Source organism: Macaca thibetana, chromosome 9, assembly GCF_024542745.1.
Source record: "Macaca thibetana thibetana isolate TM-01 chromosome 9, ASM2454274v1, whole genome shotgun sequence".
Lineage (NCBI taxonomy): Eukaryota > Metazoa > Chordata > Mammalia > Primates > Cercopithecidae > Macaca > Macaca thibetana.
The window spans coordinates 21,213,813-22,188,987 of NC_065586.1; the positions used below are offsets into that span (position 1 = coordinate 21,213,813).

Genomic DNA, 975,175 nt, shown 5'->3' on the forward strand with positions numbered 1-975,175 from the left:
GGCACAATCATAGCTCACTGCAGCTGCAAACTCCTGGGCTCCAACCATCCTCCCACCTCAGCCTCCTAGTAGCTGGAACTGCAGGCACACACCACCACTCTTGACTACTTTTTCAATTTTTTTTTGAAATGGGGGTTTTGCTATGTTACCCGGACTGGTCTCGAACTCTTGGGCTCAAGAGATCATCCTGTCTCGTCACCAAAAGTGCTAGGATTACAGGCGTGAGCCACCATACCCAGCCTAGACTTACTTTTTTTTTTTTTTTTTTTTTTTTTTTTTTTTTGAGACGGAGTCTCGCTCTGTCGCCCAGGCTGGAGTGCACTGGCCGGATCTCAGCTCACTGCAAGCTCCGCCTCCCGGGTTTACGCCATTCTCCTGCCTCAGCCTCCCGAGTAGCTGGGACTACAGGCGCCCGCCACCTCGCCCGGCTAAGTTTTTGTATTTTTTTTTTAGTAGAGACGGGGTTTCACCGTGTCAGCCAGGATGGTCTCGATCTCCTGACCTCGTGATCCGCCCGTCTCGGCCTCCCAAAGTGCTGGGATTACAGGCTTGAGCCACCGCGCCCGGCCTAGACTTACGTTTTTAAGTTGAAAGTTTACTACGTTTTATGTAATAGTGGCACTTAGAGTTAAGGCTGGCTATATGGTCATGTTTAATGATTAAATTTATAAAAATTAAACATTTTAGTCAGGCAAGTTGGCACACACCTGTAATCCCAGTTACTCAAGGAGGCTGAGGCAGGAGGATCACTTGAGGTCAGGAGTTCAAGACCAGTCTGAGCAACACAGCAAGGCCCACCATCTCCAGAAGAAAAAGAGATAATTAAACATTTTGGAAAGTTTAACAGCCAGACATCTGAGTTACTTTAAAGGGAAATAAATACATTAATGGGTTATTATTGCAGTTTCAAATAAGTATAAGTTTAGATTTATAAACGGGACCAAATATTAATCAAAGGCGCCCCTCCTACAGTGTTGCGATTTGCTAGATTTATAAACAGAAATTTCTAAATTGACCTGAAAAGAAAGAACTTGATTTTTTGATATGTAACCTAAATAAATGGCAATTTTTAAAATCGAAGTAAACCCCTGAAGAAGCTTTCTGTGGACAAAGCAGAAAAAGGTGTAGTTGGAACCTAAGAAAGGAGGCATCTGAACTGGGAGTCAGGGGAAAGCTTTACAGAGGAAGAACTGAAGATAGGTATGAGTGTGTCCAGCAAATTAAATAGGGGAGGTCAGGGCCAGGCGTGGTGGTTCACATCTGTAATCCCAGCATTTTGGGAGGCTGAGGCGGGCAGATCACTTAAGGTCAAGAGTTTGAGACCAGCCTAGCCAACATGATGAAACCCCGTCTCTTCTAAAAATACAGAAATTAGCCAGGCATGGTGGCAGGCAGCTATAATCCCAGCTACTTGGGAGCCTGAGGCAGGAGAATCACTTGATCCTGGAGGCGGAGGTTGCAGTGAGTCGAGATCATGCCTCCGCACTCCAGCCTGGACAACATAGCAAGACTCCGTCTCAAACAAAAAAAAAAAAAGAAAGAAAAAGAAATATATGAACAACAGCTACAAGTAGTTCAGCATTCCTGAGTCAAAAATCAAGCTGGGAAACAGATCCCAGTGATGTCAGCTAGGTATGAAGGGACTTGTGTCCCAGGTAAAGGCATTTCTGTTTTAACCTGTAGGCAATAGTAAGACATTGAAGAATTTCCCTCACATTTGATCTGATTTGCCTGGTTCGGAGCTCACAGTTGAAAAATAAAGTGAACCAACACTAAAGACAGGAAAACGATTAAAGTCTAGATAAATGATTTTGGAGAGTGGGAGGGAAAATGAGGATAGGAAAAGTAAAATCAAGCTGAGGGCAAAATGCATACCTAAAGTACATTCTCTTGAGTCATGGATACGTTGCTAGCGGTAAGCTGCAAAATTTATCAAATAGCAATGAAGGAAGGAAGGAGAGAGAGAGAGAAGGAAGCTGACTCAGAAACTGAGGGGAGAGGATTGGGCTAGAAATGTGTTTTAGGCATCAAGAACAAACAGATGGTAATTTTTGAAGCCATGAGTATAAACGATTTTCCAAAGAGTGTGCAGAGAATAGGGAAGAGAAAAAGGCTAAGGATAAATCAGAAGGAAAGTCAACATTGAAGGTGTAGGGAGCAGAAAAACAATTGGGTCAATGTAATTGTGACAGTTCAGTCCAAGAAGCAGGAGTGACCATTCAGAAGCATGAGGTATCAGGGTATCACAGGAGCTGAGGTTTTCAGAAGATGGAAGAAGCTGGGCACAGTGAACTTGAACTTGGGCTAGGAGTTCAAGCCAGAAGTTTGACACCAGCCTGGACAAGACACCATCTCTAAAAGAAAAAGGGAGGCTGAAGCGAATGGATCATGAGGTCAGGAGATCGAGACCATCCTGGTCAACATGATGAAACCCCATCTCTACTAAATACAAAAAATTAGCCAGGCGTGATGGTGCACACCTGTAATCCCAGCTACTCAAGAGGCTGAGGCAGGGGAATCACTTGAATTCGGGAGGCAGAGGTTGCAGTGAGCCAAGATTGCATCATTGCACTCTAGCCTGGCAACAGAGCGAGACTCCACCTCAAAAAAAAAAAGGTAGAAGGAAGTGTGCGCAGATGTTACCAAGAAGACCCATAATACAAAAACTAGTATTGTGAGGATCTACCCAGCCAGGTTTGGGAAGATGGCCCTACCCTTACCTGTGTAATATTTCTAAAAATAATAAAGGAAGCTAGGCATGGCGGCTCTCTCTTGTAATCTCAGCACTTTGGGAGGCCAAGGCGGGGGACTTCTTGAGCTCAGGAGTTTGAGGCCAGCATAGGCAACATAGTAAGACCCCATTTCTACAAAAAATTTAAAAATTATTCGAGCGTGGTGGCACATACCTGTAGTCCTAGCTACCCTGGAGACTGAGTTGGGAGGAGCGCTTGAACCCACGAGATGGAGGCTGCAGTGAGCTATGATTGTGCCACTGCAATCCAGCCTGGGCAACAGAGTGAGACTCTGTCTCTAAAAAGTAAATCAATCATAATAAAGGGGAAAAGAGTTTTCTCTGCCTTCAAATTGCCTCCTTCTATTTTCCTTATGGGCATGAGATCCATTAGCTTCTTAACCAACAAACAGTCTTTGGTCAGTGAACCCTCAGTAACATTCAATCCCTATGTCCACCTCTGCCTTTAGGAAGCTCATCCCCTCCTTGGCTTCAGCTCTTTGCTGGTTTAGCCCTCATCCCTCCCTTTCGCTCCCACTTCCCCACCTTTCTGCCCTCTCTTCTCCCTCGTACCCACTCTCTGCAGGCATTTCTCAAGGCTCAGTGTTCAGCCCTCTGTTCATCTCGTTCTACACTCCTGGAGTAATTCTGCTGGACTGATTTGATTTCCTTCTTTAGCTATAATTTTGTGACAGATATTTCCCAGAAATCATAAAATGTTGCTATTGTTGTTGTTCAATACATCATTGCAGGGAAAGAACCGCTGGATGTATATGTCCTACATTCAAAATCACAGATACAAAGTGCTGCACATACCCCATCCATTATTCCCCTATTCTCTTGCTCTATTATTATTTCCAAGTAGCTCTAGGCAGCTTGGTGCTTCCAAGCTTCTGGGACTGTTGGCAGGAATAATAATGACTTATCCAACTGCAGCGACAAATCCAACCGCACAACCACTATTCCTGCAAGTGAGTTGAAAATGTATGGTGGTGCCTGCTAGACCTCACCCCTGAGAATGCACTGTATCCGCCAAACTCATATTGTCGGCCTCATCCATGCAAGCGGGGACATAGTATTAGCCTCTTCTAGTTATAATGTTAGCATATTTCATTGATTCTAAGGCTACATATTTTTCACATTGTAACTTCAGAAATTGAGATGCACTCTACAATTACAGTTAGCACTTTTCATTGTTATTGGAACATAAAATAACGATGTGTTTTATAATCTACAGTGTCACGCATCTGATGAAATTTGAGTATTTGAAGAACAAGATGCAAAAATAAATTAGTTTCATCTATTGTACAACATGGCGACTATAGTTAATCACGTTGACTTTTTTTGGTTTTTTGGCTTTTTTAAGAGATGGGGTCTCGCTCTATTGCTCAGCCTGGAGTGCAGTGGCTATTCACATGTGCAATCATAGTGCACTACAGAGCCTCAAACTCCTAGGCTCAAGCGATCCTCTTCCTCAGCTGCGACTCCCGAGTAGCTGGGACTACAGGCATGTGCAGCTTGTATTTTGAAAATTGCTAAGAGAGTAGATTTTGTGCTCCTATCACAAAAACAAATAAGTAAGGTAATGCACATGTTAATTAGCTCAACTGAGCCATTCCACAATGTTTACATATTACAAAATGTCATGTGGTACACAATAAATATACACAATTTTATCTGTCAAATTTTTAAAGTGTTTTCTTTTTGTTTTGTTTTGCTTTATTCTGAGATGGAGTCTCGCTCTGTTGCCCAGGCTGAAGGGCAGTGGCGCAATCTCAGCTCACCGCAATCTTCGCCTCCCAGGTTCAAGTGATTATCCTGCCTCAGCCTCCCGAGTAGCTGGGACTACAGGCGTGCATCACCACACCCAGCTAATTTTTGTATTTTTAGTACAGAAGAGGTTTCACCATGTTGGCCAGGATGGTCTCGATCTCCTGACCTCGTGATCTGCCCGCCTCGGCCTCCCAAAGTGCTGGGATTACAAGTATGAGCCACCATGCCTATAGCCATTTGTCAAATTTTTAACTGTTTTTTTTTTTTTCTTTCCAAGATGGAGTCTTGTGCTGTCACTCAGGCCGGAGGGCAGTGGTGTGATCTTGGCTCACTGCAACCTCCACCTCCCGGGTTCCTGCAATTCTCAACTCAGCCCCCCGAGTAGCTGGGATTACAGGCGAGAGTCACCGTGCCCAGCCTTCAGTGTGTTTTTAAAATAAATTAGTTTCGCTTTGGAAGACAATAAGCACAGTGTTTAAAAGGTAGATTTAGAAGTCAAACACACTGGGTTTACATTTCAGCTCTGACACTTACTAGCGCTAATAACTAGAAAACGTTGCTTCATCTCTCCAAGTCTCCATTTTTCTAAGCTGAAAAATTGGACTAAGAGACTGGCAATATCTACCTCATAGGGTTTTTAGAGGTTTAAACCCTGTTGTGTGATGTGCTAAGACAATGCCTGGAAGCTGGTAAATGCTCTGTCTGCTACATCCCAGTCTTCCTGTATTTGTCAAAAGGAAAAGCTGTAAGATGTATAGGAACAATATTGGACTTGTATTTTGACTGAACCAGGCAAACAACTCTCTAATGACTCTAATCAAAGAGAGAGAAAAAATAAACAGCCCATAATTCAGGGTTGAATAGCGTCGTAAAACAGGCAAAGCAAATTCTCATGCTTGTAAATCAAGAAAAAGTTTCTACAGTAATAGATCAATGCCATTTCTTCTTCCCTACCTCACACTACTGAAAATGGTACAGGGCATACATTACGTATTAAATCCAAATTTACTCAATAAGAAGATAGCCCCCTTCCTTCTGAGATTACCCAGTCAGCATTCTACAGCTTACTAAGCTGACTAGAGTCAATCAGAATCAAGATATTTACCAAAATCTCTAGGTATATTTTAAGGGAGAAGACATAAAGCTGCATACAATATAGTCTGATTTTTACAAATATACATATATTCATAAAGAACTGAAATGATATATACCAAGTTACCTGCTGGATAGTAAGATTATGAAACTTTTTTGTTTTATCTTTTCATTTTTAATTTGTTTATGACTGAGATAAACTGCTCTGGTAAAAAAAAAAAAAAAAAGCAAATCGTTTAATCTTTTTTTTTTATTATTTATTTATTTATTCATTTATATTTTTTGAAACAGGGTCTCACTCTGTTGCCCAAGCTGGAGTGCAATGGCATGATCTTGTCTCACTGTAACCTCCACCTCCTTGGTTCAAGCAATCCACCCACCTCAGCCTCCTGAGTAGCTGGGACTACAGGTGTGCACCACCACACCCAGCTAATTTTTTTATGTTTTGGTAGAGACAGGGTTTCACCATGTTGGCCAGGCTGGTCTCAAACTCCCGGCCTCAAGTGATCTGCCTGCCTTAGCCTCCCAAAGTGCTGAGATTACAGGCGTAAACCACTGGGTTCAGCTAATCTTTTTATATTATAAAAGAAAAAAGAATAACTTGTTTTTCACAGGATTTAGGAGAGATTCTCTTTAGCCAATGTCCCAGAGGTTGTTTTTATAAATTTAAACACACACTTTGGAGACATTAATTCAGTATTTCTTAGGAAGACTATTAAATAGTCCCCTGCAAGCTATTGCAGGATAGACACATAGTGATGATGTGTTCATACTAACTAATGAAAGGTTCACTTTAGCAGCTCAGAGTAAACCAGAATCTTCTAAGCAGGCTAAGTGAATTCAGCATAGAAGAGACAAAATAATCAGCTTACAAAGACACTGCTTGGGGTAACTATTTTCTTTGGGAGCGTGTAGGAAAAGAATTGTTTTTTAAAAAATTAACAGTGGCTGGGCGCAGCGGCTCATGCCTGTAATCCCAGCACTTTGGGAGGCCAAGGTGGGTGGACTACCTGAGGTCAGGAGTTCAAGACCAGCCAGGCCAATATGGTGAAACCCCATCTCTACTAAAATACAAAAATTAACCAGGTGTGGTGGTGTACACCTGCAATCCCAGCTACTTGGGAGACTGAGGCAGGAGAATCACTTGAACCCAAGAAGCAGAGGTTGCAGTGAGCTGAGATCGTGCCATTGCACTCCTGCCTGAGCAACTGAGCGAAACTCTGTCTCAAGAAAAAAAAAAAAGCAAAAACAGCAGCAATGCAAAGTAATATTAATATCTGTTGTCCAATATGCCTTACTAAATAGACAAACAGTAGTAGCTAAAACCAAGAAATCCACTTTTTTCCTGGTGTCATCTGTATATTGGTACATGTATAAACTGAACTGCTTGTATTAGTCCATTCTCACACTGCTGTAAAGTTACTATCTGAGACTGGGTAATTGGTAAACAAAGTAACAAAGGAGGTTTAATGGACTCACAGTTCCACATGGCTGGGGAGGCCTCAGTAAACTTACAATCATGGTGGAAGGAGAAGCAGGGAATTTCTTCACAAGGCTACAGGAGAAAGGAGAGCATGGGAAACCGCCACTTATAAAACCATCAGATCTCATGAGAACTCACTCACTATCAGGAGAACAGCATGGGGGAAACTGCCCCCATGATCCAATCACCTCCTACCAGATCCCTCCCCCGACAAATAGGGAATACAATTTGAGATGATATTTGGGTGGAGACACATCCAAGCCATATCACTGCTATAACAAAGGGACCCCAAAATGATGACCCCTACAGAAGGGCTGGGTGTAGTGGCTGATGCCTGTAATCCTAGCACTTTAGGAGGCCTAGGAGGGTGGATCACCAGAGATCAGGAGTTTGAGACCAGCCTGACCAACATGGTGAAACCCCATCTCTACTGAGAATACAAAATTAGCCAGGTGTGGTGGTGCATGCCTGTAATCCCAGCTACTTGGGAGGCTGAGGCAGGAGAATCGCTTGAACCCAGGAAGCAGAGGTTGCAGTGAGCCAAGATCCCACCATTGCACTACAGCCTGGGCAACAAGGGCAAAACTCTGTCTCAAAAAAAAAAAAAAAAAATTTAGCCTGGTGTTGTGGTGCATGCCTGTAGTCCCAGCTACTCGAGAGGCTGAAATGGAAGGATTGCTTGAGCCCAGGAGTTTGAGGCTACATTGAGCTATGAATGCAACTACTGCACTCCAGCCTGGGTGACAGAGAGAAACCCTGTCTCAAAATAAATAAATGAGTAAATAAATAAATAAATAACCATACAGAAGTTCATTCTTGTGTCATTTCCAGAGGTGAGCACAGTGGGGTACAAGGTGGTGAGGCCGCTCTGCTCCAGGAGGTCCTCATTCTCATTGTTCCACCACCTGGTAGGGAGGGATCCTTGCCCGAATGGTCAGACTGGCTCACCATACCAAAGGAAGGGAATGGGGGAGGAAGTCAAAGGCGAGCAATTTCTCTTTAAGAAAATGATGTGGAAGTTGCACACCTCACTTCAACTCACAACTCAGTGATAAGAACTTAGATAGCCTCATCTGTTAGAAAAGAGGCTGCGCACTGTAGCCTCTACCTGGGAACTCTAGCCTCTACCTGCTAAACCTCAGGGAGAGGGGTGTACACATCAAAAGAAAGGAGGGGAGGCTGGCTGCTAACCCATAGTTGCAATTTATGCTACAAAGAGCCTTTTTCTTTTTTTTAGAGACAGCATCTTGCTGTCACCCAGGCTGCAGGACGGTGCTGCAATTATAGCTCACTGCAGCCTCAATCTCCTGGGTTGGGATCCTCCCATCCCAACCTCCCGAGTAGCTGGGACTATAGGTGCATACCACCATGCCTGGCTAATTTTTTTTTTTTTTTTTTTTTGGTAGAGATGGAGGTCTCACTATGTTGTCCGAGTTGGTCTCCAAGTCCTGGCCTCAAGCGATCCTCCCACCTCAGCTTCCTAAAATGCTGGGATTATAGGCATGAGCCACTGCACCAGTTTTAAACAGCACCAGTTTTAAACAGCATGTTTCTAACTTAATTTTTATATTTTTTCTTTTGGAGACAGACTCTCACTTTGTTGCCCAGACTGGAGTGCAGTGGTGTCAAATCAGCTCACTGCAACCTCCACCACCCCAGCTCAAGCAATCCACCCACCTCAGCTTCCCGTGTAGCTGGGACTACAGGCATGCACCACCATGTCCAGCTAATTTTTTATATTTTTAGTAGAGACAGGGTTTCGCCATGTTGGTCAGGCTGGTCTTGAACTCCCGGCTTCAAGTGATCTACCCATCTCAGCCTCCCAAAATGTTAGGATGACAGGCATGAGCCACCGTGCTTGACTTCTAACTTAAAATTTTATGTTCTTTTCTGTCTACCCACTTTCAAAATATGATTGATAAGGCACTGCCAGAGGCCACCAGAAGCTGAAAAAGGCAAGATTCCTCCCCTAGAGCCTCTGAAGGGAGTGCAGCCCTGCCCACACCTTGATTTCAGCCCAGTAACACTGATTTTGGACTTCCAGCCTCCAGATCTATGAGGGGATAAGTTTCTGTTGTAAACGATTCTGTTGTAGTAATTTGTTACAGAAGCTGTTGGAAATGAATACAGTGACATTGTCTGTGACTTCGGCCTTGGAAATTTTTTCATAGCCATAACCCTGAGCCAAAATGCTCCGTCCTGATTCTAACTTGACCTATAAATTGGAGTTAGTGATTTGAATCTAGCTGAGCGTTTACCTAAGAAAAAGAAGTCTCTAAATCTTTCTAAGCAAAAGGAGTGGGCTGTCATTGATATTCAGTTTCCTAAAACCCAGTATAAACAAGGGTGCCCTGTTTGGGGAATTTGAGGGTAGAAAGAGAGAAGAAAATTCTCAAAGTTCATTTTTACTCATTAACTCCTTCCATAGTATTCATTGGCCACCTGCCATGGGCCAGGCACTGAGCTTGGAATTAGGAAACAACCATGTATAAAACAAAGTTCCCCCAAGGGGCTCTCAGTCTAGTTCAGCTTTCAGGGAGGGAGAGAGAAAAAGAAAGAAGGCCAAGATGGATACATAAATCTGAGAAACTCACTTTATGAAACGATGTGCAAAACCATGTGAAATACTCCATCACACTTCTCTAAACCTTATAATACCATCTGTGAACAAAACAAATGTTTTGGGGGAAAAAAGAAGCCTTCCTGAATGTGGAAATCAAGCCAGGAAGAAGGTCAGCATGTTACCTGACACAGAACAAGCCCCAGGGCAGACACAGAAACGAAGCATCCCAAAGCACAAGACATTAAGAAGGAATTAAAAAAAAAAAAAAAAAAAAAAAAAGGCACAGCACAGTATGTCAGGCAAAGGACCTCAAAATCATATATAAAAGACACAAACATGTATGAGTTTATTAATTTCTGAAGCTGAAATCTTTTTATCAACTGAGTCAAATGAATTAAAAACTAAATTACCATATTCATCAATCCATCTATATAAAACAATTTCCCTACCTTTAAAACCTACTACAGCCAAAATTCTACTAGAGGTTGTCAGTCTGAAGCTCACACAATTATCTTCATATATCGGGGGTGAGAGGGGTCGTAATAATCTAGGGCGCAAACCTGAATTGCCCAAGGGAGCTGACTACATAATCAAATTATCCAGTTCAAAGGGCAAGTTGTATAATTCAAGACCATAAAGTAAAAGTCCTCCTGTGTTGTTTAATAGTAAGTTTCCATTGCTGACTATTTTCCTGTGAAATCGCCTTGCTTCTCCATTTTCTTTTGCATTTTTAGACACAATCGGTGGACATTTTTTCCACTGGAAAGTAGCAAAGTGACAAGCATTCTTGCTAAAGAAATCTAATATCACACATTCTGACAAATCTCTTTGGACTTCCTCACTTCATTCAAAGATTCAAGCTCGCCTGACAGACTGGTGGGACAGGCCAGCAGGAATCTTATTTGCCTTAGGGCCTGAATAGCTTCTTGGGAAATTCTGCCACCCAAGGGAAGCTCTCAAAGGTCAGACATTGGCTTGGCCCAGTAACAATGCCTCCCTGGTCCCAGAGGAAGGGTGATTCTGAGTGCAGCCTGGTCTGTGAATTAGATTTGTTCAGCAGCCCAGCCCCCATGGACTCATGTCAGAATCTTAGAGAGGGGTCTAAAAAACTAAACAGCAGTTTTTACTAAAATTTACTGATCAACTTTGACATCACTGAAAGTGGAAAGCCAGACGTTAAGTGTCTCTTGAGGTGCATGGGGACGTCCGCTGCATCATCAAAAAAGTAATAACAATAATAACCAAATCAGAATCTCATCAAGCCTCCAGGCCTCATTATCACCAGTTTACAGGAATAGAAGGAACCTAGGAGCATTGTTGAACAACACCATGATAACACAATCAGCCAAATCCAGGATGCAGAAAATTCCACAGGACAAATGGCCAGCTTCCTTTACCAAATACAGAGTTCTAAAAAGGGATAGTGAGAATTATTGTAGGCAGCAAGAGACTCAGGAGACATGACCAACTACATGTGTGGACTGTCTTTATATCCGGATTCGAACAAACCATCTGCACAAAGACATTTGTGAGACAATTGGAGAAAATGGAACATAGACTGAGAATTAGGTAATATTAAGAAATTATTGGGGGATTTTTAGGGATGATAATGTTACTGTGCTTATATTGGGAAAAGAGTCCTTTGCCTTTTAAAGCTAGTAATTAAGTACTTGGGGCCTGGACCAGTGGCCCATACCTGTAATCCTGCACTTTGGGAGGCTGAGGCAGGCAGATAACCTGAGGTTGGGAGTTCAAGACCAGCCTGGCCAACATGGCAAAACCCCATTTCTACTAGAAATACAAAAATTAGTGGGCCATGGTGGTGGTAGCCTGTAATTCCAGCTACTCGGGAGGCTGAGGCAGGAGAATCACTTGAACCTGGGAGGTGGAGGTTGCAGTGAGCCAAGATCACGCCATTGCACTCCAGCCATGGCGACAAGAGTGAAACTCCATCTCAAAAAAATACTACTAATAATAATTAAGTACTTAGCCAGGCACAGTGCCTCAAGTCTGTAATCCCAGCACATTGGGAGACCGAGGCAGGCAGATTGCTTGAACCCAGGAGTTCTAGACCAGCCTGGACAACGTACTGATACCCTGTCTCTATAAAAAATTAACCAGGCATGGTGGTGCATGCCTGTGGTCCCAGCTATCTAGGAGACAGAGGTGGGAGGATCACCTGGGCCCAGAAGTTCAAGGCTGCAGTGAGTCATGATCACGTCACTGCACTCCAGCCCGGGTGACAGAGCAAGAACCTATATCAAAAAACAATAATAATAAGACCAGACACGGTGGCTCATCCCTGTAATCCCAGCACTTTGGGAGGCCGAGGCGGGCAGATCACTTGAGGTCGGAAGTTCCAGACCAGCCTGACCAACATGGTGAAACCCCATATCTACTAAAAATACAAAATTAGCCAGGCATGGTGGTGGCACACGCCTGTAATCCTAGCTACTTGGGAGGCTGAGGAGGAGAATTGCTTGAACCCGGGAGGTGGAGATTGCAGTGAGCCAAGATGGTGCCATTGCATTCCAGCCTGGGCAACAAGAGTGAAACTCTGTCTCAAAAGAAAAAAATAAATAATAAGAAGAATAACTATAATAATTAAGTATTTCAGGGTAAAATGATATGATGTCTGGGATTTGCTTCAAAATATTTCAGTGGGAGGGTGGGGAGGATGATGAGGAAGGATAAGGTGAGTAGATAAAACAAGAATGATAAAATATTGATAACTATTGCAATTGGCCAATGTCTGCAGGTGATTTATTATACTATTCTCACTGTGTTTGAATATGTTTGAAGTTTCTATGACACTATTTTCTTTTTTTTTTTTTTTTTTTTTTTTTGAGACAGAGTTTTGCTCTTGTCGCCCAGGCTGGAGTGCAGTGGGGTAATCTCAGCTCACTGCAACCTCCTCCTCCTGGGTTCAAGCAATTATCCTGCCTCAGCCTCCTGAATAGCTGGGATTACAAGTGCCTGCCACCACACTTGGCTAATTTCTTGTATTTTTAATACCCAGCTAATTTTGTATTTTTCATGGGGATGGGGTTTCACCATGTTGGTCAGGCTGGTCTTGAACTCCTGACCTCAGGTGATCTGCCTGCCTCAGCCTCCCAAAGTGCTGGGATTACAGGCATGAACCACTATGCCCAGCCAATGCCTGGCTAATTTGTGTGTGTTATTTTGTAGAGACAGGGTTTCACCATATTACCCAGGATAGTCTCGAGCTCATGGGCTCAAGCAATCTGCCTGCCTCGGCCTCCCAAAGTGCTGGGACTACAAGTGTGAGCCACTGCACCCAGTTGCTTTATTTTCTTGATTAGCTTTTTCTCATTTTGCACCCCTGACTGGATCTGAAGCCCTCATAACACTGGCCACATGCTTGTTTGTTATTCTCTTAGCATGACCACTTCACTCCGGAATCTGTCCAAAATAATTTTGACGAATGAATAAATGATGGGAATGGCTCTTGAAAAGTGCTGACCTAAAGGACAACACACTAAGATAAGAATCTGGAAATCTGAGTGAGTCCTTGCATTAGGCAGGGTTACCAGGGATAGAAAACTCATTCTGGTTGAAGCCAAAAGCTGGAATGCATTATTTCCAATAACTAGAAAGAAGAGATGTAGATTCAGAGACCTAATAGTATTTTCAGTTCTCTCTCCACTTCCCCTTTTCTCCATCTCTAGGTTTGGTTGTGACAAACTCAGCTCTTAGCTCAGCTTTGCAAACTGGAAGGAAAAATAAAGTAATTTTTTTTCTCCCAACATGCACATATACAAATCTCAATGTAAGATTCTGATTGGTCCAAATCGCATCTCCTGCCAGTTCTTAGGCCAATCACTGCGGTGAAGGGAATGAGGCACTGTGATTAGCCAGATCTGGATCACAGGTGCTCCCTGTGGCCAGCAAATAGGCAGACCCATGAGAATTGCATAGTCAGGAGAGTGACAGTTTCCCGAAGAGAAAGAGAAGTACAGTTGCCAAAAGGATGGAGGAAAGGAATCCCGAGCAGAACCCCTCCTCTCCTCCCCTGCAGAGCAAATGATTCTGGACCGACTACTTAGCAACAACACAATAATTGTCATGACTTGTTGCGCTCTTACTATTATCAAAGAATGTGCCAGTACTGTGTAATGTAAATATAATTCCCTTTATAAAATAATGTAATGTATATACATCTAGCCCTCTGAATGTCTCAAAAGGTAGGTGTTATTAGGCCCATCTCACAGATACTAAAACTGAGACTTAAATAGGCCAGTGTTCAAGGACCTGCTCTTTGCCACAATTGCTTCTTTGTGCTTCAATTTTCCTGTATGTAGGGCTTCCTCATATTTCTGTACCTTTCAAAGATGTTTTTGACATGAAGGAGGAAGAAGCATGTCAAGGTTTTGAGACTTACTCATTCCACCCATGGCGTGCCCTGGCCTGCATTTTCCCATGTGTAGCCTTCAAGGCCACATCCTCCACAGAGCCTGCCTGACTCCTCCACTGAGATCAGTGAAGTCTCCTTGCTCCAGATTCCCTGGCAACTCCCCCACAGCGCTCTCCTGGCAGCCATTACCTTCTCTCCCACATCATAGATACGTGGCTGTTAGCTCCCTCGCTACACTGTATGGTATTGAGAAAAGGGACCATTTCTAATGCAACTTCCTATATAGCATGCATTTAACCCATACATGATAGGCTTTAACTAAACATTTGGTTAAATGATGCATGTCCTTAATTAATTAACATATAGATGAGGAGGCCGGGCGCGGTGGCTCAAGCCTGTAATCCCAGCACTTTGGGAGGCCGAGACGGGCGGATCACGAGGTCAGGAGATCGAGACCATCCTGGCTAACACAGGGAAACCCCGTCTCTACTAAAAAATACAAAAAACTAGCCGGGCGAGGTGGCGGGCCCCTGTAGTCCCAGCTACTCGGGAGGCTGAGGCAGGAGAATGGCGTAAACCCGGTAGGCGGAGCTTGCAGTGAGCTGAGATCCGGCCACTGCACTCTAGCCTGGGCGACAGAGCGAGACTCCGTCTCAAAAAAAAAAAAAAAAAAAACATATAGGTGAGGAATTCCTCTATAAATTCAAGGCTTCAAGTAAAAACAGAGAATGTTAGAACTATAAGAAGTCACCTTCACTCAGGGCCAGTCTATAAACTATTTGTTACTGAACCACAACAAAGTAAGTCCAGAAATTGAGAATACACATTTAGAAACATTTATGACAGTCTGGTAGATTAAGTTTATGTCTGCTGAATCTAATAATAAAAAACAACTTAGACTTGTGTTCTGTATGTCTTTGCTTTATAAATTAATTTTCTGATCATTCATTTTTTACTCCATTTTACAATGTATCTGTTCTCAATGGACTGGGAATTTTTCAATATTTCTCTTCACCAGAGATAGTTTAAGAAGCACAAATCTTATCTAAACTGTCACTCAGAGCAGGAGGCCTTTCTCTATTTCTGGCCAACCAGGCTGTTTTTAACACTTTCTAGCAGGGCATTCACACCATCCCAGTTCCACTCTCAGATTGTTTCATAACTTAACTATTTCCTTTCTGACCTTGGAAGTTTCTCCAGCTCCGTGAGAGAAGAACGCAGACTTCCTCAGCCTAGGATGGAGCTGGGGGGTGACAGGCTTCCACAGGAGGAAGTGAAAACTTTCCCTTTACTCACTCAGGACATCTGGATTCTCAGACCCCAGTTTCTTACCTGCAATAAAAGAAACCTCAGTTTCTGATGCTTTATGATCCCCTTGTTCATTCATGAAGATATGAAGGAAGCAAAAAAAAAAAAAAAAAAAAAGATACCAGGCACGGTGGCTCACACCTGCAATCCCAGCACTTTGGGAGGCCAAGGCAGGCAGATCACTTGATATCAGGAGTTCGAGACCAGCCTGGCCAACATGGTGAAACCCTGTCTCTACTAAAACTACAAAAATTAGCCAGACGTGGTGGCGGGTGCCTATAATCCCAGCTATTCAGGAGGCTGAGGCAGGAGAATTGTTTGAACCCAGGAGGCGGAGGTTGCAGTGAGCCAAGATCGTGCCACTACACTCCAGCCTGGGCAACAAGAGCGAGACTCCATTTCAAAAAAAAAAAAAATGAAGGAAGTTACTGCTTCTGAAGAATAGCCCATCACTGCCTCCTCCCCTGAAAAAAAATTCCCTTTTTATTTTTTTATTTTGTTGTTGTTGTTTGTTTGAGACGGAGTCTCGCTCTGTCACCCAGGCTGGAGTGCAGTGGTGTGATGTCAGCTCACTACAACCTCTGCCTCCGAGGTTCAAGCAATGTTCCTGCCTCAGCCTCCAGAGTAACTGGGATCACAGGCAACTGTCACCACGCCTAGCTAATTTTTGTATTTTTAGTATAGACAGGGTTTCACCATGTTGGACAGGCTGGTCTCGAACTCCTGACCTCAGGTGATCTGCCCGCCTCAGTATCCCAAAGTACTGGGATTACAGGCATGAGCCACCACGCCTGGCCGAGAACTCCCTTTTTGACATGCGTGATCTAATTATACAGCTACAGGATATCTCATATGTCATTTACATGGGACGAAAGAGTATTAGATCAGCCAGGCGCAGTGGCTCACAACTATAATCGCAAAACTTTGGGAGGCCAAGTGGGAGGATCACTTAAGCCCAAGAGTTCAAAACCATCCTGGAAAACATAGCAAGACCTCACCTTTACTAAAACTTTAAAAATCAGCCAGGTGGTGGTGCATGCCTACAGTCCCAGCTACTTGGGAGTCTAAGGTGGAAGCATCCCTTGAGCCCGGAAGTTCAAGGTTATAGTTAGCTGTGATTGCACCACTGTACTCCAGCCTGGGTGACAGAGCAAGGCTCTGTCAAGAAAGAGAGAAAGAGAGAGAGAGAAAGGAAGAAAGAAAGAAGAAAAAGAAGAAAGAAAGAGAGAGAGAGAAAGAAAGAAAGAAAGAAAGAAAGAAAGAAAGAAAGAAAGAAAGAAAGAAAGAAAGAAAGAAAGGAGGGAGAGAGAGAGAGAGAAAGAAAGAAAGGAAAGGAAGGAAGAACGAGAGAGAGAAAGAAAAAGAAAGAAAGAAAGAAAAGAAAGGAAAAGAAAAGAAAAGAAAGAGAGGAAAGGAAAGGAAGGAAGAACGAGAGAGAGAAAGAAAAAGAAAGAAAGAAAGAAAGAAAGAAAGAAAGAAAGAAAGAAAGAAAGAAAGAAAGAAAGAAAGAAAGAAAGAAAGAAAGAAAGAAAGAAAGAAAGAAAGAAAGAAAGAAAGAAAGAAAGAAAGAAAGAAAGAAAGAAAGAAAGAGAAAGCAAGCAAGCTAGCCTGACGCAGTGGCTCACGCCTGTAATCCCAGCACTTTGAGAGGCCGAGGCAGGTGGATCACGAGGTCAGGAGTTCAGGACCAGCCTGGCCAAAATGGTGAAACCCGTCTCTACTAAAAATACAAAAATTAGCCAGGCATGCTGGCAGGCACCTGTAATCCCAGCTACTTCCGGAGACTGAGGCAGAGAATAGCTTGAACCTGGGAGGCGGAGGTTGCAGTGAGCCCACATCGTGCCACTGCACTCCAGCCTGGGTGACAGAGAGCAAGACTCCATCTCGGAAAGGAGGGAAGGAAGGAAGGAAGGAAGGAAGGAAGGAAGGAAGGAAGGAAGGAGGGAGGGGGAGGGAGGGAGGGAGGGAGGGAGGGAGGGAGAGGGAGGGAGAGAGAGGGAGGGAAAAAAGGAAAAAATAGTGATGAATATTTTATTCATTAAGCCATAGCACTTTGGGAGAATAAGGTGAGTGGATCACCTGAGGTCAGGAGTTCGAGACCAGCCTGGCCAACAGGGCAAAACCCCATCTCTACTAAAAATATAAAAATTAGCTGGGCATGGTGGCACGTGGCTGTAACCCCAGCTACTGGGGGGTTGAGACAAAAGGATCGCTTGAACCCGGGAGGCGGAGGTTGCAGTGAGCCGAGATGACGCCACTGCACTCCAGCCTGGACAACAAAGCAAAACTCTGTCTCCAAAAAAACCCAAAAAATGTATATATAAATATACATATAATATATATATGGCAATGAATATATTCAGATTATTTGTAAAATTTAGTGGAAAGGAAAATCGGATATTTGTAAATTAATCACATAAAACAACAAACATAACAACACCAGTATTATCACCTCATGCATAAATTTAAAATATTAAGACAATTGATTTTACAAGTCACATGTGAAATTATTATTTCATTCTGAATGAAATGGGACTTTCAATACATTTTTAGCATGTCTAGAAACAAATTTGCTCATGTGTTTTCAGTAATGTATTATTTAAAATAGTAATTATACTGGTGACATAAACCTCAAACCAAAATTAAATCGGTATCAGAAGTTATCCCACCTGATGGAAGCCGGTTGTCCTTGCTTAAATAAAGCCATCCTCAAAGATGTGAATGAGCCCTGCTGAGGTCCGGAGAGCTGTCCAGGGAACCCTCAGATGCATGAATTATAAACACTTACAGTTTTATGCTGCTGAGGTTTCCTGATTGTTTCTTGCACAGCCTTGTTGGGACAATATTAAAAAGCTGCAGTGATTTTTAAATATATTCACACATTTTTTGAGACTCCTCCCTTTAAGAGGTGGAGCCTCGCTTCCCTCCCCTTGGGTGTGGCCTGGACTTAGCAATTAGCGTCTAATGCACAGAATAAAGTGGAAGTGATGGGTGTGACTCTGGAAGGCAGACCATAAAAGGTGCTGCAGCTCCCTCCTACCTCTCTCTCAGATTGCTTGCTCTGGGGAAAGTTGGCCCGCATGAGAACACAAGCTGCATGGTGAGGAAGAGAGCCTTCCTGCCAACACCCAGCGAGGAATGGAGGCCCTGCCAGGAACTACCCCAGTGAGCCATCTTGGAAGCAGACCCCCAGCCCCAGCTAAGCATTCAGATGACTGCAGCCCTCACCAACATCCTGACTACAGTCACATGAGAGACCCTGAGCCAGAGCCACTCATCTAAGCCACTCCTGAATCCCTGGCCCACAATTGCAGTGAGATTAAAAAGTAAAATAAGCCGGGCGTGGTGGCCCACGCCTGTTATACCAGCACTTTGGGAGGCCAAGGCAAACGGATCATTTGAGATCAGGAGTCTGAGACCAGTCTGACCAACATGATGAAACCCTGTCTCTACTAAAAATACAAAATTAGCCAGGTATGGTGGTGCATGCCTGTAATCCTAGCTACTTGGGAGGCTGAGACAGGAGAATGGCTTGAACCCAGGGGGTGGAGGTTGCAGTGAGCCAATATCACACCATTGCACTCCAGCCTGGGCAACAAGAGTGAAACTCCATCTAAAAAAAAAAAGAAAAGAAAAGAAGGCCAAATCTGATGGCTCATACCTGTAATCCCAGTACTTTGGGAGGCCAAGGTGGGAGGATCACTTGAGTCCAGGAGTTCAAGACCAGCCTGGGCAACATGGTAAGACTCCATCTCTAGTTGGGCATGGTGGTGCCTGCCTGCAGTCCCAGCTCCTCAGGATGCTGAAGTGGGAAGATTACTTGAGCTCAGGAGTTCGAGGTTGCAGTGAGCAGTAATTACACTCAGCCTGGGTGACTGAGACCCTGTCTTTAAAAAAAAAAAAAAAGTAAAATAAAAAGCTGTTTTAAACTGCTAAATTTTGGAGTGATTTGTCATATAGCAGCAGATGACTAATATTGCCATTATATCAGGATACATAATGACTCAAAAAGTAGGGAAAGCTGCCGGGTGCAGTGGCTCAAGCCTGTAATCCCAGCACTTTGGGAGGCCGAGACGGGCAGATCACGAGGTCAGGAGATCAAGACCATCCTGGCTAACATGATGAAACCCCGTCTCTACTAAAAATACAAAAAAAATCTTCCGGGCGAGGTGGCGGGCGCCTGTAGTCCCAACTACTCGGGAGGCTGAGGCAGGAGAATGGCGTGAACCCGGGAGGCGGAGCTTGCAGTGAGCGGAGATCACGCCACTGCACTCCAGCCTGGGCGACAGAGCTAGACTCCATCTCAAAAAAAAAAAAAAAAAAAAAAAAAAAGTAGGGAAAGCTAACTATAAATTTTGTCTATAATAAAATAGTTTGTCTACTTCCACTCCCAGCCATGATGGAATGACTGGTATTGCACTAGCCCTCCACAAAAAAAATGAATAAACATTAAAATTATATATATGTCTATATATGATGACCAACATTGACTGTCAACTTGACTGGATTGAAGGATGCAAAGTGTTGTTCCTGGGTGTGTCTGTGAGGGTGTTGCCAAAGGAGATGAACATTTGAGCAGTGGACAGGGAATAGCAGACCCACCCTCAATCTGGGTGGGCTCCATCTAATCAGCTGCCAGCTCAGCCAGAATAAAAGCAGGCAGAAGAACAAGGAAAGACTAGACTAGTTTAGTCTCCCGACCTCCATCTTTCTCCTGTCCTGGATGCTTCCTGCCCTCGAACATCAAACTCCAGGTTCATCAGCTTTAGGACCCATCCTGCGGTCATTTCCCCAGTACCAGAATGCATAATTGGCAAAGACATACTTAGCAGCTGGCAGAACCCCCACACTGGCTCCATGACTGGTAGGGCGAGGGCTATTACGGAGGGAAAGGCCAAATGGAAACCATTAGAGCTGCCTCTACCTAGAAAAATAGTAAATCAAAAACAATATCGCATTCCTGGCGGGATTGCAGAGATTAGTGTCACCATCAAGGACTTAAAAGACACAGGGGTGCTGACTCCCATCAAATCCCCATTCAAGTCTCCTATTTGGCCCATGCAAAGACAGATGGGTCTTGGAGAATGACAGTGGGTTGTCATAAGCTTAACCAAGTGGTGACTCCAATTGCAGCTGCTGTACCAGATGTGGTTTCAGGGCTTGAGTAAATCAACACATCTCCTGGGACCTGGTATGCAGCCATTGATTTGGCAAATGCTTTTTCTCCATTCCTGTCCATAAGGCCCACTAGAAGCAATTTGCCTTCAGCTGGCAAGGCCAGCAATATACCTTTACTGCCCCACCTCAGGGGTGTATCAACTCTCTGGTTTTGTGTTATACTTAATCTTGTTCGGAGAGACCTTGATGGCTTTTCCCTTCCACAAGATATCACACTGGTCCATTACATTAATAACATTATGCTGATTGGAGAGAGTGAGTGAGAATTAGCAAATACACTGGGCTTATTGGTGAGACATTTGCGTGCCAGAGGATGGGAAATAAATCCAACTAAAATTCAGGGACCTTCTATCTCAGTAAAATTTCTAGGGGTCCAGTGGTGTGGAACCTGTTGAGATATTCTTTCTAAGGTGAAGGATAAGTTGCTGCATTTGGCCCCTCCTACGACCAAGAAAGAGGCACAACCCCTAGAGGGCCTATCTGGATTTTGGAGGCAACACATTCCTCATTTGGGTGTGTTACTCCAGCCCATTTATCAAGTGACCCGAAAGTCTGCCAGTTTTGAGTGGGGTCCAGAACAGGAGAAGGTACTGCAACAGGTCCAGGCTGCTATGCAAGCTGCCCCGCCACTTGGGCCATATGACCCAGCAGATCCAATGGTGCTTGAGGTGTCAGTGGCAGATAGGGATGCTGTTTAGAGCCTTTGGCAGGCCCCCGTAGGTGAATCACAGAGGAGGCCTCCAGGATTTTGGAGCAAGGCCTTGTCATCTTCTGCAGATAACTACTCCTCTTTTGAGAGACAGCTCTTGGCCTGTTACTGGGCTTTGGTGGAAACTGAATGTTGATTATGGGTCATCAAGTCACCGTGCCACTTGAACTGCTTATCATATGGAAACTGGGTGCTTTCTGACCCATCCAGCCATACAGTGGGGCGTGCGCAGTAGCATTCCATCATCAAATGGAAGTAGTATATACATAACTGAGCTCAAGCAGGTAGTCACAGCCATTCAGGAGACGGAGGCAGGAGGATAGCTTAAGCCCGGGAGACTGAGGCTGTAGTGAACTATAATGATGCCTCTGCGTTCCAGCCTGGGTGACAGACGGAGACCCTGTCTTAAAAAACAAAAAAAAAGAAAGAAACGAAAACTAAAGAATAGCCCAGTAAATATGCCACATTCATGGATTAGAAGACTCAGTACTGAAGGTCAGTAATTTCAGCAGAAACAAATGAGGAAAAAAAAGGAGATTCAATACTGTTATTATATTGCTAGCACTTTACAAATTGATCTGTTGATTCAACGCAATCTCAATCAAAACCTCAGAAGGCATTTTTGTAGAAACAGGTAAGATGATTCTAAAATGTAGATACAAATACAAAGAACTTAGAAAAACTAAAACAATTTTGAAAAAGGAGAATACTGTTGGAGAAATTATATTACTTTTCTATAGTGGTGTTTAAGATAAGGTATTAAGTCCAAAAGTAGACACACTGTACAGCTAATTTTTAGCCAAGGTGCAAAAACAATTCAATAGAGATACACGTATCAATAAAAGGTTCTGTAACAACTGACTACTTGTATCTTTAAAAATAAACCTCTACTCAGATCACAAAACCCATGCAAAAATTGATTTGACATGAATCATAGACCTAAACATCAAAGATCATTCTGCAAAGCTTCTAGAAGAAAACATGGGAGAATGTTCTGATGACTTTGGAGAACGTTAACATTTCTTACGTGGATCAGAGAAAGCAGTTGCCATGAAAGGAGGAAAAAAAAAGTTAAAATAGGTTTCATCAGCATTGAAACTTCTGCTCAGCAAAAGACACCATTAAGAAAATGAAGGCTAGATGCAGTGGCTCACACCTGTAATCCCAGCACTTTGAGAGGCCCAGGTGGGAGGATTGCTTGAGTCTTGGAGTTTGAGACCAGCCTGGGCAACAGAGCAAGACCTCATCTCTACAAAAAATTTAAAAATTAACCAGGTGTGGTGGTGTGGGCCTGTGGTCCCAGCTACTTGGGAGGCTGAGGCAGGAGGATTGATTGAGCCCAAGAGGTCAAGGCTGCAGTAAGCCGTGATAACATGACTGCACTACAGGCTGGGCAACAGAGCTGTCTCAAAAAGAAGAAAAGAAAACAAAGAGGCAAGACAGAGATTAGGAGAGAATATTTACAATATACATATCTGACAAAGAACTAACAAAAACTTTAAAGTAAGTTACAGTTCCTTCACCATCCTTTGTGCTCTCTCAAAAGTAACTATTAAGCAAATCATTTTACACTCCTAAACTCACCAAGCCAATTACCCCACAAGGCAGCTTAGAGAGTGGCTACCCTGGGAGCAAAAAGCCACATCTCTCTGTGTATACATCCCCTGAATGGGAGGGTGGTGTTTAATCCCACACTCCCAATTGTCTTCATCAACAAACAGGAGCTGAAAGCCACAAGGTTCTAGAAAGAGACGGCTCTCTAAAGATTTGTCATCTCAGTTCTTCCCTGGAGCAGAGTCCTAGGGCAGAGGACTCAATAATCAAATGTCCATTTAGCAGCTGTAAGAAAACAAAATGACACCAGAACATCTGAGGGCTGCAAAAGCATATATTGTCCAAAGTGATTTTTTTTATTTTTTATTTTTTATTTTTTATTTTGATTCAGAGTTTCGCTCTTGTTGCCCAGGCTGGAGTGCAATGGCGTGATCTCGGCTCACCGCAACCTCCGCCTCCCGGATTCAAGTGATTCTCCTGCCTCAGCCTCCCGAGTAGCTGGGATTTCCACGCCCGGCTAATTTTGTACTTTTAGTAGAGATGGGGTTTCTCCATGTTGGTCAGGCTGGTCTTGAACTCCCGACCTCAGGTGATTCACCCACCTCGGCCTCCCAAAGTGCTGGGATTATAGGCATGAGCCACCATGCCCAGCCATCCAAAATGATTTTTAATGATAATGGTAATTAAATAACACAGAACTAAAAATTGTAGAAAATGTTAATGTTTTATCTCCAATTAAATGACTAATCTTGTTTTATCATTTTTATATGTAGTTTGTAGGGGGAAAAAGTTTCTGCTGCTGAGTGTAAGAACCATGGATTTCATCTAGGTTGGTTGTTTTTTGTTGTTTTAAAGTGAGCCACAGAGATGTAACGCATCTTGCTTAAAGCCATTCAGCTAAAGATATCAGACTGGAACATTTGCTCTCAGTTCAGTGCTCTTGAGTCTGGAGTAGGTTGAGTTTGAAGCCTTGAGAAGGTACCTGGATGTATAAACTTAAGGGGTTGGTTAGGCATTACTAACTAGAAATTCTATTCTGATGTGCAAGAAATGAATTAACTGTATAACTATTGTTTCCCTCCTGACATCTTGGCCCAAGCATCTATATAAATTTAACTAATATGCAAGTGAATAACAGATGTGCATGTAGAGATCAGTTTTGGGAAATTCCATTCAAAATGTAGAGAAATGTCTAGAAATCTGAGTTTAGGAAACAAAATGCAAAAATTCTAGACTCTTCCTAAGGAGGATACCCAGAACAAAACTGATGGCACCCAGTAAATTGTGATCTAAGCAACAGCTTGAATCCTGTCTCTGGAGTATGACTCTGTGTGAAAAAGGACAATAAACTTGGAGAATAGGAAAGATCCCAGACTGAGTGTGGTGGCTCACGGCTGTAATCCCAGCACTTTGGTAGGCCAAGGCAGGAGGACTGCTTGAGCCCAGGGAGTATGAGACCAGCCTGGACAACATAGTGAAACTCCATCTCTACGAAAAATGCGAAAACTTAGCCAGGCATGGTGGCACCTGTCATCCCAGCTACTCAGGAGACTGAGGCAGGGGGATCACTCGCACCTAGTAGGCCAAGCCTGCAGTGAGCTATGATCTCGCCACTGTACTCCAGCCTGAAGGACAGAGCAAGACCCTGTCTCAAAAAGGAAAAGAAAATATTTCATAATTGGAGAACAAGTTCAACCTTCTTAAAACATTAAGTTAAACATTTTATTAAATATTTAAGAAGCATATGTAATAAATTAACTAATAATATTTCATAGGTTTTACCATAATTAAATAAACAAAACGTTAAATGCAGAAAACTGTATTTTACAATAGGACACGTACATACAAAATCAAGAACTTACCCTTTGACCTAATGATTATTCTATTTCTGGGACACTAGCCTAAAGATATATAAAATTGATAAATTGTTTATGCACAAAAACGTTCTTTGTAACTTTTTTTTTTTTTTTTTTTTTGAGGCAGAGTCTCACTCTGTCACCAGACAGATAGAAGATCAGCTAAGCTGCTCTAACAAAAAGCCCATGTGTATTGTGGTTTAAATAAGATAGAGGTTTATTTCTCATACAGCCCAGAAGTGTGAGAGGTGGATTTGCTTTCCTCAACATGTGGCTTCCAAACAGGCTCCAATTATTCCCACTGCCCAGTCAGCAGAAAGGGCAAGAGAGAACTAGAAGCAGGAATTAGGCCAGGAGCAGTGGGTCACACCTGTAATCCCCACATTTTGGGAGGCTAAGGCAGGAGGATCACTTCAGGCCAGGAGTTTGAGACCAGCCTGGGAAACATAGCGAGATCCCCATCGCTACAGAAAAATTAGCCAGGCAGGGTAGCACACACCTGTAGTCCCAACTACTTGGGAGGCTGAGGCAGAAGGATCACTTGAGCCCAGCAGATCGAGGCTGCAGAGAGCTATGATCATACCATTGCACTCCACCTTGAGTGACACAGCAGGATCCTATCTCCAAAAAACGATGGTGGGGAGAATTGACAAAGATGACCCAGAAATTGCACAAGTTACCTCTGCCCACACTCCACTGGTCCAAATGTGGTCACATGTCCAGAGTTAGCTGGGCAGGGTAGTCTGTAGCTGAGGAACTATATGGTCAGCAAAAAATCCAGGATGTGATTTTACTAAAAGGAAAAAGATGAAAATAGATAACTGGGGAGACTCAGCAGTCTCAACGGACTAATAAGTAGAAGAACTAAAATTGAAACCCCAAAACCTTGGCCCATTTGAATCCAGAGCTCTCTTTCTCAATCACATCAAAGTGCTCTAAATACTTGAAAAATTTTTTGCCAGGTGCAGTAGCTCATGCCTGTAATTCCAGCATTTTGGGAGGCTGAGGCTAGAGGATTGCTTGAGCCCAGGAGTTCAAGATCAGCCCTGGCAACATGGCCAGACTCTGTCAGTATAAAATATTCTAAAATTAGCCAGGCATGGTGGTCCATGCCTGTAGTTCTAGCTACTTGAGAGGCTGAGGTAGGAGGATTGCTTGAGCCCCAGAGGTTCAGGCTGCAGTGAACTGTGATTGTACCACTGCACCCCAACCTGGAAAACAGAGCAAGATCCTATCTCAAATAAAAAAATAAAGAAATAAATAAAAAAGAAACAGAAAGAAAAGAAAGAAAAACTTTCTTTCCTTGGTTTCTGTGATTTTTTTTCCTCTGACTTTTTCTACTGAGGCTTTAGGTTCTCTTCAGGCCTGACAGAGGGGATCCCACTCCCTCATCCCAATTCCAACCCACCCTACCCCACTCCCCATGTCTATTACTGGCTCCCCAGGTACTAAATGATCCTTGTGGTTTTCCTACATCCTGCCCACAGCTTTGTAAATAGTCCCTTTAATTAAAACTCTGCAAAATACCCAGTTTGGATGTGCCATGTGTTTCCTGCCAGGACCTTGACTGAGTCTCCTCATTCGTGGTTGACTCTACAGGGCAGTGGTCAAAGAAGGCTTTCAGACTCATTAGAGTGAAATATTTATGCTATGGTTTGGATGATGATGCCTCCTCCAAAATTTATGCTGAAACTTAATTCCCAGTGCATCTAAGAGGTGTGGTCTCTGCAATGTGATTAAGTCTTGAGGGCTCTCCCTCATGAATGGTATTAGCATCCTTAGAAAAGGGGTTGAGGCTAAAGGGAGCAACCTCTTGCCCTTCAGTCCTTTCTGCCGTGTAAGGACAGTGTTCGTCCCCTCTGGAGGATGCAGAAACAAGGCACCATCTTGGAAGCAAAGAGCGGACCTCACCACACTCTAGTCCTGCTGGCGCCTTGATCTTGGACTTCCCAGCCTCCAGAGCTGTGAGACGCAAACTTCTGTTTTTTGTAAGTTACCCAGTCTGTGCTGTATTTTGTTACAGCAGCACAAATGGACTACACAATCTATAAAACTTAGAAATATCTTTTGCTGCTATTGACCTGTCTTCCCCAATAGAAAATAAGGTCCAGAAAGACTGTGGCTTTCCTTTTACTATTTATACTTAGAACGCAGCACAATACCTAGCACAGAGCAGGCTCACTAAATATTAGGTATGAATGAACACTGAGTCCTCCATATAGTAGTTTTTCAACAAATGTGCATCTGATGAGTAAGTGAGAGACCCAGATTTTATTGGCCGGGCGCGGTGGCTCAAGCGGCCGGGCGCGGTGGCTCAAGCCTGTAATCCCAGCACTTTGGGAGGCCGAGACGGGTGGATCACGAGGTCAAGAGATCGAGACCATCCTGGCTAACACGGTGAAACCCCGTCTCTACTAAAAAATACAAAAAAAAACTAGCCAGGCAAGGTGGCGGGCGCCTGTAGTCCCAGCTGCTCGGGAAGCTGAGGCAGGAGAATGGCATAAACCCAGGAGGCAGAGCTTGCAGTGAGCTGAGATCCGGCCACTGCACTCTAGCCTGGGTGACAGAGCGAGACTCCGTCTCACAAAAAAAAAAAAAAAAAAAAAAAAAAAAAAAAAAAAAAAAAAAAAAAAGTTTTATTTGTAAGTCTCTAAACAATTCCTTATGAAGCCATAAAAGACTTCTTTTTTGAGAAGACTCTGCAATACGGACCATATTTAGCTATGGTGTTCCTATAATCTCAAATTCTCCTGCACCTTTATGATTTTAATACTTCCTGTCATTGCAACATGTTCACCAGATTTTTCAGTTCCCCCTGTGATACTTTGAAGTAGAGTATGATTGAAGAACTGCAGTCTGAACTTGGACAAAGTGTGTAATAAACAGATTGCAGATAATTTCCTTTAAATGTGATCTTAGATGCTAGGAAGACATTAAGCACATCACAGCAAGAACTTTACCAAGGACATGAGATCCGACTTTCCAATCCAATGCAAATACTACCATATTTCATTGAATCTAAGATGCCACTGATTTTTAGATACTCCATTATATACCACTAAAAAAACAAAAATGATGTCAGTTAAACTCTGACACAATGCCTTCTTACTACTTAGAATCATTCTATACTTATGAAAAGAGGAATTTTAGACTTATTTAATCAAAGATTTTCATTACCTCTCACTCTGGATTTTTTCCATGCATTTCTACAAATACAATAGCTTTTTGTTTCAATGCCAAATCATGCCGTGATATTGTGAAGATACTGTAAATGGCAATTAAATGCATATAACGCAATTCAAGTGACAACAATATAAATAGCTATGACCAGATTCCTGTAACCATATCACAAGTATGACCTGGCCAACAGAATTGTAAGATGCCATCAATTGTAATTATGAATCTTGATTTCAGAGAAGTTCAAATGGCGGAAGGGGTGGGAGGGAGTAAGTCTTGGAATCAATGAAGTATGGGACTTAGCTCAGAATGAAAGTTCAGGGACTAAGTCCCGTACTTCATTACATCTTTGTTTGTTTGTTTGAGACAGAGTCTTACTCTGTTTCCCAGGCTGGAGTGCAGTGGCATGATCTCGGGTCACTGCAACATCTGCCACCCAGGTTCAAGTGATTCTCCTGCCTCAGCCTCCTAAATAGCTGGGATTACAGGCACCTGCCACCACATGTGGCTTATTTTTTTTTTTCTTCTTTTTTTTTGAGATGAAGTCTTGCACTGTCACACAGGCTGGAATGCAATGGTGCAATCTCTGCTCACTACAACCTCCACCTCCCGGGTTCAAGCGATTCTCCTGCCTCAGCCTCCCAAGTAGCTGGGATTACAGGTGCCCACCACCATGCCCGGCTAATTTTTTGTATCTTTTTTAGTACAGATAGGGTTTCACTACGTTGGCCACTATGATCTCAGACTCCTGAACTCATGACCTGCCCGCCTCGGCTTTCCAAAGTGCTGGGATTACAGGCGTGAGCCACCGCACCTGGCCATGCATCTTTTGTAACATGCATGTTAGGAAGTGATGAGATTCGGAAGATGAGGAAGAATGGGTAGGGGAGGCAACAATTAGAGAATGCAAATTCTCACTAGTTTCAAATTCATTTTTTGCAGGTTACAAATGTTCATCAATGTTTTTCAAATGACAAATACTTTTTTGAAAATCACTCACTGAATAGTTTACTTTTTTTTTTTTTGGATCACCCAGGCTGGAGTGCAGTGGCATGATCTCGGCTCACTGCAACCTCCATCTCCCTGGCTCAAGCAATTCTCCTGCCTCAGCCTCCTGAGTAGCTGGGATTACAGGTTCCCACTACCACTTCCAGCTTATTTTTGTATTTTTAGTAGAGATGGGGTTTCACCACATTGGCCAGCTGATCTCCAACTCCTGACCTCAAGTGATCCACCCACCCTGGCCTCCCAAAGTACTGGGATTACAGGTGACACATTAAATATTTGCTGGCTAATGGTTGCTTAAGGTAAGGTTGAGAACTAAAGAACAATCCAATGACTTGATTATTGAAGACAATAATCTAGATTACAGTGAATTCCCCAAGTTACCCAGTAGGAAATGCTTGTTATACTCAAATTCAGTGCTGGGTGTTTCCAAAATCATTCCCCAGAAAAGAGGGAAAGTCTTATATTTCAGTCCTCACAAAGTCTTTCGTATTGTACAGTATGCTCTCCACTATTTTATTTTGAACTACAAAATATTGTTTGAGGAAGACATATTAGCCCAACTTAATACTAGCTTGGATGCTTATAATCTAATGAAATTGACTATTTAAAGGGCATATTGTTATTCATTAACCATATCTGGAGGTATGAAAATTGTAAGTGCAGGATGTCATTTTAATCAAGCCTTTCCAAAATCACCAAAAGTAATTAGGCTGTGAAGAGCACAGATGAATCAGGAAGCCAATAAGGAGAAATAAAAAATCCATTGGCCTTAACCTTACGTGAATGGCTACTTGTGACTTGGGGTAGAATTTCCAGTGACCACAGCATTCACAGATTCAAAAAGTGCTGTATCTCAAATAATTTAAACACAAATACAAAGTGTTCAGAAAAACTGTGAGTCTGGTGATGGAGTTCAGGACATGCTGCCCCAATATATGGCACGTTGGCATTGGAGAAAACAGCAGAAGCAAGAAGGCTCCTCTCACCTTCCTCTTGGCCTTCTCCCCTAGAACATGTCATTTCAGAGGAATCCTTCCTATTGCTGCAGGAAAAGAACATCCTTATCCTGGGAGACAAAGGAAGGCCAAGAAGAATCTGAACAAACAGGCTTGCTAAGTTCCTGCCAATTTACTATCATTAGATCACAGCCCTTCTGTCTAACCATATACTTCCCTATGACCGTCCACTCTTCACTGAACCTACACATAAAAATAGCTTCCTCTGGGCTGGGTGCGGTGGCTCACGCCTGTAATCCCAGCACTTCGGGAGGCCAAGGTGGGTGGATCATGAGATCAGGAGTTTGAGACCAGCCTGGCCAACATAGTGAAACCCTGTCTCTACTAAAAATACAAAAATTAGCTTGGCATGGTGGCACACACCTGTAATCCCAGCTACTCGGGAGGCTGAGGCAGGAGAATTTCTTGAACCCAGGAGGGGGAGGCTGTGGTAGGCCGAGATCATACCACTGCACTCCAGCCTGGGTGACAGAGCGAGACTCCATCTAAAAAAAAAAAAAAAATAGTTTCCTCTGTTTCTTTGGCACTTCATTTATGAAGGCTCCTGTGTCAAGTAAAACTCCTATTAATAAATTTGTATGCTTTTCTCTTGTTAATCCGTCTTTCGTTATAGGGATTTCAGCAATGAACCTTGCATGCAAGAAGAAAAGATATTATTTTTTTCTCCCCTACCATGGTAATGATGAAAGAAACAGATGCCAAAGATGTATGTATGAGTATGAATTAAAATTTTTCCATCCCATTTTTTTTTTCTTTTTGAGTTGAAGTCTTACTCTATCACCTAGGCTGGAATGCAGTGGCATGATCTCCACTCACTGCAAGCTCCACTCCCCGGGTTCAAGCAATTCTCCTGCCTCAGCCTTCTGAGTACCTGGGACTACAAGCATGCAACACCACACCTGGCTAAATTTCTTTGTATTTTTAGTAGACACAGGGTTTCACCATTTTGGTCAGGCTGATCTCTAACTTCTGACCTTAGGTGATCTGCTCGCCTTGGTCTACCAAAGTGCTGTCATCCCATATTTTTAAAGTAACGCATTTTACATTTGACATCAAAAATTACAATTTAGGCCAGGTGCAGGCTCGTAACTGTAATCCCAGCGTTTTGGGTGGCTGAGGCAGGCAGATTGCTTAAGTTCAGGAGTTCAAAACCAGCCTAAGCAACATAGCAAGACCTTTTCTCTAAAAAGAAAAGAAAAGCATTTTTTTATTTACAATGTACATGTGTAATTAAATAATAATTAAATATTGGCCAGGCGCGATGGCTCACACCTGTAATCCCAGCCCTTTGGGAGGCCAAGGTGGGTGGATCGCCTGAGGTCAGGAGTTCGAGACCAACCTGGCCAACACGAAACCCTGTCTCTACTAAAAATATAAAAATTAGCTGACCATGGTGGCACGCACCTGTAATCCCAGCTACTCAGGAGGCTGAGGCAGGAGAATCACTTGAACCCAAGAGGCGAAGGTTGCAGTGAGCCTAGATTACACCATAACACTCCAGCCTGGGCAACAGAGTGAGACTTCGTCTCAAAAAAAAAAAAAATTAAATATTAAGAGTAGATCTTACACTATTTTCCTCTGTACCTCTAAAATTGTATGTCCAAGTTGGCAAAAACAGACAGTCTCATTAGGGAAAATGTAAGTAGCATTATATTCAGTGTTGCCTTATGTTGCAATGCACATGATTTTTGTCCTGAATTAGCTGGATAATTCTCCCCAATTTTTTATTTCATGTGGTCTTTTTAAATGCCCCTTCCTCTTCAAAAACTATATTATAAAAATAATGAGCATAAAATGATGAAACAGAAGAACTCTTAGTGACTGCAGTTAAAGCTAAATCAATTTATAACAGTATCCAGGAATTTGCCTAATGGAAAATTTCTTCAAGTCCAACTCAGACTGGAAGTTTCTCTTTCTGCCAAAATAAGCAAGTATATAGTGTTCTCCTCTGTGCCCCTCTGTGAAAGAGACACTTTCTCAACAACCATTGATCAAATGCTCTTTTTGGGGCTCAGAAAAGGATACCCACAAAGTGTAGTGTTTTGGCATGCTGAGTACTTTGAACTAAAAGTTCAGAAAGCCTCAGAAGCAGCCTCAGAACCAAGGCTGTAACCATTATAGGTTTGTTGCCCAATACACAAAGCAAATCAATACACCAAGACGCCAGATTGCAGCAGAGAAAGATTTAATAGTAGGTTCACAGAACTAGGAGACAAAAGGAAACCTCGAATCTGTCCTCCAGAGGAGTTTGGAGCTGGAGTTTTCAAGGGTTTTGGAGTGGGCTGAAGCGTGGAGATCACTGACTGGCGGAAGAGTGCAGGGTGATGAAGAAGTGGGAGATGAAGAAGTTGTATCATCACACTCATCTCATTCCCCTGTGGGGGTCTCCAAACTGGTTGCTGGAATTCAGGGTCTAAAAACATCTTAAGTGATCCTAAAACAAAAGGCTTATGATTCTAATATCAGAGATCTGGTCTATAGGAACTAGGAACAATGAAGATACAAATCAATGCTTAGTCTTATGACCCTAATGTCAGAGATCCTGTCTATAGGGACAACAGGGATGCAAACAGTCAGTAACTAGTGCTATGTGATTTTTAGCAACAAGGAAGTGAACCAGAGCGCAGCCTGGTGAATGCTTAATTATGACTGTGTTTCTGTCCATAATCCAGTACGCAACACTTGTCAACCCTGTTGGGGTGGTTTGAAGGTCTTTCTGACCTTCTGCCATCTTCCTGTCTCCCACCCTTCTTTCTCCTTCAAAGCAAATCATAGAAACTAGAATTCTTCTTCCCCAAGGCAAGTCATAGATCTCATTTTCCCCAAAGTGAGACATAAAACCTAGAAATATTACTCTAACTCTATCCTGCTTTTCATGCAGGAGCTGGCCATAAAGAACTTTTTTGACCTATCTTGTATGATTGTGTGTAATAAGACCCGCATTCCAGGGGGTCCTGCCCTGTACCTGGGAGGAAGGAATGCTACAGACAGGCCAAGAAGAATCTGAACACACAGGCCTTGCAGGGTTCCCCCGTAAACCGAAAATAAAATTCTAAACCTCCTCCAACTACCTGAATGGACCCATTCTCTTGGCCAAGGGCATTCCAAAATTAACCTGAAAAACTGGTTCAGGCCATGATGGGAAAGGGGAGCAACATGCCTCATTATACCCTCCTCCCTTTTGAAATTCAGGCCAAGCTGACTGGCATTAACACCAACACAGACTCTGAGACTGACAGAACAAACACTGTAAGTCTAATAAGAAACATTTACAGGTCAGACACAGTGGCTCAGGCCTGTAATCCCAGCACTTCAGGAGGCTGAGGCAGACAGATCACCTGAGGTCAGAAGTTCAAGACCAGCCTGGCCAACATGGCGAAACCCCGTCTCTACCAAAAATATAAAAATTAGCCAATGGTGGTGATGCACACCTGTAGTCCCAACTACTTGGGAGACTGAGGCAGGACAATCGCTTGAACCAGGGAGGCAGAGGTTGCAGTAAGCTGAGATCATGCCACTGTGCTCCAGCCTGGGGTGACAGGGCAAGACTCCGTCTCAAAAACAAAAAACAAAAAAACAGCCCCAAATTGTTTCTTTTCTAACAAAAAGCAGCCTAAAACATCAAGCTGCAAGCAAAAATAAGCAAGCTGGAAGCTTGCATAGGTAAATGCCGGCAGCTATGCCCATAGAAAAGGGATACCTGAAAGTCAGGCATACTCAACATGGAGGTTTCCTCTTCCCTTTCTTTTTTTTTTTTTTTTTTTTTTTTTTTTTTTGCCACGGGTGCAGGTGTCATGGCACACTGGCCAGGTAAAGACCCCATCTGCACAGTATAAAATTACGGTGGGATGGCCAGCCACCTCGCGCCTATGTAAATGAAACATCTGGCCCAGCCAATCCACTGCGTTCTACGTAAATCAGACACCGCCTCCTCAAGCCCCTCTATAAAACCAACTGCATCTCACCCCAAACCCAGAAACCCTCTCAGGCCCCCTTCCTCTGCACGAGGAAGCTCTCTCTTCTTTCTTTCACCTATTACACTTCTGCTCCTAAACCCACTCCTTGCGTGTGTCTGCATCTTTGATTTCCTTAGCGCGAGACGACAAACGTCAGGTAGTTCCCCAGACTAACGACGCCACTTCATCTGCAGTATGAGCTGTTCAATTCGTAGTAGAAAAAGAAAGGGTCCTGATAGGATGAAGCCACCATTCCAGTACGAACTGGTGCAGGGTAAGAGCAGCCTGGGACATTCTGAAAAGGTCAGCGGACAAAACACAGGACCTGACTAACAAAAGAGGAGAATACACACACAGCGAAGACCCTTCCCTCAGGCACGCACGGCTAAAGGTTTCGCCAAGTCCCCAGCAGAGACGGATTATAAATTAATAGCAGAACCACCCTGGAAGGTATTTGTAGCTGTTATACAGAAAATGGTGCTTGCATTGAGTGCACAGTAAATTGGATCTAGGTCTCCTTGCACGTGTGGGTTTTGGCATTCTTAATTAATGCCTTTATTATCTCTGTAAAGTTGCAAGCTAATGAATCCCTCCAGGTACTGTTACAGCCGTATTCAGAGAAAAACCTTAACTGACAATGAGAGTCCAGATTCTGGTGCCCCGAGGGGATGGACCAGGTAAGGAATATCCCCTGCCCTATAGCGTGCTCCCTTAATAAGCTACACGAGTGTGTTGCGTGTTACAATTACTTAGAAATACTTTTCAACGAGTACTCTAGAAGAAAAAGGAGATGGATTAAATCAAAGGTTTTTCCGGGCAGCCAACTGTTAAGGAGGAATCTGTCATTTTTCTAGATCAGAAAAAAAAAAGAATGTAGTACATGGACAATTATTTTGGTCGTCTCTTTGTTCTTCTCTCTGCTTCTGCATAATACTTCTCACACACCCCGGTGGCCTTTAGAGGACATACAAATTTCTCTGACATTACTCTTCTCTCCAGTTCCCTATTCTCATGCAAATTCACCCTATAAATCCTCTTCTTTCTCATCCCGTTCCTATTTTGAAACATAAAAAGCACGAAACCCCCAGAAGCCCCGTGCTTGCGCCCGAAGGGGGAGAGGCTAGATAACCTTTTGTATCTTTTCTGTCACTAATTCCTCATCTGAGCCCAACATGTCCCCACTAATGCCGCTGCCTGAAATGGTCTGCAGTTTGAGCTTTTTCCGCCATCCTATCCAATGCCCTCAGCAATTCACATTCGTAAAAAGTGAGATTAAATGTGTATAACTGTTGGCCTGTGCTCCCAAATTCCGTTGCTGGCTCTGCTAATGATTTCCTGTTAAGGGCAGATTTTTACCTCAGTAAAGGTAGCTATGCCTCCCTTGCTGTCAGGAACAGTTATTAAGCAACTAAGCCAGGGACCAGGCACAGTGGCTCACGCCTGTAATCCCAGCACTTTGGGAGGCCCAGGTGGGTAGATCGCTTGAGCCCAGGAGTTCAAGACCAGCCTGGGCAACATGGTGAAACCCCGTCTCTACTAAAAATGCAAAAATTAGCCAGACATGGTGGGGGTGCCTGTAGACCCAGCTACTCAGGAAGCTGTGGTGGGAGGATCACCTGAGCCTGGTAAGGTCGAGGCTACAGTGAGTCATGATAGCGCCACTGCACTCCAGCCTGGGTGACAAAGTGAGACCCTGTCTCAAAAAAATAAATAAATAAAAATAAAAACTAAGCCAGGTTTCTCCAACACAAAATAAATTAGCTAATGAGTTTAGTACATGCAGGGCAAAATATAGCAAAAGAATCATTAATTCACTGAGCAAATATTTATTAATCAGTTACTTTATACCCTGTAGGAAATACACACATATAGACAAGTCCCTAAATTCAAGAAACTTGGGATCTAGTAGAGGAAATAAAACAAAAACTTTTTTTTTTTTTTTTTTAATTTGAGACAGAGTCTCGCTCTGTTCCCCAAGCTGGAGTGCGGTGGTGCGATCTCAGCTCACTGCAACCTCCACCTCCCTGGTTCAAGCGATTCTCCCACCTCAGCCTCCTGAGTAGCTGGGATTACAGGTGCCCGTCACCGTACCCAGCTAATTTTTGTATTTTTAGTAGAGACAGGGTTTCACCATGTTGGCCAGGCTGGTCTCGAACTCCTGACCTCAAGTGATCCGCTCGCCTCAGCCTCCCAAGGTTCTGGGATTACAGGTGTGAGCCACTGCACCCAGCCTATATACACTATCTGATTCAACTCCCACGGCAACCCTAAGAAGTAAAGTTACTATCCCCATTTTATAGAGGAAGTGAAGGAGATTCAGACAAGCTAAGTAATTTGTCCAAGAAAATTGGCAATGCCAGAATGTATGTATGTATTTATTTATTATTTTTGTTTTTTTAAAGACAGGGTCTTGCTCTGTCACCCAGGCTGGAGTGCAGTAGCACAAAAATGGCTCATGCAGCGTCAACTTCCTGGGCTTGAGGGATCCTCCTGCCTCAGCCTCCCAAGTAGCTAGGACTACAGGTGTGTGCCACAATGTCTGGCTTTTTTTTTTTTTTTTTTTTTTTTTGGTGGTGGAGACAGATAATGCAAGAATTTTAAAACACTCAGGTCTGTCTGTCTGTCCAAATATACATACTAGATATACTACCTCCTCTTTCCCCAACAAGAAAGTTATGTCAAGGAGAAAACATATTTTCTCCACTCTCTTAGGTTCAGTACATAGGGGCCTGCAAATTAAGCTGCCAAAAGACAGATCAATAAGAGAAAAGACAGATTTTTATTCACAAATATACATACCTGGGAGTTCACAGAAAAATGGGACTGAAGAAAGCAGAATTGGGGGCTTTTATGCCATCTGAATGGGGAATGTGGGGGAGCACTGAGGCACTTCTGGGAGAACAACTTACTTCTTAGAAGATGGGGAGAAAAAGCACTTCGGGAAACACAAAGGACTTTTTCTGAAAGATCAATAAATTCATAGGGGAATAGATGGAGATATGATAGCCTTGTGAGGATATCTATTGGGGTGTGATGCTGACTTCTTTCTTCCCTGAGAAGAAAAAATCAGTGTTGCTCCTGGGAAGGGGATTTATAACAGTTGGGTTCTTTGGGGAGGCTCTGATTTTAGGAAAATAAAGGATTTAGTAATTCAAATGCCTTCAGCTCAAAATAACTTTTATGCCAATGGGCCAGGCACGGTGGCTCACACCTATAATCCTAGCACTTTGGGAGGCCGAGGTGGGCAGATCACTTGAAGTCAGGAGTTCGAGACCAGCCTGGTGAAAACCCATCTCTCCTAAAAATACAAAAATTAAGTGGGCATGGTGGCAGATGCCTGTAATCCCAGCTACTCAGGAGGCTGAAGCAGGAGAATTGCTTGAACCCTGGAGGCAGAGGTTACAGCGAGCTGAGATCACACCACTGCACTCCACCTTGGGCGACAGGGTGAGACTCCGTCTTAAAAGGAAAAAAAAAAAAAGCATATTTGGGTGTGGCATATGCTGATCCTCTTCAGATATAATCTATTAGAACACAAACACAAATAGAAATAGTACAGAAGAGGACATGCTAAATGAAATGCCATAAAACAAGGATTAAAATGCAACAAAGGTTCAGAGAAGAGGTCACTCCATGGGTGAGGTGATCAGGGAAGCCTGAATCAGAGCACAGGCAAGTGAGATGCATCGTAGGGTTTTGACAGGAAGAACAGGAAGAGCATTCCAGCAGGCTGAAACGTTTTTTCTAATGAGCATGGTGGAAGGAGGGTATAGAATCTATCTACAGCACGTTACATATCTAGTCTGGCTAAAAACATGGAATACTTCAAAAATTTGCACGCCATCCTTAAATAAGGTCTCAGCTCCCTTCTCTGAAATTTTGCTACAGGTGAAGGATGAGCAACAGACACATTATCATTAAATCAAGAACTAGGTTTTGGGGGCCAGGCACAGTGATGCACGCCTGTAATCCCAGTACTTTGGGAGGCTGAGGTGGATGGATCTCTTGAGCTCAGGAGTTCAAGACCAGCCTGGGAAATATGGCAAAACCCTGTCTGTACAAAAAAATACAAAAATTAGCTAAGCATGGTGGCAGGCACCTGTGTTCCCAGGTACTCGAGAGGCTGAGGTGGGAGAATCACTTGAGCCCAGGAGGTCGAGGTTGTAGTGAGCCGAGATCTCTCTACTACACTCCAGCCTGGACAACAGAGTGAGACCCTCTAAAAAAAAAAAAAACTAGTTTTTGCTAGGACTAGGAACTGTTTTGATCTTTGGAAACAAAGAATAGGCCAGCCCTTAATAGTATACGAGTCCCTGTTACATGATAAAAATTCCATACCACAAAAATCAATCGCCCTAGTCATGCTGGTCTAGTTGAAGCTGTAAATGAACCCCTTCTTAGTCAAGGAGATTCCATAGAAACGTTAGAAACTAAATTACTGGCCATGACTGGGTGGGAGGTCTAACACGCTTTATTATACTCCTTCCTTTTTGAAGTTTAGAAGCAACAACTACCCAGCATTAATGTTAAAATAGAGATCTTAAGACTGACAGAATAGACTCTTTGTGGCCAATAAGATACCAAATTATAAACAGAGCTTAAAGCAATGCAAGGCAAGGGTGAAGTCTCATCTGCAGTCCATCAATCTTGCTAAACAGGTCATTTTTTATTTTTTTGAGACAGAGTCTCACTCCATCACCCAGGCTGGAGTGCAGTGGCACAATCTCAGCTCACTGCAACCTCCACCTCCCAGGCCCAATCAATTCTTCCACGTCAGCCTCCCAAGTAGCTGTGACTACAAGTGTACACCACAACACCTGGCTAATTTTTGCATTTTTTTGCAGAGATGGGGTTTTGTCACGTTGCCTAGGCTGGTCTCGAACTCCTCAGCTCAAACAATTCACCTGCCTTGGCCACCCAAAGTGCTGGGATTACAGGAATGAGCCACCGTGCCTGGCCCTAAATAGGTCATTTTTAACCCAGGATATTGTGGCTGATTCTGACACAGCACCCTCATCTGAAGCATTTCTTTGTGCCGGCTCCAAGTTTTAGGCAGAGGCTTATTCCTTTAACTAATTGCAAATTAAATAATCTCTGGGCTAGGTACAGTGGCTTATGCCTGTAATCCTTGTACTTTGGGAGGCTGAGGGGGATGGATCGCTTAAGGTCAGAAGTTTGATACCAGCCTGGACAAAATGGCAAAACCCTATCTCCACAAAAAAAAAAAATACAAAAAATTAGTTGGCTATGGTGGCGCATGACTGTAATCCCAGCTACTTACGAGGCTGAGGCAGGAGGACTGCTTGAGCAAGGGAGGCGGAGGTTGCAGTGAGCCGTGATGGCGCCACTGCACTCCAGCCTGGGTGACAGAGTGAGACCCTATCTCAAAAAAAAAGAAGAAGAATCTCTGAATTCACCTATAACCTCTAAGACCCCTCCTTCAAGATATCCTGCCTTTTGGGGCTGAACTAATGTATGCCTTGCATGTATTGATGTATGCCTTTGCCTGTAACTCCTGCATGTCTGAAATGTGTAAACCAAACTGTAATTCAGTTGTCCCAGGACCACATACTCAAGGCTTCTTGGGTTGTGTCTTCCCCAGGCCACAGTCACTCCTATTGGTTCACAATAAACCTCTTTAAAATATTTAAGAGTCTGGTTTTTCTGTTAACAGAGCAAAGTGAAACAGAGCAAAGTAAAAATCATAACAGTGAGAAAATTATGGCCAGGCGCGGTGGCTCACGCCTGTAATCCTAGCACTTTGGGAGACCGAAATGGGCGGATCACGAGGTTAGGAGATGGAAATCATCCTGGCTAACACAGTGAAACCCCATCTCTACGAAAAATACAAAAAATTAGCCGGGCGTAGTGGCGGATGCCTGTAGTCCCAGCTACTCGGGAGGCTGAGGCAGGAGAATGGTGTGAACCTGGGAGGCGGAGGTTGCAGTGAGCCGAGGTCACGCCACTGCACTCCAGCCTGGGCGACAGAGCAAGACTCCGTCTCAAAAAAAAAAAAAGGAAAAGAAAAGAAAAGAAAATTGTGACAGTGAAAGAGATCTGACCTGACCAACTCCAAGCTCCCCCTGTTCATTCTTGGTCGTAGGCCAAACTAACTTTGGGAGGAACTTAGTTTAGAGTTTAACTTCGAAACGAAGGTGATAACAGACCTTTCCTGAAGCAAATCCCCTTCTTGCCTGGGGACCAGACTCCTTTTGTAAGACTAACAAATTAGCCACAAGATTATAAATTATGGTTTAGTTTAAGAGTCATGCAGCCAGGACTCAGGGAAGATGGTGGCGCTGGTGAAACCCGCGCAGTTTGTTGTGCCACTGTTGCTGCAGGTGGTCCAGACTTGGGACCTTGACGCGAGGCCCTGGGTCTGGGCGCTGCGCCGGAGCCCAGGGAAAGGCGTTTCCTTCTGGAGAGGTGGAGGAACGGAAGCACGCTCCTGGGAAGCAGCCGGGCAAGGCGGCATCTGAGGCCAGTGCCCATGAGCAATGAGAGAAACAGTCGCTTGAGGTGTCCCCATCCCACACTCCCAGCACCTGGGAAGAGTCTGGACTTCGCTACAATAAGGTTTTTCCCGGGGACAGGAGGCTGAGCAGTGTCGTGACAATAGTAAAGTCCAGGCCATTTCAGGAAAAACAAGGGAAGATATTACTGGAAGGTCACAGGCTCATTACAGAAACTCTCAAGGCTGGAGCTGTGCCAAAGGTTTCTTCTTTAGCCGTCTAGAATACCTAAAGGAGCTGCCAGTCGATAAGCTGAAAAGTGTCAGCCTCATTAAGGTGAAAGTTGAGGATGTCAAGGATTGGTTTGACCTGGTCATGCCACAAGGAATAATGGCTCGGGGATTACATGGTGTGTCTTAAGGTGTGGAGACCTAGGATTAATTGCTCATGCTTGTCTTAGGACAGCAGATTTCACTGAAATGAAATTCAAAATGTTACAATTAGAAAAATATAATTCTCAAAGCTGTGTATCTTATAGTATTTTCAATGGAAATTGAAACTCTTTTTTCACTATAATTTGGATTATGGCTCTTTATAGTCTCTAGGAAGAACCACTATTCCTTAAACCTTGTATTTTTTAGATTACTTCTTCAACTTTTTATGTCAGATTAAAAATTAAGAAAACGTTTCCTAAAAGATTTAGCCCTTCATTTTTGCAAAACCTCTGCCAATGTGGTGATAACTGTCAATAAACTCCTTATTCTAGAAGCAGATCTAAGAAGTGAGGTATAAGCCACAATTTATTGCCCTGTTTAGCCCAATAAACAAAGAACCTTGTCTTCTTAAAAAAAAAAAAAAAAAAAAAAAGTCATCCAGCCACAAGATTCTGAACCTCCCCAATTGCTCCTAGGGATAACATCACTATTGCAAAACCTAAGATCGGTGCTTAAGGTGTTTTCTAGGCCCTGCATTCTGATGCACCGGCTGGCACCACCCAGACCAGTAAACTGGCTCAACCAGTTCTGCAATGCCCCCCAGGAACACAAGCCGGTAAGAAGAATCCACTTCAAACCCCTATAATTTTTATCTCCAAACCAGCCAATTAGCACTCCCCACTCACTGGTCCCCTCCCTGCCAAATTATCCTTTAAAAACCCCAGTCTCCAAATTTTCAGGGAGACTGATTTGAGTAATAAAACTCCAGTCTTCCACTTAGCCAGCTCTGTGTGAATTAAACGCTTTCTCTATTGCAATTCCCCTGTCTTCAAACATTGGCTCTATCTGGGAAACAGGCAAGGAACCTGTTGGGCAATTACAAAAGTTCTCAATTCAAAGGCCCTGACACTCAAGGAGTTGGTCTCTAACACTTTTTCTAAATATTTCCCTATTTAAAAAATAAATGAGAGAAGAGTCTAACCTGACTAACTAACTGTAACTTTACTCTCATCTTGCTTGGTGTCTGAGAAAAGCAGGAAATCTCAGCTTTGGCAAAAAATTACATGTAATGGGCTGCATACTTTTTTTTTTTTTTTTGAGATGGAGTCTTGCTCTTGTTGCCCAGGCTGGAGTGCAATGGCACAATCTTGGCTCACTGCAACCTCTGCCTCCTGGGTTCAAGCGATTCTCCTGCCTCAGCCTCCCGAGTAGCTGGGACTACAGGCACCCGCCACCACACCCAGCTAATTTTTGTATTTTTAGTAGAGATGGGGTTTCACCATTTTGGCCAGGCTGGTCTCGGACTCCTGACCTCGTGATCCGCCTGCCTTGGCCTCCCAAAGTGCTGGGATTTCAGGTGTGAGCCACTGCGCCCAGCTGGGCAGCGTTTCTTCTATCTATAGCAGGAAGTTATCCCAAGGGTACATCGTTTTTATGTGTCACTGTCTCAAAAGCTTATACGCACATGGCTTTCACCTCTACACAAAATAGGAGTTTTTATGTTTCCAAGCACATAGTAGATATGAAGGAAGCTTTTTGAGCTCCTATAAAAAAAAGGCACCATGCAATTTAAAAGATATTAGTAATAAGATAGAACACAGGCCTGTTAGTGGCCTGCAGGCCTCTACAAGCATGGAAAGAAAGAAAATCTTGAGCTCCTTTCAAGGGAAATTCCAGGTACCTAGCCAGCCCTGAGAAATAAACAAACAACTTGATAAGCAAGAAGGGAATAGTAACTTAAAACAATAGCCAAGGAAGCTAGAATCATGGGATGTTTGGTTCCCTATGGAAACTAAAGATAATATATTTTTTTTCTTTTGAGACAGAATCTCCCTCTGTTGCCCAGGCTGGAGTGCAGTGGCACCATCTCAGCTCACTGCAGCCTCTGCCTCCCAGGTTCAAGCTATTCTCCTGCCTCAGTCACCTGAGTAGCTGGGATTACAGGCGTGCACCACCACACCTGGCTAATTTTTGTATTTTTAGTACAGACGGGGTTTTGCCATGTTGCCCAGGCTGGTCTCAAACTCCTGGCCTCAAGTGATCCACCCGCCTCAGCCTCCCAAAGTGCTGGGATTACAGGCGTGAACAACTGTGCCCAGCCACCCCTGTCTTCAAAAACCCTTATCTGCACGGTCAGGACTTAAGCATAAGCTGCCTGATCGTCCTTGCTTGGTAACCTGCAGATAAACACCTTCCTTCTTCCCGCTGCAAACCTCGGTGTGGATATCTGGTCTTATCGTGCCAGGCAAGCAGACCTCAACTGGGTTCAATAACACTACTTATGATCATCTCGGGTGGCCTTTTACAAATACATACCTGGCATCCTAAATTTTTGGAAACATTTGAGGAGTCTTTTTGGAGAGTAGAGGGGTATAGGGTGTGTATTTGTATGTGTGCAATTTTCATTTCAACTGCATGGATTCACACAATGTAAAACACCAGCATGAAAAGGACTCCAGTGAATGTTACAGACACTAGCACCTGCCACATGGTCATGGGACACATGGAAATAATTCATGAAAATAATCAAGCAGGCCAGGCATGGCGGCTCACGCCTGTAATCCCAGCACTTTGGGAGGCCGAAGCGGGCAGATCACCTGAGGACAGGAGTTCGAGACCAGCCTGACCAACATGGTGAAACCCCATCTCTACTAAAAAATACAGGCCGGGCGCGGTGGCTCAAGCCTGTAATCCCAGCACTTTGGGAGGCCGAGACGGGCGGATCACAAGGTCAGGAGATCGAGACCATCCTGGCTAACCCGGTGAAACCCAGCCTCTACTAAAAAATACAAAAAACTAGCCGGGCGAGGTGGCGGGCGCCTGTAGTCCCAGCTACTCGGGAGGCTGAGGCAGGAGAATGGCGTAAACCCGGGAGGCGGAGCTTGCAGTGAGCTGAGATCCGGCCACTGCACCCCAGCCTGGGCGACAGAGCGAGACTCCATCTCAAAAAAAAAAAAAATTAGCCTGGCATGGTGGCGGGCACCTGTAATTCCAGCTACTCGGGAGGCTGAGGCAGGAGAATCACTTGAACCTGGAGCTTACAGTGAGCCGAGATCACACCATTGCACTCCAGCCTGGACAACAGAGCAAGATTACTTCTCAAAAAAAAAAAAAAGAGAGAGAGAAACTAATCAAGCATTTTCGCCCCTTCTATCTGTTCAGTAGACCCTCCCTCTCTTTAAGATTGCGTTGGATGTGGCCAGGTGTGATGGCTCACACCTGTAATCCCAGCCTGGCCTGGGCAGCCGAGACGGGTGGATTGCTTGAGGCCAGGAGTTTGAGACCAGCCTGGCCAACATGGTGAAAACCCATCTCTACCAAAAATGCAAAAAATTAGTCAGGCATGGTGGTGGGTGTCTGTAATCCCAGCTACTCAGGAGGCCAAAGCAGGAGAATTGCTTGAACCTGGGAGGTGGAGGTTGCCGTGAGCTGAGATCATGCCACTGCACTCCAGCCTGGGCAACAAGAGCGAAACTTCGTCTCAAAAAAAAACCCAGTAACTTATGGAAAAATAAAATTTTAAAAAATCTAAAAATAAAAAAATAAAGATTGTACTGGATGTAACTAGGACAAGTGATTATCTTTCATCCTACCTCACCAAAGAAGGCCCCTTAGCTGCATAAACTTGTTTAATGAATGAATCACCGAGATGATTAATCAAGAGATAGGAATGACAGTGGTTCCAAATGTGCCTCTATTTTTTGATAGCATGAGAATATTCCTGGCTAAGTAAAAGGGTAGTTATAACTACTGTTGTAAATCACACTGACTTTTAGCAGGTTGTTTAAAGCAGGATGGAAAGTTCAGCCAGTCAAAGCGCCAGGCTGGTTCTCTATTCCACACCTCGTAAAATGAACCTAAGGTACCTTTGTAAGAAAGCAGCTTAGACCATACAATGCCAGAGTCCCTGGGGAAGAGAGAAAATGTGAAAAGCAAACTATAGGCTTTAAAAAATGCAAATCCAGCTTATGTTTGGATTCAACTGTTTTAAAATCTGTCCTCTCAGCCCACTAGCCACTCCACTTGGAAGGAGACTTAATTTATGTCTAAGGAGTGGTGGAATTCATTCAGAATCATCGTCTTCTTATTCAGCCTCATGGCTCTAAAAATTGCCTCTGGGTACTTGCCTAAAAAAACTTTTTAGAGTCTGTACTCCAATAAAGAGTCCTTTGCTGAAACTTGGATCAAATGCTCATTTATTACCCTTACCTCTTTATCAATTAAAAAACATGTTATAAAAGCACATTCTTTATAAGAGGAACGACATAGAAGTTATTCTCCTTGCTGTGCTCACAGCACAATTTTTCCAAAATGAAAGGAAACAACACATGTGTCCGGGGTGGGGAAAATGTGCCGGTGTCATGGGCAGCTCTATGAAATATTACTACTGATCAGAATCAGACAGAAACCAATGGGTAGAGGGTAACAACTTCCCTTTGCAAGCATCAGCTCTGAATGCGGTGGAGGTAAAAGTGATTAAGAGACTGAGCCAAGAACTAGAAAACTATGTTTTTATTCAATGTTTAAAACTGAACTTTCTCTAGGTACAAGGAATCTCTCTCTATTTTAGAATTGGGATGATCACAAAGGTGCTGGCTGAAATAGTTTATTCCTAAAGCTCCTCTTCTTGAAAAAATATTTATTTAACAGATCAAAGCCTGTGAGCCCATCATCAGCTTTCCATTCTTCTCAGCATATGGCTATTGTGGACCCAGCCGGCTCCCAAATATAGGCATGGAGACATATGATGTCACAGTCTGGCACGGAAAGCCCCCCAACCCCACACACGCATGCACTCATAAAGAATGAAAACGTCTCTTTTTTTTTTTTTTGAGACGGAGTCTCGCTCTGTCGCCGGGGCTGGAGCGCAGTGGCCGGATCTCAGCTCACTGCAAGCTCCGCCTCCCGGGTTTACGCCATTCTCCTGCCTCAGCCTCCTGTGTAGCTGGGACTACAGGCGCCCGCCACCGCGCCCGGCTAGTTTTTTGTATTTTTTTAGTAGAGACGGGGTTTCACCGTGTTCGCCAGGATGGTCTCGATCTCCTGACCTCGTGATCCGCCCGTCTCGGCCTCCCAAAGTGCTGGGATTACAGGCTTGAGCCACCGCGCCCGGCCGAAAACGTCTCTTAAAACCGTGCACTTAAGCATGTTTTGTAAGGTTCTGTGGCTGCATCCCTAGAGATGGAAGTCAAGGAAAACCTGGACTGCAGAGGGAAAAAAGAGGTTATGGCAGAGAGGTCTACTCTCCCTAATCAGTAGTTTCTAGTCTCTAAAAGCAATGAGCCAGCTAAAGAACAAATGAAAAAAGAAATCTATTTAGGCCGGACGCGGTGCTCACGCCTGTAATCTCAGCACTTTGGGAGGCCGAGGCGGGCGGATCACAAGGTCAAGAGATGGAGACCATCCTGGCTAACATGGTGAAACCCCGTCTCTACTAAAAATACAAAAAAATTAGCCGGGTGTGTCGTGGGCGCCTGTAATCCCAGCTACTCGGGAGGCTGAGGCCAGAGAATGGCGTAAACCCGGGAGGCGGAGCTTGCAGTGAGCCGAGGTCGCGCCACCGCACGCCAGCCTGGGCGACAGAGCGAGACTCCGCGTCAAAAAAAAAGAAAAAAAAAGCAATCTATTGACTAGAAACCCCTTCAAAAGAAGTCTTCGCTGGGCACGGTGGCTCACGTCCATAATCCCAGCACTTTGGGAGGCTGAGGCAGGTGGATCATGAGGTCAGGAGATCGAGACCATCCTGGCCAACATGGTATAACCTCGTCTCTACTAAAAATACAAAAATTAGCTGGGTGTGGTGGTGCATGCCTGTAATCCCAGTTACTCAGGAGGCTGAGGCAGGAGAATAACTTGAATCAGGGAGTTGGAGGTTGCAGTGAGCAGAGATCGCGCCACTGCACTCCAGCCTGGCAACAGAGGGAGACTCCGCTTTTAAAAAAAAAAAAGGGTCTTATATTAAATCTCTGATCCATCTAAAATGGCAACATTCTGTTGTGTTAGACTCAGCATAGCTTTGCCCTTCAAGTGGAGACAGTTCATCAGTAAACACGTAATTCTAAGTGACACTTATGTGCCTCCTGCTACAACCAGGGTTGAGGGCTACAGGTCAGAGAAGCTGAGGTTTCTATATGTAGAACGTCTGTACTCTAGCTTGGAAAGTGCCTTAGCCCATTCAGGCCACCATAACAAAATACCGTAGACAGGATAATTTATAAACAACAGACATGTATTTATTTATTTATTCATTTATTTTTATTTTTACTTTTATTTTTGAGACAGAGTCTCACTCTGTCACCCAGGCTGGAGTGTAGTGGCGCAATCTCGGCTCACTGCAACCTCTGCCTCCCGGGTTCAAGTGATTCTCCTGCCTCAGCCTCCCGAGTAGCTGGGATTACAGGCATCCACCACAATACCTGGCTAATTTTTGTACTTTTAGTGGAAACAGGGTTTTACCATGTTTACCAGGCTGGTCTTGAACTCCTGACCTCAAGTGATCCTCCCAAAGTGCTGGAATTACAGGCATGAACCACTGCACCTGGCCTATTTATTTATTTATTTATTTAGAAAGAGTCTCACTCTGTCACCCAGGTTAGGGTGCAGTGGCATAATCACGGCTCACTGCAGTCTCAAACTCCCAGGCTACAATGACCCTCCTCATCCTCCCAAGTGGCTGGGATCACAGTCACGTGCTACCACACCCAGCTAGCTTTTTAATTTTTGTTGCGATGGGGGTCTTAATCATATTACCCAGGCTGATCTCAAACTTCTAGGCTCAAGTGATCCTCCCACTTTGACCTCCCAAAGTGCTGGGATTGCAGGTGTGAGTCATTGAGCCTGGTCTATTTCTTCTTCTTCTTTTTTTTTTTTTTTTTTTTTTTTGAGACGGGGTTTCACTCTGTTGCCTAGAGTGGAATAGAGTGGTTCAGTCACAGCTCACTGAAGCCTTGAACTCCTGGGCTCATGCAATCCTCCCACCTCAGCCAGCTGGATCTCTGGGACTACAGATGTGCACCACCAGTTGGCTAATTTTTTACTTTTTTGTAGAGAAAGGTCTTGCTATGTTGCCCAGGTGGGCCTCAAACTCCTGGGTTCAAGTGATCCTCCTACCTCCGCCTCCCAAAGTGCTATGAGTACAGGTGTGAGCCACTGTGCCTGGCCCAGGGATTCATTTCTCATGGTTCTGGAGTTGGGGAGTCCCAGACTGAGGTGTTGGCAGATTCGGTGTCTGGAGAGAGCCCTCTTTCTGGTTCCTAGATAGAGCCTACTCACTGTGTCCTCACATAGGGGAAGGGGCCAGCAAGCTCTCCGGGCTCTCTTTTAAAAGGGCACTCACACCATTCATGAGGGCCCCACTCTCATGACCTAATCACCTCCCAAAGGCCCCACCTCCTAATATCCTAATACTATCACCTTTGGGGTTAGGATTTCAATACACGAGTTTTGGGGAGACACAAACATTCAGACCATAACAGGAAGCATAAGGAATATGTGAAATAATTAATAAACGATGCCAGATAATATATAATAAAGAGTAGAATTACGAACCAGGAGTGGTGACTCCTGCCTGTAATCCCAGCACTTTGGGAGGCTGAGACAGATGGATCACTTGAGCCCAGGAGTTCGAGGCTGCAGTGAGTTATGATGGCACCAGTGCACTCCAACCTGGGTGACAGAGCAAGATACTGTCTCTAAAAAAAAAAAAAAGGAGTATAATTGTGTGAGCATCACAAGGTGTTACAGATTCCACTGGGGTGTGTTGCTGGTTGGGTTCCTCAGGAAGCCAACTCTGGAGAGGAGATCAGGGCACAGGAATTTACCAGGGAGGGCTCTCAGGGCCAACACCTGTCGGGAAAGGGAAGAACTCAGGACCGGCCAGATGGAGCTGAGCGGCCTGCTGTGGGAGGCTCTGAAGTTGGGATGTCCCTTTAAAAGTGTCCCATGCTGGGCCTGTAGACAGCTCCATACATTCCTGCCAGTCATTGAATGCCCAGACAGGAGCGTGACATGGGACAAAAGGTGACTCCTTGGGCAGAGGCCATTCCCAGGCCACCACTGAACACTGATGGCTCCCACCCAGCTGACAGCACACCCAGCAGCCGGGGATATAAGTTCTCCATCTTTGAAGGAGAAATCTGGGCAGCGCCGCACAGCATCTGCAGGAGAACGGCTCCACGCCACAATCTCCCCACTGTGGGAAAGGCCCTCCGTGGCCCCAGCTCCCACACCAACCTCTCCCTGCCTGCATCCAGACAGGTGCCTCATTTCTAGAGGCAATCACCTGACTCAAGCTTAAACATTCCAATTTTCTCCTGGGACTTGAAACTTGGCATGGATACAGAAAGTAGCAGTTATTGAAGCAGAGGTGGTGCCCTGAAGAGAAAGTCTAAATGCTTCTGCGGCTGAAATCCCTGGAGGGTCTCTCTTGCTGCCAACTGGAAGCCAGGGTTCCGGTTCTCCCTTCAGTTCTGTGAGGAGCCGCGGGGCCTTCCCAGGAAATATGTGTTTTGGCTCATATCCCAGAACTGGATTTTATGGGTTGCAAAAAATATTACCCTAATTAATAAACAAGGATTACAAGGAGGACTAAAGAATCTATTATGATGTGACTTTCGTATGTGTCATGTCTAGGACTCCTTCAACAGTCTCAGTCCCATGAAGGCAAGGACCAGCCTGCCTTATTTACTCTGAGGTTCTCACTAAACATGGTGACTGACAAGCATAAACATCTAGCAACTTGTTCAGTGTTGGGACTCAGAAACCAAATACCCCAAAATACATCACGTTGACATACTAAAGAAGAAGTCTCAAGGTCTGTCTGGCCTCCCCAGCCACCACCACCACCATCTCTTCCACAGAGTTAGAGTTCCTTTATCTGCCTAAGATCCAGGCCCATGGAGAAGAACAATTGTTTTTTCTTCCCCTCCCTGTAAGCCCGAGAATGTACACACACCTGAACCACCCTATCACTGTTGAAGAGAAGTATTTACAAGTTAATCTCTGTTCCCAAATCCATTTATTCTCCCTAGTAATCCCCTCAACAGAATTCCACTTCTACCCTCTTCCATCATCTGTTTTATCTGTGAAACGGCCTCGTTGTCTGGAGTAACACCCCAAGTTCCTTGTCCCATGGCCACGGAGAACGAGGACACAGACACACAAACAGTAAGGTTGAGATCGAAAGTATAATAAGCGAAAGAAAGAGAATAGCTCTCTGCTGCAGAGGGCGGTTCCCAGAAAATGCCAGATCTGCAGTGAAATGCAGGGGGGTTTATAGATGAGCCGGTGAGGAGGTGATGTCTGATTTACATAGGGTGCAAAAAACTAGTTAGACTAGGTGTGCCATTTGCATAGGGCATGAATTTCTGGTAGCCCCACCCTAATATTTTATTATGCAGGCAGGTCCTGTGCCTGAGCTGCACCATGTTGCCCATTCCTTTACTGAACACGTGGTGACAAAACAAAGGGAAGATGGAGTCTCCGTGTTGGACATACCTGGCCCCCAGGTAGCCCTTTTCTATTGGCACAGCTGCTGGCATTCTCCCATGCAAGCTTCCAACTCCCTTATTCATGTTTCCTGCTCAATTTTTTAGGCTGCTCTTTGTTAGAAATGATTTTGGGGACTGCTTTTTGTTGTAAGGGACACCCTGCTGAGGAATCTGTTGCCCTCACTATCTGCCTAAATTTCTTTCTGCCTATATTTCTTTTTACCTCGAGGATCCAAGCCCCCACACTCTTTCTGTAGTCATAAGATGGTATATAAACGTTCGTACCTCACTGGTGGGTTGAGTCTTCATTCTGAATGCTCCTGTGTATACACATTAAATAAATTTGTCTGCCTTTTCTCCCATTACTCAATCTCCCCCATGTCAGTGATTTTTTTTTTTCAGCGAACCTTTAGGGAGTGCCACGGACCTTGGCCCCCACATCAGTGAATGAATGAATGGATGAGAGCCGAGGGCCTCAGTGTGGGCTGGGATTATAAAAAGGCTCCATGAAGGAGATGGAACTAGATCTGGCATTACATGTGTTGATTTTAAAAAGTCAAAATCTGTAATTTAAAGAAGTTTATTCTGAGCCAGATATGAATGACTATAACCTGGGTCACAGTACCATGAGGTTCTAAGAACATGTGCCCAAGGTGGTGGGATTATAGCTTGGTTTCATACATTTTAGGGAGACAGAAGGTACAGGCAAAAACGTACATCAATACATGGCCCAGGAAGGCAGGTCATTTGAAGAGGAAATGCCTACAGGTCATAGTAGGATTCAAAGACTTTTTTTTTTTTTTTTTTTTTTTTTTTTTTTTTGAGACGGAGTCTCGCTCTGTCGCCCAGGCTGGAGTGCAGTGGCCGGATCTCAGCTCACTGCAAGCTCCGCCTCCTGGGTTCACGCCATTCTCCTGCCTCAGCCTCCTGAGTAGCTGGGACTACAGGCGCCCGCCACCTCGCCCGGCTAGTTTTTTGTATTTTTTTTGTAGAGACGGGGTTTCACCGTGTTAGCCAGGATGGTCTCGATCTCCCGACCTCGTGATCCGCCTGTCTCGGCCTCCCAAAGTGCTGGGATTACAGGCTTGAGCCACCGCGCCCGGCCTGGATTCAAAGACTTTCTGACTGGCCATTGGTTGAAAGAGTTAAGTATTGCCTAAAGAGCTGAAGTCAGAAGGCCAGGTGCAGTGGCTCACGCCTGTAATCCCAGTACTTTGGGAGGCCGAGGCCAGCGGATCATGAGGTCAGGAATTCGAGACCAGCCTGGCCGACATGGCGAAACCCCATCACTACTAAAGATACAAAAAATTAGCCAGGCATGGTGGCACGCACCTGAAATCCCAGCTACTCAGGAGACTGAGGCAGGAGAATCGCTTGAACCCAGGAGGAGGAGGTTGCAGTGAGCCAAGACTGTGCCATTGCACTCCAGCCTGGCTGACAAGGCAAGACTCCATCTCAAAAAAAAAAAAAGGAATTGAAGTCGTAAAGAAATGCTTAAGTTAAGATAAGAGAGGTTGTGGAAGCCAAGGTTCTTATTATGTACCTGAAACCTCTAAGTAGCAGGCTTCAGAGAGAATAGATGGTAAATGTCTCCTTTTGGATCTTAAAAGGTGTCAGAGTCTCAGCTAAATCTCCCTTCAATCAGGAAAAGACCTAATAAAGGAAGGAGATTCTCTACAGAATGTGAATTTACCCCACAAGAGATGGTTTTGCAGAGCCATTCCAAAATTTTTCAAAGAAATATACTTTTGAGCCAGGCACGGCGGCTCACTCCTGTAATCCCAACACTTTGGGAGGCCGAGGTGGGTGGATCACTTGAGGTCAGAAATTCAAGACCAGCCCAGCCAACATGGTGAAACCCCATTTCCACTAAAAACACAAAAATTAGCTGGGCATGGTGGTGTGCATCTGTAATCCCAGCTACTCAGGAGGCTGAGGTAGGAAAATCGTTTGAACCCAAGGGGCAGAAGTTGTAGTGAGCCAATATTGTGCCACTGCACCCCAACCTGGGCAACAGAGTGAAACTTTGTCTCAAAAAAAAAAAGAAGAAGAAGAAGAGGAATAGGAGGAGGAGGAAGAGGAAGAGGAAGAGGAAGAAGAAGAGGAAGAAGAGGAAGAAGAAGAAGAAGAGGAAGAAGAAGAAGAAGAAGAGGAAGAAGAAGAAGAAGAGGAAGAGGAAGAGGAGGAAGAAGAAGAAGAAGAAGAAGAAGAAGAAGAAGAAGAAGAAGAAGAAGAAGAAGCAGCAGCAGCAGCAGCAGGAGAAGAAGAAGAAGAAACAGAAGAAGAAGAAAAGAAGTATACTTGTGATACCCAATGGCTGGGCTCCTGGCTAAATCCACCCTTAAACCTGAAACCATGGCCCTAAGTGAAAACAGCTGACCCAATTTTTCCTCACAAATGTTGCTTTTTTTGGCCTGCCATGCCCCTGTCCTGTGCCCATAAAAAGACTTCAGCTGGCAGAGCAACACACATGACTGACCAGTGGGGATGCAAGCTGCTGAGTGTTGGAGACTACGGATAGACACAGCTAACTTCTCACAGTATGGCTTCAGGGAAAGATCACCTTCTCCCCACACCAGCCCCTTTCCAACTCCTCATTCCACTGAGAGTCACATCCATTGCCCAATAAAACCCTCCCCATACACCACCGTTCGATCCATTCCAGTGACCTAATTTTTCCTGGACAGCAGACAAGAACTCAGGTGCCGAGAGGGCAGGGGCTTGGATGCTGCAAGGGGTCACACAGAGCCTGCTCCTGCCAGAGAGGAGTGACCAGCCAGTTCTAGCGTTCATTCCCTCCAGTTCCCACATTTGCTTGCTCACATGCTCCCTCTCACAAGGAGTGGTCAGGAGCAGGCTGCATGAAAGGAGTCACTCCAGTTCCCACCCTTGAAGGGGGTTAAGGTCAAGGGAACTAGCCTGTCTCATTTGAAATAAAATACTTTGATTTCCTCTAAGGCTTGTTATCTGTCTTATGATGCTATACCAGAGTCAGGTTGGAATTTGTTACCTTATTGCTACAAAGAGTCTGTTTTGTCAGTCTTATGATCTCTATTTTAATGTTAATCCTGGACAATTATGTTTAAACTCCAAAAGGGAGAAGGTGTAATGAGGCATGTCCAACTCCCCTTCCCATCATGGCCTGAACTAGTTTTTTACATTTCTTTGGGATCCCCTTGGCCAAAAGGGGAGTCCATTTAGTCAGTTGGAGGACTTAGTATTTTATTTTTGGTTTACACATGGAAGAATATAGCTAAACAGAGAAAGGGGACCTGCCAGGAAGCAAGTGGCATGAAAAGAAACAGCAAAGGAGGCCAGCCTGCTGGCAGTAGGCTGGGATTAGGCCAGATCGTACAGACTACTGAAACCCATAGAGAGGAAGGTAGATTTCGTGTGGGGGGAAGACATTGCTAGGTCACTGTTCAAAGGAGAACTGGATTCCTCATCAGCTTCCTTTCTCCTACTGAAAAGTCAGACTGAGAGACAATCTCATGCCAAAACCTGTTAGAAATTTCCACCCGTTGTTATTGCCAATGGAGCTGAGTTAAGAAAAATCTAAACAGAGCCAGACTGAAAAAAGTCATAAGACATGTTATACCTCCCTCTGAGTCTACTTCCTGTCTCAGAGACGGAGGGTGTGTGGCTACCAAAATACTGAATAATAAACTGTGAAACAGCCAGAGTAAGATCCCCACGTGTAGCCCATCTCTCTGCCAGAAAACTCAGGGAAGGAAAGAAGGCTGGGGAGCAGTGAGGCCCTGCATCCTGTGAGGCTTAAACTCCACAGGAAAAATTCTATAGGTTGTAGGGGACCAAAAATATGCACCCCAAAATATGACTGTAGAAGACCAAAATATGCTACCAAAAAAAATGCCTCTTTGGCATAAGGATGAGTTTGAGAAACTGCAAACCCAAGAGATGTTCTGAAAACTGTACAGGTTACCCTTTTGTAAGAGAAATTTACATCTGTAAAGGGAATCTCCACTTTTAAGGACATCTTCCTGTACCAGGAAGAAAAGGATAACTCTTAATCACAAGAGACTCTTATCACTGTGAGATGGTGTTATTCCCTTGACCTTGACCCCCTTCGTGGGCAGGAACTAGAGTGGCTGGTTTCACCTCACCAAGCCTGCAGTCCACGGACAGCTAAGTACTAACAGCTCAGTGAATGGTGAGGGTGAGAGCCTCCCGCACCTGCCCTTTTGCCCTTTTTGACATCTGAGTTCTTGTTCAGTGTCCAGGAAGAATCAGGTCACACGAACTGTTTGAAAGATGATGAATGCGGAGGACTTTATTGAGTAGTGAAAGTGGCTCTCAGTGGAAGGGGAGCTGGAAAGGAGACAGTGCGGGAAGAAGGTGATCTTTGCCTGAAACCCAGCTGTCCCTGCCCGGTCTCCCCTCCAAAACTGCACTGTCTGAAGTTAGCCACATTTATCCATAGTTACTCAGTTGCTTCTCTACTCACCACTCAGCCGCTTGCATCCCCGAGGCTCAGCAGTTTGTATTCCTGCTGGTCAGCTGCTTGTGTTGTCTTTTCTTTTCTTTTCTTTTTTTTAATTTTTTTTTTTTGAGACAGAGTCTCGCTCTGTCGCCCAGGCTGGAGTGCAGTGGCGCGATCTCGGCGCACTGCAAGCTCCGCCTCCCGGGTTCACGCCATTCTCCTGCCTCAACCTCCTGAGTAGCTGGGATTACAGGCGCCCGCCACAATGCCCAGCTAATTTTTTTATTTTTAATAGAGAGGGGGTTTCACTGTTTTAGCCAGGATGGTCTCAATCTCCTGACCTCGTGATCCACCCGTCTTGGCCTCCCAAAGTGCTGGGATTACAGGTGTGAGCCACCGCACCCGGCCTTCTTTTTTTTTTTTCTGCCAGCTGCTCTGGTTTTTATGGGCAGAGGATAGGGGGAAAGGTGAACCAAAAAGGCAATCATTTGGGTGAAAAATGGGGCCAAGTTTCCCGGCTTAAGGGTGGAATTTAGCCAAGAGCCCAGCCATTCTGTATCAGGGTCAGCTGTTTTCACTTAGGGTTGAATTGAGGTTCCAGGCTTGAGGATGAAGTTTAACCAGGAGCCCAGACATTCTGTATTAACTGGAGGCATCCACCTAAATCTGCATAACAAACTCTTCTCTTATTTACCATAATTTTTCTGATCACATCCCCATAAGCCTTCCCCTGCATTGTTTCTGCAGATAATGGTATTTAATCCTGAATTCAAAGCCACCTCTTTGAGATTGTACTCATCTCTCTGGATGTCATCTGTGTATACATTAGGTATATATACATGTTAATAAGCTTCTGTTTGTTTTTCCCTTGTTAACCTGCCTTTTGTTGCAGGGGTCTATCCCAACTAAGTACTATGAAAGTAATGGGGTTCAGGACATGCTCCCCCAAAATATGATACTTGGGCATATGAGAAAACAGCAGAAGCAAGAAGATCTCTCTGACCTTCTGCCCTTCTCTCCTGAAGCAGGTCGTAAAAGAATTCTCTGAACTTCCCAAAATAGGTCATTCCAGAAGGGTCCTTCCTATATTCAGATGAAATGAAGAAGACAGAGAAACAAAGAAGAATCTCAACAAACAAGCCTTACTAATTTTCCCCCAGTCTATTACCGTTAGATCATACCTTCTTTGTCCAATCATACTTCCTTTTTTTTTTTTTTTTTTTTTTTTTGAGACAGAGTCTTGCTCTGTCACCCAGGCTGGAGTGCAGTGGCGCAATCTTGGCTCACTGCAACCTCCACCTCCCAGGTTCAAACGATTCTTCTGCCTCAGCCTCCCGAGTAGCTGAGATTACAGGCACCCACCACCACGCCCGGCTAATTTCTGTATTTTTAGTAGAGACAGGCTTTCACCATATTGGCCAGGCTGGTCTCGAACTCCTGACCTCAGGTGATCTGCCCATCTCGGCCTCCCAAAGTGCTGGGATTACAGGCGTGAACCACCGCACCCAGCCGCAATCATACTTCTGTAACAGTGGATGGAGTCTTAGCATGACTGACTCCATTTTATCTCTGTCTACCCCCTCCACCATGGTCATAGGCTTTAGGTTCAAAAGCTTCTGCTTACCTTTGCATGTATACCATCTAAGTATCGGAGGAATTTAGTTTATAGTTTAGCTTTAGAAAAAAATGATTACAGTCCCTTTCCCAAAACTAACCCAAGAGGAAATAAGGAGGATAGACATGTTAGGCTGGGCACTGTGGCTCATGCCTGTAATCCCAGCACTTTGGGAGGCCGAGGTGGGTGGATCACCTGAGGTCGGGAGTTTGAGACCAGCCTGACCAACAGGGAGAAACTCCATCTCTACTAAAAATACAGAAAAATTAGCCGGGCACGGTGGTGCGTGCCTATAATCCCAGCTACTCAGGAGGCTCGGGTAGGGGATTCCCTTGAACCTGGGAGGCAGAGGTTGCGGTGAGCTGAGATCACGCCACTGCACTCCAGCCTGGGCAATAAGAGTGAAACTCCATCTCAGGAAAAAAAAAAAAAAAAAAAAAAAAAGTTACTTTAAAAACTCATGGAAACATTGTGACCTGACCCAGCACAAAGGTTTCCCAGCCTCCTCGGACCCTTGCTGGTGCCCAGATGTCTGTGGTCATCAGATACTTCTCTTGATCACAAACCCCCTTTTCTTGCCCCTGCCCTTAACATAAAAAGAGCCTGAAATTTGTACTGACTTAAAATGGTTCTTTTTTTTTTTTTCTCTGAGACAGAGTCTCGGTCTGTCACTAAGGCTGGAGTGCATTGGTGCAATCTCAGCTCACTGCAAACTCCACCTCCTGGGCTTAAACAATTCTTCAGTCTCAGCCTCCCAAGTAGCTGGGATTACAGGCATCTGCCACAATACCCAGCTAATTTTTGTATTTTTAGTAGAGACAGCGTTTCATCATGTTGGCCAGGCTGGCTCAAACTCCTGGTCTCAAGTGATCTGCCTGCCTCAGCCTCCCAAAGTGCTGGGATTACAGGTGTGAGCCACCATGCCCTGCCAAAATGGTTGTTTTGAACACTAGTTGGTCATCTTCTCGGTTTGCTGGCTCTCAGAATGAAGTTGTTTTCCTTGCCCCAATGCTTTGTCTCTTGACTTATTGGCTGCTGTGCAGCAAGTGTTACAAGCTTGGATTCAGTTATACTTCTACACAACTATCTGAAATGGGAGAGTTCCCTGATCCCCCTCGTAGGATGTGTGACAGACGCGTGGCTCACCTGTTCAGTCCTGCTGCTGGTCAAACCTCTCCGGGTAGGGGGAGTACACAGACGGACAGATGCAGGAGCCCAAGTGGGCATGTGTTATAGCGTGCCCTTTTTGCCCTGTCATCCACAGATGAATTAAATGTTAACCAGTTTGATGGACCCTCTGCCTTCTCACAGGGGCAGAAGGTCAATGTGACAGCTTTTTGTATCTCAAACTCTTGCCCAGCATCCTGGAAGAATCGGGTCACACACGGGCTTGAAGGGTAATGCAGGGTTTTATTGAGTGGTGGAGGTGGCTCTCAGCAGAATGGATGGGGAACTAGAGGCGGGGGATAGAGTGGGAAGATGATCTTCCCTTGGAGCGTGGCTGTCCAGCAGCCGAATTCCTCTCTGGCCACCCCCAGCAAAACTCCTCTCGGCATTCAGATATTCCTCTTCTTCCCTCTTCCTCTGCTGCATCATTTTGCCATTCATCTGCTTGTCCCATCTCTTCATCTGCTCATCTGCTTCTGGAGCCTGGGGTTTAGGGTTTATGTGGGTTCAGGATAAAGGGCATGGTGGACCAAAAGGCAATGTTGTGGGTGCAAAAACACGAATGGCTGTCCCCATTTAGGGCCATGGGCCTCCAGGCTTGAGGGTGGGGCCTTTGCCGGGAACTGCCCTCTTCTACCCAGTATTTCCCTGTCTTCTGTCCATATTATATCCACTCTTCAGCAAACCTAAGCATAAAAATACAGTTTTGCCAGGTGCAGTGGTGTGTACCTGTAGTCCCACCTACTGAGAGGCTGAGGCAGGAGAATCACTTGAGCCCAGGAGTTCAAGGCTGCAGTGTGCCATGATCATGCCTGTGAATAGCTACTACACTCCAGCCTGGGCAACATAGCAAGACCTCATCTCTAAAAACAAAAAGAAAAACCAGTTTTCCCTGTTTATTTGGGTCTTCATTTCAAGACTCCTGTGTCACATAAAACTTACATTAAGTTTACCTGGGTGTGGTGACTTACACCTGTAATCCCAGCACTTCGGGAGGCCGAGGCGGGTGGCTCACCTGAGGTCAGGAGTTTGAGACCAGCCTGGCTAACATGGTGAAACCCCACCTCTACTAAAAATACAAAAAATTAGCCAGGCATGGTGGCAGACAGCTGTAATGCCAGCTAGTTGGGAGGCTGAGGCAGGAGAATCACTTGAACCTGGGAAGCAGAGGTTGCACTCCAGCCTGGGTAACAAGAGTGAAACTCCACCTTAAAAAAAAAAAAAACTTATATTAAGTTTATATGCTTTTCTCTTGTTAATGCCTTTTGTTATGGGAGTTTCAGTCATGAACCTTGTGATGGGTGAGGAAAAGACGTTACTTTTTCTTTTTCTTTTTTTTTTTTTTTTGAGACAGAGTCTCACTCTGTCGCCCAGGTTGGAGTGCAGTGGCGCAATCTTGGCTCACTACAAGCTCCACCTCCCAGGTTCACGCCATTCAGGTCCCTCCCACAATATGTGGGAATTACGGGAGCTACAATTCAAGATGAGATTTGGGTGGGGACACAGGCAAACCATATCAGGTGGTAATGGTCGCTCACCCACAGCTCACCTTCTGCTATCCAGCCTGGTACCCAAGAGGCCATGGACCAGTACCCATCCATAGCCAAGGGGTTGGAGACCCCTGAGTTAGAGAACAGAAGGATCCTGCTGCAGTCTGTCATGGAGATTGCAATCTACCCTGGAGATTGTGGTCCTCCCTGGGGATTAGAGTTCACACTGAGGGTTACAGCTGATGGTTCAAAGAATCAAAGGGTGTGTCAGGGGGCCCGGTTAGGAAGTCCTCCTACCTGAGTACCGCAAGAGCCCTCAAATGAATCTGTTTTAGGGCATGAGTAGGGGGCTGAGCACATCAATCTGCCCCCATCTATGGCTGTAAGAAGTATATAATGAATAGAGCCAAGGGCAATGAATTCTTTAGTCTGTTAGCAATCATCAAGTGTGAACAGATTTACCTTTTGCTTGAAGCTCAGAAAAGGGAAGAGGAAAAAAGGTGAGGCCTGCACAATCACACTTAGACAAAGGAAAAGGGAAAAATACACACAAGTTCACAGAAAAGGCCTACAACTGAAAATAATCCAATGCAGGATCCAGGGGAGAAAAATTAGGAAGCCATTAGATATCCTTAATATAGTCAAGGCAAGAAACTCCAAGTGATCAATTTGTAGAAGTAACAAATACTATAAAGAGAAAGCATGGCTGGGCACGGTGGCTCACGCCTGTAATCCCAGCACTTTGGGAGGCTGAGCAGAGCAGATCGCTTGAGGTCAGGAGTTTGAGACCAGCCTGGCCAACAGAGTGAAGCCCTCCCCCCATCTCTACAAAAAATACAGAAATTAGCCGGGCATGATGGCAGGCACCTGTAATCCCAGCTACTCAGGAAGCTGAGACAGGAGAGTCATTTGAACCTGGGAGGTGGAGGTTGCAGTGAGCCGAGATCGCGCTATTGCACTTCAGCCCGGGCGACAGAGCTAGACCCTGTCTCCAAAAAAAAAAAAAAAAAGAGAGAGAGAGAGAAAACAGGTTGAAATGAAAGCCAAAAAAAAAAAAATTCATTAATTAGTTAATTCTCTTTACTTGCAAATAAGTAGAGAAAAATGGCAGCAAGAGAAGAGAAGGGATTTATTGTAAGAATATGAGGTGATTTTCAGACTTGAGGGGCAGCCACAGAGCAGGGCCAGAGCTGGAAAGCTGTGGGGAATGGGGGTGGCGGTCTCTCTGATCTTTCTCTGTCTGGCTTTGTCACTAACAATGGATATGATGAATACCTTTCATTTCAGTCCCAGTCATAGAAGAAACAGTGGCATCTCATTTTAATATGTATTTCTTTGATTATTAGAGAAGTTGAGCATGTTTCATGTTTATCAATATTCCCATTCAGTCTGAACAGGGGTGCTATGAAAAATGAGATGAGAGAATAGAAAATAATTTTGAAAAAAAAAAAAGAGGCTGCTGTATTACTCTACTTTTGCAAGAAATGAAGAGTGGTTTATATTGAATACATATTTCAAATGAATTTCGAAGTTCATCAGCTTTCTATTAAAGAAGAGCAATGTTTATATATACAGAGACATTTTAGGTGATGAAATTGCAACCAAGAAAATAAGCATTTGATGTCTAGATAGATAAAGATCAGTTATTCAGGCCTAAACCAAACCTCTCCCACTCACCAAAAAAAAAAAAAAAAAAAAAAAAAGTTAAGAAAAGGAATAAATGGTAAACCTGAAAGGTACTCGATGTCCTGGGTTATCCTTTCTAAACTGTCTCTGATATTGAGGGACCTTATCTCCTTCAGGGAAAGAATGTGTGGTTCACTTAGTTCTAATTATGGTACAACAGCCCCCTGCTTATCTTTGTAGGATACATTCCAAGACCCCCAATGGAAGTCTGAAACCATGGATTGTACTGAACCCTATGTATATATACTATGTTTTTTTCCCTATACATATAAATCTATGATGTTTAATTTATAAATTAGGCACAGTAAGAGATTAATAATAGCTAATAGGGCAAGGCCTGGTGGCTCACACCTGTAATCACAGCACTTTGGGAGGCCAAGGCAGACGGATCACTTGAGGTCAGGAGTTCAAGACCAGCCTGGCCAACATGGTGAAACCCCATCTCTACTAAAAATACAAAAACAAAACAAAACAAAAAAAAGCCGGGCATAGTGGCAGGCACCTGTAATCCTAGCTACTTGGGGAGGCTGAGGCAAGAGAGTTGCTTGAACCCAGAAAGCAGAGGTTGCAGTGACCAGAGATCACACCACTGTGCTCCGTCTCCAGCCTGAGCCACAGAGCAAGACTCCATCTCAAAAGAAAAAAAGAAAAAAAGAAAAAAGCTACAATAATAGCTAATAATAAAATAGAATAATTCTAACAATATACTACAATAAAAGTTACATAAATGTGTTCTCTCTCTCAAAATATCTTACTGTTCTATACCCACCATTCTTCTCGTGATGATGTGAGATGATACACTGCCTACCTGGTGAGATGCAGTGAGGTGAATGACATAGGCACTGTGATGTCATGCTAGGCAACTACTGACCTTCTGATAATATGTCAGAGAAAGGATGATCTGCTTCAGGTGATCCTGGATCACACAGCCATGACCAGGTTGATGGTCGGATATCAGGAGCAGAATATGTGATTGACTAGCAGACAGCTAGCATCCACAATGTGGATATGCTAGACAAAGCGATGATTTGAACAGGATGGGACAGAGCAGGGACCCAGGCAAGATTTCATCATGCTATTCAGAACAGCACGCAGTTTAAAACTTACAAATTGTTTATTTCTGGAATTTGCCGTTTAGTATTTTCAGACCACAGTTGACCTCGGGTAACTGAAACCTTGGAAAGCGAAACTGCAGAGAAGGAGGGACTACTGTATTTTCCTCAAGTTTTTTTGTTTTGGTTTTGGGGTTTTTGGTTTTTTTGGGTTTGGTTTTGTTGATAACCCTAGTACTTTAGGAGGCCGAGGTAGCCAAATTGCTTGAGACCATCCTGGGCAACATAGTGAAACCCCATCTCTACATAAAAATACAAAAATTAGCTGGGTGCGGTGGTGTGTGCCTGTAGTCCCAGCTACTTGAGAGGCTGAGGTGGGAGGATCGCTTGAGACTGGGAGGTCGAAGATGCAGTGAGTCAAGATTGCACCACTGCCCTCCATCCTGGATAACAGAACCAGACTTTACCTCAAAAAAAAAATACAGAAAACAAAAAACAACACCCAACTGAACTTCTATAAGCCCTAAAATCTGCCTTTGTTTTCTTTATCTGGCTCCAGTTTTCTAACACTCCACCCTAGGAGTATAAACAAAGCAAATCTCATGAGAAACTATTTTCACCTAGTTCCTCACGAACCATTTGTTTGGTCTTCATAAGATACTCCAACACATGCGATGCAAATCTAATGTTGAAAAAGAATTTTTTAAATGCTATTTGCCTGACCAGAGATAACAAACAGGATGACTTATTCTGGTTTCTGATTTCTCTTTTGTAGGAAATCTTTCATGCCATCCGTAGAACAATAAAGGAAGCCAAATGGAACCTCTGTGCCTCCCTTCCTGAATCTCGCCGGCGAGGCCGCTACCCTGTGTTAAGGATCCGTTTCTGATTTAGAAGGGCCTAGATATATAAGCTCATGAAGCCGAGCATCCAAAAGCAAAACTCAACATCAAACGCGTCTCGAACTATGACATGTACTTTCCAATTTACCCTCGGAGTGGGAATACTTCTGTCATCTGTATAGCATTTAAAGGAAAAATGCCCATTAAGGAGGAGAAGGTAAGAGTAAGCAAATCGTTTTTGCACATCTGAAAACCCTCCTGTTTCAAAAACTTGAAACAGTTGGAAATTCAGTTGGCCAGAAAGATCTGAATTTAGACTCACTTCAAAGCAACCCAGCGAACACTGGCATTGTTTCCTCAGGGCTCCCCTTGCTCCTTCTGTCCCTCCTCTGTCAGAATAAGAACTTCTGGCCAGGCGCGGTGACTCAAGCCTACAATCCCAGCACTTTAGGAGGCAGAGGTGGGCGGATTGCTCGAGCTCAGGAGTTCAAGACCAGCCTGGGCAACATGGCGAGATCCCATCTCTACAAAAAATAGAAAAATTAGCCAGGCATGGTGGCACAGGCCTATAGTTCCAACTACTCGGGAGGCTGAGGTGAGGTGGGTCTCTTGAACCCAGGAGGACAAGGCTGCCGTCAGCTGTGATCATACCACTGCACTCCAGCAGAGTAAGACCCTGTCTCAAAATATAAAAAATAAAAATTGGCCGGGTGCGATGGCTCACGCCTGAAAGCCCAGCACTTCTGGGAGGTCGAGGCGGACGGATCACGAGGTCAGAAGATCGAGACCATCCTGGCTAACACAGTGAAACCCCGTCTGTACTAAAAATACAAAAAATTAGCCGGGCGTGGTTGCAGGCGCCTGCAGTCCCAGCTACTCAGGAGGCTGAGGCAGGCGAAAGGCCTGAAGCCGGGAGGCGGAGCTTGCAGTGAGCAGAGATTGCGCCACTGCACTCCAGCCTGGGTGACAGAGGGAGACTCTGTCTCAAAAATAAATAAATGAATAAAAATAAAAAATAAAAATTTAAGAAAGAATTAGAACTTCTTAGGGGTTCCCAGGGACCAGCCTTTCAAGGTGTTCTTGGATGAAGGAAAAGATAGCGTTTACTCTCCTAACAAAGTGACTTGCCTTGGCCGAGCGCAGTGGCTCACGCCTGTAATCCCAGCACTTTGGGAGGCCGAGGCGGGCGGATCACAAAGTCAGGAGATTGAGACCACGGTGAAACCCCGTCTCTACTAAACATACAAAAAATTAACCAGGCGCTGTGGCGGGCACCTGTAGTCCCAACTAGTCCGGACGCTGAGGCAGGAGAATGGCGTGAACCCGGGAGACAGAGTTTGCAGTGAGCCGAGATCATGCCACTGCACTCCAGCCTAGGGGACAGAGCGAGACTCCGTCTCAAAAAAAAAAAAAAAAAAACAAAGTGACTTGCCTCTCCAATGTTCACCCCTCACTCACGCTGATCACACCTTATGATGTGATTGTTTAGATATGTTTGCTCCTCAAAGGAAAGGACAGTGTCCTGGACAACTTCCCCTCACTCATTCCCTGCAACACTTTGCACATCGCCTGGAGCAAAGCCTTCCCTTAAAAACTGTATTCACTGAGAAAAAGCTCAACATCACTGATCATTAGAGAAATGCCAATCAAAACCACAATGAGATACCATCTCAGGCCAGTCAGAATGGCAATTATTACAAAGTCAAGAAACAACAGATACTGGCGAGGTTGTGGAGAAATAGGAACCCTTTTATACTATTGGTGGGAATGTAATTTAGCTCAACCATTGTGCGAGACAGTGTGGCGATTCCTCAGAGATTTAGAACCGGAAATACCATTTGACCCAGCAATCCCATTACTGGGTATATACCCACAGGAATATAAATCATTCTATTCTAAAGATACATGCATGTGTATGTTCATTGCAGCACTATTCACAATAGCAAAAACAAGGAATCAACCCAAATGCCCATCAATGATAGACTGGATAAAAAAATGTGGTATGCATACACCATGGAATACTATGCAGCCATAAAAAGGAATGGGATCATGTCCTTTGCAGGAACATGGATGAAGCTGGAAGCCATTATCCTTAGCAAACTAACACACGAACAACAACAAAAAAAAAACACTGCATGTTCTCACTTATAAATGGGAGCTAAATAATGAGAACACATGGACACAGGGAGGGAAACAACACACATTAGGGCGGGGACCAGGGAGAACATCAGAATAAATAGCTAATGCATGCTGGGCTTAATACCTAGGTGATGGGTTGATAGGTGCAGCAAACCACCATGGCACACATTTACCTATGTAACAAACCTGCACGTCCTGCACATGTACCCCAGAACTTTAAAAACAAAACAAATAAACTAATTTTTTTTTAAAGAAAAGCATTCAGATTATATGTAGGTTTTTTTCTCTGCTTTTTAAAAAAATATGTAAATAATTGTAACAGCTAAAGAAAACTTTTGTCATTCTTTTCAACTCAGGAAAAAAAACCGCATTCATTGAATGACAGATAAGACAAATACGTGTATAAATGAATATGTCAGGGAGGAAAAACTTTCTCTGCTCTCTTAGGTTCTTTATTAGGGCACCTGTAAATTAAACAGACAAAAGTTTAGCCAGAGGAAAAGAAAAACAGATTTTATTACACATATACGTACACATGGGAGCTCACAAAGAAATGTGATTCAAGGAGATGATTAGAATTTGGGGCTTATATACCATCTTAATAGGGGATGGGGAGGGGCAGAGGGGTACTTCTGGGTGAACAAGTGATTTTTAGGAAAAACCAATGGGCCTTAGGAGAATAGATAGGAGATATGATAGCTGTCTAAATCCATCTGGGCTGCTATAACAAAATTGCAAACAATTGAAATTTACTTGTTACAGTTCTGGAGGTTGACAAGCCCAAAAATCTACACGCAGGCAGATTTGGTGTCTGGCGAGGGCCCACTTTCTGGCTCACAGAGGGTCAGCTTTTCACTGTGTACCCCCATGGTGGAAGAGGCAAGGAATCTCTCTGGGGCTTCTTCTAGATGGGCATAATCCCATTTTTGAGGTCTCTGCCCTCGACCTAATCACCTCCCAAAGGCTCCATCTCCAAATATCCTCATATTGGGTGTTAGGGTTTCAACATATGAATTTTGGAGGGAGACACAAACATTCATCTAAAGCTGGCTGAGCACAGTGGCTCACACCTGTAATCCCAGGTCGAGGTGGGTGGATCACTTGAGCTCAGGAGTTCGAGACCAACCTGGCCAACATGGAGAAACCCCATCTCTACTAAAAATACAAAAATTTTTATCAGGACGTGGTGGCACATGCCTGTAGTCCCAGCTTCTCAGGAGGCTGAGACAGGAGGATCACTTGAACCTGGGAGGCGGAGGTCACAGTGAGCAGAGATCGTGCCGCTGCACTCCAGCCTGGGCGACAGAATGAGACCCCCCCTCAAAAAATAAATAAATAAATAAATAAATAAATAAAGCAATAGTTTGGTGACAGTATCTGTCTGTTTAGGTAATTTCTCATCCAGGTGCTAATGTGTGCTGACTTCTCTCTTCAGTGATAAGAGTCAGTCTTCCCTGGTTTTGAAAAAAAAAAAAGCCTCTTTTTTGGGGTTTTGGGGTGGGTGGGAAGGACAGGGTCTTGCTCCGTAGCCTAGGCTGGAGTGCAGTGATGTGATCATGGCTCATTGCAGCCTCATCCTCCCAGGCTCAAGTGTTCCTCCTGCCTCCTGAGTAGCTGGGACCACAAATTTGTGCCACCACACCCAGCTAATTTTTAAATTTTTAGTAGAGATGGGGTCTCACTATGTTGCCCAGGCTGATCTTGAACCCCTGACCTCAACTGATCCTCCCATCTCGGCTTCCCAAAGTGCTGGTATTACAGGCATGAGCCACCGTACCCGGCCAAAAGCCTCTTCTTGCAGCTGTTGATTCCCAAATGTCTTCAGCTCAAAATAACCTTTAGGCTATTGTAACATATTCTGGACACCTTCAAATGAATAAACGAATGAATGGATAAACAAATGAAAGCACCAGTGAATCTTCAGCCCACCCCATCATTAGGAGGCGGAAGTGAGCAACACAGATGAAACCACAGCCCTCGGGGTCTCCTCCCTGCTGCACTCGCGCAGAATCATTTCCTTCTGCACAAATCCGAAAGGCCTCAACCCCAACAGCAAGGAGATGGGAAACACAGGAAGAAGAAGTATCTGAGCTAAGAGCCTTGAGTGGTGAGGAGAAGAAAAAAGGAGGAGAGGAGAAAGTGCAGTTGAGTAGATACCTCCCGGACACTAGCAAAAAATGGTGTGAGGCCTGGAACCTAGGAAGAAATGAAGTGAATCACTGCACCTGCCTGGCTGTGAATGCACACGTGGGGTTTAATGACTCAAGAGGGGGATCAAATGTGCACCTTGGGGCTGGGCACAGTGGCTCACAACTGTAATCCCAGCACTTTGGGAGGCCAAGGCAAGTAGATCACTTCAGGTCAGGAGTTTGAGACCACCCTGGCCAACATGGTGAAATCCTGTCTCTACTAAAAATATAAAAATGAACTGGGTGTGGTGGCAAGTACCTGTAATCCCAGCTACTTGGGAGGCTGAGGCAGGAGAATCGCTTCAACCCAAAAAGTGGAGGTTACAGTGAACTGAAATTGCACCACTGCACTCCACTCTGGGTGACAAAGTAAGACTACCTCTCAAACAAAAAATGAAGTGTGCACCTTGGGCACAGAAAAGCAATGGTGCTAGGCCAGACACGGTGGCTCACGCCTGTAATCCCAGCACTTTGGGAGGCTGAAGCGGGTGGATCACGACGTCAAGAGATCGAGACTACTATGGCCAACATGGCAAAACCCCATCTCCACTAAAAATACAAAAATTAGATGGTCATGGTGGCAAGCGCCTGTAATCGTAGTACTTGGGAGGCTGAGGCAGGAGAATCACTTGAACCCAGGAGGCAGAGGATGCAGTGAGCCGAGATCACACCACTGCACTCCAGTCTGGTGACAGAGCAAGACTCCATCTTTTTTAAAAAAAAAAAAAAAAAAGCAATGGTGCTAAAGAGAAAAAGAGGCCAGGCATGGTGGCTTACTCCTGTAATCCCAGCACTTTGGGAAGCCAAGGCAGAAGGATTGCTTGAGTCCAGCAGTTCAAGACCAGCCTGGACAACATAGTGACAAGACCCTATCTCTACAAAAAATGTAAAAATTAGCCAGGTGTGGTGGTGCATGCCTATAGTCCCAGCTACCCAGGAGGCTAAGGCAGAAGGATTGCCTAAAGCCAGCAGTTTGAGGCTGCAGTGAACCATGATCGTGCCACAGCACTCTAGCCTGGGCAACAGAGAGAGACTCTGTCTCAAAATAAAAGAGAAGGAGAAAAAAGGGAATCTCAAAATTGGGGTTCATTGTGAAAATTAAAGTATTCTTATTTTATTTTGTAGGGGAGGAAAACTGTCTTTTCCACACACATGGCTAAGACCCCCATAACAAAAGACAGATTAACAAGAGAAAAGCATACATACAAATTGATTTAATATAAGTTTGGGGTTTTTTGGTTTTATTTTTTTTGAGACAGAGTCTCGCTCTGTCGTCTAGGCTAGAGTGCAGTGGCGCGATCTCGCCTCATCGCAACCTCCGCCTCCCAGGTTCAAGCAATTCTCCTGCCTCAAACTCCCGAGTAGCTGGGACTACAGGTGTATGCCACCACGCCTAGCTATTTTTTGTATTTTTTTAGTAGAGACAGGGTTTCACTGTGTCAGCCAGGATGGTCTCAATCTCCTGAACTCGTGATCCACCTGCCCCAGCCTCCCAAAGTGCTGGGATTACAGGCGTGAGCCACTGCGCCGGACCAATTTAATGTAAGTTTTACATGGCAAAGGAGCCTTCAGAAATGAAGACCCGGCCGGCCGGGCGTGGTAGTGCGCACCTGTAACCCCAGCCACTCAGGAGGCTGAGATAGGAGAATCACTTGAACCCAGAAGGCAGAGATTACAGTGAGCCCAGATGAAGCCACTGCACTCCAGTCTGGGCAATAGAGGGAGACTCTGTCTCAAAACAAACAAATAAACAAACAAACAAATGAAGACCCAATAAAAGAGTCAACCTGAGTGTTTGTTATAGTAGGTTTGAAGAAGAGTGGACAGTTGTGGAGAAATAGAAGCAGGCAAAAAGAGAATGATCTAATGGTAATAAACTGCGGGAAACTAAGCCAGGCCTGTTTGTTCCGATTCTTCCCTGTGACCCTGTGTCTTCAGAGATCAGGATGTCCCTTTCCTCTGGGTGTAGGCAGGGCACCTCTCACCTGAGGGTCTTACACTCTGCTTCAACTGACAACGGCAGGGAAAGGTCAGGGAGAGCTTTCCGCTTCTGGTGCTTTCTCAAGCTCCTTCAGCTTAAAATACTCAGTATGCCGAAGTGCCATATTTTAGGGTAATGTATCCTAAACATTATCAATTGCTTTATTTTTATTTATTTATTTATTTGAGAGAGTCTTGCTCTGTTGCCCAGGCTGGAGTGCAGTGGTGCAATCACAGCTCACTGTAGCCTTGACCTCCCAGGCTCAAGTGATCCTCCCACCTCAGCTTCCTGAGGAGGTGGGACCACAAGTGCAAGCCACCACATCTAAGTTTTAAAATTTTGTTGTAGAGAGAAGGTCTCACCATGTTGCCCAGGCTGGTCTCGAACTCCTGGGCTCAACGGATCCTCCTGCCTCGGCCTTCCAAAGTGTTAGGATTACAGATTTGAGCCATCGTGCCCCGCCATTCCATCAATTGCTTTATGTTGTTTTTATATATGTGGGATGTCACCCTCTGGGCAGAGTTAGGGCCTCTAAAAGACTAATTTCATTCTACAATTACATGTATTGGCAGAAACAGTTTTTGCACCCCTGTAAATCTAAATAGAGGAGATCTAAATGAGATGTCACTGTAAAGAAGCAGATTTTGTGATTAGTTTATGAAAACTGTTTCGTTATCTCCTAGTAGCACTTTCACTACTTGTGGGTTACGTGGGATTAAATGTTTGCTCTGAGCCTTTGTGTAATTAGCTCTGTGTGCATGTGTGTGCATGTGTGTGCGTGTGTTTGGAAAAGCATGTGAGTGCAAGATATGGGTGAGTAAAGGATCCCAAATGGGATCCTAATCTCAAAAATGTTGGCTCAGAAGTGAGACAGATTGAAACAATCTATAAAATGAATAAGAAACAGAAAGGAAATTGAGTCAGAAGAGGAAAAAGGCCAACATTATTGAAAAGGCACAAATGCCACAAATTGAAAATAGATGTGCACCACCAGTTATAACCGTTTGCCACGCTGCTGCAATGTTTAAAAATTACCAACTCTATAAAACAATTCAATACTGTGTTTAATAACCTGAGTGGGTTTAGACATTCGCCATTCACATGTGAAAAAAGTTTGGGTCAGGCTGAAGAAAAAACTTACTGAAGAATATAAAGAGTTTCTAGTTTATAGGCATAATTTATAATATTTTAATTAACCTAAATTTCTATAAAGTAGTACCTACATTTTAGAGAGAAGCAAAATATCAGGGAAATGATCCCCAGTTTATCATTTCTCATTAATAGGAAGAAGTTAATTCTACTTTCTGAAAACCTTTCATTCTGATTGACTTTGCCAATGTAAAAATGGAGAAATGTAATGTGATGTTTTAAATCTCATAGACAAGTTTAGTATGAAATGTTACAAGAAAATGGAAGAGGCATGTAGATTGCAGCGATTTCCCCCTGGAATGTGTTTTCTGGAAGGAGGTTTTGCAAATCTCCTGCGCTTGTATAATGGTTTACTCTTTTTCAAAGGGCTTTTACATTTCTGATCCTTGTTGATCCCCATAACAACTTTGCCTGAAGTGTGAATATTAAGCACTGTGGCAAGTGAGCCACAGAGATGATGTGTAGTTCATTCAAGATGTCACAGGCGGTGATAGTCCCACAACAAGTAATTTCTATTCTACTTCCAGTAGTCATTAATGCCTCCCTAAAATAAGACAAAAGGTATCCACACATCCCTGTCCAAGAACCATGGAGCTATAGAGCCTCCCATCGTATTGTGTTGTAGTGAGATTACTCAAGGGGCATTTCTTGTCAGAGGGTACCATGCAGCTACCCAGGTTGTGTGTGTTCATTCTGATCAGTTGGTGCCTGGGCCATGATAAATATTTGAATATCACCTGTGATAACACGTAAAGAGGAAAAGGTCCTGGATGGTCCTTGTTTTTATTATTAAGAATAATGCAGTAATCTGGCTGGGCATGGTGGTTCACGCCTGTAATCTCAGCACTGGGAGGCTGAGGCAGGTGGGTCATTTGAGGTCAGGAGTTCGAGACTAGCCTGGCCAACGTGGTGAAACCCGGTCTCTACCAAAAAAATAATAATAATACAAAAATTAGCCAGGCATGGTGGCAGGTGCCTATAATCCCTGCTACTCAAGAGGCTGAGGCAGGATAATTGCTTGAACCCAGGAGGCGAAGGTTACAGTAAGCTGAGATCGTGCCACTGCACTCCACCCTGGGTGATGGAGACTTGGTCTCCAAAAAAAAAAAAAAAGCAGTAATCACTGCTACCATTGAGTGCTTATTATGCATAAGGCAGCTCACTGATCATGGCATGTGGATAATCTTATTTAATTCTCACAGCTACTCTAGACAGTCAATACTCCTAGCTTCAACTTTACTGATAAGAAAACCTAGACCCAGAGAGGCCGGGTACAGTGGCCCATGCCTGTAATCCCAGCACTTTGGGAGGCTGAAGTGCTTGGACAACCCTGCGAGACCCTGTCTCTACAAAACATAAAAAATTAGCCAGGCATGGTGGTTGTCTCAGCTACTGGAGGACTGAGGTGGGAGGACCACTTGAGTCCAGGACGTTGAAGCTACAGTGAGCCGTGATCTCACCACTGCACTCTGGCCTGGGCAACAGAGTGAGACCTTGTCTCAGGAAGGAAGGAAGGAAGGAAGGAAGGAAGGAAGGAAGGAAGGAAGGAAGGAAGGAGAGAGAAAGAAAGAAAAGGAAAGAAGGAAGGAAAGGAAGGAGGGAAGGAAGGAAGTGAGGAAGGAAAGAAGGAAGGAAGGAAGGGAGGGAGGAAGGGAGGAAGGAAAGGAAGGAGGGAAGGAAGGAAGGAAAAGAGGGAAGGAAGGAAGGAAGGAAGGAAGGAAGGAAGGAAGGAAGGAAGGAAGGAAGGAAGGAAGGAAGGAAGGAAACTAGATCCAGAGAAATGAAATAACTTGTCCAAGGATATGCAGATAATAGAGTGAGAAGCCAGGGCTTGAGCTTGGCAGTCAAACTCCAGGACTTGTGCTTCTGATCATTGTGATCTGCCAATTCATCAGCAGGGATTTACTAAGCCTGTTCTGTGGTCCCATCTATGTATGAAATGTGAAATTAAAGAGGAAATATAGCTGAAGCCCAGCCTCTCTTTTGTTAATCAGCATACAAAAAGTACTCTGGACCCAACAGATGAAACTCACGGACTTCAGATGCCCACCAATCCAACCTGTTTCCGCCATTTAAACCGTGTGTGTGTGTGTGTGTGTGTGTGTGTGTGTTTGCTTTGTGTTGTTTTGTTTCTGTAGAGATGGGGTCTTGCTATGTTGCCCAGGATGGTCTTGAACTCCTGGGCTCAAGGGATCCTCTCACCTTGGCCCCCAAAGTGCTGGGATTCACCAGTCTGAACCATCACGCCGAGCCCGTTTGAAACTTTTGCGTATCATAGCAGTTCATTTTACTTTATACTTAAGACATGTGCACATTATGTTACAGACAGATAGAATTTTAAAATCTAAATGCTATGTTAAATTTACTAGATAATTATGCACTTCCTATGTACCCACAAAAATTAGAAATAAAAAAGTTTTAAATAAAAGAATAAAAATAATAAAAAATAAATTTACTAGATGATTAATCCTTTAAAATTCTATTGTGAATCATTTGTCAAACGAAGAATTATCCCTTTAAAATTGCTTTTCTAAAACTCAGATTTTCATTATAAAGTGCCTAATTAGAAAGACTCCTATAATTCTTCAGGTCATTTACAAGCTTTGGGCTTTTGTTCTGTGGTCCTAAAAACTGCTCCAGAGGGGTTACAACAATCCCTTCTTCCTTCTCAAATAAGTTCTTCGTTTGCCTAATTCCATGGAGGGGAGGGTTCTGGTCTATCCAATGGTTTTCATGAACACATCAACAATTATTTCACTTTGGTGACATATTTTGTGGTGATAGTTCATTAATAGATTAAGGAAACATTGCAATCTACCACATTCCAGTAAATGATCGGGACAAGATTAATGGCTACACTGAATGAAAGCCGTCTGTTTATTAGAGCAGCTTACTCACTTTCTTCATTTCATTTTGGATTCCAATACATTGTGACTGCCTTGAAGCACACATGCCTCAGGCTGAGAAAATGTGATTCTTTATGCGTGGTACTCACCACTTTCAGAACACTAACCAATACCCATGTGGTCTATAGTTGGAAAAGGAACAACATAGCCAACTGACAAGCTGGTTTGTTGACTTGATGTCTACCAGTAGGTCTGGGTTTTGGGGTTTTTTTTTGTTTTTTTAAGACAGAGTCTCACTCTGTCGCCCCAGTGGAGCAATCTCGGCTCACCGCAACCTTCGCCTCCTGGGTTCAAGTGATTTTCCTGCCTCAGCCTCCCAAGTAGCTGGGGTTACAGGCACACGCCACCACAACCAGCTAATTTTTGTATTTTTAGTAGGGATGGGGTTTCACCATATTGGCCAGGCTGGTCTCGAACTCCTGGCCTCAAGCCATCCGCCAGCCTCAGCCTCCCAAAGTGCTGGGATTAGAGGCGTGAGCCACCACTCCCAGTCAGTTTCTTTTTTTTTAATGTCCTCCTGGCTTAAATGAATTAACAAGTGTTTGCTCGGTGTGCAGGTTCCACTGCAGAATGATGGAACCCAGACAGCTATTTTACCCTCTTCCCCAAGGTAGGAACAGTATACTACTGCAAAACTTATGTAATTGTCTAAAATGAAGTAGACACAGTTACTTTCTTTGTGACTTTTAACCTAATAAGTGGAGTAAAATATGTGCTGGAAGGGGGGAAATAGCATGCATTCCATCTTTTGAAGACACTCCTCAAAGTGAGTATATGTACATTAAAAATCTAGAAGGACAGGCTGGGCATGGTGGCTCTTTGTAATCCTAGCACTTTGGGAGGTGAGGCAGGAGGATCACTTGAGTCCAGGAGTCTGAAACCAGCCTGGGCAACAAAATGAGATCCTGTCTCCACTTAAAAAAAAAAAAAAAAAAAACTGGGTGTGGTGGAGCACATCTGTAATCCCAGCTACTCAGGAGGCTGAGGTGAGAGGATCACTTGAACCCTGGAAGTTGAGGCTGCAGTGAGCCATGATCACGCCACTGCACTCCAACCTGGGCGACAGAGCAAGACCCTGTCTCAAAAACAAACAAACAAACAAACAAAAAACTAGAAGGATGTATTTTAAAATATTAACAATGACTATCTCTGGAGGTGCGATTGAGTGATTTTTATTTTCTTTTTAAAATGTTTTATTATCTATATTTTCAGAGTGTTCTTTCTAATCTATTATTACCATCTCAATAATAAAAGAACAAAACTACCTTTTTGTTTTACTACTAGCTGCATTTATGTCTTTCCCTGATTAATATTTTAGTGGCAAATTTACAAGTATAATAGTAAATAAGATTAAAATTCATATAATTTTTACATGATGATTTATACCTTTATTCCTACTCTAAAACAAGGGTATGCCAAGGTTTATCTAATAAAGCCATTTCCTACCCAGTTACACGAGGGACGAAATCTCATTCATCTCCATCATCGAGTGACAAGACCACAAAAAATTCTGGTTTTAAAATAGAGCCTTCTTACACAGCAAACAAATTATCTGGAGGTCATCCCTTATCTAACAATCTTAGCTAATCAGAATATAGCCAAGTAACCTGACTTAATCCACAAAGGCCTCTGAAGAGTGCAAAAAAAAAAAAGAAGAGGAAGATAAAATATCTTGCACAGAAGAGAATCACTTGAGCCTTACCATCAGTCCATTTTTCTTCAGTTTACATCGAAGGAAAGAAATTTCAGTGTACAGAGCAAAACTGAGAATATTTGAGGAATTCATCAGTATCTGGGAAGGTATATTTGGCTGATGTCTCAGTTCCTCTAGTTCCTAAGAACCATTTGAGATCTATCAGCCATCTTCAGAGTAAGAACCCCTCAGCTCCAAGGGACAAGAGCCATCATTGTCACTGTGGGCATGTTCTGGTGGGGAAGTCAAGCATAGTCTCTGAAAAACAGAAAGGCTGGATGGCAGCAGATGGCAGCCAAACCTCCCCTCCAATGCAAAGAGCCCAGGCTCTAGGGACCACCAAGCATAACAGAAGAACAAGGAAAACAAAACCTTCATCATGTGTTCTGTATGAAACTGAAATGGAGAGTTCCCTGACCCCCCTCGCAGGATGTGCAACAGGGATGTGGCTCATCTGTTCAGTCGCTGTCACTGGTCAAACTCCTTACGGGAGAGGGAGCAGGCAGATGGACAGGTGCAGGAGCTAGGGCACTGGGCTCCAGCCCCACAGCAGCATCCAGAGGTGGGAGCCTGCAACTCCTGGAGCCCAAGTGAGTGACACTCATGTGTTACAGTATGCTCTTTTAGCCTTGCCATTGCGGACGGCTTAAGTGTTTGGCAGGTCAGTGGACTCCCTGCCTTTTTGCAAGGGTAGGGAACCAGTGTGACAGCTTTCTGTATCCTGAACTCTTGTCCAGCATTCCAGAAGAATCAGGTCACACATGGACTTGAAGGACAGTGAATCCAGGGGTTTTATTGGGTGGTGGAGGTGGCTCTCAGCAAGATGGATGGGGAGCTGGAAAGGGGATAGAGTGGGAAGATGATCTTCCTCTGTAGTTTGGCAATCTAGCAGCCAATTCTCTGACCATCCCCAGCTGAACTTCTCTGAACGCTCCTTCTCTTCTCTCCCTCTCTGCCGCTCTTTTGCTCTTCTATTTGTCTGCTCATCTTCTCCTGGAACCAGGGGTTTGGGGTTTATATGGGTACAGGATAGTGGGGCATGGCAGGCCAAAAGGCAACTTTTTGGGCACAAAAACAGAAAGGCCTGTTCTCATTTATGGTGGCGAGTATCCAGGCTTAAGGGTGGGGCCTTTTGCCAGAGAACCACCCTCTTCTACCCAGTATTTCCCTGTCTCCTGTCCATATCAAAACAAAGATAACTCTAGGAAGCATTTTGGGTTGTAACACAAGCACCATGAAGGCTGACAGGAAAGAAGTATCTTTCTAACTTCCTGTTCCAGTTATCCTTTGCTCCATAACAAATCATCCCAACACTTAGTTACTTCAAACAACAAACCATTTATTTGTTCACAGTTCTGCAATTGGGCTGAGATCCACTGGGCACTTTCTCTCCATGTAGCTACAGTCAGTGGATGGGACAACTGGAGGGTGGCTGGGCCACAGCCTCCTCACTCCCATGTCCAGGACTTCAGCTGAGGTAGCTGAAATGACCAGGACAGCTATGCCTCTTTCCATGTGGCCTTTCATCCTCAAAGAGGCAAGCCGAGGCTTGTTCGTGAGGCAGCAGTGTCTCAAGAGAGTAGAAGCAAAGGTACAAGACCTTATAAGGTCTAACCTCAGAGGTCACACAGTGTCATTTCCACTATATTACATTAGTCACAGCAAGTCACAAAGCAGCCTCGATACAAGAGGTGGCGTAGTAGCCTCTACTCTTGATGGGAGGAGCAGGGAAGTTACATGGGAAGGGAGCATGGATACAGACACATGACTCATTGGGGTCATCACTGTAACAACTGCAAAAAGAAAACCTAGGCTAGGTGCAGCGGCTCACACCTATAATCCTAGCACTTTGGGAGGACAAGGCAGAAGAATTGCTTGAGCCCAGGAGTTTGAGGCCAGCCTGGGCAATGAAGTGGATCCCATCTCTACAAAAAATCAAAAAAATTAGCCAGGCATGGTGATGCACACCTTGGTCCTAAGAGGCTGAGGCAGGAGGATGACTTGAGCTGGGAGGTCAAGGCTGCAGTGGGTTGTGATCTTGCCACTGCACTCCAGCCTGTGTGACAGAGCAAGACCCTGTCTAAAAAAAAGAAAAAAGAAAACAAAAACCTTAGACAAATTAAATTAAATTAAATAGAATTCAATTGAGCAAAGAATAATTTAATAATTGAGCAGCCCCTGAATCTGAATAGGTTCAGAAAGGCTCCAGCACTTGTGGTGGAAGAAGATTCACAGACAAAAAAGGGAAAGTGGGCTGGGCACGACGGCTCACACGCGTAATCCCACACTTTGGGAGGACAAGGCAGGAGGATCACTTGAGGCTAGGAGTTCAAGACCAGCCTGGGCAACAGAGCGAGACCCTGTCTCTACAACAACAACAACAATAGGCCAGGCATGGTGGTGCGCATTTGTTATCCCGGCCACTAGGGAAGCTGAGATAGGAGGATCCCTTGAGCCCAGAAATTCGAGGCTGCAGTGAGCTATGATGGCACCACTGAACTTCAGCCTGGGTGACAGAGCAGCAAGACTCTGTCTTAAAAAAAAAAAAACAAAACTTAATGGTCTGGGTCGTGCACAGTAGAGACAGAACATCCTATTCCATATCCCAACTGTATTTTTTTTTTTTTGGATAGAATTTTGTTCTTGTTGCCCAGTCTAGAGTGCAATGGCGTGATCTCGGCTCACCGCAACCTCTGCCTCCCAGGTTCAAGCGATTCTTCTGCCTCAGCCTCCCAAGTAGCTGAGATTACAGACATGTGCCACCATATCCAGCTAATTTTGTATTTTTAGCAGAGACAGGGTTTCTCTGTGTTGGTCAGGCTCGTCTTGAACTCCCGACCTCAGGTGATCCGCCCATCTTGGCCTCCCAAAGTGCTGGGATCACAGGCTTGAGCCACCGTCCCCGACCCCAACTGTATTTATAATAACCGAGACCCCTAGCATTTTAAATTATTTTCACCTATTCAAGGAATAAACACAGAAGTACATACACAATAAAACCTCACAATAATGCAAAATTCTGAATTTGAATATAACTTAATTGGTAATTGGCTCCAAGGAATGGAGGAGGAGGATGAAGTGCCTGCCTTGGGACCATTTGGGACATTCTCATGTAGTGTACGGTCAGTTGTGTACAGTATAATTTTCTTACACTGGCATTTCAAGAGGTTAGCTGACCCAAAAATTCACTTTCGTTAATCCCCAAATGATGCCAAACACACCCAGTGTTATTTTATTATTTTCTGCTAAACTGGCACTCATTTCAAAAGAACTGGAATTCACTTTCCTTTCAGTCGTATATCTCTGCAAAGTACTTTTTACTCACATATATGTTCTTATTTGATCAATAGAACAGTCTTAAAGGGATAGACATGTTTATTGCCCTTATAAAGATGAGAAAATATTCAATAAAGGCAAAGTAAGTTGGCCATGGACACACAGCTGGTTAGAACTCACATATGTTGACGCTAGTCGAGTTATTATCTGTGTCAGGGGCATGTCACCAAAGGTCAGACAATGAGGGCCCATATATGCAGTTTGGGACTTTCAAAAAAGGTCTTGTCTGCAAGAGGAATTGATGGAGATCCACAGTGCCCAGCCCACTCTGTCTTTGATTTTCTACTTCTATGGCTTTGATTGAATTAACCCATGAAATCTGGTATAATCTTTTCCCTCCATAGAATGATAACAGGCTGTAGGATCCCAACACAACTCCCTCTCTCTTTTTTTTCTTTTTTTTTTTGAGACATGGTCTCTCTGTGTTGCCCAGGCTGGACTCAAACTCCTGCGCAATCCTCCCTCAAAACTAGGACTACAGAGGCATAGCGTTCAGCCTCTTATGCTTCTGGGTATCCAACCTCACATTACTCCTGTTCTGGAATTTAAGTTATGTCCAATCTCAGTAAGGACAACTTACAGAAACTTTACCCTGTTGTGAAGCCTGAGATAATATATTTGTATAATTGTATACACACATCCATAATCTATTAAAAGTACTTTTACTACTTTTTTTTTTTTTTTAAGAGATGGAGTCTTACCACACCAGGTTAGTTTCTTGGACTCAAGGGATCCTCCCACCTTGGCCTTCCCAAAGTTCTGAAATACAAGCATGAGACACCAAGCCCACCCTTCCTTCCTTCCTTCCTTCCTTCCTTCCTTCCTTCCTTCCTTTCTTTCTTTTTTTTTTTTTTTTGAGATAGGGTCTTGCTCTGTCACCCAGCAGGCTGGCACGATCATGGTTCACTGCAGCCTCAACCTCATGAACTCAAGCAATCCTCCCACCTCAGCCTCTCAAGTAGCTGGGACCACAGGTGTGCGCCACCATGCTCAGTCAATTTTTCTATTTTTTGTAGATAAGTTCTCACTATGTTGCCCAGGACAGTCTCAAGTTCCTGGCCCCAAGTGACCCTCTGCCTTGGCCTCTCAAAGTGCTGAGATTAAAGGCAGCACTGTGGATTACATGATCCACAGGTCATGGGTGGATTCAAAGATTTCCTGATTGGCAATTAGTTGAAAAGGTTAAGGTCTGCCTCAAGAGTTAAAGTCAGCAGAAAGAAATGCTGGCAGTCAAGATAAGGGGACATTATGTAGATGAAGCCTCCAGGTAGCAGGCTTCAGAGAATAGATGGTAAATGTCTCTTATCCAACCCTAACAGGAGCCAGACTCTTAGTTAAATATCTCCCGGATCAGCAAAGGACTTGGAAAGGGAAAGGGATTCTCTGCAGAATGTTTGTTTTCCCACAAGAGACAGCTTTGCAGGGCCATTTCAAAATATGTCAAATAAATACATTTTGTGAAATTACAATATACAATTGGCCCTCCTTATCCATGGGTTCCTCATTGGTGGATTAAACTGTAAACCAAAAGGAAAATTCTACCTATCTTGTCTGATAGTAGGTCATAAAATTTTGGGGTAAAATACTTTGCTTTCTTTCAGGGCCTGGTACCTGTTATGTGATGCTATACTAAACATCAGGCTGGAATTTGGTATCTTGTTGCTACAAAGTGTCTGTTTTGTCAGTCTTAGGGTCTGCGTTTTGTTATTAATGCTGGTCAGTTGTGCCTGAATTCTAAAAGGGAGGAGGGTGTAAATGAGTCATGTCCAACCCCACCTTTCTATCATGGCCTGAACTAGTTTTTCGAGTTAGCTTTGGAATGCCCCTGGCTAAGAGGAGGGGTCCATTCAGATGGTTGGCAGGCTAAGAATTTTATTTTTGGTTTACAGAAGGAACCTAGCAAGGCCTGCCTGTTTAGATTCTTCTTGGCCTCTCTGTGTAGCACTTCTTCCTCCCAAGTATAGGGCAGGACCTTTCTGGAATGCAGATTTTATGACCTACTATCAGACAAGATAGGTAGAATTTTCCTTTTGGTTTACAGTGTAATCCACCAATGAGGAACCCATGGATAAGGAGGGCCAACTGTATATTGTATTTTCACAATGCAGAAACCCAATGGACAGGCCAAATGTGGGGACCAGGAATCTAGAACCAGGCACCATCAGAGGCGCTAGAAGGCAGAGGAATCCCAAGCCTGACCACAGGTTGGGGCTCAGTGTGGAATTCTAGGCTCTGGGAAGGGACTGGAGAGGGCAAGTGAGAGTCCTAGTCCCTAAAGACCTAGAATCGAAGCAGGTCATGAAGGTGGAAACTTGGACATGAGATGCACAGAATCCATGTACCAGAGCTAGAAGAAAAACAAGACCAAGTAACAAAAACACCACTGGATTTCAGTTGCCAGAACAGAGACACGGGGACTGAGGTGACTGCTACTTAGTGTTACGATGCAGAAACAATACCCCCAAAGATGATGCTTTGACATGCCAAGCGCTTTGATTGAAGGAAAACTCAAAGATCACAAAAAATAAACCTCAGAACCAAGCTTTCTCTCGGACCTTTTCTTATCCCTCATCTCTTTGATCTTGATTCTTTCCCAAATCAGCAGGAGGGAATCTCTGAAATTTCCTTATCTGAAAAGAAAATGACCCTAAGAGAAGCCATTTACCTTTTTTCCGAAAAAAACAACAACAAAAAAAACGCAACTGGGCCTGGCATGGTGGCTCAAACCTATAATCCCAGCACTTTGGGAGGCCAAGGTGGGAGGCTGGGCAGCATAGTGAGACTCCCATCTCTACAAAACATAAAAGAAAAATAAATGCAATTATTTTAAGACTCCTCTCCCTAGGAATGTTATCAAATATCAGAAAAGATTAAAGAGAGAAGAGAAGAGACGAGTAGTCACCATGCCCAGACAGACTTTCATTTGTTCTTCTGCAGGGGGCTCTAAGAGATTACCTTGGAGGCTTTGTCTGCATAGGACAACCTTGGTTCACAGTGAGGTTCTACCCCTCACCTTTATGCCACCTCCCCCAGAGCTCAGAAGAACTTTGTTCAGGGCCACTGTTCTTTGGACTCATTCTTTTCCCTTGAAAATCATTCACTCCTATATACTTCATCTTCTTTTCCCCTATGAAGAAGGGTATACAAACATCTGGAGCTCATTGGGCTGTTGGGTAATCATTCTCCTACCATTCCTCCATGCTTATGCACATTAAATACATTTCATATGCCTTTTTCTCCTATTAATCTGCCTTTTGTTGGTTCATTTTCAGCAAACCTTCAGAGGATGAAGGGGACGCTTTCCCTCTTCCACCCTACATTAGTCCCAGTTTGTTGTGCCAGAATTCCTTAAATTCACTGGCTAAGATCAGAGTTAAAGGGTCTTCCTACAATCTGCAGGGGAAGGGAACTGAGTTGCCCCATTTTCAGGAAGAGGAAGGATTCGGTACCTGGGAAACCAGGAACACTGGTAGACCAGTGTGAATGAAGGTTCAGTGCTTTTTTATATTTAAGTATAGTATATTAAAATTATGATATCCTGCATAAGTGTATTCAAAAGACACAATCTCCAGGATATTCCCCTGGAAGTGTCTACTCCTAGTTCATAGTATTAGGTGTCAAGATTCTGGGATTAGGCTGAGCGCAGTGGCTCACGCCTGTAATCCCACCACTTCAGAAGGCCAAGGCAGGTGGATCACTTGAGGTCAGGAGTTCAAGACCAGCCTGGCCAACATGGTGAAACCCTGTCTCTATTAAAAATACAAGAATTAGCCGGACCTGGTGGCGTGCACACCTGTAATCCCAGCTACATGGGTGGCTGAGGCATGAGAATCCCTTGAACCCAGGAGGTTGCAGTGAGTCGACATTGTCCCACTGCACTCTAGTCTAGGCGACAGAGCGAGACTCCATCTCAAAAAAAAAAACACAAAAAACAAAAAAACCCTGGGATTAGAAGTCAGATAGACCAGGGCTTCTTCACATTCCAACTGTGTGACCTTGAGCAAGTTACTTGATCCCTCTGAGCCTCAGATTTTTCTTTCTATGAAATAGGGATGATAATATAGTAAGTATCTGTCATTTTGGTCTGGACAATATCTATTTCTTTAGGGATTAATACTTTCCTTAAATTACATGTCAGTTCATAGTAATAACTCAGTAAATGATCGTTTTTATTAATTTTTATTACACTAGTAGCTGTACAGGGCACACCTTTGTCTCTGAAAAGAAAGAAATCTGCATTATCATGGTGGAATATAGTCACTGACATATATTCTCATGAAATATTCTCTATTCTGTATTAAGTAGATCCCGACCTAGAGAAGCTATGAGGGGAAATCTTCCCAGGCAAGCCTCAGGAAACACCCTGTACTTTGCCACACGTTGCATCCAGAGGTCCTGCAGCAAGCCAATTCTAATTTTCCTTTCTCTGCATCAAAGTGTTCTTTTTGTCCTTTGTTTTCACTAGGCATTTCTGTAACCATCTTAGACTTCTCTCTAACTAGTAGCCCCTGTGGTGAGAGTGATCATATCACATACAATGGCATGTCTGGCTTGGGAAATGATGGGGGATAATGTGGGTGGTGGTCACCGTTTAGACAAAGTCTACATAAATTTCAATTACTACCTGCAGCTATCCCCTGCACATACCTCTGTCCGGAGCTAGATTCCACTGCTTTCTTTTACCAGAAACTGTACAGACGGAACCTATAATCTTCCTCCATCTTCTTCTTTCCTTGTTTTTATTTTCATTCTTCTCTTTTTACAATGTAATATTCACAATTCAAATGCTGGCTAGTGAAACCTATGGCATTAACCATCTGAGAGGACATCTTTTATCTCATAACAGCAAGATTGGCTCTCATCTCCCTGCTCAGGAAAAGTCGCATAGTTGAAAACACAAACGTAGAGCACGCACTGGAGTCATTTGTAAGCCATCTCTGCCTCTGGTTCACGTATAGTTAAAAATCACTGATGTTACTGCCTTTTCTCAAAAGAGCATTTGCTGCTTTTCCATGTAGGAAAAGGTTTGTTAACTATGGACCCACACAAGTGCAGTGGAAATAAAACTTCAGGATGGCAGAAAAGCTCATCTTGGCCGAGCCAGGTGACCCAGGCCTGTAATCCCAGCACTTTCGGAATCTGAGGCAGGCAGATTGCTTGAGCTCAGGAGTTGGAGACCAGCCTGGGCAACATAGCAAGACCCCGTCTCTACAAAAAAAAAATACAAAAATTAGCCAGGCATGGTGGCAGGTGCCTGGGGTCTCGTCTACTCAGGAGGCTGAGGTGGGAGGATCACTTGAGCCCAGGAGGCAGAGGTTGCAGTGAGCCAAGATCGCACCACTGCACTCCAGCCTGGGCAATAGAGCAAGACCCTGTCTCAAAAAAATGTTATTAAAAAAGAAAAGAAAAGCTCATCCATGGGTGGCTTCTACAGAAAGTCCTCAGTTAATATCATCAATAGGTTCTTGGAAACTGTGACTTTAAGCAAAATGCCATATAACCAAATCAACTAGACCACAGCTTAACTAATACAGACTAAAGTTCCTACGGAATATTCTTGGTCACAAAAACATCACCAAACTTCTAAATAAAGAAAAAAACTCTTCTAATATTAAACATTGAAACAAATGTGAACTACACATACATTTAAGAAAAGTTAATAAAAACAAGTAAGATGATGATTTATTCCCTTATTCCAGTTCAGGGCCGGGGGTGACTGGAGCCGGTCCCTGTGGCTCAGGGGGGCCAGGCTGGAATGATCTCTGGACAGGATGCCCTCCCTCCACAGGGCACTCACACACAGATACGCACTCACTCAGCCTGGGACCATGTAGACAGCCAGTTCACCTAATGTGCACATCTTTAAAATGGAGAGGAAAACCAGAGGGTGTTTCTGGGCGTTTGGGAACGCCCAGAACCGTGCAAAGAAAACCCATGCAGACACCAGGAGAACCTGCAAACTCATGCAAACTCCACCCAGCCAGTGGCCCTGACCAGCAATCCATTTTTCTTTCTTCTTATCAACTTTATAATGACATTAGAATGACATTGAATGAGGCTAGGTGTGGTGGTTCACGCTTTGTAATCCCAGCACTCTGGGAGGCCGAGGCAGGCAGAATACCTAGAAGAGCTTGTTCCTGTCCTGTCTTCTTGGAGTCACCTCCTGGAGCAAATGGTCTACATTCTGGTTCTCAACCCAACACATTCCAGCTCTGCTCTCCACCCTTCCTGCACCTCTTTGCTTTTTTGTTTTTTTGTTTTGTTTTGTTTGTTTTTTTTTTTTGAGATGGAATTTCGCTTTTGTTGCCCAGGCTGGAGTGCAGTGGCGTGATCTAGGCTCACTGCAACTTCTGCCTTCCGGTTTCAAGCGATTCTCCTGCCTCAGCCTCCCGAGTAGCTGGGATTACAGGCACCGGCCACCACGCCTGGCTAATTTTTGGATTTTTAGTAGAGATGAGGTTTCGCCATGTTGGTCAGGCTGGTCTTGAACTCCTAACCTTGTGATCCGCCCGCCTTGGCGTCCCAGAGTACTGGGATTCCAGGCGTGAGCCACCCACCCGGTGCACCTCTGAACTTCATATCCTATCAGCCCGCGTGGCATTCCCCTCAACATCTGCTTCTCCTTCGTTAGTCCCACATAGAAACAAGTACATCCCCTATGAAGGGACCATCACATAATTCTTTTGTATTCCACGTAATGCTTCACAAATAATAGGCATGAAATAAATACTTATTGAAGAAATGAATGAATGGTAGAGAAGAGGGAACTGTAGCAGTGTGAGGGCAGAGAAATACAGAAGGGCTTCACGCAGGTAGTGAGACCTGAGCTGGCCCTTGAAGGATGACTAAAGTGTCTGTGGCTCCACGAGAGGGAGACTAGTCAGGCCAGGAAGAGGCAAGAGCCATGTAGGCTCAGTAGACACACAATAAACTCGCCTTGTTAGAGTGTAAACTGAGGGCTGGAAAATGGTAAGGGAGGTTTGGGAGGTTGAGGCAAGATTAAGAAGTGTATATTTCAGGCTGGGCCTGTACTCTATTGCAGAGGCTCTCAAACTTTAGCAGAAGACTTTTATTATTTGTTTTGTTTTGCTTTGTTTTTGTTTTTGTTTTTGAGACAATGTCTTGCTCTTTTGACCAGGCTGGAGTGCAGTTCTGCAATCATCGCTGACTGCAGCCCCGACCTCCTGGGCTCAAGAGACCCGCCCACCTTAGCCTCCTAAGTAGCTGGGACTACAGGGGTGGGCCACCATACCAGCTAATTGTTGTTTGTTTGTTTGTTTGTTTGGTAGAGATAGGGGTCTCACTATGTTGCCCAATCTGGTCTTGAATTCCTGGCCTCAAGTGATTCACCCACCTTAGCCTCCTAAAGTGCTGGTATTACAGGCCTGAGCCACCATGCTCAGCCAGCAAAAGTCTTGTTAAAACAGTTTGCTGAGTCCCAGTCCTAGAGTTTCCGTTGCAGTATATCTGAAGGGAATGTGAGATTTTGCAGTTGTAATATATTTCCAGGAAATACTGGATACACATTAAAATGATCTGAAAGGTAGGCTGGGTGCAGTGGCTCACATCTGTAATCCCAACACTTTGGGAGACTGAAGCCAGCAGATAGCTTGAACCCAGGAGTTCGAGACCAGCCAGGGCAACATGACAAAACCCCGTCTCTACAAAAATTTTTAAAATAAAATTTAGGTCAGGCATGGTGGCTCACACCTATAATCCCAGCCCTTTGGAAGCTCCAAGGCAGGCAGATGCTTAAGTTCAGGAGTTCGAGACCAGCCTGGGCAACATGGCAAAACCCCGTCTCTAGATAAATAAATAAATAAAATTTTAAAATTAGCCAGGCATGGTAGCATGCACCTGTAGTCCCAGTTACTCAGGAGGCTAAGGCAGGAGGATTGACTGAGACCAGGAGATTGAGGTTTCAGTGAACTGAGATCACGCCACTGTGCTCCAGCCTGGGCAACAGATTGAGACACTATCTCAAAATAAAATAACTACCTGAAAGCTTTTTTAAAAAGCCAAAACCAGGGCCCTAACCCTCAGAGATTCTCATTTAATTGAGCTGAAGTAGGACCTGAGCACATAATGGTATATTTTGTTTGGTCTTGTTTTAGAAATCCAGGCAATTAAAATATGCAACCAGGGTTTCTTGTGTGTGTGGTTTTTTTTTTTTAAGTTCTGGGATACATGTGCAGGATGTGCAGGTTTGTTACATAGGTAAACCGATGCCATGGTGGTTTGCTGCACCTATGGACCCATCACCTAGGTATTAAGCCCAGCATACATTAGCTATTTCTCCTGATGCTCTCCCTCCCCCAACTCCCCACCCCACAGGCCCCAGTGTGTGTTGCTCCCCTCCCTGTGTCCATGTGTTCTCATTGCAACCAGGGTTTTTAATCTTTCTAATTACTGGTGTAAGCAATAAAGTGCCCTTGCTGATTTTTGAAACAGAAAGATATTTAACATATTTTTTGTTGATTACACAGATAAATGATCAATGTCACAAAAAGACAAATTACAAAGAAAAATCTAAATTATCTAAAATCATACTCAGAATAATTACTGTTAATGTTTTTTTAAAATAACATTTCCAGGTGAAGCACAGTGGCTCATGCCTCTAATCCCAACACTTTGGGAAGCTGAGGTTGGGGAATCACTTGAGACCAAGAGTTTGAGGCCAGCCTGGGCAATATAATGGGACCTTGTCTCTACAGAAAATTTAAAAATTAGCTGGGCATGATGGCATACATCTGTAGTTCCAGCTACGTGGGACACTGAGGCTAGAAGAGAATCCCTTGAGCCCTGAAGTTCAAGGTTGCAGTGTGCTATGATGCTGCGACTACTCTCCAGCCTGAGTGACAGAGCAAGACCCCATATCAAAAAAAAAAAAAAAAAAAAGCTGGGCATGTGGCTCATGCCTATAATCTCAGCACTCTGGGAAGCTGAGACATGCAGGTCACACGAGGCCAGGAGTTCAAGATCAGCCTGGCGAACATTGCGAAGCCCCATGTCTACTAAAAATACAAAAATTAGCCAAGTCGGGCACGGTGACTCACGCCTCTAATCCCAGAACTTTGGGAGGCCAAGGCGGATGGATCGCCCAAGGTTGTGAGTTCAAGACCAGCCTGACTAACATGGAGAAACCCTGTCTCTACTAAAAATACAAAATTAGACGGGTGTGGTGGCACATACCTGTAATCCCAACTACTCTGGAAGCTGAGGCAGGAGAATCACTTGAACCTGGGAGGCGAAGGTTGCAGTGAGCCACGATCGAGCCATTGCACTCCAGCCTGGGCGACAAGAGCGAAACTCCATCTCAAAAAAAAAAAAAAAAAAAAAAAAGTAGCTGAACATGGGGGTGCACATCTGTAATCCCAGATACTTGGAAGGCTGAGGTGAGGGAATATATATATACACATTTTTTTTTTACCTTTTTTTTACATATATATTTGGTCCCTTCACAGTAAATCCCCTATACATACATAGACCAGATGTGGTGGCTTACACCTGTAATCCCAGTACTTTGGGAAGCTGAGGTGGGAGGATTGCTTGAGGCCAAGAGTTCAAGACCAGCCTGGGCAACATAGCAAGACTACATCTCTACAAAAATATATCTGTATTTTTCTATATGTTTTATGGTTTAAATCTGTGTCCTTGCCCAAATCTCATGTGGAATTGTAATCCCCGGTATTGGAGGTGGGCCTGGTGGGAGATGATTGGATCGTGGAGGCAGAGTTCTCATGAATGGGTTAGCTCCATGCCCTGTGTGCTATTCCTGTGATCCTCACTGAGTTCTCATGAGATCTGATTGTTTTAAAAGTGTGTAGCACCTCCCCCTCTCTTCCTCCTGTTCCGGCCACGTAAGATGTGCCTGCTTCCTTTTCAACTTCCACCATGATTATAAGTTTCCCGAGCCCTCCCCCAAAGCCAAGCAGATGCTGCTCTCCTTCCTCTACAGCCTGCAGATGTGTGAGCCAATTAAACCTCTTTTCTTTATAAATTACCCAGTCTCAGGTGTTTCTTTATAGCAAGGCAAGCACTGACTAATACAATATGTAAATCGATGGTACAAAAGAAACAAGTTTTCCTTTTTCCTATTTTTTAAAAAAGCCCAAGAAAGGAATCAACATATTTTCAAAAGCAGAGGGGACCAAGATAGCAATGTATTCTTTCCCTCCCTAGATCTTAACAATACTTATTGGAAGTTCTGAGTTCTTAACTGACCTGTGAAGCCTGCTGTGATTTTTACCCGCTGATTTCCTGTTACGTTTATAGTCTCTAACACATGGCTTAGCTCTCAATCATAGAGTCTTTTACTCTCCCAATTATTGGTATTGGCTCCCAAACCAGAGTGTAAATTCCTGGAGTACAGAGATGGCCCCCTCCACCATTACTTTCAATATTTACTTTTTGGGGCCAAAGTACCAAATGTACTACAGGACGAATACTGAGTGTCTATTAGGAACATTTGTTGATCTTCAGTTTTGCAATTCAGTAATCTTACCGTCAGACCACTCTAGTTACTGATGCACATTTTGTGTCCCTAAAGGCCAATCTCTAGGAATCCTTAAACTTACAAATATGTCAAAGATAGCCACTTCAATTTAGACAGTCTCTAAATAATCTAGCATTTGAGGTTTTCTCCCTTCCATCGGCTCTAGAAACCTAAGCTTCCCAAAGCCTCTTTTTCCCTATTTTTCACCAAATGACAGCTGCAATGACTTTCAGAGTTCAAGCCAGTACACAAATCATACTACCATGGAAATCTGCAATTCAATGTATTTGGCAAGCTCATTACACAATAAAACTTGAGGTCAGAGATTAAATTCTACTTTGCAGCAAACTAAAAGCGGTTTGACAATATGCAACCAACAGTCTGTTCAATACAATACTTACAAATGGGAAATTTTGCTTCTGCGGTAAACATTATCATTCTTTCAGTCTTTGGTTATAAAAGCAACAAAAATAATAAGTCTATTTTTTCCCTAAAAATGATACAGACAAGCAGTGAATGGTTTTTCTTTCTTGGTTTATATTAACTTAGAACTTCTCAGTATCACCCTGGGCAACATGGTGAGACCCCGTCTCTACAAAAACTAAAAAAATTAGCCAGGTATGGTGGCGCGTGCCTATAGTCCCAGCTTCTCCAGAGTTTGAGGTAGAAGAATTGTCTGAGCCCAGGAGGTTGAGGCTTCAGTGAGCCGTGATTGTGTCCCTGCACTCCATCCTGGGTGACAGAACGAGGATCTGCTTCAATCAAACTACCTATACTATTTTATTTATTTATTTATTCATTTATTTATTTTGAGACAGAGTCTTGCTCTGTCACCCAGGCTGGAGTACAGTGGCACGATCTCGGCTCACTGCAACCTCTGCCTCCCAGGTTCAAGTGGTTCTCATTCCTCAGCCTCCTGAGTAGCTGGGATTACAAGCGTAAACCACCACCGCCTGGCTAGTATTTTGTATTTTTAGTAGAGATGGGGTTTCACCATGTTGGCCAGGTTGGTCTCCAGCTCCTGACCTCAAGTGATCAGCTTACCTTGGCCTCTCGAAGTGCTGGGATTACAGGAATGAGTCACCATGCCCAGCCTAGACCATTTTTAATATCAGTAATTTTTCAACACATTTCTTTCTTCTTTTCTTTTTTTTTTTCCCCTGGTCCTTGACCCAGGATTCAATATAACCCTTTAAGAAAAAAACAAAACAAAACAAACAAACAAAAAATTTCAGTCTTTTATTTTTTCTTCTTCCTTCTTTCTTTCAATAAATATTTAGTGCCTACTATGTGCCCCCACTGTGCCAGGCATTGAACAAACAATAGTGAACCTAACACTACTTAGTCATGAAGACAGATATAAGCCAGAGGCTGTAAACTGGCAGCTTTCAGGTCTACTGCAGCCCACACATGACTTTGGTTTGGCCCACACAATATCTTTTGAATTACTTCCCGACATTGTAAAATCAGAGCATTTCACATAAAAAGTTAGAGCTCTGCCAGGCATGGTGGCTCATGCCTATAATCCCAGGACTTCGGGAGGCTGAGGTTGGTGGATCACGAGGTCAGAAGTTCAAGACTAGCCTGATCAACATGGTGAAACCCCATCTCTACTAAAAATACAAAAATTAGCCCTGTGTGGTGGCACATACCTGTAATCCCAGCTACTCAGGAGGCTGAGGCAGGAGAATCGCTTGAACCCAGGAGGTGAGGTTGCAGTGAGCAGAGATCGTGCCACTACACTCCAGCCTGGGCAACAGAGGGAGACTCTGACTCAAAAAAATAAAAATAAAAAGTAAGTGTCCTGGATTATATGAAAAAATGGGGAAATCTGCTAGCACCGAGCCTCTTACTCCCTCAAAAGAACAACTGGCAAACCCGAGTAGGGACTGCCCTGGCCAGAGACATGGAGTTCTCACCAGGCCTCATGAAACCTTCTTCACTCAACACTGAGTTTACAACTGCTGTGTGAACCAGTCACAGATATAAAAACTGCACAGGTGCCAATAGTGGTGGATGTTATAAAAGAAAAGAGCTTTATTAGAGAATAGAAGAGGAGAAACTAATTTAGATTGAGGGTCAAGGATGATCTCTTGAGGCCGTGGCCTTTTTTACTCTGTTCAGTACTGGCACTCACCTCTTATGAGGCACTTATCCAAATAATAAGTGCCATTTATTGAGAGTATTGGTGCCAGGTAACTTAATTTAATTCTCATAGAAACCATTCTGCATGATCTCCATCTTGCTGATGAAACACCTGAGATGAAATACTTGCTGTTCAAGGAGGTCAGAACATTAGCCCAAATATACAGAACCACAGGTGGAAAGCCTGGGGTCAGAACAAAGCCCTGATTGATGCCAAATTGCATGCTTGTTCCAGTAAAAAGAGATGCTTCAAATGAGGCCCAGTCCAATTCTAAGAGTTGGTTCTTCTCCATTCTTCCCAAAGCACATGACAAGAATATTCAATAGGGAGCTCCCCTGATTGTTTTTGCAATGAGGTTGACCTTGTTCGCGGATTATACCTCCATTTACCCATAGACCAAAGCAAGTTCTCACCATTAGAGACGAGCCAGCTCTGCAGTGAAGCCCAGGATCTCTAGCCAGGTCTTGGTGCCTGATCATGTTTTCAGTGATTCTAACCCGAGCCAGGTTTACCAGAGCAGGTGCCTTTATATTGTCAGTCCTTTCCCGCCATGTTGGTGGGAATTTCCTGCCTCCACCAATCAGCTGGGATTTCCCACCTCCATATCAACAGAACTTAAATTTTGTTTTGTCTGTATCACTTAACTAGGAGTGTGGTCATCTACAGAAATCGGATCTGATCTTTCAGGCTTTCCTCTCAAATCTCTGGATCAGAATGGATGGATGTGGCTGCATGTATTCTTTCTTTTTATTAGGTTGGTCCTAATAATACAAGGCTTTTTTGACCACTCAAATTCCTTTTCATGGTGCCTATTCCAAATTCTCCCCTAACTCATCCAGGATCCCAATTAAAAAGTATCATAAAATAGCTTCCCAAGGCATCACTGTGTTGCTACCACCCCCACACTTCAATTCAAATCAAATATTAAAGTATGACATATGACATTCTGAAAATGAAACCAATAGAAGGAATATATATATATATATATGCATCTCCATCCAAGGACAAGGCAAAAATTTAGGTATTCCAATTTTGGAAGAAAGCAGAATCTAAGAATTCATGGCATGATTTCTTAGCTTCCTAACACTGTGGTACTCACCACCAAGGCACTTCTACCTTTTTAGGTCTTAGTTTCCTCATTAATAAATTTGCTTTTTGGCTGAGCACGGTGGCTCACGCCTGTAATCTCAGCACTTTGGGAGGCTGAGACAGGCAGATTGCTTGAGCCCAGGAGTTCGAGACCAGCCTAGACAGCGTGGCTAAATCCTGTCTGTATAAAAAATACAAAAATTAGCTAGACATGGTGACACATGCCTGTAGCCTCAGCTACTCAAGAGGCTGAGGTGGGAGTATCACTTGAGCCCAGGAGGTGGAGGCTGCAGTGAGTCATGATCACATCACTGCACTCCAACCTGGACAACAGAGTGAGATCCTGTCTCAAAAAAAAAAGTAAAAAGTAAAATAAAGGCCAGGCACAGTGGCTCACACCTGTAATTCCAGCACTTTGGGGAGGCCAAGGTAGGTGGATCACCAGGTCAGCAGATGAGACCATCCTGGCCAACAGGGTGAAACCCCATCTCTACTAAAAATACAAAAATTAGCTAGGCGTGGTGGCAGGCACCTGTAGTCCCAGCTACTGGGGAAGCTGAGGCAGGAGAATCGCTTGAACCGGGGAGGTGGAGGTTGCAGTAAGCTGAGATTGTGCCACTGCACTTCAGCCTGGGCAACAGAGCAAGACTCTGCCTCAAAAATAATGTTAATAATAAAAAATAAAAATAAATAAAAATGAATTTGCTTTCCTAGTAAACTTGGCAAATAAGCCAATATAAGAAATACTTCCCTATCCTGGTTAACACGGTGAAACCCCATCTCTACTAAAAATTTAAAAAATTTAAAAAATTAACCGAGCGTGGTGGTGGGCGCCTGTAGTCCTAGCTACTAGGGAGGCTGAGGCAGGAGAATGACGTAACGCAGGAGGCAGAGCTTGCAGTGAGCCGAGATCGCACCACTGCACTCCAGCCTGGGCGACAGAGTGAGACTCCAGCCTGGGCAACAGAGCAAGACTCTGTCTCAAAAAAAAAAAGAAAAGAAATCCTTCCACTTCAAGCTCACAGGAATAAGGATCATTTAGCAGTATAAAATGTCATTTTTTAAAATGTTCAGACAGAAATAAGCTGGAAGTCAAGAAGCAAAACTTCTAGGGATGTTGCAGAATTTAGAAGCGTAATTGGGAACTGAAGTCAGAGGGCTAACAGGGGAATCAGAGTTTAATATATGCCTTAACAGTTAGGGCTTGTGACATTAACACCTAAGTAAGGAAGAGAGTATAGAACTCTATATTACGCCAGAACTCAAAAAGGGCCGGCCCTTGTGAAATAGAACCTAAAAACACTTGGCCACCAGTTTGAGGAAGCAGCAAGGAAACTTGTTCCCGTGAATAGAAAAACAGTCACTGAAGAGAAACCTGAAACCCAGGCCTTTGCCCTGTGTGGAAGTGAGTTTGAACTTTACACTGTTTGCATGATACAGAGACTTCAAGGCTGAAAAATTAGCATATAATCTGGTCCGAGACCATAGAACCCACAGGTCCCCAGTCAAAGGGACAAGGAAAAGCATTTCACAGGAACACTCCAACAAGCTAGGGTACAAAAGACTTTCACAGAAAACAACCCCTGATGAAGATAAATTTACAGTAAAAAATTAGAAACCACATAAGGAAATAAGCTACCATGAGGAAAAGTCAGCAAATAGGACAAAGGTGATAATTTATACTGAGGGATGCCGGGCACCACGGCTCGCACCCGTAATCCCAGCACTTTGGGAAGCCGAGACGAGCAGATCACCTGAGATCGGGAGCTTGAGACCAGCCTGACCAACATGGAGAAACTCTGTTTCTACTAAAAATACAAAATTAACCAGGTGTGGTGGTGCATGCCTGTAATCCCAGCTACTCGGGAGGCTGAGGCAGGAGAATCACTCGAACCTGGGAGGCGGAGGTTACGGTGAGCCGAGATCATGCCATTGCACTCCAGCCTGGGCAACAAGAGTGAGACTCCATTTCAAAAAAAAAACATTATACCCAGGGACTGGTTTCAGTAAAATGATCAAAAGAGAGTTTAAAATACCTATGTTTAAGATGTTTGAAGAGACAACATAAAGAATTTAAAATGTTAGACAAAAATAGATTCAATTTGATGGAACCGATGTGATTTACTGAGCACCTACTATATGCCCAGCATTGCTCTAAATACTTGAGATACGCCAGTGAACAAAAGAAAGGTTCCTGCCCTTGTAGTGCTTACATTTTAATGGGAATCAGTACAAAATGATCGATAGGATGGGGCAATCTGAGCTTTATCAACTCTTCTAGCCCTAACATTATTGGATGCTATATATAGTGAGCATAAATCTTGATCTACAGTCCTGGACAATTAAGAAATATAACTTTATTTTCCACACCTCAATTTAATTTTTATTTTAAGTCCTCATTCCATTAATCTGACAGACAATATAAAGTTTGGACTTTTCAGTTCTTTCCATCACCTTCCTGGTTATGTCAATGTGCCAGGGAGCTTTCTACCAAAGCATTAGGGAAGTAAGTCATTCTTCCTATTGTCTTTTGTAATTTTTACAACATAGCATTTGCTCAATAAATGCTTGTTGATCTAATTTAGAAAAAATGCATAATTATTTAATGAAAAAATTTTTACCTGGAACCTACCACATTCTTAAAATATTTGATTATCAGAGGTATCTATAGTAAAGTTTCAAAACGTAAAAGAAAATAAATTAGGATCAAGGGAAAAGAAAATATGTTTCTGCGAACTGACAATAGCATTTTGTTCTAAGCACCCAAGTAGACAAGGCAAAAGGGGAAAAATTGGGAGTCAATAGTTCACATGTTCAGAAAGAAAAAAAATAAACTTTTTTTTTTTTTTTTTTGAGACAGACTCTTGCTCCGTTGCCCAGGCTGGCGTGCCATGGCACGATCTCGGCTCACTGCAACCTCCACCTCCCAGGTTCAAGCAATTTTCTGCCTCAGCCTCCCAAATAGCTGGGATTACAGGCACCCGCCACCACACCCAGCTAATTTTTTTTTTGTATTTTTAGTAGAGACGGGGTTTCACCATCTTGGTCAGGCTCATCTTGAACCCCTGACCTCGTGATCCACCCACCTTGGCCTCCCAAAGTGTTGGGATTACAGGCGTGAGCCACCAAGCCCGGCCTCACTCAATTTTTAAAAAATTAAATATAGGAAGTCAGGAATAAAAATAATAATTTGTACTCATTGATTAATTCTATAGACATTTGACTGCCTGATATTTGCCAGTCACCATGCTAGGTGTTAGTGAAGAAACAAAACCTACAACATCAGCTCTCATGTTAAAGGAGTTCATAAAAGCAAACTGCACATATAAATGTAGAAAAATGTTAATCATGTTAAGGAATAGTTTGATAGTTATTCTATTAACAGAGGATTATCACATGTGCATTAAATAAGATTGTCCATTTTCAACTGCCCTACAAGATCTATCTGTACCAAATGTGATTTAATCCTTTATATCTTAGATTAACAGGGATTTCTAATTTAGAGGTCAGTAAAAGGCTGTTTAGCTTTATCTCTGTATGTGTTTACACAGTGGTTAGATGAAAAGGGAAAGTTTAGTTACTTTTGAGTTGGGACAAGTATCTTTAGTGAAATTGTTTGTCCCACACTTTAGCTTCTTCATCCTATTCTTTGGTTTTCAATCACAGATATATTAAACATTATTGCTTAGTAAATTTTAAAAAAAAAGCAAATAACTTAGAAAATTAATGGTTGAACCACGGCCAGGCGCGATGGCTCATGCCTGTAATCCTAGCACTTTGGGAGGCCATCACAAGCAGATTGCCTGAGCTCAGGAGTTTGAAACTAGCCAGCAAAACATGGCAAAATCCTGTTTCTACTAAAAATACAAAAAATTAGCTAGGCATGGTGGCACACACCTGTCCCAGCTACTGAGGAGGCTGAGGCATGAGAATCTCTTGAACCCAGGAGGCAGAGGTGGCAGTGAACCGAGATTGCACCACTTCACTCCAGCCTGGGCAACAGAGTGAGACTCTGTCTCCAAAAAATAAGTAAATAAATAAATGGTTGAACCAGAACTAGTACGGTTAAGCCCTACTCTGCTAACTCCTAAAGATGATGTAGTTGTGCCTTTGGAGAAAAAGAAAGAATTGTGTTAAAAACTGTTCTCCCATGATCACCTTATAAGAAAAAAAAAATGCCCTTTTACTCATTGAAATGCATCCAAAAACACCTTTTACTTCAATGACAAGGAAAACAATAATAAAAACTGTATAGACATGAATTTCAGAGAAGGTCCATATAAAAGAATGCAGCAAATCAATCCTAATTGTGCTCCAAAATTACTCCTACAGTAGGTTTAAAACTGAAGTTCTTTGGGAGGCACATAACTGCTCAGGACCACAGGAACTATCTTGTGCATCAAAGTGCATTGTTAGTGTAAAGAATAAATGGTGCCCTTATGACCTGAAAGAGTTAATATTACTCCCCTCCCCCAAAATTTATTACTAGCCAGGTCTCTGAGATATGATTTGGCCCTGGAAAAAACCCTTTTGTTCCCAAGCTTTTATAGTCAAAGACCTCCCCGCTTTCTATCTCCAAACATCCATTGCTACCTAAAAACCATATTTTGTAAACCCAAATTTTAACTATAAGACTGTTTTTTCTCACGAGGCAAAGAAAAAAAATCCTCTATGATTAATGTATTAGCTAAAAGCATAGAATGTAGAATCAGAAGATTATTTATGGTTCTTCTCTTTAGAAGCTAATAGAGTCAGATGTTAGCCTAAAAGGTTGAAAATCCTACAGTGGGATTTTTTTTTCCAACAGATAAAAGTGGCTTCTGGAAAGCAGCATAAATACTGTCTGCAGTAAGCCATAAGCACTAATAATTTTGCTATAAGTGCTCAGTCAAAGGGAGATGAACGTGTTAAATGTTATTAAAAAATGGACAGCATATCATGTTGAAAGCCACAGTGAAATAGTAGTGTAAGTGACAAGCATTGCTTTCAGTGCTGTTTTAAGATGGACGGTGGTTGAGGGGATTTGCCAGGCCACCCTTCCCTATAGTCAAATCACATTCAGTGGCTCAAATGTAAAATGGATTGGATTTCCCATTTTAGTTTTATTTTCCCCAAGGCTGTTACATTCCTCTTTTCCCTAAATTGTTCATTCTTCTTAGGCTAAATCTGTTTGAAAGACCAGCTTTGTACAAGATAGGCAAGTAAGCATGAGACTCAATTTCACTCTTTTTTGTATTTTGAGACAGGGTCTCGCTGTCTCACCCAGGCTGAAGTGCAGTGGCACAGTCACAGCTCACTGTGGTCTAGACCTCCCGAGCTCAAGCAATCCTCCCACCTCAGCCTTCCCAGTGGCTGGGATCACAGGTACACACTACCATGCCCAGCGGATTTTTGTGTTTTTTATAGAGACAAGGATTCACTGTTGCCCAGGCTGGTCTTAAACTCCTGAACTCAAGCAATCCACCTGCCTCAGCCTCCTAAAGTGCCGGAATTACGGGCATGAGCCACTATGCCCACCCAGCTGACTTTACTACTTTTGACATTGTTAAAATTTAATTTGGCAGAGAAGGGTGTGTTTGGGTTTTTTTTCAATAGGGTATTTCCAGTGAAAAGCTTTTTGCATTTTTGTTCCCTTTTTAAAAACCAGGAGCATTAGAAGATTCCTCTTCTTTAGGGATATTCCTGAAAATAATTGCATTTAATAAATTACTGGGAACAAATAGAGAAACAGCAATTTTTACCTCCTTTGAGAATGAATGAAACAAAGAAAAGAAAAAAAAAAGAAATAGCAATTTGAAAATAAAAGGCCTGAGGTATAACACTAAGACAAACATATTGTCCCTTTATAATAAAAGAGATTTCCACAGAACAGATGTGTTGGTTGTCAGTAAGGCAACACTTAGTTACTGGTTTAATTTGAGAGATGATTAAAACATTCATATGCACAGGAATGGCACTGTTACCAAGTTCTTCCACGGATGACTTTGGTCAGCGTGACTGATGAATCACAGCCTCCTGGAAGGACAGACAGCTCCGGAGGACTGCTGTCTCCATGTGGGTGGAAGTATTCCAGGTGTGGGCTGGTGTTAGAGGAGGAATCCAAATCAGACTTCCTAAATGTGTTCAGAATGTTGTGCAAGCATATTTATTGATGTGAAAGAAATTTGCGAATTGGCAGTGTTCAATTTCTTTTTCTTTTTTTTCTTTTCTTCAAATAAGGTCTTACTCTGTGGCCCAGGCAGGAGTGCACTGACACCATCATAGCTCCCTGCAGCCTTGAACTCCTGGGCACACGGGATCCTCTGGCTTCAGCCTCCCGTGTAGCTGGGACCACAGGTATGCACCACCACACCCAGCTAATTTTTTTATTTTTGTAGAGATGAATTCTCACTATTTTGCCCAGGCTGGTCTTGAACTTTTAGGCTCAAGCAATCCTTCCACCTCAGCCTTCCAAAGTGTTGGGATTATAGGCATTAGCCACTGCACATGGCCCAATTTCTTAACAGAAAACAAATCTGAAGCAAATAAGGCATAGATAGATTGATAGATTATAAATCTACATTAGTCCAGTTCCAACAGGAAACAGATGCCTTGTTCAAACTGGATAATTAAATATTGTTAAATGAAGAGATAATGTAAAAAGGTGTTATACTAGTTTACTAGGATTGTCATAACAAAATACTACAGAATGGATGGCTTAAACAATAGAAATTTCTTTTCTCAGAGTTCTGGAGGCTAGCAAGCCAAAATCAAAGTGTCAGCATGGTTCATCCCGTACTGGAGGTGTAAGGGAAAGACCTGGTCCACGCCTCTGTCCTTGACTCATAGATGGCCATCACTTCCTGGTGTCTTCACACTGTCTTCTTTTACGTGTGTCTATTTCTGAATCAAAATTTATGCATTTTCTACAAATACCACTCTCATTGGATTAGAGTCCACTTTTTTTTTGTTGCTTGAGGCAGGGTCGTACTGTCACCTATGCTGGAGTGCAGTGGTGAAATTGTAGCTTACTGCAGCTTCAGACTCCTGGGCTCAAGTGATCCTCCCACTTCAGCCTCCTAAGTAGCTGGGACTACAGGTGCATGCCACCACATCTGGCCAGAGCCCACCTTTATGGCCTAATTTTAACTCGATTACCTCTGTAAAGGTCTTTTATCCAAATAAGGTCACATTTTGAGGTATTGGGGGTTAGGATTCCAACATATTAATTGGGAGAGGGGAACATAATTCAACCCATAACAGGCCAGGAGTGGTGGCACACGCCTGTAATCTCAGCACTTTGGGAGGCCAAGGCAGGAGGATCACTTGAGGCCAGGAGTTCAAGACCAGCCTGGGCAACATGGTGAAAACCTGTCTCTACTAAAAATACAAAAATCAGCCTGGCATGGTGGCGCACGCCTGTAATCCCAGCTACTCAGGAGACTAAGGCAGGAGAATAGCTTCAACCCAGGAGATGGAGGCTGCAGTGAGCCAAGATTGTACCACTGCACTCCAGCCTGGGCAACAGAGCGAGACTCTGTCAAAAAAAAAAAAAAAAAAAAAAAAAAACAAACAAAAAAAAACCAGGTGTAGACATTGCCTTGAGAAAATCAACAAGACATAGTACAGCACCCTGGGGCTAAAAACAGCAGAAAGCTCTTTCCTCTCTAGGATGGAAGATGGAGAACAATATGGAACTTAAACCATCGGAAGATTGCTTGAGCCCAGAAGGTTGAGACTGCAGTGAGCTATGCCACTGCACTCCAGCTTGAGTGAAAGAGCAAGCCTCTGTTTCTAAAAAAAAAAAAAAAAAAAAAACCGCCGGGCGCAGTGGCTCACACCTGTAATCCCAGCACTTTGGGAGACTGAGGCAGGCAGATCACAAAGTCCAGAGTTCGAGACCAGACTGACAAACATGGTGAAACCCCATCTCTAGTAAAAATACAAAAGTTAGCCAGGCATGGTGGTGGGTGCCTGTAATCCCAGCTACTTTGGAGGCTGAGGCAGGAGAACTGCTTGAACCCGGGAGGCGGAGGTAGCAGTGAGCCGAGATCGTGCCATGGCACTCCAGCCTAGGCAACAGAGCGAGACTCCATTTCAAAAAAAAAAAAAAGGAAAAGATACAAAGATCTTGTGTTTTGGCTGGTAGCCAAATATTCAGGGAGGTATACCTATGAAGCATTGAGGAATTAACTACCTTCAGAGTTCTACATGGAACTCCGATAAAAGCTATTTTTATACCCCAAGTATCCTGACTACACTAGCAATCAACAATCTTTGCTTAGACATCTATTCAGAATGTGTGTAAAAATCTTTTACAGAGCCTCCCAAAATACCCTTTCCCATAGAGTGCCAGAACACTCAGTCTCCTTTGTTGAGATCTAAACAGAGTAGAAGTCATTTCTTTGGAATCACCATTGTAAGATTTTTCTATATGACTTCTGCAATGTCATAGCAGGATCTCTCTGTTGTTATATTGGCGAACAGATGTAAAGTTTTAGCTTCAATATAAAGGTTACAGCATAAATTCTGTATGCCTTTGTAAGTCCTGTGACATGGTAAATAAAGTAAAAAACCATCATCTACACAATATGCTATAAAAGTCTCATATCGGTTTTCATCAGCAGATGAAGAGTTACATACCAAACATGTGCAAACATGTAATATTAGAGCTTTCCAACTCAAAAAAAGACTAAGCTTTTTCTCTAACAATGATTATACTCCTCTGAGGGCTATGAATATGTAGAGTTTGAAGGTTTTATGTCCAACTATTCTTAAAGTTATTTGAGGGCAGAAAAAGGTCACTGGGATTTTTTTTTTTTAATCATTTTACAGAAAAACAGCTGAACCGATTTACTCTAACATCTTCCAGCTATGAAATGGGAAGAAATCTGCCCTGCATGACCCTGAACAGCACAACAACATTTCAGAAAGAAAGCAAGGTTTCTTGGCTGGGCATGGGGGCTCACGCTTGTAATCCCAGCATTTGAGGAGGCCAAGGCAAGTGGATCACCTGAGGTCAGGAGTTCTAGACCAGCCTGGCCGACATGGTGAAACCCTATCTCTACTAAAACTACAAAATTAACCGGGCCTGGTGGCGCATGCCTGTAATCCCAGCTACTTGGGAGGCTGAGGGAGGAGAATTGCTTGAACCTGGGAGGTAGAAGTTGTGGTGAGCTGAGATCACACCACTTTACTCCAGCCTGGGCAATAGAGTGAGACTCCGTCTAAAAAAAAAAAAAGAAAGAAAGAAAAAGAAAGAAAAGAAAAAAGAAAGAGAAAGCTAGAAGACTTCCGTGTTGGAATTTTGAAATTCTTGGATTTGATCAACTGTTATTTATTAAAGTTGCTACCACTCTTAAGAATATGACTTCTCGGGCCAGGCGCGGTGGCTCAAGCCTGTAATCCCAGCACTTTGGGAGGCCGAGACGGGCGGATCACGAGGTCACGAGATCGAGACTATCCTGGCTAACATGGTGAAACCCCGTCTCTACTAAAAAATACAAAAAAACTAGCCGGGCGAGGTGGCGGGCACCTGTAGTCCCAGCTACTCGGGAGGCTGAGGCAGGAGAATGGCGTGAACCCGGGAGGTGGAGCTTGCAGTGAGCCGAGATCTGGCCACTGCACTCCAGCCTGGGTGACAGAGCAAAAGACCCCGTCTCAAAAAAAAAAAAAGAATATGACTTCTCGGCCGGGCTCTGGGGCTCACGCCTGTAATCCCAGCACTTTGGGAGGCCGAGGTGGGCAGATCACAAAGTCAGGAGATTGAGACCATCCTGGTTAACACGATGAAACCCCGTCTCTACTAAAAATATTTTAAAAATTAGCCGGGCGTGGTGGCGGGTGCCTGTAGTCCTAGCTACTCAGGAGGCTGAGGCAGGAGAATGGCTTGAACCCGGGAGGCAGAGCTTGCAGTGAGCCGAGATCGCACCACTGAACTCCAGCCTGGGCAACAGAGCAGAAAAAAGAATATGACTTCTTGGTCGGTGGCTCATGCCTGCAATACCAGCTCTTTAGAAGTCCAAGGTGGGCAGATCATGGGGTCAAGAGATCGAGACCATCCTGGCCAACATGGTGAAATTCCATCTCTACTAAAAAATACAAAACTTAGCTGGGCGTGGTGGGGTGTGCCTGTAATCCCAGCTACTTGGGAGGCTGAGGCAGGAGAATCGCCTCAACCTGCGAGGCGGAGGTTACAGTGAGCCAAGATCATGCCACCGCACTTCAGCCTGGCAACAGAGCCAGAGTCTGTCTCAAAAAAAAAAAAAAAAAAAGAATATGACTTCTCATAACAAATAAATCTGAATAAGAACATTTTTTTTCCTGAAAGTTGGGTTATACCAAGTAGGAGAGAAATCAGAAACTCAAAACATCATGATTTAATTGTTACATTTACTACATTTACTATTTCTACTTGTCTACATGTATATACATAAACAAGGAGTAACATTTAAAGAAGCTGGGCCAGGCATGGTGGTACACACTTGTCATCCTAGCACTTTGGGAGGCTGAGGCAGGAGGATCCCTTGAGCCTAGGAGTTTGAGACCAGCCTGGACAATATAGTGAAACCCTCGTCTGTAAAAATAAATAAATAACTGAAAGACTATAGACTATTTCTAAAACCCTATTAAAGTTCAACTTATTCTCACATCACAGATTTCTTTCCTTTTTCTGTCGCCCAGGCTGGAGTGCAGTGGCGCAATCTCGGCTCACTGCAAGTTCCCTCTCCCGGGTTCACTCCTTTCTCTTACCTCAGCCTCCTGAGTAGCTGGGACTACAGGCGACCGCCACCAAGCCTGGCTAATTTTTTTGCTTTTTTTTTTTTTTTTTGAGAGGGAGTCTCGCGCTGTCGCCCGGGCTGGAGTGCAGTGGCCGGATCTCAGCTCACTGCAAGCTCCGCCTCCCGGGTTTACGCCATTCTCCTGCCTCAGCCTCCCGAATAGCTGGGACTACAGGCGCCCGCCACCTCGCCCGGCTATTTTTTGTATTTTTTAGTAGAGACGGGGTTTCACTGCGTTAGCCAGGATGGTCTCGATCTCCTGACCTCGTGATCCGCCCGTCTCGGCCTCCCAAAGTGCTGGGATTACAGGCTTGAGCCACCGCGCCCGGCCATTTTTTTGCATTTTTAGTAGAGACTGGGTTTCACCGTGTTAGCCAGGATAGTCTCGGTCTCCTGACCTCGTGATCCGCTCGCCTCAGCCTCCCAAAGTGCAGGGATTACAGGCGTGAGCCACTGCGCCTACCCCTCTTCCCCCGACCCCGACGAAATTTCGCTCTTGTTGCCCAAGCTGGAGTGCAATGGCGCGATCTCGGCTCACTACAACCTCTGCCTCCCGGGTTGAAGTGATTCTCCCGTCTCAGCCTCCCGAGTAGATGGGATTACAGGCGCGCACCACCATGCCAGGCTAATTTTTTGTGTTTTTAGTGGAAACAGGGTTTCACCATGTTAGCCAGGCTGGTCTCAACCACCCAAAGTGCTCAGGTGATCCAGCCACCTCAGCCACCCAAAGTGCTGGGATTATAGGTGTGAGCCACTGCGCCCAGCCATTTTTGGTGTTTGTTTGTTTCTTTGTTTGTTTTTTGAGATAGAGTCTCGCTCTGTCACCTAAAACTGGAGTGCAGTGGCGCAATCTCAGCTCACTGCAACCTCTGCCTCCCGGGTTCAAGTGATTCTCCTGCCTCAGCCTCCTGAGTAGCTGGGATTACAGGCATGCACCACCACACCTGGCTAATTTTTGTATTTTTAGTAGAGACGGGGTTTCGTCATATTGACCAGGCTGGTCTCAAACTCCTAAGCTGAAGTGATCTGCCCACCTCGGCCTCCCAAAATGCTGGGATTGCAAGCATGAGCCACCGCAACCAGCCTCTCCTACATTTTTTAGTCTTTCACTCTTCACCAAAATATTAATCTTGGCTTTGAGTAGTCTCTGCTTCTAACTCACTCAATCCTTTATAAAAGTGTGTCTGTGTGTTGTCATACCATCCTCACAAGTGAGATGGTTACGAAACATGGTATATTTGTTCGTTCTAACTGATGAGCCTCTTAGAGCATATGCAGATTTCCACTGGCTGTAAGAGAAATCTATATATTGATATGGATAGATACTCAATATATTATTGAATGTTTTATGGGATTTGGAAGGGGAGAGGAATTGGAACAATGCCCTTGAATTATTTGCCAATAAAATTCAAGAGGGAACACTTTAAAGTGGTTAACATAAAAAACGTTATGCTATGTATATTTTACTATGATAAAAAAAAATTCAAGGGGGGAAAATACCAGAAAAACATAAAAAAAATAAATTTACATATATTGAAGGAGTTCTGGGACTACTTTGAATAAACAATATAATGGCATCAAGTTCTTTGATTATCGTATGGCAGATTTATATATCTCATGCCTAGCAGTAGAGCAAAACTGAAATGGCCAGCCAGTATAAGAAATAAAATCCAGGCCGAGCGCAGTGGCTCACGCCTGTAATCCCAGCACTTTGGGAGGCTGAGGCAGGTGGATCACGAGATCAGGAGATCGAGACCATCCTGGCTAACGCTGTGAAACCCCGTCTCTACTAAAAAATACAAAAACTTAGCCGGGCGTGGTGGCAACACCTGTAGTCCCAGCTACTCAGGAGGCTGAGGCAGGAGAATCACTTGAACCCGGGAGGCGGAGCTTGCAGTGAGCCGAGATGGTGCCACTGCACTTCAGCCTGGGCAACAGAGCAAGACTCTGTCTCAAAAAAAAAAAAAAAAAAAAAAAAAAAAAAAAATTAGCCGGGAGTGGTGGCAGGCGCCTGTAGTCCCAGCTATTCAGGAGGCTGAGGCAGGAGAAAGGCGTGAACCTGGGAGGCGGAGCTTGCAGTGAACCACTGCACTCCAGCCTGGTCGACAGAGTGAGACTGTCTCAAAAAAAAATAAAAATAAAAAAATAAAATCCAGCCAGCCATCAGATTTTATGTTAGTGAAGTATGATTATAGTCACTTAAAGAGTAAAAGTAACACTTCTCAATTTTTAATTTCAAGAATTAAGACAGGCCCGGCGCGGTGGATCAAGCCTGTAATCCCAGCACTTTGGGAGGCTGAGACGGGCGGATCACAAGGTCACGAGATCGAGACTATCCTGGCTAACATGGTGAAACCCCGTCTCTACTAAAAAATACAAAAAAACTAGCCGGGCGAGGTGGCAGGCGCCTGTAGTCCCAGCTACTCGGGAGGCTGAGGCAGGAGAATGGCGTAAACCCGGGAGGTGGAGCTTGCAGTGAGCCGAGATAGAGCCACTGCACTCCAACCTGGGCGACAGAGACTCCGTCTCCAAAAAAAAAAAAAAAAAAAAAAAAAAGAATTAGGACATATCTATCATCCTAGAATTACAAAATGTTAAGACAGGAAGAGACCATTTTTTACTAATAAAGAATACTGGCCGGACTGGGCGCAATGGCACATGCCTGTAATCCCAGCACTTTGGGAGGCTGAGGTGAGCAGATCACAAGGTCAAGAGTTCAAGACCAGCCTTGCCAATATGGTGAAACTCCATCTCTACTAAAAATACAAAAATTAGCCAGGCATGGTGGCTTATGCCTGTAGTTCCAGCTACTTGGGAGGCTGAGGCAGGAGGATCGCTTGAACCCAGGAGGTGGAGGTTGCAGTGAGCTGAGGTTGAGCCACTGCACTCCAGCCTGGGTGACAGAATGAGACTCTGTCTCAAAAAAAAAAAAAAAAAAAAAAAAACTGGCCAGGCACGGTGTCTCATGTCTGTAATCCTAGCACTTTGGGAGGCCAAGGCGGGTGGATAGATCATTTGCGGCCAGGAGTTCAAGACCAGCCTCCCCAACATGGTGAAACCCCGTCTCTACCAAAAATACAAAAATTAGCCAGGTGATAGTGTAATCCCAGCTACTCGAGGGGCTGAGGCAGGAGAATCACTTGAGCCTGGGAGGCGGAGGTTGTGGTGAGCTGAGATCGTACCGCTGCACTTCAGTCTGGGCAACAGAGCAAGACTCTGTCTCAAGAAAAAAAGAATACTGATCCCAGATAAGAATAAAATATTTGCCCCAAATTTCACTGTTACTCTAGACTGTAGGTCTTCAATCATTGATACAACAAATTTGTATTTGGTGCCTAAAACATGCCAGGCATTGTGAATTGTTGGGACTATAGAGATGAGTAGGACACTTAGACCCTGCCCACATGGAAGTGCATGTCAAACAGAATAGCAGACGTAGGTAGATGGCTGCAGTGTAGTGTGATGAGTGCAATGGTGCAACGACATACACACTTCCCCAGCAGTACAGAGAGTGATTCTGTCTCAAGAGGTCTTTATGAGAAAATGAGAAAAAGTAAAGAGATGTCTTCATAAAGAGAAGGCTTTTTTTTTTTTTTTTTTTTTTTGAGACAATGTATCGTTCTGTCGCCAGGCTGGAGTGAAGTGGCAAGATCTCGGCTCACTGCAACCTCTGACTTCCTGGTTCAAGGGAGTCTCCTGCCTCAGCCCTCAGCCTCCCGACTAGCTGGGATTACAGGCAAGCACCACCATGCCCAGTTAATTTTTGTATTTTTAGTAGAGATGGGGTTTCACCGTGTTAGCCAGGATGGTCTCAATCTCCTGACCTCGTGATCCGCCTGCCTTGGCCTCCCAAAGTGCTGGGATTACAGGTGCGAGCCACCGCGCCTGGCGAAGAGAAGGCATTCTTTAACCAGATCTCCATTTAATAAGTAAAGTAGGAAGAAAAAAGAGACATCACACAGTCTGAAGTTCAGCATGGCTACAAGGATGGGGGACAGGTGAAAAATGGGGCAGGAGGAAAGAATGGAAAAATCATGCAGCTTGAAGGGAAGATAGAATTGCAGATGTCTAATGAACTTGTGCTAAATCACTTAGATTTTATTCTGGAGGCCACGAAGGCAAGACATTCAAGCTGGAAGTGGAAACTGTATTTTTGAAAGAGAACTCTCACTCACAGTGGGCTGGAGAATGGATTATAAAGAAAGAAACTGGAGCCTGGAAGGTCCATTGCCAAGCTGCAGCAATGGTACACTCACTACTTTATTTTCGTTTTCCAGCAAAGACCTTTGGGACTATGATGTTTTCACCCTCCAATATAAAGCCAAGATGTCAAACTGTGAACTGCAGTTCAACCCTGACCAGTCACTGGCTTCTTCTGAAGCTTCTACTACTTCCCCGTCTTCATATGGACGGAGCATTCCTTTTCCCTCAAATACATCAAAATGTACTCCTAGGGGCCAGGCGCAGTGACTCACACCTATAATCCCAGGATTTTGGGAGGCTGAGGCAGGTGGATCATTTGAGTTCAGGAATTCAAGACCAGCCTGGCCAGCATGGTGAAAGCCTGTCTTGTACTAAAAATACAAAAATTAGCCGGGCGGGATGGCAAGTGCCTGTAATCCCAGCTACTTGGGAGGCTGAGGCAGGAGAATTGCTTGAACCTGGGAGGCAGAAGTTGCAATGAACCAAGATTATGCCCCTGTACTCCAGCCTGGGTGACAGAGCAAGACTCCATCTCAAAAAAAAAAAATTAAAATTAAAAAAAAATTTTTGTTCCCGTCTCTAAGACTTTCCTAGAGTGGAGAAATGGGATTGTCTCTGTAAACAGTAGTATACAGATGGGCACAAAGAGGATATGGGTTTGCATCTGAAGATACAGATCTGGAAGGCATCTGTGAAGCACGAAGTCACAGAAAGAATCCAATCACCCAGGGAAACACACAAAACAGAAGAAAAAGGCTTAAAGAGTGGACAGAAGGCCAGGCGCAGTGGCTCACGCCTGTAATCCCAGCACTTTGGCAGGCTGAGGCAGGACAATAGCTTGAACCTGGGAGGTGGAGGTTGCAGTGAGTGGAGATCGCCCCATTGCACTCTAGCCTGGGCAACAGATAGAGACTCCAACTCAAGAAAAAAAAAGAGTGGACAGAAGATAGGGAATCAGGCAAAGAAATTAGTGAAGACTACTCACCTGGAATAACCAACAAGGGCATCCACAGATATGAAATATCCCAAAGCCATACCAAACAGGCAGGTTATTTATATGTAAGCCAAATTTCAGCTGCCTGCCTGGCCCCCACATTCTTCAGTCATCTTGGTTCGATCTATCCTTTAAGATTAAAATATCAGGCTGGGCCCAGTGGCTCACACCTGTAATTCCAGCACTTTGGGAGGCCGAGGTGGGCGGATCACGAGGTCAGAAGTTTGAGACCAGCCTGACCAACACAGTGAAAACCTGTCTCTACTAAAAATGCAAAAATTAGTCAGGCATGGTGGCGGGCGCCTGTAATCTCAGGCACACAGGAGGCTGAGGCAGGAGAATCGCTTGAACCCAGGAGGCAGAGGTTGCAGTGAGCCGAGATCGCACCACTGTACTCCAGCCTGGGCGACAGAGTGAGACTCCGTCTCAAAAAAAAAAAAAAAAAAAAAAAAAAGATTAAAATATCCTGTGGAAGTCAGGTGTTGTGGCACATGCCTGTAGTCCCAGTTACTCAGGAGGCTAAGGCAGGAGGATTGCTTGAGCCCAGGAGGTTGAGACTCGAGACTGCAGTGAGCCATGATTGCATCACTGTACTCCAGCCTGGGTGACAGAGCAAGACTTTGTCTCAAAAAAAAAAAAAAAAAAAAATTATCCCGTGGAACTGCAAATTAATACAATCCGTAAAGCAGATCATTTGAGAATGTCTACTAAAATTTTAAGCATACGTGTATTTTATCTAGCAATTCTACTCTGAGGGATTTATCCTATAAACATATTGCCACATTTGTAAAATTACTTTTAAAGGATTAGTTAAGTAAATCATGGTACTTTTAACCATGAAATACTATGCAGCCAAAATCTATTAAAAGTGGAGAAGGGGGCTCTATCTGTAGTAATATGGAAAGATATAACAAACATATACCATTACATGGAAAAAAAAAAAACACAGAAGGTTATGCAAAGTATGCTACCAATTGTGTGAGGAAAAAATAATGTGTAAACTTCTGTGTTAAACAAATGTTTAATATCTCTTGAAGAACACTCAAGCAATTGATAACAATGGTGGCTGGGAGCCACTAAGATTAGTGGCTCACACCTGTAATCTCAGCACTTTGGTAGGCTGAGGCAGGTGGATCACCTGAGGTCAGGAGTTCAAGACTAGCTTGGCCAACATGGTGAAACCCTGTCCCTACTAAAAATACAAAAATTAGCTGGGCCTGGTGATGTGTGCCTGTAATCCCAGCTGTTCTGGAGGCTGACGCAGGAGAATTTCTTGAACCCACGAGGCAGAGGTTGCAGTAAGCTGGGCTTGAACCACTGCACTCCAGCCTGGGCAGCACAGCAAGACTCTGTCTCAAAAACAAACAAACAAAAAAGATAACAATGATACCTACATAGCTAGGAAACTGAGAGGAAAGGATGCTTATTTTTCATTATATACCCTTTTGAACTTTTTTAATTTTATACCATGTGTATGTAATACCTGTTTAAAAATTAAGGTTAGTTTAAAAAATGAGCTGGGCATGATGGCATGTGCTTGTAATCCCAGCAACTAGCAAGGGTGAGGCAGGAGGATCCCTTAAGCCTAAGAATTTGAGACCAGCCTGGACAACCCACTAAGACCCCATCTCAAGATAAAATAAAATATCAAAATAAAATAAATGTTAAAAATAAGCAATTACACCATCCTGGCCAACGTGGTGAAACCCCATCTCTACTAAAAATACAAAAATTGGGCATGGTGGTGCGCAGCTGTAGTCCCAGCTACTCGGGAGCCTGAGGCAGGAGAATTGCTTGAATCCGGGAGGTGGAGGTTGCAGTGAGCTGAGATCGCGCCACTGCACTCCAGCCTGCCAATAAAGCGAGACTCCGTCTCAAAAATAATAATAATAGGCCGGGCGCGGTGGCTCAAGCCTGTAATCCCAGCACTTTGGGAGGCCGAGGCGGGCGGATCACAAGGTCAGGAGATCGAGACCACAGTGAAACCCCGTCTCTACTAAAAATACAAAAAATTAGCCGGGCGCGGTGGCGGGCGCCTGTAGTCCTAGCTACTCAGGAGGCTGAGGCAGGAGAATGGCGTGAACCCAGGAGGCGGAGCTTGCAGTGAGCCGAGATCGCGCCACTGCACTCCAGCCTGGGCAACAGCGTGAGACTCCGTCTCAAAAAAAAAAAAAAAAAAAAAAATAGCTGGGCACAGTGGTGTATGTCTGTGGTCCTAGCTATTCAGGGGGGCTGAGTGGGAGGATTGCTTGAGCCCAGGAGTTTGAGGTTGCTGTGAACCGTGATCACAGTACTATATTCCAGCCTGGGCAATAGAGCAAGACCCTGTCTCAAAAAAAAAAAAACAACTTTCTTTTTTTTATGTATGAGTTCCAGTTACCTCCACAATAGAGAACAGCTTACCCAAGTGGTGCCAGCAACCAGCCAACACCACCAGGCATCTAAAGCTTTGAAGCCTGTACATGACTTCAGTCCCTGTCCATCACTTCTCTCTCCCAGAGATCTGCCACTACTGGGGCATCTCTGTGGTGTGGCCAAGTCACTAAATCAAAGTCCTCAACATTTGTCCTAATTCCATATTCACTATTTCTGGCCATGTCCTTCCTCCCTCCTCCAGTGGCTCCACTATAGTCCAGTTGCTCGCCCTGTAGTCTAGACCCAGTTTTTAGAGAGTCCTCTCCTAGCAAGTGGAGCAGGGTAAGAACACTGGACCAATCAGGCCGGGCACAGTGGCTCACACCTGTAATCCCAGTACTTTGGGAGGCTGAGGTGGATAGATGGCTTGAGGCCAGGAGTTTGAGACCAGCCTGGCCAATATGGTGAAACCTCACCTCTACTAAAAACACAAAAATTATCCAGGTGTGGTGGCACGCAACTATAAGCCCAGCAACTCAGGAGGCTGAGGCAGGAGAGTCGCTTGAGCCTGGGAGGTGAAGGATGCGATGCAGTGAGCCGAGATTGCACCACTGAACTCCAACCTGTGCAACAGAGCAAGACTCTGTCTCTCAAAAAACAAACAAACAAACAAACAAACAAAGACCAATCAAAGCCTGCCTGCCCAGGAACCTGTGATCCTCCATAACTTGCCATTTCTGCGATGAATTTTTTGGTCTTGACCACTCTAGGAAGTTCACACAATACTGCATACCTTCTGCCTAAAACCACCTTTTTTTTTTTTTGAGAGAAAGTCTCGTCTGTCACACAGCACCCAGGCTGGAGTGCAGTGGCTCGATCGTGGCTCACGACAATCTCTGCCTCCTGAGTTTAAGCAATTCTCTGCCTCAGCCTCCCAAGTAGCTGGGATTACAGCTGCGCACCACCACACCTAGCTAATTTTTGTATTTTTAGTAGAGACAGAGTTTTACCATCTGGGCTAGGCTGGTCTGGTCTTGAACAGGCCTGAGCCACTGTGCCCAGTCTGAAACTTCCTTTCTTAAACTATTGCTTCAAGCATCATCTCAAGCAGTTTAGAAGAACTTCTCTGTAACCCCAGTTCTTTGGGAGGTCTCAGGCAGATCGCCTGAGGTCAGGAGTTCGAGACCAGCCTGGCCAACATGGTGAAACCCCGTCTCTACTAAAACTACAAAAATTAGTTTGGTGTGGTGGCACACACCTGTAATCCCAGCTACTTGGGAGGCAGAGGTAGGAGAATCACTTGAACCCAGGAGGCAGAGATTGCAGTGAGCCGAGATCGCACCACTGCACTCCAACCTGGGAGACAGCAAGACTCCATCTCAAAAAAAAAAAAATTATCTGACCTTGAAGTCTCCTTCAAGAACTAAAATATCCTGTGCAGGTGAATATGTTAGCAATGGCTGGTTACGTGTAGTATTCCTAGCAAAGATGCACTCTTAGCTCAGCTCTAGAGGGATGACTAAAGCTGACACGCTGCTGGGTATGGCACCGGAGTTCAAAACTGCTTTAGACAGGATCCCAAAATGGAACCCAGAGGTCAGCCACCTGGATGCTAATCTTCCATCCTGCAGGGTTTATTCTGATAGAATTTCTATATTAGTCCCCACCTAAATCTCATGTCGAACTGTTATCGCCAGTATTGGAAGTGGGGCCTGATGGGAGGTGATTGGATCGTGGGGGTGGATTTCTCATGAATGGTTTAGCACCATCCCCCTGGTGCTGCCCTCACGACAGTGAGTGAGTTCACATAAGCTGGTTATTTAAAAGTGTGTGACACCTCTCCCCAGCTCTCTGTCTTACTCCTGCTTTCACCATGTGAGACACGTGCTCCCCCTTCACCTTCCACCATGATTCGAAGTTTACCAAGGCCTCCCAGACACAAGTGCCACTATGCTTCCTGTACAGCCTGTAGAGTCATGAGCCAATGAAACCTCTTTTTTTATATATATTACCCAATTTCAGGTATTTCTTATTGCCTTTTTTTTTTTTTTTTTTGAGACGGAGTCTCACTCTGTCACCCAAGCTGGAGTGCAGTGGCTTGATCTTGGCTCACTGCAACCTCCGCCCCCTGGGGTTCAAGCAGTTCTACTGCCTCAGCCTCCCGAGTAGCTGGGATTACAGGCGCCTGCCACCACACCTGGCTAATGTTTGTATTTTTAGTACAGATGGGGTTTCACCATGTTGGCCAGGCTGACTTCAAGTGATCCACCTGCCTCAGCCTCCCAAAGTGCTGGGATTACAGGCGTGAGCCACCGTGCCCAGCATGTATTTCTTTATAGCAATGCAAGAATGGCCTAATACAATTCTATACCATGATATTTGAATTCAGGTGATTCAAATACTATCTCATGTACGACGGGACACCTGGGACCTCCTCCAATATATCTGGGGATTCTATAGAAAACAACTTTCTTCTCATCTCTTGTTCCAATGTCCTGTACCTGCTAAATTCTCAATCCCTCTCTCACATGTCATCTTGTGAAGCTTTTTCTCTTTCTTTTCTTTCTTTCCTCTTTTTTTTTTTTTTTAAAGATGGAGTCTTGCTCTGTCACCCAGGCTGAGAGTGCAGTGGCGCAATTTTGGCCCACTGCAACCTCTGCCTCCCAGATTCAAGCAATTCTCCTGCCTCAGCCTCCTGAGTAGCTGGGATTACAGGTTCATGCCACCATACCTGGCTAATTTTTTTTTTTTTTTTTTTTTTGTATTTTTAGTAGAGATGAGATTTCACCATGTTGGTCAGCCTGGTCTCGAACTCCTGGTCTCGATCTGCCCAACTCGGCGTCCCAAAGTGCTGGAATTACAGACATGAGCCACTGTGCCCGGCCTTCTTTATATATATATATATATATATATATATATATATATATATTTAGATGGCGTCCCACTCTGTCACCCAGGCTGGAGTGCAGTGAGCACAATCTCAGCTCACTGCAACCTCTGAACCCTAAATTCAAGCAATTCTCCTGCCTCAGCCTCCCAAGTAGCTGGGATTACAGGTGCCCACCAGCAAGCCTGTCTAATTTTTGTATTTTTAGTAGAGATTGGGTTTCACCATGTTGGCCGGTCTGGTCTCAAACTCCTGATCTCAAGTGATCCACCCGCCTCAGCCTCCCAGAGTGCTGGGATTACAGGCGTGAGCCATCTCGCCCATCCTTGGGAAGTTTTTTTCTTTTTTTCTTTCTTTTTTGTTTTTTTTTGAGACTGAGTCTCACACTGTTGCCTAGGCTGGAGTGCAGTGGCGCCATCTCGGCTCACTGCAACCTCTGCCTCCCAGGTTCAAGCAATTCTCCTACCCCAGCCTCCTGAGTAGCTGGGATTACAGCCACCCATGACCATGCCCAGCTAATTTTTTGTATTTTTAGTAGAGACGGGGTTTCACTATGTTGGCCAGGCTGGTCTCGAACTCCTGACCTCATGATCCGCCTGCCTCGGCCTCCCAAAGTGCTGGGATTACAGGCATGAGCCACCGTGCCCAGCCTGAGCAGCTTTTCTCTACCTCCAAAATCTCATTTTCAAAGGATCCCACCCTCTGACCCTTCCCTCTTATTCTTTTTCTTTTCTTAAGAGAGGGTCTCATTCTGGCCCCCAGGCTGCAGTGTATTGGCACTATCAGGGCTCATTACAGCCTTGACCTCCTGGGCTCAAGCAATCCTCCCACCTCATCCTCCCAAATAGCTGAGACTATAGGCATATGCCACCACATCCAGCTAATTTTTACTTTTTTTGTAGAGACAGGGTTTCACCAAGTTGCCCAGGCTGGCCTTGAACTCCTGAGCTCAAGTGATTTGCCCACCTCAGCCTCCCAAATTGCTGGGATTTAAGGCGTGCATCACCACACTCAGCTGGAACACCATTTTTACTTGCAAGAACAACTGAGAGATGTATGATTATTTAGGCTTCGGTGTTTGGCACATTGTCTCAATATTAAATGAAGTGAATCTGTCACTTTAAGGAATACAGCTGACACTGTTGGTTGCCAGTAATAAAATTTGAGCTTTCAAGCAAAAACTAGAATTTTCAAAAACTTGAGTCTGCCACTGTGAGCTTAAAACCTTCCCAATACTTAAAACTTTTCTGCTGAGATCAATGGTGATAATAACAAATGTGATTATTTTAATATTGTGTAATGTAAAGCACCAATACTTGGAAGATCTGCGTGATTCAGGGAACCAACATTTTCCACATAACCAGTACATGATGTTACAAAATTATGTATGGCCAAAGATCCATTCATAGAGCAAAATAAATCAATGAATTTTAATGTAAGAGTACAAAAAGTTCATTGAGGCCGGGTGCGGTGGCTCAAGCCTGTAATCCCAGCACTTTGGGAGGCCGAGACGGGCGGATCACGAGGTCAGGAGATCGAGACCATCCTGGCTAACACAGGGAAACCCCATCTCTACTAAAAAATACAAAAAACTAGCTGGGCGAGGTGGCGGGCACCTGTAGGCCCAGCTACTCGGGAGGCTGAGGCAGGAGAATGGCGTGAACCCGGGAGGCGGAGCTTGCAGTGAGCTGAGATCCGGCCACTGCACTCCAGCCTGGGCAACAGAGGGAGACTCCGTCTCAAAACAAAAACAAAAACAAAAACAAACAAAAAAACCACAAAAAGTTCATTGATATGAATTCAGATTCTACACTGCAACTACATTTTAAGAAATTACCACTTACCAAGTTTTGGTAAGGGACCAAAGAATAACACCTATGATTATCTAAAAATGCTACTAAAATACTCCTCTGTTTTCCAGCTTTATGTCTATGGAGGGCTGAATTTTCTTCAACTACTTCAACCAAAATAACATTGCAACACATTGATTGCAAAAGCAACTATAAGAAACAAGTGACTTTTTTTTTTTGCTCTTGTTGCCCAGGCTGGATGTGCAATGGCACCATCTTGGCTCACTACAACCTCTGCCTCCCGGGTTCAAGTGATTCTCCTGCCTCAGCCTCCCTAGTAGCTGGGATTACAGGCATGTGCCACCACGCCCGGCACATTTTGTATTTTTAGTAGAGACAGGGTTCCTCCATGTTGGTCAGGCTGGTCTCAAACTCCCGACCTCAGGTAATCCACCCACCTCGGTCTCCCAAAGTGCTGGGATTACAGGCATGAGCCACAGTGCCCGGCCCCAAGTGTCTTTTATTAGACCAAATATAAAACAAATTTGCAAAAATGTGAAACATCATTCTTCTTACTAAATCCTTTTTGTTTTGGAATAAATAGTTATTTTCCTAAAATACATGTCATTTGTGCTAACATGTATAGGGCTTTTGTTATTTTAAAATGAATTAGTGATTATATATTTTTTAAAGTTTCTCTAATTTCTAATACAGTAAACATCGATAAATAGAACTCACAAAATCAAAGCTCTTTTTTTTAAGAGTAGAAATGGGATGCTGAGACCAAAAAGTTTAAGAACTTCTGGTTTCACCGAACAGAAAAAGTCACTTTAGAACGTATCTGTTTTTTGTTCAGGGAAAATCGATGACTGGCCTTCCTTAGTTATGTAAATATATGATGAACAGGCACCTACTGCTCTGGGAGAAGGGGTAAAAGGACCTTTTGTGCCTTGACAAAGTCTGTCCTTCGAAGCTTGGTATACAGAGGTAGTCACTAGGAGTAAATCTGCATGAGGATCAAGAAGCATCCTGGGAAGAAAGCAAACAAACCCTGGCCCCTTCTGTTTGAGATTCAATGTCCTTGCAACCACTCAGAAGCCTTGAGAACTGGTGGGAACAAAGGACATCAAAGGCTTCAAAGGGTTAAACGCACCGTGAGACAGAGAAGAATTCTGCACAGGTGACCGGGGCCTAGAAGGCTACATGGGAGGAATCGCTCCTGCAGTGTGAAATTGAGGATGCCAAACCTCTCTGGATCTCTGGATCTCTGGATCTCTGGATTTGTCCCAGTAATTCTGTCTTGGGAATAATGACTGAGCATGAATGTGAACTAGAATAGAGAGATTCTCTGGGAACCCGTATGTGGGTATCTGCAGAGACCTGAAATAGCAGTGGCATCATTCCAGCAGTGGGGCTGGGTCTGGGCTGAATCACCCTTCAGCAGTGCTAACCAACAAGTGATGATATAAGAAGCAGCAATCCAGTCGGGCGTGGTGCCTCACACCTGTAATCCCAGCACTTTGGGAGGCTGAGGTGGGTGGATTACGAGGTTGAGACCAGCCTGACCAACGTGGGAAACCCCATCTTTACTAAAAATACAAAAATTAGCCGGGCGTGGTGGCGCATGCCTGTGATCCCAGCTACTCAGGAGGCTGAGGCAGGAGAATCACCTGAACCCAGGAGCCGGAGGTTGCAGTGCGCTGAGATCACACCACTGCACTCCAGCCTGGGCAACAGTGTGAGACTCTGTCTCAAAAAAAAAAAAAAAAAAAAAAAAAAGCAACAGCAACCCTAAACCAGAGCCCGCTGAGGAACTGATTTAATTCTGTAGCTTTTTTGCTGCTTGATGTTTGAGAGCAGACCTGATCGCTTTGAACTGAATAAGCCCCTATTATTCTGGAATAATTGGAGGATGATGGACAGTTTTAAAAGAGGGATTCTGTGGTCAGGCACGTAGCTCATGCCTGTAATCATAGCACTTTAAGAGGCTGAGGCAGGAGGATTGCTTGAACCCAGGAGTTCAGGACGAGCCTGAGCAACATAGCGAGATGCCATCACTACAAGAAGAAAAAAAAGGATAAATACAGAGTGCTTCGGAAACAGATAGAGAGGTATCCAACCAAGTCTAAAGGAAATATAGAAAAAACTTCCCAAAGTACATTAATCAGGACACTTATTGCCAGCTGGTAAAACCAGAATCCTAAATATCAATGATTTAACACAATTAATTAATATTAAATATTTATATTTTGTTCTGCACCAACACATTTCCTCTTCCTCTTTCTTTCTTTCTTTCTTTCTTTCTTTCTTTCTTTCTTTCTTTCTTTCTTTCTTTCTTTCTTTCTCTTTCTCTCTCTCTCTCTATCTCTCTCTCTCTCCTCTCTCTTTCTGTTGTTAAGATGGAGTCTTGCTCTGTTGCTGAGGCTGGAGTGCAGTGGCGCGATCATGGCTCAACCTGTGCCTCCCGGGTTCAAGTGATTCTCCTGCCTCAGCCTCACGAGTAGCTAGGATTACAGGCATGTGCCACCACACCCAGCTAACTTTTGTATTTTTAGTAGAGACAGGGTTTTGCCATGTTGGTTAGGCTGGTCTCGAAATCCTGACCTCAAGTGATCCTCCCATCTTGGCCTCCCAAAGTGTTGGGATTACAGACATGAGCCACCATGCCCGGCCAAACCCACAACTTTCACTTACACTCCATTCTCCAGAACCAGTCACATGGCCCCACCTAGATGAAAGAGAAATGGATAATATAGGTTTTCTGTGTCCCAGGAAGGAAATGAAATGGTTTGGTGAACACATAGCATTTTCTCTGCCACACAGAAATGATTTCTGGTTAAAGAATGAGGGAGTGATGCCCAGCGCGGTGGCTCACATCTGTAATCCCAGCACTTTCGGAAGCCAAGGCAGGTGGATCACCAGAGTTCAGGAGTTCAAGACCAACCTGATCAATAAGGAGAAATCCCATCTCTACTAAAACTACAAAAATTAGCTGGGCTTGGTGGCACATGCCTGTAATCCCAGCTACTCGGGAGGCTGAGGCAGGAGAATCGGTTGAACCTGGGAAGCAGAGGTTGCAGTGAGCCAAGATGGCGCTATTGCATTGCTTTGGGAAACAAGAGCGAAACTCTGCCTTAAAAAAAAAAAAAAAAAAAGAATGAGGGAGTGTATGGAGAAGGTGAAGGTGGAGAGTGAGCATTTTGGATACAGAGCACTGCATATTTATTAAAAGCCCCAGACTGGCTGGGCACGGTGGCTCACGCCTATAATCCTAGCACTTTAGGAGGCTGGGCCAGCGGATCACCTGAGGTCAGGAGTTCGAGACCAGCCTGGCCAACATGGTGAAACCTTGTCTTTACTAAAAATACAAAAATTAGCCAGGCGTGGTGGCATGCATCTGTAGTCCCAGCTACTCAGGAAGCTGAGGCACAAGAATTGCTTGAACCCAGGAAGTGGAGGTTGCAGTGAGCCAAGATCATACCACTGCATTCCAGCCTGGGTGACAGAGGAAGGATCTTGGTGGGAAGTGACTGGAGTCAAAAATGTCAGGGGAAGGTGTGATAAGCTGTGAGACTAAAAAAGTAAGCAGGGCCCTAGCATAAAGAGTCTGTGTGCCATGTAAACTAAACTGGATAAAAACCCAGTTTAGTTTACATGGCACACGTGGAGAGCCATTCAAGGGTTTTAAACAAGGGAGTGATGTGACCACATCTTAGCTTCTGAAAGATCATTTGGGCTGAGGCATAGAGACCAGATTAGAGGCCAGACACAGTAGCTCACGCCTGTCATTCCAGCACTTTGGGAGAGCAGGGTAGGAGGATCATTTGAGGCCAGGAGTTCAAGACCAGCCTGGGCAACAAGCAAGACCCCACCTCTAAAAATAAACTTGTTTAAAAAAATTGTGTGAATGAAGACTGTGGCAATGAAGGGTGAGCAAGAGGGGGAAAATGGTGTTGTATACTGAGACAAAGAATGTTTTTGTTTTTTTTTGAGACGGAGCCTCGCCCTGTCACCCAGGCTGGAATGCGGTGGTGTGATCTCAGCTCACCGGAACCTTCGCCTCCAGGTTTCAAATGATTCTCCTGCCTCAGTCTCCCCAGTAGCTGGGATTACAGGTGCATGCCACCACACCTGGCTAATTTTTATATCTTTAGTAGAGATGGGGTTTCACCATGTTGGTCAGGCTGGTCTTGAACTCCTGACCTTGTGATCCGCCCACCTCGGCCTCCCAAAGTGCTGGGATTACAGGCGTGAGCCACCGTGCCTGGCCAAAGAATTTTTTTTTAAAGAGCAGTTTTAAGGGGAAGTGTAATATGCTTGGGGAACAGCCAAGTGAAGTCAGAGTTATTTGGAAAACTAGGCCTAAAGAAAGATCTTAACAGGAGATGAAAGATGTGATGGGCATCAGTATAGGGATGGTGCTTGAGACTGTAACTGGGGATTACCCAGGCAGGCTGTGAAGAGCAGGAATGGAAGAAGTGATGGACAGTTAAGTGTTTAACAATCATCTCTCCAGCTAAAGGAGGCCTGATTTGTAGCATTTGCTGATGTCTGTGGTCAACTTCAAACTACCAGCTTGTCATCACTGAGCCTAGAGTTGTGAAGAGATGCACCCAATTAGTTTTTATGAGCTGCTAGGAGCCAACTCCACACAACGGTGGATACAAGAGAGCCCTGCATACACATATTTAAGAGACAGACAGAATAAAAGAAATCTTGACCAGGCTCAGTGGCTCACGCCTGTAATCCCAGCACTTTGGGAGGCCAATGTGGGCCGATCACTTGAGGTCAGGAGTTCGAGACCAGCCTGGCAAACGTTGTGAAACTCAATCTCTACTAAAAATACAAAAATTAGCCAGGCCTGGTGGCACATGCCTGTAATCCCAGCTACACAGGAGGCTGAGGCAGAAGAATTGCTTGAACCCGGGAGGTGGAGGGTGCCGTGAGCCAAGATCGAGCCATTGCACTCCAGCTTGGGCGACAGAACGAGGCTCCATCTCAACAAAAAAAAAAAAAAGAGAGAGAGAGAGAGAGAGAGAAATCCTGAAAGAAGAAACCTCGGAAAGAATATAAAGGAGGAAACAGTTACAGTTGACACTTTCCTCACTCTATTTCCGCAAAAAAAAATCAAATAAATTGAAAACCAAAAATTACCAACTGGATTTAGTATCCAAGAGTCATTAGTATTTTTTTTTTTTTAATTGAAACAGAGTCTTGCTCTGTCACCCAGGGTGGAATGCACTGGCACAATCTCAGCTCACTGCATGCAGCCTCGACCTCCCAGACTCAAGGGATCCTCCCACTTCAGCCTCCCACATAGCTGGGACTAACTACAGGTGCATCTACCACCCCCAGCTAATTTTCTTTTTTAGTTTTTGGAGAGATGGGATCTCACTATGTTGCCCAGGCTGGTCTCAACCTGGGCTGAAGCAATCCTCCCACCTCAGCCTCCCAAAATGCTGGAATTACAAGCACGAGCCACTGTTTCTGGCTAGTGTCCTTAATAAGATCACTTTTAATGGAGTAGCAGGAATACAAGACAGATGATGGGGGGCCTAAAAGTAAATGTGAAATCAGATGTTGAAAACCACAAGTGTAGCCAGGTTCGGTGGCTCACGCCTGTAATCCTACCACTTTGGGAGGCCAAGGTGGGTGGATCACCTGAGGTCAGGAGTTCAAGACCAGCCTGGCCAACATGGTGAAACCCCGTCTCTACTAAAAATACAAAAATTAGCTGGGCATGGTGGCACATGCCTGTAATCCCAGCTATTCAGGAGGCTGAGGCAGGAGAATCCCCGGAACTTGGGAGGTAGAGGTTTCAGTGAGCTGAGAGCTCACCATTGTACTCTAGCCTGGGCGAAAGAGTGAGACTCCGTCTCAAAAAAAAAAAAAAAAAGAGAAAACCACAAGCGTAGATAATAGATAATTCTCGGACAACAAAGACAGTCAGGCTGAATTCGATTTTCCAACAGAAAATAGAGCTGGACAAATCATTCAAAAACATAACAGCGCTATCCTTGACTCCTCTCTATTCCACTCCCCCCAAGCACGTGCCTGGATTTCTATAACTTATTTTATTTTACTTTATTTTCTATTCTGAGACGGAGTCTCACTCTGTCGCCCAGGTTGGAGTGCAGTGGCTCCATCTCAGCTCACTGCAACCTCCGCCTCCCAGGTTCAAGTGATTCTTCTGCCTCAGCCTCCTGAGTAGCTAGGATTACAGGCGCCTGCCACCACTCCCCGCTAATTTTTTTGTATTTTTAGTAGAGACAGGGTTTCACCATGTTGGCCAGGCTGGTCTCAAACTCCTGACCTCAAGTGATCCACCTGCCTCAGCCTCCCAAAATGCTGAGATTACAGGTGTGAGCCACTGCGCCTGGCCTGGATTTCTATAACTTTTATGCCTCTCACAATGGACCTCAGAGTGGTACCATTTTCCCAGGAGACATGGGAAAATGTACGCAGTCTGCACTGATTCTACTATTGTCAACGTAATTAATGACAATTCCCAAAATCCCTTTCCTGGTCTGTTCCAAGTTAGAATTGACCAAAAAAGGAACTTGAGTGAAATTTAGAAAGCAGAAGTGAAGCAGCAGTCATTGCCCTCGGCAGATCTACAGTCTCGTGTGTGGACAGACTCCCAGCTGCCTGGCAAGGCCCCAGCTGATCGTCACTCTCTTTCACACTGCATTCAGCTCAACCTCCCAATCATTGTCCATAAGACCAACAGCAGCCCCAGGTAAACCACCTGGGTGTAGTGTGCGCGTGCAGACCCGTGGAGGTGACAGCTTCCCAGAGACCCATCCGTGAGCTCTCCCTGTAAGGCCCCACTGCAGGGCCTGAATGGTGCTTGGCCTCTCACATTTCTTTGCAGCCCCGACTTGTCTACCCATTTCGGTGCTTCCAGCCAATTGAATGATGACTTTTTTTTTTTTAGAGTCAGTTTTGTTCTGTCTCCCAGCCTGGAGTGCGACAGTGCAGCAATCATAGCTCACTGCAACCTCAAACTCCTGGGTTCAAGGGATTCTCCCACCTCAGCCTCCCAAGTAACTGGGACTACAGGCATGTGCCACCCACACCTGGCTAGTTTGTCGTCGTTGTTGTTTTAGAGGTGGGGTCTCACTATGTTGCCCAGGCTAGTCTCCAACACCCGGCCTCAAGTGATCCTCCTGCCTCGGCCTCCCAAAGTGCTGAGATTATAGGCATGAGCCACTGCACCCAGATGTCAATGACTCTTTTTGACCCTTCAGCTCCCTCCCAAAACTTAACTTCCCTCATTTCTCTTACATTTGTGTAATGTGTCTAATTTTTTCTCTCTCTCTGTCAATCAGACTTCACTGCAGCCTCCAACTCCTGGGTTCAGGCGATCCTCCCACATCAGCTCTCTGAGTACTGTAGGACTACAGGTGCATCCTACGACACCCAGCTAATTTTGTTTTCTTTTGTAGAGAAGGAGTCTTGCAATATTGCCCAGATTTATGTCTCTAATTTCTAAAATAAAGCCCTTATCTCTTCAGTGCTCTTTTTTCCCCCCATACCCCACTTCTGCAATAGTCTTGACCTCTCTGCTTCCTTAACTGAACCCTGACTGGTATCATTATTTGTACTGGGCATGAAGTGAAGCTTGAACAAATCTAAAATATGTGGCTTTGGTTTCAGGAGGGGGCAATGGGTAGACGTTGAAAAAGCAGCATGAAAACTGTTAGCAAAAACTGGGAAAATCATTAACGAAGCATTAGCAGCGGTTGGGAAAGAGGTGAAAAACTGCTACTGCAAACTGGAAATGGTGGTTTGTGTTATACAGCAGTGAAACAAATTGGCAAAACTGTCACCCATGGCAACTTGGAAGACAGAAAATGTGCCTAATGAACTTTTGGATCTTTTCAAGTAGAATGATGAAAGCACCAGTTAGTCCTAGCTGCATGTGATAAAGTGCTGCGAGAGAGGTGAGGGTAAAGAAGGAGCTGTGGCTAGCAAGCCGAATTTAGAGGAGACAGAAGGTGCAGGACTCACTTTTGTTGGAAAGCAAAACTTGTTCGCATCTCCAGCTGATCCAGCCTGCAAAACATTCTCAGAGTAAGGGATGGCCTCAGGGCTCTATGAGACCCTTTGCTGGCTGGGTGCAGTGACTCATGTGTGTAATCTCAGCACTTTGGGAGGCTGAACCCAGGAGTTCGAGATCAGCCTACTAAAAAACCCATCTCTACTAAAAACACAAAAATTAGCCAGGTGTGGTCGCACACGCCTGTGGTCCCAACTACTTGGGAGGCTAAGGTGGGAGGATTACTTGAGTCCAGGGGGCCGAGGCTGCTGTGAGCCATGATCCCACAACTGCCCTCCAGCCTGAGTGGAAGAGTGAGACTTTGTCTCAAAACATTAAAACAACAACAACAACAACAACAACAAACCCTTTGCTGGCCAGGCATGGTGGCTCACGCCTGTAATCCCAGCACTTTGGGAGGCCGAGGCAGACAGATCACCTGAGGTCAGGAATTCAAGACTAACTTGGCCAACATGGCAAAACCCCGTCTCTACTAAAAATACAAAAAGTAGCTGGGTGTGGTGGCGGACGCCTGTTGTCCCAGCTATTCAGGAGGCTGAGGCAGGAGAATCAATTGAACCTGGGAGGTAGAGGTTGCAGTGAGCCAAGATTGTGCTTCTGCACTCCAGCCTGAGCGAGTCTCAAAAACAAAGCAAAACAAAACAACAACAACAAAAGAATAGTCATATCCAGTGGTTCCTAAAATAATTAAAAATAGGGCCGAGGGCCAGGCACGGTGGCTCATGCTTGTAATCCCAGCACTTTGGGAAGTCAACGAGGGTGGATCACCTGAGGTCAGGAGTTCGAGACCAGCCTGACCAACATGGTGAAACTCTGTCTCTACTAAAAATACAAAAATTAGCTGAGCATGGTGGCATGCACCTGTTATCCCAGCTACTCAGAAGGGTGAGGCAGGAGAATCATTTGAACCCGGGAGGCGGAGGTTGCAGTGAACTGAGGTCACGCCACTGCACTCCAGCCTGGATGACAGAGCGAGATTCTGCCTCAAAAAAAAAATAATAATAATAATAATAATAGAATTACCGGCGGGGCGCGGGGTCTCACGCCTATAATCCCAGCACTTTGAGAGGCTGAAGCGGGTGGATCATTGGAGGTCGGGAGTTCAAGACCAGCCTGACTAACATAGAGAAACCCCGTCTCTACCAAAAACACAAAATTAGCTGGTCATGGTGGCCCTTGCCTGTAATCTCAGTTACTTGGGAGGCAGAGGCAGAAGAATTGCTTGAACCCTAGAGGTGGAGGTTGCGGTGATCCGAGATCAAGCCATTGCACTCCAGCCTGAGCAACAAGACCGAAACTCCGTCTCAGAAAAAAAAAAAATAATAATAATAATAGAATTACCATGTGATGCAGCAATTCCACCTCTGGGTATAATCATTAAAAATATAAAAGCGGGCCGGGCGCGGTGGCTCACGCCTGTAATCCCAGCACTTTGGGAGGCCGAGACGGGCGGATCACGAGGTCAGGAGATCGAGACCATCCTGGCTAACACGGTGAAACCCCGTCTCTACTAAAAAATACAAAAACTAGCCGGGCGAGGTGGCGGGCGCCTATAGTCCCAGCTACTCGGGAGGCTGAGGCAGGAGAATGGCGTGAACCCGGGAGGCGGAGCTTGCAGTGAGCTGAGATCCGGCCACCGCACTCCAGCCTGGGTGACAGAGCGAGACTCCGTCTCAAAAAAATAAAAATAAAAATAAAAAAATAAAAGCGGCCGGGCGTGGTGGCTCAAGCCTGTAATCCCAGCACTTTGGGAGGCCCAGGCGGGCGGATCACAGGTCAGGAGATGGAGACCATCCTGGCTAACATGGTGAAACCCCGTCTCTACTAAAAAATACAAAAAAACTAGCCGGGCGCGTGGCGGCGGGAGCCTGTAGTCCCAGCTACTCGGGAGGCTGAGGCAGGAGAATGGCGTAAACCCGGGAGGCAGAGCTTGCAGTGAGCCGAGATCCAGCCACTGCACTCCAGCCTGGGCGACAGAGTGAGACTCTGTCTCAAAAAAATAAATAAATAAATAAATAAATAAATAAACAAATAAATAAATAATAAAAATATAAAAGCAGGAGCACCAACAGATACTTGTATACCCGTGTTCCTAGCAGCATTGGTCACAGTAGTCAAAAGGTGGAAGCAACCTGAGTGTCCATTGAGTGTCCATCAACAGAAGAATGGATACGTAAAAGGTGATATATACATATAATAGAACATTATTCAGCTTTAAAAGGGAAGACTTTTTTACATGGATAAACCTTGAAGGCATTATGCTAAGTGAAATCAGCCAGTCACCAAAGGACACTTGCTGTATAATTCCACTCACATGAGGTATTTAGAGCAATCAAATACGTAGAAACAGAAAGTTGAACGGTGGTTGCCAGAAACCGGTGGGAAGGAGGGGATTAAAGAATAGAGAGTGATTGATTCATGGACCCAGAATTTCCATTTTGCAATATGGAAAGCGTTTTAGAGATGGATGGTGGTGATGGTTGAACAACGATGTGAATGTATTTAATGCCATTGAACTATACACTTAAAAATTCTTAAAATGGTAAATGTAATGTATATTTTACAACAATTTTTTTTTGAGACAGGGTCTTGCTCTGTTCCCCAGGCTGGAGTGCAGTGGCGCGATCTCGGTTCCCCAACTGCAACCTCCGCCTTCCAGGTTCAAGCAATTCTTGTGCCTCAGCCTCTTGAGTAGCTGGGAATGCAGTCACATGCCACCAGTCCAGGCTAATTTTTGCATTTTTAGTAGAGAAGGGATTTCACCATGTTGGCCAGGCTGGTCTGGAACTCCTGGCCTCAAGTGATCCACCCAACTCAGCCTCCCAAAGTGCTGGGATTGCAAGCCACAGCGCCCAGCCTACAACAAATTTTTTAAAACTTAGCCGGGTGGTAGTGGTGCGCGCCTGTAATCCTGGCTACTCGAAAGGCTGAGGTAGAAGAATCACTTGAGCCTGGGAGGCAGAAATTGCAGTGACCCAAAGTGCTGGGATTACAGGAGTGAGCCACAGGGCCCAGCCTCTCTCAAATTTAGATGATTGTAGTAGTTGCAAGCATGGATACCTATTGATGTGTAATAAGCCACTCCAAAGCTTAGTGGCTTAGAACAACAATGACTTCTTGTTTCTCATGATTCTGTTGGCTGTATGGTTCTGCTGATTGGGTGGGGTCTCACGCATGTAGCTCCCAGTGGGTGTGCTGGGTGCTGGACTCCTCTCACCTCATGATCCTTCATCCCAAGCTTCTTTGTGGCATGGTGTTTCTAGAGGACAAAGATGGAAGTTGCAAAAGCTCCTTGGGGTCTAGATTCCAGAAACTATACAACATACTTCTGCAATAGCCCATTAGCCAAAGCAACTGGCAAGACCAGGCCACATTCCAAGGGAAAGAGAAGATTCCACTTCTGGATGGGAGAAGTGGCAAAGTCACATTGCAAAGGGCTATGCATTCTGGAAGTGGATTAATTTGTGGCGGCTAAAACAATCATTGGGCATTATATTATTTTTAGAGTCCAGACAAATGTCAGTATAATTAATGATATAATTTTGGTTTCTAAAGCATTAAGGAAAGCAATATTCAAATAAACAGGGCCAGGCACTGTGGTTTATGCTTGTAATCCCAGCACTTTGGGAGGCTGAGTATCACTTGGGATACTCATCATTTGGGAGGTAGGAGTATCACTTGAAGATAGGAATTCAAGACCAGCCTGGGCAACATAGTGAGACCCCATCACTGTAAATTTTTACAAAGTAGCTAGGTGTAGTGGCTCATGCCTGTAGTTCCAGCCACTCCAGAGGCTGAGACAAGAGGATCATTTGAGCCCAGGAGTTCAGGGTTACAATGAGCCATGACCACATCATCATACTGCAGCCTGGGTGACAATGAGACCTTGTTGCAAAAACAAAACAAAACAAAAAAACAAAGCTTCTCTCAAATTATAAGGTTGTTATAAACATCTCCAAAAGTTTATCCTTTTCTCTACACATACACACACCAGGCATAATTCTCACTCATCATCAGCCATGTAATTTTCCGTTCTTTTTAATACAGAAACTTTCTTTCCCTCTTTCTAGTTTGCTATGGCAGTACTTCCTTCAGTCTTGTAGCTTGGCAGTTACCTAAGTTTCCTACTTACTTTGGCCACTTGCCACCTAGAATATTAAGTCCCCTGAGACATGCTGTCAAAGGCAACACTCCTGGAACTGCCTATTGCATTTTTTTTCCACGCTTGTTGGGAAGAGCAAGACTCCCACAGGGCAAAGCAATCTCCTTTGAATCGAGCAGAAAAAAAAAAAAAAAAAAAAAAAAAAAAACTGGTAAGCGCTGGACTTTGACAAGCAGCTTCTGGTAAAGTCTACAGAACTACTTTTAAGTGGCTGGGTGGGCATTAACTTTTCATGGGGCTTTTTTTGTTGTTGTTACTCAATGATTTTTTGGAGCCAGCAGATATTTTGTAACAACTAAAAAATACCTAAATTCATTCTGAAAAATAGTCTTCCATTTTTTGTTTACTCAGCAAAAAAAAAAAACAAAAACAAACAAAAAAAACTGCTTCCTTTTTTTTTCCTTTGCAGACAGACAGGGTCTCAGTCTGTCACCCAGGCTGGCTTGAGTGCAGTGACGTGATCACGGCTCACTGCAGCACAACCTCAACCACCAGGCTCAAGGTATCCTCCCACCTCAGCCTTGTGAATAGCTGGGACCACATGCATGCACCACCACGCCTGGCTAATTTTTTTTTTTTTTTTTTTTTTTTTTGTAGAGATGGGGTCTCCCTGTATTGCCTAGGCTGGTTGCAAACTCCTGGGCTCAAGCAATCCTCCTGACTCTGCCTCGTAAGTGCTGGGTTTACAGGCATACCCCACCTAAACTGTTTCCTTCATCTACTTTTAACTATTTATTAAATAACTTGAACAGGCTAAGTTCAAGTTCCAAGTTACAAAAATTGTTGAAGAGAGCATTTATTTTTACATCCTAAAAATGTGAGATCTAATGTTGTAGACAAAAGAAGTTAAAAATCTGGTGCAACGGCCGGGCGCGGTGGCTCAAGCCTGTAATCCCAGCCCTTTGGGAGGCCGAGATGGGCGGATCACGAGGTCAGGAGATCGAGACCATCCTGGCTAACACAGTGAAACCCCGTCTCTACTAAAAAATACAAAAAAAATAGCCGGGTGAGGTGGCGGGCGCCTGTAGTCCCAGCTACTCGGGGGGCTGAGGCAGGAGAATGGCGTGAACTCGGGAGGCGGAGCTTGCAGTGAGCTGAGATCCGGCCACTGCACTCCAGCCTGGGCGACAGCGCGAGACTCCCTCTCAAAAAAAAAAAAAAAAAAAAAAAAAAAAAAAAAAAAAAATGGTGCAACAAGGTGAATACAGAATAAGAAAAGAATTACTAAAAAGCTTTCTGAATTATCCATCAATAGTTCTAATTTGAATTACTGCCCATGCCAAAACATTACCTCTGAGATTTTATGACTGCTGTATCTGCTACTATTAACTTAGCTAACAACATTTGCTCACAAGGAAATAAAACACATACAAGGAAAAACTGACACCAAAATAGTAAGTTGACAAATTTTCTGTTGAAAAGGAAAATAGAAAACATATTTCTATGAAAAATTATGGAGAATTTAAATTATTTTAATTTTTCAAATATTCTATTTGTCTCACTAGAAATTTTTTCTATTTCTCACTAGAAATTTTACAGTTTTGTTTTTTAAGATGCGATGTTTTGCTCTGTAGCCCAGGCTGGAGTATAGTGGCACAATCATAGCTCACTGTAGCCTCTAACTCCTGGGCTTAAGCAATTCTCTTGCCTTAGCCTCCCAAAGTGCTGGGATTACAGGCGTGAGCCACTGTGCCCCACTCAGAAATTTTAAAATTCTTAAAATGTGCAAACAATTATTTCATGAAGCTACTGAATATTTTCATATAAAGAACATGCCACAATCAGTAAATTGATTGATTTCCAATCAATTTACGTAATTTATGAAAGGCCATTATATTGATGTAGATAAATGTATATGTGTATTATGAATCAAATTTATTTGAAATCTTCCTGTATAGAATAAAGTATGAACTTTTAGATGACACACATATTTTTCCCATTCTTTTTTTTTTTTTTTTTTTTTTTTTTTTTTTTTGAGACGGAGTCTCGCTCTGTCGCCCGGGCTGGAGTACAGTGGCCGGATCTCGGCTCACTGCAAGCTCCGCCTCCCGGGTTCACGCCATTCTCCTGCCTCAGCCTCCCGAGTAGCTGGGACTACAGGCGCCCGCCACCTCGCCCGGCTAGTTTTTTGTATTTTTTAGTAGAGACGGGGTTTCACCGTGTTAGCCAGGATGGTCTCGATCTCCTGATCTCGTGATCCGTCCGACTCGGCCTCCCAAAGTGCTGGGATTACAGGCTTGAGCCACCGTGCCCGACCTTCCCATTCTCCTTAATAATATGTTGGGCAGAATTGTTCATCTAAGTTGACTTTGCTTTTTTGTGGTCATTGTTTTTTCTATTTTTATTTACATAGTCAGATGCTAAGTTTTAAGCTTTTGAATAGTATGTCTGTCTGATGTATCACTTCTTCCAGGAGCCTCCCTAAGAGAACTATAAATCTGCAATGAGAAGGAAGTATGGGCAAATGAGTGAGAAAAATGTGAAGGAAAGAATCCTTGCTAAACATTGCCGCAATTGAATATTTCACACTTAAATTATTCTCACCATGTTATTTCCAAAGGGTTGCTCATTAGGTTTTCACTTGCCTTGATGACCTTAATTAGACTTGTTCCAGATTTATGAGAACTGTAAAATTAGGAAACTTTCATTAAACAAACAAACAAAAAAATGAAAACGCCCGGATGGTTTTCCAAAGCACATACAGCATTACTTAAGACTATGATTTTCAGCTAGTTGTATATATCTATCTACAGCTCTAGCCAGGTCTGTAAGAATTCTGTGACTGAGGCCTAATGGAACCAATTTTCACTCTGGCAGAACAAATTCAAGTTCTAATACTAACTTGAATTCCAGTTTCCTTTAGATGCCAGGAATCAGATCCTTTAAGAGGAAATTGTATCAGCACTTCTGCCTATTAAGCGATATTCCATATAGTTCGTCTAAATAGCTAGCAGGAACAACTGACTCAAGTCAAATCTAAGACAGAAAACAAATGATTTTTTAATTACTGAAATTGTTTTATTATTATTTTAAAATACTAGTCAAGTGCAGTTATTCTGTTGGTGGTGGTGGTGGTGGTGGTGGTGGGTTTGTTTGTTTTTGTTTGTTTGCTTTAGTCTTTTCCTTTCAGGGCCTCGATTTTCTGCAAACTTCACTTATCTTGACTGTGGACCACTGACCTTCTTTAAACAGGAACCAATATATTCACTCACCTACACTAACAATCATATTACAGTCACAGGCCATTAACTGTCACTCACATTTTTATTACCCTGCATCTGATGAACATTGATACACTTGGGTGTCTTCCTCTGCACTGGGGAAAAAAAAATAATTTAGATAGAATTCTAAAAGTTAGCATGTTTTGTCAATAGCTTCATTGTTCCTCATGCCCATTCATCACATCTTGCTTGCTATTGAAATCCTCCCTTGCTTTGTAACATTATTAAAGTCAGTCATTATTAAAGTCGTCTCAAAAAGAGATACCTCTGCAACTTCTAAGATGTTGTCAACCAGGAATCATATTTTCAATACTTCAAATTATATTGTATTTCCAAGCTTTGGAAACAAATATAATATTCTTGCATATTTTCTAAGATGAAATTTCATGTAGACAATGATGTGATAGAAAAGATGATGCTTATCTAATGATTTTGGCATTGCCCCTTGATAACTATGATGCTGAGAAAACCAGCATTGGTTTTCCTATTATCAGAACAAATTACAGTCCATGTTCTTTTTTTTTTTTTTTTTTTTTTTTTTTTTTTTTGAGAGGGAGTCTCACTCTGTCTCCCAGGCCGGAGTGCAGTGGCCAGATCTCAGCTCACTGTAAGCTCCGCCTCCCAGGTTTACGCCATTCTCCTGCCTCAGCCTCCCGAGTCGCTGGGACTACAGGCGCCCACCACTTCGCCCGGCTAGTTTTTGTGTGTGTGTGTGTGTGTTTTTTTAGTAGAGACGGGGTTTCACCGTGTTAGCCAGGATGGTCTCGATCTCCTGACCTCGTGATCCGCCCGTCTCGGCCTCCCAAAGTGCTGGGATTACAGGCTTGAGCCACCGCGCCCGGCCCAGTCCATGTTCTGGAGTCCTACATGTCTTACATTTGAGAGAGAGAAATCACTGGGAAATAAAAAAAGGGAAATAGTTATATCTGTATCCATCTAGTTTCACTAACATATCTTTAAGGTACAGATTTTTTATAACAATCACATATGGCCGGGTGTGGTGGCTCGCGCCTGTAATCCTAGCACTTCAGGAAGCCGAGGTGGGCGGATCACGAGTTCAGGAGTTTGAGACCAGCCTGGCCAATATGGTGAAAAACCATCTCTACTAAAAACACAAAAAAATTAGCCGGGTGTGGTGGCGAGCGCCTGTAGTCCCAGCTACTCAGGAGTCTGAGGCGGAAGAATCCCTTGAACCAGGGAGACAGAGGTTGCAGTGAGCCAAGATTGTGCCACTGCACTCCAGCCTGGGTGACAGAGCGAAATTCCATCTCCAAAAAAAAAAAAAAAAAAAAAAAAACCAAAACAACAACAACAAAAAAAACCATATGATTTTACAAGACCAACTTAAGGGGGATTCTTATGTTGCTTTAGTTTTGTTTTTCACAAAAACTAGATTTAATTCAAGCTTCACGAAAAGGCTAAAATAACACACAAATAAGTCCATAGTTCCTAATTTTCCAACCCTTCCTTCAGTAGGCATTGCAGGTCATTTGAACCAGATAGTTTAAATTTTTGATGGTGCAGCTAAGTGAATAAGCATCCCTCCACAGAATGCATGCACTATTGTGTCATTTTCAATTAATGTGAAATAGTTTAGCCAAAATATGACTGCAAATGTGAAGCTGCTATTCTGAACATTTGGAACAACTATAGCTCATTTTTCATTATGTGTTGTTTTGGTATAAAAATACTGTTTAAGCACTTCATGAATACTCTTTTCCATTTAATCACAAAGAAATATATTCAGAGTGAACATGATCACTTTATTGGTTACCAAAGATCCTTGGCAAAGTGCAAGCACCGTGAAGAACGAAAGTAAGTCTTCAACAGTTTCCCAACTTCAATGAAAACCTATATGGGCCTAGATTTACAGATTACACATTAAGAAAAAGTCTGTGCATGATGTATCTGCTGGTGTGTATTCGTATGTGGGAAATAAAGCAAGCCAGAGAGAAAGTGGGTGGGGGCACAATTGCAAAAAGTTATCTCTCCTAGGAGATTTATTATTGGGAAATGGAGAAACAGATAATTCAGCACTCTTCTTTCTGGTTACAATACAACACTAGAAAAAAAAAAACTAATTTTTTATAATTTACCATAGAATCTCTTATCTTAGACTAGAAGGAATACAATCCCTGTTACATGTGTATATATGTCCATGTGTACACACACATTTTTCTCTTCTGAAATTTTTATCTCAAATCTCTTTCAATCAAAATGAGTTGAGCTTCAAACAGGATCTGGGTGAGACAGAACCTTTTTAAAACTGTGCTCAACTCAGTGAATGCTTTAAAAGTGAATTAATGCGGTGGCTCAAGCCTGTAATCCCAGCACTTTGGGAGGCCGAGACGGGCGGATCACGAGGTCAGGAGTTCGAGACCATCCTGGCTAACACGGTGAAACCCCGTCTCTACTAAAAAATACAAAAAACTAGCCGGGTGAGGTGGCGGGCGCCTGTAGTCCCGGCTACTCGGGAGGCTGAGGCAGGAGAATGGCGTAAAAACCCGGGAGGCAGAGCTTGCAGTGAGCTGAGATCCGGCCACTGCACTCCAGCCTGGGCGACACAGCGAGACTCCGTCTCAAAAAAAAAAAAAAAAAAAAAAAAAAAAGTGAATTAATGAATAGTATCCTCAAATGCAAAAACATGCTCCAAGACTGACTGCCTCTCTACATTTTGATTCTGAAAGAAAGTGCTTGGGTTTTTAAAGAACAAAGAAGAAAAGCCTTCATTTTTCCTTCCTTCTCTTCCTCTCCACAATTTAACCAAGCATTTTTTTCTAGGTTCTTTTCTTTAACATAAAAACAATAAAGCTCTTCTGTCTTTCTTCTCTCTTCCTCTTTCTATCTCCAGGACCACAAATTGGACTAAAAATAATTGTCCACATGGAATCCTTAATACATCAACATAGGAAGGAGACACTCACTATCCCAAGACTCAGCCCACCTGGCCTAGATTTAAAGTATGCATTACAGGCTGATTAAGTCTGGCGCATGGTTTATCTGGTGAGCGTTCCCCACTCCACTTCTTGCGGCTTTGCTTGCTCATCTAGGGGTTCCTGGAAGGCCCCCAGCACCCCCTAGCAGGGCGCGAGGTAAGTGGAGAGTCTGCCCGGGTGCTGGGTGATGTGCCCGGCAACTTCTGCTTTTTCCCCTGGGGGAAACTGTGACGTTAGAAAGGTATCTGCAAGTGTTTCTTCTGGTTGGCCTGGAGGTTTCCCGAGCGCCTGGACTGGCGACCCAAACCCCTACACTTCCTGCCCGATGCTTGGAAGAAACCCAGATCAGCAGACAAATCAACGCGCACCACACACTGCGCCCCAACATCGAGCGCCAACATGTGCCTTTCAGGCCAAACGAGAAAGCACGGACCCCTTGCAAGGAGCATATGACCTCGGCGTGACCCGTGGAGAGGCGGGACCCCAGTGGAGAGCGAAGCACGGAGAAGCCTGGGAAGGAGGTGGTGAGAGGGGCACAGTCCAGGCTGCCCCATGCGCGCTGGGGTTGTCGCCGCGCGTCCTGCGCGCCCCAGTGCCCCTAGAATCTCCAAGAGAGCAAAAGTGAGCGCGGATCAGTTTCTCTCTTTCCCAGAAAGCGAGCTTTTTATTGAGGGGAAACTTAGCTGGGAAAAGTCCGCTCCTAAGTTTGTTTTGGTTTTTCGTCTATTTGCTTCCCAATTTAAAAGGGGCCGTCTGGGCGACAGGCTTGCGGTTTTCACAGTGTAAAACGGATTAGAGGAAAAGCTCCAGCCCCTCTCGACTTTCGCTTGCGGTTTGCAACCCCTGGGGAGGGTCTGACCCCGCGCGGCACTTGCCCAGGCGAGCTTCCCTCGCGGCGGCCAGACCCGCTCGCGGACTCGGTTTCCCCGAGGTAGGACCCACTAGGTGGGCCACTGGGCCCCAGGCCTGGCAGGGCGGAGCCTAGGCCGAGCGCCCCGGGGTTGGAGGTTCCCACGGTGCTGGGAAACTGCGAGCCCCAGGTCCGCAGGCAGCTTCCCTTCCCCCGCGCCCTCGCACCTGCCCTCTGCTCAGCCGCTCCCGGTCCTGGGTGTGCGGGAGTCCCGGGGGTCCCTCTCCTGGAAGCAGAGGAGGAATTTGGTGCAAAAGGAAGGGAATTTACTGCGGATGGCACCGGAACCTGGATTGGCTTGTGCGTTTCCTGCTCTGGGCACGTAGGTTTCCCCTAGAAATCTGGAGTTCGCTGAGGACACTTATTTCCAAGAGATTGTGGGTTCACATACACATACCATTTACATACACATACCATAAGTTCACATACACATACCATTAACTTAATACCATTCAGTTAAAAATAAAAAAGAAAAACTGCACTTCGATCTTCTCCACTTTCCCTGGTATCACCAAATAAATAAAGCATGCGGACGAGAGTGGGCTGCTGCTGGGGGCTCGAGAGGTGCGCGAGACGAGGTTACCCTGCGGGTCCGCCGCTGCCCCCGGCCTCTAGCACCGCACCTGCCCACGAGTTTGCGAGATAGGAGCGCCGAAGGAGAACCCCGGACCGCCCAGTCTCACCCTAAAAACTTGTATCCAAGAGTCCTACGGTTGTGGAAGTGCCAATCCTCCGCGACCCCTTCCTGCTGGCCTTCTGCTTTTTATAAACGAAAATAAAAGTTTGATTTAGGCTTAAAGAAATGCCATCCTGGTCGTTCCTCCCTGAAGCGAGACTTACGCATCCTTATATACTCGCAGGGAATTTTCAATCTCGCCTGTCGAAATCGCTATCTGGGCATCCGCGGACGAAGTCCTGCAGGTGGTAGGGTCAAGGGATCAAGCAGATAGCAGCAGGGATTAGCACACTCCGGCCGTTCCAGACGGTCAGGCCCACTGCTCGAGGGAAACATGCAGCGATGGAGCCAGGGCTGCGGGCTGCGGACCACGAGAGCCGCGCACGCGGGCTGGGAACCCGGTGGTGCCACCTTAAGAGTAGGGTCGGCGCAGCGGCTGTGGAGACGCCCGGTACCTGCAGGGGGCGCTGCTGTCCCGTGGTTTCTCCCGCGCCGCCGCGTGCAGCGGGCCTGGCAGCTCCGGGGCCCCGGTCCCCGGAGGGGGTGGGGACTCTGGGGGAGGAAGGGATCGAAATGCAGCCGTTAGGTAAGGAACCCGAGCCCTCCCGGATTTAGAAGCGGCCTCAGTGAGGCGTTTGCAGGAGGGAGCTTTCCATCATTCGGCCGCGAGAGGAAACGTGGGGAGACGCCCTCCCCTACCCCCACTGCCTGCCTTCCTGCCTCCCTCCACCTCCGCTCCCCGACCCCGATCGTGCTTCCCAGACCCTTTGTTCTCGAGGTTGGGAACGGCTGGGTGGGGGTTCCCCGGGGAAGAGGTCCCCCGCGCCACTCGGAGGGGAAGGGACTGCCGCCTGCCCCGCACCCCGGCCCTCCCCGGTGCCGTCCCCCTCTCCCCTGGCCCCTTCCATCGCGTGCTTCCGTTCTCACTCGGACTCCCCCAGCTCCCGAGCTCCGGCTCCCCAGCCTGCACTGTCTGCAAGCCCGCCTGCCTTCCCACCTCCCCGCCACCTCCGAGGTCACCGGGAAGAGGGGAGGACAGGGAGACGTGTGGGGGAGGAGAAACCATAGAGCCTTCTCGGCGCGGAGCATTCCCAGGGACCCTTCCAGGCCCAACCCCTGGGACCCGCTGCAGAGGCAGGGCTTTCCTGGCGCCGCCGCAGGTCGCAAGGGCCGCCCCCGCCGCGTCGCCCTGGGGCCCACGGGTGCACTGCCCGGGCAACGAGGCAAGGCGCGCCCTCTCAGCGCCAGGACCCAAGACCCCCAGCTGGAGAGAAGGGGACACCGTGGTCCGCGCCCTGGGGAAGCTAATTGCACACGAACGCCCCCCTCTTGCCCGCCCCCCACCGTACCCTCTGCAGCGCCACCCGCGTCGCCTCTCCGCCGTGCGCCACCCTGAGGGCTCCCGCGATTGTATCTTCTTGAGCACAGTTACCAATGCGTTCAGCTTCGTTTCATACTCGGATGGAGGCGTCGCGGAGGGAAGCGAGGGGACAGGGATGCGGGAGTAAGGGAAAGGTGGGGAGGGAAACAGAGCAGAGAGGTGGGAGACGTGGCTGAGGCAATGGCACCGGGCAGCGCCGCCCGGAGTCCCGAGTCCAGGTCCACGAGGCAGGCCCCGGTGCAGCCGCCCCCCGGCCGAACCCTGCATGTCCTCTGTACTGTAGACGCGAGTCCGCGGAGCGCCACTCACACCCCCGCACCCCTGCAAGCTCCCACGGTAGAGGGAGCTCGGCACCAGCCGGGTCACAAAGTAGGTGCCCCCACCACCCACCCCCAGGTGAAGAGGACGCAGCCCGGCGCCGTCAGCTCCAGGCTGCCTGGAGCCCCCTCCGGCCTCTCGGCGTGACCCTGGTCCTCACTGGGCTCGTCGCGAGCTGCGCTAGCTGTTCTTTCAGCAGCGGGTTCCCCAGGACACACCCCGGCCCCACCCCCCGAGAGCTGGCGGCCAGCTCAGGATGCCAGGCGGCCAGGCGGGCGCCCTGCCAAATTCCGCGTTCCTCTCCAGGAGACGGGGAGTTGCGTCCCAGGCTCGGGAAAGCCCGCAGTTCGGGCTTGGGACTCGCTTGCAAAGCCCCCTAAGGCGCCAGGGACGCCTCTGCAGGTTGAATTCCTGCTCCGTATCACTTCAATTTTAATTAATCTTTTAAAACACCGCTGTCACGTCGCTTGCAGAAAATTAATCAAACTTGAATCCTTGTTGCATAGCAAGAATTTCGATCCGAGTCTTTTAAAAAGGACTTGACTTTGCAAAGTCACGTCTTTTACAGTTCCCTCATTCCCCCTTTAGCAAGGGAAATATTGCAAAAGTCAAGACATGTTTGTTTGGTTCTTTCTATCTTCAAAATGAAACTTTGCTTATTTCTGATCTTTATTTTCCTGTCTTTGAACAAACAAACAAAAAAACCTAGATAAATTGCCTACGTCGGTTAATTCAAAATATAATTACTTTGAATGATCTTTAAGAGCCCAGATAAACTAAGATAATCTTAATTTTAATGTGACACGACCCCTATTTTTCCTTGCAAATCATGAGAATAAAGCAGTCATTAATTAATACCAAGATATCTGCATAGAAGATGGTATCCGGTCTCTCTGAGACACTGAAACATCAGTTGTATTAGTAATTGATACTGTATAATTGAACATGAAGATAACCGTCTATTTTTAACCTCCAAGCTTAGAGTTTATTTGGTGATTACTGAGCTCCTAATAATTAATTTTTGTTCCTTCTTACTGCATAAATAATTCTTCTGACTGCCAGTTCCCATGCAATGCAGAGGCTTCTCATTAAAACCTACCCCTCAAAATATAAGATTGTGAAGCTATATTGTGCAGCAACTCCTTCCACTCCATTATTTGTAACATATTTGTTCTATTTCATATCTTCCTGGTACATTTGCTGTGATTTTCCTACTAAATATGTGAGAATATAATTATAACATCTTTTACCACAGCTTTGTCTTTCTGTGATCTCTTGGTTCAGTTTAATACACAATAGTTAAGACTTCAATTTTTCAAGTTTCTAAAATTTGAGGATAGTTCCATTGAATAATCAAAAATACTTGTATAGTGAATTTGCCATGATTATATTCCCAACCTAACACACAGTCCACTTTAACTCACACTTTTCTGTTGTTAAAAATAGACTTTGCTCAAACACATTCCCTTTTTCCAACTTGAGTTGAAGATAGTTCTTACAATTTCCTGGGTTAAATGTACACACTAACACAACCTTTGACATTAAAAAACAAATTCCCCTCCCATGTTGGAGAGAAGTCTTCCAAACAGTTATGGAAATTTAGACTGTAGCTTTAAGGTATCTAATTATTTCTTAGCCTCAGTTATTTTGGGGCATCAATGATCTTCACTTTTTAAGTGGAAAGGGTTATAATATTTTTCTCATATATACAAAAAACTCTCTACTTATTTTTCCGATAAAGTGTCTCCCAAGTATGACATGTTTTATACCACACAAATATTCTTAGTACCTCCACTACCAAATCCATGCATTTTCCTTGTCAGTGCTCTATCTAAAGTGTTGGAAAATATATAGGGTTTCCACTTTTATTTCCCCCTTAGTATAATTAAAACTTTAGGTCAATATATAACAGAGTGATATATATGGAGAGCCACTTGGATTTTATATTTTCCCACTATAATTTGGACTGAAATGGGATTAAAACAGGATCTAGAGTTCTAATCTTGGTTGATGTTTTGGTGTATTCACCGTAATGAGTCCTATTCCCTGGGGTCATGAAGCTCCCAAATGTCAATCAAGCAAACTGATTCAGAAATGCCATTGTTCGACTCCCACGTCACTCGCCTTCCTCTCATTTTATTTAACAATACCGGAGTTCTCTGATCAGTCATTCGGAATATGAGGCATTATCTGGGGAAAATTCACAAAGTGTCTTGATCTTTCTTTGGGAGATACTGTTAAGGGGTTTCCGCAAAGCAAAAAGTGGTTGTTTATATTTCTGTCTTTGGACCGCACTATGGATGGAAAGAACCAATGAATACTGCTTGAAAGAAAATCATACCGTAAATCCGTCAAAAATTAATTCGTCCAGTTGAATGTTACATTTCTATTTTCTATTTTCGTATTGGAAGCACCCTGATTTGTCACCAGAGGAGAAGTATGACCCGATCTGGGTCCAGTTGACATGCCCCCACTTTCAACCCTATTTTCACCACTTAATACTATTAACGTGTTTAGTCTACACTAGTTAACTAGGAATTTATTTGGGGGCGAGGAAGAGCTAACCTTTGCTCCCGGAGTTCTACCCAGCCCACTCAGATACGTCCGGGAGCCTCCGCAACTCGCATTTCCCAGTCGCAACCCTGGGTCATTCCTGCCTCCGTCCCAGCTCCCGGACAATTCCCAAAGCCAAAGGCGTCGAGCGTGCTACCGGCTCCCACCAGCACAAATTAATAATCAGCTTAACTCGTGGAGGCTTTGAGCCCCAGTGCTCCGTTCCCTGAAGCCTCCCAGTGCGGAGCCCGGCTCCTGCGAGGACTTCTTTGGAGGGGGGCAGGGACGGATTTCCTGGGAAAAGCCGTCGCAGGCGTGTTGCACCTAGAGGGCTGTGGGCAAGGAGGAACGCACCAATGTCCCAGTTCTGGGTTCTCAGATCGGGATTCCTCCAAAATCGCGACAGCCGCTTAGGTGTTGGGTGCTCGCGTTGGCAGCACAGAGCGCCAAACGCACGACCCCGCGCGCCCCGCGCGACCTTCGGCTAAGTAGAGCCGAGGTGACAAGGGAAGGCGGCGGAGATGGGAACAGGGGGTGGAGCCGCTCTCTGGTGGAGCACGATCGATCACTTTAAAGTAAAGGGTTCAAAAGTTCCAAGTTCCCCTTTGGAGGGGAGAGGTAATGCTTCCCGCGGCCTGCTTCTCTCTGCGACCCGCAGGTTCCTGGCAGCCGCGCAACCACTGGGGATCTCGGCTGCAGCTTGCGGGAGCCCCTTCCGGGGAACAAGCTGTCCGGCCCGCGCAGCCGTGCGAGGTTGACGCAGCTGCTAGGGAGCAGTTTGGCTTCCCCGGGAGTACCGGAGTTGCTCGGCACAAACGTGATCTCAGCCCGCCGGGGCCGGGGCGCGCGCTTTTCCCTTTCTCAGCAAGCGGGAAAGGCCTGTTGGCAGAGGCCGGCGGAGTGCTGGCGGCCAGGGGTCGCGAGGCTTCGGCGGAAACCTGAGCTCCCTGCGACCTGTTCTGCTAGCAGGGGCTGGGGAGAGCCCCAATAAGCCGCCCCAGAGGCGGACCGTGCAAATTCCTGAGAAAAAGCCCTCTAGAAAACACCAAACCGTTCCAAAAGCCGTGGCTCTGCCCCTCCCTCGTCCTGCGGCCTTCCATCCTGCGGGCTCGCATCACACAGCCGGCCGTCACCTGCGACCTGGCCAACGGCCTAGCCACCCCTCTGCGTCCCCATCCTGCTCTTAAGCTCCTTCTCCCCCTGACCTTTCTGAGGCCTGGGCGAGGGTAGCCAGGGTGCTGCAGAGGAAATGAAATTGTTCTGGAGATTACAGTGGGGCTTTGGGCCAGAAGGGGTTTTTCCTCCTTCTTTTTCTCATGCTTCCATGTTAAGTGCAAACTTGTATCTCCCGTCACAAGAATAGCCAAATTTTCTCGCTTATTTGCAGTTTTGCAAAGTTCTACACACAGATCAGTGAACCTTAAGCGCCCTTGTTCAGCCCCACATTGTGGAGGTTTGTCAGGGGCCCTGGGCAGTGAGCGTAATGACAGGTGAATCCAGCAACCCCAGGGGGAGCCCGACCTAACCCCAGGACTTACAGTAGGCCGGGGGGGCCAGAGGCTCCCCACACAGCTTCCAGCAACAGGTACCCTACACCAGAGCAGGCCTTCAGGGTTCTTCGGCTTAGGCCCTGGGCCCAGAAACTCCCTCAGTGACCTGGGACAGAGAGACCCCACCCACATGTCTTCCCCCAAGGTGATTCCTTGTCTCCAGATTACCCCTTGGTCACACAAGAACAAGAATCTCTGCTCTCTGTGCCACCTGCCCAGACACAGCCAGGCCTTGTTTCAGCTGCAGCAGAGGCCCTCACAGTGTAAGCCCATTGGTGCTTTCGACCTGCTTGTTCTTCTGACATGATTTAAAATAAAGAAGAGGAGGAGGAAAGGCAGAAGAAGAAGCAGGGAAGAGAAGGATGGGGGGCAGGGAGGAAGAGGAGCAGGGGAGATGCAGAATAAAAGATGACCAAAGGGGATCAGCACAAAATGGAACGATTCCTTTCTTATCCAAATTGCCCCATAACTCAGTGTTTCCCACACTCTAAAAGAGAGATAACTGATTTCAATAACTATTAACACTTTCTCAAAGTAACTTTTCTGAGTGAATTTTACTCTTGCACCTGACTGGACCCAACCTACCCCTCTCCCCAATCTGAAGAGAGGAATAGGCCATGTAGCTTCGGGGAGATAAATAGCTTTATAAGGCATAATAGCCTCCCTGTAGCCAGTCATCACTCCACAGAAAGTCAGGGAGATTCAAGCTGCGAAAACCTAGGTGCTTTGTTGCATAATCAATCTCAGCCTTAATCCAGCCAAGGTCAGCCCACATTAGATTCCCAAGAAATGGGCTTAGGGTTCCTCCTCCTGCCTGGACCATTCCCAGGTAAGGAGGTCCTTATAGACAAGTACATCTAGTACTTACAACCAAACTCCAAGAAAGAGCAAGTCATCATTTGTGATGAGAGTAGAAGACCATGGTAGAGAAGGGAGGAGGTGTAGATATGTATAAACATATGTTTGCTTTTGCCCAACTCTGCAATTCTAGCCTGACTCAGTCCATCCTCACTCAACTACAGGGTAAAATAGAAATCAGCCTCTGGGTTGTCAGAGAGAGAGTAGTGGTTGTGTGTGTATGTGTTGGGGGATGGGGGTTGTTGCTTTCTCCAACCCCAGGCTTCTGTATAAGGAAGGATATCGCAGGTAGGAAAAGATGGAGTAGAGGGAAAGAGAGGCCAGAGCAGAACCACAGTCTACAGTCGCTCTGAGGAAGTCATCCTCATTAAAGAAATCCTTTGTATGATGCTGCATGTCTTTCTCAGATTTGTGGCAGCCACACTGAAGGAGGAGGCAGCTGCAGGAGCTGCCGCCGCTGCATGCAGGCATCCAGCAGTGTGTCCCTAGCAGCCGACTTGGTGTCCCCAGTGTGAAGAGCCCAGGCTTTGCCCATCAGGCTGTGACTGGAAACAATCCCCCGGCTCCAAGCAGCCTCCACAGTGACTACCCCAAATCCCTAAACAGATTCCTGGACTGAGAGAACACAGTTCATAGCATGAATGCCTAAGAGCTGGATTCAGTTAAAAAAAATAAATAAATAACAGAAAATCCCACCCAATTATGAAATCACTAATGAAATCATGTGTGGTAGTGGGTATTTGTCCCTGCATGGATCACAGTTTCATACTTTTGTCCCCAGAATGACATTTCAAAAATATTCTTCCCTACGTAGCACCAAAGGCTGTTTTTATGGCCTGCTATTGTGAATCAACCTTCTGTAAACGATATTGTGCATCTTTCCCTGGATTTTAGTGAAAGAAGAATTGTGCAAAGCAACTGCTTTGTCCCGATGCTGAAACAAAGACTAACACAGAGGAAAGAGGCAGCCTCTCCAAAATGTACTCTTCTCTGATTTGGGAGGAAAGCTCCTAGAGTGACCGGCCCATAATTGTGGTTGATATTTAATCCCCTTGGTACAAAGGCTCATCGTTTCACTAAGCAGAAGCACCATTGAGATATGACTAACCTTTAGGGCTATATCCCAAATGGGGAGTCCAGGGCCTACACTTGGATTGTCTAGGCCTCTTCTAACCTGAACAAAAAGGATCTGGAGAAAATCACATTTTTCCCCTCACAACAAAGCATTCCTAATCACTTCAGCTTGTTGGTGAATTTTTATTCCCATGTCCACTTGGGGTATTGAAATCGATTGCTGCAATATTTAATATATGACACTCCTAGGGTCATTGCTCTCCTAAGACCGAATTCTCTCCCTCATGCCCTCAACTCAGCCCAGTTTCTACCCTCCCACTCCCATCTGTCCAGGTCCTCTGTTTATCTGTCCACAAAATGCCTTTAATTCTCAGCCCAGCCAGGCAACTTCATGTTTATTCTGTTTTCTTCTGGTATGGAAAATGCTGAAAGCTGTAGGCAGCAGTGCACTTAAAAGGGAAAATGAGGAGCTTAGTAGATTGGATAAAATTAACCTGCCACAAACAACCTCATTAAAGAACTGCCTACCAAGAGTTAAGAATTAATAGCAAAATGGATGGGAAAAAAACCCTTCAGTGAAGAGACCTTAAACCTCTTTCCTTGAAAGGTGCATAATTTACAAGCCCAACCTAACATTCAGTTTTATTTCCCTTTCCTAGTGACCTGTCCCATAACCTTGTAATCCACTGTGGGGGTGTTTTCTCTTTCGTCCCTTTCTTCTGGTTACACACCCATAGGTTTGCAAGCCCAAATATTTTCTGATATTTTTGGTTCAAAAATGCACTTAAATTGTTTGGAGCCTTTTAATTTAGAAAGACACTTTAAGAGACTCCTGGAATACCCTTTGGGAATTGTTAGATGATTTGAAGAGTGCCCTTAAAAGAACTGTGTTTGAATAGGAGGGGGGCTGAGGGAATCATGCAGAAAGAAGCATGAAAAACCAGAGTGAGGACATTTTGTGGATTTAGTGTTCTGATGGCACTGTGGTTTATTTTGCACGTGAAGTTCAAATTTAAGTAAAGCCCATGTATATGGGCTGTAAGTTGCTTTTCTAATGTTTTATTGGGCAGTGTATTCTATATTGGCATTTTATATGCATAATCTCATTTCGATGCAGAGCCGCATACTAAATCCTGGAGCAAGCAGATGAGAATGCTATATGGATATTACACTCAGTTTCATTGGCTTCAATGAGACTTTGCACATCACGATTTCCATTGTAATGGCTTATCTTTGGCTAGAATCTTACACGTTGACATGCTATTCCTTTGGCCAGGATCCTGAACGAACTGGGATCAATGGTTCTAACAGAATTTATAAAAGACTTCCTGCTTCCCTCCTTCTTCTTTTTTTTTTTTTTTTTTTTTTTTTTTTTTTTTGAGACAGAGTCTCACTCTGTCGCACAGACTGGAGTGCAGTGGCCTGATCTCCGCTCACTGCAACCTCCGCCTGCCTCCCAGGTTCAAGCGTTTCTCCTGCCTCGGCCTCCCAAGGAGCTGGGATTACAGGCACCCACCACCATGCCGGGCTAATTTTTGTATTTTTAATAGAGATGGAGTTTCAACACGTTGGCCGCGCTGGTCTCAAACCCCTGACCTCAAGTGATCTGCCTGCCTCCTCAGCCTCCCAAAGTGCTGGGATGACAGGCATGAGCCACCATGCCCGGCCTTCTCTTTTTCTTAATATTATTTTTTTGCACTTTTTTTTTTTTTTCTTGAAGGAGATCACAGTTAAAATCAATCTTGGAGTATACACTAAAGTAGTGGTTCAAAACAGGAAAAGATAGGATATTCACAATCAGGATGCTTCCAATTCATCTAGAAATCCTTCTGTTGTGTCAGGATATTATATGTAGTGCCTTCATGTGTGGTAGGATCAGATCCTTTTCAGATAAACCAGTTAGAGACTCACAGAAAGGACAAAATTTTAGAAATACTTGTAACCTCCTTAAGTCTACAAAATAAGTTATATTTCTTTCCGACTTACATTCTACAAAATAAGTTGGTTTTCTCCTGTTTAATGGTAATCTTAAATTACAAACAGATAAGATATAAGATATATCTTATATATCTGTATAAGATAATAAGAAATACTGGCTGTATTAGGGAAAGTAGATGTTTCAGAGGTAGTTTCTTTAAAGAAGATGACAGAAGTGTGTAACTAATTTCCTAATTTACTTTTAAATTTATGGTGCATAAAGATGTAAAAGGATAAAAAACACAATAATTAAATTTTTTTTTATTTTCTTAAAGTCATGAGTAGCAAAACAATTGAACAATTTGAATGATTTGAATGTTAACCAAGATCTTCCACTTACAAATCTTCCTTATTTAGGAAAGGGGAAAAAAAAAAAGATCCCACCTCTCTTTAAAATCAGATAAGAAACATTCCGGTATTAGTGATGTACACCCTTTTAATTATCAATCATAAATGTTTAAGTTTGTTTAAAAAGTCTTTATTATTAACAGAAAAAAATAAAAATTGGCTTCCTGAAGGCCAATTTGCCACATGATGTATAACACTGGGAACAAAATTAAAAGCATCTCTTTACATTTGCATCTGGCAATGTGCTCCATGTTAGAACCATAGCCATGTGTTTATGGAGTGCAGCTCTCCTGGTCTTGAGATACATGCTGTTTTTTATAGCCTAACCAGAATAGCTCAGCACATGCAGGACAAGAGGCTGGAAAGCCCTGGCCCCTCACCCCAGCAAGGAAGCTCAGGATCACTGCAGGCTCCCACACTGCTTCTCTCAGCATTGGTTTAAGTCCAGATCTTACCCTCTTTCCACTTCTAGGGCAAATATTACTAAATATGGGTATTTCCCAACGTAGCCTTCACCTGGGTGCAAGGGTTAGGTAGGGGGAAGGGAAGAAGGGGAAAAGCTGAGAGAGTAGGAGGAGAGAGAAAACAGAAGATACAGGGAAAAGGAGAGAAAGGTAAATAAACCTGTTCAAGGCAATTCCCATTATATCATGCAGGTTTGACTTTGAATGGATAGGATAACTAGACATCTGAAAGCTTAACCAGCCACACTGGTCTGCATATTTGGACCCAACGTAGAGGAAGAAAACTAATCTCAGACATTTGCACCACTGACAATCAGGGTATTCATTTGAAGGGAGGCGGTGGCGGGGTGGGGTGTGGGGGGGAGAGATGAGAGAATGAATGTAAAATGTGTCTTTATTCCTGAATATCCAAGAATCTAGGCCCTTGCTGAGAATGGAACCCCTGCCTACTGACCAAGTGGTAGCCTTCAGAGCTCTTATATATCTAACTTTCACAGGAAAGGGGGAGGAGGTCAGCTACCTCCACTCAGTGCAGCCTCTCTTCCACACAGTGTTTCCTTTCTACTGTTCATCACTTACCACAAGTATTGTGTTTTTCCTGGAACCAACTTAAACTGATCTTAAAGAGGGCAAGCACTAACAACAGAAATTCCATTTCAACCTCCGGTGCCCTACATGTGCTTCTCCCAGCCTCCCGGAGAATTCTGAGTTTGTTTGTTTGTTTTGGTGGCTTGAGGAAGACGAGGGTAAGCTGCCACTCAGGTGGTTTCTCTTTTTTTCTTTTCCCTTCCTTCCTTCTGTGCACTGGGGCTGGAGAAGGCCTTTGCAGAGCTGCCCTCTGCTAGCCTGGTGATATTTTAGGGTCTAAGTCAACTGACTGCTGAGCCTTTTCCATGCAAAAAGGGTCCAACACAAACGTGTTGATGGCAATGATTAGATGAATAACTGCATCTTACTGGAAGGCCTCTAGACTGTCTGCTATTATCTCTCCACCTTTTTCTTTCTTGTTCCAGTTATCTACTCTGAAGGAAGATCCAGACAGCAGGAATTAAGGAATCAGGGACACCCTGGCATCCTAGGTATTTGGGTTGTTTCCCATATATTCTTTTTAGACTATATACATACACATCTGTGGGCAGCAAGCTCTTCTGATTCTCTTTTGGAATCCCTCCCACCCCCCACATACACACCTCTACGGCCTTAAACATTTCTTGCAAAAGGGGACAACCACTGCCCTTCCCCACCTTGTCCCCCTGGCGCCCCCCGCCCCCCGCCACACGCACACACCCGGTTAGGCACCAGTCGCCCCGCAGCCCTGGCCGCAGCCCGAAAAGAATAGAGAGCTCGCTGTGCTGCAATTGAAGCAGCTCAGCTCTGGGCGAAGAAGACAGCGTGGGAGCTAAGTAGTGGCACAGGATAGGGCTGCTCCCTGACCAGTAAAGCATTTATTCAGCTGAGCAAACGTTTTCGGAGCGTGGCACTGCTAGGTGCTGCTGTTCGGTCCCAGGAAAGTAAAGAAAGGGAGATGGCAGTCCGCAAGGCAAATGTGAGAGGAGACCTGTACGGAAGCCATCGACAAGAGTTTCACACCACAGGTTTTGGGGTCGTGTTTTTCCAAGCAAACCCGAGTGATCTTTAGGGAAAGCCAAATACACTAGACGAAAACATCCTGTTTTGAGAGGCAGGAACGGTGGAAGCACAGCTATCTGAGAGTGCGTTAATCAGTCAGGATAGGGGCTTGGAAGCCCAGGGCTTGAATTTGGTGAATTCGTGCAATTTGGAGCATTTCGACTTAGTATTGATCCCTAAACTCAATTTTGAAAACAGCCTCCATTGCAGAAGTGTGGGTTGTGTTATCCCAGTATTTGCACGCATCGATTGGGCTAAAATAAAATGCATCATACTCTCCGCAAAGAAGGAAGAGGCAAGGACAGTCACAAGAGGAATAGCAGAAAGTGCATAGTTAATATGGGTTGTACGCGAATCCGTGAAACAAGTGCCTTAAACCCAGGGGGATTTCACGTAATAGCTAATTTGGTGAGAGCTAGCGCGCAAGCAAGCAGAGGGCCATCTTAGAAGGGAAGGAAGATAGCTGAATATAGGCTTTTCCGACTGGAATTAACATCTCCTTGTGATTTGCATTAGCTGATGTCTAAACCCTCACATGCAGCCCACCTAACCCAGGTTTTCTTCCACCCTTGTGGGCCCAGTAAGGAATTGTCTTCCTTCTAACTGCACTGCCAGAGCTCAGAGGCTGCGGAGAGGCGGCTGCTGCTTTTCCCCCGACCCACCGGGTCCTAAATCCCGGGAAAGGCCTCGGGGCCGAGGCCGGGGAGGCACTCTCCGCTTGTCCTCTCCCGTCCTGCAGGACCCCAACGGGTCGTCTCCTCAAAGTTAATCCAAGGAATCCAGCGCCTGCCTGGTTTTGCCCATACCCTTTCCAGGTCCCAACTGGGTGGAAAGGGAAGTGGAGGAGATGGGAAAAGGAGATAGGAATATTTTATCTTAAAAAAGACATTCTTTTTCCTTGTTCAACACCCAAAACCAAAACCCCTTTCTCTTATTTCTCGTCTTCCGATTTCATTTTAGTTTCTAATGGAGTGTGTGTGTGTGTGTGTGTGTGTGTGTGTGTGTGTGTGTGTGTAAGAGGGAGAGAGAGGGAGAAAAAGAGAGGGCGAGAGGGGGGAAAGAAACAGGGGGTGAGGGAAAGAAGAGAGAGATGGAGATCCCTTTAAACAAAAGACAAGAGGCCTGAGCTGGGGCCTGGAGCTGTCCCCGGAGCCTGCTCTGTCCCGCAGACCCTGCGGTCTCCAGGCCCGGTAGGCATTTTTGGATTCCGCAGACCTGACCGAACCGGCCCGATTCCGCGTTCCAAGCGTCTGGAGAACTGGAGACAAAGCCCAAGATCTAATCCCACCGCAGCGCGGCTCGAGCCGGCGCCCCGGACCCGCAGGCCTAGGCGCGACCCCCGGCGGCCTGTGACCGAAGAGGGGAGCCGGGGCTCCCTCCGCTTCCCGGTTGCCCTCTCGGCCGGGGTCCCCCCGGCGCGCCCGGTTCCCCCTGCCGCACTCAACCAGCTGCTTTTGGGGGCCTGAGAGTTCCAAACACGCCTTCCCATTAATTAAAACCTGGAAAGCCTGACCACTTTCTTCCCAGGCCGAGGCAGCATCTCCAGAGGTCCCCGAGGCACTCTCGGCCGGCGACGGCTCCCGCGCGGGGCCTTGGAGGCCGAGCGGCCATTTACTGCCCTGTGATTGCGCCGAGGACCAGGTTAGCTCATAAAGCCTTTCACACTCAACAATGGGGATTTTCTCAACAATTAACAAGAAACAACATAATAAAGCCATTTACAAAGACCTTGCTATTTACTATAAATTAGGCACTCTTTAAGAGACCAGTGCGTAATTTCACACACTTTACAACTGGGGCTGCATTTTAAACACCCGGGAAAACAAGCTTGTTGCACTTTCCTGTGACCTAGCTGCGGTGCACCTCTGTTTCCCCTCTTCCCCGGTAGCAGCTTTGTTTGCATTGCTGCACTCCAACCTCCCCAACCGAGGGTGGCTTTCCAGGTCACTGTCTCACGTTTCCCGTTTCCAGGCCATCATTCCCCTTGCAGATGCACGGAGAGGTACCCAGGGACGGGAACCACGCGCCAAACCCAGCCAGCCAGGCCTCATCCCATTTCTCCCACTGTGGGAGTTGCGCCCGGCCCTGCCTGCGCCCCCCCGCGCCCTCCCCACCACCCAGGGCCTCTGGTCTTGGGCCACTTCCCAGAAGGCGTTCGCGGCCACGCTGACCCAGGGGAAAGCCGCAACCCTTTGCCACTGGCGATCCACACGCGCCTTTTGGAGGCCTTGGCCAGCCCTCCTCCCAATGCGAAGAGCTGGGCCCCATTTGCCTGGGGAGCGGAGATGAGGCCTAGGCGAGAAGGTGAGAAACGGCGAGGCTGCGTGTGCGTGTGCCAGGGTGGGCGATGACTTCGGGACACACAAAATGAGCGCCAAGTGAGGGGAGGCGTTCCAGGCCCCGAGGGCCGGCCCCCGCGCGCCCTGCGGCCCCCCGCTCCCGCCGGGCCTGGTCCCAAGGCCGACTGGCCGAGAGGCTGCGCAGGAGGTGCCGCGGCGCGGGCCCTGCCGCCCGCCCCGGGGGTCGACATCGTCACCCATTCAGAGGACAGCAAGATCTGGGCGGGAAAACAAAAGTCACAAAGAAATTTGTTTGCCACCATGCAAAATGGCGGCACTTAAACATCTTTCTTGTGGTGGTGGCCCTGGCCAGAGAGCCCGGAGCTGCCCTAGGTTTAGCGCGGTGCGTCCTAGAGCTCGGCGGCCGGGGGCAAGCGAGGGGGAAAGGGACCCTGAAACCCCCGCGGCCCCCAAGCCGGCCCTTAGCCCGCAGCCCATCGCGCGATCAGCCGGCCCCTGCCTTCCCTCCCAGCCCGCCAGGCCCCAAGCCAGCGCCAGCAGCCCCCGGCCACTGACCGCTGTTTACAAACACAGCCTGAGGGCGGGGTGGGCCGGCCGGAGCGCGGGCTGGCGGGGTGGGGGCGGCCGCGCGCCCCGGAGGACGCCACCAGCAGAGAGGAACGAGGAGTTGGTGCGAGCGAGCGGGCCCGGCAGCTGGAAAGGACTGAACGCCTTGTTTTTGAAACTGTCAATTCCCTCAACCCCTATTGTGAGGGCTTCATGCAAAACATCTCAGGCCTTTTAAAGTAGGAGCTTGTGAGGCCGCCACAGTTTGAAAAGGAGCGAGAGAAGAGCGGCGGCCCAGGGCATGGGCGAAGAATGATAGCTGAGCCCCCCTAAGCCCTCCCCACCTACTCTGTGTTTTTTTTTTTTTTCTTTTTTGCAAAGGAGGGCCTGCCAAACAGGTAAAATACAGCCCTCCCCCACCTCCTAGATCTGCCCTACGTCCCCATCCCCCAGGCTAGTTTGCAAAATGCCCTTTGGCCTAGGGAGCAAACCAAAACCAAAGCTAGCATCAAAAATAGTTCTTCCTTACAGGGAAGGGGAAAATCCTGGAATGACTGGGGTGACCGGGTGGACTCGCTAAGGTGGATGCCCTGTTCCTCCTTGCCAATTTCCTGAGGTTAGTTGATGGGAAGCATTTTTTTTTTCCCTTCCTAGTTTGGCTCTGGGAACTCCTTCTTTTTACATCCTTCCCAGCAGGAAGTTATTTTTAAGGTGAAGCAAAACTCACCACATTTTCTTTATTTTTTTAGATGCTAATGCTTTATTTAAAAAAAAAAAAACTTTACCATGAAGGATTTTTGTTTTTGTTTTTGAAAGAAAAAAAAAATGCTTTTGAGGAATTAGTTTCTACATCTCTTCCTGCATGCAAACAAAACTGTCATTCTCATATCAGCAGAAACTCCCAATTTTTGTTGATTAGAACTTTGAGGAATTTCTAGACCATTGAAAATCACCCAGACACACAAAAGATAAAAATCCAACACCAGCCCCATGTAGTTTGTGTTATTGTTGTTTAGTGGTGGCTCCTTGTTGATTTTCAAATAAACAACCATTATTGAGATTACTCCACTGTAATCAAGTAAGCCAGTAGAAAAGAACACCCACTTTAAAAAGTAAATAGTTGAAAAAGAGCAAGCTGCATTTTCTATAAAGGCGGATAACCTAACTGTGGAAGACAGAGTACACACATCTCTTTAAAAAAATTTAAATTTTCATTTCACAGTCTTACCAGGAAATCACTTTTATAGGAGACCAAAAATAAGTTTGTCAACCCAAAAAGTTAGAAAAAGAGCCTTTTCCTGCTTTTTTCCCTCATGTCTCTAAATGTTGGACTTTAGACACAGGAATCAGTCACCCTGGAGCCATATAGTGCTTGTTTTTTTGTTTGTTTTTAATTCTATGCCCTGAAAACATCTAAATGTAAAAATGTAATCTATCAATGGAGTTAACTTGTTTTTCTCTCAATAAGGCTTAACTTTCTGAACAAATGGGACATTTATAGCAGCTTAGAGAAGTCTAGATATTGTCATTAATCATAAAACAACCAAAATAATATAAACAGTACTGAGAATAATTCCCACATCAGAATGGGGAAACAACTAAAGGGCTAGCAGGAATTGAAAGAATACCTTGTATTTGCAAGTTACTGCATACTATTTGGTACTCTTTCCTTACGGAAGCACTAACTCAGGTTTTGCTGTGGTTGGCTGGCTTATAGTAGTACTGTGGGGTGAAATTTGTGTTGACTATTTAATTTCTTTCCTTTTGATGGTATCACCCTGGAAAGCCTCGGCCTCCATGCTGTTCATTCTCCAGCTCCTATAAACTGAAACTATTGATTCTATGAGGGTTAGAGACTAAGTGTCAAAGCTGCAGGCCAATATTTTATGTCAGAAATTCCATAGGGTATATTTGTTTTAAATTATGCTTATTCCATCTTACAGTCCTTCCACACCCAAAATCTGTAGACTTCAAATATATTCTCGCTTTATAATTTAGGAACAATGAGTCCTTAGCCAACTAGAGAAGTACTAGTGTACATGTAGTAGTCACCGTACTTTGAACTTTCTTAACTTAGAAGTAATTAAAGAGTAGAAATTACACACTTCCAATGTGTGTGTCACACTTTTTACCAGATTGATTTTTCAGGACAACTTACTGCACCTAAATTCTGTATTGCCTTCCAAAGAGAAAAGAACTCAGACTATAAAGCCAATTGTTTAGCTTTCTGGGGCTTTAACTATAACATGGACTGGTCTTTGGAATTATATACAAACAAGAATTCAAGGATACCATCCCCAAATTTTTACTTTGACCATATCTACCATTCCAATAAAAAATAATCCAGTGAACCTACACCTGGCATGGCAACATTCAAGAAGGAAAGAAAGGAAGGCAGTTGAAAGCATCTGTTTACTCCATCCAAATATATTTGGATGCAGGTATTCTCAGCCTCAGTCCTTTACAATAAGAGGAAAACCACACAGCATATTCAGCAATTAGGGGCTGAGACCATCCAGATCTATCTGAAACATTTATAGACAAAAGGAAAATTTCAAAGGGAATAGGAACTAAAAGGTTAAGGAAAAACAAAAACAATAGACTGAATTTCCATGAGAAATAGTGACTTAAATTCACACAGTAAACATTTCATTGGTGTTTTGTTTTGTTTTGTGATTTATGATCTATAGATGCAACTTCTTAGATTCAAGATAGCAAGGATCTGAGATACATAAGTTGTCAGACTAAAGGAGGTGGGCCAGAAATTATTAGATTCAACTTTCATTAAAACAATCACTGATCTCTGCTTCACTTTCTTAAGCCTGAAACTTTTCCTACTTGATTTGTAACAAGTTTGTAAAGTTTTGTTGTTACTTAGAAAGAAATCCACCAGTGTTTTGCACAGAACCTGACTGGCCTCAGTCACATAGTATTACAACAAAACACTACACCCAATAAATGCATTTCTTTCAGGTAAAAACATTACAAGTGAAAATGTCAACAAAACCATTCAATCCTGTTAACCCTTCTTCAATCTGGAATAAGTAGAAATGTATGGAACCAGGAATTTTAAACAGTGTTTTTAATTGAAAATAAAGCTAAAGCATGCTTTTCAACAGTGCAAATTTCCATAATTTTGATTTACTGCTTCCATCATCACAACACAGTACACCAGCATGGCCCTTATCCAGGGCTAGACCCTAGCATTTGCATGTTGAACTACTTTGATTTTAAGTGCAAATATAGATAGTCACCTCTGATTGTCACTTGCAGTAGAAACTCTCCTGCTCTATACACAGGATGGTCTGAAAACAGAAGTTTTAGAGAGATGCAGAAAAAATATAAGGTAATAAAACCCAAGTGCCTGAGTTCTGGTACCAAAAAGCCCTGAAAAAACTGTTATTTTTCATTTGGGGTATTGCAACTCTGACCTCTCATTTTCTTTTTCTTGGTTGTATTTACTGATTTGTCACTATCAAGAGTTCAACCATAAAATATTCTGCTATTAAGAGAAATATTTCAGCCCCGGCATGGTGGATCACACCTGTAATCCCAGCACTTTGGGAGGCCAAGGCAGGCGGATCACCTGAGGTCAGGAGTTCGGGACCAGCCTGGTCAACGTGGTGAAACCCTGCCTCTACTAAAAATACAAAAATTAGCCGGACATGGTGGCGTGCACCTGTAATCCCAGCTACTCAGGAGGCTGAGGCAGGAGAATCATTTGAACCTGGGAGGTGGAGGTTGCAATGAGCTGAGATTGTGCCACTACACTCCAGCCTGGGCGACATAGCGAGACTCTCTCCTAAAAAAAACAAACCAAAAAAACCATATATATATATATATATATATATCAATTGTTTTGGGAGTTTGAAGAGTCATGTTCAGACCACAAGATAAGCAAGACTATAGTAGGAGTCACCTTATTTAAAACCTTTGGGTGAGAACACAAAACGGACTTTTCCAATTGCAAGGAGTGGCTTTAAAAGTAAAATCACACCCTTTACAAAAAAAATACAATTCCATATTTATTTTACTCAGTATGTATGAGGCAGCTTTTACTAGCATTTAATCAGGACTCACACCCCAATCTTTCCACTAAAAAAAAAAAAAAAGTTAAGTGCAACTACTCTTGAAGAGAGAATGAGGGGAGTCAAAAGAAAAAGATACCCCACAAACAAGAGCTCCAGAAAATAACATTTTGGGCTCACAGAAACTTCTTGCTACCTCACCTCACCTCACTGTGTAACCATGTAACCTAACAAACTTTCACTGAATTAACAGTTACACTTTCAGCTCTGAAATCTAGTGCATAAACTTAATGGCTCATTGTAATATTTATTATTCAACCTTTTGACATTTATTTGTAGCAGTTGAATTGAGGTACCGGGTGCATTATTAGCATTGAAACAGTAAAGTGTTCCAGCTCTACGGTAATAACTGAGTTTTACTTGAGTCTTTAGCCTGAAGTAGTCTGTGGAATGTAAACCAACCCTTCTCCCACCCCACCCCCCCACCCTACTCCAGAAAAAAAAAAAAAAAAAAAAAAAAACCCGCAACAGAAAAAAAGTAATCCGATTTCTGTCTTCAAAATGCGATAAACCAGGACTCCAAAGGGGGTGTAACACATTAACGGACTTGTACAAACCATCCTGTGCAGTTTACAACAAAAGGAAGGTAATATGCTTCAAGAAAATATCTTCCAAAACATTTTTATGAATTAAATTTCCTGAATTTGTGACTAGGTGGAAGAGGTATTGCAGAACCGCCCAGCTGCCATTTCCATATAGGATGGGCCTTGTGAGGAGTTTGAGAATCCTTAGTGGTGTTTAAGGAATACGCCGGCCACAAGTCCCCATCTCTCCCAATAATGAGTGATGGTGGACAAGGAAAATTTGCCATGAAATTAAATGGCCTTTTCACTGCTGATGCTACATTGCTGGCTACCTTTTTGCGTCTGTTTATAACTGTAAAATCATCCAGTGTTCCTTCATGTGTCTCAGTTTTACCTGTAGGACGAGGGCTTCTAGCTGATTTCAAATTTGGTTTGACTGGAGGTGTCTGAAGGACAGGTCGCTTTCCCAGTACTAGTGTCCGGTAATTTTTTCTTACCCTGGCACCAAATTTATATTCCCCATCCTCAGGTTTTGGAGAACCTAAAGTGCATGAAAGGCCCTGACTTTGAGCCAGTGGATTTAAGGAAGGAGTATCTTTTTCAGGGCATGCAAAACCTTCCTTGGCTGTGGTTAACAAGGCGTCCTCCTCTTTACTCTCAGTCACACTGTAAAACTCACCCTTTGTATCATTGCACTCGCACTTTAGCTTATTTGTAAAAAGGTGAGGTTCATATTCTTCATTAGCACTACTGTCTTCTACTTTGATTTTAATATTGTGCAGAAATGGCAATGTCTTGTCACCTGTGTCAGTGCAGGGATTCTCGGCTTTAGTTGCTGCTGCTCCTGCAGCGTTCACTTCAGGATCAGTCTGCGAAGAGGGCAAATCCGTAGCAAATTCAGGACAATGAAGGATTTTGGAATCTTTTTCTGAATTTGCTTCTGCTCCTGAAGAATCATTATTTAAGAACCTAGCAGCTATTGTGTTGTTATCTGCACAGTGTGTAGTAGGAGTTGCTTGTAGGCATTTCCTAGCCTCTCGGAGTATTCTTTGTTGTGGAAATGCATTGTTTGTCTTTGGGCTAGGTGAAGAGGCCCCCTCTGCCAGGCAGTTAATTGTCAGGTCAGTTCTCTTTACAGTATTGGAAATTTCAGAGTGTGGGAATGTAATCTCAGATACCCTATCGTTCCTTATCTCTGTGAAACAACTCCCCAGGCTGGCCGGGCAGTACACCGGAGACGCTTTGGGGGCCCAGCTCTGCAGATTCCACTCCTCCGGCGACTCCGCTTTGACACTACTCTTGAGGTCGGGAAGTCTGCCGGCATCCTCGAAAGCAGCGGGTTTGGTTGCAGCGGCGGCAGAGGCCAGATGGTACAAGAAGTTGGCCTGCGCCTGCACGCTGGGAGGCTTGCAGAAGCTGGTACGCCTGAATCGGATGCTCTGCACTGACACTTGGCTGGAGCCGGAGCTGGAGTCCGACTCGGTGGACGAGTCCTCCTCCTCCGAGCTGACTTCACTGGAATCCGAGGCCCCGCTGCCCCCCTCATCCTCCTCCTCCTCTTCCTCCTCCTCCTCTCCCTCCTCCTCCTCTTCCTCCGAGGACACAGAGTTGCTGGAACTGGACAAACTGGAGCCAAAATCCGAGTCGTTGGCCGCGTGGTCCGAGTAGGAGCTGGACTCGGAGTCGCTGCTGCAACTCTCGGGAAAGCTGCCCAGATGGGGCTGCGGCCGGTGGTGGTGAGGGGGGTGGTGACTCTGCTGCGGCGGCTGGGCCCGGTGGTGGTGGTGGTGGTGGTGATGGTGGTGGTGGTGGTGGTGGTGCGGAGGCAGGCAGAAACCGTTGACCAGATGAAACCTCTCCAGGCAAGTGGCCCCGGCGGCAGCCGCAGCCGCTGCCGCCGCCGCCGCCGCCGCCGCGGCCGCCTTGGCTTTGTAGGACCTGGGCAGCAGCAGCAGGCGCCGCGCGCCGGCGTGGGGCGCGAGCAAGCAGTCCTTGGTGCCGCCGCGCTTGCGTTTGCAGCGGTAGCTCAGGCTTCCCGGGCCTCTGGCGCCCGCCGCTGCCTTGGGCTGGGGCCCGGCCGCGGATGCCTGGTAATAGGCGGCAGCGGCGGCGGCGGCGGCGGCGGCGGCGGCGGCGGCGGCGGCGGCGGCGGCGGCGGCCGGGTGCTTGCTGCACAGCAGGCTCCGAAAATAAGCCGGGTCCGAGGGGAAGGCGACGTAGTTTCCCTGGAGCGGGGCAGTTTCATAGTTTAGAGGGGGTTTGCAGGGCGAACGCACGATCTCCGGGTAGTGCGAGCCGGGGTATTTGCTAAAAATCTGAGGTAGATGGGCGGCGGGGCGCGCGGCGGCGGCGCCCGGGCGCGGGGACTGCGCGCTGATTGGCAGGGGCCGCGCGGCTCCGCTCAGGCCCCGCCAAAGTTGGTGCTTGTCCTTCCAAAATCCCGGGCGGGGGCTGGCGGCGGCGGCGCGCTCTGGCGGCGGCGCCTTTGTGGCCAGGGCCCGGCCGACCCGCCTGCGCTTGGTCTTGAGGACGCGCTCGGTTTTGCAGGAGGTGTAGAGCGCTTCCACGTCTTCCCGGGAGATGAGTGTGCATTTGGCTGCGTGGAAGGCGATGCTGTTGATTGCCTTGAGTTTCCGCAACTCCTCCAGATCGCAGTGGTGCTTCTTCACTTTCAGATGATCCATGCGCTTGTGCACGGTCGTCCTCGGGATGTTTTTCAGCAGATCTGTGAAGACTTGGGAGAGGGCAAACATTTGCTTCCCTTTAATGATGAGGTAGCCGAGCCTCACGCCATCCACCTCTTCAAAACCTGACTTCAGGTCTCCCATCTCGGGCACTAAATGATCCCCACCATTTGCAGTAAATATATACGTGACGCATACATACACATGTATGTATGTTAATCCTCCGCCAGATGCTGCGTGTGTCTCAAGGCATCCTGCTAATAAAATAACAAAGACTGTTATTCCCGGCGAAGGAAGTGCCAAACTCTAGGCGAAATTATTGGGGGGGGGGAACCCCATGAAATTACACTGACTTGATTCTTGCTTTTTTGTTGTTGTTGTTTTCGTTTTTTTAAAAAAGAGGGAAAAAACCATCCGGTTTCTGATCTGCCAGTGTGTTGGTCTGAGTCCCCGATGCAGATCAGTACCTGGGCCCCTCTATTCCTTCCTTCTCCATTGGAGCACTATGATAATGGAATGTGAAGGGAGAAAGAGAAAAGAAATGCAGCTGCTATTCCCGCCGCTGCTTTAGCTACAAATAAAATGACAGAGTGAAGTGAGCTCGTCCGGAGACACCTTCATCAATTAATTCCCCTAAAGCCAGCGCTGATTGGACACTCCTGACAGGTGATGCAATAAAAATTGATATTCCACCCCTTCCCCCCAAAATCTCCCACTAATTAGCATACCCTTATACTGCCACCTCCCCTCCCAAAGTAAATAATACAGTCGGTATATAAATCTTTCCATTAAACTATCGGAGCTCAGAAACAGCCTGACTCACAGACTTCATCAGAAGCAGTGTGTGTACGGTTAAGGAAGAAAAAAAAAAACCAAAAAAAAAAAAAAAAAAAAAAAAAAACCCCGCACCGTATATTCGCCTTTAAAGAAATACTGCCTATTTTTTCCTTTATTTGCATTTTACCGATACAGCTATTATCATTTCAAAGAAAAGCATTTAAAAAACATTATCAAGCCGAAAGAGATATACCCCACCCCCTTTTCCTTTTGGAAAATGGAGCTTAAGCGAAAATGTGCAGAATAGCCTGGTATTTCCCTTACAGGAGTGGGGAAGAAGACCGGCTAGGAGCTCCAAAGTTAAACCCGCCCCGTGAACCACCCCAGTGCGGACTTACGTTTGGAATTTCTCTCGATTTTCCTTTTTTTTTTTTTCCCCCCTGAAATGCCTTTTTACAACCAGAAACAAAGTTATTTGACCAGGGAAGCAGTTCAAGGCTCCAGCTCTGAAACACTGTAACAATTCAACTGGATTTCGGTTCTCTGCTGGGGGGTGGGGTGGGGAGGAGGTAGTTTCACGTCAGACCCATAACAAAGCATAGATAAGCCAGAAATGTGTACACTTTTCCACAATTAACCGTACTGGATTGGAGGCGGGATCGTCCAAGAGTCCCCAGCAAAGCCTTTGCCAGGGTCCTGTTCACCACAGGTCAGAATTCCAGGGAGCAGATTGCTTCCTTCTGCAGCAAAGAAAAGAAAATGTCAAACGCCCAAGGTGCTTCCAGAGGTTTTACGTAATAACAATGAAAAGAAAGTGCTGATGTACGATGCAGACTGTTTCAGTGGTTTGTGATGCTTTGGGTTGGTAGTTTAGGTGAATCTTCCACAACTCCCAGTTTTTCCATCAAAGTCAAGCATCTGCTTTAACAAAATCACTTTGGATGAAAATCAATGTGGTTTAACCTCTTCTTAGTCAAATTAAGGCATATTTTGGTGTCATTTTCAAGGATATCCAAAATATTGCCAAATGAGAGCAAGGGTCCTCCCAGTCGCATTACCACGATCCCAAGGCGGCTCGTTGGCTGCTTTGCAAAATTCGGCAAAATCTTCTTAACTGTTCGGTGTTTGCAACTACAACATAAATGCAACCCAGGCATTTATGTGTTTCCTTGTTCCTCCAAAAATAGACACATCCGCGTGATTAAAAGAATAAACGGATATTTCTGAGCCTGCAAGAAAAAAAATTATACAATAATTTCTTTCTTCACATTCAAAAGTTCCAGCTTCCTCTGCTCTGGTCTGGCTGGCACGAGCAGGTATGGCCCAAAAAAGAAAACAGAAAGATAAAAACAGAGGAATCAGACATACAAAAAGGTAGTTTGCTTGACAAGATGAAATCTCGGCCATAATTCCCCACCCCCACCCTCATCTCCTTTGTAATTTCCCAAGAATTTTGAAGAGAATTGGGAATTTCAAGAAGTGCATCCGGAAATTAAGGAAGTCTATTTAAGACAGTCTGTAACTCAGGAGGTTGGGATTTGAAAAGTCAGCCCCTGAACTACTTTTGCACTCAGCACAGATGTAATCGCCGCTCTTCAACTTAATCAATGTGTGTACAAACCGCGATGTCTAGTTCTTGCCTTTGAAATCTAAGGCTAGCATTTCCATCCAAGAAATCAGAGCTACAGCAAATTACATTTTTGTCCCTTGAATGAAAGAAGGATCATTGAATGGATCTCGTGATATTTCAGGCTTTAAACGTAACCGAGAGGCAGCAATGAACAATGCCTCGTCACAGCTAATACCATCCACCGAGTTGGCTTTCTTTTGCATCTGGATCTATTACACTGCGTTTTTCTCTTTCACTTTCACAAGAGGCAAAATGCACAAGGTTTAAGCAGAAAGCGAAGTTTTCAGGAAAAGCAGATGCTCGTGTTTGTTTCTAAAAGTAGAATGACCAGAGTCTTTCTATTGCCAGCAACAATAATGTATTAAAATTCCTTCTGATGCACTTATATAGTACTGCCAGCCCTCTCCCTCCCACCCCCACCCCCGCCCATTCCCCTCCCCCAGCTTTAAGATTTAGACCAAAGAGTCAGCCAAGAAATAGTAAACTCAGAAAAAGCCTTTGAGAAGACAGTACAAAAGGTTGGCTAGAGCATCTTTTTTTTTTTTTTTTTTTTTTTTTCCAGGTAGTTTTAGTTGTTCTCCATTCCTGTTTAGATTTTCTCTCTCTCTCTCTCTCTTCCCCCTCCCCCAGTCCTCCTACACATAGCAACATGATTTAGTAGCCATTTCAAAACTACCTTCTTTTCCTCTCTCTTCCTCTCTTTCCACCTTTAAAATTATTGGCAATATAGGTAGTTTTGAAAACTAGTAGCTTATTAAGTTTTTTTTTTGTTGTTGTTGTTTAACTAAGGGCAAATCTGTTGGGTGAAATAGAGAAAAATTAAGGCTAGGGGATTTGACTTTGTGCAAGTATCTATATGTACACTCAGACACCTTTACGCTTATACATTTTTAATACTACTATTACACATCTTTCTTCTTAATACATTCTTTTGTTCCTTTAACTTCCCCATCCTTGTGTGTATGTGTGTGTTAGGCTCCAGCACTCTTGCTCGAGTGAGTGCATAGACACACGCACATGCACACATACACACACAAACACAGAATGTGACAGACAGCTTTCTTGTGGCCATCAGCACACGTTGCATATCCGGGGTCTTCTCCAGGCACATTGGGGGTCGATCCCGATAAAAAGATCTAGCAGAGGCCCCTGAGTGCTCACACATGAAAGGCAGGGGACTTTAAGATGGATTTGCATGCACACCGGGGATTTCGATCAATAGCTACCAACATTTATGGCTTAGATTATTAATGCGAAAGCTGGCCAAAAGAATGGGGATGAAAAATTAAAGGTGTCTGTTATCAATTATGCTTAAAGTTATGCAATAATTTACTTACTTTGCCTGATGTGCAGATCCAGATGTATAAAGTACTATTCTTCAAAAGCCAGGGGGTTTCTTTGATAAATTTGTTGACCATGTCAGCTGCCTCTACAATAAAAGATGAACCCAATTCAGATAATGGACTGTATTCAAATTCTTTTTAAGAAAAGATGTATCAACTTCTATGTTTTTCAAATGTATGTACATATGTGGATAGATATGTCCAAATTAACATTTATATCTATATCCTTCTCTGTGGGTCCAGGGAATTATTGTGAATTTAGGCACATGTATAATATGCATTGAGTTTAATTAAATGTGATTATTTACTCAGTGAGGAATGCCTAATCTACACACTATTGTAAAAAGTGCTTTAGCTTTGAAAACAAAGCTGCTTGCAAAAGGAAAATCCTCTTTAGCAAATACAGATTGAAATATATTCCTAATGTTCACTTACTTCTGCATTTATTGTAAAAAATCAGCACTTTCAGTTTTTAAAGTGAAGGGCCATGAAAATATGAACATATTTGTCTTTACTTATCCCATATGAATGTGCTAGATTTACCTTCAGATGCTCTATTTTGATTTATTTTCACTGTATTTTATGTTTAAATACCATTGCAATTCAGTCTGACCTCTTTCCTCTGGAGCGAAGTAATGCACACGGCATTTACAGTCTTTTAAATGGTTAGCTGGGAAATGCAATAGCAATTTGCAGGAGTAGTTTACTAATGGGGAAAGTTCTTTTGAAAACCTGAAGGAAAACCTAAGAGTACTTTTGCATTTCTACACTACAACTGTCATATAATTAAAGTATTGAAGAGCATTAAAATAATCCTTTTCCTTCCAAGCTTTCACCCATACATGCATAATTTAAATGAGGATCACCGCTATCACCGCTCCCAACCCCCCCCCCCGCAACTCTTCACCATATACATTTGTTTTAGTGATTGCTGGGCACATTTTGTTCAAAGTGAATTCAGACAGAAAAGAGTAAGGAACATCACAAAGGCCTCAACAATGTAAGTATGCTGGTTAAAAGAATAAAAGAAGCCCCTTGTGCTGTTAACTAAAAGTAACTATAATATTCACAAGATAAAAGTTTAAAATAATCATAAAGTCTCATATGGCTGAATTAGTTGAGAATATAAGACAATACAATCTCAACAGTTCTTTAGCTAAGTTTGTCTAATATCACATCTTCTCTGCTTTTTGGGATGGGAAAATGGGAATGGAGGAGTAGAAAATGGCTAAATTGAGAAACAAATGATAACTTAGTATATTTCCCTTAATTTTTTTTCTTTCTGGTTCATTTAAACAAATCAGGGTAAATTTCCAAAAGGGCCCATCCCTCTGTTCTTAGGCATTTAAAAACCCTGTCTTTAACAGAAGTTTGGGACACAGGGTATATGCCATGTTGTCTACTGACCCATAATCAAAATGCAGTGACCTTCTACCCTTTTTTTGCCCCCTGACCCATCTTGAATTCAATGCAGCCTTTATAAATTTGCAAATCCTTGGAGGTAAAGGGGTTTTTGTGAGGCTTTGTTCTGAAAAAGCCCTAAGAGTGTGCTCTCTAAATTAGACAAAGGTAAAGCAACAAATCCTAGTGGATGAGACTTTACACAGGTGAGCAATAGGCACCTCCAGATAACATATATTGCAAGCTAAAAACCAGTTATATACATAGGAGACAAGGAGGTTATGGATTGCATCAAATTAGAGTGAGGTACAAATCACTTTCATGATGTAAGAAACAGTTAGGCTACAATCTTCCTGCTCTTCTCATCTCAAGGGCTGTGGGGGACCCTAGTGACCAAGGAAGGAATGGGGAGGGTGGGGGGAAGGGGACAGGGAGGAAAAGAAAGAAAGGAGTGAGACTTGATCTGAATCTGCAAGCACATTCCCTTATCTTTCCTGCTATCAGCCAGTTTAAAGGACACCATAATTATGATGGTGATAAAACAATGCCTGCTTATGTGTGCTGAATAAATAAAGAATGTTTACAGCTCAAGAATCTTTTAATTCCAATTAAATGCTATCAAAGAAAAGCCACTTTTCCTACTGCAACCGCCTTTCCCCCCAATTATCTTGTTTTGTTGCAATATTTTCCTATGAGACACAAGGGCCTTTCACAATTCATCCTGAATGCAAAAGAAAAAAAATCAGAGAAAGTAGAGTTTGACCTTCAGATATTAAATAATACACAAATACCCAGAACCACAATTTGTTAGGGTTGCCCAAGTTTTTGTTTATTTTACACAAGGGCCAAACATGTAGAGACTGAAGTGGTGACACCAAGCATTGAGGCCTACCTATGGGCTGCTCAGCCATACTGAAATCCTGAGCCACCACGAGGGGAGAGAGGAGAGACAAGACATGAGGAGCCTGATGGTCTCTGGAAAGGGAATCCTCTTCTGGTTCTGTTCCCCTGGCTTCAGCCCAAATCCTTCTAGGAGCACTGGAGCCAATCACTGTCTTTCACTGCTGCAGCTACTGGGAACCTACAAAAAAGCGGGAGATTAAAAAAAAAGAAAAAAGAAAAATAAACAAAAAAATCACAACTTCGAATTTATGGATATACAAGTATCATTTCATATTCATGACATCAGCAAATCACATCATAATCAGATTTGAGCAAGGTTTGGGCACTAATGCCCAAAAAGCTGGACACTCAACACTGACAGTATCACATATTAACCAGAAAATTCGCTTTTTTATTATGGAATCATAGGGTGAAAATTAAGTCTTTTAACTTTGAAAAGCTTACTTTTCACTTCTGAGGCCAATTTTTACACTAATAAATTTCAAGTAAACGTCTCCTTTAAAGTTGTTCCACAACATTTTAATTCAAACTTCTACTTCCTTTCTCAGTTGGGGTAGTGTTTTGTTTGTTTTAAAAAAAACACATGGCACAACAAACGTTAGGGAAAACGCACTCATTCCGTTAAATGCCGATACAAACCTGCCTTTTACTCCATCTGTCTAAGCAGCGCATTGCTAAGTATAAAGTTAAAAAAATACTTTTCTCAAAGACATATCTATTATTTATTGGCAAATAGTGTTTGGTAATGTGGTGCAAAAACACAATGGTAAAAAATCTCGGGATATTTGTAAGTTTTCTGGAGAGTTGCAGGCCCCTTTCCTTTTGAAAGTTTAGAGCTCCAATATCCTCAATTCTACTGGCAGAATTAGGATGGACTTAGAGGGTCCTAAACGTGACCGATTCACTAAGGCGGGGGTGGGGGGTGGGGGGGGGGGCTACAGCTTGCAGCAACGTGCTCGGCAACTTAATCCTACGCTAAAAGAGGGCAGAGAGCGAAAAAGAATGGAATACAAACTCTCCCGACATCCATAGTTACTTTCAAGGTGGATTGTGTATTTTAAGGCTGATGGGAACGTCTGGTTTTTGGAGCAAAAAGAAGAGAAGGTAAGTGTTTGTCCTTGTATCCACCAGTTCGTAGAGAAACAATGAAAGAACAAAGGGAACCACTTCCCCATCTGAACATTTTCTGTATCTCCCTCTGTTTCAAGCCAAAAAGCTTGGGAAGAGATGCGCTTTACTCTACCTTAAGTAGTGGTTGCTGGCTTGTTGAACTAAGAATGAGAAAAAAGTTGAGAGGCAGATATAGACTAAATAACAATAAAAAAGGCTTGCTGGGGCGGATCTCCACCGCGCCAGTCTCAGCAACTTGCAGAAGTTGCTCAATGCACCGAGGCAAAGCCCAAGGAATACCCTTTGCACACCAGATTTCGAACTCAGTCATTTAGTCTTTCTTGCTGTTTGAAGGGGTTTCTGCGCACAAAACGTGTAGGTAGTGGCTATGGGAGAGATGTACTATCTAGGTCGAAAAATGAGCTCATGGCTATCTGGAAAAGAATTTTTAAAAAGGAAAGGGGATTCAAGTATCACGTTACTGTTTGCTAATAGAAGATATGGCAGCTCTGGCTGGGAAAGGAGAGGGATTCGTACTGAAATGCATTTGCTTTGGGGTACGCTGGTTATCCGCGTTCTGGCTTTGTGGGTCTGCGTGGCTGAATAAGTGACCGAGTGCCTTCGGCATTATATAAATGGATCGATGTGTGGGAGAGTCCCCAAAGCCGTCGAGCACGTGAAACGCGAATTTTTACTGCCCTCCAAGCGGCGACCAAGCCCCGCTCCACCCCAGCCCACCTCAAAATCCGTATATTACCTGCCCTGTTACAGTGACACATGTTTATGTTTATAGCCCTGGTTTGTAGTAGTGTCAAGAGCCGCAGCAAGAGGAGGGGGAGGAGAGAGGAGAGGGAGGAGTAAATTCAACCACCCCCACTTGTTGTTAAAGCAAATTTACTGCGTTATTGCAAGCTCGGGACGGGGGGCTGGGATGAGAGTTGAGAGGAAGGGTTGAGTTGGGAAGTGTGTTGGCGGTGGAAGGAGGGGTGGGGTCAGGAGATCCGCAATGGAGCTCCTCTCCCCAGCAGCCCAGGAAAAGCAGCTCGGTCAATAGGGGAGCATGCTGGCGCGGTTGAAAACAAAAAGGTTCCTCCTGCTCGCTGCGTTCACGTGGGGGGCTCTGCTCGCGGGGCTCCAGGGCCCTGACCTCTGACCCCGGCTCCTCTCCGCGCTCTCCCGGTGCCGCGCGGCCACTTTTTACCCAGGATCCCTCGCGCGGGCCGCGCTCGTGCCGAGCTGGAGTCCTTCCTAATCCTCCATTCCCGGCTCTCCGTCCCCGCCCCCGCCCCCGCCGCCAGCCCCGGGGAGGATTCTCCGGCGGGGAACCCCCGCCCCACCCCCACCCCGACTGCCCCGGCGGAGTCGGCCGCAGCGAGTCCGCGTGGGGCGGGGAGGGCTGGGCCTCGCCTGCCGCGCCGGGCCTGCGAGGGAGGGGAGGGACGGGGAGCCGAGGGGAGGGGGCGCCGGCCTCCCGGCTCAGCTGCCCCACTGAGGCCTGGACCTGTTGACTGCGATTGGCCCGCCTCATCCCGCGCCCTCTCTCTGCCCGCCGCGGCCCCATCCCTTCCGCGGCGTCGCGGGGAGGAAATGGGAATGGCTGCCCTCCTCTCCGCCTCCAACTTTCCTTTTTTTCTTTGGGTGTGGAGTTGGGGGGGTATGAGAAAGCCCAGGCAACTCCACCGCCGCCCCATCCTGCCTCCAAAAGTCTCGTCACGCCCGACCCGCCGCCGCCCTCCCAGCCCCCACGACTTAAAACCGCCTCCCCTTCTGGCAGCGGCGCCCCGGCCCGGAGCCCGAGAGCCCTCGATGCCCCCGCCGTGCCTCCCCCGCCTGGCCTGGCCCAGCGGCGTCCCCAGCGAATTGTGTCGCTTTTCTGCCCTGGAAGCTCCCTCGGCCACGTTCCACTTTTTTCCCCAGTCCCAGGAGGCGTAAGAGAAAACCTCTGATTTGCTGCGTGCTGCCGGGCACATTCTCTGCCCTCTCGTCCGAAGGCACTGGATGGAGAGTTTAAAATAATAGCATTTACAGGAGGAAATAAAAGAGCGAGGGGATGGTTCTTTGGCCGGTTTTAAGACATACATGCGTTTATTAATTTTTTTAAAGACAAAATGTCTTAAGGGTTAAAAGCGTTCTGGGGTTTGCTGTATTTCCTTCTAGATTTGGGGTTTCCTGAGGAAATCTTTTCCGGAGGGAAAATAGCAAATCAACATTAAGATGGAAGTGAGACTTCTCAGCCACTTTTGGAAATCAAGGGGGAAACTGTAAAAATACATTCAGAAAAGGGCGGGAAGGCGGCGGCTGCGGGGAAGAAGCTGGAGTCTTGGGAAGAAGCGCCGTGGGTCGGTGTCGGGGAAAGGAGGGCCAGCCAGGCCCGGGCGGGGAAGAAGGCGTGCGGGTGGCGGGGCAAGCGTCGGGCCGGGCAGCTGGAGGAAGGCGCGGCGGGACGGGCGAGCGCGTAGAGGCAGGCGGGGAGGGCCTCGGGGGGCGGGGGCCGGTCGCGGGTCTGGCGTGGCGAAGGAAGCGGGACTCGGCTCCTCGCGCCCGCCGGGTCGCCCCCATTGTTCTGCCCTAGCGCCGCCGTTAGCCGAGCGCGTCCTGACCGAGGGAGGGGTCCAGCGGGCCAACCCGACCCCCGCCCGCACCTCCCCGGGCTCCTGAGCTCCGGCCGGGTCGGGTCGGGCCGGCGCGGCAAGTTTTATCGTCAAACTCAGCCAGCAAGGGGGTTCCCAGTTGAAGACCTCGGAGGAAGGAGCCTTTACAGCGTGCTGCGAAATTGAAGGAAGCCGGGCAAGCCTGCAACGCACACGTTATGAGAAAACGGGAAAGCAACGTAGATATGTTTATAAAGTGATAAATAGATAAGAGACACACGTGGGCAGTTGTTCTGGATCCGGAAAGTTACAGTCGATTATATAGTGTTTGAAATATCTTGAAATGTATGGATTCAAAAACCCATTTTTAAAAAAAGCTTCAAAGGAATTCGGAAAAGCACGTTTCGCTATCCTTATTACCGACTACGCAGCTCTTCTTTGTACACAAGAAGTCTAGTTTTAAAAGGAAAGGCTGAGCTAGCTCTTTCAAAAACGGGCTTCCTTTAACGTGAAGTGCGTTTTCAAAATAGGGAATTTCAAAAGGGAAAAACGTTTAAGTTGCTTTTAAGCCACGTTTTGGAAACAAATAATTGCAATCCACTTAATAAACTGTTTTCCTTTGTGAGGCATGTGGAAGAAATATTTCTGGCCAACGTCACAGTTGTTTTTTTTTAAATGAAGATTTCCAACAAGTGCTTGCGAGTCTTGTCGACAAGACCAAAGTCATCGTGCGTGAAAGGCCAAGAAGAAATAATTTCAATCCTGTGGTCCAAACCTTTGTAGGGCAAGAGAGTAATTTCGACTTAGGTTTATGATAGACTTTGCGGAAATTCCTTCTAAAATACTCATTACTAGTCTGTGTGTTATGAAGCACTGTTTCCCAAGGTAGATTTTAAAAAATCAATTAGAATTGATCTTTAATGGAATATTATATTTACACGTCATCATGAAAACATTTGACAGAGTTTTGAATTACAAGAAAGAAGTTAACAGATGATGCTCATAAATAGCATCTGTTTGAAAAGACCCCTTAAGAGTCAGTTAAAGGTAGTGATGGTTGTATTTTTGCATTTGAAATGCTATAGAAGTTGCTTGCATTTTAACACTTTCATTTTGCGGGTCTTCTTTCCAAACTTGCGTTTCCTCATGGAAATCATTCAGTTATTTCGAGATACAGGGAGAAATTCTTATGTAAGAAATCATTTGAGGCGTAACTATGGAAAGGTTTGAACAGAAAAAAAAAATCGGTGTTGAAAATCAAGTATTTTCAATCTATTCATTCGTTTCACACTCATCCTCCCACAGTTCCTCCATCAATTTACATTTTTTATTTATAAGTCTTTGAATATTTAGAATAGCTTTACATGTTTATCTGTTATGTAGTTGATAGTAAAAGGTGAATCGTTTTATATCATTCACTGTTTCAGACATTTTTTGTTTCATTTAAAGTAAAAATATGCTTAGGAGTCATGATATTGTTGTGAGAAAAACAACAAATGGATGGAAAAAGGGCATGAATGGGGGTGGGGATGGAGAGGGACAAGTAGCATTCCTGGTCAGTCTTTGTGATACCTTTCTTTAATTTTATGTCATTATATTTTCCACTTCTGCTTGTACCAACGATCATTGCTTTTTTAATTGGGGTAAAGTGCCACCATATAAAAATTACCTACCTTCTGGCTCTCAAGCGCCGCAGTAAAATAAGGCTGACAAAAAGTGATCCGAGGCTTGTGTGTTTAATTCGCCAGGAATGTTAAGCTTCATAAGATTCACCCTATGGGGTCATGTTGGTCCTTGGCACTGTTACTGTACAGTTTCAAGAGGTAAATATGCACATTATAGATTTAAAAAATCTAAGATGTACTAGACAAACAGTTTATTAATCGAAGGAATAAAAAATGAATTTGTCAACCTCATTCTTTCTGGGACACAATGCACTTAATTAACATATTCTTGGGCTTGTTTCTGGATTTGGTAAGCAGTGGCCCCTTTTGGAGAGGAAAACATTTAAATCTTAAAAAGTGATCTTCTTTGGTCCAAATAGTATTTATAAATTCAGTTTAATTTCTTCTTTTTTTTCAGTCTAAGATATGTTGCATTTCTTTCAAGGTTCTCTTCCATTTCAAAAACTGATTTTCCTCTTTTCCACGTCCAGAATCTTTTCACTTAGATAATCTTACGTAGCATATAAACAGACACCTAAATATGTCACTTTAATCACACTTTAATTATAACAGAGATGTAGATCTTCAGTGTCAGTAAAAAATGAGAACATGGACCTTACAATACACACTGTATTGATGATACTCTGAAAAGTCAAAATATAACACCTTTCAGTATTGCTGCATCATGGAAAAAAAAAGTTCAACTCTGAATTGTTACGAGGTTTATGTAACACCTAGAATACCTAAAGGCATCTTTTAGATAGCATTTTTATATTGATAATTACATGGTGTTTTACTCAAAAAATGTAAATACAGCCATTTGATATCAATTTTTATAGCAAAACAAATAGCTCTGAGGCCAAACACAGTTAACCAAACCAAACCTTTTAAATATTAGACCTTGATTCTTAAAAATATTTTTATTTAGATTATACACAATTTAAATTTCAGAATTATCTACCAAACTTTCAGAAAATTAAGTGTATCTAACAACAATATTAATTATAATTGATTCTAAGTTGGAGCCTGTTTTGTAATAAAATGATGACTTTTACATGAAAAGGTGGCAAACATTTGAGGGCTATTTAGAATAGCCAATTCTAAACTATCTAAAAACTGATATTAATTTCAACCACTGAAAATCTTCAGAGAAACCAATTCACCTGAAAATTTTTGTTAATCATTACTTACAAATTTTAGTTCAATTGTACATACAAAATAAAATCTTGCTTTACTTTGAAGAATAAAACTCAGAGTGTAATTAGCTTTTAAACACCAATTTAGGACATTAAACAAACATTTACTCTGGACCTACTACGTGCAAGACACTTGCTAGGTGTGTTGGTGAGTAAAAAATAATCACCTAGTAAGATTTACAAGTTTTATTAGATTTTTTAAAAAGCTGTTAACAGAATCTCAATTCAAACCTAATTGCAAAGAATATTTTGATATGAAATTTCAAATAGTCCTCCGTGATATAGGTGCCATGGTGGTTTTGCATCTATAAAGACACAATACTCATTTATGGTGACATAAATAACAACGCTAGTTTCAGAAACACTTCAGTATATTAATCGTACTAGCATAAATATATGGCTCATAATAAACTTTTAATGTAAAAGGTAAAAACTCTTGGGTACCAAATGAGCAAAACAAAAAACAGAGATTCCTTTATGTAAAAGAGGATATATCTGAAAGTCTGCACAGATCATAAGAGAGTGTCTTTTTGAGTTCTCTAACTAATTTATTTAGAGACAAGATGATAGATTTCAATGAGGTTTAGCAGATGCAGGAATTCTAATTGCTTTTTGTTTAAAAAACTTAGTCGCAGAGCCAATATAGAATTTTACACACTATGGAAGTCAAGAATCTGAGTTCAGGAAAGTGTATCTAGCCTCAGCATTACAGAAGTATACCTCTTATGGATGTAGAAATAGACCTCAGTTTCTACACCCCATTGTAGAAATTTATATACCTTGACAATGGGTACAATAGAATAAATATAATATGCACAAATAGAAGGCAAATACAACTTTAATTTACAAAGGAGATAAATATGAATAGTACTAACCTCTGAACTGAATATGGTTTTAAATATTTCTTTCATAATACCTACTTATGTAAATATGGAAAAGCAAATACAGAAATTTGGTGCCTACCTTAAAGAATAAAGAAAATTATCGGAAGATATATTACCCATAGAGCAAAAATACATCTTCCCATTATAGTAGGGTTAGAGGTTACATCATAAAATACTTTTACTTGAGTTTTTTGTGGTTTCCCTCAGATGATTAGTTTGGAGAAACAGACGGGCTGGTACTGAGTTAGCTGCTCTTATGTGAAGCAATATTTAGAGACAATAGGGTTTCATTTTATCCTAGAGGTACTACATACACTTTTTTCAAGGATATTTTGAGAATATAAAATATTTTGAGAATATAAAATTTTAGGGTAACATTTTATGACTGAAATTGTTCTTTTTCACAGTTATTTTATAACTCCTATGGTAATTTATTTTCATATTGCTAAGTATTTTAAAAAGCATACTTGCACTTTAACAACTCTGCCAATGTAATTACAAGTTTTATCCCTTTTGAGGTAGGAAAATTAGCATATTCAGCCAATTGTTACATATATGACTATATATATATGTCTCACAAAGGACAAATACAACTTTTTCATTGCTATATTCCCCATATCCAAAACAGTCCCTAGTATACAGTAAATGTTCAATAAATATTTACTGAATGAATAATTAATTGCATATTTGAACTGTTTTACTGTTTTATACTGTCTGCTTTTCTTCCTTTTCACTTAACATTTTATAGAAATATACAAAATATTATACTTCAGATATATAAGAAAAAGTTTGATATCTGGTACATGACTTAAAATGAAAATGAGTTATTTACACGCATGTTTTTTCAGATACTTTTCATACTCAACGTATGAAACAATATACGTTATTTACACGCATGTTTTTTCATATACTTTTCATACTCAACGTATGTTAAAATTTGTTTTGAATAATTTGAATTATATTTTGTGAACACTTATGTATACATCTTTAACAAAATTTGTTTCAGATAGTATTGTTTATATACAGGCCTGTTATGAAATAATATATTTTCCCTATCTTTAAAAATTTCTGAAACCTCTTACAAATGATAAATTTTTTTGTTTTGTTTAGGAAATAGCAAGTGTTTACTTACATTTGTTTTAACTGTTAAAGAATAGGGCAAGGTACCCATCCTTCTTTATATACAAATTCATTCCTTCACAAGAACTAAGCTCCAATGCATTAAAAATAAAACAAATGTATTTTTAAATAATTTAATGCATTAAGGCTTGGCTGCAGTGTTTGGGAGGGGAAGTTTCACACTGATTTTTAACTCAAAATTGCTCTATAGTAAGAGTCTGAACAGGACTTGGATATTGAGCTGGTGTCCTTTGTATAAGGGTGAAGATAAAATATATGGTTAAGATACACAAAACAGTATAGTTTTGTTTGAAGGCCGTTTTAGTTTTATACATTTTGAAGGCAGTTAAAAAATATAATTATTATATATCCAGAAATGTATTGTTGTCCCATCCAAAAAAGAATTCACATTATGTAGTCTTATAGTCACCTTTTCTAAATGCACTATGTGAATTCTCATTGTTTTAGTGTACGTTTTAATTGCCATTACTTTGTATATTTCAGCTTTTAAAACATCTGAATTTGCTATATATGCTCTCATTGTGCTGTATACCTATTATTACTCTTGCACAGATTTCTAGCAATTTGAAATAGAAAAACAGTCATGATACCTTTTCTTCCCCCCTTTATCAGAAGAACATTTAGAAGGCTTTTAAAGCCCAAACCATTATATTATCTTTTGGTGACCGACTAGGAGAACTTGGATTCTCTATGCTTTAGCACTGCAAAAGTGCATCTTCCAGATCAGCACATTTATAATGCGAATTCCTGAGAAAGAACCATTTTGTACCTGCAACGTATTAATCAAAAGTCATGAATTCGCCTTTTAACTGGGCTTGTCATTTAAACAATCTATACATAATTCTGATTTCATGCTAAACTTTTCTAATTAGACATTTTTTGCTTAAACATCAATATTGGGCTTATACGGATGCATAAGGAACAGGGCGACAGTGGAAGATTTTAGTTTAAAACTGCTCAGTATCCAGCTAATTAATCTATGCAGATAGGCCTAATCCATTTTCCATTTGTTTGTGAGGTGGGAGCTCTCATCTTTCTGCCACTTTTAAATGACCTCACATTTCCAAGTGTAAATTTGGAGAAAAGACCCAGATCAGAGGAATCCTCCATCATAACTGGACGCCACTGTCTGATGGCGTTAATTATCTTTTAGCGACTGACTAGGAGGGCTAGAGTTCCTTCTTCCTTTTGGTGTAGGACAACTGCATTTTCCAGATCATCATACTATATTGCTAATTCCTGATAAACAACCATTTGTCCTGCACAGCGAGCTGAGGGGCTCCTTGGCGTTCCCTCTCCGAGTGCAGCCCTAACCCGGGCTTTTGACCTTCAGCCTGTGATGCACTTTCGTTTGCCACTGGGGCCCATGTAGTGCGTAAATGGGCGGCAGATTTGTAGGACTTCCAGCGGGAGAACTTTGGGAAGAGTCCAGGACGTGAATTTAATGGGTGGAGAGGCTGCGGCAGCCGTGTGAAGTTAGCGCGGCCAACTGCAGGAAGCCATGCTTCATTACACCCTTCATGGGAGCTGGCACACTCGCCCCACCCTCGTTACCCACAGGCCAGTCCTGGAGGAAAAGGCCGGCAGGTAGGTTCCCAGGGCAGGGAGATGATGCCCCCGGGGAGTGCCCTCTGGCGATTCTGAGAAAACCCCTTCCCAGCCCTGGTCGTCCGCCTCCCCCGCCACCTCCCAGGCCTCTTCCCGACGAGCACACGCGGCCCTCGCCACCAGCGCTGCAGAGGGCGGCCCTAACGTCCCCGCCCCCGCGTGCGCGCCCCCGCGCCCTCGCGTCGGCTCATTCCGGCCTCCGCGCGCCGCCGGCTCCCCTCGCGCCCACCCCTAGCACACCTCGGCGGCGGCGAACGGCGCGGGGGAGGGGGACGGGGCCCCAGAGGTAGGCAGGGGGCAGCCGGCCGGCCACGGCGGCGCGCACGCAGGGCTCGCCTCGCCCGGGCCTCCTCCCTCACGCCGGCCGCAGGGCGGGCGCGCACGCCGAGTGACGCTCGGAGGAGGAAGCGCAGTCCCTTTCCCCTCCCTCGCTGCCCCTGGCCCAGCGGGAGCCCCCCCAGTGCGCCTGTGCGGAGGCCTACTTGATTATGTGTGCCCTCTCCGGGCGCCCGCGTTAGCGGCCGGGTGGAGGTGGGGAGGGAAGACGCTGAGGAGGAGGAGGAGGCGGAGGAGGCGGTGGAGGGGAGGTGGGGGGAATCAGCAAGGACATGGCTCCTGACTCCTGTGCGGAACGTGAGTGACTGAGCGGCAAAGCCCGAGTGAGCGAGCGGTGGGCGGCAGGGCCGGGCCGGGCGGGGGACGCCAGGGCGGGCGCGGGGGGCTGTGTTGGGGGGAAGTACTAATCGGCTTGCATGTGTTTTTTAATGGTCCCCCCAACTCCCTCTTAGATGGTCTCTAGCGACCGGCCCGTGTCACTGGAGGACGAGGTCTCCCATAGTATGAAGGAGATGATTGGAGGCTGTTGCGTTTGCTCAGACGAGAGAGGCTGGGCCGAGAACCCGCTGGTTTATTGCGACGGGCACGGCTGCAGCGTCGCGGTGCATCAAGGTAAACACCCAACCGCCCGCCGGGGCGCGCCGGCCTTCGCCCAACGGTCACCGCCGCCCCCACCTGGGCCGCAACCGCCGGCGCCCCCGCCCCCGCCCCGTGCCGCGGCCGCGGGAGGGACGCGGAGGGTCCGCGCCAGGGCGCGGGGGGTGTGGGCCGCGCATGTGGGAGAAAGTGCGTGTGGCCCGGACTGTCATGTGATTCTGCTCTCACTCTCTCAAGTGTCATTCGGCCGCCGCCTGTGCCTGGGGCCGGGGGCTGCTGACTCGGCGGGGCGGGGCAGGGCGGCGGCCGCGCCCTCGAGATCCGGGCTGGTTGGGGGCGGGGGCGGGGGCGGGGGCGGCGGCGGCGCGCGCCCCTCCTGGGGTCGCTGGGGCCATGGGGGGTGGGTTTGAGAGAGTGGAGCGTCCTCCTTTCCTCTGGCCTGCTGCCGCCTGTCTGCCGCAGTGTTTGCAGACTTCCTGTGGCGTGGAGACGGGCTCGGGAACTGGGCGCTAGGGCGGGGAGGCCGGGAGTCGCCTCGCCTCTTTAGATGGGTAGGGATGCGGGGCCCGTTGCACCCCGAGCCAGAAGGCTCGGGCCCTACCGCCGCTGCCCGGTAGCTGCCTGCGGAGGAGATGGCAGAGTCCGTTGCTGACTGTGCGGGAATGGCGGGGCTGCTGCAGCGCCTGTGGGGTGGCCGCGGCAGGCCACCACCAGCCTAGGTGGCTGAAGAGAAGAGGTGGCGGTGCTAAGTGACTTTTGGGGAGCCTCTTAGTTTATTTCTGGTTGTTAGCAGTTGGTGAGGCTTTTGGATATACAAGAAGGCCGAGACACTAATAAGATACTTTTCTGGCCTTTGAAGTGGCCGACTTGTCCCCATTTCACGTGGTGAGGAATCCAGGACAAAACAGTCTACATTCTTTTTTGGTGGCTCCATGTCCCTTCGCATTTCTGAATCTGGCATTAAGTGATGCAGATATTTTTAGTCGTCTATTGGAAAGGACTACCGCTAAAGGGAAGACAGAAAAATTTGAACATGTGCTAAAGTGCATTTTGTAGAGAAACGAATGTCACACTTGGGAAGGGAGACTTAGATGCAGTGGTGATAATTCTGAGGTAGTGAACTAACTTACTCTGAGAATGCTGTTGTTCCCAGACTTTTATTTTTTTACTTTTTGTTTTGTTGAGACCCAGGCTGTAGTGCAGTGGCGCCATCTCAGTTTACTGCAACCTGCGCCTCCCTGGTTCAAGCGATTAATTCTCCTGCCTCAGCTTCCCGAGTAGCTGGGATAACAAGCACACCCTAGCACACCCGGCTAATTTCTTGTATTTTTTTTGTAGAGACGGGGTTTCGCCATGTTGGCCAGGCTGGTCTCAAACTCCAGACCTCAGGTGATCCTCTTGCCTCGGCCTCCCAAAGTGCTGTGATTTAACGGCGTGAGCCCCTGCGCCTGGCCGTAGACTTTTAAAGAAGAGCAAAGTTGCATGTCTTGCTTTTTTAGGGAGTGAATACAATGTGCGACAAAACCAGATACTGATTTTAAGGTCATCCCGTGCTCACTGGCATTTTGAAGGCCATTTATTATGAATTGGATGATAAACTATCAAAATTTGATAGTAATTTTTGTTTTCCAGTATAGAAAATTTTCATTGAAATCTTAAATTTTCCTTTCTAGCAGTACACCTGAATAAAGTTTTGGGGCACTGACGCTGTGTTTTGGATGCCTATGCCGTGTTTTTGATACCTATGCCGTGTTTTTTGACTGATAGAACATTTATAGTCAGACACATTTTACAAATTCTTTTTTTTGGAAACAGGGTCTCACTTTGTTACTCAGACTGGCATGCAGGATGCTATTACAGCTCACTGCAGCCTTGACCTCTCAAGCCATCTTCCCACTTCAGCCTCCCCAGTAGCTGGGACCACAGGCCAGGACAGCCATGTCGGGCTAATTTTGCATTTTTGGTAGAGATGGGGTTTCACCACGTCACCCAGGTTGGGTCACCCAGGTTGGTCTCGACTTTTTTTTTTTTTTTGAGGCGGAGTCTCCCTCTGTCGCCCAGGCTGGAGTGCAGTGGCCGGATCTCAGCTCACTGCAAGCTCCGCCTCCCAGGTTTACGACATTCTCCTGCCTCAGCCTCCCGAGTAGCTGGGACTACAGGCGCCCGCCACCTCGCCCGGCTAGATTTTTGTATTTTTTAGTAGAGACGGGGTTTCACCGTGTTAGCCAGGATGGTCTTGATCTCCTGACCTTGTGATCCGCCCATCTCGGCCTCCCAAAGTGCTGGGATTACAGGCTTGAGCCACCGCGCCCGGCCGACTTTTTTTTTTTTTTGAGACGAAGTTTCGCTCTTGTTGCTCAGGCCGGAGTGCAATGGTGCCATCTCGGCTCACTGCAACCTCTGTCTCCCAGGTTCAAGTGATTCTCCTACCTCAGCCTCCCGAATAGTTGGGATTGCAGGCATGGACCACCAGCTAATTTTTGTATTTTTTTTGTAGAGATGGGGTTTCTCCATGTTGGTCAGGCTGGTCTTGAACCCCGGATCTCAGGGTGATCTGCCCGCCTTGGCCTTCCAAAGTGCTGGGATTACAGGCGCGAGTCACTGCGCCTGGCCTAGTCTCGAACTTTTGAACTCAAGGGATCTGCCCGCCTTGGTCTCATAAAGTGCTGGGATTACAGGCATGAGCTGCCTTGCCTTGTCCTACAAATGTTTAATAGGAAATAGAAGTTTAGCTTTTGGAGAAGTTTAACTAGTTGGAGTTTTAAAAAGTTTACTGAATTTATGTTCTGCCGTGATCATACAGGGGGTAGTACTCTGCTTTGTGAATTTATATTCTCTCTTTCTTTATATTTTTTTGAGGCAGAGACTCCCTCTGTTGCCCAGGCTGGAATGCAATGGGGCAGTCTTGGCCCACTGCAGCCTCTACCCCCCAGGTTCAGGTGATTCTCCTGCGTCAGCCTCCTGATTAGCTGGGACTACAGGCACTGCCACTACACCTGGCTAATTTTTTTTTTTTTGAGATGGAGTTTTGGTCTTGTTGTCCAGGCTGGAGTGCAGTGGCGTGATCTCGGCTCAGTGAAACCTTCGCCTCCCGAGTTCAACTGATTCTCCTGCCTCAGCCTCCCAAGTAATTGGGATTACGGGCGCCTACCACCATGCCCAGCTAATTTTTAAAAAATTTTTAGTAGAGACGGGGTTTCACCACTTTGGCCAGGCTGGTCTCGAACTCCTGACCTCAGGTGATCTGCCTGCCTTGGCCTCCCAAAGTGCTGGGATTACAGGCATGAGCCACCGTGCTCGACCTGAATTTATATTCTATAAATGCTTTCCAATATTTAAGATATTTTCAGATTTTTGCCTAGCAAGCTCATACAAAAGTCTGCTTGGTTATTAGTGTTTTTAGAATTTTGGAAAATTTTCAGTTTTGAGCTAATTATTAACTTTGAAAATCAATTTTTTTTTTTTTTTGAGAAGGAGTCTCGCTCTGTCACCCAGACTGGAGTGCAGTGGCCGGATCTCAGCTCACTGCAAGCTCCGCCTCCTGGGTTCACGCCATTCTCCTGCCTCAGCCTCCCAAGTAGCTGGGACTACAGGCGCCTGCCACCACGCCCGGCTAATTTTTTTTGTATTTTAGTAGAGTCGGGGTTTCACCATGTTAGCCAGGATGGTCTCGATCTCCTGACCTCATGATTCGCCCGTCTCGGCCTCCCAAAGTGCTGGGATTACAGGTTTGAGCCACCGCGCCCAGCCTGCAAACCAATTTTAAAACAAGACTGTGATTAGATTTGTGATGTATACTTAGATCATTTGGAGCATTCACATCATTATGTAGTTAGAAATAAGCATACTTTTTTTTTTTTTTTTTTTTGAGATAGTGTCTCCCTGTGTTGCCCAGGCTGGAGCACAGTGGTGTGATTATGGCTTACTGCATCCTTGACTTCACAGGCTTAGGTCAGCCTCCTGAGTAGCTGGGACTATAGGCACATGCCACCGTGCCCAGCTAATTTTTTTTTTTTTTTTTAAATTTGAGACGGAGTTTCACTCTTATTGCCCAGGCTGGTGTGCAACGGTGCCATCTTACCTCACTGCAACCTCTGCCTCCTGGGTTCAGGTGATTCTCCTGCCTCAGCCTCCTGAGTAGTAGGATTATAGGCATGTGCCACCACGCCTGGCTAATTTTATATTTTCAGTAGGGACAGGGTTTCTCCACGTTGGTCAGGCTGGTCTTCACCTCCCAACGTCAGGTGATTCGCCTGCTTCAGCCTCTCAAAGTGCTGGGATTACAGGTGTGAGCCACTGCGCCTGGCCTAATTAAAAATTTTTTTTTTTTTGTGGAGATGGAGTCTCACTGTATTGCCTAGACTGTTCTGGAACTCCTGGGCTCCAGCAGCCCTCCCACCTCGACCTCCCAAAATGCTGGGATTACAGGCATGAACCGTTGCACCCAGCCTTGATTTGTTTAGATGAGTAACACCAAAGAGTTGCATTTAAAATTTTTACTTTTTAATTAAGTAAGCTGTATGTGTGATAAATAGGATATGAACTGTTTTACTTTGTAAAGAGGTAGTTTACTTGAATAGTGACAGGTAGATTAATAGGGCTTTGAAAGGGTATTTGATTTTTCCATAGTTCTTCGAATCTTAACATTTTAATACATTTCATTTTTCAACAGCTTGCTATGGCATTGTTCAAGTACCCACTGGACCATGGTTTTGCAGGAAATGTGAATCTCAGGAGAGAGCAGCCAGAGTGGTAAGGACTATTTATCAAAAACATTAAACTTTAGTGAGTAGCTTTGGAAATTAGGAACTGCACTCCTGTTGTAGTTTGCGGGGTTGTCAGTCATTTCTTCAAATATCATAATGTAAGAGATAATTTAGGACAAATATTGACTTGGAGTATTAAACAGATTTTGTAAAACTGAAAAACAAATGGAATCAAGTGAGTATATTTTGGATACTTTGAAAACATAGAAATATGTAGTCATATTTGGACTTTGTTAACTAGTTACAGAATCAAGAAAGCTTGAAGTTTGAAGGTTTCTCTGGTTAATCATAGTTAAAATATAATGGAAATAGAAACATAAGGAAGTTACATTGTTAATTCTGTTAGGTTTTGTTTAATGGGAAAAAAACAGTAATTTTAGTGACTATCATATTCTTTTTACTGTATCTTTGGGTGTGTAGTTTAACTTTGAACACTCAATGATTTCAGGCATTCATTCCCTTTGGCAAACCAACATAATGATATTTGTTGTTGTTGTTGTTTACTTGGGTGGCTACCTTATTTCAGAACTTTTGTAAACCTCTTATAAGAATGAAGGAGGTGCTGGGTGCAGTGGTTCACACCTGTAATCCCAGCACTTTGGGAGGCCAAGGCGGGAGGATCACGAGGTCAAAAGATGGAGACCACTCTGGCCAACATGGTGAAGCCCTGTCTCTACTACAAATTCAAAAATTAGCTGGGTGTGGCGTGCACCTGTAGTCCCAGCTACTCAGGAGACTGAGGCAGGAGAATTGCTTGAACCCGGGAGGCAGAGGTTGCAGTGAGCTGAGATGGCGCCATTGCACTCCAGCTTGGGCAATAAGAGCAAAACTCCGTCTCAAAAAAAAAAAAAGTTAGAAAAATTAGCTGGGCGTGGTGGCATGCGCCTATAATCCCAGCTGTTTGGGAGGCTGAGGCAGGAAAATAGCTTGAACCTGGGAGGTGAGGTTGCAGTGAGCTGAGATTACGCCATTGCACTCCATCGTGAGCGACAGAGCAAGACTCTCAGGAAAGAAAAAAAAAAAAGGAGATAGGCCGGGCGCAGTGACTCACACCTGTAATCCCAACACTTTGGGAAGCTGAGGCAGGAGGATTGCTTGAGTCCAGGAGTTTGAAACCAGCCTGGTCAACTTAGTCTCTACAAAAGAAAAATTTTAAAAATTAGTTGGGGCTGGGCACAGTGGCTCATGCCTGTAATTCCATCACTTTGAGAGGCTGAGGGCGGATCACTTGAGGTCGGGAGTTCGAGACCAGCCTGGTAAAACCCCATCTCTGCTAAAAATACAAAAAATTAACTGGATATGGCAGTGCGCATCTGTAGTCTAGCTACTCTGGGGGCTGAGACAGGAGAATCACTTGAATGAGGGAGGTGGAGGTTGCAGTGAGCCAAGATTGTGCCACTGCACTCCAGCCTGGGTGACAGAGTGGCACTGTTTCAAAAAAAAAAAAAAAAGTTGGGCGTGGTGGCTTCCACCTGTAGTCCCAGCTACTCTGGAAGCGGAGACAGGAGGATTGCTTGAGCCTGGGAGGTTGAGGCTGCAGTGAACCATGACTCCAGCCTGGGTGACAGAGTGAGAGACTATCTCACAAAAAACAAAATGAGGGAGGTGTGTTTATCCTTTGTGGCCACAAGCATTTTTCCCATTTGGATTTCTGGAAATATCAGAAATAGATTTTATTTTCGTTAGTTATGCAAACATACTACCATTTAAAATGTGATAGTTCCTTTTTTTAAATCTTACTATGTTTATCGATTTATTATTTATTCCAAGACATCTTGTTATAGCAAGTCTTTTCTTTTGATGTTGATTATGGAATTAGACTGAAGGTAGAAAACAAACATTACAGCTTCTTTACCTAGGCATATAGCAAAAGCAGAAGCTTTTGTATTTGCCTGGGCAATTTTTGACCAGTAGAAATAATGAGCTGGGTGCCGTGACTCATGCCTGTAATCCTTGCACTGTGGGAGGACAGAGTGGTTGGATCACCTGGGGTCAGGAGTTTGAGACCAGCCTGGGCAACATGGTGAGACCCCACCTCTACTAAAAATGCAAAAATTAGCTGGGTGTGGTGGTGTGCACCTGTACTGCCAGCCACTTGGGAGACTGAGGCAGGAGAATTGCTTGGACTTGGGAGGCAGAGGTTGCAGTGAGCTGAGGTCGCACCACTGCACTCCAGCCTGGCGACAGAGCGAGACTCGTCTCAAGAAAAAAAAAAAAAGAAATAATGCTTGAGTAGCTTATAAAAGTATGTTGAGTCTCAGAGCTATTTTTATTTTATTATTTTGAGGCAGTCTTGCTCTGTTCTCCAGGCTGGAGTGGAGTGGCGCAATCATGGCTCACTGCAGACTTGAAGTCCTGAGCTCAAGTGATCCTCCTGCCTCAGCTTCCTAAGTAGCTGGGACTTATAGACCTGCAGCACTACACCCAGCTAATTTTGTTTTTTTAAACAGTCTTGCTCTGTCGCCCTGGCTGGAGTGAAGTAGCGCCATCTCCGCTCACTGCAACCTCTGCCTCCTGGATTCAAACGATTCTCCTCCCTCAGTCTCCCATGTAGCTGGGACTACAGACATTCACCACCACACTCAGCTAATTTTTGTACTTTTACTAGAGATGGGGTTTTACCATGTTGGCCAGACTGGTCTCGAACTCCGGACCTCAGGTGATCTGCCTGCTGTGGCCTCCCAAAGTGCTGGGATTATGGGCGTGAGCTACCACGCCCGGCCTGAATTTTATTAGAAATGAGGTCTTGCTGGTCTCGAATTCCTGAGCTCAAGCAGTCCTCCTACCTCAGCCTCCCAAAGTGGTGGGATTACAGGTGTGAGCATCTGTGCCTGGCCAGAGCAATTTTTTTATAGTTCTGATGGTATGTTTTGGTTCTGTGTGAGAATGCACTTTAGTAGAATTACAGCTGTTACTCTAATGGGATTTAGCAAATGGAGGATGAAATCAATCATAGAAAGTTGGGGACTTGGTGAAACCTTTTTTTTTTTTTTTTTGAGGCGGAGTCTCGCTCTGTCGCCCAGGCTGGAGTGCAGTGGGGCGATCTCAGCTCACTGCAAGCTCTGCCTCCTGGGTTTTATGCCATTCTCCTGCCTCAGCCTCCCAAGTAGCTGGGACTACAGGTGCCCATCACCTCACCCGGCTAGTTTTTTTGTATTTTTTAGTAGAGACGGGGTTTCACCGTGTTAGCCAGGATGGTCTCGATCTTCTGACCTCGTGATCCGCCCGTCTCGGCCTCCCAAAGTGCTGGGATTACAGGCTTGAGCCACCGCGCATGGCCATTCTTTATAGAGCTACTCTGACTTTTTTTTCTTTGTGTCATGTTACGGTTTGTGGTGAATAGGTCACTACACAGTGGAACCTATGGTTTATTAGTAAACACTGACAAGGAGATGTGGCTGTTCCGGGGGGTGTCACAGTAGATTGAAGGCTGGAAGAGATAAGAAAATAAGGTGGGTATTAAGAGAGAGAAGATAATGAATAGGGAGTGTCAGAATGCCAGCATCATTTGCCTCAAATGCCACTTGTTACCTGCTTCTCTTTTATTCTCTCTAAGGACATGGTCAAAGTGTCAATGTGAATAAAGTAGTTATCTTGAAAGGTGTATTAGGGCCAGGTACAGTGGCTCAAGCCTGTCCCAGCACTTTGGGTGGCTGAGGTAGGCAGATCACATGAGGTCAGGAGTTTGAGACCAGCCTGGCTAACATGGTAAAACCCCGTTTCTACTAAAAATATAAAAAATTAGCTGGGCATTGTGGCATACACCTGTAATCCCAGCTACTTGGGAGACTGAGGCAGGAGATTCGCCCAAACCCAGGAGGCAGAGGTTGCAGTGAGCTGAGATCGTGCCATTGCACTCCCGCTTGGGCATAAGAATAAAACTGTCTCCAAAAAAAAAAAAAAGTATATTAGATGCTGCTGGGTGCCATGACTTGTGCCTGTAATCCTAGTGCTTTGAGAGGCCAAGGTGAGAGATCACACCTAAGTTGGAGATCAGCCTGGGCAACATAGTGACACCTTATCTCTACAAAAAGAAAAAAAAAATTAGCCACATGTGGTGGTGTACTTGTAGTCCCAGCTATGTGGGAAGCTGAGGCAGGAGGATCCATTGAGCCCATGAATTTGAGGTTGCAATGAGCTATAATCACACTACTGCACACTAGTCCAGGTGACAAAGTGAAACCCTGTCTCTTTAAGAAAAAGAAGTTTTTGTGGGAGGGCATTTTATTTTAACATCATTTGGTGGGATGTGGGTGACATTAAGGATTTTTTTTTTTTTTGAGACGAAATTTCACTCTGTTGCCCAGGCTGGAGTGCAATGGTGTGATCTTGGCTCACTGCAACATCTGCCTCCTGGGTTCAAGCAGTTCTCCTGCCTCAGCCTCCAGAGTAGCTGGGGTTACAGACACAGACGCCTGCTACCATGCCTGGCAAGTTTTTTTTTTTTTTTTTTTTTTTTTTATGGAGTTTCGCTTTTGTTGCCTAGTCTAGAGTGCAATGGTGCGATCTCGGCTCACCACAACCTCTGTAATATACGTTATGTATATAAGCATATGTACATACATATATATGTATATTGTGTATATACATACATATATATATATATTTTTTGGAGATGGAGTTTAGCTCTTGTTGCCTAGGCTGGAGTGCAGTGGCGTGATCTTGGCTCACCGCAACCTCCACCTTCCGGGTTCAAGCAGTTCTCCTGCCTCAGCCTCCAGAGTAGCTGGGATTACAGACAATTGCCACCATGCCCGGCTAAATTTTGTATTTTTACTCCACAACCTCCGCCTCCCGGATTCAAGCGATTCTCCTGCCTCAGTCTCCCCAGTAGCTGGGGTTACAGACACGTGCCACCATGCCTGGCTAATTTTTGTGTTTTTAGTAGAGACAGGGCTTCTCCATTTTGGCCAGGCTAGTCTTGAACTCCTGACCTTAGGTGATCCACCCGCATCAGCCTCCCAAAGTGCTGGGATAACAGGCGTGAGCCACGTTGCCTGGCCATGGATTTTTAAAGAAGAGGCAAAAGCATAACCTTTTCTACATTCCTGTAGTGTGTGATTATATATATATATATAAAATATATGTGTATTATATATACACATATATTTTGGAGACGGAGTTTAGCTCTTGTTGCCCAGGCTGGAGTGCAATGGCATGATCTTGGCTCACCGCAACCTCTGCCTCCTGGGTTCAAGCGATTCTCCTGCCTTAGCCTCCCGAGTAGCTGGGATTGCAGGCTTGTGCCACCACGGCCAGCTAAGTTTTGTATTTTTAGTAGAGATGGGGTTTCTTCATGTTGGTCAGGCTGGTCTCAAGCTCCTGACCTCAGGTGATCTGCCCGCTTCGGCCTCCCAAAGTGCTGGGATTACCATTGTGAGCCACTGTGCCCGGCCTGTAGTGTATAATTATAAAAGGCAGGTCCTTTGTAAGAAACAGATAAGCAAAAAAAGGGCATTGTCTTATAAGGACACAGGAGCCAAGAACCCTAACATGGAAATGTATTTGACCCAGAAAGGGACATGAATTAGTCTTAGGAATCTTTTTTCTACTTTTGTCTGCATACTTGCTTCCATTCTTTTTTTTCTGCAGATTTACTGTGCTACTTGTTCCAACAATGAGTAGCTAACTTTTTAAGTGTTTACTATGTGCCACATACTGTGCTAAATGTTTTTTGCCAGTTATTTCATTTAAGCATTCTATCACATCTATGAGGTGGATGTTATTCTCATTTTACGGGTAAGGATACTATAGTTTTAAGAGAAACAGATGTTTTATGAGAGTCTAGGATGTGATTAAGCTCTTAACCACTATGTTACCTCTTAACCACCATGTTGCCTCCTCTGGTGAAAAATGACGATAGCTCAGCTCCTGATATTTTCCGTCTCCTGTCTCAAAAGCGAGTAAATTCAGTCCCAATCTCATGTTCCTTTAAGAAACAATAAAACAAAAACCCAACTTTGGTTTGGCTTGGATGAGGTACCTAACTCTGGACCATTTTGCTGTGGTGAGACAATAAGGTCAAGTTACTCAGACAGAGGAAGAACTCTGTGGACTGGAGATAGTTCACTTCTCAGGGAAGGGGGATTATGACCTGGCAGTACCCTGACAGATACTGAGCAGTAAAGGTTCAGAAAAGTAAAGGAGCATTTTCAGAAAAGTAAATTGGTGCTATATAGAATGAACTTGAAAGGGAAGGTTAGAGATGGACTTAGGATGCTACTACTATAAAGATGTGGGAATAGAAAGGGAGTAGAAAAGAAGGGAGCATTTTGAAGGATGAAATGACAGAAATGGATATTAGGTAAAGGGAAGGGAATAATCAAAGATGATTCTTAGATATCAAGGTGCTCACTCATTAATGGTGATACCATTAAAAAATATTAGAGCAGGCCGGGCGCGGTGGCTCACGCCTGTAATCCCAGCACTTTGGGAGGCCGAGGCGGGCGGATCACAAGGTCAGGAGATCGAGACCACGGTGAAACCCCGTCTCTACTAAAAATACAAAAAATTAGCCGGGCGCGGTTGTGGGCGCCTGTAGTCCCAGCTACTCGGGAGGCTGAGGCAGGAGAATGGCGTGAACCCGGGAGGCGGAGCTTGCAGTGAGCCGAGATCGCGCCACTGCACTCCAGCCTGGGCGACAGAGCGAGACTCCGTCTCAAAAAAAAAAAAAAAAAAAAAAAAAAAAAAAAAAAAAATTAGAGCAGTTGTAGTAGAGGAAGGAGAGCAAGTGAAGAGTAAAGAAAGACCTATTTTGGGCATGTTGGTTTTAATGCTGCTAAGATTTTTGTATTGGAGCCCAGGCATGGTGGCTCATGCCTGTAATCCCAGCACTTTGGGAGGCCGAGGCGGGCGGATCACCTGAGGTCGGGAGTTTGAGACCAACCTGACCAACATGGAGAAACCCTGTCTCTACTAAAAATACAAAATTAGCCAGGTGTGGTGGCACATGCCTGTAGTCCCAGCTACTTGGGAGGCTGAGGCAGGAGAATCGCTTGAACCTGGGAGGCGGACGTTGTGGTGAGCCGAGATCGCGCCCTTGCACTCCAGCCTGAATAACAAGAGTGAAACTCCATCTCAAAAAAAAGAAAAAAAGATTTTTGTATTGGAAATTTAGGATACAGTTACAGAGTGAAGTCAGAGTTGAAGCTGCATAGAGGGAAAACTGGGAACCACATGCCTTTTTTTTTTTTGTAGAGAGGAGAAATGTTTACATTTGGGAGAGTAAGAGAACTGATTACCAAGGATTGATAGTGAACTGTCAGGAAAACAACCTAAAAAGTATAGTCGCCACAGAGACAGCCACAGAGACAACTAGGTGTTCAGGAAAGAAAAGTTGATAGTAACGGTGCTGCCAGGAATGCTGAAGGGCTAAGAAAAGTTTTTGAAACAGCCAATACAGCTTCTTCGTTTGGGTAGAACCCTGGTTATAGGGCATGGAAGACAGTAGAGGATTTGATTTTTTTTTTTTATTTTTTTTGAGGCGGAGTCTTCACTCTGTCGCCCAGGCTGGAGTGCAGTGGCACCATCTTGGCTCACCGCAAGCTCCGCCTCCCGGGTTTGCGCCATTCTCCTGCCTCAGCCTCCCGAGTAGCTGGGACTACAGGTGCCCGCCACCGCGCCCGGCTAATTTTTTTATTTTAGTAGAGACGGGGTTTCACCGTGTTAGCCAGGATGGTCTCGATCTCCTGACCTCGTGATCCGCCCGCCTCAGCCTCCCAAAGTGCAGGGATTACAGGCGTTAGCAACCGCGCCCGGCCGAGGATTTGATTGTTGTGTGGAAAATATAAGGAAAGAGAAAAATGAAAGGAAATGAGGTTGAGGAAAGTTTGGTTTTTAAGGGAAGTTCTTTGTAGATAGACATTCATTATTTAGAAAAAGCACCCTGTCTCCCAAAATAGAAATTAAACACACTTTCTCATGACTTTTTTTGTATTTATGTATTTAGAGACAGGGTCTCGCTCTTTGCCCACACTGGAATCAGTGGTGTGAGTTTAGCTCACTGCAACGTCGAACTCTGGGACTCAAGGAATCTTCTCACTTCAGTCTCCTGAGTAGCTAGGACTGTAGGCACGTACCACTATGTCCCGCTAATTTAAAAATTTTTGGTAAAGACAAGGTCTTATGTTGCCCAGGCTGGTCTCGAATACCTGGTTTCAAGAGATCCTTCTGTGTTGTCCTCCTAAAGTGTTGGGATTTCAGGCGTGAGCCACCATGCCCGACCTATTTTTTATTTAGCGAGCATTTATTCTGAATTACTACAGGCTGAAGTGACTTACTAGAAATTTTATCTACTGATATAATTTTGATGAGGTACAGAGGAATTTTTTTTTTTTTTTTTTTTTTTTTTGAGACGGAGTCTTGCTCTGTCGCCCAGGCTGGGGTGCAGTGGCCGGATCTCAGCTCACTGCAAGCTCCACCTCCCGGGTTTACGCCATTCTCCTGCCTCAGCCTCCTGAGTAGCTGGGACTACAGGCGCCCGCCACCTCGCCCGGCTAGTTTTTTGTATTTTTTAGTAGAGACGAGGTTTCACCGTGTTAGCCAGGATGGTCTCGATCTCCTGACCTCGTGATCCACCCGTCTCGGCCTCCCAAAGTGCTGGGATTACAGGCTTGAGCCACCGCGCCCGGCCGGTACAGAGGAATTTTAAAAAATTAAATTTTTTTTGAGACAGTCTGGCTCCCTCACCTAGGTTGGAGTGCAGTGGTGTGATCTCGGCTCACTGCAACCTCTGCCTCCTGGGTTCCAGTGATTCTTGTGCTTCAGCCTCGTGAATAGCTGGGATTACAGGCATGTGCCACGATGCTTGGCTAGTTTTTGTATTTTTAGTAGAAACTGGGTTTTACAGTGTTGCTCAGGCCGGTCTCGAACTCCTGGGCTCTAGCAGTCCCTCCTGCCTTGGCCTCCCAAAGTGCTAAGATTACAGGTGTGAATGACCGTTCCCGGGCAGAGAGGACATTTTAGATTTTAAATATTCTAGTTTGCTTTTTTTTTTTGAGATGGAGTCTTACTCTGTGGCCCAGGCTGGAGTGCAGTGGTGTGATCTTTGCTCACTGCAACCTCCACCTCCCAGGTTCAAGCGATTCTCCTGCCTCAGCCTCCCGAGTAGCTGAGACTACAGGCACACCCCACCACTCCTGGCTAATTTTTTTTTTTTTTTTAGACAGGGTCTCTGTCTTCCAGGCTGGAGTGCAGTGGCACAATCTCAGCTCACTGCAACCTCTGCCTCCTGGGTCCAAGCGATTCTTCTGCCTCAGCCTCCTGAGTAGCTGGGATTACGGGTACCCAGTGAATTTTTTTGTTTTTGTTTTTGTTTGTTTTGGGATGGAGTTTCGCTCTTGTTGCCCAGGCTGGAGTATAATGGTGCAATCTTGGCTCACCACAACCTCCGCCTCCCAGGTTCAAGCTATTCTCCTGCCTCAGACTCCGGAGTAGCTGGGATTACAGGCATGCACCACCACATCTGGCTGATTTTGTATAGTAGATATGGGGTTTCCCCATGTTGGTCAGACTGGTCTCGAACTCCCGACCTCAGGTGATCTGCCTGCCTCGGCCTCCCAAAGTCTTGGGATTATAGGCATGAACCCCCATGCCTGGCCCTACTCCTAGCTAATTTTTGTATTTTTAGTAGCAATGGGGTTTCACCATATTGGCCAGGCTGGTCTTGAACACCTGACCTCAGGTGATCCGCCTGCCTGGGCCTCTCAAAGTGCTGGGAGTACAGGCATGAGCCACCGCGCCCAGTCCTACTCCTGGCTAATTTTTGTATTTTTAGTAGAAATGGGGTTTTTGCCATGTTGGCCAGGCTGGTCTCGAACTCCTGATCTCAGGTAATCCTCCTGCCTTGGCCTCCCAAAGTGCTGGGATTACAGACATGAGCTGTCCCGCCTGACCCCTTCATTCTTTTATTTTAATTCTCTGCTGATTTGGAGGTCATATGCTCTGTTTCTTTTCTTTTAGTGATTGCACTTAAAAGTTCTAACATGCATACTTAATGTTTTTCTGAGTCTTAATATCCGTACTCCTTTTCAACAAAGCGAAGGTCCTTGGGATGCCTTGATTCCCTTTGTTCTTTTTCCCTTGCACAATCTGTGTTATTGTTGTATTGTTGTCTTTATTATTCTACTGTTTTGTTTAGTTTTTTTTTTTTTAAGATAGGGTCTCACTGTGTTGCTCAGGCTGGTCTGAAACTCTTGGGCTCATGTGATCCTCTCACTTTAGCCTTCTGATTAGCTGGAATTACTCCATTTTTTTTTTTTTTTTTTTTTTTTTTTGTGATGGAGTCTCACTGTTGCCCAGACTGGAGTGCAGTGGTGTGATCTTGGCTCTCTGCAACCTCCGCCTTTTCATGTTCAAGTGATTCTCATGGGTTCAAGTGATTCTCATGCCTCAGCGTCTCGAATAGCTGGGACTACAGGCACATGCCACCACGTCCGGCTAATTTTTATATTTTTAGTAGGGATGGGTTTTCACCATGTTGGCCAGTCTGTTCTTGAACTCCTGACCTCAGGTGATTCTCCCTCTTCGGCCTCCCAAAGTGCTGGTATTACAGGCTTGAGCCACTGTGTGTCTTACTTTGAATCTTTTAAATAATAATGTGTTTACAAAAAAAAAAGTTATTTATAATTAGGCTTAATATTACTGATGTTTTTGTTCAACCTAGCCTTTTATTTTCCTTGTTTATGGGTTCATTTTTTTTCTTTTGAAGGTTTTGATATTTTTTCTCAGGGTCTGAGGCTAGTAAGTAATAAGTAAGAAAGCTATGTTAGTCTTTTTGTGTCTACGAATTTCATTATTTTGCTCTGTCGGGAGCTAGTTTGAATCCTTTGATAATAGCTATTTTCCTATAACTAAAGATTTTATTCTAGTTTGTCTTCTGGTGTCTGTTGGTTGATAAACAGTCTTTTGAGTTTGTTTATCCTGTTTGAGACTTGGTCTGCTTTTTCATTCTGAGGACTCAGTGTCCTTCCATTTTTTATGTTCTACTCTATCTCTTCAAATACTGTAACCTTCTCATTAACTATTTTCCTAGAACTTTTAGGTATATGTTTGAGATTTTCATTCTGTTTTTCGTGTCTTTTAATTTGTTTTTCGTGTTTTCTATCTTATCTTTTTTTTTTTTTTTTTTTGAGATGGAGTATCACTTTGTTGCCCAGGTTAGAGTGCTGTGGCGCGATCTCGGCTCACTGCAAGCTCCGCCTCCCGGGTTCACGCCATTCTCCTGCCTCAGCCTCCAGAGTAGTTGGGACTACAGGCGCCCGCCACTACGCCCGGCTAATTTTTTGTATTTTTAGTAGAGACGAGGGTTTCTCTGTGTTAGCCAGGATGGTTTCGATCTCCTGACTTCGTGATCCGCCCACCTCAGCCTCCCAAAGTGCTGGGATTACAGGCGTGAGCCACCGTGCCTGGCCTTTCTATCTTATCTTTGCATTATGGATAATATCTTTAACTCTGTTTTCAGATTTATGCTTATTTTTAATTCAATGAATTAATTTTTTCTGAGTAAATTATTTCTAGAATTTTTGTGTGATTTTATTTTTCAATTTGTCTCTTTTTTCAGGGTATCTTGCTTTATTGTTTGAAGAATTATATTCGGTTTTTTTATTTGAACACTTAAAACATACTTATTGTAAAGATTCTCAGATTTTGGAATTCTTTCATTTGTTAACTCTGGTGATAGACGTCTTCATATATTGTGCAATTTTTGACTGCAAGCTAATCTTCAGGTGGAGTTGTCTTTCTTGGGATTGCTGTTCCTCTACCATGAGTTGTGAAGATGTCACTGTGGGGTTTTTGCCTTTGCTCTCTGTCTTTTAAGAATTGTATTTGGCTGACCAGATTATAATGGTTTCTAAAGTCAGGAGGTTATTCTTTTTTTTTTTTTTTTTGAGACGGAGTCTCGCTTTGTCACCCAGGCTGGAGTGCAGTGGCGCAATCTTGGCTCACTGCAACCTGCACCTCCTGGATTCAAGCAATTCTCCTACGTCAGCCTCCCCAGTAGCTGGGATTACAGGTGCCTGCCACCATGTCTGGCGAATGTTTTGTATTTTTAGTAGAGATGGGGTTTCACTGTGTTTCCATCTCCTGACCTCGTGATCCGCCCGCCTTGGCCTCCCAAAGTGCTGGGATTATAGGCGTGAGTCACTGTGCCCGGCCAGTTAGTTTTTTACTTAAAAGCAAAAGACATTTTGAAGCTTTTATGACAGCTCTCTTAAGTCATTAGGGAGTATGCTTTTTCTTTCTTCCTACTGTATCATCCTTAGTGCATAGTTTTCATATTCAGGGTTCTCCCATGGTCAAAGCACAGCAGCTGGAACTGCAGTCATTGTGACTACAAAATAAGTTCCAGGCAGAAAGAAGGGGAGAAAGGGGGAGAGAGTAAGGTTCAAGTGTGCTTCTCTAACTGAGTTGTACTCTTTTTTTTTTTTTTTTTTTGAGAGAGAGTGTTGCTCTATTACCCAGGCTGGAGCACGGTGGCTGCGATCCTCTGCCTCCCGGGTTCTCCTGCCTTAGCTTCCCGAGTCGCTGGGATTACAGGCATGTGCCGCCACGCCTGGCTAATTTTTGTATTTTTAGTAGAGATGGGGTTTCGTCATGTTGGCCAGGCTGGTCTCGAACTCATGTCCTCAGGTGATCTGCCTGCCTTGGCCTCCCAAAATGCTGGGATTACAGGCGTGAGCCACCGTGCCTGGCCCTGAGTTGTACTCTTAAATTAATTCTTGAGGCTCCACTCAACAATTTATGTTTAATTTTACTGGCTCTTAATTGTTATGGAGCCTGCAAAATGCGGTCGTAAAGTTGGACCCATTGATAAACTGGTTAAAGTGAGAGTTTTGTTAGTAGGGAAGAAGGAGAAAATGGACTGGGATTGATAGCTGCAGAATCTGTTACAGTTTGCCTAATGGGGTTCATTGCTCCAGGCCAGTCTCTTAAGTTTTTTTCTTGACTTGAATTTCTGCATCCTTTAGATAATGGATTTTGGGCCCCATACCTTCTCTCAGCATCCCCTTGGATTTCTAGAATGACTCGTCTACTCATGTCTGGAGCAAGCATCTAATTTCTGTGCAGCTTCTCTAGTCTTAGTAGTCCAGGGCATGTTTTTCTAGTCTCTTCCTGTTATGACATGGGCCCTTATCAGCTCTTGTCCTTGTGTAGGGAACCCAGTTAGAGCTTTTCTCCGTATCTTTAGTCTATGTTGCTGTCATAGTCAGTCCTACCCTCTAAAGTATTGTTTCTGATAGCTTCGTTAACTGCCTCAGCTTCAATTAATACTGATTCCTTTAGCTGTTTGTTTTTGAGACAGGGTCTTGCCGTTACCCAGGCTAGAGTGCAGTGATGCTATCTCAGCTCACTGCAAGATTCAAGCGATTCTTCTGCCTTAGCCTCCTGAGGCACTACAGATGGGCACCACCAAGCCCAGCTAATTTTTGTATTTTTAGTAGAGATGGGGTTTTGCATGTTGTCCAGGCTGGTCTCGAACTTCTGACCTCAAGTGATTTGCCTGACTCGGCCTCCCAAAGTTCTGGGATTACAGACGTGAGCTATCGTGCCTGGCCTCATTTAGCTTTAAAATTCTTTTTTATTTCTGACACCTGGAGATTTACCTTTATTCACATAATTAAAAATTATGTGAAAACAATTAAAAATTGTTTTCAGATTTATTTTTGATTTATTTGTTTATTTATTTTTTTGAGATGGAGTCTTGCTCTGTCACTCAGGCTGGAGTGCAGTGGTGTGATTTAGCTCACTGCAACCTCTGCCTCCCGGATTCAGGGGTTCAAGTGATTCTCCTGCCTTAGCCTCCTGAGTAGCTGGGATTGCAGGTGCGTGCCACCACGCCCGGCAGATTTTTGTATTTTTAGTAGAGACGGGGTTTTACCACGTTGGTCAGGCTGGTCTCGAACTTCTGACCTCATGATCTGCCTGCCTCAGCCTCCCAAAGTGCTGGGATTATAGGTGTGAGCCACAGTGCCCGGCCAACTTATCTTTGATTTCTAATTGCAAGAAGCCACGGTGAGTACCGAAAAGTACTCAGATTGTATCTTTTTTTTTTTACATAATACAAATAACTTTTTTATTTCTGTACAAGCTTTTTAGCTTGTACACTTTAAATAGAATGTCTTTAAAGTTGAACATTTACTAAATTTTTTTTCGTTACTGCTGACTCATAATCTAGTATTTGATTTTAAACTCAGCATAATATCCTAAGTTCCTATAGCTTTCAAAGAGGTGGTTTTCAAAAATTAACAGATTTGGTGCTTACCATCATAGATAACACAGCCACTTTTACTAGATTGTTTCTTGAATTCCTTTTCCTTTTAATGTGAGAAAAGCCTAGCATAAGGGCAGGAATGACGTAGGTGCTTAATACTTGTTTGTATTCTTTTCTAACCTGCCTACAAAACTAGTAAGAGAGTTGAAAACGTAGATATACTTTGATAAATTGCCTAGCATATGGTGTATCTGTTTATTCTGTTTTTGTGTTTAGACTTTTTTTTTTTTTTTTTTAAATCTAATGGTTTCTCTCTCTCTCTCTCTTTTTTTTTTTTAAGGCAGAGTCTCGCTCTGTTGCCCAGGCTAAAGTACAGTGGTGTGATCTCAGCCCACTGCAACCTCTGCTTCCCGGGTTCAAGCGATTCTCCTGCCTCAGCCTCCCAAGTAGGTGGGATTACAGGCACGCACCACCATGCCTGGGCAATTTTTGTATTTTTAGTAGAGATGGGGTTTCACCATGTTGGCCAGGCTGGTCTCGAACTCCTGACCTCAGGTCATCCTCCCACCTCAACCTCCCAGGTAGCTGGGACTACAGGTACACACCACCATGCCTGTCTAATTTCTGAATTTTTTGTATAGATGGGGTCTCACTATGTTGCTAGGCTGGTCTTGATCTCCTGGGTTCAAGGGATCCTCCAGTCTTGGCCTCCCAAAGTACTGGGACTACGGGCATGAGCTACCGTTCCTGGTTTTTGCTAATTTCGAAGACAAAAGTATACAGCAGTGTTATTACTTTCTGGTGTTAATTTTTCTTTTTTTCTCTGTAATTAATATTTGTCCTGTATTTCAACTTTCCTCGTTTTTTTTTTTTTTTTTTCCTAAGGCTATAAGACTAAATCTTTGTATATCTTCTCACTGCTTTTTTTTTGTTTGTTTGAGATGGAGTTTTGCTCTTGTCACCCAGACTGGAGTATAGTGGAGGTAATCTCAGCTCACTGCAACCTCCACCTCCTGGGTTCAAGCAATTCTCCTACCTCAGCCTCCTGAGTACCAAGGATTACAGGCGCCGACACGTCCGGCTAGTTTTTGTATTTTTAGTTGAGAGGGAGTTTCACCATGTTGGCCAGGCTCGTGTCGAACTCCTGACCTTAGGTGATCCACCTGCCTCGGCCTCCCAAAGTGCTAGGATTACAGGTGTGAGCCACCACGCCTGGCCTCTCTCATTGCTTGCTTAAATAATCTGCGTGGTTATTGTATTAGGTAGTTTATAGATTCACTTTTCCTTTCCTTCCTTTTATCATCTTTCCTGTTTATTTTCTTCTTCCTCTTCTTTCCCTCTCCTCTTTTTCCACTCTTTGATTTTATTCTTCTCACTTGTTCCTTACCCCTTCCTCCTCCCTCTTTCCTCTCTCCTCTTTTACTTTCCCTTGTCTTACTTTCCTCCCCCTTCCTTTCCTTTTTAAACCAGGGACCTTCTTCTGGGTACCATCTGCTTGCTCCCATCTGGACTGTTTGCTCTTTAGGTTTGCTATATAGATAGTGGAACATCCCTTCACCATTGTCTTGGCATTTTCTTCTTGCTTATATTGGATTCCCTGTTTTTTAGCCCCCTACTCCCCTGTTTCTTTATATTTAAGAAGGCACATCTTCTGGCAGCTTCATAGGAAAAGGCACATGAGAAATAAATTAGGGTTTGCATGGTTAATAAAATGGGATTGCTATCTTACTTGATTGTTTGACAGAATACATAGAATTCTTGGTTGGAAATCATTTTCTTTCAGAATTTGAAGGTATTTCTCTACTGCCTTTTAGCTGTTAGTGTTACTGTTAGCAAGTCCAAAGCAGTTCTACTTTTTTTTTTTTTTTTTTTTTTTTGAGATGGAGTCTCACTCTGTCACCCAGGCTGGAGTGCAGTGGTGCGATCTCTGCTCCCTACAACCTCTGTGTCCCGGGTTCAAGAGATTTTCCTGCCTCATCCTCCCTAGTAGCTGCGACTACAGGCGTGTGACACTACGCCTAGCTCAGTTTTGTTTTGTTTTGTTTTTTTTAGATGGAGTCCTGCTCTTTTGCCCAGGCTGGAATACAGTGGTGCAATCTCGGCTCACTGCAACCTCCACCTCCCAGGTTCAAGCAGTTCTCCTGCCTCAGCCTCCTGAGTAGCTGGGATTACAGGCGCCCGCCACCACACCCAGCTAATTTTTGTATTTTTAGTAGAGATGGGGTTTCACCATGTTGGTCAGGCTGGTCTCGAACCCCTGACCTCGTGATCCACCCACCTCGGCCTCCAAAGTGCTGGGATTACAGGCATGAGCCACCGCGCCCGGCCAGTTTTGTATTTTTAGTAGAGATGGGGGTTTCGCCATATTGGCCAGGGTGGTCTCAAACTCCTGGCCTCAGGTAATCCACCTGCTTCGGCCTCCTAAAAGTGTTGGGATACAGACGTGAGTCACTGCACCCGGCTGCAATTCTGATTTCTTTTTCTTTTTCTTTTTCTTTTTTTTTTTTGAGACAGGGTCTCTCTCTGTCACCCAGGCTGAAGTGCAATGGCATGATCTTGGCTCACTGTAAACTCTGCCTCCTGGGTTCAAGTGATTCTCTTGCCTCAGCCTCCCGAGTAGCTGAGATTACAGGCGTGTGCCACCATGCCTGGCTAATTTGTATTTTTGGTAGAGATGGGGTTTCACCATGTTGGCCAGGCTGGTTTTGAACTCCTGAACACAAGTGATCCACCCGCCTCAGCCTCCCACAGTTTTGGAATTACAGGCATGAGCCACTGCACCTGGCCTATTCTGATTTCTTTTTAATCGTTTGTGTGTGGTAGTTCTCTCTGGATTTAGTATTTTTCTCTTTAACCTGGTTATTCTGATATTCACGATGGTGTGCTTTCTTTTACACATTGTACTAGGTACACAGTGATCCTTTTGATTTGTTAGCTCACGTTTCGGAATGTGAGTTTAGGTCAGAGAGAAAGTTTTTGAATTATTCCTTTGAAAATTTCCTCCATTCTGTTTTGTTTGCCTTTTCTGTATTTTTAAAAAATTTTGGATGTTGGACTTTTCTAATTTGATCCTATAATTTTTGTATTTTCTGTTTCAGTTGTATAGCTCTTTTTACTCTACTTTCTGAGGTGATTCCCCACTTTCTCTTCCAACTCTTTACTTAAAAATTTTTTTGTTTGTTTGAGACAGCATCTTGACAGTGTAGCCCAGGCTGATCTTGACAAAGGTGATTCTCTGGGTCAGGCGCGGTGGCTCATGCCTGTAATCCCAGCACTTTAGGAGTCTGAGGCGGGCGGATCATGAGGTCAGGGGATCGAGACCAGCCTGGCTAACACGGTGAAACCCTGTCTGTACTAAAAATACAAAAAACTAGCCGGGCGTGGTAGCAGGTGCCTGTAGTCCCAGCTACTAGGGAGGCTGAGGCAGGAGAATGGCGTGAACCCGGGAGGTGGAGCTTGCAGTGAGCCGAGATCGCACCACTGCACTCCAGCCTGGGCAACAGAGCGAAACTCCGTCTCAAAAAAATAAATAAATAAATAAATAAAAAGAAAGTGATTCTCTCAGTCTTCCCTAGTGTTGGGATTATAGGTGTGCTACTACTCCTGGCACTCCTTCACTTAATTTTTTTTTTTTTTTTTTTTTTTGAGACGGAGTCTTGCTCTGCCTCCAGGCTAGAGTGTAGTGATGCGATCTCAGCTCACTGCAGCCCCCGCCTGCCGGGTTCAAGCGATTCCCCTACCTCAGCCTGCCAGGTAGCTGGGATTACAGGCACGTGCCACCACGCCCGGCTAATTTTTTTTTTTTGGTATTTTAGTAGAGACCATGTTGGCTAAGATGGTCTCGATCTCCTGACCTCATGATCTGCCTGCCTCGGCCTCCCAAAGTGCTGGGACTACAGGCGTGAGCCACCGGGCTCGGCCCCTTCACTTAAATTTTTCAAGTCTGTTATACTAATTTCTTTCTTTCTTCTTTTTTCTTTCTTTTCTTTCTTTTTTTTTTTGAGACAGAGTGTTGCTGTGTTGCCCAGGCTAAGGTGCATTGGTGTGATCTCGGCACACTGCAACCCCCACCTCCTGGGTTCAAGCGATTCTCAGTCCTCAGCCTCCCTAGTAGCTGCGATTACAGGCGCACGCCACCATGCCCAGCTAATTTTGTATTTTTAGTAGAGACTGGGTTTCACCATGTTGGTCAGGCTGGTCTTGAACTCCTGACCTCAGGTGATCCACCCACCTTGGCCTCCCAAAGTGCTGGGATTACAGGTGTGAGCCACCGCACCTGGCCATACTTTTTAATTTCTAAGGACTCTTTATGCTCTCTGGCTGCTCCTTATTTTTGTTTTCTTCTGTTCAAGTTTCTTGGATACAGTTTATTTTCATTTAAATTTAATTTAATTTTATTTTTTTGAGACAAGAGTCTTGCCTGTCACCCAGGCTGCAGTGCAGTTGTATGATACTGGCTCACTACAGCCCCCGCCTCCTGGGTTCAAGCAATTCTCCCACCTCAGCCTCCTCAGTAGCTGGGATTACAGGCGCCTGCCACCACGCCTGGGTAATTTTTGTATTTTTAGTAGAGACTGGGTTTTGCCATGTTGGCCATGCTGGTGTGAAACTCCTGACCTCAGGTGATCCACCCTCCTCAACCTCCCAAAGTGCTGGGATTACAGGCATGACTCGCAATGCCTAGCTGATACTTTAATTGGAGGTTTTTGTTTTGTTTCAGTTACGAAATTTTCTTCTGCTCCTTGAAGTCTTTTGTATTGTTTTGGCCTGTCTTTCGTGTTAGTGACTTTATGTAAAAATCTGGTGATTCTCAGCCATTGATTTAAATTTAAGACTTTTTTTTTTTTTTTTTTTTGAGAGGGAGTTTTGCTCTTGTTGCCCAGGCTGGCATGATCTCGGGTTGCTGCAACCTCCGCCTCCCAGGTTCAAGTGATTCTCCTGCCTCAGCCTCCCGAGTAGCGGGGATTACAGGCATGCACCACCATGCCCGGCTAATTTTGTATTTTTAGTAGAAACGGGATTTCTCCACGTTGGTCAGGCTGGTCTCAAACTCCCGACCTCAGGTGATCCACCCGCCTTGGTCTCCCAAAGTGCTGGGATTACAGGTGTGAGCCACTGGGCCTGGCCTTTTTTTTTTTTTTTTTTTTTTTTTTTTTTGACATGGAGTCTTGCTCTGTTGCCTAGGCTGGAGTACAGTGGTGCAATCTCGGCTCACTGCACAACCTTCGCCTCCTGGGTTCAAGCAATTCTCCTGCCTCTGCCTTCTGAGTAGCTGGGACTACAGGCATGCGCCACCACACCTGACTAATTTTTGTATTTTTAGTAGAGACGGGGTTTCACCATGTTGGCCAGGCTGGTCTCAAACGCTTGACCTGACCTCAGGTGATCCGCCTGCCTCGGCCTCCCATAGTGCTGGGATTACAGGCGTGAGACATTGTGCCCAGCCTCAAATTTAAGACAAATTCCTAATGAGTGGATTGAAAGTTCTGTGTGAGGAGACATTATTGAGTGATAGACTTCATTATAAATGATCTAGCGGGGTTCTAAGCTTATTAAGAGAGAAATACATCTGATCATGATCACCTGTTTGGGGTTGACAAACCTGGTTACCAATATTCCTTCAGCCAGATGGATGTTGGAATTTGAGGATTTAGAATTACACTTTTGTGATTCTTGTTTTTCTTCAGCTGCTCCTGGTGTCCCTCAGTCTAGATTTCTTACATTTACCCTCTCTAGAAAATTAACCTTTGCAGTTTTCTAGGGCAAGTGAGAGCCAGTTACGTGTTAGTATGTAGTGGCTAAGGGGATTGTTTTGATTGCTTTTCAGATGGTATGCAATTCCTCTTGGTTAGCCTCATCTGGAAACGTCCCTCCTGGATACATAGAACATCACTGCGCATGCCCATCTCCCCTCCCCCAATGCCTGGTATCTAATGTTCCTCCAGTTTCTGGTGCTCTAATGCATTGCTTTTGGACTTGTCTTACTTACTGCAGCGGCTTTGTTTGGTCCTAAGTCATTTACCACTTGTCATATGTCCTTTCAAGTTTCCAGGGATAGTCTTTTTTATATTTATGGCTTTATGCCCTTTATCTCAGTTGTCATTTGGCGTTTCAAGAAGGAGAGGTGGTAGTCTTTAAGTGGAATTAACTACTTGTGTTTCTGATGTGGTCTTTTTATGTTTCTGACAGGGTCTTGTTTTACCAAGTACTAGTCATCAGTCTATCCTGTTTACTTGATTTTTTTCCCATTCAACTCACAAACATTTTTGAATCGTCTCTTGAGTTCTGCTTTCCATTTACATTTTTGCCCTTTTATCTTTTCCTCATCGCTGACAAGCTTCCTGAAAAAATAAAACTAGTTGATGTATTCACTTCTTCAAATGCCTACTGCGTTGTTATTTTTTCCCTTGTGCTTAATGATTGAGATATAACTCAGTTATTATAAGTAATAGCATATAAAATCTGTATTTGATATAACACTTTCATCATGGACACTGTCCATTTTGTTCTTCAGTGACTCTTAACATAAAAGATCCATGTACAAGAAGTTCTTTTAATAATAAAGCATCAGGAAAATTATCTCCTTTGCGTATTTGGTATATTTCCTCCTTTTTGATAGATCTGTGAAATACATTCTGTTTATCTTTTTGTCCTGGTTACCAGGCAGCCTAGCACCAAATCTGGTCTTTAGTTACATCAGCTGTATTAATATCATTATTAGTATATTTGTTCCCTCTTTCTCCTTCCATGGGGTTTAGGACTTCAACTCTTATCTCTGTTTCTCTGCGTGTTGATTTCATTCTCTCACACTACAGACTCTACTTCATGAGGCTGGAACCATGACTGCTGGCAGCTCTTGTTTCCAGCCCCTTCTACCAGAAGAAGGGGCTTTCTTGAAGAATCCTGGAAAGGACTCTGATTGGCCTGTCTTGGATCATGTGCCCATCATCTCTGTGGCTGGAGTGGGGAGGGTACTGTGAATGGCAACCCTCACTAGAACTACATAGTTGGAGTCAGGGGTAAGAGCAGTTTCCATAATGCAGGGGGGTGGGTGCTGTTTGCAAAAGAAGGGGATGCTTATGAAGCAGAAAAACAATAGATGTCTATCATACTGGCTCTTATTATTTTTCTTTTTTTTTTTGGAGACAGAGGTCTCGCTCTGTTGCCCAGGCTGGAGTACAGTGGTGCGATCTGGGCTCACTGCAACCTCTGCCTCCCAGGTTCAAGCAATTCTTCTGCCTCAGCCTCCCAAGTAGCTGGGATTACAGGTGCCTGCCACCATATCTGGCTAATTTTTTATAGTTTTAGTAGAAACGGGGTTTTGCCATGTTGGCGTGACTGGTCTGGAACTACTGACCTCCGGTGATCCACCCACCTCAGCCTCCCAAAGTGCTGGGATTACAGGCGTGAGCCTCTGTGCACGGCCTTATTTTTCTTCTTTTAATTGTTACAATACTTGTCCTTTATTGTAGACTGCCTCAAATCCTTTTCTAAAAATTTTAGGTTTCAGTACGTATAAATATCCTAAAATAACATAAACTCCTATTCATTCACTCATCAAGGGTGCAGTGAGCTATGATCCTGACACTGTACTCCAGCCTGGGTGACAGAGTGAGACCCTATCTCTAAGGAAAAAGAAAAAATCAAAGAGATCATGGGCTTAGATGAACTAAATATATGACTGAGCAAGTTTATTATCTTCTTTTTTTAAAAAAAATTAAAAAAAAATTTTTAGATTTTTTTTTTTTTTTTTTTTTTTTTTTTTGAGACGGAGCCTCGCTCTGTCGTCCGGGCTGGAGTGCAGTGGCCGGATCTCAGATCACTGCAAGCTCCGCCTCCCGGATTTACGCCATTCTCCTGCCTCAGCCTCCCGAGTAGCTGGGACTATAGGCGCCCGCCACCTCGCCTGGCTAGTTTTTTGTATTTTTTAGTAGAGACGGGGTTTCACCGTGTTAGCCAGGATGGTCTCGATCTCCTGACCTCGTGATCCGCCCGTCTCGGCCTCCCAAAGTGCTGGGATTACAGGCTTGAGCCACCGCGCCCGGCTAGATTTTTAATTAAAGAACAGAGGTGGGGTTTTGCTACGTTGCCCAGGCTGATCTTAAACTCTTGGCCTCAAGCGATCCTCCTTCCTTGGCCTCCCAAGGTGCTGGGATTATAGGCATGAGTCATTGTGCCCAACCTCTTTTCAAAACATTTTTAGTTTTTAAAATTTTAAATAGAGACATCTATTTGTTTTGACACTATTCCTCTCAGTTCCACAGTGGCACTGTCATAAATCAGCTATTAATATTTGTATGGATTTCTTTCTGGACTTTGTGTTCTTTTTATGTGCCTTTGTGAGAGAACCACAGTTTTAAAATTACTATAGCTTCATATTAATAATAACTGGATACAAGATATCAGATAGAATTAGTCCTTCTATATTGTGTTCCTTTTTTGTTGTTATTTTAAGTATCTTGCTACTTCTTAGCTCTTTGCATTTGATAAATATTTTGAACCATAATATTCCACAAAAATGTTGCTAGTGTTTTGAGTTTGCATTGATTGTGTATATCAATTTGGGGAGAATGGACTTCTTTCTTTTTGAGACAGAGTCTTGCTTTGTCACCCAGGCTGGAGTGCAGTGGTGCGATCTCGGCTCACTGCAGCCTCCGACTCCTGGGTTCAAGCGATTCCCCTGCCTCAGCCTCCCAGGAAGCTGGGACTACAGGCGTCTGCCACCATGCTTGGCTGATTTTTGTATTTTTAGTAGAGAAGGGGTTTCATTATGTTGTCCAGGCTGGTCTCGAACTCCTGACCTTGTGATCCGCCTTGCCCCGCCAAAGTGCTGGGATTACCGGCATGACCCCCTGCGCCTGTTGAGAATGGACATCTTTATAGTTTTGAATTTTTCAATCCATGAACATGGTAATCTGATTATTCAGATTTTCCTTACTCATTGTGGTAAAATACACATAATACAAAATATAGCATTTTAACCATTTTTTCTGTATGCAGTTCAGTGGCATTAAGTACATTCACAGTATTTTATAATCATCAGCAGTATATATTTCCAGAACTAATCCCAAAGAGAAATTCTGTACCCCATAAGCATAACTCTCATTTCACCCTCTCTGTAGCCCCTGGTAACTTCTGTTTTCTATCAAGTTGCCTAGTTTAGCTACCTCATGTAAGTGGAATCTTATATTTGTTCTTTTGTATGTAGCTTATTTCACTTTGAATGTTTTCAGGGTTCATCTATGTTGTAGCATGTATCAGAATTTGAATCTTGTTTATAGCTGAATATTACATAATCCATTATTATGTATATACCGTATTTTGTTTATCCATTCATCTGTTGATGGAAACTTGAGTTGTTTCTACCTTTTTGCTATTGTGAATAATGCTAAGCTGAACATTGGTATTCTAGCATCTGTTTTAATCTCTTTTTTTGAGTGGAGGGGTATACATTAGGAGTGAAGTTGCTGGATCGTATGGTAATTCTGTTTGGCTTTTTTTTTTTTTTTTCCTGAGACAGAGTTTCACTCTTGTTGCCCATGCTGGAGTGCAATGGCATGATCTTGGCTCACTGCATCCTCCGCCTCCCGGTTTCAAGTGATTCTCCTGCCTCAGCCTCCTGAGTAGCTGGGACTACAGGCGTGTGCCACCACACCTGGCTAATTTTGTGTTTTTAGTAGAGACGGGGTTTCTCCAATGTTGGTCAGGCTGGTCTCAATCTCTTGACCTCAGATGATCTGCCGGCCTAGGCCTCCCAAAGTGCTGGGATTTGAGCCACCGTGCCCGGCCTGTTTGGCCTTTTGAGGAACTGCCAAAATGTTTTTCACAGAGACTTCAGCATTTTGTATTCCTACCAACAATGCATGAAGATTCAGTTTTTTTCCACTCAAGTCTTTTTCAGTTTTCTTCAACTCTTGTTATTTTCTGTTGTTGTTGTTACTGTTTTTGAGACAGGGTCTTGTTCTGTCACTCAGCATTGAAGTGCAGTGGCTTGAACATGGCTCACTGGAGTGTCAGCCTCCTGGGATCAGGCATTTGTCCCACCTACACTCCTGTGTAGCTGGGACCACAGGCACACACCGCCACCACTGCCACCTCATTTTATTGATTTTTATAGAGAGGTAGCTTCACTATGTTGTCCGGTCTGATTTTGAACTTCTGGACTCAAGCAGTTCTCCTGCCTCAGCCTCCCCAGAGTATTACGATTACAAGTGTGAGTCATGATACCTGGTCAGTTTTCTGGTTTTTGATGATAGCCATGCTAATGATGTGAAGTGGTATCTTGTTTTGATTTGCATTTTCCCAGTGATTAGTGATACAAGCATCTTTTCATCTGCTTGTTGGCCATTTGTGTGTATTCTTTGGAGAAATGTCTGTTCAGGTCCTTTGCCCTTTTTGTGTGACTTTCTGTTGTTGAAATATCAGTATTCTTTATCTACTTCTAGATCCTAGACCCAGTATCTAATTTTAGATTCCAGACCGTTCTTAGATATATGATTTGTGAATACTTTATCCCATTCTGTGTGTTGTCTTTTCACTCTGTTGATAGTCATGTCCTTTTATGCACAGAGATTTTAATTGTGATGAAGTCCAATTTATCTTTTTTCAGTTTTTGTTTTCTGTGCTTTTGGTATATCCAAGAAATGATTGTCAAATTTAGTGCAGTGAAGATTTCCCCGTGTTTTCTTCTAAATGTTTCTATAATTGTTGCTCTTTTTTTCTTTTTATTTGAGACGGATCCTTGCTCTGTTGCCCAGGTTGGAATGCAGTGGCGTGATCTCGGCTCACTGCAACTTCTGCCTCCCGGGTTCAAGCGATTCTCCTGCCTCAGCCTCCTGAGTAGCTGGGACTACAGGTGCGTGCCACCACACCCAGCTAATTTTTGTATTTTTAGTACAGATGGGGTTTCTTCGTGTTGGTCAGGCTGGTCTCAAACTCCCAATCTCAGGTGATCCGCCCGCCTCGGCCTGCCTGGGATTACAGGCACGAGCCACCGCACCCAGCAACACTATTTTGATTACTGTAGCTTTGTAGTAAGTTTTGAAATCAGGAAGTGTGATGTCTTCAAATTTATTCTTCCTTTTCAAGATTGTTTTGACTATTTGAGGTCCCTTGAGATTCTTCATGAGTTTTAGAATGTATGTTTTTTTTATTTCTGCAAAAAAGCATTCTTGGGATTTTGACAGGGATTTGATTAAATGCGTAGATTGCTTTGGAGTGTAACATCTTAGCAACATTAAGGTGTTACAATCCAAAAACATGAAATGTCTCTCCATTTATTATGTTGTCTTCAGTTTATTTCAGTAAAGTTTTGTGATTTTTCTGTGTATAAGTCCTGCATTTTCTTCATTGCTGACTTATATATACTTGTTTTTTCTTTTTTTTTGAGACGAGTTTCGCTCTTGTTGCCCAGGCTGGAGTGCAATGGCATGATCTTGGCTCTCCGCAACCTCCGCCTCCTGGGTTCAAGCGATTCTCCTGCCTCAGCCTCCCGAGTAGCTGGGATTACAGGCATGCGCCACCATGCCCGGGTAATTTTGTATTTTTAGTAGAGATGGGAGTTCTCCATGTAGGTCAGGCTGGTCTTGAACTCCCGACCTCAGGTTCCTGGTGCTTCCTATTGCACCATCTTCCCAGAATCCTCTCCCTTCCTGTTGTGCTTTTATAGCCACACCCGCTTTCCTCCTGCCACCAGACTTAGTCATAACCACTAATGTATTCCTCATTTTGGTAATTTTGTTATCTCAAGGATGTTATATATTATATAAATGGGATGATAGAACTTGTAATTTTCTGGAGGCCGGGAGCGTGGCTTAAGCCTGTAATCCCAGCACTTTGGGAGGCTGAGGTGGGTGGGTCACTTGAGGTCAGGAGTTCGAAGCCAGCCTGGCCAACATAGTTTAACCCTGTCTTTACTAAAAATACAAAAATTAGCCAGGTGTGGTGGCACACACCTGTAATCTCAGCTGCTTGGGAGGCTGAGACATGAGAATTACTTGAACCCACGAGGCAGAGGTTGCAGTGAGCCGAGATTGTGCCACTGCACTCCGTCCTGGGTGACAGAGTGAGACTCTGTCTAAAAACAAAACAAAACAACATGTAACTTTCTGAGATTGAGTTTTTTTACACTAGGTTTAATTCCTTGGAGATTCCTCCAGGTCGTTGCTTAGTATTTGTTACAGTTACACTGCGTTTTGTTTAATTACTTATTTGCAGAAAGATAATCTCAGTTATTTCCACTTGTAGGTTATTAAGAATAAAACTGCTATAAACGTTACACGGGTTTTCATGTGAACATAAGTCTTCATTTATTAATTTTGATGGGCATTAGTGATATCTCATTGTGTGTATTATTATTATTATTTATTTTATTTTATTTTTTTTGAGAAGGAGTCTTGCTCTGTCGCCCAGCCTGGAGTGCAGTGGCGCAATCTGGGCTCACAGCAAGCTCTGCCTCCCAGGTTCATGCCATTCTCCTGCCTCAGCTTCCCGGGTAGCTGGAACTACAGGCGCCTGCCACCGCACTTGGCTAATTTTTTGTATTTTTAGTAGAGACGGGGTTTCACCATGTTAGCCAGGATGGTCTCGATCTCCTGACCTCGTGATCCTTCCGCCTCAGCCTCCCAAAGTGCTGGGATTACAGGCGTGAGCCACTGCGCCCAGCCTATTATTATTATTTTTTTGAGACAGGGTCTTGCTTTGTTACTTAGGCTTTGAAGGGCAGTGTCATGCTCATGGCTCATTGCCGCCTTAACCCTCCGAGTAGCTGGGACTATGGGTGTATGCCACTACACCCAGCCATTGTTTTTAAAAATACGTTTTTGGAGAGATGGGGTCTTGCTATGTTGCTTAGGCTGGTTTTGAACTTCTGAGCTAAAGCTGTGCTCCAGACTGGTCTTCTAAAGTGCTGGGATTACAGGCCACTACACACGCCTCATTGTGTTTTTAATAGGTATTTACTTAGTGGCTAATGATGTTGACCATCTTTTAAGGTGCTTATTTGGTACCTTTTTTTCTGTTTGTTTTTTAATATGGAACACTTTAAGAATTTGCATGTCATCACTGTGCAGAGAGCATGCTAATCTTCTCTGTATTGATTCAATTTTGGTATATGTGCTCCTGAGACAAGCACTAATACTTTTATATATCCTCTGTTCATCACTTTTGTCTATTTTCTTTTTCTTTGAGACAGAGTCTCCCCATCTCTACTAAAAAAATACGAAAATTAGCTGGGCATGGTGGCACATGCCTGTAGTCCCAGCTACTTGGGAGGCTGAGGCAGGAGAATTGATTGAACTCGGGAAACAGAGGTTGCAGTGAGCTGAGATTGCACCACTGAACTCCAGCCTGAGTGACCGAGTGAGACTCTGTCTAAAAAAAAAAAAAAGGCTTGGCACGTTGGCTCACACCTGTAATCCCAGTACTTTGGGAGGCCAAGATGGGAGGCGGAGGTTGCGGTGAGCTGAGATCGCACCATTGCGCTCCAGTCTGGGGAACAAGAGCGAAACTCCGTCTCCAAAAAAAAAAAGTATTCCACCCTCGATGGGTGGAATGTTCTCTAAATGTCATGGATCCAGTTAGTTCATGGGGTTAAATTCAATATTCCTTGTGTGAATACATGTGTAGTTTTAACAGTTGTTACAGAGAAATACTGAAGTCTCTGTAGTGGATTTATGCGTTTCTCCATTCTCTTCCATCAGTTTTTCTGTCATATATTTTGTATTCTTGTTTTGGTGCACACACATTTAGGAATGTTATGTCCTCTTGGTGGATTGACCCTCTCTCAATAAATAATTTCCTTCTTAGTCTCTAGTACTTTTTCTTTGCTCTGAAGTATACTGTTTCTGATATTAATATAGTCACTCCAGCTTTTCTTTAATTAATGTTTGCATCATATACCTTTTTAGTTTTTTTTTGCTTTCAGCATGCTTATTCGAAGTAAATTTCTTGTACACAAAATAGTGTTAGGTTATGTTTTCTTTTTCTTTTCTGTTTTTTTTTTGAGATGGAATCTTGCACTGTTGCCTGGGCTGGAGTGCAATGGCTTCATCTTGGTTCACTGCAACCTCTGCTTCCCGGGTTGAAGTGATTCTCCTGCCTCAGCCTCCCAAGTAGCTGGGATTACAGGTGCCCGCCACCATGCCTGGTCAATTTTTTACATTTTTAGTAGAGACGGGGTTTCACTATGTAGACCAAGCTGGTCTCAAACTCTTGACCTTGTGATCTGCCTTCCTTGGCCTCCCAAAGTGCTGGGATTACAGGTGTGAGCTACTGCACCTGGCCTTTTTTTTTTTTTTTTTTTTTTTTGAGACGTGGTCTTGCTCTGTCACCCAGGCTGGATTGCAGTGGCATAGTCAAGGTTTATTGCAACCTGGACCTCCTGGGCTCAAACAGTTCCCCCACCTCAGCCTCCCAAGTAACTGGGACCACACATGTGCACCATCACACCTGGCTAATATTTTTATTATTTGTAGGGACGAGGTCTTGTTGTGTTGCCCAGCCTGGTCTCGAACTCCTGAGCTCAAGAGACCCTCCTGTCATGGCCTCCCAAACTGCTGGCATTACAGGCGTGAGCCACCATGCTTGGCTTTAGGTTATGTTTTTAAAATCCACTTTGTCAATCTTTGTCTCTTTTTTTTTTTGAGACGGAGTATCGCTGTCACCTTGGGTGGAGTGCAGTGGTATGATCTCGGTTCACTGCAACCTCTGCCTAGTGGGTTCAAATGATTCTCCTGCCTCAGCCTCCAGAGTAGCTATTACAGGCACGCACCACCACACCTGGCTAAAATTTTTTTTGTATTTTTAGTAGAGACGGATTTTCACCATGTTGGCCAGGCTGGTCTCGAACACCGAACCTCAAGTGATCTGCTCTCCTCGGCCTCCCACAGTGCTGGGATTATGGTCATTACACTGCACCTAGCCAGTTTTTGTCTTTTATTTGCTGTATTTAGGTATTTGGGTCATTTACATAGTTACAGATGTTGTCAGACTCTCCTTTTGTTTGTTTTTTTTTTTTTTTGAGACAAAGTCTTACTTGCCCAGGCTGGAAGTGCAGTGGCTCAATCTTGGCCCACTGCAACCTTTGCCTCCTGGGTTCAAGCAGTTCTTGTGCCTCAGTCTCCCAAGTAGATGGGATTACAAGCATGTGCCACCACACCTGGCTAATTTTTATATTTTTAGTAGAGATGGGGTTTCACCATGTTGGCTAGGCTGGTCTTGAACTCCCGGCCTTAGGTGATTCACCCACCTTGGCCTCCCAAAGTGCTGGAATTACAGGCCTGAGCCACCATGCCTCATTTTAGTTTTTGTTTTTTGATTGTTCTTTTTCCTGCTTTCTTTTGGGTTACTTGAACATTTTTGGAATTCCATTTTTCTTGTCTTTTTTTTTTTTCTACCCCAATTCACTATGCCAAAACCATTTTTCTTTATTGTGTTTTATATCTGTTTATTTTAGTTTGTTGATACGGTTTGGATATTTGTTCCACTGAAATTTTGTTTTCTTCTTCTTTTTTGAGACAAAGTTTTGCTCTCGTTGCCTAGGCTGAAGTCCAATGGCATGATCTCAGCTCAACGCAACCTCTGCCTTCCAGGTTCAAGCGATTCTTCTGCCTCAGCCTCCCAAGTAGCTGGGATTACAGGCATGTGCCACCATACCCAGCTACTTTTGTATTTTTAGTAGAGACGGAGTTTGTACATGTTGGTCAGGCTGTTTTTGAACTCCCGACCTGAGGTGATCCACCCACCTCGGCCTCCCAAAGTGATGGGATTACAGGAATGAGCCACCGCGCCTGGCCTAAACATATTTTTTGGGAGGCCAAGGTGGGTTAGTCACCTGGGGTCAGGGGTTCGAAACCAGCCTGGCCAACATGGTGAAACCCTGTCTCTACTAAAAATGCAAAAATTAGCCAGGTGTGATGGCGGCACCTGTAATCCCAGCTACCCAGGAGACTGAGGCAGGAGAATCGCTTGAACTTGGGAGGCGGAGCTTGCAGTGAGCTGAGATCATGCCAGTGCTCTCCAGCTTGGGCAACAGAGCGAGACTGTCTCAAAAAACAAACAAAAAACAACGAACAAACAAAATTTGTTTCGGTTAATTCTGATACATCTGTGAGATATTAGAATTAAGATATCTCGATGTTTGCATTTGTTTATTGCCTTTTTCCGTTCAATTTGAAATCTTCCCAATTCTTGTTATCTTTTTTTTTTTTTGAGATGGAGTCTCGTTCTGTTGCCCAGGCTGGAGTGCAGTGGCACAATCTTGGCTCACTGCAACCTCTGCCTCCTGGGTTCACGCGATTCTCCTGCCTCAGCCTCCTGAGTAGCTGGGATTACAGGCACCCGCCTCCACACCGGCTAATTTTTTGTGTATTTTTAGTAGAGATAGGGTTTCGCTATGTTGGCCAGACTGGTCTCGAACTCCTGACCTCGTGATCCTCCTGCTTCGGCCTCCCAAAGTGCTGGGATTAACAGGCGTGAGCCACTGCACCCCGCCAATTCTTGGTATCTTTTTGGTATCACAAATCTGAAACCTGGGCATTTTTGTATTTGTCATGAGACTATGCCTCTTACTTAAACAACTGTTTTAACTAGTGTTCTCTTACACTTATCTAATGGGTAGAGTGTTGGTGCCACCTTGTTAAGCCAGGTAGGGAATGAAGTTCAGGTTCTCTGCCTTGTCTGTGTTGACATTTGAGGCAAACTCCCTTTTAGTTCTTTGCAGAGTTGGGAGTTGTGGCTCCCCACCTGATCTCTGTGGTGGATGTGGCCTCATTTGTTACTGCGTGTGGGTGAAAGTTCTGACTCTCTGCTAGGTCTTCTCTGCTACCACTCCAGTAGGGACAGGGAGAGATGCCTTTTTACTGGCAGATGGTGGTGGAAGTCCAGGCTTCCCCACTTCTCTCCACTGATAAAGTAGGGAGTGGATGCTCATTGACTAGCCAATTGGAATGAAAGTTCCAGTCTCCTGCTTAATTTGCTCTGACAGTACCTGGTGGGAATCTTGGATTATTTTCATTACAGTCTCATAAGGGTGAATATCTAGGTTCTTCATGTAATCATTGCTGGTATGGGTGGGGCTAGTTTTTCTGTGGTGTTATCCTGGATTAGAGCAGTTACTCTTCAAAAGTTTTCTTTCTGGTTAACGTACTATTAACATACCACTTTACTGGTAATTTGGTCTGGAGAGAGAAGGCTTTTGTTGAGGCTTCTTTTCTTTTTCTTGGAGACAGAGTCTCTTTCTGTCACCCAGGCTGGAGTGCAGTGGCGCGATCTCTGCTCACTGCAAACTCTGCCTCCCGAGTTCAAGCCATTCTCATGCCTCAGCCTCTGGAGTAACTGGGATTATAGGCACCTGCCAACATGCCCGGCTAATTTTTATTTTTAGTAGAGATGGGATTTTGCCATGTTGGCCAGGCTGGTCTCCCAACTCCTGACCTCTGGTGATCCACCCACCTCGGCCTCCCAAAGTGCCAGGATTATAGGCTTGAGCCACTGTGTCTGGCCCTGTTGGAGGTTCCTTTTTTTTGGTCTGTGCCCATCGGTGTTTCTGATGTACTCACTTCTTCCATTCCAGGAGTAGTATACATTAGGCAAAAAGAAGAATACCCAGGGAATTTACTGCTATATTGTGCCTTGTGCCCTGTGATCCTGAGCTAATTTGCCTTCTCTCCACCTTTCAGAGAATATTCGTTTTATTTGTAATGTTCACATTTTAAATTTGTACTTAGTGGGAGGAATAGGGAAAAGTATGTCCGTTCCGTCTTCCCAGAACTGTAAGTGTAACCTTTGATTTCATTGAGTGTGCCCTATTTTTGTTTCCTATTTCATTGACTTCTGCTCTGATCTTTCTTTTGCTCTTCTAGTTTCTTAAGGAAGAAGGTGAAATCACTGATTTCTTTTTTAATATAGTCATGTAATTGTATAAATTTCTCTTTCAATTACTGCTTTAACTGTCTTAAAAATACTTGATATTTTTGTCTTTTTTTTTTTTACCCCATGGTTATTTTATTTCATTTTATATTTTGAGACAGATTCTCGCTCTGTTGTCCAGGCTGGAGTGCAGTGGCGCAATCTTGGCTCACTGCAACCTCCACCTCCCGAGTTCAAACAGTTCTGTGCCTCAGCCTTCTGAGTAGCTGCAGTTATAGGCGCCTGCTACCATGCCCAGCTCATTTTTGTATTTTTAGTAGAGATGGGGTTTCACCGTCTTGGCCAGGCTGGTCTTGAACTCCTCCTGACCTTGTGATACACCTGCCTCGACCTCCCAAAGTGCTGGAATTACAGGCGTGAGCCACCGCTCCCGGCCCCCATTGGTTATTTTAAAAGTATGTTTTCATTCCAAATACTGGGATTGTCTATTGATTTTTTTTTTCCTGTCACTGATTTCTAAATTAATGTAACAGTGGTAAGAAAAAGTTCATGGTAAGACCTGAAACCTTTTAAATTTACCAAGAGTTGTTTTTTTGGCCTGAATATGGTATATCTTGGGTGAATGTTCCAAATGCACTTGAACAGAATGTGTATTCTGGTAGTTTGTGTAGAGTGTTCTATAGTTAGTTAGGTGCTTTTGGTTAATGGTGTTATTGAAGCTTCTGTATCCTTACTGATTTTCTGTCTACTGGTCCTATTATTATTATCATTCCTTTTTTTTGAACATGATGTCACTGTGTCACCTTGGCTGGAGTGCAGTGGCATGCACAATCATAGCTCATTAAGCCTCCACCTCCTGGGCTCAAGTGATCCTCCCATTTCAGCCTCCGCAGTAGCTGGGTCTACAGGCATATGTTAGCACACCCAGCCAATTTTTTTTTTTCTTTTTTTTTCTTTTTTTTTTAGATGGAATCTCGCTCTCGCCCAGGCTGGAGTGCAGTGGCGTGATCTCGGCTCACTGCAACCTCCACCTCCCGGGTTCAAGCGATTCTCCTGCCCCAGCCTCCTAAGTAGCTAGGATTACTCTTGTGCGCCACCATGCCTGGCTAATTTTTGTATTTTTAGTAGAGATGGGGTTTCACCATGTTGGCCAGGCTAGACTCGAATTCCTGACCTCAGGTGTTCTGCCCGCCTCAGGCTTCCAAAGTGCTGGGATTACAAGGTATGAGCCACCACACCCAGCCCACCCAGTTAATTTTTAAAAATCTTTTTGTAGAGACAGGGTCTCCCTGTGTTGCTCAGGTTGGTCTTGAGCTCCTGTGCTCAAGAAATCCTGTCTCGGCCTCCTAAAGTTCAGGGATAACGGGTGTGATTCACCACGCCTGGCCTGGTTCTATTACATAGAGAGGTTTGCTGAAATTTTAAAATATCATTGTAGATTCTTTCATTTATTCTTACAGTTCTCTCATTTTTGCTTTATTTATTTTGAAGCCCCATTATTAATAGGTAAATAAATGTTTAGGACTTTTGTGTATTCTTGATGAATTAAACTCTTAATGTATATAAAATGATGCTCTTTTTTCCTGATAACATTTTTATTTTTGTCTACTTTACATGATAGTATTACAACAATTTCAACTTTCTTTTGATTTTGTAGTGTGTAATAAGACCTTTTTCTTTGGCTGCATTAGAATTTAAGTTTCTGATTTTAGTCATTTTGGTCATAGTTTACCTTATTTTTTGGAGATGTGCTTTTACTCTGTCGCCTGAGCTGGAGTGCAGTGGCACAATCATGGCTCACTATGGCCTTGACCTCTTCCTGCCTTAGCCTTTCTGAGTAGCTGGAAGGACCACAGGTGTGTGCCACTATCCGTGGCTAATTTTTGTGTGTATGTTTTTTGTTTTTGTTTTTGTTTTTTTTTTTTGAGACGGAGTTTCGCTCTTGTTGCCCAGGCTGGAGTGCAATGGCATGATCTTGGCTTACCGCAGTCTCCGCCTCCCGGGTTCAAGCAATTCTTCTGCCTCAGTCTCCCGAGTAGCTGGGATTACAGGCACTGCACCACCATGCCCAACTAATTTTATATTTTTAGTAGAGACAGGGTTTGCCCATGTTGATCAGGCTGGTCTCGAACTCCCAACCTCAGGTGACCTGCCTGCCTTGGCCTCCCAAAGTGCTGGGATTATAGGTGTGAGCCACCATGCCATGCCAATTTTGTGTGTATGTGTGTGTGTGTGTTTTAAGAGATGGGGTTCTGCAATGTTGCCCACACTGGTCTTGAACTCCTGGCCTGAAGTGATTTTCCCACTTCAGCCCCCCAAAGTGCTGGGATTACAGGCGTGAACCACTTTGCTCAGCCACTTTTCTTCATGTTTCTAGTGACTGATAGTTCATTAAAAGATTGCCTTGTTATATATGCTTACAATTTCCATCAAATATGTGAAAGTTGTTGTCCATGATTTCTAAAGTTCTTTTTTCTATATTATTTCCTGTTTTGTGACTCTAGTTACAAGTATGTTTGGCCTCTTTAAAGTTATTTCTGTTATCATGTATTATATTTTTTAGTGTTTTTTTCTTTTCTGTGTTTCATTTAGGTTAGTAATTTTGGTTTTATGTGTTGTAAATCTCAATGTGTATTTTTCATCTTAGACTTTGTAATTTTCATCTTTAGAAGTTCAAATTTTAAAAATATTTCATATTTTTACTTAATATGTTTCTTCTAGCTTTCTGATCATATGATATATCATCATACTTGTTTTAAAGGACTTGTCTACTAATTCTATTTTCTGTTTCATTTCAAAATTGGTTTGTTTTTTGTTTCATTATGGGGTGTAATTTCCTGCTTCTATGTGAGTCTTACAAATTTTGATTGACTTTTTAGCCAGTGTGAATTTTACCTTGTTTTCTAGTTTCTCTAGTTTTGTTTACCTTTTAAAAGTATTTGTGGACTTTGTTCTGTGGCATTATTAAGTTGCTTGAAAACAGTTTCTTTCTGTTGGGTCTTTTATGTTTTCTTTAATTGGACCAGGGCCATGTTTAGGGTTAATTTTTCCTCCTTCTGAAGCCTTTTCTTTCTTAGTACTCCGATGTCATATCTCCAGTGTGATATAAATTATATCACATCATTTCCTTTTGGACTTTTGGGTATGGGTACTATTCACATCCTTATATCAGTTCTGGATGCTATTACCTCTAATTCTTTTGGGGATTTCTCACCTTGCCCTTGGATAGCTCCTTTACATTGCGCGTGCTGATTTGTCATTCAACCAAAAGTTGTAGGGTGAGCCTTTGTAGATCTCTTCATTTCTCTCTCTCTCTCCAGCTCTCTACTCAGTGCTGGTCTCCCTTGTGAGCTCTAGGCACCTTGGCCCGCTTGGACTTCCAGCTCCATTTTCTCAACTTGGGGAGACCACAGGCTCTGCCTGGGTTCCTCCTCCCTGTTCCACGACCTGGAAACTCTCTCAAGGCAGTAAGCTGGGCACACGTGTGGCCCATTTGTTTTTTTGTCTTCCAGGGATCACTGTCTTTTGTTACTTGTCCAATATCTTCAGTGCTGTTGTTTCATTCATTTTATTAGGCTTTTATTATTTCACGCAAGGAGGCTAAAATCTGGTCCCCTTTATTCACTCCATCTTGACCAGAAGTGGTATCATTGTGGTTTCAATTTACATTTTCATGATAACTGGTGATATTGAGCACGTTTTAGCTTGTGTGTTGACCATTTGTGTGTTCTCTTTTGTGATGAGTTTGTTCATTTAGCCTTTACTGTTCTTTATTTTCTTTTTTCAGCTGTTTGAGTTGCAGAAGGTGTTTATATGTCCTAAATACTGATCCTTTGTCAGATAAATGTTTTGTAAATACTTTCGCCAAGTCTGTGTGGTCTACCTATTTATTTTAACTGTACCTTTTGATGAGCAGAAATATTTGTATCTGATAAGTTTAATTTATCAGTGTTTTCTTTTGTAGTTATTGCTTACTGTGAGCTAAGACACTTTTGCCTAACCTCGAAGTCATGAAGGTAATTTCCTTTATTTCCTCTAAAAGGTTTTGCTTTTGCTAATTTATATTTAGGTCTGTGATGCATCTGAAATTATTTTTGTAGGTTTGAGTATTTTGCATATGGCTATCCAGTTGTTTTTCACCATTTGTTGAAAACAGTCTCCTTTTCTCACTGGGTTGCTTTGGGAACATCACATGACTGCATAAGTGGTATCTCTTTTAGAAATCTTTCTTCTGCTCCAAAAATCTGTTTGTCTAGCCCTGTTAGAGTATTCTGATTATTTTGTAACTTTATATTTGAAGTCAGAATTGCAAAACCTAAAACCTTTTTCTTCTTTTTCGGAGTTCTGCATATTCTACGTCCTTCACATTTCCATATAAATTTTAATACTTTCTTTTCTGTCTTCTCCGAAAAAGGCTGATGGGATCATGATTGTAATTGTCTTGAATCTGTTCATCAGTTTGAGGAGAACCGACATCTTAACAACCATTGAGCTTAATCATTAGTATAGTATATCTCTCCATTTATTTAGGTCTTTTTTGTTTTGTCTGAGCAGTTGTTTGTTGCTTTTAGCCTTTGGTCTTGCATGTCTTCTGTTTTTAAAATTATTTATTTGAGACAAAGTCTCACTCTGTCGCCTCGCTGGAGTGCAGTGGCACAGTCTTGACTCACTCCATCTCCTGGGTTCACACAATTTTCCTGCCTTAGCCTCCCAAGCCACTGGGATTACAGGCATGTACCACTAAGCCCAGCTAATTCTTATATTTTTAGTAGAGATGGGGTTTCACCATGTTGGCCAGGCTGGTCAACTCCTGACCTCGAATGATCTGCCTGCTTTGGCCTCCCAAAGTGCTGGGATTACAGGCATGAGCCACCAGTATTTTGTCTTTTTTTGATGCTATTTTAAAATATTAAATACATTTTTTTAGCAATTATAAAGTATTATGAAAATTTCTAATGTTTTGTTGGAAATAGAATTTTTGTGTATTGACTTCTTACAACCTTAAGTCTTATTAATTCTACTAAGATTACTTAGATTTTTCTAATAGATGATTGTCATAAAACACTGTTTTATCTCTTTTTTCCCCAGTTGTAATTCCTTTTATTCTCTTCCCTTACAGAATGGACTTAATCTTGTTTTCATTCTTTGAGGACAGCATTCAGTGTTACACCATCAATTATAAATTAGCTGTAGGGGTTTTACTGATGAAGTTTATCAGATTGCTTTCAAATACAGGTCTTATTACTATTTAGATATGGCAAGGCCAACACAACCCAGCATGACTGCCATTGAAAAGATAGTTTGTTATAGTCACAGACCCCAAGAGGAATAGTCATGCAATGCCATGGAGAATACACAGCTGAGTAAGGGCTAGCCCTAGCTTCCTGAGGGTTTGTGTCATGAATGGATATTGAGTTTTCTCAAAAGCTTTTTCTGTATCGAGATAATGCTATATATTTAAAGATATTAATGTAGATTTCATTGCTTTTATTTCAAATGTTATACTAAATGCCATTTGGTGTCATGGTGTATTCTTTTTTTTTGGAGATGGGTACAGTGGCGCAATCTCTGCTCAGTATAACCTCTACCGCCTGGGTTCAAGTGATTCTCCTGCCTCAGCCTCCCGAGTAGCTGGAATTACAGGCATGAGCCACCATGCCCGGCTAATTTTTTTTTTGTGGAAACAGGGTTTCACCATGTTGGCCAGGCAGGTCTCCTGATCTCAAAGTGATCCTCCTGCCTTGGCCTCTGAAAGTGCTGGGATTACTTTTGTAATCCATGTAAGCCACTGCAACTGGCCTATTCTTCCTATATATTGTTGGATTTAAATTGCTAATAGTAAATATTTTTGCATCTTTGTATGTGAGGGATTTTGGTGCAGCCTTGTTGCTTTTTGTCAGGTGCTGGTATTTTTGGTATATTCATTGGTATTCTTCATGCTAAACTTAGAAAATGATTTGGGAAGCCTTGTCTTCTCTGTTTTCTGGAAATGTGTGTGTGAGAGTGATGCTATTTTTCCTTTAGTGTTTGAAGGAACTTATCAGTGAAAAAATCTGAGTGTAGAGTTTTCTTTTTGGGAAGGATTTTGATAATGAATTGAACTTAAAATGCTTCTCAGATTTTCTGTTTTATCAGTTTTGATGAGTTTCATTTTCAAATAATTTTTTCTTTTCGTCTAAGCTGTTGAATTGGTTAGCATAAAGTCATTAATAATAATCTTTGGCCCTCTTAATATCTTTGGGATCATAGAGGTAATTCCCATTTTATTCTTGATATTGGTAATTTGTATTCTTCCTATTAAAAAAAAATGAATTTAGCTTGCAGATTGTCAACTTTGTAGGTCTTTCCAAAGTGCTACCAGTAAGGGGGTCCCATTCCAGACCCCAAGAGAGGGGTTCTTGGATCTTGTGCATGAAATAATTTGAGACGGATTCATAGAGTAAAGTGAAAGCAAGTTTATTAAGAAAGTAAAGGAATAAAAGAATGGCTACTCCACAGGCAGAGCAGTGCCATGGGCTGCTGGTTTCCCATTTTTATGAGTAGTTCTTGATTGTCTGCTAAACAAGGGGTGGATTATTCTTGAGTTTTCTGGGAAAGGGGTGGGCAATTCCCAGAACTAGTGGTTCGTCCCCTTTTTAGAGTATATAGGGTAACTTCCTGGCATTGCTCTGGCATTTGTAAACTGTCATGGAGCTTGTGGGAGTGTCTCTTAGCATGTTAATGTATTATAATTAGTGTATAATGAGCAGTGATGACGACCAGAGGTCAGTTTGGTCATCATCTTGGCTTTGGTGGGTTTTGGCCCCCTTCTTTATTACAACCTGTTTTATCAGCAAGGTTTTTATGTCTTGTATCTTGTGCCAGCCTCCTATCTCATTCTGTGTCTTAGAATGCATAACTTACTGGGAATGCAGCCCAGCAGGACTCAGACTTGTTTTACGCAGCCCCTGTTCAAGATAGAGGCACTCTGGTTCAGAGGTCTCTGACAAAAGAACCAACTTTGACTTGAAATGTTCTGTTACTTTTCTATTTCATTTCTTCTGCTCTTATTTTTACTATTTCTTTTTTTTTTTCTACTTACTTTGGGCTTACTTTACCCTTTTATATAGGTTCTTTAGGTAGAACCCTACTTATTTTGTTTTATTTTATTTTGAGACAGAGTTTTGTGCTGCCACCCGGGCTAGAGTGCAGTGGTGCGATCTTGGCTTACTGCAACCTCCGCATCCCGGGTTCAAGCGATTCTCCTGCCTCAGCTCCGCCTCCTGAGTAGCTTGGATTATAGACACCCGCTACCATGCCCAGCTAATTTTTGTATTTTTAATAGAGACGGGGTTTCACCATGTAGACCAGGCTGGTCTTGAGCTTGCGACCCCAGGTGATCCGCCTGCTTTGGCCTTCCAAAGTGGTGGGATTACAGGCGTGAGCCACCACACCTGGCTGCTAGTCATTAATTTTATATCTTTTTTTCTAATGTGGTTAGGGAACATAATCTGTATGATTTCCATTATTTTCATTTTATTGTGTTCTGCTTTGTGGCTCAGTATGTGGTCTTTCATGGGGAATGTACCAAGTTTACCTGAAAAGAATGTTTATAGTGGTTTTAACATTGCTTTGATGATGATGATGATTATTATTATTTGGTCTGGTTTTGTCAGTCACAAAGAGGAATGTGAAAATATCTTACCTTGTTTGGGGCACTGAGTATTCCGAGTGTTTATGCCTTATGCTCATTTTTGCTTCATCTATTTTGAAGCCTTGTTTTTAGGTGCATACATTTATAATTATTATGACTTCTTCATTGTCTGACTTACTGTGAAATGCCCCTCCCTCTCTTTACTATGTAGCCACTCACCATCTTTTTTTGTTGTTGTTTGTTTGTTGGTTTGTTTCGAGATGAGGTTTTACTTTATCACCCAGACTAGAGTGCAGTGGTGTGATCTCGGCTCACTGCAGCCTTTGCCTCCCAGGTTCAAGCAGTTTGACTGTTTCAGCCACCCTGGTAGCTGGGACTCTAGGTGTGTGCCACCATGCCTGGCTAGTTTTTGTATTTTTAGTAGAGATGGGGCTTTGCCATGTTGGCCAGGCTGGTCTCGAAACCCTGGCCTCAAGTGATCAAGTGCCCGCCTTGGCCTCCCAAAGTGTTGGGATTACAGGCATGAGCCACCGCGTACCCATTGTATCCATTTACTTTTGACCTGTTTGTCTCTTCACTTAAAGTGTGTTTCTTACAGATACCTTGTGTTTGAGTTTTACTTTTCTGTCTGTGCTAATAAACTAATTTTTAAAATTATTTATTTATTTATTTATTTATTTATTTTTTTGATTTGGAGTTTTGCTATTGTTGCCCAGGCTGGAGTGCAATGGTGCGATCTCAGCTCACCGCAACCTCTACCTCCCAGGTTCAAGCGATTCTCCTGCCTCAGCCTCACGAGTAGCTAGGATTATAGGCATGCACCACCATGCCTGGCTAATTTTTGTATTTTTAGTAGAGATGGGGTTTCTCCATGTTGGTCAGACTGGTCTTGAATTCCCGACCTCGGGTGATCCGCCCGCCTCAGCATCACTAACTGCTGGGATCGTAGGCATGAGCCACCGCACCTGGCTGAGTTTTTTTTTTTTTTTTTTTTTTTTTGAGACAGTCTCTACATCACTACAATCAATTTGAGAATACTTGGATCCCCTCAAAAAGAAGCCCTTTGACCCATTAACAGTCACTCTCTATTACCCTACTTCCCTAGCTCCTGGCAATCACTAATCTTCATTTCTGTCTCTATCCCTATTTGGGACATTTCATATAAATGAAATCATGATATATGGTGTATTGTGAGTGGCTTCTTTCTCCTAGCGTTATGTACAAGCATCTGTTTTGTAGCATTAGAACTTCATTCTCTTTTGTTGTCAAATAATATTCTATTGCATGGCTATACTACATTTTCTTTACTCATTCATTAATTGATAGACATTTAGGTTGTATATACTTTTGCAGTATTATGAATAATGTTATTATTATGAACATTTGTCTGCAAATCCAGACATTTGTTTTCAGTTCTCTTAGGCGTAGGATTTTTGTTTCATGCTGTCTTTGAAAAATTGATGAAGAGGCTGTAACATTTTAAATTACCAGCAACAGGCTGGGCGCGGTGGGTCAAGCCTGTAATCCCAGCACTTTGGGAGGCCGAGACGGGCGGATCACGAGGTCAGGAGATCGAGACCATCCTGGCTAACACGGTGAAACCCCGTCTCTATTAAGAAATACAAAAAACTAGCCGGGCGAGGTGGCTGGCGCCTGTAGTCCCAGCTACTTGGGAGGCTGAGGCCGGAGAATGGCGTGAACCCGAGAGGCGGAGCTTGCAGTGAGCTGAGATCCGGCCACTGCACTCCAGCCTGGGCGACAGAGCGAGACTCCGTCTCAAAAAAAAAAAAAAAAATTACCAGCAACAATATATGAAGGTTTTAATTTCTCCATCTCTTTGCCAGCATTTTTTATTGTTTGGCTTTTGATTTTAGCTATCCTACAGGGCATGAGGTAGTATCTCATTGTGGTGTTGATTTTTATTTATTTTTTTCATTATATTATTTTTTAGATGGAGTCTCAGTCTGTTGTTCAGGCTGGAGTGCAGTGGTGTGATATCTTGGCTCACGGCAAACTCTGCCTGCCGGGTTCAAGCGATTCTCCTGCCCCAGCCTCCTGAGTACCTGGGATTACAGGTGCCCGCCACCATGCCAGCTAATTTTTGTATTTTTAGTAGAGACGGAGTTTCACCATGATGGCCAGGCTAGTCTCAAACTCCTGACCTCAGGTGATCCACCCGCATAGGCCTCCCAAAGTGCTGGGATTACAGGCGTGAGCCACTGCACGCGGCCTGGTGTTGGTTTTTAATCCTTAATGATTAATGACGTTAATCATCTTTTCATGTGCTTATTGGTCATTTATATATTTTCTTTGGAGAAGTGTCTATTTGGATCCTTTGTTCAATTTTTAGCTGGGCTGTATAGCTTTTTATTTTTGAGTAGAAGAACTCTGTATTCTGGTTACAAACTATTTATCAGACATGCGACTTGTAAATATTTCTTCTATCCTTTTACTTTCCTGATAGTTTTGTTTGTAGCAAAGAAGTCTGTAGGTTTGGTAAATTCTAGTTATTTTTTCTTTTATTGCCTCTGCTTTTAGTGTTATGTCTAAAAACTGTTGTTCAACCAAGTCCTGAAGACTTACCTCCTATGTTTTTTTCTAAAGTTTTATAGTTTTAGCTCTTACATTTAGATCTGCGATTCACTTTTGAAGGGGTAATTTTTTAATATAATATTAGGAAGGGTTTCAACTTAATTCTTTTGCACATTCCCGTAGCAATTTCTTTACTCTTTTCAGTCTGTTTTTATAGTATTACCACTTATGGGTAATATTGTACAAGTCATAAAGTATACAAAGGTTGTAAGTTGTTCTTTTATATCACCTCTTTGTTGTCAGTTATGCTATTGTCATGTGTGTTGGAACTACGTATATTATAAGCCCTGGAAAACAACAATGTAATTTTGGCTTTCAATAATCATGTAATGTTAAGAACTTAAGAGCTAAAAGTCTTCTAAGTTTACCCAGATATTTGCCATTTGTGGTAGTCTTCTTTGTCTTCTGAAGATTTGCATTTTCTAGCCTCATTTCTCTCAATTCTGAAGAATTTCTTTAGCCTTTCTTGCAAGGCGTATCTTTTGGTGATAAGTTGTGTTTGCTTTCTTTTATCTGAAAGTACCTATTTCACCTTTATTTTTGAAGGGCATTGTGGTTGGATATAGAATTATGTGTTGACAGTGCTTTTATCTTTTAGCAATTTAATTATTTTAGTTTCCTTTCTTTTGGCTTCCATATTTTATGATGAGAAATCTGCCGTTTATCCAGTCACTGTTCCCTTTGTGTAATGTGACATTTTCTTTTGGTGCTTCAAGATTTCTCCCTCTGTGTTTGCTTTTTAGCAAGGCATTTGACTCTTTGAGGTTTGCTGAGATTCTTAAATCTGTGAATTTGTCTTTTTTCAAATTGAAGAAATTTTCAGCTATCATTTCTTCAAAATTTTCTTTCCTGCCTCATATTCTTTCTCTCTTCTTTTTTAGGCCTTTGGTTATGCACGTAAGACCTTTTGGTACTGTACTGTGGGTCCCTGAAGCCCTGTTTTTGTTTTTGTTTTTGTTTTTTTTTGTTTTTAAATCTGTATTTTCTTTTTCAGATTAGGTTCTTCTTTTTTTTTCTGAGATGGAGTTTCGCTCTTGTTGCCCAGGCTGGAGTGCAATGGTGCGATCTCGGCTCAACACAACCTCCGCCTCCTGGGTTCAAGTGATTCTCCTGCCTCAGTCTCCTGAGTAGCTGGGACTACAGGTGTGTGCCACCACACCTGGCTAATTTTGTATTTTTTAGTAGAGACAGGGTTTCTCCATGTTGGTCAGGCTGGTCTCGAAATCCTGACCTCAGGTGACCCACCCACCTCGGCTTCCCAAAGTGCTGGGATTACAGGTGTGAGCCACACCTGGCCTCAGATTAGATTCTATCTATTGGTATAGCTTCAAGTTCACTGACTCTTTTGTCATCTCAGATTTGTTGTTTTGAAGCTTGCCTAGTGAAATTTTCACTTCACATGTTGTATTTTTGGTATTTAAAAATTTTTTTCTTTCTTTTTTATTTTTTTTTTAATTTGAGATCAAGTCTTGCTCTTTTGCCCAGGCTGGAGTGCAGTGGTGCGATTATATTACTGCAGCCTCAAACTCCCAGGCACAAGTGATCCTCCTGCCTCAGCCTTCTGAGTATTTGGGACTGCAGACTGGTGCTACCATGCTCGGCTTATAGTGTCTGTCTTTCTCTCTTTTTTTTTTTTTGTTGCTGAGACATCCTGTTTTATTTATTATAGGTTTATCTTCAGTGGGCAGATTTAATTAGCATTTAGGGACATTTTTCCATAAAACTTCACATTATAACGGAAATGGTATAGTTTAGAATAGAGGAAAGAAATCATTTATAATCTTACCATCCTTACCACAATCCTATTAATGTAATTTTTTTTTTTTTGAGATAGAGTCTCGCTCTGTCACCCAGGCTGGAGTGCAGTGGCGCGATCTTGGCTCACTGCAACCTCTGTCTCCCGGGTTCACACCATTCTCCTGCTGCAGCCTCCTGAGTAGGTGGGACTACAGGCACCTGCCGCTACACCCGGCTAATTTTTTTTTGTATTTTTGGTAGAGACGGGGTTCACCGTGTTAGCCAAGATGGTCTCGATCTCCTGACCTTATGATCCGCCCTCCTCGGCCTCCTGAAGTGCTGGGATTACAGACATGAGCCACCCCGCCTGGCCTATTTTGTGTATTTTCTTTTCTTTTTTTTGAGATGGAGTCTTGCACTGTCACCTGGACTGGAATGCAGTGGCGTGATCTTGGCTCACTGAAACCCCTGCCTCCTGGGTTCATGCAATTCTCCTGTTTCAGCCTCTGGAGTAGCTGGGAATTACAGGTGCACACCGCCATGCCCGGCTAATTTTTTTTGTTTCTTGTATTTTTAGTAAGAGACAGGGTTTCACTATGTGGGCCAGGCTGGTCTCGAACTCCTGACCTCATGATCTGCCTGCCTCGGCTTCCCAAAGTGCTAGAATTACAGGCGTGAGCCACTGTGCCCAGCCTATTTTGTATATTTTCTTTTAATGTTCAGTGAATTTGTTTTTTTTTTTTTTTTTTTTTTTTTGAGATAGTCTCGCTCTGTTGCCCAGGCTGGAGTGCAGTGGCGCAATCTTCAGCTCACTGCAACCTCCGCCTTCTAGGTTCATGCCATTCTCCTGCCTCAGTCTCCCCATTAGCTGGAACTGCAGGTGCCCGCCTCCATGCCCAGCTAATTTTTCGTATTTTTAGTAGAGACGGGGTTTCACTGTGTTAGCCAGGATGGTCTCAATCTCTGGACCTTGTGATCCGCCCACCTCAGCATCCAAAGTGCTGGGATTACAGGCATGAGCCACCACACCTGGCCCAGTGAATTATCTTTTTTAACTTGTTTTTTTTTTTTTTTTTTAAATTTATTTATTATTATTATACTTTAAGTTGTAGGGTACATGTGCATAACGTGCAGGTTTGTTACATATGTATACTTGTGCCATGTTGGTGTGCTGCACCCATCAACTCGTCATTTACATCAGGTATAACTCCCAATGCAATCCCTCCCCCCTCCCCCCTCTTTTTTAACTTGTTTAAAAATCTTTGTAAGTAGTGTATTAGTTACATCGTTGTTATGCCGTTAGGCTTTTTTTTTTTTTTTGAGATGAGATCTCACTCTGTCACCCAGGCTTGAGTTCTGTGGTGTGACCTCGACCCCCTGGGCTGAAGTGATCCTCCCATCTCAGCCTCCCGAATAGCTGGACTACAGGCTCGTGTCACCACGTCCAGCTAATTTTTTGTATTTTTAGTAGAGATGAGATTTCACCGTGCTGCCTAGGCTGGTCTTGAACTCCTAACCTCAAGTGATCCACCCACTTCGGCCTCCCAAAGTGCTGGGATTACAAGTGAGTGCCACTGCAGCCAGCCAGACTTTTATAAAAAAGTTTTTTGGTTATAAATGGTTATATAAAATATCTTTGTACATACATATTCATGTCTTGAAAGTAAAGTATATAAATGATATAAAAGACACAAAGGTAATTTATAAATGCTGTATCTTACATTATTTGCTTTGGCTCTCTAGAAGTGAAGTAATTAAATTGGATTTTTTCTTGATTCATATTGCTTAATTGCCTTCCAAAAGAATAGGATTATGGTGTCATCGAAATCATATAAAAATGAATATTGACTGTTTTTTTTTTTTTATGACAATCTTGCTCTGTTGCCCAGGCTGGAGTGCAGTGGCTTGATCTCAGCTCACTGCAACCTCTGTCTCCCAGGTTCAAGTGATTCTCGTGGCTCAGCCTTCTGAGTAGGTGGGATTACAGGTGCCTGCCACCACGCCTGGCTAAATTTTTTGTTTTTTGGAGCTGGAGTCTTGCTCTGTTGCCAGGCTGGAGTGCAGTGGTGCGATCTCAGCTCACTGCAACCTCCACCTCCCAGGTTCAAGTGATTCTCCTGCCTCAGCCTTCCGAGTAGCTGGGACTACAGGCATGTGCCACCATGCCCAGCTAATTTTTGTATTTTTTGTAGAGATGGGGTTTCATCACGTTGGCCAGGATGGTCTTGATCTCTTGTGATCCACCTGCCTTGGCCTCCCAAAGTGCTGAGATTACAGGTATGAGCCATGGTGCCCGGCCTCATTTTTGTATTTTTAGTAGTGATGGGGTTTCGCCATGTTCGCCAGGCTGGTTTTGAACTTCTGACCTTATGTCATCTGCCTGCCTTGGCCTCCCAGAGTGCTGCAATTACAGGCATGAGCCATCGCACCTGGCCTATTTTTTAAAATTCAATTTTTCTTTTTTTCTTTTTGGTTATAGCATCAATGGGATGTTTGTGATTTTGTTCCCTTTATCCCTTCATCATGTAGTTCTTGAGTTATTGTGCCTGGAGACTGTGTCTGATGTTAGGAGTGGCTAGCTATAGCCATAACATGGAGCTTGTAATCTAGTGGAGGAGTTAATTGCATAGTTAATTGTAATTGTAATACATCCCAAGAAGGAAAGCATAGGTAAATCATAATAAGTCACCTAACCTCATCTGGAGATTCAGAGACATTGTCTTTGATGAAGTGACTTTAAGCAAGGACCTGCGGGATAAATAGAAGTTATCCAGCCGCAGAAGAGGGTGTAGTGAATGATAATATTCCATTTAGAGTAAAAACAATCCATTAAAAGCCTCTGAAGTGGGAATGAGCTGTGGAGAATTTATAGAATTGAAAGAAGAAAAAGCCAGCATTGCCCATAACGTGAAATGTTGGAAAGAGGGAAGGTTGTGGAGATAGGAAAGGGTTATATGATGCAGGAAAACTACTGGAGTGTTTTTATTGTTTTGTTTTGTTTTTTTTGAGATGGATTCTCGCTCTGTCACCGGGCTGGAGTACAGTGGTGCGATTTCGGCTCACTGCAGCCTCCGCCTCCCAGGTTCAAACAATTCTCCTGCCTCAGTCTCCTGAGTAGCTGGGACTACAGGTGCTCCACCACACCCAGATGATTTTTGTATTTTTAGGAGAGATGGGTTTTCACCATGTTGGCCACGATGGTCTCGATCTCTTGACCTGATGATCTGCCTGCCTCAGCCTCCCAAAGTGCCGGGACTACAGGCTTGAGCCATCACGCCCAGCCTTTTGAAGTGTTTTTTAGTGGGCAGTGGTATATTTGGATTTGCATTTCTGAAGTTCATTGTTTTGTGAAAAGTTCATTCTGCAGATTGGTGATAGTTGGTTAAGAGTGAATATTAGGAGACTACAGTCATTTTCCATTATCTGCGGTTTTGCTTCCCTTAGTTAGTTAACCATGGTCAACCCCTCTGAAAATAGGTGAGTAGAGTACGGTGAGGTAGAATCATGTGTTGTGTAATGTAGGAGGGAAGTATGTTCTTAGAAATACCTCATTAGGTGATTTCATCATTACACAATCATCTTAGAATGTTCTTAAAGCTATATTGTATAACCTAGTACATACCTAGGCTACGTGGTATAGCCTATTGCTCCTAGGTTGCAATCTTGTACATTTCATAAGTGAATCCTGTAAGCAACTTAACATAATGGTAAGTATTTGTGTTTTTAAACATAGAAAAGGTACAGCTAAAATAATGGTATGAAAGATTAAAAAAAAAAAATTGCACTTGTATAGGGCTTTACCATGAATGAAGCTTGCAGGACTAGAAGTTGCTCTGGGTGAGTCAATGAGTAAGTGGTAAGTGAATGTGAAAGCCTTTGACATTTTTGTACACTACTGATAGGGTTTAGCTGTGTATCCCCATCCAAATCTCATCTCGAATTGTAATCCCTATGTGTTGAAGGAGGGAGGTGACTGGATAATCGGGGCAGTTTCCGCCATCCTGTTCTCATGAGTGTGAGTGAATTCTCTTGAGATCTGATGGTTTTGAAAGTGGCAGTTTTTTCCTATGTACACATTCTCTTTCTTTTGCTTGCTGCTATATAAGACATGCTTGCTTCCCCTCCCGCCATGATTGAAAGATTGCTGAGGCCTCCTCAGCCATGTGGAACTATGAGTCAATTAAACCTCTTTTCTTTATAAATTGCCCAGTCTCGGGTAGTTCTTTATAGCAGTGAGATAATGGACTGCTACAATTACTGTAGACTTTATAAACATTGTACACTTAATGTACACTAAATTTATTTTAAAAATTACTCTGTCATGTTACTATGGCTATTACATCATTACGTCACTAGGCAATAGGAGTTTTTCAGTTCCATTTAATCTCATGGAACCACCATTGTATATGCTGCTGCTGTTATGCAGACTGTATTTTATTTTATTTTATTTTATTTATTTATTTTTTTTTGAGACGGAGTCTCGCTCTGCCACCCAGGCTGGAGTGCAGTGACTGGATCTCAGCTCACTGCAAGCTCCGCCTCCCGGGTTCACGCCATTCTCCTGCCTCAGCCTCCCGAGTAGCTGGGACTACAGGCGCCCGCCACCTCGCCCGGCTAGTTTTTCGTATTTTTCAGTAGAGACGGGGTTTCACCGTGTTAGCCAGGATGGTCTCGATCTCCTGACCTCGCGATCCGCCCGTCTTGGCCTCCCAAAGTGCTGGGATTACAGGCTTGAGCCACCGCGCCCGGCTGCAGACTGTATTTTAAGAGAGACCACATTCACATAACTTTTCTTGTAGTAGATTGTTGTAATTTTTTTTTTTTTAAATTTTTTGAGGTGGAGTCTCTCTCTTTTGCCCAGGCTAGAGTGCAGTGGCATGATCTTGGCTCACTGCAACCTCCTAGGTTCAATCAATTTTTGTGCCTTAGCCTCCTGCTTGGCTGGGACTGTAGGTGTGTGCCACCACATTCAGCTAATTTTTTTGTATTTTTAGTAGAGATGGGGTTTCACCATGTTGGCCAGACTGGTCTCGAACTCCTGACCTTAGGTGATCTGCCCACCTCGGCCTCCCAAAGTCCTGGGATTATAGGTATGAGCCACTACACCCGGCCTGTTCTATTTTATTATTGTTGTTAATCTGTTACTGTGCCTAATTTATAAATTAAACTTTTTTATAGGTAAGTATGTATAGCAAAAAACAGAATCAAGTGCTTATTAGTGCCATTTGTTGTTTCAGATATCCACTGGGGTTCTTAGAATGTTTCTTCCATGGATAATTGAGGGATTACTGCATTTAGAAGGTGACTGAAGTGGTCTTGATGAAAGGTGATGCTGGCTTTAAGTAGGGTAATAGTGGAGATGGAGAGAGATAGGCACATCTCACCAGTTTTGAGGAAGAGGAAGGGCACAATACAGTTATGGATTAAAAGTGAGGTTAGGGAGTAAGGTATGAAGTGGTCAAAGATTATGACCACTAGGTGTCTTACATGAGCAATGTGTCATTGAAAATATCATTACCAATATATGGAAAGAGCAGGAAGAGCCGGTTTTGTCATAAATTGTGGAGTGTTTTAGGTGTCTTATGTAGGCTGGGTGCGGTGGCTTACTCCTGTGATCCTAGCACTTAGGAGGCTGAGGTGGGTGGATCACTTGAGGCCAGGAGTTTGAGACTAACCTGGGCAACATGACGAAACCCCATCTCCACTAAAAATAGAAAAAGTTAGTTGGACATGGTGGCACACACCTGTAATCCCAGCTCCTTGGGAGGCTGAGGCGGAAGAATTGCTTGAACCCTGGAGGTGGAGGTTGCAGTGAGCCGAGATCGAGCCACTGCACTCCAGCCTGGGCAACAGAGCAAGACTCCGTCTCAAAATAAAATAAAATAAAGTGTTTACGTAGTATATAGAGTTTTATACCTGAACCTAAGGACAGATACAAATAGATAAAATTTGGGAGTCACTGTTACTTTTATAATTTATTGGTAATGGAAATTTGGATAATGAATAAGATTGCCTAGTGTTTCACGTGAAATAGTGAGACATCTTAGGCCAGAGCACTGAGGAACTTCACCATTTAAAGGTTTGATAGGGTGATCAGAAAGGTGCTGCCAAAGAGGTAATAGGAAAATCAGGAGAGTGAAATACTGAAAGGCAAGAAATACAGCGGTATTAGTCTGTTTTAGATTAAAGGAATACTGGAAACTGGGTAGATTATTAATATAAAGAAAAGAGGTTTATTTGGTTCACAGTTCTGTAGGCTGTATAAGCATACCACCAACACCTTTGGTCTGAGGAAACTTTTACTCATGGGGGAGTGGGAATGGGGACCAAGAGTGTCACATGGTGAGAGAAGGGAGCAAGATGGCAGGCTTTTTTTACCAATCAGATCTCACGTGAACTAACAACAGCAAGAAACTCACTCATTACCACAAGGAAAACACCAAGACATTCACGAGGGATCTGCCCCCATTACCCAAACACCTTTTGCTAGGCTTCACCTTCAGCATTGGGATTAAATTTTTACACGAGATTTGGAGGCACAAATATCCAAACTTTATCAATAGGTTCTATTTTATTTATTTATTTTTTGAGGTGGAGTTTTGCTCTTGTTGCCTAGGCCGGAGTGCAGTGGCACAATCTCGGCTCACTGCAACCTCCGCCTTTCGGTTTCAATCAATTCTCCTGCCTCAGCCTCCCTCAGCTGGGACTACAAGCACACGCCACCACACCCAGCTAATTTTTTGTATTTTTGGTAGAAATGGGGTTTCATCACATTGACCAGGATGATCTCGATCTCTTCACCTCGTGATCCACTTCCCAAAGTGCTGGGATTATAGGTGTGAGCCACTGCGCCCGGCTAATAGGCTCTATTTCTTAATTATTTTTTGTAGAGATGAAGTCTCACTTTGCTGTTGAGGCTGGTCTCGAACTCCTGACCTCAAGTGGTCCTTCTGTTTTGGCCTCCCAAAGTGCTGCAATTATATGTGTGAGGCACTGCACCCGGCCTCAGTAGGCTTTTTTGGCTTATGCTTTCTGTACTTTTAAAACTATTGCAACTTAATTTTCTACTCTAATTTTTTGTTGTAATTTGTATATGTATGTAAGTGTATATATATTTATATGTAGGGTGTGTATATATGTGTGTATATATATAAAGTGTGTGTATATATGTATATAATGTGTGTGTATCTTTACATACATACACATATAGGTATATATGTGTGTGTGTATATATTTATACACACACTTTTTTTTTGTTTGTTTGTTTTTTTGAGATAGGGTCCACTCTGTAACCCAGGCTGGAGTGCATTGGCATAATCATGGCTCACTGCAGCTTTGACCTTCCGGGCTCAATTGATCTGCCCGCCTCAGCCTGCTGAGTAGCTCTACTACAGGTGCGCCACCACCACACCCAGCGAATTCGTGTGTGTGTGTGTGTGTGTGTGTGTGTTTTTGTAGAGGTGGGATTTTGCCATGTTGCCCAGGCTGGTCTTGAACCCCTGGGCTCAAGCGATCTGCCTACCTCAGCCTCCCAAAGTGCTGGGATTACAGGTATGATCCACTGTGCCCGGCCTATATTACTATATTGTGTGCTGCAAAACCTCTTTTGGAAACAAAGTGGGGTATAAATAATGCTCAAGTGTGACTTTCAGGAACATATTCTTCATAGTAAGACAATGCCATTGAAACTTAACTGTGTTTCGTAAGAAGTGGTAGTGCTGGCTCTACATTTATTTTTGGTTTTAAATTCTGAGCATGGGAGGGAGAGGGATCCACAATAAATTTTGAGTACCATTGTCTTTGAATAATAATAGCTGATTAGCCTAATTCCTTTCAGAAGGGAAATCAGCATACATGAAATCATTTCTTGCCACTTAAATTAAAATTCTACATTCTTGAGTTTGGCTCTTTAAGAGAAACCAGACCTACTTGACGGCAGTCATCCTAGCTGACCGTAAGACAGGAAGTAAACAGATAACAGGCAGATATTAAAAGCCTTGCCCCATTCCTGTGTTGAGAGGACCTTTTTGTTTCTCCTCCCACTCCCCAGGTAAATGATCCCAGCATCTTTGTGTTTTTATTAATGTAAGATTTAAAAAACTGTGGCAGGAGTTTTTTTTGTTTGTTTTGTTTCTTTTAGATGGAGTTTCCCTCTTGTTGCCCAGACTGGAGTGCAGTGGCGTGACTTGGCTCACCATAACCTCCGCCTCCCAGGTTCAAATACTTCTCCTGCCTCAGCCTCCTCAGTAGCTGGGATTACAGGCATGTGCCGCCACGCCTGGCTAATTTTTTATTTTTAGTAGAGACGTGGTTTCTCCATGTTGGTCAGGCTGGTCTCGAACTCCCAACCTTAGGTAATCCGCCCGCCTCAGCCTCCCAAAGTTCTAAGATTACAGGCGTGAGCCACTGCGCCTGGCTCATGGCAGGAGTTTAAAAGTTAAAATGTATTTTAAAAAAATTACTTGTCCTCTGAAGGAGATCACATGTCATCGAGAACAACTGTTTGTGAAGAATGTTCTGAAATATTCTTGGGGACAAATAGTACAAATGCTGCTCTCACATTTTCAGTAGTTTTGAAGTTGCAGGGAAGCTACTACATTTTGGATAATCTGAAATATTTCTTCATTACCTGTTTCTTTTTTTTTTATAGAGATGTGAACTTTGTCCCCATAAGGATGGAGCTTTAAAAAGAACAGATAATGGGGGTAAGTGCAGAGATTTCTTGAAAAAAATGTTACTGAAAACTGGGGCAGTGGAGTATTTTCAGATACCTGGTAGTTTATTTTATTTCATCAAATTAAACAGCATTTTCTACTCATTTTTTTTTTTTTTTTTTTTTTTTTTTTTTGAGACGGAGTCTCGCTCTGTCGCCCAGGCTGGAGTGCAGTGGCGCGATCTCGGCTCACTGCAAGCTCCGCCTCCTGGGTTTACGCCATTCTCCTGCCTCAGCCTCCTGAGTAGCTGGGACTACAGGCGCCCGCCACCGCGCCCGGCTAATTTTTTGTATTTTTAGTAGAGACGGGGTTTCACCGTGGTCTCGATCTCCTGACCTTGTGATCCGCCCGCCTCGGCCTCCCAAAGTGCTGGGATTACAGGCGTGAGCCACCGCGCCCGGCCTTTCTACTCATTTTTAACAGTAGTGGCTATAATTTATGAATCCTTACTGTATTGACCCACAAGTTTTCTACTTTGTGGACAAACTTAAGCATTGGCTGTTTTATGCAGAATGATCTATTAAATACATACTTCTAATTAAAATTCTTATTTTTTTTGGCTGGACGAAGTGGCTCACACCTGTAATCCCAGCACTTTGGGAGGCCGAGGGAGGCAGATCACCTGAGGTCGAGCTCGAGACCAGCCTGGCCAACATGGTGAAACCTGGTTTCTACTAAAAATAGAAAAATTAGCTGGGTGTGGTGGTGCGTGCCTGTAGTCCCAGCTACTTGGGAGGCTGAAGCAGGAGAATCACTTGACCTCGGGGGGCAGAGGTTGCAGTGAGCCAAGATTGAACCATTGCTCATTAGCCTGCATGGCAGAAGGTGACTGTCTCCAAAAAAAAAAAAAAGCCTATTTTTTAAAATGGATATAGTTTCTTATGTTAGGAATTTTTATTTTTTTTTAAATGAGCCACATTTTTTTGTTGTTGTGGTTAGACCTAAAATCTGTTGTTTTAGATTCTTTTTTTTCTCTTTTGTGTATCTCTAGACAGATGATGTTTCTAGTGAATGCTAATTTTATTTAACTCTGAGGATCTTTGTTGCTTGAATATAAAGAAATGTTGACTTTTATGCTGGGTGTGCTGCCCAACACCTGTAATCCCAGCTCTTTGAGAGGCCAAGATAGGAGGCTCACTGGAGCATAGGAGTCTGAGACCAGCCTGGGCAACATAGGGAGACCTTGGTCTCTGCAAAAGTAAATATAAAAAATAAAAATAAAAAGACTTAGTTACACATGGTGGCACGTGCCTGTAGTTCCAGCTACTTGGGAAGCTGAGCAGGAGGATGGCTTGAGCCTGGGAGGTCGAGGCTGCAATGAGCCATGGTCACACCACTGTACTTCAGTCCCTGGGATGGGTGAGAGTGAGACCCTGTGTCCAAAAAAAAAAAAAAAAAAAGAAAAGAAAAAAGAAATGGTGACTTCTGTATCACAATTTGGCATACTTTCCTATGGACCCTTGTGTATTACTCATTTTCTTCTCCACTTTCAGTTATCTTTGTCAGAAAAATCATATTTTTCTACAACTCAGTACTATTCTGAAATGTGTAGTCATGAGTTTATTAGACCATGGCATGTATGATGAGGCAGCTAAAAAAAGTAGAGGTTTAGCTACTGTTACTATACTCTTCTCCATTTTGGGTAGCCACCTCTAAAGTAGTTTTGGCATAAATTAGAGTAATGGTATCAGTAAATAAAAGGTAAAAATACAATGATTTTGGTTAGCTATATATATTTTACAGTTGGATCTTCAGACTATGTTATACGGTCAGATTGTAGAAAATTAAAAAATATATTGAAAACTCTTCCTGTTATTCCTGTTCCCCATCTGCCCAGTTTATCAATAGCTTTCCTGCTACCATGTAATTACTACTTTCTTGCATATCTTTCTAGGTTTCTTTTGCATATTCAAATGTGAATAGACAAATACTTAATTACTCCCTCCATCTTTATACAAATGGGTTAATATTATATACTCTTCTGCGTCTTAATTTTTTTCACTGAACAATTTATCTTATTATTTTTATTTTTTTTTGAGACTTTTCTTTTCTTTTTTCTTTGATTTTCTGTTTTTTTGAAGCTTCGCTCATTTGCCCAGGCTGGAGTGCAGTGGTGCAGTCTCAGCTCACTGCAACCTCCATTTTTCGGGCTCAAGTGATTCTCCTGCTTCAGCCTCCCAAGTTGCTGGGATTGCAGGTATGTGCCACCACGCCCTGCTAATTTTTATATTTTTAGTAGAGGTGGGGTTTCACGATGTTGGCCAGGCTGGTGTTGACCTCCTGACCTCAAGTGATCCTACTGCCTCGGCCTTCCAAAGTGCTGAGATTACATGTGTGAGCCACTGTACCCGGCGTGAACAATTTATCTTGTTTTCAGTATAGAGCTTTTTTTTTCTTTTTAACCATGTTATCTAATATCTAATCAATCAGTGTTGATGCACTTTTTGATCTACTTTGATGACTAACTCTTGTATATATGTCACATTGCTTGTATACAATAGGATTATTAATTTCCATAGGTGGAAACATTGGGTCAAAGGAGTTTTGCAGTTAATTTTGATAGATAGTCCAAAATTATTCGCCCTGTAGTTTTACCAATATGTGTTCCCAGTTTTACCAATATATGAATAAAAGAGCTGTTCTTCATACCTTTGGTAATCTAACAGGTAAAAGTTTGTATATCCAAGCAGTAGTTTTGCATTTCTCTTAATATTAGTGAAGTTCACATCTTTTTATAGTTTGAAGAGCAATTTGTTTTTTCTCTTCTTTGGTCTGCTTTTTGACTTGGTTGTGGATCTTTTTCTTTGTTTTTTGAGACAGTCTCCCTCTGTCACGTAGGCTGGAGTGCAGTGGCTTGATCTTGGCTCACTGCAGCCTCTGCCTCCCCCGTTCAAGGAATTCTCCTGCCTCACTCACCTGAATAGCTGGGATTATGGGTGCATGCCACCATGCCCAGCTGATTTTTTTGTTTTTAGTAGAGATGGGATCCACCCACCTCGGCCTCCCAAACTGGTGGGACTACAGGTGTGAGCCACCGTGCCCAGCCACAGTTGTTGATCTTTTTAGTTTGATTTATTGGAGTGTTCATAAGGAGCCCCTCATATATTATTATGCTGTTTTGATATGAATTGGACTAATTTTTACCCATCTGGTTAGTCTTTATTTATATTGTGCTTTAAAAAAAATTTTTTTTTTACCATGCATGAGTTTTTTATTTTAATTTTGTTCAATTTATTAATCTACCATGACATCTGTATTTTGAGTTATTAGTTAGAAAGACCTTCACTATTCTGAAGTTTTGTTTTTTTTAAGTGACAGGTTTTCATTCTGTAGTTCAGGATGGAGTGCAAGTAGCAGGATCCTAGCTCACTGTAGCTTTGTAGTCCTGGGCTCAAGTGATCTTCCTGCCTCAGCTTTGAGAATGTTGGAATCCCTGCACCTGGTATAAACTTTCCATTAAATGTTTTGTATTTGTCTTTCCTATTCTGATTTGTTTCACTCATTCCATTCTACCCTCTCTATTAGCTTAAAAAAAGTTAACGTTACTTTGTGCTTTTTTTCCTTTCTGAATCCTCTAAAACTCTTAGGATACTGTAAATTCACTTGCCCTTATCCTGACATATATTTTATTTTTGTCATGTACTTTAATTCTCTGTTTAAGAATTATAGTGGTTTTGTCAGGTGTTTGTTGAGGATTATGCTGGTCACTTAAAATGAAACAGTTTGTGTAAATTTGGTGTTATTTTTCTTTGAATTCTATATAGAACTTCATGAGAAACTGAAACTTTTCTGGGAAAATTTTTGATTAATTCGTTTTTTGGCAAAAGTGTAGGGACATTCCTTTTTCTCCCTGCCCTGCCCTGCCCTGCCCTGCCCTGCCCTGCCCTGCCCTTCTTCCTTTCCCTTCTTCCTTTCCCTATTTCCTTTCCCTTTTTCCCCTTTCCTTTTTCCCCTTTCCTTCCCCCCTCCCTCCCTCCCTCCCTTCCTTGCTTTCTTCCTTCCTTCCTTCCCTCCCTCTCTTCCTCTTCCTCCTTTTCCTCTTCCTCCTCTTCCTCTTCCTCTTCTTCTTCCTCTTCTTCCTCTTCCTCTTCTTCCTCTTCTTCTTCTTCCTCTTCCTCCTCTTCCTCTTCTTCCTCTTCCTCCTCTTCCTCCTCTTCCTCCTCTTCTTTTTCTTCTTCTTCCTCTTCCTCTTCCTGTTTGTCTTTGTTGCCCAGGATAGAGTGCAGTGATGCAGTCATAGCTCACTGCAGCTTCAAACTACTGGGTTCCAGTGATCCTCCTGCCTCAGCCTCCTGAATAGGTGGGACCACAGGCACACCATGCCTGGCTAATATTTTTTTCTTTTTGTATTTTTTGTAGAGAGAAGTGGTCTTGCTTTGTTGCCGAGGCTGGTCTCGAACATCTGGGCTCAAGCTGTCCTCCTGCCTGATCCTCCCAAAGTGTTGGGATTACAGGCGTGAGCCCTTGGGCCCAGCCTATTTTTGTATACTTAAGTCAATTTTGGTGCAGTCTATTTTTCCAAGAAATTTGACTTCTTTGTATAAGTTGCTGAAATTGTTGGACTGACGTTGCCAATAGTATTATTATTATTATTATTATTATTATTTTGAGATGGAGTCTTGCTTTGTCACTCAAGCTGGAGTGCAATGGTGGCATGATCTCGGCTCACTGCAGACTTCACCTCCCGGGTTCAAGTGATTCTCTGCCTCAGCCTCCGAGTAGCTGGGTTTACATGCAGGCACCACCACGCCCAGCTAATTTCTGTATTTTCAGTAGAGATGTCACCATTTTGGCCAGTCTGCTCTTGATCTCCTGACCTCAGGTGATCCACCTGCCTTGGCCTCCCAGAGTGCTGGGATTACAGGTGCAAGCCACCATGCCTGGCCGCCAATAGTACTTTATTATTATTTTGCTAATTTTGCTAGCATTGGCAGTAATTACCTCATTGTTATTCCTGATGTTGGCGATTTGTGTTCTGGTTTTTTCTTTGTTTTTATTTTTATTTTTTTGACCAGTCCAAATAGAATTGTTCAATTTTGTTGACCTTTTTAAAGAAAGTTTTGGGCTTTGTTAATTTTTATTTCATCTCCCTGTTTTCTATTTTGTTAAACTTCTGCTCTTTATTATTTCCTTCCTACTACTTACTATGTGTTATATATTCCTCTTCTTTTCTAACTTATAAAGGTGGAACCTTAGGTCTTTTAATTTAGATTTTCTTTTCTAATGAAAATATATATGCTGTAAGTTGTTCTCTATTGCTTTTATTGAATCCCAGAAGTTGTTGTTTTTTTTTTTTTTTTGCTGCTGTTGTTATTGTTTTGAGACAGGGCCTTAGTTTGTCACCCAGGCTGGAGGGCAGTGGTGTGATCCTGGCTCACTGAAGCCTCGACCTCCTGGGTTCAAGCGATCCTCCTACCTTAGGCCCTAAAGTAGCTGGGAGTACAGGTGCATGCCACCTTATCCAGCGAATGTTTTTTGTATTTGTTGTAGAGACAGGGTCTCACCATGTTGCCCAGGCTGGTCCCGAACTCCTGAGCTCAAGCGATTAAGAGGCGTGAGCCACTGCCCCCAGCCTACGTCTCAAGTTCTGATAAATTTCATGTTTGTTGCCATTCCGTTCAAGACATTTTCCAGTTTCCCTTGTGGCTTTCTCTTGAACATCTTAGTCTATCTTGGACAGAAGTAGAAGTCTTCTGCTATTTGTTCTTAACATTGATTTTCCCTCTTATTTCTCATTTCTCTTTGTTCTCTTTGTGATTTTTTTTAGTGCTGTATTTTAGTCAGTTTAACAATGCAACTGGTTAGTATTGCATGTAAATTTAATTAATTATATTAAATTGCCTTAAATTGCCTTCTTGGCCGTATCTCTTCCTATATATATTCAAGCATTTATATTTATTTATATAGTGGTTGTGGTAGGGATTATAATTTTCTTATCAGTAAATTCAGTCTACTGAGTGTACCACTTTTTTTTTTTTTTTTCTTTTTGAAACGGACTCTTGCTGTGTTGCCCAGGCTGGACTGCAGTGGCACTATCTCGGCTCACTGCAACCTCCATCTCCTGGGTTCAAGCAGTCCTGCTGCCTCAGCCTCCGGAGTAGCTGGGACTATAGGCACACACCACCACACTCAGCTAATTTTTGTATTTTTAGTAGAGACATGGTTTCGCTATATTGGCCAGGCTCGTCTGAAATTCCTGGCCTCAAGTGATCTGCCCACCTTGGCTATCCAAAGTGTTGGGATTACAGGCATGAGCCACCGCACCCGGCCTGTGTGTACCACTTAACACGAAATGTAGAATGAAACCATATAGACTTCGTTTATCTGTTCCTTTTCCAGTCTTTGTTATAGTTTTATACAAAAATTGCATACATTCACAAACCTTTCCAGTGTTTTAATATTTAATGGTCATTTGTATTGTAAATGAGTGTGAAGGCGTTATTGTTCTATATGTTCATCATATATTAAATGTACCTACATGTTTATCGCTCTTTATATTTTTCTTCAGTTCTGAACTTCCTTCTGGAATCATTTTCCTATTACTCAAGGAAAATTGTTTGGTGTTTCCTTTAATGGAAATCTTTTTTTAAAAAAATGTTTTCTGGCTTTATTTAGTTACCTAGTTTTTCGTTTGATAATTTGCCTTTTGTCTTTAAGATTTTCATTTCTTTCCCTTAGTTTTCTGTAGTTTTATTAATGTCCCTTGGTGTATATCTTATATTACTCTGATTTGTAGTGGTTCTTCAGTCAGTGGCTTTGGGTCTTCTGTTCTGGAAAATTTTCAGGTATTATCAATTCAGATACTGCTTTCATGCCATTTTTCTCTCTTATATTTCTCTGAGATTCTGATTACGTGTGTGTTAGACCCGTCTGCCTATTACATTTTTCATGTGTTATTCCATTTTTTATATTTCTTACTTTTGTGTTTTGTGCTAACATTCTGGATTTCTTCTGACCTGTTTTGTTCGTACTAATTCTCTTTTGATCCATGTCTAAACCATTGTTAATCCCACCCATTGATTTTTTTTTTTTTTTTCCTTCTTGAGATAGGGTCTCTATCACCCAGGTTGGATTGCAGTGGCACAATTATAGTTCACAGCAACTTCCAACTCCTGGGCTCAAGCAATCCTCCCACCTTAACCTCCTGAGTAGCTGGGACTATAGGTGCATGCCGCCGCACCTGGCTCATTATTTTTTTTTGTGGAGATGGGGTCTCACTTTATTGCCTAGGGTTGTCTTGAACTCCTGATCAAGCGATCCGCCTCAGCCTTCCAAAGTACTGGGCTTACAGATGTGAGCCACTGTGCCTGGCTGATTTCTAAATTTGCGCTTTACTTCTGGAATTTTAATTTATTATTATAGTTTTCAGTTCTTTGCATCAATTTAGAATTTTGTCTTGTGTGTACTTGATCATAGTAAGCATACTTATTTTAAAATCTTTATCTGATAACTCAAATACTGATCTGTTTTGATTTTCTTGTTTCTCCTTATTTTCGTTCATATTGTCTTGTCCATGTGTTTGGTACTTATTGTGCTGGAAATTATATGTAATTAAGAAATTTTAGGCTGGGTGTGGTATCTTATATCTGTATTCCCACCACTTTGGGAAGCTGAGACTGGCGGATCACTTGAGGTCAGGAGTTCAAGACCAGCCTGGTCAACATAATGAAACCCCGTCTTTACTAGAAATACAAAAATTAGCCAGCTGTGATGGTGGGCACCTGCAATCCCAGCTACTTGGGAGGCTGAGGCAGGAGAATTGCTTGAACTGGGAGGAAGTTGCAGTGAGCCGAGATTATGCCAGTGCAGTCCAGCCTGGGTGACAGACCAAGGCTTTGTCTCAGAAAAAAAAAAGGGTAGAAATTATTTGTAGCCAAGATGATACTATTTTCTTTTAGAGAGGATAGATGTATATTTGCATCTGCTTGGTGCCTTGGGGGTTGTAATTTAAGATTATCTTGGTCAAATTTCAGAGTTTGAGATGGTCAGAGCCCTGGTGTAGTCTCTTTGAGGGTCTATGTACTTTTAGTGTATTCTTACCCCTGGTTTGCCCTTCAGTGTTGCATCTGAAAGGAGAGGGGTTTACTTGTTCCCTTTTTCTCTTGGTTGGTTGTGAATGTACATCCCTGTACTGTTAGGCCTCTGAGTCTGTCAAAAGTACCCTTCAGGCCTGGTGCAGTGGCTCACGCCTGTAATCCCAGCTTTTTGGGAGGCTGAGTTGGGTGGATCACCTGAGGTCGGGAGTTCAAGACCAGCCTGACCAACATGGAGAAACCCCACCCCTACTAAAAATACAAAATTTAGCCAGGTGTGGTGGTGCATGCCTGTAATCCTGGGAGGCGGAGGCAGGAGAATTGCTTGAACCTGGGAGGCAAAGGTTGCAGTGAGCCGAGATTGCTCCGTTGCACTCCAGCCTGGGCCACAAGAGTGAAACTCTCTCAAAAAAAAAAAAAAAAAAAAAAAAAAGTACCCTTCATCCTCACCACTGCTTTCTCTGAAATAGGCAAATGTCCCCCGGGCAAAAGTGGCCAAAAACTATACCTAGAACTTTCGTTCTCTTCCAGTTTCAGCCCAGAAACTCCTCACTATCATATCAGCTCTTTAATACCTTCAGTTGGGAGGCTGAGGCAGGAGAATTGCTTGAATCCGGGAGGCAGAGGTTGCGGTGAGCCGAGATCGCACCATTGCACTCCAGCCTGGGCAACAGTAGTGAAACTCTGTCTCAAAAAAATATATACATATATATTTCATATGAAATTTAACACACTTCAAATTAAAATAGTGAAATGATTATTACTAATATTAAAAATATTGACACTAAGATAAAAATAATTTCATGTTGATGTTTAAAATGATTAAGATTAAATTATTAAATTTTATCATAAGTATTAAACTTTTAAAAACTCCTTTTATAGTGGTTCTCAGAGGTAGTGTTGATGTGAATATTTGGTCGCCTGTATAAGAAGTGTTAGTGCCGACATCTGAATTTATGAATGTTTCCCTTTATTTATATTACTGTACATCATAACTGGGGAAATGATAAGAATGCTTTGTTTTAGTAGTGGTTTGAGTATTCTCAAGCAATGGAAGTAAGACAGCAATGAGAATTTGTTAATGTCCTTGTTGTGCATTTGTTTCAACAGACATTTGAGGGATCTGTTAAGGAAGTTAATAATGTTAATTTGCTTTTGATAAAACTGAAAATATGACATTTATTTATTTATTTTTAGGTTGGGCCCATGTGGTTTGTGCCCTGTATATTCCAGAGGTACAATTTGCCAATGTTTCCACAATGGAACCAATTGTTTTACAGTCTGTTCCGCATGATCGTTATAATAAGGTACAGTGGATATTATTTTATTACTGTTTAAATATCACTGCTGGGAAGTAGAAAGGAAGTTTTTGTGTTTTTAAAATTACAGATCTCCATCAAATTTAGGGGAGATTTTTTTTTTTTTTTTGAGACGGAGTCTCGCTCTGTCACCCAGGCTGGAGTGCAGTGGCCGGATCTCAGCTCACTGCAAGCTCCACCTCCCGGGTTCACGCCATTCTCCTGCCTCAGCCTCCCGAGTAGCTGGGACTACAGGCGCCCGCCACCTCGCCCGGCTAGTTTTTTGTACTTTTTAGTAGAGACGGGGTTTCACCGTGTTAACCAGGATGGTCTCGATCTCCCGACCTCGTGATCCGCCCGTCTCGGCCTCCCAAAGTGCTGGGATTACAGGCTTGAGCCACCGCGCCAAATTACTACACCAAACTACAGTTATTAAAATGTTATTAATATGTTACTAAGGTCACAGGAGTACAAAGCAAGCAAAACTGTCTTACCTTTTATAGTAACCTAGGTATTTAGTATTCTACGATTTACAGGATATTTTAATCCTTAGAGATCGGCCTTTTAGGAATTATCTACTTCTTTTGTTCTTTCAAGTATCAAGAGTCTGTTAAATTTGAATTAATTATTATTTTGCATAATATTCATTACAGTGTATCACATTCTTTTTTGAAAAACAGTCCTGTATTAGAATGTTACTTGTCTCCCCTGCCAAAGTTATTTGTACCCCAAGATATGGTTTTTATTGTTGACCTTAAAAAAAAAAAGTGTGCTTTTTTCTTGTATATTTTTCTTCATTTAGTACATATTATATTATTGTTTTATTCTCCTCTCCATTTTAGGTTTCACCATTACCCAATGTGCCTTTAAATATAGTTTTACTATTTAATTGAAGGTACACATTCCATCCTTGGAAGAAATAGCAGCCAGCTTTAAGATTTTAAATGTTTTTGTGTAAAAAAACTTCTTATTAGGTAATTAATATTTATTTTAAAAACTTGAAAATACAGACAAGTAAATAAATATAAGACAAAAATCATTCATAATCTTCTCATTCAAGCTCATCCAGGTTTTTTCCTGTGTATTTTTGCTTATAGTATATACTTACAAAAAAATTGAATTGTTTTTGCTTATATTTTTTGTTTGCTTTTGAAACTTACACAGCATCTTTTGTGTGTCAATAAATTGTGTTTCTGCTGTATTTTAAATAGATACTTAGTCTGTAATACAGAATATCATGAGATTTAACAAACTGTAAATTTAATTAAGCAACCCTTTGTGGTTGAAGGGCCTAGTTTGATGTCTGGCATTTAGTGTACACTGCTAGCATCTGTGTAAAAGTGTGTGGACATTTTGGAAGCTTCAGTAAATACATTGTGTGAAATTGTCCTCCAGAAGTTACCCTGTATTAAGCTATATGTGAGATTGCTCATAACTCTATATTATGTTAGGTACACTGTGTTACCCTTTTAAAAACTTTGCTATTCTTTCTAGTAAAAAAATTATTAAAATGTTTGAATGAGTTTATTTGAGTACTGGTAAGGTTAATTATTTTAAAGTTTTTTTTTTTTGAGGATTATTCATGTATGTTAATTGACCTTTCCATATCTGTTTGTTTTAATATTATAATTTTTTTTACAAAGTGTTTTAGAGATCATATTATTTTGTCTTATATATTTGTTGTGCGTGTTTTTTCCCATAATTTAATGTTTGGTTTTTAATTTTATTACATTTTCATAGTTGTTGGTATTCTAGCAGGTTAATTTTTTCTAATGCAGAAGTTTACATTTTTGAGGTCATTTATGCAAATACTCTTTATTGTTTCTGCCTTTGATGCTTTGCAAAGAAAATCTTTATATTAATGTACTTTTTGTTTTTTTTTAGTGCTTTGGAAGTTCATTTTTAAAAACCTTGTTTTTGTTTTTAATTTTAAAAGCATTAAAACTTACAAACAGGTTGCAGGAATAGTACAAAAGAACTCTTCCCTAAACCATTTGAGAGTAACTTACCAATATAATATGCTGTCGCCCCTGAATACTTCAGAATTTCCCATAAAGAAGGATATTCTCTTGGGAATATACAATATGCCATCAAAATAAGGAAATTAACAGTGATACATTATTACTGTCTGATCTTTGGAACCCATTCATGTTTCTGTAGACATATTTATAGCAAAAGAATCACAAACTGCATTTTGACTCTTTGGCCTTTTTATTTATTTTTATTTTTGTACAGAGTCTTGCTCTGTCACCCAGGGTGGAGTGCAGTAGTGCAATCTCGGCTCACTGCAGCCTCCACCTCCTGGGTTCAAGTGATTCTTGTGCCTCAGCCCCTGAGTAGCTGGGATTATAGGTTTGCACCACCACATCCAGCTAATTTTTTTGTGCTTTTAGTAAAGACAGGCTCTTGCCATATTGGCCAGGTTGCTCTTGAACTCCTGGCCTCAAGTGATCTGCCTGCCTCAGCCTCCCAAAGTGTTGGGATTACAGGTGTGAGCCACCCCGCCCGGGCCTCTTTGGTCTTTTAAAATCTCAAATAGTAACTCAGTCTTTCCCTGAGTTTCATAACTTTGATACTTCTGAATATAACAGGCCAGTTACTTTGTAGAATGACCCCCTATTTGGATTTGCCTGATGTTTCATCATGATTAAATACAGTTATGTTTTTTTTTTTTTTTTTTTTTTTTTGAGACAGAGTCTCGCTTTGCCGCCCAGGCTGGAGTGCAGTGGCCGGATCTCAGCTCACTGCAAGCTCCGCCCCCCAGGTTCACGCCATTCTCCTGCCTCAGCCTCCCCAGTAGCTGGGACTACAGGCGCCTGCCACCTCGCCCGGCTAGTTTTTTGTATTTTTTAGTAGAGACGGGGTTTCACCGTGTCAGCCAGGATGGTCTCGATCTCCTGACCTCGTGATCCGCCCGCCTCGGCCTCCCAAAGTGCTGGGATTACAGGCTTGAGCCACCGCGCCCGGCCTACAGTTATGTTTTTAGCAGGAGTATCGCATGTATGATTCTGTGTTCTTTTGTTTGCATCCTATCAGGTGGTACATGATTTCAGTTTTTCCTTGATCACTTGGTTAAGGTGTGTCTGTCAGGTTTCTCCACTGTGAGGTTAATCTTTTTTCTCTTCATAGTCAGTGTGGATTTTGTGGGGGAAGTTCTTCGTATATAAACATCTTGTTCCTTGTGCCTTTTCCTCACTAATTTTAGCATTCATTGATGTCTGTTGACCTAATTTATGACTAGGATTGATGGCAAGGTTTTCTAATTTCACCCTTTCTTTTACATTCATCAGTTGACATTCCACTGTAAGGTAAAGCTTTTTTTACTCCCTAGTATTTCTATTAGTATGGACTTATGCTATTTTATTTTAATAAGTCATATTCCACTAATGTCATTTATTTTGATGTTCATACTGTCTCAGGTTTGCCTGGTGGGACCTCTTTAAGCTGACTTCTGTGTCTTTTGACCTATCATTTCAGAGAAGCATTTCTCTACTTCTGACACAGCAGTATAATCTAAGCTCATCTTGTATTATTCCTGCTGTGGTTCTGAAATCACCATTTCTCTGAGGAGCCTTGATTTCTTTTAGGCAAGAATAATATTTAGGAGCCAAAGTGGGTGCTAGGTGTGGGTTATTGCTACTCTCAGTCAGCATGGCTAGGAAATGTGTGTGTATGTGTGTGTGCATTCCTGCAGAGATACATATTTCTATAAATTCACATCTATATTGTTTCTATATCTATGTAGAAAACTGTGGGCCAGGCGTGATGGCTCAGGCCTGTAATCCTAGCACTTTGGGAGGCCGAAACCAGCGGGATGACTTGAGGTCCAGAGTTTGAAACCAGCCTGGCCAGTGAAACCCCATCTCTACTAGTCCCAGTTACTCAGTAGTCCCAGCTACCCAGGGGGCTGAGGCAGGAGGACTGCTTGAACCTGGGAGGTGGAGGTTGCAGTGAGCCGAGATAGTGCCACTGCAGTCCAGCCTGGGCAACACAGCAAGAGTCCGTTTCAAAAAGAAAAAAAAAAAAGAGTGGTACACTCAGTAGACTGAATTTACTGATAAGAAAATTATAATCCCTACCACAACCACTATATAGATAAATATAAATACTTGAATATATATAGGAAGAGATATGGCTCACGAAGTGAGATTCTGTTTCAAAAAAAAAAAAAAAAAAATTGACTGGGCCCGGTGGCTCACATCTCTAATCCCAGCACTTTGGAAGGCCCAGGCAGGTGGATCATGAGGTCAGGAGTTTAAGGCCAGCCTGACCAAGATGGTGAAACCCCGTCTCTACTAAAAAATACAAAAATTCGCCAGACATGGTAGTGGGCACCTGTATTCCCGCTACTCAGGAGGCTGAGGGAGGAGAATTGCTTGAACCTGGGAGGCAGAGGTTGCGGTGAGCTGAGATTGCACCACTGTACCTCAGCCTGGGCGACAGAGTGAGACTCCATCTCAAAAAAAAAAAATTTAGCTGGGCATGGTGGTGGACACCTGTAATCCCAGCTACGCAGGAGGCTGAGACAGGAGAATTGCTTGAACCTGGGAGTTGGAGGTTGCAGTGAGCCGAGATTGTACCACTGCACTCCAGCCTGGGCAACAGAGTGAGACTCTGTCTCAAAAAAAAAAAAAAAAAGAACAAGCTGTGAGGTCACACAATACTTTTGATTCATTATGTGAATATACATACACACACACCTCTCTATTACTGTAACCATCTCTATATATTGAACTCCATATGCTTATGGTAACTTCTCCAAATCTAGCCCAACAAAACAGGGTTCATTTTAATTTTTTCCCCCATGTTTATGATTCTCAGACAGAAACCTGACTCTTACTATTTTTAATAGTTTACTTATTTGATCAACCTCCTGTTTTGACATACCTTCTGTTGCTGCTCCACCTAATGCAGATGCTATTCTAACCCAGTTCAGGGTTGCTGCTGCTTTCCTGCATGCCAGTCCTTTTCACCCCTCTTGGGATTTGATATTCAGCTTCAGTTCACTACTTCCACTTTGGTTAATCTTTTCACCTTGCTCTGAGATTATCCCCACCACTATCCCCAGCCCCTTAGGGGAGCCAACCTTACTCAGGCTCTTATACTTGTATTGGACTGCCCCCTCCTCCCTAGCATGGATAATTACTATGCTTGAACCCACCTCATGGCCTTTTTTTTTTTTTTGAGACAGGGCTCACTTTGTCACCCAGGCTGGAGTGCAGTGGTGCAGTTTTGGCTCACTGCAGCCTCCACCTCTTGGGCTCAAGCAGTCCTTCCACTTTAGCCCTCTAAGTAGGTGAGACTACAGGTGTACCCATCACACCCAGCTAAGTTTTTTGTATTTTTTTGTAGAGTTGAGGTTTCATCATGTTGCCCAGGCTAGTCTTGAACTCCTGAGCTCAAGTGATCTGCCTGCTCTGGCCTCCCAAAGTGCTAGGATTACAGGCATGAGCCACCATGCCCAGCCCCATCTCATGGCTTTAAGACTAAAGTGTTCAAGTAGAAAAGGAGCGAGGGTAGACCAAAGAAGGAACTATTTAGATATAAGTATTTTATTAGCCTAGAATTAATTTTAGAATATGGTAAGATATGTGCCTAACTTTCCCCTCCCACCTGGTTAGTCAACTTTTCCAACACTATTGCTGAATAATCTGTTTTCCAGTGTGATTTGAAATATTGTTTGAATCATTACTAAATTCTTCAATGCTTGAGTATGTTTCTGGACTTTTTTTGTGTTCCATTGGTGTGTCTATTTTTATTCTGGTACCACACTATTTTAAATTGTTATGGCTTTATATACGTTTTAGTACATGGTAAGACAAATATTGTCATGTATTTATTTTTCTAGATGAACATTAGGACTAATAAAAGCACAATTTAGACTGTATTAGAGTTACAGTGAAATACTGTTTCAGGGATGAATTTTTTTATAATATTGACTCTTTCCTTCCAGAAACATGGTGTATCTGTTTATCAAGTTTACTTTTTTTCTTCTTTCTATTTCTTTCCTTTTTATAGCTTTTCTTATATGCGATCGCTTTATGTTTGTTGGATTTTTGTTGTTGATTTGTTTTGTTCTACTTAGTGTTAGAATAGGCTCAGTGGCTCATGCCTGTAGTCCTAGCACTTTGGGACGCCCAGGCAGGAGTATCGCTTGAGTCCAGAAGTTTGAGACCAGCCTGGACAACAAGCAAGACCCCTTCTCTACAAAAAAGATAAAATTTAGCCAGGTGTGGGGAGGCACATGCGTCTGTAGTCCAGCTACTCAAGAAGCTGCAGTGGGAGGATCCCTTGAGCCCAGGAGGTCGAGGCTGCAGTGAACTGTGATTGTGCCCCTGCACCCCTGCCTGGGCAACAGAACAAGACCCTGTTCAAAAACGAACAGCAAGCAAAGAAACAAAAAACAAAAAAGAAAAAAAGTTAATGAACTGGGTGTGGTGGCTCACGCCCATAATTTCAGTACTTTGGGAGGTTGAAGTGGGAGGATTGCTTGAGCCCAGGAGTACCAGACCAGCCAGGACAACATTCTGAGACCCCACCTCTGCAAAGAAGAAAAACAATTAGCCGGGCATGGTGGTGCTCGCCTGTAGTCCCTCCCAACTACTCGAGAGGCTGAAGTGCGAGGATCACTTGAGTCTGGGAGGTCAAGGCTCTAGTGAGCTATGATTGTGTGACTGTACTCCAGACTAGGTGACAGAGTGAGACCCTGTCTCAAAAAATAAAAAAAGTTAATAATAAGATTTTGTTCATGTATATTCTTTATGCCTAATAATGGGGCATGCAATTCTGAAATGACAGGAATGATTGCAAAATGGTTTTGAAGACATCAGTCCTTAATGGATGATAGGTAATAAAGGATACGTTTGGGAATATTTATTTACTGGGCATTTGCTATGGTCCTACTTTGTATCAAGCATTGTGTTAGACACCAGGAATTCAAGGATAAATAAAATAGGGGGTTTCCCCTCCTCAAGTAGGAAGACAAATAAATAAATGTATGAAAATTAAAATATATATTACATAACAATAAGGCCGAATGGAGTATTATGGGTAAATATTGAAAGGAGGGATTATTCTTGTCTCAGGAATTGAGTAAGGCGTACAAAGAGCTTCTAGGGCTTTGCAGAATAATTAGGCATTTGACCTGTGCAGAAAAGGATCAAATAAAAATTGCAGACAGAGAAAGTGACATAACCTAGGGTAGCAGGTGCAAAGGGAAGAAGTGGTAGGCATGTTCAGAGAATAAAAAATAGTGCTATGTGACTAGAACATTGTGGAATTTAGAAAAAATGAAATTTTGTGAGTACTAGGAAAACAATTTGCTGGAATATCTTTATTGTATATCTAAATAGCAGAGAATTCACTGTATTGACCTGTGAAATTTTTTACATGTTGTTAAATATATAATGGCCAGTTTTTAAAATATTTATTAATTTTAATAGGTTTTGGGGGAGCACATGGTGTTTGGTTACATGACTAAGTTCTTTAGTGGTGATTTCTGAGGTTTTGGTGTACCCATCACCCAAGCAGTTTACACTGTGCCCAATGTGTAGTCTTCTATCTCTCACCCCATTTCCACCCTTTACCCCAAATCCGCAAAGTTCGTTGTGTATCATTCTAATCCCTTTGTGTCCTCATAGGTTAACTTCCTTTGTTTATTTGTTTGGTTGGTTGGTTGTGTTTTTTGAGACAGAGTCTTGCTCTGTCACCCAGGCTGGAGTACAGTGGTTCACTCTTGGCTCACTGCAACCTCTGCCTCCTGGATTTAAGCAATTCTCGTGCCTCAGCCTCCCAAGTAGCCGGGGATTACAGGCATGCATCACCACTTCCGGTTAATTTTTTTTGCATTTTTAGTAGAGAGGTTTTCGCCACATTGGTCAGGCTGGGCTTGAACTCCCAGCCTCAAGTGATCCGCCCGCCTTGGCTGCCTCCCAAAGTTCTGGGATTACAGGTGTGAGCCAGTGCGCCTGGTCTATTTATTTTTTATAGAGACAAGATCTCCCTATGTTGCCCAGGGAGGTCTCTAACTCTTGGTCTCAAGGAATCCTCCTGCCTCAGCCTCTGAAAGTGCTGGGATTATAGTTGCGAGCTAGCAGCTCTGGCCAGTGGCCAGTTTTTGTAAAATTTAAATCATTGGATCCTATTTTTATATTTTTGACTGCTTTTTTTTTTTTTTTTTTTTTTGAGACGGAGTCTCGCTCTGTCACCCAGGCTGGAGTGCTGTGGCCGGATCTCAGCTCACTGCAAGCTCCGCCTCCCGGGTTCACGCCATTCTCCTGCCTCAGCCTCCTGAGTAGCTGGGACTACAGGCGCCCGCCACCTCACCCGGCTAGTTTTTTTTGTATTTTTTAGTAGAGACAGGGTTTCACCGTGTTAGCCAGGATGGTCTCGATCTCCTGACCTCGTGATCCGCGATATTTTCTTCTGTTACATGCATTAACTCATGATTTCACTGACATGTTTTGTTAAAATTACCTTTTTTTTTTTTTTTTTTTTTGAGATGGAGTCTCGCTCTGTGGCCCAGGCTGGAGTGCAGTGGCGCGATCTCGGCTCACTGCAAGCTCCGTCCCCCGGGTTCACGCCATTCTCCTGCCTCAGCCTCCCGTGTAGCTGGGACTACAGGCGCCCGCCCCTACGCCCAGCTAATATTTTTTTTGTATTTTTAGTAGAGATGGGGTTTCACCGTGTTATCCAGGATGGTCTCAATCTCCTGACCTCGTGATCCGCCCGTCTCGGCCTCCCAAAGTGCTGGGGTTACAGGCGTGAGCCACGGCACCCGGCCTAAAAATTACCTTTTAATAAGTTTTCAGAAATGTGAAGATTGTGGCAGCAAAGGGATTTGGGAACTTTTTTGGGTAGAAGCTTGTATCCTTCAGAGTTAAGGAAGCATTCATTTTTAGAAAGCTACAGTTTCCATAGAGAGTAGTTAGCAGATGATGAGTATATCATTTGTATATGTATATGTATATGTATATGTATATTCTTAAATAGTCCTTTATATTGGATGGCCCTGAAGTAAAGAGTGTTTATAAGTATAGGAAGGATGAGCTAGGCCAGAGAAACAAACAAAAACATCAAAAAACATGATGTCATCTAATTGTAAGATTAAACATAATGGAAGTCTTAGAGATTGCTAACCTGTTTCCGCCTTATTTTTTTCCAAAAGTAATAGTAGTGGATAGCAATTAAGTTTTTATCAGTATATTTAGTGTCTGTGTAAACAATTTTTTTTTTTTTTTTTGAGACGGAGTCTCGCTTTGTGGCCCAGGCTGGAGTGCAGTGGCTCAGTCTTGGCTCACTGCAACCTCCATCTCCCAGGTGCAAGCGATTCTCCTGCCTCAACCTCCCATGGTCTCGATCTCCTGATCTCGTGATCCGCCTGCCTTGGCCTCCCGAGGTGCTGGGATTACAGTTGTGAGCCACTGCGCTGGCCAGAACTTTGTTTTTTTTTTTTTTGAGAGTGAGTCTTGTTCTGTCGCCCAGGCTGGAGTGCAGTGCTGAAATCTCGGCTTACTGCAACCTCCGCCTTCCAGGTTCAAGCGATTCTCCTGCCACAGCCCCCTGGAGTAGCTGGGATTACAGGCATCCACTACCACACCCAGCTAATTTTTTTTTTTTTTTTTTTTTTTTTTTGAGGCGGATTCTCACTGTATCACTCAGGTTGGAGTGCAGTGGTATGATCGTGGCCCAGTGCACCCTCTCTGCCTCGCAGGTTTAAGTGATTCTCATCATGCCTCAGTCTCCTGAGTAGCTGGGATTATAGGCGTGGACCACCATGCCCAGCTAATTTTTGTATTTTTGGTAGAGATGGGGTTTTGCCATGTTGGCCAGGCTGGGCTCGAACTCCTGACCTCAAGTGATCCAGCAGCCTTAGCCTCCCAAAGTGCTGGGATTACAGGTGTAAGCCACTGTGCCTGGCCAAGTAAAAGATATTTTTGAAAGCACTAAATATTCTTTATGGATTTTAGGACTCCCCAAAATGAGGTTTCCGGTAAATAGGGAAGCGAAACATTTCATCTATCTGCCCATTCATCTTGTCCTCATTTATGGCTTGTCCTCTTGTATGTACCAGGTCTGTATAGTGGATAGATGTGCATAAATCAGTGATTGTTAAACAGTAATATGTGCAAGGATTTTTGAGGTACAGTGAATGTCCACTGAACCTTTAACAGGACTGAGGAAAGAGGGAGGAGGTATCTTAGAAAAGGTCGCAGTTTTTCCTAAGAGTAAGAAACCTCCAGGTGCTGACTGTGAAGAGAGGAGAAAGGAAGGAACACATGAGTGGCTGTTAATTTTACAGATTGAAGGAGCAAAAACTTTGAAGTGGGAAATAACAAGGACAGTGGTGAGCAGGGGGAGGGATTTGGGATGGTGGCAGGGAGAAGGGTAGTATTGTTAGGACCCTGAATGTGCTAGGCAGAATGCTGAGAGAGACTGTCAAGGGTCAGGCACCTCATGCATCGTGTTAAGGAGCCTAAAGCTTATCTCTATTGAAGGGTTTTTATGTTCAGAAAGGATTTGCCTAGGTCTGTCATTCTAATGGATCAGGGGAAGGAGGATTGGGAGATGGAAGATAGAAGAGACAAGAGACCTAGAATCTGTTTAGACTCTGACAGTGTCCCAGAGGTACTAATGAGGATCTGAAGTAGTAGGAACAACAGGACAGAGACATTCAGTAATATGTAAGAGCTTCAGCTGACCAGCCTGGTGATCAATTTAATGTGACAGAGAAGAGGGAGGAAGAAATAGCAGAATGAGTTTTCCATTTCGAGAATATATGTTCTAGGTGCATCACCACTACCTGAGATAGAACACACACACACACACACACACACACACACACACACACACACACACACACACACACACACACACACACACACACACACACAGAGTTAATTGAACCATTTCTTAGAATGAAGAGATAGACACTAAGTTTTAAATTCCCGGCTTATGTTCATGGAACATATTACCCTGTTTGTAAAACAAGTCTTGTGTCTACAAATTGTTCACTGGCATATATTAACAAGATGATAATAAGGCCCCAGATATTCACATTTGTATGAAAGCATTGAATATATTTGCATTTGTCTATATCTAATAAATGTTTAGTTTTGCTTGGCACTTTATACTAGTTACTTAGTTACATTAATTTTTCTTTTCTGGAGAATTGAATCATTTTGAAAAGCAAAATCTTGCAGTTCTATCTGTAAAAAAACTCATTTGTTCTTTTTGATATATCAGCTGATTCTCATTTTGAAATTTCCTGTTTGACTTCTCTCTGTTGTCTATGTGTTCTCTCTCTCCAGCCCCCTCTCCCCAACCCTTAGTTACACATTCTCTTATACTTGGTATTCTCTTTTTCTCAGGAATAGTAAACTATTATTCATTATATTTATTTCTTGTGGTCTCTTCTCCCCTCCCCCACTTCTTTTTTTTCCGAGATGGTCTCTCACTGTTGCCCAGGCTGGAGTGCAGTGGTGCAATTACAGCTCACTGTAGCTTTGACCTCCCAGCCTTAAGCGATCCTCCCACCTCAGCCTCCTGAGTAGCTGGGACTACAGGCATGCATCATCATGTCTGGCTACTTTTGTTTTATTTTTTGTAGAGATGGGATCTTACTATGTTGCCTAGGCTGGTCTTGAACTCCTGGATTCAAACAACCCCGTAACCTTGGCTTCCCAAAGTGTTGGATTGACAAGCGTGAGCCACCATGCTTGGTCTCTTTGTGTCTTTTGTGCTTGTCAACTTGATATATTATTTGCTTTCTTACTCCCAACAATTCCAAGACTCAAAGGCCTATTTATCTGATAAGGACTGTGGAAGAATGGCACTATAATATCCCTCATTGTTATTTCTTTTCTCTTAGCTACCAAAGGCAGCAAGCATTCCAATCTAAACTTTTGAAAATGGCAGTGTATAGTAGCTAGCTTAAAATTGTTCATGAGATTAAAATCTATAATCTCACTCACCAATATTACCTGTCTCAATGCTTTTCTTTTTGTAATATTTATTTATTTATTTAGAGACAGAGTCTTACTCCGTCACCCCGTGGTGGAGTGCAGTGAACAATTATGGCTCATGATACCCTCAAACTGCGGGCCTCAAGCAATCGGTCCTCCCACCTCAGTCTCCCAAGTAGCTAGGAGTACAGGTGCCACCACCACACTCAGTTTTTAAAAAATATTGGTAGAATTGGTAGAGAGACAGCATCTTGCTATATAGCCCAGGCTGGTTGTGAACTCCTGGCCTCAAGTTGTCCTTCCACCTCAGCCCCCAAAATGCTGGGATTATAGTCAGCCACTATGCCTGGCCCTATCTCTGTTTTTTTTTTTTTTTTTTTTTAAATGTTCGTTTGGCTTCTGGAATACTCTAGATGATAGGTATTTATATAATTGATAAGAAATTGATTAGGAGATTTTACAAAAACTGATACTTAAGGGGAGGTTACATTGCTGAGCAACATGGTATCAAAATAAGACAGGTCAAATTTGAGAAATCTGATTCTACACGTTACCCTACAGGTAACTGACTCGATGTCTCAGTCCTAAATTTCTAGGAGGGCAATTCTGGTGTAAGCACCTGGATTTAGAAGCTATTTTCACCTAGACAAACATGAATACCTAGGCACCAGTCCATTATTAGAAATTGAGCACAGATGCTAATTTCTAGAAAAGAGAGATGGGTTGTCCAGGTGGGCAAGAAGTTGCAGTTTTGATCAGGCTGCTGCTGCTGGTAATTTTTTTCCAGCTACAAAGTTCCAGGATACACAGTTTGCCTCTTTCTCCCCTACCCCTGACTGGCCCCCCCATTATAGGTCAAATTTATTTTTTTTTTGAAAGTTGAAAGCATTGACGTATCCTGGAATTGTGACCATATAAGTTCCCAGGTAATATACCATGTGATAATCTTTTTATAGGGTTATGTCAAGAACCTTTTGTATGTACCACCTTTTCCCCACAGTGATGAAGAAACAAAGGAATGCATGTTAGTTGCAAAAAGTCTGAGTGAGTAGACTCCTAGATTAACGTGTCTTATGTGACACTAGGGGCATATAGATCATTTTTAAGGGAATATAAGTAACTGTGATGATTAATGTTTACAAATTGGTTTTAATTTTTTGAAGCTGTTGTTGTGCCATGTAATCCATTATGGTTTTCTTCACATAAACATTTAAATGGAATTTTTTCCTTTATCTAAACTCTTAACCAAAATTTTTTTTTTCTTTTTTTTTTGAGATGGAGTCTCACTCTGTTGCCCAGACAACAGAGTGTGCAGTGGTGCGATCTTGGCTCACTGTAACCTCCTCCTCCCGAGTTCAAGCCATTCTCCTGTCTTAGCCTCCCGAGTAGCTGGGATTATAGGTGTCCACCACCACGCTCAGCTAATTTTTTTTTTTTTTTTTTTTGGTATTTTTGGTAGAGGCGGGGTTTCGCCATGTTGGCCAGGCTGGTCTCAAATTCCTGATATCTGGTGATTTGCCCACCTTGGCCTCTGAAAGTGCTGGGATTACAGGTGTGAGCCACTGTGCTGGCCTTGACCAATTTCTTTTATCCCTGATGTAAAGAGCAGCTTTGGGGCTTATTTCCAATTTTATTCAAATGTTTTCTAATTTGTTTGCTTCTGCTTTTAAAACTTTAATACTTACTCTACTTATTATAACATTCTTTTGTTTATTAAGAATTTATTTCTGAAATTGTCAAATATGTAAAACAGTAAGCAATAATATAACAAACACCCTGCATACATTCATCACCCAATTCTAAAACCTGACCAGCTCATAGCCAATTTTTCATACATCTCCTGTAGTAGTTTCCTAGGGCTGCTGTAACAAAATATCACAAACTGGGTGGCTTAAAGCAGCAGAAATTTCTTCTCATAATTAAGGAGGCTACAAGTCTGAAATAAAGATATCAGCTGGGTTGGATCCTTTTGAGAACTCATAAGGGAAATCTATTCCATGCCTCTTAGCTTTTGGTGATGGGTGTCAATGGTTGACAGGTTTTTTTTTTTTTTTTCTTTTTCTTTTTTTAATCACCCTAATCTCTGCTTCTGTCTTCACATTCCATTCTTCCTTTGTTTCTGTCTCCATATGGCTATCTTCTTATTAGGAGATGAGTCATATTGGATTAGAGGCCTGCCCTACTCCATCATGTGACCTCATCCAAATTACATTTGCAATGATCCTTTTTCCAAATAAGGTTACTCTCTAAGATACTGGGGGTTAAGGACTTCACATACATTTCTTGGGGACCACAATTCACAATTCAACCCATAGCAGACTGCCTTCTGGCCCCCCCAAAATTTATGTTCTTTCCACATACAAAATAGATGCGCTGTATCCCAATATCCCCCAAAAGTATTAATCCATTTTGATGTAAACTCTGTAAGTAAGTCTCACATCTTACCTGAATATAATAAACTCAGAAAGTCCCAAATCTCATCTTCTGAATCATCTGAATTGGCGATGGGTTAAGACTTTGGTTAATTCTGAAGCAAAATTTCTGTCTCTGCTGGGCATCTCTGGTGGCTCATACCTGTAATCTCAGCACTTTGGGAGGCCAAGGTGGGCAGATGACCTGAGGTCACGAGTTCAAGACTAGCCTGGCTAACACAGTGAAACCTGTCTCTACTAAAAATGCAAAAATTAGCCGGGTGTGGTGGCACCTGCCTGTAGTCCCAGCTATTCGGGAGGCTGAGGCAGGAGAGTCGCTTGAACCCGGGAGGCAGAGGTTGCAGTGAGTCAAGATTGTGCCATTGCACTCCAGCCTCGGTGGCAAGAGTGAGACTCTGTCTAAAAAAAAAAAAAAATAGCAACTTCTATTTCTAAACCTGTGATACATAGAAAACAAGTTACCTTTCTGAGATGCAGTGGTGGGACAGGCGGAGAAGCATTCCTATTCCAAAAGAGAGAAATTGGAAGGAAAATAGGGATTTAGAGCAGGTTTATAAGTCTGCAGGACAAATTCCATTCAGTTCTGAGACTTAAAAATAGTTCTCTGTGGCTTGATATTCTGTTCCCTAGGCCCATTGACATGGCCTTACCCCTTGGTCCTGGGTTGGCAGCCTGCCCTTTTTTTTTTTTTTCTTCTTATGCCTACTTAGTTCCTATTTTTTTTTCCTACCTTTTTAATCTTAAGTACAGATGCTTCTTGAGTTATGATGAGCTTACATTCTAATAAGGCAGGAGGATTATTTGAGCCCAGGAGTTTGAGGCTTTCGTTTGTGATTATTGCACCTGTGAACAGCCACTTCACTGCAGCCTAGGCAACATAGTGAGACCCCATCTCTAAAAAAAGAAAAGAAAGAAATATACCTTACTGATCTAACATTTTGGCTTAGCCTAGCCTACCTTAAACATGCTCAGAACACTTACATTAGCCTACAGTTGGGAGAAATCATCTGGCTACACGGTACACTGGACAAGCAAGCATTGGTTGTTTAGTCTCATGATGGCATGGCTGACTGGGAGTTGTGGCTTGCTGCCGCTGCCCAGCATCCCCATTGTACTATTGTGTGTTGGGTTTGCATCATGGTGGTAAAGTTGAGAAACTCTAAGTAGAATGATTTTAAGTTGGATACCACCTACAGATACTTTCTAGTATACCATTTTAATTTCTTTTATTTTTCATTTTTATTTTATTTTATTTTATTTTTGAGATAGGGTCTTGCTCTGTCACCCTGTCTGGAGTGCAGTGGCACTGTCACGGTCACTGCAACATCAACCTCCCAGGTTCAAGTGATCCTTCCTGCTCAGCCTCACAAGCAGCAGCGACTATAGCCATATGCCATCATGCCTAAGTTTTTTATTGTTTGTAGTGACTGGCTATGTTGCCCAGGCTGGTGTCAAACTCCTGGGCTCAAGCTATCCTCCTGCTTCAGTCTCCCAAAGTGCTGGGAGCTACAGGTGTTTGGCTTACTGGCCTGGCCTTTCTTATGTTTGAGATACATATATATCTCTCAACTCACTCACATTGAGATATATATATATATCTCAATCTCGACTCACTGCAGGCTCTGCCTCTGGGTTCACGCCATTTTCCTGCCTCAGCCTCCCAAGTAGCTGGGACTACAGGGGCCTGCCACCACGCCTGGCTAATTTTTTTGTAGTTTTAGTACAGACAGGGTTTCACCGTGTTAGCCATGCTGGTCTTGATCTCCTGACCTCGTGATCCGCCCACCTCAGCCTCCCAAAGTTTTGGGATTACAGGCGTGAGCCACCGTGCCCGGCCCTTTATGATTTTTAAAACGATTTTTCTTGAATTATTTTCTTAGTGGTTGTTGTAGGGCTTACTATCTTTATCTTAACTTACTTTACTTAATTTTAGTAAGATGTATAAGCATATCTTTTTTTTTTTTTCTTAAGCATATCTCATTTTATTGGGCTCCTTTTTATTGTACTTCACAGGAATTGCATGGCTTTTTTCTTTTTTTACCAAATTGAAGGTTTGCGGCAACCCTGGAGTAAGCAAGTCTGTTGGTTTCATTTTTCCAACAGCATGTGCTCACTTAGTGACTCTTTGTCCCTTTTTGTTAATTCTCATAATATTTCACACATTTTCATTATTATATCTGTTATGGTTATGTATGATCAGTGACCTTTGATGTTACTTACTATAAGGTGAAGTTAATAAATGTTGTATGCATTCTGACTGCTGTACCAGCTTGCTGTTCCCTCATCTCTCTCTACTCTCCTCAGGCCTCCCTGTTCCCTAAGACACAACAATGTTGAATGTAGGCCAATTAGTAGCCCTTTGACAGTGTACATAGTCACCTAGGAGCTCTGATGAAGATGTACAAGAAAATGTTCTTTTCATGCCTGCTAACACAACATCCATCCTGCAGTCTCTGGATCCAGGAGTCAATTTGACATATAAGTCTTATTTAAGAAACACATTTCGAAAGGCTATGGCTGCTATATAGAGGGTGATTCCTCTGATGGATCTGGACAAAGTACATTGAAAATTTTCTGGAAAGAATTCACCATTCTAGGTACCATTAAGAACATTTGTGTTTTGTGGGTGGAGGTCAAAATATCAACATGAACGGGAGTTTGAAAGAAGTTGATTGTATCCTTCATGGATGACTGAGAGATTCAAGACTTTGATGGAGGCTGCAGATGTGGTGGCCAGTGGCAAGAGAGCTAGAATTAGAAGTGGAACCTGAAGATGTGACTGAATTGCTGCAATCTCATGGTCAAACTTCAGTGAATATCTTCTCATAGATGAAGAAAGAAAGTGCTTTCTTGAGATGGAATCTGTTTCCTGTGAAGATGGTGTAAACATTGTTGAAATGACAACAAAGGTGGTAGAATATGCCCCTATACTTAGTTGATAAAGTGGCAGCCAGATTTGAGAGAATTGACCCCAATTTTGAAGAAAGTTTTACTGTAGGTAAAATGCTGTCAAACAGCAGCGTATGCTACACAGCAATGTTTTATGAAAGGAAGAGTCAATTGATATAGCCAACTTTATTGTTAATTTAAAAAGTGGCTAAGAGTGGTAGTTCACACCTCTAATCCCATCCCTTACAGAGACACTAGTATTGCTTGAAGCCAGGAGTTTGAGACCACCCAGGGCAACATAGCAAGACCTTGTCTCTACTTAAAAAAAAAAAAAAAAAAAAAAAAAAAGAAAGATAGTGAAAGTGCCACAACCACCACCTCAGTGAGTCAGAAGCCATCAACTCTGAGGCAGGAGTTTTTACCACCAGAAAGATAAAGACTTGCAGAAAGCAGTATTCTCCTGTAAAGCTCCATTGTCCTCCTCCGCCTTTTGCTGTTGTTATAATAAACATTATATATGTTAAAAACTCAACAATATGTTGGTAAACTTACTGTTTTATATAATATGTGCTTTTTTTTTTTTTGAGATGGAGTTTTGCTCTAGTTGCCCAGGCAGGAGTGGAATGGCGCGATCTCGGCTCACCACAACCTCTGCCTCTTGGGTTCAAGCAATTCTCATGCATCAGCCTCCTGAGTAGCTGGGATTATAGGCATGCGTCACCATGCCCAGCTAATTTTGTATTTTTAGTAGAGACAGGGTTTCTCCGTGTTAGCCAGGCTGGTCTGGAACTCCTAACCTCAGGCGATCCGCCCACCTTGTCCTCCCAAAGTGCTGAGATTACAGGCATGAGCCACCCCTGCCTAGGTATTAATTATTCTTTATAACTTTGACCCAATCTTGTTTCATTGTATTGTCATTGTCACATTGTTACGTTTGTATATGTTACAGTCTTGGCAATACAATTTGTAGACATTGTTTAATTCAACTATTTAAATTAAATAGACAAGAGAAGAATGAAGAAGAAATACCTAATCACACTGTTTTACTTCCTACATGGTCTCTGTCAGAGCTGTTTGTTTTTCATGTAGATTGCAATTACTGTTTGGTGTCTCTTGATTTTAGCTAAAAGAATTTCCTTTAGTCTTTCTTTTTTGTCACATCTGGAGCAAGAAAATCTCTAAATTTTTATTTTAAAATGTTTTATCTTGCCTTTATTTTTGAAAGACAGTTTTGCTAGTTATAGGATTCTTGATTTACAGGTTTTTTTTTTTCTTTTCTTTTTTTTGGGTATTTTGAATATGTTATTCCCCTGCCTTCCGGCCTCCATAGTTACTGATTGGATCTCAGGTGTTAATTTTATTGTATTTATCTTACATGTGGCAGGTCATTTTTCTCATTCTGTTTTAAGAGTTTTCTCTTTATTTTTGGCTTTTTTTTTTTGAGACAGAGTCTTGCTCAGTTGCCCATGCTGGAGTGCAGTGGCACAATAAAGGCTCAGTGCAGTTATTGATCTCCTAGGCTCAAGCCATCTTCTCACCTCAGCTTCCTGAGTAGCTGGGACTACAGGCTTGTGCCATCATGCCTGGCCTGGCTAATTTTTTTTTTTTTTGGAAACGGAGTCTCGCTCTGTCACCCAGGCTGGGGTGCTGTGGCCGGATCTCAGCTCACTGCAAGCTCCGCCTCCCGGGTTCACGCCATTCTCCTGCCTCAGCCTCCTGAGTAGCTGGGACTACAGGCGCCCGCCACCTCACCCGGCTAGTTTTTTGTATTTTTTAGTAGAGACAGGGTTTCACCGTGTTAGCCAGGATGGTCTCGATCTCCTGACCTCGTGATCCGCCCGTCTCGGCCTCCCAAAGTGCTGGGATTACAGGCTTGAGCCACCGCGCCCGGCCTTTTTTTTTTTTTTTTTTTTTTTTAAAGTAGAGGTGGAGTTTTGCTATGTTGCCCAGGCTGGTGTTGAACTCCTGGGCTCAAGCGATCCTCCTGCCTCAGCCTCTCAAAGTGTTGGGATTGTAGGCATGAGTTACCACTCCTGGCCACTTTCATAATTTTTAGTGTGGATCTCTTTGTTTTCATCTTATTTTAAGTTTGTTGAGATTTTTGGATGTATAATTTTTTTTAAAATCAAATTTTGGAAGTTTTCAGCACCGGACTTTCAAATGTAGTTTCTGTCTCCCTTTCTCTTCTCCTTCTGGTTGTTGATACATATGTGCATTTAATGGTGTCCCACATTTTTTTCAGGCTGTTCTTTAGGTTGTATAATCTAAGAAAAAAACTGTCCTTTAGGTTATATAATCTGTATTGATCTCTTCTTAAGTTTGCTAATTTTTTTCTTCTCCCAATTCAATCAGCTTTTGAGTGTTTTAAATAAAATTTAAACTCTAGATTTTCCATTTGTTTGAGGTCTTTATCTCCTGAGTCCAACATCTGGGCACTCTCCAAGACAGTTTCTCTTCCTGTTCCTTTTTCCTGTGTGTGTTCTTTATTTTTAAATTTTTGTTGAATACCTATTTTAGGTAATATAGCCCGTCTGGATAATGATTCTTTTTCTCCTTGTATGTCTTACTATTGTTTGTTTGGTCATTTATTTGCTTAATCACTTTGCCAGACTGATTTTCTGAAGTCTATTTTTCCAATGGTATACACCCTCAGATGGCCCTGCTCAAACAAATGTAGGACCCACTTTCCCCCCACCATTGCCCCATTTTTTTAGCTTTACCTCCTAGGATTGCCACACCTTGGGGCCACATAAACCACTTACTGTACTTAACCTTTTAGCCAGTTATATTTTCACCCTTTCCTTTTGGAGGTGATTGTTGCTTAGAGACTATTTTCCAAGGATATCAGAGGTTATTTTCCAGTCATTTCTTAGAGGGTGTACAATTGAGCTTGTACACAGTCTTTTGACCATTAGGTATGAATGTGATTTTGCTTGGAAATTTGACTTTTGAGGAATTGCCCCTGGGTCAGAGTAACTAATTTTTCAGGCAGTTTTTGATCAGAGGTTGTACTGTAGCCCCTTGAGCTTTATTGATTGATGCATTTGTATTTGGCTTGGGGAGTGCTTTTAGGTAGGTCACAAATCCTGATACAATTTCTCCCCATTGGGCGCAGCCTAGTTCATGTGCACAACATTCTAGAACCCCAGGGATGAGTGTGATCCCAGGAGGGCCCTTCTTGCTGTCTTTCTCTCGTTCACTCTTTTAATCTTCTGGCTGTTCAGTTGTTGTACTTGTTTCTCCTTGTAACTATCATTCTTGTCCTAATTGCTAACAAGTCTCCATTGTTCGGTTTTTTCCCTCTGACTTTACTTAAATTGTAGTGAGTACACTGGAAAATAGACTTCAGGTACTCTTTATTAGTTTTCTTTTTTTTTCTTATTTGTTTTTGTTTGACAAATCATAATTGTATATGTTTGCAGAGTACAGTGTGATGTTTTCACACACACGCACACACACAAATTGTGAATTCTCCATTATTTTTGACAACACCCTTAAGCATGAACTCTAAGCCCGTTAAAAAGCAAAGTCTGTCCTCTCAAGTAGAACTGCTGAATTCTTTGGTTCTTACAGTCCCTTTAAGTGTACACCCTCTGCCCTGCTGCTCTGGAACTGGGGATGGGATGAATAGCCTTCTTCTGAAGAGATACTCTTGCTCTACAACAGGGTATTGAGAGAAGGGAAGGATATGATAGCTTCTTGTTTTTTCAGTTTGTTTCTCATAATATGGAACTTTCCACTCTACTAAAAGCTGGGGCAGGGATGATAGGGCCCTAATATTCTTGACTTTTTGTGAGGATGGGGATCTGTGAATGGGAGCTACCAGGTCTGAGTTGGATCAGAGACACTGGCAGCCTGGCCCTCATAGGATGAAACTATAGTCCTAGACTAGAAGCTGAGTTGGAGGGAGCCCTCATCTTCTTGGCCACGCCATCTAGAGTGGACCATTTGTCATAGGGAGCTGTTGGTGTGGGGATGCTGGGAGCAAGTTGTGGCTTAAATGCTACAGACTCTTAGTGTCATTATTGAGATTTAGTAGATTTACTTGGGTAAATTTTTTTTCTGTATGTCAGTAGGACAATTCCAGGGACAACTTGACTGTTTTTCACCTGTGAAATGGTTACTTCTCTGGGGAGATCTCCCATTCTGGATGTTTCACTCCCTTTCTTTTTTTTTAAAAAAAAAATAAAAATTATCATATTTTAAAGTTTTATGGGCTGGTTAAATAATGATTTCTATTCACTGTCCGCACTTTGGAAGTTACTGAGGTATTTGAGGCCTCTTTTGCATATTTTCCCCAAATTTTGCCATATAGAATGTTACTGTTTCGGTGTGCTCTAATCTTTTTTAAATTTTTTTGATCATTTGCAGGAAAAAATGCATGTAAAATTCTTCCATTGTAACTGGTACTTAGAAATACTTTTATTCAGTGTGTCTAGATAGGTTTTGTTGTTATTTGGGATTTTACTTTTTAGAGATATAAAATGATGTTTGTAATTCAGTTGAGTCTGAATCCTAGTTTTTCTTTTTTCTTTTTTCTTTTTTTTTTTGAGATGGAGTTTCTCTCTTGTTGCCCAGGCTAGAGTGCAATGGCATGATCTCGGCTCACTGTAACTTCCACCTGCCTGGTTCAAGCGATTCTCCTGCCTCAGCCTCCTGAGTAGCTGGGATTACAGGCACCCACCACCATGGTCGGCTAATTTTTTTTTTTTTTTTTTTTGTAATTTTAGTAGAGATGGGGTTTCACCATTTTGGCCAGGCTGGTCTCGAACTCCTGACTGCAGGTGATCCACCTGCCTTGGCTTCCCAAAGTGCTGGGATTACAGGTGTGAGCCACCATGCCCAGCGAATTCTAGTTTTTCCATAGAGGGGTTGAAATCATGTACCTAGTTAGATAATTAGTTTTTTGTTTTTTGTTTTTTTGTTTTACTGTGTCCTTGTAAATATTGTTGCATGGTGTTATTTGGCACCACAGTGCAGAGTGAATGAAACCATGTGGTTGTACTGAAGTTGGGCTAGGTTATACTTTATTACTATTTATAAATTAGTTTCTTTTTTGACATGTATCACCTGATCATATGCAGTTAGACATAACTTTTTATATCCTCTACTTGCAGTCTGCTGATTTTATTAATTATATACTGATACTTACAGATTGTTGTTTTTGCAATTCAGTCTTCTGTCACATGACCAGTCATGATTTTGAGCTGTGAAAAGTTAATATTGCCTGTTATTTGCACATGGGAAATGGAAGATGTCAGTCAAAGTTTCTGGGAGTGTTCATTGACTTTGTATCTCTTGGGCATTTCTGACCTACTTAGGTAAAGTATCTTCTTTTGTAGCCTGCATATATCAGCTTGGTGGGGCTGAATGACAGGATTCCTCACAGACAGTTGAAATAAATGACCTAAACCTTGCTCATTCATGTAGGGCTGTTCTTTGTCTCTTAGGTCCCAACACCCTATTTCAAACTGTCTTAGATACGATTACTTCCTGCAGAGGGGAAAGATAAACATTGTTTTTACACCCTTGGTACAAGAATCAGTTTTGATGACAAGGTGTTGGGAAGAAGAGGTGTGGTAGATTGTGTCCTGGCCCACGGCCTCGGTGCCTGGGAAGAGTCTTCCTGTCTTGCAAAGTTTGTGAGACTGATGAAGACAATGCCTTTGTGAATTTTTTTAATAGGACTATTTGTATGTCTTTGTTTATATTTTTCTGTTTGTATTATATGCAAAAATTAGATTCTTGTCCAAAATGAATTCATATTTTGAGTTAAGGTAGGTTAGTTAGTATACCTGATCTTTATTTCTGAAGATAATTGTAAAATTCTGATTCATGTTAAGAACATGTATGATTTTTGTCTTATTTTTGTTTTTTTTTTTACCCCAAGACTTGCTACATTTGTGATGAACAAGGAAGAGAAAGCAAAGCAGCCACTGGTGCTTGCATGACATGTAATAAACATGGATGTCGACAGGCTTTCCATGTAACATGGTAAGGATGTTTCCATTGTTGCACAGAACTGAACTTGGCAAATACCTTGCATAACAATCATAAGTTAAAGACTTAGATACTCAAATATTAATTATGGTAAACTTTATTGGTGTAGTTTCTCTGTTAACATTTACTTATTTGTAATAAAGATAATTCTAATAACCAAATGTATTTACCAGAGTGATTTTGCAGTAAGTGGACCCTGGTTCTGATGTCTTATTCTGTGTAAGCTTCAGTTTCATCTTATTTTAAATTTTGGTATTGATTACCTATCCTTCAGTTTGTTATTATGATTAAATGAGCTAATCTAGGTAAGCTTAGTGCAGTGTCTGAATACAAGGATTCAGTGAATGATAGTACCTCCTTACCTTCTGTGTCTCAAGTGAGAAGTAGTGTAACCATTGTCATTCTCAATATTACAATGGCGACTTCTCAAAAATTTACTTAAGATATTCTTTCATGCTGGGTGCAGTGGCCCACACCTGTAATTCCAGCACTTTGGGAGGCTGAGGCAGGTGGATCACCTGAGGTCAGGAGGTCCAGACCAGCCTGGCCAACATGGCAAAACCCTGTCTCTACTAAAAATACAAAAATTAGCCAGGTGTGGTGGCAGGTGCCTGTAATCCCAGCTACTCAGGAAGCTGAGGCAAGAGAATCGCTTGAACCCAGGAGGTGGAATTTGCAGTGAACCAAGATTGCACCATTGCACTCCAGCCTGGAGACAACCAAGACTCTGTCTCAAAAAAAAAAAAAAAAGAAAAAAAATATATCCTTTCAGCAACAAAATTTCAAGGGCAAAAATTATTTACACCAATATATTTTACACAATAGGTAACAGTTCCAAATAAAAAGGTCAGGAATAATCTGTGCACTTACTAATTTTAAGAATCAGTCTGTGCCTCATTGCCAGTGTAGGTACATGCTCATTTCCTGAGTTTTTAGTGTTTGATTATATGAAATCTGTTTTATACTACTATTGTGAAATGGAAAACGGTTTTTGACTTTTATAAATTCTCGTAATGACTGTACCAAATTTCTCAAAGATGAAAGTAGTTTTTGGGGTATGAGATCTGTATACTAATATAATTTTGGAATGTTAAAAGTGTGAAAGGTCAAATTGAAAAGACGATGATTAGAAACTTCAGCGTTTTGTTTTCAAAAATGAATATTCCAGGCACGGTGGCTTTTGCCTGTAATCCCAGCACTTTGGGAGACCGAGGTGGGCAGATGGCCTGAGCTCAGGAGTTCAGAGCCACCCTGGGCAACATGGTGAAACCCCATCTCTACTAAAAATACAAAAAAATTAGCCAGGCGTGGTAAAGCGCTCCTATAATCCCAGCTACTTGGGAGGCTGAGGTGGGAGAATTGCTTGAGCCTGGGAGGCCGAGGTTGCAGTGAGCTGAGATCGTGCCACTGTACAGAATGAGACTCCATCTCAAAAAAAAAAAAAAGAATATTAGCTGGGTGCAGTGGCTAGCCTGTGTAGTCCCAGCACTTTAGGAGGCCAAGGTGGGAGGGTTGCTTGAGCCCAGGAGTTAAAGAGCAGCCTGGACAACATAGCAAGACACCTCATCTCTACGAAAAATAAAAACAAAATTAGCCAGGTGTGATGGTGTACTCCTGTAGTCACAGCTATTTGGGAGGCTGAGGTGGGAGGATTGCCTGAGCCCAGGAGGTCAAGGCTGCAGTGAGCTTTCATTGCAGCACTGCACTCCAGCCTGGGTGACAGAACAAAACCCTGTCTCCGAAAAAATAAAATTGTGATATTAGGTTTCATTTTCATTTCTTCCATTGCTTTTGACTGAAAAGCACAATTTATGTTTATCTTGCTTATTGTGCTGTGACTTAAAGCACTTAGAGTCTTGAGTGAATGCATGTTTTCCTTGTAATGTTATGTAATCTGCATCCATGGGCTAAATACCATCACTTTAGCCCTTTAGAGGCATGGCCTTTCCGTTTGTACCTGTGACAGATTGAAAAAATAAAACAAAGTGTTAACTGATGGGGTGGAATTGAGGGGGAAGAGAATGGATCTTAAACTTAATGTCTATTTGGAGACATAAAACATGTATACATCTTCATCCTAATAGAGATGTATGAAGAGTTTGTTTTAAGCCATAAACATAACTTTAAAAAAAGATCAGTTGCAGGTTGGGATGAAATATACTTGGTTACAGCTAGAATAAAGCTTTTTTATTTTCTCATTTTTTTTTCTTAGGAGTTATATTTTCTCAGAACATGAATGATTGGAAGTAAATTTTATTTGCTTATATATATACAGGTACTGTGATTTTAGAATATCAATAATGTACTTGGCTTTTATTTTCAGCGCTCAGTTTGCCGGACTGCTTTGTGAAGAAGAAGGTAATGGTGCCGATAATGTCCAATACTGTGGCTACTGTAAATACCATTTTAGTAAGCTGGTAAGAATTTGTCTTGGATTTAATGAAGTGATTATGATTAGTGTTGACAATAGAATGACACTTTTATTTAAAAAAGCATGTAACAGTTCCTTTGTCCTTGAGTTTTTGGCTTGAGATTGTGTTTAGCATGTTCTTTATTGGAAGTAAAAAGATCTATTAATAGTAATTTTAAAAGATTTTGCTTGTTTCAGTGTATTTGTAAAGGTGAATATTCTTAAATACTCTCATTTAGAATAAATATTAATATTAGGCCGGGTGTTGTGGCTCACACCTGTAATCCCAGCCCTTTGGGAGGCAGAGGCGGGCGGATCACCTGAGGTTGGGAATTGGAGACCAGCCTGACCAGCATGGAGAAACGTCGTCTCTACTAAAAATACAAAATTAGCGGGGTGTGCTGGTGCATGCCTGTAATCCCAGCTACTTGGGACTCTGAGGCAGGAGAATTGCTTGAACCCGGGAGGTGGAGGTTCCAGTGAGCAGAGATTGTGTCATTGCACTCCAGCCTGGGCAACAAGATTGAAACTCCGTCTCAAAAAAAAAAAAAAAGAATATATATTAATATTGATAGTGAATGTTGGTGTACATTTAGTGAAAAAAATTAATCTGTAGGAAACTGTTTATATTTTTAACATCTTTAGTTAATTGGATTTTTGGCACCAATTATACATTTTGTGATTATCGCTTTGTTTCTCATTTTCTGCTTGATTACCATTACCCATTTACTTATTTTCATTTTTATTTACTGGGAAATAGTAAAACTGAAGTAAGGCTCTTCTGTAACTTGCTTAAAAACCTTCAGAAAAATTTATTTAAACACAACTTTGGGAATTCTTTACATTTGGTCACTGTTTGCTGTCACACAGGATCATGGTGATTGAGTTAGTAATATTTGATTGGGTGTTACATATTTGTATCCATGTTCCTTTGAAGGGTCAGTATGTCTGATGTCCCAAGTGTCTATTTCTCATTTTAGTGGTAGATATTCATACACTGAAGATTTAAGGCTTATTTTTCTTTTAGTTTCTGATTTTTAAATTATTATATTTCCCTTGTGAATAGTGCTATTTCTTTTGAAAATAAATACCACAAGGGGCTCCTGTCTTACGAAATGAGCAGCTTAGGCCTCTTAATATTTTGGTTTTTGTATATGAATTGCTTAAGAGTGTGTATCTGTATATCCTTTGATGCTGAATGCTTTGATTTATTTTAATGACTAATAAAAATTTTGAGATTGTAAAATTGAAAATTTTTCTTCCTAGGTGTTACAAGCATAGTGAAGTGTTCATTTTCTAAATGAGAGATGATATAAATAAAAAAATGGATTTTGAAGTTTGTGCAAATAGAATTTTCTTATTGCTCATTATAGACTTGATGTTATCCCATTTGATAGTTGGGAAAAATGTCTTTAATTAATAAGATTGTATAATCTTTACATTTGCATGGAATTTGAACTTTTTAATAGTCATTTTTATCTAGTTTACACCAATTAGATGTGGTACCACCAACTTTTAAACACCTCAAATAACTCTCACCTTCATACTTAATTATGCAATGGTACAAGTATTTTAAACAGAAATGTGTGATGCTTTTTAGTAATGCTTTGAAAAATGCATGAGTCTAATACTGACATTTCCTTTAATTTTTAAATTTTTTTCTTTATATGTTCTATCAAATATGTGCAGGGATTATTTATTGAACTGCAGAGATAAATTTTTAGAAAACTGTATACCTTAATACTGATGGTATAAGATTAAAAGTCTTCTTGCTTTTCCTAGTGGCATAAAGTAACACTTCAAATGTTTACTTTTCTATTCTAGTCTTGGCACCCTTTTTTAATATGGCATTTTCTCTTTTTGTTGAAACTTTTTATTTTTAAGCTGATGTTGAAAATATATAGTAGCTTATTTAAAAATAGATCATCTATTTTCACACATTTTAATTAATTTACAAAAATATGGCATTAATGTTTAGATTTTCTTTTATAATGCAATGGATAATATATGAATGGTGTCTAAACTGGATTATATAGATTGAAATAGACTTTAAAAAATTTCAGTAGACATTAAAAATACTTCATAGTTGAATTGGTTTAAGCCTAACACAAAGATTATTTTATATACATATACATATATGTATATATATTTTCTTTTTTAGAAAAAGAGCAAACGGGGATGTAATAGGTCATATGATCAAAGTTTAAGTGATTCTTCCTCTCACTCTCAGGATAAACATCATGAGAAAGAGAAAAAAGTAAGTGGATTTGTTGTTGCTAAATTTGTAGCACATCTACTTAATAGAATTTTTTTTTGCCTTTTTAGATAAAATACGTTCTTGATAGTTAAATGGAAACATTGAAATATAGAAACATTTTGACTAATGAGTATTTAATGAAAGGATAGGTTTAATGCCATATTTGTGAATATGGTTTTACCCATTGCAACTGAAAATTTAGATTATAGCTTTATTGAAAGCATGAGAGAGATTTCTTGCATGTGTTACTGTGGTCATCTTGTGAAATCTTTAGGTGACTTCAGCAATAATAGTTTGTTGCTATATATTATTAACTGATTACTTCACCTGTAAGTAATTATCAGCTTTTTTCCTTTATAATAGAACAATTTTGAAGTTCTATATATTCTTGGCTATTTTTTCTTTTTCAGTGGTGCTAATGGTTTGTTTTTTCCAGTGGCTAAATGTCATATCTTTTGTTTGAGAATATTTTGTCTTTTAATTAAACACTAAAAGCTTTCCTAAATACTAATCTGTCTTTTTCTGACTTGCCTGTTTTCCTGCTTACATTTTTACTTGCTTTATAGGAAATACTTTTTAATAAACTAAAAAATAATACTGGAAAATCGTTTGTACTTAATTTGTTCTTTAAGAACATATTGCCATTAGCTGAGCATGGTGGTGGATGCCTGTAGTCCCAACTACCCAGGAGGCTGAGGCGAGAGGATCGCTTGAGTGGAGGCTATAGGGTGCTGGGATTGTGCCAGTGCATACCAGCTTGGGTGACAGAGTGAGACCCCTGTCTCTTTAAAAAAAAATCTATTATGAATTGTTTTTAAGGAAGCGAAGATAAAAAGGACATTGTCAATTGGAAAATAATATTTTTCTTAGAAAGTTGGTATATGCTAGTTTTGGAAATATTTCTGCAGACTGTATTTAAAATTTAGATCCTGTATCTTTTTCATATTTGTAGATATGATTTGGTAAATACCAACAAATAATTGTTTAAAAACATTTTGGGGTGGGCATGGTGGCCCAAGCCTGTAAGCCCAGCACTTTGGGAGGCTGAGGGAGGTGGAGGAGTTCGAGACCAGCCTGGCCAACATGGTGAAACTGTGTCTCTACTAAAAATATGGAAAAAAAAAAAAAATTATCCGGGCATGGTGGTGGTGATTTGTAATCCCAGGTACTCGGGAGGCTGAGGCAGGAGAATCGCTTGAACCTCGGAGGCAGAGATTGCAGTGAGCTGAGATCATTTCTCTGCACTCCAGCCTGGGCGACGGAGCGAGACTGTGTCTCAAAAAAGAAAACAAACATTTTAGTTTGACTTTGTTTGTGCCTTTTTTTGAGTTAAACATTTAAAAAACTTAAGTAGTTTTGAGAGTAAATTATCTATTATGAGTGAAATAATTATAACTTTAGGGTCATTGTTAGGCATTTATTTATTTGGAGACACAGTCACACCCTGTCGCCCAGGCTGGAGTGCAGTGGTGTGATCTCAAGTTACCACAATCTCTGCCTCCTGGGTTCAAATGATTCTCGTGCCTCAGCCTCCCTAGTAGCTCTGTTGCCCAGGCTGGAGTGCAGTGGCGTGATCTCGCATTATTACAACCTCTGTCTCTCGGATTCAAGCGATTGTCATGCCTCATCCTCCCTAGTAGCTGGGATTACAGGCACATGCCACCATGCCTGGCTAATTTATTTGCATTTTTAGTAGAGACGGGGTTTCACTATGTTGTCCAGGCTGGTCTCCAACTCCTGGCCTCATGTGATCCGCCTGCCTTGGCCTCCCAAAGTGCTGGGATTACAGGCGTGAGCCACCGTGCCTGGTGACATACCTACATACATACACGCACATAAGCACACATACACACACATACACACACTTTTTTTTAGATCTCAAGCAGCAAGTAAACATATATATCTTGATTTCTTTTTGAAGTGGTTTTGTTATAAAGTGACGATAGTAGGAGCCTGTCTTGTTTATTGTTGATTAGATTGCTGATAAAAAATAGCGGGGTTGGTTTAATTAGCAGTGTTAGTAATAAGCACCATGAAAGTTTATTTAAGCTTTTTAAGCCATCCACTAGGGATTCTTACGCAGGACTCATTATAAACTGTGAAGGTCTATTAATGGTCTTCTGTTCTGCCATTTCATGCATATTATCTTGTTTAAAAAGCGCTTACTCTATGATTGTATTTAAGATATGCCCTGTCATGTTATTTGAAGGACAGTTATTAAATATGGTATTGTGTTGAGTGAGTATAGTGCTGATGACTACATGTATAAATCTTTTTTTGCTCTGGGAATGAATTAAATTTTGTATTTTAAGAACTTTTTGTGGTCGTCGAGTGGGTGCTAGATTAAAAAACATTGGTTTAGTCAAACTTGTTTAGCTTTAATATTTAGAAGTATGTAAATACTATTTGGATTTTACTTTTGGCATATATAAGTTTAACATAACTTGATTTTTTTGCTGTCAAACTTGAATCTATTTTTACATTTTGTTTTTAACAACAGATTTACTGGTCGGCTATAAAGTAGGCACACTGTAAATGAAGTAAACATACTATAAGTTTATTGTTAGACATGCTTGCTTGGCTTGGGAATATTTAGGAAAGGACTTTAAAAATATGGGATGATTATAATAATATAAGTGATACTATAGTTAAAAGATTGAGTGTTACAGACTATCAGACTATCTTTTTATCCTTCTCTCCTTACCTCTTTTAAGCTTTTTTTTTTCCCCTCACTTAGGCTGGAGTGTCGCCTAGGCTGGCACTCTGTTGCCTAGGCTGGAATGCAGTGGCGCAATCTCGGCTCACTGCAACCTCCACCTCCCGGGTTCAAGCGATTCTCCTGCCTCAGCCTCCTGAGTAGCTGGGATTACAGGTGCACACTACCACACCCAGCTAATTTTTGTATTTTTTAGTAGATACGGGGTTTCGCCATGTTGGTCAGGCTGGTCTCGAACTCCTGACCTCATGATCCACCCACTGCAGCCTCCCAAAGTGCTGGGATTACAGGCGTGAGCCACTGCACCTAAATCATAAAAAAATTTAAGATTTTTTATGTTCAGTACAGTTGTCTTGAAAATATGCCCAGTATGTTTTTAGTGTTGCATTTGAAAGGTAATGCTCATAATCCAGTCATACATTAGTATTTTTAAAATAGTTCCCAACTTGAAATGGTTTGAATTACGGTTTTTAGACTTTACAGTGGTATGAAAATAATACGCATTTATTGTGCTTCTTGCTTTACCATGGAGTTATGTCAGGATAAACTTTTTGTAAGTTGAAAATACTGTGAGTTGATGCCGGGCGCGGTGGCTCAAGCCTGTAATCCCAGCACTTTGGGAGGCCGAGGCGGGCGGATCACAAGGTCAGGAGATCGAGACCACAGTGAAACCCCGTCTCTACTAAAAATACAAAAAATTAGCCGGGCGCGGTGGCGGGCGCCTGTAGTCCTAGCTACTCAGGAGGCTGAGGCAGGAGAATGGCGTGAACCCAGGAGGCGGAGCTTGCAGTGAGCCGAGATCGCGCCACTGCACTCCAGCCTGGGCAACAGCGTGAGACTCCGTCTCAAAAAAAAAAAAAAAAAAAAAGAAAATACTGTGAGTTAGTTGAAAGCACATTTTTAACAGGAAATTTTCAACATATGATGGGTTTATTGGGAGTAGCTGCATTGTAAGGTGAGGAGCATCTGTGTTGTATATTATGAGCTAAATTTTGGTGATACTGTTTGTAAGATATACATTGAACCACTTTCTGAATTTTTATCTTTTATCTGCCTTCATTCTGGCACCTATTCTTTTTTTTTAAATTTACAATTTTAAGATTGTTTGTTTATTTATTTATTGAGATGGAGTCTTGCTTTTGTCGCCCAGGCTGGAGTGCAGTGGCTTGATCTTGGCTCTCTGCAACCTCCGTCTCCCTGGTTCAAGCGATTCTCCTGCCTCAGCCTCCTGAGTAGCTGGGATTACAGGCCCCTGCCACCACGTCCGGCTAATTTTCTGTATTTTTAGTAGAGACGGGGGTTTGGCCAGGCTGGTCTCGAACTCCTGACCTCAGGTGATCCACCTGCCTTGGCCTTCTAAAGTACTGGGATTACAGGTGTGAGCCACCATACCCTGCCAAGGATTTTTTTTCTTTTTTTTTGAGATGGAGTCTTGCCCAGTCGCCCAGGCTGGAGTGCAGCGGCTCAATCTCAGCTCACTGCAAGCTCCGCCTCCCGGGTTCACACCATTCTCTTGTCTCAGCCTTCTGAGTAGCTGGGACTACAGGTGCCCGCCACCATGCCCAGCTAATTTTTTTTTTTTTTTTTTTTTAGTAGAGACAGGGTTTCACCGTGTTAGCCAGGATGGTCTTGATCTGCTGACCTCGTGATCCCCCCTTCCCCCCTCTTTTTTTTTTTTGAGACGGAGTCTCGCTCTATCGCCCAGGCTGGAGTGCAGTGGCGCGATCTTGGCTCACCGCAAGCTCCGCATCCCGGATTTACGCCATTCTCCTGCCTCAGCCTCCTGGGTAGCTGGGACTATAGGCGCCCGCCACCACGCCTGGCTAATTTTTTTGTGTTTTTAGTAGAGACGGAGTTTCACTGTGTTAGCCAGGGTGGTCTTGATCTCCTGACCTCATGATCCGCCCGCCTCAGCCTCCCAAAGTGTTGGGATTACAGGCGTGAGCCACCGCGCCCAGGCAAGAATTTAATTTTTAAAAAGGAGGTGATCGAGGGGTGCCTGCTGTGTTGGACGACCCCTTCTCTCCCCCTCCCACCCCCGCCATCTCCACTGGTGCCACAAGGGAGATGGCAGAGGCAGGGAGGTTGAGTGTGATTCCACACCCCTGCCTCATGTACTGCCCATGGGGGTAAACGAGAGATGAGAGGCCGGCAGGGCAAAAGAAGACCAGTTTCATTTTCCATGAATGTGGGTCCCTTTTCTGTCGTGCCTCAGGCCTGGTCCACCACATTGATCCTGGCATCTGTTTCTCTTTGTGTATTTAAAAATACTATTTATTGAAGTATAAATAAGTGATATTGTTATTTTATATTTAATATTAAATACTGTGGTATCCAAATTATTTAAAAATGAAATAAACAACAACTTTTAACATAATTTCATATGGTTATAGGAAAAATTTAAAAATATATAGCCTTTGCTTTGCAGAGAAGTGCTGTGTGATTCAAGCTGTATTAGCACTGGTTAGGTACTACCTATAGTGCGAGCAAGGGGAGAAGAAAAGTTAATGGTGAAATATGGCTTTGAATAAGGAAGGGATACTTTGTTTTTTCTTGTTTCTTTCTTTTTTTCTTTTTTTTTTTGAGATGAAGTATTGCTCTGTGGCCCAGGCTGGAGTGCAGTGGCACTGCAATAGTTCACTGCAGCCTTGATCTCTGGGGCTCAAGGGATCCTCCTCCCTCAGCCTCCTGAGTAGCTGGGACTACAAGCATGTGCCACCATGCCTGGCCAATTTTTTTTTTTTTTTAATTTGTAGAGACGAGGTCTCCCTGTGTTGCCTAGGCTGGTCTCTAATGCCTGCATAGAAGCCATCCTGCTTTGGCCTCCCAAAGTGCTGGGATTACAGGCGTGAGGCACCACCCAGGCTGATTTAAAGGATAGTTTCTGCAAAAAATGAAAATTTGGTATATATTTTAAAAGGAACCAGAGTATATATTTGAAATTATTTAAAGCCATGTCTGTCAGGGTTAAATTCAGTCACTAAGAGTTCAAATTGTGAATTATTATTTCAGTAGAATGCCTTCTAATATTTATTATGCCTGTTAATGTTAGTTGATATTGATTAGTAAAAGGAAAGCGTACTGTTGTTCTATAATTACACTTTTGACAACAATCATGTGGGTTTTTTCCTACACCAATTAATCACCCAATTCTCTGTGGACACCAAGTGGGTGTCCTACAATTCAGTTCTGATATTACCTAGACTTAGTGCAGATTCCATAGATACTGGGTCCCATGAGAGTGCCTCCATTTCAGTGGCCAGTTGCGAGTCCCAGATTGTCGTCTGTACTTTTGACCAACTGGTTATGAATTAGGGATTCCACACAACCTTTTCCTTAGATTAGGTAATTTGCTACAGTAGCTCACAGAACTCCAGAACACTATTTATTATTATGTATTGTGAAGGATACAGCTCAGGAACAGCTGGATGGAAGAGACACATAGGACAAGTTATGGGGAGGTAGGTAGAGCTTCCATGCCATCTCCAGGTGCTCCACCCACACAGCATCTCATTGTGTTCACTGACCAGGAACCTCTCAGAACTTCATTTTTAAGATTTTTTGTGGAGATTTCCCATTATGTAGGCACAATTTATTAAATGTTTGGTCATTGGTGATTGAATTCAACCTCCAGCCCTTCACCCCTCCACAGAGGTACTAGGGTAGGGCTTAAAGTTCCAAATCTCTGATCACATGGTTGGTTCCTCTGGTGACCAGCATCTATCCTCCAAGATTTACCTTATTAGTGTAAACTCAAGTGTGGTTGAAAGGGGCTTATGATCACTAGGGGAATTCAAAGAGTTTTACAAGCTCTGTGCCAGGAATATGAGAATAAGACCAACTATTATAACAAAAAATGCTCTTACCACCCCATCACTCAGGACGTCAAAGGGTTTTTAGAAGTTCTGTGCCAGAAACTGGGGGCGGAGATCAAATACACACACAAAGACACACACACACGCACACACAAAATATATGTCACAACTGTAAAACAGAATTGTATTTTCCTTCAGTAACACAAGTGATACATAGAATGCACAGTTGATTTGACTAGTCAAAATCACTAGGAATGATCTTTAGTAAGGGAGTTATTGCTGTCAAAGGACTCTGTTAGTTTTTTCTAATTCTTTTTATACCTATTAGAAAGTTTTAAAAGCACCAGCCTCACTTCTACCCCACTCAATTTTAAATCTTTTAGAAAGCCCTCTAAGAATTGTGAAGCTGTGTTTTCATGGAGAGTTTAAATGACTTGTTCAAAGGTCAATGATTTGCAGTAACTTACAGTGGTTAGAAGAAAATGGAGTTGTGTTGACTTTTAATCTATGGTTCTTTTTTTTTCTGAATAGATTTTTTAGTTTTATTGAAATCGTACATGAACAAGAAATTGAAAATACAATCATATCAAAGAACAAATTGTCATGGCTTTTGATGTTTAAGCCAAACAAATTTTGTAGGGCAGATTTCAAAATGGCGTGAAGTTACAACAATTTAAAAACACAGTTAACCTACTTCTAAAAATGCAAAACACAATCATAGGTTATTTTCGGTACAAGAAAACTTAAATGTGTTTGCTTTAATTTCTTAAAACTACTAAGACATAGCACTAGCTTATATTTTTATTTACAGCATACTCCATACTTCTACGTAATTTATCCTAGATCCAAAAAAATGAAACTCTTCAAAAGCAAAGGTTCTGCAAAATCATGACTTAACAGTGTGCTCAGTTTGTTTTGAAGCTAAAATGAAGCCTGAAGTGATAAAAAACATTATAACTCCCAGAATAAGAGAACTCTGTAAGCCTAATAATGTCCAAAAGCATTTATGAAAAGAGGAAAAATAAACGTACTTGAGTATATACACAATAGTGATGTATTCAGCCCAATACAAATGGCAGCAAATTGCTACTTAAAGATGAAATAGTTAAGCAAAAATTTTTTTGAAGAATGTAGATCTAGAACCAGTCGTATCTTGCCATTATCATTTTCAAGCACTTACTTGTCTACTTCCACTGTTACCTATGAGTATCCTGATAAAATTCCTGGTTGTCATTATTGTAACCATAGTTACCAGAATAGTCACCACCTTGCTGAAGTGGCTGCTGAGCGATGGGTTGAGAGACCCAGTTCTGCTGGTTGGTCTGACGATGCTTGGAATCAGGTTGGTTGTAAGCATCTGCCTTCTCTTGCCTCCTACATTGCCTCCTGGTTGCCCCAAGATCCACGGGAACCGCAGCCACGGCCTCTCTGCTGTTGTGCAGGACCCCCTCTGCCACCCCTAGAGCCTCTTGGTGGTCCCAAAGGTGCACCCCTTTGTTAATAGCCAGCTGTACCTCTTGGAGGTGGTGCTCCCCTCCCCCTTGGTGGTGGTGGAGCACCCTGCCCTCCCCTTCCTCCTCTTTCTGTTACTGCATAGCCATCATCATAGCCATAGTAGGGAGTTTTCATAACCTCCATGATAGTTGTGATAATAATAACCATAGTAATCTTCGTGCCGTAGTGATCTGGAGGGTAGCCATATCCACCTCTCCCCCAACCTCTCATCGGAGGCAGCATGCGAGGAGGAGGGTGTAGTGATAATCTTCACATGCAGTGCTTCTGGAGGCCTGTCTAGCAGCTTGGCGCTCTTTCCTTTTCTTGTCTGGTGGCTTGGCTAAGACTATTTCAAGTTCTTCCCCTTCTATTTCTTTGCCATTCATTTCATCCATAGCCTTAACGACTGCTCCTCTGTCTTCAGAATGAACAAATGCATAATCTTTCAACTTATTTACTCTTTGAAGTTCTCCAAATTCAGAAAATGACTTTTCCAATATTTCGTCTGTGCCCAAATTTCTCACAAACAATACTTTTACCTTAGCTATGACTTCTGGATCTGGTTCTTCACAGGGTCAGTCCATTCAGCTGTAACTGCATTTCCCCATACTTTTACTTTTCCACTCATCAGCCAGCATCTGGCTTGTGATCCTCATATTCCAGGAAGCAGAACTCCCATTTCTTCTTTTTGTCATCAGGTTGATGATAGAGAATAACGTCCACCGAACCCTCTGTGACTTTACTGAATTCTTCCAGAATATTTTCTTTAGTGTTATTCTTCAGAATGGATCCAACAAAAAGTCTGTTGTTTGCCACAGAAATGTGCACTCCATGTTGTTTACCAAAGGGCGAATTTCATAGCTGTCACAGTTTCACAGCTTCCTGTGCAGCTTCCTTTCCACAGAAAGTGGTAAATGCATACCCTCTATTCTGACCAGACAGTGGATCTATCATAAGACATAGATCCCAAATGGGACTGGCCTTCTCAAAAAGGGGCACCTACTCATCCTCATATAAATCTCTTGGTATTTTACCTATAAATACCTTTGTTCCAATTCCAGGTTGCACGCCAGAGTACACACTGTTTGATGGAGGCCCACCATACTTCATCTGTCCTGTGGTTACATTCAGAGTATAACCAGTTCTCTCAAGCAAGGCCTTGATCTTTGCTTCATCAGGTCCCTTTGTGGACTCTTGCACCTAGCTCCCCTGTTTCTCTTTCTGCCTATAGGTCTTCATAACTCGACATAAAAATGCACTTTTGTTCTAAACATGTGATAAGTCACTTTCCTTGAACTGCTGTAGTACAGACAGAGCTCCTTCATTAAATTCCCTGAAAGCATCAATTGCTCTTTCATCAAGATCGATACAAGCTATCAGTCCAGGGCAGAGCTGGGGCAGATGTCTAGGCCCGTGAGAATCAGCACAAGGCACTTTGAAAATTACTAGAAATCACATGTGCATGCTACCCTCCAGTCTATGATTCTTATGTTTACATGGCAAAGAAGCTGAAGGGGAAACAGGTACACATGTGCAGAATGGGAGACCAAACATGAGAGGCAGCCTTCTAATCTATTCCTGCAAGAATCAACCCAGCCTCACGAAAGCTGCATTAATACATTCATGAGGATAGTCCCGTAACCCAAATGCCTCTTAAAGGCCCCATCAGCTCTCAATACTATCACATTGGCAAATTTCAACGTGAGTTTTGGCAGGAACACACTACACTTAAACCATAGAATAGGATTACTCGTCTGTTTGAAGAGAGCTAGACTACTTTCTTCTGTGGCCCTCAAAGGAATAAAACTCTCAGTCAAATCATTGGAATGACTTTTCTATGTCTTTGTAAAAGTTTTCTAGCATTGAGAGTTACCTGGTACCTCTGTCCTTTTTGTGTCCTTTCCTTTTGGAATCTTGCGCTCAAGTTGAACCTTTCAGAGTCTATTTATGTGAAGAGTTAAGAGAGGACAGGTCTTTTCAGGAACATCAGTTTAGAATGTGAGGGTAGGTTGGGTGAGACTGAAGAGTGTGGTAAGATGAGACTAGCTAAGAAGAGGCCAGTTTATGAAGAATTTATAAGGAGTTTTAGACTTCATTCTTGGGCGTTGAGCCAGGCAGCCAGTAGGATTTATTTTTTTTTTAACTTTTCGTTTTTCAATAATTTCAAAGTTAAAGTTGCAAAAATACTACAAATAATAATGCTATACTACTCACTCATTCCAAAAATGTGAACATTTTACCATATTAATGTTACCATGTCCTTCCCTCTACCCTCTTTTGCTGGCTTTCTCCTCTACTCTCTATAGAATCTTTCTGAACCATTGCAGGGTAAATTACAAATACAATGCCTCTTTAACCCAAGTGCTGTAGTGTATAGTTTTAAAGGGAATTTCCTAAACAAAGTATAGTGATCAAAATCAATAAATTAATATTGTTACAGATTATTATCTAATCTACAGATCATATTCAGATTGCACCCGCTGATGTCATCTACACCAAAGGGGGAAACCTTTTACTCTTCCAGGTCCAGGATGCAATCCAATCACAAGTTGCATTTAGCTGTCATGTCTATTCAGTATTTCCCAGTTTGGAATATGTCCTCATTCATTGTTTTTTATGACCTTGACATCTCTTAAAGTCCTATTTCAGATTATCTGAGGTATTGCTTTCTGTCTTTCTTAGGTCTTAACAAAAGAGTTTACAGCCACACTCTTGTTTTAATCTTCATACAGCTGTTTTCTAACAGTGGCCGAGATTTTCTCTGGGAGCCATTCTTTGATTTTAGCATTGTTTGCTATCTGGAGAGACTGGGAATTTTTAAAACCAGCAAGGCTTGGTTCTTTTTTGGTCAATAGTCTTTCCATTAGCTTATTTCTGTACTCCTGCTTTTTACTATAAACAGTAAGAAGGAGTTAGACTGCATCTCCCACAGAATACCTAGAAATCTCCATGTTAAATTATGCAACTCATTAAATACATTTTCTATTTTTCATGTTACCACAGGCCATGTTGTGCCTAAACTTTCAGTTACTAATTATGAAGTATTCAGCTTCTTCCAATTTTCAGTTACCTTTTTCTTACTTTCATTTAAAGCCCTTAGTAGCAGCCTCCTAAGGATCATGAGGTTTCTAGTGACAGTATCTTCATTGCTGCTCATCAAGCTTTCGCTGATACTCTACTGCAAGTCCTGTCAGCTTCTGTCTACTACCTGATTCCAAGCAGCGCCTGCATTTTCAGGTTTTATTGTATGGGAACACCCCTCTCCTGGTAACATATACCCAGGAGTAATCTGTAAATCTGTGTTGTTAGTTAACTATTGTAGCACAGTAATTTACCCTAAAATATACTGGCTTAAAACGGCAATAAACATTTATAGTCTCATAGCTTCTGTGGGTCAGGAATTTGGATTTGGATTTAGTGGGTGTTTCTGCCCCAGAGTCTATTATCAGATTGCCTTCACATTGTTGGCTTGGATTATAGTCATTTAAAGGCCAGACTAAAGTTGAAGGATACTCTCGTTTTTTTTTTTTTTTTTTTTTTTTTTGTTTTTTTTTTTTTTGAGATGGAGTCTAGCTCTGTCACCCAGGCTGGAATGCAGGGGTGCAATCTTGGCTCAGACTCACTACAGTCTCCACCTCCCAGGTTCAAGCAATTCTCCTGCCTCAGCCTCCTAAATAGCTGGGATTACAGGCTTTCACCACGACACCCAGCTAATTTTTGTATCTTTTAGTAGAGATGGGGTTTCGCCATGTTGGCCAGGCTGGTTTTGAACACCTGACGTCAGGTGATCTGCCTGCCTTGGCCTCCCAAAGTGCTGGGATTACAGGCGTGAGCCACTGTGCCCTGCCCTTTTTTTTTTTTTTTTTTTTTTTTTTTTTTTTTGGAACATGAAGTCTTGCTGTATCTCCCAGGCTGGAGTGAGGTGACATGATCTTGGCTCACTGTAACCTTCGCTCCCAAGTTCAAGCGATTCTCCTGCCTCAGCCTCCCCATTAGCTGGGACTACAGGTGCGCACCATCACGCCCGGCTAAATTTTGTATTTTTAGTGGAGATGGGGTTTCACCATGTTGGCCAGGCTGGTCTCCAACTCCTGACCTCAGATGATTGCCCAGCTTGGCCTCCCAAAGTGCTGGGATTACAGGAGCTACCACACCCAGCTGCTGGAGGATATTCTCTAAGATAACTTATTCACATGATTGACGATTTGGTGGCTGCCTGTTTTTTTGCTGCATGAATTGTTTCTTAGGGACTTTTGAGTGCCATGTGACATGGCACCTAACTTTTCCCATAGTGACTGATCTAAGAGCAAGGCAAAAGCTGCCATGTGTTTTATGGCCTGGCCTCGGAAGTCACACAGTATCATTTTCTTTTTCTGGCTGAATGTGTTTTTATTTATTTTTTTAAAAAGGTTTTTTGAGGTAAGAATATATAACATAACATTTGCCATTTTAACCACTTGGATTTAACAAAAAAAATCCTGTTATTTTTACTCTCTATTGGATGCATAGGTAAACCTGTTCAGTATGGGTAGGCACTGCATAGGTGCAAAGATCATTGGGGGCATGGAGGCTGTCTACCACACCCTGAGATTTGGGCACATATCCTGTTTCTTATTAAATTTTTACCCACAAGTTTTAGCATTTACTGATGAGTCTAGCCTGAAATAAATAATAGCTGACAAAAGGTAATTTTCTGATTGTATCATTCTCAGTAGCGGGGAGGGGTGGAGTCTACAGAGGAAATAAAAGAGTAGTTTGAGTAGTAGAAGGATAAATGTTATGTCCTTTGGTTTTAGCACAAAGGAAGTCGTTGAAGAGGAGTTTCAATGTAGAGTTTCAGTATATTTATTGGTAGATAAAGTGGGTGTGAGGAAGTACAGATAGTGAGAGTACTTAACTTTTAAGAATCTCAGATTTGCTGGGCTTGCATCTGTAGTCCCAGCTGCTGGAGGGCTGATGTGGGAGTATCTCTTGAGCCCAGGAGTTAAAGGCTGCAGTGAGCTATGATCATGCCATTGCATTCCAGCCTGGACAACAGAGTAAGACCTCATCTCTTAAAACAAAAAATTAAAAAGAATCTCAGATTTGAAGACAAAAGGAGTAGGCAGGAAAAATAATACTGTGTCTTCTTCTGTTTTGGTGGGGAAGAAAGAAGAGAAGCATGTAGGTGAATAACTAGGTCACCTGGATAATAGAGCAAGGAAAAGTAGATGTGGGTAGAACCCTATCAGAGATACTGCTAGGCAGATTGGGTATACAAATAAGGAGGCCAAGTGTGTTATTTTCAAAAGTGTTTAAAATAATGGATCATGAGATTGAGGTGGGATAATAGATGTAGTGGAACTAGGGAAGGGCTGGAACATAGAGTTGTAGGAGATGTTGGAGCATGGGCCTAGAGGACTCAGTGAGGTTCAAGAATAAGTATAGTAAGAGTGTGAATTAATTGCAGGGTTATGAAGAAAGAGTAGATCATTGTGATTTAATGATCCTTAAACGATTGGGATATGTTGAGTGATGGCAGCTTCCAGGTGTTGGAAGACAGTTCTCCATGGTTCTCACATTTATACACATTTCGTGAGTGTCAGCCCTGACTGCTTTTGTTCAAGGTTGTTTATATAGCAAGCAAACAGCCTTGGAAAATGGAGGCACTGTCATTCAAATTTCTCTTGTAATTCAGTCCACTGTGTGTATACATGTCATCTGGCCCCAGGTCACCCTGTCAGAAGGGGGAATTTAGGCAAATGCTAACAGTCTGGCTTTTGCTATTGCCATAAGTAATAGCAATTACTTATGTGTCCAATGCAGGAGTCTTGTGTTATCTTCTGCCTACATTCATTAAACTGTGGTAGACTAACTTGTCACTTTACAAGTAGGGTAAGATAAGTCCAAGACAAGTAACTTGTCACTTTACAAGTAGCACTGAAATGTGGTTTTAGGCATAGTGAAGAAGAGTCTGAATGAAAGCCGTTGAAATTGAGAATATTTGAGGACTTTGTGAGTTGTTCATACAGTTGGCCTTAACTCGCTGGCACACCCACTCTTGTGGTCCAGGGGTGTCGGGATACTGTGGTTGAAGGTCTTACCAAGATCACATGCAGTAGGAAAGAGTTACCTAAAGAAAAGTAATGGGCAGACAAAAAGAAGAGATAAAGAGATACCTATTAATAAATGATAGAGCTGGGATTTAAAAATGAACTATGTCTGATTACAAAGTCCTTGGATTTTTTTTTTTTTTAAATACGTCTTTCTGCCTTTGCTTGGAGGCTGTATTAGTCCATTCTCACACTGCTGTAAAGAACTACCCTGAGAATGAGTAATTCAGGAAGAAAAGAGGTTTAACTGACCCACAATTCTGCAGGCTGTACAGGAAGCATGGCCAGGAGGCCTCAGGAAACTTAGAATCATGTCAGAAGGCAAAGGGGAAACAAACACATCTTTACCATGGTGGAAAAGGAGAGAGAAAATGAAGAGGAAAAGTTTGAAAGTGCTACATACTTTCAAACAACTAGATCTGGTGAGAACTCTTATCAGGAGAACAGCAAGGGGGAAGTCTGCCCCCATTATTCAATCACCCCACCATCAGGTCCCTCCCCCGACACTTGCAGATTACAGTTCAACATGAGATTTAGGTGAGGACACAGAGCCAAACGATATCAGAGGTAATAATAATCATATCCCCTTTGAAAGATAAATCTATATTACAACTTCAAGGGTGTTTTTTTGTTTGTTTGTTTTAGTACAATAGTGAAGTTTTCACATGTTTTCAAAAGAATGCTAATACAGAATATGCCTTATCAATCCTCTGTTCTGTTCCAGGAAGTTATTATTTAACTGAGTAGTATTTGGGAGAAGAAATTTTAAAGACCTCCTTGCTTAGAAGGGATAAATAACTTGTTAAAAGAAGATAAAAAGTGAAAGTAGATGTGAATAGCCTTTTTGAAATGTAGCTTGAATACAGATGTTGAAGACAAACAGTAATAGTTTGCATCAATTAAATGGCATGTCCATGAAATAGAATTTTATGACTGAATTGGCTGAGGATTAACTATATTTAATAGAGTTATTTTTTGCAACTTGGAAGGCTGAGATGTAATGCAAAGACTCAGGTCTAATTCATTTAGGTGTTTAGAATTATATTCCAGCTATCTAATTATAGCATCATGGAGATGAAGTAATGATAGCCAGTTGTTTTCCATTAATAGTATAAACTTTTAAAATGTATTTATCACCTGTGGCATTTCCATTTCTAGTTTTCATTTCCAGTTTTATAGATAAAGAATAGGGACATGAAAGTTTAATTAGATTTGATAGATGTTTACAAAGCGTCTACTGAATTCAAGACACCATGCTTAATTCTTGGGAAAACAGAATTTAAAAATCTGGAGAGTCACAATCAATATTGAACAGTTTGTTTAAAGTTTTGTATTTTGGGGGCATAACACCAGTAGAATCCAGTTTATTTTTAAAAACTTTTCTGCTCCTTTCTATGGCTTCTCTTGTTTATTTTTTCAGAAATGTAGCTATAAGCAGTGAGAGTGTTAATAGTCGATAGGTCTGATTTATCTGAAAAGCCATTTAACTGTGGTATATAATCTAATCTGCTACTGATTGTAGGATGCACCTTCATTTTATGTGCCACTAAGAAAGAAAAAAATCATGCCAAGTAAACTATGACACAGCAATATTATAATACATAACCTGATTTTAGAGATTTATTTAAATATATAAATATGTTAGGATCTATTAAATATGGCATGTCAGAGAACTTAGAGTTCCTTTTAACTCTTTCAGGTGTTGCATATAAAGTTAAAAGATGTGTATATGATTGTTCATCACTATAGTAGCTCACATTTAGAAATCATGTAAATTGCCCATAACAGATGAATAAATTATGGCATATCTGTAAAATGGGGCATTATGTTATGTCTCAGTTTCTTAATCTGCATCAAGTTGATTTTAGTGCTTACCTCATAGAGTTGTTAAAATTAAAGTAGTTAGTACATGTAAAATGTCCTGGCACATATTAACTGAAAACCTGATTGTTTAGACAGAAAACACAGGAGCATCTTAGTATTAACCAACATTATTATTGTAACACTTATGATTTAAAATCATGATTTAGAAGACTAGTGAACTGCAAAGATGTTTTTAATATAAGTGAAAGATACATAGTATATTCCCAATTTGGTTAGGAGATTTTTAGGCCAGGCATGGTGGCTCATGCATGTAATCCCAGCTGTTTGGGAGGCCAAGGCGGGTCTAAGAGTTGGAGACCGACCAGCCTGGGCAACATGCGAGAAGCTATGTCTACAAAAAATACAAAAATTAGCTGGGCATGGTGGCATGCACTTGTAGTAGTCCCTGCTACTTAGGAGGCTTAGGTGGGAGGATTGCTTGAGCCCAGGAAGTCGAGGCTGCAAAAGCTGAGTGAGATTGTGCCACTGCCCTCCAGCCTGGATGACAGAGACCGTGTCTCAAAAAATTATTGTGGATTTATTTGAGAATTAGTTTTTCACATTGTGACACTTTTTCTCTACACAGTTAGGCATGTTATTACCTAAGAAGTTGATTCTACATAGCCACAATGTAATTATGTTAGGAAATTTAACATTAATACTGTTAACATATAATCCATATCCAAGCATTTCGTTGTTCGGGTAATGTCCTAATTGGTAGCCAGTTTAAGAAGAAATTGATGCAGGAGTCAGATATCAAACGTTGCATTTAGTTGTTGTCTCTTTAGTCTCCTTTAATCTAAAATAGTCCCAGCACTTTGGGAAGCCGAGGTGAGTGGATCACTTGAGGTCAGGAGTTCGAGACCAGCCTGGTCAATATGGAGAAACCCCATCTCTACTAAAAATACAAAAATTAGCCGAGTTACGTGACTCATGCCTGTAATCCCAGCTACTTGGGAGGCTAAGGTAGGAGAATTACTTGAACCCAGGAGGCAGAGGTTTCAGTGAGCCGAGATCACACCACTGCAGTCCAGCCTGGGTGACACAGCGACACTCAGTCTCAGAAAATAAAATAGTTACCAGGATTTTCTGCCTTTCATGACAGTGACATTTTCTTGAGTTTAGACTAGTTGTTTTGCAGAATGTTCCTCAACTGGGATTTGTCTGATTTGTTTCCTCCTGAAAAGATTCGTGTTAAGCATATTTGATGGAAATATCACATTGATGATGTCTTGTTCTCAGTGTATTATATCAAGGGACACATGATATTATTTTATCCCATCATCCGTGGCACTAAGTTTGATCACTTGGTTAAGGTGTTGTCTGTCAGATCTACTGTGAAGCTTTCGTTTCCCTGTGAAATGTTACTTCAAGCTTTGAAATGTCTGTTCCCCAGTAGTCTTTCATGCAGTGTGTTTGATATATCCGTTGATGATCTTTGCCTGAATCTGTTATAACTATGGTGGTAATAATGTGATGATTTTCTGTTTCTATCAGTGCTTCCATATTTATTTCTTGGCATGCTTTGATTATGAAGAACTTCATCTGTCCATCCAAACATCCATCCATTGACTAATCTCTCCATTATCAAGTAGACTCAAGTTTATTTTTTTAAGTTCACCGTGTTATGTAATTCCTATTATTATTCATCTCAATGCTCAGATTGTCCCACATTTGGCCAATGGGAGTCCTTCAACTTGGCAACTGTGCCCTTTTGAAATTTTTCAACAGTTTATAAGCATTTCTTTAATTTCTAGTAAAACAGATAATGTAGGCTTATCTTGTCTTCTTTTCTGCCCCAGACCTTGAATCAGCTCATTTTCTAATGCTGGTTTCTTTTAGTGGAGGTAGCCTATCTACTTGGAGTGTATCTCTGTCCTAGAATGGACCCTTCAGCAGTTTGAGAGGTCATACCAGTCCTTCTTACTGTGTGCCCCATACGCTTACCTGTTACTGGCCAGTGCAGAACTCTTCCTGGTTTCAGCTGCCTTTCTCAAATTGGCTCTCAATGCTTTCCAGTAAGTACTGTTGACTAAATATTTAGTGGTTTTCTTGTGGCTTCCTTCTTCCTCATGAATGCTGTTACCATGTGGGCCTTGTAACTCTTTTCCTTACCTGCTTGTATTTTGGGGTTGATGGTGATGCTTTTACACTCAGTTTTGTTGTGTTATTCCATGAGTTTTTGGTTTTATTATCTATTTGCTTTGTTTGTTTTTTTGAGACAGAATTTCACTCTTGCCCAGGCTGGAGTGCAGTGGCACGGAGTCGGCTCGCTGCACCCTCTGCCTCCTGGGTTCAAGCAATTCTCTTACCTCAGCCTCCTCAGTAGCTGGGATTACAGGTGCATGCCATGTCACCTGGCTAATTTTTGTATTTTTAGTAGAGATGGGGTTTCACCGTGTTGGCCAGGCTGGTCTCGAACTCCTGACCTCAAGTGATCTGCCCACCTCGGCCTCCCAAAGTGCTGGGATTATAGGTTGTTTGCTTTGTTTTTATATTTGGGATTCAGAAAGGATGAGAAACTATGTTGCTGCCACCATTTTGTCTTGCTGTTTTTTTTGTTTTTGTTTTTGTTTTGAGATGTGGTTTCGCTCGTCTCCCAGTCTAGAGTGCAGTGGTGCAATTTCGGCTCACTGCAACCTCCGCCTCCTGGGTTCAAGATACTCACCTGCCTCAGCCTCCCAAGTAGCTGGGTGATCGCCTGCCTCGGCTCCCCAAAGTACTGGGATTACAAGCGTGAGCCACTGCACCTGGCTTTTTTTTTTTTTTTTTTTACATTGCTCTATTTTCTCCTCTTCTGTCAAATCATAGCTCTCTTTGTTTTAATCTTTCTTGCTCCTCTTATACCCAAATTCAGCACTTAACCTAGCCTTGCCTTTCTGGTGAAGCTAGACTTCCTTTGACTTATATGACTCGTACTGTATCTCTCTTTTTTGCATGGATTTTTTTGTTGTTGTTTTTGAGATGAGAGTCTCACTCTGTCACCTAAACTGGATTGCAGGGGCATGATGAGGGCTCACTGCAGCTTCAACCTCCTGCACTAAAGCAATACTCCCACCTCAGCCTCTGGAGTAGCTGGGACCATAGGCATGCACCACCTGTGCCTGGCTAAGTTTTTAAATTTTTTGTAGAGATGGAGTCTCCCTATGTTGCCTAGGCTGGTCTTGAGCTCCTGGGCTCAAGCTATCCTTCTCCCACCTTGGCCTACCAATATTGAGATTCTAGGCTTGAGCCACTGTGATCGGCCCATGATTTTCTTCTATTTTCATTTCACTTTTATACTGTCTTTATATATGTATATGTCTTACTGTCAGACTGTATCACGTCTCAAAGCCGATCTATATTTTTTATGTTTTAATGTTCTTTTACAATGTCTAATATGATTTCTTTTCTTTTCTTTTTTTTTTTTTGAGACGGAGTTTCGCTCTTGTTGCCCAAGCCAGAGTGCAATGGCATGATCGCAGCTCACTGCAACCTCTGCCTCCTGGGTTCAAGCCATTCTCCTGCCTCAGACTCCCAAGTAGCTGGGACTACAGGCATGTGCCACCACGTTGGCTAATTTTTGTATTTTTAGTAGCTTTTTAAAAAAAATCCTGAGTGTCAGGTGTGAGGTAATAGAGGAAAGGTAGTGTTGTTGACAGCTTGTGAGTACTTAACTAATTTTAGTTGCATTGACTATAATATGATAGTTGTGTATACATTATAGGCAATTAGGAATAGGAAACACAATCAGGAGGTACTAATGGAGTAAGAAATGTTTGCTGAAGTCCTGGAAAGCCATCATTTCTTTTTTCTTCCTTCCTCAAAAGGCCTTCGTGGGTTCAGTTTCAATAAGAACTCTGTAGCAACCTAATAGCTCCTTTTGAAAATGGAGTGCACTTAATAGCCATGTCATTGGAGCATCAAGTCCAAATAGAGGGCGGTGGGCGCCTGTGGATGGAGGCTTTTTTGCCAGAGGATTCAGTTGGCAAAATCATAATTCATACAAACATGTAGCTTAAAAGCATAATGAGGACTGTGGGATTCCAAAGATAGAGAATGTGCTTCATCTTGCTGCCTAGCTTCCAACACAGTGTGTTGGTTTTGGGCTACTCTCATATGATGCGTATTTGCAGGATAGCTGACTTTTAAAGGATAAGCAGAATGTTGAAGTGACCATCATAGAGCCCCTGTTATTGAAAGAGTTCAGTAAGGTGTTCAGCCTACTTTTCGATGGTGGGAGTCTGAAGAGACCAAAGCTTTTCCTTGACTTCCAGAGGAATTTGGTGTTGTAAATCTGTTTCTATACTTTCCAGAAACTTGTTGAGCAGGTCTTTGATTGTTATTGGAGTTTTTCCACCAGCTATGCTGACAGAGGAGATAACATTACAGAGCTATTGAGACTGAGGCTTCTAATTTAACAGCCAATAGTGAGAGCTTTGGCAATCATAGGATAGAGGTACTGAGTCCCGACATACTTATCTGTGGCAAGTGGCAAGGGAGTTTAGGTCACCCCTCTGGGAAAGCACTTCAGACATATTGGAGACTTTGACACATGGATGTAAACTGATCTTGATCCTTGGGCATGAATGTTATGGCAAAGAGGCATTAGAAATGTCCAGAACAGCCTACCAAGTACCATCAGTCTGTGTAGTGAATTTAGTCTAACAGCTGGGGCTATAAGAGCAATAACTAAACTCACTTGGCACTAATTCACTGTTAGCTTCCAGCTCTTATTAACCTTTTTTCACTGGCCTTGTAGGGCTTTTGTGTTGAGGTATTGCATCTCTTCCTACCCCTGGAACCTTTGAGTTCTTTATCGAAGCTGTGGCTTCCCTTTGTCCTTCTGGAATCCTATGCTGTTTCTATTGAACCACCCAGGAAAGAGACATGGTTCAGAGAGTGATTTATATGTCTCATTAGTATTTCTACGTGTTGCTCTTCTTGATTGGGGGAATACCTTTTGCACTTATGGATGGGTAAAGATAAGCATATAATACAGGGGATGGCAAACTTTTCCTCTAAAGGACCAGATAGTAAATGTTTTTGGGCTTTGTGGACTGCATTTAGTCTCTATCATATATTCTTCTTTTTTGGGGGGGAGGGTGGGGGTGCTAAGGAATATTTTAAAGATGCAACATTACTCTTAGCTCAGGTGTCATAATTTGCTGACTTCTGTTATATCATTTCCTCTTATACTATACTTCAGATGTCCAGGCAATGATGAATATACAGTTTAATTGCCCAAAGACCCCACCTACAAAGTCATGTTAGCTTCCTTACCCCCTGAGAATCCTGCCAACTGAATCCTGGGTAGGATAGTGATCTGGGTGCCTGTATCCAACAGAGTCTTAAAAATTTGTGTTTTCTGGCTGGGCACGGTGGCTTATGCCTGTATTCCCAACATTTTGAGAGGCCGAGGTGGGAGGACTGCTTGAGCCCAGGAGCGTGAGACCCCATTTAAAAAAATAAATCGTATCTTTTCCTCTCCTCAAATTCCTTTTAACATGCTTGGATGAGTGCATGTGGCCATTGAGGCCTCTTGGGGATAGGGAGTGCACATCCCCATCTCTAATTATTTTTTTTCTTAAAGTACTGAGGTCACCTAATTGTTACAGTGGGGTAGAAATGAAGCTGACTGCCAAATTGGTGAGGAAGTCCTCTCCACCTAACCAGAGTAGGCTAGCTGCCAGCAGAGCATCCTTGGGCAGCTCTCTTTAAACATAGTTTCTGGTGCTTAACCTGCAGCCACCTCTTCAGTTTCTCTTCATTATTCAGGCAATAAAATGAAGACCCATTAACTGCCTAGTTGACTGTACAATTTTTCATTTTTTGACTTTGCTCAGATCCCATTAATTGGCCTGTGAGGCCTTTAATTTTCCTCTTCCGAATAGCCATGCCCCTAACAGCATCATATTCTCTCATCACCAAACTGTGAAGAACTATGAAAGAGGTGGAGCAGAAAAAACAGTTTCTCCTGCTGTAGTCTCACAATACAGAATGCTTCTGTGACCCATAAATGTAGAGTGATTTCTCCCCACCAACAAGCAAGCTATCAGTTTTGCAGCAGACATCAGCTGCTTATCCTCTAATTCTGTTCAGTTTGGACGCTGTCTACCTGGAGATGGCATCAGATTACACAGTTTGGGAACTCAGTCCCACAGGACTGAGCCTCACTTTTGAAACTGATTCTAAGCCCCAGGTGCTTCTGTCCACCTGGCTATGACTTGGGGTTCCCACAGCCCCCTCCTTGGGTTGGATTAATTTGCTAGAGTGGCTCACAGAACTCAGGGAAACCCTTACTTATGTTTACTGGTTTATTATAAAGGATATTACAAAAGTATACAGATGAATAGATGAATAGTGTGCAGTATGTCAGGAGATAGGGAGGCAGAGCTTCCCCATCCTCTTGGGCCTTTTATACAGAGTTCACTGGATAGGCATGATTGAAGCATGGACACCTGTATAGAAATGTGATTGGACAAAGGTATGATCGAACACTAATAGACTGAGTAGGGAAACCCAGGCAGGCCTGTATGTTCACAATGCTTCTTGGTCTCTCTGTGCAACATTATTTTCTTCTGGGTATTGGGGCAGAACCCCTTCTGAAATGGGGGTTTTATGACCCACAATCAGACAGGGTAGGTCAGAGAATTTCTTTATGTCCAGCTCCGTTATAGAAAAGTAGGAGAAGTTTAGAGCATATTTTTAATTTTTATGGCCTGTCTTGGGGAGAAAAAGGAGGGTAGGAAGGGTCCGAGAGAGATTCTGTTTTCTGAGGCCTAAAGCACCCCATTATAACAAAGGACTGTCATTTCACCTTTGTTACTCTGATGCTGTTCTGAAGCTGCATCAGGAACCAAGGACAAAAGGCCAAATACTTTAACAAAAGATACACCTGTTTTTTTAGTTACTTAAAAAATAACAAGGACTATGGGAGTTGTGACTCAGGGACTGTGGACAAAACCAATATATGTATACATATATGTGTGTGTATATATATGTGTGTGTATGTATGTGTATATATGTATATGTATATATCATATCACAGAAGTCTGTCATTTGACCTTACTTGTAAAGTATCTAATTAAGAGATGCAACTTCTGGGTCAAGAGATAGACAACTTATTACTTAGAGCAATAGCTGTAACCAGAGTATCAGTAATTTTTGGCCATCTCCCATAGGGCACTGCAAAGAGGGCCAGATAAAATCTGTTCGTGCTGTGTGTTGCATTACAGGAGAGGAGCCCTGAGCTTAGGGCACCTGAATCTTTTGTAATAGACAGTAAGCATAGCTGACCTTTGCTTTCTGTCTTCTGAGGCTATTCACTATATGAGCAACCTTGAAAAGATAGTTCAGAATAATGGGCTGCCATTAGCCTAACTCAAAAGACATGCAGAAATAGGAAAGACTCATGCAGTATGGTTTCCTGACACATGAATGATTCTCAAATTATGATTGACTTTACACAATGTTTTTGATTCACAGCTAAGTTCAAAAGAGGTGTCCTTGATGGACAGACAACATTCTTCCAAGCTGTGAATCACAGGCTTAGGTTTCTTCCATCTTGTGACTACCTTCTTTAAAATGCTGCCTCTATGGCTTGAATGCTTATTTTTGTTATCTGTGTAACAGTTATCTATGTAACCAGTGTGGATACTAGAAATTTGGGGCTACTAAGGACCAGGCCTAGAGGTGACACACATCGTTTTCATTCAGACTGCACTGATTGGAACCCAGTGCAATGGCCACATGTAACTGCAAAGGAAGCTGGGAAACGTCTAGTTACATGCCAAATAAAAAGAAATGAGTTTGGCGAATAGGCTGTCTCTACCTCATTTTCGCCCATTCTTGTTAATTTGTATGTAATTACAGAGAATGACAGAAGACAGAGCATTTAAAAAATGAAAGTTAAAAAACAAAATCCCACTACATATCTCACCATTGAGAAATAGCTATCACTTACTACTAAGCAAATATCACAGATTTTTTCTATGCATAGAGATATACATACATACATAAAAAGGATAGAAAAAAATTATTAAATTGAGTGAAACCTAGTGATGTTTTAAACACCAAAGGCAGATTTACTTGACTGTATAGAGGGAAAAGAAACCTTTTTTGTACAAAAACAACAACAACAAAATTTAGCTGAATGTGTGGTATGTGCCTGTCATCACAGCTACTCTGGAGGCTGAGGTTGGAGGATGCCTTGAGCCTGGAGTTTGAGGCTGTAGTGAGCTATGATCATACCACTGCACTCCAGCCTGGGTGGAAGAATGAGATCAAAAAAATCTTTTTCCTCCTTTACCACAAGAAATACTATTTCCTCAAAGATACCTTTATGTTTAATAATAGAAATTACAAAAGCGGCCGGGCGCGGTGGCTCAAGCCTGTAATCCCAGCACTTTGGGAGGCCGAGACGGGCGGATCACGAGGTCACGAGATCGAGACCATCCTGGCTAACACGGTGAAACCCCGTCTCTACTAAAAAATACAAAAAACTAGCCGGGCGAGGTGGCGGGCGCCTGTAGTCCCAGTTACTCGGGAGGCTGAGGCAGGAGAATGGTCTAAACCCGGGAGGCGGAGCTTGCAGTGAGCTGAGATCCGGCCACTGCACCCCAGCCTGGGCGACAGAGCAAGACTCTGTCTCAAAAAAAAAAAAAAAAGAAATTACAAAAGCAAACAAGACGTTGAAGAGGTAAGACTGTCTTTCTAGTTGGGGTGCTTTTTAGCTGTAAGTGATGGAATACTCAAATCAGAGTGGCTAAAGCAATTCGAAATTTATTACTTCATGAAGGTTCAGATGCTAGGCTTTTCTAAGATTGGTTAATTTAACAATAGCCAATTCAGCTGTAGCACAGCATTGTTGACTTTTTTGTGATTTTCTTGACTTTTGCAGTCATGGTTGCCAGGTCACTGCAGTTGTTCTGAGGATCATGGTCTAACACTTGAGCATCTAAAGGCAGGAAGGGAAGACCTTTAAGAATGAGAACAGCTAGAAAATTTCAACATCTGGCCTGGTGCAGTGGCTCACCCTGTAATCCCAGCACTTTGGGAGGCTGAGGCGGGCAGATCACTTGAGGCCAGGAGTTTGAGACCAGCCTAGCCAACATGGTGAAACCCAGTCTCTACAAAAAATACAAAAAATTAGCCAGGCGTGGTGGCAGATGCCTGTAATCCCAGCTACTCTGGAGGCTGAGGCAGGAGAATGGCTTGAACCCGGAGGCGAAGGTTGCAGTGAGCTGAAATCGTGCCATTGCCCTCCAGCCTGGGCAACAAGAGCGAAACTCCGTTTAAAAAAAAGAAAAAAGCAGCAGCAGCCAGGAGCGGTGGCTCACGCCTGTAATCCCAGAACTTCAGGAGGCTGAGGTGGGCAGATTACCTGCAGTCAGGAGTTTAAGACCAGCCTGGCCAACATGGTGAAACCCCGTCTTGATTAAAAATACAAAAATTAGCCGAGCGTGGTGGCACGTGCCTGTAATCCCAGCTACTTGGGAGGATGAGGCAGGAGAATTGCTTGAGTCTGGGAAACGGAGGTTGCAGTGAGCCAAGATTGTGCCACTGCACTCCAGCCTGGCCAATAGAGCAAGATTCTGTCTCAAAAAAAAAAAAAAAGAAAGAAAATTTTAACTTCTGTTTTATTATCCTGATTGAAACCTATTCCAGGCCTAAAGCAGTCAGTGGCTAAAGAGAATGGTTTTTTAAAATTCCTTTTAATTGCCTTGGACTCTTCCATGTTTGCCTCTAGGCTGGGGAATAGATACACTTTTATGAGGACATGAGAAGGTGATCGTGAATTTTCTTAAGAAATCAGTACTTTGTCAGCAAGAAAGAGGTTTATGTTTAGTCACTGTTTGGCAGACTTATGTTTTGTTTTAATTACATGCGTCAGATTTTATATTGAGCTCCTACAGTGAAGGCTGCTAGTATCTCTATAGTCATTTTGCTTTTCCTGCTATCCAGGTTGTTTGTTTTAATTTTTATTTGTTCATTATTTATTTTTTTGAGACAGAGTCTCACTCTGTCACCTAGGCTGGAGTGCAGTGGTGCGATCTCGGCTCACTGCAACCTCTGCCTCTCCCGTTGAAGCGATTCTCCTCCCTCAGCCTCTCATGTAGCTGGGACTACAGGCACATGCCACCATGCCCAGCTAATTTCTGTATTTTTAGTGGAGATGGGATTTTACCATGTTGACCAGGCTGATCTCGAACTCCTGACCTCAAGTAATCTGCCCACCTCGGCCTTCCAAAGTACTGGGATTACAGGTGTGAGCCACCATGCCCTGCCAGGGTTTTGTTTGTTTTTGAAGACATTTATATTTTTTCAGGTAGCGACTTTCTCTTATGTAAACATAATCCTCATAGTTGTGTAGGTATTTGTTTTGTATTTAAATTTGTTAGCTGCTCACTATTAGTCTTTTTACCACAGCTTCTCCAGTAAGTTCATTGTACCTCTTAAATTGGCTGAATTTTATTATTAACTTTTTTCAAGAATAAGTTGTTAGGACTTGTGTTCTCTGATTTCTTTCATAATGGAGGGCATTTTCTTTTGCCTTAATTTTTGAACTGTATCTTGGCTGTATATATAATATTGTTGGGTCACATTTTATTTCTCCTAAAAACGTAATGGTCCTGGAATATTGCTGTGGAGATGACTAACGACACCTCCCTCTCCCTGTATTCTGCTAAGTTTAACTACAGTAAGTCTTGGTGCTGCACAATCTGTAACAGAATTGTTCAGAATTTTTTTTTTCCATTTTCATTTTATGGAATTTTATGTTTGAATATACCTTCTGTTCCCCACTCATTGAATTATCTGCTTGAGGGACACATGTTATCCTTATGTTTGATTATCTCTGTTTTTTATACCTATCAGATGCTGTGTGCCTGCTTTAATACCTTTTTTAAAATTTGCATTACTGTGATTATTTCAAACCTTTCTTTTAACACTTTAAAATTTTTCGGCAATGCGTATTCTTTTCCTTGCTGTTTCTATTGTATTTGCTTATTCTGTAATGATACTGTTTTCGTCTTAAATTTATTACTTTGATTATCTCCCTTCTTACCTTTTCCTATTTTATCTCATTCTTGAGCTTTGTTTGAACTCATGTTATATTTTTTATTTGGCATGCGGACAGTTTTGAGAAATATCTTCATACTCAGTTCTGTATGCTTCTAGGTTGTGATTTTTGGCTATCTCATGCACGTTAGACTCTGTATTTTTTTTTTGCCTGTAGTTTCTTTGCCGTACAATTTTAAAAATGTTGTTTATGCTTGGTAGACTCACTTTTGACACTTATTCCATTATAATGTAGGTAATTTTTTGAAAAATTTCTCATCGTTTTTGAGATGATGGTTTAAGGGCTATGTATTTTGCATTTTTCTGAAGCCTATGGGAATGGGAGGGGTACAGTATAAAAGCTTGGGAGGAGGGGTGCAGTATAAAGAGCTTGGCTTAGGGCAGTATGCACTTTTTGGTATAACTCCAGGCTGGGCTCCCTTTTTTAACACAGTACGTTATTAAATGTCTTGCACCAGGTTCTATATCTCAGATGTTCAGGTGTATCTTAGTCTTATGGGGAATACCCTAGGATTCTGTTTTATTTTTTATTTTAATTGTAACTTTTTGAGACATGGTCTCACTCTGTCCCACAAGCTGGAGTGCAGTGGCATGATCATGGCTCACTGCAGCCTCCACCTCCTGGGTCCTCCGCCTCAACCTCCCAGTAGCTAAGACTACAAATTTGCACCACCACACCCAACTCATTTTTGTGCTTTTTGTGGAGATGGGTTCTCATTATGTTGCCCAGGCTGATGTCTAACTCCTGGCCTCAAGTGATTCTCTCACCTAGGCCTCCCAAAGCACTGGAATTACGGAGGAGAGGCACTACACTGGGCCTGCTAGGATTTTATGTAATTAGTTCTTAGCCTTGATACTTTACTTCCAGTTAGCACCTCTTCACTTTTCGTCCTCTCACCTTCAGTTTTTCCTGTTTCTCCCCTGAAGCTAATACTACTCTTTAGGCAGAAAAAGTAGTTTAGTAGGTAAGAACACATAAAATTGCCTCTCTTCAGATTTGGGACTTTCGGTTATATTCTCAGAATTTTCGGGAATTAAGGGGTAGGATTAAGAGCTGAATCCTATAGCTCAGTCTAGGGCAATTTCTACTCTAACCTGTATAACTCTACAGTAGTTAGTGATTCACACAATAGAACATTTTGGTTAAAATTATCTGACATTAAGTTTGACTTGCAATATGTAATTAATTTTTTATTTTATTGAATTCCTTTTTATATTTAGCTCATCAGTTTTAGCACTTTAGAGCACACCCTAACTTTATCTAATTTTTTTGTTGTTGTTGTTAGAGATAACTAATTCATCTATTTTTTGAGTAAACCCAGGAAAGAATTTTTTGCTGGAGTTTCTGTGCCTCTAGTTTCTGGAGAAATTCTCATGGTAGAGAAAAATCGGGTACTGTTCAGATGTGAAGTGCTATGTAAACTTTAAAGTGCTATTTTTTTTTTTTTTTTTTTTTTTTTTTTTTTTTGAGACGGAGTCTCGCTCTGTCGCCCAGGCTGGAGTGCGGTGGCGCGATCTCGGCTCACTGCAAGCTCCGCCTCCCGGGTTCACGCCATTCTCCTGCCTCAGCCTCCCGAGTAGCTGGGACTACAGGCGCCCACAACCGCGCCCGGCTAATTTTTTGTATTTTTAGTAGAGACGGGGTTTCACCGTGGTCTCGATCTCCTGGCCTTGTGATCCGCCCGCCTCGGCCTCCCAAAGCGCTGGGATTACAGGCGTGAGCCACCGCGCCCGGCTTAAAGTGCTATTTTTAATTGTTCACAAAAGTATTTGGTGGTTTTTTTGTTGTTATTGTTGAGACAGAATCTCACACTATTGCCCAGGCTCAGGTGCAGTGGCACAATCTCGGCTCACCACAACCTCCGCCTCCTGGGTTCAAGCGATTCTCCTGCCTTAGCATCCTGAGTAGCTGGGATTACAGGCGCTCGCCACCATGCCCGGCTAGTTTTTGTATTTTTAGTAGAGATGGGGTTTCACCATGTTGGTCAGGCTGGTCTTGAACTCCTGACCTGGTGATCCGCCCACTTCAGCATCCCAAAGTGCTGGGATTACAGGTGTGAGCCACCATGCCCAGCCGTATTTGGTGTTTTTAAGAAGAAAAAGTATATATTTTGCTGAATGTAAATGTGGCAAATAATTACAGACTTCAGTTGTTTATTAGTATTATTTTAGACTGATCAAGAATAAAAGAGCTGAACTTACTTAAAAAGAAACTCACACTGGTATTACTTGTTTGTAAAACAACACGATGATCAGAGAAAGTGATTTTTGATAGAAGTATTTGTTAATATTTTAAGTTACTAGTTATAAAAAAATTATTGCATATATGGGGTTATAGTTCAAATTTAAATTGGATTTTACTTATATTCGTTTTTAGAAATATAAAGAGAAGGACAAACACAAACAAAAACACAAGAAGCAGCCCGAACCATCACCTGCATTGGTTCCATCCCTGACTGTTACTACAGAAAAAGTAAGTTTTAAGAATCATATTTTGTTTTATGTAATAAGTAGGTATTTTGCTGATTTTCACCTCTAAAAACTGTTTTCATTCCCTAACTTTTCCCAGCTTTTCAACCACATATCATTTTCAACCACATAACTTAGAATTCTCGTTTCTTTCTTTCTTTTTTTTCTTTTTCTTTTTCTTCTTTTTTTGAGAGACGGAGTTTTGCTCTTACTGCGCAGGCTGGAGTACAGTGGCGCAATCTTGGCTCACTGTGACTTCGGCCTCCCGGGTTCAAGCGATTCTCTTGCCTCAGTCTCCCAAGTAGCTGGGATTACAGGCACCTGCCACCATGCCCAGCTGATTTTTGCATTTTTTGTAGTGACGGGGTTTCACCATGTTGGGCAGGCTCATCTTGAACTCCTAACCTCAGGTGATCCGCCTGCCTCAGCACTCCCAAAGTACTAGGATTACAGGCATGAGCCACCACACCTGGCCTAGAATTCTCATTTCTCTCTCTCTCTTTTTTTTTTTTTTTTTTTTTTTTTTTGAGACAGAGTCTCGCTTTGTCACCCAGGCTGGAGTGCCGTGGCACAATCTCAGCTCACTGCAACCTTCACTTCCCTGGTTCAAGTGATTCTCCTGCCTCAGACTCCTGAGTAGCTGGGACTACAGGCGCGTGCTGCCGCGCCTGGCTAATTTTTTGTATTTTTAGTAGAAATGGGGTTTTACTGTGTTAGCCATGATGGTCTCGATCTCCTGACCTCGTGTTCCGCCGGCCTCGGCCTCCCGAAGTGCTGGGATTACAGGCGAGAGCCACTGTTCCTAGCCTGAATTCTCATTTCTTACCTTATTCTACTTTCTGTTTATTCTGTGCTTGTCTCCAAAGCCTGTTGTTAAGTAAGGATAACAAGTGGGAACCATCATTGAGACAGATAATTTTGGCTGTGGGTGGACTTCATTCACCTGAGATTTTGAATTCTGGCCTTGCCACTTACTGATTGAGTCTTTAGGTTAATTAACCTTGGTGTAACTCAATTTTATCATTTGTAAAGCGGGGGAAATTATTAATGAAATTGAATGATAGACTACATGTAAAGCAATTAGAACAGTTTTTGGTTCATAGTGAGAATTAGTAATTATTAAGTATTATTAGAATTATTATCTCGTGGTTAATATGAAAATAGAGGGAGACTGGGACAGAATAAGCAAGTCGGGAACTGCAGTAGGAGATGAGTCTAGGGTGAAGGGCCCATTATGCAAAGCTGTATAAACCAGTGTGAGGACTTTGTGTTTAGTTTGATCGAAAAGTGAGCTGTTGGGGGTTTCTGAATTGAGATGTAACGTGGTCTGACTTATTTTGAAAGGACCTCTGGCTGCTTTGTTTTGGACAGGCTATGGAAAGTCAGAATGGAAGCAGGGAGGCCATTAGCAAGGTATTTAGTCATCCAAAGAGAGATGGCGGTAACAATAGAGGTAGTGATAGGTGATCAGATTCTGAAAACAAAGGTTGAGCCCACATGATTTTCTTACAGATAAGTTAGAGGCATATGAAAAAGAGAGGATCCATGGATGATTCCAAAGATTTTGGGTCAGATCACTAGAAGATACAGAGTTACTGTTAACAAAGACAGGAAAGATGGGGGAGCATACCAGGTTGAGGGGAAAGAGAGGAATTCAGTTTGGGATACGGTTTTAGTTTTCTATTGCAGATGAAATTACTACAATATACCAGTTTAAAACAACATAAACTTACTAGTTGTCATCTTATAGGCCAGAAGTCTCGGTGGACTCAGCTATTTCCTCTAATTAGGGTCTCTCAAGGCCAAAATCAAGGTGTTGGATGGTCTGGGTTCTTATCTGCAAGAATCTGTTTCTACCATTAGTCAGGTTATTGGCAGAATGAATCTGCTTATATGCTTGGTCAGGTTATTGGCAAAATTCGATTCCTTGTGATTGGTTGTAGGATTGAGGTGCCCATTTCTTTGCTGACTGTCAGGTGAGGGTCAGCCCTTGGCTTCTAGAGCCTCTCTTTATTTCCTTGTGCCATGTGTTACATGATCCCCTCCATCTCATAGGTAGCAATGGCATGTTGAATTCCTCTTATACTGGGAATTTTTTTTGCATGTCTTTTGCTTTTAGTTGGAGAAAGTTCTCCTTTTAAACTCATGTGATTAGATTGGGTCTACCTGAAAAGTCCAAGATAATGTCCTTATTTTAAAATCCATAAGTTTAATTACATCTGCAAAGCCCCTTTTGCCATGTAATATAACATATTCACAGGTTTCAGGGATTAGAATGTGGACATCTTAGTTGAGGGGTGCTGTCCTGCCTTCCACAGATATTTTGGGGTTGAGATATATCTATTAATATTAGACATCTAAGTAGATATACTGACTAGCCAGCTGAATACCTAGTCTGGTATTCAGAAAAGAGGTCTCAACTTTGAATATTAAATGTGGGAATTGTATGCATATGGAGTTATTTAAAGTCACAAGACTGAATGATACCACTAAGGGAGAAGTGAGTGCAGGTAGAAAAGAGAATAGGCCTTAGGAGGCCCAGGACCTCCTGTGTTGAAAGGTCTGGAAGAGGAGGTACAACCGACAAAGGAGACTGAGAAGAGGCCAGAGTTTGGAAGAAAACTAAGAGGATGTGGTGTGCTGGAAGCCAAGTTAAAGAAAGGTGGGGATAAGTGAACTGTGTCATACATTAAGGACTAGCCCTTTGATTTAGTCATTTGGAGGTCATTACTGACCTTTAACAGTTTTAAAGTACTGATTGAGGCACAAGCCTGATTGGAGTGCTTTATAGAGAGAATGGGATAGAAAAGTCAGACAGTGTGTATAAATGAGGAGCTTTGCTATGAAGAGGAGCAGAAGAATAGGAAAGTGGAGATAATGAAGGGTATTTTTAAAATAACATAAATAATAGGATGTTAGGTACACTAATAGGAATGATTCAATAGAGAGGAGGAGTAATGAAATGATAGACAGGAATATTGCTACAGTGATGTCCCCTAGAATATGAGAAGGGATGGGATTTTGGGGAAAATATCTTTTGATAAATCCAGAGTTTTTTCAGTAAAAAGCAATGCTTTTAGTTGTAATGATTTGAGTAGTATTAGATTTGAGCGAAGAAAAAAAGGCATGAGATAGTTAACTATAATAATTCAAAAGAAAATTGCGATGATGTTTACTATGATTTCTGGGTAGTCACAATATTCCACCTGAGGTTCATGGTCAAGACTTAAAAGTGAGGCAGATTTACACAGCTTTTTGTTTTTCTCTGTTCTTGTCCATCTCTATGGATGTGGGCACAAAGTAGGATTTGGTCAGGTTGTTATTTTACCATCTAATATAGTGAATGAGTGAGGGTAAATGCCAGGGGGGTTATAATGATGGATCATTATATTTAAACCCAATGGGTAGGGAAATGAGGACAATAGATGAGGGATAGTATATACTGGTTAATGTTTTCTGGTGAAATTAAAGGATTGTTGAAGGCTGTACACAGTGGCTCATGCCTGTAATCTCAGTACTTTGGGAGGCTGAGGCAGGAGAATTGATTGAGTTTGAGACCAGCCTGGGCAACTCAGTAAGACCCCAAAGATTGTTGAAGTAGTAAAGAGTGAATTAGAAATATGAAGTGGTATTTAAGAGTATGATGTATAAAATGGAAATTATTGAGGGTTTGAGATTATTTAATCGTATCAGAATCTAGGATGTGATCAGGTCATGAGGGGCTCATGTGGGGCAGAAGAGAAGATCATTGGAAGAGAGGCTGTCAAGGAACAGAGAGACTGGAGGTTATAAAAGATTGTCTAGATGTATATTGAATTCTCTAAGAAGTAAAATAATAGTAGTGTTGAAGACTGACAGTAATGTAGGTCCTAAGGCAGTGGTTGGCAAACTTTTTCTGTCAGGGGCTGAATACTAAATATTTTAGGTTTTGTAGGCCATACTGGCTCTTTTTAGTGCTCAGACCTTTGCTGCTGTAGAACAGAGTAGCCATAGACACTTTGTAAACAAGTGAATGTGGCAGTGTTCCAGCAAAACTTTATGGACACTGGAACTTAAATTTCATATAATTTTCATATGTCATGAAATAGTCTTCTTTGATTTTTTAAAAAAGCTATTTAAACATGTTAAAATCATTCTTAGCTGTTGAGCTATACGAAAACAGGCGGATGACTAGAGGGCCTGTAGTTTGCTATATCCTACCCTAATGAGGAAACCTAATGGTTGCTAATGTCTGGTGACATGAGAATTTTTTGTTGGAAGGTTTTAGAGAGTTATAGAATTAACACTGAGTAATGAGGAAACTTACTTCATTTCCATACTCAGTGATACAAGAGCTGTGGTAGCAAAGTAACATTGAGATAGCTACAGATTAAACAGTGGGTTTCAAGGTCGATCTACGTTTTTGTTGGAACAAGAATCAGAAGAGATGTTCAGAGAAAAGGATGGGGTACATTGCACCTTGTTCTCAGAGCACAGTGGAAGGCTTTCAGCTGTTGAAGGGGAGGGGTGGCAGGTGTGGACATAATAGGGGAGGTTCACAACTGTGTGGGGATGAGGCAGGTGAGGATGGACCTGGAGTCCTGATGACTGACATAAAAACAGGGAGAAAGTCATTATCAGATTGACCCTAGTAGACTTCAGGCAAATAAGAGGAGGCCTTGAGTGTTTGAAGAGGTTGGGTAGAGAGGTAGTATGGGCTCCTTCTTGATCCTGATGGCTGGTAGAAGACTTCAGTCATAGGTTCCTTTTGGGGGAAGGGTGTCATTTTACTGTTGGTTCACCACACTCTTCTCTTCTCTTGATGGAAAGATAGGGATAGCTCAGGGAAAGAAAGGCTGTTTTACCCAGATCTTTAGGGCTCCTTCTAGACTATGGATTTTTAAAAATTATTGATATATGGTAGTTGTACATATTTTGGAGGTACATGTAATATTTTGATACATGTACACAATGTGTAGACTCCATGGTTGATGGTGGTAGAGCACACGTAAATTGAAAGTCAAGGGAACTTTAATTCGCTACTGTAATTTTTAAATGTCTGTATCATGTAGTGTTTGCACATTTTTAACCTTAGTTTACCATCTGTTTTGCCTTAGTAAAAAATTCTGTTTCATTTATTTCTTTATTAACTTAGATTATACTGCCTTATATTTTTTAGTGCACTTTTTCTGTGACTAACCTTTAACCCTTTTGTACTATAAATGTTTTAAAACTAGAAATTAGCAACAAATATTTACTTCAATATTATGTTATATTAATGTGTTATCACTATCACCTTTTAAATATTGCAACTGTAATTTGCTAGTATAGTATTTTCACACAAATCTTTGGCAGCGATGGTAGTGGACCACCGGTGATACATAAGCATTGTTCACTAAGGTTGTTATCAAAGGGAGTAAAAGTGTAAGTGTATTTTCCAGAAACCATAGCTCTTTGTTTCTATGATTGGGGGATTTCAGTTCTTAGGTAAAAGATAATTAGATGGAACACATAGGCTTCTGTGTCTGCAGGAACTTGATGTAGGGAGTCCTTTAATATGACAAAACAAGTAGAGACAGCTTATGTTTTTAGGGAAGTGTGGTTACTCCCCTGATTTCCCCAATTTATAGTATTTCTAAGCACTTCAGACTGGTTTCCTTCTTCCCATGGTAGAAGAGGATATTGCCAAGGAAAAAAAGGGGAGATGCCAGGTGGGGTAGCTCACGCCTATAATTCCAGCACTTTGAGAGGCCGAGGTGGGTGGACCACTTGAGGCCAGGAGTTTGAGACCAGCCTGGTCAGCGTGATAAAACCCTGTCTCTACTAAAAATACAAGAAATTAGCTGGGCATGGTGACACGTGCTTATAATCCCAGCTACTCGGGAGGCTGAGGCAGGAGAATTGCTTAAACCCAGGAGGCCGAGGTTGCAGTGAGCCAAGATGGCACCACTGCACTCCAGACCAGGCGACAGAGTGAGACTCTGTCTCAAAAAAAAAAGGGGAGAAAGTCTTCGTTCTTGACCAAATAGAGATTTGCTTGCTGTCAATGTTATTTTGGTAAAGAAATTTGTAGATGCTTATAAGCCACAGTTCTCTTTTTAAATTGACAAAATTGAACATCACACCTTGTTAAAAGCAATCTTTAACACATTACCTTTCATTATTATTAGAAGACGTCATTATTTCTGAGCGTCATTATAAATAGCTCACAATTTTTAGTTGTTTGAATTTTGAGGTAATTTAGCTTTTAAAGTACAGTTTTTGTTTGTTTTAAGGAAGTTTTTTGTGTACCAGAGATACATGATCAGGTTTTTGTCTCTTTCTCTTTGCAACATTTTTAAAAGAGGATAAAGGAGAACCTAATTTTAAGTAAATTTTTTCAATTAGCTGTTAAATTTTGTACTGATTTTTTAAGACTTTCAGAAGAAAATTTTTGGTAAAATAAGTTAATTTTTGTGTAATTTAAAAATTTTAATGTTTCTTTAAGGATCATCTTTTAAAGAAATCTTTAGAACTTTAAAATTATAATGAAATCCAAGTGGAGATTTAATATTTGTTTATTAAGTCACTTTATCTCTTTGTTCTTTTCTTGTATTTTACAACACAATTATATTTGAAAGTTAAACTTTTTTAAAAAGTAAATTTAATTTTGAAGGAAATACACACACGCACAATCTTAGGGCCATAAGGTATTCAAAAGTCTAATGTATCATAAATATACATGAAATGTTGCACATATTTAAAATAGAAACATTGGTAACATTTTGACATATGTACACATTAGTGAAACTATAACCACAATCACAGACAAGAGTTTCCTTGTGACTTCTTTTAATCTCCTCCCTGTCTTCACATCCCTCCCCAGGTAGCTACTGATCTGCTTTTTGTCACTTTAAATTAGTTTGAATTTTCTATAATGTTAAACAATGGAAAAATATAGTATGTATGCTTTTTCTGTCTGGCTTCTTTCAGCATAATTATTTTAAGATTTGTTCTTGTTGTATCTTTTAATAGTTCAATTTTTGGCTAACTACAATTCTGTGTATGGATATACTATTAATTTGCTTATCCATGCAACAATTGATGGACATTCAGGTTGTTTTCAGTTTTGGGCTGTTACAAATAAAGCTGCTATGAATATTGTATAAATCTTACAAGATATATGTTTTTATTTCTCTTGCATGAATACCAAGGAGTGGAATGGTTGGGCCACATGGTAGGTGTGACTCACCATGGTAGGTATATATGCTTTTTTTGTATGTGTGACGGAGTCTCGCTCTGTCACCCAGGCTGAAGTACAGTGGTGTGATCTTGGCTCACGGCAACCTCTGCTTCCCGGGTTCATGCCGTTCTCCTGCCTCAGCCTCCCAAGTAACTGGGACTACAGGCGCCCACCACCACACCCGGCTAATTTTTTGGTATTTTTTTAGTAGAGACGGGGTTTTGCTGTGTTAGCCAGGATGGTCTCAGTCTCCGGACCTTGTGATCCTCCCACCTCGGCCTCCCAAAGTGCTGGGATTACAGGCATGAGCCACTGCGCTTAGTCAATATCTTCATATTTGTTATTTGTTTATTTTTAGTGAAGTGTTTTTTAAGATCTCCCCACCACCTGCCTTTTTTTATTGGCTTGTTTTCTTATTACTGACTTTTGTAAGACTATGTATTCTGGATGCAGGTCCTTTATCAGATACACATTTGTAGATATTTATCTCACTCTGTGGCTTATATTTTCATTCTTTTTTTTTTTTTTTTTGAGACGGAGTCTCGCTCTGCCGCCCAGGCTGGAGTGCAGTGGCCGGATCTCAGCTCACTGCAAGCTCTGCCTCCCGGGTTCACGCCATTCTCCTGCCTCAGCCTCCCGAGTAGCTGGGATTACAGGCGCCCGCCACCTTGCCCGGCTAGTTTTTTGTATTTTTTAGTAGAGACGGGGTTTCACCGTGTCAGCCAGGATGGTCTCGATCTCCTGACCTCGTGATCCGCCCGTCTCGGCCTCCCAAAGTGCTGGGATTACAGGCTTGAGCCACCGCGCCCGGCCTATATTTTCATTCTTTTAATCTTTTGAAGAGCAGACGTTCTTTATGAAATTTAGTTTATGAATTATTTTGTGTTTTCTTTTATAAGCTTTTAAACTATAATTCAGGAGTATATAGTGATGAAGCCTAGACCGGTTAGCCAAATCTAAAAGAAACTGGCTTCTTATCACAACTAACATGTAAACATTGCCACCCTTCTTCTCTCCAGAATGACCATAAAAAAAGTTACTGTGGAGAAACAGAAACCTAGATTTGAGGCAACACGTAAAAACTAAAGGAAAAATAGCAATTCAGTGGTTCGTTGGTAAAAGCAGGAAAGTTGGTGCCCTTCACTGGGCTACTTTTCTCTTCTTACTCTTGTGCTTTTTTTTTTGAGACGGAGTCTTGCTTTGTTGGCAAGGTTGGAGTGTAGTGGTGTGATCCCAGCTCACTGCAGGCTCTGCCTCCCGGGTTCAAGGGATTCTCCTGCCTCACCCTCCCAAGTAGCTGGAATTAACAGGCGCCCACCACCACACCTGGCTGATTTTTGTATTTTTAGTCGAGATGAGATTTAACCATGTTGGCCAGGCTGGCCTTGAACTCCTGAGCTCAGGTGATCCACCCTCCTTGACCCCCCAAAGTGCTGGGATTATAGGTGAACCACAATGCTTGGCCTTATTCTTGCTCTTTTTGTTTCTCTTCTTCAGCCCATCCATGTTAGACCCCAATAGGTTTGAACAAACCACCTATTAATTTCTTTGGAGGTTACCACAGTGCTGATTGTTCCTTGCTAGTGTATAAAAATCCTGTTGAAATTTCTGTTTATTTTGTATTCTGCCACCTTGCCTGAACTTTTTTTGAGACAGTCTTGCTCTGTTGCCCAGGCTGGAGTGCAGTGGCTCATTGCAGCCTTGACCTCCCAGGCTCAAGCATCCTCCCACCTCAGCCTCCTGATTCACTGAGACTAGAGGTGCACACCACCATGCCCATCTAATCTTTTCTTGTAATTTTTTGTAGAGATAAGTTTCGCATGTTGCCTAGGCTGGTGTTGAACTCCTGGGCTTAAGCCATTTGCCCCCGCTTGAGCCCCCAAAGTGCTGGGATTATAGGCATGAGCCACCACGCCTGGCCACTTTAATTTTTATTTCTTTGCTTACATTGGGCTTAATTGGCTCTTCTTTTTCTATTCTGAAGATTAAGGACAGGCGCAGTGGCTCACGCCTGTATCCGAGCACTTTAGGAGGCTGAGGCAGGCGGATCACTTGAGATCAGGAGTTCCCGACCAGTCTGGCCAAAATGGAGAAATCCTTTCTCTACTAAAAATACAAAAATTAGCCGGGCATGGTGGTGCAGGCCCATAGTCCCAGCTACTTGGGAGGCTGAGGCAGGAGAAGCACTTGAACCCGAGAGGCGGAGGTTGCAGTGACCCGAGACCTCACCACTGCACTCTAGCCTGGGTTACAGAGCAAGACTCCATCTCAGACACAAACACACACACACACACACACACACACACAAACACAACCTGGTGTGGTGGATCCCCTGAGGTCAGGAGTTTGAGACCAGCCTGGCCAACATGGTGTGAAGCCCCGTAGCTACTAAAAATACAAAAATTAGCTGGATGTGGTGGCAGACGCCTGTAATCCCAGCTACTCAGGAGGCTGAGGCAGGGAATCACTTGAATCCAGGAGGTGGAGGTTGCTGTGAGCCAAGATAGCGTCATTGCACTCTAGCTTGGGTGACAAGAGCAAAACTGTGTCTCAAAAAAAAAAGATGATTGTTCTATCTTTCTTCTTTTCTAATACATACATTCAGTGCGATAAATTCCTCTTTAAATGCTGCTTTCCCAGCATCTCACAAATTTTTATGTTTTATTTTCATTTAGTTCCAAATATTTTTAAATTTCTCTTTATATTTCTTCTTTTACTTATACGTTATTTAGAAGTGTCTTGTTTAATCTCCATGTATTTTTGGATTTATGGCCACCTTTCTGGTATTGATTCTGGTTTAATTTCATTGTGGTCTGAGAAAGCAAGGCACTGTATGATTTCTGTTCTTTAAAATTTGTTAAGGTGTGTTTTATGGTCTAGAATGTGGTCCATCTTGGTTAATGTTCCATGTAAGCTGGAGAATAGAAGAATGTGTCATTTGCTGTTGTTGGATGAAGTAGTCTACAGATGTCAGTTATATACAGTTGATTGATAGTACTGTTCAGCTCAACTGTGTCCTTAACTGATTTTCTCACTAGTGTATCTGTTAATTTCTGGCTGTGATATCAATTTCTATCAGTTTTTGCTTCATGTATTTTGACCGCTTTTGTTAGTCACATACACATTAAGGATTGTTATGTCTTTTTGAAGTATCAACACCTTTATCTTACGTAATTACTCTCTTTAGACCTGATCACTTTCTTTGCTCTTGAGTCTGTTCTGTTCATAATTAATACAGTGTTTCTGCTTTTTAAAAATCAGCATTAGCATAGTATATCTTTCTCCATTTCCTTTTTATTTATTTTTATATGGAACACTTCACGAATTTGCGTGTCACCCTTGCACAGGGGCCATACTAATCTTCTCTGTATCATTCTAATTTTTGTATATGTGCTGCCGAAGCGAGCACTGTTTCCTTTAAACTCTACGTGTCTTTATATTTAAAGTAGGTTTCCTCTAGACAACATATAGTTGCTACTTGGTTTTGGATCTGTGACAATCTTTATTTTTTAATTGGGGTATTTAGACCATTGCCATTTAAGGTGACTATTGATATAATTGGGTTAATATCTACCATACTTATTACTAATTTTCATTTTTACATTTTTGTTACTGTTTTTGTCATTCACAGCTTTTGTGGTTTTTATTGAGTATTTTATATGATTGCATTTTCTTGTCTTTTTTTTTTTCCACCCTGTCATCACACTTTAAGTGTTTTTATTTCACCCTCTCCTTGATTGCATGTTTTCTGAGGCAAATTCAGATATAATTCTTATACTTGTGCCTGTGTGGGTAACATGTTTTCCTCTGGCTTCCTTCATGGATTTTAATCTTTGAGCGTGGAGGTGTACTTCCCTTTCCCCCTCCTTTTTCGCATTTATCTTGCTTGGCGTCCTCTAAGTTTCTTTGATAGCTGGTTTGGCTACTGACATTTGTTTGAGGGGAAGTTTCTTGATGTTATGATTTCAAATATTGCTTCTCCTTTCTTCTCCTCCTTGTATTCCCGTTTTAACTATGTTAGGCCTTTTGTTTACATCCCAGCATTCATGAATATTTTGTTTGCTTTTGTTTTCCAGTCTTTTTCTCTCTTTCCGTTTCAATTTTGGAAGTTTTTATTGTCATATCCTCAAGCTTAGAGATTTTTTTTCTTGAGTTGTGTCCCACTCTGCTGATGATTCCCTGAAAGACATTCTTCATTTCTGTTTGTTTTTGATCTCTCTGGCATTTCTGATTTGCTTTCATTATGCATATGTTCTTGCATGTTGTCTGCCTTTTCCATTAAATTCCTTATCATATTAGTCATAGATTTTAAAAATTCTTGGTCTCATAATTCCAACATTCCTGCCATGGCTGACTTAGTTTCTAATGGTTTTTCACTTTGTTTAAACTGCATTTTTTGCCTTTTGTGTTGTTGTTTCATGTTGAACATTATGTCCTGGCAAAAGGAACTACACTATAAATAGACCTTTAGTAACACACTAGTAAATTGCGGGGAACAAGAGGCATCCTATACTTCTATAATTTTCAGTCTTTAGGTGAACCTCCCCTGGAATGTGAACTGCATAGGGGCTTCTTAGTTATTTTTTTCTCCTGCAAGTGGAACAGGATGATGGTTAGAGTCGCCTGAAGTTGTACATTTCCCTTCCCTAGGTTAGTTAGGCTCTGACAAAAACCTCCACAGGTTAGAATCTCGTTAAATAGTTTCTCCTGAAAGCAGGCCTTGTTAGGAAAAACAAAGCTCTGGTTATTTCAAAATGGTTCCTTTTCCCCCTTTATTGGAGGGATCTCTGGGGGACTCTTTCTCCGGTATTCACTCTGAGGGCCTGCTAGAGGTCCTAGAGGTAAAATTCACAAAAGTGTGAGAGTCCTCCAAGACCGGGTCCCCCTGGAGGTTTTCTTTTTCAGCCTTGTCCACACTGTGCCTCTATCAGTTTGTCAGTTAAAATAGTTTAGGTTTTCTTTCCCTGATGCTGGTTCCTGCAGAGGTTTCAGCTGCTGGGTTTGCTTAGGTAAGTTGTAAGTCTCTCTGTGCATTGATTTGTCTTTCTGTTTTTTTTTGTTTTGTTTTCTTAATTATACTTTAAGTTCTAGGGTACATGTGCACAATGTGCAGGTTTGTTACATAGGTATACATGTGCCAATGTGCCATGTTTTTTTTTTTTTTTTTGAGACTGAGTTTCACTCTTCTTGCCCAGGCTGTAGAGCAATGGCGTGATCTCGACTCACTGCAACCTCCGCTTCCCGGGTTCAAGTGATTCTCCTGCCTCAGCTTTCCAAGTAGCTGGGATTACAGGCATGTGCCACCACACCCAGCTAATTTTTTTGAGACGGAATCTCGCTCTGTCACCCAGGCTGGAGTGCAGTGGCATGATCTCAGCTCACTGCAAGCTCCACCTCCCAGGTTCACACCATTTTCCTGCCTTAGCCCCCCGAGTATCTGGGACTATAGGCGCCTTCCACCATGCCTGGCTAATTTTTTTGTATTTTTAGTAGAGATGGGGTTTCACCTTATTGGCCAGGATGGTCTCGATCTCCTGAGCTTGTGATCTGCCTGCCTCCGCCTCCCAAAGTGCTGGAATTACAGGTATAAGCCCCAATTTTTTGTTTAGCAGTTTGCCCTATGATCTCTCCATTCACTAATGTAAGAGTTGGTGATTTTCAGTTTGTTGAGCTTTGTATTTGTTTTAGGGTAGAGCAAAGACTTCTCTTTCCTCCTCATATGCTCAACGAGTAACCAGAATTCCTAGTATTGGCATTTAACGATATAAACTTCCCTCTTAAGTAGGGCTTTATGAATTTTGATATGTCGTGTTTTCATTTTTATTTAGTTTAAAAAAATGCTTTGTGGTTTTCCTTGTTTGACCTATGAGTTACTTAAAAGTGTGTTATTTAGTTTAGAAATATTTGGATATTCACTTTGTTACTGATTTCTAATTTAATATTTTTATATTATATCATTCCTTTTAAGTTTATTGATGCAGAAGAACATGGATTATCTTGTTAAATATTCTGTGTGGCTTTTGTTTTGGGAGATGGAATCTCCCTCTGTCCCCAGGCTGGAGTGCAGTGGCACGATCTTAGCTCACTGCACCCTCCGCCTCCCGGGTTCAAGTGATTCTCCTGTCTCAGCCTCCTGAGTAGCTGGGACTCACCCAGCTAATTTTTGTATTTTTAGTAGAGACAGGGTTTCACTGTGTTGGTCAGGATGGTCTCGATCTCTTGACCTCATGATCCACCCCCTCAACCTCCCAAAGTGCTGGGATTACAGGCGTGAGCCATTGCGCCTGGCTCTGTGTGTTTTTTAAAAGAATGAATGTGTATTCATTTGTAGTTGTGTGGAGTTTTTCTGTAAATGTCCATTAGGTCAAGTTGATTTATATTAAGTTGTCTATATCTTTACTTGTTTTTTGCCTGTTTGTTCTGTCAATTATTGTGAGTAGGTGCAGAAACAATTAGGATTTTTGTATCTTCTTGATGAGTACGCCACTGTATTTTGTTAATATTCTTTATTGTGAAATCTACTGGCTGATATTAATATAGTGAATTTAGCTTTCTTTTGATTAGCTTTAGCTTGATGTTTCTTTTCCCATGCTTATACTTTCTTTGTGCCTTTATATTTAAAATAGATTTCTTTTTTCTTTCTTTTTTCTTTTTTTTTTCTTTTTTTTTTGAGATAGAGTCTCACTCTGTCACCCAGGCTGGAGTGCAGTAGCATGATCTCAGCTCACTGCAACCTCTGCCTCCCAGGTTCAAGTGATTCTCCTGCCTCAGACTTCCAAGTAGCTGGGATTGCAGGTGTGTACCACCACGCCTGGCTAACTTTTGTATTCTTAGTAGAGATGAGGTTTCACCATGTTGGCCAGGCTAGTCCTGAACTCCTGGCCTCAAGTGATCCACCTGTCTCGGCCTCCTAAAGTGCTGGGATTCCAGGCGCAAGCCACCACGCCTGGCCTGAAGTTAAATTAACTTAAAGTAGGCTTCTTTTTTGTTTGTTTGTTTGTTTGCTTGCTTGTTTTGAGGGGGTTTCATTCTTGTTGCCCAGGCTGGAGTGCAATGGCATGATTTTGGCTCACTGCAACCTCTGCCTCCCGGGTTTAAGGGATTCTCCTGCCTCAGCCTCCCCAGTAGCTGGGATTACAGGTGTGAGCCACTGCACTGAGCTAAAATAGGTTTCTTTAAAGCAGCGTATAGTCATGTTTTGAGTTTATTCATTCATTGTTGCAATCTTTGCTTTTTAATTGGGATGTTTAGAGAATTTACATATAATACGATTCTCTGAGTGGTTGTATTTTACTATAATACTGTTGTTTTGTTGTTGTTGTTGTTGTTGTTTTGTTGTTGTTGTTGTTGTTATTATTATTATTATTATTATTATTGAGACAGGGTCTTGCTCTGTCTCCCAGGCTGGAGTGCAATGGCTTGATCTCAACTCATGGCAACCTCTGCCTCCTGGGTTCAAGCAATTCTCCCACCTCAGTCTCCTGATTAGCTGAGACTACAGGTGCATACCACCACATGTGGCTAAGTTTTGTATTTTTTGGTAGAGATGGGGTTTTACCATGTTGGCCAGGCTGGTCTCGAATTCCTGACCTTGGTTGATCTGCCTGCCTTGGCCTCCAAAAGTTCTGGGATTACAGTGTGAGCCACCGCACCTGGCCTCTGGGTAGTTGTATTTTAATCTAACATTTGCTAATCCTTTTCTTTTTGCCCATCATTTCTCTTTCCTTCTCTCTCTCTCTTTCTCTTTCTCTGCTGTATGTTTGATTGAACCTTTTTTGTGATTCAGTTTTGCCTGATTTGCAATAATTTTTTGTTCCATTGCATTGTTTTAGAGACTACAGTATAGCATCATTAGTCCATCAGAGTTTACCTTCAAGCAGAATTATACTAGTTTACTTATAGTGTAAGAACCTTGTAGCTATATACTTCTACCCTTTTGGTTTCGTGTTATTTTTACCACTTATTTTTTTTTTTTAACATATGTTACAAAACTCACAATTTATTGTTACTCCTTTTGCTGTACATCAGCTGTCTTATAAAGAGTTTAAAATAGGCCAGGCGCGGTGGCTCATGCCTGTCCTCCCAAGCACTTTGGGAGGCTGAAGCGGGTGGATCACGAGATCAAGAGATCAAGACCATCCTGCCCAGCATGGTGAAACCCTGTCTCTACTAAAAATACAAAAATTAGCTGGGCATGGTGGTATGCGCCTGTAGTCCCAGCTACTGGGAAGGCTGAGGCAGGAGAATCGTTTGAACCCAGGAGGTGGAGGTTGCAGTGAGCCAAGATCGCAGCACTGCACTGCAGCCTGGCAACAGAGCGAGAGTCGTCTCAAAAAAAAGAAGTTATGAACAATTCTTCATTATTTATCATTTTTACTATATTTGTCTGTTACTCCTTCCTTATCCCTTTTCACAGTTTCAATTACCTTCAGTCAACTGAGGTGTGAAAAATATTGAATTGAAAATTCCAGAAATAAATAAATTATAATTTGCACAGTTTTGAGTGGCGTGATGAGAAATTTCACATCATCTTGCTTCATCTCTTTGTACTACATTTACCATTAGCAATTAATATTTCTAATGCTCTTCATTCTTTTTGGTATATTCACATTTCATTTATTATTTACCTGAAATAGTTCTTTTAGCATTTATTGTAGTGTTGGTCTGCTAGTGATTAGTTCTTTCAGCTTTTATATCCAAAAAAGCCTTTATTTTGTACTTGTTTTAGAAAGATATTTTATAATAGTTGGCCGTGGAATTCTAAGTTGACAGTTTTTTCTTTTAGTACTCACCTGTTTTCTAGATTGAATGTTTTTAGGGAAAATTTTGCTTTCATTCTTATCTTTGTTTTTGGCATGTAAGACATCCTTAAAAAAAAAAAAGAAAAGAAAAGCCTGGTTTCTTGTAACATTTCCTCTTTATCATTGGTTTTTAATGATAAACAATTTGATAATGAGCTGAGTTCATTTACTTTTCTTCATATTTATTTTTCTTGGGGTTACTTGAGGTTCTTAAACTGTGAGGTTTTTTTTTCCTCATCAATTTTACAATTTTTCCTACTATTATTTCTTCAGTTTTGTGGGGATTTTTTGTTCATTTGTTTTGATCCCCCCATTCTTTTTGAGTAGTCTAGTAGCATGTAAATTAGGCTACTTAAAGTTGTTCTACAGCTCACTGTTCTTTTTTTTTTTTTTTTTTAATCATTTTTTTGGTGATTTATGTTGGGTAGTTTACATGTTGTAGTCTCAAGATAGGCTTGGTACAAAGTATGTGGGTTTTTATGGGACACTTGAATAGTACATAATTTTATTTAAAAATTTTAAGCAGTACATTATGTTTTCTAATGGTCACTTCTTGTCACCAATTTAGATGACAGAGCCTTGTAGACTAATCTGAGGCAACCATACCTTTTGTAAATAATCATAGCTGCTTTTTTTGGTTACTTGTTATAGAGTCGTTATTTAATTTTGGATCTAGTTTTAAATTTTTGTTTGAAGTAAATAATTTTTGTTCCCACTTAATGGTATTGTGTAGGTATATTGGTGTTGCAGCTTATCTTTGGACTAATAGTTGGCCATGAAATAAAAATTACATGTATTCTGAATTAGCCTTTTAAAAGATTAAGTTGCCTGTAAATCACAATGTAGAACAAAGTATTTATGCAGCACTTCAGAGACTCTCAATACAGCCAGATATCCAGTTTTATCTCCAGTAGAAAAGAACAACTACAAAAGAACTTATATTTTTCAGTAGAGCAGCAAATGAAGTAGTTTGCATTTTGTGGTCCAATTTGCCTGAAAAAATAAATATTATTATGTACAAGAATTACACTCAGAGCAGTGAGATGTTCGTACTATGATAGACATTTAGAATACAAAAGTGAGGAAACAAGGTTTTGTGAATTTAGTCTTGGGCTTACTCATAGTGTGTCTTTCAGCCATCTCCTACCTCCCTCTGGTCTCCTTTTACCTGTCTTTTCCTCGATTTTGAGTTGATTGTTGTACGTTTATAATGGAGTTCCCTAGTGCCATATTGTCCCAACAGCACATTATGGAATAAGTACTTTTAAAATCACTTTTAAACGTGGAATTAAAATAGAGGTTTCTCTTTGAATGAACCCTGCATTGCCTTAGTGAGTGTCATTATGTATAATTTAAAAATTGTTAACATCTAAAGCTAAAATTCATTTTTTTCATATTAAGTCTGATTATGTTCTGAAATGTAGGTTTGGACATTTTAAAAATGTTCAGTTATGGTTTTAATGTGATTTTTTTGTCACTGAAATTTGATTGCTTTATTCATTGCTTTCTTTGTAATACTGTTTCTTCCAAATGTCATGTTTTCATGGGTTTTTATGGACAGATTTATACTTGAGGGTTTGAGCAAGGACGTTCTGTCAAGTAAGTGGGAAAAATGACCATCTCTAATGTAGATTGTCATGTGGAAGTGAATAGTGTATTTTCATTATAGTACTCTACCCAATTTTCTCTCCATCCTTTATTTGATACATGAACAAAAATACGTGAGTGAAGAACACCACTGTGTTTTCTTAGATGACTTTTAAACTTCACTAGGTCATGCAAGGATCAGATGTGAGAGGAATGGAGAACCTCAGGATCAACTCAAGTAATTGGAAAAAGTATTTGAAAAATGAGGTGGGGTGGTTTCCAAATTGACCTGCCCAGCATGGAAAAGGTTCATATTTCTAAAGTAAGCCATGAAGTTTCATCAGCTTAAATGTGATTGGTTTGTAAAATGGGATTTTTTTTCCTTTTAAACTTACTTTGAAACGTTTGTTCTTGTTTGTGGATTGTAGTTTGTTAGAATAGTGGAGTACTTTGTTTTTATGAAATGTTTCTTCTATTTAATGATGCATATCCGTTATTGACACTGAGATAATGGGGCCTGGGGATGGCAACAGGTTGATAGAAAAGCCGCAAGAAAGATTTGGTTTTCCAAACACTTAATTTTTTCTCTTATTCCTCTTTTTGAAATTGTTTTTGCTAAAAATGCCAGCCATTTTGAAACTTGATTTTATTGTCATGTTCTCGTTTTTCATATTCATCTGATTGTGTTGAGTGGTGGCTGTATGTGGGAAAATTCACTTTTGCATATTTTCAAATTTTTTCATTTTTATAGCAGAGATTTTAGATACATACAATAAAAAAGTATTCACTTATCCAACAAAACTTTGGTGCCGATTATGTTGCAAGCACTTCGTGAACTTTATGCTGTCCATGCCTCAGATACTTTAGTGAACTTAATGGCGACATCAAAACCTTTGCCCTAGTGGACTTTATAAACCTTTGATTTCAAAACATGGTGATTAATGTGCATCTGGTATAATATACTTTCATGTATTCGCCATTATTTGGGTATACCTTGTAATAAAAATGATTGCTAAAACTGGAAACTGTTAATACAGATCTTCATCCTTTTTCCTTAACAAATGCAGATCAAGGGAATAATTGAGAGCCACTTTTAGGGATAGTTATAAAATCTTACCTTTGCAATATATAACTTTTTCCTCAACATAACAATTGGAAAAATGATTTCTGTTTCAAATCTTTCTGTTTTTTTTTACAAAGGGACCCTCACCTGAATTCTTTAAAAAGTTTCGCTCTGTCCTCCGCTAGCCTTATAAACTCATGGATATGGTCCTCTAATGGATTTGTAGCACGTTAGTCCCTTATTGTCACCTTCCTGTGTTGAACACTAAAGCTTATTTTAATTTCATGTCTAAGAAGTGTAGACATTGTTAAAAAAAAAAAATGATGTTGCTTGACAAATGCTTATCTTCAGTATTACTGTGTGTCACTTCATAAATATAACTAATACATACTTTTACTAGTTGTTGCAATTTGATCCTGAAACAGCCATCTTTAAATTATCTATGCTTTTTCTTTTCTTTCTTCTTCTTTTTTTTTTAAGTAATTATAATGACTTAAATTGTTTTTGGATGATTTTCTTAGGTGAACCGACTTATTTTTAGAACAGAAACTTTGTGTTTATTCTGCAAGTTCTTATTATTAATGTGTCACCTATTGTTTTCTGTAACTAAAATGTAATCAACTCTTTTTCCTTCCCTTTTGAATCAAAATGTTAGACTTATACAAGCACTAGCAACAACTCTATATCTGGATCACTGAAGCGCTTGGAAGATACTACTGCACGATTTACAAATGCAAATTTCCAGGAAGTCTCTGCACACACCTCTAGTGGAAAAGATGTTTCAGAGACTAGAGGGTCAGAGGGCAAAGGGAAGAAATCTTCAGCTCACAGCTCAGGTCAAAGGGGAAGAAAGCCTGGTGGTGGAAGAAATCCAGGAACAACTGTGTCAGCAGCTAGCCCTTTTCCTCAAGGTATTAGTGATGTTTTAGTTAAAATACTTGTCTTTAAGATGGTTAATAATAGTTATGCTTTGTAAAAGAATTATTTTTTTTTGGGGAACTTATAACTAATGGATGTTCTAGATTATTATATGATTAGTTGCTATAGTAAGATTACTTTAAAGATAGTGTTTCCTATTAAATTTTTCTGGTACTTTTTCTTTCCTTTTATAATATGATTTGTGTTTCCAGAGTTGAATTGTAATTTTAGTGTTTAACTAGACATGGAATAATGCTTAAAATTGGGGAGAAAAATAATAAAAGCTGGAGCTTTGCTTTGTGTTCTGTAGAACAGCCCTTCTTTTTGTTTGAGATGGAATCTTGCTCTGTTGCCCGGGCTGGAATGCAGTGGCACAATCTCGGCTTACTGCAACCTGCCTCTCGGGTTCAAGTGATTCTTGTGCCTCAGCCTCTTGAGTAGCTGGGATTACAGGTGCATGCCAGCATACCTGGCCAATTTTTGTATTTTAGTAGAGATGGGATTTCACCGTGTTGGCCAGGCTGGTCTCGAACTTCTGACCTCAGGTGATCCTCCCGCCTTGGCCTCCCAAAGTGCTGGGATTACAGGCTTGAGCCACTGTTCCTGCATCTTTTCTATAAGTGTTCTTTATTTATATTTCCTGAACATTAAAAACAATTAAGGTTGGCCAGGCATGGTGGCTCACATCTATAAGCCTAGCAGTTTGGGATGCTGAGGCGGGCAGAAGTCTTGAGGCCAGCTTGGGCAACATGGTAAGACCCCATCTCTATAAAAAATTTAAAAATTAGCTGTGTGTGAACTGGGCACAGTGGCTCATGCCTGTAATCCCAGTATTTTATGAGGCTCAGTCAGGTGGATCATCTGAGCTTAGGAGTTGGAGACCAGCCTAGGCAACATGGCAAAACCCTGTCTCTCTAAAAAATACAAAATTAGCCGGGCATGGTGGCACATGCCTGTAGTCCCAGCTACTTCAGAGGCTGAGGTGGAAAGATTGCTTAAGCCCAGGAGGTTGAGGCTGCAGTGAGCTGAGATTGCACTACTGCACTCCAGCCTGGGTGACAGAGTGAGACCCTGTCTCCTTGGACAGGCAAACAAAATAAGCCAGGTGTGGCCCCAGCTCCTCAGGAGGCTGAAGCGCGAGGATTGCTTGACCCAGGGAGGTTGAAGCTACAGTGAGCCGTGATTGTGCCACTGCACTCCAGCCTAGGCAACAGAACAAGACCCTGCCTCAAAAAGCAAACAAACAAAAAACAAAAACAAACAAAACCCACTAAATAAATAAATACAATTAAGGTTTACATTTTACATTTGTTAGTAGATAAATACTGGACAATTTTTAGGAGATTTACATAGGTCTCAGTAAATAAGTTGTTGATTAATAATGCATTTGTTACGAAGTTTGAGGTTTAACAGATTAACACACTAACCTGTTTTCTAGGTTGTGTGTGTGTGTGTGTGTGCGCGTGTGTGTGTGTGTGTTTTGAGACAGGGCCTTGCTTTGTTGCCCAGGCTGGAGGGCAGCCGTGTGTTCATGGCTCACTGCAAGGTTGACCTCCTGGGCTCAAGCATTCTTCCCGCTTCAGACCCTCAGTTAGCTTTTGCCTCCACCTTTGTCTCCCAAGTAGGTGGGACCACAAGCATGCGTCACCATGCCCAGCTCATTTTTAAATTTTCTGTAGAGACAGGTTCGGCCTCCTGAGTAGCTGGGATTAGAGGCACATGCCACCACGCCTGGCTAATTTTTGTATTTTTAGTAGAGTCGGGTTTTCACCATGTTGGTCAGGCTGGTCTCGAACTCCTGACCTCATGATCCTCCTGCTTTGGCCTCCCAAAGTGCTGGGATTACAGGCATGAGCCATTGTACCCAGCCTAAGGTTCTTTTTTTTTTTTTTTTTTTTTCTGAGACGGAGTCTCACGCTGTTGCCCAGGCTGGAGTGCAGTGGCGCGATCTCGGCTCACTGCAAGCTCCGCCTCCTGGGTTCACGCCAATCTCCTGCCTCAGCCTCCTGAGTAGCTAGGACTACAGGCGCCCGCCACCGCGCCCGGCTAATTTTTTTTTGTATTTTTAGTAGAGACGGGGTTTCACTGTGGTCTCGATCTCCTGACCTTGTGATCCGCCCGCCTCGGCCTCCCAAAGTGCTGGGATTACAGGCTTGAGCCACCGCGCCCGGCCGCCTAAGGTTCTTATATCTTAGAATGGCATGGTGGGGTACTGATGTTCTTTAAAGAAAGAATAAGCAGTGATGGCTGATGTCTTTATGAAGTTCCATGAAAATTGGATTGGGAGAATGTGAGGCATAGATTAGATTCCATATGATCATTATTTTGTCAAATCCATTTTCTATTGTGGTAGATTCAGCTGAACAATAACAATGACTGGTATGTCTTAAAACTTAGAACTCATAACCTAGGAAACGTCTTTAGGTTCTTATTGTATATTGGGAACATTTTCAGTCATACCTTCAATATTCAAAAAAGAAGTTCCCTTATACATTTAGAGTCAGATTATAGTCTTGTTAACGTCTTCTTGCATGACTGTGGAAAGGAGACTGCTGTTCTTTAGTCCTTCCTCAGGCATACATGAGGTGTTAGGGGGAGAATTGTGGATGTTGCTGTGGCAAAAGGTAGGTGAAATAAAAAACATCTTATATCTTACAAGTAATAGCTTGCAATTCCACAGTAAACATTAATACCATCTATAAAATGACACGTATTTTTAAAGGTAATTTTAGGGATAAATTTGACTTCAGTAATAAGTTTTCAAGTCTTAATATACTGATGTCCTAAGTGTTGTAGTTAATTTTTTTTAACTCTCTCTTCTCTTTAATGATTATATCATGTCTGCTGCTTATGGGAACTTTAGCATCCAATTTTTCTGTCCCCCCTCCCCCGCCCTTTTTTTTTTTTTTTTAACTACAGGCAGTTTTTCAGGAACTCCAGGCAGTGTAAAATCATCTTCTGGAAGTTCAGTACAGTCTCCCCAGGATTTCCTGAGCTTTACAGACTCAGATCTGCGTAATGACAGTTACTCTCACTCCCAACAGTCATCAACAACCAAAGATGTACATAAAGGAGAGTCTGGAAGCCAGGAAGGGGGGGTAAATAGTTTTAGTACCTTAATTGGTCTCCCTTCAACCTCAGCTGTTATTTCACAGCCTAAAAGCTTTGAAAATTCACCTGGAGATTTGGGTAATTCCAGCCTTCCTACAGCAGGATATAAGCGGGCTCAAACTTCTGGCATAGAAGAAGAAACTGTAAAGGAAAAGAAAAGGAAAGGAAATAAACAAAGTAAGCATGGACCTGGTAGACCCAAAGGAAACAAAAATCAAGAGAATGTTTCTCATCTCTCAGTTTCTTCTGCTTCACCAACATCATCTGTAGCATCAGCTGCAGGAAGCATAACAAGCTCTAGTCTGCAGAAGTCTCCTACATTGCTCAGGAATGGAAGTTTACAGAGCCTCAGTGTTGGCTCATCTCCAGTTGGTTCAGGTAGGGGTTTGCCTATTATTTTTTTCCTTCACTCCCACCACCTCCCTTCTTCCGTCTCAAAATGTTTTCAACTGTTGTTACGATAATACTTGGAATTACTAAATGACATTTAATTAAAGTGAAATTTTTTAGTTTTTAAATTCTCTAATGGAAAATACAAAAATGTCTTAAAATCTTAGATGATTTGGTTTTTGGGAAAGATGTTCGGCACTAATTTGATTTTACTTATGTAGGCTAAACAGTCTATTGGTCAGTCATTCATTACTTACAAAACGCTTAGAATTTATTTCCTATTTTTGTTTCACCTGCACAGTATTTTTTAAAAACCAATGCAGAATTTACATTTAGGGTGTGAGTGTTTTTACCCTTTGTTTTTTGTTTTGTTTTGAGCTCCCTTTCTCTAAACTTCAATTTTAGTCATCATTTTCTAAATGACTTCTCACACAGGTATTACTTGAATTACTCTATCCTGGGACATTTTTATATCAGTGATAAATGATTTAAGTTTGTGGAATCTAGCAGTCACATTTTATTTCAGGAGGTATCTGAAATGATTTAATTTTGTTTTCAAATATACTTCATAATTTTACCATTCTTTTTATTATACGACAAGTGAGTTGATATACATTGTTATTCACACCATTGGGATGTTTCTGTAACTTGCAATTTGTGTTATGAATATTATTTTCAATTTTTAAAAATTTCTTCAAAATGCATGTTTTTAGACAGACCCTTAACAGTTGATATTAACTGAAATGTCAGCATCTATCTTTTAAATTGCATCTTGAATTTAAGATAAATGGTTTTCAATAAATGTTGAACCCTTTCTTCTAGTTTTAGATTTCTGATTGTTGAAATAACAAGAATTTAGCTAAGATAAATTATGGATTGCATTTGTTCTGTTAGTTGGTGGCAAGGGTAGGTAGGAAATGGTGTGGAAAAATGATACAATTTAATGAAGAATGCTCATGTTTATTTTATAAATACAGAGTTTTAGATTGTTTTAATAGTTGTGAATACAGAGTACTAACTTCAGTAAACAAACAGAAAAAAGACCACTCCAAGAGAGAAAATATTATATGTAAAGGTCAGATGTGAGAAATAGTAACTATAACTGTGATTTGTCATGTGCCAGTTATGTTAATATTTATTATCTCATTTAACAACGGTTATAAAATGTCCTCATTTTACAGCTGGTGACACTAAGGCTTTGAAAGCTAAAATAAGATGCCCAAGATCACGTAGCCAGGAGTTTCTTTGTATTCAGAAATGAGTGGAATCTACATATGCATTAAGGATGGTTCTAGAGCAGGATTTATCAATCTTAGCGTTACTGACAATTTGGATCCGACAAGTCTTCATGTGTTACCCTGTGTATTGCAGGATATTTACCAGAATCCCCAGTCCCTGCCCCCTACAGGCCAAGAGCATCATCACACTCTCCCTTCCCACAGTGGGAATAAAAAATGTCTCCAAACATTGTTTAATGTGTTAAATGTGTCCCGGGGACCAAAACTACCTCTGGTTGAGGCTCACTATTTTAGAGGGGGAAAATATATATGAATTGTAGTGAGAAAGAAGTTCATAGAAAAGGTTTAAATATATTGCATATTTGAATGTATGCTTTTATTTATATGTTTCCTTGGAGACTAGAAGGGCTTAGCAATAAGCCCCCTTGTCACAAAAAGTACCTTTAGACAAATCTAATAAAAAAAATCGAATTTCTCTTCATTTTTAGCAAGAGGCGTAATTAATCACGTGGAGTACCTTACTGAGAAGATAAAGCTAGATTTGCTTTTGTAGGGAGACCTCTTTACTGATTTTCTGTAGTTTTGAAGCATAGTCTGAGAATTTCTAGATTTCAGAAATTACATTTGGATGCTTATTTGAAACACATCTCCAAATTAATAAAATTAAGATATTGATTTACATCCCTGAAAATATTTTCCTATCTGTTACAGATTTGGGGAGATGTTAGGTATAAGGAGTAGTGTTCCTTATAGGATGGTTGCTTTCAGAGGGCAGTGTTTGTGCTACTCCTGTGGCAGAAAAAAAGGATTTGTATCTCTTACCATTAGGTAAATATAGTAATTTAGGGGGAAATTCTTATAAGTATTAGTTCACAAAAATAAATGACCTAAGAAATTTATCTGCCGAGAAATTTTTAAAACGTTGTGTTTAAAAATTACTCTGAGGCTGGACGTGGTGACTCACACCTGTAATCCCAGTACTTTGGGGGTCTGAGGCGGGCGGATCACCTGAGGTCAAAAGATCGAGACCATCCTGGCCAACATGGTGAAACCCCGTCTCTACTAAAAATACAAAAATTAGCTGGGCGTGGTGGCACGCACCTGTAGTCCCAGCTACTAGGGAGGCTGAGGCAGAAGAATTACTTGAACCCGGAAGGCAGAGGTTGCAGTGAGCCGAGATCAGGCCACTGCACTCCAGCCTGGGAGACAGAGCGAGACTCCATCTCAAACAAACAAACATACAAAATTACTCTGAAGATGTTATATGTCTTGTTAAAGCTATAATCATGGAATAAGATTATTGAAAACTATTTGAGATATATTCTTTAGTTTTATATATGTTAATAAACATTTTAAGACTTAGTGCAGAACATTTATTGATAATAGTAAAAAGTGTATCCTTATCCAGAAGAGGCTTGGCTTCATGCCATGAATATTTAGGAATTACACTGCTTTAGTCATAATAAGTTAAGAATTGCTAACTGCTGATGAACACTGAGTGTGTGCCACACACTGTGTTAAGCAGTTAATAAGCATTAAGTGTTATTCCTTCTTATATAGGACAAGAAACTGAGACAGAATTCTCTTAGGTTTTAAGTGATGGAGATATGCATTTTCCCTGGGTCCAGAGCCGTTTAATTAGACAGTTTAACAGGTGTTTGCTGATGAGTGTCTAACACCACACTATTGTAACGTCAGTTTTACTTTAAGCAAAGAGATCCCTGAACAAATTTGAACCAATAATTTAACTTTCGGCAATAGTGTTTCTTTTTTTTTTTTTTTTTTTTTGAGGCAGAGTCTTCACTCTGTCGCCCAGGCTGGAGTGCAGTGGCACCATCTCGGCTCACTGCAAGCTCCGCGTCCTGGGTTCGCGCCATTCTCCTGCCTCAGCCTCCCAAGTAGCTGGGACTACAGGCGCCCGCCACCGCGCCCGGCTAATTTTTTGTATTTTAGTAGAGACGGGGTTTCACCGTGTTAGCCAGGATGGTCTCGATCTCCTGACCTCGTGATCCGCCCGCCTCGGCCTCCCAAATTGCAGGGATTACAGGCGTGAGCCACCGCGCCCGGCCTTAGTGTTTCTTACTAGTATGAAAAGTTAATTTTTCCTTTGAACTAATTTGAAATTGAGAAATCGTTTAGTAATTGGGGAAACAAGAAGCTTCCCCCCCATATAATAAATAACTAGGAAGGAGAAAATGTATACAGTCATCCTTTGGCATCCATGCGGAATTGGTTCCTGGACCTCCTGCAAATAAATACCAAAGTCCAAGATGCTCAGGTTTCTGTTATAAAATGTCATAGTATTTTCATATAACCTATGCACATCTTCCTGTGTACTTATTCATTTCTAGATTTTTTATAATATCTAGTATCATGTAAATGCTATGTATACTGTATTGCTTAGGGAATCATGACAGGAAAAAAAGTCTGTACACATTCATTACAGACTCAATTTTTTCCTCCAGATATTTTCTATGCAAGGATGGTTGAATCCCCAGATGTGGAATCCCACAAATACAGAAGACAACTGTATTATGTATTACATCATCACAAATTGTTTTTCATGATGCTCTTTTTAAAAGATTGACTTTCTTGAATGACAGGTTGATAATTTAGTAATATCGAAGATGACCTTTGTAAGCACGTTAAACTGTAACATTCACTATAATAGTCCTGAGGCTAGGGGCTGTTTCTGACATTCACAACTGTATCCCCACTTCCAACACAGTGCTTTGAACATAGTAAATGTTAAACATCATTTTTAAAAATGAATGAATACCATTAGTTTTCTCATGAGTGTATGTCATGTGGTTAGTAGTATCCTGTATGATTTTGTACTTGCCCTCTGAGTGTTAATAGCTAAGCTGTAAGACAAATTACTTTATTTGTAAAACTTTGCTTTTTTTCTTTTCTTTTCTTTTCTTTTTTTTTTTTTTTTGAGTTGGAGTCTTGCTTTGTCACCCAGGGTAGAGTGTAGTGGCCCGATCTCGGCTCACTGCAACCTCTTCCTCCCGAGTTCAAGCAATTCCCCTGCCTCAGCCTCCCTAGTAGCTGAGACTACAGGTGCGTGCCACCACGCCCAGCTAATTTTTGTATTTTTAGTAGAGACAGGGTTTCACCATGTTGGCCAGGATGGTCTCCATCTCTTGACCTCATGATCCACCTGCCTCAGCTTTGCAAAATGCTGGGATTACAGATATGAGTCCCTGGGCCCGGCTATTTTTAGACCTTTTCATGTAGTATTTATTTTGCCAGTTTGTGATGAAAAATATTGTTAAGTTGGAAAAGATCATGGAGAGGTTGAATTGTACTTTGAAGTAGGCAGAAAATGAAAGCCAACATTACCTGAAAAGAAAGTAAAGGTCTGTTTGAGGGAAAAGCCTAATAGGAACAGGAAGCTTGTGTTTGTGGCACTGTGAAGGTAATGTTTATAGGGTAGGATGGGTTCATGGAGAAATGAATGCCAGACTGAAGAAATCAGACTGATAAGCTAATGATCTTTTTCTTAAAACAACTATTGTGGCTAATTATCATTATTAAAGAATTTCATTAATGGAAAAGAAAAAAATCCTGTCTCATTCAGCTTAGCAATGCTTATATAATGTCTTATTTGAGTACGTTTAAGTTTCTTAGGAACTCTTTAGTTACTCTCTCATTTGATCCTTGGAACAGCCTTGTGAAATAGCATAGCTCCTGTTGATGTTGTTATTTCTCCTTTACGACTAGGATGTAAAGCAGGAGTAGAGTCAGGTTCTAATGTTGTGATTCCCTCTTGAAATTATTGGCTAGAAGTATTAGTTTTAATAGTGATCAAAATTCTCTCATGACATGTTCAAATTGTAGCAGAGTACATTTTTTCTGGGAACCGTAGATCAAATTAGAGTAGAAGCCTAGAAAAACACCTATAAAATGTTTGATTCAGAGTTTAGATTGTAAAATTTTTATTATGGATTGAAGTGTGTCCTGATAAATGACCTGTTTTATAGTGACTTGTACAAAATGGAAAAATAGTGTGTTTTTAAAAGTGATTTCTAAGAGTTTTAAGTTTGGGGCTTATAGGTTTTGTTCTTCTTTTCTATGTACGTTCTTTTGAGTTCTGAACAGTTAGGCACAGGGTCTTTTGAAACATCAAAAACCGTTTTGGAAGAGTTGACAATCTGTCCTTTCCTCCTTGCTATTTATCTTCACCACATTACAAAAATTTATGATTTACTAAAGTGAAAGTTGAGAACATCTTTTTCTTCACTATAATCATCTTGTTATTTTCTCTGAGAAAAGTCTGATATTCATTAACCCATTTATGCTGGAGGTTGCAACTTTTTCTATGTGAAAAATCAGACCCTGGTGATGACCTTGAGCAGTAGGATATAAAGAACTCCCACAAATTTAGGTTCCAGTAATGGAACACGAGGCATAAAGAACTCAAAGTGCAAGAGGTTGATGGTTTAGCATTTCCTGGGACGTACTATGTCCTTTCAAAGTACAGGTTGAGTAACCTTTATTAAAAATTCTTGAGACCATAGTGTTTGGAATTTCAGATTTTTGGGGGATTTTGCAATACTTGCATTATATATACTTACCAGTTGAGCATCCCTAATCTGAAAATCAGAAATCCAAAATGCTGCAATGAGCATGAGAGTCATGGGAGCACTCAAAAAGTTTTGGATTTGGGGTCTACGTTTTTGGTTAAATAATATCCAAGGAATTCCCAGGTATCCCTCCTTTAAAAAACTTTTGCCAACAGTGTTAGCCATAAGGGAATACCAGTTGCTTCCAGAATTAGCAAACCCAGGTCCTTTGAGTCACAGCCTTGGTCCAGTTTTATCAGTTATATTTCCCTTAGAAAGCCATATAGAAATTAAGTTCTCATATTCTGAGCAGATTTTGCTTTTAGTAGTGTTTTATTGCCTTGTTCTCTGCACCTTCTGCTTGTTCTTGTTTCGGTGGAATAAAAGAGTAAGGGTAATAATGTCTTATTCATTTGTTATCTTTCTCTTTTCTTGTTTTTTTTTTTTTTTTGAAACCGCGTCTTGCTCTGTCGCCCAGGCTGGAGTGTGGTGTTACAATCTCGGCTCACTGCAACCTGTTTTCCACGTTCAAGCGATTCTTGTGCCTCAGCCTCCCAGGTAGCTAGGATTACAGGCATGCGCCACCATGCCCGGCTAATTTTTATGTTTTTAGTAGAGACGGGGTTTCACCATATTGGGCAGGCTGGTGTCAAACTCCTGACCTCATGTGCCTACTTTGGCCTCTCAAAGTGCTGGGATTACAGGCTTGAGCCACCACACGCAGCCATCTTTCTCAAAAATGAATGGTTCAAGATAGTGAGCTAAGTGTAACTTAATGAGTTTTATGCTGCTATGTAAGTCATAATGTATTTATGCTCATATAGCAACTAAATTATCATACTTAAATTGTGATTTCCACATGAAAACAGTATTCAAATGTTTTTGGCAAACTCTTCCCATCTAATGAATGACCTAGGCCTAGAGCAGTGGCTCACATCTGTAATCTCAGAACTTTGGGAGGTCGAGGCAGGCATATCACTTGAGGTCAGGAGTTCCAGACCAGCCTGGCCAACATGGTGAAACCCTGTTTCTACTAAAAATACAAAAATTAGCTGGGCGTGGTGACGTGCACCTGTAGTCCCAGTTATTTGGGAGGCTGAGGTGGGAGGATCACTTGAACCCAGGAGGCAGAGGTTACAGTGAGCTGAGATTGTGCCACTGCACTCCATCCTGGGCTACAGAGTGAGACTTTGTCTCAAAAAAAAAAAAAAAAAAAAAAAAAAAAACCCCGAAAATCTAAAGCGTATTAGTGTATCATGTTGCGAATCATACTTTCTCGCATTAATGAAGCCTTATATTCTCAGACACTTGTTATACAGATTCATTTGTAAGCCCTTATGTCTTTTCCTCACTCTTTGTAAAAACACACAGATACATTCCACACACTCCCATTAAGATTTATGAGAATTCTGTCACATTTGGTTCTCCCCCTCACATCCCAATTATTAGCTTATAATTTTTGTTTTTGAAGTTCTAGTTGGCCTACTTAACTACACTTTTAGGTGAATTTCTCTCCATTTTTCCAGCCTATTTCTTTTTTTAACCTTGAGTCACTGACAATTTATTCACTGATTTCCTTTTTCCTTCCTCTCAACAGAAATTTCCATGCAGTATCGGCATGATGGAGCTTGCCCAACAACTAGTAAGTTGTCTAACTGGGTTGATAACCCAGGCCTTTTGTCTCCTCTGGTGCTCTTTCTAGTATGTTATGCCACCTGGGAACCGCTCAATTTTAATTTTCCAAAATGCAAGTTTTTCTTAATTGAACATATTTTTTCTCCTGCAGAGATAATATACTGCTTTGTCTTGTTATGGGCCCATAGTACAGTCAAATTGTGTATAAATTTTAATTATTGTTGGTCCTTTATTATGGTGCTTTTATTCCAGAATTGTAACTTTACCTCCTTCTTGAAATAATGTTTTTTTTTTTTTTTAACATTTTGTTTTCTATTCTTATAATGTTTCAATATTTGTATATTTGCACTAGGTGGCTTTCTTGATTAGTCTTCTACATGTGTTGAGGCTTTCTTATACTGAAGTCTAGGAAATGAGAATATTCGATAAGGTTAGATGATATAATGAGGTTTTTCTTTATGATAAATATTGTTAAGTGTGCCCTAAGGCAGATTTACCTATATAGAATTGCATCCTATAGTGACTCGCTTTTAGCAAGACATTACGTTGACATAAATGTCTTTTAAAAAGTGATTTGAAATACATATTTATTACTAAGGAAATTATTGTCATTATGGCAATATATCTAACATATCTCAATTTAGTTGATAATGTGTTGGCAAGTGGAATACAATATTTAAAAATTTATACCATGTAAAAATGGAGCCAAGCTTGCAGTTTTAATGATTCAAACAATGATACATGATAGACTCACTGAAATTTTATTATACTGATTCAGTCTATGGCTATGTATTTCTTTTGTGTGTTTGAGAATGATCTTAACCTGAAGTCCTTTTTTCCTTACTTAAAAGCGTTCTCAGAGTTGCTGAATGCAATACACAATGGTAAGTTTTATTAGAATCTTCTCTAGTGGTTCGTTTATCACAAAGGTTGCCTTTTGTAGAGAATCTCGATTGAAAGCTGGCATGTTCTATTGATTAGATGAAATCCAGTGCTGCAGTGAGTCAATTGTTCAGCACCTTAGTGAAAAATTTTTGTAGATTGCCAATAAGAGGATGATAGGTCAATATGGTTCATCAGTTTGGCTTTTATTGTTTCTTTTTAAGGCAAAATGATAATAGCGTTTAAAGTTTCTGAAAATCTTTTTATTTTTACAAATGGTTTTTCTAGTTCTTTTGAGATCTCTCTTGCCAGTGCAGGTAATTATTGGTACCTACGTGAAGAATTTGCTTGGAATATGAATTTTATTTTTTAGGGTTTGGGTTTATTAATATATAGAATACTTTAATTATTTAACCCCATATTCCACATAGTGAATAAATGGAAGATAGTATTTTAAATTACATCTGGTTTGGTACGAGGTTTTTTACAGCGGAGTTGTATCTTTTGCTGCATTGGGTTCTGAAATCAGCATATAAGGCAAATATTGTCTTTGTAATGTAATTATAATGAAGATTATTCTTGCAAAAAATGTTCGGAGGTTTCTTCAGTTTCCTCAAAGAACCTTCATAACCCTTTGATGTTCAAAAATTCTCATTTTGAGGGTAGTGTCGACTTTGTTGATTTTCTTTTTCATTTATTAACTGATCTCATTTATTCAAGACTGTTTATGTTCAAGACTCATTTGTTCAAGACTGCTTGATTCCAAGCAGTTTTTCAATACATTTTTCATTAACTTCATGAAATCTTGCATATTTTGCTAATGTGGTTTAATTTGCAGTCAATATGTGTTGCGCTTGGATTTTATTGTCAGATGTTTACAGTATCTACAGCCAACAAGAGACTAATGGCATAATGAGCAGGCATAGACACTCTTGTTGCTTTAAGGGTGGGCGCTGTTAGGGTGGGAGGCTTATCTTATAAGTTATTTTTTATTAATTAATAGATTGATTCATAATTCTTACCTCCCTATGCAACCTGTGCTTGTGGAAGCTTAGATAATGAATACTCTTGATAACAAGGAGTCCTTCAACACTAGGTATCTACAGGGAAAAAGTGATTGGCAGCATCCTTGAAAATAAAATAAACTTGTTACTGTTCTTTGGGAGAGAAGTATAAAAGCTGAAGTTGTTTAACATCATCTTCAGTTTGCATAAGTAAATTTAGAATTGTTCTTTTATTCTTTAATCCTGAACATCTTTAGAAAATAAACTTGGGATTCAAAGAAAGTAGACATCATGGGACCAATGTAATGGATTTATATTTTTCATTGCAAGTGCACGTGTAGGATTGACACCTAGTGAATGATGTTTATCCTGTGGGTGATTGAGGGAGAGTCTCTTGGACTTCGTTGGAAAAGTTTGTACTGTATTTTCTCTTTTTTCTCCCCCAACGGTTAGCTTTTCTTTCTCTTTTATTTTCTCTTGAAATTTTTTTGTGTTCGGGTTTTTTTTTTTTTTTTTTTTTTTTCCTTTTGAGACAGAGTTTTGCTCTTATTGCCTAGGTTGGAGTGCAGTGGCGTGATATCAGCTCACTGCAACCTCTGCCTCCTGGGTTCTCCCAGGTGGACTCCCAAAGTGCTGGGATTACAGGTGTGAGCCACGACGCCCAGCCATACCCTTTTCTAGTTACTTAAGATGGATGGTTGGATTATTGATTGGAATCTTTTATCTTTATGAACATAGTTCTTTACAGCTATATATTTTTAGTTTTTTTTTCTAAGTTTTTATTTTTTTTTTAGAAGCAAAATCTTGCTTTCTTACCAAGGCTGGCGTGCAGTGGCATGATCATAGGTCATTGCAACCTTCAACTCCTGGGCTCAAGTGATCCTCCCACCTCAGTCCCCTGAGTAACTGGGACTACAGGTGTGTACCACCATGCCTGGCTAATACATTTCTTTCTGAGATTATATCTGCTTTTTATGATTTATTTGATTAGTCCTTGATTGTTTTTCTCACAGTATTTTCTCCTTGACTCTTTTACATACTCCCTTGGAAAATCTGCATACCTACAGCTTCAAATATCTCCTGTGCTTATTAGCTTTCCAAATCTATGCCTCCAATTTAGACTTTTCTCCTGAGTTGCAGATTTATATTTCCAAAAACCTAAGAAGCTTCATTTCCGTATGGTACTCAGCCACCTCAGCCAGACTTACGCTAGGAAGTTAACCTCAACTCTGCCCTCTCATTTTCCTAGTCATCTTTTTTTAAAAAAGCTTTTTTCTATTATTGATCAGTTTAACTTCCTTTTCTTTTATATTTCCACTGCCCACTTGGTAATGTACTATATTGTCGTCTGAACTGTTTCAGCAAACTCCTAACCTTCGTTCCATTATCCAGTCCCTTTTCTAGATGCTACTGGAATTAATGGTCAATCTAAAGTGCAAATCAGACCATGTCAAACTGTCTTACTTAGAGAATTTTCTGGGACTTATGGGATAAAATTTATACTCCTTCACATGGCATGTGGAGTTTTTCTTCATCTCGTTGTAATCTGACTCTCCAGTGTCATCCCTTCTTCTCCCCAACTTTACGTTGCATCAATAGAAGCTATTTGTAGTTTCCTGATACATTATACTATTATATGCAACATCTCTGACATAGACCTTGTTTGTATCTGTTGATGTGGACTTCCAACTTTATCTAGTAAAAGTAGTCATTAAAACTAAGTGTAGTTTTATTTACTTCCTGCAAAGTTTTTTCTTTTTCAGACTCTTTGATAGAATTAACCCTTTCTGGTCGGGTGCAGTGGCTCACACCTGTAATCCCAGCACTTTGGGAGGCCGAGGCGGGTGGATCACCTGAGGTCGGGAGTTCGAGACCAGCCTGATCAACATGGAGAAACCCTGTCTCTACTAAAAATACAAAATTAACTAGGCATGGTGATGCATGCCTGTAATCCCAGCTACTCAAGAGGCTGAGGCAGGAGAATCGCTTGAACCCGGGAGGCGGAGGTTGCGGTGAGCTGAGATCATGCCATTGCACTCCAGCCTGGGCAACAAGAGTGAAACTCCGTCTCAAAAGAAAAAAAAAGAACCCTTTCTTTTTTCAATACTTTCGGGTTCTCGTATGTGATGTTCTAATACTTCCTCCAGTTGGTTTCTACTCTTTCTCTAGGCACTTATTTTTGTTTCTGTGAAATATATCTTAGTCATATTTATCTCACATTTGCGAAATTTCAAAAAAAATCTTTCATTAGACAGTTGAAACTCTGAATTATTTTCATCATTTATTCTGGCAACTGATGCATTTCAAAATGTTTTAAATAGAACTTTATAAAACTAAAATTTATTACTTCACAAAACTTATTCTGGAAAAATTAATACAAGTGTAATGACCAAGAAAATATTGACAGAGTCTCACTCTGTTGCCAGGCTGGAGTGCAATGGCAGCTCACTGCAATCTCCGCCTCCTGGGTTCAAGCGATTCTCCTGCCTCAGCCTCCCAAGTAGCTGGGATTACAGGTGCCTACCACCACGCCTGGCCAATTTTTGTATTTTTAGTAGAGACGGGGTTTTGTATTTTAGTAGAGACGGGGTTTTGTATTTTTAGTAGAGACGGGGTTTCACCATGTTGGCCAGGCTGGTCTCAAACTCCTGGCTGCAAGTGATCTGCAAGTGATCCACCTCGGCCTCCCAAAGTGTTGGGATTACAGGCATGAGCCACCATGCCCGGCCTCTTTGGCTACTTTAAACCAGCATTTCAAAATAATATTAAAAGTGAGAAAGGCCAAAACAAATGTATGAAACAACTCTATTTAGCAAAGAACCAAGTTACTATACTGAAAGAGACAAGATAGTCTAATACAAAGTTAATTCCCAAAGAAAATGAACATATTCCCAAGAATATATATGGAACTTATTCTAGGACAATGTAGCAATTAACAGCTGTTTTCATTCATTCAACAGTTATGGCAAGCCTATTAGATGATTAGCTAAATACTGACAAAATAAGATGAATAAAAGCCAACTTCGATCCTAAATGAGTTTATAGTCCAGTCAGGAAAAAAAAAAGCTCATAAATAAATTATTAAAGAACCTGGCAAACACTAGAGCAAAATCATCCCTGAGACATGACAATGAAAACTAGGAGGATGATATGCTAGTTTTCAACTGGACTATAAAACTAAACTATAATCTTTTAATACATACTACTTGTTTCATCATTTTTACAAGCATTTAAAATACTTCTATTAAGTGAAATAGAGAAATTAAACTTACAATTTATTAAGATCATGAAATCTCTTAGGCTGCATCATTCCAAGGCACCACCACAAAACCAAACATGAAATACAAGGCACTTTCTTTTATGGGCATCTGTTTAATTCTCCATATAGTATTCTTTAAGATATTTAAATAACTATGTTTTACCCTTTTCAAACTGCCTTAAAAGTTTCCGGAATTTCCTTTACATAATATATCTTTGCATACCTTTAAATATATCTTTACATATATAATATACCTTTCGTAACTTTTCTGTTTCCTTTTTCCTCTGTTGGGACAATAATTTTAATATTATTTCTTCCATTTTTAAATTTCCTAAATTTCTCTGATCGTATGCAATTTATCCTAGTGGACCTAAATTGGTTTTTGAAATTGGTAAGGTGTTTTCCTAAAGTACTTTTCTTTGTATCAATATTATCCTTAATTCCTTACCTGAAAACACCCAATTTCAAAAGTTTATGAAGTTATTTCACATACCCAAAAGAATCACCTTAAGTCCTAAGATCCTCTCTGAGAAAGAACAAATCAAGACATATGCTTTAATCTCAATATCTATGACTGTTAATATATAATATTTCCTTGGGGCCGTGCATGGTGGCTCATGCCTGCAATCCCAGCACTTTGGGAGTTTGAGACCAGCCTGGTCAACATGACAAAACCTCTTGTCTGCTAAAAATACAAAAATTAGCCAGGCGTGATGGCACATGCCTGTAATCCCTGCTACTTGGGAGGCTGAGGCGGGGAGAATCGCTTGAACCCAGGAGGCGGAGGTTGCAGTGAGGTGAGATCGCACCACTGCATTCCAGCCTAGGTGACAGAACAAGACTCTGCCTAAAAAATAAATGAATGAATGAATAAATAAAGTACTAAAGAGCTTACTTAGGTCAATTTTCATAGCAGTATATTGCTAATTGAGTTCCACGTCCCATTTATTGCGCTTTTAAATTCCCTTTAATTATGATGCTTCTGGTTTGAGACAGCTGTGCTCACTAAACAAATAGGGTTTGTTGGAGGAGGTAATGTTAACCAATTATTCATATATATGTGCTTTATGATGAGTATACATATAAATGCCAGTTGATTTTAGAGGTGAACATTCTTCCTCAAGCACAGGGTTCTACGTAGGCTTGTCAGACTAGTTTATAAGAAACTGAATCTTTGTCCTTCATATGTGTCCCTTTTTTATTTCAGGGAAGCATTAAGTGGATAGGATTCCATGGAAGTGGGATGAGTAATACTCATATAATTGTTCCAAAGCCAATATCATTTGAGATTCACTATGTGTAATGAGATATTACTGATGGGGGATGAGTTGTCGCTGTGAGCAGTATGGAGATTGAGAATCTACTCATTCTAAATCTGATTTCCTTTTAATCACAGCAGACATTGTTTCTTTATATGAGTTAGTGTGTTCTTTATGCTTATACAGTAAATTGTCACATCCTAGGATACATCAAGTGCTACTAAGTTTGTTTCAATACACGCAAACTGAATCACTTGGTAAGGGATAATTAGGTTAAAAAAGGGGAAGGGAACTAGGCCTTGGGCATAGTAAAGAGCTGCAAAGCACATTGATTGTACGGAGTTGAAATGAAATTCTAAAGAAAGGCACCTGATGGGTAGTAAACCTAGACCTTGGAATTGCTGTCTTGAATCAGAAAAATGGTAAGGAGCTATGATAAGTTTGTGGGAGATAGAACACATGATGAAATGATATGAAGTCTTATTGGCAGGGCTGTGATTATGCCTGTGTAGGAAAGAGTTTGACTAATATAATACAGCCTTGATAATAAGATAGTATAAGACTTACACTATAGATAAGACTTTCCATTTCAAAGTATCCAGGCTACTTCGTTGCTCTTGGTTCCTTGAAGATAGGCTTCAAAGACTCTTAAGGGGTAAACACATTGGGCTGGTGAGTCCCCCACTGGGGAGAAAAAATAGTTTTCACATTTGGCTGGTGAGTCCACCACTGGGGAGAAAAAGTAGTTTCCAGTATCCAAGTTAACTTTTATAATGCAAAATGAATCTACACTGTTTCATTGAAACTACGAGAGGGGTGGAACCTGAAAAGTTCCAATTGAGTGAGGGAAGCAGTGCAAATGGGAATGAGTTGTATAATAATTACTTTTATGTTAAATGGTAATGCCATTAGTACTCGCTGTATTTGGAGCACTGCTATTTTTTAAATTTACATAGGTTTCATGGGATTTTAACCCCAATGATCCACCCCCACGCTGCACCCCTGCCCCCATCATAGTATCTTCAGTTTTTCAACTTGTCTATCATGATTGTTTTTAGGAAGTGGTGATTAAAAAGCTGAAATTAAAGTGTGTCTTTTCTTTAGACAGAGATGACAGTTCTACACTAACAAAGCAAGAACTTAAATTCATAGGTATGTACCAAACTCCAGCATGGTTCTAAACATAATAGTGTTAAATTAATCCTATTGTAGCTTGGAAACCTTCCCATACAAAGCAATATTAGCAGTATGTACTCATTAAAAAAATGATGCCTGAAAGGAATTATCTTTAACCTTGGATGGTAGGTGGGATGAACTATAAGTTCTTATCGTTGTACTTATTTGGATTTGTCATGTTGCTTAAGTCATGGTAGATAGATCTTAGAATTTCTAAAACTTTACTTGTAAGGACCTAGGCTCCTAGGTCTGATTTTGTAAGGACCACTTTCTACACCCATGTCCCTTCTCTCACTGAGATCAGGAAGAATATGAGACCATATTTCATGTTTTATAATCATGATAATTCTCTGATTCTTTAACATATATCTCAAATACTCTGGATCAGTTCAGAGAGAACATGTGTATTCTGATCTACAGAATGAAATCTACTACTCTTAACCACTTGAGGTATGCATCCGCTCATTTCCCTCCCCTAAAATCCTCATTTTTAACATGTTGATAAAGCTAATTTTATAGGCTGTATCTTCAATATGGCACTTTCCTTCTTGAGACTTAGTTTTTTATCATTTGACAAGAATATATTATGTTCTTTCTTTATGTCTATATGTAAGGTCCTGGTTAGTTGCTTTGGGGAAGTAAGTATACTGCAAAAGATAAATATGTGGCATATGACTCCTCCCCTTGAGAACATACACTCTAAAAGGAAAAGAAATACATATATATATCTTTTATATATATACACACACATATATATAATGTAAAAAAATACATATATATACACATATGCAGTAATTTCAAGGGATGTACTTATAAGAAATATAAAAGGATGTACTTATAAGAAATCTAAAATAAATATATAAGTAATAATTTCAAGGGATGTACTTATAACTTCTTTAATGGTCAGGAGGAGTTCAAGGCCAGGGAAAATTGCTTTCAGCTGAGGGAATGAGCTATCCAGGTAATGTAACATTTGACCTGATGCTTAAAGAATATGTAAATTTTTGTTATTTGGAGATATAGGGATCAGAGCTAGATTCTTAGTCTGAGCTATATACAGTTAGCATGAGCAATGGCATAGAATGAGAATACACAGGCTGTGTAAACTAATATATGTCGTATGTGTGTTTTTCATATATATACACATATTTTTTTTCTTGGCATGTTTTACCTCCAAGACGCTGATATTTGACATGAAAAATAACAACATTAGCTATTAGTCCAAGGAGTTGAAAGCAGTTGGTGTTGAGTTGGAAAAAAGATAATCAAACCTGTACTTTAGGAAGCTTCAACTGGTGGGTAGCATGTAAAAAGATGGAAAAGAGCTAACGCTGAAACAGAGTAACCCAATAGTTTTTTGTTATAATCTAACCAAATTTATTGATGGCCTGAATGAGGATCCTGGAAGTCAAACTGATGAGATGTGTATTACCCAAGAAGAACTGGTGATGACAGAAGCTGGAAAGGACGGGTATTCATTTACTAACACAGTATTTAGGTAGAGATGTTTAGCACAGAGCTTGGGCACCAAAGAGAATTGAAAGCCACTTAGGGGGTAGTAACTGAAACTCTGAGACTGGTATAGGCTGAGAAATGTGGATAGAGAAGACAGAGAAAGAGGTTGAATCAGGTGTATTGTAAGATAGGGAAATCTTAATAGTAGGAAGGAGATTAAGATTCAAGGAGTGATATTTCATAGAATCTGGAACAGATGGGAAGAGATCAAGTGAACATGTAGAAAAATTAAGTTTGAAGGAAGACAGGGAATCACTGTGGAAACATTCGCTGTCAGAAAACCCCTGAGCAAACCGAATTAGTTTTCTAAAACCTTCTTAATTTGAATTAATGAATTTTTAAATTATTATAAATTTTAAAAATAGATTCCCCCCAAAATAACTGATTCTTTCAGGTATGTGTAGTAACTTGAATGTGTTTACAAAAGCGTTTTCTCTTTAGTGTACTTGAGAATAGGGCTTTAATGATTAAATAAGAGTATTAAATAATACTTAAATATGCAAAGGTTATGCATCTCAGCTAGTTATTTTATTTTAAATTCTCAATATCGCCTGAGAAGTGATCTCTCTCCTCTCCTCTTGTATTTTTTTGTCCGAAATACCTCTATCCTGGAGTTACTGTTTGTGCCTGCCTATGTGTCATTTTCTCTGCCTGTTCCTTACTATTACATAAATCACCAAGTGCTGCCTTCTGAACATTTTTTCTAATTTACTAATTTGAGGCTTTCTAGACATGACTTTTATATTTAATTTTTCTTCATTGTTTTCAAAACTCATCTTTTCTTCAATGTTGGTTCAGGTGCTTATCATTTCTTGCACAGGTTATTCTACTATCCTCTTTTTACTTTTGTCAGTATACCTAGAGTTCATCAAATGGGCTTACTCAAGCCAGAATCTCAGAAATGAAGGTAAGGAAGAATGTCATTTAATCATCTATGATTTAAAAAAAAAAATAACATAACTGCCAAGAATGCCAAATGTTGCTTGTCTTCTTCTTCCTTATGGTAATCTTCTTGGGAAAACAAATTATAATTGGAAAGTGCTTGCTTAGTGAATCGGACATCAGAATAAAGGCAGTTTGATCATGTTTAAATATTATAATCTTGATAATACTTTTTTTCACTCTTATAATGTATTTGACTGCTTTGCAGCTTCCTTTCACATTTAACTCTGGTCCTGCATTTGTAGAAACTATGTCCCAATCACCTTCATTAAACCTGGAGTTGTAGACCATGTCCTCAGTGGGCTGTTTCTATAGATGGCTGATATACTTGTTTCACACTCAGAGGGTCATTTTATTTCAGGATCTCTTGATATATATATGGATATATATCTCTGGATATATGTATGTGTCCATTCCTACCAGAATAGCATATTTATATAATAACAGCTAGGTATTTGGAATTTTTCTTCTCATACTTTTTTCCATCATGCATGCATTAGTAGCAACTAATATTTTATTTCAAAGGTGTATTGAAAGCTTATAGCTTTGGCTTAGGAAACCAAAAAACTTTATTTCATGTTGCCAATAATATAAAATGTGATTTTCCACCCAGATTAGGTCTTTTATAGAACTATAGAGAGAAAACAAATCAGCATAATAAACATAAGACATGAGGGAAGATAGTAGTAATTTGAAACAAAATTTTAAAAGAGAAATTTTATATATTCAGCTATATTTTATAATAGTCAAAGCAAAGAACACAGTAAAGGGGTAATAATGCAATGGTTACAGCCAAGAAACAGAATAATAAATGGGTAAATCAGATGAAGAAAATTTCCTAGAAAGAAGGAAAGTACCAAGACCGTGGTGCCAAAGGACTTAATAGACTGGGCACGGTGGCTCATGCCTATAATCCCAGCACTTTGGGAGGCTGAGGCAGGCAGATCACTTGAGGTCAGGAGTTAAAAGATCGTCCTGGTCATCATGGTGAAACCTCATATCTACAAAAAGAAAAAAAAGAGCCAGGTGGGATGGTGCACGTCTGTAATCCCAGGTACTTGGGAGACTGAGGCATGAGAATTGCTTGAACTTGGGAGGCGGAGGCTGTAGTGACCTGAGATCATGCTACTGCACTCTAGACTGGGTGACAGATGAGACCCTGTCTTAGAAAAATAAAAAATAAAAGGACTTTAATAGAAGTGACTTCCGTTCTAAGGAAATGTACAAAATATGACAAGACTAGACATATAGAGATATTTATCATAGCAAAAAGTTGCAAGTACTGGGGATTGACAAAATTATCACAGTGGTTATATTATTATTATTATTATTTTTAATCAGTGTCTTGCTTTGATACCCAGACTGGTTTCAAATCCCTGGCCTCACGTGAATTCCCCACCTCAGCCTCCCAAGTTGCTGGGATTACAGGCATGAACCACCGTGCCTGACCTATTCTGCCACATCTTTCTATTATTTTTGAGACAGAGTCTTGCTTAGTCCAGGCTGGAGTGCATTGGTGCCATCATAACTCACTGCAGTCTCAATTTCTTGGGCTCAAACAATCCTCCTGCCTCAGCCTCTTGAGTAGCTGGGAATACAGGCACACACCACTACACTCAGCAATTTTTTTTTTTTTTTTCCTTTTTAGTAGAGATGAGATTTTACTAAGTTGCCCAGGCTGGTCTCCAACTGCTAAGCTCAAGTGATCCTCCTGCCTCGGCCTCCCAAAGTGCTGGGATTACAGGCATGAGCTGCCACACCTGGCCATAGTGGTTGTATTAAAATCAATGGTTCAAGAGTATTGTGTATTCTTGTCTCTGTTTTCTAAAACTGAATATGGCCGTTCTTTTTTGTTTTTATTTAAAACAAAAATATTCATGAAGAATGGCAAATGATGTTGATAACCACCATATCTGATAAGATTATGTTCTTCGGCCAGGCGCAGTGGCTCAAGCCTGTAATCCCAGCACTTTGGGAGGCCGAGATGGGTGGATCACGAGGTCAGGAGATCGAGACCATCCTGGCTAACACGGTGAAAACCCGTCGCTACTAAAAAATACAAAAAATTAGCCAGGTGAGGTGGCAGGCGCCTGTAGTCCCAGCTACTCGGGAGGCTGAGGCAGGAGAATGGCATAAACCCGGGAGGTGGAGCTTGCAGTGAGCTGAGATCCGGCCACTGCACTCCAGCCTGGGTGACAGAGCGAGACTCCGTCTCAAAAAAAAAAAAAAAAAAAAAAAAGATTATGTTCTTCATTTTACTTGATACTTTTTCCCCCACTAAATCTTTCTTTTAATCTTTTTAAAGAAACAAAAAAAAAATCACTGTGTAGTATATATGTTTCATGATGCTTCTTGCTTAGGCTTATGATTGTACTCATTTAGGTGTGTCTCATCTCTTAGTTGAAGTACTCTCCTTCATTAACCTGGTGACTCATAGTTTTATACTTTATTCGAGCTTACTGTTTATAGAGAAAAAAATCACACTATATAAAAATTCCTGTCATTCATTGATTCATAACAGTCGCAGCTGACATTTAAATTGCTTTGCAATGTCAATATACTTCTCTAGGAAACTTAGGGTTTTTTTTTTTTTTTTTTGAGACAGAGTCTCGCTCTGTCGTCCAGGCTGGAGTGCAGTGGCGTGATCTCGGCTCACTGCAGCCTCTGCCTCCCAGGTCCACGCCATTCTCCTGCCTCCCGAGTAGCTGGGACTACAGGCGCCCGCCACCGTGCCTGGCTAATTTTTTGTATTTTTAGTAGAGACGGGGTTTCACTGTGTTAGCCAGGATGGTCTCGATCTCCTGACCTTGTGATCCGCCCACCTCGGCCTCCCAAAGTGCTGGGATTACAGGCATGAGCCACCATGCCCGGCCTGGAAACTTACTTTTTGCTATGACTGTTTAATATATATATTTTTAACTCCTCATACTCTTCCTTCACTTTCCCTGTACTCAAGATATTAGATGTCTTTCCCAGGGGGAAAAAAAAACCTTGTCATTTTAGTTTCCTCACCCTCTTTTTTTCACCATCTCTTATGTTTTCATTAATCGTGCTCTTAGTATCTTTCCTCTTGAAAACAGCCCCCCCAAAAAAAAACAAAAACCAATTTACTTTAACTTATTCCTGTTTGTGCACCTACCTCTGAAACTGTTCTACCAGCACACACTCGTTTAAGATCATTTGTTTTATTTTTGTGATATGTCTATGTATGACTTAAGTCTTCCTTGGACTTACTGTGCTTCCTGATTGAGAGAATTCATGTGTTTCACTGATACCCTACGCAGTCTTAGCCATTATATTTCAAAATACAGCACCTTACCATTTTCTCCGTTCTTTCTTCCAGAAGTTTGAATTCTTTGAAGTCTCTTTTAAAATGAACCGAGTTTGGTTTTCTGTTTCTTTCTTTTTTTTTTTTTTTTTTTTTTTTTTTTTTGAGACGGAGTCTCGCTCTGTCGCCCAGGCTGGAGTGCAGTGGCCGGATCTCAGCTCACTGCAAGCTCTGCCTCCCGGGTTCACGCCATTCTCCTGCCTCAGCCTCCCGAGTAGCTGGGACTACAGGCGCCCACCACCTCGCCCGGCTAGTTTGTATTTTTTTAGTAGAGACGGGGTTTCACCATATTAGCCAGGATGGTCTCGATCTCCTGACCTCGTGATCCGCCCGTCTCGGCCTCCCAAAGTGCTGGGATTACAGGCTTGAGCCACCGCGCCCGGCCTTTCTTTTTTAAAAAAGAACTATGTAGTTTTTTTCCCACATCTGAAAATATTTTTATTTTGAAGCAATCTCAAACTCATGGAAAAATTGCAAGTGTAGTAGAGATAACTTTATTTTTCTGAGCCATTTGAGAGTAAGTTGTGCACAGTATCCCATCAGCACTGAATGCTTATGTATTTCTTACAAACAAGGACATTCTCCTACAATATCACAGTATAACTATTAAGAACAGAAAATTAACACTGCTATATTACTACCATCTGGTTTTCAAATGCCATTCAAGTTTTGACAGTTGTCAGTGTTTTTGGAGATCACAGGGTAGTTGTTTTGGATTTCATTTTTTATTACTAAATTCAGATTATGTTTTGGGGGGCATTAATTTTATAGAAATGATCTTTGCAGTGCATATCATCAATGACACATAATCAGGCTTTCCCAATGTAAAGGTTTTCTTTCCCCCTTTACAATTAGTAATTATTTTGTGGAATAAATTGTGACACTATATGTAATATTCTATTCCTTATCAGATTTTCAGTTTATATCAGTATGTGTTTAAGGATTCCTACGGGCTATAATTTATTATTCATGATTTATTGTGGTGCTCAAAATTGTTCAGGTTAGCCAATGGGAGCCCCTTTGAGCTGGCTCTCTGTTCTTTTGACATATCCCTGCTATTCTTTGACTGCTTCCTTACTTTCTGGCACTGTAAGCACATTAGTTTTCCATTGCTGACATAACAAATTATCAGAAAGTTAGCAGCTTAAAACCACACACATTTGTTAGCTTTCATTTATCATATTTTACCAGTAGAAGTTTGGGTTGGCTGGGTTCTCTGCTTAGTTTCTTGCAAGGCTGAAATCCAGGTGCTGGCCAGCTGGGCCTTTATCGAGGCTTCGGAAGAAACCCTTAGCTCTTAGAGGCTTTTATAAAGACCTTGCACATGTCCCTACGTCTTCAAGCCAGCAGTTGAGTTGAATCCTTCTCACACTTAGAATCTGTCTGACTTCCACTTCTGCCACATCTCTCACTTTCTCTTCTGCCACATCTTTCACTGACTTTCTACCTTCTCTCTCTCTCTCTCTCTCTTTTTTTTTTTTTTTGAGACAGAGTCTTCCTCTGTTGCCCAAGGCTAGAGTGCAGTGGCCTGATCTTGGCTCACTGCAACCTCTGCCTTGTGGGTTCAAGCGATTCTCGTGCTTCAGCCTCCCAAGTAGCTGGGATTACAGGCGTGCGCCATCACAGGTGTTTCGCCCTGTTGGCCAACCTGGTCTTGAACTCTTGACCTCAAGTGAGCCACTGCACCCAGCTCCTCTTCTGCTTTCAAAGGCTCATGTGATTACATTGGATGCTTCTAGATAGCCCAGGATAATTTGTTTCACAGTCAGCTAACCAATATTCTTAATTCAGTCTGCATAGCAGTACCTAGATTAGCATTTCATTGAGTAACTAGGGGACAGGAAACACCAACCTGTCTTTAGAATTCTGCCTACTACTGCAAGATATTCTTTGTTCCTCTTTTTTATATAGAGTATTCTTTTCTCACATTTAAAAAATGCATCCTTTTAGGTTCTTAATTATTTAAAATATTTATCTTATAATCTTTATTTGCCATTTCTATTTTTGAAGTTTCTTAGAGGGCAGTCTAAGTGTTCGTATCTGCTAATTTGTCTTCATGGAGATTGGTTGCTTCCATGTTTCCTTATTTTGGATTGTGAACTTACGTTTTATCCCAGGTTGAGGATATATTCCTTCAGTCAAGTTTGTGTTTGCTTCACCACCCTGCCCCTTCTTATATTAATTTAATGTTGGGATTTATCAAACCAAAGTCTACTTGAACACAGACTATGTGGCTATAAATTCATATGGCAGACTTTTTACCACTTATCCAGAGCATAGACCAAATTGGACAAGTGTTATTATTTTCTCCCTATGATGTGGTTTTTGGGTGATTTTTGTGTGGGGTTTTTTTTTTTTTTTTTTTTTTTTTTTTTTTTAGAGTGGTCTACCCTTCCACTGAAAGTGTAGCTTTTTGACAGTCTCAGCCATATAAACAGGATCTCAGTTTCATCCTTCCATCCATCCATTAGAGGCCCGAGGTCTCATCTCTTTTCCTTTTGGGCATTAAAACCAAAGTTCATACATTATTGAGACAGGCTGACTCTGCTATGGCAGGCTGTTTGACCTTTAAGTTTTATTGTTTATTTTTTGAGTATTTATTTATTTGAGTATTTATTTATTTATTTTTTGAATTTTAAGTCTTCAAGTTTCCTTTTTTATTCTTGACCCCTAGATATTTCCTTTTCTAGTGGACTCGGGTATTCGTTTTTAGGTAATATTTTTTTCCCTATGACACAGCCCTCAGGAGATCCTGAGAACATGTACCCTCATTTTTAGGTAATTTTAATTAGGAAGGGTGTTAGGTTGTCTGGTCTGCGTTATTGCTAGAAACAGAAATTCTCCTATTGATTGATTTTTTTCAATCACTTTTTAGTGACCTCTACAACTACCACTCCAGTCAGGTCAGGAATGGCTCTCACATTGCCAAGTCAGTGGGTATTTTTAGTCTTCATCTTAGATGACCTTTATGCAGATTTGTCTTTGCCTAAGAACTTCTTTTGGAAACACCTTCTATTTTAATGTTACTTTAAATTTTTTTGCTTTTGTAACATTATGCTTAGCATGAGTGTCCATCTCTTCCACAATTTCTTTTTGGTTTTCTGGTGGCTTCCCTGTATCCAAATTTAGTATCAAAATTCCCTGAGCTGCTGCTTTTCTCATTCCATAATTCTGGCCAGAATTTGGTACTTAAAATATTTTGTCTACAATATTACAATAGCTACTTAAGTCATCTCCCTGACTCCACTCTGTTGTCTTTCAGGGCGTCATCCACACTATAGCCAAAGTGATCTTATAAAACCGTAATTCTAATCATGCCACTCTCCTGGTTTTCCAGAATGGCTTTCTGGCTTTCTGTTAGGTTTAAATTTAAAAGTCCTTTATAGCCTGCGAGACTACACGAGTTGACTTCCTGGTTTCATCTTTGAGGATCTTATTTCTTTACTTATTATACCATTAATTAGAGTCGATTGTTACATAATCCACAGAAGGGAATTCTGTCCAATTTAAGGAAAAAAAAAGAGAGAATTTATTAGGTGTGTATAGTTAATTTAGAGAATTAAAAGACAGAAATAGGTCGGGCATGGTGGCTCATGCCTGTAATCCCAGGACTTTGAGAGGCTGAGGCGGGCAGATCACCTAAGGTCAGGAGTTTGAGACCAGCCTAGCCAACATGGCGAAACCTACCTCTACTAAAAATACAAAAATTAGCCAGGCATGGTGGAAGGCGCCTGTAATCCCAGCTACTCGGGAGGCTGAGGCAGGAGAATCGCTTGAACCTGGGAGGCGGAGGTTGGAGTGAGCCGAGATTGTGCCATTTTACTCTAGCCTGGGCAACAAGAGCAAGACTCCATCTGAAAACAAACAAAAACAAAAGAAAAGTTTGTTGATGATTTTTTCCTACTTTTGCATGCATTTCAAATTTTAAAAATGATTGTGTTCAATTTTATAGATCATGTCAAAAGAAGCAATACATAATGAATAAAAATGTCCATCTTTAAATAAAGCAAAAATAGAGCAGCCCGTGAAATAGTTAACGCTTGCCTAGAGAGATTTAGGAACACCAGTATTCCATTGAGATTGCTGAGTGTCTCAGGAAAGAAAGGTCTAACTTAAATTGTATTTTACCATTTCTAAGTAATGAATGGATTAACTCTATGGTGATATACTCTACAGTCTAGAAAGGGAAAACCAAAGATAAAGACTGTTGTATTTATTCATTAGTTGCCAAAGGAAAAGGGAAGAGTAATTAACAGCAGAAGTGTTTAGTTATTGTATATATTATTCTGTTTATTTTAAAGATACTTGCTTATTTACATTTTCTTTTATTGCTGTGTAATAATTTACCTATTTATGGGGGACATTTGAGTGTTTGTTACACGCATAGAATGTATACTGACCAAGTCAGGGTCTGTGGGGTATCCATCACCTTGAATGTTTATCATTTCTGCGTGTTGGCAACATTTCAAATCTTCTCTTCTAGCTTCATTGAAATATTCAATGTATTGTTGCTAACAATAGTCACGCTAGCCTTCTGTCGAACATTAAAACTTATTTATTCTATCTAACTGTTTGTACCCATTCAACAACCTCTCTTCATTTCTCCCTCCTACCCTCACACTCTTCCCAGCCTCTGATATCTGTTATTCTATTCTTTGTCTCCATGTTTTTCAGGTCTTACATATGAATTGAGCGCATGTGGTATTTGTCTTTCTGTGCCTGGCTTATTTCACTTAACATAATGATCTCCAGTTCCATCCATATTGTTGGAAATGACATGATTTCATTCTTTCTTATGGCCAAATAGTATTCCATTGTGTATATATACCATACTTAATTTATCTATTTGTCCATTGTGAAATACACTGAGGTTGATTCCATATCTTTGCTTTTGTGAATAATGCTGTGATACACATGTGAGTGCAGGTAACCCTTTGGTACGCTCATTTCTTTTACTTTGGTTTTAATACCTGATACTGGGATTGCTAGATCATGTGGAAGTTGTATTTTTAGTTTTTTAGATAAATATACATACTATTTTATATAGTGGTTGTACTAATTTTACATTCCTACCCACAGTGTATAAGAAGAGTTTATTTTTCTCCACATCCTCAGCAACCTCTGTCATTTTTGTCTTTCTAATCATAGCCATTCTAACTGGAGTAATAGGATATCTCATTCATTGTGGTTTTGATTTGCATTCCCCTGATTAGTGATGTTGAGCATTTTTTCATGTATGTATTTTCCTTTTTTTTTCCCCCCAGAGATGGAGTCTTGCTTTTCTGCCAAGACTGGAGTGCAGTGGCACAATCTTGGCTCACTGCAACCTCCGCTTCCCAGGTTCAGCAATCCTCCTGCCTCAGCCCCCCTAGTAGCTGGGATTACAGACACGTGCCACCATGCCCAGCTAATTTTTGTATTTTCAGTAGATACAGGGTTTTGCCATGTTGGCCAGGCTGGTCTCGAACTCCTGACCTCAGGTGATCCACCCGCCTTGGCCTCCCAAAGTGCTGGGATTACAGGCGTGAGCCACCGTGCCCAGCATTTGTATGTCATCTTTTGAGAAATGTCTATTTATGTCCATTGCCCACTTGTTAATGGTATCTTTTATTTTTCTTTTTAAATTGTTAAGTTGTTTGAGTTCCTTGTGTATTCTGGATGTTAGTCTGTTGTCAGGTGAATACTTTGCAGATAATCCTATTCAACAGTTAGTCTCCCTCTGTTGATTATGTCTTTTGCTGTGCAGAAGGTTTTTAGTTTAATGTAGTCCCATTTTGTCTATTTGTGATTTTGATGTTTTAGCCATAAAATCTTTGCCTAGACCAATGTCCTGAAGTGTTTTCCCTGTGTTTTCTTCGAGTAGCTTTATACTTTCAGGTCTTATGTTTAAGTCTGTAATCTATCTTAGGTTGACTTTTCTGTATGGTGAGAAATGGGGTACAGTTCTATTCTTTTGCCTACAGATATCCAATTTTCCCAGCACCATTTTTGGAAGAGGATATCCTTTCCCTGGTGTATGTACTTGGTGCCTTTGTCAAAAATCAGTTGGCTGTAAAAAAGTGGGTTTATTACTGGATTCTCTATTCTGTTTCATTGGTATCTGTTTTTATACCAATACCATGCTATTTTGGTTACTGTAGCTTTGTAATATATTTTGAAGTGAGGTAGCATGATGACTCCAGCTTTGTTCTTTTGCTCAGGATTACTTCAGCTATTCTGACTCTTTCTTGGCTCCATACAAATGTTAGAATTGTTTTTTCTATTTCTATGAAAAATGTTATTTTGATAAGGACTGCATTGCATCTGTAGATTGCTTTTGGCAGTGTGGTCATTATAATGATACTGATTCTTCCAATTCATGAGCATGGGATGTCTTTAAATTTGTTTGTATCCTTTTCAGTTTCTTTCATCAGTGTTTTGTAATTTTCCTTGTAGATATCTTTCACCTACTTGGTTAATGTGTTTGTGGTTTTTTGTTGTTGTTGTTGTTGTTGTTTTTAAAACGCTATTGTAAACAGGACTGCTGCCTTGATTTCTTTTTTGGCTATTTCATTATTGGTGTAGAGAAACAATACTGGTTTTTGTATGTTAATTTTGTATCCTCCAAATTTACTAAATTTATCAGTTCTTATAGTCTTTTGGTGGAGTATTTAGGTTTTCTGCATATAAGATCGTGTAATTTGCAAAGTAGCGAATTTTACTTCCATATGGAAGTCAACTTGAATGCCTGTTATTTCTGATGGCAGATTGCTCTGGTTAGAATTGTCAATATTATGTTGAATAAGAGTTGTGAAGGTGGGCATTCTTGTTTTGTTTTGGGTCTTAGAGGAAAAGCTTTTAGCTTTTCCCTGTTCAGTATAATGTTAGCTGTGAGTTTGTCATATATGGCCTTTATTATTTTGCAGAATGGTGGTTCTGTGCCTAGTTTCAGAGTTTTTAATATGAAGCGATGTTGAATTTTTTCAAATGCTTTTTCTGCATCTATGAGATGATCATATGGATTTTGTCCTTCATTCTATTGATGTGATGTCTATTACGTTAAACCATCCTTGCATTCCAAGTGTAAATCCCACTTGATCACAGTGTATTACCTTTTGATGTTTTATTGAATTTGGTTTGCCAGCATTTTATTGGGGATTTTTGCATCTATGTTTATTAGGGATATTGGCCTGTAGTTTCCTTTTTTGTTGTTGTATCCTTGTCTGGTCAGGGCCTTGCAGAATGAGTTAAGGAGAATTCCCTTCTCTTGAATTTTTGGAATACTTTGAGGAGGATTGGTATTAGTTCCTTTTTATACATTTGTTAGTATTCAGCATTGAATCTATCCAGTCCTAGGCTTTTTTTTTGGTTGGGAGACATTTTATTACTGATTCAGTCTCATTACTCATTGTTGGTCTGTTCAGGCTTTCTGTTTCTTCCTGATTCAGTCTGGGTAGGTTGTATGTTTTTTGGAATTCACCCATTTTCTCTAGATTTTCTAATTTGTTAGCATTCATAATATTCTCTGCTGTCTTTTGTATTTCTGTGGTATCAGTTGTAATGCTCCTTTTTCAATTTTGATTTTGCTGATTTGGTTCTTATCTCTCTTTTTTTTTTTTTTTTTTTTTTTTGCCTGCTCTAGCTAGCAGTTTATCAATTTTGTTTACCTTTTTGAAGAACCAATTTTTCAATTCATTGATTTTTTTGGGGGGGGGTAAAGAGGGGTCTCTATTTTTGTCTAATCTTCATTATATCTTTTCTTCTGCTAATTTTGGGTTTGATTTGTTCTTGCTTTTCTAGTCCTTGAGGTGCATCATTAGATTGTTTATTTGCAGTCTTTCTACTTTTTTGATGTAGATGTTTACTGCTATAAACTTCTTAGTGCTGTTTTTGCTGTTTCCATTTTCATTTGTTTCAAGAAATTTTTAAATTTTCATCTTAATTTCTTCATTGGCGCAATGGTGGATTGTGTTATTTTAAAAAATATATGTATATTTAAGATCCATCTTGCTCTGTCACCCAGGCTGGAGTGCAGTAATGCGATCTCTTCTCACTGCAACCTCTGCCTCCTGGGTTCCAGCAATTCTCCTGCCTCAGCCTCCTGAGTAGCTGGGACTATAGGCATGTACCACCATGCCTGGCTAATTTTTTGTATTTTTAGTAGAGATGGGTTTCACCATGTTAGCCAGGCTGGTCTCAAACTCCTGAGCTCAGGAATTCCACCAACCTCAGCCTCCCAAAGTGCTGGGGTTGCAGGCGTGAGCCACTGCACCTGGTCATGTTATTTAACTTCATTTCTCTTCTCTTCTCTCTCCCCTCCCCTCCCCTCCCCTCCCCTCCCCTCCCCTCCCCTCCCCTCCCCTCCCCTCCCCTCCCCTCCCCCCCCTCCCCTCCCCTCCCCTCCCCTCCCCTCCCCTCTCCTCTTGTTTCTTTTTTTTTTTTTTTTTAAAACAGAGTCTCACTCTGTTGCCAGGCTGTAGTGCGGTGGCATGATCTTGGCTCACGGCAGCCTCCACCTCCCGGGTTCAGGTGATTCTCCTGGCTCAGCCTCCTGAGTAGCTGGGACTACAGGTGCCCACCACCACGCCCAGCTAATTTTTGTATTTTTAGTAGAGACGGGGTTTCACCATGTTGGCCAGGATGGTCTTGGTCTCTTGACCTCGTGATCCACCCACCTCAGCCCACCTCAGCCCCCCAAAATGCTGGGATTACAGGTGTGAGCCACTGTGCCTGGCCATGTTATTTAATTGTTATGTATTTGTGTAGTTCCCTAAGTTCCTCTTTGTGTTGATTTTTAATTTTATTCCATTGTAAATTGAGAAGATACTTGATACGATTTTGATTTGTTTTGTATCCTGACATATAGTCTGTCCTGGAGAATGTTCCATGTGCTGATGAGAGCAGTTGTTGGATAAAATGTTTTGTAAATGTCTGTTAGGTCCATTTGGTCTAAAGTCTAGTTGGAGTTCAGTGTTTGTTTTTTGATTTTCTGTGCCAGTGATCTATCTAATGTTGACAGTGGAATGTTGAAGTCTCTCACTATTTTTATCCCTCTCTTTAGGTTTAGTAGTACTTGCTTTCTGAATCTGAATTTTCCAGTTTGGTGCATGTATATTTAGAATTGTTATATCCTCTTGCTGGATTTATCCCTTTGTCATTATATAATGACCTAATCTTTTTTACAGTTTTTTTTTTTTTCTTAAAATCTCTTTTATCTGATGTAAGTATAGCTACTCCTGCTTACTTCCTTTGGTTTCCCTTTGCATAAAGTATCTTTTTTCATACCTTTACTTTCCATCTGTATGCATCCTTACAGGTGAAGTGTGTTTCTTGTGGACAGTAAATAGTTGGATCTTTTTTTAATTCATTCACCCAGTTGATATCTTGTAAGTGGAGAATTTAATCCATTACATTTAAGGTTATTATCGATATATGAGGTTTTGTTTTTGTCCTATTGTTAATTTTTTTTTGTGGTTTTGTATATTCTTTTCCTTTCTTTTTGTCATTGTGGTTTTGTGGTTTTCTGTAGGGGTGGTATGAGTCCTTTTCTTTCTTTCTTCTTTGTGTTTTTGCTTTGCTCCAGCGAATTTTGTACTTTTTTATGTTTTCATGGTGGCAAATGTCATCCTTTTGCTTCCAGGTTTAGAACTCCCTTGAGCATTTCGTGTAGGGTGGTCTAATGGTGATGAATTTCCTCAACTTTTGCTTGTCTGGAGGACTTTATTTCTCCTTCATTTATGAAGGGTAATTTTGCTGGATATAATATCCTTGACTGAAAGATTTTTTTTCTTTTTTTTTTCAGCACTTTTGAATATATCATCCCCTTCTCTGTTGACTGTAAGATTTCTGCTGAGACATCTGTTAGTCTGATGGGGGGTTCTTTTATGGGTGACTGGATGCCTTTCTCTTGTTTTTAGAATTCTTTGTCTTTGTCTTTAGACAACCTGAGTAGAATGTGCTGTAGAGAAGACCTAAATTTATGCATTGTTTTTAGGGATCTTAGAGCCTCCTATATCTGGATGTCTGTATCTCTTGCCAGACCTGGGAAGTTGTTTTTTGTTTTTGTTTTTGTTTGTTTGTTTTTTTTTGAGACAAGAGTCTCTCTCTGTCGTCCAAGCTGGAGTGCAGTGGCATGATCTCCACTCACTGCAACCTTAGCCTCCCGGGTTCAAGCAATTCTCCTGCCTCAGCCTCCCAGGTAGCTGGGATTACAGGAACATGCCACCACACCAAACTAATTTTTGTATTTTTAGTAGAGACAGGGTTTCACCATGTTGATCAGGCTGATCTTGAACTTCTGACCTCGTGATCCACCTGCCTCGGCCTCCCAAAGTGCTGGGATTACAGGCGTGAGCCATCATGCCCGGCCCAGACCTGGGAAGTTTTAATCTAGTATTTTGATGAATTGGTTTTCCATATTATTGGAATATTTGGTCACTATATTTTGACTGGGTTATTTCAGAAGACTGGCTTCTAGTTATGAATTTTTTTCTTCTGCTTGATCTAGTCTATTGTTGAAACTTCTGAATACATTTTGGATTTCAGTTGATTTTTTTTTTTTGTTGGAGTGTTGCTCTGTTGCCCATGCTAAAGTGACCTCAACTCACTGCAGCCTCTGCCTCCTAGGTTCAAGCGATTCTCCTGCTTCAGCCTCCTAAGTAGCTGTGATTACAGGCATGTACCACCACACCTGGCTGATTTTTGTATTTTTGTAGAGATGAGGTTTTGCCATGTTGGCCCGGCTGGTGTTGCAGTCCTGTACTCAAGTGATCTGCCTGCCTTGGCCTCTCAAAGTGCTGGGATTACAGGCGTGAGCCACCGCGCCCAGCCTCTGTTTTGTTCTTTTTAAATTCTCTCTCTCTCTCGATATCTCTCTCTATATATATATATCTTGTTGGTTAATTTAGTATTCATGTCCTGAATAACCATTCTTATTTCTTTGTATTTTCAGAATTATTTTGTATCTCACACAGCTTCTTTAGTATTAAAATTTTGAATTATTTTTCCAGTATTTTTAAAAACTGTTTTTAATGCTATCTATTGGTATGGAATTATTGTGTGTCCTTTGGAGGTGTCTCTCTCTTTTTTTTTTTTTTTTTTTGGCTTTTTAATATTTCCTGTGTATGTTGATACCTGTGCATCTGATGTGATAATAGCTTCTCCCAATTTTTTAAAATTTGCTTTCATAGGGGAGAACGTTTTCTTGAAGATATATCTATGGTGTTGCTTGGGTAGGCACTGTAGTTTTGATTCTGAATCTGTGCAGTCATGTAATCTCTGGATGATTTATTTGGCTTAAACAGTATCAGCAGTGTCTGTGATTTTTCTCAGTGGTTTAGGGTGCAATTATTAGTGGAGGCAGTGGTGAAGTTTTGCTGGGGACTAGGATGCCAAGTAGACCAGCCTTTGCACCACATTGGTGGACCAAGCATGCCTGACCTTGGGCCCAGGGTGGCATATGCTGGTACTGGTGTTAGTGGATCCAGGTAGGCTGATTCTTGTGCCTCTAGGTGGAGACCCATACTTCCTCAGATGCCAGTAGCGGTAGCAGTTGGACGGTTCTCGGGTCTGTGGCCAGCCAATGTGGTGCTCGTGGACAGTGGCAGTGATAGGACAACCTTCTGGATCCCAGGAAGAGTGTGCTTGTATTGGCGGTGGCTACAATGGGCCGGGCAGGCCAGTCTCCAGGCCTGCAGATGGTACGTGCAGATAGGTGCCAGCTGTGGCAGTAGCAGCTGGGTGTGGCTAGGCCTAACCTCAGATCCCCAGGACAAGTGTTCAGGTGCTAATGATGTTGGTTTGCGCTGGGCAGTCCCCTGTACTCCGGACTTGTGTGCTCCAGACTTGGCATGGGCTGAGGTTGGGGCATTCAGATAGTACGGACAACATTGGTCACACTGTTGCCCTGTGCTGGAGAGCCCAGGGCCGTGTTAGTGGAGGCAAGCATAGGCCAGCAGATGGGGAACACTCACACATCAGCCCTAGCAGTGGTACCCCACATCTCAGCCATGTATGCAATAGCTCACGCTTCGCTCCTTCATGCCTCCTCCCTGGGAGCAGCAGCTGGTGTATCTCTTGGCCTCAGTCCTAGCACTGCTGGGCGCTAGGACAGTGCGTAGTCTGTTGGGGAGAAGACTCTTAAGTTGGTGCCTTGCTGTTGCTGCTTAGGTCTTAGAACATGTATGGGATACAGCACAAGCATCTTTCCTGTGGCTGTGCTGTCAACACAATCTCCTCGCAGCTCCCTATGTTTATTTCAGAGCCTGCAAGGATCTAGGGGCTCTCCCATGGCTAGGATTGCAGAAGTCCATGTGGGAACATTGACAGCTGAGGGTCTCTAACCTGTCCTTTTCCTGCATTAGGGAGCCTCTCTTGGCTCCTGGCCAAGCAGGCTGCCTTGCTTCCCTTTCCTTACTTGTCTTATTAGTTTTCTGTTGAATTCCAGTGTTTTCTCTTGGACAATCTGTTCAAATTGTGATTACCTACTATTTTCATTCTTAGTGGAGGAGACAAGTACAAAATGCCTCTAGTCAGCCATCTTGAAATCCCTCTCTCAATCCTATTTAATTCTTAATAATGAATTCATAATAATAATGGACACTGTCAAATGTTTACTATGTGGTAGACGTCTACCATGACTGATGCCTGCACATACCATCAGGGGCCTGAGGACAATAGTAGTGTATGCTTTGCATATGTAAGCTCATCCTTGCCCCAGCCCTATGAAATCGTTGGTACCACCTTCACTTTATAGATGAGGTATATGAGGTTGTGTGAGGTTATTTGCATGAGGGAGCAGGATTTGGACTTTTAACTATTTTCACACCATATTAACCTCTAGGAAAGAATAAATAATTCAGTCTCTCGGGATGTGGGTTAGGGATAACTTACAGGCTTAATTACTTACTTGGTTAAATACTCCTCAAGACTATTCCATTCACTGTCTTTTTCCTGAGTAAGCCACTGGATGGGTACTTATTTGACCTCCTAGGCAGTTTGAAAGTGGGAAATAGGAACTCAGGTTGGTGAACATTATTATTTCTGTCATTAGACAGGTATACTTCTGTCTTATTTATCAATCTTGAGTAATTGCCTTGGCTTACTAATAAAAACTTAAGTCTAAACAAGTAGAAGTCTTTTGGCTTCTACTCATACTATATTCTTCTCCTGAGATCACTGTTTGTCTCCATCTTTTCACATCTGGTGGACTGAAAATGCAGCATTTGAGAAGTCAGTGCCATCTCTTTCGTCAGGCTCTCTTTCTTTGCTTCAGTGACACCACAGTCATGGTTTTCTTCTTATCTCACTGGTGTCAATTTTCTGTATGAACTCCTCTTCCAGGACCCATCCTTGAAATGTTGGAGAGCCTCAACACGTGGTCCTAGGCTGGCATTTAAGAAAACTTCCATTCCTCCTGTTCCAGTTTTTACCACCTCAGTAATGGCACTTTTAATCACTAGCCAGAAACCCATGACTCATCATCTTCTACCCTGTACCAAATCAAATTTGTCATCAAGTTTAGATGATTCTAACTTCTAGATGCACTGCAAGTCCTTGTCCCTGTTCAGTACTACTACCATCTTTGTCTGGTGGGACATAATTTTTAATCCAAATTGTGAAATAGCCTCCTAAAAAATATCTTTGTTTCCACTCATCCCCGTCAGTCCCTTTGCTACATAGGAGTCAGAGGGATGATCTTTTAAAAAAGTGAGTCCTACTATTTTCCTTTGGTGTCTTCCTATTGATCTTAGCAAAAATTCTGAACACCTCTACATGGCTCACAAGGCCTTATGATCTGTTCCTTCCCCTCTTTCCAGCTTTGTCTTTTTACCAGCCTCTCCACAAGGCTTTAGCTGAATTACCTGTTTTTAATTCTTTCAATATTTCTGGGTCTTTTGAACAAGATTTTCTGTCTTACTCTTTGTCCAGTTAACACCTACCTAACCTTTAAGACTTGTCTTAAATATTTTTTTAGACAGGTCTTTCTTGCTTCCTAATATTTCACTCTTGTGGTACCTTTTTCTCTTCTGTTATAGTATGTGTTGGAATTTATATTCATGTATTTGTTTTAATGTTTGCCTCGCTCCTTAAATTGTAAATTCCCAGAGAGCTAAAATCTTCTCTCTTGCTCCCTACATTATCCCAGCTCCTAGCCTGATTCCTCATACCTACTGAATATTTGTTTGATGAAAGGAAGGAAGGAAGGAAAGGAAGGAATCAGTATGTCATTGCCACCCTCTGTATCATTCTGCAGCTTTGTTTCTCCTCCCTATCCTGAACAGATGAATTTCAGTGTATTTTCCTAGAGCTCATGCATTGTAACATTTAATTGTTTAATTCAACAATTATTTAATTAATTGAATACCACCTTGATTTTAGTTAAAAACAGTATATGACTTAAATAAGATGAAAATAGAGTGAAGTTAAATAGAAAGCAGATACAGAAGAATTTAAGGTGGATGTTGTACCAGTCCTACCTGAGGAGCAAGAAAGTTGAAAGGAATACTTATTTTCATTTTCAAAGAAAGATTTAGAATTTTAAGCTTTCCTGCCTTGATAGGAAAGAACATTTTGCTCTGTTTTTTTTTGTTTGTTTGTTTTTTTTGTTTTTTTTTTTTACCAGTAAACTGAGTACCAGATATTGTTCCATAGTGTGATTACTGGATTGCACATTTAGCTGCGTAATTTCCTATGTAAGTATAGGTTGATGTAATAATATAAAAACAATTTTAAGTTTTGAGATTGAAGATCCTTAATCACCATGATTTTGCTTCTCAATATTATTCTTCCAAGATGTTTTGCTGCATGTTGTGATGGTAATTGCAGCTTTCAAAGTGTAGTAGAGACATTGGAGGACCTGGTAGTTAAAACATTGTACTTTCCTGACTTACAGGTACATTTTTAATGAAAGCATTAACACCAGAATGGCTCTAGCTACCATTTATTGAAACTTACTCTGTGGTAGGCATTGCTAGAGCTTTTTTATATGGATATTCTCAAAATCTCACAAAAAGTCTTTAAGGTAGGCATTATCTTTGTTTTATAGAGAATAATAATATAGAGGCTCAGAAGGGTTAAGTAGTTTGATTAAGGGTCACATAGGTGACAGATCCAGCATTTGAACCCAGTTTTGTCTAAGTCAAAAGCTTCTGCTGTTTCAATTTCAGCATGCTGCCTCCAGCTAACTTTTGTCTTCTAATTTTAGAAGTTGGAGACTCCCTGTGTGGTACACTTTTCACTTTCAAATTAACTAGATAATCAGCATTTTATCTTTTTTTTTCCTTTTTTTTGAGACGGAGTCTTGCTCTGTTGCACAGGCTGGAGTGCAGTGGTGTGATCTTGGCTTATTGCAACCTCCGCCTCTCAAGTGATTCTCCTGCCTCAGCCTCTCGAGTAACTGGGACTACAGGCATGCACCTGGCTAAGTTTTGTATTTTTTTTTTTTTTTTTTTTTGAGACGGAGTCTCGCTCTGTCAGCCAGGCTGGAGTACAGTGGCCGGATCTCGGCTCACTGCAACCTCCCTCTCCTGGGTTCAAGCAATTCTCCTGCCTCAGCCTCTTGAGTAGCTGGGACTACAGGCGCCCGCCACCACACCTGGCTAGTTTTTTGTATTTTTTAGTAGAGACGGGGTTTCACCGTGTTAGCCAGGATGGTCTCGATCTCCTGACCTCGTGATCCGCCCGTCTCGGCCTCCCAAAGTGCTGGGATTACAGGCTTGAGCCACCGCGCCCGGCCAAGTTTTGTATTTTTAGTTGAGATGTGTTTCGCCATGTTGGCCAGGCTGGTCTCAAACTCCTGACCTCAGGTGATACATCTGCCTCAGCCTCCCAAAGTGCTGGGATTACAGGTGTGAGCCACCGCATCTGACTGCAGTATTTTATCTTCTAAGATACTTTGAAAACACTGAATTCAATAGAAACTCAGTATTTGTTGAATTATCTATGGAGTAGCAACCTTTAAAAATGCATATCTTTTTCTCTGCTATGTGTTATTTGGAATATAAGGTTTATAAATAATCACTTCATTAACATGCTCTTTCCTGTCCTTCTCAGCCAAACTTGTTTCTTTTTCTTCCTTTCTCCTTTTCCTTTTCCCTTTCCCTTTCCTTTCCTTTCTCCTTTGTTTCCCCTTTCCCCTTTCCTTTCCTTTCCTCTCTTTTTCTTTTTCTTTTTCTTTTTTGGAGACAGGGTCTTGTTCTGTCACTGAGCCTGGAGTGCAGTGGAACAATCTCGGCTTAATCTCAACCTCCCAGGCTCAAGCAATTATCCCACCTCAGCCTCCCAAGTAGCTGGGACTACAGGCACACACCACCACGCTTGACACCACACCCAGCTAATTTTGTATTTTTGGTAGAGGTAGGATTTCACCATGTTGCCCAGGCTGGTCCTGGGCTCAAAGGGATCTGCCCACCTTGGCCTCCCAAAGTGCTGGGATTACAAGCCTGAGCCACTGCACCCAGCCATTCCTTTGAAATTCTTAGAGCAGTTTATAAGATTCTCTATCTTAGTTTTCTAAGTTTGCCCTTTGTGATCTAATTTTGTTTACCCATTAAATGGTAATGTTATTTAGGGTTCTGTCTTTGGTTCTCTTCTCTTGATTATGCTGAAAACTTTCCCTGGGTGATCCCATTTTTGTTCCTTGGCCTTGACCATTCTGTTCATATCAAGAGTTGTAAATAAAATACTTACGGGGCCATGTAGGTAACATAAATGAGTGACATGGTCAGGGATGATGGAGATGCTGGATTAAAGTCTCCATGCCCTGTTCAGAGCTCTGGTCATATTGCTGCTCTTTTATAATATAGTATCCAGTGTTGGCAAATCTTCAGTTTTTCAAGAGATATTAGACATCTAGAATTCTTAATGGGAAATTTCTTATTTGTATAATAATTATGAGCAACTGGTTAAAATTTCAACCATAGTGCAGACCAATAGTAAGTATTTTTAGTTTGCAAGTTTACTTACTGTAACTTACCATGCTTCTCACTCCTAGATTTTATTTGTCTTCAGATCTGAATTTTCTGCTGGGTTTTAGGCTTATCCCATTGTGTGCTATATATAGGAGTTCTGTCACCCACAGGCATCTCAAAGACCGTGACCCTGAACTTCCAATTTGTATTAGGAAGTGATTTCATTTATAGGACACCTGTGAGTTTGAATCAATATTTCACCACCTACTAGCCCACCAAGCAAGTTACTTTATTTCTTTAAACTTCTGTTTGCTCATATGTGAAATGGGAGTAATATTTACTTCATTGAGTTCTTATGCTAGCACAGTTACTTGCGTACAGTAACCAAACACTGCTTTCAGTTGCTGTTCCTGTTTCAGTGAATGGTATCACTACATGCACTTACTGCTGCTTAAGAGTCATTGGTGACTCTACCCTTATTTTTATTTTTCAGGTCTAATTAGTCACCAAGTTCTATTAGTCTAATAGAATTTTCAGGTCTAAGTAGTCACCAAGTCCTTAGAATTTATCCTGTCTCTACTGCATGTTTCTTCCCCAAACCGTCCTTCACCTGTGTTCTGCAGTGCCTTTAGAAATTAGCTTGAGAGGCCAGGTGTGGTGGCTCAAACCTGTAATCCCAGCACTTTGGGAGGCCAAGACGGGCAGATCACCTGAGGTCAGGAGTTTGAGACCAGCCTGGCCAACATGGTGAAACCCCATCTCTAGTAAAAATACAAAAATTAGCTGAGGGTGATGGCACGTGCATGTAATCCCAGCTACTAGGGAGGCTGAGGCAGGAGAATCACTTGAACCTGCGGGTGGAGGTTACAGTGAGCCGAGATTGCACCACTGCACACCAGCCTGGGCAATAGAGTGAGACTTCACCTCAAAAAAGAAACTAGCTTGAGGCTGGGCATGGTGGCTCATGCGTGTAATGTCAGCACTTTGGGAGGTTCAAGTGGGAGGACCACTTGAGCTCAGGAGTTTGAAATCAGCTTGTCAGCATAGTGAGACCCCATCTCTTACTGCCCCGACTACCCCCCACCCAAAAAAAAAAAAAAAAAACACCAGGTGTAGTGGTGTTCGCCTGTGGTCCCAGCTACTTGGGAGGCTGAGGCAGGAGGTTCGCTTGGCTCAGGAGGTCAAGGCTGCAGTGAGCTATGATTGCACCACTGCACTCCAGTATAGATGACAGAGTAAGACTGTCTCAGAAAACAAACAAAAGACTCAGAAAACAAACAAAAGATAGAAAAGAAATTAGCCTGAAAAGCAACAACATCTCTTCCAGTACGTTTTTTGGCTCACCACTTTTCTCACTCCAGGTCTGAATTAGATACCTCTTTTTCTGTGTTCCTAGCCCCCGAGGATGTCTCTGTTGTTGTGCTCTTCACAACTGTTTGTAATGCCTTTTTTTTCTACGCAACTTCTTGAAGGCAAAGACTACCTATCTTGAATGCCTTTTTATCTCCAGGGCTTAGAATAATGCCTGGCAAATAATGAGTTCAATGATGTTTGGAGTATGAATGCATTGGCTAAATGAATATATTTTTTCTGGAGAAACTGTAGATATAAAAAAGATCTCGAAGCCTTAATTATAGCTCTAAGGCCTTTTAAAATATCCCAATTGTTTTGTTTTCCCTGTTTGAATAAGATTGTAGGTGCTTTATTATATGTCAGTAATGTTATTTATTTATTTATTTATGACAGAGTCTTGCTCTGTTGCCAAGTCTGGAGTGCAGTGGTGCAATCACAGCATGGCTCACTATAGCCTCGAACTTCCAGGCTCAGGTGATCCTCACACCTCAGTCCCCATGGTAGCTGGGACTACAGGCGTGTGCCACCATGCCTGGTTAATTTTTATTTATTTTTTATTTATTTATTTATTTATTTTATTTATTTTTTTTTTTGGAGACGGAGTCTCGCTCTGTCGCCCAGGCTGGAGTGCAGTGGCCGGATCTCAGCTCACTGCAAGCTCCGCCTCCCGGGTTCCCGCCATTCTCCTGCCTCAGCCTCCCGAGTAGCTGGGACTACAGGCGCCCGCCACCTCGCCCGGCTAGTTTTTTGTATTTTTTAGTAGAGACGGGGTTTCACTGTGTTAGCCAGGATGGTCTCGATCTCCTGACCTCGTGATCCGCCCGTCTCGGCCTCCCAAAGTGCTGGGATTACAGGCTTGAGCCACCGCGCCCGGCCAATTTTTATTTTTTGTAGAGACAATATCTCCCTTTGTTGTCCGGGCTATGTTGATGTTCTTTAGAACAAAGTAAATTGTGTTGTTGATATAAATTACTGATTATTGTTGCCCTCTAGGGCTACAATTGGTAATTTTTATTTATTTATATATTTTTTTCTACAGCCCACTTAGGTTCATTCTTTCCTCCTGTTTCTGTACCTGGGTCTCAGGCTCTTCTTCCCTCTTGGCCTCCCAGGAGCTCTGGTTTATAGCAAGTTTTCTTGGCTGCCACACTATTAACACTATGGGCCAGTTATTTCTTGTAGAGGTTGTCCTGTGCATTGTAAAATGTCTAGTAGCATCCCTGGTCTATACCCATTGGATGCCAGTAGCACCCTCCAGGCTTGATAACTAAAAATGTCTCCAGGTATTGTGAAATGTCCTACAAAATCACCCCTTGTTGAAAACAGCTGGTTTATAGATATTCCCATTTCTTTATCCTGAAAGCCTCTCCTTGTCTATGCTGAGCATGATTTTCTGTTTTTTTAAAAATCAGCACTTCTAAAAAAATTAACTTGTTTCCTATTAACTTATGCTCATCCTCCCCTCCCCCGACCCCCCCAATTCCTCTTTTCTAGAATGAGTAGCTTCCATTTCCCACCTTATTTCTGGCTTTTATCCCCATGGTTCCTCTCAAAGTGATTTCATCAAGTCTCCCATGATTTTCACCTCTTATGTTCTCTGGAGTAAATGGAGCTGCCAACTCATAGCCCAGTTCATCATGTCTTAATCCTTCCTCCTCTCCTATCCCTGCAGCTGCCCCATACAGTCAGTCACAAAGTCCTGTCTGTGTTATCTCTGGAATGTCTCTAGAATCTACCAACATTCTTTATTCCCACGCCTGTCTCCCACCAATGTCATCAGCTCCTCTGTTGGTTTCTGAATTTCAAGTTGGGCCTATTCCATTTTAACTTCTACCCTGTCACCTTTCTAGAACAAGGTCTCTTCCTACTTCAGACTTTCTCAGTCATGATTTCTGGGGCCTTAGTATTTGCCTTTTGGAAGGCCCATTAGGTGATTTTTATGGAACTCTAATTGCTTCATTCCTCTACTTAAGAAATGTTTTCTTGCTCTTAGAAACTCCTAAAATCCATTATATATTTTTTACAAAGCTCTTCCTGCTATCCCCTGCTTTTAACAAAAGCCTTTTTGCTAAATAAAAATGGTGTAGGTTCTTTTAGGGAACCGCTTCATGAAAAGCCAGTGTTTATTTGTTTAGTACTAGCACAATATTTTTAAAATACCAACAATAAAATTTATAATTGGAGGAGGGATCCAGGAGGAAATGCAAGTTTACTGATTATGTGTGTCTGTAACAAATTTGACTGCTAAGTTATATTTAAATAAAATTTGGTTTTTTTTTGCAGGTATTTATAACAGCAATGATGTAGCAGTATCATTTCCAAATGTAGTATCTGGCTCGGGATCTAGTACTCCTGTCTCCAGCTCTCACTTACCTCAGCAGTCTTCTGGGCATTTGCAACAAGTAGGAGCACTCTCTCCCTCAGCGGTGTCATCTGCAGCCCCTGCTGTTGCTACAACTCAGGTAAGTTGTTACACTATGATGTGAGAGGTAGTAGGTGGGTTTCTCATTTTTAAAGTGAGTTTCATTAGAGGACAAACAAATGAAATAGGGCCTTCTACAGGAATTTATGAAATATCTCAATTTGTAGTAATGTGTTAGTGAAAATGATAGGTATTTTTACATGGTATTCATGAGAGAGGATGGATGAATGTATGGGCACCAACTAATTCTTCTTAATTTCTGGGTTTTAAATTTTGTCTGAATGATATAAAATATAATTTCAGAGGAGCTTTTATTTTTTCTTTAAAAAAGTAGGATCCACAAAATATGAGCCAGTTTTGGACTCTTGTGATTTTTTAAATTCCTTTCATAATTTTTAAAATTACACAAATAATATATGAAATCTTTTTAAAGTTTTAAAAAAACCAGTGTAGGAGAATATAGGTTAAAAGACTGAATGATCGCTTCAAGCACTAGACATTTTTCCTCCTAGTGGGAGAGAACAGTGTTTGTAAATATTGTAAATAATGATGAATATACAGGTTTTTCCATTTGTGTACCCCTTTTATCTGACTTTAGATTTGTAGTTTGATAGGTGGCCTAGTCTATAGGATGTTTTTGGGGACGGAGTCTCACTCTTGTCACCCAGGCTGGAGTGCAGTGGCGTGACCTTGGCTCACTGCACCTCCGCCTCCTGGTTTCAAGTGCTTCTCCTGCCCCAGCCTCCTGACCAGCTGAGATTACAGTCGCATGCCACCTTGCCTAGGTGATTTTTGTATTTTTAGTAGAGGTGAGGTTTCGCCATGTTGGCCAGGTTGGTCTTCAACCCCTGACCTCAGGTAATCTGCCTGCCTCGGCCTCCCAAAGTGTTAGGATTACAGGTGTGAGCCACCACGCCTGGCCAAGATGTTTTAAAAGTAAGAGTCAAATAAAAGAAATTGTAATCCTGTTTTATAAACAGGACAGTGCAGGGGGAAAGCTGTACCCAACCCACCTGCATTACACCCCCCTTCCCCAGAGATAATCATTTAAGATTTCCAAAATATATATTTTTATTTATTTGGAATTATGTATAATTTTATTTTCATTTCTCCAAAGCTCTAGTAGTCTTTTAATGGTCAAGAAAATGATCACAGGGACAAATGTCTAATAATGAACAACTAGTTAAAATAGTTGTTTATAAGTTCCTGTCAACTTAAGCTTTATGGATGTGTGCATAATTTCCATTGCGTGTATCGTTGGGATACATACGCTTTTCCGGCAAGCACAGCATTAGGTTATTTTGATGCATTTGTGTGAATGGCACAGTGCAAGCAGTTGCTATTAAAATTACCTATTAGAATCAACCCCAGACAGTTCAGCACAGAAAATCAATGGCATGATTTTAGTAGTATCATCTTTGAAGTTGAAAGTGAACTATTTGGTGAACCTCCCAAATTGAGTTACAGGAGTTTGACTACTTTAGCAGAGTTTTTCTGTGGTTCATTTCACTAAAAGTGAGGTAGCCATAACAGGGGTTTGGGGTTAGAGAGGGTGAAAGGATAAATGAAAGAATGGCTCTTATAAATGGTTTTATCTCTTTTAATTAAGTGTAACCATATGCTGTTGATAGTTTTATATCCTTGGACAAAGTCTCACATGAACATTTTCAATGTGCTTTTTTCTTTTCTGTCTTTATAAAAGTCTGTTTAATTATTCTCTGGTTAATTCCCAGCTGAATTAAGCAAAAATCCTCATTTCTTCTCATTCATTATGTTTGTGAGCCAGGGGGTTGGCATTAGGGAAGTGGTAGTGAAGAGAAATTTATAGCTAGAGGCAAAATTCCACTTAACATGTGACTCATCTGAAGAACAAAGAAATCATAGTTGTAAGTAACCCAGGATTCAGTTCAATTAAAATCCCCTCTCCAGTTTTCAGAAAGATGGGTCTCTTACAAATGTGATCATCCAGTTAGATTTACATGCTGTGTACTGAGATACCTGCATCTGTGTTTCTGTTCAGCAGTAAATGCTTTCTGTCTTCAAGCTGAAGCTTATTTAGCCTGGCTTATCTGGTGCTGCTGTAGCAACCATCAGTCTCCAGGCAACTGAGGCACGTTGACCTCTCAGTTGAAGTGAGTGCTGAACTACTTCAATTTAGCTGCCTGAGACAATAATAATGGTGTCGAATGTGAAAAATGTGAAATTTTCTAGGCAATGTGCAAAAGAAAGGATACAGAAATATTTAAATAGAATTGATAGGACTCTTAAAATTGATAGGACACTTAGCAGTTGAATCTTTTTTTTCAAAATGATAAAGTTTATTCCTGTTTCACTCTTACATAGACCCTGTTTGTTTTCAAGTCATACATTAATTGTATTTAGATAGTCACATCGTAGTGTTTTATTTAGGGTTGCTCTAAGTAGTTGATTTGAGAGCAATGCAATAAGATAAATGGGTGAATAAAAATTATCAATATTTAAAATGTAATTCTAGGCCAGGCATGGTGGCTCATGCCTGTAATCCCAGCACTTTGGGCAGGCCACGGTGGGTGGGTCGCTTGAGGTCAGGAGTTTGAGACCAGCCCAGCCAACATGGCGAAACTCTGTCTCTACTAAAAAATTAAAAAATTAGCCGGGTATAGTGGTTCACACCTGTAGTTCCAGCTACTTGGGAGGCTGAGGCAGGAGAATCGCTCGAATGCGGGAAGCGGAGGTTGCAGTGAGCCAAGATCGCGCCATTGTACCCCAGCTTGGGCCAACCAACAGAGCCAGACTCTTGTCTCCCCCCCCCCAAAAAAAAAGGAATTCTAGAAGTCTTACCACAACTATTAAGAAAACCATCACACTTGCAAGCAAAAACTTTAATAATATTGATAGATAATGGAAATATTAAACTTGAATACCGTTTTGTGCCCCCATGCCCTTAATGAAAGTAGTTTTTATTGATTGGATTGGTGCCAGCAGGATAAAATCCAGAGGTCATTTTTGCTTTTTGTGATACACATTTTAAGTAAACAGACCTCTACATTGGCTTATTTGGTATCTTAAGAATTGTTCCCTGGAAAGTGGTAAAGGAGCTAAGATTGGGAAGGGCTAGTAGAAGTTAAAAACTTAGAATAAGTTGATTTATGATTTTAATTGGGGGGAAAAGGAGACACTTGTAAAATTGGGGGTGGGGGGGAGTCTGATAGCACAAATTTTGGGGGAAAAAAACTTTAAAAAACTGTTTGATAAACCTATTTTATATTCTTCTTCTTCTTTTTTTTTTTTTTGAGATGGAGTCTTGCTCTGTCACCCAGTCTGGAGTGCAGTGGTGCGATCTCGGCTCACTGCAACCTCTGCCTCCCGAGTAGCTGGGACTACTGGCACCCACCACCACGCCTGGCTAATTTTTGTATTTTTGATAGAGATGGAGTTTCACCATGTTGGTCAGGCTGGTCTCGAACTCCTGACTTCAGGTGATCCACCCACCACGGCCTCCCAAAGTGCTGGGATTACAGGTGTGGACCACCGCGCCTGGCCTCTATTTTATATTCTTAAGTGTTAAACCACCCCCCCCACCCCCCACCTTTTTTTTTCCTTTCAACAGACTTGTTTTTAGAGTAATGGTTCTTTCACAAATAATTGATAGGAAGCCTGCTTTACTACATACTAGTGTATCAGTAATAGAGTAGTTTCTTAACATTGCGGAAAGAGTGGACTCCTGTCCATGTGACTGTTAATAATGTGCTCTGCCCTTGTTGGATCAGGAGTAGAGGTATAAATTCGTTTTTGTAGGAGTGTCATTAATTTTTCATTTCGCCTTTCAAATCCCACTGTTTCATAGTTCTACAGTCATTCTGTTCTGTCTTTGGGAGAATGCAGGTGCTTTTTTTTGTTTGATGGATGATTTCTTTAGTAGAAGAACTTAAGACTGAATGCAGTGAAATGTAATTGCATTCTGTTACATCCTACTTTCTGAGTTTTGCTTTTGAAATACAATCTTCATGTGATAATCGTGGCTTCTTGTCCTATCCCGTGTTACTGTTAAACAAAATGATGTAGACTTAAACATCATTTAAAGTAAAGTAAACTTCCAAGGTTTATTTATGTGATATTTAGTAAATGCAGATATTTCGTGTTTCTTTTGTTGTTGTTGTTTTGTTTGTTTGTTTGTTTTGAGACGGGGGTCTCACTCAGTTGCCCAGGCTAGAGTGTAATGGCATGATCTTGGCTCACTGCAAACTCTGCCCCTGCCGGGTTCAAGTGATTCTCCTGCCTCAGCCTCCTGAGTACCTGGGACTACACGTGTGCACCACTACGCCTGCCTAATTTTTGTATTTTTGGTAGAGATGGGGTTTCACCATGTTGGCCAGGCTGGTCTCAAACTCCTGACCTTGTGATCTGCCCACCTCGGCCTCCCAAGGTGCTGGGATTGCAGGTGTGAGCCACCTCGCCTGGGCATATTTTGATATTTTAAAGATACAATTGCCCAGGCACGGTGGCTCACGCCTGTAATCCCAGCACTTTGGGAGGCCGAGGTGGACGGATCACCTGAGGTCAGGAGTTTGAGACCAGCCTAACCAACATGGGGAAACCCCATCTCTACTAAAACTACAAAAAAAAAAAAACTACTAAAACTACAAAAAAAAAAATTATATATATTATATATATATAATATATATATATTATATATATATTAGCCAGGTGTGGTGGCGCATGCCTGTGATGTCAGCTACATCCCAGCTACTCGGGAGGCTGAGGCAGGAGAATTGCTTGAACCTGGGAGGCGGAGGTTGCGGTGAGCTGAGATCGCGCCTTTGCAGTCCAGCCTGGGCAACAAGAACCAAACTCCATCTCAAAAAAAAAAAACAAAAAAACCAAAAAGATACAATTATTGACTAGAGTTTTGCAGATTTCTGTGACACTTTCATCTCAATTAGCTTTGGATATTTTGTTTTCCAATATTATTATGTATGTGTGTGTTTATGTAGGGGAAGTTGTCTTAGATGTAGTCTCCGATTTCTTTTCAGATGATGTCTAATAAGGACCTTAAATTCTACTTGAGAAAATGGTTTAGTTTCTCAGGCAGATTCAGCTGACTTTTGGGGTGACATTTGTGTTTATACTTAATTAGTCAGAATGTAAATGTCTTCTGATTTAAATAATATAATGGCTTATAATTTTAAAGAAATTACCTTTCTGAGCAGTCAGTTTTTATAAGCTTGGTAACATCTCTTGTTATCAGATGATAAAAAGGTTCAGTCACAGTGACTGTCACATATCTGTAAGTCTGGAATTAAGACAGCCTGATTCCTTAGCCTGCTCTCTTATTACTAATTGTTACTGTTAAAATGAATTTCCCAATTATGTACCTGTTATGCTAAGAGGTACGTCGTTCGAAAACATTGTTAGCAGTTTTACTGTGTCCATTTGTGTGATGCAATGCAAAAGAGCAGAAATTTGAGTCAGCAAAAGTCCAGGGTTCCAGGAGTTTTGCTACTCATTCATATAACCTTGGGCAGGTCTTTTAATTTTTGTGAGCCTCAGTGTTTCCATATGTAAAATGGGAATACTTTAAATACCTATTGTACCTGCTGTACAGATACTTTATGAAGTTCAAATGCAGACCATAAAATACTTTAGAATTCATGGTTATGACTTCAGTTGTTACTTTTCAGCCTGATTACCAGTGAGAAAAGAAACTGTACGGGAACACTTTCTGTATTGGAAATAGTATTAACAATTTCTGTTAAAACTCATATAATTTCATGCTAACATAGATAAATGAATTTTAGCCATTATAGGTTCAGCTGTGGATTAAGGTCTTTTCCAGTTCCAAAATTATTTCAGAGCTGCCTTTGTCCTAAAGTAATTTTTTCCCAGAAAGGTAAGACCCATATTGATATTAACCAATTAAGAAACCTACTTAGAATTGGTTGGTTAATCTATACAGTCCTGTTGTCTGATCATGAGTGTTCAGTGATGGTTTAACTACACTTCATTCCCTCCTACTACTTTATGGAAACTCATTGTGGGGCATTTTGGCATTAGCCTAAACAATGGTTTTGAATACGTTAAGCTCCTAACAATTAGGGAGCAGTTTGGAGCATTGAATAATGTGGAATGATGCAATTGAACCTGACAGCTTCAACAGTCAGCCTACTCATGGGACCTGAAAGTTGTTCACACTTGGTTTCACCTCTCATCACATGCTGAGTATTGAAGCCTTGCTGGTGGTAGCTGACACAGAAATGGGTCTGCTATCAGAATATGTTCTTAGTAAATATAAGTTTGAATTGAGCTGGAGAATATGTGAAACTTTCCATTGTTCCCTAATCCATGTCTAATGTTCATTCATGTTTTTCCTGGAAACTTTTCTAATCAAATATATTGTGTTCTGCAATTCAAACAGTAATATAAATTGGATCTAGAAACATTCAAGTCCTTGCATTCTATGTGCAGCATTGCTGTATTATCAAATACATAGTTTAAAACATCACTGCATAATGAGGCATTTATGCTATCTAATTTTTCTTAGGGAAATAGGTTTTAATCTTTGAAATATAGCCACAGTTCAGAATATAATTGGTAAGTTATATTTTCTAATGATTTTAATGGAAAAATAGAAACCACAATAACTTGTGAAAATAATTTTTAAAGTTAAGCTAAAATGTGAGCGCTTACCATGTGTCAGGCATTATTTAAGCCCTTTGCATATATTAACTCGATTCTCACAGTGTTTCTATGAGGTAGATACAGTTATCCTCATTTTCCAGATGGAAATTGAGGACAGAGAGGTTTAATAATTTACCCAAAATGAGATAGCTTGGCTTATATGGTGATAATAAAATGTTTTTCCTCCTGAAAGTATATATGAATTAGGAATTTAAAAAGTAAATACTCAATTTAGTGAGCCTGAATATTTTTGGAAGATTGCATTTTTTAAGTCATGTGTCAGGGCTGAAAAGCTTGAAGCAGCTACTTTAGAGCTTTTTTGAATCACTTGACTTTAATGTTTATTGACAGGTTAATTGTACATTTTAAAAAAATGCTTGCTATATATAACCTGTTCCTGTATGATTGAAGTATGAAGTTTCAGATCTATCTCTAGATGATACATTGCTATTAATACAGTGCTTTCCAAAGGTGAAATATTTTCATAGGTATTAGTCTTTTGAACCTAATTTTTCTTATTATTCTGCCCTTATCAACATTAGGCAGGAAAAAAATCTACCAAAACAGTGCCCACTTTTTTAAGTTTCACATGCAGATAATTGAGACTTTAGCCCTTTTCCCCATGCAGTCAACTCCTTTAGAATGAGCCAAGTTCCTAGGAATTTGACAGTTACTACTTTATAAGCAAGTTCTTTTAAAACATCTCTGTAGTCATAGGCAGACATTTGAAAATATAAGAGGTAAACTGTTAATAACAGGAGAAATTTCAAGCTGAAATATATTTTTATCTTGTTAATATTTTAATATGGTATGCCAGTCTACTTAGGAAATACTAAGTTTCTTTTATTTGAGTCTGAATACTGCCTTGGTAGACACTTGCAGATGTTTAATATATTAAGTTATTCTAAATTTGCTAAGGATATTCTTTAACTCAGACACCTGAACATATATTGTTTAAAAGTGACTTAAATTTACTTCAGTAATTATTGAATTTATTCTTAATCTACTGGTCTTTCAGTCCATCTTGTAAAATAATTACACTTCTCTTAATGAGGTTTTTACTAGAGTGTTAGAATAAATGTTAGATAACATCTTGAGCAGAAGTGATTTTTGTCAGTTACTGGTCTTGGGAAAGAGGAAGGATTCTTCTTTAAGATATTATATGAAGGATGTATACATCCATATATATAAAAAATCATATATTCTTATATATATGATCCTTACATAATTTTATATATATATTTGAAAGATTCCTCTTTAAGTTTGTTATGGCAATATTCTTGATTTGAAATAATTTTAGATATATAGAAAAGTTACAAGGACAGTGCAGAGAGTTAGATATATCATGGATATCCTTCAGTCAGCCTCCCCTAGTGTTAACTTATATTCTTACAGTACCAACAGATCCAAGGAGAATATTCACAATAGCCATTCTCCTTACCTGGGCAGATTAAGATTGAAATGTCATATAATAGGTACTTCTTTTCCAAAAAGAATTTCTAGTCTTTATACCAAATCTTCTGAATCAGTCTTCTGGTACATTAGTAATTCGCTTTCAATGCACTTTTCAAAATCCATTTCCAAAGTATGCTGTAGAGAAGTATGTGTATGTTAATGTTTCCTTTATTTCTTATTCCAGTTTTTTAATATAAAATCTTTCATGCCCTTTATGCTTCATAACCCTTACTACTTTTGGTTAACATGGACTTCCTTTCTGCTGAATCTTAGTGCTTTCGCTTATTAATGGCAGCAAAGGTTTTTGAGTCAATGAAACGCCAGACACTGTGTGTGTGCTCTCTTCAGTAAGCCGTCTTTCTTTTCCCAGCTCTTCCACTTCTCCATCTTCAGTGCTAAGAAGGTTCGGTATCTTTCCACTAAAAGGTGGGGGTTTGTTGGCTTGGAGGCACCAAGTCTTTCCAAAAGACTCATCGAGGGTCCCAGTATTAACTGTGCCAAACATCAGTTAAGAAATGTAGGCTAAGCAGTGATAGTCATTTGTGTAGTCTTTGGTATCTCATCTTACCAACCTTAAAATGATGTTCATGATTTGAGTTTCCCAGCAGAAATTAATATGGAATGTAGATGTTTTTATACACCAAAATGACTCTGTCTTGTCAAATTAATAACTTATAATTTCTCTTTTGAAAGTCTCTTGTTTAGATAAATGTCTTTACTAGAAAAACAACTACCAGATTAATTTTAGCTGTCCCGTTTGGGAAATTGGTCGTTTCCAATAATACTTTCATTTATTGTATTAACTTTTGCCAGCCATCTTTTAAAAATAGATACTTTCCTTCTTTAGCATATGCTAAAGATACTTTATCTTTCTGATGATCGTCATGCAAATTAGTTGTGCCATAGTCCTTTCTAGTTTGATCTTTAGTATACATAGCGGGCATAATAAATAGGGAAACTAAGATAATTCAGAGACTAGATCAAGAAAATGCCACCCCTCTGAAATTTGAAGCTAATAAGGATAAATATTAATGTAAAGCCCTTGGCAGAAGGAACCCTTCCTAAAAAAGAGTATATTTCTAGTTCTAGTAAGAGTTGGATCTTTAGATTCTTATCCAAGGCAACTGATGAGACTGATAATTGAAAGTAAAAAGGTATTCCAAGTGGTATATTGATATGTAACACAGATGACTGTATGAACAAGAGTCAAAAGGCTGAGAGTGTTTCCTTGCTTTGGAAGTGCTAAGGCATCTAGAGGTACCCTTTATAAAGTTAATAATAAACTCCAATGAGAATGCCATCCTCAGTGTCTTCTTTGAGGACCACCCCATTCGCATTCTGTACTGTGCTTTCTCTGTTGGTCATACTTTCCTCTCCCCTGTCCTGTGGTCAGCTGTTACTTCTTGCTGCCAACAAACTGTCTCAAGATCAGACTTTTTCTTCCTCCGTCTAATTAATTTTCCATTTCTAATCTATTAAATGTGTAGTGGATCTTTTTTAGAATTGTATCTACAGTAAGAGTAAATTGGCTCTACAAAAGCTATTTTTAAGTATTAGGATCTGAGACTTTAATAGACGGGACTGGTAATATCTGTTTTTTTTCTGTTGAATTGTTTGTATTTTTCGTATTCTATATTGTTTTATGAATAGCTAAGATTCCCAAAGAATTGACTTCTGGAGAGATAAAAAAAATCTTAACCATATCTCTATTTATAAACTGTGTGTTTTATGTGCCCTCTACTACTAAATACATGGTAAGTGAATAGCACGATCTTCATGTTGAAGTTATAACTTACCTTTTCCTGAGGGACAGTTGATTGTTAAACAGGACTGCAGAGTACCAACTTACTGACTTTGTCTGCTTATTTTTAATAAGAGAAAAAACAAAACCCAGAAATTGACAGATTTAATTTACACATTAAAGTGTGAACTATAAAATACACGCTTTGAGATAATAGAAAGCAAGGATGGTACATCCCAGAGACTGTTTCTGTGAACTGTAAACGCACGTTTTCATGCTTTGTAAGTGGGCTAAAGGCCAAGATGCAATGTCAAGATGTGAGTCTGTCCAGAAATACAGCTTATTCTCTGTGTTTTTTTGCTTATTATAACTACTGTGTTGTCTTAGTCTCTAATGTGCAGTTACACATGTCCAAATGTCCCACATCTTTTGTTCTTGTTATTCAGCTTCTTTATGATAGAAGTGCTTTAGTTCTTTGATACTTTCAAGAGTTTTGTTCTGAAATAACTATGCAATGATTTTAGTTTATAAAAGCTTCAGTTTGATTTCATTCATGAAAAAGAACAATTCTACTTTAACATTTGTGGTTCTGTTAAATCTGAAAATTATTTCAGGCCACTGGGAGTCTTCTGTGAGTAACAGCATTTTGTATACAAGAGATTTGCCTCCAAAATGTCACATTTTAAGTTCATAATATTCTTGGAAAGTGGGAGAGAGCATGCACATCAAAGAAAGCATTTTTATTACAGTGGATTACGCAATAGTTTGGCCAGCCTCCTTAGCTTCATCTGTTTAAGGGTTCATTTTCGCTTGTTTGGCACAGGTCCCAGTAGAGGCCTTCAGAATTGTGGTTAGCAACATGAATGAATTACAAACTTTGGACGAGCTCTTCAGTTAGTAGAGCTGGCTTGCTGCCAAAAAGACAGTGCCTTATATGGGGTCAGGGCAAAGCTGTGATTCGTTGAGTCCTGCATTGTATAGAAAACATACTTGGGATGCCTGTTTGCTTTCTTTTAAAATAAAAACAAAACAAAACAGAAAAAGCAGCAGGCTTCCAAGTCTATCAAAACAGGAAGTAACAAAATAGTGTGCAGGTTTTACTAATGACAGAGTTAAGCAATGGAAATACAGCTCCGTGTAGTTAAAATACTAGAAGTAAAAGTTGGACTTTTGACCTTCTTAACCAGCTTGTGATACGAGAGATTGAAGCATTTTGTTAGATACCTGTTGTCTTCCTGCTTTTATGTTATAGATGGCTTAATAAGATTAATTAGTCACATGTCCACATGGCTACTGTGCCACTGGGCTTTGGTATCTGCTAGATACGTTGAAAATTAAAAGTAGGAATAGTTACCTTTGAATGTGCCAATCCTTCTTTTTAAAAAATGTGTAGTTATGGCCAGGCGCGGTGACTCACGCCTGTAATCCCAGCTCTTTGAGAGGCCGAGGCGGGCGGATGGATCACCTGAAGTCAGGAGTTTGAGACTAGCCTGGCCGACATGGTAAAACCCTGTCTCTACTAAAAATACAAAAAAACCAAATATTAGCTGGGCATGGTGGCAGGTGCCTCCTGTAATCCCAGCCACTGGGAAGGCTGAGGCAGGAGAATTGCTTGAACCCTAGAGGTGGAGGTTGCAGTGAGGCGAGAACACGCCATTGCACTCCAGCCTGGGTAGGAGTGAAACTCTTTGTCTCAAAAAAAAAAAAAAAAAAAAATTTTTTTTTTTTGTAGTTATGTAACTTTTTAAAAAATTGACACGTTGAAATGGTAAAACAAGTAAGAATGAAATTTGCTTTTCAGAAGGTCACACATTTTGCTTATATTCTTAAGTTGGAGAATATAATTACTAGATCTATTAGAAGGGAAAACTTTAATATATTTTCAAATATAATTCATTTATCATTGTAATTTTTTCCATTTAGGCAAATACCCTATCTGGATCTTCGCTTAGTCAGGCACCGTCTCTTATGTATGGCAATAGATTAAATCCAAATTCATCAATGGCAGCTCTTATAGCTCAGTCTGAAAACAATCAAACAGGTAAGTTTTCAAGAATTATTAAACTCTAAAACTCTACTCTCACCTACTTCAAGTTTTTTCCCCTTTTGGTTCATTTTATTTGAAAACATGTAGGGATGTGGTTTAATAGAGGATTGTACTTAAAAAAAAAGATTCACAGTTGGAAAATGTTAAATATTTCAGGTGATGGATATGTTAACTAGCTTGATTTTATTATTCCACATTACATTCATATATCATAACATCAGTTTGTACTCCAAATTTATATAATTACAAATTGTCAATTTACAATAAAAAAAGAATCACAGTTGGAAGTCAATAGTATGCTGTGCTGCAAAATAGCGATGTACTTTTTTTTTTTTTTACTGTCTGAAATGGAAATGTTTCAGCAGAGCCATCAGCAGGCAGGAATGCAGCAGTGTCTCCTGTGACTTTTGTGATTGATGTGTTCAGTTCTCAGTTCTATGCAATGAAAGTAACATAACACTGGGCTTGTCTGTGAATAGCCTAAACCTTTATTTGCATAATTCATGAAATTGTATTACACAAACTTGGTTAAAAAAATCCTGTTAGAGAATTTCTGCAGTGTTTAGTAATCCTGTGAATGTTCACCAGTTGACGTTTTGTTGCATTTGTCTCTTGTACTGTCTTAATGAGCCACTGGATTTGCTTTGTTTCATTCCATCCTTAAGGATTGGTTGACATGTCCAAGTAGTCATGCCTGTTTGGGGGAAGGGAATGGATTTAGCAGTTCACCAAGAATGGATCAGTCTGTCTTTACTCATTAAGGGTCAGAGGTTACCTGACTCAGAATAAGAGGACAACCTTGAAAGAGGCCAGATAAGGTGATTTTTATAAGGAAGTAACTGCAGGGGAAATACAAGTTACTTTCCAAGCAGAGATATTTGATATTACCTAAGGAATATTTTGAAAAGTTAATTTTTTTTCTTTAAAATTCAGGATTCTGTATTCCTGCTTGTTTTTGTCAATTTGGAAATTTAGTGTTGTATGTGATTTTATTCTTGGTGTAAGGCTCTAACACCATAATTTTAGTCTTGGTGTGCAGCTCTATGTAAATGTGTTTTATGGCTTGTCTTGGGATGCAAAGTGTTAAAAAATACAAAGCATACGGAGTTGCTGTGATAAGCATACAGATTAGCTGTCCACAGCTGTGATTCATTACTTTAACCGTAGAAATTAAAAGTGGCTGAGGGGAGGGTACAGCAAATGCAAACCACGCTTCTGTGCTGTAAAATTGAAAGGAATGAAAGAACAGAACATAATCCATGGCCTTCTACACCCACAAAAACGTGTAGGGACAACGCCTTACATGCCACAGTTCAGCAATTCTAAACTAGCAACATGCTAGATCTTCTCCTTTCATGGGAACTGCAAAGATAGTGGTAAAGGTTTAATGTATGTTTTAGGAAAAATCAGGGCAAGAGTTTAAAACCTCTTATCTAGTGAGAGTCACTTTATCAGCTCTGAAATATTTACACTACAGATCAAGATCTTGGAGACAATAGCCGCAACCTAGTTGGCAGAGGAAGCTCACCCCGAGGAAGTCTCTCGCCACGGTAAGCACTATTTACACTGCAAAGTATAGGCAAAGGAAACTGAGATTTGGAAACTTTCTTATCTCATCAGTAGAGTGTACATTTGTGAGGTTATAAAAGCATTCTACAGATAAGAAGCATGTCTAGACAAGAAAAATGATTCCAAATTAATTTAAATACTAATTTAAACACCATTAGATTTCTAAGTAAAACAAATCCCTTTCCTTTGGTTTCCAATCAGTTCGAACTCTTATTTATTACTTGTATATTGATTTGAATAATTCTTTTTGATCATAAAATAGTTTCAAGATCTCTTAAAGTTGTAGACCCAAGACTTTCAACTTTGGGTTCGTTTTAGCTCTGTTATAGGTATAGCACTTAATCCCTTAGTCTCCAGTTCCTAATTCAGTAAAGTCCTGTGGTAGATCACTAAATTCCTACTAGTTCTTAAATTGTTTGAATCAGTTATAGCAAATGTATTACAAGTTTTTTGAAATTATTTTATGACAGTATTCAGGTACCATTTATTAAAATATAATTAGTATATTTGGGGTTACCGAACTGCATATTCCTTCTGTTCTAAATGGGGAGAATGTTGTATGAGATACTGTGTCTGTTTGTAGGGGAGAATGGAACTTTGGTGATGGCTATCTATTAATTTTATTTCCCTTCTGTGCCTTCTCTTTGTTTTCTCCGTGTTCTCTAATTTAGGAACCCTCCCTCAAGCATGGTGTTAGACTGGGTGAGAATGGGTGAGAAAGGAGAGTAAGAGAAAAACCCATTCTAGGGTCTTTCTTCTAAGTAAGGGAGAAATGTGATTAAAAATGAAAACTTTGGTCAGGCGTGGTGGCTCATGTCTATAATCCCAGCACTTTGGGAGGCCAAGTTGGGAGGATTGCTTGAGGCCAGGAGTTCAAGACCAGCCTGGGCAACATGGCAAGACTCCATGTCTACAAATTTTTCTTTTTCCAAAATGAACTTTTTCATGTGATGACAGATCATGAATAACAGTATTGCTGATATATTTGGGGAATGTCTGTTAAGGAACATCTTCTTTATCATAGAGATTAGTTCAGTAACCACTAACTTTATTTTCTAATGGTACATCTCTAGTGGTGCCTTTTTTCCTATATAATTCCTGGGTGAACTAAAAGTAGTGTTATTTTCCCTGATTGAACTCTGCAGAAAATCAAATATTCATTCTTTGGAAACCAGGAATCTGAAGAACACAGTGATAAAATTATCTAACTAGTCTGTGATTTTATGTTGTGATTACTTCTATGTTGTTTTTCTTTTCAAAGAAGAAAGTTAATGGATGTTTGCTCGGTGTTTAGTGGAAGAGCACTTCTCTGTCCCCCTTTTAAACTTGAAATACTACAAGCTACCGAGAAATTATTAAAAATCTCTTAGTGCTATTTTGCTTAGTATAGTGTTTCCTTTTCTTTTTTTTTTTTTTTTTTTTTGAGACCGAGTCTTGCTCTGTCCCCCAGGCTGGAGTGCAGTGGCCGGATCTCAGCTCACTGCAAGCTCCGCCTCCCAGGTTTACGCCATTCTCCTGCCTCAGCCTCCCGAGTAGCTGGGACTACAGGCGCCCGCCACCTCGCCCGGCTAGTTTTTTTTTGTATTTTTTAGTAGAGACGGGGTTTCACTGTGTTAACCAGGATGGTCTCGATCTCCTGACCTTGTGATCCACCCGTCTCGGCCTCCCAAAGTGCTGGGATTACAGGCTTGAGCCACCGCGCCCGGCCGTGTTTCCTTTTCATTAGTGAAATGGGACTTAACAAATGGTACTAAATTATTTTTAGCATATTATTTCCAACTTTATATTACTCTTTAGAAATCAGCCTGAAATGTAACAGCCTAAATTATTCTGGCATAATGTACTATTTGCAGAGGGATAGCCAATTGTATGTAGCCCATAATGTTTACATATGGAATAAAAACCCCATTTGTTTAACATCTTACGAAGATTTTGTAGAGCAGCATATTAAGGCAGTGTCAAGAATTCTAGTGGGTTGTTAGAAGACCTGAGTTGTGTAGCCCAGCTCTTGTCACCTCACCAGCAGTGTGTCTTTGGACAAGTCACTAAAACTCCATCCTGTTTCCTCATTTGAAAATGGACCAGGCTTCAACTTCTCACTAGGTTGTTGTGGAGATTATATGAGATATATACAAACACATTGGAAATTCTAAAGCTCTTTAAATGTATTATGTTAGCATGGTAGCTGGAGATCAGAAATGGCCACACTTACTAATTTAAAACAAAAAGTGGAGAGAACATTACATGTTCATCTTAATACAAGTACTATTTGTTTTAGAGGGTTGTTTATCATTTCAAGTATAGATCTAAGACATTTTAGAAATATTCATGTAAAAGGATCGAATAAAAATTGCTTTGGGGGCTGGGCATGGTGGCTCATTCCTATAATCCCAGCAGTTCGGGAGGCCTAGGCAGGAGGAACACTTCAGCCCAGGAGTTGGAGACTAAGCTGGGCAATGTGGTGAAATTCCGTCTCCCCTGCCCAACCTCCCCGCTACCCCCCCCCCCCAAAAAAAGCGCTGGGCGTGGTAGCGTGTGATTTTGTGGTCCCAGCTGCTTAGGAGGCTGAGGTGGGAGGATCGCTTGAACCCGGGACCGAGGAGGTCAAGGCTATAGTGAGCCATCACTGCATCACAGCACTCTAGCATGGCTGACAAAGTGAGACTCTATTTCCAGAAATGAAAGAAAAAAAATGCTTTGGTCTTATTTCTTAATTGTGAAAATACTTGAAAATGAGTAATTTTTAATTTATAACAAAAGGCTGCTTCAAGATTGTTAAACATTTCTTTTTAGTGCTATTTGAGATTTTAGTTGGTTGTAAATTCAAATATCTTTCACAATATTATAATTGTTTAGGGTTATTGGGATAGCAAATATATCAAAGCAGAGTGGTGGAACTCTTTTCTCTTCTGGAAAATTATTTTTAAGTCTAATTTTGTCTTTCACCCTTTTGTCTTATGCCATACCAAGTTATTTTACAGCCTATTTCAGAGATTGTTGGTGGTGTGTTTATATTTTCTAGTGGTTTTTAATTATCTATGATGGCTAGCTATTCCCTTGATTCTATAATATTGGGAGGAAGAATGATAATTACTCAATTTTAGGGTAGATTATGGTTTTCTAAATCCAGGAACCTGATACTTCTGGCATAGGCAGCTTGATGTTATAACTCATACAGGAGAAAAGGGATCAGCTTAGGTAAGAAACTGCACTCTCTTAAAAGCATTCCCCTTCTTTTTAACTTGAGAATTGTTTTCAACAGATCCCCTGTAAGCAGCTTACAGATTCGCTATGATCAACCAGGCAACAGCAGTTTGGAAAATCTGCCTCCAGTAGCAGCCAGCATAGAACAGCTTTTGGAGAGGCAGTGGAGTGAAGGACAGCAGTTTTTATTAGAACAGGGTACTCCTAGTGACAGTAAGTATTCATTTTCTTACGTGTAAGTCAAGACGGATGGGCAGATGGACAAACAGGCAGATGGATGCAGAAGTCACTTTTCATCCAGAGTAGTAATGGGATTATGATATACATTTCATATAATACAGTGAGAGAAAGTATAAGGTAGTGGTTTAATAGAAGAGATTCTATAGTGTTACTGCTTATACTTGAATCCTGTCTTTACCTGTTATTAATAGTATAATCTTGGGCATGTTTTTTAAAGTTCTTTAGTCTCCTATTTTTACCATTGGGAATAATAATGCACCCATATCAGAGGGTTATTGTGAGGATTAAATGACATGAAAAATATTAGGACCACTGCCTGGCTCATATATAGCATTGTCTCGGTGCTTACCATGATTATACATATCGGTACTTTGTGTCTCCACTGTACTTTGTTCTTACCAGTTTACTAAAATATATGAGCACTGTCTTCTCTTAGCCTAATTGTTTGAAGAAAACGTTGCTCACCTCTGGAAAACTTACTTTAAAAAATACATATAGTCGGTCAGGCGCAGTGGCTCACGTCTGTGATCCTAGCACTTTGGGAGGCCGAGATGGGCGGATCACGTCAGGAGATCGAGACCATCCTGGCTAACACGGTGAAACCCCGTCTCTACTAAAAATACAAAAAAAAATTAGCCGGGCATGGTGGCGGGCGCCTGTAGTCCCAGCTACACGGGAGGCTGAGGCAGGAGAATGGCGTGAACCCAGGGGATGCCGAGATCGCGCCACTGCACTCCAGCCTGGGCGACAGAGCGAGACTCCGTCTCTAGAAAAAAACAAACAAAAAAAACATATAGTCAAGTATGGCCGGCTAGCTTCTTCATAATTTGGAGGAAGACTAATAATTACTGAATTAAATCTATAATTAATATATATTATGCTTATCATCTGTTGGATTATAGAGCATGTACTATATATCTATATTTCAGTATCTTCACCATTTTAAGTATTAGGGCCATGGGTGTAAAATGCAGAGTTAAAATAGGTGGTGGTTAGCTGGAGATGTGGCCTTGTCTTAATTTTAGGGAAAAATAGGTGATTTTCGTCATTTTGGAGTATAAACTTTTGCTGCTTCATTTTATTGAAACATTTTGCTTATTGTTGGCTAAGTGCCATAAATTGGTATTTTGTGAATGGTAACCTGACAAAAAATGGTAATTGTGAGGAAATTTCATGCCGGGCTAATCCTTTAAACACGATAGCTGGAGGATAGGTTTAGCTTAGTCTTATTGCATCTCATTTGGGCCCACTAAGATCTCTTTGTGGGATCTTGGAGGGAAGGGATAAAAGCTAAATCCTTGGGAAATGGCCAGATGTGTCTGTACCAGAGGAGTTGTATCTTCTGAAGGCCCTGAGGTCATGTTAAACAAATACAACTTTTTAGTATGTGATGGACACTTCAAAAATCTTAACAGTAACACTCTGTGTTGTTAGTTGGGAGGTCCAAGTTGTGGAAGGAATTGAAGTACCTGAGGTGATGGGGGCCAGACCGAAAGCCAGCCTGTTCACAGGGGATGCGCCTTTCTCCAGGACTGGAGACGTGGCTGGGCGCACACATAGCGCTCCCTGCTGGGTGACCTGCAGAGCAACATGCTGAGCAGCTGGGATTAGGGGCTTCCTGCCAGGAAGTCTGATGGCAGCACTTCGTTTAAATGGAACAACAAACAAAAACATGTGCTTGTTATTTTTGGTAAAGGGTATTGGTGCGATCCTTAACCATTCTATATATGACTTCAATGAAAAATAGTGACAGGCTCTTGAATTTTTAATAGGCTTTTATTTTGACAAAAATAAAATGTCATCACTTTTCACTGAGAATGGAAAATTACCTGATGCTGGTGTGTGTGTTTTGGTATGTGGCAACAAAGTTTCCAGAAGGTACATCCAGGAACACTTTGCCTTTGTGCTTATAAAAATACATAGATAGGAAATGTAATCCCACATACAAATTTAGGAACAAAACTTAATCATTTAGAAACACTTTACAGAATTTCTACTGTTCTATTGTAACTTATTTCTAAGGTTACTGGCACTGTGTAAAATACTTAGTCTCATGTGTGTACTTGTTATTAAAAACTATCCAAATGTGTGCTAGTTTTAGGAATGCTGAAGTCATTACACCAACTTCAAGTTGAAAACCGAAGATTAGAGGAACAAATTAAAAACTTGACTGCCAAAAAGGAACGGCTTCAGTTATTGAATGCACAGCTTTCAGTGCCTTTTCCAACTATAACAGCAAATCCTAGTCCGTCTCATCAAATACACACATTTTCAGCACAGACTGGTAAGTGTGAAAATATTTATTTTGTATGTAAAGAAAATAGGCTTTCAATGTTATTTGTATTATAAGTGAGTAATAATTGGTCACCAGTTATATGAAGATGTAGAAAAGGAATGATAGGTCGTTTTTCAAGGGCATAAAGAATCCTGTTAAGTGATCAACTTGAATTTACTCTAACTTCCTTAGTCCATAATATAATGGTAACATTTACTTAAATGTCTAATGATCTCATTATTGATTTAAAGTGATGGTATTCAATATAGATTTTTTTTCCTGTTTAAGTCAGTTAGGAATAGCAAGACTTGATATTTAAGTGGTTTTGATATGGGCTTCAGCATAAGCTTTTAAATAAGCCTTTAATCTTACACATAATGTAATTTAATAGGGTAAATAGGTTTCTTTTTGTCTTTTATTATTCTAGCTCCTACTACTGATTCCTTGAACAGCAGTAAGAGCCCTCATATAGGAAACAGCTTTTTACCTGATAATTCTCTTCCTGTATTAAATCAGGTAATTTTTGTGTGGTTATTTTCATCTGTGTGATTTACTTGTAAATAATAGTATATTATGTCAAATGGTTTTAAATTATTTTAAACAGTTTTGCTGTGTTCTTTAAATTTAGTTTCTCTTCTTACGCTAGGACTTAACCTCCAGTGGACAAAGCACCAGCAGCTCATCAGCTCTTTCTACCCCACCTCCTGCTGGGCAGAGTCCGGCTCAACAAGGCTCAGGAGTGAGTGGAGTTCAGCAGGTCAATGGTGTGACAGTGGGGGCACTAGCTAGTGGAATGCAGCCTGTAACTTCCACCATTCCTGCCGTGTCTGCAGTGGGTGGAATAATTGGAGCTTTGCCAGGTAACCAACTGGCAATTAATGGCATTGTAGGAGCTTTAAATGGGGTTATGCAGACTCCTGTCACAATGTCCCAGAACCCTACCCCTCTCACTCACACAACTGTACCACCTAATGCAACACATCCAATGCCAGCTACACTGACTAACAGGTAAGAAACTTAAGTATGTTTTGGGTTTTTTAGTGTAACTAATGGAGTACCAGTGTTGTCTATGCCTTAGATTGGGGCTTTCAATGTGTTTCTTTGTAGATATACCTTAAGAAGTCTGCCAAAAATTTTAAGTATATTATACACAGAGTACATTTATTTTTGAAACTTAGATTTAAATGAATTCACTTATAGTGACAGCATTAAATATGTTTTGTGCTGAAAATTAGTCTTAATCTGTGATGTCTATTTTTAAATACTAGTTTTTCTTATTTGTATATTGAATTCCTGTATCAAATTCTGAAGAAAGGTAATATAGTGGAGATAACATGAATATTAGTTTCTTAAAATGTATGTAATATTTTTAATATTCTAATCAAAGATTTTGGTATAGGATAAAGGTCATTTATTTATCTGAATTCCCAGGAAGTGAGACTCATTGGTTTCACTGTACTGGAACTACATTTGAATGCTTGTTCAAAACTAGGGGACTAAAGCTATGTTGTTATTAAACATACTATGTTGTTATTAAACATACTTTTGGGGGAATAAATACTTTTAAATGGATTTGCAGTGGGTACTAGAAAGCTGTTTCCTCTAGCTCTCTTCATTGGTGTTTAGTTTTACCATTGGGACAATTAGAAAAGGATAAGTCAAATCAGTAGTATGTTTGGATTCTTTGTTTCAAATATGTGTTTACTTAGTGTGAGTTAAATTATCTTTGAATAATTAAAGATAAATTATTACATATGCCTGTTAGAAACACATGTAAATTTCTATTCCATAAAATAAGGTAGGGCCTATTTGTTTTATAATAAAAACATTTCTTGACAATGTGAATTCTTGTTTAGCTGTACACATACATATATATACACACACACATAATTTGTACATAATTGTTTTCAAAGTGTTTGGATTAAAAATTGTACTTGTTATTAAACATCAAATTGAAAAGTTGTCTTTTATGTTTAAACTTCTAAAAATGCGTTAGAGGTGTGTAGTAAAAAGTAAGAATTGTAATCATTTTTCAGTGCCTCAGGACTAGGATTACTTTCTGACCAGCAAAGACAATTACTTATTCATCAACAGCAGTTTCAGCAGTTGTTAAATTCTCAACAGCTCACACCAGTAAGTTCTTTCTTTTGATAATATTTTATTAGGAGCATGTGTTCTAAGCTGTAATATTCAGTGTGGGTATAGATTTCTCCTTGTTAAATAACATTATTGAATGCATAATCCAAAAAGTTTTTCTTGCCATGTGGTATACAGGCTGTGATACCTGCAGTGATGTCACATTCACTCCTGAACTTAAAAGTGACAGGGCACGTGGCCTGGTGCTTCCATAGGCTCTGGTAACACAGTGCCGAATGAGATGTGGTGTGTGTTTTCCCGGAGCTTCATTTTGATACAAGAGATGGATGGACACGATGAACGCTTTTTGGTTCTGATAAATGCTGAGGAGAACAAGGAAGTGGAATAAGGGGGGAAGAGCATAGGGAACCGAGGACCATTTTATATAGGATGGCCCTGCCTCTGCAAGGGGTGACTTTTGAGCACAGACTGACCTAAGAGCTCAGGGAGTACGCCATAGAGAGAAAGCATGTTGGAGGTAAAGGGGCAACTGCTGTCAAAGGCCTGGGCATGCTTGTGTGTGGAAGAGGAGGCAGCAGCAGTGTGGTAAGGGTGGGAGAGGTCAGAGCCAAGCAGGGAGTCTCAGATGATTGCATACAACCTTTCTTGGCTGTGGCAAGAAATTTGGACTTTATCTTGAATACGATGAAAAGCCACTGGCGATTTTTTTAAAAATCTATTACGGAGAATTTCAAGTGTATCAAAAGTAGAGCGGAGAGCACCCTGAAGACCTGTGTAGTCCTCCTTCTCTCACCCGGCACTGACAATCTCAGTTTTGTTTATCTTATTTCATTCTCCATTTTTTTCAGGATTAAGAATTGGAGGGTTTTGAACAGAATAGTGAAATAATGATTTACATTTTGAAGGATTAGTTTTGCTGCTATATGAAGAATAGTCTGTGTGTATTATAGGGTGTGGGGGAGTGAAGACAGGCAAAAGTGGAAACAGGGAGGGAGTGACCCAGGCAGGAGACGTAGGTGTTAAAATAGTATGGGCTATGTATTGAAAACTGCCTGGAATTGTGGTATATATAGTTATATTTTTGAGATGGAGTTTTGCTCTGTCGCCCAGGCTGGAATGCCGTGGCACAGTCTGGGCTCCCTGCAACCTCCATCTCCTGGGCTCAAGTGATTATCCTGCCTCAGCCTCCTGAGTAGCTGAGACTACAGGCATGTCCCACCATGCCTGGCTAATTTTTTTTTTTTTTTTTTGTAGACAGGGTTTCACCATGTTGCCCAGGCTGGTCTTGAACTCATGACCTCAAGTGATCTGCCCTTAGCCTTCCAGAGTGCTGGAATTACAGGTGTGAGCCACTGTGCCTAGCCCAGATGTTTTGAAGATAGAACCAACAAGACTTGTTTGCTGGACATACAAGAGAAAGAAGAATTCTGAATGGTTGGATAGTGACTTTTACTGAGATGTGGAAGAACAGAATCCAGCCAGTTTTGGAGAGAAAAATAGGTGTCATGGACACACTAAGTTTGAAATCCCTTTAGATGTGCAAGTCAAGTGGAGATAAGACAGTTGCATAGTAGGTGTCTGGAGTCCCAGGCAAAGATGCAGTTAGAGATAGAAATCTGGGGTTAGTGCTGCACAGGTGATGAGAGCCATGAGATTTGATGCAGACTCCTAGAGCATGAAGACTGAGTCCTGGACACCCTAGAAAAGAATAAGCCAGTAAAGAAAGGCTATTGAGAAACAGTGGCCAGTGAGCCTAGACAAGGACACTGTGGCATCTTAGGGGCCAGGTGAAGGAAATGTTTCCAGAAAGGGAGGAGTCAACTGTGTAAAATGCTTCTGTGGTAGGGTAAGAAAGAATTGACCAACCGGGCGTGGTGGTGCATACCTGTGATACCAGTTAACTGGGGGACTGCGGTGGGAGGACCACTGGAGCCCAGGAGGTTGAGGCTGCAGTGAGCTGTAATCATGCCACTGCACCTCAGCCTGGGTGGCAGGAACTGTTTCTTAAAGGTTGTCTAGAGACTTTTTACAGTTTGGGTGTGATAAAAGTAAAAACCTCGTAAATGGTTCAAAAGAAAATGGGAGGGAGAGGAAGTAAAGATAGCATATGGGCACCTTAAGACATGTCACTTTGGAAAGCAGAGGAAAGGGAAGAAGGAGGCGGATGTGGTAGTACCATGGGGCAGTTTTGACTCATTTTGAATGTGACAGCATGTGTGTATGCTGATGGGACATTTCTGGCATAGGAGAGAAGAAAGGTGCTAGCAGAGGAGGAGATGAGAACAGTATTTCACTGCACCAGCAGGGCAGGCAGAACAACTGGAGGTGGGTTTTATGTGGAGGGTTGAAGCAATCCAACTTTCAATGCTTCTGATTTTCTTAATTAGAAGTAAAGGGAGGGGCCGGGCGCGGTGGCTCAAGCCTGTAATCCCAGCACTTTGGGAGGCTGAGGCGGGCGGATCACGAGGTCAGGAGATCGAGACCATCCTGGCTAACATGGTGAAACCCCGTCTCTACTAAAATAAATACAAAAAACTAGCCGGGCGAGGTGGCAGGTGCCTAGTCCCAGCTACTCGGGAGGCTGAGGCAGAAGAATGGTGTAAACCTGGGAGGCGGAGCTTGCAGTGAGCTGAGATCTGGCCACTGCACTCCAGCCTGGGCGACAGAGCCAGACTCTGTCTCAAAAAAAAAAAAAAAAAAGAAGTAAAGGGAGGGAGATGGGTGTTAACGGTTAGATGAGAGGGGAGATGGGAAATAGAGAACTTGGAGAAGGGGAGAAATATGGACCGAGACCCAAGTGGGGTTGTGGCTCAGGTGCAGGGCAGGCCTGGCCCTGTGGACAGTCATGGGGCTTCCTCCAGACCCATTTCCCGAGCACTCTTCATGTAGTTGGGCTGCTTGGAGAATGATTTTCAGTCTGTTTTTAGAGGGGTGTTAAAGGCACACTGCATATGAGTGTATATAAATTCTTAATTGCTGGCCGGGCATGGTGGCTCATGCATGTAATCCCAGCACTTTGGGAGGCCGAGGCAGGCAGATCACAAGGTCAGGAGTTCGAGACCAGCCTGACCAACATGGTGAAACCCCGTCTCTACTAAAAATACAAAAATTAGCTGAGTATGGTAGCGTGTCCCTATAATCTCAGCTACTCAGGAGGCCGAGGCAGGAGAATTGCTTGAACCCGGAAGGTAGAGGTTGCAGTGAGCCGAGATCACACCACTGCACTCCAGCCTGGATGACTAGAACGAGACTCCGTCTCAAAAAAAGAAAAAAAAAATGCTGACACTAAGATTGGGATCTTGTTTTTCTTATCTGTTGCCTCATCTTAATAGGAGTACTAAAACTCCATTTGTTTGGGTGTCTTCCTATTAATCAAGATTTTACTCTAATAATAGCACGTGTAGATGTCTCATTTCCAGAACTTGGTTAAGGAATTTTCAGCACAAATTATTGCTTGGAGACCATGAGGACTAAAGGACTGTACTTTTTCCTTCATCCGCCAGTGTTGTGGGCTAAAGTTTGTTCATTTACAGGGATCAAACGATGTAGGTGAGAATTTGTTGGAAGCCTCCGCACAGCTTCCGCCCGACACTCTTGCTTGACCCTGCTTCCCCCAGATGACCTGCATGGTGCTAAATCCAGTGGTCAGTTCTCATTCTTCATCTTATGTGACCTGGCAACAGCATTTGACAGAGTTGATCACTTTTCCTCCTCCTTGAAACATTTCCTCCCCTCAGCTTCCAGGATACCACATCATCTTGGTGTCTTCCTATAACTGGTCATTCCTCTTTAGCATCCTTTCTTGGTCCTCTTCTTCACCCTCTTGAGTGCGCCCAAGGTGGAATTCAGTGATCTCCTATCGCTGTCCTTAAATAGCATCTCTGTGCTGATTTACATCTCCAGCCAGACCTCTCTGTGGAGCTTCAAGCTCCCGTAATCCATCTGCTCACTCAGTAGCTCCACTGGTTTTTTTTTTTTTTTTGAGACGGAGTCTCGCTCTGTCGCCCAGGCTGGAGTGCAGTGGTGCGATCTCGGCTCACCGCAAGCTCCGCCTCCCGGGTTCACGCCATTCTCCTGCCTCAGCCTCCTGAGTAGCTGGGACTACAGGCGCCCAGCTAATTTTTTTGTATTTTACTAAGAGATGGGGTTTCACCATGTTAGCCAGGATGGTCTCGATCTCCTGACCTCGTGATCCGCCCGCCTCAGCCTCCCAAAGTGCTGGGATTATAGGCGTGAGCCACCACGCCGGGCCTCCACTGGCATATCTTAAAAGACATTTCTCACATGACGTGTCCAAAACCAAACAGCTGATCTTCCTGCACAACCCTGCCCCACCCATCGTTTTCCTCACGTCAGCTGATGGCAGCTCCATCCTCACTCTGACACCCCACATTGACTCCATCCTGAAATCAGACTCTGCCACTTCTCAAAACCTTCCCATTTTACTATGAATACAAGCCAGGCTGGCCATGCCTTGCCTCTGCAAGCTCTGCGTTCTTCTCACTTCCTCCTGGCTCCCTCCCCCCTCCCCAGGTCCTTGCTGCTACTGGATCCTGCTGGACCTGCCCCTCTGGAGGCCCCTTGGCACTGCCTGGAAATCCTCGTCCACCCCCATATCCACCCAGCTAATTCCCTCATCTCCAAATCTTCATCCAGATGTTAACTTCGCAATGAAAACTGCCCTGGCTAATCTGCTTAAAATTACAACCTGACCATTAAACCCTACTCCCTCCAGACTTTCTCAATCACAATTCTGTTTCCCTTGACGCAGAGCAGTAATCACATTTGAACGTTTTCATTTATTTGCCTTTCCCTGCTCAATGTGTTTCAAGCACCAAAAGCAGTGCCTGGCACCTAGTAAGCGCTCAGGAAATCTATAAATATATGCTGCATGAAGTATATGCTTGCTGTAAAGAGTGGTCTGTAACTGTGTCAAGAAAGCACCCTAATGACAGGCAGGAACGGGAACTTTAAAGTTGTTTTAAGTTTGGAAAGGGTTTGACCACGCATGATGCATTCAAATGTCCACCTTGATTTCTCTAAGCTGCTGCATTCCCTCATTGATCATCACGGATAACCTAATAGAAGTTTCCTATGTGTGTCCTGTTTTAAAAATAAGCTGTTCACTGAAGATATTGACATTTTATAGCTGATAGTTATTATCTAGTACAGCATATTTTCCTAGATGAGATACTTGTTTTCTTAGCAAATATCTAATATTAAAGGAAAGAAAACAAAAGGCAGATTCATCTGATTGCTGAATTCTGTGCTTGGGAACTCACTTTCTCTCACGTTTTTCCCTAAGGAACAACATCAAGCCTTTTTGTATCAGTTAATGCAACATCACCACCAGCAGCACCACCAGCCTGAACTTCAGCAGCTGCAGATCCCTGGACCAACACAAATACCCATCAACAACCTTCTTGCAGGTACACAGGCACCCCCACTTCACGCAGCTACCGCCAACCCATTTCTCACAATCCATGGAGATAATGCAAGTCAGAAAGTAGCAGTAAGTATGTTTTCCTTACTACATCTAATGAAACAAGAACTGTATTGAATAATCAGAGATGATCATTTTCCAGCCTAATTTTCTTCCCCTGATCATTTCTTCTTAAAACCCATTGCTTTTAGCAGATGGATATTATAGGCAAAGGATCTAAGCCAATTTATACATCCCCTAAGTGTATCAGTTTGAATTTGCACATTAGGTTTGAAGGCTGTTTTATAATTCAGCAATTTTCAAGATGACAGTATATTTTAGTTAGCAAGTCATATGGGACAATCAAATCAAAAGACAATGGTTGGCGCTTTCTGAGAAGCTTTGTTTAGTTATAGAACCAGTCTATGTAACTTGAAAATATTTTTATTTTACTCTAAAGTGCTTTTTACTGATTAAGTATATTTATTACCAAGATTAATACATACATTTTAGGGCACACAATCCAATTATTTTACCAGATTACTTTAGAGAAAGTAAATCAGTCACATCTATAATGGAATTCAAATTTTTAGTTATTTTCATGTAAGTGATGGCATCTTACCCTTTCAATGTGAAAGTTAAATTAAAAATGGATGCAGGAACAGTATTCTACACATACAGGAGAACCCATTTTAAGGCCGTTTCTTTCTATTAATTCTCCCCTTCAGTTAGATCTACTTTACTGGAGTATAAATGTTTCCCCTAAATTCCAGTTCAGGGCAGAACCCTGTTAGAGGAAGGCTATGGGGATGTAGAATGGAGACTGGACATCAGGAAAAGGAAGAAGGGAGAGACTGAGGTGGGAGACTTGGCAAATGAGTGTTCAAAGTTGCAGTGTTTGCTGTTTCCCGTTACTTTGAAAATTTTGTTTACTGTGCTTTTAGTCTTCAGAAACTTTAGTTTGTACTTAGTAATGAGAATTATTCAAAATAGAGGATTGTTTTTCATGAACTCTTCAATGCTTTCTGTTTGCCCTCTTGTCTCGCCAACTTCCTGTCATCACACACGGCGTTTACCTCTCCAGTGTTCTGCTGACATGGGCAATTTTCAGTGATTCTGTATTGAGTTCTTTGGTAGCATTTTTTCCCCCTGTGTTTCACAATTTTTTTTCTTGTGTTAAGAAATGCACTAATTACAAACTTTTCCTAGGTTATACAATATGAAATGTATTTAATGGAAAATCACAGTAATTTAATGAGATAATAGAGGAACACAGTGCTGGGAGGTGCTGTTTGCTCAGTACCCTGCTATGTGCTGGGGTCCTTGCTAGATACCGTGACATCTGATTTCAGTCTTTAAAGTAATAATAGGCTGTAACTCCATTTTTTATAGATTAGTAAAAGGAAATGCAAAGAAAGCCCAAGGACAAATAGCAAATGTGGAATCACAGCCCATGACTTTCTTGGCCTATAAAAATTTTGTTCTCTACAGTACCATGTTACTTTTGTGGAAAAGTTGATTTTGGAAGATGAATTCTGCATTCATTCTTTAGAAGTTCTGTCCCTCAGATGGGCCCACCTCTTTGGTCTTTTTATACTGTTGAATTTAATGTTTTTGAAGTATTTACTAGTAAATTCATGTCTATATATTATGTTGCAAGTAGCCTTGCCAACTTAAAAGAAAAAAGGGAATAACTTTCTATACCACATTTTATCTCAGTTTCAAATTGGGAGGATATTATCAAAAGTTGATTTAGCTAACGCATCTGCTCTTTTGTTTAACTGCAGAGACTTAGTGATAAAACCGGGCCTGTAGCTCAAGAGAAAAGTTGACACCTGAGAAACATCTAGAAATTGCCTGTCCTGCTGTTCTAGCACTTCATCTGGCTGCCTTTGCAGTCCTTTTACTACAGCTATGAAGAAACGCAACAAGAAACTTAATGCACAACAAAGGATTAATTGCCGCAAGGACATTCTTGTAAGGCTTTGATTAGTTTTCTTGTTGCTTTGTTGCACTGAAATGGAATTCCCATGCCCCTACCCCTTACCCCAATGTTTTGAACATGGAAAGAAAATTTAATACGTTTTTAAAGTGATATAATTTACATGCAATATGTTTATCAACTCAAGAATATAGTTGGTACACAACTAGGTTTATAAATTGGAGATACGAATAGCAAAACTAAATACTTGTTCCATTTACAAACTACTTGATTTTATTGTACAAGTTGAAATACGCTCTTTTGTTTGGGTTACAGTATGCTTGCTCTAAGTCAAATTCCAAGGAACTAATTTCTTCTGGAGTTCCATTGATTCAATATTACAAATATATAGCGCATCACCTGGGACTTGGCAATCTTTGTTAAAAAATATTTCCTTTCTAATGGGATTTAGCCAGTTTTGGTAATCAAGTTAGGATGGTAATGTCTGCATCTGCTAAAGGTAATTTTCTTTTGAGAATTGCTTTCTTTAGTGTTAAGAGCTACTCATATTTTAAAGAAACCTTGAGTTAACTGAGTTCTGAGGCTGCTGGGGGAACCAGATCAATTCAAAGCGAAATACTTCTTTCAGAAAGGGGCCACTCTGGAAAGTGCTGGTGGGGTTTGCCCTTGATCAAGTGCCTCCATTGTGCTGCAAGGGCTCTAGACAGCAGGGTGGGACAGTCAGTCCTCCGAGCAGCAGGAATCATCCCTTCACACCTGCAGCCTTCCCATGCTTCCGCCTTTATTCAGAACTTTCTGTGCCACTGTAGATAGCTCAGGCAAAACTATTACCTGGGTATTTATCCACTAATGAGTCACAAGAAAAGGAGTGGATTTGGTAAGAATAGAGAGTTGTTTTATTTTAACCACTTCCCATTACTGACCATTAAAACAAAAGCTCACCACTAGAGTTCCTGAAAACAGGGGAAACCTGTATGACAGCCCTTCCACTTTGGGGAGCCACACTTTTGATGTGACAGTACCGCAGAGTGATCCACCATGGGGGATGTAATCACCAAACTGTTCTTTGGTGTGTGAATTATTAGTGGAAAAGACCCAGCTGTAATTAGACCTCCACTGTGTACTTAGCTGGAAGAACATGTTAATTCTGCAATATGTCTCTTGGTTAAACATTGCACAGTTCTTACCTCATTTCTGTAAATAAAGTTTTGTGAATCTGTTTTGTATTGTGAAAAATTCATAAGATAACATTGATATTTTGATTTGTAATATTTCTAATTGGTAGATTTAATTGAAAAGTAAAATTAATTTATTTTTATATGTTCAGGGGAATTTTAAAGTCAAGTATTTTGTAGATAATTTAAAAAATCAGTGTGGTTTATTTTACTTATTTAACCCACTGGTTGTTATTCTGTAACAGTTTGTATAAATGGTAAATTTTGAATGTGTTGTTATTTTACCTAGATGTAAAATTCCACATGTATTAAAGTGTACAAAGTTTTGTTAATAAAATTTAATAATGTTTATAACTCCGTGCCATTCTCATTTGGAGAGGATGGAGGGGGTACATCCATGTTGCTTCCTCAGGGAGTCTTGGCCTGTGTTTTGTGTTTGGAGCACTGGTATATTGCCCCGGAGTTAATGGAAACTCTCATGAGCAAATGCTATACGATGTGCAAGGCATTCTGTAAAGCAGTGTGCAGTACAAACCCACCTCGGGCTCAGAGATCTTGGATCATCCTCAGATGACAGGGAGAGTGAAGAGGGAAATAGCCTCGGTGGAGATAAAAGGAAAACAAAGTCCAGATAAGATAATTAATTAGAGCCCATTGATAAAGCAGTACTCACACTTGGTAGAGATTCGATTCCTGTTACTTACACAGTTAGCTTTAACTAGAGGCATTCCATGAAAGAGAAGCCCAATCTATTTAGTGGGCTTGGTAAGCATCAGAATCACCTGTGGTGCTTTTCAAAAATATAAATGCTCAGACTTTATCCCAGACTTAATTGAATCCAAACATACTGATCTGTGTCAAGTGCTCCTGGTAATTAAGAGGCAAATGAACAAGAAAAACTGGTCCTAGGCTATAAACTTTATTAAGGAGCAAGTTTTGGGTTCTTGGAGATTTTTTTTTTATGCACATGAAAAAATTACGATTCTAGAAATTCATCTGTCTCCCAAGGTGAAGGATTACCTTCCCTCTAGAGTGACAGGTGACTCATCCATCAATTCCTGCGAGTTTAGTTTCTTAACACGTGTCCTTTGCCTTAGCTGCGTGTTTGTAAGCGTCCACTTCTGTAGCTTTCTGGCTTCCTGGAGGCTCCAGGACATTGACCTCGTCATCCTGCGTTGCTGCCCTGCAAGGCCCTGGCAGCTGCTGGTTCGCATGTGTGCCTTGTGTCCTGGGAAGGGCTCTGAAGAGCTACTGCCCTGCTGGTGGCCCTGAGCCCTGAAGAAGGTCGACACTGACTGGTTGCCATCTGCACTTCTGTGCTTTAGTCCTGTGGTTGTGCAGTCCACGTTGTGGGTCAAGATCAAGCACTGGGCCAAGACAGAAAAGCCAAGTCGTTGTCTTATGCTGTCTACCAAGCAGAAGGGAAAGATGATCCCATAATCCTCCCAATAGGCGGGAGAGACCCTTGGAATTTGCAAGGGAGGTACCACCTTACAATGAAATGTAATTTTGCTTTCATAAGTGGATTATGTACTTAGGTTTTAAAAGAGATGGTCTCACTCTGTCGCTGGGCTGGAGTGCAGTGGCAAGATCATAGCTCACTGCAGCCTCAAACTCCTGGGCTCGAGCAATCCTCCTGCCTCAGCCTCCTGAGTAGCTGGCACTACAGTTAAGAGCCAACGTGCCTGGCTCTCTGGGTCATGTCCTTCCAAGTAGAAATCTCAGACAAATACTGTTCATCTTAGTTTTACTTGTTGAAAATAAAACATCAATGATACCATCTTTTCATATAAACTAGGCTTTTCAGAATGAAATAGGGGTGAACTTTTATAATTTGGAAGTCATTTTTTAAATAATTTGTTAAAATGCATGTCAATTGTTTTTCCATTCCCCAATTTGTTATTTGCAACAAAAGAAATGTCCTTTTCGCACCACTTACTAATTTTTGCAATTCAGTAAAAATTTATGTAAAAATGTAAGTTTCGTTTGATTGTGACTTAGGTCACAGTTCAAGTTTGGCAGGTCTTTCTTAAGGGACAGATTCCCCATTGAGGTAAACAAACAGGGGCACACATGTCCCTTCTAGCTGTCTGACATATCTCAGCCTCAGATCCCTGGCTGCATCAAGGTCTGGAGGTTCACAGTCACATGTGGAGTAGACAAAGTGCCCATTTTCCAAGTGTGTGATCCACATGCACCTCAGGGCACTGGTGACACTTTTAGGTGTTAGCATTAACCTATTTAAGTAATAAAAATTAGCATGACCACTTTTTAAAAAATTCGAAACCAGAAAAAAAAAAAGTCCTGTCACTTTTTTTTTTTTGAGACTGAGTCTCACTGTCACACTGGCTAGAGTGCAATGACACAATCTCAGCTCACTGTGACCTCCACTTTCCGGGTTTAAGCAATTCGCCTGCCTCAGCCTCCCAAGTAACTGGGATTACAGGCAACCACCACGCCTGGGTAATTTTTGTATTTTTAGTAGAGATGGGGTTTCACCATGTTGGCCAGGCTGGTCTTGAACTCCTGACCTCAGGTGATCCGCCTGCCTTGGCCTCCCAAAGTGCTGGGATTACAGGTGTGACCTACTGTGCCCGGCCTTTCACTTTTTATAAAATATGATACATCTGTAATTTTAATATTTTCTTTTCCTACATGGTTGAGTGTTCAAAGTTACGGCCTGCTTTTGTCACTTAAATAAAAAGTGACAGGAAAGATCTTAGAAATCAAATTTTGTGTTTTTTAAATTAGTCATTTTCTGGGCCAGATGGGCAGTTTCCCACTGGCATGGTTGTCGCAGCATGAGCTCTAAATGTTGTTCCCTTGTCTTTTAGGGGAAGGGGGTCTCAGGGGATTGGAGTAGCGGCAGCATAAAGGGCAGGGTTGGGAAGGACCAGCGCTAGTCACAAGGGATCAGGTGGGCACAGGAAATGAGGCTGGAAGGCGGCTGTGGGTTTGCAAGAAAGATGATTGGTGCTGTGCTGGAGCGTGGTTTCTGTAGTTCTGTGGCCACAAAAGATTGTAAATGCACATTAAGCCAGCAAGCAGCGTGTGGATAGGGCAGTGAGGCACCCTCTCTACAAAACAAAGTTAGCCAGGCATGGGGTATACACCTGTAGTCTGAGCTATTCAGGAGGCCTAGGTGGGAGGATCATGTAAGTCCAGGAGGTCACGGTGGCAGTGATCATGCCACCACACTCCAGCCAGGGTGACAGAGACCTCATCTCTTAAAGGGGCGGGGCGGGGGCAGCTAGCAACTGGTTGGGCACGATTACTCACACCTGTAATCCCAGCACTTTGGGAGGCTGAGGTGTGTGGATCACCTGAGGTCGGGAGTTCGAGGCCAATATCAAGACACCCCGTCTCGACTAAAAATACAAAATCAGGCATGGTGGCACATGCCTGTACTCCCAGCTACTTGGGAGACTGAGGCAGGAGAATCACTTGAACCCGGGAAGTGGAGGCTGTGGTGAGCTGAGATTGTGCCATTGCTCTCCCGCCTAGGCAACAACAGCAAAACTTCATCTCGAATAAAAAAAGGTAGGGGGATTGGCTAGCAGCAAGGTGCAGAGTGGGTAAATTCAGGGGAAAGGCAGATGGGAGAAGGTGGATACTAGGAGACAAGTGCGTTATTTCTAGATCTGGGTCCAAATATTCTAGATGAACCCACTGCCTCTTCTCTGGCCTGCTTTTGGTTGGAAGCTCCCAAATTCCATGAGGTTGAATTTTCAGGTTTTGTTCACAACCCTTGGTACATCTGGTTTACTTCAGGTACAACCAGAGCTAGGCCTTTGGTTGGTGAGAACTCCAGCGCCCCACCCTCCAGGTGAGCCATCAGTGTGGCCGCCACCCTTGTCTACTTTCAGATGGCAGAGACATGTCCTTTGAGTGTGGGCAGTTGGCAGCAGGTGTTGCCGTGGGTGCTGACCCAGACATCATGTCAAGCCCTTCACCCGCCTTACCTCACACCTCCACTTCACACAACCCTGTGAGGGCTGTTTTGTTTCCCCCATTTTGCAAATTAGGAAGTTGAGGCTTAGGAGGGTACAGTCACATAGCTGCCAAAATGTGAATTGGTGCAATTAAGAACAAGAATGATCTGAGGCAGGTAAAGTGGCAGCGCCCCATGATGTTCTTAGAGCCCCTCCCAACTCCGAGTTCACTAAGGAGTGGTGGAGGCTGGGACACCTCTTCAAGACTGAGGCCTCTCAGGGTGTGGGCTCGGCTCATCCATCCAGTGCTGGCTCCCAGCACAATTCCACCCCTTGCTGTGTACCCCAGCAAAACCCAGCCATGCTGTTCTCGAACATGCCATGTCCCTGATACCCCTATGCCTTTCCCAGGCATCACTGGTAACTAGAATCATAAAGGCCTGGACATGGCTATGGCCGGAGTTTGAGCTGTCCCTAGCTCTGCATTCATTTGTAGTCTTTCCAAGGGGTGTGGGGGTGTGAGAGCCTTAGCCTGGCTGCAGACTGGAAAGGAACTAGGGAAGAAACCAGAGACCCCTCGGTGGACCTGTGAATTGAACTGGTTTGGAGAATTCAGGTGAGATGATGTGAGAGGACTGGAGAACAGAGACAAGTTGGAATCCCCTCCCCTCCGCAAAAAAAAAAGCTGGGGATGTTTCAACCCCCCTGGAGGCTTTCAGGGCAAAGGAATTCACCTTTTCTAAGGCCCTAGCTCCAGAAAAGCTGCTTTCTCAACTCCGTGGGAGGGACTCGTACCCTCCAGCTGACTGGAGAGGAGACCACACCGGCCGTTTGCCATACCTCTGCTCTGGGTCTTTTGGACATCAAGGAAGCACCATAGCTCCCTGGATAGAGTGGAGGATTCTGCCAGGTATGCCAGGGGAGGATTAGAGCAAAGGGCGCTGGAACCATAAAGTTGGCCCTCACCAGACCCCTAACAGAGGGGGGCAGTTGAAGTCAATGGGATGGAGAAGGGCGAGGACAAGGAAGAAGACTGCAGACTTTGGGGACACCAAGACTACCAAAGCAAAAGATCAAACATCTGGAGAGGAATCTGAGGAGGAGCCAGGGGAACTCTTGGTTTGATTTATATCCATTTCACTCCAGAATGTGAAGCTGCAAAAAGCTGGAAGATGTCACACACCGCCTTCAGGATTAAAGGGGTAAGGTCAAGCCTGAAATCACCTTTTGGACGTGGTACTCAAGTATGTGGTGACATGAACAGTAGCAGCTTTGGCAGTAGGAAGAGGGGCTAATAGGTAGGAGACAGTGTCTAAGGCTCCCAACGCGTGCCCTTAAATACTTGATTGTACACTGAGGTGGTATCAAGCCAGTGTCAGTTCAGCTTGCTTTAACAAAGTGCCATAATCGGGCTGGGTGTGGAGGCTCAAGTCTGTAATCCCAGGACTTTGGGAGGCCAAGGCAGGAGGCTCACTTGAGGTCAGGAGTTTGAGGCTGCAGCTATGATCACTCCACTGCACCCCAGCCTGGGTAAGACCAGGACCCGGTCTCGATGAAATAATTTAATAAATGCTGTAGTCTGGGTGACTTACATACAACAAATGTATTTCTCCAAGTCAGTGAGGCTCTGTTCCAGAGGCAGAAGGCTGACTCACAGGGAAGGGGGCAACTCTGCTCTCTGGCCTCCCATTAGTGGGGGCTCCACCCTCTTGACCTAATCACCTCCAAAGGCCCCACCTCCTGATCCCATCTCCTTCAAGGTTTGGGTTTGGACACATGACCTTGGTGAGGGGAGACACATTCAGTCCACTGCAACCAATGAAAAAGAAGTTACCTCATGGTTTGCAGCAAACTCAACAGCGTTATCTTCATTTTGCTAGCACCTTCCAAAGTTTAAAATTAAAGCATGACATTTCACTTTGTGCCGATCAGGTTTGTTTTCCTTCAAACACTGATGGTTGCATCTGGGGGTTTCTCACTTGGCTCCCGTAACAAGCAGATGGATGAATTAGGGGATTCCATCTTGGCAGCGCCGTCACCTTGCTGGTTCCCCGGGGCTCTTCCAGAGCAGGTAAGGTCAGGTGCTCTCTGCAGCTAAGTTGCCCGCGTACATTGGAATTGTTGAACAAAACAGGGTCCCATTTGCTTTGCAAGCTCTTGGCCTCATGCAGTGGTTCTTCCTGGCTGGCCAGTAGAATCACCTGGACATCAGCACCTTCATGCAGGGATTCTCTACCCAGGACCCATTATTTCCCCGCCCCACGAAACAGGGTCTCACTCTGTCAGCCAGGCTAGATGGCAGTGGTGCGATCATAGCTCTGTGCAACCTCAAACTCCTGGGCTCCAGTGATCCTCCCACCCCAGTCTCCTAAGCAGCTGGGGCTACAGGCATGTGCCACCGCATTTGGCTTTTTTTTGTAGAGACAGGGTTCATGTTGCCCAGGCTGCTCTCAACCAATCCTGCCTTGGCCTCCCAAAGTGCTGATCACAGGTGTGAGCCACTGCACTGGGCCCACATCCAATTTTTAAATTCTAGTTTTTAACAGAACAGGACAGACATAATTGTATCCAAACAGCAAATTTCCAATAGTGATTTTTTAAGCCAAGCCTCTGAAGGGAAAACAGTTGAGGTCAAATATGTCAAGACATCTACTGTTTAACTGCAGTGATATCTAACTTTGTGAAACCAAGATTGGAACCAAAATGACAGTATAAGCAATGAGACATTTTATCTTACATTTTACAAGATATTTCTTTTTGAGTAATAACAAAAGCAAACATGACCAACATGGCTCATTTTCCTTTATGACTTAGGCCACAGTAAATCACATGGCGACCCTACTGTTACCCCCAAATCTGTCGATTTCATTTTGTAAGCGGTATACTGTATGACCCACAGATGACCCAGGGACACTCTTGGTTTGGGACCGTTCCTGACAAGGCTGTGAGGGCAAGAGGCCACCCTGGCCTGGCTCCCACTCCGCGTCTCAGACTCGGGCCTGGCCTGGAGTGTGGTTACAAAGGGAGTCCCCAGACCCGAGAGAAACACCATTCATGTTTCAGCCCAATATTTGGAAGTCGGATTTGTTTTAGAAAATACCAACACGGTTTCACCAAATGACTAACCTTGTCCAGTTGCAGTCACGCAGGCCCCCACACCAAAGTCTCACCTCTCCTCAGCCTGCAGAGCCAACTCCTGGTCTTAAAGGCCTGAGCTCAGGTGGTGGTCCGTGGCTAGGGGCGGCAGACCTGCAGCGCAGGTGCCGGTGCACGTAGTTGTAGGAGATCCTGCCAGGCTGGGTCCTGACTCAGGTGTCTCTGGGGCTCAGCCATTCTCTGAGGCAGGTGGGTCTTCACGAGGGCTGGGGCAGGACCAGGACTCACCTCTACCCTGGGGCGTTCTAAACCAAAGCAAGACAATGGACATCTCTGAGCTGTCCTTCCTCTCTGGGGAGTTCAGCGCCCCTCTGAAAATCTGCAGGCATTTGGGATTGGCCACTTGTTAGCAATGCCCCATAAGACAGGAAGGCCACATCCTGTAGCGCCTAGGCTGGGTGTCCTGGGCCCCAGGGAACACATGGCCTCCCTGTATGCACAGAACATGATTTAAACCATGCCATTTAAACTGTAGGAACAAGCCTAACTGCCAAAATGAACAACAACAAATACCCTAGAAAATGAAGTTGGGATGAAATACTTGATAGAGCTTTAGTTCTCTACTTGGAGAGGAGTTTGGGGGAGTGTGACTGGCATATATCAAGAAGCAGCCCTGCAGCAGGAGGCATTTTTTAAAGTGTCTGAAGACATTGACAGTGGAAAGCTTATTACGGTCTTATTCTAAAACTGCGAAGGGAATTTGAGAACACTCCAGTGGAAGACTAAACCCACAGTCTGCAACTCAGGGTGTTTGCCAAGCACGTGCGGACCAATTGAAGACAAACTCCCAGGCAGTTCCCAAAGCAAATTCTGCAGATGAATCGGATAATTTGGTGAAAATCTAAGCTGGTCCACTGATGAAAAAAACCTCCTTCCCACCCCAACTTTTCCTAATAGGGCATTCTAAGGCCGTGCACGGGGAGCTCTTGCACACCTGGGGAAGAACGTGGCTTGGCTGCACATCCCAAACATTCCTGACCCCCTGTGGGGGGCGGGCGCAGAACCCCCATTAGGGGTAAATAAGACGACAGGTGAGTGTGCTTTGAAGAGTGGCGCGATAAACAGTTTGAGGAAATGGTAACGCTGACATTTCTGCCCCAGTGGGGAGAGGAAAATTTAAACCACTAAAGGGTAAGAGACTCGGGTGTCCAGGAAGATGAGGGCAGAGCCCCCGTGCCTGGTGTCATGCCTGGGAGTACCCTGCTGCTCTGTGGGGCTGAGCGGGGTGGGGGCTGCAGACGGCCTCCCTCCCTCCCTCCCTCCCTCCCTCCACTCCTCCCCCATCCACTCCCTTCCCCACACCGCAGCCCTCAGAACCACAGCCCTCTCCGTGGCCTTGGTCCCTGCTCCTTCCCCATGGTCTTCACCTACGACTCAGACGTGGGTCTTCTGATTGAAACTCTGCCCTTTCCCTAAACTACACCTGAGGAAGAGGAGACCAGGCTGAGGTCAGCCCTAGGGAAGAAATGTCCCCACTTAGTGGCAAGGGGAGGAGCACAAGATGGGGGCAGAGCCGAGAGGGGCCCTGAGCGTGAAGGGCTTTCCCAGAGCGGCTCGCTGCCCCTCAGGTATTAGCAACTGCATTCTGTGGACAGGAAACGAGCCCCAGAGAGGGGCTAATATCACTTGCCCAGGCCCTGGTCATCAGCAGTAGACCCGGGACTTTGAGCCCTTTCTGCCTGAGGCCCAGTCTAAGGTTCTCCTGCACACCACACGGGCCCTCCTGGGGCCATGTCAGGAGAAACGTCACCGCACAGGCTGTGAGCCTTTTTGGGTGAGAGGCCCTTGGGGCACCCAGTGAAAGATGTGGACCCTCTCCCCAGAAAAGTACACATCCAAGATGGAATGATTTTGCAGGCCTGTTGCAGGTCCCCGGGAGTGCACAGAGTGACCCAGGCCCCTAGGCCCCGGGCTGGGATTCCCGCCCCCATGGGCAGGAGATGGAAGGAGCTTGGCCCTGCCCCATCAGCCCTGCTGTGGCCATCGCCACGCAGAAGACGATGGTGACAGGAAGCCAGGCTGTCAGAAATAACATTGTTTCTGCCAAGCCAGGCACTGCGTTAGAAAGAGTTCACACAGATTATCTCACTTTATCATCCTAACAACCTAAGCGGCAGCTGCCATTATTCTCTCTTTTCCCAGATGAGGAACTGAGGCACAGTAGTAAAACAACACACCTGATGTCACCCAGCTCCATGGACAGTGGGAGAGCCAGCGTTCTCCACCTCCAACCAGGTCTCACTCCCCGCAACATGAGCAAATGGACATGGCCATGGGGGCGAGAGGTGGGGGGGCTGCCGAGAAGCTGGAGCCGTGGGGTCCCCAGAAGTGGAGGCCTGGAGGCAGCGCTGGGGCCCACTGCACCTCAGGGCAGCCCTGGGCTGTTCTCCATACCAGCTTCACCCTCAGGAGACTAAGTTATGCCCTGCTGAGGATGTTCACAAGGACGCACTGCAGGCCCCAGAGGCGATCCCCCTGGAGAGGCTCCAGGACTTGGTGGCCGGCGAGCAGCCCAGGACCCTGGGCCCGGGGTGGACTGCGGTTTGCCCTCCCACCCGGGACATTCCAGGTTCACGTTTTCTCAGGTCTCATTTAACAAGGAAAAAATAGCACACACAACATTCATGTCCCACAGACAACTTCTTTTCTTCCCTCAAAAAGGGAAAACCAGCCCGGACCACAGAGCCAGACCCATCTCTACATAAAAACAGAAAAAATTAGCAAGGTGGTGGTGGTACATGGCTGTGGTCCCAGCTACTTGGGAGGCTGAGGCAGGAGGATTGCTTGAGCCTGTTAGTTTGAGGCTGCAGTGAGACATGATTGCGCCACTGCTCTCTAGCCTGGGCAACCAAGCGAGGCTGCTTCTTTAAAAAAAAAAAAAAAAAAAAAAAGGTGTAAACTGAGGAGGAAAGAGTGGTTGGGTTGGTTCTCATGAGCAAGACAGCAAGAACAGAAAAGCAAGCGCAGGCCACCTGTGGGGGCTGGGCGTGGCATGGGGAGGCCTCCTCAGTGGGCAGGGTAGGGTGGCTCAGGAGGACACGGGTCTGGGAGTGGGAGAGAAGGGGCACGGTGGGGCTGTTGCGTGGCTGGTGCATGCGCCATGTCCCCACACGCATTCAGTGCATTCCCTCTCGAGGATCCTCGCTCTCCTGCTGTGACCTGGGGTGGCAGCTGTCATCTGTGTACAGGGCTGTGCTCTGAGAGCTGGGAGCCCACACGAGTCCTTCTGCCCAGCCTCCGGCCCTGGCCTCCCCCACAAACCCCCCCCCATCCTACTTCCGTTGACTCCTTGGCCCCCAGAGTCCCCGGAGGGGAGACCATGGGCAGCGCCTTTCCTGGCAGGCAGAGACAGGCAGCAGAAAACCACACTAGCACCTCACTCTCTCAAGGCAGCTGGAGAAGATGAGGACAGGGCGAGTTGAGGGCTTCCAGCAACTCAATTTCCTAAAGCACCTCTGGACCCCCAGGGGCCTCTCCCGCAGAAAGCCCAGGAAACTCATAATTGGGCTTTGGGGTATGTGTGAGAGGAACCCAATTCAGGCTGCTCTAAGTGTAAAGGGCGATTTAATGGCAGAACACTCACAGAGTGTCCTGGGTTGTATAACAGGCTGGGCTCAGAGATCAGAGGGGCCCCCGGCCGGCATATGGCCAGGACGATCCTCCCCTCTCCCTGTTCCTCTCCAGGAACCGGCTTCCCTCTCAGATGTGTCACTCACATAGAGCCACTGCGACTGCACAGCAGTCACCTCATGGCCCCCAGCTGGAGGACAGAGTTCTGGGAAAGACTCAGATTCTCGTGACTAGCCTGGTTTTGACTTGTTACAGGAAGAGGACAGTGAGTACTGCTGGGGCCAGATGACTGTGCCTGTCCCCTGTCCCCACCGGGCCAGACAGGTACCACTTCCCTATCCCTGCTGGCTGAGGCTGATGGAACTGACTCCCTGACTCAGGCAGTTCTGTGCAAACCAGACTGCGGAGACTGTGGCTGGCACAGGCTGAGCATCCCTAATCCCAAATCCAAGATCTGAAATGCTCTCAAGATCCAAATTTTTGGAGTGCTGATGTGACGCCACCAGTGGAAAATTCCACACCTGATGCCTCTTTCTGATGGTTCAGCAAATAAACTTTGTTTCTTGCACAAAATTATTAAAAATATTGCATAAAATTACCTTCAGGTTGTGTGCATAAAGTGTATGTCAAACATAATGGACGTCTGTAATCCCAACACTTTGGGAGGCCGAGGTGGGAGATCACTTGAACCTGGGAGGCAGAGGTTGCAGTGTACCGAGATTGCACCACTGCACTCCAGCCTGGGCGACACAGCGAGACTCTGTCTCCAAAAACAAACAAACAACAAAGAACGTGGTGTTTACATTCAGGTCCCATCCCTGAGCCAACTTATTATGTATATGTAAATATTCCAAAAATCAGAAAAAAAATATGCAAAATCTGAAACTTGTCTCACAATTTTGGAAGAGGGCTACTCAGCCTGCAATGTGCTGTTTTCACTTCTCTGCTGCTCTTTTTGGGATGAGGGAGTTGGGTCTGAAGTGTAAGTTCCCTAAAACATCTGCTTGGAGCCAGGTGTAGGCCTGAGACCTAAGGCAGCCTCTGTCACCTCGTGTCATGGAAAGGGCTGGGGACTTACCTGGTTCCATGTCCTCTGTATGGAAAGAAGCTTGCACTGCAGAGTGGGAACCTCTGTCACCCAAACTATCCTCCAGGAAACTGTACCCTCACTTTACTCCTTAGAGAAAACATCTCTAAGATATCAAATCACGTCCCTTAACTGTGTTCTGGTTATCTTCATGATTTGCACGTTCGGGCAAGCTGCATTCATCACACTATTTCCACACCCTGAGCAAATGACAGAAGATTTAAAAGGAGTGCTCAGCTGACAGTGACAGTTCAAATACAGCAAGAAAGACTTCGACAGAAAGTAATAGTATAAAATAGTCAAAATAGTGATTTTTAACTTAGGTACGAAAAAATGGTCCCAATTTCATCATTTCCTGAAAATGGTCCTGCCTGTTGTCTGGAAATTCTATCAGGTGGGAACACATTTCTGTCAAGCAGCTCAAACTTCGAAAGTATTACCTTATGTCTTTCTTCACCTGGACAGTTTTTTCCCTCGATATATTTAAGTAACTAAGAGAACCTCACATTGTTCTTAGCCAACCAGCTGGATACCAACCTGGTTTTCTTTCTCCCCAAGAACTGATCTTTGCTACTCAACCCCCAATAGAGACATGAACTGCTGTGTTCTTTGGTCGTGTTTTAGAGAAACATCGTTTGAATTCTTACACATTAGTTTGTTCACATGTTCCTTCAAAACCATATATTTTTGCCTGATCGTTAGAAAGCACTGTTTATTCCCTAAGAAAGTAAACTTTGAAGTGATGAGAAATAAAATAATCTGCAAAATACCCACATCCTTTTTCCCCAGCACAGTATTTGTTTAAATAGTATAGCACAACACTCATCTTTTATTTATTTATTGGTTTTTTTTTTTACTAAGGCACATGACGTAGAAATATTGAGGTACAAAAATGCAAATTTCTGCAAAAGATTTTTAAGATATTCATTTTGGAAAATGAAGGTGAACATCAACTCCCAGAATATTCAGCTTTTAGCTTGTTTTTTCTTTTGGACCAGTTCAACCAGCAACTTGTACCTAGCGATACAGTCTTCCTGTAGGAAGAAAAAAAGAGAGGTGAAAACAGTCACTTGCACAAGTCAGTGGGGTCCCCGGGGGGCCGGTCTGCTGCCTTATGCTCATGAAGAGCCTCACGTCCAGTCCCTCTGCCCAGAGTTCCCAGGATGTCCTGGAGTCCAGCCGCTCACAAGGCAGACCTGTCCAGGCAGTGCAAGAAGGGCTCCTGCAAGCCCAGCCCGAAGGGAAGGTGCTTGGCGCGGAGTGAGGGGCTGGGGCAGCCGTTTGTGAGGTGCACTAGCATCATCACTGGTACCTTCAGCCTGCTGACTCTCATTTTCATGTTAACATTTCACTCTTTCATCACAACACGCTACTTTAAAGAAATCAAAAACCCTGGGGCCAGGTAGCCACAATAGTCTTCTTCCGTGGGTCTGGCTTTCCTTAGGTGCTGCTGAGTGAGACCTTTCCTGTGGGGCGCCAGACCCCGGGACACTGGAAACACTTGTGCTGAAATACACACTCCTGCTCCTCCCGGCCCCACCTCCATCCCACCCTACAGGCTGCAGGGCCACCCACTTCAGACCTCAGCTGGCCACAGCTATCACGCCCTGGGCTGGGACTCAGGACCAAAGCAGAGGTGGGTTGATGGTGGGGAGAGGCCTCATTATTTTCACGTTGATTACAGGAACTTTCTAGAATCTATTCTGTTTCTGTTCCAAAAATACTGACCCCTGAGGTTCTGTAGCTTCTGCTGACTTAGGGTCCAGTGCAAAGTGACTTTATCAGCTGCCTGGGACAGGGAAAGGATGTTTACTCTCCCAGGATTTTAGCTTAGTGGTGTCATAAGAGTCTCTTCTCAGGGTTTTTTCTGCATCCCCAAAGATTACCTGCCTAAGGTCTTTAAAGATATCAGTCTTTCCTTAGTATCTATGCTGTCCCTAACCACATAGTGCCGAAACCAGATGTGGCCAGACCCAGCACGTAACCCCGGAAGGACAGTGTGCTCAGAGCTCTGAGCTGAGCTGTGGCAGCCAGGCCCAGGCTCCAGGACAGCAGGCAGCTCAGCCCTGGCTGGCTCTCAAGTCAAGGCTTGAGGGGAACACCTGCAGGCTGACGAAGCCCTGCTCATTGCTGGTTGAAAACTGGAAGGTTTCCAGACCCCCCAGGTATGAGTTTCTGGGTGTTCTATCCTTAGGAATCCAAGCTCCAGCCCCTTCGTTTATAAGCCAGTGTGGACTCATCACACATGGAGACACCTGTGTTCTGACAGATGCTAGAGAAATTCGGGGAGAATAGTTACTTCTGGCAAACCAGTTGGAGAGGCTGGGAGAAGCTGCGCTTCCCAAATAGATCAACTGCTAAGGGTTTATTTTTCTCCCCAGGAACTCTCAACTTTCATCCTTTTAAAGTAGGTGGAGAAAACTAGACCTGTACACTCAGGGACACGCATGGCCATGAGCTAGATTTTCCAACACAGAATTTCAATTACAAAAATAAGAATGTAAATGAGCATCAGTGTGCCCAGAGGCGACTGAAGGAGGCACAGACGGCGGAATAGATCGTGGCTTTTGATTCTGACTGTTCCTGATTCCTCGACTAACAATCTAGCTCCCTGGAAAGAAGCCTCAAGAGACACTGTGGTAGGATCACACCCTGGAACTCTCTGCAGCGCCTCACGGCCAGATCACAGGAAAGAGGCCGCCCAAGCTGGGTGGGTGGGCTCTCCACAGGGCACTCCCGCCCTCTCCTCCCATCTGAGTTTTCATCTGAGAACTATCTCAGATGTATGTGAGCAGGCACTAAGAGCTACAAGCAGGGAGAAAGGCCAACTACAAACGGCCACGGCCGTGGAAGGTAAGCCGAACCCTAGCTGTCGCCTGGCACTGACCACACATGGAGATGGCCTCAGGGCACTGACCACACATGGAGATGGCCTCAGGGCCTCTGGACAGCCACGAGGTGCACCCGCTGAGTCCAAAGTTATTCACATGGCAGAACCAAAGATGATTATGGTAATACTGTCTATACCAGCTATCCCTTTGGTCAAAGATTTGCTACATAGCCAATGGGCCTTGTGATTTATGAACCCTCAGCCTGGTTCAGAGGCGCTTCCCATCCTGACCCTCCCCAGCTGCCGCATTTCACGGTGAGACGGCACCGGCTGAGCCTCCCATGTGCCCTTAAACCCTAGGCCTGAGTGGGCGAGTTCTCCAAAGGGCAGGCAGGTGCTGTAGGTGAAGTTTCTATAATCAGCTACCCTGTGTGATGATGAAACTTAGAATCTTGAGCTCATCTACACACATGAACCACTCAGTGCACAGATTCATATGCTCTAGGGAGAAATATACTGGAAGATAGCTGGGAAAGAAGAGATCATGGGGCAGGTGTCAGTAGATAGGAATGAGGGAAGAAGCCGCAGGCAGACAAGCTGCGGCTCCTCTGGTGGGATTCTAACACCTGTGCAGAGGCCTCTTTCCCTGTCACTCACCTTGCTCTTGGACGGGACACATCTGGCTATTTTGTCCCAGCGGTCAGAGGATCCCTTTGGGTACTGCTGCAACGCCAGTTCCAGAAGTTTCTGTTGATTCTGAGTCCACGGCTCCTCTGCAGCCCGAGCTCTCTCTTTTTTCTGGCTCTCCTCGTCGCTGGACTCATTTGGTTCTGCTACGTCAAAGTCCTTCTGCCGCCTGGCTCTGGGCTTCTCCTCTGGCTCCAGCTTCGCGGTAGTCTCCAGCAGCCTGGCTGGCTTCCGCCTCCGAGGTCGGGCCTCGGTGCCCCCCGTCTCCTGCTCACCAGAGTCTCCCCCCTGCTCCTCCTCCACCACCGCCCCCTCTGCGTCCTCTCGCTGGGTGATCATGTCATCAGGCAAGGTGGTGGCACTTTTGATGGGCCTGGAATTCTGAACTGTTGATTTGAGTTCGGAGAGTCTAACCATTCCTAGGAAAGAGGGGTGAGCCACACAGATGTGAAGGGCAAGGTGAATTAAGGAGATGGTGAGAACAGCAGCTGCTGGGCACACAGCAGGCAGCGCACTAGGCATTTTGCATGCATGGTCTAATTTCATTTCCACACTATTCTAGAAAGATAGGGATCATTACCCTAATGTTACAGATGAGAAAAAGAAGACTCAGAAAGCACTAGAGTGGGATCTGAACCCACTTCTGTCTGATTGCAAGCCTTTGTCCCTTTCTCTACTCTGAGGAATAATGGGCATATAAAGAATCAGATTGTGAACAAGAATACAAACATGTCTTTGAGAAGGAATAACCTGCTACTCCGTATAAGAAAGGATTCACTGGCTCCACTGGAAAGACAAAAATCAACTGGTCAAACCTTAAACTGTGCTGCCTCTGGAAGTCAAGTGTATGAGTAAATTATACACTTATAAATAGTAGCTGTAACAAGAATTTTTAAACATGGAAAAGAAACATTTTATCAAAACATTTATTAGCTGGGTGTGGTGGTATACACCTGTATTCCTAGCTACTTGGCAGGCTAAGGAGGGAGGACTGCTTGAGCCCAGGAGTTTGAGGCTGCAGTCAGCTATGATCACACCACTGTGCTTCAGTCTGGGCAACAGAGTGAGATCTTGTCTCTAAAAGTAGTAATAATTAATAACAAAAGTTTTAAACCTTTTAATAGGACAGAATAGAATACAGAGCACTGATATCCTCAATACAGTAGGAGTTACAACTCAGTAAGATAAAAGGACAAAGAACACAGCTCACAGAGGAAGAACTACAGTAGCTGACGAGTATTAGAGAACTGAAACAGTGAATCACCACTTTTTAATTATTAAATTGGCAAAGATTAGAAAGTATGACAATACCTAGTGCTGGCAAAATGCAGGGAAATAGGTACATTCGGACACCGGGAGTGGGAGCAGAAACTGGCCCACCTCAGAGCTGTCCAATGAAACATGCTGTGATACGATTATACAAACCACTTGGTGTAGCACTGAGGAATTAAGTTTTTAACTTTATTTAATTTTAATTAATTTAAAATTTAATATAAACAGCTACAAGTGGCAAGTGGCTACCATATTAGACAACACAGGTCTAGCCTTTTTAAAGAACAATTTGTCAAATGGAGGTGAACCTTAAAATTGTATTTACTTGTGACTCTATAATTTTACTTAGAGGAGGTTCTCCTATGGAAATAATTACAGATGTATATACAAATTTGGCTACAAAGAGGCAATATTTTAGGCCCAGTGCAGTGTGGCTTGCGCCTGTAATTCCAGGACTTTAGGAGGCCAAGGTGAGGTGCATCACTTGAAGCCAGGAGTTCCAGACCAGCTTGGGCAAACATGGCAAAACCCTGTCTCTACTAAAAATACAAAAAATTAGCTGGGTGTGGTGATGCATGGCTGTCATCCCAACTACTTGGTGGCTGAGGCATGAAAATCGCTTGAACCCAGCAGGCAGAGGCTGCAGTGAGCCGAGACTGTGCCACTGCATTCCAGTCTGGGCAACAGAGTCTCACTCTGTCTCAAAACAACAACAAAAAGGAGGCAATATTTTATTTCCTTTTTTACGGCAATGTTTCCTCTTTTTTATACTAGCTTTTATTTAATAAAAAACAAAATCCCGGCCGTACACGGTGGCTCACGCCTGTAATCCCAACACTTTGGGAGTCCAAGGCGGGGGGATCACCTGAGGTCAGGATTCGAGACCAGCCTGGCCAACATGGTGAAACCCTGTCTCTACAAAAATACAAAAATTAGCCAGGCATGATGGTGGGTGCCTGTTATCCCAGCTACTCAGGAGGCTGAGGCAGGAGAATCGCTTGAACCAGGGAGGCGAGGTTACAGGGAGCCAAGATGGTGCTATTGCACTCCAGCCTGAGTGACAGAGTGAGACTCCATCTTAAAACAAAAACAAAAACAAAAACAAAAACCTGCATATAATTAAAAAAAAAAAAAAAGTAAAAACTACAAAAAGGAATACAATGAAAAGTGGCTTCCTGGTCTGCTTTCTAAGAGGCAAAAATGAGTTGGGGTGTGAGTGTGTGAACGTCTAGATATAGAATGAGTCTTGCACACCCTGTGTAGCTGTATTTGCCTTCTCCTTTCTTATGTTAATGGCAACAAACTCCCTGGAGGTTATTCTGTATTAGCTCACTAAAGTTCCAGGTCCTAGTCTTTTGTTACTACAAATGAGTTGCATTTCATAATCATTATCTCCTCCATATTTTTATTATGTACTCCATCAATAAAACCTCTTTGAAAATGCAATTATTATTTTTTTAATTTTTATTTTTTGAGATGGAGTCTCGCTCTTTCACCAGGCTGGAGTGAAGTGGTGTAATTTTGGTTCCCTGCAACCTCTGCCTCCTGGGTTCAAGTGATTCTCCTGCCTCATCCTCTAGAGTAGCTGGGACTACGGGTGTCAGCCTCTCAAGTAGCTGGGACTACGAGCACGTGCCACCATGCCCAGCTAATTTTTGTATTTATAGTACAGACGGGGTTTCACCATGTTGGCCAGGATAGTCTCAACCTCTTGACCTCGGGATCTGCCCGCCTTGGCCTCCCAAAGTGCTGGGATTACAGGCATGAGCCACCGCGCCCAGCCGAAAATGCAATTCTAATATATGTATATTTACTTATATTTACTTATTCTTTTATATCCACCACTCTACTAATATATTATAAAACACATATGAATAAGAAAATCAAAGATAAAAAACAATCTAAAAACATCATTAAGTGAAACATTCTCATGAAAATATTAATATTAAAAACAATGAGACTGAAAAATTGCTTAATACTGGGTAAAATACTCAATTAAAGGCCTGGCTCCAAATTCACTTTATTTTGGCACCTAACTTTGAATGGCCATCCCAGTTGGAAAAGATGACCCAAAAGGATACATCTATCCACATGGAGCGTCCTGTTGGCCATGTTTACTATGCTCTGGTATTCATTGTACAATACAAATTATGAAAACATTTTCATAAAAATCATCCCCAAGTCAATCATTTGGTCTTGCAAACTAAACAGAAAGTGTTATTTATCTGAGATGGGGGTCTTGTCACCCAGGCTCGAGTGCAGTGGTGTGATCGTAGCTCACTGCAGCCTCCAACTTCTGGGCTCAAGTGATCCTCCCACCTCAGCCTCCTGAGCAGCTGGGACTACAGGCCTACACCATCACGCCTGGCTGTATTTTTAACAAATGAGTTCACTTTGTTTGAAAGATTTACAGGTTAAAATTCTATTTTCAACATTTTTAAATCCGTAAAAATAAGTTTTTATAGGTCACATTGTTTTGGTCATAGAATAACACATAACAAAGAAAATACTATCAAGCATCGACTTTTTTTTTTTTTTTTGAGCCAGTCTTGCTCTGTTGCCCAGGCTGGAGTTCAGTGGCGTGATCTCGGCTCACTGCAACCTCTGCCTCCCGGGTTCAAGTGATTCTCCTGCCTCAGCTTCCAGAGTAGCTGGGACTACAGGCATGCACCACAATACGCAGCTAATTTTTGTATTTTTAGTAGAGACTGGGTTTCACTATGTTGGCCAGGCTGGTCTCGAACTCCTGACCTCAGGTGATCTGCCCGTCTTGGCCTCCCAAAGTGTCAGGATTACAGGCGTCAGCCACCACACCCAGCCAAGGATCTACTTTCGAACGTCCTTTCTACAGCATAGTTTTCAAAACACTTTCATATTCATTGTTAAAAACCCATCTTTATTTTGTAAAAATATTTTAATATAATAAAAGGATTAAATATATTAGTCTTCAGTGAGTATGCTGCCATTAACATAGAAAGAGGGAGGCAAATACAGACAGGGTGTGCGCAACTAGTTACACTTCTAGACGTGTGCACCCCCCACTCTGATTCATTATTCCTTCTGTGGAGGGCCAGGAATGCAGACTCAGACACTTTTCATTGTATCCCCTTTCGTACTGTTTTAATGTTTTAAGCGTGTGCAGGTTTTTTTTTTAGACCCTACATCAATAATTTATTTATTTATTTATTTATTTGGTAAAAGAAAAGTATAAAACTGAAGATCTTTAAATTCAAAAACTTTTAAAAGTACTTTGTCAAAATACTAGGAAGCCTCCATATGATAGGAAATATTCCCGTGGTTGCCCTCCACCTTATAAAAAGATGTCACTGCAACTCTGGGGTTATCTATATACATCCACTCAACTGGGTATCTTGTTGCAATATCTTGAGAGCGAAAGAACGTGGGATGATGCCGAGTGATGAGGCCATCATCAACCTGTGAGCGCTGTGGAAATCCCATTTTTCCCTTGGGAAACGCCGGTGCCCTATGTAACACATAAGCTCTGCTAATGGGCACAGTGAGGGTGCTGGCATAAGTCTGAATATCAAAGATGAGAAAGCTTAATTACTCTCTCACTGCTTTAAGATAAAAATAAAGATCAACAGAAATTCAAATACAGTCTTCTTAAATTCCAAAGAATCATCTTGTCTACCTCACTTTGGAGACCACAACTTCATAACAATAAAAAAAAATGGAAACAATCAAAATGTCCAACAATAGAAACCTGTTAAATAAACCATGGGGCAGATATCTATATTATGGACTACTATGGAGCCATTAAGGTGATGATACAGACATATGAGTATATGGAGTGAAAAAATACAAAACAGTATTGTAGTATAGTCCCATTCTTGTAAAAATATTATATGCACATACGTGCATCAGAAAAGTCTCAAGAAATAGGCTGGGCGCAGTGGCTCATGCCTGTAATCCCAGCACTTTGGGAGGCTGAGGTGGGAGGATCACCTAAGGTTGGGAGTTTGAGACCAGCCTGACCAACATGGAGAAACCCCGTCTCTACTGAAAATACAAAATATTAGCCAGTCGTGGTGGTGCATGCCTATAATCCCAGCTACTCAGGAGGCTGAGGCAGGAGAATTGCTTGAACCTGGGAGGCGGAGGTTGCAGTTAGCCGAGATTGCACCATTGCATTCCAGTCTGGGCAACAGAGCGAGAATCCGTCTCAAAAAAAAAAAAAAAAAAAAAAAAGAAAAGTCTGAAGAAGTATCTCTCTCAAAATAACAATTGGTAGGTTACATGTGATTATTTTCTTCCTTTTGTTTATCTGTATTTTTTTGAGTTTCTATTAGCAAATATTTCTTTCCATACTCACTAAAGCAACTCTCTTAAGAAAGAGCTGAATACTTCCATCTGGGTGTGTTCTTATCTGTAGAAGGTCATTTTCCCCTGCGCTAGCCTATTAAGCCAGCTGTGTTTTCTAAACCATCCATTTCAAACCCTTTGAAAGGTAACCCAAATCTTAGGAAACAATTTTAGAATATCTAATAATACTTCAGAAGCACAGCTTTGTGACTTAAATGGATCACACTGCTTACGGATTCTTTGTTAATTTGTGAACATAATCAGAAGAAATACTTTTATTTCAAAATCCTTTGGCTTCTTAAAGGCTATTAAAAAACAAAACACAGAATTTAATGAATATATTTGTGACAAAGACCTTATGGTGCTTTTAGAGTCACAGGATGCTTGGATGTGGCCAAATATCACATCGGATTTGCTTCTTTTCCTCTCTGTCCTAATGCTGGATCTGCTCTCTGCTCAAAGCTGCTTCTGGTGCCTTCTCTCAGCCACAAGTGTTGGTTGCCTCAGAGACGCACTTAAATATTCAACTCCACATTTCCTGTTTTCTTCATACTTCTGACCCCCTCCACCAAAGCTCCAGGAAGATCTATGTCAGTTCCTTACTCTGAGATGCGCTGCCTTTTCAATGGTATGATTTTGGAGAATGTCTTGAAGTAGACTTCTGTTATGTAACATTCCATTGCCCCATCTCTGCCTCCATGTCCACAGAAATAACTTCATTGGCAGAAAAAGAAATCCAGAAATGTCCTCTTTGCTAAAGCCTGGAGAACTCCAAGTTGAATTCTTTTTTAAAAATTATTTTATTTTTATGTTTATTTTTCAGAAATGGGGGTCTCACTATGTTGCCCAGGCTGGTTTTGAACTCCTGGGCTCAAGTGATCCTCCCGCCCTGGCCTCTAGAGTAGTTGAAACGAGAGCTGGGCCACCATGCCTGGCTGGGATGGCTTTTTGAGATCTCTGGGTTTGCTAATCGTTGGCTTGTTCATCTGCATTACTCTCCCTGGCACCTGTATTCGAGTTAGGTTGGAAAGTTTCTGAGGCATGTTCTTACTTCCTGGTTCTAAGCAAAGAATATGGAGACTCTAACAAAATTCCAGTTAATCTTGGAGGAAATTGATTTTAAGAAACATAAATGCGGCCGAGCATGGTGGCTCGCACCTGTAATCCCAGCAATTTGGGAGGCCGAGGTGGGAGGATCAAGAGGTCAGGAGTTCAAGACCAGCCTGGCCAACATGGTGAAACCCCGTCTCTACTAAAAATACAAAAATCTGTCAGGTGCAGTGGCGGGCACCTGTAATCCCAGCTACTCCAGAGGCTGAGGCAGGAGAATTGCTTGAATCCGGGGGAGGCAGAGGTTGCAGTGAGCCGAGATTGTGCCACTGCACTCTAGCCTGGGCAACAGAGCAAGACTCCGTTTCAAAAAAAACAAAAACAAAAAACAAAAAACATAAATGCTTGGGAAAGCTGTTTGTCATCTATCCCAAAGGGTAGCTCTGCAAGTGCGGCAGTGACAGGGGTGGACAGTGCGGGGAAACAGTGTGCACACAGCATTTGCGTGGTGTGCAGAGATGGGCTTTCTCCTGCGTTCCCCGTCCCCACAAATTGAACTAGAGAAGACGATCTGTATATTTCTGTATATTTCTTTAACCTTATTAATTAAATACATCTTCTCGGCACCAGAATATGCAGGCTTGCTGGTGCCCGTATTTCAACCCCTTTTGGAGATGCGACCAGATTTAGAGTTCATTAGGCAAAACTTCTAGACCCTTGTATTTAAAGAAGTTATTATAAAAAGGGATTAATTTAGAAGAAATCACTTTAGATTAATGAGATAGAGGAAGTATGAACTCACCTGGGGAGCAGGTCACTGAATCCTTCAGTTGCTTGGCTTTGGTTGTCACCTGTTTCAAAACATAAAAGCAAAAATCTTACTTTCCATGTACCTACTGTAGGCTGAGTGAAACTATTCCATGTAAGCTCCATGTGAATGAACAGGGTTCACTGGATCTCAGGTCTGAAAGACCCTCAGTCATCTGTCCCATCCATTAATGTAATTAACAAGAAAATTGAGGCCCACAGAGATTAAATGGATTGCTCCAAAACACCCATCCACTCAGCAGCACAATCAGGACAAGAACTCACATACCTGGACTCCTTCTAGTTCAATGACAGTTCTGTTATACAAGGCTGCCTCTTAAAAGATACTACTTTCAAGGTCAGGCATGGTGGCTCATGCCTGTTATCCTAGCACTTTGGGACACCAAGGCGGCTGGATCAGTTGAGGTCAGTAGTTCAAGACCAGCCTGTCCAACATGGTGAAACCCCATTTTGATTAAAATATAAAAAGTAGCTGGGCAAGATGGTGGGTGCCTGTAATCCCAGCTACTCTGGAGGCTGAGGCAGGAGAATCGCTTGAACCCAGGAGGCGGAGGTTGCAGTGAGCCGAGATCGCACCACTGCACTCCAGCCTGGGCAGTGAGATCTTGTCTCAAAAAAAAAAAAGATACTGCTTTCATTATGCAAACAGGTCATTTTTTAAACCTAGAATTTCCAGAAATTGAATATCTTTCTTCACTGGAGAAGGGCCTGTAATCCCAGCTATTTGGGAGGCTGAGGCAGCAGAATTGCTTGAACCCAGGAGGTGGAGGTTGCAGTGAGCTGAGAACACGTCACTGCACTCCAGCCTGGGTGACAGAGCCAGACTCCATCTAAATAAATAAATAAATAAATAAAAATAAAAAAAATTACAGAACATTCCTGTTACTCCAGAAAGTTCCCTTGTTCCCTTAATGCAATCTCTATCCTGCCACAGATAACCACTGTTCTGACTTCTATTGCATATTTTTAAAAAATATGGGGTTAAAGTTATTAATTTTTTTCAAATGAATAGTTAATTGCCCTAATACACTTATCTAACAAGCCATACTTTCCATTTATTTAAAATATGAATTTCATTAAAATTATGTTCAGCTGTATACATGTGCTATTATATTTTTCTATATTTCTCTATCCCATTAATCCATGTATATTCTTGAACCAATACTTCAAGGCTTTAATGAAATTTGAAAGTAAAACGTCAGAAAGCATGATCATTAAGAGCCAAGAAAGAGTCAGGCAGATCTGCTCTTCAATCTTGGTTCCACCTCTCAGCTGGGTAACAGACAGCAATTTTCCATCCTTTCTCTGTTTCATATATTACCCTCTGTAATGTGTGGATACCACTACTAATACCATTTGCCGCTTACGGATGTTTTCAGTTTGAAACAAACCCTTAGCATGATACCTGGCAGACACTAAAGTCTCAGTAAATATTACCTGTTACAACTGAAATAGATCATTTGTTTTCCATTCATACAAAGAGCAGAATTAGAACATTTAAAGCTGCGTGGAAACACTTTTCAATTTTGTTCTCTACCTTCCACTCTCTCTACAGATGACCTTGCTTCCTATTTAATGTAAGCAAACTGAACTTATCAAACATGAGCTTCCTTGACTTCTGAATTTCCCAGCTCAAAAATTTGCTTGCCCCACCACATATCCATCCCTTCTTTTATCTTAATTCAAAGAAATAAATGCATTCCTTCCCCTTGAGGCTAAATCTGCCCCTTGAATCCTCACAGAACTATGTGCCATCAGTCATCTGCTTTCATCTTCAACTTCTCCCTGTCCATCAGATACATCCCATAAACCTTCAAACTTAGCTCAAGTAGTCTACTCTAAAAGACAATCTTCCCTTGACTTTATCTTTTCTATTCTACTTGGCATTCATGAGAGTATCTCCTAGTTTTCCTTCTTTCTCTGAATGTTCCTCCACTGGCCTCTCCTATATACTCCTGCCTCTTGTTCCCTAATAGAAGTGTTCCTCAACATTCTGCCCATGTTCTTTCCACTTTCTACTCTGGTATTTCATCCCATCGATTCAACAATACTTTAGAAAAGAAATGATTAACCTACATCTCTGGCCCTGACTTCTACCTCGGAATGCCAGTCTCACAGAAATTGACCATGCAACAATGGATCCTCGGATCTGAAAGGGACTTCACCTATGTAACATTAAGCTTACTATGCAATAGGCACTGTTCTAAATAAGTTGTGTGTGTATACATATTCCTCACAGTAGCGATATTAGGTAGGCATAGAACTGTTACCTGATTTTACAGAATCTGAGGCCTAGGGAGAATAAATAATATATCCAAGTTAAACAGTTACTGAGAAGCTAAAACCAGACAAGTAGGAATCTAAAATTTTTGCTCTCAATCACTGTAACATAACCACCTTTTAAATCGAACTCTTTCATTTTATAGAAAAAAAAACAAGCCAAGTGCTCTTTCTGCTATACTACATGGCTTTACTTTCTAACTGCCATTAAATCTCTTAGAGGTCTCCTAGTTCCTGAAACTAAACAATGTAAAAATTAAACTCATCAGTTTTTCTAATAAAACAACTTCTCTGCTTTTCCTCCATTGCTTAATAGTTTTATCACCCAAGTCACTTAGGCTTAAAATCTAACAGTCCATTTTTGGAGTTTTCTCTCCTTCCCCAACCAGTTGCTTCATAGTATCAATTCCATTTGTTCCCTACTCTCTCAGACCTCCACCACCTGCACCAGTCCTTCATTCTCACTTGACCAAACTAATATAACACCTTCTAACAGGTCCCTAACTTAATTAATAGTTAATAATTAATGACTGATACTGAGCATTTTTTAATGCGTTTATTGGACTTTTGTATATCTTTCTTGGAGGAATATCTATTTCATATCCTGTATCCATTGCTTATGTGGGTCATTTAACTTTTTATTATTGAGTTGTAAGATTATTTTTTTCTTTTTTTCTTTTTTTTGAGATGGAGTCTAGCTCTGTCGCCCAGGCTGAAGTGCAATGGCACGATCTCAGCTCACTGCAGCCTCCACCTCCCAGGTGCAACCGATTCTCCCAACTCAGCCTCGCAAATAACTGGGACTACAGGCATGCGCCACCACGCCCGGCTAATTTTTTGTATTTTTAGTAGAGATGGGGTTTCACCATGTTGGTTAGGCTGGTCTCAAACTCCTGACCTGAGGTAATCCGCCTGCCTCGGCCTCCCAAAGTGCTGGGATTACAGGCATGAGCCACCATGCCTGGCCAGAGCTGTGAGATTCTTGATGTGCTCTGGGTACATGTACTTTTATCAGACATAAGATGTGCAAATAAGTTCTCTCACTCTTTGGGTTGCCTTTTCACTTTCTTGATGGTGTCCTTTGGCTCACAAAAGTTTTAAATTTTGCTGAGGTCCCATTTATCTATTTTTTTAATTTTGAAGTTTTTGGTTGCTTGTGCCTTTGGTGTCATATCTAAGAATCCCCTGCCAAATCTAAGGCCAGGAAGACTTAAGAGTTCCAAATTAAATTACTTTAATTTCTTTCAACAATGTTATATAGTTTTCAAAGTTAAAGTTTTTCATTTCTTTTGTTTAATTTATTCCTAAGTATTTGATTCTTTTTGATGCAATTATGAATGTAATTATTAATTCCATTTTCAGGTTGTTCACTGTAAATGCATAAAAAACTGATTTTTGTAATACTGCTATATATCCTGCAACCTTGCTAAACTCATTTATTAGTTCCAATGTTTTTTTTAGTGCACTTCTCAAGATTTTCTACATATAAAATCATGCCATCTGCAAACAGATAATTTTACTTCTTTTTTTCCATCTTATTTCTTTTTCTTGCCTAACTGCCCTGGCTAAGACTTCAGTACAATGCTGAATAGAAGCAGCAAGAGCAGACATCCTTATTTGGTTCCTGATCTTAGCAGGAAATCATTCTTTCACCAGTAAACACGGTGTTGTGGGTTTTTAGTAGATGTTCTTTTATCTGGTTGAGGTACTTCTTTTTTATTGCTAGTCTGCTGAGTGTTTTTATAGTGCAAGGGTGTTGGATTTTGCCAAACACTTTTTTTTTTTTTTTTTTTTTTGGTGAGACACAGTCTCGCTCTGTTGCCCAGGCTGGAGTACAATGGCACAATCTTGGCTCACTGCAACCTCTGCCTCTGGATTCAAGTGATTCTCCTGCCTCAGCCTCCCGAGTAGCTGGCATTACAGTTACGCACCACCACACCTGGCTATTTCGTATTTTTAGTAGAGATGGGGTTTCGCCACGTTGGCCACACTGATCCTGAACTGCGGACCTCAGGTGATCAGCCTGCCCTGGCCTCCCAAAGTGTTGGGAACCACCGAGTCCGGCTCAAACGCTTCTCTTGAGATGATCGTGTGATACTGCTTTTTATTCTGCTGACATGAGGTATTTACATTAATTGATCTTGAGATGTTTAACCAACCTTGCGTTCCATGGTTGATCAGGGTGATTTTTTTTTTTTTTTTTTTTTAACATAAATCTTCACCCAGCCTGAAGTACAGTGGTGTGATCAAAGCTCACTGCATCCTCCAATTCCTGGGCTCAAGGGATTCTCCCTGCTTAGCCTCCTGAGGAGCTGCAAGTACAGGTACACACCACCATGCCTAGCATCATGGTGATAATTCTTTTTATAAGCTGCCGAATTCAGTTTGGTGGTATTTGTCAATATTTATTTGCATCCATATTTATAAAAACATTGGTCTGTAGTTTTCTTGCGATGTCTTTGGTTTTGCATCAATGCAATACTGCCATCATAAAATGAGCTGAGAAATATTCACCCCTCTTCCGTTTTTTTTTTTTTGAGAGCACTGGAATTTTTTAAATGTTTGGTAGATTCAATGGCGAAACTATCTGGACTTGGACTTTTCATTGTGTATAGGTTTTGGATAACTAATTCAATCTTTTTACTAATTACAAGTCTATCTATTAAAATTGTCTGTTTCTGATTCAGTTGTAGCAGTTTGTGTCTTTCTAGGAATTTATCCATTTCACTTCTATTAGAAAAACAGCCATCTAATTTCTTGATATTCATTTATTCATGGGTGTATTCCTTTATAATCCTTTTTATTTATATAAGATTGGCAGTAATATCCTTTTTTCCCCCCCCTTTTGACTGTAGAAATCTGAGTCCTTTCTCTTTTTTTCTTGGTTAATCTTACTTAAATTAAATGCATGTTTATTTTCTTGGTATTTTCCAAGAATCAGCTTTTGGTTTCACTGATTTTCTCTATTTCTTTACTGTTCTCCATTTCTTTTTTTTTTTTTTTTTTTTTTTTTTTTTTTTTTTTGAGATGGAGTCTCGCTCTGTCGACCAGGCTGGAGTTCAGTGGCTGGATCTCAGCTCACTGCAAGCTCCGCCTCCCGGGTTCACGCCATTCTCCTGCCTCAGCCTCCCTCCATTTCTTTCATTTCTGCTTGTATTAGTCCGTTCTTGCATTGCTATAAAGAAATGCCTGAGACTGTGTAATTTATAAAGAAAAGAGACTGAATTGGTTCATGGTTTCACAAGCTGTACAGGAAGCATGGCAGTATCTGCTTGGCTTCTGGGGAAGCCTCAGGAAACTTACAATCATGGCAGAAGGCAAACTAGGAGACAGCACTTCACATGGCCAGAGCAGGAGGAACAGAGAGCAAGGGGAAGATGGTGCATACTTTTAAACAACCAGATCTTGTGAGACTTCTATCACGAGAACAGCACCAAAGGCGGAAATTCAACCCATGATCCAATCACCTCTCACAAGGCCCACCTCCAACACTGGGGATTACAGTTTAATATAGAATTGGTGGAGACACAGAACCAAACCATATCGCAGCCCTATTTTTTTGTTATTTCCTTTTTTCTGTGTGCTTTAGGTATAGTTTGTTCTTTTTCTAGTATCTTAAGGTGGAAAGGTTAATGATTTGAGATCTTTCTTCTTTCTTACATAGGCATTTATAGCTATAAATTTCCCTCTAAGAAGTGTGCTAGCTGCATTCCTTGAGTCTTGGTATATCATGTCTTAATTTCATTCATCTCTGATAATTTTCCAGTTTTCCTCATGATTTCTTCCATGATCCACTGATTATTTAGGATTGTGTTAATTCCCAAACATCTTTTGATTTGCCCTGATTTTTTTTCCCTGATACTGATTTCTAATATCATTCCACTAGAATTAAAGAACATACTGTGTATTATTTCTATCCTTTTAAACTTACTGATGTTTGTTGATGTCCTAGCATATAGTCTATTCTGGACAATGTTCCATGTATAAAGAAAAATGTATATTCTATTGTTAGATGGCGTGTTTTAGAAATATGTTAGGTAAAAGGGAGCTATTGAAATTTCCAACCATTATTGTTTAACTGTCCATCTCTTCATTCAAGTCTGTCAGTTTTTGCATCATGTATTTTGGTGTTCTGTTATCAGGCGCATACATATTTACAATTGTTATATCTTCCTGAATTGGCCTTTTTATAAATGTCCCTCCTTAGTAATTTTTTTTTTTTTGCTTTAAAGATTACTAGAGGACATACAAAGATGTATAAAGATACAGAATATATTGCATTTTACCTAAATAATAAATCAAGCACAAGAGCATAATTCTAAGAAAAGCTTATGATTTATCTTGTAGAATTTAAATTTTTCTCTGCTTCCTGCCTGGATAAGTAAGTTGTGACATATATGGTCACACAAGGAGTTCATATAAACTTTCCATTTGAGGTCAACTGGCAAAGTCACAAATACATGTGACCTCAGAATCTCATAACTTAAGATTCATATAACTCTCTAACATCTTAAAGTCATGCTACAGCCTTTCATATACATTTTTTATCTTATATGAATAACTAATATATTAAACATATTAATGTATGTTCTTATAGCCAAATGGATCCCTAACATCAGAATCCTGCCCAGTAAACACATTCTAATGGCATGTGGGGATGAATTACCTTAGAGAATCATTCACCTAGCATTGATATTCTAGTATTAGAACATAGCCTTGACTGACTTAAGGTTTCCTGATACATAGTCAAGAACAAGCTTCCTGTTTCTACAGAGTCATGGACTCAGTTTGAGAAGAGAGTCACCTTATACTGGTAGTAGATTCTGAATACAGCATCTATCACAATTTAGCTTATCCATCACACATAATCTGAGTCCTTCAGATCATTACTGCCAAATAATGGAAACGATGTGACATTGCTATTGTCATTTTGGGGCCATACCTTTTTTTCCCTCACTTAAAAGGCCAACTTAGAACTTATAATAGGTTCATTAGACAGAGGCAAAGCACAGTCCATTTTCCAATTCTGTGTGGTCCAATGTTAATATTCAAGTCACTCTGCAAAGTCTACATCTCCTGCTGTTATAAGACAGTTTCATAAAAATGATAACTGCAAGTGACTTTTTTTGTTTTTTGAGAATTTCCCTTTTCACTAGTTTTTGTCTTGGGAAGAGCCATACACATGGTGGATGATGGCAAAATATTTTTGTTTGGGGGCAAGTTTGGCATCTTCAAATGATCATTTATGATTCCAGGTAAATAAAGAAACTTCTAAATAAGTAGTGGTCTAATATAAAGCTCAATGCCAGGGTGACTCAGTAAGATAGTAAGTCAGTTTGGGAAAGTAAATTCATCTTTCCATGACCATGGTCATCACCAAATTTATTTCTCTCCTTTAGATCTGAATGACTTTCAGTAAAGTGGGTACCAATTTACTCTCAAAATGTTTAGTGTTTATTTTCTCAGACAGTATGTAATAAATTTTTCAGCTAGTCATTCTATTTTTATATCATGTGCAGTTTCAGAAGATATGGGACTTTCTGTAGCCTCTTCTTGGGAGAAGACATTTATTCTTGGGAGAAGACATTTATTCCTATATAGGTTTCACACAGATGAGGCCTCCCCCTTCTTCTTTGGTATCTGAGGAACTAATATTGTGGACTACTGGCTTGGGTAGGCTTTTGGACAATCCAAAGTGCATTAACAGTCATATGGATTGTAACTGTGGTGGAATATGTTTCACCACATTACGATTCCAAGCAGAAAACACTTTCTAACTCCTCTTCCTAATGCCCAAATTTATCTCTAAAATGCTTATGAAATTGGGGTCCTACGGTCTAAGTTTGTGACTTATGATAGGTAAGGGTACAGTGAATGAAAAAAAACTAAAATAGGTTGCATTCCCTCTAGTAAAAACAGATGAAATTAACAGAAAATTAAATCAGCAAAATGAAAACTATAGTTCACAAGCCAGAACTAGGATCAGTTAACAGTTACGTGGTTACGTATTTCTGTTCAATATAAAGAAGAATTTTCCAATTTTCTGAGCTATATAAAGTATATGTTCACATTTCTGGCATCTTCAGGTAACTCATAAAATAAGTACCGAATCTGGAAAATAACCTTAAGTCATATTTTTCAAATTCTGGCTGTCAGTGATATTTTAAGTATTACTCTAGTAACAAAAATTATGTAACTGTGAAGTTCATTATTTTCATTTGTTAAATTTACTCTTGGTCAACTTTCCACTTGAATTTAGCCCTCATTACAAGTGAGAACTACTACAGCGTTCAAACACAAAGCATGTTCTGTTACTTGAACATTAAAAAAACCACTCTGAAAAAGTACTTTTTTTCTCCTCTCCCTTCTCCTCCTAAATAAGCCACCTGAAAAATGTTTCCAACTGGTAGAAAGCAGTGGTGCTCATTCTTGTTATTTCTCTAATGTCTTTAAACTTTTCTGTGGATTATCTGTCTAGATAGAAAAATATGATATGATAATTGTGTTCATCTTAACTTTTAAAAGAGAAGGTCTTTCATTAACTGATTACCTCTATAAGCAATGTGGATAGCCATTTCCTGGGAGAAAACACTTATGCAAAAAGACAGTTGTGTGGTTTTGCAGATACTGTTACTCTACTAGTGAACACCGTAACAACATAATACATATTCACCCATATTATTCTCTTTTTAATGGTTTCCCCAAATTTTAAGACAAGGAGGCAATTTTAAATTGCATTAACATGTAATAGCTCAGGTATCACCATTCTATTGACTTGCTGCATTCTTAACTATACGTAAGAAGGTGTTATATATAATTCAGAGTTATAAAATAAATCCTTACTAGGCAGTATGATAACATCACCAGACCACAGACTATACTATGAGCTAAACCAGTTCTTTTATGAATATCATTCATAGTATTCAAAGTGTATGTGATTATTACTAGTAAATTTGATACAGGGTTTAAAGTTAAAGCAGATACTATCCTTTTGGTAAGATATAGGGCTCTGATGAGTGAGTACAAATTACAGATTCAGTATACTAGTAACACAGAACACTTAATAGGATCCAAAGACTATATAAGAATCTTAAATAGGAGATATAGAAAGAAATGGCTTCTTGTAATCTGCAAATATGCTTTGCTTTAATGAGTCACTAAAGAAGATGACAAAGTGTTCCATTAGAGCTTAATGAGTCCTTGAATATTTCTGTGGTTCAAATATTCAAAAGGATACCTGTGAGAGTCACTGCTTGCAGAATCCCTTAGGAGCATAGCCACATAAACTGGCCAGTCTCTCAGGACATGAAATACCTTGCTCTCACATTTACTCCCTTTTAGCCCAGCACCCTCAGGAAACCAAGTGATTTCACTTTGAAGATATTATCAGATCAAAGTATGACAAAGAACAGTGCTGCCACATATGCAGGGTTTGAAATCATGTTTTTGCTAAACCAAAAGGGCAACATGGCCTAAGAAAGAGTCAGAATGGTCCGAGTTGTAGGCCCGGGCTGACAATAACCAGTTTTGTGGCCTTCTTTATCTCTTTTTAAAACTCACATCTGTAACAAAAGTGATAATGTGATTTACAATTGCATAACGGTTCATTCCTATTAACAAAGTATTTTCATAAGACTGTCACATTTCATCCCCCAACTACCTTGTAAAACTGGTATCACAGGCTGGGCACAGTGGCTCATGCCTGTAATCCCAGTACTTTGGGAGTCCAAGGCGGGTGGATCATCTGAGGTCAGGCATTCAAGACCAGCCTGGCCAACATAGCAAAACCACGTCTCTATTAAAAAACACAAAAATTAGCTGGGCGTGGTAGTGCACACCTGTAGTCCCAGCTACTTGAGAGGCTGAGGCATGAGAATTGCCTGAACCTGGGAGGCGGAGGTTGCAGTGAGCCAAGATGGCACCACACCACTGCACTCCAGCCTGGATGACAGAGTGAGACTCCGTCTCAAAAAAGAAAAAAAAAAATGCTGATATTACAGATGAAAAAACTGACTGAAGCTCAGAGTGCTCTCAGGACCTGCAAAGTCATATACTTGAGTCAGAACACCTAAGGCAGGTTTCCTTTTAAATCCTGTTTTCTTCCCACTTTACATCTTTGTCCATAAAACAAAAGGATTGCATTCATGATTTCCTTTTAGTTCAAATATTGTGTGGTTCACTGGATGTCACATTATTAATGAAATATCCCAAATACCAAAGATTTATTAAGTATTTACTTAGTACATCACTGCACTGAGAACGGTAGTTTGTATATGCAAGGTATTATCCTATCCATTTCAAGAGGCTTACAATTGGGCTATTTACTTGCATATTCATTCAAGACACTGCAGATTAATTAGAACTGTGCTTATAAGAAAAAAAAAAATCAGCTTCTTGCTTTAAAAAGGTCTTATTTATAAATCAATATTGGCCAAAGCAAGGAAATAGCAATCCAAACAGGCTTGTACACTGGCAATTTGAGGGTCTGGCCTCATGTCTCAAGAAAGAGGCCAATTCTGTACTCTTAAGCTGCATTACTGCCAATTTCCCATTGTGTGGAGGTAGTCAGGATGCAAGCCCTTTGTACTTCAATTTCCCCAGTGTTCATCAGATGTATCTGCCAGTGATATGTGTCACCCTACTAATTTGCAAGGATTGAAAGAATCCAGCAGGCTTGGTAGGTATCTCGTTCCTCTCTCTCAACTATTGCCTTTGCTCCTCTTCAAGGTGTGTCCTCCGTAGAAGAAGAAAACTGAAGGAGGATATCCTCTGGTCCAAGGCCTGCAAGTATTTGTTACTCCTTTACCAGAACATTTACTCCATGTCCTTTGACAGGGGAAAGTAGGCAGTCAAAAATACAACAAAATTCTAGAGATGGCTCTAGAATTCCTTTGAAAAATAAAACTGTCTTTGTTGAAGGGATAGTCTGGCAAGTGTTCCAAGTGGAAGTTGAATGCTCTCCCTGCCCTCCTGGGACTAGATGGCAACTGCCACCTGGACATCAGAGGAAAAGGCAAAGTACTCTGTAGAACACAGGAAAGAACGTGGAGTCCAGGCTGAGGGTTAATCTGGAAGAGAGAAAGTGACAGGAAATGGAAGGCAGAGGAAGATGAAAAAAGAAAAAGGAGAAGGGGAAGGGAGAAAAGCAACTGGAAATAGTATGATTAAGAAGGGCACTGGACCACAGTGATATCTATAACTAGTATGTAATGTGTGGATTTTAAATTGTTTGTTATAGGGCGTTCCTCCATTTCCCCTATAAGATCACTAGGAATGTCGATCACTGTGTAAACTTCGAGCTCCATTTAACCTAGATCCACTCCTGCTCATTAATGCTTTTGGATGAGTAGACTCTTTTTTGAGAAATTCACTGTCGTATAGTACAAAGAGGACACACTAGAATACAGGGGCGTGAGGCAAGAAGAGTGCACACCTTGGGAATTAACACACATAATGGGAATATTTTTAGATTTTTCATGGACTATAGAGTCATTGGTGGTCTTAGCCCATTGGTTCTGGATCTCTAAGAGGCAGAGAGGTCCATCTGACACCTGAGTTATAATATGATAAAGATAGCGGAAAAGAGTAATTCCAGATCATACATTAGGTTGTTTACTATGTAAATTCAGGCATTTCATCTAACATTTGGGTGCCTTCAGATTTCCCACCCATAACAATCTCTTGAAAATTCATTTCAGACATAATGATGAGGTTTTGATTTTAAAATGGGAAAAAATATATATATATATATACACACATTTTTTTTTCTTTTTTTGAGATGGCATCTCGCTCTGTCGCCCAGGCTGGAGTGCACTGGCATGATCTCGGCTCACTGCAGCCTTCGCCTCCTGGGTTCAAGTGATTCTAATGCCTCAGCCTCCTGAGTAGCAGGCATCTGCCACCACAGCGGCTAATTTTTGTATTTTTAGTAGAGACGGGGTTTCACCATGTTGGCCAGGCTGGTCTCGAACTCCTGATCTCAGGGGATCCACCTTGGCCTCCCAAAGTGCTGGGATTATAGGCATGAGCCACTGTGCCTGGACTAAAATGGGAATTTCTATCTATCCAATTACCCTCTGTCCCTACCGGATATCGCTATTAATGTTATTTTCTTGGTACTAATGAAAATTATAATCTTGTTTGTTGTATAACTACTCATTAAGCTGTTTTACATATTTATATTTTATAATAACGGAGGAAGTACGTAATAAAATAATATTAACAACCTTATGCCAATTTATTTCCAGATTTAGTTTAATGGGATACATTCCTAGAAAAATCAAATGTTGTAAAATTTACTCAGAAGAAACAGTCTTGGCTGGGTGTGGTAGCTCATGCCTGTAATTCCAGCATTTTTGGAGGCCGAGGCGGGCGGATCACCTGAGGTCAGGAGTTTGAGACCAGCCTGGGCAACATGGTGAAACCTCATCTCTACTAAAAGTACAAAAATTAACCAGGCATGGTGGCGGGTGCCTGTAGTTCCAGCTACTCAAGAGGCTAAGGCAGGAGAATTGCTTGAACTCAGGAGATAGAGGTTGCAGTGAGCCGAGATTGCGCCATTGCACTCCAGCCTGGGCAACAGAGCGAGATCCCATCACAAAAAAAGAAAAAAGAAGAAGGAGAAGGAGGAAGGAGGGGAAGGAGAGGAAGAGAAAAAAGAAGAAAGAAGAAAAGAAGGAAGAAGAGGAGGAGGAGAAGGAGAAGAAGAAGAAATAGAGTTATTTGGGGAGGTGACATCAGCAAGATGGCTGACTAGAGGCCCCTAGTGCTTGTCCCTTCCATAAAGACAGCCAAAAACAAAACAATGAATAAACCACTACATTTTAACAGAAATAACCAAAGGAGAGTGCTGGAGCATGTCAAAGAAGTAACAGCAACCCTGGTGAGTGCAGAAACTCAGGACAGTCACATAAAGAACACAAGGAAATGCCAGTCCTCTGCCACTCCATCCCCCAGCCAGTATCAGCTGGGAACCAGGTGGCCACTTCTGTCTTTGATGAAAAGGTAGGCAAGAGGATCCCAGCAGCTCCCACCAACACCTTAGACACCTACAGGCCTCACCACTGGGGTCGCTTGCAGTCTTCACAGGCACTAAGCCCAGCTGAGGGAGCTGCCAAGAAGCTGCACAGCTTTGCTTCCCCAGAGAAGTAGCCAATACTGTGTTCCTCCCACTGTGGCCTGCACGGTCACCATGCCACACCATCTTGGAACTGGAACTAATGCTGGAGTAGTCTTGCTCTGGGGGCTAGCAGTCATGGCACCCCTTCATCCCTGAGGCTACCCTCCTATCAAAGCAACTTTGCTCAGTGGTCTGACATGCCCAAGTGGCTCAGCTGTGAGCACCTTTCCCTGTGGAATCAAGCAGTGGTGGAACTTCCACCCCCCACCTCCCATCACCTTGGGCTGGAGCTTAAGCACCATTTCTCCCTCCTGAGGAAAGGGTGCTTTGACAGAACAGCTCCATTTACCTCTGTCAGCTGAGGCTGTGCTCTGCCCCTATAGGCCTGAGCTGGAACTGTGTACTGCCTCCACTGGAAAGAGGGCTTTGCTGGAGCCCTGCATCCATGGTGCCTGGGCTGCCTGGGCAGCCACACCCCTGTAGGCCAGAGCTATAGCAGCACGTTGCCCCCTGGGGAACTCATGCCTTGGCTGAGCTGAGAAGCTGTGCATCCCAGGGCTAACCTGATGTACTACCCTTTGTCTCAGGGAAACAGAGCAGTGACTAAGCTCAGACACCCTACCCTACAGGCCAAACAACTCCAGTACCCTGCTTCTCTGGAGCTGGACCAGCACCTTAGAGTCTGGGCTGTTAAGACACCTCCCTGTTTGGGGAGGAGTGTTATCGCTCTGCCATTTTCTGCCCCTCATGGCCCAAACGACAGCTATGCTCAGCCATTCTGGGCTGCTTGCTGCCACTGCACTTGGACTTACAGAGACTGAAATACTGCTGAGCCCCACCATCCCAGATTGTAGAGTTACGCACCTGAGTTTTCACTGAGCCCTACTGGTTCAGGCTCCTGAATCAAAGCCATATCCTGGCCTAGGCTCAAACCTCCAGAGCACACTTTCTTCCCCGGAGTCAGGCCAGAGCTGTGAACTGCTCCCCAGGGGCAGCATCACAGCTACAACCTGACCTCCTGGACATCAGCTGCTAGAAGGTACCTCAGAGTCACAGATGCTAGCACTAAAAGCAACCTACATCCAACCCTGCCACAGAGAGCAAGCTTGCACCCCAAGACCCTGGTGTCATAATAAGGTTCATAAGACCCTGAGCTTAGGACTCCAGCCCCACAGATGCTCTGAGCACCCACACCTGGAATTTAGCCACTGTGGCAGCTGCTTATAGGCCATGCCAGATCTGACAGCAAGAGGGATCCTCCTGTGGCTACGTTTCCCCACTGTGGGGAAGTTGAGAAAAGGACTCCAAAAGCCCCTGCTACCAAGGAATTAACAACCTATGCTACTGCTGCTGCCACAACCACAAATGTCTACAACCTAGGCCACTGAGGCATTCATATTTATTACTAACATTGAATACAGATGAAGAAGCTGCACAGAGACTATACCATTGCACCTACGTGGAAAGAGTTACCACCCACTCCCCAACTGGTACTGTAAGACCCAGGTGCAAGTTTTTCTCTACGTATGAAAGCCACTCTAGAAAGTTTGGAAGAGGCTATTGTTTCACAAGATGCACAGACATCAATACAGGGACATAAGAAATATGAAAATCAAGGAAATATGACATCACAAAAGGAACACGACTCTTCAATAACAAACCCTAATGACAAGGAAATCTGTAAGTTGCCAGTACAGAAATTAAAAAGTAATGATCTTAAGGAAACTCACCACGATATAAGAATGTACAGATAGATAATTCAACAAAACTAGGAAAAAAAAATCAGGATACAAATTAGAAATTCAACTGAGAGGCCGGGCGTGGTGGCTCAAGCCTGTAATCCCAGCACTTTGGGAGGCCGAGACGGGCGGATCACGAGGTCAGGAGATCGAGACCATCCTGGCTAACACGGTGAAACCCCGTCTCTACTAAAAAACACAAAAAACTAGCCGGGCGCGGTGGCAGGCGCCTGTAGTCCCAACTACTCGGGAGGCTGAGGCAGGAGAATGGCGTGAACCCGGGAGGCGGAGCTTGCGGTGAGCTGAGATCCGGCCACTGCACTCCAGCCTGGGCGGCAGAGCGAGACTCCATCTCAAAAAAAAAAAAAAAAAAAAAAAAAAGAAATTCAACTGAGATAAATATCATGAAAAAGAATCAAACAGAAATCCTGCAGTTGAAGAATTCAATGAATAAAATAAAAAATACAGCCAGGTGTGGTGGCTCACGCCTATAATCCCAGCATTTTGGGAGACCGAGGTGGGTGGATGTTCAAGCCAGGAGTTCAAGAGCAGCCTGGCCAACATGGTGAAACCTTGCCTTTACTAAAAACACAAAAATTAGCCGGGCATGGTGGTGCATGCCTGTAATCCCAGCTACTTGGGAGGCTGAAGCATGAGAACTGCTTGAATCCAGGAGGTAGAGGTTGCAGTGAGCCGAGATTGAGCCACTGCACTCCAGCCTGGGCAACACAGCGAGACTCCAGCTTAAAAAAAAAAAAAAAAAAAAAAAAAGACAGCTTAAGTAGCAGACTTGATCTAACAGAAGAAAAAAAAAATCTCTGAGTGTGAACACAGGTCATTTGAAATTACCCAGTTAGAGGAAAAAAAAATCAAAAAAGAGTAAAAAAAATGCTTACAAGACTTATGAGACACCAGGAAGTAAATAAGTGTTCATATTATGGAAGTTCCAGAAGAAGGAGACATGGAAAAAGGCATAAAAACACCTATTTAATCAAGTAATAGTTGAAAACTTCCCAAATCTGGGGCATCCAGAGACCCCCAAATAGATTCAACTCAAAAAGATCCTCCCAGAGGCACATTATAATCAATCAAATTTTCAAAGTCAAAGACAAAGAGAAAATTCTAAAAATGGCAAGAGAAAAATGTCACGTTACATTTAAGAGGATTCCCATTAGATTTCTCCAAAGAAACATTGCAAGGTACAAGAGAATGAATGAAATAATGTATTCAATGAACTGCCAAAAAAAAAACAAAAACAAAACAAAACAAAAAAACACCCACCAAAGAATAATGTACCCAGCAAAACTATCTTTCAGAAAATAGAAAGAAAATCTTTCTCAGACAAGCAAAAACTAAGAGAATTCATCACCACTACATTGGCCTTACAAGGAATGCTCAAGGAAGTCCTGCATCTGGCAGCAAAAAGATGATAACCACAATCATGAAAACACTCAGAAGTATAAAACTCACTGTTATAGCAAATAGACAAAGCAGAAAAAGGATCAAATTTTAATATTACAGAAAACCACCAAACCACAATGACGAGAGGAAGAAACGAAAAAAAAAGATACCTAAAACAACAAGAAAACAATGAGCACATAATGACAGGAGTAAGTCCTCATTTATCAATAATAACCTTGAATGTAAACAGATTAAATTCCTCACTTAAAAGATACAGACTGGCAGAATAAATTTTTAAAAATATGACCCACCTATACTATATGCTACGTATAAGAAATTCACTTCACTTGTCAAGACACATACAGATTGAAGGCAAAGGAAGAAAAACATACCCCATGCAAAAGGAAAACAAAAGTGAGAAGACATAGCTATATTTATATTATATAAAACAGGCTTTAAGTGAAAAGCTGCAAAAAGAGACAAAGAAGGTGATTATATGACGATAAAAGGATCAATTCAGCATGATGTGAATATATATGCACAGTTGTGAATATGTATGCACTCAACATTGGAGAACCCAGATACATAAAAGCAAATATTATTAGATCTAAAGGGAGAGATAGACTCCAATACATTAACAGTTGGGAACTTTGACACCCCACACTCAGCAGTGGACAGATCATTCAGACAGGATATCAACAACAAGAAAACACTGAATTTGAATTGCATCTTAGACCAAATGGAACTAACAAACATTTACAGAACACTATCCAATACAGTTACAGAATACACATTCTTCTCATCAGCTCATGGAACATTCTCCAGGATAGACCACATGTTACGCCACAAAACAAGTCTCAACAAATTTTTAAAAAGTAAAAATCATATCAAGTATCCTCTCTGACCACAATGAAACAAAACTAGAAATTAATACCAAGGGAACTTTCAAAATCATACAAATATATGAAAATTAAATGTGCTCCTGAACAACCAATTGGTCAATAAAAAAATTTAAAAGAAAATTAAAAACATTCTTGAAACAAATGAAATTAAAAACACAACAAATCAAAATCTACTGAATACAGCAAAAGCAATATTAGAGGGAAGTTTATAGCCATAAACAAGGAGGAAGATTTCAAATAAATAACCTAATGATGCATTTCAGGGACTAGAAAAGCAAGAAACGAAACCCAAAGTTAGCAGAAAGAAAGCATTAATAGACATCAGAGTAGAAATAAAATTGAAACCAAAAAAACCATACCAAAGATCAATGAAACAAAAAGTTGGTTTTGTGAAAAGATCAACAAAATTGATAAACCATCAGCTTAGAGTAACCGAAAGAAATGAAAAACATGGATAGTTCACCCATCATTAAAGAAATGAAATCTGTGGTCAAAAAAAAAATCTTATTTGGAGACAATATCAGCCACACTTTTATTACTCAAGCACTTTCAGAGCACAACCGCTGATGTGAATGAAATGAATATATTCCTAGAAATTACTAAAATTTAATCAAGAAGAAATAGAAAATCTGAATAGACCTATAATAACTTAAAAACAAATGAATTAGTAACTAAAAATCTTCCCATAAGAAAAGCCAAGGCCTAGTTGGCTTCACTGGCGAATTCTTTCAGATAGTCAAAGAAGATATAACAGCAAATGTTCACAAGCTTTCAGAAATTAGGGGAGGAAGGAACACTTTCTACTCATTCTATGAGGCTAGCATACCCTGATATCAAAGCCAGGCAAAGACATCCCAAGAAAACTATAGACCATTCGCTCTCATGAACACAGAAACAAAAATCCATAATAAATTATTAGCTAACCTTGGCCGGGTGCGGTGGCTTATGCCTGTAATCCCAGAACTTTGGGAGGCTGAGGCGGGCGGATCACTTGAGGTCAGGAGTTTGAGACCATCCTGGCCAACATGGTGAAACCCTGGTCTCTACTAAAAATACAAAAAAGTTAGCCAGGCATAGTGGCAGGTGCCTGTAATCCCAGCTGCTCCAGAGGCTGAAGCAGGAGAATTGCTTGAACCCAGGAGGCGGAGGTTGCAGTGAGCTGAGATCGTGCCACTGCTCTCCAGCCTGGGTGACAGAGTGAGACTCTATCTCAAAAAATAAATAAATAAATAAATAAATAAAAATTAGCTAACCAAATCCAGCGCCATATAAAATGTATATACAACATGATCAAGTGGGAACATAAGGTTGGTTTAACATCCAAAGATCAATTTATATAATATGCCATATTAATAAAACACAGGATAAAAATCGTGATCATCTCAACAGATGAAGCAAAATCATGTGACAAAATCCAATGTCTATTCATCATAAAAACTCTTAAGCTAGAAATAGAAGGGAAGTTCCTCAGATAAAAAGCATCTATGAGCCCGGGCACAATGGCTCACGCCTATAATCCCAGCATTTTGAGAGGCCAAGGAGGGCAGATCATCTGAGGTCAGGAATTCAAGACCAGCCTGGCCAACGTTGTGAAACCCTGTCTCTACTAAAAATACAAAAATTAGCTGGGCGTGGTGGTGAATGCCTGTATCCCAGCTATTTGGGAGGCTGAGGCAGGAGAATCACGTGAATGCGGGAGGTGGAGGTTGCAGTGAGCCAAGATTACGTCATTGCACTCCAGCCTGGGCGACAAGAGCAAAACTCCATATTGGGGGTGGGGGTGGGGGCGGGAAAGAAAATCATCTATGAAAAACCTGCAGCTAAAATCATACTTAACGGTGAAAGGCTGAATGTCTTCCCTCCGTGGGAAGGAACAAGGCAAGTATGCCTGCACTCACCACTTTTGTACAATATTGTACTAGATGTTTTGGCCAGTGCAATAAGACATTAAGTAAATAAATGGACTGAAGGCATCCAGATTGGAAAGGAAGAAGAAAAACTTTTTATCCACAGAACTATTAAACTATCAATGTTAGTTAAGTCCACAGGCTCCAAAACCAGTATATAAAAATCCACTGTCTTTCTACATACCAGCAATGGACAATTTGAAAGTGTAATTAAGAAAACAATTCTGGCTGGACACAGTGGCTCACATCTGTAATCCCAACACTTTGAGAGGTCAAGGCAGGAGGATCTCTTGAGCCCAGGAGTTCGAGACCAGCCTGGGGGAACATAGTGAGGCCCTGTCTTTATAAATAAAAAATTAAAACATGAGCTGGGCATGGTGATCCATCCCTGTAGTCCCAACTACTGGGAAGGCTGAAGTGGGAGGATTTGTTGAGCCTAGGAGGTCGAGGCTATAGTGAGCAGTGGTCACGCTACTGCATTCCAACCTGGGCAACAGAGTGAGACTCTGTCAGAAAATAAATAAAAATGTAGATAAGTAAATAAAACAATTCTGGTAGGGCAAGGTGGCTCATGCCTGTAATCCCAACACTTTGGGAGGCTAAGGCGGGAGGATCGCTTGAGGTTAGGAGTTTGAGACTGGTCTTGGTAACATAGTGAGATTCCATCTTCACAGAAAAAAAATTAGTTGGGTGTGTGGTGGTATGCACTTCTAGTTCCAGCTATTTGAGAGGCTGAGGTGTAAGGATTCCTTCAGCCAAGCAGTTCAAAATTTCAGTTATCTATGATCATGCCACTGCACTCCTGGGCAACAGAGTGAGTTCCTATCTTAAAAAAAAAAAAAAAAAAAAAAAAAAAAAAAGAGAGAGAGGAAAAAGAAAACAATTCTCCATAAGCTGAAAAAATGCTACATTTAATTAAAATAAAAAAAACCAGATTTGCATACTGAAAACACTGTAAGACAGAACTCTTAAAAGCTCTAAATAAATGAAAGACATTTCATGTTCATGAATTTGAACATCGATGGCAGTTCTCTCCAAATTGATCTATTGATTCAATGCAAATGAACATCCATGAGCAAAAAAAAAAAAAATGAACTTGACCCTTACATCTCCTTAAACACAAAAAATCAACTCAAAATGGATCTTAGACCTAAATATAATATCTAAAACTATAAAACTTCTAAGAAAATATAGGAGAAATTCTTTGCTATCCTGGGTTAGGCAAAGTTCTTAGGTAAAACACTAAAAAGCATAATCTATAAAAGAAAAAAATTGATAAACTGGACTTTACTAAAAGTAAACTTTTGTACTTCATATGACACCATTAAAAAAAAAAAAAAAAAGACAAACCACACAGTGGGAGAACATATTTGCAAATCATATATTTGATTAAAGACTTGAGTCCATAATATACAGGTTGAGTATTCCTTGTCCAAAATGCTTGTGACCAAAAGTGTTTCAGATTTCAGATTTATTTGGATTTTGTAATATCTGTATTCTATTTACCATCTGAGCATTCTGAACCTGAAAACCTGAAATCTGAAATGCTCCAATAAGCATTTCCTTTGAGTGTCATCGTGGTGGTCAAAAAGTTCTGGAATTTTGAGCATTTCAAATTTTGGGTTTTCAGATTTGGGATGTCTAACCTATATATAAAGAACTCTTATGACTCAATAATTAAGGAAAAACAACCAAATTAAAATATGGGCAAAAACTATGAATAGGTATTTCACTAAATAAGACATAAGAATGGCTAATAAGCACTACACAGATTAATGTTCATGGCAGTATTATTCTAATAGCACCAAAGTGGAAATAAGACAAATGACCAATTAGTAGAGAACAAATAAAATGAGGTATTTATCCAAATATTGAACAATACGAATAAATGAACTGTTGATACATGCTACAACACAGATGAACTTCAAACAACACAGATGAACTTCAAATACAACACAGATGAACTTCAAATACCTTTTCCCAAGTGAAAGAAGCCATATGTGAAAGACTAAATACTGTAAGATACCATTTAAATGTAATTTCCTGAAAAGAAAATAGATCAGTGTAGCCTGAGAGAACAGAAGACTAAATACTATAAGATTCCATTTAAATGTAATTTCCTGAAAAGGAAATAGGTCAGCATAGCCTGAGAAAACAGGAGTGGGAAATGACTGCTAATGGGATTGAGGAAACACTTCAGGTGATGAAAACGTCTAAAACTGGATTGTGGCGATTTCACAACTCTACAAATTTACTAAAATAACATGAGATTTACTCTCTTAAATCAGGTATAGAGTAAAATACTGTTAACTATATGCACAATATAATACAGCAGACCTCTAGAACTTATTACCAAAACTTTATATCCATATTACCAAAACTTTATATCCATTAAACAACTCTCTATTTCTCCCTCGCTTCAGCTCCTGGCAACCACCATTCTACTTTTTGCTTCTGTGAATTTGGTTATTTTAGATATCTCATAAAAATGGAATCATGTAGTATCTGTCCTTACAGATTTTTTCACTTAGCATAATGTTCTCAGGGGTTCATCCATGTTGTCACATATGGCGGGGTTTCCTTTTTTTTTTTTTTTTTTTTTTTGAGACAGAGTCTCACTCTGTCACCCAGGCTGGAGTGTAGTGGCATGATCTTGGCTTGCTGCAACCGCCACCTCCTGGGTTCAAGCGATTCTCCTGCCTCAGCCTCCCAAGTAGCTGGGATTACAGGCATGCACCACCACACCCAGCTAATTATTGTATTTTTAGTAGAGACGGGGTTTCACCATGTTGGCAGGCTGGTCTGGAACTCCTGAGCTCAGGTGATCTGCCCGCCTCAGCCTCCCAAAGTACTAGGATTACAGGTGCCAGCCACCACACCCGGCCATTCCTTCTATTTCATGAATGAATAATATTCTATTATACGTATATACTACATTTTTCTCTAGCCATTCATCCATCAGTGGACATTTAGGCTATTTCCATGTCTTGGCTACTGTGCATAATGGTGCAATGAACGTGGGAGTGCAGATACCTTTTTGAGATCTTGATTTCACTTCTTTTGGATATATATCTAGAAGTTTTTCTAGAATTGCTAGGTCACATAATTCCATTTTTAACTTTTGTAGGAACTTTCATAGTGTTTCTATAACAACTGTACCATTTCACATTCCCAGCAACAGTGTACAAGGGTTCCAATTTCTCTACATCACTGCCAACACTTTTTTTTTTTTGATGATGGCCGTCCTAAGAGATGTGAAGTATCTTACTGTCATTTTGATTTGTATTTCCCTAATGATTAGAGATGTTGAGCACCTTTTCATATACCTGTTGGCCATTTCTATGTCTTCTTTGTAGAAATGTCTTTTGAAATCCTTTGTCCATTTAAATATCAGGGTTTTTTTTGCTCTTGAGTTGTAGGAATTCCTTACATATTTTGGACATTAACACCTTATCAGATAAATGGTTTGTAAATATTTTCTCCCAGTGCATGGTTTGTCTCTTCACTCTGTTAATTGTTTTCTTTGCTGTACAGAAGCTTTTTAGTTTGATAGTCCCACTTCTTTATTTTTCATTTTGTTGCTTGTGTTTTTGGTGTTATAATCCAATAAATCACTGTGAAGACCAATGTCATGAGGCCTTCTCCTGTGTTTTCTTCTAGGCATTTTATGGCTTCAGGTCTTACAGTTAAGACTTTAATCCATTAAAAAAATTTTTTTTTGTATGGTGTAATGGTCCAGTTTCATTCTTTTGCATATGGACATTCAGTTTTCCAAGCACCATTTTGGTGAAAAGACCATTCTTTCCCCATGTAATGTAATTCTTGGCCCCCTTTGGAAGATTAGTTGACTGTATATGTGTGGGTTAATTTCTGGGTTCTCTTTTCTGTTCCACTGGTCTATGTGTCTGTCTTTATGCTAGTACCATACTGTTTTAATTACAATAACTTTCTAATATATGTTGAAATCAGGAAATGTGGTATCTCCTTTCTCAAGGTTGCTTTGGATATTGGGGGTCCTTTGTAATTGCAGATACACTTTAGGATTGGTCTCCTAGTTCTGTAAATCAATAATTTTTTTAAATATAAAAATTTAAAACAAATGAGTGCTATGGTTTGAATGTGTCCTCCAAAGTTCATTTGTTGGAAACCGAATCCCCAATGCAATAGTGTTGAGAGATGGGACCTTTAGGAAGCAATTAGCTCAGGAGGCCTCTGTCCTCAAGAATGGGTTAATGCTCTTATGGCGGAAGTGGGTTATTGCAGGAGTGGGGTCCTGATAAAAGGATGAGTTCAGCCCCCTTTCTTCTTCTTTTTTTTTTTTTGAGATGGAGTCTCGCTCTGTTGCCCAGGCTGGAGTGCAGTGGTGTGGTATCGGCTCACTGCAAGCTCCACCTCCCGGGTTCATGCCATTCTCCTGCCTCAGCCTCCTGGTAGCTGGGACTACAGGCGCCCACCCCCACGACTGGCTAATTTTTTTGTATTTTTAGTAGAGACGGGGTTTCCCAGTGTTAGACAGGATGGTTTTGATCTCCCGAGCTCGCGATCTGCCCACCTCGGCTTTCCAAAGTCCTGCGATTACAGGTGTGAGCCACCGCACCCAGCCCTACTTCCTTTCTTTTTCCTTTGTGTGTTGCGTGCTCTCTTGTCCTTCTGTGTTCTACAGTGGGAGGACACAGCAAGAAGGCCCTTGCCATATGTGGGCCCCTTGACTTCTCAGCTTCCAAAATTGTAAGAAATCAGTCTTAGCTCTTTGTAAATTATCTACTCTCAGGTAGTCTGTTACACCAGCACAAAACAAACTCAGACAATGAGGTAGGCCTATATATACTATCATGAAAAATATCCAAAGACAAATGTTTTATTTCTTCACAGTTTAAAAAGTCGTTTTTAAAAATCAAGGTCATGCATGTACATGGCTTTTTAACAAAAGCAGTACACAAGGTCTTATGACAAAAAACAATGCACCTTACACACACAGGCAATCATTTCCATTCACAATTCTTCTGAAGGTTACAAGTATACATTGCTAATTAACATGCCTTTGTATACCACATCCTGCATCTAATCTCTTTCCCACCTTTACCAACAACCGCTAGTCCAAACCACCATTGTGTTCTGCAGGGACAACCAAAATAGCCTCTTACCTGGCCTTCCTTCCTGCTTTCACAATTCCCCACCAAGCAGTCAGAACAATGCTTCTAGATCACTGCACTCCTTTACTCAAAATCTTCCAGTGCTTTCCCACTCGCTCAGGGTAAAATCCAAAATTTTCACCTTGGCCAAAAAGGGCCGATATGGCCTGGTCTTCCACTACTTCTCAGATTCATTTCCTGTAATCTTCTTCTCCTACTCATGCCTTAGCCATATGGACCTCTTTGCTGGGCCTTGCACACCCGACATGCTCTTGCCTCCAGACCTTTGTAGGTGCAATTTCCTCTACCAGCAATGCTCCTTCTCAGACAATCTTGCCCCTTCACTTGCTTTGTACCTCTGCTTGAAACTAGGCCTCATAAAACTTAGAAACTAGGCCTCATATAGAAAAAAACACCAGGTGGCTCTGGATAGGGTCCCACCCTGCCTCGATTAGGACCCACCCTGATAGGGTCCCACCCTGCCAATTCCGGGAAACAACCTCATGGGGTCCCACCCTGCCAATTCCGGGGGTCCCACCCTGCCTCGAAGTTCCCGGAATCAACAACTCCAGGAAAAAACCTCATAAGGTCCTGCTCTAACCAATTAGCATAAGACACCTTGCTCAGGCCATAGCTAGACCCAATCATTTTGCGCCTTAAGCTTTGTTTGAATTTCGCGCCATAAGCTGTGTTTGAACTTGTGTTTGCCCATATAAACAACCTGTAACAAGCAGTCAGGGTCCCAGGGCCAACTTAGAGCTTGGGACCCTAGCGCGCTAGTAATAAATAACTCTCTGCTGTGAATCTCGTGTCGGTGATCCTTCGCGGCAACCCCTGCCCAGGAGGGAATCGACAGTTCGGTTCCAACATTTGGTGCGTTGGCCGGGAACTGGGGTCGTCCGAGGACCCCCGACCCATCCGGCGGAGACCCATCTGGCCCGGGCCACGGACTGCTGACTGAACGGACCTACCAGGTACTTTCGTTTTGTTCTGTCTGTCTTGCCGGCTAACTCTGAACTCTGGGGAGTACTCCTTCTGAATTAAGTGGGGAAGGGGGACAGACGTGTCCGGCACCTTCCCACTCACGCCCCGGGGGACGCCCTGGCGGTAGTCTGGGAGAAGGCTGATGACTCAGTCAGCCTCCTCAAATCTGTAGGCAGGTTGCCCCTGCCATCTGAATATTTTGTGATCTTGTGGCGCCACTCTCTGGCCGCGCGGCTTCTCCTTACTTGTCTGGTCTTTGTTTTTGTTTCTTTCGTTTTGTCCTTGTTATACGTGGACGGAATAGGACAGACGTTGACGACTCCTTTGTCTCTAACCTTGACTCACTTCCCTGACGTCCGGGCTCGAGCCCACCATCTCTCTGTAGAAGTCCGTAAGGGACGATGGAAAACATTCTGCTCGTCCGAATGGCCAACCCTCCATGGGGAGTGGCCCCGGGACGGAACATTTAACCTCTCAATTATCTTGCAGGTTAAAGCAAAAGTGATGGATCCTGGGCCACTCGGACACCCGGACCAGGTGGCCTACATAATTATTTAGGAGGATCTGGTCCGAAATCCTCCCTCTTGGGTGAAACCCTTCCTCTATCCCCCTTCCCCATCCCAATCTACCCTCCTTGCCTTAGAAGCCCCAAAGAATCGGAATCCGGACCCGCCTAAGCCAGTCCTCCCAGATGAACCCCAGAGGGATCTCCTCCTTCTTGACCCCCTGCCTCCTCCACCTCAGAACCCCCTTCTGGGACCTCCACCTTACGCTTCACCCTTGCCCCCTGTCTTGTCCCCAGCTCTTTCCTCTACCACCTCGGCCCCTACCCTTTCTCCAACTTCTCCCTCGGCCCCTCCCTCCACCCCGTCTCCTTCTCCAGCCCCGCCCAAACTCACCCCTCGGACGCCGCCGCCGACACCTCCTCGTCTCCGCTTGCGGGGGACTGAGGACCCAGAGGGCCCTTCTACTTGGCAATCCTCCCTTTTTCCCCTCCGTACTGTCAATTGCACGGTCCAGTACTGGCTCTTCTCTGCCTCTGATCTCTACAACTGGAAAACCCATAACCCTTCCTTTTCCCAAGACCCCCAGGCCCTAACCTCGTTGATAGAATCCATTCTCCTCACTCACCAGCCCACTTGGGATGATTGCCAGCAACTCTTGCAGGTCCTCCTAACCACTGAAGAAAGGCAGCGAGTCCTCCTGGAGGCCCGGAAAAATGTGCCAGGACCAGGAGGCCTCCCAACCCAACTTCCCAATGAAATAGACGAGGGATTTCTCCTCACCCGCCCAGACTGGGACTATGAAACGGCACCAGGTAGGGAGAGTCTCCGAATCTATCGCCAGGCTCTGTTGGCGGGTCTCAAAGGGGCAGGAAAGCGCCCCACAAATTTGGCCAAGGTAAGGACCATAACTCAGGAAAGGGACGAAAGCCCGGCAGCCTTCATGGAAAGGCTTCTGGAAGGGTTCCGAATGTATACCCCATTCGATCCAGAGGCCCTAGAACATAAGGCTACCGTAGCTATGGCATTCATAGACCAAGCTGCATTAGATATAAAAGGAAAACTCCAAAGACTAGATGGAATCCAAACCTATGGATTACAGGAATTGGTTAGGGAGGCAGAAAAAGTATATAATAAGAGAGAAACCCCTGAGGAAAGGGAAGCCAGGTTAGCGAAGGAACAGATGGAGCGAGAGGATCGTAGGGACCGAGTGAGAGATAAGCATTTAACAAAAATCCTGGCGGCAGTTGTGAAAGAGAAAGGACCAGGGAGAGAGGGAGAGAAGCGAAGGCGGCCAAAAGTGGAAAAAGACCAGTGTGCCTACTGCAAAGAACGGGGACATTGGATCAAAGATTGCCCCAAGCGTCCTAAAGACCAAAAGAAACCTGCCGCTGTCCTCACCCTAGGTGAAGATAGCGAATAGGGGTGTCAAGGCTCTGGAGCCCCCCCCGAGCCCCGGCTAACTCTCTCTGTAGGGGGGCAACCCACCACCTTCTTGGTGGACACAGGCGCCCAACATTCAGTTTTGACAAAGGCAGACGGGCCCCTGTCTTCCCGCACATCCTGGGTCCAGGGGGCAACAGGGGGAAAATTGCACAAGTGGACTAACCACCGGACAGTTAATCTTGGACAAGGAATGGTGACACATTCCTTCTTGGTGGTACCTGAATGCCCCTACCCCCTCCTAGGGCGAGATCTTCTGACCAAGCTCGGAGCCCAAATCCATTTCTCCAAGACAGGGGCCCAGGTATTAAATCGGGACGGTCAGCCCATCCAAATCTTAACTGTGTCTCTGCAAGATGAGCATCGGCTTTTCGACGCTCCGGTCATCACTAGCCTCCCTGATATTTGGTTGCAAGATTTTCCCCAAGCTTGGGCGGAAACGGGAGGACTCGGGCTAGCTAAGTATCAAGCCCCAATCATAATTGATCTAAAGCCCACGGCGGTGCCCGTGTCTATCAAGCAATATCCCATGAGCCGAGAGGCTCATATAGGAATTCGGCAGCACATTAACAAATTTCTAGAACTCGGAGTGTTGCGACCTTGTCGCTCGCCCTGGAACACTCCTCTTTTGCCAGTAAAAAAGCCTGGTACTCAGGATTACAGGCCTGTCCAAGACTTGAGAGAAATTAACAAAAGAACCATGGACATCCATCCCACGGTCCCCAATCCTTACAACTTACTCAGCACCTTAAAACCAGGCTATAACTGGTATACAGTATTAGATTTAAAAGATGCTTTCTTCTGTTTACCTCTGGCCCCCCAAAGCCAAGAACTCTTTGCCTTTGAGTGGAAGGATCCTGAGAAAGGAATTTCGGGCCAATTGACCTGGACCCGGCTTCCTCAAGGATTCAAGAACTCTCCCACTCTCTTCGATGAGGCTCTTCATCGAGACCTGACCGACTTCCGGACCCAAAATCCAGACGTGACTCTACTCCAGTATGTGGATGACCTCCTCTTGGCTGCTCCTACAAAGGAAATCTGTATACAAGGTACCAGGCATCTACTCCAGGCACTGGGTGAAAAAGGATACCGGGCATCCGCCAAGAAGGCACAGCTCTGTCAGACCAAGGTAACGTATCTGGGGTATATCCTGAGTGAAGGGAAAAGGTGGCTCACCCCTGGGCGCATAGAGACAGTGGCTCGCCTTCCACCACCACGAAATCCCAGGGAGGTACGTGAATTCTTGGGAACTGCTGGGTTCTGTCGCTTGTGGATACCCGGTTTTGCTGAACTGGCCGCCCCCCTTTATGCACTCACCAAGGAGAGCACCCCTTTCACCTGGCAGACAGAGCATCAATTGGCTTTTGAGGCACTAAAACAAGCACTCTTGTCTGCCCCGGCCCTTAGGTTACCGGACACCTCAAAGCCCTTTACCCTCTTCCTGGACGAGAGGCAAGGAATTGCCAAAGGGGTCTTGACCCAAAAATTAGGGCCTTGGAAAAGACCGGTAGCATACCTGTCTAAGAAGCTAGACCCTGTGGCGGCCGGCTGGCCCCCGTGTCTCCGTATCATGGCAGCCACCGCTATGCTGGTCAAGGACTCTGCTAAGTTAACCCTTGGGCAGCCACTGACTGTTATTACCCCACATGCTCTAGAGGCCACAGTGCGGCAGCCCCCGGACCGGTGGATAACCAACGCACGCCTAACCCACTACCAGGCCCTCCTACTGGACACGGACCGCGTCCAGTTTGGCCCTCCGGTCACCCTAAACCCTGCTACGCTGCTGCCGGTACCAGAAGACCAACCAAGCCCACACGATTGTCGGCAAGTACTGGCTGAGACCCATGGAACACGGGAAGACCTTAAAGACCAAGAACTCCCAGACGCAGATCACACCTGGTACACAGACGGCAGCAGTTACCTTGACTCAGGTACCCGGAGGGCGGGAGCAGCGGTAGTAGATGGCCACAACACCATTTAGGCACAATCACTACCTCCTGGCACGTCTGCACAGAAGGCTGAGTTAATAGCACTAACCAAGGCCCTAGAGCTGTCCAAGGGAAAGAAAGCTAACATTTATACTGATAGCCGATATGCCTTTGCAACGGCTCATACTCATGGAAGTATCTATGAAAGAAGAGGTCTCCTAACCTCAGAAGGAAAAGAAATCAAGAACAAAGCTGAAATAATTGCCTTATTGAAAGCCCTTTTTCTTCCTCAAGAAGTGGCTATAATTCACTGCCCCGGGCATCAGAAAGGACAGGATCCAGTCGCAGTAGGAAATAGACAGGCTGACCAAGCGGCCAGGCAAGCCGCCATGGCGGAAGTACTGACCCTAGCCACAGAACCTGACGAAACCAGCCATATAACTATTGAACATACTTATACCCCAGAAGACCAGGAAAAAGCAATAGCCATAGGGGCTATAGAAAACAAAGACACTAAAAACTGGGAAAAAGGAGGAAAAATAGTCCTTCCCCAAAAGGAGGCCCTGGCAATGATCCAGCAGATGCATGCCTGGACACACTTGAGTAGTCGAAAGCTAAAATTACTGATTGAAAAAACTGACTTTCTAATCCCAAAGGCAAGTACCCTTGTAGAACAAGTGACATCTGCCTGTAAGGTCTGTCAGCAGGTAAACGCTGGGGCTACCCGAGTGCCAGAAGGGAAACGAACTCGTGGTAACCGCCCAGGAGTCTATTGGGAAATAGACTTCACTGAAGTAAAACCTCACTATGCTGGATATAAGTACTTACTGGTGTTTGTAGATACCTTTTCAGGATGGGTAGAAGCCTACCCTACCCGGCAAGAAACGGCACACATAGTAGCCAAGAAAATTTTGGAAGAAATCTTTCCTAGATTCGGACTTCCCAAGGTAATTGGGTCAGATAACGGGCCGGCCTTCGTTTCTCAGGTAAGTCAGGGGCTCGCCAGGATATTAGGGATTAATTGGAAATTACATTGTGCCTATAGACCCCAGAGCTCAGGACAGGTAGAAAGAATGAATAGAACAATAAAAGAGACCCTTACTAAATTGACCTTAGAGACTGGTTTAAAAGATTGGAGACGCCTCCTATCCTTAGCTCTGTTAAGGGCCCGAAATACGCCTAACCGTTTTAGGCTCACTCCATATGAAATCCTCTACGGAGGACCTCCCCCTTTGTCAACCTTGCTTAACTCCTTCTCCCCCTCCGATCCTAAGACTGACCTACAGGCCCGGCTAAAAGGACTCCAAGCAGTACAGGCCCAAATCTGGGCCCCCTTGGCAGAACTGTACCAACCAGGACATCCACAAACCAGTCACCCCTTCCAGGTGGGAGACTCTGTCTACGTTAGACGGCATCGCACTCAAGGACTAGAGCCTCGGTGGAAAGGACCCTACATTGTTCTCCTGACCACGCCCACAGCCATAAAAGTTGACGGAATCTCCACTTGGATCCATGCATCCCACGCCAAGGCTGCTCCAGGGACGCCCGGACCAACACCACCTGAGACATGGAGACTCCGACGCTCTGAGGACCCGCTCAAGATAAGACTCTCTCGTATCTAGCCCCTTGCTTGTTACTAGCCCTCCTTCCCTGCGTCGCTGGCAGTAATAACCCCCACCGGCCATATAACCTGACCTGGCAGGTAACTGATTTTAGTACTCATGAGGTCTTAGATAAAACCTCAAAAATTGCTCCTATAGGGACTTGGTTCCCTGACCTCTATTTCAACCTAGACAAAATAGCAAAGATAGATGACATGGAAGGGGGAGAATGGAGAAAACAGGCTAGAAGGGTGTCCGTAAGCCGGAACGGGTTCTATGCCTGTCCCGGATTCAGGACAGGAGAAATGAGGAAAACTTGTGGAGAAATAGATGCCCTGTTTTACGCTAGTTGGTCCTGTATAACTACTAATGATGGAGAATGGAAATAGGCCACGAAACCCTGGTACATAACCATGTCCTTTGTCCAGCGCTGCACCAGAACCCGATATTCAAAAACTTGCAATCTGGTCCGCATCAAGTTTGAAGATGCAGCAAAATCTGATAACCGTTGGATATCCGGGTTAACATAGGGCCTATATTTATACCAAAAGCCACTGTATGGAATCCCTATCCAAATCAAATTAATAGTCAACCCTATCACAGCCCCTGTCGCAGTAGGACCAAACCAAGTTTTATCAGAAACAGGGAAGCCCCTGGTTCCTGCATCGAGAGAGCCCCAACCAAGAGCTCCTAAAAGCACTTCCCCGCCCTTAATCTCCACCTCCTCTAAATACACACCCTCAGCCCAAAACGTCACCCGCGGGCCCCTTGACTTGGGAATAGGTGACAGGCTCCTAAATCTCATAAAAGGCTCCTATTTCGCTTTAAACCAGACAAAGCCAGAATTTACCTCCTCTTGCTGGCTATGTTTGGCAACAGGCCCCCCTTACTATGAAGGCATCGCCTCCACTAATAATTTCACTAACTCCGCCAATCCTACTGGATGCGCGTGGGAACAACAAAGAAAACTAACCCTGGCTGAGGTTTCTGGGTCGGGAACCTGCATAGGCCGAGTGCCCCCTAGTCACCAGCATCTTTGTAATATAACCTTGACAGTACCCAGCTCCAATCACTATTTGGTCCCCTCCGAGACGGACTGGTGGGCTTGCAACACTGGGCTCACCCCCTGTGTATCCACAGCCGTTTTTAGCAGCGGCACCCACTATTGCGTATTGGTACAAGTTGTTCCCTGAGTATACTATCACTCTGGAGACTCCTTTGATCTCCGGTATGAGCAAAAAACTCATACTAGACCAAAGAGAGAACCTATCTCCCTCACCCTCGCCGTTATGTTAGGAATTGGGGTAGCGGCTGGAGTTGGGACCAGGACAGCAGCCCTAGTGCATGGTAACCATCATCTGCAACAACTTAGAATAGCCATAGATGAAGACCTTAGAGCCATAGAACAATCTATCACAAAACTTGAAGAGTCCTTGACTTCTCTGTCTGAATTTGTATTACAAAACCGACGAGGACTAGAAATTGTCTTTCTGAAAGAGGGCGGGCTCTGTGCAGCCCTGAAAGAGCAATGTTGTTTTTATGCAGATCATTCAGGAGTAGTTAAAGATTCTATGGCAAAACTAAGAGAAAGATTAGACAAGAAAAAAAAAGAGAGAGAATCTCAGCAAAATTGGTTTGAAAATTGGTACAACCAATCCCCTTGGCTTAGCACCCTAATCTCCACCATCTTAGGACCCCTCATCCTGCTCACGCTCATCCTGACTTTCGGGCCATGCATACTCAACCGCTTACTCACCCTTATTAAAAATAGATTAAACATAGTACATGCTATGGTTCTGACCCAACAATACCAGACCCTCAGGACTGAAGAAGAGGCTCAAGATTGAGCCTCTGACACAAAAAGAGGAGGGAATGAAACTAGGCCTCATAAAACTTAGAAACTAGGCCTCATATAGAAAAAAATTAACACCAGGTGGCTCTGGATAGGGTCCCACCCTGCCTCGATTAGGACCCACCCTGATAGGGTCCCACCCTGCCAATTCCGGGAAACAACCTCATGGGGTCCCACCCTGCCAATTCCGGGGGTCCCACCCTGCCTCGAAGTTCCCGGAATCAACAACTCCAGGAAAAAACCTCATAAGGTCCTGCTCTAACCAATTAGCATAAGACACCTTGCTCAGGCCATAGCTAGACCCAATCATTTTGCGCCTTAAGCTTTGTTTGAATTTCGCGCCATAAGCTGTGTTTGAACTTGTGTTTGCCTATATAAACAACCTGTAACAAGCAGTCGGGGTCCCAGGGCCAACTTAGAGCTTGGGACCCTAGCGCGCTAGTAATAAATAACTCTCTGCTGTGAATCTCGTGTCGGTGATCCTTCGCGGCGACCCCTGCCCAGGAGGGAATCGACAGTTCGGTTCCAACATGCTCAAATACTAGCTCAAATACTACCTCTTGGAAAGGACTTTCCTCAGAACCCTATTTTAAAACGCAGCTCCATCAGTGTCTATCTGCTTACTCTGCTTTATTTTTCTTCATGTTACTTGTCACTATCTAAGAATTTTCTTTTATTGCATTCAGGTTCTTTATAGCCTGTTTCTCCATAGCTCCTTAGGGAAACTATCTTTGCTTGCATGGCTGCAGACATATTAGTATTCTAGCTTAGTGGGAGGGAAAAATAAATAAGAGCTCATATGAACACACATTACTTTATGTTCTCCTGAAAAGAAATTAGTGATACAGCCATATCAGAGCTTGGGAGGCTTCGGAATGCAGTATCGTTGGGCACATATGTGCCTGACCAACAATCTACTGCTAGAGAAGGAGAGAACTTACTTTGGTGAACAACATGCCACGGTCCTCCACAATGTGTGGATTTTAAAAACTGAAAAATAATCTGTAAAACATCAAAAATGTTTAAAATATAAAAAGTCATCATGTAAGATATTACATAATTATGACCTGGTAAATATTATTCACCAAACAAGTGCTCTTTCTACCAATCTACTTTTTAGTATAATTAAACTTAAACTATGTCTCCTTACATCTGGTTTTCCTGTTCTGTGTGGAATTTCTGGTTGCTTTTTACTTTTTTTTGTTGTTGTTGTTGTTGAGACAGGGTCTCACTCTATCACCCAGGCTGGAGTGCAGTGGCATGATCATGACTCATTGCAACCTCGATCTCCTGGGCTCAAGTAATCCTCCTGCCCCAGCCTCCCAAATAGCTGGCACACAGGTGTGTGCAACCATACCAGGCTAATTTTTCTTTTCTTTTTTTGTAAAGATGAAGGTATATGTCACCCAGGCTGGTTGCAAACTCCTGGTCTCAAGTGATTCTCCTGCCCTGGCCTATCAAAGCGCTGGGATTATAGGCATTAGTTGTTGCACTTCACCTATTTTTTTTCTTTTCCACATTTAAACATATGCATTTTTCCAAGTTCTCAGCCATACTATCTATTCTATGAAACTTCCCTCCCTCCCAGGGTCCCTGTCATGCAGTCCTTAGTTCTCCTGATTCACCATTTCTTGGCTCCCATGTTGTCCTCTTCGATTTATTCCTTTTGTTGCTGGAGTACGACCTCAGGAAAATTTCCAGGAAAGGGTACGAGTTCTCACCCCATGTATTTACCATCACACTTGGTCAGTTCTAGATTCAGAACCATTTCCCCTCAGTACTGTGAAGGCACTCTTCCCTCACCCCCCAGAATCTAGTGTTGCTGAGTGACCTGTGTCATTCCAATTTCCTTTACTTTGGAGACATCCTATCCACAGAAAGTTTAAAGATCTGAGTATGCTCAGTGTTCATAAATATCCTCAAGATCTTTTCCATGTCTCTTCCTTGATTTTGAGAGACTCTTACAAAGTGGTCTCAGGTGTCCCCACATCCTGAAAACTTAACTGTATTATTTACCGAACAATGATCTTGCCCCTGTTTTCTCTGTCCCACACCAGAACTCCTCATCAGATGTGGACCCCTTGTACTGAGTCCCTGTGTTTTCTTTTGCAAGTAACAAAAATCAGTACTATAACACTTTTCACTTGATGGGCAATGGCGAAAAATGTAGTGTTCGGTTTTTACGGGACTATGAAGTGACCTCTCACATATCACTAGTGGGAATGTGTATTGTTATAACCTCTCTGCAGACCAATTTCAGAGCCCTCAGAGGCTCTAAAAACATTCATATTCTTGAACTAAGCATCTTCTAGGAATGCAATCTTTACTTCTAGGCACACAAGCTAATAAAATAGATATGGGTGAAAAGACAATTTTAAAAAACACCATGTCCATCTCAATGAAATAGCAAAAAAAGGAAGCAATTTAAATGTCAATCAATAGGATATTCTTTAATGATATCATGGCAGCATAGTCTATTATGTAACTCTTTAGAAAAATGATGTGGATCTTATCTATTGCCATGAAAGATGCTCATGGTCTAGAGCTATGTGAAAAGGACAGAAAGTAGATTACTCCTATTAAAATTATACATATTCATACATCTATACAGAAACACTAGTCTCTAGAATGATATAAAACAATGTTTATACATTGTTTATGCAATGTTATACAAAAATGTTCACAGAGATCTCTTTGAAATTATGGTTGATTAGAAACAAATTTAGCTTAAGTGTATTCTTTGACGTTTTGTTTTTGCTATGAACATAGAGTTTTATCAAAAAAGGGTCAATGATGTAAGTCTCTAGACAAGTTTAAAGTATCTTCCATACAAACATCAATAAAGCAGAATTAACCAGAGGTAAAAACACGTAAGTATGGAATCAAAATATGTGATCTTGTCCCAGTTCTACTAACAGCTGTGTCACCTTGAACAAATGTCTTAGCAGCAGTTTACTCAGCTGTAAAACAGGGAAAAATAATGGTTGCTTATTTACTTCACAGTGTTGTGAAAAACCAAATAAAAGTATATTTAAATGTTTTGAAAAGGCCGGGCACAGTGGTTCACGCCTGTAATCCCAGCAATTTAGGCGGCAGAGGCAGGCAGATCACCTGAGGTCAGGAGTTCGAGACCAGCCTGACCAACATGGAGAAACTCTATCTTTACTGAAAATACAAAATTGGCCGGGTGTGGTGGCACATTCCTATAATCCCAGCTACTAAGGAGGCTGAGGCAGGAGAATCACTTGAACCTGGGAGGCGGAGGTTGCAGTGAGCCGAGATCGTGCCATTGCACTCCAGCCTGGGCAACAAGAGTAAAACGCTGTCTCAAAAAAAAAAGTTTTGAAAAGCGTTAAATACTAAAAAAATGAATGATGCAATAATCATTATTATCACCAAAGCAATTACAAATAAAAATGTTGGTTTGCTACAGAATGGGAGAAAGTATTCGCATCTGGCAAAGGTCTAATATCTAGCATCGATAAGGAGATGAAATAACCCCATTAAAAAGTGGGCAAAGGACACAAATAGACACTTCGAAAGAATATATACATGCAGCCAACAAGCATATAAAAAAAAGCTCAATCACTGATCATTAGAGAAATGCAAATCAAAACCATAATGAGATACCATCTCACACCAGTCAGAATGGCTATTATCAAAAAGTAAAAAATAACAAATGCTGGCAAGGTTGTTGAGAAAAGGGAATTCTTATACACTGAAGGTAGGAGTGTAAATTAGTTCAACCATTGTGGAAAGCAGTATGGTGATTCCTCAAAGAGCCAAAAGCAGAACTACCCTTTCTTTGACTCAGCAATCCTATTACTGTACATATACCCAGAGGAATGTAAATCATTCTACCATAAAGACACATGCACGTGAACGTTCACAGCAGCACTATTCACAATAGCAAAGGGATGGAATCAACCTAAATCCCATTAATGATAGATAGTATAAAGAAAATGTGATTATATATACACACCATGGAATACTATGCAGCCATAAAAAAGAATAAGCTCATGTCTTTCGTGGGAATCTCAAAAGATGGAGTTGGAGAGGGTACTAGCCTTAGCAAACTAACTCAGGAACAGAAAACCAGATACCACATGTTCTCACTTGTAAGTGGGGATGAGAACTCACCAACACAAAGAAGGCAACAACAGACACTGGGGCCTACTTGAGGGTGAAGGGTGGGAGGAGGGAGAGCAGCAGAAAAAATAACTATTGGGTACTAGGCTTAATACCTGGGTGATGAAATAATTGTACAACCAGCCTCCGTGGTACAACCAGCCCCCGTGACACGAGTTTAACTGTATAACAAACCTGCACGTTTTCTAAAATTTAAATATCTTTAAAAGTTTGTAAGGTTGAGAGGGTAAGAGAAGGAAGAGAGAGGAGTATGACATGTGGCTCAGACCAAGAGAATTGCTATAGCAGGAAACTGGTAAGGGGACAGTGAGGATGAAGGCAGAAAAACCAAAAGGACAGTCCTTATCATGTTTACAATTTTGTGTAGGGCTAGCCTAAGTCTAAAAGTAATAGCAATATATTTGCCAAGATAATAACTATATATTTAGTTCACTGATATAAAGCATAATGCTTATTTTCGATTGAAGAGTCCACTTACGTGTTTTTGAAACCAGTATAACAGCAATATATAAATTTCCCCCAATAGGAATCTCCTTGTGGTTGAGCTATGGAAATGAAATTGGGAATTTTATGATTTTCCCTCCTCCTCTTCACTTGCATAATGGGCTACTTATATAACTACACACCTCTTACCTCACACTATGGCACTAAGCTAATTATAAAAGCCTGTTTAAATCTAGCCACCTGTCTTTTGTTTTGCTGCCTACCTGGGCCTTTTCCAAACAGGCAGAAAAATCTCCTATCAGTCTGTTATCACAACCAGAATGCAAGAGATTAGTGACCAGGGAGAGAAGCAGAATCAGTTTACATCCTTTCAGGCAAGAGAATAGTATTACTTCACAAGCAAGAAATCTGGGGCCCCCTGAACTTAATTTAGGAAACCTGCAGTTAATCATCATGTTAAAGTTGGTTTTACATGCGAGACAGTTTTTGTTTCCTCTGTTATTTTTACAATTTGAGTGTCCTTTGTGATTACCAAAATTATTTGCTGAAAGGCATATATGAACATTTAAAATATTAAATCCACAATAAAGTAGGTCTTACAGTTTAGGTATATTTGAATTAAAATACACTCAGTGTCAATTTTTAAAAAAGCTTAAAAAAACATTGCTTGTATTTATCCAGAGCACAATTTAGCAATCTAATTCTGCTAATTATGACAATTAATATATTTAATTTCTTTCTTAATTGAGGAATAAAAAGGTTTTTAACTGTAACCCGACAACCCAAATAAAGAATCATATAAATCTCACCACTGGCACACACTCACCTCTCTCCCAAAAGGTCAATTGTTTCTTGAAGGAAAGAGAACTAAGCCTGAAGCTACAAATTTGGCAAGGAAACCGGGTCAAAGAACAGCTGTGCAAAGTCAGGGAGAACTAGGCAGGTGATCAGGTCAGTATGCAGAGGTTCTGATGACACTCAATTGAACCTGGCTTCTTTTTCATGATCGAATTCTTAATGAAAACAAATCTAATTAACACCATAAGCCAAAAACAGGCACAAGTGGTCTTTTTAAAGTGTGGTTAACTTTCACTTAACATTATACTAGAGAAACAATATTAGCTGAACCACTTCAGCTGTTTCATGTGATTTACAAGTCATCCCTGTGAGTTACTAAAATGAGTCTACAGACACCTGTTCTCTTTTACAGAGTGATTTTCTCTGTGTGTGTGTGTGTGTTTGTGCGCGCAGATATGTGCATGTGTTGGGGGACGGTAGAGTTATTGAAATGAATACTCCAGCCATGGAGATGATGCTTACAGAATGAAAATGCAGTGTGGGTCTATATATATATATACTGACATAGATGAAAAGTTATAATGGCATTTTTTTGTACAACAAAAATTTAGATTTATTACATATTTATTTCCAAGGTACCTTTGTTATTATGACAACAGAACTAATACTTGGTCAAAAAACAAAAACAAAAAACCCAAAAAAACAAAAAAACACCACTTCACAATGTCAGGTTTTCCACTTCCATGATAAAGGGAAAAAATATCTATTGCATACATGGAATCAGTCTCCCTTGGGTAAGTCTAGGGAGGAAAAAAAGGAAACATATGGGATGAATTTGAAAAAGTTTAAAAAGATGCTTTTGACTGCACCAAGACTACTCTAGTAAATTAAGTATATACTAGGATCTATGAGGCTCTGTTGGTTACATCGTGTGTATTTTTGGCATTTTTAAAATCTTCATCTTTCTCCTCTTAAAAATACGGATAAAAATTTACCAGGTTTTAATGACAACAAATTAAAATATTACTCAGTTTCCTATCTGCCTTTAGCATCAAATGTAGAGCCTTACAGAAATATTATCTTAAAAGTTAAATGTGGTACAGTCTTCAAAAGAGATAATACATAAGTATTACTATTATTTTTCATTAAGCAATTGAACTAAAAGTTTAGGGCCTTTTTAAACCAATGTTTTATAACTTAAAAAAATTATTTCAGTTTCTTTTGATAATCACTGTATTAACAGCAGCTATGTAATTAGAAGGTCATAGTACTTAAAACATCAAAAACCATGGAATGTCTTTAATTTGGTCAGATATTTACTGATTAAGTCATTATTAACTTATCTTTTACAAACAACCTTAAAACGAGATAATAAAACACACCATCCAGTAACATAACATGTTTAGCTGAAGAAGAGTTACCCTTATGGTTCTTTTCTAGTAACTCAAGATGACTAGTCTCCTCATGAAACATAGCAAAAAAAAAAAAAAAAAAAAAAAAAAAAAAAAAAAGTTACAAAATACTACAGCTATTTTCCCCTATGATCAAACTTCAACTTTAAATCAAAAATATTGCTAACTATCTTATAAAAATTCAGATTGCAGTCTTTTAAATGACTTCTACAGTAGTAACAATATACATATATATAATTTAAAATTCTCAAAGCAGGTCCATTGCAAAAACAAAACAAAACAATACAAAACCTGACAGTACAGATACACACACACACACACACACACACACACACACACACACACACACAGTTTCTTCTGGTTAAACTACTTATCACACGAATAGTTGCTATCATCCTTGAAACAAAAAGGGCAACCTCCATTTGCATTATGGGAATATTGCTCATTTAATTAATCCAAACCACCTGTCTAAGTAGCAATCGCAATCTGTACTTCAATGTTAAACAGATCCAGCTGAAATACAACCTTCCTAATTCTGATCAGTTTGAGAACTATTTTTTCCACAGTTAAAGGGGTCACTATAAACCCCAAAACTGGCATTGTTTTCCTTGGATTAGGTTACAGTAGCTTAAGTCTCTAAACACTAGAATTCCTCACACAGCTGTTAATTGTGGACCAGGGGACTGGCTCACATCTGCTTCTCACTTATTTCATTAATGGTTCACTTTCAGGTCCTAAAAGGATTGTACCCCTCCCCAAAAATACTGTGGAACCCATCTATATCTGCCTTCTACATAGCTGACTTGTTCTGGTTTGTCTCTCTCTATACAATGTAAATCTCAGTGAACTCACATCTGTCACAGATCGACCCAATTCGTGGGCAATCTTTTCCCATCGACCTGGAGTCCCTCCTGGGAACTTAACCATACTTCTTGTCAGTTGGCTGAGGTCCTCTTCTGTCCATTCAGGTGCCTGCAAAACATTAAAGAAAATAAAAAAAGATAATTGGGAGAATAAAAAAGATAATTGGGAGATAACTGCTGTGAAGCAAATTATTGGCAATATGCTTTCTGTAAAAAACAATACTAAGTTGTATCTAACAGTAAGATTTGAGCTGCATATTTAACACTGGAATGCAAAGCTCTAGAAGCCTATTTCATTTTCCTACGTATACTAACTAAGAAAGCATAAATATTGCAAAACCAGGTTTTGTAGACATTTTTTAAAAAAGACTATTCGGTTTTGAATTAAAGTGAGAAACCATTCTCAAAGCTTATGAAATGCATCCTTGCTATAAAATGCAGTGCTGCTCAGAAATGCCTCACATAAAGTTACTATTAAAGGTCTCTCTTTTTGTTTGTTTTAAATACACACTTTAAAAAAAGCAAAAAAAAAACAACAACAACAAAACGCAAGTATAAATGAAATGTGAACAAGTAAATATACTGGTCTGAAATCAGAATTGCGACAAGACACTTTTTGATCATTCTATGTAATGATGTTCAATTTTAAAATAATATTTTTTCAAGAAGTTTAGCTTGTCAAATGTCACTACATTTTTTTTTTTTAAACTTCGGAACAGAAATAAAATTAGAAACTCTTGTGGCCAAGACTCAAACCATCAAGTCCATGTAAAGCGGTATTTCATTTCATTTTGACCATTTCATTTTGGTCAACTTTTAGCTTTGACCAAACGATTAAACTAAATTTAAAAATACCTTAGAGATTATAAACATGCATATGCAAAAATTCTTACAGCAAACATATTCTCTGCATTTTACTCAGCACTACCAGTGGTCAAACCCCAAAGTGAGCACAGTGAAATAAATCTTTATCAAACGACAAAAAACCATGTTACAATTATTTCACATTACATTTTAGCACTTAACTATTCCCCACCAGAGGCAATAAAACACTCTGGTATTAAACAATACTCCAGTAGCCAGCAGAGAGATTGAGGAAGCCTACCTTATTTTCCTTTAATTAAAATGAAAGAATGAAAGAGAAAGAAAGACAGAAAGAAGGAAACCTTTGAGGCAAATACCTTTTCTAATCACCATTTCCGATAATGAACAGGCATACATCAGGCAGTTTGCATTACAGAACCATCAGCACAGAACAACAGTCAGAGGTGAGTGACCCCAGGGACTATCTCCACAGCTACAGCAAAGCTTCTCCCTGACACTAATCCTCCCTGTCATTCTCCCACTGTGCTCTAACCACACTGACATCCGCCTGCCTCACTGCAAGCTTAACGGGGCCCTTCCTGACTTTTTACTGTCTCCCCCAATCAATGGTTCAAGCGTGCTCTTTTCACCATGTCCAAATGGCAGCTTCACTCATAATCAAAGTGCATTGCCCCTGTTAAAGGGCTTTCCGAAAGGCTCTCCCATTTGCATTCATTTGCAAAGCAAACTACTTTTATTCACTTTGTTCTGCTATCAAGAATGTTCCCTGAAGCAGATAAATTGGCATAAATACAACCTGCCACTTAAGAGTCAGTAAATAATAGCCAATAGTAGGGAGGATTTTATCAATCATTCTATTTTGTATCCACTAAGAGCTGAAAGCCTCAAACATATTCATCAGTACAGCGTCTACAATACATGCATAAATTCACTTATATAAAAAGGTAGCCCACATTGGGTCTGGTCGGAATTTCTTTGATATTTAATGAATATCAGAAATCTAATTATTCCTATCAGATGACTTAAAAATTTACACGGAGGATTTTTTCTTTCTCCTTGTCTTTATTTAAGGAAAAAAGTATTATTCTTATTCAGCTACTATTTAGAGAAATATATTTGGATTTTAAAGGAAATCACAGCTTTATTGCTAAAAAGCTTTAATAAGTAGACCAATCGGTTTCAGAAATGCAAAAGACTTAAGTTTAGGCAGAATTTAAATAAGCTTACAGTAAAAGATCATGTCATGAAGAGCGTGAAGTTGATCACTGCATAAAGATATATACTGATCAAATCATACAGTATGTACAAAATCACACTAAATCAAATTACCTAATTTCTATGTTATTTTAACATTTTTGAAGCAAAAAAAATTGTCTACAATGTCTAAAATATAAATCATTGTTTCATACAGTAAGCTAAGTCTTTAAAATAATTTCTGTTTTTAACAGATCGGCTTCCCAAATACTCTCTGCATATATAAACGTTGGCATTAAAAACAAATCTGATTTTAATTAGATTAATGAGGGTGTAAAAATATAGTACTTTTCTGAAAAATAAAAATTTTATATAAAGTATTTGGATTGAATTCCTGAAAAATCACCTACTGCTATGACAGTCTTAAGTTTCATAGTTCTTTTATGGCCATAATTTTTATTATTAATATTTTTAAAGAGGCTTGATAGTGACTAGGGCCATAATCTGAAATCTGAGAGAACCCTTTTAGCAATGCATTATTCTCCCTCCTACAGCTGTAAGGCACTTCGGTGAATGTGTAATTCCTTGGCAATAGTTAGTTGTGTCTTTAGAAGCAACAGAGCCTCCTGTGATCCAGCTACTACAGCAGCCATGAGGGTGGCCATGGTGTGAATGTATTCTCCCTGTTCTAATCTGGAGCCAACTGTAACTGTGAAAGTCAAATGAATGCATAAGCATACTGCTTTGCCACTTAAAACCATGTGTGTCCAATACTACCGAAACACTGGGCCAAATATTCATCTCTACAGTAAAGTAATGGAAGACACCACATGGTGTGGAGACAGCTGTTGTGACTACACAAGCATTCCAATTTTGCATCAGAAAAGCCCATTCTGGGAATAAATCTCCATACTGAATACAAAATAAAAAGTTTTCAAATTATTCAACATTTTAATGTAATGACCTCAAAATATAGCAACCAAAGTAAGAACTGATATGAAAACTTAAATTATATTCTCAAATTATGTCCCTTTGGGATGGATTTTTGCCATGAAACCCACTATGTTCAAAGATTTGGTGTCTGAAAATCCTCTATATTTTTGGGGTAGGACTGTATTTTTAAAGTAATCTACATGTACTTTTCTTCTCACAGCTTTGGACTATAAAATGTTAATTAGAAAGCATCATGTAATTTATCTGGCACTAAAAATTACGGCAAAATTAAAAAAATTTTTTAATGTACTTATTTATTGTATTTTTATACTTTAAAGACAAAAGGCTCAATTTCTATCTAATAAATAGATACCAAAACTCTCTAATGAGCAATACTTCTACTGAAATGGCCTATTAATAATCATTATTTATATAAATACGGAAGTCAAAATTTTGGACTCAACTATTTTTAGTAGATTCACCTCAACTCATAAATTCTCAGAAATTTTATCCAAGAAAATAATATTCTTACAAAGCATCACCCAGTGAATATATAACACATTATTAGATATACATAACACAATATTAGATATACATAACACAATATTAGATATACATAACACATTATTAGATATATATACACATGTTAGATGTATATATCTAATATTTATTAGATGGGATGGGATGAGATTGGATGTCTAATAATCTAATTATCTCCTACCCTCTTAAATTCTATAAACAAACTTTTAGTGCATTTAATTCAGTGCATAGTTTTCAGCTATACAATTTTCCTTTCCAATTTAAAAATGGAGGCACGCTCTTGACAAATATACATAAATACATGGTATAAAAACAACAACAAAATTAAAAACTAAATGACCTCAAAGGTCTTTTTACTCTTAGGAAGAGAAATTCCTTTTTGAGGCCTATCTTCCTGACTTGCAGTTGGCTGCCTTCTTGCTCAGTCTTCACATGGCCTTTCGTGTGTGTGTGTGTGTGTGTGTGTGTGTGTGTGTGTGTGTGTGTCAGGGTGGGGGGAATGGGGGAGTCTGTTGTCTCTCTTCCTCTTCTTTTAAGAATACCAATACTATCGATTTAGGTGCCCACCCTTCCGACTTCATTAACCTTAATTATCTCCTTACAGGCCCTATCTTTAAATACAGTCACATTGGGAGTTAGGGCTTCAACATGTGAATTTGGGGGCACACAATTCCATTCAGAACAGGCAGGACACAAAAAAACAAAAACTAAAACAGAAGTCCACAATTTGGCCCAACTGGTTTTTCAAAATTCACTGAATTTATACAGTACATAGATAAAAGGGCAGGAATTGGCTTTTGTGCCTCTATGACACTGGCTCTGAATTAACATCTGCTGAAATACACCAATTGGCAAACCTTTGTGCCCTTAATCAATATTGGGGATCCCCCCAAATTTAAACAAGGGTCCCCCTATAATCTTAGGGGAGTTATTGAACATAATATAAAGGACAAGTATGCATGCCTCACCCTAACCACAGGAATTCTGTCTTGCCTTAATTCCCCATGGTCATCACACCCATTGTTCTAAAATATCCCATAGTGGTCATGGACTCTGACCCAATGAGTAATGAATTAATTTTAAGTCTTTGGCACTAACAAATTGCCTTTTTAAAATGGACTCATGGACCTACTGCTTCCCCATTAAAACAGTTAATATAGCCAGATGTAAATTAAAACAGGGCCTTTAATGATTAAAACCCACTATACAAGACCTATTTAGAAAAGTGGTGACTATCCCCACTGCCTGTCCATTTAACAGCCCAATTTGACCAGTTTTTACACTTGGGAGGAATGTATGGTACCTCCTGGTGGATTACTTCAACTTCAATGCTGTGGACTTCACTAAGGACCCATACCCAATATAACTGAAATTACTGACTTCATCTAACCAGCAAATGGTAAATATTTTGCTAGTATAGATTTGGTGAATATGTTTTGTTCAGTGCCTATTTCAACACTCTTGACTGCAGTTTGCCTCCAAAGGGACCCAATACAGTTTTACCCAACTACCACGGGGTACTACAAACAGCTGCACTGTAACATACAATCTTCGAAGGCAAGATTGAAACTGCACCCTACTTTTCCCAGGAATGCCCGTATGACATCACACTGATGACCTCCTCTGCTGAGGAGATTCCTTTGATACACTCACTCGGGACATACAAATGAAAGGAGCTCATGGGGTGACCCACTGCCTCACATACAGTGCAAGGCCTTGGTTGTATTTCTGAAAATTATTGGGTAAACTGAAGGCAACTCCATCCATGACACTGTCAAGAAACAGCTACTGACTCTCATAGCACCCATAGTTTCTTTTAGGCTCTTTTGGGTTCTGGAGGAAATAATACTTCTCATTACAAATTGTATTAAGCCCATATATGTTGTCACTTGTGAAATGACTCACCTTGAATGGGGCCCCTTTTGACCAAAGGTTCTAGAATCTGTCCAAATTGCAAAACAACTGACACTCCTGTGTGTCTCCCACAGACTCCTTAACTGTAGAGGATTTAACAGTCTTCTATCAGTTTGAGAGTTGTGTGCAAGTAATAACATGGTAAAACCACAAATATTTGGATTTTGCCAAAATTAAACTTTTGGTCTTTTAAAGAAACTATTTTTAAAAATGAAAAGGAAGACCACAAACTAGCAGCAAATATTCTTAACATATATCAGAAGAAAGATCTGTATCCCAATCTGTCTATCCATTCTCCTATTAATGGATATTTGGGTTGCTGCTAGTTTTCATTCATAACGCTACCTTCCGAATGAATAGGGCTGCTATGGATATTGTGTCCAACTCTCTTAGTGGTCATGTTTTAATTTCTCACATATAAATACAGAGGGGTGGAATTGCTAGGATCATAGGGAAAGTGTACATCTAACTTCGTAAGAAACTACAGGAGTATTTTTCCAAAGAGGTGCTATTTTACCATCTACCCAGCAATGCATGAGTGTTCTTGTTGTTCTACACCCTTACCAACACTTGACATGGTCAGTTGTTTTAATTTTGACTACTCTGGTGGGATTGAAATATAGCTTACTATGGTAATAATTTGCATTTCCCAGATGACAAATTTTTTTTTTTTTTGAGATGGAGTCTTGCCCTGTGCAGGCTGGGGTGCAATGGTGCAATCTTGGCTCACTGCAACCTCCACCTCCCGAGTTCAAACGTCTCCTGCCTCAGCCTCCTAAGTAGCTGGGATTACAGGTGCCTGCCACCATGCCCAGCTAATTTTTGTATTTTTAGTAGAGATGGGGTTTCACCATGTTGGCCAGGCTGGTCTTGAACTCCTGACCTCGTGATCCACCCGCCTCAGCCTCCCAAAGTGCTGGGATTATAGGCGTGAGCCACTGAGCCCAGTCAGACAAATGATCTTGAATATCTTCACATGTGCTTATTGGCCAAGTGAATGCTTTCTTGAAGTATGTGTTCATGTCTTTTGACCATTTGTTAGTTGGTTGTCTTCTTATTAGTTTTAAGAGTTTTTTATATTTTGTAGATACTAGATCTTTGTCAGATATAAGTATTACCGAATATTTTCTTCTGGTCTACAACCTATATATATATTTTTAATAGCTTTTTTCCTTTTTAGAGACAGAGCCTTGCTATGTTGCCCAGGCTGGAGTGCAGTGGCACAATATGGCTTACTGCAGCCTCAAAATCCTAGGCTCAAGTGATCCTCCCGCCTTGGCATCCCAAAGTGCTGGTATTACAGACATGAGCCACCACTCCCAGACCCTATATTTTCATTTAAAATCCTTTAACTTTTACTTTGAAATAGCTTTAGGTTTATAGAAAGTTGTAGAAAATAGTACAGAGTTCCCATATACTCTTTATTTAGCAAACTACGGTGTTAACTATATAGCCATTGTGATAACAAGTCAGCCTCCAAGGTGTTCCTCAGTGATTCCCACTTCCTAGTATTAATGCCCTTGTGTAGTCTCCTTCCACAGTGGCGAGGGTTGACCTGTAACAAACCAATAGGATACTGTGGAAGGGACAGGGGGATAGGGTGTGTTTTCCAAGGATAAGTGATAAAATACATACGTGTATATATATATGGCTTCTGCCTTTCTCTTTCGTGGGTTACTTGTCTCTAAGGGAAGCCAACTGCCAAACAGCGAGGACACTCAAGCAGCCCAATGGATAGGGAGTAATAGGAAGAGACGGTGTCTCCCTCAAGGTCAAAGGGCAAACATTCTTATTGTCCAGTATAGTGAAGATACTGCCTCCTCAGAGGAATAGGTAGCCATGCTTATTGCCTGTTGTAAAAAATTTGAGTTACCTAAATTCAGGATTCCTCATCTGTAATACACCGCAGTGGTTGTTTAGGAGTCAGTTGGCCTTCTTTACTCTGTGGGAACTGAGCTCAGAGAACAAGCAGAAAAATGCTGATACTCTAGCTATTGCTGCTGCTGTGAGTAATAAACTGCCCTTTGTCTCTGACCCAGGAGTCTCATGTCTTCTACCAGCATTCATGAAACTGTAGCAGGCTACCTTATTTGCTCACAAGTATGGTGAAATCTCAAACCCTTCACCGTTTTTGACATTTTTGGTGATGAGGATGGGATTCTCAAATAGACTCTTCCTCTTTCTGAATGAGGGCCTTGTAGAGATTTGCAGAAGTTCCTGGGCACCTACAGTGAACATGTTAATTAAGTTATATTGTCGGTTGGGCAGTAAACGTTATTCCTTTTACTGCCTATTAATAAGGAAGAATTGCGGAAGTGGCTGCATGCTGAATACCAGGAAATAGGTTCAAACACAGCTGCTATTAAGGCACCCTTATTGTTCCTAAATCTCTTCCAGGTTGGGGGATTTTCTTGCCATCCTGTTTGGTCAGCCTCAGGTCTGTACCACTGTAACAAGTACTAAGTACTAAGTAACAGTACTAAGATTCATTTTGTGTAGCCATAAAGTCTACTCTCTTTCCGAAAACAATTAGAGATACACACTCATAATGAGCATGAAGAGAGAAATTCATGAGCACAAACCAGGCCAATCATTAGAACAATGGCTAGTTCACTTGGGAGATAAGGGGGCAGGGTGAGTAACGCTTTTTAAGGAAGAATGGGATCAGGTGGGCTGTCTTACAGTTCAACTTCTCTGTAGTCTATTACGCCAACCTTAAATCCATCTGGAAATGACAGCAAAATGTCTCAAAGTAGGTCTTGGGTGTTTTCATCCTTTCAGGGAGATCTCCCAGAGAAAGATATACTCTTGTATTATAGGAAACCAAGGACGACCACTTGAAGAGTATTCAGGCTTATTGCCCTGGATTGGATTTATTAGTAGAATGCTAAATTCAGTGAAAGTGAAACAAAAGTAAATGGAAAATGAGAAACTAACTCAAAGAAATGTACGTAAATCTATGCAGTCAGCCCTGCTACTCTGGAAAACTCCCCTAGCCCTTACGCTGAAATTTAGGAGGATTTAAGAGATTTTATTTTAGTAATGGGAAAGCAGATGCTCTGGATTAAGGTAGACTCACCAAAGGTCACACTGCTAGCTTGAGTCAGGCAGAAGGGCAAACTCCATGACCTCAGCTAGAAAGGACCGTGGCTAGGGCATGGTGTCAAAGAGCTCTCAAGATTGAAATAGATGGTGTCAGTCATGAAGACCTTCTTGCCATCTCATATAAATCCTGAGTAGCCAAAAACATTAAGCCACAAGCCACAGTACTATGCTGCTCAGAACGAAAAACAATGTTAAGCTTTGTTTAATGGCATGGAGCCACTATAGCTCCCTGACTATTTGAACTGATCCATGACACCACCCTACCATGGTAGTGGAAGTCATTCAGGTAAGCTCCTGAACTCTCAGCCTGGGGTTATTCTTGATGACCAAACTGCAACAGATGTCCTCCTTGTGGGCCAAGGTGGAATCTGTACAATCGTTAATGCATCCTGTTACACCTGAGGTTTGGGGAGCTGGCACAAACATACTGATATTCTGGTAACTGCTATTGCTATCATTAATAAACTGTCCTCTATCTCTGACCCAGGAGTCTCAAGTTTTCTATCAGCAGTATCCATGAAACTGTGGAAGGCTAACGTAGTCTACAAATAGCATGAAACAAACTCTTCACAGTTGTTGGCAATATACGCCTTTTCATTTCCTTAATGGTGTCTTTTGAAGGGCAGAAGCTTTTCATTTTCATAAAGTCCAATGTATCTACTTCTCTATTTTTTTTATGGTTAGTGATTAGAGTGTCCTAAGAAATCTTTGCCTATCTCAAGGATGAGGCAGAGGTCAAGTTTCATTTTTTTTTTTTTTTTTTGAGATGGAGTTTCCCTCTGTTGCACAGGCAGTGCAGTGGTGTGAACTTGGCTCACTGCAACCTCTGCCTCCCAGGTTCAAGCGATTCTCCTGCCTTAGCCTCCCGAGTAGCTGGGATTACAGGTGCCCGCCACCATGTCTGGCTATTTTTTGTATTTTTAGTAGAGATGGGGTTTCACCATGTTGGCCAGGCTGGTCTTGAACTCCTGACCTCAAGTGATCTGCCAGCATCGGCCTCCCAAAGTGCTGGGATTATAGGCATGAGCCACCACACCCAGCCTTCAAGTTTCATTTTCTATTATATGGATATCAACAATACCATTTGTTGAAAAGACTATTCTAGATGGACGCCTGTAATCCTGGCACTTTGTAGGGCTGAGGCAGGTGGATCACCTGAGGTCAGGAGTTTGAAACCAGCCTGGCCAACATGGTGAAACCTGGTCTCTACTAAAAACCCAAAAATTAGGCAGACCTGTGCCTGTAATCCCCGTTACTCAGGTGGCTGAGGTAGGAGAATCGCTGGAACCCAGGAGGAGGAGGTTGTAGTGAGATGAGATTGCGCCACTTCGCTCCACCCTGGGCGACAGAGCGAGACTTCTAGAAAGAAAGAAATCACTATCCTTTTTCCTTCCGAATTGTCTTCACTCCACTGTCAAAAATCAATTGACAAGCTGGGTGCAGTGGCTCATGCCTGTGATCCCAGCACTTTGGAAGGCCACGGCAAGAGACTCACTTGAGGCCAGGAGTTCAAGACCAGCCTGGGCAGCATAGGGAGACTCGGACTCTGAAAAAAACAAAAACAAAAACAAAAAAAAACAATAGACTGTGTGTGTGTACATCTGAGGACCTTCTTTCAGGATCTACATTTCTTACCTGTAAGAAAAACATGGTGATATGCTAAAATGTGTTTAAGATGCTCATCACAGCATTTTTCATAATAAAGTTATTTTAAATTACACATAAATGTTTACATTTATTTAAATCTTTGTCCTTAAATATAATACTGAACACCCTGACCACCTGCGAAAGTCCTTTCATGACTTGCAGTCTTTGTATTTTTTTCCCCTCATTTTTTATTTTTAGCTACATGTTTCTAGTGCTCTATAAAAGTTATGTTCTGTCTTGCTCTTCCTGAAACAATAACACTGTCATCACCTTTAAGGTTAGGAAACCAGCAAAAAAAGATGTAATGACTTTCTTAAGACCTTCTAGGAAGTTCATACAAGAGCCAAATTAAAATTGAAAGTTCTTAATGAAAAAAAATGTATTCTGGAAAAAAGAAATGAGTATTTAAGAATAAAGAAATGAGTAAGACCCAACTTTTGCTATACTGTTCAAAAAGATTCAAAATGATTTGTTTTGAAAATGAGCACTGATGGTTGGGCACGGTGGCTCATGCCTGTAAATCCCAGCACTTAGGGAGGCCAAGGTGGGCAGAACACGAGGTCAAGAGATTTAAGAATCAAGAAATGAGTAAGACCCAACTTTTGCTATACTGTTCAGAAAGATTCAAAATGATTTGTTTTGAAAATGAGCACTGGTGGCTGGGTGTGGTGGCTCATGCCTGTAAATCCCAGCACTTAGGGAGGCCAAGGCGGGCGGATCACGAGGTCAAGAGATTGAGACTATGCTGGCCAACATGGTGAAACCCCGTCTCTACCAAAAAAAAATACAAAAATTAGCCGGGTGTGGTGGCGCGCACCTGTAGTCCCAGCTACTCGGGAGCCTGAAGCAGGAGAATTGCTTCAGTCTGGGAGGTGGAGGTTGCAGTGAGCCGAGATCACGCCACTGTACTCCAGCCTGCCAATAGAGTGAAACTCCGCCTCAAAAAAAAAAAAAAAAAAAGAAAATGAGCACTGGTAAATCCATGCTAGAAAATCTTTGTGCAGTCATTATTTACTTATTTTCTGCTGTTTTTTAAATACTGAAAGGTAGAAAAAAGTCTTACATAAGATTATACATAAGATTATATTACAATTCACTTACATAAGATTTTATTACAATTCACTGTCTGAAACCTTGTTTTTAGAAAAATGCAGAAGAGTAAACTGAAAGAAACCAAAGTCAGATGCATCTGATATATAATATCCCAACTATTATACTAGTTGGGATAAAGCAAAGTCATATTTAAGGCCTAATATGACACTAATAGAAAGACTTTAGAACATGACACTAGCTTTAAGACCTGATGAAAAGCAATAAAAGTTTGGTTTAAAAAGTTTTGGGCCGGGCGCGGTGACTCATGCCTGTAATACCAGCACTTTGGGAGGCCAAGGCGGGCGGAACACGAGGTCAAGAGATTGAGACCGTCCTGGCTAACATGGTGAAACCCCGTCTCTACTAAAAATACAAAAATTAGCTGGGCGTGGTGACGTGCATCTGTAGTCCCAGCTACTTGGGAGGCTGAGGCAGAAGACTCACTTGAACCTGGGAGGCAGAGGTTGCAGTGAGCCGAGATCACACCACTGCACTCCATCCTGGGTGACAAGAGGGAAACTCCGTCTCAAAAAAAAAAAAAAAAAAAAAAAAGTTTTGGAGGACATGCATTAGTCTACTAGCTTGTTGGTCATACTTTGAAATTTAAGTTTTAAAACGTATTGCTTTACCACCGATAAAATTTAAATTATAGAAGCTTAGAATCACAGAACATGTGAGGTGGCCTTTAAATGTTATTTAATCTCTTAATTTGGGGTATTGGTCACATTTTGTGCATTTGATATTGATTTAAAAATTTTTTTTATTGAGATCTAATTAGCATACCATAGGCTAGGCATGGTGACTCACACCTGTAATCGCAGCACTTTGGGAGGCTCGGGGGGGGGGGGGTAGATCACCTGAGGTCAGGAGTTCAAGACCAGCCTGGTCAACATGGTGAAATACCATCTCTACCAAAAATACAAAAAATTAGCAGGGCATGGTGGCGCATGTTTGTAATCCCAGTTACTCTGGAGGCTGAGGTAAGAGAATTGCTTGAGCCCAGGAGGCAGAGGTTGTAGTGAGCTGAGATCACGCCACTGCACTCTAGCCTGGGCAACGGGGCAAGACTGTCTCAAAAAAAAAAAATAAATAAATAAAAAATTAGCACGCCACAAATTCACCTATTTAAAGTGTACAATTCAATGCTTTTTAGTATATTCATAAAGTCATGCACAATTTTGAAGCATTTTCTTCATTCCAAAAAGATACTTCTTATCCTTTAGCAGTCACCTTTCATTTGTACTACTGCTTCAGTCCCTAGTCAACCACTAATTTACTTTCTGTCTCTACAGATTTCCCTATTTTGGGCATTTCATAAAAACGGAATCATATAATACATAGTCTTTCACTTAGCATAATGTTTTCAAGGTCCATGTAGTAGCACATATCAGTACTTCATTTCTTTTAATGCTGAAAAATATTCTATTGTATGGGGGGTATATGTCACATTTTGTCTGTGTTGTCCATTTGATGGACATTTGGGTTGTTTCTACTTTTTGATTATTAAAAATAATGCTGCTATAAACATTCATGTGCAGGTTTCTACGTGGATGTATGTTTTATTTCTCTTAGGTATACACCTGGGAACACTCTCAAACTGTGTTTTTCCTCTACTTCACACAAACACAAAAACAATCAACACAAAAAACTTCTGTGACCCACAATATGCGGAGATTTCTCTCAACAGCAAGCAAGCCATCAATTCTACAGGAGACACCAACTAGGTGTCCGCCAATTCAGTTCTGACCCTACCTACCTGGAGACAGTGTGAGATCCCATAGGACTCTGGGCCCAGTCCCCAAGAGTCCCTCCAACCCAATGGAAGTCTGGGCCTCCGGAACTTCTGACCAACTGGTTTCAAGTTGGGGTTCCCATGACCCCCTCTTTGGGTTCAAATAATTTGCTGGAGTGGCTCACACAACTCAGGGAAATATGTTTTACAGGTTTACTTTAAAAGATATTACAAAAGGCCGGGTGCGGTGGCTCAAGCCTGTAATCCCAGCACTTTGGGAGGCCGAGACGGGTGGATCACGAGGTCACGAGATCGAGACTATCCTGGCTAACACAATGAAACCCCGTCTCCACTAAAAATACAAAAAAATTAGCCGGGCGTGGTGGCGGCGCCTGTAGTCCCAGCTACTCGGGAGGCTGAGGCAGGAGAATGGCGGGAACCCAGGAGGCGGAGCTTGCAGTGAGCCGAGATCACGCCACTGCACTCCAGCCTGGGCGACAGAGCGAGACTCTGCCTCAAAAAAAAAAAAAAAAAAAAAAAGATATTACAAAAGATACAGGTGAAAAGACGTTTAGAGTGAGGGATAGGTGAAGGGGTTCAGAGCTTCCATATCCTTTCTGGGCACACCACCCTCCAGAAACCTCCACATGTTCAGCTATCCTGAAGCCCTCTCAACCCTGTCCTTGTGGGTTTTCATGGAGGCCTCATTATGTAGGCAAGATTGACAACCATGCAAAAATGGGATTGGACAAAAAGGTCTTATACTAATAGATTGAGTAGGGAAACCCAGCCAGGCCTGTCTGTTCAGAATCTTCTTGGTCTCTCTGTGCAACACTCCTTCCTCCAGAGAATGGGGCAAGGCATTCTCTGGAATGAGGGTCTTATGACCCACAATCAGACTGAGTCCTGCTTCGGGCAGGTGAAAGGAGGGCAGGAGGTCAGAGAGAGAGATTCTGTTTCCTGAGGTCTGCTCTTGCCCTCAATATTGTAACAAAAGACTGTAACAACATCTATGTGAGTTATGAGCCAGGAATTGTAGGAAAAAATGCAATATATACATTGATATATAGTTTTATTAAAATTACATTATATTATGATGGCTTCTTTATATAACTGTTTTTCTCTATAGAATATAATCTCCTAAAGTTTGGGGACTATGCCTCTCGCTTATATATTCTCAATGCCTGAAACACATTATCAAGTCAATGAATGACTGATGAATGAGTATTTTGAGGAAAAATAGAAGAACGCATGAGAAAAATCGATGTGAAGCCTACCAGGCCACTTTGGAGGTAGGAAAATAAATTCTAGATATATTAATAGACATGTATAACTCACACACAAGTGAGAAATGATAATAATTACATATTTCTCCTAGGATTCATGATGTTCAAAATGAACATTTCTTGCTTCAAAGTTAGAAGTCCACAAAATAGACATTTTTATGTCTCAAGGGACATTTTAATTTATAGATTTATAGCTCTTAAAATTAAATGTGACCTCAAGGGAACAAGTATTCTGTCTTCAGGCAGAAAATTTTGTTATTACCCTATTCAGGAAAAAAAAAAAAAAAAAAACCTGAGACTAAATTAAAAGGATTGAAAAAATGTGTAAGGACATATCACCGGTAAATGGTATAGTGGAAATCAGAAACCTGCAGGGTTCTTTCCACTACGTTCTACTATGGCGCATCGAGTATTTATCAAAGGTCATATTATTCAACAGAATGGTACCTGATTCTTAGTATAGTAACTGAAATCATATATGTATACTAGAATCTAATTACCATTTTGAAAGCATGAAGGGTAACATTTTTAGTTATGTTTAGTTTTGTTATATTCTCTTAGAACAGACTCATTTCAATAATTGGAGACAACTGGCTAGGCACAGTGGCTCACACCTGTAATCCCAGGAGGCCAAGGAGGGTGGATCACTTGAAGTCAGGAGTTCGAGACCAGCCAGGCCAACATGGTGAAACCCCATCTCTACTAAAAATACAAAAATTAGCCAGGCATGATGGTGCACACCTATAATCCCAGCTACACAGGAGGCTGAGGCAGAAGAATCACTTGAACCCAGGAGGCGGAGGTTGCAGAGAGCTGAGATCGTGCCATTGCACTCTCGCCTGGGTGACAGAGCAAGACTCCAACTCAAAATAAATAAATAAATAAATAAATAAATAAATAGAGACGATCTAGTCTTATGCTCTGTTTTTAAGAAAGAAAAAACTGAGACCTACAAAACTTGAGAAAATTTTTTTAAGTTCACAAGGTAATCAATGACAGGGCTAGAGTAAGACCTTAACAATTTTAGCCCAATAATCCACTGTCAGTTTTTTGGGTCAGAAATACAAGTGTTAAATTGTCACTGACAATGGACATATATATATTATATCATAGTTAGGTGATAAAAAACTTATCAAGCCAAATTGTTGAAGTGGGATACCTCTGAATAGTTCCATACAATTAAGGTAGGATTACAATTTTAGGTGTCAGAACAGTCATGACAAGGCTTGAAAATTCTAAAGATCAGGATAAGTGATTTTTATTCTGGAAAATAATTTCCTTCACAGTTTTATTATATTATCTAGTAGAAAAGACCTAGACATAAACCAGGTGCACAGAAAATATTAATACATGTTAAATTGAAAAAACTACCATGGTCAGTAGTTTCGAATATTAGTCACTAACAAGAGAAGGTCTGTGTAATTTACAGAAAAGGGATAAGAATGCAGGTAGGGAAAACATAATAAAGAGGAATAATTTGTAAATCATGACAATTTTAAAAATAGGTGTTATTTAGGTCTTTATTAATCTCTGCCAGTTCAAAGAGACTTGAACTGAAGTCTGCAAAATCACAAGCAAAATCTATTAGAGGAGTTTTTTAGGAGAAAACTAAAACTTAGATGAATTATGAGCTTAAGAGCTGCTTTTTGTAAAGGCAGTAAATAACTAGATCTCCTTATGACTAGTGGTATACATCTATAAGATGGTTCCTAGGATGGGATAAGGAAAGTGATGTCAAAAGTGTAAAAACTAATCTCACACAGGGATCAAACCACAGCATGACACTGTTGATGATGCTCACATATGTGCACCCACCTATTTCCCTACATTTTCACACAGGGTGGTTTAGTGTTTTTTCCTAACATTTAGTCTGATTTTTCTATCACTGATGAGTATTTTCCTTACTCTCAATAAAAAGTTGTCATATTTTCTTTCTTCAATAAAAAGTTATTGTCATATTTTCTTCCTTCAGTATTCATTCGATGCCTTAAAATTTCTGGCTTCTGATATGCTTTTTACTTACATATAAACCAAGGGTGTCCAATCTTTTGGCTTCCCTGGGTCACAGTAAAAGAAGAAGAGTTAAGTCTTGGGTCAGACATAAAATACTAATGCTAATGCTAATAACAGTTGACCAGCTTAAAAAAAAAAAAAAAGCAAAAAAATCTCATAATGTTTGAAGAAAGTTTATGAGTTTGTGCTGGGCCACATTCAAAGCTGTCCTGGGCTGCATGCAGTCTTTGGGCATCATGGGTCGGATAAGCTTAATATAAACTATATCAGTCTATATAGTTCTTTTAATTTGAACAATAAAAAAGTGCATTGTTACTCTTTCATGTGTTTCAATACTTGAGAATAAAAACTGAATACAATAAACCTATCAACAAGTAAAAACATATGGACAAATTCCTTGAATATCTTAGCATACACTGTGCCTGACATATAGCAGGCTTACAATAATTATGTTGAATGAATGACTGGTTGATTAGCAGAATGAATGACAGAAAGAAACAGGAAGATTCTAGGCATTCTGAGAGGGGCAGAAATTTACCACTAAACAGTTCTTCTGGCACGTAACCATACAGACTAAATTCACTTGCTCTTCTGAAGGAATACTAAAGCTTCCATTCAATAACAATAGCAGTATTAAGAGCGGCTGTCATATCCAACACTAAAAACTAGGCTAGGCAAGAAAAAAAACACTATTTGAGAGAGGGATTTCAGACAGACTTTGTTCTCAATGCTAAATGCACCTCAAGTGTGAGAGTTCTATAAATGTTATTTACAGGTATACAAACATGCGGTGAGTAACAGAGAGTACTAGTGTCTCGAAACAGGGAAAGTTTGGCAACACAGGATGGTGGAAATACATTTGAGTACATGAAGTAAGGCTGTAAGTTGAAGATATATATTAAGGCCCTAGAAAATAATATTTAACAAGTGTCAGCCCTGTGTTACTGAACTGCTAAACAGTCCTCTGGAGAGAGATGGACAGTGATGGAAGTCTTACCTTTCTGTTTCCTACTGGCCTGGGCAAACCACACTGCTCCCATCCAGTTCCCACTTCCTACCCAGTTCACAAGACAGTCACAAACCTGCCCTTATGCTTTTATTTTTAATTGTGGTAAATCATACATAATACAAAAGTTGACATTTTAACTATTTTATTTTTATTTATTATTATTATTATTTTTGAGATGGAGTTTCGCTCTTGTTGCCCAGGCTGGAGTGCAGTGATGCAGTCTCAGCTCACTGCAACTTCTGCCTCCTGGGTTCAAGTGATTCTCCTGCCTCAGCCATCCTGAGTAGCTGAGATTATAGGTACCCATCACCATGCCTGGCTAATTTTTTGTATTTTTAGTAGAGATGGGGTTCCGTCATCTTGGTCAGATTAGTCTTGAACTCCTGACCTCAGGTAGATCCACCTGCTTTGGCCTCCCAAATGCAGGGATTATAGGTGTGAGCTGCCATGCCCAGCCAACTGTTTTAAAGTATGCAATTTTAAGTGCACCATTCAGTGGCATTAAGTACATTCATACTCCTGTACAAGCCATCACCACTGTCCATCTCTAGAACCTTCTCATCATCCCAAACTGAAACTCTATACTTATTAAACAATAACCCCCTGTCTCCAGTCTCTGGAAAACACATATTTGCATTGTGTCTCTATGGATTTACTTATTCTGGATATTTCATCAACATGGAATTATATCATGTGACCCTTTGCTTCTGACTTCTTTCAGTGTTCATCCCCTATGTACCATCTACCAGTCTCTTTTAATGACTGAATAACGTTCCATTGTATGTATATAGCATAGTCAGTCAATCTAGTGATGAACATCTGGGCTCTTTCTACCTCTTGGCTACTGTGAATGGTGCTGCTCTGAACATGGCTACATGTGCTATTTGTTTAGCATCTGTCTTCAATTCCTTTGAGTGTATACCTATGAGCGGAATTGTTGGGTCATATGGTAACTCTATTTTTTTTTTTTTTTTTTGAGACGGAGTCTCGCTCTGTCGCCCAGGCTGGAGTGCAGTGGCCGGATCTCAGCTCACTACAAGCTCCGCCTCCCAGGTTTACACCATTCTCCTGCCTCAGCCTCCCGAGCAGCTGGGACTACAGGCGCCCGCCCCTACGCCCGGCTAGTTTTTTGTATTTTTTAGTAGAGACAGGGTTTCACCGTGTTAGCCAGGATGGTCTTGATCTCCTGACCTCGTGATCCGCCCGTCTCGGCCTCCCAAAGTGCTGGGATTACAGGCTTGAGCCACTCTATGTTTAACTTTTTAAGGAACCACCAACCTATTTTAAAAAGCAGCTGAGACATTTTACATTCTCACTTGCAATGTATGAAGATTCAATTTTCTCCATGCCTTCACATTTCTTATTTTCTGTTGTTATTGTTATAGCAATTCTAGTGGGTTTGCAGTGCTATCTTCTGTGGTTTTGATTTTCATTTCCCCAATGATTGGTGATGTTGAATATTTTTCATGTGATTACTGAACATCAGGAAATCTTCTTTGGAGAAACGTCTACTAAAATCTTTTGCTCATCTTTGAATTGAGTTTTGTTGCTGTTATTGAGTTGGACTTCTTTATATATTGTGGATATTAATTCCCTTATCAGATAGATGATAGAAAACATATCGACCAGGTGGGAGGCCTACACAGGCAGATCGCCAGAGGTCAGGAGTTTGAGACCAGCCTGGCCAACATGGAAAACCCTGTCTCTACTAAAAAATACAAAAATTAGCCAGGCATGGTGGCAGGCACTTGTAGTCCCAGCTCCTCGGGAGGCTGAGGCAGGAGAATGGCTTGAACCTGGGAGGCGGAGGTTTCAGTGAGCTGAGATTGTGCCATTGCACTCCAGCCTGGGTGACAAGAATGAGACTCTGTATTAAAAAAAAAAAAAAAAAAAAAAAAAAGAAGAAGAAATATATCATATATGCAAGTATTTTCTCCCATTCTATGGGTTGCATTTTTACTCTCTCTCTCTCTTTTATTTTAGACATAGGGTCTTACCATGTTGCCCAGGCTGGTCTTGAACTCCTGGGCTCAAGCAATCCTCCTGCCTCGGGCTTCCTGAAGTGTTAGGATTATAGGCATAAGCCACTGTGCCTGGCCCATTTTCAGTCTCTTCATGGTATCCTTTGATACAAAAAAGTTTTTAATTGTGATAAAATCTAAGTTACCTATTTTTCTTTTGTTGCCCGAGCTTTTGCTGTCATATCCAAGAAAACTTGCCAACTGCAATGTTGAGAAGCTTTCCTTTTATGTTTTCTTCTAATAATTTTATAATTTTAGCTCTTACATTTATATCTTTGACCCGTTTTTGTAAATTTTTCTATATAGTGTAAGGTAATAGTCCAATTTCACTCTTTTGTAAAAGGATATTCAGTTTTCCCACCACCATTTGTGGAAAAGACTGTCTTCTCCACAGTGAATGATCTTGGCAGCCTTGTTGAACATGTTTGACCATATAAGCAAGGATTTATATCTAGGCTCTCTATTCTACTTCATTGGTCTATGTATCTGTCTGTATGCCAGTATCACACTGTTTTGAGTACTGTAGCTTTGTAGTAAGTTGCAAAATCAGGAAGTGTGAGTTCTCCAACTCTGTTCTTGTTCAGGATTTTTTTTTTTTTTGGCTTTTGGATCCCTTGAGATTCAATTTTGATGGGGACTGCACAAATATGATTGCCCTGGGTAGTTATCGTCATTTTAATAACATTAAGTCTTCCAATCCATGAACATAAGATGGTGTTCCATTTATTTAAGTTTTCTTTAATTTCTTTCAGTGATATTTGATTGTTTTCAGTGTTACTTCATTCATTTGTATGATGAAATAACTTCAAAGCCACTTTGTCCAGTTACTACCACTTGCTTACTGGAGGTCAGTTTCCTCCCTCCCCAATGTCTGCCTTGTGGTTATATAACTTGTATCATGCTATCCACTCTTTTCCCATTTAACATTAGGTTTTCAAGATTTACCCATATTGATACACATAGTTTTAGTTTTAGTTTCATTCATTTTAACTGCTAGGTAGTACTCCACTGTGTCTTTGTTTCCTAGGGCTGCCATAAAAAATTACCACAAATTAAGCGGTTTAAAATTGCAGAAATTTATGCCGTTACACTTCAGGAGGTTAGAAGTCAGAAATCAAGGTTTTGACAGGGTTAGTTCCTTTTGGAGGCTCTGAGGGAGAATCTGTTTCACGTCTCTCTCCTCGTCAGCAATCCTTGGTGTTCTGTGGCTTGCAGCTGCATTACTCCAATCTCTGCTGTGTCACCACATGGCCTTTTTCCTTGTGGATGCTTCTGTGTGTCTTCTCTTTTTAGAAGGATACCAGTTGTTGTATTTAGGACCCATTCTAATCTAGTATGACCTAATCTTAACTAAGACCCTATTCCCAAACAGTATTATGTTCTGAAGTTCTAGGTAGACATGGGTTTTTTTGGGATACTATTCAACCTACTATACACTGTTGACTACATATAATTTATTCATCCATTATTCTCCTTTTGGACTTTTAGGTTGTTTAAAATTTTTCACTACTAGCGGGGGGCGGAGCAAGATGGCTGAATAGGAACAGCTCCAGTCTCCAACTCCCAGCGCGAGCGACACAGAAGACCGGTGATTTCTGCATTTTCAACTGAGGTACTGGGTTCATCTCACTGGGGAGTGCCGGACGATCGGTGCTGGTCAGCTGCTGCAGCCCGACCAGCGAGAGCTGAAGCAGGGCGAGGCATTGCCTCACCTGGGAAGCGCAAGGGGGAAGGGAATCCCTTTTCCTAGCCAGGGGAACTGAGACACACAACACCTGGAAAAGCGGGTAACTCCCACCCCAATACTGCGCTTTAAGCAAACAGGCACACCAGGAGATCATATCCCACACCTGGCCGGGAGGGTCCCATGCCCACGGAGCCTCCCTCATTGCTAGCACAGCCGTCTGCGATATCGCGGCAAGGCAGCAACGAGGCTGGGGGAGGGGCGCCTGCCATTGCTGGGGCTTAAGTAGGTAAACAAAGCTGCTGGGAAGCTCGAACTGGGTGGAGCTCACAGCAGCTCAAGGAAACCTGCCTGTCGCTGTAGACTCCACCCCTGGGGACAGGGCACAGTAAAAATAACAAAAACAGCAGAAACCTCTGCAGACGCAAACGACTCTGTCTGACAGCTTTGAAGAGAGCAGTGGATCTCCCAACACGGAGGCTGAGATCTGAGAAGGGACAGACTCCCTGCTCAAGTGGGTCCCTGACCCCTGAGTAGCCTAACGGGGAGACATCCTCCACTAGGGGCAGTCTGACACCCCACACCTCACAGAGTGGAGTACACCCCTGAGAGGAAGCTTCCAAAGCAAGAATCAGACAGGTACACTCGCTGTTCAGAAATATTCTATCTTCTGCAGCCTCTGCTGCTGATACCCAGGCAAACAGGGTCTGGAGTGGACCTCAAGCAATCTCCAACAGACCTACAGCTGAGGGTCCTGACTGTTAGAAGGAAAACTATCAAACAGGAAGGACACCTACACCAAAACCCCATCAGTACATCACCATCATCAAAGACCAGAGGCAGATAAAACCACAAAGATGGGGAAAAAGCAGGGCAGAAAAGCTGGAAATTCCAAAAATAAGAGCGCATCTCCCCCGGCAAAGGAGCGCAGCTCATCGCCAGCAACGGATCAAAGCTGGACAGAGAATGACTTTGACGAGATGAGAGAAGAAGGCTTCAGTCCATCAAACTTCTCAGAGCTAAAGGAGGAATTACGTACCCAGCGCAAAGAAACTAAAAATCTTGAAAAAAAAGTGGAAGAATTGATGGCTAGAGTAATTAATGCAGAGAAGGTCATAAACGAAATGAAAGAGATGAAAACCATGACACGAGAAATACGTGACAAATGCACAAGCTTCAGTAACCGACTCGATCAACTGGAAGAAAGAGTATCAGCGATTGAGGATCAAATGAATGAAATGAAGCGAGAAGAGAAACCAAAAGAAAAAAGAAGAAAAAGAAATGAACAAAGCCTGCAAGAAGTATGGGATTATGTAAAAAGACCAAATCTACGTCTGATTGGGGTGCCTGAAAGTGAGGGGGAAGATGGAACCAAGTTGGAAAACACTCTTCAGGATATCATCCAGGAGAACTTCCCCAACCTAGTAGGGCAGGCCAACATTCAAATCCAGGAAATACAGAGAACGCCACAAAGATACTCCTCGAGAAGAGCAACTCCAAGACACATAATTGCCAGATTCACCAAAGTTGAAATGAAGGAAAAAATCTTAAGGGCAGCCAGAGAGAAAGGTCGGGTTACCCACAAAGGGAAGCCCATCAGACTAACAGCAGATCTCTCAGCAGAAACTCTACAAGCCAGAAGAGAGTGGGGGCCAATATTCAACATTCTTAAAGAAAAGAATTTTAAACCCAGAATTTCATATCCAGCCAAACTAAGTTTCATAAGTGAAGGAGAAATAAAATCCTTTACAGATAAGCAAATGCTTAGAGATTTTGTCACCACTAGGCCTGCCTTACAAGAGACCCTGAAGGAAGCACTAAACATGGAAAGGAACAACCGGTACCAGCCATTGCAAAAACATGCCAAAATGTAAAGACCATCGAGGCTAGGAAGAAACTGCATCAACTAACGAGCAAAATAACCAGTTAATATCATAATGGCAGGATCAAGTTCACACATAACAATATTAACCTTAAATGTAAATGGACTAAATGGTCCAATTAAAAGACACAGACTGGGCAAACTGGATAAAGAGTCAAGACCCATCAGTCTGCTGTATTCAGGAGACCCATCTCACACGCAGAGACATACATAGGCTCAAAATAAAGGGATGGAGGAAGATTTACCAAGCAAATGGAGAACAAAAAAAAGCAGGGGTTGCAATACTAGTCTCTGATAAAACAGACTTTAAACCATCAAAGATCAAAAGAGACAAAGAAGGCCATTACATAATGGTAAAGGGATCAATTCAACAGGAAGAGCTAACTATCCTAAATATATATGCACCCAATACAGGAGCACCCAGATTCATCAAGCAAGTCCTTAGAGACTTACAAAGAGACTTAGACTCCCATACAATAATAATGGGAGACTTCAACACTCCACTGTCAACATTAGACAGATCAACGAGACAGAAAGTTAACAAGGATATCCAGGAATTGAACTCATCTCTGCAGCAAGCAGACCTAATAGACATCTATTGAACTCTCCACCCCAAAGCAACAGAATATACATTCTTCTCAGCACCACATCGTACTTACTCCAAAATTGACCACGTAATTGGAAGTAAAGCACTCCTCAGCAAATGTACAAGAACAGAAATTATAACAACCTGTCTCTCAGACCACAGTGCAATCAAACTAGAACTCAGGACTAAGAAACTCAATCAAAACCGCTCAACTACATGGAAACTGAACAACCTGCTCCTGAATGACTACTGGGTACATAACGAAATGAAGGCAGAAATAAAGATGTTCTTTGAAACCAATGAGAACAAAGATACAACATACCAGAATCTCTGGGACACATTTAAAGCAGTGTGTAGAGGGAAATTTATAGCACTAAATGCCCACAAGAGAAAGCAGGAAAGATCTAAAATTGACACTCTAACATCGCAATTAAAAGAACTAGAGAAGCAAGAGCAAACACATTCGAAAGCTAGCAGAAGGCAAGAAATAACTAAGATCAGAGCAGAACTGAAGGAGATAGAGACACAAAAAACCCTCCAAAAAATCAATGAATCCAGGAGTTGGTTTTTTGAAAAGATCAACAAAATTGACAGACCACTAGCAAGACTAATAAAGAAGAAAAGAGAGAAGAATCAAATCGACACAATTAAAAATGATAAAGGGGATATCACCACTGACCCCACAGAAATACAAACTACCATCAGAGAATACTATAAACACCTCTACGCAAATAAACTGAAAAATCTAGAAGAAATGGATAATTTTCTGGACACTTACACTCTTCCAAGACTAAACCAGGAAGAAGTTGAATCCCTGAATAGACCAATAGCAGGCTCTGAAATTGAGGCAATAATTAATAGCCTACCAACCAAAAAAAGTCCAGGACCAGATGGATTCACAGCTGAATTCTACCAGAGGTACAAGGAGGAGTTGGTACCATTCCTTCTGAAACTATTCCAATCAATAGAAAAAGAGGGAATCCTCCCTAACTCATTTTATGAGGCCAACATCATCCTGATACCAAAGCCTGGCAGAGACAACAACAAAAAAAGAGAATTTTAGACCAATATCCCTGATGAACATCGATGCAAAAATCCTCAATAAAATACTGGCAAACCGGATTCAGCAACACATCAAAAAGCTTATCCACCATGATCAAGTGGGCTTCATCCCTGGGATGCAAGGTTGGTTCAACATTCGCAAATCAATAAACATAATCCAGCATATAAACAGAACCAAAGACAGGAACCACATGATTATCTCAATAGATGCAGAAAAGGCTTTTGACAAAATTCAACAGCCCTTCATGCTAAAAACGCTCAATAAATTCGGTATTGATGGAACGTACCTCAAAATAATAAGAGCTATTTATGACAAACCCACAGCCAATATCATACTGAATGGGCAAAAACTGGAAAAATTCCCTTTGAAAACTGGCACAAGACAGGGATGCCCTCCTCTCACCACTCCTATTCAACATAGTGTTGGAAGTTCTGGCTAGGGCAATTAGGCAAGAGAAAGAAATCAAGGGTATTCAGTTAGGAAAAGAAGAAGTCAAATTGTCCCTGTTTGCAGATGACATGATTGTATATTTAGAAAACCCCATTGTCTCAGCCCAAAATCTCCTTAAGCTGATAAGCAACTTCAGCAAAGTCTCAGGATACAAAATTAATGTGCAAAAATCACAAGCATTCTTATACATCAGTAACAGACAAACAGAGAGCCAAATCAGGAATGAACTTCCATTCACAATTGCTTCAAAGAGAATAAAATACCTAGGAATCCAACTTACAAGGGATGTAAAGGACCTCTTCAAGGAGAACTACAAACCACTGCTCAGTGAAATAAAAGAGGACACAAACAAATGGAAGAACATACCATGCTCATGGATAGGAAGAATCAATATCGTGAAAATGGCCATACTGTCCAAGGTAATTTATAGATTCAATGCCATCCCCATCAAGCTACCAATGAGTTTCTTCACAGAATTGGAAAAAACTACTTTAAAGTTCATATGGAACCAAAAAAGAGCCCGCATCTCCAAGACAATCCTAAGTCAAAAGAACAAAGCTGGAGGCATCATGCTACCTGACTTCAAACTATACTACAAGGCTACAGTAACCAAAACAGCATGGTACTGGTACCAAAACAGAGATATAGACCAATGGAACAGAACAGAGGCCTCAGAAATAATACCACACATCTACAGCCATCTGATCTTTGACAAACCTGAGAGAAACAAGAAATGGGGAAAGGATTCCCTATTTAATAAATGGTGCTGGGAAAATTGGCTAGCCATAAGTAGAAAGCTGAAACTGGATCCTTTCCTTACTCCTTATACGAAAATTAATTCAAGATGGATTAGAGACTTAAATGTTAGACCTAATACCATAAAAATCCTAGAAGAAAACCTAGGTAGTACCATTCAGGACATAGGCATGGGAAAAGACTTCATGTCTAAAACACCAAAAGCAATGGCAGCAAAAGCCAAAATTGACAAATGGGATCTCATTAAACTAAAGAGCTTCTGCACAGCAAAAGAAACTACCATCAGAGTGAACAGGCAACCTACAGAATGGGAGAAAATTTTTGCAATCTACTCATCTGACAAAGGCCTAATATCCAGAACCTACAAAGAACTCAAACAAATTTACAAGAAAAAAACAAACAACCCCATCAAAAAGTGGGCAAAGGATATGAAGAGACATTTCTCAAAAGAAGACATTCATACAGCCAACAGACACATGAAAAAATGCTCATCATCACTGGCCATCAGAGAAATGCAAATCAAAACCACAATGAGATACCATCTCACACCAGTTAGAATGGCGATCATTAAAAAGTCAGGAAACAACAGGTGCTGGAGAGGATGTGGAGAAATAGGAACACTTTTACACTGTTGGTGGGATTGTAAACTAGTTCAACCATTATGGAAAACAGTATGGCGATTCCTCAAGGATCTAGAACTAGATGTACCATATGACCCAGCCATCCCATTACTGGGTATATACCCAAAGGATTATAAATTATGCTGCTATAAAGACACATGCACACGTATGTTTATTGCGGCACTATTCACAATAGCAAAGACTTGGAATCAACCCAAATGTCCATCAGTGACAGATTGGATTAAGAAAATGTGGCACATATACACCATAGACTACTATGCAGCCATCAAAAAGGATGAGTTTGTGTCCTTTGTAGGGACATGGATGCAGCTGGAAACCATCATTCTTAGCAAACTATCACAAGAACAGAAAACCAAACACCACATGTTCTCACTCATAGGTGGGAACTGAACAATGAGATCACTTGGACTCGGGAAGGGGAACATCACACACCGGGGCCTATCATGGGGAGGGGGGAGGGGGGAGGGATTGCATTGGGAGTTATACCTGATGTAAATGACAAGTTGATGGGTGCTGACGAGTTGATGGGTGCAGCACACCAACATGGCACAAGTATACATATGTAACAAACCTGCATGTTATGCACATGTACCCTAGAACTTAAAGTATAATAATAATAAATAAATTAAAAAAAAATTTTTTTTTTCACTACTAGCATGCTGCAATGAACATCTTTTAAATAACTCTTTGCTTATATGTGTGTGTGTTCTCTAGTGAATTAGAGGTGGAATTTAGAGGTGGAATTTCTGATAGGACATGGGTATCTTCAACTTTACAATTAGATATTGTCAAATTACTCTCCAAAGGAATTTTATTAATTTACTTCCCCATCAGCGTCAATAAGAGAACCTCTTTTTCCTCCATTATAATTGCCAACATCTAATTTTGACTTTGCCAGATGTACAGTTTGCTATTACTGCAAAACAGACAACTGAAAATCACAGTGTATAAAACAATAAGCAATGTATTTATCATATGAGATGGCTGATCTATGCTGGGGTCTGCTAGAGTAGTGCAGCCAGATCACCTACATCCCATGTGCCCAGGTAGGTACTATGATCATACTCAATTAACAGATAAGAAACTTAGCACCAAAAAATAAGGCAACTTTCCTAAGGTCTAATAGCAAACGAGTAACCACTTACAAGCCAGATATCCAGATAATGTGGAATGAAAGGAAATTAAGGTATTATTTTCATGTTCATGATTCTTAAGTGAATGCTTCAAATATTTTATGAGTTAATGTACAGTTTTACCTATTGGCAGCTGGGTGTACTGGATGTTGAATTCTGTTGAATACATACTAGATTATGATAGACTTAAAAAAAGTTTTAAGATAAAAAAATTTAAACATATAATAGAAGTAGAACCAGTAACATAATAAATCCTCACGTACCCATCACCCAGCTTCAATGATTACTAATTCATAATCGATCTTGTTTCATGGCTATCACCATCTACTTTCTCCCTCCCATAGTACTTTAAAGCAAATTTAAGACATTAGAAAATAACTTTTTAAAACTCAGTAACATTTTTGGAAGGATTTTTGTAACTAAGTTCATATGCAACACTGACCTACACTTTTCTTTTTCATGATACACGTATTTAATTTTGAAATTACAATTTACATTAGCCTCATAAAAGAACTTCAGGAATTTTTATCTCTTTCTATATAGGAATAATCTATGTAAGCCAGGTTATCTGCTCCTTGAAAGTGTGGTAATTGTGTATATTTTCTTGCCATGTGTAAAGTTGGGGTTGTTGTTTGATGCATAAAAATTATTAGGGTCAGTCCTCTTATTTTTTCTATCCCTTTACTTTCTTCTTCTTCTTTTTTTTTTTTTCTATTTGAGGTGGAGTCTTGCTCTGTTGTCAGGGCTGGAGTGCAGTGAGGGTGATCTTGGCTCACTGCAACCTCTGCTTCCTGGGTGCAAGCGATTCTCCTGTCTCAGCCTCCCAAGTAGCTGGAACTACAGGCATGCATCACCATGGCCAGCTGATTTTTTTTTTTTTTTTTTTTTTTGAGACAGAGTCTCGCTCTGTTGCCCAGGCTGGAGTGCAGCGGCGTGATCTCGGCTCACTGCAAGCTCCGCCTCTCGGGTTCACGCCATTCTCCTGCCTCAGCCTCCTGAGTAGTTGGGAGTACAGGCACTTGTCACTATGCCCGGCTAATTTCTTTTTGTATTTTTAGTAGAGATGGGATTTCACCTTGTTAGTCAGGATGGTCTCAATCTCTTGACCTTGTGATCCACCCACCTTGGCCTCCCAAAGTGCTGGGATTACAGGCGTGAGCCACCACGCCCGGCAAATTTTGGATTTTTACTAGAGATGGGATTAAACCATGTTGGCCAGGCTGGTCTTGAACTCCTGACCTCAGGTGATCCACCCGCCTCGGCCTCCCAAAGTGCTGGGATAACAGTCGTAAGCCACCAGGCTGGGCCCATCTCTTTACTTTCAACCTTTCAATGACATTATGCTTTAAATGTCTCTCCTGTAAATAACATATGGCTGGATTTCATTCTTTTAATTTGACAATATTTGCTATTTAACTGGTAATTATAGCCTATTTTCATTTATTGTGATTGAAGTATCTGGATTTATTCCTCATCTTAATTTATGCTATTTACCATGTGCTTTCTTTTATTCTTTCTCTTTTCCTACATTCTTTCAGACTGGCAAAGTTTTCTTGCTCATAATCCTCCCTCTACTGGCTTGGAAGTTCTACATTCTAGCTACAGTAATGAATATCCCTTTTTTTTTTTTTTTTTTTTTTTTTTTTTTTTTTTTTTTTTTTTTAGACGGAGTCTCGCTCTGTCACCCAGGCTGGAGTGCAGTGGCCGGATCTCAGCTCACTGCAAGCTCTGCCTCCTGGGTTTACGCCATTCTCCTGCCTCAGCCTCCCGAGTAGCTGGGACTACAGGCGCCCGCCACCTCGCCCGGCTCGTTTTTTGTATTTTTAGTAGAGACGGGGTTTCACCGTGTTAGCCAGGATGGTCTCGATCTCCTGACCTTGTGATCCGCCTGTCTCGGCCTCCCAAAGTGCTGGGATTACAGGCTTGAGCCACTGCGCCCGGCCGAATATCCAATATTTTTTAAACAATCACTAACAAATCTAAAGTAAATCCATATCTATCCTCCCCCCATTAAATACAAGTACCCTAAAATGTTTCCCTGATTTTTTTCTCCCATCTTCTAAGTGTTGCTGTCATGTATTTTAGTTTTAGTTTGTTTTACCTTGCTCTAAACTAGTCATCATCATTACAATAATTTCTTTTACAGTCAATGTTTTAGATTTATCAACATGATTTCCCCGTTTTGTCACAACCTTTTCTCAATACCCTCTCTTTTTTTCTACATTCAATTTTCTTCTTGCTGAAGCACATCCTTAAGTAGACTTCACAGTAAGGGTCCATGAGTGGCAAACTGCTAGGCCTTAGTTTGTTTGAAAATATCTTTATTTTATTCCTACTTTCAACTAATACTTTAACAATACATAAAATGCTAAGTTGACAATGATTTCCCTCAGCACTTTGAAGATATTTTCCTACTTTCTTCTGATATTTTTTGTTGCAGATGAGAAGGTAATTGGTAGTATAACTGGTGTTCCTTTGTTTTCTCCCTGTAGTTAGTTTTAAGATTTTCTATTTGCTTTAATGTTCAACAGTTTCTCCTTGATTTGTTTAGAGGTAGATTGTTTTTATTTATCCTGTTCAGTATACTATGTACCACTCAAATACAAGGATTTTTTTCTTACCAATTCTGAAAAATCTGTCTTTTTAAAAAATTATAATACTGCATTTCCCATTCTTTCCTTCTAAAACATATTAAACATTCTATCTTTAGTGTCTCTTAACTATTCCTATATTTTCCATCCTTATCTGTTGGTTCTACATTCTGGATGATTCTGAGTTTTATTAATCACTAATTGATAAACTTGTGCAAAAAGCATAACTCAAGTTAACTCATCAGTAAATGAGAAATAATAATGTTATCTCATATAGTTGATGTAAGGCTTAACTGAGGTAGTTTGCGTACAATGTCTGTGAACTGAAGGAGTTCAAGCACAATGCCTGTCATGTAATAAATAATAAACAAACATTAACCGCTATTATTATCATCTTTTAATTGTGAAAGTAGCTACCTGCTACTTTATTGGAACTCCTTTAGAAAACAATTTTGGGTTCTGCCAAAAATCATTTAATATGGCAAAAAAAAAATCAAAGGTTTAAAGTTTCCACAATATGCTTGACCAGGTATCTGGACCATCCCTGTGGCTAAATGCATCTGTGGATAAGGTGTTACTATGTTTAAAGAAATAAAAGACCAGCATGAAAATATCCACATACGCACAGGTATTAGAAAAATATAAATATTTACCAAAAGGATTTGATAAAGTACCAAGTAGAGCCTCTACCATTAAAACTTTTTAAAATTGAAATATAATATTCAGTAGACAGGTATAAAAGCAAATTAAACATATATGTTATAAAGAGTATTAGTGAGATGGAAGACAGAAAATTTAAAAGCCAGCCAAAATGAGGTTAGGATTAAACACTACATGCCAAGTATCAAAGTGTTTTACATTAACTAGCTGATTTAATCTTCCCAACAACCTACTATTACCTCCATTTTACAACACAAAATAATGAAACTGCTGTTATCTCCATTTGTATTTCAAAAATAAACATTTCCATATCAAAGATGAAAGACAACTGGATAATGACCTTTTTTTTTTTTTAACTCCGTTTTCAGTTCTGGCTTAGATGGGAGAGGTAATAACTAAGAATCCTGCTTGAAAGTGTCAAGGACAAATAGATAGGAAGCTTCTATGATAAAGACATATACATTTTTCACATAATATAGTTACCAGAAATAAATATGTATTACTCCTAGGTCCTCTCCCCTTTTCTAGTTGTTTGGCTCTTACTCCTCAATGTTCAGCTTAAGTGTCATTTCTTTTCCCTTAGGTGTCACTTTGCACCTATGCATTATTTTACTTTTACATTCATATTGTGTTGTAAGCATTGTCACTTCCAGACTGTGTACCTCTACGAAAGAACCAGCAAGGCAGTCATAAAAATGTCAAACAGTTAGAATTCAGCAATTTTTGTGACTTTAAAATATCATTTATTTTCTCCCAATTTTCTTCTTTTAAAATTGATATATAATAATTGGACATGTTTATGGGGCACATGTGATATTTTGATACATGCATACATATATTAAATCAGGGTAATTAGGATATCCATCACCTGAAAAATTTATCATTTCTTTGTGTTGGCAATTTTCCAAATCTTATCTTCTAGCCGTTTTGAAATATACAACAAATTACTGTTAACTATGGTCACTCTACTACGCCATCAAACACTAGAACTTATTCTTTCCAACTGCATTTTTGCAACCATTAACCAACCTGTCTTCATCATCCCTCCCTCCTACCAGTCTCTGGTAACTATCATTCTACTTTCTACCTTTGTGAGATCAAGTTTTTTAGCTGTCACATGAGAGTGAGAACTTATGATAGTTATCTTCTTGTGCATGGCTTATTAAAATTAACATAACGTCCTCTAGTTCCATCTATGTTACTGCTAGTAACAGAATTTCATTGTTTTTTATGGTTGAATGATATTCCATTGAGTGTGTGTCCATATCTATATGCACAAACACACCATTTGCTTTATCCATTCATCTCCTAATGGACACTTAGGCTGATTCTGTATCTTGGCTATTGTGAATAGTGGTGCAACAAAAATGGGCATGCAGATATCACTTTGATACCCTGGTTTCCTTTCTTTTGGATACATACCCAGCAGATGGATTGCTAGACCAGATGGTAAATCTATTTGTAGTTTTTTGAAGAATGTCCATACTGTTTTCCACAGCGGTTATACTAACTTTCTCACCAACAGTGAACTATTAGTGTTTCCCTTTCTCTACATCCTTACCAACACTTGTTTTGTCTTTTTGATAACAGCCATTTTAACTGGGGTCAGATTATATCTCATTGTGGTTTTGATTTGCATTTCCCTGATTATTAGTGATACTAAGCATTTATTTTCATATACTTGTTGGCCATTTCAATGCCTTCTTTTGAGAAATGTCTATTTAGATCATTTGCTCATTTTAAAATCAGGTTATTTGCTATTGAGTTGAGTTTCTTATATATTCTAGTTATTAATCCCTTGTCAGATGAATAGTTTGCAAATATTTTCTTCCATTCCGTAGGCTGTCTCTTTACTTTGTTGCTTCCTTTGTTGTGCAGAAGATTTTTAGCTTGTTGCAATCCTTTTTGTCTATTTATTTTTGCTTTTGTCTTCTGTGCTTTTGAGGTCTTACCCCTAAAAAAATCTTTGCCCAGACCAATGTCCTCAAGTATTTCCTGAATATAACTCCACTTTCAGTATGGATAGAACATCTAGAAAGAAGATAAATAGGGAACCAGAGGATTTGAATAAAACTATAGATCTAACAGACATCTATAGAACAATCCATCCAATAACAGCAGAATACACATTTTTCTCCAGTGCACATGGAACATTCTCTAGGATAAAATATCTACCAAGCCACAAAACAGCGTCAATAAATTTTAAATTGCTGAAATCACACAAAGTATCTTCTCTACTCACAAGAAGTGAAGCCAGAAATCAGGAACAGAAGAAAAACGAGGAAATTCAAAGTATGTGGAAATTAAAACACTCTTATCAAAAGGAAATTTCTTGAAAACACTCAGAAACAAATGAAAATAATAAAAAAACATACCAAAATGTATGAATACAGTGAAAGCAGTGTTTGAAGGGAACCTTATAATAGTAAACACCAGCCAGGCACAGTGGCTCATGCCTGTAATCCCAGTACTTTCGGAGACTGAAGGAGGCGGATCGCTTGAGGTCAGGAGTTCAAGACCAACCTGGCCGACATGACAAAACCCTGTTTCTACTAAAAATACAAAAAAAATTAGCCGGGTGTGGTGGCACGCACCTGTAATCCCAGGTACTTGGGAGGCTGAGGCAAGAGAATCATTTGAACCCAGAAGTCAGAGGTTGCAGTGAGCTGAGATCGTGCCACTGCACTCCAGGCTGGGTGACAGAGTGGGACTCTGTCAAAAAAAAAAAAAAAAAAAAAAAAAAAAAAAATGCCTACATTGATAAGAAGTATTTCAAATTAGTAATTTAGACTTTATTCCTGAAGGAAGTAGAAAAAGGAGATCAAAGACCAAAGCTAGCAAAAGGAAGGAAACAATAAAAATGAAACAGAGAACAGATAAATAATAGAATCAATATGAAATAAAATGTCATTTTTTAAAAAAGACAAAACTGATAAGCTAATACTGACAGAGGGAAAAAAAGAGGGGAAATGCAAATAACTCAGTCCTTTTCAACATCTTACAAAACGTCTGAAAAGAAGGGAACATTTGCTAACACATTTTATGATGCCAGTATTACCCTGATTCCCAAGCCAGACAAAAACACCATGAGAAAAGAAACTATAGATCAATATTGTTTATAAATATTGATACAAACATCATCAAAAAATATTAGCAACCCAAATCGAAAAGCATATGAAAACAATTATACACTAAGATGAAGTGAGATTTATTCCAGGAATTCAAGGTTGATTCAACATGAGAAATCATTCAATGTAATACATCACATTAATAGACAAAAGGGAAACCCCCCCACACATGATCATCTCAATTGATGCAGAAAAATATTTGACAAAATTCAACACCCTTTCATAATTAAACACCTAACAAAGTAGGAATAGAAGGAAACTACCTCAACATAATAGAGATCATTTATGGAGAAACCATAGCTAACATCATACTCAATGGTAAAAGACTAAAAACTTTTCCTTTGAGATCAGGATCAAGATAAGGATGCCCACTTTTGCTACTTCTGTTTAAACATAGTACTGGAAGTTCTAGCCAGAGCAACTGTGTAAGAAAAAGAAATAACAGACATCTGAATTGGAAGGAAAAAGTAAAATTATCTCCATTCACAGATATAATCTGATATGCAGAGAACTCTAAGGACCCTACAAAAAAAAAAACTACTAGAATTAACAAATTCAGTAACATTATAGGTACAAAAATCAATACATAAAATGCAGTTGGGTTTCTAGACACTAACAATGGACAATATAAAAAAGAAAATTAAGAAAACAATTCCATTTACAACAGCAAGAAACAGAATAAAATACTTAGGAATAAATTTAACTAAGGAGGTGAAGGACTTGTACACTGAAAATTATAAAACACTGCTGAAAGAAATTAAAGGAGACAGAAATAAATGGAAAGACTTCCCATGTTCATGTATTGGAAGACTTAATACTTAAATTTTCTTTTCTTTCGTTTTTTTACTTAGTGCTTCTTAGCACAAGGGAGACAATATTGTTAAGATGTGACTACTGTGCACATCTATGCACATCAATGCAATACCCAACAAAATCGCAAGGACATTTTTTGCAGAAACAAAAAATTCCATGCTAAAATTCATTAAAATCTCAAGGAACCCTAAATAGCCAAAATGAACTTGGAAAAAGAACAAAGCTGGAGAATTCACACTTTCTGATTTCAAATTTTACTACACACCTATTGTAATCAAAACATCGTGGTACTGGCATGAAGAAAGACATACAGAACAACAGAAAAGAATACAGAGGCCAGAAATAAACCTTGCATAGATGATCAAATGGTTTTTGACATAGGTGACAAGTCCATTTAATGGAGATAGAAACAGTTTCTTCAACAAATGGTCCTGAGACTATAAATATAGAACGAAGCAGGACCCATAACTCACACCATAAATAAAAATTAACACAAAATGAATCAACAACCTAAATATAATAAGAAAAAACATAAAATTCATAGAAGAAAACATAGCAGTAAAATTCATGCTCTTGGATTTGACAATGTACTCTTAGTCCATACAACAAAAATAGAAGTCAATAAATTGAACTTCATCACAATTAAAAACTTTTGTGCATGAAAGAACATTATTATGAAAGTGAAAAAAACTACAGGATGAGAGAAAATATTTACAATTCATATATCTGATAAGGATCTAGTATGCAGAATTATAATAAACTCAACAACAAAAAGACATCCCAATTCAAAAAAGGGCATTTCTTCAAAGGAGATACACAACAAATGGCCAAAAAACACGTGAAAAGCTTCTCAACATCATTAGTCACTAGGGGAATGCAAATCAAAATCACAGTGAGATAGTAAGATATAACTGCACACCCTAGGGTGGCTATAACAATCACAACCACAACAAAAGTGAAAAATAACAAGTGAAGGCGAGAATATGGAGAAAATGGAATCCTCATATATTGCTAGTGAGAATGTAAAATGATTTGGCTGCAGTGGAAAACAAGTTGATGGTACTTCAAAAAGTTAAACATAAAATTACCATTATCACCTAGCAATTCCAATCAGGTATATACCCAAAGCAATTGAAAACAGAAACTCAAATAAACATACATACATTTGTAGCACCATCATTTACAATATGTAAAAGGTAGAAACAGCCCATTCATTCATCAATGGATGACTGGATAAACAAATTGTGAGATACCACCAGGCGCAGTGGCTCATGCCTGTAATCCCAGCACTTTGGGAGGCCGAGACGGGCAGATCACAAGGTCAGGAGATTGAGACCATCCTGGCTAACATGGTGAAACCCCGTCTCTACTAAAAATACAAAAAACTAGCCAGCCTGGTGGCGGGCGCCTGCAGTCCCAGCTACTCAGAAGGCTGAGGCAGGAGAATGGCGTGAACCCAGTAGGCAGAGTTTGCAGTGAGCAGAGATCACACCAGTGCACTCCGGCCTGGACGACAGAGCGAGACTCTGTCTCAAAACCAACCAACCAACCAAACAAACAAAAAAACCAAATTGTGAGATACACACACACACACACACACAGACACAGAAATGGAATATTATTCAGTCATAAAAAGATTGATACTAGCTACAATGTGAACATCAAAATATGCTAAGTGAAAGAAGGCAGAAACAAAAGGTCACATACTGTATGAGTTGCTTTAAATGAAATATTCAGAAAAGGTAAATTCATTGAGACAAAATGCAGACTGGTGGTTGTCATGGGCTGGTGGAGGGGGGCAATGAGAAGCAATTGCTTAATGGGTACAAAATTTCATTTTGAGGTGATAAAATGTGTTGGAGGTAGACAGAGGTGGTGGTTGGACAACAGTGTCAATGTCCTAAATGCTACTGAACTGTTCATTTTTAAAAGGTTAATTTTATGTTACGTGGGTTTCACCTCAATTTTTAAAAACTCTTACAGCAACAACAACAGCAACAAAAAAATCATACCTCATTGTGATATCCACCAGAAAAGCTAAAATGAAAAAAGATACATAATATCAAGTGTTGTCAGGGTGTGGAGCAACAGAAACTCTCATGAACTGGTGGATGTATAAACTGGTTACAATTACTTGGGAAGACTGGCAACATTTACCAGAGGTAAACCATATTCATACCAAGCATAATGCTTGGTCAGGTGCTCAGTAAATATTTACTGAAGTAACAAAGTACCCACTTTTTTTTTTTTTTTTTTTTTTTTTTTTTTTTTTTTTTAGGTACTATGCTAAGAAACAGGACATAAATGAAAAGATATGGCTTGCTCTCCTAATAAAGAGACACACACAAATGCTTATAATATGCTTATATTGTGGAGGGTGGATAGTGTAGTGGTTTTGGAGTCAGATCATTTGAGTTCTGACTCCACCATTTACTACTTAGCTATGATTTTCGGCAAGTCTGAATTTTATTTCTGCATCAATTATAAAATTTCTTTCATTTCCACTCTCACTCCACAGTTTCAGTCTACTGCTGCTACTGTCATCTTTACAAAACAGAGCATGTCAATAACCCATTCCTTCCAGCTAAAAATCCAAAGATTCCCTACTATATAAAATAATCTAAACTTCTTAACTTGGCATTCAAAAACTTATACATCTTGTTACCTACCTTTCTTTCCAGCTTTATCTCATATTCTACTCCTGCCATGTTCCAGAGTCGTTCTGGCCTATCTCATTTGGAACATACTGTTGAAATGTCTTGGCTTTGTGTCTTTGCTCCACATGTGTTTCTTCCAAGAATTCACTCTCTCTACTTTGAGTATTGTTAGTTCATGAGAAAGTGAATTTTTCACAGTACTATATATTGATAAAGGATCTTCTGCATTTAATTTTACTTAACATGTAGATTAACCCTGGCAGAGAATAAACTGACCACATTTATGGGAGTAGTCTGATACACATTAAAAATGAATAAAAAGTAGCATTCAGGAGCATCCTTTGGCCTCCCCACCTTTTATTTTGGTAAAAAATTATTTCCTCAATACTAACCATATTGTTGTACCAGAATATCTCTACTTAAAAACTGTCTCTGACAGCCTGGAAAACATGGTGAAACCCTGTCTCTACTAAAAGTATAAAAATTAGCTGGGCCTGGTGGTACATGCCTGTAATCCTAGCTAATCAGGAGGCTAAGGCAGGAGAATTGCTTGAACCCAGGACACAGAGGTTGCAGTGAGCTGAGGTCACGCACTCCAGCCTGGGCGACAGAGTGAGACTCCATCTCAAACAAAACAAAACAAAAACCTGTCATTGGGGAAACTGCTTTTCTGGTTCATTCATTTGAATCTAATCCAGTGTCAAAACAAGTTAGCTCTGCCACCCCTGTTATTCCTAGTTGTGAATATGGGAAGATAACTCCCAGGAACTTTAAAATGACAGAAATAAGACTGTCCTTTGAAAGATCAACACATAAAGGATAAGAACATGTAATAGGCATTGAGTGATTAAGTGAAACAAATTAGTGGCATCAGTCTAATTCACCAACTCAATTTAATTACATTTACCCTATAGATACTACAGTGGATACAAAGATAAAAAGGCCATGAACTCCACCATCAGGTTGTTTATACTAGAACAGAAGAGAAATATAAGTCCCCAGGTAATTATAATATAAGAATTATATCTCAAATTCTTCCTAAAAGGTAGTTATTTATGTTAATAAGGCGGCTGGATGCAGGGAAAAAAATATAAACTATAAAAACTAAAACCTATACTACAGTATATGAGGAAAAAACCTTACATTATAAAAGGACTGTCAGATACAAGTGTGGATCTTTAAAAACAAACAAACAAAAAACTGTTTCTCCATAGGTAAAGGTTGTATTTTAAATATTGTCAAACTTTTACTTTTGGAAAGCATTTAATACACTGTAACTTGTCTTTTCTATAATTTCCTTCCCTCTACAAAAATGAAATCTAATTAAGTATCTGTTTTATTTAATGTCATATTCCTAAGACAGAAGTGGTGCATTTAGAGATATAGGAAAAAAAAAAAAACAAAAAACAGGAAGTAGTATTCACCTAATCAGTAATATGATGTCTGACTGGAACAAGTAGCATATCAGCTGTTAGGAAGTGAAAAGCATTCTCAGATTTCAAAGCAACATAGATGTGATAAGATTCAAGGAAGAAGAGAGCAGGTGGTATGACAGCAGCCATTAATTATAAGATATGCTTATAATTAGGCTTAACAAAAGACCTACTTTAAAGACTTAATTATCAATATAGGTGTTTTAAAAATTGACTGTAAACTGTTTTTATTGTAGAAAATTTCTAAGAAAATAAATTTATAATTAAAAAATTAAAGTCAAATAGTCATCACAAGAGAAATGGTTGTAAAGTTTCTTAGCCATCTGTGAAATATAGTCTTTGATATTATGAAACTAAAGATAACATTAGAGAGTATTAGTAAGTGAATGAGACATGCTGATAAAAATCTACTTTAACCATAGTTCCATTAATTCTTCTAGAAAATAATCTAGTTAAGATCTGACTTTTTTTTGTACTCCATTATTAAAAAGTTCTACCTCTAATAGAATCTTACAAAATATAGGCATTTAATCAATACTGATAGAGTTAAAATAGAATTTTAATAAAGCAAGAATACAAAACACATAAACAGTGAATAAATATCCCATTTTTTTGAGATCTCAAATCACTGGCCCTTTTCTGTCACGATGATCAAAAGAACCCTGAAGTGTATTTTTAATAGTGCCATATAATAATGCATTCATTAGGGGGTCTTTTCTTACACATTCTGCAATAGTCAGAGACAAGGTTTAGAGAAAGTTATTCTTTTTATCTTGATACTTATGTGATAAATATCTTTAATTCAAAAGGCCAAATCAATAACATATATGATTTTCTAACTGGCAAAGCTCAGATTTTTGGGAAAAAAAAACTGTTTTAGACAATGTATGTGATAAAAAACAATTTTTATTAAAGCGTAAGCTAATGAGTAGTAAAAATATTCAGTAACAAGCTGATATTATCAATGATGAATACAAATAGGTGATTGCTAGGGTAACAGATTGAGACTTACCACTGGAGACTTCAGCTGTTACCAAACCAATTACATTTAAAAGCTTAAAAAAGAAAACTGTGTTCTTAACAATAAAACAGTTTAGGTAGCTGAAAATCTAGCAAAAAAAGAGCCTTACCAAATACTTCAAGGTAATCAGTGTTCTGCCACCCCCGCCCCCACCACTGCCACCCTGACCGCCTCTTTTTTGGTTGTGTTGTTAAGACATAGGGAAGATGTTCATTTTGATAGTTTCAAGTCATCTTGCTAGGCAAGTTAACAGGAAGCAATGAGATTAAGTGACTACAGAATAATGTAACAGATGACTTAATAAGACAGACAGAATAACCTAACAAAACAGAAAACAGGTTGGTGTTTATATCGTCTAAATATTCCCTAGATACAGCAAAATAATCTACATAACTATTTATAATGAATAATCTTAGAGATAGTCACAGAGACTGAGGATGGTTGAATTAGACTTAGAGTGGGAATTTTCTAAATTCTCCTGAAGGTAGATATTATCTCTAAAGGGTTTTGTTTTGAAAGGTAAAGAAACCAAATTTTCCCAAAGAACAGTGGTATGCTGAAGTCTACTCATACCAGCTCATGAGAGCAACTGCTATTTTCAGAAACTCTGTAAGCTGGTTAAATATATGCATCATTAAAAATTATGTAAACATAATTAAATTATACTAAAAAAGTAATAATGACTCAAAATTCATCACTTCCTATTTTACTACATTTTATTATTGTGTATGTCTTTGAGGATATTTACATCTATTGTATCTGCACGGCGGAAATATTATATAATGGTAATCCACTACTATGCACCTACTTCTAATTCCACTTTTGGTGTTTCACGTTGATAGCTTGAAATCAGCCACGGTGGGAGAAATTAATACCACTAAAACTGGCAAATGTCACAAATCAAGGCTTTTTTTCCTCCTAAGAACCAATTAAAAAAAATTTACCAACACACTCATGGTATATTCTAGAATTGAGGGCTGGTTTAAAATTGGTTACGTTGTAAGAGAGTTGGAAAACTATCCTCTAAAAAAATCACTAATGACACGTAGAAAAAAAAATTTTTTTTTTTTTTTTTGGGACAGAGTCTCATTCTTACCCAGGGTGGAGTGCAATGGTGCTATCTCGGCTGGGGTTTCACCATGTAGACCAGGGTGGTTTTGAACTCCTGACCTCAGGTGATCCACCTATCTTGGCATCCCAAAGTGCTAAGATTACAGGCCACCATGCCCAGCCAAAAAATATTATCTTAAATGGTACTAGATTATAAAGTATATCGATTCTGGAATACTCCATAATACAAATAACAACTATCCTTATTAATAAAGAAGGATATGCCATTTATCTTTAACTGACTGCTATGACTTTGGGAGTTTAATTTTGGTTTGGGGGCCATTTTACTCGGAAATGAAGAGGGTTTGGCATAAGAGTAGAGTAAGAACCATTAAGAGTCCTTGTTGAATACTTTTCAGGACCATACTCTTAGTGCTAACACTTTTAAACAGGAAAAGAAAAGTCTTCCAAAACCACTAAATTTTTGTGTATATAGATAAATGTGAAACTAAGCAGGGCAGACATGTTTCTTGGAATTTTAGGGCTTTTCCAAGGTTCTACCTCATGGAGTGAGGAAGAAGCTGAGATGACGAGACTTTAGCCTCCCTCGTTTTGGCATTAACCAGAGAAGCTCTGCTTTTTGTATCATTCTTTAATATACTGGGGTTCTATGTAAAATGTCATTAGAAAAAAAAGTGTTCCTTTGTAGGAAGGTAGGAAGAAAAAAAGGGAGAGAGAGAAGAAGGAAATCAGCGTGTTAGGGAATATTAGGGGGTGTGTATGTATGCATCCATACCATCAGTACTTATAAAAGGTATGTTTGTTGGTGAAACCCCGTCTCTACTAAAAATACAAAAATTAGCTGGGCATGGTGGTACACGCCTGTAGTCCCAGCTACTCGGGAGGCTGAGGCAGGAGAATTGCTTGAACCTGGGAGATGGAGGTTGCAGTGAGCTGAGATTGCGCCACTGCACTCCAGGCTGGCGACAGAATGAGGCTCCGTCTCAAAAAAAAAAAGCCAAAAAAACAAAAAACCAAAAAACAGGTATGTTTGTGTGTGCACGTTCTGGGAGAAACAACTTTAGGTAAACTGGGTCTATTCATGTAAAAAAGATGAATGTCAACAAACATTAGTGCAATTCTTACTGAATTATATGTGTTGTTTATTTTACATATATAACCACATCTACCTAATTAAAAGTATTGGTATTTGAGATTGTTCTAAATTATAATTTAAAATTAAGAAGTATATAACCTAGGTTTTAAAGGGAACAAGAAAACAGCTGTAATTTTGGATCTTCACACAGTTATATGCATTAAAAATTTTTTTATGTGTTGCATCGTTTGTAAAGTAAGGGCAACATTATCTCTCAAAACAAAAAGAAACAGAACAGGCATTTTATAACAATGAATAAAATGAAAAGTCTCTGAGAAAGTAAATTTTTACACAGTAGAAAACACTGCTAGTTGGGACACTGCCTTCTCAAGATTAAAACCAAATGTCTTTCAAACTAAACAATTTTTCAATTTTGAAAAGGAAAAATAAATAATAAGTGCATTGATTTAAATGACCAGAATGCCATTTACTTTAAAAGACCTTTCTTTTTACCCGGAGCAAGCAAATCAATCAAATAGTAAAGAGGAAAGTACAATAATAACTGTAAGACAAGGTTTCATGGAAGATGAAATACTGGCTGTATACAAGATCTGTGTTCCACAGACTTTGTTTTCTTTGAGGTCTTCCAACCCAATACTAACCAGGTCCAGCTAGCTTAGCTTACAAAATCTGACAAGGGCACAGCCCATGGCAATAAGGATGCAGGATAGTGATTTTATTTCTTATTTTATTCATTGCAGCCCCAGGGAGACAGATAACGAGAACAGATATGAAATCCAGGTCTCCTACGTAAAACACTGCAGAACATTACCACTAGGTCACCAGGGGTGAAGAGGAAGAAAATATTTTATTTTAAAAGAGTTTATTTGTTATAATATTTATGGTGGAAAATTATTTGTTTTGGCTTACCTGATGAAATGAGAACCTTACTCTCATTAATCATAAATTTGAATGACTGTTTCCACAAAAAATTGTTTGGTATCTGCTTATTAGATTTAAAATGTTTAACTACATTGTTGTGGAAACTGAAAAAAACACTATCATCAACTTAACTCACAAAATGTCAGGCAGTTAAAAATCATCAGTTATAATTTTTAAAATTTCATCTAATCTTCCCACTACTTGGATATTTGTCATATTTCATTTATTCCTACCAAGTGTTGTAGGCACTGTCACTGATGAAAGCCCTGGCAAATTCTGGAGAATTTACCTACATTTGACTCTTCCAAGAACTTAAGAAGGTTAAGAAGTTCCTTCTTAAGGGAATGGCTTAATGCCTAACTTACTAATAATGCTGATTGAGCCATGTAAGATTCTTGACATTTGAATGTTTTTGCCCTAAAAAGTGGTTATTGCATATGACTAAATTAAACATAGCACAATGCCCCTGATACTCAAACTCCTATGTAAAATGAAGAAAATACTATACCTAAGATTCTTGTGAGGTTAAATGAGCCACTCCATGAGCACATAGGACAGTATCTAACACTCAAAATATGTTAAGAATGATGAAAATAATGATGAAAATTTTATATTTCCCCTATTTGACATGGAATCATCAGTAAAAATCAACAGAGTTTTCTATTATGGTATTTTTCTGGTATACTATGGTATAACTCCTATAGACATAGGCATAGGGGTTATACACAGACATACTAGCTCTGTCTATGGTCATTCACTGCCATGACATTTTACATCAACACTTTGTGAGATCTTTTAGATTATAAATACTGGACAAAACAAAAACTAGTCAGGGAAACTAACAGATAAACTCTTGGGAAAAAAGTCAACTTTTTTTTTTTTTTGAGACAGAGTCTGGCTTTGTTACGCAGGCTGGAGTACAGTGGCATGATCTCAGCTCACTGCAACCTCCACTTCCTGGGTTCAAGTGATTCTCCTGCCTCAGCTTCCCGAGTAGCTGGGATTACAGGCGTGTGCAACCACATCTGGCTAATTTTTGTATTTTTAGTAGAGATGGGGTTTCGCCATGTTGGCCAGGTTGGTCTCTAACTCCTGACCTAAAGTGATCCACCCACCTCAGCCTCCCAAAGTGCTAGGATTACAGGCATGAGCCACTGTGCCCGGCCAGAGTCAACTTCTAAATGCAAACAGCAGAAAGGGTAACTAGGATATATATTTATCTTCACTTTGGTTTATACTAATGAAAAGGAGAAAACAAACAAACAAACAAAAAAACTTAAGCAAACTTTGAAAACGATAGCAGATACCAAACAATGCGAGAATAAGAGAAAAACTTCATGTTTTAGGGTTTCTGAGTTTATAAAATGTTTTTAACACACATCTCTTATCTCTAAAATAGAAAGAGGAGATAATTTAATATTTTATAAGATACTAAATGGTAAGAAAACTAAAACCCAGATCATAAAAATAACAAATGGCAATGTTAAAACTAGAATCAGGACAGGCACGGTAGCTCATGCCTGTAATCCCAGCACTTTCGGAGACTGAGGCAGGCGGATCACGAGGTCAGGAGTTTGAGACCAGACGGACCAAAAACGGTGAAACCCCATCTGTACTAAAAAATACAAAAAATAAGCCAGGTGTGGTGGTGCGCACCTGTAATCCCAGCTACTTGGGAGGCTGAGGCAAGAGAATTGTTTGAAACCAGGAGGTGGGGGTTGCAGTGAGCCAAGATGGCGCCACTGCACTCCAGCCTGGGAGACACTGTGAGACTCTGCCTCAAAAAAAAACAAAAAAACCCCCAAAACTAGAATTGAAGTATTCCAACCGTTAGAGACCAGGATCTTGTCTCCCACTCTTCCCAAGATTATGCTCTCTCAGCAGAGGTCACTATGACTAATTGGGCGCTTGATTAACTTAACAAGTACTTACTGAGGGTCTAATGTGTGCACATTTCTATGGTAAGTTCAACCACAGAAACCACAGATACAAGTTCAATGAGAAAGAGAACACAGGCTTTGAAACAAAGGACTCTAAGAGAGCTAATGCTGCTTAATCACACAGTTCTATAGATAAAAACTCTAGTATGACCTCATTTAATTACATCTGCAAAGATCCTCTATTTCCAAATAAGGTCACATACTAAGGTAATGGGGGGTCAGGACTTCAACATGAATTTTAAGGAGATAAAATTAGCTCCTAACACAAAAGGCAGGAGGAAGACAGATGAGGTAAAGGTTCTAAACCCATTGCATTTTCTGGAAAAAGGCAAAGAAATTCAAACAAGGCTGTGGTAAATTTTTCACTAAAAATAAAATAAAATGAAAAGAGTATATAACTGCATCAATTTCATAGAAAGGAGAAATAAAATATTAAAAATTAATCCAAAAGAAAGCAAAAGAGGACACAGGAACAAATTTGAAACAAGAGGGATAAACAGCAAATCCTAATAGATTTAAACCCCAAATGTCAATATTAATACTATATATAAATGAATTTAATGCTTACCCCAAATTTCAAAAACAGTAATGTCAGAGGCATTTGAACCACTGCAACTCCATCTTAGGTAGGGGCTGGATAAAATGAGGCTGAGACCTACTGGGCTTCATTCCCAGATGGTTAAGGCATTCTAAGTCACAGGATGAGACAGAAACGAGGTTGGCACAAGACACAGGTCATAAAGACCTTGTTGATAAAACGGGTTGCAGTAAAGCTGCCGGCCAAAACCCACCAAAACCAAGATGGCGATGTGAGTGACCTCTGGTGGTCCTCACTGCTACACTCCAACCAGCGCCATGATAGTTTGCAAATGCCATGGTAATAAGGGAGGAGACCACGCCTCATATCATCTTATGCCCAATTTCTGCTTCCAGAGAAATATGTAAAAACTAAAAGGCAGAAATGAAATCCACAGGCAGAAAGCCCGGCACCACACCCTGGGCCTGGTAGTTAAAGATTGACCCCGACCTAATTGGTTATCTAAAGATTACAGATATTGTATAGAAATGCACTGTGAAAATCCCTATCTTGTTTTGTTCTGGTCTAATTACCGGTGCATAGAGCCCCCAGTCACGTACCCCCTGCTTGCTCAATCAATCACGACCCTCTCACACGCACCCCCCTTAGAGTTGTGAGCCCTTAAAAGGGACAGGAATTGCTCACTAGGGGAGCCTGCCACTTGAGACAGGAGTCTTGACAATGCCCCCGGCTGAATAAACCCCTTCCTTCTTTAATTTGGTGTCTGGGGAGTTTTGTCTGCAGCTTGTCCTGCTGTATTTCTTGTTTCCCTGACCGGGAAGTGAGGTGATTGGCGGATGGTCGAGGCAGCTCCTTAGGCAGCTTGAGCCTGCCCTGTGCAACATCCCTGTGGAGGACTCCGACCAGGCCAAGCAACAGATCCTGAGAGCGCTCCCAGGTAGGCATTTGTCCCGGTGGGACACCTCGCCAGAACAGTGTGTAGCAGGCCCCTGTGGAGGATCAACGCAGTGGCTGAACACTGGGAAGGAACTGGTACTTGGAGTCCATACATCTGAAACTTGGTAAGACTAGTCCTGAGAACTTGCCCACTCCATTTGAGTGGAAGCGTGGCCTGATCACCCACAGCATGCCTTTATCGGTGCTTTGGTTGGGTTTTGGTTTTGGTTTTGGTTTGGACTTGGTTTGAATTGACAGGACCGGTCTTGGGAACTTGCCTACTCCATTTGAGTGGAAGCGTGGCCTGATCACCCACGGTGTGCCTGTACTGGTATTTTGGTGTAGGTTTTTGCCTTGACTTGGGTTGCTTGATACTTTGGTTTTGGTTTTGACCTGGCTTAGATTTCTTGATACTCTGATTTTGGTTTTTGATTCTGGTTTGGAGTAAACTGTAAACGTGTGTGTGTGTGCCCTTTTTACCCATTCTTTGTTTTGTGGTGTGCATGTGGTGTGAGCGTGGTGTTTGTCTCAAGGAAACATGGGTCAGGCATAAAGTAAGCCTACCCCACTAGGAACTATGTTGAAAAATTTCAAAAAGGGATTTAAGGAAGACTATGGAGTCACCATGACACCAGGAAAACTTAGAACTTTGTGTGAGATAGACTGGCCAGCATTAGAGATGGGTTGGCCATCAGAAGGAAGCCTGGACAGGTCCCTTGTCTTGAAGGTATAGCACAGGGTAACCTGTAAGTCAGGGTACCCAGATCAGTTCCCATATATAGATTCTTGGTTATAGCTAGTTTTGAACCCCCCACAGTGGTTAAGAGGACAGGCAGCAGCAGTACTAGTAGCAAAGGGACAGTTAGTTAAGGAAGGTCCTCGCTCCACCCGCTGAGGGAAGTCGGCACCAAAAGTCCTGTTTGACCTAATACCAGAAGAATCATGGCAGGAACTGGTACCAGCAATACCCCCTCCTTATTGGAAGGAAGGGCTCCCCACCCCGGAGCTCACAGCACCTCCACCTCCACCAGATGACCACATCCCTAGACCACCCAGAGTAGACAAGAGAGGAAGTGAAACCATGGGAGAAACTCCTCCCTTGGCAGCCAGCTTACAGCCCAAGACTGGAATCCAAATGCCCCTGAGAGAGCAGCGATATACTGGAGTAGATGAGGATGGACACATGGTGGAAAGGCGTGCCTTTGTGTATCAACCTTTCACCTCTGCTGACCTCCTCAATTGGAAAAATAATACTCCATCTTACACTGAAAAGCCTCAAGCTTTAATTGACTTGCTCCAAACTATTATACAGACTCATAATCCTACTTGGGTTGACTGCCACCAGCTGCTCATGTACCTCTTTAATACAGATGAAAGGCGAAGGCTGCTCCAGGCAGTAACTAAGTGGCTAGAGGAGCATGTCCCAGCCAATTACCAAAACCCCCCAAAATATATAAGAATTCAACTGCCAGGAACAGACCCCCAGTGGGACCCGAACGAGGGACCAGACATGGAGAGGCTAAGATGGTACCGTGAGGCATTAATAGAAGGTCTAAAGAAAGGGGCTCAAAAGGTTACAAATGTAAATAAGGTCTCTGAGGTCATCCAAGGAAAAGAGAAGAGTCCAGTGCAATTCTATGAAAGACTGTGTAAGGCTTACTGTATGTACACTCCTTTTGATCCAGATAGTCTTGAAAATCAGTGCATGATTAACATGGCCTTAGTCAAAGCGCAGAAGATATCAGGAGAAAACTGCAGAAACAGGCTGGGTTTGTGGGTATGAACATCTCACAGTTACTGAAAATAGCCAATCAAGTGTTTGTGAATAGAGATGCAACAAGCCGCAGAGAAAGCCATCAGGAAGGTGAACACCAGGTTAGGTGAAACGCCGACTTACCGGCCGCGGCCATTAAGGGGATTTCCCTGAAAGGAGAGGGAAAGGGGGGTTCAGGGAAGAATACCCAGTCTAATCACCCATGCTTGCGACATAACCAATGTGCCTATTGTAAGGAAATAGGACATTGGAAAGGTAAGTGTCCCCAGCTGAAGGAAAAGCAAAGTGGTTCGGAACAAAAGACCTCAGATAAAGACGAGGGAGCTTTGTTCAATCTGGCTGAAGGGCTACTGGACTGAAAGGGACGGGGTTCAAGTGCCCCCAAGGAGCTCACGGTCAGGATTACAATTGGGGGCAAGGACATTAGGTTTTTGGTTGATACTGGTGCTGAACATTCAGTAGTGACCACCCCGGTAGCTCCCTTATCCAAGAAAATCATTGATATAATCGGAGCAACAGGAGTTTCCACTAAGCAGGCTTCCTCTCTACCACAGACCTGCTCGGTGGGGGGACATGAGATAGTTCACCAGTTCTTGTACATGCCTGGCTGTCCCTTGCCCTTGCGGGGAAGAGACTTGCTTAGCAAGCTAAGAGCCATCATCTCTTTTACAAAACAGGGTTCTTTACAGCTAAAGTTACCGGGAACAGGAGTTATCATGGCCCTTACGGTCCCCCGGGAAGAATTGAGACTTTTTCTAACCGAGCCAGGCCAAGACATAAAACCAGCTTTAGCTGAGTGACGGCCCTGAGTATGGGCAGAGGATAACCCTCCGAGACTGGTGGTCAACCAAGCCCCCGTACCCACAGAAGTTAAGCCTGGGGCCCAACCAATTAGACAAAAGCAGTATCTGGTTCCCAGAGAAGCTCTCGAAGGAATCCAGGTTCATCTCAGGTGCTTGAAAGCCTATTCCTTGCCAGTCTCCATGGAACACCCCCCTGCTGCCTGTCCCTAAGCCAGGGACCAAGGACTACTGGCCAGTACAGGACTTGCGCTTGGTCAACCAAGCTACAGTGACTCCGCACCCAACAGTTCCTAATCCTTACACTTTGTTAGGGCTGCTGCCGGCTGAGGACAGCTGGTTTACCTGTCTGGACTTAAAAGATGCCTTCTTTAGCATCAGAATAGCTCCTGAGAACCAGAAGCTGTTTGCCTTTCAGTGGGAAGATCCAGAGTCAGGTGTCACTACTCAGTACACTTGGACCCGGCTTCCCCAAGGGTTCAAGAACTCCCCTACCATCTTCGGGGAGGCCCTGATTCGAGACCTGCAAAAGTTTCCCGCTAAAGACCTAGGCTGCGTCTTGCTCCTGTACATGGACGACCTTCTGCTGGGACACTCCACGGCAGGCGGTTGCGCAAAAGGGACTGATGCCCTGCTTCGGCACCTGGAGGACTGTGGGTATAAGGTGTCCTAGAACAAAGCTTAGATCTGCAGATAGCAGGTACGCTACCTGGGATTCACTATTTGGAAAGGGGAGCGCAGCCTGGGGTCAGAAAGAAAGTAGGTCATCTGCAGCCTACTGGAACCTAAAACCAGAGGCAAGTAAGGGAATTTCTAGGAGCTGTAGGGTTTTGCAGATTATGGATTCCAAACTTTGCAGTACTAGCCAAACCTTTGTACGGGGTTACAAAGGGGGGTGACCGGGAGCCTTCTGATTGGGGGCCTCTACAACAGCAAGCATTTTGTAAGTTAAAGGAAAAACTTACGTTGGCCCCAGCCCTAGGGACTACCAGATTTGACAAAGCCCTTTACACTCCATGTGTCAGAAAGAGAAAAAATGGCAGTTGGAGTTTTTAACCCAGACTGTGGGGCCCTGGCCAAGGCCAGTGGCCTGTCTCTCAAAACAACTAGATGGGGTTTCCAAAGGCTGGCTACCACGTCTAAGGGCCCTGGCAGAAACAACCCTGTTAGCGCAAGAAGCAGATAAACTAACGCTTGGGCAAAACTGGAATATAAAGGCCCTCCATGCTGTGGTAACTTTGATGAATACCAAAGGACATCATTGGCTAACAAATGCTAGATTAACCAAGTACCAAAGCTTGCTATGTGAAAATCCCCACGTAACTACCGAAGTCTGTAACCCCCTAAATCCCACCACCCTGCTCCCAGTTCAGAGAGCCCGGTCGAGCATAACTGTGTAGAGGTGTTGGACTCAGTCTATTCTAGCAGACCTGACCTTCGGGACCAGCCAAGGGCATCAGTAGACTGGGAATTATATGTGGACGGGAGCAGCTTCGTTAACCCACAAGGAGAAAGATGTGCAGGATATGCAGTGGTAACTCTGGATACTGTCATTGAAGCCAAACTGTTGCCACAGGGTACTTCAGCCCAGAAGGCTGAGCTCATTGCTTTAACTCGGGCTCTAAAACTCATTGAAGGTAAGACGGTAAGCATTTACACTGATTCTCGATATGCCTTTCTAACCCTCCAAGTGCATGGAACATTATATACGGAAAAGGGTCTGTTAAACTCTGGGGGAAAGGACAAAAAATATCAACAAGAAATTCTACAATTATTGGAGGCAGTGTGGAAACCTTAGAGGGTGGCAGTCATGCACTGCAGGGGACATCAGTGAGCCTCCACCTCAGTGACCTTAGGAAACTCTCGAGCTGATTCAGAAGCTCGAAAAGCAACATCTACCCCTTAATGGGCATCAGTAGTAGCCCCCTTACTCCCTCAAACACCTGACCTGGTACCTACCTATTCTTTTTTTTTTTTTGAGACGGAGTCTGTCACCCAGGCTGAAGTGCAGTGGCGCGATCTTGGCTCACTGCAAGCTCCGCCTCTTGGGTTCACGCCATTCTCCTGCCTCAGCCTCCAAGTAGCTGGGACTACAGACGCCCACCACCTCACCCGGCTAATTTTTTTTTTTTTTTTGTATTTTTAGTAGAGACAGGGTTTCACCGTGTTAGCCAGGAGGATAGTCTCGATCTCTTGACCTCGTGATCCGCCCACCTCGGCCTCCCAAAGTGCTGGGATTACAGGCATGAGCCACCGTGTCCGGCCGGTACCTACCTATTCTAAGGAAGAAAAAGACTTCTTCCACGCAGAAGGGGGGCAAGTAATAAAAGGAGGATGGATCAGATTGCCAGATGGGAGGGTAGCTGTGCCACAGTTGCTAGGAGCCACAATCGTATTGGCTGTGCATGAAATCACTCATCTAGGTCAAGAGTCACTTGAAAAACTGTTAGGCCGGTACTTCTAGGTCTCACACTTGCTAGCCCTTGCCAAAGCAGTAGCACAATGGTGCGTTACTTGCTGACAGTACAATGCGAGGCAAGGCCCCACTGTTCCACCCGGCAGACAAGCTTATGGAACAGCTCCTTTAGAGGATCTTCAGGTGGATTTCACAGAAATGCCGAAATGTGGAGGTAACAAGTATTTGCTGGTTCTTGTGTGTACTTACTCTGGGTGGGTGCAGGCTTATCTAACAGGAACTGAAAAGACCTAAGAGGTAACCCGTGTGCTTCTCTGAGATCTTATTCCTAGGTTTGGACTGCCCTTACGAATCGGCTCAGACAACGGGCCGGCGTTTGTGGCTGACTTGGTATAGAAGACAGCAAAAGCACTAGGAATCACTTCGAAGCTACATGCCGCCTACCGACCTCAAAGTTCCGGAAAGGTGGAGCGAATGAATCGGACTGTCAAAAATAGTTTAGGGAAAGTACGTTGGGAAATAGGATTAAAGTGGATACAGGCCCTTCCTACAGTATTGTTTAAAATTAGATGCACTCCTTCTAAGAAAACAGGATACTCCCCTTATGAAATACTGTATCATAGGCCTCCTCCTATACTACGGGAGCTTCCAGGCCCTCCCTGGGAGTTAGGTGAAATTTAATTACAGCGACAGCTACAGGCTTTAGGAAAAATTACACAAACAATCTCAACTTGGGTAAATGAGAGGTGTCCCATCAGCTTATTCTCCCCAGTTCACCCTTTCTCTCCAGGTGATCGCATGTGGATCAAGGACTGGAATATAGCCCCTTTGTGGCCACGGTGGAAAGGACCTCAGACCGCCATCCTGACCACTCCCACAGCTGTAAAGGTAGAAGGAGTCCCAGCCTGGATCCACCACAGCCATGTGAAACCTGTAGCCGATGAAACCTGGGAGGCAAAGCTGAGCCTGGACAACCCCCACAAAGTGACTCTGAGGAGGACGACAAGCCCCACTCCAGTCACACCTGGAAGCTGACTGGTCTACGCACGGCCGAAGCATGGGAAGAATCATCGTGGGACTCATTTTCCTTATAATTTGGACTTGTATAGTAAAAACTTCCACTGATTTTCCCCACATGGAAGACTGCTCTCAGTGTATACATCAGGTTACCGAGGTAGGGCAACAAGTTAAAACAATCTTTCTGTTCTATAGTTACTATGAATGCCTAGGAACTTTAAAAGGAACATGTTTACATAATGACACAGTACAAGGTATGTGGCCCAGGAAATGACTGACCAGATGTGTGTTATGACCCCTCTGAGCCTCCCATGTCCACAGTTTTTGAAGTAAGATTAAGGACTGAAGACTGGTGGGGACTCATAAATGATACAAGTAAAGTATTAGCCAGAACAGAAGAAAAAGGGGTGCCCAAACGCATAATCTTGAAATTTGATGCCTGTGCCGTCAATAATAGCAATAAGTTAGGAAGAGGATGTGGCTCTTTTAGCTGGTAAAAAGGCTGTATGACTGAAAATAAGTACTTTTGTCATGAATTAGGACTGTGTGGAAATGAATGTGGATACTGGTCGTGTGTCATTTGGGCCACTTGGATAAAAACTGGAAAGGATCCAGGCCATCTTCAGCGAGGAAAAAATGGCTTTTCCTGTACTAAAGGACAATGTAACCCCTTAGAGCTAGTAATAACCAATCCCCTTGATCCTCACTGGAAAAAGGGGAGCTTGTGACCTTAGGAATCGATGGGGCCGGACTGGATCCTCGAGTAAATATCTTGGTTCGAGGAGAAGTTTACGAACCCTCTCCTGAACCAGTGTTTCAAACTTTCTATGATGAACTAAATGTACCAGTACCAGAAATTCCAGGAAAAACAAGAAATTTGTTTTTCCAATTAGCCAAGGATGTAGCACAGTCTCTCAATGTCACTTCATATTACGTATGTGGAGGAACTGTAATAAAAGATCAACGGCCATAGGAAGTCCGAGAATTAGTACCTACAGACCCAGTTCCTGATGAATTCCCAGCTCAAAAGAATCACCCTGATAATTTCTGGGTCCTAAAAGCCTCAATTATTGGACAATATTGCATAGCTAGAGAAGGAAAAGAGTTCACTCACCCCGTAGGACGACTTAGTTGTCTGGGACAGAAACTGTGTAATGCTACCACAGAAGCAGTCACTTGATGGAGTTCAAATCAAACAGAGAGGAATCCATTTAGCAAATTCCCAAAGTTGCAAACCGTGTGGACCCACCCGGAGTCCCACCGGGACTGGACAGTCCCCACTGGATTATACTGGGTATGTGGGCATAGAGCTTATGCCAAATTACCTGACCAGTGGGCAGGTAGTTGTGTTATTGGCAATATTAAACCATCTTTCTTCTTACTTTCTATAAAAACAGGCAAACTCCTGGGCTTCCCGGTCTATGCTTCCCGTGAAAAGAGAAGCATAGCTATAGGAAATTGGAAAGATGATGAATGGCCCACTGAGAGAATCATACAATATTATACGCCTGTTACTTGGGCACAAGATGGCTCGTGGGGATACCGGACCCCCATTTACATGATCAACCAATTCATATGGTTACAAGCTGCCTTAGAAATAATCACTAAAAAAACCAGCAGAGCCTTGACTATTCTGGCCCAGCAAGAAACTCAGATGAGAAATGCTATCTATCAAAATAGATTGGCTCTCGACTACTTGCTAGCAGCTGAAGGAGGGGTCTGTGGGAAATTTAACCTTACTAATTGTTGTCTATAAATAGATGATCAAGGGCAAGTAGTTGAAGACATAGTTAGAGATACGACAAAACTGGCACATGTGCCCGTGCAAGTGTGGCATGGATTTGATCCTGGGGCCATGTTTGGAAAATGGTTCCCAGCGTTAGGAGGATTTAAAACTCTAATAATAGGAGTTATAATAATAATAATAGGAACCTGCCTACTGCTCTCTTGTTTGATACCTGCACTTCTTCAAATGATAAAAAGCTTCATCACTACCTTAGTTCACCAAAATGCTTCAGCACAAGGATACTATATAAATCACTATCAATCTGTCTTGCAAGAAGACATGGGTAGTGAAAATGAAAGTGAGAACTCCCACTAATAAAATGAGTGAGAGTCTCAAAAGGGGGGAATAAAGAAGGAGACCACCCCTCATATCGTCTTATGCCCAATTTCTGCCTCCAAAGAAAGAAGAAGTAAAATCTAAAAGGCAGAAATGAAATCCACAGGCAGACAGCCTGGTGCCACACCCTGGGCCTAGTAGTTAAAGATCGACCCCTGACCTAATTGGTTCTGTTATCTATAGATTACAGACACTGTATAGAAATGCACTGTGAAAATCCCTATCTTGTTTTGTTCCGATCTAATTACTGGTGCATGCAGCCCCCAGTCACATATCCACTGCTCACGACCCTCTGACACGCACCCACTTAGAGTTGTGAGCCTTAAAAGGGACAGGAATTGCTCACTCGGGGAGCTCAGCACTTGAGACAGGAGTCTTGCCAATGCCTCTGGCCAAATAAACCCCTTCCTTCTTTAACTTGGTGTCTGAGGAGTTTTGTCTATGGCTCGTCCTGCTACAGTAACATCAGGAAGTTACCCTAGTTGGTCTAAAAAGGGGTGGCATGAATAATCCACCTCTTGTTTAGCATATCATCAAGAAATAACCATAAAAATGGGCAACCAGCAGCCCTTGGGGTTGCTCAGTCTATGGAGTAGCCATTCTTTTATTCCTTCACTTTCTTAATAAACTTGCTTTTGCTTTGCACTGTGGACTCTCCCTGAATTCTTTCTTGTGTGAGATCCAAGAACACTCTTTTGGGGTCTAGGATCTGGACCTCTTTCCTGTGATAGTAACACCTAAATAATAATAACAAGACTAAAAACCATATGCAAACAGGAGGTAGTATGAGAAAGATTTCTGTAAAATACCTTCTGTTAAAAAACAAAACATGGCCTAAAGAACCAAGGGAAACTAGGATATGTTTTAATTTGAATAAAAATGAAAATATGATACTAAAATTTGTGGGCTAAAGCTAAAATATAATATACATAACACAAATAAATATAAAAAAAAATAAACTACTTTTTTTTTTTGAGACCGAGTCTCATTTTGTCTCCCAGGCTGGAGTGCAGTGGTGTGATCGTGGCTGACTGCAACCTCCGCCTCCCGGGTTCAAGCAGTTCTCCTGCTCAGCCTCTCAAGTAGCTGAGATTACAGGTGCGTGCCCCCATGCCTGGCAAATTTTTGTATTTCAAGTAGAGACAGGGTTTCACTAAGTTGGCCAGGCTGGTCTCAAACTCCTGATCTCAGGTGATCTGCCTGCCTCGGCCTCCCAAAGTGCTGGGATTACATGCATGAGCCACCGTGCCCGGCCATAAACTATATTTAAATAAACCAATGCTCAGAGGAAATTTAAAGCATTAACACTTAGAAAAAGAAGGAAGTTCTCAAATCAACCTTATCTTCCACTTTTTAAGAAATTAGAAAAGGAAGACCAAGGCCAGGTGAGGTGGCTCACGCCTATAATCCTGGCACTTTGGGAGGCCAAGATGGGTGGATCATCTAAGGCTGGGAGTTCGAGACCAGCCTGACCAACATGGAGAAACCCCATCTATACTAAAAATACAAAATTTGCTAGGCATGGTGGCGCATGCCCGTAATCCCAGCTACTTGAGGCAGAAGAATCGCTTGAACCCGGGAGGCGGAGGTTGCAGTGAGCCAAGATCACGCCAATGCACTCCAGCCTGGGCAATAAGAGTGAAACTCCATCTCAGAAAAAAAAACAAAAAAACAAAAACAAAAAAACAAACAAACAAAGTAGAAGACAGGTATATAAGAGCAGAAACCAATGACACACAAAACTGAAAAAACAGAAAAATCAACAAAACCAAAAGCTGATGTAGCTCAAGAGAGGCTAAAACAGAGAAGAAACAAATTACTAATATCAGAAATAAGAGAGGAGACATCACTATAAATTCTATAGATGTTAAAATAACTAACTATTAGAAACAATTCATGCCAGTACACTCAACAAGTTAGATGAAATGGTCAGACCTCTTAAAATACACAAACCATCAAAGAACCCATAAGAAGAAATAGATGAAATTCTACACAGAGGAGGGAACATTTCCCAATGTGTTCTATAAGGTCAATATCACTGTCACTGGACATAAAAAATAGACAAAAATGTTAAAGTAAAACTAAATTATAGACCAATATGAACATAGACATAAACTGAAAAGAAAATTTGCAGACTAACTCCACAATATATAAGAAGGCTAACACATAATGACCAAATGAAGTTTATTCCAGGAATTCAAGTCTGGTTTAGGATTTTAAAATCAACCAGTAGAATTCACTATATTAACAGATAAAAGGAAAAGACCACATAATCATGCTATTACATGCAGAAAAGAAGATCTATTCATGATAAAAACTCTCAGCAGACTAGAAATAGAAGTAACTTTCCTCACCTAGATGAGAGCATCTGTTAAAGGCCTACACCTAACACAATTGGTGGTAAAAGACTGAATGCTTTCCAACATCAAAAATAAGATAAAATGGCCAGGTGTGGTGGCTCAGGCCTGTCAAGGAAGTTAGGAGGCCAAGGCAGGTGGGTCACTTGAGTCTAGGGGTTCAAGACCACCCTAAGTAACATGGCAAAACCCTGCCTGTATTTAAAATATGTACAAAAATTAGCTAGGCATGGTGCCGTGCGCCTGTAGTCCCAGCTACTCAAGAGGCTGAGGTGGGAAGATTACTTGAGGCAGCAGGATCATTTGAGCCAGGAGGCAGAGACTGCAGTGAAGCAAGATCGTGTGCCACTGCACTCCAGCCTCAGTGACCAAGTGAGACCCTGTCTCAAAAAGAAAAAACTATAAACTTTGACCCTTACCTCACCCTATTTGCAAAAAAGGTAACTTAAAATAGATCAGAAACCTAACTATAAGATAAAACTATAAAACTTCTAGAGGCCAGGTGCAGTGGCTCACGCCTGTAATCCCAGCACTTTGGGAGGCCAAGGCGGGTGGATCACGAGGTGAGGAGATGGAGACCACCCTAGCTAATGCAGGGAAACCCTCTTTTTTTTTTTTTTTTTTTTTTTGAGACGGAGTCTCGCTCTGTTGCCCAGGCTGGAGTGCAGTGGCCGGATCTCAGCTCACTGCAAGCTCCGCCTCCCGGGTTCACGCCATTCTCCTGCCTCAGCCTCCTGAGTAGCTGGGACTACAGGCGCCCGCCACCTCGCCCGGCTAGATTTTGTATTTTTTAGTGGAGACGGGGTTTCACCATGTTAGCCAGGATGGTCTCGATCTCCTGACCTCGTGATCCGCCCGCCTCAGCCTCCCAAAGTGCTGGGACTACAGGCTTGAGCCACTGCGCCTGGCCCGGGAAACCCTGTTTCTACTAAAACATACAAAAAATTAGCCGGGCGTGGGGCACGCGCCTGTAGTCCCAGATACTTGGGAGGCTGAGGCAGGAGAATTGCTTGAACCCTGGGGGCAGAGGTTGCAGTGAGCCGTTATCATGCCACTGCACTCCAGCCTGGGTGACAGAGTGAGACTCTGTCTAAAAACAAACAAGCAAACAAAAAGAAAACTTCTAGAAAGAAACAGAAGAAAATCCTAGTGACTTCGAGTTTGGCAAAGATTTCCTAAATATGACATATAAAAAGAAGTATAAAAGAAAAAAAAATTGAACATATGAATTAAAAACTTTACTCTTCAAAAGATACTTTTACTAAAATAAAAAGCAGGCCAAATGATGGGAGAACAAATCTGCAAAACATACAGGAACACAGCACTTCTATCTGAATTACATAACAAGCTCTTAAACTGAGCAATAAGACAAACTGGACGACAGGGTTGAATGGACACTTCATAAACCATGATATTCAAATGGAAAACACATGAAAAGATGCTCAGCATTATTAATCATTAGGGAGCTGAAAATCAGAATCACAATGAGGTACTCCTACACATCCACTAGAATGGCTAAAATTAAAGAGGGTGAAGATAAAAAGTGTAGGCCAGGATGTGGAGCAATTGCACTTCTCACACACTGCTGGTGGAAATGTAAAAATCAACAGCTACTCTAGAAAATAGTTTGGCAGCTTCTTAAATAGTTAAACTATACCTATCATGCGTTCTAGTCATTATCCCACAAGGCATTTACTCAAGAAAAATGAAAGCATCTGTCCATACAAAGACTTGACTTGCACCTGAATCTTCATAGCAGATTTATTAATGATGGTTAAAAAACTAGAAACAACTCAAATGTCCATCAAATAGTGAATGAATTAAAAAACTTTAATATACTCATACAATAGAATATTACTTAGCACAAAAAAAGGCAAGTCACTGATACACGAATAAACATGGATAAATGTTTATTGCTAGTCAAACAAGCAACCCCAAACTAATAATAATAAAAAGATTTAAAAACATAGTTAACAGACTTTAATTAATTGACATATATGTAATTCTGAACCCACAGATACACAATTCTTTCAGGAGTACATCAAATATTTAAAACAGCTGACTATAGAGTAGTCCATAAAGCGAGTGTCAACACAATTCAAAGGACTGAAATCAGAGTGTGTTCTATTATAAAACAATTAAGCTGGAAATTAATTACAGAAAGATAACTAGAACATTCTCATGTATTTGTAAATTAAGAAACAGACTCATAAAGAGTCAATGGGTCAAGAAAACAATCACAAGGAGAACTAGAATTATTTTTTAAGTAAATGGGAAATGAGAACACAAATTATTAAAACTGGCTTTTCAGCTAATGCTGACCCTAGGGGGACATTTATAGCCTTTAATACCTATATTACAAGAAAGACTAAATATCAGTATAGTAATTCTCCATCTTTAGAGGAGAGAGAAAAATTGCAAATTAAACTCAAAGAAAGTAAAAATAAAACAGCTGAAATCAGTAACAAAGAAAACAAGCATACAATATACAAGACTCAAAAAAGGCAAAAGATGGTTCTTTGAAAAGACTAGTACATTAATGGCCTGAAAAGGAGAGAGAGAGAGAGGGAATATAAGAATATACAAATACCCAATATTAGGAATGAAAAGGAGGACATCATTACACAACCTATAGGTGTGTGCCAATATGGTAGCTGTTAGTCAGTTGAAGCTATTTAAAGTAAAATTTAAAGTATTTACAGGGCAACACAATTTAAAATCTAGTCTCTCAGTCATACTAGTCAAATTTAAAGTGCTCAAGAGCCGCATGCTGAGACACGAATAATACAAGGTGGTCGCTGAGAGAGGAATAATACAAAGTGATCACAGAATAGAAAATTTCAGGCAGCAGTTTCACATGACTAGCAAAAGGAATCTATTGAAATAGCTGCAGCTACGGACTGATAAGACCCTGAAAACCCAGGAGTAGACCAAGCTGGCTGAGACCAACTGGTCCCAACATGGCACTGGATTTGACCTAGGTTTCACCTAGAACCTCATTATATGCTCATTAACATACAAAAATCACACAGCTACCAGTATCATGACAGTTTCAGGAACATCCATATTTGGTGTAAAACTGGGTGACAGGCCAGGCGCAGCAGCTCACGTCTGTAATCCCAGCACTTTGGGAAGCCAAGGAAGGCGGATCATCTGAGGTCAGGAGTTTGAGACCAGCCTGGCCAACATGGTGAAACCCTGTCTCTACTAAAAATACAAAAAATTAGCTGGGCATGGTGGCACGCGCCTGTAATCCCAGCTATTCAGGAGGCTGAGACAGGAGAATCACTTGAACCCGGGAGGCGGAGGCTGCAGTGACCCGAGATCGTGCCACTTCACTCAAACCTGGGCAATAAGAGTGAAACTCCGTCTCAAAAAAACAGAAAAAAAACAAAAAAACTGGGTGACACTAGAGTTCTAAGAAATCTCTGCCCTTTTCCAGGAATCTTCATGAATATTCTACCCCTTGGTTAAAGAAACCCATAAAGACGGAAACCCCACATCCTATGTGCGACTCTCTCTTGAGGATGCTCGCACTCCCCTTTCTTGAGTATATACTTTCCCCTTTGCGATAAATCTCCATATTTTCACTATTTTCTGACTTATCCTTAATTCATTCTTGCAACAGTGTCAAGGGCGTGGACGCCAGCTGGGGTTGAGGTCCCACTGGCATTCAGGGATCTCCCCCAGCCCAACAGTATCAATACCATAGCAGACAGCACAGATACAGAACATTTCCATATCACAGAAAGTTCTATTGGACAGTACTACTATAAACATTAAATTAAAATAAGAAGACACTGTGATCAACTTTATACTAATTAGTTCCATAATTTAAACAAATTGACAACTTTCTGGGAAAAACACAACCTAAGCTAAACTGACTCAGGAAGAAATATAAAATCTGAATGATCATGTAAGTATTAAATAAATGAGAACCCAATTAAAAATCAACCCTCCAAGAAAGCCAAGATGGCGTTACCAGTGATTGCCTCTAAGTATTTATGGAAGAAATAACCTCAATCTTATGCAACTTTTCCAGGGAATAAAAACAAAAAACAAACAGAGATAGTCTTTTAAACAAATGGTGATGAAACAGTTGGATTATTGATAGGCAAAAACAAACCAGAAACAAAAAACCCCAAAGCCTTAACCTAAACCTCATATCTTAGAGAAATATAAGCCAAAGTGGATCATATAGTTTATGTAAGATAAAGAACTTACTAAATCTTTAGAAGAAAACACAGGAGAAACTCTTTGGGACCTATGGCATGGTTACAAAAGATCTTAGGTATGACCTAAAGGCACATTCTATAGAAGAAAAAAATACTAAAGTGGACTTTATCATAATTAAAAACTTGTTCTGCCAAAGGTCCTGTTAAGAAGATAAAAATACAAGTTACAAATAACTAGGAGAAAATATTTGTACATCAAAAATCTGATAAATGACCCACATCTAGAATATTTAAGGAATTCACAAACTTTAACATCAAAAAAGTAAACAACCCAATTAGAAAATAGGCAAAAGACATGAAGAAAGATTTCTTTAAAGAGAATATATAGATGGCAAATAAGCCATGAAAGATATTCAATGTGGTCAGTCATTAGGGAAATGGAAAATAAAACAAAGTGATATCACTACATGCCTGTTGGAAGAGCTAAAATAAAAAATAATGATGCCAAACATGGGTGAGAATGCAAAGAAACTGAATCTTTCACATATTGTTAGTAAAAATGTAAAATGGTACAGCCCCTTTGAAAAAGCTTGGCAGTTCCTTAGAATGTTAAACATAGAGCTACCATATGACCCAGTAACTCCACAATACCCAAGAGAAATAAACTCTTCAAACAAGAAATTTGTTTACAGCAGTTTTACTTGTAATTAGTAAAAACTGGAAACATGCTGGGCGTGGTAGTTCACACTTACAATCCCAGCACTTTGGGAGGGCGAGGTGGGCAGACCATTTGAGGCCAGGAGTTTGAGACCAGCCTGGCCAACATGGCGAAACCCTGTGTTAGATATGAGTTGTAAATTTCTTTGCAAAGAATATGTCAGTATGTTCAATTCTTTGCCTTCTACTTTTGAACTTAACTTCCTCATAAAGCAACCTTTTTCGATTACCTACTCCACCCTGACTCATTCTGACTATCTACTCCTCCCTAACTCATTCTGATCACCTGCTCCACCCTAACTCATTCAGATTACCTGCCACCTGCTCTGCCCTGGCTCCTGCCAAAGCACTTACCCCAAAGCACTCGCCCTGTCATTCTCTTTAAATTAGCCAATCGGAATTAGTTTAGCCTGTGCAGTCTAACCCTAGCCAATAGGGGAACAACACAGCAGCAGGGCCCAGGGATAAGAACCCCTTCCCCTCCATTGTCCAAGTGGGCGCTTCCTACCATTGCTCCATCTGTAAGGGTGCACCCTTCTATAGAAGTAACTTGCCTTGCTGAGAGTTAAAAAGAAAATTTTCTATTCGAATGTTATTCCTTTTGCAGCTCCGAAACTTTATACACAACACCCATCTCTACTAAAAAATAGAAAAATGAGCTGGGCATGATAACGTGAGCCTGTAGTCCCAGCTACTCAGGAGGCTGAGACAGGAGAATTGCTTGAACCCGGGAGGCAGAGGTTGCGGTGAGCTGAGAAAATCGTGCCACTGCACTCCAGCCTGGGTGACAGAGCAAGATTCTGTCTCAAAAAAGAAAAAAAAAAAAAAAAAACCCAACCTGGAAGCAATGAAAATATTCTTAAATGGAGAAATAATTACATGAACTGTAGTACAGGCATACAATGGAATATTCAGCAATAAAAAGAAATCTACTGATACACTCAAACATTTGGATGAATCTCAAGGGCATTATGCTAACTATAAAAGTCAATCTCAAGAGGTCACATATTATTCCATTTAGATCCTCAAAATGACATTAGATCCTCAATATCATTAGATCCTCAAAATGACAAAACTCTAGAGAATTGGTTGTCAGAGGTTAAGGAGGGTGAGTGGATAATGGATGTGTAAACCAAAAATAAAATCTGAAGCCCCCCAAACCAAATTTATGGACCTCCACTGAGGTCCAAGTGATCCCAAAGAAAACCTGAAAAACTAGGTCGGGCGATGATGGGAAGGGAGGTTAGATATGCCTCATTACACCCTCCTCCCTTTGGAGTTTAGGCACAACTGACCAAAAATTAACATTAAAATAGAGATCATAAGACTGACAAAACAGATTCTTTGTAGCAATAGGATACCAAATTCCAATCTGTGGTATAGCATCACAAGACAGGTAACAGTCCTTAAAGGAAATCAAAGTATTTTGTCCCCAAATACATTTATTTGATACATTGTGGAGTGGCCCTACAAAGCGATCTCTTGTGGGGAAAATTTGTATTCTGCAGAGAATCTCCTTCCCTTACTAGGTCTTTTCCAGATATATTTTTGGAGAATATGACACCTTTTAAGGTCTGATAAGAGACAGTAGCCCACATCACTGCACTCCACTCCAGCCTAGGTGACAGAATGAGACCATGTCTCAAAAAAAAAAAAAAGAGACATTTGCCATCTATTCTCTCTGAAGCCTGTTACTTAGAGGCTTCATCTGCATAACAAGAACCCTGGCTTCTACAAGGCCCCTTATCTTAACTCAAGCATTTCTTTATATTGACTTCAATTCTCCAGACAAAGCTTAATGCTTTCAATCAATTCCTAATCAGGAAATCTTTGACTTGGAAGCCCCTACTTTGAAATGTCCTGACATTCTGAGCTAAACAATGTATACCTTATATGTATTGATTTATGCCTTTGCCTGTAACTTTTGTCTCCCTAAAATGTATAAAACCAAGTTGTAACTCAACTACCTTGGGCACACCTGCGGACCTCCTGAGGCTGTGTCATGGGCCATGGTTACTAACATTTGGCTCAGAATAAACCTCTTTAAATATTTTACAGAGCTTGGCTTTTTTCATCAACAGGTGTGATTATAAAGGAGAAGTATGAGTGACATTTTTGTGGCAATGAAATAGTTCTAAATCTTGTTGGAGAAGTGGTTAATAAATCTATAGGTGATGAAATGACATACATCTATAAACAGCCAATGTACCAAAGTCAATTTCCTGGTTTTGATATTGCACTATAGTTACATAAGATGTAACCATTAGGAAAAACTGGGTGACAGGTACAGAGGAACTCTGTACTGTCTTGGAAACTTCCCGTCAATCTATAATTTTATTTATTTTAAAATAAAAACTTGATTAAAAATTCATATTTTATAAGTCCAGCATGTAACTGACACCACACCTGACAAAAATATTATAAGAAAAGAAAATCACAGGTGAATCTCTCTCATAAACATAAAAGCAAAAATCCTAAAAATATAGCAAATCAAATCAAATAATAAAGAATAGTATTTCATAGGACCAAAGTGGGTTCATTCCAGAAAAACAAAGTGATTTAATACCAGAAAATCAATCCGTATACTTTATCTCATTCACAAAATAAAGGTGAAAAATCACACAATCATCTTAATAGATGCAAAAATAAATATTTGATAACACTTAACAGTATTCATTTGCAATAAATAAAAAATTTTTAGCAAAACTAGAAAGAAAACTTCTTAACTTGATTTTTTAAAAATCTAGACTGCTGTAGCCCTAGCACTTTGGGAGGTCGAGGCGGGCGGATCACGAGGTCAGGAGATTGAGACCATCCTGGCTAACGTGGGGAAACCCCATCTCTACTAAAAATACAGAAAATTAGCTGGGCTTGGCAGCGGGTGCCTGTAGTCCCAGTTACTCGGGAGGCTGAGGCAGGAGAATGGCATGAACCCATTCAACCCGGGAGGCAGAGCTTGCAGTGAGCCGAGATCAAACCACTGCACTCCAGCCTGGGGGACAGAGCGAGACTCTGCCTCAAAAAAAAAAAAAAAAAAACAACAAAAAAACAACAAAAAAAAAACCCCATACTGATGTGGACAAAATCAGAAGAGTAAGAAACTCCCAATTCCACCTCTCCACAAAAGCAACAACAACAACAAAAAAGCCAAAACTATATAATCGACTTTTTCTGAACTCCGGAAATTAACAAAAGGCTTGCAGCACTATGAGTAAGGTATATTTAAGAAAACCAGCTAGAGCCTGTAATCCCAACACTTTGGGAGGCTGAGATGGGAGGACCGCTTGAGCCCAACAGTTGGAGACCAGCCTAGGTAATGTAGGGAGACCCCATCTCTAGAAAAAAATTATAAAATGAGCCAGGCCTGGTGTCACATGCCTGTAGTCCCAGCTACTTCGGAGGCTGCGGTGGGAGGATTGCTTGAGCCTGGGAGTTCAAGGCTGCAGTGAGCTATAGTGGCGCCACAGCACTCCAGCCTTGGCAACAGAGCAAGACCTCATATCAAAAAAGAGAAAGAAAGAGAGAAAAGACAGAACAAAAGACAGACAGAAAGACAGACATCTGATTTTTGATCAGAACAGTAACTTTATGGCACATTAATTTACTCTAGTCCAACCCACTGTTCCTGGGTGATCACAACCTGTGAACATCACAACCCGTATTACTAGTACTAGAAGATGCAGAATGAACTAACTTGCAAAGAATGGAAATTATTTGTTCTGTCCTGTTTGGTACCTCCCTGGAAGACAGGTTTAAAAGGCTTGTCTTTATTTTCCCTAACTTAAAACTAGCCTTATGCTAAAGCTGCTTCCCTGGGGGCATTTGTTAAAAAAATTTACAGAATATTGTCTTTGTATGTTGCATGAAGCTATTAAAACAGTTGGGGCAAACAACAGGTAAACCAAAAAGTTTGAGAGGAAAGGCTGAGGCATGAAATGTTGACATTCCTGGGAACCTAGAAGGCCGTGTGCATGTTCAAGGCTGCACACATACTCAGGAAAGATCTGAGAAGGAGCTAAACTCTCACCTGCTGCTGACATTAAGGCTATGTGGAAGCAAAAAACAAAACAAAACAAAGTGTTAAGGCAGAATTGTAAACCAATACAGAACCCAAAGCAAAGACGGAAAGAATTTTTGCTTCCAGGCATTTATGAAAATCTCTTCCCAATTATTAGCTGATTACCCAGCTAACGTAACAGACTTCAGTGGCTACACATAACAAAAAATAGAGACTTCATAGAATTAGTTCAGAAAACTCACTAAAAAACAAACAACTACAATAAGCCCAACACCACAAGTCCTTTAAAAAGTAGATATCTGATTTCCATAATTGCTAATTTATAACATTTAAAATGTCCAATTTTCATTATTATTATTATTATTATTTTTGAGACAGAGTCTCACCCTGTCACCCAGGCTGGAGTGCAGTGGCGTGATCTCTTCTCACTGCAACCTCCGCCTCCCGGGTTCAGACGCTTCTTGTGGTTAAGCCTCCTGAGGAGCTGTGCACCACCACACCCAGCTAATTTTGTATTTTTAGTAGAGATAGGGTTTCACCATGTTGGACAAGCTGGTCTCAAGCTCCTGGCCTCAAGTGATCCTCCTGCCTCAGCTTCCCAAAGTGCTGGGATTACAGATGTGAGTCACCATGCCCAGCCAAAATGTCCAATTTTCAACAACGAAAACTTACAGACTAAAGAAATGAGACAGTATGGCAGACATAAAGGAAAAAAATAGAAACTGTGCCTGAGGAAGACCAGACAATTAACTTTCTAGACAAAATGTTAAATCATCTTTTTTTTTTTTTTGAGACGGAGTCTCACTCTGTTGCCCAGGGTGGAGTGCAGTGGTGTGACCTCAGCTCACTGCAACCTCCACTTCCTGGGTTCAAGTTATTCTCCTGCCTCAAGCTCTCAAGTAGCTGGGATTACAGGTGCCCACCACCATGCTCGGCTAATTTTCTGTGTGTTTTTAGTAGAGACAGGGTTATGTCAGCCAGGCTGGTCTCAAACTCCTGACCTCAGGTGATCCGCCTGCGCTGGCCTCCCAAAGTGCTGTGATTACAGGCGTGAGCCACTGTGTCAGGCCAATCATATATTTTAAATATGTTCAATGAGCTAAAGGAAGCCATGTCTAAAGAATTAAATGAAAGCATGGGAACAATGGCATACCAAATTCAGAATATCAACAGATTAAGTATTTTAAAAGGCAAAATAGAAATTCTGGAGTTGAAAAGTGTAATAACTGAGATAAAAAATTCTCTAGAGGGGCTCAACAGCAGGTATGAGCAGGAAATGAAAGAATCAGCAAACTTGAGGATATGTGCATTGAAATAATCTGGAACAGAAAAAAAAAGGAATAAAGGAAAAATGAATAAATCTTCAGAAACATCATTAAACATATCAATATATGAACAATGGAAGTGCCAGAAGGTGGTGGGGAGTAGTGGGAGAAAGAGGAGAGAGCGGGTAAGAAATATTTCAGCTAGGCGCAGTGGCTCTCGCCTGTAATCCCAGCACTTTGGGAGGCCGAGGCAGGTGGATCCCGAGGTCAGGAGATCGAGACCACGGTGAAACTCCGTCTCTACTAAAAATACAAAGAAAGCAGTTGGGTGTGGTGGCGGGCACCTGCAGTCCCAGCTACTCGGGAGGCTGAGGCAGGAGAATGGTGTGAACCCAGGAGGCGGAACTTGCAGTGAGCTGAGATCACACCACTGCACTCCAGCCTAGGTGACAGAGTGAGACTCCGTCTCAAAAAAAAAATAAAAAAATAAAAATAAATAAAAAATAAAGAAATATTTCAAGAAATAATGGTCTAAACTTTCCAAAATTTGAAGCTCAATGAACTCCAATCAGGATAAATTCAAATGGACCAAAGGGAGGAAACCACCCTTCATATTGTCTTATGCCCAGTTTCTGCCTCCAAAGAAAGAAGAAGTAAAATCTAAAAGGTAGAAATGAAATCCACATGCCCTGGGCCTGGTAGTTAAAGATCAATTCTTGACCTAATCGGTTATGTTATCTATAGATTACAGACATTGTATGGAAAAGCACTGTGAAAATCCCTGTCCTATTCTGCTCTCTTCTAATTACCAGTGCATGCAGCCCCCAGTCACATACCCTCTGCTTGCTCAATCGATCATGACCCTCTCATGCAGACCCCCTTAGAGTTGTAAGCCCTTAAAAGGGACAGGAATTGCTCACTCATGTAGTTCGGTTTTTGGAGACGTGAGCCTGCCGATGCTCCCAGCTGAATAAAGCCCTTTCCTTCTACAACTCGGTGTCTGAGGTGTTCTTGTCTGCAGCTCTTCCTGCTACAGACTCATATTAAGGAACATCATAATCAAACCATCAAAGCTAAAGAGAGGACAATACTGAAAGCCCCAAAGAAGTAACTCATGATTACGAGGAATCTTCAATAAGATTAACAGCTGATTTCTAATCCGAAACGATGAAGGCCAGCAGGTAATAGCATTATGTAATCAAAAGTGGTGAAAAAAAAATTCTACCAAGAATTAATATATCTGGAAAAAAACTATCCTTCAAAATGAAGCATAAATCTAGATATTCTCAGTAAAATAAAAAGTGACAGAGTTCACTGCTAGCACTCCTGCCCTACAACAAATGCAGAAGGGTGTCCTTAGGGATGAAATAAAATAACACTGGACAGTAACTCAACTCCCTATGGAAAAATAAATGCCGAGAAAGGTATAAACATAGGTAAGCGGAAAAGACACTATAAAGACATTTTTGGCTTGTAATTCCTTTTCTTTTTAAAAATCTAATTCAAAAGACAACTGCATAAAGCAATAACTACAAATCTAGGTTGATGAGAACATAATATATAAAGATTTAATCTGTGGCAATAATAAATAATAAGAACAGGCATAAAGGGAAGTGGAACAGGGGCAAAGTTTTTGTACTTTTTAAAGTTTGCATTAATTCTAAGTAGACTGCTCTAAATTAAGATGTTAATTGTAATCCCTAGAGAAACCACAAAACTATGTTCACACGGACTTGTATTAGAATGTTCATAGCAGCTGTAACATAGCCAAAAGACCCAGAATCTAATTAAATGTCCATTAGCTGAGTAACAAATAAATAGTATGTGACATATTCACACATTATTATTCAGTCACAAAAAAAAATGAAGGCCAGGCACAGCAGCTCACTCTTGCAATCCCAGCAATTTGGGAGGCTGAAGAGGGAGGATCACTTGAGGCCAGGAGTCCAAGCCCAGCCTGGGCAACATAGTGAGACCCCATCCATACAAAAAAATAAATTAGCCAGGCTTGGTGGCACACACGTGTGGTCCTAGCTACTCGAGAGGCTGAGGCAAGAGGACTGTTTGCATCCAGGAGATTTAAGTTGCAGTGAGCTATGATCATGATTATGCCACTGCGACCCGGCAGCCTGGGCAACAAAGCAAACACAGTAAGACCTTGTCTGTTAAAAAAAAAAAAAGAGAGAGAGAGAGAGAGAGATGAGGTACAAAGTATTGTTATACGCTATGATAGGAATAAGCCGTGAGAACATTATGCCAAATTAAAGGAGCAAAACATAAAAGGCTACATATTGTATAATTCCAATTATATAAAGTGTCCAGAATAGACGAATCCAGAGATAGAAAGTTGGTTAGTGGTTGCCAGAAGAGGGGAGATCAGAGAATTGCTAACTGCTAATAATATGGTTTTATTTTCTGATGCAATGAAAATGTTCTAGCATCAGACAGTGGTAATGGTTGCACAACCTAAATAAACTAAAAACCACTTAAGTGCCTGTGCATTTTCAAATGGTGAATTTTATGTTCTGTCAAGTACATTTCAACAAGAATGTTATAAAAAGCCTATAGCATACATCATATTTAATAGTAACAAGATAAAAATGTTTTTGTTTTGTTTTTGTTTTATTTTTTGTGTGTGTGAGGGAGTCTTGCTCTGTCACCCAGGCTCAAGTGCAGTGGTGTGATCTTGGCTCACTACAACCTCTGCCTCCCAGGTTCAAGTGATTCTTTTGCCTCAGCCTCCCGAGTAGCTGGGATTACAGGCATGTACCACCACAGACGGCTAATTTTTTTATTTGTAGTAGAGACGGGCTTTCACTACGTTGGCCAGGCTGGTTTTGAACTCCTGACCTCAGGTGATCCACCCACCTCAGCTTCCCAAAGTGCTGGGATTATAGGCTTGAGCCACCACGCCTAGCGATAAAAGTTTTTTTTTTTTTTGAGACAATGGAGTACAGTGGTGTGATCAGAGCTCACTGTAGCCTCAAACTCCTGGACTCAACGAATCCTCGTGCCCCAGCCTCCCAACTTGCTGAGACCACAGTTGTACACCACCAAGCCTGGCTAATTCATTTATTTTGTAGAGATGGGGTCTTGCTAGGTTGCCCTGGCTGGTTTTGAAGTCCTGACCTCAAACAATCCTCCCACCTCGGCCTCCCAAAGTGTTAGGATTACAGGCATGAGCCATCACAACCAGCCACAAGTTAAATAAACAATTTCAATGATGAAATAAAGATTTTCAGTGATGAAAGCTTTCTTTGAGATTGGGAATAAAACAAGGATACTTGTTATCACCACTTCTATATTGTATTGGAGATTCTAATCAATACGAATAAGAAAAAATGTATAATATACAGAGAAACCATTAGAATTAAAAAATAAGCCAGGTGCTGTGGCTCACGCCTGTAATCCCAAAACTTTGGGAGGCTGAGGCAGGCGGATCACTTGAGGTCATAAGTTCAGACCAGTCTGGCCTACATGGCAAAACCCCATCTCTACTACAAATACAAAAATTAGCTGGGTGTAGTGGCAGGCACCTGTAATCCCAGCTACTCAAGCGGCTGAGGCAGGAGAATCACTTGAACTTGGGAGGCGGAGGTTGCAGCGAGGTGAGATCGTGCCGCTGCACTTCAGCCTGGGTGACAGAGTGAGACTCTGTCTCAAAAAAATAAATAAATAAAATTTAGCAAGGTTATTAGGTACAAGATTGTTGGACAAAAATCAGTTTTAGTTCTATATACTAAATATAATTAGAAAGTGAAATTTGAGACACAATGCCACTTACAATAATCATTTAAAAACACAAAATAAATCTAATAAAAAAGATCTCATATGTACAAAAAGCTGCAACGCATTATTGAAAAAATGTTATTTATTTATTTATTTTGAGACAGAGTCTTGCTCTGTCGCCCACACTGGAGTGCAGCAGCATGATCTCTGCTCACTGTCATCTCCACTTCCTGGGTTCAAGAGATTCTCCTACCTCAGGCTCCTGAGTAGTTGGGATTACAGGTGCATGTCACCACACCTGGCTAATTTTTGTATTTTCTGGTGGAGATGGGGTTTCACCATGTTGCCCAGGCTGGTCTGGAACTCTTAACTCCAAGTGACCTGCCCGCCTCAGCCTCCCAGAGTGCTAAGATTACAGGTGTGAGCCACTGTGCCCAGCCTGAAAAAACTTCAAAAGATCTAAACTAGTGGATCTATTTATGGGTTTTAGAGTTAATACAATTTGAATGTCAATTTCTCCACAACTGATACATATATAATTGTTATCCCAATTACATATCTCAGCTGAATAATTTGTGGAAAACAAGCTACATTAAACATTTATATGAAAATGTAAAATGGCAATCTTGAAGAAGGAAAACAAAATTGGAAAATTACTGTACTGGATACCTATCATGAAGCTACAGTGATTAAGACTGTGTGGTAGTAGCACAAGAATGAACAAGTAGATAAATGGAACTAAGCAGAACATCTGGAAACAGACCTACACAGTTAAGGGCACTTGGATTATGATTAAAGTGACCTTTGTAGCCGGGCGCGGTGGCTCAAGCCTGTAATCCCAGCACTTTGGGAGGCCGAGACGGGCGGATCATGAGGTCAGGAGATCGAGACCATCCTGGGTAACACAGTGAAACCCCGTCTCTACTAAAAATACAAAAACTTAGCCGGGCGAGGTGGCAGGCGCCTATAGTCCCAGCTACTTGGGAGGCTGAGGCAGGAGAATGGCGTGAACCCGGGAGGCGGAGCTTGCAGTGAGCTGAGATCCGGCCACTGCACTCCAGCCTGGGTGACAGAGCTAGACTCCGTCTCAAAAAAAAAAAAAAAAAAAAAAAAAAAAAAAAAAAAAAAAAAAAAAAAAAAATATATATATATATATATATACACACACACACACACACACACACACACACACACACACACGAACACAGAAAACACCAAATAAGGAAAAGGCAGACTGATTAACATAATGAGTAAGTTCTAGTCATCAAATGACAACACTAAGAGCAAAAAAACACCAAGCAGAATGGGAGAAAATATGTGCAAAACGCTTATTTCTGAAATACAGAAAGCACTCTTTATAATCCAGTCTCAAAAGCAAAAAGTCAACACAATTAAAGAAAGATTTGGAAAGGCACTTCACAGAGTAAGATATCAGTATCCAATAACCATAAGAAAAGGTGTTCCGTCTTATTCATTAAAGGATATGCCACTTAGACCAAAATTAGGTATCACCACATACTTACCAGAATGGTTAAAATATGAAAGACTTGACCAAGTATTGGCAAAAATATAGAGTAACTGGAATACTCATATCCTGCTGCTAAAATATAAATTGACACAAACTTTTGGAAAACACAGCTGACCCTTGAACAATATGGAGGCTGGACGCCAACCCTTGGGCAGTTGAAAACCTAAGTATAACTTTTGGCTCCCCAAAAACTTAACTACTAACAGCCTACTGTTGACTGGAACCTTTAATAATAATATAGACAATAAATTAACACATATTTTGCATGCTTATGTACTGCATTCTTACAATAAACTAGAGAACACAAAATCTTAAGGAAAACACATTTTTAGTAATGTACTGTATTTATCAATACCCTAAATTCATGTTGTTGTCTGTCTGAAATGGCAGCCAACAGCAGGTGCAGACCTCACTCTACTGTACTTATAAAACAATTCAACTTTTTCTTGTAATGTCATGACTTTTCTCTGGTTCTCGAGAGCAGTCCTAGCATCACTAGTGATACTTTCCATAGGCCCGATGGTGTTATTCAAGGTTTACAGGATTTTACTAAACATGATAAAAAACACATAAGAACTAAGATAGATCACATTTTCTATGCTATGCAATTTACTGGAGAGACAAACTGCTCACACAGAGATGATTAGCATCATGGGGAGGTTTAAGCCAATACTTGCAACACGTGAGCCTACTGCAACAGCAACAGGAGGTGTTTTAAATTATTATAGTAGTATAGTAGGTACACTGTGTGCTACAGTTTATTTTACACAGTTATGATTTAGTATTGCATATTTACATTTGTCTACATTACCCTCATCTGCAAATGGTGCCATGTACGGTAAGTATTTGTGTACATTTTGATAAGTTTTAACTTTTTATGACAGATTTATATATATCTTATGGTAATAAGTGATAAAATACACTAGTATCTATATATATTTTATGCATGACATGCCTAACTTTTTCTTAATTTTTTCAATATTTCTAGGCTACGTGGTTTGAGATTTGAAAAATTACCCAAAATCGTCTAAAAATTTTCCAAAATATTTTTTGGAAAAAAATCCATATATAAGTGGACCCAAGCAGTTTAAGCCTATGTTTTTCAAGGATCAACTGTATTTACTGAAGTTGAGCTTTGACCCTGCAACTAACTTCAAAAATTGAAATTTACACATATACGTACTAAAAGGCATGCACAAGACTGTTCACAGAGAAATTATTCATTATAGCCCCAAACTGAAAACACTACATTTCTCCAACAAAAATAAATTGTGCTATATTTATAAAGTATTATACAGCAATGAAAATAAATTACTGCTATATGCAATTATTAATAAATCTCACAAATATACTGATGAATAAATCTCACAAATACATTGAATAGAGGAAATCATACACAAAGGACTACATATGAAATGATGCTATTTATAAACTAACAAGCAGGGAAAACTACTCTGAAGTCAGGAACGTCATCATCTTCGTGGAAGAAAAGAAATAGTGAGTGGCAGAAAGCATGGTTTCTGGATTCTAGTCATTGATCTACGCAATGGTTAACTTGCGTCACCTGTGATAGTTCGCTGAGCTGCATCTCTATACACGCATACCTCAGAGATATTCCAAGTTCAGGTCCAGGCTACCACAATAAAGTTAATACTGTAAAAAAATAGGCCGGGTGCGGTGGCTCAAGCCTGTAATCCCAGCACTTTGGGAGGCCGAGACGGGCGGATCACGAGGCCAGGAGATCGAGACCATCCTGGCTAACACAGTGAAACCCCGTCTCTACTAAAAAAATACAAAAAACGAGCCGGGCGAGGTGGCGGGCGCCTGTAGTCCCAGCTACTCGGGAGGCTGAGGCAGGAGAATGACGTAAACCCGGGAGGCGGAGCTTGCAGTGAGCTAAGATCCGGCCACTGTACTCCAGCCCAGGCGACAGAGTGAGACTCCGTCTCAAAAAAAAAAAAAAAAAAAAAAAAAAAAAAGAGCCACACAAATTTTTTGGTTTCCCAGTACTTATAAATGTTATGTTTACAAGTCAGGCGCAGTAGCTCACACCTATAATCCCAGCACTTTAGGAGGCCGAGGTGGGCGGATCACTTGAGGCCAGGAGTTTGAGACCAGCTTGGCCAACACGGTGAAACCCCATTTCTACCGAAATTACAAAAATCAGCAGGGCGTGATTGCACTTGCCTATAATCTCAGCTTCTCAGGAGGCTGAGACATAAGAATCTCTTGAACCCAGGAGGCAGAGGCTGCAGTGAGCCAAGATCATGCCACTTGCACTCTAGCCTGGATGACACAGAGAGACTGTCTCAAAAAAAAAAATTAAAAAAATTTTTAAAGCTATGTTTACATTATAGCTTAGTTTAAGTGTGTGATAGCATTATGTCCAAAAAACAATGTACATACTTAATTTAAAAAATATTTTATTGTTAAAAAGTATTAACAACCATCTGAGTCTTTCAATAAATCATAATCTTTCTGTTGGTAGAGGGTCTTGCCTCCATGTTAGTGGCTGCTGACTCACTGGGGTGGTGGCTGGTAAAGGTTGGGGTGTCTATGACAATTTCCTAAAATAAGACAATAATGAAGTTTGATGCATTAACTCTTCCTTTCACAAAAGATTTCTCTGAGGCATGTGATGCTGCTTGATAGCATTTTACCCTCTCCAACCCTGCTAGTTCCTTTATCAGTGAAGCTTATAGAATATTCTCAATCCTTTGTTGTCATTTCAACAACTTTCACAGCATCTTCACCAGGAAGAGATTCCATCTCAAGAACACTTTCTTTGTTCACCCATAAGAAACAACTCCTTATCTCTTCAAGTTTGACCATGAGATTGCAGCAATTCAGTCACATCTTCAGGCTCCACTTCTAATTCTAGCTCTCTTGCTATTGACACTGTATCTGCAGTTATTTCCTCCAACGAAATCTTGAACCCGTCAAAGTCATCCACAAGGATTAGAATAAACTTCTTCTAATCTCCTGTTAATGTTGATATTTTGACCTCCTCCCATCAATCATGAATTGCATGATTTATAATGGCATCTAGAATGGTAAATCCTTCCCAGAAAGTTTTCAATTTACTTTGCCCAGATCCATCAGAGGAATCACTCTCTATGGCAACTACAGCCTCATCAAATATATGTCTTAAATAATAAAACTGAAATTGGAAGGGCTCCTTGATTCATAGGCTGCAGAATGGCTGTTGTGGTAGTGGGCATATAGATAATGCTCATCTCCTTGCATATCTCCCTTAGTGTTCTTGGGTGACTAGGTACACTGTCGATCAGCAGTAATATTTTGAAAAAAATATTTTTTTTTAGCAATAGGTCTCAACAGCGGGCTTCAGTAAACCATGCCGTAAACAGATGTGCTGTCGTCCAGGCTTTATTGTTCCATGTATAGAGCACAGATAGAATGGATTTAGCACAATTCTTAAGTACCCTAGGATTTTCAGAATGATAAATGAGCACTGGCTTCAACTTAAAGTTACCAGTTGCATTAGTCCCTAACAAGAAAGTCAGCCTGTCTTTTGAAGCTTTGAAGCCAGGCATCAACTTCTTCCCCTCTCTAGCCATGAAAGTCCCAGATGGCATCTTTTTCCAGTAGAAAGCTGTTTCATTACGTTGAAAAATCTGTTGGCTGGTGTAGCCACCTTCATCAATGATCTTGGCTAGATCCTCTGGATATCTTGCTGCAGCTTCTCCATCAGCACTTGCTGCTGCACACTGCACTTTTATGTTATGGAGACAGCTGCTTTCCTTAAGCCTAATGAACTAACCTCTGCTAGCTTCCAACTTTTCTTCTGCAGCTTCCTCACTTATCTTGGCCTTCTTAGAATGAAGAGAGATAGGGCATTGCTCTGGATTAGGCTTTGGCTCAAGGGAATGTTGTGGCTGATTTGATCTTCTATCCAGACCACTCAAACTTTCTCCATATCAGCAATAAGGTTGTTTTGCTTGCTTATCTTTGATGTATTCACTGGAATAGCACTTTTAATTTCCTTCAAGAATGTGCCCTTTGCATGTGCAACTTAGCTAACTGTTTGGTGCAAGAAGCCTAGCTTTTGGCCTGTCTTGGCTTTCAACCATGCCTTCCTCACCAAGTTTAACCATTTTTATGTAAAGTGACACACATGCAACTCTGCCTTTCACTTGAACACCTGGAAGCCACGGTAGGGTTATTAATTGACCTAATTTCAATACTGCTGTGTCTTAGGGAGTAGGGAGACCAGAGGAGACAGAAAGAGACTAGAGAATGATTGATTAGTGGAGCAGGCAGAATATACATAATATTTACCAATTAAGTTTGCTGACTTGTACGGGTGCACTTCACGGTACCCCAAATAATTATAATAGAAACGTCAGAGGTCGCTTATCAGAGATCACCATACCAGATGTTAAAATAATGAAAAGTTTGAAATACCACAAGAATTACCAAAATGTTATATAGAGACACAAAGGAGATGCTTTTGGAAAAATGGTGCCTGTAAACTTGCTCAACTCATAGCTGCCACAAACCCTCAATTTGTTAAAAAAAAAAAAAAAAAAAAAAAAAAAAAAAAAACCCCGCCGGGCACAGTGGCTCACGCCTGTAATCCCAGCACTTTGGGAGGCCAAGGTGGGCAGATCATGAGGTCAGGAGATCGAGACCATCCTGGCTAACACAGTGAAACCTCATCTCTACTAAAAACACAAAAAATTAGCTGGGCGTGGTGGCGGGCGCCTGTAGCCCCAGCTACTTGGGAGGTTGAGGCAGGAGAATAGCATGAACCCGGGAGGCGGAGCTTGCAGTGAGCTGAGATCGCACCACTGCACTCCAGCCTGGGTGACAGAGCGAGACTCCTCTCAAAAACAAAACAAAACAACAGTATTTGTGAAGTGCAATAAAACAAAGCACTATATTGTGAGCTAATCCTGTATTTTAACCCTATATTTTATGTGCTTTTCTATAAATGTTTTACTCAAAACAAGTTTTATAAAGTTTATTTACCTGTTTTTTCTGTGTTCGGTTCCTGTTTTCCAACCAATCATCCATTTGTTCCTCAATTTCTTCTATGGAAGTTCCATGATCATAAGACTGAATATATGTACTTTCTAAAGGTGTGTATACAGGAAATTCAGGTTTGGGTTTTTTAACTTTCTTCTGTTCTAAAAAATGTTTAAAAGAACCAATTATTGAGATTTTTAAAGAATAAAATTAATTTCTAACATTTTATTCATAGTCCATATCCTGAAAGAAAATATCACAATATAATTGTTCTGTTATAAATAATTAGCTATAAGTATTATTGTACATAAACCATTGCACTGTTTCTAAACAAAACTCAGAGCTGCTACTATTGTGGAGACGATCATGAGATAGCCATCATATCAATTTGCATTGATACAAACACCTTTGTTTTCAAAGTACTTTTCACAAAATATTTCATTTTGGCACAATAAAAAGAGCTTCAATTTAATGTTGTAATCCTAACTTTACCATGCAATAGTTAAATAATACTGGGCAAATAACTTAACACTTAGAACAGCATCAACTTTCTCATCTATAAAAAAAACTGGCTCTCACTAAATGGTATACATTTATTTTTCAATATTTTACAAAGGTGAAATATGATCTGGCAACAGTAGTTATGAACAGATGGCAATCCATTGGGCTCCTTATTAAATCCCATTTTGGGCCTGGGAGCAGTAACTCACAACTGTAATCCCAGCACTTTGGGAGGCCAAGGCAGATGCATCACTGGAGGCCAGGATTTTGAGACCAGCCTGGGCAAAATGGCAAAACGCTTCTTCTACTAAAAATGCAAAATTAGCTGGGTGTGGTGGCACATGCATGTAATTCCAACTACTTGGGAAGCTGAGGCATGAGAATCACTTGAGCCCAGGAGGTGGTGGGTGGGGTTAGCCGAGATCACACCACTGCATTCCAGCCTGGGTGACAGAGTGAGATTCTGTCACACACACACACACACACACACACACACACACACACACCATTTTAATTGGAGACTTGACACTGAGAAGCAACTCTATTCTTAATTACTATAGTCAAACTCAAACAGCCTTATAAGAGTATTTTCACCACCCTGTGTGTATGTGTGTATATGCATGTACTAAACTGCCAATGTAACAAAATCAATATATACTGGCATAGGAATAGATGAATTCCTACAAGAGAATAGAGAATCTGTAAATACCAATGCTTGTTGACTTATTATGGGATTACATCCTGATAAACTTACCATATATTGAAAACATCCTTAATTTGAAAATGCATTTAATAAAACTAACATCATGGCTTAGTCTAGCCTACCTTAAGTGTACTCAGAACATTTACATTACCTTACAGTTGGGCAAAATAACACAGTGACACAGTACACCGTAGGGGATCAGTTTTAACCCTCATGATCATATGGCTAAGTGGACACTGCAGTCTGCTGCTGTTACACAGCATTATGAGGGAGTATCCTACCGCATATTGCCAGTCCAGTAAAAGATTCAAAATTCAAAGTACAGTATTGTTTTTGCACTATCATAAAGTCAAAAAATTGTAAGTCAAATCATTATAAGTCTAGGATTGTCTGTATTTCAATTTAGTGGGAAAACAATTTAATTAGTAATGCTTACACAACTGAATATCCATTTAAAAGAAAATTGGACATACTCTTACACTGTATACACAAATAAATTCCAGATAGATAAGAGAGTTGACTTTAAAAGCCAAAACAATAAAAATTTTGCAAAAAGAAATCTTAAAAACTACATATACTATTTAAAGGAAGGAGACGTCTTAATTAAGAATGAAAACCCAGATGCTATTACAAAAAAGATAAAAGAGTAAACAAATCAAGAGACAAATAATAGATTTGAAAAGGATGTATCCAATTCAGAGTATAAACAGAAGATTGCTATAAAGAGATTTTATAAATGGACAAGGGGATAAGCAATCCAATAGAAAAATATAGGCAAAGGTCATAAATGGGCAATCCACAATTGAGCAAATCCACATGGCCAAGAAATAAGAAAACAGGCTCATACACTCTAAAGGTTAAAGAAATACAAATTAAGTAATGCCAAGATATAATTTTATACCAATCATATGGGTACAAATTTAAAATCTAATTCAGATGTGCTGTTGGCAGGGAAAAGGCTACTTTTAAATTGGTGGAGGAAAGGTGAATTATTCTATTACAGCCTTTCTGGAAAGCAGTCTAAACGTATCTATTAAAATTAAAATATACAGCATTTTCCCCAGCAATTCTCCCAGAAACAAAAGTACTCAAATATAACTGCATGTGGGTATGTATGTGTTTGAGTGTGTGTATGACTATTTACTGTTTCTTCATAGAGAGGTGAAACTATTAACACAGTAAATGCTATTAGGAGAAATGACTGAATAATTATTGATAATGCTTTTACACTGAAAGGTATGAAATCACCATTGAAGTTGAGCAATAGCAGAACTAATTTGGGCTACATATAGAGAATCAGTTATTTTTTAAAAAAGCAAATAAATTCAGTTGTTTGTATTTATTTCTGGGGTGTTTCATTACAATTGCAAGTGATGTCTTTTTAAATAAGCATTTATAAAGGAGCATAAATACAGAAATGAAAGACTGCTACAAGCTAATACAAAAATACACAAACCAGTGTCACTATAAATTAACCACACAAACAAGTCAACATAATAACCAGCTAATAATACAATGACAGGATCAAATCCACACATATTAATACTAACCCTGAATGTAAATGTGCTAAATGTCCCACTTAAAAGTCACAGAGAATGACAAGCCAGATAAAAAAACAAGACTCAATGGTATGCTGCCTTCAAGAGACCCATCTCACAAGTAATGATACCCTTAGGCTCAAAATAAAGAAATGAAGGGAAAACTACCAAGCAAATGGAAAACAGGAAAAAGCAGGGGTTGCAATCCTAATTAAAGATTAAAGCAGGTTCTTAGAGACTTAAAAAGAGACAAAGACTCACCCACATTACTAGTGGAAGACTTCAACCCTCCATTGACAGTATTAGACACATCACTGAGGCAGAAAATTAACAAAGATATTCAGGACTCAAAATCAACAGTGAACCAAATGGATCTGATAGATCTCTACAGAACTTTCTACCCCAAAACAACAGAATATACATTCTTCTCCTTGCCACATGGCACATACTCTAAAATTGATCACATAATTGAACATTAAACTGTCCTCAGCTAATGCAAAAGAACCAAAACCACACTAAACACACTCTCGAACCACAGTGCAATAAAAACAGAAGTCAAGACTAAGAAACTTGCTCAAAAGAATGCAATTACATGGAAATTAAATGACATACTACTGAATGACTTTTAGATAAATCATGAAATAAAGGCAGAAATCAAGAAGTTACTTGAAACTAATGAAACCAAAGATACAACATACCAGAACATCTGGGACACAGCTAAGGCAGTGTTAAGAGGGAAATTCATAGCACTAAATGCCCACATCAAAAAGTCAGAAAGATCTCAAATTAACAATCTAACATCACAATGGAAAGAATTAGAGAAGTAACAACACATCAACTGCAAAGATAGCAGAAGACAAAACATAACCAAAATCAGAGCTGAAATGAAGGAGACAGAGACAAGAAAAACCATTCAAAAGATAAACAAATCCAGAAATGGATTTTTTTTTTTAATTAACAAGATAGATAAGCTACTAGCTAGGCTAATAGAGAGAAAATCCAAATACATACAATTAGAAATGATGAAGGGACTCATCATTACCACTGACTCCAAAGAAGTAAAGATAACCAATAGAAACTACTACAGAAACCTCTATGCACACAAACTAGAAAACCTAAAAGAGATGGATAAATTCCTGGACACACATACCCTCCCAAGACTGAACCAGAAAGAAATTGATTCCCTGAATATACCAATAATGAGCTCCAAAATTGAATCAGTAATAAATTAGGCTCCCAACTAAAAAAAGGCCAGGACCTGATGGATTCACAGCTGAATTCTACCAGATGTACAAAGAAGAGCTGGTACCATTCCTATAGAAACTATTCCAAAAAACTGAGGAGGAAGGACTCCTCCCAAACTCATTCTATGAGGCCAGCATCATCCTGATACCAAAACCTGGCAGAGCCACAACAACAAAAAAACTTCAGGCTAATATCCTTGATTAACAGTGATGCAAAAACTACAAAATATTTGGAAAACTGAATACAGCAGCATATCAAAAAGCTAATCCACCTCAATCAAGTATTCTTCATCCCCAGGTAGCAAGGTTGGTACAACATACGCAAATTAACAAATGTGATTCTTCACATAAACAGAACTAAAGACAAAAACTGCATGATTACCTGAATAGACACAGAAAAAGCTTTCAATAAAATTCAACACCACTTTATGTAAAAAGAAAAAAAAAACTCTCAACAAACTAGGTATTCCCTTTGAAAATCGGCACAAGACAAGGATGCCCTTTCTCACCACTTCTATTCAACACAGTTTATTCAACACAGTATTGAAAGTCCTAGCTGAAGCAATTAGGCAAGAGAAAGAAATAAAGGGCATTCAAATAAAAAGAGAGAAAGCTAAACTGTCCCTGTTTGCAGTTGACATGATTATATATCTAGAAAATGCCATAGTTTTGGCCCAAAGCTCCTTTAGCTGGTAAACAACTTCAGCAAAGTTTCAGGATACAAATCAATGTACAAAAATCACTAGCATCCCTATACTCCAACAACAGCCAAGCCGAGAGTCAAATCAGAAAGGCAATCCCATTCACAACTGCCACAAAAAGAACAAAATACCTAGGAATACAGCCAACCAGGGAGGTGAAAGAGCTCTACGACGAGAATTACAAAACTCAAATAAAGAAATCAGAGAAGACACAAACAAGTAGAAAAACATCCCATGCTCACGGATAGGAAGAATCAGTATCATTTAAATGGCCATATTGCTGAAAGTAATTTACAGATTCAATGCTATTCCTATCAAATTAACAATGACATTCTTCAAGGAACTAGATAAAACTATTTTAAAATTCATACAAAATGAAAAAGAGCCTGAATAGCCAAGGCAATCCTAAGCAAAAAGAACAAAACTGGAGGCATCACACTACCTGACTTCTAACTATACTATAGGGCTAGAGTAACCAAAACAGCATGGTACTGATACAAAAACAGGTACATAAACCAACGGAACAGAACAGAGAACCCAGAAATAAGGCTGCACACCTATAATCATCTGACCTTTGACAAAGCTGATAAAAACAAGCAATAAGGAAAGGACTCCCTATTCAGTAAGTGGTGCTGGGATAACTGGCTAGCCATATGCAGAAGATTGAAACTGGATCTTTTCTTTACACCATATACAAAAAACTAAAGATGGAGTAAAGACTTAAACATAAAACCCAACTATAAAAACCCTGGAAGACAACATAGGCAATAGCATCCTGGATGTAGGAATGGGCAAAGATTTCATGACAAAGACACCAAAAGCAATTGAAACAAAAGCAAAAATTGACAATTGAGATTTAAACTTAAGAGCTTCTGCACAGCATAAAGAAACGATCAACAGAGTAAACAGACAACCTACAGAATGGAAGAAAATTTTTGAAAACTTTGCATGTGACAAAAGGTCTAATATCCAGGATCTATAAGGAACTTAAATAAATTTACAAGAGAAAAACAACCCCATTAAAAAGTGGACAAATGACATAAACAGACACTTTTCAAAAGAAGACATCCATGCAGCCAACAAGCATATGAAAAAAAGCTCCATATCACTGATTATTAGAGAAATGAAAATCAAAACCACAATGAGATACCATCTCAATCCAGTCAGAATGACTATTACTAAAAGGCCAAAAAATAACAGATGATGCCAAGGTTGTGGAGAAAAGGGAACACCTATACACTGTTGGTGGGAGTGAAAATTAGTTCAACCATTATGGAAGACAGTATGGTGATTCCTCAAAGAGCTAAAAGCAGAACTACTATTTAACCTAGCAATATCATTACTGAATATATACTCAGAGGAGTGTAAATCATTCTACCATAAAGACACATGCACACAAATGTTCACTGCAGCACTATTCACAATAGCAAAGACATGGAATCAACCTGAATGCCCATCAATGACCAATCTGATAAAGAAAATATGGTACATATGCTCCATGGGATACTATGCAGCCATAAAATGTGGTACATATACACCATGGAATACTATGCAGTCATAAAAAAGAATGAGATCATGTCTTTTGCAGAAACATGGATGGAGCTGGAGGCTGTTATCCTTAGCAAACTAAAGCAAGAACAGAAAACCAAATACCATATGTTTTCACTTAAAAGTGTGAGCTAAATGATGAAAACTTATGAGCACAAAGAAGGAAACAACAGACACTGAGGTCTACTTGAGGTTGGAGGGTGGGAGGAGGGAGAGGAGTATAAATGATAACTATTGGGTACTGGGCTTAATATGTGGGTGATTAATCCGTACAACAAGTTCCTGTGACATGAGTTTACCTATGTAAGCTTTTTTAAAAGCTTATTTATTTATGTAGTTTTTAAACTTTTAGGTTCACATGTTCCCCTGAACCTAAAAGTTTAAAAACTACATAAATAAATAAGCTTTAAAAAAGTCGTTTTACAAAGTGTATTAGTTCATTCTCACAATGCTAGAAATAACTGAGACTGGGTAACTTATAAAGAAAAGAGGTTTAAGTGGCTCACAGCTCTGCAGGTTGTACAGGAAGGGTGACTGCTTCTGCCTCTGGGGAGGCAGTTCAGGAAGCTTTCAATCATGGCAGAAGGCAAAAGGAGAACAGGTGTCTTACACGGCAGGGGCAGAAACAAAAGAGAGAGAGAGGGAGGAGGTGCCACACACTTTTAAACAAGCAGATCTTATGAGAACTCATTGTCTCAAGAAGAACACCAAGGGGATTTGCTAAACCATTCATGAGAAATTGCCCCCATGATCCAATCACCTCTCACCAGGCCCTACCTCCAATACTGGTGATTATATTTCAACATGAGATTTGGGTGGAGGCACAGATCCCAACCATATGAGAAATTAATATAAAACTTCCATTTCAGAAAAAATGGAGAACTTTTCCACACTCGTCTCACTAAGAATTATAAAAAAGATAAAAGAGTAAACAAGTTATTTGTTTACTCATCTTAAATTAACCATTATATATAAAACAAACACAAGAAGAATTTGAAAGTTAGAGAGAAAGCTGACCAGCTAGGTACTGCAGGGCTCAAGAATACCCAGAGTGGTCAGTTCTATGAGTTTTTCTTGTGTTTCTTACATATCTCAGATTTGGTGCTGCAGAAACTAGCAACCCAGAAACACTAACAGGCACAGACACACATATACGGGCAAAACAAAAACAACAGCCTGCTCTCTCTAGCTAAAGGACCAAAAAAGAGACAGCACAGGCATTTATCTTTTGTCTAAAAGATAAAGCTTTTAGACAATAACCACTCTAATTCAGGCAAACAAGACAGAAAGTAGTGTCACCCCCATCCCACCACTCACCATGACAGCAAAGACTAATGGGAAACCTAGGCTTCTGCCATTGGCAGCCTGTAATGAGGCACCCAACCTCCCCAGCAGGGGGATGAGAGATAGAAGGGCTAAAAGATAAGGTGGATCCTCCTCCTGCTAATAAAGTCAGTAGAGACTATATAGGTATCACCAAGTTGGCCAGGCTGGTCTTGAACTCCTGAACCTCCATATCCACCCAGAAGTAATAGGTGTCTCTCCCTCTACCAGACAGTGTGGTTACAGAGGAAGTCTAGTGGGCTGGTGTGGTGGCTCACACCTGTAATCTCAGCACTTTGGGAGGCTGAGGGGGCTGGATGACTGGAGGTCAGGAGTTCAAGACCAGCCTGGCCAACATGGTGAAACCTTGTTTCTACTAAAAACATGAAAATTAGCTGGGTGTGGTGGTGTGTGCCTGTAATCCCAGCTACCAGGGAGCCTGAGGCAGGAGAACGCTTGAATCTGGGAGGCAGAGGTTGCAGTGAGCCGAGGTTGCGCCAATGCACTCCAGCCTGGACGAAACAATGAGACTTCATCTCAAACAAAACAAAACAAAACAAAAACAGAAGCCTAGTGAAGAATCAGGGCTTTCACAACTGCCCAATGGTAGCAAAGCCATCCCCACATAATGTCAGTGGAGGCCAAGTGGGCTGCAGTAAGTAGGTATTGCTGCTCCTCTTCCTAGACAGCGTGTTATCAGTGGAGGTCGAGGCAAGCAGGAATACCCATACCCACTTGAGAATCCACAAACACTCCGTTCCTCATCTGTCAAACAGACCACATAGGAAACCTGGACTTCAATTCTATCTAGCAGTAACAGGCAACACTACCCCTTCCATGGCTAGAGTATTGCCAAAGAAGACCAGGTAAAACAGAAGACTTAAATAAGGTCCAAAGTTTCATAATACCCCTAAATGTCCAAATTTAAATAAAAAATCAGTTGTTACACTAAGAATCAAGAATGCCTCAATTTGAATGAGAAAAGGTAACAGATGCCAACAAGATAAAAGGGATATTTAAATTCCTTGGTGCCAGGCCTCTGAGTCCAAGCTAAGCCATCATAGCCCTTGTGACCTGCACGTATACATCCAGATGTCCTGAAGCAACTGAAGGTCCACAAAAGAAGTGAAAATAGCCTTAACTGATGACATTCCACCACTGTAATTTGTTTCTGCCCCACCGTAACTGATCAATGTAGTTTGTAATCTCCCCCACCTTTAAGAAGGTTCTTTGTAATTCTCCGCATCCTTGAGAATGTACTTTGTGAGATCCACCCCCTGTCCGCAAAACATTGCTCCTAACTCCACCGCCTATCCCAAAACCTATAAGAACTAATGATAATCTACCACCCTTTGCTGACTCCTTTTTCGGACTCAGCCTGCCTGCACCCAGGTGAAATAAACAGCCATATTGCTCACACAAAGCCTGTTTGGAGGTCTCTTCACACGGACGCGTGAGACACTTGGCTGGGCGTGGTGGCTCACATCTGTAATCCCAGCACTTTGGGAGGCCGAGGTGGGCAGATTATCTCAGGTCAGGAGTTCGAGACCAGCCTGACCCACAAGGTGAAATCCTGTCTCTACTAAAAATGCAAAAATTAGCCGGGCGTGGTGGTGTGCACCTGTAATCCCAGCTACTTGGGAGGCTGAGGCACGAAAATCACTTGAACCCAGGAGGGGGAGGTTGCAGTGAGCCAAGATGGTACCATTGCATTCCAGCCTGGGCAACAGAGTGAGACTCCATCTCAAAAAAATAAATAAATAATTACTTGATTGAGCTATTAAAGCAGCCATGTAATAATGATATGACAAGCAATAATGAACATTCTTGAAACAAATAAATAAAAAGTTTCAGCAAAAACAAATAGAAGACATACAGAAGAACCAAATGGAAATGTCAGAGCTGATGTGTAGTACACTAACTGAAGTTAAAAACTTAATGGATGGGCTCAACAGCAGAATGAAGCAAACAGGGAAAAGAATCAGTGAATTTGAGGATAGAAAAACATTTTAAATTGCCTAATCTGAAAAACAAAGTAGACAAAACAAAACAAAACAAACAAACAAAAAACTAAAAACACAGCCCTGGAAAGTTTTGGGACTCTGAACAGCAACTTAAAAGCAGCAACAGAGAAACAAGACCTTATCTGTAGTAGAAATAGCATTCAAATGACAGTGTATTTCTCACCCCAAACCATGGAGGCCAGAAGGAAGTGGCACAGCATTTTTCAAATGTTGAAAGAAAATAACTGCTATACCTGAAATCAATATCCTGTAACAATATCTTACCGGAATGAAGGGGAAGCCAAGACATCCTGAGATGAAGGAAAACGAAAAGAATTCGTCACCAGTGGACCTATCCTGCAATAATGGCTAAAGGAAGCTCTATAAACGGAAAATCATAAAAGAAAATATATTGGACAACCAGGAAAGAAGAAAGGACAAAAGAATAAAAATATGAGTAAACACAATAGACTTTCCTCCTGCTCTTGAGTTTTCTAATTATGTATGACAGTTAAATCAAAATTATAACCTTCAGTGTTATAGAGAAAATACTAAAGACAATGATACTATAAACAAGGAAGGTAAAGGGATTTAAGGGGAGGTAAGGTTTTTACATGTCAAAATAGCAAAAATCTGACACCAGTAGACTGTGATATGTTATGTATATATAACATTATACCTATTATACCCACTAAAAAGTGATACAAAGAAATATAGTTAAAAAAAAAACATAAATAAATTAAAGTGGCATTCTAAAAAAATGTTGAGCCACAGGAAGGCAGAAAGAAAACAGAGAAATGATAATGAGAGAGAAAAAATAGAAAATAAAAAATATAATAGCAGACTTAAGCCCTAACATATCAATCACTATATGAAATGTAAGTGGTTTAAATACACAAATTGTCTATTTAACACACACACACATACACACACAGTCTTTTGTCTTTTTTACATATATATGCTATTTATAACAGAGAAATGCTATCTGTAATAGAGAAAACAGAGAAATGATAGAGAGAAAAAATAGAAAATAATAAAATGGCAGACTTAAGCCCCAAGAGATCAATCACTATATTAAATGTAAACAGTGCAAATACACAAACTGTCTATTTAATACACATACACAAACATATACACATATGGTTTTTCATCTTTTTTACATATATATGCTATCTATAGCAAACTCATTTCAAATATAACAATATGGGCAGGTTGAAAGTACCACGATTGGAAAGATATACCATATAAACATTAATCAAAAGAAAGCAGAAGTAGTTATACTAGTATCAGGTAAGGTAAAGTAGACTATAAGGCAAAAACAAATTACCAGGAATGAAGAGAGACATTATATAATGATAAAAAGATCCACCAAGATGGCATAGCAATCCTAAATGTGTATGCACCAAACAACAGAGCTGCAAAACATGTGAAACAAAAACTGACAGAACTTAAGACAAATTTATAAATACAGTAAAAAATTCCAATACCCCCTCTCAATAATTAATAGCATAACTAAATCGGCAAAGATATACAACTCAACAATGCCATGAGCCAACTGGATCTAACTGGCATTTATAGAACACTCCAATTCACCACAGCAGAATACACATTCTTTTCAAATGTCCATGGAATATATGCCAAGATGGATCATATCTTGGGCTATAAAACAGATCTGAACAAACTTAAAGGAATTTAACTCATACAGAGTGTGCTTCCTAATGAAAAGGGAATCAAACTACCAATGTTTAATAGAAATATAACAAAAAGGGCCCTGAACATTTGGAAACTAAACAATATACTTTTAAATAATGGATGAAAGAGGAAATCTCAAAAAAAAAAATACTGAGCTGAGTCAAATAAAAATGTATCAAAATATGTGGCCAAGCGCGCTGGCTCACGCCTGTAATTCCAGCACTTTGGAATGCCAAGGTGGGTGGATCACTTGAGGTCAGGAGTTCAAGACCAGCCTGAGCCAACATGGTAAAACCTTATCTTTACTAAAAATAAAAAAATAAGCCAGGCATGGTGGCACATGCTGTAATCCCAACTACTCAGGAGGCTGAGGTGGGAGAATTGCTTGAACCTGGGGGGCAGAGGTTGTAGTGAGCCTAGACCGCACCACTGCACTTCAGCCTGGGCAACAGAGTGGAGTGACATTCTGCCAAAAAAAAGAAAAAAAAAGAAAAATCAAAATATGTGAGACACAGCCAAAGCAGTGCTGAGAGGGAAATGTATAGCATTAAATGCCGACATTAGAAAAGAGAAAAAGTCTCAAATTAATAATCTAAACTTCCACATCAAGAAACTATAAAAAGATCAAAACAATCCAAAAGCAAACAGAAGGAAAGAAGTAATCAAAACAAGAGCAGAAATCAATGAAATTGAAAATAAAAACCATAGAGAAAATCAACTAAACAAAAAAACTGGTCCTTTGAAAAGATCAACATCTGGCAAATCTGACAAAGGAAACAGAAGACAAAAGTTACCTATATTAAAAATGTGAAATCACTACAGGGCATACAGACATCAAAAGGACAAAAAGCAAATATTAGGAACAACTCTAGATACATGTATTTGACAACTTAGATGAAAAAGACCAATTGCTCAAAAAACACAAACTATCTCAACTCACTCGTGAAATAGATAAATGAAACATGAAATATATTTAAATAGCTCTATAACTATAAATCAAATTTAATTTATTTTAATACTCCAAAGAAAGAAATATTCAGGCTCAGATGATCTCACCAGAGAATTCTGCCAAACATTTCAAGAATTAATACCAGTGTTAGACATTCTCTTTCAGAAAACAGAAAAGGAAGGCTGGGCACGACGGCTCATGCCTATAATCCCAATACTTAGGGAGGCCAAGGCAGGTGGATCACTTCAGGTCACGAGTTTGAGACCAGCCTGGCCAACATGGTGAAACCCCATCTCTACTGAAAATACAAAAATTAGCCAGGCATGGTTGTGGGCGCCTGTAATCCCAGCTACTTGGGAGGCTAAGGCAAGAGAATCACTTGAACCTGGGAGGTGGAGGTTGCAGTGAGCCAAGATTGCATGATTGCGCTCCAGTCTGGGCAAGAAGAGCAAAGCTCTGTTTTTCAAAAGAAAAAAAAAATAGAAGAGGAGAGAAAACTTCCTATTTCATTATATGAAGCTGGTATTACCAATAGCAAGGTCATACAAAGACAGTGCAAAAAGAGAAAGCTAATGCTATGGTTTGAACATTTGTGTCCCTTCCAAAATTCATGTTGAAACAGTCTCATAGAGGTGGAGCCTTTGGAAAGTGATTATGTCATAAGGGCTCCTCCCTCATAAATAGGATTAAAGGCCTTATAAAAGAGGCTTCACACAGCATTCTGTCCCCTTTCTTCTTCTATCTCTTCTGCCATGTGAGGACACAGCATTCATCTCCCGTAGAGGATGCAGCAACAAGGTGCCATCTTGGAAACAGAGACCAGGGCCTCATCAGATACTAAACTTGCTGGTACCTTGGATCTTGGACTTCTCAGACTCCAGAACTGTAAGAATAAATTTCTGTTGATCATAAATTACCCAGTCTCAGGTATTTTGTATAGCAGCACAAAATAAACTAAAATAGAAAGTAATCCTGAGAACTGGTGGTGCTACTATACCAAATACCTGAAAATGTAGAAGTGGTTTTGAAATTGAGTAATGGGTAGAAGAAGCCAGAACAGCTCTGAAGTGCATGCTAAAGCATTAAGCATGCTTCCAGTGAGAGCTCTGAAGAAGAGGAGAACTGTAGAGAAACCCTCCGTCATCTTAGAGATGATCTAAGTGGTTGTGATCAGAATACTGGTACAAATATGGACAGTAAAGGCCATTCTGATAAGGCTTTAGTTGGAAATGAGGAGCAGTTTATTGGAAACTGGAAGAAGCGCCACCCTTGCTGTAAAGTGGCAATGAACTTGGCTGAATTGTGTTTTGGGTCCTATTACTTTGAGGAAGGCAGAACTTAAGAGCAATGGGCTAGGATATTTTGTGGATGACACCTCTATCTCTAAGAAAATTGTTCAGGATGCTTCATGGCTTCTCTTGACTACTCATAGTAAAATGCAAGAAGAGAGAAAAAAATTAAATATAAAATTTATAATTAAAAGGAAAGCAGAAGTTAAAGATTTAAAAAATTCTCAGCCTGGTCAGGTTTTAAAGTATGCTTGAAGAAGAATGCCAACGGTGTGGCCAAGCAAACATTTCATAAGGAGATTTAATATGAATAGAAGGAAGACAGATGCTATTCATCAAGACGATAGAAGAATGACTGCAAAGGTATTTTGGAGATTATCTGTGCTGCCCTTCTCATAGCAGGCTCAGAGCACCAGGTCCTTGAGGGCAGAACAGTTTCAAAAAAGGGGCCCAAAACACTTGTGAAACCATGGGGCTTGTTGCTCAGGACGTCTCATTTCTTTTCCGTGCATTCAGATACAATGCTCCTCAGCCGCCTCAGGTACGGCTCACGCAGGCCATGGTGCATCTCAGGCCACCACTTCAGGGGGCACAAGCAGTAAGCCTTGGTGACATCCATGTGGTGCTAACTCTGCAGGTGCACAAAGTGTGTGAGTTGTGGAGATATGTCTACCTAGATTTCTTTTTTTTTTTTTTTTTGAGACGGAGTCTCACGCTGTTGCCCAGGCTGGAGTGCAGTGGCGCGATCTCGGCTCACTGCAAGCTCCGCCTCCCGGGTTCCCGCCATTCTCCTGCCTCAGCCTCCTGAGTAGCTGGGACTACAGGCGCCCGCCACCGCGCCCGGCTAATTTTTTTTTTTGTATTTTTAGTAGAGACGGGGTTTCACTGTGGTCTCGATCTCCTGACCTTGTGATCCGCCCGCCTCGGCCTCCCAAAGTGCTGGGATTACAGGCTTGAGCCACCGCGCCCGGCCGTCTACCTAGATTTCAATGGATGCCTCATAGAGCCTCAGCGCCCAGGCAAAGAACTGCCACAAAGGTGGCGCCACCAGAGACAACCCCAACTAGGGCCATGCCCTGTGGAGCCATAGGAGTAGGGCCCCCACTAAGACCTCAGAACTGCAGAGCCACCAGCATGCAACTCTAGCCTGGGAGAGCTTGCAGACATGAGACTCCAGCCTGTGATAGCTGTTCCGTGGGCTGTGACCAGCAAAATTATAGTGCTGGGGTTGCCCAGAGCCTTGGGGACCCAACCTCTACTCTCGTGTATCTGGAAGTTGAAACATGAAGTCAAACTTGATTATTCTCAGGCCTCAAAAATTAATGGTGTTTGCCATATTGGGTTTTCAACTTTCCCATTTCTCCCTCTTGGCATGAGAATACCAATCTTATGCCTGTCCCATCATTATAATCTGGAAGCATATAACTTGTTTGATTTCACAGGTTCACAGGTAGAGGGGAATTGGCCTCAGAATGAATTGTACCTTGAGTCTCACCCATATCTGATTTAGATTATATTTAGATAAGACTATAGACCTTAAACTTTAAAGTTGATGCTGGAATGAGTTAAGGCTTTGGGGGCTATTGGTATGTAATTAATATGTTTTGTATGTGAAAAGGATATAAATTTTGGAGGGGGGTGGTCAGGAGTGAAATGCTATGGTTTGAATGCTTGAGTCCTTCCAAAATTTATGTTGAAGCAACCTCCAATGCAATAATATTAAAAGGAAAAGGCCATTGGGAGGTGATGAGAGACCTTCCCTCTTGAAAAAATTAAGACTCTTACAAAAGAGACTTCACACAGCATTCAGCCCCTTTTCCCCTTCTGTTCCCTGTGAGGACACGCGTTTGTGCCCTCCGGAGGATGTAACAACAAGGTGCCATCTTGGAAACAGACAGAAACCTTCGCCAGACACCAAACCTACTGATGCCCCGATCTTGGACTCCCCAGCATCAAGAAGAGTGAGAATTAAATTTCTGTTCATTATAAATGAGCCAGTCTCAAGCTATTTCCCAGGTATTTTGTTACAGCAGCACAAATGGACAATGATAATTACAGACCAATATCTCTCATGAATATAGATGTAAAACTCTTTAACAAAATAGTAGCAAATAGAATTCAACAATAAGAACTATACACCATGTCCACGTGGTGTTTATTCCAAGTACACATAGTTGGTTCAATATTCAAAATCCAATAATGTAATCTATCGTATTAATATACCAAAAAAGAAATATCACATAATCACAATTATTGATGCAGGATAAAAACACTTCACAAAATTCAATACCCCGTCATGATTTCTAAAAATGCTCAGAAAACTAGGAATAGAGGGAAACTTTATCAACTTCATGTACAGCAGGGGTCCTCAAGCCCTGGGCCATGGACTGGTATCAGTCCATACGTGTTAGGAACCAGACTGCATAGCAGGAGGTGAGCGGCAGGAGGGCAAGCATTACTGCCTGAGCTCTGCTTCGTGGCAGATCAGCAGCGGCATTAAATTCTCATAGGATCTAAGTTGCACACTCCTTATGAGAATCTAACTATAGTTTCATCACAAAACCATCCCCCACTGCCACCAGGTCCATGGAAAAATTTGTCTTCCACAAAATCAGTCCCTTATATATTGAATATATATACTTATGTATTTATATACTTATATGATTTGAAATATTAAGGGAATTGTAAATTTATATTTGAGTTGTATGATTTTAAAATTTCACACTTTCATTGGTATTCAAATATCCTAGGATATTATACTGTACCTTAGGTAAAAGTACCTAGGATAAAATACTATATTCTTTAGATGTTATTTGCCTATATATAAACTGTTTTGGAACGAGGGCTCCTATTAGATTTTAGGTTTTATAATATAAAATGGCATAAGGTACAGAGATTCTATTAGGTCATGTTTTCAGATATGCTGGAGCTAGTGATTGGTTATATGTCTTTGCATAAGTTATCTCAAGAGAGTATGCTCCCATCCGTGAGCACCCTATGTTACCATAGGCAAAGTGTTCTAACCTAAACTGTGGCTACTCTTCTTCAATCTATTTTTTCTTCTTCCCTACCAACCCCCAAATCAACTACTTTCTTCATGAACCTGAGTTTTCTAGAAAATCACTCTTCCTTTAGTCTTAAGGAAGGTGACTAAACTTTCTCATCCTGCCACGCTAAAAAGTCACATTCTGTCCCCCACTTTCTCACTGAGTGCTTCATCTTACAGGGTGTCCCTGAGGCACCCCTACTTCAATCCCTTTTTGGGGCATGCAACAAGGACCACAAAACAAGAAAAACATAACTAATGTTGGGAACTATTTCTCCATATTTAAAGGAAGTACTTGGCAGCAGCGTTTTGATTAATTTTGGTTTTGTTTTAAAATCATATAAGGTACAAAGAAAGGGGTCAAGGAAATAATCAAGTTTACTTCTATACTTTCCTTTCCTTGTCTATTCAAATTGTGACCTTTACAATTTCTTTATAAAGTAAGTCAAACATGTCTTTTTCTCATTCATGATATGGGCTGTTTTAGTACACATAATTCACTTTCATTAATTTAGAATGAAACATATGATTAGAGAATGTGCAAAAAAATCATTAACCCTCAAAAGTCTAATATTTGTAAGTATTCAACTTATTTAAACCTAAACTACAAAATTGATTAAAGGTTTATAATAAGTGCCCCAAATTTCCCAAACATATATCAATATTTCTTTTGCATAAAGACTTCTCAGAAGGATATTTATTTTTAAGAAATCACCCTTTTCACTGCCCCCCCCATATCTAAAATACCATTTTAATAAGACTATCGCACCCTACTTGAAGTAGTTGTAGTGCAGCCCTCAGAGAATACTGCACAATCTAAGCAGTAAAGCAGATGAGGGCAGATTAGCAATTAGGTCATGAAAAACAGGCAGCATAAAACAGCTATTGCTAATCTACATGAGATGCATTTACTCAATTAAGTAGATGGAAATGTTATTATGAACTTGATATTCTGATGATGGTCTTTAAAATTATGAAGGATGGGGCAAATGAAATGCACACTGGGGGATTTGGGGCCTTTATGTATTAATTCTAAAGTATACAATGCAGAATACTGTAATGAAGTTAACAAAATTAATTAAAATATTCTTTGCATGTAACCATTAGAGACTACATTAAAAAATACATGACAGTCTGACATTGTTAACAGTAAATGTGACTGTTCTTTAACATTCTTAATGTTGATACCATCGCCTTTTCTAAATATACCACTGATAAAGGCAGCATGCAAGATAACAGTCTTATTATTCAGAGCATAGTATGAGGATTGTTTTTAATATGCTTTCTGGTATTCACTTATTCCACTCTGAGTTTCAATAACTGATAAGCTAGTGATGAATTTTCAAATGTTACACATTTGTGTAAAGTGAAGACTGTTACACATTTTCACTTTCAGATATTTACATATTTTTTAGCTTGTGATTTTTACAAAATCAGACGATGACAAAATTAAAAGAGACATTTTGTTTTTGAGATGGAGTCTTGCTCTGTCACCCAGGTTGGAGCTCAGTGGCATGATCTCGATGTACAGAAACGTCTGCCTCCCAGGTTCAAGTGATTCTCCTGCCTCAGCCTCCTGAGCAGTGGGGATTACAGGCACCCACCACCACGCCCAGCTAATTTTTGTATTTTTAGTAGAGATGGGGTTTCACCATGTTGTCCAGGCTGGTCTCGAACTCCTGACCTCCAGTGATCCGCCCATCCTGGCTTCCCAAAATGCTGGGATTACAGGTATGAGCCACTGTGCCCAGCCAAGAAGAAACTATTAAATATGTTTGAGAATTATATAAAACTCTTAAGCAGAACAAAAGTCATTGAACAATTTTGGAAAAATAGTTAACTCCAAAATGAGCTTTTGTATAGTGATAAACACTTCATGTTTAACCTCTAATTTCAGAAAGGGTAGTGTATATACTTAGTCTTGTTACTGTTAAAGAATTCTAACACATCTACCAAAATTATAACAATTAAGTTTTTAACAAAAAATTACATAGAAATGATAAGCTGTGTCTATGAGAGCAATGAAATGTAGTGTATTTATGTTGCCACTAGGTAAATTTTGGATTAATTTTATATTCTTCTCTTTTCTTTTTTCTTTTTTTTTGAGATGGATTTTCACCCTTGTCACCCAGGCTGGAGTGCAATGGCGTGATCTCAGCTCACTGCAATCTCCACCTCCCAGGTTCAAGTGATTCTACTGCCTCGGCCTCCCGAGTAGATGGGATTATAGGTGTCCACCACCACACATGGCTAATTTTTGTATTTTTAGTAGAGACGGGGTTTTGCCACGTTGGCCAGGCTCGTCTCAAACTCCTGACCTCAGGTGATCTGCCTGCCTCGGCCTCCCAAAGTGCTGAGATTACAGGCGTGAGCGATGGCGCCTGGCCGATAGTCTTCTCTTCTCTTACAATTGTAATTTTTCTTCTTCTTGTGATTAGTCTGAAAAGGCTTAGCAATTGTTATGTACCAATTTTTCCTAAAATAACAATTACATAAAAATGACAGAGTTTCACTTGCACACTCCTACTTCTTAACACACATGTCAATCTTGGTATGTAATAATCCTCTATCATTCTAACTCCTTCTTCTTAACAGAAGTCTACTTTAAACAATTATATAGTTGATGTGAATATTATTTTGTATTTGTAAGTATTGAAACTTTTTGAATTAAATAATGTGCTTCTTGAGATGGTGTTTTATACGGCTAGGTGCTCAGTGGATGCTCATTAATATTCATGGCATTACATGAATTCATACATCCATCCATTTACCGAACATTTATTATGTGCCAGGACCCTGTTTGATGTTGCAGACACAAAGATGAACGGTCTCTGTTCTAAAGCTGTCCAGACACCTGAAGGATTGTGACAGACTGAAAAATGACCCCCTAAAATGACCACACCCAAACCCCTAGAACCTGGGACATAACAGTGAACAAAACAGATAAAGACCTTATCCTTACGGAGCTTACATTCTACTGGGGGTGGGGGGTGGGGTGGAAATCAGATGGTAAACAAAACTAACATATAAATTAAAGTAGTATTAAGTGCTTGGAATAAAAATAAAGAAATGCAAAGAGACAGAGCATATATGTGTGGGAGCCAAGAGGCAGAGAAGGCAAAAATAGACAAAAGGACTGGAGTTGAGAAAACACCTTTTTAAATAATATATTCAACTTTTCCTAAAATCAGCAAGAACTGTCTTTGTGTTCAATGGAAGATTTCTTTTCAACATACTGATAATTTATACAAAGTTGTTCACACTATATAACAATACTGCAAATGAAACAAAACCTTTCAAAACAAAAATCATTGGTATTTTCAGGTTTCCTAACTACAACTGTTACACAGCAAGTTGGGTGATTAACCGGTTAAACTAGCACTAAATATCAATTGTAATTACAATACTGAAGTATTTTAGGGCTTTGCAGACTTTGGATGCCCCTGGATTTGAGGAGTTACATGACTCAAGCTGATTTTATCCTTCCTTCTGATACCAAACTTTGGGTGGTAAAGTAATGCTATAATGTAGTATGTTCCATGTCAAACACATTAAGTACAAGTGCCTCCACTAGGGAGTGGGAAAAAAAAAAAAAAAAGAAAACCAGAAAATTTAATTACTGCTGAATTTAAAAGATAATTTACATTTAAATCATTAATTTTATATGATATTGTTAAAATACTAATGTTTAAAACTCACTTTGAAGTGTTTCAAGTTCAGTTCTAGTCAGTGCATCTTCCTTTTCCTTCAATCTTGTTTCTTTATATTTAGCATAAAACTGCCCAGCATCCTTAAAAAAAAAGGGCATACATAAATTAGCATAAAAATCAGTGTGCTTCAATAATATTTTCCATATAACTTAATTTTAAAGCATTATATTCATTTTATAGCTTTTCTTTTTGTTTTCAGATTTTATGATGAGTAGAAATTAAACATTTGTCTATGATTTTTCTCTCCTGGAGAGCCAGTTACGACAAGAAATTCTGAGTATAATTTTAAACTATTTTTTCTCTCAGATATGGAAAGGAGGTATCCTCTTCCTGTTTTCTTCCATTGTATGCTATTTTCTTTCTTTCTTTTTTTTTTTTTTGAGATGGAGTCTCGCTCTGTCTCCCAGGCTGGAGTGCGGTGGCGCGATCTTGGCTCACTGCAAGCTCCATCTCCCAGGTTCATGCCATTCTCCTGCTTCAACCTCCTGAGTAGCTGGGACTACAGGCGCCCACTACCATGACCGACTAATTTTTTTAAAAAATATTTTTAGTAGAGACAGGGTTTCATCGTGTTAGCAAGGATGGTCTTGATCTCTTGACCTTGTGATCCCGCCTCGGCCTCTCAAAGTGTTGGGATTACAGGCGTGAGCCACTGCACCCGGTCAGCTATTTTCATAATATACTGTTGCATGTACAAAGAGCAGAAAAACTCATTTGCTGAACTGATTTGGCATAGTAATTTATATTACTGTGACTAACAAAGTACTACTGCTATTTTCATATTAGCCCTTTAACTACAATAGATATTCAGAATTATTTTCAAATCTGATTATAAAACTTATATGCGCATGTATATAAAAGTGAAAGTTGCCACTCCTCCTTCTACCAACCTTAGAGACCAGTATAAAAACCGTTACCATGAAGTCTTGAGGATTGAGGACTGAGGATACATACTGCATACATACACTTAGGTGTCAAAATACAGTGACCGAAGTCTCAATGAGTGGCACACAGCTAAGGCTTTAGTGGTGTACCAAAAAAAAAAAAAAAAAAAAAAAAACTAGGTCTTAAATAATGACATACACAAAAATAAACAAGTTGATGCTCTAGGCATATGAGATCCTGACAATGAAAATAAACAAAACAGATCTTTTACCACACTCCTTGGCTCAAACCGCAGATATTTTATAGGAATACCACTTGTATAACAGCTACCAGCCCACACTGTGCTTCCATGTCTGTGCAATTGCTTTGCCCTCTGCCTATAATATTGTGCTTCCCTGGCATTATTCTGATGAACTCTTATTAATCCTTGAAAACCCATTCAAGACCCATCTCCTTTGCAAGTTTTTCTGACCTTCTCTGGCAGTGTAATTCTCCCTTGTATACTACCTTTTGTATTTAAACATGTCTATAACTGCTTTGTATCATGTTATATTCTCTTCCAGATGAGAAATTGAGATAGGAATACTTACATGCCCAGAGCACAGTATCTGCCATTAAGCAGGTACTCAGTAAGTAAGTATTTACTGAATTGAACTAGACTGAAATATATGAGAAACCTAATAAGGCAAGAAATGAAGGGCCCTGATGACGAACTGAGGTGAAATAAGAAAAAGAAGGGTATCAAGAATAACTCTAGGGTAACATTCCTAGACTATAAGATTCCTAGAGCAGATAAATCATAGACCCATCTGAGAGAGCTTTATTTCTGCAGGAAAAAAAGGAACAAAATCTTTGACACTACTTTGACTCAGATGTAAATACATAAATACTTAAACCCTAGAAACTCTTTTCATCTATGACTGTGGCCAAATTAAAGCTTTCTCCTGGGGGTCTGTGTCTCTTGGGGTTCTATCAGAACTCCCCCACCTAATAAAAATTAGGTATTCCTAAAATAATTGACTCAATACAATACAGATATATTATTAATATAGTAAAAGATCTCTTAATTCTTTTCATCCCCACTTTTACGTTCCTACTTCATTTCTATGAGGATTCACACAAGCCCTAGGCCAGGTAAACAATGGTACGATTGGAAGAGCACAGATGGCCATCACCCAACTTACTCATTCTCCCATGCCTATATACAGTTTAAGTTTCAACGGGGTTTTGGGTTAAGTTTTTATAGCCCCTTAACATTCCCCACCCCCCGTAAAAAAAGTCAGCCCTAAAGAAGTATTATTTTATATTAAGCCATATGAGTCATTTATACCTTGGTGTGAATGAATGAGCTTATTAGCGTCTTTCCACAGAGTAAGTTTTAATAGTAGGGAAGAAGAAAAGGTCAGGAAGGCATTGGCTCCTTGAGGGGAGTAGGAAATGTGGCACATGCAAGAAAAGAAGGGCACGGATTAGTTATTTATGAGAGGTAAAAGAAAGTAGGCTGAAATCAATCATCACAGTATAGCACAGTGAAATATGGTGATTAAGAGGACAGATTTGGAGCCAGACTATCTGAATTAAGATCTCAGCTCTGCCATCTTACTAGCTATGTGACATTCAGCAAATTTTTTAACTTCTCTGTACGTCCATTTTCTCATCCATACAATGGCGATAATAAAAGTACCTAACTTATATGACTGTTATGAAGATTAAATATGTTAATACCTGGGAAACAGAATGACATCTTCCACATAATTAGGCCTTATATGTATGTTAGCTATTCTTCTTCTTCTTCTTCTTATTTTTTTTTTTTTTGAGACGGAGTTTCGCTCTCGTTGCCCAGGCTGGAGTGCAATGGCACGATCTCAGCTCACCGCAACCTCCGCCTCCCGGGTTCAAGCGATTCTCCTGCCTCAGCCTCTCGAGTAGCTGGGATTACAGGCATGTGCCACCACACCCGGCTAATTTTGTATTTTTAGTAGAGAGATGGAGTTTCTCCACGTTGGTCAGGCTGGTCTCAAACTCCCGACCTCAGGTGATCCACCCGCCTCGGTCTCCCAAAGTGCTGGGATTACAGGTGTGAGCCACTGTGCCAGGCCTTTTCATAACTACTTCTACCAATTTGACAAGGATCTTGTTTTCCAACACAAAGGATGAGTTTTGTGCTTCATACTTCACCAAAATTCCCCTGCCAAATCCTGTATCTTCTTGCTTATGTGACCTTTTTAATTGCATCCTTTTTACTTAATTTTGCTGCATAATAGCAAACTCTTCCTAGTAGTCCTGCCAAATTTGAACATTTCTCTGTTAATGTTTCTTCCTGCTATGGCACATAATCCCACTAAAACTTCCTCTTTGAAATACACGTTTAATCCAAATCCACACTTATCTAAGGACTGCAATCCACCCAATCATCCTAACCTACTCTACTTAATCTGAGAGTTTCAATACATTCCGTAGTTTCATTCACTGCTTTTATCTTCCTTTTGCTCTATTTCTAAGCATTTATTCAAACACTCCTCATGTTTTCTCTTTTTTTCCATATTGTACCTACGCTTTGAAATCAAATTACAATATACCCACTCCAGGAAACATTATTTCCTTAACATTCTATGAACTCAAGCAATTCTACTTTACTGTACAACTTTACATTGTTTCAACCATCCTTGTGTACAGTTTGGGGTATTGCACTTTAAGATACACTGGCAAATAGACTTTAAAAGGAAAGTGATTAAACAGGGAGGCAGCTTGAAACTCTGTTTTTATAAGGGATTAGAGATAAGAAGATTGGGGATAACTTCCTAACTACCATAGAGTATCTCAAGGTTTATTATAGGAAAGAATGGTATAAACTACTATATATGATTCCAGAGATGAAAGTTTTGATTTTGGATAAATACAAGGAAGAAGCTGAGCGTGGTGGCTCACACCTGCAATCCTAGCACTTTGGGAAGCTGAGGTGGGCAGATCACTTGAGGGTAGGAGTTCAAGACTAGCCTGACCAACATGGTGAAGCCCCATTTGTACTAAAAATACAAAAAAGTAGCCAGGTGTGGTGGCAGGCACCTATAATCCCAGCTACTCAGGAGCCTAAGGAAAGAGAATAGCTTGAACCTGGGAGGTGGAGGTTGCAGTGAGCCAAGATCATACCACTGCACTCCAGTCTGGGTCACAGAGTGAGACTCTGTCTCCAAAAAAAATAAAAATAAAAATAAAAATAATATACATATATATATAAGCATTTCCTAATAATTAACTGAAAATGAAATAGACTGATTTTGGAGGTAGTATTCAAGAAGAAACCAGGTGGCTATTCTTTAAGGTATATTCTAAGGTATGGCTATTCTTTAAGGTATGCTTTTGAATTCAAGCATTCAAAAGAGGATGAATAGAAAAAATTGTTTTCAACCTTTTTTCCCTCCCATTTTTCACAGGGGAGGTGAATTCAAGTGAATAAAATTATAGTAAAATTGCTTAATGAAAAAAATAAGCACAAAAACTTACTTGGGTCCAGAGTAAACTCTAGTTTACCTACACAGAAAGTTAGATTTCCTGGGGATATAAACTTCTAATCCATCCTTATAGCTCCAGTATACTGCCTGGCACTTACAGAAGCTTAATAAACATTTAATGAATAATTAAATGCTTACTTTAATTGATTAGGCCTCTGAACTGCCTGACCCATAATACTGTATTAAAATTATGTAGTTTACATTTTTCCAAACAGAAAGAACTCCTATTCTCAAGGAGTTTATAATCCTTATGAATGGAACCATAAGCAAAAGATTTTATTCTAGAAGCAACTGTATTAGTATTTAAATTTCTTTTTTTTTTTTTCTCCCCGAGACAGTCTCGCTGTGTCGCCCAGGCTGGAGTGCAGTGACATGATCTCGGCTCACTGCAATTTCCATCTCCCGGGTTTAAGCAATTCTCCCTGCCTCAGCCTCTTGAGTAGCTGGGATAACAGGCGCCCACCACCACACCCGGCTAACTTTTGTATTTTTTAGTAGAGACGGGGTTTTTGCCATGTTGGCCAGGCTGGTCTTGAACTCCTGACCTCAGGTGATCCACCCACTTCAGCCTCCCAAAGTGCTGGGATTACAGGCGTGAGCCACCGCCCTTGGCCAGTACTTAAAATTTCCTGAAGAGTTCAAAACCTGCCTGCATAGACATCAAACAGGGGACAGGTTTTACATTTAAACGATGGCTAACTTAAAGAATGTATGAGTGTTCTTTGTATGTAATTATAGAGCACAGGCTCCTGCACAAGAAGACATTAAACAGGGATATTTATGCTTATTTATTGAACCACTATTATATGTGTTGTACATTATTAGGATATATGGGGATTATATAAGACATAACAGTTTCCCTTAAGGAATATGTAAAAATAACTATAAATATTAACCAAAATATGGAATATAGAATATAAGCTCCATGAGAACAGGAATTGTTGTCTTTCTCTCCCCACCCCCGCCCCAAGGGCCTAAAAGAGTACCTGGCACGAAGTAAATAATGCAATCAATCAATAAAGTTTGTTGAAAGAATTACTGGCAAAGAAAGTGGTGCTCACTCAACATTCTGTTTTCCCACATTTCCTTGTTCTTTCAAGATTAGGTGGGGTCAGAGGACTAGTTCTGGATAGACTGTGGATGGAAATATCATGTGTCATTTCCAAACAGAAAAGCTCATGCAAATCCTCCAGCTCTCTACTCTTGTCATAATGAGCAAGGAGGCCACATGTTCCAGATAGATAGAGCTAGAAGATGGTGAAGACATCATTGCTCTGAGCTCCTGAATGGTTAGGTAGAGCAGAATGCCCACTTTCCTATCAACCAGACAGACATGAGGCATATGCCGGAAACAGACTAAGGTCTATCAGTCTACTGTGATTAATACAAATAGTAAATGCTACAGTTAGTATGGAGAACATACAATGAGAATTTTTCAGTTGGCCTGATGAAGGAAGGTTTTGTAATGATGATAATTAGTTTAAGCCCTGAAGATACAGTATTTCCAAGATTAGTAAGCTGTGAGATGGAGAATATCCTTACATTAAACCTTTTTTTTTTTTTTTTTAGCTTTTGAGATGGAGTCTTGCTCTGTCACCCAGGCTGGAGCAGAGTGGCAATATTTTGGCTCACTGCAACCTCCACCTTCTGGGTTCAAGCGATTCTCCTGCCTCAGCTTCCCAAGTAGCTGGGACTACAGGCGCCTGCCACTACACCCGACTAATATTTATATTTTTAGTAGAGACAGGGTTTCACAATGCTGTCCAGGCTGGTCTCGAACTCTTGATATCTGGTGATTCGCCCGCCTCGGCCTCCCAAAGTGCTGGTGTGAGCCACCGCGCCCGGCCATCCTTTAACATTCTTGACATAGTTCATTAAGTGATAAGAGAATACGCTAAGCTGGCACTGTTGGTAATGTTTTGGTTTACTTTTACCTCTCCATATAAACGTCAACATATTAAGCAATCCAAAGAAAAACTTAAGAAACAAGGGCATTAAACTAAGAGAAAACGAAACACTGCATGTTCTCACTCATAAGTGGGAGCTGAACAATGAGAATACATGGACACAAGAAGGGGAATAACACACACCGGGGCCTGTGGTGGAGCGGGAAGAGGGAGAGCTTCAGGATAAATAGCTAATAGTGCATATGGGACTTAATACCTAGGTGATGGGTATTAAGCAAACCACCATGGCACATGTTTCCTTATGTAAACAAACCTGTAAATTCTGCACATGTACCCCGGAACAGAAAGGAAGGGGAAGGGGAAGGGGAAGGGGAAGGGGAAGGGGAAGGGAAGGGAAAGGGAAAGGGAAAGGGAAAGGAAAAGGAAAAAGGAAAAAGGAAAAAGAAAGGAAAGGAAAAGGGAGAGAAAGAGAGAGAAAAAGAGAAAGTGAGAGATAAAGAGACAAAGAAAGAGAGAAAGAGGGGAAGAGAGAGAGAGAGAGGAAGAAAGAGAGAAAAAGAGAGAGAGAGAGAAAGGAAGGAAGGCAGGAAGGCAGGAAGGTAGGAAGGCGGGCAGGTGGGCAGGCATTGATTTACAGTGGTAGGAGCAGGGAAATACCTGTCCTGATGGGAATAAGGAATATGGAAGTTATGAGGAAGGATACCTAGAAACAATATAGAGGATGCTCTATTTCTTTTTCATTTTGATAGCCCAAATCTTTTGTTTGAAGCTTAGAAATAACCTTCAATATAGGAAAACACCATAAGTACATTTCTGAAAATCTGCCCACAAAATCAAATGCTCTATATTGTTTTGTTCTCCCACTGGCTTATACTATAATCTCAGAATTACATATAATATGCAATAAAACTATAATGAAAAATATAGAAAAACTTTAAAATTTTATATTTTGATGAATCAAAATTTCTGTACAGAATTATAATAAGACTAAATCCACAAAAAGTAATAAAAACAAAACAGAAAACCAGAAGCTACTGTCTTCCTCTGACCTGAAACAGTAATATTCAAGGAGATGCAAAGCCTAAAAACTATTTTTTCCATTTGTTCCAAGAGATAGAAGAGACTGTAGAAGCCATTTATTCAGCCCTAACTCAATGTAAGAATCCTTCTACAACTTATGTCATACAGATGTTCCCAACTTGACTTAACGATGGTTTAACAGAACAATTTTTCCATTTTATGATGGTGAGATAGTGACATGCATTCAGTAGAAACCATACTTCCAGGGCCCATACAATCATTCTGTTTGTATTTTCTTTCAGTACAGTATTCAGTAAATTACATGGGACACTCAGCACTTTTTAAAAATAAAATAGGCTTTGTTTTAGATTATTTTATGCAACTGTAGGCCAAATGTAAGTGTTCTGAGCATGTTTAAGGTAGGCTAGGCTAAGCTATGAGGTTCAGGAGGTTAGGTATATTTAATGTATTTGCAACTTATGGTATTTTCTCCTTATGATGGGCTTATCAGGATGCAATCGGTAAGTTGAGGAAAATTTGTAATTATAATCAGCCTGAACATTCTGACAGGGAGTTTAAGATTAGACAGCTTATACTATAAAGTTCTAGTTATCTACCTGGGGAGAAATTTATTCTTTTTTAGTTTTTATATTTCTTACATATTTTTTTCTTATATTTTAATATTTATTTTCAGCTGTTTTAAGTTTCATTTCTACCATTAACTAGTTGTGTCACTTTGGGGAAACTGTTTCACCAATCTGAGTCTTAAGTATTTCCATCTATAAAATATGGAATTGATGAGACTATATGTTGCTAACATCCTACCTAACATTTTATGGCTTTTTATCTTTTCTACATCTAGCAATAACCTACAAAACTCTATAGTCTGTCTTTGGATCTCTGAGTACTTGCGTAAGATGCAAGGATTTACTTTCAGAGGGTGGAAGTAAGGAATCTCTGTCTTATGTTGTAAGGTCGTTCCAGTTTTCCTGTATCCCTTTGTCCTGCAGCAGTGGAGTTTCAGCTTATAAAAATTCAGATGAACTCTTCCATCTCTTTTCATTTGTTTATGTATTTCCTGTGTCAGGTTTGTGTGTGTGTGTGTGTGTCTGAAAAGTTTTAAAAAGTTTTAGAGTATTAAAAGCAAGCTGCCTCATCCCTTGGAAAATCTGTTGAACTCTAAGTAGAAGGGCAGGCGACTCAGCTTGAAACAAATGCCTCATAGCCTTTTAGAAGCTTTTTTTCCTGCTAATTAGCTGTGAATGTTTTGTTTGTTTGGTTTCTGACAGAGTCCCAGCAAGCAGAAGCAAAGGAGCTAGAAAGGAAGGGCCCTAATTGTCAGGGAGGGTGACCTCCAGGCTTGTCCACAGTTGTAGTCTACACGGGAAAAGCAGCTTCTTGGGAGAGAGGATGCTTCCATTTACAGATAGTTTTATAAAGTATAGTACTCCTTTACTCTCAGGCAACCTTTTTTTTTTTTTTAGGTAAAAGCCAGAGCTGTACAGAGAAGATTCCTCTATTTTCTCAGCCACTGCTCCTAGGCAACCTATACATCCTGATGGGGGTGGGGATATGCATGCTGGAAACTTCCTATGACAATTTTTACTTTAATGGTGTTCTTGTTAGATCTGCTTGGTAATGAGAAAAGATAGGACTGGGACTTAAAAAGGTGACAAATTTACAACTTTAGGCAATGCACAACCAAATGAGTTTTGTATTTTATAAATTATGCTACCGAGAAACATAATATATAGGTCAGAGAGAAACTTGAATGGTGAATTCCTAGAAAAATCAAACAAATTCTCAAGCAAATTAAGTTCTGACTGCTGAAGACCTGTTTGATCTCAGGAAATACAGGGAACTGTGTCTATGATTTAGACTGGTAATCACTTGGGATATGTGGCACTTCCTGATTTTATGAGAGAAACTGATGGTCTGAGCAATCTAAATTATTATGGGCAAAAATACATAAGGTTCTGATACAGTTGCAAAAATAAACTAAGTTATAACGGCTAAATTGAAAATATGCACAGAGCACTGATTATATGTCATCAGCTACTTGCTATTTTCCACGTTACACAACATATGATCAATTTAAAAATACCCAAGACGGGCATTTTGGAGGTTAGAAAAACTTCCTGGGGTTACAAGCCGAATACAACCAACAAAGAAGACTGGTTTTTGTCAGATTCCAAGAGAATGTGTACTTCCTTCAAACCCACTGTAAGAGCAGAAACAGATTGGTAAGATGTCAAAGTGTCACAGGAGCTATACTTTAAATGTTATAATTAAATTCTTGCCTCAAAGAATTTAAGCCCTCTGTTGATATAGTCCAAGTTCCTTGTTATATACTAATTCATACCCATGTCTTCTGGGGATCACTCTACTTGCTTTGTTAGCTATCTCAACACACTTCCTCAAGCGCCCCCTGCTTCCATGTATGTAGTCATGCATTTTACTCCTCTCCAGTGTTCTCTCATCTCTCTAAACATACACACCAGCCTTCCATTCACTCATCAATTTACAAACACTGTATTCTTTTCCTTTAATTTCTCAGTTGACTTTTACCTTTTCTGCCTATATAGATTAGATGGGGCATACATTTGACTAAATATGGTAACATCCATACATCTTGTCCTTGAATACTGACCTACTTGGGAAATGTTTAATATTAATTTAATATTATCAAATATTTAACATCCACTAAGTAGAATAGCTTTTCACTCTTTGGCTTTGTTCTTCTATCAATTCTTATAATTTTCCCAATATCTTTCTCAGAGCAAAGGAAAGGAACAAAATCCAGTGCTCTGGAGGTTATAAGGACCTTCTCAAAAAGCAAGGGGAACTATCAAAGAGATACTTTTACCTCTATCTTGCCCAATCACAGAACCACTTCATATATTTTCTGCTGGTTTCACAGTCCTTATGTACTTTATTTCTACCATTCCTAACAATGTACACATATCTTTCACAGATGTGTGTGTAATCAAAGAAATACTTTGCTGTCTTATCAATTAACTTTATTCTGTCTAAATATTCTTTTTAGACTTGTCATATCAGACTTACCTGTTATAATATAAATTCCTAAATAGATATAGTCAGAATCTACAGACCTGGAATACAATCTGAGAACCTAGTAATGGGCTACATGATAGCCTCTTTTACAAAAGGCTCTTGTAAAATGTTTTCCTCAGGATGCTTTTAGCCTTAACACAGTATGATTTTATGGGAAGTACTGCATCTACAAAATTATCTTTGTATACCACCTAGTATACAAAGTGGGCACTTAACTGTTAAGTGTCTATTCATCTTTCAATACTCAGTTCAAGTGGTTCCTCTTTTTAGTTTTTCTTGGTCATCCCAAATAGAGACAACCTTACTTCTTCGAATATCTATAGAAGTCACTGTTCATATTAAACATGTGAAGCATATATACCGTATTGTAGAATGGTTATTTAAACTCATGTGTTATAACTGCTACCTGACATTAAGGTCCTAGAGAAGGCATATTTATCTCTGTAGTCCCTAGTAGTGCCATGTTCTGATACACATTTAGTATCTGTTTATTGAACTGGCTGAATCGTCTTTCTAAACATCTGACCAAAAGACGCCTTACACATCAAATGTGGAAATAATTATTTGCATTTGTAATTTTGTTTGGGAGGAAATAGAAAATAATTTAGGTATACTAAGCAGGCAACAAGAGTTTTCTTAAGGCTCTTAGATGCTAAGTAATAAAAGCAAACCTGGGAACACAAGTGAGCCAGAAATGCCACTTTTCCCAATCCTACCAAACGACCTTATGTATGTGAAGTGCAGCAAAGGAATGGGTATTTAGAGGATGAATGGGAAGGAAAGAAATTAGACTGAAGAACTGTTGCTATGACAAGATTTGGGTACAGATTCTGTCAGTGTAAAGGTCACTTGCTGGAAGCCTCTGAATCTCCCACTTTTAGCTTGGACCCTGCTTCTTAACCAACAGCTATATACAGACATCAAATATTTGCAGCTCAGTTTTAATTAACTTTTCATAAAATGCAGGGAATTTACACCAAAAGTAAAACTCTCTTAACTTAAATGTGCTTAACTAATTTACTGTATACTTACAAGAGCTGCTTGTGTTAACTCTTAAACCTCCTTGTTATTCTAATTACATGATTCAATTAATTACTATGTAAAAAAGGATGAGATATGAGTAAGGAGTAAGAACTGTTTCTCTGAAAAACCAAATTGAATGCTTTGGCAAGCTCAAAATAAGAGTTGTTAAAAATGCTGTTTTAATGTCCCACCTAGGGTACCCCCAACCTCCCCAAAAAAAGACTAGCATGGAGGTGCGTGCCTATAGTCCCAGCTACTTGGACAGCTGAGGTGGGGGGATCACTTGAGCCCAGGAGTATGAGGCCAGCTGAGCAACATAGCAAGCTCCTGTCTCTAGAAAATAAAAATTAAATTAAATTAAAATGATGTTAACTAGATGTAAGAAAGCCAATTATGAAAGACTTGGAGGAAATCACATATATCTACAAAGATTATACAATTACATTGTTTCACAAGACTCTAGTTTGACTCTTCTTTAAAGAAAGCAAGATTATCTGCATAGTTTACGCCAGGAAGAGTACAAGAAACTTCAATCAGTGGACTCTTATTTAAAAATAAAACAATGGCCGGGCACCGTGGTTCACGCCTGTAATCCCAGCACTTTGGGAGGCCGAGGCAGGCGGATCATGTGGTCAGGAGATCGAGACCATCCTGGCTAACATGGTGAAACTCGATCTCTACTAAAAATACAAAAAATTAGCCGGGCATGGTGGCGGGCAACTGTAGTCTCAACTTCTCAGGAGGCTGAGGCAGGAGAATTGCTTGAACCTGGGAGGCAGAGGTTGCAATGAGTTGAGATTGCACCACCGCACTCCAGCCTGGGTGACAGAGTGAGGCTCTGTCTCAAAAAAAAATAAAATAAATATGAAAAACAATGGTTCTATATCACAAAAGTGGTGCATAAAGTACACATTTTAAAACTTTAAGGTTGTACCTATCATTTTTTATTCTTAGAGTCTTAAGAGCATTCTTTTTTGATCACTGTTCCAATTACCAATCCAGATAACTTCAGGTGAAAAAGACTCATACTAAATTTCATAAATATCTTATTTAAGAAGATCTCAGGTTAATACAAAGGTCATAGCATACTACAAACAAAAAGCAGACAAAAATCTAATCCTGAGAGCAATTGATCAGTATTGTTTTGCTAATGTATTTCATAAGCAATGTTTATCAATCTCAAGTACATTCACTATTATAATATGTATTTGAAAGAGTCTACTGCATGACATTATTTTGTTAGTGACCACTAGAAACACTAACCTAAGGTCCCCAAAGCAGAATAAAAATATCAAATATTTGCTTTAAAAAGGAAAATCATTTTACTTTTCTTCTTGAAATCCATTATCAAGAAGAAATAATTAGAATAAAATTTAAAAATTAGATGTAAAAGGTCTTGAAACCCTAATGCCTCGCATCTCAAAACTGAAAGGCAGCAGGTACCATCAAGTAAGTAAAAACTTTAAAATTTAAACCGATCAGTTAAAAAAAGCAGAGTTTCTAAAGAAACTAAAAAGTTTCTGTAAAATTCCTCATTTTTGTATATTTTCTACAAATTTGTGATGAGGCAAAACAATCAATCTGTTACATGGATTAACAGCTATCACAGGCAAGTATTTTAAAGTAAATTATAAATCTAAGCCATAATAACATGTTGGTTCTAGTCTGGTAAATTACTCTAGATGCTAAACAAGAAATATGTTAATTTTACCAAATAAACTTTATCTCAAATTAGATTAAAATTACAAAGAAGTTTTTAATATTGACATGTTATGTAACATTCTATTTATACTGCCTCATGAATATACTTTTAAACTCATCTATATTCTGGTTTGCCTGTTGCACAGATTCTAAAGTTGGCAAAAAATAATCAGACTTAAAAAAATAAGAAAATCTGCCCTAAAATTATTTTTCTGTCTCATTTTCTCGTAAACATACCAGTGTGATAAAGACTTTCCCTCTCATTAAGTCTTACAGACAGCATACAAGCATTGCAGAGTATTTTTTCAAGCAAACAATATAACACGCTAAACAACTTAAAAACAAACCTTTCAAATTACCAAAATACTGTAAATTTTCTCTATTAACTGTAAACAAAATATAAGATTCTATAAGCAATAACTATTAAGATGAACTGATGGAAAAACTGGTAATTTCTCAAAGGACAGAAGTACACTAGTATTTTGGTTCATTTCTCCTTTAAATATAAAATTTTCATTATGAGAAAAATAAAGGAAAATGCAGAAGTTGTAGTCAGCTTCCTTAAACAATCAGGAAAAATAGCTCTACTATGTAACTACAAAGTGGGTAGAACTGAATAGAATATTATCTGGTCCTCTAGATTATAAACACTTATTTTCTAAAATAAAACATTTCTCTCCAAAAATTACAATCTCAACCTCAGAATCTGTACACCAAAAAGTGTTTTATTGACTTTCAAATATTTACGTGTTGGGGATTTTCTAACCTGATGCAATAATCAAAATTAACAAAGCAATAATTTAATAAAATATGCTTTGATATACTAAATTAAAAAAAAAGAAACTGACATAAATACGATATATATACACATTTTATTATTTAATCAAGACTAAATAGAAACAGAAACTGATTACCTGTATAAGACAAAATGTCCTCACTCTTCTTAAATTTGCAAATAAAATGGAAAGCAATATATATTTTGGCATAATCATACAGATGTTCATGTAAAGGTTGGTTTTTCTTTTTTTTTTTTTAACACTCTGTACTTAAATGCTATTAAAATAATGAGTGGCAAGCTACTTGAATGCTGTTCCTTTTTACTGGTTATGCTTTTAATGATAACAGTAGATTAAATTTTTATTGCTTTTATCTCTGTACTAAAGATAGTATTTTTTTTTCTTTTTCTAGCATCTTGGGACTCTAAGGCAATCTAAAACCATTATAAAAGATAATTACAGAAACAGATATCTAAATAATCTTAGAATTGTCTAAATTAGGTTTAACTTACAAAAATCCTACTCAATCAACATTATACAGCATCCACTGCATATTGGCATTCAGAAAGCCAACATGGGCATAAATTATTTCATGAATGATTAAAAATAAAGGATCTAATGTTATATAAAAGAGGTACATTTTACCTGGATTAGGTGAGGTAATGCTTTTAGTGTAAGGCAAAACCAAATCCCCAGTTTGCATGGAAGCAAATCATGCCACTGTGGTTTCATCAGCAATCTAAAGGGAGGGAAAAAAAGAACACCATACAACAAATGAGGAATATACAGAGAAAGCTGGGAGACAAAATATTTTTATAAAGATCATGAACTCTTTTTTGAATGACTACTTCAACAACAAAAAAAAAAAATGAAGAAATTATTCATTGAAATATTTATAACTGACTTACGCTATCATGAAATATAGTAGTCACAACAAATGCAATATATATAGCATGTAAGAGAAACCAGGCTAAGATTTTGGGGAAGGAGGTTCCTAATCAAGTTACAAAGATAAACAAAAGCCCTCTTTCTAACCTGGGCTTTTCATCACTTTTGTACAATGAATTATTAAGCCTTATGATTACTTCAGCTATAAAAAAACTAACCATCATCAGAGTGTTCCCATGTGCTGACAACCAGATATGAAGACTGTAGCATAAACAAACCAATACATAAAAATTAATGTCATTTGCAGTTCACTGAAGCATTACTCACTGATGTCATCAGAATAGAAGACAGGCAGAATAGTCTCTGATCTCCATCCCTCATTGATCCCAGTTCATGCCCTGCTGTGTGAACTATTTAAACCCTTTATTCCTTTCTATGAATCAATAGAAGAAATGGTGGCATCTTTTTGAGTGTACTGCATATCACCGCCTCTCTACATACGGTTACTCCTGAGCTAAGTGATAGGTCCGTCTAATAGTACTTTGTTTCTAAAGTTCAGTATAAAAATTTCAAACTAGAAGAATTTGAGGGATTATTTAAATATATATTAACATTTCATATAGGGGAAAAAAACTGGAAGAAATTTTGCTTAAGATTAGAATTTGTCTCATAAACAATGGCACCTTATTAGTCTTTTATAAGACTACCACAGATATAAATGAGAGCACATGTAAATAGACATACATATGAAGTTGAATCATATTAAAGATGTATTTTAAAACAGCTTCAAATTATGAAGTATTTTTATATACTCTCACCTTTCATTTTTTTCTGAAGCACCAAGTTTGGATACATCCACACTCTTGCTGCCAGTCTTTTTTTTCTTTTCTCTCTTTTTTCTACTTAGCAGTTCATCCTTAATGTGGAAAGAATTATGGTTACAGGTTATCATTAACATGTACACTTCAAATGTTATCTAGGCTCTTCTGTGAAGGGTAAACATTATAGAGGAACATTTATGCAAATGTATGTAGGGTCCAACATGATTAAGTAAAATCATCAATCTTTCACAATAACTGTTGCCATGGTATCCAGGCCTTAAACACACATGAAGTTCAGCACTGTCAGTCATGTGCATCTCCATAGCAATCAAAGTTTTCTAAGAAGAGAAAGCATTCAACTCACTTTTTCTCATTCATCCAACTTTAATAATGTCACTTCAAAAGGAATAAGTAAACAGATGCTAATTCATGAATACTGATAAATATGTTTGATTATCTTTGACATATAAATAAAAACTCACAGAAGAATAAACTATAGAGTAGCATATTAAACCAAGAAAAGTGTAATAATTTTTTAACCAATTGATCTTTGAAGTTAGAATATTATATTCATTTCCAATTTGATTTACTTAAAACATTTTAAAAGTAAACATTCATTATATAAAGGCCTATGACACAAAAAAAATCTAAAGTCAGTCTTACATAAAAAAATTTCTATTTGGAAGGTGATAATTAAAACATGGTTCTACCTTCTAATTCCCAGCTACGTATGTGGGCTTTCACAAAGTTTTATAATAAACTTAAGTGCCACATTTTTTAAAAGAAGAATATTTTCTTATTTCATGGGTTCTTCTTGACTTAGAAATATGTCAAACATTGAGTATAAAACTATTAGAATAAGAAGTATACACAGAGAAATAGAAATTTTCATCAGTTGAAAAATAAATGTCTGAAATTCCATATAAAATTAAGGAGGCTAGTTCATTTGATTTATTACTAATACTTACCAGTTGTTTTTCCAGGTAGATTGACCAAACTACAGCATAATGACCCACTGTGAGAATAATGAATAAGAGTAATGCCAGCTCAGCATTGCTCATTTTTCTCACCCGCCTGTAGTAGAATACAGGCTGTCGCCAATCTGGAAGTCCATTGATCAGAATATCATCATACCTACAGTACAAATATAACAGTTTTTCATGGGGAGTTTAAAATAAAAACAAAAAAATTATTTGTGCCTATATTACAAAGAGGAAAAAGAAAATAATTTATCCAAAATAGATAATGTTTACATACATTCCCAGCATTATAATGTTTAGTAAATTCAAAGCACTGTAGATAGCTCTAGTCACTGACACCCTTCAAAAAAGTGCCCAGTAATACACTGTGGATACTAGATCTCATATTTTTGCAGCACCCAAAGTTGTGACTCCTGGAGTGACATCTAAACTAAACGAACTACATGTAGTCTACCTGTCTACTAGTCTATAGTAAAGACTCCACCGTTGAAGTCAGCAACAAAAAGAAGGATCTCAACAGGAGAAAGATCAAGATAAGAGCTGTTTGTTACCATGAATTACATATTAATTGAATCAAATTCTGAATAAATTTTCTAGTCAGTGCTTTTATTTCTACCCCTATACTATGGTGGCTCAATGTTGAAATATTTATACACATGATTTTATCAAAGCTTTTAAATGAGATAAAAGCCTATAAAATTGAGTACCTTTTAATTTCGTATTGCTATATTCCTTTAGAAAATAAAAAACTCCCAAATTAGAAAGAGATGTGGAAACAACCAGTGTTTACGTTGGATTTCTCAACTGTTTATTTGTAAACATTTAAGTGGCAATTTCCTCATTTTTGGCTTTTGCTGGAAGAGAAGAACATTAAGAGTAAAAGCTTTCCTAGTCCTTTAAAAAGCTGATGCATTTCAAATCAGCTTTCTTGGTACTATCAGAATAAAAAAGTTACTTTAAAATAAATTTTCAACTGAATTTAAATTTACTTGTCAGACAACTATTGAACAAATATCTTTGAGGTTAAAAATAAGGAGTAACATTTATGATTGTAAAACTCAAAATGGTCACACACAAACACTGTGTTCAACACACACAACCTGTTAATCTTAATTGAACACAACTCATTAAATATTCTAATCACACTATTTCCAGAATTAAATCTTCACTGAAAGGCCTAATTTGGTGCAACACATTGACCAAAATATTTTAATTAAAAATATTCTGAGTTAGTTGCAGGCCTAATTACAGGAATAGAAATAGGGCCTATATTGTCAGGCAGGTCAGTAGAACTCAGTAGTAGGTTTTTCTCAAGTAAATTGACCGATCTAGGAATAATAGCGCAGCTGCTAAACTGCCAGTCTTGACATGTAAATCAATTTAAATGCAACAACTGCAGTAGCTACTTTGATAGTTATTAAATTGATACCTTAGAGATATGCTAAAAAAATAAAGCAGAGGATTTATTACAGGCAACTTCTTTTTTCAGTAGAAAAACATCAGATATAAATGCAAAATATATTTTATTAGCAAATCTAGAAAACCTTTTTGATCAACTTAGGTTATTAATAACAGTATCATCAAATTGGAATTACCAATTTTGAAAGGAAAGGTCATTAATTAGTACTAAACTCTTAAAAAGCAAATTGTGTAATATACAAGAGTCTACAAATTAATGTATGGTTTGGCAGTAGCTAGATCAGAAAAACCTGGTGTTATTCTTTTTCAATATTTATCGAAACGCTTGAATATTAACATCAAGATATAATAATATGACTTCATAAGAAACTATCATTCATGTTATCAAAAATTTATGTTTAAATCAATCTTATAAAAACCGGCTCATTTTAAATGAGAAATGTATAGGTAAAAAGGTTTCAAGTGCTCTAACATAAGATTACAACATTCAAATGAAGTCCAATCAATCTTAAGTCCTGAATCTATTCTCAATCCATATTCTACTTCAGATTTCTTGAGGGGGAAAAAAGGTGAATATAAAAATCATTATTTTCAGCAAACCTCTCCCATGAAATAATTTCAGGAAAAAAAGTATAGTTATTGATAAAGAACATCTAAGAAAATGGAGACAATTCCTTAATAGCACTCTTAAGTATTAAATTTGCTTTGGATATAACTGAACTATAGCAGAAGAGAAAACAGCTGAACTCATAGCTAAGAATTTCTTATCAAATATTTTATCACCATCATAACTGAAAGTGCTATGTGTCTGTTAATAGCTACTATTTTCTACCCTACGTATAAATTGTATTTAGTGCACACATTCAAGATAGCAAAACCTCATGCACTGAACACATTAAACAGAACTAGATATTTACTAGGCTATGTCTGTCACTCTAAATAACAGTCTCTAAGGATTAAGCTTTGAATCAATGCTCTATTGATTTTACTATCAATGAATATTATGGCTCACATGACTGGCCATTTTAAGGAAAGATAGCTTCCATTATAGTTCACTTTTTAGAATATATGCTGTTAAAAGATAAATTACTGCTTTCCTGATGAAACATTGAAAATAAATTTCTTAAAGTACACACAGACACTATTTTCATAAGTCATTTAAGAAGAAATACTGTGTTGACACATAAAATTTAAAACATCACTTTATTAGGCTTTTCTGTATTTAAACATATAACACTGTTAAAATGCTCTGTATTTGGGATTCATACAAACTGTTCTCAACTATTTGTTAAAGTCAGATTAAGAATGTACAAATGTATGTGTTGTAAGATATAAAGAAACAGATCTCTACGATAAAGAATATCGCTAATGCTAAAGATCACAGGGAATTATAATGGAATTTTCTTGGAAATGAAAACATTAATCAATTCCACACATCCAACATATGGCCTAATGTGTGTTTATTTCACTTTATTTTCTTACAATATACATCATGAACATAAAATAATGGTTACATACTCATTAGTGAGTTTCATACTATAATCTGCAATTCATGAAACATATTTAGGCTAATACAAACACTGGAAAACAAATTTAAAATTTTTTTCAAGTTACCAGCAGAAAAATGCATGGAAATTTAAAATGTTACTATTTTTTGAAATATCAAATAGTAAGTATGTAACTAAAATTAAAAATCTGTATATTATGAAAATGAATATTTAAATAATTCTAGCATGTGCCTAAATTATGAATTTTCTGTATTACAAAGCTGGAATTTTTAGTTTAAAACAATAATAACATAATTTCCATTTAGGTAACATTTTGAAACTTTGAATAAAAACTACTTGTACAAACATTATAAACAGAAAACATGTCTAAATTAATTGCTCTCATTCTTCTTTGAAAAAAAATATATATGCCAAAAATTGTGGTACACTGCACTTTATTTAGGAAAGGTGTTAAATAAATTTCCTATTCTCAGACTAATGTTTATTTTGATTCGAACACACCTGTAATCACATTTACAATAACTAGTTAATGAATTTATAAAAGTTTAACATATTAAGGCTGAATAACTATACTTTGCATTTGTAAATAAAACGTTATTCAGTAAACTAAAAACACATTCAACTTATATAAATATAGTAACATGAAACAGACAAAAAATTTTAAAGTTTCACAACTGGGTTAGCAAAAGAAGACTGGTTAAAAATTCATAATACATTTTAAACAAAAGTAGCTATGTTAATATTACTAAAGCGCAATCTAGTATATAAATGTAATGGCTGGTACTCAGTACTTTACCTCCACTAACATTCAGGGCACTCATAAAAATTTGTTGGAACATAGCTGGGCTACTGTTTCCCAAAATAAGTTAGCTAAAGAGTTTAGAGAAGGCTGCTAAGCTAGGCTTCTTACAATAACCACGAAAACCTGTTACAGGCATGCTTTAATAATGACAGTGATTGGGTCTCAGAAATGCATAATTAGGCAAACCGTTAGGCAAGTTCCTCGTTGTGTGAACATCATGGTGTATTTACATTAACCTATGTGGTACAGTTTCTACACATGTAGGCTACATGGTAGCCTATTGCTTCTAGGTTACAAACCTGTATAGCATGTTGCTGTACTGAATACTGTAGGCAACTATAACACAATGGTAAGTATTTGTATATCTAAACTCAGAAAAGGTACAGTAAAAATACCATATTATAATCTTATGGGACAAGCATTGGGTTTTTTTGTTGCTGTGGTTGTTGTTTTAGAGATGAGGTCTCACTCTCTCGCCCAGGGTGGAGTACAATGGCACGATCATGGCTCACTGCAGCCTTGCAATCCTCCCATCTCAGCCTCCCAAGTAGCTCAAGCAATCCTCCCATCTCAGCCACCCAAGTAGTTGGGACTACAGGCATGCAACACCACACCCTGCTAATTTTTTTATTTTTTGTAGAGATAGGGTCTAGCTATGTTGCCAGGGCTGGTCTCAAACTCTTGGGCTCAAGCCATCCTCCCACCTCAGCCTCCCAAAGTGTTGGGATAACAGGTGTGAGCCACTGCGCTCGGCTAGCATTGTATATGTGGTCCCTCATTGAGTGAAATGTCATTATGCAGTACATGAGTGTGTTTTCAAGCTGTAGTCTATGTTCTTGGGGGAGAAAAAGGCTTAAACATTTATTCACAATTGCACTCCTAGGAATCTAACCAAGAGAAATGAAAACATATGTCCATCTGAAGTTTATGTGAATGTTCACAGAAGCCTTGTTCATCATAGCCCCAAACTGGAAACAACCCACATGTCCATCAACTAGTGAACAGATAAACATAAGTGGTATATCCATACGATGGAATACTGTTCAGCAATAGAAAAGAATGAACTACTGGTATATGCTACAATATGGATGAATCTCAAAAACCTTATGTTAATAGAAGCCACATACAAAAAAACTACATATTGCATGATTCCATTTATACAAAATGTCCAGAAAGGACAAATTTATAAATACACTAAATAGATCAGTAATTGCCTGGAGCTGCAGATCAGGGTGAAGAATTACTGCAAATGGGCTAAAGCTTTTTTGAAATGATGTAAATGTTCTAAAACTGGACTGTGGTGATGGTTTGCACAAGCCTGTAAATTTACTAAAAAGCATTTAACCGTACACTTAAAACAGGTGACTTTTACTGTATGCAAATTATACCCAAATAAGGACATTAAAAAAAATCAAACAAAGCTGACTTTTTCTTTTTCCTCTTTTTTTCTGTTGAGACAGGGTCTTGCTCTGCGGCCCAGGCTGAGCGCAGTGGCGCAATTAGAGCTCTCTGCAACTTCTGCCTCTGGGGTTCAAGCAATCCTCCCACCTCAGCCTCCTGAGTAGCTGGGACTACAGGCATGTGCCACCATGCCAGGCTAACTTTTGTATTTTTTGCAGAGACGAGGTTTCGTCATGTTGCCTAGGCTGGTTTCGAACTCCTGAGTTCAAGGGATCTGCCCTTCTCAGCCTCCCAAAGTGCTAAGATTACAGATGTGAGCCACTGTACCCAGTCAGCGTTTCCTTTTTTCTTTTTCTACAAAAAGTTATTTGGTTTGTTAATTTATCAATTTCACTGCTATTCTCTTTTCCAGCAAAATTCAAATAATGCATCTGATTTCAGAGAAAACACAATTATATAAAAGGGAAATAAATAGGAAACATGTCTGACAATTTCCCAAATTACCAATTCCTGGAAGGTTACACATTTGAAAGTATTATTTAATGAATATTTATAGTAAATAATTGTGATACCAAAAAGTATTTTTTTATATCAATATGTAGATAATCTTCTTTTGAAGATAATGCTGACTGTGCTCTTCTTTTTTTTCCCTAAAGGAATTATAAACATTAAGTAATTGTCTGCAGAGATGTCTGTCTCCTATGTTTAAATACTCACAGGTCACCTGGCCTCAGGCACAAGCTTTAGAGAAGTGATTCTTAGCTTGATTAGTTAAGACTTTTGCCTCAAGGAAAACCAGCTACCAAAGAGTTACTTGTGCCTCAAGGGGTATAAATACTACAGCTGTTTTAACTGTCACATTCATTTTTTTCTATCAACTCTCTAAAATAAATGAGAGAACTAATCCTAAAGAGATGATGTTATTTATTAATAGATGATTCCATGTTAATGAAGAAACAATTTATATATAAGAAGTGATTTGTTTTGAAAAGATAGAAATAATTTTGGTAACTGAAAGAAATTACAAAGTTTACTGACTTAAAATAACAACAAACAAAAAGAAAACACCTCAAGCCAAAGATATTAGAAGACTAAATAAAGCTACCTTTACAGACACATTCTTAAATGTGTGAAACAAAACTAGGGCTCACAGAGAAACTAACTACAAATATGCGCAGAATGACCAAAATTTCTTTCAACACACTTCTTGGACTCTTTCAACACTATGGATTATCTCAAACCAGAGGAATGTCTGCTATGGTATCTGGACCAATGCCAGCCCTTGTTATAAAGCGAAGAACACTTTAAGAGAAGATCTTGAATCCTTGTGCTTTGCAATCTGACAAGCAGAGGTATTCAAATTAAATGGTTAAGATGAGAATCAAGAATGGTAGCTAACATTTTAGGATACAGACTAATTCCAGATAATACATTTGAAGAAAGATTCAGAATGTAACACAGCATAATTTATAGAGTTGTCTAAAGATGTATTACCCCCCTATTGAAGGATACAGATATTTAAGCTGGCTTTTGCCTAAATCTCAAATACCTAGGTGTTGTTTTGCTTTGTTTTTTAAAGGTACTCTTGTACTGTAGAACAACATTTTCAAATTTTGGATTGTGGTCCACTAGTGTCTCATGAAATCAATTTGGTGAACTACAACCAACATTTTAAAAAAATAAATAAATAAAAAACATCAAAAGACTAGTCTAGCCTAGAATAGAAAATGATGTGTTTAACTTGCAATAAGAAGTATTTTGTGAAACTATTGTTTTAGTTGTGTATGTGCATATGTGTTGTGGTATGACTTAAAAAACTTAGAAGGTTGCTGAAATGATGTCTACATTCCATACATTCTGTAGGAGTAGAGGAAAGGGGCCTCTGTGTAATCTCCTCTTAAGTCACTGGCATTATAAACTACTACATAAATATATTGCCACTCTTCTGAAAGGGGCACAGAGAAGTCTTAGTGTGAGGGACTGCCTCCACTCTGAAGTTTAACCCTCAATGCAGAATCGCCGGAGCAGAGTAAAGGAAGGGAAGGAGGCAAAAGAAACAGACACAAGAAGCAAAGTTTTCTTCCACCCCTATCTTCTACAGGCTTACAGAAGCTTATATAATTGGGTTATTTTGAGAGTGAGGAAATATCAAGAAAGAGTACTAACTTGACTATCACTATGGTCTAATTCAAACATTTAAGGAATAGTGGGGGAAAAAGCACCAAGCACCAGGCACAGATAGGAGCTATTACTGACATATGGGAAAGAATGGACATTTATTTGAATTCAAGCAGTATTTGCATTTCCCAGGGCATAAACACTCACGTTAAAAGTCGTATTAAGGAAGCCAGGACTTGCTAACATTATGACTCATAATCCTGAAGCTTGTAAGTATCGAATCAATCTAGTGAATACTTTCAATAAAGTTAACTCTGCTTCAAACACACATTTTTAAAACACTGCATTTCTTGGAAGGAACAAAAATAAAATACTAACATAACAAAATGTTTAAGGAGACTTAATTCTTTATAAACTGTTGCATGAAATGATAACATCTTAATTCAAAAGCAGAAATGAACACTCACCTGTGCCTTCGTTCATCATCCTTTAAAACTTCATAAATGGCCACCAACTAAAATAAAAGCATTACTTTAAAATAAAAATACTCTCAACTATAAAAAATCACGTAGGAAGGTGAAGGCACTACAATACACATGCAGAAAATCCTATGTGCCTATATATACAATAAACAGATGAAATCTCAATTATAAGTAACACTTTACGTTTTGGTAGTACCTTAAAAGGTTAAAAATGCTTGATATCAAAATAAACCTTTGTGACAGTTACAAAAGTAATACTTATCTTAAAATGTGCATTTTAAAAACAAAAGCTGTAATTTAGACAAGAAAATTATGACAATTATGACCCTCCAAGAATTTAGAGATGCTAATACAAAATGGTAAAAATGTATTTTGTAAAAACTTGAAAACATATACACTATATTTTAAACTACTACCTCATTTACAAATGAAAATATTCCATATATAAGTGAATATTTCTACCATCAACATATTAATACATTTGTCACAAAAATATATATAATAGCATATTTCACTTACTTGTCTAAACTGAGTTTCTGCATTTTCATCTTTATTCTTGTCTGGATGTAAAGTTAGTGAAAGCTTACGATATGCTTTTCTGATGTCTGCAGATGATGCATCCTGGAGGTGGTAGGGGGAGGGGAAAATACAAAGCAAACTTTGTCAGAAAAAGAAATTCCCAGAACCTTGTTAAGATCTGAGAAGACAGCCAACCAAGTGCAGGACCCCAGGCAATGTAATTTGAGCAATCAGTCTAACAACGAGGCTATGCAACTAGCCTGACCCACATGACTGAACAATTATTCAATCTAATTTGGCTCTCCTCTTAACTTTTCATTACCATACAGTCATTTAAAGAAGACAGTATTTGGCGAAACTTTTCAAACACTTGCCTTCCTAAAATTAACCAATAAATCTTTTTCAGCAATTAGGAGATCAAAAAGAAACAAATTAAAAATTAATACATCTGTGTGCCTTCAAAGAAACTCTTCATTTATTGGCAAATGTTAAAGCCAATTTCTGAATCCCAGGCTAACCGTAAGGTTTCTCTATTGTTATTTATATTGAGTTTATCATCTTAGCAACAACTTACGGAATCTCACTTTCACATGTCAAAAAGCATGCCTATCTGAAGAGAGTTAAATTCGCATTTATCAAAAATTATTATCATTAGAAAGAGTTAAATATACTATACTTATTTACTCAGTACTTTAAAGGGTATTTTCAATGTTGGCCAGCCTCCTCAGTCTGGTTCATAAAAATAAATTTGCCCAATATTTATGTATTACTAGTATAGTTTAAATATATTTAAAAGGTTACCATGGTTCAGTACTTAGATTAAGTGGATATTAAAATTACATTTTATATAATCCTGTGTGCACAGGTAAAATCAGACAACATCATTTCTACATGGCCAGTATAAAATGCATAATAATAACAAAGAATACACTGTCAAGTAGGGTTTAAAACTTTCCTTGAGACAGTCTGATTCTATCACCCAGGCTGGAGTACACTGGCACAATCTCAGCTCACTGCAACCTCCACTTCCTGGGTCCAAGAGATTCTTGTGCCTCAGTCTCCTGAGTAGCTGGAATTATAGGCATGCGCCACCACACCCAGCTAATTTTTGTATTTTTAGTAGGGACAGGATTTCCCCATGTTGGCCAGGCTGGTCTCGAATTCCTGACCTCAAGTGATCCAACCACCTCGGCCTCCCAAAGTGCTAGCTAGGATTACAGGTGTGAGCCACTGTGCCTGGCTGGAGTTTAAAACTTGATCTGTATTAAACTTAAAGTATATTCAAATAACATACTCGTATTGGGAAAAATGAGAGTAAACTTGCTTATTAAATGTCTCTCATTTGATAGCGGACTGTCATTCCAAAAACTACTAAGAAGTTCAAATGATGAAAACACCAAACCAAACCAACACAAAAAAATCTATATACCTGGGACTAAATATTATCAATAGTTTTTAAATAGAGTTGGAGAGAGACAAAGTGAAGCTATAATTAGTCTGTCAGGCTTGTCTTTACAAACCATTATTTTTATTATCAGTTTTCTGGGGCTTGTTGCTCCAGACTAGTATGTTACCCGGGGTTTGAGTATTTCTGTGACTTGTGGAAGGCTGCGGAGCTATAAAAATTAGTAAAGTACTGCAGGTAACATTGTTGTGATTTTCATTCTAATTTCCTTAATAAAATTGACATGTTCCCTACATAGACTACAGATAACATGGTAGAAACAAATGATTATTTAATGAAAATTTATGATGAATCCTTTTGTTGAGCAAAGACATCAAGTGTCAACTGAATAACCAATCTCTAATTGGGATTTTAATCTTAGATTTTTTAAAAATTGGGACTATATCATAAATTATTCAACAAGTATATTTCATACAAAATAACAGCTATGTATTTTCTTCTATTACAAAATTAATACATGCTCACTATGGAACATTTCTTACTTAAAAATAAAAACAACTAATAGTAACCTAAGGCATTTCCCTGCTTCCAGTCTTGCCATTCTGATCCCCCAATCCTCCATTTTTCTGCCACCATATGTACCCCAAATGTAAATGTGGTCAGACAGCTCTCCTACTCTAAATCCTTGAGCAGCTACCAGATGCCTTTGTCACCTATGTTTTCCAATTTTTTTAGCCTTATCTCCCACCCTCTTGGCTCATCCTCCTGGTCCCCCAGATTATTACACCTTAGGATACAGTTCACCAACCTCATGTTGTTTTTCACCCAGCTACAGATACAGACAGCTCTCTTCTAAAGAACAGGGCTCTGTTCCTTATACACAAATATTGCCTGACTATTTTCCTCTTGAGAATCTATCCAGTAGTTATTTCACCAATAAATTCTACCTCAAGTAGATACAGGTGAAAAACATGAAGATTTTCTTATCTACAAAGACATGCTCTAGATAAGCTGTACTTCAAACTAGCTTATGTATTCATTTAACATTAGGTATTCAATGAATTCAAACTCAGAAAATATTGCTTCAGAATCAGATCTCTTTATGTTGGCTGTTTAGCTTCAGATTTGGGCTAACTTTCCAATGAGATAGAGTTTTGGGAAGGTAGTGAGAACAACTATTACATTCTTGACCTGATAAACTATACGGAACATGTCCACATAACTACAATGTGAATATGTTCCACTGGAGCTTTAAAGGTAAAGACCGTGGTATGTATTGGCTTGTCTAATACATTTGACATCACATTTCTATTAGAGACCTGAATGTTAGAACATTCATCTCCCATATTCACTGGATTAGACGTTTTCTCTCTCTAGCTTGGAGAGAAAATTTTTTGATAGCACGTGAGTGAAATGGCTATCTTCAACTCAGATCTACTGGATTCATCTGTTAGAATTCTCTTCCTTCTAAATGTGCAAGCTAACCATTCATGGTTGGCAAGCTAAACATGAATTATTAACAGTCAGGTGACCTCTATGAAGAAGAAACGTATCTTAACTTTTGAAAAACAAAACAAAACAAAACACTCTGAGGCTGGGTGTGGTGGCTCACGCCTGTAATCCTAACACTTTGGAAGGCTGAGGCAGGCAGATCACTTGAGCCCAAGTGTCTGAGACCAGCCTGAGCAACATGGAAAAACCCCATCAGTGCAAAAAAAGTTTTTAAATTAGTTGGGTGTGGTGGCATGCGCCTGTAATTCCAGCTACTTGGGAGGCTGAGGTGGGCGTGTTACTTGAGCCCAGGAAGTTGAGGCTGCAGTGAGCCATGACTGTACCACTGCACTCCAGCCTGGGTGACACAGTGAAACCCTGTCTCCAAAACAACAACAACAACAAAACCTGAAAATAATGTAAGCTTATCAAAATGGAAACAATGCAATGGCATGTCAGCAAAAAACAGCATGTTAGGGAACTCCAAGTTCGTCCCTCCACAGAAACAGTGAAAATAACCTGACAAAAACTGTCAGAATCAACTTTATTTGATCTCTGAAAACCTGTCAAAATTTACAGCAATTAGGCAAGCACTTAAGAAAAAGATGATTCTCACTAAGGGTCTTAACGATGCCAACCTAAGGCCTTGGTTAGGTTCCTGGTGCCAGAGGGATCAGAGTTTACCTTGTTCTCAAAGATCTGTGGTTGTTTTGTTTTAACCTCTCTGTTGGCTTAAACTGTGTAAAGGGCTTGCTTTTATTTTGCCACACTCAGAACTCTGCCAGGGCAGATAAGCCATCTGTTGTAAACATTTAAAGGCAACTTTATTTATTTGTTTTTTATTTTTTGTAGAAATAGGGTTTTGCCATGTTGCCCAGGCTGGTCTCAATCTCCTGAGCTCAAGCAATCCACCTGCCTTGGCCTCCCAAAGTGCTGGGATTAGAGGCAAGAGCCACCGTGCCTGGCCTACAGGCAAATGTATTAGCCAGTGCTGAATGGGGTAAGGGGTAGCAATTGAGGCAAACAATGGATATAATAAATTGTTTCTATAAATACAGAAAAAAGCTTGAAAGGATACAAAAATATTTTTATAGAGCTACATATATGTTTGTGTTTTAAGCTAAGCATTATTACAAAAGAGTCAAAAAGATAAAAAATTAAAAAGTTCATCAAGTAGAAATGTTATATAGTAAGCTATGGTTAATTATCAAAAAGCTTGGGGATGTGAGGCGGATCTGGCTGCGACATCTGTCACCCCACTGATCGCCAGGGTTGATTTGGCTGATCTGGCTGGGTAGGCGGGTGTCCCCTTCTTCCCTCACCACTCCATGTGCATCCCTCCTGAAGCTGCATGCTCAGTCCAAAAGGACAACCATCCCTGATAGAGGAGGACCAGTCTTCAGTCAAGGGTATACAAGTAGCTGCGCTCCCCTGCTAGAATCTCCAAACAAGCTCTCAAAAAGCTTGGGCACACAGACTGAAAAGTGACATGTTCCTTGTGAAAAGTGACATGACATCTAGTCCTATGTATTCCTTGGAAACTAGATGGCCATGTGTGTGCCCAGGACAGAGCACATGCTCAGAAACACTTGAGAAGGCCCTAAGTTCTCGCTTCTGGCTGATCTTCAGGCTCTGCACAAGCAGAAACTGAAGATAAGAAAGATGTAAACTGCCCAACTAAGTATTGAAGGCATGGCCCCAAGATATACACAGTCTACTGGCAAACACTGGAAAAAATATATATATATATATATATATATAAAAATTTATTTATTTATATTTATATAGTCATACACCACATAACAATGTTCCCATCAACAATGAATCACATATATGATGGTGGTCCCATAAGAATACAATACAATGGAGCTAAAAAATTCCTATCTTCTAGTGACATGTTACCCTTCCTAATGTCACAGTGCGATGTATTACTCATGTGTTTATGGGGAGGCTGGTGTAAACAAGCCTACTGTGCTGCCAGTTGTATAAAAGTATAGTATGTACAACTGTGTATTGTACATAATATTTGATGATAATAAACGACTATGTTACAGGGTTATGTATTTACTATACTATTACGGTTATTTCAGAGGGCAATTTTTAAAAAACTATGTAGAAGAAATAAAGTGTAAAACAGCTTCAAGCAGGTCCTTCAGGAGGTATTCCAGAAGGGGCACTGTTATAAAAGATGACAGTTCCAAGCATGTTACTGACCCTGAAGACCTTCCAATTAAATGACATGTGATATTAATGATCATGACCCTGTGTAGACCTAAGCTCATGTGTATTTGTGTCTTGATTTTTAACAAGAAAGCTTAAAAAGTAAAAAAATCAAATAATTTTAAATATAGAAAAAAGCTTATAAGGATACAAAAATTTTTTATACAGGTATATATGAGTTTGTGTTTTAAGCTAAGTGTTATTACAAAAGAGTCAAAAAGTTAAGTTTATAAAGTAGTAATGTTACATAGTAAGGTATGGTTAATTTATCATTGAAGAGCTCACATATTTTTAATAAATTTAGTGTAGTCTAAGTGTACAGTGTTTATACGATGTACAGTAATGTCCTAGGCCTTCACATTCACTTACCACTTACTCAGTGACCCACCCAGAGCAACTTCCACTCCTGCAAGATATATTCATAGTGAATACCCTATACACGTACATTTTTTACCTATTATACTGTATTTTTACTATGTTTAAATATGTTTAGATACACAAATACTTTTGTGTTACAATTGCCTACAGTGTTCAGTACAGTAACATGCTATACAGGTTTGTAGCCTAGGAGCAATAGGCTATACCATATAGCCTAGGTTTGCAGTAGGCTATACCATCTGGATTTGTATAAATACACTGCGATATTCACACAAAGACAAAATTGCCAAGTGATGCATTTCTCAGAATGCATCCTTGTCATTAAGTGATGCATGACTATATATTTCTGGCTCCAACTGTTAAGAAAATAACTGCCAAATCATTAGTTGACCAGAGATTCTAAGCTAACTGAACAGAAATTCTAGTGGCCACACACAGCACAGAATATAAACTTTACAAAAGTGTCTACAAAAGTCACTAGACAAACAACACCAACTACAATAAGCAGCAACAAAAATCTCTAAGAAAGTAGAAAATATCACTGCCACATTATATATCTAAAATGTCTAATACTCAATAAAAAATTATGAGGCATGTAAAGAAACAAGAAAGTATGGTCCTCACACAGAGAAAAAAAATTAATAAGAAATTGTACCTGAGGAAGTCCATATATTGCATTTACTAGGCAAAGACTCTAAATCAATTATTTTAAATATGCTTAAAGAGTATGTACAAAGAACTAAAGGAATGTATGAGAATAATGTCTCACATAATTGAGAATATCAACAAAAATAAACTTTAAAAAAACAAAATAGAAATTCTGGACTAGCAAAATACAATAATTGAAATGAAAATTTTACTAGTTGGGGCTCAACAGCAGGCTTGAGTAGGCAGAAGAAAGAATCAATGAACACTTAGATCAACAGAGATTACCTGATCTGGGGAGCAGAAAGGAAAAAAAATGAATAAAAAGAGCAAAGCCTAAGAGACCTGTGGAACACTATTAAAAGTACCAACAAACACATAAGGGACCTCCAAGAGGGGAGAAGACAGAGAAAAGGAGACAGAAAACATATTTAAAGAAAAAATGACATCTAACTTCAAAAACTGATAAAAGACATACCCCTATATATCTAAGAATCTCAACAAACTCGAAGTAGGAGAAAACTAAAGAGATCCATACCTAGAAACATCATAATCAAACTGTTAAAAGAAAGAGTCCCAAAAGCAGCAACAGAAGCAACTTATCATGTATAAGGGATCCCCAATAATGTTAACAGCTAATTTCTCATCAGCGATTATAGAAGCTAGACGGTAGTAAAGTAACAGGAAAAAAAAAATCTATCAACCAAGAAGTCTATATCCAACAAAACTATCCCTCAAAAACAAAAGAAATTATGATATCCCAGTTAAAAAACTAGAATTCATTGCTAGTAGATATGCTTTATAAGAAATGCTATAAGGAGTCCTTCAAGCTGAAAGAAAAAAAAAAGTAATTCAAATCAGCACAAAGAAATAAAAAACACTGATAAAGATAATGCTGTGGTCTGAATGTTTGCATCCCTCCAAAACTCATGTGTTGAAATCTAATACTCCATGTGATGGCATTAAGAGGTGGGGCCTCTAAGAAGTGATTAGGTCAAATGGGATTAGTGCCCTTGTAAAAGATGTCCCATAGACCTGTGCCTTTTTTGCCCTTCTGCCCTGGGAGGACACACAGAAGGGACTATCTAAGAGGAACGGGCCCTCACCAGACAGTGAATATGTTGGTACCTTGATCTCGGACTTCCCAGCCTTTAGAACTGTGAGCAACAAATTTCTGTTGTTTATAAATTACCCAGCATAAAGCATACTGTTATAGTAGCACAGACTAAAACAGGTAACTACATAGATAAATATAAAAGTCATTATTAATGCATTTTGGTTAGTAACTTCAATTTTACTCTATATGATTTAAAAGACAGTTACATAAAGCAGTAACTACAAATATGTCATAAACAATATAAATCTATGTCTATGGCAGACATTATATACATAAAAATGTAATCTGTGACAATAAACAACATAAGGAATAGGGAATAGTGCTTGTTATACAAGCAACATTTTTTATTTTCTTTTTTCAAATTAATTTTTAATTTTTCCTTTCTGCATCTAACATTCTAACAAAAATTTTTACACGATTGACACTAAATTGGTATTAATCCAAACTGGATTGCTATAAATTAAGATGTTAATTGTAATTCCCATGGCAAAAACTAAGAATATAAAGATCTACAGTAAAAGAAATGAAAAGTGAATAAAATAGCTTTATTTTATTTATTTATTTTCTAGGAAAAAAAACTGAATACAAAAAAAGGCAGTAATGGAGGAACTGGAGAACAAAGAAGACATATAATATATAGAAAACAAATAGCAAAATAGCAAAAGTAAGTCGCTCCTTGTCTGTAATTACCTTAAAATTAAATGAGTTAAATTCTCCAATTAAAATGCAGATATTGGCAGAATGAATTCAAAACAAACATGACTCATCACAGCAAGTCCTCACTTACGGTCATTGATAAGGTTCTTAGATACTGCAACTTTAAGTAAAATGACATACAATGAAAACAATTTTTTTCTTCATGCTATAATGAAACAACATTGAAGGAAATGATGCTATTTAAAGACTTACTGCAAGTGGCAGTTTCTAAGACTCTACTGATGATGGCAAGAGGATTTACTGTACATGGTGTCTATAAGAGACTCACTTTAGAACCAAAATACAAATAGGTCAAAAGTGAATGGATGAAAAAAGATATTCCTTGCAAACAGTAATTAAAAGAGAGGTGGGTGGCTATACCAATATTAGGAAAATCAATTTTAACACAAAAATTGTTACAAAAGACAAAGGACATTATTTAATGACAAAAAGGTCAATCCATCAAGAAGATGTAACAATATAAATAACATAAACATGCACCTAACAGAGCCCCAACATAAATGAAGTAAAGATTTAACAGAACTGAAAGGAGAAATAGACAATTCTACAGAAATGGAAACTGCAATATTCCACTTTTAATAATGACTGGAACAATCAGGAAGAACAGTAAGAAAACAGAAGACTTGAACAATAGTGTAAACCAACTAGACACATCTCACAGACATCTATAGAACATTCCACCCAAAAAGAGAATATACATTTTTCTGAAGTGTATATGGAACATTAGCCAAGATATACTGTATTTTAGGCTATTAAACAGGTCTCAATATATTTAAAAAGACTGAAATCATACCATGTACCTTCTCCAACCGTAACGAAATAAAATCAGAAATCAATGACAAAAGGAAATTTGAAAAATTCACATGAATGTGGAAATTAAACAACACATTTTTTTTTTTTTTTTAGAGGGAGTCTCGCGCTGTCGCCCAGGCTGGAGTGCTGTGGCCGGATCTCAGCTCACTGCAAGCTCCGCCTCCCGGGTTCACGCCATTCTCCTGCCTCAGCCTCCCGAGTAGCTGGGACTACAGGCGCCCGCCACCTCACCCGGCTATTATTTTGTATTTTTTAGTAGAGACGGGGTTTCACTGTGTTCGCCAGGATGGTCTCGATCTCGTGACCTCGTGATCTGCCCGTCTCGGCCTCCCAAAGTGCTGGGATTACAGGCTTGAGCCACCGCGCCCGGCCTTAAACAACACATTTTTAAACAATTAATCAAAAAGGAAATTAGAAAATACTGTGATATGAATGAATGTGCCATTATGTTGTCTCTAAATGACTGTGAATGTGTTAGAAGACCATCCTCAGTAGCAGGAGAGAAGCCTATGCTCTTTTTAAAAGAATAAAACTGAAAAGCTCTTTCTTCCTTTATGTTTAGAATGTTTGAGACTAAAATAGGAAAGGCCGTAAAATATCAGGGTTTTATTAGTTGTTAGATATTTCTGTTTGGATTCATTCCTTCTGGAAGATTTTAATTCATTAATGTTAATAGTTAATCGTAACTATTTTTTCTAATTAAAACCAACTGAGGATTAAGCAAGAATAAAATTAAATCACGATATTTAATTTTTAAAGTAAAAAAATCACAGGAGAAGGATATGAATGAAAATGAAAACATACCATGCCAAAACATAGGATGTGGTAAAAGCAGTGCTCAGAAGAAAATTTAGAGTTATAAACACACGTGAAAAAAAAAAAAAGAAGAAGAAGAAAAATCTCAACCTAACTTTCTACCTTCCATGGTCACTATCCTAAGTTTTGCTGCGTAACAGCACTGAAAAATCTGCCTTAGGTGACTCAAGGGAAACTTACTATTTTACTTTTTATCAGGGATTGGCAAACTGTTTCTGTAAACGGACAGATAGTAAATATTTTAGGCTCTGTGGGTCAAACAGTCTTCATTACAACTATTAAATCCTGCCATTGTAGTAAGAAAGCAGCCACAGACAATACATAAATAAATGGGTATGGTGGTGTTCCAATAAAACTTTATTACAAAATCAGGTAGTGGCTGCTTTTGGCCCAAGTACTGTAGTTTGCTGACCCTGATTTTAATCAATGGATTGACAATAATCTAAAACTCATTCTATTTATACAGTGTCTCCACAAATGTGATACCCACATTTTTAAGTGTGCCAAGTAGTAGAAAAATACTTGGCTAGTTAACCAAAACCAAAACCAAAAGATCTTATCCAGGATCTGACCAAAGGAAACTCCGTTTTTCTGTTTGTTTTGTTTGAGACGGAGTCTCACTCTGTTGCCAGGCTGGAGTGCAGTGGTGTGACCTCGGCTCACTGCAACCTCTGCCTCCCAGATTCAAGAGATTCTCCTGCCTCAGCCTCCCCAGTAGCTGGGACGACAGGCACACACCACCACACTCAGCTAATTTTTGTATTTTTAGTAGAGACAGGGTTTCACCATGTTGGCCAGGATGGTCTCGATCTCTTGACCTTGTGATCCGCCTGCCTCGGCCTCCTAAAGTGCAGGGATTACAGGTGTGAGCCACTGCTCTCGGCCCGCTCAAAGTAAACTCTTCTTAATGAAACTTCTACTCCCTTGAAAAAGACTCAGGAGTATTAAATTGAAGGGAAGATCATCTATTTGGCTATCAGATTCACTGAGGAAGGAAGACAACATTCATCCAAATTATATTTAGGAACTTCAAACTCTAATTGACACCTGGGACCCTTAATTTGTACAGTGTTATTAATCAAGACCAACTGCCTCAAAGTTAATACAGTCAATGCACTGCATGACATTTTGGTCAATGATGGCCTGCATATATGATAGTGGTTCCTGTAAAATTATAATGGAGCTGACCTATATAGGAGTACCATTTTAAATCTTTTTACTATACTTTTACTATACCATTTCTATGTTTAGATACATAAATACCATTGTGTTACAAATGCCTGCAGTATTTAGTAACATGTTGTACAAGTCTGTAGCCTAGGAACAATAGTCTATACCATGTTGCCTAGGTGTATGGTAGGCTACACCATCTAGTTTTGTAAAAGTGCACTCTATGATGCTGGAACAACGACAAAATTGCCTAACGATGCATTTCTCAAAATGCATCCCCATCATTAAGCAATGCTTGACTGTAATTCCATGTCATATTTCTCACTGGGTCTTTGGGTCATTTTCGTATCTGATTTATCGATTAAAAGCTCAAGCTAAACTCTCACTAATGACTTTGCCCTCTTTACTCTGACCTTCACATATAAATTTAGCAGTCAACACAGCTTTCTCACCCCATGCCAAACCTCTCAAAAAAAAAAAAAGCAACAAAAAAAACCAAAACAAACATATGTGTCTGTACACAACTGCAGTCATCACTAGAAGAACTAAATAATAGGGACATGTAAAGGAAGTTGTCTCTGGTGAGTGGATCAGAAGGCTAAGGCAGGAAACTTGGATTCATCGCAGTATCTTCAGGATTGTAAGATTTTACACCAGATGCATATAAAATTTAAAATAAATTGAAAAAAGAAAATGCTTTAGAAATAAGTTTCAAAATAAAAACTATTTTTCATGGCAAAAATAATAAATACAATAATATAGTTTATTTCATTATAATTTTTTTTTTTTTTTTTTTGAGACGGAGTCTCGCTCTGTCGCCCAGGCTGGAGTGCAGTGGCCGGATCTCAGCTCACTGCAAGCTCCGCCTCCCAGGTTTATGCCATTCTTCTGCCTCAGCCTCCCGAGTAGCTGGGACTACAGGCGCCCGCCACCTCGCCCGGCTAGTTTTTTGTATTTTTTAGTAGAGATGGGGTTTCACCGTGCTAGCCAGGATGGTCTCGATCTCCTGACCTCGTGATCCGCCTGTCTCGGCCTCCCAAAGTGCTGGGATTACAGGCGTGAGCCACCGCGCCCGGCCTATTTCATTATAAATTTTAAGTCTGGGCTTCTATGGCCAATATCCTACAAAAGAAGTAGGGGGAGGCTTTGGGTTTCTCCATAATAGATCACTGTTAAAGTCAACCTTCTTTGGAGAGATGTATTAAAATTTATGTAAGATTATAACTTTAACTGACTTCCTTAGCCTTAAACTATATACAGTAACCAGTGATAGGTTAATCTATACCAAATCCTGGCTACTGATAAAGAACATTTATTATTCTTTGAGAGTCAAGGTCAATAAGAATGATTTCTTGACAAATAAGAAAACAATTTCGAGCACAGTAGAAGAATGTATTCTGCTCCTTTATTTTAGGAATACATTCTGTCCCCTATATTAAACTAGTATCTAAATAAATTGAGATTAATAACACATTTATTTGAGTTGGATACACCTCTGTCCTCTCCATAAGATTAAAAAGGTAAGCGTTCTCCAAAATATAGATAAACAAAAGACGGCCGCTTCAAGAGACAGCTGCTTCTGATATCTAATTACTGGGGGAATTAAGTTGGCAGGAACATCAGACCAACTATTCACAAAACAAAATAATCATTTCTATAATCTGGTAACTAGATCTTAGACTAAATCTTGCCACTGATTTATCTTGAAAAGGAGGTCCCTTTAACAAGTCAATAGCCGGGGGAGAAAGAGAGGGAGGAAAGACAGTTTTATAATAAAGAGATTTAAGAAACAGAACAAATGTAATGTATGTAACTTGTTTGGCCCCTGATTCAAATTAAACCAGAGTAAAAAGGCAGTTTTGGGACAACTAGGAACATCTGAATAAAGACTGCTACTAGATGCTATTAAGGAATTATTCATTATATTGGATGGGATAATAGTATCCTGGGTATTTAGTATCTCTTTATCTAAAGAGATGCAGAGTGAAGCACTCAGGAATAAAATGTCGTAATGTCTGATATTCATTTTAAAATACTTCAGAAAAAAAGGATAATATAGGAAAATGATAATTATCAAATGGGTGATGATTAAATACAGAATTCATTAAACTATTCTCTCTACTACTGTTTATAAGTTTTTCATAATTAAAAAAAGCATAGTGAACAATAAATACAAAAGTATGATTGGTATATGTAATATACATATCTGTAAGTGTTCTTAAAACAGAAGAAATATGCCATAAGAGACAACCTAATAGTGGCCTAGAATTTTCAAAAAAGAAAAAAATAAGAGGAAGTCAACCAAGAAGGGTAAGTGGTAAAGTAAAAGCTGTTATTTGATTTTATTAGTAGAAAAGTATAGGTTTTATTATCATCTTTAAGGATGAGAAGGTAACCACTATGTAACAGAAAAGCTTATAAAAATTTCCAAATTAATAGAAATTTTACTAAGCCAACAAAAGAAAACTTAAAAAAGTATAACAAATACTACAGACAAGAGAGGAAAAACAAAATTAAGCATTTGTTTCTCATTAACACATACAAACATATACTGAGTTCCCTTATCAAAATACAACTGTGAAACAAAACTAACTAACTTTGAAACAAAACCGAAAAGGCAGAAAACGGAGATGAAGAAAAACAGACGCAAACAAAAGAAAAGCAATAGTGTTGATATTAATAGTGGAAAATGGGAATTCAGGGTCAAAAGCAAGTAATAAGACAAAGAGTGGTAATAAGTAATGATAAAAGGTCTAATCCATTGAAAAGTTAAAACAGTCATAAACCTTTATTTTCTAAACACTCCAAATTCATTCACATAACAGCAAAACTCCTAAATATAAAAACTTGATAAAAACAATCACAGCAGAATATTTTAATATACCTCTACCAGAGTACGACATAGTAAGTAAACAAAAAATAAGCAAAATTATACAGAATTTGAATAATTTTTAAAACACTTTGAGATGTTTATGTTTACAAATATAAGATATATAAGATAAATATAAGTGGTCGGGCACGGTGGCTCACACCTGTAATCCCAGCACTTTGGGAGGCTGAGGTGGGCGGATCATGAGGTCAGGAGATCGAGACCATCCTGGCTAAAAGAGTGAAACCCCGTCTCTACTAAAAATACAAAAAATTAGCCGGGCGTGGCAGCATGCGCCTGTAGTCCCAGCTACTCGGGAGGCTGAGGCAGGAGAATGGTGTGAACCCGGGAGGTGGAGCTTGTAGTGAGCCGAGATGGCGCCACCTGCACTCCAGCCTGGGTGACAGAGCGAGACTCCGTCTCAAAAAATAAAATAAAATAAAATAAAGATAAATATAAGCATACAAATATAAATATTGCCAGCAGTTAATACCAAGCCTATATTCACGGTTCATTAGAAAAATGAGTAATAAGTCTGGTCACAAAGGAAGCCTTAATTCTAAAACTTAGAGATAGTACAGACTACATTTAAAAATAATAATCAAATAAAATAACCATCAGAGACCAAGATGATTTTTAAAAACCCCAGCAACTTAAAGTTAAAAAAAATTTTTTTTTTCAAGACAGAAATAAAAGTTTAAATTACAAATAGCCTAGAAATTAATGAAAGGGAAAATATTTTACATCAAAATCTATGAGAAATGAAATTCTACACAGAGGAAAATTTATGCAGCTTTATATGCTATTATTAACAAGACAAACTAAAAATGAATGAACCAAGTGCCCAGGCCAAGAAAGCAGAAAAAGAACAATTAAAATACACCAAAACAAAGTAGGAAGAAGAAACAGGTAAACATAATTGCAGAAATTAATAAAACAGAAAAGGGAAAAAAGCTAGTTCTTTTGAAATGCAAGCAAAATAGATTAATTCCCTAGCAAACATAATTAAAATAAATATACCAAACAGAGCGTGCCTCAACAGCTACTTAAACCTCAGCTTTCTTATCTGGAAAATGGTCACATATTTGCTTTACCTTCCTTCCTTCCCTCTTCTTCTGCCTACCGTACCTTCCAATAGCAATGTCAAATGAGCTCATCTGAAAGCTCAGCCTAGTTGGTTCTAAATGTGACATAGGGAACATTACAATCTGTCATTCACCTAATACTGTTGTGTATTTATTTCCTTTCAGACACAGACTGATCCCTAATCCCAGAGCTCCAGTTGCCTTTACAGGGCTTTTTTCTGCTGTGGTTCCTGCCAGACAATCTTGTTCTTGGCTGTCTCCTTTCCAAACACAATAGCCCTATCCTTGAAAGTCAACCCAGAGCATAGTTCCCCTGCCCACAGCAGGATCTCTTAAACACTTCAGTGACTGCTATTGCTAAACTGACTAGTCCAATTTCCCAATGTTGGTTTCAAATCCATGCCACGCCAGCAAAAAAAAAAAAAAAAAAAAGGATAGGCACCCATGTCTGTAAAGGGAAAAGCAAAAGCAGCAGAAGCATGGCCTCTATCTCATTTCCACCTTCTAAAACATACACGAGTACATCTCATGGGCCAAATCTACCTTATATTCAGAATACTTGCTGCAAGTGGATCTGGGAAACATAGCTTTCAACACTAGGCAAAATAGGAAAGGACACTGGCATGGAAAAATAAATGTTGAAACCAATCCATTGTTTTCATCACATAAAGTTTTTTTTTTTTCATATTATCCTCCAATTTTAATAAGCAAATTTTTCCAGCATGTAAAAACACTGATAAATTCTCAAAATAAAACTGCAAACCAGTAAATGTAATAGAATGATACTGGATGCTTTTCTTTACATCTCTGAAATTAATTCACCTTTTAAGGATGTATCCTTATCTCCATATAAATAGACATGTAATATTCCATTCCATATTTACTTTCTCTTCAAAGATTGTCAGGGAAATTTTCTAAGTTTTTCATAGTATGGTTTGTAAATCCCTTGAAGACAGACCAACTCTTTCCATTTTATATATTGTTTTAAGTTCCCACTGCAGCTGCAGTGGCTAACTGATCATGGCAGTTTCCTGGTCCCAGTGACTTCCTGATTGTAGCAATCACAGCATGGCATAGGTAAGAGAGATTAGATAAGTCTAGGAAAATCACAGGGGAGAGAGAATTAAAATACTGTGCAAGAGGGGAAGTTAATTTGTCTTGGATAATCTGCAAAGGAGACAGAATCAAGAGTCTGTAAAAAAAAAAAAAGTCAAATCATGTTGTGCACCTTAATATATACTATTTTTGTCAATTATACCTCAATAAAACTGGAAAATAAAAATAAACAGGAAAGAGAAAAAATGTTATGAGAACTTTTGATGAATTAGATTGGGAGTAAGGCTGTATATGATAGATAACTTGTGGGTATCAGACTTGCATAAGCAAGGATACTGATAACATCTGCAGAAATAGGAAAACACTGGAAGAACATCTGTAGGCTAGAGAAGACAATGAGCTTGCCAAGTAGGAGGTGTTTTTGAAATAGTCAAGTGGAACTGCCAGTTAAGCATCTGGTTACATAGGTCTGAAACTCAAAGTAGTAGTTTGTATTAGACATATATAAATGTAGAAGCCATTGGTATATGAAGAAAAGTCAAATAGGTATGAAAGAGATTGCTTAAAGAAAAACAGAAGAGTGGTAATACATGAAGGCTTAAATGAGCTTTGAAGAATGTCAGCATTGTCAGTACTGCTGATGTCAGGTATAATGAACACTAAAAGTTATCAACTGGACGAGCTATTATGAAAATCCCTGGTAACCTTGGGAACAGCTGTTTTGTTAGAGTAATGGGTACAGATACCTAAGAAAAGTGGTGTAAAATGAAGGTAAATTTTCAAGAAATTTGGCTGTTGAATGGAAAAAGATATGTGGCTGGGAGAGAATTTCTTGTCTTTTTAAAGAAACGTATCTACATAAATACTTATGATAAAGATGTAATTGAGAGAGGACTTTAAATATAGGTGACAGATAGCAGCACTGACAGTATGTTTCCAGAGCAGGAAGGGGTATAGTAAGGGACAGAATCCAAAATATGGGAGACAAGGTGGCATTCAAAGAGGGGACACCATTAGCAGGAAGAAGGAGAGGATACATGTAGGTCTAAGTCTATGGGTTGGTTGTAAGATGAAAGTATTTGAGTATAAATAGTATAGATTCTGGCCATATATAAAATGTCACGGCCAATAAAAGTTGAGAGGGGAATTCTTTGAATTAACAGGCATGAGGGTGCAAGTTGATAGTAAGAGAGATCTTTTACATCCTTCATCAGAGGTGTCTGAAAGGTCGCAGTAAGAGAAAAATGGACATGTAGATGACATGGAGATAGGACTGGTAAGATAGTCTGTACAATTTTGCCCAGCTGTTCTTTAAAAGAAGATCTATAGTGATTAATTCTACATTTAACTTAACCCTTTCTCTCCAAATTAGTGTTTCTTCATATTTCCAACTTTATACAAAATAACTGATAATTTAGTAATTTGAGAAGTGATAAATGCAAAATCAAAATCATACTAATCGCTGAATAAAATAATTCAAATTCCTTTCTTTTCCTCTTTTTATTTTTGCTCTGTCACCCAGGCTGGAGTGCAGTGGTGCAATCTCAGTTCACTGCAATCTCCATCTCCCGGGTTCAAGCGATTCTCCTTCCTCAGCCTCTTGAGTAGATAGGACTACAGGTACGTGCCACCACACCTGGCTAATTTTTTGTATTTTTAGTAGAGATAGGGTTTCATTGTGTTAGCCAGGATGGTCTCAATCTCCTGACCTCATGATCTGCCTGCCTCTGCCTCCCAAAGTGCTGATACACATGGAAATATTTTATAATCTATATATTTTATATCCAAACAGCCATTAAATATATTAAAAGTACTCAATTTCCATAATTACAGAAAAAAAGCAAATTAAAGTCAAAGTGAGATACCACTACATACCTACCAGAATGGCCAAAATAAAAATGTATCTTTATAAATATTTTATTTTTATAAAAAAGATAATTAGTCCCAAATGTGAAGGCTGTGGAGCAACCACAACACCAACGCACTGCTGGAAGGAGGATAAACTACTATAACCATTTGAAAATGGTTTGGCAGTATCTACTAAAGCTGAACATACACAAACCCAGCAATGATACAGTAATTTCATTCCCAAGTATATATGCAACAGAAAAGGACATATAAACTCATTAAAAGATATGTACAAGGATGTTCACAGAAACATTGTTCATAACAGTCCCAAATTAGAAACAACCTAAATATCCATCAAAAGTAGAATCTATCAATAAAATGGGATCCTGCTATGGTTTGAATGTGTCCCCCTGAAAGCATGTGTTGGAAACTTAATCCCCAAGCCAACAATGTTTGGAGGAGTGACCTAATGGGAGGTGTTTAGGTCATGAGGGCTCCCCCTCATGAATGGATTAATGGCATAAAAGGACTTGAGGTTGCCAGTTCCATCTCTTGCTCTCTCTCATGCCATGGGATGATGCAGCATGAAGGCCCTCACCAGATGCTGTCACCTTGATATTGGACTTTCCAGCTCCAGAACTGTGAGAAAGAAGTGTATTTTCTTCACAAAGTATCCAGTCTGTCGTATTCTGTCACAGTGAAACAAACTTTCATGTGCATGATGTGCAAAATGTCACGTTGATGTCATGTGCAAAATGTCCTGTGCATGACATTGAGAAGCAGAAGCCAATTTAAGAAGCAAATTAGCAAGTAATTTAAAAAATCAGTATCAGAATACACATAGCTGACCCTTGAACACCAGGAGTTTGATCTGTGAGGGTCCACTTATATTCAGATTTTTTTCAATAAAAGTTATACAAGCATGCCTGCCTCTCCTGACTCCTCTTTCACTTCCTCCACCTCTTCTGCCTCTGCCATCCTTGAGGCAGCAACACTAGCCCGTCCTCTCAGCCTACTCAATGAGAAGATGCAAAGATGAAGACCTTCATGATGATTCACTTCCACTTAATGAACAGTAAGTATATTTTCTCCTATGATTTTCTTAATAACATTTTCTTTATTGTAAGAATACAGTATATGATACATATAACGTGTAATTGTTTGTTAGTGGTAGGCTACTAGTAGTTACGTTTTGGCAGAGACAAAAACTATTCATGGATTTTCCACTGTGCTGGAGGATCGGCACCCCTAACCCCTCTGTTGTTCAAGAGTCAGCTAAAATTTGATACTGCATATCTTTTCGATGAAGCTTAGCAGCTCCAGAGGCCAGGAATTGTATACAACTTTTGTTTCTACAGACAAATTTTATTATGCAATAGATGCTTATTATTTCCTGATCATTATCCTTTAGGAAGTGTTTCATAGTTCTTATCTCCGAAAATAATTGAAATATTTTATTACATTTGACTTTTGACCAAAATTGTAGTCAAATTATTTGTAATAATTTATCATTCAACGTTTGCAGAAATGACAAAGCAGCAAGGCAAATACATAGTTTGATTTCTCAGATCTCTCTCTCATGTCATGATTCAAACATATGGGATATAATAAAAGTATTAATACTAACCAGTCCTTATTTCCTTCCTTGCTTTTTGTTTTTGTTTTTGTTTTTGTTTTTTTAGATGAAGTTTCACTCTGTTGCCGAGGCTGGAGTGCAGTGGCATGATCTTGGCTCACTGCAATATCCACCTCCCGGGTTTAAGTGACTCTCCTGCCTCAGCCTCCCAAGTAGCTGGGATTACAGGCATGAGCCACCATGCCTGGCCCAACTTGCAGTCTTGAATGTTAAAGTATCTATCAAATATGAATATTTGAACTTCTGCATATTTACTACTTGCAAGAATGACAGAAATCATTGCACAAAATAATTCTAGGAGCAAAGTAAATAAAATGTTGAATCTAAGAAGTACTTAGATATAATATCATAAAAATCTTCAAGTCAGTATTACTGAAATTAATGTGGAAATTTCTAATTCCAGGCAGTGTGTTTGGTGACCTGTAGTATATAGCACAGGCTCCCTTGGCCGAGCTTTTGCTTTCTGAGGTTTCAGTTACCCATGGTCAACTGTAGTCTGAAAATATTAAGACATTTGAAGATGAGAGATCATATTCACATAACTTTTATTATAGTATATTGTTGTAACTGTTCTATTTTATTATTATTCCTGTTAATTGTATTGTGCCTAATTTATAAATTGAACTTTATCATAAGATATTAATACATAGGAAAAAACATAGTTTCAGGCACCCATTGGGATTTTGGAACATATCCCCTACAGATAACGGGAGACTACTGGATATTAGGAACCCAGTTAAGGTTCAGAAAGAGCTTGGGACAAGTTAAAAGCACCTCTTTTTAAAAATGTTTGCCACTTATCTCAGTTTCATGCTTCACTCCCTCCCAATTGGAGAATTTCTAGGATAGAGATGCTAGTAAAACTCATTTAATTAATTCAGAAGAGTAGCCAAATTGTATCTGTCTCAGCATGAAGTCAGACCTTATCAGTTACAGTGGAGGCAATATTTTTAAACTTTCGCTCATCTTCAGTAGTTAAAAGTTTAAAAATCTGTACGTATATTTCGGTTAAGTGTTTTCCGACTACTGCAAAACAAACAAATGAAAACAGGAAAAAAAGGAAGATTCCAGGAAGGGACATGAAATAACTGTACCTAACCAGTTTTAAAATGAGGGTTCAATTTGCTTCCTTCACATTACATATTATGAGAACCAGAAATAAATTGCTGAAATAATTTTCAGATATATTTGAGTATAGTTTATTGTTCTCTGCTTTTAACCAATTGGATGATTTTGAATCATTTCCAGAATTAAAGAGTTATATCCTAGTCTATTTTGAAGTATCCATGCTTCAATAAGTGATTGCTCCCTTGCCCTTCTCCCTCCCCCCCCCTTCTTTTTTTTAAAAAAAAAAAAAGGAGTCTCTCGCTTTGTTGCCCAGGCTGGAGTGCAGTGGCGGGATCTTGGCTCACTGTAACCTCCACCCCCAGAGTTCAAGTGATTCCTGCATTTCAGCCTCCCAAGTAGCTGGGATTACAGGCACCTGCCACCATGCCTGCCTAATTTTTGTATTTTTAGTAGAGACAGAGTTTCCCCATGTTGCCCAGGCTGGTTTTGAACTCTTGACCTCAAGTGATCTGCCCGCCTTGGCCTCCCAAAATTTTGGGATTACAGACGTGAGCCACTGCGCCCGGCCAATAAGCGATTGCCTTTTATTGACAAACTAAGTAAATCAGTCCTCAAAACCTTTGGAGTTAACTTGGTAACTGGGAGAGTTAAGGAGGACTGCCATTTTATGGAATATAATCACAGTACACTTTTAATCTAGTTGTGTATTTACTGGTGTGTCATTTTGCATGATGACTAGTGTTTAGAACTGGGTTGATTTCATTCAAATTTGCTTTAGTTTTTGCTTAAATGAGTGTCCTGTACTACAAATGTTCTTAGTCCAATTTTCCATGTCATATAATTTTCTCCTGTGGTAGTCTACAAATGCAAAAATATGTAGTCATCCACAGAATTTTTGTTTTTTTTCTTTTTGAGACAGGGTCTCACTCTGTTGCCCAGGCTGGAGTGCAGTGGCGCAGTCCGCCTCACTTTATTGTGCTTTAGTACATGTTGCGGCTATTGCATTTTTTTTTTAACAAATTGAACGTTTGTGGCAATCCTGAGTCAATCAAGTGTATGGGTGCCATTTTTCCAACAGCATGTACTCCCTTCCTGTTTCTGTATCACATTTTGGTAACTCTCGCAACATTTCAAACATTTTCATTATTATTACATCTGTTATAGTGACCTATGACCAGTGATCTTTGATATTACCACTGTAATTATTTTGGGGAGTCACGAACCATGCCTATATAAACTGGTAAATTTAATCAATAAATATTGTATGTGTTCTGACTGATCCAACGACCAGCTGTACCTCCATCTCTCTCTTTCTCTTTGGGCCTCCCTACTCTCCAAGACTCAACAATATTGAAATTTGGCCAATTAATAATCCTACAGTGATCTCTAAATATTCAAGTGAATGGAAGAGTCACATATCTCATACTTTAAGTCAAAAACTAGAAATGATTAAGTTTAGTGAGGAAGGCATGTTGAAAGCCAGGAGAGGCCAACAGCTAGGCCTCTTGCACCAAACAGGCAAGTATGAACATAAAGGAAAAGTTCTTGAAGGAAATTAAATGCTACTCCAGTGAACACATGAATGATAAGAAAGTGAAAAAGCCTTAACGCTTATATGGAGAAAGTGTGAGTGGTGTGGATAGAAGATAAAACCAACCACAACATTCCCTTGAGCCAGAGCCTAATCCAGGGCAAGGTTCTAACTCTCTTCATTTCTGAGAAGGCCAGGAGGTGTGAGGAAGCTGCAGAAGAAAAGTTGGAAGCTAGCAGAAGTTGGATCACGAGGCTTAAGGAAAGCAGCTGTCTCCACAACATAAAAGTGCAAGATGCAGCAGAAAGTTCTCGTAGAGAAGCTGCAGAAATGCTTCAATTCAGACTTGGCACTACTGCCAGAAAGATGAAAAAAGTAATCTAGACAGCCAGGCGCCGTGGCACTTTGGGAGGCCAAGGTGGGTGGATCACAAGGTCAGAAGTTTGAGACCAGCCTGATCAGCATGGTGAAACCAGGTCTCTATTAAAAAGGTAAAACTGAGCAGGGTGTGTTGGTACGCACCTGTAATCCCAGCTTCTCAGGAGGCTGAGGCAGGAGAATCGCTTGAATCTAGGAGGCGGAGGTTGCAGTGAGCTGAGATTGTGCCACTGCACTCCAGCCTAGGTGACAGAGAGAGATCCATCTCAAAAAAAAAAAAAGAAAAAAGAAAAAAAAGGAAAAAAGTAATCTAGACAAGCCTAAAATACGACAGATGACACTACACAATGCCAATATACTGGTTAAAAAAGCAGAAAACGTAATCTGGCAACCTAAATGATTGTAAAATAGAGAAATGTTTCCCCTACCAAATTAAAGACAGTTTAAACTGTTTCTACAGCAAATGACAACTTTGTGCTTTATTCGTTTTCCCTTAAAAAAAAAGGTTTAACAATGTAAAATTAACTTGATATAGAAACCATTCCTTCGGTGGCTCAAGCCTGTAATCCCAGCACTTTGGGAGGCCGAGACGGGCGGATCACGAGGTCAGGAGATCGAGACCATCCTGGCTAACACGGTGAAACCCCGTCTCTACTAAAAAATACAAAAAAAAACTAGCCGGGCGAGGTGGCGGGCGCCTGTAGTCCCGGCTACTCGGGAGGCTGAGGCAGGAGAATGGCGGGAACCCGGGAGGCGGAGCTTGCAGTGAGCTGAGATCCGGCCACAGCACTCCAGCCTGGGGGACAGAGCGAGACTCCGTCTCAAAAAAAAAAAAAAAAAGAAACCATTCCTTCATAGTGCAAGTGGTTCACAGAAACTATCAGTTTCCCTTTGTCCAGAAAGACTCCTCAAGTTACAAATTAAGTCCAAACTTACCCATAACTATTTTAAATAAATTTATTTCATTAGTAACTACTACTACAAGGTAACCACTAATAAATATTTGTAGTGGCATAATAGTTCCTTAATGTGGAGTTTTCCTACCCCTGAGAAACAGGCCATACTTTGCAAGTTCACTTTGTTACACAATTAAAAGCTAATTTAATGCAATTATATATGTTTAGAAAGTATTAATAATAAAAGAACGCTTGAACATTTATGTGACGTTCTTGAAATGTGTCCTTTTGTTACTAAAGTGTCCTTTTGTTACTAAAGTCCAAAAAATTTAATTAGATAAGGAACAAATAAAGCAACGCATGCCTTTCTGGGAGACTGTTACTACGGAGGTGATTAGCAAGCAAATTATGCTGCAACTTTAGCTGACTATACATCCTGAAATGAATTTATACCATATTTGCTTAGCCAAATAAAAAATCAACTGTTACCATTATTGTTGAGTGTAATCATAAAAAATTACTGGCAACTACTGTTTTAGTAAGGTTTTTGTCTCAATAGAGAATAAAACATTCATTCATGAAACTGAAAATAAGTAAAACCCCCAAATAGTACTTTTCAGGTTTCTCTTATAATTTTTCAGTTACACTTTTTTTCATCATAAAACAATTATTATCTCATGTCAATTTCAAACCAAAGATTACCCAAGGTTTCCCTCTAATATTTTGAGTGCATAAAAACGGACAACTTAAAGCAATAGCTGTTTTTTTCTTCACTGAATGCTTTATGAGACCTCAAAATTAACCTAAGTAATTGCATACTAGTAGAAAAGTAAGAAAACTTACTCTTCTTTTTGTTTTTTTTTTAAAGATAGGGTCAGGCAGGTGTGGTGGCTCATGCCTCTAATCCCATCACTTTGGGAGGCTGAGGCGGGCAGATCACCTGGGGTCAGGAGTTCGTGACTAGCCTAGCCAACATGGTGAAAACCCATTTCTACTAAAAAAATACAAAAATTATCCAGGCATGGTGGCATGCGCCTGTAATTCCAGTTACTCGGTAGGCTGAGGTGGGAGAATCACTTGAAACCAAGAAGCAGAGCTTGCAGTGAGGTGACACTGCGCCACTGCACTCCAGCCTGGGTGACAGAGCAAGACTCCGTGTCAATCAATCAATCAATCAATAATAAATACAGGGTCACGACATATTGCCCAGGCTGGTTTCAAGCAATCCTCCCACCTCAGGCTCCTGAGAAGGCCAGCTAGAAAACTTACTATTCTTTTTGAAATTTCACCATACAGGGTCATTCTCAGAAAACTTGTTGTTCTTGTTTCAAGTTTTCTTATTATTCAAGAAGGAGACACTAAAATCAACAGTGCAATGAGAACATTAACATCCTATTTCTACTAATAAAAATGACAACTTCCCTTCAATATATAGTGATAATAGACTCTGATTGTAAAAGGAAAACATTAGTGATGAAAGAATATTTACTAAAGAACATACATATTCTTTAAAAAATTATTTTACATTAAAATTCCTAATGTTTTAAATTTTTTTAGTTGGGCAACTGAGTTGGAGTAATAGTTATGTTCTCTTAGGAACTCAAACGTTGAATGATAATAGGCATAATAATATAGATGGTCAGATTTAATTATAGTGCAATATGGATTTTAAGTACCTGACTTCTTATTAAATATCTTTTACTAACTTGTTAGATATGCAAATCATTTATACTATACAGAAATGTTGGACTCAAAGTTTAACATACTTTTTCAACAAATATTAACAATGAAATCAAAATATACTTAAATAGCCATTTTTTCAAATCATTAGGTAATCTGGTGAATTAATTTCCATAATTACAGCTGAAATAAATTCACCCTTAAATATTATTTTTTAAAAATCCATTCTGGATTTAATATATTATGTAAAATAATATAAAACATGTACTTGGAAAGATACAGGAAACATTTTCCCTTAGAAAGTACTGAAGCTCCATCTAGAGGCTTTTCCCCCCATTACTGTCACTGTCACTTGCAATATAAGTAATATCACCTAGAAATGTGAATAATATTAAAATGTCAGGGATTTCCTTTGTACCTACCCTTTTGTTATTCATAATGAGTTCTTGCCCTAACCTTCTCAGGGTAGAGCTCTAGCTCCATCACTGCCATCAAGTGGTAAAAAACTAAAACTGAACTTTAAAAAAAAAAAGGAAGAAAGAGGGGGGAAAAAACCCCAACTATGTATTCTTTACCACTTACACACCTTCTTTTGTTAGTTTAATAAACGGGTTTGTGTTTTTAACCTTTGCTATTTATAGTTTACATCAAATTATATAAAAAATAAAGTTGCCATATGTTTCTAGAAAATAGTACTATACATTGTCTCCTAATCTAAAATTTTTTCTGGGCATTTTTGTATTTTCAAGGCATATAAAAATATTTTCAATTAAACCTTTAGTTAAATTATGTGTTTTAATGTAAGTACAGTTCATGAATTACTCCACTGAGAGGAATAGCAATGAGAAACACAAATAATTACTTGGGATTAATGAATTTTATAGTACACTACAATACTTATTAAAAGAGGAAATAAAATCATGATGTGACTAAATTATTTTCTCTTGCCTCTAAAAACAAGCTAGATTTCATAAATCAGACACTCTCATTGTACCCTCAGGGTGTAGTCATAATATTTCCCAAAAATGTCTTCACTAGCCTAGAAGTGAAGAAAGATCAGAATAAGGATTTAACACTATGTTGCAGGAGTTGAAACTTTCAAAGAGGCAAAAACTACAACTACAGAATCTAGGAGAAAAGGCCAATGAAATAATATCTCAGTCGAAGGGCTACTGCTCTACAAAGAGGCAGCATCGCCCCAAAAATAATTTTTCAAATATTAAAAAAAAGTTTGTATAGGAAACAGTAGGCTGAAATACAGAGTTAACTTAGTCACTCTCATCATCATGTTCAGAAACTCCCCCAAATTACTAAGATACTTTCATTAATCGGCCATTCTTTTGATGTTACATAATTGATTAGATTTTAGTTTTTACTGAGAAACAATAAAACAATAGCAGCCAACATTCCCACTATGTACCAGGTGCAAATCTAAGCATATCTCATAATAAATATATTAAACAGCCTCTCAACAACCCTATAATATAGGTACTACTATTATTATGTAATAAGGAAACTGGGGACAAAGAGGTTAAATAACCACCCACAGACACACAGTTAGTAGCGGGGCTGTGATACAAAACCCGAGCAGTCTGCCAGGGTAGTCCTCACTCTTAACCACTTTCCTCTAAGTCAGGTTTTCTCAACCTTTGCACTACTGACATTTTTGAACCAGGTAATTTTTTGTTGTAGGAGGCTGTTCTGTGCATTGTAGGATGTTTGGCAGCACCCCTAACCTCTACTACCAGATGCCAGTAGCATTACCCACTCCCACTCCCCCAGTTCTAATAACCAAAAGTATCTCCAGACATTGTCAAATGTCCCTTGGTGGGGGGATAGCCCCTAGTTCAGAATCAGTGATATAAAATAAAAATTTAATCCATTATAACATTGCAGGAACAAATGATGAACAATTTACCTGAAACCAGTTTTCCCCCATTTTAACTTACTTACCGGAACACAGAAATTCTTAAATCTACAGATGATTTAGAATAGTAACACTCTACATCTTACTACTTAAGGTAAAAATTATATGAGGGGCAAACCTCTTCAGGTAAAATTTATGTAAGCAAACATGGAAATAATGGAGATACAGGGTATACAGAAATTTCATAAAAAATTTTTAAAGTATTACCTCTGACAAATGGGACTGAGGGGCAAAGTATGAAAATATCACCTTTCACTTTACATATTTCTGTATATGTTAAATTTTTTCCTTTTGATTAATTTTTCTAATAACAAAAATGATATATATTTATAAACATGATGTTTTGAAACAGGTATACATTGTAGATGGCTAAATAGAGCTAATTAACATTTTCATTACTTCATATAATTTCCTTGTAATGAGGACACTTAAAATCTATTGTATTTTATTAAATTTTTTATCAAACAATAGTTTATTACTAAGTTTTTTAAAAACCAAATTTTAGCAAAAGCATTCTTTTTGATGTTAGCATCTCCATATGCTTACACTTATAAAGTAAGTTATTTTCACATATTCTGTGTTATGTTCTATCCCACATGCTAACACAGAAAATACCAAATTCATATGTCTGTCCATCTGTTTTGCATTGTTGTAATAGAATATGTAGATATGATACCTTGATTTTCAAAAACTACTTAAAAATTTTAAAGAAAAAAGTTATTTTACCTTTGAATTCTTTTCATGTCAGTATATATAGGCCAACCTCATTGTCTTTGTATAGTGCTTCTCTAACAATACCTGAGACTGGGTAATTTATAAAGAACAGAGATTTATTTCTTACAGCTCTGGAGGCTGAGAAGTCCAAAGTCAAAGGGCTCACTTCTGGCGAGAGCCTTTTGCTGCATCATCCCACGGCAGAACACAGAGGGCAAGAGAGCACACACGAGGGAGAAAGAAGGGAAGTGGGCTGAACTTATCCTTTTACCAGGAACCCACCCCAACAAGTAACCCTCTCCTACCATAACCGCACTAACCCTTTCATGAGGGTAGAGCCTTCACGACCTAATCACCTTTTAAAAGTCTCACCTCAACACTGTTGCACTGGAGATTAAGTTTCCAACACATAAACTTTAGGAAATACATTTACATCATACTATCATGATAAAAATAACTGTGTCTAATTAGACAAAAAATATTAATTAACCATAGGTTTGAAAGCTAATAGATTAAATAAGAGGACACTAGCGGTATTATTTTTAAGAGTGCTGCTTATACATACACATATAAATTTAAATGCATACACATATATAAATATAAACATATATAAATTATATTTATATACATATAAACATGTTTTATATATGTTTTAATATATAAAACGTACATTTATATATGTTCATATATAAATTATATATATTTATATGAATATAATTTATATTTATATATAAAACATCTCTCCCATTACCATGATGGGCCAAGCCATTATAATTTTTTGCCTGGATCATTACAAAATCTAACATATCTCCCAACTTCAGACTCTGCCTGGTACCTTCCCTCAACAGTCTATATTCAGCACAGCATACAGATTAAAACAAAAAACAGATGCAGTTAAAAGCCTCCAACAGTTCATACATCACACACACACACACACACACATATATATAAAAGTAGGTGTAAATTTTTCTTTTCAGACAGTTCTTACTTATTTCTAGAATTCTTTTTTTTTTTTTTTTTTTTTTTTTTTTTTGAGATGGAGTTTTGCTCTGTCGCCCAGGGTAGAGTGCAGCAATCTCGGCTCACTGCAACCTCCGCCTGCCAGGTTCAAGCGATTCTCCTGCCTCAGCCCCCCAAGTAACTGGGATTACAAGTGCCCGCAACAGCACCTGGCTGATTTTTGTATTTTTAGTAGAGACAGGGTTTCACCATCTTGGCCAGGCTGGACCTCGTAATCCACCCGCCTCAGCCTCCCAAAGTGCTGGGATTACAGGTGCGAGCCACCGCGCCTGGCCAGAATTCTCCGTAATAACTTTAACCATATGTATTTTGCCAATCCCTGATTATAGCAATGTTTCTTATTTCTGATTATTCAGAAACCCTTTAAGGAAAGCATGGAAGAATAAAGGCTCCTCTATTCATTTAACATTATCATTAATACTTTCATTGTCATCTTAATTCTTTTCCTCTATTTTCCTATTTGTTTTTACTGCTGTAAATAAATTGTACATATTATATTGTACCTTCCTTTTGTTAGCATATATAAAAGTTTCCATTTTACTTCATAAATTTAATAAAGTTATTTTATGGTCAAGTAATGTTACAGCTCCATTGAGTTAATTTACTATAATCTACTTACCCATTCATTTTTGATCTTTGCAATAGTTCTGTACTATATCAACTTGGCAACTAAACATTTTTCATGTATTCACTTTTTTCTCTATCACCACGGCCATTATTTAGGCCTCAGGCATCTTTTTTCCTTTTCAGTTGTTTAGTCTCTTTATACTTTGCTTTCTATCAGTTACACAAGTAACACAAGAATAAATAAATATATACATTCTTTTTCAAAGCCTCATTCTCTCAACAGAAGTAATTATCATTAGTTTGGTACATATACTTACCAACTTTTTTTTAAAAATGCACTTACTTTCATATATGTGTACATGGAGAAATGTTCCACTTTCTTTAAGTGATGGTACATTAAGTGATGGCAAACTTAATGTACTATTATTAAGCAAAATACCTTTCTTATATTAAAACAGGCTCATAATACCTGCTTCTGTCCATTCACATATTTCTCTACTGGGCTTTACTGTAATATTGATTTTCATATAAGATATGCTACCTAACTAGTTTTAGCAAGGATTTGGCTTTTTATTAGAAGCATATAATTGAGAATACCATTGTATAAAATATATACTATTTTAAAACAGAAATATATAAGTAGAAACCTAAAACTATAATGGAATTAAAAAGTTCAATCAAAATTTCTCCATATAATACTAATAAAATTCTAATCCAAATGGTTGAGAAATGAAGGCTTTTTTCTTTATTTTTGATATTTATGTATTTTTAACAGCTTTAAGTATAAACATTTAAGTATAATTTACAAACCATAAAAGTCACCTGTTTTAAGTGTTTAGTGATTTTTAGCACATTTATATAGTTCTGCAACATCATGATACTCTAGTTTTAGAATATTTCCATCAACCAAAAAAGATTCCTTATACCCATCTCCACAGATTTGTCTTTTTTTTTTTCCGAGATAGAGTCTCACTCTGTTGCCCAGGTTGGAGTGCAGTGGTGTGATCTCGGTTTACTGCAACCTCTGCCTCCTGGGTTCAAGTGATTCTCCTTCCTCAGCCTCCTGAGTAGCTAGGACCACAGGTGCGTGCCACCACGCCCAGTTAATTTTTTGTATTTTTAGTAGAGACGGGGTTTCACTGTGTTAGCCAGGATGGTCTCGATCTCCTGACCTCGTGATCCGCCCGCTTCGGTCTCCCAAAGTGCTGGGATTACAGGCGTGAGTCATCGCGCCTGGCCCAGATTTGCCTTTTCTAGACATTTCATATAAATGGAAGGGATGAGGTTTTTCTGATATATTTTAACGTCAGATTTGGCAGAAAAAAAATGACTATTTTTTTGCAGAAAAATTTTGCTGTCGAACTTCTTTCTAAAAGTTATTCACATGCTTTGTTCATTTGGTAAGAACATTATGAAAATAACAGAGCTCCTTTTCCTTCTTTCCTTCTCACCCTTCCTTCTTTTCCTTTTACCAATTTATGTTCTTTTAATATTTAACAATCTATACTCTCAACAGCCCGGTTTCTCAGTCTAGAACACATGGAAGGTATGAGGAATTGGCCCTTCTAGTTCAACTCCACTAAATATCCTGATAGTTTAACAGGAAAACAAAACAAAACACCAAGAAATCCAACATATTGAACTTTTTTTTTTTTTTTTTTTTTTTGAGATGGAGTCTCGCTCGGTCACCTAAGGCTAGGGTGCACTGGTGAGAACTCGGCTTGCTGCAACCTCCACCTTTCGGGTTCAAGCATTCTCCTGCCTTAGCCTCCCGAGTAGCTGGCATTACAGGTGTCCGCCTCCAGGCCTGGCTAATTTTTTGTGTGTTTTTAGTAGAGATGGGGTTTCACCATGTTGGCCAGCCTGGTTTTGAACTCCTGACCTCAAGTGATCTGCCTGCCTCAGCCTCCAAAAGTGCTAGAAGTACAGGTGTGAGCTACCATGCCCAGCCATACTGAACATATTATATCCTCAAGATGTTTTAGTTTCTCCTGAATGTGGAATACATTTTTAAAACATTGATGAGAAATCCAGTCGGGCACTGTGGCTCATGCCTTCGATCCCAGCACTTTGGGAGGTCGTGCAGATCACCTGAGGTCAAGAGTTCGAGACCAGACTAGCCAACATGGTGAAACTCCATCTCTACTAAAAATACAAAAATGAGCCGGGCTCAGTGGCGGGTGCCTATAGTCCCAGCTAATTGGGAGGCCGAGGCAGGAGAATCACTTGGACGCAAGAGGCAGAGGTTGCAGTGAGCCAGGATCGTGCCACTGTACTTCAGCCTAAGCGACAGAGGGAGACTCCATCTCAAAAAAAAAAAAAAAAAAAAATTGAGAGAGAAATCCATTTTATACAGATCTCCTAAAATCTGTAATGTTATCTCCAAATGTAACTACATCTCCCAAAAATTTTGGAGTCACTTTTGACTCCTCTTTCTCTCACAGTCCACATTCAATTCATTAGTAAGTCTTGTTGGGTCTACTATCAAAAGCATACTCAGAATCTGAATACTAACACTCTTACCACTACCACAATGGGCCAAGCCACTATGGTTTTTCGCCTGGATTATTACAAAATCTAACGTATCTCCCAACTTCATTCAGCTCCTGCCTGGCACCTTCCCTCAACAGTCTATTTTCAGCACAGCAGAAAGATTAAAACAAAAAACAGATGCAGTTAAAAGTCTCCAACGGTTTTCCATTTTACTCAGATCAAAAGCCAAACTCCTTAGTGGTTATCTTAGGAATTACGATTAACATCTTAAACTTGTAACAACCTAGGTTTAACTTAATCTAGGTAACCACTAAGAAAGTAACTAAAAAAGATACAAAGCAGGAAAGAAGGGAATCAAAATAGTACACCATTTAAAAAATCAACTAAATACAAAAATAGGCAGTGATTGAAGAATTCGGGAATAAAAACATGTAAGATATAGAAAACAAATAACATTAAAGGAAACAATCAAGAAAGTGACAACTAAGGCCAGGTGCCTATTATCCCAGCACTTTAGAAGGCTGAGGTAGGAGGATTACTTGAGCCCAGGAGTTAAAGACCAGCCTGGCCCACATAGTGAGACCCTGTCCCTATAAAAAAAATTACAAATATTAGCCAAGCATGGTACCTGGAGGCTGAAGTGGGAGGATCACTTGAGCCTTAGAGGTTGAGGCTGCAGTAAGCCAAAGTTGCACTGCTGCACTCCAGCCTGGAGGACAGAGGGAAGACCCTGCCTCTAAACAAACATAGTGAAAACTACAGAACGAGAAAAGTATTTGCCAATCATGTAACTGGTAAGGAGCTAATATCCAGAATACATAAAGAACTCCTACAACTCAACAACAAAAAGACAAACAATCCAATTAAAAAATAGGCAAAGGCACCATGGCACATGTATACCTATGTAAGAAACCTGCATGTTCTGCTCATGCATTCCAGAACTTAAAGTAAAATTTTAAAAAAAATAGGCAAAGGATTTTAATAGATATTTCTCCACAGAAGATATACAAATAGCCATGAAGTATATGAAAAGATGCCATCATTAGCCATCAGGGAAATGCAAATCAAAGCCACAATACATACCACTTCACACCTACAATCACTATAATTTTTAAAAAGGAAAATAACGTGTTTACGAGGATGTGGAGAAATTGGAGCCCTTATACATTAATGGGGGCTCCAACAGTGCAACTGCTTGTGAAAAACAGTAAGACAGTTCCTCAAAAAGTTAAACACTGAATTACCATATGATCTGGCAATTCCATTTCTAGGTATATACCTGAAAGACTGAAGGCATAAACTCAAACAGATACTTGTACATCAACGTTCATAGCAGCATTATTCACAATAGCCAAAGGTGAAAGCAACCCAAATGTTCATCAACAGATAAATGGATAAACAAAATGAGGTATATACATACAATGGCTACGACTAATCTATAAAAAGGATTGAGGTACTGACACGCAACTACAACAAAGATGAACCTTGAAAACATTATACTAAGTGAAATAAGCCAGATACAAAAGGACAAATAGTATATGATTCCACTTATAAGAAATATCTACAATAGGCAGATTCATAGAGACAGAAAGTGGATTGGAGGTTACCAGGGGTTGGTGTAGGGGAGGGGGAAAAGGGGGGTTATTGCTTAAAGGGTACAGTTTCTGTTTGGAGTGATGAGAAAATTTTGGGAATTTTGAATAGCGGTAATAGTTGCACAACATTGTAATTGTACTTAATAGTACTGAATTGTATACTTAAAATGGATAAAATGGCAACTTATTGCCATACACGTTTTACTTTTGTTTTTTAAAGTCAAGTAATCATATCACATCCTCCAAAGTCTTTTAAATGGCGTATGAAGTCACTGGGACCTGATGCCTCATTACCTCTCTGAACTCATATCCCATCACTTTTCCTCTAACTTTCTCCACACTCAGGCCTCCCTCATGTTCCCTGAACACTTTGGGCATGGCCCTGATCATGGCCTCTGCATTTGCTGATCCTTCTGCCTGAAATGGTCCTCCCCCTTATCTTCATTATTCACATCCTCCCTCCTTCAGGTCTTTGCTCAAATATCGCCCTCCCTTGTCTACCCTTATCTAAAACTGCAGTCTCTCCCATCACGCTTCCTATCCCTCTTCTCCGCTGTATTGTTCTCCATAAAATTGTAACTAGTATATAATACATATTTTTTATTTACACTTACTCTCTTCCACTAGAATATAAACCCAATAAGGGCAGATATTTTGTCTGTTTTGTTTAATGCTGTGTCCCTAAAACAGTGCTAGGCACATAGTAAGCAACCAATAAATAATTGTGAATTAATGTATAATAATTTATTCAAAATTCCAACATAAGACTTTTGACCAATTATTAAGACATGCCACTTCTTAAAGCTTCTTCAAAATTGGAGATGGCTCTATTTTTATTCTAAACTCTAAATTCTATTCTATCCATCTAGGATGCAATTAAAACTTGCTACTTTATTGCTTTTTTTTTTTTTTTTTTTTTTTTTTTTGAGACAGGATCTCACTCTGTCACACCCAGGCTGGAGTGCAGTGGCACCAACACATGGTTCACTGCAGCCCTGACCTCCTGGGCTCAAATGATCCTCCCACCTCAGCCTCCTGAGTAGCCGGGACCACAGGTGCATGCCACCATGCTTGGCTAATTTTTTTGTTTTGTTTTTGTAGAGAGAGGGTCTTGCCATGTTGCCCAGCCAGGTCTTTAACTCCACCATGCCTGGCCTGACGTTTTTAGTGTGTTATGTTTAACTTAGCATTGAAAATAATTCCTACTGTTCCTGTACATTATTTAAAATTTCCCTATTCATTTTAACAGATGAGAAAAAGTAAAATATTGAAAAAGACCATATAACAATTAAACAGGAAAACCAGGCTTCTAATTTCCAATGTAATTTTCTCTCTAGGAACTTATCCTTTGTTTTCTTGTTTTAAAATAATATGGTTTAAACTGATATAAGAATTAGAATAAGCAGTTCCCTCATTTAATTCAGTATTTCACGAAGAACAATCAGTTTGTTGAAAGTCACTCAGTTTTGTTCAAGTGACCAAAGAACATCTTACTTGCTCCTAAGAACCTGTTTCTTTCTGGTTCTTCCTGATCACCAAAAAGAAAGAGAATAAATAGGATCATATAGCAGGTAAAAGTCAATTTAATAAAATACATTTTATAAAAAGAAATACACAGAAATATGGATATGTCTAACTACAGCTATTTATAATTAGTACAGCTATTTATAATTAGCTCCACACCCAGTACATAATTTGAATCCCGAACTCACCAAGATTTTCACCAAAAGTAAAAGTTGCTAAGAGTTAACACTGAAACACATACTTGAGACAACTGAAGAACAGTTTTACATGCAAGGTGTGTAAGGAAAATAGAATATACTTTTGGCAAAAGATTATAAAAAGGCATGAAAATGTGGATTTTTCTTGCCTAGATTAAAGTGTTAAAAGATTGTTTTAAGTTAGAATAAAGCTGAAGGTTTGAACAAGTTGTGGAAGGTTTATAAAGAAAACTATTATGTAAAAATCTGCTTTACATAATTGTGAACACTTATGCAAAAAAGGAAGTGCTACTGAGTAGGGCAGTCAATGCCTTACTTCTAAGTACTCAGTGGGTCAAATCATATTAATTTACATCTCTTGACTTCTGATCTTTTTGCATCTTCGTATTTTAAATATGTCTCTTATCAACAGCATATATTAATTTTGCCATTTATTTTTTCATTTGGTCAATTTTTGTCTTTAGATAATTTTATTCATTTCCATTTAATGTGTTTATTGATACATGTGAAGTTTTTCTATCTGTTTATTTTTTCAGGGCCTTTTTGCTTTTTTGTTTCTACTCTTTCCTTTCCTTTCTTGACTTTATTTATTGCCTTTATTTATTTTAGAATGAGTGTTTTCCATTTGTTTGTTTTTCTAAACCCTTAGGGGCCACAGGCCCCTTTCTTTCCCCACCCCTATTCCCTATACATTTTTGGAAGTCATATGCTCTATTTAGTGGCTACTCTAGTTAATTTTAGATGCATATTAAATTTAACAAAGTTGTCTAATTAATGTTGTTCCCTTCTGAAAAATATAAAAACCTTAGAATACTTGAACTCTGATCACTCTCATCAAACATATGCCATTATTACCCCAAATTTTATTATTTTATTTTTTTAGACGGGGTCTCACTCTGACCCTCAGGATGGAGTGCAGTGGCACGATCTCAGCCCACTGCAACCTCCGCCTCTTGGGCTGAAGCAATCCTCCCACCTCAGCCTCCCCAGTAGCTGGGGCTACAAGTATGCGCTACCATGCCTGGCAAATTTTTTTGTATTTTTAGAAGGGGTTTTTCCATGTTGCCCAATCTTGAACTCCTGGGTACAAGCCATCTGCCAGTCTTGGTCTCCCACAGTGCTGGGATTACAGGCATGAGCCACCATGCCCAGATTCAAAATTTTAATTTTATCCTATTTACCATCTTTACAAATCAGGTATTTCTCTTATACAGACAATGTTTGCTTAGGATGCATCTATATATTTATTATTATGTTTATTCACTATTCAATGTTACAGCTCAAACTTTCCATCTGCTAATCATGTTCCTTCTTCCTGAAGTTTAGTCTTTGGTATTTGTTTCAGAAAAAGTCTGTTGGGTTTTTTTTTAAATTAACTCTGTTTTTGTTGTTTTTCAGGAACTATCTTCATTGTGTTCTTTTTCTTCATAGGCAGCTTCACTTGGCGTAGAATTCTAGTATTGAGGTTATTTTCCTCAAAGCCCTGAAGACAATACACTCTTTTTCTTCACTGTTGCTATGGAAAAGTCATCAATCTACCATTCCTTTGTAGATAATCTGTCTTTTCTCTTTGATTGCTTTCAAAAATTTCTCCCTCTCTTCTGCATTTTTATTGTTTCTGTTGATGGTTCATTTAGCTTCTTGAAAATACTATATTGTTCAACAATTCTCAAAAATATCTCAGTCATTATCTTTCAATCTTGCCGCTTCTTTGTTCTTACTATTAATATTATACAACTTCCATAACTCCAATTAGATGTATCTTTTATCTCTCACATTTTCTATATCTCAGTCCCTTATGTCTGCATCTCTTTGCGTCTCTAGAGATAATTCAAGATAATTTTTTCTGTTTTCCCTTTCAGTTCACTAACTCTCTTTTCAGCTGAGTCTGATCTGCTGTCTAGTCTATTTTGTATTTTATAAAACTTCTTACTTTGAAATAATTTTAGACTTACAGAAAAATTGTGAAAATAGTACAAAGTTTCCATATACCCTTACCTCAGCTTTCCTGAAAGTTAACCACTCTACAAGTACTAAACCCAGGAAACTCACACACTGATGCAATACTATTGTCAGAGGCATTCTAACCAGTGACTCCATTTTGAGTGACGGCTAGGAAAAAGAAGCTGGGACTTGCTAGGCTGCATTCCCAGAAAATTAGGCATTCCTGGCCTCTAGATATTTACATTTAAGGGAACAAATTAATAATGTTTACTAAACAAACCAAGACTTGGGAGTGTCCAGATATCCCGGTATCTGGAGAACAAAGGTATTTCCTAATTTTGCTTTAAAGATAATAATATCAATTTTGCAAAATATATTAAGAAAATTAATCCTTTAACACAAACCCTTGTAGCAGAACACACCTCCCCGTATATATGAGTATAGTACCTAGGGTGGACACGTTCCTCCTTGTATTTTCGGCAATGTCCTACTCTGTTTATGGAGTAGCTTTACTTTCACCACTTTACTTTGTTAATAAACTTGCTTTTACTTTGCACTGCAGACTCGCCCTAAATTCTTTCTTGCACGAGATCCAAGAACCCTCTCTTGGAGTCTGGATCAGGTACCCCTTTCCTGTAACACTATTACCTAAAGACTTTGTCTAAGATCACTGCATTTGGTTTTCAGATCTCTGTAGATACTTCCAATTTGTGACAGTTCTTCAGTCTTTCTTGTGTTTCTTGATCTTGACACTTCTAAAGAGTACCAGTGAGTTACGTGTGAAATGTCCCATAGTTTGGGTTTGCCTGACATTTTCTCATGACTAAATTTAGGTTATGCTTTTTTGGGGTCAAGACAACCATGTAAGTTATATTGTACACATCTCTGTGCATCCTATTGGGGGTAAATATGCTGATACATGTTCTTACTGGTAATAGTAACACTGTTCACTTGGTTAAAGTGGTATCTGCCAAGTTTCTTCCTTATGAAGTTACTATTTTTCCCTATATAATTAATACATATTTTGTGGGAATACTTACTAAGTATTCTGGGCATACTTTTAAAAACTAATTTGAGCATCCATTGATAATTCTTGTCTGTCACAATTATTGCTGGGGTGTTTATCTAGTGGTGATTTTTTTTTTAAATCATCATCAGTCTTACCTTTGTTAATTGGGATTCTACTGTTAAAAAAAAGCTGTGCTTTCTCCTCTATTTGTTCAGTTATTTATTTATGTAGGTATAAATTCATGGATATTTCTTTTATCCTATAGGTTAAAATCCCTTACTATCATCATTCTGTTGTCTAAGTTGGCCCAGATTTGGCCACTGAGAGACCCTCCAAGCTAACTACTGAGTTTTTTGTCCACCTCTTTCTTCTTTTTTTTTTTTTTGTGGTGGAATTTCACACTTGTTGCCCAGGCTGGAGTGCAATGGCACCATTTTGGCTTACTGCAACCTCCGCCTCCTGGATTCAAGCAATTCTCCTGCCTCAGCCTCCCAAGTAGCTGGAATTACAGGTATGCACCACCACACCCAGCTAATTTTTTGTATTTTGAGTAGATACAGCATTTCACCATGTTGCCCAGGCTGGTCTCGAACTCCTGACCTTAGGCGATCTACCTGCCTCGGCCTCCCAAAGTGCTGGGATTACAGGTGTGAGCCACTGCACCCGGCTTTGCCCACCTTTTTCTTCTTCTTCTTTTTTTTTTTTTTTTACAGTATCTCTCAATTTTTTTTACAGTCTTATTGAAATTTACATACCACACAATTCACCTATTTTAAGTGTACAATATAATTTTTAACAAATGTATTTAGCTGTGCAACATTTATCACAATCCAGTTTTAGAATACTTTCATCACTCCAAAAGTTCTATAATGTCCATTTGCAGTCAATCCCTGTTCCAATACCCAACTGCAGGCAAACACTGATTTACTTTCTGTGTCTTTAGTTTTACCTTTTCTAGAAATTCCATACAATATGCAGTCTTATGTGTCTGCTTGTTTCATTTAGCATGATGTTTTTGAGGTTCATCCATACTACCACATGTATCAGTTCTTCTTCTCTTTTTTTAAATTGCGAAGCAATACTCTTTTAAGCACTTCCTTACTTTCTTGCACCACAGTGTTCCAGGATCATCCTCTATTTTTCCTGTCCCAGCCCTAGAATCAACCATTTCTCTAGGCATCCCTATTTACCCATTGAGTTTTTATTTCAATTCCCTTTTTCATATTTAGAAGTACTATTTAGTTCCTTTTAAATCTGTTTGGCTGTTCTTTTAAAAGTATTAGTTAGGATATAGGCTAAGACCCTGTAACAAAGAGATCATAAAATACGTGGCTTAAATAAGAGAGAAAATGGTTTCCTTCTCATGTAATAGTCTAGAAATAAGCTGTGTAGAGCTAGTGAGGCAGCTCAACACATACTTCAATCTCTGGGTCCAAATTCTGCAGACTCGAGTTTTCATCAATGATCAGTATACAAGAAAAGGAAATAGATAGGGGGCAGTACACATGCCTTCCTTTTTAAGGCAAAACACAAAGGTGTCACACATGACTTCTCTTCTGAATCCACTGCCAAAACCTCAGAGGCCATACCAACATTCAAGGGAAGTTAGTATATGCTGTTTCCAGCTTGATAGCCATATATCTATACAACTTAACTTACTACCTTCTAAAATAATAGAAAGATCAAACAGTCACTTAGTCTCAAGTTTCTAAAATGAGCCTTCACACAATACTACCCATTATTGACAGATACTATTTGAATAGTTTTATATTACATCAATAAAGTTCAATTAAAAATTTTTCAGGATTTTCACTCAGCCATTTGCAAGGGATTATTTATACTTATCAGTATCTTTTCCTCTCTACAAGTTACCACTTTCTTGTTTAGTAAAAGGACTAAACAAGTAAAAGAACACACAAGGAGTTCAACAATAAAAGCACACTGCCATAAAACCTAAGATAAACTATTAGCTAACATTCGTTAAGCAGTGTATTTTACATACAGAATTTCATCAAAACCTCACAATCACCTTACAAGGTAAGGGCTTCTTATCTCACAGGTAAGAAAACTAAGGATTAGAGACCTTATGTTACCCAAGATCATAAAATTAGTATTACAGCAACCCAACTTTGAGTTCCTAGCCACTATGCTTTAAAAATGGGTATTTTCTCCATACTTTAAATTCTCAAAATTCATGACATATCTTGAAATTGCTAGCATATTACAAACACTGCTGTAGCAGTAATAAGTGGCAATAACAAGGCAGCTGTCATTCCCTGTGTGTCCACAAAACTTGTAGAATTTGAGTTGGAAGAAAATCCTAGGAGACTGGGCACAGTGGTTCACACCTGTAATCCCAGCACTTTGGGCCAGGCCGAGGTGGACAGATCACTTAAGGTCAGGAATTCGAGGCCAGCCTGGCCAACATGGTGAAACCCCAGATCTACTAAAAATTTAAAAATTAGCTGGGTGTGGCAGCACATGCCTGTAATCCCAGCTACTTGGAAGGCTGAGGCAGGAGAACTGCTTGAACCCGGGAGGCGGAGGTTGCAGTGAGCCAAGATCACAACACTGTACTCCAACCTGGGCAACACAGCAAGACTTCATTTCAAAAAAAAAAAAAAGGGAAGAAAATCCTAGGGACAAAGCGTTGGAATAACCTTTTAACTCCTAAAATCCAAAGAACTGTGAATAGAGGATGAGGGTGGGGGATATCAGACATATTTGGCAACATTTCCAAAATGGGTATAAAAATCAATTAACTCATCATAATTGCAAAGTTGGCTTAAGAATTCAGCGCCAGTGGTTCTTGATTCTCTTTAGAAATACTGAATAAAGACTGCATGTAGAAAAATTGAACACCAATGACTGAGTCAAAAAGTGATTCAAATGAGTCGAATTCTGAATGTAAAGAACAATAGCAATTCCTTAGCCAGTTGATTTCACAATACATTTTCATTTTCAGGTATGTACGAGAGTTATAAATAATATAATCTATGTCTTACTAATTCTGATAGGGTTATTTTAACAAATATAAAAATTCTAAATTTTAAAAAGCATTGGCAGTATGTTTCCTTTTTAAGTAGTACATAAAATAATGGTGTGGCCAACTATGAATAGCAGAAACAGTGAATACTCTGTGATTCACTATATAGCATCCTATGACTGGTATTATATTACAAGGATATAACATCAATGAAATCGTATTCCCACCTCTAACCCCATCTTCTGACCATGAGCTTATGCATTACGTAGGATGGAAATGTGGTGATTAACCCATTTTGTCACTTGGCACTTTCCCAATTTTTTCAGATTCATAAAGTATAATATTTATCTGCTGAGTTTCCCATTACTCAGTTCCTGATTTTCTTTACACCTTAACCTACATACAGTTTGTAAGACTGAGAACTAAAAATATTTTAGGTATTTAAGTTACTTTCTTCAGTTATCATTATTATCAGGAAGATTTTTAACAATTTATTTGTATTAGCATTTCTCACTACTCAGCATTTTGGTGTTTCTAAGTTTTCTTCACTGGAAGAATTTATTACAAACACAAAGTTAAAAATAATGTAATTCGGATTTATATTAATATAATTTTGTACTATCCAGTACAAAATACATTACAAATTTATATAGTACAAAATTACATTAATAAAAATCTGATTTACATTATTTTTAACTTTGCGTTTGTAAAAAATGAATACTATACATTCGGTAAATTCTCTCTGTGTCCTTCCAAATTGTATCATTCTGAAAGCTTAATTATCTAATAAATTGTCTCATTTTCATATTTTCCTAAGTTGTTAAAGGAGGTCAATAGAAGAAAACAACAACAAAAATTCCACATTTCTTAACAGGTATTAAAATATGACTTAAAAAAAACCAAAAAATTTAAAAATAGCACTGGAATCAGAAACCAAACAGAAGCAGGAAATTCTCAGTTATAGGATAGGCTAATAAACATTTTTAAATTAAGGATTTGAAATTTATCAAGAGGGGAGAAAGTACTTGCAATCCTGTTCAAATATTTGTTCCTGTCCTTCCATAATGAATGTTTTCCTTTGTAGATCTCGACAAACTCCTTCCCATGTCAGCATCTCTATCTAAAGGTGACAGACCAAAGATTTATTTTCAGACATGGACCATAATGGAATACAGAGTTGACTTGATGCCTGTAGTGCTATTCCCACAAAAATATTCCTGAAATTATTTTCTCAGGCATAGTTAGTACGTTCTATGACTATGGTAGGAAAAAAAAGATCAAATTATTAGCCAAAGAGTTCTCTAATCATAACCTAATTTTTCTGTATTTCTAATATCTTACATACCTTTAATTCCATCTGATAGTTTTGAAATATACCTTCTAAACTTTTCCCCTACTTATTGAGGTCTAGTTGACAGTTAAATACTGCATATATTTAAGTTATACGACTTGATAATCTGATAAATGTATACACTATGAAAGTCACCGCAATCAAGCTAATTAACATATCAATCACCTTACATAAGTATCTTTTAACATTTTTTTAGTTTCTACACTTTTATACCATACTGAATAAAATAGTATTTTAGTTTATCCTGATATGACACTAGACACAGAAGTATATATGAGTATATATAATAACTATCTAATCTTACATGTGGCATAACACCTTTGAATTTATCATTTCTCTAGAGATATTTAGGAAACCAATGACTGCTACTGAATATTTCCCTTTTAACATTAGATTTGCCTCATCAACAATTCAGTAATAGTTGGCAATGAAATAAATAATTATTTAGATATCTTCTATTTATGTCAAGTAATGAACTGTTTATCTTAACAACATATTTCCACTTTAGAAGTTAAAATCATTACAAAGAGTCATATCTTATTCTTCTCTGTTATGTATTTATAATGACCAACTTACTTAAGTTTTTAAGTTCTATGAGAAATCAAAAGAAAAGAGCAACTGAAAACAGAATTTGAAGAATCTTTTAATAAGAAACACTTGCTTAGAATAAATGATATATGAAAAACAGGGACAATTTTTTAAGCTCCTTCCTTCGAGAAACAAAAGATGCTGTACTTTAAAAAAATAATAATTTGTCACAACAAATTTCTGCTCATGTCAGAAACTCTTCTAAAACTTATTTTGAAAATATTCTGAAATGAGAAGTTTGACATCAAAATTCAAATTACTTCTGTTAAAACTGTCATTAAAACTAAAGAGCAAATGGTACAAATATGAATATATGACAAAGATAACTAAATCATTTTCTAAACTTTAGACTTTTAGATCAACCTCCATGGTATTATAACTGGAGGATATTAAGAGAAAATATGATTGAATGTGTCATGTAAACCGATTTCAAATATGTAAAAAAAAATGCAAATTCTCAGAAAAACTCAAAAATTGGACTCTATAATTTAAGCTCACCCTCTCTCACCCCACTTTTCCTTTATCTTCTTTATTTTGTATATATCTGCATAAAATTAAAAACTACATTCTACTGTAGTGGTTCACTGACATAGAGTGTGACCTAGTCTTTGTTTTGCTTTCAAGGGGACTTTTGTAAAATATAACATAAGTAAATTACTAAAATAATGAAATTAAAAAACAAAGACATATAAAATGTAACTCCAAATAGCATTGTTATTAGATTCCATAGGCATGCAATTACCACGTAAAATTGCTATAAAATTTTCTAAATGTTTAGTCTGAGTTTCTGTTCTTATTTTATTGCAAACAAGTAACAATCTGCAAACCAGCACAAGTCCACAGACTATATTTTGAGTATTTTGAGTAGCACTGCCCCAGGTAGGGATCAAGAAAGACATTACACAAAAAATATTAATTAGGAATTTGTACTTAAAGCCTTAAATGATAAATAATCTATAAATTTTCTGCTTAAGAGTATGTATTTAAATCTAAAATAAATGCATCAATGTAACTTTCTTCTCAAAATTAAGCAGCAGCTTTATCACATTTGAAAACAAATACAGAGTTTGAAGGATATTTGAGCATGCAATTAATTTAAATGAGAAAAAAATTTGGCCTTGAAGATAAAATAAACTCTACAAGTTAAATTAATCTAATCTGACTGCCTGTTTTCCCTTAAGAGTAACACTGGTTGTTAAATCGGTCCTATAAATAATTTCTATTTGTCCAATATAAAACATTACTTGTTCTAAATGAGTGATTAGGAGGTTACAGCTATGATTCATGTAAAATGAACAGATGATCACCCACTGGTTTTAAAACAGATCTATTTCTGCGCTAACTACTACTGGAGAAGAGTTGCTGATATATTTCCTGTTCTACACCAAGAAACTGAAAACAGGGTATTTCAGGTTGAAAACAGAACCAGAGAACCTAAATACAATAATATTTTCCAATAAAATGTCTTTGATTCAAAAGAATAGAAAGCTGAAAGGCCCTTCAAAATATAACACCATTTTTCAAATCAGCTTCCACCTTGTTCACAACTTTATAAATCACATAGTTAACTGAAGTAAAGAAATATTAAAAACTGATAATTTGTGAATAAGCCTTAAGGAAGCAATAAAGCCAGAAATGAAATTAATAAATACATATTTATATTTACATTACCTAAATAACAGGGCTGTGTATTGGATGTGTATTGTGGTTTATCAGTTCTGCAAAAATCAAAATTTCTATAACCAAAGAAGAAAACTTGTTACTTCCAATATTTGAACTGCCATAATTATAGTAGCAGTCTTTCCTATGTGACTCCTGAAGGCAAATGTAGCACCAATAAATGAAACTGACAGTTATCAGGTTAAGTTTTAATAACCACACTAACAATGAAAATGGCTGCCTAAGAAGAAAGTCCTATATTTCTATTACCAGAGAAAATCAAGCTGAAGGTACATAACCAACCATTAGACTAAAATTATTTTCTAATGTTCTATTCAATACCAAGATTCTATTGTTCTATTGTGATCCTAGCAAAGGGATAAATATTTCCTAGCACTTGGCTAGAATCCATCTTGTTATACAACAGATGCAAATGATAACTTTTTGCTGAAATGAATCTAAATCCACATACTGAGCTATATCAGTATTCCTCAAATATGCAGTTGTACCTGAGGTTACTCATATTAGGTAAAAGAACTGTGTTTCAAAACAATTGTGTGACAAACCTGACTGTGCATAGTTAACAAAATTATTTTTGGTAATTATTTACTAAGGCTGCATAGTTTTATGCTCACTACTTTAAAAAAAAAAAAAAAAAGAAGTGGTAGAAAAGATCTGGAGATGAAAGTTTCTTTAGCTTGAAATATGATTTTTGGCCGGGTACGGTGGCTCACGCCTGTAATTCCAGCACTTTGGGAGGCCAAGGCAGGTGGATCGCCTGAGGTCAGGAGTTCAAGGCCAGACTGGGCAACATGGTGTAACCCCATCTATACTAAAAATACAAAATTAGCCAGACCTGGAGGTGCATGCCTGTAATCCCAGCTACTTGGGAGGCTGAGGCAGGAGAATCACTTGAACCTGGGAGGCAGAAGTTGCAATGAGCCGAGATTGCACCACTGTACTCCAGCCTGGGCAATCGAGTGAGACCCGTTTCAAAAAACAAAAACAAAAACAAAAAACCAAGAAATAGAAAAAAGAAAAGAAATTCGATTTTCAGTGGTAACCTACCAACCAGATAGGTCTTAACACTTTTCCTTTTAGTAATGAGGAAGTTAGGCTCAATCTCACCAGTTAAAATGAAAATTTAAACAAAATGGAATGTTCACCCTCAAGAATATAGGAAATGTAAAAGTCTGGCTAGAATGTCAAATACTAATTAGGGCATGGGGAGTGTAAATTAGTACGGCCACTTTGGAAAGTAATTTTGCTGTGTCTAGGAAGATTCAAAATAGTATGTAACCCGTGATGCAGCTAACCCATTCTGGGTACATAATCCACAGCCGATTAAGATACACAGCACAAAATTTATTTTGTATCACACCATAAACTTTTTTTATTGAGCCCTACAGTAGGAAATACATTTTATATCACAACTCAGAACACAATTATATATATTTCATGAAAAAGTAAGGACCTTTTACCCTGACACTTTGTACTGCATTCTATTCTTCTTAAAAGTACAGATTCCAACTTATTACACTGGCTTCATTACCTGCTGTTTAGAAAACATTGCTCTAAAAACCTATAGCAATATATACAAGACAACATTTATAAGGTTGTTCACTGTGATATCGTTTAAAATGGAGGAAAAAACAACGTTACTTACGCATTCATTAATAGGTAGATAACTGCAAAATACAATCTAATATGAAGTAATTAATGGTTTAAAGTAGATTTCTCTATGTAGTGTAATATGTATACTTCTTATGTAATATGTATACATCTTAAAAATATAATGCAGGGTAAAAAAAAAAAAACAATGTTCCCAAAATAATATCATTTATGTAAATTTCTAACAATACCATAGTATGTTTATGAATACATATACACAGATATAAAATTATAAAAGTAGTATGGAAGTATAGATTTTAATATATTAACTCACAGTAGACTGGGGGTACTCACACAGTATAGGCTGGTTAAAGAGGACTTCAGCACTACGTATGTAATGTTTTCATTTTTACAGAGCTATTTAAATGTTACTTTAAAATAGTTATTTGAAAGAGTTGCAGCAAGTTCTGAGAATTTAATTGGTAAAATGGGAGTAGAGGCGAGAAGAAATGAGGTATAAAGGAACAGAACCAGGTTATAAATATCCCAACTCAAATCAATGAATATGAGAAAAAAATAAGCTGCAATAAATAAATAAATAAATAAATAAATGAGAAAGAGAGTGAGAGAGACCAAAATCATAGACTAAGGAATTATTAGGGAGGTATACTGCAATAGCTGGGGGAAAAAGGCATGAAGTGGGCTGAAAAGGCAGGAAGAAATGGCCTAACAACTGGTAAACTGATGCATTCCTCATTGGTGGTTCAACTGTATAAATAAAAGGGTGGCAGCTTAGTGGGAAAGTACTTAGCAACTCTGTTTACACAGACAACAGAAAGTGCCACTAGAGTGGCAAATTGAACTGTGCAAGGCCAATTAACCCCTTCACCTTAGTGTTTTATACTAGCTATCTTACTTACTGTGCCTCTGTTAGATCTACACTGATATGTGTTAGAACCAAATGCAATTATAAATCATTGTTACATGTATTGATGAATCCTGCAAATTCCATGAAGCACATTAATTTTATTTAGTGTTCTGAATACCTTCTTTGCTACTCTCATCTGGTTTTAATTAAGAAACACTTTCAAAGGAAGAAAAGTTACCCAGAAACTCAAACTACACGTGTCCTTTATTAAACTATGAACTGATTACTACTCAACTTTTTTGGCCTAAAGTTTTTTTGTTTTTGTTTTTTTTTAAGTTAGATTCACCTCAAATTTTTTCTAGATAAATTAGGGGGAAATTAGGGAAAGAGTAACATATTTAGATGGGCAAAAATATAATAGGGAAATCTTCAAATGCACTGAAGAGGTCCATAAATCAGCTGCTGCATAAGCAGCTTTATCTACAATTACAATTTATTACTTATAAGAGTAACTTTGAATCCTGAAGGTCCACATAATAAGATTTTTTTTTCAAAAGACAGTAATAGATTTATTGCTGGAAACTGTATTCATCTTCCTGATTCCAAAGTACAGTCATGTATCTTCTTTATCCATATTTGAGAACAAGCATCGAATTTTTTACATATTCTACAAAATCTAGAAAAGTATCATATACAAACCAGGCATGAAATATTTGGTAATGAACATATTGTAAAATGTTGGCATATGTAAAAGGCTTTGATTCTATGAGGTAGGGCCAATAATAAAAGTATGTGATTATTCAGTTGTAAACTAAGGCAATCCACACAAACATTTATTAACTGTTACACTACCTTTTCCCTACTACCCACAGGTCCTGAAAGTACCAACATCATCCCACTGTCATCTGAAATTACATGCCACGTCTTCTCCTGGCCACATTATTTGTCACTGAATCTTTGTAATAATACTTCTTAAGACGCTAGTCAAATAATAGGAAAATGCCAACAGACCATATTGCTGGGGGAGAGTTTAAACGAATATGTATATACTGTATTCCTTAACCCGTCAAAAATCAATAGAAGTCTGAAAAGGTTACCCTTGCATTTTAGGAGCAAGGGATGTTTTCCAGTTTTGTTTTTTTCTCAGCTCTTCCCACTAACAAAAGGCAAATGAGCTAGAGAATTCTGCCTTCCTTATGCTACAGAGGCTATGTTTAATGACTCCTGTGGCCATGTTAAAATCAGTGGAGGAAGAGACAAACACCGTAGCTTCTGCCTTTCTCTGTCTTCTTGAATGCCACCTGCCCACCCACCAGGCTCCCCTATTTCTCTTTTCTTCTGTAACAACAACAGCACAAACACTGCAAAAGCAACCAATCAAAACAAGCAGCATCAGTAAAGGGGGCCAATGGTAAGCAACAGAAGAAAAAAGCAGCGACAGTCTCCAATCTGCTTTCATCAACGAGCCAGAGCATACTAAGGCTTCTTTGTAGATAGGTAGAACATGGTGGACATTCACACTGCTGGCCTCTTACTCTCCCAGCAATTCTCACAAACACAAAAGCAGAATCCTAGGACTCAGCACTTAAATACCAGAACAACATTCAAGACCTTATCTTAGCAATTTTTTAAAAAGAAAACTACCACACTTAAGAAATGAAAAAAAAAAAAAAAAAACACAAAATGACTATGCAAGTAAACTTTTATTATGTAGCTAAAAGCTGCAACTTATATAGTCTAATTAATCTACAAAGCTCAGTTTCTATAAAACAACTATTAGCAGGTTTTCTTCAAGAATTTACTCCTTATTTTGTAAACATCCACATGAACTAAAATATGAATCAAAACAACAACTCTGAAGGAGACATAATTTCCCAAAGTAGTAATTACGAACTAAACCCAAGAAAAGACTTGTGTGGCTTAAAGAAGTACAGAATATCTATTTACATAGTCTGAACACCCTAATTCTAGAAGCCAATTTTGAACTTGAGTTTAGAATTGATTCCCAGTGCAGGAGACCAAAATATACATGCCCAGGAGCCAACAGTCATTATTAAGATTTTTTCACATTAAATAAAACATCTTAACGCATCTTAACACATCCAATACATATTTAAGTTAAGAGTCAGGAGGCTTATGTTGTAGTGCAACCCTGCATATGAACATTATATCATTCTAAATCCCCACTTCCCCACCTGGATAGTGAGGGTTCCTACTCAGTGTTTTCTCTCTTTTGGAAAGCTGATGAGATTGTCTAATATAAAAATTCTTTGAAAAGTCTACAGAAAAATAGTAAGTAAATTTCTTTTCAAAGTGACAAGGGAAAAAAAAAAACCTATGCCCAAGATATTTTTCTATATTTGTACATCAAAGCAACATTTAAATGATATTTAACTGCAAAAAGTTTTTTTAAAATAAGAATGTCTATTTTTTATATAGGAGCATTTGACTTATTTTGTAATTTAGATAAGCTTCAATAGTTTCTCTTCCTAAAGTTCTTTCACTCTTCACAAGTTCTTCCATCTATCTCATTCCTCATCATCCAAATATATACATAGATTTTTCTTAACTTTTTAAATAGGTAATACAATATTCAAAAAGTACTTATGAATATACAAGTTCCCTGGCAACCAGTCACCCAGAAGCACATCTCCATCAAGAAGGAAATTTGAACAGAGGGAGAGAGAAACATGCAACAACATGCAAACTCTTTAAGAATTTCCATTATTTCTTGAAGCAAGATTTTGCAGAACTAATACACTGATAAAGTATAGAATTTGAAAGCCTCTCCTTTCAGTAAAGTGGGAAAGTCGATTAGCAAGTGAAAAGATCGGCTCAGAACCTAGTAAGACAGGGGTCAGCAATTTCTTAAGCTTGACGTGCTTTCAGTAAAACCAGACAATGCTAGGGAATTGCACACACAGGCCTAGTATTTACGGACAACATGCAGCAGTCTATCAATTGATTATATTCTGTCTTCCAGTACTATCAAATTATTTCCTGTATGTAAAAGGCAGGAATCATACACTTCCTTCAAAGATTCCATAAAACCTGGCAGTGCTAGTGACTACTAAAGTAGATGAAGTAGAATGAGGCACAGGAAAAAGAGGGAAAGAAGTTAAAAGACTGTGGAAACATACACAAACTACCCACAAGAGCTGATACAAGACCCAAGGATCCTAAGGTGAAGATACCTTCAAAACTGTATCATGAAGCCACCATTTATTCAGAGACTGTAAATTCAGTAAGTGATATGTTTATACGATATTATCAGAAACATTTAAGGCTATAAAAAATACATATATAGGAAATATCGACTCTGGTTAAACACACTGTCACTGAGGTGCAATCGGTTACTCAGATTATTACAGATTAATTGCTACTATGACTTTTTTAACTTGAATGATCTTACATATAATTAGTAAACAGTGGAATGATATTCTTATAATGCAGTTAGGTAAGTTCGACTTGATTTTTTTTTCCCCTGGCACACTCATTTTTTTTTTAAATGATCCAAGATAAGTTTTCTTGCAATTAAAGACAAAACCTTAGTAAAATATGAAGACATTTTAAAAAACCAGCTAGAAATCTATTAGACATGCCTTCTATTAATATAAGTAATAGCTGGTTTTGTGGCTTCAAGAACTTCTATGGTTTCTACTATGTAAAGCTATCTGATGAATCTCTGAGTGCAGCTCAAGAAGCTGCAAAGACATTTCCTCCATTTGCAAACTTAAGGATTAGTAACAAGGGCTATTTTCTGAATCATATTATGTGTTTTTATTCAACTGATCTAAAGAATCTATATCCCAAATAAGTATGAGAACAAGGGTTTAAAGGATTTTAAGAACTATGACGCTACGTTAAGATGCTGGAGGAGATTTAATTAATTTTTCACAGTAGTATTAGTTTCATTAGTGCTTATAAGGTTTCACAGATTTTGAACGCTCTACCTCAACCCTATTTTTCCTATAGGTACTGTAATTTTTATGGTGTGATTTTGCAGAATATGAAGCCATATATGGTTTTACAGTGGGAATACATGTACTTGGATCCGGTCTACCTGGATAAAGTAAGAAATAATGGAAAGTAAATTAAAGACAGAATACCTGTAAAGGAGATATCCCTATTTATAATTTTTTCTTTTTCACCATGACTTTACCTTCTGCAAGTCAATCAAGCTAATGTACAATGGATAAAAGGACTATCAAGCTTCTCTTTCTTACCTACCCACAGCAAAGTTTATTCCAGGCCTTTGACATCTTCATTGTTTTGGATAATAATCAAAGCTTTCTGCTCCTATGACTTTTTCATTCTTCTTATTATGAACCCTGTTCAGAGTTTATTTTTGTCTTGTTCCCCAGCTTATTTTTCCAGAATCAAAACATTAACAGAGTTGTGAGGCTGGAAAGTCCTTAGGTTATCTAGTCTAACTTTACACTATTCTATATTATTAGCTACAAATATTTACTGACCACAGTGCTAAACAAGTGCTAGAAATGGCAGTGAACAAAAACAGACACAAAATCCAGATACTGAACAAACTATATACACATATATATTTCCCAGTTCTGTCCATTAAGAAGTAATTTCCTACAAGGAAATTAACAAAGAGAAAATAGTAACTTTACAGTGGAGAAACCTGGCAGACACTTAACTAAATGATCAAAGTTAACATCATCTGTGAGGAGATAGATGGATATCATGTGCCTCCTGATACAATACGCTGAAAAGGGCACAACACTTCCATGGTATTTATAACAAACATGCATAGCTTGAATTTAATCATGAGGAAACATTAGACAAACCCAAACTGTGGGACACTTCAAAATATAACTGTCCAATCCTCTGCAAAAGTGTCAAGGTCAAGAAAGACAAAGACCGAGGAACTGTCCCAGAGTGGACATAAACGAGATAAGACAACTAAATGTGTGATTCTGTACCAGGAAAAGGATGTTAATGGGACAGCTGGAAAATCTGAATAACATCTGTAGATAATAGTATTATTAACAGTGTTAATGTCCTGGTTTTTATCAATTTATTAAGGTTACATCTGAGAAAGCCAGGTAAAAGGTATATGAGAACTCTGTATTATTTTTGCCACCTTCTGTTAAGCCTAAAATTATTTCAAAATAAAAAATTATAAATAAAAAGTTTTAAAATATATTTCTTAAGTCTAATATTTGAAGTCAGTGATCACATATTTCCTTAGCCTTTCCTTTTCAGACTAAATATGTTCTTCTTTTTGGGCAAGATTCCCAGAACCCCTACTGTATTTGTAGCTCCTCTTAAAAAAAAATTCAGTTTGTTAATATTCCTCCTAAGTGTGGTACCAGGAGTGTTTATAATACCTTGATGTAGATTGCATTAAATTTCTCATTTTCTGTGATCAAGTCACTCTCTGTTTCTACGTTTATTAATGCAAATTACAGTTGAATTTTAAAAGCAGATGCATAATGCTGCTGGCCTAATTCAGCATGTGAACAACTAAAACCCGAGTGTTTATCTTTACTGAAGTCAAACCAGATCTCCCCGTTTTATATTTGTGCAAATCATTTTCTTAAGCAAAATGAAGAATTACATTTTTCCCTGATTACTTCCATCCTTTCAACTCATAGTTTACGATGGTACGGGGACCAGTTAGATTATTCTGAATGACAATTCTATCATTTACTCATTTGGCACGTATTGAACACATACCATTTGCGGTGTACTATAAATTAAGAATCTATTAAAAATTTGCCATGGAATTGAGAGCAGTCATATCTGACCGGAAGAGCAAGCAATGGAGACAATCTTAATAAAATGGGATTAAATTTGGGCTGGGCCTTTAAGAATAGGTAACACTTAAATAGTAAGAAACAATTACAGAATAATGGTTATTATCTTTGAGCCTAACAGATAAGTTCCACCAGTTGTTAGTTTTCTGAGACTGGGCAAGTCTCTGAAATTCAATTTCCTCATTTGTAAAATGGGATAAAATACCTAACTAAGTAGGGCTGTTTTAAAAATTACATAAGACAATAGGTATATTCAAAACCAGCTTTTTCAGCAGATGGTGCCAGGAAAACTAGATATCTGCATGCAAAAGAATAAAACTGAACCCTTACCTTTAACAAAGACTCTCTTCTTGACCAAACTCTAGTCAGGCTCCTCTAAACCATCTTCACAGCTAGGCCTCAACTTTTGAACTTCTATCTCCTCCTCTGCATCATCCAATTTTAGCAAGAATTCTGCTAAGAGAGTTAAGCCAGAAACCCTACCATTGATATCTGATCACCCTCAATATATCTGACCAAATTCCTCATTCCCCACCAACCCCCAGGTGATACCTGATTATCTTGACTGCCTTTGGCAAAAACCTTGTTCAACTGATTTCACCAGAGACCCCCCTAACTCTGATGTTTCCTCTAATCTTCCATCCACTGACCCTGTTCCTTGGCTATAAATCTCCACTTTCCACATTCAGAATTAAGCTTCAGTCTATAACGAAGTCTATTCTCTCCTACTGCAACTGATCCTGACTAAAATTTGTTTTTACTGCTTTAACTACTGTCAGGTTCTATTTTTCTTTGATGCCTCAAATCATATATATAAATTGACTAAAAAATAGATCGAAGACTAACATAAGAGTTTAAACTATAAAACTCTTACAAGAAAATATATGGGAAAAAACTTCCTATCAGATTTGGTGATGATTTTTTGATATGACAGAAGTACAGGCAAACAAAAGAAAAAAATAATAAATTGGACCTCATCAAAATGAAAACCTTTTGTGCATCAAAGGACACTCGTAAGAGAGTAAATAAACAACCCACAGAATGGGTGAAAATATTTGCTAATCATATATCTGATAAGAGATTAACATCCAGAATATATGAATAACTCCTACAACCAACAACAAAAAAATCCAATTAAAAATGGACAAAGGACTTCAACAGACAGTTCACCAAAGAAGACAGACAAATGACCAATAACCCACATGAAAAGATGCTCAGTAACACTAACCACTAGGGATATGCAAATCAAAACCACAACAGATACTACTTCTCACCTATTAGGATAGCTATCATTTAAAAAAGTAGAAAATAAGTGCTGATGAGGATGTGGAGAAACTGGAACTCCTGTACATTGCTGGTAGGAATGTAAAATGGCACAGCAGCTATGAAAAACAATTTGGTGGTTCCTCAAAAATTTAAATACTGCCTGGGCAACAAAGTGTGACCCTTTCTCTACAAAAAATTTTTTTTAAAAATTAGCCAGGCATGATGGCACATACCTATAATCCCAGCTACTTGGGAGGCTGAGGCAGGAGGATTGCTTGAGCCTGGGAGTTTGGGGCTGCAGCAAGTTATGATCATGCCACTCAACTCCAGCCTGGGCAAGAGAGGAAGACTGTCTCAGAAAAAAAAAGGAAGTTAAATATAGAATTACTATATGATCCAGCAATTCTTCCTCTAGGTATATAACCTAAAAGAATTGAAAGCAGGGGCTTAAACATATACTTGTATACCAATGTTCATAGCAGCATTATTCACAATAGCCAAAGGTGAAAACCTAAACGTCCATCAACAGATAAACGGATAAATAAAAGTGGTATATACATGCAATGGAATATCATTCAGCCTTAAAAAAGAATGAAAATTTGAGATACACTACAACATGAATGAAACCTGAAGACAAGTGAAATAAGTCAGACACAAAAGGGCAAATATTATATGACTCCATTTATATCAGGTGCTTATAATAGGCAAATTCAAGAGTAAGAAAGTAGATTAGAGGGGCTGGACACAGTGGCTCATGCCTGTAATCCCAGCACTTTGGGAAGCCGAGGCAGGCAGATCACTTGAGACCAGGAGTTTGAGACCAGCCTGTCAAATATGGTGAAGCCCTGTCTCCACGAAAAATACAAAAATTAGCTGGGCGTGGTGGCACTCGCCTGTAAATCCCAGCTACTGGGGAGGTTGAGGAACAAGAATTACTTGAACCTGGGAGGCAGAGGCTGCAGTGAGCAGAGATTGCGCCACTACATTCCAGCCTGGGCAACAGAGTGAGATTCTGTCTCAAAAAGAAAGAAAGTAGATTAGAGGTTACCAGAAGCTGGTGGTGAGGAAAGAATGGTAAGTTGTTGTTTAATCGGTGCAGTTTCTGTTTGGAATGATGGAAAAGTATTAGAAATGAATAACAAAGATGGTTGCACAATGTTGTGAATGTACTTAATGTCACTGGTTTTTATATTTTAAAGGAGTTAAAATGCTAACATTTACATTATGTGTATTTTACTACAATAAAAAACAAAAAAGCAGTTTGCATACTGTACTCACAACTCGCATAAGGAGTCAAAAGAAATTTAGGTGCAGTTAACAGTATGAGCAAAGTTACTAAGGCCAGTAACAAAGATACATGAAGATTAAAAACCTGAAATTCTATAGACAAAAATATCAAAAGTGGTTTTCTTCTATCATGTTTTTAAATTTACTTTTTCTTTGCTTTTACATAAAAAATTTTAATAGAAAAATTACTTAAAGAACAATCCTTCATACAGGTAAGAACGGTATATCAGAAACAGGCTGCTTATAACACAGACCCCAAATAACAACAGCTTAAAAAAATGATAGAAGTCTATTTTTCTCTTACATACAAGAAGAATAGAGGTAAAGCAGTTCCAGGGGCAGTTATGGCCACAAGGACCCAGGCCACTACTATATCTCTTCTCTTGGCTTCTGAAGGTCACTTCAAGTTGCAAGACATCTGGTACGGTAGCTACATACATCTCATCCAATCCCAGTGAATAGAAAAGAAGGAATAAACAAGGGTAAAATGGTGTGTCACCCTTTAAGAGCTTTACCAGAAGCCCAACCCATGTCTTCTGCTCATTGGTCACCACTACCTGTAAAGAAGGCAGAAAAATGTACTTTTTAAACCCCCAATATCCAATAATATAGGAGTTCTACTAAAAGGAGAATGGATAGGTGATTAGTCTGCCATATATATTTAAAATCATTTTTTTTTCTTCTGAAATTTCAGCTTTCAGCGTTATTTGGAAACTTTTCTAGAAAGTATAAAATCTAATCAAAAGATATAAACACATTAACAAGACACTGTACACTAAAGAAATTACACTGTAATGAATATCAAAACTAAAAACATAGGGAGACCAAGTTCTGACAGCATAGATGCAAAATAGTAGAAATAACCTTGTATACTCAGTTTACACAGAGTTGTGTCTGGGTGTGCACGTGTATGTACGAAGAGGATGAAGAGTGAAAATGTTTAAATGCTCAGACATATAATTCACAATTTAAGTTCTTTTACAGACTAATCTACAAATAAGACTCAATTTAGAAAATTCTGAAAATTTCCCATAAAATAACATGTCTTATTTTTCCAACAGCTTGGTTGAGGTACAATTTACATAAGATAAAATCCACCCATTGTAAGAGTATAATACATTTTGATAAATTTATAGAGTTGTGCAACCATCACCAAAATCCCATCTTAGAACATTTCTATCACCCTACAGAGATCTCTCCCATCCATTTGCAATCAATCCCCATCCCCAGACAACCACTACCCTGCTTTTTTCTTTCTTTCTTTTTTTTTTTTTTTTTGAGATGGAGTCTCGCTCTGTTGCCCAGGCTGAAGTGCAGGGACATGATCTTGGCTCACTGAAACCTCTGCCTCCCAGGTTCAAATGATTCTCCTGCCTCAGCCTCCCAAGTAACTGGGATTACAGGCATGCCCCACAGCACCCGGCTAATTTCGTATTTTTAGCAGAGATGGGGTTTCACCATGTTGGCCAGGCTAATCTCGAACTTCTGACATCAAGTGATCCACCCGCCTCAGCCTCCCAAAGTGCTGGGATTACAGGCGTGTGCTACCGTGCCCAGCCACCTGCTTTCCATCTCTATACATTATTTGCCTTTTCTGGACAGTTCAAATAACTGAAATCGTACATGTAGTTGTTCTGAGTCTGAATCCTTTCACTTAACATGTTCTTGGAATTCATCCATGTTGTGGTTTATCCCAGAAGTTCTTTCTTTTTCTACTAAATATTAAATAGTATTGCACTGAATGGATACACCACATTTTGTTTATCCATTCAAGGGTGGCTAGGCATTTGGAATTGTTTCCAATTTTTGGCTAACATTACGAATAATGCTGCTATGAACACTCATGTACAAGTCTTTGTGTGGACATACATTTTCACTTCTCTTCTGTGGATACCTAAGAGGAATTGAGATGAATATTAAGTTTAACATTTTTATTAAAAAAAACTGCCACACTGTTTTCCAAAGTGGTTGCATTTTACCTTGCCACCATCGATGCATAAGTATTCCAGTTTTTCCACATCCTCACCAGTGCTTTTTACTGTCCTTCATGTTAATTACAGCCATGCTAATGGGCATAATATGTTACCTCCTTATGGATTTAATTTGCATATCTTTAATAACTACTACTACTGAGCACCTTTTCATGTGCTTATTAGCATTTGTATATCTTCTTGGGTAAGGTGTCTATTCAGATAGGTTTTTAGATTCTCTTTATTAGGTTGAGGAAATTACCTTCTATTCCTAGTTTGTTGAGAGTTTTCATTATTAATGAATATTTGAGTCTTTCAAAAGTTTTATTCTCTATCTGGGATGATCATATTTTTTGTTCTTTATTCTATAAATATGTAATACTGTATTAAGCAATTTTTAGGTACTAAACCAATCTTGCATTCCTGGGATAAATTCCACTTGATCATGGTGTTTAATCCATTTTATATGTTGCTAGATTCAGTTTGCTAACACTTGGGCTGGGAATTTTTTTGTTTGTTTTTTTTTTTTTCCCTTGAGACGGAGTCTTGCTCTTGTCACCCAGGCTGGAGTGCAATGGTGCCATCTCGGCTCACTGCAAACTCTGCCTCCCAGGTTCAAGCGAATCTCCTGCCTCAGCCTCCCGAGTAGCTGGGATTACAGGCAGCTGCCACCACACCCAACTAATTTTTTGTATATTTAGTAGAGACGGGGTTTCACCATGTTGGCCAGGCTGGTCTCAAACTCCTGACCTCAAGTGACCCACCCTCCTTGGCCTCCCAAAGTGCTGGGATTGGGCGTGAGCCACCACGCCTGGCCCAGTGTATAGTTTTTAACAATACATCTCTATTCATAAGCCAAATTTTTGATGATTAAAGTGAAATAAATGAAATATAGTTCTATCCAAACAATAAAATTGTTTAATGGGAAAACATTTTATACTCCCTCAGCTTTTCAAATTTTAAGTGAGTTAAAAATCAAATACAATGTAAAATTAATGTTCTTAGTCTAGCCACATTTCAAGTGCTCTATAGCCATATGTGGCTACAGTGCTGGACAGCACAGCTCTAAACCTATAAGCACTATGAGGATTTTAAGGGTAAATATAATAATATAGTTGGTTGTTCAGCAGTATCTACAATACTGAATTAAAGAGATACGGTATATACAAAAGCATTCAGAAGCATAATACAAAGATTAGAGGCACTAAACTGTGGTCTCATCCTCAAGGTTAAGCTTTCTTGGTCAGGATAATATGGTGTTAACCAGAATGTAGAATTATACCCACAGCTTACTGTAAGTATATTTGCAAGCACTTTTATTGAACACAGACAACAAATCTACTTCATTTAACCCAGGCTGTTTGAAAAAAAATTACCTTATTTAATTTCCCATTTATAACCTTCAATAGATTATAGGTTAAAGTTTTTAAAATATCCATATGATTTATCTCATAAACATGAAAACATCTGTTAATCTATCCAATGTGTTTTAATTGTACAACACTCCTCTTTCCAAAGTAATATAATCTATACGGATATATGTTAGTAATATTAGCAGAACTCTAAATGAAATATTTGCCCCTAAATAAAATTCCACCAGTCCCACAATTCAAACTCTTCCCATTAGCCCATGTTTATGTCTTGCCCTTGTGCACATATAATCCTGCAAAATTACAATAAAATCTGAATACAACTTGATATTTGGCTTTTCTTCACTAACATTGTAAGTATTTTCCATGTTGCTATGTCATTTTCACATATATTACTACTAATTTCACAGCACACCAAGAATGTGTCATAATTTATTCAAATACACTCCTTATTATTAGAATTTGATTGTTTCTCATTCTTTACTATGCTTTACTATTTTACAGAAATACTGTAAAAAGAACTAATGAATTAACAAACATGAAAAGCAAGGTTTATTATCAAAATTTCTTAACATAATCTAGGTAGCTGTGCATATTCTATTGTGTTACAAAAACACTGAGGATTGGTGCAGAGTACTGTTATCCATGTTAGAAACACATCAGCTGCCTATAAGTAAAAATGCCTTTTAAGAAGATCATTATACCACTGTTCTTTTCCATGTTGTTACCCTCAAAAGACTTCTCTTAGATTAACAACTCAATATTAAAGGCATATAATAATTAAAAAATCAATGTGCTCCTCAAATTATATAAAAACTGACTAAATCCTATGATTCCAAAATGAAAGGGCCCTTTATCTTCTCTTGTAAATTTGCATTCTATATTTCTTTCCTTAAAAATAAATCATTTAAAGTATGTACCAAATGTATACTCTATAAACTGCTTATAGCTTCAATTAAGGATCACACTTAATTCTATGAAGCTAATATCCATTGAATTCTAAAATTTTATTATTGTCCATTAAGTTGATTATTAAAACAGTTTTTAGTGAGGGTTAGCCTCATTGTCCTATGTTTTGTTTTGTGAATCTCTGAAGACTGATTATAAGAAAACAAAATGTTATTTAGCCCAGAAAGTCTTTTTAAGAGGTTTCTGAGTGAAATATATTTATAAAGGGTCAACATGAAATTACCTGCATATAATTTAACTTTAGGAGGATTAATTTTCCCTAGCCTATGGTTTTTCTGACACATACCTAAGATTCAGTATCTCTTTTCCCACCTGGTAAATTTTTCTAAATAATTTCACGACAGTGCAGGACTCTCCTCTGGGTATCTCTAATAACAGGGACATATATGTCATTCTGAGATAATGGACTTATTTATCACTATATTCAAAACCTTGTAGGATTTGATTATTTTAGAAATGCTACTTGACTGTTTTATCCCCTAGACTTGAAAGTCTGGGAACAGTTGCCAGAAAGGAACAGGGATGGAATGGTAGACTGTCTCTTTCAATGCCTAAGTAACAGCCTCTTAAATTACTGTGAATAAACAACCTGACCACAGTTCTGGATAAGCGGCAAAAGGTTCTCAGATAATAAGAAAATGAACATTAAAAAATATTATAAAATAAATCTAGCTTTTAAAAATGTTCCAACATGAAAACTGCACTCTAAGTATTTGAGGGACTTCCTCCGAAACCCCACACCAAACATATACCAAAGTTAAATTTAAAGAGACAAAATTATAAACATATAGCCATGATCAAAAACTTGTTAAGCATCTCTAGAGACAAAAACAAATGACAACCTGTAGCCATAAATAGGGGTTAAGCTATAGGCCTCCTGGGCTCCATGATTACAAGCAGGCGGACGAAACAAGAAGTCTGACTCCCATAGAGTGATGAGAACTAAAAGTACTCTACAAAGGCCTGGGATCACAGCCAGGCTTGCTGCTTGAAATCAGGGGTTGCAGTGGCAATCCACCGCCTGTGGGGAAAAAAATGTGAACAGTGAGAAGGACACTGCCCGAGGCTACAACTTATAAAACATTACGTATCTGAGATGTTAAGAGGCAATGGTTTTAGCCCCACAGTCCAGATCAGGCCAAGGGACCTGCAGGCTTGGTATCTGGATCTGCAATGGCCCCAGTGTAACCTCAGGAGGGAGCCCTAAGCCACCTATATAAGACCTAGTTCTTTCCTAGGTGTCTCAGAGAAAAGAGTAAAAACATCTATAAAGCCACTAGGGAGAGGTGAAGAGAGAGAAGAGAGAAACTCACACTCAAGACAGGTCTGAAAATTAAAATTCCACCTACAGAAACAATATTTCAATTATCAAAGATGAATTATTTACTTCACAGTTTAACCACCTATGTGCAATTCTTAACAATGCCAAAGTCTAAAACATTTTTATAACACAATGACAGGTCTGAAGCAGATACACAAACTGCACAACTGTACACAGGGGTGCTGCCTCAAGAGTCTATAGCAATTTCTGGCTACATTTTTAATTAAGTTTATTCTGTGGCCTCTATTATCAAAGATGGCATATAACAAATCATCTTATTTTTCAATCTTCCATAATTTTCCTATTGCTGACTTTGATAAACCCTGGGAATTGTATATAGTAACCACAAATCATGCCTAATGCAGTGCCAAGACAACTATAACTATGGCGGCTTGAGTCTTCTTTAGGGTGGCCTTGGTACATATCTAAAGACAATGAAAACAAATAGCCCCTCAGTTTGGCTGTACTTTTTAAAAAAAGACCTTACTGTGTGGAGAAAATCAACAAATAATTATTTCCCTTGTGCATTTTATTTTAAGGCATGCAGAAAAATTATTTAGAAGTAGTATGTTCAGGGGTACTCCAGAAGATAGTTGAGTACATTGAAAGTAGATAAGAATTATGATTTGGGCTTTAAGAATAAAATTTCCACTGAGTAGTATTATACAAAAACTTAACAGGTTGTTTCATAATCCCTATTGTTAGACACCATCAAGCAGGCTAGAAGACCATCGGCTGGGAGTGCTACAGAAGAGACTCCTATATGAGGAAAGATATTCGTGAGGTCTCCACCAACTTCAGGACTCTATTGTCAGTTTTAAAATTTTTGTTTTGTTGTTGTCTTTCCCTCCGCATCGAATGTTTAGTATCTTGGACACCAGTGCAATTTCCTGCATGTACCAGGTCCATTTGAAATAACAGGAGCTAAGTATGTGTAAGAACTGTCAACAGTAAAATCTACTTCTTTTTCTCAGCTATTTATGAAATTACAAAAGGTAAAGGTAAAAAGATCGCTAATTAATCATTCAGTTCAAAGGAAAGCTGTACTCATCAGGAGCTATGAAAAGGTAGCAGAGGCAGCTAGTAAAAAAGGGTGATGTTAGAATCCCTGATTGGTATTATAAAGAGCCAACAGACTGGCACACAAACAGAAATGCATCTAGCAATCTCTTTTTAAAATCATTTAATTAAAGATACTATAATAATCAAGATAAATGGCAGGAGAGAATATAGTGAATATTTCATAGCTAGCAATACAGAAGATGGATGAGTTTCAGAATAGGGAGAATGGGCACCCTGAAAGCTAAAACTACAAAATAGGAACTCTGGTGATTTCTTGATCAAAATATCACTAACGACATATATATTAAGTTAATAATTAACACTTAAAGAATTATAAAATATAATAGATGAGCTAGCAGAAGCAAATGACCAACTTTAATTAAAGTGATTACCTGAAACCACCCTTAGCAGACAAGCCTATGCATGGAAGTTCAGACAACCAATGTTCCTAGAACAGCACGAATTTTATACCAATAGCCTTTACAGAACAAAGTATGGTCAAAATGTCTAGTATAGATAACTAACTAGGAATACGATCGCTAGCACAATTGGAACAACCTGAAAACAAAACAACAAAAGCTACACCAGGTTTAAAAAAATATGAAAACTACAAACTATGTCCCTAACAAAATGGAAACAATAATCAGTGATTTTACCCAAAAACATTTAGCTATATCTACACAATACAGAAATGTTAATTTCCTAAGGCTATCCAATGTACGCTATCCAATAAGCATGAGACATATTTAAGCACTTAAAATGTGACAGTACAACTGAGAAACCAAGATTTTAATTTTAATTAATTTATATTTAAATTGAAAAACTGATATTCTATTCAGTTACTGGAAACTTTTGCTTACAACGATTTGGGTACGTGAATCTACTTGTTAGCTATATGCCTTATGAAATCTCAATACAGATAAAGTATTTTCAATCAAAATTTCGCTTCCAAATTAAGGTGTGCTAGAAGTATAAATGTAAAACATACATGGATTTTGCTGACTTAGTACAAAAAGCTAAAATGTGAAATATTTCATTAATAATTTTTGGCTGGGCATGATGGCTCATGCCTGTAATCCCAGCACTCTGGGAGGCAAGGCGGGTGGATCACCTGATGTCAGGAGTTCGAGACCAGCTTGACCAATATGTTGAAACCCCGTCTCTACTAAAAATACAGAAATTAGCCAGGCGTGGTGGCATGTGCCCGTACTCCCAGTTACTTGGGAGACTGAGACAGGAGAATTGCTTGACCCGGGAGGCGGAGGTTGCAGTGAGCCAAGATCGTACCAATGCACTCCAGTCTGGGGGACAGAGCGAGACTCTGTCTCAAAAAATAATAATAATTTTTGAAAATGTGATTCCATGTTGGAATAATATTTTAGTATATTGGGTTAAATAAAATACATTATCAAAATTAATTTCAGGCTGGGCATGGTGGTACACTCCTGTAATCCTAGCCACTAGGGAGGCTAAAGCAGAAGAATCGCTTGAACCCAGGAGGAGGAGGTTGCAGTGAGCAGAGACTGTGCCACTGCACTCCAGCCTGGGCAACAGAGCAAGACTCCATTTCAAAAAAAAGAAATTAATTTCACCTGTTTTTTACATTCTTAAATATAACTTTTAGAAAATTTAGCATCACCTCTGTGTTTTGTATCATTTATCTATTGCACAGTGCTGCACTGAGGGATGAATGGCTTGAAAGAGTCTGTCAGCTGTCAAAAATATGAAATATCCATCGGTCAACATTTGTATGTAAAATATTATCTTATCCCCTAGTGTCACAAAATATTACTTCAGACTACCCAGAATTTGAATACTTACACATTTCAAAGTCATTTGTATCCTCTTCATACAGCAGATGGTTACAGCTCATTAAAGTATCACTCTAGAGTTATTGCAAACTCTGGTAACATTTAATGGCCATTCTGACATCCAGGATAAGTAATCAGGTAAAGAATGCTAATTAATCAAAGACTTATTGATTCCGTCTCTATCTAAATTCCCTCGTCCATACATTAAACAATACTTTTGTTTCTATGAGAGCTAAACAAGGATCTTTAGGAAATATTTTGATAAGACTAATATTATAAAACAATTTTATATTTACATATATACTTTTATATTTACCATATATATACTTTACAACCTAAACATTTTATACTCATAAATTTATACACTCAGTCTACACACTCATAAATTTATAAATATATTTACTATACACACATACTTGTAAGTATATAAATGCATACACACACACATGCACCCTCTCTCTCTCATAAATCTTCCCCTGGGGCCGGGCGCGGTGGCTCACGCCTATAATCCCAGCACTTTGGGAGACTGAGGCGGGTGGATCACAATGTCAGGAGATCGAGACCATCCTGGAAAACACGGTGAAACCCCGTCTCTACTAAAAATACAAAAAATTAGCCGGGCGTGGTGGTGGGCGCCTGTAGTCCCAGCTACTCGGGAGGCTGAAGCAGGAGAATGGCGTGGATGGGGGAGGCAGAGGCTGCAGTGAGCCAAGATCATGCCACTGCACTCCAGCCTGGACGACAGAGCGAGACTCTGTCTCAAAAAACAAATAAAAAATAAAAATAAATAAATTAATAAATAACTCTTCCCCTGGAAAAAAAGCATCAGAACTGCATGCCTTAGCAGTGTTTTCCCAACCTCTTTCATACCATGGCACATTACAGAAAATTGTATTTGTAAGGCACACTGGAGTAAACTGTTACAGCTGCTCAAGGGAGGGCATCACTATCTCAGCACACTTGCTTGCAGCACACCAACTGGGAAGCTCGGTCTTAAAAGTGCCTGCAAAATACTGCAAGAACTCTCTGACTCATATTTTGTTTCCGCCTGTCTCATATTTTATTCTTACTTATGCCTACAGTTGTGAAAATACAACCCCTCAACATTTTTAATGGCAATATCCAAAGAAGGCCACAAGATGGAGATATTACTCCATTTTCATTTATATTTGTATTTATGCATTTTTCTGTATCTGTTTCTCTCTGCGTATATCCTGCTTTCTTCCTCAGTGGTATTCTCAGCTACTGCCTCTAACATTTATTCTAATTCCTGTACCACTCGGTTTTAACTTGCTTTATTATAGAAATATATAATGAATACTATCATGATCTTTGTTAATATTAAAAGCAGGCAGATAATTGAAATATTTTCTTCTAGCTCTATATTTTCCCACTTCTCTAAAATTAAGATCACTTTTATTTACACATTTTTATCCTGCAAGCAAACTTTTTTTAAAAAAAATTGCTACCCACAAAGTAATAAGTAGTCCAAGAGTCATTTACTCTAACACATTCTATTGCCTTGTGAAGCTACAGATTTATTACTTTGTGTCAATATCACTCAAAACTTCTCTGTAACTTTTCTTTGAGAACAGTCCTCAAGGCAGTCTATAAGCATTACATGAAAATTATATTCAGATCTTTTCATCAATACAAACTATTTATCCGAGCTTCCTAACCTAATTTAGTCACCAAATTTAGCTCCAAATGACTATTTGCTATAGCCAAAAACCAAACCCAACTTTAACATTTACTACTAATGAGGCTAATGTGAAGAATATGCTGCAAGCTTTGAAGGCAATTCAAAGCAAGAAGCTTCAGTGACGTTTTAAGAGATGGCAGCACGTTGAAAAACTGTGAAGCTTTCCACAATAAACACTTGCAAAATCAACCTAATTTACTTTAAGTTAAATCTTATGTACTTCCAAACGGGTGATACAAAAAGTCACACATTGATTGTTTAAAACTACTACAGAACTGCACAACATGGCTGTCATTTGAACTTTACCAAATGTCTGAACTAAAATACTTTAAATACAAGAAGTCTATTTCCTACTACATATAAAAGATCCATACAGAAATATTGTATGATATAATTAAATCACAATTTCCAGACTTCCTACTTTATATATGTTTATATTATATATACTTATATATATTATATATTAATATATTATATATATTTATACGTGTTAACTTCCACAAATCAAATTTAATCACCAACTATTAATACAAAACACCACTTAAAGTCAGAAAAGAACCTAAATAGTAATCTTATCTGTTAACGAAAAGTGTGGTGATTGAAAATAACTATTAATAAGATTTGCAATTTAAAAAACTTTTCTAAAAGTCAGAGGTTTCTTTTTAATGTATAAATTCAGTTGGTCATGGAATAGATTCCTCAACCTGACCTGTTTTAATGGTATAAATAAAGTCCTTAAGGATTGACTAGAAATAAGGAATTTCTACCTTCCTCATGTGTATGGACCCTAAGATTTCTCCACGGTCTATTCATACTTTCCCAGTAAATGGCAACAATGATCTTTTTCTTTCTGGTCATAACTCATTTTGACTACTGCTCACTATACATGCCACAGTTGGGTCTCATGTAACAGTTTAAAATTCTTGTTCCTCTTTTACACTGTTGGTGGGAGTGTAAACCAGTTCAACCATTGTGGAAGACAGTGTGGGGATTCCTCAAGGATCTAGAACTAGAAATACCATTTGACCCAGTCATCCCATTACTGGGTATATATCCAAAGGATTATAAATCATGCTGCTATAAAGACACATGCACACGTATGTTTATTGTGGCACTATTCACAATAGCAAAGATTTGGAACCAACCCAAATGTCCATCAATGACAGACTGGATTAAGAAACCGTGGCACATATACACCATGAAATACTATGCAGCCATAAAAAAGGATGAATTCGTGTCCTTTGTAGGGACATGGATGCAGCTGGAAACCACCATTCTTAGCAAACTATCGCAAGAACAGAAAACCAAACATCGCATGTTCTCACTCATAGGTGGGAACTGAAAAATGAGAACACTTGGACACAGGAAGCGGAACATCATCCACTGGGGCCTGTCGTGGGGTGAGAGGAGTGGGGAGGGATGGCATTAGGAGATATATCTAATGTAAATGACGAGTTAATGGGGGCAGCACAACAACATGGCACATGTATACATATGTAACAAACCTGCACGTTGTGCACATGTACCCTAGAACTTAAAGTACAATAAAAAAAAATGAATAAATAAAAATAATAAAATTCTTGTTCCTTCTATAACCAGGATTTGTATGTAGTCCAGAATGTGTTTAACCAAGGATATTACTACCTTTCAGAATTCTAGTATTTGCTCTTAGTGGCATCTTAATGTTGCTTTTCTCCATTTTAATGCTGCTGCATATACTACGGCATGCCCTTTAATTCTTGATCTTAGACTCTTAGCTTTAATAGTAGACAACTCAAATACTATTAGTTAACTGTGTAGCTGCACAGAGCTTAATGCCTACTGCCTCAGTAGCAATAAAACAGGCATCCATCTGATAATGAAGTACATTGTTTTATACACACATTCTAACAAAAACATAGAATGTGGCATGCCCTTGCTTTTGCAATATGCCTGGTTACATATGAGATTTCAGTTGCTGGATGACATAATCAGAAATACTCATCAAATATGGTGAATGAATCCTAACCTTGCATAATTTAGTATTACTTAAGATGGGGAATAAAACATAAATTCTAGATTAAATTTCTAATTAGGTCCTAATGACACTCTTAGACAAAAAATTTCAGTAAATATAAGTAATACTCAAATATCAACTATTCAGTTCTTAAAATGAAATACTACACTGTTATTTAAAACATATAATCATATTTTTACATTCATTAGTATAGGGCCCATCTTTTACAATTAAGTGTTTTGATGAAAATAAAGATTTTTGAAAATATGACTGTAACTTCATTATAAAATGATCTAGGGTCCTGCTTCATCCAATCAGAAATCTCTCTTTCCACTGCAATTCCTTTATCTTTGTATAACTCTGTAAGAAAGGCTTTGGAATTGTTTTTAACTAGGTGGAATTAACTGGTATCATTACTGTCTAAATAGACCCAACAATGCCCACATTAGAAAACAGTTCTGAAAGTCACATAGTACCATCCGTGGAATAAGAAGTTCATTGAGAGAGAGCATAACAAAGCTGAGAGAAGGTTTAGTATAGATACTAGGCATTTTATCAAACAACTTTCATTGGCACTACTTACAATTGCCATATAAATTCTCCTCCCAGCAATCAAGTCAAATAACCTTAACCTCTGTTTTATTATCAACATCGAATAAAATATGATTTTGAAATTTACCACATTAAATCAATCACTAGGTTAAATGGTGATCGATATAATATTTTAGATTATATTTCTAGGAATAATTGTAATAGCAGAAGCCGATTCCACTTTCCCAGTTCCACTTAGGCTATTATCTATGAATAACAAAAGATAAAATATTCTAAGACTGTTCTCATAATTAGAGTAAAGAAAAAACTGAGAATAGCATAAAAGGAAAAAGGAAACTTAAAACTAAAAGTCTCTGTTCCATCAGTTCTAGATTATAGGTGAAAAAATTTTCACAATAGACTTGCTTTATCCCATAAAATTGGCTCAGGCATCTTCCACTAAACTACACTACCATATCACAAAAAGAGTGTGTACATAAGATAACTAATTGTATGAAAATTCGATCTGATGCAAAGATGTATACAATTAAACAAGTACTTATTCAGCTCTAACTCTCTGCATGCCTACATAAGAAATATAAATGACTGAAAGGTTATCTACCATTCTAGATTTTGTGTATCTCTTTCTCCAAATTAAAAAAAAATGGATTCTACAATAAAAATGGGGAAGCTATTATTACACAACACACATGTACAAAGGAATCGACTCAACAGAGAAAGACTGAACTACACTCAACACCACAAGCTCAGTGGATTCCACCACAAGAATCACCGGAGAAAATTGATAATCACAGTACAAATTCACTGTCATTCATGAATGAAATCATCAACTTCATTTCTAAAAAGGACCGTGATGGGCTTTGGGGAGGCCCCACTAACTGGTTTTTCCCATCCAAAAAACTAAGTGGACACAGGAGTCAGGCAGACAAGAGATGAACTATCACCTTTATAACTGATACAGCTATTGAAGAATACAGGTTAGATGTGACGGCCAAATGGGCTTGTTAGCAATTTGTGCCCTCTCCTCTACAGTCTAGACTTTGAGACAGTATGCTCAAGGGTAAGTCTGGTTAGGATAATTGCCTTACTGGTCTGGGCAGAGAGGTGCAAAGAGACTGATTCCCACTGCTCATAGCTTTCCGACTGATTAGCTATTCCTAATCAAGCAAAACAGAGTAAAGGCAATCACCCTCCAGCAAGGTAACTCACACCACCATGGAAAGATGTGAGAGATGGGTCTAGCGCTCAGCAGTGTTTTTTTAGGGAAGTTCCTCCCCACCATGGGGCACGGATGAATGGGCAACAATTGTCCCTCCTCTAAACAGGATGGCTAATCTGTACATTTGAAAATACAGACTGAATAAGCTTAAAAGGTTTATTAATTCCTATTTAAAAACTAAAATCCAAATATTTTATAAGCACATTACTGTTCTTCTGCTTTTCTTCTGTTAACCAAGTTTCAGCATTCATCTGAATATAAGGATTTAGTTACAAAACACGAGAGAAAGAGAATGAAGCACATTTTCTAGCTATATAAACAGAAGTCTGTAATGACTGACTGGCACCATGAAGACAACTCTGACTTCAACATAAAGCAAATACTACAAAATTTAAGATAATTTAGCTTGTCATTATTTCAATTCACAGATTTTTTGAATGAATATGAAGTGTTTACTGTTGGCTAGAATTACTGTACAAAGGATAAGGAAAGTCATGGTCCCAAAAGACAATTAAAAGAAACACAGAGGCTGGGCGCAGTGGTTCACGCCTGTAATCCCAACACTTTGGGAGTCCGAGGAGGGTGGATCACCTGAGGTCAAGAGTTCAAGATCGGCCTGACCAACATGGCAAAACCCCATCTCTACTAAAAATACAAAATTAGTCAGGCATGGTGGCAGGTGCCTGTAATCCCAGCTACTTGGGAGGCTGGGGCTGGAGAATCGCTTGAACCCAGGAGGCAGAGGTTGCAGCGAGCCGGGATCACGCCACTGCACTCCAGCCAGGGCAACAGAGTGAGACTCCATTTCAAAAAAGAAAAAGAAAAAAGAAAAAAAGAAAAAGAAATACAGAATTGCCACTGACCCCACAATAAGTACAGATGTCTGAGAAGCTGGTGCTGTTACACAAAATATAAATACTGTGCAGAAACCTATAATTTAAGTTGGTAACAAAAGATCTTTCGAGCACATTTTTTTCCTATACTCCTCTCCCATCTTCCCCCCATATCCTCTGAAAAGACGCAATACCCAAATTGGAATGTGCTATTATTAAAGTCATTCTAAAAACAGTATGAATGACTAATAAGTCAACTGTATATACCCCTCAACGAAGACTTCTGCAACCCCTTTCTAGACTTCTAGAAAGGACTTGAAATCTAAGAATACATGGAAGGAGATTCTTCTGCTGCCTGAAGGCTGTGAAAGATTACATAGAAGTAAAATCTGTTGAGTAAAAACTGTCAAGCAACTACTTGTTTGGGGAATTACAGTTTACATTTAGTTACAATGTTTATAATGTTTGATTCAATAAATATTTAGGAGTCTACTTTGTGCCTTACTATGAAGAAAATAAAAAGCTACCATCTACTCTAAAAATGAGGCAACTAACTTGTCCAAGGTCATAAGGTAGTCTGGTCCAAGTTCTAAGTCATCTGCTATTCAAATTATAGAGCTTAGAGAGTAACTGAGTTACCTTAGACCTGGTGGATAAGGGGATAAAGAAGATGCCACAGTCAGTCACTACCATCTCTAGTTTCTAGTTTAGGATATGGATATCTCAAAATAATGTTCTATATTAATTGTCTCCAATTCTTCCCTTTCACTCTCTCCTGAACCCAATCTATCCAGACTATTGATCTCACCACTGCACTGAAACAGTTCTTACTGAGGTAGCCTGTGACCTCCATACGGTTAATTCCAACAGTGAAATCTCAGAGCTCATCTTATTTGAATCATCATTATCATTTAACCCAGCTGATCTCTTTCTCTTTGAAACACTTTTTTCACTTGACTTGAGAGACAAGAGAACCTTGTCTTGGTTCGCCTCCTACCTTACTGGTCATTCCTGCCCTATATCCTTTGTTGATTCCCCTCCATCTCCCTGACTCCTTTTTTTTTTTTTTTTTTTTGAGATGGAGTCTCGCTCTGTCACCCAGACTGGAGTACAGTGGCACGATCTTGGCTCACTGTAAACTCCGACTCCCGGGTTCAACCAATTCTCTACCTCAGCCTCCTGAGTAGCTGGGATTATAGGCGCCTGCCACCACGCCCAGCTAATTTTTATCTTTTTAGTAGAAACAGGGTTTCACCACATTGACCAGGCTGGTGTTGAACTCCTGACCTCGTGATCCACCCGCCTCAGCCTCCCAAAGTGCTGGGGTTACAGGCATGAGCCACCGCACCCAGCTCCTTGACTCTTAAAGTCTGGAATCCCCAAGGCTTAGCTCCCAGATCTCTTCTCTTCTCTTTTACATTCATTCCCTTGGTGAACTCATCCAGTTTTGTCGCTTCAAGTTACTAAGTGCCTCAGACTCCTAAATTCCTATCTTCGGCCCAAACCTTTCTTCTTGTAACTCTACACCTGAATAACCAATTGCCTACATACCAGCTCAACTTCAATGTTTAATAGACACCCCAAATTTAGCACATCCAAAAACTAAATTCCTGATGTTCTCCAAACCAGGCTCCTAGTCCAGGTTTCTCCGTCTCAATAAATGGCAATTGCACCCTTCTAGTTACTGAAGCCAAAATCTTTAGAATTATCTTCAATTTCTCTTTTTCTCTCACCTATCATATTCAAGCCATCAGTAAAATTCTGTTCACTCCATGTTGAAATTAAATCCAGAATCTGACCACTTTGCACCACCTCCACTGCTACTACCCAGCTCCAATCTATACCACAATTATCCCTCTAAGTAACTAATACCTCACAGACTATACTCAGCACACTAAAGAGACCATTTTGAAATTCAAGTCAAATCATGTATCTTTTCTATTCAAACACGGCCTCCCCCAACTTACTTATAAGTAAAAGCCGAAGTCCTTACAATGGCCTACAAAGCCCTACATGGTCTTCCCTTACCACCTATGACTCAGATCTCCTATTACTGTTCTTGATCACTCTGCTCTGGCCATACTGCCTGCCTTGCTATTCCTCAAATACTAAGCAAGCTCCCGCCTCCTGGCTTTTGTGCTTATTAGAATGCCCTTCCACTATGCTATGGTCTGAATGCTTTTGTCCCTCAAAATTCATATGTTGAAATCTAATCCCCAATGTGACAGTAATACAAGGTGGGGCCTCTGTAAGGTGATTATATCATGAAGGTGGAGTCCTAATGGATGAGATTAGTTTCCTTATAAAAGAAGCCCCAGAGAGCTGCCTGTCCCTACCACCATGTGAGGACAACAAGGTGCTATCTATGAACCAGAAGGCCCTCACCAGACACAGAATCTGCCAGTGCCTTAATCTTGGATTTTCCAGCCTTAATCTTGGATTTTCTAGCCTCCAGAATTGTGAGAAATCAAGTTCTGCTGTTGAAAAGCTGTCCAGTTTATGGCATTTTGCTATGACAGCCCAAATGGCCTACAACACAATTACCCACATGGCTTACTCCCTAACTTCTTTCAGAGGCCTTCTCTGACCATATAACATTTATATTTATTTACTTGGCTGTTTACTGTCTGTTTCTCCCTACTGAACTATAAGGTTAGGGGTTTTGTTTTATATAAAGGCCAACTCCCAATGCTTAAAATCCAATAGGCACCAAATACATCTCTGTTGCTTGAACAAGAAGAAGAGATTAGTGCATAGAGCCAGGTCACCACTTTCAGTAGCCTACCTACTTTGTTCTGGTCCCTCATGTTTGGCTAGTCACCAAATGGTTCTGGCTTGAAAATTACACATGAAAGACCTTGGACAGGTTGCGTTTGTTTCCACCAAATTTCTGGTCCCTGAAAGTCATCTAACAAAGTTAAGATTCAATGTAAAGAAAAAAACTTGTTCCATTCAGTTTCTCTGCTTGGACAGAAAAAAATTCCTCCTGCATTCTTTCCAATTTCAATACAGCTGTATAGAGAAACACAGGTTAAAAACAATAAAATAATCTTCTTTTCAGATTCTACCTTGACAAAGAATCTTCTTGATTATCCATACTTCTTTATTTTCTCATCTTTGCCCAGAAAGTCAAGTGCTCTGGATGTTCACACTGCCTAACTAACTATGCAAATCAAGTTACATGAAATTATAAACGAAAATTCTATGAGAGTTCACATGCAAAGCTAGATTACATAATCTACATTTTAAACTGCTATTAAATTCCTGCTCTCTTAAAGGCACTTAATTTTTCATGAATAACTGGATCTTCAAGATTTTTGGATGGGTTATGTTTAAGATTCTCTTTACCTAAAGAATGTAATCAAAGATGATAAATTCTAATTATTCCCAGTATTAAAGAAATTCTTAAAAGTCATCAAAATTAGTATTTCACTAATTATTTTTACACATACTCCATCATCATTTGCTTTGAAAATGAGATATATAGTGTCTCTATGAGGAGGGATGGGCACCAGGTAACAGATCACAAATACAGTTATTACAAAGTTGCTTGCACATATGAATCTGAAGTGTGACATGCCTATACTTTATAACTCTTACAAAAATAAAAAACTGTTAGACTCATGGTACCCTGGCAGCCTAGTAAGTTTATATTCAGTGATGGAATGAAAATGCAATGTTTGAAAATTAAAATTCAGTAAATGTTGAATAGTTCACCCACATTTATGATAACCTATGGGGGAGGGGGATGTGCATTTCATATCTAGTTATGTGAAGTGTGCCTTGAATGACAACTATTGTAAACATTAATTTTTTACTCCCATAACTATTCAAAGCATTGTACGAAGGGCTCAATCAGATAAGTGTGAAATATACATTTTTCACCCTGTAAGCCTGAAATCAGCGAAATGTTATCTTCTCCTTTGCGCGAGACTTCAGGTAGAGACTGGATATCTACCCTCACTCAACCACCCTCAATGGTAGAACTAAAAAGCAACAGAAGGGTTTTACAAGTTAATGTCTCAAGCTAAAAAAGAAAACAAAATGAAACAAAAGGAAAAGGGGGAAAAAAAAACCCATTCCTACATTACTGGTTGGGGGCTTCTCTTCCAATCGCACTCCAAGTCCTCTGCTGCCCAAAAAACTTAACACCTCCAACCTGGTAGAGGCTTCAAATTCCTCCAGATTTCTAAACTGCGAAAGAAACATCTATCTAACAGGCTAAAAACGATGTCCAAGTACGAGGTAAGAAAAACTTCTGCAACACAGACACTGGTCACAGTGCATTCCTACTTTCCCAGAAGGGAAGAGGAGGGGAGGCAGCTGAAATAAGAATAAGAATGAAGGTAAGTCTCGGTGGAAGATGACAGTTTAGAGAAGCGGCTGCTCTTTCTCACATTCAGGGAGACAGGAAGGCAAACGGTAGGTGTTAAATTAAAAAAAAAAAGTCTACCCACACCACTCTTCCTTCTTCCTCCAGCACAGCTGGAGGGGGAAGGCTCTTCCCCAGAACGCCGGACCAGAGAGATGGCATTGCCACCCCAGGCAAGTGGCGTCGTCCAGCCTGTCACTGGGGCTGGGACTAGAAAAGTTGAAGCAGGAGTAAGGATCTGGGGAAGACGGACACGTCCTTCCGAGGCTGAGGACCCCGGTGGCCCGGGCTGAGGGCAGCCAGAGCCCGGGGTGACCGAGCCCTGCCCTCCGTGTCCGACTCTCTGAGGAACCGGGGTCGCCTGCCGCCTGCCCCGGCCCCTCTCCGCCCGGCCCCGCGCGCCTCCTTGCTTACCTGCTGCACTCCGAGGAACTGGTAGAAGTTGAGCTGCACCTCCTCCACCAAGTCAAACAACTCCAGGTCTCCGCTCTCCCAGCCGCGCGCCGGCGCCACGGCGGCCAGCAGCAGCAGCGGCCACAACAGCGGCGTCCGCGGCTGCGGCGGCGGGAAAGGCATTAGCCCGAGCTGGCGGCGCCCAGGAAGCTGTGCCGGCCAGGAGCACAGAGCCGTCATCGCACTGGGCTCGGAAAGGTCACCCACCGCGCACCTCCGTTGGCCGAGAGCTGGGACGTGGCAGGCGGCACTGGCTGTGGGAAACAGTGCCCGTCAGTGAAAAGCGCGGGCAGGCACACCGGAACGGCCCGCCAGGCGGCTGGTCCCAGACTGAGCGCGGTGGTGGCGGGAGCCCGCGGCCGGACCAGCGGCTGGGCGGGCGGGCGGGGCCGCAGTCGGCGCTACGTCCCGCGGACCCAGGCCCCCAGGCCTACACACAGCTGGAGAGCCAGCGCCCGGCGCCTGGGCTGCACAGGGGGAGAGGCTTCCCTTTGCCTCAGCCTATCCCAGGCCTCGCTTCCGGTGACATCACGTCTCCTAGCAACCGCGGGAAAGGGGGCGTGGCCGGAAGCCTGGACGCCTGGCGCCCCGATCTGGGCCTAGGTGAAATGCCTTTCAATCGGTGGGGCGCGTCGAGGAGCTGAATCTACGCCAAAACGGGCTGAGAGACAGGGAAGGTTATAGCCATCACGCGTCTACCTGGAACGCCCCTCGTGGACTTCCCCCGAAATAGCTACTGTCTTCCCCTCCCCCAGCTATCGAACACTAAAAGCATATTTGAAGCCTGATTAATTGATTATGGCTTCCGTGCATTTAATTAGTCCTTCAGCAAAGAAGACAGGACAAGTTGAACCAGGTTCTAAAAGGGGCAAATCTAGTAAGTAGAGAGAGGTAGAGCAGAAAAGGAATTCAAACCAAAACAATTATGAATTAAGATTTACAGGTATAATACCACAAAATGGCCTGGTAGAATTAATAGTTAATAATGGTGACTCAATCATAGTTGGAGGAGGAATGGAGTTTATCCATCTTAGCCCACCTCCAGTTGGGGTTCTTTTGAAAATAGACCTCAGTTGAGATGTTTCCGTTTTAAAAGACAGGCTAAAAACCTTCTCTCTCTTCCGTAACAATGCCTCACTTCCTAGTCTTGCATTGCTTCTGTTCAATCTCTTTTCAAGTTATTTTCTCCACCACGATTCTCTTGTGTGAACTTTATTTTCCTTTTGGCTTTCTCACATTTCTCTTCCCTGAACTCTCCACTCTTGTTGAGGAAAAAGGAAGCAAAAAATGCTACTAAAACTCAGAAAGTTAGCTCAATTTTGAAAGTTTGACCTCATGCTCTTTCCATCTTGGATCTAGTTAGTTAAATCAAGCTCCATAGCGTAATGATAAAGCTCCTTCCCTCTCATAGTCAGAATATACTATGTTGGATAAAGGTTAGAAAAACACTAGGAAGCAAATCTTACTGAGAAAATCCTAGTATGGAGTGTTAAAAATATTTTTAAATAAAATCAATAAATGCAAATCTTGGTATGGAGTTTTAGAAATATTTTTGAATGAATTCATAAATGAATGCAAGTATATCTTGCTTAAAAATAATAGGTATGCTTGAATTACTCACATTTTAATCTATCATGAGGGCTGCTATAACAAAATACTTTAGACTGGGTGACTTAAACAACAGATACTTATTTCTCACAGTTTTGGAGGTTGAGAAGTCCAGGGTCAGGGTGCCAGCATGGTTGGGTGCTGATGAAGCCTTCTTCCTGGTTTGCAGATGGCTGTCTTCTTGGTGTATCCTCAGGTGGCCAGGGAAGAAGGGGTGATGGATGGATGGATAGATAAATAAGAGTTCTCCGCCAGGCCTGGTGGCTCACACCTGTAATCCCAGAACTTTGAGAGGCCGAGGCAGGCGGATCACTGGAGGCCAGGAGTTTGAGACCAGCCTTATCAATATGATGAAACCCCATCTCTACTAAAAATACAAAAAGTACCCGCGGGTAGCTCACGCCTGTAGTCCCAGCTACTCGGGAGGCTGAGGCAGGAGAATCGCTTGAAACCGGGAGGCAGATGTTGCAGTGAGTAGGGATCTCACACCACTGCACTCTAGCCTCAGTGACAGAGTGAGACTCTGTCTCAAAAAAAAAAAAAAATTCTCATGTCTCTTCTTATAAGTGCACTAATCTCATTATGGGGGCTTCAGCTCCATAAGCTCATCTAAACCTAATTATCTCCCAAAGGCTGAGCCTCCAAATATCATCACACTGGCGATTAGAACTTCAACACATGAATTTTGGAAGGATCAAAACATTAAGTCCACAGCAAGCAGCATTGCCTTTTCTGGGTATTCCCCAGTGCTTAGCACAGTGCATAGCACATGAGAGCACTTAATTAGTTGAATTGAATCCTGTGACTACCTCCCTACCACCATTCCGCCTACCACAGATTTTTAGTTTATTTATTTAGAGACGGAGTTTCACTCTTGTTGCCCAGGCAATGACGCCATCTCGGCTCACTGCAATCTCTGCCTCCCACGTTCAAGCGATTCTCCTGCCTCAGCCTCCCGAGTAGCTGGGATTACAGACTCCTGCCACCATGCCTGGCTAATTGTTTGTATTTTTAGTAGAGATAGGATTTTACCATGTTGGCCAGACTAGTCTCAAACTCCTGACCTCACATGATGTGATCCACCCGCCTCGGCCTCCCAAAGTGCTGGGATTACAGGCATGAGCCACCACCCCCAGCCAAGTTTATTTTTGGTTATATCAGTTTTCTTAAAGTGAATGTCATCTTTACCAAGTCCCTAAATTAGGTTACTGTTTATTCAATGAGTAAAACATCAAAGTAAGATGAAATTAATTATCTTAAGCATTACTTTTACATATTATTGTAACATTCATCTTTTCTCCTAATTTGATCATTAGATTAAGTGCAATAAAACATTTGAAACTGGTGCCATGTTGCCACAAATCTAGGATTCTTACCCTGATCTTTTAGCAGGCAGTCTAGTATTTCCCTCTTGAGTTTTACCTTTATGTTGTCTGAGAACCTCGGAGACTTACTGCATCTAAAGAGAGCCCATCCTCTTTCCAAGGCCAAGCTGAAACAGAATTGGAGTCTATTAATAATACTTCTCATGGACATAAGGTATTACTGCCCAGCTCCAATGACACTTGTCCACCCTGAGATGATCTTCTTGCTTCTTTCTAAGGCCAAGCTGAAACAGAATTGGAGTCTATTAATAATACTTCTCATGGACATAAGGCATTACTGCCCAGCTCCAATGACACTTGTCCACCCTGAGATGATCTTCTTGCTTGTCCAGGTTCCTGCAAAGACCACAGTGATATTCATATTTAGACTTCTAGCCTGGCCTCTTTACCTATTCAGTCATTGTCCCAAAAATTACAGTGCAATTAAATAAATCTTTTGCTGAGGTCTGAACTAAGTGAGTGACAATATCCACTGTTTTCTTCCCTGGTGACATGTACTAATTCTGAGCATAGACTCATCCAGCTTGTCCTGGGCAGAGTGAGTTTACACAGAAAAAGAGAAACAAGTGAGATGTTTAACCATTATGTGAGTTGTGTAATGGATTGGAAATATAGAGGAGCCCCAAACATACAGCCAGTTTTCCCACAGGACATTTGCTGAGTTCTGGGGTGGTGCAGGAGGCTGAGCAGCTGAGCGTGATAGGCAGAGTAAAATTATCCCATGTTCTAGGGCATAGAAAGCTAATTCTGCTTAGAAGGAGCCTGCCTCAAATACACAAGCACTCTCCTGCTTCAAGACATTTACACTATTTTTGAAGTTGTATGAGAAGGAGGCTAAAGATCTAAGTTTAAAACCTCTCAAAGGCAGGACTGAATCTCCAGAGCAGAGGAGGCAGGAGCCGTCCAGGCTCTTGATCAAAATCCCAGAGGGATCACACATGAAGAACAGAGAAAAACCACAAGTGGCCTGTTGTTCTGAAACCGCACCCCAATCCCAACCCAGCTCATCCTTGATTAGACAGAGGCAATCAGAACATCACCCTATTTGTTTGTGTTTATCCCTAGAAGAGAATAACATCATCTATATTGTCTATAGATCTTTAATATAAAAGTCTAACATTTGTAAAAAAAAAAAAATTATGAGGTGTGAGAAGAGCAGGAAAATTTGACCAATAATCAAGAAAAAAAATAAATAATAGAAGATCCACAGATAAGCCAGATATTGAAGTTTAGATAAGAACTTTAAAATAACTATTATTAAATAAAGCCATAGATTATAAAATAGAAGAAAACATGAACAAGATGGATTAAAATGTGCAGAATTTTAAAAGTATTGAAATCCATAAAAAAGAATCAATGGAAAATATTGAACTGAAAAATGTAATTTCTGAAAGGAATATTTCAATGGATCGGTTTAATAGCAACCTGGACACAGCAGAACAGAGGGTTAGTGAATTTGGAGACTGGGCAAGAAAAAAATACCTAAACTCAAGTACAGAGAGAAAAACAAATGGAAAGAATAGAACAGAGCTTAATAGGCATGTGCACAGTGGTGTACTGGAGTCCTAGAAAAAGAGGAGAGAGAGAATGAGGCAGAAGCAATATTTGAAGATATAATAGCCAAGAATTTACAAAAGTAATGAAAGACGTAAAACCACAGATGAAAAAAATAACTCAAAATGAATCCTAGACCTAAATGTATGAGTTAATGCTACCAAACTCTTGTAAGAAAAAAACAGGAGTAAATCTTAGTGACCTTGGGTTAGCCAATGGTTCATTATACATATAGAAACATAAATGACAAAAGAAAAAAAATAAATTGGACTGCATAGAAATTAAAAGCTTTTATGCTGCAAATAATATTATCAGCAAAGTAAAAAGACAAGAGAATAGGAGACAATATTTGTAAATCACATACTTCATAAGGGACTTAGATCCAGAATTTGTAAAAGATTCTTACAACTCAACAACTAAAACAACTCCCCTTTATTTGTTAATGGGCAAACGAGTTGAATAGACATTTCTTCAAAAATATGGAAATGACCAATAATCACATGAAAAGATGCTCAACATCTGTAGTCATCAGGGAAATGCAAATCAAAACTACAATGACATGCTACTGCTCACAGAGTAGGATGGCTATAATCAAAAAGATAGACAATAAAAAGTGTTGAACATGTGGAGAAATTGGAAGCCTCTCACATTACTGCTGGAACTCAAAATGATGGAGCCCCTTAGGAAAACAATTGGCAGTTTCTCCAAAAGCTAAATGTAGAGTTACTATATTACCCAACAATTCCACTTCTATAGAAAAGAAACATATGGCCACACAAAAACTTGTACACAAATGTTCATAGCAGCATTATTCACAATAATCAAAAGTTTGTAAACAACCCAAATGCTCATCAACTGAAGAAGGAATAAACAAAGTATGGTATATCTATGCAATGGAATATTATTCAGCAATAAAATGAAATGAAGTATGGATACATGCTATGACATCAATGAATCTTGAAAACATTATGCCATGTGAAAGAAGCCAGTCACAAAAAATCATCTATTCCAGTTATATGAAATGTCCAGAATAGGCAAACTTATAAAGACAGAAAGTAGATTAGTGGTTACTTAGGGATAGGGAGTAGAGAAGGTTACAGATTAACTGCTAATGGCTGTAAGATTTCTTTTAGGGGATGTGAAAATGTTCTAAAATTGGATTATGGCAATGATTGTGTAACCTGGTTTAGTATATTGAATACTAAAAAAACACTGACTTAAATATACTTTAAATAGGTGAATTGTGTGGTATGTCAATTATGTCTCACTAAGGCTGTTAAAATAGAAAGAAAAAAACAACCACTCACAAACACAATATGCTCAACAAACCCCAAAATGAATAAATGCAACAAAGCAAAGCAAATTTAAGCATATCATTGCCAAACTGTAGCAAAGCTTGTGGGATGTAATGAAGGCAGTAACTTCAAAGAACATTTGTGGCAGGGCGCTGCGGCTCATGCCTGTAATCCTAGCACTTTGGGAGGCCGAAGTGGGCAGATCACTTGAGGTCAGGAGTTTGAGACCAGCCTGGCCAACACAGCAAAACCTCCTCTTTACCAAAATTACAAAAAATTAGCTGGGCATGGTGGAGTGCGCCTGTAATCCCAGCTACTCAGGAGGCTGAGTCACGAGAATTGCTTGAACCTGGGGGCGGAGATTGCAGTGAGGTGAGATTGCGCCACTGCACTCCAGCCTGGGCAACAGAGCGAGACTCTGTCTTGAGAAAAAAAAAAAAAAAAAAAAAAAGAACATTTGTAGCCTTAAATATCTTAAGGAAGGAAGGCAGAAATTTAATGACCTATGTGTTTGACGTAAGGAGTTACACAAATAACCACAGCATAAATTAAAGTGAAGATTTCAATGAAGACATCTAATTGTTTTTATCATGGTACTTATGCAGGTGAGCTGGGAGCATATCAGCTCATGCATAAATTTTTTTTTAAGTCATCATTTTGTAGGTTCTGGTATTGCCAAGGTTCAAGGTGTGACTATGGTCATGTATGGCTAAGATGCATTGGAAGAATATGCCACTGGCAATGAAGAGAGGGGCAAGAATCCAGAGTGTTGGGTAGGTCACTCACATAGAGGTTGATGGGAGTTTTGATCTTGTTACATGAGAACTTCAACATCATAATGACCACTACTTTCCAGAGAAAAAGGTGAAAGAATACTGGTAATTTAATAGACCAGTAGGACTCACAGAGTCCTCCTACTGGTAGTCTATCCTTCGCTTTTGGGTAAGATCAAATTTAACTATATCAAACAAAATTGAATATATAAAATTGATATGTTATAGTCAAAGTCCAAATGTCTCCTTAAATCATCATTAGTGGCCTGTTTACCCCATGATTTAAAAAATCCTGGCCCTCATTACATCTTAAAATATTCTCATTAGCTCCTATATGGCTGTTTCTCAAATATATGAGCTTGAAATTCTAAGATATCATTGGTCTTTAATGGAACATTATCTTCACTCAGTAATGTATTTATCCAAACGCCATTCACAAACTTACATTGAGTTGACAAAGGTTAGAAAAATATTGTTTTGGTGGAGCACCTCCTTAGAAAATAATCCCTTGGGTATTGCAGTATTGAATTTTAATCATTTGGAAGGTCTCCATAAATAAATACAGATGCTCTTCATGTTATAAATAATAAATATATTTCTAACATGTTGACACTATGGTTTTCACTTCCCTGAATAATGTACTATTTACTTAAATAATCTCCTGGTGAAGAGGAGCACAGATTCTAGAGCCAGATTGATTACATTTGCACCCTGGCTCTACCACTTAGGGTGATCTCTGAATTTCAGTTTCCACATCTCTAAAATTAGGATCAGACTACTCCCCAAATCATAAGGTTCTTGTGGGAATGAAGTGGAATAGTTAGTGCCTGGTATATAGTAATTGCAGTTTAAAAGCTACTGTCATTTTATGGGAAGTCTCCATCTATACTGTATTAAGGTTTCTATAAATAACTCTTACCTATTTTTAAATGTTTAGATGTTATCTTTAAAGGCATTTGTTGCCAGGTGCGGTGGCTCATGCCTGTAATCCTAACACTTTGGGAGGCCGAGATGGGCAGATCATGAGGTCAGGAGTTCAAGACCAGCCTGGCAAACATGGTGAAACCCTGTCTCTACTAAAAAAAAAAAAAAAAAAAAGTACAAAAATTAGTCAGGTATGGTGGTATGCACCTGTAGTCCCAGCTACAGAGTAAGACTCTGTCTCAAAAAAAAAAAAAAAAAAAAAAAGCATTTGTTATCAAACTTCAGCTGTAATTGCCTACTTCATCAAAAATGTATCCAATCACTTGCTTGCCCAGGATGGTGGGAGACAAGTTTTGTTTTGTTTTATTTTTACCAAAGAATGACTGGTTGTAAAAGTCAATTTAATTTTTTTTTTTTGCTCCAGCTTTATAAAAACATATTATTCATGATTTCTCCGGTAAATTCAGCTTAAGGTTAAACAGTAGATGCTGTATTAAGAGCAGGCACCCAGCTGAACAAAAGGAAGGGAAAATAGTCACATTCAGCGATTTAGCCACTAAAGAGTTGGCCGCTGTCATCATTTTCCTCTGGTTTAGCGCTGTATTTTCAGACAGTGACGTTTTCTGCTTTCCCTGGACTTTAATGTGTCACAATAAACTCCATGTTAAAATTTCTTTCTTCTAACATCTACAGTTTCACGATTATCATTAATTTTTCAAAGTTGTCTAGTAACTCGCTTAAATCTCTTGAAAATTTCAAAATTAGTTTTTGTCCTTGTTCCTTTAACTGACCCAGATATTCTCTTCTACTCTCAATCACAGCGATCATTGCATTTTCCTCATATTCAAAGGCTCCAATTAGTCTGCAAAAGGAAATTTTTGCAGACCTCTTCATCATCTATTCTTTCAGGCCTTACAGCTTGATTTTGGCATTCTGCCGCTGAGCCCTAATATTGTTTGTGATGCCAAATTGGAACACAAGGTAAAACAGTACAAAGTTGCTGTTCGCCACGATCAACAAGTCCCAGCAAAGGTGCTAGTTTATGTATAGAAATTCCATGCCTCATAAATGCCTGTTATTACATTTACTAAAAGGAGGCAGCATTCTTTACAATACTGAACTAGCAATATGACCAACACAGAAACAAATAGAGATAGATTAAGGAAAACTTAGTTCCAGATGGTAAGATATGGGAAATTTACATTTGCTGTCCTAAATATGACTATTGCATCGTTCTCATTTTGCTAATCCATACAGCAGCCCAGCTTCATCTCTCTCCACTTCCAATATATAAATATGTAATGCCGTATTATTTTTGCTTGTGATAGGATGTTTAGTGCTAAGACTCCACAATTAAAGTCTTTTAACTTACAAAAAAATAAATAATAATAATTTCACCACCAGGGGGCAAACAACATTTTTATAGGCCAAGGATATTTTTAACATTCTAAAGGAATTATCTTGTGTGAACATATTTTCTGTTGTTGTTTTCAATAGCTTCAAGTTAAAAGACACCAATTCGAACTTCAAATTTAAGGAAAAATCATGTTTATAAAAGAGAAAATTGTACAAGTCACCATTAACCTGTTGCCCTTCCATTTACTGTAATTTTTAGATGCTTTAAAAAAATTTCCTCCCTTTTACCCTTTTCTTTCATATATTTGCACATGAGGCAGAAAAATAGAATTGAACTTTTTAAATGCCCATGTAGCCTTTGTTTGTGGTGGCCTTTACATTGCTTTTAGTACACATAGTATATTTTGGTCACTGGCTTTCTAAGCATGTATTTCAGCTCTGCTTTTTTGTTAATTTAATATGATTAAATCATATACTCAGATCTCTACCTCATCCTTTTTTTTTTTTTTTTTTTTTTTTTTTTTTTTGAGACAGAGTCTTGTTCTTTTGCCCAAGCTAGAGTGCAGTGGTGCGATCTCGGCTCACTGAAACCTCTGCCGCCTGGGTTTAAGCGATTCTCCTGCCTCAGCCTTCCGAGTAGCTGGGATTACAGGCAGCGTACCAACACACCCAGCTAATTTTTGTATTTTTAGTACAGCCGGGGTTCCAGCATCTTGGCCAGGCTGGTCTTGAACTCCTGACCTCGTGACCCACCCATCTCAGCCTTCCAAAGTGCTGGGATTACAGGAGTGAGCCATGGCGCCCAGCCTTCTACCTCCTTCTAAAATTGAATTTATTGTCTCTTGTTTTGATTACTGCTTTGCCATTTGTTAATTTTATAACTGTGAAATGATAATAACTGATAAACATATCAAATCAAATTATGTCTTTTGAGAGCTTGATACACTGAACTTGATAAAGTACCAGAGTTGTGAATAACTAATCCACAAAAAACAAAATGATCAGTACAATATATTATCAGTAGGAGGCAATGAGAAGAGTAACTTTGGTGAAAATTTTGGTCCATCATATTCTGAAGTTTCAGGATATTTGATTACTTCTGATTTGTAACTTGGTAAAAAATTCTAGCAATGGAAGCAAAATAGAGTTTTTAAATCAGGGTATCTGTGGTGCAGCAAAACAACCACATTTTATTTCTCTTGGCTTAGTCCATTTTCCCGTCTTCCTGCTCCTAAGTACCCACTGAGACCACATTTCCCTGAATCGATTATAATGATGCCACTATTTCAAATTAGGGCTGGAGGAGAATGAAGACGTCACAGTGGCCTGGCAAGATCTGCTACTTGTTCTTTCTCTTTACTGCTCTCCCAAGCCTGGCCATTATTTCCACTGTCGCCCCCTGGCATTAGGGCTGTCACTATGAACTGCAGAATTGAGTTGTTCACCTAAAGATGAAATCCAGATGAAATCCATTTCTATCCAGATGAAATCACACTGAAGCAAATATTGAAAGCAAATATACAGAGAAAAAGAAGTTGCAAAAGTCAATGTTAAGGGTTTATTTAGAGGCACACTAAAAAACATTCTATGACCTACTGCCAGTTATATCAGCAATGGAGGGGAACTTAGAGATAAAAGTTTTATTTTTTTGTTTGTTTGCTTGTTTTCTCTGTTGTTGATTGGGTTTTTAAAAGATTGTTTTGGTGTGAAACGACAAAATCAGCTTTTTGTCACTGAGTGGGTCCTTAAGCTGTTGCCCAGACACCAATTGCTCAAAGGCTAAACTTTTCACTCCAATACATGATATCTTGTTTTAGTGACCCCCAAGCATCTTTTTAATCCTTCTCCATCTCATACAGAAACTAGCCTCAGCCAAGTGATCATTCCCACGCTGACTTCCACCAGCTTCTGTAGGTGTACCCTGACAGCACTTTGCCCTGGGGCAAATTTTCTGACCTCTTTTTGATGGCAAATGGTTGTCAGTAATATGCTACCTGGAATTTTCTTAAAAAGTTTAATTGCACTTACAGAATTTCCCTAAGATAAGAAATATTTTAACAATGAATGACAAAGAAGCTCATACTATAGTGACAGCGTGGAAACGATGTTTGAAAGTATTTCCATCATCATAAGATTTTTTTATATGTCAAAAATGATATATGCCACTAATAATCTCATATTTGGGTCCCTAACTTGTTTAAAATCTTCCATATGAAGATTTTCACGAACATTAAAATCCATTTATTCAAAATGTAAGAAATTCTCACTTTTCAACTAGTTTGCAAAAATAATTTTTAATTTTTTTTCTTATTTTTAATTTTTATGGCTCATAGTAGGTGTTTATATTTATGGGATACATGAGATGTTTTGATATGGCATGCATATCAACCATGCAATGTGAAATAAACATGGCACAGGGAATGGGGTACCCACCCCTCAAGCCTTTATCCTTTGAGTTACAAACAATCCAATTACACTCTTTATTTTAAAATGGACAATTAAGTTATTATTGACTATAGCCACCCTATTGTGCTATCAAATAGTAGGTCTTATTCATTCTTTCTGTTTTTTTGGTGCCCATTAACCATTCCCAACCCACCCCAACACCCCACTACCCTTCCCAAGCTCTGATTACCATCCTTCTATTCTCTATGTACATGAGAAGAACGATTGTTTGACATCAGGGAGGATGGAAAACAACTAAGCTAAATTTTAGCAAAAACCTTTACAGGTTTCCTGAAAGGAACTGAAAAATGAGTCTATGGCTTAGTGGCAGAGCCAGCCATACACTTCCTTCACTGGGATCTAGGCCTCTTTGCAAGAAATATTTCTTCTCTATGACAACCACTAAAACTAGGCATCTAAATAAATTGGAATTGGACTCAGACCTTTACTTTATCACAAAATGTTAAATCAGATTTCAAAATTAACACGATTTTTTAACCATATCACTCTTTAAAAAGTGATAGTTATATTCTTCACTTTTTGGGAAAATCCTGTTTAACGAATGCTTTGTAATACAATAATTAGAAGACTGGTCTTAAGGTTGATTTATTTTAAAAAAGTACTTTATCCATTATTCAATTTTCTTTCAAAACGTCTACCTTTTTCTCGTTGTTAGAACATCCCCTTTATCTCAAAAGAATACACAAAGTGTGTTTATTTATTTGTTTACTTATTTTTTATTTTTTAATTTTTGAGACAGTCTCGCTCTGTTGCCTAGTCTGGAGTACAGTGGCGCCATCTCAGCTCACTGCAACCTCCACCTCCTGGGTTCAAGGGATTCTCCTGCCTCAGCCTCCCAAGTATCTGGGACTACAGGCTTCTACCACCATGTCCGGCTAATTTTGTATTTTTAGTAGAGACGTGGTTTCACCATGTTGGCCAGGCTGGTTTTGAATTCCTGACCTTGTGATCCACCCGCCTCGGCCTCCCATAGTGCTGGGATTACAGGTGTGAGCCACCGCACCTGGACCTTGTTTTTATTTTTAAGAGATGGGGTTTTACTTTTTTACCCAGGCTGGAATATAGCGGCACTATCATAGCTCACTGTAATTTCATACTCCTGGATCCAGCAATCCTCTTACCTCAGCCTCCCAGGTAGCTGGGACTACAGGTGAGTGCCACCACACTTAGCTAATTTTTAAATTTTTTGTAGAGATGGGATCTTGTTATGTTATCCAGGCTGGTCTCGAACTCCTGGGTTCAAGCAATCCTCCCAACTTGGCCTCCCAAAGCTCTGGAATTACATGCATGAGCACCACGCCCAGCTTCAAAATACGTTTATTAAATATTTAATTGAAAAGTCTTGTGGCTTCCCATCACACTAAGAATAAATTCCTGTTCTTTATAATTCTATATAACCTGGCCCCTGCCTACCTTCAGCCTTATCTCTTTCCAGCTTTCCTCTCCCTGCACTGGTCTTCCTTTGGAGTACACCAAGATCATCTGTCTTGGGGCCTTCATACTTCCTCTGCTCTAAAGCTCTGCTTCCCGATCTTTGCATGACTGGCTTCTTCCCTTCATTCAGGCCCGTGTTTAAATTTCATCACCCCATGTAGGCCAATCCTAATCACTGCAGGGGCCAAAGGAAAACTTTCCCTTCACCCTCTAAAGGCTCAGCTTCCTGAAAATCAGTGGACAAAAGTCAGGTGAATAGGAGAAAAGGCATGTGCATGGGGGAGAATCACAGAGTGATTAGCTCACCATACAAAGGGGTATGGATGGTTACATACCCTTCCTCTTAGGGGAAAGGGAGGTGGGGAAGTGTGAATGATTTTAGGGGAGTGGCAAATTATTTTTAGGGGAATTCAGCAGTCTTGAAGAATATACAATGGCCTGGGACAAAGTCTGTTGGGCCTACAGAACAGACAATGGTTTGTGACAAGTCTGTCCAGGTGTGTTGACAGACTTTAGTCTTTCTTCTGGCCATATGAGTTCAGTTAATGAAAACTCAGGGAAGGCACCAGAGGTAATTGTTTTCTTTGGCAGGCCCAAATTTTAAGGGAACTTCAGAGAACAACTTCATCCTTTGCTTTGACAGAGACAACAGATGAGAGACAGAAGGTGGGGGGATAGTCAGAGAGACCTTGAGGCTTCATCTTCAGTTCCACATGTCAAAGCACCATATTTTGGGATATCTGTTTCCGAGCCCCAACATCACCTAATTTAAAAAAGCATCACTACCTTATTAAATTCTCTGCATAGCACTTCTCTGCTACCACTTGGTTAATTTCCCTTGTTTATATATCATTTGTTTGTTGTCTGATTTGCTCACTAGAATGCAAGCTCCATGATAGCAAGGACTTTATCTTGTTCATTCCTCCAACTAGTGCCTAGCCTACATTAGGCTTTCAATAAATATTATTGAATTTAAAAATGAAGACTCCTGTCTCTCTCTGAGGGTAATAACCACCTGTATTATGTCAGATTCCTGCCAGATATATGACTGTATTATATCAGATTCCTACAAAAAAAAATCAAGTAAACTGGAGAATTGTTCATGTTCAAGCTATAGTAAAGTATCCAGCTCTGAGTAAGCTACTACTTCCAAGATGACATCCATGTTTCACCACCCAGGGCCAAGTGAAGGACTTGGTAAAGGATGTGATGAATTGACTCACCAGCTGTATTGATGAAAATCATTGTTTACATTGATAACAAGTCCAAGGTTAACTCTGACTCCACAGAAACACTGCTTGCAGTTACTCATTTTTGATTAGTATGTATTAAACTATTTATGACTTAAAAACAAGTTAGATACTATATGGTGCCATAATGAATAATATGTCCAAAAGTTCTTCAATCACATAAAAATTCTCATTGCCATCTTGAGTAAATATAGCCAAGAAATTCTGATTTGCATTATGTTCTTCTCAGTTGCAGTAGGACTTGTCACAGATAATTTCTCAAGATTTGTCCTGCAAGTTCGAGGTCATGCTTTCAACAGACTGAGCAGCAGTATTTTCCGGAAGACAGAGATATGCAAATGCTATGATAATTTTATATACTCATTAGAAAAGATTTTTAAGCCCAACCAGTTCTTTGATTCGGTACACAATTGCATTTCACAGAAACAATGTTTTCATTTATATTCAAAAGCAATGTTTGTTAATATTTCAGTTAATGTTATCGTTCATTAGCTTTATCATCACATATCTTAGGTAAGGTCATAGTTGTGGTAAAGAGTTGTTTCATAATGACCTCTCAAGCTGTATTCTTTTGAGACAGAAACATTTTAAGTACAGAGCAATAGTCTCATTTCCACAAAGAAAAATGCTTGCTCCCATTTTTCTTTTTCCCTGCAACTTAAAGCTTCATGGTAGGGTTGTCAGATTTAGCAAATAAAAATACAGGCTACCTAATTAAATCTGAATGTCAGATAAGCAACTATTGCATGAGACATACTTATATGAAAAAAATCATTTGTTGTTTATCTGACATTCAGATATAACTGGGTATGTTATCTGGCCACCCTGGTCTATCTTCGATTTTCCCACTTTTGATAGAGACATAGGTTGAAATACACTCAGATGGTTTCCAGGAAGTAATGACATCTTTATTACTTTCTTGTTAGTGATCTTTAAATGTTGTCAGTTTTTAAAAATCAAAGTAGGGAACTAATACTTCTGACCAAGATGAATATTGGAAGTCTGAAACACTGGAAAAAAAAAAAAACCCAGATAAAATAAATGAAATATCAGTTCTCAGGACACTGAAAATCAGGCAACCGAAGGATTTCATTACGTCAAACAATTAAATAGCAAATATTGACTCAGCTTTTACCATGTCATAAGTCATTGTATTACAACATGCCACAAACACAAGAAGAGAGAGAGAGAAAAAAAAAGACAATCTCTCAGTCCTTGGAGAATTTACAATTTGGTAGGAAAGATAACACGGATACACACAAAAAGATAATAAACAGTACAAGGAAGTAGGTGGTAAGTGACATAAGAGTAACACAGATAAGAGGAGGCAGGAGATCAGTTTCATCTGTGTCTTTGGAGAAACAGTCAAGCTAAAGGCCTCAAAGGGAGAGAGGACAAGAAAGAGAGCATTTCATTAAATGCTTTACATTCATTATTCCATTTAAGCCTCCCAATAACCCTACAAGGGAGTTATTATTATGATCACCAGTTTCCAGCTGAAAAAAGAGAATGAGCAGGCCTGAGGAACATAACTATGGCTACACAGCTAGTAAGCAGCATCTCTACCTCCACCAGGTCCTCCTGACCCCAGAGCCTAAGCTTTTAACTACTAGTGCTACCTCTGAGATGAGGGGGGAGTAGACTGGAACCTCTACTGTTACATGAAACTCCTAGAATTTTGAGTGGGAAAGCAAGATAAAATGACTATTTTAGAAAATTAATTCTTCACACACTGTCCCAGACATTCTGGATACAAATGTCATTTGATCACATCGGTTTGCAAGGAGACTAAAGAGAGAGTCAAAGATCAGAAACATTGTGAAATCAAAACAAACTGAAATGAGCTGGTGGTTATTTGCTTGTATAGGCAAGAGAGAAGAGAGAAAGGGAAAAATCAAAGGTAAATGCAAGACTAAAGATTACACACACACACACACACACACACACACACTCTAACAGAACTAGTAAATTCACCAAAGTTGCAGGATACAAAATAATCACACAAAAATCAGTTGTGTTTTTATACACTAACAATAAAAAACCTAAAAAGGAAATTTATATAATAATTCTATTTTCAATAGCATCAAAAAGAATAAAAAATTTAGGAATAAACTTAACCACACCAAGGGAAAAGAATTATAAAAACTGTAAAACTTGCTGAAAGAAATGAAAGACAACACTAATAAATGGAAAGACATCCTGTGTTCATGGATTGGAAGATAATATTGTGAAGATGTCAATACTATTCAATGTGATCTACAGAGGCAAGGTAATCCCTATCAAAATCCCACCGGTGATTTTTGCAAAAGGAGAAAAATCCATACTAAAATTCATGTGGAATCTCAAAGGACTCCAAATAGCCAAAACAATCTTTAAAAAGAACAGAGTTGGAGGACTCACAATTCCTGGTTTCAAAATTTACTACAAAGCTATAGTAATCAAAACAGTGTGGTACTGGCATAAAGACAGACATACAGACCAATGGAATAAAAGAGAGAAATAACCCTTCTCATATACGTTACATTATATGAAACAACCCTTCCCATATACCATATGGTCAAATGGTGCCAGAAATAACCCTTCTCACATACCATATGGTCAAATGATATTCCACAAGGGTGCTAAGACCATTCAAGGAGAGAAGAACAGTCTTCAACAAAGAGTGCAGGGAAAACTGGATATCTACATGCAAAATAATAAAGTTAAACCCTTCCTTCACATCACATAAAACATTAGCTTAAAATGAATCAGCCAGGCTTGGTGGCTCACACATGTAATCCCAGCACTCTGGGAGACTGAGGCAGATGGATCACCTGAAGTCAGAAGTTCTAGACCAGTCTGGCCAATACGGTGAAACCCCGTCTCTACTAAAAATACAAAAGTATCCCGTTATCCTGGCATGGTGGTGGGCGCCTATAATCCCAGCTACTCAGGAGGCTGAGGCACGAGAATCACTTGAACCCAGGAGGCGCAGGTTGCAGGGGGCTGAGATCGCCCCACTGTATGCCAACCTGGGTGATAGAGTGAGACTCAATCTCAAAAATGAATCAAAGATCTAAACACAATAGCTAAAACTATAACTCTTAAAATACAGAGTGATTTGGCAATTATTTCTTGGATATGACACCGATAGTACAGGCAACAAAGGAGAAAAATAGGTAAATTGAAATTTATCAAAATTAAAACCTTTTGTGCATTAAAGGTTACCATAAACAAAGTGAAAAGGCAAATCATATACTTGATAAGGAATTAATATTCAGAATATATAAAGAGCAATTCTACAACAATGACAGCAACAACAACCCCCAAAATGGGCTAAGGATTTGAATGGATATTTCTTCAGAGAAGATATATAGATGGCCACAAGCACATGAAAAGATGTCCAACATCACTTATCATTAGGGAAATGCAAATCAAAACTGCAATGAGGAATCCCTTCACATCCATTGGTATGCCTGTTATAAACAAAAGAAAATGGAAAATAGAAGTATTGTGAGAATGTGGAGACATTGGAAACTTTATGCATTACTGGTGGGAATATAAAATGGTTCAACTGCTGTAGCAAACAGTATGGCAGTTCTTCATTCAACAGAATTAACAAATGATCTAGCAATTCCGCTCGTGGGTCTACACCCAAAAGAATTTAAAGCAAGGACTCAAACAGATATTTGTATACCCATTTATATAGCACAATTATTCACAATAACCAATTAGTGGAAGAAATCCAAATGTATTGATGGATGAATGGATAAACAAAATGTGGCATATACATAAAGTGGAATATCATTCAGCCTCAAAAAGAAATGAAATTCTGACACATACTACAACATAGATGAACCTTGAAGACATTATGCTAAGTGAAATAAGTCAACCACAAAAATACAAATACTGTATGATTTGTACACCATACAGGTATCTAGAGTAGTCAAATTCATAGAGACAGAATGTAAAATGGTGGTCGCCAGGGGGTTGGGGAAAGGGAGAATGGGGAGTTAGTGTTTAATTGATACAGTTGGATAAGATAAAAGAGTTTTGGAGATGGATGGTGGTCTGGTCAAACAACAATGTGAATGTACTTAATGCCACTGAACTGTACACTTAAAAATGCCTAAATGGCCGGGCATGGTGTTCACACTGTAATCCCAGCACTTTGGGAGGCCGATTTGGGCGGATCACCTGAGATTGGGAGTTTGAGAACAGCCTGACCAATATGGAGAAACCCTGTCTCTACTAAAAATACAAAATTAGCTGGGCACCATGGTGCGTGCCTGTAATTACAGCTACTTGGGGGGCTGAGGCAGGAGAATCGTTTGAACCCGGGAGGCAGAGGTTGTGGTGAGCTGAGATTGCGCCATTGCACTCCAGCATGGGCAACAATAGTGAAACTCCATCTCAAAAAAAAAAAATTGCCTAAAATGGTACATTCCACATTATGTATATTTTATCACAATAAAAAATTAAAAAATATATAATCCATAAATCCATGCAACTATGCACCCAGAAACTACAGCATACCATTTTAACCACTCTGACTGTGGAAAATCCACTCTTCCCTCAGCATGCCCTGTGTGGCATATGTGATATGTAATTATCTGAAATCTCAACCAAGAAAGGGCATCAGCATAAAATGTGTATTATGTATTACATAAAGCTCAATTTCTTCTTTATTTTTTTCAGAGGAAAAAAATAGAAGCTCTAATGGTTTTCTTCCCAGATTGTGCCCTTTTGGAGGGACCATTTGTTTAAAGGAAAGGAAGAAAAGAGAGGCCAAAGAAAGACTGACAAAGTATAGTGAGCAAGGTCTGAGAATAGCAAAAACAGCGTGTGCCCTGGAAGCAAAAGGAAGAAGGGGAGATAGAGTAGTTCACTGTGTACAATACTGTTTGCAGGAGAGTAAGTTAAATGCAAGGCCAGGTGTAGTGGCTCAAGCCTGTAATCCCAGCACTTTGGGAGGCCGAGGCTGGAGGATTGCTGGAGCCCAGGAATTGGAGACCAGCCTGGGCAACATGGCAAAACCTCATCTCTACAAAAAATACAAAATTAGCCAGGTACGGTGGCACAGGCCTGTAGTCCCAGCTATTTGGGAGGCTGAGGTGGGAGGATCACTGAAGCCCAGGAGTTCGAGGTTGCAGTGAGCTATGATTGCACCCCTGCACTCCAGCCTAGGCAACAGAGTGAGACCCTGTCTCTAATAAATTAAAAATTAAAAATTAAAAAATAATAAGTGCAGAGATGGGATACTGGGGTTGGCAACATGAAGGACAGCAGAGATCTCGACAAGAGCGATCTCCATGGTGTGATATGGATGGAAACTCGATGGAGTGGATTGAAGACAGGGTGTGACAGGAAGAAGTGGAAATAGTAATTATATCACTGCCTTCAAAATGCTGTGCTTTGAAAGGGAGCATAGGAATGAGAGGGAAATTTGAAAGGTTCCATGATGCTAAATTAGATGCTGTTGTCGTTTTGTTTATTTATTTATGTTTTGAGACTGAGTCTTGCTCTGTCACCCAGACTGGAGAGCAGTGGCATGACCTCAGCTCACTGCAACCTCCGTCCCCCCAAGGTTAAAGCAAGTCTCCTGTCAGCCTCCAGAATAGCTGGGAGTAGCTGGGATGACAGGCACCTGCCACCACGCCCAGCTAATTTTTGTATTTTTAAGTAGACGGGGTTTCACCATATTGGCCAGGCTGGTTTCAAATTCCTGACCTTAAATGATCTGCCCGCCTCAGCCTCCCGAAGTGCTGGGATTACAGGCATGAGTCACTGCGCCCGACCTGTTATTGTTGTTTTATTATGGCAGATTACAGCATGTTTGGATGCTGGCAGGAAAAATCTAGAGGAACTGTAGAAGCAGAGTTCTTGAGCACAAGAAAGAGGACAGGGTCCAGAGCCACTGGGAGATGGCAGAGAGAGGGGTGGGGTGGGGTGTGGGCAGGTAAGACAGTGACTTTGGTGAAGGACGGTTGAAGAAGGTCTTGTCCGATGAAGTGAGGTGAAGGAAGAGGGGCTATACATAGGTTACGTGATGGGCAAGAAGGTAGTACATACCCAGCTTGAAGTTGGGAGAGGAAATATTTCAGGGATGTGAGAGGATCCTGGGAAGTACTGAGTACCCTTTGAGATCTGCAGTTACAGATTTACAGTGAGACTGTTCAGCAGGGCCATGTGTTTTTCTTCAGCAACACTCAGCTACTCAGGGACAGGCACAGCACAGGCAGATGGTTGGTCTTAACCAGATTGGGGCTTTGCCAAAGTACAGCAGAGGAGAGAGACAAGGAGGAAGTTAATGAGGTTTGCAAAGTGTGCATTGGTGAAAGTTAGTAAGAGAATATTAGGGTGCAGACAGGGTTGGGTCCTTGCTGATGACAAGGTCATTATCATAACAGTGGGTATCTGAAGTGGGTTGAGGAATAGATATTTGGAGGCGAGAAGTCAAGGGGTTGAGAGGCCATGGTACAAATGTGTGGCAGTGGGGCTATGTCACTGCAGCACAGGGCTTAGGACAGTCTAATCTGATCCTCCACAGTCCCACCTTGGCCAGAGATGTGAGTTTTGCTCCATGCCTCTATCCCTATACAAGATGACCAAGTTCTCCACCTTCTGATCAAGGACATCAGTAAATGTCCAGAAACAACAGGATGTCTCCAGTGGGTGGGAGCTTCCTTGACACTTGATGCTTGTTCGGCACTGAGTCCTGTCTACTCCACTTCCTGGTTCTTGCAACTGTGAGTCTGTCTTCCCGCCCCCGCCCCCTTTCCATTTCAAGAACTCTGTTCTTTCTAGGCTTTCCTCTTTGCAAACCATTTCCATTACCCTCTCTTTCTAGGTAAGCCTGTGTCAGAGTTTTCTTGTCTCATATTTGCAGCAGAGGTATCTCTGAGTCTTTGCTTCTTCATTGTGTGCTGGGATAGAAGAAAACTGCCTTCAGGCTTTTAGAGAGAGCAAAAAGAGGAGAGAAATACACAGAAAACATGCAGGAAATTAGACATGCACCCTGTCTCAGATGAATTACCCACAAGGCCACTGGAATCATCAAAAAATGAAGACAGAAGTAGACGTAGAAGACAGTGGGCCCAGTGTGAAAGTCATCAGCAGTTGAAGGGGAGGATCAAGACAGATAGATGCCAGCAACAGACGGACAGCAGACCGAAAGTTTGATGACGTGAACTTTGAAGGACATTAGGAGTCTTAATGCCTGGAGACAGCATCTGGGGAGCAAAGAGGATTCTCTCCTCCTCCAGGTTCCAGGTATCTGAAGCTTAAGAGGGAAAAACAGTCTGCACTTTGGAGTAAAATGCTGTTATCAAGAGGCAAAGAGCTTTCCATTGCAGATGGAAAGGTCTATAAGGAATAAGATCCTCTGTCTGTCATGTTCAACTTCACATCTCCAACACCTTGTACAATGCAATGAATGCATGATGTGTGTTCAACAAATGTGTGTTGAGTAAGTGGAAGGGAAGTTAACTGAATCTAGTATTTGTATTTCAGTCACATGCCACAACCCCATCACTCTTCTGGAAGAAATCACAGTCTCTATCTTACTGACCCAGGAGATATGACTGTCAGGGAAAACAAAGAACCTTCCTGGAGCCTTGTACATATTCCTGGTGCCCAACAGAGCACCAAGAATAGCACCTGATTATGCCCTTTGCTCACCTCTTAGCTCCCATTACCTCTAGCAGTGACAGAAGATAATTACTCAAGTGTTCCCTGCCCTTCTGATTGATCTGGCTTTCCATAGTTAAGAGTTTTGGGGAATTTTACAGGCCATTAAGTAATAAACCTTTATTCTCACTCTTAGCTCAAAACCAAATAAGAAATAGATGCTAGAATCAAGCATACTGACATAAAAATACCAGCTTTATTACTGATAAGACCTAACTGAAGATCACAATCTTAGCTATAGCCTTTATCAGTATCCCTAAAAGGTCCCCTTCTCTACAGGATTATGCTGACCTTGGAAAGGTTCAGGAAAGGTGGGCAAGGAGTAGGTGTCCTTCATCAACAAAGAGAGTCTAGAGAAGACTGGACCACACATGCTCTGTCCTTTCAAAAATAAATTACTTCCCAGGTTTGGGGAGAAGTTAGTGAAGGGACAGAGAAAACCTTGAAAATTCCTCTCGTATTTCTCTTTCTTACTGAGAGGACATTTTCTCCTTTCTTTGAAAATACTAAGAGGATAGAGGGGTTCCTTTTAACACATACTAACTTTTAATTCTCCTACTGTGCTCAGTTCAGTATATGGTCAACCAGGATGGGCTGTTCCCATAGGAAAAGGGATATGCTGCTTCTTAGGAAGATCTGCTCCCACATTCAGGGGAGACCCTTGCCCACCAACCATATGAACCTCGGTTGATTCATGTATCTTTCTAACATCACTAGTTGAACACTTAAATTCCCCCCAACCCCATGAAACCTCTGAAATGGTGAGAAGAATAACTGTTGAATTAATCATACATCTACTAATTTGACCTGTCTTCCCACCCTTTTCTGTCTTCCCAGACTCTTCTGCTGTGACCTCTGGACCTCATGGTATATCATTCGTAAACTCCCCTATGCCCCTAACATTTGGCTGGTTAAAATGTGAGTCATGGTACATTTTAAAACCAAAACATAACTGCTATGGTTTGAATGTGTCCGCTCCAAAATGCAGGAGTTGCCAATGTGATAGTATTAAGATATGGGGCCTTTAAGAGGTGGTTAGACCATGAACCATGAGGACCTCTCCCTAGTGAATGAGATTAAGGTTCTTATACAAAAGGCTTCACACAGCATTGGGCTCTCTTTTCTTTTAGCCTTCTGTGATGTAAGGACACGGTGTTCCTCCCCTCCAGGGGATGCAGCCCTTACCAGATAACCAGATCTACTGGTGCCTTGAGCTTAGACTTCCCAGCCTCCAGAACTGTCAAAAAAAAATGAACTTACTTTCTTTATAAATTACCCAGTCTGTGGTATTGTTATAACAGCACAAATGGACCAAGACACATACATAGCTATCAGTGAAATTTCTGGGTCATTTAATAACTCTACGTTTAAGTTTTTAAGGAATTGCCAAGCTGTTTTCCAAGTGGTTGTATCACTCCACTTCTCTACCAGCAATATTTGAGGGTTCCCATTTTATATCCTCACCAACACTTATTATCTTCTGTTTTTTAAAATTATAGCTATCCTAGTGGGTGTGAAGTGGTATCTCATTTTGGTTTTAATTGCATTTTCCTAGTGACTAATGCCACTAAGCATCTTTTCATGTGCTTATTGTATATTTGCATATCTTCTTTGGAAAAATGTCTACTTAAATCATTTGCTTATTTTAAATTGAGTAGTCTTTTTATTAATGAGTTATAAGAATTCTTTATATATTCAGAACATAATTTCCTCATCTGAGTTATTATTACAAATATTTTCTTTATTCTGTGGGTATTTTTTCACTTTCTTTCATGGTACCCTTTGAAGCACAAAAGATTTTAGATATGATGAAGTACAATTTATGAGTTTTTTTCTTGCTGTGTTTCTGGAACCCATAGCCTAATCAAAGGTCAAAAAGATTTATGTCTGTGTTTCCTTCTAAGAGTTTTATATTTTAGTCCTTTCTCCCCTTTTCGATAATAGCTTTACTGAGATATAATTCATATGCCATACAATTCATCCATTTAAAGTATACAATCCAATAGTATTTAGTATAGTCATGGAGTTGTGTAACCATCACAATTAATTTTAGAACATTTTCATCACCTCCGGAAAAAGTCCTGTGCCATATAGCTATCATGCCCTACTTTTCTCAACCCAACTCCTCAGCCTGAGGCAACTGCTAATCTACTTTCAGTCTCCATAGATCTGCCTATTCTAGGAATTTCATATAAATGGAATCATATTTGTGGTCTTCTGTGACTGGCTCTTTCACTTAGCATAATGCTTTCAAGGCTCAACCATGTTGTAGCATATATCAGTACTTCATTCAGGCCAAATAATGTTCCATTGTATGGATATATCACTTTTGCCTATCCATTCATCAGTTGATGGACATTTGAGTTATTCCTATTTTGGGATAACTATTCTCTCAACTATTCTCTCAATTTTTATTTATCTGAGGATGTTTCAATTTCTCTTTCATTTTTGAAGGATAGTGTTTCTGAAAAAATGCTTGATTGACAGTGTTTTCTTTCAGCACTTTGAATATATCATTCCACTGCCTCTGGCCTCCACGATTTCTGATATATAACCAGCTGTTAATCTCATTGAAGATTCCTTGTACTTGACATGTCTCTTCTCTCTTGCTGCTTTCAAGATTATCTCTGTCTTTGCCTTTAGTTCCTTTTGTTATAATGTGTCTGGGTGTGTATCTCTTCGAGTTTATCCTCCTTAGGGTTTCTTGAGCTTCTGGGATGTGTAGATTAATGGTTTACATCAAATTTTAGAAGTTTGGCCATTATTTCTTTCAACATTTGTTTTTCCCCTTTTTATTTATCCTTGGAATTCTCATGTGTATGTTAGTATCCTTCATGGTGTCTTACAGGTCTTTGAGTTTCTATTCATTTTTTTTTTGTTCTTTTTTTTTTTCTGTTCCATTTGGTGAGACATTACTTTCTTTTATTATTATTATTTTTTTTAGACATAGTTTTCCTGACTTTTTTGAGTATATTTAAAATAGTTGATTTAAAGTATTTGTCTAGTTACTCCACCATCTGAGCTTCCTCAGGGAAAATCTCTATTGCCTCCTTTTTTCCTGTGTGTGGTCGGTCTGTACTTTCTTATTTCTTTGCATTTCTCATAATTTTTGGTTAAAAATGGGATGTTTTAAATTATATAATGTGGCAAATCTGGAAATCAGATTTCCCTTCAATTCTCAGGGTTTGTTGTTGCTGTTTGTTTTTTAGTGAGTTTCCTGAATTCATTCTCTGAAGTCTGATTTTTTTTCATGTGTGACCACTGACATCTCTTCTTGGTTATCTTAATGGGCAGTTAATGACTATACAGAGATTTCCTTAAACTCTTGGAACCAATAAGTCTGCCAGCCTTTGCTAAGGGGTGTTGTGTGCATATTGGGACATGCCTCCAATGTTCAGACAGGCAGTTTACAATGCTGCTTCAAATTTCACTTCCTGCTTGCACAGAGACTGATAGTTAGCCAGAGGTGAGGGTTTGGGGCCATCTCGGCTATCTCCTGGGCATGTACACAGCCCTGTGCATATGTGTTGCCTTCCAGTTTCCCAGGAATATGTCAGAGCTTTTCAAAGCTTATTATTAATATCTTATTCCCCAGCATTTCCTTTTAAGTTTTTGGTCAGCTTGTTGTTTGTTCCAGCTGTTATCATCACAGCCTCATGCAGCTGTGATGTTAAATCATTGCCACTAATCGTTTTTGACAAATACCTTTGGGTAAAATGCTGTTCATGGTGAATGCTCCCTGAGTCAGGTCAAATAAAGACAAGTCCTATGAGTGAGATTTTCCAGGCACCTGCCAGACAGGTCACATAATGACCATTATCTAGGAATGGGGCTTCAACATTCTGTTCCCTCCAGTGGCTTTTAGATTGTTGGCTTTCACCATGATTGCAGTTCTCTTTGTTTTCAAGGCTACTCTAGAACTGGGGAGAGGAGGATGAGGACAGAGTAGGTTAAAATGCCATCAAGCCTCCTGTTCTTACCAGGATTCAGCCATTTTTCTTGCCTAAGCACTCCAACTGTTGCAAGCCTTTGGTTAATTTCCAGAGTTATGAAAAGTTGAATTTGACAGTTTTTTTTCTTTTTTTTTTTTTTTTTTTTTGCCAGTGCTCTTGTTGCTTTTATGGAGAAATACATTTTCAGAGGTTCTTACTCTGTCATCCTTGAACCATTGTCCAGGTCCTATTATTATTTTTTAAATTTTTTATTTTGACAAAATTATGAATTCACTTGCGGCTGTAGGAAGTAATACAAATAAATCTCATATACCTTTTACTCAGTTTCTTTTCATGGTAACAGCTTGCATAACTAGAGTACAATATCCTAACCAGAAAACTTATACTACTGCAATCCATTAACTTTATTCAGATGTTACCAGATTTGCCTGTGTGTGTGTGTGTGTGTGTGTGTGTGTGTGTGTGTGTGTGTATGCGTAAGTAGGTGTGTTTAGTTCTATGTAGTTTTACCACAGTTAAGTTACCTAATGGTTCTATCACAAGGATCCTTCATGTTATTCTTCTTTCATAGCCAGTCATGTCAACTCTTCCTCAAACCACCACCCCGACATCTGTTCTGCAAGTCTATAATGTCATCTCAAGAGTGTCATGGAGCATATCATTCGATGAAATATCATTTGGCAATTAAAAGAAATAAAGTACCGACACATGGCACAACATGGATGAACCTTGAAAATATGCCATGTGAAAGAAACCAAGCACAAAGGATCACACAACAAATGACTCCATTTCTTTTTGAAATGTCCAGAATAGAAAAGTCTTTCGAGACAGAAAGGAGATTAGTAGTTGACATGGGCTGGGTGGGATAGGGGGGAATCGTTGGTGATGGCTAAGTCATCTAGAAGGGAGGGCTTAATAAAAATGTTCTAAGATTGATTATGGTGATGGTTGCACCTCTGTGAATATACTAAAAGTCATTGAATTGTACGCTTTAAATGGGTGAATTACATGGCACGTGAACTATATCTCAATAAAATTTTTTTTTTTAATTTTTTTTAAAGAATGCAATGGAAATAGAGTCATACAATAGGTGACTCTCTGAGACTGGTCCTATCATTTTAAAGCAAAAGTTTGGTCCCAGAGAAAGTATCTGTTGCAGAGGTAGTAGATACATAATAATGTAGTACAGAAAAGTTAGATATGAACTGTCATAGTTGAGTGTGGTAAGAGGTCACTTGGCATGGTCAGAAGGAAGGGGAGAACCTGCTCCAGCTCTCAGAGAAGTCTAGGTGGCATTACTATGCACATACAAATACAATCCAGGTGGGTCTCTTTTCAAGTCTACTCCAAGGATGAGATTTCTCAACTCTTTCTGGAACTGGACCCAAATGGGATGGATGAAAATAAGCTGTTTCAGCTCAATTCAGCTAAGGCTTTTATTGGAAGAGAAAGCCAACAACAATGATAAAAATTTATACATACACTGAGGTTCACCATCTCAGCTGCTTCTAGATTTACAGATAAAAGCCATAGAGCAGATTTCCTTTCTGTACTTGGCACAGAAAATAAACATTCTCATATGTGGCTCTTATCTTGTTTTGTACTTTTACCTCCCTCCACACTAGATCATTACAAAGCTTTCTGCTGGGAGAGACATGCTTTTAGACCTTATGTAATTATTTTCTGATAGAAATCGAGTGATTCATTCAACTATAGAACGCTGTCCCTTGATCAATTTATCGTGGTTACTCACCATCAATCAGCATTTAGTAGAAGTAAACTTGATTGCAATTAGCCTCTATAGATCAGTGCATGATAAGTTTCAAAGCTAGAAATTTGAGAATTGAACATTTTCAAAAAGAGCTCCTAAAGGCAAATCCTCTAATAATTTCAAAATATCAAGAACTCACTATTTTCTGAGATACATAGCTTATTTCAGTGGTCTCTAATTGAGAAAGAGAGGGAGGGAGAGAGAGAGAGAGGTCAAAGGTTATTTGCCGTCACTCTGACGCTGGGTTCCTGTCCATTGTGTATTGCACTTTCACAGTAGAACAAAATTGCAAAAGTAATTAATCCTTAACTGGCTAAAAAAACCTCTCTCTCACAGAGCATTACCTTCTCTGACTTTAGAGATATTAACTACAGTAGAAATGTTTCGCAAATGTGGTATTTAATGAACGTTAGAACAGAGTTTATTCTCTAAACCAGGGTTGGCAAATGTTTTCTGTAAAGGGCTAGATATTAACTATGTTAGATTTTGTGGACCACTTAGTCTCTGTTGAAACGAATCTACTCTGCCATTGTAGTCCAAACACAGCCATAGATAATAAGTAAATGAAGAGGTGTGACTGTGTTCCAACAAAGCTTTATTTATGGACACTGAAGTTTGAATTTTATATCAATTTCCACTGTTATAAAAAATGTTGTTTTGATTTTTTTTTTCCATAAAATTTTTTTTCTTAGTTCACAGGCTCTATAGAAACAGGGATGGAGTCAGATTTGGCCTGTGGGGCTTAGTCTCTCAGCTCCTGCTCTAACTGATGGAAGAGTAAAAACATCATAGGCTGTACAGACGAGTGGTTTGGAAGTTTTGACTTGGTATCAGGCAGATATGAGTTTGAATACTGGCTGTTCCACCCCTAGGTGTATGACCTTGGGCAAGTTACACAACCTGTTTAAACCTCAGTGTCCTCATCTATAAAAGTGAGGATGATAACAGCCATCTAATAGGAATGCTGTAAAAATTAAATGAAATAATACATGTATGTTTAGCACATACAAGGTCATAGGGAATGCAATTAAATCTATAGCAAGTGTCATAAGAAGTACAAAGCCTTTCCTTTTCCCAGGTCTGTATCTGCACCCTGGAATTCACAGAGGGATATTTATCAAGACAGTGTAGATCAGGCCAAATCTTAGAGTCATTCCTGAGTCCTTATTCTCTTTTCCCTCCCATTCAATTCAGCAGCAAATCATGTCTTCTCTAACCTCAAAATTTTCCCAGAATCTGACCATTTCTCCACAACTATCACCCTCATCCATGCCACCATCAACTCTCATCTGGTCTTTCTGGTTCCACCCTTGCCTCCTCTCACCTAATCTCTGCAGAAATGTTTCTAAAATATAACTCAGATTGTTTCATTCCTCTTCCACAAACCCTCTAATCATTCATGCAGAGGAAAATCCCAGGTCCTTACCATCTACGCCCTCTGGTGTCCTACACTCTTCCCCTTGTTCCCTCAGCCCCAGCCAAAGTGGCCTTGCTGTCCTTCAAACCTGTCAATCCTGCTCCCACTTCCCACTTAATATTTGTTGGTATGTCTGTCTGGAATGTTCTTCTCCCAGATAACAAAGTGGTTTCAATTTTACTACTTCCTTCACGTTGCTGCCCAAATATAATATTATTAGAAAAGCATTTCTTGACTCTCCTTAATGATCTCATCCTACTTAGTGGTCATATTACCACCTCCCACTGTATTTCGTATTTATATGTGGATTGGATGCGTCCCCCTCCTAGAAGGTAAACTCATGAAAGCAGACTTTATATATCTTGTTTACAGCTGCATCCTCAATGTCTAAAACAGTGCCTGACGCTGAGTAGTTTCAAATTTGTTGAGTGAATTAATAAATGACTTTTTGCTGCTCTAAAAGTTTCTCAAATATATGAGCTTCTTGAGTATTATTCTTATATTTATTAGATTATATGTTTTGCTGTGTATAAGAAACAGGTTAGAAAGAGAGAAATTAATTTACTTATTTATTACTCAAGAGTCTGGAGGTTGGAGATTTAGATTCCAGTGTCTGCTTGTTACCAAGTTCTAAAGTCACTTCCACATTTTTAGATATCTTTATAGCAATGCCCCATTCCTTGATACCAGTTTTCCATTTTAGTCTGTTTCCACATTGCTATTTAAAAAAATACCTGAAGGCAGGGCACGGTGGCTCATGCCTGTAATCCTAACACTTTGGGAGGCTGAGGTGGGTGGATCATTTGAGGTCAGGAGTTTGAGACCAGCCTGACCAATATGGTGAAACCCCATCTCTACTAAAAATACAAAAAAATTAGCCAGGCATGGTGGCATGTGCCTGTAGTCCCAGCTACCGGGGAGGCTGAGACAGGAGAATTGCTTGAACCCGGGAGGCGGAGGTTGCAGTGAACCGAGATTGTGCCACTGCACTCGAGCCTGGGCAACAAAGTGAGACTCCATCTCAAAAACAAACAAACAAACAAAAACAAAAACACCTGAGACTGAGTAATTTATAAAGAAAAGAGGTTTAATTGGCTCACTGATATGGTTTGGCTGTGTCCCCACCCAAATCTCATCTTGAATTCCCTTATGTTGCGGGAGGGACCCAGTGGGAGGTAACTGAATCATGGGGGCAAGTCTTTCCCATGCTGTTCTCATGGTAGTGAATAAATCTCACGAGATCTGATGGTTTTATAAAGAGGAGTTCCCCTGTACAAGCTCTCTCTCTTTGCCTGCTGCCATCCATGTAAGACATGACTTGCTTCTCCTTGCCTTCCACCATGATTGTGAGGCCTCCCCAGCCATGTGGAACTGTGAGTCCATTATAAACCTTTTAACTGTGTAAATTACTCAGTCTCAGGGATGTCTTTATTAGCAGTGTGAAAATGGACTAATACACTCACAGTTCAGCAGTCTGTACAGGAAGCGTGGTGGCTTCTGCCTCTGGGGAGGCCTGAGGGATCTTTTACTCAGGAGATTTGTCCAGGTAACGAGGCTTCCTCTAATTTGTTACTATGATTTCAAAAGTGTGTTGTCCTTTACTGAATGATCCATGATGGGTCTCTATTATATATATATATATATTTATTCCAAGCAGCAGGAAGGAGGAAGAGGTGGGAAAGCCACACATAGACTCTATTTAAGGATACATTCTGTAAATTGTACAAAACATTTCCACTCACTTCTCATTGTAAAATTGTATCAAGGCCGGGTGTGGTAGCTCATACCTGTAATCCCAGCAGTTTGGGAGGCCAAAGAGGGAGGATTGTTTGAGCCCAGGAGTTCAAGACCAGACTGGGCAACATGGCCAGACTCTGTCTCTGCAAAAAAATAAAAACAAAAAAAAACAAAACTTAGTCTGCTGTGGAGGCTGCAGTCTTTCTTCTCAGTAGCCTTATGTCCAGCTAATAATCAGTATCTCTATTTCTGTAAGGGAGGAGCAAATATGCATTGGGAGGGGGTAAGTCTTTGTTTTAGTTCTCTATATATTTTTTTCTCCTCATTTCAAAAGAATGTAGCCAAACCTAGGAGTCCTGATTCTTGGCCCAAGTGCTGGAGAAACTGCCTGGACAGTCGACATTCCTTTGCTATAGTAAGATGCTAGGAAACTGGCTTTTCATTGAATTGAGTTTATTAATCGAATTGATAATTCACTTTCTTCAGATTTACATTCCAAAAGAAATGGAAGTGTTTTCTGAATATTTGAAATTATCTTCCTTGGTTTGCATGGCTTAGTACCTGATATCCTCTGAAATAGCCATTCTGGGTTAGCTTCACGGGCCTGTGACCCATGCAGTTACAAGGGCCCCACATTGGGTCAGTGCTCTTCTGTCTCCATCTTGCAATTCTTAATAATGTTATCTTTGATTCTGTGCTTTGTAAGTGAAGTCCAAAGGGAAAATGAAGCGTGCACCTGAGCGGAGGCTGTATACATGTAATACACATGCCATCACTGGCTGACCTGTTTGCATATAGAGTTGAGATACCCATGAACATAGAATGCCAGTGGACATTCAATGGATGGGAATTGTGAGACTCAAAGCGCATACAAGTAAGCATTTTATATGTCTTGACTGAGTGTGCTGGGCACTGGCAGCCCTGGGAAGCCAAGCTTTGTGTTCAAACCTTGCCTCACTTTGAATCCTGAAAGAAGGCTGTAGTGTTCCAAGCAACACAAATAACTGACTAACTCTATGATATCCTATCTTACTTGTGTTACTTCTCCATGTGAGCCAACTACTTTTCCTGAAAACGATGATGTACAAGAAAGGGAAAGATAGTTCCTTTTCCTTTCAGTTCTTCTTAACGTCAGTAAGTCAAAAGTAGAAAGTGTTGGTAGAACATGCAGGTATTAAGAAGCGAAATAAAAACAGTTGAGTTAATTTTGGATGGTGTTGTTCTGGTAAGAACAAAATACATAGGCATGTGAGAACTACAAAATACAAATTGTGTAAGTTCAGCAATTGTGCATACAAATTAAATGCTCTTATATTTACATTTAAACTGGCTATGCACAATATAAAGATGAATGCTAAATCCATGCTAACAATTTACAATTTTAATTTTTCTTTACTTAAAGTGATGTTTCCTTTACTTAAAGTAAAAAATAAAAAGCACCATGACCTGTTGAGAGAGCGAGACTGCAGAAGACAGGGAAAGCTTTATAGTATTTTACCATCTTTTATGGTACCTTTCTCTCTTGCTTTTTGAATAAGTCCTGCATTTTCATTTTGCATTGGACTTTGCCAATTATGCAGCCAGCTCTGTATCCATTTTAGTTAAACCCTGCATAAATTTCAGTCTGTTCTTAGCCACCCTGTCCCATGCCAAAGGGCATCTCACAGCCATGGTGTTATTCTTTCTCAAGCCTCTCTGCTTTTATGGTCATTTTCTCACCTATTGGAAATCCTTGGATGTATTAAAGGGGATCTATTGCCTTCAACTGAGTGAGAGCTGCTCTAAGAACACTCTGGCTACACCCAAGCTCTGTATTGTGTAGTGTTCAGTAACTCATTACTCTTGCTTTGCTTTTCTGATTTGCCAAGAGTTTAATTGTTCATTTTGTGGATCCAACAGTTGTTTCATTTCCTTGCTTGTTTTTCTATATAATTATTATAAAGAAACCACTTTAAAATATCAAACCTCTCTAAATGACATGCCATCCATCTCCAAGTTTGAGCCATAAGCCTAATCATCTCAGGGAAAGAGATCACAGGTAGAGAACAAATAGGGCATTGCCCAGCTTTATGTCCTAAGGATGACTTCTTTTTTGAATTGAAAGAGAGAGATAGAGAGAGAGAGAAAGAGATTTGAGTGCTGGGATTTTTTTAAAAGAGATCAGGGACTTTCCAATGCATATATTATCTATTGATACATAATAGGACCAGTTATTACAAATTACCCAGTAAAGAAAGTCTTGTACTGATATAAAGCAAGGAAAGGAAGCCTGCCCTATCTGGCTATGGTAGGTGAAGATCTATTGCAGTTGGTGGAGTGGAACAGAAAAAAAAAAAAAACAACTTTAATTTGGGGGTAGGGACAGAAATATATCTTGAGTTTGGCCCATTAGAGGTTTCTTTCAGATGCGAGAGGGATAGGAGGACTCGTGTAGAGACCCAGGTTTACAGCTCCTGCCTAAGACTACAGGTGAACTAGAACAATAGAAAATGTCCCTTACTACAAGGCTAGCACGTGCTGACCAACAGTCGACTTCTAAGGGAAGCTCATGAGAATGCAAAGAGATCTTCTCTGATACACAGGCACAAAAAGAAAATCTGAAGCTGAGGCTGCAGCTGTCATTACAAACAAACAAACAAACAAATAAAAGCCCTCTGGTAAATCAGCCCCCAATCCTCCACCCTAAACCCAAGTTAATTCCAGAGGGATTTAGAATTGAGAGTGGCACATTGAAAATAACTGTAGTAATGACAAAACTTAAACTTAGGCTATCTCATAACTAGATTGATTGAGCACCCCACACTAATTGCCTAGTAAAGATGAGGCATGCCTATTTCCAGGCAGAAATAGTGTTTGCCTCAGTCTCTACTGTCCTGCACATGATGTCTTTCTTTTTCAACAGAAGAATAAGAAACACTACCCTGTGAAGAAACAAAACAGTCAACAAAACTAGGCTTAGATATGTCACAGATGTTGGAATTATCAGTCAGGGAATTAAAGATAGTGATGACTGGCCAGGCACAGTAGCTAATTCCTGTAATCCTAGCACTTTGGAAAGCTGAGGTGGGAGGATCGCTTTAGGCCAGAAGTTTGAAGCCAGCCTGGTCAACATGGCAAGATCCTGTCTCTACAAGAAAAAAAATTAAAAATTAGCCAGGTGTTCCCTATCATCCTGAAGCAGCTGGATTGACAGGGTGGTGGACCAGGCATGGTGGTGTGTGCCTGTAGTCATAGCTACCAGGGAGGCTGAGGTGGAAGGACTGATGGAACCCAAAAGTTTCAGGCTGCAATGAGTTATGATTGCGCCACTCCACTTCAGTCTTGATGACAGATACTCATTTAAGAAATAAAAATTACAAAAACAAATGAAATGGAAATGATTGGTAGCATGTTAACAGAGATGAAGAATACCTTTGAGAGGTTTATCAGCAGACTCAGTTAATAATCACTAAATGTGAAGATGAGTTAATAAAAATTTCCCAAAATAAAACACTGAGAAGGGAGCAAAAAAGAAAATGTAGAGCATCCAAGCATTGTGAGGGAAAAAAATCAAGCATCTATTTGGAATCCCAGAAGAAGAGGAGTGAGTGAACAGGGCAGAATAAGTACATGAGGAAATGATGGCTGAGAATTTTCCAAAATTAATGAGATACCAAATCAACACTCTAGGAGTCTCAGTGAACACCAGTAAGTATATGTAAGAAAACAAAATGAAACAGGAATCACAGATACATAAGCGTCATATTCAATTGCCAGAAACCAACAAAAAAGAGAAAAATTTTGAAGCTAGCTAGAGGAAAAATAATACGCATTACGTACAGAAAAAAGGTAAAAATTATAGTGGACTTCTAGTCAGAAACTATGCAGACCAATTGACAATAAAGTGACATTGCTATAACACTAAAAGAAAAAAGAAAACTATCAACCCAGATCTTCCTTCACTGATTCAATAAATGAGTCAATAATACTAATGTGATAACAAGGTAAGTCAGGTAATACGTTTCAACAGTCATGTATTCTGGAGTAATTACTTTCTTTTTTTAAATTTAGTGCTAAATATTCTTTTTTGAGTACTATCATGAATTCATGAAGTTTTCTATAAAACCTATTTCACATGTAATCATAATTTTCTTTGATGTTCTAATTGTTTTATCCTAGCCAATGTTTACTTCTTTTAGTTGCTTAGTAGATCCTCTGGATCCAGCTTTATAATATGAAAATTTTCTTTCTTTCTGACCTGATAAGGTATCCCAGACTTATATTATACCTTCTGTGCATCAGATACAGAATCAGTCATTTTTTCCAAGGATTCTGGGTTCATGTAATGGAAAATGGTATTAAGGACCAAATTTCAGACCTTAGAGGAACAGATCCAGTTTGTGTTGAAGATGTTAGATTACTCCCAGGCCATTTCAGTGGGCAGAGCTAGAATATATCTATATCTTCATCTATTTTTAACTTTTTATTTGGAAAAAAATCATATTTGAATAAAGTTGCAAGACTTATACAATAAGTCTTATATACCTTTTTTCTAAATTAACCAATTGTTAACATTTGGTCACATTTGCTTTATCACTCTCTTATTTTATGTGTACATATATTTATTAACATTATGGTGTCAATATTATTAAGCTGAACTTAATGAGATATTAAGATACTAAGTTACAGAGACCATAAACATTAACCCCTAAATACTTCGGTATATTCTTCTTCAGAATAAGAACATTATTTTACATTATTAGAATATAATGAAATCCAGGAAATTTAACATTGACACAATACTTTTATCTATGGTAAATTCCATGTTTAAATTTTTCAAAATGTCTTAACAATATCCTTCATAGCAATTTTTTTTTCCTAACTCAGGAGCCAGATCAGGATTATGCATTGTATTTAGTAATCACGTACTTTGATCTCCTTTAATCTGGAACAATTCCTGAACCTTTCTTTGTTTTCATGTCATTGGCATTTTTGAAGAATGAAAGCCAGTTACTTCGTAGCTTATTTTTACACTTAGGTCTGCTTGACTGTTTTCTCATGTTTAAATGGAAGATTATGCATTTTGATAGGAATTTTACATTAACAATGACATAATCTTTTGGTGCATCACAACTAAACCTGGTTCCCATTATTGGTGATGTTAAGTTGAATCAAATTCAGTTAAGGTGGAGACTACCAGATTTCTTCCCTGTGGTTCCTGTGTTCTTCTCTGTAGCTAATAATCTCTGAGGAGATACTTTGAGACTATGTAAAAATCCTGCACCCCTTAAACTACCAACCAATAGTTTTAGCAACCATTGATGGATTTTTTTCACTAAATAATTACCATGATGGTTGCAAAATGGTGGGTTTTCTAACTCTTTGATTCCTTCTGCATTTATTAATTGACATTCCATTGAAAAGAGTTTTTCATTCCTGCTTCCCCCACTGCTTGCTTTTCCTCCTTGCTTTTCTTTAGTATGAATTTAAGAAAGTGATACATTCCCTCAACAGGGTTTAGCCCAAGTTCATTTCTCTTGGACCATAGAATACCTCACCGGTCACTGAAAGCCTCATGTCTTTTGACTGTCAGAGATTCTGCATGAATAATCCTTGGACGTGAAGCTACATGTATCAAATCTATGCTTCTCTTCTGGGGCATTAGGGGGTGGCGAGTTACGTAATTCTAATGTTAAATATTCAAGACATACACTAATAAAACTAGCACATTAGTAAGAGGGCTACGTATATTTGGAAATAGTCTTGTTTTATAAATAATTGGCATGGTAAACAATTATGCTGCTCACTGCAATGCTGTTTCCATGCCAATGAACAAGTATTTTCTTCTCTTTTCATTTTCTTCTTGATGATTTTAAAAAGTACTCTGCCTTGAATTTGGTTGTTTCTGTTAACTCTTTGGTAGACATTAGTTTGCAATACAAACCTAAAACATGAGTTTAAGAAAGTCTGAATATATTTTAAGCATGCAGTGGATGTTGTGGTCAATACTCAGGCACCCCCACCATCCCCACCACACCTCAGCTCTCAGTGGCATCCCCTCTGGGAACTGCTCTCAGCTGAGCCCTCTACCTTCCTTCCTGGAACAGCCTACAGAGGAAGACTGGACAAGTCAGGAGACTAACTTAAGTCAGGAGAACCCTAAAGGGCCCTCCCAGCTCCAGAGCTACCTATGGGGCTGTACCACATCTCTGCTTCTCCCACAGCCCAATCCTATTTCCTTCACTTTTCCCACAGGTTTTGGGGCCCAGGGCCCTCCTCAACAAATGACTGTACATAAATCTCCATTTCAGTCTGTTTCCCAGGGAAAGTGACCTTAGTTAGCTTTTGAAGAACCGAATCTGAAAAACAGTCCTATTAATATTTTAGTATATTTTTGTATGTCACTCAGAAGCCTATTTTATTTACCTGATTACAGGAAGAGATAATTTGGGGTTGAATTTTTGTTTGTTTGTTTCACATCACAATAGAAGAGTATTTTTGGAAAATGTGAAAATAAATACAACTCCGAACTCAGTTTTAAAATGGGTTGCCAGTATAACATTATATTTAGAAACTAAAAGGTGTTCTCTATGTATTCTTTTTTAAAACCTCTAAAAACAGAGCAATAAACATTAGAAAAATAATTTGTGAAAGAAAGAGACAGAACTGAAAGTAAAGTTGTAGAATTGGTGGAAATTAGCTAACATTATCACTGTTCAGGTTCAAGTATGAAAAATACTTTAAATAAAATATATATATTTAGTTTTTTAAATTCTAGGATTCACACTACTCTACAATTTAACCATCAGATAGGAAAGTAACTAATGAAATATTGACTATTAAGAAGGATGTCCCACTTTATACAAATATATTTAATTTCCTAACTATATCATGAGGTAAACATTATTATCCCGATTTTATGGAAAAGAACACGGAAGTTCAGAGACATTAAGTAATTTTTTCAGGTCACTAAAATAGTAAGTGGTGGGAGTCCCAATTCAACTCAGGTCTGCCTGATTTTAGAATTCACATTCCTGATCTAACTCCACAGGATGAGTTTTCTGGTTTCTAAACTTAAGGATGGGCTAGGCCAGAGGACAGAGTCTGGTTCTGGGATGACAATGGGTGAGAATTATGACTTTGATTAGTCTGGAGCATCTTTTATTTAGGTTTGCCCCAGTGGCAAGTTGCAGAAGACGCTGAAATAAGTGGTCAGGCAAGCGGACGTAGCAGCTGGCGCCTTCCTTATTTTTTGTGGAGACATGGTAGAGGCTCCAAGGGCTGGGCAAGCTGTGAGGGAGATATTTGCCTGGTTGGAGGTGCATCAAACTATGTGCTTGCTGCCTTTATACCACCAGTCATGTTGGCATTCAGCAAGCATAGACAACTTATTCTACTAGTTATGGTAGTAATTCCACCACTGACGAGACCATGTTGATGTTCTGAGCCTTGGAATTCTCTGCCAACACTGTGCATTGTACTCTCATCTCTCTCAAGGTCTCAGGGGGAAGGAAGTTTTTACATGTGTCCACTTGGACCACCCTGTCCATAGCCTCCCTTAAGAAGGCAGGACTCAGACTGGACATGGTGGCTCACACCTGTAATCTCAGGACTTTGGGAGGTTGAGGTGGGAGGATTGCTTGAAGCTAGAAGTTTGAGACCAGCCTGGGTGACATAGTGAGACCCTGTCTTACCAGCCCCCGTACCTCTCCCCAGTAAACAAATAAATAAAATAAATAAGAAGGCATGACTCCTAGCCATTTGGCTAAACTATCACCTCTGTAACTACAGTTCAAAGACTTCATATGCCACATGGAGTATCTGTATAAATAAGTGATTTAAGTTACTTAGAACAATAATTTTTGGTCAAATTTTATTATGTGAGGATAATTAAAATATATTAATTAAAATTAAAATAAATTAATTAAAATATATCAGTCACAATGGCCCAGTGCTAAGAGGATAAATTCACAAAATTTTAAAGTTTTAAAATGTGGGTGTAATAACATATCATCATATCATCATATGATTTAATGTGCAGGGGGAAAATTGTGACTCTGTTTAGATTCTTCCTTGGTCTAGAACTTAGTCAAAATAAAGTGGAGATCTGAGGCAAGTGAGGACACAAAGAAAGTGAAGATGTCTTAGTACTGTGTTTCATACGTAGTTGTAACCTATCTTTAGAGATAGTAAAGCAAAAAATTAGAATGATTTAGATTGTTTAGCTGGGAGAAAATAAAACAGATGGTATTCTGTTCTTAATTTGCAATGTTAAGAAAGGTAGAAGAGCATACATCTTTTTTTTTTTTTTTGAGACGGAGTCTCGCTCTGTCACCCAGGCTAGAGTGCAGTGCCGCGATCTCGGCTCACTGTAACCCCTGCCTCTGGGTTCAAGTGATTCTTCTGCCTTAGCCTCCGGAGTACCTGGGACTACAGGCACGTGCCACCATGCGAGGTTTCACTGTGTTATCCAGGATGGTCTCCATCTCCTGATCTTGTGATCCACCCGCCTCAGCCTCCCAAAGTGCTGGGATTACACAGGCGTGAGCCACCGTGCCCAGCCAAACATACATCTTTTAAGTCCACATTCTTTCTTTCCATTCCTCAGCAGAAATTATGCTTAAACCATAGGAAAAGGGACTCAACTGGTAAATAAATGATCAGACATGATTATTTTTGTTCCTAAAATTGTCTTTCCTTATTATAAAAGTAATGCATACCATGTAGAAAGTGAGGAAAATATTGACGAACATGAAAAGAGAATAAAGGTTGCTCAGATTGTACTCAACAAAAGATAATTAACATTTTGGTGTATTTCTTTTTTTTCTATCTTTTCAATTTTGATTAGGTAATACATTCACGTGGTTCAAAAATTCGAAGTTACAAAAAACATACCCCAGTCACCTAGGCATGGAGTTCTGCCACCTGGAAACAAGCAAGGTATATTTCTCAAGTATTTTTCCACATCATTCCAGAGCTAGTATGTGTAAATAAAACATATACATGTAGTTTTCCCTTTTTCTTTTTTTCAGAAACTATAGCATACTATACACACTGTTGTGCAACTTATTATTATTTTTTACTTAACCATAAATCTTTGAGATTTTTCGTATCAATCTACAAAGGGCTTTCTCTCTCTCTCTCTCTCTTTTTTTTTGTTTTACTTCTGGGTATCATCCAGTTGTATAGATACATCAGGATTTATCTGAGAAATTTCATTTTCATGGATATTCATATTTTTCAGAATTTTTGCAATTACAAATAATACTAACACGAATTACCCTATTCCTGTGCCATTTTTCACCTGTATGAGTATATCTTTTGGATAAGTTCCTACTCTGAAAATACTAGGTAAAAAAAAAAGTTGGCTAGATACTGCCAAATTGCCCTCCAGAAAGATTCTAAATTATTTTCAATCCATATTTTCTTTTATAATTTATTAAACTAAAAAGTATATTTTTATTATTTTACTTCCAGAGAACAATGAAGAGATCATGGAACTTTTCTCCCACTCACATCTCAATAAATGAATAAGATATAGAAATACCATGCACACACAGAGAATTTTCAAACTAGAGAGGGGCAAAGCACTTCTCTAAGAACTCTGAAGTGTTGCCAGACACAGAGGGTTGTAGGAATTAACAGGCAAAACCTCAGTTGCTTATTCAGAAATAGTATTCATCATTTCTCTAGTCACCCATTTAGCAAAGATTTATTGAATGCTTGCTACGTGCTGGAATACTAGATCTGTGATAGATTTTGCAGATGCAAGACCGAGAGAGAGAAAAAAGCAAGGGGAAGGTGTTGAGACAAAATTCTCTTCTGTGCTAACACCTCCATGTTGGGGTTGAGCAGGGCTGATGGTGACAGGGTGTGGAGAGGCAGCCCAGAAGGAAAGACACAGAAAGTTGCCCCGGAAATCCGCACCTCACAGCAGGGTGGTGGTGACTCAGCAAAAGCCACACACAGTGCCAATCACATCGGTTTGTTTTTCTCTCGCTGGGAGGAAGATACGAGAGGAATTGAGGTCTAATATGAACTATCCCTAAACATTAAAACAAAAAAGTCTTGACAAAATAAAATGGAAAAAAAAATCAATTAAAACTGCTGGAGACATACTAGGTGCATAGAAAGTCCCACGTGAAACCAGTCTCTTCGTTGTCCACACAGATAGTGCCTTAGCCTGAACTAGAAGACCTACCTTTGTCCTTTCCTTTACCCCTTACTTAGCGAGGAAAAAAGCTTTGGTTATAAACAGTGGAGAGCAAACACTCCCTCAGGGCTAACAGCTTCTGACAGTAGTAAAGGTTTAGCAACACCTGAATTAGAGACATAATCAGGAAATAGAGGCTTTCCCCTCCCCTAGCATCCCTTCCTCAAGTATCAAAACAGACAGAAGTACACCTGATCTACACGAATAAACTCTAGTGCAGGCAGAACACAGACCCTAGAACTATCCCAAGTCCAGCCATAAATGTGATAAGACTATCAATCTCTTTGTTAAATAAGAAATCTAGTAGAATTACATGCATTTATTCTTTTTATCATGCAGGTGAGGGTAGAAAAAAATGCTAGCAATTTTTTGCTGATTTGACAGAACAATCATGAGTATTCATAGTATATAGGAACACAGAAACGTCAATCATGACATGAAGACAGCATTTGGCTACTGAGTAAGACGACTCATCAGAATCACAGGGCTCTTTGGAGATTACTTTTAAGGAAATGGCAAGGATTTCTAGAGCTTTTGTTCATATTTTCCTTCCAAGGATAAATTTGTAAGGCTAAAGAACAGAACTAGCAAGTAGAGTTACAAATATTCACACATCTCAATGCCACATCGAATCAGATTCTTTGGACTTGTTTTATGATACAAAGACGGTCAGTCTGCTGTAGCTGCAGAGGAGAAAGCACATTTCCTTCCTCTGTCTCTTAGATTCTTTTTGTGAATTATGAAGATTTGCTTTTTTAAGAGCCAACTCTGGAATTTTACTTGTAATTTATAGCAAAAAGTCAGGCCTGTGGAGCTCAATATTATTTAGGGAAATAGAGAAAAAGATGAGCATGATTTTACTAAGTAACAGGGAAATAAGCTGAAGCTTATTATGAAGGGAAGATGCCAACTTGCACCTTGATAAGGAAGGAAGGGGAGAATTCACCTGTAGTATCATTGGAAAATTAGAGGGCCCAGATAACCAAAGTGCTCTTAGACTAAATAGCCTCGAAGATAAACTGTGTTACTCAAGATAAACAGGAATAATTTATAATAATGAAAGGTTCATTTCAGCTGGTAGCTTTAGTAATTTTAAATTTGTATGCACTTAATAGTTTAGCTTTAAAAATTGACAGATGAAGAGAAATAGACAAATCCACACTCATAATGTGGCACTTAATATAGCCACTCAGTAATTGATAGAGCAAATGGAAAAATAATTCCTAAAAATACGTATAAATATCATTAATAAACTTGATCTAATAAACATATATTGAATACTACATGTAACAAGCACATTCACAGAAATTCACCATATACTGGATTGTAAAACAGGTGTCAACAAATGTCACAGGAATGAAATAATAATAAGCATATTTCCTAACAAAATACAACAAGTTAGACATCAGTAACAACAAAAATACATCAAGAAAACCTTCGTATGTTTGGAAATTAATTAAATATACATCTAAGTATCTTATGGGTTAAATAGGAAATTACAGTGGTATTAATAAAATAGTTTGAACTGAGCAATAATGAAAATACTACCTAACAAAACGTATGAGGTTTAGCTAAAGCAACATTTAAAAGTATATTAGATGCATATATTAGAAAAAAGCTAAAAATTAATGATTAAAAATTAATAGTAATTCAAGAAAATAGAAAAAGAAAGCAAAACAAGACAAACAAACAAAAAAACCCAGCAGCAACAAAGACGGTGGAAGGAAGGACATGAGAGAAATAAGAACAGAAACTAATTAAATAGAAACCATACACTATGGATACGATAAAGCCAGAGTGGTTCTCTAAAACACCTAATAAAATTGACAAACTTCTGGTGAGTCAAAAAAAAAAAAAAAAAAAAAAGAGTGATAGCACAAACACAAAAATAACTAATATCAGAAAAGAAAAAGAGGACCTCACTAAAAAAGTTAGAAATATTAAAAAACAATAAAAAGTCACTTGAACAATTTTATGCCAATAAGTTTGAAAATGCAGATGGAATGAACATATTCTAGCAAAGCACAATTTACACAAACTATTGAAACAGAAAAACAGAATGGTGCTAAAATCTGAATGGCCTTTCAATACATTTGAAGAATTGAATTAAGGAAAATTTCAGGTTTCGATGGCTTCACATTGAATTTTGACAGTCAAGGAACAAATAATTCTGATCTATTCTCATATTATGCACAAACTCAGAGAGTAAAAAAGAGAGTGCTGCTAGTCTCATTTTATAAGGTTAGCATAAAGTTGATAGCAAGAGAGAAAAATTATAGGTCAACATCACTCAAGAATATTGATTAAAAAATTGTAAAAAAAAAAAATCAGCAGACTGAATCTAGCAATACAGAAAAAGTATAAAGCAATTTGACTGTGGTAGCCAGTCTCTAAAATAGGCCCCAGTGTTCACTACCTCTGGGTCATCCCCTCCCACATTCTATTAGGTATGTGACCAACAGAATACAGTAGACATGATGGTATAACACTTCTGAGATTCGGTTATTAAAGATATGGTGGCTTCTACCTTTATTAATTTATCTCTCAGATCATTCACTCTGGGGGAAACCAACTGCCATGTCATAAGCAGCCCTATTGAGAGGACCACACGATGAGCTGTTAAGCCTCCTGCCACTGCCATGTTGATGAGGTTGGAACTGCAGCAATGGCTGACATCTTGACTTGAAACCTTGTGTGAGACCTTCTGGATCCCTGACTCACAGAAGCTGCATGAGATAATACATACTTGTTATTTAAGCTGTTGCATTTTGGAGTAACTTGTTTTGGAGCAATAGATAACTAATATATACAATAACCAACTTGTATTTGTACCAGGAATGAAAGCCTGGTTTGACATGAGAAAAATCAACTAATGATTTCTGCCACATTAAAGGAAAAATGTATATGGTCATCTCAGCAAACATACAAAAGTGTTTGATGAAATCCAGCATGCATTGATGATTCATTTAAAAATTCTGTGAACAAGAATGAAAGAAAATGCCCTTAAAAGCAATGAAATGAACAAACTAAAGCCTCATGTAACAATCACAAATGAAAAGAAATCAAAAGTAGGTGAAAATAAACTATATTGTTTACAGATTCATATATAGGTGGCAAACCATAAAGACAAGCAAGGAATTGGCCATCACATGTGTCAGGATAGTGATGCATAGGGAAGTAGGAGGCAGGTGTGATGGCTCACAGGCAGCTTCTAAACTTAAGACACTGTTCTGTATCTTGACCTGACCAGTAAATTACACAGGTGTTTGTTTTCCTTTTTTTTTTTTCTTTTGAGACAGGTTCTCCCTCTGTCATCCAGACTGGAGTGCAGTGGTATGATCATGGCTCACTGCAGCCTTGACCTCCTAGGCTCAAGTGATCCTCCCACCTCAGCCCTTCAGCCTTCCAAATAGCCAGGCCACAGGCACAAGCCATTGCACCTACCTGTTTTATTTTATTTTACTTTATTTTATTTATTTTATTTTATGTTTTAATATAGATAGAGTCTCATTACATTGCCTAGGCTTGTCTCAAACTCTTAGGTTCAAGCAATCAATCTGCACCAGCCTCCCAAAATGGTGGGATTACAGGGGTGAGCCACCACATTTGGCTCAGGTATTTGTTTACTAATTATTATTTAAATCATACATAAAGGAGCTATGCACTTTTTTCTAAGGGTATTATCTCTCAACAGTAAAAAAAAAGTTAATGATGCAGAAAAATAACACTTATTAATATACCATATTAACAGATTAAAGGTGAAAAACCCATATTGTCTCAATAGACACAGGAAAAAGCATTTGATAAAATAAAAGATATTATTTTAAATTTAAAAAGACAGTAAATTAGTACAGAAAAAAGAAACATTCTTAGCCTGCTAAAAGGTATATAGAAAAAAATCTACAGCATACATCATATTTAATGATAAGACATAGGAAAAATGCTCTTTAAAATTAAGTATGAGGTAAGAATAGCTTCAATTGTTGCTTCTCTTTCACCTTGGGTGACAGGAATAACCTTTGTGGTAAGACAAGAAAAATAAATAAATGTATAAAGATTGGAAAGAATGTAAAACAAAACAAAACAAACAAATACTGACATTATTCATAGATGTCTACAAAGAAAATCCGAGAGATATGAACAGGCAAATTATTAGACTTAAAAAGTGAATTCGATAAGGTTATTCTACTTAAGTCAATTATTTTTTTAAAAAGTTCAGTGATATTTTTATATACCAGCAACAAATGGAATCTTTGAACAAAATACAAAATGTATTTATTAATAAATATTAAAAATGTGTATGAATGTGTAAGATGTGTAAGAATGTTATGGCCTAAATAAATTTGGGAATAGGAAAACTTAGTAAATATGTCAATTCTCTCTCAATTAATAAAATACAATAAAGTTATAATAAAAAGACACATCTTTTAGCAGACTTGAAAAGGAGATTATAAAATTTGTATGAGAGAAGAAAAAAGGGCCCCAAACAACCAGAAGAAAAGGGGAGCAGAGATCTTGTTGTACCAAATATCAAGACTCATTTTAAAACTGCATCAATTAAGACACTGTTCCCACACTGGACTGATTTTGACAGAGGTAGCATAGCAGATCAGTGAGCAGAGACTGGACTGTTTAATGAGTGGTGATGAAACACTTTTTTCCAATTGTACAAATGTAATATTGAATTCTTATCTTCCACACATATATTAATACAAAAATTATTTCTAGGGGGATTGTATTAGTTAGGGATCTCCAGAGAAACAGAACTGATAGTGCATGCACACCACACACACACACACACACACATATATGGTAGGAGAGAGAGATGATAAGGAATTGGCTCACACAATTACAGAGGCTAAGTCTGAAATCTACAAGATGGGGTAGTGATATGGGCGACCCCAGGAAAAGCCAACGTTTTTATTTGAGGGCTGTGAAGCAGGAAAAGCCAATGTTGCAATTGAAGTCTGAAGACCATCAGCTGGATAATTTTTTCTTACTGGGGGAAGGATTGGTCTTTTTGTTCTATCCAGGTCTTCAACTGATAAGATGAGGCCCACCCTCATTGGAAAGGCAGTCTGCTTTACTCAAAGTTCACAGATTTAACTGTTGATGTCATCCAAAAACACCCTCACAGAAACACCCAGAAAATGTTTGGCCAACTATCTGGGCACTCCATGGCCCAGCCAAATTGACACATAAAATTAACCATCATAGAGGTTACATGGAACCTAACATGTAGGAGGATATCTTTATGACCCTTAGGTAGAGAGAGTTTTTTTTTTCCTTTTTTTTTTTTGAGATGGAGTTTCACTCTTGTTACCCAGGCTGGAGTGCAATGGCGCAATCTCGGCTCACTGCAACCTCTGCCTCCCAGGTTTAAGGGATTCTCCTGCCTCAGCCTCCCAGGTAGCTGGGATTACAGGCATGAGCCACCACGCCTGGCTAATTTTGTATTTTTAGTAGAAACAGGGTTTCTCCATGTTGGTCAGGCTGGTCTCGAACTCCTGACCTCAGGTCATCCACCCACCTTGGCCTCCCAAAGAGTTGGGATTATAGGCATGAGCCACTGAGCCCGGCCTAGAGAGAGGTTTTTCAAAGAAGATACAAAAAATACAAATCATGAAGGAAACATGATAAATTTGACTACATAAAAATGTAAAAAATTTAATTCCAGTATTTAAAAAAGAGTGAAAAGACAAGCCACAGAAACATCCCAAACTCGACGTTAGCATCTGCTTCTAGAGAGCTCATCCTATAACATGATCTCTTTCATGCAAAACAATATACTGTATTGTTTCTAGAATATAATTCAGAATAGTGGTGGTGTGTTGGGTAGGAGATACATTTTGGGAGGAGTTGTCTAGGACTTCAAAAGCACTTGTAATACTTTATTCCTGAAGCCAATGGTGGGTGTGAGTATGTACTATATCAGGGCTCCCCAACCCCAGGGCCGTGGGCCAGTACCAGTCCATGGCCTCTTAGGAACAGGGCCACACAGCAGGAGGTGAGTGGCAGGTGAACGGGGAGCCAGCAAGCATTACTGCATTTGCTCTGCCTCCTGTCAGATCAGTGGTAGCATTAGATTCTTATAGCAGTGTGAACCCTATGGTGAACTACATATGTGAAGGATCTAGGTTGTGTGCTCCTTATGAGAATCTAACTGATTCCTGATGATCTGAGGTGGAACAGTTTCATCCTGAAACCATCTTCCCAGCCCCCGCTCAAAAACTGGTCCCTGGTGCCAAAAAGTTTGGGGACTGCTGTAATTATATCATTATTTGAATCTATGGTATTTAAAGAATGAGTAATAAATAAATAAGTAGCAGAAATGAAACTGTCAGATTTATGATCTCTTGGAAATCAATCAAAGGAAAAGTAAAAGCCATTATTTTGTATTTGAACACATGAATATGAGGTTTATAAATAAAACATCAATATCTATAAGCTGAATTTAAAGGCCTGAATAAACTAAATATTAATTAAATTACAAGTAACTATGCGTATTTCATTCTGGCCCACAGCCCTTTTAGACATTAAAAACCCACTGAAAAGAATTACTCTTCCACGCAAATGAAATATACTTCTATTGCCTATAAAGGACAAGACCTATGGATGTACTCATTGCACAGCCATTAAGATTAGCTGAATTAAGAATTAATTTCAAAAAAAAGAAGGATTTATATTTGAAGTTAGACATGCATATACATCTTATCAGTCAACAAATATTAAATGCCTACTCTATGCCAGGCGCTATTTTCAGATGACACAGATAAGCTGTAAGCAAGAAACACAAAGTGCTCTTGAATCATTAGCATGATTTGTTTTCAGAGTACTGTCTAACATCATCAAAGTATCCAATTGCTAATGTCTGACACAGGCAAAATTTTTCTATTTCAGTAAGTCAAGCTATTAGTGGCTGTATAGTACACTGTGCAAGGGGAAATCTCCTCAAAGATTGCATAGAAAATTAAGGAGTTAATTTCATTTCTGTTCAGTGTTGTAATGGAATTTTGTATTCCAGACTGTTCACACATGTCTCTTTCCCTGAAGGCACCAAGGATTACAAATTTAGAATCAAATATTTCTGACCATAAAACTTAACTATCCAAATCTTTAACCACATTTAAACTTGCACATGGTCCGGGCAAGGAAAAATTCACAAACGCCAATATTTATTGAGGTAAAAATGTAAATTATGAGAAACCACCTAGACGCCTTAAAATAGAACACAGGACTCCACATTTTATTAAATTTGTGCTATTTCTCCTACTATAGTTACCATCAGAAACACATTCCATTGTAAGGGTTTTTTTTTTTTTTTTTTTTTTTTTTTTTTTTGCAGTATTTTTTTTTTAATTGTTAAAAAAGCTGTAAAACTCAAAGCTAAAATTTGGAGTCACTTTAAATTTGAGTCATGAACCAATTAATTTTATAACTTTGGAGTGTTGAAATGGTGTCATAGGAGTTTGAGGTTGACACACATACTTTGATGGTTTAATAGTCATAGATGGCATGAAAAACTATATATTTGAGTAAAAGAACCCTTTGAATGTTCTGACAAACACCAAAACTGGGTTTTGTAATTTTTCTCTTAATTGTTAAAATAGTTGGATTTGTGGAATAATAATTTTGCATGTCTATATTTCAATTCATATACTAAATGTACTTATATTTACTTTTTGCTATTTTCATGTTATTTATACAACATATACTTATTGAGTGCCAATTCTGTGCCAAATACTCTTCTAGGCTTTAGTGTGAGCAAAAGCAGATGTGATACCTATTTTTATTTAACTTTTAGTTCAGTAAGGGAGAGAGACATTAGTTAATCAAATAATTACCAGGTGGGTGTGGTGGCTCACCCCTGTAATCTCAGCTCTTTGGGAGGGCAAGGTGGGAGGATCACTTGAGGCTAGCAGTTGAAGACTAGCCTGGGCAACATAGCAAGACTCCATTTCTATGAAAAATGTTTAAAAATTAGCCAGGCATAGTGGTGCATGCTTGTAGTCCTGGCTACTTGGGAGGCTGAGGTGGGAGGACTGCTTGACACCAGGAGGCCAGGAATTTGAAGTTACAGTGAGCTATTATCATACTGCTACACTCCAGCCCGGGTAACAAAGTGAGACCCTCTCTCTCCAAAAAAAAAAAAAAAAAAAAAAAATTGTCAAACGAAGAAAGCAGTTTAACTGACAAGAGCCAAAGAGGAGCTCATGCAGCACTAACTTAGGAGGGGCATTTGATCTAGTCAAGGAGGGAGGTCAGGGTAGTCTTCTTGGAGGAAATGGCCCTTGGGTTGAGAACCTAGGATCTTGGAGTTAATTAGGTTAAGAAAGGAGGGCCTGTAATCCCAGTACTTTGAGAGACCGAGGTGGGTGATTCACTTGAGGTCAGGAGTTTGAGGCCAGCCTGGCCAAAATGGTAAATCCCCGTCTCTACTAAAAATACGAAAAAAAAAAAAAATTAGTTGGGTGTGGTGGCTTGTACCCATATTCCCAGCTACTTGGGAAGCTAAGGCAGGAGAATCATTTGAACCTGGGAGGCAGAGGTGGCAGTGAGCCAAGATCATGCCACTGCACTCCATCCTGGGTGACAGAGCTAGACACTGTCTCAAAAAAAAAAAAAAAAAACAAGAGAGGAGGGAAGAAGATTCTGGGCAGAGGGTCCTAAATGCATGTCTAGGCCCTATGACTGGAACCATGTGAGGTTCTGAAAAATACACACTGAGTAGGAGCTTCTGCAAGCTGAGACCGGGACAGCAGGTAAGGGTCAGATCGCAGGGTCACTTGTAAGCCACAGTCAGTCAAGAAAGAGTATGTCTTTCTCTTCAAGTGTGCATTTGAGAACCCCTGCTTCTGTCTGCAATGTGGAGAACAGATGGGACAGAGACCAGAGTGGGAGAACAGAAGACCAATTTGGAGACTGTGCCAATAATCTCTGAGTGAGACCTGATGGTAGAGGTGGTGTTAGTAGCAGAGACAAAGACACTTCAGAACTGGAATTGGCAGGGCTTTGTGATGGATTGATAATAAGAAAGCTGGATTGGATTGGTGGGCAAAGATGTTAATAATGAAATATAATTAACTATACAATTAAAGCTTACAGTAAAATCTTATTAAGTCTAATTAGGACACATACATCTTTAAGGTAGAAGGCTCAATAACTGTATTAGATGACATTACTTCAGTAAAAATGACTTAGGCCTTATAGTATAGTTTGAATTGACATCTCTTATATTAAAGAAAATTTACCTTTAACACATTGACTTCCTTTACCCCTCTTCTCTAAATGCTTTTCATTTTAACCGAAAATCAATATCATTATATTCCATTTTGTGTCAGTGACAGATTTTGAAAATATCATGAACTTTAGGATTATATTTTTTCCATTTAATTGCATGTGAATTTTTACCTTTTTAAATAAAATCTCTTGGTTTTATAAACTCCTACTATAATCCAAATTTTACTAAACTAAATACAAAACCCACCAAATGAAGGCAATGGTATTCATTTTGACTTAAATGTATACCCATGTACGTAAAACTGTAGAAACTTCACAACTGGACTTACTTTTTAAACCCAAAGAAATTCCCAATATATTTGCAATAGCTCCTGTGTCATTCATGAATTTGGCTTTAACATAATATAATCTGTTCGCCCTTTCCTGTTTGGGACTGAGTCAACTTTAATGAAAATTACACATGCACTAGGGGAAAGGAAGCTAATTTAATGTGAAAGAAGCAATTGCAATGCCAGGGCCTCACAGATTCTACTCTCCATTCATTTTCATTAAGATCGTGAGGCAGATCAGGCTTTCCTTCTCTCCTTATTCCCTTTCTCTCCCCAGCCTCCATCCCGGGAGGGGTCTTTTTTATCAGGGAAGAAAAGCAGAGCATAAGGACACTATGCATGTGTGCTATCAAGGTGATCAATGTCCACAAGAGAAGATATTACTGAGCAATCAATGGGCTCACTGTCTGATGCACATAGAGGCCAATACCATGGCATCAGCTTTTGAGAAAAGAAAAAAGCTTTATTGTGAGTCAACTGGCAAGGAGACCGGAAGAAATGCTCTAATCTGTCTCCCCAAGCTGGAGTTTGGGTTGGATTTTATAAGCATAGATTAATGAGGTGTGATCTGATTGGCTCTTGCAATGAGGCAATGCCAGGAGGCATGGTCTGACTGGATCCTGCCATGGGGTGACGCTAGAGCTTGGTCTGATTGGATCCCAGGTCCTGCCATGCAATGTCCCCTTCTTTATTCAGTTCCTTGGTACAAGTACTTAGGTTCCCCCTGCGATTGCATGCTTGGTTTAACTGGGCATGCTCAGGTTATGTGACCTTCAACCTGGGAGTCCATGGCAACTGAAAAACAACTCACAACTTTGTTACATAAAAGTTGACCCCGATTGGTCTGGTGTGGTTACAAAGAGAGGAGCATTATAGTAGCGGAGGTTTTTCCTTTTCCAAGGGACTTAAGATTCTCTCCCAAAGGACAGATGCTGCCCCTCTAGCCTTCTCCAGGAGAAAACCAAAATAATCAATTGACTGGAATTGGAAGATGGAGAGAGGAAGAGATAGGGGTAAGAATGCTGAGGGGAAAAAGACAAGACGAGATTAAAAACACCTCTCTGATGCGTCCTTTAAGTACTGGGAGGGAACTTGAGGCCAAACAAAAAAACACCACCACAAAAACCCGAACATCTGTTCTGTGACTTAATTTGGCCTTTGTATATTTGTGATCTACTTATTTAATAAGACTTTTCTGTCTGGTAAGAAATAGTGCCTTCACACCCTTCCAGATACTGGCTTAAGCAAGAGTTTATATTTACCACAGTGTTAGTGCTGTCAATTGTATCTTTACTTTTCCAAAGACTTAGATTTAAAATCAAATACCCCCTTTTATGGAACCTAGTTTGCTAGATTTTTCTTTTTTGATACCTTGTTTTATACTACTTTCCTTGTTATTATTTTTACTACCAGAGTCATCCTAAAGATTCAGTGACCTTGGGGTACTACAAAATGTGGTTTGTTCTTAAATCAAATATGGTATTTGTTCCAGTCTATACTAAGCAACTAAAAGCCTAGCATCCTGGATAGTTCCTGCTGTAAAATGAATAAATAATGCCACAGTTATTGGATGAAAGCCATCTATACAAGTGAACTAGACAGACGGTAAAACTCTAGGTACCTGACATACTTGTAAACATCTTGGGATAAAGTGGCCCTAGCTGTTGGTTATGCATAAGTTGCTATGCTTTGGGCCATCTGTTCCTGTTGCCTTGGCCACAATCAATTAGACTCTGGAAATTTTCAAAACACCAGCCATTAAGGGCTCTTCATATTAAAATGGGATTACCCAGCCCAGTCAGGTTCTTCCTCACTGAGAACTTGTGTTCAAGATACCCAGAGAGTAGAAGTGAAGAGGAAGCGATAGAGAGAAGCTGTGTCATGAATGTAGTGGAGTCACCAGAATAGGGAGCAGTGGAAGTCTACTTGGAGCTGTGTCTCCAGCTGTATTGAACACCAGGAATAACCACTGTGATGGTAAGTCCGTCACATCTTGACCAATGCTCCCCAATCTCCAGTGAGGCTGGACTATGCTGACACATCTCTGGGTCTTTCTGATTTTCTGTACTGTCTTAGTTCCTGCTGCTATAACAAAATACCACAGGCTGGATCATTTATAAATAATGGAAATGTATTGCTTATAGTCTGAGAGGCTGGAAAGTCCAAGAGCAAGTGAGCTGGCAGATTTGGGGTCTGATAAGGGCCTAGTCCTCACACTTACCTAATCTTTCCCCCAATGTTCTTTTTCATTTTTTAATTGACAAATAAAAATTGTATATATTTGTGTTATCAGAACATGATATTCTGACATATGTATACATTGTAGAATTTGGCTAAATCAAGCTAATTAACATATGCATTACACATATACATTTTTGTAGTTAGAAGACTTATGAGCTGCTCTCAGCATTTTCAAGTATGCAATACATTGTTATTAGTATAGTCACCATGTTGCATACTAGATCTCTTGAACTTACTCCTCCTATCTATCTTTAGTTTTGTTCCTGTTGACCTACCTCTCCCCCATCCCTCAGCCTCTCCCCTTCTCAGCCTCTGGTAACCACCATCTCACTCTCTGCTTCTGTGAGTCTGATATTTAAAAATTCTACACAAGTGAGATCATGTGGTGTTTGACCTTCGTGACTGGCTTATTTCACTTAACATATGTCCCCCAGGTTCATCCATGTTGTTGCAAATGACAGAATTTCCTTCCTTTTTTAAGGCTGAATAGTATCCATCGTGTCCTTGTCCTGCAATGTTCTTTCTACCCAATCCCGTTTACCAGAACCCACTGCAGTGGCTCCACTGTAAGAGTGGGTGGGATCTTGGAGGCATGACTGAGTAGTTTTCTTCAGGAATAGGAAATTGCTCTTCCCAATATGCTTTGCCTGGTGTAGTCTAGTATGCAGAATGGCTTGCCTTCTTTTTCAGCACGGTCCACATGCTTGTTGGAAGAAGTTACATAAAGAGAATTGTGCAGTGGAAGAAAGCTGTCCAAGAGTTGCAAATAGTTTCGTTAAATTGAAAACCATAAGCAATCGAGAGAACTTTATTGTGTAGATTTTTTTAATTCCATAAATGCAGATTAAAGTTATATACTCATCCTGTAAGCAAACTAAATGGAGAGTACAATTTGTAGTTGAAATATTATATCAGCCCTCTTCATTTTTGTTAAGAAAACCTCCATGTGCCTTTTGAGCAACACAACCTATATAAGATGAATTTCTACTACCCCTAAGCAGTTATCTTAAATATTGTCCTAATTTACAAAATAAGCTTTTTGTTCATGACTTTAAAAGTTAAAATGTAACACTGATTTATATTTTTCAGACATATAGCAGTATTTCTAAATAAATAAGAGTGCAGGAAAAGCAAAGTGTAGCACACAATTCTGAAATATTACAATCCTCTTTATGAAGGTGATAAAACTGCATACTATGTTACTTTAATATCAAAACATGTGAAATTTATGTTGAAAGTTCATACAAAATAGATATCAATATAGAAAATTATATCAATTAGTGGCATTTCCTTTCTATCATGACCAAATGTATTTGTTTCATTAACTGGAAATCTGTTTTTTTAAAAAAATACTTGATCTTAAAAACAATTCGGCCGGGCGCGGTGGCTCAGCCTGTAATCCCAGCACTCTGGTAGGCTGAGGCGGGCGGATCGCGAGGTCAGGAGATCGAGACCATCCTGGCTAACACGGTGAAAACCCGTCGCTACTAAAAAAATACAAAAAACTAGCCGGGCGAGGTGGCGGGCGCCTGTAGTCCCAGCTATTTGGGAGGCTGAGGCAGGAGAATGGCGTAAACCCAGGAGGCGGAGCTTGCAGTGAGCTGAGATCCGGCCACTGCACTCCAGCCCGGGCGACAGAGCGAGACTCCGTCTCAAAAAAAAAAAAAAAAAAAAAAAAAAAAAATTCATGCAAATTACATTTTTTGTGATCACATCTCATTATAACCTTGGTGTCTAGAGTTTCACTACTACAACTACTACATCCTGTAAGAAACTGTTGTATCATGAGCTAAAGACCTGAAGTTATTCTTCTACAGAAGCCTCTGTTGGCTAGGATGTGAGTTCTCTGAGGACAGTGACTTTGGCTCATTCATTCTTTTCTCACCAGAATGTAGGCAGACTGGAGTTCTTTAACAGCAGTGACTATTTCTTCTTAACTTGGCATCTATGTTGCTTAGAACATAGTAAGTGCTTAATTAGTGTTTAATAATGAAATGAATCAAGTGCTTCATTATTAGTGTTTAATAATGAAATGAATCAATGATCATGTTGCTTAGAACATAGTGCTTAAGTAGTGTTCAGTAATGAAACGAATCAATGATCAACTTTGCTAACCGCTGGATATGCAGAGAACAGACACCTTTGCTGCCTTCAGGGAACTTGAAGTCAGAGGGAGAGACAACCATGAAATAAGTGAAATTCTGGCAATAGGACCAGAGTGCTATGAGAACAGCTAAAAAGTAGTGATCATTTCTGCCTGGCAAGGTAAAAAGACTGACATTGAAGGTAGCCCTCTACAATGAATCACATTTTTCCAAATTAAAAACAAGTTACATGGGCCAGTTGTGGTGGCTCACGCCTTTAATCCCAGCACTTTGGGAGGTCAAGGTGGGCAGATCACGTGAGGTCAGGAGTTCAAGACCAGCCTGGCTAACATGGGGAAACTTTGTCTCTACAAAAATTAGCCAGGCATGATGGCGGGTGCCTGTAATCCCAGCTACTTGGGAGACTGAGGTGGGAGAATCGCTTGAACCCAGGAGGCAGAGGTTGCAGTGAGCCAAGATTGCACCATTGTACTCCAGCCTTAGCAACAGAGCAAGATTCCATCTCAAAAAAAAAAAAAAAAAAAAAAAAAAAAAAAAAAAAAAAAAAAAAAGCAAGGGACAAGAAGATCTTTCAGAGAGTGGATATGAAAAAAGACACAACTGTTATGAGCACAGCATGATCTCAGTATGGTGTGTACATAAGGATAGGGCTCCCAGGAAAGGGAATTGAAAAGTAAGAGAATTAGCACTTGTAAACATTATCATGTGCTAGGTTTTAGATACTCTGTATTATTAACTCTCCAGCAAGATGTTGTGGGGCAGTAATGAGGCACCTTACCTTAATGAATAAGATAGTTATTAGGTATAGATGTCATGGTGCTAGAGGATGAGCCCTTTTGGCAAAGGGCTTTGAAGGTCATCCAGTTAGGGTTACATAATCAGACCAGTGTAATTCACTAGTCACGTGGCATACTTACCATTGTTAGTGTAACAAAGGTTACAATTCTCCTGCCATAAATTGAGTTACCCGTATCTCACATATAGAAACATGCTTTTATGTTATTTCATTTCACTTCCTTCCTTTTCATCTTTGACCATATTATCTGTATTTCCTTGTATACCAGACTTTTGGACACCATATAGATGGAAGTTATTTTTTAATTTCCCTGTTTCAGCTTCTTCTTAGATTTTTAGCTTGTCATTTTTGAGCTTCCTCCATTTTATTGGGGACACCAGTTTATTTGTGTCTGCATTTAATGTGTCCAAATGCTTTTCCTTTTCAACAATTTTCTTTCATCATTACATAAATCTAGCTCAAAGCCTTCACATTCCACATTTATCTTTAAAGTTCAGCTTTGATTCTATTTTTCTGTTGTTTCTTTGTCTCTACATCCAAACACCACATTGTGTCATCTATCACAGAATTTATTTTATGACTTTTAATCATCAGCTTTACTTAATTCTGATTGTGTCTGTGAACCATGTAGCATTCTTTCATAATAAGAAACTTCTCTGCCTTACTGTTTTATCTTTCTTCCCTTTTTTTTTAAAACATGTTGTTACTCCAAGCTGAAGAACTGCTTATCTGTATAAGGAATCTGACTTTATTACCCATTTCTTCTGTTTACTTACTGAGTTATTATCTAATCTTAAGAACAAACTGATTCTAATGGACTCACACTGCTGTTTGCATCCTCGTAGGTGGCCAGTAAGAGGATGTGAGATCAAATTTTTCATAAAATTATCAAATTAATAGACAAAATGACATAAAACATCTGGACTTTTGGGTAAGCATTTGGTAGCATATGCATTAGAGAAATGGAAATGCATGTCTTTGGTTATTGATACTATGAAATGAATCTTGGGACTATAAACAATGTACAGTTTAAAATGAAGTAGCATGTGGATGAATGAACTTGGTTTAGATTAGCAGACCTGGCAGAGTTTAAGGTCAAACTCAGTTTTGTTTAACATCTTCATAAATAATCTAGAAGACATATTTTTAAAAACCCTTTAATTACATGTTTAAGTGACTTTAAGCTGGGAGGTGTTAAACATGATATGAGGAAAAGGACTAGAAGAGGTGAACAGATAAAATGATAAACTTATTTTTCATTAATCAGGAAAAGTATAAAATGATAATTTAGCATGAGAACAAATTTACAGCAAGTTACTAAAAGGAGAAAAAAACATGAGTAAAGGAAGAACAGTGTTGAAAGGATGCCATAGAAAGCAATTTGAAATGTGGTATGGAAGCTAAAATGGTCATTATTTTATAGAGTTCTCTTAAAATGACGCTATGATTTCTCTCATGGGGGGCACATAAACTGCTGACCTAAGTACCAACAAGGCACAGAATCATTAAGATGTTTATGTCAGTTATAAAATCATATGCACAAATTCATACATTTTAGTACTTAATTTTTATTGATTAAATAAAATCAACAGATAGAAAGACTGAAGTTTTTTAAGGGGCCAACAACTGTATGAACTTTAATACATGTTTAGATTCCTGTAACCACCACACTTAGGTGACAGAAAAGTTCCATCTGTAAAACACTTCCTTCCATATCCCTCTTCCCACCCCAAGCCTCTGGCAATCACTTATGTTCTCTGTTCCCATAGTTCTGCCTTTTTGAGATGTTATGTAAATAGAAACACACATATAATGTCTCCTTTGTCCTTTGAGGTGCATTTTATTTTTTTTATTGTAGTTAAAAACACATCACATAAAATTCATCATTGTGACCTTTTTTAAGTGTACAGTACAATAATGTTAACTATATGCACATAGATTGCTAGTGCAATAGATCTCTAGAACTTCAGTGCAATGGATATCTTGAAATTTATCAGCTTCCAAAACTGATACTTTATAGCCATTGAATGCCAATTTCCCTTTCCCTGATTCCCACAGCCCCTGGAAACCACCATTCTGATTTCTGTTTCTAAGAGTTTAACGACTTTAGATATTTCATATAAGTAGAATCATGTAGTATTTAACCTTTTGTGATTGGCTTATTTCACTTAGCATAATGTTCTCAAGGGTCATATAGGACAGATTTTCCTTCCTTTTAAGGTGGAATAATATTCCACTGTATGTATATGTCACATTTGCTTTATCTATTCATCTGTTGATGGACATTTAGGTTGCTTTCACCTGTTAGCTATTGTGAATAATACTGCAATGAACATGAAGTGCAAATATCTCTTTGAGATCTTGTTTTCAATTCTTTTGGATATACACCCAAAAGTGCAGTTGCTGGATCATATGGTAATTCTATTTTCAATTTTTTGAGGAGCCTTGATACCATTTTCCATAGCAGTTGAAACTATTTTACATTTCCACCAACAGGGCATGAGTTCCAAATTCTCCACATCCTCACCAACACTTGTTATTTTCTTTTTTAATACTAAACATCCTAATGAGTGTAAGGTGATATCTCATTGTGGTTTGGTATTTTGTTTTTTGAGACTGGGTCTTACTCTGTCACCCAGGCTGGACTGCAGTGGCACAATCATGGCTTACTGCAGCCTTGAGCTCCTGGGGTCAGGCGATTCCCACTCCACCTCAGTCTGTTGAGTAGCTGGGACTATCGGCACCCACCACCATGCCTGACTAATTTTTATTTTATTTTTCTTTTTTATTTTATTTTACTTTTTGTAGAGATGGTGTCTCACTATGTTGTCCAAGCTGGTGTTGAACTCCTGGGCTCAAGCGATCCTCCTGTCTTAACTTCGCAAAGTGGTGGAAATACAGGCATGAGCCACTGTCCCAGTCTCCTGAATGATTAGTGTCTTAGTCTGTTTTGGGCTGCTACTAAAAATACCATAGACTGAATACTTTATAAAGAACAGAAATTTATTTCTCACAGCTCTGGCGCCTGGGAAGACACGAACAGATGCCTGGTCTCTGCTTCCAAGATAGAGTCTTTAACTATGTCCTCTGGAGGAGAAGAATGCTGTGTCCTCACATACCAGAAGCTGGAAGGGCAAAAATGGATGAACCCTCTCCCTCAAGTTTTTCCCTAATTTCATTTACGAGGGAGGAGCCCTCATGGTCTAATCACCTCTTAGACCCACCCCACCCCCTACTGTCACATTGGCAACTTTTGAATTTTAGAGGTGATACATTCAAATCACAGCAATTAGTGATTTGGGGATTCTTCATTTTCTTGTTGGCCATTTGTGTATCTTCTTTAGAGAAATGTCAATCCAAGTCTTTTGCCCATTTTGAGATGTTTCTTTTGTGTATTTTGAGTTGCAGAAGTTCTTTATATATTTAGGACATTAACTCCTTAACAGATATGGTTTGCAAATATTTTTTGCCATTTCATAGGTTGACTTTTCACTCTGGTGGTTGCCTTTTTGCTTTGCAGGAATTTTTCAGTTTGAAAAATTTGTGTATTTGTGCTTTTGTTGTCTGTGCTGTTGATGACATATCCAAGAAATCATTGCCAATCCAATGTTATGCAGCCTTTCATTATTTTCTTCTAGGATTTTTACAGTTTTCAAGTTATATGTTGAGGACTTGAATCCATCTTAATTTTTGCATATGGTGTAAGGTAAGGGTCCAACTTCATTCATTTGTTACGTGGATATTAAGTTTTACCAACATCATTTGTTGAAGAGACTATCTTTTCCCCATTGTGTAGCCTTGGCACCTTTGTTGAAGATCATTTGACCATACACATGAGCATTTATTTCTGGGTTTTCTATTCTGTCCTTTGGTGTACATGTCTATCTTAATGCCAGTATCATATTGTAGCTTTATAATTTTTTTATTTTTATTTTTGAGATGGAGTCTTGCTCTGTCACCTAGGCTGGAGTGCAGTGGCGTGATCTCGGTTCACTGCAAGCTCCGCCTCCTGGGTTCATGCCATTCTCCTGCCTCAGTCTCCCAAGTAGCTGGGACTACAGGTGCCTGCCACCACGCCCGGCTAATTTTTTGTATTTTTAGTAGAGATGGGGTTTCACCATGTTAGCCAGGATGGTCTCGATCTCCTGACCTCGTGATCCGCCCACCTCAGCCTCCCAAAGTGCTGGGATTACAGGCTGAGCCACCGTGCCCGGCCCTGTAATACGTTTTGAAATCAGGAAGTGGGAGGCTTCCAGCTTTGTATTTCTTTCTCAAGATTGGTTTGGCTCTTCAGGGTTGAGATTCCATATGAATATTAGGATTTTTTTCTATTTCTGCAAAAATGCCATTGATATTTTGATGAAGAGTGTGTTGAATCTGTAGATTGCTGTGGGTAGTATGGATATTTTGACAACATTAAGTCTTCCAATCCATGAACACGGTATATCTTTCTATATATTTCTATCTTCCTCGATATCTTTCAGTGATGTTTTGTAGTTTTCTGTGTACAAATCTCTAGACTTCTTGGTTAAGTTTATTCCTATTTTATTCTTTTTGATGCTATTGTAGATGGGATCATTTCTAAATTTCCTATTCAGATTATTCATTATGTATAAAAATGCAGCTGGCTTTTGTCTGTTGATTTCATATACTATTTTGCTGAATTTGTTTATTAGGTCTAAGTTTTTTGTGTAATCTTTTGAGTTTTCTACATATAAGATCCTGTCATCTGCAAACAGAGAAATTTCTCTTACTACTGCCTTTGATGTATCCCATAGTTTTTGAGATGTGTCTTTGTTTTGATTTGTCTCCAGAGATTTTCTAATTTCCCTTGTGATTTCTTCTTTAACTCATTGATTGTTAAAGTATGTGTTGTTTCATTTCCACATATCTTGGATTTTCCATTTTGCCTTTTGCTATTGATTTTTTAGTTTTATTACCCTGTGGTTGCAAAAGAGTCTTGGTATGATTTCAATCTTAAGTTTGTTAAGACTTATTTCATGACCTAACATGTGATCTATTCTGGAAAAAGGTATTCTGCTGTTGTTGGGTGGGATGTTCTGTTTAGGTCTCTTAGGTCCAATTGGTCTATAGTGTCAATCAAGTCCTCTCTTTCCTTGTTGGTCATCTATTTGGTTGATCTATCCATTATTGGAAGTGAAGAATGTCTTTATGTCTAAGGTGAGTCTCTTGAAGACAAACATATAGTTGGATTTTGATTTTTAAAAATCCATTCAGCCACTCTATGCCTTTTGATTGGATAGTTTAAATAATTTACATTTAAAGTAATTACTGTTAGGGAATGATAATGATTTACTATTGACACTTTGCTCATAGTTTCCTATATGTATTGTAGTTATTTTGTTCCTCTTTTTCTCTCTTGCTGCCTTCCTTTGTGTTTTGTTGAATTTTTAATAGTGACATGCTTTGATTCCTTTCTCATTTTCTTGTGTGCATCTTCTACGGATATTTTCGTTGTGGTTATGATGAGAATTACATAAAACATCTTATAACAATAACTTCAATTGCATACACTTCTGTACTTCTTTACCTCTCTTCACTTAATGTTATCAGTGTCACAAATTATGTTTTTATATTTGGTATTTATTACCATAGTGCTATGGTTAAATGTTTGTCCCCTCCAGAACTCATGTTAAAACTTAATTGCCATTGTAATAGTATTAAGAGGTGGGACTTTTACGAGGTGATTAGACTACGAGGGCTCTGCACTCATGGGTGGAATTGGTGCTGTGAGTGACTTTGGCCTCCTCTTGCTCTCTCTTGCCCCCTCTCACTCTGCTGCTTTCTCCCAAGGATGACACAGCAAGAAGGCCCTTGTTAGATGCTGGCACCTTGATATTGGACTTCCCAGCTTTCAGAACTGTGAGCCGCCAATAAATTCTGTTTATTATAAATTACCCAGGTCAGGTATTTTGTTATAGTAGCACAAAATGGATGGAAACACATAATTTTATAGTTGTAGCTGTTTCTTATGCTTTTGTCTTTTAAATTCTGTATCTGAATTGAGAATGATTTATGCATGATCACTATAGTATTTACAGAATTCTGTATTTGTTTACGCATTTACCTTTACCAAAGGCTTTATATTTTCATATACTATCATGTTGCTGATAGCATTCTTTCATTTCAACTTGAAGGGCTGTCTTTTACAATTCTTGTAAGCCAGGTTTAGTGGTGATAAATTTCCTCAGCTTTTGTTTATTCAGGAAGAATTTTATTTCTCCTTCATTTTTGGAGGACATTTTTGCTAGAGACAGTATTCTTGGTTGGAAGTTCTTTTTATTTTAGGTCTTTGAATATGTCAGTCCACTCCCTTCTGGTTTGTAATGTTGCACTGAGAAATCTATGAAAGCTCTCCTTGTTTGTGACAAATCACTTTTCTTTTGCTGCTTTCAAGATTCTTTGTCTTTAACTTTTGACAGTTTCATTATAATGTGTCTTAGTGTGAGCCTCTTTGGGTTCATCCTAGTGTTGAGTTTCTTGAATTTGGATGTCCATTTTCTTCTTCAGATTTGGGACATTTTGGGCCATTATTTCTTAAAATCAGCTTTCTACCCATTCTCTTTCCCTCTTCTCCTTCTGAGTTGCCCATAATATGTAGATTGGTCTGCTTAACACTTAGGCTTTCTTCAATTTTCCTCATTATTTTTATTTTTATCTCTCTGACTTAATAATTTCAAATGACCTGTTTTGATGATTCTTTCTTGATTTCCCTTTATGGAATTTTTCAATTTAGTTGTTGGATGCTTCAGCTCCAGAATTTCTGTTTGGCACTTTTCTACAGTTTCCATCTCTTTGTTGTTATTCTCAATTTGTTGATCTTACATTTTTCTGATTTTAATTGTCTACGTTCCCTTGTAATACATTGAGCTTCCTTAAGATGATTGTTTTCCATTTTTTGGGGGCAATTCATGGTTCTATGTTTCTTTAGGGTTGCTTTCTAGAGATTTATTTTGAGCCATTGATTGGGCCATGTTTTCCTGATTCTTTTTATGCCTTGTTTTGTTACCATTTTTGCATTTGAAAAAATAGTCACCTCTCCCAGTATTTATGAACTGGTTTTATGTGGAAAACACCTTTACCAACCAATCTGGCTAGAGATGCTGAGGGTCTCTTTTAAACCTTTCATGGAGATGCAGCTTCTCTGGGCCAAGTAGCTACTTCATGCATTCTTTCCAGGTTTCATAGCTGCATTTAGTGAGAGACAGGGTGGAGTATGCTTACATCATCTTACCTAGAACCAGCAGTCCTCTGATTTGTATTGCCCAATATAAATTACAGATTCTTTTATTAAAATGGTATTATAGCTACTCTTAAGATCATTTCCTCTTTTTTCTTGCCTTGCTTTTTTCCTCCTTCCTTACCTACTCAACATTATTTACCTAAATCGTCTACCCCACTCAAATATGTATGGCTAAGGAAGAAAACACCCAGAATGAAACAGTAAAACTAAAGGTAACAACAGTGAGAGTCTTTAACACTCTGATATAAGCAGGCAGTGTAAACTCTAAACCATGTTTCCTATAGTTGGAACAACTCAAATATTTCAAAATTCTCTTTTCATAGGAATGAGCTTCTCATCATTAGAGACTCTAAGCAGAGGCTAAATAACCACCTGGTGTAGGTGATTGCAGGGAATTCAAGTCCTAAATAGGAGGTTGTGTCTGGTAAACTTTAAGGTGCCTCCTAGATCCTCCTAGGACAGAAATTCTATTAAGGATTTTAAAAGAAGTCATGGGTGACAGAAAATCATACTCACCTCTCAACAAATATTTATTAAGTAGCTACTCTTTGGTTGGGCCCTGGGGATATGCAAGTAAACATGACACATTCCCTCTTTCCAGGAATGTATAGGTATATAGAGAGACAGACAAGTAAATAGGCAATTATGAGCCAGTGTGACAAGTGCTACAGTAGGAATAAGCACAAGATGTTATGGAGTCTATTGGAGGGCTTCTATATTTAGGAATCAGGGAAGTCTTCATGGGAGGGGAACTTCTAAACAAAGGGTCTACTAGGAATCAGGGAAAAGGAGGAGGGAAGAGAGGCTGTTCTAGGAAGATAAACAACCTGGGCAAGGTTGAGGCAGGAGAGTGTGGTGTATTCTTGGAACTGCAAGTGCTATAGGCAGGTTGAGTAGTATCATCCCTTTCCAGTGGGCTAAAAGCCACCATTTCATTGTCCCCAATTCTTTGGATATGTGTTTGCATATTTGAGAGCGATGGAATGTTCCTGAAACATCTTCACAGTAGTCTTAAACCTTTCACATTTAACTAATTTTTATTTCAGACTTTCTTTGTCCTCTCTACAAATAGCATATGGCTAAGATTTTGTAAATATCAAACTTACACTCTTCTGTTAGGGAAGTTTAATTCATTAATATGTATTATGTTTCTGTTTTATTCATTCCATCTTATTTAATGTTTATTATTTATCATGGTTTGTTTAAAATAATCTTTTTTCTCTCTGTGCTTTTGTTAGCATTGACCATGCTTTTAATTTTTAAAATCTTTCTGGTAACTTAAAAGATCTACTATATATTTGTAATTAGCGGGTAGCTATTTTTTTCCTTAAAGGCTTTTATCTGAAGTTTTATCCTACTACTTCAAATAGCCATAGTTAAGTCATTATTTCTCCATACATATGGCAGAATAAAATACTTGTATCTTTCCCCAGCTAGAAAATTTTATTTCCCACTCCCTTTCCACACTAAGACTTGAGAACATTTTTATTTCCCCAGTCTCTATTACTAGCCTGATCCCCTTCATCTGACACTCTATGCCAAATAAATGAGGAAATAAAATACCTCCTTGGTTTTGCTAAGAAAATTTATAACATTGGTTTCAGGTCATTATTAAGCTTTCCTTAGTAGGCAACCTCTTCACTTAAATATTTCATCAACAAATATTTATTAACTACATACTGTATGCCAGTGTCTTTCAGCTGTAGAGATATTGCCATATATAAGTATAGTAGAGAAGTTACATAACAAGACAACAAGAAAACAAAATATATTTTAAAAAATAGGTTGATAGGAAGTGTTAGAAAGTGACCAGGCAAGGCTGTGAGCAGAAGTAGAAGCAGCCATGAGGAGACCAGCAGGAAGAGTATTCAGCCCGAGGGAATTGCATGTATGATGATCATATGGTGTTGGATTGGTCTTAGAGGTGGGCACAGGCAGTTTTTGAAAGGCCTTGAAGGGCTCAGGTAAGGAATGAGGACTTTTATTTTAAGTGTGATAGGAACTCATTGAACATTGATTGATTGATTGATTGATTTTAGACACAGAATCTCATTCTGTTGCCCAGGCTGGAGTGCAGTGGCATAATCATAGCACACTGCAACCTCGAACTCCTGGGCTCAAGTGATCCTCCTTCCTCAGCTTCCCGAGTGGCTATGGCATGTGCCACCATGCCTAGCCAATTATTTAATTTTTTGTAGAGGTGGAGTCTCACTATGTTGCCCAGGTTGGTATTGAGGTTTTGAACTCCTGACTTCAAGGGATCCTCCTGCCTTGACTTCCCATAGTACTGGGATTACAGGTGTGGGCCATAGTGCCTGGAAAATAAGTGTTTTTAAAATTGTTGCAGTTATTATTTTAATTAATTTTTTATTATACTTTAAGTTCTCGGGTACATGTGCAGAACTGGGAGGTTTGCTACATAGGTAAACACATGCCATGGTGGTTTGCTGCACCCATCAACCCGTCACCTACATTAGGTATTTTTCATAATGCTATCCCTCCTCTATCCCTCAACCCCTCGACAGGCCCCAGTGTGTGATGTTCCCCTCACTGTGTCCATGTGTTCTCATTGTTCAACTCCCACTTATGAGTGAGAACAAGTGGTGTTTGTTTTTCTGTTCTTGTGTTAGTTTGCTGAGAATTATGGTTTCCAGCTTCATCTATGTCCCTGCAAAGGACATGAATTCATCCTTTTATATGGCTGCACAGTACTCCATGGTGTATATGTGCCACATTTTCTTTATCCAGTCTGTCACTGAGGGTCATTGGGTTGGTTCCAAGTCTTTGCTATTGTGAATAGTGCCACAGTAAACATACGTGTGCATGTGTCTTTATAGTAGAATGATTTATAATCCTTTGGGTATATGCCCAGTAATGAAATTGTTGGGTCAAATAGTATTTCTAGTTCTAGATCCTTGAGAAATCGCCACACTGTATTCCACAATGGTTGAACTAATTTACACTCCCACCAACAGTGTAAAAGCCTTCCTATTTCTCCACATCCTGTCCAACATCTGTTGTTTCCAACTTTTTAATGATCGCCATTCTAACTGGCATGAGATGGTATCTCATTGTGGTTTTGATTTGCATTTCTCTGATGACCAGTGATGATGAGCATTTTTTCATATGTTTGTTGGCTGCATAAATGTCTTCTTTTGAGATGTGTCTGTTTATATCCTTTGCCCACTTTTTGATAGGGTTGTTTTTTTCTTGTACATTTGTTTCAGTTCTTTGTAGAGTCTGGACATTAGCCCTTTGTCAGATGGATAGATTGCAAAAATTTTCTCCCATTCTGTAGGTTGCCTGTTCACTCTGATGACAGTTTCTTTTGCCGTGCAGAAGCTCTTTAGTTTAATTAGATCCCATTTGTCAATTTTGGCTTTTGTTGCCATTGCTTTTGGTGTTTTAGACATGAAGTCTTTGCCCATGACTATGTCCTGAATGGTATTGCCCAGGTTTTCTTCTAGGATTTTTATGGTTTTAGGTCTTACGTTTAAGTCTTTAATCCATTTTGAGTTGATTTTTGTATAAGGTGTAAACAAGGGGTCCAGTTTCAGTTGTCTGCATATGGCTAGCCAGTTTTCCCAACACCATTTATTAAATAGGGAATCTTTTCCCCATTTCTTGTTTGTGTCAGGTTTGTCAAAGATCAGATGGCTGTAGATGTGTGGTGCTATTTGTGAAACCTCTGTTCTGTTTCATTGGTCTATATATCTGTTTTGGTACCAATACCATGCTGTTTTGGCTACTGTAGCCTTGAGGCATAGTTTGAAGTCAGGTAGCGTGATGCCTCCAGCTTTGTTCCTTTTGCTTAGGATTGTCTTGGCTATGCAGGCTCTTTTTTGGTTCCATACGAGGTTTCAAGTAGTTTTTTCCAATTCTGTGAAGAAAGTCATTGGTAGCTTGATGGGGATAGCACTGAATCTATATATTACTTTGGGCAATATGGCCATTTTCACTATATTGATTCTTCCTATCCATGAGCATGGAATGTTCTTCCATTTGTTTGTGTCCTTTCTTATTTCCTTGAGCAGTGGTTTGTAGTTCTCCTTGCAGAGGTCCTTCACATCCCTTGTAAGTTGTATTCCTAGGTATTTTATTCTCTTTGTAGCAATTGTGAATGGGAGTCCACTCACGATTTGGCTCTGTTTGTCTGTTATTGGCGTATAGGAATGCTTGTGATTTTTGTGCATTGATTTTTTATCCTGAGACTCCGCTGAAGTTGCTTATCAGCTTAAGGAGATCTGGAGCTGAGACGTTGGGGTTTTCTAAGTATACAATCATGTCATCTGCAAACAGAGACAATTTGACTTCCTCTTTTCCTCATTGAATACCCTTTATTTCTTTCTCTTGCCTGATTGCCCTGGCCAGGACTTCCAACACTATGTTGAATAGGAGTGGTGAGAGAGGGCATCCTTGTCTTGTGCCGGTTTTTAAAGGGAATGCTTCCAGTTTTTGCCCATTCAGTATGATATTGGCTGTGGGTTTGTCATAAATAGCTCTTATTATTTTGAGATATATTCCATCATTACCTAGTTTATTGAGAGTTTTTAGTATGAAGGCCTGTTGAATTTTGTTGAATGCCTTTTTGCATCTATTGAGATAACCATGTGGTTTTTGTCATTGGTTCTGTTTATGTGATAGATTACGTTTATTGATTTGCATCTGTTGAACCAACCTTGCATCCCAAGTATGAAGCCGACTTGATCGTGGTGGATATGCTTTTTGATGTGCTGCTGGATTTGGTTTTCCAGTATTTTATTGAGGATTTTTTGCATCGATGTTCATCAGGGATATTGGCCTGAATTTTTTTTTTTTTTTTTTTTTTTTTTGGTGTGTCTCTGCCAGGTTTTGGTATCAGGATGATGCTGGCCTCATAAAATGCATTAGGGAGGATTCCCTCTTTTTCTATTGATTGGAATAGTTTCAGAAGGAATGGTACCAGCTCCTTTTTGTACCTCTGGTAGAATTCAGCTGTGAATTCATCTGGTCCTGGACTTCTTTTGGTTGGTAGGCTATTGATTACTGCCTCAATTCCAGAACTTGTTATCGGTCTATTCAGGGATTTGACTTCTTCCTGGTTTAGACTTGGGAGGGTGTATGCTTCCAGGAACTTACCAATTTCTTCAGATTTTCTAATTTATTTGCATAGAGGTGTTTATAGTATTCTCTGACGGTAGTTTGTATTTCTGTGGGATCAGGGTGATATCCCCTGTATCATTTTTTATTGTGTCTATTTGATTCTTCTCACTTTTCTTCTTAATTAGTGTAGCTAGCAGTCTATCTATTTTGTTGATCTTTTCAAAAAACAAACTCCTGGATTCACTGATTTTTTTAAGAGTTTTTTATTTCACTATCTCCTTCAGTTCTGCTCTGATCTTAGTTATTTCTTGTCTTCTCCTAGTTTTTGAATTTGTTTGCTCTTGCTTCTCTAGTTCTTTTAGTTGTGATGTTAGGGTGTCAATTTTAGATCTTTCCTGCTTTCTCTTATGGGTATTTAGTGCTATAAATTTCCCTGTACATACTGCTTTAAATGTGTCCCAGAGATTCTGGTACATTGTGTCTTCGTTCTCATTGGTTTCAAAGAACATCTTTATTTCTGCCTTCATTTTGTTATTTACCTAATATTCATTCAGGAGCAGGTTGTTCAGTTTCCATGTAGTTGTGTGGTTTTGAGTGAGTTTCTTAATCCTGAGTTCTAATTTGATTGCACTGTGGTCTCAGAGACTGTTTTTATGATTTCCATTCTTACGTATTTGCTGTGGAGTGTTTTACTTCCAATTATGTGATCAATTTTAGAATAAGTGCTGTTTGGTGCTGAGAAGAATGTATATTCTGTTGATTTGGGGTGGAGAGTTTTGTAGGTTTCTATTAGGTCCATTTGGTGCAGAGCTGAGTTCAAGTCCTGAATAACCTGTTAATTTTCTGTCTCATTGATCCATCTAATATTGACAGTGGGATGTTAAAGCCTCCCACTATTATTGTGTGGGAGTCTAAGCCTCTTTGTTGGTCTCTAAGAACTTGCTTTATGACTCTGGGTGCTCCTGTGTTGGGTGCATATGTGTTTAGGATAGTTAGGTCTTCTTGTTGCATTGATCCTTACCGGTATATAATGCCCTTCTTTGTCTCTTTTGATCTTTTTTGGTTTAAAGTCTGTTTTATAAGAGATTAGGATTGCAACTCCTGCTTTTTGTTTTTTGTTTTTTGTTTTGTTTTGTTTTTCTTTTTTGCTTTCCATTTGCTTCGTAAATATTCCTCCATCCCTTAATTTTGAGCCTATGTGTGTCTCTGCATGTGAGATGGGTCTCCTTAATACAGCACACTGATGGGTCTTGACTCTTTATCCAGTTTGCCAGACTGTGTCTTTTAATTGGGGGCATTTAGCCCATTTACATTTAAGGTTAATATTGTTATGTGTGAATTTGATCCTGTCATTATGATGCTAGCTGTTTATTTTGCCTGTTAGTCGATGCAGGTTTTTTCATAGCATCAATGGTCTTTACAATTTAGTATGTTTTTGCAGTGGCTGGTACCAGTTGTTCCTTTCCATGTTTAGTGCTTCCTTCAGGAGCTCTTATAAGGCAGGCTTGGTGGTGACAAAATCTCTCAGCATTTGTTTGTAAAGGGTTTTATTTCTCCTTCTCTTATGAAGTTTCGTTTGGCTGGTTATGAAATTCTGGGTTGAAAATTATTTCCTTTAAGAATTTTGAATATTGGCCCCCACTGTCTTCTGGCTTGTAGGGTTTCTGCTGAGAGATCTGCTGTTAGTCTGATGGGCTTCCCTTTGTGGGTATCCCGACCTTTCTGTCTGGCTGCCCTTAACATTTTTTCCTTCATTTCAACCTTGGTGAATCTGATGATTATATGTCTTGGAGTTGCTCTTCTTGGGGAGTATCTTTGTGGTGTTCTCTGTATTTCCTGAATTCGAATGTTGGCCTGTCTTGCTAGGTTGGGGAAGTTCCCCTGCATCATATCTTGAAGAGTGTTTTCCTACTTGGTTCCATTCTCCCCATCACTTTCAGGTACACCAATCAAACGTAGATTTGGTCTTTTTACATATTCCCGTATTTCTTTGAGGCTTTGTTTGTTCCTTTTTATTCTTTTTTCTCTAATGTTGTCTTCTTACTTTATTTCATTAAGTTGATCTTTAATCTCTGATATCCTTTCTTCTGCTGGATCTATTCGGCTATTGATACTCGTATATGCTTCAATGAAGTTCTCATGCTGTGTTTTTCAGCTCCATAGGGCCATTTATTTTCTTCTCTAAACTGGTTATTCTAGTTGGCAATTCGTCTAACCTTTTTTCAAGGTTCTTAGCTTCTTTGCATTGGGTTACAACATGCTCCTTTAGCTCGGAGGAGTTTGTTATTAAAGACTTAGTAGAAAAGACTTATTATTCACCTATGACTACCTAATTTGGGGGCTTCATAAATTAGGTGGATGGTGGTGCTATAAGTGGAGAAGACTAGAGAAGAAGTAGATTTTAGTTGTTTCATTTTCTTGTGTTTATTTTTTCTGGAGAGAGAAATTGGGAGTTCTTGGTATATCCAGGTAGAGATGCAAGTCATTAGGAATATGAATGTAGAGTTTGGTGGAGATGTTAGGAGTTGGGATAGAAATTTTGGAAATCATTGGCATATATATGGCATTTAAATCCATAGGATTGGAGGAGCTTAGAGAGTTGGTGTGGCGGAAACCAAGAAAGATCTAGTATGCTAGCCCTGTTCCATGCTAACAAGGAAGGAAGAGACCTTGAAGTCAAGAGTGTGATGTCATGAAATGCAACAGAAGAAAGCATTTTAAGAAAGAGGGAACTGTCCATGGCCACAGTCGTGTTGAATCCTACAGATCTCATTTACTCCTTCAACTAATCCTGCTTCTTTGATGCCAACTGCTTTGCTTATGTGGTAGCATGCCTCCTTCAAGTTATAGCATCCTCCGAAATGATTAGTGGTTTTTCTTGGCTGATTTATATCCTTAGGTATGTAATTCCTCAGTAGGTAGAGAACTGAAGTATCAGACAATGTTAGAAAGTGGAGAGATGCAGTACAAATGGGTAAAAAGAAATAACCAGTGACATATCGGTCTGTTCTCACACTGCAATAAATAAATACCCGAGACTGGGTATTTTATAAAGAGAAAAGGTTTAATTGGCTCATGGTTCCATAGGCTATACAGGAAGGATGGCTGGGAAAACCTCAGGAAATTTACAATCATGGCGGAAGGCGGGGGAAGCATGACTGGAGCAGGAGGAAGCGAGAGAAGGTGGAAGTGCTACACCATTGAAACAACCAGATCTCCTGAGAACTCATTCACTTTCACGAGAACAGCAAGGGGAAAATCCATCCAATGATCCAATCACCTTTCACCAGGTCCCTCCTCCAACACTGGAGAATCACTTCAACATGAGATTTGGACGAGCACACAAATTCTAACCACATCAACTGGCTTTGGTAACAAGAAGGTTAGTAGTGACGTTCACAAGAGAAATTTCAGCAGAAGAATGAGAGAATGGGAGGTGAAGAATAGGAGACAGGAACTAAGAGAAGTTCCACTGTAGAATGAAAACAGTAGAAATGGGAATGTCTGAAGAGGGAGGAAGGGGTCAGAGAAGGGTTTTAGACAGAGGATTCTCAACCATGCTTGTAATGCTGTCCTTGTAAGAAGGGGAAGAGTGATGATGTGGGAAGGAGAGGGTAAATGTGGTGGAAACATCTGTGAGAAGCATCCCCACTTAATGGTTACACTGCAGGTCTCAGACACACAATCACCATTCACTTATATTTAACTAGAGATAGTACAAGATTCAATACCCAGTCTTATTCTTTGTACTTTATTATTATTTTTTACTATCTTGAGATATTCTTTGATTTCAACTTGTCTGCAGTTGTTCCTTGGGGTGTTTCCTCAGAAAGAGAACATGGTTGTAGATTTTCCTGAGAGCTCTTTGTGTGTTAAAAATGCCTTTTCTTTTGCCATCACTTGGCTGCGTAAAGGATTCTTGGTTTTGATATTTTCCAGCTTCCAGTGCTGTAGGTGAGAAGGCTGATACTTGTTTAATTCTTTTTCCCTTATAAAGTCCCATTCTCTCTGACTGAAAGCTTGTAAGACTTTGTCCCTGGAATATAGAAGTTTCACCAAGATATGACTGTCTTTTTTTTGTTGTTCTGGTTCATAACTCAGTGATCGCTATCAATCCAAAGACCCAAGTCTGTCTTTATTCTTTTCCTTCTGGGACTTCTAAAATTTGTAACCTTTTCTTCGTGACTCATGCATTTGTTCTGTGTGATGGAATATGTTCTCCATTCAGTCTACTACAACTCTGACAGCGTGTTCAGCAGTGACCACTTTGTTTTTCACTTCACTTGTTGACCTTTAAAATGCACAGTTAAGGCCAAGCGTGGTGGCTCACACCTGTAATCCCAGCACTTTGGGAGGCTGAGGTGGGTGGATCACCTGAGGTCAGAAGTTCGAGGCCAGCCTGACCAACATGGTGAAACCCGTCTCTACTAAAAATACAAAAATTAGCCAGGTGTGGTGGTGCACTCCTGTAATCCCAGCTACTCGGGAGGCCAAGGCAGGAGAATTGCTTGAAACTGGGAGGCAGAGGTTGCAGTGAACCAAGATTGCACCACTATACTTCACCCTGGGCAACAGAGTGAGACTCTGTCTCAAAAAAAAAAAGCAGTCAAGTTCTGTCCTTTCAGAAAACTTCTTTTGTGCTTTACTGTATGTCCTTCAACACTCACTACATTACTATTAAAATTTTCTTTGATTCCTTAAATGAAGTCAGCTTCTTAGGTGCCAACTACTTTGGTTGTCTGGTAGCATGCCCCCTTCAAGTTATAGCATCCTCCTGAATTATGTGAGTGGTCTTTTTGGCTGATTCGTATCTTTAGGTATAAAGTCCCTCAGTGGGTGGAGAACTGAGGTTTATCTGCCAATGCTAGAAGAGAGGGGTCTACCAATGCCAGCTGGTACCCCTCTCCAAAGGCACAATGGGATCTATTGTCTTCACCCCTGACTCACCACAAGACAAGCCTCTTTCATAGCTTTTGAGTCCTAACTTTGCAAACAGTGATGTTCTCAACCTGTAACTTCTGCCTCAGAACCCAATGCTGTCTAGGTATTTGGGGGCTCCTCAAGGCTTCAACAATAGTAGGCAGTTGTCTGAGTGGTCTGGGAATCCATACAGAACAGAGTCAGAAATTGAAGCTCAGAAATCCTCCTTTAATTTGATTTTTAAGGCTGTAACTTTGATATCACTGCCTCAGGGCACAAGAACAAAATATTAAATATATAAACTGTGTTGTAATATAAGGTTATATAGTATATGATTATTGGTATTGCTGTTAAATATACATAACTAATTTAAGTGTATAATTAGTTGAAGAGTCATAATGACAGCAAATTATTTCTTAAAATAAACTGAATCCTAAAAACATTTTTCTTTCAAGTAAAAACTTTGCCATGAAATACCACATATTTTTAATTTTCCCACCAGGGATTAGAAGGTATTTGTAATCCAGGTTAGGGTTTGTAGTTTAAAGTTACCACAAGAGAGAACTTGTATAATTTTTACTTAAATTTAGCTAAGTCCATCTATAAACTAAAATGGTGTATTGAAATTTTACATCAGATTTTTAAATTCCAATATAGAAAACTGTGTATTGGAAAACTGCCAAGATGCTGAGTTACACATCCTAAACTCTGTTAATTCAAAAAGTTTTAATCATCCTGGTTCAATTAATGTCTCTAAATAAATTATAAGTTAACAAAATGTTTGTCAAGCCAAACCCTGATCCTGGCTTGTCTCACTGTGAGGCAAGCAGTGGCCCCGGGCCAAGGACGCTGCATGCTCTCGGGCTGAAATATGAGCCGGGCTCCTGGGAGACCAGCAAAGCCTAAACAAACATCTGGGCCCTTCTAGCTGCTTACTATTTTCAGTTTTTATAACAGTCTTCTCTGGATTTCTACATAAAAACAAAAATACTGTGTGCTTTTACTTAGAAGAGACAAGAAGATCTTTAGATCGAAGCTCTAATTTGGTTTCCATCAGTAACAATGCTTCTCTTTTTTTAACAAATTGTCTTTTGCCTCTGTAGTCCTTCCACTTCAATAATCTCTCTTCTCTTCTTTTTTTTCTCTTTCTGCATTTTGATTTCTTATTAAACTACTAAAGGGTGTTTAATTAATATCAATTAATGGCCAATCTGCGAATCCATCTGTCACAATAGTAGTTGTGCTTGGATAACCAACAATTTAACGTAGTAAACTGATTGGCAATCTACAGTGAGTCATTACCCCTCTAGCAGCGACAGTCTGCCCGGGGCATGCAGATGTGCTTGGTTTGCTTAGCACAGTGTTCTGTAAAAATTTGAATATGAGTGACGTTGAGTAGAATACACTTTTTCCAGTTGACACCAGGCCAAACAGTCTTAACATCCTTTCACTTTTACCCTATCTGCATGGCCTGAGTTTGCATCTGGTTAAAATTTTCATGGAGAAAGACCCACAGAAGTTTCTCAAATGTGACCCAAGGAGTTTTGAGGTTCAGCCCAGCATTGGGTACCTTTAACGGGCATTTCAGGTGATTCTGTGGGGGGTTAGCCTTGAGCCACACTGAAGAAACATCACCTAAAAGCTTTTCCAAATAGTCTTTACCTGTGTAGGTGTGTAACAAAAAATCAAAGCAAATCAAAAGAGTTTCTACATTATAATAGTACAATGAAAAGCAAGCTGCTAAGGTGAGTAAACGAGTGATCATGATGCACCTCATTCATTTGTCACTTCTCCTCTTGTAGATGCACTGAAGTCTTTATGAAAGAAAAAAAGTAAATACTTTAAAATGAATTTTATACAGAAAGCAGCAATAGGAGTGATGAGGTTGCCAAATTTGAAAACCATTTTCTTTTTTAGCACTCCTAAAGGTGACATATTATTTTTTTAGTTTATAAAACTTCATATAATGGAAAAACTTTTAAATCATAGTTTTTGTTAAGAAAAGAACATGATTCTCTTAATTTTGTAATAAGAGGAGTAGTTGCTAAATTAAATCAAATTAAGTGATTTTAATCCTATTCCTCTAAATAAAATAAAATGATTGCCTTTTTAGGCTCTCATAATATGAACAAATTTACCATTAAATCTAAATTAGGCAATGTCTTTGCATATAAAACACACCATTTACTACCACCATTCTTCTGAAAATTCCAGACAATTTTGTTTAAAATTGGTCTAGACATATTTTTTTAACTTGAAAGAGTAGGCAACATTTCTCTAAATGATTTTTCCTATTCCTTTTTTAAAAAGAAAGCTTTTTACCCCTCATTTTTCAAAGTTGTGCACCTGAGAGTCACACACTATAGAAAAGGAGAAAAAGCAAAACATAAATTCACCCTTCTAGGAAGAACTTTTAATAATGTATAAGATAATATAAAAGATGATAAATCATAATATACATATAACATGAAATATTTATAAAAATTTTTAAAGGATACCTTACAAAATTAAGAAATATTTGCATACTATACAAAAGCCACTAATAAACAAGCAAAATGCAAATTTCATAGAGCAGTAAAAAATAAAAAGTGAAATTTTTATTTCCCAAGTCAGTCCTGATAGGTGGCTCTTTTTCTTCTCCCTTTTTAAAAGTTGTTCTAAGGGTTGACAGTATAACTTTAAATAATATACTTAGTGCTTTAATTTTTTTTCTTTTTTTGAGACAGGGTCTCTCTTTGTTGCCCAGGCTGGAATTTAGTGGCACAATCTGGGCTCACTGTAACCTCCACCTCCCAGGTTCAAGCGATTCTCCTGCCTCAGCCTCCTGAGTAACTGGAACTACAGGTGCCACCACACTGAGCTGATTTTTGTATTTTTAGTAGACAGAGTTTCAACATGTTTCCCAGGCTGGTCTCAAACTCCTGACCTCCAGTGATCTGCCTGCCTTGGCCTCCCAACGTGCTGGGATTACAGGTGTCAGCCATCACACCTGGCCCTTTTTTCCTTTTAATTCAGGTTTAGCTTGCACACATTAAGTTACATACAAATCGTAAGTCAGTGCAAATAAAATTGAGACACACAACACCTGGAAAATCGGGTAACTCCCACCCTAATACTGCGCTTTACCAAGGGTCTTAGCAAACGGTACACCAGGAGATTATATCCCACACCTGGCCTGGAGGGTCCCCCACACACGGAGCCTCCCTCACTGCTAGCACAGCAGTCTGAGATCTAACTGCAAGGCAGCAGCAAGGCTGCGGGAGGGGTGCCTGCCATTGCTGAGGCATAAGTAGGTAAACAAAGCTGCTGGGAACCTTGAATTGGGTGGAGCCCACTGCAGTTCAAGGAGGCCTGCCTGCCTCTGTAGACCCCACCTCTGGGGACAGGGCATAGCTAAAAAAAAAAAAAAGAAAAAAAAAAAAAAAAAAAAAAAAAAAAAAAAAAAAAAAAAAAAAAAAAAAAAAAAAAAAAAAAAAAAAAAAAAAAAAAAAAAAATAAAAAAAAAAAAAAAAAAAAAAAAAAATAAAAAAAAAATAAAAAAAAAAAAAAAAAAAATAAAAAAAAAAAAAAAAAAAAAAAAAAAAAAAAAAAAGCAGCAGAAACCTCTGCAGATGTAAATGTCCCTGTCTGACAGCTTTGAAGAGAGCAGTGGTTCTCCCAGCATGGAGGCTGAGATCTGAGAATGGAGAGACTGCCTGCTCAAGTGGGTCCCTGACCCCTGAGTAGACTAACTGGGAGACATCCCCCACTAGGTGCAGACCAACACCTCACACCTCACATGGCTGGGTACACCTCTGAGACGAAGCTTCCAGAGCAAGAATCAGACAGCAACACTCACTGTTCAGCAATATTCTATCTTCTGCAGCCTCTGCTGCTGATACCCAGGCAAACAGGGTCTGGAGTGGACCTCAAGCAAACTCCAGCAGACCTGCAGCTGAGGGTCCTGACTGTTAGAAGGAAAACTAACAAACAGAAAGGACACCCACACCAAAACCCCATTAGTACATCTCCATCATCAAAGACCAAAGGCAGATAAAACCATAAAGATGGGCAAAAGCAGTGCAGAAAAGCTGGACATTCAAGAAATCAGAGTGCATCTCCCCCTCCAAAGGAACACAGCTCATTGCCAGCAACGGAACAAAGCTGGATGGAGAATGACTTTGATGAGTTGAGAGAAGAAGGCTTCAGTCGATCAAACTTCTCAGAGCTAAAGGAGGAACTACGTAACCAGTGCAAAGAAACTAAAAACGTTGAAAAAATAATGGATGAATGGATAACTAGAATAATCAATGCAGAGAAGACCTTAAAATAACTGATAGAGATGAAAACCATGACACGAGAACTGTGTGACAAATGCACAAGCTTCAGTAACTGACTTGATCAACTGGAAGAAAGAGTATCAGTGATTCAAGATCAAATGAATGAAATGAAGCGAGAAGAGAAGTTTAAAGAAAAAAGAGTAAAGAGAAATGAACAAAGCCTCCAAGAAATATAGGATTATGTGAAAAGACCAAATCTACGTCTGATTGATGTGCCTGAAAGTGATGGGGAGAATGGAACCAAGTTGGAAAACACTCTGCAGGATATCATCCAGGAGAACTTCCCCAACCTAGTAAGGCAGGCCAACATTCAGATTCAGGAAATACAGAGAACGCCACAAAGACATATCTCAAGAATAGCAACTCCAAGACACATAATTGTCAGATTCACCAAAGCTGAAATGAAGGAAAAAAATGTTAAGGGCAGCCAGAGAGAAAGGTCGGGTTACCCATAAAGGGAAGCCCATTAGACTAACAGCAGATCTCTCGGCACAAACTCTACAAGCCAGAAGAGAGTGGGGGCCAATATTCAACATTCTTGAAGAAAAGAATTTTCAACCCAGAATTTCATATCCAGCCAAATTAAGTTTCATAAGTGAAGGAGAAATAAAATCCTTTACAAACAAGCAAATGCTTACAGATTTTGTCACCACCAGGCCTGCCCTACAAGAGATCCTGAAGGAAGCACTAAACATGGAAAGGAACAAACGGTACCAGACATTGCAAAAACATGCCAAAATGTAAAATCCATCGATGCTATGAAGAAACTGAGCAAAATAACCAGCTAATATCAAAATGACAGGATCAAGTTCACACATAACAATATTAACCTTAAATGTAAATGGACTAAATGGTCCAATTAAAAGACACAGACTGGCAAATTGGATAGAGTTAAGACCCATCAGTTTGCTGTGTTCAGGGGACCCATCTCACATGCAGAGACACACATAGGCTCAAAATAAAGGGATGGAGGAAGATCTACCAAGCAAATGGAAAACAAAAAAAGCAGGGGTTGCAATCCTAGTCTCTGATAAAACAGACTTTAAACCAGCAAAGATCAAAAGAGACAAAGAAGGCCATTACAAAATGGTAAAGGGATCAATTCATCAAGAAGAGCTAACAATCCTAAATATATATGCACCTAATATGGGAGCACCCAGATTCATAAAGCAAGTCCTTAGAGACTTACAAAGAGACTTAGACTCCCATACAATAATAATGGGAGACTTTAACACTCCACTGTCAATATTAGACAGATCAACAAGACAGAAAGTTAACAAGGATATCCAGGACTTGAACTCAGCTCTGCACCAAGCAGACCTAATAGATATCTACAGAACTCTCCACCCCAAATCAATAGAATATACATTCTTCTCAGCACCACATCGCACTTATTCCAAAATTGACCACATAGTTGGAAGTAAAGCACTCCTCAGCAAATGTAGAGGAACAGAAATTATAACAAACTGTCTCTCAGACCACAGTGCAATCAAACTAGAACTCAGGACTAAGAAACTCAGTCAAAACCGCTCAACTACATGGAAACTGAATAACCTGCTCCTGAATGACTACTGGGTACATCACAAAATGAAGGCAGAAATAAAGATGTTCTTTGAAACCAATGAGAATATACAACATATCAGAATCTCTGGGACACATTTAAAGCAATGTGTAGAGGGAAACTTATAGCACTATATGCCCACAAGAGAAAGCAGAAAAGATCTAAAATTGACACCCTAACATCACAATTAAAAGAACTAGAGAAGCAAGAGCAAACACAATCAAAAGTTAGCAGAAGGCAAGAAATAACTAAGATCAGAGCAGAACTGAAGGAGATAGAGACACCAAAAAACCTCCAAAAAATCAATGAATCCAGGAGCTGTTTTTTTGAAAAGATCAACAAAATTGATAGACTGCTAGCAAGACTAATAAAGAAGAAAAGAGAAGAATCAAATAAACGCAACAAAAAATGATAAAGGGGATATCACCACTGATACCACAGAAATACAAACTACCATCAGAGAATACTATAAACACCTCTGCACAAATAAACTAGAAAGCCTAGAAGAAATGGATAATTTCCTGGACACTTACACTCTCCCAAGACTAAACCAGGAAGAAGTTGAATACCTGAATAGACCAAAAGCAGGCTCTGAAATTCAGGCAATAATTAATAGCCTACCAACCAAAAAAGTCCAGGACCAGAAGGATTCACAGCTGAATTCTACCAGAGGTAAAAGGAGGAGCTGGTACCATTCCTTCTGAAACTATTCCAATCATCAGAAAAAGAGAGAATCCTCCCTAATGCATTTTATGAGGCCAGCATCATCCTGATACAAGAGCCTGGCAGAGACACAACAAAAAAAGAGAATTTTAGACCAATATCCCTGATGAACATCTATGCAAAAATCCTCAATAAAATACTGGAAAACCAAATCCAGCAGCACATCAAAAAACTTATCCACCATGATCAAGTGGGCATCATCCCTGAGATGCAAGGCTGGTTCAACAGATGCAAATCAATAAACGTAATCCAGCATATAAACAGAACCAACAACAAAAACCACATGATTATCTCAATAGATGCAGAAAGGGCCTTTGACAAAATTCAACAGCCTTCATGGTAAAAACTCTCAATAAACTAGGTAATGATGGAATATATCTCAAAATAATAAGAGCTATTTATGACAAACCCACAGCCAATATCATACTGAATGGGCAAAAACTGGAAGCATTCCCTTTGAAAACTGGCACAAGACAGGGATGCCCTCTCTCACCACTCCTATTCAACATAGTGTTGGAAGTTCTGGCTAGGGCAATCAGGCAAGTGAAAGAAATAAAGGGTATTCAGTTAGGAAAAGAAGAAATCAAATTGTCCCTGTTTGGAGATGACATGATTGTATATTTAGAAAATCCCATCATCTCAGCCCCAAATCTCCTTAAGCTGATAAGCTACTTCAGAAAAGACTCAGGATACAAAATCAATGTGCAAAAATCACAAGCATTCTTATACACCAGTAACAGACAAACACAGAGCCAAATCATGAATGAACTCCCATTCATAATAGCTTCAAAAAGGATAAAATACCTAGGAATCCAACTTATAAGGGATGTAAAGGACCTCTTCAAGGAGAACTACAAACCACTGCTCAGTGAAATAAAAGAGGACACAAACAAATGGAAGAATATACCATGCTCATGGATAGGAAGAATCAATATTGTGAAAATGGCCATATTGCCCAAGGTAATTTATAGATTCAATGCCATCCCCATTAAGCTACCAATGACTTTCTTCACAGAATTGGAAAAAACTGCTTTAAAGTTCATATGGAACCAAAAAAGACCCCACATTGCCAAGACAATCCTAAGCCAAAAGAACAAAGCTGGAGGCATCATGCCACCTGACTTCAAACTATACTACAAGGCTACAGTAACCAAAACAGCATGGTACTGGTACCCAAACAGAGATATAGACCAATGGAACAGAACAGAGTCCTCAGAAATAATACCACACATCTACAGCCATCTGATCTTTGACAAACCTGACAAAAACAAGCAATGGAGAAAGGATTCCCTATTTAATAAACGGTGCTGGGAAAATTGGCTAGCTATAAATAGAAAGCAGAACTGGATCCTTTCCTTCCTCCTTATACGAAAATTAATTCAAGATAGATTAGAGACTTAAATGTTAGACCCCAAACCATAAAAACCCTAGAAGAAAACGTAGCTAATACCATTCAGGATATAGGCACGGGCAAGGACTTCATGTCTAAAACACCAAAAGCAATGGCAACAAAAGCCAAAATTGACAAATGGGATCTAATTAAACTAAAGAGCTTCTGCACAGCAAAAGAAACTACCATCAGAGTGAACAGGCAGCCTACAGAATGGGAGAAAATTTTTGCAATCTACTCATCTGACAAAGGACTAAAATCCAGAATCTACAAGGAACTCAAACAAATTTACAAGAAAAAAACAAACAACCCCATCAAAAAGTGGGCAAAGTATATGAACAGACATCTCTCAAAAGAAGACATTCATACAGCCAACAGACACATGAAAAAATGCTCATCATCACTGGCCATCAGAGAAATGCAAATCAAAACCACAATGAGATACCATCTCACACCAGTTAGAATGGCAATCATTAAAAAAATCAGGAAACAACAGGTGCTGGAGAGGATGTGGAGAAATAGGAACACTTCTACACTATTGGTGGGACTGTAGACTTGTTCAACCATTGTGGAAAAGTGTGGCAATTCCTCAAGGATCTAGAACTAGAAATACTATTTGACCCAGTCATTCCATTACTGGGTAGATACCCAAAGAATTATAAATCATGCTGCTATAAAGACACATGCACACGTATGCTTATTGCAGCACTATTCACAATAGCAAAGACTTGGAATCAACCCAAATGTCCATCAGCAACAGACTGGATTAAGAAAATGTGGCACATATACACCATGGAATACTATGCAGCCATAAAAAAGGATGAGTTTGTGTCGTTTGTAGGGACATGGATGCAGCTGTAAACCATCATTCTCAGTAAACTATCACAAGAACAGAAAACCAAACACCACATGTTCTCACTTATAGGTGGGAATTGAACAATGAGATCACCTGGACACAGGAAGGGGAACATCACACACCAGGGCCTATTGTAGGGAGGGGGAGGAGGGAGAGATAGCATTAGGAGATATACCTAATGTAAACGACGAGTTAATGGGTGCAGCACACCAACATGGCACATGTATACATATGTAACAAACCTGCACGTTGTGCACATGTACCCTAGAACTTAAAGTAAAAAAAAAAAAAAAAAAATCCCTGTGGAAAAAAAAAAGACCAAAGGTAGATAAAACCACAAAGATGGGGAGAAATCAGAGCAGAAAAGCTGAAAATTCTAAAAACCAGAGTGCCTCTTCTCCTCCAAAGGATCGCAGCCCCTTGCCAGCAATGGAACAAAGCTAGAGGGAAAATGACTTTGATGAGTTGACAGAAGTAGGCTTCAGAAGGTCGGTAATAACAAACTTCTCAGAGCTAAGGGAGACTGTTCTAACCCATCGCAAGGAAGCTAAAAACCTTGAGAAAAGGTTAGACAAATAGCTAATTAGAATAAACAGTGTAGAGAAGACCTTAAATGACCTGAAGGAGCTGAAAAACCATGGCACGAGAACTTCATGATGCATGCACAAACTTCAATAGCCAATTTGATCAAGAGGAAGAAAGGATATAAGTGATTGAAGATCAAATTAATGAAATCAAGTGAGAAGACAAGTTTAGAGAAACAAGAGTAAAAAGTAATGAACAAAGCCTCCAAGAAATATGGGACTATGTGAAAAGACCAAATCTGCGTTTGATTGGTGTACCTGAAAGTGACGGGGAGAATGGAAACAAGCTGTGACACATTCTTCAAGATACTATCCAGGAGAACTTCCCCAACCTAGAAAGACAGGCCAACATTCAAATTCAGGAAATACAGAGAACACCACAAGGTACTCCTCAGGAAGAACAACCCCAAGACACATAATTGTCAGAGTCACCAAGGTTGAAATGAGGAAAAAATGTTAAGGGCAGCCAGACAGAAAAGTCAGGTTACCCACAAAATGAAGCCCATCAGACTAACAGCAGATCTCTTGGCAGACAACTTACAAGCTGGAAGAGAGTGGGGGTCAATATGCAACATTCTTAAAGAAAACAATTTTCAACACAGAATTTCATATCCAGCCAAACTAAGCTTCATAAGTGAAGGAGAAATAAAATCCTTTACATACAAATGCTGAGAGATTTTGTCACCACCAGGCCAGCCTTACAAGAGCTCCTGAAGGAAACAGTAAACACGGAAAAGGAAAACCAGTACCCGCCACTGCAAAAACATGCCAAATTGTAAAAACCCTCGATGCTATGAAGAAACTGCAACAACTAATGGGCAAAATAACTAGCTAACATCATAATGACAGGATCAAATACACACATAACAATATTAACCTTAAATGTAAATGGGTTAAATGCCCCAATTAAAAGACAAAGACTGGCAAATTAGATAAAGTCAAGACCCATCTGTGTGCTGTATTCAAGAGACACATCTCATGTGCAGAGACACACATACACTGAAAATAAAGGGATGGAGGAAGATCTACCAAGCAAATGGAAAGCAAAAAAAAAAAAAAAAAAAAGCAGGGGTTACAATCCTAGTCTCTGATAAAACAGACTTTAAACCAACAAAGATCAAAAGAGAATTACATAATGGTAAAGGATGAATTCAACAAGAAGAGCTAACAATCCTAAATATATATGTACCAAATACAAGACTACCCAGATTCATAAAGCAAGTCCTTAGAGACCTACAAAGAGACTTAGACTTCCACACAATATTAATGGGAGACTTTAACACTCCACTGTCAATATTAGACAGATGAACAAGACAGAAGGTTAACAAGGATATCCAGGACTTGAACTCAGCTCTGCACCAAGCAGACCTAATAGACACCTACAGAACTCTCCACCCCAAATCAACAGAATATACGTTCTTCTCAGCACCATGTCACACTTTTTCTAAAACTGACCACATAATTGGAAGTAAAGCACTCCTCAGCAAATGTAAAAGAACAGAAATCACAACAAACTCTCTCTCAGACCACAGTGCAATCAAATTAGAACTCAGGATTAAGGAACTCATTCAAAACCGCACAACTAAATGGAAACTGAACAACCTGCTCCTGAAGGAATGCTGGGTGAATAATGAAATGAAGGCAGAAATAAAGATATTCTTTGAAACAAATGAGAACAAAGACACAATGTACCAGAATCTCTGAGACACATGTAAAGCAGTGTGTAGAGGGAAATTTATAGTACTAAATGCCCACAAGAGAAAGAAAGATCTACAATTGACACCCTAACATCACAATTAAAAGAACTAGAGAAGCAAGAGCAAACACATCCAAAAGCTAGCAGAAGGCAAGAAATAATTAAGATCAGAGTAGAACTGAAGGAGATAGAGACAAAAAAAAACCCTTCAAAAAAAGAAAACCAATGAATCCAGGAGCTGGTTCTTTGAAAATATCAACAAAATTGATAGACCACTAGCAAGACTAATAAAGAAGAAAAGAGAGAAGAATCAAATAGATGCAATAAAAATGATAAAGGGGATATCACCACTGATACCACAGAAATACAAACTACCATCAGAAAATACTGTAAACACCTCTATACAAATAAACTAGAAAATCTAGAAGAAATGGATAATTTCCTGGACCCATACACCCTCCCAAGACTAAACCAGGAAGAAGTCGAAACTCTGAATAGATCAATAACAGGCTCTGAAATTGAGGCAGTTATTAATAGCCTACCAACCAAAAAAAGTCCAGGACCAGACGGACTCAGAGCCAAATTCTACCAGAGGTACAAAGAGGAGCAGCAGGTAACATTCCTTATGAAATTATTCCAATCAATAGATAAAGAAGGAATCCTCCCTAACGCATTTTATGAGGCCAGCATCATCCTGATACCAAAGCCTGGCAGAGACACAACAAAAAAAGAGAATTTTAGGCTAATATCCCTGATGAACATCTATGCAAAAATCCTCAATAAAATACTGGAAAACCGAATCCAGCAGCACATCAAAAAACTTATCCACCATGATCAAGTGGGCATCATCCCTGGGATGCAAGGCTGGTTCAACATACACAAATCAATAAACGTAATCCATCACATAAATAGAACCAACGACAAAAGCCACATGATTATCTCAATAGATGCAGAAAAGGCCTTCAACAAAATTCAACAGCCTTCATGGTAAAAACTCTCAATAAACTAGGTAATGATGGAACATATCTCAAAATAATAAGAGCTATTTATGACAAACCCACAGCCAATATCATACTGAATGGGCAAAAACTGGAAGCATTCCCTTTAAAAACCGGCACAAGACAAGGATGCCCTCTCTCCCCACTCCTATTCATCATAGTGTTGGAAGTCCTGGCCAGGTCAATCTGGCAAGAGAAAGAAATAAAGGGTATTCAATGAAGAAAAGAGGAAGTCAAATTGTCTCTGTTTGCAGATGACATGATTGTATATTTAGGAAACCCCAACGTGTCAGCCCCAAATCTCCTTAAGCTGATAAGCAACTTCAGCGGAGTCTCAGGATAAAAAAATCAATGCGCAAAAATCACAAGCATTCCTATATGCCAATAACAGACAGAGAGCCAAATCGTGAGTGGACTCCCATTCACAATTGCTGCAAAGAGAATAAAATACCTAGGAATACAACTTACAAGGGATGTGAAGGACCTCTTCAAGGAGAACTACAAACCACTGCTCAAGCAAATCAAAGAGGACACAAACAAATGGAAGAACATTTCATGCTCATGGATAGGAAGAATCAATATAGTGAAAATGGCCATATTGCCCAAAGTAATTATAGATTCAATGCCATCCCCATCAAGCTACCAATGACTTTCTTCACAGAATTGGAAAAAACTACTTTAAAGTTCATATGGAACCAAAAAAGAGCCCACGTTACCAAGACAATTCTAAGCAAAAAGAACAAAGCTGGAGGCATCACACTACTTAACTTCAAACTATACTACACGGCTACAATAACCAAAACAGCATGGTACTGGTACCAAAACAGAAATATAGACCAATGGAACAGAACCGAGGCCTCAGAAATAATACCACACATCTATAGCCATGTGATCTTTCACAAACCTGACAAAAAAAAAAAAAAAAAAAAAAAAAAAAAAGAAATGGGGAGAAAATTCCTTATTTTATAAATGGTGCTGGGAAAACTGGCTAGCCATATGTAGAAAGCTGAAATTGGATCCCTTCCTCACACTTTATACAAAAATTAATTCAAGATGGATTAAAGATTTAAATGTTAGACCTAATATCATAAAAATCCCAGAAGAAAACCTAGGCAATACCATTCAGGACATGGGCATGGGCAAGGACTTCATGACTAAAACACCAAAAGCAATGGCAACAAAAGCCAAAATTGACAAATGGGATCTAATTAAACTAAAGAGCTTCTGCATAGCAAAAGAAACTACCATCAGAGTGAACAGGCAACCTACAGAATGGGAGAAAATTTTTGCAATCTACTCATCTGACAAAGGCCTAATATCCAGAACCTACAAAGAACTCAAACAAATTTACAAGAAAAAACAACCCCATCTAAAAGTGGGCAAAGGATATGAACAGACACTTCTCAAAAGACGACATTTATGCAGCCAACAGACACATGAAAAAATGCTCATCATCACTGGCCATCAGAGAAATGCAAATCAAAACCACAATGAGATACCATCTCACACCAGTTAGAATGGTGATCATTAAAAAGTCAGGCAACACTAGATGCTGGAGAGGATCGGAGAAACAGGAACACTTTTACATTTACACTGTTGGTGGGAGTGTAAATTAGTTCAACCATTGTGGAAGACAGTGTGGCAATTCCTCAAGGAACTAGAACTAGAAAAACCATTTGACCCAGCGAACCCATTACTGAGCATATACCCAAAGGATTATAAATCATGCTACTCTAAAGACACATGCACACGAATGTTTATTGCGGCACTGTTCACAATAGCAAAGACTTGGAACCAACCCAAATGTCCATCAATGATAGACTGGATTAAGAAAATGTGGTATATATGCACCATGGTATACTCTGCAACCATAATGAGTTCATGGCCGAGCGCGATGGCTCATGCCTGCAATCCCAGCACTTTGGGAGGCCGAGGCAAGTGGATCATGAGGTCAGGAGATCAAGACCATCTTGGCAAACAGTTGAACCCCGTCTCTACTAAAAATGCAAAAAATTAGCTGGGCGTGGTGGCGGGTGCCTGTAGTCCCAGCCACTTGGGAGGCTGAGGCAGGAGAATGGCATGAACCTGGGAGGCAGAGGTTGCAGTGAGCCGAGTTCGTGCCACTGCACTCCAGTCTGGGCAACGAAGCAAGACTCCGTCTCAAAAAAAAAAAAACCAAAAAAAAAAAAAACAGAAAAAAAAGGATGAGTTCATGTCTTTGCAGGGACATGGATGAAGCTGGAAACCATCATTCTCAGCAAACTAACACGATGACAGAAAACCAAACACTGCATGTTCTCACTCATAGGTGGGAATTGAACAATAGGAACACTTGGACACAGGGTGGGGAACATCACACACTGGGGCCTATCAGGGGGTCGGGGGGCTGGGGGAGGGATAGCAGTAGGAGAAATACCTAATGTAAATGGTGAGTTGATGGGTGCAGCAAACCAACATGGCACATGTATACCTATGTAACAAACCTGCATGTTGTGCACATGTATCCTAGAACTTAAAGTATAATAAAAATAAATAAAATAAAATAAAATTCAGCCATGCTTTAGGTATATCAGTGATTTATTGTTTCATTATTGTGCAATATTCCATTATATGATTATATCACAATTTATCCATTATATTGTTGGACTGTTTCCAGTTTTCAACTATTATGAATAATACTGCTATGGCCATCCTTGAACTTGTCATTTTGTGGACATAAGCATTCATATCTTTTGGTTAGGTAACAATGAGTTGAACTTATCAATATTTTTTTGGGTCCTGTCTAAGAAATCTTTATATATTCCAAAGTCATGAAAATATTCTCTGATGTTTTCTTGTAGAGGGCTTGTTGTGTTACACTTCACATTTGGGTCTAAGATCTATCTTGAACATTTTTGTGTACAATGTGAAGTAGAGGTCAAGATTCTTTTTGTTCTTCCAAGTGTGTATCCACTTGACCCATCATTCTTTCTCCCACTGAAGTGTAGTATGACCTCTGAGGTAACCATATATACATGGATGTGTTGCTCAGATGTCAGTTGCATTCCATGTATCTGCTTATTTGAATGTCACCACCGCACTTTCTTAACCACACTAATTTTATGACTGTAGACATCTAGTAGTTAAAGCCCTCCATTTGAGTTCTTCAGGATTGGCCTGGCTATTTAGGTCTCATGTATTTCCATATAAATTTTAGAATTACTTTGTCAATTTTCACAAGTAACCTGTTAGAATTGTGCTTGAGAGGTAATTGAATTTATAGATAAATTTGGGCAAAATTGACATTTTAATCTGTGAGCATCATGTTATCACTCTATTTAAAAATTATTAACTTTAATTTTTCTCAGCAATGTTTTGCAGTTTCAGTGTCAAAATATTGTGGGGTTTTTTTGTTAAATATGTTCCTTGGCCTTTAACTTTTGTGTGAGTGTGCTATTTTATTTTAGATTTTATACGGTGTTTCTTTTCTATTTTTTTTAACATGGAGAAATAACATTGATTTTTATATATTGACCATGTATCTTGCAACTTTGCTAAATTCTTATTCTCATAACTTATTTGGAGATTATTTTATACTTTCTCTGTACATGTCATGTCACCTACATCATGCCATCTGCAAATAATGATAGCCTTATGTCAAGAACAGGGAAGGGTTTGAGATTTTATGCTACTTGCAGGTTACCAAGTTAGCTTGCCACTGTTTCATGGATGCTAACAGAGACATGAGAGTCCTGCATCAAGATGACTTTATTACTCACAGCAAAAACAGTGTCTAGGGTGTGAACATGTTTGTATCAGTTCCAAGCCCCAGTTTGTAGGGTACAATGTAGACAGGCCTAGATAAATGCCCAACCCCGACCCCTACAGTGGGCTATGTTACAGAAAGGAACACTGAGTGTGGCAAACCTTCTGTTTCATAGCAGCCAGTAACCAAAGCTTCTTCTTGTCTCAGAAGGACATATTATCTCATTCTTCAAGGTTGCTTGCCCCAAATGCAACTGTAAAGAATGGTCAGAGCCTTGGCAAACTCAACAAGATGTGTAGGAACAGGAGAGACCCATGGGAAGAGTGTCTTCCAACGCTACCTACCACTCAGTTTCACATCGTCTTGGCTTCTACATGATTTTCACAGAGTATGCTACCCTGTTGGCTGCTTTGATAAACCTGACCAACACAGCCTACCACTAAATCTGTTCAAGTTTTCTCACATAGCATTTAGTTAAAGCTGCTGGTGACAGGACTCTATGCAGCAGAATAAGGCCAGACTTCAGGACTGATCTCAGTCATGTCTACAGGTGTCCTGGATTTATCCAATAAACCATCAGGGCCTACCTTGGAGAGCCAAGTGGTTTTCTCCTTAAGACTCTGTATTGATCTTTCCAGTCGGCCCAAGGCATTAATCCATGTACAGAATGAATTAGCACTAGCAGAGACCCTGTCTTGGCAGGGGGATGTCTAGGACAAGTCCATCATCCATCACAACTCTGGCCAGTGACATAAAGCTGGCCTTCTAGAAAGCGGATGCCTTCTAGAACCAGATGGTATCATTGATTACCTCAGCTAAAATCAGGGACTCATTTCTCCTTCCTTCCTTCCCTCCTTCCTTCACTCCTTCCCTTCTTCTGTTCCTCCTTCCGTTCCTCCTTCCCTTCCTCCTTCCCTTCCTCCCTTCCTCCCTCCCTCCCTCCCTTCCTCCCTCCCTCCTTCCTTCCTTCCTTCCTTCCTTCCTTCCTTCCTTCCTTCCTTCCTTCCTTCCTTCCTTCCTTCCTTCTTTCCTTCCTTCCTTCCTTCCTTCCTCTCATCTCTGCTCTCTTTCTTTCTTCTTTTTCTTTTCCTTTTTTTGAGATGGGGTCTTACTTGTTGCCCAGGCTGAAATGCAGTGGTGGGATCCTAGCTCACTGCAGCCTCCACCTCCCACACTCAAGTGATCCTCCCATCTCAGCCTCCCGAGTAGCTGGGACTACAGGCATGCACCACCATGCCCAGCCTCTTACTACCTTTTCTAACTTAATGATTCATCACAGAGATAATTGCCTACAGGGTATACATAAATGAGCCAGTTATCCCTCAGGGGAGCTTCCCTTTGTACTTGAGGGTAGTCTTATTTCAGAAAGATACCTGCAGTTCCCCATGAGCTCCGTGATCCAGTAGTGTTTCCTTAGCACTTGAAGGTCTTGTATGACCACCCCTAGCATGCAAGTTGCCATGGTCTTGCAGGCAGAAAAGTTGATGCTTGGCCTCCACACTAGAAGTACAGCCCTAGTAGCAAACATGGTACCCCTGGAAAGAAGGTGATGCTTACAGTTGCTGGAGCCCACTAGGTAGGACCCTCATTAATTGGAGGGTACAGGTTGGCAGCACCTCCAGTGTGGCCTCTTGGCCAGCTGATAGGCTTTAAGGTTCTCAATTTAGTTTAAATAATAGAGTCTGTCCTGTTTTGCCACCAGCCAGATACCATGGACTGACTAAGCAATGGCTATGGGAATGTGGGTGGGGAAGACATCTGGAAGTGTGGGGAAGACATCTGGAAGTGTGGACAAGAGTTCTGTGTGGGTTGTCCAGGACCTGGGGTCATCCCTTGCGGTTTCCAATAGATATCTCAGTAAAGTTAAGGGGAACAGCATCTAATAGTGGTAAGAGCCATTTAGCGAGAGTTACAGATCCAGCAATTATATTTAAGGCACTTGCAGTTTTGCAGAGCCAGACCAAGGTATTTTCCTTCATAAGAAAGTTTTGCGGGGGTGGGGGGATTCTGAAAGACAAAAGATGATTAAAGTCCTTCTCTCCCCTGTACCTTCTGAGGTCCTAGGGTGTGTTCCTTCCTAGGGTGTGAGGTCCTACGGTGTGTACTTCCCCAGCGGTGGGGTCACTACTCTCCACCACCACGAAGATGCTAAGTACCATTCCAACAGCTGTAACTTCAGATCTTCTCCAGCTGTCTCCTACTTGCACCCAAACCTTTTGTCCAGAGGGGTCAGGAGCAAGATGGACAAGGCTGTTTTCATAAAATGTGTATAGCTGGGCACAGTGGCTCACACCTGTAATCCCAGCACTTTGGGAGGCCGAGATGGGCAGATCATGAGGTCAGGAGATCGAGACCATCCTGGCTAACACGGTGAATCCCATCTCTACTAAAAATAGAAACAATTAGCTGGGCATGGTGGCTGGCGCCTGTAGTCCCAGCTACTTGGGAGGCTGAGGCAGGAGAGTGGCATGAACCCAGGAGGCGGAGCTTGCAGTGAGCCAAGATCGTGCCACTGCACTCCAGCCTGGGCAACAGAGCAAGACTCCATCTCAAAAATATAAATAAAATAAAATAAAATAAAATAAAATGTACACAGATCTTTTTGAGAAGCAGCTATTGACCTGTTATTGAGCTTGTGTCAAAACTGAACACCCTGACTTACGGAGGCCTTGGTTCGATATCCCCACTTGGGAGTGGATCAACTCGGACTCAACGATGACAATGAACAAGATGAGAAGGGCCTCAAAAGCCTCATTTGCCAAGTGGAAATGTTTATTCCAGAGTGCAGCCAGGATGTGTTGTTAGTTAAGATTCCCTAGAGAAACAGGCCTAATGGGATTATCTATCGATTTATCGATCTATAGATATAAGTATTGGCTCATGCAATTATGGAGACTGAGAAGCCCCACAACCTTCCATCTGTAAGCTGGAAAGCAGTGGTATAGTTTGAGGGCCAAAAGCATCAAGGGCAGAAGAGTGATGTCCCAGCTCAAGTAGTCAGGCAGAAGTTGACTCCCATCTTTCTCCAATTTCTTGTTCTATTCAGGCCATCGATGGAATGGATGATGTCCACCCACTTGGGGAGGGCCACCTGCTATATCTGCTATACTCAGTCCACCAATTCAAATGTTAATCTCCAGAAACACTTTCACAGACATACCCAGAATAATGTTTAACCAGCTATCTGGGCATCCCATGGCCCAGTCAAGTTGATACAAAAATTAACCATCACACGGCCTTTCTAACAGTTCTCATTATAACTTTAAATGATATTCCTACATTTCTATTTCTTTGTCAACTTTAGGTAATCATCAATTGATTCCCCACTACGAAAGATAAACATTTAATAAGATGATTTCTTTCCACTGCTTCTACCTCCATGCTCCTGATTATCGTTAACTGTATTACTAATTTTACATTGGTACCATGTATAATATTTGAACGATCTTCAGTGATAAGAAGTATTCTATGCTTTTAAAATAGAATCTTAAAACTTTAAATCCACTATATATTACATTACTATATTGTTGCAGAATCAAGAAGTGTGATTGAATGCATGGAGAAAGATTTGTAATATTGAGTCGATAAACCCTCACTACTTGAAGGAGAATGTCTAATGTATAAGAATCACCAGATGCTACTTTAATATATTTTGCACTTTCTTTAATTCTGTTTTTTTTGTTTTTTGTTTTTTGTTTTTTTTGGGGATGGAGTCTTGCTCTGTCACCCAGGCTGGAGTAAGTGGTGAACCTTGGCTCATTGCAACCTCTGCCTTCCAGACTCAAGTGATTCTCCCGCCTCAGCCTCCCTAGTAGCTGAGACTGCAGGCATGCGCCATCATGCCTGGCTAATTTTTGTATTTTCAGTCGAGATGGGGTTTCACCATATTGGCCAGGCTGGTCTCGAACTGCTGACCTCTAGTGATCCGCCCGTCTTGGCCTCCCAAAGTGCTGGAATTACAGGCATGAGCCACTGCACATGGCTAATTCTTTTACTTCATGCTCAACTGGTACTGTGTGATGTTGTTCCATTTCTTATTTTAATGGTTCACATTGATGAAGTAACTGCCAGTGGAATTTTTTTCATATAATTATGTGGGTCTTTATTTTATCTTAACATTTGACTGATATTTTGGCTTGTTATAGAATTCTAGATTTAAAATAATTTCGTCAAGGTTTTTGAAGGCTTTGCTGTATTGTTTTCTAGCACTCAATATTGCTGGTGACGGTCTACTGCCAACGTGATTTTAATTCCACTGTAAATGATCTGAGTTTTTTCTCCTCTGTAAACTTTCAGAATCTTCTTTGGGGTTCTAAAATTTTAGTAGGCTATGTCTAAGTGTGAATTTTTATTCCTTCACTTTGCCCAATAAGTAGTGGACCTCTTTGATCTAAAAATTCATGTCTTTCTTTAATTCAAATATATATTTTTTTCAGATATTTATTTGATTACTTGTTTCAAGTGTTTAGTTATCTTCTTTTTTTTTTTTTTTTTTGGCACTACTATTAAACAGTAATTGAACTTTTGGATATATCATCCATGCCCCTCAACTTTTCTCTCACATTTCCCATTTCTTTATTATTATTTCTATAATCTTGGATGTTTCCTAAACTTCCTTTTCCAAGTTCTCAGTTTATTCTTTACCCCTATTGTGGAGCCGTTCCAGGGCATGTTTTGCTTGGGCAATCATACTTTTAATTGCCAAGAACTTTTTCCTGGCTTCTATTGCTTTTTTTTTTTTTTTTTAATAGTGGTCCTGTCACATTTTATGGATATAATATCTTGAAATTCAGTGGATGTTAATAAGAATGTTTTCTCTAAATGACCCATTTTCCCTGGAGACAGTTCATCAGCAAATTCATCTTGGTCCTTTTGTTTTACGTTGCTGCTTGTCCTAAAATATCTGGTCATTCTGGGTGGTCTACTCACATTAATGACTCAAGGATCAGGTTGGTTTCATGGGTAGGTGGCCCAGCTGTTCCTTGCGGTACAGCAGGTAGGTTCCCCACAGGAGTTCCTGAATGGGCAGGTTGTGTTAACTGCCTGGCTTTATTTTAGCTTTGTATGAGCATCGACAAGCAGGCCAGCTGCCCCATCTCAACCCAGATGTGAAAATAAGGACTGCCATTAATCTGTCAAGGAGGACTTGACTGCATGTCTCTGGGGCAAAGCATCCCTGACCTTTTCTTTCTTCTTTTATGCCTTTTGGGGGTCCAGAGTTATTTCAAGCTGCTTTGCCTTTTAAAAAGCCCCTCCCCATTCTAGGAGCCCCAAAAGGCAAGTCGCTGGCTTTACAGGGCAGTCCTTGTTCTGTCAAAGCGGACACTTTAGGAGGAGAGAGCAGAGGTGGGGCAGGGACAAGAGTCTCAGAGTCTCAGCTGTCCTGAGTAAGTTTCGTCAATGAGTGGCCCTGGGTTAGCTGCCAGTTTTCTCTCAAGCATTTTATTTGTTGAGGAGCTGTGGGCAGGGGTGCTTGGGGAAGGGTTGCTTTGTGCTATAGGTTTATTTTTATTTAAATTTTTTTTTTTTTTTTAGACAGGGTTTCACTCTGTCACCCAGGCTAGAGTGCAATAGCACACTCCTGAACACAGGTGATTCTCCCACCTTAGCCTCCTGAGTAGCCAGGACTATAGGTGCATGCCACCACGCCTGGTGAGTTAAATTTTTTTTTGTAAAGGCAAGGTCTCGCTATGTTGTCCAGGCTGGTCTCAAACTCCTGGCCTCCAGCAATCCTCCCCCCTCGGCCTCACAAAGCACTGGGATGCCATGAGTTGTTGTTTTCTTCAAGCTTCCTGTACTGCTGTCTCCTCATTCAGGATTTCCTGAGACTTTCTGTCCTAAGGCGACTCCCCTTCTTGTTTTCCCAGTTATGTTTTCATTTCTTAAAAAAAATAAATTATTTCAGAGCTTTTAATGGGACTTTGGAAGTCAGGAAAAGTAAACAGAACACTCATTTCTCTGTCTTGAACTAGAAGCCTATAATTTCTCAAGGATTCAGCTTCATAAAAAGTGGGCCATGAAATCTCTTCTGCCTCCCCTACCCTTCCACCTCCTCTTCACCCTCCCTCCGGCGCCCTCTCTACTTCTATTCTCTCAGCACCCAGGAAAACTGCAAGTCAACAAAGTCTATTAAAATAAAAGAGGCTGGGCATGGTGGCTCAAGCCTGTAATCCCAGCACTTTGGGAGGCCAAGGAGGGCAGATAACTTGAGATCAGGAGTTCGAGACCAGCCTGGCCAACATGGTGAAACCCTATCTCTACTAATAATACAAAAATTAGCCAGGCCTGGTGGCAGGTGCCTGTAATCCCAGCTACACAGAAGACGGAGGCAGGAGAATCACCTGAACCCAGCAGGTGGAGTTTGCAGTGAGCTGAGATCACAGCACTGCACTCTAGCCAGGGCAAAAGAGTGAGACTCTGTCTCAAAAAAAGAAAAAAAATAAATAAAGCAAAGAAAGAAAGAAAAGGAAAACAGAATAGCAGTTATCTTCATGAAGCTCATTCTCTCTTACATGGATGCAAAAAACATTTACTGAGTCCTTGGTGTTCAGCATTACTACAGGCATCAAAAATGAAAAACTCTGTAAGCCTCTAACTTCTTGGGAGCCCAAAGACCAGTAGCAAAGAAACAGGCGAACAACAGGCAATGGGGTAAGTGTACGATGAGTGTTATGTACCCCTTGCAAGGGGAGACCCAGGCTGGGGGCGGGTGCAGCTCTGACTTAAGACCATGGCAGGGAGTTCTGCTGAGAGAGTGGAGGGGGGAAGCTTTGCCACGGAGATCAGGTACCAGCTCAGCCTCAAAATGTAAACAAGACTGTGCCTCACTGACAAGGGCGAAGGATGCTTTCTGATTGCACAACACGTACAAAGGCAGTTTCATGACATAAGAAGTCCAGGGAAGTTCTGGATTTCCAGAGCTCAAATGTCTAAAAAGGTAGGGGGAGCAGGAAGTCCTTGAGTGGCCATGGGAGTCACCCTAAAGAGTTAGCATGTGGTCACTGAAGCCAAGTGTTGCCCAAAGTGTGCAACGAAGATTATTTTAATGAATACATGGGCATTAAAAAAAAATAATGTCAAGTTTATTATGCATGTTAGAAACATGAACCAACATATTAAATCCATGATTCTGCCAATATTAACACTTAGGACAAGGCTAGTAGGTGATGCTGTTGGAATCCATCCTGGGCAGGCCAACCTACAGATAAGAGCTCAGACACGCTCATAAATGTTTCAAGCCTTCAGTGACCCCCACACTTAGAGAAATGAGAAAAAGAACACACCAGTAATACTAAGGAATTTGAACTAAGAAAGGAAAAAGTAGACCAGGCACAATGCCTCACATGTGTAAACCTAGCACTTTGGGAGGCCGAGGTGGGAGGATCTCTTGAGCCCAGAGTTTAAGGCTGCAGTGAACTATGATCATGCCACTGCACCCTAGCCTGGGTAAGAGAGCAAGACCTTGTCTCAAAAAAAAAAAAAAATTAAAAAAGGAAAAGTAATAGTGGTATGGGTAATCTCTCTTTCCGCTCCTGAAGTTATTACTCACTTGGTCTGTGTTAAGGTTTGAGGGATTTGGAGCTGATCTTGACGACAAGAGGCAGTAACACACAAGAAGCATTATTGAGTGGTGCTTAGGGTTGCAGCTGGTGGAAGTCCATCACAGAAGGGGGTCACAGCATGGGGGCCACCACCCAGAAAGGGAGGAGTGCAAGGTAACTTCCAGGGGCGAGGAGGATCAGAGGGGGAGCTTTCGTGTCTGGGTGATGTTGCTCAGTAGCATGGCATGGAGTCTCTGGGTCAGGGAGCTCTGAAAGGCACTAACAGCTTGAGGTCTTACACCCACAAAGCTCTGTCTTACCAACAGCAGCAGATCAGAATGCAGTTTCACAAGATACATAAAGCAGGCAGGCTCTAAATGCTAACAATTTGCTTGTTTGGGCTATATTTCAAATAGTTGGATGTGTAAAGATTTGAGTTTGGCACCAGTGGGCTTTGAGCTAACAAGTCTTAGCCTGCAGTGAAGAAATATACAACTGAGGGGCCAATACACAGAGACCATCTTTGGCTCATTTATATAACAGCATTTGTTCTGTTGAGTTTCAGAATCCTGTAGTTTCTGAATATGATTTAGAGCAATGGGTTTAAGTGAAAAAAAATCACATTCCAACAAAACAATTTGGTGTTCCTTTGTAGTTGTATTTCTTTTCATTTAGTATAATTCAAAATAAAGCCAAAAATTTAAATTGTATTTGGCTTCAAAACAATTTTCATTTAAACTAAAAAGCCAGTCTGGGAGTTAAGAGCACACAGATTAGTGTTAGAAAGATCTGAATCCAACATCTAGTGTTACAACCTACGTAACCTCTATACACAATAGTGTTCTTTTATGTAAAATAAGGATAATCCCTCATTACTATCATAGATTAAATGAGATGATGCAGGTGAAATAGGAGCGAGACATTTCTTTTTCTTTTATTATTATTATTATTATACTTTAAGTTCTAGGGTACATGTGCATAACGTGCAGGTTTGTTACATATGTATACTTGTGCCATGTTGCTGTGCTGCACCCATCAACTCGTCAGCACCCATCAACTCGTCATTTACATCAGGTATAACTCCCAATGCAATCCCTCCCCCCTCCCCCATGATAGGCCCCGGTGTGTGATGTTCCCCTTCCCGAGTCCAAGTGATCTCATTGTTCAGTTCCCACCTACGAGCGAGAACATGTGGTGTTTGGTTTTCTGTTCTTGCGATAGTTTGCTGAGAATGATGGTTTCCAGCTGCATCCATGTCCCTACAAATGACACAAACTCATCCTTTTTTATGGCTGCATAGTAGTCCATGGTGTATATGTGCCACATTTTCTTAATCCAGTCTGTCACTGATGGACATTTGGGTTGATTCCAAGTCTTTGCTATTGTGAATAGTGCCGCAATAAACATACGTGTGCATGTGTCTTTATAGCAGCATGATTTATAATCCTTTGGGTATATATCCAGTAATGGGATGGCTGGGTCATATGGTACTTCTAGTTCTAGATCCTTGAGGAATGGCCATACTGTTTTCCATACTGGTTGAACTAGTTTGCAATCCCACCAACAGTGTAAAAGTGTTCCTATTTCTCCACATCCTCTCCAGCACCTGTTGTTTCCTGACTTTTTAATGAAGGAGATATTTCTGACCTCAGTGTCCACTGTACAGTAGAAACAGGAATACCCACATGAATGTGAGACAAATCAAGCCTCTACCACACCACCCAGTGCAGAATTCTCCATTTGTACACAGGAGTTATTTATCAATGACTCTTAACCCTCCTCTCCCATTTAGAGAACAAGGATTAAAGTGTGGAAGAGAATAGTGCCACAATAAACATACGTGTACATGTGTCTTTATAGCAGCATGATTTATAATCCTTTGGGTATATACCCAGTAATGGGATGGCTGGGTCATATGGTACATCTAGTTCTAGATCCTTGAGGAATCGCCATACTGTTTTCCATAATGGTTGAACTAGTTTACAATCCCACCAACAGTGTAAAAGTGTTCCTATTTCTCCACATCCTCTCCAGCACCTGTTGTTGCCTGACTTTTTAATGATCGCCATTCTAACTGGTGTGAGATGGTATCTCATTGTGGTTTTGATTTGCATTTCTCTGATGGCCAGTGATGATGAGCATTTTTTCATGTGTCTGTTGGCTGTATGAATGTCTTCTTTTGAGAAATGTCTGTTCATATACTTTGCCCACTTTTTGATGGGGTTGTTTTTTTCTTGTAAATTTGTTTGAGTTCTTTGTAGGTTCTGGATATTAGGCCTTTGTCAGATGAGTAGATTGCAAAAATTTTCTCCCATTCTGTAGGTTGCCTGTTCACTCTGATGGTAGTTTCTTTTGCTGTGCAGAAGCTCTTTAGTTTAATTAGATCCCATTTGTCAATTTTGGCTTTTGCTGCCATTGCTTTTGGTGTTTTAGACATGAAGTCTTTGCCCATGCCTATGTCCTGAATGGTACTACCTAGGTTTTCCTCTAGGGTTTTTATGGTATTAGGTCTAACATTTAAGTCTCTAATCCATCTTGAATTAATTTTCGTATAAGGAGTAAGGAAAGGATCCAGTTTCAGCTTTCTACTTATGGCTAGCCAATTTTCCCAGCACCATTGATTAAATAGGGAATCCTTTCCCCATTTCTTGTTTCTCTCAGGTTTGTCAAAGATCAGATGGCTGTAGATGTGTGGTATTATTTCTGAGGACTCTGTTCTGTTCCATTGGTCTATATCTCTGTTTTGGTACCAGTACCATGCTGTTTTGGTTACCGTAGTCTTGTAGTATAGTTTGAAGTCAGGTAGCGTGATGCCTCCATCTTTGTTCTTTTTACTATGACGAGTTGATGGGTGCTGACGAGTTGATGGGTGCAGCACAGCAACATGGCACAAGTATACATATGTAACAAACCTGCACGTTATGCACATGTACCCCAGAACTTAAAGTATAATAATAATAATAAATAAAAAATAATTTAAAAAAAACAAAAAAAAATAAATAAAATAAAGTGTGGAAGAGAGTTTTGCAAGGAGATTGTGGAAGAAACTTCTTTGGCGAGGATGACTACAAAGTTGAGTGTCCACTCCAGCTCTTTGTGGGAAGGGGTGAAAGTGTTCATTTCTAACCCAAACTTTATGGGTATTGGGGGTTGGGGACTTGTTTCCATGGAATTGTGTGGACAACTTTGCAGAAGGCAGCACATCTCTGCAGTGTTTCATTACACTATGCCGTTACATTAGTTTTATACCCGGCTGGTTGATATAGTATAGATGTTTGTCACTATCCAAGTCTGATGTTGAAATGTGATCCCCAAGGTTAAAGATGGGGCATGGTGGCAGGTGTTTGGGTCATGGGGACAGATCCCTCGTGAATGGCTTGATGATGTCTTCGAGGTAATAAGTTCTCACTCTATGAGTTTGTGTAAGAGCTGGTTGCTAAAAGAGCCTAGCATCTCTCTTGCTCCCTCTCCTGCCATGTAACATGCCTGCTTCCCCTGTGCCTTCCACCATGAGTAAAAGCTTCCTAAGCCTCACCAGAAGCCAAGCAGATGCTGGTGCCATGCTTGTACAGCCTGCAGAACTGTGAGCCAAATAAACCTCTTTTCTTTACAAATTACCCAGTCTCAGATGTTCCTTTATAGCAATGCAAAATGAACTAATATACTGGTTATTTATTTCAAATGATGTGTTTTAAGTTTCAATTACAAACATAAATTGACATACATACAGTACCAAAAAACTTTTTTGTTGTTTCCAGCAATGAAGTGACAACAACTATAACTTATAGGTGATTCTGGATTGCCTATATTAACAGATGGAAGGAAAAACTTGGTCTAAAGAAATAGAAACAAGCCGCAGCTTAAAATTTACCCTGAACTGCTAACTTTATTCATCTTTATTCATCTTTCAACAAAACAAAGTAGTAGCAAATTCCTCAAGTAGACTGCAAGATGCTTGAGCTTAAAGGTCTTTTGCAGGGACTCAACTGCAAGACTTCAGGCTCTTTGTTATTGTTTTATGCCTCGTGTCTTAAATGGTGCCTGGAACATAGTAGGTGCTCAATAAGTATTTTTCAAAGAATGAATAATATTTACAAGTTTCCTCAAAAACTGCATAACAGTCTCTCCAGAGTTCCTTTGACTCCTTTTAGACTGCATCATTCATCAGGGTGCAAATCAGACACATGCTGTAGGAACCTAGTGCTGTGATGCTACTTAATACATTGCTCATGTCCCTAATGTATGGTGTGGGGACATATTTTGTCCTTGATAGTTTCTCCTTCCACCAAGATCCCAAGATCAAGGAGTTGCTCTATTCCCAGCTACCCTGATTCCATTATAAAGTGTGGAAGAGAATTTTGCTTCCACAATCCTTGTACTCTGGCTCCTTCTCATTAGCTGTTGTTTTTTGTTTTTGTTTTTTGTTTTTTTTTTTATATGCCTGTTGGTCACTTGTAGTCTTATTTAGAAAAATGTCTATTCAGGTTCTTGGTGCATTTTAAAATCAGGTTATTTGGCCTTTTTTTTGTTGTTGTTATTGAGTTGAGTTCCTTATATAGTATGGATATTAACCTTTATCAGATGTATGGTTCACAAATATTTTCTCTCATCCCATAGGCTGTCTCTTCACTCTGTTGACTTTTTTCCCATGGTGTGCAGAAGCTTTTTAGTTTCATGCAATCCCATTTGTCTATTTTTGCCTGCACTGTTGGGGTCATATCCAAAAAACTTTGCCTATACCATTGTCAAGAAGGTTTTCCCCTACAGTTTCTTCTAATAGTTTTACAGTGTCAGGTCTTATGTTTAAGTTGTTAATCCATTTTGAGTCTATTTTTACATGTGGGGCAAGAGAGGAATCTAATTTCATTCTTCTCCATGAGGATATGCAATTTTCCCAGCACCATTTATTGAAGAGACTGTCCTTTCCTCATTGTGTGTTCTTGGCACCTTTGTTGAAGATCAGTTGACTGTAAATGTGTGGATTTATTTCTTGACTTTTAATTTTGTCCATAACTGTATTCTTATTCATTTACTTTCAGTGCCCTACTAAGTGGTTTTTTCCACTCTCAAGCATTTTTAGTCAACTTTCTTGAGCTGTGGCGTGCATAGAATCACCCTATTTTTGATATGGTTACTTTATAATGTTTCTTATCACCCTTTTTCTCAATCCAGACTCTACAACTACATTGACTGGATATGCAGACCACTACACAACTTTTTTCTTTATTGAATCAATCATATATTAGAAACCGACATTCAAAATGATTTTTTTCCAGCCCTGCTTAATTAAATCCACATATGTGGTGGGGATAGGGGTTTTTACCTCTCAAATCATAGGGATTAGTTACCCCATTACTACTACCAGGTTACTATAAAATGCCATATTTTATGTGGAAGAAAAATGCCAAAGGAAGCCTTCAAGCTTTAAACATCATTAAGTAATTTTATTTAAAAATATTACAAGCTTAGAACCCACAGAAATAATTATATGAGGAATAAAGTTTTAAAATAGCTATGTAGAATATAACTAAATTCATAATAACAGCTAGCTGTAGTGTAGGCATCTCAGATTTGTATATACCTAATTTAAGATATTTATATAATAGGACACCCTGAAATAGCTGCTTGGAAGTAACATGGTAATGTGACAGCCCCTTCCTTTTCAGGAGTTCTGCCTGGAATTTCCTTTCCTTTGTTTTCATGATGGACATGGAGCTGCACTCCCCAGATCTCCCTTCAGGGAACAACAGGCTGCCCAGCCACAGAAAGTGGGGTCAGCAGACAACCTCTGTCTGGCAGCCCCTTGATGGTCTGCTTTGGTCTGGATTTCCTGTACTCAGTGACCAAGTGAGTCAGAGGACGAAGGCCTGATCATTCAGATTCAGCACAGAACAACTCTATAGGGCAATTCTTGCTCCAGAGCTCTTGTCTGGTTGCCCAAGGCTTTTTCAGTAATACATCTGTTTGTCTAACTTCTTCTTCTGCCCAATCCTTCTTCTTTTCCTTTCCCTTCACAGAAAATAAATATCTTGTACCTCACATTCAGTGTCTAGTGTCTGCTCCTGGAATACTTCATCTCTATCATTTCACCCCAACCTGAGTTAGCCTCTCCTCTCTACCACATCCCATTGTCCTTCAGTGTTAGTTGTAAGAACAGAAGGGATAACAAACGGGGGACAGGGGACAGGTGCAATGTGAGTTCAGCCCTCATTTCCCACCTTGCCTCCTGAGTAAGCATAGGAGGCCTAGGATGTGGCATTTGCTGAGCTGGTGGCTTATTCTGGTTTGGGGACAGAAAAGGTCATCTGGAAGTTCTATTGGGGGTACTGTGAGATGCTGGCCATTTTACTTTTTCTTGCTGTTCACTTAAGGCAAAGCTTTGCTCCAAGTGTTCAAAAATGAAGCTTTCACTTCATGCAATATACCAGGTAGCAATCTGCAAATGCACCACCCCCTGAATCTAAAGTAAAAGTTGAAAAAGAAAAAAAAAAAAGGTGAGGTTGGCATTTTCTTCTCTGGCCCATAGATCCCTACCAGGAGCGCATCCTGTGCATCCCTGAGGTCGAGCCTCCAAGCCCTATTCCCAACCCCTTCTCTCTCATCCAACCCCAGCCCCCATCCTAACATCCTTGAAGATGGAGAACTGAGCAGCTCTGCAGGGCCAGGCTACCAGGAAAGGGCTCAGACCCCTGGCTGTGTGTTTGCCCTGTATCTCCCTCGTTTCTCTTTCCCCTGTCCCCCTGGGTGGCTGGAACTTCAATCTGTTTTCTGAAGCTTTTCTCAGAACAGAAATGCCTTATTAATGCATCTGGGAGACAGCCAAGGAAATGTTTAAAGTTCTGTCTTAGGATACAGAGTTGGGGGCCGTGGCAAGAGAAGACCCAGACCCTGGAAGATGATGCTGCCCACGACTCTCTTGACTCTCAGGGTGTCAGATTTGCAGCCATTATCTTTCTGGTGCTCTGATTCATAGTTGCCTATTCATTAGCACACTGACAATCATAAATATTTATTTTAAAATACAGAACTTGGCCATGAAGGAATTAGGGAAATGGCATTATTTCCTGTTCAACCAGATTATTTGCCCATGGATATTTATCTTATTGGAGAAGCGAAGAGACTTACCTGTCTTGTAATAACAAAAAGGGAGATTCACTCAGTTATACCCTTGGGGGTGGTGGGGGGCAGGGAATAAGGCAGAAGGCAGCACTAGGGCTAGAACCTGCTAGCTGGATGTTTGCAAGCTACAGGGACCTGACTTGACCCTGGAAGAGGGGCTGGGGAGGGGAGCACAGGCTGTGGGTGAAATGTAAAAATCTGTTTTTCCATGCTGGCTAATTAAGATCATTTTGTATGAAGCTATAGCTCCTGGCTAAACTCCAGGAGGCCTGCTCTTACTTCTTGCATCTGTGCCCACATTTTAGAGGTTTTCTGCATGGTCCGTCTGACTGTGTGATCCTGAAGAACGTTTTCAAGCTGTTGGGCATGTGCAGCAGTGAAAGAGGCTACTGCATATGCGCAGAAATGAGACACAAATCGCAACACTTCAGAGACTGTAGACAACATGATTCTTCTGAAGACCCCATGCTTAAAGCTTCTCCTGTGGAATCTAGGGATTTTCTGTGGGGATGCAGTTTAGGTGTCACCTGTTGGGGAATTGAGAGTTGGTGAGATCACTCCTCAGAGCCTGTGTGCCCTAGGACTTTTCTGGTTTATGCTTATTTTAAGAGTAGGTTTGGGAATTAAATCGTCAGAGCTGGTCCAAATACAGCCCTGCTCAAAGCCAAACATTTCACAGGCGTTTGGAAGAGGTGCTGTTATAGTTGATGAGGATAATTGTCACCGCTTTTCCCTCAAGGTTTTTCAGACCAAGGTGATCTCTTCTGTGCTTAGGTTACGGAAGTCAGGGTCTTCAACCAGGTACCAGTGAGCATCTAAGCAGATTCAAAGATGCTTCCCAAGATGAGTGCTGGAGAGAACACACCACCAAGGTTGTTTACCTTAAATGGCAACAATCAACCCTTCTTTCCCTGGGTGCTGAATAACCCATGACTATCTTTCCAGGTAACCAGAGGAACTCCCTGTACCCAGTTTCCTCATCTATAAAAACAGAGATGATAAGAATAATATTGACTTCACAGGGGAGTTGTTGTGAGTGATAGATGAGGTAATACATGAAGTTACTTAGAGGCCAGGCGCAGTGTCTCATGCCTGTAATCCTAACACTTTGGGAGGTTGAGGCGGGCAGATTGTTTGAGCCCAGGAGTTCGAGACCAGCCTAGGAAACACCACAAAACTCTGTCTCTACAAAAAATACCAAAATTAGCCAGGCATGGTGGTGTGCACCTGTAGTCCTAGCTACTTGAGAGGCTGAGGTGGGAGGATCACCTGAGCCCAGGAGGTCAAGGCTGAGGCTGTGATGAGCCATGATCACACCATCAATGAGACCCTGTGAAAGAATGAAAGAACGAAAAAATGAAAGAACCAAAGAACCAAAGAAAGAAAGAAATTTCATCTGCTACACATGGCTGCTAACAGGATTTACCACTGCCTCTGTTATTCAGCATTGTGAATGATGGTGGTCTCCACTGGGTTTGGCAGTGCTTTCCAAATCCAGCCAAAAGCTTGGCTAACGCTATCAGTATTTGAGAGGGGTATGTTAACTAATCATGCCTTGATTCTCTAGTTCTACTCTCTTATTACCAGATAACCAGAAAATCACATACTTGGATAGATTGTTTTGACTTCCTACATTTAGTTATTTCTACCCTACCATATTCTACCAATGATTTGAAGCCACATATGCATAATGAAATATATGTTTTAAAGATTCATATCCAGGGAAAACTCAGAGGAAGAGATTTAAAAAATTATTTTATGTTCATAGGTTTTTGGGGAACAGGTAGTATTTGGTTGCCTGAGTAAGTTCTTTAGTGGTGATCTGTGAGATTTTAGGGCACCCATCACCCAAGCAGTATACACTGAACCCAGTTTGTAGTCTTTTATCCCTCACCCCCTCCCACCCTTTCCAAGTCCCCAGTGTCCATTGTATCATTCTGATGCTTTTGCGTTCTCATAGCTTAACTCCCACTTAAGAGTGAGAACATAAGATGTTTGGTTTTCCATTCCTGAGTTACTTCACTTAGAATAATAGTCTACAATTCCATCCAGGTTGCTACAAATGCCATTAATTCATTCCTTTTTATGCCTGAGTAGTACTCCATTGTGTGCGTGCGTGTGTGTGTGTGTGTATACCACAGCTTCTTTATCATTTTGTTGATGATGGGCATTTGGGCTGGTTTCGTATTTTTGCAGTTGTGAATTGTACTGCTATAAACATGTGTGTATAAGTATCTTTTTTGTGTAATGACTTCTTTTCCTCTGGGTAAATACTCAATAGTAGGATTGCTAGATCAAATGGTAGTTCTTTTAGTTCTTTAAAGAATCTCCACACTATTAGTTCTTTAAGTAATCTCCATTACTTTTAGTTCTTTAAAGAATCTCCACACTATTAGTTCTTTAAGTAATCTCCACTACTTTTAGTTCTTTAAAGAATCTCCACACTATTTTCAATAGTGGTTGTACTAGTTTACATTCCCACCAGCAGTGTAGAAGTGTTCTCCTTTCACCACATCCATGCCAACATCTTTTATTTTTTGGTTTTTAGATTATGGCCATTCTTGCAGGAGTAAGATGGTATCGCATTGTGGTTTTAATTTGATCATTCGTGATGTTAGCATTTTTTCATATGTTTTTTGGCGATTTGCATATCTTCTTTTGAGAATTGTCTATTCATGTCCTTAGCCCACTTTTTGATGGGATTGTTTATCTTTTTCTTGTTAATTTGTTGGAGTTCCTTGTAGATTCTGAATATTGGTCTTTTGTTGGATTGTGAAGATTTTCTCCTACTCTGTGGATTGTCTGTTTACTCTGCTGACTATCCCTTTTGCTATGCAGAAGCTCTTTCGTTTAATTAAGTCCCACCTATTTATCCTTCTTTTTGTTGCATTTGCTTTTGGGTTCTTTGTCATGAAGTCTTTGCCTAGGCCAATGTCTAGAAGGGTTTTTCTGATGGTATCTTCCAGAATTTTTATAGTTTCAGGTCTTAGATCTAACTCCTTCACCCATCTTGAGCTGGTTTTGTATGAGGTGAGAGATGATGATCCACTTTCATTCTCCTATATGTGGCTTGCCAAGTATCCTAGCACCATCTGTTTAATAGGGTGTCCTTTCCCCACTTTAAGTTTTTGTTTACTTTGTTGAAGATCAGTTGGCTGTAGGTATTTGGATTTATTTCTGGGTTCTCTATTCTGTTCCATTGGTCTATGTGCCAATTTTCATATCAGTACCATGCTGTTTTGGTGACTATGGCCTTCTAGTATAGTTTGAAATCAGGTAATATGATGCCTCCAGATTCTTTTTGCTTAGTCTTGCTTTGGCTATGCAGGCTCTTTTTGGGTTCCATACAACTTGTCTTTTCTAGTTCTGTGAGGAATTATGGTGACATTTTGATGGGAACTGCATTGAGTCTGTAGATCGCTTTTTGGCAGTATGGTCATTTTCACAATATTGATTCTACCCATCCATGAGCATGGGATGTGTTTCCATTTGTTTGTGTCATCTATGATTTCTTTCTGCAGTGTTTTGTAGTTTTCCTTGTAGAGGTCTTTCACCTCCTTGGTCAGGTATATTCCTAAGTATTTTAGTTTTTTGGCTGCTATTGTAAAAGGAGTTGAGTCCTTGATTTGATTCTCAGTTTTGCCACTGTTTGTGTATAGCAGAGCTACTAATTTGTGTACATTAATTTTGTATCCTGAAACTTTGCTGAATTCATGTATCAGTTCTAGGAGCTTTCTGGAGGGAGCCTTAGGGTTTTCTAGGTGTACTATCATATCATCAGCAAACAGTGACATTTTGACTTCCTCCTGACCGATTTGGATGCCCTTGATTTCTTTCTTTTGTGTGATTGCTCTGGCTAGGACTTCCAGCACTATGAACGCCTTTAGGCACATAAACTAGAAAACCTAGAAGAGACAGATACATTCCTGGAAAGATACAACCCTCCTAGCTTAAATCAGGAAGGATTAGAAACCCTGAAAAGGTCAATAACAAGCAGTGAGGTTGAAATGGTAATTTTAAAACATATTAACAAAAAGTAGTTCAGGACCAGATGGATTCACAGCTGAATTCTATCAGATATTCAAAGAAGAATTGATTCCAATCCTATTGATACTATTCCACAAGATAGAGAAAGAGGGAATCCTCCCTAAATCATTCTATGAAGCCAGTATTACCCTAATACCAAAACCAAGAAAGGACATAACCAAAAAAGAAAACTACAGACCGATATCCCTGATGAACATAGATGCAAAAATCCTTAACAAAATACAAGGTAAATGAATCCAACAACATATCAAAAAGATAATTCACCATGACCAAGTGGGCTTCATGCCAGGGATGCAAGGATAGTTTAACATACTCAAGTCAATAAATGTGATATACGACATAAACAGAATTAAAAACCAAAATCACAAGATCATCACACTAGATGCAGAAAAAGCATTTGACAAAATCCAGCATCCCTTTATGATTAAAACCCTCAGCAAAATCGGCATACAAGGGTATACCTCAATGTAATAAAAGTCACCTATGACAAATCCACAGCCAACATAATACTGAAAGGGGAAAGGATTCCCTCTGAGAACTGGAATAAGACAAGGATGCCCACTCTCACCACTTCTATTCATCAGAGGAAGAGATTTAAAAAAATTTTTTTTTTTCAGACAGTCTTGCTCTGTCACCCAGGCTAGAGAGCAATGGTGTGATTATGGCCCACTGTAGCCTTGATTTCCCAGGCTCAAGCAATCTTCCTGCCTCAGCCTCCCAAGTATAATTGATCATATAATTGATTTAAATTATAAATAAAATTGAGTGTGGAAATGAATAGCACACAGAAACGATCAACATAAAGATAAACCTGGGATGCAAATTTGCTTTGAAGTTTCTTGGAGAACAAAGGAAAAAGAGAAATGGGATTACCAACAATCTATGCTGTCCAGAAGAAGAAAACACACTTATTCTTCAGGGACAAAAACCCCCACAAGTACATATCCTCATGCTTGGGAAAAAACGTTTTTCATATGAACTACTGGTTTTTCATATGAACTACTGAGAACTGCTGTGCCTAATGTCCTCATCACTCCTGAATGATGAATGTAGTAGCTAACTTGGTATGAGATTACTAGAATGTCCTTCAATGCAATCCAAGTGAATAATGCCAAACATGCTGAAGGTAACTGGAAGCTCAAAACAAGGTGTTACAATCTGAGACCTCTCTTCGGATCCAGCTTACTCCAGGGAAAAACAGACTATGAAGGAGACAAGGGGGGACTGGATGTCCTTACAATTCTCTTCCATTTTATATTGTTTCTCTCAACTGTCTAAACAAAAACCCAAAAAACAAAAAGAATGCAGCAGACAATTTGAGATTATAGTTTTTGGTAGGAGGCTACATTCTATTACAGTTTAACATTTAGAACTTTGTCTTTCATTGGGAATTCGTAATAGCTAATGTATGATAAAATTGCTTTATCTTTTACAAACTGTTTTTAAAGACATAATTTTCAGTAGCCTTTTTACTAGATTCACCTGCTATGTTTTTCTTAGAACTATGTGCTAGGAAGAAATTGATAAACTGGTATGCTTTCAGGTATTAGATAATAAGAGTTTGGTGCCAGAAAACTTGGGAGTGAATTTTAGATTTCACATCAGTTGCTGTCTTTCACCTAGGTTTTCTAGAATAACAATTTTTCTCTTTTCTTACTTAGCTCTTATTCTGCTATCATGGTTTAAAGGATCTTGTACTATTTGTGTCATTTATTCTAAGCCACCTCAGAACCTTTTTCAAAAGAAGGAGAGGCATGAGTTTAACATTAAATCCATGACAGCATTTTGTGATGCAAAGGAGAACATTTAAAATTCATTCACTAAATGTTTTAATCAATATTGGTTTTGGCTGGAGGTAACATAGAACCCGACACAACTTTGACTTAAAGCATTTGTCTCACACATCAACGAGCCTAGAGAAAGGCAGTCCAAGTCTGATATGGGTGTTTAATGACAAAACCAAGAACTCAGAGTCTTTTGATCCTTCAGCTCCACCACTTATATGCATGACTTTCATTCTCATGGCCAAAGGTAGCTGCTCACCCCTCACCACCAACGTACCATGTGTGCATACACACTTCCCATAGTGGCTAGCATAGCATAGGTGCTAATAAATAATTTTTGATGGAAAGAATAATATGTATTCCATAACCTGAAAGGACTAGAAGCATATTTTCCTCTGTTTGCACTTTCAACAAACAGACACTTGATTTTTAAACTAATGGATGGTGTTAGGATTATAAAGCATTAATTACAATTCAGAATATGATCATTTAAATTTCACAATAGTAGTTCAATTTTGTAACTGTTACATTTCACATCAGGATTATGAACTCTGCCAGAGGTACATATTTATGATCAAAGGGAAAATGCAATATTATCTGTCAATCAGCTTTTTTTCTGTACATAAAAGTTTTAAAAAATTGAAGCCAGTTTAAATGTGAGGCATTAATTTCCTTGTTGCTCTCACATGAAATTTAGCAACAATTTGACTTTTACCTATGACATTTACACAAATCGAGTTCTATAAACATAGCTTATATTAGAGATCTTGTATCAGGTTATATCAGATAAGAGCCTTAAAAATAATATTTAACTAAATAAAACTAGTTAAATCATGAATAACACTTTATGCCTTCATATCTTCTGCAGTCTATTTTTGTTTTTTAAGTAAAAGCTTCTGCCCTGAATCTATAATCCCCAAAACTTGTATGTTCTGAGCTTCTTGGCAACTATGGCTTTTGAAACAAGAGTGAATTTTTTTCTTTTGAGACAAGAATGATTTTCAAGGTAGATCCTTTTCTTTAAACAAATAATTTTATGCCAGTTAACAGAAGGCAATACATTTAAATATAAGTGTACATCATTATAATATTTAACATTGTTTTCTTATACATATTCACTAGTTTATTCTATCATTGAGTACTTACTGTGTGCCACGCACTGGGCTGGATGCTAGGGGATATTTTGTTTTATTTCAATGGTAATAGTTGACTTTATGTCTATGAGCATGTGAGTAGAGCCGATGAAATCCTGACATTCTGGGATATTTGATCCAACACTGTTTTGTTTTTTTATACTATTTTGTTAAGATTATCTCCTATAATGATGCCACCAGGAAAACTAACTTTTATTTACTTTTTTTTTTGAGAAAGGGTCTCACTTTGTTGCCCAGGCTGGAATACAGTGGTGAAATATGCCTCACTGCAGCCTCTACCTTCTGGATCAGGTAATCCTCCTGCCTCAGCCTCCTGAGTACCTGGGACTACAGGCATGTGCCGCCACACCCAGCTAATGTTTTGTATTTTGTGTAGAGATGCGGTTTTATTTTGTGGCTCAGGCTGGTCTTGAACTCCTGGGTTCAAGCGATCTGCCCACCTCGGCCTCCCAAAGTGTTGGGATTACAGGTGTGAGCCACTGCGCCTGACCAAAAGTAACTTTTGAACTGGAAAACCTTTAATAAAGTCATAAGGTTTTTGGCGGTGTAAGTTTGCACAAAGAAAAGTTTCTCCCATTGTAAACATAGCACAGTAAACATCAAAGAGGGACTTGGGTTTGTTTCTACTCTTACCATATAATGGAGTAGACAGGGGAGCATCTACCTGTCTCTTTTTTGTTTTGTTTTGTTTGTTTTTTATTAGTGTTATTTTTTTTTTATTACACTTTAAGTTCTGGGGTACATGTGCAGAACTTGGAGGTTTGTTACATAGATATACATGTACCATGGTGGTTTGCTGCACCCATCAACCCATCATCTACATTAGGCATTTCTCCTAATGCTATCACTCCCCTATCCCCCCACCATCCGACAGGCACCGCTGTGTGATGTTCCCCACCCTGTGTCCAAGTGTTCTCCTTGTTCAGCTCCCACTTATAAGTGAGAACATGTGGTGTTTGGTTTTCTGTTCTTGTGTTAGTTTGCTGAGAATGATGGTTTCCAGCTTCATCCATGTCCCTGCTAAGGACATGAACTCATCCTTTTTTATGGCTGCATAGTATTCCATGGTATATATGTGCCACATTGCCACATTTTCTTTATCCAGTCTGTCATTGATGGGCATTTGGGTTGGTTCCAAGTCTTTGCTATTGTGAACAGTGCCACAGTAAACATACGTGTGCATGTGTCTTTACAGTAGAATGATTTATAATTCTCTCGGTATATACCCAGTAATGGGATTGCTTGGTCAAATGGTATTTCCAGTTCGAGATCCTTGAGGAATTGCCACACTGTCTTCCACAATGGTTGAACTAATTTACACTCCCACCAACATGTAAAAGCATTCCTATTTCTCCATGTCCTCTCCAGCATCTGTTGTTTCCTGACTTTTTAATGATTGCCATTCTAACTGGCATGAGATGGTATCGCATTGTGGTTTTGATTTGCATTTCTCTAATGACCAGTGATGATGAGCATTTTTTCGTATGTTTGTTGCCTGCATAAATGTCTTCTTTTGAGAAGTATCTGTTCCTTTGCCCACTTTTTGATGGGGTTGTATGTTTTTTTCTTGTAAATTTGTTCAACTTCTTTGTAGATTCTGGATATTAGCCCTTTGTCAGATGGGCAAAAATGATGCAAAATTTTTCTCCCATTCTGTAGGTTGCCTGTTTACTCTGATGATAGTTTATTTTGCTGTGCAGAGGCTCTTTAGTTTAATTAGATCCCATTTGTCTATTTTGGCTTTTGTTGACACTCCTTTTGGTGTTTTAGACATGAAGTCTTTGCCCATGCCTATGTCCTGAATGGTACTGCCTAGGTTTTCTTCTAGGGTTCTTATGGTTTTAGGTCTTATGTTTAAGTCTTTAATCCATCTTGAATTAATTTTTGTATAAAGTGTAAGGAAGGGATCCAGTTTCAGCTTTCTGCATATGGCTAGCCAGTTTTCTCAACACTGTTTATTAAATAGGGAATCTTCCCCATTGCTTGCTTGTGTCAGGTTTGTGTCAGGTTGTAGATGTGTGGTGTTGCTTCTGAGGGCTCTGTTCTGTTCCATTGGTCTATATATCTGTACTGGTACCAGTCCCATGCTGTTTTGGTTACTGTAGCCTTGAGGCATAGCTTGAAGTCAGGTAGCATGATGCCTCCAGCTTTGTTCTTTTTGTTTAGGATTGGCTTGGCTATGCGGCCTCTTTTTTGGTTCCATATAAAATTTAAAGTACCTTTTTCCAATTATGTGAAGAAAGTCAATTCTGTGAATACCTTGATGGGGATAGCATTGAATCTATAAATTACTTTGGGCAGCATGGCCATTTTCACAATATTGATTCTTCCTATCCATGAGCATGGAATGTTCTTCCATTTGTTTGTGTCCTCTTTTTTTTCCTTGAGCAGTGGGTTGTAGTTCTCCTTGAAGAGGTCCTTCACATCCCTTTTAAGTTGTATTACTAGGTGTTTTATTCTCTTTGTAGCAATTGTGAATGGGAGTTCACTCATGATTTGGCTCTCTGTATGTTATTGGTATATAGGAATGCTTGTGATTTTTGCACACAGATATAGATTTTGTATCCTGAGACTTTGCTGAAGTTGCTTATCAGCTTAAGGAGATCTGGGGCTGAGACAATGGGGTTTTCTAAATATACAAACATGTCATCTGCAAACAGAGACAATTTGACTTCCTCTTTTCCTCATTGAATACCCTTTATTTCTTTCTCTTGCCTGATCGCCCTGGCCAGAACTTCCAATACTATGTTGAAAAGGACTGGTGAGAGAGGGCATCCTTGTCTTGTACTGGTTTCCAAAGGGAATGCTTCCACCTTTGCCTATTCATTATGATATTGGCTGTGGATTTGTCATAAATAGCTCTTATTATTTTGAGATATGTTCCATCAATACCTAGTTTATTGAGAGTTTTTAGCATGAAGGCATGTTGAATTTTGTCAAAGGCCTTTTCTGCATCTATTGAGATAATCATGTGATTTTCATCATTGGTTCAGTTTATGTGACAGATTATGTTTACTGATTTGCATACATTGAACCAGCCTTGCATTCCAAGAATGAAGCCAACTTGATCATGGTGGATAAGCTTTTTGATGTGCTGCTGGATTCAGTTTTCCAGTATTTTTTGAGGATTTTCGCATTGATGTTCATCAGGGATATTGGCCTGACATTTCCTTTTTTTGTTCTGTCTCTGCCAGGCTTTGATATCAGGTTGATGCTGTCCTTATAAAATGCATTAGGGAGGATTCCCTCTTTTTCTATTGTTTGGAATGATTTCAGAAGGCATGGTACCAGCTCCTCTTTGTACCTCTGGTAGAATTCGGCTGTGAATCGATCTGGTCCTGGACTTTTTTTGGTTGGTGTGCTATTAATTACTGCCTCAATTTCAGAACTTGTTATTGGTCTATTCAGGGATTCAACTTCTTCCTTGTTTAGTCTTGGGAGGGTGTATGTGTCCAGGAATTTATCCATTTCTTCTAGATTTTCTAGTTTATTTGCATAGAGGTGTTTATAGTATTCTCTGATGATAGTTTGTATTTCTGTGGAATCAGTGGTGATATCACCTTTATCACTTTTTATTGCATCTGCTTGATTCTTCTCTCTTTTCTTCTTTATTAGTCTGGCTAGTGGTCTATCTATTTTGCTGATCTTTTCAAAAAACCAGCTTCTGGATTCACTGATTTTTTTTTTGAAGGGTTGTTGATGTCTCTATCTCCTTCAGTTCTGCTCTGATCTTAGTTATTTCTTGTCTACCACTAGGTTTTGAATTTGTTTGCTATTGCTTCTCTAGTTCTTTTAATTGTGATGTATGGTGTCAATTTGAGATCTTTCCTGCTTTCTCTTGTGGGCATCTAGTGCTATAAATTTCCCTCTACACACTGCTTTAAATGTGTCCCACAGATTCTGGTACATTGTGTCTTTGTTCTCATTTGTTTCAAAGAGTATCTTTATTTCTGCCTTCATTTTGTTATTTACCCAGTAGTCATTCAGGAGCAAGTTGTTCAGTTTCCACATAGTTGTGCAGTTTTGAGTAAGCTTCTTAATCCTGAGTTCTAATTTGATTGCACTGTGGTCTGAGAGACTGTTTGTTATGATTTCCATTATTTTGCATTTGCTAAGGAGTGTTTTACTTCCAATTATTTGGTCAATTTTAGAATAAGTGCGATGTGAGGCTGAGAAGAATGTATATTCTGTTGATTTGGGGTGGAGAGTTCTGTGGATGTCTACTCAGTCCACTTGGTCCATAGCTGAGTTCAAGTCCTAAATATCCTTGTTAATTTTCTGTCTCATTGATCTGTCTAGTGTTGACAGTAGGGTGTTAAAGTCTCCCACTATCGTATGGGACTCTAAGTCTCTTTGTAAGTCTCTAAGAACTCGCTTTATGAATCTGTGTGCTCCTGTATTGGGTGCATATATAAGATAGTTAGCCCTGCTTGATGCATTGATTCCCTTTACCATTATGTAATGCTCTTGTCTCTTTTGATCTTTGTTGGTTTAAAGCCTGTTTTATCAGAGACTAGGATTGCAACCCTCCTTCTTTTTGCTTTCCATTTGCTTGGTAAATATTCCTCCATCCCTTTATTTTGAGCCTATGTGTGTCTTTGCATGTGAGATGGGTCTCCTGTATACAGCACACCAATGGGTCTTGACTATTTATCCAATTTTCCAATCTGTGTCTTTTAATTGGGGGCATTTAGCCCACTTACATTTATGGTTAATATTGTTATGTGTGAATTTGATCCTGTCATTCTGATGGTAGCTGGTTATTTTGTCCGTTAGTTGATGCAGTTTCTTCATAGTGTCGATGGTCTTTACAATTTGGTATGTTTTTTCAGTGGCTGGTATCGGTTGTTCCTTTTCACGTTTAGTGCTTCCTTCAGGAGCTCTTGTAAGGCAGGCCTGGTGGTGACAAAATCTCTCAGTATTTGCTTGTCTATAAAGCATTTTATTTCTCCTTCCCTTATGAAGCTTAGTTTGGCTGGATATGAAATTCTGGGTTGAAAATTATTTTCTTTAAGAATGTTGAATGTTGGCCCCCACTCTCTTCTGGTTTGTAGGGTTTCTGCAGAGAGATCTGCTGTTAGCCTGATGGGCTTCCCTTTGTGGGTAACCCGACCTTTCTCTATGGCTCCCCCTATCAGTTTCTCCTTCATTTCAATCTTGGTGAATCTGACGATTATGTGTCTTCAGGTTGCTCTTCTCAAGTAGTATCTTTGTGGTGTCCTCTGTATTTCCTGAATTTGAATGTTGGCCTGCCTTATTAGATTGGGGAAGTTCTCCTGGATAATATCCTGAAAAGTGTTTTCCAACTTGGTTTCATTCTCCTCTTCACTTTCAAGTACACCAATCAAACGTAGATTTGGTCTTTTCACATAGCCCCATATTTCTTGGAGGCTTTGTTGGTTTCTTTTCACTCTTTTTTCTCCAATCTTGCCTTCTCAGTTTTTTTAATTGAATTGATCTTCAATCTCTGATATCCTTTCTTCCACTTGATCAATTCAGCTATTGATACTTGTGTATTCTTCATGAAGTTCTTGTGCTGTGTTTTTCAGCTCCATCAGGTCACGTATATTCTTCTCTAAACTGGTTATTCCAGTGAGCAATTCATCTAACCTTTTTTCAGGGTTCTTAGCTACCTTGCATTGGGTTAGAACATGCACCTTTAGCTTGGAGGAGTTTTGTTATTACTCACCTTCTAAAGCCTACTTCTTTCAATTCGTCAAACTCATTCTCCATCCAGTTTTGTTCTCTTGCTGGTGAGGAGTTGTGATCCTTTAAAGGAGCAGAGGCATTCTGGTTTTTGGAGTTTTCAGCCTTTTTGTGCTGGTTTCTCCCAATCTTTGTGGATTTATCTACCTTTACTCTTTGATGTTGGTGACCTTCAGATGGGGTCTCTGAGTGGATGTCTTTTTGTTGATGTTGCTACTATTCCTTTCTGTTTGTTAGTTTTCCTTCTAACAGTCAGGCCCTCTTCTGCAGGTCTGCTGGAGTTTGTTGGAGGTCCACTCCAGACCTTGTTTGCCTGGGTATCACCAGCAGAGGCTGAAGATCAGCAAAGATTGCTGCATGTTCCTTCCTATGGAAGCTTCATTCCAGAGGAGCACCTGCCAGATGCCAGCCAGAGCTCTCCTGTATGAACTATCTGTAGGCCCCTACTGGGCAGTGTCTCCCAGTCAGGATACAGGGGTGCCAGGGACCCACTTGAGGATGTAGCCTGTTCCTTCTCTGATATTGAATGCAGTGCTGGGTGATCTGCTGCTCTCTTAAGAGTTGCAAGGCAGGGACGCTTACATCTGCTGAAGCTGTCTCCACAGCCGCCCCTTCCCCCAAGGGCTCTGTCCCAGGGAGATGGGGGTTTTATCTTTAAGTCCTTGACTGGGGCTGCTGCCTTTTTTTCAGAGATGCCCTGCCTAGAGAGTCAGTCTGGTGGCAGTGGCCTTGCTGAGCTGCGGTGGGCTCCGCCCAGCAAGCCTCAGCAATGATGGATGCCCCTCCCCCCACCAAGCTTGAGCATCCCAGGTCGACCTCAGACTGCTGTGCTAGCAGCAAGAATTTCAAGCCAGTGGATCTTAGTTTGCCAGGCTCCATGGAGGTGGGACCTGCCCAGCCAGGCACCAGAGAGAATCTCCTGATTTGCTGGTTGCAAAGATGATGGGAAAAGTACAATATCTGGGCTGGAATATTCCTCGCTATACAGTCTCTCACAGCTTCCCTTGGCTAGGAATGGGAAATCCCCCGACCCCTTGCACTTCCTGGGTGAGGCGACACCCCACCCTGCTTTGGCTTGCCCTCCGTGGGCTGCACCCACTGTCCAAACAGTCCCAATGAGATGAACCGGGTACCTCAGTTGGAAATGCAGAAATCACCCACCTTCTGTGTCAGTCTCACTGGGAGCTGCAGACTGGAGCTGTTTCTATTCAGCCATCTTGCCAGCAACCCCTTTGTTTGTTTTTTTGAGATGGAGTTTCACTCTTGTCACCCAGGCTGGAGTGCAGTGGCATGATCTCAGCTCACTGCAACCTCTGCCTCCTGGGTTCAAGTGATTCTCCTGCCTCAGCCTCCCAAGTAGCTGGGATTACAGGCCCCTGTCACCACCCCGGCTAATTTTTGTATTCTTAGTAGAGATAGGGTTTTGCCATGTTGGCCAGGCTTGTCTGGAACTCCTGACCTCAGGTGATCCGCCCTCCTCAGCTTCCCAATGTGCTGGGATTACAGGTGTGAGCCACCATGCTTGAGCTACCTGTCTCTTTGTTAGCCATTTCCATGATTTTTTTTCTGATTTTTCAGTTTTTATGGAATATTTGACTTCACTTTGCTAGGACTGTTTCTTGTGCTAAAAGCAGTGATCCCCCAGAGTAACTGTCAGAACTTCTACTGTAAATTTCCAAGTTCCAAAATAATGCCTGAATATGTTTGGGGCCCTTGTGTTTGATCCACTGCCTTTCCTATTGTCTTATATGAATCAATTGCTTTTTTAATGTTTGATTTTATATCATTGTAAATTTGAATGGTACAGCTTTTCTCCCCAAATAGCCTTTTTTTCTTTTTGTTTATATAGTCTATTCAGACCATATTATCTACAGCCACAGTGATATATTGAAAATGAAATCAGAATCTCTCTGTGAGAAAAGCAAAAGAAAAACAAATATATTCCAAAGGATAAGAGTGTTGTGATTAGGTGAATTCATGTTGACAAATTCTCACAGAATTTGGAATTTAAAGCTACTTGGTTTTCCTGCAAACTTGGGTTTCTGTTTGGACTCAAGGAAAGTTGTGATTTTGTATCAGGAATAGTTTATTTGACTTTTCCTTCATTGTTAAGGTAGAAGTGACTCTTTCCAGCTTTCCATATTCTAGGTGGATGAAGCAATGACAGATCGACCTCTGGGTGTCCCAGGAGGCTGCCTTGAATCAATGAGCTTCTCGGACCTTTGGCTCCTGTTGACTTTGGCCAATGGGAATCACTAAGGCAGGGAGGAGGGAAGAGGCAAGTGACAATCTGTAGATCTGTCTCAGTCTCTGCTTCTCAAGGCTCTTTCTGTCTCAAGGTTCAAATAAACATTTCTCCACCTGCCACTTCAGGTCTTTGGGCAATAATGGTGCCTTGTTGCTTCTAGACCTGAATTATTTAATTATCTGTTGTGATTTTCCTAAACCCTCCTTACACATTTATAAATAGTCCCTTCATTAAAGTCTCCTTAAAATACCCAGTTTGCATGTGCCATCTGTTTTCTGCTGGGATCCTGTCAGAGACAAGAATTGGACTTTATTTTCCAAAATACTAATGTTTTTCAGCTGCAAAAATGATTAATGTCATTGTAAAAAAAAAAAAAAGTCAAATAATTACAGACTTTTTTAAAGTATAAGTAATCTTAAGTCCCATGGCCCCAGAATAAATATTCTTAATATTTTGGTATACATTTTAAAAAACTCTCTCTATATACTTATATATAATTTTTATAAATTGAATCCCATTATATATTCTTTTTATGGTATACTTTTTTCCCATTTAACATTATATTATGGATTTTTTTCATGTCAACAAGTTATAGACCAATCTCATCATATTTAATGGCTACATAGTACTTCATTAATTGGATGTGTCACAGTTATTCAGTGAATCTCATATTAATGGAAATTAACATAGCATATATTATATTGATAGTGGATATCATATTGAGTAATATTCAACTGGAGAATAATATAATATTCTGATAAACATCTTCCTGTATGTAGTTTTATAAAAGTTATTTGCCTATTTCCTTTTTAACTCTTTAAAATAAATCTCTGGAAATGAAATTGCCATCAAATGCCCTCCAAAAATAGGGTTACTGTATAAACTTTCATTTTACATCCAGCTAAATAATAAATAATAAATAGCAATTAAAATTTTAGTATAAATATGTCCAGTATAATACTTGGGACATAATTATACTTTGAAAAGTATTTGTTGTTTATCTGAAATTCAAATTTAGCTGCGTGTCTTGTATTTTTATTTGCTAACTCTGGCAACCCTACTCCAAAAAGCAAGAAACAACTTGTACTGTTTATATACACCTTCACCAACTTTGGGCATTTCAATTATTTTAATCTTTGCCAATCTGATAAAAGAATATCATTGTAGTTTGCACCTCTTTACTTACTAGTAAGAATGACTATCAGGTGAGTTTGATCATATGTGAATTCTATCTCAAATAACAGTTATTAAACATGATTGAATTGAATATGATTAACCCAATCAAAAGCTGAAAAAAAAAAGATTGAAGATCTTTTCACATACTTAGCAACCATATTCTATTTTGAATTTATCGCTCATTCTTCCTGGCTTATTTTTCTAATGGGCATACATTTAAAATTTTTGACTTTTTAGATCTTTTTCAATTTAACAAACCTCTGTTATCTAAGTTACAAATATTTTATCTCTGCTCTTATACTTCAATAGCACATAAGTTTAAACTTTTTTTAATTAGTCAAATCCATCAGTCTTTTTATTGGTGATTTGAAGTTATAAAAACCTTTTTATAATATTCTGTGATTATAATAACCGTTTTCTTTTAGCATTTTTTTTTTAATTTTACTTTTAAAGTTTACATTCTAGTCCCACCTGACCTGCAGTTCCTGGCATATACACTGATGTAACACATACAACTGACTACTTAACGCCTCCTCCTCAGTTTCTGATGGGTATCTCAGAGCTCACTTGGCCAAATCTGAATGATTTGTGTCCCTTCCTCTACGAATCTTCAGTTTCTTCAGTCTTCCTGTCCTTAAGAGATGGCACTGCTGTTTCTGCAGCTACTTGAGCCAAAAACCTATCCTTAGTCCTCCCTTTCCCTTACCTCCAACATTCAGTCCAACAGCAAGGTCTGTCACTTCTACCTCCAAAACACATCCCAGATTCGTCCATACTGCTAATGCCTCCCAAACCTAGGCTGACAGCGTCTCTTTCCTGGACTGCTGTAACAGTCTTGTCACTGTGATCACTGTTCCACTTCCTCCCTGCCACCCCCACAATCCATTCTTTCTATAGCAGTCAGGGAGGTTTTAAAAAACTGCACACCCAAATTACGTAACTCCCCTGCTTGAATCTCTATCATCACTTAGGAAATAAAATCTACAGTCCTCACTGCAGTCTTCAACTCTCCACAATGCCCAGTGCCACTAATGCCTCTCAGACCCCAGGCCTTCTCCTTTCCCTCTGGCTCCAGTGTTCTTCAAATACCTTCTTTGGGGCCCTCTGCTACTTTTCCTGCCTAAATCTTCACAAGGCTGGCTGCTTCTTTCCATCTCAGTGAAAATATCACCTGCTCGCCTGGCGCTCCCTGACCTACCTCTCTAAGGCAGCCTCCGTTATTCCTCCTTCTCTTCCGTTTTATTAAGTAATACCCCTCACCATTAGCCAACATTTAAAAAAAATTTATGTTGTCAGAAAGTAAATCAAATGAAAAGACCTCATGAAGCAGTGGGACCCCGTGGGAGGGCTTTAAATACAGGCTGCCATGAGGAGATGGGCCAGGGGTCAGCCTGTAGCTCTCAAGGCCAAGGTCAAGTTCTGTGCCTCATAGCTAAGTCAGAGCAGGCATTCCTCATCGAAGTCTAATTTTGCCTATTAGAAAAATGCTTGAAAAGAGCTGACTGCTGACTCCCTTGGAATGGGGACAGATGGGAAAGGTAGGGTGGCGCACATAAGACCCAATGGGGAGGAAGCTCTGCATTTCCTCCGTCTTTTTTGCATTAAACTTAGAAGGAAAAAAAAATCCTATAAATATATATCTTCTCTTCTGAATTTCCTGCCTGCCTGTAGCCAGCTTCTCTTAACCTCAGTGCATAAGGCCAATAGGCTGACAGCTGGATCTCAATATTTACATTCTGTTATCACATCTGTTGAGGAACCCCAGGCCTCAGTAGCCAAACTGAATTATTCTGGTTTTATCTCCCTACTACTAGGTTCTGAAAACATACGTCCTCTTTTTGAAAGCACAGGTTTTGTGAAGGTCAACATCTGCCCCCTAGCCCGACCCCCCAAAATGCTTTAAAGCTTTTTCAGCCCAAGAGTTAACCCTTGCCTACCTAGATCCACTGCCGTTCAGTGTATTTGAAGTGCACACTGATTGACACGACATGTTGGAAGCCAACAGTAAAACAATCTGCCATCCGTAAGGCACATCTCCAACATGTCAGTAAACAAGGAGAACAGACATTAAGTGAACACGAGCATGAGTCAGCTGTCAGCAACTGCAAAGGGAAGACACCTTGAAGTCTGGAGGCCTGTCTGTGACTTAGATTTTGTAAGAAAGGAAGTGACAAGGGAAACTTTAAGATAGGCGGCTGACCACCCAGTGGAGAGAGAGTGCTCCACAAACCATGAGAAAGTTGCCTGATACACACTTTCATTGGGGGCAGGGGGGAGGGGAACTCTTCACAACTGTAATCTCAGCACTTTAAGAGGCCTAGGCAGAAGCATTGCTTGAACCCAGGAGTTCAGGACCAGCCTGGTCAACATAGGGAGAACCCATCTCTATGGAAAATTACAAAAAATTGGCCGGGTATAGTGGTGCATGCCTGTAGTCTCAGCTACTTGGGAGGCTGAGGCAGGAGGATGTCTTAAGCCTAGGAGGCGGAGGCTGCAGTGAGCCATAATTGCACCACTGCACTCCAGCCTGGGCCACAGAACGAGACCCTGCCTCAAACAAAACAAACAAACGAAAAACTTTATGCAAATATTCTTGGCTGAATATTGCCCACAGTAACAAATGCTGGACAGCTTAAATGATTTGTTGTGTTCTGGAGTCATACTTTTTCCTTCCTTTACTTTCCTTTTTCTTCTCCTATTCATATCTTCATAAGATATGCATAGATGCAGTGTAGCCCCAATCCAGACCTATTTCAAGTGGCTCATGTTCTGCATTTTATAGGGGTTGGTTTACACAGAGACAATGCTTAGCAGGCAGCCTTGCTAAAGAATTTGCCTGCCAGGCGTGGTGGCTCATGCTTATAATCCTAGCACTTTGGGAGGCTGAGGCAGGAGGATGGCTGAGCCCAAGAGATCGAGACCAGCTTGGGCAACATAGTGAGACCCTGTTTGTACAAAAAAAGAAAGAAAAAATTAGCCAGGCACGGTGGCTCATGCCTGCAGTCCCAGTTACTCTGGAGGCTGAGGTAGGAGGATGGGTTGATTCTGAAAGGTCAAGGCTGCAGTGAGCCATGATCACACTGCTGCACTCCAGCATGAGCAACAGAGCAAGACCCCATCTCAAAAAAGAAGAGAAGGAGAATTTCTGTCTCTGTCAAATAATGTCAGCATTTATATGTCTGTTTTACAAAACGTGAAGATGGAAAGAAACATCTTTGGTTTTTCAGTTTGGTCTCTCAACGTAGTTTCTCCTTCACACACGCCAGGCATCATTTCAAGCATGTTTCCTCCACATTCACTCTCCCTCGATCCCATGTTCAAGGTTGCCACGATCAGCCGCTGGGGTCAGAGTGGAACTTGTTCAGAGGCTGATTCACAGAGCCTGTGGACCCGTGCTCCCTCACATGCTGGGTCAGCCATCCAACAAGCGGGTTTATTTGTCCATGCTCACAAAAGGGAGGGGCAGAAAAGCTCTTCAAGTTTCACTTGGCGGCATGAGGGCCAGAGCGACTTCCTTGTTAGTCCTGAGTAAATGAGAAGGTACCACATTTCTAACTACCAGTTAGCGCTTTTCTTTATTTTCTAATTTTTATTTATTCATTCATTTATTTTTGAGGCAGGGTCTCGCTCTGTCACCCAGGCCAGAGTGCAGTGGCGCCATGGAGTTTGAACACACTTTGATACAAACTTTTGCCGTATTTTGAGCTGCAGCAGCAATTAATTGTATTCTGCATCTTAAACATGGACCTTAAGGGACACTTAAGGGAACTTTTTAAGGGTCATATTAGGGTTTTGCAGAACTCCTCTGTTTAGGGAATTCTCGATCTTGTGAGAGTCATAGTGGGAATGTTGCTGAAAATTTCCAATCCTCATGTTCTCAGCCTCCTAAGCAGCTGGGGGCAGGAATGTGGCCTAAGCTTACCTGACTGAATCTCCCCATGCATGAATCAAGTGCGAGGGACATAAGGCCAAGGCAGCCTGGCCAGCATGAGGGGACAGCATGGGCCTGGCTGTGTTGGCCGTGGGGCACTGAATGGCACCCAGGGGACATGGGGAGGATGCCCATTGACCCCACAGCCTGGTTCTTTGCAGTATTTAGGTTGGTCCCTGCTGCTTCCTATCATCCCTGGCTCCTGCTCATTCCCCAAAGCCAGAGCTCCAGCATCCCCTGCAATCATTTGAGCTTTCCAGTATCATGTCAATACTTTCCAAAAATTGTCCAGGGTCACAGGCCAGGGAAGTAAAAGAACATTATTTACAGGGCAGGGCTCCAAAGCTGGTATATCCCTGGGAAGTGTCTTGGCATAAACGCTAGTTGGATCTCAAGGCCCTGCCTTCACCCACAAATTCTCTTCTTCACCAGCATTTTGCATCTGCCTAAAAAGGCAGATGATCACCTCAATTCTTTTTGGTAACAGCCTAAATCAAAAACATCATCATTAAAATGAAACAACACAAAACTAAGCACCAATGTTCAGTTACTCCTCCTACCTCCCAAAATGGTGAGCTCAGATTTGTGGGGTGTTTAAGAGATGGGTTCTTGTTTATTTTTATTTTTAAAATAGAGACAGGGTCTTGCTCTATTGTCCCAGGCTGGCTTCTAACTCCTGACCTCAAGCAATCCTCCTACCTCAGCCTCCCAAAGTGTTGGGATTACAGGCATAACCCACCACACCCGGCCAAGAGATAGGTTCTTGACGCTCAAACTGTCATTTCATTTCCCCTGACTCTCTCACCAGTATAGCTTTAGTGGTTTTAAATGTCCTAACTTATAAATAACATAGATAATATATATTTAGGTATTTTGTCACTTTTACTTTTAGGCCAACTCTCTGCAAGCTGTTGCCTCTTTTCTCAATAGCTAATTTTAATTATAATAAAGATTTTTTGAAGCCATGTCCTAAGCACTTTGTATTTCCAAGAGGGTTAAGAAGCTGCAGTGCTCATACACCTAGCAAATGGAGGAGGCAGGGTCTGAGAAAGGTTTAATCAGGGTTCTCCACTTGCCTGTAGACTCATAGACTGGTTCTGCACAAAACATGTCACGTGCCTATTTTTTTAAGTGTGAAGGAGGTCTTTTGTAACCGGGCAGGCACAGATGCTACCAGTGTGAATTATATCCTTTGGTTCTCTGTAGAGATGAACAAGCACTTGCTTTGTCCGATGTTCAAACTCAAGTTTCTCTAAATATGACCTTTATTTTCAGTGGTGTTTTACTCTGCTTTTCAAAATAATAATTGTTTGAATGGGAAATTAATTAAGGTAACAACTTCCTCCCCTAGCAAAGTCTCCAGAAGATCCCTGTGAGCTCCTAGGAGAGCTTATACCCATGTCCAGCTAATGATCTTACTTCCATCATGCTCTTTTTGTCTCCTACTCCAGCCTTCTTCTGCTGGGCAGTGACTATTGGCCAGTGCTGTCCCCTCGGGGGGCCCCGCTGCCCTGGGTGTGGACATCTAATCTGCCTGCTGAAACTGCTGCCGTCAGGTGGGGCCCCTTCAGCACTTACTTGCCTTTCCTTTCAGTTTTCTACATTTTCTACATATGAAACTCTCCATCTGGAATGTTTAAAAATTACAATAATAGAAACTAGAAGGAAAAGTTGATTCATATACTCTTGATTAAATTTAAATGTGCTATTTATGTTTTTAAAATCTTAAGTGTTTGGAATTGTTCTGCCTCTCAGAAATGAAGTATGACCTTTTTTGTTCTTCTTGTTTCTTTTTTCCTCTCTTCTCCTCTCCTGTTCTTTTCTTTTCTTTGAGACAGGGTCTCACTGTCTCTTCCAGGCTGCAGTGCAATGGTGTCATCTCGGCTCACTGCAACCTCTGCCTCCCAGGCTCAGCAATTCTCCTGCCTCAGTCTCCTGAGTAGCTGGGATTACAGGCGTGCACCACCATGCCCAGCTAATTTTTGTAGTTTTAGTAGACACGGGGTTTCACCATATTGGCCAGGCTGGTATTGAACACCTGACCTCAAATGCTGCACCCACCTCGGCCTCCCAAAGTGCTGGGATTATAGGCGTGAGTCACCACGCGCAGCCTTTTTTTTTTTTTTTTTCTTGAGGCAGCTTTTAGCAGTTTACTTTGTTATACTAAAAAACTAAACTTTTTTTTAGTTGACACATAGTAGTGCACATATTTACAGAGTACATAGTGATGATGGGGTACAAACAATGTATACGAGATCATGGTAATTAGCATACCCATCATTGCAAACACTTACCATTTCTTTCTTTCTTTCTTTTTTTTTTTTTTTTCATGAGACAGGGTAACTTTTTCACCCAGGCGAGAATGCAATGGTGTGATCTCAGCTCACTGCAGCCTCAATCTCCTGGGCTCAAGCAGTTCTCTCACCTCAGCCTCCTGAGTAGCTAGGACGACAGGTGTACACCACCATGCCTGGATAATTTTTTTATAGAGACAGGGTTTCACCATGTTGCCCAGGCTGGTCTCAAACTCCTGAGCTCAAGTGATCCTCCCACCTTGGGCTCCTGAAGTGCCAGGATTACACGTGTGAGCCACCCACTGAGAGGCGAAGTCAGCTGGACTTCCTGGGTCGAGTGGGGGCTTGGAGAACTTTTCTGTCTTACAAGGGGATTGTAAAATGCACTAATCAGTGCTCTGTAGCTAGCAAGAGGTTTGTAAAATGCACCAATCAGCACTCTGTAAAATGGACCAATCAGCGTTCTGTAAAATGGACCAATCAGCAGGGTTCTAAAAGTAACCAATCACAGGGAGGATTGAGAAAAGGGCATTCTGATAGGACAGTAATAGGACATAGGAGAGGACAAATAAAAGAATAAAAGTTCACCACCCCAGCCAGCAGCAGCAACCTTCTTGGGTCCCCTTCCATGCTGTGGAAGCTTTGTTCTTTCACTCTTCATAATAAATCTTGCTGCTGCTCACTCTTTGGGTCTGTGCCACCTTTAAGAGCTATAACACTCACTACGAATGTCCACGGCTTCATTCTTGAAGTCAGCAAGACCACAAACCCACCAGAAGGAACCAACTCTGGACACATCTTGGGGGCTTGTCTGGGATATCGCCATGTGGTGAGTACCATAGGACCCCTTTCACTTGCTATTCTGTCCTATTTTTCCTTATAATTTGGGGGCTAACCACCAGGCACCTGCCGGCCAGTTAAGAGCCACTAGTGCAGCTGCCGGACTAAAGACATGGGTGTCAGGCTTTCTGGGAAAGGGCTAACAACCCCCGACTCTTCGGAGTTGTGAGCGTTGGTTTGCCTAGAACCAGGTTCCACTTTTCCTATACTTCTGGGCTGAGCCGAGGGTCAACAGAGAGGAAAGCCTTTCAGCACCAGGGTCCTGACAAAAAGTTGGTTGACCCTGCAGCCATGAGCGGAACTCTCAAAGTCATGTTGCCCAAGCGAGACTTGCCCATCTATCCTATCTATCCTGACCCTTGCCTCCCGGGTCCTAACACCTGCCAGACAAACTTCCTCCTGCCTCTCTTCTCCGAGGCTAGTCCCGCTTCTAAAAACCACTCCCTGTCTCTGGTGCTTTTCTAGTTTCTCCTATAAGAATGATTTCCAGTAAAAATTTCAGGACTCTGTTCCTTTCTTTTGGCACCCAGGCTTACCTATCAGAAAGACATAATTTTTGCCCAAAGCCCCATCGGAGGGGGGACTACCTGGAATACCATCTATCCTTTTAGGATCCCTCCTCAGACAAGCAGGCCTAACAAAGGCTATTCCCGAAGCTAAAATATGGGGAGCCTCAGAAATTATATCCTTTCTATTCATATGATGAGAAGTGAGGAAAAAAGACGTCACTCTTCCAACCCTAGAGATCCCTTCCTTCCCTCAGGGTATGGCCCTCCGCTCCATTTTGAGGCATAACATCTTTATAGGACAAGGGTAAGGTGCCAATACCAACAGGAGAAAACATTTAGGACTCTAACAGGTGTTTGAGAATGTGTTGGTAAGGGCTACTAAATCCATTTTTCTCAGTCCTCTTTGTGGTCTAAGAGGAAAGGGAAGAGTGCAGGTTTTCGAGAATGCGTTGGTAAGGGCCACTAAATCCGACCCTCCTTGGTCCTCTTTGCAGTCTAGGAGGAAAACTAGTGTTTCTGCTGCTGTGTCAGTGAGCACAACTATTCCGATCAGCAGGGTCCAGGGACTGTTGCGGGTTCTTGGGTCGGGGGGAGACAAACAAACCAAAACTGCAGGCAGTTTTTTCTTTCAGATGGGAAACACTGAGGCATCAACAGGCTCACCCTTGAAATGCATCCTAAGCCACTGGGACCAATTTGACCCAGAAACCCTGAAAAAGAGGTGGCTCATTTTTTTCTGCACTTTGGACTAGCTCCAATATTCTCTCTCTGATGGGGAAAAATGGCCACCTGAGGGAAGTCTACAATACAATACTATCCTGCATCTTGACCTTTTCTGTAAGAGGGAAGGTAAATGGAGTGAAATACCTTATGTCCAAGCTTTCTTTTCATTGAAGGAGAATCCACAACTATGCAAAGCCTGCAATTTACATTCCACAAGAGGACCTCTCAGCTTACCCCCATATCCTAGCCTCCCTACAACTCCTCTTCCTATTAATGATGAGCCTCCTCTAATCTCCCTCACTCAGAAGGAAACAAGCAAAGAAATCTCCAAGGGACCACAAAAACCCCTGGGCTATCAGTTATGTCCCCTTCAAGCTGTAGGGGGAGGGGAATTTGGCCAACCCAGGTACATGTCCCCTTCTCCCTCTCTGATTTAACACAGATCAAGGTAGACATGCGTCGGGGGTGGCTTCCCCAGGGGAAGTTTTCAGATGATCCTCATAGGTACACAGACGTCCTACAGAGTCTAGGGCAAACCTTCAACCTCACTTGGAGAGATGGCATGCTATTGTTAGATCAAACCCTGGCCTTTAATGAAAAGAATGCGGCTTTGGCTGCAGCCCAAGAATTTGGAGATACCTGGTATCTTAGTCAAGTAAATGATAGAATGATAGCCAAAGAAAAGGACAAATTCCCTACCGGTAAGCAAGCTGTCCCCAGTATGGATTCCCACTGGGACCTCAACTCAGATCATGGGGACTGGAGTCATAAACATCTGCTAACCTGTGTTCTAGAAGGACTAAGGAGAATTAGGAAAAATCCCATGAGTTATTAAATGATGTCCACCATAACTCAGGGAAAGGAAGAAAATCCTACCACCTTCCTCAAGCGGTTACGGGAGGCCTTAAGAAAATATACTCCTGTCACCCGACTCACTCGAGGGTCAATTAATCCTAAAAGATAAGTTTATTACCCAATCAGCTGCAGATATCAGGAGAAAGTTCCAAAAGCAAGCCCTGGGCCCTGAACAAAATCTGGAGGCATTATTAAACTTGGCAACCTCGGTGTTCTATAATAGGGACCAAGAGGAACAGGCCAAAAAGGAAAAGCGAGATCAGAGAAAGGCTTAAGGCTGCATCCTTAGTCATGGCCTTCAGACAAACAAACCTTGGTGGTTCGTAGAGGACAGAAAATGGAGCCGGTCAATAACCCAGTGGGGCTGGTTATCAGTGTGGTTTGCAAGGACACCTTTAAAAAGATTGTCCAATAAGAAACAAGCCACCCCCTCACCCATGTCCACTATGCCGAGGCAATCACTGGAAGGCACACTGCCCCAGAGGACAAACGTTCTCTGGGTCAGAAGCCCCCAACCAGATGATCCAACAACAGGACTGAGGGTGCCCAGGGAAAGCACCAGCTCATGTCATTACCCTTACTGAGCCCCGAGTACGTTTAACCATTGAGGGCCAGGAAACTGACTTCCTCCTGGACACTGGTGTGGCCTTCTCAGTGTTAATCTCCTGTCCTGGATGACTGTCCTCAAGGTCCGTTACCATCCGAGAAATCCTGGGGCAGCCTGTAACCAGGTATTTCTCCCACCTCCTCAGTTGTAATTGGGAGACTTTGCTTTTTTCACATGCCTTTCTTGTTATGCCTGAAAGTCCCACACCCTGATTAGGGAGGGACATATTTGCCAAAGCTGGAGCTATTAGCTACATGAATATGGAGAACAAGTTACCCATCTGTTGTCCCCTACTTGAGGAGGGAATCAACCCTGAAGTCTGGGCATTGGAGGGACAATATGGAAGGGCAAAAATGCCCACCCAGTCCAAAATCAGGCTAAGAGACCCACCACTTTTCCTTATCAAAGGCAATATCCCTTAAGGCCTGAAGCTCATAAAGGATTACAGGACATTGTTAGACATTTAAAAGCTCAAGGCTTAGTAAGAAAATGCAGCGGTCCCTGCAACACCCCAATTCTAGGAGTACAAATACCGAATGGTCAATGGAGACTAGTGCAAGATCTTAGACTCATCAATGAGGCAGTAATTCCTCTATATCCAGCTGTACCTAACCCCTATACCCTGCTCTCTCAAACACCAGGGGAAGCAGAATGGTTCACTCTTCTAGACCTCAAGGATGCCTTCTTCTGCATTCCCCTGCACTCTGACTCCCAGTTCCTCTTTGCCTTTGAGGATCCCACAGACCACACGTTCCAACTGATGTGGACGGTCTTGCCCCAAGGGTTTAAAATAACCATCGTCGTTTGGTGGCCCAAGATCTAGGCCACTTCTTAAGTCCATTCACTCTGATCCTTCAATATGTGGATGATTTACTTTTAGCTACCAGTTCAGAAGCCTCATGCCAGCAGGCTACTCTAGATCTCTTGAACTTCCTAGCTAACTAAGGGTACAAGGCGTCTAAATCGAAGGCCCAGCTCTGCCTACAACAAGTCAAATATCTAGGCATAATCTTAGCCAGAGGGAATGAGGGCCCTCAGCAAGAAACGAATACAGCCTATGTTGGCTTATCCTCACCCTAAGACATTAACACACTTGCAGGGATTCCTTGGAATCACTGGCTTTTGGCAACTGTGGATTCCTGGATACAGCGAGATGGCCGGGACCCTCTATACTCCTTGATTAGAGAGTCAAGGAGACCCAGAGGGCAAATACTCATCTAGTAGAATGGGAACCAGAGGCAGTAACAGCCTTCAAAACCTTAAAGCAGGCCCTAGTACAAGCTCCAGCCTTAAGCCTTCCCACAGGATAAAACTTCTCTTTATATGTCACAGAGAGAGTGGGAATAGCTTTGAAGTCCTTACTCAGACTCATGGGACAACCCCACAGCCAGTGGCACACCTAAGTAAGGAAATCAATGTAGTAGCAAAAGGCTGGCCTCACTGTTTATAGGTAGTTGCAGCAGTGGCCATCTTAGTGTCAGAAGCCATCAAAATAATACAAGGAAGGATCTCACTGTCTGAACTACTCATGATGTAAATGGCATACTAGGTGCCAAAGGAAGTTTATGGCTATCAGACAACCCACCTGCTCAGATATCAGGTGCTACTCCTTGAGGGACTGGTGCTTCAAATACGCACATGTGCCACCCTCAACCCTACCACTTTTCTCCCAGAGCATAGAGAACCAATTGAACATGACTGCCAACAAATTGTTGCCCAGACTTAAGCCACCAAGAGGATATCTTAGAAGCCCCCTTAGCTAATCCTGTCCTTAACCTATATACTGATGGAAGTTCATTTGTGGAGAATGGCATATGAAGGGCAGGTTATGCCATAGTTAGTGATGTAACAGTACTTGAAAGTAAGCCTCTTCCCCCAGGGACCAGTGCCCAGTTAGCAGAACTAGTGGCACTTACCCGAGCCTTAGAACTGGGAAAGGGAAAAAGAATAAATGTGTATACAGATAGCAAGTATGTTTATCTAATCCTACATTCCCATGCTGCAATATGGAAAGAAAGGGAGTTCCTAGCCTCTGGGAGAACCCCCATGAAATACCACAAGGAAATCATGAAGTTATTTCACGCAATGCAAAAATGCAAAGAGGTGGCAGTCTTACACTGCTGAAGCCATCAAAGAGAGAGAGGAAGAGACAGAGCAACAAAGAGGAGAGAGAGAAAGAGAGGAAGAGACAGAGACAAAGAGGGAGTCAAAGAGAAAGAGAGAGATAGAAGTAGTAAAGAAAAAAACAGTGTACCCTATTCCTTTAAAAGCCAGGGTAAATTTAAAACCTATAATTGATAACTGAAGGTCTTCTAGGTAACCCTATAACACTCCAATACTACCTTGTTGTCAGTGTAAACAAGGGCGTAGCCTGAAAGCACTGAGGCCCACTGATAACCCAGATAGTGTTTCTATCAAAAATCCTTAAGCCAGTAACCCACAGATGGCCCAAATGCATTCAATCTGTAGCAACAACTGCTTTGCTAACAGAAGAAAGTAGGAAAATAACTTTTAGAGGTAACATCATTGTAAGCACACCTCACCAGGTTAAAACTATCCTAAGTCCAGGGAAAAAAAAAAAAAAAAGGTAGCTTCTAACTCAAAAATCTTAAAGTATGGGGCTATTCTGTTAGAAAAAGATGATTTAACCCAGCAGGTTTCCTAACAGGGGATGTAAATCTTAATTAATTACCATAGAAAGGTCTGACCAGATCTAGGAGGAACTCCCTTCAGGACAGGACAATAGATGGTTCCTCCCAGGTGATTAAAGGAAAAAGACACAATGGGTGTTCAGTAAGTGATAAGGAAACTCTTGTAGAAGCAGAGTTAGGAAAATTGCCTAATAGTTGGTCTGCTCAAATGTGCAGCTGTTTGCACTTAGCCAAACCTTAAAGTACTTACAGAATTAGGAAGGAGCCATCCATACCAAGTCTAAGTTAATACGGACTGCACGAGGTCATATTAATAGCAAAGAATAATTGAAACCCAAACTTACAAGGTTTTCAACAAAAGTAAAGTTTGCTAAAAGTTAACTGTGTAACATGTATTATCCTAACTTCCAATCATGTGGAAATCAGACCCTATTAGTGCTCCTCAAAGCCCAAGTCTGTCAGCGTGGGGCCATACAACTAATACCCCTACTTATAGGGTTAGGAATGGCTACTGCTGCAGGAACCGGAATAGAGGTTTGTCCACTTCACTATCCTACTACCACACACTCTCAAAGGATTTCTCAAACAGTTTGTGAGAAATAACAAAATCTATCCTTACTCTACAATCCCAAATAGACTCTTTGGCAACAGTGACTCTCCAAAACCGTCGAGGCCTAGACCTCCTCTCTGGTGAGAAAGGAAGACTTTGCACCTTCTTAGGGAAAGATTGTTGCTCTTACACTAACCAGTCAGGGATAGTACGAGATGCCACCTGGCATTTACAGGAAAAGGGTTCTGAAATCAGACAATGCCTTTCAAACTCTTATACCAACCTCTGCAGTAAGGCGACATGGCTTCTCCCCTTTCTAGGTCCCGTGACAGCCATCTTGCTGCTACTCGCCTTTGGGCCCTGTGTTTTTAATCTCCTTGTCAAATTTGTTTCCTCCAGGATCTATACCATCAAGCTACAGATGGTCTTACAAATGGAACCCCAAATGAGCTCAACTCATAACTTCTACCGAGGACCCCTGGACCAACCCACTGGCCCTTTGGCCTACAGAGTTCCCCTCTGGAGGACACTACAACTGCAGGGCCCCTTCTTCACCCCTATCCAGCAGGAAGTAACTAGAGCAGTTGCCGCCCAATTCCCAATAGCAGTTGGGGTGTCCTGTTTAGACGGGGGATTGAGAGGTGAAGCCAGCTGGACTGGGTCAAGTGGGGACCTGGAGAACTTTTCTGTCCTATAAGGGGATTGTAAAATGCACCAATCAGTGCTCTGTAGCTAGCAAGAGGTTTGTAAAATGCACCAATCAACACTCTGTAAAAATGCACCAATCAGAGCTTTGTGGCTAGCAAGAAGTTTGTAAAATGGACCAATCAGCACTCTGTATAATGGACCAATCAGTGCTCTGTAAAATGGACCAATCAGCAGGATTCTAAAAGTAACCAATCATGGGGAGGATTGAGAAAGGGGCATTCTGATAGGACAGAGACAGAACATGGGAGGTGACAAATAAGGGAATAAAAGCTGACCATCCCAGCCAGCAGTGGCAACCTTCCATGCTTGGAAGCTTTGTTCTTTTGCTCTTTATGATAAATCTTGCTGCTGCTCACTCTTTGGGTCCATGCCACCTTTAAGCGCTGTAACACTCACCGCGAAGGTCTGCAGCTTCATTCTTGGAGTCAGCAAGACCATGAACCCACTGGAAGGAACCAACTCCGGACCCATCACCAGCTATCATTTATTTGTATTGGGAACATTCAATATCCTCCTTCTAGCTATTTGAAACTGTATAACATATTGTTAAGCATAGAACACTAGAATTTATTCCTATCTAGCTGTAATTTTGTATCCTTTAACAAAAAGAATATTTTTTTTTAAAGGATCTCTCTTGTGTAAAAGGATCTCTTCCTATCTCCTCCCTCTCCCTAAACTTCCCAGCTTCTAGTGCCTTTTACTTCTGTGAAATCCACTTTTTTAACTTCTGCATATGAGTGAGAACGTGTGGTGTTTAACTTCCTGTTACTGGCTTATATCATGTAACATAATGTCCTCCAGTTCCATCTGTGTTGCCACAGATGACAGGATTTCATTCCTTGTTAGGGCTGAATAGTATTTCATTGTATATAGGTACCGTATTTTCTTTCTCCATTCATTGGTTGATGGACGCTTGGGTTCATTCCTTATCTTGGCTATTGTGAATAGTTCTGTGATAAACATGGGGGTGCAGATGTCTCTTAGAAGCGCGACCCTTTCTGTTCCAGCAAATGAATTCAATCAATTTTGGAAAGTTTCTCTTTTCTCTCTGGATGTCACTGGGTTTTTAAAAATCAACATACTTGTACAGAATCTACTTTGAAGTTTGTAAATGAGCACCAACCAGCTCACCAAGGCAAGCAGAGTGGACAGGTTATTACAGATTTTGTGTTTTCCTATTAGATGGACCGAGTTCTTTATATAGTAAGCTATTCATTCTTTGCCATCTGGTGGCAACTATTTTTCCCTGATATGTTCAATTTTAGTACTTTAAAACTTTTTTCTTTTTTTCTTTTTTAGCACTTATGCCAATTTAAATGAATTATTTGTATGAGTCATGGTTCAATGTTTGTATAATACATAAACTTCTTACCATCTCTATGTCCACCATGAACACCTAGTGACTGCCACATCTTACCTGGCCTCTATCAGCAGCCAGCTCCCCGGGACTCCCTGCCTCCCCTCCCATCCCTCCTAGTTCCTTCTCCTCACAGCAGCCAGAAGGAACCTGTTAACTACAAAATTGTGTTCGTGACACTGTCTTCTTCAGAGACCTGTAAAGGGCCGGGCATTGGGGCTCACACCTGTAATCCCAGCACTTTGGGAAGCTGAGGCAGGCGGATCATGAGGTCAGGAGATCGAGACCATCCTGGCTAACATGATGAAACCCCGTCTCTACTAAAAATACAAAAAATTAGCGGGCCATGGTGGCGGCCACCTGTAGTCCCAGCTACTCGGGAGGCTGAGGCAGGAGAATGGTGTGAACTTAGGAGGCAGAGCTTGCAGTGAGCTGACATTGCACCACTGCACTCCAGCCTGGGTGACAGAGCGAGACTCCATCTCAAAAACAAAACAAAACAAAACAAACAAACAAAAGCTGTAAAGACTTCCCTCCTGTCATCTTCCCCCAACCAAGCCTTGCGAGTCCTTCTGGATCGGGTCCCTGGCTCTAAGTGTACAGGAAGCAAATTGGTTTCTATATTTTGATCTTGTATCCAGGAAGGTTGGTGAGCACATATCTTACTTCTAATAGTTTTTCTGTAGATTCCCTCTGAATGCCTGTCATGGGCATATCATCTGACAATAATGCCAGTTTTGTTTCTTCTTTTCAAATCTTTATATCTTTTATTTCTATTTTTACCTTACTGGGTAGAACTTCTCTAATAATATTGAATAGAAGCAATGATAGCTGGCTTTCTTGTCTTGTTCCTAACTTAAAGAGCATGCTTTAAACTTTTCACCATTAAATATGTTTGCTGCAGGTTTTTGTTAGACGTACTTTATAAGAAGGAATTTTCCTTTTACTGTATTTTGCGGAGAGATTTTTACAATTATCAATGCATATTGAAGGATAATGAAATCAGCCTTGCCCTGTCAGATATTAATATATTAAAAAGTTATAATAAAGATTGTGGCAGTAGTACCAGGATAGATAGAACAATGACAGATTAATACACAGTCTAAAACTAGATGCAAACATACACAAGAACTTAGATGATTTATTCTGGCTCCCTTTGTTTTATATTGTTATGTTTTCCTCTTGATTGTCTTTCTTTATTTTCTAGACTAGATCTCTTTCTAAAAATCACCCAGGTTGGAGTGTAGTGGTACAATCATGGCTCACTGCAGCCTCGACCTCTCAACCTCCTGAGCTCAAGGGATCCTCCTGCCTCAGCCTCCAGAGTAGCTGAAACTACAGATGCATACCACCATGCCTAGCTAATATTTTTATTTTCTGTAAAGACATGCTCTCATTATGGTGCCCAAGACTAGTCTATGATGCCCAGGCTGGCCTCCCATCTTGGCCTCTCAAAGTGGTAGGATTACAGGTGTGGGCCACTGCACCCAACGTTACTCTCTGTTTCTATAAGTTCAACTTTTAAAAATCCCACATATAAGTGAAACCATATAGTATTTATATTTTTGTGTCTGATCTACTTTGTTTAGCATAGTGTCTTCCAGTTTCATTTATATTGTTGCAAATGGCAGGATTTCCTTTTTTAAAAAAAGGTGGAATAGTGCATTGCATGTGCACACGCACACACATACACCACATTTTCTTTATCCATTCATCTATTCATGGACACTTAGGTTGATCTCATATCTTGGCTACTGGGAATATGGAGTGATTTCATTTCCTTTGAATATATGCCAAGAAGTGGGAATGCTGGATCATATGGTAGTTCTATTATTAATTTTTTGAAGAGCCTCCATACTGTTTTCCACAGTGACTGTACCAATTTACATTCCCACCAATGGTGCACAAAGGTTCCCTTTTCTGTACATCCTCAACAACACTTGTTATCTTTTGGCTTTCTTATAACAGCCATTCTAACAGGTGTGCAATGATCTCTCACTGTGCTTTTGATTAGCATTTCCCTGATGATTAGTGATGTTGAGCACCTTTTTATAAATCTGCTGGCCACTTATATAATTCTTCTTTGGAAAAATATCTATTCAGGTCCTTTGCTTATTTTAAAATGCAAACCTTTTAAATAAAAGATTATTTGGTTTTGTCCTATTGAGTTGTGTGTGTTCCTTATGTATTTTGGATATTAACCCCCTCTTATCAAATACATACTTTGCAAATATTTTCTCCCACTCCATAAGTTGTCTCTTTACTGTGCTGTTTCTTTGCCGTGCAGAAAGTTTTCAGCTTGATGGAATCCAATTTGTCTATTTTTGCCTATACTTTTGAGCTTATATGCAAAAAACTCTTTGCTTACACCACTGTCAAGAAACTTTTCCCCTAAGTTTTCTTCTATTAGTTTTACAGTGTCAGGCTTTACATTTAAGTCTTTAATATATTTTGAGTTGATTTTTTAATATGGTATGAGATAAGGGTATAATTTTATTCTTCTGCATGTGGATATTCAGATTGTTTTCCCAACACCATTTATTGAAGAGACTATCCTTTTTCCATTGTGTTTTCTTGGTGCCTCTCTTGAAAACTACTTGACAATATATGTATGGGTTTCTTTCTGGGCTCTGTATTCTGTTCCATTGGTCTATGTGTCTGTTTTTATGCCAGCACCATACTGCTTTGATTATGGGACATCTTTCCGTTTATTTTTACCTCATTCAATTTCTTTCGTCAGAGTCTTACAGTTTCAGTATGCAGATCTTTCACCTCCTTGGTTAAATACATGTCTGGCTATGTGGCTCATATCTGTAATCCAAGCACTTTGGGAGCACTTTGGGAGGCCAAGGTGGGAGGATTGCTTGAGATCAAGAGTTCAAGATCAGCCTGGGCAACAGAGTGAGACCCTGTCTCTACAAAAAAAATTTTTTTAATTAGCTGGGTGTGGTGGCATACACCTGTAGTCTCAGCTACTTGGGAGGTTGAAGTGGGAGGATCACTTGAGTCCAGGAGTTTGAGGCTGCAGTGCCACTTTACTACAGCCTAAGTGACAAAGCAAGACACTGTCTCTAAATAAATAAATATATAAATAAATAAGTAAATATATAAATATATAAGTAGATTTACTCCTATGTAATTTTTTGGTGCTACTATAAATGAGATTGTTTCTTAATTTCTTTTTTAGATAGTTAAATGAGATTGTATATGAGATTTTGGTGCTATTGTAAATGAGATTGTTTCTTAATTACTTTTTTAGACAGTTAAGTGTTAGTGTGTAGAAATGCAACTGGTTTTTGTATGTTGATTTTATATACTGCAACTTTATCAAATTTGTTTATTATTTCTAGGAGTTTTTTGGTAGAGTCTTTAGGGTTTGCTATACATAAGATCACATCATCTGCATAGTGAGTGCTGGGCTACCCTAGCTATACCTGGGCCCTGCCAAGAGGCCCACCTCTTCCTTGTCCCCCCAGAATACAAAAGGAATCAGTACAGCTGAGTGGCTGGGAGAGGCTGCAATCAGGTAAGAGAAGAAGGACTTACAGCAATGAGGGCTTGAAACTTGACAAAGGGCCTTAAATTATACTAACCACTTCTGGGACTCCATCAGGGGTCCTCTTGAGATGACTCTCTGGAGGCTCCCTCCTTCCAAACTGGCCCACAAGTGCCCCCAATGCTCTGAGTGAATCACCTTTCTCTCTTGACCGTGGTCAGTTCTCCATGTGTGCCCCCAAGACAGCAGATGTGAGCCTTTGCAGACAGCTAGACTCTGCGGGATTGGGAGAAGAAACACAAAACTGAAAAGAAAATTATAGATCAACATCCATGGTGAACATAGGGACAAAAATTCTCAACAAAATAACAGAAAACTAAATTCAACAGCACATTAAAATGGTTGTGTACACCATGATCAAGTGGGATTTATCCCTGGGATGCAAGGATGGTTCAATATATGTAAACCAATAAATGTGATACACAGCATTAACAGAATAAAGGATAAAAACCAAATGGTCACCTCAGCAGATGAAGCAAAAGCATTTGACAAAATTCAACATCCTTTCATGATAAAAATTCTCACCAAATTAGGTATAGAAAGAATGTGCCTCAACTCAATAAAGGCCATATATGACAAGCTCACATCTTATTCAACAGTGAGAACCTGAAGCTTTTTCTCTAAGATCAGAAACAAGACAAAGATGCCCATTCTCACCACTTCTAGTCATCATAATACTGAAAGTCCCAGCCAGAGCCACAAAAAGAAATTAGGCCACAAAAAGAAATAAAAGGCATCCAGATCAGAAAGGAAGATGTAACCCATTCACTGTTACAGGGTTATTCAATTGCCACTCATTTACAGAACTTTATTCACTGGGAATGTATTCCTGAAATTCAATATGCACAAAAGTTACAGGCTTACACATGAAGAAGGCCAATTGAAATGATGATGATGATAAAGATTAGCAATGATAATGGCAATATTTATTAAGCAAATAAGTTAATTAAGAAAATATAATAAGCAAATTAAGAAAATATAATAAAGTCCCTAGCTAACTCATAGGCATTGGAATCAGTAACCCCTCAAGCAAAAAGTTGCTGTGTCTATTTTCAGCGCTTCAGTAGGGGTAAGCATTCCTTGCATATATCAGATCTTGTCTTGGTACCTACAGTCTTGACTGAGCCACCTGAGGGTTCAACTCCTAGAACTTGAATCTGTCTAGTAAGTCTGGTTGTACGATGCAACAGTTGAAGAGAGACACTTGTCAATAACAACACCACCAACAACAAAGAATTTAAAACCACCAGAAAGAGTTTTCAGTAATAGTTGTGGAAAATTAAAGATACTTGTGATGTAGGAAACAGAAGGTTTTAAAAATCTACTGTTGTATCCAAAATAGTTTAGTTACCATATATCCTTACTAACAAGAAGTTAAAGTAAAACAAGAGAAAGTGTTGAATATAATGCAGACTTCTGCTAAATATTCAACCAGCCTATACGATACATCTCTTTTTTTCCCACATATTTTTTTAAAGAGGAGAGCTCAGGGTCAGGTAGACCAGAGGGTAAATTTAGCTCAAGAGTCTTGGGCAGGCACAAGCTTCAAGCATGCTGGGCTCTCAGCAGCAGACTGGTTTGCAATGGGCAGAGATGTTACAGGGAAACTATCCCAGGTCAAGGTTCAGTATGTGTAACAACCCCAGGATTTATCTGGGCTTGTACTGGCATCAAAGATGGTCCAGCTCAGCTGGTAGAGGATGACAACAGAACCATGGCCATGCTAGTCCATAAATGGTGCTGGGAAAATCAGTTCACCATTTGCAGAATGAAACTGGACCCATATCTCTCACCATATAGAAAAAGTAACTCAAGATGGATTAAAGACTTAAGTGTAAGACATGAAACTATAAAAATCTTGGAAGAAAACCTAGGAAATGCTCAGAATTCTGGACACTGGCCTGGACAAAGGATTCATGACCAAGTCCTCAAAAACAAACACGACAAAAACAAAAATTGGCAATTGGGAACTAATAACACTGAAGAGCTTCTGCACAGCAAAAGAAAATATCAACAGAGTAAACAGACAACCTACAGAATGGGAGTAAATATTTGCAGACTATTCATCTGACAAAGGATTACTCTGCATAATCTATAAGGAAATTAAATCAACAAGAAAAAACCAACCCCATTATAAAGTGGGCAAAGGACATGAACAAACATTTTTCAAAAGAAACATACATGCAGCCAACAAGCATATGAAAAATTGTTCAACCTTACTAATCATCAGTGAAATGCAAATCAAAACCACAATGAAATACCATTGCACAGCAGTCAAAATAGCTATTATTAAAAGATCAAAAAATAACAGATGTTGGTAAGGTTGCAGAGAAAAAGGAAGGCTTTATAGACTGTTGGTGGCAATGTAAATTAGTTCAGCCATTGTAGAAAACAGTTTGGAGATTTCTCAAAGAACTAAAAATAGAACTACCATTGATACCCAGCAATCCAATTACTGGGTATACAGCCAAAAATAAATAATTCTGCCAAAAAGACACCTGCATTCATATGTTTGTTGCAGCACCTTTCACAATAGCAAAGACATGGCATCAATCTAGATGCCCATTAATGATAGACTGGATAAAGAAAATGTAGTACATACATGCCATGGAATACTACATAGCCATAAAAAAGAATGAAATAATGTTCTTTGCAGTAACGTGGATGGAGTTGGAGGCCATTATCCTAAGCAAATTAATGCAGGAAAGAAAACCAAATACTGCATGTTCTCACTTATAAGTGAAAGCTAAACATTGTGTACACACAGACATAAAGATGGGAACAATAAGTACTGGGGGCGCCAAAAAAGGGACAGAGGGAGGGAGGAGAGAAAGGGTTGAAAAACTACCTATTGGGTACTATGTTCACTATTTGGGTGACAGGTTCAATAGAAACTCAAACCTCAGCATCACACAATATATCCATGTAACAAACCTATACATGTACTCCCTGAACTTAAAATAAATAAATAAATACATTTTTTAAAAGATTCATGGCAGTGTCATGGTTGCTAGTGGTATATATGTGGTTAAGAAGAAAAACCTTAGCCATCTCCTGTGGGACATAATCTTTGAGGAAGAGTGTCTGGCAAGGGGTAGGCCGAGTATCAGAGCCTTGAACAACTGACTTGAAGTTCAGGAAAGGCACAAGTTCTTGTACAAATAAGAAGGCCAAGAGGAAAGCCTAGTGAACACAGCAAGATTAGGAGGAGGCATGTGCATGCTCAGAGTGCCCAAATACTGTGTAGGTTTTCTTGTAGAAGATTCATCCTCTATCTTGGCAGCAGATGGATAAATAGACTCAATATGGCAGCCTCACTGGGATTGACTGGTGAATTCAGTGGTGTTTCTTCAGCCTGTAGATAAAGGTCCTCATTGACTTGAGTGGGACTAAACCATTCTGGCTATAACAGATTTTACCTCTTTCAGGGTTGAAAAAGTGTTGGAGTAGGATAGGAATTCTATTGTAATGAATGAAGAACATGCAGTTGAGGTACTACTATCTGTAGAAAGTCTTAGGGAAAAATTTGGTTGCATGACTGCAGCCCACAAGGTGGTTTATCCAGCTTACTAGACTTAAATGGAGCACTATGCGGTCTACGCCAGGGCCATGCTGTTTGATATGATCCTCAGTGACCTGGAAAACGACACCCTGACTTCCCTGCTAATGATCTGAGACCTGGGCATTCTTTTGCTTTCTTGCAGCCAGCTTTCTATAAAGCAGGGATTTCATTTGTCTCTTGTTAACAATACCAATATGTTATAAATGTAAAGAAGACATTCTCATAAAAATGTGTTGTATGTAAGCATTTATGCATAAAAACAAAATCTATGTCATGGAGGAAAGTGAAAGATTTGTTAAGGTCTGTTCATTAGCACTTCACAACTACAGACCAGGTGCAGTGACTCACACCTGTAATCCCAGCACCTTGGGAGGCTGAGACGGATGGATCACCTGAGGTCAGGAGTTCGAGACCAGCCTGGCCAACATGGTGAAACCCCGTCTCTGCTAAATACACAAAAATTAGCGGGGCATGGTGGCACACACCTGTAGTCCCAGTTACTTAGGAGGCTGAGGCAGGAGAATCGCTTGAACTTGGGAGTCAGAGGTTGCAGTGAGCCGAGATTGCGCTACTATACTCCAGCCTGGGCGACAGAGCAAGACTTCATCTCAAAAAAAAGAAAAAGAAAAAAGAAAAACTTCACAACTGCAGTCATTCATTGCTTAACGATAGGGACACATTCTGAAAAATATGTCTTCAGGAGATTTTGTCATTGTGCAAACACTCAGAATGTGCTTAAAATGAACCTAGATGGTCTAGCCTACTACACACCTAGGCTACATAGTATAGCCTATTGCTCTTAGGCTACAAACTTGCACAGCAAGTTCCTATACTCAGTATTGTAGGCAGCTGTAACACAGTGGTATTTGTGTACCTAAACATATATCTAAACATAGGAAAGGTACAGTAAAAATATGGTATTATAATCTTGTGGGACCAGCATCATACATGCAGTCCATCATTGACAAAAACATTGTTGTGTGGCACACAGCTATTCATAAAAATAATCTCTGTAACTCCATCCTGTTTCCCCAGCATCAGAATCATATCTCCCATTTGGTGACTTCAGGTGCAGCCAAACAAAACTCATGACCTTTCCCCATAAATACAGTGCCCTTTCCCATCTCACATCACCTCATCCTCCTCTTCACTCAAGCTGGACCATTCCTCTCTTTGTCAACCTACATGAATGGTCATTTCATTCCAAAATTTTCAGTAAAACTCAGTTTTCTTATAAAGCTGATCCTACCTATCTTCTCCCATATACCACCACACTTCGTGTATTTTAGTCCATTGAAATACAAACTGCAAGTGTGGAGAATGGAGAGATGGCTTATTAGAGAAGGTAGAATTTGAATTGACTTAAGATGAGTAACATTGTAATATGTGTATCTGGGGGAAAGGGCATTCCTGTTATCATCACCACCATCATCATCATTGTCATCACCATCATCATCATCACATATTCATCATAGCTAGTTTTTATTCTATGCTTACTACAAGCCAAACACTGTTTTTAAACATTCCATATGCCTTATTTCACTTAATTTTCATAGCAACATTATCAGATAAACATTATCATTAGCCCCATTTTTTTTTTTTTTTGAGACAGAGTCTCACTCTGTTGCCCAGACTGGAATGCAGCAGCATAATCTTGACTCACTGCAGTTCAACCTCCTGATCTCAAGCAATACTCCCATCTCAGCCTCCCGAGTAGCTGGGACTACAGGTGTACACCACTATGCTGGCTAATTTTTAAAATTTTTGTAGGAGACAAGCTGTCACTAGTTGCCCAGGCTGGTCTTGAATTCCTGAGCTCAAGGGATCCTCCCGCCTTGGCCTCCTAAACTGCTAGGGTTACAGGCGTGAGCCATTCTGCCCAGTCAAAGGACCATTTTTTGGATGAATACACTGAGGCACTGATAGATTAAGAGACTTATCTAAGATTGCTCAACCAGTAAGCAGTGGAACAAAGTCTGTCATACAGAGGCTGTGCTTGCAACCACTAAGTGGCACTGCATGAAGAGTTGATTAAGCAAACCATAGCAGAAAGGGGAGATGGGCAGGGTTTGAAGAGAAGTCATAGGTTAATATGACTAGATGCTAATAGGTTAATATGACTAGATGTTAATATGACCAGATGCTAATAAGGGTGATTCTATCTCTGGAGAGATAGAATCAGGCTAAGTTACAGAAGGCTTTGAATTCTTTCACCAAATTTGCTTTTATAGGAGTTACTGTGTGGAGTGTAGAGAGCTGCAAAGGATTTTTTTCCTCAGACAAATGTTATAAAATCTGGCTTTAAGTAGGTAAGTTTGGGAGCAGTGAATAGAATCTACAGATAATGGAAATTCACCAGAAATCGGCAGTTTTCTTCTTTCTTTTATACTGTATTTAGCTAGTGAAGAACTTGGCATCCAGTTTAATTTGACTCCAATGCAGACATTTGAAATGATGTTTTCTGGCACCCCCAACAAACAAGAAGAAATAAGAATTCAGGTTATTTTGCATTGTTTTGTTTTTTGTGACAGGGTCTCACTCTGTCGCCCAAGATGGAGTGCAGTGGCACCATCATGGCTCACTGCAGCCTCTACCTTTTGGCTCAGGTGATCCTCCCACCTCAGCCTCCCGAGTAGTTGGGACTAGTTTGGGACTACAGCGGTGCACTACCACACCCAGCTAATTTTTGTATTTTTTTAATAGAGATGGGGTCTTGCTGTGTTGCCAAGGCTGCTTTTGAACTCCTGGTCTCAAGCAATCCTCCCACCTCAGCCTCCCAAAGTTTTGGGATTACAAGCGAAAGCTACCGTGCCCAGCCAAGAATTAAGTTCTTTGTGGACCAGTAAGTATATAAAAATAGTGACTCTTGCTAATTTATGAAATTATTATTGTCCACATCTCCTTTTTCCATGATATACATACACTGGCTCCTCTAATTACTGGATATGTTTATCAGATGCATCTTTATTAAGTAAAGTTAAAAAAAAAAAAACAGAATGTTTTGTTTGCATAAATCTTTCCCCTTCATTGCAGGCAGGCTGCAATTAGCAGCCAAGGCAATATTGAAAGGGGCTTAGAAAGAACAATCAAAGATGTGTGAATTATGTGTATGAACTAAGCCTAATTAAATCTCTTTGCTGAGAGGAATGGAAGAACTAACAGTTACTCACACTTTTCAGCTGCTCACAGCCAGCTTCCACAAGTGGAATCCTCTGAAGCAAAACTGCAAAAGGCAGAAATTCCGCTCTGGACAAACTTGCTGAAGTTCAACTCTGCATAGTTTCCAACCCTTGTTTGTGGTATAGCTATCTCAGTAAAACTTGATTGTTTGTGGTTAACTAACCTAACACATTAAATTACTGAGTTGTTTAATAAGATACAATTTGGTTAATATTTTGGTAGCAAATCAAAGAGTATATCCTATATATGTGTTATATTGATTTCTCCTCTTTTCCTTTAAAATAAAATGTATTTGTCCACAGAACCTCCAACTATTCCAAATATGAGTTCTTTTTCAGAATTCTAAATTCTCTGTTTGCTTGATTCAGGAAGTCTCTGTGTTTTTTACCTCAGGGGAACATTTTTCAGCGAATGCAATTGAGTGTTCATACCAAGAGCTTATGCTTAGAATCTGGCATTTCTCCGGGAATCACTGACCTTGTGCTACTGCCTTAAGAGCAGACCAAGTATTGTTTTCTAGGCCCAAATTACTTCATTTTCCACTATGGCTTAGAAGCATGAGCCTCAATCCAGCTCTTGCCTATGCTTCTTGAGGAGGATTTTGGTTTTTCTTTGTAGATGGCTCTGTCCAGGCTAAGATGGGACAGCTCTCATCTAAGGGACCTACTGCTCTAGCCTATCCACTTTTATAACAGAAAGGCAGACAGGACATTCAGAAATGTTATTAGTACTATAAATATGTCTTGAATCAGCTGTCGTTTCTGTAAAGCTTTTGCCAGAGTGTAGAGTCTTGAATTACCTATCCAGATACTACTTTTGCCAATGCTTCTTGCCTACTTCCCAGATTTCCTTCCTAGTGGAACAATCCCAATAACATAACATTCTGGCTTCTCTCTGCTCTAGGGAGCTAAACTGACTGGGGAATTTGGAAGGAGAAACTAGGTATACATAGGAAGACTCCCCTGCTTTCACTTGGTAGAAGTGAGACTGTTCTCTGCTTCTCCTGGACCCTTTGTGGGAGGACTTCTGTGGTCCTGGGCTGCCTGGCACCATGTGGATTTGTCACTCCGTTTCTGAGGTTCAGTAGTGGGGAGTTCACTTGCCCACACTTAAAGGTCACATTTTCCAAAATCAGCCTTTTGAAAATGAAAGTGGTATTTATGTCTTTCATCTGCTGACTGATACGTTTCTTCTGTTTTTGTTTTTTAGAGATGAAGTCTTGCTCTGTTACCCAGGTTGGAGTGCAGTGGTGTGATCACAGCTCACTGCCTTGATCTTCTGGGCTCAAGCAGTCCTTCCACCTCAGCCTTTTAACTAGCTGGGACGACAGGTGTGTGACAACATCTCGTTAATTTATTTTTTGTAGAGATAGCAACTCATTATATTGTGCAGTCTGGTCTTGAACTCCTGGATTCAAGAGATCCTCTTGCCTTGGCCTCCCAAAGTGGTGGCATTACAGGAATGAGCCACTGTGTCTGGCCTGTTTTATTTTTCAATCAATTCAGAATGTGATTGGTAAAGAGGAGTGTCATTTATTGGGCCCCATATAACACCCAACAACTACTAAAGTGGTACTGAGAAAAGCCATATTTAATAAAGACAGATTCCCAAGACATTCACGCATTCCTTAAAGTTGTAAAAATTCTAGCCTAGTGTCACATTATATTGACAATATATATCTAGAGCAAGTTAATGTCAGCCCTCTCAGAATTGCCTTCACTGAGTCAAACATTAACGTCGACTTTTTACTGGAAGTCACTGTGAAAAAGAGCTAAATAATTAACATATGTTTCTGCTGACTGTTAATGACAACATTGTCTGTTATATGTCTGTTACTCAATGCTCCTCTTATTTATTCCATGTGGCAAATATACTTTAGAATTTAGAAGCAGGAGAATATTGTTTTTACCCAAGAATTTGTATGCTTACTCAGAAAGACAAAGATAACTATGTAACCTATCCTACTTCCTTCTTTTGACTTTGCTATCAGGAAATTCCAGGCCCCGTATATTGCTCAGGCACAGTAACCATCACAGCTCAAATAAACAGCATGCTTGTTTCCTTCTTTTCACAGCTTTAATTTTTAATTTCCACTTAAATAATATGCACACAATCAGTTTTGTAGGCTACCCCCAAATTCTTTAAAATATGAATCAGGCACAGTTGAAATAAAACAAGAGAAAAATAAAAGTGAAGGACTTCTGGTTTCTATCCAGCAAGCAAGGAGCTTAGGAGTCATTACTTCTGAACTCACAACAACAACAAAAAGCTGAACAAATTGAATATCAACAATTCTTCTTTCATCTGTGAGAGAATTGAGGTCACAGAGCAATAGATGCACTCATACTACTTCCTGGAGCAGAAACCCAGGGGAAGAGCTTTGGGACTGTAATTGATGAATTGCTGGAGGCTCAGTTTGGATAAGTCTGAGGGTTAAAAAGAGTCTTAGGAGGCCCTGCACACTGTTGTGAGTTTTGCCCTCAAGAGCCCTTCCAGGTTGTCACAGTGAAGATTAGAGAAGAATCCCCACGTGCTTCTGGCAGAGGGAGGAAAAATATACCATTTTGAAATATATCCAGGTAATTCTGTTCTTCTTCTAACAAGGTCTTTTCTCAAGACAAACTAGTTTACCAGAGCCTAACTAACGGGTTTTACCAGAGCCTAGCCGATGTGGAGGATGGGAAATACCCAATTCTAGCCCATTCTAGCCTTCTTGTCTCCCCTAACCAGGAAACAAATAAAATGAAATTGAGAAGCACCTGTAAACATCACAGCCAAGGGGCACAGGCTCACTAGAAGACTGAGCTCTGATCAGAGCACTATGGAACACTTCCATTCCCTCTAGGATCTTACCACTTCATCAATAGGGCTCTTGTATAATAACAGGGGAATATAAGTGAAATAAATACATTTCTCAAGCCTTATTTAAGAAGAAGTCGGGGCCGGTGGTTCACACCTGTAATCTCGGCACTTTGGGAGGCCAAGGTGGGCGATTCATGAGGTCAAGAAATTCAGACCATCCTGGCCAACATGGTGAAACCCCATCTCTACTAAAAATACAAAAATTAGCTGGGTGTGGGGGTGCATGCCTGAAGTCCCAGCTACTCAGGAGGCTAAGGCAGGAGAATTGCTTGAACCCAGGAGGCGGAGGTTGCAGTGAGCTGAGATTGTGCCACTGTACTCCAGCCTGGTGACAGAGTGAGACTCCACTCAAAAAAAAAAAAGAGAAGTCTCTAGGGAAACTCAAAGACAACAGCAAAGACTAAAACAAGAAAACCAGAGAAAATTCTAGCCTTTGACACCCCAGCTACAGCAAATGGTAGACATAGTCTAACCCCTAACCAGATCAACATAAAAATTCACACTAATGGCCTATTTACCTCATTTCCTTTTGCCCAGTACATCATGTCCAGCTTTCAAGAAAAAATAGTTTGAAGAGACAGAACAGGCTTTGAACCAACCTCAGATATGGCAGAGATACTGAAATTTTCAGAGCAGAAATTTTAAAAATGATGATTAATATGCTAAAGACTATAATGGAAAAAGTGGACAACATGGAAAAACAGGTGGTTAATATAAACAGAGGAATGGAACCTCAAAGAAACAATCAAAAGGAAGTGCTAGAAATAAAAAATACTGTAATAGAAAAGAAGAATGCCTTATGGGCTTATCAATAGATTGGACATGGCCAGGAAAGAATCATTGAACTTGAAATGTTGATGGAAAGTTCCAAAACTGAAAGGCAAAGAGAAAACAGAATAAAAAATCAAAGCATAATATCTGCATTGGTCTGTTCACACACTGCTATAAGAAATACCCGAGACTGAGTACTTTATAAAGAAAAAGAGGTTTAATGGACTCACACAGTTCCACATGGCTGGGGAGGCCTCACAATCATGGCGCACGGCGAAGGAGGAACAAAGTTACCTCTTACATGGCGGCAGGCAAGAGAGCATGTGCAGGGGAACTGCCCTTTATAAAACCATCAGATCTTATGAGAATTATTCACTATTACAAGAACAGCACGGGAAAGACCCACTCCCATGATTCAATTACCTCCCACCAGGTCCCTCCCATGACACATGGGATTATGGGAGCTATAATTCAAGATGAGATTTGTGTAGGGACACAGCAAAACCATATCAATATCCAAGAACTGTGGAACAATTACAAAAGAGATAACACGTGTTTCATGGAAATAAGAAGGAGAAGAAAGAGAAAGGATGGAAGAAATACTTGAAGCAATAATGATATGTTCCAAAATTAATGATAGACTCCAAACCACAGATCCAGGAAGCTCAGAAAACATCAGGCAGAATAAATACTAAAACAAAAACAAAAACAGACTCTATGCTAGGCATATCATATTGAAACTACATAGACAAAAGGAAGATATTGAAAGATACCAGAAGGGGAAAAATCTTACTATGAAGGAGAAAAGATAAAAATTACATGGAATGTCTCTTCAGAAATCATGCAAGCAAGAAGAGAGTTGAGTGAAATAATTAAAGTATTGAAGCAAAAATACCACCAATCTAGAATTCTGTTTCCAGCAAAATTTTCCTTCAAAAGCAAAGGAGACTTTGTTTCCTGCTCCTTCTGGCACAGAGATAGTGCCGAAGATCTGGGACCACTTAGCTGCAAGTTGCTTCCAGCAGGTACCTATGGCTCCTAACAGGGCATGCCCACCACGTCTGTCTACTATCACAGAGAGAGCTTTGACCCCTTGGGCTGAGAGGCCCCAACCTTTCCTCAGGCTAAAACTACATAGCATTGAGGTGCCAGCCAGATGCCTTCCTACAAAGGATCTGTGGTGGCACAGGGCAACTGACATGGTTCTTTTTCTTCCAGTCCTAGATACTTTTGGAGTCAAGGGTTATGGTGCAGACATGGCCAAGTCCAAGAACCACATTGCACATAACAAGTCCCCAAAGTAGCACAGAAATGCCATCAAGAAACACCAGTTGCAAAGATATGAATTTTTTTAGAGGGTGGACCCCAAGTTCCTTTGGCTCTTTGCCAAGCAGCACAAGAAGGATCTGAAGATGCAGGCTGTGTCAGTCAGTCTTGTATTGCTATAAAGGAACACTTGACACTGGGTATTTTATCAAGAAAAGAAGTTTATTTTGGCTCACAGTTCTGCAAGCTGTATAAGCATGGCACCAGCATCTGCTCAGTTTCTGATGAGGCCTCAGGAAGCCTTTACAAAGGGTGGAAGGTGAAGGGGGAGCAGGCATCTCACATGGCAAGAGAGGGAGCAAGGGAAAGAGGAGGAGGTGCAAGGCTCCTTTAAACAACCAGTTCTCTTTGCTGGGTGTGGTGGCTCACACCTGTAATTCCAACACTTTGGGAGGCTAGGCAGGTGAATCACCTGAGGTCAGGAGTTTGAGACCAGCCTGGCCAGTATGGTGAAACTCTGTCTCTACTAAAAACACACAAAAAAGTAGCCAGGTATAGTCCCAGCTGCTTGGGAGGCTGAGGCAGGAGAATTGCTTGAACCCGAGAGGCAGAGTTTGCAGTGAGCCAAGATCGTGCCACTGTACTCCAGCCTGGGTGACAGAACAAGACTCCTGGAAAAAAAAATAAAATTAAATAAGTAAATAAATAAATAAATACAAGCTCTCACATGAACTTAATGGAGTGATAACTCACTCATCACCATGGGGAGGGCACCAAGCCACTCATGAGGGATCCACCCTCATGACCCAAACACCTCCCAGAGGGCCAGCTTCCAACACTGGAGGTCACATTTCAACATAAGATTTGGAGAGGACAAAGCACCCAAACCATATCATAGGCCAACAATGGCAAAGCCATGAGTATGAGTGCAGAGGCTATCAAGGCCTCATAAAGCCCAAGGACATTAAGCCCAAAATCCCAAAAGGTGTCAGCCTCAATCTCAATTGACTTGCCTACATTGCCCACCCCAAGCTTGGGAAGCATGCTTGTGCCCACATTGCCGAGGGTCTAAGGCTCTGCCAGCCAAAGGCCAAGACCAAGGATTAAACCAAGGCCCAGGCTGCATCTTCAGCTTCAGCTCCAGCTACAGTTCTAGCTCCAGCTCTGGTTCAGGCTCCCAAAGGTGCCAAGATCCCCACAAAGGCTTTGGAATAGAAGCCTCTGTCGGGCAGCATGAGGACAGCAGGACTGGTGTGACCCCTGAGCTGCCATCTGCATGGGGCTGGTGTCTTCCTGTGCTATTTGTACAAATAAACCTGAGGCAGGACAACAGCAATAACAAAAAAAGAACCTGACATGGTGGAACTGGTTGAACTGGGACTCCCTGGTAGAAGAGAAGAGCAAACAGGTAATTGCCAACCCAAAATTAAAGAAGAGGGAATGGATTTAGAGTCTCAGGAGAAAGAGGAGGTGTTACAGGTACTGATGTTTCCCCGGCAAGCCCAGCATCCCATGGAGAAAATGGAGCAGTTTGTGTACAAGGTCTGGGAGGCACACTGGAAGATCGTCCCAAATGCTGGCTCCCTGACTTGCTGAAGTACAGTGATGCCTGCTACATGATAATGGACCACCCACGCCCTCCCTCAGGCTTACTCCAAGGGCACTCCACTCCATTCAGAAACTGGCAATGTCTAGAGACATCTGCTTGGTTTCATGCTGGAAATCTTCACCATGCTCAGACCAAATATTCATTTCATGGCCCTATCCACAGGAGAAGGTGGCTTGGAGAATGATCTTGTTGGGTGCAGTGCTCTGTCTCAATTTCTCCTAGCTCTTTCATACCACCTATTCTCATTCAGAGAAGGTTTTGGACATATTCCAAACTGGGCTATTCAGACATCACTCTCCTGATGATGGGGAGCCTTCTCTTGGCGGTATTAGTCCTTGTACTGTTCCCCAAAACCATGGCACATCCACCTCTCCATTGCCCATGTCCTGGGCATTTCTGCATCCTTGTGACACAGAGGGACCCGCTTCCACTCCTAAGCACTGGCAGACAAGAGCAACAGTGTTCCTGGGACTTGACTTGGGTGGTGGTATGCCTACCATGGACTTTACTACCACTAAGGGCTGTGTCAAGGCCACCACAGTGGGCCAGATGGGCTGGTTCTTCCTCATGGCTGTGATGGACATCACCAGAGTTGCCTTAATGCAACTCGAATTCCTGAGCAGTATTTTCCTTGAAAATTTGACATGTGGTTCTGGTCGCATCCAATTTTCCATGTCCTGATGATGGTAGCAGCTTTTGTACACATCTGTAAAGTCTCCAAGCCTGGCATGGTAGCTTACTCCTGTAATCCCAACACTATGGTAGGTAGAGACAGGAAGGCTGCTTGAGCCCAGGAGTTTGAGACCAGCCTGGGCAACATAGTGAGACTCTATCTCTAGAAAAAATATTAAAAGTTTGTGGGTGTGATGGTGCACACCTATAGTCCCAGCTATTCAGGAGGCTTAGGCAGGAGGATTCCTTGAGCCCAGGAGTTTGAGGCCACAGTGAGCCACAATTGTACCACTGCACTACAACCTGGGTAACAGAGCGAGATCCTGTCTCAAAAAAAAAAAAAAAAAAGTCTCCAACTTACAGAAATCCTGTTACGGACTAGAAAGTGGCTATCCTCATGCCTGCTTTGAGCCTCACACCTGAGGAACTTCCCAAGTGCCTTTTTTAAAGGGTATGTGTGGCCCTCAAATGGCAGAATATCAAGAATACAGAAAATAAGAAAATATAGTTAACATAGAAGCCCTGTGAGGAATGAATGGATGCCAAACAGACAAATACAAAATCTAAGAAAACATAGGTAAAACACTCAATCCATCATTTCTTCCCAAAATGATAAAAATCCTTGTGGCACTGTGGGACCCATTTCCCACTGTCAGGGTAAAAGTAACGCCCCAATTCCAGGGCTAGCCAGTTCTTAGAGGTAGTGTAGCAGTGAAACAGCAAAGGAACAAGCATAGCTAACTTCATTTTTGCTTAAGGGGCCTTTACCCATTGGTGAGTATAGGCAGGGATAATTTTAGAGCACTGAGATAAAATGCAAAAACAGCAATTATGTAGCTTTTGAAGCTAACTCTGGAATTAAAGGAGAAGTATGTAAACAACTATGTTTTGTCAAAGTGTTGTAGGAACAAGGAAGTTTGGCTAGCATCATATAGGAGACCATTACCCAAGGACAAAAGTTTCACAAACCTCCCTGGACCCTTGCTGGCGCCTAAACATCTGCCGTTATCAGTCCCCTCCTTTCCTAGACATAAAAGACAAGGCAAAGCCTGCATAATTCTAAGAGGGTACTTTCGGATGCTAGCCTGCCATCTTCTCAGTTTGCTGGCTGTCTGAAATGAAGTCACTTTCCTTGCTCCAATTCCTTGCTTTCAACTTACTGACTGTTGTGCAGTAAACAGAATGAGTTTGGACTCAGTTGCGGTAGCAAAGCTTGCCTTTCATGTTCAAACCAACTATTCACAGTCTATACACCCCACACATCTCATCTAATCCACACTCCAAGTCAATATTTCCCCTGCCCTAAATCATCCCAGGGCCAGGTAGCAGGAAACTGGAGACCACTATATGACCAAAAGCCCACCAGAGTTATTCATACTAGCCAGTCCTAAACGGTTTACTCTCCCCCGCACTGCCTTTCCCACAGAAACCCCAATAAAGGCTGTGGCCTATGGCTCTCCTTCACTCCTTCCTTCCTTCTGACCGAAACCGGTGCTTTCTCCCATGGTCCTGTGTGGCCCTGTGTGCCCCCTTCTCCTGGGAAATGTAAGTAATAAATTCTTCTGTCAATAGCATTAGCCTCTCTGTGTCATCAGTCACCTCATAAATTAAAATCTCATGGGTACAAATGAAACACTGGGATTCTTCAAAAATTCTGTTTCTGGAAGAAAATATCCCACTCTAATCCATCTATTCTTTGTAACCTGGCTTATAATAGAACATTCATATTTTGTTTGTTTTTGTAGCACACCTTCTAAAAACAATCTGGTCCCATCTTTCTGGGGCTAGATCTGTTTACAAACAGGAAGGAGTAGATGTTTATGGTATTCATGGAAACAATACCACAACATGAACAATAACAATGCTAGAATATACTAGAATGTGTGATATAAATGATGATTCTGTAAAGGAATGCAGACAAAAGAGAAATCTTTCTAGAATAAGAAGCTTAACTTCAAGAAGGTCAGGATTTGAAAATATGGTGAAAACTAAGGGGAAGAAAATCCTATTTTCAAATGAGAGAATTTTCTTGTTATTCTTTTCATGACTTAGGAGCTATGTCTGCTCTGGTAGCCATTATTTTTCCATTATCAACAAAAAGAATATGCCCGGGGAGAAAATAACAAAGTAGTAGTTTGACACCATGTTGTATTAAACAATCTGTCATACTTTCTTGCTTCTTAAATATTAATCTAATTTAAAAACAGATTCTAAAATATTTCTTAGAGAGGTAAAGCTGTCAGGAACAAGTATGGAGACACAAAAAATGCCAGGTATTGGCCCAAGTACAATATTTGATGGTGCCTGAGGATCAAAGGTCATGAGAATGTGAGTAACTCTGGGGAAAAGAAGACTAGAGAAAGAGAAAGAGACAATGATAGGAAGAAGAAAAGGAACTTCAAAAATAGTAAGAGACAAAGTAAAAACAGTGAATAGTATATTTCTTTCTTTACAGGTTATTAAGAGATGGTATGAAAAGAAAACTTATAATCTTGATGATAGAGTAGTCATTTCAATTAGCCAAACTTCCAAGTAGTGAAATAAATTGCACATAACTCAATTTCGCATAATGTGATGTATATATAATTTAATTTCACATAGTATAATGATATATAATTTTATATAATATAAATTCAATACTAGAAGTTCTATTTTGCTTGTTCTATTGAATTTCTAGTATTGAATTTATATCGTCTATTGTATTATTAATTTTATTATTTATATCATTATTTATGACTAGCAGTTCAATAGAACAAGAAAACTTCCATGAATAACAAACAATAAATCAATGTTTCCTTATTGTATGTAATTCTAAGATCCCCTTAAATAATTTCACTTATGTTAATGAATAATCACCCTAGGAGACGTATACTGTACTAAAATATAATTAGTGTAAATATTGAGAAAAATAGCAATGTTGCTTAAAGGATTTGCTTGTGAAAAAGAGGTTTTCTAGAAACTATGCTAAAATCTAAGATACCAATACAGAAAAAAGTTAGTAAGGATATTATTGAAACATGCAATATTATAAAGGATATAGTGTAAACTGATAGATTATACAACTTTCAACTCCAAACTACACAGAAGTCAAAAAGTAGTAACTTCAGAGAGGGCAAAAGCATAAAAACAAACTACACAGGACGGGAGAATTGCCTCTCAAGTCTCTCAGCATGAAAAACCATATAAACAAATTTATTTAAGTAAAAAACAGTGTGCTATTTGAAGAGCATGGTGATATTTAACAAATGTTAACAAATACATATTCATCAAATATTTACTAAGCTCCGGCTGTGTACAAGACAGACTATCTCTGCTTTCATTAAGCTTGTATTCTACTGGGACAGATAGAGAACAAAGAAGTAAATAATCAAATGAAGCATATAATTTCAGATTGAGATAGATGTTATAAAAACAACAAACCAGGAAACAAGACAGAGAGTGGCTGGGGTGTGATGAGTTGAGGTGCAATTTTAACTGCGATCAGAGAAAAATGTCTGCGAGGTTATATTTGAGGAAAGATCTGAGTCATGAGGAGAAGCCAGCCATATGAACATCTAAGGGTGCAGATTTCCTGACCAAGGGTGTAACAGCTATGAAGTCCTCTTTGTAAGATAGATGGAAAGACAGGCGGATGGATGTATGGACAAAAAGACAAATTGATAGATAACAAACATATACAGAACACTCCACCCAACAACCACAGAATATGCATTTTTTTCTCAAGCACACATAGAACATTCTCCAGAATAGACCATGTTAGGTCATTAAAAAAATCTTAGTAACTTTTACAAGATTGGAAGCATATGAGGTATTTTTTCAGATCTTATGAAATAAACTAGACATCAAAAATAGAAGAAAAACTGGAAAAACATTCTTAATCAATAGGTCAAACAAAAAAATCACAACGGAAATTAGAAAATAACTTGAGCTGGATGAAAACAGAATAGAACATACCAAAATGTATGAGATGCAACAAAATCAGTGCCAAGAGAAATTATGGCTGGGCACCGTGGCTCATGCTTGTAGTCCCAACACTTTGGGAGGCCAAGGCAGGTGGATCACAAGGTCAGGAGATCGAGACCATCCTGGCTAACACTGTGAAACCCCGTCTCTACTAAAAATACAAAAAATTAGCCAGGTGTGGACTACAGACCTGTAGTCCCAGCTAGTCAGGAGACTGAGGCAGGAGAACTGCATGAACCCGGGAGGCGGAGGTTGCAGTGAGCCCAGATAGCGCCACTGCACTCCAACCTGGGCGACAGTGCGAGACTCCATCTCAAAAAAAAAGAAAGAGAGAAATTATAGCTATAAACTTCTACAGTAAAAAAGAAGAAAGGAAAGCTGGAAAAACATTCTTAATCAATAGGTCAAACAAAAAATCACAAGGGAAATTAGAAAATAACTTGAGCTGTCTCAAATCCACAACCTAATTTTATACCTAAGGAACTAGAAAAGGAAGAACAAAGTAAACCCAAAACTAGCAGATAAAAGAAAACAATAGGCCAGGCACAGTGGCTCATGTCTGTAATCCCAGCACTTTGGGAGGCCAAGGTGGATGGATCACCTGAGGTCAGGAGTTCGAGATCAGGCCGACCAACATGATGAAACCCCATCTCTGCTAAAAATACAAAATTAGCCAGGTGTGGTGGCACATGCTTGTAATCCCAGCTACTTGGGAGGCTGAGGCAGAAGAACTGCTTGAACCTGGGATGTGGAGGTTGCAGTGAGCTGAGATTTTGCCATTGCACTCCAGCCTGGGCAACAAGAGCTAGACTCTATCTCAAAAAAAAAAAAAAAAAAAAAAAAAAAAAAAAAGAAAAGAGAAAGGAAAACAATAAAGATAAATAAAATAGAGCATAGAAAAACAAGTAAAAATCAACAAAACCAAAAGATGGCTCTAAAAAGATCAACAAAATTGACAAATCTTTAGCTAGAATGACTAAGAAAAAAAAGATGAAACTCACATTATCAAAAATGAAAATAAAAGTGAGAATATTATTATCAGTTTTACAGAAATGAAAAGACTTAGAATACGATGAACACTTGTACATCAATTGATGGGGTAGTCTAGATGAAATGGACAAAATCCTAGAAATATACTCTACCAAAACTGAATCTTAAATAGAAAAGTTGAGTAGACCTACAAGTAATAAGATTGAATCAGTAATCAAAAGACTCCTAAAAAAGAAAAGCCCTGTACCAGATGACTTCACTAGTAAATTCTACCAAACATTTAAAGAATTATCAAATTTCTCAAACTCTTCCAAAACACTGCAGACAGGGAACACTTCTTGACTTGTTCTATGAAGCCAGTATTACTATGGTACTGAAGTCAGACAAAAACACTACAAGGAAAGGAAACTACAGACCAACATCTCTGATGGATAGAAAATCCTTAACAAGATAATACCAAACTGGATTCAGCAGCACATTAAAAGGATTATACACCATGAGCAGGTGGGACTTATTCCCAGAATGCAAGGATGGTTTAACATATTAAAAAAAAGCATCAATGTAATATGCCACATTAATAGAAGGGAGGAAACAAACCCCACATGGTCATCTCAGTTAATGCAGACAAAGCATTTGACAAAATTCAACACTATGATAAAAACACTCAATAAGCTAGGAATAGAAGAAAATTTCCTTAATATGATAGAGGTCATTTTCAATGTATGCATTTACATCTATAAATTTCGCTAGCACTGCATTCCACAAGTTTTGGCATGTGGTGTTTTATTTTCGTTTAGCTCACGGTAGTTTTTAATTCCCTTTGTGATGTCTCTTTTGATGCATTGGTTGCCTAAGAATATTTTGTTTGGTTTGCACGTATTTGTGAAATTTCCAGTTTTCTGTTATTGATTTCTAGTTTTATTTCATTATTATTGGAATACTTTGTATGACTTCAATCTTTTAAAATTTATTAAAATCTGTTTTATGGTTTTATGGCCTAACATATGGTCTATCCTGGGGAATGTTCTGCATGCACATGAGAAAAATGTGTATTCTGCTGTTGTCAGCTATTTTAAATTTATTCTCTATTTTAGTAATCATGTGGGATGTTGAACTTTGTCAAATAATTTTTCTGCATATATTCAAGTAACTATGTACATTTTGCCTCTCTGGGCTATTAATAAGGTATAATACATTCATAGTTTTCCTAATATTGACTCACCTTTGTAGTCCAGGAGGAACTCAATTGGTAATATTTTTTTAAGTACTACTGAATTACAATTGCCCTTGTTTTATTGAGATTTTTACATAAATATTGATACATGAGGCTTGCTCTATCTTGTCCAGTTTTGATGTCACTGTTAAACTTCCACAAATATAATATGAAGGATTTCCTCTTTTCGTGTTTTGAAACATTTTAAATTCTGTCCAATTTACTTGTCCCTTAAATTTTTTACAGAATTAACAGTGAAACCAAGTAGACCTTGAGATTTTAAGAAGAAGCTCTTCTATAGCTTTTTCAGCTGCTTCCATTGATCCACTAGCCAGTGGATTATTTGGCTTTTGTCTGTATTTCTGTCTTTAAAGAACCAGCTCTCCTCCACAATTCTACTGTAGTTCTTTCTTCTAAATATATGGTTGGATTTTGTGCATTTTTTCTTTTACATACTCTGTGGATTTCTGTATTGGGTGAACTTATTCCCATTTATACACATTAATATACGATATTCATTTAGTATTTATTCCACTTCATCTTAGGTTTACTAGTATCACTACTGCTACCATATATATGTATAATCTTTTTTGTATTTGGTTTTACAGGTGTGTGTGTGTGTGTGCACTTCTTTGGATAATTTTGAAAGCTTGTTTTCTGCAATTGGGGGATTTTCTGAGGTAGTCATAACTTTACTATCACTAACTCTCTACTTCTTGATTTAGCAACTTCAGACTGCATCTGTTGATTTCAAGTTATACAGGAATATCAAAGAAATGATCACAAATAAACCTCCTCCCATTTCTCTCCTTTCCCCTCCATGCCTGATTTTTTGTTGTTGTTGTTTGTTTTTACTTTTATTTTACTTTTATTTACATGTATTCAGTGGTACATGTGCAGGTTTGTTATAGAGGTAAAATTGTGTCATAGGGCTTTGTGGTACAAATTATTTCATCACCCAGGTACTAAGCTTAGTACCCAATAGTTACTTTTTCCGATCCTCTCCCTCCTCCCACCATCTATCCTTAAGTAGGCCCCAGTGTCTGCTGTTCCTTTTTACGTGTCCATGTGTTCTCATCATTTAGCTCCCTCTTATATGTGAGAACATGCGGCATTTGGTCTTTTGTTTCTGCATTAGTTTGCTAAGGATAATGGCCTCCAGCTCCATTCATGTTCCTGCAAAAGAAATGATCTCATTCTTTTTCATGCCATACCTGATTTATATTATTATGTTATCATTTTTCACATTGTCAAAGTTTATAACACATTCTGTAACCACGTTTCCCATCATTTTTTAGTCTTAATTCTGTATTTAAATTAATTGAGTCCTTCTTACAGACTTTTTTAGTGTGATATTTCTCTTTCCTTCTTAGTTGTTTGGTTTTGATTTTTCATGTTTTTTCTAAAAGAGCATGTGGTTCCTGGGTTTGTTTATAGTTAAGGCTATTTGTCTGTCTCTTGCCTTTATATTTGAATGTCAGCTTGATTGAGAAAAATACTCTTCTTTCTCAATATGTGTCAGATATTGAATAATTCTTAGAGAAGTCTGAGGCTATTCTGATTTTTTTTTTTTCCTGGTAAATAATTAGTATTTGGGCCAGGTGCGGTGGCTCACACCTATAATCCCAATACTTGGGGAGGGAAAGGCAAGAGGATCACTTAAGTGCAGGGAGTCCAGGAGTTTGAATCCAACCTGGGCAACATAGTAAGAGGCCATCTCTACAAAAAATTTAAAAATTAGCCAGGCATGGTGGCCCATGCCTGTATTCCCAGCCACTTGGGAGGCTGAGGTGGGAGGATCACTTGAGCCCAGGAGATAGAGGCTACAGTGAGCCATAATCACACCAGTGCCCTCCAAGAGACCCTGTCTCGAAAAATACACAATAATAATACGTATTTGTCTGGATACTTAAATAATTTTGTCTTAATGAAATGCAAACCAACTAGGTAGTGTTGGTGCTCCTACATCAATTCTTTTTTTTTAAAGGAAAAGATGTTCTAGATTAATTCTTTCCTCTAATTGGGACAAAAAAAAAAAAACTCTTCTGTTGCTTTTTAAGTATATTTTCTGATTCATTTGTCAGTTTCTCTAATTCTAAGACATTGATTGCTTTTATTATGATTAGTCTTTGTCTTTGAGACATCTTATCTTCTGTTTAAATTGCTTTGTGTCTTTGTCTTTAAAAACATCTTCAGACACTGTTTTTGCCAAGCCTTTCCCATATCAGTCATTGGATCTTAGGTTGTGTCTGTTCTGTCCTTTGCTGTTTCTAATTTTTTAATGGCTCTGTAAGAAAGTTGTTTTGGCCCTTAATTTGCTTCCTAAACTATATGTCATTGTTTGCATTAAAACAGACCCAAGAATTTGAGTGCAAGTAGTTTATTTGAGAGGCAGTTCCAGAAAACATTAATGGAGAGCAGGAAAGCATAGCATGAGAGGGAAGAAATCCAATAATATTATCCAGCAAGTTACCACTGTGGACAACTAGAGCTAAAACCTTCTGGGGAGCTCTTTGAATCATTGTGGAACATGTCTGAGTTATCTCAACCAACAGGCAAAGAAGCAGAAGCATTTACCTACCAACTCCTTGTCTGTCACTGTCTGTAAGCTGTTACTGGGGAGCTGTCATACTCTGGCACTTGTCACTTGCCCAGAATGTAGATTAAACAGACATTCTCTGCTTTGGTCAGAAAAAAGACCTTGGGCAATCTCAGGTCTTTACAGAAATCACAGGTACATAAAGAAGAGGCATAGGGCCAGGCGCAGTGGCTCATACCTGTAATCCCAGCACTTTGGGAGGCCATTGTGGGTGGATCACAAGGATAAGAGATCGAGACCATCCTGGCCAAGATGGTGAAACCCCATCTCTACTAAAAATACAAAAATTAGCTGGGCGTGGTGGTGCACACCTGTAGTCCCAGCTACTCGAGAGGCTGAGGCAGGAGAATCGCTTGAACCCAGGAGGCAGAGGTTGCAGTGAGCCGAGATCACACCACTGCACTCCAGCCTGGTAGCAGAGCAAGATTCCATCAAAACAAACAAACAAAAACAAGAGGCAAAGAGGGGGCAAGGTAGAGGGAATGTGCGTGGGACATTAGCAGCAATCTCCCTTTTCACCTTTGCATTGTTGTTTTCTCTCATTGTTTATCTTGCAAATTTTTAAAATTTTCATTAAATTCTTCTATAGCTACACTATCCAATATAGTAACCGAAAGCCACAAGAGACTATTAGCAATTGAAATGCAACTACTCTTAACTGAGATGTGCTGTAAGTGTAAACTCTATACCAAATTCAAATACGTTGTGTAACTAAATGCAAAATATCTCAATAATTTTTGCATTGATTATATGTTGAAATAATATTTAGGTATATTGGGTAATTACAATGTATTATTACAGCTAATTTCATCTATTTTCTAAAAAGCATTTTATTGTGGTTACTTAAAATGTTTAAATTACATATATTCTTCCAGAACAGATTTTTTTATCTCTATCTTGCACGTTACATTTCATTTTTTTCTTTTTACTTAGGGGAGGGGGATTTAATAAGTTTACCCAGACACCATACTATTTTGTTTTTTTCTTTCACCTTACTGTGCATATCTGTCCAGAAATGCCATTTCTGTATCTATAATGTGGGTATATTCTTTTAACTCTTAGCCTGAATGACAGAGTGAAATTCTGTTTCTAAAAAACAAGCAACCCACAATATTTCAAAAGACTCACATCAAACCTCTGAGATGAAAACTACATTGTCTGTGATAAAAAAATTCACTGGATGGTATAGATGGCGGATTTGACATTGCAGAAGGAAAGATGAGTGAACTTGAAGATTTAGCAACTGAAACTATCCAAAAAGAGAGAGAGAAAAGACGGGAAAAAAATGAAGAAAGCATCAGTGAGGACAGTAAAACTTCCAGTGGCTCGATGTAAATGTAATTGGAGCCTCCAAAGGAGTGAAAGAAGGGGGTGAGGAAGAGAAAGTAGGTAAGAAAAAGTGTCCTGAATATTTCCAAATTAGACAGAATTATAAACCACAGACAAAAGAAGATCGGCGAGCCCTAAACCCAAGAAAAATGACAACTACACTAAGGTTTATCACAAATTGCCAAGATCTTTGACAAAGAACAATGATTAAAAACAGCAAAAGAAAAAGACAGTCCTCACTTAAGGTCATCAATAGATTCTTGGAAACTGTGACTTTAAGTGAAATGACATATAAAAAATCCAGGGTTTTTTTGGTCATCACTGTGATAATGAAATGATGTTTTTTAAGGATCTGCTGTACGTCATTTTCCTTTAAGTCCTTCAGGAAGAAGAAGATATTAGATGGAAAACTACATCAAGAGATAAAGAGCATTAGAAATAATAACTATGTGGCTAAATAAAACAGAATGCTTTTTACCACTTAATTATATTTAAACGATAATAAACTGCTTGGAGCAGAAATCACAATACTTTGTGAAGTTTATACAATCTGCAGAAATAAAATGTTTAGCAATAGTATAACGGCTTGAGGGGGCAAATGGAAGCATACTGCTATAAGGTTCTTACACTAAATAAGAAGTGGCATAATATCCCTTAAAGGTTAAAAGTAGACTCATAAGGACGTATACTGTAAAGTGTAAATTAACATCTGAAATAATACAAGTTGTAGCTAATATGCCAACAAAGGAAATAGAATACAATTTTATCCAAATATTTGAAAAAGAAATAATATTAATTTTATACAAAACTCAAATAATTCAAAATAAGGCTGAACAAGGCAAAGGAGGATGCAAAGAATAGGTGGGAAAAATAGAAGCCAAATAACAAGAAAGTGTGTTTGGATCCAATCATACAAATTAAATTAATGGTCTAACCCGGGGTGGGGGAGGGGGATGGTTTTCGGATGAAACTGTTCCATCTGAGATCATCAAGCATTAGATTCTCATAAGCAGCACGCAGTCTAGATCCCTTGCATACACAGTTCGCATTAGGGTTCACACTCCTGTTAGAGTAGAATGCCACCGCTGATCTGACAGGAGGTGGAGCTCAGGTGGAGTTCACGGACAAGTACCAGTCTGTGGTCCGGGGTTTAGGGACCACTGGTCTAACCACCCAAAGTAAAAGGCAATGTAAAAGGCAAAGATTATTGTATAGGATTAAAGAAGAAAGATCCAACTATGTGCTACCTTCAAGAAAGCCATTTTAAACACAAAGACTCAGGAAGGTAAAAGTCATGAGATAAAAAAAGATATAACATGTTAACATTGGGCCAGGCGCGGTGGCTCAAGCCTGTAATCCCAGCACTTTGGGAGGCCGAGACGGGCGGATCACGAGGTCAGGAGATCGAGACCATCCTGGCTAACGCGGTGAAACCCCGTCTCTACTAAAAAATACAAAAAACTAGCCGGGCGCGGTGGCGGGCGCCTGTAGTCCCAGCTACTCAGGAGGCTGAGGCAGGAGAATGGCGTAAACCCGGGAGGCGGAGCTTGCAGTGAGCTGAGATCCGGCCACTGTACTCCAGCCTGTGCGACAGAGCGAGACTCTGTCTCAAAAAAAAAAAAAAAAAAAAAAACAAAACAAAACAAAAAAACATGTTAACACTAACTAAAACTGGTTATACTCATATCAGAGACTATTTTAGAACAAAGAAAATTTCCAGGGATAAAGACGATCATAAAATCATAAAAGGATCAATTCAATAAGAGGATGCAAAAATTCGAAATGTTGATATACCTAATAGAAATTTTTTTGCTCCAATAGTACAAAAAATGATAGAGCCACAAGAAAAAATAGACAAATCCACAATTAAAATTGCAGGTTTCAACACACCCTTCTGTCTATATTTGATAGAAGGGTGTTGAAACCTGCAATATCCTTTCTGATAGAAAATTGAAAAGGCTATGGGAGACTTGCATAATATAATCAACCAAACTGACTTAACTGACATTTATAGAACATCCATTTAACAAGTGAAGAGTATGAATTCTTGTCAAGTGCATGTAGAACATTTACCAAAGAGTATATATTCTGGGTCACGAAACAAGTCTTAATAAATTCAAGTTTTCAAGTCATGCAAAATATGACTTCTGACCACAATTTAAGTAAATTAAAAATAAAACACTGTATAACCATAAAATGCAATAATAATTGTCTACTAAAAGGAAAGAAATATTGATACATATTACAACACTGATGAATCTCAAAAACATTATGCTATGTAAAAGATGCCAGTCACAAAAAAACAGGTATTACACAATTCTACTTACATGAAATGTCCACAATAAACAAATGTATAGAGAAAGTAGATTTGTAGATGTCTTAATCTAGGGAGGTAGGGATGGGGGTGCAGAGGAAGAACAGGGAGTGGCTATTAATGGGTACAAGGTCTCTTTTGAAAGTAATGAACATGTCCTAAAATTAGGTGGTTGTGATGTTGTACAACTCTGTGAATGTAACAAAACATTTAATTTTATACCTTAAATGGGTTGAATTGATAGTATATGCATTACATATCAATAAAAGCCATTAAAAATACAATACAGAACTATCTCAAAAATTCGCCAATATTTTGAAATTAAATGGCACACTTCTAAGTAAGCCATGGGTTAAAAAAATCAAAGGGTAAAGGAGAAAGTACTTTAAATGAGATGAAAATAAAAATAAAATGTACAACTCATACAGTACTTAGAGGGAATTTGATAGCACTACATATCCATACCAGAAGAGAAAAATGTTGTCAAAATGACCCAGCTTTCACCCTAAAAAGCTAGAAGAAAGTCAATGAAACCCAAAGGAAGCAGAAGAGGAAGCAGAAGAAAGGAAATAATAAAATTCAGAAAAGGAATCAATGAACTAGAAATCAGAAAAAAACAGAAGAAAATTCATGAAATCAAAGTTTAATCTTTTTATAGATCTTTCAGAAGATCTATAAAATTGATAAAATTATAACTGATCAGGGGAAAATAGAGAAAATACAAATTTCCATTAACAAAAATGAGAGAATGCTGTCACTACAGATTCTACAGACACTAAAAGGATAATTAGGGACAACTGTATGCCAGTAAATTCAAGAATGTAGGTGAAATGACAAATTCCTTGGAAGACACAAATAACCAAAACTCACTAAAGAAGAAATAGTTGGGGCCGGGCACAGTGGCTCATGCATGTAATCCCAGCAGTTTGGGAGGCCCAGGCGGGCGGATCATGAGGTCAGGAGTTCGAGAACATCCTGGCTAACACGGTGAAACCCCATCTCTACTAAAAATACAAAAAATTAGCCGGGTGTGGTGGCAGGTGCCTGCAGTCCCAGCTATTAGGGAGGCTGAGGCAGGAGAATGGCGTGAACCCAGGAGGCAGAGCTTACAGTGAGCCGAGATCACGCCACTTCACTCCAGCCCTGGGCGACAGAGTGAGACTCCGTCTCAAAAAAAAAAAAAAAAGAAGAAATAGCTAACACGAATAACCCTATACCTATTAAAGAAATTGCATAAGTAGTTAGAAACTAATTGCATTATTAGTAAAACTCTTCCCACAGAGAAAATTACGGGTTTTGTTGGTGAATTATTTCAATTTTTTTAAACACTATTTTAGAAAACTCTTCCAGAAGGGAATACTTCCCAACTTCTTCTATGAGATTTTGGTATTACTCTGATAATGAAACCAGACAAAGATATTACAAGAAAATAAAATAACAGACCAATATATCTCATGAACATAGATGAAAAATTCTTTAAAAAATTTTTAGCAGATCAAATTTAGTAATGTATAAAAAAGATAACTCATCATTAGTAAGTGAGGTTTATCCCAGGAATGTGAGGTTGATTAAACATTTTAAAATCAAACAGTGCAATTTACCATATTAACAGATGAAAAAAGAAAACCTACATGATCATCTCAATAGACCTACAAAAAGTATGTGATAAAATCTAACATCAATTCCTGAGGAAAACTGTCAGTAATAAGAGGAAACCTCTTCAAAATGGTACATTTATGAGAAATTAGAGCTAACATTATACTCACTGACAAAGGACTGAATGCTTTCCTCTCCAGATCAGGAAGAAGACAATTATATTTACTAACATTAATTCTATTCAGCATTGTACTGAATTTCTAGGTTCTAGCCAGTACAAAAAGGCAAAAACAAAAGAAATAAGCCATCTAAATTAGAAAGGAAGTAAAACAGTCTTTATTTATCAATTACATAAGTATACAAAATAAAATCCACTGAACTACTAAGTTTAGCAAAACTGAAGGATTCAAGACCAATATATAAAAATCAATTGTATTTGTATAAATAAGCAATGAACAATCAGAAACTGGAATTTTAAAAATTAGGGTAGTATAAAGTATGGAACATTTAGGGAAAAATCTGATAAAAGATGCGCAGGATCTGTCCCTGAAAATGACAAAACAGTGCTGAGAGACATTTGAAAAGACTCAATGAAGTGGAGAGATGGATACCGAGTTCTTGGTCTGGATCACTCAATGTTGTTGTCAATTCTCCCCCAGTTAAGGCAATCATACTCAAAAATCACAGCAAGTTTGTTGTTGTTTTGTTGTTGTTTGTTTTGTTTTGTTTTGCCTTAGAAATTGACAAACTGATATATGAGATACCAAGGATCTAGAATAGCCAAAATGCCATTGAAAAAGAATGACAAAGTTGGAAGTTTTTTACTACATGGCTTCAAGAATAAGGCATTATAATAGAGACAATGTACTATTGGCATTGCTATGGTTTGGATGTTTGTTCCCCGCAAACCTCATGTTGAAATTTGATCCCAATGTTGAAAGTGGGACCTAATAGGTGGTGTTTGGGTCATGGGGGCAGCTCCCTCATGAATAGATCAATGCCTTCCCTTGCAGGTGAGTGAGTTCTCACTCTATTAGTTCCCATGAGAGCTGGTTGTTAAAAAGAGTCTGGCACCTCCTGCCTCTCTTACTTCCTTTCCTGACACATGGTCTCTGTACACACCAACTCCCTTCACCTTCCACTACAAGTGGAAGCAGCCTGAGGCCATCACCAGATGCCCAGTCTTGGACTTTTTAGCCATCAGAATCATGATCCAAATAACCCTTTCCTCTTTATAAATTACCCAGGCTCAGATATTCTTTTATAGCAACACAAAATGGACTAAGACAGGCATCAAGATATGCAGGTAGATCAGGGGAGCAGAATAGAGCCTGCGAGAAATAAACCCACACATACATAACCATTTTTTTTTTGACAAAGATGCAAAGGCACTTTATTGGCTAAAGAGTTGTCTTTTCAACAAATGGTACTGGAACATTTGGCTATCCATGTCGAAACAAAAACAAGCAAAAAACTTTGATCTGTATCTCACACATTTACAAAAATGATCTTAAATGGATCACAGACTTAGATGTAAAACATAAAAGGGTAAGAATTCTAGGAGAAAATTTTTGTGACTTAGGGTTAGGCAGAGATTTCTTAGCTATGACACCAAAAGCACAATTCATAAAACAAAACAATTGATACATTGCCAAAATTAAGAACTTTTGCTCTTAAAAAGATACTGTTAACAGAATGAAAGGACAATCCACAGGCTGAGTGGAAAAACGTGCAAATTGCATACCTATTGAACACTTGCATGCAGAATGTATAAAGAACTTTCAAAACTCAGTAAGAAAACAGACAACCTCATAAAAATGGAAATACTGTAAACAAACACTTCACCAAAGAAGATATGTGACTGACGAAAGTGCACATGGTCAGATACTCAACATTATTAGTCAACAAGGTAATTTGAACTTTGAAAATCCGTAAGAAAATACTATATACCTATTAGAATTACAAAAATTGAAAAGACTAACCATACCAAGTGTTGGCAAGGATGTGGAAAAAAATGGAACTCATATACTGCCAGTGGGAAAGTAAAAATGTTATAATCACTTTCAAAAACAGTTTGAAAAATTTCTTTAAAAGTTAAACATATGCCTATCATATTGCTCCATCATTCATATCCTAGGTATTTATCCAAAGTAAAAGCATATCTCCATACAAAGACTTGTACATGAATGTCCATAGCAGCTAGATTTGTCATATCAAAAACTGAAAACAATCCATGTGTCCACCATGGATAAATAAGTTGTATATCCATACAGCAGAGTATTACTCTGCAATACAAAGGGATGAACTGCTGATACATCCAACAATATCAACAAATCTCGAAATTATGCTGAGTGAAAGAAGCCAAAGACAAGTACATACTTATGATTCTACTTATACAGAATTCTAGAAAGTGCAAAATTAATCTATAGTAATAAAAAGCAGATCAGTGGTTTCCTGAGACTGGAAGGAGGGTTAGAGAGAGAAGATTAGAAAGAGACAGGAAGAAACTATTGGAGGTGATAAATTCATTATCTTGATTGTGGTGATAGTTTCTTGAGCATCTAATTGTAGACTTTAAATATGTACAGTTTACTGTGTGTCATTTATACCTCAATAAAGCTGTCAGAAAATGTATTAAAGTAAACGATAAATACCACCATCAGAAATAATGCATATTTTGTTTAAGATATAGAGGGTTAAGGCAGTATGTGGTTTTTAAAAAATCATTTGGAATTTCAAAGGTTTTAAGACATAACATAAAGATAGATCTTTTTTATAGGATTATTGGTTTAATGAGATGTTACCCCAAGGCAAAGCCAATATTTATTAACCTCCAATGGTCAATTTTCACCTCAGGAAAATAGGGATTTATAAATATTTATAGCTGTTGTAGAGGACTTTTGATGCTACATATTGAGATGAGTACAGAAACAAAGTATATTACTGAGTCTGAAGACTGATACAACTTTAAAAATATGTTTCAAAAAGCATTTCAGGATGACAGTAGAGAAAAATAAAAATAAGCATGAAGACTTCTGAGATGAGGTACTGTTTAAAGGCACTGGATGTTTTTAATTTGGCAGAAACATGAGAATCAGATTGAACTCTGTTATTGGAATAATAATTATTACAAAATAATGCTGAGAAAATTTATACTTTTTGACTACAACCACTTCCCCTCTGCCATGTATGGAAACAAAGAATTCCAAGACAGGTAGTGTTCCTCAGACTGAGAGTTGAGGATCTTTAGAATGTCTGAAGGAAGTTTTAAAGTAAAGCAAGCGAGGCTGAGACATTCATGCATGTTGGATAGGGTTATGGGCTCAAGATGAATTCGCTTTCTCTACTGCGTTCGTCATTAATTAATTAATCCAATCAACAAATGTGTGGAGCATCTACGATGCACTGACACTTGGTCCAGTGCTTTTCAAAATTCTGATCTACAGTGAACAAACTCTCTATTTTTAGCATCCTTTCTGAATGGTCTTTTTTATTTCTTGCCATAACAGTCATTCCTCAGGGATACCATGTCTTCTACAGTCCTATTAAGTGAAAGACCCATCTAAACATCTTTCTTCCTCCTTATCTGTACCAGCATATTATTCCCTCTTCTTTTTGTAAAATTCAGTTCTTTAGCTGCCTCATCTTCAGTGACTTCTCCTTCACCTCAATAACCCCCGGCCAAGAAGCACCTAGATTAGGAACGGCATTGTATCAATAGCGCTAATTCATGTATGCCCCTTCTCACCATGACTTTCTGTAGTTGTAGTTCAACTACTTGGACTATAATGGTTTTTGTCTTTACCTCTTTCCTTTCTTCCTTTTCTTTTTTTCTCTTTTCCCCCTTTTATTCTCATCTTTTAAACCTATATCCCTCTACATTCTAGCCATCACCTTTCTTTTCTGTTCACTTCTTCCTCCACTCAGTTTAAAATTAAACATTGTGTTTAGACACTTTACTAAAACCTCTGACATTACTTCTAACTTTTGAAAGAGTTTAGTTAAACTCTCACATTATGTCTAACTTTTCTGTAGATTCTTTGGGGTATGCAAATAATGACATTCTTTATTGTTTACTTTCCAGTCCTGTACCCTTAGTTTATTTTTCTTATTGTTCCTAAGACATACAGTAAAATGATGTACAGGTGTGATGTAATAATCCAAATATTCCCTTTCTCTCCACCTCCAAGGCAAACTCCCTAGTCTATGACACTATTTTCTTTCACTTGATCAACTAAATCTCCCTCCAAAATGGACTCCCTAGAATTACTCTGTTCCTTCCCAATCCTTTTGCATTTCATAAGCAGAATGATCTTTTCAAAATACAATTTAGGTTATGTAATAGCCTTGTCTTAAACCCTTCACTGGTTTATAACTGCACCTACAATAAAATCCAGAAGCTCTAACAGAATCTACTTCTTCAAGGCCTTCTTTTTTTTCACTAGATTTTACTCACTCTGCTTTCTTTTTCACTTTGTTTTTCTTTTTTCCAGAAGATGACAAAGCTTTCCTACCTCAGGTCCTTCTAATGGCTGTTCTTTCTGCCTGGAATGTTCTTTGCCTCACACTTTTCCTGCAAAACTCCTACTGATCCGGGGAAGCCCTCCCACAACTCCAGAAATTCAGAATTCAGTCAGCTCTCTTTCTCTCTCTCTCTTTTTTTTAGAGACAGAGTCTTGCTCTGTCGCCCAGGCTGGAGTGCAGTGGCACAATCACAGCTCACTGCAGCCCTGAACTCCTGGGCTCGAGGGATCTTCCATCCTGAGTAGCTGAGACTACAGGCACACGACACTGTGCCCAGCTAATTTTAAAATTTTCTGTAGAGATGGGGTCTCACTATGTTGCCAAGGCCAGTCTTGAGCTCCTGGCTTCAAGTCATTGTCTCACCTCAGCCTCCCAATGTGCTGGGATTACAGGCGTGAGCCACAGCACCGGCTCGCTCTTTTAAAATGTTTCATGCAACTCTTCATTTTTCCTTCAAAACACTTACTACCTCATGTAATTATATATATTTATTTATATGGCTACTTAATATATGTCTCCCTCATTGTACTGAAAGCTCTGTGTGTTTACCCCATCATCCCTAGCCTGTGGCACTTTGCCCAGAAAATAGTGTGCTCTTAATATTTATTGAATGAATAAACAGATGAATGAGGATACAAAGAAGACACAATCCTGGCTCAGAAAATTGCACTCACAGGTCTTTCCTTCCAGTGTCAATGAGTTGTTGGCCTTACCAGTGTTAGAAGTGGCAATAAGGAACAGAATGATATCCATGATCCCAACTTCACATTCCACAGTGAGAGGACCTTGCTAGGTCAGGAGTGGATTAATGTAAGCAGTTGCAGCAACCTGAATCATGGTAGTGAAAATGGCAGGAGGAACAGGATAAACTGGGGTGAGAAATTAAATCCAGGCTTCATTCATTACACAACTAAACCCAGAAAAGCAGGATAGCCAAAATATTCACAGTTGGTTTGAATATAAACCTAAACAATTCAACACTTAGATTCCTTTTGTTATTTCCTTAGATTCCTTAAAGTCCATTTATTTCTCCTTCATTGCTTAATAAAAGAGTTTGTTTTCTTAAAGACAGAGTCTCACTTTGTTACCCAGGCTAGAGTACAGTGGCACAATCATAGCTCGCTACAGCCTCAATCCCCTGACCTCAAGTGATCCTCCCACCTCAGCCTCCTGAGTAGCTGGGACTGCAGCATGCACTACCATGCCCAGCTTTTAAAAAAAATTTTCAGTAGAAACAAGGTCTCACTATGTGGCCCAGGCTGGTCTTGAATTCCTGGGTTCATGTGATCCTCCTGCCTCAGCCTCCTAAAGTGCTGGGATTTAGGCATGAACCCCTGCGCCCAGCCTACAAAGAATTTTTAAACTGGTGTTGTATGCGAGTAACTAAAAGATCCATGCTGTTGCCCAAAGGAAAAAAACAAGTAGCAGCAACTGTTAGCTTCTAAAGTCAGAAGCAGCCAGGGTTCCTTGAGGAGAGATGTAGCGTCCCACAAGTTTAAATGTGGGTTGAATGGTAAATGTTGGTTCCTTCTCAGAGATCTCATCTTCCTCCCAGTCTTAAATGATGAGCTGTCCCTTCTCCTATTCAAGGACCCCACCCCAGAGGCCTGAGATCATCCTCTTGTTCCTCGCATGAGACCTTGGCCTTCTGTCACCTTGTACCTTCAGCCAGGCTTTTGTTCTCTGTTGGAAACATCCCCTTGAGCTATAAATCAGCTTGTTCTCTTTTCCCTTGAATTCATATTACCCTCTGGCTATTATATAATTTATATCTTTCTTTCTTTCTTATTAAACCTCTCCATTTCCTTACCTCCCACTCACTCCTTAGCCCACTGCAATCTATTTAGAAGTAATTTTAAAACCTTTCTAAAAGAACTTCCTATCTAAAAATCCAGAGTATTTTCTAGTGTTTACCCAGTGATGTGCCAGTAAAATATTGAATAATCAGCTTCTCAGAGCAGGAGTGGGGGAGCCTAGATTTGTAGTATATTCCTCTTTCATTAAGTGTTGCAAATACATTCACCATGACTGCTTTCAGCTACCAACTTGGCATCAACTGGTTTGCAAAACTTCTGAAATTTAACATTGGCACTTGTGAGCCATGATGAGCCTGCCCTAGCACACCATTGTAATCTTACTGAAATCCTCTGTTGCATGAGGATCTGTCAATCACTCTTTACTTCAACTTCCCATTCTCTGATATTCCAAGATATTACACGCCTTTGAGACTTCTCCTACATCTTTGCCTGTTACCTTCCTGGAATCTTCTTTCTCCTCTTGCTTAAGACTTAAGGTTCACTGGGGTCCAGTGACGTTCTTTCTTGACAAACTTTCCTAGTGTAATCAAACATAACTTCTGTAGTTTCAAATGCAGTTATATATCTCTCATGCAAGAGTGCACCTGAACTGCCTTGTGGTCAGACAGACTGCAAACCCAAAATGTCATAACCATTCTATGACCTGGGCTCCCCACCTCTTTCTAAGCAGTAAAGCACTGCTCTTTTATCTCCCCAATAATTCCTAAATCCAGCTCTGCTTCTCCATTTCTATCAGTATTGCTGCTTCAAAAGGAGGAATCATTTATAAAGCAATCCATAAGAGTCAAAGTTAATGATATCCCCATCAGCGTAAAACTGATTCATGGGTCATCAGTCACTGGTACTATTTCCCAAGATGTGTACTGTGTTTTAATAGTAGAAAAAAAAAGAAGTTTTTTAATTAAAAAAAGAAATGTTTAGGATTCACTGAGTTAAGTGAAGCAGAGGTTTGGGTTGGTTTTCACTTTTTGGAAACTTTAGTATGCTAATGTGGATTGCAGAGAGGATCTGAGTTAAAACAGGACTATCTGAGCGTGAAAGAGTCTCTCTCTTAGGTTGCAATAGCCTTGACCTCATTGTAATAGTCTTGAATCAAGTCTTCCTTTAAAAAACAAACAAACCAAAAAGTATTACTGCCTTGCAGCACATAAGCTGTCTTTAAAATACAGTTCAGAGTGACCCTGGTCTGCAGAATAAGAGTTAAAAACCTCAAAAAATGCAAAGCCCTCTTTGGTCTCTGCCTACCACTCCAGCCTCAACACTGTCTGTCTCTGTCTTTGATCTTAAACTTGAACATTTACATTTTTGTGTTTGCCTCACAAACCATGTTGTTTGCCACCATTCTTATATTCATGCCCTTCTCTAAGCGAGAATTTCTCTTACCAGCCCACTTGTCCAGACAATGCCTACTTTGGTTCTCTGTTCTCTGGCATCATTTCTTCCAGAGTCCTTCCTGGTTTTCTCAGCACCTTCCACCTGTATCTTATTTATTCTCATCATCAAACATAGTGCTTGTCTGTATTAAGTATATCTTTTTTTTTTTTTTTTTTTTTTTGAGACGGGATCTCACTGTTGCCCAGGCTGGAGCTCAGTGGCCCTAACATGGCTCACTGTACCCTAGACCTCCTGGGCTCAAGAGATCCTCCTGTCTCAGCCTGCCATATAGCTGAGACCACAGGTGTGTGCCACCATACCTGACTAATTTTTAAATTTTTTGTAGAGACAGGATTGCACTTTGTTGTCCAGGCTGGTCTCGAACTCCTGGGTCCAAGTGATCCTCCCACCTCGGCCTCCCAAAGTCCAGGGATTCCAGGTGTGAACCACTGTGCCCAGGCATTTTTTTATTCTCATGCTTTGGCATCTGGGGCCTTGCTGACCTGGGAGAGACTGCCCCCTCCCAGGGCTAGCTAATTCCTAGACACAGTAACGGACTCACTTGCAAGTACACCTTTTGTATGCAAACCAACCAATCCAAAACCCATACCACTAACCACCTCCTTTACTGGGCTCTTATAGGACTCTTACAGCCCAGGCCACTATTACACAACCTTAATATGTCAGCACCAGGTACCAGACAACTAGAGACAGTCCCTATACCCCAGTGCCCACTGAAATTACTCAAACCAGCTAGTCCTAAACCTGCTTCCCTGCTTCCCCTGTTCTTCAGCAGAAAGCACAATAAAAGCTTCTGCCCACATTTTTCTTTATACCCCATCTCCTCACAGACCCTGGTACTTCCCCTGAGGTCCCCTGTGTGGTCTGTTGTGCCTCCTGTTTCCAGGGAACTGTGAGTATAAACTTCTTACATGAAGTCTTTTCTGTGTCTGCATATTTTACTACTATTGATTTAAACAAATTCTGAGTACCTTTGAAAATACTGTCACATGGTAGATCTTCAAGAAATGTTTGTTGAATAAATAATATTAAGTAACTAATTAGTTTACTGTTTGCAAGAATATAAAAGCTGCCATCCTGAGTTAGCCTGCTGGTTCATCTAGCTCTGCACTCTGATATCAGTGAATCCATCACAAAATATACTTGACATCAATAGTTAAGCCGTATCTTCAAAACAAAAAACGTCCTTAATGAAAAATGAGAAAGGAATCACATATTGTTTTTAATTTTCCTTGAATAATAAGGGTTTCAGTTACAGCAAGACAGTTGGGTTTTTCCCCTTCACTGCTACTAGCTTTAAATTCAACCCTTACATTTAGGAATATTGAGGAATGTCAATGCTGACATTTCTACAAATTGAGGGAATGTCAGCATTGAAAAAGCCTAGATGGGCGCGGCACAGTGGCTCATGCCTGTAATCCCAACACTTTGAGAAGCTGAGGCAGGTGGATCACTTGAGGCCAGGAGTTCAAGACCAGCCTGGGCAACATGGCGAAACCCCACCTCTACTAAAAATACAAAAATTGGCCGGGCGCGGTGGCTCAAGCCTGTAATCCCAGCACTTTGGGAGGCCGAGGCGGGCGGATCACAAGGTCAGGAGATCGAGACCACAGTGAAACCCCGTCTCTACTAAAAATACAAAAAATTAGCCGGGCGCAGTGGCGGGCGCCTGTAGTCCTAGCTACTCAGGAGGCTGAGGCAGGAGAATGGCGTGAACCCAGGAGGCGGAGCTTGCAGTGAGCCGAGATCGCGCCACTGCACTCCAGCCTGGGCAACAGCGTGAGACTCCGTCTCAAAAAAAAAAAAAAAAAAAAAAAAATACAAAAATTAGCTGAGAGTGGCGGTGCACACCTGTAATCCCAGGTACTCCAGAGACTTAGGCACAAGAGTCGCTTGAACCCGGGAGGTGAAGGTTGCAGTGAGCCAAGATCATGCCACTGCATACCAGCCTGGGGAACAGAGCAAGATTCCATCTCTAAAAACAAAAGAAAACAAAAAAGAAATAGCCTAGATAAAAATCCTGTCTAGGAGAGGACAGGAGAATTCTCCTCTGGGCCTATGAGTCAGGCTGGTCTCTTTTTGGTATGAGAAGGAGGGAACTACAGGGGTCTCCATAAATTCAGCTCATTTGACTTATTGTGGAAGATGACAGTGTCCTTCATTTCTAGTTAAAATCAGCCACTGAATCGGTTATAAGCTTTATGTCGCAAGTAGCAGAAAAATCCATCCCAAACTGGCTTAACACACTAGCACACAAAGGATAAGTCAGGAGGTAGACTGATGCCCTTCCAACGTTAAACACAACTAAAACAGAAAATACTTCCAAGGAAAGATATAAAAGCACTAAAACTATATTAACTGGGTCCAAAACATAAAAAAGAGGTATGAACATAGGAGTCAGGGGTAACTTTGGGTCCGGGAAGGAATGAGATGAAATGGAGAGGAAGCCATATGGTTACGATTCAGTTATTTGTCAAGGTTCTTACTTTTGTTTTGCATGGTGGGTTTGAGGGTGTTTATTACATTATTAAAAACATAATAAATAAATAAGCAAGCATACTTAGAGACAGAGCTAGAACTAGAACAAAAATTTTCTGATCCTAGGCAACTCCTGCAAAAGACAAAAGCTGTTGTTATAGGATGCCTGCTCCTGGTCCAACCACTCCTCCTCCACCTCTGTAACTTGGAGAAGGCACAGGGCAACTTCATAACCTTCTGTTTTCAGCAAGGCATGGAGTTAGGGCCTCATTCTGTGCTAAAACAGGATTCAAGCCGAAGAGTTTTAGATGAAATAAATACGCATTTTTTAAGGAAAATAAATTTAAGGAATAGCCATTCCTAAGAGAAATAGATTGATGGAGTAAAATAAATAAACCAAGAACAGCTATCAATTAGTGGGATGCTCCCTGCATTGTTAACTGAGAATTTGCAAATGCTGAATAATTAATTTTGGCATCAATAGTTAACACAATTTAGTAATAGGAGAGGAAGGCTGTCTGATTGAGAAGCCAAATCTTAGGTTGTATTTTGATGAGTAATGCCCATAACAGGTTAGCCCAATTCTTCTTTTATTAAATTAATCTCATATGAATACGATCTTGAAATAATATATGTGATATGTGAGGCTTGCCTGCACTAGGAAAAAAAAAAGTAGTTCAATGTTTCCATTCTAACTCTTCATTGATTAATGTCATTGGTGATTGGTTGGAAGTGGAGGTTAAAAAAAAACAACTATGTATGAGTCTAAAAGGAATTTTTTTTCTCCTTCAGACTATGTTTAAAATTTTATCCAAGCTGGGAATGGTAGTGCATGACTATAGTCCCAATTTCTTGGGAGTATGAGATGGGAGAATTGCTTGAGTCCAGGAGTTTGAGCCTGGGCAACATAGCAAGACTCCATCTCTAAAAATACTTAAATAAAATAAAAATATTTAAAAATGTTTTCTCCTAATGACTGGTCAGAATCCAATTAAAGCTATGATTCCTCAGGTAAAGTTAAGTGAGCTAAAAAATTATTTTATGAATTTGATCAATATAAAAAGTCAAAGTAAATCACACAAAGAAAAGGAACTCTCCAAAACAGCTGTCTGACACTGCCTGCCTCCTTCCCCCTCTGTAGTTTATTCTTAAGGAAAATTTGCTGAATTTCCATTAACTCTTCTACTCTATATGTAGACTTAATAATGTGTTTGTGTGTTGAATTGACACAGTATGAAACTTAAATATTTACCAGTGAACAAAAACACCAAGCATTGAAAAAGCCAGAACATGCTTGTTTGTTTTTTAATCCTGACTGGTTTAACCACAGTGAGACAAAAGCCAGTGGGATATTTGTGTCTGGTGAGGCTCATCAAGTTGTTTCAAATGCTCTAGAAATCACAGATGATCACCCTGCCATCTGCTTAATTCTGGCCATGAAGACTCAGTTGTGTGCTGATAATGTCACAGTGGTTCCCTCATGGTAGAGGACCTTGATGTTCAGGCTGCTTTTGAACAAACGTGATGTGATTCGTGATTTGAAAGGTAGCTAATCTGACAGCAGACTGTAGTGCAGATGGCAGCGGGGAGACAAAAGTGAGGTAGTTATTCTAACCTTCTTTAGAGACAGTAATGTGGTCCTGAATTTGACAGTCAAAATAAGCAGGATAGGATGTAGGGGACAGGGAATGATGAGTTCAGTGCTAACGATGTTTAATTTAGCATCAGGACATCCAACTTCACCTATAGTGGGAAATGCAGAACTGGTGCTCGAGAGGATGACGTGAGGACTTAACCAAGGTGTAGCAAGCCACCTGAGTAGAGATCATTGATGCTGCGAAAGGCACCAGCTAGGTCTGAAGAGAATGTCTGATCTCCATCCCTCAGCAAATTATAGTAATTGCACAGGCCCCAGCAGATTCCTCTCCCCTACTGTGCTTAGAGATGTTATCATCAGGACTCCTTCTCAAAACACATACACACCCCCCCACACACACACACATATACACTCCACACACACCCCACACATTCACACCTGCCCCCTCCCGCCTCCCCTCCATGCCCCCTGCACACACCACATTCCAGGGTTCTCAAGGCTTTAGGAAAAGAAGTCTTGGTCATAAAATGTTTATGTAGGGAAGAAAAGACTTTTCCTGTATCCTTTTTAAGATCCGTGGCTGGGCCTGAGAATGAAACTGACAAAAACAGATAAACAGGATAAATGCATACATATTTTATTTGATGTTAATATTTTCATGTACATAGGGGCCTTTGGCCTTTGTATAAAGGAAAGGCCAAAAGAAGTGGATAGGCCTGACAGCTTGTATACTATCTTAACAGAGTGATAAGTTGTACATACGTGACAAGGCAAAGGAAAAGGTGGTTTGGCTAGGGTGGTAAATTGTGGGAAAGTGACTAGGAAATACATAAGGGAAACTAATCAACAGTAAGGATTATTTTAGTAAGATTTGTTTTACAGATTTATCAGCATCAATTATCTGTCTCTGGTGATAAAAATTGTTCTCCTCTCCAGGGAGGACACCTTTCTCACTAGAAATTTATGTCCTGCTTTTAAGTAGAAAGAGGAAGTCAGAAAGCCCTTCCTGCATCTTCTGTTTCTCAACTGCCTTCAGCTCAAAGTAATCAATGTGCCAACGTGCCATATTTTGAAGTGGCATGTTCTGATCCCCTTCATTTGCTATTCTTGGCTTAGCAAATTTTGCTGAAATATAACATGAATACACTATGATTTTACCACAGGTACTTGATACATGTGTATCAAGTACATCACAATATAAAAATTAAAGATATTAATTTGTTATGTTATGTATTTATTTTCTATAAGAATAAACTCTAGACTAATACGTTCTTTTACTCTAGGTTAGGCCCCCAGATATTTATGTGCCTATTATAAACCATGAATTTAAAGTGTTCTTAATTTTAATTATATTATATTAACTGGCAATTTCTGCTTGATACATCAAGTGTTAAGGATTTAATCCATTTTTTTCTTACATTTGGTAGGTGATTAGGTCCAAAAAAATACCTAATTTTCATACTATTAAAATAAATGTATTTTACTTCAGTTTTTTTCCCTGAAGTAGGATCTCACTCTGTCACCCAGGCTGGAGAGTGCTGTGGCATGAACATGGCTCACTGTACAGTCTCAGCCTCCTGGGCTCAAGTGATCCTCCCACCTCAGCCTCACAAGTAGTTCAGACCACAGGCATATGCACCCACACCCAGTTTTTTGTTTTGTTTTGTTTTTGTTTTTGTTTTGTAGAGACAAGTTCTCGCTATGTTACCTAGACTGATCTCAAACTCCTGGGCTCAAGTAATTCTCCTGCCTCAGCCTCCCAAAGGATGTAATGTGGACATCAATACCCATCAACACACCTGAGAGTTATTTGTCACAGTAGAGTACTGATGTCCACATTTTATCATGTGACTGTGCCCTATTTAAAGTGGTAATGTTTTCAAACTAGAATAAGAGGCCATTTTTGTTGTCTCAGTATGGATTTAGCCTAAGTACAGTTTGTAAAAGTTGCTACTCTTGAAAATAAAGCATCATCAGGGAATATTCTGTTAAAACATAGGACACCATGAAAGAATCACACAGGGCAGTGTCAACTGCTCTCAAAGAGAACAAGTAACGATTTTTGCCCTTAATCCATTGGATCCTTGATCTGGTATCACAGTTAAGGTGACGTTAGAATTTGTTTTAAGTTTTACCATTATTCATAAGAATGGCAGGTAAAAGAGGAAAACGGTCATCACTGATCTTTATTCCATACCACAATCAAAGGTAAATGATGTTAACTGGATAAGTATTTGGTTTTACATAAGTATTTTTTTCAGGATAAAGTCTGAGTTAATATTTGGTAATGCAGCCTAAAGTTCTTAAGAACCTTCTTCAGTATTGGTTATTGAAATTTTCAAGTTGATTAGACCTGATGCATCCAATGAATCCTTGATATATTTATAGCCAGGAGAGAAAATGAGACTCTGGGGTATCTGGTGTCCTTCACACTTACAGTTTTCATTCATCAAATCATTCATTTTTGTCCTTCATGGGATGAGTAATAGAGAAGGAAACATTAACTATATAAAAACATAGAGTAAATGTATGTCTACACATTGCAATAATTGTTCTGAAAGTGTAAGGGTCAGGCACCATGAGAGAGAATGAGGGAGGGATAGAAGAAGGGTATCAGAGAAAGCCTCTCTGCAAAGCAGTATTTAAGCTGATGTAGGTGTTAGCCAGGAAAAGGGGTAGCATTTCACATTAAGACAGAATCTCAAGTCTGTTTAATTGCAATAATTTACAATGAAATTATATGACCCTCATATACACCCTATTGGACCTAAAGGTATAACATAAAAATATTATAGATCATCTAACAATATGTGAAAATGTCACTCATTAATTTCAAATAGCAATTTGCAATTCTATGGTTATAAACTATTTGGCTTGGGGCAATATATTTCCAGGTCTTATGAAATTATTCATTCTCACTAAACACTAATGATCCTTACTGCGAAGATTAGAGCTAATTAACTACTCCTTTCGCCTACATAAATTTATTAGTTACTCATGATGAATCCAGTAAATGTTTCTGTGTTAGTTGGCCAAAGTAAGTATTATGGACCAGCTACCGACACCACTAAGCATGCATGTAAACAAATACTTTGAAAAATAAACAAAGCTATCATTAGGTAATCAAGTTGAAAAACAGATGGACAGCAGAACCAAACATTACGATATATTAAATAGTCATCCACCTAACATTAGTGGGGTACCAAAACATGGTGTTTCCATAGTTACAGGCACTGGTGTACAGGGACTTTGGTGGTGAGTACGGTTACTTTATCACCATTTCAGAATCAAAAGGGTAACTGAAAATGAGGAGGTCATTAGCACTGACTTCCTTGCCTTAAATGCTAACAAGAAGTAGCTGCTTTTTAGAACCAGGAAGATTTCAAACAAAGCCAGCAATGACACCAAGTCATCATTGGCACGAATGGAAGAAAATGAGTTCATCAATGCTTCAGAGCAGAGGAGTGGTTCCCAAAGTATGATCCAGGTAACAGCAGCATCAGCAGCACCTAATAACTTGTTAGAAATTCATGTTAATGGCTCAGGCTGGGCATGGTGGCTCACGCCTGTAATCCTAGCACTCTGGGAGGCCAAGGCAGGTGGATTACTTGAGCTCGGGAGTTCGAGACCAGCCTGGGCAACATGGTGAAACTCCTTCTCTACAAAAAATACAAAAATTAGCCAGGCATGGTGCTGCGCACCTGTACTCCCAGCTACTTGCAGAGCTGAGGTGGGTGGATCACTTGAGACCAGGAGGCAGAGGTTGCAGTGAGCTGAGATTGTGCCACTTGCACTCCAGCCTGGGTTCAAAAAAAAAAAAGAAAAAGAAAGGAAAAAGAAAAGAAAGAAAGAAAGAAAAAGGCTCCCTACCTTGGCTACTGATCAGAACATCTCAGGGCAAGGCAATCTGTGTTCTAACCAGGTGATCCTGATACATGCTGAAGTTTGAGAACCACTGCCATTGATTTTAAAACAAAACCAGACTCAAAAACTAGCCTCAATTTTCTTGCAATTTTCTAAGAGTTATTTTCTTTCATTTATTTCAATTCAGAACAAATTGAAGCCATGTAATAGCATATCATTTAACTTCAATAACTTAGCAATAAATTTGAATTGTTAAATTTTGAATAAGTTGAACTCTGATCTTGGCATATTTTGAATGTGTTATAAATGTAAGGTTTTTGAAGATTATACAGAGTTTGTGCTGCCATAAATTTTTTTAGTTAGTGCAATTTAAATGCACAGGAAATTAAAATACGACTTATTGACCTAAGAATGTATATTTTCATTTGAAAATTTTTGTATCCTTTAGTATATCTCACATTATATGTACTAAAATTATTTGCCTCACTTTAAGACAGCCTGATATAGAACATATCCAATTCTTTATAAAATATGGAAAATTAAATATTATTATTCGCATCACAAAGAAATCATCTTTGGGCTTAAAACATGTATTTTCTTATATAATTTAAAAATAAATTTATTCACAAAATTCAGTGTCTATACAATTTTTCTGGTACATGTATGACAACCAAATCAACTGTTTTTCAAATGTACCAATTTTTAAGTATTCTGTGCACATGTAATGTATCCTATACATGTCCTACCACTAGGCTGGAGCAGAGTCTGACATCCTATAAGAGGATTTTGCATAATCTATCTTTTGCTCCATACACTGCATTTCTAAAAATCCGTTTGATCTAGAGACAGAGTCTTGCTGTGTTGCCCAGGCTGGTCTTGAACTGCTCGGCTCAAGCAATCTTCCTACCTCAGCCTCCTCAGTAGCTGGGACTACAGGTATGCACCACTGTGCCTGGAAACATTGCATTTTCAGAGGTGTCCTAATACTGTGAACAAATCACTAAACAAACTCCCCAAAATATAATTAAACCTATGTGTGAACGAAAGGGCTATCTTTGAGCAGACGTTACTCTGGTGCCATAGGTTGCTCTAAAAGGAAGCATGTCAGGCAGTGTTTTGAGTCACTGAAAATTAATATTACAACCAGGCAACCATGTAACATATAAATAAGAACTCTGCCATCTTGGAGCAGAGGAGTGGGCTGAGAAAGGCTGCAGGGCAGCAAGAGAAGCATGTTAATTCTAGGGGAAGAGTTTGATGAACAAAATGCAAGAATAAGAGAGTTGGAGTTTCCTATGTTCCCCATTATGAAAGTCTCAAGGGTTCTCCAGAAAGAACAAGGAGCTACAGCTATTATTAACACAATTCACATAACTATAACGTGGAGTGAGGTTTCCTCCTGGTAAAGACCTGGAGATAAAGCTAGGAACAAGAAATTTCACCTGGTAATGACATTCCATTATCAATTCTTTTAAATTTGTTAAGGTGTATTTTATGGCTCAGAATGTGGTCTATTTTGGTGAATGTTCCGTGTGACCTTGATTAAAATGTGTATTCTGCTGTTGTTGGATGAAGCTGTCTATGGACATCAGTTATACCCAGTTGATTGATGGCATTGAATTCAACTATGTCCTTACTGATTTTCTGCCTGCTGGATCTGTCCGTTTTGACAGAGCGTGTTGGAGTCTTCAACTGTAATGATGGATTCATCTATTTTTCCTTGCAGTTCTATCACTTTTTCCCTCCTGGAGTTTGCTGTTCTGTTGGTAGGTGCACACACATTAAGAAATGTTGGCCGGGCCCGGTGCCTCATGCCTGTAATTCCAGCACTTAGGGAGGTCAAGGTAGGTGGATCACGAGATCAGGAGATGGAGACCAGCCTGGCCAACATCTCTACTAAAAATACAAAAATTAGCTGGGTGTGGTGGCATGCGCCTGTAATCCCAGCTATGTGGGAGGCTGAAGCAAGAGACTTGCTTGAACCCGGGAGGCAGAGGTTGCAGTGAACTGAGGTCACACCATTGCACTCCAGCCTGGGCAACAAGAGTGAAACTCTGTCTCAAAAAAAAAAAAAAAAAAATTGTTATGTCTTCTTGGAGAACTGTCCCTTTTATCATTATGTAATGCCCCTCTTTTACACTGATAATTTTACTTGCTGTGAAGTCTTCTGTCTAAAATTAATATAGCTACTCCTGTTTTCTTTTGACTAGGTATATATGTATCTTTTAAGTGGTTTTCTTATCAGCACCATATAGTTGAGTCTTGTATTTTTATCCACTCTGACCATTGATGTTCACAGTGATTGTTGATGTAGTTGGATTAATAGCTTTCACTCTTTCTTCTGGCTTTTGTGGTTTCAGCCGAGCATTTTATATGATTCCATTTCTCTTTTTTTTTTTTTTTTTTTTGAGACAAGGTCTCACTCTGTTACGCAGGCTGGAGGGCAGCGGCTCAATCTTGGCTCACTGACTCAGCGTCCTGTGTCTGGGACTATAGGCATGCACCACCATGCCAAGTTAATTTTTTGTATTTTTTGGTAGAGATGGGGTTTCGCCATATTGCCCAGGCTGGTCTTGAACTCCTGGACTCAAGCAATCCTCCCGTTTCAGCCTCTTGAAGTGTTGAGATTACAGGCACTAGCCAGGTAATCAGTCATGGCACCCAGCTGTTTTCTCTCCTTTCTTAGCATACCAATTATACTTCTTTTTTAAAAAAACTTTTAGTAGTTGTCCTAGAGTTTGCAATATATATTTAAAGCTAATCGAAGCCCACTTTCAAATAACACTACCAGTTCCCAGATAGTGTGAATGCCTTACAAAAACAAAATAATCCTAATTATTCCCTCCTGTCTCTTGTATCATTGCTGTCATTACTTTCACTTAAATATAGCATATATAAATATATATGTAGAGTCATGTGTTGCTTAATGACAAGGCTACAGTCTAAGAAATGTGTCATTAGGTGATTTTGTCACTATGTGAACACCATAGTGTATACTTACACAAACCTAGATGGTAAGATGTAGATGGTCTAGCCCACTACACACCTAGGCTGTATGGTGTAGCCTATTGCTCAGGCTACAAAGCAGTACAGCATGTTACTATACTGAGTACTGTAGGTAATTCTAATACAATGGTACCCGTGTATTTAAACATATCTAAGGAGAAAAAGTACAATAAAAATACACTATTATAATCTTATGGGACCACCATTGTATATGTGGTTTGTCATTGACTAAAACATCATCATGTGGTTCATGACTGTATATACGTATATGTATACTGTGTATATATATGTATTATGTGTATATATCCCATAGGCACAGATAAGATATATACATAAACATACATAATCAAATACATTGTGGCCATTATTGTTTTGAACAAATTGTTATGTTAGATCAATTAATAATAAGAAAAATAAGTCTTTATTTTACCTTTTCCTTTTTTTTTTCAAACGGCTCCTCACTCTGTTGCCTAGGCTGGAATGCAGTGGCGCCTTCATGGCTCACTGCAGCCTCAACCTCTTGGAGTCAAGCAATCCTCCCACCTCAGCCTCCCAAGTAGCTGGGACTACAGGCATGCACCACCATGCCCGGCATATTTTTTAATATTTTGTAGAGATGAGGTCTCAATATGTTGCCCAGACTGGTCTTGAACTCTATTTTACCTTTTCTTATTCCATCTTTGTTGTTCTTCCTTTCTCTATGTAGATCCCAGTTTCTGACCTATATTATTTTTCTCTTCTCTAAAGAACCTTCTTTTAACATTTCTTGCAAGTCAGGTCTGCTGGCAACAAATTCCCTCAATTTCTGTTTGTCTGAGAAAAGTCTTTATTTCTCCTTTACTTTTGAAGGACAATTTTACAGGATACAGGAATCTAGGTTGGTGGTTATTTTTCCTTACAGCTTTAAATATTTCACTCTCTCCTGGTTTGCATGATGTCTGAAGAGAAGTCCAATGTAATTCTTACTTTCATTCCCCTATAGGTAAGGTTTTTTTTCCACCCCCCTCTGGTGTCTTTCAGGATTTTTTTCTTTATCTTTGATCTTTTGTAGTTTGAAACTTCAAACTACAATTTCTCCAATTTTTCCATATGCCTCAGGGCAATTTTTTGGTATTTATCTCGCTTAATGTTTTCTGAGTTTCCTGAATCTGTGGTTTCGTATCTGACATCAATTTGGAGAAAATTCTCATTCATTATTATTTTAAATATTTCTTCTGTTCCTTTCTTCCTTTCTTCTCCTTCTGGTATTTCTATTTAATATATACACCTTTTGTAGCTGTCCTACAGTTCTTTGATATTATATTCTGTTTTTCTCAGTCTTTGTTATCTTTGCCATTCAGTGTTGAGCGTTTATATGGAGATATCCTGAAGCTCAGAGATTTTCTCCTTAGCTGTGTCTACTAAGAAGCCGAAAGGCATTTTCCAGTTCTGTTACAGTGCTTTTTGGTTCTTCCTTAGAATTTTCATCTCTCTGCTTACATTGCCCATTTGCTCTTGCATGCTATTTTATCCGTTCGAGCCCTTAGCATATTAATCATAGCTGTTTTAAATTCCCTGTCTGATAATTTCAATATCCCTGTCATGCCTGGTTCTGATGCTTGCTTTGTCTCTTCGAACTGTTTTTTGTCTGTCAGTATGCCTGGTAATTTTTTTTCTGGATAGACAGGATGTACTGGGTAAATGACTGCCATAATAGGCCTTTCGTAATATGATGGAAGGTATGGAGGAAGAGGAAGCATTCATTAGTCCTATAATCAGGCCTCCATTGTTTAGTGAGGCTGTACCTTTAGACTATGAACTTCATAAGTGTTTCTCAGTTTTTTTCTCCACCCTTTAGTGGGACAGGATGGCTAGAATTGGATGGGTATGTCCCTTCCTCCAGGTCAGTTAAGCTCTGATAAACCCAAGGTTAAGTTCTGCTTAAATAGATTCTCCTGAGGGCAGACCTTGTTAAGAAGAACTAAGTGCTCTGGCATATTTCAAAATGCTTCCTTTTTCCTTCCCCTGCCCAAAGCACAAGGGAATTTTTCTCTGATATTTACTGTGAGCACCTGGTTGAGCTTCTAGGGGTAAAACACAGAAACCCCATGACTGGGTCCCCCTGGAGTTTTTAACTCGCAGATATGCCTACATCTAGCCTCTGTCAGTTTTTCAATTACACTTCAGGATTTCTGAGGCAGTTTCTCCTCCATATGCTATGATTCTCTGTGTCTGCCTGTCTGCTTCTCCAATTTTAAGCACAACATTTTGCCCTGTGACTTCACTTCTCTTATACATCTAAGAGGTGTGGTTGAAATTTTCATTTGTTAGGATAGGATGGTAACTTCCTAGTTCCTCACATGTGGAACCAGGAATCCAAAGCCTCTTTTTTTCTATATATACTATTATAACTAAATTACGGAATATATCTGCTTAAAGATAATTAAGAATTGAAATGAACTCTAAACTGTATTGTTTCCTCATTAAATAGGGATACTACTATCTATGTTTCGCAATGTTGAGAAGATTAAATAATCCCATGTATGTGAAGTCCTTCAGATAGTCCCTGGCATACAGTAAGAGCGCACACCTACATCATCATGATCAAGATCACCATTGAATGAATCATGTCATCTTTACCGTCATGCTCTTTGTTTTATACACAAAATCTGACAATACTAGTAGTACGAGTCTTCCAGAGTCAGAACTCAACATTTGTCCTAAATCTAAACTTCAGTTAAATCTCACCTCCACCATAGAAAGGATGAAAGTAAGCCACGTTTAACACAATTCCTCCTCCCCATGGCAGTTTCAGAAACTTCTCCAAACATATATTAATTATTTTAAATTCAGGAAAATCAGCAACTTGCCATGATTTATAAACAATCAGATGTTCCAATTAATTACCAGATAATTTTAGAACTGAAATGAAATTATCTAGACCAAACACTCATGGTATAAGGCACAGAATGGTTAAGAGCATGCCCACAGCCGCTCTGCAAGTCAGACTGGCACAAGGCTCCTGAACACACTATGCCAGGCTGTCTTCATTATGGATGCATCAGGTAACCTACACTATGCAAAAAGAGCTTCCATTTCTCATGTTAAATAGTGTGCTGTCAAAGAATGGCTAGGCTTTCCTTCTTAACAAATATTTTTACACAAAACACTCAATTATTTGAGTTTCCAACAAAACAAAACAAAAAGACACTAAAAACACTAGTTTAGGTATTTTAGCTCAAATAATATTTCACATATCAGAATTTAAAAATGTTTTATGTGTGAACACTATCAAGTCACTATGTATATCTAAAGCATATAAATTATATACATTATATAGTAATATTTAACATTCATGTGTGTTACTAAAAATTCTGAATACTAAAGCAATTAATTGACTCAGATTCCAAAAAGATAACTGTAGGATGCAAGTGGCTTTTTTACTTATGACATAGTTTATTTTCCAAAACAATTTAAAATAATTCTTATGTTTATCTAAGTGTATCATTTACACACTCATCTTCCACCATCTAAAACACCAGCCCTCCTTTTCCTAAAGTAAATTTACATTTGGAGAAAGGTTTTGATAAGAGATTTTTTTTCCAGCCTGGAATTTGATAAGCTTATCAGTTTGAGATAAACTCCAGTTTCACAAACTGGCTAGAAAATTCAATGTCATTCTAGGGACAACATGATTTCTAATATTATCAGTTTTATTTGTATCTTCTCCAATTCTTGTTATATGCAAGTGATAAGAATTCCTTTAAGTTGTCTGCCTGGGCAACCAGGCTCCCTTGCTGAAGGAGTTTGTCAGCCTTGGGTCCTGTTGCTTCTTTGAGTAGACTCTAAAATGTATCCAGTTCAGGGCAGAAGCCTCCATATTAGGACTTTTCTTGTTCTTGTTTGTTTCTTTGCCCCATTCCCCACCCCACCCCTTTAAATGTTTACTTTTGCAAATGGAAAACATCAGCGAATCTATCTAAGCTTAAAAGAAAAGAATAGGCCGTTATAAAAACATCTACCATAACCAAGATTATCTATTATCTCCTTCAATTTCCAGGTGCAAAAAGAAATAAACTTCAGCTTTTCTAAATTTCTGTTTCATGTCATTGTATTTTTCAAAAGAAATACAAAATATAGAAAGGCTACTATCTTGGTTCTTACTAGGAAGAAAACAGAACAAAGCAGGGTTAAAAATAAAACCACAAAATCAAACTAGTAAGATCAAGAAAGAACTAAATACAAGCAACAGAGTCTATAATTTCCAAAGAAGATTCACTCTGGAGTATTTTTCTTCACTTCTCTTGAGAAAGTTGTCAAAGTTGGCCACACCTGTAATCCCAGCGCTTTGCGAGGCTGAGGTGGGTGGATCACCTGAGGTCAGGAGTTTGAGACCAGTCTGGCCAACATGGTGAAACCCTGTCTCTACTAAAAATACAAAAACTAGCCAGCGTGGTGGTGTGTGCCTGTAATCCCAGCTACTCAGGAGGCTGAGGCAGGAGAATCACTTGAGCCCAGGAGGCAGAGGATGCAGTAAGCCAAGGTCACGCCACTGCACTCCAGCCTGGGCAACAGAGTGAGACTCCGTCTCCAAAAAAAAAAAAAGAAAAAGAAAGTTGTCAAAGTTCAGAACAATATAACTTTTTTTAAACAACAGTTTTTCTTATTTATATACAATGACATGTTTTATGGAAAAGCAGAGAATAAAACATGGACAAGGGAAAAATAGTTCCTAAAACACTTCTTTTAACATTTCAGTTACAGTTGAAACTTCATAAGGAGTACTCCTTCCCATTCTGGAATCTCACTCCATAGAAGCGGCTGTTTCTTCTAATTTATATTACTGTATTTCAAAATAACCCCTTCTCCTGCCTTCCTACCTCCCTTCCCTCCTCTCCCCTCCCCCTCTCCCTTCCTGTTTCATTTAAGGGACAGGGTTTCCATCACCCCAGCAGAAGTACAGTGGCAAGATCATAGCTCACTGCAGCCTGGAACTCCTGGGCTGAAGCAATCTTCCTGCCTCAGCTTCCTAAGTAGCTGGGACTACAGGCATGAGCCACCATACCAAACTATTTTTTAAATTTTTCTTGTAGAGATGAGGTCTCACTACATTGCCCAAGCTGGTCTTGAACTCCTGGGCTCAAGCAATCCTCCTGCCTTGACCTCCCAAAGTGTTGGGATTACAGGCGTGAGCCATGGCACCCAGCTATTCTATTTCTTGTGGGGGTTTTTGTTGTTGTTCTTGTTCTTAATATTGTCTTTTGACTTTTTCCTATGGAAAGTCAAGATTTCTTACCTACCCACCCCTACCAAACAAGCAAACCACTTTACTTCCCCCCAATTATAGTTACAGCATAATGAATCAACTTTCTATGATTCATAATTACAACCATAAATCTGCACAGCGAAGTCACATAGGGTTCTGTAAGTTTTCCCAGATATTTTATTTTGCTTGGTTTTTTTCTGTCTCTATCTTGAATTGATTCACACACTCTCCAAAGCAAACCTCCAACCTTCTGAGGGGTTGAGGAAAGGTAGCCGCCAAGCCCTGAAAGGGGAAGGAGGTAATCTGGAAGCCCAAAGCCTTTCAAATAATTCTTTGAATGTCAGTGCCACTTTGTACTCCCTGTTTTAGAGGTTTCTGCTTCCTACAAATTCCTGTGGCTTTCTGGGGTTCTGCAGAGAGAAGTGGCTTTTTTGGCTGGCTCCTCACCCAAGGTCTTGGGCATCATATTCATGCCACTAAATTAGTTATCCCTCATTTTGCTTTCCTGATCTTCCATCTCCGTTGACATCTTTCATCTGTTGTCATTTCTTCTGCCATTCTCCTTGTTCTTTTTTAATCCTTTAATATCATTTTAGTGCGGTTTACAGAGGGAACATATATAAATGCATCTGTTCAATCCACCATGTTTAACCGGAAGCCTTTGTGCTGATTGTTTGTAAAGCATGATTGGGTATTTTTTTAAAAAATATCATCACACCCATTTCTCTTTTGTCTATTCAAAGTTATCTGCAGGTAAGTCTGATTAACTAATTAGAATGGATTTTTTTAAGTGGGGACAACACCTAGTCCTAAGCAAAACTGTAAAGCTGATGAGATTCACATCGAATGCTTTTAGCTTGCCCATTCTTTTGCCATTTTCCCCACTTGATGGCACCCTTTTCCAATATCCATTATCTTCATGGTCCCTCCAGAAACTAGATGGGGTAGTGGGGTGTGCGGAACAAATGTGCCTGGGAACTTATTCATACTAGAATGTAAATGATTGACAGCATTATAATGGTATTTGTATAATGGTACTTCCCAGCATACAAAAACAATGCAACTCCTCAGCTGAAATTAAGGTAAACTGGAATTTCCAAAGATGTGTTTTAGAAACTTTCTCTGGGAGTAGGAATGTGTTGGGAGGAGTGAAGTAGAGGAAAATGAGCAAGAAGGGACAAAGAAAATGAAACGGCAATGAAAAATCAGAGACAAGAGATTGGCGATAATGTCCGATTTCAAGAGATTTTTTTCCTTCCTATACATGCAAATCTTGAAAATTCCAGGGTAAAAACATTAAGAAAACAAAGTTCTATGGACTTCAGAAGTTATAACAAGAGATATGGCACTGGGAAAATGTAAATATCATAAAATTTCTTACATGCCTGGTGAACAAATTATAAAAATGTGTCCCAAATTCCATTTATGCTCCTACCTAATATTAATTAGTGGCCTCACTTTTCTGATGAATGACATTAGTAGCCAGAACACTCAGATTTCAGATCAGAGAAATTAAATTTTTTTGACTACTCCAGCAACAATATAAAGGAAAAGAAGCCATTATTTACCAGAAAAAAAGCATCGTTTTTTGACATAACAATCAAGGAACTCTAATGGCTACTGGAAATGATGACTGGGCCTTTCTAGGTACATGATCTCTAAGGGGCTTTGGCCAGCACAAGCAGAGAATGAAGCTGTCTTCAGAAAAAAAAAAAAAAAAAAAAAAAAAGAAACACTCATGCATCAGCCTTACTGAGCTTCTTAAAGTATGTTTAGATATCCATGGACAGGAATTCTAATTTGCTCATCCATAAAACAAAGAGATTGGCTTAGGTTTGTGGTTCCCAGTGCAGGCATGTTAAGTGACTTCCCTCTGTCATTAAATTTCCACCAGTCCACAGCATAGCAAGGAAAGAAGGGCTGTGTAACAGCTGTCCATGAAGCCAACTTTTCTCAATTTAAACAACCGTCCTCTATTTTGAAATTGAGTCCCACCTTTTATGAAAGAGTGATGAAAATGGACAGCAGTTTTTCTTTACTTCCTCCTTCTCCTCTCCCTACTGTTAAATCTTGGTTAGCAAAATTTAAAACTTAAAGGATTTGCATTGAACACCAACATTTATAAGATTTTAAAAATGCAAACACCTGCTGATCAATGATAGCTAAAGTTTCTGCCAATATTTATGCAAATTAACTCAAAACAGTCCTCCAGTTTTTTTACACCAGAGAATCTCAACATAGTTATTTTAAACCTCAGTCTTTCTCTTACACTGTTAAACTTCTATGTTGGTCTATGTTTAAATTATGGGTAAAAACCATTTAAAATGCATCAAATACTCAATGGAAGGTCAACATTGGTAGTTCTAGGGTCCACCTAGATGCTTGGTGATGGCAGACTAGTTGAGAGGAAAGCTACAGGAATTGCCTTTAAAATGAATTACACAGTAAGCACACTTTGCTTAAATTGTATGTTACAGATTAATGACGATAGCAGTAATAGATCTCTAAAGACATTTTTATTCATTCACTCTATTCGATTATAAGAAAATGTCAATCACCTGTAACAAAGAAGAACAATAAGTATATGAAATCACTTTAATATGCAAGTGAATATAGTGATGCTTTCACTTTGTTTCATGTGTGTGTGTCCCCCTCCCCCACCCACTCTCTGGTATTGGAGCAAGTTCTCCCTGGCTAATGACATCAAGCTAATCTCCATAAGGGTTGGTAGATCTAGTGTCCGTGCTTGATAAGAACAGGCGTTTTATAAATCTTTGATCTTAAAGATCACATTTCCTCTAAAAGTACTAAATGAGGGCTCACAGACTTGAGCCGCTCTCCGGGATCTGCAATTCACCTTGGACTGTTGCCAAATAACTTCACCTCTTTGTGCCCTCAGCCTCCTGGTCTATAAGTGGGGAGAATAATATCTCAGTAGATCCTCAAGACACTCGTGAGGTAGATAACAGTCAGGAAAATTCTTTGAAAAATATGAAGCATAAAATGTTTAAAAGGTTATTTAAAATACTTAAAGGTATGCTCAGATTCAATAAACATCATTTCCTGACTTAGGACTTCCAGAATATATCCTTATTTGTGTACAGCATTCAATTCAAATACCATAAATTACTATGAATTTTTATTCATTCGTGTACAACCACTAGCTTTTCCATTTACTCCCAGTTACTTGTATCTCCACCAACACAGTGACCTCCACCAACCCAGAAACCACAGACAAAAGTCTGTGCTTTCTAAAAATGGCTCCATGAGGCAATTCCTTCATGATGGTTAATGAAAGTCTATGTTACCCTACAAAATGCCACTAAAAGTTCTAATCTAACTTTTCTATGGAATTTCTTTTCCTAGTCCATTGTTCAGTTTACTGTGAGAAACCAAATGATTTCAAGATCCAGAAACCAAATAGAGAGAAGAGAGTGATTCATCTGAAGGAATACTAGCAGCTACAAATCCATTAGCGGCTGGATTTAGGGACCTCCAGCAGTGGGTTTCCCAATATTTCAAGTATGAGAACTCTGTTTTAATGTTCAGATCCCTCCACAACTGAAAATTATATAATGACCAAAAAAGAAACTATAAAATTAGTGGTGCTTTTGAGTGAATTTGTATTTTTCTAATCATAACGACATCTGTATACATTTGAGAATTAGCACACAATGATTGGTAAGCATAGAGTTGGAGAAATTTCACCAGTTTTTGACTCATACGATGGCAACCACTGTCTCACAGCTAACTCTAGCCACGTTTTTTACCTTCCGATAGAAAATAATGAATTTCCCTCTTAAAATGAGAGAGAATAATAAAAATTCAGAAATTGATGTAGCAAGTTTCTGCCTTATTGGTTGTCTTTTTAAATCTGGGAACTGACTGGTTTTTAATCCAAGTGATCTATTGTTAGGGAAAAAAAATCTTGGCAAGTTGTTGAACCTTTTAAAAGTCATAAGGGGAACGTGTTTACTGTCTGTGACAGTGGTTCTCAACAATGTCTGATTTAACAACTCTTTTTTATAAGGATTATGCTGTAATGACTCCCTTTGATAGCCTATTTTATCTACCGAGTGAAATAAACCATCCTAAACAGCAATATATGACTTCTCATGATTCTGTGGGTTGACTGGGCAGTTCTGCTTGACAAAGTAACGGCAGCTGGGGCTCTGGGCCTCTAAGAAGTCAAAGTGGCCTCACTCACATAACTGAGCTGGCACTGGCTGCTAATCCGGAGCTCAGCTGGGGCTGCTGGCCTAGGACCACCCTTTTCTTCCAGGTCAACGTCTCATGTGGCTTCTCGGGCTTCCTGGTAGCATGGCAGCAAGGTTCAAAGAAAGAGCATTCCTGGAAGCAAAGGTGGAAGCTGCAAGCCTCTTAAGGCCAAGCCCCAAACTTACACAACATTATTTCACTGCATTCTATTGCCAAAACAGGTCACAGGACCAGCCCACATTCAAGGAAAGGGAAAACAGATCCCACCTCTTGATGTTGAAATGGCGGTTATATTCGATGTACATGTGGGGCGGGCGCGGTGGATCACACCTGTAATCCCAGCACTTTGGGAGGCCGAGGACTTCGAGACCAACCTGGGCAATACAAAAAATTAGCTGGGCGTGCGCCTGTAGTCCCAGCTTTTTGGGAGACTGAAGCGCGAGAATCGCTTGAGCCTGGGAGGCGGAAGTTGCAGTGAGCAGAGATCGCGCCACCGCACACCTGGCTTGGTCTGCAGAAAGAAAATAGATGTGGAATGGGAGATATTGCTATGGCCACCTTTGGAAACATAATCCATTACATATTTGGGAATGAAATTCCTGGGTGATATAATCTAACTACATAAACAATGTTTTAGAAATGAAAATAGCATTTCAACAGTTTAACAGAGAACTAAAAGGAAAATAATTCACACCATGTATTTCAGTATGTAAATGCTCAGATATGACTACATTACAAGATCCATTAAAATAGCCAGATCCTTGCACTGACTTAATGATTACATTTTGATTTAAGAAAAGATAATAAGTCATTCCATAAAAGAGATCTCCTGAAATGAACAGAGGTACAGGAGAACACCAGAACCATAACAAAAAATTGTGCTAGGATAAATAATGCATCAGATTTATTTCAACATAATTATAAAAAATCATCAAGACAAATTAGAGAAGAAATACAATAATCTTAAAAACGATCTGGGCCTTATCTATAAAGAATAAAATTTAAAAACGCATGTGACTACAGAAAACATTTCAATTATTTCAAAATTCTACCACATGTCAAAGCATATTCTTAGCCTCCAGTACTTAAAAAGACTTTGGAGATCACATCTTTCAGTGGCCAGAGAATATTGGATGGATTCTTTTAAAGAAGTAAATAAAAGATTATAGAGAAGTTACAATAGATGTCAGAGACATATCAGACCAAGATTGAAAACAATAGGTAACACTCAGATAATTTTAGAATGTGATTTTCACATAATTTCTTTTTATATGTAAATACAAGGATTAGTTCACGTATTTGTTAGTCAAATCCCAAACTCCCGTACCCGCGAAGGATGTTAAGTGTATATGGATCCATGTCACTTCCTCTGGAGATTTTCCGAGCAGATGTCATTCAAACTAGACGGAGTGTAATAGTTGATCCTGGTATAAAGTCAAGGGCTTCAAATCCAGAAAATGTGGGATTCCTTCTTTTGGCCCAGTAGTTTGCTGCTGTTGCTAGGTTTGGGAACATTCGTGGTGATAGCTCCCCAATAACAGGGTGGCGAAGTACACCCCCAAATTCAAAGAAATCTCCAAGTGCCCTTTTAACCAGTGCTTTCTTCTGCTCAAAAACTGGAATCTCAGATACAACAGCAGGTAAAGCAATGGAACCATCCATGCACTGATCCAGGAACATTCCCACAGTGTAGTAGCACAGTGTAGTGTCGTCATCTGTGCTTTGTTGGCAACTACTTTAACTTGATCAAGTAGCTCACATGCAGGGATTCAAATTCTCCGAATAGAAATGTGAACATTAGGCCGGGCGCGGTGGCTCAAGCCTGTAATCCCAGCACTTTGGGAGGCCGAGGCGGGCGGATCACGAGGTCAGGAGATCGAGACCATCCTGGCTGACAGGGTGAAACCCCGTCTCTACTAAAAAATACAAAAAAAAACTAGCCGGGAGAGGTGGCGGGCGCCTGTAGTCCCAGCTACTGGGGAGGCTGAGGCAGGAGAATTACGTGAACCCGGGAGGTGGAGCCTGCAGTGAGCTGAGATCCGGCCACTGCACTCCAGCCTGGGCGGCAGAGCGAGACTCCGTCTCAAAAAAAAAAAAAAAAAAAAAAGAAATGTGAACATTAATCCTCCAACCCATGGTCTTGAGTTGATCCAATATATAGCTGGCCCTGCATTATAGTTAATTAATAAATCAGCACTTTTACCATGCAAATGTCTTCCAATGGATATCATCATTGCCTTGAATTGTCTCTGTACTTGGAGGCTGTTGGTGCATATCGGGTCACTCGATCCAGCAGCAACGCCTAGCAGAAGATCACAGCAGTGACGGAGAATTGATGACATCTCAAGGGCGGTGAAGTTAGGCATAACATCTTCGAATTTGCTAGCATAAAGAGTATCTGTTTCCTTGTTCTCATTCCCAATCACAATATTAGACCTTTTGCTCACACCAACACTGAGTAGTGCCTTGCGTAATCCATCGAATATAAAACACAAAAATACTAAGCTTGGGGTTGTAAGGTGAAAATGAGATCTGTGTGCTGGGTCTAGCATAGACTTTCTTGCTTTTTCAATGTCCTTGATATCTCCAATGCCAGGCTGGGGCTCCAATGCATCTGCTGGATACTGTTTGCTCTTCCCAGAGAGCTCAAATCTCCCTTGAAAGTAATGGAAGCTGCTCCCATCCATTGTATTGTCTTGTGGGCTGCTGGTCTATGGGTTCTTTCTTGGGCGGGATATTGTGGGTGATTGTTTGTGATTTTCACACAATTTTGTATTGCATTAAAAAAATACAGAGAATGGCAATAATACAAAATATTTTTAAAATAACATTTATTAATGTATTGTGACTTCTGTATTTCATTTACTTCTTAGTAATATTCAGTTTTTTAGTCTAGTAATTTCCAAATCTCAATTACACAACATAATTTTGATTTTTCTTGCTTTTGCAATAAATGTGCAGCTGCATTAAAATCCTTTCCCCTGTAAACTGTGAACACCAGAGCTATGCCAACAGAGAGACGAGTCAACCACTGATTTCGAGCACAAAATTTAAGGGTTCCTTAAATTTAAACTCAATCATCAAGATCAGTAATATTGTAATGTCAACCTTTAAAACATCAAATTAATGCCAATAAAACCCCCTATAATGAACAAAACAAAACTTCTAACAAAGCCAGGATCCACAGAAAGAGTAAGTTGTTTGATGATTCTTATGCAATATCTTTATGTCGTTTAAGCTTTCCTCTACATAAGGACTTTTTCCTAAGTAAGGAGCCCTTTTGTGTAGCTTCTTTTAAAACTTTTCGATATTCCTTCACATGGAAGGCTGCTGACTTAGATCTGTATTAAAAGTACTACTGCCATATTTGTCATAGGATATTGTTCAGGGCATCTTTTGAAACTAGCAGGGCCGGAACATTTTTCATTGTGCAGAACCAAATCAAGCTTTGGGGCCATCAGGCAAACCTGGTCCCCTCCTCTAAGTGTCAGTGATACCCTATATCAAATCATTGTGTCAACCCCAGAATGCCCTCATGAATTTCCAAACTCGCTGGCCAAGTGCGTGCTGCCCAGAGCAACTGGAGATAACACTGGAAAGGGAATGGAATCAAAGGAACATAGGTTGTACAGGTCTTTTGAAAACTGTCTTGGACATACATCTAAGGTTGATTTGAATTTTAATTAAGTCTCACTTAAAGGCTCTCTGGGGTTTTTAAAAATTAAAGTGCTTTTAAGATACAATATTGCATGCCCTGCTTTAAAACCTAGACAGTGATAAAAGCTTAAAGCTGACACAATCACCATGCTAATCACAATATTCCATGCAGAAGTTCTCCACTGGAAGGGATAGAACATTACACGGTCATTCATTTCTTTCTTTTCTCGCCTCTTAATGCAATGAAAGGTTATTATGTTTTGTCATGTTTTTAACTGTCTTGTTCCAACTATAGGCTTTTGATCTGGGTGGTATGTTGTACATCTCAATAAATATTTTTCTTTGCATTAATTCACAGTAATCCATTTTTATTCCTCAAAAGTCCATTTGGAGGTGGAAAAAGGTGAGATTTATGAAAAGAAATGTTCAAAACCTCCACACACTTGAAAACATCCTAAACCTTCATGGATTTTTCTGTGGTTCCCAATTCCGAAAGCACATATAAAGTATAGGGTTTTTGTTATTTCCTTATGTTTAGACAAAGACAAAATCTAATAGGTATTAAATCATGTTAACAAAAACCAATTTTTTTTTTAGACAGGGTCTCATTTTATCACCCAGGCTGGAGTGCAGTGGCGCAATCTCTGCTCACAGCAGCCTCGACCTCCCTGTTCAAGTGATCCTCCTGCCCCACCCCACAAAGTAGCTGAGACTACAGGTACTTGCCACTATGCCCATCTAATTTTTGTTTGTTTTCTGTAGAGGCGGAGTTTTGTCACTTTGCCCAGGATGGTCTCTAACTCCTGACCTCAAGTAATCCGGCCTCATCCCACCCCATCGCCACCGCCTCCCAAAGTGCTGGGATTACAGGTATGAGCCACCGCACCTGGCCTGAAAACAATTTAAGGTGAGCCTGTGAGCTTTTCCCTCCACCTTTTTGGTGTGCTAATTAAATCACTTAAAGCTGCTTGTGTTTTACCACGTCCCTTCTTAATCCCATGTCTCAAACATTTAGTTAATATGCAACTAAACTTAACTAGCAGTTATAATCACAATTATCTGAGAATTCTTTATTGTGAATAGGTATCTTCGGTTATTAAAACCAAAGGTCTTAACTAAAAACGTCCCCGTATTCTTGATTATTTGGATAATTAGGGACTAGGGTTGGTGTTCTCAGTGCCATAAACCACAATGTGTTGCATACCTCTAAAGCACTTGGTGGGATGCTTTGGGTACTACAGGATTTTGTGAGTTTTCCAAAATATGTATCAGCTACAAAGGTGACAGTTAATTTAACTAATAAGTTGAACTGTCCATTCTTCTGTTGTCCTACAATCTCTATATTAGAATTCAAAAACATCGAAGAGTAAAACAGAAATGATAAATGATGTATCTTCTGAAATTTCTAAAATATGCAATTTTCAAACGACCTGTGAAAATTAGATCCCTTATCTTATAAAATGTTGTAGTAGTAGTAGGATACATATACTAAATAACCTTTCTAATATTTTTTGTTTTGTAAATAGAATAAATCCCTAGCGAGACTCTTTAAATCTAGTCATTAACTTATGTTCAGGACTATTTAATTAGGAAGCTTTTCTTCTCATTTGGCTATTTTTGATCCAAGAAACCAGGTCAAATACATAGTTTCTTGAATAATTTCTAGAATGAAAACTGTTGAAGTCTTTATACATATACTCTGAGTTCACAGCATTAAAACTATAGTAAAGTTGGATGTGGTGCCTTGTGCGTGTAATCTTAAGTGATTCAGGAAGCTAAGGTGGGAGGATTCCTTAAGTGCAAGAGTTCGAGACCAGCCTGGGCAACATAGCAAGACGCCATGTCTCTTAAAAGAAAAATAAATAAATACTTTTTTTTTTTTTAATTAGCTGGGCATAGTGGCACACACCTGCAGTCCTAGCTACTTTGGAGGCTGAGGTAGGAGGATTGCTTAACTCCAGGAGCTCAAAGGTACAGTGAGCTATGATCGTACCACTACACTCCAGCCTGGGCAACAGAGTGAGATCCTGTCTCTAAAAGAAAAAAAAAAAGGTTGTATTAAAAACCCAGTCTATGATGCAAGTTATATTATTCTATATATACAGGTCTGTAGCCTACACTCTGCATTATGGGCAAAATTATGTTGCATCTGAAGCATGAAACTTGGTGAGGAGCAAATTCATCTAGCTATGGCCTCAGTAAATACACTCCTTTATTTAGGTTAGTAGTCATCACTAAAAACATTTATTAATGATCTTCAATATATGGATCCTTTTCTCAACAAGTTTAAGATGTAGAAAAAATATTATAGAAGATGATATAAAGTTATTGCTAGTCACATATAGTAAGATTATTTGTATAGAAATTCCAAAATGGAAAAGTAGAAAACAGATTTTTTCAAAGTATTTTCTAAGTTTAGTTCACAGATTCTTTAATTCCTATGGGAACACAAGATAATATATTACAAATATATAATAACAAGATCAGCAAAGACATACCTGTGAAAAGAGGCCAACTGCCTAGAAAATAAAGGCAGCCCCAGAGCCCACTGCTTGCCCAGGCTCCTTCCAAGATTAGGTACCTAATTTTGTATTTGTAATTTTGTATTCATTTTCTTTAAGAAAACCCCCCAAAATCACATAAGCTTTGGGCCCCTCAGAACCTGGATCTGCTCCAGTGGGGAGTAAACCATATGTGATTTGCATAAAATGAGTATAAGACTTGGCTGAGCTTTTTCAAAAAACTATAACCAGAGAGATATACCAGGTTCCTGGATGACAAAATTTGCTGCTATTAAAATGTCAAGTCTCTTAAAGTTTAACTGAGCGTTTCATGCAAGCACAATAAGTATTCCAACGGTATTTAGAAAACATAACAAAACTTTGGAAAAAGCTGGGAACCATCTGGAAAAAAATAAGAGTCACTAAGAAATTTTTGAAAACGATTATTAAATATGAGGTGCTGGGTTGAAGGAAATATTGCTGTTTTCCTGGGTACAAAACATATTCTAAACCTTCAATAATTTAAACAATGTGGTCCTGGTGCAGGAATAGGCATGCTGACCAAAACAGACATTAGAACATGTAAAAAAAAATTAATAATCAATAAAAAGGCAGTATCAAGACAAATTCAGCAGGGAAGAGAGGAAGTGTTAAGAAAAATGGTAATGGCACAACTGGTTAGATAATTGGGAGTAAAAATCCATTTTAATGTTAATCTGACACCATCCACCCAAATAACCTAAATAAAGTAATGAAATATTTTTAAAGAATATAGAAAATTACAAGAAAATAAACATTAATATGGCTCAAACTCCTCAGAGGAATAGGGTTTTTGTTTTTTGTTTTTTGTTTTTTGTTTCTTGAGACAGGGACTCGCTCTGTCGCCCAGGCTGGAGTGTAGTGGCACCATCATGGCTCACTGTAGCTGCAACCTCCTGGGCTCAATCAATCCTTCCTCCTCAGCCTCCTGAGTAGCTGGGACTGCAGGCATGTATCACCTTGCCCAGCCAAGGAATGGTTTTTTAAAAAGCTTAGTAACAATGAAACCAGTTACAAAATAAAATATTGACTGAACTGACAATGTAGAACTGAAAAATATTTGCACACAAAATTCATTACCCAAATTAAAGGCAAGCAATATGGGGATTAAAATACTTTCTGCAAGTATACAAGGTTAACACTGACCTTATATAAAGAGTTCATGCAAATCTATAAGAACAGCACCAAGACACCAATAGATTAACATGCATAAAAGCATGTATGAACACTCCGGCAATTCCTCAAAATACTCAGCATGGAGTTACCATAGGACCCACCAACTACATTCCTAGTTGTAGGCCCAAGACAAATGAAAATATGTGTCCACCCCAAAACTTGTACATAAATGTTCGTAGAAGCATTATTTATAACAGTCAGAAAGCAGAAACAACTCCAATATCCATCAACTGATAAATTGATAAATGACTTACATCTGTACAACAAAATGTTATTAGGCAATCAAGAAGAAAGCACTGTTTCAAGCTACAACATGGTTACCTCTTGAAAACTTACGCTACATGAAAGAAGGCAGTCACAAAAGATCATATATTGTGTGACTTCATTTATATAAAATATCCAGAATAAGTAGACATATAGAGACAGAAAGTAGAGATAAGTGGTTGCCTAGGTCTGTAAAGGGGTTTGGGGGGAAATAAGGAGTGACTGATAATAGGTACATGATTCCTTGTTGGAGTGATGAAAATGTTGTAAAATTAATTGTGGTGATGGTTGCACAACCCTATGAATATATTAAAAAATCATTTAACTGTTTGCTTTAAATGGGTGAATTGTATGGTGTGTGTTATATCAATACACAATGTATAATATCACAATACTATCTATATGATATCACTGTACATTATAAGTAGCTTTATTATAAAGATGCTTTTTTAAAGTGTGTCCAGCCAAATCACAGAAGAAAGCAAGTTAACAAACTTGAGGAAATTATCAGCATTGCTAATAACCAAAGAAATACAAATTAAAGCAATAAGGAGACAGTATTAATATTTTTATCAAAGTAACTAGAAAATAGTTTTGACAATTCTCACTGCTGCTACAAGTATGGCAAAACAGACATTCTCATATATTGTCATTGGGAGTGCAAATTGATACTGCCTTTTTTTGAAGGCAGTTTAGCAACAGATATCAAGAACTCTAAATATATTAATACTCTGCCTCAGTGGTGTAGCTTATAAAAACGTCACACAAGAAATTCTTCCCAAATATGAAAGAAAAAAATCATTATATACAAAGACCCTCATTTCAGCATTATATATGACCATGAAGAAATGAAACATCTTAAATATTTAGTGATAGTGGAATAGTCAAGTGTGCTGTGGTATACATACTAGATGAAATATTACACAGCAGTGAAAAATATTTTACATATTAATATGGGAAAATTAGTACAAGATATCAAGAGAAAATGATAGTACAAAATTATATGCATAATATTGTTAGAACTACATTTAACTATTTTCTTTTTTATATTTTCAAATTATCTTTAATAAACTACACTTAAATTTTTCTTAATATCTAAGAAAAATAAAATAGTAACAACAGTGTAAAACACAATATGATGTGTGGTTTATGCCATAATGAGAACAAGATACTCAGAGAAGAGTTTCAAACTCAGTGTTTCAGTATTTTATCTGCAGGTGACTGTACTTCTATGATTTTTTTTACCCCAATAAAAGTCATTCAGTGAAACCCAATTTAGGGACACCTCATCTGGCATGTACTAACTAATTACCAAAAAAAAAAAAAAAAATTAGTGATAACATATACCTCAATCCATATATGTGATGTATTTTTCCTTCACTCTATTTTACAACTATATTTACAGTAAACACTTAGTCTTCAAACTGCTTCAATCTAGATTTGTTAAGTATTTTAAAACTAAAGATAATATATAACCTACTTTGAATTATCACCAACAGACTTAAACAGGGCAACAATTTCTTTAAGGAAAACAAGCTACTGCATCAAAATGAGAATACTTTCTATTCTTTTGAAAAAATACCTAGGTGGCAACATTCTATGTACAATGGGTAATTTACTTGTGGTTTTATTTGAAAAACTTAGAATATTTCTTTGAAATATGTAACTCTCATCATTGGTAGTTTGGCACACGAAACTCTCCTGAAAATATAGGTTACATATATAATACAACGAAGACTGAGGAAGGACAGGATTTTAGTGAAAAGTTGCAGTAATTTATAAATTGTGCTAATACAATTAGAGTATAAGATTTCAGAAATTTTAACTTGATTTTCAAAACACTGGAAGTTTAATCAAGAATCATGAAGTACTTCTTGCCCTATGTCCACTCCATCTCCTTTTTGCCAAAATCCACATAATCAAAATGTTGTATGATTTTTCTTAAGACTATTTTATTGAGATCAAAAACTAAGTAAGTACACTTGAGCCTCAAGTCTAAAACACAAAACTTGTGCGCTGCTTCATTTTACCTTAACTTAGCCAATCAGAATCCAGTGTTGCCTGGGAAACCCTCTCACGCTTATTACAATAACAATTCTGTTGTTTGATTTTTAAAGCAATAAATACATACTCATAAAAAACAATTCTGTTGCTTGATTTTTAAAGCAATAAATACATACTTATAAAAAAACATATATATATATTTTTTTCTTTTTCTTTTTTTTGAGGCAGTCTCGCTCTGTCATTGCAACCTTCGCCTCCTGGGTTCAAGTGATTCTCCTGCCTCAGCCTCCTGAGTATCTGAGATTACAGGCACGTGCCACCACGCCCAGCTAGTTTTTCTATTTTTAGTGGAGACAAGGTTTTACCATGTTGGCCAGGCTGGTCCCAAACTCAGGTGATCCCCCAGCCTCAGCCTCCCAAAGTGCTGGGATTTTAGGTGTGAGCCACTACGCCTGGCCTCAGAAATTATTTTTAAAATCTATTGGTAAATAGTCAACATTTCAGGAAAAGCAATGCAAAAACTTATTATCCTGGTTGCTTTTCCCTGATCAGTATGCAAAGGCACAAAGGAATAAAGAGAACCGTTTCACTTTCATACTGTTCTCATATTCATTTTTTTATGTGCCAAGAACTTTGGTAATATAAAGAAAGACAAACAGGAAAAAACATATCCTTTGCTTTTTCTATATATCCCGCACACTATGCATTTCATTACACACCAATGTGTTTGTCAGATTCAACTGCATTGTTATTTTGTATCTTCCTTGGTATATGCAAGAAAAATGGAAACAAAACTTTTAATGGAAAACAGAAAACTTTAATAAATGACAAAAGTAGATACTATATTGGCTACATTCTCTGACTACACCATGACATAACCATAAATTCGTAAAATTAACTTTGCAAAAAACAACCACTTGAAAAAGGTTATTAAGTCTCTCCTAAATAACTTCTAAGTCAAAAAGCAAGCAACAAATACAGACTATTTAGAAAATAATGTAAAGAGGAATAACTACGTATATTAGTCCGTTCTCACACTGCTATAAATATACTACCTGAGACTGAGTAATTTATAAGGAAAGGAGGTTTAATTGACTCACAGTTCCGCATGGCTGGGAAGGCCTCAGGAAACTACAATCATGGCCGAAGGAGAAACAAGCAGCTTCCTCTCAAGGCAGCAGGAGCTAGAGAAAAAGCAAGGGTTGAGGGAACTGCCAGACGCTTTTAAACCATCAGATCTCGTGAGAACTCACTCACTATCACGAGAACTGCATGAGGGAAATCCACCCCCACGATCCAATCACCTCCTACCAGGTCGCTGCCTCAACAGTCGGGAATACAATTCAACATGAGATTTAGGTGGACACAGCCAAACCATATAACTGCATGGCAAAATCTCTGTCTTTTAAATATAAATCTTAATGACTTTGCCGTGTTTTAAAAAATTAAAGTATACAAACCAAATGTGTAACAAAAAAGAAAAAAAAACCAGCAATGACCTAAAAAGACAGGAAGAAATAATATATATATATATAAGGAAAAATAATAAGAAAACTAACCACTCCTAGGAGACTTGTCCCATGGATACTATGGCCCCTCACCCAGGTCCCCTTCAGGTTCAAGGCTGTTGCTGGGAGTAATTATTGGCTGTTGATTGCTCACAGCTGAATCCATTTTCTGGCATTGACCTTGGTTAAAGGAAGTTGCCTCAATACATTTATGTCTCTTCTTCAAGGGCAGCCCACAATCCAATGACTGGATTCAATGCAGGGATTCAAAGACCCAGCCCTGGTGCCTTGGATTGATACATCTCTGAATGCTCTTTCAGCCTCGATGCTCCCCCTGGAACCAGCTGAGGCTACTGATGCAGCTGCATCTCAGTTCGGCTTTTTCCTCTGCTCACTACTATTTTCTCCCTGGTTTCCTCAAAGGAGTTGCTTCTGAGAGCACTCTTCAATAAACTCCTACATGCAAATCTCAGAGTCTCAGGGCATCTGACCTGCAGCAGCTAGTGCTGGAAGTGATCCTAGGAAAGTGGCTTTAAAATGAGATTGCAGGCGCCTGTAATCCCAGCACTTTCGGAGGCCGAGGTGGGTGGATCACGAGGTCAGGAGATCGAGACCATCCTGGCTAACACGGTGAAACCCGTCTCCACTAAAAATACAAAAAACTAGCCGGGCGTGGTGGCGGGCGCCTGTAGTCCCAGCTTCTCTGGAGGCTGAGGCAGGAGAATGGCGTGAACCCGGGAGGCAGAGCTTGCAGTGAGCCGAGATTGCACCACTGCACTCCAGCCTGGGCGACAGAGCGAGACTCTGTCTCAAAAAAAAAAAAAAAAAAAAAAAAGAGAGAGAGAGAGATTGCAGGCACAGCCAGATCACCCACTGGCGGGCAGGTACTGAAGACCCATCACTGGGGATAGATGGAGCATGGATGCCTCTGGCATGAGACAGTGGTACAAGTATTAAAACGTTCCCGGTGTGAGCAGTCATTGGATACCAGCAAAAGGGAATGTACTGGCAGATGAAGTATTTTAGGATTTTGAGAGATAGAAAAAGTGGTAATTACAAGGATTAGGGAATTGGCTGCTGCTGACAACAGTGGATGCCCTAGAGGAAGACAATGAAAGGCTGAGGTTAATTAATCACCAATTAAGCGTAAGCAGGAAAGTCAGATGGCCTCTTCCACACCATATAAAGAGATTCTCATCTATGAGCCAACACCAAAAAAGGCTAAGAATCAAGCCCGAGCCTCAACAATAAGAGTAACAGAGCTTCGGAAGAGGTTGAATAAGGAGAGGGCCTGTTGGGAAGAAGTTGACCTTAAGGCATGGCGTGGGGGCATCTTGAATTCCCATGTTCCGCCCAGACTCTGGGCCTACAGAAGTGGCCCACTTCATCCTGTCAAAGGCCAGCACAGCCTGCTTGCTTGAAGATGATGCAGTCATCTGCCTTGCAAGGCCACAAGCACTCCTTTCAGATCCACTTCTACTTTCTCTTTTGGCCATCAGATAAATGAGTAGGGTTGAGTCATAACATAAGCCAGCCTCCTGAGAGAGGGAAGAGATGCTCTCAAAAGGAAATGTAGGACCAAGCTGACATATACCATCACAAACCAAGAGAGTACAAGATAAGGCTGAATAAAGGAGGGCCAACCAAGACAGAGCATTGTCCTGTGAAACAGGATTTAACCCTGACAAGCAACCTAGGAGTTGGTGACAACACACTACAAGATTTCAGAAGCTTGTAGAAAACATGGCCACATTATGTGAGAGAAAGTGCTGGCACTTCCATGACAGACAGGAAAATAAAGGATCGAAAGGTTAGGAAAATGGTCTAGAGTGAATATACCCTGTTGAGTGCTGGAAAACCCACTCACCAATGATAGACTGTGGGAGGGGCCAGAGGACACTGTTTAATAAAGCAATGAAGCCATCGGGATGAGGGGCACCAGCAGCTCTGTGAAGGTCAGTGTGGCTGTCCCCTGTGGCTTGGGCTGAGATTGGGGATACTGGTACAGAACTGGGCTCCCTGATAATAATGGGGATGATAGTGTCCTGCAGTGATAAGGGCAGATTGTGGGCTATTATTCTAATGGCTGGCAAGTTTGGACTGAAAGAGGGAGAGGTGTCTGACTCACAGAGATGTGAAGTTGGTTAATGGAACATAGCATCTGTAGGGACATCTTGGATGAGCAGCCAATAAGCATATTACTCAAATTATACAATCAGGATAAATCAAGACCAAGAGTGGTGGCTCGCGCCTGTAATCCCAACACTTTGGGAGGCTGAGGCAAGAGAATTGTTTCAAGATCAGCCCAGGAAATGTAGGAAGACCCCCACATCCCTATAGAAAATTTAAAAATTAGCCAGGCATGGTGGCATGCATCTGTACTCCAAGCCACTTGGGAGGCTGAGGTAGGAAGATCCCTTGAGCCCAGGAGTTTGAGACTGCCACGAGCCATGACGACACATGTCACTGAACTTCAGCCTGGGCAACAGAGTGAGACCCCCATCTCCAAAAAGAAAAGAAAAGAAATCAACCATGAATCTTCAGGACACTGAGACCAATCACCCCAATAAAAATGACCATATTCTGCCTCAATTCTGGATCCGAGCCACTACTCAGGCTAGGAACTCACTGACTGAAGGATAGACCAGGTCCCAGGAAGAATTCTATCACCCACAGCAAGTATATATGATAGAGTCCCCAGTCCTTTTTCCAAAGGGACATATAGCCATTTGTGTGGGTGAACTGGGGGAAGAGGAATTCCTGACATTTCAAGGGTTTGAATTCACATTGATACTAAAAGATCCAAAGTGTTACCACGTCCCCACTCGCCATAGTTAGAGTGGGCACATTCACAAGCCAGGTAATAAATGCAGTCCTGGGTTCCACGCCAGCTTGGGCAATGTAGGGAGACCTTGACTCTACAAAAACTTTAAAAAATAGCTGGGCATGATGGCACACACCTGTGGTCCCAGCTACTTAGGAGGCTGAGGTGGGAAGATGGCTTGAGCTCAGGAGGCCAAGGCTGCAGTGAATTAGGATCACGCCACTGCACTCCAGCCTGGGCAACAGAGCAAGACCCAATCTCAAACCAAATAATAAAAAATTTTTAAAAATTTAAAAACCAAGACATATGATTAAAAAAAAAAAAGGTTGTTGTTTTTACTCACTGAGTTTTATGGTGGTTTATTATGCAACAGCAGATAACTAAGACAGAACCTGATATTTGGAAGTGGTATCTGCCTTAAGAAAAACTTGCAGCCGGGCGCGGTGGCTCACGCCTGTAATCCCAGCACTTTGGGAGGCCGAGGCGGGCGGATCAGGAGGTCAGGAGATCGAGACCATCCTGGCTAACACAGTGAAACCCCGTCTCTACTAAAAAATGCAAAAAATTAGCCGGGCGTGGCGGTGGGCGCCTGTAGTCCCAGCTACTCGGGAGGTTGAGGCAGGAGAATGGCGTAAACCCGGGAGGCGGAGCTTGCAGTGAGCCGAGATCGCGCCACTGCACTCCAGCCTGGGCAACTGAGCGAGACTCCGTCTCAAAAAAAAAAAAAAAAAAGAAAAAAAAAGAAAAACTTGCAGTCTTACCTTTGGGACCAGGTGGTAGGCAGGAGATGGAAGTCCTTAAAGAGCCCATTATTGAAGGCTTAAAAGACAGTAATGAAATAGCTATTGGAGGCTGAAGGAAAGGGGACATATTATAATTTATTAACAGGAGGTACAAACTCCACAGAAGACAGTGGTGAAATGTCTTCTGCAGGAACATGGAAAACAGAAAACGTACATAAGGAATTCTCATAGGTCTGGCTGAGGATATTTATAGGCACACTGTTGAAAGTACTAATTGTTTTTATTTTGCTTTGTTTTTGTTTTTAGCTGCCTGTGAAAAGTACATGAGGAGTAGAATAGAAAAACAAGATAAATGTACAGTTTTAAAGCGAAATTTAGGGGAAATATAAAGGAATCAGGATTTGGTTTGGTACCCCTTTGTGGGATGACCCTCTATTGAAATTTGTTTTCATTGTGAATAGAGTGGGAATATAAATTTTTGGAAGGAAGACCACAGAGGTGAAGAGCTACATCCTATCAAGGGTACATACCATCAACATGACTTAACACTGTTGGTATTGATCGTGATCACCTGGCTGAGGTAGTACTTGTCAGATTTCTTCACTTAAAGTTACTCTTTTCTCCTTTCCATACTGAACTATTTGGAAGGAAGTCACTTAAGGAGTCAGGAGTTGTGCTCCTCTTCCTTGAGGGCTTCCCTTCTCCCTTCCCTCCCCTCCCCTCCCCTCCCCTCCCCTCCTCTCCCTTCCCTTCCCCTTTCTTTTTTTTTTTTTAATGTGTAGAGACAGGATCTCTCTATGTTGCCCAGGCCAGTCTTGAACTCCTGGCGTCAACTGATCCTCCTGCCTTGGCCTCCCAAAGTGCTGGAACTACAGGTGTGAGCCACTGGGCCTGGCCTTCAACTTGCTTTTTTAATTAAATGTGCTTAAATCTGTTTCTGGGTTCTGAATTGTTTCCATTGGTCTGCTTATCTATCCTTGCTTCAATATCACACTGTCTTACATAATAAGGGGGAAAAATCCCCGCAAAATAATTTATATTTTCATTTTTAATTGTGATTAAAATGTACATAACATAAAATGTCTCATCTTAGCCATTTTAAAGGGTAGAGTTCAGTAGAATTAGTACATTCATGTTGTTGTACAACCAGTCCCTAAAACTCTTTTGATATTACAAAACTGAAACTCTATACTCATTTAAAAACAACTCTCCATTTCTCCCTTCCCCCAGTCACTGGCAACCACCATTCTACTTTCTATCTCTACGAATTTAACTAGTCTATGTACCTGATACAAGTAGAATTATACAATTCATACAAATCATCAATTTGTCTTTTGTGAGTGATATATTTCACTTAAGCATAACATCTTTGAGGTTCCTCCATGTTGTAGCATGTGTCAGAATTTCCCTCCTATTAAGGCTGAATAATGTCCATTGTGTGTGTGTGTGTTTATCACATTTTGTTTATTCATTCATCATTTACCAAGTTTCTATGGGCACCTGGGTTGCTTCTACTTTGTAGGTATTGTGAATAACACTGCTATGAACATGAGTGTACAAATAGCTCTTCAAGATTCTGTCTTCAATTTCTTTGGGTATATGCTCAAAAGTGGAATTACTGAATCATGTGATAATTCTATTTTCAATTTTTTGAGGAATCGCCTGCTGCTTTCCCACGATAGCCATGTAATTTTAAGTTCCCATCAACAGGGCACAAAGGTTCCAATTTCCCCACATCGTCACCAACACCTGTTATTTTATTTTTTTTTGGATAACAACCATCCTAATGTATGTGAGGTGGTTCTCACTGTAGTTTTGATTTGCATTTCCCTAGCGCTAATGATGTTGAGCATTTTTCATGTGCTTATTGGCCATTTGTACATCTTCTTATGGAAATGTCAACTCCAGCCCTTTGGCCATTTTTTGGCTGTTTAGTTTTCTATTGGTTGTTGAATTTTAGGAGCTCCTTCCATATTCTAGATATTACCTCTTTATGAGATACATAGTTTGTGAGTATTTTCTCTCATCTTGAGAATTACCTTTCCACTCTTTTGATAGGATCCTTTCATGCACAGAAATTTTAAAGTTTGATGTAGTCTATTATCCACATTTTCTTTTATTGCTTGTGCTTTTGGTGTCATATCTACTCAAACAAATACATAAATCATTGTCAAATCCAATGCCATGAAGCCTTCCCCCTATGTTTTCTTTTAAGAGTTTTATAGTTGTAGGTCTTATATTGAGGTCTGTAATCCATTTTGAGTTAATTTTTGCATATGGTATAAAATAATGGTCCATCTTCATTCTTTTGCATGGGATGTTCAGTTTTCCTACACCATTTGTTGAAAAGAATATCCTTTCCCTATTGAAAAATCCCAGCACTTTTGTTGAAAGTTGTTTTATTGTATATTTAGGGATTTATTTCTGGGCTCTCTGGTCTTCATCAATATAATTTGTGATGGTTAATTTTATGTATCAGCTTAACTGAACCACAGGGTGCCCAGGTATTTGGTAAAACACTGTTCCTGGGTGTGTCTGTGAAGGTGTTTCTGGATGAGTTTACCATGTGAACTGGTAGATTGAGTAAACAGATTGCCCTCCCCAATGTGGACAGGCCTTGTCCAATCAGCTCAGATTCAAACTAGAACTAAACCATTGGCTCTCCTGGGTCTTCAGTTTTCCAACTGTAGATCTTGGACTTCTCAGCCTTTCTAATCACATGAGCCAATTCCTTACAGGAAATATATACTGTTCCTGTTTCTTTGGGGAACTCAAACAAATACATAAATTTTAAGATAGAAAAACAGCATTCAAAATTGCATATAGAGTATGAGTTCAGGTATTTTTATATTAGAAAAAAGTTAACAAATTAAAGTAATATATATTTGTTGTAGACAACTTGGGAGGTAAAGCATAAAAAAGAAAAAAAAATCAGATCCTCTCATTTTGATGTATTTAACTCACTATCAAGAAATAATTATAGATCACCTATATAAGTAATTCAGTCTTATTGCATAATAGGGATTATACTTTTTGGACAGTTTTGTATCCAGTGTTTTGTGCCTAATGCCACATTTTAACATTGCACAAAGGCATTATTTCTGAAGAACACTAAACATCTGTATAAATGCTTTTTATGTATTCTCATGTCTAAAGAATATACCACAATTTATTTCACTATTTCCATTAGTGTTTGATATTTTCTCTTGTTTATAGTTTCTCACTATTTTAAGTAAAGTTGCAATAAACATAATTATACTGAAATTTTTATAGATATTTATTATTATAACCTTAGGCATATACCACTTTAATAATAACAATGAATAATTTTGTTTAAACAAAGTAAATCTTTTCTTGAGATTCTTGTACACTGATCCTTTCTTGAATGCGTTTCCTCAGTGGTATTTTTGGACTTTCCACAACTTTAAATATAGCTTTTTTCATATAGCTCTAGATTTTCCTCTTTTTTTTATAGTTTCAAAATGACAGGACAACTAATTTTTTTCCTCCAATATAGAACTCTAGGTTAAAATTCTTAAGATTTTTGGTTATATTATCTGGGAAATTATTGAGTTATCTTATCTTACGGCAACTCTGAAGATCAAGTCTCATCTTGGTTTTAAAATTTACACTTTATTTCCAAAAATAAAATTGAATTAATTTAAATGCCATAATCATTTCTAAAAGGTTGTTTTTGTTTTGTATCTTTGATGGAAAGGGATAAGAGCACTTTTTATTTGTTTATAGACAAAATTAAACCCTTCAAGTAAATAGCAAATTTCTCATATTCGCCTTAATACCACAATTTTTTTCTTACCAAGTCTATCATAGATGGTTAGGTCATAAGTGAGTAGGCATGGAAAATTGATTTCTAGTTTCTATTATTTTTTCTAATCTTCATCTGTAAGTATTCCTCTGATATGGTGTTAAGGATTGAATGTTTCTGTCCCCCCCAAAACATATATTCTGAAGCCCTAATTCCCAATGTGACAGAAGCTGGAGATGGGGCTTTGGAGAAGTAATTAGTGTTACATAAGGTGATGAGGCTGTGGCTCTCATGATTGGATTAGTGTCCTTATGAATAGAATATCAGAGAGCTAGAAATTCCTCTCCTAGGTACATGCACAAAAAAGGGGTCACATGAGCACACAGCAAGATGGCAGCTTCCCACAGGCCAAGAGAAGAGTCAGCAGAATAAAACCTACCTTGCTGGCACTTTGATCTCAGACTTTTCAGCCTTTAGAACTGTGAGAAATAAATTTTATCTGTTGTTTAACCCCCCCAGTCTGTGGTGTTTTTTTATTGTAGGCTGAGCAGAGCAGACTAAGACACAGGATTTAGTCGTAAATTTATTTTTCAATACTGTTCAAATGACAACTTAAAAATTCACATTTTAACCTAATAATCTGTATGTTTATAGTTTAAAACTTATATTTTGGTGACTGGTAAAAAAAAAACATAAAGCGGAGTTCTGGGATGTTGAGAGCTGTTTACAAAGATGTGTTAACTTTATAAAAATGTATTCAGTTATACTCAATAATTCTTGTACATTTCTATATGTATTTATGCTTAATCAAAAAGTTTCCTTTTCATTCGTATTTCAGACAATTAAAATATTGAGATTTTTCTTAAAAATGTAGGCTTTAAAAATAACTTAAGATTTAAGTATTTGGTGTGATCTATAAACATAGTTTATTCTCACCCTATTCCTGTAAGCTCAAAGCTTATTTTCAACATGTAAAAACACAGTATACACTGACATTACCAAAAGGGATCAACACCGAGGACTTAAAATGAAATAATACAGTTGATAAAATTAACATTCTTACTTATTTAAAATGTTTCAAGTGCTTTAACTATTTTCTGGTTAAATGTATTATAGCTTATTCTACCCTCAATTCATTGCTGTTTTCAATTGTAGCTATAAATTGAAGAACATTTTAGGCCCTGTGTCCATCAAAATTCAGAGAAATAAAAGTTCATATTTGCATTATTCATTATCATGTATTATGCATGCAGAAACGGAGCAGTTCGGTTTCTTCAGGCTTTTTTTCCTAAACTTTGCATTGCATGACATCAGACATAAGTGTTAGAAATGAAAGCAGAGACATGTTAAACCATGTGGCTTCCTCCTAGCCTGCATTATGTTCTAAAGAAACACTTGCATTATAAAAATACTTTAAATGAATGATTTCTATGATTTTTGTGACAGATCTTTAATTTTTATCTATCATCTGTTTTGTCCTTTCCTAAATTAGATGAATAGTACATTCTCTAATGAGTTTTTATATTTAAATCATAGCAATTGGTTCACCTTTTATTATGTTACTTCAGTGAATTTCCCTCTGATTTTGTATATGCAGTTTAAGTGTACAACTCTATTAGCAATATTAGGAACATATTTACATACTCAAATATACAATATAGCGTTTTAAATACTATTCAGCCTTTAATTAAAGCTTTAAATGATCTTGACATATATCTGGGTTTGGCTGGTATTACAGAGCCAAGAAATTAAGGACAGAAAGACGTTCCTCAGAAATAGCATTTATTGCAACATCTACAACCATGACACATTGAAATTTTATAAAGCCAATGCAATTATAAATATTTATGCAATTCTTCCAAATTGTTGCCCACCTACCTTTTTTTGTTTCCTGAGATAGGGTCTTGCTCTGTGACCCATGCTGGAGTGCAATGAAGTGATCACCATGCTGGGTTAATGTTTTATTTTGTGCAGACATGGAATCTCATTCTGTTGCCCAGTCTGGTCTCTAACTCCTGGGCTCAAGTAATCCTCCTGCCTTGGCCTCAAAAAAGTACTGAGACTACGGGTGTCAGCCACCCACACTGGGGCCTACCTATCTTACCTGCCTGCAAGAGCCAAGGAAATGGCCTAAGCACTTGTCCACATAATAACAGCAACTGCTTCTGCTTACATTAGAGGGGAGTTTTGCACTCAGCGGGGCACCTCCATTCCCATTTAATTCTCCTTCATTTTCTGGTCTCTAAATCATATTAATACCCAAAATAGGATGAAATAGAATGTACTTAGAAATTGAAGATTGAATTTTAAACTGCCACCTAGGCCCCTAGTCAAGTACAAATTCTGGTACTATCTCACAAAAGTGTCCCGAAACAGGGGTCTCCGTGGATGTCCCAATTCCCAAACATCAGCTTGGAGTCAAAGAATCCTTAGTTTCTAGACTCCATGGCCTGAATCTATCTCCTTCCAGATTTTGCCTGTCTCTCTCTCTCATCTTGCCTTCTGTACCTAAATGCTAACAAACTGTTTCCCTAAGACACATTCCCCAGGAAGACTTCATGTTCACACACAGCCTTCATTTGAATAAAATTGACCAGCCCAATGAATGCATAATTTAACAATACCCTTTAGCACGCCATAAATGTTGTGTTGGTTTTTATTTTACTCCCTTTACGAGATTTGGAGCAAAATATTAACGAAACTTCATAAAAACCAATTCAAGTATCATTTTGGTTTTAAATTAACTAATTAGGTAGCTGTATTTTAGAGGAAGGAACTTCCAAGCAGGCAGTACAGCAGGGAGGAGCTTGGGCATGGGCCTGACTACCCAGGTTCCAAACTCACTGTGACTTCAAGCAAATTACTCAGCTGATTACTCAGTCGCACTGTGCCTCAGTTGCCTCATCTGTACAATGGCAGTAATAGGACCTGGAAGGCTTGTGAAGATTATATACCTTTCTCCATGAAAGCGCTCAATAAAATTAGCCTTTATTAATATGTCAACTGAGCTGAAATATAACGAAGAATATAAAACAATATATCCACAGGAATCATTTGTACTAGTTCTTACACTTTTCTTCAGAATTCTCTTTCAACTTTCTGTAGTCCAAACCAAGACAATAATTGTTATGATGAAACTAGGATTATTTCTCAAAGTAATAAAATAAAAGGAAACTATTTTGAGAGGGCTTTGCATTTGGGGAAATAAAAGTAGGGGACGTTGAAAGTAGAAAGTTGAAGCGAATTATGTAGCAGCTTCACTTTTAATCTTTTTTTTTTAGGTTTAACAATCAAACCTTTTTTTTAGGTTTAACAATCATACTATTTTAAAAGAGGTTTTTCTCCTTTTCTGCATCGATGGGAAGTGTTGCAGGCTTATTCCATTCTCTAATAAATTCAAGCGTTTTAGTAGAAAAAGTGAATATAATATATGTTCTTACAATATTGTCCACACGAAAGATTTACTGCAACAAAAATTATTTCTGTAGGCATTAACACCAGGAACAATTAATGTTTAAGTCGCAGACGAAGATGTTTACGCTGACAGGGAACAGACAAAAGGGCGGCCATGCTTCAACAAAATGTGAGAGTTTTCAGTTTGCAGCTCGAACTTGACACTGTTGAAATGCATGCATTGCGGTGGCCCCGTGACATTTCAGGCGTCCCGAAGCCCAGCAAGACCAGCCCGGGCCGCGTTCCCTGTGTACGCTCGGGCCTCCGGGAACGCGCACAACTGGAGAGGCGGTCGCGCGCGGCAAACGGGCCCGCGCGGCCTCTGCGCGTCCCCGCTCCGGGACCCTGGCGAGGCCTAGATCCCTGCGACGACCCCGAGGAAGGGCTGGCCGCGCTCACCTGCAGCCGGGGGAGGACAGCGGGGTAGAGGAGGTAGCTCAGGACGGGGCGAAACCGAAGGGCTCGCCGGCTGGCCGCGCAGTGTAAGGGTCGGTGGTTTCTCCGCTTGGTCCCTGGAAATCCACCCCAGCTTAGCCCGAGGCCTGAACTCCATTTCTACAAAACTACCCGCGACCACCTCGTAAAACGAGGGCGCGTCCCTGGGTGGGCTCGAACCACCAACCTTTCGGTTAACAGCCGAACGCGCTAACCGATTGCGCCACAGAGACTCCCATGTTGCGTGCCTCTTCTGCCACAGCCTTTATGAAGAATAATAAAGGCAGTGTGCGGCTGTTCTTTTCTGCTTTCTGATTGGTACAATCAGAACCAAAATGTTTCATTTCATGTTTCCAACCCTCTTAATTCTATTTTCCACCTTTTAAGCATATCGAAAAATTATACAACAAAATCAAACAGCACTGCAGATTGCAAAATGTGTTAAAATACTGTTGCTTCCCCTCGCCAATTCCCATTTGGAACGTTGTATTTCAGGAAAATAATTATTTCTTAACAGTTTTCTTTTATGAGGAAATCAAAGCTTTCATCTTGTGAGCTGAGAAACTTTCCCTTTGTTTCAAACAATTTGTCCAGTGCTTCGCTCGCTAATCTCTCGTGATTTACTTGTGTAGTACTCCCAAGGTCATCTGAAATGTATTTATTTGCCTGCTTTATTTTTATTTTCAGGTATTATTAAAGGCATAAATGAAATCCCTATTTGTTTGGTACTAAATACAGTACAATGATTTCACACTAACATTTTGTTACTGGAAAGAAACATCAGGGGAAAAAAGGTACAGGAACATTCCTTAGTTCCAGTGCGTTGTAGTTTATTGCTAACTCTGCCCTCCTCCCTGGAATTAGCTTACACACCCACATCGAAGACATACCACTTAAAACACACATCTCGAAGGATAATTAAAACCCGATTTGAGGAAAGAGAAGTTAAAGAAGAAAAAGGAATGATCTATAACTAACTCCTGAAAATTTTTAGCACAGAAACACTGCAGGCAAACATGTTCCATTCCTATAAATACTTAAACGAAAATCGTTCCCTTTGTGTGAATGTTTCCTGGTGCCTTTTAACGTACTCTTCTAAGTTCCGAACGCTCTTTTTCTCCCTTTTTCTCTCCTCAAATAATTGCGAGTTTCCACTTGAGAACGTGATGTTTAAATTTTTAACAGTCAGTAAACTGCTCTGTACAGAATCCCTCCAAGAACAATCGCTATCATGATTTATAGACGTTGTAAGCGACGCGTCTTAGTCCAATCAGCATTTTGAGTTCCCGTTGCGTGATAAGACAACTTAAATTGGCTTTGGAACCAATTAGAAGCCGAGTTCTCTGAAAGCGTTGAGATGTTAAACAGCTGTGAATTCACGCCAAGCTGCACCACGCCACTTTCAACAAACTTTTGGAAGTGCACTTGAAATTTTTGAATTTGAAAAAACAATCTAGGAAATGCTTCTACAGAGCGTATGAGAAGTCTCATTTCATTAGACGATGCTGCTTTCTACTTGGTAATATTTTATGTACCTGCTAAAACTATCAGGTACTGGCTTTTCTTCTCCCAACACCAAACTGAGTGTCCTTTCCTCTATTGTTTTTGTGACTATCCAGTTAGAACAGACTGCAACTGGTGTACCTCACTGCCCTTTCATTCAATGTTTATTCTTCTGTTTAAAGTAGTATTAGGAACGGTTCTACTCATGTAAATCTCTTCAGCTCCAATATCTTTTCCTCACTTCAGTCATCATACTAGCATTTGACTTCTAAAAAGAGAGATAATGAGAGACAGGTGATAAGGAAAACGAACTCAGAAAGGAATATTAACTCATTCTAGGCTAAAAAATTGTCTATATAAGTACCACTATTGGTTTTAAAACTGTCTTCAAGCTTGCTTGTGTAGTTTTTAACATTTTACATAAAATGGCTGTTTCCACGGTTACTTAGCTCTGCCTTTTTTTCCCTCTCCACTTGAAACTGCTTCAAAGGAGCATATAAATATTTAAAATATTGAATGGACTCTGAACATTTTATTCCAATGGTATATATCAAACACAGCTTTTATGCAGAATGACCACTAACAAAAATAAGGGAGAAGAATACAGTGTCATCTAAATCTTTGTGATTATCTCATCTGAGGCCATAATATTTATGTTCAGTTTTTAAAGCCAAACTAAGCCCACTGGATTAATTTTAGAAACATACATTATCTTTTCTTAATTTTAAGATAACCCAAGATAAATGAGTCCTATAGCTTCATTAGCACTTGGGTCTTTATAATTGCTAAAAGTAAAATGGACTGGGCATTTTGTCCCCTTTTTTGTATATTATACACAACTGAATTGCAAATTTACTTTTCCCAAGAATATGCTCTATCAATGGGGCTCATCTGTGCAGATTAATGGGCATATATATTTTATTTTCTTCCCGGAGAGGAAGAGAGAAAAGCAAGAACATCTGTGCAAATAGGATTCACCTGTCTTAACAGGCAAGCCACAATGGACCACACTGATCTATAGACCTTCCAGATATCATGAATCCAAGGCTTTCAGATAATATTCTTCCAGCTTCATCCCAACAGCATAGGCAACTCACAGGATTGCCATTAGCATGATTGTGCATGACCTGAATTCTTCTTCGTTTCTGTATTTCAGAAGTATGGTGACAGAATTGTTAAAAACAAAAAATCCAGTTAGAATTTTTTTTTTTTTAATAGCCAGGTACAGTGGTTCACGCCTGTAATCCCAGCACTTTGGGAGGCTGAGGCTGGAGGATCACCCGAGGTCTGGAGTTCGAGACCAGCCTGGACAACATGGTGAAGCTCCGTCTCTACTAAAAATACAAAATTAGCCAGTCGTGGTGACAGGCGCCTGCAATCCCAGCTACTCGAGAGGCTGAGGCAGGAGAATCGCTTGAACCCAGAAAGTAGGGGTTGCAGTGAGCCAAGATCGCACCATTGCACTCCAGTCTGGGCGACAAGAGCAAAACTCCATCTCAAAAAAAAGAAAAAAAAAAGTTTGGAATTTTTTTTTTTAAATCAAGTGAGTTACAGAAGTCACCCCAATAAATGGAAGATGGTGGCACCAAGAAATAAGTTAAAAGACAACACTACACAGATGTTACTAAGAGCAAGAGGAGAACTATGAAATTAATTCTCAAAACAAATGCAAGTCATATTTTACAACTGATTTATAAGTAAAAGTAAATCGAACCCTTCCAACCAGCCTCAAGCTTAAAACGTTTTCTACTCACCAAAAGTATTCTTCTCATACAAAACTGGAGGACTAAGGTCAGTTATGTTTAACAAGCCAAAAGCAGCATCACAGAAACTAGCATTCAACTGGGCATGGTAGCTCACAACTGTAATTCCAGCACTTTGAGAGGCTGAGGCGGGAGGATAGCTTGAGATCAGGACTTGAAGACCAGCTGGGGCAACATAGGAAGACCCCATCTTTAGAAAAAATCCAAAAATTAGCTGGGTGTGGTGGTGCGTACCTGTAGTCCTAGCTACCTGAGAGGCCGAGGCAGGAGGATCACTTGAGGCCAGGGAAGTTGAGGTTGCAGCTGCAGTCAGCTGTGATTATGCCACTGCACTCCAGCCTGGGTGACAGACAGAGCAATACTTTATCTCAAAAAAAAAAAAAAAAAAAAAAAAAGGCAATCAGTATTAAGGTATATTAGCATATTTCTTTTTTATTATTTTTTAAAGTTGTATCACTTAGTTGGAAAATCTTGTGAAATTATTCAGATAATTATCTCTTAAATGGGGCAAAATAATGCACCAATATTCTGCCTGGTGGGTTCTAACGAAAATTTAATTTTTTTTTTGTTTTTTTCCTTCATGAACCTCTCTTTTGTATATGGAAATACTTTCAAACCATTTTTATAGCTTTAATAATGCAGAGCTAAAATTTTAATTCACTGCAGATCTCTTAGTAGAAAAGTGTTATTTGAAAACAGTATCAATGATTTCATCTGGGTCCAGACCAATAGAATCTTGGATCTAGCTAGAAATGGTTGAGGGGTGGAGGGGTGAGAAGGAGAAGAACTTTAACTTTCTTCGGTATACTGGGGAAACTTCTGCTGAAAGACCTTATGGTTATCTCAATAAACTAGCTAAGTTGTATCACATTTTCCATCTCCTGACTGCAGTGCTATTAGCAAGGGAGCCATGGTCTTCAATTTTCCATGATGTGTTTACAGAAGCAACTTGAGGCAACAGTTCTTTGCTATTCAATCTATACAGTAAAAATGCTGATAAATTGGCAGTCTCGCCTATCTTTCTGAACTCATCTATTAAAAATCAACATTAAAAATTTTAGAATAGATACAAATATCCTCTTGCCATTTGCTTCAAAATAATAAAGTAAGTAGGTGCCCAAGGAAGACTTGACTCCTCAGCTGTGACTGCCAGGGACTGTGGGTAGGGAATAGGCTGGTCAAACAATCCACTGAGGAACTCAGACACAGGGGAGAAGAAAACAGTATGGAATGAATTCAACAAGGTAGGCAGACGGAGGAGGAAGAGTACTAAATATTGCATGATTCAGGGTAAGTGCTCCTTTATCTCCTCCTCTATAAAATTAATAATATTTGCCCTACCTAATTAATAGGCCTATTAGAAAATAACATGTGGATTTATGTTTTTTCACCTCTAAAATGTTAGACAACTATGCCATTTAAAATTTTTAAACTCAGGCCAGACATGGTGACTCACACTTATAATCCAGGGTTTTGGGAAGCCAAGGTGGGAAGATTGCTTGAGGCCAGGGGTTCAAGACCAACCTGGACAACACAGCAAGACCCTGTCTGTACTAAATAATAATAATAATAATAATAATAAAATTAGCTTGGTTTGGTGGCATGTGCCTGTAGTCTTAGCTACTTGGGAGGCTGAGGCAAAATGTTGGCTTGAGCCCAGAAGTTTGAGGTTACAGTGAGCTATGACCATACCACTGCACTCCAGCCTGGGCAACAGAAAAAGCCCCTGTCTCTAAAACAAAGTTAAAGATGAATAGTTCTGTTTAAAATAAATGAAAGAAAAAAAATCCTACTTCAATCACAAGGTACAATTTTGATTAAAGTAAAGAATCTAAGCCTCTTGCATTAACGTAAAGATGAGTTATTCAGGAAAAGTCACCAGGCAGCATCACACACTTCCTAGTGGTCTCCAGGTGTTCCCGGCAGTGGCATAGAGGGCATGACATAAGGATGAAACCATCCTGGACAACATGGTGAAACCCCTTCTTTACCAAAAATGCAAAAAGTTAGCCGGGTGTGGTGGTGCATGCTTGTAGTCCCAGCTACGCCGGAGGCCGAGGTGGGAGGATCCCTTGAGCCCAGGGAGATGGGGGTTGCAGTGAGACAAGATTGTGCCACTGCACTCCAGCCTAGGTGACAGAGCGAGACCTCATCTCAGAGAAAAAAAAAAAAAGATGAAAACACTGTTCTCCGCTTCCACAATTCCAGTAAAATTTCAGGTATGGGGGGTATAGACCAAATGCCCCAGAAATGGCTCCCTCCTCGCTACCTTGAATTAAAGGCAACTAACTCATGAAGACAGTTGTTCTAGTAAAATGTTGGTACTCAGCGTACTGTTCATTCAACAAATAGTTGTTGCATCATTATAATTCTGAAAACACAGAAACATTATCTTTGGGATTTATAGATATAGGTGCTGATCTAGATTTTAAGCAAACTTGATATAAAACCCATATTTGAAAAAAAAATTTTTGTAGAATTATGGAATGATTCACCTTAGAATAGTGTAAATAGCAAGTGCCCTGTGTATTTACAGTATGATTCCACCAAAAGGATGATTTTAAAATATGAAATCACAGGAATCAAGTACTCGCCCAGTGCCCGGAATTTATGGGGTATAGAAAAAGTTCGTTTATTTTCCCTGTGGCTCTTTCAGGTCATGATTACTCATCTAGCAGCCCAAGTTTCCTCTTCTTTTATTTCTTATCTGTGGTCAGTCGCATGGATTCGACCTTTGCAATGTCTCTCAACTTTAACTTTGTCCTCTCTTTCTCACCCCCATTCACACCACTCAATATTAATCCAATACATTCCATGTACCTGTTTTCCTGCCATAACCTAAATTCCAACAAATGTGTACCAAAAATACTACAGCATGATAGATAGCATGTATAATGCACATTTACTGTTAGACCCTGTGCTAAATACGACACAGGCATCATTTTTCTCCCATCTACTCTGTAAGACAGGCACTATGTTATGTCTGTTTTATGGATAAGGAAACGACAGCTTACAATGGTTTACATTTTAACTTTAAATTAGTTTAAACTTCAAATAAGTAGCCCAAGGTACCACCTGCTCTGTCTTGCTTTTTTGTTCATCCTGCTACTTGGAACACCTGCCCATCTATCTCACCTACTAAAATCTTATTCCTCCTTCAACTTTATCCTCATCCTCTATGAAACCTTTCCTGCTCTCACCATCTAGATGTAATCTTTCGTTCTTGTAAACCCTCTCCCACTTTTTACTTCTCCAAATCTCACATTATAACCATTTCTGTGCTTAATTTCCCCTTCTAATTTGTGTACTCCTTGAGGTTAGAAACATTTTCCATCTTTAAATTTACTGTAGCATTTGACTTAGTCAATCATAAATATGTTGGATAATTGAAAATTGATAAGTGAAAATAAAAGAACTATATTAAATATTTTTTATGAAAAACCATTGCAGTCAGCCAGGCATGGTGGCTCATGCCTGTAATCCCAGCACTTTGGGAGCCAAGGCGGGCTGATCACCTGAGGTCAGGAGTTTGAGAACAGCCTGGCCAACATGGCGAAACCCCGTCTCTACTAAAAATACAAAAATTAGCCAGGTATAGTAGGGCATGCCTGGAACCCCAGCTACTCAGGAGGTTGAGGCAGGAGAATCACTTGAACCTGGGAGGCGGAGGTTGCAGTGAGCTAAGATCGTGCCACTGCACTCCAGCCTCGGCAACAAACCAAGACTCCGTCTCAAAAAAAAAAAAAAAAAAAAGAAAAGAAAAGAAAACAGTTTACAGGTTCCTAATATGAAGCAGATCAAAAAATTAGCACAAGAGTTTATCAAGGAAAACTTCAAGAATCCCAAGTTGGCCAAAGAAAAGACTAATAAAAATCCAAATCAGTTATTTGTAAAAACAAAAACAAAAACAAAAACTTTAACAAACACTTTATACAACACTTTATGTTAGACACTGTTGAAAGTCATTTTCAAATATTTACTCATTTAAATTTCATAACAACCTTATGAGGTAGGTTTCAGTATTATTACCCCTCTTTTACAGGTAAGGAAATTTAGAAGTTAAAGTAACTTACTCATGATCACACAGCTAGTGACAGAGCAAGGAATCAAACCCAGGCATCCTTCTCTAGACTTCTCTCTAAACCACGGGCCCATACTGTTTCTATTTTTTTTTAATTACAGAATAACTCTCATGTACTGTATAGTTAAATATTTTTAAACAATTTTGAAACTTTAAAAATCTTCCATTCATTTCAAATGTGTTAATTTTGACAAAATTTCAGGCTTAAAAGTTGTAAGACTAGTACAAAGAATTCAACCAAATTCCCTAAACGCTGTCTTTACTCTTTTGTCTTTCTTTCTCAATATGTACGATCTTTTTTTTCTGATCTGTTCTGATCTTTTTAGTGAACTGTTGGATTTGGTTAGCTAATATTTTGTTGAGGATTTCTGCATCTATGTTCTTCAGGGAGATTGGCTTGTAGTTTCCTTTATTTGTGTCTGTCCTTTTCTGGTTTTGGTGTCAGGTAATGTTGTTCTCACAAAATAAGTTTGGGAGAATTCCAACCTCTTCAATTTTTGGAACAGTTTGAAAAGATTGGTATTAGTTTCTGTTTCTTTTCTTTTTTTTTTTTTTTTAGCAGGAGTTTCACTCCGTCTCCCAGGCAGGAGTGCAACGGCATGATCTCGATTCATTGCAACCTCCGCCTCCCGGGTTCAAACGATTCTCCTGCCTCAGTCTCTCGAGTAGCTGGGATTAAAGGCACCCATCACCATGCCCAGCTAAGTTTTTGTATTTTTAGTAGAGACACGGTTTCACCATGTTGGTCAGGCTGGTCTCGAACTCCTGATCTCAAGTGATCCGCCGGCCTCAGCCTCCCAAAGTTCTGGGATTACAGGCGTGAGCCACCATACCCGGCATGGTATTAGTTTCTTAAGTATTTGGTAGAATTCAGCAGTGAAGGCATCAGGTCCTGGGCTCTGAGGGAGACTTTTTGATAAGAGACTTTTTATTACTGATTCAATCTTGTTACTTGCTGGTCTAATAACGAGACCAACGTGCTATTGGATCTTCATGGTTCAATCTTGGTAGATTCAATGATTCAATCATTATTCTTCAAATGTATTCAGGAAGAAATAGAAATGTTTAGATCTATTGGTCCATTCAGATTTTCTGTTTCTTCATGATTCAATCTTGATAGGTTGTATGTGTCCAGGAATTTATCCATTTCTTTTAGATTTTCCCATTTTTGCTTTATAGTTGTTTATAAGTCTCATGATCCTTTTGTATTTCTGTGGTATCAGTTGTAATATCTCCTTTTTCATCTCTGATTTTATTTATTTGAGTCTCCTCTTTTTTTTCCTAGTCTAGATAAAGGTTTGTTGATTTTGTTTATCTTTTCAAAAAAGCAACTTTATTTCAATGATCCTTTGTATTGTGTTTTTTAATCTCTATCTTGTTTATTTCTGATCTAATCTTTGTTACCTTTTTCCTTCTACTAATTTTATGTTTAGTTTGTTCTTGTTTTTCTAATTCCCTGAAATGCAAGGTTAGATTGTTTGTTTGAGATCTTTCAGTTTTTTTGATGAAGGTGTTTATATTATAAATACATTCAGAACTGCTTTTGCTGTTTTCTATAGGCTCTGGTATATTGTGATTCCATTTTCATTTGTCTCAAAAAGTTTTTTAATTTCCTTTTTAACTTCTTCGTTGACTCATTGGTTATTCAGGAGCACGTTCATTTTCATGTATTTGTAGAGTTTTCAAACTTCTTCCTGTTTTTGACTTCTAGTTTTATTTCATTGTAGCCAGAAAAGATACTTGATATAATTTCAATTCTTAGAAATTTGTTCAGATTTGTTTTATGGACAAACATATGAACTATCCTGGAGAAAGCTCCATGTATTGATAAGAAGAATGTGTAATCTGTAGCTGTCGGATGACATGTTCTACAAATGTCTGTTAGGTTCATTTTGTCTTTGGTGCAGTTTAAGCCTGATGTTTCTTTGTTGATTGTTTTTGTCTGATAATGTGTCCATCACTGAAAGTTGGGTGTTGAAATCCCCTATTATTACTGTATTGCAATCTATCTCTCCCTTTAAGTCTCATAGTATTTGCTTTATATATTTGGGTGCTTTTTTCATGATCTGTTTGAGAGTAAATTGCAGACATGATATCCTCTGAATACTTCAGTGTGTTTTCTAAATTAATGTATTATTTTACATAACCACAGTACAATTATCGAAGTAAGGATCTTTTTTTTTTTTTTTTTTTTTTTTTTTGAGACAAAGTCTTGCTTTGTTGCCCAAGCTGGAGTGCAATGGCATGATCTTGGCTCACTGCAAACTCCGCCTCCTGGGTTCAAGTGATTCTTCTGTCTCATCCTCCCAAGTAGCTGGGATTCCAGGTGTGCACCACCATGCCTACCTAATGTTTTTGTATTTTTAGTAGAGATGGGGTTGGTCTTGAACTCCTGACCTCAAGTGATCCACCTGCCTCAGCCTCCCAAAGTGCTGGGATTATAGGTGTGAGCCACCGTGCCTGGCCTAAAGTTAGGATCTTGACATGGATACACTATTAGAATGAGGTCCCAGTCCCAACTATAGACCTTCAGATTTCACTAGTTGTTCCCATGAGTTCCTTTGTTAAAAAAATAAAAATAAAAAAAATCCGGGACCATGATTTGCATTTAGTTGTCATGTCCTTCGGTCTTCTTTAATCTATAACAATTCCTGGGTATCTCTTTCTCTCTGTATCTCTCTTATTTATTATCATGATGTTGACATTTCTGAGGAGCACAGGCCAGTAGAATGCCTATAGAATGTCCCTAAACGTCAGGTTGTCTGGTGTTCTCTCATGATTAAATTCAGGTTAGGCACTTTTGCTACCTCTATTGAACACATTTAGCAAACTGGATACTGCAACGTCAACCTGAAACAATGGCAAAATGAAAAAGGAGGCTACAACAACCACAAAGAGGTGTGTGATGCTGATCATGAGTTTGACAGAAGCAGAACTTCTCAGTACTACTCAACTTCACACAGTAAGAATAGTCCCAATTATTGAAATAGTAATATTCTTGAAATAATATTAAATGTTTTATTTTAAAATTCCCTAACTGTATCTCTTTCTCTCTCTCTCATATTCCAGGTACATATTCACCAGATATTTCTAATCTGCTGTTTCATCTCCTGAGAAATACCCATCAGAAAGGAGAACAACTATTGTATAAAATTGGTTCTTATTCTTTGGTGAGAAGGAGCCCTCAGTGAACGGTCATTGAGTTTTGTGGTTTGAAAACCAACTACTTTTACATTTGGTTATGAAAACCCAGGTTTTTCATACCTGTTTACCTCTTGGTAAGCTGATAAACCTGTATTTCTGAATATGCAAAACTGAGACTCACAGGAAGCCACTGGGGTATTTCAACCTTTAGCCAAGTGTTCCTTCTCTTATCCTGGGTTGCCTCTCACAAAACAGTTCCTAAGCATGACCAATAAGACATAGGAAACAGAAAATTTTCATAAGTTTAGCACTGTCTAAATAATCACAAAGATCAAAAATCCTTTCAGAGTTGACAGAGGGTATAATTCAGCAAGTGACTTCAATAGAAACATTGTGCCACAGGCTTCCCTTTGGCAAAACCAGAAAAGAGTTTGTGACTGTTTACTTAGAGAAAAAATATTTTTTTATGAGCTAAAGAATCAAATACAACTGTCTATGGCATTTCCAAGAGAACCACTTTTCCCCTTCATGAGAGCTTCATCATGCTACCATATCTCCTTATCTAGATAATATTTTTAAAACATTTGTAAAATTAAGAGTGTCAGTAACCAAAACACAAAGACAATAAATTGAATTACGAGATGCCATGGCCCTAGAGTCAAGAGATTTTTCATTATGGGAATCCTTGCATTTAAAGTAGAGGAATTTTAAATCCTTTGTCTAAGTCTACAAGATATAACAAATACATATTTTTTCTAAAATTAATAATTTGAAGGCTTTTGCATGAAATTGAAGACTAACTTTTAAATTAGACTAGTATTATGCATTCTAATAATTGAATGCTTCAATTCATAATTGACTTTTTAAGCTGTTTCATAGAATACAGTGAAAAAGAGATTGCCAAAGTCCACATCATCAACATAAGTAGAATTCTATAAAAGAGCCCTGCAGGTGAGTATTTAAATTTAGGTTTATGCATACAATTTAGTTATTTTAGATGGGGTTGAGGCAGAGACTTTTTTTTTCCAAAGAGATGTGAAAGAAAACCCAGAACTGAATTGCCCACAAGTCTTTTGAGTTATGAAGTAATTTGAGAATAGATATTTCTACTATGCAATTCACCTTTTCATTCTGGGATTATAGTTGTGGTACTAGAATAAGCATGAACATATTGTTCAATGGAATAGAATTGGGAGTCACTACATCTATGGCTAATCTAGTTCAACAAGGGCACTAAGACAATTCAAGAGGAAAAGAGGAGTCTTTTCAACAAATGGTGCTGGGACAACTACATGTCCACATGCAAAGAATGAAATTGGATCCCTAACTCACATCATATACAAAAATTAATTCAAAATGGATCAAAAACCCAAATGTAAAACTTAAAGCCATAAAACTCTTAGAAAAAATACAGACCTTAATTTTTGTGATCTTGGATTGAGTAATGTATTCTTTTAGATATGACACCAAAAACACAACCAACAAAAGAAAAAATAAATTGGACATGAACATCACCAAAATTAAAAACTTTTATGCTTCAAAATATACTAACAAGAAAATGAAAATACAAACCAACAGAATTGAAGAAAATATTTGCAAATCATATATCTGATATGGTTCTAACATCCAGAATACATACTCTTAAAATGCAACAATAAAAAGAAAAATAATCAATTTTTAAATGGGAAAAGGATTTGTAGACATTCCTCTAAGGAAGATATATAAATGGCAAATAAGCACATAAAAAAAAAAAGCTCAATATCATTAGTCACTAGGGAAATGTAAATCAAATCACAATGAGGTATCTCTTCATACCAATGAGGATGGCAATTATGAAAAAGATGGACAATAACTAGTGTTGGCCAGGACATGGATAAATTGGAACTCTTATACATTGCTGGTGGGAATACAGAGTGATGCAACCACTCAAAAAACCAATTGGTAGCTCCTCAAGATGTCAAACATTGAGTCATCATATGGCCACACAGAAAAGTTTCTGTAATGTCCATGCAGGACATACAGTACTGTCCATAGCAGCATAATTCATAATAACAAAAAAGTGGAAACAATGCAAATGTCCATCAATGGATGAATAAACAAAATTTGATAGATCCAATTAATGGAATATTATTTAGCCGTTAAAAGGAACGAAGTATTGACACACACTATAAGATGGATGAATCTTGAAAACATTATGCTAACTTTTTTTATGGTTAAACATTATGCTTAAGAGAAAGCAGCCAGACACAAAAGACCATATATTATATGATGCCACTAATATGAAATGTACAGTATAGTAAATACATAGAGATAGAAAGCAGTAGCCAGAAACTGGGGTAATGGGGAATGGGGAATTAGGGCATGAGGGTGTTTTTTAGGGTGATGAAAACATGCTGGAATTCATGATGATGGTTATATGAGTCTGTAAATATACTGACTTATACACTTTAAATGGATAAATTTTATGGTATGTGAATTACATCTTAATAACCATAAACACATTTTAAAAGAAAGCATTACTAGCATGGAAACAAAGACACAGAGAATTAGCTGAATTTCCCAAAGTTAACAGCAGAACCTGGATTCTGATTTGTAAATCCGTGTTTAATCCATTCTTCACTGTGATTAGCTGCACCTAACCCAATTTCCATAGTGAAACTCTCATCTGCTTTCCAGTTAATTACTGAGGTTTTAGGCCCAGCACAGTAGCTCATGACTGTCATCTCAGCACTTTGGGAGGCCAAGGCAGAAGGATCACTTGAGGCTAGAAGTTCAAGACCAGCCTGGGCAGCATAGCAGAACTCCATCTCTACAAAAAATTTAAAAATTAGATGGGCAGGCTGGGCATGGTGGCTCATGCCTATTATCCTAGCACTTTGGAAGGCCTACATGGGCAGACTGCTTGAGTCCAGGAGTTCAAGACTAGCCTGGGCAACATGGTGAAATCCCATCTCTACTAAAAAATACAAAAATTAGCCACCTATGGTGGTGTGTGCATGTAGCCTCAGCTATTCGAGGGGGCTGAGGTGAGAGGATCACTTGAGCCCGGGGGATCAAGGCTGCAGTGAGCCAAGATCACACCACTGCACTCCAGTCTGGGCAACAGTGGGAGACCCTATCTCAAAAAAAACAAAAAAACAAAAAAAAATTAGCTGGGTATAATGGACTGCACTTGTAGTCCCAGCTGCTCAGGAAGCTGAGGCAGGAGGATCCCTTGAGCCCAGGGGTTAGAGGCTGCAGCAGGGAGCCTTGATTACATCAGTGCACTCTAGCCTGGGTGACACAGAAAGACCCTGTCTCAAAAAAAAAAAAAAAAAAAGTATTGAAATTTTATGTCAAATCTATTGGGAAGTATTTCCTTACTTACTCACTGTGTAAACTTCAGTTTACTTGATATCCAAATTTACTCCCACATCACCAGTTTATGTTGTTAGGATCAACTTTTAAATGAATTAGTAGACATTTACTGAGGACCTCCTTGTGCCCGGTACTATGCCCATTGTTCGAAATGCCGAACTCAAGCTCAGTAAGTCAGTAAACTAGAAATACAGATTGAGAAATCACTGGTCTACAGGTGCTAGTTAGAATCCTAAATTGGATGAAATTGCTCAGGAAGAACACGCAGAGGAAGGAGAGGAGCTAGGCTGGAAGCCAGTGCACCTGGACATTTCAGAGCATCAGAAACCACCCTACCAGTGACAGTTGCTGATAGGAAGTGGCTAGTGAATAAGAGAGGTGAGAGAAAGTTATCCCACCTTATATTAAACCTTACACCTTATCACAGTGCATTGTTTTGTTTTGTTTTGTTTTTACATGGCTGTCTCCCTTGTTATACCCTGAGATCCTTAGGGTTCTGACTTGCTCTATTGCAAAAAAAAAGGTATTTACATAAGTCACCAGGGCCCTTCAAATTGTAAGATTCCACAGATCTTCTCCACTCCTTATTTAATCACTGCATTGCATTTGATACTGTTAACCAGTACATACTTCATTGTTTCTTACAACATGGGCATAAAAATGGTGCTCCTCTCTTGGAAGCCCAGAAAGAACAGCTGCTTTGAACACAGGCTGAACTGGCATGGCACAGAATCCTCGCACTGTGTGCTACCACCTCTCGCCTACCCGCTCCTTCTCCCCGCAATCCCCCACACTTTGCCCTGCACTGTCTCCACTGCAGAACCAATTCCTTGCATAGCTCTTTGTGATGCTGCCTCTCTGAGGTTCTATCCAGGGGGCGCCACCACGAAAGAAAAAGAAAGACCCAGGGTCTCTGTTGAACAGAACAACAGTAGGGGAAGAGTCTTGGCTCCACCCAAAATATATCACCTTACACAAGCTTCATGATACGTGTCCTGGCTCTGTCTCCTAGGCAGGACCCTGCCCTTTGTTGGCTCTCTAAACATGATGTATTCATTATAATATATAAGGAATCCAGAGCAATCATGGTGTCTCATGCCTGTAATCCCAGTGCTCTGGAAGGCTAAGGCAGGAGGATTGCTTGAGGCCAGGAGCTCAAGATCAGCCTGGGCAACATAGTGAGACCTCATCTCTACAAAAATTAAAATTAAAATTGAAAGAAAATATTATTATAAGGAAAAAGTCCCACAGTCTGCTGTCTTCAAGCTGGAGACCCAGGAAAGCCAATGATGTACTTGGAAGGCCTGAGAGCCAGAAAGCTAATGGTGTGGTTCCCAGTCTCGGCTGAAGAACTGGGAACCAAGACTGTCAAGGATAGAAGAAGACCAATGTCCCAGCTCAATCACACCAATAGTGAATTCAATGTCCCTCCCCATTTTTGTTCAATTCAGGCCCTCAAAGGATTGGTTAGTGCCCACTCACACTAGGGAGGGTCATTTGCTTTGTTCAGTTCACCAATCCAAATGTAAACGTCTTCTAGAAACACCCTCACAAACACATCCAGAAATAATGTCCAACCATATACCTGGGCAGCATGTGGCTCAGTCAAGTTGACACATAAAATTGACCATCACATATGGGCAGGCTTCTTTCTATTCCACACTCATCCTGAGCCATTTCATCTACTCTTATGTTGTCAGCCCAATCTATATATTCATAATTTATAACTTATATTTATTTTTCAGATCTGCTCCTGAGCTCCAATGCCCTATATCCATCTCATCCTTACACATATCTCAAATTCAGCATGCCAAAAAATGTTACTCTTTCTCCCAAAGATATATTTTTTCTACGTGTCTGCTATCATATACCCTTTAACCCAAGCCTACAGTCTAGGAATCATCCTATCTCTTTCTCTACAAAAACCAATTGATAAGGAAATCCTCCTCTCCATTCTACCTCAGTAACACATTTTAGATCCAGCAGCATGCTCATTAGTATGTCTCATTTTATATCCCCATCACTTCTCTCCTAAATGACTACCATTAACTCATGGTCTCCTTACCTCCCACCATGCCTTTACTCCAATCTACAGAAAGGTGGAGCTTTCTCAAATAAAAAATCAAATATTTAATTCAGCAGATGAAAAATCTTTCATGACCTATACCATGGTTCTCAAATTGCACATCAAGTCACCCTGGGACAGCACAGGGAACAAACTCACAAGGTTGCCATGGGATATTTTAAATGTTTGAGAGCAATACAGCCCCATCTATCAAACACCACACAAATGACCACTAATGTGTTGTTTAGACTTACCTCCTTAATGAATGGAATTGAATTATTTCTTCTGGCTGAGGGCACCATGAACAAATTACGGAGATGATACAGATGCAGTGAGCTGGAAAGTTTGGGAACCTATGACCTACCAAATATCTTCAAGCCTCCTACATTGGCATGAACTCATCTTTACCTACTGCTACAGCCTTGTTTTGATCCTTACTGTGCCTTTCTTTTCCCCCCAGTCCTACACTACAGCCAAGCAGACAGGCTTGGATCTCCCCAAATACGCCCTTCTTGCCATCCTGAGTGGTTAGGACCTGAAACCTAAGACAGTAAAGACCTGGAGCTCCCAAGTCTAGGTTTGAGACCCGGTGCCCTTCATGGAACACAGATGAAGTAAATAAATCAGGAAGGGCATTCCAGAATTCTCATGCCTGGTGGATTCTGTTTGAGTTGGATTCTACATGGATTCCATATGAGTTGGATTCTAATATGAAGTTAAAAAAAAAAAAGGTTGACCATTCCTAGGAATTCCATGCATATTTGTCAGGCCAAGGGAAGGGAGGAGGCCAGCTCCCTTATCCCTACCCTGCTTGTGATTTTCTATAGAGGTCTGTATTATTCCAGGGGAGGAGGCAAAGAGACAACCAACCAGGAAAGTGAGATTGCTTTTGTTAATGGCTGTATCACCCCTGTCCTTCCCTGAAAAGAGAGATCGCACCTGAGATCCAGAAATGGCTGCTCCTTTCTTTGTGCCCCATTTTATCTCATTCATCATTCTAAGCCTGGCATGGTGGCTCATGCCTGTAATCCCAGCACTTTGGGAAGTCAGTTTGGGAAGGTCGCTTGAGCTCAGGAATTCAAGACAAGCCCGGCCAACTTAGCAAGACACCATTTCTATAAATGATAAAATAATTAGCCTGCATAGTCCCAGCTACTCAGGAGGCTGAGGCAGGAGGATTGCTTGAGCCAGAGAGGCCAAGGTTATAGTGAGCTATAATTGTGCCACTGCACTCCAGCCTGGGTGACAGAGTAAGACCCTGTCAAAAAAAAAAAAAAAAAAAAAAAAAAAAAAAAGACCCACAAAACATAGTATTTATTTACTTATTTATTTAGAGAAAAAGTTTCGCTCTTGTTGCCCAGGCTGGAGTGCAATGGCGCGATCTCAGCTCACTACAATCTCCACCTCCTGGGTTCAAGCGATAATCCCCATTAGCTGGGATTACAGGTGCCTGCCACGACACCCAGCTAATTTTTGTTATTTTTCAGTACAGATGAGGTTTCACCATGTTGGCCAGACTAGTCTCAAAATACTGACCCCAGGTGATCCACCCACTTCAGCCTCACAAAGTGCTGGGATTACAGGCATGAGCCACTGCGCCCGGCCCACATAATTTTATCACAGTATCTATAACATTTTTTTGCACTTATATATTCACCTGTCCACCCCACTAGGCTATAAACTTGTGAAGGTTCAGGACCATGCATGATTCATTTTTTCATTCTCTTTGCCCAGCAGAGTGACTAATACATAGTAAGTGATGAGTGGGTACTTGATGAACACATAAATTTCAAAAAGAGTGTGGCTAAGCCCCACAAAAAGTTCAAGTCAGTTAGAAAATAAACACTGTCCATTGGATGAAAAAGTTCAGAAGTCACTGATGACATTACTCAAAGATATTTTAAGGGAGTGATGGCTTTCAGGGAGATGTAGCTGACAGTGTTTACTGCCTACCCCAAAAACCATTCCTCTATTTCTTCTTTGCTTAACTGAATTCCAGTTTTATTTAGGCATTGAGCAAATTCCCTTTGATGTGGAAATGTGGGCCTGTACCCCAGATAAAGGGTGATAATATGTCCCAGTTCTGGCTAATATGATGTAAGAGGAAATCCTTTGGTGGGGCATTTTGGAAAATATTATACTTCCTTGAGGTGAGTAAGACTCACCAATAACACATTTTTTTTCTGCTGCCTTCCCACTCAGAAGTCAGTGTGGTATTTGTACTTACTATGGCAGCCATTTTGCAACTATGATATGAAGGTCTATTGAATCACAGAGCTGATATCACTGAACCCCCAAGAAAACACTAGCATCTCTTTATCTACAGACTTCTTGTCACATAAGAAAAATGAGCCTCTGTGTTAGCTGGGTTGTCTGTTATATTCTAATTGCTATAAGAAGAGAGAAAAGAGAGACAAATGAGAGACCGCTGTTCTTAGTGAACATATTACAACTAGTACAGTTTGGTGGCTGCAGGATACAGAGTTTGTTTGGTAGTATTGGAAAGAGGCTGGAAATGGAAAAGCAATGAGGTTACAGGGGCTTCTAATGCCAATGAAGGGAAAGGTTTTAATTTTGTTGGCAATAGGGGGCCATAGAGGTTTTTGGGTAATGTTTTGGAACTTTAAGAAGAGTGCTTTGGCAGAAATCAGCAGGGTCTATACATGCCCAAAGAGTGATGCATCAGAAGCGATGCATTTGGCATAATCACATTGGTATTGTCCACCATGAGAATCACTTGGTATGCAAACTTGGCTCACTCAGTTCACACCAAATAAGCAAAACAGTAACCACTTGGCTTCATGATGCTTGTGGACCTAAAATAAACACAAGGTATCAAAGTAAATGAAATGTTACATCTTTCCAGTGCTCCATATGAATAATCCCTGTGGAAGTAATAAGCAAACAAAACTTCTGTTCATAAAAAGTATCAATGACAGATGTAAATACTGTATAAACTCCTGCCATATAAAAGGAGAAAATGAGATCTCATATATCCTTCCACAACACCAATTCCTGACACTTAGCACAACAAATTAGATACACTTGAATAATAATTATTACACACTAGGCCTCAAATTATTCAATAGTTTTTTTTAACAGTGTTTCTATAATGGTGTGGAGGTTTTTGTTTGCTCACTTTTTAAAAACATATATCACGATTTCATTATAAGAGAATAAATGCTCTCATACCTAGTCATAGTTTCAAATATGTTTCTGTTCTTCTCATTTAAATCTACTCAGAAAACAAGCTTACACCAGAGAGACGCCAAACTAGGAAAATCTCTGCTGTAAGTATCACATAATATTCAAACACTGCCCAGGAAAAACATTGGGGAATGGTGTTTTCTTTGCCATCAAAGAAAAGCATGTGAACACCATCTTACAAGATTATTACTGACGAAGGAAAAGAAATGTGTCATTTGTTCATTCTTTAGACTAGGAATTGATGTTAGAGATTTTTAAATAAAGTATAACAAGCTTTTAAAAATCTACAAAGAACAAAATGTGTTAACATCTTCCCATAGTTGCCTCTGATCTTTTTATAAACAATTGTGGTGGGCCAGGCACAGTGGCTCATGCCTATAATCCCAGCACTTTTGGAGGCCGAGGCGGGAGGATCAACTGAGGTCAAGAGTTCGAGACCAGCCTGGCTAACATGGTGAAACTCCGTCTCTACTAAAAAATACAAAAATTAGCCGGGCATGGTGGCAGGCGCCTTAATTAGCTACTTGGGAGGCAGAGGCAGGAGAATCGTTTGAACCCGGGAGGCGGAGGTTGCAGTGAGCCGAGATCAAGTCATTGCACTCAAGCCTGGGGGACAAAAGCAAGACTCTGTATAAAAAAACAAAAAAAATAAGATTGTTGCCCCCTGGGGCCTCTTCCTATTCTCCCTCCTTCTTTCTTTCTATCCCATAGGAAATTACATTTTTTGAAGTTGATATGTATTCATCCTATTAATAGTACTATACTTTCACTTCAAATGTATATATCCTGGCCCACATCTTTTATTTATGAAATTCTTTATACATGAATTAGTAAATTATTTCTATATAAGTTATTTATACACTTTGAATATTAATCCTTCACCAAGTACATGCCTTGAAAATATCTTCTCAGTTTATCTTGTAACATTTTATGATATCTTTTGTCATATAAAAAGTATTTTTTAAAAATTTTATATACAGTCACATGGCACTCAACTATAGGGACATATTCTGAGAAATAGGTCCATAGGCAATTTTGTCATGCTAACATCATAGAGTGTAATTATACAAACCTAGATGGTTTGTATATGGTACAAACCTATTGCTCCTAGGCTGCAAACCTGTACAGTATGTGACTGTATCGAATACTGTAGGCAATTATAACACAATAGTATTTGTATAATTAGACACAGCTAAACACAGAAAAGGTACAGTAAATATACAATATTGTAATCTTATGGGACTACTATTTATTGACTGACATATTATTTGGAGCATGACTATCATCCAATTTACCATTTCCTTAATGGATTGTGCATTTCAATGTTTTAAGAAACCCTTTCATACTACACATTCTTTATTTCCTTTCAATTTTTTGTTTTTTGAGATGGAGAGTTACAGAGATAACTCTGTCGCCAGGCCAGAGTGCAGTGACGTGATCTCAGCTCACTGCAATCTCTGTCTCCCGGGTTCAAGCGATTCTTCTGCCTCAGCCTCCCGAGTAACTGGGATTACAGGCATGCACCACCACACCCAGTTAATTTTTGTATTTTTAGTAGAGACGGGGTTTCACCATGTTGGTCAAGATGGTCTCAATCTCCTGACCTCGTGATCTGCCCGCCTTGGCCTCCCAAAGTACTGGGATTACAGACGTGAGCTACTGCGCCTGGCCTTTCAATATTTTTTTAATTCTGTGTTTCTTATTTAACTTTGTAATTGATCTGAAACTGAATTTGTGTGTGGGAAAAAGAAGGGATCTAATTTTATTTTTTTCTTATGAATGTTTGTTTTCTAAATAAGAGAAAATAAAGAAAGATCAATTGCTTTTTATAATCTGTAAACTCCTTAACAACATTCACTATGATTTATACCCATCTCATCAATACATTTCCTCAAAGTACTTTGAACATTACTGGTACACAATGTATATTTTTCGGAGAAGTGATATTTTTTTCTAGCCCCCATTGCTTAGAATATATACCAAGTTGTCCATCTAAAACAATCTGAGTTGTGCTTAATTTATCCCCCTGAGCAGGAAATAGCATCTTAATAGGATTAACTGGGTATAAGCACTGAATCATTCCAATTAAACTGAAGGGTATTAATCACTTCCCTAACTTTGCCCATTTTTAGAAAGTTCATCTGGAGAAAAATCTACCTACTCATCAAGTTAGATTCATTTATTTATCTACCAGGAGAAATGCATAAGAAAGAAGTAGGAACCTAGACTAAAAACACATTTTAACCTGTTTTATAAGACTTTTAAAAATCAGCTGTTCGAGGCAGAGAACTACCTGCACCAACCTCAATTTGATTAATGTTTTTTAAGGATACCAATTTACAGATTTAGGCTCTCAATAGGGCCTAGTTGCATTGGTTTAGTTCTTGCCAACACCTATTTACTTTCTCCTTTCTTTCATAAAGAAACAGTCTGAAATTAAGATAGGTTTATAACCTAATTTTAATCAATGACAATTAATGAAAAACCAACAAAGGTAATTTTTAAAGGAAACATTCTAAGATTTTTTTTTTTTGAAGAATACTTCTATAACACATTTTTTAAAAAAGAAACTCCTTACAAAATTTTGCTCTTTTCAAACAATTCCAGGGGCATTAGCATCTCATAGGGATGAACACCTGTTTGTTTGTTTGTTTGTTTATTTTGGGGGGGTTGTTTTGGGGTTTTTTTTTTTGCCGGAGGATGTGGTTCTAACAGACCATGGTGAGAAGATGAAACTGACCAGGTGTGAGAATAAACTGACAATTGTAAATAAAGTGAAATATAGTTGGTAAAAAAAAAAAAAGAAAATACATACAAACTTGGGAAGCAAAATCATTTTCTTTTCAAACACTGCATGTAAACTAATTTTATTTTATTTTAATTTTTTTTTTACCACGACTAAGGAGAGGCACTCAGAAAAGATGTCATTGCTGCCAGCTTTTTAATGAGGGAAGCCCATCACTTGAAATTGCTTCTATTAGCAGGTTCCCTAATAAAACCAAGGCAAATCCTGCACAGACTCAAAAAAAAAAATTTTCTACTACGATTCAGCAGTAGCAGTCAGTATCACCGTCTATTTTTAATGTAGCAATATATTTTTCATGGTTCCGCTTAACAGAGCTTAGAGACCTTGAATTTCAAAATCAGAACGCATCTTAGAGGAACTATCCCAGCATCACAATTTGGGGACGTGGAGACGTGGGGACGTTGTGTATTCAAAAGCATCAGTCTGTTTTGACTTCATCCTTTTTTTAAAAGGATCAAAAGTCAGCCATAAGTGTAAAAGAAAAACTAATTTTAAAAAAGTTTAGCCTTAAAGACGTAACTATCTCAGCGCGTGGAGCGTGGGGCGGGGGGGTTCCCTCTGTTCAAAAGAAAACAAGAAAAAAAAAAAAAAAGGACATTGCTGTCTTCTTTGCACGCTTCTCTTAAAATCCTCGTCGGAAGCCCCCTGGGGAAATGAGACTCCGATTCCTCACCTATTTAAAATCACGCCACAGCCACGAATCACTGCAAAAGCAAGGCTCTAGCTTAAAACAAAAACAGAAAGTATTCGCTTCTGCGGAGAACCCGAGGCTCCTCCTGGGCGGGTGACGCTCGGCTGGTGGGACCCGGCCGCGCAAGCCGCGGGTGCAGCCGGGTGGGGGGCACCAGGCGCGAGGCGAAGGAGCGCACCACCAAAGGAGATGCTTGGCTCCTAAGATAATACCTTTAAAAAAATAAGAAGGAAAGAAAAAAAACCAAACAAACTCGATACTCAGCCTGACATCCTTGCCACCCCCTCCCCTGCTCCGACACCCACACACAAAATAAAGAGAGCCGGGCGGGGGAGTGCGCGCCCAGAAAGGGAACAAGAAGCAAGGCGCCTGTAACACAAAATGGAGAAAGAGGAACCGAGAGTGGAAAGGAAGAAGGAAAACCGAGTAAAGGAGATTATTCATAAGAACAGGAAAGGGGCCGAGGGGTAGAGAACACCCGAAGGAAAGCGCAGGAGGCCCTCGTGAGAGGGCAAGGGGGAAAAGATCGACGAATTAAGAGCCAGAAGAGGAAAGGAAAGCAAGACTTTCTAGATGCCGAGGCTCCATTTTCAGCAGCGCCATATTCGCTTTTCCTCTCGCCGCTTTTGGCTGGGTTTTGTGTGCAGCGGTGGACAGGCGCCAGCACATTTCTACAGCTTCAGCAGCTCTGCTCAGACACCTGGGGAGGGCCGCAGGGCCCGGGCGGGGGACGCGTGCTCTTGGCCCGGGCCCGGGCGTGGCCCCCTCCCCGGCCTGGCGGTTCCTGCGCCGCACCCGCCCCGCACTCCTCTAGGCTGCAAAGGGGGTCTCCGACTCGGGCCCGGCCCGGAGGGGACACCTCACTCGGGGTCTCGCGGCAGCCCCCAGGGGACGCAGGCCCTCTAGTTTCGCCCAGGGTGTGGCTGGGCACGCGTGCCAAGGGGATGCGTAACCGAGAACCGAAAAACACGAACTTAACTTTCGGGGAGGAGGAGAGGGCGCACGCTGGGGGCACCGGGGCTTGGGGGCGCTCCTGGAGGTGACGGGGCCACCTCCACCTGCGCGGGGCCACTCGCTGGGAGCCAGCGATCGATGCCTGCCGCTGCGCCTGGCCCAGGCCGCGAGGCCTCTCGCAGCTCCCGGAAAAACGTCCGAGGTCGGGGCTCGGCCGGGAGCCCCAGGCGGGTCCCCTGGCCTCGGGGCGCCAGTCCGGGAGGTGGCTGGGACTCCGATGTTCGCGGTTCCCAGCGACTTTAGGCGCGGCCCGTGTCTGAAAGCTCCTCGGGGTTACGTCCTGGGGCGATTGGAGGCGGCTCACGACTCAGAAAGTCGGGGCTTCTCGTCCCGGGTCTCTACCGCTGGCGTCTGTCGAATCCCCACCTCGGTCCTCGGGTAGAGGCGCAAGCGCGCCCCGAGACCATTCTCCTTGCGTCCACCCCCGTTATTCTTCACTTGCACTCGACAGCGTTCTTCACTCAAGGTTAGGACCTCGCTAGTGCCAGAGAAGTCCCTGGGTCCCCAGTGCCCTCAGTCTCGCAGCGTAGGGAGCAGCCGGCCCGGGAGACAAGGAGGCCGCGGCCATGGAGGCCCCAGGCCCGGAGTCCCCGCGCCGTCGGGTTTTGCGCAGCTGACCAGGACCACCGGCTCCTTCTCTGTCCCGGTCCTCCGCTCTCAGCCCCGCAAAGGTGACGGTAGCTGGAGGCTGGAAGCGACGATTTCTTCAGGCCGGTGGAGGGGAACATGTCAGGGTAGACTCAGGATCACAGCGAAGGAAACCGAGCCCCAAAGGGGTCCCCGGGCGTCCCGGGCGCGTGGCTGGTTTTGCTCCTAGAAGGAAAGGCCTTCCCGCTTGTGTTCCACCGCCTCACTAGGTCCTCCCTTCCTGGCCAACTCTAACCTCAGCTTTGTGCGTGTCACCGGGCCCCGGGATAATCGGATCCTCCCAGACCCGGGAATCCATCAGAAGCGCTACCCGAACTTGGCGCCCTGGAAGCTCCCCAAGCGCAGCGGCCACGCCCTCGAGTTCATCCACTCCGCGAGCCACGGACGGCGCCTGCCCACCCGCGGCTCGGCTTTGCGTGTTGTAAGCCGACTATTCTATCACCACTGCAGGATGAGCTGGCCTTTAAACATTCAAAGAACATTTAGGTTATTTTCAACAGTTCATGCTTTTTGTATCTGTCTTTTCAGACTGCAGATTTCCACAAGGAAAAATGTATCTTTCCTAGACGGCAAAAAGCAGATTTATTTTATTTTCCTTTTTTAAAAGTTGCCTTAAAATGCCTATCTCATAGTACTTGGGGATTAAACTGTTTCCCGTAAGAGAAAATTCAACGACTAAGCTCAAACGTTAGTCTTGACACCTTTAGTTAAGATGATCCTTTCCCAGTGTGTTAGTGAAATGTTAAAATCAAAATTTCAAAATGAAATAGCTGTTTTACGGCTCTAGAAATTCCAGAAATTTAAGAACTAAAAATATTGACAAGGTGCAAGGCCTAGTTCACAAATAGCATTCCAGCTTCTGTTTCTGTGAGAGTTCTTTTTTAAGGCTATGAAAGATTTTTGAAGTTAAAGTATTCATGGCTGGAACAGACATTTATCATTTGACAATATATGAAATTTTAAATTGTGCATTGTAAGTCTTATGTTTATGTTATGTTTCTTGGATATACTCCATGGCATTTTGTGCTTCTCTCTTTTATGGGAAAACTTACAATTAACTTGCCAGGTTTTTTTAAACATTTAATCTGGATTAGATTTTTTTTAAAAACCCTAAAGCTACTTAGAAAAAGATATTTTATGGTAGCCAAAAAGAAAAATGAATAAAGCTTAAAGTAAGTTATTTTCTCATCTATCAAGGATTGCTTCCTTCTGAAATAAAAATTGGGAGTTGTAATTTGGTAGGTGTTGTTATCCACTCAAATCTAGCCATTGAATGCAAGTGATTGGATATTAAGGCCTACTTTAAAAAAAATCATTGTGAAACATTTATTAAACCCTAGAAAGAACATGTTTCTTTTCATGAGGCCATGTACTGATCAACTTTCAATGCAGAGCAAAGATCAATGAGTGCCACTTCTAGCATTTCATGTGTTAAATATTGTTAGGTAATATGGAATTCAAAAAGAAAATCATCTCTATTTGATGTTTATAATGTAAAAGAAGGCATACAATCAGAGTCTTGGAATTAAGATGCAGAATGTTAAATACAGCTCTTATGTTTTATTCAAAATCCATTTAGAAAGGAAATATAAATGACCTTCACAGCAAGTTTTTGGAAAGATAATACTTAGGATTAGGAAGAAGTTAATTCACAAATGTCCAGTATTTGATAGACAATATATAACACACACAATCTTTACAGAAGTATATACTTGTTTTTAATATTACCTGTTGGTCTATTTTAAATGGTCCTTATTTGTGTTATAAATACCTCAAATTTCAATTACCTGCAATTTTTACATTTTTGAAGTACATTTTCTTAAATCCCAGATTTTGTTATATGTCAGCACATGGAATACATACAGGTATTTCATTCTAATAGAATGAAAATGTGAATATCTAAAATAAGGTATGTATGATACTATCATAGGAATCAGCAAAGAAAATAATTTCACTATAATTCTATTGGCACTTTAAGAACATTCAATGGAAAACATAAATTTCCAATTTATTAAGACCTTATTTTTGTACCTAATTATTAAAGAGTAATACCGTCTATGTTCTCTAACAGCCCCTTCCTAACCCATTGCTTTATTTAATACTCTTCTGATTATGTCTACTTGATACCAAGCATTATCAAACACTTAAATAATTAAATGAAATATTTTCATTTCCCTTTTTGTTTATGCTGTTTCTTAATTGTTTTATGAGAAATTGATATGGTTCAAAGATAAATTTAAATCTAAAATCAAGATGAACACTTGCATTCATTTATTAAATACATAAAATTCATTGAGGTCCAAGGTCACAAGAGCAATTAGTGTGTTGAAAATAAATGTTAATATATACAGGAAGTTCAAGGGTTACAACTCTTTATGTTACCTGGAAATGTAGGAGTAGCATTCTCTTTTTAAATTTTTGACATTATCTCTTGCTTTAGGCGAGTTGTATATGATACCAAACATTCTGAGAGTGTGTGTGGCAGGGCTGGTGGTGGTGGTAGAGGCGATGGAGTGGGGGTGATATTGAGGTCATCTTATAGCTTTTTAATCTACATCCTTGTTTGAAAACATTTTTGTTTGTTTTCAGTTAAATATCCGGCAATATGTTCAATGCCTCAGGCAATTCCTTAGGTAATTGTAAAGACCTAAAAATAAACAAGCAAAAGAATATTGATCAGTCAAAATGTTACAGTTTTCATGTCACAAAAAAGAACTGCATATAAGCCATTTATTTTAAGTGGAATTAATGAAAATTCTACAAAGTACTAGAGAAAAATTACATAGTCATATTGCTGAATAAGAGAGTATTGCTACAATAAATGCAATATATTTTAGAAGTCAGTAATCTTTTACAGTAGTTTCCACACTTTTTATCTAGTTTTTAATTCTTCAATTTATGATAGTACAGGTGTTCCAAATTGAATTGTTTTTTAACCTATGGAATACCCAGATGATTTTGTACATGAAGAATAAGAAGAAACTATTGGAATTCTTGATTACTAACAATGGTCTCAACACAGTGATAACAGAATTTCATAAATCAATTATATGCTCCATTTGAAGATGATAAAGCATAATTAACTTACTTGACACCAACACAATGTTTTGTTTCTTCACAGAAAAGGCTATGAGCTATTTTCAATTATTGCACTGAAATGCTGTCCTCTAAAATTAACAAATAAATAAAGCATTTGCAAACTGGACATTGCACTGAGAACAACATAGAGTGAAACTATCCAGTTGTTTTTCTAATTATATTTTATCTACTTACATAATAGGAACCAGCAATTACTAATGGTTTTTTTTTTTTTTAACTAAGCAACTTGGTGGGAAAAAACAACACCTAAAGTAATGTATTATTTTTATGAACAGTGTGAAACAAAATTAATCATTTGGAATGGCATCTGGATAGTAGGACTTTAATTCTTAATTTAGAATATTGAGCATAAAATACTATAGTTTTATTGAACCTTTTACCATGCCATTTCTTACAGTAAAAAAGGAAAATTAGAAATGAAGATCTAGATAATTAAAATAAACATTTTCTGGTTATGTAAAACAAAGGAGAGTTTTAAGGGGTGGAAGAGGAAGGTGCAGAATTCTTGTCTGCCTTCCTAGCAGACAGAGTAGGCAAGTGGCTACTTGATACAATTTCAAGGACAACTGTAAAGAGTGCATCCTTCCCAAATATTTCCATCACCCATTTACTGATGCATTCAACATTTTTGTAGCTTAAAAGTTTGAACCTCGGTAAAATCCAAATGCTACTGAGAAAACTCACATTCTAAGTTGTTATCAATTATTTATACCTTTGAATGAGTATCAGAGCAAACGTTGCTGGAAGAAAAAGTTTCGGGACCTCGAATAATTAATATGAATGGGAGAGGAGAACTTGAGGGAAGGATGTGCAGAGAAACGGCTGAATTGCTGAGCAACAGAGAGAAACGTTTTTGTGTACAGTTTTACCTGGTCTAAATTAACTAACTAGATAATACCTTATTTTATCATTAACATTTAATGATGCATAACACACTTCATTTCATACTGTTCCCTATAGCTGGGCAATGATTACTCCAAGGTGTAATGGAAAACATGAATTAATTAGAGATTTCAGGTACAAACGTGACATGAATGTAAAATATACAGATCATTAAAATCAAGTCTATAAAATAGAAAGCAAAATATGAGTTTTGTAATGTATTTGACAACCAGATAATTTGTCTATCCACATAAATCAAACTAACCAGATTATTGCCATATTTCAGCTTCACTATGAACTGTGTTAATAAATATCATGACCAAATACTATCTCTTAAAGCATTTTGTAATAGATTTAAGGGTTTTTTCCCCTTTGGTTATATTAATAATAAGTTTTCACATTGTGTGGAAATCAAGATCAACTGTTAAGATAGCCAAGCAATAGTTGAAGTAATAGTTCAGTTACTTCAAACATGAAGAGGACTCAGATTTATTTTTTCTTAACAAACTGGTTCCGATCCACTCAAGATTTTATCCAAAAAGCAGTATTTAGTACTTTTCAGGCTAATTCCAAACAAATGAAGATTAACAGATCATCAGAAAGTTTAGCTTCACACATGAAATTGAAAAATGAATTGCTGGTCAAAATGCTAATGACACAAATGTGAAATTTATATGTGTTCCTTGTTCCTAAATATTTGAAAAATATCAACTAATCATCAAGTTTGCCAAAACAAAAAAAATTGAAATATGATTCCTAGTTAATTGGTTTACCATTCATTATTGATTACTTCTCTTTGAATTCAATAACTTATCAATGATCAAAGATGTGTTTCAACAAGTTAATTCTTTAAGTTCAAATGCTTGGAAACCATTTTCTCAATGGTGCAGCATTTCTTAATGTCAGTTCAAGATGTTTGGAGACATCTTGCTGATTTTAGAAGCTGATGTGTGCTGATTTATGAAGGAATTGTTTAGCTTGTTCTCTGGGCTCTGAAGAAGGAAGATACACTCTCAGATACAGCCAGGCATTTAAGGGTACCTCTTTCCTAGCTGGTTATCTGCTTCCTGAGTTCAGTTTTAGTAGCTTGCGAGCTTCTCCCATCCCATATGACTGGATTCTGATTTCTTATTTTCTGATAGCAGGGTAAACTTTGTTCTCCCTTATTACTGAACGTTGACTTGACAAGTAAATAGACCTCCTGCATTTTAATATTTGTCTGTTTTCGAAAAGATTCTCATCTGTTTCTCTGATCACAGCCTCCCGATCCCAGTGCATGAAAACCCAGTGGCTCAGCCAACAGTCAATGCTATTTCTTCTGGTAGCATGGCGACCTGATCACCTGCCCCTCAGTAAGAATAGGGACCTGTCCTCTGTTGACAGGGTTTCCCCCTCAGCTGTGCCTGACGCCAGGCTGTCTAGGAATGGGAGTTCCAGCAGAACAGACCAGGAAAAATAGTGCCTTTGCAGTACCTGACAGTTGTGCTAGAACTTCTCTCAATTTCTCTTATTAACTAGATTAAAAATGAGTAATATGTTTTCCAGTTTGTTGGTTGCCAAAGATTACCTTCCACCACCAGGTTTATCTGAGAACCTGGCCAATTAGTCCATCTTTTTTGTTTTGGAGACAGCTCTGTCACCCAGGCTGGAGTACAGTGGTGCAATCATAGCTCACCGTAGTCTGGAACTCCTGGGCTCAAGCGGTCCTCCCACATGAGCCTCCCGAATAGTTGGGACTAACAGTGCTTGCCACCACACCTGGCTAATTGTTTTTTGTTTCAAATTTTTTGTAGAGATGCGGGGGCAGGGGGTTGGGGGGAGGTCTCGCTATGTTGCCTAGGCTGGTCTTGAACTCCTGGCTTCAAGGAATCCTCCTATCTCTGTCTGCCTCCAAAAGAGCTGTGATTGCAGGCATAAGCCACTGCACCCAGCCTGGTCCATCTTCAGTTGAAAGGCAATAGAGGAACTATCTCCTGCATATTCCCATTGTCCCAGTGCTGTGCTAGCCCTGGCAATGACTGGTAACTTCCCTTCTTAGGACTAGATTTCTGGGTGGTAGAATATGAACACTAGAAAGACCTGGAGAAAGGCATCAGCATCCTTGGCCTCGTCTTGGCCTTCAGGCTTAAAAACTGTAGGGAGCACTGTGACTCTATCTTTACTAGTATTAGGTCCCCTAATCCTGGGCCACTGGCTTTGTTTGGCCCTGTGGCAGCTTTTGCTGAATTGCAGCATGTCTTTGAAGCATCTCTACCAGCCATACAATTATAGTGAGCCGATTCTAGACTGTTTTGTATAGAAACTGAAATATGTGTTGGTGATTTAATTTATCATCATGTTTTCTGCCACACAGATCTCTCTGTTTTTACCAATACTCAAACTACCTCTCTAAAGGATTCTTAATTAAATAAATGGGTGGCAGGGCCTAACCTTGCCGCTGAGTATTCCACTTCCTTGAAGATGTGGTTTGGTCCTCTTATTCTCAGATTTACCAGATGTAATCGATTCAGATGGAGGTATGAGGAAGACCTACTTCCTATACCTGTTTTTAAAATCTACTTTTCTAAAATGTAACATTACTTCTGTATTCCTTTAACAAGTTTATTAGGAGGGTGTTATCAAACCTTATTTTATACCAATGCAAGCATTTGTTCTCAGCTAAACTAACAACTCATATTTAGCCAGGTCTTGCACAAAGTGTGCAAAGTGCTTTAAACACAAAAACTCTGGGAAGTAGGTAAATTATTAGGGCATTTCACAGAGGAAGACAAGCTTGGGATCATTAATAAAGTGACAGATACTTCGAGATGTTACTGGTGGTCTCCATGTTGTCAAATCCAAAGGATTCTTCCCTATCATGATCTTACTTAACCACCTAGCACCAGGCAACCCTCTGACTGACACCGCAATTGCTTGCTTTTTTCCTATCTCCTTGATCTTCTTTTCTGTCTCTCTCTCTCTCTCTCTCTTTTTTTTTTAACCAACTCTAAAGGAAGCAGCTCTTTAAGATAGTCCTGGTCTTCTTCTCTGTGTTCTCCACCCTCTTTCCATGGATGACCCCAAACATTCTCACAGCTTCTATGACAATCTGTATGCCTACAATAACAACACTTATGCCTCTTTCACAGATCTCTTCTCTGAGCATCAGTTAGGGATCCAACAATCTACCTGAAGCTACAACCACCTGGTAGATGCTTCAGGAGTGTCTAAAAATCACATAATATCTCCAAAGCTGAATCCTTGACCTTCTGCCTACAATGCACTGAATGGCATGGCATCACCCTTCACCTGGCTGTGCAAGTCAGAAACCTAGAAGTCATTCTTCTCTTTAAGATGCCAGTATCTGATCCATCAGCAAGTTCCAGCAATTTCATTCCAAAATATCTCCTATCTGTCTAATTTTCTCTATCTTGACAACAACTGTACCTTTTTAAAAAATTTACTGGATTTTTTTTTTTTTTTTGAGACAGGATCTCAGTCTGTCGCCCAGGGTGGAGTGCAATGGCATGATCATAGCTCACTGCAGCCTTGACCTCCTGGGCTCAAGCCATCCTCCCACCTCAGCCTCCCAAGAAGCTGGGACTACAGGCATGCATCACCATGCCTGGCTAATTTTTAAATTTTTTGTTGAGACAGGGACCCACTATGTTGCCCAGGTTGATCTTGAATTCCTGGACTCAAGTGATCCTCCCACCTCGGCCTCCCAAGATGCTGGAATTACAGGTGCGAAGCACCGCACCTGGCCTGACAGCTGCCATATTAGTTCAAGCCAACATCCTTTTCTGAAGGAGTCTCCCCTCTGCCTTGTCCCTGAAATCTGTTCTTCCTCAAACTATTGTAAGCATGTATTCCATTTTTTAGCTAAATTTTTACCAAAATATTACAGAATACATTTTACAGAAAAGTGCATAAATCATAAATATGCAGCTTAGTGCTGTTTTATAACCTGGACATCCGTGTATACCCAACACCTGGATCAAGAAATAGATCAGCACCTCAAAAGCACTCCCTCCTTCTCCCTCCCAGTCATCACCCCCAAAGGTAACCGCTCTTCTACCTTCTATTGCCATCAGTTTTGCCCATTTGTGAACATTGTATAACTGGTGTCAACAGTTTTGAAATACAGATTATGACACTTTTACTGCCTAAACCTCTCAAAGGCTTTCTTTACACTGATAGTAAAATGCAAACATGTTACTGTAGTCCCAATACTATCTGTCCTCTACATACTTCCTTAGGCTCATGTCCTGTCATTTCTCCCATTTTCTCAATATACTCCAGCTCACTTGGTCTTTTTTTTTTTTTGTCTCCTTCTGTTGCCCAGGCTAGAGTGCAATGGTGTGATCTCAGGTCACTGCAACCTCCGCCTCCTGGGTTCAAGCAATTCTCCTATCTCAGCCTCTCAAGTAGCTGGGATTACAGGCGCCCACCACCATGCCAGGCTAATTTTTGTATTTTTAATAGAGACGGGGGTTTCACCATACTGGCCAGGCTGGTCTCGAACTCCTGACCTCAGGTGATCCACCCACCTCGCCCTCCCAAAGTGCTAGGATTACAGGCATCTCAGTCTTCTTTTATTCCTTGGATATGCCAAGAAATAGCCAAATGCCTTGACACAGGGCCTTTGCATATGCTGTTTCCTCTGCTACAATGCTAGTTCCAGCATAGCTGGTTTCTTCTTCTCCTGAAATTCTCACCTTAAACATTATTGCCCCAGAGAGCTTTCCACAGTCATCATATCCCATGTACTTATCCCACCCTCCTGTCATTGGACACGGCTTCTGTGTATCAGGGATGGTTCAGTGTCTTTTGTAGCTTGGCAAACAAGAGTCACAAGAAGGTTTTAGCCACTGTGCACACACACAATTTGTGGGGGTATTTGATTTGGCTAAATTTGGTTAACAAGAAAAGTGGAAGAATTAGAAAAGAGATGTCAAACAGAGACCAGCTTCAATGGCTCACACCTGTAATCCCAGCACTTTGGGAGGCCAAGGTGGGAGGATGGCTTGAGACCAGGAGTTCAAGACCAGCCTGGGCAACATAGCAACACCTCATCTCTACAAAAAGTTTTTAAAAAAATAGCCAGGTATGGTGGGTGCATGCATGTAGTCCCAGCTACTTGGGAGGCGGAGGCAGGAGAATGGTGTGAACCCGGGAGGCAGGGAGCTTGCAGTGAGCGGAGATCGTGCCACTGCACTCCAGCCTGGGTGACAGAGCAAAGACTCCATCTCAAAAAAAAAAAAAAAAAAAAAAGAGAGAGAGAGACAGAGAGAGATATGCTGTTGGAAGTCCTGGGTCCTGGTTTACTCTCCTCCACCTCACACAACATGGGCCAGGTGACTGGGGAGGAAGGCTGCAAAAGTATCTTCCTTAGAAATCCTTCTTTAGTTTCACAGAATGTTTCAGTTTCAGTGGGATTTTTGAATGAAATGCCTCATGTACAATTTAGGTTTTCCTTTAGAGAAAATAATGTCTGAGGTGTGGGGTGGTGGCTCACACCTGTAATCCCAACACTTTGGGAGGCCAAGGAGGGAGGATCACTTGAGATCAGGAGTTTGGGACCAGCCTGGGCAACACAGTGAGACACCATCTCTATACAAAATTTTAAAAATTAGCTGAGCATGGTGGTATGCACCTGTAGTCCCAGCTACTTGGGAGGTTAAGGTGGGAGGATCATTTGAACCTGGGAAGTAGAGGCTGCAGTGAGCCATGATTGCACTACTGCATTCAAGCCTGGGCAACAGAACAAATCCTGTTGAAGGAAGGAAGGAAGGAAGGAAGGGAGGATGGAAGGAAGGAAGGAAGGAAGGAAGGAAGGAAGGAAGGAAGGAAGGAAGGAAGGAAAGGAAGGAAAGGAAGGGAGGGAGGGAGGGAGGGAGGGAGGAAGGAAGGAAGGAGAAAAGGAAGGAGGGAAGGGAGGAAGGAGGAAAGGAAGGAAGGAGAGATGGAGGGAGGGAGAGAGGGAGAGAGGGAAGGAGGGAAGGAAGGAAGGAAGAAAGGAAGGAAGGAAAGAAGGAAGGAAGGAAGCTAGATCATAATGTAATGTCTGGGATTATTCATATGAAAGTATTCCATGAGCCCCAAAGGCTTGCTCTCATGTAGCATAAGCTTGGAGAGAACACAAAAGTGTAATTATTTGTATTTACAGTATAAAAGATAGTAGAATTTGTTTCTGTTTGGGGTTTTGGTTGGGCTGCTTTGGTTGGGCTGTTTTTGTTGTAAAAGGCAGAGCCTGGCTCTAGTTCCCTCAGTTCACTGAGGTATGAGTTTACAGGAGACAGAGGCCACGTTGGCTTTGTCTGTCCTCGAAGGTCTTTCAGACGAATTCGCTGACTTCCTGGCTATCACTGGTTTTGGCTATTGAGGCTCATCTTGCCACTGCTGCAACCCGGGCTTCCTCCTCCTGCCACCCAGTGCTAGGCAGGAGAAGAGGCACATGGAGGGAATATTCTACCATCACAGACTGTGACCTGGCTCTCTGTGCTCAAGCCAGTTACTTGGTTTGCCATTCCCCACTCAGGACCTACCTGGAGGCTCTCATGGCATTTCTTTACTCCAGGCTGGAGTGAAGGGGTGCAATCACGGCTTACTGCACCCTTGATCTCCTGAGCTCACACTATCTTCCCACTTCTGCCTCCTGAGTCACTGGGACCACAGGTGCACCACCACACCTGGGCTGCTTTTTAAATTTTTTGTAGAGACAGGGTCTCACTATGTTGCTAGCCTGGTCTCGAACTCCTGGGCTCAAGCGATCTGCCTGCCTCAGCCTCCTGAGTAGCTGGGATTATAGGTGTGTGCCACCATGCCAGGCTTACCTCATATCTTTCAAGTTTCACCTTCTGCTGAAGACTGCTTCATTCACTTAAGTTTTTTATATCAATTTTCTGACAGGAGGTGAGGAGGGGGATTTCAATGACCCATTTACCCTTCCAAGCCTACTCATGCCAACTTATGAATGTGTTATCCTTCCAGCTGGGGTTGGGACAGGGGATGACGAGGTCATGCAATATGTGTACCTAAAGGCTGCCCTTTCAGGAGGTATAGGGGGGTGATGCATCTTCTTTAAAAGTAACTGTGGTTATAGCAGGCAATGTATTTGACATTCCTAGTTTATTCTCATCAACAAAAGTAAAGCCTTAGCAATGTAAGAATAGATACAAAATATACACATCATGTAACTGTTTTACTTGAAATTTTTAAATATCAAAGTGCTAGGATTATAGAATATATAGATATAGATAGATAGATGATGATAGATAGATGATGATGATAGATAGATAGATAGATAGATAGATAGATAGATAGATAGATAGAAAGAAAGAAAGAAAGAAAGATATGGTCTAGATGCAGTGGCTCATGCCTATAATTTGAGCACTTTGGGAGACCAAGGAGGGAAGATTGCTTGAGGCCAGGAGTTCTAGACCATCCTGGGCAACACAGTGAGACCCCCGCCCCCACCACCATCTCTACAAAAATAAAATAAAATACCAAGCATGGCGAGGCACAGCTGTAGTCCCAACTACTCAGGAGGCTGAGGCAGGAGGAGTGCTTTAGCCCAGGAGGTCGAGGCTGCAGTGAGCTATGATTGCACCACTGCACTCCAGCCTGGGCTAAAAGTGAGACCTTATCTCTAAAAAAAATTTTTCATTAAAAAAAGAAAATATTCTTTTTAAAAAAATAGCTCTGATTTGAAATGCTTATTTGATCCAGCTGTGGAGCATTATTTACTGACTCGAGAAGTTAATATATTCTTTAGAAGTATTAGTATTCTAATAGTCTATTCCTGCAAGCAATAAAAACCAGAACATAATGGTTGATGTAAGGATTTTGTTTTGTACACCTGGACTTTGATGGAAAAGAGGCTTGGGAGATGAGAAGGCATGGAGAGGCTGCAATATGTTCCAGCTACAGTGTCCAGAATAGATGTTAGGAATTTCCAACTGTCTTCTGCATTATTTAACATTAATCTAACCCAACTTTTTGTTTGCCTCAATGGAAAACAGGTTTCAAGGGAGCAACAAAAGTGTTTTTATCTTCCTTAGGTATTTCTGCAGCAGTGAGAGTAGGAATTTTCCCACCTTCTGAATTAAAACAAGATTACACATTTCCATCAGTCATATCTAGCAAAAAACATAGATGACATCTTTGATTTTTTCCATCCCCTTCTCTCCTGTTTTCAGCCAACCTGTCATCAAGTCCTGATGGTTCTACTTCCAAAATATATCCTGAGTCTGACCATGTCTCTGCATCTTCACAGCTGTCTGTCCTAGCCTGGCTGCTGCAACAGACTCTAGATTAGGAATGCATCCAGCAGCAAACAGAAAGTTCAACTCTGGTTGTTTTAACAAATGAATGTTTATTTGTCTCAAATAAAAATGGTCCAAGGGAAGTCAATACAGGTCTGGAGCAATGGCTCAACAATGCTATGAGGGACCCAGCTCTATCTTTCCTATTATCCTTAATGTGTTGACTTTTGTTCTCATACTTGTCTCCATGTGGCTGCTACATAGCCAGGCATTGCATTTGGGCTCCAGAGAGGAAGAAGGGTAAGGGCAGAGAATGATTTCCTTCAGAAGTTTTTTTCTGTCTATTCAGGAAGGGAAGCCCTTGCCAGAAGATACCACCTCACATCTTATCAGCCAGAAATGGGGTCCAAACCAATTCTTAGACCAACCAATATCCAAAGGACTAAAATTACTGGGGTGGTGACATAGTTTGGCTGTGTCCCCACCCAAATCTCATCTTGAATTGTAGCTCCCACAATTCCCACATGTCGTCGGAGGTACCCAGTGGAAGGTAATTGAATCATAGGGTCAGGTCTTTATCATGCTGTTCTCATGATAGTGAATACATCTTCTGAGATCTGATGGTTTATTTATAAAGAGGAGTTCCCCTGCAAAAGTTCTCTCTCTTTGCCTGTTGCCATCCATGTAAGATGTGACTTGCTCCTCCTTGCCTTCTGCCATGATTGTGAGGTCTCCCCACCCATGCTGAACTGTGAGTCCATTAAACCTCTTTCCTTTATAAATTACCTAGTCTTGGGTATGTCTTTATCAGCAGCATAAGAACAGACTAATACAAGTGGATATAGTAGACTCGTTACACAATATCTCCCCCAGCCTTCTTCTACTGTGCCTTCCTGTACTGAGAAGCTAAAAATTACCTTTCCCAGGCTCCCCTGCAGCTAGGGAATGGAGCGGAGTGGGGAGAAAGGTAGGGTACACCTGTCTATTTTGTTGATGTCAATTAGCAGAGGTAGAGTGGTACTGGAGCAATTAAATAGGTGCTTCTTTGCCTCTTTTTTGTAAAATGATTTGAGTCATTATTAACTCCATTAAGTTTGTCACATTTTGGCTTTTGTTTCCTGCTATTTCAATAAAAAGTGTTGTGAAATTAAGTAACCCACAATAGAGCACTTCATAGCATATATGGTTGATGAGTGGCGCCTGGAGCAAGAAAAATTTCTTTGGTCTCAGAACCACAAATTACCAGGCTTCTCCAAGGGCACAGTTGCTGCTGCTGATGGTAATGGTGGTGGTGGTATGTGATTTCTCTAAATCACCTGGGCACTGGGAATTACAACTAATGGTGTTTTTTTTCTCCCTCTTGACCCTTAAGAAGTTTTAAGGCAAATGCATGGCTTTCTTCCTGCAAGCATAGTCTTCTTTGTATATATTTTGTGTGATAACCTCTCTTCTCATTCTGTCTTTTCTACTCGTATTTCCCTTTTTCTTGGTTTCCTTACTTATTTTTATTTCACTTTGTTGCATATGTTTTTTCCACCTGGCAGAAACTCTTTCTGGAAATAAATAGGATTATAAGACTATGTCTGCTAAAGGAGAAAAACTATTAAGTAAAGACATCTGGCTTCCTTTCCAACTTGGGCCTGGCAGAATGGCTCCTGCAAAGAAGGGTGGCAAGAAGAAAGGCTGTTCTGCCATCAGCAAGGTGGTGACCCAAGAATACAACATCAGCATTCAGAAATGCATCCATGGAGTAGGCTTCAAGAAGTATGTCCCTCAGGCATTCAAAGAGATCTGGAAATTTGCTGTGAAGGAGGTGGGAACTCCAGATGTGCTTGTTGATACCAGGCTTGACAAAGCTGTCTAGGCTAAAGGAATAAGGGTGTTCCATACCCATCCATGTGTGGTTATCCAGAAAACGTAATGAGGATGAAGATTCACCAAATGAGCTCTATACTTTGGTTACCTATGCACCTGTTGCCACTTTCAAAAATCTACAGACAGGCAGGATACAATGGTCATGCCTGTAATCCCGGCACTTTGGGAGGTCGAGGAAGGTGGATCACTTGAGCTCAAGAGTTTGAGACCAGCCTGGGCAACCTGGTGAAACCGCGCCTCTACAAAAAAAAAAAAAAAAATACAAAAAATGCCGGGCGTGGTGAAACCCCATCTCTACTAAAAATACAGAAAAATTAGTTGGGCGTGGTGGTACACACCTTTAATCTCAGCTACCTGGGAGGTTGAGGCAGGAGAGTTGCTTGAACCTGGGAGGCGGAGGCTGTAGTGAGCCGAGATTGCGCCACTGCACTCCAGCCTGGGCAATAGAGTGAGACTCCATCTCAAAAAAAAGAAAAAAAAAAATGCTGGGTGTGGTGGCTCACGCCTGTAATCCCAGCACTTTGGGAGGCCAAGGCATGTGGATCACCTGAGGTCAGCGGTTCAAGACCAGCCTGGCCAACATGGTGAAACCCCATCTCTACCAAAAATACAAAAATTAGCCGGGTGTGGTGGCACGCATCTGTAACCCCAGCTACTTGGAAGGCTGAGGCAGAAGAATCGCTTTAACCCAGGAGATGGAAGTTGTAGTGAGCCGAGATCATACCACTGCACTCCAGCCTGGGTGACAGAGCAAGACTCCATCTCAAAAAAACAAAACAAAACAAAACACACAGACACACACACACAAATTAGCTGGGCATGGTGGCACATGCCTGTGGTCCCAGCTACTCTGGATTCTGAAGTGAGAGAATTGTTTGAGACTGGGAAGTCAAGCCTGCAGTGAGCCGAGGTGGCACCACTGCACTCCAGCCTGGGCAACAGAGCCACATCCTGTCTCAAGAAAAAATGATAATAATAATCTACAATCAATATGGATGAGAACTAAGCACTGATTGTCGAATACATGAAATAAAGTTATAAAACCGCAAAAAAGTGAAGACATCTGATCTCCCAAATTAGAAAAACTGTCATTAATGCTACATATCATAAGTAAAAATTGGGGAATAAACACTTTATGGCTATAAAATAATGTTAGTAGAATATTTTAAGTTGGTCTCAAACATGAATCTCTGCTTTGTTTCTCAAAAAAAAAAAAAAATACAGACTTTCCTCCATATGCTTGCCATAAACTATGAACAGGATGAGTGTAAAAGATGGTCAGTATTGGCCTTAAACCATCTTACTATAGTGAGAAAGACTCCACACATCACGGAATTTAACTGGACGTGTTTGTACCAACACTTTAAAGAAGACAAATGCATATAGCAATGTTCCGAACACTGGTAGACAGCACTGCCAGGTGAGAAACCCACACCCAAATGACGGTGGTGACATCTGAGATGATTGAGAGTGGGACCACAACCTAGATTGCGGAGCGATGTGTGGGAAGCAGGCAGTGGTTGCTCACAGCCCTGCTCTGACTGCAGCATCCTGGCCCCAACCAAAAGCTTCCCAGGCTGCCATTTTCTTAAAACTAGAAGAGATACTAGAAGAGATTCTAGTTTTGAGGTATTCTGCTGTTATCAAGCCAGTTAAAAACGTGATTGGCCATCCAATTAACAAATTCAGACGCATACAAATGTCTGTTTTATGAAATGTAATAAGATGCAATGATTCAGCCTCATGGCTTTATAATCAGAGCAAAATTTTTACCCCAAATAATAATTAACCTGCTTCATCATCAAGTTTGTTTATTAAACACAGTTCCTCTACAAGGTTTCTGTTTCCCATTCCACTCTCAGTTCAAGCTCACTCTCAAATGCATTTATTAGCATTGAGTCCATTCAAAAGAGTGAGCTGAAGGCAATTTAAGAGGCATTCTCTTAAATTGAGAAAATCTAAGTTTTGAGTAAAGGAACATTATTGAATAAGGGAGTAACCTGTTGGAGTCTTCCCTCCTTAAAACCAGTCCTTGCTTCACCAATGCATTCACAATAAATTCCAAAACCCGGCCGGGCACGGTGGCTCACGCCTGTAATCCTAACACTTTGGGAGGCTGAGGCAGGCAGATCACGAGGTCAGGAGTTCGAGACCAGCCAGTTCGAGACCAGCCTGGCCAACATGGTGAAACCCCATCTCTACTAAAACTACAAAAATTAGCCGGGCATGCCTGTAATCCCAGCTACTCGGAATGCTGAGACAGGAGAGTCATTTGAACCCAGAAGGTTTTGGTTGCAGTGAGCCGAGATCACGCCACTGCACTCCAGCCTGCACGACAGAGCAAGACTCCTTCTCAAAAATTATAGCAATAAAATAAAATCCAAAACCCTTGGTATGGTATACATGATTTTTTATTATCTGAACCCTGTTCTTCTCCCTAGCTGCATCTCTGGTCACTCCCCACTGCCCTACAAGATGGGACCATCCTGAATTACATGTGGCTCCATAAATATGCCACACACTCTTTGGCCTCTAGGTATCTACACAGTAACCCCAGAACTGTAGCCCAACTCCTCTGTCCACTTTTCTTGCCTGATGACTGAGGCCCATGATCTTCACCTCCACCAGGGAACCTCCTTTCACCCCTATTTTTTTGGTACCTCATTGTATCCCATACTCAGTTGTATTCCTTAAGCTGTCCTAAAGTTGTCTGTGTACTTCTGGCTCCAGCTGTAAGTTCCTTAAAAGCGAGGATTGTGTTATGTTTATCACTACATCTCTAGCACCCAAAAGAGTCCCTGGAACACAGGAGGTGCTAAATACGTATTTGTTGAATGAATGAAAGCTATTATTCTGAAGGAAACATTATAATTGCATGAATAGTTTTGCAGTATTCAGGGAAGAAAGCATTAATTTATGGACACAATTTATGTCTTATCAATATTCAGGTTTCCTAATAAGTACCTAAAAAGTATCATGCAAGTTGGTAATCCTACTACTTGCATTTTTGTCCCATGTTAAATTTATGAAAACTTCATCATAGCTTAAATGAGAAATGTATAAATCAAAATATTCTTTTAAAGAATAAAAATACTTTCTAAATAGAGCTCGCTATTAAGTTAAAACTTGAAACAACTCTTAGTCATAGTTTCCTGTAGAATAGGAGACTAGCCAGGTGCAGTGGCTCACAACTGTAATCCCAGCACTTTGGGAGGCCAAGGCAGCCAGATCTCTTGAGGTCAGGAGTTCAAGACCAGCTTGGCCAATATGGTGAAACCCCATTTCTACTAAAAATACAAAAATTAGTGGGGCGTGGTGGCACACTTCTGTAATTCCAGCTACTTGGGAGGTGGAGGCAGGAGAATCACTTGAACCTGGGAGGTGGAAGTTGCAGTGAGCTGAATTCACACCACTTCACTCCAGCCTGGGCAACAGAGCAAGACTCCATCTCAAAAAAAAAAAAAAGCAAACTAGTTGTATTTTTATTTTCTAAAGAATGAAGGGCTCTTTTGCAAGCTGGGAAGAAAAATATCAAGAATCAAAGCTGTCAGTCTCTTATCTGACCTGACGGTAATAATAATGATGATGATAATAATTTATCATTGTTAAATGTGTACTAGATACCAAGCACTTTAAATTACTGAATTACTTCATTCAGTTCTTACAACAGTACTACGATTACCTTCATTTAAAGACAAAAAAATAAGTTTTGGAGAAAAGATTCATGCACCTGTGCACACTCAATAGCTAGTAGACTTAAGATTGAAGCCCAGGCAGTCTGACATTAGAGCTTAGATCTTTACTGACTTCTAGAAAATGAAATTTCACATTAAGAAACATAAGATGCTGGCCTGGTGCAGTGCCTGTAATTCTAACACTTTGAGAGACCAAGGTGGGAGGATTGTTTGAGTCCAGGAGTTTGAAACCAGCCTGGGCAACATAGCGAAACCCCATCTTTACCAAAATTAAAATAAAAACGTTAGCCAGGCATGGCAGTATGCACACTCCTGTAGCCCCAAATACTTGAGAGACTGAGGCAGGAGGATCACTTGAGCCCAGGAGTTAGAGGCTGCAGTGAACCCTGATTGTGCCACTGCACTCCTGCCTGGATGACAGGGTAAGACCCTGTCTCCAAAAAAAAAAAAAAAAAAAAAAAAAAGCTACGTCTGAGTTTTGGTGAACTCCTACTCTGTACATTATATAACACTACCAGTTATTGAGTAGAACGTGGTCTAAAATTGGGTTTTCTGGCTTCCATTCAATGGGTTTTAGTTATGAAAGTATTAGAAATTATGTTCTATATTGTTTATCTACTGCTACAAAGCAAGTTACCTCCAAAATGTAGCAGCTTAAAACGACATTCTTTATCTCCCAGCTTTTGAAACTGGGGACTCTGGGGGCCGCATAACCAGGAGGGTAGTTCTGGCCCAGAATCTTCTGTGAGGTTACAGTCAAGCTGATGGTCAAGTCTATTTCAAGGGTCTACTGGTGCTCAATGACTCCCTCATGCAGATGTTGGGAGGCCTCCATTCCTTATGGGATGTTGGATTGGGGTCCAAACTAATCAAAGAGGAAGACTTCCCTGAGTTCCTTACAGCACAGTCCTCTCCATAGGGCAGCTCACAGCATGGAGGCTGGTTTTCCTCTGAGTGATCCTTGAGGCAGCCAGAGACTGGGCAGCCAAAAGAGAAGGAAGCAGCAGTCTTGTAAACCAGTCTCTGAAGGGATGCTTCATGGCTTCTATTCTGTTTTAGTCGTTAGAACTGAGTCACAAAGTCCTGCCCTGACTCAGGGGATTATGCAAAGGCATGACTACGGGAAGATGAGGGTTACAGGGAGTCATCCTAGAGGTTGCCTACCACACATGCTCTTTTTATTGAAACAGGGTCTCCTTCTGTCACCCAAGCTGGGGTGCGGTGGCTCAATCGTAGCTCACTCACTGCAGCTTCCAACTCCTGGGCTCAAGCGATCCTCTTGCCTCAGCCTCCCAAAGTGCTGGGATTACAGACATGAGCCACTGTACCTGGCCCCCCACATGCTTTAATATGCTAAGAAGAGAGGAATGTCTTAGTTTCACTGCTAAGTTCTAGGTTTCCATTTATTGGCTTTTTCACTTTAATCAAATGATTTAAAAATTAGATTAGAGCCAGGCACGGTGGCTGATGCCTGTAATCCCAGCACTTTGGGAGGCCAAGGCGAGGTCAAGAGTTGGAGACCAACCTGGCCACATGGTGAAACCCCATCTCTACTAAAAATACAAAAATTAGCCGGGCATGGTGGCACACGCCTGTAATCCCAGCTACTTGGGAGGCTGAGGCAGGCGAATCACTTGAACCTGGAGGCAGAGGTTGTAGCGAGTCAAGATTGTGCCACTGCACTCTAGCCTGGGCAACAGAGTCTTGCTAAAAATAAAATAAAACAAAATAAAATAAAATAAAATAAAAATTAGACTTCAAAGACAAATCTTAGGTAACGAAAGAACCCTTTAACTAGAAGACAAGATTGGAAAGATAAGTAAAATTTAAAATATTTTAAATTTACCATTACATCACAACAGTAGTAAATTTCTTCACAAATTTTACATTCTATCCTGCCTTCCTTTTTTTTTTCTTTTTTTTTTTGAGATGGGGTCTTGCTATTATCCAGGTTGGAATGCAGTGGCATGATCACAGTTCACTGCAACCTCAAACTCCTAGGCTTGAGCCATTCTGCCTCAGCCTCCCAAGTAGCTGGGACTACAGGTGTGTGCCATTGCGCCCAGCTAATTTTTTTTTTTTTTTTTTTTTTTCAGTTTCCGTAAAGACAGGGTCTCACTATTTGCCCAGGCTAGTCTCAAACTCCTGGCCTTGAACTATTCTCCCGCCTTGGCCTCCCAAAGTGCTGGGATTACAGATATGAGCCATTGCACCCAGCCGCATTCTCTCCTCATACAGTTCAAATGTAGGTCCAGCTATATTGGGTCCCAAACAAAAGACCACAGAAATAAGCAAAGAGCACTTTAAAATAACTGTAGGGTGTCAATTCCTGGATATAATTGGGTGTCTCTCGTACTTCTACTTTATGTCTGACTAATTTCTGAAATCAGTATGACAAGTATCAAAGCAGAGACTCCTTCAGAACAATCTCAGAAACATATATTTAAGATAAATTTGAGAATAGGAGTGTTATGCTCTTACATAATACTATTAATCCTTTTAAAGGTATTTTAAATTAGCTGTTTTAAAGATAAGAGAAATACACACTTTAAACCTAGTGGTTAAAATGAAATGGTGATGTTTCCAAATTTTAAATCACTTGGGAATGTCACATATTTTCATGCTTGGAAACTCAGTCTCTATAACTTACAATGACATTATCAGAATAAGCAATCTTTTGTTCTGCAACTTTATTAATGACCATGATGAAAAACCTTAAAATTCTGATCTGGAATAGCATGAATCTCATTCATAAGTGTGGATGCATGAGTCCCTATAAGGGACTATAGGATGTTTGCCCTTGACTTTTTTTTTTTTTTTTTTGATCACACCACTCATGCCAGGCTGGAGTAAGTGGCACAATCTCGGCTCACTGCAACCTCCAACTCCCTGATTCAAGTGATTCTCCTGCCTCAGCCTCCCAAGTAGCTGGGATTACAGGCATGTGCCACCACTCCCAGGTCATTTTTGTATTTTTAGTAGAGACGGGGTTTCACCTTGTTGGCCAGGATGGTCTCAATATCCTGACCTCATGATTCACCTGCCTTGGCCTTCCGAAGTGCTGGGATTACAGTCATGAGCCACTGCGCCTGGCCAGCTCTTGATTTATTATAAGGTGAAAATTATACACGCTTCTGAATTTTTTCTAATTAATCAGTAAGTCATTATTATCAACTGATATGTAAGTGTAACCCATGAACCCTAAAGTCAAAAAATAATTCTTTTCTTTTTCCTATTGCAGAAAATTTGTTAGCATAATTTGTTCCAATTATGAAATTCTGAACAGTATTGTAAACGTTATAAACATGTTGCAACTCCAGAACCTAATGCTGCACCTAGAACACAGTAAGCTTTTTCAACTTCATCTGTGACCTCCAGAAATCAAACCTGAACTAAGGCTTTTCCAGGCTGATAAAAATTTGTCATTTTTATAATAATATTTTTACGATGATAATAGAAATTTAGACTTAGTCTTTAGCAGGAAAACAAAATATTCTCTTCCTTATGTCACCTAATTAGATAGTCATCTTTTATAAAAGCAATGAAAGTTTTACAAAACTATTTGGAAAATCAAAAAGAATTACATGTTGAACACTTTATTGCTTTTAATATCAAGTCATGGGAAGCCTCCTTAATTTACATCTTGTGAATTTTGAGTTTGCTATAATTGTTATTATAAACGTATTTTCACCTTTCTTTTCTTTTTTTTTTTTTTTTTTTTTTTTTGAGACGGATCCTCACTCTGTCGCCCAGGCTGGAGTGCAGTGTCATAATCTTGGCTCACTGCAGCCTCTGCCTCCCAGGTTCAAGCAATTCTCCTGCCTCAGCCTCCAAGTAGCTAGGATTACAGGAACCCATCACCACGCCCAGCTAATTTTTATATTTTTAGTAGAGACGGGGTTTCTGTCCAGGCTGTTTCACCCGGCCTATTTTCACCTTTCAATGATCTATTAAAAGGGCTTATAACTATTTCTTACATATAAATTAGATTCCACATGAAAATGTTTTTAGGCTGGGCATGGTGACTCATGACTGTAATCCCAGCACTTTGGGAGACTGAGGCGGGCAGATGGCTTGAACCCAGGAGTTGGAGACCAGCATGGGCAACATGGCCAAATCTCATCTCTAAAAAATACAAAAAAAAAAAAAAAAAAAAAAAAAGCTGGACATGGTGGTGTGTGCCCATAGTCCCAGCTAGTTGGGAAGCTGAAATGGGAAGATCACTTGAGCCCTGGGAGGTCAAGGCTGCAGTGAGCTGTGATCACGCCACTGCACTCCAACCTGGGTGATGGAGTGAGACTCTGCTCAAAAAAAAAAAATTTTTTTTATACTTCAGATAAACTTCTTAGGACTCTGTAAGTATTTTATTCAGGAGTACTTATGCTTGCAGCATACAGTAGTTTCCAAAGAATTACAACTTAGCACTGAGAGAAACTATCTTAGTGAAGATGCATTTCTTTACGTTGTAATGGAGTCTTGCATAGCCTTCTTCATAATCTTTTCTTCATAATTTATCTGGTTTTATTTTCTCAAAAACTTGTTATTATTATTCAATAAAATATGTTGACAAAATCTATAATTCAAAAAAGGCTTCATTTCAGACAAAAGTGGATTGCTAAGCTTTTCTAAATAGGTAAAATTAAGTTTATCAAATTGTCTTTAATTTCTAATTTTAAGCTGATTTTGTATGTTAAGTGACTTTTCAAGAAAGAGTTATCAAAGTATGGTTTTGTTTTTATTTTCATTGAAGAGGGATCATATCCCCAGAAATCACTTTAAAATTGGCTGGGCGCGGTGGCTCACACCTGTAATCCCAGCACTTTGGGAGGCCAAGGCAGGGGGATAACCTGAGGTCCAGAGTTAGAGACCAGCTTGGCCAATATGGTAGAACCCTATTTCTACTAAAAACACAAAAATTAGCCGGGTGTGGTGGCAGGCGCCTGTAAACCCAGCTACTCAGGAGGCTGAGGCACAAGAATCATTTGAACTCAGGAGGCAGAAGGTGCAGTGAGCTGAGATCATGCCACTGGACTCCAGCCTGGGTGACAGAGTGATATTCTGTTTTAAAAATAAATAAATAAATAAATATAAAAATAAAATTGAGTGATATAGGTAGACAATAGGCATTCAGTTCATTTTAAAATGATATGAAAAATAAAATTAGATGTATATATTATGTAAAGAAAATTTTTTAAAAATTAGTTTATATTTAACTCAGGGTTATAGAATATGCTTCTGTACCCAAAAAAATCCATCCATCAGTAAGTACCTATTGAATATCTATTATGTACCCAGCCCTTGACTAGGTGGCTACTTGGTGATTATGTAACTATAACTAACCATAATTAAATATCAGTATATAAATATATATTCCTGAATTCAAACAGCTTATAATTTAGTTGAGTACAAACAATTAAACAGCAGAGGTCATTTTAAATGAAATTAAATTAAGAAAAGCATTGTAAATTATAAATGCAGTTTAAGAAAGAAAGCAATTAATAAGTGCTAATGTACTACCGTAAAATTACAAGGAGAGGGTGAATTTCAAGTAGGCAGTTAAGAGATGAATAGGATTTCCGCAAGAAACTTAGAGCAAAAAGGTGGTATCAGCTGGAGGAAGAGAAAAAACGAAATAACAGGAGTGGGAGTTAACAGGGTTCACTCCACGCAGTGAGGAGTTTAACCAGACAGCATTGGAGGTTATCCCTGGGAGTGGCAGAAATTACATTTGGATAGCCACGGGAGGAATTCACCGAAAAACGACTCAGAAGAATTCAGCTTTGACACAGAAAGGAGTGGAGACCCACGACAGGTTCTCAAGCAAAAGAGTAACAGTGAGAGTATATTTTAAGGAAGCTCTCCACCATTGTCTTAAATAAAAGTGTAATTAATGAAATAATTAGGAGCCTCTTATTTGGCAAAGATGTTAAAAGATGACAGAAAAATAAAAGTAGAACCACTTAATTTCTGTTTGCTCAAGTTTAATTATGTTGTCTGTATTCCATTCAAAAGAATAAAGATGGCCAGGCATGGTGGCTCATGCCTGTAATCCCAGCACTTTGGGAGGCCGAGGTGGGCAGACCACATGAAGTCAGGAGTTCGAGACCAGCCTGGCCAACATAGTGAAACCCCGTGCCTACTAAAAATACAAAAATTAGCCAGGCATGGTGGTGCGTGCCTGTAATCCCAGCTACTTGGGAGGCTGAGGCGGGAGGATCACTTGAACCCAGGAGGCAGAGTCTGCAACGAGCAGAGATCACGTGACTGTGCAACAGAGCAAGACTGCATCTCAAAAAACAATAATAATAAAGATTTGAAAATAAAACATTAGAAGGAGAGTGAAGTCCAAAACAAGTGGGAAGAGAGTAACAAAGGAGCTATTTCCACAATGCCATACACAAAAAATATTGATTGAATGCCTTCTGCTTGCAAAGTACTTGATATGAGGCTATGGAACATAAACAAAATCCAATTCATGTGTCCAAGGAGCTTACAAGATAGAAGTGTTAAGGAATGTGGCTTGGTGCAGTGGCTCATGCCTGTAATCCCAGAACTTTGGGAGGCCAAAGTAGAAGGAGGCCAGGAATCTAAGATCAAACTGAGGAGCACAGAGAGATCCTATCTTTACAAAATTAAAAAAAAAAAAAAAAAAAAAAAAAAAAAAACTAAAAATTAGCTGGGTATGGGATTCCATGCCTCTAGTCCCAGCTACTCAGGCAGCTGAGACAGGAAGGTTACTTGAGCCAGCAGTTCAAGGTTGCAGTGAGCTATACGTGCACCACTGCACTTCAGCCTCGGTGACAGGGCAAGACTCTGTCTCAAAAAAAAAGTGTTAAGGAATGTATATCAGACATTTTTATAAATGTCATAACAGAAGTGCAGGTAAAATCCTGTGAGCATTCACAGGAGAATAAAATCATCTTTCTGGTACGTGATTTGGATCAGGTTTCATGGAAGAGGCAAAAGTTTTTGCAAATCTCAAAATGGGTATGTCGTCAGAATGGAATGGCAAAAGAGCCTGGAAAAACTAATGTTTATTTTGTGTGGTCCGTGTCTGCTAAAATTCCAGAGTTACTGTAGAGAAAGGGAGTGAATGGATTTGGGAGCCAATAGCAGTGTCTGCCACACCTGGCTCATATGTATACAGACTGCAGCAGGAAGGCAACATCTGGCTGCGATGCACAATACATGTGAGTCCTTAGTATAGCTCCTTAGCAGGAATATTCTGGCTAGTAAACTAAAATAGTTGCTCAGGTGGGATAGCATGGCTGTTAACGGTGGAGGGTGTCCAGGTTCTTGGCATCTTGAACAAAGAATTGGACAAAACGCACAAACAAAACAAGGAAGGAATAAAGGGATTTACGGAAAATGAAAGTGCACTCCGGCCGGGCGCCGTGGCTCACGCCTGTAATCCCAGCACTTTGGGAGGCCGAGGCAGGCGGATCACCGGGTCAGGTGATCCAGACCATCCCGGCTAACACGGTGAAACCCCGTCTGTACTAAAAATATATTTTAAAAAATTAGATAGGAGTGGTGGCAGGCGCCTGTAGTTCCAGCTACTGGGGAGGCTGAGGCAGGAGAACGGCGTGAACCGGGGAGGCGGAGCTCGCAGTGAGCCGGAGCTCGCAGTGAGCCAAGATCGCGCTCACTGCAACTCTGCCTCAAAAAAAAAAAAAAAAAAAAAAAAAAGAAAGAAAGTAAGCTTCACAGTATTCGAACGGGCCTGAGCATAGGGGCACAAAGGCCCTGTCACAGTTTTTGTGAATTTAAATTCCCTCTACTTGGGGTATACCCTATGTAAATGAAGAGGATGAAGTGAAGTTACAAAGTCATTTTCTCAGTGTATGCCCTATGGAGAGGATATTTCCTGTTACAGCTGAAGTGTGAATCGGCCTTAGGTTCCCTGCCTTCAAACCCTATTTTCCTGCCTCATGGTGAATGTTATAACGTTACCAAGATGGGGAAGACAGGAGAACAGAAATGTATCTAGCAGAGGGGCAGACCTGAAGAAGTGGAGAATATCTTGTGAGATTTCCCCCACCTTTTTCATTCTTCGCTGCGCCCTGTCGCCTGCCGAGCCTCTTTTCATATTCAGTCTGGAATGCTAAAACCTCTGTTTCCTCATTCCCTTTGTTATCTCTATATCTTGTTCCCTAGAAATAAAGATTTGAACTTTAGCGTGAGCCGTCCTTTTGCTACAGACCTTCTATTATCCAGCTACAGTGTTGACATACTTAATCTCCTTTAATGGGACAAGTAATGAACTCAATTAGCTGGAAAACCTCCATGCAAAGAGAACAGACAACTCTTACCATATAATTCACAGACATTTCCCTTGATTCACATTATTCCTGCATTAAAGACCTTCTATGACCCCGAATATCAGTTGGTTACTTGCTAAAACTGACCGCAGAGCAATTTCACCTTAAGCAGATTTACTTAACAAAACATTAATATGTAATTAATTGGACTGAGAATTTGATTTGCATACTCTCAAGCAACAATTTTTTATTATTTAAAAACAAAACACTTGACATTCTAGAAGGGGCTACAAAGACCTCCCCAAAGGTCAATTAGTCCTGCAACTGATTACCTAAATATTTAATAGCACTCAAACACAGTACTAAATGGGCTCTAATTTGTTTGTGAAAAGAAACAATGCCACTTTACACACGGCTGCCAAGTTTTCAATAAACAAACAGAATATGGTGTTGGGAAACTGATGAATCTAGTTTAAAAATGCGACAAGATCTTCCTGTGCTCCTTCCAAACATGGCAGTGATTTTCTACTGATTTTCTTCCTGATGCTTTTTTCCTTTAAGTCTACATGTTGATGCACCCCAAGGCTCAGTCTTTCAATCGGTCTCTTTCCTAGGTTATTCTCAAGTAATCTCTAGGCTTGACAAACTTCCTCTGTATTGACAACTCCTAATATTATACCTATAGCTCACACCTCCTCCCTGAACTGCAGTCTCAAATATCTCCCTGCCTATAGAGCATGAAGTGAATGTGTAACAGGCATCTCAAATTTAATGTGTCCCTAATGGAACTTCTGACTTTTTCCCCCTAGATAAAAACTGTAAATCCCACTCTCTTCCCCATCTCAATAAATGGTAACTCCATCCTTCCAAATTGTTCAGGTCCAAAGCCTTGGTGTCATCCTTGGCTCTTCTCTCTTCTCCTGCACCCCCACATCTAACCTGTGAGGGAGTCTTATTGGTTCTACCTTTATAACCTATCCAGACTCCAATCCCTTCTTACCACCTCCATCATGACGTACACTACCATAATCTCTCCCCTAGATTCTTGCAATAGTCTCCTAACTGGCTTTCCTACTTCAGGTTCTCCTCCAACCCCTATACCTAATGCCTACTTTGAATAGCGCATCCAAGAGGATCCTTTTAAAATCTCCTCTGCTCAAACCCTTCCAGTGTATTCCCATCTGGTATAGAGTCAAAGTCTTCATGGCTGTCTCAAAAGTCCTGGATTGGTCCCCCACTGTGCTCTGCCTGGTCCCCCGCTGTGCTCTGCCTCTGCTTTGGTCACACGGGGTTCCTTGCTCTTCTTCCAGCACTCCAGGTGTACTCATTCCTGGAGATCTTTGCCACTGTTGCTCCTCTGCCAGGAATACTCTTTCTCCAGGTATCTTCCTAGATATCTTCAGGTCCTGGACCAAAAGTCACCTTCTCAATGAGTCTTTACCTGACTAGCTTCTTTAAAATTGCAACTCCCACCTTCACCCCAGCAGTATCTTCCGTCCCTTCTTTTATCTATTGCACTTCTCATCTTCAGATATATATTTTACTTATTTATTTGTTTATTGTCTGTCTCCCCTCACTAGCAGGTAAGTTCCATGAAGGCAGATAATTTTGTTGGCTTTAAACACCTAGAACAAAGCTTGGCATAAAGTAAGTGCTCAACAGATTAATGTTAAATTAATAAATAAGTAAATAGTGATTATTTATGACTAACTAGGGGAAAATGTAATTAACAAGGATGTTTTCATGAAGGATAGACTCCATAAGAGCTGTCACTATACCTTTTCCTTGTTTTTTTTTTTTTTTCCGAGACAGGATTGTGCTCTGTCACCCAGGTTGGAGTGCAGTGGTACAATCATAGCTCACTGCAGCCTCAAACACCTGGGCTCAAGCAATCCTGCCTCCTCAGACTCCAAAAGGGCTAGGATTATAGGCGTGAGCAACTATGCCTGGCTATTTTCCTTCTTTTTGGCTCCATCATCTAACACAGTTGTGTCATATTGTAGATATTCAATAAATATTGAATCTAGTTGAATATTTGTTGAAGAGCACAGACTGAAGCTTGTGTTCAAATCCCAGCTTCTCTGCTTGTTGGCTGTGTAAGCTAAGGAAAAGCATTTAATTTCTCTGTGCCTAGTGTCTTCATAAAATCGGAATAATAATTATAATAGTAATTATATATGGGGTTGTGTGAGGATTAAATGAGTAAATATACTTAAACTACAGAATGGTGCTTGGCACAAAATAACAGATCATGATGATGATGATGATGATGATGATGATGATAGTCCTATGAAACTCATCATGAAATGGCAATCTCCTGGTTAAGCTTAAACCATTTATATATTTTAAAAGTGAAAAGACTATATAAATTGAATGAAATAACCAAGTAGCATGTCACTCCCGAGCTGAAAATCTGTGAATAACTACTACCACTGTGACAAAATCCAAACTTCCAATCTTGCATTCAAAGCCTTCTACAGGCCGGGCACAGTGGCTCACACCCATAATTCCAGCACTTTGGGAGGCTGAGGCGTGGATCACTTGAGGTCAGGAGTTTGAGACCAGCCTGACCAACATGGTGAAACCCTGTCTCTACTAAAAATACAAAAATTAGCTGGGCATGGCGGTGGGTGCCTGTAATCCCAGCTACTTGAAAGGGAGGCAGTAGAATCGCTTGAACCCAGGAGGTGGAGGTTGCAGTGAGCCAAGATCGCACTGCTACACTCCAACCTGGGTGACAGAGTAAGACTCTGTCTCAAAAAAAACAAAAAAAAAACAAAAAAAAAAACAAAAAACAAAAAACTTCTACATATGTTAAAGTTAAAGGAATAGTAAACCAAATGCTGCATGATCTCACTTGTAAGTGGGAGCCAAACACTGAGTACATATGGACACAAAGAAGGGAACAACAGACACTGGGGTCTACTTGAGGATGGACGGAGGGAGGAGAGTGAGGATCAAAAAACTACCCATCGGGTAGCGTGCTTATTACCTGGGCAATGAAATAATCTTACACTAAACCCCTGTGATATGCAATTTACCTATATAACAAACCTTCACATGTACCCCTGAACCTAAAATCAAAGTTAAAAAGCTAACAAGATTTTATTTTTTTCAAATACCAAGGAAAGTAATTCCCCACAAATGTATAAGGATGATTTTTCTCTAGGGATGTAAATAATGCCTCCTATTTTATAGCACAGTTTGATTTTCTTTCTTTCTTTTTTTTTTTTTTTGAGACGGAGTCTCACTCTGTCGCCCAGGCTGGAGCTCAGTGGTGCGACCTCGGCTCACTGCAACCTCAGCTTTCTGGGTTCAAGCAATTCTCCTTGCCTCAGCTTTCTGAGTAGCTGGGATTAGCCACTTGCCACCACACCTGGCTACTTTTTTGTACTTGTTTAGTAGAAACGGGGGTTTCACCATGTTAGCCAGGCTGGTTTCCTGACCTCAGGCGATCCGTCCACCTCGGCCTCCCAAAGTGCTGGGTTACAGGCATGAGCCACCACCGCATCCGGCCAGCACAGTTTGATTTTCAAAGAACTTTTACATAGTCAGTGTATTTACAACAGTGACCACACTAAAAAGAAACCAGAATAGGAGTCACCCTCATTAGGAAATATAAGGAAAGTAAGATTCAAAGAGAATAAACAATTTATTTGAGGTTTCATAGCTAGCAATTGGTATATCCACGATCAGAAAACTGATTCTTGTGAGACTAAATTCAATGATTTTTTTTTTTCTTTTTTTTGAGACGGAGTCTCACTCTGTCACCCAGGCTGGAGTGCAGTGGTGCGATCTCAGCTCACTGCAACCTCTGCCTCCCGGGTTCAAGTGATTTTCCTGCCTCAGCCTCCTGAGTAACTGGGATTACAGGCGTGCGCCACCATGCCCAGCTAATTTTTTGTGTATGTGTGTATTTTTAGTGGAAATGGGGTTTCACTATGTTGGTCAGGCTGGTCTCGAACTCCTGACCTCATGATCGGCCCGCCTCAGCTTTCCAAAGTGCTGGAATTACAGGCATGAGCCACCGCACTGGGCAAATCCAAGGATTCTTTTACCACAGCCTTCTGTTGATAAATACTGAATTTAACAAGTAGGTTTCACATCCCTTGTAGTGCTAGGCACATAATAGATGCATACTATGTGCTTACTAATTGTTTAAGGTAAAAGAAAAAAAAAGTATTTATTCTTTTCCTCTGGCTTATAGACTTGTCACAGAACAAAGATAATTCATGTCATTTGGCAGAAAATAAATTCACTCCCGAATCTTGGTAACCATCCTACTCATTATTTCAGAACTTTTTTTTTTTTTGAAACTGAGACTTGTATCATTGCCCATACTGGAGTGCAGTGGCACAATCTCAGCTCACTGCAACCTCTGCCTCCCGGGTTCAAGCGATTCTCCTGCCTCAGCCTCCCGAGTAGCTGGGACTACAGGCGTGCACTACCACACCCGGCTAATTTTTGTATATATATATTTTTTAAATAGAGATGGGGTTTCACCATATTGGCCAGGCTGGTCTCGAACTCCTGACCTCATGATCCACTCGTCTCAGCCTCCCGAAGTGCTGGGATTATAGGTGTGAGCCACCACGCCCGGCCATATTTCAGCACTTTGTAAAGGTGCAAAAGCAATCGTAATGGACCCATGATTTCTACTGATATTCTATTTTTTTTTTTTTTTTTTGAGACAGAGTCTCGCCCTGTCGCCCAGGCAGGAATGCAGTGGTGCGATTTCGGCTCACTGCAACCTCTGCCTCCCAGGTTCAAGCGATTCTCCTGCCTCAGCCTCCCAAGTAGCCGGGATTACAGGCGTGTGCCACTACGCCAAACTAATTTTTGTATTTTTAGCAGAGACGGGGTTTCACTATGTTTTTTTTTTTTTTTTTGAGACGGAGTCTTGCTCTGTCGCCCAGGCTGGAGCGCAGTGACCAGATCTCGGCTCACTGCAAGCTCCGCCTCCCGGGTTCCCGCCATTCTCCTGCCTCAGCCTCCGGAGTAGCTGGGACTACAGGCGCCCGCCACCTCGCCCGGCTAGTTTTTTTTTGTATTTTTTTAGTAGAGACGGGGTTTCACCGTGTTAGCCAGGATGGTCTCGATCTCCTGACCTCGTGATCTACCCGTCTCGGCCTCCCAAAGTGCTGGGATTACAGGCTTGAGCCACCGCGCCCGGCCTGGTCTGGAACTCTTGACCTCATGATCCACCTGCCTCGGCCTCCCAAAGTGCTGGGATTACAGGCGTGAGCCACTGCGCCCAGCCTCTATTGATATTCTTATTTATCATTTGTCCTTTTAACAAAAAGTCACCTTATCTATCTCCCAGGAGTTCTGCAAGATTAATGCCTGGGTTTCATGACTTGAGACATTTTCTTTCGAACCAAAGCCTAAATCATCAGACCGTGTAAGATTTTGTTTCCTTCTATATGTGTGATTCTAACCCCTCTGCTCCTGAATTTGAAGGATCAGAGAGTTGACTGTAAATTGCCTTACATAGGGTCTTAAAACCTTATGCTTTAACATTCCATTGCATACTCCTAGATATAATAAAATATAGAAAATTGCATGATATTTATATTCAATGACCTATGTTTAAAAAAAGAGTCGTGTTTGTAACTGAGCTATAAACAACAGCCTTAGAAGAATTTGGAAGATTCTGTATAATATATTTTTATCTTTTCTATTTCAATCACACTGAGATAAATAGTAGTTTCTCTAAAGCCTAGAAACACCCAGAAAACCTGTTAGTGTTTCTAAGCCTGATATGAAGAGACATCACAAACTTTTTGGAAGAAAAGAACTTTAGCGTTTTGGCCCTTTGGGTTGTTTAAAGGAATGGGTACAGTCTTTTAAAAGTGGCTCAATTGTCTGCTGTGACTGATCTCATTAAAGGGGTAATGTTGGGCTGGGCGCGGTGGCCCACGCCTGTAATCCCAGCACTTTAGGAGGCCGAGACAGGCGGATCACGAGGTCAGGAGATCGAGACCATCCTGGCTAACAGGGTGAAACACCATCTCTACTAAAAAATACAAAAAAATTAGCCGGGCATGGTGACAGGCGCCTGTAGTCCCAGCTACTCGGGAGGCTGAGGCAGGAGAATGGCGTGAACCCGGGAGGTGGAGCTTGCAGTTAGCCGAGATCGCGCCACTGCACTCCAGCCTGGGCGACAGAGGGAGACTCCGTCTCAAAAAAAAAAAAAAAAATGCGGAGTGGGGGTGATGTTTTCTCCTATGGGGTACTTATGATGATCTTCCTGGCTTCCCAAGGTAGATGCTCCAGTGAAATTAACCTACAGGGATTTATTATTATTTTCTTTTTGCTTGTTTGCTTGTTTGTTGAGACATAGTCTCCCTCTGTCACCCAGGCTGGAGTGCAGTGGTGCCATCTCGGCTCACTGCAACCTCCACCTCCCTGGTTCAAGCAATCCTTGTGCTTCAGCCACCCAAGTACCTGGGGTTACAGGCATGGCCACCACACCCAGCTAATTTTGGTATTTTTAGTAGAGACAGGGTTTCACCATGTTGGCCCGGCTGGCCTCAAGTTATCCACCTGCCTTAGCCTCCCAACGTGCTATAATAGGCTGAGCCACTGCGTCAGGCCCACCCTGCAGGTTTTAAAACATTAAAAACCAGGAAGCTCACTTCTCTCATCCTCTTCTCCCCGGACTCTACTATTGTTCTCTACATTTCATTTATCAAGAACCTATGATGAACAATGTGATCCAATAAAGGGAAACACACAGCACCTAAGTTCAGTGGACACCACGTTGCAACACTGGGCAGAGAACACATTGACATTCTTGTGCAGGCTGCCGCTGTAAACTGTTACTCCCTGGCACCTCCACACCAGGGCGGGAGTCCAAACTTGTGAGTGGGCAGCTAGCCATGCCAACAGATGGGCACAGGGATGATAGCCAAGGGACGATGTATGTGCATCAAGTATAGGTGTTCAGAACAGGAATTCCAACTGAGAAGATCAAAATGACTGTCTCAAGCTTATGGTTAAGAGCTTGTCAATTCATGCCTGGTTTAATATAAATGAGCTGAAATTCAAGAGAACCGACATATTTTGATAGAAACTCAAATTTATTTTTCATAAAAATATAAATTCAACTTAGGCATTTGCAGTAAATGACTTGGTGGCATTTTCTGAGAAGAAAATGTCTCCACTTTTCCATTTTTCATGATTGTTAAGCTTTCCTTAAAGATACGTAGCACTGGACCCTTTTATAAAATTAGCTCATTACTTTCTCATTTGTTATTAACTCCTGAAATGCATTCAACTTTAGTACTTCAATGTCACCTATAATTCTAAGGAAATTTGTCCTGGCAGATCAATTAAATTCAATTTCCTAACTTGATCTGTTAAATCTCAAAAACGCCTGAGATCTACTTTACATTCTTCTTAATGCAGGAAAGATAATTCTAAAGGGATACTTTATCAGTGTTTTAAATTTTTATTTCTAATAATAATTTCAATATCTCAAATCCTAAAATTACATAATTTGAATTACAAATGGGAGGAGGGACATGCAGGATTGAGATTTAGAATCCCTTAAGATCATTAATATGAACAGAGAAGAGAATATATGGCTTATTTTACTTAAACTTATATTACCTAATGTCTTATATTACTTAATTATATTGCTTATATTACTTACATGATATTATGTTATACTTGCTTGGATTACTTCTCTGTATTTTTTTTCTAATTAGTAGAATTAAGGAATTGGACTAGGCTACCTCTGAAGTCCTCTCCAGCTACAAATTCTCTATTTCTCATGCAAACAAATGAAATGATGCTCTCCTTTCAAACTAGGAATGGAAATTCTGAGTGGAAGTCTCTTCATGGCTTATTGTAACCCCAGAAGAAGACAGAGCATGATGATGACTGCTCTACAATCCAAACTTCTCTGGGTCGCTAAGCTTTTTAGAAGTAGGGAAGTCAGGATTTATCCCGAAACTCTCGAAGATCTTCCAGAAACACGTTTCCCCATCACCCAAAACTTCTCCATAATACTATTTTAAATTTTTTATTGAAGAATGATATAAGCAGAAAAGTGTATAGCTATGAACCTCCATAAATTGAATATGTGCATGAAAACAGCAACAAATCAGAAAATAGGCCAGATGCTGTGGTTCACACCTTGTAATCCCAGCACTTTGGGAGGCTAAGGCAGGAAGATCACTTGAGGCCAGGAATCTGAGGCCAGCCTGGGCAACACAGTGAGACCTTGTCTCTACTAAAAATTTTATAAAAGACGCTCTTTCTGCTCAGAAGACCCCTGTCTCTCAATAGAGAGAGCTGTTTTTCTTTCTCTTTTCTTCTGCCTATTAATCCTCCGCTCCTAAACTCCTTGTGTGTGTTTGTGTCCTACATTTTCCTGGCGCGAGACTACGAACCCTGGGTATATACCCCAGACGATGTCACTGTATCATATTGGGGACCTTGTCTGGGATACCCAAGTACAGCATTCATCGAAACAGTGAGTAGAGGAGCAGAATCCAACTCTGTCCTTTCATTTGGGGCGCTCGGCCTCCATTTTAGAACCACATCAAACCAAATACTGGGCCCCCTTCAGCCATTTAAAAATGATTAACATGACTGCCAGCCTTGCAAGACTTGGGGGACAGGCTTACTGCGGAGAACATGGAGAATCCCCCAGCACGCACGGGTTGCTGGGCATGTTAGCCATGTTTGAACCAGCTTCCTTTCACGGAGAACTTAGCCGTGGGGTGGGCTGGAAAAGGTCCTGGAACAACGGAGGATTTATGGCTGGTGCTATCCCCCCACCCCAGTGTTATCCAAAGGTTTCTTGACTGACCCCAGCCTCTGACTGCCCGTTGGGGTGTCAGCAACGGGATCTCCAGCTTTTCTATCATAATTTCCTCTTTTCCTGTCCATGACTGCCATCTCTTACCCCTCTCTCTCAATAGAGAGAGCTGTTTTTCTTTCTCTTTTCTTCTGCCCATTAAACGTCAGCTCCTAAACTAAAAAAAAAAAAAAAAAAAAAAAAAAAAAAAAAAGCCAGGCATGGTGATGCGTGCCTGTGGTCCCAGCTACTTGGAATGCTGAGGCAGAAGGATCACTGGGGCCTGGAAGATGGAGGCTGCAGTGAGCTGTGATTGTGCCACTACACTTCAGCCTGGGCAACAGAGGGAGACCCTGTCTCAAAAAAAGAAAAAAAAAGAAACAAAGAAAAAAAAAATACTAGCATATTATCTGCACCCCAGAAGGCACTGTTTTCTTCCAGTGTCTCCTCAAAAACACCCATTATCCTAACTTGCAACCGCATAGATTCATCATGTGGCATGTACTCTTTTGTATCTGGTTTCTTTCTTTCATTCAACATTATGTTCATGAGGTAAACCCATATTGTTGCATATAGTTTTAGAATGTTCATTTTCAATGCTGTACAGTATTCCATTTGTTTATCTATTCTACTGTAGATGGGCATTTGGTTAATTTCCAGCTGTGGGCTATTACAAGTAGTATTCCTCTGAACACGTTTTTGATGAACATATTTATGCACTTATTTGTGTATACACTGAAGAGTAGATTTGCTGGGTCATAGGGTATGCATATGGTTTAGCTCTAGTAGATATTGCCAATTTCCCCAAGTAACTGTAACCAATTTACATCTCCATCACCAGTTTTTGAAAGCTCCTCTTGCTCCACGTCCCAGCCAAAACTTGGTATTGTATGTCTTTTTTCATTTTAACTCTTCTGGTGGATATTCCAATGTGTTTTTTTAAATTTATTTTTATTTTGATTATTGAGGCGAAAGTCACATAACAAAATTAACCTTTTTAAAGTGAACAATTTAGTAGCAGTTAGGACATTCGCAATGTAGTACAACCTCCACCTCTATCTAGCTCCAGAAGATTTCATTACTCCAAAAGGAAACTCTGTACACATGAAGCAATGGCTCCATGTTTCCTGCCCTTTGACCCATCCCTTGGCACCCATGGATCTGCATTCATCTCTATAGATTTACTTACTCTGGATATTTCGGATAAATGGAATCACACAATATGTGGCCTTTTGTGTTTAATATCTTTCTCTAACATAATGTTTTCAAGGTTCGTTCATATTGTATCATGTATCAGTATTTCATTCCTTTTATAGCTGGTTAATATTTCCTGGTGTGTGGGTACTACAGTTTTGTTTATCTGTGCATCCATTGATGGATATCTAGGCCACTTCCACCTTTTCACTATTGTGAATAGTGCTGCTAGGAATCTGTGTGTGCATGTATTTGGTTGAGTACCTCTTTTCCATTCTTTTGGGTATATACCTAGGAGTGGAATTCCTGGGTCATATGGTAATTCTATTTTTAACTTATTGAGGAACTGCCAAGCTGTTTTCCACAGTGGCTGAACAATTTTACATTATCACGATTGGCCAGGTGCGGTGGCTCACACCTGCAGTCCCAGCACTTTGGAAGGCCAAGGAGGGTGGATCACTTGAGGCCAGGAGTTCGAGACCAGCCTGGTCAACATGGCGAAACTCCATCTCTACTAAAAATACAAAAAAATTAGCTGAGTGTGGTGGCACATCCCTGTAGTCTCAGGAGGCTGAGGCATGAGAATCGCTTGAACCCAGGAGGTGGATGTTACAGTGACCCAAGTTCACACCACTGCCCTCCACCAGAGTGAGACTCTGCCTTAAAAAAAAAAAGAAAAAAAATACATTCTCACTGTACTAGGGTTCTGACTTCTCCACATCCTTGGCAGCAAATGTACTTATTATTTTCAGGTTGTATTTGTTTTTAAAATTATAGCCATAGCCATCCTAGCAGGTATGAACCTCATTGTGGTTTTGATTTGCATTTCTCTAATAACTAACGAAGTTGAGCATATTTTCAGGTTTCCATTGCCCATTTGCCTATCTTCTTTGGAGAAATATCTGTTCAAGTCCTTTGCCTATATTTTAATTGGATTATTTGTCTTTTTGTCATTGAGTTTTAAGAGTTCTTTCTATGTTCTAGATATCAGATACTTATTTGTGAATATTTTCTCCTATTCTGTATACAGTCTTTTCACTTTCTTGACAATGTCCTTTGACATTAACACAAAAACTTGTAATTTTCGTAAGTCATCCAATTTATTTTCTTCTTTTGTTGCTTTTGCTTTGGGTTGTCATATCCAAGAATCATTGTCAAATTCAAGATCATGAAGATATAGAAGAAAACCTGTTTTCTTCTAATAATGTTATGATCTTAGCTCTTATGTTTAGATTATTGATCCATTTTGAATTGATTTTTATATATGGTAGGGGGTAGCCTAACTGCTCTGGCTAGAACTTAAGGAGCACTGTTGAACAGGTGTCCAACTTTATTATTTTGCACATGTATATCAAGTTGTCCCAGCATCATTTATTGAAGAGTATCTTTTTCCCATTGAATGGTCTTGTTGAAAATCAAATTTTCATAGATTTATGGGTTTATTTCCATACTCTCAATTCTATTACAGTGGTCTACATTTCCGTTTTATGTCAGTACCATATAGTTTTGATTACTGTAGCTTTGAAATAAGTTTCGAAATTAGGAAGTGTGAGTTCTCCAACTTTGTTCTTTTTTAGTAGCTTTTCACTATTCAGGGTCCTTTACAATCCATTTGAATTTGAGAATAGGCTTTTCCATTTCTGCAATAATTATCATTGGAACATTGATAGAGATCACATTGAATCTATAGACCACTCTGTGTAGTATTGTCATTTTCATGCTATGGAAAATGAAACTGTTTTCTTAATTTCCTTATTGGTTGTTTGTTGTTAGTATATAGAAAAACCACTGTTAACTAGGCACGGTGGCTCACGCCTGTAATCCCAGCACTTTGGGAGGCCAAGGCGGGTGGTCAGGAGTTGGAGACCAGCCTGGCCAACGTGGCAAAGCCCTGTCTCTACTAAAAACACGTAAGTTAGCCGGGTGTGGTGGCACGCACCTGTAGTCCCAGCTACTCAAGAGGCTGAGGCAGAAGAATCGCTTGAACCCAGAAGGCGGAGGTTGCAGTCAGCCGAGATCACGCCATTGCACTCCAGCCTGGGCGTCAAAGCAAGACTCAGTCTCAAAAAAGAAACACAACAAAACCATTTTTTCTGTGTGTTGATCTTGCACTTTGCAACTTTGCTAAATTTGTTTTTACCTCTACTAAAATCTAATACTGAAAGCAGATTTCACTAGAGCTAAAAACAAATATTCCTGTTTGTTCTTGTACAGTCTTTGAGAGCTTCTACATGTAGGATCATGTCCTCTGTGAAAATAGTTAGTTTTGCTTCTTCCTTTCCAATTCGTATGTCCTTTATTTGTTTTTCTTGCCTAACTGCTCTGGCTAGAACTTAAGGGCACTGTTGAACAGTAGTTATTAAAACAGATATCTTTGTCTTGTTGCTGATCTTAGGGGAATAGTTTTTAGTCTTTCATTCCATTGAGCATAATGTTAATTATGAGTTTTTTACAAATGCCTTTTATCACATTGAAGGAAGTTCCTTCTATTTCTAGTTTTTTGGGTGTTATCATCATGAAAAGGTGTTGAATTCCATCAGATGCCTTTTCTACATCAATGGAGATAATCATGCGGGTTTTCCCCCTCATCCTATTAATGTTATGTATTACATTGATTAATTTTCTTATACTGAACCACACTAGTATTCCTGATTTTTAAATTCCACTTAGTCATAGTTTCGAATCCTTTTAATATGCCATTTCATTTGATTTAATAGTGTTTTTTGAGGTTTCTTGCTTCTATATTCATAAGAAATACTGGTCTGTAGTTTTCTTGTGGTGTCTTTGGCGTTAGAATCAGAGTAACACTGGCCTCATAAAATGAGTTAGTGTTTCCTCCTCTTCTCTTTTTTGGAAGAGTTTGAAACGAATTGGTGTTAATTCTTCTTCAGATGTTTGGTAGAGCCAATGTGGTTTTAATTTGCATGTCCCTATTGCCTAATGATATTATCTTTTCATAGATTTATTGGTCATTTTTACATAATCTTTTGTTAAAGCCTGTTCACGGGCCAGTCATGGTGGCTCATACCCGTAATCCCAGCACTTTGGGAGGCCAAGGTGGGCAGATCACTTGAGGTCAAGAGTTCGAGACCAGCCTGGTCAACATGGCAAAACCCTGTGTCTATAAAAATACAAAAATTAGCTGGGTGCAGTGGCATGTGCCTGTAATCCCAGCTACTTGGGAGGCTGAGGGAGAGAATTGCTCGAACCCAGGAGGCAGAGGTTGCAGTGAGCTGAGCTTGCATCATTGCACTCCAGCCTGGACAACAGAGTAAGACTCTGTCTCAAGAAAAAAAAGTCTGTTCAAGTCTTTTTTCCATTTCCTATTGGTAGTCTGTCTTTTTCTTGATTTGTAGAAATGTTTACATATCCTGGATGAGTGCTTTTCAGATATTCGTATTATTATATATTCTCTCTTTTTTTTTTTTGAGATGGAGTCTCACTCTGTCACCCAGGCTGGAGTGCCGTGGTGCGATCTCGGCTCACTGCAACCTCCGCCTTCCGGGTTCAAGTGATGCTCCTGCCTCAGCCTCCCGAGTAGCTGGGATTACAGGTACCTGCCATCACGCCCAGCTAATTTTTGTATTTTTAGTAGAGACGGGGTTTCACCATCTTGACCAGGCTGGTCTTGAACTCCTGATCTCGTGATACACCCACCTCGGCCTCCCACAGTGCTGGAATTATAGGCGTGAGCCACCACGCCTGGCCATGTTGTCCCATTTTATAGTTTCTCTTTTTATTATCTTAAGGGAGTCTTTTGATGAACAAAGTTCTTAATTTTAATATATCTTATTATATCATTTAAACAAATATTTTTGGTTAGCCCTCTGTGTTGCAGGTAGGCCATCTTTGCCTATTCCAATATCATAAAGATTTCTCCTGTGCTTTTCTCTAAAAAGCACTATTCGTATGTACCTTTTACATGTACTCTACACAGAACTTATTTTTGTGTAAGGGGTGAGGTAAAGTTATGGTACATTTTTTTCCCATATAGATACCAAGCTGACTCAACACCAATACTTTCCTCATTGCCCTGCTATGTCACATTTACCATAAGCCAGATAATCATGTATGTATGGGTCTGTTTCTTGATTCTTTATTCTGTTCTATATGACAAGTTTTCTGTCTATGCATGAATACCATGTTGTCCTAATGACGTAGATTTTTTTTTTTTTTTGAGATGGAGTCTCGCTCTGTTGCCCAGGCTGGAGTGCAATGGTGCTATCTCAGCTCACTGCAACCTCTGCCTCCTGGGTTCAAGCAATTCTCCATCTCAGCATCCTGAGTAGCTAGGATTACAGGTACCCGCCACCATGCCCAGCTAATTTTTTTTTTTTTGTATTTTTAGTAGAGACGGGGTTTCACCATCTTGGCCAGGCTGGTCTTGAACTCCTGACCTTGTGATCCACCTCCCTTGGCCTCCCAAAGTTTTAAGTCCTAGCATCTGAAAGTAAAAGTCCTCCAATTTTGTTCTTCAAGATTGTGTTGAGTATTCTTCACCCTTTGCATTTCCACAGTAATTTTAGAATCAGCTTCTCCATTGCTACAAAAGAAAAACAACCCTGCTGGAATTTTGATTGGAAGTGTGTTGTAGCATAAGGCTTTGGAAGCTGAAGAATAAATAAATAAATAAATAAATAAATAAATAAATAAAGGATACCTCTAGCATTTGGAAGCATGATTTAAAAAAAGATTTATTCGATAAATATCTCTTCAGTGCCTGAGTTTTGTCACGTCCTCTATGAGGTGTGGTAGTGCACAGGGACACAGTGGGAACAAGACTCAGTACCTGCACTCGAGGGCTCAGGGAGCAGCCTTGCTATTTTCTAAATTTGACACTGAGACTTTCCATAGAATTGATGCAGTCTATGTGTTGCTTTTTAATCATGACAGTTTTATAGTGGGTGAGATTAGACACCTGCTGAGGCATTTTATGATCATTTGTAAGTGTCTTCCTGACGAGACTGAGTGCTTTACAAATCCTCATGAGGCTTCACTTAGGAAATAGAAGTTCAGAGGTTATTAAGTTCTTAATACATAACCCTGAGCACTTTACAGATTATTTTATTTAATTCTCAATAACAACCTCATCAAACAATGAAATAAATATTATTGTCCCCATTTTTCTAGATGAGGAATCTGAGGCTTAGAGAGGTTGAGTCATTTGCCTAGGATCATACACGTAGGTTATGGATCTAGAATTTAAACCCAAGTCTTCCAAATTTCAAAGCCAATGCTCTCAGCCACTACAAATCAAAGACAGAAATAATGTAACATTCTCATCCCTATGACTGAATTACTTGCAATGTGAAATAACGTAACATTCTCATCCCTATAACTGAATTACTTGCAATGTATCTGCACATCCATTGTCATAACAAAAGGGCCATGATATGAATGGAGTCTTAAAAATAGACACAGGTTTGTTCGTGTTTCTGCTGCCCTCCATAGAGGGTGGTGGTGGGGGTGGTGGTGGTGGTGGTGGTGGTGAGACAAAACAGCCAGAGTCTACCTGGGACTTTGTTATTATACAGTACTTTAGCTACATTATCATCTGTGGTCACTAGGCATGTCAAGCGTAAATTCTCCTCCCGGGCTTTCCCAAAGGTGCCCATGGTCATTAATCAGGGTAAATATACACTGTAAAGGCAAATACCTTGTTTGGAGGGATTATTGGCAACTGGCTTAGAGCCAGTTTAAATCTAATTCTTGAATGCAGTGTGTTTTGTAGGAAAGAATGGAATCACTCCATTACTTCCTTTCAGCTTAGCTCAAATGTTACCAGCTCAATAAGGCATTCCCTGATCACCCTTTCTAAAAGTGAAAACACCTCCCCATCTAGAATGCCCTATCCCCTTTCCTAGATTTATTTTTTGCACTACAGAATGTGTTTCTTTCTTGTGTATCACATTACTTATTTACTTACTTCATTTATTGTCTGGTTTTGTTAGTTTGTTTGTGTTTTTTAAGATGAAGTCTCACTCTGTTGCCCAGGCTGGAATGCAGTGGCATGATCTTGGCCCACTGCAATCTCCACCTCCTCGGCTCAAGTGATTCTCCTGCCTCAGCCTCCTAAGTAGCTGGGGCTACAGGTGCACACCAACACGCCCAGCTAATTTTTGTATTTTTAGAGGTTTCACCACGTTGGCCAGGCTGATCTCGAACTTCTGACTTCAAGTGATCCACCTGCCTCAGCCTCCCAAAGTGCTGAGATTACAGGTGTGAGCCACTGAACTTGGCCTGTTGTCTGCTTTTTTTTCTTTTAAAACAAGCTCCATAAGGACAGAGATTTTTGTCTGTTTTGTTCCTTGCTGAATCTCAAGTAGCTAGAACCATGCCTTGTAAGTGGCTGATACACAGAAGTATTTATTGAATAAATAAAAATGTGAAATAAAGCTTGTTTGGCTTTTTAATTTTTATTTTTTTAGAGACCATAAAAATATTGCTCTGTTGCCCAGGTTGGAGTGCAGATCATAGCTCACTGCAGCCTCCAGCCCCTAAGCTCAAGTGAGCCTCCCAACTCAGCCTCCTGAGTAGCTATGACTACAGGCAAGCCCTACCATGCCTGGCTAATTTTATTTTAAGTTTTTTGTAGAGACAGGGTCTCACTATGCTGCTTAGGCAGTCTTGAATTCCTGGCCTAAAGTGACCTGCCCACGTCAGCTTCCCAATGTGCTGGGGTTGCAGGTGTGAGCCACCACGCCCACCTTGAAATAAAGTTCTGATATGAGTTTGTCTCAACTAGACCTGGTAGGATTATACTGCATTTAGTTCCTCTGTGGCTAAGAGCATAATGGAAAGTAAATTTAGAAATGGAAGAAATCTTCATACTGACTATTGTAGTAAGAGCTATTATGATGGGAAGGGCCACATTCAGAGTCCTTAGAATGTCCCCTCTTTACTCCCTCTATACCAACAAGTCACCCAAAAGCAATACTCTATCCCTAAGGGATACAGGAATGGAGATTCTTTTCACATTGCTGTTTAACTCACCAGTATAGTCAGTGAAGCTGACAGACATCTTGAAAAAGACGATATTATAAAAAATTTATTCAAGACAGTAATCCTGCATTTATAAGATGCACTTATTGTATATACATTACTCAGGGGTAGCGGGCCTTGTAGAATGGTGAAATGATTAACACCTAATCATCAAATTAAACACTTAATGATACATGGTGCCCTGTCTTCCGGAACGCAGCAAATACTCTTAACTAGCAACCAATTTTCCCACAGCTAGAGGGTTGGATTTGGAACCAAGAGGTAGAAGGAAGAGTGAAACTTTCCACTACCATCCCTAATGACCCACCTGCAAAATGTTTGCTGACTATCCCTGTGACAGTGGACTCTGGCATAGGGCTCTTAGTACCCAAGGGAGAAATGCTTTACTACAGGTAAACCAGATTATAAACTGAAAGTGTCACATGGCCAGTTCAGGTTTCTCATGGCAGCAGGTAACAGTTCAAGAAAGTTATTACATTGCTTTCAGTGAATACTGCTGGCTATTAAGAAAAAGTAACATTGTCACTAAATAAAGAGTAAGAAAAGAGTATGCACCATTTTTTTTCTCTTTTTGAGACAGAATCCTGCTGTGTCACCCAGGCTGGGTGCAGTGATGCAATCTTAGCTCACTGCAGCCTCTGCCTCCCAGGTTTAAGCTATTCTCCCACCTCAGCCTCCCGAGTAGCTGAAACTACAAGTGTACACCACCACGCTCGGCTAATTTTTCTTTCTTTCTTTCTTTTTGAGACGTAGTCTCGCTCTGTCGCCCAGGCTGGAGTGCAGTGGCGCAATCTCGGCTCACTGCAAACTCTGCCTCCCGGGTTCACGCCATTCTCCTGCCTCAGCCTCCCGTGTAGCTGGGACTATAGGCGCCCGCCACGGCACCCGGCTAATTTTTTGTATTTTTAGTAGAGACGGGGTTTCACTGTGTTAGCCAGGATGGTCTCCATCTCCTGACCTCGTGATCCGCCTGTCTTGGCCTCCCAAAGTGCTGGGATTACAGGCGTGAGCCACCGCACCCGGCCCCTAATTTTTCTATTTTTAGTAGAGAGGGGGTTTCGCCATGTTAGCCAGGCGGGTCTTGCACTCCTGACCTCAAGTGATCCACCTGCCTGGGCCTCCCAAAGAGCTGGGAGTACAGGAGTGAGCCGCTGCGCCCAGCTGCACAAATTCTTAAAGACCCATCAGTTCACCTCTTAATACTATCTTGGTAGTGGTGAAATTATAGAAACCCCACATATGCAGGACCATTAAGGGCTCCCCTCTTTCAGGAATGATGGTATGAGTTATCCCTTTGGGTTAAGAATTCCAACCAGCTGAAGTACTAGGTGAAGGCAAAGAGAATATGGATTGTGTAGTAGAGGAGGAAATCATAACTTCTACCCTGGCTAGTGATTCTTGATATAAATGAGAACTACTGGCCAGGTGCAGGGGATAATCCCAGAATTTTGGAAGGCAAAGGTGGGAGGATTGTCTGAGGCCAGAAGTTCGAGACTAGCCTGGGCAACCTAGCGAGACTACACACACACACACACACAAAACAAACAAACAAACAAAAACCTATTTTCTTTTTTCTTGAGACAGGTTTAACTATACATTTTAACTAATTTCTCTTTTCGTCCTACTATTTTATATAAATAGATTCCAGATTATTGAGACAGGATGGAGATGACACTAGAAGAGACGTACACAGCATCCTGAGATCCTGACTTGGAGCTGGATGAGTTCATGATGACACTGGCTGACCATTTCCGGGAAGGAGGGGAGCACATTTTCCATTGGACTGGAGCTCACTCATCATGTGAGTTAGAATCATTTACTTCCTTCCAAGATTCTTTTTCTCTCTCTCTCTCCAAACCTCCCTCCTCCCTTTTCTTTCTTTCTTATTTTTCTTCTTTCTTCCTTCTATTTTTAGAAGTTTAGATGCAGGGAAAGATTGTATACTGATATAAGGCAATCAACAGGAGGAAATACAGAACTGGGCAGACACTTGCTCTTCTCCTGGCCACCCAATATCTCAATTCTTTTTCTATATTTGGAGAATCCCTCTCATTATGAGGCAGAGTCTGCTACCTATTAAGTTGAAAGTGTGAAATGCTTGAGTTTTCTTTTGCTTTTGTTTTTCTTTGTTTTTTGCAGATTCTGTGTCCCTGAGGGCTATCATCAGATGTATCTACCAAATCAGTCTTGGGAGCTAGCAACAAAAGGACACAGGTTCATGGTGCTCTGGTGACAGATGCCAACTGTGGATGCCTCCTGAACTAGCAAGAGCATTGGCTGTAGCTGTACCCTCCTGTGCCCAAAGCCAATGCTAGTGGCAGGGTCAGTGTCTAGCTATGGTATGACGCCATCTTCTCTGAAGCGTTGCTGTGGGTGACTTGGGGTGCTGTTTTCTGACTAGGTGGCCCCAAAGCAGTGGTGTGCTGGAGCCAGCTATACCAGCTTGCAAAAGCTGACTGCTAAATTTTCAGAAAGGCTGTGAACCAGTTGTTAAATGTAATACTGAAAATGAAGTTATATAAACATACAATTAAATAAATTATATTTTTAAAAGGTAGCAAACACTCAAAATCCATCATTTCCTAGTTATTTTACTATTACATATGGATATAAGATTATTTACATCTATTGTATCTTTAATGGTACATCTCTTCCCAATTCCATGTTCAATGCCATCACATTGGGAGTTTGAGACTGGCTGCAGTGGCAATATGTGCACCATGAAAATTAGCAAACATTACACAAATCAGGGCTTGATTTATTACTTTGCTGACTGGACTTTAAGTAATGAAGAAATGTTAATAATACAGATTAGGCCAGGTGTAGTTGCTCACGCCTGTAATCCCATCACTTTGGGAGGCTGAGGCAGGTGGATTACCTGAGGTTGGGAGTGCAAGACCAGCCTGGCCAACATGGTGAAACCCTGTCTAGTAAATACAAAAATTAGCCAGGCATGGTGGTGGGCGCCTGTAATCCCAGCTACTTAGGAGGCTGAGGCAGGAGAATCGCTTGAACCATGGAGGCAGAGGTTGTGGTGAGCCGAGATCGTGCCACTGCACTCCAGCCTGGGCGACAGAGCAAGACACTGTCTCAAAAATAACAATAATAATAATACAGGTTAAACTTAAATGTGTGTCACGTCTACGGCCATTACTTGTAAATAGCACAAAATTTAAGGAAACACATTTTTCCTGGGAAGTTTCACTGCCCAAAAGTCTCATTCTCTGATCCAGAGATTCTGAGGCAACCTATTATCCTTCAAAAATATCTTTTTCTCATTAAGTGTCAGAGTATGTTTCCGAGGACTAAGAAAACTGCTGGATGCACTGCTCTATTGGTAACAGGACAGGGATCTTTTCAGTAATTTGTGACAAAATCTCCACAATATGCCTTAGACTAAGGGAGGGCAAGATTTTCTTTCATTGTAAAGCTTCTCAGCTTGTAACAAGAACATTCCAGCCCTTTGGACAGTAGTCCAATTCCTATTTACAATTGTTGACCTGTCTATACATTACAACTGCAACATCTTTTGTACATATTATGATATATCCCTTGTGCCCCTAAATGTAAGTTCATATTCTAATGTGGGAGTATTCTGCACATTTTTGAGGAACTGGACTACTCATATTAAAAATAACAAACTTTATTTTTTGAGACAGAGTCTCACTCTGTTGTCCAGGTTAGAGTGCAGTGGCATGATAACAGCTGACTGCAGCTGCAGCCTCAACCTCACTGGCTCAAGCAATCCTCCCACCTCAGCCTCCCAAGTAGTTGGGACTACAGGTGCATGCCACTACACCTGGCTAATTTTTTAATTTTTTGAGAGACAGGGTCCCACACTGTGTTGCCCAGGCTGGTCTCAAACTCCTGGGCTCAACTGATCCTCCTCACTCAGCCTCCCAAAGTGCTGGAATTACAAGTGTGAGCCACTGTGCTTAGCCAACAAATATTTATCGAGCACCTATTATTTGCAAAAGACTGTGGCAGAAGTTGTTGGAGAACAAATCTCAAAAGTTTTGTTTTGTTTTTGAAGAACTTTATTATTCAGTACGAGAGATGACATATACACAATGGCTGAAGTTCAAAATAGCATGTATTGGGAAACATGAACGAGCTTTAAACTGCTATGAAACCCACCAATTTCAGCAAGATAACTAAGCAATTATACCATTTATAACAATAAGCCAAGCTTGATAATAAATGTTATCCAAATATCACAGTGTGTGTGTGTGTGTGTGTGTATATATATATATATATATTATTTTTTTTTTTTTGAGACTGGGTCTCACTCTATCACTGGTTAGAATACAGTGGCATGCTCACTGCAGTCTCAGGCTCCTGGACCCAAGCCATCCTTCAACCTCAGCCTCCCAAGTACGTGGGACCACAGGCACGTGCCAACACAACCAGCTAATTTTTTATTTTTTGTAGAGACAGGGTCTCCTTGTGTTGCCCAGTCCTGAACTCCCAGGGTCAAGGGATCTTCCGGCATCAGCCTCTCAAAGTGCTGGGATTACAGGTGTGAGCCACCTTGCTGGGCTATAAAAGCATAAATCTTAATTGTTTTTCTTCAATATAAGAGGAAGACTGATATAAGCCTTGGAACCAGACAGACCTGGGCTTGGGAAGCTGCTCAGCAATTTGCTTGCTCTGGTTATCAGTCAATGGTTCAATCCAGGAAGCAGAACTCTTAGGAGTAATATGGAGTAAAGGATTCATCATAGGGATTAGATTTGTGCAACTGTGGGAGATATGATAATAAAGGTCTGCAAAGGAGGGGATAGTTGGAGGAGCAGATAAAGCACTAATCTGGGAGCATGGATTGGAGCCTATATGGGGCTCAATGTTGCCTCTGCTGGAGGGCCCAAAGCCACTCAAAATGACAAGCAGGGCAGGCTGTTGGCAAGGAAAGCTGGACACAAAGTGGTAGAAAGCCAGAACACCTACTTGCAGTAACACAGGATGGTGGCTTTGTACTGTCTCTCATTGCATCTAACCTGGCCGAGGATTGAGAGCACCCGACAAAGACTGGCGGGAGCGAAGGGACCTGTGACTGCAGCTGCTGCCTCATGCCAATAAAGCGAACCAGGAGATCAGCAACATTGCTCTGCATGCAATGGCTGCTGCTTCGCTTCTGCATTCCAAATCACGCACAGAAAGCTCTTGTGGCCAACTCTAAACAGGAGCCATACAAGTTCAGGGAATTCCGGGAAACATAGTTCCAGTTTAGCTAAGCTGCCCCAATATGAAGCCACCACACTCTGTTACTTGAAGAGAACAAAAGTCTCTTAGCCTCAGTTTTCTCATTTGTGAAAAAGGCATATTAGTACTTATGCTCAGAGAGTTGCTGAGAGGATGCATATCTTAAGGCATAGCTCCCTAGTATGTAGTGTATCATTTATCTCAATTAATTTAATTATTTATCTCAAATTAATTTAAAGCATTTAATGCCAGTTTTATAATTTTTCTAATTACCCCCTTGATAAGATTATTATTATAATTTGCTATTTTTAAAATAAATTAGGCCAGGTATAGTGGCTTACATCTGTAATCCTAGTATTCTGGGAGGCCAAGACAGGAGGCTCACTTGAGGCCAGGAGTTTGAGATCAGCCCGGCCAATATAGCGTGACCCCCTCTCTATAAAAAATTTTGAAAAGGAGCCAGACATGGTAGCATGTGCCTGTAGTCCCAGCTATTTGGAAGGATGAGGTGGGAGGATCACCTGAGCCCAGAAGTTTGAAGCTGCAGTGAGCCATGATGGTGCCACTGCACTCCAGTCTGGGTGACAGAGCTAGACCCTGTCTCTAATAAACTGAACTAAAATAATAATATCTAATTTTCTTGAAATATGTTTTAATAATGTTTAGTCTGTCATTTTCTTAGGTCATAAGTGATTTTTAATATTATTCAGAGAGAAACTCAAATGCGGCTAACATTTGTATTTATGGACCCAAACTTGAAAATAGGCCTATGATTTGGAGAGTCTTAGTGCTCTTCTGTCATCAACCGCCTGGTCCTCAACCTACACTGACTGGTAGTTTTAAATTCCTCTGCAACTTTTGTGATTTCTTCTTATGATGTTTTGTCTTTCTTTGTGGTTTCTGAGATCAATTCCACAAGGAAATCACAGTTCTCAGATCCTAGAGTTGCCAGAATTAGCAATAAAAATATAGGATGCTCAATGAAGTTGGAATGTAAGCTAAACAATGAATTAATTTTTAATATAAGTATGTCAAGTGCAATATTTAGAACATTCTTATTTAAAATCATTCATTTTTCATTGGAAATTCTAATTTAATTAGGCATGCTATATCTCATATGGAAATCCTACCTGATTCTCTTTTCCTTCTGGGGCACCCAGGCCTTGCTAATTCAGGAATCTCTTTTACTGTCATCCCTTCTAATGCTATTTTCACCACAAATTTCCATAGCAACTCACTTAACACTCAACATATCCCAAGAGGAAGCATGACCCAGCCTTGTACAATGGCTACCTTTTCCATCCAGCCAGCTATGTCTGCAGTTTTGCCATTCTTCCAATCTCTCCACAAAGAATCTTAGGTTCATTCTTGAGTGCCCCTACTTCCAGACAGTTACTGAGTCCTGTCAATTCTTTCTTTAAAGTGACTTCCAAGTGTTCACTTTCCTCCTTTTTGCTACCTTCACCTCTGCCCTGACCCCTGTCTGCTAGATAGTCTCCTTAACTCCAGTCTCCTTCTTTGATCCTGTCTAAATCCTACTCATCTTCCTGAACACTACTGTTTCACTGTACTGTGCTGCTTAAGAACTTACAATTGTTTGCTATTGTCTATTGTATTAAGTACTATGACTAGTGTAAAATCTTTCGCTCTTTGAATGACACCGTCAAAGAAATGAAGACAAGTGGCAGTTCTCTCAAGAAAAAAAATAGATGACCTGAATTGTAGTATATTCACTTCAAAAATAAATTCATAGTCTAAGACCTTGTAACAAAGAAAACTGCAGGCTCAGATGACCTCCCTGGTGAATTCTACTAAATATTTATAGAAAAAATAATACCAATTGTACACAAACTCTTCCAGAAATAAAAGAGGAGAGAGGTCAGCATTACCCTGAAACCAAAAGCAGACAAAGGCATGAGAAGAAAAGAAAGTGATAGACCAATTTGCCTCATGAACACACACACACAAAACTGCAACAAAATTTTAGCAAATCAAGGCTGGGCACGGTGACACACGCCTGTAATCTCAGCACTTTAGGAGGCTGAGGCAGGCGTATTGCTTGATCCCAGGAGTTCCAAGACCAGCCTGGGCAACATGGTGAAACCTTGTTTTTACATATATATATATGCAAATCACATCCAGCTATATATGAAAAGAATAAAACACCAAGACCAAGTGAGCTTTATCCTGGGAATGTAAGTTAGTTTCAAAATTTTAAAAGCAATCAAAGTAATTCACCATATCAACAGATGTATGATCATCTCAATAGATAAAGAATAGGGCTTTGACGAAATTCAACATTTACTCAATCATTTTAAAAACCACTACCAGCAAACCAGAAATATAAGGAATATTCCTATGTTGCTCAACCTAAGAAAAGGCACTTATGAAAATCTACAACTAACATCATACTTAATGCTCAAAGACCAAATGCTTTCCCTAAAGATGAGAAACAAGGCAAGGATGACACTTTCACCTTCCTATTCAACATCGTACTGGAGGCCATAGCCAGTGCAATAAGGCATGAAAAATAAATCAAAGATATGCAGATTGAAAAGGAAAAAATATTAAATAAAACTATCTCTATTCACAGAAGACGTGATTGGCTTTACAGAAATTCCCAAAGAGGCTATAAAAAAAGCTACTGGAACTAAGAAGTAGTTTTAGTGAGGTCATAGGATATAAGGTCAACACACAAAATCAATTATATTTGGAATACTTGTAATGAAGAAATTTTAAAATGAAACATTTTAAAGTATCATTTCAAATGGCACCAAAAGTGTAAAATATTTAGGTATACATCTAACAAAATATGAAATCTGCATGCTCAACTATAAAACATCAAAGAGAGAAATCAAAGATGTAAATAAAAGTGGAAATATACCATGTTTACATATTGTAAGACTCAATATTGTTGTCATTTCACCTCCAAAATGATTTATAGATTAAATGTGATTCCAATCAAAATCCCAGTAGGCTTTTTTTTTTTTTTTTTTTGGTAGAAATCAACAAGGTGGGGCCAGGCATAGTGGCTCACGGCTATAATCCTGGCACTTTGGGAGGCTGAGGGAGGTGGATCATTTGAGGTCAGGAGTTCAAGACCAGCCTGACCAATATAGTGAAACCACATCTATACTAAAAATATAAAAATTAGCCAGGCAGTAGTGGCACACACCTGTAATCCAAGCTACTCGAGAGGCTGAGGCAGGAGAATCGCTTGAGCCTAGGAGGCAGAGGTTGTGGTGAGCCAGTCTGGGTGACAGAGTGAGACCATCACAAAAAAAAAAACCAAAGAAATCAACAAGATGATTCTAAAATATATGTGGAAAAGCAAACAAAATGGAATTGCCAATACAACTTTGAAAAAGAAGTACAAAGAAGATTCACGTTATCTAATTTTAAGACTTACTATAAATCTACCATAATTAACACTACGTGGTATTGGCAAAAGGGCTGATGAATAGATAAATGAAACAGAATAGAAGATCCAGAAATAGACCCACAACATATGGTCAGTTGAAATTTGCAAAAAGTACAAAGGTAATTCAGTGGAGATCAGATAGTCTCTTCAAAAAATAGGGCAAAATAATTGAACATCCATATGCAAACACACAGAATAACAACTTAATTCATATTTCACACCATACATAAAAATTGACTCAAAATAAATCTAAAGTGTAAAATATAAAACTTCTAGAAGAAAACATAGGAGAAAATCTTTGTGACATTGGTTAGGGAATGATATTTTTAAATACAATACCAAAAGCATGATTCATTTAAAAAAAAGTTGGACTTAAAATTTCTGCTCTTTGAGTGACACTCAAATGAAAAGACAATCCATGAAATATCTACAAAAATATTTGCGAATACATATCTGATAAAGGACAAGTCTCTAGAATACATAAAGGACTCTCAGAACTCAATAATAAGAAAACAACCATATTAAAAACTGGACAAAATATTTGAATAGACACTTAATTGGTGAAGATGTTTGGATGAGAAATAGGCACATAAAAAGATGCTCAACATATTAGTCATTAGGGGAATGCAAATTAAAACCACAATAACAAACTATATATACCTATCAAAATGTCTAAAATAAAAGTAACTGATAATACCATATACGAAAGAGGATGTGAAGCAACTGAAAGTCCCATACAATACTGGTGGGAATATATACAGTGTAGCTACTATGGAAAATAGTTTGGCAGCTTCTTGTAAAGTTAAACATATACACATCATATAACCCAGCAATCCCACATTTTGGAATTTATTTAAGAGAAATAAAAACATTATGTCTAAACAAAACTAGCACACAAATCTTTATAGAGGCTTTATTCATAATTGCCAAAAAGCTGGAAACAATCCACATGTCCATCAACTGGTGAATGGAAAAACAAACTGGTATGTCCCTACAATGGAATACTATTCAGCAATAAGAAGAAATGAATTGCTGATATACCAACAGGGAGAATCTCAAAAATGTTGTGCTAGGTAAAAAACTACCTGAGCGTGGTGGCTCAGGCCTGTAATCCCAGTACTTTGGGAGGCCGAGGTGGGCAGATCGCCTGAGGTTGGGAGATCGAGACCAGCCTGACCCACATGGAGAAACCCTGTCTCTACTAAATAAACAAAATTAGTCAGGTGTGGTGGCACATACCTGTAATCCCAGCTACTCGGGAGGCTGAGGCAGGAGAATCGCTTGAACCTGGGAGGCGGAGGTTGCGGTGAGCTGATATCACGCCATTGCACTCCAGCCTCGGCAACAAGAGCGAAACTCCGTCTCAAAAAAAAAAAAAAAAACCAAAAAACAAAACAGACACAAAAGACTACATACTGCATGAATCTATTTGTATCATGTTCCGGAAAAGGCAAAACTACAGTGAGATGAAGTAGATCAGCAGTCTCCTGGGGTCAGGGGTGGGGCAAGTATAATCACTGCAAATAGGAACATGGGAACAGGGAAATTTGCTGGGATTATGGTGACACTCTACATCTTGAGTGTAGTGCGGTTACACGACTGCATACCTTTGCCAGAACTCACTGAACTGTTCAACATTTTGGAGTTGTAGAGTTTAAACCTCTACATTCCAAATCATGTGCCTCCATTCCATGGTAAATGAGGGTTCTTACTGTTTTTTGTTTTTTTTGTTTTTTTTTAATTTGGCCAATCTTATCAATGCCTTATAGACTCTGGGCTCTTTGTAGATAGATGTTTCAAGCAGAGTCAAAAGTGCCACAAGTTATGAATCACTCAGACGACAGTGTGAGACAGCAACTCCTGAACCCAGACAAAGGATGTGCCAGAGAAAAATACAAAGACATCTCGATTTTGTTCCCTGAGATTTTCTAAAGAGCTGCTTACCAAAGGAAATGATTCAAGAAAAACTGGAGGAAGAACCAGTGAAAAGAGAGGGAATGGAATGGCCCACTACACCTTCTAAAGAGAGGGATGTTTACAAGTAGGCTGACCATAATGAACCCTGGTGGGCTCTAAGATTCCTGGGGGACCAAGAGGTGAGAGGATAAGAGAATTACTGTCATCAAGGCCTTTGAGGGCATCATATGACTGCTGTTATTATAAGAGCTCTGTCAGGTTCACTTTACAGTTCCTGATAGTGAAGAAGTACCAGGCAGCCCCCAGAAGGTTTTCATTTTCATTTTCTAAATAGGGGCTTATGTGCTTGGGGTCCTCAAATGGTTACATCACATGCACACCTGCACCAGTAAAAACTCACAATTATAGAATTACACAATTTGGTTATAATTACCAAGTAAATACCAATAATGGTGCATGTGCCTTAGGTCTTAATACTTTCCAAGAGCCATGTGAAAGAGATGCCATTATTATTTCCACTGTACACTTTAGGAAAATTAGACTTAGAGAAAATAAGTCTTTAGTCCAAGGTCATAGAACTGGAAGCAAGTGGGATGTGGGCATAAGCCCCATTTCCTCTACTCCATGCACTATACTGCCTTCATTCATTGAACAAATATTCTTGACTATCTATTATGTACTAGGTACTTGTCTAATAAAGGACTCTTTATAAGAATAACAAAGTAAAAAAGTAAAGAACTTACAACCTATGGTGCTTTTTTTTATAACTCATATTAAAAATCCTATCAACTTCAGTATACTTTCAGAAGGTATTATAACTTTATATAACTTTATAGTAATCCTTACAGTTATTAAGATAAAAAACAGCTTGTTAAACAAAGTTATTAAAATCTCCCTATTAAATAAAATTGAGTACATTACTGGATAAATGCTCCCCCAAAAAGAGTTTTTTGATATTTCTTTTCAATAAATCTTGTTATAAATGAGTATGTTTTTAGAAAAATTGATATTCCACTTGAAACGAAAGATAAACCCTGATACTTAAATTTGCCACTTAACCCCTTATATTTTCCAAAATTATCATTCATATAATTATTGAGATATCTTAAAGAAAAAAGAATAATGACTATTTTTATTCAAAGAATGGTGCAATATTCTTATAATACTCAAAGAAGTATTGGCTACTCTCCTATTATTATATTTAGCTGGAATGATTTAAAATTTTTGGCTAACATATAACTATGCCTGAGGATCTGATGACAGTTCTATGTAAAGGTTTTTTTTTTTTCAAACCATGTTAGGAATCACATTGAATATGTTTAAATCTAGCCAAGTTTTTATCTTTATACTTTTCTTAAACTTTAATACCATAAAAGGAAGCTAAGAGAAAAAGCTTATGCAAACACAATTAGATTGTCTTTATACTATTTATGGCAATGGACAGATACTTAAAGCTTACTTAGCTAAAGATTTAAGTCTGTTACTTTATGACATATGCTTTCCCCCAACTCCTGTTAACACGACAGGATGTTTGCAAAATGACTACTCTCCTGTAGTGACTCTTGATTTTAATATAACAGACTATCATTATGACTCAGTTTGAAAATTTGTCATCATGGATGTCACAGTTTTTACAAACAAATATTGATCCTAGCAACTTTTAGAAACAGAATAAAACCAAAATGAAATTAAAATTAATTTGAAAGTATTTGTTTGCAAATGCTCTTTTAGGTTTCTAGAAGCACTTTAATCATTGGCTAAACTGACTTCTAAACATCTGTATTTTATATTTTTATTTATGTTCACCTTGTTACAAAAATAAGGCAACTTTCAAAAGTATATAAAAACATATATGTAAGAATATTATTTTCCTTCTATTATAATTGGCAAGTGCAAAATCAATTATTTTCCAACATTTCCAGTATACACTGTTGAAAGTTCTTTATAAAGAACAATGTATATTGCCATTGAAACTTATAAAACAAAATATGTATGTCTTTATTGATACTTTTGGTCTTATAAAACTATTTTTTATTTCAATTCATAAACATTCTAATTAAATTATTGTTTAGCAACAATAAAAGTTTTCTTATAGTTCTATCAACTACTCACCTATATATTATAGTTAGGCCGAATTTTAAATTTTCTGTCATTTTCAAATTTTAAGAAAACCATTTGAAAATTCAGTTTTCTTAGGGCCTTGTTTACCCACATTATTTCCATCTACATTGTAATTCTTTACAAAATTTCTCCTCAGTTTTTGGTCGTAATTTATAGAGCACTAAAAGTCAAATAAAAGTTGCCAATTATCCGATGAGTTTTGATTTAGAATACTGTTGCTCTAAATGATCCATCCTATTTCTGTTAGCATTTAAAAAAAGAAAAGAAAAAAGAAAAAAAGAAAAGAAAGTTGAGTAATTACGCCAGTAATTCAGGTCCAAGTTTCTCATTACATGGACTAAACTGACTATATAAACACAATTCTCCCTTTCACCTGTTGCTAGTCATTATTTTCTTGGTGTTTTGTTACATTAAAAAGATTTTATAAAACTTGCCTCCCCATCCCCTTTCATAAAATATAGATTAAAATGCTTACACAAAGAAAATTAATTTTGAAAATAACATTTGAGAGAGAAAAACATTTATGTTTTAAGCTTAATAAAATAATGAAACAAAAGTTCAGGAAAAAAAAACTGAGCATATGGGAAGAAACACAGTGGAAAAGTTTAATTTATTTTTTTAGGTGCTTGTTTTCTTAAAACTCTGTAAAATTACTTTCTAAACATTCACCACGGTGTAAAAATCAGATATGTATAAACAATTCAAAGTATTTTCTGAATAGTTCTAGCTATGTAACAAATGTGAAAAAGTTGAACACAATTATTCTACTAGGATTTTTCAAAATGTAGTTTTCAGACTGACTTATCCATAAAATGGCTTCAAGTCTATATTTAATTTGAAAAGGGGGATATTCTGTTGAATATAACAACCATAATAAAATGTTAAATTCTTAACCAGTATTATTTTAAATATTGTACACAATTAAAAATATTAAAACTCTTATCTAGGTTTTCATTGCCATGTAAGCTCTTTTGAAATATTAACTTTGGTTTAAATGCTTACTTTAAATGAGTTAAAAGTACTTTAGCTATATAGTCTCCTTAACTGTTTATAATGTATTTAATGCAAATCATCCCTTCTTATACACATAACTTCCATCCTAAAATGCTTCATTTGACAAGTGAATATAGTTACATTTTTTAGTTTATAAGCAAGTGTACTGTTACCTGAGTTTTAATCTACAAAAACTTTTATTTTTGTTTTCATTTTTCTTTGTAAAATTATAGTTCCTTAAACAAAAGATAATTATTTGTACACATTTTAACATGTAAAAAGCATGTTCTCAAAATACAAACTTTAAAAAGTTACTGGCTTTCAACAATAATATCCCACAGCATAGGCCCATTTGTTCCATTTTTTGCTGGAATTCATGAAACCAACCAAAACTCCAATTTCTAAGGCATGAAAAAACACAGAGATTCCAAATTCAGACCTAAAAAAGGAAGAGACTCTGTTAGACATTCTCTGCTGTTGTAGTCTAAATGTAGGACATCTTGAAACTGATTAGATTCTGGACATAACAGATGATCTTTCGGTCTTTTTCAAGCCTTACTATGAAGCTTAGTTGAATTCATTGTAGCTAAAAGAATCTTGGATTGTGTCAAAGAAAACAAACACTAAATAAGCTTTCTGTGACACTTCTCAGGTCCTTTCTCTCTTCCTTCGTCTTCCTCTTTCCCTTCTCTTTCTCCCCTCCTTCCCTCCCTCTCTCTTTTTAAAAATATAAAACAATTTAAAGGACAGTCTGTGTACACATGGAAGAATTAGATATATTCATCAGTGTCGACTTGTTTCATGTCTCTTCTTCACTTTACCCTCCTACAGCTAAGCCATGGGTCATCCTGGCTGATACCAGATCAATGATATAGAAAACTGAAGTGGTGATGTTTATAATTTTGGTAGAGAAAAAAAAAAGAATCAACTTGCTGGTGAGGAGGTAACTGTGCTTATTATCTAAATGGTCTATTTGATGGAATTTATTAGATGATTGGCCAGTTGCTAATTTTCATATAAATTAACTGGTGAAGACAGAAATTATGTGATTTAAGAATTGAACTTGCTTTTTATAATCCATACAAAAGATAAGTGAATCATTTAAATCACTTACTGAATTTAAAGGAAAATTATTTTTTATTTGTCTGTGCAGAGAAATTCTCAGACACATAATACAACCTGTTCTTTCCTCATTATATGTTATATGGAGTATGATTGCTTTCTTTCATTTCTTCCTAACTTCCTTACCTTTAACTTAAAAATCTGCCTTCATCTTTTGCCAAATTATATTTGTTTATTTTCATTTCTTTTTTACAAATCAATTTCTCATTTCTTCTTAGATGAAGACTTCATAATTTTGGTTTTTACAACTCAGATATTCCCCATGTGACATTAACTGCTTTGCTTAAAAATAAGGGATCAAACTTCCTAAAGTACATTTCAACATGCTACACTGAAGTCCTAAAGAGTAGACATGACTTTTCCAATATGCACAAAATCCTTTTAAAACTATGGACTGGTTAGATACAAAGATTTGAAACTTAAAGTATAATTTCATTCTTAGGTCTGCTCCTTTAATTTTGCCATTATCTTATACTCACTCAAGTAGCTAACAAAATCATGGCATGACAACACTGATGACAGCTCCCAAATTTCACTTTAGAAATTAAATAGTATTTTCTTTGCCAACATTTTGACTATAGAATTTCTTATTTGCAAAGTTTAACAAAATTATGGTTTTCTAGGCCAAGGTGGGTGGATTACTTGAGGTTAGGAGTTTGAGACCAGCCTGGCCAACATGGCAAAATCCTGTTTCTACTGAAAATACAAAATTTAGCTGGGTGTGGTTGCATACACCTGTAATCCCAGCTACTTGAGAGGTTGAGGCATGAGAATTACTTGAACCCAGGAGACAAAGGTTCTGTGAGCTGAGATTATGCCATTGCACTCCAGCCGGGGTGATAGAGTAAGGCTCTGTCTCCAAAAAAAAAAAAAAAAAAAAAAAAAAGAAAAAATTTCAGGAAATGTTGTGAGATCTTATATAATAAACTAAATTTCTTAGTAGCATGATAATTTGACCTTTTAAAACTTAGATTTAAAATATTTAATTTTTCTTATATTTTGAAGTTTTATGTTTTATATTTCCCAGATACAACTTATGAAAATGAAATAGTTAAAATGGTACCAGCCGGACACTGTGGCTCACGCCTGTAATACCAGCACTTTGGGAGGCAGAGGCGGGCAGATCACCTGAGGTCAGGAGTTCGAGAGCAGCCTGGCCAACATGGCAAAACCCTGTCTCTACTAAAATAAATAAAAAAATAAATAAAATAAAATGGTACTAAATGATGACAATATTAAATAGAAATTGTACTATTTACTACTTAATATAAATGTATTCAAAAAAGTTTTAGGGGAAAAATACAAAACACTTGTGCAAAACCATAAGCATACGTTAGCTAACTGTTTTAGAGAACATTGTATCATTAATTTTAATCCCTGTGGTTCCAGTTTATTTAATGTACTTAGTATTTCATTTCCCTCACACATTTTAAAATCCACATATGCAAATTAAGCTATACAATGTGAGAAAAGGTTATATTTGTCCCTATAAATTATTGCAGCAATGACCATTTAGAAATAATTAGGGATTGGATTACATGTTTAAATTGAAAATAAAAGCTTTGCTGTCCCCTCTGAATACTCAATTTGGTGTTTGACAGTGTGATACAAAATGCAGTTTGAGACCACTCAACTCTGTGATCATGAATGTGCAAAAACTTGACCATTCAAATTCCAAGTCACAATCTGTGCCTTGCCAAGTTATTTAATAAAAGAATGTAGATAGGTTTTATAAATTTCACTGAAACAGTTTTTGACTTGTACTCTCAAGTGTCATATATAACTCAGTTAAATACTCCTTCCAACTGTCCATTTGTGGTTAAAATAGCTTTAAAACAGTAAAGCCTATATCATTAACAAATATCTCAAAGTTTAAAGTAACCATCAAAGCACTGGTGTTAGGGAACACAGAGAGAATGGTTTCTTATTTATAGGTAGTTTTAAAAGTGTTTTAAACTTTTTTCTCTGTAGCATATGAGTAGGCTACAGAGAATAAAACAGATAAAACAGATCTCCACTAGAATATATAATAAATATATAAGCCAGTTAAAACTAGTCTTTGTCTCAATGGCACTTAAAGTTATTAAAATTTTTTTTCTCCCCATGGAGTTCCATGAACTCTTCAATCTAAAGGAGTATCTTCCTTCAGCATTCTTTGCACAAGAGCAAAAGTACTTACACAATCTAAAAAAGAAAATATTTAAATTCATAACACTAACAAATGCAGCAATGAGGCCTGTGGGAAAAGCTGACCACATAGATCCTGCAAAAGCCCTAGCCTATTTAATTGTAATCACAATAAAGGGGCCAATATTAAGTTTGTTTCTTAAAAAAATTAACCAGTTCAAAGGATACAATGTACTTGAAACTTTAAAACATTGTTTAAAAGGGTAACTTCTAGTTCTTCAAATGATTTCTAGATTCTCAAAAAGAAAAATAAATTTATCAGCATTGTCTACCTAATATTTGCAGTTTAGAAGGCAAGATATATTATTCATGTGAAGATGGCTACATCTGTATTTTCTTATTTTCAGTTGCACATAATTGTTCTTTTAAAGAACTTTTTGGGGCCAAAGTTAGTTTACTGGCTTTGAACCTGCAGTTTAGTCAAAGTTCCAATGCTGTTTTCAGTGAGTAAAGCAAAATTTTAAACAGTATTTTTCATACTTTCAGAATATATTCATATGTAGTTTTTCTAACATAAAACGCATTGATTTTTATGGCTGCAACCAAGAGAGTCTACATCTGGGTAGTCATGCCTTTTGATAATCATACTTCCATGTATTTCAATGGCTTGTCAAAGACACACATGTTTGAAACACTCAATCCTGTGCCTCCTTCAAAGGAAGTTTAAATAAATATAACTGTAGTAGGAAAATTCAGTTTTTCTAGCATTAGAACACACTATGGTGAAAATTTTTGTGCGAGCTTAAAATGTGCCCATCATTTAGGCCTAACACATGAATATACTTAGGCCTAAGAGGACAAAACATCCTAAGAGAAAGTACTCATACATGGGCAACAGACTAACATGACAGCTATTATGGAAACAATCCTTGTGAATTTCCTAACTTTTATGCCCACAAATTCACAACCACTTGTGTTTATTTTTCTCTTTTAAAATAATATTTTAAAATCTATCCCCATGATTAATACTGTTTTTTGACACTAAAATTGAGTATTAAGAGTTATCAACTCAAATCTATTAGTATTAATAATCAGTGTTACACTAGGTCATAAATACATGTGTAATAAACGTAATAAGCTTGGATGTTAATATTGTTGAACATTTACACAACTCTGTCCTATTTATTCTCTATGTAATCAGATATCATGAAGTTTTTCAACTGACATTTTATTACTGATGAGAAACAAATTAGGAAGAAGATGAGTGATGGGAAGAAAAGATGAACATGATTAATAGGTGTTTGTTTCATAAAGACTCTAGGGAGACTTTTAAATCCTTCACTGCTACTATATTCTCACCGAGTGAACAGCCACTGCACGTGCCTTTTAAAGCTTTCAAAGGAGGGCTGAGTAGAGTTACTCAATTTGTTACTGATGCTGTTACTCCATTTGCATCCTGTTGTGAAATGAGGTACTCTTCATGTATTGGTGCCAAGATAAATGGCGACTATATCCATCAAAAATTTTTAAAATAGACATCTAAGTTAGAAAAATAATATTTCACTTTGGGTCTAATGTAGCAAATAATCTCTCCTGAAGACTAAAACATCTTTGTTGTTCCGCATCCCTTCCCTCCACCCTTCAAGAACTTGTATTTTTTAACTTTTCAAGTTGTCTTGATTAAAAATGCCTAACTACTTTGCTTCACGGGTTTTTTAAAGAATCATTCTTGTTCTCTAAACCAACTTCGTAGAAATAGAGAGGAAGTTAAACTTTATACAGTATTCGAATCTTTAAAGGTATGAGCATCCTAAACAGTAATTCACTTCTAATAAAGATCTTGCCATTCCTAACTGTACTTTACTAAGGTAGCTGTTTAATAAAAACATATTTATGCAGATTCTATACAGCAACTAAAACTGGACCCACAGATGTAGTGAGTAGAGTAGCACAAAATGTGTATGGCAGTTGGCATTTATTTGCAGCGGCATATAAAATTGTTAATAATCCTGTCAAATCTGTTCATAATCCGATTGCTGGAGTGCAGTGCATACAGGAACTCTATGTATGTGTGCATGTGTACACACACCCCATGCACGAAGGACTCTACTGCCGTATTCCAGAAATGACAAAGAAAAAGTAAAAATAAGCAAGAATCACATAATTAGATGTCTTACAGTCTCATAAAAGGGCAGTGCTGCGAGGTTAAGCTGGTGAGCTAAAAAACAAACAAAACAAACAAAAACCCACAAAAACAAACAAAATCCAGTTGCCTGAGATCGGAGCTCCCCGCAGGATTCGCGCAGAGCGAGGAGCGGGGAGGGCGCAGTTTGCGGGAGGCGGGGGCCGGGATCCCGACACCGTCCGCCGTCTCCCCGGGATCTCTCAGGGAACCGAGCTGGTGACCGTCCCAGGTAAGCGCTGAGCCAAGGAGAAAGCGCCCGGCGCGTCCACAAAGCGCCCGAGGCCGCCCTTCTCGCCAAGGCTCGGCAGATCCCGCGGCCCGCGCTGGACAAGAAAAGGCTGGACCGAAACGGTGGGAGGCGGCAGGCGGCTGCTGGGGGCGCGGGACCCGCGCGCGGACGCGGAGGCGGGCGGGGACGCCCCGCAGCCCGCGCCGCCGCCAGCCGCCCCGAGCCGCGTGCGCGCGCGGCCGCATCAGCTGAGCGCGCGGCGCGTGTCACGTGGTGTGCGTGTCGAAGGTCACGGCGCGCTCACAATGGAGCTCTCCGAGTCTGTGCAGAAAGGCTTCCAGATGCTGGCGGATCCCGGCTCCTTCGACTCCAACGCCTTCACGCTTCTCCTCCGGGCGGCTTTCCAGAGCCTGCTGGACGCCCAGGCGGACGAGGCCGTGTTAGGTAAGCCGCTCGGCTCGGCTCGGAGCTGGATCCGCCGGGGTGGAGGGGCGCTCGAAGAAGAGGAGCCGGCGGAGCGAGAAGGGGAAAGCCCCGGGAAGAGGAAGTCTCCGGGCTTTGCCCTTCGCTCCGGACGGAGTGTTGGGGACGTGGCTCTGCTAGGACTCGGAGCAGACCCTGAGCATTGTTTTGGCCCCGCTTGGCACCTGCATAGAGCCAGCTCCACGTTCCTGGCCCGGTTTCCCTCCCAGTCTCTTTGTTCTTTTGTAAAGCCCGTGTTCAAATCTTGTTTGTGGCCTAAACATCTAAGGTGTTTAGCCTTGTCTGAGGCTGCGGCTGTTTTGACAGTTGGACTTCATCTGGGGAGCTCCCTGCAATTCAAGCTTCCAGGGCTAGGCTAGCAAAGGTTTAAAAGGGTCTGTTTCCGAAGTAATTACTAGGTCAGATAGTGTTGACATTTGCCAACTTAGAGCATACCTCAAGTTGCTGTGATCACTCCAGCGCTCTAGTTCAGCATGTTTTACTCAGGTTCTACACCTAGAACCTTAAACTATGATGCACAATACTTTGTTCCGCCCCAGTTACCAGGATGCGAGTGTCTTTTAAGCGATCTGGTCAGTGACTGCGGAGGTGCAGTGTCAGTCTGGATTGAAGACATATTTTAAGACAGATCGCTTTTAGATGATTTTCTTAAATATAAATATCCCAACAATTCAAATTTTTGTTTTTTTTCTGTAGTTTCATGAACTAAACACTTGTACAAAAAGTATGAAAGTGGAAGTTCTTTAAACGAAAATAGTAACCACCACCTGGGTTAATCTCAAAAAAAAAAAAAAAAAAAGGATGACTGTCAAACCCTGAAAGTACTACTATAATTTTGAAATTTGTATTTTATATTCTGAACTCATGCCTTACCTTCTACCCCCTTGATGTGTTGTTCATGGAGCCAGTTACCCTAAGCTCGTCATTTTTAGGACGGAAGTTTATTCTAAAATTGACACCATGTAAAATATTTATCTTGTTTTTCCTTTGAATTTTCCTTTGAATTTACCCCAGTGTTAGAATGACCATTGCATTGTAATATTTTCTTTGGGGGCTATAATATTTTTAATAGTAAAAATATTAAGGCAAAGTAAGTTAATTGAAACCAGTAATAGTAGAGTTCTTGATGTGTTCTTTTTATTGTTTTTCACTTGACCTTGTTGCTCATCTCATTTACTTATAATTATGACTGTCCTTATAGTTGAATTTTTTTTATCTTGTTAAAGGGTTTTTAAACCCAAATTAAAATATTCTTTTTAGGAACATGACTATAAAGAATTTATTATCATAGGCATCACTGGAAGTTAATTTATTTTAGATCATCCAGACTTGAAACATATCGACCCAGTGGTTTTAAAACATTGTCATGCAGCAGCTGCAACTTACATACTAGAGGCAGGAAAGCACCGAGCTGACAAGTCAACTCTAAGGTACAGGATTTATTTAAATATCCATTTATTTTCAAATGCTACCTTTATGATTTCAATTTCAGTTTTAAAAATGGAGACAGAACTTTGGCTTTTTTCTTTTCTTCTAGCACTTATCTAGAAGACTGTAAATTTGACAGAGAGCGAATAGAACTGTTTTGCACGGAATATCAGGTTACTTTAAAATTTTTAATTAACAGTGACTATTTTTCTTTTACTCTATTTGTAAAGATCTGTTTTTTTTCTCTCTTTCTTTTTCCTCTCCAGAATAATAAGAATTCCCTAGAAATCCTACTGGGAAGGTAGGTACTGTGTAAGGTGTCAAGCTGAGGCACTTTTCACTTGCAGGTATGAATGGAGAGTGTTGGTGTGAAACAAGATCTTCGGGATCTTGACCCAAAGAAAAAGAGCCAAAGGGCACGTCAAACAATTGAAGTTAAGCTAATGTTTTTAAAGATAAAGTTTATTGAGATGATTTTCAAATGCTTTTTTACCATTCAGAATTTAAAAGTAAAGTTTAACAATGGTTTAACTTGAGAATGGATTAAAATGGAGTTGGGGGTGGAAAGTAGAGCCATTCTTAGTAAATAACTGAAAAGTTCTTCTGTAGAGACTATGTACAAAATTATCATTGCATCTTTCAGCATAGGTAGATCTCTCCCTCATATAACGGATGTTTCTTGGCGCTTGGAATATCAGATAAAGGTAAAGTTTAACCAACTTCTCTAGGGCGGATCAGGGAACTTCTTAAAACACAGAGTTAAAGGCTGTTACGTGTTTGTTGTGTTATTTTAGACCAATCAACTTCATAAGATGCACAGACCTGCATATTTGGTGACCTTAAGTATACAGGTATTTATAGATAGGTCTTACCCAATAATGAAATGTGTAATGAAATTTATAATTTCATTGATTTAAATAAACAGTGTTTTTTGTTGCGTGTTTTTTTTCCCTGCCCTAGAACACTGATTCCCCATCCTACCCAGAGATTAGTTTTAGTTGCAGCATGGAACAATTACAGGTACAGTATTAGGATCTATAAATATGCCTGTCTTTTTATAAATGTTTACTTGAGAGTTATACTCTTGGACAGTTCAAAATAAAATTAACCATCTGTCAGCAGATAATGAAGATTGGTTAAGGATTTAATGGGAAAGGGGCATCAAAAGTAGTATTTTAACATAGGCTTCACTGTTGAAATTAAGATGTTATTAATAGAGAATTGGTCTGTATTTGCTGTTTTTGCTGGTTAAAATAAACTTCTGTAGTGTTAGTGTAAATTTCTTCATGATGAGTTTGGTCCAATAAGATAAAGCAAAATTAAGACATGGCTTTGAAAATGTCTTTGCTTTCAGAAATTGAATTAAACTGTCAAAATTGGATTTTGAAACCGTGGTTTTAATGACTTTTTATAAAGGGGGAAGTATACATAACATTCTAAAACTGTTTTTATTGCCCATTTAAGACTGGGGAAATTCAAAACTACATTGATTAGTGGATATGGCAACGAATTTATTTCATAGCTCTTAAAAAATGAAGATCATTACTGGAAATTTAAGTGAAATTGAATTTTTCAAAGGCATCTTCTGCAGAGCCGTTTTAATGTAACTGTGAATCAAACTTTAAACTTTCAGAAAATGTATATACAGCATAACCTTTGTTAGATAACTTGAGAAAATTCAGATGTACCTGGGCGGTTAAGGATTCGGTTAGAAATCATGTTTCAGTGTGAGGGCAAATAACCGATTTGAACATGAGATATTTCTGAGGAAACGCTTCTTTTGACCGATAGTAGTTTGTCAAAGGTTAAAATCTTGTTGAATTTTAAACTTGTTTGGAAGATGTGTCCTGAATTTTTTTCTTGCATCTTTCTTGAACTTGGATACTTCTTTCCATGTTTTATCCTAAAAACGTGGTATTGTATACACGTCTTTTAGGACTTGGTGGGGAAACTTAAAGATGCTTCGAAAAGCCTGGAAAGAGCAACTCAGTTGTAACTTGGGGAAGTTAACGATCCGCCCGAGTGCAGAGGAAAACCAGAAACGCCTTGCCTTGAGCTGAACCACCGTTTGTGCGAGCTGGATGTTCTTTTCAGTAGAAAAGAATTTTCCTTTTGAATTTATACCATTCATCAATTTTGACACTTTAAAAAACACGTGTGAAAGGGTTAAGAGGGAAAGATACTGCCCAAGTATTGAATCGTTTAGTACTAACTGTCCATTTATTCTATTTTGATCTTTTTCAAGTCTTCTGAAAGGAAGTAGACAGTATTACACCCTGAATAAATAAGGTGTTGTTTTCCACAAAGAGTGATGATATTTTGTTTGGATCTGAATTCGTGTGTTAATTATTACTTTGTGTGAAGCTAGATAGGAGTAGTGTGAACTTTTAACGATAGCCTTTTCTCAGGATTAAAGTTAAACAAGGAGGAAAGGATGCGATCCCCCCGGGTCTGTCGCAGAACCCTGCTTCGGGACTCTGGGGGCGGGGGCGGGCGCGGGCGGCTGCGCGGCCCGTTACCTGCGCCCGAGGGCTCGCCCACATCCCGACCCTCGGCCGCCGGGTCCTGGCCCGGCGCGGAGCCCCTGCCCGGAGCCAGCCGTCGCCCGCGCGCGCCCCGCCTCGGCCGCCGGCGGGCGGGGAAGAGGCCGGCGCGGCCGCGGGCGGGCGGGCAAGGGCGGGCGCTGTTGTTTCTGCGAGCCCAACTCGGGCGCAGGTTCCGCGCCGCGGCGCCTGAGCCTGGGCCGCAGCCCGCGGGGCCGGCCGGGGGACGGCGGCCGGGGGACGTATGCGCCCCGGGAGGAGGCGGGCGGCCGGGAGAAAGAAAGAACGGGGGGCGGGGTGGACTGCGCGGCGTGCGGGGCCGGAGTGGCGGCCGCGCGGAGCAAGGCGGCGCGTGTGGCGCTGTGGAGAAATGTCTCCACCGCCGCGGCGCGGGGCGAGGGAGGGGGCCGGGCGCGCGGCGCAGAGGGGAGGGGGCGGCCACGGGCCTGACTACACCGACACTAATTCCCAGGCCGCCCTTAAGGAATGAGGGGAGCACGTGACCCGCTGGGGGGGCGGCGGGGGGAGGGGGCGGGCGGACTCCGAGCCATTTTGGAGCCGGTGTCAGTTTCCACTCTGCCTTCAGCGGTGCATTTTTTTCCACCCTCCCCTCCCCCTCCTCCCCTCCCCCCGCTCGCACGCACACACACGGCGCCCCCCGCCCGCCCGCCTCCCCCACAGCAACTATGAAATAATCGTAGTATGAGAAGCAGAGATCGGGGCGAGACAATGGGGATGTGGGCGCGGGAGTCCCGCTCCGGCTTAGCAGCACCTCCCAGCCCCGCAGAATAAAACCGATCGCGCCCCCTCCGCGCGCGCCCTCCCCCGAGTGCGGAGCGGGAGGAGGCGGCGGCGGCCGAGGAGGAGGAGGAGGAGGAGGAGGAGGAGGCCCCGGAGGAGGAGGCGTTGGAGGTCGAGGCGGAGGCGGAGGAGGAGGAGGCCGAGGCGCCGGAGGAGGCCGAGGCGCCGGAGCAGGAGGAGGCCGGTCGGAGGCGGCATGAGGCGAGCGCGGCGGCCGCGGCTGCTCGGGGCCGCGCTGGTTGCCCATTGACAGCGGCGTCTGCAGCTCGCTTCAAGATGGCCGCTTGGCTCGCATTCATTTTCTGCTGAACGACTTTTAACTTTCATTGTCTTTTCCGCCCGCTTCGATCGCCTCGCGCCGGCTGCTCTTTCCGGGTACGTAGGAGGCGAGGCGCCCCCGGGACTGGGCTGGGGGCCGGCGGGGGCCGCGCGGGGCTCGGGGCGGCCGCGGGTGGAAGGGGAGCCCCCCCCGCGCCCCGGCCGCGCCGCCGGGAGGGCGCTGACAGCGTGGGCGCCCGGCCCCGCGCCCCGCGCCGCCCGCCTCGCGCCCGCCGGCCCCGCGCGCAGCCCGCCCCGCGCCCGCGAGCGCGCGCCCGCCGCCGCCCGCCGACTCCCGCGGCGCCGGGGGACCGACCCGCAGCCCGCGCCGCGCCGCCGCCGCCAGCAGGGCTCGGCGCCGCTCCAGCCGCCGCCGCCCCCGCTCAGCCCCGGCGCGCCGCGCGCGGCCCCACGTTTTAGTTCCCCGCTACCCCGGGCGCCCCTCCGCACCCTCGCGACGCACATGGCCCCCAAGAGGAGCACTCGTATTTCCAGCTTCGGCGGCTCTCCCGGCCGCAGCGCCCTTTGTTGAGAGGTAGATTTGGATGAAACGGGGACGGGATCCTGAAATCGGGAGCTGCTTGGGTCAAGTGGCTTCCCTCCTCTCCCGAAGAAAGGGCTCTGGAGGGGCTCCAGCCCCCAGAGAACGCCCCCATTTTATAGGGACGGGTTGCGTGGGAGGCGGCCAACCCGCCAAGGTGGGTGTTAGGCTGGAGAGAGCCCCGACAAAAATGTTATTAACTTAAGTTGGGGGGACACTTGTGTGAGATTGGATGGCTGGTAAGATGGCGGTTCCCAGTTGTTTCCAAGGTCTCCTGCATTTGTGTTTAAAATGCTAAAGTTTTCAAGGTGTTGTGTGTTGGGAGACTTGGATGAGCGCTCTAAACATCACTTGGGAGGTGCTCCCTGGGAAGTGGACATTTCAAATTTGGAGCTTTTTGTGGAGTGAAGATGGTGACTGGACGTTAGCCTTGCTGGAGGCTTCCTTTCTCACTACTACTTTCTCTCCTTTTTCTTTTTTCCCCTTTTGGAGACTGCAACTTTTCTCTCGACTTCTACGTAGAAGGGATGCACTCAGCATCATGACTCCAGTCCACTACCTTTTATAGGTTTTGCTAAATGTCAGCATAGGTCATTTGGCAAAGGGATGCTTTAGAAAGGAGCACTGAAAAGTTGATTGCATATGTTTACGCAGTCATTTGGGCTTGACAGCAATATGGCATGATCTTTTTCCCAGAGATTTACAGTTAATAATTGGAAGTAAACAAGTAGAGAGACTTTGATCATTACCAATTGCAGTAAAAGGATTTAGTGGGCTTAGTGGTCACGGTTCAATATATGAAAGAGAAGTATGTATTAACCCCTTCCCTTAATGTGGGCAAAATTCCGAGCATATTTATCCAAATGCAAGTGTAGGTTGGTGGTGTGTACAACATTATGAGTAGTTCAACGTGTATTTTATAGGAACCTTAACTCCCATGTTCTGGAAACACATTATAAGCTCCACGAAAGAGTTGATACTTAAGGATGCAAATTATTGACAGTATATAACAAGTTATGAGACTCTATATGTTAACATTTGAGTTTTAAGTAGACTGATCAGAAATCCTTGGGGTTGATTTTGTAAACAAAATTATAATTTTTTAGATTTGAGTTAATTCCATACATCATGAAATAACCTACTTGTGTGAGTCTTATGCCTAGTAAAAGTATCTTTAAAGCCATATACAAGTCACTGTGTATGCATGTATACACTTAAAGCTTTTGTAAGAAAATTAAGCATTTAACTGTACATGATAAGTCCATTAATACTCTATCACTAATTTCTTGGATGTATGTTAAGTGTGCAGATAGGCAAATTTCTCTCCAGGAGTCAAATTAACCCCAACTTTACCCATGCTTATGTTGGGCTGTGAACCCCAACTGGGGCTATGGAGTTCATTTGCATTTCTTAGATTGCAATAGGCAAGTTGATGGTTAACACTAGAACTTGCTTCTGTTTTCCTTCATTTTGACATTCCTGGTGTTAGGCCTCCACCTAAAAACTGACAGCCCCAACTGAGTGTGTTACAATGGCAAGTTTTAATGGTTGAGTATTTTTACCATAATATGTTTGGTGCATTTTTGCTTGCTTAACTGGCACTTTCTAGGTTGGAACCTGGAAGGTTTTCACTTCTGTGGTGGAAGAGATTGTTTCTCAAATATTATCAAGGCACGTCAAACACTTTGGAAGTCTTCCTTAGGTTGCCACTACTTTCAAATAGTATAAAAACATAAAGAACTGATTTTTATATAAGTAACAGTGATATTTATTAGCATTATAAATGGTCACAGGATTGTGACCAAATTTTTCTGAACTGAGGTAGAGGAATTCTGTGAATTAAGATTTAAGATGAATTTGAAAGACTTTTGGTCAAGTACATGTGACTTAAATGCTGAAAGCAAACCGGTAGATAACCCTCCACTGAGGTTTGATTGTTCTCCTTGTTAATACTTGTGTTTGTGTGGCGTTGGTTTTCTGCAAGGTAGAGGAGAAATAAAGGCAGCTATTTTTATTGGAGCCCCTTCATGAACTTTGTGATCAGTGGTTTTTTAGTGCAGTATGCTTTCACAGGCAAACAGAAGTATTACCTCACTATCTTTCTAGGAAAGATCCTGTGGTTTCAGAAGGAGAATTTTCTTTAAGCACCAAGAAGGCTGTTCTTTAATTTACCAAGTACAATTTGATTTAAATATTGCTACTCTTTAGGGACATTGCTCTACCTGCAACTCCTCTATGCCCCGCTTAGATTTATGTTAACATGTTGACAGTATTCTCCAAAACAAGTAATCCAAAGATAACTGAGTCGTCACACCAGAAGTTTTCTGGTAGAGGTCGCCAGTTGCCACTGTGGTCACTTTCATAAGAGAGGCTTTGTTTTGTTTTTTACCATTTTCTTGAGGTTAGCTCTTAATTTCAGCCATTGAGCTGTGTTGATTGGTGTTTCCCTTTACTGCGTTAATACACCTTAGGAATTAAAACCGCAGGTACATCTTACTGCAGGTTTCAAAAGGTCCTGGATTTCCATTCAAGGAAGATTTAAAAGTGTACTTCAGTGAGGTCTGAAAGCTTAGTCTTGTATCAGGTTCTGAAATGAATGAAGGAGGGGGGTTGAAGTTTATGTTTTAAGAATACTACACGAAGTAATTGACTTCCCTGACTGTCGGCTGGTGTATTGTTGCTGACAGTTCCCCATTGTGACTTTCCTGTAATAGAGATACCTGTTGGGAATATCATTTCATCGTATGGGGGGGTTTACATTTGTTTTTCTCTTCTGTCGCTGCTATGGGTTGACAAGCTGTTGATTTAGCGTTGGGAATGGGCTGGTCACATGGTTCTGTACATGTTGTCACTATCGTACTGATTAAAGTACTTTTTCTTGCCCCCAGCATAGTTTGTTCAAATAAAACACTGGGCTTTGCCCCCTCTTCTTCTTGTAAAACAGATTTCAGTTTTCAGCCTTTCCAAAACTTTGTATCGCTCATTTGATCTACAGGAGAGCGTCACATTAGAGAAAGAAGTTTTAAAGAGGTTCGGTTCAATAAACATCTCTGCAATTTGAGCCCTGACGGTTTCGGGCTAAGTGCACAGTTGGCAATTCTCAAAAAATCCCTTCGTGAAATTTCTGACCTAGTGATTGCAGACAGGACAGACCGAGGGAGTCGAGATCTGAAACCAGCTCTGCGCACCAAGTCGACGTGGAAAGAGGCTCCCGGAGTGTCCGAAATGGCCGGGAGTGCGGTTTGCATTTTCCTTTCGCGGGCGCTGCCGCAGGCTCCCGGGTCCCCGCCGCCCAGGACTTGGTCCCCAGTCCCCGCTCCCCAGCTCCCCAGCGCCGTGGCCTCGTGGGGCCGCCCCGCCCCCGCGGCGTCGCCGCACCCACCCCGCCCCCGCGCCGGCCCCGCCCCCGCGGCGCGCCGCCCCTCCCCCGCCCGCCGCCCCGCACGCCCGCCGAGGCTCGGGGCTCGGGCCGGGCTCCGCGCGGAGTTGCAGCGGTGGCCGGATGCCAAGTGTAAGTGTAAGTTGCTATGGAAACCCCGACCGAGGCGAGTTCCGAATCCGGAGCGAGATGGAGCCCCGGGCGCCGCCGGATCCGCCCCTCGCATCCCGGCCCCCGGGCGTCCGCCGCGCTCAGGCCCCGGCCCAGGCCGACTGGAGGTGCTCCTCCTGCAGCCCCGGCACCCGGCTCCGGAAATGCCAGGGATGCAGGGAGGGCAGAATTGTTTTCCCTGCGCGTCGCGTAAAAACGTGCCAGGTTCTGCTTGCTGGAACCGTCTAAAACAACCGGAACCCCGGGATTTTCGCTTGCAGATTCTTGAGGAAGTTTTATAATAAATTTGGAGAGCTGGAACAAGCCCTAGTGGTTGGTAAATATCCGCGGGGATTGTGTGGCGTCTGCAGCAGCCTTGGGGCTGCTGGGCTGGAGGACAAATGGAAGAAAGAGACCCTAATACGCTCAGCTCCCAGCCCCCACCCCAGACCTTTTCTTCTTCCTACAGGAATGATCTGAAAGACCAGAAGTAACGTTAGTTGGATCCTTTTTCATCAGTTTGGTAGAAGTGATTCCGATCTGATGAGTAAATTCCTTCTGTAGAAACGTTGGGACAGCCCAGCTGTACAGTGTTAAATGGGTTTTCTGAATTCAGTGTTTCAGGGTGTGTGATTACTAGATGATCTCCATTCTTGTTCTGTGAATTATGGCTATTATTTCTGTGTCTTGCAGGATTTTTTATCAAGCAGAAATGCATCGAACAACGAGAATCAAGATCACTGAGCTAAATCCCCACCTGATGTGTGTGCTTTGTGGAGGGTACTTCATTGATGCCACAACCATAATAGAATGTCTACATTCCTGTAAGTACCAAGCTTTAGTTCTCTTTTGTATCATGTGTATTTTACAGTTCGACCTGAAATTTGAAAACTATTAATGATTCCTGCAATCTGTGGGAATGTTGGTTCAAAGTGAAGTCATATTCTTCTCTTGCATATAATGACTTTTTGTTAATATGTATTGTATTACAAGCATGCAGTATATGTGTTCTCAGGGTATGAATTAGTTTATTTAGTTGGAAATGCTTTTCGGCATTTACCTCCTTGTTTCTACTAGTTCTCGGTTTCTGACACCAATGCTTTATCCACTCATTTCTAAACATAAAAAAACTTTACATGTTCTACTTCTAGTCTGTAAAACGTGTATTGTTCGTTACCTGGAGACCAGCAAGTATTGTCCTATTTGTGATGTCCAAGTTCACAAAACCAGACCACTACTGAATATAAGGTAGGAAACTGTTTAAATTCCTTGTTTGTAATTGTTATTGAAGTTGTATAATTTACTGAAGGCTACCCTCTTTATTTCTTCACAGAAAATTTACTCTTGAATACATACCTAATATGTGTGTGCTTTGTGGAGGGTAGCCGTTTAATTTCTTGCCATGTTAATGGTGACCAAGTTTAGACAAAGTTTAGTATAGACAAGTGATTTTAAGATTTTTTTTTCTAACTGTCCTTTACAAATTGAATTAGTTAATCTTTTTTGCATTGCTTTATGGACTTCATGACAGGCAAGAATAAATATTTAAAAGGGCTTCCATTCTTTCCTCTTCATTCTCTATTCATATTAGCTTAATTTAGTAACTTGAAAGGCACACTTCTCTTGACTTAGCAAATGTGAGGAATTTATTAGTGAATATAAAATATTTTTCTACTGATTTAAAAAGTGCTATATACAGAGAACTTTTATTCTCAGTTAATTTTTATCTTGTCAATATAGTTATAGACAGCATCACAATAAAGTAAAATACTATAGCATGAAAAAAGACTGCAGAAACATACGAACATTTTTAGTTCTTGCCATCTTAATTCATAGTTTTCTATTTTAATTCTTTTTCAGGTCAGATAAAACTCTTCAAGATATTGTATACAAATTAGTTCCAGGGCTTTTCAAAAGTGAGTAACTTGCTTAGAAAGTGAATTTAAAGAGATTATTCATTAGTTCTTTGTGTTATGCCAAATGTTTACATCTTTTTTTCCCCATTCAGATGAAATGAAGAGAAGAAGGGATTTTTATGCAGCTCATCCTTCTGCTGATGGTAAACCTTTTAGGGGAGGGAAGACATTTTATTTGGGGGGAGAGCTTATCTAGGAATTAAAATTATTGAAATAGACTTAACCACTTCCATCCTCTTATATATAAAATATATTAGGTATCTAATTTTTAAAAATTACATTTCACTATATCATTATAGCTGCCAATGGCTCTAATGAAGATAGAGGAGAGGTTGCAGATGAAGATAAGAGAATTATAACTGATGATGAGATAATAAGCTTATCCATTGAATTCTTTGACCAGAACAGGTAAAATCTTTAGGCAATCTATTTTATGGTAATGTTTTATTAGATTATTTCACTAATAAATTTTCTGTTTCTTAGATTGGATCGGAAAGTAAACAAAGACAAAGAGAAATCTAAGGAGGAGGTATGTTTCATGTTACAAAAACATAGAAGAAACATTGTTTGGATTCCAGATTTTATCAGGGATTGTGTTGCCCTTTAGAATATTCGGCTGTTAAATAGAAGAAAATGGTCATGTTTAATGTTTAAGAAACGTCTACATGTGATATTTAATAATTAGAATTTATTTTATGTATGATTGTTAGTCTCACAAAATATTTTAAATAGTTCACAGTTAATACTTTGGTATGCTTGAAGTTTGCTTATTATATTAGGAATCTGTTCATTTAGTATTTATAATGATAGTAAACTCAAAGTAATTAGTTGAGAGGTTGGTCACCTCCAATTTTGTTTGATACTAGTATCTTTTATCATATTAAAGCAATCAAATTGAAACTTCGTATCTGAAAGTAACTGAAAAAAGTTACTTTTCTAAATGTACTTTTAGGTGAATGATAAAAGATATTTACGATGCCCAGCAGCAATGACTGTGATGCACTTAAGAAAGTTTCTCAGAAGTAAAATGGACATACCTAATACTTTCCAGGTATCTACTTTTATATTCTTCTTGCATTTTATATAGATTTTACAGTTTTAATTACATTTTTCACTTTGAATTTTGAACCCAAAAAAGCAATAGGAAAAAAATGTTAAGTTAGTGCTAAAGTTGAAATTTATCTTAAAACATTTGGTATGCGTTCTCTTTTATGCTATGAAAACAAATCCCTTAACACTCTCTGGAAATATTTTTTTCCTCATTTGAAGTTTCAGAAGGAGTCTTTCTTTGTTAAAATGTTTAGAGAATGTGCTTTTTAAAGCACTTTTGGATTATATTTAAATGACAAAAAATGTAGATTTACCTTTGTTCTTTTGTTACCTAATAAAAATATTTTTCACTAGATTGATGTCATGTATGAGGAGGAACCTTTAAAGGATTATTATACACTAATGGATATTGCCTACATTTATACCTGGAGAAGGGTAAGTAGCATGTCTGTTGTTAGATTATGATGGTAAACTATATTTAAATAATTAAGAGTAATTTTTTTCCTTTTAACTTTGTAGAATGGTCCACTTCCTTTGAAATACAGAGTTCGACCTACTTGTAAAAGAATGAAGATCAGTCATCAGAGAGATGGACTGACAAATGCTGGAGAACTGGAAAGTGACTCTGGGAGTGACAAGGCCAACAGCCCAGCAGGAGGTATTCCCTCCACCTCTTCTTGTTTGCCTAGCCCCAGTACTCCAGTGCAGTCTCCTCATCCACAGTTTCCTCACATTTCCAGTACTATGAATGGAACCAGCAACAGCCCCAGCGGTAACCACCAATCTTCTTTTGCCAATAGACCTCGAAAATCATCAGTAAATGGGTCATCAGCAACTTCTTCTGGTTGATACCTGAGACTGTTAAGGAAAAAAATTTTAAACCCCTGATTTATATAGATATCTTCATGCCATTACAGCTTTATAGATGCTAATACATGTGACTATCGTCCAATTTGCTTTCTTTTGTAGTGACATTAAATTTGGCTATAAAAGATGGACTACATGTGATATTCCTATGGACGTTAATTGAAAAGAAAGATTGTTGTTACAAAGAATTGGTTTCTTGGAAAGCAGGCAAGACTTTTTCTCTGTGTTAGGAAAGATGGGAAATGGTTTCTGTAACCATTGTTTGGATTTGGAAATACTCTGCAGTGGACATAAGCATTGGGCCATAGTTTGTTAATCTCAACTAACGCCTACATTACATTCTCCTTGATTGTTCTTGTTATTATGCTGTTTTGTGAACCTGTAGAAAACAAGTGCTTTTTATCTTGAAATTCAACCAACGGAAAGAATATGCATAGAATAATGCATTCTATGTAGCCATGTCACTGTGAATAACGATTTCTTGCATATTTAGCCATTTTGACTCCTGTTTGATTTATACTTCTCTGTTGCTACGCAAAACCGATCAAAGAAAAGTGAACTTCAGTTTTACAATCTGTATGCCTAAAAGCGGGTACTACCGTTTATTTTACTGACTTGTTTAAATGATTCGCTTTTGTAAGAATCAGATGGCATTATGCTTGTTGTACAATGCCATATTGGTATATGACATAACAGGAAACAGTATTGTATGATATATTTATAAATGCTATAAAGAAATATTGTGTTTCATGCATTCAGAAATGATTGTTAAAATTCTCCTAACTGGTTCGACCTTTGCAGATACCCATAACCTATGTTTAGCGTTGCTTACCAGCAAATAATATTTTTAATGTGGATATCTAATTCTGAAGTCTGTTCCATTAGAAGCAATTGGCACATCTTTCTATACTTTCTATACTTTTCTTTATATACTTTTCTCCAATAATACATGTTTACTTTAAAAATTGCTGCAGTAAAGAAAAACCTTTAACTTTAGCGTGTTAATTTTCCATTGGCTATGATGGAATTAATATTGTATTTTAAAAATGCATATTGATCACTGTAATTCTAAAACAATTTTTTAAATAAACCAGCAAGTTGCTGAAAGAAGGCTTTTTATCTTAAAGTTATTTTAATATGTGGTATAGCAGGAATTTCAAATTTAAGAGTTGCTTTTACAGTTAACAATGGAATATGCCTTCTCTGCTATGTCTGGAAGTAGAAGCTATTTATTATAAGCTTCTACAGGTATTTTTAAATAGAGCAAGCATGTTGAATTTAAAATATGAATAACCCCACCCAACAATTTTCAATTTGTTTTTTGCTTTGGTCGAACTTGGTGTGTGTTCATCACCCATCAGTTATTTGTGAGGGTGTTTATTCTATATGAATATTGTTTCATGTTTGTATGGGAAAATTGTAGCTAAACATTTCATTGTCCCCAGTCTGCAAAAGAAGCACAATTCTATTGCTTTGTCTTGCTTATAGTCATTAAATCATTACTTTTACATATATTGCTGTTACTTTTGCTTTCTTTAAAGATATAGTAAAGGATGTTTTATGAAGTCACAAAATACATATATTTTTATTTTGACCTAAATTTGTACAGTCCCATTGTAAGTGTTGTTTCTAATTATAGATGTAAAATGAAATTTCATTTGTAATTGGAAAAAATCCAATAAAAAGGATATTCATTTAGAAAATAGCTAAGATCTTTAATAAAAATTTGATATGAAAAGCACAATGTGCAGAAGTTTTGGAAACCCTATAGAGGATTACAACAGGTAAACATTAAAGAGAATACATTGCTGTCTTATAGTGATGTTGCTAAGAAGTACGTGCTTTGTTGTAAAACTGCTTGAAAGCCCATTGAAAGATGTATCTGTTTATTTACAATCTTTGAAGTAAAAGTTACCAATGTTTGCCAATTTTGGTGAATTTAACTCATTTTCTAGGCTCTAAGTTTTTCATGATGTTTAAGACAAAAGTTAATGGAAGTGTGATATTTTTACTTTGGATGATCATTTATATAAAGAATGAAAAAATATTTTTAAAAGGCTAAAAACTTTAAATGCTAGTGGACTGTCATTTGATTTACATAAAACCAAGTTATAAGATCAACATGGAATTCAAACTTTACATCTCAATTGCTTTATGATGGATTTTTGAAATTGCTTATTAATCAGATACTGCAGTTATGGCTTACTTAGCACTATTTAACCATATGTGAAAATGTTACTTAGTTGAAAAGATTTTTTTCTCCTCAATTAGAAAATGGCATAAGCTTAAAAGTACATTTCAGCCAAAATTTTTTCTATGAATGAAAGATGTTTTGTATTCTTAAATAAGCAGCTATTACAGTTTGACAATTAAGATTAAAAACGTTTGCTAAATTAATATGTTAGAAAATTTCAACCTTATGAAAACCCATATCAAAAGCTGCTAACTTTGTAACTTTTAGTAGCCAAAGCAGGGTACAGGAAAAGTCAGCTTTAAGTTTGACTTTTGCTTCTGAAAATATTCTAGAACACAAAGTTAGTGCTAACAAAATGTTTCAGAGAAAATGCCTAAATTGATTTTACAGATTTTTAGCTTAAATGCAAAGAGAAAAATGAGGCTGGTTGCTGTTGTGTAAATAGTGATCTATCTTGGTTTACACATGCATACCACTTTACAAGTACTTTTTGCTTTTAAAATTGCCGGCCGTTAATTGCACTGCATTGAAGAAACAACTGCCCTTCAGTTGTCTTAACCTGCCAACCATATTGCTATTTCCATATCCAGTTCTGATACTATTTGGACCTCTGGAGGGAAAATGCAACTGGCAGAATAAGCTGCTAGGGACTTTCCTTCATCCTTTCCTCTTTTCTGAATATTTTGAAGGTGCAGTTAATTTGTGAAATCTTGTTACACTCATTGTATGGGCCTATTAAGGTTTTGTTACGAAAACAATAGGAACTTAAATACCCATGTGAAATGCGCCTTACATTGACCAACACGAAAGGAGGACGTTTGGTATTTTAAAATACTTTATTTTGTGGTATCTTTTGAGGGGATAGGATTTACTTTTAGAAACAATCTGCACATGGAATCCAGTCTCTTAAAATCCTGGGGTGAAGCAATTGTTAATTTTTCCATTTCTCTTTGTATTTTAAAGGTTTGATAAATGAGATCTTTTTCTTCCTAATGCATGAAGAATGATAGTTGGAAATTCTGATTTAATTTAACTTAGTTGGAATGGAGGCTCCATAAGATTTTTAAAATACTTTGGCTGTTTTCCCCACACAGTCTTCATTGCGTTTTATCCAAAACAAAAGGGTCTTGATCAAATTATATGAAAAACGCCTAGACATCATTTTAGATCTGTGCTGCATCTAACAGTATACTAATTAAACCCTTTTCAAAAACTGTCTATGCCTTTAAGACACTAATGTGGTGCAAAAATCACTGAACCCAGCTCCAACTTAAAGCTCTTGAGATACAGCATTTCACTTGAGGATGTTTCTTCATGTACAAAATGAACACTAACACAGGTAATACTTTGGAAGGTTGCTCTAAAAAAATTATGACTCCTCAAAAAAAAAAAAAAAAAAAAAAAGCCCTTGAGGTAAATTAGCACTACAGAATTCAGAGCGAGGAGCCGTCTCCAGTTCTTTACAAGGAATAGAAGGAGATATCCACATATTACAGCCTTGCAGCGAATCAGATTTGGAAATACCCACCGCGAAGACCTTGAGCCAGCCGATCTCCCTGCAAATCTCAAGATCGCCCAGTTTTGATTATGAAAGTCTCCGAAAATGTTTACACAGTTGAGTGTTTCCTGTTTCCGCAGTTAATTTTTTTTAACGTTTTTTCTTCTTTTGGTTCTTGAAACGGATTTCCTTTATTTGCACCAGTTTCTTTTTCTTAGTGTGCAATTTCTAGAGGTCTCACATGAAGAACTTCACTATCAACTCTGTCTTCATCAAGTCGACGACATCAGAAGTCATGTCATATTTATCACTGGAAAGGCTCCTCTGTAGAACTCTTGTGAGAAGTGTTCTGGAGAAGTTCAAGTGGAAAACTCATTCGGAAGTCGCTTTAGCCCTCCAAATAAATAGTAAGAGCTTCATAAAAACTTCCAACAAAGGAGTTAAAACTACTCTCATTCTTCAGCCCCTAGCCTTTAACAATGTCCCTTCCGAGACAATTCGAAGTTACTTTCAAAAGTAGCAGGTGTTGTTCCCTACCCTTCAGTAAAATGCTACTTCTTGCTCTAATTGTCGGGTCATCATGGAATGCAAACTTCACCGTGGACGTGATTTCAACGTTGGTGCGGATTTGGAGATCTCCAACTCTGTCCTAAATTAGCCGGAACTCAAGTTGAGAGAAGAGGCTGCAGACCCGGGTGATAGGGAAGCGCGTCGGAAAGTGGGATGCCAGGAATGGGATGGTGGCCGAGACGGACACCGAGGTTAGTGCAGGTGGAGAAGTCGGTCCAGGAGCCCAAGTCACAGGTCCGAAGTCCTCAGGAGTGGAAGATCTTTCAACTAAGCCAGAGAGAGGGGCGTGGACCATAAAGCTCAGGCGAGGGTGATTAGGGTGGGAAACCCCCACGGCATTCCAAAAAAACAGGTTTCTTAGGTTCTAGTGCCCGGTGGAAAGGGCACAGTACACTGGCCTGGAGGAAATCACCTGACTTCTTCTCACAAGCGCTGCCTCCCTGGTAAGGGAGACCTTTATCAAAAAGATACCTTAAAGAAGCAACCGCCCCTCTCTTTTTCCTTATTTTCTAATTAGCATCTCACAGAGTAGGGGAAAGAGCTACAACCCAGTCCCCTGCTCGGAACTGCGCCACCCCGGTTCGGCCCTGCTGGGCGCGCGAGCCAAGGCCGCGGGGCACCGGGAGGCCATTTTGCGCGTGCGCTGCTCGCCTCGCGCCGCCCTCGGCTCTGCGGACTCGGATCCCGCCAAATTTGAAAGCGAGATTGTCAGGCCCTAAGGGGCTTGAGGGGCGGGGGAACGACGTCGCTCTCCAAAGTTGGACCCCGTGGCGAGCGGCGGCTACAGCCGGGTGCGCGCCGCCTCCGGACGTGCTCCCCCTTCCCGCCGAAGCCCTCCACAGCGGCGGGCCGAGGCGCAGCGACGGGTCCCTGTCCCCCGAGCTCAGCGCGGGCAGGAAAACGACCCGCACTCGGGGAGGCAGCGGCTTCGCGGACAGAGCCCACGGGAGCGCGCCCTACCAGGAGCCAGGCCCGATAATCACCTTTCTTTGTCCTCCTCCCTCTTCGAGTCCTATCAATGCCCTTTCTCCTTAAGGAACGAGGTGTCCTTGGAGTTTGGGGTTTTGTTGAATGATTTTAAATAAAATCATTAAGTTATAAAGTGGCCACCCTGAAGGTTCCCGAAAGCGACTTCATGTCTGTGACTGGAAAGGCCTAGGGGAGAGGGTCCTCCCGCTGGGCTTGTTTAATAGAACACACTCGAATCCCCTGGGAAAGAGCCTTGATCGGGTGACAGGGCTGAGGAGGGGTGGCTGCGCGGCGGGAATCTCAAGATCTGGGCAAAGGCTCTTATCTCGGAACGCGAAGGCGACGCCAAAATAGGTCCCCGGACAAGGCGACCC

The 975,175-nt window shown here is 40.2% G+C and overlaps 7 protein-coding genes, 3 non-coding genes and 2 pseudogenes across 36 annotated transcripts; 4 read left to right on the plus strand and 8 right to left on the minus strand.

The window, feature by feature from the left end:
- Positions 1 to 133,571: 133,571 nt before the first annotated feature.
- Positions 133,572 to 136,439, minus strand: LOC126962725 (putative uncharacterized protein encoded by MIR1915-HG). The gene is given in 4 exon segments (XM_050804074.1): positions 133,572 to 134,771; positions 134,773 to 134,857; positions 134,860 to 135,077; positions 135,875 to 136,439. Coding segments are annotated over 4 exon segments (657 nt in total). The 5' UTR covers positions 136,174 to 136,439; the 3' UTR covers positions 133,572 to 134,716.
- Positions 136,440 to 152,590: 16,151 nt separating this feature from the next.
- SKIDA1 (SKI/DACH domain containing 1) lies at positions 152,591 to 163,260 on the minus strand. Its single transcript, XM_050804049.1, has 4 exons — positions 162,863 to 163,260; positions 160,564 to 160,655; positions 157,995 to 158,825; positions 152,591 to 157,076 (listed from the first exon to the last, which is right to left on the minus strand). The coding sequence occupies exon 4, from the start codon at positions 156,961 to 156,963 to the stop codon at positions 154,234 to 154,236; it is 2,730 nt and encodes a 909-aa protein (XP_050660006.1). The 5' UTR covers positions 156,964 to 157,076; positions 157,995 to 158,825; positions 160,564 to 160,655; positions 162,863 to 163,260; the 3' UTR covers positions 152,591 to 154,233.
- Positions 163,261 to 173,351: 10,091 nt separating this feature from the next.
- MLLT10 (MLLT10 histone lysine methyltransferase DOT1L cofactor) lies at positions 173,352 to 393,032 on the plus strand. Of its 17 annotated transcripts, XR_007728788.1 has the most exons (25): positions 173,443 to 173,699; positions 173,855 to 174,014; positions 178,672 to 178,751; positions 231,458 to 231,512; positions 240,752 to 240,861; positions 264,027 to 264,130; positions 266,460 to 266,553; positions 268,708 to 268,803; positions 298,222 to 298,317; positions 317,621 to 317,876; positions 320,803 to 321,372; positions 328,788 to 328,832; positions 329,677 to 329,709; positions 336,334 to 336,381; positions 362,716 to 362,894; positions 374,631 to 374,748; positions 376,232 to 376,304; positions 379,586 to 379,740; positions 381,863 to 382,051; positions 382,470 to 382,558; positions 382,689 to 383,050; positions 384,079 to 384,175; positions 385,394 to 385,481; positions 389,445 to 389,568; positions 391,349 to 391,496. XR_007728788.1 is itself a non-coding variant. In XM_050804023.1 (24 exons), the coding sequence occupies exons 2-24, from the start codon at positions 173,855 to 173,857 to the stop codon at positions 391,391 to 391,393; spliced, it is 3,261 nt and encodes a 1,086-aa protein (XP_050659980.1). In that variant the 5' UTR covers positions 173,352 to 173,699; the 3' UTR covers positions 391,394 to 393,032. The 17 variants fall into 17 exon arrangements, 16 of the variants coding, with proteins under 16 accessions (XP_050659980.1, XP_050659982.1, XP_050659995.1 ...); XM_050804023.1 differs by lacking the exon at positions 385,394 to 385,481 and having other exon boundaries at positions 173,352 to 173,699; positions 389,445 to 389,651; positions 391,349 to 393,032; XM_050804025.1 differs by lacking the exon at positions 385,394 to 385,481 and having other exon boundaries at positions 173,379 to 173,725; positions 389,445 to 389,651; positions 391,349 to 393,032.
- On the plus strand, positions 185,474 to 199,354 carry LOC126962730 (uncharacterized; annotated as a pseudogene). The gene is made up of 2 exons (XR_007728790.1): positions 185,474 to 188,447; positions 188,596 to 199,354. The product of XR_007728790.1 is annotated as an uncharacterized LOC126962730 (transcript).
- Positions 206,003 to 206,109, minus strand: LOC126963431 (U6 spliceosomal RNA). Its single transcript, XR_007729070.1, has one exon. It is a non-coding gene; the product is annotated as a U6 spliceosomal RNA (small nuclear RNA).
- LOC126962718 (heterogeneous nuclear ribonucleoprotein R-like) lies at positions 276,484 to 278,275 on the minus strand (annotated as a pseudogene).
- LOC126963541 (U6 spliceosomal RNA) lies at positions 308,817 to 308,923 on the minus strand. The gene has a single exon (XR_007729157.1). It is a non-coding gene; the product is annotated as a U6 spliceosomal RNA (small nuclear RNA).
- A 12,213-nt stretch (positions 393,033 to 405,245) lies between the features above and the next one.
- DNAJC1 (DnaJ heat shock protein family (Hsp40) member C1) lies at positions 405,246 to 653,515 on the minus strand. Its single transcript, XM_050804054.1, has 12 exons — positions 652,969 to 653,515; positions 578,173 to 578,274; positions 577,639 to 577,685; positions 569,912 to 570,077; positions 568,941 to 569,038; positions 567,880 to 567,973; positions 553,325 to 553,415; positions 533,092 to 533,249; positions 455,860 to 455,979; positions 415,388 to 415,436; positions 407,911 to 408,359; positions 405,246 to 405,457 (listed from the first exon to the last, which is right to left on the minus strand). Exons 1-12 carry the CDS (start codon positions 653,185 to 653,187, stop codon positions 405,389 to 405,391), a joined length of 1,662 nt encoding a protein of 553 aa, XP_050660011.1. The 5' UTR covers positions 653,188 to 653,515; the 3' UTR covers positions 405,246 to 405,388.
- On the plus strand, positions 500,922 to 960,311 carry COMMD3 (COMM domain containing 3). 6 transcript variants are annotated; one of them, XM_050804076.1, is made up of 9 exons: positions 500,922 to 500,925; positions 956,365 to 956,538; positions 957,896 to 958,007; positions 958,115 to 958,178; positions 958,272 to 958,306; positions 958,649 to 958,709; positions 958,800 to 958,856; positions 958,966 to 959,025; positions 959,942 to 960,311. In XM_050804076.1, exons 2-9 carry the CDS (start codon positions 956,400 to 956,402, stop codon positions 959,999 to 960,001), a joined length of 588 nt encoding a protein of 195 aa, XP_050660033.1. In that variant the 5' UTR covers positions 500,922 to 500,925; positions 956,365 to 956,399; the 3' UTR covers positions 960,002 to 960,311. The 6 variants fall into 6 exon arrangements, with proteins under 6 accessions (XP_050660033.1, XP_050660034.1, XP_050660036.1 ...); XM_050804077.1 differs by lacking the exon at positions 500,922 to 500,925 and adding an exon at positions 590,540 to 590,543; XM_050804079.1 differs by lacking the exon at positions 500,922 to 500,925 and adding an exon at positions 776,466 to 776,469 and having other exon boundaries at positions 956,391 to 956,538.
- EBLN1 (endogenous Bornavirus like nucleoprotein 1) lies at positions 848,368 to 860,387 on the minus strand. The gene is given in 7 exon segments (XM_050803106.1): positions 848,368 to 848,760; positions 848,763 to 848,833; positions 848,836 to 848,855; positions 849,178 to 849,830; positions 851,927 to 852,060; positions 860,082 to 860,259; positions 860,343 to 860,387. Coding segments are annotated over 7 exon segments (1,494 nt in total).
- TRNAN-GUU (transfer RNA asparagine (anticodon GUU)) lies at positions 869,595 to 869,668 on the minus strand. Its single transcript has one exon. It is a non-coding gene; the product is annotated as a tRNA-Asn (tRNA).
- Positions 960,312 to 961,076: 765 nt separating the features above from the next.
- Positions 961,077 to 971,273, plus strand: BMI1 (BMI1 proto-oncogene, polycomb ring finger). 5 transcript variants are annotated; one of them, XM_050804066.1, is made up of 10 exons: positions 961,077 to 961,724; positions 966,431 to 966,561; positions 966,889 to 966,985; positions 967,598 to 967,653; positions 967,746 to 967,796; positions 967,953 to 968,061; positions 968,137 to 968,182; positions 968,606 to 968,704; positions 969,058 to 969,138; positions 969,223 to 971,273. In XM_050804066.1, exons 2-10 carry the CDS (start codon positions 966,450 to 966,452, stop codon positions 969,550 to 969,552), a joined length of 981 nt encoding a protein of 326 aa, XP_050660023.1. In that variant the 5' UTR covers positions 961,077 to 961,724; positions 966,431 to 966,449; the 3' UTR covers positions 969,553 to 971,273. The 5 variants fall into 5 exon arrangements, with proteins under 5 accessions (XP_050660023.1, XP_050660025.1, XP_050660027.1 ...); XM_050804068.1 differs by lacking the exon at positions 961,077 to 961,724 and adding an exon at positions 962,097 to 962,202; XM_050804070.1 differs by lacking the exon at positions 961,077 to 961,724 and adding an exon at positions 965,643 to 965,725.
- The last annotated feature ends 3,902 nt before the right edge of the window (positions 971,274 to 975,175 follow it).

Bases quoted from the DNA above. Each gene is read 5' to 3' on its own strand.
- SKIDA1 (XM_050804049.1), bottom strand. From the start codon at position 156,963: ATGGGAGACCTGAAGTCAGGTTTTGAAGAGGTGGATGGCGTGAGGCTC.
- MLLT10 (XM_050804023.1), top strand. From the start codon at position 173,855: ATGGTCTCTAGCGACCGGCCCGTGTCACTGGAGGACGAGGTCTCCCAT. The intron at 178,752-231,457 runs GTAAGGACTATT...TTTTTTTTATAG, and splicing joins AGGAGAGAGCAGCCAGAGTG to AGATGTGAACTTTGTCCCCA. The intron at 317,877-320,802 runs GTATTAGTGATG...TTTTAACTACAG, and splicing joins AGCTAGCCCTTTTCCTCAAG to GCAGTTTTTCAGGAACTCCA.
- DNAJC1 (XM_050804054.1), bottom strand. From the start codon at position 653,187: ATGACGGCTCTGTGCTCCTGGCCGGCACAGCTTCCTGGGCGCCGCCAG. The intron at 415,437-455,859 runs GTGAGTTCACTG...GTTTTGAAACAG, and splicing joins TGGGTCGATCTGTGACAGAT to GTGACAACCAAAGCCAAGCA. The intron at 408,360-415,387 runs GTGAGTTCATAC...CCTCTTTCCTAG, and splicing joins TTCAGTGACCTGCTCCCCAG to GAATGGTTAGACTCTCCGAA.
- COMMD3 (XM_050804076.1), top strand. From the start codon at position 956,400: ATGGAGCTCTCCGAGTCTGTGCAGAAAGGCTTCCAGATGCTGGCGGAT. The intron at 958,307-958,648 runs GTAGGTACTGTG...TGCATCTTTCAG, and splicing joins CTAGAAATCCTACTGGGAAG to CATAGGTAGATCTCTCCCTC. The intron at 958,857-958,965 runs GTATTTATAGAT...TCCCTGCCCTAG, and splicing joins TGGTGACCTTAAGTATACAG to AACACTGATTCCCCATCCTA.
- BMI1 (XM_050804066.1), top strand. From the start codon at position 966,450: ATGCATCGAACAACGAGAATCAAGATCACTGAGCTAAATCCCCACCTG. The intron at 966,562-966,888 runs GTAAGTACCAAG...TTCTACTTCTAG, and splicing joins AATAGAATGTCTACATTCCT to TCTGTAAAACGTGTATTGTT. The intron at 968,062-968,136 runs GTAAAATCTTTA...TCTGTTTCTTAG, and splicing joins GAATTCTTTGACCAGAACAG to ATTGGATCGGAAAGTAAACA.